This window comes from Chlorocebus sabaeus, chromosome 10 (genome assembly GCF_047675955.1).
Source record: "Chlorocebus sabaeus isolate Y175 chromosome 10, mChlSab1.0.hap1, whole genome shotgun sequence".
Classification (NCBI taxonomy): Eukaryota; Metazoa; Chordata; class Mammalia; order Primates; family Cercopithecidae; genus Chlorocebus; species Chlorocebus sabaeus.
Window position 1 is genome coordinate 40,765,039 of NC_132913.1, and position 1,153,433 is coordinate 41,918,471.

The 1,153,433-nt window shown below is 35.5% G+C and overlaps 1 protein-coding gene, 1 long non-coding RNA gene, 1 other non-coding gene and 2 pseudogenes across 9 annotated transcripts; 3 read left to right on the forward strand and 2 right to left on the reverse strand.

Moving 5' to 3' along the window:
* Positions 1-229,278: 229,278 nt before the first annotated feature.
* LOC103217104 (dnaJ homolog subfamily A member 1 pseudogene) lies at positions 229,279-230,489 on the reverse strand (annotated as a pseudogene).
* A 109,483-nt stretch (positions 230,490-339,972) lies between these two features.
* GALNT13 (polypeptide N-acetylgalactosaminyltransferase 13) lies at positions 339,973-930,076 on the forward strand. 6 transcript variants are annotated; one of them, XM_007964986.3, is made up of 14 exons: positions 339,973-340,370; positions 368,313-368,381; positions 416,626-416,871; positions 612,527-612,695; positions 715,349-715,515; positions 716,041-716,248; positions 718,933-719,103; positions 732,356-732,473; positions 774,358-774,538; positions 870,560-870,699; positions 883,551-883,649; positions 912,545-912,679; positions 920,875-921,072; positions 924,669-930,076. In XM_007964986.3, exons 3-13 carry the CDS (start codon positions 416,730-416,732, stop codon positions 921,058-921,060), a joined length of 1,716 nt encoding a protein of 571 aa, XP_007963177.1. In that variant the 5' UTR covers positions 339,973-340,370; positions 368,313-368,381; positions 416,626-416,729; the 3' UTR covers positions 921,061-921,072; positions 924,669-930,076. The 6 variants fall into 6 exon arrangements, with proteins under 6 accessions (XP_007963177.1, XP_072875794.1, XP_007963179.1 ...); XM_073019693.1 differs by having other exon boundaries at positions 339,973-340,243; XM_007964988.3 differs by lacking the exon at positions 920,875-921,072.
* Positions 391,623-391,729, forward strand: LOC119623618 (U6 spliceosomal RNA). Its single transcript, XR_005239763.1, has one exon. It is a non-coding gene; the product is annotated as a U6 spliceosomal RNA (small nuclear RNA).
* LOC103217107 (prohibitin 1 pseudogene) lies at positions 760,301-761,349 on the forward strand (annotated as a pseudogene).
* On the reverse strand, positions 914,686-924,661 carry LOC140712568 (uncharacterized). Of its 2 annotated transcripts, XR_012094188.1 has the most exons (4): positions 922,211-924,661; positions 920,306-920,369; positions 920,117-920,194; positions 914,686-918,113 (listed from the first exon to the last, which is right to left on the reverse strand). It is a non-coding gene; the product is annotated as an uncharacterized lncRNA (long non-coding RNA). The 2 variants fall into 2 exon arrangements; XR_012094187.1 differs by having other exon boundaries at positions 920,117-920,369.
* Positions 930,077-1,153,433: the final 223,357 nt, after the last annotated feature.

Here is a 1,153,433-nt window from a genome sequence, read left to right on the forward strand (position 1 = left end):
ATTGAGGCTTTTTTGGTTCCATATGAATTCTAGGAATTTTTTTTTTCTAGTTACGTGAGGAATAATGGTGGTATATTGATGGGAATTGCATTGAATTTGTAGATTGCTTTTGGCATTATGGTCATTTTCGCAATATTGATTCTACCCATCCACAAGCATGGGATGTGTTTCCATTTGTTTGTTTGTGTTGTTTATGATTCCTTTCAGCAGTGTTTTGTAGTTTTCCTCTTAGAAATCTTTCACCTCCTTGGTTAGGTATATTCCTAAGTATTTTATTTTTTGCTATTGTAAAAGGGGTTGAGTTCTTGATTTGATTCTCAGCTTGGTTGTTGTTGGTGTATAGCAGAGTTACTGATTTCTGTGCATTAATATTGTATCCTGAAACTTTGCTGAATTCGTCTACCAGTTCTAGGAGCTTTTTGGATGATTCTTTAGGGCTTTCTAGGTATACAATCATATAATCAACAAACAGTGACAGTTTGACTTTCTCTTTACTAATTTGGGTGCCCTTGATTTCTCTCTCTTATCTGATTGTTTTGACTAGGACTTCCAGTACTACGTTGAATAGAAGAGGTGAAAGTGGGCATTTTCATCTTGTTCCAGTTCTCAAAGGGAATGCTTTCAACTTTTCCCCGTTCAGTATAATGATGGCTGTGGGTTTGTCATAGATGGGTTTTATTACCTTAATGTATGTCCCTTCTATGCCAATTTTGCTGAGGGTTCTAATCATAAACGGTTGCTGGATTTTGTCAAATGTTATTTCTGTGTCTATTGAGATGATCATATGATTTTTGTTTTTAATTCTGTTTGTGTGGTGTTTCATAGTTATTGACTTGCAGATGTTAAACCATCCCAGCATCCCTGGTATGAAACCCACTTGATAATGATGGACTCTTTTTGATATACTGTTTGATTTGGTTAGCAAGTATTTTGTTGAGGATTTTTGCATTTATGTTCATCAGGGATTTGGGTCTGTAGTTTTCTTTTCTTGTTATGTCCTTCCCTGGTTTTGGTGTTAGGGTAATACTGGCTTCATAGAATGGTTTAGGAAGGATTCCCTCTTTCTCGTGTCGAATAGTGTCAGTAGGATAGGTACCAATTCTTCCTTGAATGTTTGATAGAATTCAGCAGTAAATTCATCTGCTCCTGAACTTTTTTATTGGCAATTTTTTAGTTCCCATTTCAATCTGGCTGCTGGTTATTGGCCTGTTCAGAGTTCTATATCTTCCTGGTATAATCTAGGAGGGTTGTATATTTCCAGTAACCTATCCATCTCATCTAGGTTTTCTAGTTTATGTCCATAAAGATGTTCATAGTAGCCTTGAATAATATTTTGTATTTCTGTGGTATCAGTATATCCCATTTCATTTCTAATTGAGCTTATTTGGATCTTCTTTTCTTGTTTAATCTCACTAACGGTCTATCATTTTATTTATCTTTTCAAAGAACCAGCTTTTTGTTACATTTATCTTTTGTATTGTTGTTGTTGTTTCAGTTTCATTTAGTTCTCTACTCTGATGTTTGTTATTATTTTTCTTCTCTTAGGTTTGAGTTTGGACTGTGCTTGTTTCTCTAGTTCTGTGAGATGTGACCCTAGTTTGCTCTTTCAAACTTTCTGATATAGGCATTTAATGACATGAATTTTCCTGTTAGCACCACTATTGCTGAGGTTTTGATGGTTTATGTCACTATTATTGCTCAGTGCAAAGAATTTTTTAAACTTCATTTCACTGTTGACCCAATGATCATTCAGGAGGAGGTTATTTAATTTCCATGTATTTACATGGTTTTGAGGGGTTTTTTTGGAGTTAATTTCCAATTTTATTCCACTGTGCTCTGAGAGAATACTTGATATCATTTTGACTTTCTTAAATTTACTGAGACTTGCTTTGTGCCTTATCAAGTGATCTATCTTGGAGAATGTTCTGTGCTAATGAATAGAATTTATATTCTATAGTTGTTGGGTAGAAAGTTCTGTAAATATCTGTTAAGTCCATTTGTTCTAGGGTATAGTTTAAGTCCATTGTCTCACAGTTTACTTTCAGTCTTGATGACCTGCCAGTGGAGTATTGAAGTACCCCACTATTATTGTGTTGGCATCAATCTCATTTCTCATGTCTTATAATTGTTTCATAAATTTTGGAGCTCCAGTGTTAGGTGCGTATATATTTAGGATTGTGTATTTTCCTGTAGACTAGACCTTTTATCATTATATAATGTCCCTCTTTGTCTTTTCTTATTCCTGCTGCTTTACAGTGTGTTTCATCTGATATGTGAATAGCTACTCCTGCTTGCTTTTGGTGTCCATTTGTATGGAATATCTTTTTCCACCCCTTTACTTTGAGTTTATGTGAGTCTTTATGTGTTAACTGAGTCTCCTGAAGACAGCAGAAACTTAGTTGGTGAATTTTTAACCAGTCTGCCATTCTGTATCTTTTAAGTGGAGCATTGAGGCCATTTACATTCAATGTTAATATTGAGATGTGAGGTACTATTCTATTTGTCGTGCTATTTATTGCCTGAATACCTTTTTTTTTCATTGTGTTATTGTTTTATACGTCTGGTGAGATTTATTCTTTAAGAAGGTTCTATTTTGCGGTATTTCAAGGATTTGTTTCAATATTTAGAGCTCTTTTAGCAGTTCTTGTAGTGCTGGCTTAGTAATCGCGAATTCTGTCAGCATTTGTTTGTCTGGAAAAGATGTTACCTTTCCTTCATTCATGAAGCTTAGTTTTGCTGGATACAAAATTCTTGGCTGATAATTGTTTGGTTTAAGGAGGCTAAAGATAGGATCCTAATCCCTTCTAGCTTGTAGGGTTTCTGCTGAGAAATCTGCTGCTAATCTTATAGGTTTTCCTTTATAGGTTACCTGATCCTTTTGCCTCACAGCTCTTAAGATTCTTTCCTTTGTCTTGACTTTATATAACCTGATGACTATGTGCCTAGGTAATGAACTTTTTGTGATGAATTTCCTAGGTGTTCTTCAAGTTGCTTGTATTTGGATGTGTAGATCACCAGCAAAACTGGGGAAGTTTTCCTCTATTATTCCCTCAGATATGTTTTCCAGACTTTTAGATTTCTCTTCTTCCTTGGGAATACCAATCATTGTACGTTTAGATCCTTAACATAGTCCCAAACTTCTTGGAGGCTTGGTTCATTTTTTTAAATTCTTTTTTCTTTGTCTTTGATGGATTGGGCTAATTCAAAAGCCTTGTATTCAAGCTCTAAAGTTCTTTCTTCTCCTTGTTAGATTCTATTGCTGAGACTTTCCAGTGCAGTTTGCATTTCTCTAAGTGTGTTCTTGATTTCCAGAAGTTGTGATTGATTGTTTTTTGTTATTTTACTGAATAATCTTTCTTTCTTTCTTTCTTTCTTTCTTTCTTTCTTTCTTTCTTTCTTTCTTTCTTTCTTTCTTTCTTTCTTTCTTTCTTTCTTCTTTCTTTTCTTTCTTTTTTCTTTCTTTTTGTGAGACAGAGACTCACTCCGTCACCAGGCTGGAGTGCAGTGTGCTATCTCAGTTCACCGCCGGTGAACTCACTCCCGAGTTCAAGCGATTCTCTTGCCTCAGCCTCCTGAGTAGCTAGGAACACAGGCCTGTGCCAACATGCCCAGATAATTTTTGTATTTTTAGTAGAGATGGGATCTCACCATATTGGCCAGGATGGTCTCTATCTCTTGATCTTGTGATCCACTTGCCCTGGCCTCCCAAAGTGTTGAGATTACAGGCTTAAGCCATCATGCCTAGCCCATGTTTTTTATTTCTTTAAGTTGAAGTTCACTTTTCTCTGGTGCCTCCTTGATTAGCTTAATAATTGACCTTCTGAATTCTTTTTCTGGCAATTCAGAGATTTCATCTTGGTTTGGATTAATTGCTGGTGAGCTGGTGTGATCTTTGGGGGTGTTAAAGGACCTCATTTTGGCCGGGCACGGTGGCTCAAGCCTGTAATCCCAGCACTTTGGGAGGCCGAGACGGGCGGATCACGAGGTCAGGAGATCGAGACCATCCTGGCTAACACGGTGAAACTCCGTCTCTACTAAAAAATACAAAAAAAAAAAAAAAAAAAAAAAATCCTAACCAGGCGAGGTGGCGGGTGCCTGTAGTCCCAGTTGCTCGGGAGGCTGAGGCAGGAGAATGGCGTAAACTTGGGAGGCAGAGCTTGCAGTGAGCTGAGATCTGGCCACTGCACTCCAGCCTGGGAAACAGAGCAAGACTCCATCTCAAAGAAAAAAACACAAAAAAACAAAAAAACCTCATTTTATCATATTACCAGAATTGTTATTCTAGTTCCTTCTTATTTGGGTAGACTATGTCCGAGGGAAGATATGGGACTCAAGGGCTGCTGTTTAGATTCTTTTGTCCCACAAGATGTTCCCTTGATGTGATGTTCTCCCCATTCCCTTAGGGATGGGGTTTCCAGAGAGCCAAACGGTGGTAATTGTTTTTGCTCTTCTGGGTCTGGCCACCCAGAAGAAGCTACTAGGTTCTGGGCTGGTACTGGGGAGTGTCTGCAAGGGTCCAGTGATGTGATCCACCTTCAGGTCTTTCAGCCATGGACACCAGCACCTTCTCCAGTGGAGGCAGCAGGGGAGTGAAATGGACTCTGTGGGGGTCCTTGGTTGTGTTTTTGTTTAGTATACTGATTTTCTGTTGATTGGCCTTCAGCCAGAAGGTAGCTCTCTCAAGAGCACATCAGCTCCTACAGGGAGGAAGCAAACATGCCCTAGGGTCACCTGGTTATGTATTCATGTTTCTCAGGCAGTGGGCAGGGCCATGGAGCTCCCAAGAGATTATGTCCTTTGTCTTTGGCAACCAGGGCAGGTAGAAAAATACCACCAGGTGGGAGCAGGGATAGCCATGTCTGAGTTCAGACTATTCTTGGATGGGGCTTGCTGCAGCTGCTGTGGGGGATGGTGGTGTGGTTCCTAGGCCAATGGGGTTGTGTTCCCAGGTGGGGTATGGTTGCCTCTGCTAAGTCATACAGGTCACCAGGGAAGTCGCGGAAAGCCAGCAGTCACAGATCACACTCTACTCCCATGCAGCCCACAGTCCTAAAGGCTGGTCTCATCCCCACTGTGCTCCTCCAACAACACTGAGTCTACTCCAGGCAGCTGGTGACCAGGGCTGAGAACTTCCCCAACTACCGACCTCCCCACTGAGAAAGCAAGTTGACCCACAGTTTTTTGGCATCTCAGGGAGCCTGCAGCAGTGATCCAGTTCCTTCAAAGGGTTTATGGATTCTCTCAGCTTTCCTGGTATGTTGCTGTGGTAGTTCTTGGAGCAAAAGCTCATGATGTGAGTCTCCACGTGCTGCTCTGTCTCCCAAGTGGGAGCTGCACGGTCGTCCTGACGCCTATCTGCCATCTTCCCCTCAATAAATCTTCTAAGAACTTTAACCCTTTTGCTGGTATGTCAAGTTTCTGGGTTCCCTTCCTCTGAACCGTTAGCCCTATCACCCTGGAGTCCTGTGAAGGGAAAACAGACAAATAAGTTGTCCCTCCTCAAGAGATTGGCAGGCAGTTTAAGGTTTGGGGAAATTAAATCCTTCCCAGTTTGGGGGATGCATCCAAGGGAAGTGTCATGTGGTTACAGAGATGTGATTACCCATCCAGGAAGAGGACAGAGGAGGAAAGAAGGAAAAAGCAGGCCCTGGGTGTGGGGAGAGACCAGGCAACGGGAGCAGGTACTTCTGAGCCTGTGGGGAAACATGGAGCGTCCTGGGTCCCTGAGAATGCAGGGATGCCTCAGTCAGCAGCCATGGCTGGGCAGCTGCAGCTGCGTCAGGGAGCTCAGGCTTCCGCTCTGCCAACTCAAAACAGGGCGGGGCTTCCACCTGTTTCTGGTTCCTACCAGAAATCCCACCAAAATTGAGCAAGCTTTTCAACTCACCCTCAGCGATTCTGCTTTAATTAATTAGTCAGAGATTCTGATTTAATGTGTTGAGGCCCGGGCACTACTGTAGTTTAAAAACTTGCCAGCTAATTCTTATGTGCAGCCAGAATTAAGAAGCTGTGGTCTAAAAGTAGGAGGGATTAGGATGTATCGGCAAAAGAGACAGAGAGTGTGGTTGCTGAGGTAGGAAGCAGACAGGAGAGCGGCCTGTGGTGTAGGTTTCAGCTGGAGTCCCTGCAGCAGCTGCTCCAGACGGGGCCACCACTGCCATCAACAGTGATTCCTTTGTTTATATTTAAGTTCTTATATCAAGAACTGGAAACTGTTTAATAAACAATTAGAATATTTAAAAACATAGAGACCATGTAGAAAACCCTAGACGAAATGTTTAAAGAAATTTTGTAAATAAATTAACTGAAACTCATTGTTAAAAGTGTTATTGTAAATGGTCATTTAATTGCTTCTATATAGATAGGAGGTATCAAATTCTAGCAATCAAAATTTAACTCTCTGTGTATGTGCATGGTCTTGGTTGAGCCAGGCTAGTGAATAATATTCACTAATTATGGCTAGTTTCTTCCTCTCCCAGGGCTAGACCATGCAAAGCTTTGGCCCCTAAGGGACTCAGACCTGACTCTAGCAGAAGGCCTTTTATGTTTGCCTCAGGGGATTATAAATCTTTTCAAGAAGCCTAGCTTCATTAATTGATGATGGAAAATCTCGTAATTAAATATTTTTAGATACAGGGCCTAAATTTATTTTCAGTGACACTTGCTTTTACTACTAAGTATATTTTTATCTCATTTTTACACTGCACTATGTTGTTTGATTGCACTTATTTGAGAAATATTTTGGTAGCAATACCAGGACTTGTCTTACAGGAACTGTAAGGAAATTTAAGAAAGAAACAGAGTATCTAAATGCAGGCAGAAAATGTTCCAGCCTAAGCATGACTCAAAGAATGCAAATCTCACAATGATTTATTTTAAGCCACAATATTGCAATATCATTTTTAGTCTGTCCCAATTTCATCTCCCCACCCAAATCCGAGAGATGTTCCTAACAGAAAGGACAAGGGTAAAGGTTTCTGGGGGTACATATTGTTTCCAAAAGACATGCCTGGTCCTTTGACATTGTATTACTACAATAATGCCACATAAGCTCTGGCCAGAATCTTAAGCTGGACTCATTTACTCAATATGTGATTACTGAGTATCTAGGACATGCCAGGAACCATTCCAGGCTTAGACAGAGACCCTGCCCTTAAGAAGTTTGTATTCTATCTGAAAAGACTGGAAACAAACATGTGTATAAAGCCAACACAGGTAACAGGGAGTGTGCGCTCAGAAGGTGCTATTTTATACAGACACACCAATGTTGCCAGGAATTTTCATCCTGGCGGCACATTAGAATCACCTGGGAATCATTAACAAAGTTGACCAAGCCTTTCAACTCACCCTCAGCGATTCTGCTTTAATTAGTCAGAGATTCTGATTTAATGTGTTGAGGCCCGGGCACTACTGTAGTTTAAAAACTTGCCAGGTGATTCTTATGTGCAGCCAGAATTGAGAAGCTGTGGTCTAAAAGTAGGAGGGATTAGGATGTATCAGCAAAAGAGACAGAGACAGTGTGGTTGCCGAGGTAGGAAGCAGACAGGAGAGCTGTGGTGTAGGTTTCAACGGAAGAAAATGTTTCTAGAAGGAAGGAGTTACCCAGCAAATACAAGCAGAAGGAGAGAATGGGCCACTCTGTGGTATCTCGCAATGGAGCAGACACTGTTGGACGAGAGCAGATTCACTGGAGAGGTAAGGATGAAAGACTGACCTAGCAGTTACAAGACAGAGCGAGAGAAGCAGAGATAAGAATAACTCTGTCCAGAGGATTTGCTTTATTTGGGAGCAGAGAAAAAGGTGGAAGGTGGGAGAGGATGTGGAGCTGGAGGAGGAGGATTCTTAAAAAATCTATTCATGCCCTTTGATAGGAGTTATTAAAGCACGTTTGTATGGTCCTGGGAATGACTCAGCAAAAAGGAAGAAATTGTTGAGATAGGAGATAGAAGAAATTTCTAGATATCCTGGAATGTGGTGGAAGAGTTTGAGTCCACTGCAAAATAAAGGGGCCGAGTTTGGCTGTAGATTAGGGGTGATCCAAGCAGGTTCCTATAGATTAGCTGTGATCCTAGTAGGTTCCTGCTACCTGTGGATGGGTCACAGGTGACAAAGCCAAGCATTGGGGTACAGATTCGGTAGGGTTTCAAGAGATGTGGAACTCCTTTTCAGATTATTTTTGTGTTTCTTTTATCTCAGTGAAATAGAAAGCCAGGCAGGGGAACGCGTTAGAGGTCTGAGGGAAGCACATAACCACTTTAGGAAAAAGGGAAAGTTATTGGATCTTGACCACAGGAGGTTAGTGGTCATGAAATTGAGTTTATGCTAGTTAGCATGATTCTGTATTTTTTCACTAGCCACAGTCAACTGTGTTGGGTACAAGTTCAGAATAAATGAAGTGGATAACAGGATGATTGATTTTACCAGGGTTGTAGTTTTACCAAGTGAGTACAATAAACAAGACAGAAGCAGGAGTTTTCTGGGTGAGTATAAAGAAGTATTTATATTGATAAACCATGTAATCCCACATTGGTGAGAGAAAATTGAAACACAAAGGAAATGAGAGGTAGGGATAGGTGGTCAGCTAAAATAAATTATATCCCAATGGAGTTGAAGAGGAACTGGAGTCTGGAGTCCAGTGTCCTGGAAAGATAAGAGGCTATAGGCAAAGAGGAAATTTCTTGAAAGGAAGATTATGGAGAAGGCACAGTTACTGGTAATCTGCCTATGTATGACCTACAATATAACCATAGGGAGAGGGGCTGAGATATGTTAGGGTCAGGGTCAATGGAGGAGTCGGGGATAACTGAACTGGGAGGTCATGGAATTGGAAGGCTTACCTATAGGGATATTGAAACCACTAAAACCCATGGCAGGGGAAGCACTGAAGAGAAAGACGGTTATTCAGACCCAGATCTTCAATGAAAGGGAGGATGCCCCTAGAGTCTGTAGTTGACTGCCACAAAGCAATGTGGCAGGTGGTGTAGACCTCAAAACTGGGGTTTTAGAGAAGAGAGGGTCAATTATTTGGAAGCAAAAATGAGAGGCATGAAAAGCACCTACACCACTTATAGGCACCATGAACAATATCTGTGGAAGAAAAAACAGCCTTCCTGCGTGAGGGCTACAGACTTTTTACACTAGATGAGAGTGAAAGCAGTATTTGTAAATTCATTGACAGCAGCAATATGTCATGGTGGTTAAGAGTGTGAGCTCTGAAGCCTAACTGTTTATATTCTAGTCACACTTCCTTTACTTACTAGCTTTGTGACATTAATGCCTGAGTGCCTTGTCTTCTTTATATATAAAATTGGGAGAATAGCAGTATCTGTCTCCTAGGGTTACTGTGCAGAGTAAACGAGTTAATACGTGTTAAAACACTTAGGATAACACCTGGCACATATTAAGAGTATGCAGTTAATAAATGTTAGCCATAATGATGATGATTAGTCATTTTTAATTTGCTTTTGAGGAGTAAAAAAGGTGGTTGTTATTATTATTATTACTTATTTTTAATATGCCTTTAGGGGACAGAAAAACAGATACCTGGCAAAGAATGAGTAAAATTGTTTTCTGCCCAGTTACATTTATTCCAATTTCATTTGAACATTTGGTCCCCACATTATATATATTAGGTTTCTGTAGCATCAGCTCCCTGTAATATTAATTGTTTTCAACACATGTTATTTGCTAATTTTTAAAAAATTCTAAAATATTCTGAGAAAAGAAATTGTAAATAAGTGGATGATCTGTTGGATGCTTGACCCCAGCATAATACTGAATTTTAACCCATAGAGTAAAATAATACCTGTTGAGTACATATGATAGAAATAAATAATTGGATAAATTAACTTCCAGGTTTTTTGTTTGTTTGTTTTCAGACTCTCTTGTGAATCTAGGTAAAATATATTTCTCATAGACAACTTACTCATCGTCCTTTCCTCTTTCCCATTTGAGTGCTTCTGAATCTTATTTAATTGCTTTTATAGATTCATATTTATTGAAACTGCTGCTTTGGAAACTTAACTTTGCCATCTTATTTAGAGAAGTTGATTTTCCACAAGTCCTATTTGTTTTGTTTCCCTTACTTATTCCCCTAAACAAATCAAATTATCAGACTCAAACTTGTGCTGTTTTCTTTTTCTTATTAATCACTAATGCTTATCAGTATCTATGTCTATCTCCTGAATAAGAAAATAATATGAGCAAATTTTTACTTCCTTCAGGTCACTACCACCTACCCTCTTCCTCAGTTAGTTTGGTGCCTAAGTTTTAGTTGTGTTTATTTTTCCGTTGGTCATCTTTCATCTAGAGAACAAAACACTTCAGTAATTCCATTATTCCTTTACTTTCATACTTGTTTCCATCCCCAACCCTAGGGCTTTTCCCACCACTCAAGCTCAAAGGAAGTTCATGGGTGTGGGGAGTGGGATGTAGCTGAGCTAGAGGCAAACTGACCAAGGAGGCACAGGAAAGCAGATGCTGGCAGACAAACCCTTCTCATTTCCTAACCCTGAAGACACTTGCCTGTCTGAAATATGATAAATATAACTAAACCTCCAGCTGCAGTTTTCTGTGTATTTGAAGCTGCAGTGAACTTAGAAACACACCACCTGTACTTGCTTTCCCTCCTTCCTTTCTTTCCTTTCCTTTTCCTCTCATTCTTGCCACCCTAGAATTGCAGTTTCCAAAAGATCTTTAACCTGTAAGGTTTGTCTCAAGCTCTATTTTCTAGGGGATATTAAAAACATTACATTATTTCCAATCTAAGGTTTTTATTTTTTTTTCTTTAATTCTGGGGAATTTATTTGTATTATTCAAATTATCTTGTTTAGTCTTTCTTAAGACTTTTATTTTCATCCTCATATATCTTATCTCTATTCTTTCCTCTCTTTAGTTCTTGCCCATTCCTATTTGAAGAGTTTCTTGCCGTAACATTCCAGCTTCTGAAATCATTTTTTAGGTCTATCAATTTTTTTACACACGTCCACTGGGTTATTTATTTCGGTGCCTATATTTCTCAAGCCCACTGTTGCTAATTGATTGTTTTCGTACTTCATCTTCCTGCTTCATTTTGCTCGTATCTTTCCCATCTCTCTGAAAGCATTTAGTCATTTTATATTCTTACTCTTTTTGTTCCATTTGTTAAAGTTCTGCTTTTGTAGTGTCTTGCCAAACATATCAGTCCCTTTTTGCCAAGAATGGTAAAGGCTCTGATTTCTGCTCCTCTAGGAAAGTTGAGGGATGTGAGATGAGGACCTTTTACGGATGGGCATTTTTAGGGTTACAGTCTGGGTTCACATCTTCCCTCTCTTCTCCTCCTCACTCGCCATCATTCCTTGCTCCAAAGGAACTTACCAGGATTTCTTGCTGCATTCCTTTTCATTATCCAGGTGCTACCATTCCTGTTGCAATTGCCTATGGATTTTTCAAGGGGTGGGGATAAGGGACACTCAGATGCTTGTTCTTTATGCTATTGGCTGCTTCCTCCATGCTTTTGGGTCCTTGCTTGGATCCTGCAGTGCCTAACAGGTGTTGTGCTGAGAATGCTGCTTTAGTGGTCAATCATCCTGGTCAGTAATTGGGACAGGACAATGTGGCAAGAGCATACAGACAGAATGCTCTGCCTCTGCCTACCCACTCCTCCCCATCCTGTTTCCTCTGTCCTTCTCCAGGAAATCCAGAAGATTTTATTGCTTCCCACCCAAGACCTCTAAAGGTTTTTAAGTGTTTTTGTTGGGAAGATGCTGAGAATCACCCCAAGATCCATTAACCTTTCTGTTTTTGTCGTCCATCTCCAGGTTTGGATGTTGGGGGAGGGATATTGTAACTCGAATTGGTTCACTGTCTTTTCTCCATTGGCAGTATTAGAGGGGTTTAAACCCTTCAGTGACTTTCTTTAAGATACGTCCTAAAGTGTAAATCACTTGACAGGTCATAGAAACCATCCCTGACCTGGTCGCTCTTTTTCCCAGCCCGATGTCCCCACCTCTCTGCCGTAGCTCCCTCTGCTCCCGCAGCAAAGAGCCCTTTGCCGCTCATTGAACACATGCTGTTATTTCAAGCTTCTGTGCTTTGCACTTGCAAGTCCCTTTGCTCTGAAAGCCTTCTGGCTTTTTCTACAAAATTCCTAGAAAATGTTTACCCATTCTCCCACCATCAGCAAGCACTGAACAATCTTGATCATTTATTCAGGAGACGAATATTTGCCAAGCAACAACCATGTACCAAATCCTGAGAAATAAACTAAGACAGCATCAGTGAGCAAGATAGCCTATGCCTTCTTAAAACTTCTACTGAGAAAGCCAGCTTGGCGATTGACATGCAGTTATGATAAATTTAATAGCTAGACGATTAAGTATATGATCCTATGGGACCACTTAGTGGTGGCACCCAGTGCAGCTTAGGGGAACTAGGGAAGGCTTCCTGCACTAAATAACCTCTCATGGGTTAAACGTTAGGTGGAAAAAAGGATCCAGAAGGTGTTCCCTGCTAAGAGAATGTTATATGTTGAAAGACACTGAGGTTAAAAAAAAAAAGGTATGTGAGGAATTAAAAGGATTCTCTTTGGCCGGCATATATGTTGGAAGAGTGGCAAGAGGCTGGATAGATTAAGTGCCAGCTCCACTATGGCTGCTGTTAGACATGGTAATAGCTTACCAAAGGGCCGTGACAGCAACTGAATGTTTAAATTTAGTTTTGAGAAATCACTCTGCCTATTGCACATAAGAAGAACCATAGGGGCAACTGTAAGACAAAGACCAGTTATGAAACTGTTGCATTTAATTCAAATAAATGATATGACTTGGATTAGAGTAGTTGAGGGCAAAGTTCTCATTATTCTATGCCACTTTGATCAACCATTATTATACTTCTTGCACAGTATTTTAATTATTTATTTATAGATATGTCTTCAAAAGTAGGCCTGACCTGTTTAATATAGCTAATAACCTTTTTGGAATATGAATTCTCAGTACCTGATAGTGCCAAAGTTCCTCAGTAAACACCTGTAGAATGAATGACGAATGATCTTACTGAATGATTAATTTGGCAGGATTGATTAAGGAGGTGGAGAGTTTGAAGGTAGGGAGCTGACCAATTAGGAGTCAGAAGACTTTGCAACAGCTAGGAATGGGAGAGGTTGTGTTGGATTTTGATAGGAATAAAGAAACGTCATTTATAGTAATAGGTTAAAAAGAGAAGTAGAAATAGAGTTTTGAGGAGATTGCAAGTTAGGTCGTAGGAAGAGACGGAATTTCCTGTCTGGTTTCTTCTGTTTCCCTAGTGAAATATGAGAAAAAGGGCATGTGATGCAGGATGGGAGGATAGAGAATATTTGAAGTGAGAGAGGATGTGAAATGGCTGTTTTATACAGGGAGAAAGGGAAAATTCTCCCTAGGAAATTGTAGTAGCATCACGTGCTGAGTCCCATTTTGTTTGACAAATTGTTAAATAATTGAAATAATTAAGCATGAATTTCATTTTTAAAACTCAGACCTATAGGATATCAAAAAAGATCAGATTCAGGGCCCACAGATATGCTTTTTTACTTCCTTTACTCCTTTCCAGTTCTCTTTACACAGTGTTCAAGTGCTCTCTTTTCCTCCCCACAAATAACTTACTCTCTTGTAGGGTTTAGTTTTTCCTTACTTTCCACCTCCTTCTCCACTCTTTATTTTTTAATTAGTAACTATTTTTTTCCTCTGAGTTCTTAGTGTCTGTGTCCCACTATGGCCACTCTTCTCTGATCAGACTTTGGTTCCAGGTGAGCGGCTCAGAGTCTGGGAAAGAAAATCTATGGGGCTTGCTATTGCAAGGGACTAGTGGTAGTAGGTGAGTTAGTCTATGGACATTCCCACCTTCATCTTCATCATGTCATAAAAATAGTACATATACTGTCCCTGCCTTTTAGAACAGTATGTATCAACCATGAACCTGTGTATGCTTACCTCTATGGCTTTCAAAATATTCAGTGGCTTCTGTAGGAATTCAGATTCAATAGACCCTGAGCGTTTTCAAAAGCCCAGGGGGTGAACCTAATATGTGCTCTGAGTTAAGAATTACTTTTCTTACTTGATAAAAGGAACCAGAGCTTCTAGGAGAAGTGATTGACTTCAGTGCTGGGACAAGAAAATATAGTATGAGGTTTGGAACCCTTTATGGTGCCAGAAAGCAAAGAAATGTTCGAAAGAGAGAGGTTTATCGGAGAAACACAAGAGACAAACTTGAAGGAACTAATGGCCAACTAATGTAACAATTCAAGTCAGAAAATATTGATAGTATTGAATTTTACCCATAGAATCAAGCAAATTTCCATGAGTCCTTACTACTATAAATAAATAATTTAATAAGTAAATGGGAGCTCTTCCTCACAGTAAAATTTCAATTAATGTAGAAGGAAAAGGGAAATAGAGGATCACCATTAGGCAGACACCGTAGTATTAAATATTGAAGATAAATATCCACCAATGTGTGCTAAAATCAGTGGGCAAAAGTTTGAAGAGAAAGAGGATAGGTATAGTTTCAAAGTATCTCCCCTAGGATGCTTATCAACTACAGAGAAGAAAATAGTACATTTGCAGTAGAGTAATCAAATACACAGTGACCGAAGTGACCAAGGTAAACATCCCCAATAATAAGACATATCAATAGCATGAAACACTTGATATGATGCATTGAGCAGGACACAACATGATTTAAATAATGATTCATGCCAGAAATGAGTATCTTCTTTATGGTGCTGAGAAAACATGGTGGCTCAGGACGGTCACACATTTTCTTCTTCCGGGATGTACTGCCCTCATCTCCAGACTCCTGTCCAATGCACACACCCTGGCCCTTCCTTTGATAGGTTCTTATTTTTTCAGTTTTCTTCCAGTGACTTCAGACATGCTATCCGACCAATCCAAATATGTTCTTCTATCATTTTTCTCATAGTTCTTTCTTCGTGGCCCTTATCATAATGAAAGTCGCACACAATCTCTCTACTCGTTTAGTGCTGTACTGCATGCTCTTTGATGGGAAGGATCATGTATATTTGTTCATCCAGGATACTTAATACCTGACATGGTTTCTGAAGTGCATATGGAAACTATAAAGATTTTATAAAAATGAGAATGAATGAGTGGAGAAACAAACAGAAAAAAAATCCTGTTTGTGAAGTGGAAATTCCAAAATATATTAAGAAAACAGAGTCAGAAGACACAGGCTTGAATCATTCCTGTTACTCACTGACTTTATGTGCTTAGGCAAGTATATTTTAAACCTCTTTGTATTCTAGGTACTACTAAATTTATAAAGTAAAGGGTTTGTATAAGTTCTTAGTATTGGAGAATATTATTTTAAATTATAAAATTGTTATTCAAGTTCAGTAACTACAACTAGAAGTTATTGAACTAGAATAACTAGTTCTATACTTATTGTAGTTCTAGAAATATCTATTAGATAATTAAATATTTGGTATCTGGTTCTACAAAAGTTTAGTGGGTTCATAGAACAATAATTAACTTCCCTGAGCCTTTTCTTATCAGTCCCAGAGATAGAAAATGGGTTTCATATGAAGTGAGAGCTGTATTGAAAAGGCTAAGAGCCTTTCATTGACTCAGCACAAAACAGTACTGTAATTGGGTAGTGGTTTCCGCTTTGGGCGCAAAAGGGTGCATAAGACACATGCTAACCAGATCATTTCCATCCTTGGAACAAATGACTTACTATGTTCTTTAAATATCTGCTAATCATGTCATTCTATACGTGTTAAATTGTTACTAAGCCATAGACTAAGAAGTTAACGGGTAAGTCTATTGTGTCCAAGGCTCCTAGGACTTTTAGAAACCCCTTTAGCTTAACTTTACTACAAATTGCTGCTATTTCACTCATCCAAACAGGATTCTGTTGATGAACTGTAAAATCAATATTTTCCATTTAAATGGCTTGATTTAATAACTCACAGGGTTGATAATATGTTTATTACAAATTTTGATTGTTGATATTGTTAGCAGAGTTAATCTATCAAATCCTGCAGGTCTAACAATTTTCTTTGAGTTCTTGCTGAATGAAAACAACTGGGCACAGCATGCCATAACACATCAAGCTAAAAGGATCGGGAAAAGTCTAAATAGGAAACTACAGTCAACAGGATAGTACAAGTAGTCTTAATTTCCAATTGGCTAACAATGATGGATTGCAGCGCCACCTGCTGGCCAGAAGCATTGTCTTTTTTTTCTTTTTAACTGTTTTATGATTTTGTTGCCCTCTCATGGGCTTTTTGCTCATACGTTATCTATAAATGTAGGGTTTATTCAGATAAAGTTTCTCCTTCAGCCAATTGACAAATCAAGCCATTCTATTGCTAGCTCATTTTTTGCTACAAAAGATACAGCAATAGGCTTCAATGGGAAATATTTCATGTGATTAAAAATTCTCAACCTTATTTTTTCTCCTATTTTGTATTATAAAGAGAATCCCCTAGTAAGAAGCTAAAGTTAGAGGAGTCACAAAAATGGAGTGACAAGGCACCATTGGAATCTATTACACTTTATTCCTTTGGGTTTGTTTTAGCACTTCAAGTTTAGTATTATTTCTTAGGTAAATCCAGAATACCTGGAATGTTCTGGACCTGTCACAAATTGTGACTAGCAACCCAGCAGCATATAATGTGGCCTGAAGATCTTTGTTTTCTTAGAGTCTGACTGCTTTGATTGGCTATTACTAACTGCAGATGTGGGCCATCTTTACTCTCTGTCCCTGTAGAGCCGGCAGCAAAGGCACCAGATGCTAAATTAAACTATTAAACATATGATGATGTTAATACGAGCCAGACATCTCCCTGTCTTACTAGAAAAACAATTTATTCATTTAAAAATAATATTTAACAACATATTTGAGTTATTTATTTTAATGATCTTTACACATATAATTTTTATTTCAGGCAGTAAGGTGCCTTAAGGAATGGATAATTGTTGCATCTGTTTCTCCAGAGGTCATAAAAATAATACAAACACTAAGCAGTTCAGGCTAGTGTAGATCCTAATTGGTTGGGAAAGTTAGCAGCTAAATTTTGTGATCTCAGGGCATCCTTTGAGTTCATAATTCTTCAAAATTTTGTGGTGACCAAAGAACACAGATATCTTTTCAAGATTAGTTTGGGCTTTCAAAACTTTTTGAATTGTTGGCTTCATTGAGAATCTAGAGATTTATCAAAAAATGCAATCTGAAGAAATCAGAAGTCAGTCTGACCTCAAGAATGCTTCATTTCTTTATTTCTTTGTTTTCTGGTCAGAAAAGGAGAACTCATTAGAGGTTCCCATGGATGGGTTTTGTTTTGATGCTCGAAAAGTAAAAGTAAATGCTGAGAGGTTGGCGCATTGGCACCTAACATTTTCCTGCTATCGACCACCCTACTGCTTTTCATTTCTCCTATAATTCATTTCAAAGACATTTTCTCTTCTATTTTGATTATTCCCAAAGTGATTTTAGAACCCTTTTAGTGGCACATTTTTATCTTCATAAATTGTTAGAATATAATAATCAAATGCGAACAATTTCCTTTCCATAGACAAAAGGACATGAACAGAAAAGACCATGAGATATGTAAATCATAAATAGGTTTTTTTGTTGATGAATATGAGCTCATGGAGATAATTGAATATAAATTTCTTTTAAATTGCACATTTTATTAGTGAATGTTTATGACATTCCTTATAGCTCCAAAATTCCGTTTGGTTCATGACAGATTTAATTTTAACCCCATTTTATACTTTTAAAAAATGTTATTATTGCCGGGCGCGGTGGCTCACGCCTGTAATCCCAGCACTTTGGGAGGCCGAGACGGGCGGATCACAAGGTCAGGAGATCGAGACCATGGTGAAACCCCGTCTCTACTAAAAAAAAAAAGAAAAAATTAGCCGGGCGCAGTGGCGGGCGCCTGTAGTCCCAGCTACTCGGGAGGCTGAGGCAGGAGAATGGCGTGAACCTGGGAGGCGGAGCTTGCAGTGAGCCGAGATTGCGCCACTGCACTCCAGCCTGGGCGACAGAGCGAGACTCCGTCTCAAAAAAAAAAAAAAAAAAAAAAAAAAAAAAAAAGTTATTATTTTACTTTAAAGGAAGACAGTGACGTTTAGGAAGTATACCTGAAAACGCCGTATAAAGGATCCTTTTAAGTTGTATTTGTTCTATGTTTCAGATGTTTTAAAGCCTAGTCCTACTTCTGAAGGAGCTCCAAACATTTTTTTAACTCATTCTAATTAATTTACACAGGAACACTATGGTAGTGGATGATAAAAACCATTAGGTTTTTTTTTTTTTGTTCCTAATGGAAAAGCTTTACCATACAATTTTAAGTTGCTTGCCTAAATTTTTATAGTCCAAAAACATAAGCTACATTAAATTTTTAAAAGACTATTTTTGAGCAGTTTTAGGTTCAGAACAAAATGGAGAGGGAAGTACAGAGATACCTCATATAACCCTTCCATCTACACATGCACAGCCCTACTCATTATCAACATCCCCCACTAGAGTGATACATGTTATAATTGGTGAACCCACAATGACACATCATTATCACCCAGAGTCCATAGTTTACATCAGGCTACATTCTTGGTGTGGTACCATCCTGTGGATTTTGACAAAGGCATAATGACATGCACCCATCACTATAGTATCATACAGAGTATTTTCACAGCCCTCAAACTCATCCATACTCTGCCTGTTTTTTCCTCTTTCCCTCTATCCCTGGCAATCACTGATCTTTTTCGGTCTCCATAGTTTTACCTTTCCTAGAATGTCATATAGTTGGGATTATACAGTATGTAGCCTTTTCAAATTGGTCTCTTTTCCTTAGTAATATGCATTTAGTGGTCCTCTGTGTCTTTTCATGGCTTGACAGTTCAGCTCATTGCTTTTTAGTCCCGAATAATATTCCATTGTCTGGGTGTACCACAGTTTGCCTATTTGCCAACTGAATGATATCTTAGTTGCTTCAACATTTTGGAAATTATGAATTAAGCTCCTATAAAAAGCTGTATGCATTTTTTTATGAATATAAATTTTCAGCTTCACTAGCTAAATAAAAGAGGAGCACATCACGCCTGTAATCCCAGCACTTTGGGAGGCCGAGGTGGGGAGATCACAAGGTCAGGAGTTCAAGACCAGCCTGGCCAGCATGGTGAATGCCCGTCTCTACTAAAAATACAAAAAATTAGTCAGACGTGGTGGTGTGCACCTGTAATCCCAGCTACTTTGGAGGCTGAGGCGGGAGAATCTCTTGAACCTGGGAGGTGGAGGTTGCAATGAGCCCAGATTGCGCCCTTGCACTCCAGCCTAGGCGACAGAGTGAGACTCTGTCTCAAGGAGAAAAAAATAAAAAGAGAGAGAGAGAGTGGCACAATAAGTGAATCATATGCTAAGAGTATATTTAGTTTTGAAAGAAACCAGTGTACTGTCTTCCAAAGTATCTTTACTATTTTGCATTCTTACCAGCACTGAATGAGAGTTCCTGTTGTTTCTGTTGGTGGTGATTTCATTCTGAATTTTGACCATCTTAAAAGGAGTATAGTGGTATCTTGTTGTTTAATTTGCATTTCCCTGAAGACATATGTGGAGCATCTTTTCAGGTGCTTATTTTACATGTGTACATATTCTTTCGTGTGGTGCCTATTAAGATATTTGGCCCCCTTTTTAATTGGATGTTATCTTATTTTTGAATTTTAAGAGTTCTTTGTGTATTTTGGATAACAGTGCTTTAATAGATTGTGTTTTCCAAATATTATCTCCCAGTCTGTGGCTTTTTGATTCTCTTCATAGTGTCTTTTGCAGAACAAAAGTTTGTAGTTTTAATGAAGTCCAATTTATCAATTCTTTCTTTCATGGATTGTGTTTTTGGTGTTGTATCTAAAAAGTCATTGAAAAGTCCAAGGACATCTATGTTATCTCTTAAAAGATTGACAGTTTTGTGTTTTACATTTAGGTCTCTGATCCATTTTGAGTTATTTTTTGTGAAGAATGCAAGGTCTGTGTTTCCTTATTTTTTTTTTTTTTTTTTTTTTTTTTGCACGTGGGTGTCCAGTTGTTCCAAATGCTGTTTGTTGAAAAGATTCTCCTTTCAATTGCATTAGTTTGCTCCTTTGTCAAAAATCAATTGACTATATGGGTCTATTTCTGGGATCTGTGTTCTCTTTTGATCTATATTTTTCTGATTACTATAGCTTTATAGTAAATCTTAAAGTCAGGCAGTATCAGTACTCCAACTTTGTTCTTCTTACATATTGTATTGGCTATCTGAGTCATTTACTTCTCCATATGAACTTTAGAGTCAGTCTGGTGATATCTACAAAAATAACTTGCTGGCATTTTGACTGGAATTAAATTGAATCTATGGACCAAGTTTGGAAGAACTGACATCTTATCAATATTGAGTCTTTTGTTCATAAAAATGAAACATCTCACCATTTATTTAGTTCTTTGATTTCTTTCATCAGAGTTTTATAGTTTTCCTCATATAGATCTTGTACATATTTTGTTAGATTTGTACTTCAGTATCTTATTTGAGTGCTAATGTAAGTAATATTGGATTTTAATTTGAAATTCCACTTGTTTATTGCTGGTAGAGGGGAAAGTGATTGACTTTTGTATACTAATCTTGTATCTGGCAATCATGCTATAATCACCAGTTTCAGAAGAATTTGTTGACTCTTTAATTTTATATATAGATAATATGTCATCTGTGAACAAAGAGTTTTATTTCTTCCTTTCTAATCTGAATACATTTTACTCTTTTTTCTTCTCTTACTGCATTAGCTAGGACTTCCAGTATGATGTTGAAAGACAATGGTGAGACAACCTTGTTCCTAATCTTAGTGAGAAAGATTTGAGTTTCTCATTATTAAGTATGATGTTAGCTGTAGGTATTTTGTACATATTTTTAAGTCAAGTTGAGTTATACATTTCCCTGTATTAAGCATTTACTGAGAATTTTAAAAATCACAAATAGGTATTGGATTTTGCTACCTTTTCTGCATCTGTTGATAGATTCCTGTGTTTTTGTTTGTTTTCTAACCTGTTGATGTGATGAATTACATTACTTAGTTTTTCACATGTCAAATCACCTTTGCATATCTGGCATAATTCTCACTTGATTGTTATATAATTCATTCTATACATTGTTGAACTCAATAACTAATATTGATATTCCTGAGAAATATAGGTTAATAGTATTCTTGTAATGTCTTTTGCTATCTTGGCTTCATAGAATGAGTTAAGTATTCCCTCTGTTTTTCTGGGTGGAGCAAGATGGCAGAACAGAAGGCTCCACCAATTATTCCCCCTGCAAGGACACCAATTTAACAACTATCTACACACAAAAAACACCTCTATAAGAACCAAAAGTCAGATGAGCACTCACAGTGCATGGCGTTAGCTTCATATCACTGAAAGAGACACTGAAGAGGTAGAAAAAAACAGTCTTGAATTGCCAATGCCACCTCTCCCCCATCCCCCTGCAGTCGTGGTGTGGTGTGGGGAGCATTCCTGTGTGCTGGGGGAGGAAGATGGCAGTATTTGTGAGCAGTGCAGTCCTGTTATAGTGGAAACGAAAGCCAGATCAAACTTGGCTGACTTATACTCATGGAAGGAGCATTTAAACTAGCTCTAGCCATAGGGGAATTGCCAATCCCAGCAGCTGGAACTTGAATTCCTACAAGCCTCATCACCGTGGGCTAAAGGTGCTCTGGGGCTCTAAATAAACCTGAAAGGCAATCTAGGCCACAAGGACTGCAGCACTTAGGCGAGTTCTTGTGCTAACCTGGGTCTAGAGTCATAGGACTGGGGGAGGCACATGATCTACTGAGATACCAGCCAGAGTGCCTAAGGGAGTGCTGGCATCACCCTCTCCCCTAATCCCAGGCTATACAGCTCACAGCTCCAAAAGAGACACCTTCCTGCCTCTTGATAGAAGAGGGAAGAGTGAGGAGGACTTTATATCTTGCATTCTGGATACCAGATCAGCCATAGTAAGATAGGGCACCGGTAAGAGCCATGGGGCTCCTCTTTCAGGCCCTAACTACTGGATGATGATCCTAGACACAATCCTTGGCCAGAAGGGGATCCGCTGCCTTGAAGAGAAGAAACCAGTTCTAGTAGCATTAATCACCTCCTAGCTAAAGAGCCCTTTGGCCCTGAATAACTAGCAGCAATACTAAGGTACTACATTGAGGGCTCAGGCAAGACTCGCACTTACTGACTTCAGGTGAGACTCAGCACATTTTCAGCTGTGGTTGCTATGGGACAAAACTCCTACTGCTTGAGAAAAACAAAGGGAAAAAGAAAGGGGACTTTGTTTTGCACCGTAAGGACCAGCTCAGCCACAGTGGGATATAGCCGGGGTCCCCAGTTCTTGGGCCAAGGACCCATACTGGAACCAGGCCATACGACAGGAGGTGAGCAGCTGGTGAGTAAGCATTATTGCCTGAGGTCCACCTCCTGTCATATCAGTGGTGGAATTAGGTTTTCATAGGAGTGTGAACCCGTTGTGAACTTCACATGTGGGGGATCCAGGTTATGTACTCATTACGAGAATCTAATGAGTTATGTACTCATGAGAATCTAACCCCACGAGTATGTGGGGAAAAAAAAAAGTGTTCCATGAAACGCCCTAGTGCCAAAAATGCTGGGGTCCACTCAGATAGAGCACCAAGTGGGCCCTTGGGGTCCCTGATTCTAGGACTTAGTTCTTGGACGGCATTTCTGGACCTGCCTTGGGCCAGAGAGGAGCCCAGTGCTCTCAAGCATGTGAGTCCTAGGCCAGACACCATTCACCACAAGCTGACTGAGGAGCCCCTGGGCCTTAAAGGAATATTGTTGGCAGGCTGGCAGTACTGCACATGGACCTGTGGTGGTGGGGGCCACAGATGAGGCTCCTCTGCCTTTAGAAAAGGGAGGAAAGAATGTGAAGGACTGCATCTTGTGGCTTGAGTGCCAGCTTAGCTGCAGTACAATAGAACACCAGGTAAACATCTAAAGTATTGTACTTTTAATCTCTGGCTCCTGGATGGTACCTCTAGACATGCCCCAGGGCCTGGGGAGCTCATCACCCTGAAGGGAAGGACACAGGCCTGGTTGGCTTTGCCATCTGATGATTGTAGAGCCCCAGGGCCTTGAGTAAACATAGGCAGTAGCTAGGAAGTGGTTATTGCATGCCTTGGGCAAGACCCAGTGCTGTGCTGGGTTCAGGTCTAACCCAGCACAATCCTAGTGGCGGTGGCCACAGGCGTGCTTGTATTACTCCACACCCAGCTTCAGGTGGCTCAGAACAAAGACAGAGACTCCATTTGCTTGGGAGAAAGTAAGGGAAGAAAATAAGACTCGCTGCTTGGTAATCCATAGAACTCACCTGCATCTTGTCCAAGACCATCAAGGTGGCATCTCAAGAGTCTGAAAGAATCAGTGTTACTGGGCTTAGGGTTTCCCCTAAAGCAGATATAGCTTATATCACAACACCCAAGTTGTTTCCAATATCCAGAAAGCCTTCTCAAGAAGGGTGGAAACAAACAAGTCCGGACTGTGAAGACTAAAATAAACACTTAACCCTTCAGTGCACAGACACAGACAAACATGTACAGGTATTGACCATCCAGAAAAACATGACCTCACCAAATTAAGTAAGGCACCAGAGACCAATTATCAATAAACAGAGATATGCGACCTTTCACACAGATAATTAAAAATAGTTGTTTTGAGAAAACTCAAACAAATTCAAGATAACACAGAGAAGGAAATCAGAATTCTATCAGATAAAATGAAAAAAGTGATTGAAATAGTTAAAAATAAAGCAGAAGTTCTAGAGCTGAGAAAATGCATTTGTTGTAATGAAGAAGCATCAGAGTCTTTTATTAGCAGAACTGAGCAGAAGAAGAAACCTTTGAAGATAAGCTATTTGAAAATACACAGTCTGAGGAGACAAAAGCAAATAATTAAAAAATAAACAATAAAGCATGCCTTCAGGATCTAGAAAATAGCTTCAAAATAGCAAATCTCAGAGTTATTGGCCTTAAAGAGGAGGTAGAAGAGAGAGGGGAGTGGAAAGTTTATTCAAAGGGATAATAACAGAGGCCTTCCCAAACCTGTAGACAGATATCATTATTTAAATACAAGAAGGTTACATAACACCAAGCAGACTTAACCCAAAGAAGACTACCTCAAGACATTTAATAATCAAACTCCTAAATACCAAGGATAAAGAAAGAATCCTAAAAGCAGCAAGAGAAAAGAAATGAATAACACACAATAAAGCTCCAATACATCCAGCAGTAGACATTGAAGCGGAAACCTTACAGGCCAGGTAAGAGTGGCAAGACGTATTTAAAGTGCTGAAGGAAAAAGACTTTTATCCTAGAAAAGTATATCCAGCAAAGAACAGGAAGGAGAAATACTTTCCCAGACAAACAAAATCTGAGGGATTTCATCATCACCTGATCTGTCCTAAAGGAATGCTAAAGGGAATACTTTGATCAGAAAGAGAAGGATGTTAATGAGCAATAAGTAATCATCTGAATGTACAAAACTCACTGGTAACAGTAGGTATGCAGAAAAACAGAATATTATAACCCTGTAACTGTGGTGTGCAAACTGTTATCCTAAGTAGAAAGACTAAATGATGAACCAATAAAAAAAAAAAACCTACAAATTTTCCAGACATGGACAGTATCATAAGATATAAATAGGAATAACAAAAAGTTAAAAAGTTGAGGGATGAAGTTAGGGCATAAAGTTTTTATTGGTTTTCTTTTTGCTTGTTTATGCAAATAGGATTTAACCATTATCAGCTTGAAATAATGGTTTGTAAGATAGTATTTGCAAGCCTCTTTGTGATCTCAAACCAAAAAACATACAATGAATACACAGAAAATAAAAAGCAGGAAACTAAATTATATTACTGGGGAAAATCACCTTTAATAATGGGTATACAAGACGAAGGAAAGCAAGAAGGGAGGGGGGACCACAAAACAATCAGAAAACCAGTAACAGAAGTGTCAATAGTAAGTTCTTATCAATAATAACATTGAATGTAAATGGACTAAACTTTCCAATCAGAAGACACAATGGTTGACTTCATTAAAAAAAGAAGACCACTGATCTGTTCTCTGCAAGAAACACACCTCACCTATAAAAAAAGTACGTAAACTGAAAGTAAATGGATGGAAGAAGATATTCCATGCTAATGGAAACCAAAAAAGAACTGGAGCAGCTATACTTAGATAAAACAGATTTTAAGACAAAAACTATAAGAAGATACAAAGAAGGTCACTATATAATTATAAAGGGGTCAATTCAGCAAGAGGATATAATAAATGTTAATATATATGCACTCAACACGGGAGTACTCAGATACATAAAGCAAATATTATTAGAGCTAAAGAGAGACTCCAATACAGCAATATCTGGAGACTTTAACACCCTACTTTCAGCCCTGGACAGATCTTTTAGACAGAAAATCAAAGAAACATTGGACTTTATCTGTATTGTAAACCAAATGATTTTAATAGATATTTACAGAACATTTCATCTAAAAACTGCAGGATACACATTTTTTCCCTCAGCCTAGGGATCATTCTTAAGGATAGGCCATATGTTAGGCCACAGAATAATTTTGAAAACACTTTTAAAAACCCTGAGTAATATCAACCATCTTCTCTGATCAGCACAGAATAAAACTGGAAATCAGTAATAAGAAGAATGTTTGAAACTATACCAATACAAGGAAATTAAATAATATGCTTCTGAATGACCTGTGGGTTAATAAAGAAATTAAGAAGGAAATTAAAAGTTTTCTTGAAACAAATGACAATGGAAACATAACATTCCACCACTTATGGGATACAGCAAAGCAGTACTCAGAGGGAAGTATATAGCTATAAATGCTTACATCAAAAACATTAGAAAAACTTCAAATAAAGAACCAAGAAATGCATCCTAAAGAACTAGAAAACAAGGAGCAAAACAAACCCCAAAACAGTGGAATAAAGGAAATAATAAAGATCAGAGCAGAAATAAATGAAATTGAAATGAAGAAAACAGTACAAAAATCACTGAAACAAAAAGTTGTCTTTTTTAAAGTTAAACAAAACTGACAAACTTTTAGTTAGACTAAATAAGAAAGAAGAAAAAAATCCAAATAAAATCAGAGATGAAAAAGGAGACATTACAACTGATACTGCAGAAATGCAAAGGATCATTCGTGGCTACTATGAGCAACTATATGCCAATAATTTGGAAAATCTAGAAGAAATGGACAAATTCCTAAACACATACAACCTGCCCAGAGTGAACCATGAAGAAATTAAAAGCCCAAACAGGCCAATAACAAGTAACAAGATCAAAGATGTTATAAAAAGTCTCCTAGGAAAGAAAAGCTCAGCAACTGATGGCTTCACTGCTGAATTCTACCAAACAGTTAAAGAGGAACTAATACCAATCCTACTCAAACTGCTCCAAAAAAGAGAGGAGGAGGGATTACTTCCAAACTCATTCTACAAAGCCACTATTACCCTGATATCAAAACTAGACAAAGACACATTAAAAAATAGGCCAATATCTCATGAATATTGATGTAAAAATACTCAACAAAATACTAGCAAACCAAATTCAACAATACGTGGAAAACATCTTCATGATCAAGTGGGATTTGTCACTGAGATTCAAGAATGTTTCAACATATGCAAATAAATCAATGTGATAGGTCATATCAACAGAATGAAGGACAAAACCTAAATGATCCTTTCAACTGATGCTGAAAAAGCATTTGAAAAAGTTAAAAATTCTTCCAAAAAAACCCCTCAAACTAGGTACAGAACATAATAACATAATAAAAACCAAGTGAAATAGACGCACAGCTGGTACCATATTAAATGGGGAAAAACTAAAAGGCTTTACTCTAAGATCTGGAACATGACAAGGATGTATACTTTCACCAACGTTATTTAACATAGTACTAGAAGTCCTAGCTAGAGCAATCAGACAAGTGAAAAATAAAGTGCATTCATACTGGAAAGGAAGATATGAAGTTATCCATGTTTGCAGATAATATGACATTATATTTGAATAAACCTAAAGACTCCTCCAAAAAATTATTAGAATTGATAAATTCAGTAAAGTAGAAGGACAAAAAATCAATATACAAAAATCAGTAGCATTTTTATATGCAACTGTGAACAATCTGAAAAAGAAAAAAAATCCCATTCACAATGGCCTCACATAAAACTAAATACCTATGAATTAACCAAATAAGTGAAAAATATCTATAATGAAAACTATAAAATATTGATGAAAGAAATTGAAGAAAATATCAAAAAATTGAAAGACATTCCATGCTCATGGATTAGATGAGTCAATATTGCGAATTTTGTCCATACTCCCCAAAGCAGTCTACAGATTCAATGTAATCCCTTTCAAAATACCAAAGACATTCTTCAAAAAAGTAGAAGAAACAATTCTAAAATTCATATGAAATCACAAAGACCAAGAATAAACAAAGCTATTCTGAGAAAAAAGAACAAAACTAGAGGAATCACATTACCTGACTTCAAATTATACTACAAAGTTGTAGTAACCCAAACAGCATGGTACAGGCAACAAAACAGAACAAAAAATAAAATCAAAAAGACAGACACACAGGTGAATAGAACAGAATAGAGAACCCAGAAACAAATCCACACACCTACAGTAAACTTGTTTTCCATGAATGTGCCAATAACATGTACTGAGGAAAAGACAGTGTCTTCAATAAATGGTGCTGGGAAAACTGGATATCCATATGCAGAAGAACAAAACTGGAACCCTATCTCTTGAAATATACAAAATTCAAATCAAAATGGATTAAAGACTTAAATCTAAGACCTAAAACTGTGAAACTGCTGCAAGAAAACATTGGAGAAACTCCAGGAGATTGATCTGGGCAAAAATTTCTTGAGTAATACCCCACAAGCACAGGCAACCAAAGCAAAAATGCACAAATGAAATCACATCAAGTTAAAAAATTTCTGTATAGCAAAGCAAACAACTGGCAACGTGAAGAGATAACCCACAGAATGGCAGAAAATAATGCAAACTACCCATCTGTATCAGTTCATTTTTGCATTGCTATAAAGCAATACCTAAGACTGGGTGATTTACAAAGAAAAGAGAATTAATTGGCCCACAGTTCCACAGGACGTACAGAAAGCGTGATGTTGGTTATCTACTCAGCTTCTGGGGAGGCCTCAGGAAACTTACAATCATAGTGGAAAGTGAAGGGGAAGCAAACAAGGTCTTATGTGGCTGGAGTAGGAGAGAGGGGGAGATGCCACACACTTTTAAACAATTAGATTTCATGAGAACCCCATCACAAGCTCTAGGGGGATGGTGCTAAACCATTAGAAACTGCCCCCGTGGTCTGATCGCTTCCCACCAGTCCCCACCTCCAGCATTGAGGATTACATTTAAACATGAGATTTGACTGAGGACACAGATCAAAACCATATCACTCTGCTCCCAAATCTCATGTTCGTCTCATATTTAAGAATACAATCATGCCTTCCCAACAGTTCCCCAAAGTCTTAACTCATTTAGGTATTAACTCAAAAGTCCACAGTCTAAAATCTCATCTAAGATAAGGCAAGTTCCTTTTGCCTATGAGCCTGTAAAATGATGATAATAAAAAAATACTACTTAGTTACTTTGAAGATACAATGATGATACAGGCATTGAGTAAATACTCACATTTCGAAAGGAAAAAATTGACTAAAAGGAAAAGGCTACAGACCCCATGCAAGTCCACAACCCAGCAGGACAGTCATTAAATCTTAAAGCTCAAAAATAATCTTCTTTGACTCCATGTTTCATGTTCAGGCCACACTGATAAAAGGGGTGGGCTCACAAGGCCTTCAGCATATCCTGAGGTTTTTTTTCCTCAGTTTTTTTTTTTTTTTTTTTTTTTTTTTTTGCTTTTTAGTTTAGGTGGTATCTATTAGTATTTCATCAAGCTCGGAGATTTTTTTTCCTCAGTTATGTCCAGTCTACTGATAAGCCCATTTCCATTATTGCGTTTTTGATTTCTAGTATTTCTTTTTGTTTCTTAGAATTTCCATCTCTATTCTTATATTGCTCATCTTTTCTTGCATGCTGCCTACTTTATCCATTAGAACCCTTGGCATATTAATAATTGTTCTAACTTTCCTGTCTGATAATTCCAACCTCCCTGTCATATCTGGTTCTGATGCTTCCTCTCTTTAAACTGTAGTTTTTGCCTTCAGTATACCTTGTAAGTTTTTCTTAAGAGCTGGACATGATGTACTATGTACAAGAAATAGCTGTAAATAGGCCATGAATAATTTGGTAAAGTGTGAGGGGAAGAAATGTTTTATAATCCTATGATTAGGTCTCAGTTGTTTTTTTTTTTATAAGCCTATGACTCTGGACTAACTTCACAAGTGTTTCCCCGATTTGCTTCTCCCCTTTTAGGTGAAACAGGATGGCTAGAGTGAGCTGGAATTGGATACTTACTTTCCCCAAGGTCAGTTAGGCTCTGATAAAATGCTAGCAAGTTAGTCCCCTCTTAACAAAGTCTGCCCTTGGGAGAAACTTTTTAAGAATAGAGTACTCTGAGATGTTTAAAAATAGTTCCTTTTCTCCTCCTCCTGCTAGAAGCATGAGGGTTTTCTTTTCTCTCCCATCTTTAGCGTGGGAATATGATCAAGCTCCAGTGGTAAAACTAACACAAGCATGAGGGCCTTGCATGACTGAATTTCCCTGGAGCTTTTAACTCTGAGATTTATTCATACCTAGCCTCCAACAATTTGTCAGTTCAGGTTTCTTGATCTCAGTGCTGGTTCTCACAAGGATTATTGCTTTAATATGTTGTAATTCTCTGTATCTACCTGCCTGTCTGTCCAATCTGGAGGAGGAGGGCATTCATTTTCCCTATTGCCTCATTTCTGTTATCGATGTAAGAAGTGATATTGATTTTTTTTCTTAGTTTGTTTAACTTTTTACTTGTTAAGATGAAGTGGTGAGTTGTAACCTCCTTACACGTGGAACCAGAAACTAGAAAAGAGATTATCAATTTTTAAACTGAACAAAACAGATATATGCTTATCATTTTTATATTTTACTATGAGAATACTTCAATTTTAGTTTGCCCTTAATTCATTCATTTAACTAATATTCATTAGCATATAATAGTTTAGAACTTTACATTGTGAAATAAATGATTTCTATTTTCAGGGTACACATAAACCTGTAAATCAGAAATTTTAAAATAGTGGGCTAAAGAATTTTTGTCCAAAGACATGTGTAATAATAAAACTATTAAAATAAGATGCAATTATTCTTTCAATAAAATACATTAAATTATAATAGAAATGTATAATTAAAATATAAATGAATGTGTACTTATAAAATAGTATGATAAAGGCTTTTACAGTATTTGACACATAGTTATGTACATTTAGTTAAAAGTTAACTACATCTTACTGGGAAATCACTGCAAAAACTTTCTATTGGAGGTGAATATTGAGCTGCTTTTCAAAGGATTAGTAGGATTTAGTTGGGTGGAACAGTCCAGCAAGAAGATTCTGTGTGTGTGAATGCTCAAAGTCATGCATTGACTGCTGCATCCAAGTAACCACAGGTAGTTCTCTCTGTAAACATGAGAGGGAGATATGAAGCTACAGAGGCTGTATAGGACATGAAGATGAAAATTGAACTTGGCCTTGGAAGCTTTGGAGGCTAACTGCAGAAATTTACAACAGATTACGGTTGGGTTTTCCAAAGAGCATTCTGGCAGAGACAATCTCTTTTTAAGGCTGTGTCAACCACCAGACAAGAGCTTGAACTAAGGTTGTAGCTGTCAGAAAGGGCAAAAGAAGAGGGCTCCAAGATGTGTATAAGTATAGATTCTTTGTGAGGGAGGAGTGCATCCTCTGTCTTGGGTGGCTGGTAAATGCTGGTGTCATTTCCTAAGTTGGAGAATACATCAAGACTGTGTTGGGACTCAGAAAGTACCACAGATTAAGGTCACAGAAGCAAAAGCTTTTCTCTGACTCGTGTGGTTTGGCTGTGTCTCCACCCAAATCTCATCTCGAATTGTAGTTCTATAATCCCTAAGTGTTGTGGGAGGGACCTGGTGGGAAGGGATTCGATTGTGGGGGCAGTTCCCTCATGCTGTTCTTGTGATTGTGAGTGGATTCTCACGAGATCTGGTGGTTTTATAAGGAGATTTCCCCCCTTCACTCATCACTTCTCCTTCCTGCTGCCATGTGAAGAAGACATGTTTTCTTACCCTTCTGCCATGATTGTATGTTTCCTGAGGCCTCCTCAGCCCTGCTGACCTATGAGTCAGTTAAACCTCTTTCCTTTAAAAATTACTCAGTCTCAGGCAGTTCTTTATAGCAGCATGTGAATGGACTAATATACATTGGTACCAGCAGTGGAGTGCTGCTATAAAGATAGCTGAAAATGTGGAAGCAACTTTGGAACTGGGTAACAGGCAGAGATTAGAACAGTTTGGGGGACCCAGAAGAAATGTGGGAAAGTTTGGAACTCCCTAGAGACTTGTTGAATGGTTTTGATGAAAATGCTGATAGTGATACAGACGATGAAGTCCAGGCTGAGGTGGTCTCAGATGGAGATGAGAAACTTTTTGGGAAGTGGGATAAAGGTGACTCTTGCTATGCTTTAGCGAAGAGACTGCTGGTGTTTTTTCCCCTGTCCTAGAGATCTGTGGAACTTTGAACTTGGGAAAGATTATTTAGGGTATCAGGCAGAAGAAATTTCTAAGCAGCAAAGCATTTATTGTTGAGTGCATGCCCTGTGACAAGTTGATTTAGAAGAGCTAGAGACTCAGTGAAAAATAAGATGCTATCTTTCTCTAAAAGTGCAAAAATAAATTTATAAACATATAAACATATTACAAAGTCATAAAGCTTTATTAGAGCATTTGTGACCTTGTAATGTAAATTATATAAATTTAAAATTATACATAAGAACACATTCTGCATTCTTAATGGACTGTGTGTTTCTACATGTTAAGGAGATGGAATGCTTCAGAAAGTTTCTCAGAAGAAGTGGTGGCTCAACTGAGCCTCCCAAGGTTGAGCAGGAGTTAGGTAGAGAAAGCTTAAGAAAACTCAGTAAATGCCTGTGACTCAGATCTTACAGGAAAACAAAATTGTCAAAACAGTACAAGAAACCGTCTTCCTGCTATAGGCCACCTCACGAATACATGCAAGTACTGCCTCATTTATATTCCTGAAGGGTATTACATTATTGCAAATTGTTACAGATAACAGTACTCACATTTAAATGAGAACTTTTAAATACCTTTCTCTATTTATAGCAGGAAAGTCGTTCCCCACTTCTGCTCCCTGGAGGCGTTCATTAGGCGAAGTGTAATGAAGCAGGCAAACAGGTGCTTTTTATGTGCTGTTTATAAAGGGCTGCAGCAGTGCTCTTACCATCCCTTCGGATTCCAACTGGGAGCCCACGTCATCAGCTGAGCTAATAGCTCACAGCAGGGACCTTTCCTGTGCTCCACATAAATATTCAGTTTTATCTTCCTCTGCCTGGTGATCGATCATCAGCACAATGTACAGAGAAAGATGGAAAAAATAAATACAGAAATGTGTGATTTCTGGGTCATAAATCCAAAGAAGTTTTGGCATAGTAAGATTTAAGAAATAAACACTGAATATAGGGTTGTTGCATGAGTTATAAAACCTCTGCTGATTGTTATTATTAAGAATTTCCCTAAATCCTCAATATCCAGGGAAAAATAATTCTATCCAGTGGCCATAGCTTTCTTCCATTGCTTCTTGATCTCTCCTTGCTAACAACTCATGTTTGTGGGAACTGGTAACATTTACACAACGATTCTTAACAGGTTGATCATAATATAAGCATTGCATGAAGTCTTTGTTCATTTCACTTGTCAGGAATTTAATGTTTTAATTACTTGAATACTTGAACACATGTCAGTTTGGTATATTATTTCCTTCTAACATCCACAAAGTGGAGAATCAATTTAATTCTCAAAAGATTGCTTACAAAATGATCTGAATGAGGCAAATTGAGGAAAACTAAGAAAAAATATTGTCCGATTTAGATAGCAACCCATGATTGAGGTAAGAGTTCTCTATTTAGAATTGACTTGGAAAACTATTCTTAACAATTTCTAATATGATACAAGAATACAGTGTTCTGTAGTTGAGAACTCAATGTTTTAATCGTGGCAGAAATTATACAATACTGAAGTATGTAGTTATTCTTAAATGGTCAGCAATTGTTACCTCTTTGCAGAAAAGGAATGGAATCTTAAGTTAACAAAATCAGTTATAATCATTTTAAGTATGGTAAAATAAAGCCATGACAGAATGCAAACGTTGAGGGACATCCTCTGCCAACAGCTTAAGAGCAAACATTCATAAGGGAGGGGTAGAAATGAAAAGAGGTCTTGGAGTTGGATCAATGATCTCTGAATAAGGACTAGTAGTGAGTAAAATAGCATAACATCAGATTACGTTTTTTCTCCTAATTTTAGGATTATGATTTGGCTTTGAGTAGCAGAGACTCAGAAAAAAAAAGGAGAGCTTAACCCAGTTAAGATGTGTGTGTCTCTTTCTCTTAAGTCTGGTGGTGGCAGTCCACAGCTGGCGAGGTGAAAACTTAATTTGTTAAGCTTCTGCTCAACCATTTCTAAGATATGGCCCTTCTTCTGAAGGTTCAAATAACAACATCTGGAGCTCCAGATTTTACATCCGTGTTCTCCATAGCAGAAGGAAAGAGCAAGGAGAATAAGGTAGAGGATGTTCACACATGTTGATTCCATGTATACATCTTAGCCATGACTCAATCACACAGCATACTCAGCTTGCAAGGTTGATGGAGAAAATGCCTGCTTTGTCTTGGTCCACAGCTAAAAGTTGAGAGTTCTATTATTATTAAATAAGAGGAGAATGGACATTGGAGGGCAAGCCACAGTCTGTACCATGGCTGCTTCTACAGAAAGGATGTGTTAAGTAAGCAGGTCTAGGATGTATGCAGTATGCAAGGCCCAGCAGCCCGAGGGACAGATTCTAGGCTATTAACTTTCCCACCACCTGGTACTCTGGACCCCACTTGGCCACAGGGGCCACCTTGACCCCAGAGAGAGTGTGGGTATAGCAAGGGTTGAGGTTATACCCCAATATCTAGGGAGAGAGTCATAGTTGTATCCATCCCAACTCTGGTCTGGTCACACTACAGAAGTCTCTTACCCACCCCCAATCCAGGCACCCAACATGGAGGTTGCAATGCCCCTGGCAAGAGGATATGCCTAGCTCAACTTCTCCGCCCTGGTCAGGGCAAAGTATATGGAGCCAGTGGCTGACAGAAAATGGAACCCAGCTGTAGTCAGGTTCCAGAGCCCTGTGATGTGGGGAGGGCCCTCAGCAGCCCTGTGGTTCTGCACATGCCCTATGAGTATTCCAAGCTGACCTTGGAAGACACTATCTTCCTCATTCCCACCATCCGGAATCTGGTTTATGTTTTTCTCTGCTGGCCAGCTCCTTGCACCCTTAGGAGATAAGCTACAAAATACATAATCTCAATTTTTCAGTGATTCCTAATAGGGTCTGATAATTGGATTTAAAACTGGCACTTCATCATATAAAGACAAATGATAGCATTCTTGCCAATTTAAAATTGATAAGTAATTATTTTCTTAGAATGAAATTAAATTAAAAACATAAAAAAGCTGTGACAAGTTGGAAGAATGATTATAGAAGAGAGGAAAATAATTGTATTCCTGTACTTTTAAAATCATTTTCATCCCTTGGATTCTGAAAAAGGCCCCACATTTTCATTTTGCACTGGGCCCTGCAAATTATGTAGCTGGTCTTGTAGGTGTTTTCCCACTGAAATATGAGCATATATTGTATTTGAGATATTGGAAGTAAGTTTGTAAAATTTTATGAAAGGATTAGTTAGAATATCTACCTTTTGTGTGTACAAGTGTGCCCCGCTTCTTGTCAGGTGTCAAACAAGATTAGATGCTCTATTTCACCTCATTATCTACTTAGTCACCGTCCACAGTCAAGTATGATAACGATATTAATGCCAATAAGACTGTGTGCAGATCAAGTTTTGTATTAGCATCAGATGCAAAATACCTTGTCAATAAATCTGTGTGTATATTGCCTCAATAACCACAATGTAATTTTCAGCGTGTCTGATATAGATTTATAGACTTCCGTTGTATTAAAGAAATACTGAAGGTCTTCTGTGTTTTCCTAAGTCTTTTTGAATAATTGCCCCTTTCCTACTTCTGTCTAATTCTGATAGTTCCTCTATATATAAATAGAAAAGGCGATTTCAACTCTAAAAGGTGAGATTATATAAATGAATTTATTCTCTTGTTTTCCTCTGGCTATGGCCCACCTACTCCGAGTTCTATTTTCCTATTTATAAAGCTAGCTTGGCATGTAATTTGGTTGCCTAATGGAATGGAGGTGAATAACAAGTGGTTCCACTGTAAAATAATCATGTATAAGATGGATGAAGTAGAATGTATGGTTTCAAGAATTTCCTGCACTATTAGCCCTTTGAGAAATACATCTTAACTTTTCTCAATGCATATTTTGCCACCATTATATCACACATTTTCAGTTCTTACAAAATGCACCCATGTGCTAGGCCCAAACTGATGTTTCCAGACCATTGTTTTCTAATAAAACAACAACTGACAAGATACATTTTTAGCCACAAATATATCTCCTTCAAGGTTGTACTATGTCAAAACACTCTATGATAAGATGGTATTCTGAGGAGTTACTGCTGATGTATAACACCATATTATTTCTATTTTCATTGAAGATAAATTCATCAGTGCCACAGCAAACCAGCCATTAGCATTCATATTACAGGTAAAATCCAAGGCTGAGAAATTGGAAGAGAAATCAGTAAAGATGAAATTTTATTCATTTTCATAAGCCACAGGTAGGATCTTAATATATAAACTAATTTTCTCATTCAGTAAAATTAATGACAGCTTATTATGTATTGATCTAGATAATGAAGATATACCAGTGAAAATGTCAAAAATTCCCACCCCCTTGGAGCTTATGTTCTCATGAATAGGTAAGAACACATGTAATTAGTTAAGTAAGTTTAGATATTATATAGAGTAGATCTTGTTTTCTTTTTCATGAATTAGATTATGAGGATGCTATTTGCAAATATTACTGGGCAAGATAAGATAGTGTTAAGGACTTTGGGCTCTAAAATTAGGCAAACTGGGGTTTGACTCCTGGCTCCTACTCTTAAAAGAGCTTACTGTTGACTTTTGGCAAATAGCTTGAGTTTTGAGTCCTGCTTTTGGTATCCATAAGTGGGGCAAAAAATACTTGATTGCCATAAAAAATGGAAAGAAATAATGCTCGGAAAGCACTTGGCATAGTTCCTGAAATGTAGTTGACATCCAATAATTGCTTTCTGTGTATTATTGGTGATAATATTATTTAGTGTCCATATTCTCACAGGAAGATTTTGATTAAATGTCTGATCCTCCAGCTTTAAATTCTGTAACAGCTCGCTGAATTAAGATTGCTATATGGCATTGCCTTTCACATTTTTCCGTGAACAAAAATCCTTGGGGAGTTTGTTAAAATGCATGTTCTTATTCAGTAGATCTGGAGTGGGGCCTGACACCCTGCATTTCTAAAAAGCTCATAGGTGATGCCAGCAATGTGGATCTGCACTGTGGATCATAATAAAATACCATGCTTTGACAATAGCAAGCAAAATAGTAAGACTTGCCACTACAGGACAATATTAAGCAAAATGTGTGTCTCCAAACAATAGGGGATGTCAGTTACCTCAATTGATGTGGTATATTAATAAACCAAAGGATAGTAAGGGAAATACTTCATTTATTGTAAAATATACTTACGTGAGTAGTAGAGTGTGAAGAGCTTTGAGAGACACCTAAACAGGAGTAACTGTCTTCTGGCTTTTTCATCCAGAGAATCTTTCTGACCTAACCTAAACTTACAGTGATGAATTGAAGCTTTTTGGTATAAAGGCCCCTGAAACTTTTCATCTGACCTACCCTACCAGAAACATATACCAAAATTGACTTATTCTGGTCTCTTTATCCGAGTGTATAAAACACATTAGTATGGTTCAGTCAGACATGCACATCATGAAAAATCCTGGATATATAATAGTATATCAAGACTCGGCAATCCCACTGCCAAGCGTATACCCATGAAAACTGAACATGTATGTTCACATGAAAACTTGTACACAAATGTTCATAAAAGAATCATTCATAACACCCCCAAAGTGGAAACAACCCAAATGTCTGTGGATTGAGTAGATTACAAGTTTGGTGTAGTCATACAGTGAAGTATTACTCACAGAAATAAAGTACTTATACATGCTATACTATGAATGACCTTTGAAAACATGCCAAGTAAAAGAAGCCACACACAAGAGGTTACATAGTGTACAACTTAATTTATATAAAATGTCCAGAGAAGGGAAATCCATAGAGATAGAAAATAGATTAGTGGTTGCCAGGGGTTAAGGAAAGAGGAGAATATGGAGTAACTGATAATGGGTAGGGATTTCTTTTTGGGGTGATAATAATGTTCTAAAATTAGATAGTGATGATGTTTGCACAATCATATGATTATACTAAAAAACTACTGAACTGCACACGTTAAAATGGGAACTTTAAAACAAAAGTATATCAAGTGCTCCATGCTTCAGTAGCTTGCAATCTTTAAACAAAATACTTGAGAATAGTAAAGTTCCTGTATTATTTAACTGCTTTTTAAAAGAATGCAGTTTTAAAGGATAGGTCAATGGTAGATTGAAAACAGAAATAAATTATTTGTGATTCCTCACCTCGAGAGGTAGAGCCTATTTCCTTTCTCCTTGAAACTGAGATGGCCTCATGACTTTCTTTGACCCATAGAATTGGTAGATTGGATGCATGAGAGTTCCAAGAAAAATTGTGGCTTGCATTCTCACTTTCTTATAAAACTATAGCCATATTACCAACTATGGTAAGAGAGACCATGGTGAGTCTCAGCTTCCCTAACCCTCACAGTGTCTCAGCCAGAGGCCAAATACAAGAATGGACTTAGCAACAAGCTTTTCATGCACAGCCTAGTATAAATTGCCTACCCACGGGATCCTGAGCAAAAAAATGATTCTATTAAATGACTAAGTTCTGCGATTGTTGGTTATACAGTAAGGTCCTATTTAGTGGACTAGATGCCATTTTTAGTGGGATTTTGCTGATGACCACATTAAAAATAAGAAAGAGTAAAATATCTGGCAGTATCTGACCAGAGCTTTCTTTTTATCTTCTTTATATCCTCCTTTTCATCTCCATTCTTGGTTTTTTTTTTTTTTTTTTTTTTTTAAGATCTTTCTAGCTTGGTTTTCTTCTGAATTAATAAAAGCCTGGCCTCTAAGATACCGTAGCAATATCTAAGAGACTTTAAGGGATAGGTCCAAATGCACACCTGATCTTGTGCCAGAGAGGAGGATACTGACTGAAAGACCTGGAGGTCTTCCTTTCTGTTCCCTGTTTCCTAGAATACCATTTAAGAGCCTGGCTTCTCAAGATGGCAGCTATCTGGCAACGAAGAGATTTCTTATTCTATTTTCTGTATTATTTCCTACATATTTGCATGTTGACATGTAAAAACAATCTTGGTAACTGAATGGTCACTTTTTATTTTTTATTTTTGGAAACAGAGTCTCACTCTGACATCCAGGCTGGAGTGTAGTGGCACCATCTTGCCTCACTACAACCTTTGCCTCCCAAGTTGAAGTGATTCTCATGCCTCAGCCTGCTGAGTAGCTGGGATTACAGATGTGCACCACCACATCCAGCTAATTTTTTTTTTTTTTTTTTTTTTTTAAGTAGAGATGAGGTTTCACCACGTTGGCCAGGCTGGTCTCAAACTCCTGGCTTCAAGTGACCCACCTGCCTGGGCCTCCCAAAGTGCTGGGATTATAGGCTTGAGCCACCGTGCCCAGCCTTAACTTTTGATTTAGCTGTCACAGTCTAGGGAGCACTGTTCCCTGGCCCCTGTGGCATTCTGTAAGTATCACTGTTCATCACTATTGCTATCACCAACAACAGCCACATCTTGTGTGCCTACTAAGTATAATGAACCATATTTTATATCCAGAGTAATCCTCAAATACTTGCCTATTTGGTAATGCTTAACTTTATACAATAGTGACAATTAACATTGTCTTTGAATATATCTAACAATGATTATTAGATAAGTAAGTTAAATAGTGATTCATTTCATATAATAGTTATTGAATGGTTAATAGGTCTTAGCAATTTTCTAGATATTGGCGATACAGCAAAAAATTCCTGCCTTTATAGAGTATATATTTTAGTGGAGGGACAATAAAAAACTATAGATTATGAGGTGTATCCAACAGTGATAAATACAATGGAGAAAAATTAAGCTGAGGGTAGTTAGAGAGGGCTGTTGTGTAGAATATTACCATTTAAATAGAGAAGTCAAATTGTAATGCAAGTCCAAAAAAAATCCTTAACCAACACAGTGGGGGGTCTCTGGAGAAAATGTTGTCCTTTAAAGTTGTCCTACATCAGGAAAAATTGACTGGGAGTTTACACACCTGCCTTGTTTAGTCATTGGATGTAGGTTGTCGCCTGGGGGGAGGTGGCTTTTATGCTCAAGGAAGATCCTGAGAAAGTGACAGTGTGAGACTCTGCTGACCATGCTCCTACATTTGGGCAGCAATTTCTTATGAAAGAGGATCTGGATGGGGTATCTTCATGCCTACTACAGGAACCAATAGAGCATTTGGGGCTGAGGAGTGACATGATATGATGGACATTAGACAATCACTCTGGTTGCTGTGTGGTGAATAGACCTTATGGAGACCAGGGCAGAATTGAGGAAGACAAAGGCAACATTAATGGAGACAAAGGCAGAATGCAGGAGACAGGGTAGAAGACTGTCTTAATACAGATAAGAAATGATGATGGCTTGGACCAAAGTAGTGGCAGTGGTGGTGGTAGAAAAGACAAATTCTGACTGTACTTTAAAGCTTGGACTAACAATTCTTATTGATGAATGTTGGATGTGAGAATAGGAGAGCAATAAACAACAACTTTAAATTTTGTGAGACTGAGCAACTAAAAATGTTGTTACCACTACTGAGATAAGGAAGTTTGTGAGAGGGATATCAGGAATTTGGTTTGAGATCTGTAAAGTTGTGATGTCCATTCTATGTCATAGCATAGATGTTGAATAGATAGTTGGACATACAAATCTGTAAGTCAGGGCATAATTCTAGGCTACAGATGTAAGTTTTAGAGTCATTAACATACATATGACAAAAACCTGAGTTGACTGAATCATTCAATTGTTAGTGTAGATAGGAAAGAAGAGTGAACTGAGCCCTGGGACTGCACCACAATGATTGTGGAGTGAGTGAAACAGCAATGGAACCTCAAAAGGACAGGTTGGTATGGTAAGAAAAAAATCCAGGAGAGCTGGGTGTTCTAAGGGCCAAACAAATTGTTTCAAGGAGGAGAAATGGTCAAATGTCACATGTTTCTGATAGGTCAAGATGATCAAAAATTGACCCCTAGATTTAGCAACATACAGGCTATTTGTGGACACTGAAAAGAGAAGTTTCAGTGGAGTGGTGGACAAATAACTGTTTAAATGGATTCAGGAAAGACTGGGGTTAAAAGGCTTTAGGACAGTGAGTGAGACAACTCTTCTGAGGAGATTTGCCATAAAGGATAGAAGAGAAACAGCATTAAGGAAGGGAAAAGTGGGTTTAAAAATATGTTGATGAGAATGATCCAGGAGAGAGGAACAAACTGAAGATGCAGAAGAGAGGACAATTGCAAGGGCGATGTTCTTGAGCAGGGTAGGAGAGATTGAATCAGATGCACAATGTGGACGTTGAGAGTAGCCCTGCCAATTCCACCTTAATGTGAGGAGGGTAGTCAGGGTTTACAAACACAGATGTAGGTAGGTGAGCAATTGTGGAATGAGACTGGCGAAGATTGTCTTCTGCCTGCTGCTGCTTCTTTTTTTTCTTTTTTTTGGCAGCACAATTGGAATCAAAGGCATCACTGAAAATTAGGAAAATAGGAAGGATGTGTTGGCAGTTGATAAAAGAAGCAGTGGTATGAAATTGTTTTCTAAAACAGTGGTCCCCAACCTTTTTGGCACCAGGGACCAGTTTCATGGAAGACAAGTTTTTTTTAAGAGATGGTGGTTGGGGGGATGGTTTTTGGATGAAACTGTTCCACCTCAGATCATCAGGCATTAGATTCTCATAACGAGTGTGCAACCTAGATCTTTTGCATACGCAGTTCACAACAGGGTTCCCCCTCCTGTGAGAATCTAATGCTGCTGCTGATCTGACAGGAGGTGGAGCTCAGGCAATAATGCTTGCTTGCCTGCAGCTCACCTCCTGCTGTGTGACCCTCTTCCTAACAGGCCACAGACTGGTATCGGCATGCGGCTGGTTGGTTGGGGACCCCTTTTCTAGATCATAGAGAAACTATGGTTGAATAATTGTTGAACAGGAGTTATTAACAAGAGTGAACTAGAAAAATAAACAGTGGTCATCGAGTAGGATGTCAGAAACTAAGATATGGAGTGGATATATTTATTGGTAATATCAAATCTAGCTCATAATCGTATGTATGAAATTAGATGTTGGCCGCATGTGGTGGCTCACATCTGTAATGCTAGTCCTTTGAGAGGTTGAGGCGGGTGGATTATTTGAGCCAAGGAGTTCGAGTGATCAGCCTGGGCAACATGGTGAAACTCCATCTCTACAGAAAAAAAAAACAGCTGAGTGTGGTGGCCTGTGCCTTTACTCCCAGCTACTCAGGAGGCTGAGGTGGGAGGATTGCTTGAGCCTGGGAAGTTAAGGCTGCAGTGAGCCATGGTTGCACCACTGCACTCCAGCCTGGATGACAGAGTGAGATCCTATCTCAAAACAAAATGAATGTAAAGATTATTGGATGAGAGCAGGTCAATGAATGATTGAACCATTGGAACCATGTTAAAATCATCAAGAAATATGATAAGAACGTTTCTAAGAAGGAATGTTCCTGTGGTAGTGTTTAAAGATAAAAAATTAAAAACTGTGAGTTTTAGAGAGTAGAAAGTGAAAAGATCTAGAAATGGTGATGAGGAGCCAGCATGACAACTCCCCATCTCCAGGAATGAGGGAACGAGGGCTATGAGGACAAAGAAGCAACACTTGAGGGGGCTCAGGTGAAGCCGAGTCTTCAGGAGAGAAATAGACTTCAGACAGGGTGGGCAGCTGAAGGGAGTTTCCAAAGATGCTGAGGCTATAAGGGGCTCTGCAGAGGATGGACTGCAAATTCCTCGGAGAGTTTTGAGTCTCCACAGGCTTCTCACGTGGAAGGGTGGTTGTGTGGATGTGAGTCCTGGGGATGAGGGTTCCCCTGAGTATCTGGAGTGTCTTGTGTTTGGCACAAACTGGGATACAGGAATAAAGAGAACTAGCTGCCTTGTATAATAATAAGTTTGCCCCAGCACTTTGGGAGGCCGAGGCGGGCGGATCATGAGGTCAGGAAATCGAGACTATCCTGGCTAATACGGTGAAACACTGTCTCTACTAAAAATACAAAAAAAAAAAAAGTTGGGCGTGGTGGCAGGTGCCTGTAGGCCCAGCTACTTGGGAGGCTGGGGCAGGAGAATGGCGTGAACCCAGGAGGCGGAGCTTGCAGGGAGCCGAGATCGTGCCACAGTACTCCAGCATGGGTGACAGAGCGAGACCCTGTCTCAAGAAAAAAAAAAAAAAAAACAAGTTTGCAAAGTCTAAGTTTTGTGATATGCTCTAGTTAAAAACAACACTTGGTCAGTTGCCTTAGATACGGCATTTGGTATTACACAAATGAGAAAGCCAGTAGTGACAGAAATATTTAGATCTGATTGTGTCATGCAGTTTCATCTCTCCTTAACTCAGCATTTTTCTGATGAATTTTTCCAAAGTATATTTGAAAGACATGCATCTGGAATTTAAACCAGTTTCTTAAGTTTTAGACCAAGCACTGTTGAACCAAATATTAGTGTCTCAGAAAAGGTCTGTTACCAAATCCAGAAACCTGGGATGCTGTGTACATGGGGGGGTGTGTGTGTACAGGCAAATAAGTGTGCCACACAAACTTTGTACTTTCATTGTTTTTTTGTGTGCCTTATTGGAGAATTGAAGTGACAATCATTTTTCACCCTATGTTAATGCTTAATTTAAGTTGGATTCTCCTAATATACTCACATATGCCCTTTCTTTTTATATCCTTTTAACGAATATGAAAATTATTGTATGTGTATGACAGAAACATTTTTTAGTGTAATATCGTTTTGTCGTTAGAATACAAACTCTCTCTTTTTTTTCTTTTTTTTAATTATACTTTTATGTTCTAGGGTGAATGTGCAAAATGTGCAGGTTTGTTACATATGTATACATGTGCCATCTTGGTGTGCTGCACCCATTAACTCATTTACATTAGGTATATCTCCTAATGCTATCCCTCCCCACTCCCCTTACCCCACAACAGACCCTGGTGTGTGATGTTTCCCTTCCTGTACCCAAGTGATCCCATTGTTCAGTTCCCACCTATGAGTGAGAACATGTGGTGTTTGGTTTTCTGTCCTTTCGATAGTTTGCTGAGAATGATGGTTTCCAGTTGCATCCATGTCCCTACAAAGGACATGAACTCATCCTTTTTTATGACTGCACAGTATTCCATAGTGTATATGTACCACATTTTCTTGATCCAGTCGGTCATTGATGGACATTTGGGTTGGTTCCAAGTCTTTGCTATTGTGAATAGTGCCGCAATAAACATACGTGTGCATGTGTCTTTATAGCAGCATGATTTATAATCCTTTGGGTATATACCCAGTAATGGGATGGCTGGGTCAAATGGTATTTCTAGTTCTAGATCCTTGAGGAATCGCCACACTGTTTTTGACAATGGTTGAACTAGTTTACAGTCCCACCAACAGTGTAAAAGTGTTCCTATTTCTCCATATCCTCTCCAGCACCTGTTGTTCCCTGACTTTTTAATGATCGCCATTCTAACTGGTGTGAGATGGTATCTCATTGTGGTTTTGATTTGCATTTCTCTGATGGCTAGTGATGATGAGCAATTTTTCATGTGTCTGCTTGCTGCATAAATGTCTTGTTTTGAGAAGTGTCTGTTCATATCCTTTGCCCACTTTTTGATGGGGTTGTTGCTATAAAGACACATGCACACGTATGTTTATTGAGGCACTATTCACAATAGCAAAGACTTGGAATCAACCCAAATGTCCATCAGTGACAGACTGGATTAAGAAAATGTGGCACATATACACCATGGAATACTGTGCAGCCATAAAAAAGGATGAGTTCATGTCCTTTGTAGGGACATGGATGAAGCTGGAAACCATCATTCTCTGCAAACTATCGCAAGAACAGAAAACCAAATACCGCATGTTCTCACTCATAGGTGGGAATTGAACAATGAGATCACTTGGACACAGGAAGGGGATCATCACACACCAGATCCTATTGTGGGAGGGGGGAGGGAGGAGGGATAGCATTAAGAGATATACCTAATGTAAATGACGAATTAATGGGTGCAGCACACCAACATGGCACATGTATACATATATAACAAACCTGCACATTGTGCACATGTACCCTAGAACTTAAAGTATAATAAAAAAAAAATGGTTTGAGTTCTTTGTAGGTTCTGGATATTAGCCCTTTGTCAGATGAGTAGACTGCATAATTTTTCTCCCATTCTGTATGTGGCCTGTTCACTCTGATAGTAGTTTATTTTACTGTGCAGAAGCTCTTTAGTTTAATTAGATCCCATTTGTCAATTCTGGCTTTTGTTGCCATTGCTTTTGGTGTTTTAGACATGAAGTCCTTGCCCATGCTTATGTCCTGAATGGTATTGCCTAGGTTTTCTTCTAGGGTTTTTGTGGTTTTAGGTCTAACATTTAAGTCTCTAATCCACCTTGAATTAATTATTGTATAAGGTGTAAGGAAGGGATCCAATTTCAGCTATCTACATATGGCTAGCCAGTTTTCCCAGCACCATTTATTAAATAGGGAATCTTTTCCCCATTTCTTGTTTTTTTTTTTTTTCAGGTTTGTCAAAGATCAGATGGTTGTAGATGTATGGTATTATTTCTGAGGGCTCTGTTCTGTTCCATTGGTCTATATTTCTGTTGAGATAATCATGTGGTTTTTATCTTTGGTTCTGTTTATATGCTGGATTATGTTTATTGATTTGCATATATTGAACCAGCCTTGCATCCCAGGGATGAAGACTACTTGATCATGGTGGATAAGCTTTTTGATGTGCTGCTGGGTTCAGTTTGCCAGTATTTTGTTGAGGATTTTTGCATTGATGTTCATCAGTGATATTGGTCTAAAATTCTCTTTTTTGTGTGTATGTCTTTGCCAGGCTTTGGTATCAGGATGATGTTGGCCTCATAAAATGAGTTAGGAAGGATTCCCTCTATTTCTATTGATTGGAATAGTTTCAGAAGGAATGGTACCAGCTCCTCCTTGTACCTCTGGTAGAATTCAGCTGTGAATCTGTCTGGTCCTGGACTTTTTTTGGTTGGTAGGCTATTAATTATTGTCTGAGTTTCAGAACCTGTTATTGGTCTATTCAGGGATTCAACTTCTTCCTGGTTTAGTCTTGGGAGAGTGTATGTGTCCAGGAATTTATCCATTTCTTCTAGGTTTTCTAGTTTACTTGCATAGAGGTATTTATAGTATTCTCTGACGGTAGTTTGTATTTCTATGGGGTCGGTGGTGATATCCCCTTTATCATTTTTTATTGCGTCGATTTGATTCTTCTCTCTCTTTTGTTTTTTATTAGTCTTGCTAGAGGTCTATTTTGCTCATCTTCTCAAAAAACCAGCTCCTGAATTCACTGATTTTTTGAAGGGTTTTTGTGACTCTATCTCCTTCAGTTCTGCTCTGATCTTAGTTATTTCTTACCTTCTGCTGGCTTTTGAATGTGTTTGCTCTTGCTTCTCTAGTACTTTTAATTGTGATGTTAGGCTGTTAATTTTAGATTTTTCCTGCTTTCTCTTGTGGGCATTTAGTGCTATAAATTTCCTCTACACACTGCTTTAAATGTGTGCTAGAGATTCTGGTATGTTGTATCTTTGTTCTTATTGGTTTATTTCTGCCTTCATTTCATTATGTACCCAGTAGTCATTCAGGAGCAGGTTGTTTAGTTTCCATGTAGTTGAGTGGTTTTGATTGAGTTTCTTAATCCTGAGTTCTAGTTTGATTGCACTGTGGTCTAGAGACAGTTTGTTATAATTTCTGTTCTTTTACATTTGCTGAGGAGTGCTTTACTTCCGACTATGTGGTTAATTTTGGAATAAGTGCAATGTGCTGAGAGGAATGTATACTCTGTTGATTTGGGGTGGAGAGTTCTATAGATGTCTATTAGGTCTGCTTGGTGCAAAGTTGAGTTAAATTCCTGGATATACTTGTTAACTGTCTGTCTCATTGATCTGTCTAATGTTGACAGTGGGGTGTTGAAGTCTCCCATTACTATTGTGTGGGAGTCTAAGTCTCTTTGGAGGTCTCTAAGGACTTGCTTTATGAATCTGGGTACTCCTGTTTTGGGTGCATATATATTTAGGATAGTTAGCTCTTCTTGTTGAATTGATCCCTTTTCCATTATGTAATGGCCTTCTTTGTCTCTTTTGATCTTTGTTGGTTTAAAGTCTGTTTTATCAGAGACTAGGATTGCAACCCCAGCCTCGCTGCCGCCTTGCAGTTAGATCTCAGACTGCTGTGCTAGCAATGAGGGAGGCTCCGTGGGTGTGGGACCCTCCGAGCCAGGTGCGGGATATAATATCCTGGCGTGTCATTTGCTAAGACCCTTGGTAAAGTGCAGTATTAGGGTGGGAGTGACCTGATTTTCCAGGTGCTGTGTGTCACTGTCTCCCTTGGCTAGGAAAGGGAATTCCCTTCCCCCTTGTGCTTCCCAGGTGAGGCAATGCCTTGCCCTGCTTCGGCTCTCACTCGGTGGGCTGCACCCACTGTCTGGCACCCACTGTCCGACACGCCCCAGTGAGATGAACCTGGTACGTCAGTTGGAAATGCAGAAATCACCCGTCTTCTGTGTCGCTCATACTGGGAGCTGGAGGCTGGAGCTGTTCCTATTCAGCCCTCTTGGATAGAATACAAACTCTCTTAGAGCAGGTAGACAGAGTTTGGTCTGCATCCCCAGGCCTAACGTATCACCTAGCACATAATAGACACTCAAAACTATTTTGTTTGATAAATGAAAAAAATTGAACTCTGAGGTACCTTTTAAAAAATAATTCATTTTCTGTTTCTATAACTTGTATGAGTAGTGTGGAGAGAAACCTACATTGTTTCCCCCAAATATAATTTAGTATAATTTTGATTAGAATTTTGTTAATGTGAAACAGAAGCTTTACTTTTAAATAAAAATATTTATAAAAGCCTGGATAACTGTTATGTGCTAGGCATTATTCTAACATCTTGTAGTGATTTATTTCATCCTCATGACAATCTTGTGAGGTAGTTACCCTTATCCCATTTTACACATGGGGAGACTGAAATGTAAAATATTAAGTGTCATACCCTTGAAATGTGGCAGAATTGAACATCTAAATCCAGCCTGTCTGGACCCAGAGTCCATGCTCTTAATTGCTGTGTTATACTGCTTCTGAATGATTGTTTGTAAGATCTGATCTTTTTAAAAATATGTAATTTAGCCTATTAAAGTATTGAAAGTAATGGAGAAAGATGACATTACAGAAGATTATAAGAAGATTATTAGCAAATAACTTATTTCAGTTTTCATTAATTTGATACATTAAACACAGCATCATGCTTTTGCCTAAAGCTAGGGAAAAACATTTGCTGTGAAAGGACAAATGCCACCATAAATTTTCATTATAATGGTTGCAAATGGATGATGATTTTTTTTGTCATCCTAATATCTCTTTCTGCAATTATAGCAAAATAACTTTTTTCTGTCAAGTGTTTCAGGCATTTTAAATATTTTTCATTCATTTTTCTTTTTTCATAGACGGTGATGCTTGAAATTATATAATGACTTCCACTTTTTCAAAATTAGACCTTGTGGGAATAAAGAATTACATATGATAGCCCAGTGAAACACTTTGTATCATATTTAAAGGTTGGACTATTTTAAAGAAAAAAAATGCCAGTAAGATGCAGTTTAAATTAAGAGGAATTTTTTATATCATTTATATCTTTATTTCCACTTAAGTCTATAAACTTTACATCCTTTACACATCAGAAAAAAACTTATGAAATTAAAAACTGATATTGTATGTTCACAGACTATAAAACATATCTTTAAGTAAATTTTATTTTCACATACTTTTATAGATTTTCTATTGAAGATATAATACTTTAGAAAAAGATTTCCTTGCTAATCCTTAGCACATCAGCTGTTTTCACAATTTTCTGGCTTCATCTTTTGCTACCCAAATGTACAATACATAATGAAATTGCTTGAGTATCCTAAATTATCTTCTTTTTCAAGCCATATTCTGAAAACTCAAATGTCTTCAAAGCCATCAGGTAATACAAATGTGTTAAGTAGCCTGGTAGAAAAGGGGGAAAATTGTTTAACTGGAAAATGCAGGCCATACCTAAATATTCTTAAATTCAAAACATTTGTCTAGTCACAAACACTCAACCTTCCCTGCTAGCTTGATGCAGACTGAGGCTCTGTTTTCTGCTGGATTCAGCTTGAAGTCCTTTAGGAAATCCCATCTACTTCACTGACCTCATATCACCTGACTAAGGACTTCCATATTTCCATAACTTTCTTTGTGCTACATACTTTTACATTTATCTGCCCACCTGACATTTCCAATAGGATGTCCTAAATTCAGTGTATCTCAGGCCAAACATATCCTTCAAATCTAGTTTACTTTAAATATTCCCCATCCCTACAAATTTGATGCCCACTTCCATTCAATTACAGTCACACATCACATAATGACATTTCCATCAACAGCAGACCACATATATGATGGTGGTCGCATAAGATTGTAAAACTGCATTTTTGCTGTACCTTTTCTACGTTTAGATATGTTTAGATCCACAGATACTTAGCATTGTGTTACAGCTGCCTGCAGTGTTCAGTACAGTAACATGTTGTACAGATTTGTAGCCTAGGAGCAGCAGGCCATACCATAAAGCCGAGGTGTGTATTAGGCTGTGCCATCTAGGTTTGTGTAACTACACTCTATGATGTTTTCACAAATACGAAATCACCTAAAGATGCATCTGTTTTTAAAGTGACTCATGACTGTACACAAACAAGAAATAAAGAGGTTTCCTTGACAACTCTCTCTGCCTTACCTCACTTCCATCCTCCCTCGTCCTTTAGTTAATCCCTCACCAAGGCTATGAGTTACACCTTAACACATCTCAACCTTCTATTCACCTGCAGGTTACCAACATCGTTTCATTTACTATCGTCTCTTGCTTGAACATTTGCAACACCAGTTTGCAATCTTTCTATCTATTCAGCCTTGCCTACAATCTATTCTTCATACTAAAATTATAGTGTTCTAAAGACATAAATCATGTTACTCCTCTGCTTAACATCCTTCAATTGACTGTCAGTGGCTTCACTTCCTCTTAAAATAAAATTTGAACACCTTAATGTGGCTACAGAGTTCTTTAAGATCAGTCCTGCCTCATTCTCAGACTTCATCTAACTTCATTCTCCCTCTAGTCTTTGTACTATAACCTATCTGACCTCCTTTAACTTCGCCTTTATTTCCACAATCCCTTCTGCCTGGGAAATTTTTGCTCTACTAACTGTGCCCAGAGCATACCTTTTCTTCCTTCAAGCATCAGGTAAGTGGCATTCCCTAGGAGAGCCTTTCCTGACCCTGCCAGACTAGAGAAACAATTCCTTTGATATAGACACCGGAAGAAACTGTTTCTTTCCTTATCACTATTTATAATTAGTGTTCATCGCTGTGACTATGTGGTGAAAGTCTGCCTCCTTCTCTTGACTGGAAGCTCCTTTACAGCAGAGTTTTCTGCTTTTGCTCAGAGATTACATGCATCATAAATATTTTTAAGTGAAAGATGTTTCAATACATTAGAGTATAACCTAACCCTCAGGGCAAACAGCACTCTTCAATTTAGAAAGACTAAAGATACCTAACAAGCATCTGCACTCCTTGGGCATTTACTGTTTGGGGATGCTGTTATTTTCCACTGCTCTTCTTCAGCCTCAGGGCACTCCATATAACCTTAGTGGGCAGATCTAACTGGGGTGCACCGAGAACAGAGGCAGCAGCAGCTTAAGAAGAGTGGTTCTGTCATTTGAAATAGCCTCTCCAGCTGTATCCCACAAATCTTAGCGATGGCATCATAAACATCTGCAGCTGACCTCCTCAGTGTGGTTTATAACAGTGGTTTGTACTTGAAGTAGCAAATTGAGCTTTGCTGTCTTCTCCTTTCCAAGGTCCTTTGTAGGCTGACATTTATAAGTCTATATATAGTGCTATTTTTTTTTTTTTTTTTTTACCAATAATCCTGAGACAGGTGCAGGAGTGATCAATTGCTTTCATTCACATAATGACCCTCCCCAAAGGGGAAAATAATTCTACAGTATTCCTGGACATGGATAACTTCTGTTAAAATTTATTAGTTGCATGTTTCTCTGAAAGTGTTCAAATTATGTGCTATAGCTCCACTGAAAAATCATGAACTCTTATGGGTCAGAGGATAGTATCTTTCACTTTGTTTCTTTTCAACAGACAAATGCTGTGTTGTGGACACTGGAAAGTTCATAAATACCACTCTCTGGAAAGCCAGGAATAATGGCCAATTGCAAAAATAAGATATGGCAGTTTTTCTGGAAAGTTGGATACTTGGTGCATAGAAATGTTATTATATTTTGGTGACAAAAATGAGTATTAGCAACTCTGAAAATCCAACATGTATTACCTTGTTTTTTGGGAGTATATTAAAGAAAATTCTAAAGATTATGTTTTTTCAGCCATATATACATGAGTATGGACCACTAATAAAAACATTTATTTTTGTAATATAAGCATCATTATAATAGCTAACAAAATTAGCGATAATTACCTAATTCTATATAATACCCAGTTTGTATTGAAAATTTCTAATTGTCTGAAAGAGTCTTTTTGTAGTTGATTTGAATAAGGATTGAAACAAAATACCACATTGCATTTGACATTTGTGTCTCTTAAGTGTCTTGATATCCTAACGGCCTCCCCTTCTATTTTTCACCATGCCACAGTTTAGTTGAAGAAATTGAATATTTTAGCCTGTCGAATGTCAGTACCTTGGCTTTGGCTTATTATTTCCTTATGGTATCATTTACCTTGTCTCTCTATCCCCTATATTTCTTGAATAACTATAGTAATCTATATACAGAGAGGACTGGACTGATATCCAGTTCTTTGATATCCTGATTGTGCTCTGTACTTCCTAGCGTATCACATCAGGAGGCACATAATGTCTGCTTGTTTCACTTCTGTTAATTCTTCAGTTGACTGTGCATTTAAGTAGTATCAGCCTGATCCCTCTATTAAGAGATTTCTATTAACTTTTGACCTGATTAGTTAAAAGTTTATTGGTTATTATCCCTATCTGTTATTTAGAGTTTGGAAAATAGCGATATTCTAATTTTACCATTTTATCTGTACTTGTTTGCTGTAGCTCTTCTGTCAAGAGGAGTTTTATTTGGCTGACTTTTTCAGTAAGAAAAATAGGGTAAGGCTTTTTTAAATTTTTCTCTTTTCTTAAAAAGATTTGTTTTAAAGATAATAAGTTGTATTCTAGCACATGTTAATGGTATCTAATCAATTTTAAAAATATTATTTCTTACAGGTTGTACTATATTAGATGTTTCAGTGCATTGCAATCTCTATGCTCTTTGAAGCTCAATTTCATCTAATTTAGGCCAGTAGGAGTCCCATCAAATTGGTTCCTATAGCCTTTAGACATGATATCCTAGGATCATCTTTTGCATTTTGCATCCCAGACCTGGTATCAGTCATGTCTCCATAAAGTACTGTCCCTTTAGTGGGAAATAATATTTAGAAACCATGATCTGGGCTCTAATGGTATTCTTTACTAGTGGGTTAACATTGTTTCTAGGCCTTTCCAATGGAACAGAGCTAGGAGATACATACATTTTTAAAGGAAAAGTTTTTGAAGGTACATACATGTTTTATATTCAAATGTAAAATTACCAGGTTAATACTTACTTCTATGATTTTTTCTTATACCTGATTACTTAATACTAGACGAATAGAGCGATAGGAATGAAAGTGTTTTCCTCTCCCAGGTTAAAAAACAAATTCATCCATGTTTTCTACTTCTTTTAGAATTTTAATTTTTATATTTAAATCTTAGACTCATTTGCAATTTATTCTAGTACATGATAGAAAGAATGTATCAAATTCTATGCATTTCCACATGCTTATCCAGTTGTTCTGGTATCATTTATTAAAAATTTATCTTTCTCTACTGATTTGAGATGACACTTTTATCATGACTAGATTCTATACATATTTGAACCTATTTTTGATATTCTACTTATTTTCACTGCTCTTTCAGTTCATCAAATAATACTATGCTGTTTTAGTTAGGGAGGCCTTAAAGTATTTTAATATGAGATATGATAGTTCCCCCACCACATGCTCTTCAGCCTTTCTCTTGTTAATAGTTCCCCCACCACATGCTCTTCAGCCTTTCTCTTGTTAATTTTTTCATACTTATTCTTTTTCAAAAACTTCATCACCAACTTGTCTTGTTCCAAGGAAGAACATTATGGAACTTTTATTTGAATTAATTACATTTACAAAATTAACTTAGAATTAGCACCTTTATGAAGTTGAATGTTCATATTCAAGCAATACATTTCCATTTGGTCACATATCCTTTGCACCTTTAATGAGTCTTTATATTTTTCCTTATATCTCTTATTGTAGTTTTTCAAGTTTATTACTATATAATTTATTATTATTTTATTGTAAATAAAACCTTCCCTTCCATTATATCTTGCTAAGTCTATTAGTGTAGAGATGTTAATTATATTTCTAGCCAGTTTACTAAACTCTTATTGTTTGCAGTATACTCATTGATTTTTTGGAGTTTTCCAGTTATAATATCTCAGCATATGAAGATAATATTCTTTTCAAATTCTTATGCTATATATATATATATATATATGAATATGACATATATAAATATACAGGTTGACCATCCCTTATATGAAATGCTTGGGACCAGAGGTGTTTCAGATTTCAGTTTTTTCTGATTTTTGAATAATGACGTATACATAATGAGATATCTTGGGAATGGGACCCAAATCTAAACATAAAATCCATCTATGTTTTATGTGTATCTTATACATATAGGAAGGTAATTTTATACAATATTTTAAAATATTTTGGGCACAAAATAATGTTTTTACCGTGTTTTGACTGTGACCCATCACGTGAGGTCAGGTGTGGAATTTCGCACTTGTGGTGTCACATTGGTGCTCAAAAATTTCAGATTTTGGAGCATTTTGCATTTCAGATTTTTGGATTCTGGATTAGAGATGTTCAACCTGTGTGTGTGTGTGTGTGTGTGTGTGTGTGTGTGTGTGGTATGTATTAATCACCACTTAGGTAATACCTCCAATGTATTGTGAAATACAATTGAAGATGCTAGGTACATTTGTTTTGTTATAGACTTTAAAGGTAATGGTGCTAGGTTGTCCTCGTTAATTTACTGTTGACTTTTGAATTGGAGTAATACAAATTTTGTTAAGAAGATTTCCATTTGTAAATTGAAGGGGTGGCCTGCCCCTCCACACCTGTGGGTGTTTCTCGTAAGGTGGAACGAGAGACTTGAGAAAAGAAATAAGACACAGAGACAAAGTATAGAGAAAGAAAAGTGGGGGCCCAGGGGACCGGCGCTCAGCTTACAGAGGACCCACGCCGGCACCGGTCTCTCAGTTCCCTTAGTATTTATTGATAATTATCTTTACCATCTTAAAGACAGGGGAGTGGCAGGACAATAGGATCAAAGAAAAAGAGGAAATCGGCAGTAAGACATATGAACAAAAACCTCTGTGACATGAATAAGTTTAAAGGAAAATGCTGTGCCTTGAGATGCATATGCAGACATCTCCATAAACCTTTTAGTAGCATTGTTTCAGTCTATCACATGGGGAGAAACCTTAGACAACACCTAGCTTTCTTAGGCAGAGGTCCCTGCGACCTTTGGCCGTGTACGTGTCCTTGGGTAGTTGAAATAAAGAGAATGGTGATGCCTTTTAACCAGCAAGCTGCCTTCAGGCACTTGTTTAACAAAGACACATCTTGCACAGCCCAAAATCCATTCAACCTTGAGTCACCGCAGCACATGTCTCTTGCAAGGACAAGGTTGGGGGTAGGGTCACAGATGAACAGTATCTCAAATACAGAACAAAGAACAAAATGGAGTCTCTTATGTCTACTTCTTTCTATATAGACACAGTAACAGGCTGATCTCTCTTTCTTTTCCCCACATAAATGTTTTCTTCGTAGAGCTACTAATGTGTATTTTATCAATGAATTTCCAAATTTAGAATCAAAACATACAGAATAATAGTTTCAGCAATTATTCAAGAAACTCTTATTTCTTCTCTACCAATTTTCATCAATGTTTCACACTTTTGCCCCTTTTGTTTACCATTCTCCCTCCCTCTCCTCTCTCTCTCTTTCTCTCTCTCTCTCTCTCTCTCTGTGTGTGTGTGTGTGTGTGTGTGTGTGTGGTGTAGGCATGTGAGTGTGTCTTGTGGGGAAGAACACACATATTTTTTTCTGAACCATTTGTGACTAAATTGTGACTATTATGCCCATTTACTAAAAAAAAAAATCCAGTGTGTACTGAAGGCTTGTGCTTTTTTCCTGATAGTTACTTTAACATACACTTAGTTCATTTTTTATCAGTACTGTCTACTATCCTTATAATGTAACAATAATAAAATTAGCTAGTAACATTTTCATTCTTTTATCCCTTTCCTCCAGGATTTTATTTGATATTTACAATCACACCAATTCACACCCTATGGAGGAGTGAACTTGTATAATTCATACATTGTGTCTGTCTTATTTATTAGTTGTTGGCTGTAATAGACTTCTTTTGTTAAAAAAAAACCACCACGTTTGTACTCTATTTTGTTATGTCATCTCCATTAATTGGTATTAGTTTAAATTTACATAAATTCAATTTACTTTAGTCATAGTTTTACGGCAAAGTTGCTAAAACTTACCTTGAATTCCTGGTGGTCTTCCTCTCTGATAGATTCTCAGAAAATGGACCTTGTGTTCAATATTCTTGCAAATTTATAACAGTAATTGAAAATTAATTTGGCTCAATTCAAAATCCTGAGTTCATACTTTTTAAGTATTTGTCTCTGTCATTTTATCTTATGAAGTGTTGCTGTGATGTTTGTTGCCAATGCAATTATCTTTTCCTTTCCTTTACACTGCTTTGGTATTTTTGCCTAGTGCTAAATAATTCTTTAAGTCCAGTAGTTTTACTAGAAATTGTCTTAGTGTGGCTATTCTCTGATACTTTTCCCAGTTGCATGATGTCCCTTTGCAAATATGTAGGTTCAAGCCCTTTTAAAAATGTATTGTATGAATTATTGTTACTATTTATGCTGATCATATTTTTTTTTGTCTTCTTAGGATTACCTATTATATCTATGTTGTTCCTTCTTTTTTTATTGTCCAAACTGTTTTTATCTATGTATCTATTTGTGTAATTTCTGTTTGATTTTTTCCTCCTTCATATCCTTTGTTTTTCTTACCTTCCATAATATCTCCTCAAGTTTATTCAAGTTGAGTTTTCCTTATTGATTTTTTTCCCTTTAAAAGAAAATTCTGTCCTCAGTTCTGAAAGCTCTATTTTCCAGTATTTCTCTTATTTTGTAATCTCATTTTAAGATTTTTCTTCGCTTAGCACTTTTAATTAATCACTTTAGAGTTTTCTTAATTTACATTTGCTGTTTTCTTATATTTATGCACTATATTACAGTTTACTTCTAATTTATCAGATTTTTAGTGGATCTTCAGGTTTTTGTATTAAGTTATTTTCTTCCAATATATATTTTATGAGGTTTGGTCATAATGCATTTCTTTTGTTCATATTGAATGATACGGCTTTTCTTATACTGTGAGGGGAACAGTCCTGCTGTGTGGAGCGGGTCAGGGTAGTTTCAACTACTTGAGAGCTTCCTGTTTTGTTATAATTATAAAGTATTAATAATATAACTTCTTTGTTTAGCCATGTCCAAAAGTTCTAAGATCTGCTCCCTTAGCACTTCCCCTCATCTACTACCCGAATATGAAAATTCTTTCTCCTTCACTCCTAGGGATTTTTTTCCTATTAAACTTACCATTTATTCATAGAAGTTTTCCTCCCCGAGTTCAGAGGAGATCTCCATCTTTCCAAAAAGTGAGTTTTTGATCAATAATTCCAAAATCTTTCATGGGCCGACTTAACTAGTGCCCTCGAATATTTTCCCTAGTAGGTCTTCATGGGTTTTTGGCCCTCTCCTTCACATTGGAGCCAGTATATCCTTATTCGATTTTCACAAATTGTTCTTGGCTCTGCAAGGTTGAGGATTTCAAAATGAGAGTACTCCACTTTTGTATGTGAATTTGGTGGATTTTTGATACTTTTGATATCACAGAGTGCTCCTTTCTCTACCCTACCCTATCTTTGTCTTGCACAGGTCATCCTGCTAGTGGTGGTATGACATCACCAACTTCTATTCTCAGAAGTTGATGGGATATTTCATCACTAGATTTTTTTGCAAATATCCATGGATTTTATATATATTTATGTATATACGTGAATATGTATATATATGTGTGTGTATATATATATTTACTATTCTTATTTAATGAGAGGATTGAAGAGATTTTAAAAGTATACCTATACATTTCTTCCCAGCATACTACCTGCACTCTCAACTCGATCCTCTCCATTTTCACAATTTGCTGAAAATATTTATACCATACTAAAATTACAGTTATTTTGGCTTTTAAAAGACATAGAGGAGAAGTGTATTTTGATTGTCATTATAAAGAAAACAAAATTTTCATTATGAATTTATAACACATATAGTAATATTGTCTTGAGAACCACACTGTTTTGACATCAATACTTTATAAAGTGCTTGTCAATTAAATATGTGAAAACAGCTCATATGAGTGTTTAAATGACCCTGTGGAGATAAAGTTCAAGTGGGGTCAACATATGAGGATTAGGTTTTTTTTTTTTTTTTTTTTTTTGGAGTTAAAAACATTATTGTTTCTGATTTATAAAAAACCTCAATGAAGTCTGAACCAAGCCTTAAGGTCATTAGTGTGGTAAATTTAAAGTGGTCTTTGGAGAATAATTCTTACAAAACTACTATCATACAGAATGGCAGACACATCCTAGCTTGACTGCCTGTGTTGAAAGTCACTCTCTTCATTCGGTTACGTTGTGTTGCAAAGGTATGGAATGTTGTTCCATTGCCTTATGTTGTGTAAAATTATGTTTTAGCAGAACAGAGTCAGAGATTCTTCTGTGGTTCTTGAAGAAACAAAGAGCCAAGTCGTAAACTGCCTATGGAGCGGGCAACATGGTAGAAAACTATAGGCAGCCTTAGCACTTGAGGGTGTCTTCCTCAGCCAGGAGGAAATGCATTTTTCTAACAACCTGAATGGACTTAGGATGCAGATTTCTACTTCAATGGGTCTTCAGATGAGGACATGGGAAAGCTGAAGCAGAGGACCCATCTGTCAGTTGTGCTTTGACTACTGACCTACAGAAGCTTGAGATTGTAGATGTGCATTGTTTTAAGCTGCTAAGTTTTTGGTTATTTATTGTGCATCCATAGAAAACAGATACAGCATTATAAAGAGAAAGTGAAGGTGGGGGGAGAGGGAAAAAGGGAAAAGGAAGGAAAAACATGTTGAGGCAGGTGCTTTGACTAGGTGATCTCAGTAATGGCTGGAATCTTTCAAACTCACAAGGTTTTTTCCAAATACATTAAAAAATGACATTATACTTTCAGAATTAACATTTATTTCTGGGTGGTTGGCAAATCTTGTGTGTAATATCTTTTGTTTCTAAATTATCTTTTAGCAAGCCTTATTGTCTTAAAATCATGTGTGTGTGTGTGTGTGTGTGTGTGTGTGTGTGTAGATAAGAGCACACTGCATCTCCTCACTTAATGTCATCCACAAGTTCTTGGAAACTATGACTACAGGCAAAACAATGTGTTATGATTTTTTTCTCTTAAGTGTTATAAAAGAAATAATGTTGGAGGAAATGATGTTATTTGAGGACCTGCTGTTTATAATTTCGCTTAAAGTCACAGTTTCCAAGAATGTATTGATGACATTAAGTGAGGACTTACTGTATATTTATGCCTCTAAATATATACCCAGGTGTTCATGTACTTGTGTATACACATACCCCTCATGTATATACATAAACTGAAATTATTTGACATTAAATTCTTTCATGTCTTATAATGAAAATTCCCCTCTGTTTGATTTATTAATTACTTTCAGCAAAAATTAATGAAAAAAATATATAAGTTCAAAATAACGACTGGTACATAAAAAATGTGTAGTGAAATAAATACAATCTCATGTGTTCTACTGACGCTTTTGATATAGTTGTATTTCTGTCTTAGTTATGTAATATCAAAGGTAATAATGTAATTTTAATGAGAAGATAAATCTTTTAAATAAAAGCATTGAATCAACTTAGAAGAAAGGCATGGTAAATAGACAATTCAAAATATGATGGTAAATAATATTTCAAAAGAGAATTCTTTATTTGGAAAATATTTCATGATAACATTTGATCCTGGAGTTCTTATGATATGGCATGGTGTAAACTATAGTAAGGTAAGACTCAGCTGGTATTGAGACCTACAGATATATAAAGACTTAAAAATATAATAGGTGTGTTAGATGTTTGTTGCATGTTAGAAATAACTTTAAAATCTTTTAATCACATTTTATAAGTGAGGAATGTCAGGTTAAGTCACTCATTCAAAGTACCATAGTAGGCAAATGGACAAACCAGGATTTGAAACTGTGCCCTGACTTATTTGTAGTTCATTGTTCTTCCCATAATTCTACAGTGCCAGTAGATCTTAAAGTATATGCCTATACTGGCAAATATTTGAGTACTTTTTATGTTATGTATTGAGTCATAACAACCCTATGGAGTCAACCCTTTTGTTATCCACATTTTAAGGAAGAGGAGACTGAAGCTAATTGAATTTATGTAATTGCCCAATGTCATATTACTGGAAAACGGGGAAGTGAGAATTCGAACTCCATAACATAAACTATTGACATATTTTTCCTTTTATACTCTTCTTACTGGTTGACTCTTTCACTTCTCTTGTTTTTTCCTGTCTCTTAGGTCCATCTTAATGCCCAAGTGGGGCAGGATATGGTAAAGATTGTCAAGGATGGGAAATTCCAGGCTGTTTCTCATTTTGTGGCATGCTGAGCATGACTGAGACCAAAAAATACATATTCTGTTCTTAATTTCCACCTTCTTCTCACTGGAGTTGTCAGAAGGGTCAGGTTGAGATGGTTAAGATGCAGAGATGAAAGAGATCCACCGAAGTTGGAATGCTCTTCAGAAATCAGCAGTGTGAGGAATTCTGGATAGACACATGCATAATGAATGTCAGACTGAGAATATCTTCCCAAGTGAGGGGAGGTAGTTGGAAAGCAATTACCATTGGTGGAAGTTCAAGCAGGGACACAAAGTCCTGGTGAGGAGTGAGTGACAGGTGAATACCCTAGTTAGCAGGCAGAGCATGGTTTCAGAAAATCTTAAGAGGAACAACTGGCTATTGTCCAGAGAAATAGGCTAATAACACCAAGCAAATCTAGTGAGAATCAACAGACTAAAGTCCACGAGTAAATAGGAAAGAAACACAGATTTCTGTCCAGACAGTGCTCGGAAGTGAGATAGGACACCAAACAGAATACTCCTGGAGAAATCACTCAAATAGAAACCTGGTAATGAGAACTGAGTGGTTGGGCAAAAATGGCGGAAAACGCAAGAGGTGGTTATGGAAACAGGCTATGTACAAAAAAGAGCTGATGATTTAAAAAATAACATTAATCTACAGGAATCAGGTACTGCAGGACTAATGTTATCACACCACTGAATTCCTTGATAGAATTTTAAAGAAAGTCTTCCTAGCTATTTGATTCCAAAATCTGTGGCAGGGCTGAGCATGTACATTAAGCTTACTTAGCGTTTGGTTTGAGCATCTGGGGAATGCAAGACAGAGAAACACGTGAGCTTCTTGAGGCTTCTTTTGAGTTCTTTTCCTCTCGTTCTGCTCAGGTGATTTCTATTATTTCTGCCATTTCCTTTAATAAATTCACAGAAAGAAATTCTCGAATAATAGACTGAGCTTGAAATTCTAGTTTTGGATTTATTCTTACAAAGGAAAAGTTTGTTTAACGTTAAACTTCAAATGTTAATATATGAGGCCATAGTATCATGATTTTTTGTTTCTTTGAAGCTGCTATTTTTTGTTTCTTTGTTTGTTTTTTGAGACAGGGTCTCGCTGTGGCACCCAGGCTGGAGTACAGTGGGTCAAACATGGCTTGCTGCAGCCTGGACCTCCTGGACTCACGTGATTCTCTCATGTCAACCTCCCAAAGTGCTAGGATTACAGGCATGAGCTACCACACCTGGCACAAAGCTGCTATTCTGTATATTGAAACTTAAATATTTCATCAGTTTTTATTAATATCAGAAAACCTGAAACTGTTACTTAGATACATGGCCATCAAGTGATACTGGTTTGTTAGAATGAAATAGAAAGTATTTTTTAAAAAGATTTATATACCTCCTCTACAATAGTACAATTTTTATGCTTCAGTGAATAAAAGTACAATTTTTTAATATACTCATTTTATAGATGACATTTTTTCTACCCATTAAGTTGTGATACACATGTGTAACAATGCAAATATCACAAGTATACGGCTCAATATATTTCCAAAAGTTGAATACACCTGCATAACCACAGCTCAAATTGTTATTAAAAAAGGGAAGTGCTAAATAATACCAGCCCCTAGAACAGACACACCTCCCGAAAGTTACCATACTCCTAATTTGTGGTATTGTGGATTAGTTAATGGATTAGTTTTGTTGTGGGAAATATATGTAGATATGTATGAAATCATGGACACACAGTATGTCTAAATTTATTTCCCAACATTGTTTTAAAATTCACCTGCAATATTAAAAGAGGTTTGTAGCCCATTTAATCTTGTTGTGTCATATCTCATTTGGTATATATTCCACAGTGCATTTATCCTAATGAACATCTGGGTGGTTTCAGATTCAGGACTATTATAAATAGTGCTGCTATGAACATTTTAGTACATGTCTTTTGGAAAACAGGTATTTTTTTTTGGGTGCAATGGAATTTCTGCGCCATAGAATATACTTATGTTAAATGTTAGTGGAAGCTGCCAAATAAGCAGGGCTTCAGAATTTACCTTATTCTATATTCTTGTCAATACTATTACTTTCTATTATCATAATTTTAGCATTCTGGCCTGTATGTTCATGTTATTTTGGATTCCAACTTTCGTTTTTCTGATGGCTGATAAAGCTGAGCAGCTTTTGATATATTTATTAAATACTTGAATATGCTCTTTTAAAAATTAAAAATTATCTGCTCAGGCCTTTTGTTCATTTTTCTGTTTTGTTTCCCATTTTGTAAAATTGGTTTTGGGTTCTTGATGTAATTTTATAGAAGTCCTCAGTTGAATATATGTGGCATGAATGTCTTCTCCAATTCTCTGGGTTTCCTTTTTATTCTTTTTCTTTAAAAAATTTTTATTTTTAATAATTGTGGATACATAGTAGGTGTATATATTTATGGGGTATATGAGATGTTTTGATGCAGGCATGTAATATGAAAATGAGATATCCATCCCTTCAAGCATTTATCCATCCTTTGTGTTACAAACAATCTAATATCATTCCTTTAGTTATTTCTAAATGAACAATTAAATTATTATTGACTATAGTCACCCTGTTGTATTATCAAATAGTAGGTCTTATTGATTCTTTTTAAATTTTTGCCCCTATTAACCTTGCTCACCTTTCCACCAAACCCACACTACCCTTCCCAGCCTGCACTCTCTATGTCCTTCTGCTCTCTATGTCCATGAGTTCAATTGTTTTGATTTTTAGATCCCACAGATAAGTGAGAACACGCGATATTTGTCTTTCTGTGTCTGCCTTATTTCACTTAACAAAATGTTTTTTGAAGAACATCCCAACTGTTATTATTAGTGGTTGTCCAAATTTGCATTCTTACAAATTTACATTCTTACCAACAGTGTGCAAGGGTCCCTTTTCTCCACATCCTCAGCAGTATTAGTTATTGCCTGTCTTTTGGATAAAAGCCATTTTAACTGGGGAGATATGATATCTCATTATAGTTTTGATTTGCATTTCTCTGATGATCAATGATGTTGAGCACCTTTTTATATGCCTGTTTGCCATTTGGATGTCTTCTTCTCTTGATAAATGTTTATGCAAGTATTTGCCCATTTTTTATCAGATTATTACATTTTTGCCTATAGTGTTGTTTAAGCTGTTTATATATTCTGGTTGTCAATCCCTTGTCAGATGGATAGTTTGTGAATATTTTCCCCATTCTGTGGGTTTACTTAAACAAACAATAACTTTGTTTATTGTTTCCTTTGCTGTGCAGAAGCTTTTTAAAAGTGATGTGATCCCATTTGTTCATTTGTGCTTTGGTTGCCTATGCTTGTGAAGTATTGCTCAAGAAATTTTTACTCAAACCGATGTCCTGGAGATATTCCCCAGTGTTTTCTTGTAGTTCTTTCATAGGCTGAGGTCATAAATTTAAGTCTTTAATCCATTTTGATTTGATTTTTGTATATGGTGAGAGATAGGGGTCCTGTTTAATTCTTCTCCATATGGATATCCAGTTTCCCCAGCACCATTTATTAGAGACTGTCTTTTCCTCAGTGTAGGTTATTGGCACCTTTGTGGAAAATGAGTTCATTGTAGGTATGTGGATTTGTTTCTGGGTTCTCTATTCTGTTCCATTGTTGTATGTGTTTTTATGCCAGTATCATGTTTTATTTACTATAGCTCTGTAATATAATTTGAAGTCAGGTAATGTCATTCCTCCAGTTTTGTTTTTTGCTTAGGGTAGTTTTGGCTATTCTGAGACTTTTGTGGTTCCATATAAATTTTAGCATTTTTTGCTATTTCTGTGAAGAATGTCATTGGTATTTTGATAGGAATTGCATTGAATTTGTAGATTGCCTTGGGTAGTATAGACATTTTAACAATATTGATTCTTCCAATTCATGAACATAGAATATTATTCCATTTTTTGGTGTCCCCTTCAACTTCTTTCATCAGTATTTTACAGTTTTAATTGTAGAGGTCTTTTATTTCTTTGGTTAACTTAATTTCTAGTATTTAATATTATGTGTGGCTATTTTATATGGGATTACTTTTTAAATTTCTTTTTCAGATCGTTCACTGTTGGGATATAGAAATGCTACTGATTTTTGTATTTGGTAGTGTATCCTGCAACTTTAATAAATTTGTTTATCAGATGTAATAGTTTTCTTGTGTAATCTTTAGGTTTTTCCCAATATAAGATCACATAATTTGCAAACAAGGGTAATTTGACTTCTTTCAAATTTGATGCCTTTTATTTCTTTTGTCTGAATTGCTCTTGCTAAAAGTTCCAGGACTATGTTGAATAACAGTGATGAAAGTGAGCATCCTTGTCATGTTCCAGATATTAGAGGAAAGGCTTTCAGTTTTTTCCCATTCAGTATGATACTAGCTGTGGGTGTGCCATATATGGCTTTTATCATATTGAGATATGTTCCTTCTATACCCAGTTTTTTGAGGGTTTTAATCATGAAGGGATGTTCAATTTTATCAAGTGCTCTTTCAGCAATAATTGAACACATCATATGGTTTTTATCTTTCATTCTGTTGCTACGATGTATCACATTGACTAATTTGCAAATGTTGAAGCATCTTTGCATTCCAGGGATAAATCGCATTTAGTCATGATGAATGTTCTTTCTAATGCATTGTTGTATTTGGTTTGCTAGTATTTTGTTGAGGATTATGGCTTCAATATTCATCAGATATTGGCTTGTAGTTTTCTTTTTTTGATGTGTGTTTGTTAGGTTTTGGTATCAGGGTAATACTTGCCTCATAGAATGAGTTTGGAAATACTCTCCCCTTCTCTATTTTTTAGAACAGTTGAGTAGGATTAGTATTAGTTCTCTTTAAGATTTAGGTATAATTCAGCAGTGAAACCATTGAGTCCTGTACTTTTCTTTACTGGGAGACTTTGTTGTCCCTTCAATCTCACTACTAGACATTGGTATTTTCAGGTTTCAGAGTTCTTCATGGTTCAATCTTTCTGGTTGTGTATTTCTAAGTATTTATTTCTTACTGATTTTCCAATTTGTTGACAAATAGTTGCTCATAGTAACCACTGCTGATCCTTTGCATATCTGCGATATCAGTTGCAATGTCTCCTTTTTCTCTCTTTTTTTTAATATTTACTCCAAAATTATTTTTCTTGCCTTTATTTAAACAGAATCCCTAATTATGTTGTTATAATTAAGATGTTTACATAATTTGTATTCTATTGAGATCAATGCCAACCTAGACAACATTTCTTTTTTCTTTTTTCTTTTTTTATTATACTTTAAGTTCTAGGGTACATGTGCATAACGTACAGGTTTGTTACATATGTATACTTGTGCCATGTTCTTTTATCAACTCTGATCTTATTTATTTGTATTTTTTCTCTTTTTTTTTAGTCTGGCTAAAGTTTTGTTAATATTGTTTAAAGTTTCAAAAAAACAACATTTTGTTTTATTGATCTTTTGTACTTGTAGTGTTACTTATTTCTGCCCTCGTCTTTATTATTTATTTTCTTCTCATAATTTTGGGATTTGATTTGCTCTTGCTTTTAAGTTCTTTAAGGTGTATCATTAGATTGTTTATTTAAAGTTTCTCCCCCTCTTCGATGGAGGCAGTTACAACTCTAAATTTCCCTCTCAGTATTGCTTTTGCTGTATCCCATAGGTTTTGGTATGTTGTGTGTCTATTGTCATTTGTTTCAAGAAATATTTCAGTTTTCTTCATTTCTTCATTGACCCGCTGGTCATTCAGGAGCATATTGTCTAATTTCTATGTATTTGTATCGTTTCCAAAACTCCTATTGTTATTATGGACAAGTAAGGACTTATTTCTGCCACTTTTTTACTCGTTTTCTGGTTGTTTGGTCTTTGTTATTTCCTTCCTGCCTTTCATTAATGGAGATAATTTTCTCTGGTGATATGATTTAATTTCTCACGTTTTATTTTTTGTGTATCCATTGCATGTTATTTGTTTTGAGGTTGCCATGAGGCTTTCAAATACTATCTGATAACCCGTCATTTTAACCTTGTGACAACACTATTTGTATAAACAAGCAAAAAGAGAACTATAAAAACTCTATGCCTTAATTTCATCCCCCAACTTTTTAACTTTTTGTTATTTCTATTAATATTTTATTGTACTGTCTATAACTTGAAAAGTCATTGTAGTTATTATTTTTGATTGGTTCATTGTTTTGTCTTTCTGCTTATGATAAGTGTAGTTTACACATCACAGTTACAATGTTAATAATATTCCGTGTTTTTCTGTGTACTTAGCATTACCAATAAGTTTTGTACTTTCAGGTGATTATTTATTGCTCATTAATGTACTTTTCTTTCTGATTAAAGTGCTCCCTTTAGTATTTCTTGCAGGATAGGTCTGGTGTTGATAGAATCTCTCAGCTTTTGTTTGTCTGGGAAAGTTTTTATTTCTCCTTCATATTTGAAGGATGTCTTTGCTAGATATCCTTTGTAAGGTAAAGTTTTTTTTTTTTTTTTACTTTAGCACGTTAAATATGTTAGGTCATTGTCTCCTGGCCTGTAAGATTTCCACTGAAAAGCATTTTTCCAAAGGTATTGGAAGTCTATTATATGTTATTTATTTATTTTCTCTTGTTGCTTTTAATATCCTTTCTTTATCCTTGACCTTTATCCTTTAATAATCAAATGTCAAATGACCTTGACATTTGATTATTAAATGGTTGAGATAGTCTTCTTTGGGTGAAATCTACTTGGTGTTCTATAACCTTCTTGTGGATATTGATATCTGTCTCTAGATTTGGGGAGTTCTCTGTTATTCCTTTGAATAAACTTTCTACCTTCATCTCTTTCACTACCTCACCTCATCTTTAAGGCCATCTTTAAGACCTTACATTTGCCCTTTTAAGGCTATTTTTTCTAGATTCTGTAGGCATGCTTCATTGCTTTTCATTCTTTTTTCCTTAAACTCCTATGTGTATTTGAAAATAGCCTGTCTTCAAGCTCGGTAATTTTTTCCTCTGCCTTATTGATGTCACCATTAACAGACTGAGACATTCTTCAGTATGCCAATTGCATACTTTTCACTCCAGAATTTCTTCTTGATACTTTATAATTATTTCAACCTTTTTTTTCCAGTTTGTCTGGTGGAATTCTGAATTCCTTCTCTGTGTTATCTTGAATTTCTTTGAGTTTCTTCAACACAGCTATTTTAAAGCCACTGTCTGAAGGGTTGCATATCTCTGTTTTGCTTGGATTGGGCCCTGCTGGCTTATTATTTTATCTGGTGAGTTTATGTTTTCCTGTATGGCATTGATGCTAGTAGTTGCTCCTTAATGTTGAGTATTGAAGGGTTAGTCATTTATTGTAGTCTTCACTGCCTGGGCTTGTATGTACCTGTCCTACTTGGGAAAGCTTTTCAGACATTTGAAAGGACTTGAGTGGTGTGAACTAAACTGTAGTAATGCTGTGGTTCTTGCAACCTTGCAGAGTTACCACCTTGATGGTCTTTGACAGAATCTGGGAGAAGTCTCTGGATTACCAGGCAGAGACTCGTGTTCTCGCTCTGTGCTTTCTGCCAAGCAAACAACATCTCTTTTTCTCTTTACTGAGACACCTAAAGCTGCAAGTGAAATGGCAAAAACACTCCTGTGGTCCCCACCAGTAGAACTGCACTGGGTTAGACCTATAGCCAGCACAGCACTTGTCCTCACCCAAGGCCTGCTGTAACCACGCCTTGACTACTGATCTGTTTGCTCAGGGCCTTGGAGCTCTACAATCAGAATGTGTCACAGCCAGCTAGGCCTGTATCTTTCCCTTCAAGGTGGTGAGTTCCCCAAGGTCCCATGTGGGTCCAGAGGACCTGTGTGGGAGTCAAGGGCTAGAGTCAAAAAACTTAGAAGTCTACCTGGTATTCTACTGTACTGCAGCTGAGTTGGTGTTCAAACCACAAGATGCAGTTTTTACCACTCTTCACTCCCCTTTCTAAAGACAGGGGAACCTTATCCGGTAGCCACTGCCACCACAGGCCACAGGGAGTACTGACAGACTACCACTAATATTTCCCTAAGGCCCAAGGTCTCTTAAGTTAGGGCCTGGGACTCACCCTTTGGGACAGTGGGCTCCCCTCTGGCCCAGGGCAAGTCCAGAAATGCCGTCTGAGTCAAGTTCTGGAACAGAAGACCCTGATAGCCTGCTTGGTGCTCTACTTTCCTGTGTCCATGCAGGTACTTGAAGGCAGCCCATCTCAACTGGTGCCTTATCCTGCTGTGGCTGAGTTGGTATCCAAGATGCTAGACAGTGTCCCCCCAACTCTTTCCTCTCCTCAAGTGGAAAGAAGGGTCCTCTTCTGAAGCCTTGAGCTATGCAGCCTGCGATTAGGAGACGAGTGATGCTAAGACTCCCTTAGCTGCCCCAGCTGGTGTCTCAGTAGGTTGAGTGCCCCCCATCCACAGTCTGTGGTCCCAGTTCAATACTAGGACTCACCTAAGAGCTGCAGTCCTTCTGTACTGCCTTTCAAGGTTTCTTCAAGACCCAGAGCAGTTTGGCCCTTGTTGGTAAGGTATGCAGAAACTCAAGATCCAACAGCTGGGATCTGGGGATTTTCCTCTGGCTAGGACTGGTTTAAATGCTCCCTCCACGGGCGGTTGTTAGGTTAGTTTGGTCCATTTTTCCTCTTTCCTCTATTAGGACAGGACTGAGTTTAATGCCTCATAATTGCTGTGCTCTCCTTCCCCCAGCACCCAGTGACGCTCTCTGTGCCATGCAGTCCCTGGGAAAGGGGTGGCACCTGCAATGCATTACTTTTTCTCTATCTCTTCAGTGCCTCTTTCAGTGATAGGGGATAAAACTAGGTACTACAAGGGCTCCTCTGATTTTTAGTTCTTATGAAGGTGGTTTTTCAGTGTAGATAGTTGTTAAATCGGTGCGGAGGTTACAATTAATGGATCCTTCTATTCTGACTCTTGTTCTACCATGCCTTTTTATTCTCAGTGGTCTCTTTTGATAAACAGAAGTAGCATAGTTAAATGTAGAATTTCTTAAAGTCATTGTTAGTGTTTTTTATATCTTGTTTTAAAATCTTTATTTATTTCAAGCTGTAAAGATGTTCCCTATTTTTTCTCTATTTCATTGTTTTACCTTTCATATTTAAACCTGAAAACCATACAGAAGTGGAATTGATGTGTGTATGTGTGTGTTTGTGTATGGCATGTGAAGTAGGAGGTCAAGATATTTCCCTGCTCCTCTAATGGAAATGAATTGCCCTAGACCAAGTTTCTAAAGAGGCTATCTTTTCCCCTGTGCATTGCAGTCTTTTAGCATGACATTTTTAGAGAAATTTTCAAAAGAATGAAATGTTTAAAGTATAAATTATTACCTTTCTTGTTGATATATAAACTTTTCTTTGGCTTATACTAAATTTTAGATTGCAATTTTTAAAACAGTTTGCTAACAGTCTAAAATTTTTAGACATTTTAAGACTAGGAGTGTCAGAGTATTATTGGATTGTTTATCTTTTAGAAACCAAGCATCATCCCTTTCTCAAACAAAGGCAGTCTACTAATGCACTGCTTTTCCTCCAATTAGTTAAAAAAATCCCCTTAGTTTGCCTTTCTAGCTTATAGAAGAGCTGTTTCCTTCATCGGAAGCAGAAAAATTAATAAATATATAAGTATCAAGGTTAGGCCTTTGAGAACATAAAATTCATCATGTCTGTTTTCTCCATCAGAAAGAAAAACTTGCTTTTTAAATGCTCCCTCTCTTAATTTTCTTTATTGGATTCTATAGGTTCATACACATATATTTACAAAAGGTACTTTAGTGTTTTAAAAGTCTCAGACAAAAATGGACTATTGGCTTTAGTCCACTAACTATTTCATACAAAATATTTTTCACAAAACACTGTATTCTTGTGATTAGAAAAAATATTCTGAATTATATAAAATATTTTAAGAATACATATATTCTATTTCTATATATGAATAAAATATTTTAATTATAGTCAATAAATGGATATTGAATGAAATGTATTCTATATTTTAAATACTGACAGTTTGTCTTTATATACATATATATTTTTAAACACATGTTGTCACACACAAACACATAAAGACTGTTTTATTCAAGGAGCTTTTAATCAAAATATCCATGTATATATTTAATTATACTTTTATGCACATGCATATTATTTTCTAAGTATTTATATGTCCTCAGAATTTTTTTAATGTCTTAAACGCTGCATTCCTAAGGAAACCTGTCTTTAAAACAGTTTCCTTTACATGATTACCATCACAACATATATGTGATAAGTGAATTTTTTAGTTCAGTGCGTTAGGGTAAACTTCAAGGTAAAGTCTCTAACTATGTCAATAAAACATTCCTTGCTTTTGTGTTGGATTGTTATATTTCAATTTTATCTTAGGCAAAAGAGCATATACAAAATGAATTCTAACCTTAAGGTAGAATTCTGGTATAGCCTAAAATTTAAAGGTATAAGCTATAGCTTCAACATATTTAGTATAGAGTCATAGTAATATTGGCCTAAGACAGTTGTTATCATTAGGCCATGGAGAAATGAATTTACCCAGAGTAAAAAATGATGCCTTGCTTTTTAAGTCACACTTCTTCTCTGTGTTGAAAATTCACAAAAAGAAACTAATGTGTATGAAGACTGATTGGCAGCCACCTTGACTGTAGACCCATCAAAAGATGGAAATAAAGAGCTTAAGATCTGAAGGCACAAAGCCAGTGCCTTTGGTAGTTTAAATGTAGAGACACAAAATGAGAACAAAACCTTCAAGGGCTATGATTTTTATCTCTGAAGGTGAGAACCATTTTGCCTGTAGAACTGCAGAGTTCCAGGGACTGAAAGTTGGCGAGCAGTATGAATGTTCTGTGGTCTGTAGCAATGGTCAGTTAGCAATATTTTATGCAGTTAACCTCATAAATGTTAAGAGTAATCAGGTGTGCAAAACACATTGACATCACTCCTGGGATTGTTCGCAGTCACCTACAACTTAAAAAGGCATCGCACAGAGGACCGTAAAAAAACCATAAATACTGTAACCACTTATGTAATCATGGCATTCAGACAATGAACACAAGGCTCTTGGTTGGGCTAGTTATCTGGCTAACAAATTCTAGGCAATTCCCAGTAAGAACTTTAACTTTACAAAGATTCTAATGTCTCCAAGGCATACTGATTTATATTGCTGAAAACTAGCTTTCCCAGAAATTTAGCTCATCCAATGGGAAAACCTGAAACTCCTATTGTTGAGTGGTGGATTTTTGTGTCCTTCTCTTTACCTAGAGATTAAAAACTACCCTGAGTGGCTGGTCCCAAGATTTATTGGCAGATCTAACCAGGACATCAAAGGGTTGCCCAGGAATCTTCTGGCCTAGAAACCAGGAAGACATGGCAGATTTTTTTCTAGCATGTTTTCCAAATTTTCATTAGCTAACACCGGCTTTGAGGTCTTATGACATTTTATTTGTAACCAAGATGGCTATAAAACTTATTGTTAAGCCATCAGTCGAAGTGAAGTCAATCAGAGAAAGTCATATGTCTTTGGAGGAACATTTTGGGGAAAGAAAATGTTGTTGTGATTGTAATGTTATTTTGATTTAAAAAAATTTTTAATTTATAAAATAACCACACACTTGGTTTAATGATCCCTAAGGCATAATATGAAGATAATTGAGCATAATTTGAGAAAACAGAGAGAATAGCATGAATGTTTCCAAAAATATTCCTTACAGCAGGGGTCCCCAACCCCTGGGCTATAGACCAGTACTGGTCTGTGCCCTGTTAGAAACCGGGTTGCACAGCAGGGGATGAGGAGGCACAAGGTGTTACCGCCTGAGCTCCATTTCACATCATCTCAGAAGTGGCATTACCTTCTCATAGGAGCGCGAACTCTATTGTGAATTGAGCAAGTGAGGGATCTAGGTTGTGCATGCCTTATGATAATCTAATACCTGATGACTGAGGTGGAATAGTTTCATCCCAAAACAATCCCTCACCCGTACCTTCTGTGGAAAAATTGTCTTCCACAAAACCGGTCCCCGGTGTCAAAAAGGTTGGGGACCGGTGTCTTACAGAATTTTGTGTAATTCAATGGCTTGAATATGGTGAATTGCAGTCTAATTCTATTTTTGTGATTTCACCAGATGAAGAAAACACCTAATCTAGAGCACCTAAAAAAAGTTTCCATGAGAGTTTGCCTAGCTTGGATACTCTAATTTTTACTATTTTCTCCTCTTCTCGGGGAAACAAAGTGTCATAGTTATGCAAAACACTGCTCCAGAGGTAAAAATTCACCATTTATGTGGATCCTAGGTTTTTCTCCAAAGTAATGAATCTTTCATACAGTTTAGTCCTCTGAAGCTTACTTTATTCTGTAGAAAATTGCATGGTTATAGAGCAATTTCTAGAATACCCAACTTGAACATTTTCTACGCCAAAATCCATTTGACCAAAAAAAGTGATGCTAAGCCATGTCATCTCGTTTCCAGCTCTCTCTGAAGTGCTGAATGATAATCAATAGGCCCACCTGGAAACTCACTTTTTGCTGAGGGAGTTCAGAATATCTACTTGTATGCCAGGCGAGAATGCCAAGACAATGCAATATGAGAAGTAAGTTTTTTCTAGAAAAATCTACACTGCAGTGGACAAGTGATGCATTAGGATTGAGAGAGGACAGAAGAGAATATAATTTAGGGGACTACAGAGAAGAAAGAAATGAAAATTTATGAAAATAGGGGAAAGGAGTTTTGCTTTATCTTGTAAGGGAAACAAACATGGACATAAAAACTATGAGTAAAAAAATGCTACTTGCCTCTATTATAGAGATGTTTATAACAATTGCTTAAAAAGAAACAACTATTGGCAAAGAAATTACTCTTAATGTAAGGTCTAAGTGAAATGTCCACTGTAGAAGTAATAACAGTTGAAGTACCAACATATACTCTAGTCATCTCTCTCAGGTACATTCTTGGTTGTGTATATAAAGGAATTATTTCAATTATTTTTTCCCCTGATCTTTAGATATTGGTGTTCATATGTAAAATTCCTATTCATTTTTCAAGACCAAATTCCAGATGATACTTCTCTTGCCTTCAATGGTATAATCCAGATTCCTCCTGCTTAAAGATACTTATGCATGTTCTATTACAGTGCTCAACTTATTGTGTTATATGTAATTGTAAGTCTCTATCTTTTTCATGTCTTATATCCTGTCTTCATGTCTTGCTTGTACCTTAGTTTTGGACAGTATGTGGGACATATACTCATTGCCCTATAAGTGAGTATTGGATTACTAAATATAGAGGAAAAGCACTCTTTCTCTAGACTGACACCTGAGTTATAAAATAATTCCCTTCTTGACCCCAGACTCATTTGTTCAGTTAATGAATATTGATTAAGTACCTAGAATGATCAAGCACGCAGCTACTTCTAGTGTGTTCACCATTGTTATATTTTATTTTTTCTCATCACATCTGTTTCTTTTTTTTCATGGTTATTTTATTAGCAAATATGGGATGTTCATTTTTACTTCGTCTTCGTCTTCATATTTATTTACAAGTTTGTAGAACACAAATATTTTTGAAAGGAAAATAAAAGCCACCTAATATATATTTTTTCAAATTGGCATTGGTTTATAAAATTTCCTTGCTATTATCTTCCGTGTATGTGTATATATGTGTGCACATTTGTCTTTGCCTATTTTATCCTGTAGTACTCATAAGAACTGAATCTGCCTATTATTATGAGGAAGTGTATGGATGTTCTTTTGATGAGAGTAAAACTTGATGTATAAGGGGAAAAAGACACATAGCCATTAATTAATTAATCAATCTATGTATTTACTTATTCAATAAAGATTTACTGATGTCTTACTGTTTATAGAAGAGTTTAAGCATGCAAAAGACCTGGATTTTGCTCTCAGAGAGCATTTTGATTCTCTGCCACTTCCCCTTTTTGCCAAAATAGGATATTCAATAATTTTGGTTACATTTATTTCTTTTCTTATTTGACTACACACTAATGATCAAGGTCCTTTGAACTTTATGCATCTCTTTGTAAATGGATGATACTTATAATTTATTGTTTCCAAAATGCATTCCTGGATGTAGCCTTATACCTTCTTTTCAACCATCACTTATAAGGCAATGCAGAGATTCAAGCAATTCCTATAAGAAGAGGGAAGCGCATTCTGTAAACCTTCTGTTACATGTCTATTTGGTAAGAACTTCTTGAATATCTGGGAAAATGCTTGTTGTTTCTGGATATTTACCAAAATATTACTCATTTCATAGCATGTTTACCATGGAAATGCAGAATCAGTCATTTTTCATTTTAGTCGAGAAAATATTTGTAATTCCTAAGCCATTAATTGTATTCAATTTTCACTTGGCTTGATTAATGCTCTGTATTGATGACAATCTCAAGAGTAAATTCAGACTTGCTTTGTAATTTCTAAGGGATTTTTTATCCATGTAAAAAATTATCCTGTTATATGTGTTATTGAATGTTGAATCATTCAAATACCTGAGCTGAATGTTTTTTATATTAGTTCATAAGAATTGATTATAACTTGGTAATGACTAAAATTCTGGTTATACAGCAATTCAGTGATTTCAGGTGCCATAAGTCATTTAAACTTTTGGCCAAAAGATATATATCTCTCCTATTTTAATTCAATGAAAACCTTATTTTAGGAACAAAAATTCTATTAAAATGTTTTTTGCTTTCTACCATTTTAATTATTTTTAAAATATCTATAAAATTATGGTTGCTTCTTTCAAAATTATTTGTCCCTGTAGAGCTCCTATCTTTGATAACAGGACTATAATTCACCCACTATTATTCAAAGAGTCAGATCTGTTATACATCTCTTTGAAATAAAAATTAATGGCCTGAAAAATTAAGCATCCATTTTCAAGGACTGTGAGATTTTAGTCTATGGGATGCCTCTAGCTTTTTAAATGTTATATTGTAACATTACTGGCTGTAGGTTTGCAAGTGCAAAGTGCCCTTATTAAATATGAAAATATTTTATTTTTTAGGATCATTCGCTTCATGCAGCACATACGTAATTATTTGGCATATAGATGTAGAGCTAGGTACTGGAGATAAAATGATAAGCAAAAACAGGCAAGTTTCTATTCTTGTGTTGCTTAGTCTGGTGGGTAAGTCAGGCATTAATTAATCACAAACATTGTAAATGCAGCTGTGACACATACTATAAAGGAGGTGTGCATGATAATCCACATGAGAGGTTTCACTTGGCGTGGAGGTCAAGGAGGGCTTTTAGGAGGAAGCATCACTTAAGCTGAGATGCCAGGAATAAATAAGCTTTTAATCCATGAAGAAAGAAGAAAGAAAGTTTACAGGCCGAGCAACAAATGTTTCAACATGTGTGCTAAGAAATAATGGAAATGAAATTATAATTGTTTTTAATGAAGGACGTGGTTTTCTTTTCCAAAATGGTTGACTAGAAGAATTTCTAGGATATGTTATCCACTTAGAAGAACCAAAGTAATGTGTGGACAATCACACTTTGAATACATTATTCAAGCAGGAACATGGGAGCTCAACAGAAAAGCAAAAAGAAACTTTAAAATCTAGGAAGAAGAAAGAAAACAAGCAGCTTGTGTGTCGTCCAGGAACTGGGAATGAATTCCCGATATGGGAGAGGGTGAATGAATGCCTTTTTGGGGTCTACTTTCTCACTGGGGAGTCATGCAATCTGGGCCACGGGATAGCATTTTCACCCTCCCAAGTTCTGAATCTAACTTAGGGAGTGGCTATGAGACTGTGAGAATTGCTACAGGGTAAGTCCTATGCCCCTTTCGAGACCCCAGCAGCTACTATAAGACATCGTTATTGATCCTAGCTCTTGAAACACTGCACACAGTCCTAGGATTCAGCAGTGTCAGTCCCAGCTATTAGGGAAACTTGTGCAGCACTTGAAAAGGGGTGGGCCCTCACAACCAGCTCTGAGAAACATGTGTGGCCTGGGACCCAGCTGCTGGTGCTAGAACCAAGCACCTACTTCCCCTAGGAACTGAGCAGAAGGAGAGTTGCTATGAAGGATTGATCTTTAGATGGGGAGAAGCTCCTATAGCCTAAAACTGAGTTACTGACTAGGTACAAACTGTTGGCACTGACTGAAGAGCTGGATGGGCTGTGACAGCTGAGGTAGGGAAAGGAGCCCCACTGGGACTGGGGCATGAGAAAATGTAAGTCTCACTCTTACTGGCTAAAATTGTAGCTGTTGGGTTCATACCACCCTCCCCATGCTAAGACCTTAGTGCAGCAGTGGTTGCTCCTCACCCGTGTTTCACCAGAGGCCTGATATCTGCCCCACCCCATCAAGACTGGTGCATGCATCCATCATTGAGGGGGCTTGAGCACAAGCTTGCCTGGTCCAACTTCACTGCCCCCCTCCAAGACACAGCACAGTATTCAGGTTTTTGGATGTTTCACAACCCAGTCCACCATGTGGGATACCTAAGCACTTCTTAGTAACAGAGGTTGGGCATAAGCATCCTATAGCTACCTCCACAGCTGGGTCTCACCTGCAAGTGCCATCTACTGGCCCACACAGTCAGTTGCAACCATTGCTAACATGAAAGCACAGTGCTTGAAAACCATAAAGCCTCATGACCACTACTACCACCATTCCCCTACCACCCTGACTGCTCAAGAGGCAGACTGCTCAAGAGGCAGAATGCCCAAAAGCCAACTCACTTGGTACACTGCTACTACAACTGGCATCCAAGAGGTCCACGTATTGGCTTGCCTGGAGCCACCAACAAAGGTGCCAGCATATGCTGCACAGAAAACAAGAATAGATACAGTTAACCCACCACTGAAATCTGAAGACAGGCCCATCTGGCATTCCAGTCCCTAGCACAACTTCACCACAGCTCCTGCCAATAGCAGCACCCTAACATGACTGAGGAAAATGCAGATACCACTAATGCCATTTATAGCTAAAAAAATTGTAGATTATTCACTACTGCATGCACTCAGAGGCAAAACTAAAGGCCCTTACCCAATCAACATCATAGTCATATCTTCAAGGAAAAAGTCTACCCCCACCAAACAAAAGTAAATTCAAAATTAGAAGCACCTGTTGCTAGAAATTCACAGGAAACGTCAAAAGCTAAGAAATATGACACCATCAAATGAACACAATAATTCTCAAGCAGTAGATCCTAACCAAAAAGAAATACATGAAATACCAGATAAAGAACTCAAAATATTGATTTTTAAAGAGCTTGAGGAGCTGCAAGAGAAATCTGAAAACCAATACAAAGAACCCAGAAAATCAACTCAGGAAGTCAATAAGAAATTAAATAAGGAGATAGATATTTACAAAAAACAAACCAAATAGAAATTCCAAAACAGAAAAATCCTTTGAAGGAAATACAAATACATTTGAAAGCCTCAACAATGGATTTGACCAAGGAGAAGAAAGGATTTCATATCTTGAAGACACATCTTTTAAAATAATTCAGTTAGACAAAAGTAAAGCAAACATAAAAAAGAATAAACAAAGCCTTTGAGACATTTGGAACTATGTTAGCTGAACACACTCATGAATTATTTGTATTTCCTGCATGTGAAGAGAGGTTAAAAGGTTTAGAAAACCTATTTAACAAAATAATAGATGAAAACTTTTAACATATAACAAAAGACGTAGACATCCACATGCAGGGAGCTCAATGATCTCCAGGCAAATATAATGCAAATGACGAGTTTGCCACAGTATATCATAATCAGACTGTCTGAAGCCAAATTGAAAGAATGAATTCTAAAATCACAAGAGAAAACTGCTCAGTCATCTATAAAGGAAACCCATTCATACTACCAGTGAACTTTTCAGCAGGAACTGTACAGACTAGAAGAGCAAGGGAGAATATATTCAAAGTGCTGAAAGAAAAAAAAAAACAAGCAAGGATTCTGGGTTCAGCAAGATTAAGTTTCATAAATAAAGGAGAAATAAAGTTTTTTTTTCAGATGAGAAAATGTTGAGAGAATTCATCACCAGTAGATCGACCTGATAAGAAATAGTCAAAGGAATCCTAAACTTGGAAGCAGAAGAATGATATTCACCATCCTGAAAACATAATAAAGTATAAAATCCACTGGTAAAGAAGTCACATAAAGGAGGAAGAGAAAGGAATCAAATGACATCACTACAGAATTCCATAAAACCACAAAGACAGAGAAAAACGAAGAAACAATTCACAAAACAAGTAGAAAAAAGTTAACAATATTACAGGAACAAAATCTCACACATCAGTATTCACCTTGAATATAAATGGATTAAATGCATTACTTAAAAGATATAAATCAGTTGAATGAGTAAAAGACCATGATCCAAATATATACTGCTTACAGGAAACTGACCTTGTCTATAAAGACACATATAGATTGAAAGTAAAGGAGTGTAGATATTCCACACAAATGGAAACTGAAAGTTAGCAGGAGTGGCTATACTTATATCAGATAAAATAGACTTTAAGTTAAAAACAGTAAAAAGAAAGACAAAGAAGGTCATTATAGAACAATGAAGGGATTAATTCAGCAATAGGGTATAGCAATTCTGAACACATATGCACCCAACACTAGAGCACACAGATTCACAAACTTTACTAGACCTAAAGAGAGAGAAGACAGAGAGAGCAATACAATAATATTTGGAGACATCAACACCCTACTCACAGCATTAGATCATCTAGATAGAAAATTAACCAAGAAACATTAAACTTCAATTTAACTTTAGACCACATGGGCCTTACAGATATTCACAGAATTTTCTACCCAACAACTACAGAATATACACTTTTCTCATCAGTGCATGAAATATTCCTTAAGATTGACCATATGTTAGGCCATAAAACAAGTCTCGGTACATTTTTTAGAATCAAAATTATATGAAATATCTTCTCAGACCACAGTAAAATAAAACTAGAAATCAATAGCAAGAGGAACTTTGGAAATTGTACCAATACATGGAAATTAACCTGCTCCTGAATGATCAGTGGGTCAATAAAGAAATTGGCTGGGCACAGTGGCTCAAGCCTGTAATCTCAACAATTTGGGAGGCTGAGGCAGATGGATCACTTGAGATCAGGAGTTTGAGACCAGTCTACCAACATGGTAAAACCCTGTCTCTACTAAAAATACAAAAAAAATTAGCTAGATGTAGTGGCACACACCTGTAATCTCAGCTACTCCGGAGGCCTAGACACAAGAATCACATAAGTCTGGGAGGGAGAGGTTGCAGTGAGCCAGAACGCACCATGGCACTCCAGCCTGGGCGACAGAGTGAGACTCTGTCTCAAAAAAAAGAAAACAAAAAAACAAAAAAAAACCCACAGAAATTAAAAAATAAATAAATAAAATGGGGACACAACATACCAAAACTTGGATACAGCAAAAGCAGTGCTAACAAGGAAGTTTACAGCACTAAACGCTGTATGCATCTGTTCTCACTCTGCTGATAAAGACATACCTGAGACTGGGCAATTTACAAAAGAAAGAGATTTAATAGACTCACAGTTTAACATGGCTGGAGAGGCCTCACAATCATGACAGAAGACAAAGAGGAGCAAGTCATGTCTTGCATGGATGGCAGCAGGCAAAGAGAGAACTTGTGCAGGGGAACTCCTCCTTATAAAAGCATCAGATCTCATGAAACTTATTCGCTATCACAAGAACAGCATGGAAAAGAGCTGCCTCCATGATTCAATTACCTCCCACTAGGTTCCTCCAACAACATGTAGGAATTCAAGATGAGATTTGGGTGGGGACACAACCAAACCATATCATTCCAACCCTGGCCCCTCCCATATCTCATGTCTTCACATTTAAAAACCAACCATGCCTTCTCAACAATCCCCTAAGGTCTTAACTCATTTTAGCATTAACTCAAAAGTCCACAATCCAAAGTCTCATCTGAGACAAGGCAAGTCTTTTCTGCCTATGAGCCTGTAAAATCAAAAGCAAGTTTGTAACTTCCTAGATACAATGGGGATACAGGCATTGGATAAATGCAGCCATTCCAAATGGGAGAAATTGGCCAAAACAAAGGGGCTACAGGCCCCATGCAAGTCTGAAATCCAGTGGGGCAGTCAAATATTAAAGCTCCAAAATGATCTCCTTTGACTCCATGTCTCACATCTAGGTCACACTGATGCAAAAGATGGTTCTCATGGTTTTGGGCAGCTCTGCTCCTGTGTCTTTGCAGGGTACAGCCTCCCTCCCAGCTGCTTTCATGGGCTGGCATTGAGTGTCTGTGGTTTTTCCAGGTGAATGGTAAAAGATGTCAGTGAATCTACCATTCTGGGGTATGGAGTATGGTGGCCTTCTTCTCACAGTCCCACCAGGTGGCACCCCAGTAGATACTCTGTGTGGGGTCTCTGACCCCACATTTTCCTTCTGCACTGCCCTAGCAGAGGTTCTCCAAGAGGGCACTGCCCCTGCAGCAGACTTCTGCCTGGGCATCCAGGCATTTCCATACATATTCTGAAATACAGGCAGAGATTCCCAAACCCCAGTTTTTAACTTCTGGGCACTCCCGGGTTCAACACCATGTGCAAGCTGCCAAAACTTGGGGATTGTATCCTCTGAAGCCATGGCCCAAGCTGTACTTTGGCCCCTTTAAGCCACAGCTGGAGTGGCTGGGATGCAGGGCAACAAGTCCCTAGGCTGCACACAGCATAGGGACCCTCAGCTCAGCCCACGAAACCATTTTTTCCTTCTAGGCCTCCAGGCCTGTGATGGGAGGAGTTGCCTTGAAGACGCCCTGGAGACATTGTCCCATTTGTCTTGGGGATTAACATTTGGTTCCTTGTTGCTTGTGCAGCTGGCTTGAATTTCTCCTCAGAAAATAGGATTTTCTTTTTTATTACATTGTCAGGATGCAAATTTTTTGAACTTTTATGCTCTGCTTCCCTTATAAAACTGAATGCCTTTAACAGCACCTATGTCATCCTTGAATACTTTGCTGCTTAGAAATTTCTTCTACAGGCCGGACATGGTGGCTTATGCCTGTAATCCAGCACTTTGGGAGACCAAGGCAGGTGGATCACCTGATGTTGGGAGTTTGAGACCAGCCTGACCAACATGGAGAAACCCCATCTCTACTAAAAATACAAAATTAGCCATGCCTGTAATCCCAGCTACTCGGAAGGCTAAGGCAGGAGAATCTATTGAACCTGGGAGCTGAGATCATGCCATTGCCCTCCAGCCTGGGCAGCAAAAGCAAACCTCTGTCTCAAAAAAAAAAAAGAAAAAAAGAAATTTCTTCTGCAAGATACACTAAATCACCTCTCTCAAGTTCAAAGTTCCACAAATCTTGAGGGCAGGGGCAAAATGCCACCAGTCTCTTTGCTGAAACATGGAAAGAGTTACCTTTGCTTCAGTTCCCAACAAGTTCCTCCTCTCCATCTGAGACCACCTCAGCCTGGTTTTCATTGTCCATGTCATTATCAGCAGCATTCTGGTCAAAGCCACACAACAAGTCTTCAGGGAGTTCTAAACTTTCCCACCTTTTTTGCCTTCTTCTGGGCCCTCCAAACTGTTCCAACCTCTGCCTTTTACCCAGTTCCAATGTTGCTTCCACATTTTTGGGTATCTTTTCAGCAGCACCCCACTCTATGGGTACCAATTTACTGTATTAGTCTGTTTTCATGCTGCTGATAAAGACATACCAAAGTCTGGGCAATTTGCAAAAGAAAGAGGTTTAACGGACTTACAATTCCACATGGCTGAGGGAGGCCTCAATATCATGGAAAAAGGCAAGGAGGAGCAAGTCATATTTTACATGAATGGCTGCAGGCAAAGAGAGAGAACTTAAGCAGGGGAACTCTTCCTTATAAAAGCATCAAATCCCCAGCATGGTGGCTCACACCTGTAATCCCAGAACTTTGGGAGGCCAAGGTGGGTGGATCACGAGGTCAGGAGATCAAGACCATCCTGGCCAACATGGGGAAACCCCGTCTCTACTAAAAATACAAAAAATTAGCCAGGCGTGGTGGTGGACGCCTGCAGTCTCAGCTACGCTGGAGGCTGAGGCAGGAGAATGGCGTGAACCCAGGAGGCAGAACTTGCAGTGAGCCGAGATTGTGCCACTGCACTCCAGCCTGGGTGACAGAGTGAGACTCTGTCTTAAAAAAATAAAAAATGAAAGAAATAAAAAATAAATAAATAAATGAAACTGATAAATGGTTAACTAGAGTAACCAAGAAAAGACTCAAATAATTACAATGAGAAATAAAAAGGAGGCATTACAATTGTTAGTTTGGTTATAGAAAACATTATCAGAGACTATTATGAACATATATACACTTATAAACTAGAAAACTTAGAGGAAATTGATAAATTTCTGGGAACATACAACCTCTCAAGATTGAATCAAAAGTAAATAGAAAACTATAAGAGACTGATAACAAATAGTGAGGCTGAATTAGTAATAAATCTCCCAACAAAGTGAAGCCCATGACCAAATGGATTTACAGCCAAATTCTACCAGATATACAAAGGAGAACTAATACAAATCCTCTTGAGACTGCTGTAAGAAATCAAAGAAGAGAGAATTCTAATTCATTCTATGAGGCCAGTATTACACTGATACAAAAACCAGACAAGGACAGAGAAGCAACAACAAAAACTACAGACCAATATCACTGATGAACATACATGCAAACTTTCTCAACGAAATACTAGAAAACCAAATTCAACAAAACATTTTAAAAAACACAATAAAGTAAGTTTTATATAGCAATGCAAGGATTGTTAAACATATGCAAATCAATAAATTTGTTACATACACCAATCAACAGAATGAAGGACAAACCCATGTAATCATCTCAATAGATGCAAAAAAGTATTTGATAAAATCCAACATCTCTTTGTGATAAAAACCCTTAGCAAACCAGATATAGAAGGATTGTATCTCAAAATAATAATTGCCATATATGACAAACCCATAGCCAATATAACACTGAATGGAGAAAAGTTGAAAACATTCCTTTTAGAAACTAGAATGAGACAATGATACTAATTTTCACCACTCCTATTCAACATTGTACTAGAAGTCTTAGTCAGATAAATGCAGTAAGGAAAACAAAAAAAGGCATCCAAGTTAGAAAAGATAAGATCGGATTATTCTTGTTTGCTGATGGTATAATCTTATGTCTAGAATAACCCTATGATTTCACCAAGAAAACTCTTAGCTTTGATCACTGAATTCAGTAAAGTTGCAAGATAAAAATTAACATATAGAAATCAGTAATGTTTCTATATTCCAGTAATCTAGCTGACAAGATCAAGAAAGCAATCACATTTACAACAGCTATACAAAAATTATCTAGGAATATATTTAACCAAGGAGATAAAAGACCTCTAAGAGGAAAATTACAAAACATTGATGAAAGAAATAGTAGGTGACACAAACTGAAAAACATCCCAAGCTCATGAGTCAGAAGAGTTAGTATCATTAAAATGACCTTAACATCCAAAGTAATAGCTTCAATGCAATCCCTAGCAAAATACCATCATTTTTCCTCAGAATTAGAAAAATAGAAATGTAACATTTATATGGAACCAAAAAGGATTCCAAATAGCCAAAGGAATTCCAAGCAAGAAAAACAAAGTTGGAGGCATTACATTACCTGACTTCAAGTTATATTGCAAAGCTATAATAACCAAAACAGCATGGTACTGGTATAAAATAAACACATATTGACAGAACAAAATAAATTGTCATGGGGAGAGAATAAAGCTATATTCCTGTCTCTTACCATATACAAAAATCAACTCAATATGGATTAAAGACTTAAATATAAGACCCCAAACTATAAAAATGCTGGAAGTAAACACAGGGAAAACTCTTTTGGATATTAGGCAAACAATTTATGATGAAGATTTCAAAAGCACAGGCAATAAAAATAAAAATAGACAAATGGGACTTAAACTAAAAAATCTTCTGCACAGTAAAAGAACTAATCAACAGGGTAAACAGATAACCTGCAGAATGAGATAAAATATTTGCAAACTGTTCCCAAGATAGGTGACTAATATCCAGAATTTACAAGAAACTCAAACAACTCAACAACAACAACAAATAGTACCCTTAGAAAGTGGGCAAAGGACATGAATAGAATTTTTTCAAAAGCAAACTGATAAATGGTTAACAGATTATATATATATATATAAAATGCTCAACATTACTAATTACTAGAGTAAAGCAAATTAAAGCAAATTAAAACTACAATGAAATATCACCTTACCACAGTAAGAATGGCTAGCATTAAAGTCAAGAAACAACAGATGTTGGTGAGGATGCAGAGAAAAGGGAATTTTCATATATTGTTGGGACGAATGTGAATTAGTACAACCTCTATGGAAAACAGTATAGAGATTTTTCAAAGAACAAAAAAAAAATTAACTATAACTCAATCCAGCAATTTCACTACTTATCTTCTACTCAAAGGAAAATAAATCAGTATATTAAAATGATACTTGCATTGGAATGTTTATCACAGCACTATTCACAGTAGGAAAGATATGAAATCAGTGAAATCAACCTAAGTGTCTATCAGTGTATGATTGGATAAAGAAAATGTGGCATATATCCACTATGGATTACTATTCAGCCATAAAAGAATGAAATTGTGTCTTTTGCAGCACCATGAGTGGAACTGGAGGTCATTATTTTAAGTGAAACAAGCCAGACACACAAATACAAATATCCTATGTTCTCACTCATAAATGGGTGCTAGAAAATGTACACACATGGATGTAAAGAGTGGAATGATAGACAATGGAGGAGGACTCCCAGACCCTCTGAAGGAAATGGACTTTTCCTGAAGGACCTGGGAGAGACCCAAATACTGTGAGTGCCCCAACTGCAGAAGTGGGAAAGGGAGACCCTCCTCCCCCAAACACACACCCCCAGTGGAGAAAGTGAAAGTCTGTTTCCAAGAGAAACTTCTGACCTTACCTTGAGATGAGTAAATTTAGAGAGCTGAGTAAAATACAGGGACAGAAGAAGCAGCAGAGAGGCCCTGCGAACTCGCTGGTTCCCCAGACAGTTCACTTCACTCCTGCCTGGCATCACAAGGATCCATCAGGAGGGAAGCCAGAGGAGCAGGGGGTAAAACTCCACAGGAAGAAGGAAATCTCTAGCTGAACTTCAGAAAAATTTGAACAGGGTGAAAACGGGGTGAGAAACCTCATGGCCAGAACTCGGGGGAGGGTGCAAATCCGTTGTGCAGACTTTACAGCCCTTTTCTTTCGCAGCTAGGAGGTGGGTAGCCTGGGGCAAGTTCTCAAGCCCATCTCGCCCACTACCTGTAAACAGACTTGGGGCTGTTGGGGGTGCCCAGTGAGAGTGAGACCAGCCCTTCGGTTTGTGTGGGAGCTGAGTGAGGCCTGTGACTGCTGGCTTTCCCCACTTCCCTGACAACCTGCATTACTCAGCAGAGGCAGCCATAATCCTCCCAGGCACACAACTCCAGTGACCTGGGAATCTCACCCCCATTCCCCACAGCAGCCATAGCAAGACCCATTCAAGGAGAGTCTAAGCTCAGACACACCTAGCCCTGCCCCAACCTGATGGTCCTTCCCTACCCACTCTGGTAGGGGAAGACAAAAGGCAACAATCTTAATAATCCTGTTGCTTTTCTTGAGATTCTTTGCTAAGTACTTCCTATCTCAACAAACTTGTTCATTTGCCATCTTTGTAAACAGTCTCTACATGGTGGAATGAGGTGTACCGGTTTAGGAAAGATGGTATCAGGGTGGTGGGAGATACACTAGAGGAATCATATCTTTTATTCTTATACCATAAATTCCTAAGAAAAATTATGCTTCAGTGTTTTAATGTTCAATGTTCCACACCAAATGTTTACATTAAAATGTAACATAAAATATCATTGGACTTGATAAACCACTGACCCATTTTCTGTGGTATAAGAACCCTCCTAGGAGCTAGTGGCCTTTCTACTTTGAAATCTTGTACAGAGAGTAATGTTCCAGACGTCAATGAAGACTGAAGCTTCATGAAAAGGGCTTATTTTTAACTCAATAACTTACCATAAAATAATCTGACCCACATTGACAATATGCATCATAGATATTCTATACTTGGTAATTATCCAGTAATGATAGGCAATTTACATTAATTAGGGTAATTATTGTTAATTTTATAAAATCAAACCAAACTTTTTGTTTATCTTTTCTTTGGTAATTTTCTGAAATCTGAAAGTTAAATGAATGTTAAAAGCATTTCCCCTGAATGTTTATGTATTTTACTTTTCTCATGCTCTCTTATACACACAGCTGCTAGATATTAATTCCCATTATAAGCCACAATTTGCCCACAGCACTCTTCTAAAACTGTTCCAATAAAGGTTACCAATGACTAAAACTAACCAAAGAAGGTTTACATTTTGATTAAAAATTCTAGGACTTAATTACCGTTTATATAGTATTTGCCTTGGGTGACTGTGCTTGGTTTTTGGAAACATTTTTTCTTGACTTGTCTTCCATGACACTGATATCTTCTGAATTTCTTCCTAGTTCTGATTATGTTTTCTAATCATGATCTCCCTTTCACTTGCCTTTAAGTGATCATATTGCACTGAAATCTTTCAATTGTCTTCATGGGTTTTTTTTTTTTTGGTAATCTTATCTCTTCTAATACAATCTACGTGCACCTATATGCTGAAACTCTAATACCTTTACCTTTCAGTTCTGATATTTCTTAACTGAAGACCTATATTTCCTTTTGAACATATCAAGTATATGCTGAAGGTAAATATACTTGTTCAAAACTTACCTCATTATATTTTTTTACTCAAGCTGGTCCCCTGTTTTTCTAAGTACAAATTGTAAACATAATAGTTTTACAAGTTAAAAGCAACATGAAATGTAATCTTCCATTATCCATTTTGCTAATCGCTTCTGCCCTCATCCAGCTAAGAATAAATACATTCTCAAGCATTAAAAATCTCAAGTATATAGGGCTTATGAGTCCTTGGAAAATAAAACTATTTGACTATAAATTTCAGCCAACCAATAAAAAGATCAAAATTACAGTCTCAGGAATGATGAAGCCATGTGAAAGAATACTGAAATTCAATCTAAATCTAAGTAATTATAAAAAAATCTGAAATTCAATCTAAATCTAAGTAATTATAAGAAATATAACTGACATAATTCTAGACAACATATAAAATGTTAATATAATGTGGCATGGAGAGAGTAAAAAAATGGGAGAAAATGTACTTTTTGTAGTATTATGTTTAAATATTTCAGAGTTGGTAATAAATAAAGGTTTACTTATATGATTTGAAGTGTTAATAGTATCCATTACAAAATCAAAAGAAGAAAATAAAACTTCAATGTAATTTGATGGGGAAAAAAATCACACTCAAATTAGATAATAGAGACCATGTGCCAAATAATAGGAAAAAATGAAGATTAAAAATTAAAAAAACAAAATGATCGAATTTAAATCAGATGTTTGTTTATGGCAGTAAATGGAAATAAGATATTATCTATTAAAAGAAAAAGGCACTCAGTTTGTATAACAAAACAAAATTTTATGCTATCTAAAACTCAGAAATAAAATTATTTCAATATAAGGAAGATCTTTAAAAATTTGTTAAATCTTTATATTGATTCCATATTTGATAAAGCCATTAAATGCTAATCAAAATAAGAATGAATGGAAATTTTGCTACAGTGATTTTTATAATAATAACTAATTATATGATATAAAAAGGTTCATCAGAAATAAAATTATTACAAAATGAGCAAGATGCTTTAAAAATTTATTAAGCTTTAATATTTATTACTTATTTTTAAAAAGGCCATTGAAAAACTGTAAATAAAATATGAACAGATGAATATTGTCCTACCATGATTTTTTAAAAAATCAGATGAACCACTAGAATCATTTTCATTAAAATCAGCCAAAATATGTGCCCAATATTGCCTCTGTAGTTTAATCTTGTTCTGAATGTACCAAACAACGCAATTAGACGTGTAACTAAAATAAGTGGTATAAATATAGAATGGCTTAAAGCAACGCATTTCTTATTATATTTTGTGATTCTAAGTGGCTCAGCTGAGTGGTTCTTGCATGCATTTCTTCACCCAGGTAAGATTAGTTCTTGGCTGGGTGTATAACCATCTGAAGGCTCAGCTGGGCTGAAAGATGGCAAGACTCACAAGGCTGGCAGTTGAAGCTGACCATTGGTTGGAAGCCTAGCTGTGGATAACAGCCAGAAAGCTTACATCTCAGATTTCATAAGCTTCTCACAGTGTGGTGGTTGAGTTCTGAGAGGGAGGGTCCTAAGTGTGAGTGTTCCAAATCACAGAGGTAGATAGAAGCTGCTAAGCCAAATAATGTGTCTGTGCCCATAACCAACACAGTATCAATTTGTTACATTCTTTTGATGAAATCAGTCACAGAGCCTAACCAGCATCAGGAAGTGGAGACATAAACTCCACTTCTTAATGCAGACAACTTAATAAAGACACCTCACAGAAGAGCTTGTTATATAGAGATGTTTTTGCAGCTTCCTTTGAAAATGCAATCTATTACTCTTAGTAATAAACCTAGCATGACATTTGCAACATCTAAATTATAAAATGTTGGAGACCATGCTGAAGATCACCAAAAAAATCTTTAAATGGAAAGATTTAAGTGGAAAGATATTTTCCTTAGATAGGAAAATTCAATATTATAAACATGGCAATAGTTTCTAAATTAATCTGTAACCTCAATTTAATATCTGTTTAATTACAATAACATGTTTTTAACTTGACAGGATTAAAGTTCATGTAGAAAAATATGCACATAATAAATGCTGGGAAAAAACTCTAAAAGGAAGAAAACTGAGAATAAAATCAGTAATTAAAATGATTAACATATATACGCATATGTATATGTGTACATATGCATGCAAATAAAGACTGATCAGTGGGAAAATAATAAAATTCTGTTTTAGAATTCTAGGATATATTGAAATCTAATTATGTCAAAGCAGTAGTTAAAATATGCTTTTCAACAAATGATGTAGGAAGACTAAAAAGCAAATCGGGGTACAAATTTTAAACATCTGTTATATGGAAAACATCCATAAACAAAATCCAATGACGAACAGAAAAATGAGAAAAATATTTGCTGTGCACAGGACAAAAATCTAAATTTTAGAAAAATTGAAAGAATTCTTTTTCTCATTTAGATTCTACAACAGTTTTTATTAAAAAGTTTCTAGGCTTCTACTCTGGCCTCCTTTGTTTTTCCCATAACAGACTGCCTACATAATTTTCAGGCACAGTGCAAAATGAAAATGTGGACCTTTTGTTAATAAATTATTTTGTATTTCAGTACAGCCACAGCAGAGCATTAAACCTAGTACAGGGCACTTCCAGGCACAGGACTCAGAGCAACTGCACAGATCACACAAGCATGAAGCTGATCCTGTCCCACAATATCTTTTAAAAATATAAATCATCGGACAAGTGTGTCGTGACATTAAATGGTAGAAAGCATTATCTTTTCAACAAATGGTACTGGACAACTGGATACCCACATGCAAAAAAAAAATAATAATAAATAAAGTTAGACACTTGCCTTACATCTTTAAAAGAATTCACTCAAAATGAATTATAAAACTAAATGAAGAGCTAAAGCTGGAAAATTCTTAGAAGAAACAGAGGAGTAAATCTTTGTGAGCTTGAGTTAGAGAATGTTTTCTTAGATATGATACCAAAAGCACAAACAGCAAAAAAATGAATAAATTGGACTTTATCATAATTAAGAAAAATTATGCTGCAAATGATACTATCAAGAAAGTAAAAAGACAGAATGGGAGAAATGTTTGCAAATCATATATATGATAAGCACCTTGTATCCAGAATATATGTTCTTAAAGCTCAGTAATAAAAAGACAACCCAATTTCAAAATGAGCAACTCTAAAAAAGTAAAGAAATGGCCAATAGGCACATGGAAAGATGTTTAACACGTTATTCACTAGGGAAATTCAAATTAAATAAAGAGATATAACTTTATATCCACTAAGGTGGCTATAATAAAAACAGACGATAGCAAGCATTGGCGAGGCTGTGGAAAAATTAGAACCCTCATATACTACTGGTATAAATGTAAAATGGTACAGCTACTTTAGAAAAACAGCTCCACAGTTGTTAAAATGTTAAATATGGAGTTTATAAGTATGAAGTATAAAACTGTTAAGTACCAGTACCTGTGCATGGGTGTGTATGTAGACCCAAAACAGATCATACCACTGTTGTGCTCAAAGCCCTCTAATGGCTTCCTATTGCACTTTGCATAAAATTCAAACTTTCCTTCTATAAATTTTAATATGACCAGATATCTGCCTAATTTCTCCAGTCCCATCTCCTACTATTCTCCATCTGTATCTGCTGCTGCAGCTACTCTGACATCCTTGTTTTCCCTGAAAACAGCAAGTTCTTTCCTGCCTCAGGGCCTTTGTATTTACATTTCCCCTTCTTCAAAAAGCTTTTACCCAGATCTTTGCATGGCTCCATCTCTCCCTTCATTCAGGTGGGTCTCTTCTTCAATTATCATCCTATCTAAAGCAAACGCCTGTCTTACTCTTCTGCTTTATTTTTTCTCATTGCACTTTTCACTACATGATGCTAAATGTTCTATTTTTATTTATATGATGCCTGCATTTCCACTAAAGGCAGTTTCATGAAGGCAAGGATTTTGTCTGTTTCTTCCACTGCTAACAATATCTACAGCTCCTGCAACAGTGCCTGGCACATTGTAAGTACACAGTACTACTGATTGAATCAGAGTAAAATCAGTTTTTATAAATTTTTAATAAAAAAGACAAACTATACAATAATACTTTATTCCTGTCTGAGTTATGTCATTATGAGAATGTTAGCAATATCTATTTAAATTTCTTTGTTTTTAAATAGGCTGTGAGGACTCCAAGGGCAGAAAGAGGGTTTTATTCGATGATTTGCCCTCTGTGAGTGGCACATTGTGGTATCTCAAAAATTCTTTCAGTGAAAGGCACGAAACTTTCATAGCCAGATTTATAAAGTCACTGTTCTCTATCTAGTGGCTCAGGTTTGTGTCTTCTTTTTTTTTTTTTTTCCCCACACTCATTTCCCTTCTAAGCAATGTCTTTTTGAATAGTACTGTCAGTAGCCTGTAGGAAAGTCAATCTTCTGTGATATTAGTTCTTAAAACTTAAAGGCAGCAAAAGCAGTGAGGCTTGAATCAATAGCAACTATGATAATGTTATAGCAAATAGTAATTGACTGTATGCCACGCATCTGGCAGAGTGTAAAGCCTCAAAATTTGTTTCCAGCCTCGTTGGGATATCCATTATCTTAAATTAATTATTTATCTCTATGATAGCAACATTTGAATTTTTCTCTTCTAGCTATTTCAGAATGTATACTAGGTTATTAATGTTAGCTATAGTTATCCTACTGATCTAATGAAAACAGGTCTTATTTCTTCTTTCTAACTGTATAATTGTAACCATTAATCAATCTCTCTTCATCTTTCCCTCCCGTTTCCTTTCTTGGTCTCTGGTAAGCACCGTTCTGCTGTGTATCTTCCTGAGATCCATGTTTATAGCAGCCACTAGTGAATGAGAGCAATCACTTTGTATGGGGTAAGTGCAAATTTTGTCCATTGTACAGCTTAACCCAAGAGGGTATATTTAGTAGATGGTGAAGCTGGGATTTGAACCCAAGGTCAGACCTTGTAACTACTAATCTCTCAGGCCTCATAGCTGTTTCACCACATTCATTACCACATTTTGAGAAGATAAAGAGCAAAGCACAACTCCCCAAGAGACACCTGGATATAGTCAGAGAAGGGTTTGGAGTAGCTGGACATATTATCATAATGTATGATATTTACATTATTGTGACTCTGTTGTTTTTAGTTCCTAGACTGGTGTAAATGAGAAAGCATAATTTATGCATCTCCTTGTTATTCCATAAATCACATGTAAATATATTCTTGAGTAAGATATTTTTCCCCTCTTCTCAGAGCTGCCACTAAACCACCAAAGCTGTGTCAAGAACTTCCACATTATCAAGATGACTGCTGGGTAGGACTCCACCAGTCTTAACAAGGCAGCAGAACTGACTTCATGCAAATGTTCACCTATCCTCATCTTCACTCTACTGCCATCCAAATCTCCCGAGGCAGAGAGGATTAGAGAAACTGCCCTAGTTACTTAAAAATATATTTGCCTTTCAGCTAACTCTGGAAGACCACAACCGTAGAGGCCAGGGGGCAGAGCAGAGGTGTGTCATCCATTTGCTTAGTCCATGCCATGTACATGCAGCCTCCGTTTGTCATTTCTCCCATTTATTTTTGTCTATCTTGGATTAACTGTTGAGTAAAACGTTTCTTATTTCATGCTATCCAAAAATGATATTTTGTTATTCAAATATAACATGCAATTTTATTATTTTTCAAAACCCCACTCTACCTTTTGCACCTAAGTTAGCTGAAAAATTATTCATTTCGCTTTTTGTAAATATCTAAATATATCAATTAGCACTTTTGTTACAAATGTCAGAAAATCCAGCTGGAGTGGATGTAGGCTTAAAAGGAAGTGTTTGACTTATATAACTCAATATGACAGGATAGTGCCATATCGATAGAGGGCATGATCTATATACTTATGCAAGGGTTCATTTTCCAACTAGTGCAGTGGGTCTGCACTAGTGCATTTGTGCTTGCTTTCTATGAGATCCTAATTGATCAAGCTTTACATCCTCCCAACCCCATATTTTCCATAATTTCTCTTCCAGTCTTTCACAACTGAGATTCATTTCAGAGCTTTAAATCCTGATGCCTTAAGACATTCATAGATGCAGCTATGTAAAGAATTAACTTTCTCAGTATTTTGGGTGGTAAAATTTGGGTACTATCTTGGGGAAAGCAGTTGCTGAAATCATTTTCTGTGCTGTAATTCTGATGAGGATCCCTGGCTAAGATAAACTGAGAGAGTTCTAAATATATCTGTGTCTAACACTTAATGGTTTGAATGATGTGAAATAATCCTCCCTAATTCAATCATTGTGGCCAGAAGGACAAAATATACAGAGAGGCACGTCCTAACTCATAAACACACATGAGAATCAGGGAAAGAGTTAAATCTAATTTCATATGTATATTATGACTTCAGGAATCGTGGTTCCAGGAAAGAAATTCAAGACATTACTAACCAAAGATGTTCATGGTTAAAGAGAAAAATAAATGTTTACTACAGTATATTCAAATATACATACATTCTTTTAATTTCATTATTTAGTATGCTTTTTTTTGCCCTGTCAACTTAAAGCACAGTATTGGTTAGAAACTTATTTTCTGAATTTATTTTCTATTTCAAGTGCCTTAATCATTGATGAGTTTTTCTTTCATAATTTGATGTTACATATTCCTGAAACAGAGTTTGTACTAGTAATGATGGCAAAATATTGTCTTCAGTGATTTGAGACTTTACAACATAATGAACACAAACTATACAAAGCAAACTATAATAAGAACTTGTAAATGATGCCAATACTTTTAATTGGTAAGGAATATGATAATATTTTTCCTTGAGGAGAGAAGCAAAGAATGTCATTTTCCCCTCTGACAAATTTCACCATTTTTCTTTTTTTTCAACATTCTCACATATTTCCTTTCGTTTCATGTCAGATGCAATTTCTCAAGCTGAACAAGGGCAAACTCTTTTCATTTCCACATTGTCACTCCTGTTCAGTGTGGTTATAAATGAAATGAAAGCATATTGTACAATAGGACTCCACATGTACTGTAATACCAGAAAATTATTTTGATACATGGAAACAAATGTTATGTATATCTAGGCCTTCTATGACTTTTTAGTCTCACATGGACACACAAAAGAAGATGTTCCTTACACTAAGGAAAATGCTAAAAAAGACACTACCAAATGGCAGACAGAATTTAAATTCAAAGATAATATATACACCAAGAAATCTTAAATATCTAGAAAGAAAGAGTGCTAAAATACTGCATTATCCCCATGTAGTCAAATGGGATTTAGCCATGGTGAATCACTTGACTCATTCAGCCGTGTGTAATAGGCCAATTAAAATGCTTAAACTGGCAAATTCTCAAAAGAGCAAATATTTAGTCCAATGTGGATTCTCATCCAACTTATCTGTGATACCGCATAAATAGAACAAAAATAGGGAAAATCTAAGAGCAAATGGGATTTAAAGATCAACAAGCCTCTATTGTGTATCTGGCTTAGCAAACAAAATAGCAGACAAGAAGAGTTCACATGGATCATGCTTTATGTTTCCAGGCTTAGATATAACATGTTTTTAATTTATTTAACAAATACTTATTAGGCATCTACTATATTGTTAGTACTATTTTAGGCACTAAGTTTTTAGTGAGCAAAAATGCTCCAAATCCCTGCTTTCACAGTGTTTGTGAAAGACAGAAATTAAAGCAAATATGTCATGTCAATAATAGTGGTAGTTGGTGAAAAGGACTCTAGAGAAAAATAAAGCCAGAAAGCAAGATTTAGTTTGGGGTGTGTGTGTGGGTGGGGGCGGGTGGTTAATTTTAACTAGGAGATCAGATAATACCCTACTGGGAAGGAGTGATTTGAGAGAGACATGAAAAAGACGAGGGAATTAGCCATGTGGACATATGGGCAAGACATGTTAAGGAAGAAGAAACAAGTGCAGAATCCTTGGGTTAAGAGAGTTCTTGGTGTAAAATAGGAATAGCAAATAAAAATATTTCTGGCTGGCCTGAAGTGAGCAAAGGGAGACAGTTAGAAAATGAGGGCAACCAGATTTCATAAGACTTTGGAGATCATAGTAGGGAATGATTCTTTGAGCAAAAGAAGGAGGTATTGGAAAGTTTCCATCATAGGAGTGAATGATCTGCTTAGGTTTTAATAAATTGCTCTGGCACCATGTGAAGATAGACTGCAGGAGCAATGGCAGAGAAATGGGAAAGGAAAAAAGTAAGCCATAAAGATCAGCAAGTTTTCCTAACTGTCCAGCAAACCAAAGTAGAAATGATAGTGATTTGGAAGAAGATACAAGATGGGTCTCAATTCAACACAACTTGATTGCAACAGCTGTGAGGTTAATAGTTCTTCTGTACTTTTAACAACAGTATATATTGACTATTCATCTAAAAAATAAGTGTTGTGTTATAGTCCTCTACTATTCCACCGTATCCTATATATTGACAAGGATACATAGCTGCTTACAATAAAGACATTTTTCCAGCTTCTCTTGCTGTCAGGTGTCATCTCGTAACTAAGTTTCAGTTATGGAACATGAGAAGTACTTGTGCATCTTCGGGGAAGTATGTTTTAAGGAGGGAACTACTTTCTCTTTTCTTTCCATATGGGCATAATAACTAGAGCAAAAGAAGCCATTTGGGAACATCATGTAACCTCGGGAATAGCAGCCACTCATGTCAGACAAACAACAGGAAAATAACTAGGCCCCAAAGGAATTTACAAATCAGAACTTCCATATGCAAACAGACTATATCAGGACAAATTCTAATTGAATTATATTCATTCTGAGACAGATACCCAGATGTTACCATATACTTGTCTTTATCATTTGGTTTGGAAACAAACAGTACTTTGACTCAAGGTGATAATGCTCTATTCTTTTCATGTTGGAGTAGATGGGACCACAGTATTATCTACAGACTAATAATTTTCAAGGTTTCATTCATTTTCAGTGTTTGCTGTTTTAAGGTACTATAGACTTTGCTGTGAAAATAATTAATCCTCAACTTTTCCTATTAGCACAGAGAGGACTGTGTCTTTTGTTATATTTAATTGAGGCTTTACAAACAAAATTCCCCTTTAGGGTATCTTAATATTTTGGACAATACAAGTTCAACATTAGATTTTCTTGATGATGTAGTAATGGTAAAACCCCATGAAAAGAGCCCAAGGCTTAGCTGTCAAGAAAGTTACTATATGGCTTAAAGAGTCTTTGTTTTAACTTCTAGGCTCGTATTGAAAACTCTGGCTATAGGAAAATTCAAAAGAAGTCCTTATGTTTTCTGTGTGTATGTCATTATCTGCTGTATCTTGGTTAGGAGAGTTTCTCCTTCCCCACAAATACCTTCTGTGTTTGTTTTCAGTATTCTGTTTCATTTATCAAATGGTTGATGGTGAATGGTTGATTCACCAGGAAATGCATTACTTACAATGTAAAGATGGCTAGTGGAGATATTGGTAACCAGGGAAAGTACTCAAATGAAGCTGTGGCATTTCCAAAGATTTTTTCTTTTCTTCCACCATAGTCTCCTCCTGCCAAGTTATATTCTGACAACTTCTGGGGCTATCACCCTCTGGCCACAACATTTTGGTTGATACCAAGGTTCATAAGTGTTTTCAACCATACCGTATCCCATCTCTTTGAAAGGGGTGTGAAAGTAACATGAAACTTCATGGAAAATAAATGGCATGGTAATCACAGGCATGTGGAAATTTTATGTAAATAGAGCTGTTGCCAATATCTGTCTCTCTGTCTCTGTAGCTCTTTCTGGTGTCTAGATGAGGCCTTTAAAAAATGCAATTAGATTTCACTGCAGCCAATAATCTGGTCTCCTCCCTCAGTTATTTGGCTTTCGATCATTTTTATCATTAAGGTTTCAACTAAAACAAAACTTGCTTCGTGAGCAATATCTTATTTAAATTGCTATCTAGATAAACCTGCTGGAAAATATTGGACATATTTATTAGTTGGATTATATGTCAAAGTGCTATTTTAATTAAACTTAATAGTTTGAGTTCTGTGTGGCTCCTTCAGTTACCTAACTAGATATTCTTATCACTCAATGTGTATCATTGTTATCTTTTATGAATTATTTTAGTCTCTATACATATCTGTGAATATGACTATTTTATTAAGAGAAATTTAACCAATTGTTTTTCTATTTACATGAAGGAATACCTATTGGATGCTTTCTGTGTGCCATGCCCTCTGCTAGCTGTTGAGGCACACAAGAAACACATAGTTCTGATTTTCCTGAAGCTCACAGACTAGAGCATAGTGTCGATCTAGTTCAATTATTCAATTGATGAGTGAAAAATATAGGGCCCAGGGAAGGTAAATGACTTTTTTTGGATCATGCAACTGAAATCCAAGCCAGGACCAAAATTCGTATCTCCTGACCATCTGTCTGTCCAGTTTGATTTCCAGTTTGATAACTTTCTGACACTCCCTATCCAACCTGGTTGTTTTAAAGGAAAGCACAGGAAATGAAAAGCCTATGTGCTCAGTCTTATTTCCCTTCCTTCTGAAAATTCCAAATAGCTTTTTGGCGGCCTTCTATTCTAAGCCTAAATCCTGTTCTTTTTGCTATCAGTAGCAAGTAATAGATAGGCTCTTTACACAGAGCTGGTAATTACTTCTTGATTGACCCCAGACCAAAATTAAACTCACTCTTGCTAAGCAAGCTCATCGGCTTTATGAACAGAGACTTTTCAGTTATCCAAGACCATTATACCTGCTTCTAAAATGTCCTGTTTTCTCTGTTATTATGAACTGCTTCAGCATACTGCAGTGAGCTATTAGCATTCAGAAAAAAAAAATTGTTTAACTTCTTAAATGTAAGGATGTCTTTGAGAGACCATGGCATATTTGATGAACATTTTTTTAGTAGAAATTTTTTCCTTTTTCATCCAGATTTAAACAGTCTAAAATCAATTCCTCTGGAGCTACTTGTCATTTCTTATCTTCATTTTTTGCAGTGTGTGTGAACTCATGTCAGACTTTACTTTTACCCAGAGAAAAAAGAAAATGGTTATCAGTTCTTGGTCTTGCTTCTACTGCTGTATAAAAATAAGCTGACTTGTTTCCACACATGTAAGCGAAACTGTCTCCAAAAGGGGTTGGTCAGAGTTTTGAAAATAATGTAAGCAAATACCATTGCTATGTTTGAAGAATCTGTGAAATGTTCTGAGTTAAACCACTTTGAAAGGAGAATCTCAGAAGAGAATAGAGAGTCAAATTTACTTTCATACTGAGATTTCATGCAGTGTCTGTTGTGGACATCAGGAATTTTGGCAGGGAGGGTCTGTGAGATGCTGTGAGCGTCCTCATGATTAGAGCAATAGTGAGGAGAAGGAGGCCAGAAGGCTAGATTCCAAACCAGGCAATATTGAGTTCCCCATATTTATAGTCTTTGTGTATCCATCTATAGAGGACAATGATAGTGAAGGAATTTCATGCAAGAGCAGCAAGTACCCATTAGGTCCAAAGCAGGGCAGGGTTAACAAACATATATCATCATCAAATATATATATACATGCCTGTGTGTGTGTGTATCTATTTGTATGTATATATATTTGTGTGTGTGTGTATATATGTATATACACACATACACATACATAGTGCTGTGCATGTGCTGAAAACTTGGGGGCCTATTGAAGATGTCATTTCTGTAGCCTATTTCTGGCTATTAGAAACATAGACTTTATGAGAACTCTGCAGCATTAGCCGATAAACCCTAAACAAAGATTGTCCAATCTGCAGACCACAGGACGCATGTGGCCCAGGACGGCTTTACATGTGACCCAATACAAATTCATAAACTTTCTTAAAACATTATGATTTTTTTTGTGATTTTTAAAGCTCATCAGCTATTGTTAGTGTTAGTGTATTTTATGTGTGGCTCAAGACAATTCTCCTTCCTCCAATGTGGCCCGGGGAGGCCAAAAGATTGGACACACCTGCCCTTAACCATGATATACTTAGGAGACCAAGAAGACATAACCTTGAACTCTGAGGCCAAATTATATGCCCCTAATGAATTTCCCATTTTGAAACAAAGTAGTGTGACAAGCCACATGGCCCAGAGTGAAGCCTTTTATGTCTTTCTAAAGGTGGCATTCTGGCCCTGCTTGCCTCCCCTGTCTCTCCTCTCTCCTTCACATTCTCTTCTCCTGACTTACTGAGTTTCTCTCAGTTCTGTAAAAGCTCTGTGTCATGTCTTCAGGTTTGTTTTTTTTTTTTTTTCATGTACACTTTCCTCTGTTTGATGCTCTATCTCCACACTCCCTATCAATCACTTCCATTCTTCATCTCTTTTCACATTTCAGTATATAGATGCACTTTTCTTTAGGAAAATGTTCCTTAAAGTCCCTAGACTATGTGAGATACCCCTCAGCCTGATCCCACAGCCCTCAGTGTTGTCTCAGTGTGAGCAGTCATTGAAGTTGTTTGTCAAAATTTCCTCTACTAGGATCCCCAGCAACCCAAATACAGTGACTTCTCTGCCACTGAAACCCTGGATTGATACATTGTGTGTAGATGCCCAGTAATTACTTGAGGAGTGACACAAAAGTTAGGCAAGCTCCTGGGAAGAGATATATTCCTTCATCCTTTCATTGTTGAATAATATTTATTGATGCCTTCTACATGCAAAGAACCATTCTAGGCGCTTGGTAAACAATAAACAAAAGTTAAAGTCAGACAGACACTAAGCTGACCACCATCATATTTTCTAAATATGTTATCAGAGAAAATCCATATTGAATGAATTATTCTGTGGTTTAGGCAATATAAAAAATACAGAAAGGACTCAAGTATCAGTAAAGGGAGGAAGTATTCAATTAAGAATCCTTTGTAATCATAACCTTTAATACCTCTAAAAGAAGACTAACACAATTATCAATACCTTCCGTTTCAGTTGAAAGATTATAACTTTTACCTAAATCTTTTTAAAAACTATAATTTTCATAGAAAGTACAAAATTGAAGACAGAGGCTAAATTGAATGTATGTGTTTACTTTGAAATAAACAAGGTTCTGTTTTTCTTTTTTATTTTTTTAAAACTTAATAAACTCAGCTATAAAGTACTTTTAGTGAGAAGAGGTGATGGTGTTTGTCCCACCCTTAAGGGAGTCTTCCAGAAACAGACAATCATGGACACTTACCAGAAAAAGAAGACAAGAAGAATTTAATGCCATTGTTTAATTTTCATCAGGATAAATTTTCATCTAGCCACACATAGTTAGCTAGATTCCCTACAGTTTTCTTTTGCTTGTAGCATATATATGTGTGTGTGTGTGTATAAAAAAATATATATATATATATTTTTTTTCCCCTTTAAAAATGTTTCCCTTCAGTAGCCTACCACCAACTTTCTCTCTGTTTTTCAAGTGCCAAAACTGGCCACTGGAAGGATCAAGAATTTTTCTGCATAAGCATCAGGGACTTTAATCTGAAATGTTTGCAGCAGGGGTGTCAGACTCTGAAAGCCTTCCAGATTGTTCTTTGTCAGTGACAACTCCCTGCAGAGGAGGTTAAGAGATTAATAGTGGATGAATCACATTTTAAATATCTTCTAACCAACTGTGTTTAAGCTTATATCTGATACAATAACATATTTAAAGGTGTTTCATTTCTTTGAGGGCTTAATATAAGCCATGAGGACAAGTGTCATTTTTTTAAGTCCCATAGCTTTTCTCTCTTATATCCCACCCACGGTGGCAGAGTGGGTTGAGAAAGCAATAAGATTATATGGCAATTTCAAAACAGGTAGAAGATTAAAAAGAGAAATATTTTGTTGGTTTTCTTTTTTAAAGTACACTCGCCACCGTGTATGGTTTAGTTAACAGAATTCTAAAATAGCACATGAGTATCCATCATGATAATATTGCTTTATGCTGTTAACAGCTGCTGTTGCCTGATAATATCGAAAGGATTTGGAGATGGTTGCTTTAGTGCCTTCTTATTCATTATATACACATATATGCATATATATACACATATTCTCTTTCATACATATATAGACAAACATTAATACATAAATATATCTCATATATTTATAAAATATATTCATATATAAATATGTAAATGTATATATAAATTATATAAATATGTTTTTATAAGTAAATAATTTTATTGTATCTGATATATAAACTATGAATTATATATTTATTACATATAATATATACAATATAGAATAAATATATATAATTTAAAAAATATTTTTATATAATTTACATATATATGTATGAGAGAAATAGTGGAAGTAAAAATCTAGAGTACAATTTTTTTTACTTCCTTTTTTTTTTTTTGGAAGTAGGATCTCCCTCTGTTGCCCAGGCTAGAGTGCAGTGGCGAAATCTTGGCTCACTGCAACTTCCGCCTTCAGGGCTCAGGCCAAGCTCCCCACTCAGTCTCCAGAGTAGTTGGGACTATAGGTGTTCACCACCATGCCCAGCTAATTTTTTTTTTTTTTTTTTTTTTTTTTTAGTATTTTTTAGTATTTTTTATAGAACTGGGGTTTCTGGGCATGTTGCCCAGGCTGGTCTTGAACTTGTGAGCTCAACCATGTTGCCCAAGCTGGTCTTGAACTTGTGAGCTCAACCATGTTGCCCAAGCTGGTCTTGAACTTGTGAGCTCAAGTGATCTGCCTGCCTCAGCCCCCGCCAAAGTGCTCCAATTATAGGCATGAACCACCATGCCTGGTCAATATTTTTTTTCCTTCTAATCTTGTATTTTGAAGTATAATTTTTTAAATCAACCTCTACCTTTTTCTGACAAAGGATATTTGTATCTAAGTGTGTTAAACTCTAAAATGCTTTGAACTATAATAATTATTTTAGTTCATAATACTTCTGAACATATCTGACAAGAACTATTTTAAGTGTTTGAGAGAACCCTGCCACCCCTGTTGACTTCCCTGCTCCTCTTACACCCGTTTCCCTCATTTCTCTGCTTAAAGGTAACTTTTAAAGTACATTTGTTCTGTTGTGAGAACTTACCCTTTATCAGGGCTTTCCTCAGCCAATAAAATGTCTCCTTTTTTCCCCCGATCCTTTCCTCATGAAAGTAGCCCTCTGTTTCTCATTTAAACCACCCTATCAACTAGAGAGCAGTCTTAGGTAGTCACTTGTTGAAGTAAGCCACTTCCTTTGCCAGAGATACAAAACATGATAACAATGAAGCAAACCTTATTTGCTCTCAAATATAATTGCTTTAAATCTTCTGCCCTTTCTGATCACAGAGCCCTAATGCAAACATCTAGTATAACTGCACAGCAAATGAATAAGCAGATTCAAACCAGTTGGAGTCTTACACCAATATACTGTCTAGGCATAAAACTGAGCCTTTAGGTAGAAACCAAGTCACAATGCAGCACATGACCTCCTGAGCTAGGAAAGTGAGCTAAAAGGACCTTGGCAGCCTTCTTGGTATGTTTATTTGTGCACTACACAGATAAGCTCAGAGGAAGGGTTGGCTCTGTGCTAGAGCTAGAAGTGTGGCCAACCTTCTGCTCTACTGGCTGTTGACTGCTAGGAGTGGGAGGAAAGTCCCAGAGAATGTGCTCATATCCCATCATTCATAGAGAAGACATATCAACAGCCATTACCAAAGGTGGTGAATAAAGAAATTGGATTTTTAGCTTATTGTATAAAGTTAGTGATATAGCCAGTAGAACTGAAACAACAAACTATCATATGCACATATACATACAAATACACAGAAAACAAAGCAAAAGCTTCATTTATTGAAAAAAGAATTAAAAACAGAAAACAGGATGCAAAATAGGAACCTCAAGGAAACATTTCAGTATTTGCAAATGGGTTATATGCATATATTTATTAAAATAAGTAGATTGGGCTGGGCACTGTGGCTCACGCCTGTAATCTCAGCACTTTGGGAGGCCAAGGTGGGCAGATCACCTGAGATCAAGAGTTGGAGACCAGCCTGTCCAATATGGCGAAACCCCGTCTGTACTGAAAATACAAAAATTAGCCGGCCTTGATGGCGGGCATCTGTAATCCCAGCTATCTGGGAGGCTGAGGCAGGAGAATTGCTTGAACCCAGGAGCCGGAGGTTGCAGTGAGCCAAGATTGCACCACTGCACTCTAGCCTGGGGGATAGAATGACATTCTGTCTCCAAAAATCAAAATAAAAAACAGATTGGGTTAAAAACCAAAGCCCAAGTTATAGGTTGTATATAATAAATGTAGCTACAATAAAATATTTCAGACATGTGGAAGGTAAAAAACTAAAGTGAGAACAAAGATGTATTAGGAAAGTGCCAACAATAAGAAGATATGAATTGTATTAATATTAGAAAATTTTGATTGGCAAGGCAAATTGTTTCAATGAAAGAAGGAATGAAATTTTTTAAAATATTAAAGTCCAACCCATAATTTCTTGGACCAAGAAGCACAGTATTAAAATAAAGATAAAATTATAGGAAATACAAGGAAATGTGACAAAATAGAAAACCTAGGAACACACAAATCAAGTAAGAAATATAGTTGTGATAAAGATCACATTTCAAATCAGCAAAAAAGAATTATTTGACTTAAATGGCTTTGAGCCAACTGGCTAACCATTTGAAAATTTAAAGTTGACTCTATAAGTTGTAATGTGTGAAATTAAATGCAAATGGTTTGACATTTCAAAAAGTTAATATGTATAATAAAAGTATTAGACTAGTCAAGTATTTGGGTTCTAAGTAATTTAAATGTATTGTCACAAAGAATTAATTAAATTGCCCAACTCAGCATACCTAATACATGACAGACTAAGATTTGAACCAAGTAAACCTACAGGCCCCACCCTGCCTTTTTTTTTCTCTCTCTTTTTCTTTGAGACAGCGTCTTGCTTTGTAGTTCAGGCTGGAGTCCAGTGGTGTAATCTTGGCTCACATCCACCTCTGACTTCCAGGTTCAGGCAATTCTCTGGCCTCAGCCTCCTGAATAGCTGCGACTACAGGCACCTGCCACCACACCTGGCTAATTTTTAGTAAAGATGGGGTTTCACTATGTTGGCCAGGCTGTCTTGAACTCGTGACCTCAAATGATCTGCCCTCTTCAGCCTCCCAAAGGGCTGGGATTACAGGTGTGAGCCACCATGCCTGACCAAGCAGCACATTTTTACCTTTTGTTTTATTTAAGTTCTGGAATACATGTGCTGAATGTGCAGGTTTGTTATATAGGTATACATGTGCCGGTGGTTTGCTGTGCCTATCAATCTGTCTTCTAGGTTTTAAGCCTTTCATGTATTAGGTATTTGTCTTAATGCTCTCCCTCCCCTTGTCCCCGAACCCCCAACAGTCCCTGGTGTGTGATGTTCCCCTCCCTGTGTCCATGTGTTCTCGTTGTTCAACTCCCACTTATGAGTGAGAACATGTGGTGTTTGGTTTTCTGTTCCTGTGTTAGTTTGCTGAGGTTGATGGTTTCCAACTTTATCCATGTCCCTGCAAAGAACATGAATTCATCTTTTTTTATGGTGGCATAGTACTCCATGGTGTATATGTGCCACATTTTATTTTTCCAGTCTGTCATTGATGGGCATTTGGGATGATTCCAAGTCTTTGATATTGTTTCATGCCAGTTAGAATGGTGATCATTAAAAAGTCAGGAAACAACTGATGCCATCAAGCATGTGGAGAAATTGGAATGTTTTACACTGTTGATGGGAGTGTAAATTAGTCCAACCATTGTGGAAGACTGTGTGGCGATTCCTCAAGGATCTAGAACCAGAAATACCATTTGACCCAGCAATCCCATTACTGGGTATATACCCAAAGGATATGTTGTACTATTGTACTATGTAGACACATGACACATATGTTTATTGCAGCAGTATTTACAAGCATTACATTTTGAAAGTAACAAAGATTCGTTCTAAAAGGAAAATTTGATGGATTTGACTACATGAAAATTACAATCCTTTCAATGTGAAAAAATGGAAACAACAAAATCTAAAGTCATCTGATAAACTGAGAAAATAGTTACAAGACATATATCATATAAACATTGTTGACATCTCCAGTACATTCGAAGTTTGTATCAATAAGAAAACAAAGAAAAAAAGGCAAAGAATACACAGGAAAGTATGTAAGTGGTTAATTATTTTGACATCCACAAAATTAAGTACCATTCAATTAGTAAAAGCAAGCTTTTAGAAATATATTCTTTATAATGGCTAAAGTGAGAACACTCTATTATCAAAAGAAAATGGCAGATTATAGAAACAGTATGACAATATGATAACATTTGTGTATTAATACTTTTCATTACATAGATATGATAATGTATGATTCTTTGTAACTTTATTTCTCTTTATCTTTGTTTTGGTGTAAGAATATTTTTTGGAATTGTTTCAACCATTTTATTACCATGAAAGGAAAACAAACAAACAAAAAAATTACAGAATGACCAAACTGAAGGCCTCACTTTGTTAAGCTGCCAAATAACTGTCCTGGACTCACCTTGCCTTTACCTTTCTTATGTAAGAAGATAAACTCCTCATTATTCCTGTGACTTTTGTTTGAACACGCATTGATTTACTTGTAGCTGAAAGCACCCTAACTGATACAGACAGGGAGATACTTGTGGAAAAAAATAATTTGACCATACAATGGAAGAGGAAATTTTAAAGAAGAAAATAGAATTAGTGCATATTTAAGATTTTTCTAAAGCATTTTGAGGGCAAGAGATCAAAGAAATTTTTGAGATGATTGCGAATTTGGCCTAGTATATCAACAGGGTATCCAGATTTTACAGACAATTTTGCTGTAAGTTAATATAATTACTCCTTGCTTGCTACCTATTTTAGAGAGATCCATAAATATGTGCATTTTTTCTGGATATTATGTTTAAATTTGTCTTTCTGTCAGATGCAAAAAGTGCTATCCATATAACTCAATTGTATTAGAGCTTTATATGAGACAGGAAGAGATAGAGTTTCCCCTTGAATAATAAGACCAAAATATTTTCTAGAGAGGCAGATTCTGTGTGCACATGTTCTCAGGAGCATAATATATACTACTAATTTCTTAGAATTATAAAATGTCAATATTTTAGAAAATAAAATGAAGAATCCTGATATAAGAAAAGTGTTTTGTTGAGTATTTCCCAAACTGAAGAATGCTATTACTGGAAGGAACTATAAACTGAGTGGCTTCTAGGTAGAGGTGGGTTATAAATGAATGATATTTTCTTGACAGTGAACTCTAAAAACCCAATGTCTAGGAATAGTCTAGGGATTACTCACACCAAATCAATAACAACATTAGAGTGAGTCACAGCTCATCTTTAAAGATATTATGAGTAAAATGGATATTATGAGTAAAATACTTGGTGTTCTATAACCTTCTTGTAATTAGATATTGATATCTTTCTCTAGATTTAGGAAGTTCTCTATTATTATCCCTTAGAATAAACTTCCTAGTCCTTTATCTTTCTCTATCTCTTCTTTAAGGGAAATATCTCTTATATTTTCCCTTTTGAGTCTATTTTTTAAATATCCTGTAGGCATTTATTTTTATTTTGTGAGACAGAGTCTCATTCTGTCACCCAAACTGGAGTGCAGTGGCATGATCTTGGCTTACTGAAACCTCCACCTCCCAGGTTCAAGTGATTCTTGTGCTTCAGCCTCCTGAGTAGCTGGGATTACAGGAGTGTACCACCACACCTGGCTACTTTTTGTATTTATAGTAGAGACAGAATCTCACCATGTTGGTCAGGTTGGTCTTGAACTCCTGGTCTCAAGTGATCCACCCATCTCCGCCTCCCAAAATGCTGGGATTACAGGTGTGAGCCACCGTGCTCAGCTCTGTAGGCATTCTTAATTGTTTTTTATTCTTTTTTCTTTTGTCTTCTCTGACTTTCTATTTTCAAATAGCCTGCATTCAAGCTTACCAATTATTTCTTCTGCTTGATCAATTCTACTATTAAAAGACTCTGAGGCATTCTTCAGTTTGCCAATTGTATTTTTTAGCTCCAGAATTTCTGCTTGATTCTTTTTAATTATTTCAATCTTTGTTAAATTTATCTGATAGAATTTTGAATTCTATGTATGTTTTATCTTGAATTTTTTTCAGTTTCCTCAACACAGCTATTTTAAATTCTCTCTATGAAAAGTCATATATCTCTGTTTTTTCTGGATTGATCACTGGTGCCTTATTTAGTTCATTTGATGAGGTTAAGTTTTCCTGGATGTTGTTGATGTTATTAGATGTTCTTCACTGTCTAGGCTTTGAAGAGTTAGGCACTTAATGTAGTCTTCACTGTGGTGGGCTTATTTGTAGCCATCCTTCTTGGGAAGACTTTCCAGATATTTGAAAAGACTTGGGTGTTGTGATCTAAGCTATATTGCTTTATGGGACATTCCAAGCCGGTAACACTGTGTTTCTTGCAGACTTGTAGAGATATCATCTTGATGGTCTTAGACAAGATCCAAGAGAATTCTCTGGATTACCAGAGACTCTTGTTCTCTTCTTGTACTTTCTCCCAAACAAAAAGAGTATGTCCCTCTTCCTCTGCCTCTCTCTCTCTCTCTCTCTTTTCTGAGCCACCTAATTTATAGCTAACATGCTCAAACCTACATATTTATGAAATGTTGTTACTCAAAGTTATCCCCATGGAAAACTTTAAGTGTATTCCAATGATGTTACCTCTTAAAACACTACAGCTATCAGTACAAATACTCACCAGTTTGGGACTTTCTTTATAGTCATACTTTACGTTTAATAAAAATTATATGACCCGAAAAGATTATACAAGGACCATCTCAATGACTGTATTGAGTCAGATCTGAAGCCAGCACAGCACTGGGTCTTGCCCAGGTTTGCTGTAACCACTCCCTGGTTACTGCCAATGTTCACTCAAGTATCTGGAACTCTACAATCTGCAAATGGCAAAGCCAGCCATGCCTGTGTCCTTCCCTCCAGGGCAGCAAGGCTCCCCAGACCCCGGATGGGCCCAAAGGTGCCGTCTGGGAGTCAGGGACAACCGTCAAAAAACCTTAGAAGTCTATTTGGTATTCTGTTGTATTGCAGTTGAGGTGACACTCAAACCCCAACACAGTCCTTCCCACTCTTCCCTCACCTTTCTAAAGGCAGAGGAGCCCACCCAGTACCCACCACCACCTTAAGCCACAGAGAGTACTGCCAGATTACCAGCAGTTGTTATGACCCAAGCTCCTTTAAGTCAGCTTGTGTTGGATGCTGCCTGGCCTGGGACTCCCCCTTTAGGTCAGCGGCCTCCCCTGTAGCTGAGGGCAGGTCCAGAAGAAGGCACATTGATTTTGGACAGTAATACAGTGAAACTTGCAGAATGACCTCAATTTTTGGAAGCAGCTTTACATTAATTAGAAATTAGTTCAGTAAAAAAAAATGTGTAATCCTTTTGTGTCATATTATTTTTTCTTAAACATAAGGTATGACTATAAAGGAAGCCCCAAAATGGTAAGTATTTATGCTGATAGCTATGGTGTTTACAGAGGTAACATCATTGGAATGCTCTTAAAGTGTTCCAAGGTGATAACTTTGAGTAACAGCATTTCATAAATATGAAGGTTCTAGCATGTTAGCTATGAATAATTTTTACTATATTATAGTTCTCTCTCTCACACACACATCCATACCCAGTGAACTTTATACTGATATTATGTATAAACTATACTGATATTATATATAATTTAAATTTCACAGAGATCAAAAGGATTTATTTACAAAGATCTTAAGTGATATTGACAGGAAATTAGTCATATTCATTTATAACTAAGAGGCAGGAATAAGGTTATATTTTGAGATATTCCTGAGATCTGCTAAAGTAGTTTCTTGAATCATGAAGCATTAAAATAGCCACAAAAGCACATTTTTGGCATTTCTTTAGAAATTGAGGGAGTCTGCCCTCTCAAGGTTGAGGTAAGGCAAAGACGATTTGTGTATTTAATTTATGGTCTTGCCAGAGGGCAAGGAACTGTGATTATTGGTTCCTCAGGCACACATAATAGATATGAAAATGGACATTTCGTATTTTTTTTCTAGAAAAGGAGTTCAAATATTTCAGTAAACTACAAACATTATATCCTTTATTACCCAGTTCATGTTAATATTTATTATGTGTGTCCAGAATTGTACACAATTTTAAAAACAACCAAATTTGTATTAATAAAATTTAACTTTTAATAGGAAGGAAACATTTATCATTTTTACAAGCTTCCATGATGAGCTCACTGGTAACTGTGTTTTGCTTTTATCTTTATTACCAATATTATGATTACATTAAATGGTAGATAAATAATAATATGGATTATTAACCCTATATGTAAATGTAACACATATATTCTCTGGACTGAGAATGATTTCTAGATGAATTAACAAATGATTGTAGCCACCCTTGTTGAAAATAGAGGAGCTTAGGGCAGTCTTGTAAGGTCTGTGATAATACACATTTTCTAGTTTTTGTGCTTTGTATGTGCATTGAAATGATATGGATATTGTGACTCTTCTTTATTAATTCTGATGCTTAGCTATTTATTTTTGTGTTCTCCATTGAAATAGACTCCTGAGACAGAGGCTGTTTTTCCTGCAGTAGAAATGCTATGATATGAGTGAGTGGTTTATAATTTCTATAATTCTCTTTTCACTGTAACCTATTAGGGCTCCATTCCAAGATCTATTTCTGACTCCTTTGACATTGGGAAAATTACTTTATACCCTTCCTAAACCTGCTTTCCCTCATCTGTAGAATGAGAATACTTAGCTCTACTTATCTCAATGGGAAATGTGTTTTATTAAAGGCCTATTAGCTTCTTGAAGTATACAATTATAGTTTTGGTGGTGTTTCCTTTACTGTGGCACTTGGCATCAAATCTTCTTTTGAAATCTTTATAAATGCCGCTCTATATAAGTGTGCTTTGCAAGGACAAGTGGAAAGTAGTTTGCTCTGCTACAAAAGAAGAAACTGCCTTTATTCTAATAACAGCTAAACCCAAGCAAGTTCTCTCCAAATGATGGCAAATGTTTTTTAAGCTTTTAAAATACAATAAAAATGGCATGACTATACATAGAGAATGGAACTAAATATAATTATTATGAGACTATTGTGAAATATTTATTTTATATATATAATGCTTCAGTTTATTTAAATTTTTTAGCTTGAGAATTTATATAAATGAAAACATTCAAATTTATAGGGACAAGTATATCAGAGGTAAAATTTTACAAATTATTAAAAATGTTGCGTTTCCTCCTTTTTATTTTTATACCTTCACCACCAAATTCCTATTTAAGTAAGCAGATATTTGTTTTACAAGTGAGAAATTAAAGAATGTTTTTTAGGGATGGTGGACTCCATGGAGACAGCAAACAAATTGGCTTAAATACCAAATTTTCTGCCCATCAAATGCACATGTTGTTTAGAAAAGCACTTTCCCATCATAGGCCCCAAACTTTTTGTTCTAACCATGAACATGCTTATATTTTCTTTAACAATAAAGATGGTGTAGAGAGTGGGTGAGGGAGCTGGTTATGAGAGTGGAAGAAGAAAATGAGATATCCAGACTCTTTGTTGATTATTTGAATACACGATCCTTAAGGATTCCAAAGTTAACTGAAAAGTGGAAAGGCTTATTTGATTCCTTATAGCCTACTTGAATGCTTATTATGATCCCAGAGTAACTGATTCATGAACTATAATCTCTAGGAGACTCTTTCTGTGTGACATCTGTCTTAAACTGCATTACTGGGCATGTGGTCACTCCCTCCATAGTAAGAGGTCTTTACCTCTCCACGCATTGTCCTGTGACCTGTAGTCCCTCTTTCTGGTGGAGGCTATTTTCCTGCCTTTTGGATAATAGAATACAAACAAATGTGACATATATCACATTCAAACAGAATATTTGAAGGAGATTGCTTGATACACCTTGGCCTCTTGCTTTTGCCCCCACCATAAAAACAGCATGTCCCAGACAGCACCTTCACACTGCGTCCTAGAATGGGAAGACATGCAACAGAGCCAAGTAGAGTCCAACAGTGTCTCAGCAGCCACAGCCTGAGCACAGCTTACATGTAGTGTAAGAGAAATTTTTGAGGCAATTCACTGAGCTATATGGGTTGTAACAGCAATAAAAATACCCACTTTAGAAAATAGCTTTCAAACCTTGTGGTCTGCTCTAACAAAGCTATCTAATAAGATTTTGCTGGGCACCAGGAGGAAGAGAGACTTTTTTTTTTGAAACTGGAAAACTGTTTTTATAGAGTGGCAAAACATTTTGTAATATTTTGTTTGAGATAGTTCAGAAGACAGTTGATATACTGTAAAATGTGACTTCAGACAAAAAAGTTTCAAAACAGTACAATACTGGCATTTTGAGTTGATTGTTATTTGTTGCACTTGAGAAGGCACTATGAGAAGACTGAGGTCAGAAAAGAATTGATGTATTTGAAAGTAGGAATGAAAGGAAATAGAGATCCTAGCAATTCTAAAATTTGCAAAATTAAAAAATGAAATGATTTTTCAATTTTAGTCAGTAAAAAATTAAATTAGAAAGACTTTTGAACTACAGTCTCAAGGTAAATATTAAACATGGCCATGCTGTGCTCCAGATTTCCTCATAGATTAAGGTGGTCTTTCAGATGAACCAAATGGCTTGGAGGAGAGTGGGGGAAATGGGACAATTCCACAAAACCTGATAGATGGATTACCTAAAATTAAGAAAGAGCTATCTATGTTCAAATACAAACAGTGGAGGTAATGATTGCATATGGTACTGACTATAATAAATATTACAAACAAGTAAACACTTTTTTGAGAAATTTATGTTAGCAGAAGTAACAAAAGCCTGTAACAAAAACACTGTGATGGTTTAAGATATCAGTAAGTCCTTGGACTCCTGTTACTGACAGAGAGAAGAAAGAATTTGAAGCTTAAAAAAGTCACACATGCCCAGAAGTTGAAAATCTGGGAAAATGCTGTAAGAACTGCTTACCACAAAGTAGGCAATGATATTTTACGGAGTCCCTGTTCTGTTCTGTTCATTGTTCCCCACGCATTTTGGCTCCATGCTCCAAGAAGTTCTTTCTTTTCTATTATCCTCCTTGACTGTTGCTGAAGAGAAAAATGGAGAATCTTTATTATGGTTGCTTGATTCATCTCAGTCTTTTTTTTTTCCCCTGTTCTCTGCCATAAGAACAAAATAGCCCAGACAGGGGATCGTTCTTTGTTCTTCAGTCTGTGTTCAGAATGAGGAGATGTTGGAGGGCTGGTCAGACCCATATCAGCCATTGCTGACCTACAGCTTGCATGTAATACAAGTGAGAAATAATTTATTGTTCGTTTCAGCTCCCTGCTGAAATGTTTGAGTTGTTCAAAACTGATCAAGGCATAATTTTTCTTTTTAAATATTCACAAACTTGTTACTAGTTGCTATTACTCTTTCTATTTTACAAATTGTGAAACTTGCACTAAAATTAATATGTAATATTAGTTCTTTCAAGAATATAACATGCATACCCCATACTATAAAAGATATCACCTTCACTGCTCCAATTTAATAATCAAATTTCTAACTTTCACATAAACCATTGGTTCCCAGATGCAGACAAGAAGCTTTTTCCAACTCACTCAATGAAGAAATATAAATTTACTCATGGGGTACATATAAGGTGAAAGGTAGAAAGAGGAAGAACCCAACATAAAGAAGAGAAACTCAACCTAAATATTAAATAGCAACACAAAAATGTTCACAAAATCTTGTATATGAAGATAATCAAGAAAAATAGTAATTCAAAAGGAGAGATGAATACAAAATGTATTTTTCTGAATATGGGCTTTTAAGAACGCAGGATTTCTGGATGCTATGTAGTGTTTTATAATGAAACTTTCTGTAAGGATTTACTATATCTTTTGACTCCCCCTGATTATATAATCTTTTCTCAGTTCACTTCTTCTCTGAATAGGAACATGCACTATTTATTTGTAGCTCTACTTTCCATGCTTGGCACATAAGAGGTGCTCAGTAAATATTTGTTGAATTGAACTGGACTTACAATACAGACCTTCAAATACTGTATCGTTTAGCATCGTCACTGTTGCTGAAAAGTAATTGGCTAAATCCGGGATTGACAAGCTACTGCCTGCGTGCCAGTTTCAGCAGGCACCCAGTTTTTGTACAGCCCTTAAGCTAGAAATGATTAAAACAAAACAGAAACAAGAATGTGAAATAGACTCTATGATGCCTCCAAAACGTGAAATATTTCCTTGCTGACATTGTATAGCCGATTTTTGCTGAGCCCTGGTTTGAATTCAAATAATATTTCCTGGACTTAATCTCAGACATGTGGAATTTATGCAATAACATATGTAATAGTGTTTCAGATTAAAGAACAACATTATAAACAGAGGAAAATGCACATGGTAAGAGGAAATTTGCTGGGAACTTCTGGGAAAATTATTTTCAGTTTCAAAAAGGGATAAGGAAGAAGTGCAGCATTTTTCTCCTTTCTAGTCTTTGGGCATTGTTGTGTGGGAATGTAATGCCTGAAGGTGCTTGCAGCTATCTTGAGACTATAAAGGGACAAGCCTGATCGTAAAAGCCAACACATTGAGGATTGTACACTGAAAAGATGGAAATAGCCTTGGTCCTTAGTGATGTCATTAAGCATCAGAATTTCCAAAACTAGAAGTATCATAATCATGTATCTTTCTATAAGTGATAATATTACAATTTTCTGGTATTTTTAAGTCAATTGATTCAAATTTTATATTCCTTACATGTGAAAACATCCTTAGAGTTTGGTTGCAAAGTAGAATAAGTAGATATTCTTTGAAATATCTGTCTTGGGTTTGTAAACTGCTTAGAAAATGAGAGGACAACTAGACAAACGAGCAGCTTCTGTGGACTTGGCATGATTTATTTAATTGCTATATTGTTATAGTAAACAAGTTAAAAAGAGTCTTAGAAAAATCTAAGCCATAATGTTCCCAACTCAACATAAATGATCATGAAGTAAAAGTATAAATTGGTGCAAAAATAATTGCGGTTTTTACCATCCAAAGTAATGGCATAAAACTGCAATTACTTTTGCACCCGCCTAATAATACTCAGACAATACGATTGTGCAGCTATTCTTGGGAAGACAGGAGACTCTTCTCAACTGTAAACATGCCTTAAACACTGTCTGACAAAATTTTTAGGCTTTTAAACCAATCATATCAGTAGTCCTGCTTTAATCCCCCACCTCTTAGGATAAAAATTCAGATATTCATTGTTCTGACCTTTTTCAAGGCAAAACAGCATCCCTCATCCCTCTTAAGAATTATCAAGCTCAAATCTGAATCCTCTAAGAAGCCTCTCCCAAGTCCCTCTTACCGATATGCTTCCAGAGTTCCTCTGGGTTATGTTTTTCCTGCTGCAAAAAACTAAAGAAACCTAACATTCTTTACTACAAGTATTTTCCTGGTGATTAAAAAAATTTAATAGACATTAAAAAAACAATTTTAAATTTATAGAACAATTCTGAAGAAAGTACAGAGTTCCCATATACTTTGTCCCTAGCCCGCCTCAGCTTCCCCGTTACTAACAACTCACATTACTGTGGTAGATTTGTTACAATTGATAAACTAATATTGATAGACTGCTATTAACTAAAGTCTGTAGTTTACATTCCTTAGTGTCGTGGGGTTTTATGGACTGTGCCAAATGCAAAATGGCACGTATTCATCCATTATCGCAGTATCATATACAAGAGTTTCACTGCCTGAAAAATTCCCTGTGATCCACCTGTTTATCCCTCCCAAACCCCACCCCTAATCCCCTGGAAACCACTGATTCTTGCACTCCCTCTGTGGTTTTACTGTCGCAATAGTTTTGCCTTTTTTATAAAATAAAATATATAGGATACAGTTTGAGTCATATAGTATGTAGCCTTTTCAGAATGGTTTCCTTTATTTGATAATATGCATTAAAGATTTATCTGTTTTTTTCCATGATTTGATAACTCATTTATCTTTATTTATTTTTTATTTTATTTATGTATTTATTTATTTTTGAGATGGAGTCTCACTCTTTTTGCCCAGACTAGAGTGCGGTGATGCAATCTTGGCTCATTGCAACCTCCACCTCCTGGGTTCAAGCAATTCTTAGCCTCCTAAGTAGCTGGGATTACAGGTACACATCAACATGCCCGGCTAATTTGTTTGGTACTTTTTTTAGTAGAGATGTGGTTTCACCATGTTGGCCAGGCTGGTCTCGAACTCCTGACCTCAAGTATTCTACCTGCCTCGGCCTCCCAAAGTGCTGGGATTACAGGTGTGAGCCACCATACCCAGCGCCATTTATTTTTACATTAATAAATAATATTTCACTGCATAGTACACCATAGTTCGTTTATCCCTTTATACCTATACAAGGCATCTTGGTTGCTTCCCAGTTTGGGGAACTGAAATTCAAGGAAATGGCTAAGCATACTTTTAATTTCCAACATATACAAAATAGGAAATATAATCTGTATTTCCCCTATCCCTCAGGGTGTATTTGTGTACAGTTCAATTCATATTTCTGAATTACACAGCTGAGGATATAAAGTATTCTTCTTAGAAGAAATAAATATGCTTAAGCTAGACATAAAATAAGACATTATCTCACCAGGTAGTCTTTTTTTTTTTTTTTTCCATTCAATTTACTCCCTTTCACCATTGTAGATGATAATAAAGTTGAGTAAATATTAGGTTTTTTCCTTTTGAGGTTTTAAGAATGTTTCATATAGATAGATTCTAGACATATATTATTTATAGACATTCTGAAACCATCACCTCTTCCAAGAAATGCCTTCTCTTTGTTTGCCTACTACAATATTTTTCACCATAGGAGACCTTTATCACCTGGTGGTGAATTACCTGTTGTAGTTTACCAACTTGTTCCTCTTTGCTGTGTTTTTAAGGAGTGGCTAGCTAAGGGGTCCAGTGAGTGATCTCTTTCCAAGGATAGTGTTCCTAGCATATTTTCAGAATTCCCCAATCTTTGGAACTCTGATGCTGGAGATTTATGAAAGCCTTTATCATGCCTTTGGCGTCCTGCATAACAGCCTCTGAATTTTTCATAGCAAAACATTTATAGTACTTTCTTCTCTAGCGTTATGGTTTTATAAATATCTTATTATAATCAGTAAAGTCTGTGGACAGAACTGTCAATCTTTTCTTTTAATAATTTCCGATGTCTGACTTTTAAATTCTACAGACCCTAAAGATTTAAAAATCTGATTAGCTACCTTTTGAGTTCTTTTGACTTAAAGATCATCATTTTCCATCATCTCATTGAAAGATGTCAGCTGTAATGCAGAAGAGTTTCCATAACTTTGTGTGGCATATTGATGAATTGTCAGGAAAACAAACAGAAGTTATACAGGGACTCAGTAGTCCAGAACCACCGGGAAAATTATTTAGTAAATGAGTCACACATAATTTTAAGTTTTATGATTTTATGCAGAAAAAACACTTGAACATAACTAAGAAAATAAACATAAGTAATTAACCAAATTAGAACTCTTAACTTTTATGTAACCTACACATATATTCAGAAGAGCATTTTTGTTGAAAGTCATATGAATCATGAAAGTAATAGAATGTAGTACATGTCTATTCAACTCACACTGTTCTCTGTTAATACACTGATGAGACATTTTATAATTGTTCTTGATGACATCGACTCTGAGAGGTAAATACATGAAGCCCTTCCTCCTAGAGACTCTATTCTTCATCCGTACATCCTTGGGAGAAGTGGTTCATTATGTTACTAACTTTTGAGTTTGACTTAATGATTGAAAAAAAAAGCTGAATTTTTTTTTTTTTTTTTTTTTTTTTTTGAGATGGAGTCTCACTCTGTCACCCAGGCTGGAGTGCAGTGGCCTGATCTCTGCTGACTGCAACCTCCACCTCCTGGGTCCAAATGATTCTTCTGCCTCAGCCTCCCAAGTAGCCGGGACTACAGGTGCACACCACCACACCCGGCTAATTTTTGTATTTTTAGTAGAGACGGGGTTTCACCATATTGGTCAGGCTGGTCTCAAACTCCTGACCTCATGATCCACCTGCCTCGGCCTCCCAAAGTGCTGGGATTACAGTCGTGAACCACCATGCCCAGCTGAAAATCTTTACTGAGCACAAATTACACACTAAGCACTGCTATAGTTTTTTCTTTTTTTTTTTTTTAACTTGCTTGTCTCATCTTGTGGTTCTATCTTACCTCTGGGAGGCAGACATCTTGATCTCCAATTTGGGAATGTGAAAACTGAAGTTGAGAAAAATTAGGTGCTAAAGCAGAGTGATTTTACAAAGCAATAGTTTCTAAGAAGTGTGGAACTGAAAACTACTTTAGAGGAAATTTGTTCTTGAAAGCACGGGAAAAGAAAACACTTTCTAAGAAAGGGAAATGGAGGTGAGACTCTTGAAGCAAAGCATATGCTTTATTATTTTCCTTTGATCCTTTGGAAGACCCAGTTTAGGCTACCTTCCCAGCTGACACATATTTTTTTTCTGAGAAATTTTGCCATCCCTCAAGTGACAATCATAAAAGATAGTATACTACCTTTCCACAATACATTTTCTTTTGCTTCAAGTAATTTGAAGGGAGTTCCTGGTCTTTACAACCAAGAAACTTTAAACAGATTTTTTCTAGAACTCTCTACTCATAGGACAGTAAATATATATATACATACATATATATATGTATATGTATATGTGTATATATATTTGTTTTTAACTTACCTTTCAGTCTTCAAGATTTAAGAAAACAATTATTTGGATGACTGTAAGAAATTTCATGATACTAAAGTAAATTAGGGCAAGAAGTTGGAAATGTAGATATTTAAAAGTTGATAGCAGGTGTTTAGCCTAGGATGAATTCTGCAGAGTTGAAGAGGCACCACCCATTGTCTTGGAACTCATTCATATCTTTGGATATGGGAAGGTCAGGTGGTTCTGTGTCCACAACTGCTTTGTGTAACTCTACTAATTTTATGCTACTGACTGGAAATATTCAAATATTGCATAACTGTGGTTTCCCTGTAGTGTAAGTCAGTAAACTTCAAAGACTTCACAGATTAGTTTGAGGTTTTAAGTTCTTTCTAGTATCATATATTTTTTGTACATGTTTAAGAAAAGGGTTTTTGAAATTTCAGATGCTTTGAGGCAAGGGTAAAAAGAAACATAAGAGAAAATGCCTTGTTTGAATGATATATTCAATAGAAACTAAATGTGTAGACTTGAAGGATGTATGTCTGTTGATGTGGGATGGGGAGAACACTGTGAAGAGGAAATTCCAAACTCCATGCATTTCTATTTCACATTTGGTGATTACATTTTTAGCATGCTGGGAAAGAAATCAGACATAAAACGCCTGTTATATAAAAAGATGTTTTCTGTCTAATTTCCCCCTTCACCAGGCTAACTACATACCCACTTATATTTAATTCCACACATTCAAAATGCAGTCACATTTTGAAGGGGAAAACAGTTTAAACTAAGACCACCGATTACCTAGTTATTTTTAAATATTCCCCTCTGCTCCCTATTACTGACTTTAATGACAACCAGAACAGCACATACTACATTTTAAAAAATTAAATATGTCCCAGTAAACAGGTGCAGAATCATACTTTATTTAATAGTTTTCAACTCTTTTGAAAACAGAAAGGTAGTATTCTCAATAGATATTAATGTGTAAAAAGGCTTCTTCTAGTTTTTATTTAATAGGCAGAATTTCCTTTTTGACTATGGTTAGCAGGAAATAAAACAATAATAGTTGTAGTTACAAAATGCTTTGAATTCAAACATTCTCCCACCCCAATCAAAGACATTGTTAGATAAAATAGGATATTTCTGGTTTTTAAATTTGGAGAAATTGAAGCTCAGTTTTGTAATCTCAAGGAACCTCTGATCAATCATCAAAATAGTGCTGGAATCCAGGCTTCTCTTTCTTCCAGTAGGGCCAGGGCTCTTACTGCTTTCCCAATGCTGTGTACCATTTAAACCCTCTTAAATAACATGTTCAAATATTTGCTCCTACATTGCTAGGAATTTAGGGGAAAATAGAGAAGACTTAAATAAATTATTACAGTAAGAAAGTAGAATCTGTGAAGGCAAGATAAATCAGTTGACATAGTTTAGCCTGGAGAGGATAAGGTTAGAAGGTGACTTGATACATGTCTTTAAGTAAAGTGATCCTGTGAAGAGTTGCTCTGTATCTCTGTCAAGGTGATAGTATGAATTACAGTGACGAACTACTGGGTCAAATATAAGATAACTTTTATTGACAGGGGCTGCATTAAATTCAATAATAGGCACCAAAAAAAAGGTGAAATGTCCTTCAAAGAAATAAAGAAAATAAGCTCCGAGGCTCCTTTTTACCTGATTAAATTATAACGTCATTTATGGTTATTCAAGCTTGTAATAGTGTATCTCTGGTCATATACCAAACGGCTGAATTTCTAAAATGCTCAAATCTAATGAATGAGCATATCTATATGATGTGTTAATTCCCTTTGAAGTCCACATTGCCTCATTTCAATTGAATTGAATATTCTAACTGGAAGGAAGCACAAGATACTGCAATCTATCACATGATCTTTAATTAGCTGACAATACCTCAGGGGAAATCCAAAAGCTGTTCTTATACAGTGGAAATTCCAATTCTGGCTTCCTTTTCCTGCCTTTTTTTTTCTTTTTTCTTCAGTTATTCTTTATCTACATTTTGTTACTGATAAGCACATCTCTGGATAGCAGGATAGAATAAAGAAGGACTGAGACTTCAAAGTTTCCTAATGTTATTACTTCTTATCAGGCTTGTTTTTTAAAAAAGAACACAGGGAGGAGAGAGAAATATAATAGCAAGTTTGTTGCATTTTCTTGGAGCATTTAGATGCATGTTATCAATGAGTATTTTATTCTATATGCAGAATTTTATGAACACCTGTCAGAAATTGTGTGCTATTAAAGCACTGTGTGGAGTGTGAAATAAATCTAGAATATAATCTGTATATGTGTGGAGTTTATAGTAGCCATTGATAAAAATAACTGTATGTAATTAGGTGCCAACTGATATGATACAGACTTTAAGTGTTGTAGAAGCTCACAGAGAAAATGATTGATTCAGTCATTCAACACAAATTGAGCAAATACTATGTTTATTCATTTATTTCGGTAGAAATAAAACTTTATACAGTGCCAACCAAGTACCAGACATGGGAAACAGAGCCATGAATTCTTCCCATTATGGAGCTGAAGTTTTAGCAAGGGTTGGGGATAAGAAGACAGACAATAAATAAATAGGCAAATAAATAGAGAGTCATATGTTGGTGAGTGTTATGAAGGCAACTAAACCAAATTAAGCACGGGAGGGATTAACATGAGATGTGGAAAAGGGTTTATTTGATGTAGGTGGCCAAGGAGGCCTCACTGATTTCCCAAAGAAGCTGAAGGAGTAAACCTTTCAGATACACTGGAAAGGGCATTCCAAGAAGAGGGAGGGGAATGGCAAAATCCTGGAAGTATAATGTATGTTTGGCTGGAATAGAGTGAGTTGGGATCAGAGGAGATCGGAGAGGTAGTGATAGGCAGATCATTTGGCACCTTATATGTCATTGTAAAGATATTCACTGGATCTCCAGGAAGGCAAATTATTGGAGGAATTTCAGCAGAAAATTAACATAATCTGACTTGTTTGTAAACAAAATTTCTTTGAATGCTCCCTTGAGAATGGGCAATATGAGGGCAATAGGGGAAGCAGAGGGACACAGGAGATATTGCAAAAATCCAGGCAGGATACACTGGTTGCCTGGATACCAGGGACAGTAATATAAATAGTAAAAAAGTAGTACAGTTAAGGATATATTTTAAAGGTAGAACATGCAGCAGTGCTGATAAAGAACTGATGAAGTAGGGGGATGGAAGAATTGCTAGAATAGTATATTTTGAATAGGTGAAGGGAGATGCAATCTAGTACACAAGGAGAGGGAGTTATTGTGAGTAGGAAAATGAAGAATTTCTCCATAGTAACAATAGCCAAGGAAGAGTACATAGCCCAACCCTAATCCTGACCTTAAATCTAATTTATATGGCCACAGTCACAGGTAGGTCGGTAGATATACTGATAGAAAGTTGGTGGGGCGGGGAGGATGTGTTCCCTTTTGATACCTCCATTTTCTCAGTGGAAGAGGAATAAATGTCATTGGCTAAGAGTGAAGATAGGCAAGAGATCCTAGTGATTTAAGGAAAATGAAAAAAGTGTCAATTTTTATTAAAGAGAGTAGGAGAATAAATGGACTAAAACAATGAGGAAGGATTGCTGAGCAGGACTAAGAGTCCCTTGAGGTCATAAAATGTCAACCAGGGAACACATGTGGTTTTCTCCAGCCATGTTCAATTGTATAGGTCTAGATAAAGAATAGTTGGAGAATTAGATTCAATTAGAATTTTTTTTTTTTCGGTCAGGCACTGCTGTGAGGAGAGGGATGGTAAAGAGATCAATAAATACAAGAGGGTGATTGCAATGATGGTACATGTTTTTTAATGGATGAAGAGAGAAGGAAAGGCATGAAGTATGTTAGGTTCAGTGAAAAGGAGTTAGGATTAATTGTTTGATATCTTGGTGTAATTAAACATTTATTGAAGTTAAAGAACAAAATGGGCGGACTGGAAGGAAAGAAACTGGTGAGTGGAAGGATTAAGATGCAAGAAATTATAATTTTGGAGGGAATACAATAATTGATAATGCCAGGGTTTCTAAGAATATAATTATGAGTGTCCGTGGCAAAATGAACATCAGAATTTTGGGAAAAGAGGAATTCAAGGAACTGGGTGGCCAAGAATTGGAAAGACCATGTACACGAACATTAAAATCACCAAGAATAAAACAGGGGTATTGTTGACAAGAATGATAGCAGTGTGCAAGAAGTCAATGAGTGAAAGAACGTGACTGTGATATCATTGGCAAAAGAGTCAAAGGTAGGATAATGTAGGAAAGGAAGAATTCTCTGAAAGTGCCAGTGAGGACCAATCCATTCCATCGCAAGAACTCATGATAGAGGAGGATGCGAGTGTAAACATTCTCCACTTGTGAGGACTATAGTTTTAAATTGATTTTAGTTAAAAAACTAAAGGGAAGGAAAATTGTATTGAGGAATTTGAGAATGTAGGACATTTTACTGATCACTGATCATGAGTTCAGATCATACAGCTGTGAAAATGTTTCAGGAGCTGGACAGGTTTTGGAAATGGAGTCAGAAGAGTTCATGTAGACGGCAATCTGAGGACGAGAGCCTTCATGATAAGGGGTGACCTGGAAATTCTCGGCTTCCTGTAGTGATATGTTCAGGGATCAAGGGAATAATGGGATTTGTCCTGATGGTCTCTTTGCAAATGCTCATAGAGGGGCTGTGAGAGCTAGTAGGAAGGTAGGGTGAAGCAGGTGCCAATTCCATTCATTTCTAGAGGCCTGATTTGACCTAGTAATGGTGACATGGAGGTTGGAAAGAGAAGTTTGGTCTTAAATAAAGCACCAAGATCTCTGTGGCTCCTTCTTGTCTCTACCTCTAGAAGATGAGTAAACTGGAGAATGATAGTTTTTACTGAAGCTCAAAGAGTACCAGTATTCCCTCCTGGCTCCTTCCAATGGAAACCTGGTTGTCAGCATAAGACTGTTTCATCCAGAGATAATTGATTACTCCAAGTGTGGAGATCAGAGGCCGTATGAGAAGTATCTAAGAAAGAGTGGTGGTCTATACTGTTGTTGAGAAAGATTTTATTGTGGAATTACAACTGAGCTAAAATGATCACTACATTTGGATCATAAAAATACAGTATAATTAAATGAGGAGACTAGAGTCAAAGACATTTCTCGGAGTATAAAAAGTTTGTCAGGGCCTGACATAGTGGCTCATACCTGTAATCCTAGCACTTTGGAAGGGTGAATTGGGAGGATCACTTAAACCCATGAGTTCGAGACCAGCCTGGGCAATATACTTAGACCTCATTTCTACAAAAAATTTAAAAATTAGCTGAATGTGGTGGCACATGACTGTAGTCCCAGCTTCTCAGGAGGCTGAGGTGGGAGGTTCACCTGAGCCTGGGAGACAAAGGGTGCAGTGAGCCCAGATAATGACACAGCACTCCAGCCTAGGTGACAGAGTGAGACTGTGTTGTTGCTGGAAGTCAGGGACCCCGAACAGAGGGACCTGCTGAAGCTGTGGCAGAAGAACATAAATTGTGAAGATTTCATGGACATTTATTAGTTCCCTGAATTAATACTTTTATAATTTCTTATGCCTGTCTTTACTGCAATCTCTGAACATAAATTGTGAAGATTTCATGGACATTTATCACTTCTCCAGTCAATACTCTTATAATTTCCTATGCCTGTCTTTAATCTCTTAATCCCGTCATCTTCATAAACTGAGGATGTATGTCACCTCAGGATCCTGTGATGATTGTGTTATCTGCACAAATTGCACAAATTGTTTGTAGAGCATGTGTGTTTGAACAATATGAAATCTGTGCATCCAAAAGGAACAGGATTGCTGTGATTTTCAGGGAACAAGGGAGATAACCATTGGGCATGACTGCCTGCAGGGCCAGACAGAACAGAGTCATATTTCTCTTCTTACAAAAGTGAATAGGAGAAATATCGCTGAATTCTTTTTCTCAGCAAGGACAGCCCTGAGAAAGAGAATGCATTCCCAGGGGTCTGTCTCTAAAATGTCTGATCTGGGAGTGTCTGTCTTATACGGTTGCAGATAAGGGAGGGATGAAATAAGCCCCTGTCTCCTGTAGCACCCCCAAGCTTATTAGGATTAGGAAATTGCTGCCTAGTAAATTTTAGTCGGACCAGTTGTCTGCTCTCAAACCCTGTCTCCTGATAAGATGTTATCAATGATAATGTGTGCCCAGTGGGACATGAAACTTCATCAGTAATTCTAATTTCGCCCTGGTCCTGTGATCTCTCTCTGCCCCCATTTGCCCTGTGATATTTTATTGCCCTTGAAGCATGTGATCTCTGTGACCCACACCCTATTCCTACACTCCCTCCCTTTGAAAATTGCTAATAAAAACTTGCTGGTTTTGCAGCTCAGGGGGCATCATGGAACCTGCTGACATGTGATGTCCCCCTGGACATCCAGCTTTTAAATTTCTCTCTTTTGTACTCTTTCCCTTTATTTCTCAGACCGGCCGACACTTAGGGAAAATAGAAAAGAACCTATGTTGAAATATTGGGGGCTGGTTCCCTCATTACTGTGTCTCAAAAAAAAAAGTTTGTCAGATGGGAGGTGGTCTGCTGTAGTGGAGACACACATTGGGAAATAGTAGAGAATAATGTTAGCTTTAAAAGTGGCAACTTTCTTACTAATTTTGGGAAATTGTAAGGTACAAAGATAATAAAATAGAATTTTGTTTTCAGTTCTTCATCTTGGCAGGAGACCAAAGACTGAAGGGGAAATCTCTTTGTGGAGTCTAAATGGTATGTCTTTCAGCAGTTTTAATATAGGAACTGAAATATATAAAACAGCAATCGTTCAGGCATTCTTTGGTGAAAAAATCTTTTCTTGTATCTAACCTTGTATTAAAGTAACTATTCCTTATGAAACTACTCAATGATAATAGGCACTTCAAACATTATTTCCTTGAAATCTCTCCCTAATTCTATGAGTTATTGTACAGGCTGGGAAATGAAGGATCTACTCTAATGTAAGCATAAGAGCCACCCTCTTGTTCATGATACCACATCCTGTATCAAACACTGTCTCACAGTTGGTAGGTCCTTTAGAAATATTTCTTAAGTGGTTATGTAGCAGGATGAGCCACAGACAAAACTCCTCAGACACGAAGTTAAAAAATGAAGGGGTTTATTGGGCTGGAAGCATTGACAAGACTCCTGTCTCAAGAGCCAAGCTCCCCAAGTGAGCAATTCCTGTCCCTTTTAAGGGCTCACAATGCTAAGGGGGTCCATGTGAGAGGGTCGTGATCGATTGAGCAGGCAGGGAGTACGTGACTGGGGGCTGCAGGTACTGGTAATCAGAATGAAACAGAACAGGACAGGGATTTTTACAATGCTTTTCCCTACAACGTCTGCAATCTACAGATAACATAACCAATTAGGTCAGGGGTTGATCTTTAACTACCAGGCTTTTGGTATATATTTTCTATTTTCTTCAATAGATTAGGGTACTGTGTCTGGGGTAAGTACTAAGCTATTTAAATTATTTTATCTTCATACTCTACCTTAAAACTTGGATTTTTGAGCCCTCACTCATTGTCATTATTTTCTAATATGTTCTTTACTATATTCGTCTATTTATTCTAGGCTACTTAAAAACTTATTGATTTTTATTAATTCTTAATAAGTATTTAATTCTTTTCCAAGGTTCTTAATATATTCAGGTGGTCTTCTTTGCTTGTGTGTGTGCAGGTGCACTTGTGCACATGTGTGTGAGTTACTTTTCAAAGCATTTTATTCTAATACTATATTTTATTTGTAAGAGGCATTTAATATATAAAAACATGGAAAAGTTTTAAAAAGAAAAAAATAGATACAGCAGACAAATACTATGAAAATAGTAGGATGCACTTATTTTAATCAGACAAAATAAATGTCAACAACAGTCATTTTACTACATATTGATGAAAAGTATAATTACCCAAAAAGATACAGAAATTCTAAATTTTTATGTATTCTAATAACATATTTTAAAAAACATGTAAAGCAGAGCTTCACAAGACTACAGGTCTTGTGAAGGCAGAAAATACAAATTCACCATTATAAAGAGAGATTTCATAGCACTTTGCAATTTATTGACAGTGCAAAACTCAGCAATTATTGAGCAACAAAATAACAAGCTTTCCTTAATTGAAAAATTCTAAAATTTAAACCCACAATTAAAGCACATCTGATTTTATTGTAACCTTTACAAAATTTGTCCATGAACTAGGTAATAAAGCAATTTTCAATAAATTTAAAGTGTAGATGTGATTAGACCAGTTCTTCAATAAAATTTATTTATATTAGAACTTAAAACATATATAAAAACCCATATATTTTAAATTAAGAAACACACATCTAAATAATTGATGTGTCAAGACAATTTAATAAAGAAAACAAAAATCATTATACTTGACTAGTTATTTAAATGCCACTTAATATAACCTGTGGGGTGTAGTATCCTTAGAAAAATGTACAAATATTAAATTTTGTATCAGAAAAATAGTTAATATACAAAAGTTTGAAAAATATAAGTAAATGCAAAACTGAGAAGATATGCAAAATCAAGAGCAAGAATTAATGAAATGGAATATAACAATGTAAAGTGAATTCACAAAGAGAAAACATTTCCCTGTAATGACTAGTAAAATACACAAATTTCTAGTAAATGTGATGTACAAAACATGGAAAAAGCAAAAATAAGCAATACTTTAGGGTTTTAAACATGGCTATAACTGCATATACAGCAGAAAATAAAGGATCAATAAAAGAATATCATAAATAGCCACATGGCAACAAACATTAAAATAGTAAATAGAATAATTTCTGAAAAATATAATTTAAGAAAACCAATTCTAGATTTGTAAAACTCAAAATAGTTCTATAAACACTAAATACATGGAATTTCATTTAAAATCTGAGTTAAAATAAACCACCAGACTCATATTCTACCAAATTCTCAAAAAATAATTTAATCCAATGTCCACAAAATTTCCATATTATAAAAAAAGTAACAGTCTAAGAATTATTCTAAGATATTATCATCCTCTAACAACAGTTAGAAAAAAAGAGTAGACATGTAAGTCTGATCTCATTTAGCAATGTAGTTGAAAAAATTTAAAAGTATTCACAAACTGTGTTCCGAGTATATCAGAAACTACATATATCACAATAAATTTTAGTTTACCCTAAAAATGGAATGGTGGTTTGATATTATAAAACCATTTAATATAATTTATTGTGTTACCATATCACCTCAATCTATGCAGTAAAACTTTTTGATAAAGAGTCATTTGCTATAAAAATTTTTAGCAAAGTGGCAATGGAAATTTTCTTAACTTCATAAAGAATACCAAAAATCTGTAACAATCATTCTTAGCTATTCTCTTTAACATTCTCTTTAATATCAGGAAGAAAGCAAGACTATCTAATTGTCATCATTTCTTTTCAACACTGTTCAGGAAATCTTACTAGTATGGTAAAATAAGAAAAGTAATAAAAACTATGATGACTAGAAAGGAGGGACACTATTTAGAGGTGATATGATTGCTTAAATAGGAAACCAAAGTGTCTACAAATAAATTATTGAAATAAAAATGCTGGCTATAAGAACAATATATAAAATAAATTACATTTTATATATAAGTAATGCAAATTTTTGTTCATTAAGGCTGAAAGCATCCTAGCTAATAAATATAAAATACAGGAAATAAAATATATTCTGAATAAGAGAGTTCCTTAACTATTTTTCCTCCTGAATAATGAAACTCCATTTTTCTGTGGCCCTTTCACCATTCAGTTTGATTTTGTTAAAATATTCCCCTCATCTCTGAAGTTTAACGGCTGGGTAATGTAAGATCATCAGACCAGTTCAGTTATTGCTGTCTCAGCACTGTGGGAAGGAAACTGGAGCTGTTAGCAGTACTAGTAGAGGGATCTCAGATTTTTGTTTTTTCTCGTGATTATTGATTCCCATGGTTCAGGATATTCAACATACTACTTGTCCTGGCCCCTACTCTGGCTATAAGGTATAGAACTGTCTGACACTCCCCAGCCTCCCCCTCCCCCTACCCCTCCACCAACCCACCCTACTTCTTGATTCACTGACTTTGACTATCAGTCTTATTGTAAATTCCTACTACACTGGAATTCCGACAACTTATACAAATGCATTTTCAAGATCAGGTAAAGTGTATAAAAATTCTAGATTCAGATGGGTCGGAGCCAATGATAGGACCTATTTGTCACCATTAAGATTCTCTTCTTTGGCTTTTTATATTGTTCTTTCTGTCCCTTCTGCTTCACAAACTAATATGTCTATGGGGCAAAATCTGTCAGTATGATATCCTACATATGCCTTCTCTGTGCTTACAGTCTTGTTTCTACTATTTCAACATTACGATGAAACATTTGTCAGTGTTTCTTCTTTTAAAATTCATGTAAGAGAAAACTATCTGCATATGGCCAGTCCCCAGATCCTTACTATTGTGAAACATTTTCCCTAATTAAAAACATTCATAAAAATTAACTGCGAAGAGTCAGAGGCAAGGTTACTTGAGATTGCATCTTATAAGAATATGAAGAAAAATGTGTACTTCATGGTATAATGCTCTCTGCTGAGCAAGAGACTAGATGTGGCTTTGCTCAAGGCTTGAGTTATATACTTAATTGTATACATTAAAATTTAATGACCTTTTAAATGTAATATGCCTTTAACAAACAGCATTTTTTCTTTTCCAATAGCATAATTTCCCAGTATTGTAGAAATAATAGTTTAGAACATAGTTGATTTTTTTCTGTATACATTTAACTATTTTTATTAATTTTAAAAAGGTTTTTCTTTAAGGGCACTGTCATTTTTTCCAGTTCTGATAAAATTCTGAGATAAAATGATTTAAAACATAATACATTTCTTTTGGCTTAGAGAAAAATTAAAATTATGCAAATAGAATATTTTTTATTGACTCATTAAGTCTATCATTACATGTGCATACAGAGCTGTTCTTTCACTCATGATTTATGGATTTTGTATATTAAGATGAACTTGGATTAGAGAAAATGTATTTTGAAATATGTCTCAAGAGGCTTTCAGGGATAACTAAAATAGAAAAAAAGCATTTTTTATGTAGGAGAAATACTTGTTTCACAATGCACTTATTCCCAAATATTCCTGGCAAGCTTTCACAGGATCTTAATTTTACATTCCTTTTTCCTGTGCAATTTTTTATTTCCCAGCCAAAAAATGAAGTAGTGAAAAGGGATTATAGAGCAGCAGGGATACCTGTTGTTATACCAGGTAGCTAGGCAACCAGCACCCATTCTAGTATTTTACACAAAATGTTACTAAAATGTTACATTTGTGGAGATTGTTTTACATTTTACCAAATGAGTTCATGTTTACATGATCTCACTTGACCCCTGCTTTGTGAGGTTTGCAGAAAAACTAATATTATTATTTCTATTTTGGTGTAATCATGGTGAAGATAGAGTAGGTTGAGGCTACTTTGGATATTATAGTAAATGGTGAAGATACAACTTAACTCAGGAATTCTGATTTTATATTTATTGTTCTTCCTCTGTACCTTGCTACACACAGTGAAATTTCAGATAGCTGACTGACTGAACACAAACAATATTTTCCCAAAGTTCAAAAGCCTTTATAAGTAATCTTAAGAATATTAGAGACCCCTGAAAAATATTAATATTATTTACTAAGATTATAGTTTTAGGACTTTGAAGACATCTGTATCTGCATTTCTATTAACATGGTGGTTTACTCCAATTATGAAGGAAAAAGTTCAGCAACTAAGATAAAAAAATTGTGAACTCTGTGCAAGTATTAAAGTTACAATTTTTTTAACTAATGACTGTTTTAAATTACTTTAAACAAAATACATATTTCATCCAAGTTTAGGAAGTATAAGATTAAAACTTGGCTGTGATGTACATTCATATCTTTTATAAATAAACCTGTAACTTTGGGACTAGCTTTACCGACGTCTGCAGTGGGAGTGTTTATCTGATTGCTGTGAGATAACAAAATCAAGGGTACAAGTGGAGTGCAAAAGGTCGCAGACTAATGGGCATAAAGTCTAAGTTATTCAAGATAAATAACTTATAGAGATTTACTGTATGGCATTGTCCCTATAGTTAGCAATACTGCATTGTACACTTAAAGTTCTTTAAGAGGGTAGATCTCATTTTAAGTGTTCTTACCACAATAAAGTAACATTTGAAAAGGAGGGGTTGGGGAAGAAGCAGAAGTGTTGAGGTATAGAATATTAAACAAGAGTCTGGGGAATTGATAGGGACCAGAAGTGAGAATCAAAGTCATAGAATAAAGTTTGAATCCAGGATGAGAAAATAATTGATAAATATGAATGAGAACAAATTTGGTGAAAGAAGCCAGAAGTCAGGGTTCATACCTAATTATATGGAGCAACTGTTGCTACTTGTAACATTATGATTGAATGAACAAAAATAGCTCAATGGCGTGGGGCAGAATAGACAGTATCATGTCCATTGTTCTTTCAATATCTCAGCTGCATTCTCCTTCTCTAGTGGAAGATATCCTGAGCCCACCTGCACACAGCAATTAAATAATTTTTTATCATTCCTAAGTAGACAATATTCTTGAAATACAAAGTATTCTAAGCATGGGAAGGACAAATCTTCATCACAGTAGTTGGTTGGCATTGAAGCTGACCATAGTGCTGGTGGAATCTACAGTTTCTAATAATGTATTATTTTTTCTTATAGTAACAGATCTGGGCAGAGGTTGAGAAATGGTGATGTGTTAGGAATGCAGGATCCTGATAAGCAGAAAAGCAAAATGCCATTGGATTGACTATTCATTTCCTAAAATGTATTAGGTGATGATCTTACAGTTTCCATCAAGCAAGAGGATGTGGTATATTTGTTGTATCTGTTATTTTTATATATAATTCTGGTTACCAACTTCAACATAACGTTTGCATAAATTTTTCAGTACCAGTGGATGCTTCTTAAGTGAATGAACTGTAAGCTTCCCGGGTACTGTCTAGCTGGTGGAATTCCAAGTGGTGAATAAGTGACTGTTAGAACTCAGGATGGAGCAGCAAGAGCCATCATCATTTCGAAAGTTTTTTCCACCTAACCTTAATCTAGTCCACTCTAATCTACACATAAATAAAACTATTTGTATATGCTGCATAGGTCATGCATAAAGTTTGACTAATTAAATTTTTATTTCAGTAATATATCTTGGGTTTAAACAAATATATTTTATAATACATTAGTACATTCAGCTAATATTTGAACCTATTCTAAAGGTTGTGAAAGTATTTTACAATTAACTTAAACTTGATAATTTTATGAAACAAATGGACTTTTAAATTTAGTGGCAGAGGCTGCAGACGGTAGCTCATGCCTGTAATCCCAGCACTTTGGGAGGCTGAGGCGGGAGGATCACCTGAGGTCAGGAGATCAGCCTGCCCAACATGGCAAAACCCCGTCTCTACTAAAAATATAAAAATTAGTTGGGCGTGGTGGTGTCTGCCTGTAGTCCCAACTACTCATGAGGCTGTGACAGGAGAATCGCTTGAACCCAGGAGGCGGAGGTTGCGGTGAGCTGGAATTGCGCCACTGCACTCCAGTCTGGGCAACAGAGTGAGACTCTGTCTCAAAAAAAGAAAAAAATTTAGAGGCAGAAAGATCAGTAACCACGATTGACATGCATCTCTCCACCCTTGCCATTCGTTTGAAAATAAAATGCAAAATCTTACCAGTTTGTCCAAATGTAATTGTCTTCATATGTATTTAGAAATTCTTTCTAGTTTCTTCACCATCTGATGCAGAAGTTCTGCCTCAGCTCTAAAATAAAAACAGCTATATTCAGATTAATACTAAATTATCAAAGAATTTATAGGTGAATCAGTAAAAAGAAGAAAATATAAAAATGTTCCCTTCTTTTCTTCCTTTTAAAAAAAACTTAGATGTAGCTGTTCATAATAAAAATGAAGTAGTATAAGATATATATACACACACACACATACATATGTATATGAATATATATATGGATTTGTATATAATAAATACATACCTTAGGTGGCAGATAATCTTGAGAGATTATGCTTGCAGTTGAGTCAGGCAGTCAGGTAATTTGAGTTCCAAATTTATTTACTATTTTTGCTATAAGTTGGTTTCTCTGGAACAGATGCTGAAATGACAATTGGGATAAAATATGTTTGTTAGGGATCAACACATGTGAAGAGAAGGAAGGGAAGCAGAACTGGATAGAAGAAGGAGTCAAGTGATTCAAGCTCAACAAAGCTTCAGCTAATCCACTAGGGAGCTTTAGAGAGAGAACTGCCCTTTAGAGAGTCCTACACTGAGATTAAAATGGCAAGACCTTCACAAACCTTCCTCATTCAATCATCAGGTATGGGCTTCCCTGGGAAAACCATGACCTTGAGTGAGAAATTATTGTAAGATTATTTAATTGTTCTAAGGGTTGTGCTTGTGTTTGAAAAGGAATCATATTTTTTAGAATACTTACTAAAATATTAATGGATATAATTAGATGTTGTGTGAGATAAAGTTAAAAAAACAAAAACAAGAAAAGGACCAAATTGCAAGTGGTATCCAATGACCAAAGATGGGACAATTTCAGTATGCTCTGGCGCCCCAGAAAAAGAACACCAAGTATCAAAACACCTAAAATATAGAGTATACATGAGATCATAATAACATTTGAAAATAACATCATATTAAGTGTTTGCTTTAACATCTAATTGGTTACTTTGAAAATAAGTAAGAGGAACACCCTAGCACTTTTTCTGCCTATCTTATACAAATATATTTTGGAGTAATCAAATATTTGAAAAAAATTTATGCAAGAATTTCATGTAATAAATAGAGAATAAATGTTAGAATAGAAAATTTTAATAACCCTTAATAAAATAAGGGATTTAGGCAATGATCATCAAAGGATGCTTAAACATTAAGTAAAATATTGATGTAAAAACTAATTGATGAACCAGGTTGAAGCTACTGAACCACTTGTCCCTTTGGAACAGTCATACATATTATGTACCCTCCTGATAAGATGCATTAAGATACACATGGCACCCCCCATGTAAATTAGTGTAATCAAGCCTCTTGATCTAACTGTGAGTAGGAAATATGGGGGATAGAGAAACAATATGAATAGCTGCCAAATCCAAATCCTAAACAAATGTAGAAAACATTACAATACACAGTTTTTTCAACAAATAATTGATATGAAAAATATAAGGATGAAGAATTTAATTTATTTTAAATTTAAATAGTTTTATAAGACATACTAACCAAATGCAATTGTGTGGATCTTACTTGGATTCTGATTTGAGCAAATCAACTATATAGAAAAATCGTATCATGGAAAAAGTATTAGATGATATTATGAAAATATCATCATTTTTGTAGGTGAGATAATGTCATTGTGGTTATGTTAAAAGGTTTTGTTTGGAATGTACACTGAGTTATTTGCGGGTGAAGTATTTATAATATACAGAAATCCACATTTTTAAATTGTGTACCACCTAAAATAATCTTGCTTACTTCTACCAGCAATACTTTAGTGTAGTATAGTTCTCTCCATCCACACAGTCCACATCTGAAGATTCAACCGAGGATCAAAAATATTTGAAAAAAATTAACAATACAACAATTAAAACAATACAAATAAAAATACAACATAATTATTTATAGAGTATTCACATTATATTCATTATTATAAGTAATCTAGAGATTATTTAAAATATCCAGGAGCATGTATGTGAGTCATATGCAAATACTATGCCATTTACAAAAAGGACTTGAGAATTTGTGGATATTGGTATAGGGAGCAGGTGATCTTGGAGCCAATTCTCCATGGATACCAAAGAATAACTCTGTATCTATGTGGCATCTGAATCCTTGCCACTTCCACACTAGATATAAGTTCCTGATGTCAGAAAGATTTTGCTGTTCTGGTTCCTCATCCCCTAGCATAGCACCTAACTTACGTTAAGTATTAAGTAAATGTTTCTTAAATGAATAAACACATGTAACCAGTATAACTTGCAAATTCATATTATCAATTTTGATCAACTTTTAGATTAAGGAGTGGTATTATTGAAGTAACTGCCTTTTACACCAAATTCTCTGAATTCTGCATTGGTCAGCACTGCTCTGATTTTTCTTAAGGAAGAGCACAGGTTTAGATTGTAGAGTTGATTTATTTATTACACATAATTTGTCCACCCCCAAAATGCTTGAGATATTAAACATTTTTCTGTCTTTTAGTTGATAGAATGTAACAGTGCTACCACGCAGATGATTTCATCATTATTAAAAATTTGATGACTTTTAACTAAAACATGAACTACAGGTGCGTTTTCCCTGTATAAATTGTTCTTAAATTTTAGTATCCCTGACAACCACTTTTGATCCTTTGATTTAAGAGATTTATAGAGGTTTTTTCTGTCAAAATAATGTTGAAATGCTCTAAACTGAGAGACATATATATTTGTGATTACTAAAAAATAGATCCAAATCAATGAACATGAGAATCGTGGATAGCTATGGGTTTGAAAACTGTTAACTATCAAGAAGAATGGTTCACATGATGACAGGGCAGGTCATGAAAGTCATTCAGAATTCTTGATAACTTGAAAGTATGAGAATAGAGTATTTATGCATTTATGTTCAGAAGGAGACTGAAATCTGGCATTTTATAGAAGCTGGGACATATAGAAACTGATATACCTTGTATAGCTTAATTATTTCATGTAACAAAAAATCTCACTATTATCACTAGAATATTTGAGAAATGTTTATTTCCTTGTTTGTTATTGCTTGGGAGGGGAAGAGTGGTTGAAAATTAGAAAGTGAGACTAAGTTAGATGTTACAAAGTGAGTAAATTTATAGCCAACAAACATAATATGATCTGAAACACATCTAAAAGTAAATCCTTTAATAGGTATAATGTCTTCACATATCAAAAATTCCTACTAGCATTTCACTTTTTATCATTTGAAAGCTTGCCCACTTTGTTATGCAAACTGTGAATGGTATGTCTCCATAATTAAACATTTTAATTGGCTTATGAATTAAACTCAAAATGTCTTAGTACTATCTAATTTTAAAATGCTGTCAATAGGCTTGTTAATTCTGCATGTATTTAGTTAGCACCTATTCTATAGAAGATGTTCTGTCAGATAATGAGGAATAAAGTGAATAAAACAAAAGACAATGAGCACACTTTTAAACTATGGTGATTATCCCAGTGCACTGTGATTGCTTTGTTATATGTTTGACCACTTTTGGTTTACTTATAGAAGTGTGTGTGTATGTATATGTGTGTGTGTGTGCACACATGCATGTGTGCGTGCATTCTAAATTACAATGTAGAAATTATTTCAACTGTGATAATAAAAAAAAGTTTGAAAAATACTACAGTTAGCTGTGAGTCACCTGAGAATAGAGACTATTTCAGCTATTTTATCCGTTTTTCTTGAAACCAGCACAAGAACTGGGATGTTGTAGGTACTCAGCATTTGTTGAATCTTAGGTAAGAGAAAGAAGGAAACATTGTTGTTAGTATAATGATAAAGTTCTTGTAGTCATTAAACCTCAAGACAAAGATGTTAGAGGAATAAGGTTGGGTTATTTTTGTTGTAAATACCATCTATATTATTTGAAGGCCACCCTTTAGGGAAAAGAAATGTCAAGAAAAAGTTCTATCATGGAGAGTTGTTATTGGGAGGTGCTAGGTGAGCATGTCAGCTAGAGCTGAGCAGGGGAACCGGAACATCAAATCTGTTTTGAAATTTTTTGAGGAAGTGGGTAACAGTCACACATTGGGATGAAGTCTAAAAAGTGAGGTTAAAGCACTAAGGTGCAAGAGGAATAGGAGGTGCAACGCAGCTTTTAGGAGTTGGGGGTTTGGCATGTATAGCAATGGGAAAGAAAAATTAAGAAGGCAAAAGCAGGATCCTAGATCTCCAGCTGGCTGAGTGACCAGATGATGAAGGAAATGGGGGAAAAAAAATGGAAAGGGGATGACTGAGTCTTACAGCAGGGTTGGGCATAGCAGTGAGTATCAGACAGATCTCTATGAAGTTTTGGGCTCTACCGTAGTAAACGAAGGGCATATTGCGATCATTCAGTCTGGCTCAAACAAAGAGATAATCTGGGACAATACAAAGCAAAGACAGTTTTTCAATAGGAAATCTGAGGTGAGGAAGGGGGGATGTTATTTATAGTTATGGAGGAAGTTATTAAATTTTGTGAATGGGAGAGTTGGAAAATGATATGTATGCATTACGGCAGTGTCCAGAATGAGCAGAAGAGGGAAGAGAATGAAGATAGAAAACGGTAGGGAACTATTGCAACAGATAGTAGAAATAATAACCTTTGCTGTGTGACAGGCATAGTACTTAGCATTTATGTGCCTTACCCACATTTAATCTACAATAATCTTATGAATTAGATACTGATTTCACCCCATTTTACAGTTGAAGAATCTGAAACACAGAAAGACTACATGACTCGCTAAGGTAAAAGAAGCTGGAAGGCAGGAGGGTAGAGTCAGGAAGTAATGCCTGAGGGTATAAACTGAGCCCTCAATTACCAGGCCACATTATCTCTATAGATATAATTCTACATCCAGTATTAAATTTCTCTTACATTTTAGAACAAAATAGCGCTTTGAATGAAGTTTTTCAAGTTTAAGTTAACTTCTTTTTAAATCTCCAATTAGCCTCTCGTAGGATAAACCAATTAGGCATATGTTTGAGAATAACTTGGCAGATTTCACTGTAATATAGCAAGCCTGGGCTCTTATTATCCCTTCCATGTGTGTCCTTTAGAGCCTTAGACACAGTCTTTGGCTGACTTTGGGTATTGATTCCATTTTGCTGCCAACATTCTTCAATTGATGTAGAAAATCCAGGCTGATCTATTAATATACCTAAGTCTGCCTTCTGCAGCACAGGGTTGAAGTGAATTTTTAAAGAACATGTTTATAGTCAGCTGTATTTCTAGGACCTTTTCACATAGGATCACCAACAATAAGGTCCAAAAAATAGATGTCTGACTCATTCAAGACCCCTCCTCAGGGTTCTGAATTCTCATTCAGAATTTTGTGTTATAAAACCTCTGCAGCCACAGCTTTCCTGTTATTGTACATAAACCATTCATTCTACCTTCTGGCCAAGTTATCCTCTATTCTTTAAAATGTTTGACTTCCATGCTTCCTTTTTCATATATTTACTGCTTATCTGCATTCTATTCATTGTTCAAAGCCAGCATCACATCCCACTTCTGCCAATGGCCAACTACTGAGCCCTGATGTTATTTCTTCTTCACTTCCATAGCACTGATTCGAAGTAGCACTCATTAGTAAGCCTTTCTTTGACTCCCTTATGTGGTTAAGTATATTTTTATGTGACCACATCAGTTTTAGTTCAGTAGGTGACAGACACTCCCCAACTATAGTAGGGTCTTGGCCTTAGCATTAATTTATATTTCTGATTACCATATACCATTTTACTTCACACACTGCAAATATACCAGTACTTTTAATTTATTTAGCATTATAAAAAATTATCAAATAATGCTTATTTTCTTCTGATTAAGTACAATAGTATATATAACATAGGAGTTCTAAACTCAGGGAAAAGATAGATAATAATTTAGCAAGTCATTTGGAGATTACATATGTTGTATAAAATGGAAAAAGAAAATACTGCAGTGTAGGACTGCAGGTGTAAAACTGCCAGACTTTGCTTGCTTTTTTTCTTTAAGACAATCCAGAAATTCACATTTTCTTGTAAAATTTCTTCAATGTTCAATATTTGCTGAAACAGGTTTTAAATACTATGCAAGAAAAAATAAACACATCTGTTGACCCATTTATCAACTCACGTTTGTGCCTTCTAATGTATATGTATTTGTCATTTCAATATAATATTTAGAACACTGTACTCACAGCATGAAAAAATAATTGAATGTATTAACATACACTATTTGTTTCTGTAAACCATAATGTAATACAAAATAAAAAGAACTGAGAACTATTACAAAATTTTTATTCCATACATGTATTTCAACAAGATTTTATGAACAATTTTGTACTGCACAGAAATGCAGTACTGCTGGGAAATTCAACCATCAATTATAGCATGAATTACTGTCTCATTTATAGGAGTATTAATATAGACATTTTTCAGGGCCTAATAGCAGTTGCCAGATTCTATATCTGCAAGAATCAAACATTTCCGTGAAGACTAAAAGAAGTGTGATCATTGCATTTCCCCCCACCTCGTGAGATTAGATTTCATTTCAATTCAACCAGCTTATATTAAATGTCTGCTTTGAGTAAGACCTCATGGTAGATGCTACAGATAACACAAAAATGAGTAATATACTTTACCTTCTCTGTACCTGTGTTCATATCTTTGCCTATCTAAATTCTTCCTGTTCTTTCAAAGCTTAAGTCTTATTTAAACTTTCCTAAATCTAGTTGATGGGCAAAACACATAATCAAATAAATATAGTATGAAATACACTATGACAAGTTCTTTAAAGAAGACATCCAAAAAATTATCTGAGTGCACAAAAATTGCAAAGTAAGCCTCTACTACTTTTACCACAATTCAAACTTACTCATTCAAATTATCAGTTGCAATCATATGCAAAGAAAGCATATCCCTACAAAGACAATGGAAAGCAGCTTTCTGCTGACTCTGAGCGCACTGCCTATGAGTTAGCCCTGCTCCACAAGGAGCAGTAAATAATAATAAATGTTTTAAAAGAGAAGAAGAAAAGCAGCTTTCTACTAATGGGATGATGAGGCTTGTGATAGAATATGAATAACTAAGCCAACAACCAGCTCAGGAGATAGTCTAAAGTATTCTAATTGGCATTTCAATATGTTAGAGATGAAATATATTGTTATTCAATCATCTATTAAAAATACTGATTGTCTTCCATGGGCCTTACACTATTCTAGATGCTGAAGATGCAGCTGTAAATAATACTGTCAAGGTTCCCTCTTCCTGGTACATATATTACAGTGACAAAGACAGATAAGCAAGAATGATAATTTCAGTTGGAAAGAAATGCTTTGGTGAAAATAACACAGCATAACGTAATAGAAAGTGACCAGTGGGAACTGAAAGCAACCTTAGTTAGTTGTCCTTAGGTATTTACGACAACCTTAGTTAGGTTGTCCATTAAACTTCTCTTTGAGGAAATGATATTTGATCAGAGTTCTAGTAATGAGAGGTAACAAGAATGTGACTATCAAGGGGCCAGGCCGACTTGACATTCTCTATGCAGAGAGGTGTGACAAGATCCAGAGTGAGAAAGAAGAGGAATGGTGGGAAAAGAAAACACATCACACCTGGATTTGTTAACCAGCATAAGGACTTTGGAACTCATCTGAAATATAATGAGCAACCACTGAAAAATTTTGAGCAAGGAACTGATACTGTGTGATTTATGAATTGAAAGTTTACTTTGGCCTAAGTGGACTGGGTTGATAGAAAAGCTTAGGAAGGGGAGCAATAGGATAGGAGGAGATAGTATAATATATAATATATATTATTATATGATTGTATTTTATTATGGATAATATAATAATATAGAATATATAATTATAATTATATATAATATAGTGTAATTATAGAAATATATGTAATATATTATAATATAAAATATAGTATATTATATAAATTTATATTAAATATTAAATTTATATTATATATTAAATATATATAATTATACATATTATATATGTAATATGAATAGGAAGGGGAGCAATAGAATTGCAGGATATATATTATATATGAGAATAAAATATATATAATAGAATAGAATATATTATATATTATAGAAATAGGAATATAAATAGGAATATAATATAAATAGGAAGGGGAGCAATAAGATTGGAGGATATATATAAATAATATATTACATATTATTTATATATTAATATAATATATAATATATATTATAATATTAATATATTTTATATGTATCCTCCAATCCTATTGTTCCCCTTCCTATTTACATATAATATATGATATATAATATTTATAATTATATAATATATGATATATTTATAATTATATATAATATATCATATATTTATAATTATTAATATAACATATGATATATATTATTTTTATAATTATATAATATATAATTAAAATATATAAACATATATATTATATGAATTATATATATATAAACAACCCCTGAAATATCTATGGCTTACAAGACCATTTTTCATTCAGGTTACCTGTCAGCTGCTACAGTTCAACCACTGTAGATGTGCTCTGTTTGTCATTTTAACCCAAGGCCGCAGTGAAGGAGCAGCCTCTATTTGGGATGTATTATCCTCATGGCAGAGACAAAAGAGCAAGAGGTAGAGCCTTATGTTGAAATTCTTCTTAAAGTTTCTGCCAGATATGACATAGTCACATTTATTGCCATTGGCCAAGGCAAGTCACATGACCAAGCATAGCAACGGGACAGCATCAGAGGCACTGCCAGTGAAGCAGCAACATGCTAATGTGCACAGTACTTCACAGAGGAGGGAGTGCATAGCTGGAGGTGATATAATCTATCAGGATAGGTATAAATGGGGGAAAATTTGTTGATGAAAATGTCTTCAGCAGAGTACAAATATCCAGCACTGGATTCCGGTTACAGGTGAAAGAATTATCTAGTATCTAACCTGGCTTTGCCGCTAGCAAACTTGTAATCCTGTCCAGTTCACTTAACCTACTTGAGCATCCTTTTTATCAGTAAAATAATAAGTTTATACTAGAATAACGGACTATTATCTTGGCTTTCAAGAGTTCTTGGTTAACATTGGGTTCACCTAATGCTATATAAAAATTTTATATGATATCTGAGTAGGTACATTTTCTGGAGAAAGAATGCTTAGCTGCTAAAAATCACTGGGACCTGAAGATAACAAATAACTTAAAAACAATAAATGATTTCTAAGATTCACAGTGAGCTTTAAATGTCCAGATTCACACCTGCAAGGCATATCACATCCACAAGTTTAATGAATCTTTTTTCCAATTCCATCTTTTTTTTTTTTTTTTTTTTTTTTTTAGTGAAAGCATACTAATTGTAAGAAGAAAAACAATACAAAGGAAAAATTAGTAGTCTCCAAACACCATCTAAATAATTGATATCAACTCCCTGGTATGATTTATTCTATGTTATTTTCCATGAACATACAGACATATATGGCCACTTGTATAATGTATAATTTAAATCTTGCTTGCTTCATACAAAAAGGGTAATGCAAATGAGTTTGGACCAGACATATTTTCTGCAACTTATTTCTCCACATAATATATCATCAATATCCTTCCAACATAGTATATATAGATTGAATTTATCTTCACTACCTTTATATTTGTTCATGGGGTGTATATTTGTAATACTTTTTGACCATTTACCTATTAAAGGACATTAAGATTTTCTTCATAACATTTTCATCATAAGCATGTTGATAGAAATATGTTTGCCCATGCATCTTTACACATGTCTCTATATCTTATGATAGATTCTTTCAAGTGAGATTGCTGTGCCAAGAAAATGTGTACTCTTAGTTTTGTTGGCATAGTAGATGTAGATGGTGCACTGCACGGATCTTCCCTTTGGGTTTGTGGCATTCATTTCCAAACTGCTAGGAATGTTGACGTCCGACATCTCTCAGCTGAATTCTTCTCTGGTACTTGGGTTGTAATCTTTTCTTGGGGGCATCCCACTCCTAAAGAATGGTTGATGCAAAGGTACAAAGGTCTCGTTTTTCCTCCAAATTGGGATAACTCTAAAGGGCTATCCCATCTCCAGATCTCCTGATATGATTGGCTAGGCTTTTGTTGCAACTGCAGCAAAACTCAACCTATCTTTCTGCCCACTTCCGTTTCTTTCATTCTCCCATATATGCTTATGCAAATATTATTTTCCAATAGACTTGTTGCACATTAATTCCAGTAATCGCCATCTCTGCTCCCCAGGGAACTTATCCAGTGATGGTGGCAGATTCATTTCCATAATTACTGCTCAGACTTTCTCTGGCAATCAGGAAGTCAAACCTAACAGCAAAAGTCTTGAGACTTATCAACATAGGATAGTTTCTATAGGATGAAGCACCCTATCACACAGATTTTCTCAGCACCAACTTGTCTGATTGAAATAAGTCTTCTATAATGAAAATCCACTACAGTGAATAATTTGTTTACAATCAAAGTTCCTCTCTCTAGGACATTTATATAATACTTGATATGAATTTTTTTCTTCAGTGAACTGTGGGTTTACTGTTTACTGTGAATGAAGCAAACATGCTTACAAAGTACTTACGAAGCCAGAAGTTCTGTTTACTAAGTATGGAAAACCAAAAGTCAATGTCTTTAAGACTACACTCAATTTCTATGCATAGCTAGTTTTCCACCATTTTGTCTAAAATCTCAATCTATTCATTCCTCAGTGTTAGACAATTACGTAGGAACTTTCCAGGCAATCCATTCCTGTAGCAGCCTTTTCAAGGTGCTCCCCTACTCTTCTGTGAATGCAACATACAGACTCCACAAAAGGAGACTTGTGAGAGGAAGGAAGAAGAAAGGAAAATAACAAGGATGGGAAGAAGAAACTCTTTTGAAAGCAATAGTAAAAATAAACTCCAGTTCCTTTCTTTGTGAGTAGCTGAATATCCAGTGGTAAATTTGTCAGGATATTTGATGTTTCAGTAGACATACTTAATTTAAAAAACTTCTATGACTACCAAATATTACCTTTAAAAATGTAAAAAAAAAAAAAAATACAAACTAGACGTATCCAGAAGCATGTGAAATGTGCTCAGTAAAATCAACAAAGCAGTATGGAGTAATAACTCTAATGTTCTAAAACTAGGCTTTTTGAGATTTACTTTAAGTGGGTAAGAGGAGGCCAATGTTGAAAGAATATACTTTAAGTTGATAAGCTTCCTTGTAGTGGCTGTTAATAAATCACTATTTAATTTTGCCCATGTCAGAAAAAAAAGTGAAAAGAAAATCTTTACTGAGCTTTAAGCTATTCCATGTGCTACACAGAAATACAGTATATCGATTTCATTACCTTAAAGTCAGTGATTGACATTTTGTGTGTCAGTTTGAAATATGACTGTGACAAACCTCATCCAATTAAAGAATATTCCCACCCCCAAAGAACAATTTTCTGCAGCTCCATACTGGGGAACATCATACGCTTATGATAAAGTCCATGGCAGTAGCTGACATTAGAGTTCTCCTTTATTGTCTACATAATGCCTTGCTAATTAGCTCAACTTCACTCTGGGAAGAGCTGTCTATTCCGAGTAGGAGAAGTTATTCTTTCTCAGTGCCAGCTTGCTCCTAATTCCTTCCTGAAAAGAAAGTGTCAGTCATGCTTAATTGTATTAAATTAGGTGTGATGTTTTAAAAACAGCACAGCCTCCTTAAAGCTCAGCTAAATCATGCAAATTCTCACTTCTTTCATGAGCCTGGGGATAGGGTTTTAAGTCATATCTGAGAAGTGTCAAGGTCACCTAACTTAATTTTCTGACACAAGTTATAATCATTGTCAAGAAGAATTAAATGCTACCATGTGTATGGAGCTCTCCTAGGAACAAGCCAGAATAACAGAGCCTTGGCATGGTACTTTAGTAGAATTCTGAGGTAGACAATATGGTTGATCACACACATGAGTGTGGGGATTAAATGTAAAGTCTTTATTAATTTGAATTTGGCCCATTTGGAATAGCTAGTAATTCATGCCATGGACCCATTTGGAATAGCTAGTAATTATGTTCTTTCATGACCTGGTTTTGGAAATCACCTATCATTAATTCTATGTACTCTATTGATCAAAGCAGTCACAAGCTTTCCATGTTACTAGAAGATGGCATATAGATTTTAACTTTTGATGGAAGATTGTTGAAAGGCCTATGGTCATATTTTCTTTAACTATCTTAATGGTCTTTGATTCCCTTCACATTTGCCATACTCCTATTAATCTAGACCATATACAGTTTCCTAATCACCTTGTATTTTCTTAGCTAAATGCAAGGAGTACTGCTTACATTTATTTCTCTTCTTAAAATGTGTAAGTCTTCATCTGTTCCTATAAAGTTTCTCCTATTTTAAGATTTTCTGTTTAAGTTGTAACTCATTTATTTTTTTATTCACTTATTCAAGAAATCTTTATTTTGATGATTTAGATTCTGTAAAGTATATAGAAATATGCTATCCCAGAGTGATTTTTTTTTTCTTTTCCTGGAAAGTCAAATTATAGGTATATTTTTAAAATGTATTTGATATGACCACAAACTCACCTTCCCTACCACCCCAGTTCATGCATGTGTGTGCACCCCACTATGCCATTGCTTGCCAGTGTAAGTGCACTGCTCCCCACAGACACACTGCTGTCTATTGTGTATTATGCTTATTACATTGGCGATGAAATAATCTTTACACCAAACACTCATGACACAGAATTTACCTATATAACCTGCACATGTATCCCTAAAACTAAAATAGAAGTTAAAATAAATAAATTAAATTGAAAAAAGAAGACTAGGAGTTGCTTCCAAGATGGCCGAATAGGAATGGCTCCAGTCTACAGCTCCTAGTGAGATTGATGCAGAAGACGGGTGATTTCTGCATTTCCAACTGCGGTACCTGGTTCATCTCACTGGGACTGGTGGGACAGTGGGTGCAGCCCATGGAGGGAGAGCCAAAGCAGGGTGGGGCATTGCCTCACCCAGGAAGCACAAGGGGTCAGGGGATTTCCCTTTCATAGCCAAGGAAAGCCATGAGTGACTGTACCTGGAGGAATGGTACAATTCTGTCCAAATACTGTTCTTTTCCCATGGTCTTTCCAACCAGCAGACCAGGAGATCCCTCCCGTGCCTGGCTTGACAGGTACCCCATGCACAGAGCCTTGCTTGCTGCTAGCACAGCAGTCTGAGATCAACATGGGACGCTGGAGCTTGGGGAGGGGTGAGGGGTGTCTGCCATTGCTCAGACTTGAATAGGTCGTTCTACGCTCACAGAGTAAACAAAGTGGCAGGGGTACTCAAACTGGGCAGAGCCGACCGCAGTTCAGCAAGGCCTAGTGCCACACTAGATTCCACCTCTGGGGGCAGGGCATATCTGAACAAAAGGCAGCAGACAGCTTCTGCAGACTTGAACGTCCCTGCCTGACAGTCCTGAAGACAGCAGTGGTTCTTCCAGCATGGTGTTTGATCTCCGATAATGGACAAACTGCCTCCTCATGTGGGTCCCTGACCCCCTGTGTAGCCTGGCTGGGAGACACCTCCCAGTAGGGGCTGATAGACACTTCATACAGGCAGGTTCCCCTCTGGGATGAAGCTTCCAGAGGAAGGGTTAGACAGCAATATTTGCTGTTTTGCAGCCTCTGCTGATGATACCCAGGCAAACAGGTTATGGAGTGGACCTCCAGCAAACTCCAACAGACCTGCAGCTGAGGGGCCTGTCTGTTAGAAGGAAAACTAACAAACAGACAGGAATAGCATCAACATCAACAAAAAGGAGATCCACACCAAAACCCCATCCATATGTCACCAACATCAAAGACCAAAGGTAGATAAAACCACAAAGATGGGGAGAAACCAGAGCAGAAAGGCTGAAAATTCTAAACAGCAGAATGCCTCTTCTCCAAAGGAACACAACTCCTCACCAACAAAAGGATGAAACTGGATGGAGAATGAGTTTGACGAGTTGACAGAAGTAGGCTTCAGAAGGTCTGTAATAACAAACTTCTCTGAGCTAAAGGAGCATGTTCTAACCCATTGCAAGGAAGCTAAAAACCTTGAAAGAAGGTTAGAGGAATGGCTAAATAGAATAACCAGTGTAGAGAAGAGCTTAAATGACCTCATGGAGCTGAATACCACAGTACAAGAAATTTGTGAAGCATACACAAGCTTCAATAGCTGATTCAGTTAAGTGGAAGAAAGGATATCAGTGATTGAAGATCAAATTAATGAAATAAAGCAAGAAGACAAGAAAAGAGAAAAAAGTGAAAAGAAATGAACAAAGCCTCCAAGAAATATGGGACTATGTGAAAAGACCAAATCTGCATCTGATTGGTGTGACCTGAAAGTGATGGGGAGAATGGAACCAAGTTGGAAAACACTCTTCAGGATATTATCCAGGAGAACTTCCCCAACCTAGCAAGGCAGGCCAACATTCAAATTCAGGAAATACAGAGAACACCACAAAGATACTCCTTGAGAAGAACAACCCAAAGACACATAATTGTTAGCTTCACTGAAGTTGAAAAGAAGGAAAACATGTTAAAAGCAGCCAGAGAGAAAGGTCGGGTTACCCACAAAGGGAAGCGTATCAGACTAACAGTGGTTCTCTCTGCAGAAAACCTACAAGGCAGAAGACAGTGGGAGTCAATATTCAACATTCTTTTTTTTTTTTTTTTTTTTTTTTTTGTTGAGAAAGGTATTAAATTTCACTCTTTATTATATTGATATTAAAGCAGCCCAGAATCATTAATGCAAAAGATTATCTTTTCCCCCATTGTAGTGCAATGTCATTTTTGTCATAAAGCCAGTTGTTCACATCTCAATGTTCTATTCTATGCCATTGGTCTTTTTTTTTTTTTTTTTTTTTTTTTTTTAATTTATTTATTATTATTAGACTTCAAGTTGTAGGGTACATGTGCACAACGTGCAGGTTTGCTACATATGTATACTTGTGCCATGTTGGTGTGCTGCACCCATCAACTCGTCATTTACATCAGGTATAACTCCCAATGCAATCCCTCCCCCCTCCCCCCTCCCCATGATAGGCCCCGGTGTGTGATGTTCCCCTTCCCGAGTCCAAGTGATCTCATTGTCAACATTCTTAAAGAAAGGAATTTTCAACCCAGAGTTTCATATCCAGCCAAACTAAGCTTCATAAGTGAAGGAGAAATAAAATCCTTTACAGACAAACAAATGTTGAGAGATTTTGTCACCACCAAGCCTGCCCTACAAGAGCTCCTGAAGGAAGCACTAAATATGGAAAGGAACAACAGGTACCAGCCATTGCAAAAACATACCAAATTGTAAAGATGCTATGAAGAAACTACATCAATTAATGGGCAAAATAAACAGCTAGCATCATAATGACAGGATCAAATTCACACATAACAATATTAACCTTAAATGTAAATGGGCTAAATGCCCCAATTAAAAGACACAGACTAGCAAATTGGAAGAGTCAAGATCCATTGGTGTGCTGTATTCAGAAAACCTATCTCACGTGCAGAGACACACATAGGCTCAAAATAAAGGGATGGAGGAAGATCTACTAAGCAAATGGAAAGCAAAAACAAACAAACAAAAACCAAAAAAGCAGGGGTTGCAATCCTAGTCTCTGATAAAACAGACTTTAAACCAAGAAAGATCAAAAGAGACAAAGAAGGCCATTACATAATGGTAAAGGGACCAATTCAACAAGAACAGCTAACTATCCTAAATATATACACACCCAATACAGGAGCACCCAGATTCATAAAGCAAATTCTTAGAGACCTACAAAAAGACTTAGAATCCCACACAATAATAATGGGAGACTTTAACACCCCACTGTCAATATCAGACAGATCAAAGAGACAGAAAATTAACAAGGATATCCAGGAGTTGAACTCAGCTATGGACCAAGCGGACCTAATAGACATTTACAGAACTCTCTACCCCAAATCAATAGAATATACATTCTTCTCAGCACTACATTGCACTTATTCTAAAATTGACCACATAATTGGAAGTAAAACACTCCTCAGCAAATGTAAAAGAACAGAAATCACAACAAACTCTCTCTCAGACCACAGTGCAATCAAATTAGAACTTAGCATTAAGAGCCTCACTCAAAACTGTACAACTACATGGAAACTGAACAACTACATAGAAACTGAACAACCTGCTCCTGAATGACTACTGGGTAAATAATGAAATGAAGGCAGAAATAAAGATGTTCTTTGAAACCAATGAGAACAAAGGCACAAAGTACCAGAATCTCTAGAACACAGCTAAAGCAGTGTGTAGTGGGAAATTTGTAGCACTAAATGCCCACAAGAGAAAGCAGGAAAGATCTAAAATTGATACCCTAACATCACAATTAAAAGAAATAGAGAAGCAAGAGCAAACAAATTCAACAGCTAGCAGAAGACAAGAAATAACTAAGATCAGAGCAGAACTGAAGGGGATAGACACACAAAAAACCCTTCAAAAAATTAATGAATTCAGGAGTTTTTTTTTTTTTTTTTTTTTTTTGGAAGAGATGAACAAAATTGATAGACCACTAGCAAGACTAATAAAGAAGAAAAGAGAGAAGAATCAAATAGAAACAATACAAAATGATTAAGGGGATATCACTACTGATCCCACAGAAATATAAACTACCATCAGAGAATACTATAATCACCTCTAAGCAAATAAACTAGAAAATATAGAAGAAATTGATAAATTCCTGGACACATACACCCTCCCAAGACTAAACTAGGAAGAAGTTGAATCCCTGAATAGACCAATAACAGGTTCTGAAATTGAGGCAATATTTAATAGCCTGCCAACCAAAAAAAGTCCAGGACCAGATGGATTCACAGCCAAATTCTACCAGAGGTACAAAGAAGAGCTGGTACTATTCCTTCTGAAACTACTCCAATGAATAGAAAAAGAGGGAACCCTCCCTAACTCATTTTATGAAGCCAGTATCATCCTGATACCAAAGCCTGATACCAAAGACACAACAACAAAAAAGAGAATTTTAGAACAATATCCCTGATGAACATCAATGCAAAAATCCTCAATAAAATACTGGCAAAACAAAACAAATCCAGCAGAACAACAAAAAGCTTATCCACCACGATCAAGACAACTTCATCTGTGGAATGCAAGGCTAGTTCAACATATGCAAATCAATAAACATAATCCATCACATAAACAGAACCAACAACAAAAACACATGATTATCTCAATAGATGCAGAAAAGACCTTTGACAAAATTCAATAGCCTTTCATGCTAAAAACTCTCAATAAACTAGGTATTGATGGAAGGTATCTCAAAATAATCAGAGGTATTTAGGACGAACCCACAGCCAATATCATACTGTATGGGCAAAAACTAGAAGCATTCCCTTTGAAAACCAGCACAAGACAAGGATGCCCTCTCTCACCACTTGTATTCGACTTAGTGTTGGAAGTTCTGGCCAGGGAAATCAGGCAAGAGAAAGAAATAAAGGTTATTCAGTTAGGAAAAGAGGAGGTCAAATTGTCCCTGTTTGCAGATGACGTGATTGTATATTTAGAAAACCCCATCATCTCAGCCTAAAATCTCAAGCTGATAAGCAACTTCAGCAAAGTCTCATGATACAAAATCACTGTGCAAAAAATCAAAAGCATTGTTATACACCAAGAACAGACAAACAGAGAGCCAAGTCATGAGTGAACTCCCATTCACAATTACTGTGAAGAGAATAAAATACCTAGGAACTTAAAAGGAAAGTGAAGGTCCTCTTTAAGGAGAACTACAAACCACTGCTCAATGAAATAAAAGAGGACACAAACAAATAGAAGAACATTCCATGCTCATGGACAGGAAGAATCAATATCGTGAAAATGGCCATACTGCCCAAAGTAATTTATAGATTCAACGCTATCCCCAACAAGCTACCACTGACTTTCTTCACAGAATTGGAAAAAACTAGCTTAAAATTCATATGGAACCAAAAAAGACCCCACATGGCCAAGACAATCCTAAGCCAAAAGAACAAAGCTGAAGGCATCATGCTACCTGACTTCAAATTATACTACAAGACTACAGTAACCAAAACAGCATGGTACTGGTACCAAAACAGATATATAGACCAATGGAACAGAACAGAGGCCTAAGAAATAACACCACACATCTACAACCATCTGATCTTTGACAAACATGACAAAAAAGGCAATGGAGAAAGGATTCTCTATTTAATAAAGGGTGCTGGAAAAACTGGCTAGTCAAATGTAGAAATCTGAAACTGGATCCCTTCCTTACACTATACAAAAATTAACTCAAGATGGATTAAAGACTGAAATGTAAGACCTAAAACCATAAAACCCTAGAAGGAAACCTAGGTAATACTATTCAGGACACAGGCATGGGCAAAGACTTCATGACTAAAACACCAAAAGCAATGGCAACAAAAGCCAAAATTGACAAATAGGATCTAATTAAACTAAAGAGCTTCTGCACAGCAAAAGAAACTATCATGAGAGTGAGCAGGCAACCTACAGAGTGGGAGAAAATTTTTACAATCTGTCCATCTGACAAAGGGCTAATATCCATAATCTACAAAGAACTTAAACAAATTTACAAGAAAAAAAAGCAACTCCATCAAAAATTGAAAAGGATATGAACAGACACTTCTCAAAGAAGACATTTATGCAACCAACAGACATATGAAAAAATGCTCATTATCACTGGTCATCAGAGAAATGCAAATCAAAACCACAATGAGATACCACCTCATGCAAGTTAGAATGGCGATCATTAAAAAGTCAGGAAACAACAGATGCTGGAGAGGATGTGGAGAAATAGGAACGCTTTTACACGTTTGTGGGAGTGTAAATTAGTTCAACCATTCTGGAAGACTGTGTGGTGATTCCTCAAGGATCTAGAACTAGAAATACCATTTGACCCAGCCATCCCATTACTGGGTATATACCCAAAGGATTATAAATCATACTACTATGAAAACACATGCACATGTATGTTTATTGCTGCACTGTTCACAATAGCAAAGACTTGGAATCAACCCAAATGTCCATCAGTGACAGACTGGATTAAGAAAATGTGGCACATATACACCATGGAATACTATGCAGCCATAAAGAAGGATGAGTTCACATCCTTTGCAGGGACATGGATGAAGCTGGAAACCATCATTCTCAGCAAACTATTACAAGGACAGAAAATCAAACACCTTGTTTTCATTCATAAGTGGGAGTTGGATAATGAGAACACATGGACACAGGGAGGGGAACATCACACACTGAGGCCTGTTGAGGGGTGCTGGGCTGGGGGAGGGATAGAGTTAGGAGAAATACCCAGTGTAAATGAGAGTTGATGGGTGGAGCAAAACAACATGGTACACGTATACCTATGTAACATACCTGCACGTTGTGCACATGTACCCTAGAACTTAAAGTATAATAATAATAAAAGAAGACTATATCTCAAAACTATACAATTACATGGAAATTAAACAAGCTGCTCCTGGATGACTGTTGGGTAAACAGTGAAATTAGGGCAGAAATCAAGACATTCTTCAAAACTAATGAAATCAAAGACACTTTACCAAAATATTTGGGACATGGTTAAAACAGTGTTAAGAGGAAAATGTAATGGTGCTAAACACCCACATCATAAAGTTAGAAAGATCTCATATTAACAACCTAATATCACACCTAGAGGAATTAGAAAAACAGGAGCAAATCAGTCTCAAAGCTAACAGAAGAAAAGTCACAACTATAATCAGAGCTGAACTGCATGAAACTGAGACCCAAAAAACTTTAAAAGATCAATGAAATCAAAAGTTAGTTTTTTGAAAGGTCAAATAGGATTGTAGACCATTATCTAGATTAATAATGAAAAAAGGTAAAAAGAACCAAGTAAACACAGTTATAAATGACCAAAAGGACATACATTACCATCAATCCACCAGAAATACAAAAAACCCTCAGAGATTATAATGAACATCTTTATGCATACAAATTAGAAAATCTAGAAGAAATGTATATATTCCTGGAAATATACAACCTCCCAAGATTGAACCAGGAAGAAATTGAAATCCTGAGCAGACCAATAATGAGCTCCAAAATTGAATTAGTAAGACAAGGCAAACCAACCAAAAAAAGTCCAGGACCAGAAAGATTTATAACTGAATTCTACCAGATGTATAAAGAAGAGTAGATACCACTCTGACTGAAAGCATTCCAAAAAAATTGAAGAGGAGGAATTCCTCCCTAGCTCATTCTATAAGGCCAGCATTATCCTGATACCAAAACCTGGCAGAAACACAACAGTGAAAAATATCAGGCCAATATTGCTGATAAACATAGAGGCAAAAATCCTCAACAAAATAGTAACAAACTGAATCCAGCAGCACATCAAAAAGCTAATCCACTGTGATCATAGTGGATACTTGATCAAGTAGGCTTTATCCATGGATGCAAGGATGGTTCAACATATGCAAATGAATAGATGTGATTCATCACATAAACAGAACTAGAAACAAAAACCACATCTTTATCTCAGTAGATGTAGAAAAGGCTTTAAATAAAAATTCAACATCCTTTCATATTAAATATCCTCAATGACCTAAGCATTGAAGGAACATAACTCAAAATAATAAAAACCATCTATGAAAAAAATACAGCTGTAATCATACTGAATGGGTAAAAGTCAGAGACATTTGCTGGAGTCTGGAACAAGACAAGTATGCCCACTCTCATCACTCCTATTTAACATAGCACTGGAAATCCTGGCCAGAGAAATCAGGCAAGATAAAGAAATAAAAGGCCTTTAAATTGGAAAAGAGGAAGTCAAACTATCTCTCTTCAAAAACAATATAATTCTATACCTAGAAAACCCTATAGTCTCTTCCCAAAGGCTCCTAGATGTGGTAAACAACTTCACCAAAGTTTCAGGCTACAAAATCAATGTACAAAAGTAGGTAGCATTTCTACATATGAATAGCGTTCGAGCTTGGAACCAACTCAAGGATGCAATCCCATTCACAATAGACATACAGGCGCACACACACACAATACCTATGACTACAGCTAACTAAGGAGGCGAAAGATATCCACAGTGAGAATTTTAAAACACTGCTTAAATAAATCAGAAATGACCCAAACAAATGGAAAAGCATTACATATTCATGAATAGAAAGAATCAATATTGTTAGAATGGTCATACTACCCAAAGCAACTTACAGATTCATTGCTATTCCTATAAAATGACCAATTGCATTCTTCACAGAATTAGAAAAGAAAAACTATTTTAAAATTTATATGGAACCAAAAAACAATCCTGAATATCCAAGACAATCCTAAGCAAGTGGATGAAGCCGGAGACATCACGTTATTCAACTTCAGACTATGCTACGAGTCTACAGTAACCCAAACAGCGTGGTACTCTTACAAAAATAGACACAGACCAAAAAAGCTGCACACTTAGAACCATCTGCTCTTCAACAGAATCAAAAACAAACAATGTGGAAAGGACTTCCTATTCAATAAATGGTGATAGTGTAACTGGATAGTCATATACATAAGATTGAAACTGGACCCCTTCCTTTTGCCATATAAGACAATCAACTCAAGATGCATTAAAGCCTTAAACATAAAACCTAAAACTATAAAACCCTGGAAGAAAACCTAGAAAATACCATTCTGGACATACGTCCCAACAAAGATTTAATGACAGGCTCCAAAATCACTTGCAACAAAAACATTAATTGACAAATGGGAGCAAATTAAACTAAAGATCTTCTGTGAAGCAAGCAAACAAAAAAGAAACTGAACAGAGTAAACACACAACCTACAGAATGGGAGAAAATATTTGCGTCTATGCATCTGACAAAGGAATATATATATATGTATGTGTGTGTGTGTATATATATACAACCTCCCAAGATTAAACCAGGAAGAAATTGAAACCCTGAGCAGACCAATAATGTGTATACACACACACACACACACACACACACACACACACACACACATATATTTATCTCCAATATATCCAAAGGAATACAAATGATTCTACCATAAAGGCACATGCATACATATGTTCATTGCAGCACTATTCACGATAGCAAAGACATGGAATCAACATAGATGTCCATCAGTGGAAAAGTAGACAGATAAAATGTGGTACATATACCCATGGAATTCTATGTAGCTCTAAAAAAGAACAAGATCATGTCCTTCTCAGCAACATGAATGGAACTGGAGGCCATTATTGTAAGTGAATTAATATAAGAACAGAAAACCAAATACTGCATGTCCTATCTTATATGCAGGAGCTAAACATTGAGTACACATGGACACAAAGAAGGAAACAGTAGACATGGGGACATACTTGAAGGTGGGGCATGGAAGGAGGGTGAGGATTGAAAAACTGATCAGGACTATGCTCATTACCTGGGTGACAAAATAATCTGTATGCCAAACCTCCATGCAATTTACTCAGGTAACAAACCTACACTTACCTCTGAACCTAATATAAAAGTTGGAAAGGGGGAAAAAAGATGGAGAAACGGACTTGCATTGTGTCAAATGGAAGCACAGTTGGCTATTGTATTTATTTATAACCTTTAAGGATGGTTAAAAGAGTATGATTTAAATATGATTCAAGTAAGTTGTCAAGGGACAGACAGGGGTAGGTTTGTACTATGTCAACTTAGCTAAATTGGAACTACATATCCCAGAATTCCCTCCCTATATGCTTCCCAGTAGACCACAAAAAACATTAATAGTTGAGAGTGTGGAAAATGGAAGTCATGTCTTTATTCCATTGGATCTCTCCTTCCTCAGCCTCTCTGGGCCAGGAGCATGAGCAGTCAGGTTATTGTACCTCCTACCTATGTTACCATGATTGAGGTTGTGAGAGACAAGCATGAGTACTAGCTAGTTTTCAGGGGTTCTTGTTTGTCCTCATGGATTCCAGCTGTTCCTTGCTTCCTACTACATATGTCTATATTTCCTTCCCAACAGCCAGCCTATTGACTTCTGGAAAATACCAGATACACAGATAACAGCATTACACTAGACTGCCTAAGCAGCTCCCACAAGTACATAAAGTCTAATTCCTATAATAAATTCCTTATTCTGTAATACTCACAGTGATTATGTTTCTCTGATCAAACCTTGACTGATACAACTTCAAAAATTTATAATAGTAGTTTGATAAAGAGAATTCTGGACTTGTGTTTCTCCTCTGTCTGTCTAATTCACCCAGTACATCATGGCAAATGTCTTTGCCTGAGTTTCTTCATTTTAAAAATGACAATATAAACTCAATCCATCTAAAAAATGTACATGCATTATGCATACTACATGTCATTCATTTTTTCTATCATGAGTTTTGACAAATCTGTCCAATTACAGTCCTTTTCTGGGGATGTCTTCACCTTATTATCCTTCCTGAATCTTAAATACATCATATCCAAAAATAAATTAAAAATTTCTCCCACAATTCTTCCACCTTTTTAAAAACTGCCAACTGTATCACACTTTTACCAGTAATTTAGACCTTAACAAATTACTTTCATTCTGCAAATTATTATATGCATCCTTTGAATTTGAGACACGATATGACAAATTATCTCATGTGCATTCTTTCTCCATTTTCTCCTCTCTCCAGAGGCCATCCGTTAATCTCAATCCAAATTCAGTTTCTTCAATGACTGCTGCTTAAACTTTCCTTGGCACTGTTTCATACCTGCAAAACAATTTCATTTCAATAACATTTTTCACTATTCTGAATTCCATGACATAGTTTTATCTTCAGTATAAAATTTATAATCTTCTTTACATTATATTGTTTTGTATATTTGTCACTTGTCCTTCTACCTTCATCCCACAAGACTAGGGTAGAGAGCATGCTTCATCTTCCATTCGGAAGACACTAAATGAATACGTGTTGAATAAATAGATAAATGAATAAATGAATGAATATAGGAGATGTGAATAAAGAAGATAAATTTTAAAAATGAGTGAAGTACATTGTAAAGTGGGTAAATATTGTGTAATGCCATATGACAAATGAAGAATGGAGTTATGTAAATATACTGGCTATCTTATCTCTGGTTCCACAGAGAGAGAAAATAAATGAGTCTATTTCTACTACCCTATGGGAAATTAAAAAAAAATTTCCTCTCCCCTACCTGGAGAAAAAAATGATTAGAGTTTACAAAAACAGAAGACAATAAATAGCAGGCATCACTGTACAAAAATATGTGGGAACTAGGATCAAATTGGAGTTTGCATAAAAGAGAATAAAAATAAACTCAATTTATAAGGGATAAGATACAGAAATTATAGATCCACTCCCCTCATAAACTTGCACAAACAAATATATACCTTTAAGAAATTTTGGATTGCTCATAGGCTGTCTTCAACTTGATCACATCTGATTTAAACGTGAATAAATGCATTTCATAACTCCTGCTTACAGAGTCAGTAAGAAAGACCATGAAAATTCTCAGTTGACTGTGGGTGTTATTTTCCTACCTCTCTGTCCATATGGCCCACATTCAGTATGTTCCTGTGCCACAGTCCCTTTCTCTTACTCAAGACTATAATATTTTTCCATCCTATAAGAGCTATAAGAGGTGACTGTGTGTGACTAGTTTACTATTTTGTTATTTTCATCATGAGTTTGCATAATTAAAACCAAGATCAGAAGTACACTGTACGTAAAACTCAGATACCAATCACTGTTAGTTTTCAGGGATAGCCTTAAGGAAGTTAGATAATGCCTTATCTTCTATCTTCAGGGCCATAGGCCAAGACCTACCTCCGGGTCTGAGAAGACAAGGTTATAGAGGAGTCCTCCAACAAAATGATGCCAAGTCTGCCAAATTCCCTAATGACACCTGCACACTGCAATAATTCTGCCATGAGGCTAGAAAAGATGCCCCAATTTGTCTGACGAGTCTACAAAACATTGTAAATGGAGAAATGAGGACAAAGCCCCAGTCGTGCAGGAATTACACCTGCCATAAATTGATGAAATTTCCTTAACATGTGATACCTTCCAGTAGTCAGCCCAAACCAAAGAGATATTAGATCCTATACTGAAATGACACAGTTGTGACCTTGGATTATGTCAGGTTAATATTAATCTCAAAGATATCTGGTAAACTGGACCATTTCTACAACTACTTCTCTGAAGTTTTCTTGTGAACATTAATCTTTTCTGGAAAATTATTGTAATATTTAATACCCATTTTCTCTGTTTAATATTCCCATCTTGAATACTAACATCCTTTAAGTCTACAAATATGTTTATCTCCTCACTCTCTATCATTAAAAGATATGAACAGAATTTTAAAAAGCAACAAAGACAACCAAACTTTTCTCTTTATGCTATCACACCATTCTCAATTTCCTGCCAGTATCTCTCTCCTCAGAGAAGTCTTTTGCTATCTCTATTTCCTCATTCTTCCCCTTTATCACCCATTATTTGACACTTTGCATGTATCTTGTTTTCAAAATCCTATTTAAAAACACTCTTTTTTATCAATCAACATTATTTTCCTTGCAGTGGCCATGGGGAATAGCCTTATTCAAATAGTTCTGATTTAAAACATAAGTACCAAAGGCATAGCGTTGAGTTTTGCTGCACAAGAGAAAATGTTCTAGGCTTAATATGCTACAGAGCATAGAGTTCTTACAAAAATACACACAAGAAATTTACTGTCACTCAATACTCAGTTTCAGGAGATTATTCTTGATTACCATCTTTAAGCTGTTTCTCCTATGTACCAAGCATAGATGGTGTGAATCTTTCTAATGAGTAAAATTATCACAATTCTTGCGCTGGCAACTAGTATTGCCCTGAATGTTCAATGTTGTGACATACACTGTAAACTACTATGCACCATGTGCTATTTGACTTTGGAGAATTTTGTTGAGATCACCCGAGTACATATTTGGTGGCTTGCCTATAGATGCCCCATAAATTATTTATCCCTGTATACTTTACTCTTCTGTCATATTTATGGCATTTTTCTATCAGTTGAAAGGGTTACAACTCCCTTTTTTGAGTCTCCAATTTCTTTTCTTTAAACCCTCGTGTTAATTTTAATTACCCAGACATCATCTATAATATCCTAGTCATATTTTCTTCTTATTTTACTGTCCTTCCCCTATCATGTAACTTTGGCCCTCAAGTTTACACAGATTCCTAAATCAATATCTTACAAAAGGCTTTCTTCTTGAACTCCAGGTCAGGCTTCCAACTGTTTACTTAATTTATTCACATGCATATATCACTCCATCTGCAAACTATGCACACTTTTCTATCCTCACAAGACAGTTATAACACCTGCCCTTACATAAACAAATCTAAAACAGATAATGTAGTTCTTTGGAAAAGAATATTCAACATTTCATCAATGATTACATAAGAACATAAGTGACTTTGTCATGAAATTTGCAGATGAATAGATAGTGTAGCATACTTGATGGCTTAGTTGTTATCTTGAAATATTTAGTAGATCAAAATTATTTGATGTTTATAGTAATATGAAATATATTTGGGCAAAAAGTTAAGTCCTCCTCTTGGTCCTAACACATACACCCAACTACAGAAAATGTTGTAACGGCTGAACTGCATGGCTTAAGTGTTCTAAAGTAACAAGATTTACTTGTTTTATTTAGTTTAATTAGAAATGAAGTGACTAGCAGACCAGGCATACCTTTCTGGGTGCTAAATGGATTAGAATGCATCTGGATTATTATAGTTATTGTTTCTAAATGTAGAGATCTTTTACAAATTTAAAGAAGGACGTTATGAAGTCCAGGTGAATGATTAGGAAGAAAAGGAAAAACAAAATTGAGAATACCTGAAGCAGAAATAGGATATGGCTCCATTGATTAAGATACTTAAAAGGATTTTGTGCAGATCAGGAAGATATGTGGCACATAACTAATGTTCAAGCTCTGACGTCAGAAAAACTTGAGTTCAAATCTTGGCCATTACATTCCGCAATTATGTGAAATTTGAACAAGTGATTTAACTCTTATCCTTCAGTTTCCAGCACTTCATAAAGTGATTGAAAGAATTAAAATGAATAATACAGGCAAAGTGCTAGACACAGTGCCTAGCACATAATAAAATGGCAATACTTATAAGTTATTATTATCAGTGAATGGAAATTAGAAAAGCAGATTTTAACTTAACAAAATTTTTTATAAAAAATTGTGGTTTGCATATACCTAAGTGGAAAACCTCCCTTTAAAAAATTTATCTTGAAAAAGTTCAATGTTAACTTCATCTCGACAACTTTTCAGTGATTTTGAGGGGATTAATTATGCTACACAATGTCTGATGTTTGTTATAATTTAAATCTATTATGATTCTTAAGTGTTAGATATCTAAGACAACATATTTTATTGGAAGAAATTAGTAGATGAGATTAACGCGAAGGCTAGTGAGGGAAATGCCCTTGGACTTTTGATGCCTCTCAAATTGTACTGATGTCCCAAGGAGGCTCTCTCTGCCCTGGATACAATCTGCTAACACAGGCTTTGAACTAAATGGTAAAAATATCTTTTGCCAGTTTCCATCATTTCTAATCTTTTGGGAGTAACTACTTTTTCTAGGATCTGTCTAGCTTCAACAGTAAATGCTTTGATATTTCCTAGGAACTTTTGTGTTTTCATTTTAAACCAGTGATGACAGAAAGAAGCAAATAAATGGATAACAGTGTGTGACAGGAAACAATTACCTCTCACCACCAGCTATCACTGTCCTTCAGCAACTAGAAGTCAGCATTAAAAAATCACCTGATGGGAATTTCAGGGAAATTAGCAGCTCTCATTAAAGTCCTGTATCAATATTTCCTTTTCATGACGAGAATACGTATATATCCCAGGCCATGGGAATAGTCAATGCATTTATTTAAAAGATCCTACATCGTTTTACAGGTTGTCTGGGAGAAATTAAAGTTTGATGTGAATAATACATAACAAGTGAGATTAGTAGAAGAATGAAATTTGTTATGACAATTATTGGTATGAATTTTTATATGTTTTCTTTATGTTATTTCCATATTGTTCCTAGCCTATTTCCATAATAGTTTCCTGGGTTACTGTGTTTACATTTTGCCTCCTCTAACTGTCATTATGTATGAGCTCTTCTTTGCTTCATAAGAAAAAACAGTTTTTTTATTCCAGCTATATGCTACAAAAGGGATAATGCAACTATTTTTTTTCTGCCTGGGAATCACATCACATTGCATATTAAAATATTTAATTTGAATATCAGGGAGGTCCATTAAGCATTCAGCTGTCGGGAATGGTGTCAGGTGATGTGGAATACCAGTAGAATACACATTTATTTGGCCACAATGATTCCCTCAAATTATTTGTTTATTCCTGATTGATTTCCTTGTTGATGGTGTCAGAAGAATAATTTTTTTTCTGTTTTAATTTTTTTTTTAACTTTTAAGTTCAGGGGTACATGTACAGGTTTGTTATACAGCTAAACTTGTGTCTTGGGGGCTTGTCATACAGATTATTTCATCACCCAGGTATTAAGCCTAATATCCATTAGTTATTTTCCTGATCCTCTACTGCCTCCCACCCTCCATCTTCCAAAAGGCCCTATTGTGTGTTGTTCCCTCTATGTGTCCATGTGTTCTCATCATTTGGCTCCCACTTGTGAATGTGAACACGCAGTATTTGTATTTCAATTCCTGTGTTAGTTTGCTAAGGATAATGACCTCCAGCTCCATCCATGTCCCTGCAAAGGATGTGATCTCTTTTTATTAAGCCTGCATAGTACTCATGATGTTTATGTATCAGATTTTCTCTATCCAGTCTATCATTACTGGGCTATCATTTAGGTTGATTCCATGTCTTTGCTATTGTGAATAGTGCTGTAACGAACATATGTGTGCATATCTCTTTATAATAGAATGATTTATATTCCTTAGGGTATATACCCAGTAATGGGATAGTTGTGTCAAACAGTATTTCTATCTTTAGATCTTTGAGGAATTGCCACACTATCTTCCAAAATGGTTGAACTAAATTACATTCCCACCAACAGTATAAAAGTTGTATACTCCTTTTCCTCCACAACCTCAACAGCATCTGTTATCTTTTGACTTTTTAATAATAACCATTCTGAGTAGTGTGAGATGATATCTCATTGTGGTTTTGATTTGCATTTCTCTAATGATCAGTGAAGTTGAGGTTTTTCCATATGATTGCTGGCCACATGTATGTCTTCTTTTGAAGAGTGACTGTTTATGTCTTTTGCTCATTTTAAATGGGGTTGTTTATTTTTTTCTTGTAAATTCAAGTTCCTTATAGATGCTGGATATTAGACCTTTGTTGGATGCATAGTTTGCAAAAATTCTCTCCCATTGTTTACGTTGCCTGGTTATTCTGTGGATAGTTTCTTTGCTGTGCAGAAGCTCTTCAGTTTAATTAGATCCCATTTGTCAATTTTTGCTTTTGTTGCAACTGCTTTCGGCAGTTTCATCAGGATATCTTTGCCCATGCTTATGCCCTGAATGGTATTGCCTAGTTTGTCTTCTAAGGTTTGTATAGTTTGGGGTTTTACATTTCAGTTTTCAATTCATCTTTATAAGGTATAAGGAAGGGGACGGGTTTCCATTTTCTGCATATAGTTAGCCAGCAGCATTTGTTGAACAAGGAATACTTTCCTTATTGCTTGTTTTTGTCAGGTTTGTCAAAGATCAGACAGTTGTAAGTGTATGGTCTTATTTCTGGGTTCTCTGTTCTGCTCCATTGGTCTATGTGTCGTTTTTGTATCAGTACCATGCTGTTTCAGTTACTGTAGCCCTGTAGAATAATTTGAAGTCAGTTAGCATGATGTCTCCAGCTTTATTCTTTTTGCTTAGGATTTCCTTGGCTGTTTGGGCTCTTTTTTTGGTTCCCTATGAATTTTAAAATGATTTTTTTCTAGTTCTGTGAAGATTGTCAATGGTAGTTTAATAGTCATAGCATTAGATCTACAAATTGCTTTGGGCAGTATGACCATTTTCACAATATTGATTCTTCCTATCTAGGAGCATGGAAAGTTTTTCCATTTGTTGGTGTCATCTATGATTTCTTCAAGCAGTGGTTTGTAGTTCTCCTTGAAGAGACCTTTCACCTCCCTAGTTAGCTGTAATCCTAGGTATTTTATTATTTTTGTGGCAACTGTGAATGCTAGTTCATTCCTGATTTGGCTCTCAACTTGACTGTTGTCAAGGCATGTTAGTGATTTTTCACATTGACTTTATATCCTGAGAGTTTGCTGAAGTTGTTTATCAGCTTAAGAAGCTTTTGGCCTCAGACTATGGATTTTTCTAGACATAGGAACATGTTGTCCACAAACAGGAATAGTTTGACATTTTCTCTTCCTATTTGAATGCCCTTTATTTCTCTTGTCTGATTGCCCTGGCCAGGACGTACAATACTATGTTGAATGGGAGTGGTGAGAGAGGACATCCTGGTCTTGTGCAGGTTTTCAAGGGGAATGCTTCTGGCTTTTGCCCATTCAGTATGATGATAGCCGCGAGTTTGTCATATATGGCTCATTATGTTGAGGTATGTTCCATTGAATACCTAGCTTATTGAGAGTTTTTAACATGAATGGATGTTCAATTTTATCAAAAACTTTTTCTGCATCTATTGAGATAATTGTATGATTTTTGTCTTTAGTTCTGTTTTTGTGATGAATCACATTTATTAATTTGCTATATGTTAAGCCAACCTTGCATCCAGGGATAAAGACTACTTGATCATGGTGGATAAGCCTTTTGATGTGTTGTTGAATTTGGTTTGCCAGTATTTTGCACAGGATTTTTTACATTGAAGTTTATCAAGAATATTAGCCTGAAGTTTTATTTTGTGTGTGTGTGTGTGTGTGTGTGTGTGTGTGTGTGTGTGTGTGTGTGTCTGCAAGTTTGGTATCAGGATGATGCTTTCCTCATCAAAATGAGTTAGGGAGGACTCCCTCCTCCTCAATTTTTTGAAATAGTTTCTGTAGCAACGCTACCAGCTCTTCTTTGTACACCTGATAGAATTCAGCTGTGAATCCATCTGGCCCTGGGCTTTTTTTGGTTGATAAGCTATTTAATACTGCTCAGTTTCAGAGCTCGTTATTGGTCTGTTCAGGGATTCAATTTCTTCCTGGTTCAGTCTAGGGAGGAATGTATGTGTCCAGAAATTAAGCCATTTCGTCTAGATTTTCTAGTTGATATGCATGGAGGTGTTCACAATATTCTCTGATGGTATTTGTATTTATGTGGAATCAGTGGTAATATCCTCCTTGTCATTTCTGATTGTGTTTATTTGAATAGAAGAGTAAATATGTATCTCTTCTCTGGAATGCATTTAATTTATTTCCCACCTTTTAAAATTTTTTATTTAGCCTGTCACTTATTCATGTCAGTACAGTGTTTCCACAAGTATAACAATTAATAGTAATTTACTAAATCTATGATCCTGAGGGAGCTTCAATAACTCTCTTGTACAATAACGTAGACCTAAGTGGAACACACCAACCCCATCAAAAGGAAATGATGATGTAGCCTATATTGAAGAAGCCTTCTGTCAGCTCCCAAATGTAAGTACCTTCAGGAATTAAAGACTTCAGACTGCCTTAACAAGTTACCAAAAATAAAAAAAAAGAAAGTAGCAAGAAAAGACAGTTTGTGGTATTTTCTTTAGATCTAGCCTTTCACATTTTAATTTATGAAAATTAATAATATTCAGTATTTCATATTTACAAAAATACCATAGGAAACAAGTAAATACTAGCATTAACCTCAAATATTTATAATATGTTAATGTAACCACACAGTTATTGTTGCTGTTAATTTCAGTAAAATTCTCAAATTATTTTTAGGTTGTTAACTTTAACTTAGAATAGAGGTCAGCAAACCATGGTCTACTTCCTGTTTTTGCAAATAAATTTTTATTGGAACATAGCCATGTCTATTCATTTACATATGGTCTATGGCTGCTATAAACTACAGTGACAGAATTGAGTACTTGTAAGAGACTGCATGGCCTACAAAGCCTAAAATATTTGCTACCTGGTCTTTTACAGAAAAAGTTTACAAATCTGGTCTTAGAAACTTCTTTTGGGAGAACACTTTCATAGAACATGAATAGCTTCAGAGGCTACTAAGTTCTGTGTGACTTTTACAAGTTGTTAGATTCTCAATATCACTAAATACTTTTACTACTTAATATTTTAAAACAAGATACTTTAGTAAAACCTCTTTTGAAATGTTTCCAGAAAGTGCACACATCATTAGTATATAGTGTATAGTTCAGTGAAATTTTACTTAGTGAACATATCTGTGTATTCTTCAGATTAGGATATATAGTATTACAACATAGGTATTTCTCTTATTCTTTGAGTCATTATCACCCAAAGGTATTCCCTCTTTTAAAATTCTGCCTTGTCTCTCCATGGATAAGGTTTGCCGATATCAAACTTCATATAAAAGGAATAACACATTATGTTACATATTTATCTCTGGCTTCTTCATTAAACATGATGTTTGTAACATGCATTCATGTTGTTACATGCAACAGTGGTTTGTTTACCTTTTACAGACTTGTGTTCAATTTTATAGATATAATACAATGTATTAATTGTTTTATCTTGATGAATATTTAGGTTGTTACCAGTTTTGGTGTCTATCATCAATATTGTTGTTACCTTTCTTGAGTGTGTATTCTGGTGAACTTCTACTGAGTTCCTGTTGAGTGTATACCAAAAGTGAAACTGTTAGGTCATAGGTAGAGGGGTGTGTGTATGTGTGTGTGTGTGTGTGTGTTTAGCATTAGTAGATATTGCTAAACCATTTTCTAACGTTAATGAACCAATTAATCTTCATATCAGTGGTAGAAATGTTACTGATATGAAATATCAGTTAATCCACATTCATGCCAAAACTTTGTATTTCCATTTTCATTCAGATGTGTATGTCAAATAATATGGATTTAATTTATATTTTCCACATGACATATAAGATTAAGCACATTGTCATATATGCTTAATGTGCATATAGGCTATTTGGATATATTCTATGACTTAGTCCTTTTTCCTATCATCTATATTTTTTCTACTGGATTTGAAGACATTCTTTATATAATCTATTCTAGACATAAGTACTTTACTGGTTATAATTATTATAAATAGCATTTTCCATTCTGTGGTTTGCCCTTAATAAATTCCACTTATATGTGTTTGCCTAATTCAAAATCATGAAGATATACTTTTTTATCTTCTAGCAATATTACATATTTTGTTCTTCAAATTTAAATCTGTAACACTATGAATTAGATTTTTGTTTGTGGTGTCAGGTATTTTCATATCTTTCAGTCTTTTAAATGTGATTCCAATAATTCTTCCTTTATATAATTTCTAATGAAGTCAGCAGTCATGCTTAATTTTTTTTTCCTTTGTAGATAATATGTATTTTCTCTTTTACTCTTTAAGACTTTCACTTTGTCTTTGATTTCTGCCAGTTTTTCCACAGTTTGCTTAGATGTGTGTCCGTGAGGAGTGGGAATGGTGGTGGGCTTAGTTTTCATTGAGAATCTTGAATCTGCTTTTTTCTAAAAGGGACATTCATTTTGTAGTTCTTCAGATTTTTTTTTGTCTTATTCCCTCTCTCTTTTGTTGTCCTTGTAATTAACAAGTACTGGGCCTTTTAAACCATTTTTATCCTCTTTACTATTTATGTTTCAGCATGGATTTGTTAGATTGACCTGTCTTGCAGTTTTATAATTCTGTTTTCTGATATTTAAAATCTACAATTAAAGCTATCTATTGAATCTTTTAATTTCATCAGTTGTATTTTTCAAATCTACTATGCTCATTTGATTATTTCCTTATGGATTTCATCGCTTTGAAATACTTCAAATTTCACATAGTTCCTGAATATATTACTGAGATATTCTGTGCCTTTCAATTGTCTACTTGTATTCTTATTATTTGCCACTTATACTATTTCCTGAAATACCTGATAAGTACTGGATATTATTTTGAAAAACTCATAGAGGATTTGATGATGCTATCTTTCTTCAAAAATATTTAACTGTCTTCATGCTGGTATTTATAGTCAAGCCTCTCTGATCCAATATAGAATAAACACAGTTTGAAGCTGGGTTCAAGATTTGTGAGAGATGGTCTGTTTCTGGTTTCAAGAATCTCAATTTAAAGCTTGATCAGGAGGAACCCCAAATGCTACCCTGGTCTACCAGAGTGGTGGGGACTTACAAAGTTCAGATGATAGATTTATAGATTAACTTATCTTATAGTGGACTTAACACATCCACAAAACTGTGTGACTCTTTCTTTAGTTCCTGAATACTTAATGGATATCTTTGGTGCAGAAATCCCATGAAATAAGAGCTTTTAAAATACAGAGACAAATCTCTCATGGTGTTGTGGTGAATGAGAAACAAATATTCCCCTAAAAAAGGAACCCAGTCTCAAAAACAGGCTTGGCTTCCTTTCAAGACATTGCCAAAATGTGCAGACATATACTACAGGATGCTAAAGACCTAACATGAAAACACCTGGAGGGCAGAATAATATCCTCCAGACCTGTAGGAGGGTCCTACAGTCATTGAGGGCTAAAGAGAGCAAACAATCCATTAAGTCTCAATCAAATGTCCAGGAGAGCCATGCCTGAGGAAGATGGGTAGACTAGAATTAGATGGTCTTACTGCACTTGTAACCCAGCCCTGATCCAGTTCAGTCATGATTGACCAGCTTTCCACTCCTTTGGTATATTTACATTCCATGGCTTGTAGTATTGCTTGTGGAGTACTATAAGCAATGGAATTGACCAATCTGCAACTATGCCCAATTTTATGAATGAATCTCCAAACATAATGTTGAGGCAAATAAGTCAGAGAGAAAATATTGTGTATTGTATATTTTCACTTATATAAAGTATAAAAACTGACAAAAATTGTTTTTTGCTGGAAATCAGAATTAATTTACCTTTGCTGGGGAGAGAGACTGCAAGATAGTGTGAGGGATATGCAGGATGCTCTTTCTTGATGTAGGTACCATTTACATGGTCATATTCAGTATGTGCACAATTAGTAGGCCTTTGATGTATGCCCTTTTCCCTATGCTTATGATACTTCATTAAAAGGCTTTAAGTCCACTGGCAGTGTAAGAATATATTTTGATCCTTTTTTTTGCTAATAAATAGCTTGTAACAAGAATGTATAAAAATTCCTATGTGTCAATCCGAAAAAGACAGATAACCATTAATGAAAAAATTGGGTAAAAGGTTTAATAGCCACTTCATGAAAAAATTAGCCAAAAGACCAATAAACACAAGAAAAAAAGCCCCTCGATTTTATTTGTTGTCTGAAAACCACAATATGATACCACTATACACATACCAGAGGTCTATACACGAAAAAATAGAAAATAAATGTTGTTAAGGGTGTGAAACAACTAGAACTCTCATACACTATTGGTGGTACTGAAAATGGGCACAGCCACTTTGGGAAATAATTTTTGGCAATAAATAAATGTGTATATATACATGCTTTGTAAAAAATTTTATTCCTGGGAATATGCTCAACAGAAATCCATACTGATATTCTTTAAAAACATGGATTATAATGTTCAAAGCAATATTGTGTGAACTGGGGAGAAATGGAAACAGCCCAAACACCAATTTGGAGAACACTGGCTAAATGACATGTAATATATTTATGTAATGGAATACTATACCACATGTGTATGGAAATGAACAATCTGTATGTCCACACACAATGATAGGAATGAATCTCACAAATAAATATTGAGCAAATGAAACAAGCACAAAGGAGTAAATACTACATTATTCTTTTCAGATAAATTATATAAACATATTGTTAGAAATGAGGCTAGGGTTCACCCTTGGGGTTGGTAGTGACTAGAAGGGAGAGTAAAGGGGGTTTCTGAGACACTAGTACTGTTCTGTTTACTTGGAAGCTTGTTACATTTTGTGTTTGTTCTTAAAATTTTATCAAGCCATACACTTAAGAACATTGAAATTATGTATAATTTAAAAAAATGAATCCCTAAAAATATCATAGAAATTGGTGCCATCTTCAAAGACTTGAAAGATACACGTGTGATTATTCCTTTTGGTCAGTAGAGAAGACAAACAGGTCTTGGAAACTGCCAGTGTGTTATCATAAAATTAATCATGTCTTAACTTCAGTTGTTGTTATTCCAGATATTGTTTCTTTAGTTGGAATAAATCAACTCAGGTTCTAGTTCCTGTTAGGCAGTTATTGATCTGGTGAAAGCTATTTTTTTCTATTGATTAGCAATGACCACTAGAAGTGATTTGCTTTCACCTAGCAGTGCAGTAGCATACTTTCATTGCCTTACCTCTGGTTCTTTGTTTTAATCTAGTACACAGCAATCTTGATCAACTTGTCATTCCACATATATTGAGGGCCTATGTATTGTGCACTATATTGATGTTATTTTGTTATTTGAAAACGAACAGGTTTCCTGGATGCCTTCATAAGACTCATGTACCAGAAGGTGGAGAAGAGTAAGACTCATGAAAACTCATGAGGTTGCTATTATGGGGAGGTTTCTAGAAATCCAGATAAAAGGATCATGTTGAGTTATTACTTCCAAATGAAAACCAATATTTCACATTGTTCTCCCAACATTAAAAAAAGGCTCAAAGCTTTGTGGGACTTTTTAATACTAGAGGTAATAAATAGCAGAACCAAGTGTGCTCTACAATACATTTTGTATTTAATCCAGCTTTGAGAGCATCCCAGAGAAAGAAAAGACTCTGAAGCTGGTACTAGAGAGAGTATAGATTACTCTGCAGTGGAATAGTTTAATCCAGCAGATCTCTGGCACTTGAAATTTATGTGGCAGTTAAGAGTGTTGTCTATGATTTCTTGCAAGCCCCAAAGGTAGAATCACAATACAGACCCCTTGAATTTTGAAAAAAAATCATGGCTGCTGCTGTGACGAACTACTCATTTTGTGAAACATATTTGGATTTACCCCTGGGATCTAGGAGATATGAGAAGTCTATTATGGATGGGTTTTACCCTTCTTATCAAATCATAAAAATAGGTATATATAGCAGTATTCCCACATCACATCATCTTAAATTGGGCTAAGCAGGATCTAAAGGTTGTAAACCAAAAAGTGACTGAGGCAGATCTCAGTTGATTTGAAGGTTTATTTTGCCAAGGTTAAGAACGTGACTCAGGGGAAAAAAACACACGTTACGATAGAATCCGTGGCCTGTGCTTTTTCCAAAGAAGGATTTGGAAACTTCAATATTTAGAGGGGAAAGAGCAAGCAGGAGGATAAGGGAGAAAACGGGGAGAGAGGGTAGGTGATGAGCCAGGTGGTTACATTCTTGTGAGGCTTTGATTAGCTCTGTTCAGTGAATCCACATTTTACATGTAGAAAGAAGGTAGTTTGGGGAAAAGGCAATTATGCATTCATCTCACACTCAGTAAATCTATCTTTTACATTTAATAAAGCAATTGGCTGGGCGCGGTGGCTCACTCCTGTAATTCCAGCACTTTGGGAGGCCAAGGTGGGAGGATCACGAGGTCAGGAGATCAAGACCATCCTGGTGAAACCCCATCTCTACTAAAAATACAAAAAAAAAAAAAAAAAAAAAAAGCTAGCCGGGCGTGGTGGCGGGCGCCTATAATTCCAGCTACTCGGGAGGCTGAGGCAGGAGAATGGCGTGAACCCGGAAGGCAGAGCTTGCTGTGAGCCGAGATCGCGCCACTGCACTCCAGCCGGGGTGACAGAGTGAGACTCCATCTCAAAAAAAAAAAGAAAAAAGAAAAAAAGAAAAAAAGAAAGAAATCATGTGAAATTACAGCTATCTGTTTTGGAACAAATGGAAGGTAGTTTTTTTGTGTAACTCAGTTACGGAGTATAACTTTCCCTTTGGCATAGTGAGTTTGGGGTCCTGAGTTTTTATTTTTCTTTCACTAGGTACAAGGAGGCTGTATGCGTAGGTGACTCTAGGAATCCATGAATCTATGTTCATTATTTTGCCTATTCTCTCAAACTGCATGTATTACATCATGAAGAATTTCCTATGATCAATGAATAGAACAACTAAAAAGTTCAGGACTGGTTCATTATGTATGATGAAATATAGCAATTGAAAAACTAGTACTATACATAATAACAGAAATAAATCCTACAGATATAATGGATGAAAGAAGCCAGACACAAAACAGGACATATGTATGATTCAATTTTCATGACTTTTAGGAATACACACAACTAAGTTATAGTGTTAGAAATCAGAATAGTGTTTACCTTTGGAAGAGTCTTAATAGAATGATACATGAGAAAACCATCTACAGTGTTAGAAATATTTGATATTTTGCTCTGGGTGAGTTGCACATATTTGGTAGAAGGCATTGAGTTGCAACTTCAAATTTTATTTGCTTAAGTAAAAAAATTTTTAAATAATAATGCAAGATGAGAGAATTTTTACAAATCTGTTCTCCACTTCTATGTGAAGGGAATGTCTAAGATACTATGTCTGGACAATAAAGTTTTAAAATGTATGTTTTAAAATAAGGAAAAATTACAGCTGCTGGTATGGGAACCCAAAACAACTCCCAGATTCAATGAATTGCTAGAATATACAGGACTCAGCATATAGTTTTACTTACATTTATTATAACAAAAGGATATAAGGAAAAATCAGCAAAGGGGAAAAGGTACATGGAATGAAGTCCAAAGAAAACCAGGCACAAGTTTCCAAGTGACTTATCCCAGAAAGTCACAAAGATAAACTAAACTCTTCCAATGACAAGTTATAACAACACCTGTAAAATATTGCCTACTGCAGAAGCTCAACAGAGTCTCAGTGCCCAGGGTTTTAATTGGGAGCTTTTCACTTAGGCACCATGTAGGCATGTATCAAAATTCTAGACTCGCAGAGAAAATTAGATATTCAGCATAAACAACATCGTTTACACAAAAAATTTAGGCAAAGTGACTCACTCTTATCAGGGAATGGTAGGAACCTTCTCAAAAATACAAGTTTCTAGATACTAGTCAAGGGCCTAACTTGTGAATAGGCCTTTCTAAATGTAAATCTTTCTAAGTTTTAGGCCTGATAGGTTACCTTTCTTCTACACAGCAGCCACATATAGGCAGGTCCACAACAAGCTCTAATATTTCAGGAATGATTATTTGATTTGGCCCATTAAGTAAGAAGCATGACCAGCAGAATTGATGGATGAAAGGTTAAGGACACCCTAAATACATGTAGAGGAGAGAAGATACAACTATCAATTATGGCTTTATGACCAGTTTCACTTTCAGAAAGGAGGAAGTCAGTAGTGGGTATTCTCTCCCTAACATTTTAATAAAGTTATTGTTGATTTAATCTATAGATTAAATTATATTTTTATAAATGTTGATTGTAACTAAATTGGAAGAAATAAACATTACACAGAGGATGAGATTGGAGTCTCCTTTTGAAGAAGTAAGCACATTTTTATTTTACAAGAGTTAACTGTATCATGTTAGGCAGAAACACATTGTTCTAGATAATTTTTGTTTTGCAAGGATAATGAAGAATACCCCCTTTTCCACAGAAGATATGCTTTAAAACCCCCAGTGGATGCCTGAAACCACAGATAGTATTGAATCCTCTACCTACTGTATTAGGGTTCTCCAGAGGGCTAGAACTAATAGGATAGATATATATATAAGGGGAATTTATTAAGGAATATTGACTCACACAGTCACAAGGTAAAGTCCCACAATAGGCCATCTGAAAGCTGAGAAGCAAGGAAGTCAGTCCAAGTCCCAAAACTTTGAAAGTAGGGAAGCCGACAGTGCAGCCTTCAGTCTGTCGCTGAAATGGAAGATAGATGAAGCCCAGAAGACTTAGCAAGTCTGCTCTTCCATCTTCTCCTACCTGCTTTATTCTAGCCAACTTGGCAGCTGATTAGATGGTGCCCACCTAGAATGAGGATGAGTCTGCCTCTCTCAGTCCACTGACTCAAATATTAATCTCCTTTGGTAGCACCCTCACAGACACACCCAGGAACACTACATTGTATTTGTCAATCCAATCAAATTAACACTCAATATTAACCATCACACCTACTAAGTTTTTTCCTATACATACATGTCTATAAAAAAGTTTAATTTATAAATTAGGCACAATAAGAGATTACCAATAGTACTAATAATAAAATAGAATAATTAAAACAATATATTGTAATAAAAGTTATGCATATGTAGTCATACTCTGTCTTCTCTATCAATCAAAATACATGTGGACTGCAATTGACCATGAATAACTGAAACTGCAGAATGCAAAACTGCAGATAATTGGAGGGGAGGGCACTATTTTATGGTTAGCATATAGATGCTGAGTAGCCAACATAGGGAACTATGCTACTTTTTCTTTCTGGGAAACCCTGTCCCTTTCTTGTCTTCCCTCTTTTGATGGGTTGTAAATGTGAGATCTACATTTCTCAGACTCTCTTGTTTCTAATCTAAATTCTGCCACATTTTGCCAAGAATATACACTGTCAAAGGAACTTACAGAAAAACAGGAGTCAAAGCCATTTTCTAAAAGTAACAGTTTTGTGAGCTCCTGAAACTCTGAGGGTTTGCAGAAGACTTTTTGTGTTTCCCTGCAGGTAACCTGCCCCATTGCTGCAGGGCATCTGTGATTTCAGAGGTAGTTCCCCACAGTTCTGACTAGTACAGTTGCAGCAATTTCTTTCTTATTAATACCACAGTGACTGTGTTGAGCCTCAAAGCTAGCAGTGGTCTCTTCTGTCTGTTGATCCTCTAGCAACTAATCCCTGATACTGAATTCTATTTACAATGCCTCTGTGGTGTCTGCTTTATAAGACATTTAGTCTGTGTTTTCTTTGGTTATGAATTCTGCAATCTTGTCACTTCCCCAGATGAACACATTTCCATATTTACCACAGCCAGATAAGAGACAGACAAGAGCATCCTGGCTTATTCCATAAGTGACATCCCTTTTTGTTCCTATAACTAGTCACATGGCCCCCCAAAATTTCAAAGGCCCTGGGATGTGTCACCTCCATTGGCTCAGAAAAAAATGGAAAACTAGATATTTCTGAGTGTGATGTGTGAATATGTAAGAGAAAAATATTCTAAACAAAGAAAGAAGTTAAACTGTAGGTTCTTGAGGAAGAAGACTATCTGTAATATTCAAGAACCAGTGATAATGCTGTGTGTCTGGAGCTTAGCAATTGAGGCTATGAGTAATATGTGATAAAGTCAGAGGTAATGGGGTAGAAGGGGAAAGCTGATCACAAAGCAATTGAAAAGGTCCTAGTAAGAATGCTGCCTTTCAATCTGAATGACATGTGAATGTACTGGAGAGTTTTGAACCTAGGGGTGACATGATCTGACTTGTATTTTAACACTGACTTGCATTTGCCTCTCTGGCATTGAGACAAGCAGTTCGGAGTTTATTGGCATAATCCAGGTAAAAGATAATAATGACTTAGGCCCAAGAAGAAAGTGAAGGCCAATAGTCAACATTCTTAAAGGAAAGAATTTAAAAGCCAGAATTTCATATCCGGCCAAACTAAGCTTCATAAGCGAAGGAGAAATAAAATCCTTATCAGACAAGCAAATGCTGAGGGATTTTGTCACCACCAGCCTTGCAAGAGCTCCTGAAGGAAGAGCTAAATATGGAAAGGAAAATCCAATTCCAGCCACTGCAAAAACATACCAAAATATAAAGAGAGATGACACTATGAAGAAACTGCATCAACTGGTGTGCAAAACAACCAGATAACATTATGATGACAGAATAAAATTCACATGTAACAATATTAACCTTAAATGTAAATGGGCTAAATGCCCCAATTAAAAGACACAGACCAGCATATTGGACAAAGATTCAAGAGCCATTGGTGTGCTGTATTCAGGAAACCCATCTCATGTACAAAGTCATACATAGGCTCAAAATAAATGGATAAGGAGGAAAATTTACCAAGCAAATGGAAAGAAACAAAAAAAGGTGTCACAATCCTAGTCTCTGACAAAACAGACTTTAAACTAGCAAAGATCAAAAAAGACAAAGACTGGCATCACATAATGGTAAAGGGATCAATTCAACAAGAAGTGCTAACTATCCTAAATATACATGCACCAAATACAGGAGCACCCAGATTCATAAACTAAGCTCTTATAGACCTAAAAAGAGACTTAGATTCCCAAACAACAATAGTGGGAGACTTTAACAGCCTACTCTCAATGTTAGATCAGTGAGACAAAAAATTAACAAGGGTATTCAAGACTTGAACTCAGCTCTGGATCAAGTGGGCTTAATAGACATCTACAGCACTCTCCACCCCAATCAACAGAATATACGTTCTTCTCAGTGCCACATGGCACTTATTCTAAAATCAACTACAATTATAATTGGAAGTGAAACATTCCTCAGCAAATGCAAAAGAACTGAAATCATAACAAAAAGTCTCTCAGACCACAGTGCAATCAAATTAGTACTCAGGATTAAGAAATTCACTCAAGGGGCCAGGCATGGTGGCTACGCCTGTAATCCCAGCACTTTGGGAGGCCGAGGTGGGAGAATAACGAGGTCAAGAGATCGAGACCATCCTAGCCAACATGGTGAAACCCCATCTCTACTAAAAATTACAAAAATTAGCTGGGCATGGTAGTGTGTGCCTGTAGTCCTAGCTACTCAGAAGACTGAGGCAGGAGAATCGCTTGAACCAGGAGGCAGAGGTTGCAAAAAGAAAAGAAAAGAAAAAAGAAATTCACCCAAAAATACACAACTACATGGAAATTCAACAATCTGCACCTGAATGACTCCTGGATAAATAACGAAATTAAGGCAGAAATCAAAAAGTTCTTTGAAACGAATGAGAACAAAGAGGTAACGTACCAGTATCTCTGGGACACAGCTAAAGCAGTGTGTAGAGGGACATTTGTAGCACTAAATGCTCGTGTCAGAAATCTAGAAACATCATAATTCGACACCCAAACATCACAATTAAAAGAATTAGAGAAGCAAGAGCAAACAAATCCAGAAGCTAGCAGAAGACAAGAAATAACTAAGGTAAGAGCAGAACTCACAGAGACAGAGGCATGAAAAACCCTTTAAAAAATCAGTGAATCCAGGAGCTGGATTTCTGAAAAAATTAATAAAATGGATAGACCACAAGCTAGACTAATAAAGAAGAAAAGAGAGAAGAATCAAATAGACGCAATAAAAAATGATAAAGGGGATATTACCACTGACTCCACAGAAATACAAACTAACATCAGAGAATACTATAAACACCTGTATGCAAATAAACTAGAAAATCTAGAAGAAATGGTAAATTCCTAGACACACACACCCTCCCAAGACTAAACCAGGAAGAATTTGAATCCTTGAATAGACCAATAACCGGTTCTGAAATTGAAGCAGTGTTTAATAGCCTATCAACCAAAAAAAGCCCAGGACTAGATGGATTCACAGCCGAATTCTGCCAGAAGTACAAGGAGGAGCCAGTACCATTTCTTCTGAAACTATTCAAAACAATGGAAAAGGAGAGACTCCTTTCTAACTCATTTTATGAGGCCAGCATCACCCTGACACCAAAATTTGGCAGAGACACAATAAAAAACCCCCAAAACTTTAGGCCAATAACATTCATGGACACCAATGCAAAAATCCTCAATACTGGCAAACTGAATCCAGCAGCACATCAAAAAGCTTATCCACCACAATTAAGTTGGCTTCATCCCTGGGATGCAAGGCTGGTTCAACATATGCAAATCTATAAATGTAATCCATCACATAAACAAAACCAATGACAAAATCCGTGTGATTATCTCAATAGATGCAGAAAAGGCTTTTGATAAAATTCAACATCTCTTCATGTTAAAAACTCTCAAACTAGGTATTGATGGAACACAACTCAAAATAATAACAGCTGTTTATGACAAACCCACAGCCAATATCATACCGAATGAGCAAAAGCTGGAAGCGCTCCCTTTGAAAATTGGCACTAGACAAGGATGCCCTCTCTCACCACTCCTATTAGACATAGTACTGGGAGTTCTGGCCAGGGCAATCAAGCAAGGGAAAGAAATAAAGGGTGTTCACGTAGGAAGAGAGGAAGTCAAATTGTCTCTGTTTACAGATGATATGATTCTATATTTAGAAAACCCCATAATCTCAGCCCCAAAACCCCCTAAGCTGATATAAGCAACCCCAGCAAAGTCTCAGGATACAAAGTCAATGTGCAAAAATCACAAGCATTCCTATATACCAAAAATAGACAAGCAGAGAGCCAAATCATGAACAAACTCCTATTCACAATTGCTTCAAAGATAGTAAGTTACCTAGGAATGCACCTAACAAGGGACATGCAGGACCTCTTCAAGGAGAACTACAAACCTCTGCTCAAGGAAATAGAACACAAACAAATGGAAAAACATTCCATCCTCATGGGTAGGAAGAATCAATATTGTGAAAATGACAATACTGCCCAAAGTAATTTATAGATTCAATGCTATTCTCATCAAACTGCCATTGACATGCTTAACAGAATTAGAAAAAAAACTACTATACATTTCATGTGGAACAACAACAACAAAAGCCCATATAGGGAAGACAATCCTAAGCAAAATTAACAAGGCTAAAGGCATCATGCTGTCTGACTTCAAACTATACCTCAAGGCTACAGTAACCAAAACAGCATGATGCTGGTTACCCAAACAGACATAAACACCACTGGAACAGAAAAGAGACCTCAGAAATAACACCACACATCTACAACGAGTTGATCTTCAACAGACTTGACAAAAACAAGCAATGGGGAAAGGATTCCCTATTTAACAAATGGTGCTGGGAAAACTGGCTAGCCATATGCAGAAAACTGAAACTGGACCACTTCCCTACACTTTATACAAAATTTAATTCAAGATGTTTTAAAGACTTAAATGTAAAACCCAAAACTATAAAAACCCTAGAAGAAAACCTAGGCAGTGCCATTCAGGACATAGGCATGGGCAAGGATGTTATGATGAAAATGCCAAAAGCAGTTGCAACAAAAGCTAAAATTGACAAATGGGATCTAATTAAACCAAAGAGCTTCTGCACAGTAAAAGAAACTATCAACAGAGTGAACAGGCAACCTACTGAACGGGAGAACATTTTTGCAGGCTGACAAAGGTCTAATATCCAGAATCTATAAGGAACTTAAATTTATGAGGAAAGGACAAACAACCCCATCAAAAAATGGGCAAAGGATATGAACAGACACTTCTCAAAAGACATGTATATGGTCAACAAACATATGAAAAAACCTCAACATCACTAATCATTAGAGAAATGCAAATCAAAACCACAGTGAGATACTATCTCATGCCAGTCAAAATGGCAATTATTAAAAAGTCAAGAAACAAAAGATGCTGGCAAGGCTGTGGAGAAATAGGAATGCTTTTATACTGTTGGTGGGAATCTAAATTAGTTCAACCATTGTGGAAGATAATGTGGCTATTCCTCAAGGATCTAGAACAAGAAATACCATTTGACCCAGCAATCCCATTACTGGGTATATACCTAAGGGAATATAAATTATTCTACTATAAATACACATGCACATATATGTTTATTGCAACACTATTCACAATAGCAAAGACATGGAAACAAATGCCAATCACTGATAGACTGCATAAAGAAAATATGGTAAATATACACCATGGAATACTATGCAACTGTAAAAAGGAATGAGATCACGTTCTTTGCAGGGATGATTGGCAAAGCTGGATGGATGAAGCTGGAAATCATTATCATCAGCAAACTAGCACAGGAACAGAAAACCAACACCACATATTCTCACTCACAAGTGGGAGTTGAACAATGAGAACACATGAACACAGGGAGGGGAGCAACACACACTGGGGCCTGTTGAGGGTCAGAGTCAAGTGGAGGGAACCGAGATGATGGGTTAATAGATGCAGCAAACCATGATGGCACACGTATACCTGTGTAACAAACCTGCATGTTCTGCACATGTATCCCAGAACTTAAAGTAAAATAAAATAAATAAATAAAAAATAAGAGCTTAGGCCAGTATGGTACATAAAAAACAATAGCTTAGGCCAGGATGGGGAGAAGAGCTTCTGTATATAGTTTGAAGATTTAGTCAACAAGATCAATTGATGGACTGGATGTGGTGTATGGGAGAAAAAAAATGAATCAAGGATGACTTCAAGTTTTTGTCTTGAACAACAGGAATAGTAGAATTGCTATTAGCTTGAAAACATAGTCATTCAAGGAAGCAGTGGGGAGAGTGGATATTAAAAGCTTGGTTTTAGACATGCTAATTTTGAGATGGAAAACCAAGCAGGAAGGTTAATATATGAGCCTGATATTTAGAACTAAGATCTGTGTTAAGGAGATACATTGTGAGGTAATCAAAAAATAGATGGTAACTAAAGGTATGAAACCAGGTAAGATCACTTGGTCAGCATAAAAAGACCAAGGATTAAGCCCTAGCACTTTAATATTAGGAAGCTGGGAAAATGAGGAGGACCTAGCAATGAGACTTGGAAACAGATGCCATTGAAGTAAGAGAAAAGCAAGGGAAGTGGGGTCTTCTGGAAGCCAAGTAGGGGAGGTGTTTATAGGGGGTGAGTGATTAGATGAGTCAAGGGATGCTGATAATCAAGTAATATGAGGCTTGGGAATTGACATTTAGCTTTTGCAATATGAAGCATCTTAACAGCAGTTTGTATGAAATGGTCTGAGTTAAAACATCATAGATGTGTCTTCTCCATACACATTTAATCTTTCCAAATGCTTTACTGTCTGTCATTTGTCTCATTATTAAAATATAATCTTAATTTTCATTTTAAGTTACTGATTCCGTTGCTTACTGTATCACATTTATTATTTCATAAGGGTATAAGGGTTATGTTTCATTGGCTTTAATCTTTTATTCTTGTTTCATATTCAGGTTCTTTCCCATTTCTAGATAATACAAACTTCACTTATGTAAATATTTCTTCTATTTTCCTTGGGATTATGTTTTTTTCTAAAATAGGTTTTTCATCTTTCCTTTCCTCTTTCTTTCTTCCCTTAGTTGCAGTCATTTTTCCTGCTTTCCTTTCTTAGTACTTTCAAGGAGCTGCTCTTCATTTTGCATAGCTTGTTCATGAACAGCTCTTGTTAGGATTTTATTACCTAAATGTAGGGTGGTTAGATAGTCCTTGATATCTGTTCCTTCTTTCCCTGTCTTGCCTGATCTTTATGTTTAGCCTTATCAAACCAAGTTGAAAGTAGAATCGAATTAATTTCAGCCTGAATTTCCTTTTTTTAACAAGTATTGGGAAAATAGCTCATAGACAGCAGTATGTGCTCTGCTTAGAGACTGTGTCAAATACTGGAGAGAACACGCATCACTTCTGTTGTAGAATAGCAGTCAAGTCATCTTAATCACTTTGGTGCAGTTTCTTCACAGTAAAATAAAAATATAAAGTTTGGTTATTTTTAAAGACCTTCCCAGATGAAAATTTCTATGTTTCTAATAATATTAACTTACTCCTCAGTTTTACAGAATACTCTATTTTTCCAATTCCACAAATGTTTTATTATATTTTTCAATGTATCTTGAAGACACCAGTACATTTTATTCTTATTAAAAATCTACCCTATAGATTTGTTAATATGGTAAGAATTAGAAAAAAAAAATGAGTGACCTTTATATATAAGGCATTACATTATTCAAAACTTTCTTTTTCTCATTAGCAGAACATTAAAAAACAAATATCACTCAACATTTTGACTCATAGAGAACAACTTTTGGTCCAATTACAAAAAATATATGATTAAGTGCTAAACTATGTATAGACATATTAAGGTGGCTTTCTTTCTTACTTTAAAAAATTATAATTAAGGAAAATAAGCCATTCACTGATTGACACTAAGCATGGCTACATTATTTGCGCATCATATTAACTTTTCCTGAAATACTTTCAAACTACCTCTAATTTTATTCTAATTTTCACTGCAAAGTGAGTGGCATAACTATAAATTTCTCATTGAAAATATACTATACTTCTCTCTCAATGTACAAATGCACCTCAGTTTTCAATGCAACAGTGAAAACCTTTCTTCTTAAAGCTTTAGAGCTTATTGCAATTTTAATGAAATAAGAAAAGTGGCTATTGTTTGAGTGTGCTTGTGATTTTAGAGAACTGTTTTGGAATGAATGATATTTTCATTTTTCTGCTTTCTAACAGCTGCCTTCTTTCTGAGATATAAATTCCATCTGAACCCATGACTTATTTCCCATCAGATAGAAAATGCAGGCTGAAATCTTGCAATTAGGTTAATAGAAACCCAAATATTTTCACACAGATTAACAACACAAAGAATGTATTGCAGCATGAGAACAGAGCATTACATTTCCAATATTTTTAATAAATGTAATAAACAGATCCCAGAGGACTGACATCAAGTAAATTCTTAGATGCACTCCTCAGTCCTATGATAAATATTAACAGTAAAGCTAGAAATATGGGGAAAATTCAATAACCTCATTTATACTGATAGTTAATTTGGGCATGGTCATGTCAAACACCACCACATTGCATACCTCAGCATTCTTTAGAGCAGCCAAGTATATTTGATTGTACTAAATATTTTGCTGTGTATGTAGATTTAGCAGCAGCTGTTGATTTGGTGCAGAAACTTGTACCATATACATAATGCAGATAATTGACAAATAATAGGATTTAAAAGAAAAACTTGAAGACAAAAGTTGATTTTTGAAATATGGCTCCACTGACTAGTCTTAAGTAAGTCACTTTTCTTTCCTGACTTTCCATTTTTTTCCTGTAAAATAAAGATGATAATACTTTCTGCCCTCTCTGGGTCATAAGGCTTTTAATGAGAGACATGGCAGCATTTTCAAGAGATTTTATAAAGAAGTTTCTGTTCATTGATGGAGGTACCACTGTTAAAAAAAAAAGTGATGAAACGATTGCATTTGATAGCAAACTACTAGAAAACTCAGTGAGTCACAAAAACAGTTATTTATTTCTCTCTCATGTATCTGCAGTTGGCTGGAGTTCAGCTGATCTAGGCTGGGTTTGTTCGGTTTGGCTCCAAACTATAGGTTAAGTTCAGGTCGGTTTCACATGTCTCTCATTGTCCTTCGACAAACAGCTATCTGAAACACACTGTTCCCAAGGGCAAAGTTAGGCACAAAAGAATACAAATTCAGTTGCACAAACACATTTCAGGCCTTTGATCCTGGCACTTCTGCTAACATGGTATTGTCAAAGCAAGTCACATGTTCCAGACAATCCACAATGGAACAAAGAAATATTTTCTACTTCTTATGGGAGGAAGTGCAGAGTCACATGACAAAGGGCATGGATACAGAGGAGAGGAAAGAATTGAGAACAATATGCAGGTAACAATAGCAGGAATTTTGCTTAGCACTATTTCTCTTCAACATTTTTCTTAGAAATCTATTTAAAATAGCATTTGTCAGAGTATCTTCCTCTTCAATTACCTTTTGCAAAATATATATGCTTTGTATTGAGGAGTATATGTATATATTTTTGTTTGTTTGTTTGTTTTTGTTTTTGTTTTTTTTGAGATGGAGCCTCACTGTCACCAGGCTGCAGTGCAGTGATGCGATCTTGGCTTAGTGCAACCCCTGCCTCCTGGGTTCAAGCGATTCTCCTGCCTCAGCCTCCACATTAGCTGGGACTACAGGCATACCCCACCATGCCCAGCTAATTTTTGTATTTTTAGTAGAGATGGGGTTTCACCATGTCGGCCAGGATGGTCTGGATCTCCTTACCTCGTGATCCACCCACCTCGGCCTTCCAAAGTGCTGGGACTACAGGTGTGAGCTATCGTGCCGGGCTGAGGACTATATCTTTTACTGCAGCCAATTATTTAAATCTATTTCAAAAGGCTACTACCCCATCTCCAAGACCACTATGAAGAATGACCTTTAAAAATGAAAACCCACCACAAAGTTGTCTTGAAATTAAAACTGTGGGAATATTTCAACCAGAGATTAATGTATTAAATAATTTAAATTTATCATATGACTTTATTTTAACATTATATGACCAGTGAAATGGACAGAGCAAGGCCTCACTCCTCAATCATTTCCAGTAAAGTATCCATGTGTGTACATGGATACTTTATGCAGGAACAGACTCAGTTGGTTGCATCATGAAATAGGCCTTCACATTTCTGGACATATATTTCATATCTGTCTAGCTGAACCCCTTTCTTTGTTCTCTTCCCTATTATTTTTGCTGTGCTTATTTTCAACTTCCATTTCAAATTGCAATTGTTCCTTTCCAATCTGGCATAGTAGAAAACAAGAAAGGTTGTAGAATGAAGTCCTCTGCCACTTATTATTTCTTCGAAACTGAATAAACTACCTAGACTTTCTGAATTGGTTTCCTTAAAGTAAGTTGAGGAAAACAAGACTGATATGAATTTGGCTGTCTCCCCACCCCAATCTCATTTTGAATTTGTATGTGTTGAGGGAGGGACCCTGTGGGAGGTAATTGAACCATGGGGGCAAGTCTTTCCTGTGCTGTTTTCATGATAGTGAAGAAGCCTCATGAGATTTGATGGTTTTAGAAAGAGGAGTTCCCTTACACAATTTCTCTTTCTTTGCCTACTGCCATCCATGTAAGATGTGACTTGCTCCTCCTTGCATTCCACCATGATTGTGAGGCTTCCCCAGCCACGTGGAACTGTAAGTCCAATTAAACCCCTTTCTTTTGTACATTGCCCGGTCTCCGGTATGTCTTTATCAGCAGCATGAAAATGGACTAATACGAAGACCTGGATTGTAGAGTTGTAAGAATAAATGTCTTGGTTTCTATAATAGTTCCATTGGTCAAAGGTAAAAATGCCATATGCTTGATCTTTATTATTATACATATCATTAATCATAATATTGAAAAAAACCAAACCAACCTATAGAGAATCTTCATTATATTTGTGGTTTCTATGAAACATCCATATTTGCAAAGATATTTTGATGCACACCTCCTCAGATAAAAGCCAGAATTCCATTTCCTAGCTTCCTTTGTACATGGATACAAGCATGTGACCTTCATTCTACCAATCAGATGCAATAGCACAGTAGTTCAATGTATGTGCTAACACATCTGTGACCCCCTTGCCTCTCCACTGCTGTACTGTCTTACTTGAGTACTGCTGTACTGCCTTGTACAAGATCACTTGAGAGAGTCACTTTCAGAGAGAAGCAAGTTCTCTTCATGCTCCTCCTCTACCACCTCTCATTATCTCCAAACCTATCACTAGAGTCATAGCCCATCATGTTCTGTGGGGCCAATTACAAATTCAAACTTGAGAGGGGAACATATCCATGAATAAAACCTGGATTATATGTGTGAGTATGGAATCTGAGGGTGTTAGACCAGGGAGGAATATAATTTAGATCACGCTGAGGTTATTGATCTGAGTGTAGTTCTAGAAGGCTTCTGGACGGAATGCATGACCTCAAGCAAGTGAGACTACTATACCTTATTTTCGTTAATTAGACTGAGAAAATTAATTTTCTATGAACTCCATTAAATGATATTAAGAGTCCATAAATTCTTTGGAACAACAGGGAGAATAGATTCATCATGTTAAAACGGTTCTTTCCATCCCCCCTACCCACAAGTCTTCCCTCACAGAGTGAGCTCTGGTTCACTTTTATTTCTGTCACTAATTTCTGTATTCTATATAGGGCGCACCTTTGGCAATCTTCATTTGGAAATTAAAAAAAGTATTTTACATCATAAGAGAGATGTAGACTAGAAGAAAACTACTGGTGTATGTTCCCTTTACATAAAAAGTCTGGATAATTATAGTAATATGAATCTCATAGTCTTCATAGGGACTTCAAAGCAGCTTCCTTCTCCCAGACAATTCTACTTCTGTGGAGTGTGTATGTGAGACAGCAAGTGAAAGTTTATGACAGGGTGTAAAATAAAACTACCGTCTATTCTTAACTGTTATACAGAATAGTCATACTTATGCATTTGATTGGCTGTGTATCAGGTTAGCTTTATTTTATAGATATGCATCTCAAAACCTATCATGGCAATCAGTCTTAAACTTTATCAGATGAATTAATCATCTTATGATAATCTTAAAAAAATTGAAAGGACTGTGGCTTTAGTGTAAATCAGTGGTTGTCAGGATTCTCTTGCAGTCCTGAAATATTTTGAGGACCCAAAGAGTTTTTGTTTGTACAGATTTATCTATTTGTATTTAACAATTAAAAATAAAACTCAAAAATAACAAAGCTGGAGCTATCACACAACCTGATTTCAATCTACTCTATACTACAAAGCAATAGTAATTAAAACAGCATGGTACTACTGTTTTATAAACACAGGCACGTTGACCAATGGAATATAATAGAGAACCCAGAAATAAACCCGTATATGTTCTGTCCTTTGACTCTGGCAAAGATTCCAAAGGGGAAAGGACAATCTCTTCAATAATTGGTGTGGGAAACACTGGTTATGCAAATGCAGAAGACAGAAATTGGGCCTTATCATACACAATATGCAAAAAATCAACCCAAAATGGATTAAAGACTTAACATAAAACTTGTACCTTTAAAGCTACTGGAAGAAATCAGGGGAAAAACTACATGACATAGGTCTGGGCAATAATTTTTTAAATTTGACCCTGAAAACACAGGGAATGAAAGAAAACCTAGAAAAAATAGATTATACAAAACTAAAAAGATTTGTACAGCAAAGAAAAGAGCAGGATCAAGAAACAATTTACAAATTGGGAGAAAATATTTTCTAACTACTTACATCTGAATGCAGAATATCTAAGGGACTCAAACAAATGAATAGAAAAAAAAAACCAAACAAACCAAAAAATGAAACAAACAAACAAAACCCATCTAAAAGAAGGGCAAAAGATATGAATAGACTTTTCTCAAAAGAAAACATATAAATGGCTAACAGATAAATTAAAAAGTGTTCCACATCACTAATCATTAGGGAAATCAAAATTGAAACCACAACAAGATATCACCTCATATCTGTTAGAATTAGCTATTATTAAAAAGTCAAGTTATAACAAGTGTTCGTCAGGAGGTGGAGGAAAGGGAATTCTTGTACACTGTTGGTGGGGATTAAATTAGTGCAGCCATTATGGAAAACTCTGTGGAAGTAACTCAAAGAAATAAAAACAAGAATTACGATATGATTCAGCAATCTCACTTCTGGGTATTTACCCAAAAGATTTGAAATAAGTATGTCGAAGAGATGTCTGCACTCCCATGTTCATTGCAGCTCCATTCACCATAGCCATGTTATAAAATCAACTTAAGTGCCCATCAACAAATGGATAGAGAAAATGTGGTATATATATGTAATGAAATAATATTCAGCCTTAAATAAGTTCTGTCATTGTGACAACATGGATGAACCTGGAGGACAGTATGCTAAGTGAAATAACCTAGGCACAGAAAGACAAATACCACATGTCCTCACTTATAAATGGAATCTAAAACAATCAAATTAACAGAAGCAGAGAGTAAATTAGTGATTACCCGAGGCTGTGGGGTGGATGGAATGTGGAAGTGATGGTCATAGGGTACAAAGCCTCAGGCAGAAGAAATAATTTTTTTCTTAGATCTATTGCACAGCGTGGTGAATATATTTAATAATAGTGTATTATACATTTCAAAACTGCTATGAGAATAAATTTCAAATGCTGTCACCACAAGAGATGATATGTATGTGAGGTGATAGATACATTAGTTAGGTTGATTTAATTATTCCACATTGTATTCAAAATCAACACATAACTTTGTACCTAAAAAATCCATACAACTACAATTTGTCAATAAAAATAAAGTAAGCTGAGAACTTTTAAAACATGAAAATACGAAAGTGAACATTCCATTAGCTGTCAAAGAGATGATGTCATCACACATAATGTAACTTCTGGAAAACATCACAGACACTCAGAAAATGAGAGTGAAAAAGTAAAATAATGTCTTGATACTATTATGAAAATATTTTTGACCCTGTGGCTCCCCAGAAGGATCTCAGTAAGTTCCAAGAGTTCAGGAGTTCCTGAACCACATGTTGAGAACAACTGGTGTGAGTAATTTTTCTTCTGAACCCAAATATAATTACCATCCAAACTGCATACATTAACCTTTAAAGGAGAAGGAATGTATATTTTGATTTCCTTATTAGAATATAGCTCCTAGAGAGCTTATCTTTAAGATTTTTCTCTACTGAACAATCATACAACCATCCAACCATCCTTGTTTGTTTCCTCCATATGTTGTTTTTTATAATATTACCCAGTTGTCAATAAAGTAATTACCATATACATTGGGAACTATTTAACTGATAAATGAATATGTCATTGACACTAACTAGTTGATATATTTTCTTTCTTACAGATATTGTGTATTTGATTATTTTTAAACATCAAGTGATCTTTGACAGTACAAATTTACAAAAGCAATGTATAACACAAAAGGTCACTATCCTTCAGTATATTTTTATTATTAATCTATTTTTTAGGAATAAAAATTTTGTATGATAGATTTGATGTTTTTAAAAACATAAGCAAATAACACTTGCACTCTAAGTAAAAACATTTGACTTTAAAACAACATTTTAAGCCCCTTTTCTTTGAGCCTTGCCATAGGAACTTTGTTGTACAATTAGCTCTAAATTCAGCTCTCCAAACCATTTTCAGTTACTACTAAAGCCAAGTTTTTGAAAGAGTCATTTATCAAAATTACTAAGCTCAGAATGCTGAAAGGAATTTACAAAAATTGCTATTATAATTTGGCCTAAATCTATGACTTTATAACATGTATAGTATATATGGGTTTACATTAGTGGAAACATTAACTAAAACCTGGCCTCAAGTTAGAACTTGAAGTCATCATAAGTAACTTGAAATAGCTCAAGCTATAGGCTTCTCTAGGAGATAATTATAATAAAAGCTACTGTATAATGCATAGCTCAATACCATGTACTAGGAACTATGCCCAGCCCTTTACGTCTCTCATTGTAATCCATGCGGCCACGTCTAGAAGCAGCTATGATAATCCTCATTTCATAGGTAGCTAAATGGAAGTTCAGAGAAGCTAGGAATCTTGCCAATGTCACCTGGATTTGCACCCAGGTTTGACATTAAAGCTGTGTATTCTAATGCCTTAATACAAAGAACTTAAGTAATTATATGGATCAGAAGTTTAGTTAGTAGTAGTATCAAATAAAGCTGAATTCACAACAGAGGTCTGTAGCTCACTTGTGCTGCATGTCCATCATGGGTCAGCTGTGGGCTGTCTTCCATGTTTTCCTTACTCAAAAATGCAAGTTAATAAGGGTCCATCCTCTCTATTATCAGTTGTTGCTGCAACAGGGAAAGAGGACATGGAGAATTGTGTGCTGACTGTTAAAGGCGTCACGTTTATTCACATTTTATTTGCCAAGTCAAATGGCTAGTCCAACCTTCAAGAGGGTGAATCCCACCGCATTCTGAGAGGAAAACAAATGATAATCAAAGCAGTCTTTTCAAAACTTTGAGTAAAATATGCTACCTCCCCAGATGTTAATTCTTTTGACACAACCTGAAATAAAGAATAAAATTGTTTTGGGTTTGTGATTTTTTAAATGAAAATAGACAATTATACCTGAAATAGTAATCATATTCCTTCTTTAGAAACTTCAAGGGTAACTAGTCATAAAACACCTGGAAAAATTATGGAAACTTGTTCTTATACTTCTAATCCTTTTTAGCAAGGTTAAAAATGTGCTTCAATTAGAAGTATAATGTTTATATTATTTCAATATGACAGTTATGCTATTAGATGTGACATTCTTAGAGATTACAGCTTTCCTTTTGAAAGAAGCTACCTATTTATTAGTCTGTCAAAGAAATAGCTCACTGAAATTTAAGATATTATATATATTTTTTCTCTCCTTTCTCAACCCTTAGCCAACATCAGTCCCCTCTTGCCCTAGGTTCTTATCAACATTGGAGAATCAGTATAACAGGATAAGCTTGTCATATGCAAGAAAAAAGAACCTTAGTATATTCTTAAATTTTTAGTTCATTTTTTAAAAAAAATTAGCAAATAAGTTACTGGGTTTCAAGTAAATAGGTAGGACATTATGCTAGCATAGAAAAGTCTAGGGCTTTTTGCCTGGTGATCTGTGTTAAACCTGTTTCTCTTGGACTTGCAGAGGTGAGACTAGAAAAAAAAGGTCCACTACTCCATTAAATGGTTATTTTTCAAATTCACAAGCAACTTTGAGGTATGCTACATGGAAATGATCTTTTTAAGTGTCACAGAGACATGTTTCAAGCCATGGCCATCTCATCTACCATCCTTATGAAAGCCATCATTGGAGCAGGTAGTCAGTATCTAACCACTGAAGCTGACCTGTAGAGTCAACCCAGGCAAAACTACCTGTGCCCCATAGAGATCAAAGCATGTATCAGTCCACCATTTTGAAAATCTAGTCATACCCTGACCCACATGGGAATATTAAATGAATGGATCTCTTTCAGCCATTGTAAAAGGATAAGTGGAGTCCAACAAAATAAGCAATCTGTGCTGTGGGAACCTGTTGTCCACCTGTAAAACAACTACTTCCAAAGCCAAAATATAGGTTAGTCACTTCAGGCATTCTGTTAATGGCCTGAAACAAAGTGTATGGCAGATATGGAATTTAAATTGTAGAGAAGTTTATATATATGTTAAATATTAGCTGGAATAGTAATATTATTCCTAAAACTAGTACAAGTACCTCCACAAATACTTCTATTTTTTAGGTAAAAGAGAAAATACACTATAACACTTCCCTTTGTATGAAATAAATAATATCCTTTTTCATTTCTCCTGGACAAACTGGCTTGAGAGCCAAGAAAGCATAAACAGCTCTCACAGTGCTATCAGACTCAGGAATATCACTAAAGCCACAAACATCCTGATTCCAGGGTTTCCTTCCTCCTCACTGATGTCTCTTACATTATGATTTTGCTGAAGTCAGTTCTTTTCTACTGGTGACTGTCATAGTTCCATGTTCTGCCATAAGGAGACTATGTCTTTTTTTTTTTTTTTTTTTTTTTGAGTTGGAGTCTTGCCTGTTGCCCAGGCTGGGGTGTAGTGGCATAATCTTGGCTCACTGCAGCCTCCACCAAGTGATTTTCCTGCCTCAGCCTCCTGAGGAGCTGAGACTACAGATGGACACCACCACATCCAGCTAACTTTTGTATTTTAAGTAGTTACAGGGTTTTGCCATGTTGGCCAGATCAGTCTTGAACTCCTGACCTCAAGTGATCCACCTTCCTCGGCCTCCCAAAATGTTATATTGGGATTATAGGTGTGAGCCACTGTGCCCAGCCAGGCTATGTCTTTAATGCCTATGGAGCATTAAAATCAAACAAAAATCAAACATCAATCAAATAAAAACTGTCATCCGACAACTATTCTGCTGCCACTTAGATCTCAAACTCCCCATCCTCCCAAAATGATACAATTCGCTGCCATTTTCATACCCTGGGTACCAACATCCCTGAAGTGTATAAAGAGTGACCCCACCTTCTCTAGCAATTAATACTAAATACTAAATATCCTTAAGTCTTAGGGGAAGTTCCCAGGAGCTATGCTGAAGGCATTGGATGACCCTAGTGTTGTACTGAAACATCACATCTCCCTGCACAAATTCCTCAAATCTTTCCTACATCATGGTGAGTTCTTGCTAACTTGGGACATTCCGGGTCCAGAGATATAGACATGTTTGTTGTCTTTTTCATTTAGAATTGATAGTCCCGCTGAGACAGAGCACATTTATCATTGCCATAATCATCATTACTTTTTCTCCTAGGAGGAGAAAAATTTCCTCCACATGTAAGAAAAAAAAGCTAGAGACCTGTTCTATGTCAAAGAGTTCTCAAAGTCAGTTTTTAAATATACAATTAAATAAAATACACAAAAGGCACGTATATGGATATCATGTTTTTGATTTTAATAAAGTCTACCTCTTTCTCACGTATTTTACTGATGCTTTCAAAAATGCTCCCCACATTCAAGAAAACCATCTTCTAATATGTACCTTTAGGCTCTACCAAACATATTTCTCACTGTTCTAAATTAAATGAATATATCATAGCTACAGATCAATTTTTTTAATGGTGAAACACTGGAACTGTTAAGCTTAAACAATTTGCAATGTTACAATTAAGGTAGAGAAAAATGAGCAATTATGAAGTGTTGAAAACACAAAGTACTCAATGTACCTATTCAAGCTTCCAAGAGCTCCCACCAGGCTAAATGAAGCAAGGCAAAATGGAAATGGCAAAAGCTAAAATCATAGGTTTACACCCTTTGGGTTCTAATGCTTGTGTGTTATGTCATTCTAATAATTAGTCTGAATCCAGAGTATGGAGAAAAAGAAAACAGAGCAATACTACTTCATACTTAGCCCTTACCTCCTTTTCATTCATTTGAGTCTCAAAGAGTCTGAAATACCCGTGTTAGGGAATACTGCCAATAAGCTGTTGAGAGCTAATTAAAATTCAAATGCTACTTGGAAATTTTACAGTCTTTTTCTTTAGTTTATCCATAAATGTGGAATATGTGTCTGAAGTAGTTCACTCTCTCTGTGTCTGTCGTTCCATTGCACCTTGGCTCTGGGGGCATCATTCTTAGTGAACTATCAGCTTGCAAAGAATAGGACGCATCAGGATTTCACATTGACCTCACCTCAAAACCCTGCTGGCCTCACACAGCTCGGTTATTAACTTCACTGGGATGTGTAGAATTTATTATTTATACTGACCTATTAGGGCTAATTGTAATCAGGGGTATTTTTGTGTGCCTACTAAGTGTTAATTGCTACCAGTAGCTGAGGTGGTAATTGGATCTGGGAATGAAGTCTAGAACAAACTGTCTTCAGAAATACCCAGAGCTTCAGAGGTAGTGGCTGATTGCTTTGCAGCCCTCCAGTCTCCTTAGCTCCCGAGGGTTTCAACTGGCTTTGGCCTTTCCACAGTGTGTCAGCAGCTTTCTCAACTGTGACTGGTGCATTGCCTTTTAGCAGCTTTAAATGGTAGATGCTAATGGCTTTGCAGCCTTGCAGTTCTCCCAGCAGGTTTCTGTGCCTTGTATTACTTTAAACACAAAGCACTTTGAAAACATACATAAATTAAGGCTATAATTCCATCTCTAGTCTTTGGCATGTACTACTTGTCAACTTTTCAAAAAGCAAATGGCTAATATAAAGCATTCCAACAGGCTTAGCTCAGAGTATGCCTTCTCTCTGCTTTCCATTTAGGCTCTGGCCCTTCCATCTTTAATCCACCCGTTGCTCTCTCCTTATCATATATTAACATTCTCAATTCTCAGTTCACTTTTCTTTTGGGTTTACATGCTAGCTCCCTCTTATCTTCTTTTTATTTTTTATTTATTTTTATTTTTTCTGATTCATGGCTTGGATGTCAGAGCTGTAACCGGCCACAAATGCAAACTGATGTCTTTTCATTTTACATACATATAGGGAAGAGGGCCAGGACACAGTTTTCTGGCTTAAGGGTTTTGGGATCCTGAGCTCTGTTTTTGTTTTCATATTGTTGAAAGGGTAATGATAAATGTTTCATTGGTAACAAAAGTTTGAGAATCAAGAACTAAGAGAAATACAATAACAACAAAAACCTTGCTTGTCTGAGTATCAGTTGAGCTGATTATTTTCTCATCTTTAGCAGAGCCTATCACTATACAGTAAAAGAGTGAGTTTGGGAGCCAGAGAGAAAATCGGATGAAACTTAATTCCATGGAAGAGCTTTAGTCACACTGAATATCTCAGATACTTGCCAGCTTGTCCAACCCACGGCCCACAGGCCACATATGGCCCAGGATGGCTTTGAATGCAGCCCAAACAAATTTGTAAACTTTCTTAAAACATTATGTGATTTTTGTGGGTGTGATTCTTTTTGTTTTGTTTGTTCATCAGCTATCATCGGTGTTAGTGTATTTTATGAGTGACCCAAGACAATTCTTCTCCTTCTAGTGTGACCCAAGGAAACCAAAGACTGGACATCCCTGAAAAGCTCACTCAGTGGGAAATGATAGCTCCCAAGCAGCCAAGGCGGCTAGTAATGACATTTCATTCTGAAGTTCAGAAAAACCTCTATGAGTAAGCAATAATCTGAATTGCACACATCTCAGATTAAAAATTTTAATTGTGTTGTTGTAGTCATATTGTAATGTAGTCTTGCATTTAGGGGTCATTCCAATGACCACCAGAGACCTTTCAATGGTTCACTAATGATTTACTGAGTTTTGAACCACTTAATGCTTCAAACTAACTAGTTATTCCTAATAAACAGGCCTGTGAGTGGTAAAACTACTCTTAATCCCATAGAAAGAAAGCTAAAAAATAAACAGCTTTAAGCTTTTTGGTTCCTAAAGCAACCTAATGGAAAGGCCCCCTACTCAACGCATGAAACAGAAGGGAAATATTTTCATGTTCTTCTTAAAGAGAATCTGTTCCTTTCAAGATGAATCCTGAATCTTCCTAAAACCACTGACTCTAAATAACGTTAGTTTGCCTGCCTGTCATCTGGCATGCTCTGAACCACACCCTTCTCACTTCATCTATAGCAGGAAGGATTAAGGCATAAGAGATGTTTTCATAACCATTCAGTATTGCTGGGGTGCTTTGGAAGCACTGTAGCTTCCCTGCCTGGGTGGCAGTGTTTATTCCCCTGACATAAGAGCATTTCCTGATGAACATCTCAAAATAATAAACATTCTGCTTTGCCATTTTTCCCCCTTCTGTTGGCTGTTTGTGGTTCCTAATTGCTAGCAGTGTTGCCACATAATGAAAATAAAAGCGTATATTAGCAAGTTTCACTTCCATTCTGCAGGGATTTCATTCCACTTTCGTATTTTTTTAGACAGTAAGTGAAGCAGACTTTCTGCTACTGCTGTGGCATTTTTAGTAGAGATTTAAGCATCTATGGAGGAAATAACTTCTAAACTCCTGCAGGATTCCAATTTATGTACTTGTAGGTGGAATATTTTCTGAGGTATCACTACTAATTTATTTGTTTTTTTTTTTCAGAAAAAAACCTTGTACGTGGTATTATGTAGAGAATGAACACAACTCAAAAATTATGTCAACTTTATTGCTTATGTAAGACAGCACAAAATGAGTTCTTGTATTTTATATTTATAGTCAATTTTAAATCTTCTACATATTTTAATCCTTTCTGGACTGGTAGTACATTTCATGCAAAAAAGAAAGAAGCACAAATGTTTAATATTTCAATAACATGCTGAATTTTTAAGGACTGAGGCTTTTGTAATGACTGTTAAACCAATCTAACAGTAGTTGGTTAACTAGATTACTTTGAGTAAAAATTTAAAAGGCTGTAAAGCAACTAGCCAGAAGTCTTAGTCAACCATGAGGTCAGAATTTTCTCAGCATTTGGTGCTTGATCATCAATTATTTATAGCTAAATTTACTTACCAAGTTATCAAACCTAGTAGAGAAAATAAATAAAAATATCTAAAAATTAGTAAGTTTTTTTTAACTCAAAGCCACAGGATGTCCACAAACCCTCTCCTTTGATGTTGCTCTGGAATCATTTGAAAATTCTGAGAATATGGCTCACCTCTTCTTTTAATTTAACTATGTCAAAAAAATTCACTAGTGTTCTTACTTAATTAAAAAGTCCACACTTCTTAGAATTTTGAAGATAGATTAAAAATACAGTTTCATCATTGTTACTATTAGAACATAAACCAAAAACGTGCTTAAAAAAGAAGCTAGGACCATAAGAGAGATGAAACTGTTTTTTAATGGTCCAATGCAAAACACAGAAAACAAACAAACAAAAAAACAGAATTAAGATTGATTCAAAGCCAGGACACAAAGTAAGGTAGTGAAATTTGTCTTGGGTGCCCTTTAGTGTCTCTCTTAATCACCTGTGTCTTTTCCTGCTCAAAGGTATTCTGGTGTAAGCTTAAAGGATTTTTTTTTCATGTTTTTGTTTTGTTTTGTTTTCAATTTTACAAGTTATTCTTTAAACGTTGGGACGCCTTTAAACTCAACAGGAATAAATCCCTATTCTGGAGTTTGAAGCTCATAAAAGTAATAGAGGTGAAATTTGCAACTGATGGGCCTTCTGGTGGCCCACAAGTCACCCATAGCCATCTTCATATTCTTCTAACGCAGTGACATGAGGAAGCAGCAGGTGTCAGGATGGAGCATTAGAAGAATTCTTGGATTGAGGACTTTTTTCTACCCTCACCAGCTGTGAGAAGTTACAGAGAATACTGCTATGAACTCTAGCTTTCTCATCTATGTATTGTTAAGAACAATTCACATTCTGCTGACCTCATAGTGTTGTGAAGGTCAGGTTTACAATACACTTTGAAAATTAAAAGGCATTTTAGAAGTACAATGTGCTGCTTTTGAATGGAGCATTTAAAGTTTGTATCCAAACCATATGGTTTTATACTACAAGTCTAATTAAACTTGGGGGTTCTCTGTTTATATAAGAAGAAATGCCATGAATATTACCCTGAAAGTCCAGAGAAGGATTTTCTATTGATCATTATTAACTGTATTAGGTTAACTCCCACTGAGACCCCTACTCTGCTCTTCATCCACTGAATCTCTGATGATGATGGCAAGGCACCTAAAGCCTTGGTTTTCTGTCTTCACATTTAATGTTGATACTGTTAAGTTCATTACAACAACCATCTGATCAATAGTGGCTTGAAGAAGCTGAGGATGTGCAGCTTGGAAAAGGGAAGACCAGGAAAATCAGGTAGAAATCTTGGCTTGGGAGTTACCAACTCTTTGAATCCTACTACATAAAGAGACTTAACTTACCTATAGTCCCCTCTAACTCACTAAATTGTATGTTCAATTTACAAATAACCTTTTTCTGAGGGCTACATTGACACTGACTGAAAGGTACCTCTTCAATTTGTAATTGATCAGATGTTTGCTTCCATATTTGTTCAAAGTCCCTTTGAAAAAAGCTAATATGACTAAGATGCAGGAGTTCTTTTAAAGTCCAAAATAATATAAAATAATGAGAAGGTTTCAAATGATAAATGGATAGGGAATAGTTGAGAAAATTTTAAGATTTTTTGGAAAAATGTAAAGTTGATGCTATTCTACCCCATAGTGTCCAAAAATCTGGTCCCATGCCGCCAGCTTCACAGATGCTACTTTTGAGGAAGATAGATGCCACTGGCAGCTGGTTCCAAAAATATAATTTGAAACTTTAATTGGCATTCCTAATGTGCTGCACAGCTTAATCATATGAAAAAAGAAGTGTTTCATGAATTTCCACTTTATGGAATATTCACATTGTGCTGAATGTTTAAATGATCTTTCCCCCCTCTTTGTGAAATAAATTATAAAACATTCTTTATACTATCTTTGGTGTGTGTATACAGTTATCTTAGTATAATAATTTTTAATTATACTTTTAATTTTTCATATGAAGTGTTACTAGGAAATTCGTAGAGTAGCTATTTCTTCTTAACAATGATATTTGATTATTATATAAGTTATTGTTCTATTGATGAGTATTTTAATGCCAACATAATCTTAAAATAGGGACTTCTGAAAAAACTTTAACATTTTCATGTATATTTGGAATGGCTGTTATAGTCCTTTCTAGAGGTACAAATACACATATTCACATGCATATACAGAAAAATTACAGAAATGTGGTAGACACCACTATATAAATGAGCTTTATATATTAGTTATTCAAAATTATAATTTGATATATTTGGACAATTTAATTCAAATGATTGAAATGTTAAGTCAATGCTGTCTTTATTAACTCTCATAGATGCAACTTGTGTCTTTTTTAAAAATTGCAAGTTTTTTTTCATGTGGAATCAGTACCTTAGGTTATTTTTTCTTTAACCATTCCTTCATGTACCCATAATTTGAATGTCATAAAATATTACTTTGAGAGGCACATTTTAATAAAATTTCTGCAAAGTAAATTTGATAAAAGAACTCCATTCTAGGTGTTGATAGGCAAATAAAATACTTTCAGACAATGAATGCCTAAACTTCTACCTGCTTATTTTCCACATAAGAAATCTCTTTATTTTTAAGATATATACATGAATAAACCACGTCATTTAGCTCATGTACCTTTTTTTCCTTGTTAAGAAACACGTATGGCTGGCGTGGTGGCTCACGCCTGTAATCCCAGCACTTTGGGAGGCCGAGGGGGCGGATCACGAGGTCAGGAGATCAAGACCATCCTGGCTAACACGGTGAAACCCCTTCTCTCCTAAAAATACAAAAAATTAGCTGGGCATGGTGGTGGGCGCCTGTAGTCCCAGCTACTCAGGAGGCTGAGGCAGGAGAGTGGCTTGAACCCGGTAGGCAGAGCTTGCAGTGAGCCGAGATTGTGCCACTGCACTCCAGCCTGGGCGACAGAGAGTGTCAGTAAACTATTGGGTCCAAACTGATGATCTGAAATCACACAATCATAACTTCACATAGTAATATTGAAACCTATAAAACATTAATTACTATATAATTTTCAGTTATTGGATATAGACCTTAAAGCTTACCTCTTTCAGAAAGTTGTTGTTAAAAATAACAAAATCAAGGATTTTCTGATTTCTCACATAATATATTGGTTTTGCCTGTTTGGGAACTTTGAATGAATAGAATTGTTTAGTGTGATTTCTGATTTATTTTGTTTAATAAAAGGTTTGTGAGATTTGTCCACATTTTTGTTTGTAGTTGTACATCATTCATTCTCATTGTTGTATATTTCGTTTTGTTAATAGGCCACAATTTATCCACTCTACTGTTGATGCATTTGGTATGTTTTTTTTATTCTTTGCTATAATAAATAGTGCTTTCATGAACATTCAGGTGTACACATTTCTGTTAGAATTGAGTGAAGTAGAGTCGCTAGATCATATAGTATATAAATGGTCATCTTTAGTAGCTACTGTCAAAGAGTCTTGTAAAGTGACTTTACCAATTGCCATCCATACCACTCATCTATAAGAGTTCTAGTTGGTCTAGGCCCGGCGTGGTGGCTCATGAATTCCAACGCTTTGGGAGGCCGAGGTGGGCGGATCATGAGGTCAGGAGATCGAGACCATCCTGGTTAAGATAGTGAAACCCCATCTCTACTAAAAATACAAAAAAATTGTCCAGGCGAAGTGGCTCACACCTGTAGTCTGAGCCAAGATCGCGCCACTGCACTCCAGCCTGGGTGACGGAGCGAGACTCCGTTTTTTTTTAAAAAAAAAAAAAGAGTTCTCATTGGTCTATAGCTTAACACTGGCTATTTTCTCCATTTTCTATTTTAGCTAAATTTTTGGTGTATAAAACAATTGCCTGTGATTTCACCTTATGTTTCTTAATAACTAATGAAGTCAAGCACTTTTTTTTCTTTTTTTTTTTTTTTTAACTGTGACCTTAAGTTCTGGGATAAATGTGCTGAACATGCAGATTTGTTACATAGATATATTGTGCCATGGTGGTTTGCTGCACCAATATATCTGTCATTCAGGTTTTAAGCCCGCATGCATTCGGTGTTTGTCCTAATGCTTTCCCTCTACTTTCCCCTCACCCACTGACGGGTCCCTGGTGTGATGTTCCCCTCCCTGTGTCCATGTGTTCTCATTGTTCAACTCCCACTTATGAGTGAGAACATGTGGTGTTTGGTTTTCTGTTCCCGTGTTAGTTTGCTGAGGACGATGGTTTCCAGTTCCATCCATGTCCCTGCAAAGGAGATGAACTCATTCTTTTTTCTGGTTGCATAGTATTCCATGGTGTGTATGTGCCACATTTTCTTTATTCAGTCTATTATTCATGGCCATTTGGGTTGGTTCCAAATCCTTGCTCTTCTAAATAGTGCTGCAATAAACATACGTGTGCTTATGTCTGCATAGTAGAATGTTTTATAATCCTTTGAGTATATACCTAGTAATGGGATTGCTGAGACAAATGGTATTTCTGGTTCTAGATCCTTGAGGAATCACCACACTGTCTTCTACAATGGCTGAACTAATTTACACTCCCACCAACTGTGTAAAAGTGTTTCTACTTCTCCACATCCTCATCAGCATCTGATGTTTCCTGACTTTTTAAAAATAAGTTCTTTGAAACAAATGAGAACAAAGAGACAATGCATCAGAAATCTGGAACACAACAAAAGCAGTGTTACCAGGGAAATTTGTAGGGTTAAATGCCCATATCAGAAAGCCAGAAAGATAAAAAATCAACACCCTGACATCACAATCAAAAGAACTAGAGAAACAAGAGCAAACAAACCCAAAAGCTAGCAGAAGACAAGAAATAACTAAGATCAGAGCAGAACTGAAGGAGATAGAGACACAAAAAACCCTTCAAAAAATCAATGAATCCAGGAGCTGCTGTTTTGAAGATTACCAAAATAGATCACTAGTCAGACTAATAAAGAAGAAAAGAGGGAAGAATTGAACAGACATAATAATAGTGATAAAGGGGTTATTTAACACTGATCACACAGAAATACAAACTACCATCAGAGAATACTATAAACACCTCTATGCAAGTAAACTAGAAAATCTAGGATAAATGATAAATTCCTGGACACATTCACCCTTCCAAGACTAAACCAGGAAGAAGTCAAATCCCTCAATAGACCAATAACAAGTTATGAAATTGAGGCAGTAATTAATAGCCTACCAACAAAAAAAGCCCAGGACCAGATGGATTCATAGCTGAATTCTCTCAGAGGTACAAAGAAGAGCTGGTACCATTCCTTCTGAAACTGTTCCCAACAATAGAAAAAGATGGGCTACTCCCTAACTTATAGCCAATATTGTACTGAATGGGCAAAAGCTGGAAGCATTCCCTTTGAAAACCAGCTCACTGAGATGTCCTCTTTGTAGGGTATCTTTAAAACCCCTTTTTCATTGGATTTCTGACTTTCGTTGATTTGAAAGTTATTTGGATATTTTAGATATGAATAAATGTCTTTTCAGATGTACTAATGTTTAATATTTTTTTCTTCTGTGGATTAAATGTTCATTCTCTTAATGCTGTATGTTAATAAACACATGCTTTTAATTTTAATGTAATTTAATTTATCATTAAAAAATTTTTTAAGGTACTGATTATTGTGTCATGTTAAGAAAGACTTCCCTATTCCATCACAAAGTTATTGTGCTGTGTTTTTTACTAAAAGCTTTCTACTGTTACTTTTGTATTTATATCTGTAATCCCTCTGGAGTCAATTTTGATATAAGGGTTCGAGTCAAGATTTTCTTTGCCCACTTTCACTATTCCTATTTAACATAGAACTGGAAGTCCTAGCTAGAGCAATTAAAGAGGAGAAAATGTAAAAATCATCCAGATAGAAAAAACAGGAAGTATTCTGATGACATGATCTTATACCTAAAAAATCCTGAAGAGTCATCCAAAAGATAACTAGATGTGATAAATGACTTCAGTAAAACTTCAGTATGCAAAACCAGTATTCAAAAATCAGTAGCAATTCTATACACCAAAAAAATCAAGCTGAGAACCAAATTAAGAACTCAACCCCATTTACAATAGCTACAAAAATAGTAAAATATCCAGAAAGAGAACTACAAAACACTGATGAATGAAAGTATAGATGACACAAATACATGGGAAAAAAATCCCATGTTTGTGAAATGGGAGAATCAATATTGTTAAAATAACTACACTGCCCAAAGCAGTCTACAGAGTCAGTGCAACGCCTATCAAATTACCAATGTCATTTTTCACATGATTAGAAAAAATAATTCTAAAATTCATTTGGAACCAGAAAAAAAGGCTGATTCGTCAAAACAATCTTAAGCAGAAAGAGCAAAGTGGGAGACATCACATTACCTGACTTCAAATTATACTACAAGACTATATAGTACCCAAAGAGCATGGTACTGGTTTAAAAATAGATACACAGATCAATTGCAGAATAGGGAATCTAGAAATAAAGTCACACATCTATAACCAACTGATTTTTGACAAAATTGACAAAATAATACAAATATACACTGGAGAAAGGACACTCTATTCAATAATTGGTACTAGAAAAATTGGATAGCCATAAGTAGAAGACTGAAACTGGACTGCTTTCTGTCACCATATATAAAAATCAACTCAAATGAATTAGCAAGTTAAATATAAGACTTGAAACTTTAAACATCCTATAAGAAATCATAGGAATAATTTATGACTAAGATCTCAAAAGCAAATGTAACAAAATAGACAAATGGGACCTAATTAAAAAGCTTCTTCACAACAAAAGAAATTATCGACAAATAAACCTACAATCTACAGAAGGGATAAAATATTTGCAAACTATGCATCTGAAAAAGAACTGCTATCCAGAATCTATAGGGAACTCCAACAACTCAATAAGAAAAAAAACAAATAAGCTCATTAAAAAGTTGGCAAAAAACATTAACAGACATTTCTCAAAAGAAGACATACAAGTGACTAACAAATAAAAATGCTCACCATCACTAATCATCGGAGAAATGTAAATTAAAACCACGATGAGCCATTATCTTACACCATTCTGAATGACTATTATTAAAAAGTCAAAAGACAACATATGTTGATGGGGATTCAGAGAAAAGGGCAAGGGCACTGTCGTACACTGTTGGTGAGAATGTAAATTATAATAGAACAACCTCTATAGAAAATGGTATGGAGATTGCTCAAAGAGCGAAAACTGTAACTACTATTTGATCTAGAAATCTCACTACTGGGCATCTAGTCAAAGGAATGTGTATACACACACACACACACACACACACATATATATACAGGATATATATATATTTATATCTCCTGCATTCACGCATTTATTGCAGTGCTATTCTCAATAGCAAAGTCATGAAATCAACCCAAATGTCCATTATTAGATGATTGGATAAAGAAACTATGATATATATAAGGATATATAAGGGTGTGTATATGTTTGTGTCTGTGTGTGTGTGTCATATATATGATGTATTTATATGTGTGTCATTTATATTTCACATATATGATGTATTATATAAAATATATTGTCATATATATGTTGCCTTTTGAAGCAACATGGATGAAACTGGAGGCCATAATCCCAAATAGAATGACTCAGAAAATCAAATACTACATGTTCTCATGTATAAGTAGAAGCCTAGTGATCTGTACACATGGACATCCAGAGTGGAATAATAGACATCGGAGACTGCAAAAAGTGGGACGTGGGTAAAGGATGAGAAAGTATCTACTAGGTACAACGTACACCATTTGGATGATGGGTACACTAAAAGCCCAGACTTTACCTCTACACAATATATCCTTGTAACAAAACTGTACTTGTACACCCTGAATCTATTAATGATAATATAATAATAATGTGTAGTGTGCATGGCTCCATTAACTCATTTTGCCACATCTTCATCCAACAGTGAAGCAGGATATTAATGATGCATAGTAACTATGGCACAGGACTATAAACATAGGATTCCAACTTTACCTTATAGGAGGCATTGGTTGATTAAATATACTTTTTAGATAAGTATTAATTGTTATTGAAAAACTAAGGTTTCAAGCAAAAAATTGGCATAGGAAATATTTTCTATTTGCCAATTTTGTACTTTGACATCTTTTTTTTCTGCAGTGCAGAGCTGCTATAAACTACTGTTGAGAAAGACGCTCCCTAAATAAAACTGGAGAACAGATCCTTGCCAGATATAAGACTAAATGCAGACAAGTGTTTTGTGTTGTTTGTTTTATATAAAGTAATGTGTTCTACTGTGGTATGTAGCACAACAACTGATGCTCGTTGTGCTACATACTGCACATGCAGTCACAACGACTGACTTTATAGTGATAAAGTCATGTGTTGCTGTTTTGAAATAAATATAATCCTCTCTTTTCTCATTTTAGAAAAAGGAACTACATTGTGAGTTTTTGAATTATCGGATACTCTACAGGAGCCATACAATGAGTAGTGGATCTCAGAAAATTTAACATTCAGGAAGATTTTCTGGACTAAAACTATCATTAGGTTATATGTAAATTTAGATAACTTTATACATCCTAAATCCACAGTAAATCATTAAGTGGGGTTCAAGGATACATCTCTCACGTTTTGAGATGGGTCTCACAGAAAAAAAATGATACCTTCTTGTTTCAGTGTCTTTTGAGTTCACATTTAATAGTTTTGAATCATTTGCCTAACTGATGTGATTTTTAGTATTTGCCTAATTCGTGAGCATGTGAGTGTATAATACTAATAATATTAAAATAATACGAACAGACATTATATATTATAATTTTGTTTTGGATCAATTACCACCACAGTTGATTTTCATACGTGTTTAATGAGGCAGAGGGCATGGATTTAATTTTTGGTTAGACCAGATAGCTTTTGTGTTGTAATATAACCATGAACTCTACCCTGGCACCTTTAAGACTTAAAAATGTGTACAACAGCTGAGTAAAGGTCAAGACCCATGTAAGAAGGTAAAAATGTATCTGTTATACTAAGCATATAATTTCAAGTAAAAACAAATCAGAACATATTCATGTAAGTTGAAAAATCTGCAAATGAGTATTAAAACATGTACAGAAACTATAATTGGTTTTCCAAATATTATCTTATTAACTAACCCAACTCTGATTATTTTTTAGATAACAAGTTGGAAGACTTTGGATCCCAAGAAAAGTGGATTTGGCCTCTACCCTAGAGATAGGTATGTAATCCAATACTAGCCAATAAAATATAAGGAAATGTTTGTTAGTAGGATCTTATGGGATGTTTTGTTTTCTAATAAAAATAGAGACAGAGAAGAACTGCTTACTCTCCTAGCTTTTCTTGCTGCCTTTCAAGGTAGCTGTGTTTCTATGAGTTGAAATAGCCATATTGCAAATATGAGGCAACATATCTAAGGATAAAAATTCAACATGTAAAAATGTCAGAGTGGAAGAGTAGAAAGATGTTGAGATCTTCATGAATCATTGAGAAGATAAGCTAAGCAACTACTACTTACCTTCATATTTCTTGTAATGCAAGGAAAAATAAACCCTTGTTTGTTTGTTTGTTTGTTTGTTTGTTTGAAAAACAAACCCATGTGCTTGTTGTTATGGGTGAAAGTATTTCTACCAAACAAAACATTGGCATAATTGGGTTATAGATAATCTCACTTCATTTATCATGTATCCATTGACCTAGATTAGAATATGGAAGAAATTAAGCTACTGAAGTTAGCCTGCCCCTCAAGTTGTTCTGAACACTTCAAGATGGCAGCTGTATTTGTTTATTCATATGCAGCTACTAGCAACATTCCTTAAAGCCTCAATAAATATATGTAGAATGATTTTCTTTGTGCCATAGTGACAAAAATCAGTTGGATACAGCCCCTATTTTTCCTAATGGTCTCTCACAATACCCCCATGCACACATATTTGCACATTCATCATGCCATGTTTCATGATGAACTCTCTATAAAAGGGCTATTTCCGGCAACGTTGTAATTCTGCCCTTTTTAGCAAAGACTTTTAGAATGAATGTTATTAGATCTTAAAGTCCTTCTTCTCTGTGTAAGGCATTTAAATCTGCTATTGGGCAAATGGTTATTGGCAGTAGCGTGATGGTGGAAAGTGGAAGCCACTGCAGGCACGTAGTGGTAGTATTCATTTCATAGCAGGTGAACATGTGGAGTAAGACTTAATCTAAGTCAAATAATTTTGAATAAAGCAAGAGTATGAACTCAGGGTCTTTAGTGGGTTTTCCAGCAGACTGTCCTTTTAAAACACCTAAATCCCCTCTGCTACGCAACAGTGTTCTCTTTCAGATTGCTGAATTCATCTTAAAGCCATCCCCTTTTTATTTCTTCAGTGTCTACACTGTGTTTCTCAGGAAAGCAGTCAGGTTGCTTGTTTGTCTCAGGAACACTGGTACAGCTCAGGACCATGTTGGTTGTCTATTTCATTGCTTAAATCATTATGTCAGGTGACTGCCCTAAGACACACATGGTCAGAAGCCATGCTCCATGCAACTCAATTAAGTTTTCTGGCTTCTGGTGCCCGCCGTGTGCACTCAGATGTGCTTGTTTTTCATGTTGCACTTTGAGGTCCTCTCTTCTACACTGTAAGACATTGATCAGGAGAGGTTTTGCTTTTCAGTTTTCATGTGTTATAATGAATATCTCACATGATTGTTTTGACCTTTTCTCTTATGTGTGAACTCTTTGTAATAGTATTTACTAAGTAAATCAAAGCGTGCAGTGGATAAACAAAGAGGCAGTCACCTGAATTGTAATTGTTTTGACTTGTTGACTTACCAAAACAGAAATCTGGTAAGTCTAATCTGAATTTAGTGTAGGCAAACAAGAATGGAGTGGAATCTGAAGAAACATAAACAAGGGATCAGGGATAAATTTGCATATACAAGCAGCCTTCTTAAACTGCAGGCCCTCTAATTATTCAGTGTTATGCATATGTATTAGGTTGGTACAAACATAATTGCAGATTTGCTATTAAAAGTAATACTAATATTTTCAATTGGCTGCAAAAGGGGTGGATTCTGCCCTGTAACTCAGAGCTACTTTTCCTTTTAGGAGAAGCAATGTGGCTTAAACCTGCATGGCACTGATTCCTCCCTAGGCTGTGACACTAGATGCAAGTGTATCCTGTGCTACTTTTGAACTTAGAAATTATATTCTGATCACGCTGACATTTTGGCCTAATTCATAGTTAAACATCTTGAGATATAAGTTGTATTATTTTCCCATAATTGTTGGCATTGTGTTTTTTAACTGGAAATACCAGCTTTTGCATTTTGGAGAGTAACCTCCTAGAGGGCCACAATCAAGGTGTAGAGCTGTCTTTTCCCTTGCACCTCCCTGAGTACCTGACAATGCAGCCTTGAACTGTGACAACTCCTTCAAAACCTGCAGCTTCCTGGCTGCCAGGCAAAGTGAAAGAACCACTGCTTGATATCACCCGAAGGACAAAACCTGAGTCACAGCTACAGGGCTTCCACTCTGCAATGTTCCATATCTTGTTTGGAGCTACATTTCTAAATTTTTATATTCAGAGAGTTTAATTAAAATACATGGGCATGCTCTACCTGATTTTATTTCTAAGAGCCAGTCTTGTTCAACTGAATTTTTAAAGTAAAAGAACTTTGAATTTTGTCTCTAGGGCTTACTGTTTTTTTTTTTTTAAATAGTTTTAGTTTATTTTTCAGCAGAGAGAATATACCTTTTCCCCCAAGATTTCATGCATCAAAGGCATTAAGTTGTCACATACATAGATTTTAGTGAGTAACACACAAAATAAGCTGCCTTTTTAAGGGGTTGCAATGAAAAATAGGTAAAGTTGATATTACTGAAAAAATTTGTAAATATTCTTTTTAGCATGTTACGATGATACTGCTAGGCCATCTTGATATGGACAGGCACAATGAATCTGCTTTTGTAATAACTACGGTAAGATAGATTACCACTATAATTCCACAGATCTTGCTCAAGCTTCCCCAGTTGTCTTAACAAGGGTCTTTATAGGTAACGTATCCAATCCTGGATCATGTGCCACATTCTGTTGTCATATTTGTTGAGGCTCCTTCAATCTAGAAGGTATTCCCAGTTCCTCATTGACATTTAAGATCCCATTGTTGTTTAAGATCACAGAGCAATAATTTTGCAGAATATCCCTCAACCTGGTTTGTCTGCTTTCCAGGATTAGATTTGGGCCATTTATTTTGGACAGGAATATCACAGAAGTGATGCTGTGTTCATTCCATTGCTTTCTACCAGGTAGCGCATGATTTTAATTTGTCCCATTACTGGTCATGTTAACTCTGATCACTGATCACTTGATTTAAGTTGGTAGTTACCAAGTTTATCCTCTGTAAGATTATTTTCTTTTCCTCTTTGGAATAAATGTTTTGTGAAAGGGTACTCTGAAACTATGTAAACATTCCATTCCTTATCAAACTTTTATCCACTAATTCCAGCATCAGATAATGTTTTTTTAGTTAAAACAACAGTCACCATGACAGTTACCAAATGATGATGATTCTTTGTTTCCCTCATCATTTCTTCTACATTTCTTCAGTTGGCACTCCATTGTAGATAAAAGCTTTGTTTATTCCTCATTTACTTATTCATCCATTCATTTAAATCAGTATGCACTCATGGATTCTCACTCTTCTCGGTGGGTTTTAGTCTGTTGCTACTGTTATTTTGATGTCCAAATTATCTCATATTTGGCCAAAGGGAGCCCTTCAGGATAGCTCCTGTGTCCTTTTGACATGCTGCTTCAATCTTTAAGATGTTGCAAGTTCACCTGTGCTTTCCCTACTTCCCCAATGTAATCAAGTATTTCTTCCTCTCAAGAACTTTGGTTCCTTTTAATGATGAATTCTGTTTAAAAACAAAGATCTAGGCACTAGATGTGTTTATTGTTGTTGGTATATTGCAGTTTCTTGTGCCCTGTCAATGCACCATATTTAGGAACAGGTATATGTTCATGTATATTAGCACCCAAATATCCACATTTTCATATATTTTTCTCTATATCATTATCTATCTATCTATCTATCTATCTATCTATCTATCTATTTATCATTTATCCATCTATTTCTCTATCATCTATTGTTAAAACTTTAGGTTCACACCGATACATCCAGTCTGAACCTAATACCAGATAATTCATTTTACATTTTACCTTCCCAGGTATTTTTGTTTCTTCCTTCCTTCTTTGACATTATCTTCAGTCTATTTTCATTTTCTTCAGTCTCTCTGAATACAACCTAGCTCCTGTGACTGCTGCCACCACCTCCCACCCCCACCAAATGGATGCCCTCCTCATGTTGCCACCCACTTCGAGTGCAGTTGCCCTTTTCCAACAACCTCTGACATTCTGTGTAGAATTGCTACTTCCTTTCCCACTGCCACCATCATTCTTCCGAGAGGGCAGTCCTCTGCAAGCCCACTTGGGATCCAATATTCTATGTTGTTCTATCATTGGGCTGGCACACACATCCACTTCATCCTGTTTATGTTCCAGGAGTCCACACTGGGCCATGCTGGGCCTTTCAAGCACGCGTGCCTGGTGGTTTATGAACCTAATTATTCAGGGAGGAAGAAAGAAGCACAGGCAGGCAGAAAGGGAGACAGGGTAGTAGCAAAAAAGAGAATTTTAAATGATCAGGAAAGTCGGAACCTAAGAGGTCTTTATGAAAGTGTTATTATATTTTTTAATGGTTTGATTTTGAGGCTTTTTTTATTCTTGTTTTCTCTAGTCTTGTTACCTTTGTTCAAATATGTTGTTTTTCAACCTGTCTTGTATATATTTATTGGAATTGTGGTTTTTTTCCAATTTTTTTTTATTTTGGTGGCCTTGTGTATTATCAATTTTTGGACATTCCTTATGTTATTTTTAAAATAAAGCACATTTTCTGTTTTCATTGTGTAATATATAAAAATATCTCCTAGGTTGCATACATTCATTGTAATATCCAGATTTTCTTCTTCCTTACTTATGTTTATCTACTCTATTTTTAAAAACTTAGGAAATGTATCAAAGTCTTCCTTACATAACAATTCTATTTCGATATCTCCTTCATCATCTAGTAGTTTTGTTTCCTATATCATGAAAATATATTATTTAGCACGTAAAGTTCAGCGAGAGTTTAGCACAGTGTTTAAGAGCAGAAAACAGAAGTCAGACTTATCTATTGTGTTACTTAAACTACAGTTTCCTCACCTGTAAAATAATAATTATAATTACCTCCTGGGTTTTTTATTTGTATCTAATTGTTGTAAAGTTCCTAGAATAATGTCCAAGTTCTAATACAGGCTACTTGAGTTGTATTACAGAAATAAATGTAAGTAATATGTTTATGGGAATTATATATTTAACAAATACACCAAACCATGTTAATCGTTTGCTGGTCTACTTAATATAGTCTATCTTGTGTTTAACTGTATCTAATGTTACTCTTTCTCTCTTGTTCTGTTTTGTTTTGCTCTTGGGTCTCATTTTTCCAGTATATCTTTGTGAATATTTTTATTTTTCTGAATCTTTTTTTCCTCTTACTTAGAACATTATGTGGGTTTGTTTACTAATCATGTTAAACTCTTTGCTTTTAATACATGAATTGAATATACCTGTGCTTATTTTTATAACAGACTTTGAACTTTCTATTTTCATTATAATTTACAGTTTCTGTTTTTATTCTTACGAGGTCTTTCTTGTCATTTCAACCTTTTACTGTATTTTCCATGTTTTATTGAAAGTAGCTCCACGCTCCCCATGCCCCAACATGGAAATTTGCAAGTTGTATAGTTCACATCTGTTAATTTCATGATTACTTTTAAAGCCTTACATATTTGGGTGTAAACTTACACTTTTTATTTAGCAACTACTGAAATCTTGCCTTCCTTATGAACTACTTAAAAAATTAATTTATATTTCTTCCTACTCTATCTGTGCCACCTCTGATTTCTTCACAATAGACAAAGAGCTTTTTGTTTTACTCTCTTAGTATTGCTCTTTTATTTACATAGGTTTATGCTTTTCAAAAACTTTAGTATGTATATGTTATTTTACAATAAAACATGTAAAAAATATGATATCTACACAACTTCCTTTTTTTCTATTGGTTGAAATATGTCTTTGAGTTGATTTTTTAGGACAAACACATAAGCAATAGAGTTCTTGGGCTCTTTAATATTTGAGCATGTGTATCTACTGCCTATACATGTTATAATAAATTTATCTTAGTATACAATCCTGGAGTCACCCACTAGTCTAAAACATTATAAAAATTGCTCCATTGTCTTCTTTTTCCTTCAGTTTTTTTTAATTATAAAAATATCCATATGTAGAGCAAAGTCAAAAGAATTTTACAATGAACACCCCAAAACTAACCAGTTATATTCTACCATTAGCACTTTACCATCTGTGCATGATCACACATGCATCCATCTATACATCTGTGCATCCATTCATTTATCCATTTTATTTTGTGATTCTTTTGAAATAAATTCAATTTAATAGTGCATTTCTCTCTCCAAATACTTCACATTTATATAACTAACTGGACTCTAATGTGTTTATAACTTTTAAATCAATAAATTACATTCAATGACATGTATAAATCTTAAATCTATATTTGCAACATTTTGGCAAGTGGATTTATCTGTGTTACCCAAACTCCTCTTTAGACACAGATAACTATTACCATCACAAAGAGTTCCCTAATACCTCTCCCAAGTCAATTCACATCCTAGTCCCCTAAGCTTATAATTAACAACTGCTTTTTTGTATCAATATATATTCTATTTTTTTAGATTCCATGAAAAATGGAATTATGTACTCTGTATCCTTGTGTGTGAGGTTTTCTTCATTTTCCATACTTTGAAGATGCAGCTAGTTGTAAGTATTACTATGTGCTTTCATCTTTGGTCTTCTTGAATTAGATTTTTATTTTATTTATTTATTTTTTAAGCTTTAGTCTTTAAATAATGTACGTTACATTAATTGATTTATCAATGTTATCACATAAACTTACTTTGGATAAATTTTACTTGATCATGATAAGTGATAATTCATATATGTTGTTCATTTTGATTTCTTAATATTTTGCGAAAAATTTTTACACCTGTAGTCGTGAGGCATATTGGTGTATAATTATCTTGTGAGTAATGTCTTTATCAGGGTTTGATTATAGGTTTAGGCTAGATTTACCTTCTAATACAGTTTGAATAATGTCATTTTTCATTTATTAAATATTTAATAGAACTCACAAATGAGAACATTTGTACTTGGAGTTTTATTTGTGGAAATGTTTTTTCTTCATAAAAATTGTATTTCTTCAATAGGATGTAGAAGTATTCAAATTTTCTATGTGATCTTGTGTCAGTTCTGGTATTTTGCAAAGAATTGTCTATTTTATTTAAGTTCTAAGAATTCTTTGCGTAGAGTTCTTCAAGCTTTTTGAATCTTTAAATTTGTCTTTTGCTATACTCATGAAATTAACTTCAAATATATTTTCAACCTGGTTACTTTTTTTTCTCTTCTACTGGGACTCTGATTACATCTACACTATGTGGTTTGATATTGATGACACAAGTCCCTGAGGCCCTGTTCATTCTTTATAAATGTTGTTTCTATTTTATTCATATTGGACTAATATTCAAGGTCACTGATTGTTTTCTCTTCTACTCTATTCTGGTATTAAACCTATACAGTGAATTTTAAATTTTAGATATTATATTTTTAAGCTCTAGAATTTTTATTACATATTTCTACGCATACCTTGAAAATTCTTACTTTTTCATTAATTGCAAGCGTGTTTCCTATAACTAAATGGCTACTTTTAAATTTTTGTGTGCCAATTCTAACATTAGTTCATTTTGGCATTCATCTTTTCTCTCTAGCCTTATTAAAATTTTCTGAACCATTATATATATAATTTTGGATTTTATCCTGTACCTTATGAATGTTTTGTTTGTTTGTCTGTTTCCTTTTTTTGTGGAGACTTAGGTCTGGTAATATTCCTTTGGAGTTTTCTGTGGTTTTAAAAGGCAGTCAACTTCATTTACCTCAAACTGCAAACACTGATTTCTGGGTGACAGCTCAAAAGTTGGCTGACGGTTGGGCTAGTTTGTGAATGCTCTGTATATATGCTTTGTTCATTTTCCATTAGATAGTTGAGCAGAGTTTATGCATATCATTTGTGGCAGACCCCTTTCAGCTGTCTCGTTTGCAATATTCCTCTTTCACTTTCTGGTGGCTCACCTCTTAAACTGTGAATTTTCTAACAGGGTTTTAGCCTTTCTGTGTAGTGTCTGCACTTAAACTAAAAGTTATAAAAGTGGGAATTTTAGCCACACTAGAAGCAGAAGTCTTACTCCACTGTTTTCTGTCATTAAATGTTGGTTAATAAATGAATGCAAGTATCCTTTGTATTTCTCCAGCTTCTTCTATCCGTATTTCCTAAGATTCTTTCTTTGATTTTGAAATTTGGTAAATTCAACAATGTAAGTCTCACTATCACATTTTACTTTTTTCTGGATCACTGTGAGTTATTTCATTCTATTTATTTATAAATACTATCTGTATTTTCTATCAAATATACTTTTCTATTTCATTATTTCAATTTTCTTCTTCAGTCATATCAACTATCCATATATTAATATGCTTTGCTTTTCCATTCTATTAGCTCCTCTCTAAACCTTTCATATCTGTCTTTTCCTCTGCTCTTTAAGAGATTTTTCTTCAATTGCTGTTATGTAAAATTATACTCTGATTCCTACAGTTTTTAAATCTATTTTTGACACAATGGTTTTGCATATAATCTATGTTTATTTTCTTCATTTCTTGGTATTTCTTGATTCCTAATTACCAGGGAATATAAGTACTTAATACATCTTAGTTGCTGATTAATACTCAGGAGTGGGGTTCCTTAATTATATAATTTTATTTTAGTTTTTTTTATTTCAATTTTAATTTTTTATTTTGAACCTACTTTATTTCAAGGGCACTTTTTTTGAAGCTTTTGATTTATTTATCTATTTTTATTTTTTGCGGATATATTGTAGAGGTATATATTTATGAGGTACATAAGAGGTTTTGATACAGGCATGCAAAGATAATAATCACACCATAGAAAAGGGGGTATCCATCTCTTCAAATATTGACCCTTTGTGTTTCAAAATATTCAATTCAATTATTTTAGTTATTCCAAAATGTACAATTAAGTTATTGACTATAGTCACCCTGTTTTGCAATCAAATAGTAAATCTTAGTCATTCTTTCTATTTTTCGTACCCATTAACCTTCCCCACCTCCCACCCCTACAACACTCCATGACCCTTTCCAGCCTCTGGTAAGCATCTTTCTACTCTCTATCTCCATGAGTTCAATTCCTTTGGTTTTTAGATCCCACAAATAAGTAAGAATATGCCATGTCTGTCTTCCTATGCCTGGCTTATTTCACTTAGCATCATGACCTCCAGTTCCATCTATGTTGCTGTGAATAACAGGATTATATTCATTTTTATGGCTGAAGAGTACTCCAATCCATTATGTATATGTACAGTTTGTTTTTAATAGAGAAAGAAAAGTGATCCCAGGGGACCAGCACTCAGCATATGGAGGACCCACGCTGGCACTGGTCTCTGAGTTCCCTCAGTATTTATTGATCATTATCTCTACTGTCTCAGAGAGTGGGATGTGGCAGGACAATAGGGTAATAGTAGGGAGAGGTTCAGCAGGAAAACATGTGAACAAAGATCTCTGTGTCATAAATCAGTTTAAGGAAAGGTGCTGCGCCTTGATATGCAGGTATGCAAACATCTCAAACATCTCCATGCATTGAAGAGCAGTATTGCCGCTAGCATGTCTCACCTCCAGTCCTAAGGTGGTTTTCTCCTATCTCAGTTAATAGAACATACAATCGGGTTTTACACCGAGACATTCCATTGCCCAGGGAGGAGCAGGAGACAGATGCCTTCCTCTTATCTCAACTGCAAAGAGGCCTTCCTCTTTCACTAATCCTCTTCAGCACAAACCCTTTAGGAGTGTAGAGCTGGGAGACGCTCAGGTCTTTCCCTTCCCAGGAGGCCGTAGCTCAGGCTATCGCATGGGGAGAACCTTGGACAATACCTGGCTTTCCTAGGCAGAGGTGCCTGCGGCCTTCCACAGTGTATTGTGTCCCTGGGTACTTGAGATTAGAGAATGGCATGACTTTTAACAAGCAAACTGCCTCCAAGCACTTTTTTAACAAAGCATATCCTCCATAGCCCTAAATCCATTAAACCTTGAGTCAACACAGCACACGTCTCTGGGAGCACAGGGTTGGGGCTAGGGTTACAGATTAACAGCATCTCAAGGCAGAAGAATTTCTCTTAGTACAGAACAAAATGGAGTCTTTTATGTCTACTTCTTTCTACATAGACACAGTAACAGTCTGATCTCTCTTTCTTTTCCCCACATTCCCCCTTTTCTTTTCGACAAAATTGCCAACGTCATCATGGCCCGTTCTCGATGGTCGCTGTCTCTTCGGAGCTGCTGGGTACACCTGCAGACTAACAACAGACAGAACAGGCACACAAGGATTAATATGAAATTTACAATAGTAGTACTTCCAATGGTCTTAACACAAGTGACAGGATTAAGATTTGTGAGACCGTAAGCAACTCCTGCTATTGCCTCAGTTCCTGGCACCAAATTTTAATGGGCTTTTGATGCTTCGAAAATTTGTTCTTTTAATTTGGAAATGTCTAAAGTGAGATTATCTTCTCTTCCCTGTAGATGGCATCTAACCATGTCCCACTGGTGCTCAGACTCAGTATAAACTCAGGATTTAATACAAAAATCTGATGCATTCCAGTCACACTGTAACTGGAAATGATGTTCTAAGCTCATAAGCCTATCTCACATCCAAATGACAGTTTGTCTAAGATCATTAATTTAATTTCCAATTTTTGATCAATACCAGATTATGAATTCCACAATCTTGTAGAAATCTTTTGCCAATCATTAACAAAGTTTACTGTCTGAAAAGAAGGGTGCAATGCAACTCCTGCCACGGCGGCCGTAGCTGTGACTGCAATTAATCCCATAATCACTGCAATTAAAGTAAAAATGAATCTTTTGGATCCATTTAAAATGTCTTTTAATACTTCAGTCAAAATATGGACAGATGGTGAAACCTCCCACGGTCAGTCCCTGGACACAGGGATCCACACGCCTTCTCTTGCTCTCACTAGCAGAATACTGTGCTGCCAATTAAAAGTCGAATCAATACAAGTAAACAATCTGCAATTTTCACAGGTTATAGTTTGGGAATCTCGTTTAATAACTATATTTCCTACAACTAGCATATAAGGGGGCTTTATACAGCTTTGCAAAGGAACTGTGAGACTGGAATTTTGGACAATATGTAAATTAGTACAACCACTATAGAGAACAGTTTGGAGGTTTCTCAAAACAACTAAAAATTGAGTTACCATATGATCCAGCAATCTCATTGCTGGGTATATAGCCAAAAGAAAGAAAATCAGTATATTGAATAGATGTCTATACTCCCATGTTTATTGCAACACTATTCAAAATAACCAAATATGGAAACAACCTAAGTGCCCATCAACAGGTGAATGGATAAAAAAAAAAAATTGTGCAAAAGTTTTTTTTCCTCTTGTTCTCGGCAGGTAATTTTTATTATTTCTGCAATTTCCATTTCTAAATTCACTGAAAGAAATTCTCAAATGATTGATTGAGCCTGAAATTCTAGTTTGGATTCATTCTTATTAAGCAAAAGTTTATTTAACATTAAACTTCAAATATTAAGCATAGGTTAATATAGGCCAAAATATCACAATTATTTGTTTGTTTGAAGCTCCTATTTTTGGTTTGTTGTTTGTTTTTTGAAACATGGTCACACTCTGTCACCCGGGCTGGAGTGCAGTGGGGCAAACATGGCTCACTGTAGCCTGGACTTCCTGGATAATCAGTGATTGTTCCACCTCAGCCTCCCTAAGTGCTGGGATTACAGGCTTGAGCCACCAGGCTTTGCCTGAAGCTACTGTTCTGTATATTGCAGTTTAAATATTTCATCAGAGCTGTTATTAACATAGAAAACCTGAAACTGCTACTTATGATACATGGTCATAATATGGTGCTGGTTTCCTAGAATGTAATAGAAAGTACATTTTTTAAGATGTATATACCTGCCTTACAATAGTGATATGCTATGCTTCACTGAATAAAAGTAAAATTTCTTGATATACTCATTGTATAAATGACATTTTCTACTCATTGAATTGTGATATACATGCATAGCAGTGCAAATATCATAAGTGTACAGTTCAATATATTTCCCAAACCTGAACACACCTATATAACCAGAGCTAAAATTATTTTTTAAAAACAAAAATACCAAATAATACCAGCCCCTAGTAAGTATATACCTCCCAAAGGTTACCACTATCTTAATTTGTGGTATCATGGATTAGTTAGCTAATGGATTGGTTTTTTTGTGAAATATTAATGGTTTTATTGTGAAATATATATGTAGACATGTATGCAATTATTGAATCGTATAGTGTGTCCAAATATTTCTCCCAATATTGTTTTAAAATTCACCCGTAGTATTAAAGAGATTCATAGTTCATTTAATCTTGTTGTATAATATTTTATTTGGTATATTTTCCACAGTTCATTTACAGTAATGAATATCTGGATGGTTTCTGATTCGGCACTATTCTGAATGGTGCTGCTATGAACATTTTAGTACATGGCTTTTGGAGAACTCATGTATTTCTATTGGGTGCAGTGAAATTTCTGGACCATAGGTTATACTTATGTTAAATTTTAGTGGAAGCTGCCAAATAAGCAGGTCTTGAGAGTTTAAGTTATTCTGTATCCTTGCCAATATTTATTACTTTCAGTTATTACAATTTTAGCCATTCTAGAGCCTGAGGACTGAAAACTTTCATTTCTCTAATGGCTGATGAAACTGAGCAACTTTCAATATGTTTATTAAATATTTGGATATAATTTCTTTAAAAATATTTGCTCAAGCCTTTTGTTCATTTTTCTGTTTGGCTGCCTGTTGTTTTTTAAAATTGGTTTTGAGTCTTTTATGTATTTGATGTGAGTCCTTTGTTGATTATTTGTGGCACGAATATCTTCTCCAGCTTTCTGGGTTGCCTTTTAATTTTTTTGTAATTTTTAAAATTTTTAATCTTTGTGGGTTCATAGTAAGTGTATATATTTATGGGATACATGAGATGTTTTGATACAAGCATGAAATGTGAAATAATCACATCATGGAGAATGGGGTATCCATCTGCTCAAGCCTTTATCCTTTGTATTACAAACTATCCAATTACATTCCTATAGTGATTTTAAAATGTACAATTATCATTGACTATAGTCAACTTGTTTTACTATCAAATAGTAGGTCATATTCATTCCTTCTATTTTTTTTGTACCCATTAACTTTTGCCACATCCCACCCCCTGAAGCCCCCACTACCCTTCCCAGCCTCTAGTAATCATTCTTCTATTCTCAAATCTCCAAAAGTGCATTTTTAAAATTTTTTAAATTTTTTTATTTTTTGAGATATAGTCTCACTCTCATCCAGGCTGGAGTGCAGTGGAGCAATCTTGGGTCACTGCAACCTCCACCTTCTGGGTTCAGGCAATTCTTCTGCCTCACAAGCGCTAGAAGCTGGGATTACAGGTGTGCGCCACCATGCCCAGCTAATTTTTGTGTTTTTAGTAGAGACAGGGTTTCACTATGTTGGTCAGGCTGGTCTTCAACGCCGGACCTCAGGTCATTTCCTGCCTCAGCCTCCCAAAGTGCTGGGATTACAGGCGTAAGCCACTGCATCTTACCCAATGTTTTGGCTATTAGATCCCACAAATAAGTGAGAACATGGCATGTTTGTCTTTCTGTGCCTGGCTTATGTCACTTAACATAATGATCACCAGTTCCGTCTATGTTGTTGCAAATGACAGGATCTCACTCTTTTTGTGGCTGAATAGTGTTCCATTTTATGTATGTACCATTGCATCTATGTATCTGTTGTTAGGCACTTAGATTGCTTCCAAATCCTAGCTAATGTAAATAGTGCTGCAATAAACATGGGAATGCAGATATCTTTTTGATATACTGATTTACTTTCTTTTGGGTATATACATTATAAGTATATATAAAATATTAGTTTAGTGCAAAAGTAATTGTGGTTTTTGCCATTAAAAGTAATGGCAATTTAATCTTGTTGTGTAATATTTCATTTGGTATATATTCCATAGTTCATTTATCCTAAGGAACATCTGAGTGGTTTCTGATTCAACACTATTATGAATTTGGAGATTCCTCAAAGAACTAGTTTTCATTCTTTAGAACTTGTGTGAGCAACTTTCAAAATGTTTATTAAATGTATGCAAAGTTGCTCATACCCAGCAGTGGTATTGCTGGATCATATAGTAGATACAGTTTTAGTTTCTTTAGGAATCTCCAAATTGTTTTCCATAGTAGATGTAATAATTTATATTCTCACCAAAAGTGTACAAGGGTTCCCTTTTATCCATATCCTCACCAACATTTGTTATTATATGTCTTTTGGACAGATCATTTTAACTGAGGTGAGATGATATCTCATTATAGTTTTGATTTGCATTTCTCTGATAATCAATGATAAGTACCTTTTTCTATGCCAATATGATATTTGTATGTCTTCTTTTGAGAAATGTCTATTCAAATATTTTGCCAATTTTTTATTGGATTATTAGATTTTTTTCTATAGAGTTGTTTGAGCTCCTTACATACTCTGGTTATTAATCCCTTGTCAGATGACTAGTTTGCAAATATTTTCTTCCATTTTGTGAATTGTCTCTTCACTTTGTTGATTGTATCCCCTGCTGTACAGAAGCTTTTTAACTTGATATGATCCCATTTGTCCATTTATGTTTTGATTGCCTGTGCTTGTGAGGCATTACTCAAGAAACTTTTTCCACCCTTATTATAATGATACCTGAAAAAAAGAAAAGAAAAAGAAGGGAACATTTGCCTAGACCAATGTCCTGGATATTCTCCCCAGGGTTTTGTTGTAGTAGCTTCATTGTTTGAGGCTTAGACTTAAGGCTGTAATTCATTTTGATTTGATTTTTGTATATGGTGAAGGGGAGAATTCTAGTTTCATTCTTCTGCATATGAATATCCAGTTTTCATAGCATTATTTATTGAAGAGACTGACTTTTCCCTAGTTTATGTTCTTGACATCTTGGTCAAAAATGAGTTGATTGTAGGGTGTATTCATTTTTTTTCTGAGTTGTCTATTATGCTCCATTGGTCTATGTGTCTGTTTTCATGACAGTACCACACTGTGTTGATGACTATAACTCTGTAGCATAATTTGAAGTCAGGTAATATAATTCCTCCAGTTTTGTTCTTTTTGCTCAGGATTGCATTTACTCAAATTATTCTGAGTCTTTTATGGTTTCATATAAATTTTGGCATTTGCTTTTTCTACTTTGAAGAATGTCCTTGATATTTTGAAAGAGGTTGTATTGAATTTGTTGATTTCTTTGCATAGTATGGACATTTTAACAATATTGATTCTTCCAATCCATGAACATGGAACATATTTTCATTTTTTGCTATCCTCTTCAATTTCTTTCTTCTGTGTTTTATACTTTTCATTATAGAGATTTTTCACTTCTTTGGTTAAGTTAATTGCTAGGTATTTAACTTTATATGTGGCTATTGTAAATGGGATTCCTTTTTTATTTCTTTTTCAGATTGTTCACTGTTGGCATATAGAAATACTACTTATTTTTGTATGTTGATTTTGTATCTGGCAACTTTGGCAAGTTTTTCAGTTCTAATGCTTTTTTTGTGACATCTTTAGATTTTTCCAAATATAAGATCATATCATCTGCAAACAAGGATAATTGTACTTTGTCCATTGCAGTTTGGATGCCCTTTATTTCTTTTATCTGATTGCTTTAGCTAGGACAATCAACACTACACTGAATAAGAATGGTGAAACTGCATTCTCGTCATGTCCCAGATCTTAGAGGAAAGACTTTCAGTTTTTCCCCGTTTAGTATGATACTAGCTGTGGGCCTGTTATATATGGCTTTTATGTTGAGATATGTTCCTTCTATCTTTAGTTTTTTATTTAGGGAATTTTATCATGAAAGGAAGTTGAATTTTATCAAATGCTTTTAATGATCAATGAAAGAATCATATGATTTTTATCCTTCATTCACTTGATACAATGTATCACATTGATTGATTTGCATATGTTGAATCATCTTTGCATTACAGGAATAATCCCCCTTGTTCATGATGGAAGATCTTTCTAATGTATTGATGAATTGGTTTGCTAGTGTTTTCTTCAGGACTTTTGCATCAATATTCACTAGAGATATTGGCCTGTAGTTTTCTTTTTTTGGTGTGTGTTTGTCTGGTTTTGACATCACGGTAATACTGGTCTAATAGAATGAGTTTTAAAGTGCTCTGTCCTCCTCTATATTTTGGAATAATTTAAGTAGGACTAGTATTTGTTTTTCTTTAAATGTTTCATAGAATTTCAGCATTGAAACTAAGTCCTGGGCTTTTGTTTACTGGGAGAATTTTTATTACATTTTGATATTGTTACTTGTTATTGGTGTGTTCACATTTTGGATTTTTTTTTATGGTTCAGTCTTTGTAGGTTGTATGTGTCTAGGAATTTTACTATTTCTTCTAGATTTTTCACTTTGTGGACTTAGGTTGCTCATAGAGGCCACAAATAATCCTTTGAATTTCTGGGATAGCAGTTGTAACATCTCCATTTTCATTTCTGATTTTATTTATTTGGACATTTTTTCATTTTTTTCTTTGGCTAAAGTTTGTCAGTTTTGTTTAATTTTTTAAAAAACAACTTTTTGTTTCATTGATTTTTTTTTGTTTTTTATTTCGATATCATTTATTTCCGCTCTGATCTTTATTATTTATTTTCTTCTAATTTTGGGTTTGGTTTGCTCTTGCTTTTATAGTTCTTTAAGTTTTAGAATTAGGTGTTATTTGAGGTTTTTAATCTTATTTGTTGTAGGCACCTAAAGCTATAAGCTTCACTCTGAGTACTGCTTTTGCTGTATCCCGTAAGTTTTGGTATGTTTTGTTTCCATTGTCATTTATTTCAAGACATTTTTTAGTTTCCTTCTTAATTTCTTCATTGACCCACTGGTCATTCAGGAGCATATAGTCTAATTTCAATGTATTTGTATCATTTCCAAAACTCCTATTGTTATTAATTGCTAGTTTTATTCCATGGCGGTTAGAGAAAATGCTTGATATTATTTCAATTTTTTTGTGTGTTTTAGGACTTCTTTTGTGACCTAACATATGGTCTATCCTTGAAAATGATCCTTGTGCTGAGGAAAAGAATGCATATTGTGCAGCTGTTGGATGAAATGTTCTGTAAATATCTATTAGATCTATTTGGTCTCTAATGCAGTTTAAGTCTCATTTTTCTTTTTTTTTTTCCTGATGTTCTGTTTGGAAGATTTATCCAGTGTTGAGTATGGGGTGTTGAAGTCTCCAACTATTATTGTACCAGGGCCTATCTCTCTCTTTAGCTTTAGTAATATTTGCTTTGTATATCTATGTGTTCCCATGTTGGGTGCATATATATTAAAAATTGTTATATCCTTTTGCTGAATTGACCCTATTATCATTATATAGTGACCTTCTTTGTCTCTTCTTACAATTTTGTCTTGAAATCTGACATAAGTATAGCTACTTCTGTTCTTTTTTAGTTTCTATTGGCATGGAATATCTTTTTCCATCCCTTTACTTTTAGTCTGTGTGTGTCTTTTCATGTAAAGTGTGTTTACTGTAGGCAACAGATCAATGGGTCTTGTTTTCTTTTATTCGCTCAGCTAGTTGATATCTTTTGATTGGAAAGTTTAGTCCACTTACATTCAATGTTATTATGTATATGTAAGAACTTACTCCTGCCATTTTTTTAATTTGTTTTCTGGTTGTCATGTGATTTTCTTTTCCTTCTTTCTTTCCTTCCTGTCTTTTTTTTAGTAGAGGTGATTTTCTCTGGTGACATAGTTTTCTCTCCTGCTTTTCATTTTTTCTGTATTCATTGTATGTTTTTTGGTTTCAGGTCATGTCAAGGCTTGTACATACTGTCTTATAACCCATTATTTTAACCACATAACAGTTTAACACTATTTGGATAAAAAACAAACAACTAATAAAAACTCTATGCCTTAACTTCATCCCCTTGCTTTTAAATTATTATTTCTATTCATATCTTATTTTACAGTTGTGTCTTGACAAGATGTTACAATTATTATTCTTGATTGGTTCATCATTTAGTCTTTCTACTTAGGATAAGAGTAGTTTACACACCACAGTTACTGTATTATAATTTCTGTGTGTGTGTATGTGTGTGTGTGTGTGTGTACTTGCTATTACCAGTGAGTTTTGTCCCTTTAGGTAACTACTTATTGTTCATTAATGTCCTTTTCTTTATGATTAAAGTAATACCTGTAACATTTCTTACAGGCAGGTCTGGTGTTGATGAAATCCCTCAGGTTTTGTTTGTCTGGGAAAGTTTTTACTTCTCTTTCATATTTTAAAAATATTTTCATCAGATATACAATTGTAGGGTAAAAGATCTTTTTCCCTTCAGCAACTTAAATATATCATGCCACTCTGTCTCTTCTGGCCAGTAAGGTTTCCACTGAAAAGTCTGTTGCCACACATATTGGATCCTCATTGTATGTTATTTGTTTCTTTTCTCTTGCTATTTTTAGAATCTTCTCTTTATACTTTATTTTTGGGAGTTTGATTATTAAATGCTTTCAGTTAGTCTTCGTTGGGTGAAATCTGGTGTCTATAACTTTCTCGTACTAGGATTTTGGTATCTTTCTCTAAGTTTGGGTCCTTTGTTATCATACACTGGAACAAACTTTGTACCTCTATCTCTTTCTCTGCCTCCTCTTTAAGGCAAATAACTCTTAGATTTGCCTTTTGAGGCTACTTTCTAGATCTTATAGGCATATTTCATTGTTTTTTATTATTTTTCCTTTGAATTCCTTTGTGTATTTTCAAATAACCTGTCTTCAAGCTCATTAATTCTTCTGCTTTATCAATTCTACTATTAAAGGACTCTGATGCATTCTTCAGTATGCCAGTTGCATTTTTCAGCTCCTGAATTTCTGCTTGTTTCTTGTTAATTATTTCAATCTCCTTTTTAAATGTATCTGAAAGAATCCTGAATTTCTTTTTTGTTGTCCTGAATTTCTTTAAGTTTCCTCAACACAAGTATCTTGAATTACCTATACAATAGGTCACATAATTCTGTTTCTCCAGGATTGGTGGCTGTTGCTATATTTAGTTTATTTGGTGAGGTCATGTTTTCCTGGATGGTCTTGATACTTATAGATGTTCATCTGTGACTGGGCATTGAAGAGTTAGGTGTTTATCGTAGTCTTCACAGCCTGGGCTTGTTTGTACCTGTTCATCTTGGGAAAGCTTTCCAGATATTTGAAATGACTTGAGTTTTGTGACCTAAGATGTATCTGTTTTATGGTGTATCCAAAGCCCAGTAACACTGTGATTCTTGTAGATGCACTGAGGTCCTACCTTGATAGTCTTGGACTAGACCCAGGAGAATTTTCTGGATTACCAGGCAGAGATTCTTGTTTTCTTCCCTTACCTTCTCTCAAACAAATGGAGTCTCTCCCTCTCCCTCTGTTCTGACCCACCTGATCCTGGGGGGTGGACTGACATGAGCACCCCTGTGGCCATTACCAATAGGACTGGGTCTTGCCTAAGGCTTGCTGTAACCACTTCCTGGCTACCGCCTATGTTCACTCAAGGTCATGAGGCTCTACAGTCAGTAGGTGGCAAAGCCTACCATGCCTGTTTCCTTCCCTTTAGGGCTATGAGGTCCTGCAGGACCCAGGCAGGTTTAGAGGTGTCATCCAGTAGTTAGGGACTAGAGTCAAAAACCTTAAACATGTATTTGGCATTCTATTTTACTGCAGCTGAACTTGTATGCAAACTACAAGAGACAGCATTTCCCAGACTTCTCTCCCTTTTCTAAAAACAGAGGAGAGTCACCTCATGGCCTATGACACCACAGTTCCACTGTAAGACTACCATCAATGTTTCCTTCAGGGCCAAGGGCTCTTCAGTCAGCTTGTGGTAAATGCTGGTGGCTGGGACACTCCCTTCAGGGCAGTGGACTCCCCTCTGGCCCAGTGCAGATTCAGAAATGCCATTCAATGCGAAGTCCTGGAATCACAGATCCCAAGAGCCAACTTGGTATCTACCGACTTGTGGCCAGGGTAGTACCTAAGGTGCAAGACAAAGTCTCTTTCACTATTCCCTCTGCTTTTCTCAAGCTGGAGTCTCACATCAAAGCCAGCGCAGCTGGGAATGTGCTCAGTCTCATCTGAAACCAGCAAGTCTCTGACCCTCAATGTAGTACCTGGGTATTATTGCTGGTTATTCAGAGCCCCAGGGCTCTTCAGTTTGCAAGTGATGAATCCTACCAGGACTGGATCTTTCCCTTCAAGACACTGTGTTCCCTTCTGGCCCAGAGTGTCTAGAAATGTTGCACAGGAACTAGGGCCTGAAATGGCGGCCTTGCAACTCTTGACCAGTGCCTATCCTGCTGTGGCTGAGTTGGTATCCAAAGTCCAAGACAGTCCCCTCACTCTTCCTGCTGCTCTGCTCAAGCAGTAGGAAGGAGTCTGTTTTGGAGCTGTGAGCTGTGCAGCCTGGGGTTAGAGGAGGGATGATGTCAGCACTGCCTTACTTTCCTAGCTGGTGTCTTAGTAGTTTGTGTGCCCCCGAGTCCTCTAGCTCTAGGCCCAGTTCAACACTGGGACTCACTTAAAAGTTGTAATCCTTGTTGTCTAAGCTGCCTTTCAAGTTTATCAGAGCCCCAGAGGAGAGGGTTAGCCCACAGTGGCAAGGCTTTCAGGAAGTCAAATTTTGCCTGCTGGAATTGGCAATTTTCCTCTGTCTAGGGCTTGTTTAAATGCTTAAATGCTCCCTGCATGGATGGATGCCAGCTGAGTTTGGTCCAGTTTTGCTTTCTTTTATAACAGGGTAGCACTGTGTTCAATGCCTCAAAATTGCTGCACTATCCCTCTCTCTATTGTGCAGAAACACTCCACACCACACTGCTGCTGCCAGAGGATGAGGGAGGAGTGGTGTCTATAATTTGAGACTGTTTTCTCTACCTCTTCAGTACCTCTTTCAGTTATATGAAGTTAAAACCAAGTAGTACTGTGATTGCTCATCTGACTTTTTGTTCTTATAAAGGTTTTGTTTGTTTGTGTGTGTTTGTTTTTAGTGTAGACAGTTGTTAAATTGGTATCCTTGTGGTTGAGATGATCAGGAGAGGTTTCTCTTCTGCCATCTCGCTCCATCCCTCTCCTTCATTTTTAGTTTTTTGAGGAACTCTATACAGTTTTCCATAATGGCTGTACTAATTTGTATTCCTATCAACTGAGTAATCAATTTCCCATTTGTCCACATCCTGGCCAACACTGTTATCTTTCATCTTTTTCAAAATACCCATTCTGACAGGTACTAGATAATAACTTGTGGTTTCAATGGGCATTTCTCTAATAAGTAGTGATGCTGAGCATTTTTAAATTTATCTATTGACCACTTGTATGTTTTTTTTTTTTTTTTGAAAAATACCTATTCAGCTCCCTTGTCCAGTTTTAAATTATGTTGTTTTCTTTCTATAGAGTGTTTTGAGATACTTATATATTTTGTATATTAACCCCTTATCTGATGCATGGCTTTCAGAAATTTTTCCTGAATCTTGTTTGTCTCTTCACTCTGTTAATTGTTTCTTTTGTTGTGTATTTTATTTTTTCTTTAACTAGACTACATTATTGTGGTTGGTTATTTAAAATATCTCCTTCAACATACTTAATAGTCCTCCAAATTATTGTTACGATAAGTACCCAAATCTTTATCTTGAACATACCCTCCTCACCAGGCAAAAAGTAATGGACATTTTCTGTAGTCTTCAGTGATTATTCCTGATTAATGTGTATGCCATATTGATTTTGCAAGAAGTTACTTCTGTCATTCTCGGCAACATTTTCAACAAATAATGCCATTAAGTAGGCTATTGGAAAAATATATTCCTACAAAAGTGTTTCATCTATAAGGTAAAAATAATTGATAAGATTATATAGTACAATTGAAGAAGTTTGGTAAGTATACATTCTGTCTTTCTTACTTTCTCTGATTTGATTGGAAAATAAATAGCATTTAAGCACGCAAATAAAAAATATTGTCTTCAGAGGGCAATTATGTATAAGATCACATTTATGAATACTATACTAGGATCAATTTGATATCTTTTATGGAAAAGCCAATTATGAAAATAAGTATTTTACCTTATTTAGATTAAAAAGAGAAAAATGCTTTGGTGACAAAGAAAACATATTTATAAACCAAGTAAATAAATATGTGAATATAAGTGCTTATAAATTGTGCATTGCTCTGCTAAATGAACTATTTAAAGGAGACAGAACTAGTTGCCATAGCTATTTTATAAAATCAAACGTAGATTTCAGTTTACTTTTGTATCCTTGTAGTAGAACTTCATAAGACCAATAACTCACATTTTATCAGTTCAATTGATTTAAACTGGATTTTTGCTTTTAAATCACATGTTAAGATTGCTCTTAAAAAAAAGCAGATGAAACTTGCTTTAAATACCTTATTTTATTCCCACTCATGTTGGGCACAAGTGCCTTTATCTTCTAATTATGAGAAACTTTTTTTTTTTTTTTTTTTTTTTTTTTTTTTTTTTTTGGTGTGTATTTCAACATCCTTTCTTCTTTCCAGGTTTACCATTTTAGAATGTACCATTGACTAGCCTTTCCATTCCAAACTAGTATCTTCAAAATTCTCAGTGAAATTTATCAGTTCTATATCTTCAGGAACTACAGCTGGGCTTTCCTTGGCCAAAATGTAAACTACCTGTTCCAGTTCTCTAGGCTTTTTTTTCTATTCTGTTTTTTTCAGATGTTTTTGTTTGTTTGTTTTCTCATCCAGCCAGTATACTTTTCACCCACTAAACACTTGTGTCACAAATGTAGACTCTCTTCCTTTTTTAGACAGTATTTTTTAAAGAAAATTTATTTATTTTTGTTAGCTATTGACAAATTATAATTGTATGCATTTATGGAATACAAAGTGATGCTATAATATCTGTATACAATGTGGAATGATTGAATTGAGCTAATTAACATAACCATCACTTCAAAAACTTATTTATTTCTCTTGTCTAAATGAAACACTGTACTATTTTATCAACATCCACCTATCACCCTCCCCCACAGTCGCTGGTTTCTGGTAACCACAGTTCTGCTTTCTTCCATGTTAGCTTCTTAGCTTCCACATACAAGAACATGTGGCGTTTGTCTTTTTATAGCTGGCTTATTTTACTTAGCGTAATGTCCTCCATGCTCATATATGTTGTTGCAAATGATATAATTTCCCTCTTTGTAAAGGCTGAATAGAATTTTATTCTGTGTGTATACTACATTTTCTGTCCATTACTTGACTGATTAAGGTTTATTCCAAAACTTGACAATTATAAATAAAGCTACAATAAACATGGAAGTGCAGGCATCTCCTTGACATATTGATTTCAAATCCTTTAGATATACTGCTGAAATTGTATTTTTACTTTTTTGAGGAACCTCCTCCATACAGTGTTCACCAATGGTTGTACCAAATAACATTCCCAAAAATAGTATAGTAGGGTTCTCTTTCTCCACACCCTCCCCGACACTTGTTATCTTTCATCTTTTTGATAATAGCTATCCTTATAAGTGTAAGGACATACCTCATTGTGGTTTTAATAGGCATTTCCCCAATGATTAGAGATGCTGAACATTTTTTAAATGTATCTGTCGGCCATTTGAATGTCTTCTTTTTAGAAAATATCTGCTCTGATCATTTGCCCATTTTTAAAATCAGGTTATTTGTTTGCTTTCTGTTGAATTGTTTGCATTTCATATATATTTTGAATATTAACTCCTTATTAGATGTATGGTTTGCAGATATTTTTCTCTCAATTCATAGGCTTGTCTTCATTCTGTTAATTTTTTTCTTTACCCTATATAAGTTTTAAGTGTGATATAATTCTATTTCTCTATTTTTGGTTTTGTTCCCTGAGCTATCATGGTCAAATTAAAAAAAAATTGTCTAGACAATTATTGTATAGTTTTCCCGTGTTCTTTTTCTCTTTTAGTAGTTTTACAGTTGCACTTTTTACATCAGTTTTTAACCCATTTTGAGTCAATTTTTGTATATGGCATGAGATGAGGGTTCAGTTTTATTCTTCTGCATGTGAATATCCAAATTTCCCCATTTCCTTTATTGAAGAGGCTTTTCTCTATATTGTGTTTTAGACAATTTTATCAAAAATCAGTTGGCAGTAAATGAATTTTTTTTTCTTTTTCTTTTTTGGCTCTCTATTCTGTCCATTGGTTGATGGATGTGTCTATTCTTATGCCAGTACCATGCTGTTTTAATTACTATCATTTTGTAATATATTTTGAATTCAGATAGTGTAATGCCTCCAGCTTTGTTTGTTTCGGCATGCAAGATTATCTTGGAAATTTGTGCTTTTTTGTGGTTTTATATAAATTTTAGTTATTTTTCCATTTCTGTGAAAAATGAATTTACATTTTGGTAGAATTTTCATTCAATATGTAGATCACTTTGGGAAATAGGGACAGTTTGTTTATTTATTTATCTACTGAGACAGAGTCTCAGTTTGTCACCCAGGCTGGAGTGCAATGGCATGATCTTGGCTCACTGCAACCTTTGCCTCCCAGGTTCAAGCAATTCTCATGCCTCAGCCTCCCAAGTAGCTGGGATTACAGGCCTGTGCCACTGTACCCAGCTAATTTTTTGTATTTTTAGTAGAGACGGGGTTTAGTATGTTGGCAAGGCTGGTCTCGAACTCCTGTCCTCAAGTGATCTGCCTATCTCCGCCTCCCAAAATGCTGGAATTACAGGCATGAACCATCACACCTGGCTAACAGTGACATTTTAACAATATTAATTCTTCCAACCTATGAACATAAAATATCTTTACATTTACTTGTGTCATCAATTCCATCAGTTTTGAAAATTTTAGTCTGCACATCCTTCACATCCTTGGTTAAATGTATTCTTAAGTACTTTTTATTCTTAGTAACTGTTGTAAATGAAATTTTTTTCTTGATTTCTGTTTCAGAATGTTCATTGTTAGTGCACAGAAACACTACTGACTTTTACATGTTGATTTTTTTTATCCTGCAAGTTTACTGTATTCATTAATTAGTTCTAACAGTTTTTTTGTGGAGTCTTTAAGTTTTCATACATAAGATCATGTCATCACCAAACATGAACAATTTTCTTAATCTTTTTCCATTTGGAAGTATTTTATTTCTTTCTCGTACCTAATTTTTCTGGCAAGGAGCGCTGTAGTCACTTGCAGTACTATAGTGAATAGAAGAGGTGAAATTAGACATTTATGTCTTGTTCCTGATCTTATAGGAAAAGTTGCCATTGTTTTCATCATTAAGTATAATGTTAACTGTGGGCTTGTCATGCATGGCTTTCATTGTGTTGAGTTACATTCCTTCTGTAGCTAATCCATTGGGAGATTTTATCACGAAAGGATGCTGAATTTTGTCAAATGCTTTTTCTGCCTCTAATGAGATTGATCATATGGTTTTTGCCCTTCATTCTATTAATGAGGTGTATCACACTTATAAATTTGGATTATGTTGAATCATCCTTGCATCACTGGGATAAATTCTACTTGATCATATTAAATGATTAAATGATTCATTTAGTACACTGTTGATTAGATATTCCTAACATTTTGTTGAGGATTTTTTTGCATTTATTTTCATTTGGGATATTGGCCTGTAATTTTTTTTTTTCTTATAATGTCCTTGTCTGACTTTGGTACCAGGATGATTCTGCCCTCATAAAAAAAATTGGAAATACTCATTTTTGTAAGAGTTTGAGATGGATTTATATTAGTTCTCCTTTAAGTGGTAGAATTAAGTAAAACCATCAGATCCTGAACATTTACTTCACGGGAGACTTTTTATTACTCATTCTCCATTTAATGGTTATTTTTTATATATTTTCTATTTCCTCATGATGCAGACTGAATAGGTTGTATGTATCTACAAATTTATCCATTTCTTCTAATTTATTCATTGGTTGGCATACAATTATTCAAAGTAATCTCTTATGATGCTTATATAGCTATACTATCAGTTGTAATTTTTCTCTTTTTTCTGATTTTAGTTATTTGAATTGTCTCTCTTTTTTGTTATGCTAGTTGAAGTTTCATTGACTATGTTTATCTTCTCAAAGAAATTCTTGATTTCTTGTATTTTCTTCTATTGTTTTTCTAATCTCTATTTTATTTATTTCTCTTCTAACCTTTAATTTCTTATTTCTTCTAACTTTGGGCTTGTTTTTTTTTCTTTTTCTTTTCTTTGAGGTATAGCATTAAGTTTTTCATTTGAGATTTTTAAATATAGAACTGATTTTGCTGTATCCCATAAGCTTTGGTATGTTGTGCTTCCATTATTGTTTGTCTCAAATTTTTAAAAATGTTCCTTTTGATTTTTTCTTGACCCATTGATTGTTCAAGAGTATGTTGTTTAATTTCCACCTATTTGTGAATTTTCCAAGATTTCTTCTGTTTTTGATTTATAATTGCATACACTTGTGATTAGAAAAAATATTTGATGTATTTTCAGTTTCTTCAATCTGTTCAGACTTGTTTTGTAGCCTAACGTGTAATCTATCCTGGAGAATGTTCCATGTTCCCTTGAAAAGAACATGTATTCTGTTAAATGAAAGGTTCTGTATGTATCTATTATACCTATTTGGTCTAAGGATATTTCAAAGCTAATGTTTTCTTATTAATTTTCTGTCTGAATGATTTGTCCATTGTTGAAAGTAGGGAACTGAAATCCTCACTCTGATTGTATTGCATTTGATATCTCCCTTCAGATCCTTTAAGATTTCCTTCGTATATTTAGGTGTTCCAATGTTGGGTGTATTATGTATTTACACTTGTTACATCTTCTTGATAGATTTATCCTTAAACATTAGGTAATAACCTTCTTTATCTTTTTTACTGTTTTTGATTTAAAGCCTGCTTTAAGTGTAACTAACCTTGGTCTCTCTCTTTTGGTTTTCATTTACATAGAATATTATTTTTCATCCCCTCACGTTCAGTCTATGTGTGGCCTGAAATGTGAGTTGAGTCTATTTGGGTAGCATATAGTTGGGTCTTGTTTTTTAAATCAAGTCAGTAATTCTATGTCTTTTTATTGGACAATTTAATTCATTTACATTCAAAGTAATTAGTGATAGGTAAGAACGTACTACTACCATTTTGTAATTTGTTTTCTGATTTTTTGAGCTTTTATATTTGTTTCTTATTTAATTTCAAAAACATTATAGTTGAATACTAAAACAGAAACAATAGCAGGTAGTGAACACATTATGATTACAATCCTTCACTCACTCACTCACTCACTACTGCTCATCAAGTGCCAGGAGTGAGTGTTACTCATTGGTCCTTTTATGAAGTTTGGCACTGAACATCTGTTTCTCCATTGTAACAGTGCTGTCTTTCCTGATATGAATCAAAGTTCTAACTTGATCCATTTCATCAATCTCTTCTATTTCCTTCCTGTCAGGTAGAAGTTTACCCAACTGAGAGAGCTTATCATGAGAGAGAAAACCATTCTCAGGAAAGTTTACCTTGAATTTGATGATTAGGTGATGCTTTTCAAATGCTCTATGAAAAATTGGCATGACTTCATTTAGCACACATTTGATATCTCCATGTTTGACAATCTGACCTGGGTGAGAGGTGATGACTAGTTCAGTAGTCAAGAGTGGATATTGGTTTTTGGAAACCACGCAATATTTTAACCAGTTGTCTGTCCATAGACATAAACTAGTCTTCTTGTCAACTAAAAACAGCATGGTCCTTTTCATCTAATTCAATTTTAGTATCTCCTGGTTCCAATCCTGGTTCTTTGTCTCCTTCACTATGAAATGTTATCTTCTGGCCATCTTTCATGCCTTTGTCAACATGAACTTCTAGAATCTTTTTCCTTCAAACTGTCTTTCTTCTATTTCAGTTTTTACATCTATCTTTAGGACTGATTCATTCTCCATGACCCTGGCACTCCATGCATGCATACAGACTAAGTATGCTGAACCATCCCAGGCCCTGTCGCATGAATTCTTATTTGCAGTCCAGTAACTTGGCAATTGGGACAACATTATACTTCTCTCCTCTTTTTTTCCCCATTTCTGCCTTCACATTAGTCACAAATTACATTCTTGTGAAGTGCCAATTTTCTTGTTGTACCATCACAAACATTTTCTAAGGTTTTTGAGAGCTGATGCACAACAAAGTTACTCCTCTTTTCTCTCTGCATTCTTCTTCCTCCATAAATAATTATCTCGAAGATGTCCATAGGGGACCCAGAACTGCCACTTGCTCAGTCCTCTTATTTACCTGTTATCTTCCTTTGTTATGTAATTCCCTTTTCTTGGCATCAGAAATAATTTTGTAAGCTTGAGAAATCTGTTTAAACTTCTCTCCATTTGGATTTTATCAGGGTCGTACTTCAAGGCCAGTTTCCTATAAGCCTTTTTCAATTCTTCCTTAGTGGTACTTTCTTTGACCCTCTAAAAAATCATGGAAAGTGGTTTATTTCACCATTTTCTACAACTACAGCTAGTAAGGGGGATGAGGCCAGTGTGAGAAAGCGGAAACGACTGTAGTAGCTTTTTGAAGCTCAGGCAGCTGCCACTTCTCTGCATCTCACTGAGTCTTCTGGAAAGTTCTGCCTGGTGAACTGAAGCCCTTGTCTTTTGTCTTCTGCTTGTTTTTTATACACGTTTTTTCTTCCTCTATTGCCATCATCATTTGTGACTTAATGGTTTTCTGTAGTGAATTGTTTATATGTTTATATTTATATTTTTAAAATCTAGTATAGATTTTTGCCTTTTTGTTATAAGACTTACACAAAACATACTTATAACAAACTATTTCAAGCTGATAACAATTTAACTTTGATTGCATTTGATTTTATAGAGTTACAAAACTCTACACTTTTATTCTACCCACTACATTTTATGTTTTTGATGTCAAAACTTACATCATTTTATAATTTGTATTCCTTGAAAATTAAATTTTACCTATTGTTGTTTTGATGCATTTTTATTAACTATCATACTGAGATAAAATTGGTTTAAACATCACCATATCAGAGTATATTGAATACAATTCTGTATTACTTATACCATGATTTTTTTTTGCTTTTGTATGTTTAAGTTAATAATTAGTGGTCTTTGGTGCATTTTAAAGAATGTCCTCTAGTCATTCCTGTAGGGCAGGCTTAGTGTTAGTGAACTATCTTAGTGATATGGTTTGGCTATGTCTTCACCCAAATCTCACCTTGAATTGTAATAATCCCCATGTGTCAAGAGCAGGGCCAGGTGGAGATAATTGAATCATGGGGGCAGTTTTCCGCATACTGTTCTCATGATAGTGAATAAGTCTCATGAGATCTGATTGTTTTATAAATGGGAGTTCCCCTGCACATGCTCTCTTGCCTGCCACCATGTAAGACATGATTTTGCTCCTCCTTTGCCTTCTGCCATGATTGTGAGGCCTCCCCAGCCATGTGGAACTGTGAGTCAATTAAATCTCTTTCCTTTATAAATTACCCAGTCCATCATATATCTTTATTAGCAGTGTGAGAACAGACTTAATACAGTAAATTGGTACCAGGAAGTAGTGGGATGCTTCTATAAGGATGCCCAAAAATGTGGAAGAGACTTTGGAACTGGGTAACAGAAAGAAGTTGGAATACATCAGAGGGCTTCGAAAAAGACAGGAAAATGTGGGAAAGTTTAGAGCTTCCTAGAGACTTGGAGGTCTCAGAAGAGGAGAGGAAGATGTGGGAAAGTTTGGAACTTCCTAGAGACTTGGAGGGCTCAGGAGAAAAGAGGAAGATATGGGAAAGTTTAGAACTTCCTACAGACTTGTTGAATGCCTTTGACCAAAATGCTGATAGTAATATGAACAATGAAGTCCAGGCTGAGGTGTTCTCAGATGGAGATGAGGAACTTGTTGGGAACTGGAGTAAAAGGTCACTGTTGCTGTGCATAGAGATTGGTGGCATTTTCCCCATGCCCTACAAGTCTGTGGGACTTTGAACTTGAGAGAGATGATTTAGGGTATCTGGTGGGAGAAATTTCTGAGCAGCAAAGCATTTAAAAAAAAAAAAAAAAAAAAGCAGAGGCCAGACACCGCGGCTCACACCTGTAATCCCAGCACTTTGGGAGGCCAAGAAGGGCAGATCACCTGAGATTAGGAGTTTGAGACCAGCCTGACCAACATGGAGAAACCCCATCTCTAGTAAAAATACAAAATTAGCCACGCGTGTTGACACATGCCTGTAATCCCAGCTACTCAGAAGGCTGAGGCAGGAGAATTGCTTGAATCTGAGAGGCGGAAGTTGCAGTGAGCTGAGATGACACCATTGCATTGCAGCCTGGGCAACAAGAGCAAAATTCCATTTCAAAAATGAAATAAAAGAAAAAAAAAGCATAAATGATAAAAGCTGGAAAAATTTGCAGCCTGATGATGTGATAGAAAAAACCCCATTTTCATGGGAGAAATTCAATCTGGCTGCAGATATTGGCATAAGTAAGGAAGAGCCAAATGTTAATCATTCCAAGACAATGGGGAAAATGTCTCCAGGGCATGTCAGAGACCTTCACCTGCAGCCCCTCCCATCATAGGTCCAGAGGCCTAGAAGTAATAAATGGTTTTATGGGCTGGGCCCAGGGCCCCCCTGCTGTGTGTCGCCTAGGGACTTGGTGCCCTGCATCCCAACTGCTTCACATCCAGCCATAGCAAAAAGGGGCCAACATATGGCTCAGGTCATTGCTTTAGAGGGTGCAAGTGCAAGACCCATGCCTTGGCAAGTTATACATGGTGTTGGGCCTGCAGGTGCACAGAAGTCAAGAATTGAGGTTTGGAAATCTCCACCTAGAGTGCAGAAGATGTATGGAAATCCTGGATGTCCAGGAAGAGATGTGCTGCAGGGACAGAGTCCTCATGAAGAACCTTTGTGAAGGCAGTGCAGAAGGGAAAGTGGGGTGGGAGCCCCTACACAGAGTCCCCATTGGTGCACTGCCTAGTGGAGCTGTGAGAAGAGGGCCACTGTCCTCCAGACATCAGAATGGTAGAGCCACTGACAGCTTTCACTGTGCACCTGGAAAAGCTGCAGACAATGCCAGCCTGTGAAAGCAGCTGGGAGGTGACTGTACTCTGCAAAGCCACAGGGTGGCACTGCCTAAGCCCATGGGAGCCCAACTCTTGCACCATTGTGACCTGGATGTAAGACATAGAGTCAAAGTAGATCATTTTGGAATTTTAAGGTGTAATGACTGCCCCATTGGATTTTGGACTTGCATGGGACCTGTAGCCCCTTCATTTTGGCCAATTTCTCCTATTTGAAATAGGTGTAATTACCCAATGCCTGTACCCCAATTGTATCTAAGAAGTAAGTAATTTTTTAAAAAATTTTACAGGATCATAGGCAGAAAGGACTTATGTCAGATGAGACTTTGGACTGTGGACTTTTGAGTTAGTGTTGAAATGAGATAAGACCTTGGGGTACTGTTGGGAAGGCATGATTGCGTTTTTAAATGTGAAAAGGGACATGAAATTTGGGAGGGGTCAGGGGCAAAATGATATGGTTAGGCTGTGTCCTTATCCAAATCTCACCTTGAATTGCAATAATCCCCTCATGTCAAGGGTGGGGCCAGATAGAGATAATTGAATCATAGGGGTGGTTTCCTCCATATTGTTCTAATTGTAGTCTATAAGTCTCATGAGAGCTGATGGTTTTATAAATGCGAGTCTCCCTTGACAAATTATCTTGCCTGCCGCCGTGTAAGACATGACTTTGCTCCTCCTTTGCCTTCTGCCATAATTGTGAGGACTCCCCAAGCATGTGGAACTCTGAGTCAATTAAACCACTGTTCTTTATAAATTACCTAATCTCAGTTATGTCTTCATTAGTGGCATGAGAACAGACTAATACACTTGGCTTTTGTTTATCTGGAAGTCATTATTTTTGTCTTATTTCTGAAAGACAACTTTGTTGGATAAAATATTCTTTGTTGGTGTGTTGTTGTTTTTTTTCTCTCTCCTTTTAGCAGTTTGAATATATTACTTCAATTTTGCCGGGCTTTGAGGTTTCTGCTGAACCATTCTCTTATAACCATATTGAGACTCTTTTGTATGTGATGTTTCTTATCTCTTGCTATTTTCATAACTTTTTGCTATGTCTTTGATAGTTGATAGTTGGTTATTATGTGCCATGACGATCTCCTCTTTTGTTTGAATTTAATTGGAGAATTTTGGGATTCTTGCACATAATTGTTGGCATTGTCACTTAGATTTGGGAAATTTATAGCTATTATTTCTTTAAACATGCTTTCTGGCCCTTTTATCCATCTTCTCCTTCTTAAAGTCCTATTATGCATGGATTAGGCCTCTTAATGATGTTCAGTAATATTCACAGACTTTATTCATTCTTACTTTTTCTTGGCTTATTTTAATGGTTAATTTCAGATATTCTGTCTTCTAACGTACTGATTCTTTTCTCTGCCTGATCAACCCTGTTGAAGTTTTCTATTGCACTTTTCCTTACATCCATTATATTATTTATCTCTAGGATTTCTATTTGTTAGTTTTTTAATTTTTGAAATTTCTTTGTTAGTGTTCTCATTTTGTTCATTTATTACTTTTGAATTTCACTTAATATTATATTATTTTTACATGTATTCTTGAAGTTATTTAAACTTCTTTAAGAGGATTATTCTTAATTATTTGTCTGCCACTTCATAGAACTCCATTTCTTTAGAGTCATTGTTGGAGTTTTCTTGTTTCTTTTCACTTTTTTATTTATTTTATTGTTAAATTTCTCTTATTATTTTTTAAAATGTACTTTATTTTAGATTTATGGGCTATATCTGCATGCTTTTTTACATAGGTATATTGTGTACTGGTGGGGATTGGGCTTCTGGTACATTCATTAATGAAATATTGAACATTGTACCCAAAAGGTAATTTTTCAAAACTCACTCCATGTCTATTATTTTGGAGTCCCTAGTGTCTATTTTTCTATCTATCTATCTATCTATCTATCTATCTATCTATCTATCCATCCATCCATCCATCCATCCATGTGTACCCATTGTTTAGCGTATACTTACAGGTGAGAACATGAGATATTTGGTTTTCTGTTTCTGCATTATTTTGTTTAGAATAATGGCCTCCAGCTCTATCCGTGTTGCTGCAAAGGACATGATTTTATTCTTTTTATGACTGGGTAGTATTCCATGGTATATAGATGTAATCTTTTCTTTATCCAATCAATCTTTGATGGACACTTAGATTGGCTTCATGACTTCACTATTGTAAGTTGTACTGCAATGAATGTATGAGTGCAGATGCCTTTTAATATAATTATTTCTCTTCTTTTAGATGCATACACACTCATAGGTTTGCTGGGTCAAATGGAAGTTATATTTTTAGTTCTATGAAAAATCTCTGTACTGTTTTCCATAGAAGTTGAACCTATTTACATTCCCATGAACAGTGTATCAGTGTTCCCTTTTCTCCACATCCATAACAACATATGCTGTCTTTTTACAGTTTAGCAGTAGCCATTTTGAATGGCTTTACATGATATTTCATTGTGGACTTAATTTGCATTTAACTGATCATTACTAATGTTGAGCATATTTTTATACGGTTGTTAACCACTTGTATGTCTTCCTTTGAAAATAGTGTAGTTCATGTTCTTTGCCCACTTTTTAATGGAGTGTTTTGTTTTGTTTTGTTTTGTTTTCCTGTTTAGTCGTTTGAGTTCCTTGTGGATTCTGGATATTAGTTCCTTGTCAAATGCATAGTTTGCAAATATTTTCTCTGATTATTTAAGTGGTCTATTTACTCTATTGATAATTTCTTTTGCTGTGCAGACACTTTTGGTTTAATTAAATCCCATTTGTCTATTTTTGCTTTTGTTGCATTTGCTTGTAGGGTGTCATCACAAATTGTTTGTCTAGGGCAGTGTCCAGAAGAGTTTTCCTAGTTTTTCTTCTATGTTTTTATAGTTTCAGGTCTTACTTTTAAGTCTTTAATACATTTTGGGTTTCAATTTTGTTTATCCATCCAAAAGACCAACAACTTAGTCCAAGAAAATATTTGTTATAATTTAGAGTTTTCTGAATTTATTAAGACTTGCTTTATGGCCAAGTATATGGTTAATTTTGGAGAATGTCCCATGCACAGATGAAAAGAATGTATATTCTGTAGTCACTGGATGCAATGTTCTGTAAATGTCTTATAGGTATATTTGTTCTATAGTCCAGTTTATGGCCAGAATGTCACTGTTGATTTTCTGCCTTGATGATCTGTGTAGTGATATCACTGGGGTGTTGAAGTCCCGTATGGTTATTGTATTGCTATCAGTTTGTTTTCTTAGGTCTAGAGTATTTGTTTTTTGAATCTGGGTGCTCCTGTATTAGATGCATATATATTTAGAATAGTTAAATCTTCTTGTTCTATTGAACCGTTTATCATTATATAATGCATTTTTTTTGGTGTGTTTTTACTATTATTTAAAATCTGTTTTATCTAATGTAAGGATGGCTACTCTGGCTCACTTCTGTCCTTCATTTGTGTTATATATATTTTTCTATCTTTTTACTTCGAATCTGTAGCTGTCGTTAGTCATTACGCCTTTCTATTGTACGCAGCAAATGGCAGAGACTTATTTTTTAACCCAATTTGCCACTCTGTATCTGTTAGGAGTATTGAGGCCATTTACATTCCAGGTTAATATTATTATGTGGGATATTGTTCTTGTCATAGTGTTGTTAGCTAGTTGTTTTGACGTTTCAGTTGTGTAATGTTTTCTAGGATTTGTGATTTTTGTACTTAAGTGTTCTTTTATGATGGTGAATACTATCCCTTCATTTCCATCTTTACAACCTCTTTGAGCCAGTCATGTGGTGACAAATTCCCTTAGCTTTTGTTTGTCTGGAAAATACTTTATTTATTTTTCACTTATGAAGGTTAGTGTAGCAGGATACAAAGTTGTTGGCTAGCTTCCCCCACCACCACCCAGTGCTAAAAATGGCCTTTTAAGCTCTTCTGGCTTATAGAGTTTCTGCTGAGAAATCTGCTATTAGTCCGATAGAATTTCCTTTATAGATGATGCTTCTTTATTGCCACTCTTAGCATTTTTTCCTTCCTGTTGACTTTGGATAGTTTGGTTACCATATGCCTTGGTGTGGTTCTTCTTGGATTGTATCTTGCAGGAGTTCTCTGAGCTTCTTGTATCTGAATATTTAAATATTTCCAAAGGTCAGAAGATTTTTCCTGAATTATTTTCTAAAATATATCTTCCATACTTTTTACTTTTTCTGTTATAGGTTTTCCTGTTATAGGTATGGAATACCTATAACTCATAAGTTTGAATACTTTACACAATCCCATATTTCTCAAAAGATTTACTCAGTTTTTAAAATTCTTCTTCATTTTTGTCTGAGTGAGTTAATTCAAAATGCCTCTCTTTCAGCTCTGAAATTCTTTCACTCAAGTTAGCCTATTGTTAAATATTTCAATTGCATTTTGTAATTTCTTTAATGGATTTTTCATTTCTAGGAGTTCTGTTTAGTTTTTTTGTAATGATGTCAATCTCTTCTTTATATCCTGAATTGCTGTTGTGATCTATTTGTGTTGTTTTCAGCTCTCTATTTGATCTCATTTAGGTCCTTTAAAATGAACATTTTGAGTTTTTTATGTGATATTTCAAACATTTCATTTTGGTTAAGATTCATTGCTGGAGAATTAATGTAGTGCCTTGAGGGCATTGTGACACTTTGTTTTTTTCTTACTTTTACAGTCTCCCCCATCCCCCTGGCTGCTTCTCTGGATAATCTATCTTCCCTTATTTTTTGCATTTGATTTCATTTGGATGAAATTTCCCACCCTACCGCCCATTGTGGAGGTGTCTATAATATATGTTGTCTATGGTCCTTTGACTTTGGTCTGGTTGCTTTCAGTGACCAAGAGTCTGTTTTTAAGGTCCTTGGTTATAGATAGCCTTTTTATAGTGCCTTTTCTAAATTCTGGTTGTAGTAGCCATGTTCTAGGCATGTGAGCAGATTCACTAGCACCTATGGGACTGAGGTGATATTGGTATCAGGAAACTTACCTTGCTACCCAGTGCTATGCACTGGTTTCGAAAGATTTCCTATTGTGTTGTGCTGTTCCTCCTCCAGGCCAGTGGGTGGTGCTCATGGGTAAGAGCCAGAGAACTTCTCCCAGTAAACAAGGATTAAGTAGATATTCATTTGCATCAAGGATCAAGTATATACCCATCTACATCATCAGTCACAGCTGATACATATAGGTATATATACTTATTCCTTGTTAACCTGGAGAAATTTTCTATTTCATCAGATAATGGGCTGATTTGTGTAATGCACAGTAGTCTGAGCTCCCTGCTTAGCCCTGGAGGGAAGGACCAAGATGACGGGGGCTGAGCTGGGCAGACCCACCTACAGGTTCTCAAATGGTAGGCATAGGCACCATCTTTGAGGTATGGTCTTGTGGATAGCCATCAAGCACTTAGAGGTGTGTCTAGGCATGGAATTGGAAAACACACACTTGCCTAAGTTCTCTTCATGGGAAGTGGGGTGGCCTAAACTTCTAATCTAGAAGAGCTGGTACTCCAAACACCTGGAGATATGTCTAGGTGTCAAGCAGAGAGAATGCCACTGCACTAAGATCTCTGCAACTGAAAGGAAAGGTGGCTCAGGCTCCTAATCCATGCAAATAGATGTGCCTAATGCATGGAAATATGCCCCAGCAATGATTGGAAAAACTGCTATTACATGGTCTTTGCAGGGGATGGGAGAAACTACTTAAGTTCCTAATCTGGTGTGGGGGGCAGATGTGTCTCAAGGTGGGTGATATATCCAGAGAAGGAGCAGAGAAACTGCCAGCATAAGATCTTTGTATAGGAAGGGCAGGGCAGTTCAAACACCCAATATGTGAGAGTGAGTGTGCTAAATGCTTGGAGTTACATCCAGGTGTGGAGCAGAAGAAGTGCCACTGCACCAAGTCCTTTGCATGGGAAGGAAATGGTGCCTTAGGCTTCTATTCCAGGAAGGTATGTACACCAAAAGCCTGGAGATATGTCCAGGTGTGGAGCAAAAAGTTTACCTTTGCACCAAGATTTCTGCAAAGGGGATTGTGTAGTCTCCTAATCTAGGGTAGCTGAGTCTCCCAATCCAGGTGAGTGATTACTTCGATTGCCTGGAAAAAATGTCCCTCTGTGAGAAGGGAAGTAATCACTGCTACAACAAAGATTTTGTAGGAAAAAGGAGGAGCACTGCGGGCTGATAATCCAGGTGATCAGATGTGTGCTGAATGCCTGGAAACATGTCTAGGCATAAAGCAGAGAGGACTCCAGTGCCCCAAAATCTCTGCACGGAAAAAGAGCAAAAACTAATCCAAGTGAGTGGTGATTCAAATGCCTGGGAATATGCCTGGGTGTGAGGTGGAGAGAGGTTCTCTGCACACAGATGCAAGCACAGGATTGATTGGACCGTACTCCCAATTCAGGGGAGCAGGACTAGGGTCTTCCTTGCTCTTGCTTCTCAAGACTGGTGGGGCACTCTCCCCTGGTTGACCAAGGGAGCAGTCCGGGACACCTAGCAATGGCATATGCAGGCTGGTTCCAAGTGACAAACCTGTCCCTGGCTGCAAATCCCAGATTAAATCTTAGCTTCAGCAACTTTTCCTGCTGCAGTCCTGTGACTGGAGAGAGCGGATTCCAGTGCTTACTGCTGCGGTGCTCTCCACACTTGCCATTCAATTCTGGCTGTGAGCATTATTCCTCCAATGCAGAGCAGCTACTCCAATCTCTGGCCCTTGACCAAAATGCCTGCAGTGGCTGCCGCTTCCAGGTTACCAAACAATGACTGACTTTCTATAAGCCTGGATTAAAAATGATTTCCTCCTCTCAGTTCTGGGCATGGGAAAATGCCTACAGCTTTTCTCAATGCCTTTTCCTCTGGCTGTCTCCTCAAGTTTTCTCCCGGGCTTCAGAGGAACTAGGTGCTCTCTCTTGGCCTGGGTTGCATGGAATCCTAGTGGAAAGGTGAATCACAGCAGGAGACTCTCCTTCCTCATGTACTGGAGCTTCTCTCACTTTTATCAGCTGAATGCCATCATGGAGGCTGCTTGCCCACTTTCTCCTCCCTGAGGTCTGGGTTGTTGTTCACTATTCCAGTGAATTCTCATTTTCCTTCTTGAATTAAAGTTCAGAGAGTTTATCTTTATGCACTGTTTTGCTATTTCCAAGTGGTTGAGACATGCTAAAAGCCTCTAGTACACCATCCTGGGGAAAAAAAGACTTTATTAGCTTTTTTTGGAGCTGTTGTAATCTCCTGATCCCTTATAGTCTTCACGTCCTTGTCGTAATGTCGCATTTGTAGAGACAGTCACTCCTCTGGCTTTTATAGGTATTCTTTGGCAGAGATAGACCTTGCCTATTTAGTCTAGCCTATGATTCTAGATGGGCCAGATGGTAACAACCCTGGGCAAGCAGGGCTTGTTTTAGGCTCTCTACATGGCTGGGCTGCTGCCCCTGCTCTAATTTTAGGTGAGACTGCTCGCTGGACTCCCTCTGCAGTGAAACCACTGGCTGAGTTCTACAAGTGAGGAGAGCTGCTGGATGGCTACTGCAGTTACCTTTGATTGGGCCAGGCCACAGAATGTGGCTTTGCAATTGACCACAGCTGCTGGATGTCCACTGCAAATGCCCCTGATTAGACCTGGCCAATCAGATCTCATTGGGTCTGGCCTGGTATTCCTTGACCGGGTAGTACTGCTATTTGATATTTGTAGTTGGACAAGGTTGCAGACTGGGCCCTGAAACTAGGCTGAGTCACTGCTTGGGATGGATGGGACCAGTTTCTATGCTCAGTAGAAATGATAGGTTGAGGTTTGCTTCCCTACCTAGGTAGGGTAGGATTTGAGACTGAGCTGAGTACTGTTTAAGCTCCCAGTGTAACAGAACTAGTTCTGGCACTTGCTGTCATGTGCTGTGGCAAGTTGTCTACCTCTCTGGGCAGGTGACACTCTTCATTTGTCAAACTAATTCTACTATAGTATTGGATACCAAGCCAGTAACATGCCACTTTAATTTGAATAATTTAGATCAGTGAGATTTTTGTAGTATTATGTATTTGCATTTAAGCTCTATGTGGAATAGAACATAGATGTCCCTTATTGAAGTAATTTTGGATGTCAGGAAGAAAAGATTTCCCTTCTTTTTCTAGATTTTTTTTCTCTTTCCCTTACTATTCAAGAGAAGAATGGTTGTCATAGCATTTACAGTCAATGTAATATAAGAGATTAACCTCTCTGGAGAAACAACTCAGTTTAAAGCAACTATTTGTGGTCTCTTTTCTTTAACTCTTATCCCAAGACAATTATATATAGCTCAATTTGTAAAACTGACCCTAATCTTAACTCTACCTGCAAATTCAACTGTAACTCTAACCATGAACACTATATTAATGTACATTGATGTGCATTCATTTATTTCTAACTGATATATATTGATATAATCAATTGGTGATTGATTAGTATAGAATGAATCATACTTTGCTGATGGGGTATAATATGAATTTTAAGAAACTATTTTTCTGGAAAAGTAGTTGAAATACATATTAATGTTTTTATATTATAGAAGCTATGGTATATTTACAGACTTTTAATCCTGTATGTAAAGATTTTTATTGATTAAAGTAATCAATAAATGTAATACATCATAAATATATAAATCATAAATATCTTGAAAAACTCAAGAATAAATGCTTAATAAGTATTGCTAGATATTTATGGGTTTATTGGTGACATTTCTTTTCTCTCTCCCTTTACTCTTTTTTCCACATTTTTCTAATATGTACAAATTAATTTCATAATCAGAAAAATAATAGTAGAAGATGACATTGCAATTATGAAAAAAGTAGAAGCTAAATTATATATCCATTGGGTTTTATATAAAGAGAGAATGCAGAGTTCAAGTAAATGCAGAGTTTACTTGATTCATCAAACCATTTATATAGGTAGAAAATCTATATTTATACTTCCCCAGAATACTTTTGACAAGAAAACTTTTTTTTGTAAACTTATTCTTGTTGAAATTTAGTCAAGAACAAAGATAGTCTGGGCATGATGGCTCACACCTGTAATCACAGAAGTTTGAGAGGCTGAGGCAGGAGAAGTGTTTGACTCCAGGAGTTCAGACCAGCCTGGGTAACAATGAAACCTCATCTCTACAAACATTTAAAAACAAAACAAAACAAAACAAAAAGCAGGCATGGTGGCATGCACCTGTAATCCTAGTTACTCAAGTGACTGAGGCAGGAGGATTGCTTGAACCCAGGAGGTTGAGGCTGCAGTGAGCTCTCATCATGCTGCTGTGCTCCTGCCTGGGAAACAGAACAAGATCCTGTCTCTAAAAATTAAAATTAGAACATAATTTCTGCTGTTGTACTTCTGATCAAATACTGCACATGTCAAGCACATTCTCTGATGGTGGAAAACATCCAAATCATGTGTCATTATTACAGAAGTAAAAATTAATTTTTCTGTCACTTTATTATAGAAAGATAAATATTGCCTTGACTCAAGAAGTAATGCAAATTTTGCTTTTTTAAGAATAAGTAGATAGGAGAGGATGGGGGAGGGTTTAGAGACAGAGGAGGAAGTTTCTTTGCTCTTTAGGACACCTAATATTTCACTAAAATAATGTCATACTGACTTACAAAAATAGATCACAAATGCTTTCACTTTCTAAAACTTAGGGCATTCATTTGGATACAATACATTGATAGAAGCAAAACCAAGTCAAATATTAACACAAAATACATTCTTAAAAATTTATTCATTTATTAAGTCAACTTTGAAATTTAGTTTTTCAATATATTGCCGGAATTGATATAGAGGTTGCATAGTGACTCCTAACTGCCTCATTCATATGTTGATATATTCTACTTACTTTTCAGATTTCTATTGAGGGCAAAATGCCAAGTTATTAAATGGAAATCAGTCATGTTATCATGCAAACTATTCTCTTACTAAAAGTAACTGAAATTTTCTATAAACTTTCTTAATTTTTTTCATTATAAAAGATACATAATTCCCAAGTAAGATTAGGGACACTAAGTCTAATATCTTTTTCATCATGTACTCAGCTTATGTAATTTAAGTAATCTAATATATGTAAATATAAGTAATATGTCTTTATGCTGCCTTAAAAATATTCAAGTTGTGCACTTATTTAAGGGCAAGAATCACATCATCTTTCTAGAGCCTTCTTTGGACACAATGCAACACACTGAATAATATTGAATGACTATGTCTTGTATAATTACTAGAAATTAGGCTTATACTAAATATACTCCTCCAAGATTTGTTTGAAATTCCATTCTTTCTTTTTTCAATCTGCTTTCTACTTGTACCTTTATTAAAACTCTAAGATTATTCATTAGAAAATTTGTCCATAATAAATTATAAAATCACCTTTGAAATTAGGTGGTGATCTTCTCATTGCAAATACAAATGAATCAATAGGACACTTTGAAGAAATATTTTAATGTAGATACTATAATAAACAATAAGAAAAACCTATTATATCTGTTCAAGCACTCTTTTAACTCAGAGATTTGACATAGATGTGAAATATTATTGTAGAAATAAATCAAAAAACAAATAATGAAATTTGCTCTTCCTTTTGTGGTTCGTTTTAAAAAGTGGTTGAAAGTAAAATATTTTTGAAAATTTTATCCAGAATTGTTTTAAAAAACTAAAACACAAAAGAGGGAGAGTTGTTTATGTTTCACCCTTCACAGTTAGTTGTGAATACATCTATACAAGGCTGGTATTCTTACTGTAACTCAGCTTTGAGAGGCCATAAAATTTCCCTTGAAATGTGTTCAATAAGGCCAAAGAGCACAATGCTTTAGATTTCCCTGTTTATCCTTCCCAAAGCACCCTAGCTCTCTCCAAGGACAAAACATCTTTAGTGCTTCACTACAGCTATTAAGTTATTTTTTATAGCTTCAAAATGTCAATTCCAACAAAGCATTAACATCCTAAAGGAGCTTCTTTCAATTTCTCAGTTGCCCATGTCTTTCATTCCTGATGCTGTCTACCCCAAAGATTTTTGAACTAACTACCTATAAAGCAACCATTTATGAAAACATTTGTAAAGTGAATGTTTTTTTTAAAAAAGACTGTCACCGTCTATAACAATCTTTGTAGCTTCTCTTCTCTGTGCAGCTCTGACATTTCAGTAATTGCTTCAACCTTAGTGCAGCCGGGCTTTGTACTTTTCCTAGATGAAACATTTCCTTGACTCCTTATTTTAGAACTTCTCTACTTTGATTATTAAGGCACTAAGTTTCTCTCCCTTGGCCAAGGCTGCTTTTAGCCTGTGAACATGTCTGAATTAAGTTTTCCCTCAGTGAATACGGAAACCCATGGTGAAAAGTGGTTCTACCATTTCTTGTCTTTTAAGGCTCATTCTGGATGAACTACACACACCTGTGGAAGTGTTTTTCCTTTTTTTTCTAACTTAATGAAGTAGATTGACATTTTGTAACAACTACAAAGCTACTGAAAAGACACAGTTATAATATGCAGATCAGATGTTAGTGTCTTCTGTATGGTTTGTGGACAGTCAAGATTGTTTCAAATTGAAATAAAATCCTGCAAGGAAATGTAGATGCTTGAGGAGGAAATAAACCAAAACAAAGCAAATGAATAAGAAGTCACTGCTATTATCTTTGTTTAGGGCAGCAGACACTTTCCAGTGTTTCTGTTATCTGTTTGAGAGGTGGGATGGGGTGGAAGTAGAGAAGACTTAGATGCAGTGCATTTCAAAGAGGACGCCATGGTCTGAATGTTTGTGGTCCTCAAAAAGCCACATGTTGAAACTTAATCAGCAATTCGATAGTTTGAGGTGGGGCTGTTGGTTGGTGATCAGGTCATGAGGGCTCCACCAATCATTATGGCAGAAAAGAGGGAGCTGGGGGATTGAACAGACAGTTCATTGTGCCCATGTACAAAACTGACACATTTCTCTTCTACTCACATTTTATTGGCCAATGCAGTAATGCTGAAATGCGAAAAGCTCCCTTGTCCCCCTCTCAGGGTGTGCAATGGGGGTGTGCTTACTTCTTCAGTGCCCACTGTTCACACCTCTAGGGGAGTGTACAGACGGGCAGGCTTTGGGGCTTTGACCCCACAGCAGTATCTAGAGGTGGATGTTTACAGCTCCTGAAGCCCCAGTGAGTGTGTGTTACAGGGTGCTCTTTTAGTTTAACTATCTGTAGGTGGCTTGGCTTAGTCAGCTCAATTAGACCCTCTACCTTGTTGCAAGGATGGAGGGCTTTCCGCATCCCGGGTTCTTGCTTTGGTGTACTGGAAAACTTGGATCACACATGGGCTTGGAGAATGAGTGCAAGGTTTTATTGAGTGGAAGTAGTTCTCAGCCAGAAGGGAGATGGTTTTCCCCTGGAGTTAGGCTGCTTGGCTGCCCAATCTCTCCTCCAACTGTTCCGGCCAAACTCTGCCTTGTTCCACCAGTCAATTGCCTGCTGGCATGCTGGTATGCTCCTATGCTGGTGTGCTCCTATCCTGATATGCTTCTATGCTGGTGTGTTCCTCTCGATGTCCTGCTGTCTGTGTGTTCCTCTGCTGATGTGCTTCTGTCAACATCCAGCCACGTGTGTGTCTGCCTGTTAGAGTCTCAGAGTATTTTTAGGTACAAGATGGGGACGTGGCAGGCCAGGGTGGTTTTGGGAAATGCAACATTTGGGCGCCAAGGCAGGAATGCCTGTATTCACATAGGTTTGTAGACACAGGCCTGGGGTGGAGCCCTAGCCAAGGACCACGCCCTCCTCTGCCCAGCACTTCCCTTTACCCCTTCTCCACCATTTTAAGGGACCATGCCCTTCCCTTCCCAGAACTTCTGTATCAACATGACAGGCTAAATTAAAGAGGTGAGGAAGTGCAATTCTCCATTCATAAGGAGAAGAGATAATGGAAACAGTAGAAATGTCTACTTCTTTTATCTAACCTACTAAACTCTATTTCCAAGTATCTTATGACTCATAATAGAAGACACTTACTACAAAAATGATCACATTAAAATACTTTTAGCCCTAGTCTCTCTGCTAAATAATCCCAACTCTTCTCAATCTCTATTATAATCTCAACTTCTAAACTACTAAAAAATTTGTACAAATTTAAGTGGTACAAGTGCAGTTTTGTTACATGGACATATTGTGTATTAGTAAAGTCTGGGCTTTTAGTGTAACCATCACCCAAGTACTCTTCTTTGAAAGCAAGATGTTAATTTATATAGCAAAGTGAGAAGGTAGAAAAGCAGAATAATAGGAAATCAGGTAATATTCATATTCAAATCTCAGCTCTAAAACTGACTAGCTGTGTGGTCTTTGACCCATTACTTAATCTCTTTAAACTCAGCTTCCTCAGCTGAAATTTAGGGTGATCTATTATTAAGGCTTTGCAGAGAACAATTAATGTTTGTGAGCTCCTAATCCAGTGCCTAGTATATAATAAGTACTGAATAAATGAACTAACTTCAGAGATGGGCACATATCCAGGACAATATATTTTTCCTTTTTTTTTTCCTTTGAAGAACTCTTGTTCTAGATGCAAAACATGTAATTTCATTTATGCTATTTGTTGAAAGTTTGACTTTTGTTCTGAGCCTGTGAAGAGATGCTAATAAGTAAAGTGTTGGAAGTTGTGTGGTGTTTCTATTAAAAGCAGAGCCAATGGCACTAACACAGTTTTCAAGTTATAGACTTGACACAGTTACTACAAAGACATTGATTCTGTTTCTCAGGCACCTCATTTAACAATGCACTGTCGTGGTTTAATTATTAAAGTGCATATTCTGTATTATACTTGGATTTTAAAACTTTGGTAAAAGTAGGTAAGATAGAGTTCATATAAACTCTCTTTTAACTTCAACTACTGTGATCTACAAGATTTTTAAAATAGTATATTTATTATTTCATATTCTTATAAGCGGGAATTTCAATGTTAGTCCCAAATGCATTGCTATGTTCCACTTTTATATTATAAAAATAATATGGAAGGCAAAGCTGATCTGTGTATTTCTAGACTCACAATAAAAAGGTAATTTCTCATAAGTGATGGTTTTACTAGAGACCACAGTTTTCATAAAACATCTGGATAACAACAGCTAAACTGGTTCCAATTTTTCTTATATGTAAATACAATATCCATATGTAGCACAACATGAAGATTTTCAGCTTTTCTTTCTTTTTGTCAGCCTCTGAAGTCTCAGAATAAATCAAGAACTGTTTACATTTTTTTCACTGTTCAGCTTCATTTCCATCTAGTTTAACATGTGTGGTGAATGTAATGTATTCATTTATTCAAGAAAGTTCTCTATTTTTCTGACACCTTGCATGATTCAGCAAGACATCATCAGAATCAATAATAGCTCGGGTGAACTGCCTTCTTATCTCAGTTAGACTTCCTGAATATACTCATAAAGTAGCCTGCGCGTTTTCTCTCTCATGCCAATGATCAATTATATAATGGTTCCATACAGCTTATATCTTAAATCATCCCATCCTAGGTAACATAATCTTCTTTTGGAAAGAATTTGAAGATATACACACACACACACACACATGTGTATATGTATGTGTATATATGTGTATGTATGTATATATATATGTGTGTGTGTATATATATCTCAGAAGCTATCATTCTGTACATTTGACCTTAATATAATTCCTCTTAAGCCTCAGTTTAACCTACTTCTGGAAACATTAAAGTCCTTTAACCTACCAGGGTGGGCTGCTGATCCCTCAATGCTGTTCACTATAATCACACAGGGCAGTCCTTGCTTATGCCTAATCTCTGATTGCTACAAATCTTGCTCAACTTCAAACCCTTGGTTGTGTATTTCCAAGTTTAATCATGTTTCTGGTTCTAAGGATTTAGTAGAAATCTTTTCTTTTACTAGAAGACTCATATGAAAGAAACTCTTGCTCTATCTACCCATAATATCTTCTTGATGTTGACACAGTCATGCTCTAACACTAACCACTAGATCGTACCATTGCAGGTATTACAAAATAAGACATCCACATGGGAGAACTACAGAATACACAATGAATATATTTTTGGGGGAGATATGCCCCAACATATATGATATGCCCAAAATAGTAGCCTACTTTCCACTCAAATTTGAGAACAGCAAAAATATTGCCTGCTCATTACGGCAATAAATTGAGGTATTATTATGTGCCAAGCACTGAATTAAGTGCTAGGGATATAGTGATGGCTAAGAGAGATATGATTCCTAACTCCCCAGGACTGACTTACAGTTTAATGGGTAAGATGGATAATTAAACATGAGGTTACAATGTCGTGTGATGAACTCTATGATAATTTGTTGGTGAATGCATGGAATGGTCGTGTGCCTGTTTCTAAAGGACAATTACATAAACTTGGACCCGAGAGACAATTAGGTATTAACAGAGTGAAGTGGTGGGCTTATGGGAGAGGGTGACAGAGGTGAATAATCCAGGCAGAGGGAACATCATATGCCAAGGCACTAAAGATTTTGGTTCATTTGCTTCCATTGAATTGAAGTTTTGTTGCATGAGATACTGAAATTATCACGTCGTCTTAATATTACATTTTGCCACTTTAAGATGTAGCATATTGGATTGAAAACAATTGTGATATCAGAATCTATAAAATTGTTAGATTAGCTTTGCCACTGAGCAGGTACAGAGATGTGAAGTGACTTTCTATTGCCTCATTTTGCTCATCCTCACCCTGCCATCTTGTCCTGTTACAAGAAAATGCACTTACATACTTTTTGGTGTCACAGAATTAGAATGCACACATCTGTTGAGAACTGATTTGTTTTCTTTCTAGTTGAGATGTACACCATGCACTGGATGATGAAGCTTCGGTATGCATGCTGGACAAGAATAAGTAGTCAGCTACTCCCTGAAGTGTGAATCCCCCTCTCCATGGCAAGAAAAACTCTCTGCCATTAGAAGAGTGGGCTTTTGTGTATACAACATATAAATATTCTTTATTTGTATGTATCTCAGAAAAAGTACTAAAGATGAGGTACTTTTTAAAATTAAAAACTTGTCTTTGAGTTTAAAAAAAACACTGATATCTAAATATAGCAGATTTAACATTTTCTGTTGTTCCAGAATTAGTCAACAAAAATCAAAGTTGAGGAAAAGAGATGAGAATTACTCTAAATTCTATAGAAAATTGCAAATGATTTGGATTAGATATCACTTCCAATTAATAGAATATGGAAAATGTCCCTTCCAAGATTAGGTTATGAAAAAGTGCTGACTTTGTGTGCTTGCTCTCCTCATTATTTCTCTTACTTAGTCTAAGCGAAACCAGCCACCATGTTTTGACCTGCCCTGTGGACAGGTCCACGTAATAAAGAACTAATGTCTATAGTCAACAGCTCAAGAGAGAACTTGAGGCCTGCTATTGTGGTTTGAATTTCATCCCACCACCCCCTAAATTCGTATGTTGAAGACCTAACTGCTAGTACCTCAGAATGTGACTGAATTTGGAGACTGAGTATTTACTGAGATATAGTCGCATATGGCTTAATGATAGAGACACATCTGAGAAATGCCTTCATTAGGTGATTTTGTCATTTTGTAAATATCATAGATCTTTCTATGTATCATGGATCAAATATTTCTCAGATATATCTTACACAAGCTAGATCACATTTCTCAGTTGTATCTTACACAAGCTAGATGATATAGCCTACTACACACCCAGGCTATATGATATATCCTATTCCTCCTAGGGTACAAACTTGTACAGCCTCCTGTTCAGTTCCTGTAATGAGTACTGTAGGAAATTGTAACACAATGGTATTTGTGTATCTATACACATCTAAACATAAAAAAGATACCATAAAATACGATATTATAATTGTGTGGAACCTCTGTTGCTTAAGTGGTCTGTTGTTGACCAAAATGTAGTTATGCAGTAAATGACCGATTAAGTTAAAATGAGGTTATTAGGGTGGGTTGAATCTAATATACCTGGTGTTTTTATAAGAAGAGAAAATTTGGACACAGACAAAGAGAAGACAATGTGAAGATATAGGAAGACAATGGCTATCTACAAGCCACGGAGCCTTGGAACAAATCCCTCTCTTATGGCTCTCAGAAGAAACCAACCATACCAGCACCTTGATCATGGTCTTCTAGCCTTTGGGAATCATTAGAAAATAAATTTCTGTTGTTTAGACTACCCATTCTGTGGACCTTGTTATAGCAACCCAAGCAGACTAATATATCTGCCAACAACCATGTGAGTGAGCTTGTTAGTGGTTCTTTTGAGGCCTGTCAACACCCAGGTGAGTGCACTTGGAAGAAACTTCTCTCCCAAGTCGAACCCTGGGAAATGGTTACAGACATACTGGAAACAGGTAGGCCCCAAAAGGGAATCTAGAGTGAGTGAAAATTGAGGATGCTTTGGGCTTACTGTAAAGGTAGAAGTGAATTCATCCAAAGGGCTGATGGATATTTAAGTCTAAAGTTTAAGAGTGAAGCCAGTTCATATTGATATAAAAATCTAAATTATGAGAATACATTACATTTCTGAGCTAGAAAATACATATCATGGAAATCAATATAGTGGGAGAGAGGAACCAGCAGGAAGCCAAGGAAAGAAAACTCCCCGAGGTTACATATATCTTGAAACCAAGAGGAAAAGAAATTTTCATCTTAAAATTAAAAAAATAAAAGAATCATCTAAGATATTTCTGTTTTTGTTTTTTGTTTGTTTTTCCTAGATGAGAATGTATACCAGAAATAAACCTCATTTTCCTCACCTTCCATATTTCATCAGTCACCTTCAATGGTACCATATTTCTTTCAGGCTCCATTTTAATGTCAACCTGGACTTCAAACCCCTTTATCAGTTGTCCAAGGCCAAGCTGATAGGGTTTGACTGTGTCTCCACCCAGAATCTCATCTTGAATTTTAATAATCCCCATGTGTCAAGGGCGGGACCAGGTGGAGATAATCCCTTCTCGGGAACAGTTTCCCCCATACTGTTCTCATGATAGCGAGTGAGTTCTCATGAGATCTGATGGCTTTATAAAGGGTTTTCCCCTTCATTCAGCTCTCATTCTTCTCCTTGATGCCTCTATGTGAAGAAGGATATGTTTGCTTCCCCTTCTACTATGTTTGTAAGTTTCCTGAGGCCTTCCCAGCCATGCTGGACCGTGAGTCAATTAAACCTCTTTTCTTTATAAATTACCCAGTTCAGGTATGTCTTTATTAGCAGCATGAGAATTGACTCATACAGTAAACTGGTACTGCAGAGAGTGGGGTGCTGCTATAAGGCTACTCAAAATGTGACCCAAAAATGTTCCAAAGCAACTTTGGAACTGGGTAACAGGCAGAGATTTTAAGAGTTTGGAGGGCTTAGAAGAAGATAGGAAGATGTGGGAAAGTTTGGAACTTGCTAGAGACTTTTTGAATGGCTTTGAGCAAAATGCTGATAGTAATTTGTCCGGGCTGAGGTGGTCTCATATGGAGATGAGGAACTTGTTGAGAACTGGAATAAAGGTAGCTCTTGCTATGCTTTAGCAAAGATACTGGTGGCATTTTGCCCCTGCCCTAGAGATCTGTGGAACTTTGAACTTCAAAGTGATGGTTTAGGGTATCTGGTAGAAGAAATTTCTAAGCGGCAAAGCATTCAAGAGGAAGCAGAGCATAAAAGTTTAGAAAATTTGCAGGCTAATGATGCAATAGAAAAGAAAAACCCATTCTGGGGGTAGACATGAAGCTGGCTGCAGAAATTTCACAAGTAATGAGAAGCCAAATGTTAATCACCAAGACAATGGGGACAATGTCTCCAGGGAATGTCAGAGACCTTCACAACAGCCCCTCTCATTACAAGCCCAGAGGCCTAGGAGGGAAAAATGGTTTTGTGGGCTAGCCCCAGGGCCCCCCTAGTCTATGCAGCCTTGGGACATGATCCCCAGAGTCCTAGCTGCTTCAGCTCCAGCCATGGCTAAAAGGAGCCAAGACACAGATCAGGCCATTGCTTCCGAGGGTACAAGCCCTAAGCCTTGGCAGCTTCTACATAGTGTTGGGCCTGTGGGTGCACAGAAGTCAAGAATCAAGGTTTCGGAACCTCTGCTTAGCTTTCAGAGGATGTATAGAAACACCTGGATGTACAGGTGGAAGCCTGTTGTATGCACAGAGGCCCCTTGGAGAACCTCTGGTAAGGCAGTGCAGAAGGGAAATGTAGGATTGGAGCCCCCATGCAGAATCTCCACTAGGGCACTGCCTAGTAGAGGTGTGAGATTTTCCAGACCCCAGAATGGTAGATTCACCAAAAACTTGCACTGTGCACCTGGATTATCCACAGACACTCAACGTCAGCTTGTGAAAGCCAGGAGGCGGGCTGTACCCTGCAAAGTGACAGGGGTGGAGCTTCCCAAGGCCATGGGAACATACCCCTTGCATCAGCATGACATGGATGTGACATATAGAGTCAAAGGAGATCATTTTGGAGCTTTAAGATTGGATGGCCTCACTGGATTTTGGACTTGCATGGAGCCTGTAGCCCCTTTCGTTTAGGCCAACTTTTCCCATTTGGAACAGGTGTATTTACCCAATGGCTATACCTCCATTGTATTTAGGAAGTAACTAATTTGCTTTTAATTTTACAGGCTCATAGGTAGAAAGGACTTGTCTCAGATGAGAATTTGGACTGTGGCCTTTTCAGTTAATGCTGAAATAAGACTTTGGGGGACTGTTGAACTGTGATTTGAAATGTGAGGACATGAAATTTGGGAGGGGTCAGAGGTGGAATGATATGTTTGGCTGTGTCCTCACCCAATAGCTCATCTTTAATTGTAATAATGCCCACTAGTTAAAGGCAGGACCAGGTGGAGACAATTGAATCATGGGGTCCTGTGTTAAAGGCAGGAATAGGTGGAGATAATTGAATCATGAGGGCAGTTTCCTTCATACTGTTCTCATGAGTTCTCACAAGATCTGATGGCTTTATAAGGGGCTTCCCCCTTTGCTCGGCTCTCATTCTTCTCCTTGCTGCTGCCATTTGAACAGGAACATGTTTGTTTCCCCTTCTGCCATGATTGTAAGTTTCCTGAGGCACCCTCAGCTGAACTGTGAGTCAATTAAACTTCTTTCCTTTATAAATCACATGGTCTCCTGTATGTCTTTATTAGCAGCCTGAGAACTAACATACCAGCCTTATACCTGTCAAGCATATATCATCTTCTCAGGGTAATTCTTCTTATTTGGCACCTCCTATCTCCTATCACAGCTTTCATACAGTTTGCTCTTCCTAATTCCATATCCCAAAAACCTAATATATATTACATTTGAGTGGTATGCCATTTGTGTTATTTTCTATACATATCTATGTTTGAAATATTTCTTAACTTATAAACTAAACCAAAATAAAGAATATTAAAAAGCCACATAACATTTTTTTTTTTTAGTAAAAATTGTGGGCTGGCCAAAATGGCTGACTAGAAGCAGTTAGTGTGTACCACTCTCATAGAGGGAAATAGAAGGGGCAAGAAAATATAGCACCTCCAATGGAAACATCCAGTTACAAGCATTGGGATACATCAAGGAAACAACTTGACTCAGGAGAATGGAAGAAAGCAAGGCAGGATGACCACTGCCAACCAGGAGGAGCCACCCCAACCCAGGGAATTCATGAGTGGGTGAATGATCCTGGGGACCCACACTTTTCCCATGAGTCTTTGTGACACTCAGGTCAGGGGATCCCCTCATGAACCCACTCCACCAGGGCCTTCAGTCTGACATGCAGAGCTATGTGAAGTCTATGCAGAGCAGCCACGCAGGCACACCCAGAGCCCCAGGAGCTTTAGATACCCAGGCTTCCCAGCAAAAGAGACTGTAACTTTGGCAAAGTAGAAGGCTTAACCCACGTACAAACCCCTAGGGCTGAATCCAGGGGGCTGCACAGTGACGTCTGTAGGTCCCACTTCCACAACACCTTGCGAGATAAGACACACTGGCTTGGAACTCCAACCAGCCATGGGTAGCTGCATTACACCTCCCTGAGGTGGAGCTCCCAGAGGGACAGGTGTTTTTTTTTTTTTTCTTTTGCTGTTTAACTGACTTAGCCGTTGTTGCATTGGGGCTCTGGGGAATATGAGACAACTAGGGACTGAAGTGGTCCCCTGTCACAGTATAGCAGCTCTGTGGAGAGACAGCCAGACTGCTTTTTAACTCTAGTGCTGGATCTTGGCTCTCTTTACTGAGTGAAGTCTCCAGACTGAGGTGAGGTCTACAACCACCCTCATCAATTTTTTCCAGCCAGCAGCAGTTCCAAACCCACCTTGGAATGGAGCTCCCAGAGGGAATGGCCGAGCTCCATCTTTGCTGTTTCTTAGCCTTAGATGCTGTTGCTTTCAGGCTTTGGAGAGTCTGAGGCAACTAGGGGCTGGAATGGACCCTCAACAAAGCACAACTGCTCTCTAAAAACTGGCCAGACTGCTTTTCTATGCAAGTCCCTGATCCTGTTTCTCCTCATTGGGCAGGACCTGCCAAATGGGGTCCCCAACCACCCTGGGCAGTGGATTCAGGTGGGTGACAGGTTTGTGCCCCCCTGGAGTGGAGCTCCCAGAGGAAGGGGCAGGCTGCTATCTTTGCTGTTTCATAGCCATCACTGTAGATATAGCCTTTAGGTACTGGAAAATCTGAGGTGACTATGGACGGGAGCAGACTCCCAGTGTACTGCAGCAGCCCTAAGGAAGTGGCCAGACTCTTTGTTATGTGGGCCCCCAATCCAGTATCTCCTTACTGGGTGAGTTCTACCAGCCTGGGTCTCCAGCCACCCACTCTGGGGCTATTGAGCCTGTAGCAGCTCTGCAACTCCCTGTGACAGAGCTCCCAGTGTGGGCGTGGGGGATGCCATCTTTGCTGTTTCATAGCCCTGGTCCTTGCTATCTCCAGGCTCCAGAGAGTCTTTGGGGATCAGGGGTTGGTCCTGACCTCCAGCACAGAGCACCCACGTCACAGAAAAGTGGTCCGATTGTTCCCCACACAGGCCTGAGTCCTCACTTCTCACTGGGCAGAGCTGCCTGCTGTGGGACTCCATCACAACCACCCTGCTTGTAACTCACCACTTCAATCAGAGGCAGCCCAGTATTTCTCTAAAGAGGACACCCAGAGTCAACCAACAACCCTTCTGGCACTGCAGTTGCAGTGGTATTACCCTAATAGTCCTTGGGCTGGTGAAAGAACAAAGAACAAAGGGCCTAGTAACTATGCTGATACCTCCAGCACACTGCAGCCACCATATGGAGAGGAGTCCAGCCCCTCTTCACCAGTTGGGACTTCACCAGTTGGGATTCCTGGAACAGTCACCCTACATGGCTGAGCATACTCACTTCTAGTGGCCCAGAGTTTTCCTGGGAAGAGACTCCCAGAGGCATTTGACAACTCCTCTGCCACTGCCATAGCAGCACTTTATTCCCTGCTGCCCTTGGGGAAGAAACAAAGAACCTAGGGCTACACTGAGCTTACAGCAACCCACAATTATGATGTTAAGAGGAGATGAGTCTCTCCTTCTAGTGAGCCTTTAATCCTCTGCTCCCCAACAAGCAGGACCCCAAGCTTATGCCAGCAGTGTGGCTGCCCCACCCCACTGGCTGAACACTCCCAGTAACAGTGGCTCCAAATTCCTTGGAGGTGGAGCCCCCAGGGGCAATTGAAAACCCCTCTTCCACTGCCACTGCAGTGGTACTACCCCTGCTACCCTCAGACTAACAAAGGAGCAAAGACCATAGGTATCTGTCCACACCTCCAACAAGTAGCAGTTGATCCAAGGAGAGGAGGCCGGTCCATCTTCCATGGGTAACACCCACTCCCACTGTTCATAAATAGGCAGGGAACTGCTGGCTGTGTCCAAAGCACAGGAACCCCATCTTGGGCTAATCACACTGAGTGATTGCTAACCTGAGTTTCCTGGGGTGGAGCTCCCAGGAGACAAGTAAAAGACCTTCAGCCACAACCACTGCTAAGGTCCCTTCCTCTGCTGCCTCGAAGCTGGGGAGAAAATATAAACCCCGAGATTATACCAGAGATATGATGGGAAGCCCAGGAGTACTAAGCTGTGATCTATGTCCAGCACTCAAATGAGAGGAGAGCTCACACTGTCAGAGCATCAAGAGGGAGAACAGCTGCAAATGTGAGGAAATACAGGGGAGACACAAAACTGAGCAAGAGCCTACCAACTGACCGCTACACTTAAGTGCCACCTACTGGATCATAGCCCAAAGCTTCAACACCAAAACTACCTCATTAGCATAACCCCCTGTGAAACCAAATATAAGTCAGCTACATATAAAGACCCTGTACAAAGTCTCAGTCCTGTGAAGATTCAGAAAATAAGTCTACTGACTGTGCTCAATGTATACAACAAAGAAATACCCAAATTCAGAGATGAGAAACAAACCAATGCAAGAACTCCAGCAACTAATTGGCCAGAGTATCTTATGTCCTCCAAACAACTGCACTAGTTCTCCAACAAGTGTTCTTAACTAGGGTAAGTTTGCTGAAAATACAGAAATGGAATTCAGAATATGGATAAGAATAAAAATCATCAAAATTTGGGAGAATACTATAACATAATCCAAGGAAACTAAGAATCACAATAAAACAATACAAGAGCTGACAGACAAAATAGAACCGAAAACACACTACAAGAATTTTGCAATGCAGGCCGGGCGCGGTGGTTCAAGCCTGTAATCCCAGCACTTTGGGAGGCCGAGACGGGCGGATCACGAGGTCAGGAGATTGAGACCATCCTGGCTAACACGGTGAAACCCCGTCTCTACTAAAAAATACAAAAACTAGCTGGGCGAGGTGGCGGGCACCTGTAGTCCCAGCTACTCGGGAGGCTGAGGCAGGAGAATGGCGTGAACCCAGGAGGCGGAGCTTGCAGTGAGCTGAGATCCGGCCACTGCACTCCAGCCTGGGCGACAGAGCAAGACTCTGTCTCAAAAAAAAAAAGAATTTTGCAATGCCATTGCAAATATTAACAGCAGAGTGAACCAAGCTGAGGAAGAATCTCAGAACTTGAAAGTTGGGTCTCTGAAATAATACAGTCAACAAAAATAAAGAAAAAAGAACAAAAGGGAACAAGTAAAACCTCTGAGAAATAGGAGATTATGTAAAGAAGCCAAATCTACAAGTCATTAGCATCCCTGAAAGTGACAGGGAGAAAGCAAACAACTTGAAAAATGCATTTCAGGATATTATCCATGAAAACTTCCCAAACCTAGCTAGGGAGGCCAATATTCAAATTCAAGAAATGCAGAAAACCCCTGACTTGGGTCCATCAAAAAATAGATCATCCTGAAGACACATAATCATCAAATTCCCCAAGGTCAAAATGAAAGAAAAAATAATAAAGGCAGCAAGAGAGAAAGGACAGGTCACCTGTAAAGGGAAGCTCATCAAACTAAAAGCAGACTTCTTAGCAGAAACCCTGTAAGACAGAAGAGATTGCAGGCCTGTATTCAGCATTCTTAAAAAGAAAAGTAACTCCCACCAAGACTTTCATATCCAGCCAAACTAAACTTCATAACTGAAGAAAAAATTAGATCCTTTTCAGCCAAGTAAATGCTGAGGGAATTGTTTTTTATCACCAGGTCTGCCTTATAAGAGCTTCTAAAAATTTACTAAATCTTGAAAGTAAGGACCATTACCAACCACCATGAAAACACACTTAAGTACACAGACCAGTGATACTATAAAGCAACCACACAAACAAGTTGGCATAATAAACAGCTAATAACACAATGACAGGATCGAATCCATACATATCAATATTAACCTTTAATGTACACATGCTAAAAGCCCCAGTTAATAGGTAGAGAATGGCAAGCTGGATAAAGAAGCAAGACCCAGTGGTAAGATGTCTTCAAGAAATCTAACTCACATGCAATGACACCCAGGCTCAAAATAAAGGCATGGAGGAAAACCTGCCAAGGAATGGGAATCAGAAAAAAAGCAGGGGTTGCAATCCTAACTTCAGACAAAACAGACTTTAAACTAACAAAGATAAAAAAAAAGGCAAAAAAGGGCATTACATAATGCTAAAGGATTCAATTCAACAGGAAGAGCTAACTATCCAAAATACATACATACCCAACAGAAGAGCACCCAGATTCAAGTAAGTTCTAAGAACCTTCAAAGACACTTATATTCTCACACAATAATAGCGGGAGACTTTAACACCCCGATGACAATATTAGATCACTGAAGCAGAAAATTAACAAAGATATTCAGGATCTGAACTCAACATTGGACCAAATGGATATGATAGATGTCTACAGAACTCTCCACCCCAAGACAACAGAATATATATTCTTCTTATTGCCACATGACATGTACTCTAAAATTGACCACACAATGAAACATAAAACAATCCTCAACAAATGCAAAAGAACCGAAATGACACCAAACACACTCTCATACCACAGCAGAATGAAAATAAAATCAAGACTAAAAGATTAATCAAAACCATACAACTACAAGAAATTAAACAACCTGATCCAGATGAGTTTTGGGTAAATAATTAAATTAAGGCAGAAATCAAGAAGTTATTTGAAACTTACAGAACAAAGATGCAACCTGCCAGAATCTCTGGGATATAGCTAAGGCAGTATTACTAGGAAAATTTACAGCACTAAATGCCCACATCAAAAAGTCAGAAAGATCTCAAATTAACAGCCTATTATCACAAGTAGAAGAACTAGAGAACCAAGATCAAACCAACTCCAAAGCTAACAGAAGATGACAAATAACCCAAATCAGAGCTGAACCAAAGATCAAGGCACAAAGGTGTATTCAAAAATTCACCAAATCTAGGAGATGGTATTTTGAAAAAAATTAATAGGTAGGCCACTTGCTAGACTAACGAAGAAAAGAGAGAAGATCCAAATAAACACAGTCAGAAATGATAAAGGAGATTTTACCACTAACCTCCCAGAAAAATGCATAACCATTAAAGGCTGATATGAACACCTCTACGCACACAAACTAGAAAACCTAGAAAAGATAGATAAATACCTAGACACATACACCCTCCTGAGACTGAAGCAAAAAGAAATTGATTCCCTGAGCAGACCAAGAATGAGCTCCAAAATTGACTCAGTTATAAATAGTCTACCAACCAAAAAAAGGTCCAGGACTAGGCAAATTAATAGTCAACTTCTACCAGATGTACAAAGAAGAGCTGGTAATATTCCTACTAAAACTTTTTCAAAAAATTGATGAGGAGGGACTGCTTCCCCACTCATTCTATGAGGCCAGCATCACCTTGATACCAAAACCTGGCAGAGACACAACAAAAAGTAAAACTTCAAACCAATATACTCGACGAACATCTGTGCAAAAACTCTCAAGAAAATACTTGTAAACTGAATCCAGTAGCACAACAAAATGCTAATCCACCACAATCAATTAGACTATCCCTGGGATGCAAGGTTGGTTCAACATACACAAATCAATAATGTGATTTATCACATAAACAGAACTAAAGATAAATATTACATGATCATCTCAATAGATGCAGAAAAGGCTTTCAATAAAATTGAACACCCTTTATGTTAAAAAATCTCTCAATAAACTAGGTACTGAAGGAACATACCTCAAAATAATAAGAGCCACTTATTACAAATCCATAGCCAATATAATACTGAATGGACAAAGGCTGGAAGTATTCCCTTTGAAAACTGGCACAAGACAAGGATGCTGTCTGTCACCACTCCTATTTAATATAATATTGGAAGCCCTCGCCAGAGTAATCAGGCAAGAGGAATAAATAAAAGGAATCTAAATAGGAAGAGAGGATGCCAAACTATCCCTGTTTGCAGATGACATTATTCTCTAACTAGAAAACGCAATAGTCTCAGCCCAAAAGCTCCTTAAAATGATAAACATGTCAACAAGGTTTCAGGATACAAAATCAACACACAAAAATCACTGGCATTCCTATACACTCACAAAAATAAATCTGAGTGCCAAATAAGGAATGCAATACCATTCACAATTGACACAAAAAGAAATAAAATACCTAGGAATACAGCTAACTAGGGGGGTGAAATATCTCTAAAATGAGAATTACAAAACACTGCTCAAAGAAATAAGAGATGAGATAAACCAATGAAAAGATTTCGTGATGAAGACACCAAAAGCATGGCAACAAAAGCAAAAATTGGGGATCTAATTAAACCTAATTGTTTTCTGCATGGCAAAATAACTTATCAACAGAGTAAACAGGCATACTACAGAATGGAGAAAATATTTGCAAACTATCCATCTGACAATGGTCTAATAACCAGCATTTATAAGAAACAAATAATTTTACAAGAAAAAAAGCAAACAACCCCATTAAAACGTGGACAGCCACTTCTCAAGACATACCTGTGGCCAACAATAATATGAAATAAAAGTTCAACATCCCTGATCATTAGAGAAGTGCAAATCAAAACCATAATGTGATACCATCTCACACTAGTCTTAATGGCTATTATTAAGTTGGTGCAAAAGTAATTGTGGTTTTTGCCATTATTTTTGCACCAACCTAATATTAAAAAGTCAAAAAATAGCAGATGTTGGTGAGGTTGTGGAGAAAAGGGAACACTTATACACTGTTGGTTGGATTGTAAATTTGTTCAACCATTGTGGAAAACAACGTGGCAATTCCTCAAAGAGTTAGAACTATTCTACCCAGCAATCCTATTGCTGAGTACATACACAAAGGAGTATCAATTTTTCTACCATAAAGACACATACATGTGTATGTTCATTCCAGCACTATTTATGATAGCAAAGTATGAAATCAACCTAAATGCCCATCAGTGGTAGAGTGGATAAAGAAAATATGGTATGTTTACACCATGGAATACTATGCAGCCATAAAAAAGAACAAGATCATATCTTCTGCAGGAACATGGATGGAGCTGAAGGCCATCATTCTTAGCAAACTAACACAGGAATAAAAAACCAAATATCGCATGTTCTCATTTATAAGTGGGAGCCAAATGATGAGAACACATGGACACAAAGTGATACTGGAGCCTACTTGAGGGTGGAAGGTAGAGGAGGGGTAGGATTAGAAAAAATAGCTATTGAGTATTAAGCTTAGTACCTGGGTGATGAAATAATCTGTACAACTAACCCCAGTGACAAGAATTTACCTATATAACAAACATTCACATGTACCCCTAAACCTAAAATAAAAAATAGAAAAAAAAAAATATTGTTTATAATCCTACTACATGTTGGTAACCACCATAAACTTTTGGCCTTTGTCTTTGTAGTAGTTTTCTATATGTATGTAATTACCATCAGTCCTCTGTATTTGGTGGGTTCTACACCCATGTATTCAACCAACTGAGGATTGAAAGTATTTTAAAAAAAGATAGTTCCATGGTTGCATTTATGCTGAAAATGTACAGACTTTTTTCCTTGTCATTCTCCAAACAATATAACAACTATTTTTATAGCATTCACATTGTTTTATGTATTATAAATAACCTAGAGACTACTTAAAGTATACAGGAGGATGTGCTTGGGTTATATGTAAATACTACACAATTTTACATAGGGGACTTGAGCATTTATAGATTTTGGTATTCACAGGGGGTCCTGGAACTACTCCCTAAAGAAACTAATGGCCAATGCTCTTGATGTTTTTAAAATTATTTAATTTGGGATTATATTTTATATTGTATGATAACCTACTTTTATCACTTAAAATTCACGCTGAAAATTTTACACCTTTTCACATTTTTCCAGGCATGATTTTTAATGGCTATGTAATAAATACTTGTACAGGTATATTCTAAATGGTGTAATCTGTCTGCCACTATTGGCCACGAAGGTGATTTTCCTATATCATAGAAATCCTCATTTGTATTTTACCCTCTGTCACTGAGAGAAATTCCTAGAAGAGAATAGGAATATTCTTTTTTTTTTTTTTTTAATTTTTTATTTTTTTTATTTGAGACGGAGTCTCGCTCTGTCGCCCAGGCTGGAGTGCAGTGGCCGGATCCCAGCTCACTGCAAGCTCCGCCTTCTGGGTTTACGCCATTCTCCTGCCTCAGCCTCCCGAGTAGGTGGGACTACATGCGCCCGCCACCTCGCCCGGCTAGATTTTTGTATTTTTTAGTAGAGACGGGGTTTCACCGTGTTAGTCGGATGGTCTTGATCTCCTGACCTCGTGATCCGCCCATCTCGGCTTCCCAAAGTGCTGGGATTACAGGCTTGAGTCACCGCGCCTGGCCAAGAATAGGAATATTCTTAAGGCATTTGATTTGTATTGTCAAATTGTTCTCCTAAAAAGTTGTATTATCAATTTGGGAAGAACTGGGATATTTACAAAATGCATTTACAAAATGCATGTTTCCTAACAGAAACATACTAGGTCTCTCCATTTATTTAATTCAACTTTGGTGTTCTGAGGTAACATTTTTTTTTTTTTCTTTTTTTCTTTTTTTTTTTCTCGAGATGGAGTCGCACTCTGTCGCCCAGGCTACAGTGCAGTGGTGCTATCTCAGCTCACTGCAACCTCTGCCTCCCAGGTTCAAGTGATTCTCCTGCCTCAGCCTCCAGAGTAGCTGAGACTATAGGCGTGTGCCACCATGCCCAGCTAATTATTTTGTATTTTTAGTAGAGACAGGGCTTCACCATGTTGGCCAGGATGGTCTGGATTTCTTGACCTTGTGATCTGCCTGCCTCAGCCTCCCAAAGTGCTGGGATTACAGGTGTGAGCCACCGTGCCCAGCCCTTTGGTAACATTTTATAGCTCTTATATGCTTTTAAAAAAATACAGGTTTTTCTACCTTTTGTGTTAAGCTATGCATTTTTTATATTGTTCTTTGAGATAAAAATGTTCTTGCACTTTGTCTTTATAGTCCAAACCCAGGACACCTTTTAAAAACTGAGCACAATATTAGGTACTCTAAAACTTAGCTTCTTAATCCTTTAATGGTTCAGTAGAGTTTCTCAACCCACAGCTCCTCAAATGACATGGGCAAACTGTATTATTTCATACTGCTCCTTGTCTCTGTTCTCTCACTTCAGAAATCAAAGTTATAGAACTGAAACCTAATATTTTCAGTTAGAAAACACTCTTCTAAAGTTAGACAACACTGTTGTTATTTTGCTTTAAAAAAAAAAAACCAAAAAACACTAGAAAACACCCTTCCCATATTACATGTTATGTATCAAAGGAAAATCCAAATCTTTGGATTTAAGGACTAGTAATCCACCCTGGAAGAGTAAAATGAAAGGAAAAGAGCATTTTCTTATACTTTATCCACACAATATTTCATTTTCCTCTATAATACCTATAATACTGCAAGCAAAACAGAAACACATGTTAAATGAATAAATACTCTAGAAAGTTGGTGGTCACAATGATGTAATCTCCCACAGTGTATGTAGATTTTCTCTTATAAGGGGGTTGGTCTTGTTAATGCTATATACAGTATACTGTAGTTCCTCTCAGGGCAGACTACTTTGAGTTTTCAGAAGGTAGAAGGATTGTTCCGTTTGCTATAAAGTATCTGTTTTAGCTTTTAATATCAAAGAGTTTAGTTCCATTTTAAGTCTGAAAGCCAAGAAACAAGGCATGGGCAGTTTTAATCTTGAAATTCAAAACTATTCATCACAAATAACTTAATTCTATTTTTGAGATCCAGGTTAATAAACTTTTAAATTAAACTTCACCTAAAATTTTAAAAATCAAAAAATTTTGATTTAAAAATTATAAATATTAAGTCATTACGTAAGGTACTATTTTAGTGTTCTACTTTTTTTTTAATTTAGGAAATTTTACCAGTGGTTCCCTTAAAATGTCTCTCTCTCCCAAGTCATTATCTTTTAGAGTTAGTTTATTATTAGTTATTCAGAAAAATGTACAGCACCATAAAAGAGCATTTCATATAGCAACCTGCAGCTAAACACAATTGTGGTTAACAATTTTCAAACGAATGAATGTTGGGTTATTTTCTAAGAAAACACTGTGTTTGGTCGATTAGGATAATTATTTTTTTTTTTGAGATAGGATCTTGCTCTGTCACCCAGGCTAGAATGCAGTGGTGTGGTCTCAACTCACTGCAACCTCCACCTCCCGGGTTCAACTGATTCTCCTGCCTCAGCATCCCGAGTAGCTGGAATTACAGACGCCCACCACTGCGCCCGACTAATTTTTATATTTTTAGCACAGATGAGGTTTCACCATCTTGGTCAGGCCTAGTCTCAAACTCCTGACATTGTGATCCACCCGCCTCGGCCTCCCAAAGTGCTGGGATTACAAGCATGAGCCACCACGCCCAGCCTGGATAACTTTTTTATTAATGTGATACTTCAGCAATTTTTTGTAGCAGAAATAAAAGAAATTTAAGCAATGATAAATATGGTTAGAAGAACTGTCATTCATATCTGGTAAAGAAATATTTTATTTATAGACAAAATAATGCTCCAGTAGAGTTAGTTCCATTTTTTTCTTTGCCATAGTTTCAAAACAAAAGTGACACTTAAATTAAAAAGAAAGAAACAAAAAGCTAAACAGGCCTCACAGGTTTGGCTTTCAGCTGAGCCAGGAAGGGAGGTTGTGAGTGCTCCAGATTTGTGACTTTTTCCTCACCATATTAGTTTGCACTCATTTCTCTTTAAAATAATTGCACTAGAAATATCTTGCTAGGGACTGACAATTCATTTATAATATTCTAATTTTATAGACAAAATAATGCTCTCACATTATTTAAAGCATTTAGTTTGATTGGAAATCTGCTGAAAATTGAGTCAAGTTTTGGAAAATAATTGTACCATACATGATTTTGTAGACATTCCTTGACTAAGGTAGTGGAAAATTCGCTCCCTGTTTACTTCCATCAAAGCTAAAAGGGACATTCTCAGTGGTGAAAACAGAGCTCAATTACTGGACCTTGGATCTGATACATACTTGCCAATGACCACATGAAACTACCTGATGACCTCCTGGGCCCAAATAAAGTGATTTATTTCGGAAAACAAATCCCAGCTAGGTACTTTTTTTGTTCCTTTTCTTTAGCTTTTGGAGGGAAAAATGTATCCTGTTTAAAAATTAAAAAAACAAGCTTTGTAAGTTTACTTTATGACCTCTACATAAAATATGCTTAATTTATTCTTGGATTCTAGTCAACTTTAGGTTACAGTTGATTCCTTGACGACAGATATTCATGAAAATTCACTGTTGAAAAAGATTATTTCACATTTTTACCATTAGTTCTGTTGACTTGTTTGTGTTTTCAATGGTAAAAGATTACTCTCAATTTGATAAGCTTCATACGTGCTCCTACTATATCAAGGAAGACAGAGCTATGAACACAGGCAGTCCATTTACAATTATTTACTTAAGCTATCTGTGGCATATTTTATACCCATAATATGGTATGTATCTTGCAGTATTCTCTTAGAATTAGTACATGCTCTTGCCTCCATTCTTTAGTGTTTTCACCTGCAGATCAAATTGTGCCAGAATGCAAGTCGAGAAGAATGCCCTCACCTGCACCCTGTGGAGTGTTCTTAGTCCCGGTCAGAGAGTTCAAGCGTTCACTTCTACTTCTTTTCCATGTACTTGCTACTTTAGCAATGATGGCCTTTGTGTGCAGACGATGGGTTTTATATAGATGAAGTATTTAATACAGGAAAAGACCCATTATAATGCAACCACATCAATATTGTCCACTTGACTCATTGCCCATGGTCAGGCTTCTGGTATGGCACAGACTGGGAGAATGTGGTGTCAATTATTGCAAGAAGAGAGAAGAGAAAACACAGAGTGGGGAGCATTTTCTCCCTACTGCAGTGTGTGCCACACACAAAACATGCAAAAGGTGAAGGTGACCTGTGCTGGGATCCTGCATTATGCATTACTTAATAAAATGTATTATATCTGTCATAACTCAAATGTTTAAATTCCAAAAGCAATCAGATGACTTGGTAAAAATGATCATGTCATGTTGGAATAACTAATTTGAAGCTCTATTTTATCAATTGCCATGGTAAATAATCTTTTATAAAAATAAATATTACAGTAACATATAACAAAAATTATATCACAAATTTACTACGTTGAGATTTAAAGAAAGCATTCTTGGCGGTATAGAATGTTTGAAATTCAATACATGTATCCAAGAAATAAACAATATTGCTAAAAATATATTCTTTGGTCAAAATATTCTCTGTTTTTAATGTGGTAAAGTACATATCCATAGAAGTTTGTGTAGCATCTCACGAAGGCAAAAGTAGACGTGTTGTTTCACAATACTTCCTTTGGTGTCATAAATTTAAAAAATATATAATGGCAGGTCTTCTCCTGCCAGTTTAGAGTTAACTCAGCTTTTCCATTATGGCCAAAAAACTGTATTTTATAATTTCCACGGATAAATGTAAATCATTAATGGGAGAAAATTAGAAAATTTGTCTTCTCCCACATGTTTGATGCAGTAAGTTAAAGAGTTTATTTCTATCATTAATTTCACTTTAGTCACTTTTTTTTGACAAATGGAAAAGAATGTTTAAAGCTTTAATTTTATATGATCTGTATTATCAAAGGAATGCATTTGATGAGTATTAACATGAAAGCTAGCACTCGGGCCACAATTAATGCCAACTTCATCAGCAGATGTAGAAGACAAGTAAATAACAGAGAGCCTAATGGCAAGTCTGTTAGATGTGTCATGGGCAGAAGCTTTTTGAAATTCAGTAAAAGCATCTAGTACTCAATTTCAATCTGAAAGAACAAATATCCGGAAGCATTGCAATTAGGCTATAAATAACTATTGGAAAGAGGTATGCCATATTTCCATAAATGGCTAGAAAGAATGACTTGGTGATGCTCTTAGTCTTCTTTAAGGTGTTATATTGTAATGTGAGCAAAGGTCCTTTTTGCACTACTCTCTGCACTGACAAAATAACGTTCACTTTTTTATGGGTCATAGAAGCTCAACCATCCTAGAAATTAATCACATTGGCTCAACGTGTTTAATCTCAAGGGATCCCTCCAGGACTTTTCCTGTCACTCTGCTTCCTATGTCACCTCCAGTCTGCGTGGGTAGAGATCAGAGGCTTAATGTGTTTCCCTGAAGAACCCATCAACTACATTTCTTTTGGTCACTGGAAGTGTGTTGTAAAAGAATTAGAAACCTCCCCTTGCGATCAGAGGCTGGTACTCCTGTGGGATTCAGTTACATCTTTAGACAAGAAGCTTTGAAGTAAAGATAAAATTATGATAAAGACAGGCAGTGCAGAAGCCTGCTGTTTGACCTTGCTGAGACTCACACTCCATGCTATTGCTGGCCTATGCCCACTGAAGTATACCCATAAGCAGGCTGGAAATACAATGACTTTTTGTCCAAAGGTGATGTGGAATGCCTTCTACATTTTACTGTGTTTTTCTGGAGTAACTCTGACATAAGCCCTACCATCATCTAGCACCCAGCTTTTCATGGGCCACAGCATCAGCATTACTTGGAAGCTTGTTAGAAATTAAGAATCTCAAGTTATTTCAGACCTACTGAAGCAGAATCTGCATTTTTAAAATATCCCCAGAATATTTGTGTGCACGCTGAAATTTTAGAAGCCCTGCTCTACATTGCCCCTATTTGATTGAAGTCAACACACAACTTCTTTTGTGCTAGCTGGTAGCTTCTCTTGATCTTACAGTTCAGGATTTGCTGTGCTTACTCTCCTACTACCTTTTTCCTCTTCACTGGATACATAGAAAATATTTGATGAGGGAAGAGTTTAGCATTTACTTAAACAAGTTATTTAGTTTCCAATTAAATATTTGAACAATTTTTACTATTGTATGTATAATATAGTTTGAGTAGGGCAATTAGAGGTAAAAAGAAATGTATCAGTAAATTGAATACTTTCTGAGTTTATTACTATATATGTTCATGTTTGCATCACTGTCCAATCCTTTATGTTTTATGTGAGTGCATCTACTAAGATAAATGCAATGTTTACTTATACTGACACAATAATTGCAAATTGAATTACAAAATATTTGTATGCAAACTAGGAATTTTAACAGGTACAGCATAAAAATGTCCTGGTAAAGATACAACCAATTACCTCCTGTTTCCTAATGAATGGGGAATAATTAAAATAAAAACTCCCATGAAGAACCAGTTTTAATAAGAAAAGCTCACTCTAGTGTTGTATGTGGAGAAATTATTTTATCTAAGTTGTTATAACAGATGCATTAATTTTCAAATTGAACTCTTAAAAAAGTTGTCATACTTCTGGTGTCTTTCCATGTTATAGTTTAATTAATTGCCAAGTTTTACTACCCTTTACTTAAAAGTAGTTAAACTGCTTTCCCCACATTTCTATCTGCATAACGTTGAGCACTATTATTGCTGATATTTTCTAGGTGATGTTACAAATGTTTGTGTATAAGCATGTGTACCTGAGAAATACTGATGTATTATTTTCATATCATCTAGATACAAACTCTGTATTTGTTTACTAGTTCTAATAGATTTTAAGGATTAAAATTTTACAGGAGATGAAATGCAAGCTCACAGGCTGTCTAACTGGGTGACTTAACAGGTGTTCATATGAAGAAAAAGTGGGCATTGTGACCCCCATAAGAAGAAACACAGATATAAATAAAGATTATGTCTTTTGGATATTTTCCATTAAGATTTAGTATTTGTTTTTTTTTCTGTGGTTAGTGTTAAGTTTGTTCTCTTTGTGTGTTCTTGCTAAATGTAAAACATTCGTCTTGCTTCATTGACCTGGAAAAATGAAAAGGACAGCTGCATAGAGCAGGGATTCTTGGAACTTCTTAAGACTTCCTCAAGTGCCTTCAGGCCCTGTCTACCTTCCCCAGCCTCCTCAACCAGAATGGCTCCGATAGTTGATAGAAATTGTATTCATTTATCTACATGCATACCCTGATAGTGTTTGTATATGCTAATAAAACTGGGAGTAATGCAAAGGAATTGGACAAATACTCAGGAGTCTCAGCAATCACCATGTCAGGTCTCAGAGGCTGGAAAATCATCTAGAGCATAAGAATTGTCAAGTAGGTGTCCATTGCTTCCTATTCAAATGCTCTGCCATTAGAGTAACCATAGTCAGTTATATTATTGTCAGAAGTTATTTGCTATCCATCCCTATGAAATAATTACATTGTCTTGGCCTATATCACCCTATCAGGTATGATTCAATGACTCAGTTTGGCCTATTAAATGTGAGAAAACACGTGACAAACGGCATTTCCAAACACAACCTCTAAGTGCTACCTGTCTTTTTCCTTAGCCATGGGAATGATATGTACCATAGAGTCCTGTCATTCAGTCAGAGTCCTGAAATGAAGGAACAGAACAAAGCTGCAACTGAGCCACATTGGTATATATTTGAGGGAGAAATAAGCATTTGTTTTTGTTAGACATTGAACATTTGTGCCATTTGTTACTGCAGCATTATTTTGCCTAGAATGACTGGCGTGGTCATCAGCTATTCTATGTTGCTATCAACTGATTTCTTTTATGCTTATTCCATTTAGCTTGCTCTCTCTCTCTCTCTCTCTCTCTCTCTTTGTCTACACACCCACCCCACCACACACACACGTGCATATCTCAGAGAAATTGCAGGTTTGTTTCCAGACCACTGCACACTGCAATAAAGTAAATATTGCAATAAATCAAGTCACACAAATTAGGGGGGCTTTCTCAGTACATATAAAAATTATATTTACTCTACACTGTACTCTCTTATGTGTGCGGTATTATTATGTCTATAAATGCACATACCTTAAAAAAATAATTTAATACAATTCCTAATGATCACGTGAGCCTTCACTGAGTTGTAATCATACCGCTGGCAGAGGATCTTGCCTCGATATTGATGGCTGCTGACTGATCAGGGTGGTGGCTAGGAAGCTTGGAGTGGCTATGAAAATTTCTTAAAATAAGACAATAATGACGTTTGCCACATGGATTGACGCTTTCTTTCATGAAAGATTTATCTGTAACGGGAGATGCTGCTTGAAAGTCTTTTACTCACAGTAGAATTTCCTTCAAACTTGGGTCAATCTTCTCAAAACTTGCAGCTACATTATCATGTAAGTTTATATAATATTATACATCATTTATTGTCATTTCAATGATTTTCACAAACATCTTCACCAGGAGTAGAACCTAACTCAAGAAACTGCTTTCTTTGCTTATCCAAAAGAAGCAACTCATTTGTTGAAGTTTTATTGTGACATTGCATCAATCCAGTCAGATCTTCAAGGTCTACTCCTAAGTCTACTTGCTATTTCCATTACATCTGCAGTTACTTCCTCCACTGAAGTCTTGAATCGCTCAAAGTCACAATGCTATTACTTCTACATTGACAATCTGTTGCTTAGTATGTCCACTTTTACAAATTATTTTAGCTATATATTCCAGATAACTTGCTACGGCTTCTCCATCAGCACTTGCTACTTCACCATGTACTTTTATGTTATGGAGATGGCTTCTTTCCTTAAATCTCATGAACCAGTCTCTGCTAGCTTCCAACTTTTCTTTGGCAGCCTTCTCATCTCTCTCAGCTTTCACAGAATTAAGAAGAGTTAGGGGTGTGTTCTGGAGTAAGCTTTGGCTTAAAGGAATGTTGTGGCTGGATTGATCTTCTATCCAGATCACTCAAATTTTCTTGATATTAGCAAAAAGGCTGTTTTGCTTTCTTATCATTCCTGTGTTCTCTGGAGTAGATGTTTTAATTTTCTTCAATTTTTTTTTTCCTTTACATTCACATCTTGGCTGTTTGGCTCAAGATGCCTAGTTTTTGGCCTACCTTGCTTTTGACATGCTTTTTTCCCTATGCTTAATCATTTCTCTCTTTTGATTTAAAGTGAGAGATGTGTGACACTTCCTTTCACTTGAACACTAAGAGGCCATTGTAGAGATATTAATTGGACTAATTTCAGTATTGTTTTACTCAGAGAATAGGGAGGCCTGAGGAGAGTGAGAGAGATGAATGAACAGCTGGTTGGTGGAGCAGTCAGAACACACACACATTTATCAGTTAAGTTTTTCTCTTGTATGGGCACAATTCATGGCACCCCAAAAGAGTTGTGATAGTAACATCAAAGATTACTAATCACAGATCACCATCACAGATATAATAATGAAAGGTTTCAAATATTGTGAGAATAAACAAAATGTGACACAGAGACATGAACTGAGCACATATTGTTGGAAAATTGGTGCCAATAGACTTGTTGGACTCAGGGTTGCCACAAACTGTCAATTTATGAAACACCCAATATCTGAAAAGCATAATAAACAAAGGTATGCTTGTATATGGCTTTTTTGTATTCATTGTTTCCACTTATGTATGGTATCTATTGCTTTGTCTATTCTTTCATGTGATTTTATTATTTTTGGTCTCCTGTGTCTTTCTGCTTCTAATTCGTACTGTCCACTCTCTAAGTTTCTCATTAATATTCTCAAGAAAATTAGTCATTTTATCATCCTGACTGAGCAGAGTGTTCATGCCTGTCCAGTTTATTGGCCATTAGTCAGCCATTATAGTTGTATATCTGAGGACTGTGTTGTGGCATGTCATTTACTACATGTGGCATGTCATTTTGGTAACAATTTTCATGATAGGTAAAATGTCACATGCTCTTAAGTTTTTTTAGAAATCACGAATAGTATTAAAATATCTTTCTTCAAGACTTTCTCAAAATGTTAGCATCTATAAATGGAATAATTGTATTAGTGCCATGGATTCTATTCAGGAAATCAGATGTAATCAGAAGTTAAAATACAATTAAAAGAAAACTGAGTGTTTCTAATAAGCTTTCTCTTTATTAACTAAAATACATATTATAATGAAAATCACATTGATCTCTCATTTTAGGATATTTGGTTTGGTTCATTCTACTATTAGTCACTCTATTAGTCATAGGAGATGAATGATGTCATCCTTTTCCATTTTCTCTGTTATCATTTTCTTGCAAACCTTATAGTAGAGAAAAAGAGTTCTATATAATCTCAAGGCTCTGCTCACTCTGCTGTGTTTATGAGTTCATCTAATCCTTACAACCACATTTCAGGTTGACAATTGTTAAGACATCAGTGGATATAGATGCCAATTTCGTGAAATATCCCTGAGAATAATACATCCTGAGTTATTTTTGAAACTTAAGGTATTCATCCTGCAGAGGAGGAATAGCTTCAACATTCTTTCATTTCTGTTCAATCAATTTCCACAAATTTGTATTCCAATGCAAGCCTCTTTCATTTAGTCACAGCATTACGGAAACCAAAATCTCAAAATACCTCTAAAACTACTGAATGGAATCCTGTCAAAATAGAAGCTCAGGCTCATGCCTTAGCATCTGCCCTCAGAAAAACTGTGAAGTTTTTAGTGGCAACAGAGGAAGAGAGGATGCATTAGAAATGGCATTTGGCCTCACATATTTTTAGAGGAAATCTTGATTCTGCTACTTTCTGGCTGTGTGATCTTCACAACTCAGTGCCCTTAACAAGAACACAAATTAGATTTAATACTCATTACATCCAACTGAAGATTCTTATTTTGATGCCATCCTGGATTCCTCTATTTTAATGCCTGTAATTTCAGAGTGGCACTGGTAAGCTCAGTGTTCCCCTCAGGACCACAGTCTATGAGCCTCAAGCTTGTCTTACCCCATGTCCCAAATTCAGATGGATATTTTCATTGTTTTATTTCAAATAGTTTATTTCAGTATATTAATGCTACAGATTGAATTGTGTCCCCCAAAATTTATATGTTGAAGCCCTAGTCCCCAATATAATTACATTTGAAGATAGAGTTTTTTAGGAAGTAATTAAGCTTAAATGAGGTCAATAAGGGTCTGGTCATAATCCAATAGAATTGGTGGCCTTATAAGAAAAGGAACAGAGAGAGACTGATCTCTCTCTCCATGAGCACAAAGAGGTCATATGAGCACACAGCACAATGGGGGCCACCTGTAAGCCAAAGAAAAAAGGCTTCAGAATAAAACCTATCTTGCCAGCACCTTAATGTTAGACTTCTAGCCTTTATAACTGTGAGAAACAAATTTCTGTTGTTTAAGTCATCCAGTCCATGGTATTCATTATGGCAGCCAAAATGAACAAATACAGTTAATCCCTACCCCTTCATCCCTCAAACACTTAACCTGCTGCTGGAGTGACCACATCTGCATTTGTCAAGAGCCTCTTTAGACATTCTTAAACCAATAAAATGACATTAACAGGAGAAAAGGAATGTTGGGATTGAGACATGACAATGCAATAGAAATTAGGGCTAATAAAAAGAAAATCAAGACAGATATAAGTAAGATTTTTGTTGTTGTTGTTTCTTTTTGAGATAGGGTCTGGCCCTGTGGCCGAGGCTCGAGTGGAGCGGTGTGGTCATGGCCCACTGTAGCTTCAACCTTCCTGGCTCGAGTGATCTTCCTACCTCAGCCTTTCCAGTAGCTGGATCACAGTCATGTGCCATCATCAGCTAATTTTCTTTTTATGTTTTAATTTTTTGGTGGAGATGGAGTCTCACTAGGCTGCCCAGATTGGTCTCAAATTCCTAGGCTCAAGCTATCCTCCCAAGTCAGCACCCCAAAGTGTAAGGATTATAAGCATGAGCCACAGCACCTGGCTGGTAAAATTCTAGCAAAGGGGAATGAGTGGAAGGTGACATAAGTTATTAGCGAAAACATTATATCTGATGGCTTTCCTGTTCTCTTTCCTTCATTTTCATAAAAAAAAAAAACCTCATGACTAATTAAAAGGGAAAAGGAAGAGTGCACTTATTTTTTACCTCTTTAATTATTTTTTTCTTTGCTCTGAAGAAGTTCAGAGTAAATAACATGGAAATCACTACACAAACAAATTGTAACTGATTTCATGTAAAAATGAGTGACACTTAAGTGTAATGTAAAATCCTATACATTTTATTATAATAAAAGAAAATAAAGAGCAAAATGATGTCTACATAAAATGAAAGCACACCAGACATGCTTACATAAAATATGCAATTTTACATTTTCTTTCTAAATTAGTAAGAAGACAAAATGGTTGTAAAATAAAGGAAACAATGTTAATAAGAATTAGAAAAGTTTAGAACATAAATGGCAGAACCTAAAAATTTATTACATAGAAAATATTACTTAGAAGTTAAAGTAGTCTAAATAAAACACAAGAGTAAATGAGCATAAATTATGAAATACATATGTAATTATGGTATACATAGATTGATATATATGAATTATTAGGTGGAATATAAATAATGTAAATTATTAAATAGAATATTAAAATGAGAAAAATTAAAAATAAAGAAATGAAAAGGTTTGAGGAGGAAATGAGAACTATTGATAGTCAAAGAAAAGTCAACATTTAGATAATATGAATCTCTGAAGACAAAAAAAATCAAAGCAAGGGTATAGAAAAATACTAAACTACATTAAGTAACATATAATGAAAAGAATTATATTCTCATCAAAAATTTTAACACCAATAATTTATTCCAAAAGAATATTGAGTAATAAAGTACTCAAGAAATTAAAATATGAGCCACTAATTTTGTATCTAGCAAAGTTGATTTTCAAACATAAAGGTCACAGACAAACTTTTTGTGACCTGTAAAAACTCAGTAAATTGTTTCCTTTTCTGAGGAATCTGCTAAAGGGAATAAGTAGACAATCAAAATGACTAGAGAGACATTGACATAACTAGTGATGAACATTAACTATATAGTTACTTGTAGAATGAATCCTATGTCAGAGTTACGAGGGAGAGAATATAATATGCTCGGACTCTGTAGATGTAGTTTAACTATAGCAAAAAGCAAGGTGGGGATTATAGGAATAATATATGTAAAAATAGTTTTGAGAGTTCTCAGTTGATGTGGTGGTATTAATATTGTTAGTCTAAAACTATGGTATATGTAATGTGTGAAAAACTAGTACTTATGAGATTTACTAATTCTGTAATTCATCATCCTTGGAAAGTAGGATTCTGATTCTTTATGAAGAGGAAAGCAGATACAAGTGTAATACATGTGATTAATTTGAAAAGCCTCTAGTACTAAATTGGAAATGGAAGTATAAATATGGAATTAAGAGTGTCCTGATTTATACCTATATAAACATATATAAAAATATATAATATAGTGTATGTATGTGTATATACAGTATATGTATGTGTGTATATTCCTAGCTTTCCTATCAAAGAGCCTAGAAACAATGACCAGCTCAGAAACAATGTATATCCCTAGCATCTGACATCCAGGTAGTCTTAAAATACTATTTCTCATGAACATACTAGGGTTGCTTAAAAAAAGTCTGATGATATATCTGTGGCAGCAAATGTCCAAGCTAAGTCTAAAACATCTTGTTATACCAATTGGTAATAAAGCTATCAAACTTTGCTAGAGTAATGTTAAAAATTACTAGATTTATGTCAGAAGGAGACCATTTGAAGAAGCTCTCACTAGCTAAAGATACAATAATTTGTACTTTAATAAGGATAATTGCAATTGACTTAAATCTATTACTATACTATATTGACAACAGATCAATAAGGGGAAATAAAAAGCATTTATCTTATGCTACTGGGTGACTAAATAATAGAGGAGAAGCGTGTCTCTTTATAATAATATTCTAACTAAAATATAGGCAAGAAATTATATAAATGAAATATCACTAATTGCAATCCCCATTGAATTAATCAATTCAAGCATTGAATATTAACAGCTGCCAATGTCACATAAAGAAAGGCAACCACACATTATGAGGGTCTCTAGGAAAGAAATCAATATCATTATCATGATGTCAAAGGGGTTGAACATGAGTCTGATAAAGAGCCTGGATTTACCTGTCAACTTGTTAAAAAAAAAAAAAATAGGCAGAAGAATATACAAAGCTTTACCATGAGTATAAAATCAGTAAACTTTAGACTCTTTAATACTGTAGGCCAAATGATTCAGATTCTTCAACAGATAAATTGTAAGGGAAAGGAATAGAAAGGAACCTGTAGATTAAAGGAACTTAACAGCATACCAAATTTTAAAAAGTTAGGCAGTGCCACAGAGCTACAGTGTTTCAAGATGTACACATTGGTGGAAAAAAAAAAAACTATAATGAAACAAAGAAATGATTACCATAAAAGTTAAAAGCATAATTACTTTATGGGGAAGGGGGAAAAGTGATGGGGATTGGGAAGCAATAGGATTTGGGAGGTGGCTGGCAATGTTCTTGATCTGGGTGTTGGTTACAGGGGTACTTACCATCATCATTATTCATGCCCAATCTGTATATTAACAGCACAAAATAAAAATTCATTTCCTCTTTTAGCAACCCCATCCCTCTTCTCTCATAAGTTATCACTTATGACATACTCATGTATATCCCCCCAGATATTTTTCTAACCTTTTATATTAGATAGATATACATATATATATACATGTACATATGCAATAATGTATGAATATAAACTTGAATAAGGTTTTTATGTATTTTTATAGATATGCAATCAGCCTATATATATATTATCCTTTGACTTCCTTTTCTCACTGAAAAATATATCTAAGCTACATTTTCTATTAGATAACTACCTTTGCCTCATCCTTTTGAATGGCTATATGATATTTCTTAGAATGGCCATAAAATTATTTAACTGTTTTATTAGATATTTTATATGTATAAAATGTTTATAAAATATGAAAAATACAATGATCAGTGATAAAATGGAAACTCCCATCATATAGTTTAAAATATAGCTCAATATCTTTGAAGTTTGCTGTGTATGCCTGACATTATCCCATCATCTTTCCTGAGTTATTTTACAGTATCAGGTTGATTATCCTCTAAGTTTTTTGTTTTGTATTCATATCTTCAAGCTTTTATTACATTTTTAAAAATGTGTTATAAAATTTATTTTAATTCTGTGTTTGATAATTTTGATATCCACAGTCTTGAGACCCTGGGATATTGTCTTGTATTTCATTTGTGCATGAAACTTTGTTTCCTTGTCCATTTTATGACTTTCTGTTCACTGTGAGTTCATAACTTTTTGGATCTTTATTTATAGGAATTCAGTTTTAGGTATGGGTTAAAGCCTTCGGTTATTTTATTAGTGGTAATTTTCATATGCTTTTGATAGATGCCTAGCTAAGTTACTAACCTGAAACCACTTTCAACTGAATTATCAGCTTCAGTTCAAACTTTGTAATCACTGGCTCTTTAATGTGCACTTAGGAGCACATGGAACAAAGTGCAACGTCAATGCAATAGCCCAAAGCACTGTAGTTAATACTGTGATAGGCAGTTTAAAATATACGTTACAGAAATGTGACTATGTTTTCTCTTCTATAATACTGGCAGCTTTTGGGGGTTTTCTGTATTCTTTCATTCTATACTCAAACTACACTAAAAAGTCAATATTAGCAATATTCTATAGTTCAGCAAACTGAAGTAAGTAAAATTAAGCTATTTTTTCCCCATGACATTTTCAACTGGTGCCTGTTTTATATACCATGTTCCATATCCATACCATAAGCCTAGAGGTGGTATAATTGTCTTTCTTATTTCTCATTACCATTTTCAGCCCTTTTTTACTTTCTACTCTTGAAATCTTGGGTTCTTTGAAGTACCTGCTTGCAGACTAGATCTGCTATTGGTTCTCCTTTTTGCTGTCATCTAATCTCCAGGGTTCTCCCCTGGGTTTTTAACTATCTTAATATCCAGCTCATTCCCTTTCTAACTTTATTCCTGTCATTATTTCTTGTGACTTCAGTCTCTTTTGTTGATGTCTTCAGTACTTAGCTTCTCAGAAAATCTCATATATAAGAACCCTACTCTGGGGCGAGGTGGCGGGCGCTTGTAGTCCCAGCTACTTGGGAGGCTGAGGCAGGAGAATGGCGTAAACCCAGGAGGCGGAGCTTGCAGTGAACTGAGATCGCACCACTGCACTCCAGCCTGGGCGACAGAGGGAGACTCCGTTTCAAAAAAAAAAGAAAAAGAAAAAAAAAAAGAACCCTACTCTGACCACTACATGCTCTCTTTCAAATTCACATTAGCTTCTTCTCTTCATCAACTCTTTTGCCCGCATTGAAACATCCAATGCTTTGGCCGAACCTATTTTTCGCTGTCATCTGCCTTATCTTTTTTCTTAATTTTCTCTTTACCTATATTAGCCTCCATAATTAATCACTTTAACCACTCTCTTGCAGAGGCCCTCAACTCCCTGCCTTTCTTTAATGCTATCAAAACTTGCCTGGCAAAATGCCAAGCCTGCTTAAACTCGTAATTCTGCTTATTCTGTGCATATACCTGAATATCTGAACATTGGGTGGAGAAAAAGTACAACTACCCTGACTGTTTTACCCTTAAATTTGTAGTCACTAATCTTTAGTGGGCACTCAGTAATGCTAAGCATTCCTTTTATACTTCCCTAGTAAATTGACTTGCTTTCTCATCAAAATGACTCTCATATTTTCTCTTTCTCAATCACTTTAAGCTCTCTTCACTGACAGTAAAATCTATTCTTGCTTCACTGATAACACAGATGCCACCAGAATAGAATGCTCCTGTCTTTTTATCATCAAATCTTTCAGCCTCCATTAATATGCACACATTATTCATCGAACCATTTAGGATGTTTTATCCAACAATCAGCAAAATACACTATGAAAATTGGTTTTAAAATGGGTTTTAAAATATCACATTAAAGAAAAACAGATATGTGTGGTTTCAGTATTGATTAGTTCCATGCTTAAAAATATTATGGCTCTAGGTGGCTTCTCTGTGATTCTCTTGGCTATAAGATAGTTGCCACAAATCCAACATCATGTCCTGATACATCAAAACATAGTAGGAGTTTCTCTTTGCATGTGTCTCCTTTTAATCAAAGAACAAAACAATTTCCCAAACTTTTGAACAAACTATTACCTATATATCTTTGAGCAATTTTAACCATATGCCCACCCCTAAACCAATCATAATCAAAAAGGAAATACAATTGGTTAGGTCCAGTCCATTGAAGTGGGTCTATTAATCCTAGGCATATCTTAACATAATTTGAATCATTTTAGAAAAGATAAAGGAGGAAATAGCAATTTTGGAGACAACCAATATTATGTACTATACCTTTATATTTTGCTTTCTCTATTGTTATAATGGATGACTTGTCTCTATACTTTATTAAAGATCAACTTCCCTTATGCACTCGATCCCATCTTCTCTTGCTCGCACGACGATTTTGTCTCTCAACCCCTGCTTTCTCTGTATCAACAATTTCTCCCTTTCCAAATAATTGTTGCCATTAACATACAAATATGCTGCAACATTTTTCTTTTTGTTTTCTTTTTTTTCTTTTTGAGACGGAGTCTCACTCTGTCGCCCAGACTGGAGTGCAGTGGCGCGATCTCGGCTCACTGCAAGCTCTGCCTCCCGGGTTCACGCCATTCTCCTGTCTTAGCCTCCTGAGTAGCTGGGACTACAGGCACCTGCCACCACGACTGGCTTTTTTTTTTTTTTTTTTTTTTTTTTTGGTAGGGATGGGGTTTAACCATGTTAGCCAGAATGGTCTCCATCTCCTGACCTCGTGATCCGTCCATCTTGGCCTCCCAAAGTGCTGGGATTACAGCCGTGAGCCACCACTCCAGGCCAACATTTAGCTAATTAGCTAATCCTTTAGCTAATTCTTTTGACTTGAAAATACCCTACAATTACGCCAGAGAAACAAAATTTTTTCAAAGTGTTGTGTGTAATCATTGTCTCTATTTTTTCCTTATTCTCCATAGTCAGATTAAATTACTGGTATCTATATTACATATTAAGAGGTTTTATCTAATTAAAGTTATTATAATTATTGTGGTTTACTCTCATCACAAGTTCACTGAATGAATGTGTTTTTTTAGGTTCCATCAACTTTTTTTGTTGCTTACACATTTGTTATTTTACAACTGTACCCATTCTTTCAATTAATACCAAAAAGAAAAAAATAAACCTGGGGAGAGAGAATTGAAGAATAAAGAGATAAAGGAGCTCTAAACAATAGTAGCAAAAGGTTTGGAAAAGTATAGGAAAGGATGGGCTAAAGCGAAGACATATTTATATGAAGATCTGTCAGGGCCATTGGCCTTAGAGAGTGGTAGTCTTTTATTAATCAAGGAAGAATACCATATACCTTTTTGTGGATCCTCATTTATCTAACAAAATGCTGTGCTTATAAGTAGGTACAAGACACTTATTTGTCAAATTTAAGTTTTCAAATTGTAGAGTATTTTCAGAAAAACTAACAAAACATCACATGTGATTTGTACCATCACTTCATGAGGTAAAATAAAAAGGAATAATTATCATTGTTTTACTCTATTTGTGATTTCAAGCCAGTCATTTAACCTTTTTGAGGCCAGTGCCCCTATTACTAAGGCTGTAGTGAGAATTGAATTAATTCAGTACCCAGCACATAGCAAGCGTATTTGTGTTAGCTATTATTATTATTGTTATCATTATTATTTTAAAGACAGGGAAACCGAGGTTTAGAAAGGTGAGAACTACCTAACTGGAGAATGATGAGTTCTTGAGATAAAAATCCAGGTCTTTTTATTTCAATCTAATGATCTCTCTACCATATTGTTGGACAAAGTGGGTATCACTTAGTGTGGATTATAACATCAATTCAATTCCAGACAAATTTATTTCCCTTGGGAGACTGACATTTGTCTTCTCTTCGGATAATGGGAATTAAAACACTGATTAGCTTTACCTCTGTTTACTGGCTGCTGAGAAACTGAATCAAATTTAAAGTGTAATCATAGCAATTATCTGTCTTTATTGACTTTATCTTCATTTTCTTTATATATGTCTTATTTGTATTCTGATTTGTCTTGGTAATTACTTTTTACATATATTTTCGTATTAACTGTCCTCAATTTCTTAGGAGAATTGCTCAGCATTGCTGAACAAATAAATATCCGCTACTGCTCTTGCTGGGACTTGCAACATAGAGTTTGCCCATGTGAGAGGTAGAGAAATTGCAAGCCAAAGCCTACAGTTTGGAGCTTCCACCCTTGTGGCTCCTTATTTAGAGCTCATAATTGAAACCACTATTTGTTTTCTCTGTGATGTCTTAATATATGCAGAATGATTCTTTCAATTGTCAGTCACACAAGCCTCTTTTGATTTCTAAGCCTCAGCTGCTCTGGGGGACAACAGTCTTTCTTTTGAAGTGTTCACACTAGGGTTCTCCAAAATTAACACGTTTGCCTCAGAGCTTACATGTTGTCTCAATCTCTATCTCTTTTTAAATTGAGATATAATAAACATATAGCAAACTGTATAAAGTACATTACTCTTACTGATGCAGTTTAAGAATTATTTGCATATGTTTGCATTCTTTTAACCATCACCTGGATCAAGATATAGAACATTTCCAGCATGCAATAAGGTTGTTTTGTGCCCTATCTTGTCCATACAACCTCCGCCAGGAGGTAACTTGTATTGTGACTTCTGTCATCAACAATTAGTTTTGCCTGTTCTTAAATTTTCTGTAAATAAAATCATGCATATTGTATGAACATTTTTGTGTGTCTTGCTGACCTCTTTTTTATTATTCAACACATCTAAGATTTATCCATGTTTTCTCTTGCACCTGTATTTTGCTGTTTTTTACTTTGTACTTTCTATAATGGACATAAATCTATATGATGCAAGAAAAGGCAAAATTATGGAAGCAATTTGTTTTTGTTTCCTTCATTCCTAGGTTTCTATTGTTAATTTCCTTAATCCTTTATGTAAAATATATGATAAATATGGAGGCTTTGCAAGGGAAAGAGAATGGAAACTAAAATACTTAAAATACCAGAGTTAGAGGATAGAAGAATTTCACTTACTATTAAAAAATACTTCTCTACACATTTATTCATAATAACAAAACTAGTAGAAATTTTAGTTTTTCTTTATGGCCCATTCTTACTTTTTTTATTCTTCACCCACAACATAATAGAGGGAAGAGAATGCTTATTTAGCTGTGGCCATTCCTACAGATTATGTTTCTCCCACATTCTAATTTATATTCCATTCCCTTTAATATTTTCCCTTCTTTCCTTTGTTTATCTCAGGTGGAGGGAAAGGATACCCAGAGCTCTTCCAACACTGATATTATCCGAACCACACTGGTGATTTCTCTCTACATAAATATCCTGCTTTCCCTATGCACACAAACTGTTTTCTTTCTAATCTTATGTAAATGGTGATATCTCATAGGAATGTTGACTGTAAAAGATCCTCCAGGGTTTCTTCTCCTTACAAAATTATCTGAACCATTCTACATACAGGTTTTGTGTTATCTTTTTCACTGATATTGCTGAGAGATTAAAATGTATAAAAATCATCAAAGTGGTTTCGCCTTCACTTTATCTTTTATTTTTATCTATATGCTTCATTTCTTATCAATTTTAGTAAAAATCTGATTTCTTGTTGGGTTCATCATTTCATTATTATTTCTCACTTAGGTCTGAGACCGTATATGAGTTTTGAATTCTCATCTGTTTTCAGTGATTCAGAATCTAAGTATACACTTTTCTATTAGAAATGAGTAAACTAATATTACTGAGGTGGAGGTAGGGGTTTGGGGAAGAGTGAGCAAGTACAACATACTCTTGTTTAGGATTCCCTGGGACTGAATTTGCATGATTAAACAATCTTAAGATATAAAATATTTGCATTGGTAAGTTATTTAAATTATATTTTAAATATTGCTAGGCTATCAAAACAACTACAGATTGATGTATGTCATTAATTTTCCTAAGTCTTGTAGCTATGCAGCTGTAGGTCTCTTCTAGAATCAGAAAGTAGCAGATCACCCAGACCAATTCCCCAATATGAGTTATGGAGAGGATGGGAGGAAGACATACCTTATCTCATATTTTTTCTGTAATCAGAGGACCTGGAAAGGTATTTCTATAGTATTCAATTATTAGAAAAGACCTCAGAAGCCATCTGACCTGACCTGACCTATCCTATACTCATTTATTTTCTACAACTTCCCACAAATGATTACAGAATCTCTTCTTGAATACTGCCAGTGGCTGGAAATCTCAATCTGATATGACACATGTGCTGATCATAAGCAGCTAGCATTTCAGAAATCTATTGATATAGCACAAGACCATATCATGACTTTTAACAACTATAATTTATTATTTCTTGCAATTATATAGGTTAGGAATTTGGGCAAGAATTAATAGGGCTGTTTTTCTAGTTTGCATATTGCCAATAGGATCACTCGCTCAGCCAAATAGGACCCAAAGATTCAAGATGGTTTTATACCTGGCACTTTGATGCTACCCGATATAGTCTCTCTCTTTCTCTGTAGTGTCTTATCCTTCAAGCTCTATGTGGCTCTATCTTCAGCATGAGAATCTGTAACTCCTTGTAGCATGACAGCTGGCTTCCAAGAGAGAACAAGAAAGTAGCAGGCATCTGAAAAGAACAGTCACCTCATCACTGATCACTTCTTTCATACTCTATTAGTTAAAACAATTCATGACTATCCCTGATTCAAGGCGTGATGAAACAGAAATAGACTCCACTTTTTGAATAGAGTAGCCACAAAGCCTCATTGCCAAAAGCTGTAGGACGGGAGATACAATTGCAGCTACCTTTGGAAATACCCTACCACATCCAGAAAGTAATGCATCACACAACACCACCTCCTCTCCCTTACCTACTGCCAATCAATGCTCCTGACTGTTTTCATTCTGATGCTCCCTCCACCCGTTTCAGCTATCTTCCAACTCAGGCCTTATAAACTGTGATCTTGATTTCTAACTCTGGCCTAACTGAATTTGATATACAGCTGTATTATTCTGAAATACAGTTTTGCTCATTCTTTTAAGTGTTGGAGGTAGAAAATTCCATATCCTAGAGCAAGGCAGGGAGGAAAACAATGCTTTTCATGTCATGTTGAGACATCTTTAACTGTCAAAAATTTTTTCTACATAGAGAACTACAATTCAACCCCCTGCAAATATTATTGTTTCCTAGTTCTATGTGTAAGAGCTATTTAAATGCTAAATACAGCTACAGTGTTCTCAGACAAGCTATTGCCTACTCTTCACTAAACATCTCTGTCTTCTGTCATTGTTTCCAAACCCTTTACTAGCATAACAATTCCTTTTCAGATAGACTTCATTTGGCTAATATATATCTTAAAGCAGACACAGTTTACTTGGAGAGACGATGTCATTTATATTCTAGTTCTGGACACTATAAATCTGTTGCCACTGTGGTCTTATTTTGAGCCTGTGATGAAACAAAATCTTTAAATTTTGTTCATACTTTCTGTTCACCCATTTATCTCTCATTCTATGGTTAATATACTCACATGGTTGCATATAAACCTGATGCGTATGAACTCGGGTGAAGTGCCCGGAACATTTGGGGAATGTAAACTCACTTTATTCCATGCAGGTACAGCTCAATTACCAAATTAAGAAATATGCACGTCTTCAGATGAAAATTTCTAGATGATACAATTACAATTTTTGATTTCCCTAAGGTATATTCCTTTGGTATCCTTACTCTCCAAACATATAAACTTTTAATACTTTTAGGTTGTAACCGTAAGCTACTTCATAACAGGGGAGGGGAGGTGCAGATCTAGTCATTAGGCAAGGTCATTAACTGCATGTCTTACAATAAGAGTTTTTCCATTCTTAACATTTTTTTTCTAAAAGTAATAAATCATTTAGAAAATGGTCTCAAATACTCACTTGTCATAATATCTTGAGGAAAGGTTTTCTTATATGTCTCAATTTCTACTGTTTGGTTTCATTAAAATGTGCTCAAGGTTTATTCTTTTGTGTTAAGAAGTCTTCACATCAGAAATTCTTCATTCTAATACTCACCCAAGGTTTTAAACCTACATCCTAGGATATGTATATTTATTTAGCTAACATGTCAGTCTCTTCTTTCTACAAGATGACTAACTGTGATTATTCCTTCAGTTTCTCAATTCACTCACTCAGCAAGTATGCTTGAAGGAGTGTCTATACCTGAGAGTCAGAAAGGTCAGTTCCATGTTCTGTGAGGTTTACATTCTTATGGAAGAAAATAAATATGTAAATAAATAAATATGTACTGTGATTGTAGTTATAAGTTCTATAGAGAAACATAATCAGAATAAGTAATCAAAAGCAAGGAAAAGTGAATGGGGTAGGAACTACTTTAAAGGCAGTCAGGGAGAAGAGCCCTCTGAATCTGAGATCATGATGTTTGGACAGATATCTGACTCCTGGGCAGGAGTCAGTCTGAGGAGATGTGTGAGTGGAGTATTCAGCTCAGAGGTGCAGAAGGTGACACGGCTTCAGGATGGATCAACTTTTGTGTGTTCCAGAAGGAACAGGAAAGTCATGGTAAGCAATAAGAAGTAGTAAGTGATAAAGTAGAAGAAATAAGTGGGGAAGGGCAGTTCATGGAATAATTTTCATGCCATTGGACATATTTAGCTTTTAGCTTGAATGCAGTGAAAACTGTAGCAGGCACTGCTGCTGCCACATTTAGAAATATTTTCTGGAGTCTCCAGCTCCCAGTGCGAGCAACACAGAAGACGGGTGATTTTTGCATTTTCAACTGAGGTACCGGGTTAATCTCAGTAGGGAGTGTCGGACAATCGGTGCTGGTCAGCTGCTGCAGCCCGACCAGTGAGAGCTGAAGCAGGGCAAGGCATCGCCTCACCTGGGAAGTGCAAGGAGGAAGGGAATCTCTTTTCCTAGCCAGGGGAACTGAGGCACACAACACCTGGAAAATCGGGGTAACTCCCACCCCAATACTGTGCTTTACCAAGGGTCTTGGCAAATGGCACACCAGGAGATTATATCCCACACCTGGCCAGGAGGGTCCCATGCCCACAGAGCCTCCCTCATTGCTAGCACAGCAGTCTGCAATCTAACTGCAAGGCAGCAGTGAGGCTGGGGGAGGGGCGCCCGCCATTGCTGAGGCTTAAGTAGGTAAACAAAGCCACTGGGAAGCTCAAACTGGGTGGAACCCACAGCAGCTCAAGGAGGCCTGCCTGTATCTGTAGACTCCACCTCTGGGGACAGGGCACAGCTAAACAAAAAGCAGCAGAAACCTCTGCAGATGCAAACGACCCTGTCTGACAGTTTGAAGAAAGCAGTGGATCTCCCAACACAGAGGTTGGATGTGAGAACGGACAGACTGCCTGCTCAAGTGGGTCCCTGATCCCTGAGTAGCCTAACTGGGAGACATCCCCCACTAGGTGCAGACCAACACCCCACACCTCACATAGCGGGGTACACCCCTGAGACAAAGCTTCCAAAGTAAGAATCAGACAGGTACACTCGCTGTTCAGCAATATTCTATCTTCTGCAGCCTCTGCTGCTGATACCCAGGCAAACAGGGTCTGGAGTAGACCTCAAGCAATCTCCAACAGACCTACAGCTGAGGGTCCTGATGTTAGAAGGAAAACTAACAAACAGGAAGGACATCCACACCAAAACCCCATCAATACGTCACCATCATCAAAGACCAAAGGCAGATAAAACCACAAAGATGGGGAAAAAGCAGGGCAGAAAAGCTGGAAATTCAAAAAATAAGAGCGCATATCCCCCTCCAAAGGAACGCAGCTCATCGCCAGCAACGGATCAAAGCTGGACAGAGAATGACTTTGACGAGTTGAGAGAAGAAGGCTTCAGTCCATCAAACTTCTCAGAGCTAAAGGAGGAATTACGTACCCAGCACAAAGAAACTAAAAATCTTGAAGAATGGATAACTAGAATAATCAATGCAGAGAAGGCCATAAACGAACTGACAGAGGTAAAAACCATGACACAAGAAATAAGTGACAAATACACAAGCTTCAGTAACTGACTTGATCAACTGGAAGAAAGAGTATCAGTGATTGAGGATCAAATGAATGAAATGAAGTGAGAAGAGAAGTGTAAAGAAAAAGAGGAAAAAGAAATGAACGAAGATTTCAAGAAGTATGGGATTATGTGAAAAGAACAAATCTACGTCTGATTGGGGTGCCTGAAAGTGAGGGGAAAAATGGAACCAAGTTGGAAAACACTCTTCAGGATATCATGCAGGAGAACTTCCCCAACCTAGTAAGGCAGGCCAACATTCAAATTCAGGAAATACAGAGAATGCCACAAAGATACTCCTCGAGAAGGGCAACTCCAAGACACATAATTGTCAGATTCACCAAAGTTGAAATGAAGGAAAAACTGTTAAGGGCAGTCAGTGAGAAAGGTCGGGTTACCCACAAAGGGAAGCCCATCAGACTAACAGCAGATCTCTCGGCAGAAACTCTACAAGCCAGAAGAGAGTGGGGGCTAATATTCAACATTCTTAAAGAAAAGAATTTTAAACCCAGAATTTCATATCCAACCAAACTAAGTTTCATAAGTGAAGGAGAAATAAAATCCTTTACAGACAAACAAATGCTTAGAGATTTTGTCACCACCAGGCCTGCCCTACAAGAGACCCTGAAGGAAGCACTAAACATGGAAAGGAACAACCGGTACCAGCCATTGCAAAAACATGCCAAAATGTAAAGACCATCGATGCTAGGAAGAAACTGCATCAACTAATGAGCAAAATAACCAGCTAATATCATAATGACAGGATCAAGTTCACACATAACAATATTAACCTTAAATGTAAATGAACTAGATGGTCCAATTAAAAGATAGAGACTGGCAAACAGGATAAAGAGTCAAGACCCATCAGTTTGCTGTATTCAGGAGACCCATCTCACATGCAGAGATATACAAAGGCTCAAAATAAAGGGATGGAGGATGATCTACCAAGCAAATGGAGAACAAAAAAAAGCAGGGGTTGCAATCCTAGTCTCTGATAAAACAGGCTTTAATATATATGCGCCCAATACAGGAGCACCCAGATTCATAAAGCAAGTCCTTAGAGACTTACAAAGAGACTTAGACTCCCATACAATAATAATGGGAGACTTCAACACTCCACTGTCAACATTAGACAGATCAACGAGACAGAAAGTTAACAAGGATATCCAGGAATTGAACTCATCTCTGCAGCAAGCAGACCTAATAGACATCTATAGAACTCTCCACCCCAAATCAACAGAATGTACATTCTTCTCAGCACCACATCACACTTATTCCAAAATTGACCACATAATTGGAAGTAAAGCACTCCTCAACAAATGTAAAAGAACAGAAATTATAACAAACTGTCTGTCAGACCACAGTGCAATCAAACTAGAACTCAGGACTAAGAAACTCAATCAAAACCGCTCAGCTACATGGAAACTGAACAACCTGCTCCTGAATGACTACTGGGTACATAATGAAATGAAGGCAGAAATAAAGATGTTCTTTGAAACCAATGAGAACAAAGATACAACATACCAGAATCCCTGGGATACATTTAAAGCAGTGTGTAGAGGGAAATTTATAGCACTAAATGCCCACAAGAGAAAGCTGGAAAGATCTAAAATTGACACTCTAACATCGCAATTAAAAGAACTAGAGAAGCAAGAGAAAACACATTCAAAAGCTAGCAGAAGGCAAGAAATAACTAAGATCAGAGCAGAACTGAAGGAGATAGAGACACAAAAAACCCTCCAAAAAATCAATGAATCCAGGAGTTGGTTTTTTGAAAAGATCAACAAAATTGATAGACCGCTAGCAAGACTAATAAAGAAGAAAAGAGAGAAGAATCAAATAGACACAATAAAAAATGATAAAGGGGATATCACCACTGACCCCACAGAAATACAAACTACCATCAGAGAATACTATAAACACCTCTACACAAATAAACTAGAAAATCTAGAAGATATGGATAATTTCCTGGACACTTACACTCTCCCTAGACTAAACCAGGAAGAAGTTGAATCTCTGAATAGACCAATAGCAGGATCTGAAATTGAGGCAATAATTAATAGCCTACCAACGAAAAAAAGTCCAGGACCAGATGGATTCACAGCCGAATTCTACCAGAGGTACAAGGAGGAGCTGGTACCATTCCTTCTGAAACTATTCCAATCAATAGAAAAAGAGGGAATCCTCCCTAACTCATTTTATGAGGCCAACATCATCCTGATACCAAAGTCTGGCAGAGACACAACAAAAAAAGAGAATTTTAGACCAATATCCCTGATGAACATTAATACAAAACTCCTCAATAAAGAATTGGCAAACCGAATCCAGCAGCACATCAAAAAGTGTATCCACCATGATCAAGTGGGCTTCATCCCTGGGATGCAAGGCTGGTTCAACATATGCAAATCAATAAACATAATCCAGCATATAAACAGAACCAAAGACAAAAACCACATGATTATCTCAATAAATGCAGCAAAGGTCTTGGACAAAATTTAACAGCCCTTCATGCTGAAAACTCTCAGTAAAGTAGGTATTGATGGAACGTACCTCAAAATAATAAGAGCTATTTATGACAAACCCACAGCCAATATCATAATGAATGGGCAAAAACTGGAAGCATTCTCCTTGAAAACTGGCCCAAGACAGGGATGCCCTCTTTCACCACTCCTATTCAACATAGTGTTGGAAGTTCTGGCTAGGGCAATCAGGCAAGAGAAAGAAATAAAGGGCATTCAGTTAGGAAAAAAAGAAGTCAAACTGTCCCTGTTTGCAGATGACATGATTGTATATTTAGAAAACCCCATCATCTCAGCCCAAAATCTCCTTAAGCTGATAAGCAACTTCAGCAAAGTCTCAGGATACAAAATTAATGTGCAAAAATCACAAGCATTCTTGTACACCAGTAACAGACAAACAGAGAGCCAAATCATGAATGAACTTCCATTCACAATTGCTTCAAAGAGAATAAAATACTTAAGAATCCAACCTACAAGGGATGCAAAGGACCTCTTCAAGGAGAACTACAAACCACTGCTCAGTGAAATAAAAGAGGACACAAACAAATGGAAGAATATTGCATGCTCATGGATAAGAAGAATCAATTTCGTGAAAATGGCCAAACTGCACAAGGTAATTTATAGATTCAATGCCATCCTCATCAAGCTACCAATGAGTTTCTTCACAGAATGGGAAAAAACTGCTTTAAAGTTCATATGGAACCAAAAAAGAGCCCGCATTGCCAAGACAATCCTAAGTCAAAAGAACAAAGCTGGAGGCATCATGCTACCTGACTTCAAACTATACTACAAGGCTACAGTAACCAAAACAGCATGGTACGGGTACCAAAACAGAGATATAGACCAATGGAACAGAACAGAGTCCTCAGAAATAATACCACACACCTACAGCCATCTGATCTTTGACAAACCTGACAAAAACAAGAAATGGGGAAAGGATTCCCTATTTAATAAATGGTGCTGGGAAAATTGGCTAGCCACAAGTAGAAAGCTGAAACTGGATCCTTTCCTTACTCCTTATAAGAAAATTAATTCAAGGTGGATTAGAGACTTAAATGTTAGACCTAATACCATAAAAACCCTAGAAGAAAACCTAGGTAATACCATTCAGGACATACGTATGGGCAAGGACTTCATGTCTAAAACACCAAAAGCAATGGCAACAAAAGCCAAAATTGACAAATGGGATCTATTCAAACTAAAGAGCTTCTGCACAGCAAAAGAAACTACCATCAGAGTGAACAGCAATCTACAGAATGGGAGAAAATTTTTGCAATCTACTCATCTGACAAAGGGCTAATATCTAGAACCTTCAAAGAACTCCAACAAATTTACAAGAAAAAAAAAAAAAACCCATCAAAAAGTGGGCAAAGGATATGAACAGATATTTCTCAAAAGAAGACGTACATACAGCCAACAGACACATGAAAAAATGCTCATCATCACTGGCCATCAGAGAAATGCAAATCAAAACCACAATGAGATACCACCTCACACCAGTTAGAATGACAATCATTAAAAAGTCAGGAAACAACAGATCCTGGAGAGGATGTGGAGAAATAGGAAAACTTTTACACTCTTGGTGGGATTGTAAACTAGTTCAACCATTATGGAAAACAGTATGGTGATTCCTCAAGGATCTAGAACTAGAAGTACCATATGACCCAGCCATCCCATTACTGGGTATATACCCAAAGGATTATAAATCATGCTACTATAAAGACACATGCACACGTATGTTCATTGTGGCACCATTCACAATAGCAAAGACTTGGAATCAACCCAAATGTCCATCAGTAACAGACTGGACTAAGAAAGTGTGGCACATATACACCATGGAATACTATGCAGCCATAAAATGTATGAGTTTGTGTCCTTTGTAGGGACATGGATGCAGCTGGAAACCATCATTCTCAGCAAACTATCGCAAGAACAGAAAACCAAACACTGCATGTTCTCACTCATAGGTGGGAATTGAACAATGAGATCACTTGGACTCGGGAAGGGGAACATCACACACCAGGGCCTATCATGGGGAGGGGGGAGCGGGGAGGGATGGCATTGGGAGTTTTACCTGATGTAAATGACGAGTTGATGGGTGCAGCACACCAACATGGCAGAAGTATACATATGTAACAAACCTGCGCATTGTGCACATGTACCCTAGAACTTAAAGTATAATAAAAAAAAATATTTTCTGATCCATTTATCAGGTGTATTAGGGTCTCCACAGAAACAGAACCAATAGGATGGATGGATGGATAGATTAGATAGATAGATTAGAAAGGATTGATAATTAACTATCACATCAGATTACTTAGAAGGCTGCTACTTTTGAGTAGGATCTATAGCAAGAGACAAATTTGTGGCAAGGTCAGATCATAGGTCAGTCTTACTGGTTGGTTCGTATGACTTGGCAAATTCCAGAATTCTAAAAGTATCCATAGTAAATAATGGCAATATGTCACATCTCAGGCCAGCACCAATATGTGAGTTTCAATTCAGACTCTTTGGGTTCTGAAACAAGGTCACACGTTATGCAGAAGAGAAATGTTCACTGTTTAAAAAGCTCTCTTGGAATGGCATTGGGCCCCCGTAGAGACAGTGCCTGATCATGGAACATCAAATGTCTATGTAACCAGAGCCACCCATTTTAAGCTATTTTTCATCCACCAATTTATAAGGTGTGGCAGAAACAGCAACAGGGCATCATATAAAAGAAGTGCTAATTTACGATCAGCCCTAAGCAAACGGCTCTGAACTTCATGACATCCGTTGCACCAATGACTCTTCCTCAGTGTAATTACATGTGAGTTTTCATGGGATGTTCATCAGGACCATCTGATAGATGAGGAAAAACCTTACCAAGTTCAGAGGTGGGTTAACCCACTGACAAAGACTCTTTGCTTGGCCAAACTTTAGTCAGGCTTTTGAACGTTCTAGGCCTATCCGCATACTTTCTCATAAAATTCAGTTTTAGCAAAGAACCATGATAAATCAGTTTAGCGAGAAATCTCCACCCTTGATAACTGATAATCTTTCATATCTGACTGGGTTTCTCATCCCCCACCATTTCCCAGGTGATGTCTGATCACCCTGACCTGTCTTCAGCAAAAGTCCTGTTAGGATGGTTTAGCCAGAATCTCCCTTATCCCTGATGTTTCCTCTTAGTAATTTTCCATCCACTGACCCCCCTCCTGCTCCTTGGCTGTAAATTCCCACTTGCTGATACTGTTTTTGGAGTTGGACTGCACCTTTTTCCCCCATTGAAATATCTCTGTTACAGTGGTCCCTAAATTTATTACAAAGGTCCTGAGTAAAGTCTTCCTTAACATGCTTTAACAAGTGTCATTGAATTTGCTTTAACACCGCATAAAATTTTGTAAGTAAATATTCATAGTAGCATTATTTATAATACCCAAAAAGTATAAGCAACCCAAATGTACACCAACTGATTAATAAGGAAAACGTGGTATAACCATAAATGGAATGTTATTCAACTATGAAAATAAATTAAGGAGGGGGAGTTTCAAGCTAGCTGACTAAAAGCAGTTAATGTGCATCGCTCTCATGGAAAGGCAACAAAGACTTTGAGTAAATACCACCTCTTCAGGTGTATCATCTAAGAGATCATGCTGAGATTTACCAAGGAAGTGACAGAACCCACAGAGAATGGAGAGGAATAAAGCTGGGCAGCTGCCCACTCAGAACTGGCATAGAACCAGGGGAAGTTCCCTAATACAGGGAAAAGGTTAGGCGAGTGAGAGATCCCAGAATATCCACACTTCCACCATAGATCTTCGCAATTTTGGGAATGGGAGGACCCATGGTTTCCCCCGAGGGATTCCAGATCAACAAAGAAAGTCACCTGGAGGCTTTGTAGAGTCTCTGCTGAAGCCTATGTGGAGCCCCACAGACCTTGGATCCCTGAGCAGCCTGGTGGCAGCTGCTGTAGCCCCAGTAGAGGCCACAGCTGCAGTGCTGAAGAGTGGCCAGACTGCCCTGACTACCCCACTGTTTCTCACCGGGCAAGACTCCCTGTGCAGCAACCCTACCTCTGTCTGAACACTGGGGGGTGGTTCTGGTCCTATGCTCCTCCAGGAAGTGCCCCAACAGCAGACTGTGTGACCCCCGTGCCAGCTTCACCTCGCCAGGCAGGGCTTGTAGGCTTGGGCTCCCAGCATAGTGACTCTGTCCCTGCCTGAACACTGTGGTCAGTCGTGGCTCTGCTTTCCTCTGGTACAAAACTCCAAGATAACAGGCAAGGCTTGGCACCTCGTTTGTGCATCCACAACAGTGAAGTGGGAGAGAAATGCAAGTGTGTCACATGCCTGGCAGCCACTAGTCTCTATTAGCATAGCTAAAGGCCCACAGCACAGCCACCCTTCCCCATCTGAGCATTTTACCTGCATCCCAGAGCCCTTCCGAAAACTCAACCCCACCGGTCTGTAATATTTCCTCAGTTTCCCACTACCTAAGCATCCTACTTAACTGTGCTTGAAAGTTCAGCCAGTGACCTGAGGACGAGTCCACTCCTCCCCATCACAGCCAGCACCTGAACTTTGAACCAGCCAGACTTGGTTCCAGCTCCTTCAGCACACATACACATTGTCCAGTGGGCCATATAGTGTGCTAGCGACTGAGAAACATTCTAACTCTGCTAGCATCTGATCATTTCTCCCAGGGCCTGAGCTCAGGCCGACTCAACCATCCAATATCACCACACCATTACCAACCTATATGGATGCAAAGGTGGAGCCCCCCTTTAAAGAAGCAGCAGTACTGCTACATTTGAGAACAGATAAATCATAAAGCTATCTGTATCAGGCTGAGTGATGAGGTAATGCCCTAAAACCACAGCCATGGAGAGTTGCAAATTAGTCATTTCCCATGGCTCTCAATCACATTGTGGTCCAGGGATATGCTACAATGTGCATATGAAATAAGAGTTAGAAGCCCTAGAACAAGGATGTGATAGGGAAACATCAAGTTGCTGCCTATCATGGAAGGGGAACCAGTGCAGCTCCCTCACTCCCCACAGAGACTTCAGTGCACTTCACCAAGGCCTCCTCCGAGCCACCCTTGTCAGGGCTGGTACCTGCACTTGCCATCAGGACATTTGCTTTGCCCAGCTCTGTCCCCTCACCCACATGGTACAACACTGTCTAGCCCTGCACCTGAAACTGCAGAGAGCACCTCACAGTAAAAAAAAAAGATCAGATACATACCCACCTGCTGTCCCACAGCTAGTTATTTCCTGCAAGCACCATCTACTGGCCTGTCCATCTAACCACACAGCCTAATATAGATCCTGCCAGCAGAAGTGTATAGGACTTTACAAGCAAAGCCAAAGATCCTGTCCAACACACTCCTCTCCAGATGGGAAGAAACCAGTATAAGAATTATGTTATCATGAAGAATCTGAATGTTGCAACACCACCAAAGGATCACTCTAGCTCTTCAGCAATGGATCCTAATCAAAATGGAAACTCAGAAATGACAGATACAAAATTCAAAGCATGGATTGCAAGAAAGCTCAATGAGATCAAAGAAAAAGTTGAAAATCACATGAAGAAACTTCTGAAGCAATCCAGGAAATGAAGAAAGAGATAAACATTTTAAAAAGAAGCTGATTCGAGCTAGAGCTACTGGAATTGAAAAACTCACTTAAGGAATTTCAAAATACAATTGAAAGCTAGACTAAGCAGAAGAAGCAATTTCAGAGCTTGAAGGCTGGTCTCTTTGAAAAACAAATATTCAAGAAAAAAACAATTTTAAAAAATGAACAAAGTCTTCAAGAAATATGGGATTAGTTAAAGTGCCAAACATGCAAATTATTGGCATCCCTTGGAGAGGATAAAAAGTAAACAACTTGAAAAACATATCTGAGAGAATAATTCAAGAAAATTTCCCCAATATGGTTAGAGAGATAGACATCAAGATACAAGAAACCTAGAGAACACCTGCCTGATAATATACAAAATGGACATCACTAATGCAAATAGTCACTAGACAAAGGTCAATGCCAAAGAAAAAATCTTAAGGACAGTTAGTGCTGTTCTCGTGATAGACTTCTCAAGAGATCTGATTGTTTTAAAGTGTGTGGAACCTCCTCTACCTCTCTGTCCCTCCTGCTCCAGTCATGTAAGATATGCTTGCTTCTCCTTTGCTTTCGGCCATGATTGAGAGTTTCCTGAGGCCTCCCCAGCCATGCCTTCTATACAGCCTGTGGAAATGTATAAATTACCAGTCTCAGATAGTTCTTTATAAATTACCCAGTTCTTTTCTTTATAAACTACCCAGTCTCAGGTAGTTCTTTATAGCAGTGTGAGAATGGACTAATAAAACATCTTCCCCCAGGTATCCAACCAAACACTAATCTAGGTATTGCTGTGAAGGGGTATTACATATTTGGCAATATTTGAAGATGTTTTTGGTGATCAGAACTTAATGAGAACTATGCTACTCACATCAGTAGGTTGAGGTCAAAGATGCTGCTTAATGCTCTATAATGCATAGGACATCCCTAATAATAAAGAATTATATGACCCAAAATGTTAATAGTACTGAGGTTGAATAACTCTTAGATCAACATAAATGCTAACCAGTTTTAAAGGGAATATACAAACAGTGGTAGGAAGGAGATTATAAGTAACAATTTCAGTGTTAGAATCAATAACAGCATTGACTCCTGTTGTATGTGTGTATATAAAGGCTACGACAAGCCACTATATTGAAATTAAGTAAGTTATTAATAGATTAGCACAGTGTAAAAGTTATACTGTCAGTTAGCTCTCAATGTCTCATCCTTGGTCTCTGGCCACTTAACATTTTTTGGAATGCAGGTATAACTTGCAATTGCTAGTACCTGTGACTCTTTCCATGAGTGCTCTGTGTGTGTGTGTGTGTGTGTGTGCGCGCGTGCGCACGCGTGTGTATCCACTGAAGCCTTCTACACCTCAGTGTTGGGCAGGCCAGAAATGCCAGGGAATTAACCCTGGCCTTATATCCTATAATCCCCCAATGAAACCCTTTGCAGGAACAGCCTAAAAAACAACTAACAAGATCTGGCTTCTTTGCTCCTCCAGTGGGATGATTGAGATAACATATTCTACACTGCTTCTAGCATTTTGTATGAAATTCATTTCCACTTCCTCAAAGTGGTGGCTTGTTTGGTGTCTTAGTCTACTTTCTGCTGCTTATAGCAGATACTTGAAATTAGATAATGTATTTATCCTAGCCCCCTGGTACTTCTGCATCAGCAGCTTTCTCCTCCTCATTTTCTCTAGAACATGTCTAATTACTCATGCCAAATTCTGACACCCTTCTCTATCCCCAGCTCTTTCATTAGTGTACTCAGTTTCTATCCAACACTACCAAATACATAAAATGTATTTTTTATACTTCTAGAGGCTGGGAGGACCCAGGTCAAGGGCTTGCATCTGGTGAGGGCCTTCTTTCTGGTATAGACTCCTTGCAGAGTCCCAAGGTGGTTCATGGTATCACGTGATGAGGGGGCTGAACATAGTCTCTCAGGCCTCTCTTCCTCTTCTTATAAATCCACCAATCCTACTGCCATGATTACAGCCCAGTAAGCCATTAAGCCAGTAAGCCATTAACCCATTACTCCCTTATTGAGGGCAGAATCATGTCTTCTCATGACCCAGTTATTAACACCTCTTGAGTGCCTCACCTCTCAATGCTGTCTCATTGTGAATTAAGTTTTAACATGAGTTTTGGAGAGGACAAATATTCAAACCCTAGCACTTGGTAATGTACAATTTTTGACTTTATTCCTTTTACTGTCTTACTTCCCCTACAAGTGTTCCCTGGGATTACCTGTCAAATAAAGTCTTACACTTTAATCCTTATCAAGGTCTGCCTCTAGAGAAACCCAAAGTAAGACAGAAAACTTCAAAGAGTTTTAAACCAGGAAATGACATGATCTAGTTGATATTTTTAATGACCCGTATAGCTATTTTATGACAACTGAATGTCTGGGAAAGAGTAATCAGAGAAACTAGACGAAAAAATTCTTTCAAATGTTCAAGAGAGATACAGGGGGTTTGGACTCAGGTAGAAGCATCGGATGGGGTAGTAACTAGATACACTAATGCAAAAGTTGGGGATACAGAAAAGTGTCAGATTTTGGCAGTAGTAATTAGGTGTGTTCTAGAGAAAATAAGGAGGAGAAAGTTGTTGATGCAGAGTACCAGAGAGAAAGAATGAAACAGAAGGAAGACAAAAAATTTTTTTGACATGTTCATTTTGTGAACTCAGACTTTGTATTAGTCTGTTTTCACACTGCTGATAAAAACATACCCAAGACTGGACAATTAACAAAAGAAAGAAGTTTAATGGACTTAGAGTCTCACATGATTGTAGAGGCCTTACAATCATGGCAGAAGGCAAGCAGAGGCAAGTCCTATCTTATGTGGATGTCAGCAGGCAAAGAGAGAGAGCTTGTGCAGGGGAACTCCCGCTTTTAAAACCATCAGATCTCCTGAGACTTATTCACTATCAAGAGAACAGCAAGGGAAAGACACACTGCCATGATTCAGTTACCCCCCACTGGGTTCCTCTGATGACACATGGGAATTGTGGGAGTTACAATTTAAGATAAGATTTGGGTGAGGGTCAGGCGCAGTGGCTAATGCCTGTAATCCCAGCACTTCGGGAGGCCAAGGCTGGCGGACCACGAGGTCAGGAGATCGAGACCATCCTGGCTAACATGGTGAAACCCTGTCTCTACTAAAAATACAAAAAAATTAGCTGGGCATGGTGGCAGGCACCTGTAGTCCCAGCTACTCGTGACGCTGAAGTGGGAGAATGGCATGAATCCGGGAGGCAGAGCTTACAGTTAGAGGAGATCGTGCCACGGCACTCCAACCTGGGTGACAGAGCGAGACTCCATCTCAAATAAAATAAAATAAAATAAAATAAAACAAAAGATTTGGGTGGGAACACAGCCAAACTATATCATTCTGCCCCAGCTCCTCCCAAATCTCATGTCCTCACATTTCAAAACCAATCATTCCTTCCCAGGAGTTCTCCAAAGTCTTAACTCATTTCAGCATTAAATCAAAGGTCCAAAGTCCAAAGTCTAATCTGAGACAAAGCAAGTCCCTTTCACCTATAAGCCTGTAAAATCAAAAACAAGTGAGTTATTTTCTAGATACAATGGGTATACAGGCACTGGGTAAATACATCTTTTCCAAATGGGAGAAATTGAGCAAAACAAGGGGCCTACAGGCCCAGTGCAAGTCTGAAATCCAACAGGGCAGTCAAATCTTAAATCTCCAAAAGAATCTCCTTTGACTCCATGTCTCACATCCAGGTCACGCTAATGCAAGAGGCAGGTTCCCATAGTCTTGGAAAGCCCCACCCCTGTCACTTTGCAGGGTACAGCCTCCTTCCCAGCTGCCTTCATGGGCTGGCATTGAGTGTCTGCAGCTTTTCCAGGCACGCAGTGCAAGCTCTCAGTGGATCTACCATTCTGGGGTCTGGAGAATGGCAATGGGCCTCTTCTCACACCCCCGCTGTACCCCAGTAGGGACTCTGTGTTGGGGTTCCAACCCCACATTTCCCTTCTGCACTGCCCTAGCAAAGGTTCTCCATGAGAGCCCCACCCCTGCAGCAAACTTCTGCCTGGGCATCCAGGAGTTTCCATACATCCTCTGAAATCCAGGTGTAGGTTCCCAAAGCTCAAATCTTGGCTTCCATGCATCCACAGGCTCAATACAAGGTGAAAGCTGCCAAGGCTTGGGGCTTGCACCCTCTGAAGCCAGGGCCCAAGCTGTACCTTGGTTCCTTATAGCCATGGCTGGAGTGTCTGGGACACAGGGTACCAAGTCCCTAGACCACACACAGCATGGAGACCTTGAACCTGGTCAACAAAACCATGTTTTCCTCCTAGACCTCCAGGCGTGTGAAGGAAGGGGCTGCTGTGAAGAGCTCTGATATGCCCTGGAGATATTTTACCCATTGTTTGGGGATTAATATTGGGCTCATCGTTACGCAAATTTCTGCAGCTGGGCTTGAATTTCTCCTCAGATAATGGAATTTTCTATTCTATTGTATTTTCAGGCCTCAAATTTTCTGAATTTTTATGCTCTGCTTCATTATAAAACTGAATGCTTTTAACAGTACCCAAGTCATCTCTTGAATGCTTTGCTGCTTAGAAATTTCTTCCGCCAGATACCCTAAATCATCCCTTTCAAGTTTGAAGTTCCGCAAATCTCTTGGGCAGGGCCAAGATGCCACCAGTCTCTTTGTAAAAACATAACAAGAGTCACCTTTCTCCAGTTCCCGGCAAGTTCCTCATCTCCATCTGAGACAACCTCAGCCTGGAATTCATTGTCCATATCATTATCAACATTTTGGTCAAAGCCATTCAACAAGTATCTAGGGAGTTCCAAACTTTCCCACATTTTCCTATCTTTTTCTGAGCCCTCTAAACTGTTCCAACCTCTGCCTGTTACCCAATTCAAAAGTCACTTCCACATTTTAGGGTATCTTTTCAGCAGCACCCCACTCTACTGGTACCAATTTACGGTATTAGTCTTTTTTAACACTGCAGATAAAGACATACCCAAGACTGGGCCATTTACAAAAGAAAGAGGTTTAATGGACTTACAGTTCCACATGGCAGGGGAGGCCTCACAATCATGGCAGAAGGCAAGAAGGAGTAAGTCTCATCTTACATAGATGGCAGCTGGCAAAGAGATAGAGAGCTTGTGCAGGGAAACTTTCATTTTTAAAATGATCACATCTCATGAGACTTATCCACTATCACAAGAACAGCACCGAAAAGACCTGCCCCCATGATTCAATTACTTCCCACTGGGTTCTTCCCATGACACATGAGAATTGTGGGAGTTACAATTCAAGATGAGATTTGGGTGGGAACACAGTCAAACCATATCTGACTTCCATGGTTAGATTCCAAGTAGACAGTTAATTGTGTGTATCTGGAGCTCAGGAAGGAGGTCAGAAAATATAGTTTAGAATAATTAACCTATAAATGGCATTTAACTGATTATTTAACCTAAAAAATGAAGTTTCAAAATTAATATTTGGCAAATTCTATTTGCTGTAAAATGCTTGCATGTTGAATTGAACAGAACTAGAAGCTGATATTTAGAAGAGACTTAATTCCTTTATTTTATTTGTTATTGCTACGGAAGTCTCAGTCTTTACATTTGGTTTTTGGGGGAAAAGTGGAGAGATCTATTTGCTCTGAGAATGATTTTCAAGTTCTGAGTATGTATGTCCTTTAAACAGATGTGCACTACAAATTGTATATCTTAGTGTTTCACTTTATGAATGGAAAATTTTAAAAGTATTTTTAGAAATAAAACAATCATTCACTATTCTGAAATGATTATTATTTTTATATATTACCTAGACTCATATGAGAAACATTATTTTGTATTTTGCTTTTTAAAATTTGCATGTTTTGAAAAGTTTCCAAGTTTATCAGATGTACATTTTTAGAACATGCTTTTCAAAACCTACATAATATTTCATCACATGGCTCTCCATAACTTTCTTATTGTTATGTAATAAATTGACAATTTTCTTTATTATTATAAAGACATTGAATTTCACATCCTCAAGACTTTGACTGTACCTTTGTTCATTTTCTTAGGTTAGATTCCTAGAAATGGGGAAATTCTTTAATTCTCAAAAATTTTTAAGGGTTTAGGACATATATTGCTATTTTGTCTACTAAACAAGCTGTGCACACTTACTACTGTCAGCTGAGCATGGGAATGCCTTTAATATTGCCAATATTAAGTAGTATTGCCTTTATGAATTTCATACCAAAAAGGATGAATTTTTATTTTATTGATATCTCTCTAATTGCTAAAGAGGCTTAATTTTTATATGTTCTTTATCTTTAACTTTCTCTTTTACTCTTTGCTCCAATATTTTGCTCATTTTTCTAAGGAGAAAGATTTGCATTTGTATTCATTTATTATTTTTTTGGCTGCCAAGAACTGTTATCTCTATTCGCGCAAATTTGCAAAACTTGTTCCTAGGTATCATTATCCCTTTCATTTTTGCTTTAATAATGTTGCTTTCAGAATTATACATTATATCTAATCAATGTAACTCTTCCTTTAATGTTTCTTTTATATGTGTTTTCATATTCTTTCCTCATGCTGAATCCAGTAAATAATAACCATTATTAATTTTTTTATATTTTATTGTCTTCATTTTACACACTTGAAATCTTAATTCACTGAAAATAAAATTGGTTTGAAGTGTTACACATAAGAAAAGAATGTCTCAAATTTCTAGCAGCATTGGTTGAAAATTATTTTACAATTTAAAGACATGATAGTCTGTTTCAATAATTTAATTAATTTACAGTACAATCCTGTTATGGTTTGGAGTATCGTTTCTCATGCATTTTCATGTCCTTAATATAAAACTACTGTTATTATACTTGTTGACAAACTTTGCCTCTTTTTTTCCTTCAAATTTCAGTTCAACTTAAGTTATCATTATTCTATCACCCCAATCCACTTACATCTATTAACATACTTAGGAAAAGTGGACATTTGTTGTACCGTTTAATATGCTATGCTACTGTCTCTCAGCCCCAATTCTGCTCTTCTGTGCACTGCTCTGAAAACTACATTTCCTTTAATAGTGTCTCTGTCTGAGTCTGCCAGTAAGGAGCGCTAGAAGGAGGCAGCAAGGACAGAATCATGGGGCTTGCTGCTTCTTATCGGCTTCCTGTGGGAGATGTGTTCTTCTGTTCCCATATCTTCCTAGAATGCTTGTTCCCTTTAGTAGCAGCAATTCCTTCCTATAGCAGCCACTGTATCCATTTTGCCGATTTCCCAACCCTCACAGAATCAGCCTCATCACGCCTCAGCACCCAGAAACCCAGCACCATTGCCAATGCCCTCTCTTCACGCTGTGGGAGGCCCTCCTCGACTTCAAATTAACAATAAATCCAGCGTCTTCCCTCAGTTTCCTAAGCCTTAGCAGTGTTAATTGCTTCCGTTGTTGCTATCTCTGTGATTCTATAGTTCTCTTTTGAGTCACCCAGTTGGCAGTTTCCTACTTCTACGTCCTGATTGGGTTCATTTGCTTTTCTGAGTGGACTCTCGCTAATAACTGCAAGTACAGCATATCTCTTGATTTATTGTCTTCTTTGAACTCTGTTAACAGAAATTTATAGTTCTGGTTCTATATTCATGTGACATATTTCTAGTTAATTATGAGGTACTTTATGTTTTGTTGTTTGTGTGTATGGGCTAGCTTTGTCATATATCTTCGAACAGGTCGTTGCTGGAATAAAGGAAAACTTTTAATTTCCATGTTGATTTTAAGTAATTAATTTTTTCGGAAGTTTAATGAAAGAATAGAGCTGTATATTTGGGAGCATAATCACTGGAGATGTTTTTAACTATGTTAAAAGCTTATGCTAATAGCATAAATGAAGCCTACCTGTTCCATCAATGACTGAATAATCTGACTGTATCACAATTGACTTTCACTGGGAAAAAATGAAGAAGGCATAGTGGAGACTAACAAAGGACAGGGCAGATCACAGCAGACATTGCTAAAAATAAAAATTATTTCCAAAAGAAATGCTATTCATAGGGAATTACATATGTTATAGGTGATGATCTGTGAAGGCATAAAATAAAATTTCATTATTTTAGTATGAGAGTCTTGATAGGTCAATTTTGCCATAATCAAAACAAGTTCAAAAATAAATGGAGTTATTATGGGATTTAAGTTGTTCAGAGAATTAGGTATGTAGTTGTAAAAGATCTTTATTTTGACTCTAGTGCTAATCCTGGGAGTGTGACCAACATAAAATAAAAGTTAGTAGTTTTAGTTACAAAATGGCAGAGTTGATTGTTTGCTAACAGATTTCAATATGAATAAATAAATATTATTAATGATATTGTTTTGTGGTACTTCATTTCAACCAAGGTCAAAATGAAATAATTAAATTAAAGCTGCAGCTGGAGATTTTAGATCAGGTAGAAGGAGCACTTCTGCTACAAGGGCCATTTTGTGATGTATTTTGGGTACCTAATTATGTTTTTCTTTAGAAAAGGGATCGACAAACTTTTTCTGTAAAGTGTCAGTAAATATTTTAGGCTCTAAAGCTGGTCAGTCTCTGTCACAGTTATGCAATTCTGACTTTTTAATGCAAAAGCAGCCACAGGTAATAATAAACAAATAGGCATGGATGTGTCCCAACAAGGCTTTATATAGTAGTCCCCTTTTATCCTCTGTTTTGCTTTTCATGGCTTCAATTGCCCGTGGTCAAGCTTGGTCTGAAAATATTAAAAGGGAAATTCCAGAAATAAACAATTCATGAGTTTTAAGTTGCCCACCATTCTGAGTAGCCTGATGAAATCTTACATTGTCCCTCTCCATCTTGTTCAGGATGTGAATTATTTCTCCAGCATCTCGATGGTGACTATGCTCGCTGCCCCCTTGTCATTTAGTAGCTCTTTTGGTTATCAGATCACCTATCCTGGTATTGCAGTGTTTGAATTCACGTAATTCTTATTTTACTTAATAATGTTGCCAAAGTGCAAGCATAGTGATGGTGGCAATTCTGATACAATAAGTAGAAGTTATAATATACTTTTTAAAAAGCAGAAACATGAAAGTTCTAGACTTAATAAGAACAAAAATTGTATGCTGAGGTTGCTAAGATCTATAGTAAGAACAAATCTTCTATCTGTGAAATTGTGAAGAAATCTTACAGTATAATGTTTTGTTCTATTTTATTATTAGTAATTGTTGATACATCTCTTAGTGTATCAAATTTAACTGAAACATTATCACAAGCATGTATGTATTGGGAAAAACATGATGTACATATGGTTCAGTACTACCAATGTTCTTAGGCATCCACTAGGCATCTTGAAATTAATTTTTCAAAGATAAGGGAAAACTACTTTATATGAAACAAGCAGCAGGCCAGATTTGGGTCATAGATTGAATATTGCCAACCCCTGTTTTAGAACACTGGAAACAGATATTGTAAAATCAACTCTCCAGGTAGAACCATTTGGGGAGATTTATATTTTGGCAGGTCTCAAAATATGGTGGTAGCTTGGGGATTCTATGCCACTAAGCTTTCTATTCCTTTTTGATTCCTTTCTTAGTATAATATTGGACAGCCATACCTTTCAGTCTTCAGAGTTATCACTCTGAAAAGAGTGGTGTGATTTCTTAGCAATGCTACTGATAAAAAATTAAATTTTGGTGTTTTTTTTTTGTGATTTAGGCATACTCAATTTTGTTTTTATCATATTAAATTGAAAAAGTTAATATACTGGCCTACCTGTCCTCACCCCCTTGTAAGGAAATTTGGACCACTTGTAGCTGTTTGTAGTTAGGCAGATATATTTTCTGTTCTAAAGCCCTCTCACTCACAGGACCCAGAGAATGTGCTTAATTTAGGGAAGCCCTACCACAGGCTGGTCACCATGCTAAAATGAGACTGGAAGATATGCAAACTGGAAAGTTGCCAGAGGTCAGGCAGATAATACAAAAGACTGAAGGAGGCCAGATTAAACAGTAGTTCACTTTCTTCCACTTAGAAGCTCTTCTCTGAAATATGCCAGGGCATAAAGACAAAGATAAAAGCCAAAGAATCTCAGCCTTATTGTAGGACAGAGTTGGGAGTGGTGGCAACCTGGACAGCACAGGCTTTGTCCAGGGGACTGTAGCTAATCAGCGCCAAGTAATTGTTAGCATGAACAAAACGCCAAGTGTTGCCAGCTCTTGTTTCTTTCAAGGGATGGCAAAAATTAGGATTTTTTGGTAAAAGTTACCAATTTATAAATATTGGGAGTTAATTCAGTTTTTTAAAACTTTAGTGGATGGGGGGCAACAGTATGTATGCTTAAAATATATCTGAAAGTTTAAAATGACTATTGAGCCACTATTTACAACTTCTATAGTACACATTGATTTTCTTTTTGGGGAACTTGAATTTGGAAAGATAATGAGGCATATAATAGGCTTATATAACAGGCATAATAAGAGGAAAGGAACTGACAAAAAATGGGGTGGAGTTGGAGCCATGGCAAGATGAAGCTCTCTGTACCTAGAACCTAGTCCCTGCCTTGTAAATATTTGCTTTTCAATGGGGATAAACATATTTTCAACTTAAATATTTGAACTACCATAAAGTATGAGTAAGCAGAGTTAAGTCAATTGGCAGAAAATCAATTCAGAGAAGAGCAGAAAAGACATGCAAAGAAAAATAGAAATTCAAGAGGAGGTAATTAAGTCTGTGAAAAAGAAGAGAAGAGAGTCTGGTCCTTGGAGTTGCCTCCTTTCATGGTACTTTTTCATTCTAGTTCTAGACTTTTTCCTCTTGTTACCTTACAACAGAACTTCTTATCCTGAGCTGACTTGGATGGATTTTTTTTTTTTTTTTGATAATTAAAAGAACTCGAACCAAGCATATAACATTATAGCGTATATCTGGTTGCTTTAGATAGTGAATACAGGGTCATGGTAGTTAATCTTACATGTGTGTCCCAAGAAAACTCACATGCAAGATAGATATAATTGTAAAACATAAGAATTATTTATGTCCAACAATGTAATTTCTTATTAATTCATTTAAGATTAAAATATTTGTTACCTGTCATTCAAAGCATCTGATTCAATATTTGGTACCAGTGATAGTTTGAGTAATAAAAAATAATTAGAATAAAGAATGCAGTAATTTAAAAAATACAAATTTAATGAAAGGGGTTTTGGTTCTATGATGAAACGGTTTAAATGTTATAGTTTCTGGGAAACTGGAATCTTGAGGGTTTTGCTTTAAAAAAATTCCTTTAAATTGAAATTAATACATTTAAAACTTACTTTTAAAATAATAGAAATACTTTGATAAAATCCAATTTGTCTATGCTTCATAATATAAAGAGTGAATTTTATCTGTTTGTCACATATATTTACATGATTATTTTAGTGCTATCACTTCATGTCATATTACAATACTTTAAATATATATTTCAATAACAAATTTTGGATTTATGGAAAACAGCAGATTAACTCTCATATTTTGATGGGTAATGAGTTCACTTGCTCTGTATGACTTGAGTGATTTGGCCACTCTAAGATTGAATATCAGATTACTCTTCTCTAAGTAATATGTCCATTTTAGCTGTGCCATTTTGGGGGGAATAATGAACCTATCAAAAGCATTGAGTTTGCCTTAATGTGCTGTATGTTATGAAGCTAATATGAATTTATCTTGTCCCCTGATCTATGGTTAAGATAAAATACTTTTAGGAGTCTTTAATCCTAGACTGTCAATCCCAAATTGGCAAATTACCTAAATATATCTGGAAAAGATGCAATATAGCTATGTCTTTGACATCTGAATGCAATGAAGGTGAAATAACACATGGGGCAATTTATTGATGTGATAAGACAAGGAAAAAATATTTTTATTGTATATATTTAAAATGTACAACCTGATATTTTGATATACCTATATCTAGGAAACATTATGCTAAGTGGAACAAGCCAAAAACAGAAAGGCAAATACTGCATAATCTCACTTTAATACATGGAATCTAAAAATGCTGAACTCATGGAAACAGAATAGAACAATGGTTGCCAGATCATGGGATAGGAGAGGAAATAAGAGAATTTCTGTCATACAGTACAAATTTTCTGTTATAAGATGAATATATTCTGAAGATCGTATGTGTAGCATGATGACAATAGTTAATAATGTATTGTGTACTTGAAATTTGCTAAAAGTAGATTTTAAGTATTCTAACCACAAAAAAATGTAATTGTATGAGATGATAGATGCTATTGAGGTTGATTCAATATCTTGGCTATTGGGAATAATGCTGCAATGCACATGGGAATGCAGAAATCTCTTCCAGATACTAATTTTACTTTCTTTGTATGTATTCCCAGAAATAGGTTTGCTGGATCATACGGTAGCGATAATTTTAGTGTTTTAAGGAATCTCCATACTTTTTTCCATAATGGCTATACCAATTTATATAATAGTTTCAATAATGTACAAGTGTTCCTTTTCTCCAATCCTCACCAACACTTACTATCATTTGACTTTTTAATAATAACCATTCCAACAAGTGTGAGGTGATATCTCATCGTTTTGATTTGTAATTCTTTGATAATTAGTTGACACCTTTTCATGTATCTGTTGGACATTTGTATATCTTCTTTGGATAAATCTCTATTCAGGTCCTTTGTCCATTTTTAACCATTTTGCTACTGTGTTGTATGAGTTCATTATGTATTTCGAATGTTAAACACTGTCAGATATAAGGTTTGCAAATATTTTGTTCCATTCTATAGGTGGCCTTTTCATTTTGTTGATTTTTCCCTTTCCTCCGCAAAAACTTTTTAGTTTGATGTAGTCCCACTTGTTTGTTTTTGCTTTGTTGCTTGTGCTTTTGGTGTGATATCCGAAAAAGCATTTCCTAGACCAATGTCTTGTAGCTTTGTCCCTATATTTCTTCTAGGATTTTTATGGTTTCAAATCCTATATTTAAATCTTTAATTCATTTTGAGTAGCTTTTGTATGTGGTGTAAGATAAGGGTCCAATTTTATTCCTTTTTTGGATATATCCAGTTTTCCCAGCCCCTTTATTTGAAGGGATAGCCCTTTCCCTGTCGTGTATTTTTGATGCCTTCATTGAAGATTAGTTGAATTTGTATGAGTTTTTATTTTATTTTGAGCTCTCAATTCTACTCTATTGGTGCAAAAGTCTGTTTTAATGCCAGTTCCATGGTGTTTTGATATAGCTTTATAAAATACTTTAAAATCAGGTAGTATGATGCATCCAGTTTTGTTCTTTTTGCTCGAGATTGTTTTTGGTCTTTTGTCTATTCAGGGATCTATTCAGGAACTCTTGTGCTTCCACACAAATTTTAGGATTTTTTTTTCTATTTCTGTGAAAAATGTCTTTGAAGTTTTGATAGAGATTGAATTGAATCTTTAGACAACTTTAGGTAATACGGACATTTTAACAATACTAATTATTCTAATCTATTAACAGAAGATATCATTCCATTTGTGTCTTCTTCAATTTTTTATCTTTTTTCTAAGTTTCTGTGTATAGATCTTTCATCTTTTTGGTTAAATTTATTCATAAATATTTTATTCATTTTGATATAAATTGAATTATTTTATTAATATCTTTTGGATAGTTTGTTGTAGTGTATATAAATGCAACTGTTTTGTATGTTGATTTTGTGTTCCACAACTTCACTGAATTTGTTAGTTCTAACAATTTTTTGTGAGTGTAATGTTTAGAGTTTTGTATATATAAAAATCATGCCATGAGCAGAGAGTTTTCGTCTTCGTTTCAAACTTAGATGCCTTTTACATTTTTTTCTTGCTTAATTGCTCTGGCTAGAACTTCTAGTACTATATTGATTAGAAATGGTGAGAATGGACATCCATGTTTTGTTCCTGATTTTAGAGGAAAAGTATTCAGGTTTTCACTGTTGAGTATGATGTTAATTGTGGGCTTGTAATACATGGCTTTTATACGTTGAAGAACATTTCTTCTATACCTAATCCATTGAGGATTTTTAATGATGAAAAGACATTGAATTTTGTCAAATGCTTTACCTCTCTCTATTGAGATGATTATAATTTTTATCCTTCCTTCTGTTAATATTGTATATTATATAAGGAAATGTTAATATTATATATATTCCAAAAGGTATTAATTGTGAATTATGTAAACTTTTTCACAATATTTCTGAACTGGAAATCCATATATTTAATACATTATTCATAATTTGCAACTTCAATAGGTGCTGAATTTTTCTGATCTGTTTTGAAACATATATTTGTATTTTTTTTTAATCATTGGTACAATTAGAGACAGGAAAATGTGGGCCCATGTTAGATGATCTTTCTATTCTAAATCACTAAGGAGACATTGTGTATTTATTATCTAAAAGACTCAGGACTTCAAAACTGGGAGTAAATAAACCCTATTTTTTAAGCTAGTAAGTGTACTGCCAAAATCATGAAAAACTGGCTGTTTACAGAGCCAGCAGAGGATGACTTAGTGATGGGGCGAACCTGACTTAGAACATTTTTTTTCAAAAGGTAATAGGATAGGAGATCTAGAAAGGTCCTCCTAGTAGGGAACTATACTTATTTTTCTTACTGCCAATGAATGTGGTTGGCACATTGTAGTTATTGCTTGTTTATTAACCCACATTTTTCTATGTAATGTTGCTCCAATGCATTGAAGAACTTTGTTTACAAACAGAAAAATGAACAAACTAATACATAGTTCAACGTAAAATTCATTGGCAATAGCATGTCATTGAACAGGTTTTGTTACACTGTTTTCCTCTGGGTTTTGAAAATATTTGGTGTTATACTCCTATAATCTTAAAATATTCATTTATATAATTTGCTTTTACATTTAAAACTACATTTTAAGAGAGAAAATGTTAATATATAACATGATGGCAAGCATGATAGACTTTATGAACATACTTGAGAAACAGGTCATTCTGTTGTAATCTACATAATAAAGCAATAACCTTCTGGGCAGCAACAATATATTTATCATATTGAGAAGGAGAAAATGTTGACTAATAAACCACAAAATTCTGAGCTCCTTTAATTTTTCCCATAGTAAAGATACGGTTTTTGTGTGCCTCAGGGTCCTGGCAGAAAAAAAGATGGCACATGCAATTGGGTAATTTAAGAAATGCATTATAAAAGGCAGGGCATAAGTAAACCACAAAGGATAGTGGAAAATACCCTGATGCTTATGAAAGCATCTTTAAAAGCTATGTGGTGAGAATTGCCTGGCAGAAAATACAACCTTAAGTAAAAAAAGAGAATAAGCTAGAATGACCTCGGAGGGAGGCAACAGGGGGACTATATGCCCTAACTTGCCTCTAATCTCCTGCTAATGTTGCTCATTGGATAAACCCAACCAGAAATCTTTTTGAGCACAGCGTAGGATGTAAAAGTATGGCAAGTGCAGTTGAAGACGTAAATTGAAGATATTCAGCACACATTCTAATCAGGTTTTCTCAGGCTTTTTTTTTTTTTTTTGGTACGTAACCTTGGAATGTTACTTAAGTATTCCAGATGTAAGAATTCTAAGATTTTAAATAAGATCTCTTACGGTTCTAAACCCCCCTGATTCTCTGAAAAAAATATTAGAATCAGTCTTGTCAAAATTGGCAAGGTTTTATATTACTTAATGGAAAATATTTCAGTCTCATAACAATTTAAATATTTACTTTCAATTACTCTTAATTTTTAGATGCTCTTCAAAAAGAACTTTAGTTATTTAATATTTTTCTTTCTATAGAGGAATTCTTTTGAACTTCACATTATTCCTCTATAGAAATTCATCATGTTTTATTTGTAAAAAAAATTACCACCTTTAAAAATATGTAGCTATTCAACTGAATATATTCCTTTATAATTTTATAGCCAAACATTCCAGCATAATTCGAATTTATTTTTAGAAACTTTTACTTCACTGAGGAAATTATTCATAAAGAATATGAATGGGTGGCTAATATTGACTAAGCACTTTGGGTAAAGTTGACTTCGAGTTAAATATTTTATATACATATTTCATTAAAACATACACAATCATCATAATATATAAATATTATGATTTAACAGAAAAGAAAATTGAGGAGGAAAGATACTACATTCTTGTCACATAGCAAGTGGTCAAATCAGGACTTGAGCACATATCCATCTTATCCCAAAACTGAAGTACTTCCCGAAATATACAGCATAATATTTGTGCTCTTCCCCTACTCTCATAGTTTTTATTATGCAAAATGTGCCTATGTTTTGAGAAAAATCACACTAGCATCTGTATTATGGTTAGATCTCAAGTTTAATGTGTAACATCTGAAAGTATGTAATTATTATAAGATCTTTCATTATTAAGTAGTCTGTTTATAACAATATATTTTTGGTATCCAAAAGTGCAAGTCAACACTCAAAGCAAAGTGCACAAAAGATGATGTTTACATTTCTGATTTGCACTGTTAGCAGTTCTCAGGGTTAGAGTTCAAGCTTGTTTGTCAAAAGGAAGACAAATGAGGCTAGTGCTAAAATTTTATGGGTGTTCTTTCCTATACAAAAAAAAGTACAGTGGGTGTTGGGGAGCATGGTGGAGGGTTGGGAGAGATCCTGTTTCCCATAATGGTAAAATGGTGTATTGTGGAACAATTCTGCTACCGAAAAAAAGTATAAAACTGGGGGTGGGGGCTGGGAGGCAGGTGGCAGGTATAATCTCTCCTACAGCATCAGAGAACTACCAAGAGAGCCAGAATATGATGAAAAGGAAGTATACTGAAAAGAACCCAACATTCTTTATCCCTTTCTTTTCAAAATTATTTGCCAACTAACGTCACTCAGAGTTGAGAGGCTACAACATGGAACAAAAGAGAGGCATTTGATAAATAAGAAACTGAGTAGAAATTTTGACAGCCCCACAGGTTGGTGAGAAAAATATTGGTGATTAGGGAGTATCAAAGAGCAGAGGTACTGGATGATTCTTAAATGTACATTTAAGAACCTAGAAGTGCCATCACCTAAGAAGAGTAAGGGTGAACTAGAAACACACAGTCTCTTACAAAAGACTGAAAAACAACTTCAAACCAACTCAGTCTTAAACTAAATGAAGGTCATCTATTTCTACACACACTGCCTGCTAAAGAGTAAAAATAGGTTTTTTTTTTCTGAAGAAAAATTAAACTATCCAGAATCTCAGTTTATCCTTCATTTTTTTAAAAAAACACAAGAGCTAGAATGCAAAAATAAAAACTAAAGCATGCTGACAATGGGGCAAATTACAAAAGTATAACACACATACACAGACACACACACACACACACCCCTACACCAGACCAACAGGTAATCCAGATGCTGTAATAACCACATATGAACCTTAAGATTAATATGTCTTAGAACAAATATGACAAAATTGAAGCATATCTGGCAAGATTCCAGTTTTATCAAGAAAATGGCCCATATAAAATAGTATATACTTGACATTCTAGAACTGGAGAAAAAGATAATAGTTTCAGATTAAATGAAGAATTTAATACATGTGTTTAGCAGCAAATTAAATATAGTGAAAGACAAGATTTGCAAACTGGAAAAATATATTATAGAAAATATCCTTACTGAAGCATAGGGGATTAAAAAAGATGGAAAATACATTTTTAAAAAGCTTAAGAGACATATTAGGCTATTTTTGCATTGCTACAAAGAAATACATGAGACTGGGTAATTTATAATGAAAAGAGGTATAATTGGCTCATGGGTCTGCAGGCTTTACAGGAAACATGGTGCTGACATCTGCTGGGCTTCTAGAAAGGCCTGAGGAAGCTTATAATAATGGCAGAAGGTGAAGAAGGAGCAGGTTTGTCACATCAGAAATGTAAGAGCAAGAGAGGTGGGGAGTGCCACACACTTTTAAATGACCAGATGCTGTGTGAACTCAGAGAGAGAGTTCACTTATCACCAAAGGGATGGCCCAAGCCATTCATGAGGGATCTGCCACCGTGATCCAAACACCTCCCACCAGGCTACACCTCTAACACTGGTGATTACATCTCAACATGAGATTTATACAGAGACAAATATCCAAATGACATCATTCTACCCCTGCCCCTCCCCACAAATCTCATGTCCTTCTTACACTGCAAAATACAATCGTGCCTTCCCAATAGTCACCCAAAGTCTTAACTTAGTCCAGCATTAACTCAAAAACATAAAATCCAAGGTTTCATGTGTAACATGTGTAAAAAGGCAAGTTTCTTCCACCTATAAGCCTGCAAAATCAGATGCAAGATACAAACTTCCAAGATACAATGTGGTATAGGCATTGGGTAAACATCCCATTCCAAAAGTAAGAAATTGGCCAAAAGAAAAGGGCTACAGGCCCCATGCAAATTTTATGGCTGACCCAGAAGGGCAATCATTAAATCTTAAAGCTCCTAAATAATTTGCTTAGGCTCCATGTCCCACATCCAGAGCAGACCAGTGTAAAGTGAGGGCTCCCAAGGCCTTGGGCAGCTGTACCCCTGTGGCTTTGCAGGGGCCCCCTGTAACCTGTGGTTGCCCTCACAGGTTGTTTAGTGCCTACAGCTTTTCCAGGAACAAGTGCAACCTCCCTTTGGATCTACCATTCTAGTGTCTGGAGGGTAGCAGTCCCCTTCATACAGTTCCCCTAGGCAGTGCTCCACTGGGGACTCTTTGTGGGGGCTCCAATCCCACATATCCCCTCCACATTGCCCTTGTAGAGTGTCTCTGTGGGGGCTTCTCCCCTGCAGCATGCTTCTGCCTGGACACCCAGACTTTTTCATACATCCTGTAAAATCTAGGCAGAGGCTGTTCCTTCACTTTTGCATTCTGTGTACCTGCAGACTTAACACCACATGGAAGCTGCTAAGGCTTACAGCTTGCACCCTCTGAAGCTGAAGTGGCAGTTGGAGCTGTACATAGACCCCTTTAAGCCAAGGCTGGAGCCAGAGCAGCCAGAATATGGAGAGCATTGTCCTGAGGCTGCAAAGGGTAGCAGTGCCCTGGGCCAGGGAAACAAAATCATTCTTTCCCACCTAAGCCTTTGGGCCTGTAATGGAAAGGGCTACAGTGAAGGTCTCTGAAAGGTCTTCAAAGCCTTTTCCCATATTCTTGGATAAGAGTACTTGGTTCCTTTTTAGTTGTACAAATTTCTCTGTCAAGTGGTTGTTTTATAGCCTGCTTGTATTCTTCTGAAAAAGCTTTTCCTTTTTTGTTCATGGCTAGGCTGCAACTTTTCCAAACCTTCCTCTCTGCTTCCTGTTTAAACACAAATTCTAGCCTTATATCATTTCTTTCCTCCCACATCTGAGCTTAGGCTGTTAGAAGCAGCCAGCCACATCCTGAATGCTTTGCTGCTTAGAAATATTTTCCACCAGGTACCCTTGGTCATCACTATCAACTGCAGACTTTCAAATATCTCTAGGCATGAACACAGTGCAGCCAGCTCTTTGCTAAGGCATAACATATGTGACATTTGCTCCAGTTTCCAGTAAGTTCCTCATTTCTATCTGAGATCTTGTCAGCCTGGATTTTACTGACCATATTATTATCAGCATGTTGGTCACAGTCATTTAACCAGTCTCTAAGGAATTCCAAACTTTTCCTCATCTTCCTGTCTTCTTCCAAGCCCTCCAAAGTCTTTCAACTTTGGCATGTTACCAAGTTTCAAAGTCGCTTCCATATTTTCAGGCATCTTTGTAGCAAGGACCCCCTCCCAGTACCATTTTTGTGTATTAAGTCATTCTTGTATTGCTATAAAGAAATACATAAAGAAATACCTGAGAATGGGTAATTTATGATGAATAGGGGATTAATTGGCTCATGGTTCTGCAAGCTTTACAGGAAGCATGCTACTGATATCTGCTCAGCTTCTAGGGAGGCCTTAGAAAGCTTACAATCATGGTGGAAAGTGAAGGGGAGCAGGCACATCACATGGTAAAAGCAGGAGCGAGAGAGAGAGAGAGAGAGAGAGAGAGAGAGAGAGAGAGAGAAATAAGGAAGGGGGGAATGTGCCACACTCTTTTAAATCACCTGATCTTATGTGACTGAACTCAGAGTGAGTCTCACTTATCACCAAGGGGACGGCCCAAGCCATTCATGAGGGATCTATTCCTATGATCCAAACACCTCTTACCAGGCCCCACCTGGTGATTATATTTTAACATGAGATTTGGATGGGAACAGATATTTAAATTATATCAAGAGACATGAAGAAAGATAAAACTTTAGTATTTTAGGGGTTCCCAGAAGGAGAAGAAAGAAAATGAGCAGAAGCAATATTTGAAGACATGGCAATACATATTTTCCAAAAGTGACAATAGATGTCAAACCACAAATTTATGAATTTCTTCAAAAATGAAGCAGGGTAAATGTAAAGTACCATACTTTTGTATATTACAAAAGTATATACCAAACACAAATTGTAAAAGTAAACAGGAAAAATGTGTATTATTTTCAAAAATATAATAAACAATAAGAGCAAGAGCTGGTTTCTCAACAGACATGAAGGAAAAACTAAGATAGTGAAATGACATCTTTAAAGCTCTGAGAGAAACTACTAACCTAGAATTTTATGTCCAACAAAAGTAAAGTCAAAGTAATGTGAAGTATTTTCCAGGATAACAACAATTTGATACTTTTCTATTAGCAAATAAGCAGTAAACAGTAAAAAGAAGTACCAAAGAAAGTAATTAGGCAGAAGTAAAATGATTCCTTATGAAAACATACGAATACAAAAATAAATTTGAATACACGGAAAGGATAAATACATAGAAAATCAAAGTGGATTTTTCTTAAAACATTAATATTACTTAAAACATTAATACTAATTGTTTCTGGTGTTTAAATATATGTAGAATTTAAATAGAAGACTGTAATATACACAAGGAAGAAAGTAAAGGGAGAAAAGTTTCCAAAAATACTGCCACTGCCATTTTCAGGAAAGAGACAAAAGTAGAATGTATATTGAATGTGTATAGGTATTCAAGAAATACTGAGCACATTTTTAAGCCAATGAGGGTTAAAAATAATGATAAATATTGTTGGTTCAATTAAAAGAAAAGGCAAACAAGTTGGAGGAATTAGGAAACATTTGTAAGATGTTAGATTTAAACTTAAGCAGAAATCACATTTAAATGTAAATGCTCTAACTAATATAATTTAAAGATCACATTAAAAGATAATATTCAGAGCAAGCAGATTTGTGACTCTCATAAAGATATGAAAATATACACTTGTTAAACCATTTAACTCATGAGTGAACTTGACATATGTTACAAATTAGTTCAAAAGAAAATCCAAAAAACAGACTCATTTATAATTCAGGAATAATGAAATGAATATGTAGATAGAGGAAAAAATTTTTCCTACAGGGTATGAAGGAAGACAACCGCATCTGCACCAAACCAAGCAGGGCATAATTTGCATGTCTATAAATTTACAGTTACAACATAGCCTAAAGGAAAAAGGCTAGAATCAGATAACCTGAAGAGGTGTCCCAATTAAAACATATTTTTTCTCCAATAAATATTTCTAGAATGAACATACAAATAAAATATAATTTAAGCTGTTTATAAGAGACATATCTTAAATATAAGGACACCTAAAAGTTGAAAGTAAAAGGATGGAAAAATGTATTCCTTACAAAAATTAATGGAAAAAGCTAGTGAAGTCAAATTAATAACGAAAAAAGCAGATTTCTAGGATAAACAACATTACTCATGACAAAGAACACCTTTCACAATGACAAAGGGGTCTGTTTATCAGGATATATTATATAACAATTATAATTTTAATGCATCTAATATTACCTTCTCTTCAAATTATGTAAAAAGAATTATGAGATTTGAGTAAGTAGATAAAACTACGGGCAGTAATAAAGGATTCTGAATACAAATCTTTCAGTAACTCATGTAAGAGACAAAAAGGTCATTCAGAATATAGAGATTGGAATAACATGTTTGACAAATATACATGCTCATGCACACACACACACACACACACACACACACACCATAATATTTCACCCTAAGCTAAAAAAGAGTGGAAATATAACATATTGCAATGTCTCAGCAAATTCTAAAACAAAACCAGAAAAAATGCATACAGAGTTAATTATCTAATCAAATTGGGAATAAGTTTGGAATCAATTGCAAAGAGACAACATGAAAATTCCTAGATATCTGGAAATTAAATAACACACATCTAAATAACCTAGGGGTAAAAAAAATGTAATTATAATGGAAATTAGAAAATATTTTGAGTTAAGTGGTAATAAAAATAAGACGTATGTCAAAATAATGTTACTAAGCTAGAGCAGTGCTTAGAGGAAAACATGTAGAATGTTCTAAGTTGGTTTCTTCCAGAAGCACTCCTTAATTCAACAATGTATTAAGAAATGCTTCAGAAAGAAAGAACTAAAATATTGGAGATAACAGTTGGTGAAGTGTGAAAGTACAAAAAATATGGAATGTTACCAAAAGGTTCAGCTAAAATTTGATCCCATGGAGAGCTTTAGAACTAAAACTGCATCTCAATTTGAGTTCCATCTAGAGGCAAGAGAGCTGGCTTATGGAACTCTGAATCAGTCAGTAATTGATTATGGTCTGTTCCAAGGAAATGGAAATGTTCAGGCACTTCGAGCTCTCTCCAAATAATCAAGGCCATTCAAGTATTCCCAAGACAACTCTGAAAAAGCCTCAACTACAAGTCAGAAGCTGGAGGATGGGCCAAAGACACTGGAAAACAAGTATTTGGGGGAATCTGTGTGCCATACTGGGGAGATTTAAGCCTCCAAGCACTTACAGATTTTCATATTGGTGAGGCAGTTTTAGTGCCTTGTGGGTAATACTCTGAAGAAGTTTGAAGTTGCACACTGTTAGTAGTAAAGAACACAGAAACTGGGAATTGAGCACATAGCGTGGCAAAAGGGGTACAAGGGAATTTACACAAGGCTTCAAAGGTGTTCACTTGGTAGTGTTAGGCTGAAAATCAGTCTCTAAGATTCTGTCTCAAGAAGTCATAAAAATAAAAGTAAATTAAATGCAAAGAAGTACAAAGCAGAAAATAATAAATATGAGTAGTAAAGAATGACTCAGAGGTAAACACAAAATAGAGAAAACCAACAATATCAAAAGTTGCATCTTTGAAAATACTAATTACTGTAGTAAAGTTGTCTGTCAAGAAATTAAAAGAAATATAAATTTCTCAAATCAGAAATTTTAAAAAAGGTGAATATCACTATAGATCTTCATGTAATAGAAAGATAATATGAAAAATCAATGAAAAAATGTATCTATTGACATGAAAATTTATAAAAATATACAAACTTTAAAAAAATCTTAATATGGAGACAAGACAAAATAGGCAATATGAAGCATTTATAGCTAATTAAGTAATTGAATCTATATTTGATTCAATATTGAAAATCTTTCCACAAATTATAAATCCAGATGGTTTTACTGGTGAATTCTACAATGTATGTATAAAGTAAATTGCACTAACATTTAAAACTCTTCCAGAGAATAGAGAATTATTTTATAATACAGTGATATTTTGATCCCAAAAAATGACAAGGACTTTGCAAAAAAAAAAAAAAAAAAAAAAAGAAAATTACAGATCAATCTCTCTCATTAATCTAGCTGCAAAAACATTTAAATAGAATTAACAATCCAAATTAATAAAATATGGAAGGATACTACATTAAGACTAAGTTGGATTTATCTCAGAAATGTAAGGAAGTTTTATTACTCAACAATGTAACTTACAAAACTACTAATAAGAGAGTAAAAACCACATTATCATTTCAATACATGCAAAAAACACATTTGAGAAAAGTTAAAGCATTTTAATGATAAAACTAGGAATAGAAGAAACTATCATAAACTGAAAGATAAAATCCTACCAAAAACATATTTAATAGTGAAATATCTAGTTTTTCCTTAGAGAATAGAAATAAGACTATAATGTCTGCTTTTGTACCTCTAATACTCGATAATGAACGGAATTCAATATTGTATTCTTGCCTAGCAAGGAGCAGCAATGACACAGCAAAACAGAATAAAAAGAATTAAAATTCTTCTTCTAAAAAGTGTATGAAAGAACAATTTTCAGATAATGATTATTGGTCAATGGAATACAACGATTCTGAAAAAGGGGAAACAAACAAGATAATTCCTGCAATTGCCCCAGTTTGTGGCCATGAGAATATAGGGAGGGATAACCTAGGTGTCTCCCTGAGTTGAGGGGATTGAACCAGGAGTTCTCTCTGCAGTAGAACCCAGCAGTCTCCCTGTATAGAGGGGACAGAAGAAGAAGTCCAGGGAGGGCATGGTGGTACAGTTTGAAAAGCAGAAATGTGGACAGTAGAGATCTGCAAAAAAATCGTCAGAAATCTGCAATGGGTTCCTTTAAGTATTCAGGTGATTTACGTATGAGCATATGTGGCTAAGAAACTATCTGATGCTGGGATAAGAACCACTAAAAAGAAACAGAGAACAACACTTGGCACTCACAGCAGTCCAGGAATAGTTCCTGTTCCTACCAGTAAACACTGGATAGAATAATCAGAATGGTAGTCCCATCTCAGTAGTAAAGAGAAACCCTAGAATAAAGACTGATTTGTTCCTGCCTATTGAAGCCTACAAGCAGCTCTCAAAAAGATCAAACTATTTCCAAACAAATTAACTGTGCCTCAGAATATAGCCCAAGACAATTTATAAAAACACAAGAAGTTTTCAGAACTCAAAAGGTAGAATTAACAATGTCTGCCAATCAATCAAAAATTACCAAGAAAGAATCAGAAAAATATAATTTAAATGTGTTGAACAATCGATCAGTTAAAACAAGTATAGAAAAGACATGAATGATAGTTACTAAACATGGACACTGAAACAATTTTTAGAACTATATTCTAAATATTTAAGATGGTAAAGATTCAGCATGCTTAATAAACACATAGAATATATAATAGACATCCCATCTAGAGATGAAGGCTAAAAGTTCTGGGATGAGAAAGGTACTGGATGGGATTAGCTGCAGACAATGTTGAAGAAAAGATTAGTTAAGATGAAGAATAGCAACAGAAACTAGAAGTAATGATACAGAGAGGAAAAAGGGTAAGAAAACTGAAAAGAGCATTAGGATATGTGAGACATCTTCAAGTAGCCTTGTTGTAATTAGAAACTGAGTAAGAGTGATAGTTCCAACACCCTTTTTTTCTCTGTCACCTCCAGAGAAATAAGATGACAAAGAAAATGTTGAAGAAATGATGAAAGATTAACTAAATTTGATGAAAACTATGAGCCCATAGTTTAAGAATCTCAAAAACCTCAAGCACAAGAGAGAAGAAAACTATACCATAACTTATCATAATCAAATTGTTTAAGTGATAGAAAAATCTCAAATGTATCTAGAAAAAGAGGCCATATTACAAAGAAGGACAAAGATCAAACTTTCAACACAATTCTTGTCAGCAACAATTCAAGTCATAAGAAAGTGAAGCAATATATTAAAAATACTTAAAACAGTCATTCTTGAATTCTACAAGGAAAATGCCTTTAAAAAAAGTACGTAAAATAAGAGTTTTTAGAGACACAGAAAAGCTAAAACAATTAGTTACCAGAAGATCTTCACTACAGAAAATGGTATTGAAAGTCTTTTAGGTAGGAGGAAAATGATATCAGATAGAATTTTGCATTTACCTGTAATCCCTATGTTTTGGGAGGCTAAGGTTGAAGGATCACTTGAGGCCAGGAGTTCCTAGGCCATCCTGGAAAACATAGTGAGGCCTCATGTTTCCAAGAAAAAAAAAAGGTAGCTTGGTGTGATGGCATGCACCTGTAATCCCAGCTACTTGGGAGGCTGAGGCAGGAGGATTGCTTGAGGCCAGGAGTTTGAAGCTATAGTGAGATCTGATTGCACCCCTGCACCTTAGCCTCCTTGACAGAGCACGACCCTGTCTCAAAGAAAGAAGAAGAAGAACAGAAAGAAATTACATCTATACAAAAGAATGAATAGCACCAGAATTTGTAAATATATAGGTAAATATTGAAGATCATTTTCTCAGTTAAAAAAACTCTTAAGATAATAGACTGTTTAAAGGAACAAAAATGTATTGTGAAGTTAACAGCATTGAGGAAACAAAATGTATGACAAGACTAGCACAAAATCTGGGAGGGGGAAATGAAGTATACTTTTGTAAGCTGTATACCATATGTGAATTGGTATAATATTACTTGAAGGTGAGACATGATAAGTTAATGATGGATGCTATTAACCTTAAATCATTTGCCAAAATAACAGAGCATTACAGCTAATAATCCAAAAAATGAGAAAAAATGGAGGCATAAAACTATGGAAATTGAAAGTAGACAGAAACAGAAGTAAAAAAAAAAAAATAGACTTGACAAATAGTAAACAAAAAAGATAGTACATTTAAACCCATATCTATAATTACATTAAATGTAAATGGCCTGAATAATTAAAGGCAGAGATTGCCAGATTGGATTTAAAAATATCATGAAACCCAACAACTGTATACTGCCTACAAGAAACCACTTTAAATATATGCCAATCAAAAGAAGGCTACATTGCCTATATCAGGATTAGATAAAGTGGATTACCTAGTAAACGATATTTTCAAAGATAATAAGTAACAATTCTTAGTTAATGATATTTTCAAGAATAGTAAGTGACATCATGAGGTTAATTCATCTACAGGACATAATCCTAAAATATTTATGTATTTAATAACAGAGATTCAAAATATATAAAGCAAAAATATATAGAACTAAATGAGAAATAGACAAATTTACAAATAGTTGTATATTTCAATAATGCTCTCTCAATAACTGATAGAACATATGGAAAATCAGTAAGTGTATAAAAGACTTAAAGAACACTATCAAGCAGGGTGGGTTAAAATCAAACACGCCATACAACAACAGCATAATACACAATGTAAGTGGTATAACCACTGAAGAAAACAATGTGGCAGTTTCTTAAAGCTTTAAACATATAACAGCCATATAACCTAGCTATTTAACTGCTAGGTATTTAGTCAAGAGAAGTGAAAGTGTATATCCATACAAACACTTGTTGTATTTGGGTTCTCTTGAGGGACAGGACTGATAGGATAGATGTATAAATGAAAGGGAGTTTATTACAGAGTATTGACTCACAGGATCACAAGGTAAAGGCCCACAATAGGCCATCTCTAAGCTGAGGAGCAAGGAAGTCAGTTTGAGTGCCAACACCTCAAAAGTGGGGAAGCCAGCAATGCTGCCTTCAGTCTGTGGCTGAAGGCTCGAGAGCCCCTGGCAAACCACTGGTGTAGGTCCAAGAGTTCAAAAGCTGAAGAACTTGGAGTCTGATCTTTGAGGGCAGGAAGCATCTAGCACAGGAGAAAGATGGAGGCCAAAAGACTCAGGCAGTCTAGTCATTCCATGTTCTTCTGCCTGCTTTATTCTAGACATGCTGACAGCTGATTAGATTGTGCCCACCCAGACTGGGGGTGGGTCTGTGTCTCCCAGTTCACTGACTCAAACGTTAATCTCCTTTGGCAACACCCTCACAGACACACCCAGAAACAATACTTTGTATCCTTCAATCTAACCAAGTCAACACTCAATATTAACCACCACACTTGTACACAAGTGTTAACAGCACCCTTATTTATAATAGTCAAAAACTCGAAACAACTCAAGTATCCAGCAACATGTGAATAAATAAATTGTCATATAAATTATATAGCTGAATATATGGATTAGATAGCTAGCTAGCTAGAAATAGAGATGATGGAATATCTCTAAGAAATTAAAAGAAACGAACATGCATAGATACATAGATACATGCAACAACATGAGTGAATCTCAAAAAAATTATGCTGAGTAAAATAAGTTGGACAAAAGTAATATACACTGTGTGATTCAATTATATAAATATAATTATACAATTGCATAATATTGTATAATTGTATATTATACAATATAGTTACAAATTGTATAGTTACAAACTATACAATTGCATAATATAGTTATACAATTATATAAATATAATATACACTGTGTGATTCAATTATATAAAACTCTAGAACATACAGTTCTAGTGACAGGAAGCAGAATAATGGTTTCCTAGGAATGTAAATAGGGTTAGAAAAAGGGTATAAGAGAGGAATTATGAAAACACATGAGGAAATTTTGTGGGCTGATGGATTGGAGTAATGAACATATCTATCCATCTATCACCCCACAGAATTTACCATCTGTCAGCCCATAGGTATATACGTATGCCAGATTCATCAAGTTATGTACTTTAAATCTGTGAAGTCCATAGTATGTTAATTATACCTCAATATAACTGTAAAATGTAAGCTTTGTAAAGAAATACAATTATCATTATTGCTAATAACAAAATTAAGAACCTAAGAAACCCAAAGTAACCATGGATGAATTATTAGAGATATGTTGCTAGACACAATGTTGCCAGATACAAAAATTCATATATAAAAAGCAAATCTTTCTGTAAATCAGAAATAATTATTATATATAAAAAGTATAATTTATATTATTTAAAAATCAGGCCGGGTGCAGTGGCTCATGCCTGTAATCCCAGCACTTTGGGAGGCCGAGGTGGGTGGATCACCTGAGGTCAGGAGTTCGAGAACAGCCTGGCTAACATGATGAAACCCCATTTCTACTAAAAATACAAAAAATTAGCCAGGCGTGGGGGTGCACACCTGTAATTCCAGCTAGTTGGGAGGCTGAGGCAGGAGAATCGCTGGAACCCAGGAGTTGGAGGTTGCAGTGAGCTGAGTTCGCACCATTGCCATCCAGCTTGGGCAACAAGAGCAACACTCCATCTCAAAAAAACGCCCAAAATGTATCAGAATGTAATAAAAAAAAATGACACCTTTTCAAAGACAACTTCAAATATAATTAAAATAAGGCAAGGAAACATAATAAATGGAAACGTATACTACGTGAAGTTAAAAGAGTCAGTATTTTAAATATATCAAGTCTCTACAAATTAATTTATAGTTTCAATATAAATAAAATCAAGCAAATTTTGTGGTGGAAACTGACATACTGCTTCTAAAATGTATACATAAATGCAAAGGGCCAAAATAGTCAGTTCAATTTTGGAGAAGAAGAGAAATGAACAACTTCCATTACAGAAACAAAAACATTATCATTCTACATTAATTTTGACAATGTGATATTGCAGCAAGCATAGAAAATTGATCTTGAAATGATATAAATTCCACAAATGAGTCGTGTATATAAACAAGCCTACATGTATATAAATGTTATAGATTCCATAAACAAGCCTACATGTATATACATACTAGATTTCTGACAAAGTTGGAAATGTGGAACAGTAAGAAATAGAATAGTTTCCTAATGATGCTGCTGAATTAATTAAATATTCATGTGGAAAAAGTTAATCTTAACATACACCATACACAAAAATTAATTGCAAATTATTACAGATTCAAGTGTCAAAGGTAAATAAGTAATCTTTCTAGAAATTTAACATGGGAGAACATATTTATAACCTATAGGTAGGGGAAATATTCTTTAAAAGGATACCTACTGCATTAAACATAAAACTAAGAATTGAGAACTTTTATAACTCAATAATGAAAAGTAATCTGATTAAAAACGGGCAAAGTAAAAAACAAAACAACAAAAATGGGCAAAATACCTGGCTAGGCATTTCTCCAAAGAAGATTGCAAATGTCAATAAGCACATGGAAAAACGCTCAAATGCTTAACATTAGTCATCAGAGAAATGCACATCAAAGCCACAGTGAGACACCACTTTTCACCCATTAGGATGGCTATAATCAAAAGGACATCATAATAAGTATTGTCCAGGATGTAGACAAATTGTAAACCTCATACATGGCTGGTGGGACTGTAAAATGACACAGCTGCTTTGGAAACGAGTCTGGCAATTCCTCAAAATGTTAAATGAAGTTAACCCAGCAATTTCACTCCTAGGCAGATACCCAAGAAAAATGAAGACATACGTCCACACAAATACTTATATGTGAATGTTCATAGCATCATTTTTCATAACAACCAAAACAGTGGAAATAACCTAAATGTTGAATGAATGAATAAAATGTGGCATATTTATCTGATTAAATATTTTTCATCTATAAATGGAATAAGTGCTGATGCATAGTGCAACATGGATGAACCTTGAAAACATTATATTAAAGAAACCTCATAAATGACCGCAGAGTGTTATGATTCCATTTATATGAAAAGTGCAGAATAGGCAAATATGTAGAGACAGAAAAAATATTTGTTGTTGTTGAAGCCTTGTGAGGCATGGAGGATATAGGGAGGGATTACAGATGAATATGGAATTTATTTGGGGGTGATGAAATGTTCTAGACATAGTTATGGTAATGGTTACACAGCTCAGTGAATATATTAAAAACTATTTTGCTATACAGTTTAAATGGGTGAGTTGTAAGTGTTATAAATTGTATCTCAATAAAGCTGTGATATGTAGGTAGATAGAAATATGGATAGATTGGTAGGCAGGTAGGTAAATAGATAGATAGTTGTTTTAAAGTGGGAAACTTCTGTTCATTAAGGATTTCCATTAAGAACATTAAAATACAAGGCCCAGAGTGGAAGATATTTTTAACACACGATATTTTTACACATGTGTAAAAAAATATACACATCTAGTATATTTTTTAATACTAGATCAATAAAGATCTAGTATTCAGAATATATAAAAAACTGCAAACAGCCAACATTAAAACATGGATCTAAGATTTGAATAGACCATTTCACAAAAGAGACTATCCAAATGTTTCAATAAGCATGTGAAAATATGCTTCATCTCACCAGTCATCAGGAAAATGCAAATTGAAATCAAAATTAGGTAAATCAGAACTGAATGCATAAAATCTGAAAAGACAAAATTTCTTGTCTAGGTGAAGATATGGAGAAACTAGAATTTCCATACACTCTGAAAAATAGTAAACATTTATGCATTACTTTTGAACAATTGTTGACAGTTTCTATAACACTGATTTATCCTTTGATTGGGCAGTTCTTTTCCTAGGAGTCTACACCACATAAATGAGTACATGTGTTAAACTAAGGACAAGCATAAGAATTTTTATAACAATATCATTGATAATAACCAATACTAGAAACAATCCAAATGATTGTCAACTCTAATGTGGATCTATAAATTATAGTACTGTATGGGATAGTATACTGCACTGAAAATGAACTACTGCAACATATGGATATATCTCATGAACACAGAACTGAGCAAAAAACAAGTATATGCAAAGGACTGTGAATAATTCCTTTATATTAAGTTCAAAATAGGTGTTAGAAATTGGGATACTGTTACCTTTGGGAAACTGTGAAGGGAATTTTATGGTGGGACTTGGTTTTTAGTGATATGCTATAGCCAGCTTGCATCAATGTGTAAGGATTGTTGTTTTCAAATTTTGCAGGCTGATCGATGTCAACTTGGTAACTTGAAATTAGCCATATTGGGAGTATTCACACTGTGAAAATTGATTTTTTTCAATGCGGTGTGTTTTTCTTTTCCAGTGGAGGAGCTGGTTGGTATATATTTACCAGCGTACCACTGATACAAGGATTTATGCACATGTGATTTGTGAACTTTTCTCTATTTATGTTATAGTTCAAGACATAAGTTAATTCATGTTTTAAGGAAAGAAATAATGAAAGTCACTGTAATTTCAAAAAAAATCTGTATCTCATCATCTAACCCAAATCCAGTGAAAAGGGGGCAGCACAACCAAGTAGGCAGCTGTAAGAGAAGCAACAGGGCCAAAGCACTCGTAAAAATCATTGATTTAATCTCTGCTTTAACCATTTAGATCAAAGGTCATGATCTTTTGTTTTTACAGAGGTCAGATGATTTATAGAAACATCTTTGTGTATTTATTCGCATAGGAACATTCTGCACTTCCATACATATATATTTTTAAATTTTTTCTTGAAAATCACATACCTCTTCTTGATATATTTGAAACTTTATGATTAAAAGATTGAGAACTGGTGTTAGACTGCCAGCATTTAAATATAGGATTTTAATTTTTTTAGGTATATGATCCTCAGCAAACTATATAACTCTTGCCTCCAGTTTCCTCATTAGCCAAATGAGGAAAATAATCATGCCCATAACTTATTCATTGAGACCAATTTTCAGAGTAAGACTTATGTGCCAGGTATGAGTCTTAGAGCAGGGGATGTAGTAAGAAGTATAATATATGAAGATCTATTATGTTAATATAAAACTGTCTCTGTAATAGGGGGGAACACAGAGAATAAATAGGATATATGAGTAAAATCTCTAGGAGGTAATAACCATGGAGGAAAATCAACTAGGAAGAAGAGATAGGCATATCAAGGTATAAATTAGGTGATATTAAGTTAAGTGGTTAGGTTTTACTGAGAAGATGACATTTAAGTCAAGTCTTGAATGAAGAGCAACTATGTGGGATAAGTACGTCACAGGAAGAGGTGACAGAAAATGCAAAGGCTGTAAGGCATAAGTAGGCCCCAATGATTTGATAACTAGCATGGAGGCCTGTGTGATTGAAGCAGAGTAAGAACGGGTCAGAGATAGGCCACTGATAGGACTCTGGTATTTACTCAGACTGAAATGTGGAGGTGTTCAGGGTTTTAAGCAGAGTGGTAATAAGATCTAACTTGGGTTTAAGAATAGTTTCAAGGAGGGCAGGGAGAGAAACAGAAGGTGATTACAGTAGTCCCCTCTTATTTTTGGTTTCCGTTGCATATGCTTTCAGTTACCTCTGGTTCACTGCAGTCCAAAAGTAGGTGAGTAGAGTAAAATAAGACCATTCTGAGAGACAGAGATCATATTTATATAACTTTTATTTCAGTGTATTGTCATAAGTGTTCTATTTATAAGTTTCTGTTGTTAATCACTTAATGTTCTTAATTTACAAATTAAACTTTATCATTGATATGCATGTATAGAAAAAAACCTAGTTTATAGGTTATTTATTTATTTATTATTATTTGAGACAGAATCTCGCTTTGATGCCCAGGCTGGAGTACTGTGGTGTGATCTCGGCTCACTGCAACCTCCGCCTTCTGGGTTCAAGCAATTCTCCTGCCTCAGCCTCCCTAGTAGCTGGGATTACAGGTGCCGGCCACCATGCCCAACTAATTTTTGTATTTTTTAGTACAGATGGGATTTCACCATGTTGGCCAGGCTGGTCTCGAACTCCTGGCCTCAGGTGATTTGCCCACCTCGGCCTCCCAAAGTGCTGGGATTACAGGCATGAGCCACATGTCTGGTCAAGGTCATGGGTTTTTATATGGCATAGGGTTAAGTACTACCTGCAGTTTCATGCATCTGTTGGAGGTCTTGGAACTTCTTCCCTGGGAAGAGGGTGTACTACTATAGAACACTCCATGTAAGAAATGATGGCCCCTTGGTCCGGTTAGCTTCTTTTGCATTTGGCAAAGTAGGTTCAATTTTTCTAGATCTAATTTTAAGAGAAACCAAATATGTAGTTTATTTAAAAAAAAAATCCTAATTTTCTGATGTTGGATTAATTTTGTTTTCTAACATGTGAAGATACTCATATACACAATCTGTATCTACAGATTTTTAACTGGAATCAATTATGTTACTAGAATTCTGTTCCTAAGCCTTTTGACTGGTTTTTGTGCTAAGCCTTTTCTTCATAAACAAATGAGTCTCAAACCAGGGTCTGGCTTGATTTCACTCCTTATTTACTTCATGCCTTTTGGTGCTGGCTTTCATTTTTCTGTCCTGAGTTTTAAAATATAACAAATTGTTTGATAAATATATCCCTTAGTAGAAAAGACAAATAGGAAACAAATAAGAAAAATAAGAAAAATAAATAGACAAGTATTACATTGTCCAACTTTTCTTTAACATTAGGAGGAAAAAAGCAAAAACATGTATTCACCCCGAACCACAGATTCTGGCTATGAAATACAAATTGGAGACAACTTTCTAGATGTAATTGAAATATCCACCTAAATTTTTATGTAAAGAGTATATATTTACTTAAAAATCTAGAAGTCATCACTTCTATGCTTTTTAATGGAAGACTTTACAAAGACTTGTAGTAAATACTATCATACATTCAGCATTAATAGTCAACAATAATTGGCTGAGAATCCTACCCATATAACTTTATAGGAAGGTATATCACAAGTGAGATTCATAATTTACATGTATAAAGTTGGTACCTCTTTTCACTGGTACTAATAACAAAAATGTCAATCATTAAAAGGTAGATTTTTTTAAAGTTGAATAAAGAAGTCCTATATAATCCACTTCTCAATAAAGTAAGATAATTTGAAAGTAAATTACTTTCATGTATTCATGTGTTTGAAAAGTAACTTACTTTCAAACACATGAATTTATTCAGACATTTTGTACTTTCTTTTGAAACTCTGGAAATTGGGTTGCCAAAAGGCAAAATATTACGATAAAATAATGCTTTGTAAAGAAGAATTCTGAATTTTCAAACTGTTGAAGTTATTATCAAAGTGCTTTGAGTCCTGATGAACAGATCATGGTTCTATTCCTGTTCCTTCTTTTCCTTCTCTTTCATATATTAGGCACTTTAGGACATCTTTGTACTTGCCCTACTGAGCTAAGCAAAGTTCAGAACAATCGAGGGATAGGGGATATAGTTGCTTGACTATTTAGTACCAAATTAGTTGACTTCTATCCTCTTTTACTATTTAGGACCAAATCAGTTGACTTCTATCCTCTTTTACTATATGCAAAACTTATGGAGCGTTCAGCAGGTAGTTGTTGGGAAGACGGTCTTTATCAGAGAGAGGAGCATTCACTTCCTAACTATAAAATCATTAAAAATCTTGATAATGAAGATACTGCTTGAAAAGAGTCAGTTTCTTCTGATATTGAAGTGGTTATTTAGGAGACAAAAATATAGAACTATGTGATGACCCATGCTATTTATTTGACTTTCATTATGTGGGAGGTACTCCATTCTATTAGGGATATTTCCATGACCAATGTGACAAAAATCCCTGGGGCTTACATTTTTAAGTGGGAATCTGTGTGCATATGTGTGCTGATGCATGATTGTGTATATGATACTCACACAGAGGACAAATGCGAATGATAGGAGTAGTAATTAGGTCTAGGAGCAGGAGAAGGAGCTCTCATAGTACCAATGTTTATTCTGATTTTAAGTTAGGATCATTACTGGGTTTAAGGATTTGAGGAGGCATAAAGCAGTGAGAGCAGTGATATGTATCCAAAGAGTTTTGATCACCTGGACTGCTATTCCTAAATTTTCCCCACAACAAGGAGCATGAAACCTTCCTGGATCCAACTTAAGCCTCTTTTATATTTTAGAAATGACAGCAGTGCCTTTTAAAAATGCAAGGACTTAGAAATAGCTACCATTTACTGAGTACCTAGTCTAAGCAAGGTAATATACTAGGAAACCTCCATACACTGCATCATTTAATTCTCAAAACATCTATTATTATATGCAGTGTATACCTATTTTAGCAACAAAGAAACTACTTCTCAGAGGGGTACATACCCAATGTCGAATAGCTGTGAAATGGCAGAACTGGTATTTATTCCACACCTGTTTTAAAGTCTACAGTTAGTTTGTGGACCCTTGACCTGAGAAGGAATGTGGTTTTTAGACAATAAAATGACAACTTTGTGTAGACTGGTGAATGAAAATTAGAATAATTGTTCATTTACTATTTTCTATGCTTCGTGATAAAAATAAAAGTAGAAGATCCGCTTTTTAAAAGCTGATTCTAATACAGTTTACCTTTTTCTATGCTTTCCTTTTTTTTTTTTCGATATGGAGTTTCGCTTTTGTTGCCCCGGCTGGAGTGCAATCATACGATCTTGGCTCACCGCAATCTCTGCCTCCCAGGTTCAAGCGATTCTCCTGCCTCAGCTGCCTGAGTTGCTGGGATTACAGGTGCCTGCCACCAAGCCCGGCTAATTTTTGTGATTTTAGTAGAGATGGGGTTTCGCCATGTTGGCCAGGCTGGTCACGAACTCCAGACCTCAGGTGATCTGCCCGCCTCAACATCCCAAAGCACTGGGATTACAAGTGTGAGCCACTGTACCCAGCCTCCTTTCTTTAATGGATGCCTAGAGACCATGACACTAGATCTTATATCAATTTTTAAAATTTAGCAAATGGTGGCTCACATGGTTTGCAGATTGGTGGGGAGGAAGTACTATTTTCAAATTTTACTTTTAACCACTCTAACCCCAAAAGATAATATAATAACATATGTGTCACATGACGTATTTAGTCCTATTGTATGTTTTATGAGAGGTGGTTATAAAAGCGAACTTTTCAAATTCAATAATCTTATAGCAATTACACACTTAAAAAGATAGCTCTGGATATTTGCTTCTTAAAAATAAATTGTACTACAATTTAAATATTCACACACACTTACACACATGCTTATATAATAACCTTTTGTTCAGAGAAGCAGCACAAAAGTGTCATTCAAGTTGATATAACTAAAGGCCTGCAAAAAAATCTTGCAGAACTGTTTCATATATCCTGGAGCAAAAATACACTTAAATGTTTTCAGTTCTATTTCTTTATAAATTTGAGTAACTCTTAATATCCTATACTATAAATTGTGAAGGGTGAATTCCCATGTTTATAGAATTCTTCATGGAGAGAATAATACTATGTTCTTTATGGCTAATAGATTTCATTGCTTTTGGATTATACTGATGACTATTTCAAGGCAATAGTACTTCAAAATAGTGCTACATATTCCACCCTAATATTTCTTTCCTAACACTAATAAATGAGGCATATCATTTAAATATTTTATAATTTTTCCTTTTTTATGTGTTAAATTTTAATACTGTTCTTATTTTACTACACCTTACATTTGTAAAATGCTTTATATTTTCCAAAGAATTATACATATGATGTATTTTATAGCATATATATATTTGTATGGTTCCTTTTCATATACATATCATCAGATAATTACTACATACATCTGAATTAATGAACTCTTATGCATTCTAGGCTAATGAAAAATTCTAATATGTTATATTCTTATATTTAATCTGTACTATAATATGAACTTCTAATATTTTAAAATAAAGAATATCCCTTTATTTATTTAGCTAATTTCACAAAATTCTTCATAGTTAATGGTAGTCAACTTTTCCTGCTGGATGAGTCATTCCTTTTTCATTTAATATTGAGAATATTGCCTCTTCACATCAATTTGGCCACATAGGTGAATTTAAAGTGAAACAGATGTTCTCCTTTTTATCCATATCCTAACCAGATATTTAGATGGGATGCAGGACCAAAATTTGTGACACTCCACTTAATACCTTCTACTTCCTCTTCTCTGTTAAAATTGAATAATGTATTAGTTTGTCTACTTAAAATGTTCTTGTCTGGTACACATAAGTTTTGTTTAGTACATTATGTTACGTATAAATAATTACTTTGAATGAGATAGGTGAAGCAAAATTAGGTTTATGATGAAAATCCAATATGATTCTTGGAATCCTTTTAAATATTTAAATTTAAAAAGAGGCTTTCATACTTTTCTTTGTTCCCCATATCTGACTCACTCTAACTCTATAAGTCATCAATGCACAACTGTAAAATTATTGTCTTAGGAAGTTAGAATGAGTCAGATATAAGCTATCTGTTGGATAAAAGATGTGGTTGTTACAGTTTGTATGCTGGAATTATGAGTAAAGCCTCAAACAACTAATTAAAACACACTAGAAAGTCCTTCATATAATAGGGAGATATTTTAAGTATAGCTTTAAAATAAAGTCCAAATGAAAACCAATAAAATGTATTATCTATTGAGCTATTGTTGATAAACATTCATGTTTAAAATTTAAATAGAGAAGTATTAGATTCTTAAACACAAAAACAGTTTTGTCATTCTAATGAATTATTCGTAAGCTTTAATAAGCAATCGAAACGTGCTTTACATAATTATGCAATTTAATATATATGTATTTAATGAAATAATAACCGTGTACTATGTGCCAGATATTGTACTCGGTCCTGTGAAGCAATGATACAGTCTCTGCCTTCCAAGGATTCACATTCAAAAAGAGGTATGACCATATGGTATATGTAAGTGAAAAAATCTTGAGAGATTGTGTATGTGTAATTGCTTCTTACATTGATTACTGATGGCACTTAACATTTTACTTCATATTTGCCTTCTGATTTGCAGAACTACATGGAAGTTACAAAGCAGCAAATCCACATTGCCATAACTGAATGCCAATACTTTTCCACATTGTCCCGATTTCTGCCTACTTACTTATCTCTGTTTATGAATTCTGGACTTATTATACATAAGTCTTTTCCATATTGTCCTACTTTCTATGTAGTTACTTTTCTCTGTCAACAAATGCTAAATAGCATACATAGTCAGGGTGGCATTACCACAACTTTTGTTGGCAGTGATTTGTTGCTCTCCGCGGTACTGAAATATCATTGTGGGCTGAAAATTAGTTGTTTTTTACTAATTATTTGACAGGAGTGATTACTGCCCAATCAAGAATTCAAAATATGGAGAGAAAAGGTCTGTTGGGGGAAAGGAAAGATCAAAAACAGAAAGTCTTAAAGGAAAGATTTAACTGTTCATGAATAAGTGGTTGGATTCATTTATCCATTCAACAAGAGTTTACTGTACGAAAGGCACTGTGCTTTGAATAAAGTTACAACAACCACCTCCCCATATAAACAAATAAACCTATTTTTTTTTTTGCTCTCATATATCCTACTGTATAGTGGAGAAAATATATACAAATCACCGTTATGGAAAAATGCAAATTTGCTACTGTGTTTGGTGCAAATGACAAATGATATAAGGCTTTATGGATCATAAGATAAACTAGAGCAAATTTGAGTGTATTAGTATAAGGTTTAGCTTAAAACTATACTTTCTTCACATTATGAAATTATTATTACAAACCTGTAGTAATAAGAAGATATATTGAATCATAAGATTTCCAAATAAAACTTTAAAACTTTTAATGAGATCTTGCTCTCATAAACTAAACCGTTTAACAAAAGATTTTATGCTTGAAGTAGCTATATTATTTACTGATTGTGACATTTTAAATGATTGCATGATAGTTTATCATCATAAATGATGAGAAAATTTGTTTGCACAAGTATAGGTGAGAAAGATTGTAAACATTTGCATCTATGACCAAATATTTACATCAGTTAAAGTCTTATTTAAAATATATCATCTCTACTTTTCTTTCATTAATTGATTCATATTTTTTGTGGCTATACATGGATTTTATCATATTTATTCAACATAATGATAAAGCTTGAATATGAAGAATGCCCATGCATTATAAGAACAGTCAATCTGCAGCTGACATGGTTACCACTAAAATAACAAATCAACTATATATGAAATAGAATAACTTAATCTTTATGTTGCTAAATCTTTGGGTTATTAGCTGGAGCTATACCCACTAGCAGTTCCTGCCCAACCTCCTTGCTTTCCCACCCACAATGGGCTATACTTTGAACTGAACACACAGGCCATTCTCTAAGAAGCCCTTATCAAATTTCTTATGACGAAGGCTATCTAATTATGGGCCCTAGCAACTTGAAGCTACACTAGTTGGCTACTGCTGATGGGTGTAGTGATCGATATATTATGGCATATCTATAAACTATTTGTGGTACATGAGTTGAAAAGCTCAACTCTTAGCCTGTTTCAATTTTCATCTTGAATTTATTAGCACCTGACATAAATACACACCTACCTGTTTATTTGGTTAGAACAGCACTCCCCAACCTTTTTGGCCCCAGGGACCAGTTTTGTGGAAGACATTTTCCACAGACTGGGAGAGGGGATGGTTTCAGGATGATTTAAACACATTACATTTATTGGGTACTTTATTTCTATTATTATTACATTGAAATATATTATGAAATAATTATCTAACTCACCATAATGTAGAATCAGTGGGAGTCCTCGCCCTCAGCTTGTTTTCCTGCAACTAGATGGTCCCATCTGGGGGTGATGGGAGATAGTGACAGATCATCAGGCATTGGATTCTTATAAGGAGCACAACCTAGGTCCCTCACATGCGCAGTTCACAATAGGGTTCACACTCTTAAGAGAATCTAATGCTGCTGCTGATCTTACAGGAGATGGAGCTCAGGCAGTAATGTGAGCAATGAGGAGTGGCTATAAATACAGATGAAGCTTCACTGGCTTACCCGCCCCTCACCTCCTGCTCTGAGGCCCAGTTCCTAACAGGCCATGGAACAGTATAGGTCTGTGGTCCAGGGTCTGCAGACCTTTAGGTTAGGACATACCTCAGGAAAATGTAATATTCATGAAGGCAGGATCTATATCTTTTTTCTCACTGCTAGACAGTGCTAGGCATTTTCTTCTACTCTCTGGTAGGCACTGGGAATACAGCAGAGAACCTTAGCCTTAGCTCACTGCTGTATTCCCACTGCCTAGTAAATAACTGTCATTCTGTAAGCGCTCAATGTATATTCATGGGATGAATGACTGAACCCTAAGTTTTGTGCAGGCTGTCTTTACTTTTCTCTTTGTCTTCAATACCTACTGCAGTGCTTAGCTCACTGTAAGTACAAAGGAGGTAAGCAGAGCCCCAGAGTATAAAGGTTCTTATATGGCATGTTACAGATTTTAGACAATTTCTTAAAATCAATGAAATGTTATAATTAGAAGAAATAATTAGAAGAAAATATTACTAGATTTCATTTTAGAAATTAAAGATATTGCTTTCAGTTTCCCTTAAAAATGACATCTTCATCATCCTACTCATCCAATCTCAATCTCTTCAAGTTATATAATACATTTTCCTTTATCCATCATTCCTAATAATTTGCCAAAACCTGGTAATTTAATTTCAGCAAGATAAAACTATCTCACCCTTTATGTTCCTTTAGAATGAGGGCCTTGGTTAATCATATAATAGACAATTGTAGCTGCTAAACTCATATCCCTGTCTTTAGTATACTCTGTAGCTAAGTCCCTTTGGCCTTAAATTGGCCAATAGACATTATTGGCCTGGTAGCCATTATATTGACCTTATAGCCAAGAATTGTACAATATTGGTCTTCCATTTATCTAAGCAAATACTTGCCATAGCTCCACTTTGATTAAAGATAAATTTCTAACTTTCTATTTGAAAAAATATGACTTTTTAATAACTTTCAACACTCATTCAGATAAATTGTTATGGTTATTATTCTTGCGAGGTAAGTACTGAAATATGGCAAAATTACTACGAAGAATTAACATACACCCTTCACCAAAATTTACCAATAGTGTTATAAAAGGTTGCCACATTTGCTTCATCATTCTCTCTATAGGTATTTCTGGACCTTACAACCTCTATGTTCTTTTTATTTCAAAATATTTTATTATTCTTTTTAAAGATCAAGGGCTTTCTTATGTATGATCACAGTACAATTAAATTAGGACATTTAATATTGATATAAAACTAATTTTATTATAAATAAAAGTCCTACAGTTCAGATGTTATAGTTTTTATTAATATTTTGAATTAGATTATCTCAATAATGTTCTTTATATTAATAGATATTATTCCCAGCTTGCTATCCAATTCTGGATTACACATTGCATTTAGTAGTCATGGTTTTTTTTTTTTTTTTTTTTTTTTTTTTTTTTTTTTTTTTTGAGACGGAGTCTTGCTCTGTCGCCCGGGCTGGAGTGCAGTGGCCGGATCTCAGCTCACTGCAAGCTCCGCCTCCCGGGTTTACGCCATTCTCCTGCCTCAGCCTCCCGAGTAGCGGGGACTACAGGCGCCCGCCACTTCGCCCGGCTAGTTTTTTGTGTTTTTAGTAGAGACGGGGTTTCACCGTGTTAGCCAGGATGGTCTCGATCTCCTGACCTCGTGATCCGCCCATCTCGGCCTCCCAAAGTGCTGGGATTACAGGCTTGAGCCACCGCGCCCGGCCAGTAGTCATGGTTTTTAAATCTCCATTAGTCTGGAATACTTCCTCAGCTTTTCTTTGACTTTCATCACAGTGACATTTTTGAAAAGTATAGGCAAGATATTTTGTAGAATTTTCTTTAATTTGAGCCTGTCTTTGCTTTCTCATGATTACATTCAAGTATGCATTTTTTTGTCTGGAATCCTAAATAGATAATGTTATGTACTTCTCAGTACATCATATCATGAGGCTCATGATATCACTTGGTCCCATTATTGGTGACTTTAACCTTGGTCAGTTGGTTAAGGTGATGTTTACCAGATTTATTCACTACATGCAATTTATTATTCTCTTGTAATTAAGGATCTATAGTATATTATAAGAATGGCCTCAAGTTATTTTTATTTGTGTATGCATTCTCCCTGAAATATGGCATTATAGTTTCTCCCATCAAGACATGGACTATATTATCTATGTTTGGGTCATGTAACTTCCATGGCTAATGAGACACTAGCAAATGTACGTTCACAGATTCTCAGAGTGCTCCACATTGGAGCTTGCACTTCCTTGTTGCTTTTTGGAGCCCTGCAACTGCGACTACTGCTAGCCTATTGAAGGATGATGGCCTAGATTAAACAAAAGACAAAACATTGCAGCTGAGTCCCACACTCTCAAGACTAATAAGTATGCCACATCAGACAAGTGAGTGAGGCCATCCTACGTCTCTAAACCAAACTGAGCTAGCCAGGGAAGACACCAACGTGACAACCAACAGAGCTTTGAGAAATCATAGATGTTTATTGGTTGGGGCTAATAAGTTTTGGAATGGTGTGTTATGCACCAAAAGCCAATACTTTCTAGGGTGATACTTTGGGACTATGTAAATATCCAATTACCCAAATAACTTCTACCAAGTTTATGATTCTTGCCTAAGTTAAATATTATCACAAAGATTGCAAGATGGAATTGGGCCTTTTTTTTTTTTTTTTTTTGGCGGAGTCTCACTCTGTCGCCCAGGCTGGAGTGCAGTGGCACCATCTTGGCTCACTGAAAGCTCCGCCTCCCGGGTTCACGCCATTCTCCTGCCTCAGCCTCCTGAGTAGCTGGGACTACAGGCGCCCGCCACCACGCCCGGCTAATTTTTTTGTATTTTTAGTAGAGACGGGTTTCACCGTGTTAGCCTGACACCATCGACGATGGTCTCGATCTCCTGACCTCGTGATTCACCCGCCTCGGCTTCCCAAAGTGCTGGGATTACAGGCGTGAGCCACCGCGCCCGGCCGCCTTTTTTTAAGAGATGAAAAACGTAAGAATGGGGGCTTATTTGTCTTCAAAAAACATATGACTAGTAAGTAGCTGTATCAGCATTAGAACCTCAATCTTTTACCTGCTCCACAGTTTTTCTCAGTATACCATGTAGAGGTAAGTGACCTGATGTTAGGACTGTAATTCACTAGAGGGAGCAGTAGAGAGAAATTCCAGAGTGTTATGAGTGGGACCCTGTGTACTCACACATGCACAGAAGCATCTCTGGTAAATGCTCCATAATTGACAGTAGGGCAGGATGGACAATGTAGGAGGAGACATTAATACAGTTATTAACATAGAAATTTAAATGATAATTGACTCATGAAAAGATATAAAGATAATATCTCTGGAAATTGCCTTTCATGAGTATCATCAAGAATGCCACTGACATACTAGATTATGATTAATAGTATCATATGTTTGTCAAACGTGGCTCTTAATATTTTTATGTAGCCGTTATATCCTCCCCCAATTCTGCCAAAAACATCCTATAAGACATGTGAAGTGACACTGTGAGAAGAAAGGACCCCTGTCAGCCGTTCTTACAAACAAGAAAACTGACACCCGAAGGGCCAAAACTAGCCAAGAGCCACAGCGAATAAAATGCCAAGCAGGCACTTGAACTCGGCAATCCCAATTTCCTAGAAAAGTTCCTCTCCCATGGCAGTGGGGGACAGGTCCCAAGTCTTTCAGATGCTGATAATGCCTGTGTCTTAGGTCTCTGCCTTCTGCCAGGCACTGTTCCAAAATCTTCACATGTATTTAAACTCAGTACCATGGGGGTACTGGTACTACACATTAACTTAGACGTGCAAACGTCCAGGTACTTCGGAGTGGGTGTGTGTTTAATACCATACCTAACTGCTTGAGAAAGGAATTCAAAGCCCCACTTTTTTCTTTGCCGCTTCATAAAAATTTGAGAGCTACAAGGAAGCGCTGTGTTCCCAGTACTCTTACAGTGCGTTCGGTGGCAGTAGCCACCGCCAACCAGAACACTAGGATCCTGCCAGGGTGTAGATACTGTAACCAACAAGGGGCCAACCTCCGTCCTTTCTGCGAGGGCGCCGAAGCCTCAAGTACCCCGCAGCATCTCTCCGCTGGAGAGCCGACGGCAAGGGTGGGGTTGCCGGCGCTTTCCCCGAGGGCAATCTCTGATCCTCCAGCTCCCCTCTAAGAGGCTTGCTGGTGCTTTGGGCTAACGCAGTGCACGCAGGCCGGCTTAGACGTTGTGGGGCCCCAAGGCGGCCAGGGGTCGGCAGGCGCCCTCCGGAGAGAGGAGTTGACCCCACGGTTGCTCTTGGGGGCCGTGCCTGCCAAGTATCGCGGGACTTGTGCACATCGCAGAAGCGCCAGCTCCAGGAGCAGCTGGAGCGCGCTCGGTGCGCACCGCCCCAGCCCGGGGAGGAGCGGGAGCAGGGAGGGAGGAGGCTGGGGGTGCTGGTTACGTAAATGATACTAGCCCAGTGAGAGGCCTCCAGGCTGGGGCTACGAGAGGGGGAGGGACCACGCGAGGAGGAGGGACCGGGAGGCGGCGGGCTGGGGTGGGAGGGGGGCGGGGGCCGGGGCGAAGTGACCAGGCGGCAGCGGCGGCGGCGGCTCTGCTGAGGTGACAACGTGCTAGCAGCCCTTGCTCGCTCTCGGCGCCTCCTCGGCCTCGGCGTCCGCTCTGGCCGCGCTCGAGGAGCCTTTCAGCCCGCCGCTGCGCTATGAGGGCCCCTCTCTGGGGCTGGCAGAGGCCGGAGCCGGTTCCCTCTGCTCACGGGGAAGTGTGAAGAGAGAGGCGCGAGCGGGAGCCGGGACTGAGCGCGGCGCTCGCGGGCCGGCGCGGGTTCCAGGTGAGCGCGGGCTTGGCGAGACCCGCACTCGGCGCGGCCGGCCGGCGCCTGCTGGGCTTGATCGGAGGCTGAATCCCGTGCGTGGACCGCCGTTCCCTCTTCGCGGGATCGTTGGCCACGATAGCAGGTCTCCGTCTCTTTCTCGCTTCCTCTCTTTTCCTCTTGATTGTCTGGGAGGAGCTCCCTCTGGGCTGCCGGAGTCCCGGGGCTAGATACCGCAAAGTCCAGGCGTCGAGTGCCAGGGCGCGGAGCCGAGCGCCCCGGGCCGGTCCCAGGGCAAAGGCAGGGGCGCGGGCGGACTTGGCGAGGCGGCCTCCCGGGAGCTCCGAGTGCGCTCGCCCTCGGCTGCAGGTGTTGCGGGAGGACCTCGTGGCGCGGAACTTTCTGCCGCCGCCCACCTTCTGCTCTGCTTTTCCGGCTACCCCACTGAATTGGGGGGGCTCTGGCCTCTTCTGCGTTCTGGTGACGCTCCGCGGCGGCTGTGACTCGGCCTCCAAGCCCAGGCAACTTTCTCGCACCAGCTACAGGCAGCCCCGGCTGCGTTTTGGGCGTTTCTCCTCGACCCGGCACCAGGCGCTCCCTGGGTCTTGGGTGTCTTCCTCGACGGTTGCCTTCCTATCCTGCCCCCTTTGCCTCGCTTTTTCAGAGTCCTCCTGCCTCTCATTCTCACCATGTGTGTCTCTGCCTCTGTTTCTCTTTCTGAGCCTTGGTCCCCTCAGTCCACACTCTCCGGCCATGTATCTGGATTTTTTTTTTTTCCCCTCTTATTCTATATTTCCCCCTTTCTTGGGATGTTTGTGTCCCTGTTAATCTGTCTTTCCGCTTGTCTCTCCGTCTTGCAGCATTTGTTCTCTTTCTGTGTGTGCTTCTCGCAGCTTATCTCTGTCTCCCTCTGTCATCTCCCTGCCCCGTCTTCCCGAGCACAAGCCCCTTGATCCTGAAGCGTCTTGGTTAGGGGAGCAAGCCCTGGCCTATCTAATGGGCATCTCCAGGTGCAGAGACTTTCCTGTTTGGGGTCAGCGGGGACGCGGAGGAGACGGCCTGACCTTGTCTGGGCTATTGTGGACCTGAATGAGGGGCGCAAGGCGTAGAGTGGAGGGTGCCGCGGTAGGCTCCCCTCGCCGGGTCTGAGGGCGCTGCGCTGCCGCGAACGTGAGCGCACTGAGGCTGCTACTCTGGACAGCGAAAGCTGCGCAAGCCCCGCCCGCATACCCGATTCTTGGACTGTGGTTAGTTGAATTTCCAGGAGCAGAGTCTACCTCCCCAACCTTTATAGCCAGCTGCAGGAGAACGGACAGTGGACAGGCAAACATAGATGCTTGAAAGGGTGGGAGCTTTCTTCAGGCAAAGATGTTGCTAGCAGAGGAGAGGAGCTTTTGGGGACTGAGGTATGCCTACCTTAAACTACTATGTGTTCAGTGCTTAGGAAAGCGGTTTCCTTGGAGAGATCGTGGTCAGCCTTCCCTGAAACAGCATAACAACATAGAGGTTTTATTCGCAAGGCTAAAGGAACTTGGCTGCCAAAGCCCCCTTAAAATTTCTGGTTTCCTTGAGTATTTTCAGCTTTATGTGAAAGCTGCCTTTCCTCAGTCTCAGTCAGTCTCTCTCTCTCTCTCTCTCTCTCTCTCTCTCTCTCTCTCTCTCTCTCTCTCTCTCTTTCTGTGTCTCTCTTTCGCTGTCTCCCTGTCTCTCTCTCTGTCTCATTCGCGTTCATGCCCTCTAGTGTTAAAGAAACCTGCTGGTTCAAGAATACTGAAAAGTAAGGTCAACCTATTGGTTATTTACTTTTGGACCTCTCACCTTCCGGGATCATTCTCCTTGTATTACCCACATCCTTTCCTTTTCTTCAATGAATGACTTTTGCATTACATTACTAATCTTTCTTTCCCCCGCACCCCCCTCCCGCGATCTCTATGTTTTTTTTCCCCCGTCTCCTGCAGAGTAAGAACCTTCATATTGAAACTCTGTTCGTTTGATTTAGGAATTGGATAGATTTGGAGAATTTGCATAGCCTAAGGCAGACTTTGAACATTAAAAAGGTGCATTTCTCTGCACTGTTTGCTACAAACCAGGATGTCATGTCTTTCCTTTAGCCACTATCCACCTTCAATTCCATGGAGAATTTTCCTGGCTGCTCCTGCTAGTTTAAATAAATGCTTTTATTTCACCATTTCTGTGATGCTTATCCCATTCCAGGGCTTAAGCTACTTGCTTAAGTAGCGGCACTATATCTCAGATCCGCTTTGGAGAGGAAGAATAGAAAGCTTTTCCAAAGGAATTATAGGGTGCTGTTGGTATAGATTAATTGTAGTTCAGAAAGTCCCAAGTGGGAATGTGAGAATGGAGGCTGTCTCAGATATGTAGTCCCTAGGACAGTGTGGGGAAACTAGTAAGTGCTTAATAAAAACTTGTTGGTTGATTGATTAGCATGCAGTGAATCATAGGCTTCCAAGTTACCAGCTGTGTTAAGGAGCCGACAGTTGAATTCCACATTCCTACTCCTTTTTTGGGAGGTTTCATTTAGATTTTTTATGAATGGTAATTGAGAACTAGTAGAAGGGATATTGAAACAGGAGTCTTCTGTTTCTTTGTAGTTCATGTTATTGCTTGAATTTGCCCCATTTTGCAAGTTTACAACTTGGCTGGTGTTCTTTAACACAGTCATCGCAGAATTGAAGAAATGAGTTTAGAGACCCTGAAATGTGGCATCTCTCAACCTCCTTACCTGAAAGTAAATTGGGACATGACATCATTTTTGGGTGAATACTTTCATGTGGTTTCTAACAAGTGAAAAGTTCTCTCTTTTAATATGAAGAACAGATATATCAGCTTAAAATACTTGGGGGCTATATTGATCTGTAAGCTGGATCACTTACCCTAAATAGTTTATGGATTCCCCTACTGCTTCATATATATATATATGAGATGTGTGATACTGCACGAATATGAGAATTTCCTAAAGTACCTGGAAACATAATGCCTCCTAATTCAAAGTAATAATAGGAATTCATGGGCAGCAATACTACTTTTTTGATGATATGCTAGTCACCTCTTAAAATAGTTGGTAATTTACCATGAGTATACTGCTGGAGCATGTTCAAAGCAATTTTCCTTTAAAAATATTATTTACAAATCACCTGATACTCTACCCAATTTTTATATTTAAAAATAGTAAAGACGTAGTGAAGGTGGAAAATCTGATACTGTTTGAGATACCTTCTATTTGTTTTACAGGTTTAACTTAATGCGTTTAACTTTTTAACTTAATGGGCAGTCATTTCAGCTTGAACGGTTATGTCAGAGTGAAATATGTTTTTATCATGCCAACTTGGTTTCTAGAAATAGTAGTTGTAACAGGAACATTTTCATGTAGTAGAGCTAGAGCTTGTACAGCTTATAAAACCTTCGGGATTTTAGGAAAGGGGTGAGATAAGAAGTAACAAATGGGTATTTTTATTCTTTCTGAATGGGCAGATGAAGAGAATCCTGGTGTTTGTGATTAATAAGAACAGTCGAGAAAATGATTGGGAATGAAGTATTAATAGAATTGTGTTACTGTGTAAAATAAATTATGATGCTATATATCTCTGTTAGGTGTTCATTGTCCTTTTAAAAATGGACACTTCATATAGTTATGACCTTTAACTAATTTGCCTTATTAGACATGATATTCTCAAGAGAAACCTCTTGCAACAAACAACACATACTTGACAGCGACTCTTAGTACATCACCTTCTTGTATTTGTGTCCCTGTCGGTAGGAACATGTAGACATCTTAAATCTAATGGGATCTAACAGGATCACTGCTTTGAAGTCTGAATGACCATATGCCTAATTATCAAAGGATTTAAACTGGGCTTTGGTTCTAAACCCTTCTGTCTGCTCTTGTCATCAAAATAAACACATGTGAAACATCAAATCAAGACCTACATGTATATACTCATATTTATTTTGACAACCTATTTAATGACATTTCTAACAGCACCCGCCCCCCCCCCCACACACACACACATACACAGTGGCTAAGCATATGTTTGGAAACATAAATCACGTTTAAAGATCTGGCACTGTCTGCTTTGATAAACCATTTATTATTTTATCAGATTAGACTTCTGTTTACAATTTCTATCTGAAGGCACATTGTTGAAGGACTTCTGCCTTTCAAATATATGCATACCTGTGTTTGAAAAGTCTGGTTTTTCATTGTGAAATTTAGCTTTTCAAGGAAATGTATGAAAATGAATACATTTAATTCAGTAATAGTCATCTCTCTGAGGCATTATAAACAATTATCTCTAGTCTTTAGGAGGAGCAGTATAAACCGAACAGACTTTAATCACTTGATATTTGTTTCTTCTTAATTTCATATTTAGACCTGGTCTGTGTTTTCAGTGTAGTATATCTATTATAATACATTTAATTGGTCTTAGCTTGATTACCAAGAAATGATTACAGGTGGCTAAAGACATCTGTGTGATTCTGATTACTGTGTGCTCTCATGTCCCTAAATTCATTTTTAGCTATGAGCTTTTCAAGCTGTTTTTAGTATGTCTTTAGACTTATACATTTAAATGAAATTCTTAATTTTTAAAAGTTGTCACTACAGAGATTGATGGGATCTAAAAATTAAATTGTAAGTTAAAGTTGGGAGACATGCTTTTCCTTTAAGGGCTCAACTTCATTCAATGTCCATGTAATTAGAGTTCTCATGAACTGTCAGGCTCTCTCTTAATGTCTACACTACCATAATTACCTACCCTTCAGAAATGAACTCAAATACAATTCAAAATATCAGTTATTAAAAATTGTTCCAGGTTAATGGTTAATCCTCTCGAGATAGTTTGAGAGGGATGTAGGGAGAAGAATGACTATTGTTATCAGAGATATGAATATATTTGTTATCGTCTTGTAGACTATGTTAGAAAATTAAATACAATGTCCATAATAAATACTTAGATTTCTTTCATATTTTTTAAAGATGTGGTCATTGTTAAGATAGATGGGGGCTGTCCAAGATATATCATGTTAAGATTTTAACATGAAGAGAAATTAATTGGGACTCTGTTTCATATATTCTGCTACACTGAATTGTCACTTAAATCTTATTTAAGCTCTTATACAACATTTTTGGGAGAGTGTGATTAATCTGCTTGTTGACACTTTGGTGAACATAATGCATGTGGAGAGTAGCCACTGTAAACAGAAAGAAGAATTCAAAAGCATAGCACAATCAAAAATCTTCGAAATAACATCTCAAAGATAGTAGTACATGTCAACTTAGTGTCTTGTCTTATATTAATTGCCTTGATATTACAAGCAAAGCACCTCTTTTTGGTTAATAAAGAGGATTTTGGCATATGAGGAGGATTATGTAGCTTAGAAGCATAATAACTGGCTTAATTTCCTCTTGAGATTATTATTATTATATAATTAGTTTCAGATAGAGAGGGTGAGATTTATATGACTATCAAGACCCCAATGAAATACAACCATTAGTTTAAAGAAAGAAAAATGGAATGAAATATATGTAAAGGTATATCCATTCCAATTTATTTATGAAGAAGTTAAGATGGTGTATTGGGTTGTAAAATGGTAAAGTGGCTAAAATTTATTGGCTGTTTACTTTGTACTTGTACTGTGGTAAGTAAACATCTGGCAGGTCTTAACATGTTTTATCTTTGTAACAACAATATGAGTAATAGTATGTTACTGTTCCCATTGTATAAATGAGGCCTTACCTTCTCAGAATCACATAGCTCATATGTGTGAGAGTCAAGGATGACACTAGTTTATTCTGCCTTGAAGCCAATAATCTAATAGTTCTCAGTGTAACATTTTCACTGACTAATAATTTAAAAAAATCAAATGGTAAACTTTATGTGATTATTTTCTTTTGTACAGTAAGAATGATTTAAAAAGTCTACTTCTATCATCACAATTGTATAAGAGTGGACATTTTAACACCAAATAACATGGAAGAACTGAATCTCAAAATAAAAGTTATTTAAAGAGGATAAATTAAGCTCCCTGTAATTTTTTCCACATTGTACTCATTTTCCTAATGGGATGACTTGTTCCTAGGGATGACTTGTTCCTTCTTGGTAGTTAACCACCGTTTACTGACACTAAGATGGTGCCACTGTGTGTCCTGGGATTGGAAATGAATATTGGGCAATGACAAAAAGAGCTTGTTAGAACTAATTTCTCCATCCTTCCTCCAAAAAACACATCCCAACCTGTAGGGATCAGTTTGCTCCATTTTTACTTTGCCTTGGCGAAAGCAAAGCAAGTTTGCTTAGTGCTTTTGTAAAACTGGCGGTTGGTTTTATATCCCAGGTTGTTTTAGTTTCTATTTGGGCCATCAAAGAGGAAAAGGATACTGGTGGAGTGTGTGAAATGTGGCTAAATTGACCTAAGACATTAATTTCATTTCTACCAAAGCAGTTTGTAAATCCAAATTACATTGAGCTTCTTTATTCATTTTAGTTACAGGTGTTCAGGTCCCACTGATACAGAGTCTCATTTAACTGGGATGGATCCACAGAATCTATCTTTATACACATTTTCCTATGTGATACTGAGGTGCAGTGACATTTCAAGCAACTAATCTGCTTGTAGTATATCACTTAACAGATTTATTTAACAAAACATGGCAATTACTATGCTCCAGAGCTGTTCTAAGTGCTTTGCAGACACTGATTCATTTAATCATAAAGACCTTCAAAAGTTGATTTTATTAGTATCCTTATTTTAGAGACAAGGAAAGTGAGGCACAGAAAGGTTAAGGAAGTTGGCCAGTGTAAGAAGATCAGTGGAAGGGCAAGGATGATGCTAATTTTGATGAAATAAATAAAACTACCTACGTGTGTGTGTTTGTGTGTGTGTGTGTATGTGTGTTTTGAGACAGAGTCTCCCTCTGTCACCCATGCTGGAGTGCAGTGGCAAAATTATAGCTCACTGCAGCCTTGAACCCCTTGGCACAGCCTCCCAAGTAACTAGGACTACAGGATTGTGCTGCCATGTCTGGATAATTATTATTTTTTATTTTTTTGGTAGAGACAGAGCCTCACTATGTTGCCCAGGCTGGTCTTAAACTCCTGGCCTCAAGTAATCCTCCTGCCTCAGCCTCCCAATGTGCTGGGATTACAGGCATGAGCCACTGATCCCAGCCGTGCTTTAAGTCACAAAACTTGAAGTAGCAGAATTGAAAATACAATGCAGATTTCTGTGTCTTTTCCCTATTTGAGTAAGTTTTGCCTTTGAAAGTGAAGGAAGAAAAGCTGATATTTCTAGAGTTGGAAATGTTTTTAAAAGTTTATATTTTAGAAGTTATGGCACCAGATGAAGAAATAAATATAATTATGAATGGGATAATAAACATGGAAAAATCAGAGTGGTTTTCCTCAGGTAGTGTCATCATTGACTTGGCCTCTAATTAGACATAGACCAAACCAGTATTAATAATCACTACTACATAGTGTTGCAGACAAGAATATTAAAAGATTTGGAAAAGAAATTTTGTTTTCCAAAACAAAATTTGTTATAGGTTGTTTGTTTCAACCCATAACAAAATAACCATATATACTTCAATACATAACTAAGATTTACATCTGTAACTATACTAAATAAGAAACATTTTATTTCCCTATAATGCTCCTCATAAGATCTTTAAATTACATTAGGAAATACTCATGTTTATGGCAGGATTGGGGAAATTCTACCTAAATTTATGGATTTTTTCTCAATAATTTTATAAGCTTTGTATAAAATGGAATATTTGTAATTTATAATCACTTGTGAAAACCGATGTATTAATCTTTAAGAAAGTACATTTTCTCCTTTTCTGTTATTTAATATTTTTGTTTAATGCACTAAAATAATCTTGTAATATGGCTTTTCTTTAGTGTTTTTTAAAATACATTTTATTTTAGACTGATGTTTGATTAAATTATGTAAAGTATTTGAATTCTAAACCCCCAATAATGAGTCATTCCACTTGTGTGGTTTAAAAAAGAGTTAAAAATCGGCATTTAGAAACAATGCAATTTCCAATTCTGTAAATGAGTTAAGGGTTTATGGGGTTACTAACTATTTTACTTTCAAGACTCAATACCATCTTTTCTCTTTTCCTTGTAGCAAATTTCACCAGGATTCCTGAGGCTTATATTTCTTTGATTCTCTTGATCATTCAGTCTCAAATAGGATTATATATCACTTGTCCTGAAAAATATTAGAAACAGTCTGTCACTGAATATGGTGCAGATTTTATTCATATGTTATAGATTTTAAGCATATCTTTTTATTTTTTTCTTAAGGTAAATACTGTGTTTATTATTTTTCAGTGTTCTTTTTCTTTGCCCCATATCTTTTTCTTTGTTCTTCTTTCCATTCTTCTTCATAGTGCTTTTCACTTTAAGTTGTCTTTCTTTTATGACTTAATAGATCTTCATATAGCCAAACTGAACTATGTATTGATGTCCTTGATTCTGGTCTGGTAAAACAAAACAAAACAAAACAATAACAAAAAAGGAAATAAAAAAAGTCTGTTCATTTCATCATTTAGTTTCTGAAAAGGTGAGTGATACTATAGCTCTTGCATCTAGGTCATTTAACAGGAGGATGGGGATGCTAAATTTGCATCTCATTACTTTTGTCTACGTTTAGATTTGTGTGTTTGGGCCCTGTGGTCAGTTGACAGGTGGCAGGCCATAGCTCCAAAGGAATGCCGTGTTATTTGAGGGGATGCCAATTTCAGTTGCCATACGATTCTCACATTACTTGGTCAGACTTTTTAAAAATAAAACAATGTATGTTTCATTAGTAATGCTAGATTACTGACTTCACGTCAAAAATCATTGTGATATTGATAGACTGTGATAAATATTTTTGACAATTTATATTCTGTGGTACCCACTGTCAGACTTATGGATAGTATTTCCCCTATTTTCATGACCTGGAGCAGACATTTTGTCAAAGATTTTTAAAATACTTTTATTGTTGTACACTAAAGTTGAGATGAATTGTAGGTAATTGGATGGCACAGCTGAATTAACACATTGAATTGCTAGTTATGAGACCCATCATTTGCTGTTGCAGACAACAATAGGCCCATTTTTGCTTCTACAATGCACAAATTCTTATTATCTGTATAAAATTATAATTCAAGTGGGATAACATAGACATCATTTCCATTCCTTTTGTAAGGAAAACTAACTTCCACAAATGTAAAATATTTACAACTATCTCAAATAATTTTGAACTTCAATTAATCTTTTTTTGCAAATGTTCATCAGTTTTCTCATTTCCCACAAGCGGAACAGAATATAAGGCATTTAGAACATGAAATCAGTAGCATCAATTTTACCCTGTGTACCTTAAGGTCTGTGCAGATGGGCAGTTCACATCTATCTCAACAGAGATCCTTATTTGAATCATTCTGAAGAACATTATTACTGTCATGATTATGGTGATAGGCAACAGTGTAATAATTTTGTTGGCTCTTGGGTTTTTTTCATTTTAGACGTTTTAAAGTATAGCTTCTTAGTTTTCAATAGATGAGTATCCATTTTAAGAGGAAGGAATAAGAACTATTTTTATCTAAACCACCTCCTGAAAACTCATTAATTCAAGCATTAAACTGAGGGATTAAAAGTTATAAAGCTGTTACAAATTGTAGAGAATAAAGCAAGGCAAAGGAAACTGCCTAGAATGTAGTGGGAGGTCAGCGGAGCTGGGGAAGTGCGTTGGTGGCTTGAAGTTGAGGAGATTCACTCTGCCCATATTAAGGCCCCAAAGGCTTCATGAGGTTCAATAATATTGAAAAAAGTAGAGAACAGAAATGAGAGTCTGGAGCTAAAACAAAATAATTTATCAAACATGTATAGATGAAATAGCCTTGTATTCACAACTCTACTTTCTGTGTAAACATCTCTATAGTAAGTTTTTCTTACTCGCTCACCTAACTATCCATTCTTAACATATACTAACTGCCAAGGGACAGCAAGGGCAACTAAGGATGGGTCTTAGAAAAACAATGCCCCCTTTATTTTGGCACTTACAGCCTTTAAGCCTGATGGGTCAGCTTTTTGCTTGCCCTAAAGCAAAGTCTTCTAGTCAACAAGACCCACTCAGGTTCACAGAGATCTGCATTTTCTATTCCTTTATATTCTTTACTTTTTTTTTTTTTTTTTCTTGAGCCAGGGTCTCTTGCCCAGGCTGGAATACAGTGGCATGATCATAGCTCACTACATGTAACCTCAAACTCCTGGGCTAAAGCAATCCTCCTGCCTCAACCTCCAAAGTAAGTAGGGCTACAGAAATGTCTCACCACACCCAGCTAACTTTTATATTTTTGTAGAAATGGGGAATCTTGCTATGCTGCCCAGGCTGGTATTCCTTCATTTCTAAATACATAAAACAGCAATCAAGGATCACAGACATTTAAGAAATAGTGTAAGAACAAAAATGTTGAATGTCTGCAACATGAAAAAAAAAAGAGACCAAGTTAAAGAAACCGATAACAACAAGATGACTTTGCAAGAAACACACAATTAGAGGACCATAAAAGAGACAAATGTTATATAATATATATATAATACACATATATATAATATATATATAATTCTTGAACAGATCCAGGAAAATATTGCATTCATAAAACAAGTGGATGATATAGAAAAGGAACACTAAATGAGCAGGAAAAACTCTTGGAAATTAAATATTTTCAGATATTTTAAGGGAAAATTTGTAATTTTAAATAGAGAAAAATCTGTCATTTCTAACAAAAATGAAACAAGATGGAAAATATGAGTCATAGTGAATCTCCATGAAGCATGACTTCCTACTAACTGAAAGTCTAGTAAGAAAGCAAAAAATACAGTTCGAGCAAGCATTAATGAATTGAGGATAATTATCAAATTTCTGAGGAAAGATGATTTACAACTCAGCATACCATACCCAGTCAAAATATCCAGTGTCAGGGTAGAATTAAGACATTTTAAGACATAAAAAGACAAAGGTTATCTTCCTTAAATATAACCTTTCTTGAAAAGTTACTTGAGGTTGAACCCCAGCAAACTATGGTTAAGAAAAAGAGAAAGACATGGCATAATAGCTATGTGAAGTAGTCGAAGAAGGTGAACAAATTGTGTTGTTTCAACCTGGTATAGGATTAGTATAAGGAAATGGAGGCTTTGGTTGGTGGGAGGATTTGGGACAAAAAGGGGAAATTATAGAATATTTAATGTTTAAGGAGTATTTAAAAAGACAAAAAATGTACAAAGAAAAAAGTAAAAATGTCAGGAAAAACAAAAGAATATGCAAAAAAGCAAAATAACCATAGGACTTTAGTTGGCTCCAAAATGAATAATATTTTTAAATTAAATATACATGGTATTTACTGACTTTCATCTTTTGATTGATTTTCAGTCAATCTTACTTAAAATGTGGAAGATAATTTTGGTGATAGAACAAAATGCAAATATTATCAAGACTGACAATATCACGATAAACATACAGGTGGTTGAGGTTAGGAATTAGATATGGGGACTGGAGAGAGTTGAAGGAAATGTTAGGGATTGGAAGAGTAGCATATAACAAAAGAGGAGTCAAGAGATAATGTCTATAGTTAATATAAGAAATAGCACTGACACAGTCCTTAAAGTTACAAAGATAACCAACACGAGGAATAACGACTACATTAGGAGGAAAGATACAGAGAAGTTCTGAATATGATGTGAAGTGACTTAGATAATGGCTAAACTACTTTGAGTCTGCTTGGTCAAAGTATGCTTTAATTTTTTTGAGAAAAAAATGCAATTATGCTTCCATGAGTGTGTACTTCCCAGATTTCCACATATTCTAGCCACTCTCTGTGGAGTCATCATGATCCATAAAGATATTGGGAGTTAAAGGTTCTATTGTAGAGCTAATAAGCAAGAACTGGTTGGGGTTGAGGGGCTTTACTATATAAAGAAATATAAATTCTTGGCACTTCTGTCACTGAACGTCATAGCAATAATTCCCTATAGTACTACATTATGGGACTGAGGGGAACATTGGATTTAGTCCTGATAAAGCCATTAATAAAAGTCTATAACATGTCATTTAAGTTATCTGAATGTCAGCTTCCTCATCTTTAAAGCAACTGGTGCTGGGCATGTAATCCCAGGACTTTGGGAGGCTGAGGCGGGTGGATCATCTGAGGTCAGGAGTTCAAGACCAGCCTGGCCAACATGGTGAAACCCTGTCTCTACTAAAAATACAAAAAATACAAAAAAATAAAAATAAATAAATAACTGAGCGTTGTGGCACACGCTTGTAGTCCCAGCTACTCGGGAGGCCGAAGGAGGAGAATCTCTTGAACCCAGGAGGTGGAGGTAACAGTGAGCCGAGATTGTGCCATTGCATTCCAGCTTGGCAACAAGAGCGAAACTTTGTCTCAAGAAAAAGAAAGTAAATAAAAATAAAGCAACTGGTATTTAAAAATACCCAGTACCACTTTGTAGTCTGTTTATTTTGTGAAGATAGGTCTATCATTTTATTGAGAATAAAGTGAATTAGAATTTTTCTAGGTATAAATCCTGAGACTGATACAGAGCTCTTACTTGCTCTGGGTCTTTATTAGAGTAAAGGTGTTCATTGCCGCCTTAACAATGGTCTTCAGTCTCTGTCCTGTGTCCTTTAAGTTTGATTCTTTACTTTGTGTCTAACCGACTTTACCAATCAAATCAGAAAAATACATCTTTAGTTTTATTAATGTGTATACACGGAACCTAAATATAATTGTTTTAATAGAACTTTTTTCATTTCTTAAGGCCTTGTTTTCCTTTGGCTTATTTATTTTTTTGCTGATGTAAAGATGTACGTTAGAAGATGATTCTTTAAAAGATTGTATCACCATTTCACCTCTGTTTTCCTAAACACTTCCAAAGCACTGAGGAATAATTTGAAACAACATTTAGTAGTGGATTCCAGATAGAGGCAGTAAATTTTACAGTTCTCTCTGTTGTTGCATTGTACCAGTTACTGTGATTACCTGATGTGCCTGCAGATTTACAGAAGAATTGGTAAATGAAGGATGGCCATTTCAACGTTCACAGATGTGAAGATACTGCCATCTTAGATCAGCAGCTGCTCTCGAAATGTTCACTCCTTAGTATCTTTGGGCTAACACTAATTTTGTAGCTGATCAGAATAGTTGCCATAAAGATACTAGCTATTCATAATTAATGTGAGCATATGGGTAGTTCCCACAAAAAATTTACTAACCTGCTGGTTGTTGCTGTGTAACATGTTCATGCTTTAGCATTCTTAAGTATGAACATGAATCAGCTAACTAAAAAATAATCATAGTTAACTTTCTATAGACAGAAATGGAGAGACAGAGAGAGAGAGAGAGAGAGAGAGAGAGAGAGAGAGAGAGAGAGAAATGAGGAAGGTTCCCAGTTTCCCCCCATAGTGTAATATATGTGATACGTATATCACAAAAAGGTATTGTGGAAAACTGAGGAAAAAAATAATTATATGGTAAAACCTAGTCTTTTACAGTATGAAAGGGGATTCTGAACTGAGAAAAAAAACAAAAACAAAAAAACAAATTAATAATGAGGCACTCTTTAAAGCTGTGAATATCCGGTTTCTGTTGACAGTTTGTGATTACAGTCTCTCTTGGTCACCTCATTTTACCATTTTCTGGGTGATCTTGATTTGAGGACAGTAACTTGTGGGCAGTTAGAGCTCTTTTGTCCTGTTATTTCATGTGGTTGATGAATCTGGGGTCCATTAAGTTACATATTAAAGTTGAAGTTCTTGGCAATTATTTAGGACCTTTTAGCATATTAACTTCCTCTTCATTCTAAAATAAGATAAATATAGAGATTCAAGTTAGGAAGAGACAGTAAAACACAATTAAGTGTTAAAGACACAAGTTTAATTTTGTGGTGCCGGCAATCACATAAATGTAGTTTAAAAATTCTTATATCTAATTACTAGAAGTATGCCAGAAGACAGTTACATAGCCTGCATGGAACTTAGTTACCTCATCTTTAAAATGGAGATAATAGTCATAGTAGCTAACAAGAATACAACCCAGGTCTCTTACTGGGCAAGAAGGTCTCTTTTAAGTGCTTTATATAATATTAACCCTTTTAATTCTCATAGCACTATGAGCTAGATATTCTCATCCACCTTATAATTGTAATGACATGAGGGTTGAGGGGACAATGCATATAATGTACTGACTGTTGGGCTTGGCACTTAGCAGGTGCTCAATAAGTGTGAGCTGTTTTTTGTGTATCTCCTCTTCGATGGTCCTCTCTTGGTATCTAGTGTGACAGGTGCCTAGTAAATTTGGCCTGCTTAACCGATTTTCGTAATAAAATCTCAGACCTGGAAGAGTTATTGTAAGGAGTTACTGCAAAATTGGGTCCCGAGTGCCAATAAATAAATAGGAGTTAAAGATAGGACTGAAGCCAAGTGAAGTAGAAACAGTAAAACTGTGTTAGTGAAATGCTGAGAAATCTTATTTAAGAGAGAAGGGAAGGTAAATGCGTGAAGGCAAAGGTGCATTCATTTCATGATAAATATTATAATATTATACACATTATACACAATGCTAAACAATGGCAAAACACTTTGCAAAAAAAGTGTATCTAGCTGAGAACAAGGATGGTAAGCATTTTCTATTTGGGAATTTCCAATATCACTGTTGAGTTTTGTTAGGTGTTCTGCGTTAAGTGACAGCCATCTTGCATTTCCCCCTTAGTTATTTGATCTGCTTTGACTATGTTGTTTTTCTTGTGGAAGAGCCTTAGAGAAATTGAAAGATCAATGCTTTTTGTGTGTGTTAAGTATGGAAAATAGAGAACATTTTAAAACATTGCCATCCTACCCTTCATCTCTGAATGAAAAAGATGAAACATTGTATACTTCTTATGCTTTAAAGACACAGATTTTATTTTCAGTATATGATGTCTAGTTCTTAATTATTTTTATACATGCTTATTTGGAGATTTTCTACTTTTTTAATGTGGAAGAAAGCATAATTTGAAATAACAAATTGTAATTGATTTCCCATTTAGAAATATTTGAATTACGGTTCTCTTTTCTTATCAAGTAAGGAGAATATGTTTTGAGCACTGGTAGTTTGTCATTTCCTTCATAATAATTTGTGCAAATGATAATTATACATAAATTAATAAACTGCTGGTGGGCATCTAATGATGCATCATACTGTTTTGATTTATTTCCAAATCATTTGCAGAATGTTGAAATGTACAAAGACTAATTTTTAAATGTAACCTACAACTTCCTCAGCTCCAAAAACATATTCAGTAAGATAAAATAGTTATTTTAAAAAATGCTGGTACAGGAACAAATTACATTATGTTTTGTGAGTTTATTATATGAGGACATTATAGGTTATTAAATAGTATTGTGTTTATCTGTGTTTAAAAAATGTTTCATATTGCAAGTAAATAAATTATTTTTAAAACTTATTATAACTTGTCCCATGTGATTCAAGCAATTTTCTAGTGCTGCCTAAAATAATGTTGGGTCCTCAGTTTGTATTTCCTTAGTGCTCCTGTTTTATTCCATCTTGAAGTCTTGTGTGCCACTTGAATACATTTTAAAAGTAATTAAAAACAAAATTTTGTTACAAGCTTCAATAACTGTGTAAGCAATTTCTACATAAAATATTTTTAGAATCAAGTACTAACTCCTGCCAATTCTGGGGACCATGCATGAGGTTAACCATTTTCAGCCAAGGTTACATGTAGCCACAGACAGACAATTGATTCATTTTCTTGTATTGTTGCATCTATCTGCCAATATATTACACCAATTATAATTATTTTATTTATAGAGTGATAGTCAATTGATAATTAATCCTGTAGTTTCACTTTCAGACCAGTCTTCATTTTATTCAACACCAAGCACCTTGGAAATTAGTAAGTCACAAAAGATATTTTCCATAGTTATAAAATATTTAGCAATATGATTAATTTTGCAATATATTTTTCATGAGCATGAAATCAAAGATATACTGTTTCGTAGCATAGGGCAGAGCTGATGCAAACTACCTGTGTGTGTGCTTTTCTCCAAAGCGCTCCTATGGAAAGTTGATTTTTCATTTTTGTAAGTTTCCTGGCAGTTTTTAAGTGTGGTACTCCAAGATCTTGGCCTTGGACACCACTAAAGCTAAGTATAAATTACTGATCTTATTTTATAATTCAGATTCATTTGACTTTCAGTTACTTACTTCATTAACTCTGGAGTTTATTTTGACCTTATATTAGATCAAATTAAATTTTGCCAGATGGATATTTTTTAAAAACGCTCCTTATCCCAAACCTTAACGTTCAGTATAACTTTCTTGTTAGGTTCTACTAAGTAGTTTTGAGTTTTTAACCAACCTCAAAGTCTTCCTGCCACCCTTTTATCCTTCCTCGCCCCACACTAACACACTCTAAAACCCCCACATGTAGTGGGAGTTACTTTCTGTCTGTTTGCTTTTTATAAAATCTCATATGTATTTATTACTTGCCATGGAAAAATTTTATTATGTGATTTTAATCATGTTGTATTATATGCACGTGTCAATTTATTATAATTCACTAAATACTGATGCGCTTTTATTTGGCCAGAGGCTTACATCTCACAGTAACTGGGTGGTATATAAAATTGTGGGCCAATAAAATGCTGCTACATTTTGATATAGAAATGACCGTACTTCATTGGTGCATGAAAGGATTCCTGCTTAAGCAGTCAGTATACATAATCAATCAATAAATTGGGCCAGTGATTTTGAGATCTACATAATTGAAGGCACTATGTAAATGCAAGAGCAGGCACTTCCAATTTATTGATACATACTTACCAGTGGGTTTTCAGCAGTGGGTTCATGCTCATGGCATGCAATTATTGAATTGCAATTCTAAAACCCTGGGGGTTGACTAGCCAAAATTTAGTTTTGTCTGCACTTCTGCTTGCTTCCTGTGAAGCATCTGCCCTACTGAAGTCTCATACTATCAAGAGAATTATTCCCTTATTCCTGCTTCTGTTATTTATTTTCTTAATCAGGAACGAATAACATCTGCAAAATAGAGCTACATGTTTTCATAAGGCTATTCTATCACAAAAGGGCCTCTTTGTCCCATAAACAAATGTAAAAATCATCTGTCTATATGAACAGTGTTCCAAATGTATGAATCATGAATTACAAATGTATAAATTACATGTTGTTATTTTGTAGAATTTTTAGTTTTCCTGTTCTGTGTTTTTTAGTAAATGTGTTCATATTATGTTATTTGCGGCTGTGTTTTATGGGAAAATATGTGCCTCATTGATTCACTTACCACTGTGCAGGGGTTCAAGGACAGGGAGTTCTGTTAGTATCGACAGTTCTGATCTCATGATATACTTGGCTGATTGCCATCAAACCAATCACTCAGGGGACTTAAGAATTCTGATCTCATACACCATGTACTTGGTCTGAGGGACAAAATTCACACTGCACCCCAACTTAAAACTTTTTCACGTGTTGCTTCCTCGATCCAGATTCACACCTTCTATTTAGTAGAAATTGTATGAGTTCCTGCCTTTTAGCTGACACCTATATCTGGGTCTTCCTCTGTAAGGCTAAATGCTCTTGTTGGAATGGCACAAAAACAACAGCAACAAAAACAGAAGAGAAAACAAAAGGAAAGGAAAGGAGCTTGTATCCCCAGATTCATGCTGTGCGGTAGCTGGTTTGTTTCTTCTTTCTTCAGCACATCACTCCTGTGACATGCTGTGCCTCAGACTGCTTGAGTCGACCTTGCCGTTTAGAGCTGTCTAAACCTGAATAGAGCAGAGCTTTTCTTTACCCTTCCAGTAGGTCTCAGGAGTGAGATCTGGTCACTGGCATTTATTCTCTGACCCTTAACTGTGGTTCCCCTTGAAATAGAGCTAATCAAGGTGTTGTTCCACTTATTGATTGATGCTCATGAAGTATTCATTGTTGGTACATATAATTTTGCCTGTTCCTAAACTTGAATACATTCTTTCTTCTACCTAAACTAGGTGTATATCTACATCTATTTGCTATTTGTGGATTAGAAAATCCAGGAAGGCAGTCTAACAGGATTCTTTTTGTGCTGTACCTAGCAAAATGCTCTACACAATTAAGTCTTTACTACATGCATTTAACTACATGCATTTAATTAGATTGCATATGCACAGATAGGTCCCTTGGGCCTTCCAGAGCAGTAGAGGCTACTTTGCGAAATGATGCAGGCTAAAAAGGATTTAGGTCAGTCAAATTTTTATCTGGCTTTCCCATTAGGATAGTTGAAACTGCCTTTTCACTTGCTATAAGAATGTCTTCCATGTGACTTCTTTTTTTCTTCTCAAATTCCGTTGTTAGCTAGTAAGGGATTGTGCACTTTATATGTTTGTTGTCAAACTCATTTGGTATTTGAAATCACAACGCCTTTATGATTTTCACCCAAGTGGCTTCAGAGTTCTGCCACTTCTGTCATTTATAAGAATTTGCCTGGAACTTGTTTCCTTTGACGGAGACGTAAGTCACAGGGTTTAAGATTGAAAAGGATCTCATGGGCTGATCCTGTCACTCCTGCCAGCCCTCAGTCAAGGTTGTGCTTAATCTAAACCCAAGACTAACGTGTTTCTCTAAAATAAAACTACGCCTCATCATGTGGTTTGTTAAATACTCTACATTGTCAATAGAAGGATCTCTCTGAATGAGCATGTAACTCCTGGGTGTTAAAAACCTTCAAAAGCTCTACAAGTTAAATTTCAAATTCTTTAGCATATCATTAAGGTCCTTCCTAGAGATCTATTTCAAATGACCTTTTTGGCCTTGCATCTCATTTTTTACCCCCTCTTAATCTATTTTCAGGATTCACTGAATTGTTTCTCTGTTACCTGGACTTATCGTAGAAGTCCATGATTGTTTCTTTGCTCACATTGCTTTGCGGCCTTGAATTACCTAGCTGCTCATTTCAGAGATCAGCTCACATGAGCAAATCCTTTTTAAAGGATTTCTCCAAATCCCCAAGGCAAATTTATTCTATTTTCTCTGTTCCCATAGAACCTTGTTCCTATTGCTGTTGCTAACTTTCAACCTGTTATCATAGTGGTGCCCTCATGTGTCTACCATTTTAGATGATAAGCTTTTTCACAATGGAGACATCATGTTTCTCATTGTTCCTCTGAGACCTACCAAAGTCCATAATATAACCATTCATTCAATGAATGTCTTGAAAAATTGTTAAATATTGATGCAGTAGGATGAAAGGCTATGAATTTAATGATGCTCTATTGAATGAATCTTTGTGACATGCCTTGTATCTTTTTCTGGAATATAATGAGGATATAAAAATATTAACATAATCTCTTACAATGATAATCACTACAAATTTATCAAAATCATGGGTCCAAGAGTACGCTAAAAAAAAATTTCTTCCATCCCATATTTATTGCACACTTCTAGTTGGATCTTTGTTTTAAAGGCCCCAGACTTAAAGTTAGGTTTAAAGATGTTCAAAAATGTCTTCACTTAAAACACAAAAGGACAAAATTAAAATTTAAGCAATTTTTAATTTCTAGAAATTTATTTTTACAGTGTAGTGTAAACTCTCCTGGTACTGTTAAAGCTGTTTCTTATAATTTTAAAAATAATTTTTCACATTACTAAAAATAAACTAAACATTTCTTTTTATGAAATATAAATTTCTTTATCTGGGTCAGTTTTAATGTATCCTAATTTTCCAACTGTTAATTCTTTCCATTTCTGTCCTCTGTCTTCATTTTAAATATGATTTGACATGTGAACCCTAATATTTAGTAATATATGCTAGCCAAATACTTATTAAACCCATGACAAAAAATTTTTCTTTAATCTTATGTGCAAATTTTTAGATAATGTGTATCATTTAGGAATTGTGCTCAGTGTGTATCCAGAGTGGCCTAAAGAAATTGGTACTTTATTTTTCCCTCACAAAATATGAAGTCTTGACGTTGGTAGTCTACTAAGATGACCTTTGTAATGTTACCAGAGATCTTGGATTCTTGCATTCATTCTAGGATTCTTGCACTCAAAAGAGCTGTCAGAGTTCCAATCATTCTAACTACATTTTGAACAGGCAAAGGTCAAAAAGCGTAAATGTACCAACAGCAGCTAAGAAAGGAAAGATTAGACACGGACGAGGCACCTTTCAGGTTCAACCACATTTGTCAAAAAATCATGTTTTCTTAACTTTTGGAAAATTGATTTTGTTTCTTTCTTATGTTGCAACTTTGTACTATTTTCCAGCTCTTTTAATGTTGAAGTTCTGCCTAGTTTATAGCTGTGTAATTGGTTCTTACCTATGCACTTTGTTGCTTTTGTTCACTTTCAGCTTTTAAACTAGTATTTTTTTGGATTATAACATGACATGTATTTTTTGTCGAAGATGTGAAAATTAGAAAAAGCACTAAAAATATGACAATTACTTACATTTTTCCACCATTTAGACATAACAACGTTAACATTTCACTGTATAGTGAGTTGTTATACTGAATTTATAACATATATAGGCACATATATTTACATATATGTAAATTATGTAATTATTTACAAAACAACTTTATTCTCCATATTATTTTAGAAATTATTGATACTGTTTTGAAGATTAGATTTCTGCATATAAGTAAATATTATTTGGGACATTATTTTTATGACTATATGGCATTTCATCATATGGACAAGCCATAATTTACTTAGTTGATCCCTAATTGTTGCTTTTATGGATTTAAAATTATACCAATATAAATGACACTGATTAAGTACTTTGAACATGAAATTTTGCCTGTGTATCTAATTATGTCTTAGAATAACTTGATGGAAGTAGAATGGGTCAAAAAGTAAGGATATGCAAAGGAAAAGGCCACATTTCTTCAGAAACTAGGAAATAATGAAGCAAAGGGTATAAAATATGCCACGCTTTAATGTCTATTTACTGGGAATGGAGTACAGTGAATAAAGCACAGATGTTCCATTTTTCATCCCAAAAGGGGGAAGAGCCAATATTTTCTCTTGTTTCTTCAGGTAGAGAGGGGCCAGTGGTGAAGGAGCTGTCATTGAACACTCTTCACGTAGGCTGTTGACTGCTTGGAACAATCATTTGGCTACTTCTTTTAACAATCAATGAAAAAAAGTGAAATAAAACAAAGGGAACAAAGAATTGACAGAGAAGCCACTTGAAGCTCTGGAGACCCCACTTGAGAACCCACACGTCTCTGGCATCTCCCCAATTGGATGAATAAAAAAGAGGAATGGATGATACAGTGTTCAGTTAGGAAATGCAACAACATGGCATCTAACCATGATGTAGAGACTGGATATAGAATTATGCAGGGATAGAAATTGGCTGATGGACTACAGAGAGGTTATGTTTAAATATTGGTTGTGTATAAGTCAGGGGATCCTGATTTGTGATGTCTATGATCGAAAATATCATGAGGTCATTATCAAGTAGTATTTACAATAAGAAAATGTGCAAGGAAGTTAGTGGTCTTGAAGGTCAAATTAGAGAGAGAGATGGGGGTGATAGGGAGAGAGGAGAAGAGGGAGGACATACTAGGGATGACTTTAGAAGTTATAGATTAATCAGTTTGCTTTGATATGTATGAAAATAATAAGACAAAGTGATGACTGATTTCCATACACTTCAAAGAGCAGAAAAAATGGGGTAACAGCCAACATGTTTGAGAGAAGTAAATCACTCAGAGTTAATGTAATTTTCTCTGACACAATAACAGAACTTAAATATGAGAGGACAAAAAGTTCATGTGTCTTTACTTCGGTAAGGTTTAGTTTTTGTCTGACATGATGTTCTGATCAACCAGCAAAAAATATATAGTCTTGTATAAAGGGAGGCATAGCCTGTTACTTGTCGCTGAATCAGTGACCTGGTAGGGCAAACAAAGCAAGACTCTAAAAGTGTTTGTTGGAGACTTTTACTGAATGATATTTGTAATAATCTCTATAATTTAATAATACAAAATATGGAATCTGCAGACTAGGAAAATTGCTAAATCTGTGTGAATTTGCAGGAATCTAAAGTGAATATGGTAATTAAAAAAGAGGGACTAAAATAAGTTGGTCATCTATGAGAACCATTGATTAAAATGGCATTAAAAATGGTAATATCTAGTGTCACTGAGGCGTTTTGAAATATTGTTGCTGTAAAATAGAGATGAGACCTGGAATAGTTGTTTGTGTTGTTCAGGGGGATCTGTAGTGTTTCCTGCCTTAATTATATCCCTTAACCTGGAATGGCCCTTTTTTTCCTATGTTCTGAGTTTCAAGATTATAACACATCTTCCTCTATTCGTGGGCATTTTTCTTTTATTAGTTCAACAAAACAAATAATTATTTTACTAAAGTTGCTTTGTTTCCATGCCTTTCCATATAAACAATTTTTTCATTTCGGTATTACCTTTTTGTGTAATCTTTTAGAAGACATTTTAAAAGGTAATTAAACTCCATATGTAGAATACCTAGAGTGCATACAACTCAAATGAACGCATGACAATATGCAGAACTAGGGTCAAATTGGGGCATCAGCAGGCAACAAACACTTTGTCATGACTGCAACTATATTTCACAGTAATTGTAAAATATAAACTGATTTGGGAGTTGGTCAAATAGGAAAGTTGGGTCTATCAGTTTAATAAAATACGGTTTAACAAGTTTTAACAGTCTCTTGCTACTTGACCTAGAAATCCCAGTTCTCGGCATTTTATCCTAAGGAAACAATCATGCTGTGACAGAAGATACATGCCCAAGGACCTTCACAGTATCTTCTTTTTGCCACAAATATTTGATGATAATTTATCAGAAAATAAATAAATGATTTCATGCCATAGCAATAGGATATTAATCAGTGAAGTGATCTTGCAGTGTGATGAAAAAATGATGATATTGTCACACAAAGAAATTCACAATTAATTAAGTAAAAAGAGAATATAATCGTAAAATAGTTTATATAATTCTTTAAATAATAGTCTTCAAGTAAGAGCAGGATAGTTGTTTCTGGAATTAAGGATGATTTTATATTTTAATATTTTTTTCCTAAATTAAAAAAACTTGCAACTTTTGATTTAGAAAACTAATTGTATAAGGAAAAACCACTTACATTGGTAATCTTTAAAGACTGATAACCTTTTGTCTTTTTTCTTTAAGTCCTGACTACTTTCACTTATTTTTTGATTATCATTTCATTATTTAACTTTATATTGCTTAATTTGCTGACTATAATATAATGTTGTTTGTGTGGTTTATTTTAAAACTCTAAAGTAGATTTTACATTTTTTCTTATTCTCCTGTATTTTATATATTTAATGGGTATATATCAGTATGTAAGTTATGAATAAATATCTTTCATTTAATCTAAATATATAAATATTAAATATATATAAAGATGTAAATTGTATATACATAAACACTATATGATATATAGTATGTAAGCTATCACTCTGGATTTCTTACTATACTAATTATACAAAAACATTGATGATTTTGAATTTTTTTAACCTTTAAATATTTTTCTGATTTATTTATTTAGTTATTAGTTATTTATTTTTAACTCTTATTTTAGCTTCAAGTGTATATGTGCAGATTTGTTATATAGGCTAATTTTGTGTCATAGGGGTTTGGTGTACAGATTATTTTGTCACCAGGTAATAAGCATAGTACCCAATAGGTAGTTTTTTGATCCTCACCTTCTTCCTACCTTTCAGCCTCAAGTAGGGCCCAGTGTCTGTTGTTCCCTTCTGAAAAAGACTTCCTTGATGTGTGTTTGACTATTATTCTGTGATTCCCAAATATAAATGTCTAGATTAAAATAAAACATTTTATTTTTATTTATTTTTACCTTGTTGCATAATTTTAAATTTTGACATAGTTTCAAATGTACAGAAAATGTACAAGAATTGTATTTAAGAATACCTTTTGTCCAGATTCAACAGTTGTTTACAATTTTGCCTCGTTTGCTTCATTTCTGTGTGCGTTTTCTCTCTATATTCCTGTGTGTGCATGCGCACACCACACACACACACCACATTTTTTTCTGAATCATTTGAGTATAAGTTACAGACATCATACTTCTTTAGCTGAAGTGTTTAAGGGTACATTTCCTAAGAATAAGGACATTGTCTTCTATAACAAGAGTATAATTTTTAAAGATATTCAATATTGACACAATATTAGTTGTATTGTGTAACTCACAGTATGTGTCTAGGATTCCAGGTGTATTTTTTGGTCTTATCTTTAAAAGTCCTTTTATCTGGAACATCTCCTTAGTCTAATTACTTGGACATTTGAAGAGTTCCGATCAGATATGGAGTGCAGTATTCTCAATTTGGCTTTACTGAATGTTTCCTAACGGTTAATTCTGGTTTTGCATTTTTGACAGGCATACCACAAAAGTGATGTTGTGTTCTTCTCAAGTGCATCATACTTGGAGACATGTTGTATTTGTCTGATAATTGATGATATTGTCTTTGATCAATTTGTTAAGGTGGTCTCTGCCAAGTTTCTCCACAACTAGTTACTATTTTCTCCATTGTAATTAATAAGTAATTTGTGGGAAGATACTTTTCGACTGGAAATACCTGTTTATCATCACACTTTTATGCACTGGTGCTGATCCACTAATGTTTTCTTTACTGAATCAGGTACCTAAAATATTATGGTGGTTTTCTAACTCCATCAGTCCGTCTGTACTTTTTTAGGTCACATTATACTCGAAGAAAGAGTTTTCCCTTCTTAAGTTCATACTTTATTATATTTTCTGTAATAAATTTTAATCCATTACAATAATTATTTATTTTTATTTCCCAATTGTCTCCGATTAAACCAGTAACAGCCTCTTAAAGCTAGGACCTGTGTCCTTTTGACATATCCCCATCATTTTATAAATGCCTTACTTGCTTTTCTTCCAAAAAAAAAATGTCACCTCAAAATTTATGCATTTTTGTCTTTTCTCTGTGTCCATATTCTAATATGCCAGAATAGGTTTTCAGAATTTTCATAGTTTGAGTGGATTTTCTGTGAATGATTTTCATGTCACTCTTAGGAATTCTGGTTTCCTTTACCTTCTTTCTCACAGTTTTTCTGTACCCCATATATCTCTGTATATAGGGGCAGCTTAAAGATAGCTGCATTACAAATTGGTGTCTAATTTTCTATTTACGTATAATCTGACATGTTTATTATTCTCCAGCTTCCAGCTGTGCTGAAGGATTTGGATTCGTGTGTTTTAATTTGTTTTGGTTAAGTGTATGTATTTTTTACGATATGTGAACAGTTTGAGATTTAGGTGGCTCTTACTACCTGAGTTCCTCAGAATGCCAGTCCATATTTTTATGCATTCTGCAAAATGTATTGATATTTGAAGACAATTGCAATATGCCATTATTTAACCAAAATTTGTGGATTGCATAGCTTTACCTTTAGCTGTTAGTGTTCTGTTAATCCAGTTTATCCAACTAAATTGAAGTGTTTAATGTATCATAATTATTTTATTGCCTAGTATACCTATCAATCCAGGAAATAACTCACTGGAAGACATACATGTCCATGGTAAATGTAAAATTATTCTTTGAGGTCACTCATTCTTTCACTTGATGATGTACTAGTCAATTATGTTTGTAATATTTTCCCTTAGCTATGACAATTATCAAATATATATTTAAAAATAAAATATATTCAAACCCACAAAATTTTAAAACATGTATATAGATTAAAATAAGATAACTAATCAATAGCACCTGGTTATAGGAATCCAATGAAATGTAGTATTTTAAGTGGTTATTTCAATTGACAAAATACGTTTTTTGAGACTAATAAAGGTAAATCCTTCCTCCAGTTTCACAGCAAAAAAAAAAAAAAACAAAAAAAACAGATGGCAATTCTTAATAAAGGAGAGCTTGGATCTGGTGCAAAACACTCCATTATTTAAAATTGTCAGAGTGAAAGATGGTTTGTAAAAGTAGGAAGTAGATGAATATGAAAACTCGTACTATCTAAGAGGGGCAACCATTTTTCTGTTCCATGCCTGAGTCCAGCCTTATAAAAATTTTCACTTTTTCAAAAAAGCTAGATATTAGGATTTTTTTTATGAGAAATCTTCTGCTTTTGAATATTGTGTAATATTTTAAAAACCATGGCGTGGGACAAACAAAATGTATCAGTAAGCCAGATTTGGTTTTCACACCCCCAGTTTTCAATCTCTGCTCTGGATGCAACCTAGAAATTAGCAGATATTGTAGTAAGATGAAACCCAGGTCAGAAAAGCTGGTTTTGAGCCCAAGCTTACCTCCTATTGGCTGTGTCAGATTGAACAAGTCATGTAATTAGAGTTCATCTCAGTATTCTTGTCTATGAGGATGAATATGCTAAAGTATGAAGAAATACAGAGATTTGCTAATTGTTATAACTTTATAATTCTACTTTATAATTCTACTTATATGTGAAGAAGAATATATATATCTTTTATTATGTTTTAAGTTTTAAACTTAGAAAATACAAAATTTCTTGGACATTTCTTGATTTACTTTTTCCATTTAACTATAAACTTGCTAATTATATCCAGTTTTCTCTGAGAGGTTCTGTGTAAAACATTAGTAAAATCATTTATTCATGGGCCAGGTAGAGACCTGTGCATTCTCAGTGTCTTTAACGTACTAGAGGAAGATAAATTAGATTTTCTATTCAAAATGTTTATTCTGAATGTTGAATTGTTGATTTGGTTACAGTTGGTTTTGGTGAACACAAAAGCACAACTTCTGTATTATTAAACTGCTAGTTCTGCTTAGTACCATCAAGACGCAGATCTCTCTGAGCAGAAATTCTGTTTGTTGCTGAGAACTAATATTCCTTTAAAGATGTTTGGTACTTAAGAGAATTTTTATTTGTATTGTTTATAGTGTGTCTGAGCTGTCTGAAAGAACACACTGTGTTTATAAAGGGATATATATATTTTTTTATATATATTCTATCTATCTATCTATCTATCTATCTATCTATCTATCTATCTATCTTTTTTTTTTTGAGATGGAGTCTCATTCTGTCTCCCAGACTGGGGTGCAGTGGCATGATCTCAGCTTACTGCAACTTCCGCCTCCTGGGTTCAAGCGATGGTCCTGTCTTAGCCTCCGGAGTAGCTGGGGCTACAGGCACTCACTACTATGCCTGGCTAATTTTTATATTTTTATTAAAGACAGGGTTTCACCATGTTGGCCAGGCTGATAATTTTCATTAGGTTGTATTTTATTATATTTCTTTGAACAGTTCTTTTATAACACTGTATATACTCAGTAGCATAAAACCCATTTAAGTTGAAATATTTTGAGATTCAAAATCAATATGCTCTTTCAAAACCCTACTCTAAAATGAACAAATTAATTAATAATGCTTGATTAAATCACTTTCTCCTTATAATCACATTGATATTCTGAAACACAGAGAATGGATCTGTTTGTGTATTTTTGTGAGGTATGCAGGTCACATGCCTGCATTTTTCTCAGTGCATGGTTTTCAATTAGAATTGAAATGCAATTACAAAGTGAATTGGTGCAACTCTCTGGATAAATCAAGCAAAATTCTTTTCTAACTCAGTGATCCTCATATATCAGATAATAGTACCTTTTAAAAACTTGAAATATTTGAATAATCACCTCAACTCTCCAAGTATACTTGAACATCTCATATTTTTGATTTACTTTTATGCCGTTCTGCCAACTGTGTTTCTTGCATATAATTATGAAGCTAGTATGCAGACTTCTCTTACCTCTTTCTTCAAAGTATCCTCCTTGATTGATGTTTTGGAATATTTGCATGTAGTTGGGAATATTTCTGTTCATCAGCCCATTATACTTTGCTAGATGTATAGTTTACATTTTGCAAAACCTATTTTAGTATGTTACATTGTATTGTGTTTAAGTGTGTGTTGGTCTGTGTTAGTTTTTCTGTGACCTTGACAAATTGTTTACTCTTTTGGATGTTTTTCTTCCTCCACAGATGCATTTCTGTAGAAGCATTTTGAGGATGAATGTTTGCAAATTTTGAAATTGCCAAGTGCAACATACAGTAAGTAATATTTTTATTGTTCTACTCAATTGCAGTCATGCTCAATTAATTTGGCAGTCATAAAAGAACCCATTTCCATTTACAGTCTTTGATATTTTTTGTCAGCGTTTTTAAAGATCAGAAGGTTGTATGTGTGCAGTATTATCTCTGGGGTTTTTATTCTGTTCCATTGTTCTGTGTATCTCTTTTTGTATCAGTGCCTTGCTGTTTTGGTTACTACAACCCTGTGGTATAGTTTGAAGACAGGTAATGTGATACCTCTAGTTTTTTCTTTATGCTTAGGATTGCCTTGTCTATTTTGGCTCTTTTTTGGTTTATGAATTATAAAATAGTTTTTCCTAATTATATGAATGATAATTTGTAGTTTGATAGCAATAGTATTGAATCTGTAAATTGCTTTGGACATTGTGGCCATTTTATCAACCTTGATTCATCCTGTCCATGAGAATGGGATGTTTTTCTATTTGTGTCATATCTAACTTCTTTGACCAGTGTTTTGTAGAGAACTTTCTCCTCCTTGGTTAGCTGTATTCCTAGGTATTTTATTCTTTTGGGGGCTATTGTGAGTGGGATTGTGTTCTTGTTTGGCTGTCAGGCTGGAAATTGTTGTAGAGAAATATGCCTCTGCCCTGATGAAGTGCTCTGGCCAACACTACTTATCAGAGTAAATGAGTATTTTATGACTGAATTTCAAATTAAAAAAATAACAATTGCCTTATGTTAAGTGTCAGTAGAACCAATCAGCAACCCAAAATGAGTTGCCTTCAACAAAATGCTATTTGATTAGAGAAAACTTAAAAATACATAACAACTCCTCCCCTAATGGCAGAGACAATATCTTACTCTTCTATTATACTTTTCAGAATTGGCAGTGGCTGACCACACCCTTTTCTTGTGGTCCTTTTTAGTTGCTTTCTGCAGTGAAGAAAAGATTGGAATGAAAGGTTGAGCTTGACTTACCATTCTCTTCCCTCCTTATTATCTTCACATGTGTAATGTTCATAGTACTATCCTTTACATCACACTGGCCACATTCATGCTTTCCCTTTTGGACTCTGGTGATCTTCAAATTCTTTCACGTTAGCCACCCATTGGTCCTAACCCTGTACACTTTATTTCTTGAAACAAACCATCAATGACATTTTATATGGGGACATTTTCAGAATTCCTGGTATTTAAAAGACTATTGCTCTAAAATTGAATGGATCAAATCGTTCATGCTCCCACACTACTTTTGGTTTTGAGATTGAAGGATTTACAGAGGGGTGAGAATGAAGGGATGAAGTCTCCATTTCTAGATTTGACCTCTGGAAGACAAAGCTAGTGATTTTGTTTAGTAATTTTATTTCATTTGGTTCAATTAATAGTTCATGCTCCTAAATTGAGAGGTACTGTGTTAGTAAGGACTAGAGCAAGTAGGAGAGAAAGACAAAACGAACTCTCAAGGAAACTTTGTCGTTGGTCTGAGGAAATAAGCTATTCCCTCATATAAATAAAGCAGAGGCTGTGGTAAGTTACATCATGAGAATGGTATAAACTAATACAATTTAAAAGCCATTTTAAATAATTTGAGAAACAATAAAATGCACAGATGTGTGAAAAAAGAAGCCATGATAGGAGACCTCAGAAAGGAGATATAATTCTGAACCATATTGGTCCAAGGTTTTATGGAAATTGAATTTGGGCTAGATCTTGATGCAGATGGAGAATGTTAACAGAATAGTCAAGAAAATGGCATACTAACATTTAGAAGTAAAGAGGCATACTTCACACTCAATGAATGACAAATTAATTAGTTTGGCAGAGGAATACGTTTCTTATGTTGGACTAAAAGCAGATAACTGGAAAATAAAGCTGGTACCAGGTTGTGGGAAATACTGATAACCCTTCAAGAAATTTGAATTTAATTGGTATGTAATTAAAAATGGAGAGCTAATATTTCATGAGGGCTAATCCTGTGAACAGAAAGGTATTTTTAAATGTTATTCTGGTAATATCTTCAAAGTGGATGGCAGTTGGAAGACTTGTTGCAGAAAGATCAATTTTTAAGCATTTATAGAGGGATAAGAATGAAGGGATGAGGACAAGACCTAAAGTCATAGCAGTGGGGAGGGACTGGCAGGGTTTGGAGCATGTGAGATTTATTTGGAAGTAAATAGGTTCAGGGAGTAATAGTTATACTTAATGCTTGTGCAGGATTTACTGAGTGCCAGGGTTGTTTTAAATGTTAATGACTAATGTCATCCCATTTGTGCAAGAGGAAACTGAGAGAGGTATCATTTAAGCAAATGGTCCCAGGTCACAAAAGTAAAACATACCATGCCTGACATTTGGGGCCATTTAGTCAAGCTCCAGAGTCATTGCAGTTTACCACTGTACCATCATTTCTCTAAAAAAATAACTGAAGCTTCCAAGTTGACTGAGCTGGAAAATGATGTTGCCAATAATCAGAGAAACTTTTTTTTTTTTTTTTTCAGAGTTTACCCTTTCTTTAGGTAGATTTTTGGGTATGCAGAAAAATCTTGACCTTTACTGAGAAATGTCCCTTACGGTTAGTGATCAATCTCTTGTATGCATTCACTTGTGTGTTGGGCAATAGGAACAGTAATTTATTACATTATTCAATTGTAAGTTATGATAGTAAATATGTCGTCTTAATCAAATTTGTCTTCCTTCCTTAGCAGAACTTAAAAATGAAACAAGGATAGAGTGATAAGTAAAAGATTTCATATCTTGGGTCCATAAAAGACCACTATTTTAGACTTAGTTTACCTATCTTGCAAAACTAATTTTGACAAGAGAAAAACGTAACTCTCAGCATATGGAGTATCTTTTTTTCTGTTAGGTTGATGCAAAAGTAATTGCATTTTTGCCATTACTTTGTAAAACCGCAATTACTTTTGTATCAATCTAATATACTGGAGAAGTAGAATAATGTACTGCTTAAGACCATGGGCTCTAGGACCATTCTGCTTCATTGATTCATATTCCAAGTAAGGCCCATTTGCTGTGTGGCTTTGTGTCAATTATTTAAGCTCTCTGTCCCTCAGCCTCTGTACCTTCAAAATGTGATATTAGTAATACTGTGTCTTCTGGATATTGTAAAGCTCAAATGAGATAAAGCACCTACAATGGCTATTGGTACCAGTAAGTTTTTGTTTTTGTTTTTGTTTTTGTTTTTTTTTTTTTTTTTTTTTTTTTGAGACGGAGTCTGGCTCTGTCACCCAGGCTGGAATGCAGTGGCCGGATCTCAGCTCACTGCAAGCTCTGCCTCCCGGGTTTACACCATTCTCCTGCCTCAGCCTCTCGAGTAGCTGGGACTACAGGCGCCCGCCACCTCGCCCGGCTAGGATTTTTTTTTTGTATTTTTTAGTAGAGACGGGGTTTCACCGTGTTAGCCAGGATGGTCTCGATCTCCTGACCTCGTGATTCGCCCGTCTTGGACTCCCAAAGTGCTGGGATTACAGGCTTGAGCCACCGCACCTGGCCGGTACCAGTAAGTTTTAAATAAAAGTTATGTTTATTAAAATTTATCTCAGGTAACAGTTTTCTATTTTTTAATTTCATTACATAATTATTGCTCTTTTAAGCTTTTTGCTTTGAATTTTTACGCATTAAGGAGACAGAGCAGTGATTTTCAGAAGCAAAGACCCATGCAACCATCACACAGGTGAAGAAATAGAACAATTGCTGCATCTCCAATCCTACTTTTTCTGCCTGCCAGCCATTACCTCCTTTCTATCAGTTTCCCGTGGATGACATTATTCCTGATATTTGTGGGAATTACTTCCTTGCTTTTCATTATAGTTTTCACATTAAATAATGTATCCTTATATGCAAAATATTGGTTTAGCCTGATTTTTAAATTAATGTACATAATATTCATATTACACACATTCTTCTGTGCATGGTGTCCTTTTCTGAATGTATGTTTGTAAGTCTCCTTAATGTTTTTATGTGGTTCATTAATTTTCATTCCTATATCGTATTCCATCATATAGAAATACTACAGAATATTTATTCATTGTGTTGTTGATGGACATTCATGCTGTTTCTAGGTTTGAGCCATTATAAATAATGCTGCCATAAACATTCTTTTAAATGTTTTTAGCCAAATATATACATATATTTCTCTTGAATATATACTTACCAATGGAATTTCTTAGTCATATTGCATGCAATCTTTCAACTTTAGTAGATACTGCCAGATGGTATTCCAAAGTAAATATACTAATTTCACTTCATTCCTTAGTGTATGAGAGTTTCCATTGTTTCATCTTTACCAAAGATTAGTATAATCAGTTCTTTTAATTGTAGCCATTCTGGTGAGAGTTTGGTTTACATTGTCTTGTTGAATAATGTGATTGTGTCATGTGGCTTAATAGCCATGTGCATATTATTGTCTATAAATTTCCTCTTCATATGTGTTTTTTTCTATTGTGTTGATTTTTAAAATTGTTAATATTCACAAGTTAGGTACACTGGATTAAGAGCCTCCCACCAGTTAAATATGCTGCAAAGGTCTTCTCCCTTTCTATGATTTGCTTTTTTAGTTTCTTAATGAGGTTTCTCTGATGTTCCTAATTTTAATTTTAATCATTATGTCACCTCTTTATGTTTATATCTTTCCACTTGCCTTTGGTTTTTGTGAGTGATGTGAGGTAGAAGTCAAATTCTAGATATCCAGTTGTTATAGAATCATACTGGACAATTCTGTCCTTGCCCACGGTTCTTTAATGTCATATTTACTACAAATTAAATTTCTATATGTGTCTGGGTCTTTTAGGAGCCAACTATTCTATTTAATTGGTTTATTAGTCTCTTCTTATCGCTTATAACACTATTTTAACTACAGCTACTTTTTAAATATTCTTAATATCTATTAAAACAAGTTTTTCTACCACGTGTTATTCAAAGGCCTCTTGACTTTGCCTTCTTTCATGTAAATTTTAGAATTACTTTGTCAAGTTAACAAAAACAATTGTTTAGATTTTAGTTAGAATTGCATTCAATCTATTGTTAAGTAAAATTTTAAAGAACTGGCATAATTACAATATTAACTTATTTCATTTATGAACATAATATATACTGCATTTCCTCCTTATTAACTGGGGACACATTCCAAGATCCCCAGTTAATGCCTGAAACTGCAAATAGTACCAAACCTTATATAGACTATGTTTTTTTCTACACATACATACCTATGATAAAGTTTAATTTAAACTTAGGCACAGGATGAGATTAAGAACAACTAATAATAAAATAGAACAATTGTAACAATATACTGTAATAAAAGTTATGTGAATATAGTCTCTTTGTCTCTCAAAGTATGTTATTGTACTGTACTTAACCTGCTTCTTGTGATAATGTGAGATGATACAATGCCTACATGATGAGATGAAGTCTTGTGAATGATTTTGGTCATAACTTTCATAGTGTGAGGTGCAACAGCAAAAGTAACATAAATCTCTTGTTCTTTCTTCACAATTTCAAGGATAGAAGAAGCATTCTTACCAGAGAGCTTAGCAACCTGAGCAAACAACTTTTTCTCTTTATTCTTTTCTTAAAGGAAACACTTTATGGCTTCTCTTTGGCATATTCAAATTGTCAACATTATTATTCTTGTAATTTGGGTCAATTATTAAGTAATATAGGGGAGACTTGAACACAAGCACTGTGATACTTTGGCAATCAATTCAATAACCAAGATGGCTACTAAGTGACTATAGGGTGGGTTGTGAACGTAGCATGAGGTTGCTGGACAAAGGAATGATTAAAGTCCTAGGAGGAACAGAGCAGAGTGGTGGGAAATTTCATCAAGCTACACAGAACAGCACACCGTTTAAAATTATAAATTGTTTATTTCTGGAATTTTCCATTTAATATTTTTGGACCACAGTTGACGATGAGTAACTGGAACCATGGAAGGCAAAACCATAAGTAAGGGGGACTACTGTACTTTATTTATTTTGATCTTTTAATTTCTCTCAATCACATGTATGGTTTTTTGTTTAGAGGTCTTATGTATTTTGGTTAATGTGTGCCTAGAAGTTTAATGCAGTTTAATATTAAGATTATATATATACACATATAATTGTATACATATGTATCATATATACATATAATTACATACATAATAGCACATACATATTATATACACTTTTTAAACTTTTAGGTTTAGGGGTACATGAGCAGGTTTTTTATGTAGGTACATTTGGGTCATGGGGGTTCGTTGTACAGATTATTTTGTCCGTCGTATACTAAGCCTAGTACCCAATGGTTATTTTTTCCTGTTCCTCTACCTCCTGCCACCCTCTACCCTAAAGTAGACTTCAGTATGTCTTGTTCCCTTTTTTGTGTCCATGTGTTCTAATCATTTAGCCTCCACTTATAAATGAGAACATGTGGTATTTGTTTTCTATTCCTGCCTTGGTTTGCTAAGGATGATGGCCTCATGCTCCATCCATGTTACTGCAAAGGATATGATCTTGTTTTTGTGTGTGTGTGGCTGCATAGTTTTCCATAGTGTATATGTGCCATATTTTCTTTATCCATTCTACCATCGATGGGCATTTAGGTTGATTCCATATCTTTGTCATTGTGAATAGTGCTGCAATTAACATACATGTGCATGTGTCTTTATGGTAGGATAGTTTATATTCCTTTATGTATATACCCAGTAATAGGATTGCTAGATTAAATGGTAATTCTGTTTTTAATTCTTTGAGGAATCATGACATTACTTTCCACAATAGTTGAACTAATTTACACTCCCACCAGCAGTGCATAAGCATTCCCTTTCTCCACAACCTTGCCTGTATCTGTTATTATTTGACTTTTTCACAATAGCCATACTGACTGGTATAAGATGGTATCTCATGGTGGTTTTGGTTTCTATTTCTCTAATGATCAGTGATAGTGAGCTTTTTCATGTGATTGCTGGCCATATATATGAAAAGTGTTGGTTCATGTCCTCTGCCCATTGTTTAATGGGGTTGTTTGCTTTTTCATTGTAATTTGTTTAAGTTCCTTATAGCTGCTGAATATTGGAGCTTTGTCAGATGTATAGTTTGCATATATTTTTCCCATTCTGTAAGTTGTCTGTTTACTCTGTTGATAGTTTCTTTTGCTGCACAGAAGCTCTTCAGTTGAGTTATATCCCATTTGTCAGTTTTTGCTTTTGTTGCAATTGCTTTTGGTGTTTTTGTCATGAAACCTTTAACAGGTTCTACATCCAGAATGGTACTTTCTAGATTGTCTTCCAGGGTTTTTATAGTTTTGAGTTTTACATTTAAGTCTTTAATCCATCTTGAGTTGATTTTTCTATGTGGTATAAGGAAAGAGTCCAGTTTCAATCTTCTGCATATGGCTAGCCAGTTATCCAAGCACACTCCCATTGAATAGGGAGTCCATTCCTCATTGCTTGGTTTTGTTGACTTTGTGGAAGACCAGATGGTTGTAGGTGTGCCGCCTTAATTCTGGGTTCTCTATTCTATTCCATTGGCCTATATATCTGCCTTTGTACCAGTACCATGCCATTTTGTCTATTGTAGCTCTGTAGTATAGTTTGAAGTTGGTAACATAATGCATCCAACTTTGTTCTTTTTGCTTAGAATTGCCTTGGATATTCGGGCTCTTTTTTAGTTCCATATGAATTTTAAAATAGATTTTTCTAGTTCTCTGAATAATGTTATTTATAGTTCGATAGGGATAGCATTGAATCTATAAATTGCTTTGGGCAGTATGGCCATTTTAACAATATTGATTTCTCCTATCCATGAGATCCATGAGCATGGAATGTTTTTCTATTTGTTTGTGTCATCTCTGATTGCTTTGAGCACGTTTTGTGATTTTCATTGTAGAGATCTTTCACCTCCCCAGTTAACTGTATTCCTAGGTATTTTATTCATTTTGTGGCAGTTTTGAATGGGATTGTGTTCCTGACTTGGTTCTCAGCTTGGCTCTCATTGCCATATAGGATTTTTTTAAATGTGATTTTTGTACATTTTTTGCTAGTTTGTACAGATTTTGCTAGTAATTTTTGTACATTGACTCTTTATCTTGAAACTTTGCTGAAGTTTTATCAGTTTAAGGAGCTTTCAAGCTGAGATTGTGGTTTTTTCTAGATACAGAAACATGTCATCTGCAAACAGGAATAGTTTGACTCCCTGTCTTTCTATATATATATGCTTTATTTCTTGTTCTTGCTGGATATCTGTGGCCAGGACTTTCAATACTAGGTTTAATAGGAGTGTGAGAGGGGGCATCCTTGTCTTGTGTGGCTTTTCAAGGGTAATGCTTTTGCTTTTGCTCATTTATTATGATGTTTGCTGTGGTTTTGTCATAGATAGCTTTTACTATTTTGAGGTATGTTCCTTCAATATGTAGCTTGTTGAGAGTTTTTAACATGAAGGGATATTGAATTTTGTCAAACATCTTTTCAGCTTCTATTGAGATAAACATGTGGTTTTGACTTTACTTCTGTTTTTGTAATGAATTGCATTTATTGATTTGCATATGTTGAACCGACCTTGCTTTCCAGGAATAAAGTCTACTTGATCATGGTGTATTAGCTTTTTGATGACACTGCTGGATTTGGTTTGCTGGTATTTCGTTGAGGATTTTTAAATCCATCTTCATCAAGAATATTGGCCTGAAGTCTTCTTTTTTGGTTGTGTCACTGCAAGGTTTTGGTATCAAGATGATGCTGGCCTCATAGAGTGAGTTGGGGAGGAGTCCCTGTTCCTCATTTTTTTGGAAATAATTGCAGTAAGAATGGTACTAGCTCTTATTTGTATGTCTGGTAGACATTGCCTATGAATCCATCTGGTCCTGCCTGGGCTTTTTTCTTGGTTGGTAGACTATTTATTACTGATTCAATTTCAGAAATCATTATTGGTCTTTTCATGGATTCAGTTTCTTCCTGGTTTAGTCTTGGGTGGGTATATGTGCTCAGGTATCTATCTATTTCATGTTGATTTTTGAGTTGTGTGAATAGAGGTCTTCATAGTAGTCTCTGATGGTTATATATGTATGTTTCTGTGGGGTTAGTGGTTATTGCCTTTGTCATTTCTGATTGTGTTTATCTTCTGTCTTTTTCTGTTTATTAATCTAGCTAGTTTCTATCCATCTTTTTAATTTTTTAAAAATGCCAACTTCTGGATTCACTGATCTTTTGAATGGTTTTTTTATGTCAATCTCTTTCAGTTCAGCATTGATTATGGTTATTTCTGGTCTTCTGCTAGCTTTGGAGTTGATTTCTTCTTGTTTCGCCAGTTCTTTTATTTGTGATTCTAGGTTATTAATTTGAGATCCTTCTAAGTTTTCGATGTGGACATTTTGTGCTTCAAATTTGCCTCTTAACACTGCCTTATCTGTGTCCCAGAGATTCTAATATGTTGTAGCTTTGTTCTCATCAGTTTCAAAGAACTTCCTGATTTCTGTCTTAATTTCAATATTTACCCCAAAATCATTCTGGAGCAGGTTAACTTCCATATAATTGTATAACTTTGAGTGATTATCTTGAATTCTCTTTTTGTTGTGCTGTTGTCTGAGAGAGTAGTTGCTATGATTTCAGTTCTTTTGCATTTGCTGATTGTTATATGTCGTATTGTGTGGGTGATTTTAGTGTATGTGCCATGTGGTAATGAGGAGAATGTATATTCTGTTGTTTTTGGATGGAGAGTCCTATAGACATCTATCAAGTCCATTTGGTCTTTTTGAATTCAAGTCCTAAATGTCTTTGCTGACTTTCTGCCTTGATGATCTGTCCAATACTGTCAGTGGAATGTTAAAATTTCTCACTATTATCATATGGAAGTCAAAGTTTCCTTGAAGGTCACTAATAACTTGCTTTGTGAATCTGTGTGCTTCTGAGTTGGGTGTATACATGTTTAGAAGAGTCAGGTCTTGTTGACCTGAATCCTTTGACTTTACTTCTGTTTTGGTAATGAATTGCATTTATTGCCCTTTTTTGTCTTTTTTGATCTTTGTTGATTTAAAGTCTGTTTTGCCTAAAATTGGGATTGTAACCCTTGTGTTTTTTTATGTTTTCCATTTGCTTGATAGACATTTTCCCATTCTTTAGTTTGAGCCTGTGAGTGTCATTGTATGTGTGATAGGTCTCTTGGAGACAGCATACCCACTGAGTCTTTCTTCTTTATTCACCTTGCCACTCTGTGCCTTTTAATTGGAGCATTTAGCCTTCTTACATTTAATATTAGCATTGATATATGTGAATTTGATCCTGTCACTGTGTTGTTAGCCAGTTATTATGCAGATTTGTTTTTATGGTTACTTTTTAGTGCCACTGGTCTGTGTACTTAAATGTGTTTTTGTAGTGGCTGGTAACAGTCTTTCCTTTTTATATTCAGTGCTTTTTTCAGGAGCTCTTATATGCACGTTTTGTAGTAATGATTTCCCTTAGCATTTGCCTGTCTGAAAGCATCTTATTTTTCCTTTGCTTATGAAACTTAGTTGTTTGTATATGAAATTCTTGGTCAGAATTTATCTTTTTGTAAGAATGTTGTATATAGACCTTCAATCTCTTCTTGCTTGTAGGGTTCTTTCTGAGAAGTTGGCTATTAGTCTGATGGGCTTCCCTTTGTGGTGACCTGTCCTTTGTCTCTCGCTGCCTTTATCATTTTTTCTTTCATTTCAGCCTTGGAAAATATGCTGATTATGTGTCTTGGGATTGGTCTTGTGAAGTATTTTGTGGGGGTTCTCTGCATTTCCTGAATTTGAATGTTGGCCTCCTTGTCTAGATAGGGGAAATTCTTATGGATGATAACCTGTATCATGCTTTCCAAGTTGCTTCCATTCTCCTTATCTCTTTCAGGGATGTCAATAAGTCATAGATTTGGTCTCTTTATATAATCCCATATTTCTCTGATGTTTGGTTTGTTCCTTTTTATTCTGTTTTCTTTATTCTTGTCTGACTGTATTATTTCAGAAAGTCAGTATTCCGACTCTGAAATTCTTTACTCAGCTTGGTCTAATCTGTTGCTTTTACTTGCTATTGCATTATGAAATTCTTGTAGTGTTTTTTTTTTTTTTTTTTTTTTCAGCTCTATAAGGTCAGCTTCTTGCTTTTCTATACTGGCTATTTTGTCTGTCAGATTCTGTATCATTTTATTATGATTCTTAGTTTCCTTAGACTGGGTTTCAGTGTTTTCATGAATCTTGAAAATCTTCATTCTTACCCTTATTCTGAATTCTATTTCTGTCATTTCAGCCATCTGAGCTCAGTTAACAACCCTTCTTGGAGAACTAGCATGGTCATTTGGAGAAAAGAAGACACTCTTGCTTTTTCGAGTTGTCAGAGTTCTTGTGCTGGTTCTTTCTCATTTTTTTGGGTCTGCTGTTCCTTCAATATTTGAATTTCCTATCAGTTAGATTTTTTTTCTTTTATCCTGTTTAATGACCTTGGAGGTTTGATTGTGGTATAAGGTGTATTCAGTCAATTGGATTCATGTCTGGAAGATTTTAGGGAGTCAAGGCTTAGCTCAGGACTCCTCGACTGTGTTTTTCTAATTCTGAGCGACTCTTATTGAGCACTGGCTTTGTTTTCTGGCCCCTCATGGTTAGGAACCTGTTGTGAAGGATAGGCTGAAATGTTCCTGGACTTCTGGTCATAATACTTGTATGCATGGTGCCAGCCAAAGCTCTTTGTAGGGCTGTGGCAGTGGAATCTATACTCATTTGCATGTGCTAGCAGCTGTGGCAGTGGCAGCATGGCCAGGTGCACACTTGTCAGCTGTGGCAGGGTGGTAGTGGGTGCTGGGTAGCCAGCAGGTGTTTGCAGCAATGGTGATGGCAGTGTTACTCAGGGAGACAGGGGTCCTCCACTGGCAACTGTCCATGTGTTTATGCCAGTGTTGGTGTTAGCATGGTAGTGGGGGTGCTAGTGGGCTCAGGACTGTGCATGCCCTCTATGCATGTTCACACTGGTGGTTGCGGCTGCCTAGGTTGTGGGCAAGCTGTCTGTTTTCCCTGCCTAGTTTCACTTTGGCAGCAGTGTCAGTGCAAGGGGTGGGTGCTGGTGGTGGCAGGGTAGGCGGGTTTCATGCCTGCTGATGCTCTGATGCAATGGCAATATGACAGGTGGGGTTGGGGGCAGCATGCACCCACACCAACAACAGTGGCACAGCAGGGTGCATGCACACACATGTGGTGGCAGGGAAGGGAAAGGAAAGTTTGTCTGTGCACACATAGACGTCTTATGGGCAAAGCAGCCCTTCAGAGTTCAGGTTGGACAGTTCCCCTAAGGCTAAAGTCTCCTATGGAAACAAGTTGAGCCCGGGTAAATGGGCATCCCTGACCATGCTCCACTACAGACACTCCAACGCCAAACCCTCTGGGCTCTGCACTGGCTGGAGTTCTGCCCCTAACACTTTTCTAAGTTACTCTTCCTGCCAACTGAAGGGTCCATGGTGGTTGAGGGGTTTCCTACTGCTGGGATTCCAGAGGACTGTGATGAGAGCAGCTTTCTCCTTGTGTGATCAACTCCTAGTTTCTGCAGGGGTTCTTTGGGGCCAGGAATAAATCCTGGTGAGCAGTAGTCCTATGCAGGGTGCCCAGTCTCTTCTCCCTTCAGTACAGCATCTGTGTCTTCCCTCCATCTGTTCTGAATACCTTGCCTCTGAAGATATGCTCAGAGGACTCCAGTCTTTCTGATGTTCTGGTTCCTTGGAGGCAGATGTTCCTCCTAGCTGTGTCTAGTTGGCCATTTTGGGGCAGGCAAGATATATCTTAAAAATTATTTTTTCTTAGTTCCTTGTATAAAAATGCATGTTTAAATATCAACCTTGCATATAGTAGATTGTAAACTCATTAATTCTAGTATTTTTACGGTGGATTATTTTGAATTTTCCATGTAAATATCCATGTTGTCTGTGAAGAAAGATAGTATTACTTAACACTTTCAAAATCTTATAGCTTTATTGTATTTTATGTGTCTTATTGACTTGACTAGAGTGTCCAGAACAATGCTGAATGAACATAGGAAGAATGAACATTCTGCTCTTATTCACGAATCAAAGGGAACACTTTCCATCATTTTACTGTTAAGAATGATGTCCAGGAAGTCAGGAGTTTGAGACCAGTCTGGCCAACACAGTGAAACACCGTCTCTACTAAAAATACAAAAACTAGCCAGGTGTGGTGGTATGTGCCTGTAATCTCAGTTACTTGGGAGGCTGGGAAATGGTATGTCTAGTTTACCTATCTTATATTAGCATAAATTCAGTTGTTTAAGAGAGGACGGTGTCTATAAATGACTAATAAAGGTTGATGGAGTACAAAAGCAACTAAACTTGTTTCTCTTGAGTAGAGCTTTACCTTTTAGATGGGATTGAGTCTCAATTTCTGTTCTTTGATGTATAATTTCTATACTTTGAACTAAACTGAAAGATTGCTCAAAGTTAAGATTTATGATAGGAGCACTTTATATAATGTTAAACTAAGAAATAGATAAGAATTTAAAGGTTTCTCTTTAACCTTTGCCATTGGTAGGTTATGAAACTTATGAAATAAATTATATGCCTCTGGGCCTCAGTTTATTCAGCTGACAAATCAGTTGGTTGATGAGATGACCTCTACTACTTATTTACAGCTTTAAAACACCATAATTCTGTGCATTTTTTTTTTTTTGCCCAAGACAGATTCTTTTGCCAAAAGAAATATCCTAGTCTCTGTTTGTGTCTGTGTGTATATATTTATTCATATTGCCATCATCTTTAGAATATCTTGAAATATGTCATATATGTATTAAGATGTGTATAGTACACTAATATGAAATATATGGATTGGTGAGTTTTTACATAGTTATATGCCTGAATTACTGCTATCTAGATCAAGAACATATAGAATATTTCTCACCTCCAATAACTTCCCTTTACATCTCTTTCCCATCAATAACCTTCTGGTTTTTATAATTTTTTTTATTTTGACTTTATGATAATATAATTTGAAAAAGGTATGTAGTATTTTGAGGGATAATTCAAACTTCAAAAATATTCTAGAAGTATTAATAATTATTACAAAACCAAAATCTCTAAATAATACTGAGAAGTGCAGTAAACTATAACAATAATGTTATAAGTAATAAACTTAATTGCACATCCACTGAAACGAAACAGAATTGCAGTGTGAAAAATCTCTTAAAATTCTATCCAAATCTCCCACCTGTAAGCCAAAAAATAGAGCTACCACACAGGCTTGTGAGTATTCTATCAGTCATGTTGCCAGGCAACCTTAGTCAGTATGAGAGACACCCAATTGAGCAGCCTTAGAGTCAAACTAAAAGGTATCTTGGAAACAAAAGGGTTCAACTGATAGAGAGGGAGGAAAGAAGGAGAGAGGGAGAGAGAGAAAACAAAGAGACAGAATGTCAATTAGGCAGTTATCTGTGTTAATCATGACCACAAACAGTTTTTTTTTTCTAGTAAAATGCAGCTAACTTACAGCAAAATTACTTGGATTTCTAGTTCCTTCACTGTGTTTTTCTCCTGCATGTACACATGTGTGAGTGCAAAGGTTTGGCAAGATGTATCATCATTACTTTTTTGGAGAGAAGGACGTTAAAAAGCATTTTTAGCATACTCAAAACATGCTAACTAGGAGTTCATTGAGATTTTATTAATTCAGGATTATGTTTGATTCAACCATGTTTAAAATAATTAATCTGATTTTTAAATTGAAATACTGTGTTTGAAAAATTGGGAATACGAAGTAAAAATATCTACCACTTGAACTGAAATCCTTGGAGGCTAAAAGGAATGGAAAGGGAGAGGCTCCTAATTCTCTCTGGGTGAACTTCAGTGGAGATAATATACACCAATCAAACAGGGTGAGAATTTGGGATGACAAAGTCAAGTAAGCCCTTGACTCTGAAAAGCAACTCTTAATGTGGTTTTCTAGAGAGGTATCTTCCATGTGCTCTAACCCACCACCATTCTTCTCGCTTCCTTCTTAACAGATTATGTAAAGAGAAAATAGCATCCGTGAGACAGAAACTTTTGAGATTCCTACTAACTTACCAGTGTCCATAAATCCTTTTATTATCCCCTTCTATTGATGCCTCTTCCTCTATAAACCAATTTCTTCATCAATGCTCTGGATCCTACAGCTATCTGTGCATGTTCTAAGGGCGCTAGTTCAAATGAATATTTTCATTTTGCTTGTTCAATCTTATCCCTTTCTCCTGATTCCTTCCTCTTGGCATTAAACGTCAAAATATCTTTCCCCTTAAAACCAAAAATGCATTTATGCATAAATCTTCACCTTATTTTAAGTCCATTTTTAGCTACACTGTAACTATTACCTCTATTCATAGCTAAATGTCTCCAAGATTTGTCAATATTCGGTGACACATTTATGCACACCTCAACGCACTGAGGCTTTCCTTGTCTGCTTGTCTGAAGCTGCTCCAAGGTCACCAAAGTTAGTTGCGTGACTTATATTGCATATAGAATATACTTCTTTGCTCTCTTAGCACAATTTTGTACTATTGATCATTCCTTCTATTTCAGAATATTACTTTTTGATGAAATCTATATTATTTGCACTTGTTTTTCTCCTCCCTTGATAGCATTGCCTAATCTCATATGTGTACTTATCTTTCTTAAAATACATATTCTACAAGATTCTTTATGGCACCCTCGTTTTCTCTCATACTTAGATTCTCACTGAACAAATTTTATCAATTTCCATGACTTCCATTTCCATTGACTTGCTGACTCCCTCATCTTTACCTCTTCTGATATTCAGTCCCTATACTCACTTGCCTTCTAGGCAGCTCTGCTTCTGTATCCCATAGGAGATTCAAAAAGTATTAACATCTACCAGCAAATTTGTAAATACCACTATTTTTCCATTATAAACTTGATTAAAATATGTGATATTGAGATATATATATAAACAACAAAATGAAAATAATAAAATTAATATTCTTAACAATGATGCAGACCCCAGAAACTTTAATCTTGAGCAGGCCTTTGATTTTATGTAGAACTTCTAGATTATAAACTGTGAGGCAAGGTGTCTCAAGCACCTAATTTGGGCTAGGGTTGGGAGCATATTATGTACTCAAAAATTATTTGGGAAATAAATAAATAGCTTAATATTTGAATGAATCTTAAAAGGTTTTCTTTTTCCAAGTTGCTTGTCCTAATATTGATTACAAATTATTTTGCTCCTCCTAATACTGATTGCAATAATGGTAATGGCTAACATGTACTGATTAATTACATTGTGCCAGTTCCTCTGCTTCTCATTTCATATATAAAATCTTTACCATAATTCTATAAGTAGATATAATTCTTATTACTATTTTATAAACATGGGAACAACTGGAGCTAACTGGGCAAATTAACCTCTTCAGTATCTTCAAACTGAATGTTTATAGGGGTTGGACTTGAATCAAAGTTGTCTAATGCCCCATTATATATATTATATGGTTATATTATATATATTATATGTTATATATATTATATATAACTAAATATAATATATATATATATGAATTTTTGGAAAAAATAGTACCTTCTATATTCCTGGTTCTTTGATACAGACATTCATGTTCTAATGTTTTTGCTATTAGTAGGCCTCTTCGGATTCTCAGTAGGTGCACATGACTTAGGTGTCATCAATTACAATTAAAGTTTAAGTTGTCTTGAAAAAATAACTTAGAATATGCCTTCAGAGGCTACAGTAATCAAAACAGGATGGTACTAGTATAAAGACCAACACATCGACCAATGGAACAGAATAGACAACCCAGAAATAAGGCACTTCACCTACAACCATCTGATCTTCCACAAAGCTCACAAAAACAAGCAATGGGGAAAGAATCTATTCAATAAATGGTGCTGGCACAACTGGCTAGCTATATTCAGAAGATTAAAACTGGACCCTTTCTTTACACTACGTAAAAATATCAACTCAAGATGGATGAAAGACTCTAATATAAAACCCAAAACTATAAAAACCCTGGAAGACAACCTAGGAAATACCATGCTGGACGCAGAAACTGGCAAAGATTTTATGACAAAGATCCCAAAGCCACTGCAACAAAGGTGAAAATTGACAAATGGGACCTAATTAAACTAAAGAACTTCTGCAAAGCAAAGGAAACTATTAACAGAAAAAACAGACCATCTATAGAATATGAGAAAATATTTGCCAACCATGCATCGAACAAAGGTAGAATATCCAGAATCTTTAAGGAACTTAAATTTATAAGTAAAAAACAACCCATTAAAAAGTGGGTAAAGGACATGAACTGACAGTTTTCAAAAGAAGATATATATGTGACCAACAAGAATATGAAAACATGCTCAACATCACTGATCATTAGAGAAATGCAGATCAAAACCACAATGAGATCCCATCTTACAACAGTCAGAATGACTATTATTAAAAAGTCAAAAAATAACAGATGCTGGAAGGTTGTGGAGAAAAGGGAACACACATACATTGCTGATGAGCATGTAAATTAGTTCAACCATTGTGGAAAACAGTAATGATTTCTCAAATAACTTGAAACAGAATTAGCATTCACCCCAGCAATCCCATTTTTGAATATATATCCAAAAGAATATAAATCACTGTACCATAAAGACACATGGGCGTATATATTCATTGCAGCACCATTCACAATAGCAGACATGAAATCAACCTAAATTCCCATCAATGGTAGACTGAATAAATAAAATATGAAACATCTACACTATGAAATACTGTACAGTCATAAAGAAGAAGATCATATCCTTATCAATAACATGGATGGAGCTGGAGGCTTCTATAGTAAGTAAAGTAACACAGGAACAGGAAACCAAATACTGCATGTTCTCACTTGTAAGTGGGAGCTAAACAAGAACACGTGGACACAAAGAGGGGAACAACAGGCACCAAGACCTACTTGAGAGTGGAGTCTTGGAGGAGGGAGAGGATCAGAAAAATACCTATTGGGTACTGTGTTTATTCTTGGGTGATGAAATAATCTGTACACCAGTCCCCTGTGACAAGCAGTTTACCTGTATAACAAACCTGCACATGTACCCCTGAACCTAACATAGAAGTTATAATAATAATAAAAAAAGAATGCCTTAAGAGTTCATGTAAGAGTAAGGGAGATAGAATGCAAGTGAAAATTACGAGGAAATATTGAGATGGCCAAGAGATACAGTGTTTTCTCTATAGTAGAGGAAGAAAATACAGTAAATTTGAAAAAGATGGCAGAAACAATGGACAAACAACTAACAAATATATCCTGCAGAGCCAATTAAAAACTGAAATAAAAAATCCAGATCAGATGATACTTATAATTGAAAAAAGACTATGGACAGGAAATAAGATGAATAAAAAGGGATATTAGAAATATCATAAGGATAAACATAATTTAAATATGTTAAAATACATCTATAATTTATTTATTTATTTTTATTTTATTTATTTATTTATTTATTTATTCTTTTATTATTATACTTTGAGTTCTAGGGTAAATGTGCATAACGTGCAGGTTTGTTACATATGTATACTTGTGCCATGTTGGTGTGCTGCAGCCATCAACTCGTCAGCACCCATCAACTCGTCATATACATCAGGTATAACTCCCAGTGCAATCCCTCCCCCCTTCCCCCTCCCCCCTCCCCATGATAGGCCCTGGTATGTGATGTTCCCCTTCCCGAGTCCAAGTGATCTCATTGTTCAGTTCCCACCTATGAGTGAGAACATGCGGTGTTTGGTTTTCTGTTCTTGTGATAGTTTGCTAAGAATGATGGTTTCCAGTTGCATCCATGTCCCTACAAAGGACACAAACTCATCCTTTTTTATGGCTGCATAGTATTCCATGGTGTATATGTGCCACATTTTCTTAATCCAGTCTGTCACTGATGGACATTTGGGTTGATTCCAAGTCTTTGCTATTGTGAATAGTGCCGCAATAAACATATGTGTGCATGTGTCTTTATAGCAGCATGATTTATAATCCTTTGGGTATATACCCAGTAATGGGATGGCTGGGTCATATGGTACATCTAGTTCTAGATCCTTGAGGAATCGCCATACTGTTTTCCATAATGGTTGAACTAGTTTACAATCCCACCAACAGTGTAAAAGTGTTCCTATTTCTCCACATCCTCTCCAGCACCTGTTGTTTCCTGACTTTTGAATGATCGCCATTCTAACTGGTGTAAGATGGTATCTCATTGTGGTTTTGATTTGCATTTCTCTGATGGCCAGTGATGATGAGCATTTTTTCATGTGTCTGTTGGCTGTATGAATGTCTTCTTTTGAGAAATGTCTGTTCATATCCTTTGCCCTCTTTTTGATGGGGTTGTTTGTTTTTTTCTTGTAAATTTGTTTGAGTTCTTTGTAGATTCTGGATATTAGCCCTTTGTCAGATGAGTAGATTGCAAAAATGTTCTCCCATTCTGTCGGTTGCCTGTTCACTCTGATGGTAGTTTCTTTTGCTGTGCAGAAGCTCTTTAGTTTAATGAGATCCCATTTGTCAATTTTGGCTTTTGCTGCCGTTGCTTTTGGTGTTTTAGACATGAAGTCTTTGCCCATGCCTATGTCCTGAATGGTACTACCTAGGTTTTCCTCTAGGATTTTTATGGTATTAGGTCTAACATTTAAGTCTCTAATCCATCTTGAATTAATTTTCGTATAAGGAGTAAGGAAAGGATCCAGTTTCAGCTTTCTACTTATGGCTAGCCAATTATCCCAGCACCATTTATTAAATAGGGAATCCTTTCCCCATTTCTTGTTTCTCTCAGGTTTGTCAAAGATCAGATGGCTGTAGATGTGTGGTATTATTTCTGAGGACTCTGTTCTGTTCCATTGGTCTAGATCTCTGTTTTGGTACCAGTACCATGCTGTTTTGGTTACTGTAGCCTTGTAGTATAGTTTGAAGTCAGGTAGCGTGATGCCTCCAGCTTTGTTCTTTTGACTTAGGATTGTCTTGGAGATGTGGGGTCTTTTTTGGTTCCATATGAACTTTAAAGCAGTTTTTTCCAATTCTGTGAAGAAACTCATTGGTAGCTTGATGGGGATGGCATTGAATCTATAAATAACCTTGGGCAGTATGGCCATTTTCACGATATTGATTCTTCCTATCCATGAGCATGGTATGTTCTTCCATTTGTTTGTGTCCTCTTTTATTTCACTGAGCAGTGGTTTGTAGTTCTCCTTGAAGAGGTCCTTTACATGCCTTGTAAGTTGGATTCCTAGGTATTTTATTCTCTTTGAAGCAATTGTGAATGGAAGTTCATTCGTGATTTGGCTCTCTGTTTGTCTGTTACTGGTGTATAAGAATGCTTGTGATTTTTGCACATTAATTTTGTATCCTGAGACTTTGCTGAAGTTGCTGATCAGCTTAAGGAGATTTTGGGCTGAGAGGATGGGGTTTTCTAAATATACAATCATGTCATCTGCAAACAGGGACAATTTGACTTCTTCTTTTCCTAAGTGAATACCCTTTATTTCTTTCTCTTGCCTGATTGCCCTAGCCAGAACTTCCAACACTATGTTGAATAGGAGTGGTGAGAGAGGGCATCCCTGTCTTGTGCCAGTTTTCAAAGGGAATTTTTCCAGTTTTTGCCCATTCAGTATGATATTGGCTGTGGGTTTGTCATAAATAGCTCTTATTATTTTGAGGTACGTTCCATCAATACCGAATTTATTGAGCGTTTTTAGCATGAAGGGCTGTTGAATTTTGTCAAAAGCCTTTTCTGCATCTATTGAGATAATCATGTGGTTCTTGTCTGTGGTTCTGTTTATATGATGGATTATGTTTATTGATTTGCGAATGTTGAACCAGCCTTGCATCCCAGGGATGAAGCCCACTTGATCATGGTGGATAAGCTTTTTGATGTGTTGCTTACATCTATAATTTAAAAAATACATATAGAAAAAAATCCATGTATCGGGTTAATGGGCTTTATTAATTTAGATTGCTGTCTTTGTACATATCTTTGCCAGAAATGTGAAGCAAAAAGGAAAATAAAAGTTGATTGCTATTCTGCTGGAGTGGAGCTGAATGGATGTGGGAAATCAGAGAATTTTTGTACTGATTATGGTTTTTTGCAGGAAGGGGAATCATACGAATATTTTCTTCTCAGTTTGAACACTGTTTCATTTCACAGAAATTAACAGATAAGAGACTTTGAACTGGAGTACACCTACTGATTTGTTCTGATGTCAGTCAGTTGTTAGAATGTATTTACTATGCTTTTCAAAATCAAAAGAAAATATCATAATCATTCAGCCACATAAATAGTGGAAGCTTTTCCTTGGAATAAACAGATCTTTTGATCTTGAAGCTTTATACCTTTCCCATTTAAGTTATAAAAATATATAATCTTTACAGAAAATGTATGGACTGTTTCCTTTTAGAATTTTATCCTTGTCTCAAAAATAAACTATAGTTAGAAAAGCTGTCTGTTAATAACTAATTACTTCCCCCTGCTATCATACCAATTATAAAGACTCATTTTAAGAAAGGAAACTTTATAGTTGAGGTAAACTTAGGTAGGTGATAATCATTCCTCCCCCAACCCTTACTTTCCACCCTCTCTCAGTCCACTACCATGTTCTGCACAGCTAACTTCTGGGGGATAATGTGTAAAGAAAAAGTGTTTTCAGAAATCACTTTAGTTAGCAATGACTGCCATGAAGTGATATATGGCAATGAATATTTTAGAGACTCAGAGATATATTATTTAATAATTATATCAAAGTAATAAGGTCATTTGAAGTAGCATTTTTATTTTTATTTTTTATTTTTATTTTTTTAATTTTTTTATTTTTTGAGAGTCTCCCTCTGTCGCCCAGGCTAGAGTGCAGTGGCATGATCTGGGCTCACTGCAACCTCCGTAGTTCTCCTGCCTCAGCCTCCTGAGTAGCTGGGATTACAGGCGCCTGCCACTATGCTCAGCTAATTTTTGTATTTTTAATAGAGACGGGGTTTCACTGTGTTCACCAGGCTGGTCTCAACAGGCTGGTCTCAAACTCTTGCCCTCAGGTGATCCTCCCACATTGGCCTCCCAAAGTGCTGGAATTACAGGCGTGAGCCACCGGGCCTGGCCTGAAATACCATTTTTAGATTAGACATTTAAAAACAGAAAAAAAAATTTATGTATGAGTTAATAGCCTTCATTAATTCAGACTGCTGCTTTTGTACATATCTTTGCCAGAAATGTGAAGCGAAAAGGAAAATAAAATGTTGATTGCTGTTCTGCTGGATTAATAGCAAATTATAATAGAACCGATTACATCAGTTATATACTACTACTATATTTGTTAAGTACTTTTTTGGCTTTTGAATAAAATCATACTCTACCTTGCTCACTTTTAACAGGGAAAGTATTTTCTTCATGTTGATTTGATTTTGGAATCTGATTTTTTGTTAAATCTCAATTATGATTTTTTAAAATTTCCAACTTTTATTTTTAAATTCAGGGGCACATGTGCAGGATGTACAGGTTTGTTACATAGGTAAATGTGTTCCATGGTGGTTTGCTGCACAGATCACCCCATCACCTATGTAATAAGCCCAGCATCCATTAGCTGTTCTTCCTGATGCACTCCCTCTTCCCACCCCCTAGCCTCAGATAGGCCCTGGTGTGTTTTGTTTGCCACCATGTGTCTATGTGTTCTCATCCTTCAGCTCCCACTTATAAATGAGAACACATGGTATTTGGTTTTCTGTTCTGTATTAGTTTGCTAAAGATAATGGCCTCCAGCTCCATCCGTATTCCTGCACAGGACATGATCTCATTCTTTTTTATGGCTGCATAATATTCTATGGTGTATATATACCACATTTTCTTTATCCAGTCTATTGTTGATGGACATTTAGATTGATTCCATGTTGTTCTGCAATGAACATATGTCTGTATGTATATTTATAATAGAACAGTTTATATTCCTATGGGTATATACCCTATAATGAGATCGCTGGATCGAATGGAATTTCTGCCCTCTAGGTCTTAGAGGAATTGCCACACTGTCTTCCACAATGGTTGAACTAATTTACATTCTTGCCAACAGTGTATAAGTGATCCTTTTTCTCCACACCTCGTCAGCATCTGTTGTTATTTTACTTTTTAATAATGGCCATTCTTATTGGTGGGAGATGGTATCTCATTGTGTTTTTGGTTTGCATTTCTTTAATGATCAATGATGTTGAGCTTTTTTTCATGTTTGTTGGCCATGTGTATGTTTTCTTTTGAAAATGTCGTGCTCACTTTGGCAGCACATATACTAAAATTGGAACGATACAGAGAAGATTAGCATGGCCCCTGTGCAAGGATGACACGCAAATTCGTGAAGCGTTCCATATTTTTTCAGCAATATTCTATCTTCTGTAGCCTCTTCTGCTGATACCCAGGCAAACAGGGTCTGGAGTGGACCTCAAGCAATCTCCAACAGACTTACAGCTGAGGGTCCTGACTGTTAGAAGGAAAACTAACAAACAGAAAGGACACCCACACCAAAACCCCATCAGTAAGTCACCAGCATCAAAGACCAAAGGCAGATAAAACCACAAAGATGGGGAAAAATCAGGGCAGAAAAGCTGGAAATTCAAAAAATCAGAGCACATCTCTCCCCCTAGAGGAATGCAGCTCATCGCCAGCAATGGATCAAAGTAGGACAGAGAATGACTTTGATGCATTGAGAGAAGAAGGCTTCAGTTGATCAAACTTCTCAGACCTAAAGGAGGAATTATGTACCCAGTGCAAAGAAACCAAAAATCTTGAAAAAAGAATGGAAGAATAGATAACTAGAATAATCAATGCAAAGAAGGCCATAAATGAATGGACAGAGATAAAAATCATGACACAACAGATATGTGACAAATGCACAAGCTTCAGTAACCAACTTGATCAACTGGAAGAAAGAGTATCAATGATTGAAAATCAAATGAATGAAATGAAACGAGAAGAGAAGTCTAGAGAAAAAAAAAGGTAAAGAAATGAACAAAGCCTCCAAGAAATATGGGATTATGTGAAAAGACCAAATCTATGTCTGATTGGTGTGCCTGAAAGTGAGGGGGAACATGGAACCAAGTTGGAAAACACTCTTCAGAATATCATCCAAGAGAACTTCCCCAACCTAGTAAGGCAGGCCAACATTCAAATTCAGGAAATACAAAGAACGCCACAAAGATGCTCCTCGAGAAGAGCAACTCCAAGACACATAATTGTCAGATTCACCAAAGTTGAAATGAAGGAAAAACTGTTAAGGGCAGTCAGTGAGAAAGGTCGGGTTACCCACAAAGGGAAGCCCATCAGACTAACAGCAGATCTCTCAGCAGAAACTCTACAAGCCAGAAGAGAGTGGGGGCCGATATTCAACATTCTTAAAGAAAATAATTTTCAACAGAGAATTTCATATCCAGCCAAACTAAGTTTCATAGTGAAGGAGAAATAAAATTCTTTACAGACAAGCAAATGCTTAGAGATTTTGTCACCACCAGGCCTGCCCTACAAGAGGTCCTAAAGGAAGTACTAAACATGGAAAAGAACGACCGGTACCAGCCATTGCAAAAACATGCCAAAATGTAAAGACCATTGATGCTAGGAAGAAACTGCATCAACTAATGAGCACAATAACCAGTTAATATCACAATGACAGGGTCAAGTTCACACATATCAATATTAACTTAAATGTAAATGGACTAAATGGTCCAATTGAAAGACACAGACTGACAAATTGGATAAAGAGTCAAGACCCATCAGGTTGCTGTATCCAGGAGACCCATCTCACATGCAGAGACACATATAGGCTCAAAATAAAGGGATGGAGGAAGATCTACCAAGCAAATGGAGAACAAAAAAAAGCAGGGGTTGCAATCCTAGTCTCTGATAAAACAGACTTTAAACCATCAAAGATCAAAAGAGACAAAGAAGGCCATTACATAATGGTAAAGGGATCAATTCAACAGGAAGAGTTAACTATCCTAAATATATGTGCGCCCAATACAGGAGCACCCAGATTCATAAAGCAAGTCCTTAGAGACTTATAAAGATACTTAGACTCCCATACAATAATAATGGGAGACTTCAACACCCTACTGTCAACATTAGACAGATCAACGAGACAGAAAGTTAACAAGGATATCCAGGAATTGAACTCAACTCTGCACCAAACGGACCTAATAGACATCTACAGAACTCTCCACCTCAAATCAACAGAATATACATTCTTCTCAGCACCACATCACACTTATTCCAAAATTGACCACTGAGTTGGAAGTAAAGCACTCCTCAGCAAATGTACAAGAACAGAAATTATAACAAACTGTCTCTCAGACCACAGTGCAATCAAACTAGAACTCAGGACTAAGAAACTCAATCAAAACCGCTCAACTACATGGCAACTGAACAACCTGCTCCTGAATGACTACTGGGTACATAATGAAATGAAGGCAGAAATAAAGATGTTCTTTGAAACCAATGAGAACAAAGATACAACATACCAGAATCTCTGGGACACATTTAAAGCAGTGTGTAGAGGGAAATTTATAGCACTAAATGCCCACAAGAGAAAGCTGGAAAGATCTAAAATTGACACCCTAACATCACAGTTAAAAGAACTGGAGAAGCAAGAGCAAACAAATTCAAAAGCTAGCAGAAGGCAAGAAATAACTAAGATCAGAGCAGAACTGAAGGAGATAGAGACACAAAAAGCCCTCCAAAAATCAATGAATCCAGGAGTTGGTTTTTTGAAAAGATCAACAAAATTGATAGACGGCTAGCAAGACTAATAAGGAAGAAAAGAGAGAAGAATCATATAGACTCAACGAAAAATGATAAAGGGGATATCACCACCGACCCCACAGAAATACAAACTACCATCAGAGAATACTATAAACACCCTATGCAAATAAACTAGAACATCGAGAAGAAATGGATAATTTTCTGGACACTTACACTCTCCCAAGACTAAACCAGGAAGAAGTTGAATCACTGAATAGACCATTATCAGGCTCTGAAATTGAGGCAAAAATTAATTGCCTACCAACCAAAAGAAGTCCAGGACCAGATGGATTCACAGCCGAATTCTACCAGAGGTACAAGGAGGAGCTGGTTCCATTCCTTCTGAAACTATTGCAATCAATAGAAAAAGAGGGAATCCTCCCTAACTCATTTTATGAGGCCAACATCATCCTGATACCAAAGTCTGGCAGAGACACAACAAAAAAAGAGAATTTTAGACCAATATCCCTGATGAACGTCGATGCAAATATCCTCAGTAAAATACTGGCAAACTGAATCTAGCAGCACATCAAAAAGCTTATCCACCATGATCAAGTAGGCTTCATCCCTGGGATGCAAGGCTGGTTCAACATACACAAATCAATAAACGTAATCCATCATATAAACAGAACCAAAGACAAAAACCACATGATTATCTCAATAGATGCAGCAAAGGCCTTTGACAAAATTCAGTAGCCCTCCATGCTAAGAACTCTCAGTAAACTAGGTATTGATGGAACGTACCTCAAAATAATAAGAGCTATTTATGACAAACCCACAGCCAATATCATACTGAATGGGCAAAAACTGGAAGCACTCCCTTTGAAAACTGGCCCAAGACAGGTATGCCCTCTCTCACCACTTCTATTCAACATAGTGTTGGAAGTTCTGGCTAGGGCATCAGGCAAGAGAAAGAAATAAAGGGTATTCACTTAGGAAAAGAAGAAGTCAAAGTGTCCCTGTTTGCGGACGACATGATTGTATATTTAGAAAACCCCATCCTCTCAGCCCAAAATCTCCTTAAGCTGGTAAGCAACATCAGCAAAGTTTCAGGATACAAAATTAATATGCAAAATCACAAACATTCTTATACACCAGTAACAGACAAACAGAGAGCCAAATCAGGAATGAACTAACATTCACAATTGCTTCAAAGAGAATAAAATACCTAGGAATCCAACTTACAAGGCATGTAAAGGACCTCTTCAAGGAAAACTGCAAACCACTGCTCAGTGAAATAAAAGAGGACACAAACAAATGGAAGAACATACCATGCTCATGGATAGGAAGAATCAATACTGTGAAAATGGCCATACTGCCCAAGGTAATTTATAGATTCAATGCCATCCCCATCAAGCTACCAATGAATTTCTTCACAGAATTAGAAAAAACTGCTTTAAAGTTCATATGGAACCAAAAAAGTGCCCGCATTGCCAAGACAATCCTAAGTCAAAAAACAAAGCTGGAGGCATCACGCTACCTGACTTCAAACTATACTACAAGGCTACAGTAACCAAAACAGCATGGTACTGGTACCAAAACAGAGATCTAGACCAATGGAACAGAACAGATCCCTCAGAAATAATACCACAGATCTGCAGCCATCTGATCTTTGACAAACCTGAGAGAAACAAGAAATGGGGAAAGGATTCCCTATTTAATAAATGGTGCTGGGAAAACTGGCTAGCCAGAAGTAGAAAGCTGAAACTGGATCCTTTCCTTACTCCTTGTACAAAAATTAATTCAAGATGGATTAGAGACTTAAATGTTAGACCTAATCCCATAAAAACCCTACATGAAAACCTAGGTAATACCATTCAGGACATAGGCATGGGCAAGGACTTCATGTCTAAAACACCAAAAGCAAAGGCAACAAAAGCCAAAATTGACAAATGGGATCTAATTAAACTAAAGAACTTCTGGACAGCAAAAGAAATTACCATCAGAGTGAACAGGCAACCTACAGAATGGGAGAGAATTTTTGCAATCTACTCATCTGACAAAGGGCTAATATCCAGAACCTACAAAGAACTCAAACAAATTTACAAAAAACAAACAACCCCATCCAAAAGTGGTCAAAGGATATGAACAGACATTTCTCAAAAAAAGACATGCACACAGCCAACAGATACATGAAAAAATGCTCGTCATCACTGGCCATCAGAGAAATGCAAATCAAAACCACAATGTGATACCATCTTATACCAGTTAGAATGACAATCATTAAAAAGTCAGGAAACAACAGGTGCTGGAGAGGATATGGAGAAATAGGAACACTTTTCCCACTGTTGGTGGGATTGTAAACTGGTTCAACCATTGTGGAAAACAGTATGGTGATTCCTCAAGGATCTAGAACTAGAAATACCATATGACCCAGCCATCTCATTACTGGGTATATACCCAAAGGATTATAAATCATGCTGCTATTAAGACATATGCACATATATGTTTATTGTGGCACTATTTGCAGTAGCAAAGACTTGGAATCAACCCAAATGTCCATCAGTGACAGACTGGATTAAGAAAATGTGGCATATATACACCATGGAATACTATGCAGCCATAAAAAAGAATGAGTTCGTGTCCTTTATAGGGACATGGATGCAGCTAGAAACCATCATTCTCAGCAAACTATCGCAAGAACAGAAAACCAAACACCGCATGTTCTCACTCATAGGTGGGAATTGAACAATGAGATCACTTAGATTCTGGAAGGGGAACATCACACCCTGGGGCCTATTATGGGGAAGGGGTAGAGGGGAGGGATGGCATTGAGAGTTATACCTGATGTAAATGATGAGTTGATGGGTGCTAATGAGTTGATGGGTGCAGCACACCAGCATGGCACAAGTATACATATGTAACAAACCTGCACGTTGTGCACATGTACCCTAGAACTTAACGTATAATAGAAAAAAAAAAAAAAGAAAAAAAAAAAAAGAAAATGTCTGTTCATGTCCTTTGTGCACTTTTTGATGATGTTGTTTTTGGCTTGTAAATTTGCTTAAGTTCCTTATAGAGGTTAGATATTAGGCTTTTGTCAGTTGGCTAGATTACAAATATTTTCTCCCATTCTGTAGGTTGTCTGTTTATTTTGTTGATAATTTATTTTTTTGTGCAGAAGCGCTTTAGTTTAATTAGATCCCATTTGTCAATTTTTGCTTTTGTTGCAATTACTTTGGCATCTTTGTCATGGAATCTTGGCCTGTGCCTATGTCCTGAATGGTATTGCCTGGGTTTTCTCCTAGGGGTTTTATAGTTTTGGGTTTGTATTCAAATCTTTAATCCATCTTGAGTTGAGTTTTGTATATGGTGTAAGGTCCAGTTTCAATTTTCTGCATATGACTATCCAGTTCTCCCAGCACTATTTATTAAATAGGGAATGCTTTCCCCATTGTTCGTTTTTGTCAGGTTTGTGAAAGATCGGATAATTGTATGTGTGCAGTCTTATTTCTGGTGTCTGTTCTTGTACCAGTACCATGCTGTTTTGGTTACTTTAGCTGTGTAGTATAGTTTGACATCGGGTAGCGTGAAGCCTCCAGGTTTTTTTTTTTTTTTTGCTTAGGATTGTCTTGGCTATTCGGGCTCTTTTTTGGTTCCATATGAATTTTAAAATTCTTTTTTTCTTATTCTGTGAGGAATGTCAATGGTAGTTTAATGAAAATAGCATTGAATCTATAAATTGCTTTAGGCAGGATGACCATTTTCACGATATTGATTCTTCCTATCTGGGAGCATGGAATGTTTTTCCATTTGTTTGTGTCATCTCTGATTTATTTTAGCAGTGCTTTATAGTTCTCCTTGAAGAGGTCCTTCATTTCCCTTGTTGGTTGTATTTCTAAGTATTTTATTCTTTTTGTGGCAGTTGTGAATGGAAGTTCATTCGTGATTAGGTTGTATGCCTGTTGTTGGTGTATAGGAATGCTAGCAATTTTTGCACATTGATTTTGTATCCTGAAACTTTGCTAAAGTTACTTATCAGATTAAGAAGCTTTTGGGCTGAGATGATGGAGTTTTCTAGATATAGGATCATGTTACCTGCGAATGAAGATAGTTTGACTTCCTCTCTTCCTATTCTAATACCTTTATTTCTTTCTCTTGCCTGTCAATCATGATTTTTTTCAAATTGTTGTACACCATTGATAGGAGACATTGCTTTTCTAAAGCAAAAATCACTAAGGGTTTCAGATACCTCAAGTTGCATGTGATTTTAATCTAAATCATATTAAAATAATAATGTTCTGGGGTTCAAGTATGTATGATTTCAATACATTAAAGTTTATTTACATGAGATGAATATACAATTTATTGGTGTTTTTTCTTTTCTAAAGATTTAACTGGATTTGAGGGAAATACAGGCTGCAATGGTGAGGATAGTTAGAAGTGAGTACTCTTTTCCACTTTCAATAATCACTTTTAAATATGGTCCTGATGGATTTAAGGTTCTATTTGTTTGAAACAAAATCCACATATACAACTAGAAAGAGATAGTTCCTGAATTTTGGTTACGAGTCCAGGTTTGAAAAGTTAGCCATTTTCTTCAAAAGAATGTGAAGTTTTAAAATAATTTCACATTTGAGGCAAACTTTTATCTTTCTGGAGTCTGTAATACTAGAGACTAGTAAAAGTTAGAATTTTGGAAGCAGATTACTTAAGTCAGGCTTCGTTTTAATGGGGAATTCTGTCTTCCTTTTTTTTCTCATTTATTTCATTTTATGAATAACCCTTGACAGTTCTTTGGGTCTGTTGGTCTATGTTTGCATGGTTTTCATGACTGTGTGCGTGCCATGTGCTCACATACACATCGACACAAATAGCAGATGAGTCAGAAATTTAGTCAGTATCACTATTTATTGGTGATTTTCTTATTCCTTTAAATTAAAACACATGTCTTCCCCATTATTCAGATAATAGATACTATTTCTAGTTACTATATAAAAATCACAAAACTAATTAGAGAAACACAATGAAAATTCCCACATTTGCGCATGTTTTTTCCAGTGCTTGTATATGAATAAGTTAAAAACCAGTTACAATCATAGGGCATATGTAAGTAGACATTGTAATTTAAAAAAATAGTGTCATAATATCTCTTACCTTAAGGTAAGCCTTTTCTCAATATGGGGTATTTAAGAGTGTCCAGTGGAGAAATTACTAGTTCGAAGTATATGATATTTTTAAGAAAATAGGTCAAAAATCTTATTTTTAATAAATGCTATTTCTTTCCAAAAATGTTTTTACCAATTTATATTTCCATCTGCAAAGAAAGAAAGGACCCATTTACCCCGTCTTTGCTAAAATATAATTTTGTTACAAATAGTGTTTAATTTTAATTTATAGTCCTTTAATATGCCAATTAATTACATTAATTAGAAGTTTTGCCAGATGATAGGGGAAATGTTGCTTTGTTTACAGGTTGGATTTTCATGTACTTGTACACATAATGGTAATCTCTGCTTACCTGTTACATCTTGCATTACATTTTTCCTTTTCTTCTATATTTGTGGCAGATTTTTTTATTTTATAGCTTCTCTGTGTTTTCTATTAATGGATTATACACTCCATTATATTAGTTGCTTTATATTGATTAACAAATTATCATCTTTAGCAATGTTATATGACAAGTTTGCTTTGCTAATAAGAATATGAATTTTAAGTCCATGGGGACTTGATACTTTTACTTTACTGTTAATTAATTGGTGAGTATTCAATATTTGGAATATTTAGTTCTTTATGTAATTATTTACTTCTTTCCTCTAATTGCCTGTCTTTTAAGGCACTTAACTTATGATTAATAACTTTACCAGGAAGTTTGCAGGAAAAAAACCAAAACTGCTAATCAAATTATGAAGTATGTTCATATAAGCTTTAATGGGTTGTTTTGTTTTTTTCCCCAGAGGGAGAAGATGACTATTTCACCTATTAATACTTTATTGTCTAGTTTAAGAAAAGAGTGCATTTATTCCATGGATAAGGTGTAATAAAAAATCAATCATTAAAATATAGGAGCAGACAAATATAACTTTGTTTACATTTTGCAATTTTAGTATGCCTCTAGAGTACCCTATAAAAGCCCCTTCTTCATCTCTCCTTTGTGCTACTAGGGGTTCTTTTGTGTCTAGGGTTCTGTGCTTTTGTTTGACTTTATTTCACTTTCTATCCCCCATTAATTGTCAACCAGACTAGTCGGAGTGACTCTGACATAATTTTACAAGATAATATAATATTATTCCTCATTATTTTCTATAAATAAATGTCCCTGTTTTGAAATAGAAGCCTGCATAAGAAATAACCACATTATTCTATACATTTCAAAGAAAGAACACTTGTAATACATTCCTTACATATTTTGTCATGAAGAATTCAGAAGCCTTAAGGCCAACTAGGAAGCTGAGGTTTAGATTTTCTAATGGTTTGATGTCTCAGTGGAAACATTTATTTTCTTTTTAATCAGGAGATTTATGGCAGAAGATAGCCAGCTAGCTGACAGATGTCTACTGGGAACCGTCTAAATGCTCTAGTGTTGTTTTAAATCTCTAGTTTTATATCTACTTGAACATTCTGAATTTTTCCCTTCCCCTCTTGGCGACTATTAATGAACAAGCTTGAACCATTGGTTTGCCATGTTATAAGATGAATACTGAGCAGTCATTAAATGCTATATCAAATGAACCACAAGAAATTTTTAGGTTGATGAATAGGATTTTAAAAATCACTTAATTTCATTATGTTTTTGAGGTTCATATATTCCTTTTTAAAAGCTTTCTTTATGAGGACTTCTTAATTTCATTATATTTTAATAATTATCTATTCCTTTTAAAGCCCCACTATCATATATTTTAGGTTTTGACAGCCATAGCATCTTCATAGAGTGAATATCCCTAAATTCAAGCATGGCTGAAGGGAGCTCTGTGCAACAAATTGCCTTGATATGCAAGGCATCTGCCTTATAAAAATGTTACTGCTTTCTAAACATTCTCTGTAAATTTAGCTCCACCCTTATTTCACTCACTCTATGGCCAAGTAGTGTTTGTCACTTCATTCTCTCAACATTAGTAGTTATGTATAAAAACTATCTGTTAAGAGTTTTACATATTGGAATTACTCCATATATTTCATACATCATTTTCTTATCCCTAATCCACTGCTCTTGTCTATCTCCCCTCCTGGATCCTAAGACGGAAGGCAGGAATTGTGTCTTCATGTCTGTTTTATTTCATTCTCATATTTCTTTTTATTTAATTCAAGAGAAAAGTTGAAAATACATCACAGAACCTGCCTATCAGATATGGTGAGGTCGAGTGGGCCACAGCACTGGCATCACCCCAGGTTGTTAGACATGTGCTATCTCTGGGCTTATCCCAGCCCTACTCTATTGAAATCTGCATTTTATTTTATTTTTCTTTCCAATATTTATTTTAGGTTTACAGGGGCAGGTGGAGGTTTGTTACATGGGTAAATTACATGTTGTGGAGGTTTGGTGTGCAGATTATTTCATCACCCAGGTAATGAGAATAGTACCCAAAAGGTAGTTTTTCAGTTCTTAACCTCCTCATACCCTCCACCTTCAAGTAGGCCCTTGTGTCTATTTTTTCTCCTTTATGTCTATGTGTACTCAATGTTTAGCTTACACTTATAAATGACAACATGCTGTATTTGGTTTTTCTGTTCCTGTGTTAATTCTCTTAGGACAATGGTCTCCAGCTCCATCCATGTTGCTGCAAAAGACACGGTTTCATTTTTTTTATGGCTGTATAATATTCCATGGTGTATATGTAGCACATTTTCTTTATTTAGTCTACCAGTGATGGGCATCTAGGTTGATTCCATGTCATTGCTATTGTGAGTAGTGCTGCAATGGACATACACATATATATATATCTTAATAGTAAAATGATTTATATTCCTTTGGGTATATACCTACTAATGAAATTGCTATGTCAAATGGTAGTTCTGTTTTAAACTCCTTGAGAAATCTTCAAAATGTTTTCCCCATTGGCAGAACTAATTTACATTCTCATTAGCAGTGTATAAACGTTCCCTTTTCTCTGCAACTTCACCAGCATCTGTTATTTTTGAATTGTTAATAGCCATTCTGACTGGTGTAAGGTGGTATCTCATTGTGGTTTTGATTTGCATTTCTCTAATTATTAGTGATGTTTATCATTTTTTCTTATGTTTGTGGGTCATATGCGTGCCTTCTTTTGAGAAGTGTCTGTTCATGTCCTTTGTCCACTTTTTAATGGGGTTTGTTTTTTGCTTGTTTATTTAAGTTCCTTATAGATTCTGAATATTAGACTTCTGATGGATGTGTAGTTTGTAGATATATTCTTCATTTCTGAGGGTTGTGAAGGTTGTCTGTTTGTTGTCTGCTTTGCAGAGGCTCTTTAATTAAGTCCCACTTGGCAATTTTTGTTTTTGTTGCAATTGCTTTTGGCATCTTCATCATGAAATCTTTGCCAGGACCTATGTCCAGAGTAGTATTTCCTAGGTTATCTTCTAGAGTTTTTATAGTTTTAGGTTTTGCATTTAAGTCTATAGTGTATCTTGAGTTGACTTTTACATATGGTGAGAGGAATTTCAATTTTCTGCATATGCCTAGCCAGTTATCTCAGCATCATTTATTGAATAGGAAGTCCATTCCTCATTGCTAGTTTTTTTGACGTTGTTGAAGATCAGATGACTATAAGTGTATGGCTTTATTCCTGGGTTCTTTCTTCTGCTCCACTGGTCTATGTCTGTTTTCGTACCAGTAAGTACCACGCTGTTTTGGTTACTGTAGTCTTGTGGTATAGTTTGAAGTCAGGTAGTGTGATTCCTCTGGCTTTGTTTTTCTTGCTTAGTATTGCTTTGGCTATCTGGGCTCTTATTTGGTTCCATATGAACTTTAGAATAGGTTTTTTTTTCTAATTCTGTGATGAATGTCTTTGGTGGTTTGATGGGATTGGTATTGAATCTGTAAATGGCTTTGGGCAGTATGGCCATTTTATCAGTATTGATTCTTCCATATTCATGAGCATAGACTGTTTAACCATTGTATCATCTCTGATTTCTTTCAGCAGTGTTTTGTAATTCTCAATGTAGAGATATTTCATTGCCCTGGGTAGCTGTATTGCTGTATTCCTAAGTGTGTGTGTGTGTGTGTGTGTGTGTGTGTCTGTTGTGAATGGGATTGCCTGTTTGATTTAGATCTCAGATCTGACATTATTGGTGTGTAAAAGTGCTACTGATTTTTGTACATTGATTTTGTATGCTGAAGCTTTGCTGAAGTTGTTCATCAGACCTAGTAGCCTTTTAGCAGAGACTGTAGGGTTTTCTAGTATAAAATCCTGTTGTCCACAAACAGAGATAGTTTTATTTCCTCTCTTTCTATTTGGATAGTTTATTTCTCTCTCTTACTTGATTATTCTCACTAGGACTCCCAGTATGATGCTGAATATGAGTAGTGAGAGTGGGCTTCCTTGTCTTCTTCTAGAACTTAAGGAGAACGTTTCCAACTTTTGCCTATTCAGCGTGATGTTGGCTGTGGTTTTGTTATAGGTGGCTCTTATTTTAAGGTGCATTCATTTCATGCCTAGTTTGTTGAAGGTTTTTAACATGAAGGCATATTGAATTTTATTGAAAACCTTTTTTGTGTCTATCAAGATGATCATGTGGTTTTTATTTTTTGTTCTGTTTATGTGTTGAAGCACATTTATTGATTCATGTATATTGAACCAACCTTGCATCCTAGGGATAAAACCTACTTGATCACAGTGCATTAACTTTTCGATGTGCTGCTGGATTCAGTTTGCTAGTATGTTGCTTTTACCTCTATGAAGATTTTTACATCTATAGTCATCATGGATATTGGCTTGATGTTTTCTCCTTTCATTGTGTTTGTTTTTAGGTTTTGGTATGATAATGATACTGGCCTCACAGAGTAAGTTAGGGAGGATTTCTTCCTCCTCAAGTTTTGGGAAGAGATTCAGTAAGATTGGCACCAGTTCTTTATAGGTCTGGTAGAATTTGACTGTTAGTCCCTCTCATCCAGGGCTTTATTTGGTTGGTAGGTTTTTTATTACTTATTCAATTTTGGAACTCACCCGGGAATTTATCCATTTTTTCTGTTTTCTAGTTTGTGTTAACAGAGGTGTTTACAATAGTGTCTGAGGGTTTTTTGTATTTCTGTGCATTCAGTGACAATGTCTCCTTTGTCACTTATGATTGTGTTTAATTTTCTATCCCTTTTTATTATTCTAATTAGTGGTTTATCAATCTTATTTATTTTTTCAAAGAACCAACTTTTGACTTCATTGATCTTTTCTATGGTTTTTCACATCTAAGTTTAGCTCTTAGTTTAGCTCTGTTTCTGGTTATTTCCTTTCTTCTGCTTGCTTTGAAGTCAGTTTGCCCTTGTTTTACTCATTCCTTTAGGAGTGATGTTATGTTGTTAATTTGAGATCTTTAAACTTTTTCATGTGTGATATAAACTTTCTTCTTAATACTGCTTTAGCTGTGTCCCAGAGATTCTGGCATGTTACATCTTTGTTTTTCGTAGTTTCAAAGAATTTCTTGATTTCTACCTCAATTTCATTGTTTTCCCAAAAGTCATTCAAGAGCAGGTTAATTTCCATGTAACTGTATGCTTTTGACAGATCTTCTTTGTTTTTTTTTTTCTTTTTTTTCTTTTTTTGAGACGGAGTCTGGCTCTTGTCACCCAGCCTCAAGTGCAATGGCACAATCTTGGCTCGCTGCAACCTCTGCTTCCTGGGTTCAAGTGATTCTTCTGCCTCAGCCTTCCCAGTAGCTGAGATTACAGGGTCCTGCCACCATGCCTGACTAATTTTTGTATTTTTAGTAGAGATGGGGTTTCACCATGTTGGCCAGGCTGGTCTCAAACTCTTGACCTCAAGTGATCATTCCACGCTGGCTTGCCAAAATGCTGGGATTACAGGCATGAGCCACTGTGCCCGGCCCAATTGATGTCTATTTTTATTGCTCTGTGTTTTGAGAGTGTGGCTGGTGTGATTTCAGCTTTTAAAGAATTTGTTTATAATTGCTTTATGGGTGAACATGTGATTGATTTTAGAGTATTTGCCATGTGCAGATGAAAAGGATATATCTTCTGTTTTTAAGGGGTGAAGAGTTCTGTATATGTCTGTTAGGTACATTTGGTCAAATGTTGAGTTCAGGTCCTGAATTTCTTTGTTAGTTTTCTGCCTAAATGATCTGTCTAATACTGTTGGTTGCATGTTGAAGTCTCCCATTGTTATTGTGTGGTTATCTAAGTCTCTTTGTAGGTTCCTAAGAAGAGAATTTCTGTGTCCCAGTGTTGGTAGCAAATATAATGTCCTTCTTTTGTCTTTTTTGATCTTTGTTGCTTTAAAGTCTGTTTTGTCTGAAATTAGAATAGCAGCTCAATATTTTTTTGGCTTTCCATTTGCTTGGTAGATTATTGTCCATACCTTTACTTTGAGCCTACGGGTATCATTGCATGTGAGATGAGTCTCCTGAAGTCAGCATATGCTTGAGTCTTGCTTCTTTATCCAAATCTTCACTTTGAGCCTGTTAAGTGGGATGTTTATTCTGTTAAGTGGGAATGTTTAGCCTCTTTATGTTTAAGGTAAGTACTGATATGTGTAGATTTGATCCTGTCATCATGTTGTTATAGTAGCTTGTTGTTATGTAAACTTGATCATGGTAGGTATTTTATAGTGTCAGTGGGCTATTTATTTAAGTGGGTTTGTGTGTGTGTGTGTGTGTGTGTCGAGTAATGGTCTTTCATTTTCATGTTTAGCACTCCCTTAAAGACCTCTTGTAAGGTGGGTCTGGTGATGACAAATTCCATGAGCTTGTCTGAAAAGGATTTTATTTTTCTTTCTCTTACGAAGCTTCATTTGGCTGGATAGGGAATTCTTAGTTGGACTTTCTTTTCTTTAAGAATGCTGAATATAGGTCCCACAATCTCTTCTGGCTTATAAGGTTTCTACTGAAAGGTCCATTATTAACCTGATGGTGTTCCATTTGTAGGTGACCTGCCCCTCCTCTCTAGTTGCCTTTAACATTTTTTTGTGTGTGTTGACCTTGGAGAATCTGATGACTGCATGTCTTGGGGATGGTCATCTTTTATAGTATCTCAGAGGATTTTTCTGAATTTATCTTTAGTGCCTTAGCACAGTGTTGGCACTTATGTGGGCACTAAATTGTATCTGTAGGATAAATGAAAGGAATATTTTAGTTTTTGTAATTAAGGGGGTTGTTTTATTCTTAAAGTAATACATGCTTATAGTAAAAATTCAAGCTTACTGCAAATTCTGTTGTTCAGAGATTACCAAGTTTAGTGAGTATATCTTTCTAGAAATTTTCTGGAAATATGAAAATTTACACAGACACACATACATATTTCCTGCTTTTTCTGTGTGTGATGATTTCAGGTCTGTGAAGGGTCTGGAATTTGATTTCACCTCACATAAAAGCTAAAAGTTAGCTTGTTATTATTTCATGGATTTTGGCAGAATAGACTTCTGTATTAGAGCAAAGGACATTTTTTACTCATGGCACAGGAAGTACATGAGCCATCAGATATCACCTGTCAATGCAGTTTGTCACATATTGGTCTTTTCACACATGCTTGTGTATAGGGATATCCATTCTATGAAGATGGTATGACTATAGAAGTACAATATGTATTTGTGTGAGTTCCACTTGCTTCCTGTGTTTGTCCCAGATGGGACAAACAGTAGCCATTTTTTCTCACCTCCTTTTTCAATATTCCTTACTGCAAACACAATTATGAAAAGTGGCCTGGAGTGTTTGGGGCCTTGCATTGTTGGCATCCCCAGCAAGAAGTATTAGGAATTTATGAGAGTGGAGGAATGTCTCTCAATGATATCCACTCTTGATCTTCCATAATGTTGGCTTCTGGTGAATTTTCATGTGAGTATGGCACTCCATTGAACACCCTAAATAATGTGACAGTGGCTGGGGTCAGATTCACTTAGTTTTTCCTCATACAGTATTTACATAAGGCTATTATGAACAGAACTTCTAACAACAGGATTAGGCCAACCTGGAGTTTTGACTTTACTCATGTTTCCCCATGGTCCTGTACTCAGTCACCGTAAATAAGTCTAAGAGGATATCAATAGGTTTTATTCTAAAACCAAACTATAGTAGTCTAAGAACAATGTATTATCCAGCACAGCTGACACAAGGGAGTTTACATATAACTGCTTATCTTTGTTCACCATTGCAATAGATGATTTAATAGAATCTGAATTTCCATGGAGAGAGTCCATGGCTCACTCTGCCCATGTACAAACATATAGCCCAAAGGGATACAAGTCTGTCCCATCAGGATTTTTTATTAAACTTTATTTGGATCATCATTACGTTGGTCTGATTAAGCATGTGCCATGTCACTGAAGAGTTGTAGCCTGGATTGTATACATGGCATAAGCCAAAGTGCTCAGATATCAGGAGAAGCAAGTGAATTTCTGTCAGCCAGATAGAAAAAATGTTATGCAAGTTCTTGTGTTTGTTTAGGTGGGTGGAAGGGTATCTTTTTGGGAGCAGCCATTTATGGCATCAGGCACAGCAGAGCAGTTTAGGACTGGCCATGCCCACATGAGTTTTTCTGTTTCATAGCACTTGGAAGAGATGACAAATGGAACAGCAGGCTGGATTGTCAGCCACAGATGCTACTTCACTCAGGCAGGCCATATGATTATTTTGCCAGGCTCTGATTCTGGAGCTAGGTGACAAACACAGCATTAATTAACCCATCCTCTTCCCCACAACTCTTGGTGTACAAGCCATTTCTTCCCCAGATGTCAGAATTATCGCTTTCTCCACAGCCATGAAATTTTGTGTGCCCTATTCCAGTATAACTTTGCTTTTCTTCTCTCCAGTCCTCTATTAATCTAACCCAGAGCTTTCATATGAAAGTGTTAAATGCAAGCGGAACAGAGACATTTTTACAAAATATATAGCTACCCATTATACCTCCCATGTTTGCCCACATAGGTCATGGTAGAGGGATTCAGTTAGCAGTAATGCTAGCCATCTGTGTTGGCAGTTTCTGCATTCACAGATTCAAGTAACCTCAGATTGAAAATATTTGCAAAAGAACACAGTAAAAGTAGAAACACAACAATAAAATCACAGATAAAAACAATTTAGCATAACAACTATTTACATAGCACTTACATTGTATTAGGTGTTATGAATAATCTAGAAATGACTTAAGGACTACAAGAATATGTGCATAGGTTATATAAAAATACTATACCATTTTATATAATAGACTTGAGTATTGAGTTTGGAAAATCTAATACCTTGACTATCATTGTATTATTAGGTGGCCTTTGCAACAAACGGCACAACATTGCCAGACTGTAGATGGGTCTGGAAACCAGCAAATATGACCCAGTTTAGTTTCATGGGCCATAGTGGTATGGCTGGAAGTGACTGATTGGCCTGAAACAGCAGCCCTGTAACCTGAAACCAGGTAGGATGGTGATGTAGGCACCTTTATCAAAGAGAGCCATAAATATTCTTATTCCTGCCATCCCTTCTTAGTGTTGACCAATACTTGTGTTTCAGGCCAAGGATAGGATTTACAATTTATTTTAAATGTGATAGAAGCTGTTGATCAATAATGAGCAGAACAGGGAAGATAACTAATTAAATTAAATTAATTTTTTGTTGTTGTTGTTGAGACAGAGTCTTACTCTGTCGCCCAGGCTGGAGTGCAGTGGCATGATCTCGGCTCACTGCAACCTGCACCTACAACGTGCAACCTGCACGTTCAAGCGATCCTCCTGCCTCAGCCTCCTGAGTAGCTGGGACTACAGGCGTGCGCCACCAGGCCTGGCTAATTTTTTGCATTTTCACTAGAGACGGGGTTTCGCTGTGTTAGCCGGGATGGTCTCGATCTCCTGACCTTGTGATCTGCCCACCTCGGCCTCCTAAAGTGCTGGCATTACAGGTGTGAGCAAATGCGCCCGGCCATTAAATTTAAGTTTTAACAGGAACCACCTGCCTTTTGTGTGAAGAATAGATTATAATGGGGGTACATTTAAGATGCTAAGGCATAGCAGATTATCAAGCAATTCTACACCTAGATATATACCCAAGAACAATGAAAACATGTCTACAGAAAATTTGTATGTAAATGTTCACAGCTTAAATTTTTCATAATAGTCAGAAGTAGAAATAACATAAATGTGCATCTGCTGATGAATGGATAAATAAAATATATATAGCTGTATAATGGAATATTATTTGGCCATAAAAGGAAATGAAGTACTCGTATATGCTACAACGTGAATGAACATTGAAAACATTGTGCTAAGTGAGAGAAGACAGTCATGAAGGCAACATATTGTATGATTCAATTTATATGAAACATTCAAAATAGAAAAATTCATAGACAATGAATCAGATTAGTGATTACCTATGTCTATGGATGATGGTAGGATTTAGGGTTCTAGCAAAGGGGAGTGGTTTACTTTTTGAGAAAAGGAAATGCTCTAAAATTAATTGTGGTGATAGACACACAACTGTGTGACTATATTGCATTGTATACTTTGAATGATACAATGAGTGAATTATCAGATATGTGAATTATATCTCAATAAAACTTTTTTAAAAACAATCTAACGCAGCATTTCAGAATCCTGGCGGCTGCTTGGTCTATAGTTGGAGTGGTGGAACTGGTGAAAAGTGGCACAAATCTGAAAGTGGAGCCAACAGAATTTGCTGCACAATCAAATATAAAATGTGAAAGAAACAAGTTGCTAGAAAGGAGTACATGGTTTTTGGCCAACCTGTACCAAATGCTGCTGAGGATTTGTGTAAGATAATGATTAAGAATTGATCATTGGATTTGACCCTGACCTTGTCACATAAGATTTCCACATAGTGGCAGGACCTAAAGCCTGTGAAGTTTAAGAGAGAATGGGAGGATAGGGATATATAGACATACATAATTATTTTCAAAAGTTTTACATTATGCATGAATAGATGGATGTAGGGGTACCTGAAGAGAGATGTGTGGTGAAATTACTTTATTCAAAGATTATTATGAATATAACATCTTTGCATGTTGGTAATAATTACTTGTTAGAAAAGATAAACTAATACAGAAAAGTCAAATCCTTGAATATGTGAGGGCAGGGGACTTAAAGGGACAGTTCACCATGGTAACAGCTGGACTTGCCAAATTTGGTATGGTGGTAATAGAAACAAGCAAGCGATACATTTGACATGGTAGTATGCAAAATTCTCTCCTGATTGTTTATATGTTCTCTGTTCAATGTAGATGCATAGTGATCAGCCATGAGAAAAAGAAAGTGTGGAGATCACAGTATGAGGAAGTCAAATAAACTGCAAAATTGTTGTCTGAAAGATGGAGATTGATTTGGACTCCACTGCAATGTGGGCATAGATTTAAAATGAGAAGAGGTGGAATAATTTGGGAGTTTCTTGCCAGCCATGTTCACCTGTTTGCATGTAGAAGTGGAGTACAGGAAAGTGGGTTTAACTAGCCAGTGTTTTCCTTTGCTGGGACTGCTATAATTAATACCACAGACTGGGTGCCTTAAACAACAAAAATGTATTCCCTCTCACAGTTCTGGAGGCTAGAAGTCCAAAATCAAGATGTCAGCAGTGTTGATTTTATTCTGAGGCCTCTTTTTGTGATTGACAAATGGTTGCCTTCTCTCTGTGTCTTCACGTGGTTTTCCTGTGTCCTAATCTCCTCCTTGAAGGGTATCAGTCAGATTAGATTAGGGTCCACCCATCTCACCTCATTTTGTCTAATTACCTTTTTAAATCCCCTATTTCAAATATGGTTCCATTCTAAGATACTAGGGGTTAGGACTTGAACCCATGAATTTTTGGAATGTGGCAGGCAAGGGCAATTCAGCCCATAACAACAAATGCTGTAGTTTTAAAATTTAAATATATTGGAGTTAGAGAGGGTGTATGTAAGAGAAGTGTAATTCTGTTCTCATATAGCTTACCACTTAAGAAAGGGTGACAAATAAGAAACAAAAAACCCACAATTTTTCAGTAAATTGGGGGTGATAATTGCTAAGAAGGAAAGTTAAGTGGGGTGAGAAGATAGAGAGTGAGTAAGGTGTGTGTGCTGTTTTATATAGGCTGATAGGAAAGCTCTTGGTGATGTGACATTTGAGCAGGAAGGAAGGAAGATCTGAAGGAAACAAGAGCAGGGAGCCATGAACCTACGACTGGGCAGAGAAAGCACAATCACACATGCGCCGAGGCAAGCTAGTAATTGGCATATTTAAGGAACAGCCAGGAGACCTAAGTGACTGATGTGAACATGGTAGGAAATGAGATCAGAAAGGCATTAAGTAGAAGCTCTCCTATCTGGTGAACTTATGACTACAATCTATTTAATTCAAAAGTTGATGATATCAAGGAATCATATGGTACCTATTTACCTTTAAAAGGGAGGTACAATTTACACAGAGTGAAATGCATTGATTTTAAGTGCACAGTTCATTTGGTTTTTGCTATTGTAAAACCTTATGTAACTCATACCACGTTAGAAACTACATCTAAAATAGTTCTGCTATGTGGTGCTCTTGTTCTCCAATCCCCTGAATGCCTACACACTGAGCATGCAATGTTTCCTCAAGGGTGGGCAGGGAGAATCCTCATTATTTTCTCTGGCTCTTTCACTGATGTTTCTGATGAAAACAATATAAGTGTTACTACTAGTAATAATAACTAATGTATAATGAGTTCTTATGTGCCATGCACAGTTATAAGAGGTTACATGTTACATCCCTGTACTCATCCTAGTCTTACAAGGTAACTACTATTATTCACATTCTGTGAATAGGAAAACCAAGGCCTTAAACATTTAAGGAACTTGAATCAAGTTGCACAATTAGTGAGTGTTGGAACCCAGACTCAAATCATGACAAAGTAACTCTGAAACGTTTTCTTTTACAGCCTATGTTAGGTTCCCTCCTAAGAATGGAACTTTATGTTATCAATATTCTTCCTTTCCTTAGTTGATATGCAAATGAGGATATTTTTTGTTGTTTTTCTTCAGTTTTGTTTATTTCTTCTCTTCTACCATCTTTCAGTAAAAAGCATTTATTTAGCACTATATTTGTTGGCTTCTTTGTCTCTTAGTTTAACCTTTAGTGTGATGTGGTTATTACAGTGGACACTTTGGTTTAGTCTGTGAGTGGATTTCCTGGGTTTAACTTAAGTTTTTGTCTTTTTTGTTTGTTTGTTTGTTTGCTTTGACAGAGTCTTGCTCTGTTGCCCAGGCTGGGGTGCAATGGCACACTCTTGGCTCACTGCAACCTCCCCCCCGCAGGTTCAGGTGATTCTCCTGCCTCTGCCTCCTGAGTAGTTGTGATTACAGGAGTCCACCACCATGCCCAGCTAATTTTTACATTTTTAATAGAGGCAGGGTTTCGCTATGTTGATCAGGCTGGTTTCGAACTCCTTACTTTAGGTGATCTATGTGCATCGGCCTCCCACATTGCTGGGATTATAGGTGTGAGCCACTGTGCCCGGCCAATTTTTTATCTTTATTCATGCAAAGATCTGTTTCCCTATCAGTCAGACCTGAAGCTAATTTATGGTGTTTTTTTCAGGGCTTACTCACTACATTTATCAGCCTATAAACCAAACTCTGCAAAATTATTTGGTCATTAGCTCACAGAAGCTCCTGCCTATTTAAAACATTTAAAGTATGCTGAGTGCCTGAAACTTCTGGAAGGATTACCAGCAACTTTACACTAGTTTCCAGGATCCCTTGGCAGCCTCAAGGATAGCCTCATAAAATAGACTGAAAAAATTTGCTCCCATTACACAATTTTCTACAAAAGAAAGTTTATGACTATAGATAAAAATATGTCTAATAGCAAGTAAAGTACATTCCCTGAGTAAGTAATAACTTCCTAATTAAAAAAGAACAACAAATAACAAACCAAAGCAAAAACAAAAACTTTTTTCTTTTTAACAACATAGTGACAAAGCCCTAAACTTTATCTAGATTTATTTCTTATATTTAAAATCAATTTTTTTTTTTTTTTTTTTTTTTTTTGAGATGGAGCTTCTCTCTTGTTGCCCAGGCTGGAGTACAGTGGTGCTATCTCTGTTCATTGCAGCCTCTGCCTCCTAGGTTCAAGCCATTCTGCTGCTTCAGCCTGCTGAGTAGATGGGATTACAGGCACACACCACCATGCCCGGCTAATTTTTGTATTTTTAGTAGAGACAGGGTTTCAGTATGTTGGCCAGGCTGATCTCCAACTTCTGACCTCAGATGATCCGCCCATCTCGGCTTCCCAGAGTTCTGGGATTACAGGCATGAGCCACTGTGCCCAGGCTTAAAATCAATTTTTAATAAAGATAGGAAATATGGTACACATTTTCAAGTAAAAATACTATAATATAGACAATCTTGCTGATACTATTACTTAATGTTTTTGAAACAATTAGGAAAAGGGTAATAGTATTGGATAGAATAGGCTGTTGTTGAGACAAGTTGCTCATGCACTACATTGGCTTGGCAAGCCAGGGATATTGAAGAACTTGGATTTTCTGACTGTTTGAGAAACAGAACAGTATTTGCAAATAAGTAGGGGTTTGCTGGAATAGAAACATAATGCAGATGCTGATTCTCTTAAATAAACCTGGGCCACCAACTGTGCTTATGTTGATTAGTATTCTGTGTTTAAAGTACCATTTTTCTGCTCAGTTTTCTTTTAAGAGGAATATTGAAATACAATATACAAGATTATTATTTTATAAGTGCCAGGGGATTAGATCTCTGTGAATGATAAAGTTTAGCCTGTTTTCAAGGCTTAGGTGTTTTCAAGATGTAGATAAAATTTAAAAACTTAAAAAAATAAGGAGAGTCTGTTTCGTAATTAGATAAGAAGTTTAAACAGCAACTTAGTTTTTCACATGAAATGGTATAGTTAGAATTCTTTCAGTGCTAATGTCTTAATATATAGTGCTACCAGGCTATGAAATCAGGATAATTTGAATACTACTTGAAGTGGCAATAATATGTAATTTTGACTTTTTGTCATAACTAAAGTTTAAATTAAATTCTCAATAACCTCAGCTGTTAGGCTCTTATTAGGAAATGACTTAGCTTAGACATTTTAATATTTAATGAATACTGAGTGATTTCAGATTTTCTATTGTAATAATATTCTTCATCTTTTCTTAAACAATATTTTAAATTCTTTATCTTGCTTAAGCTTCACAGTATTTTGTGAGATTGATGGGACAGGACATATGTTAAAAACAAATGAAGCACTGAAAAGCAAGATACCTACCTAAGGTCATCTCTTTATTTGATGACAGAGCCAGGCATGGTGCGTTTACATCTTCCAGGATCATTTATGTATAAGGTACTCCTTATAAACTTGGGGATGGCTGTGTAGTGACCATCAATGTTATATGTACTTCTCCATGGAATTATTTTCTACGATAAACTGAAAGGATCTACTCTGTCTTAAGACTGAATACAGAAAATTTGATAGCTTGAATTGTTTCATATCTCAAATTTAGAAAAGAATGTACACAGTAACAGGAAATAACTATGGGACAATAATTCCTTTATTATCAGGTTTAGAGGCTGATTTCCAATATTTAGCTATCATTTTTATAGAAAATTAAAGTGGAAATGAAACAAAGTAGATAATAACATGTTACTTTTTCTAAGAAAAAAACACCCAAATGTCATGTATTCTTTGGATTTACATATATCTCTCCATTTTATATGTGTGTGTATATATATATATTCTGAATAAATGTAAATGTAATTTTTTTGTAGTTACTAAAATAAAATCTGTTACAATAATTATTTTGTAACTGGCACTTTATGTGAATTTTGAATTTGTTGCTAGTTTAGGTTGGTTATAACAGGCAACAGAATTTCTGTTGCTTTATGGTGCTGTCAGCTGCTGTTAATTTAAAGAGCTTGTGCTCATCAAATTATACTTTGATGTTTTTATTCTGAGACACACGTTTATGAAATATTTCAAGTGTCTTTGTATTTAATACTGTTCACCCCAAATAGCTCTGTCAAAACTTCATCACTTATCTTATTCACATCAATAAGTTTATATTTTACTTGATATTATTTGAAATGTAACAAATGGTATCAGATTATGTTTTGTCTGATTTACTTACTTTATAGATAAAAGTTGGTTAACCAGGTAGTTAAACAAATGTAGTAGTATGAATAAAATGCTCAATGTAGTATAAAGAAAACAAATATGTGTAAGGTATTCATTCTACACTTACCTTGGAAAACGTCTCTTAATAATTATGTTTCTGTCTTTGTTATAGCCGTTAGAATTCTTGCTCTGATTATTTTAAATCATTTATATTAATATGTTTTTCCTCTGATAAATTGGATGCATGCTATCTATTCTAAATACACATTTATTGTAGATACTTTCTATGCAGATCAGCTGGGATTTTGGAGGCTATGTAATTATTAAACATGTCTTGTAATTGCTCTACTTAAGAATATGAGAACAATTTTTGTTATTTTATATATTTATTTTATTTTATTTTTATGTATGTATGTATTATTTTTTTTGAGACAGAGTTTCGCTCTTGTCACCCAGACTGGAGTGCAGTGGTGCAGTCTCGGCTCACTGCAACCTCCACCTCCCAGGTTCAAGTGATTCTCCTGCCTCAGCCTCCTGAGTAGCCGGGAATACAGGCATGTGCCACCATGCCTGGCTAATTTTTGTATTTTTAGTACAGACATGGTTTTACCATGTTGGCCAGACTGGTCTCAAACTCCTGACCTCAGGTGATCCACCTGCCTCGATCTCCCAAAGTGCTGGGATTACAGGTGTGAGCCACCATGCCCAGCTCTGTTTTATGTTTTGATAATTATCTGTTCTGCAAAATGCTTTATAAGTATGATTCTACGTAATCCTCATAACAAATGAGGTTTAGGTTTGGCATTTCTATCCACATTATACATACGAGGAAACTGTGGCTTAGAAAGTCTTCTATTCCTAGGAGGTGTATGGACCTAGACATGTCTGTCTATAAAGGCCAGATCTTAGGTGCTATAATATAATGTATCCTAGGATGATTTCTATTTCAGTATTATTGGCTAGTCAGAAGTACTGAATTAGAGTAAACTCAGAATTGCACTGTTTGACAACCTGGTGCTATAAAGAATATCATGATATGACTTTAAAGTCATTACAATACACCTTAAAGGAATCAAATAGTTTGTCAAGGGCCTAGCAGAGTAGTGGCAGATCTAGTATTAGGTATTAAAATGTTAGCCAACTAGCTTGCTAGCAACTTTCATTTATTTAGGCTTTTAATTTTGGATTCGAAGGCTTGAGTGCTGATATATTTGAGAGCACTAAATAAGTCCTACATTTCATGTTATATGTTCTTTATCCAAAAATCTATGTGTACAATTAATGAAATTTTCTTCTTTTTTTTTAATACAGTGGAATGTATCCTGCTTTTATCTTGGAGTTCACCTGTGTGGCTTGGATTTATCACAGTAGCATTTGTCTTCAATCTGTGTGTTAACTAGAAATCAAGGAAAGACATGAGGAGATTTGTTTACTGCAAGGTGGTTCTAGCCACTTCATTGATGTGGGTTCTTGTTGATGTCTTCTTACTGCTGTACTTCAGTGAATGTAACAAATGTGATGATAAGAAGGAGAGATCTCTGCTGCCTGCATTGAGGGGTAAGTGCTTATGAAGCAAATATTTTTATAGAGATGCCTTGACAAAATAAGAAACTTCAGAATCAGAAGAGTTTTGCCTTAGTGAGTTAGAAGAGCATTTTGGCAGCACTATTAATGCATGTTTAACCATGGGGAAGTTACTTTACTTTTCTTGGTCTTAAGTGTCTTCTTGGAAGAAATAAGAACAGTTAGCTAACCTCTAAGATAGTGTTGAACCTAATAAATTCTGGTGTTCTATGACTGTATGAAAAGAACAGTTTAGTGAACATTCAAACTGGGCAGAATTTTAAATCTAGGCTCCTAGAAGCCAAAAGCCTTTAAAGACCAAGCACATAACATAAAACGGAAAAACCACTCAAGTGAGACAGGTGGCGATTTTAGCAAACGAACTGTGCATGAATGACACCACTAAAGACTTCCAAAACAGTTGAAATAAAACAACCAGTTTTTAAAACAAAACACATGGTGGTATGCAGATTTACCAGATTGCAGGCTGTATGTTAAGTGAAAAAGATAATTTCAAGTATACTATAAAATTACTTTAATTCAGTATTTTTCTCTTGAGGGACCAGTTTCAAAGACTAAATATGAATGTAAACATAATAATTTGTATGAATGGTTATTTATCAAGTAAAGCCACAGAAATTTGTTTTCTGTGAAGTTATTCCAAACAATTTTCTCTATGCTTTCTTTTTTGTTGACTTCAAGATCTATAAATGTGTTTCTGAAGTATTCCTAGAAAATTCAATACTTCTAAAATATGTAAGAGTACTCAAAATTAGTTTTGTTCTCATTGAACGAACATATTCTCTGGCAAAAGTTTTATGCATAAATATGACAAAAAGCAAGCTTCAATTGAAGTTTGATGAAATGTTTATACCTTTTGGAAAAGTGAATCTAAATTATCAAGTTGAGATTTACATTTATTTAATGAATGTGATCTGCTTTTAATGTTATAGATATTTTTGAGATATTTATTGAACAAAATATTTTAATAAGCAGAATTTCATTAACAGTATCAGGTTATATGAAGTTTAGGGAAACAGAAGAGCTTTTCCAAAATTTAATTTTTGCTCAAAGAGTATTTTAGATATGTTGAGTTTGCTTTAGATTACAAAAATACTCTTGTTCATTTAGGGAAATCCTGAATCGCTTCCTTGTCTTTTAAAATGGAGCTTTCATTTTAGATTTTGACTAATATAAATAATTAAAAAAATTTTGGGAGTGACTGATACTAGACCCATTTAGGTAGTTTACATGCATTTTTTATGCCTTTATGCTACAGTTATTCTGAGAGGGGAACGTTATAAGTCCGTGTTTTTGACAAATGAACATGGGGAATGATTTGCTGATCTTTAGTTAAAACCCCAGAATTAATCAGCCTTTTCAGCTTCTTTGTCAAAATCAGTTGAGTTGCTGCTTGGCTGAATGTAGAAAAGTGTTTTTGATGGATTACATCAGTTTGGAATGATCACTCTGTCATTTGTTGAAGGAAACCATCTAGGTTGGTCACACACACACAAAAATGTTACAATCTGATTCAGCAAAACTTCGATAGGCTTTTCTACAAGTAACAAAAAGGTACAGTCTTGTTGATTTATGTCCTTAATGCTCCTTAAGTCTTAAATCTCAAAATGTGAAATATAACAATGCAAGGCAAAAATAACTTTTCCTTGTATTTAAATTGTAATTAAACTGTTGTTCTCTTTGTTTATAAGACTTGTTGTTTTACTTAATTCAGGTTGTTAAAAAAATATAGACTTGGTGGCTAACAAAGAACAGATATTTATTTCTTACAATTTTGTAGACTGGGGATTCCAAGATGAAGGTGCTAGCAGATGCAATTTCTGATAAGGGCCTGTTCCTTATAAACAGCTGTCTTCTCACTAACCTCACTAGGCAGAATAATTGAGAAATCTCTCTGGGGCATATTTTGTAAGGGCACTAATCGCATTCGTGAAGGTTCCACCTTCATGACTTAATCACCCCCCAAAGGCCCTATCTCCTAATATCATTTTGAGGTTAGGATTTCAGTATATGAATTTTGCAGAGACACAAACATTCAGTACATTGTACTACTTTCAAGTTTTATATTAATACTATTTGTCTTTAATAAATGGAAAATAGACTTGAGGGTTTTAATTTCATTTTCAATTGTCACTTATTTCAAAATTTTACTTTAGGAATTTGTATCTTGTTTTCAAAATATTTTATTTGTAAGCAGATGATGCTATGCAAAATGTACCTAACTGAGTTTTTCGTGTTTTAGGCCTGCTAAAAACAGGCTTTTTTACTTATAAAAAGATCCTTCTGAACCTGTGCATGTCCATTATTAAAGCAAAGGTTTTGAAGTAGGCAGTTTCTGAGATCACTTATATGTCTAAATTTTAAACAATTCATAAGGACCCAATATTAGCATACACTATTAGTTAATTTTTGAGATATTTTCATTCATTCCTTCATTCATCAATTAATTAATTAATTATTAAGTTCTTACTGTATGCAAATCCTGGGGCTATAACTGAGGTCCCTGACATTTGGGACATAAGGGAACAAGGCTCCCACCTGTCATGGAGCTTAAAGTCAAATATATAGTAAACGTTTTTCTCTTTCTATATGTATTTTTGTGACTCTGTGTGTGTGTGTGTGTGTGTAATCATGTGACATATAATGATTTTTTGGTCAACAACTGACTACTTATATGATGGTGATCCCATAATATTTTAGTAATGATCACCGACATTGAGTTAGTTTTTTTCACATGATTTTTTGCCAGATGTATGTCTTCTTTTGAGGAGTGTCTGTTCATGTCTTTTGCCCACTTTTTAATTTTTTTTTTTCTTGTAAATTTGTTTTAAGTTCCTTATAGATGCAGGATATTAGACCTTTGTCAGATGCATAGAGTGCAAAAATTTTCTTCCATTCTGTAGGTTGTCTGTTTACTCTGTTGTTAGTTTCTTTTGCTGTGCAGAAGCTTTTTAGTTTAATTAGATCACATTTGTCAATTTTTGCTTTTGTTGCAATTGCTTTTGGTGTCTTCATCATAAAATCTTTGTCTGTGTCCATGTCCTGAATGGTATTGCCTAGGTTGTCTTCCAGGGTTATTATAGTTTTGGGTTTTACTATATTCAAGTCTTTAATCCATCTTGAGTTAATTTTCTATATAATGTAAGGAAGGTGTCCAGTTTCCATATTCTGCATATGGCTAGCCAGTTCTCCCAGCACCATTTATTGAATAGGGAATCCTTTCCCAATTGCCTATTTTAGTCAGGTTTGTCAAAGATAAGATAATTGTAGGTGTGCAGTCTTATTTCTGGGTTCTGTATTCTGTTCCATCGGTCTATATGTCTGTTTTTGTACCAGTACCATGCTGTTTTGGTTACTGTAGCCCTGTAGTATAGTTTGGTGTCGAATAGCATGATGCCTCTAGCTTTATTCTTTTTGCTTAGGATTGCTCTGGCTTTTGGGCTTGTTTTTGGCTTCATATGAATTTTAAAATAGTCTTTTCTGTTTCTGTGAAGAATGTTAATGGCAATTTAATGGGACTAGAAAAAAAGCTCAACATCACTGATTATTAGATAATTGCAAATCAGAACCACAATGAGATTCCATCTTATGCCAATCAGAATGGCTACTATTAAAAAGTCAAAAAACAACATATGCTGGCAAGGTTGTGCATAAAAAGGAACACTTATTTCCTGTTGGTGGGAGTGTAAATTAGTTCAGCCATTGTGGAAGACAGTGTGGTGATTGATTCATCAGAGACCTAAAGACAGAAATACTATTCAACCCAGCAATCCCATTAGTGTATAATACCCTAAGGAATATAAATTGTTCTATTATAAAGAGACATTCATGCATATGTTCACTGCAACACTATTCATATTAGCAAAGACATGGAATCAACCTAAATGCCCATCAATGATAGGCTAGATAAAGAAAATGTGGTACATATATACCATGGAATACTATGTAGCCATAAAAAAGAATGAGATCATGTCCTTTGTAGGGACATGGATGGAGCTGGAGGCAATTAGCCTTAGCAAACTAATGCAGGAACAGAAAACCAAATAGCTCATGTTCTCATTTATAAGTGGGAGCTAAACAATAAGGACACATGGACATGTAGACAGGAACAACACACACTAGGGTTGAGGGCAGGAGGAGAGAGAAGATCAGGAAAAATAACTAATGAGTAATGAGTATTAGGCCTAATACCTGGGTATGAACAAGTGTGTACAACAAACCCACATGACACATGTTTACTGATGGAACAAACCTGCACATGTGCCCCTGAACTTAAAATAAAAGTTAAACAAATGAGAACATTTTACTGTACCTTTTCTATGTTTGGATATGTTTAGATACACAAATACTTACAATTGTGTTATAATTTCTGATAGTATTGAACGTAGTAACATGTTAAACATGTTTATAGCCTGGGAGCAATAGGCTATACCATACAGCCTAAGTGTGCTGTAGGCTGTACTATTTAGTCTTGTGTAAGTACATTCTATGATGTTTGCACAATGATGACATCATCTAGTGATGCTCTTCTCAGAACACTTCCCCATCATTATGCAACGAATGACTGAATATATATTCAACTAAAAAGGTAAAATAAGTTAGAAATGATTACAAAACATAATTGATATTGGGATCGGGAAGAAGAGGACACTGGATCTAGAGTATTGGATAACATTTCTCAAGCCAGGCATGGTGGTGTGTGCCTGTAATCCCAGGTACTCAGAAAGCTGAGGTGGGAGGATTGCTTGAGTTCAGGAGTTTGAGTCCAGGCTGGACAATATAGTGAGACTTCAACTCAAAAAAGTGAAAAAAAATGAACCTTCACAAAGGCTGTAACATTAACATTTAGGTTTACAGCATAAGAGTAGGAAACAACTAGTAAAAAGCAAAAAAATACTAAAATTCTAATGGAATGATAAAGATTCCAGAAAGCCCAGGATACTTCTAAAGGGGAAAAATACAGAGTGGGGATGTGACAAGTAACAACTCTTAAAATTTAGAGTAATTAAGGCTATATAATTGGAACAGAGAAGCACAGGGGGAGACAAATTGTCCAAAGGAAGAGAATTAGCCCTGTGATGGCGAACCACCTATGTACATATGTTTGGAACATTCTGTATATGACAGGAGAGGCACTGCAGATCAATGGGGAAAAGAGAGGCTGTTCAATAAATGGAACCGAGAATAAAGTGGCAATCCATGTGGAAAGAGATGAAATTGGATGCCTAACTCATGTCATGAAGTTTGGATTTAGGACTTAAATGTCAAAAACAAAGCTAAAACTTTAGCAGAAAAATATTTAGACATCTATAAGACCTTGGAATAAAAAAATTCTTAAAACATAAAAAATTACCACAAAATATTGAGAAATTTGACTATGTTAAACTTGAGAAAGTTAGTTCATTCAAATGTACCTTAAAGAATGTAAAAAGAGAAGTTAAAAATCGTAGAATATATATAAAGAAAATGCAATTGACAAATTATTAAGTACATATAAGTAACTCGATTGTTATATATATCAAGTATATATAAAAATTTTCTATAACTAATAAGAAAAACCCAAATAATCCAATAGAAAAAGTAGGCAACAGAACTGAAGTGACACTTCATAGAAAATGAAACACATATAGCAAATAAATTTGTGAAGAAATGATTAACATGAGCTTTACTTGGAAAAATGCAGATCAAGGCTACAGTGATATATCACTTGTATTTAGTCAGTTGGCAAACACTATAAATGGCTGATAATACCAATTGCTAAAGGTGATGTGTCTCTCCATTTTTATAATAACTTCAGAGAACAGTTGGGCATTATCTCTGAAATCTGAACATTCATATGTAACTCAGCACTTAAAGTGATATACCCAAGATAATCTATTTCACATGAACAAAATATCCATAGCACTACAATTCATAAAAATAAAGCCTGAAAATAACCCATAGATCTATCAATGGAAAAATTGATGAATAAATGTTGGTATATCAATACAAGGAAATCTTATATAGTAGTTTAGTAGTTAAAGTGAATGCAATTCATTTTGACTTCCATCAACATGATTGAATCTTGAACATATAATAGTTAATTATGTACAAAAACTACCTATTGGGTACTATGTTCACAGCCTGTATGATGAGATAATTTGTACCCCAAACCTGAGCATCACACAGTATATCCATATAACAAACTTGCACATATACCCCAAATCTAAAATAAAATTATAAAAAAAGAAAAAAGTTATATCCTTCAAAGATTATATACAGTATAATACTGCTTAAAACACTAAAAATAACTAAAATTTTAAAAATGTAGAATTTAAGAATATAGAAAACTACAACAAAACTTTTCAAAAGCCAAACAATGCTAGTTATGAACATGGGAATTAGGATGTTGTCTGTCATGTGTGTGGGAGATTGGGGTATTAGATGGGGGTGAACATTTTGACTGAATGTAGGGTATTATTACAGTCCTAGATTTGATATGGATATGGGTTTGATGTGTCTTTTTCATTATATGGATAACTAAATGAATGAATAAGATACACTGAATGGATTAAAAGTGGGAAGCCACTGAATGGACTTAAAAATCAAAGCAAACAGGATACGAGTTGTGTCACAGAGGGATTGCTGAGGACAATGTAGAAAATGGAATAGAGAAGAGCTATTCTTTCCAGGAGGTCTGGGTAGGAGTCTGTGGCATTATTCCATGTATTCTGTGTAGGAAAGGATGTCTGCTTAGAGCCAAATAGTGCACAGTGAGGTGTGAGAGGAGTAGGTAATACCAAGAGGCATTTCATATATGAGATTAAGAGAGCTGGATTGCGTGCTTGATTGTGGCAGGTGTAGGAGAGGGGAGTGTCAAGGTCAAGTCTCTGGATTTTTGCAGGAATTTGTTTGATCTAATTTCCTGAGAGAAGGAAGGATGTAGGAGATGATTTGAGGGTGGACATTGAGTTTATTTTGGACATGTTGCTCTGAAAGGAACTGTTCAGTAGGAAGTTGGCTACATTATTACACTCTAAATATCAAACTTGAAAAAACAGTCACTTTAATGGACATTTTTCTAAAATGGATTACATTCTCATCTCCTTTTTTAAAAGTGAAGTTTATAGGCTATGATGGAATCTTTGTTACAAAGTCAGTATTATCATTTTATACATCAATTATTGAATGATGCTGTAAAAAATAAATGATTTCAGGGACTTTATGGGAACATGTAGACCGATTCCAATATTAGATACAGACCCATGAACACTATTTGTTTTTCTGTTTTTTAAAGGATTGCTCTTGGGTAACATAAGTACTTGTTAGGGGATGATATAACCCTTTCATGCCACTCTGATGCCACCTGGAATTAAAGTGCAGTAAAAATATTTCTGACTCCTAAATGGTATGGAATACTAAGTGCTGCTACTCTGAGTTTGGCAAAGTTAGAATAGGTATTTGAGAGAATAGGTGTTTAAAAAGCCGGGTGATGCCACAGTGCACCTGCAAACTCTTTGTGGAAATTTGAGGACGTGTGGTAGGTTTGCATGGACATTATGCAAGGTAGGTTTGTAAGGATCCATGCATAGTGGATCCTTGTCCTGGCTTCCCACTCGTGGCCTATATTCTCAGGCAAGTAGATTAGTCTCTATGGGCCTCAGTAGTAATATGAAATGAATATGAGTCATGATTTTTAAAATCATGCCAGTCCGAAGTGAATGATTATATAAAATGTTTCTAGTTTTAAGAAAATAAGCCTATAGAAACCAGCTATTTTATCATCTAGCTTTTGGTTTGTCTGTAGATAATATTTGGTTTGAGATGAGAAATGGTCATACAGAGAATACAAAATGGGAAAGGATCTGCTTAGAAACTCCAGAGGTTTCTTATCATCACAGAGGGCAAAAGGGATATGATGTTATGATATCTATTAGAGTTATCTAGAGGGACAGAACTAATAGGATAGATGTATATATGAAGGGGATTTTCTTAAGGAGTATTTACTGATACAGTCACAAGGTGAAGTCCTACAACAAGCTGTCTGCAAGCTGAGGAGCAAGGAAGCCAGTCTGATTCCCCGAACCTCAAAAGTTGGAAAGTCGACAGTGCAGCCTTCAATCTGTGGTTGAAGTTCTAACAGCCTCTGGCAAACCACTGGTGTAAGTCCAAGAGTCCAAAAGCTGAAGAACTTGGAGTTCAATGTTCGAGGGCAGGGATCATCCAGCACAGAAGAAAGATGAAGGCCAGAAGACTTAGCCCATCTAGTCCTTCCTTGTTCCTCTGCCTGCTTTTATCCTAACCACGCTGGCAGCTGATTAGATTGTACCTACTCAGATTGAGGGTGGGTCTGCCTCTCCCAGTCCACTGACTCAAGTGTTAATCCTTTGACCACACTCTCACAGATACACCTCACAGATACTTGCATCCTTCAAGCCATTCAAGTTGACACTCAATATTAACTATCACATGATATTCTAGAAGGGAAGCAAAGCTACCTTTCTTTGTCTTATTCTGAACTTTAAACATATGACATATGCATAGGAAATGAAATGAAATTTACTTGAAAAAAGGGAAAAACAGCAAAGCAAGAATTTCTGATTCTATAGAAAAAAGATACATACATTAGTCAATAATAATAACACAATAATAATTTTAAGTATTAACTGTTCTAAATTATTTAAAGTGCTACGTTAGTAAATTCTCACAAAACATCTGTAAAGTTGGCATTATTATTATTATTATTATTATTATTATTTTACATGTGAGGAACTGAGACAAAGAGAGGGTAAAGAGATCTGCCAGAACTTTTATAACCAATGGAACGAGCTTTGGTTATTATAGTATAAGTTCACAAAATGATTCTGTCATCAGTAAATACCAGTTTGCATTGGAATTCAAGCACTGTGTTTTCATTTGGATACCAGTGTGGAGATACACATTCTGAAAACTCCATGTTTTGTCTTTACTCTGAGAGACACTCTTCACCCTCCAGGTCTCCCTAGCCTGTAGGATGTGTAAATCTCAGCCAGGAAAATATTTACTAGTGATCATTCTGCTTGCAGATAATTAGTAAGACAGTTATCACCTTCTCTGGCATTTTAAGTTGCTCTTATTCACTTTTGTCCCTCAGACCTCCCCAATGCTGCTCTGAATTGGGGGAAATCAAGAAAATGAGTGGAATTGCTGACCAATGATTTCAGTTCAAAACCTCTACGTTTTTCTTGGTCCTGCCAGGGAGACTAAGGTTTCTTCTCATAAATCCAGGGAGACATATGGCCTTGCTCTCTTACATGTTTGGCAAAAGGCTGTTGTGTCAGCCTTTTCTTTTTTAGCTTTTTAAATTATCTCCTCCTTATAGCCATGCACTCATTTATTAAACAGCAAATGTTTGTTGATTTTGTCTGATTAATCTTTGGTGCTTTGGGGGAGAATTCCTGTGTTTACATAGGGGAAAACTAAACACTGGTGAATTAAAGCAATAAAACTAACAGCAGAGTTTTAAAATATATGGCTTCATCTTTTGCAAGATAGGTACAGGATATGATTGATTAAAATGCATTACCAATATTGGAATTGCCCTTAATAAATTATAATGACCACTGGAATGTTCAGATTATAATGTTTATAATTATAAAACAGTGGAATATACCAACACAATTGATTTGGATTAAGGGCATTTATGTCCTGGATAATTTTCAATCAGTTCTATATACAGTTTCTAAAAATTAATAGGCCTCGTAAAATTTTGACCTCTGATATTTGCTTTGCTCTTTCATGCTCTTATCCACAATTCACTCTGACCCTTCTGCTCTTCTACACGGGCATAGTCAAGTCAGGAATAACAATTAATTTTAATCAATATCATAATTATTTTAATAAACATGATAGTTATTATAATAATTTATTATAATAAATAGCAAAAAATTATTAGGTTTACTGTGCTAGGTACTTTACAAGCATTATTTTGAGTAACTTTAAAAGCAGCATTAAAAGGAGGTACTATTATTATACCCATTTACAAATGAGAAACTGGGCTATGGAAAGGTTATTTAAATTCCTCAAGGTTACAAACCTCTAGTAAGAAAGAAGAAAGGACCCACAGCTGATTTGTCAGATTTTAAGCCCATATATTGAAACAGTAGACTGACTGTGTTGTGCCCCTGACCCAGGCATGCCTAGACTCCTTTTAGCCAAAGTAATCATAACATTTATATACTATATATGTAGTATTTATACAAACAGGAGTATTTCTGGAGGACGTAGAAAGAGATGGCCACTGACTTTGGGTAAAAAAACATCTTATTTAATAGAAAAGTGAAAAGTACCTTTGCCAGGCTCACCTAGCCTTATTTTAGACTAGCAATTTTGCATTTATTGAGTCTCTAGAGCACACTGATTAATTTAGACTGCAGTTTTTCTCAGCAGTGAATTGTGGGGTCAACCTAACAAGTCTCAAAAAAAAATAGTTAAAAATTGAAAGCAGTAGTGGAACACCAATTTTTCCCCAAAGCTTAATAAAAATATTTGATACCATTCATTCATTCAGTACATGTACTAGAGGTATGATGCATTCATAAATAATACACTACAAAACAGAAAGTGGTACCTGCTCTAAGAGAAGCACCACATAACTTGCATAAGAGTTAAGAGGCCTTGAAATATATGAGTTTTATGGACATGTGAAAATTGGGAGGGAAGAGATAGCAGAAGGAAGTGAAGTATCAGGAGAAGCAGGTGGCCTTTCCCAAAATATGGATATAAGAAATCAGAGAATTCGTTGATAGGAGCAGAATCAGTCATAAAAGAGTTTCTAGATTTTAGGTTGAACATCAGGAGAAAGATTTTAAAGGAATGAATACTGGGGAAAGGAATCTTAACCTTGTTCTTTAGGAACAGGGATCATTGATGGTTTCTCTTAAAAAAGTGTGGATTTGATGCAGGACCGGCAAGCCCCAGAGTGGGTCTTAGCCTGTAAAGGTTCTCAGTTTTGCCCAGGAAAGAATTCAAGGGCAAGCCAGAGGTGGAAGAAAACAGTTTTATTGAACAGTGTTACAGCTCTGGTGGGGTTACAGCTCTGTGGCAGCCAAGGAGAGCTGACCCACCTCCACTCTCATCTGGCCGAGAACATCCAGCTGACTACAATTCCCCTGACTTGAAATCCTCTGGCTCTGGGGTCCCTACCAAGGGACACGATGGACCCGAAGCTGGCAGTGTACTACCCTAGCATTGGTACAGGACAAAATAACAACTTGGCCATTGACACTGCCTTCAGCACACCCTGAAAAAAAAAGGTGGGATACAAAACAAAACCCAAAATCCATAGGCTGAAGGGAATGGAGTTGGGCAAGCACCGGACAATCTCAAAACACTTCTAAGCAAAAACCAAAAGCCAAAATGAGGTTACACGTTAAAGAACACCAATAGCATAGAATTAAGCTATGTTGGGAGAAAACACTGTTCCCACAGACTTCTAAGACAATACACTTTAGCATTAGGCCACAACAGCAGTCATAATCAGAGGAGAAAAACTCAAAGGAGCTGACAGAAAAGCCAACGGAGAGTGCTACATGAATCTGAGAAGCTCTCAAAAGAAGTAGATCACAGGATTGAAAATAAAAGTTTCTGGTAATTTAGCAAATTAATACCTCAAGAAAATTTGGTTCAGATATAGAGACTATTTTCTAAAAAGCCTGTTATACACAATTTCATTTTAATACATCCGTATATTCTCCTTTACAAACTTTTCAAAACTTATGCAGATCATCTATAACATGCTAGAATGTTCTGACTTGTTCTATGCTGCCTATTTCTTAAATAACCAGTCATTTTACTCTAGGGCAAGAATTTACTATACAAGATCCCTTCTCTTACAAAATTACTCTTTCTTTATATCTTTCCTTGCAAAATAATAATAAATCCTCTATTCATGATGTTCTTTACATCTCTCTTTTTTACTCGCGGGTTCCCTCATATTTTGAACCTCCTTTTTAATAACTACCAAATGAGACAAAATTATTTTTCCCAATGAAGAATACATTTCTTTGGCACATTTTATGTAAACCTAGCAAGGAAGAAATCCTAAACTGCCCACCAGACACTGGCATTCTACAGATAAGAATTATTCTATCATTTTAAGACTTTAAACCACATAATAAACTCACTTTTTAAGTAAGCATCTATTCCATTCTTTCACTTTTAACAGTTTTATGTAGACTATCTCCAAGAACCAAGTTGTTATGCAAATCTGGTCGCCATTTAAACCACTTTAACCATTTCAAAACCTATTAACATCAGTTATTTACCAAGGTAAAAATCTTAATGTCAAATTTCAGAAGACATAACATTATTTTCAAACTAATAAATTTTGACTAGTCTTACTTAATTTATGAAGATTATTTATAAACCAATTTGATAGCATGCTAGACAAAACACATATCACAATACATGTTTATATGCCTAAACAAACACACTAGATAAAGTTACCTACACAAGACAACTGGATTCAAGTTATTTACAAAATTGGGACCATCTACTTGGCCAAATGTTGTTTGCCCCAATAGGTATGAAAACAGGAAGAGGCAGGGAAGGGGATCCAATAGCATCAAATAAGAAAGGGAGGTAGTGAACAGCACTGCTCGAGGGGAGACCCTGAGCTACCAAAGAGCGCAGCCAGCAGTGGAGTCACTGAAGAAAAATGTTCAGGCAGCTGCTTGTCTGCCACTGTGGGAAGCCATCTGCAGGGACAACGGTCCAAGACTCCCAGTAAACTTACTTGAACAAGGCAATTTGTTGGGGCTAGTGGAAGAAGGTTAGCTCTAGAATTGATGGAAGGCTTTTTCTTCTATCTCTTACTAGGGACAGTTAGGACATGCTTATTGCCAAGGGCCCTCTTGCTTATAGTAGGTACACTGATTCTGGCCCAGGAGCTGGCAAGTTAGGGGCTCTTGTCTGGGCATCTGATCCCAGATGCCAATTTCATAACATTTTCTCATGATAGGTAACCCTTAGGGGGCAGGGGACTTAGGCAACCATTAACAATTGCACTTTTTGGCTATTTCTTTTTTTTTTCCTATTGCCCTGAGATAGTTCTCTAACTGTGTCATAATTGACTGACTTAACTGTATACTTTTTCCTTTACTTTTTTCCCACAGCAGAGCAAGTAGGTAACACTATTTGTAAGTCATGATGAGTTAAATTGAAGAACATGGTCAACTTAACAAACTCCTCTATACACTTTTCTGGATTTTCCGCAAACTTTCCACCTTTCTCCTCATATAAAGTCAAATTAGACATAGAAAATGGCACTTGTATTCTAAGTATTCCCTCACTTCTATTAGGTACCTCCTGCAATGGACACAGATTTGACTTTAGGAGCTGGTATGGGGCTGACTCCTGGTGGTACTGGTTGGGCTTACTTACTAGGGCAGAAAGGGGTATAAGCTGAGGCTAGTTGGATAAGGATGAGGTGTGCCTGATGTCCTAGGGGTACAGTCCTTCATTAGAGAACTGGTGGTACCCCCCAACCCACTCAGAGTTGGTGGACTGAGGAGACCCTGGGGAAGGAGTAGGCCTCCTAGGGGAAGCAGCTGGGAGGGGATCCTTTAGGCATGGATTTCTGGTGCCTGGAAGTAACATGAGCCAGTAAAGGGCCATAACAGCCTATACATAGGGACCTCTTCCCATTTTCTTTCTGTAGGAAAGAAGTCTAATTGTAAAGTATCATTATAACATATAGAACCATGTTTAGGTCAAATGTGTTGGCTTGTCAATTTGCGTTGAACGCAAATATTATTGCCATACTAAATGAGTTTCTTCTTCTTTTAGCCGAATTTGAATTTGCTCCATTGGCCTAAAAGATACCCCAGTGGTGGGTCCTCTGGGATGCTTGCTGTTGTACCCATGTCTAGTAAGGATCTCTACAGAGGGTTTTGGTTAGCCTAAGTTTAGTAAATGCCAAGTTGCTTTTTCCCTTTTACATTCCCACTTTTCATAGGTAGCAAGGTGTTACAAATTAGATTACAAGCTACAAAAAGGCAGTGGGATGTTGAACTTAAATTCTAGAGAGAGGGTTACACAGAAAGGGAGGATAAACAAATGGCTGTGGAAGAGAGAAAGGAAAAGGTAAACAACATTGCCCAAGGGGAGACCTCAGAGGCCCTGAATTGCAGGAGATTCTACCCAATAGTGGAGACACCAAAAACAAAAATATTTGGATAGCCTCTTGTCTACTGCTGTAAGTGGCTGTCCATCAGGCCAGGGGCCTAGGAACTCCCAGTTCCTTTGACCAAGAGAGGCTTGAGCAATTCATTTGTTGCAGCTGGCTGTTAGGAAAATACTACTTCTAACTCTAGGGCAGAAAAAGGCAAGACCAATATTCCCCTAGGGGGAGGGGCTATAACCAAATATACTAGAGAATGTCAGTGCTGAAAATCCCAGAGCATCTCGGGGGTGGCCAAAAATACTAATGCTGAAAACCCAGAGTTACTGAGTGTCAGCCAACGAGGGTCCCCTCACCAAATGCTGAAAACCTTGGGACAGCCAGGGGGCAGCCAACAGTGAACCCATGACCAAGCTGGGGTCACAGAACAGTGTGACTCTGGCATCCCAGAGTCAACACAACAGGGAACCTCTAACAACCAAGTATCCTGCCTTAATTGTCCACTCAAAATTAACAAAGTTTAAAGCAAATTTAAGACTGCCCATGAAACACACATTTTAAGGCATAAATCATTGAAGAAAATAAAACAAATGGTGGAGCAATAAAAAAGGATGAGTTTGTGTCCTTTGTAGGGACATGGATGCAGCTGGAAACCATCATTCTCAGCAAACTATCGCAAGAACAGAAAACCAAACACTGCATGTTCTCACTCATAGGTGGGAACTGAACAATGAGATCACTTGGACTCAGGAAGGGGAACATCACACACTGGGGCCTATTATAGGCAGGTGGGAGGAGGAGGGATGGCATTGAGAGTCACACCTGATGTAAATGACTGATGATTTGATGGGTGCAGCACACCAACATGGCACAAGTATACATATGTAACAAACCTGCATGTTATGCACATGTACCCTAGAACTTAAAGTATAATAATAATAATAATAATAATAATAAATGGAAGAAGACAAAGGACTTGGAGAAGGGGTGACAAGGATGTGTTTCAAGGCACCAAAACTGTGAGGAACTGACAGTTTAGCCAAAGGCTTTTATTCCCTGGCTTTGCCAAATACTATGAAAGAAGGGCAGAGGGGATACCACCCATTCAGCAGAAATGGCACAGACTGTGGGACCTGATGAAGAGCTCTCCAGGATACCACAGCTTGGGGGAGTTCAACAGGGCTGCCTCAGGTAGAGAGGCCTGCACCAGTTTGGTAACCTGCCCATTACTAGTCACAGAGGCAGGCTCCACAGAAGCCAGAGGGCACTATGGCTGCCCCCCACCAATGGGCTTGGCTGCTGAGGTGGGAGAGACCTGTACAGGCAGGTAACTGACAGGGCTGCCTGTCAGAGATTTGGGCCCCACACAAAGCAGACAGCATCACAGCCATCTCACCAGTGGGCTCAACTGCCACAGTGGGAGGGGCCTGCATGACCAGTAACCCACTGAATTTCTGGTCAGAGAGGCAGGTGTCACATAAGGCAGCACACTATGGCTGCTTGTTCATCTGATCAGCTCCGCTGCCTGCCAGGGAAAATAATGGCTCTGGAAAGAGCCTTTGGTAGTGACAGAGCTCAAGCATTACAACTCTGTTTTCCTGCCTCTCCGATCCTCAGTCTTCTGATGACTTTTTGCCACCACTGGCTCTGCTGATCACTGTTCCCTTAATCCTGCCAATTGCTGCTTCGCTGATTGCTGACTGCTGCCTCATTATTCACCCATTACCATCTTCTGTCTTTGCCCCATGTTGGGTGCCAAGCTGATGCAGGGCAGGAAAGCCCCAAGGTTGAGCTTAATCCATGAGGATTCTTGACTTTGCCCAGGAAAGAATTAAAGGGCAAGCCAGAGGTAGAAGGAAACAGCTTTATTGAACAGGCAGTGTTACAGCTCTGGTGGTGTTGCAGTTCTGTGACTGCTCCTGCAGAGCAGGCCCATCCCATAGGCAGAGAGTAGCAGTCAGGGCAGTTTTACAGTCACATTTATACCCATTTTTAATTGCATGCAGATTAAGAGATTAAGGGGCAGTTTATTCAGGGAAGGGGTAGTAATCATTGGGTCATTGCCATGGAAAGGGTCAGCAACTCTGAGGGTATCACCATGTCAATGGTAAATTGACATTGGTAGTGGTGGGAATGTCTGAGTGAAAGCTGCTTTTTCCCTGGCTTGTTTTAGCTAGTCCTCAATCTGGTCTGGTGTCCAAGGCCTGCCTCTGTAGTTGAGTCTTACCTCCTATCTCAGATTGATTATTTGCTGATGTTTATAATACAATAGCACTAAAACATTTTAGTATTTATTTAAATAAAAATTCATACTGAAGTTTATTTCATTAATTAAAACCACTCAAATTGATAACTAAATGGAACACTGTCATTTAAAATTTTTACTTTACAAATTAATTGGTGAGAGAAATAAAGATTTTCATTCTGTAAAATTGAGTTTAGATATTATTTTTAAAGGTAACTACTCAAGTCCAAATTCAGCAAAATGTATACATCAATGTGTTTATTTTTGTATATCAATTATACCTCAATAAAGTATAAAAAAGTAACTACTCAAAAATCTTTACTCATGTAGTATAAGGTGAGACAACTTATCCAAGAAACATTACTTGAATACTGATTGTGACAGAGCCTGGAGATAGTAAGAGAAAGAATACATATTCTTGTTTTCATGTTTAGCAGGCAAGAAAGGAATTCGGAATTAAGTGAATGAAATGTCAACACATCAGTGCTGTGCTATTAGGAGGAGAGAGACTATATGAAATTAAGACCAAAAAATCTATAGGATGCTATCTGTCCATTGAAGGCAATGTCTAATATTGTTTTTTGTGATACTGAACAACATATTCTATGCAAATACTTAATAAGTTAATATGGCAATGTAAATATCAGGCAGATATTTTCATTCATGTTTATATAAGGCAAATGTATTAGTGTGAAGGGAGGTACTACATAATAATAAAGGTAACAGTCTGTCAAGATGACAGAACAATTATAGACATGTATATACAACAGCGTTTATATAAAATTAGGAAAAAAATAATTACAATGAAAAAATTAGCAGACTCAACTTCGTAGTTGAGTATTTAGCAAAATGCTTTCAAAAATTAATAGATAATCTTGAACAAATGGAAATAAAAGCTATAGAAAACAAAATTTACAAGCTTGAAGATCAAATTTTCAATTCCACAAATACTTGAATTGATTGATTAGAGAGTGGGTAGCAAAACTGTTTACCAAATTGTCCACCAATAAAATGAGAATGGACAAATTTTATCTCTATTCAGTAGAAATTATTTTAATTAAAGGACTATGCTGTACAGAGACAACTGGCTATAATAAAATTTTGTCCACTTCTATCTTCATCACCTAAAACAGTGCCTGGCTTATAGTGGGTGCTCACTTAACAACTGCTGATTGAATAAGGAATGCATGATAAGTTTGGTACTCTGTTTTCATGATCATAGAGTAGCCAGTTTATGTATATAATTAAGAAACTTGATGTAACTTCAAATAGGCTTAAAAAATTGTTTACCTTACACACAACCCAAACGTAGAATATTTTCTTGTGTCTCTTCTTGGTGCATATAATTTGATTTGTAGCCCAAATTGGGCAAATTTATAGCCTGGAGACGATATTTTTTCCTTCAGAACCTGTCTTATGTTACATTGTATATACTTTCACTGTCTCCATGATATACAGAGGTTTTCATAAGATCACTGCATATTGACATTGTAGGAGTCAGTAAGTCAAGAGAGTACAGTGAGTTAGATGGAATAGATGTATCATGTGGAGTATGTGGAATGAATCAGTAAGTAGAGGACTCAGCAGGAGCACTCATGAAAATAAGATTGAGGAACTTGGAAAAAGATGGAGATAGGTGGTATATTTGACTTATGTGTAAAAAGCAGCTAATAAATGGAGACAATAGCAAATAATAAAGTAATAATGGAAAGTTTTAAGAGTGAAAAATTCAATCAAAAAGGAAAACTACTGAGAGTAAGGTGATTACATTGTAGGGCAGAACTCATGGTTTATTAGCCAATAAGTAAAACTCCATGTAAGTATAGCTTTGGGAATAAAGAACTTATTTCCAAAATCAACTTTATTATGGTATATTATAAAAAGCTCCATTTTACTTTTACAGTTTGACGAGTTTGGACAAATGCATCCCAGTTTTAATCTCACAATCATGACTCCCCCTGCACAATGTCCCTCATACCTCTAGGCAACCCATTCCTCCACTCGAGGCCTGGTAACCACTGATCTGGTTTTTGTGATTATTGATTACTTTTGTCTATTCTAGCAAATCTGAAAAATTGAATTGTACTACTCAGCATAAGTGTTTTGAGATTGATCATGTTATTGGGTGTATCAGTGGTTCTATTGCATAAAAATATTCTGTGGTATGGTTTCTTTGTTTCATGCTGCTATAACAGAACATGTGGGACTGGGTAATTATTAAAGAATAGAAATTTATTTCTTATACTTTTGGAGGCTTAGAAAGCCAAGATCAAGGTGCAAGCAGGATTGTTCTCTGGTTCCAAGTTGGTGCTTTGTTGCTTTGTTCCCCAAAGAGGAGGAGCATTGTTGTCTTTATGTGCCACAATAAATCCTTTTAGTAGTGGCATTAATTCTATTAATTAGGACAGAGGTCTCTCTACGTAAACACCTAAAAGTCTTCACCTCCCTATACCTCCATACTGGAGGTCAAGTTTCCAACATATGAATTTTGGGGAAACATTTAGACCATACCATATGGATGGAGTACAATTATCTTTATTTTTGTGCTGGCTGGTGGACATTTAGGTCGTTTCCATCTTTTCATTATTATGAATAAAGCTGCTACATTCATACACAAGTCTTTGTGTGGACATATGTTTTCACAACTCTTGGGAAAATACCAAAGGATAGAAGTGCTGAGTCATATGCCAAGTGTATGTTTAATTTTGTGAGATACTGCCAGTCTGTTTTCCCAAGTTGTTAGACTATTTTCTATTCCCATCGGCAATGTAGGAAATATCTAGTTACTTAACATCCTTGCCAACACATCATAGCCAGAATTTTAAATTTTAGCCATTTTACTGAGTTCATTGTGGTATCTCATTGTGACTTTAACTTGGATTTCCTGATAACTATTGATACTGAGCATCAATTTCTCTCTGTGTCTCTCTCTCTCTCTCTCTCTCTCTCTTTCTCTGTGTGTGGGGTGTGTGTGTGTGTGTGTGTGTGTGTGTGTGTGTGTGTGTGTTTGGCCAGACTTGTTTTATGAACTATCTGTTCAATCTTTTGTTCATTTTTTGAACTGGATTGCCTGTGGCTTGCCTTTTTACTTTTCTAAATGGGGTCTATGAAAGAGCAGACATTTTTAACTCTGATGAAATCTAATGTATTTTAATGCTTCTTTATTGTTCTAGCTAAGAAATCTTTTCCTATGCCAAGGCCATGAAAATTCTTTCTGGAAGATTTATGGTTTTAGATTTTAAGATTTGATTTAATTTTGGTGTAGAGGGTGAGGAGAGTCAAAGTTCCTTTTTTTTTTCCCAAAAGAAACCTTCCATTCATTCAAAAATATACATCCCTTGAAGATAAGAAAGGCATGAGTTTTAGAAATAAGAAAAGCATTTTTGGCTGGGTTCCAGTGACTCATGCCTGTAATCCTGGCACTTTGGGAGGCCAAAGCAAGGGGATTGCTTGAGCTCAGGAGTTTGAGAGCAGCCTGGACAACATGGCAAAAACCCATCTCTACAAAAAATACAAAAATTAGCCAGCCATGGTGGCGCGTGCCTGTAATCCCAGATACTTGGGAGCCTGAGGCACAGGAATCACTTGAACCTGGGAAGTGGAGGTTGCAGTGAGCCAAGATCATGCCACTGCACTCCTGCCTGGGCTACAGACCAAGACTCTGTCTCAAAGCAAAAAAAGGAACAGCATTTTCATATATTTCTCAGTACTCTCTTATACATTTTTCTATTGCTAATATGGATAATTTAGCTATGAATGCTGAGGTTTATTTTTTAAAATTCATTATGTATTATATGTAATGACATAAAATTCATTAGATAACTTGAAAAATATGTAATTGTTACAGACTGAATCTTCTCTAGATATTTCATTGAAGGATAATGAAAAATATATTTTGTTGAATTTCTTTAAAAAATAGTACTATTTATTTTTCCTAATAAAATTAATAAATATTCATTGTAAAAAATTAAAATATAAATAAAAATAAAGGAGGAAATTAAATTTGAATTCCACCTAGATATTGCCCTCACAGTAAAATGAAATTTAGTTTTTAAATTAATATATTATGGGCATTTTTTCTTTCATAAGGTATTCTTTAAAATATAGTTTTAATGGTCATATAATATTTTATCATATGTCTGTATGGTAGTATTCATAACTATTTTTCATGAATTTTCATGTAGATTGCACCCAACTTTTTGCCACTAAATGATGTTATTATAAATATTTTTATGAAGTTATCTTTGAAAATGTGACTCATTTTTTATGTAATGGAAAGTATGTTTCACTATTTTTATGGATACATAACAGTTTTATATGTTTATGAGGTACATGTGATATTTTGATACAAGTATACAACGTGTAGTGATGAGATCAGGGTAATGGAGATATGTATCACCTCAAGCATTTATGATTTCTTTGTGTTAGGACCATCCCAATTCTTCTTTGCTAGTTAATTTTAAATTTATAATAAATTATTGCTAACTATAGTTGTCCTATTGTGCTATCAAACACTACTCCTTCTATCAAAAGTGTATTTTTGTATTCATTAACCAATTATTCTTTTCTACCCCTACCACATTACCCTTTCCAGCTTCTGATAACCATCATTCTACTCTCTATCTTCATGGAATCAATTTTTTTTAAACTCCCAAATGTGAGCGAGAAAATTTAATACTTGTTTTTCTGTGCCTGGCTTGTTTTATTTAACAGACTCTCCTCCTGTCAGAGGAGAATCTGCAAAGGGACAAATGACAAATTCTACCATTTGTGATTATATGTATAGAACAGGAGGGTCTTGGTTTTTGGTTGTTTCATAAATCCTTTCTTTTCTTCTTAATTTTTTTTTATGGATATGTAATTTTATTTGGTAGAAAGTTTTTTTTTTTCTTGCTATTTGTTTTTTGTGTATCTATATTATGTGATGCTTTGTAGTTACCATAAGACTTATAGATAATATCTTATAATCAATGATTTTAAAGCTATGACAACTTTACTTTGGTCACAATGAAAAGGAAAAAATAAGCAAAAAGAAAACTAAAAAACGCTACACTTTCATTCCATTCCCCCAACTTTAAGACTTCTGTTATCTCTACTTATATATTTTATATTATCGATCTCATAACAAATTGTTGTTGTTACTATTTTTGATAGGTTGGTTTTTAGTTTTCCTACTACATATATGAGTGGTTCACAGTCTGAAGTTACAGTTTCAGGGTATTCTGTATTTTTTTGTGAACTTACTTTTGCCAGTGAGTTTTATATCTTCGTATCATACTGTATTGCCCATTAGTGTTCTTTTGTTTCAGATTGAAGAACTTATTTTAACTTTTTTTTTTTTTTTTTCCTGACACGGAGTCTTGCTCAGTCACCCAGGCTGGAGTGCAGTGGCGTGATCTTGACTCATTGCAAGCTCCGCCTCCTGGGTTCACGCCATTCTCCTGCCTCAACCTCCCGAGTAGTTGGGACTACAGGTGCCCACCACCATGCCCCGCTATTTTTTTTTTTTTTTTTTGTATTTTTAGTAGAGACAGGGTTTCACCATGTTAGCCAGGATGGTCTCCATCTCCTGACCTCGTGATCCGCCCATCTCGGCCTCCCAAAGTGTTGGGATTACAGGCATGAGCCACCGTGCCCAGCCACATGTCTTGTAAGAAATGTTGATGTTGAAATTCCTCAGCTTTTTTTTGTCTGGGAAAGTCTTCATTTCTCCTAACTTTTCTGGAAACAATACTCGATATTCTAGGTTGGATTTTTTTTTTTTTTTTTTTTACTTTAGCATGTTGAATATGTCATCCCATTCCTTCCTGGCTTATACGGTTTATACTGAGAAGTCTGCTCCTAGATGTATCAGCGTTTCTTAATATACTATTTGCTTTTTTTGTTGCTGTTATTGGGATTCTTTTTATCCTTGACCTTTGAGAATTTAAATGTTTTATGCTTTAAGGTAATCTTATTTGTTTTGAATCTTCTTGGTGTTCTTTGATGTTCTTCTACCTGGTTATTCACGTTTTTTCCAGGTTTGGGAAGGTCTCTGTTGTCATTTCTTTGAATAAACTTTCTACCTTGATCCCTTTCTCTGTATCCTCTTTAATCAATAACTCTTAGATTATCCCTTTTGAGGCTATTGTCTAGATCTGGTGGGATTACTTCATTCTTTTTTTTTCACCCCTGACTGTGTATTTTCATACAGTCTATCTTCAGGTTTACTAATTCTTTATTCTGCTTGATCAATTCTGCTTTTGAGAGACTCCGAGGCATTTTTCAGTTTGTCACTTGAATTCTTCATCTCTAGAATTTTTGCTTGATTTAAAAAAATTATTTCAATCACTTTGTTAAATTTCTCTGAGAAGAGAGGATTCTGAATTCCTTCTCTGTGTTATCTTGAAATTTGCTGAACTTCCTAAAGACAGGTATTTTGAATTTTCTGTCTGACAGGTCACATATCTTTGCCACTCAAGGATTGGTCACTGGTGCCTTATTTAATTTGGTGAGGCTATGTTTTCCTAATGTCCTTGATGCTTGTAGATGTTTGTTGATATCTGGGCATTGAATAGTTAGGTATTTATCACAATCTTTGCAGTCTGAGCATATTTGTGCTTATCCTTCTTTAGACGGCTTTCCAGGAATTCAAACGGGATCGAGTGTTTTTACTTAAACTTGTCATCCCTGCAGCTGTTTTAGCAGTGGGTGGCCCCTACAAGCCCAGGAACATTGTGGTTCTTCACTTAATTACATACACCGTCTTGGTGGATTTGGGGAAGACAGAGTATTCCCTGTGTTCCCAGGAAAAGCCTCTTGTTTTCTCCCCTGTCTTTTCCCCAAGCAAAATGAGTTTTTCTCCATGTGGCACTGCCTGGAGTTGAGGGAGGGGTGATGTGGGTACTCCCATGGCTATCACAGCTGGTGTCATGAGGAGTCACACCTGAAACCCCTGCCTTCCAGAGCAGGACACTAGTGGTGCTCACCCATGGAACACATCTACTCCTGTCTCTCTGCCACGGATATTTTTGTCAAGGTCCAAGGCCACTTTAGGCAGCAGATGGTGATTCCTGCTGAGACTCGGTCCAACCGGTCAGTGCAGTGGATTCCCTTCTGGCCCCTGATGGGTCTAGAAATGCCCTTTAGGAGCAAAGGTCTGGAATTGGGCACTTCAGAAATCTTCCTGATGCTTTGCTTTGCTGTGAGTGAGCCGGTATCCACGTTGCAAGACAAAGTCCTCTGTACTATCTCCCCTCCTGACCCAAGCCGAAAGAGTCTCTCCCAGTGCTGCACTGCCTACTGTTAGGACGGATATGACACAGGCCCTCATTTGGCCACCACAGCTGGTGTTGCTCTGGGCCATACCCCAAGTCCACTGCCTCTGAGACCAGCCTAGCACCAGAGTTGGACCAAGGACTGCAGTTACTGTGGCCTGTATGCCACTCAAAGTTATTTGGAGCCCTAGACCATTTTAGTCAGTCACTGATAGAGCTGACTAGAATTCAGTTTCCTCCCACTGGGGCAGAGGATACCTCTCAGTCCCAGTGGTGGTCTAAGTGCTCCCTCTGTGAGCACCAGCAGAATTTTTCTCTGTGTTGTGCTTTACTGTGACAGAGTGGCCCTGACCTTCAATGCAAAGTCCCACACTTTCTTCGCTGCCCCTTCTCCGAGAACCCGGATTCTTTCTCCAGGCTATGCCTCCTGGGGTTAGAAGAGGGGTATTGTAGGCAATGCAAAACTGTTCTTCCTATCCCCTCAATGCCTCTTTGTTACTACGCTGAACTCAGGTATGTGGTCCTTACCTGCTTATCTGATTTTTATGAATGTGCTTCCTTGCATAGATAGTTGTTGAATTTGATGTTCCTGTGGGCAACAATCTCTAGAGGGTTATTTTGGTCATTTTGTTCCACCTTCCTCTGAAAAGTAGTTTCTGATTATATTCTTAGACTGGATTATTGGTATTGGATTAAATTTTTAAAGACATGAATATTCTCTTAAATCTCTTGATAGAAACTTTCACTGCTTTAAATAGCCTTGTTTGTAATAGTTTAAAACAATAATTTGTTTTAATAGTTTAAAAACAAAGCTATTGATCTTCTTATCTCATCATCAGTATAGGTATATACATATGTTACTACAATATTTACAATTTCGTTTAAACACATTTGTGAGCTAAGTTAGTTTATAGTCACAAATTCTTTGAGTTTTTCTGTGTTCAGTTTTTTTCACATTGAATAATTTGATCTGTATATATTTTGATTTAGAGTAATAATGAGGATGTATTTTAATTTTTTGATAATGATTCACTTGTAACATATATTGGATTGTCTTTGCTCTCATTACTTATTTGTAATGTTAAAATTAACTTGTAGAAAATCTTTATATATATGCCAGGGTCTGTATACTTCAAAGTCTAATCCAGATATAATCTCACTTCCTCCATTTTCTGAGAATTAAAGAGGTAAACTAAAAAAATGCATTAGGCATCACAAAGGCCTCTAGAGAAAAATATTAATATACAAACCCCATAATTTACCTGAAGTTAATAGTTTAAAAACAAATCTAATTCCTTTATTTAGAAAAACTTAAATATTTTTTAAATTAAAAATTACCTAAATAAAATATGTGATTTCCTTTTTAGAAGACTTATTCTCCTTTTAGGTTACAATAACACATGATCTCTATGTAAACATTTTTTTTTCAATGTAGAAAAATAGAAGAATATAAAAGAACTTATAAGCCCAATATATATATAGATTGTTACAATTATAATCTTGTTTTATTTTTTATATTTATAATAGAGATCTTGCTTTATTTCATTTTTACATTCTGCTTTTATTGTCTGAATTTATATTTTGGATATTTTCTTACAGTATTAAATCTTTCTTAAATCACAGTTTTACTGACTGTACATTATTCCACCTATCATAATTTGCTTAAACATTTTCCTCTGGATTTTCCAAGGGGTGATAAAAATTTAAAAATCTTTCTTTACTAGTTCCTCATTCATAACTATAATTATTTTCTGCCACATAGTATGGTTCCATGTGTTTTCCTTTTCTTCTTTAATCTGTGTGTTATAATTTATTTCATTATTATTTTACTTATTTGGGGCATGCCCAATCCTACTTACTATTTATTATTCAAGATGTGAGCTGGATCTGAAAAGATAGATTACTGAAGGTGAGAGATTGTTCTTAAGGAAATTGGCACTCTTGTTGAATTTGAAGGTTTATGTGCATTATAAACATATTCACCATTATTAGAGCTACCACTTATTAGGTGTTTACTACGTACCATGCCATGAATTCAAAGCACACGTGCTATACCACTTAGTTTTCAAACATCACTATGGAGAAGTTCAGAGAGAATCATCTTGACAAAATTTTCTGTACTCATGGTCTCTGAATTCAGTTCATTGTTTCTTTCATAAAGATACTACAATCAGCTTCTTTTTCACCATAACTTCACCAGAAATGCTTTTATTTAGACCACTTATTGTTTTCATATTGCTAAGTCCAGTGATTCTCAACCTTTATTTTACTTGACTATCAATAACATCTGAAACAGTTCATCATCCCTTCCTCCTTGTATTGCTTTTGTTACTTGTCTTAGAGGCTGTCACACCCTCCTGGTTTTCTGCCTCACTGACGACTCCTTCACAATATCCTTTGCAGGTTCCCTGTCTTCACTTTACCTCCTAAAGTTGAGATAGGCCAAGAAGCAGAATTAGATTTACCTGTTGTTTTTCTGTACTTATTCCTTTAGTGATCTCTTTGAATATATTGTTCATTTATATTCCTTATCATATATTTATCACTTCAAACTTTCCATAGCCATTGGACACTTGTGACTAAGGCTTACTTGATATATCTTTTTGGATTCTAAGAAACATCTAAACTTACCATAACCAAAACTGAATTTCTCATCTTTCATCAAAAGCTTCTCTCTTTGTCATCTTTTCTATGTCGATTTTTAGCAGTTTCATCACTCCAGCTGCTTCAATTCCAAATTTCAGATATTCTCAACTTTTCCTTTTCTCTCCCATTTCACATTAGCACATCCTGTTTGCATTATTATATGCAAACTTTCTTTAAAGTATATTTAGAATTCAAACTTAAGTCAGATCATGGCATTCCTCTGCTCCAACCTTTCTGCTAGCTCCCCAGTACTCAGAGTAGAAACAAAAGTTCTTATGATGGCTTCCTCAAGTTCTGTGCCTTGAGCACTGGAGTCACATTGACTTTAGGTCTTGGTGTTCTCCGCTTATTCATTCTGTTCCAGTCACATTGGCTTTCTTGCTATTCTTGTAATACGGCAGGTATCTTTCTTCCTCAGGACCTTTGTCTTGCTAACTCTTCTGTGTGTAATGTTCTTTCCCTAGTTTACTTTATGTCTTAATTTTCTACCTCACCTTTTTCAGGCATTATCTCAAATGTCACAGTAGACTTTGACTTTAGAAGAAATAAGTCTTGTAAAATAAAAATATAGCCCACATGGCCACACTAACAATCGTGTAACTCTGTTTTACTGCTGTATCCCCAGTATCTAGAAGTGCCTGACACATCAGATGTGTGAATGAGGGAAGGAATACTGAGTGAATATTTACTTAATGCTGTCATGATAGAAGAATCAGCAGAGCAATAATTCAACTTTTGTTCCAATAATAATTTACCACTAGAGAGACTCATTTCAAGACTTTAACTTGAAATCTATATACAATATAAACAGTATATAAACATACAAAATTTATAAAGAAAGCATGAGGTTTTCAAATATATGTTTTCCAACAACTGAAAGCATCACAAAATTTGCTTTTATGATACAGTTTTATAGTACTGATAAAAATGCATACATTCTTATAACTTGTAAATCTTTTCATATTTTATACAAATTGATAAAATATATCATAACCATTATAATGGGTTGAATAGTGTCCCAGAAAAAAAATCATGTTACATGGACTCTCAGAATGTAGCATTATTTGGAAATAATGTCTTCGCAGATGTAATTAGTCAAGGATTGAGATGAGATCGTACACAATTAGAGTAGGCCCTAAATCCAGTGACCAGTGTCCTCATAGAGGAGAGAATGCAAAGAAATACATAGAAGGGAGAAATTTATGTCAAAATGAAGGCAGAGAGTATAGTTATGTTGTCACATACCAAGGAATGCTTGGGTTCATCAGAGAAGATGAATGAGACAAAGAAGGGGTTTCTCCTACTGCCTTTGGAGGGAGTACGGCCCTGCTGACTTCCTGATTTTGCACTTCTAGCCTCCGGAACTATGTGAGAGAATATGTTTCTGTTGTTTTTTGCCACCAAGTTTGTGGTAATTTGTTATGGCAGCCCTAGGAAACAAATATAGCAACTAATAACAATTTTTCAAATGTTCCACAGTCATAAAAATACAGGAAGAGTGAAAACATGGCTTGTCCCAAATCGCAAAGTGATTCAGTCAGGATATTGATGTGACATTAAGAAGTCTTTGTTCCTGGTTCCAGATGCTACCACAAATATTCTTCTCCGTCTTTTTAACTTTAATATTAGGATAAACAATATATGGTTCTATAAAAATGTAATGCATTTTTATGGAAGTCCCCTTATTAGAAAAACAATAACTACATATTGAGAATATATAACATTTATCAACTTATATGTAGGCTGCTGGTTATATTTCATAATTTGCAGTCATTACTTCTCATGACAAAAATGCTACAAATGAATTGGGGATGATGTCATAATAAGGGCATATAACTATATTAGACACTTGCAGTACCTAATATAAAATAGTGTATTAATGTTAATATAAGGACATTTATTGCTTTAGCTTATGATGCAGATACTTCCTGCACCTAACATGGAGTTATATGCCTATATTATGACATATATGTCAAGGAATTCCTTCCTTTAATGAAGTAGAGCTTGCTAATTTAGATAATTCAGGATAATCTATGAAGTGGCCTCATTGATAGAATTTGTATTATGTAACACTTTAGAGTTAGTACTCATGTGACAAAGAATAAATGAAAAGAATGATATAAAGGTAGTCATTGAGTTTTAGAACTGGTCACAGTCTTAGAATTCATCTAAGCTATTTTCAAACTTCTGAAAATTCTCAATGACATAGAATACATTTTCAAATAAAATCTCATGTAAATACAATTTATTAATTGATAAAATATTTAACTCTTCTACATAAAGAGGGGTTAGTCGTTCATAGCCCCTTTTTTTTCCTAACAAGGAAATGGAAATCCGAGGAAAGTACATCAATTATCAAAGTTAGACAAGTAGTAGAGGCCAAGCTAAAACTACTGAGAGCTTTGAGGATTCTGACCTAAAGCTCTATTTAAAAATTACAGTGATTGTGAAAATACCTCTATAATTTACAGCCCTGCTTTTGGTCTTGTTAATTTTATATCTTTTTCTGAAATGTATCAACATCCTCCTATCTGCTGTACCAGATATCATTAAGAGTTACTAATGTTTACCAAGCATTACCACAAATCCTTTGATACACTATTTTTGATGTACTTTGGTGGAATATATTTTATAACTCAATTACTAGCTACTCACTGAAGGTTTCTGCAATGCCAAATTTACAGTAACCCATTTCATACAGTAACCCAACTCATATAGTACCTTATCTAAACGTCTCCCATTATAATATTATTATTTTCAGCTATTTATGTGCTTTTTTTGCCTTACCAAAGGCAGTTTGAGTTCAGAACCTATGATTGATCTGTGATTTAAGGAAAGCATCTAACAAAGTGTCTTTCATATAGCAGGTACAGAACCAACATGAACGAATAAACTTTGATGTAGTTTGGACATCCTTTCCTCCTTTTACTTTTTATACGTTCTTTGAAGATATTTAAGTAAGTTTTTTATGTTATTCACATGAGTACCTCGTGGAATGAGGTGAACATGACTATATACAGATGATCTTGTCTTACCAATTGACATGCAGTGTCTGATAGAGTCTGTTGATGATGGCTATAAACATTGCATACCCTCAATAAATATTTCCTGAATGATCATTTGTAATAGGTCCACATCTCAAGCTGAAGAACAATTTGATGTTACCAATGATTTATAGACTTTTACTTTGGACTAGTTCCTGAAATTATCTTGACATTGTGCTTTTTTCTTTGAACCTTCTTGCTGCCTTGATGTTCTTCCCTTACCAATCTTTTCTCCACACTGATGGCAGATAAATCTTCCTGAAACACTATTTTGTGGCTGTTGCTTGCTTGCTCAGTGTCCTTCAATAATTTCCAACTAATGGCAGCTCTAAGTCATAACTCCTTACTTTGGCACCAGAAACTGTCTATGGTCTGGCTAGACATAGTCTTAGCTTCAAATACTTTCCTAAATATTTACTGTATAGTGGTTAACAAATGCACTTTTGTATGAGACAGATTTGTATTTTAATCAGTCTGTCATTCCCTGAAGGTGTGACCTTGTTAAATTCATTTGCTATTGTGAGCCTCAGCTTTTTCATCTTGAAAATAAAAATAATGACCACATGGATTTTTATTCCTTCCTTCAGTAAATAGCTATTGAGTGTTTTTTATGTGCTAGTCACTTCTTAGGTATTTGGATGAATCAATAAAGAAAGTAGATAAAATTATTTTGGAGCTTGCATGCTAGTGGAGGAGATAATAAATATAACAAATAAATAACCTATAGAGTAGGCTAAAAAGTGGTAAATGCTATGAAAAAAAATAAGTGGGTATAGGGGTATTAGGAATGGAGGAAGAGTTCTGGAGAAGGGGAAGGATGGAAATCAGTCTTAGCATAAAGGAGATATTCTTCCTGCCTTGATTTCCAGAAGTCATGGTTACCAGAAGAATTAAGATGTTTAGAGATAGACTAATTCGAGCTTCCTGTTATTTGTTCTGTCAGTAGATCCTAGGAGATTGGAGTCGTGTAAGGAAAAGAAAGTTAGTTTTGACAGTCTGGTCTTCCTATGTCTTTGTGATGTAAAATAGTCTAGAGGAAGGAAATCTAATTTGTTTTTTTTCTTAAGTGGTAAGTGGGAAACTTTCAGAATCTTGGTTAGTGTATTATATGGATATCACCATAAAAAATAATGGAAATTATTTTATACCCATTCCTTGATTTGCCTATGACTGTCTTTTTTGTTTTCTTTATGTTTGTCTGGGTAAGCAAATGAGGTAGGAAAAAATTAAAAAGAATTTCAGCAAAGCTTTTACTCTTAATTCAAGGAAATGAATTTTGACATTAATGTTTTTAACCCTCATTATTAACCCTATGGTGGCCTTCTTATCGTACCTTCAAGTATGTGATCATTCGTTCCTAACAATGGGTACATGTCACATTTACCTGGAGGATTTGAAAACGTGCTTTTTCTTATATACCATCCACCCCTGCTCCTTTTATATTGGTGCTTTGTCAAATTTCTCAGTTGATTCTAATATGCAACCTGACCTCAGAACTACTGACTTAGGTGGTCTGGCACATGCCTCTCTGTCTAACCTTATCACCTGCCATTCTCTTCACCATTTGCCTCAAAATGCTTTTCCACAGAGGCATTCATTTAACACTTCAACACATATTTGTTAATTAATCACCTATTCACTCTACCATGGATGAAACTGAAAAAAAATAACAATTCCTCTTAATTTGGCTGCTTCTGTCTCATCATTACAGGAGTCAATGGAGGGATGCTGGCCAAAGAAACCAAGTTTGGGAGATGATGTATAGCTTGGTGGCTACAGTTCAGAAAATTGTGTTGCATACTTGAAATTTGCTAAGAGAGTAGGTCTTAAATGTTCTCACAGCACCACACACACACAAAAATGGTAACTGTAAAGTGATGAATATGTTAATTAGTTAAATTGTCTTAATGATTTCACAATGTATACCTATATTAAAACATCACATTGCACCTCCTAAATATATGTGATTTTCTCTGTCATTTATACTTCAATAAAGCTGGAGGAAAAAAGAAAAATAAATAAATATATCCCAACATACCTCACCTGACCATTCCAACTGACACTGCCACTTCAAAAATATTCTCTATCTTCCTTATTTTATCACAACTCTTGTTATATATTTTGATTTTGTCTTACTTATGTATGTTATTGTGTTTACAACCTTTAAAAGGTATGTTCTATAAAAGTGAAAATTTGTGTATCTCATTAGCCATTTTACCCTGAGTGCTTAGATTAGCATTGGGTGGAACATAATGGGTACTCAATGATCAATCAATTAATTAATCAATCTGTTTTATAATGTAACTAAATATGGTTTCTATAGTTCCTCAGCTGAATCTTATCTACCATAAAGATATTGAAGTTTAACGTTTAGTACCCATTTTAATCATGAACCATTTTCAATCAATTTTATCTTTATAAAGCAGTCCTTCAAAATTCACAAATCTCAAGCCTTATACTAAAATTTGAATGTCTTCTGTTCGTAAACTAAATTTTCTTCCAACTCAATTACGTATTAGTTTGTCAGAATAACATTTGTTTTATTTCAGTTAAAGTAGTAAAATAATTCTGCTCTAAAGAACAAGCTATATTGGAATCATGGGTTGAGTGAATAAAACATTTGGAAACAATAATAAATGGTTGAGGTAATAGCTCATTTTGGAAAACAAAAGCCATTAATTTAGCTTTTCTTGTAGAAACAGAATTTTTTGTCAATCTATTATGTTGGGTTACTTATAATAAGTAACATAGTAAATATATTTAATTCCATATTACTAAGTGATTAATTCCCACAACACATTTCATATTTTTAGAAAATTTGCATATTTTTATAACAATTGGCAAAAAATTAATATGGAAACATATGAAAAATTATTGATATGGGTATGTATTTAAAATAAATTTGAGCTTAGTTAGGAAACAATAATTTAAATAATTCCATCTACAGATTTTTTTAAGCACTTGCACTATACCTCCTCTAATAATAGAGGGCATACTAGTCATAATTGAACTGATAAATCACTTTATCTTTAAGTTATTTTTAACATTGCTCTTGTCAATGAGGGAATATTTTCTTTGAGAAAGCAATGAAAGCAACTTTTCTGCTTGAAATAAAATCTAGATGTAGTAAGTTGTCATTCAAAACCCTTTATAATTTGACTTAAATAAACCTTTCCATCAATTGCCTCTCAAGGAAAGAGTGCTACTGACTTATTCAAAGCATAGATGATTCTTTTATGCCTATATACTTGCTCATATTATTTTATATGTCTAGCATTACCATGCTAGTTGTATTAGTATGTTCTCTTGCTGCTAATAAAGACATACCTGAGACTGAACAATTTATAAAGGAAAGAGGTTTAATTGACTCACAGTTCTGCAATGCTGGGGAAACCTCAGGAAACTTAAGGCAGAAAGGGAAGCAAACACATCCTTCTTCACATGGCGGCAGGAAGGGAGAGTGCTCAGCAAAGGGGGAAGCCCTATATAAAACCATCAGATCCTGTGAAATCACTAACTCACTATCATAAGAACAGGATGGGGGAAACCACCACCATGATTCAATTACCTCCACCTAGTCCCTCCCACAACCTGTGGGGATTATGGGAACTATAATTCAAGATGAGATTTGGGTGGGGACACAGCCAAACCATATCACTATTCAAAGAGTGGTTCTGAAACCAGCATCATCATCATTATCTCAGAGCATTTTAGAGAAATGCAAAATCTCAAGTCCCACTCAAACCCACTTAATTAGAATCTGTATATTAACAATATCTGAGTTATTCATATGACCATTCAAATTTTAGAAGGTCCAAAATGCCCTTTTCATTAACTTTTTAATTTTTGAAATTCTAACTTTTTCTCAAGACCATACTCATATCCACTACTTATTGAAGTCTTCCTTGAATATGCTAGAGAAATACGTGATCTTTTAATCCTGGGAATTACTGCATTAAAAACAAAAAGTGCCTTCAATTACAGCTATTTGTAGATTATCTTCCTCTTTGGGGATGCTGTACATGCCTCAGCTATCACCTAGAAAAATAGATTCAATAGCTTTTCCAAAAAAATTGTTTCATTAATTATAGTCATGCTTTCCCAAACATTACAAATGAGGTACTGAATTTAATGCAGAGTAAATTTCTCAGAGATAAGAAGATAGAATATTGTCTATTTACTCCCTAAACTACAGCTTTCATGCTGGGATTGCAGGTCCTCAGGGTCAGAAACTTTCTTTCTACTTCCTGCATGACTAAGATAGTAGCATAAGAACAGAAAATTGAAGAGGTTTCCTACATTTTCATTATGACTGAAACCCAATAGGGTATACTTGAATCATCATCTCTACTTGCATTCAGCCTCGGTATGAATTCTTGCTTTCCTCTTTGTTTTGTGTGACCTTTGTCAAGTATCATAGTTTTCTATGTCTGATGTGGTTTGACTATGTCCCCACCCAAATCTCAACTTGAGTTGTATCTCCTTGAATTCCCATGTGTTGTGGGAGGGACCCCGGGGAGGTAATTGAATCATGGGGGCTGGTCTTTCCCATGCTATTCTTGCGATAGTGAATAAGCCTCATGAGATCTGATGGGTTTATCAGGGGTTTCCTCTTTTGCTTCTCTCTCATTTTTCTCTTGCCACCACCATGTAAGAAGTGCCTTTTACCTCCTGCTATGATTCTGTGGCTTCCCTAGCCATGTGGAACTGTAAGTCCAATTAAACCTCTTTCTCCTCCCAGTTTCGGGTATGTCTTTATCGGCAGCATGAAAATGGACTAATAAAATATCTTGTTTCTTTATCTATTAAATTGAGCTGGGTGTGGTGGCTCACATAGGCAGTCCCAGCTACTTGGGAGGCTGGGGTAGGAGGATCCTGTGAGCCCAGGAGTTTGAGGCTGCAGTGAGCTCTCATTGCACCACTGCACTCCAGCCTGGGTGACAGGGCAGCTGAGCTAGACTCTGTTTCTTAAAAAAATAAATAATAAGGAAAGATAATAATAATACAGTAATATGCTCCTTGCATCATAGGTTTGTTATTAGGATTAAATTATGTTACATCTACAGAAAATTTTCCATGGTTCTTAATATATAAGAAATACTCTGAAAGGTTAATAATAATAGTTATTATTATTATTTGATTATTTTAAATCTAGGTTACTTTTATTTTAGCTATCCGAGGAAAGCTCACACATAATTTCTTAAAATAAACTATTTAATTTACATTTGCTTATAATGAATTACCCCGAATCAATAGTTTTGTACTTTGAGGATGGGTATTTTTCATAAATCTTAGTGATTCAGGTAGCCACACTTATTTAAATAATATGCTGGGTTGCTGAGGAGCAGAGGATCAAAAATTAATGTGGCAATAAAGGCTTCCTTGTTTTTGAACAGATCAATATCTGTAAGTGAACTAGAGGCACTTACAACTAAATATCCAGGAATGAATTAAAAATAGATTCACTGATGCTTGATGGAGTTAAGGATCTGAGATTATGTTCTTTGGCAAACTTAGTGACCTGAATACATATTCCTCTTCTACCATCCTCCTTTTCTGCAATGCTCATCAATTTCAATAGATATTGATATGCCTGGTTGCATAAAAGGACGTTGAAGAGTTGAGCTCTTTATTCTAATAGCTTTTAAAATACACATGCAAATCATAATTATTCTGTAGTAGAATCTTTGTATATAACATCATATGCACAAATAAAACATTTGTAAGTATGATTATAAACATTCTTCAACCTCATTACAGATCTAAGGAAGCTGACAAAGAGTAGAGAAGGGCAGATTCAACATCTACATGAGGCTGATATGTATGCTTTTTGCTGAGACAAAAAAAGATTAAAATGTTTAAGCCTTGTCAAAAGTCTATGAGAACCAAATGAAAGGTAGATTATATTCTTCCTCATATTCCAGATTATTATTTACTAATTCAATGGATAGAGGCTGATGGAGCTCTATTCAGTGCGATACATTAAGTTATGTGCTGTGATATGAGAGTAATCCAGAGAGTTCAGCTAATATTAAACATAAATGTTAAACACAGAATTGCATGTTGAATTACAATTGTGATATATATGACAGCATGAATATGATCTCCTTTGTGAAGGCCCTAGACGAGGAGGAATTAACAGCATTTCAGAGACAGGGAGAATGCTAATACTGCTGGAGCATAGGTGGACCAAGGAGGCTAGTGACATGATCAAATCATTGTAGACAATATTAAGAGTTTTGTTTTTAATTCTAAAAGCAGTGGAGCACCACTAAATGATTATAAACAGGGAACCTTAAACACTAAGATCAGATATGCACTAAAAAGGATTACTAATTGCTATGTGAAAAAATATGTTGGAGAAGATGAAAAGTTGGTGGGAAGGAAGACCTGTTAGGAGGTATTAGAGTAGCTTGGAAATGTACATAATGGTACCCTGAATAAGGTTAGTGAAAAAGAGATGGAGAATAGGAAGAGTAGACTGAATCAAGAAAGTAAGGTTTAGGAGGAGTAATAGGCATAGTTTAGGGATCTTTGGAAATTGTTTATGAGGTGTCGTGTGGGTGATAATGATCTTTGCTAAGAAAATGAGTGTAGTCTTGGATAGGTTGCACTTGATGTTCCCTTTAGAGATTCATGTAAGAGTTTTGAGTAGGCAATTGGATACATATTTCTGAATCTTAGAGAACTAAGGGACAGCTTTAAAAATTGAAAATTCTTATTTTAAGACAGATGAATGGAAGAACCTCTCTACTCATATAAACCTATTGAATTTGTCTTCCCATGTTTATTGAAATCTGAGTATGAAATAGAAGTAGGCTTCCAAATAATTTAGTCATGCACTGGTTTGCAAGCTTTGTTTGTTAAAGCCATATGGTATCATCAAGGTGGCTGCAGAATACCTTGTATATTGAGGAGATATCTGTGTATAGGAAGCCAGGCTCTTCCTTTTCAACTAAAGGAGCTTTATTTTTATATAAGTTGCAATATCAAATGATATTTTATTCATTTAAAAAATTTTAAAATCTCTTTATTCACGACTGGAAACTCTCTGGTACATTATTAAATAGTGAGATGTCTCAGTTCACACTCTAATTATTTGGGAATTAAGCCATGAAAGGAAACTATCATAATTATCTCCAAAATTATTTCTTTGAAGACTAAATACTATATTGCAGCTACTACTCATTTGGTCTCATGCAAAATTATGTTCATCCTTGTCATATTTTAGAAATATAACTTTTAAAAACAATAAGGCAAAAGTTGCTTATATTCACAGTTTAACACTTTGAATTTTGCCTTGTCACCTGAGTTCAGCAATTCGTTGAACCAGGTTATCTCCTTTGGATTTCACAATTTTTTCTAGCTCATGGTATACAGATCTGTTGTCTATATCCAACAGTCCTCTCCCTGACATAGAATAGCCTGATATGTATATTTTTTTGCTAGTTATTTTTTCTCCATTATTATTATTTACTATATATATTATCATGTCTATTACTATAATGTCAGTTGTAGCATTAGTGAGTAGTCTTGTCCTTTTTCTTGCTATGAGGGGCAAATAATTACCACACACAGAATGCCCTTCTGCTACAGAAACTGAAAGGTGTAATTTCAGCTTTCTGATGGTCTTTCAAACTGACACTTAACTGTAACAAATGTGTGTTAGGAGAAATTAATATTTTTTTCTCTCATATTTCACTGCAATCCACAAGAACAAACAGAGTGCCAACATTTATCATTTTAGTTAAGTGAAACGCTAGGAATCAAAGTGACAGGCTCCGAAGAAGTTATACTGTGGAATAAAACTTTATGATCCATTTGCAAGGATGGAAATGTACTTGACTTATCTTAGTAGGTAAATAACGCTAAATTTATTTAAATATTGATCTGTTTTCAGTGGAAGAGTGAAATGAATTTCAAAATGTAGAGGTTATAAATGTATACAAAGCATTTTCTACTGTAATACCAGTATTATGCTATGTCACTTTACAAATCTGTGACTAGGTTGCTGAAAACTGCAAATTTTGTTGTAAGTTGTAGTAGTCATTTATCACCAAGTTTGTATGTTGAAGTCAGTGTAGGTAAGGAAAATTAGTGACAGAGACAGATTAGTTTCTGCATAGCATCTGTCAGCATAGATAGCTACATCATTTTATAGGTGAGAAGTTTAACTATCTTTAACAGGTAATATAGGGTCTATTCTAAGATCCACTCTATTTCCTTTAACAAGTGCCATGATGAAGCTCTAACTTCTAACTTAACTTCTAACATGTTTGGATACATGTTCAATAATCTTAAGTAAACATGATACTTTATTTTTATTTTTCAAAAGATTTACAAATTATCAAAGAAAATTTTTTTTTGTTTTTTATTATACTTTAAGTTCTAGGGTACATGTGCACAACATGAAAGTTTGTTACATATCTATACATGTGCCATGTTGGTGTGCTGCACCCATTAACTCGTCATTTGCATCAGGTATATCTCCTAATGCAATCCCTCCCACCTCCCTCCACCCCACGACAGGCCCTGGTGTATGATGTTCCCCTTCCTGTGTCCAAGTGTTCTCATTGTTCAATTCCCACCTATGAGTGAGAACATGTGGTGTTTGGTTTTCTGTCCTTGCGATAGTTTGCTGAGAATGATGGTTTCCAGCTTCATCCATGTTCCTACAAAGGCCATGAACCCATCCTTTTTTATGGCTGCATAGTATTCCATGGTGTATATGTGCCACATTTTCTTAAGCCAGTCTGTCATTGATGGACATATTTTATACAAAAACAATCCCAAATGACAGACATATTTAATATGTCTGGGGGAAAAAAAGAATATGCAATAAGAAGTTTTGGTATTTTCTCTGCCATTGTGCTGAGAATATTTAAGTTACCAGGTGCTGAGAATTTTTGTTAGAATTTGAAGAGAAAAACACAAAAGGACTGAATTTTCTTAATGTATTGAAACAAGAACCATTTCTATCTGGAGATAAATTAGACAGTAATAACAATTTTATAAAGTTAATCTATCAGAAAACTAAAAAGTAATACTGAAATAAGTCTATTCTGTTTATGAACTAATTCTGTCTTACATAGAGAGTGAAATTTGGCGTGAATAGCAAGTCGCAGAATTTGCTATAGTTTCTTCAATGTTTGCTGAATTTTTCTTTTTAAGTAAATATAAATGTTATTTTAATCTTTACAAATTCTGGGCTGAGATAGAATTTTCAAAGAAATCTGATGCAGGCTTTTATAGTAGCTTAGAAAAACATAATTACTTATGGTATGAAAATATTATCAATTGGTTCAATTTTTCTATTTTAAAAAACATATCTCAGTAGTTTCTACCTAGAAGTTGTGATAAATGATAATTAATATTGATATTTACTTATAAACTCTTTAAGTATTAGAAACTACAACTTAGATTATGCATTTAAAATAATGTAATTTGATTCTCTTCCACCTCTTTTCTTCCTTCAATTTTTGGGTTGGTTGGAGTTATCTGATAAAGTGAATCTGTGACATATACTGAAATGTTAAATGGATGGTTTTTTGTTTGCGGTAATGAAAGATTTAAGCTTTAAATATTCTCTCAGACTCTGATTTCCAAAAATGAAAAACTAAAATGAGATTCCATTTGCATAATAAAGTAGTGAGAAAGAATTTGAGTGTAATTTATTTCATCGCAACCCTTTATGTCCTTGGCATTCTATCTCATTACATAAACATGCTGTTTAACATGTGGCAATGTGTATTGGTCTAAATGGAATGAACATATTTCATTCTGTGCCCTTCGTATTGTGCCATACTGGCATTTTCAATAAAGGTGTCACTTACCTTGTTCCTTCTAGAGAAAATACTATGCTTCTTCCTAAAATAAAGCAACGATAATGTGAGAACAAGACAGGTAAATGTTTAATGATATCACAGAACTGCAATAAATTTTGCTCATTAGCTTAAGGAAAGATCTATCATACTTGATTATACCTGTCATCTTTAATTTTAAAGTCTTTTTCTATAATAAAATTCTTCTTATGTGAAATCCATTCAGTGCTTTTTTTATTTATAGAAGCTACAACTTTAGAAGTTTAATGAAATACCCAATTCTTAAGCTATATTGTCATCGTAGAGGTTTTACAATAATATAATCTCTTTTTGAGTTCTTGTGTTTTAACATTTATTTGGAATTTGAAATGAAAAAATCATAGGGTGAGTTTATTGCAAGCTTAAATTATTTTTATAATTGACTAGATTATTGGCAATAGTTAACATCTTCAACACAATCATTATGTGTGCCATTTTGTCCTGGTATTTGAAAGTATATTTAGGGGCTATATAATAAAGGATACTAGCTCCAGAAGACTGTGGTATACTAAAGGTATCCAGAGAAGTTAACATTCAAATACATCCTAACAGTGAAATTTGGAGAGACCAGATTTCTATTACTTTTAATATTATTTAAATATTATTGGAATTATATAAATTTTTTATTTTTATGTTGTATCAACCATCTTTTAAGCCAAATTGTGAGTTATCTATTTGGTTATTTTTTCCTTTAATCAATTGTATTGAAGTGTAATTTACAAGCAATCATATTCACCAATTTTAAGTGTGCATTATGATGTGTTTTGACAAGCATATACAGTTGTATAAGCAACATGATGCCCTCCTCTCACCCCAAGTCCAGGAATTTACTGATCTATTTTTAGTAACTATAGCTTATTGTTCTACATATTCCTGATGCTTCTCTTTACTATTTGTTTTATATTTCCTCTATTTTTTTCATTTTGGATAGTTTTCAACACTACCAGGTTCACTGATCTTACCTTCTGCGGTATCAAATCTGCTGTGAATTCTATCCAGTTCTTTACTTCTATTGTATTTTTCATCTCTACAAGGAGTTCTACGATAAAATATGCATAATTTTTCAAATGACTGGGGGGTCAAATCCTGTTGCTGATGTTTTCATTTGAAGAACTTCCTTAATTATTCAGTGCCTTGCAATCTTTTATCTGAAAAATGGGAAAATAGTTCCATGTGTGTTGTAAGATCAACTACAACTATTTATATGTAACACTTGAAAGTAAAAAGTAAACTTTCTATAAGTACTATTATTTTTATTATCAGTTAGCATTTATGACTTATTAAATGCCAATTCTTAGAAAAACTAAATAGGCCTATTATTTGTAATTCTCAGCTAAGCACATCACGTTCCTAAGTAAAAGACCGTTACATCTTACTTAATTCCTCTTCCCTCCAAAATTTAAATGTCCATTTCTCTTGAAGTCCATTTGGGTGCATCGTGCCCAGACTCCTCTCCTCACTGTAATACATAGAACATACCTTTTCTATTGTTAGTTGAGTTGTGTCAAGAATTTCCTACCTGTTCAGTTGTATTCCTCTTGTACATCAAGCTTTCCATTCTACTTTGATAATTTACATATGGATTCCTTTTCATAGGACTGTGAGTGACTGGAGAGAATAGATTCTCATATCATTTGTTCTATTTTCAGCACCAAACTCAGTACCTGGCTTAATAGTTACCTAATACTGAAAGGCAAAATACAAAAATAAATAAATAAATAAATAAATTCAAGGGAAGAAAAACACATTATGACAGTTTTAGTGGACTCCTTCAGCTTAACACATTAATGGGCTTGCTTATTACGTATCTTGGCCAACTATGGAAATGAAGAGCTGACCCCGACCACTGCTTGACATCACATGAAAACAAGTCCTGACTGAAGGTCTCCCAGAGGAGTTCCAGGCCTATTTGCCTGATGAATTTTCCTGTTTCATTATTTATTAAAATGCTATTCAGTAGGAAGCTGAATTTGATGATAGTTTGCAGTCTTGCATTTTTATTGGAAATCTTTGGCTGTATTTAGTTTCCTTGGTGTAAGTTGTTACGTGATCTCAGCAGAGTTGTTCAGGTCAGAGCACTTTTGTCCTTTTGTGGTAGTTCTGAAACTGGCCCTTGGCCAGATTTATAAGCGTATCTACAAGAAACGTGAAATTGCTAGATAGTATTACCAGTGATAAGGTACGGAAATACCGGGCATGAGACTATCTGACTGTGGCAGTAAAAAGACTAACTCTGTGACTGTACTTCCTTTTCAAATCATTACCTCATATTTACTTTATATACTAAAAAGCTGGCTTCAAACCATTAAATGCTACATGCATTAACATGGAGATGGTTTATTCTGAAAGAATCTCACATAGAAAATGCAACATTTTCTTTTAAAATTTAGACTTCCAAATCCGAGGAAAAATGTGTCATACTCAAAAATATATATCCCTCATTTAAAACAAAAGAGAAAGACAGGTATTGTTCTAAATGAGACATTTCTGGGTAAATCAGATATCACACAGTAATCAGTAAGTGCTAGGATTACAACAGTATACTTGGTTGTATAATACACATCCACAGTATTGATACTGGGATGTGATCGTTACGCTTTTGAAAATCAGTACCTGGAGTTATGATTTGGGCAGCAGTTTCTCGATACAAATTTATGGACTTCACAATTGTGAAGTTGCTTTGAGTAGTTATTTTTTAATCCCCTGCCCTCAAATCCTTTTAGCCCAAGATTATCCCAATCACTGTGACAAGATTTTCATGTCACAGTAGAAGACTCTTTTCTGTACTCCTGCTTTAACTAGCAAAACAGCCTTTGTTTGTTGAAAGCCTCTGAAAGAGCTCAGAATGCCTAAAGAAATGAGTCATACTGGGTGTAACAAAGTGGATGAAGGGGAGAATTATAAGAGAGAACTATGAAAAGCTGGGCAAAAGCCTGCTCGTGCAGGGTCTTCTACATCCTAGTAAAACTTGTATTTCATCTGAAGTACGGTGGGAACCCACTGAAAAATATTAACAATGGAGGAAGGGAATGAGAAGAAATAATAGAATCAGATACACATTTTAGAAATTTTCCTGCTGGGTGTTGTTTGGCAGTTAGTTTAGAGGGAAATAAAAGAAGCATAAGAGCCAGTAAACAGTGTATCACAGTAGTCCAAAGAGGAGAGAGGAAGGTGGTTTGAACTTAGGAGCAGGGAATTCAAATTCCTAGAGTTGATATCCATTTATACACACAATAATATGTCTTGGTATTAGATTGGATCTAAAGGATAAAGGAGTAGGAAGAATCAGGATGAGAGCCAGGTCTCTGGCCTAAGCAAATGTATAAATGCTGATTTCATTTAAATAAAATCGGGCAAGTCTGTAGGAAGAATTGGCTGGGAGTAAAAAGAGGGTTCTTGTGAAACTCAAGTTCATTGTCGTCTGTTGGATTTGAGAGGCTCATAATTCATCTAGGTGGTTAAATTCTAGTCTGGGCTTAAGGGAGAGGGGCCTTTTTACTGCCTCTATCTTGGAAACAAGACAACTGTTAAGCAAGAAGGTACCTCTTTAGACACAACGTAGATAAATATTATTAGACTCAATCATTGTATTGAATGATCTCACACTTCAATGGGAGAAATTAAATATGTATACACATGTCAAATGTTCCCATAGTAAAGCCTAATCTTATGTTTATTGTAGTGAATTTGGGCATATTAACTCATGAAAGAGCAAGAAGCTAGGGATTATATTAGTGTAAGGTATCTTTGGAGGAGTTATACTACAAAATTAGGTGCTGACAATTGACCTCAGAGACTTGACCACATAGACAAAAAAAGGAAGATAGTTTGCCTGTTAAATTCCTGGGCATGGCACTAAATAGGATGATAACTCACCCTGAGTTGGGAGATAATTGACTTCAAGCATCTTGGCAGAGAACGATGCTATGAAATCATTTATTTAGGTTTCTGACCAAAATTATTGCATTATTTGCAACAGTATTAACAGTATTGATCAAATAAAAACAGTTATAATATTAAAAGGTCTAAAACTATTCCTGCAGTTAGGATTAATCCCATAAGTATTCAGGGGAGAAGAGCACCATAGAACAGGATGTTTTAAAAACTATTTTTAAATTAATATTGTTTTGACAAATAATTGTATACATTTGGGGGTAGAAGGTGACCTTTACATATATATATGTGTATGTGTGTATATGTGTATGTGTGTATGTATATACACACATACACATATACAATTTAGAATGATTAAATCAAGTTAATTAACATATCCATTGCCTCTTTGACCTATCATGTTTTATGGTGAAACGTTTATAATTTATTCACCTAGTTATTTTGCAATATACTGTGCATTGTCATTGACTATAGTCATCCTGCTGTGCAATAGATCTAAAACTTATTCCTCCTATCAGAAACTGTGTATCCTTTACTCAACAACTTTTCATTCCCTCTCACCTGCTTCCACCTGTCCAGTCCCTAGTAACCAGCATTCTACTCTCTACTTCCATGAGTTCACCTTTTTTAGATTCTACATGTTAGTGAAATGATGCAGTATTTGTCTTTTTGTGCCTTGCTTATGTCGCTTAACATCATGTCCTCCAGGTTAACCCACATTATCAAAAATAGTAAAATTTCCTTTTTCTGAGGCTGAATAGTATTCCATTGTGTATATACACTGTGCTTTCCTTATCCATTTATCTTTTGTTGGGCATAGAGGTTGATCGTGGACCATAAGTTTTAAAATATGAGCAACATTGGAATAAAGCATTGGCAGTGATTATAAGCAGCTGATGTTATGCAGTTGTAGGAAGCAAGGGCATTGATAGCCCTCTTGAGTAATATACATCTACCTAAACCCTTGGTGAAAATTTAAGAGGATGATGAGGACCTAAATATGCAATAAAAGTGACATATTTTTAAGTCTTTGGCGTATTTATTTATATTAAGTTCAGGTGACTAAAGTATGATTTTTTGCATCACTCAGGAAATAAATTGAGCCAAGTAAACAGTAAATGCCAGAGATGGTAGTAAAAATGGAGAATTCCTTCTCTCATTGAGGTTCATCATGTTGAATTTAAATTGAACCTTAAAAGTGGGGAAATTTATGTCAAATGTTGTTAATCTTGGCCATGCCATGTGCTTGTAATAATAGATAAAGGTGCAATTAAGGAGTAAAGTTACATATTATTGTTACAACATTTTTTCCAAGGCCTTAAGAATGCTTGTATCCTCTCCTAGTCAAACTTTTTAAGGGCATTTCTAAAGAATTAATACATAATGATATAAAACCGAGTAAAGCAATACTTTATGCAGCTACATTTAATCTTGTTAAACATGCATTAACTTCTTTTTTTTTTTTGCCTTTATAATCTAGAATCAACATACAATTATAGATCTGCATTGTATATGTTTCAAACTCTTAAGTATAAACCTAAATCTAAAATCATATCCCTCTACTGCTTGAAAAGGCCACATCCTTTATGGCCAAAAATTAAGAGAGAGTGGAGAGTTCTTAGTTTGCCTGATTAATTATCTATATTCCCTCCTTTAAAGCACCAGTCATGATACAGATGTGGTCTAAATACGGTGATAAAAGCCAGCCAATACAATTTTCCTCTTTTGGGTTTCTGTGCAAGGAATCCTGGAGATTAAGTGAAGAATACTTCTTTATCTTTGACGCTAACTTATAGGCAGAATTTAGAAATCTGCAAAGATGTGAAAGAGTACTCTTGGCAAGGTGCATTATGTAAGGAAAGATATATGGGTGTAGCAAGGTACAGGGCAATTCCAGGGAGAAAGTGAATATCACAGATAACTGTTGAGCATTTGCCATATTTATGTACACTACAAAATACTATAGCAGTCAAATACGCACATTCCTTTTCCTGCTCTCATATGTCAGGGAGTTAGTTGGAAATGCTAGGAAGTAAAATATTTTGATTGAAATGATGTTTTAAGGCATGTTGATATGATCTCAGAATGCATGGTGTTTTTGGTATAGAAAAGTCCAGAGGTAAATAAATTTGTCAGAAGACAATGGAATTAACTCCAATATGAAATGGGTGATATTTACTTTCAGAGATAAAACAAAACTAAAAGGATCAACAATATATGACAATATGCTGGTTGAAATAGGACAACATATCAAAGTAATTTTTCTTGTCCCAGAGGAGTCATAGAGTAACATAAGTAGCATTTATTGGAGGCAGCTTATGAATAATAGTTCTATATAGTATTAGTATTTTTTCGTTTAATCTCTCTGTAGGTTGGTGCTTTTTTTCGTTTCTGTTCATCAGATGTGAAAAATTAAGACCTGAAGAAATTAAATAACTTGCTCAAAATCAGACAATTAGTAAATGGTAGGATTGGCATTCTGAGTCAGGCAGCTATCATTTTAAAAATAACGAGGAAGAGAAAAAGATGTAAGAAAGGTGACAAGTGTTGCAGAAGAGCAACAGAGAAGATACATTTGCCAACGGTGTGTTCTTTGTGTTATTATTTGTATTTAGAAGACTTTCCCACACTTAATTATGTGGAATGCCAACGTTAACATCTTGTCTCTGTGGTATAAAGTCTACGTGTAATAAATGAGTGAGTAATGAATATGCACTTTCAGTTTTTTAGAATAAAGTCTTTCCACATTTAATGCAGAAATGAAAATAAGTCATTGAAGAATGATAAAGTTTAGAAATCCTTGTTACAAGGGAATTAGGCTCTTTAAATTGTATTTTGAGAATGTGTTTCAGAGTCTGGCATAACATTCATTACGTAGAGTGGGGCTCTGTGACTTTGAAAATAAAACAAAAGGGTACGCTTGAGAAAATGGAATGATAAATATCCCAAAGCAGTGTTAGCAACAAGTCTAAATGAATAGTTTAATATGCATTTCCCTAGCCATACAGCTTACAAAGCAAAACTAAAAACTTTCTTCTGCAAATGCGAACTAGTTGAGATGAATATTTTAGAAAATTGGTGTACAAATGGCGATAGCTGTTGTTTCAACATTTGAGGAGCAGATTGAAACACAAAATTAGCTATTAGCCTAAAGCTTAAGTACTCTCTAGGAAGGGGAAAACAACTGAAGCTAGCAAATTGATTTTCATTTGGGATGGGTGCTCATGGTTCTGATGAAACTCGCACGTGGTAACTTCTGAATCTCTGGGGACATATGTTTAACTGACCTTTGGGAAGTAGAGCAAAGAGAAGCTGGGCAGCTTTATACAAAACCACCCTTAGCATTTCACTCAGCAAAACCTTCTCCACCAGAACACAGCATTGCATAAATTTCAAAGAAATCGAAGCCTAACTTGGAGAAGAACAGAATAATTCACTCATAATGTTAGGAATGCTGTTTAACACATCCCAGTAAAGCACCGGCTGGGCAGGGCTAGATTGTGATGGAGCAAAAAACGTGAGGATGAGCTGACACCTGGTCAAATCGAAGGACTGAGGATGCAGAGGCCTAAAGATAAGCCTGAAAAGACAGCTGGAGTGAGAGACCAGGAGTCCGGAAATTTGGTCTGAGTCAGATAGGTTATAAGAGGTGAGGCTGTGCTGGAGGATGGAAGCAAGATTTGAAGGAGAAAACAGTAAACACTGTCCAGAGGTCCCAGTGAGGGAGGAGTGTATGGGCAGGAGGATATACAATATGTCTTCTTTAGGGATTCGGCCTTGATTCTTAAAAATATATAATGAACCATCATTAGAACACTCTTTGGCCACTTCACAAGAAAAGAATGAACTTAGTGTAGGGATGGTGGTGAGGGCCTTATTAACTACTGGTAAATATAGACATCCAAGCAAGTAATTATATTATATTTTGTTAAACAGAGACAATAGTATGAAATGGTTTAAGGGGATAGGCTTGACTATATTTAATTCTCATTTCTGCCATTCCTGGTTGTGTCATCATCAAGAAATTGTTAATTTTTTTTTTTAATATCTATTTATACTTACTTAAAAGGGGGAAATAATATTACCAATGTTACTGTGCTGTTGTTTTGGATCAGGGTGTTGAAGGTCATCATCATCTGATGATCACTCCTATTTTACTAAGGACAAGCTTGTACTTAATGCCAAAGAGAGAAATAAATAATGTGGAAGGCTGCTGCTGGTATCAACAATGTGTTTTGAAATCATGGGAGAGTGGATCATGAAAATGAGACATTAATCTGATAATTGTTACCCTTTTAAAGGTGGAATAAACCTTTTGGGGAAATAATAATATCTGATAATTTGTCCTAGGGTTTTACAATAGAGTGGCTTATCATTGTTATGTTTTCAATTCATAAGTTCTTCAAATCAATAGAAAAATAGCAACCATTGTTTTGATTTAAATATTTCAGTATTGTGAAGTAAAATAATAAGAAATGCAATGGTAATTAATAGTTCAGTGTGTTTTAATATATCATATGCATGTTAATAATTAGTATGCTAGATTATATACACTTGTTCATTTAACTAATTTCTAAGGGGGAAGTTCAGATACAAATTGTGCTTTGATTAAAATAAAATAAAAATGTTAGGAATGTTTAATGCTATTTATAATGCATTTATAAATACACTAAAGTTTATAGAAAACATATCTGGACCTAAAATGGCACAGGACCTAGTAATTTAATGCTAAATATTTCATTTTACATATAATTCATTGAAAAATACATGTGTGGACAAAGTTCAACCTGAACACTGAATGATCTGATTGCATAACTTGCTTCTGGGCATCTAGATTCATGAAGCTGATTCCCTAGTAATGGTAAGTCATTTGGGAGTAAGTGTATCCCCTTCTAGTAATTTCTAAACAACAAATTTCATTTGTAATATTTTGCCATGGGTTATAACTTTAGTCTGTGAAAACAATACCATATGATACTTTTTAAACAAATTTAGAAAATAAAGTGGAACAAAAAAGCAGAAAACTAATGGCAGCGCTAACAGTGAAAAAGGCGATCTGCTATTAAGTGCTGCCTCATCACCCATGCCTATTAGGCAAATTATTTTTCTTGATGCTTACAGAAGTAAACTAATATTCATTTTATTTGCACATCTTATATCTAATACCCAATTTTCTTTCATCATTAAAACTTTAAAATCCTACAAATGTTTACTTTAATATAAAATATACTGTGAAATTAGACGTGATAGACTCAGGGGAAGCATTTATTTGATTAGGAAAGGTTAGTTCAAGCTGTTCTTTACGAAAGAATATTAAAAAATTCAGAAGATGATATATTTAGGACTAATATATTTTATATTTTTACCAAGTATGTGAAGTCAACTTATAAATCACAGAAAATTATCAAGATAAACACCAATCATTTACAACTATTGTATATATTAACTTTTTATGTGCTATGTTTGACAACTGTAGATATTTACTATAAATTAAAAATTCAGTTCATTCTGAATAGATGTGTAAAAATAAAGTGACTGTAAATTCATTGAATAAAGCGAAATAAAGTAGTAGCAGTATTTAGAATAATATACTGAATTAAAAAATGATTTCTTCCAACATTCATAGTAGAAAGCATTATTAATATGATAAATTTGGCCAGGCATGGTGGCTCATGCCTGCAATCCCAGCGCTTTGAGAGGCCGAGGCGGGCAGATCACAAGGTCAGGATATCAAGACCATCCTGGCTAACATAGTGAAACCCCATCTCTACTAAAAATACAAAAAAATTAGCCGGGCGTGGTGGTGGGTGCCTGTAGTCTCAGCTACTCGGGAGGCTGAGGCAGGAGAATGGTGTGAACTCAGGAGGCAAAGCTTACAGTAAGCCGAGATCACGCCACTGCTCTCCAGCCTGGGTGACAGAGCGAGACTCTATTTCAAAAAAAAAAAAGAGATAAATTCTAATGACAGATGATTTGCAAAAGGATGCCAAATTTTGGTGGTAATGACTTTTATTCTTTTACATTTCAAAAAATGTATGTAAGCCCCCTGTGCAACCGTGATCATGCTTCAACTACTTAGTTTTTCTTTTGAATTAACTCTTGTATATTCAACAGAACACTTAATTGCTTTCTTAGTTGTATTATAAAATATGTCTCAGCCCAAAATCTCCTTAAGCTGATAAGCAACTTCAGCAAAGTTTCAGGATACAAAATTAATGTGCAAAAATCACAAGCATTCTTTTACACCAGTAACAGACAGAGAGCCAAATCATGAATGAACTTCCATTCACAATTGCTTCAAAGAGAATAAAATACCTAGGAATCCAACTTACAAGGGATGTAAAGGACCTCTTCAAGGAGTACTACAAACCACTGCTCAGTGAAATAAAAGAGGACACAAACAAATGGAAGAACATTCCATGCTCATGGATAGCAAGAATCAATATCGTGAAAATGGCCATACTGCCCAAGGTTATTTAGAGATTCAATGCCATCCCCATCAAGCTACCAATGAATTTCTTCACAGAATTGGAAAAAACTACTTTAAAGTTCATATGGAACCAAAAAAGAGCCCGCATCTCCAAGACAATCCTAAGTCAAAAGAACAAAGCTGGAGGCATCATGCTACCTGACTTCAAACTATACTACAAGGCTACAGTAACCAAAACAGCATGGTACTGGTACCAAAACAGAGATCTAGACCAATGGAACAGAACAGAGTCCTCAGAAATAATACCACACATCTACAGCCATCTGATCTTTGACAAACCTGAGAGAAACAAGAAATGGGGAAAGGATTCCCTATTTAATAAATGGTGCTGGGAAAATTGGCTAGCCATAAGTAGAAAGCTGAAACTGGATCCTTTCCTTACTCCTTATACAAAATTAATTCAAGATGGATTAGAGACTTAAATGTTAGACCTAATACCATAAAAACCCTAGAGGAAACCTAGGTAGTACCGTTCAGGACATAGGCATGGGCAAAGACTTCATGTCTAAAACACCAAAAGCAACGGCAGCAAAAGCCAAAATTGACAAATGGGATCTCATTAAACTAAAGAGCTTCTGCACAGCAAAAGAAAGTACCATCAGAGTGAACAGGCAACCTACAGAATGGGAGAAAATGTTTGCAATCTACTCATCTGACAAAGGGCTAATATCCAGAACCTACAAAGAACTCAAACAAATTTACAAGAAAACAACAAACAACCTCATCAAAAAGTGGGCAAAGGATATGAACAGACATTTCTCAAAAGAAGACATTCATACAGCCAACAGACACATGAAAAAATGTTCATCATCACTGGCCATCAGAGAAATGCAAATCAAAACCACAATGAGATACCATCTCACACCAGTTAGAATGGCGATCATCAAAAAGTCAGGAAACAACAGGTGCTGGAGAGGATGTGGAGAAATAGGAACACTTTTACACTGTTGGTGGGATTGTAAACTAGTTCAACCATTATGGAAAACAGTATGGCGATTCCTCAAGGATCTAGAACTAGATGTACCATATGACCCAGCCATCCCATTACTGGGTATATACCCAAAGGATTATAAATCATGCTGCTATAAAGACACATGCACACGTATGTTTATTGCGGCACTATTCACAATAGAAAGACTTGGAATCAACCCAAATGTCCATCAGTGACAGACTGGATTAAGAAAATATGGCACATATACACCATGGAATACTATGCAGCCATAAAAAAGGATGAGTTTGTGTCCTTTGTAGGGACATGGATGCAGCTGGAAACCATCATTCTTAGCAAACTATCACAAGAACAGAAAACCAAACACCGCATGTTCTCACTCATAGGTGGGAACTGAACAATGAGATCACTTGGACTCGGGAAGGGGAACATCACACACTGGGGCCTATCATGAGGAGGGGGGAGGGGGGGGAAGGATTGCATTGGGAGTTATACCTGATGTAAATGACGAGTTGATGGGTGCTGACGAGTTGATGGGTGCAGCACAGCAACATGGCACAAGTATACATATGTAACAAACCTGCACGTTATGCACATGTACCCTAGAACTTAAAGTATAATAATAATAATAAATAAATTTAAAAAAAAAGTAAAACGCTCAAGTTTGCAATAACAAGCAATGTAAAAGGGAAAGATACATGAAAGCATTAAAACACATTCACTTGGACTTTGAAATAAAAAAAAAAGAAATCATCTAAGAAAGCTTAAATCTTTAATAAAATGGTGATATATATTTCTAAATAAGATAAAAAATATTGTCATGAATATTCTTATATTAGTATAGACACAAATTATTTGCATATACAGAAATTGTTGATCAACTCTAAAATAGTTTAGTTATAAACCTTTGCATATCTATATTAAATACTTTCCATGTTTTCAGCTTCTTTTTGTATTCAATATAAAACCCACATATTGATAACTTGTTTAAAATGCATAAAATCAACGCCTTTGATTTGCTTATTTAATAAAGAAAATTGAACTCTGTTCAATTTAATTAATACATTTATTTTATATTTAATTTTCTAGATTCAGTGCTGTGTTATACATAAAAATAAATACCACCACCTGTTCATTTTGGAACCAAAGAAGAGTCGTATGTAAATTAATAAGTATAAGACATTGTCATTGCTCTCGGGAGCTTAGGGGCAACTTAGCAAACTATCGCAAGAACGGAAAACCAAACACCGCATGTTCTCACTCATAGGTGGGAACTGAACAATGAGATCACGTGGACTTGGGAAGGGGAACATCACACACCGCGGCCTATCATGGGGAGGGGGGAGCGGGGAGGGATTACATTGGGAATTATATCTGATGTAAATGATGAGTAGATGGGTGCTGATGAGTGGATGGGTGCAGCACACCAACATGGCACAAGTATACATATGTAACAAACCTGCACGTTATGCACATGTACCCTAGAACTCAAAGTATAATAATAATAAAAAAAAAGATATTTTCAGTTATTTCATGACTATCATTTAAATTTTCTTTTTAAATTTTTTTGTTTATATTTGGCATATAATTTTACATGTTTATAGGGTACAGTGTGTTGTTTCAGTACGTGTATACATTGCATGATGATCAAATCAGTGTAGTTTTGATCTATCCCTCAATGTCTATCCCTCAGTCCTTGATCATTTCTCTGTGCTGATAACTTTCAAGATTTTTTTTCTAGCTACTTTGAAATATGCAATACATTGCTATTAGCTAAAGTTACCCTATTATGTAATAGAACATCAGAACTTATTCTTCCTATCTAACTATAACTTTGATAAACCAACCTCTACCCTACCATCCCCACCTTCTCCCTTTCCTCCTCAGCCTCTTCCTAAACACTGTTCAACTCTCCACTTCTATGAGATCAACTTTTAGAAATTTCGTCTATGAGTGAAATCGTGCAGCATTTGCCTTTCTGTACCTGGCTTATTTCACTTGACATTATATCCTCTAGATTTATCTGTGTTGCCACAAATGACAGGATTTCCTTCTGGTTTTAATAGCCAAATAGCATTCCAGTGTGTAAATATACCACATTTTCTTTATCCATTCATTGGTTGATGGATGCTTAAATTGCTTCCATCTCTTGACTATTGTGACCAGTGCTGCAATAAACATGAGAATGCAGTTATCTCTTCATACTGATTTCATTTTCTTTGGGTAAATACCCAGTGGTGAAATTGCTGAATCATACAGTACTTCCATGTTTAATTTTTTGAGGAACTTCTATACTATTTTTCTGTAATGGCTGTACCATTTTATATTCTAACACTGTATAAGAGTTCTTCTTTTTCCACACCCTTGCCAACATTTGTTCTTTTTTGTATTTTTGATAATAGCTATTCTAACTAGGATAAGGTGATATCTTATTATGGTTTTGATTTGCATTTCCCTTGATGATGAGTGTTAAGCATTTTTATCCTATATCTACTGGTCATTTGCATGTCTTCTTTTGATAAATGTCTATTCATGCCCTTTGCCTATTTTTGGATTGGAATTTTTTTTTTTTTTTTTTTTTGGCTATTGAATTGTGTGAGTTCTTTATATATTCTGGATGTTAACCCCTTGTCAGATGCATAGTTTGCAAATATTGTCTCTCATCATGTAGGTTGAAATTTCAGTATGTTGACTGTTTCCTTTGCTTTGCAGAAGTTTCTTAGTTTTACATCATTTCATCTGCCCATTTTTCTTTTATTACCTGTGCTTTTCAAGATCTGAAAAATTCTTCTTGAATCAGTTTTGTGAAGTGTTTCCCGTATGCTTTTTTGTAATAGTTTTGTAGTTACAGGTCTTATATTTGAGTCTTTAATCCATTTTGAGTTCATTTTTGTTTATGTGAGATAGGGCTCCAATTTAATTCTTCTGTGTGTGGGTATTTAGTTTTCCTGGGACCAATTTTCTTCGACTGAATAGCCCGTCCTTTCTCTAATGTGTGTTCTCAGCACCTTTGTAAAAAGACAGTTTACTGAGATGCATGGATTTGTTTCTGGGCTCTCTATTCTGTTCTGTTGGTCTTTGTGTCTGTTTTTATGTCAGTACCATGCTGTTTTGGTTACTGTGGGTTTGTAGTATATTTTGAAATCAGGTAATTGGATACCTCTACCTTTGCTTTTTGCTCAAGATTGCTTTGACTATTCAGGGTCTTTTGTGGTTTCATACAAATTTAGGATTGCTTTTTCTATTTTTTGAATGAATGACATTGGTATTTTGATAAAGATTGCATTGAAATTTTATATCACCTTGAATAATATGGACATTTTAATAATATTAAGTCTTCCAATCTGTGAATTTGTAATATCTTTTTATTTGTGTCTGCTTCATTTTTTCATTAGCATTTTTTCATTACTGTTTTATAATTTTTATTGTAGCGATCCTTTACCCCCTTGATTGACTTTATTCTTAGGGGGATATTTTTGGCTATTATAAATGGGGTTACTTTCTTCATTTCTTTTTTACATAGTTTGCTATTGCCTTAGAAAAAATGCTTCTGGATTTTTTTGTGTTTATTTTATACCCTGAAACTTTACTGAATTCACTTATTAGTTCTAACAGATTTGTGGTGGTATTGTTAGTATTTTCTGTACATACGGTTATGTCACCTGCAAATAGGGACAATTTAACTTCCTTTTTAAAAAAACTTTTTTAACTGTACTTTTAAGTTCTGGGATACATATGCAGAATGTGCAGGTTTGCAATGTAGGTATACACGTCCCATGGTGGGTTGTTCACCCATCAACCCATCATCTACATTAGGTGTTTCTCCAAATGCTATCCGTTCCCTAGCCCCTGACCCCCCGACAGACCCTGCTGTGTGATGTTCCCCTCCCTGTGTCCATGTGTTCTCATTATTGAGCTCCCACATATTTGTGAGAAGATGTGGTGTTTGGTTTTTTTTTTCTTGTGTTAGTTTGCTGAGAATGATGGTTTCCAGCTTCATCCATGTCCCTGCAAAGGACATGAACCCAACCTTTTTTATGTCTGCATAGTATTCCATGGTATATACGTGCCACATTTTCTTTACCAGGTCTATCATTGATGGGCATTTGGGTTGGTTCCAAGTCTTTGCTATTGTGAACAGTGTCTCAATAAACATATGTGTGCATGTGTCTTTATAGTAGAATGATTTATAATCCTTTGGGTATATACGCAGTAATGGGATCTCTGGGCCAAATAGTATTTTTGGTTCCAGATCCTTGAGGAATCACCACACTGTCGTTCACAATGGTTGAAGTAATTTACACTCCCACCAACAGTGTAAAAGTGTTCCTATATCTCCACATCCTCTCCAGCATCTGTTGATTCCTGACCTTTAATGATCACCATTCTAACTGCCATGACATGGTATCTTATTGTGGTTTTGATTTACATTTCTCTAATACCAGTGATGATGAGCTTTTTTTCATATGTTTGTTGGCAGCATAAATGTCTTCTTTTGAGAAGTGTCTGTTCATATCCTTCACCCACTTTTTTGATGGGGTTGCTTGTTTTATTCTTGTAAATTTGTTTAAGTTCTTTATAGATTCTGGAGACTAGCCCTTTGTCAGATGGATAGATTGCAAAAATTTTCACCCATTCTGTATGTTGCCTGTTCACTCTATTGATAGTTTCTTTTGCTGTGTGGAAGCTCTTTAGTTTAATGAGATCCCATTTGTCAATTTTGGCTTTTGTTGCCATTGCTTTTGGTGTTTAGTCATGAAGTCTTTGCCCATACCTATGTTCTGAATGGTATTGCCTAGGGTTTCTTCTAGGGTTTTTATGGTTTTAGGTCTTATGTTTAAGTCTGTAATCCATCTTGAGTTAATATTTTTAAGTTGTAAGGAAAGGGTCCAGTTTCAGTTTCTGCATGTGGCTAGTCAGTTTTCCCAACACCATTTATTAAATAGGGAATCCTTAATACAAGCAAATGGAAAATCATTCCATGTTCATGGATAGGAAGAATCAATATTGTGAAAATGGCCAAACTGCCTAAAGTAATTTATAGAATCAATGCTATCCCCATCAAGCTACCATTGATTTTCTTCACAGAATTAGAAAAAACTACTTTAAATTTCATACAGAACCAAAAAAGAACCCACATAGGCAAGACACTCTTAAGCAAAACGAACAAAACTTGAGGCATCCTCCTTGACTTCAAACTATACTACAAGTTTACAGTAAGCAAAACAGCATGGCACTGGTACAAAAACAAATATATAGACTAATGGAACAGAACAGAGGCCTCAGAAATAACACAACGCATCTACAACCATATGAAATTCTTTTTTTTTTTTTCCAATTTGAATGCCATTTATTTCTTTCTCTGGCCAAATTGCTTTGGCTAGGACTCCCAATAGTATGTTAACCAAAAGTGGTGAAAGTGGGCACCTTTGTCCTGTTCCAGATCTTAGAGGAAAAACTATAAACTTTTCCCTATTCAGTATGTTATTAGCTCTGGGTTTATCATATAAAGCCCTTACTGTTTTGAGGTATGATATTTCTATGTCTAATTCACTGGGAATTTTTATTATGAGGGGATGTTGAATTTTGCTGTTTGCTTTTTCTGAATGTATCATAACATGTCTATGATTCTTTTACCTTGATTTTGTTAATGTGATTTATAATGTTTATTGCTTTGTGTACGTTGAACCATCCTTTCATCGCTGGGATGAATCCCACTTGATCATGGAGTATGTTCTTTGTAATACATTGTTGATTCTGGTTTGCCAACCTTTTGTTGAGGATTTTTACATTTATATTTATTAGTGATACTGACCTGTAGTTTGTTTTGTTGTTGTATTCTTGTCTGGTTTTGGTATCAGGGTAATGATGATCTTGTAGAATGAGTTTGAAAATATTGCCTCCTTTTAAAGTTTTTGCATAAGTTTGAGAAGAATTAGTATTAGTTCTCTTTGTTTCTTTGTTTGTTTGTTTGTTTTTAATGTTTGTTAGAATTCAACACTGAAGCCATTAGGTCCTGGGCTTTTCTTTGATAGTAGAGTCTTTCGGACTGCCCCAATCTTGTTATTTGTTATTAATTGGCTTAGGTCTTCCATCACTTCATGATTTGATCTTGGTAGCAGTTAGACAAGAGAAAGGTTGTATGTATCCAGGAATTTATCCATTTCTTCTAAATTTTCCAATTTGTTGGTATATAGTTGTTTATAATTATCTTATAATTCTGTATATTGGTTATAGTACCTTCTTTTTCATCTTTGATTTTTATTTAGTTGAGTTTTTACTCTTTATTTTTTAGTCTAGCTAAAATTGTATCTGTTCATATTTTCAAAAAATAACACCGTTCATCAGTCTCTTTTACTTTTTAATTTCTATCCCATTTATATCTGCTCTGGTATTTGTTATTTCTTCCCTTCTACTAATTTTGGGCTTACTATGTTCTTTTTCCTTTTTCTTCAGCTATAACATTAGGTTGTTTATTTGAAACCTTTCTTCTTTTTGATGTAGGATTATATTGTTCTAAAATTTTCTCTTAGAACTATTTTTGCTGTATCTCATAGGTTTTGGTATGTTGTGTTTCTATTTTCATTTGTCTCAAAGAATTTTAACATTAAAAATAATTCTTCATTGATTTATTCATGTTGTTGAATGTCTGTGTATTAGAGTTTCTAACACTCCTTTTGTCATTTAATCCTAGTTTTACTCTATTGTGGTGAGAAAATATAATTGATATGAATTTAGTTTTTTAAAAAAATTGCTAAGACTTGTTCTCTGACCTAAAATATGGTCTATACTGGAGAATGTTCCATGCCATGTGCTGTTAGGAAGCACATATATTTCATAGCTGATGGATGGAATATTCTGTAAATGTCTGTTAAGTCAATTTGGAAAACAGCACAGTTTAACTCCAATGTTTCTTTATTGATTTTCTACCTGAATGATCTTTACATTGCTAAAAATGGGGAGTTGACATCTCCTACTATTATTATGTTGCATCCAATCCCTCCCTTTAGGTCTATGTATATTTGCTGTATATATTTGGGTGCTCTGGTGTAGGATGCATACATGTTTACAATTGTTATATTTTCTCGCTATATGGATGCCTTTATTATTATATAATGGCTTAAGTTTGATATTGTTGTCATTCCTGTCTTAAATTTTAACTGAAACACATGTAGCGACTCACACTCTTTTTTTTAAGTTTCAGTGTGTGCAGAATATCTTTTTGTGTCACTTCACTTTCTATCTTTGTGCATCTTTAAAGGTGAAGTAGATTTCTTGCAGGCATCATTTATCTGCACCTTTTTAAAAAAGTTGTATAGTCACTCTATCTTTTAATTGGACAATTTAATTCATCCACATTCAAGGTTATTGTTGACAGGTAAGGGTTTATTACTAACATATTTTTACTCATTTTCTGTTGTTCTTTTTTTGATTCTTACTATCTTTTTGGTTAAATGATTATCTGTATTAGCACATCTTGATTCTATGTTATTTTTAATGCATCTATTATAAGTTTTTGCTTCGTGGTTATCATGAAGCTTACAAAAAATCATATAGTTATAACAGGTCATTTTAAACTCATACCTTCTTAACTTTAATTGCAAAGAGAAGAAACTGAAACACACTCTAAATTCAAACACCATACCCCACTCTTTTACTTTTTGATGTTTCAATTTACGTAATTTTATATTACATATCTCTTAAACAATTATTGTAGTTATTATAATACTTTTTTTTGTTTTAGTCTTCATACTAATGATATTAGTGGTTTACAGGCCACAATTACAGTATTGGTGTATTCTTATTTTGTATACTTTTACCACAGAGTTTTATGCTTTCAGATGTTTTTTTGATACATGTTAGAATTTTTTCCTTTCAAATGGAAAGACTCCTTTTAGCATTTATTGAAAGACTTATCTGTTAGTGATGTATTTCCTTAGCTTTTGTTTTTCTGGTAAAATATCTCCCCTTCATGTTTGAAGGATAGTTTTTCTGGGTATAATATTCTTTGTTGAAAGGTTGTTTGTTTTTTTGAGTTTTGTTCTAGCACTTCTAAAATATTAACCCATTCTCTCTTGGAAGGTAGGGTTTCTGCTGAGAAATCTGCTGGAAGCTTTATTGGGGCTCTATTGTATTTGGTATACTTCTTTTCTCTCGCTGCTTTTTATATTCTTTCTTTGTCTTCAATTTTTAATAATTTAATTATGATGCACCTTGGTGAATTTCTCTTTGGATTGAATTTAATTGTTGACTTCTGAGCTTCCTATACCTGGATGTTGTTGTTATTCTCCTTATTTGGAAAGTTTTCAGCCATTATTTTCTTAAATAATCTTTTTAGGCTGTTTTCTCTTTTGTCTCCTTCAGTAATAAAAAGGTTTATTCCTTTTATGGTGTTTCATAATGCTCGTAGGCCTTCTTCACTCTTTCTTGGTCTTTCTTTTCCTCTTCTCATTGGATAAATTTGTATGTTCTGTCTTCAAGCTCACTGATTCTTTTCTCTTTTGATCAAGTCTGTTGTTGAAGATTTCTGGTGAGGTTTTTTGTATTTATTGTATTCTATACATTTATACATTTATTATATTCTATAATATAAAATTTCTATTTTGATTGTTTTTGTCAAATTTCTCTTTTTATTGCTAGGCAGTTTTTCTTAATTTTCCATACATATTTTCCTGTGATTCTCTGCATTTTTTGAGCATTATTCTGAATTCTTTGTTAGATATGTTATATATCTTTAATTCTTCTGGCTCCATTACTGTAGCTTTGTTGATTTCTTTTGGTGAAGTCATGTTTCCCTGATTTTCCCTTGTGTCTTTATATTCATTCCTGTGCATTTGCTGAAATAGCCACCTCTTCCTTCTATTGCAGTTGTTCTTTGGTGGTTTTAGACTTTCACCAATTGTTACCAGAATTTAGTCATGGGACTGTTTGTTGCTTTGAATTCTGGGGAGGCCTTATAGTGAGCATCAGAACTAAAATATGGCACCAGAACTTACTCACTGCCCTTCCACTGTTTCCCATGCTGAGGATGACTTATTGCAGTCTGAAGAAAACTTAAGCACACATCAGAATTTAATTGGTAACCTTTCAGGTTTTGCAGGTTAGGGGATTGCTTGACACACTTAGGCTTTGAGAGGAACCCAACCAGGGTTTTGGGCCTTCACATATACTAGGCTCCCTTTAGCACCAAGACACCAGGCAGCATTCTCAGTATGGCTTCCCAACTGATGGGAAAACAGAACAGATACCAGGATTTTCACGCTTGTCACTGCAATCAGTGTTCCCAGTTTTATTTCCAATTTACCCCACATCATTGAGCCCTGTTGGCCCTCCCATTGCTTCCTGTGGAATGAAATCAGTGTGGGCCCCCATGAAGATTTCCAGACTGGTGAGGAGATTAAACATCCACCTTTATTTCTTCCCAAGAAACCGTGAGTCTAAGAAAATTCTCTGAGAGTAGTGTTATGCCTGCTTGGGAGAGGTGGGTGTTTACCAGCTGTGGCTTCGGTCATTTCTGTGGCTCAGGGTATTTTTGTGCTTCTTTTCCAAGTTCTTGTGAACTCAAGGTGGCATTCTTGGCTTTGAATAGTTTCTAGTTGTACTTTTGTTAAGGGGAGTAATGCTGAGGGATCTTCTATGCTACTGTCTTCCTGACATCACTCCTCTTAATTTTCTTTTAAATTATTGTTGAATACAAAGTCTTGTTGCATACTGATGTGGTTTGTATCTGTGTCCTTACCCAAATCTCATGTTCCATTGTAATCCCCAGTGTTGGAGATTGGGCCTGGTGGGAGGTGATTGGATCATAAGGGAAGTTTCTCATGAATGGTTTAGCAATATCTCTCGATGCTTTTCTCATGATAGTGAGTGGGAGAATTGTGAGATCTGGTTGTTTAAAACTGTGTAACACCTTCCCCCTCCTCTTCCTCCTTCTGTGGCCTTGTAAGATGTGCCTGCTTCCTATTCATCTTCCACCATTATTGTAAGTTTCCTGAGGCCTCCCGAGAAGCAGAAGTCACTGTACTTTCTGTACAACCTGTAGAACCCTGAGCCAGTTAAACTTTTCTTTATAAATTACTCACTCTCAGATAATTTTTATAGCAATGAAAAAAGAGACTAATACATACCTTTAATTTTTCTAAGTAAAGGACTGATACTAATAACTTTCATTAGATCTTTAATGAATTATAGACTAATTCTAATACGTTTAATTTTTCTCCATAGAATTACTAATTGTTATTACTTTGCTATAGAATATCAAAATAAAGTGTTTAATTCCCTTTATATATTTTTTTCTTTTTTTGAGACAGAGGCTTGCTCTGCCTTCAGGCTAGAGTGTAGTGGCGTGATCTCAGCTCACTGCAACTTCCACTTCCTGGGTTCAAGGGATCCTCCTGCCTCAACCTCCCAAGTACCTGGGCTGCAGGCACACAGTACCACACCCAGCTAATTTTTGTATTTTTAGTAGAGACAGGGTTTCACCACGTTGGCCAGGATGGTCTCATTCTCTTGACCTCGTGATCTGCCTGCCTTGGTCTCCCAAAGTGCTGGGATTGCAGGTGTGAATCACCGTGTCTAGCCAGTGCTAAATTTAGTACATTGAAGGAGAGGTTCACTTCTGACAGAACATGGAACTTAAAATGAATATGAGTCAGTCTTTCTTACTACATATGGTAGATTGATCTCTCAGCATTTTGATTGACAGCTAGTATCTCAGTTGTACCATAGATCAGTACTCATCTCTTATGTCACCAGTGTCACAAAAATTGATCTGCCATTACTCTGTTACCTCCGATCTTTGAAGTGGTAGGGTAATAAACTTTTCTATTGGTGATAAACCTAATTTTAGCACAGTTATGTTTCAAATATATGTTATTGATTGCTAAGAGAATGAATCATTACACAATGCTAAGCAAACAAATACACTGTAAAGCCCACTTGATCAGGGTGGATTAGCTTTTTGATGTGCTGCTATTTGGTTTACTAGTATTTTATTGAGGACTTTTGTGTCTATGTTCATCAAGGTTATTGGCCTGAAGTCTTCTCTTTTTGTTGTGTCTCTTCCGGCATTTGGTATCAAGATGATGTTAGTCTCTTGGAATGAATTAGGTTAGAATTCCTTCTCCTCAGTTTTTTGGAACAATTTCTGTGGGAATAGTACCAGCTCTGAATCATACATCTGGTAGAATTCAGCTGTGAATCAGTCTGGTCCAGGACTTTTTCTGTTTGTTAGGCTTTATACTATTCATTTATTTTTGATATTTATTACTGATCTCTTCAGGGTTTCAATTTCTTCCTGGTTCAATCTTGAGAATATATTTTTCAATGGAATATTATGTATTTTATCTTTTTTAGTTTGCATCTATAAAAGTATTCATAATAGTCTCTGAGGGTTTGTGTGTGTGTGTGTGTGTATGTGTGTGTATTTCTGTGAGGTCAGTGATAATGTCCCCTATCTCATTTCTGATTGTGTTTATTTGGATCTTCTCTATTTTTTTCTTTATTAATATAGCTAGTAGTCTAGTAATCTTATTTATTCTGCAAAAGCAAACTTTTCATTATGTGATCTTTTGTCTTTTTTTCTCAATTTCATTCAGTTCAGATCTGATTTTTAAAAATTTCTTTTCTTCTGCTAGTTTTTGGGTTGGTTTGCTGTTGTTTTTCCAGTTCCTCGAGCTGTTATGTTAGATTGTTAATTTGAGATCTTTCTAACTTGTTGATGTAGTCATTAGTGCTGTAAACTTTCCTCTTAGTGCTGTTTTAGCTGTGAACCAGAGATTCTGGTATGTTGTGTATTTGTTCTCACTGTTTTCAAAAAAATTCTTGATTGCTGCCTTAATTTCATTGTTTACCCAAATGTCATTTAGGAACAGGTTGTTTAATTTTCATGTAATTGTATGGTTTTGAGCGATCTTCCTAGCTATTTTTATCGCACTCTGGTCTGTGAGTGTGGTTGGTATGATTTCAGTTTTTTTGAATTTGCTGAGGATTGTTTCATGGCTGATTATGTGTTTGATTTTACAGTACATTTCATGTGCAGATGAGAAGAATGTATATTCTGTTGTTTTGGAAGAGTTTTAGAAGAGTTCTATAGATATTTGTTAGGTGCATTTGGTCAAGTGTTGAGTTCAGTTCCTGGATATTTTTGTTAGTTTCACCCTTGATGATCTGTCTAATATTGGCAGTGGGGTGTTGAAGTATCTGACTGTTATTGTGTGGTTATCTAAGTCTTTCGTAGGTCTCTAAAAACTTGTTTTATGAATCTGTCTACTCCTGTGTTGGGTGCATATATATTTAGGATAGTTAGGTCTTCTTGTTGAATTGAACTATATGTAATTATGTAATGTGCTTACTTGTCTTTTTGATCATTCTTGGTTTAATGTTTGTTTTGTCTTAAATTAGAACAGCAACTTCTGGTGTTTTTTAATTTTACATTTACTTGGTAGATTTTTCTTCATTTCTTTACTTTGAGCCTCTAGGTCTTCTTGCCTGTGAGATAGTTCTCTTTAAGACAGTATCGTATAGTTGGGTGTTTATTTTTTGTCCAACTTGCTACTTTATGCCTTTTAATCGGGGCATTTACCCAGTTTGCATTCAAGATTAATGTTGGTAAGTGGGTATTTGATTCTGTCATCATGTTGTTAGCTTAGTATTATGCAGACTGGATTGTGTAAGTGCTTTATGGTGTGAGTGGACTATGTACTTAGTTGTGTTTTTGTGGTGGCCAGTAACGGTGTTTTATTTCCCTATTTAGGACTTTCTTAAGGACCTCATGTAAGGCAGGTCTGGTGCTACTGAATTCTCTTAGTACTTGCTTGTCTGAAAAGAATTTTATTTTTCCCTCACTTATGAGGCTTAGTGTGGCTGGATCTGAAATTTTTGGTTGGAATTTCTTTTCTTTAAGAATGCTGATGGCCCCCCATCTTTTCTGGTTTGAAGGATTTCTGCTGAAAGTTTCATTGTTAGCCTGATGCGGTTTCCTTTGTAGGTGACCTGCCCCTTCTCTCTAGCTGTCTTTATTTTTTATTTCATTACGAACCTGGAAAATCTGATAAGTATGTGTCTTGGGGATGGTTGTCTTGCATAGTATGTTGCAGGAGTTCTCTGTATTTTTTGAATATGAATATTGGCCCATCTGGTGACATGAGAGAAATTTTTTGTGGACTATATCCTTAAATATGTTTTCCAGATTGCTTGCTCTCTGTTTCTCTCTCTCTCTCTCTCTCTCTCTCTGCCATGTCAATATGTTACAGATTCGGTCTCTTCACATAATCTCATATTTCTCTGAGGTTTTGTTCGTTCTTTTTTATTTGTTTATATGTCTGATTGAGTTAGTTTGGAGAACTAGTCTTTGAGCTCTGAGATTGTTTCCTCAGCTTGGTCTGTTCTGCTGTTTATACTTTGTGATTGTATTATGGAAGTATTTGTATTGTTTTTCAACTCTATCAGATTCATTTGTATCTATCTTAAAACAGCCATTTCTTCATTCAGCTCCTGTATCTTTTTATTGTATTTCCTGGATTCTTTGGCTTGGGTTTTGACTTTCTCCAGGATCTTGATGACCTTCATTCCTATGTATATTCTGTATTCTATGTCTGTCATTTCAGCCTGGTGCAGAACCATTGCTGGGGATCTAGTATGGGCATTTGGAGGTAAGAAGACACTGGCTTTTTGTGTTACCAGACTTTTTATGCTGTTTGTTTCTCATTTTTCTGGGCTGATGTTCCTTTAATCTTTGAAGCCGCTGTCCTTTGAATGAAGCCTTTTGTTTTTATCTTCTTTGAAGCCCTTTAGTGTTTGATTGTGGTACAGGGTGCCTTTAGTCGACTGGCTTTGATTGTGGAAGCTTCCAGGGTGCCAGGAACCCCCCAGCTGTATCTTCTGGCCCCTTGAGGTTATGACCCTGACCGCTAGAGGTGCTGAAGTGTTCCTAATAAGCTAGCCCCAAAACTTTAATGGGAATGCTAGCTGAAGCGCTCCATAGCGTTGTTGGCAGTGGTATCAGCGCTCACTTGTGCTTGCCAGTCACTGTGGCCTTGCAGTGGAGTGCTTTTGCGTCAGTGGGGTGGTGCACTAGTGGGGGTGAGGTGCTGACAGGGGTGGGCCCGCCGGTGTACACTACGCTCACTTGCGCCAGAGTAGAACCTGCACAGCAGGGGTGGGCTGCTGGTGGACGCGAGGTTCTGGAATCTGTGCACGCAGTAGCACCCACCGCTGTGCGGTGGGCTGCCCACACCTCAGCGAGGGCTGGCAGGGGTGGGCAAGGCAGCAGAGTGTGCTCATGACAGCAGCGGTGGGGCAGTGGGGTGCACACTCACATGCCTGGTAGGAAGAGGGTTGGCGAGGTCCTTCGGCCCTTGCGCACACACTGGCAAAGCAGTGAGGGGAGGCTGCAAGTGAGAAGAGGTTGTGGGTGGGCTGGTTTTGTAGACAGAGTCCAGTCTGCTGGACTTCTCTGATGGTTAGACATGGACTGCCAGCGAGGACGCTATCATGAAGGCATCTGGGAAGTACCCTGGTTGGGCATTTGATGCTGCATTGTAAGCGGGAGCGATCACGCCGGGGCTCCAGGAGAAGCCGGCAGCAGGAGAGGCTGCTCAGATAGAAACGGCTCTGAAACATGGGCAGGACCGCCCTGCTCCCAATCCGACTGTCACCCAAACGCAAAAGTCTAAATTATAGGAGCTTGGTGAGCCTTGGGTGATAGACATCCCTGGCCATGCTCCACTGCAGCCATTCCCCCGACAAACCTTCTAAGCTGTGCCCAGGTTGGAGTCCTGGCACTGGCATCTGTCAAAGCAGCTCTTGCTGCCAGATCAAGTTGTTCCTGGGGGTCCTGAGGTCTCTTGCAACTAGGATTATGGGGGTCTGTGGCAAGGATGGGCCACTCCTCACCTGTTAAACTCACCCCTTACCCAATATTCACTGGGGGCCAGGAGTGGGTCCCAGGGCTCAACAGCCCCATGCAGGATTTCCAGATTCCTCCCGCTTCAGTCCAGTATCTTCGTCCTCCTTCCATCCACTCTTAATGCCTTCCCTCTGGAGGTCGGCTTGAAGTGTGCTAGTATTCCCAGTGCCTGAATCTCTCTGTGAGAGATGTTTAGCCTGGCTGTGTCAGGTCAGCCATCTTGGCTCTTTCCTCTTTTTCTTTTTTTTAACTACTTTTTGTCTTTCTGATAATTCTCTTTATCTCCCTCACCGAAAATGTACCCATAGAGAAAATATACAATTTCCCTTATTGACATATACATTGAATAGAAAAATAAAACAAAACATGCATATTATCTTCTGAAAAATATGTATCAATTTTCTATAGCTAGATAAATATTTAATGGAAGAAACAATGCCTTCTATGTGTGGGCACAAGTTAAAAAAGGAAAATAAAACGATGCAGTACTTCTTTTCTGATACCAGAGTTTGAAGTGCTTCCATTCTTATTTTACTTTGTTTTGGTTAGCAACTTAAAATATGAATTATTGCCATCAGAATAAATCTGATTTAGTGATTTTATTTTAAGTTGTATTTGAAAAAAATACCAATATTTGTTATAAATTTAACAATAAAAAATTAAATTAGTTACTTCCTGGTCCTTGATAAGTCCTAAAGCATGACATCATTGTTGAACTTAGAAAATCTCTTTGCTGATGTAGGTACATCCAATCAATAGGTGGGATTCTGCCACTATATCAAAAAGATATGTCTGGTCCACTGATATTTGTTGATGTCACTGATTCCTAGTCCTCTCAGGAATCTCTGTAGCTTTCCAACATTCTCCTGGGAGAAAACGCAGCTATTAGTGGACAACTTTTCCCATTTTATTCTGAGTTTTTAAACTATTTTTTGTCCACTTGAAAATTTATGTTACTCACTACATTGCCTTCTCCTGCATTAATTATACTATATTTGGAAGAAATGAGCAAAAACTTAAATGTAAAACAGATGATAATGTCTACAGGATGCATCTTACTGTCACATATTTTGAATGTTCCTAATTGCAATTAGTTTTCACCCCCTAATATTTATCTTGTCAATGTCATGATTTTGTACTCTCCTGCCTAAAAAGAAAATCTATGTTCTTTCTTTAAATTTTAAAATTATATTTATCCTAATATTTTACATCACTAAGAACACATGACTGTAATCACTTGAAAGGTATTGTGAAAATATAAATGTTTTAGGTACAAACTCAGAGGTGCCAGACAAAATGAAATTAATCAGTATCTACTTGTGTTGAGCAGTTACCAGCACAGATGGTAGCAAATAAGCTTATTCTTTGTCTCAATATATTAATGATGCACAATCACATGTATTTCACTTTGGACAAATATCTGACAGACTAGCAAGCAATATTTTGGAAACATGACTCTTTGATTGATAATAGAAGTATTTAATATTTATGTCTAACTTAAGTTTAATACATTCTATATCATTTTAGATGCCTCCATCCAAACTTTTTTAATTGGGACATGACACAAAGTAATCAAAATAGAGGTTCAGTGACTTTGTGGAGTATAAAATTAGAATTTTGAATTCTTCATTCATAAACATAGGGGTGATTTTTAAAGATTATGTTTGAAACTTAAGTCTTGATGGTTACCCCCTCAGTAGTCTCTAATCTCTATTTGAAAGATTTATAGGGTGCTAGATTTTTATTTATTTATTTATTTTGGCAGAGTCTGGCTCTGTCACCCAGGCTGGAGTGCAGTCGTGCGATCTCGGCTCACTGCAACTTCCGCCTCCCAGGTTCAAGTGATTCTCCTGCCTCAGCCTCCTGAGTAGGTGGGACTACAGTCAGGCACCACCATGCCTGGCTAACTTTTGTATTTTTAGTAGAGACGGGGTCTCACCATATTGGCCAGGCTGGTCTCGAACTCCTGACCTCATGATCCACCTGCCTCGGCCTCCGAAAGTGCTGGGATTACAGGCATGAGCCACTGTGCCTGGCCTAGATTGTTGAATCAACAAATCAAGCCAACAGGATGACTTGAGGATTTATATAAAACAACTAGAAAACTGAACAATAATAATTTTTATTTTTAATGAAATATATCAATAATTGAATGTTAAAAGGAGTGATGTAAATGATCATTGTTGAAAAGACATACCATGCACATGGATAGGAAGAATCAATATCGTGAAAATGGCCATACTGCCCAAGGTTATTTAGAGATTCAATGCCATCCCCATCAAGCTACCAATGAATTTCTTCACAGAATTGGAAAAAACTGCTTTAAAGTTCATATGGAACCTAAAAAGAGCCTGCATCACCAAGACAATCCTAAGTCAAAAGAACAAAGCTGGAGGCATCATGCTACCTGACTTCAAACTATACTACAAGGCTACAGTAACCAAAACAGCATGGTACTGGTACCAAAACAGAGATATAGACCAATGGAACAGGACAGAGTCCTCAGAAATAATACGACACATCCACAGCCATCTGATCTTTGACAAACCTGAGAGAAACAAGAAATGGGGGAAAGGATTCCCTATTTAATAAATGGTGCTGGGAAAATTGGCTAGCCATAAGTAGAAAGCTGAAACTGGATCCTTTCCTTACTCCTTATACGAAAATTAATTCAAGGTGGATTAGAGACTTAAATGTTAGACCTAATACCATAAAAACCCTAGAGGAAAACCTAGGTAGTACCATTCAGGACATAGGCATGGGCAAGGACTTCATGTCTAAAACACCAAAAGCAACGACAGCAAAAGCAAAAATTGACAAATGGGATCTAATTAAACTAAAGAGCTTCTGCACAGCAAAAGAAGCTACCATCAGAGTGAACAGGCAACCTACAGAATGGGAGAAAAGTTTTGCAATCTACTCATCTGACAAAGGGCTAATATCCAGAACCTACAAAGAACTCAAACAAATTTACAAGAAAAGAACAAACAACCCTATCAAAAAGTGGGCAAAGGATATGAACAGACATTTCTCAAAAGAAGACATTCATACAGCCAACAGACACATGCAAAAATGCTCATCATCACTGGCCATCAGAGAAATGCAAATCAAAACCACAATGAGATACCGTCTCACACTAGTTAGAATGGTGATCATTAAAAAGTCTGGAAACAACAGGTGCTGGAGAGGATGTGGAGAAATAGGAACACTTTTACACTGTTGGTGGGATTGTAAACTAGTTCAACCATTATGGAAAACAGTATGGCGATTCCTCAAGGATCTAGAACTAGATGTACCATATGACCCAGCCATCCCATTACTGGGTATATACCCAAAGGATTATAAATCATGCTGCTATAAAGACACATGCACACGTATGTTTATTGCGGCACTATTCACAATAGCAAAGACTTGGAATCAACCCAAATGTCCATCAGTGACAGACTGGATTAAGAAAATGTGGCACATATACACCATGGAATACTATGCAGCCATAAAAAAGGATGAGTTTGTGTCCTTTGTAGGGACCTGGATGCAGCTGGAAACCATCATTCTCAGCAAACTATCACAAGAACAGAAAACCAAACACCGCATGTTCTCACTTATAGGTGGGAACTCAACAATGAGATCACTTGGACTCGGGAAGGGGAACATCACACACCGGGGCCTATCATGGGGAGGGGGGAGGGGGGAGGGATTGCATTGGGAGTTATACCTGATGTAAATGACGAGTTGATGGGTGCTGACAAGTTGATGGGTACAGCACAGCAACATGGCACAAGTATACATATGTAACAAACCTGCACGTTATGCACATGTACCCTAGAACTTAAAGTATAATAATAATAAAAAATAAAAATAAATAAATAAATAAATAAAAAGAAAAGAAAGAGTGATCAGTCAAGTGATTTTTATTGTTATTGCTGTGGGCTTAAGAAATAAAGAATGTGGAATTAATGAGAAGTTGAGAATTTTCTGAGGGGTTGGGTAAGAAAGTACAAGAGATATAGAGAAGTATAGTATGTGGGCAGAAAGCAGTCTTTTTTCCCTCTAGAAGATTAACACATAGACAAAAGAAGACCAATGAGGCACCCACAATCTTGGGAAGAACAAATAACAGAGTATCCACAGGGAGCCGTATCCCAGAAAGGGCACTAGATGAGAAATTCAGACTTCATTTTTTCATCTATAAAATGAGAATTGTTCATTCTCTTTGATCTGACTAATATGAACTTCATGAAGATATTTTAAAATTGTAAATAATATGAAATATAATAATAGATAATACTGGCATTATATTTGTTATAAAATAAAATCGTATCCACATATAACTCTTAACATCCTCACATGAGTAGGAATGGGCAGTACTAACTTTGGAGCTATGATGTACTCATTATTTGAAAAAACTGTCAAAATCTACTCTTTCTAAATAATTGGTTAATATGATATTAAAATGTAAAATGAAGAATACTCTTTGAAAATTACATGGTAAGTGCACCACTTTAGTACTTATTTAAAATTTTGTTCTTTATAGATTACTAGGGTGTTATTCATAAGTGCAATATTCAGAAATTTACATATTTTCTCAAGAATTTGGGAAGAATGTAATGAATGTTCTCTTCTTGCTTAAAAACACTCACAAATTAATTTGCAACTTATTATTGACTATAAAGTTATTCATATTTCTTTTCCAAATGAGTAAACCCAGTTCATATCTGAAATATAACACTTTTTCTTTCTAAATAAAGAATAATTTTTACTATTTTTGAAACATCCTATTTATGGCTTATCACTACAAGTTAATATGCACATTGTGGAGTTTATTTTTGTTATTCGTATGGAGGATTTTAGGTATTATAGCCACCTTCTAAAGATCTGAAATGAGTTTTAGTTGTGACATGTATTGTCTTTAGGTTCTATTTATATTTTCAGTTTAGGTGGAAATAGTTCCCTGTTGACATGTCCACTGCTTACTTTTTGATACTATCCTTTGCTTACTTTTATGCCTCCAAAAGTTTGTGGCTTTATAATCGATTTACCTTTAGTTCACTATAATCTTCATCACAGTAGAATGAAGTAAGCTTGTCAGATGTGATTCCTAGCTCTTTTTGTATTTAGGAATTCAAAGGCAATAGCAAGAGAAACCATCTTTTCAGAAATCTTTTCAGAAATCTCAGTACATTCCCAACTGCACTCTCATATACTAAGTAAATATATGAATGGAAAATTTTTTTGCATTTCCATTTATTTTGTTACTATTCCAATTGCTACTTATTGTCAGGGTTTATTCCATCCTGTAAACTGCCACTCCAAACCATAGGAGAAGGAACCACTTTTGCAAAATGCAATTAAAGTAGCCACTTCCTCCAGCTACCTGGACATAGTGATTGTCCACACCTTGTCTAAGCTGGGCCAATTAGATTCTCTCAGAATTTGGAATTGGGTCTCACAGATATCAGTCTCTGCAGTCATTTGAATTAAGTTAGTGTAAACTCAAGATGAAAGAGTTCAACCTTGTTTAGCTTGTGTGTATAGGAAGAGAAACAGAGAATGCCAAACCAGCGAGAAGATAGGAGGATGGGGGAGAAGGAGACAGAATGAAGAAAAGGGTGAGGGAATAAGAGAGAGGGAGAGAGAATGATGAAGAGGGTGAGGGCCTGAGGGAGAGGGAGAGAGAATGATGGAAATGGTGAGAGGATGAGGGAGAGAGAATGATGAAGAGGGCAAGGGGATGAGGGAGAAAGAGAGAATGAGAGAGAGGGACAGGGAATGAGGAAGGGTGAGATGGAGGATGATAGAAAGGATGAGAGATGAGGAGGAGGAGAAGGAGGAGAGAGACAAGACGAGGAGAGAGGAAAGAGAGGAAGAGGGAAGCCTGAAAAGAGAAGAAAGGAACAGGAGAGATGAAGGGAGGGAAGGGAGAGAAATAACGGGGAGTAGGAAGGAAGAAAAATAAATGAGAGAGAGAGAGATTGACTATAGGAAAGAGATGTATGAAGAGCAGAATCGAGAGATTAGGTGTCTTCAGAGAAATAGAAAGAAGCTGAGGCTTCATGCCTCTTTTTATTCCTTGATGCTGGTGCCAGAATCTTGACTTCACTCTCTGCTCTTGGTTTCCTTGAGGTCCACCCATATTGTTTATTTATTTTGCCTCACTCGTTCAACCCGAAGAACCTTAACCAAGATATAAATTAAATCAAAGCTTTACTAATATCATAATTTAAAAATCAAATGGATCGTTTTAATTTTTGAACATTTAAAGCCATTTAATATCTTGTTTTGCTATAGAAATAATAATTTCTTTAGCGTATTTGAAAAATGCACACATGACCGGGCGCAGTGGCTCACACCTGTAATCCCAGCACTTTGGGAGGCCAAGGCAGGCGAATCACGAGGTCAAGAGATCGAGACCATTCTGGCCAACATGGTGAAACCCCGTCTCTACTAAAAATGCAAAAAATTAGCTTGCTGTGGTGATGCGTGCCTGTAGTCCCAGCTACTCAGGAGGCTAAGGCAGGAGGATCGCTTGAACCTGGGAGGCAGAGGTTGCAGTGAGCCAAGATTGCGCCACTGCATTCCAGCCTGGCCAGAGTAAGACCCCACCAAAAATAAATAAATAAATAAATAACCACAAGAAAAATGCACATATTTAACAAAAAATAAATAAAATTTACCTCTGATCTCACCATCTGGAAGTAGCTTTCACTAATGTTTTAGTACATTTTCTTATAATCTTCTGTGCATGCCAGTACATACACACACACACAACACATTCATTCTTTCTGGACACTAATCAACAGTATGTACAGTTTTACATTATGTTATTCTTATTGAGCAAAATGAAGTTTCGAAGACATGGCTTTTATTCAGTATTATCCCACTTAATTAACCATTATTGTATTTATAATCATTCTGGATTTTTAATTTACACAGTGTTAATTATAGCTTCATTAGTGCTATGATTTTTTATTTCTTCATTTAGTCAACAAATCTTTATTAAGTACTCACTCTGTACCAAACATTTTGACACAACTAACTAGGAAGATGTGTGTCTTGAGGGGATTGTAGCTTTACAGTGAGAAAGACTAGTAAGCAATACCTTCATTCAATTCAGGTCACTCAATTCTTTGAGGGAAAGGGGGTAAGCAACTACTTCCTAGGGGGAAACTGGGTCTTGAACTGAGTCTCAATATATGAATAAATGAGAGGAGGATACATGTGAAGTAGCAGGAGATAAATTAGAAAGGCAGGCAGGACTCAGATCATGGGGAGGGAGGAGAAAGAAGGGGAGTGAAGGTTTACTTGCCATTATATAAGGAACGGATATCACTGAACATTTCAAATATGCATGTTGGTGGCGGGAAGGGGAGTAAGAATGTAGTAGATTTGCATTTTTAAATGATTATGTGACAGTAGAAGATTGATTTCTCAGGCATAAAACTTGAAGTGGGAAAGTTACTTGAAGTGAGAAATCTACTGAAATAGTGCACATAGGAGATGAGATCTAATATTACACTACTAGAGGAGAGAGATTAAGTTATGGCTATATTGAGAAGACAGTTTATGATATTTGACAACTAGTTGGCTGTCAGAAGGTGAAGGGTAAGGACAAACTCAAATTGCTCTCAATCTTCTGGCTTGCTATTATTTTATAAGGTATAGAATATAAGAGGAGGGACAAGTTCAGTAGAAAGTATGGATTTAGGTGTGTTTGGCTTGTGTTCCCTATTGATCATCCAGGTAGAGGTAACTAGTTGTCAGCTGGTGCTGCCGTCACAGAGTATCACAGACTGGGTGGTATAAACAATAGAAATTTATTTTCTCAATTTTAGGATCTGGAAGTCTGAGATTAGAGTGCCAGCATGGGCAGGTTCTGGTCAGTCTTTTTCCTGACTTGCAGTGGCCACTTCCTCTCTGTGTTCTCACATGCAGGAGAGAGTGTAAGTTATCATTCTACCTTTCTCTTCTTATATTGTAACAGTCCTATTGTATTAGGGCCCCACTCTTATGACCTCATTTAACCTTAATTATCTCCTGCAAACCCTAGCTCCAAATATATTTAGAATGTTTAGAGCTTCAACGTATGAATGAATTTGGGAGAGTAGGGATATTTCAGTTTGTAACAGCTAGACATAAATCTAGAAGGTAGTGACACCTAGAAATTGGAAGTATAGTTGGGTATGCCTCATCATGAGATTGGATAGGCACACCCAATCAAGCATCCGGAGAAAGAATGGAAAAGGGTCCAGAACTGAAGCATTTATGTTGTTCTCGGGAGAAGAGAAGATAGCAAAAAAGACTGAAAAGGTAGGGTCAGGGAGTTGGAGGACAAGCAGGAAGCAGGATGCCTCTGCATGTAAGGAAGCAGGTAATTTTATCTAGAGTGGAAGATTCAACAGCATCAAATGATATGTAGAAGTCAAAGAAAATTAGTGAGCAGCTATTTTACCTATCTGAACAAGTCAGATCCCAGTCTTTGGTTCTTGACAGCATATGGTTTTGGGGATATTCACTTATTTCTCACCTCTTCCTTGTTCCTAGTTTATTTTTAGCTATTCCATCTGTGTTGTTTACCACTGTTCTGTGTTACATTACTTGTAGTGAACAATGTCAACTACTTAACAATATAGAAACATTGCTTTGTGTCTGCTTTTCCATAGTCAGTAGATTGATATTTTTAATGTTTGATCATATTTTAAAAATGATCCCTGACTGCTAATCTCATAGCATGAGATTAGCAGGGCAAACTGCCGAATGGACAACATATACCTAATCAATGAAAATATGTCATAGATGAGTCACACTTCAGACACTAATCCATAATGGGTCTCTATTTGGAGTTATTTGAATGACATGTGAGATATATAATCCAAAAGAAATAAGCTTAGAACTGTTTAAGCATGACCTTTCCTAGGAGAAATAAAAAATAAATTAAAAAGTTATTTTCAGAAGGAAAGATATTAAACTCATTCCTAGAGTTAAGAAAAGAATGTTAGGAAAAGATTTACAAAATAAATTGTATAATATCTATAAATATCATGGGGGATAAATAAATAGGAACTGGGAATACATCTCCAGGTATTTTCACAGAACAGCTTAACGACAAAGACGTTTCCTAAGGCTTAAATGTAGCATTATTTTGAATTGTAAAAATACAAGTTAAACAATATTTGTTGTAAAAATGTTTCTTATATATTATTACATATTGCACATCAAGAATATTTTTAAATAAAGTGAATATTATATACTTGCTTTTTTGGTAAACATTGCCTAAGTAAAATACACAATTTTGGCTTTTGCTCTCAAAAACAGGCCTTGATGTTCACATAGTTAGAGCTGCAACTGTAGAGCACTGTTGCCAAAGGAGGATGGTAAACTTTTTGGTAATGCTGAACCTACTAGCAGGTGAGGGCATTTAGCATACTGATGGTGATATGAACTAAAGGGAATGTTGACACTGTCCTAAACAATATTCCTTTTATTTTTAAAGTTATTTCCTTGAGGGCAAAATCATAACCTGTATAAGCTCATAGTATATTATGGCTTATTATTTTGCCTTTGCTATATTGCTAAGAAAATAAATTTGCTTATCCTGATAAATTTATTCTTCACAAGGCCATGAATATTATTTTTTCCCAATAGCTTGTAATTTCATTATAGCTTGCAAGTCGATTTTTTCTTTTGTTATTTGCTTCAGTATTTCACCAAGCATAAAATTTTAGATAAATATTCCACTTGGGGGTTTATTGTGCCATCCTCTTCTTTCTACTTAAAAGATGCACTTTTTAAAACGGCAATATATTTGTCCTTCTCATCTTCCAAAATCTCAAAAATATTCAATGAATTCTAATAAATAATAATTTTCTGTGATTATTTTGGCCAGTTCATTATGGAATTGGGGTCTTGCAGAAGTATATAAATTTTTAAATTGTTTAACTTGGCTCATATTTTTATTAGAAGTTGTTTATATTTTAATCAAGACTTTTCATTCTGCTGCATTTTGTGGGGCATAATTGTGTTTTCATAAGGAAATATATGATACAACATATGAATTAATAACTAAACAGGAGACTTAGACTTACTTCCAACTCCTGTTTGGGAATTTATAAATGGGAAGGAGCATCACTTCCAGCTGTAGAACAGCAAGCAAAAAAACTAGAGAGTTTGCAGATTCACAACTTTTCTTGGACTCATCAGAGAACTAAGGTCATAGGGCAACCAACTAACCTGAAACTTAGGAGGAGACACAAGCACTTGTTTTCCTGGAGCAGATATCTCCAGATGGCAGTAAGAATTTAGCTGAATTTTTAAATCGAATTGATAAAGCCAGTTGTGCACTAGAAAGATAATATAGCAACCGTATTGACTGCAGATATGAGGGAAATTTGCACTGCAGGCTTTTCTCCATAGACTTCAATGTATACTCAAAAAAAAAAAAAAAAAAACTGTCTAGAGTCCTCTGAAAGCATCTCTTCTGATACAGGCATAGCATAAGAAGTACAGGAATCACTCTGAGAAAGGCAGGAATCATCACCTGGATCCTTCTCCCCTTCCCCCTACAGAAGAACCTGGATCCTTCTCCCCTTCCCCCTACAGAAGAAAAGCCTTAAACTGCTAAGTGTAGGACAGCGGTTCTCTGAAACACAGTGTAAAAGGAAGACCTAAAGTTGAGAGTGGAGCAGATACTGAGAAAAGAAATGGCTATCCATGTATTACCCATCCTAAACACGAGAGAATACTAGAGGAATTTGCAGCCTGTGATGCCAGGTAACCTTGGTAACAACAAATCCCAAACCTAGCTTAACTCCTGAGTAGAATGATTCAAACCCCAGACCTAGCAGAAGGACAGTCATTCTCATTTAAAGACATAAACACTATTTACTCATTCTTTAATGTCCTACACAAGATATTTAGTTTTAAACAAAATGTACAAGATGTGTACAATGGCAACAAAAAATGGGCACACTGCCAAAACAAAAAGAATTTAACAAAACCAAAGATATGACTTACATAATAAAACTATCAGACAGAAAACTTTTAATTACTGTCATTAATATTTTAAAGACTCAAATGGGAAAAGTGAACAATATGTACATCACATAGGTAATTTTAGCAGGCAACTGGAAACCATAAGAGTCAAATGGAAATACTAGAACTGAAAAACATAGCAACAAAAGTGAAGAATGCATTTGATGGGCTCATCAATATGCTTGGTATACCTGAGGAAAGAATTATTTTACTTGAAAACAGGTAAATTGAGAGCTGAGGTACAATAGTGTATTTGCAATCTTCTGGGAAGTAATCTTAAATATGTGTACTTGTAATCCCAGATGGAGAAAAAGAGAACAAGACCAAAGAAATATTTGAGGAAATAATGGCAAATAATTCTCTGAAATTGATGATAAAGAAATTAATAAGGATTTAATGAGAAAAAGATCAATGAGAGACACCAAAACAGATTGAAGAAGCTCAGAGAACAGTACACACATAAAAACATATATAAAAAGGAAACCATACTCAAACTGCTAAAAACCGAAGATAAAAAGAGAATTTGGAAGACATCCCAAGAAAAAGACATATTATGTACAGTGGACTTGTTATCAGAAACAAGACAAGTCAGAAGACAAAAGGATAACATCTTGAAACTGATGGAAGATAGCTACTCTCAACCCAGAATTTTATAACCACTGAAAGTTATCATGATGAAGGAGAAATGAAGATGTTGTTTGACATATAAAAATGGGGAGAATTTATTGTCGGCAGAGCTTCTATATAAGAAATATTAAAGGAGGTTCTTTAGGGATATGGAATGTAATACCAGAGTTAAACTTGGTTATTGACATGGTTTGGTTCTGTGTCCCCACTGAAATCTCACATCAAATTGTAATTCCCACATGTCAGGGGAGGGACCTGGTGGGAAGTTATTGGATCATGGGGGCAGATTTACCCCTTGCTGTTCCCGTGATAGTGAGTGAGATCTCATGAGATCTGGCTTTTAAAAGTTTGTAGCACTCCCACCTTCACTTGCCCTCTCTCCTGCTGTGCTGTGGGAAGATGTACCTTGCTTCCCCTTCACCTTCTGCCATGATTGTAAGTTTCCTGAGGCCTCCCAGTCATGTTTTTTGTTAAGCCTGTGGAACTGTGAGTCAATTAAACCTCTTTTCTTCATAAATTATCCAGTCTCACTTTGTTCTTTACAGCAGTGTGAAAACAGTCTAGTATAGCTCTAGAGAAAGAAGTGAAGGGCGCTGAAAATAAAATGAATGAAGGTAAAAATAACACATGTTTCTCATATTTTTAGTTGCTCTGGAAGATAACTGACCACTTATTAAAAAATAATAGCAATGTGATATTTATTTATCTTACATGTAAAAATAAAATATATGACAAAATACTATAAATGTTGTGTAGGAGAAGTATTGGGATGTAGTGTTACAACATTCTTATAATACATATTAAACAATATAACATTTGGGAGTTGACTAAAGATATATAACTTAAACTAGGGTAAGCATTAGACACTTTTTGAAAAATTATGTATTGTAAGTTAATACCAGAAGTAATATGGTATCGTAAAATATATTTAATCAAAAAAAGAGAAGAGGAAAAAATAAACAACATATGGAACAAGTAGAGAACAGACAGAAAGATGGTAGATTTTTAATTTAACAATGTTAATAATTACATTAAATGAAAATAGTCTAAACACATTCATTTAAAAACTGAATGACAGATTAGGTAATAAAAGCAAGATCCAAATATATAGTGTGTACAAGAAACCCACTTTATGTGTATGGATATGTATAGAAAAGTAAAATAATAGAGAAAGAGAGATTATGAAAACATCAACCAAAAAAACTGGAATTGCTATATTAATATCATTAGAGCTCAAATTAAATGTATTAACAAGGTTAAAGATGAACATTAAATAATGACAAAGAAGTCAATTTTCCAGGAAGACATCTTCAGTCCCAAAAAAGTGTTTAGGTATATATGTACTTAACAACATAGATTCAAAATATATAAGGCAAAAATGAATAGACTTGAGGGGATTAATAGATAAATCCATAATTATATTGGAAGGCTGTAACAGTCCTTTCTCACTAATTAATAAAACAACCAAATGGAAAATGAGTAAGTATAAAGAAGACCTGAGCAACACAATAAACTCAATCAACCAATTTGACCTAATTTATATTTATATAACAGTCTAACCAACAATGCAGCTAAAACAACTCTTCAATTTGATGCTTATATAGTATTAGAACAGAAAAAAACTCAAATTCACGATCTAATCTACCATCCTAAGATACTATAAAAGTAAGTGCAAATTAAACCCAGGGCAAGCAGGAGGAAAAACTAGTAAATATAGATGCAGCAACCAAATAATTTGGAAACAGACTAATCAAGAGAATGAATGAAATTAAAAACTGATATTTGGGGAAAAAAAGGCAATAAAATATAATAAACCTATTTTTGAAAGACATAAAACACTAACTTTCACTAAAAATACAGGTTATACGAGTAGTCCTGTTTGTATTTAAAAGTCATTTAATGAAGACACCTCTAGGCTCAGATAGATTACTAGTGAAGTCTATTAGCCTGTTAAGAAAAAAATAATATAAATTCTACCCAGTCACTTCCAGAAAGGAGAAGAAGCACTTTCAATTTATCTAATACTGAAATCAGACACAGACATCACCAAGAAAAGAAATTGCTAGCCAACACACCAATACATCTCATGAATATAGATACAAGAATGTTCAATAAAATTTTACGAAAAAAATCATCTAGTAATATATTAAAAGGATATTATATTATGAGAAAATTGTATATCTCCAGAATATCCAAAATTGATTTAACATGAGAAAATCAAACAGTGTAATTAATTGTATTAAGAGAATAAAGAAGAAAATTCATATGATGATCTCATAAATGCAGAAAAAGCATTTGACAAAATTCAAAATCTATTCCTGGTAAACTTCTGAAAACACTAAAAATAGGAAGATAATTAGTTAACCTTAAATAAGACACTTATTATGGAAATAACTGGCATCATATTTATTAGTGAAAGACTCAGTGCATTTCCACTAAGATCAGGAACGAGGTGGTGAACATATAGCATATTATAGTTCCTTTTTTTTTTTTTTTTTTTTTTTTACATTGTCCTTGTGGCGTGCAACCTTACTAAAATCTATTAGTTTCAGGATTTGTTTTATAGATTGTTGGGGATTTTCTACATAGAAACCATTATTGCATGTAAATAGATATTGGTGGGAAATATACAGTCGCAGAACAAACCTATACCATTATTATTTATTAATTTTCTTAAAAAGGTGCAGAAAATTCAATAGAGAAAAGTATTTTCAATAAATTGTGCAGAAAGCAATTGGATGTCTATATCTAAAAAATGAACATAGACCCATGTTTCACACCTTATATAAAATTTAATTCAATTGTATTATAAGTCTGAATGTAAAACAAAATGTAAAACTTTTGAAGAAATACAATATTTGTGACTTGGGGTTCAACAAATTCTCAGATATGATACCAAAGTCGACCGAGTGCAGTGGCTCACGCCTGTAATCCCAGCACTTTGGGAGGCCGACTACGAGGTCAGGAAATCGAGACCATCCTGGTTAACATGGTGAAACCCCGTCTCTACTGAAAATACAAAAAATCAGACAGAGGAAGTGCCGGGCGCCTGTAGTCCCAGCTACTCGGGAGGCTGAGGCAGGGGAATGGGGTGAACTCAGGAGGCGGGGCTTGCAGTGAGCTGAAATGGTGCCACTGCACTGCAGCCTGGGCGACAGAGTGAGACTCCGTTTCAAAAAAAAAAAAAAAAAAAAAATTCTTAGATATAATACCAAAGTCATCATCCATAAAAGAAAATATAAATATATTTAACTTTAACAATATAAATTTTTGGTCTTGAGAAAACATTAAGACAATGAAAAGAGAAACCGCAGACTGGGAGAACGTATTTATTTACAAGTCAATTAATTGCAAAGGATTTATATTCAGAATATATAAAGAACTCATACAACTCAATAATAGTGAAAACTAATGAAAACAAATAAGTAAAAGATTAACAGGTACTTCACCATAAAAGACATATGGATGGCAAATAAGCATATGAAAATATGCTTAACCTTGTTACTTGTTAGGAAATGGAAATATAAAACAAAATGAGATACCACTACACACCTATTATTATAACTTTAAAAAAACTGAAAGAGGCCGGGTGCGGTGGCTTACACCTGTAATTACAGCACTTTTGGATGCTGAGGCGGGTGGATCATGAGGTCAGGAGTTCGAGACCAGCCTGACAAACATAGTGAAACCCCGTCTCTACTAAAAATACAAAAAATTAGCCGGGCATGGTGGCGGGCGCCTGTAATCCCAGCTACTCGGGAGGCTGAGGCAAGATAATCGCTTGAATCCGGGGATTGGAGGTTGCAGTGAGCTGAGATCACACCACTGCACTCCAGCCCCGGCAACAGTGCAAGATTCCGTTAAAAAACAAAACAAAACAAAAACACCTGAAAGGAATGAGTGCTGGGGAGAATCTGGAGTGACTGGAGCCCTCAGACATTGCTGGTGAGAATGCAAATGGCTGTCATGACACTTTGGGAAACAGCTTGGTAGTTTCTTATGAAGTTGAACTTGCTTTATGAGTCAGCCATCACGCTACAAGGTATATACTCAAGAGAAATGAAAACTTAGGTTCACACAAAATCTTGTACATAAATATTTTAGTAGCTTTATTTATAATCACCAGAAATTGGAAGCAATTAAGATGCGTTCAACCAGTGAATTCGTAAACAAACGGTGGTATAACCTGAAAATGGACACTCAACTCTAAAAACTGAATGAGCTATTGATATACACACACACACACACGTTACATGTTTCCATTTGTATGATATATTGGAAAATATCTTGTAAATAAAATATTTTGAATAAAATTAGATTCAGTAGGTGCAGTTTTGGTTTCACTTGGTTTTCTTTTTTTATTATTTGTATAAATTTAAGGCATGCAAGAGCAATTTTGTTACATGGATATATTGCATAATGGTAAAGTCTGAGCTTTTAGTATAACCATCACTTGAATAGTGTATGTTGTACTCATTAAGTAATTTCTCATCCCTCACTATGCTCTCATCCTCCCATCCTTTTGAGCTTTTCCACTGTCCATTATCCACACTCTGTGTCCATTTAATAATGTACACATGCTTAGTTCGGACTTATAAGTGAGAAAATGTGGCATTTGTCTTCCTGTTTCTGAGTTATTTCACTTCAGATGTTGGCTTCTAGTTCATCTGTGTTGATACAAAAGATATGATTTCAGTCTTTTTATGGCTGAATAGTAGTCCATTGAAAAAATGCTCAACACCGCTAATCAAAGACAACTACAAGTTAAAACCGTCATGAGGAATCATCTTACACCAGTAAGAATGGCTATTATTAAAAAGTCAAAAAAGAACAGAAGTTAGCAAAGATAAGGAGGAAATGGAATACTTTTACACACTTAGTGGGAATGTAAATTAATACAACCTCTATGGAAAAAAGTACAATGCCGTCTCAGAGAACTAAAAAATAGAACTATCATTTGCTACAGCAATCCAGTACTGGTTATATTCACTTGTATATTTATCACAGCACTATTCACAATAGTAAAGATATGGAGCCGACTAAGTGTTTTATCAGTGGATGATTGGATAAAGTAAATGTGGAGTATATACACACACATACATACACACTTGGATTTCTTATTGCTCGTCTCTTACAGTACGTGTGTTTGTATGTTTGTGTGATGCTTTTATTAGTAAGCATTTTAGATTAAAATATTATTTGCCATATAAATGAATCCAAATAACCTGTAGCTTAATTATTTTTATGTGGTGTAAGTATTTATTAGAAATCAAATGGATGGTGGAATTTAGTATACTATAGAACTTTAACCCCGGAAGTAAGTTATATTTTCTGCACACTGGTTCATGTCACTGCAAGTTGTTTTTCCATCACAGAACTACAAATGCGAGTATATAGCAAATGTCTAGCATGCTATCTACAATGAATAATGTATGATTAATTAGTCATTTTTTAAGTGGAAAATTATTTCAAAGTGGAGTAGTTTTAACTATTATTTGATTTTCAAATACATTTAAAGAGTATGTTAGATTAGCAAAGGCAGAAATATTTTCATCACTGTGTTATTTATTAATGCCTGGACCAATGTTTGGAACATAGTAGACCTCTGATTAATATTTTATGAATTATTTATTGAATGCCTTTGGAATAATAATACATCATAAATAAATATTACAAAACCATTTTTCTAAGATACACTTTAGGAAAATCTAGAATAAACATGAATTTTGGGGTTGTAGCATTGTTATATTATGAATATGAATTGAACACTCAGTAATAGGAGAGAGAGGAATAAACAATAAATAATCTTTGAGATGAAGATATTTCCATGGCTAATATAGTAGGCAACAAAAAAGATGTACTTGTAAACCTGGCTTTCTATTATGTACTGCTTTTCTGATGATTTCATTGCTTTAGTATTTTTAACTTGTTTCTAATAAGAGCTGATTGGTTATTTTTCCCCATGGTATATATAAATGTGTATATTCTGAAGAATCATTTATTAAGACAAATTAAATTTTTGTTTCATTTATTGATACAGTTTGCCAGCAATTAGTGTCCAAGTTAAGAAATACTGTTATAGCAACAGTGATTTCCCTAGATGACTTCTTAAATCATAAAGTGAGAGTATTTCACATTATATCTGCTTTGTTTAAATTTATCTGTTCTGAAAATAGCAACATTGATTCCATGATATACCTGATATATTCTAATTGCCTAGAATGTAAACCACAAATTCTGCATTGCAGATACTATCATAGTAAATGCTGTTTAACTCATGCAAAATTTATAGAATGATGACAAAACAAAGCTTCTGAGAGAATAATTGTTTCACCACAAGCGTTTTATGTATCTGACTCCATTTCTACACTGTAAATCAGCCTTGAATTGTCATTGAGTCCTATGATACACACTATTAATGGTAAGAAAATATCCCATTTTAAGCTATATTTTTATTGACCTGTATGTTTATATGAATGTGAATGTGTGTGTACTAGTGTGTACATGTTTATGTATGCACACCTTTTTTTTTTACATACTTTTATTTTTTAACTAAAATGTTTTTTCTTTACTTAACACATCATGCATTGTTACTTTGACCTGTACAATCTAACACATATCTGCCCTTTCATCCAATGGTAAGGAACAAAACCCTGTAAGAGTGTAGGAAAACTGAGGATGGCCTGTCTACAAGTGTGGCTGCCCATTGGAAACACTTGTGGAATTTTAAAGATATATTGATACCTTTGTTCCACCCCAGAAATTCTGATTAAAAATTTATTATATGTACATTGGATATCAGGATTTTAAAATAATCTCCCCAAAAGATCCTAATATGCAGTAAAATCTGAAACTCCTTCTTCTAGAATACAACAATAAAAGTGCCTAATAAACAATGATTAGCGTGTGTCTTGAAACCAGAAACAACCATTTTCTTAACCTTTTATGGTTTAAAAAAAGTATGGTAGGGAAGTTATTTTAAAAGGAATTAAAGGTGATTTTATGTGCCATATGTATGTGTGTGTGTGTTTTTTTTTTTTTACTGCAATCTTCAACATAATGGTTTTGAATTAAGGTATAACCTGTTCTTCTTGTGGAGTGTGTGCAGTAGAAAATCACCCAACTTAAGGGTCAGAAAATATGAGTGTGTGTGGTGGTTCTGCCACTTCTTAAATATATTGCCTTGATTGAGTCTCTTATAAGACTTACTTTCTTATTGCCCATGGTAATATAGGTGTTATGGCATTTCAAAAGTTAAATGGTGTGTTTGTAATAAAGGCTCTATGTAACAAACCCATAGCTAACATGGGTTTCCAATACTGAACAGGAAGAGTTGAAAGCATTCCCTCTAAAAACTAGAGCTAGACAGTTTTCTGTTTAGTTCTTATTCACTGTTCTTATTCAACATAGCACTGGAAGTCCTAGTCAGAGCAATTAGGCAACAGAAAGAAATAAAGGTATCCAAATTGGGAAAGAGGAAGTCAAATTGTCCATTTTTGAGCATGACATGATATTAGATACAGAAAAACATAAAGACTCAACCAAGAAACTCTTGGAACTGATACATGAATTCAGTAAAGTTGTAGGATACAAAATCAACATATAAAAATTACCGAGACTAGCTTGGTTTTGGAGACCCTAACCCAGCGGCGCTAGAGGAATTAAAGACACACACACAGAAATATAGCGGGTGGAGTGGGAAATCAGGGGTCTCACAGCCTTCAAAGCTGACAGCCTAGAACAGAGATTTACCCATATTATTTATTGACAGCAAGCCAGTGATAAGCATTTTTTCTATAGACTGTAGATTAACTAAAAATATTCCTTATGGGAAACAAAAGGATAGGCTTAAATAAAGGGATAGGTTTGGCTAGTTATCTGCAGCAGGAGCCTGTCCTTAAAGCACAGATCACTTATGCTATTGTTTGTGGTTTAAGAATGCCTTTAAGCGGTTTTCTGCCCTGGGCGGGCCAGGTGTTCCTTGCCCTCATTCTGGTAAACCCACAACCTTCCAGCATGGACATTATGGCCATCACGAGCATGTCACAGTGCTGAAGAGATTTTGTTTATGGCCAGTTTTGGGGCCAGTTTATGGCCAGATCTGGGGACCTGTTCCCAACAAAAAAAAAATCATTATCATTCATATACATCAGCAATGAATTAGCTGGAAAAGAAGTCAAGAAAGTAATCTTTTTTATAATAGCCATAGCAAGAAATTACATACCTAGGAATACATTTAACCATAGAGGTGAAAGATCTCTACAGTTAAATCTATAAAACGCTGGTGAAAGAGGACATAAAAATATTGTAAGATGGCTAGGCACAGTGGCTCATGCCTGTTACCTCAGCACTTTGGGAAGCTGAAGCAGGAAGATTGTTTAAGCTCAGGCATTCGAGACCACACAACATAGCAAGGCCCCAACTCTACAAAAATTTTAAAAAATTAATCAGGCCTGGTGTCATGCACCTGCAGTCTCAGCCACTGAGGTGGGAGGATTGCTTGAACCTGGGAGGTTGAGGCTTCAGTGAGCGATGATTGTGCCACCTCACTCCAGCCTGATAATAAGAAAAGAAAGAAAAAATAGTAAGACAACCTATGCTCAGGGATTCAAAGAATTAATATTGTTATAATGACCATACTACCCAAAGCAATCTCAGGTTCAGTGAAATCCCTATTAAAATATCAGTGACAGGCCGGGTGCGGTGGCTCACACCTGTAATCCCAGCACTTTGGGAGGCCAAGGCAGGCGGATCATGATGTCAGGAGATCGAGGCCATTCTGACTAACACGGTGAAACCCCGTCTCTACTAAAAATATAAAAAATTAGCCGGGTGTGGTGGTGGGTGCCTGTAGTCCCAGCTACTCAGGAGGCTGAGGCAGGAGAATGGTGTGAACCTGGGAGACAGAGCTTGCAGTGAGCCGAGATCGCACCACTGCACTTCAGCCTGGGCGACAGAGCGAGACTCCGTCTCAAACAAATAAATAAATAAGAAAAATAATAAAATAAAATATCAATGACATTCTTCACAGAATTAGAAAAACTATTAACATTTGAATTGAACCACAAAACACTTTGAATGGCCAATACCAAGCAAAAATAACAAAGTCGGAGATATCACATTACCTGAATTCAAAACATATGACAAAGGGATAAGTAACCAAGCAGCATGATATTGGTATAAAAACGGGCACATAGACCAATAGAACAGAATAGAGAACCCAGAAATAAATTCACATATTTATAGCCAACTGAATTACAAGAAAGGTGCCAACAATGTGTGTTGGGGAATAGACTCTCTTTTCAATAAAATTTAGGAAAACTAGATATCTATATGCAGGACAATGTAAGTAGACTCCTGCCACTTGTCAAATACAAATATCAACTCAAAATGTATTACATATTTAAATATAAGGCCTAAAAATATAAAATCACTGGAAGAAAACATAGGAGTAATGCTTCAAGACATGAGTCCAGGCAAATATTTTATGGGTAGGACTATGAAAGCATAGGCATCAAAACAAAAAGGACATTATAAAGCTAAAACCCTTCTGCACAGTAAAGGAAACAACCGAGTCAAGACATAACCTGCAGAATAGGAGAAAATATTTGCAAATTATTAATCCAAGGAGGGACTAATATCCAGAATATATAAGGAACTCAAACAACTCAATATTCCCCAAACAAATGATTCTATTAAAAATGGACAGAAAATCAGAGTAGACATTTCTCTATAGAAGATATACAGATGGCCATTAGGCTTATGAATAAATGTTCAAAATCACTCATCATCAAGAAAATGCAAATCAAAACCACAATTAGATATCACCTAACCTCAGTTAGAATAGCTATTATCAAAAAGACAAATAATAACAAAGGCTGACGAGGATGCAGAGAAAAATGAAGTTTTATACTCCATTCTTGGGAACATCAATTAGTATAGCCATTATGGAAAACAGTATGGAAGTTCCTCAAAAAAACTAAGAATAGAACTACCATATGATCCAGTAATTCCACTAATGGATATTTATCCAAATGAAAAGAAATCAGTAGATCAAAGAGTTATCTTTACCTCCATGGTTATTGCAGCACTATTCACAATAGTCAAGACATAGAGTCAACCTAAGTACTCCTCAACAGATAAATGGATCAAGAAAAATGTGGTAGTATACACAATGGAATATTATTCAGCCATTAAAAGAAGGAAATTAGGTCGTCTGCAGCTACATGGGTGAATCTGGAAGACCTTATGTTAAGTTAAATAAATCAGGCACAAAAAGATAAATACTACGTGTTCTCACTCAAGTGGAAGCTAAAAAAAATGAGTTTATAGAAATAGAGAGTAGAATTACGGTTGCTAGAAGTGGGGAGGAGAGGATAGGGAGAAGTTACTTAATGGATGAGGAATTATAACTAGATGGGAGGAATAAGTTCTAGTGTTCTGTAGCACTGTGGGGAGAATATACCTCACAATAATTTATTGTGTATGTTAAAAATCCTAGAAGAGAGGATTTTAAATGCTTCCTACAAAGGAAATGAGAAATGTTTGAGGTGATAGATATGCTAATTACAGTAATTTGATCATTACACATTGTATACATATACAGGAATATTCTATGCTCCATAAATATGTACAATTATTATGTGTCAACTAAAAATAAAAGAGAAAAATAGTGTCTATAATTATTCAGGTATAATTTTGTACTGTTATCTGTAGCCTGCTCTGGCCTCTTATGTTTACAAAGTATGTTTTTTAAGTTCACTTTACTGAATGACATATTTACTCTTAACTCATTTCATGTATTTTTTATTAAATAATTATTCAATGCCTACTACATGCCTGTCAGACACTTGCTAAATGTTGAATGTACAGTGTCATGTGAGACATGATTCCTGTCTCCAGTGAGTTATTGTCCAATGCAGAAGAAAGCTACACACACACACGTGCACATGTGTATTTTGAAGGGCGGGGTGAACTAAAAGTCCAGGATTACCTAAGTAAAATGTGAAAATGCTCAATTGAGAAGGTCATTGTGTAGTTCTTTAAAGTCCAAACCAAATTTGTTCAAATCTAAGGCATCTTTCTGATGTATCGTAGGCATTGAAGTTTTGGTGCACTGAGTAGAATACATCGTGATTATGAAATGTTTTCATTTGGAGGTAGTATAAGTTAATTGATAATGGTAGAGGCTTTGAAATCATATTGTCTTGGTTCAATTTTTTGCCCCTCAACAAATAAGCTGTATGATTATGGATAGGTTTTTATCCTTTGGGTTTCACTGTCCTCATATGTAAAGTAAGCAAATAGCGCTAATACTTCTTGGACTTGTTATGAGAATGAATAGGTAATACCTACAAAATGTTTTGAGTGTTGTCCTTACACATAGGGATTAGACAATATTCACTATTATTTTAAAGTTACTTTAATAATATTGCGTATTTGGGAAGAAGATATTTTTCTGCCTTTTCTACATCGGAATGGTTAGTTGAAAATATTTTACTCTTAAGGTAATTATTGAACTGTGAAAATGATATCATCAGCAAGATATAGAAAAAAGTTGGCAAAGGTAAAAATACTTCTATTTTGCATCGAAATATTAATATGTTATTTTTCTGATTTATGGCTCAGACCTATTCATTATTATTCCTTAGATGCTCGAATCCTCTATTTAATACCATGTGGTACTTTTAAAGAGAACATCTGTTTTTGTACGAAGTGTTGCTATGAAACCTCAGTAGAAAAACATAGCAAACACATATAAAACGTTTAGTATTGCAATTAAGGCATGGGATTATATTGGTTTGGTCTGACTGTTCATTAAAAAAAGTAAACAATTATTAGCTAAAGCACACATTTCATATGAATAAGTAAATATGAAATTCAGGGATTATATTGTTCTTTGGTAAAAATCTTTGTGTTATAGATTTTAGTGCCTTGAAGACTCATAGGAAATATAGGTTCTTTTATGTTTAAATGTGTTTTGTTACAGAAATTACTCCACCTATCTTAAATGAAGAACTCATTGAAGTTTTTAGACTATATTATTTTTCTTGTATTCCACAATAACTATGTTATTACTTCCAATCTTTGATTCTGAGAAATCTGGCCTTTATCTTCTCTTTATCTTTTAGAGACAGAAAATCTCTTGATAGTTTGAGATATAGGGTAGAAGTATGCAATTTTTTATTCCTTTTAAACTTCACTCTTTTATATTAGAAGATGTTCTGTGAGGTTTTTTCCTGGACAAATATTAAGACAGAATCAAGCAAAACCAATGTAAACACACTGTTACATTTACACACAAGAAAAGAGGTGTGTCATCAATTAATTTACATAAATTATCTAGCTGGCTTTGAAACCTATTGACATGTGAGAAGTTCAGAGTTCCTTCAGCGTAGGGCATTCTGTTAAAAATATACGTGTTTAAACAGACAAAATAATTTATATAGATACTATAGAAATTTTCTTTAATGATATGAAGTGTAATTTGTATTTACTTTCTTCAAATATGGGAACTTCTAATGACTTTCAAAATTGCCATGATGTTGAAGACAGTGTTTATAATGATATCATATACAAGTATATATTTTACTGCTCTTTCTTCTTCGTTTCTGTGCAATCTGTTACACCAACCAAAAATAAGATTGAACCGAGATATGATTTTTAGTAAACTTAGTGCTTAGTAAATGTATTTAGATGCTTAGTAAATTAACTATAATTAATTTAGGTGTTTAGTATATTTATTGAATGGAATCTTACCTAATATTTATAACTGAAATATTTTATAATTGATTTATAAAAATCACAAGTGATGTTCTTTTTATACAATATCTATGTCTTTATCAAGTCATAGAGATTGCATACTTAGTATAAAGAGCAACATCAAGATTTTGATGGCTGGAAAGAACACTAGAGGAGGAACCCTGAATATCCATTTTCACTTAACTTATCTGAGTCTGATACCTTGTGCATAAAATGGGAACGATGACATTACCCCAGTAATTATAGTTTTTTATTTTTTTCCAGTCACCTTAGAAATATGTACTGAGTACCTCATTATGTGCTGCTCATAATTTTAAATATTGTACTGAGGATTTACTCCCTACTTTCAAAGAAATACCTTATAGTCAGTGGGAAGCAACAACAACAAAAATCTAGCAGACTCTTTTACTACAAGGTAGTATGTTATAACATTGTAAATTTGGTTTTATTTGTTGATTACAGCTTAAATATCACCTCTTCAGAGGAATTTCCTGATCACCCACTTTAAAGCAGCCTTCCAGGCAATATCATAATCTTTTTTAAAGTGCACAACACTATCTACATTTTCTTTCTTATTTGTTTATTATTTTTCTGTCTCCCCTCAAATAAAATATCAGTCTTATGGCTGCAGGTACTGTGTTGTTCAGTTCTTTACTCTAGTCCTAATCATTATGCCTATATATATATATGGTTTTCATTAAATATTTATTGAATAAATGAATGAAAGGAAACTTACAAATACTTGTGCTATGGCAGTATAGATAAGGAGATTTTATTTAAATGATATTTGTTTCTACTGTGTTCCAGAGACATACTATTTGCCCCTGGGAGTACTTTGTTAATCTTAGTCTGGTGGGAAGACATTGATCAGCTTTATAATTTCAAACAATTGTGAGTGCTATGGAGAAATAGTGAAGGGTGGTGTATGACTATGTTAAAGAATAAGGTATCTCCCGAATATGGGAAATTAGGAGCCTTTCAAGGAAGTTTCACTTGAGCTGAAATTTGAACTGTTTGAATTAACCAAGCAAAAGCATTGAGAACATCATGTGCAAAGGCCCTGTGGTGATGGCAGCAGGAGTCTTTTAAGAAAGTGAAAGAAAACCAGTATGGATTAACTGTAATGGGCGGGCACTTGGTAGAGTGGGAGAGATATGGGTGAAATGCTGGACAAAGAACTTGTATGTCACTGTGCTGACTTACACTGTGCTGGTCTGTATTAATAGTTGATATCAGAAAGCAAAATGTATACAGGAGAAACAGTGTAAACAAAGGAAAAGAGTAAAAAAAAAAGTTAGTGATACATATAGTCTTTGTCCTCTGATGTAACTGGGTTACTTTGAAATATCAACATATTCAAAATCTCTTCTGTCAACACTACTATAAGGATGTTATATATACATATATACATACATACATAAAAACATGTATTACAAATAGAAATAAGGTCTCTATTTAAAAATCTAACAGTTATTTGCTAATCACTTGTTTTTATACATATAGTACTTAAAGAAATAAATATTCATCAGAGTGAATTAAAAACACGTCTACAGTATAATCAGTAGAGAATAGGTCACATTAAATACAAAATGTATAATTAAGCCAAAATATTCATTGAATGTATGACTCACATAGGAAGAGACACAAGGTCTAGGACTATTTTCAAAAAATCAGCTGGTACTTAAAACATGCATTTGAAAAGCATCATAACAAACATATGACGTACACAAATATAAAAGGGAATAGCTGAGTAAGATCTAGGCTTGGCCAGGTGCGGTGGCTTATGCCTATAACCCCAGCACGTTAAGAGGCCCAGGTGGGTAAAGGGAGGTGAAACCCAGTCTCTACAAAAAATACAAAAATTAGCCAGGCGTGGTGGTGATGGCATGTGCCTGTAGTCCCAACTACTCACGAGGCTGAGGCAGAATATCACTTGAATCCGGAAGGTGGAGGTTGCAGTGAGCAGAGATGGCGCCACTGCACTCCAACCTGGGTGACAGAGTTAGACTCTGTCTCAAAAAAAAAGGAAAAAAAAAAGAAGGTCTGGGCTTAGTTAAATATAGAAGGCTTTGTAGAGGATCAGGTTTGAATTGAATTTTGAGAAAAGAAAATGATGAATATTAATAAACAAGTGAAGTGAATGGGAGAGCTGCCAATAATCAAAGGTATGAAGCCCAAGCCATAGAAGTAAGAACTAATGAAATATGGGAAATTAACAAAGATATAAATGTTATGGAAAGATAAAGCTCAAGAGCAGAGACCTCGATTAAAAAGATACCTTGACAATTATCTGATGGATAAGGGAAGAAAGAGCATTTCAGATGGAGGCACTCCCTGTGTGGCAGTGTGGATCATTCAGTGTCAGTCATGTAGCAAGATGATGTTAGCTTGGAGATGTAGCTATGGTAGAGGCTGACCATTACTAAAGGAGCTAGATCAGGATAGGCCTGGTCGTCTTGCTATGGAGTTGTAGTCTGGTGCATTGAAAAAGTACTGAGTGACACAGAAGGGAGCTAGGACATGACTACAGAGGGCTTGGAGGGAGATGATGAACATAAAGGAAAGGGGAAGTGAGGCGAGAAACTAGATTTTAGAGGTATTTAGTCAATTCAATAGGATGTAATGATTTATTGGAGGTAGAATGAAGGGGAAGGAGAATGAAATATCATTCTTATATCTGTCTTAGCTAATTGAACACCTAAGGGGAACCCTGGGCCAACAAAGTTTTTCTTTTTTTAATCTTTATTTTTTAGAAGAGATAATGAATTAATTGTTATTTGCATTTAATCCAAGGTAATCGAGATACACAGGATGAGATATCTAGAGGGTAGATAGTCAGGCCCAGCCTTGGTGTTACCCAGTTGGAAGCCATAGCATCGTAATGGATTAGATTTTAGCTGGGCCTAGGAGGATGAGGTGTGTTACGGTCAGTACAAGGGAAACAGAGAGGGCTTCTGAGCTGCGTGGTGACATGTCCATGGAATAAGGAGAAGGCAGGTATCACTGAACTCAGCATGTGCTGGAGTAATGTGTGATAAGGATGAATCATGGATCAGTAAGGTGAGGCAAATTTATAGATGGAAGTAACAGAAAAAGAGGTGCTACACTTTTTAATTGAAGCAACTTTTAGAAAAGGAAGATGAAATTAGACAATGAACGAACTGCTTAAGGATGAATAATTGGGTAGACATTGGAGGACAGGACTTTATTTCAGTCGTTATGTGAATTTTGATTACTGTAGTTGGAAGACATAGGAGACGTACATGATAGCTGTGATATAAGAGACAAGGAATAAGAGCAACATGGACATGTAGGCTCAAATTAGATCAATAATTGTATTCGTGATTTATTGACACAAAATGCTCTTTATTGCTTGTATCCCGGATCTTACCTCGTTTCCAGTTAGCTGTGAAGAAGATACTCCTTTGTGACCCTTGCTTTAGTCATCTTTCCATTTGTTTCTTTTCTCTTTGTTTCTGCTGACCTGCTTAGGAGGCTGACAGCTCTGAACGCAAGTGTTTTTGCTTCAGGAGTAGATGGGAGAAAAGCATGTCCTGTAGTTATAATGCTGCATTTTTCTAGGCAGGGAGAAGCAGCCTCTAAATTCTAGAAAAATAACTTCCTTAATTCAATGTAGCAGTTCTGATGCTCCTGTGAGTTTAAGAAAAAACAAACACTTCCTCTACTCACTAAACCAAGCAATAACAAACCAGCAAACCGGAAACCTAACTTAAAGCACAGGAAATCCAGATTGTACTTACTCTCACTCACAAAGAAAACGATTCAGCACATTTTTACTATCATGGCATTATTGCCATTAAAGTCTTTTTATTTCTCTATCTAGTAAGTCTTTTCTTCCTGTTCAATACAGTTTTTTGTTTGTTTGTTTGTTTGTTTGTTTGTTTTTCTGATCTAGTGGAGAGAACATTGCAGGACTATGAATAAGACCCTGAGCTGGATGTCGTGGTTCATGCCTGTAATCCCAGTGTTTTGGGAGGATGAGGCAGGTGGAGCACTTGAGACCAGAAGTTGGAGAGCAGTCTGGGCAAAATAGTGAGACCCCATCTCTACCAAAAATTTAAAAAAAAAAAAAAAAAGAGAAGATGGGCATGGTCGTACATGCCTGTAGTCCTAGCTACTTTGGAGGCTGAAGCAGGAGGATTGATTTAGCCAAAGAGTTTGAGGCTTCAGTGAGCCCTGATCATGCCACTGAGGACAGCCTGGATGACAGACTTTAAAAAATTAAAATTGAAAAGGACTCTGATAACCATTTGTAGATACAAACAAATTTCAAGTTGGGTCTGGTGGGCCGTTTCCTTTAGGGTTCACCACTTGTGGTGCCATGTTGCAAAGACATGGTGCTATTTGTTAAGTAGCTATCTTACATATCTTTTGTCTAATACCTAACAAACTGCTCTTTCAGTTCTCCAGGAAAAAGTTCTGGGCACTTTAAGCCCCATGTCTTGTGCAGAATTGTCCTTCCTATATGTTGTGGTCTAAATTGTGATTCTCCAAAATTCATATCATGAAGCCCCAAAGCATAGTACCTTAGAATGTAACCATATTTGGATATAAGTCTTTAAAGATGTGACTGCTTTACTGTGAGTCCAACAGGGTGGGGCCCTAATTCAATGCAACTGGTGTTCTTATAAGAGGAAAAGGCACTGTGGAGGAAAGAAAGAAGAAAAGGAAGATTAAAAGCCATCTACGCTACAGGAACAAGGTGGCCTTCTGCAAGCCCAGGAGAGAGGCCTGAGAAGAAACCAAACCTGCTGACACCTGTATCTTGACCTTCTAGTTTCCAAAACTGTGACAAAATATATTTCTGTCATTTAGGCCACTTAGTCTGTTTTTTATTTTTCTGTCTGTCATAGAAAGCTTAATATACAGTACTTTCTGGTGAGTAAGTTTTTATTTTCCCTGAGTGAATTTTTAGTAGCACAAAACTTTTCTGTGCTGAAAATGTGAGACCTCTGATGATTTGATGAGCCTTTCTCTTACCCTAACTTGCTTTTACACTTGTAATATTATGCCAAAGCTAAGTGCTTTCTATTCTTATTTTCTTGTTAGTGTGATCTGTTTCATTTAGATGCACTTTTCATTTTTCTAGAAATTTTGAATACATTTGCTAAAGCTGGAATGAAAATCTCAATAAATGAATAAATAATGATTTAGTGACATCTGCTGTGTGCTTGAACATTCGATGATCTTTAAGAATGAAATTTTCCAAAAGAGACTGATCATTAGGGGTTTCTGTAGATCTTAAGTATGATGCTTTTTAAAATCTTTTATCAGAAACAGGCTTCTTTAATCAACATGAATATAATATAGTGATGTAGTTAAGAGTATATGGTCTTGAGTTAATACGCTATGGTTTAAATCCTGGCTCAGCCTCTTGGAAGCTGGGTAGCAATGAGTGAGATAATTAATTAAATTACAGCCTCATTTTCCTCATCTGTAGAACAAGAGTAATAATAGTTGTGTTCAACTCATAGTAAGTTAATAAATACAACAGCACCTGGTTCATGGTAAATCCTCCCTAAATCTGGGCTATTATTACTATTTTTCTGAATTCTATTGCTTGCTGGTCTGAACATCATCTTGGGTTAATATTGTTACTACTGGAACTTTATTATGATATTAAAGCAGGTTTCTCACCTTTGGCTCTATTGACATTTAGGGCTGGGTAATTCTTTGTTGTGAGTGTTCTCCTGTGTATGTAGCATGTTTAGCATCTGTGGAGTTTAACAGCATCTATAAAGTCTACCTACCAGACGCCAGTAGCACACTGCCTCCCCACCCAAGTTGTGACAACTGAAGGTGTCTGCAGATGTATTCATCCATTTTTCACATTGCTATAAAGAAATGCTGGAGACTGGGTAATTTTTTTTTTTTTTTTTTTTTTTTTTTTTTTTTTTTTTTTTTTTTTTTTTTTTTTTTTTGAGACGGAGTCTCGCTCTGTCGCCCAGGCTGGAGTGCAGTGGCCGGATCTCAGCTCACTGCAAGCTCCGCCTCCCAGGTTCACGCCATTCTCCTGCCTCAGCCTCCCAAGTAGCTGGGGGACTACAGGCGCCCGCCACCTCGCCCGGCTAGTTTTTTGTATTTTTAGTAGAGACGGCGTTTCACCATGTTAGCCAGGATGGTCTCGATCTCCTGACCTCGTGATCCGCCCGTCTCGGCCTCCCAAAGTGCTGGGATTACAGGCTTGAGCCACCGCGCCCGGCCGAGACTGGGTAATTTATAAAGAAAAGAGATGTTTGTTGTTGTTGTGTCTCTTCCAGGCTTCGGTATCAGATGATGCTGGCCTCATAAAATGAGTTAGGGAGGATTCCCACTTTTTCTATTGACTGGAGTAGTTTCAGAAGGAATGGTATCAGCTCCTCTGTGTACCTCTAGTAGAATTTGGCTGTGTATCTGGTCCTGGACTTTTTTTGGTTGCTAGGCTATTAATTATTGCCTCAATTTCAGAGCCTTTTATTGGTCTATTCAGGGATTCATCTTCTTCCTGGTTTAGTTTTGGGAGGGTGTAAGTGTCCAGGAAATTATCCATTTCTTCTAGATTTTCTAGTTTATTTGCATAGAGGTGTTTATAGTATTCTCTGATGGTAGTTTGTATTTCTGTGGGATCGGTGGTGATATCCCCTTTATCATTTTTTATTGCGTCTATTTGATTCTTCTCTCTTTTCTTCTTTATTAGTCTTGCTAGTAGTCTATCAATTTTGTTGATGTTTTCAAAAAACAGCTCCTGGATTCATTGATTTTTTGAAGGATTTTCTGTGTCTCTATCTCCTTCAGTTCTGCTCTGATCTTAGTTGTTTCTTGTCTTCTGCTAGCTTTTGATTGTGTTTGCTCTTGCTTCTCTAGTTCTTTTAATTGTGATGTTAGGGTGTCCATTTTAGATCTTTCCTGCTTTCTCTTGTGGGCATTTAGTGCTATAAATTTCCTCTACACACTGCTTTAAATGTGTCCCAGAGATTCTGGTATGCTGTGACTTTGTTCTCATTGGTTTCAAAGAACATCTTTATTTCTGCCTTCATTTCATTATGTACCCAGTAGTCATTCAGGAGCAGGTTGTTCAGTTTCCATGTAGTTGAGTGGTTTTGATTGAATTTCTTAATCCTGAGTTCTAGTTTGATTGCACTGTGGTCTGAGAGACAGTTTGTTATAATTTCTGTTCTTGTACATTTGCTGAGGAGTGCTTTTCTTCCAACTATGTGGTCAATTTTGGAATAAGTGCGGTGTGGTGCTGAGAAGAATGTATATTCTGTTGATTTGGGTGGAGAGTTCTGTAGATGTCTATTAGGTCTGCCTGGTGCAGAGCTGAGTTCAATTCCTGGATATCCTTTTTAACTTTCTGTCTCGTTGATCTGTCTAATGTTGACAGTGGAGTGTTAGAGTCTCCCATTATTATTGTGTGGGAGTCTAAGTCTTTTTGTAGGTCTCTAAGGACTTGCTTTATGAATCTGGGTGCTCCTGTATTGGGTGCATCTATATTTAGGATAGTTAGCTCTTCTTGTTGAATTGATCCCTTTACCATTATGTAACGGCCTTGTCTCTTTTAATCTTTGTTGGTTTAAAGTCTGTTTTATCAGAGACTAGGATTGCAACCCCTGCTTTTTTTGTTTTCCATTTGCTTGGTAGATCTTCCTCCATCTCTTTATTTTGAGCCTATGTATGTCTCTGCATGTGAGATGGGTCTCCTGTCACACCGGTTAGAATGGCAATCATTAAAAAGTCAGGAAACAACAGGTGCTGGAGAGGATGTGGAGAAATAGGAACACTTTTACACTGTTGGTGGGACTGTAAACTAGTTCAACCATTGTGGAAGACAGTGTGGTGATTCCTCAAGGATCTAGAACTAGAAATACTGTTTGACCCAGCCATCCCATTACTGGGTATATAACCAAAGGATTATAAATCATGCTGCTATAAAGACACATGGACATGTATATTTATTGTGGCACTATTCACAATAGCAAAGACTTGGAACCAACCCAAATGTCCATCAATGATAGACTGGATTAAGAAAATTTGGCACGTATACACCATGGAATACTATGAGGCTGTAAAAAAGGATGAATTCATGTCCTTTGTAGGGACATGGATGAAGCTGGAAACCATCATTCTCAGCAAACTATCGCAAGGACAGAAAACAAAATACCGCATGTTCTCACTCATAGGTGGGAATTGAACAATGAGAACATTTGGACACAGGAAGGGGAACATCACGCACTGGGGCCTGTTGTGGGGTTGGGTGGGGAGGGATATCATTAGGAGATATATCTAATGCAAATGACGAGTTAATGGGTGCAGCACACCAACATGGCACATGTATTCATATGTAACAAACCTGTACGTTGTGCACATGTACCCTAGAACTTAAAGTATAATAAAAATAAAAATAACCAAAAAAAAAAAAAAAAAAGGAAAAGAGTTTTAATTGGCTCATGATTCAGCAGGCTGTACAGGAGCACAGTAGCTTCTACTTCTAGGGAGACCTCAGGAAAGTTTTAATCATAGCAGAAGGCGAAGGGGGAGTAAACACTTCACATGGCTAGAGCAGCAGGAAGAGAGAGATTGGAGAGTTGCTACACCATTTTAAAAAAACAGATCTCACAGTAACTCAGTGTCACAAGAACAGCACTAAGGGATGGTGTTAAACCATTGGACCTCCATGATCCAATCACCTCTCATGGGGTAGGGGCCGCCCAACTCTATCACTGGGGATTACAATTCTGTATAAGACTTGGTGGGGACTCTGAACAAAACCATATCACCAGACATTGCCAAATGTACTCTGGGGGAAAAAGTACCCCCAGTTGAGAATCCCTAAAAAAATTTTACTAACGAATAAAATACTGTTTGGGAAAATATATCTGAAATCTACTTCTTACATGAGCTATACCTGATGCTCCATTTATTTTGACTGATAGTCTTGGGATTTTGTAAGACAGCTTTTCTGTAAAAATATTGTTAAAAGAGGTCATCTACAGTGTAACTCATAATTTCTCTCACTGTGTCATAAGGCCAGAATATCTTGATATGTCTAATTCTCTAAAATAGAATGCATAGCCATGAAAAACACAATTGACTTAAAAACTGATCAAATATGTTTTCATTAAAACATCTAGTAGCTGAAATAAATTGTACCTGCAGCTTATTGGAGATAACTCAGATGTTATCAGAAATGGAATTGTAAATACTTATTTATATTTCTCATGGTGCTGTAGAGATTTGTCTAAAGTTGAATTGGGAGTAAGAGGGAGAAATTTAAATATTCATGAAGGTGTGATGTCATATTTCATGATTAAAGATACAGAAAGATTAAGTATATGGATAATTTTTAAAGTACCATAGAGGTATTTCCTAGAGAAATAAGACACATCACTGTCAAGTACATGTGGATGTATATTATCTTTATAAATTAAGGTATTACATGGAACTTACTGTGGTTCAAGAACTCAGTAGGAAGTGTTTTTAAAAATAAGTATGTTTACATAAATTCCAAAGTATAATGACATCTTGTCTCTGTCATCCCTTTGTAGTACATCAAAATGATTAACGCCTGTCAGTTGCCATTCATTACTCTTTTGCTGCCTGGAAGTTGCAGTACCTCATCTGATACACTGTGGAATATGCTTAAAGTACGTTTTGTCAGTCTCTGGAATTTATCTTAATACTTACCCTAAAGTATTTAAATACTTAAATAATTAGTATTTATTTTATTTTACAATAAATACTGTTTTATACTTAATATGTGTGCGTATGTATATATGGATATATGTAATTTAAAGAATATATATCACTGTATGATATATAGATATATGAATATGTGGATATAATGGTATATATCACTGTAATATGAAATATATATTTCAAATATTTATTAATATATAAATATATTTCAAATATTTATTAATATATAAATATATTTCAAATATTTATTAATATATAAATATATTTTAAATATTTATTAATATATAAATATATTTTAAATATTTATTAATATATAAATATGTACATATTTATATAATATATAAATATATTCATATTTGAAAAATATGTATATAATATATTATATTTATATATTATATAATAATATAAATATATATTCTATAAAAATTTTTTTTAAAATAAAAATTTTTTATATAAAAATTTTAATAAAATATTTTATTATAACATATATTTATTATTAAATATAATATTATATATTATAAATATTATATATCATATTTATATTTATGATTCTATATCTGATATATAATGTGTTATATATCTTTTATATGTTATATATTATACAAAATTTATAAGTATAATATATGTAATAATATATAAGTATCATATATAATATATTATATACCTAATATATATTAATGTATAAATATATGTTTAACACAGTAGTGATATATAATATATATTTATATATAATTATATATTTACATGTTAAATAATATATGTATTTAATAAAGTAACATATTATTAAATATATAAATATATTTATATTTGAAATATATAATATAAAACAAAAATATATATAATGTTATATATTATGATATATATTTATATATTTATTATATATTTCTATATATATTTATATATTATTTAATATAAATATATAAATGTATATATGAATATATATCACTACAGTATATATATTATATATACTGTATTATATTTATATATATCTCACTACAGTGTGAAAGTCAAGAATTGTAGGAAGCAAACAGATCCAGAATTCAGGGAATATACCACATATAATAAATGATATCTAGCCATCTTTCTCCACTAAAAAATACAATTATAGTAATTTAATAGCCTAATGGGAATTTCATACTTAATAGTTACCACATCATGTTTTCATGCTAAGGGCAGGTTTTCTTTTTTTTCTTTTTTCTTTTTTTTTTTTTTTGAGACAGAGTTTCGCTCTTTTTGCCCAGGCTGGAGTGCAATGGCGCGATCTCTGCTCACCGCAACCTCCGCCTCCCGGGTTCAAGCGATTCTCCTGCCTCAGCCTCCCGAGTAGCTGGGATTACAGTCATGTGCCACCACCCCGACTAATTTTGTATTTTTAGTAGAGACGGGGTTTCTCCATGTTGGTCAGGCTGGTCTTGAACTCCCGACCTCAGGTGATCCACCTGCCTCGGCCTCCCAAAGTTCTGGGATTACAAGCGTGAGCCACCCCGCCCGGCGCTAAGGACAGGTTTTCTATAACCCTTTATTGGCAAGGTGAGAAGCTGGAAAAGAATGGGTTGTCTGTTATTGATTATGTAGTCTCTAAGAAATCGTTTTCTTTTGTTGACAATTTGAATGCCATGTCTTACAGTTTTTGTCAGCGTGAGCATTTTAAAAATTACTTATTTTATTTTTATTTTGTTGGATGCTTTTTCTGTTTGACCAATACCAGCAAGTCTTTCCAAAATCAGAACATAGCTAAACATATCTTCCTTTCTCAATTGTATTAAATGTTTATTATACTATTAATTGGGCTAATTTTTGTATTAATATGTTATTTTAAATACACCGTTTAAAATTAGATTCAATATTTGTGTCATTTATACTTTCTCTTTGTCCTGATTGTTTTATACAGTCAACATTGAAATTTAGAATAGAGAGAAAGAGAAACAATGGATTTTAAAGCATAATAGTAATGAAGCTTTGAATAATTGTTTTCATACATGACTTTTTAAAATTTCCTAATAGTGGGGTGATGTGGATGTACCTTCTAACATCATCACATTTTGGCGGTGAGGAAAATGAGACTGTGCATGGGGAAAAATGTGGCTGAGTACGTGAAGCAATAAAGTGGAAATAGTTGTTTGTTCTAGCCCCTCTGACCCCAGACCCTGTGGTCTCATGCTACGTCGCAGTGTCTGTGGAATAAACTTTTATCACTTTTGTTGTTGAGAAAATGAACTTGAGGTTTCTTATTATGATGTGTAATTTCCCCTGGGAAAGTCCTTGATAGCTTGATAAAGACAGCCAAGAGTTTTGGAGAATGATTAAATACCACTCTTCAACTTTTTTTTTTTTTCTTTTAAGAAGGCTTTGAGGATCTCTTCTTCTGATGCTGAAAAACAGTAGCCAACTTAAGGGGGGAAATAATATTAAAATATAAATACATATTTTAACATATTTTAAGTATCAGATGTTGTAGAGTACTCAAAGAGTGTTTTTGCCCTGCTTTAGCATATGCATATCTGTATTTTTATTTATAAAACAAATATAGTGAAATAGTGTAATGCCGAATATTTTATTACCTTTTTCTACACACTCATCATCTTCAAAATCAATCAGCCTTCACTTCAGGCATTCTGTATGTGGTCTTATACTAGAAAGTACATAAATATATTGCTTAAAAGATTAAAAGAAATTAGCCACATGCTGTTTGTTTCACGAACCAAAGCTGAGTAGTTTATGTCTGTTTTATAGCACATACACAATACTTGACCTCCCCCTCCCAGGACTTAGGACAATATAAACTCTGAAATAGAAAGTCTTCTTGGAAACTTTGGGAGCATTGTGTCAGACGGAGAGATAGTGCTCAGATGAGAGCCAGCGGTAGTTGTAACTCTCAGTAATCATATCCATCTTATCATCTCGTGGATCAGTGGTTGTCTTAGTGGAAATCAGAAGATAATGCCAAGGAGACATCAAACATTCAGAATATCCTGCACTGTAGAGTATAACTTGTTAAATTTCACCCCTGTTTAAATCTCAATTACTGGAAGAAGCAGGCGGTAATAATTATCTTTCTCCTTCTTGGATTTTAAGCCATTTAACAATTAATTATTAACCAAGGTTAGAATCAAGTTAAATAATCTCATTTATTTAGATTTTTCCTTCTAAACTGAGTATAAATTCCCGTTGGTACAACTATGATTAAATGGAGCAATGACATGATCTATAGATACTTTCCTTTCAAGGTGAACATGTGTAAATTCACTCCAGCATGTCAGCTATATGTTCTCTCAAAGTAAACAATGTGATTCTCCTATTTAGCAAGATATTTCATTCAGTGTACTGTCTTATCCTAACTCTGAACTTTCCAATGTATATTCAGAAATGATATTCCTTTGTAAAAGACTGTATTTCTCAGCGTGCAAACTTGTCAGCAAAATCAAACATAGGGTGCAAGAAAAAGCGGTGAATTTTTTTTTTTTTACTTGTTCCTGTGGTTATATTCATACTCCGCTGCTCATGTAAACATTTTCAGCTCCCCAAACTCAAACTGACTGCTTGAAAATCTTTACTAATGATCATTACCTCTTGAATAAAATCCAAATTCCTAACCCTTCAGACTAACCTCCGTGAGTGCAGACACTTTGCGGTTGTGCTTGTGGCTAATATCATCAGTGCTTGCTATTGTGCCTGTCCTACAGTAGGTAATCAGGAAATATTTGTGAAAGAAAAAAATATCATAACCAAGGTACTATATTATCTGTCTTCAGTATACTTTCCTGAGGTCATCTTACACAACTTATCTCTATACATTCTGTGTTTTAGTCCAATGAGACTGTTTTTCTTGCACCTGCAGATGACCCCATCATCTCCATGTATGAATCACCAGTTCGAGTGTACTCTCTTCCTAAAGTTTTTCTTATTACCTCATTTAGATTTTTTTCTTCTCAAACTCTTTTAGAATTTTGTGTTTCTTTTACTATTTTTTTTCATTTTTCATTGAATCACAGATACTAAATGTATCCTTTTTCAACTCCTTGAGGTGAGTGAGTGTAAGAGAGAGGAGAGTATCTTAACTCTTCTTTCTTCAACAGTGCTCAGCATAGGACCCTCAAGTGTGTTGGTGTACAGTACATGTTGGTGTGTTGTGTTGGTGTTCAATATATGGTTGTTGACTGAATGGACACTTCTTTGTTCCCTTTACTACTGAATTGAATTTTTGTTTGTTTGTTTGTTTTTGTTTGACACGAAGTCTCACTCTCTCGCCCAGGCTGGAGTGGAGTGGCGCAATCTCGGCTCACTGCAAGCTCTGCCACCCGTGTTCGCGCCATTCTCCTGCCTCAGCCTCCCGCGTAGCTGGGACTACAGGCGTCTGCCACCACGCCTGGCTAATTTTTTTATTTTTTATTTTTAGTAGAGACTGGGTTTCACCATGTTAGCCAGGAGGGTCTTGATCTCCTGACCTCGTGATCCGCCCGCCTCGTCCTCCCAAAGTGCAGGGCTTACAGGCGTGAGCCACCTCGCCTGGCCAGAAATGACTGTTTTGTAGTTGTCACTTTTCCCTCTAGATATCTTAAAATACTTCCTACAGCTGATGTAATTTGATAGAAATCCAGTAGAACTTAGTTCTTAAAGATATCTGACAAACAACTTTTGATTTGTAATATTATAATAAGAAAGAACACTGAACTTAGAGGAAGAATCTTGAGTTCCAAAACTGGATTTCTGTGAACTGGTTGAGTAAATTTGACATCAAAATCAATTCTTCACATTAACATCATATGCAAAAGAATTTAATATGATACATGGTGATAGCTAGACCTCAATAAAGCCTCCTTTCATCCTTTTCCTATTATTTCCCTTCACTTAACTTTTGTTTTTCTTTTTCCTTTTCCTCCTTACCCTCTCCTTTAAAAATCATAAATTTATTAAATGACTTTTAACCTTCTATGACCTAAAACTTTTCTGGCCTAGATTTTATATTAAATCAGTTCAGCCTGCTTTATTAGTTTTTTTGATTTCCCATATACAAAAATTGGAAAGAAATTGTATTTGCTTTATATTGAAAAACAGAAGACTAAGCAATAGTGCCTTAAGCTCCTATGATGAAATATCTAGAGTATTTTTAAAAACATCGTTGGTTAGCAATATCTAGGTATGTTGCTAGCATCTACCTTCCAAATCCACTTTGGAATGGCTTTGTTGCTTAGATTTTAAAGAAGCAAAATTTAAAGAAACTTATAGAATCTGGGCTGACGATGGGTGAAAGGCCAGGACTGAGCATCTTTTGCAGGGTGAGTCAGTCTTCTTAATTGTGAAATGCCCCTTTTATGTTGATTTTTCTTTTCCTTTCAAGTGCATCTGTTCTGTGTTTTACATGGTGGTTAAACACTTTTAAGAGAATGGATAGATTTTCCTATTATTTTATCTACAAATAAGCACCAGGTTCTTGATACTTCTCTTTCTCCTTTTATCACCTTTTGCCTAAGGAAATCTAATTTATTCATTTTGCCTCTATTTTATACTCACAATATTTTCTTTTTTGCTTTTACCTTCTGCATATAAATATAAAACGTTATTCTCGCACAGAATAACACATTTTTTTTTTTTGCAAACACATTTACTGTTAATATTTTATCTTTTGAGTCTACATTATGCTGATGGGAAGTTTTTCATATATGATTGTTTCATTTTTATGATACAGGTTCACTTCTTTCTCTTGATTGCCTTGTTTGTAGTTTTTTTCCCTGCAGAATGTTTTGTATGCTACCTTTCTCTTTACTTTTTCCAGACTACTTTCTGAACAAGCAGATTGTGAATTTCAAATAATTCAATTTTATTTTTATGTTGTGAATTGACATTCTTTTCCTCTGCTATTATTCAGATGAGGAAGAATGATAAAACTGATAAAAGGAACATAAATTCTGCCATAGAAGTTACTGCCAAGTGAATATGTATTCTAGTATGTAGGAGTTTTACTCATGAAATATTTTGCCTTTACTTAAGAAATCTATGTTAAATAGGAAAATGCTTTTCATTAAAAAAAAATAAGGTACAAATTGTGTGTGCAAGTATATGCACAGTCTCACCAAATTATATTTTTCTGTATAAATATGTACAAAATTGAATATCCTCCTTTTTTTAATGACTCCTTCTTCTATGCAAAGAGGAGGGAGGGTACTTCATAATTTTGGTTCGTAATATCCCTTAAAGAATTCATTCTAGTGGCCAAAAGAGCAACACCTTTGTAGGAGGGAAACAGGATCAATCAAGTTAACAAAATTATTGGTATAAATTTCTTCACAGGAAGCTTTATGAAATAAAGGTTATAGTCATAGTAAAATAAGAAATTATGAATTATGAACTCACCTTAAAACAGTCTTTAAATGTTCTGTATGATGTCAGTGGGCTACACAACTTGTTCAGTGTCTAATTATGTTGGTAAAATAAGATAATGGGACTTTAGGTGAAAGAATTTCCATTGTAACTTTTTGCATATGTATGACAAATTATTCTCTTTACACAAAGTTAATTGGAGGTTTGATCAAGAATCTAGGCTCTCTTGTTCAATAAATCCTACATAATTATTTATTCATATTATTTCCCTCATAAGTAGGAATTGTTGTCTTATCATTGTTATTTTTCTATGTTGCCTATGTAGATACAGCTATTAATTTGATGCAGCAGTTCTGTCTATGAGAAGATAGAATAATATCTTTGATGGGTTTCTCCATGTCAGGGTTCCTTCACCTTCAGCCATGTTTTCCAACATGTAGTTCTTTTTTTTCCTTCTTAATTGAATCAGTATTGCTCATAAATTACAACTGAGTGCAGATTGAAGTAAATGCAGTCTTCTTATGAGAGTGTGTCACCTAGTATTTATAATGTAATCACAGTGTTCACAGAAATTTAAACATATTCCTTCTCCTAAAACATTTACACTTTTACAGAGACAAAACAAATATATAATCATTAAAACTGTTAGAGGTAAGCAAGTAATTATAAGATTACATTGAATTTCAACTATAAGAATGGGAGTGACTAATTGGAGAAAGTATCCTACAGCTATAATTTTAGGGGAGAAAGCCGTGTGGATAGAGGATAGACGCTGTTCTAGGTAAATAATAGAGTCTGAGTAAAGCCAAAGCGGTTCACTCTTAAAAATATAAGAAGCTAGTACAGATAAATTTCAAAGGCAAGCTAGTATCCATATTCAAAAACATCTTCTTCTTAAATTATATGGTTTTCTTGCCACAGATTTAGATTCATTCTCATTAGGAATACTGCATTTTTAAGTATGGCTTTTAGAGGCTTGTGGCTTAACCAGAGCAAAGGCAGTAGGGTATGATCTAAAGGTCACTCTGCAATTTTAGCACAGAGTATAACTGTCTCCTGGGTCAAGATTTGGCTATTCTCTCAAGCAAAGGAGGTTGAATGAAATCTAAATTTTATTGTTAAGTAAACCAATAAGAAGTTTTATCTTTTTAGTTATAATTCTCTGACAAGCTTTTCTTCATGTCGGAATTACTGATCTCTCATAAAGATAAAAGCTTAGGTAAGAAAATGTTTTCATCTGATTTAGTTTTATTGCTTAGAGCTGTGCAATTTTTATATTCCCATTTAAAAAGGAAAAAAGGAAAAAAGAAACTTGGTAAGTTATTTTTTTTCTTGATAAAAGATAATTGGAAAGCATTTCAACCAAAAGTCAATGTAAGTCTATTCTCCAAATATGCCCTCCATTTACTTTTTAAAAATCTTAAGTCGACAATGCACTTTATTTGGCTATAATAATTTAAGTAATATTAGACATCTAGGCTTATCATATTCATCATAGAAATACTTTGGTCGCATCCTTATATTTTTAATCTAAAGCACAATATTGATCAGCCTATCCTAGGATGTAGTTAATACATTAGCTGATCAATTTAAATGCCCTGATAACTTCAGAATCACGGATGAAGTGCTTTTTATAGTACTTTGGAAACCCTTGAGTTTTTGATTCTTTGACTTGAATTAATTTTCAGTCTTTTTACTGTACTTAAAGTTATTGACAGTGGAGCCATCATTAAATGAATGGGAGTTTGACCTCAAACTTATAGCTGATATTGGTAACAACTGCTTAAATTTTAGTCAAACAGTGAAATGTGTCTTTGATAAAAACATCATGACCTAGGTTCCCTGAGTATGTTAGTAACTCCAATTTGTTAGAGTTTATATGTATCATGGTGTTCCATGGGTGATAGAGTGCCAAAACAATACAAACATTTACATATTTATGGACATTTTGAAAACAGTCAATTACCTACTTGTAATAAAATATTTAATATTAGAAAAATTGAAGAATAATATAAATTAATTTATTTTAATTTTAGGTTGAGTTTCTTTGACTCAGGAATTTCTACTTATGATTTTCATTTCTCTTACTACCTACAACTAAAGAAAACATTAAGAATAAGGCAGGAATGAAACCTAATTCTTTTTTTAAACTTTTTATTTTTATTTTATTTTATTTTATTTTCTATTTCAAGATGGAGTCTTGCTCTGTCACCCAGGCTGGAGTGCAGTGGTGCGATCTTGGCTCACTGCAACCTCTGCCTCTCAAGTTCAAGTGATTCTCCTGCCTCATCTTCCTGAGTAGCTGGGACTACAGGCATGTGATACCGCACCTGGCTAATTTTTTGTATTTTTAGTAGAGATGTGGTTTCACCATGTTAGCCAGGATGATCTCGATCTCCTGACCTTGTTATCTGCCCACCTTGGCCTCCCAAATTGCTGGGCTTATAGGCATGAGCCACTGCGCCCGACCCTAAATCTTTTATTTTAAAACAATTTTAGATTGGAAATATAACCATTCAAAGAAGCAAAAACAAAATGTACTGTGAGATTCAAGGCAGTGTCTTATTCCTTTTTTTTTCCTACTTTTTATGCATTAAATATTTATGTAGTACTGACTTTAAGTGCTGGGGAAACTAAGGTGAATATAATAGCCGTTGCCCTGGAAAATTTCATAATCGATTGTGGAATAGAGGCATATTAAGAAATAACCCAAATTGACTGTATTAAATGCAATGGCAGAGCAAAGAGAAGTAGAATCACATAGTCCAGCTCTGCAGCTGAGGTGAGGGTGGAGAGCCGCAACAAAAGGCAGCAATGGCAAAGGAATTCCTTACATTTTTGCACATGTGAAATGTTTGTATAGACATATTTGACTAAGATTTACTCAGAAATTGGAAATTGTTTTGTTTGTGCCTATATAATTGTATCATGTTATGATTTCAATATCATTTAGACTTTATGGATAATCTACACACTAAATGTTTATTAGGGAAGGAAAAGTACTTTTAGAATATGCAACAATTCTGGTGACAATACATTTTTGTTAAATATATTTATTTATCAATTTATTCAACAAATATTTATTGAACAGCTGCATAGTGCTAGTTATTGCACTTGAGTCCCAGGAATATATTGTTATCGACTGAATGTTTATGACCTTTCCAAATTCTATGTAGGCTCCTGCCCCCAATGTTATAGTATTTGGAGATAGGACCTTTATGAAGGTAATTAAGGTTAAATGAGATGATAAGTGTGGGGTCTTGATCTAATAGGAGTAGTGTGCTTATAAGAAGAGGCACCAGAGAGCTCATACTCTTTTTTTTTCAACCATGTGAGGACATCAGAAGCTGGCTTTCTGCAAGTCAGGAAGAGAGCTCTTACCAGAACCCAATCATACTGCCATTCTGATCTCTAACTTCCAGACTCCAGATCTGTGGCAAAACAAATTTCTGTTGTGAAAGCCACCAAGTCTGTGGTATTTTGTTATAACAACCTGAGCTGATTAAAACAGTCGTAAATAATAAGTGAATACATAAATAAGGTTAATAAAACAATTTCATTATTAACATAAAGTGTAATACAGGTGGAATATTATAAGGCAATGACTTGTGGAACACAGGAAGAGTGGAAAAGAGATAGGGAATAGGAAGTGGTGGGATAAAGGGCATCTTACAACATTAAGTAGGAGGTCTGAGTAGGCCTAATTGAAAATGTGACATTTGAGCAAACACATGAAGTTTGTCCTGTGGATATTTGGAAAGTACACATTCTAGGCAATGAGACCAGCCAGGGTCCTGGCCCTAAGGTGGTATCATGTCAGCTGTGTTTGAAGAGTTGCAAGGGGCCAGTTTGGCTGGAGGAGAGGGATATTGGAAATTAGTAGGCGATAAGTTTGGAAATCTAATAGGAGTGAGATACCTCAGGGCCTTTTAAGCTATTATAGATTTTAGGTTTTACTTTGGGTGAAGAGAAGAACCATTGTAGGGTTTTAAGGAGAAGGGTAACATAGTGAAGGGATTTCTCTGACCACTGTGTTATGAATAGATGTTAGGAGGGGGGCCAGGCAGAAGCAATACCAATTAAAAGGCTATTATAGTAATCCAGGCAAAAGAAGATGGTGGTACTGACTAGGGTGCAACAGTAGAGGTGATAAGTGATTAAATTCTGTATTTTGAAATCAGAACCAAGTGTTTTTACTGATGGTTAAGATTTAAGGTATGAGACAAATATAGGAATCAAGGATGACTCCGGGATTTGGAGCCTAAGCAACTGAGAAACTGCAGTTACCGCAAACTGAATGAAGGAAAATATTTGTCTCTGTTCGCCTAACCTGCTGTTGTTAATCACTGGTAGAATTCAGGTGGCTTTGGTTGTAGAATATGAACAGAATATTTTGAGAAAAATGAAGGGAAGATAAAAATAATTAGGAAAAATAGCCATGTTATGGTATTTAAGTTGCTTTTAGCTATTTTAATCTTCATTTCTCTTGAATGAACCTTAAAGTCTTGACCATGGCTGCAAGGAGAGTGATAAAATTCAAGTGATAATAATGTATAATATAAAGGCTTGATCAGAAATAGCATGGACTTCATTTTGTTTTTAAGGCTATGCTTCCTGTATCTATATATAAATATTTAATTCCTACCAAATTGTATATGCACCATTATGTTAAGCTACTCTACAAAAATCTTTTGAGAAAATGTGTGATGGTATCTTCACACAATTAAATTAGTTTCATCCATTTTTCATCTGTGAAACAGCCCATGGAGGTATTTCAAAATGATTAATTTTTCATACTTATTCACAAAGCAGTTCTACTAATAGTTGGATTTTTGTAACATATAGTTTTAAAAATATTTCCAGTATTTAAATACGTTACATTTTTCATAGTGTTTTCCTTCTTATTAGCATTATGTACCAGACAAGATGCCTGCGGGAAAGAGATAACACACTCAAAAAGAGTAACTAAAGAAGTTTTAATAAAGGTAATATTCACCAAGGTGTGGGCCAGGTTAAGAAAAGTCAGCAAGGGATGGTGAAGCTTAGGGAGCTGGTAGGGACTGAATTTTTGTGTCCTCCAAAATTCATATGTTGAAATCCTAATCCCTATTGTGATGGTATTTCGAGATGGGGGTTTTGGAATATAATTACTTTTAGATGAAATAATAAAGGTAGGGACCCTGTAGTGGGATTAGTGTTCTTATAACAAGAGGAAGAAAAAACAGAGCCCCCCTGCTGCCCTCCACCTATATAAGTGAACATTTGCAAACCGGGAATAGGGCTGCCACTAGGAATTGAATCACTAGCTCCTTGATCCTGGATTTTCCAGCCTCCAGAACTTTGGAAAATAAATGTCTGTTGTTTAAGCCACCCAGGTTATGCTACTTTATAATAACAGTGTGAGCTGACTAAGATAGCGAGTAGGCTCACGAGACCAAGATTGCTGTCTTGGTTTTTCAAGTACCTGGAGGGAGAGTTGTATCTATTTTTAATTTTAATTTTATTTTATTTTATTTTATTTTTTTTTTTTTGAGGATAGAGTTTCGCTCTGTCTCCCAGGCTGAAGTGCAGTGGCACGATCTCAGCTCATTGCAACCTCCACCTCCCAGATTCAAACGCTTCTCCTGCGTCAGCCACCTGAGTAGCTGGGACTATGGGCACATGCCACTATGCCTGGCTAATTTTTGTATTTTTAATAGAGACAGAGTTTCACCATGTTGCTCAGGCTGGTCTCGAACTTCTGAGCTCAAGTGATCCTCTAGCACTTTGGGAGCAAGGTGCTAGGACCACAGACGTGAGCCACCGCACCAGGCCAGTTACACCTTTAAATGTAGCTGTATCTGTATTAGAAGATCATTGAAAAGAAGCAGTAAACTTGGGTAGAGGAACAAATCCTGGAACAGAGCTTGACCTAATGCGGCTCACACATACTGATTCTGCTTGCATTTCTCATTGGCTAAACACAAGAAAGTACCTTAGGAAAGGGAACCCAATTAATATAGTTCCTACAGGTCAGCCTCCAGGGGGACACAGCAAGCTGTAGAGACCTGAAGAGTAGATTTGGAGAGACACACAGAAATATCTAGCCGACATAACTTATAATTTGTAAAGGGAAAATTGATTTACATCAAGATCAAGAAATATATCAAGCGTTATGAGCCAACACCCCTAATTGTGCTCCTAAGTAGTCTTCTTAGCTTATATATATGTGAAGTTTTTATTAGAAAATATTTTCAAACTTACAAAAAAATGGCAGAATAAGAATATTACAAAGAATATCCATATCCCTTTTAACCAGATTCACCTATTGTTAGCATTTTACTCCATATACTTTATTATATGCTTTGTGTCTCTTTTTATCTTAGTAATATATTTTATGTTATTATTCTATTATAAAAACATTGTCAGTTGAGGCATTGGGCTGAGTCCCTGACTGCAGCTCAGTAATTGCAATGCGTTGGCTATAAATACCAAGTCTAGTGTGGGGATGGTAGCTTTCCGCCATGTGACCTGCCAGGTAAAAGCCTTTGTAATTGCCTGTAGTTAGGCCTGAAAGATCTCACACAGGATTTTGAGTCAGAGCTGGACTCTTCAATCTTTTGTCAGAAATTATAATTTTATGCATATTAGTTTTTAGTCATCATTCTTCCTCTGTTTTAGCTTTAATTCTAAAAATAAACATGGAATGCTCACCATCAGTCGTTTTTTAAAGTTTTTTCACTCTTCCCTTGGTTGGATGAAGCTCATGCTCTAGTAGGTTCCTCCCTAAGAGCATATGTGTACAATATCCCTGGGCCTTTGTATATTCTGCTTTTTATAGACTTGATACATGAAAGACAGTTGGACTGAATGTATCTTTGGCTCATACTTTCATTTTTTTAACTTTCTTGAAAATATCACCCTACTTGTACCTTGCTAGAGAAGTTTGATGAAATTCAAATTATTTTGCATTTGTAAGATATTTTCTCTCTTTGCCTAACAGTGCTGAGGATGGTATCTTCAAACTCTAATAGTTTTGCCAGACATGTGCCAGAGTTTAGTGTTCTGAGTCAATAGAAATGGTGTGTCATTCCTATGGGTGGAATCCAGTCTTCTTTTATTTTGGGAATGTGTTTCATTATAGTTGTAATAAATTTTTATTTGATTCTATTTTCCCTTGGTAATATTTTCTTTTTATTTTTATTTCTGATATGAGTTATTCTTTTTCTTCTATTTCTTTCTGAAGTCCATTACATTCTCTTATTATTTCTAACTATTTGATCATTTGTGTTAGTCTGTTCTCACTCCGCTAAAAAGAACTACCCAAGACTGGGTAATTTATGAAGAAAAGAAGTTAAATTGACTCACAGTTCTGCAGGCTCTACAGGAAGCATGTCTGGGAGACCTCTAGAAACTTAAAATAATGTGGAAGGCAAAGGGGAAGCAAACACCTCTTACCCTGCAGGAAATAGAGAGAACGAAGTGGGAAGTGCTACACACTTTGAAACAACCAGATCTCATGAGAGCTCACTCAGTATCATGAAAACAGCAAGGGGAAAATCTGCTCCCATGATCTAATCACCTCCTACCAGGTTTGTCCCCCAACAGAATTACAATTGGACATGAGATTTGAATGGGGACACACAGCCAAACCATCTTAACATTTCTAGTGTTAGTTTTGATACTTCCAATTCAAAGTGTTTTTAATGACCTCAAATATTTCAGGATATTTAATTCAACATGGATTTTTTTTTCTCCTTTTTTTAGCTTTATGTTTGTTTTTAGGATAGTTTTCATTAGGAGAAATTGTTTTAGTCATAATTTTAACAGTCATTTAGCATCAATGTGATCTGCTTTTTCTAGCATTATTTTTATTATGAATAGGATTCCTAATTCAAGAGTATTATTTTTTGTTATTGTTGCTGTTTTCTTTTTTCTTATGCTTTTTTAAAGAAAGGTGTTGGGGAGATGAAAGAGTTGATGTGTTTTTGTCACCCTTTTTGTTTCTACAGCAAATATGTATTTCCTTATTTTTCTTCACTGCCTCATTTCAATCGCATATATATATCACATTCTCTTAAGGAAGCAGTGGTCTTAGAAGGCGGCCACTTTGATCCTGCATACCATCAAGGCTCTTCTGCATAGCCATTGTTACAACCAAACGAATGCTGACCCATGTTTAGTATTTTAGCATTTAATGCTGCAGTTTGTCTTTTAGGGACTGATTTGGTCTATATTTCATTGATAACCTCTACTGTCCTCACATTTTTCATGACATCTCTTGTGCCTTCTCTTTCACAACTTCCATACCTACAGATTTATAATACTAGGTGACTTGGTAGAAATTCTGCTGGAAGTTTCTTCTTCCTTTTTGTAAAGGTCATATTTTTCTTGGTCTCCTAGTTAAATTGAAGTCCTGGGTTATGCTTGGATTATTTTGCTATTATTGATTATATAATTTATTTGGAAGGGTGTGAAGGAGATTCAGAATCAATGGCCCCATCATTATTGTCCAACACCAGAGGTTGCCACTTATCTGTATTTTGAACTAGAGCGATCAAAAATTAATTTAAAGCTATTTTGTTTAAATAATCATACAATTTTATGCTCATAAATGATGAATATTAAATGAGAGGTCTAGTTTCAAAAGCAAGAGATTTTTTTGCAGTAAAATATGAAAAATAACAACTTTTATGGGAAGCAGAGCAACTTGGCTGCACAGATGCATCCACTGATTTTCCTTCCTGCAGCGACACCACATTTAACAACTATCTGCACAAAAAAGCAGCACCTTCATAAGAACCACAAGTCAGGTAAGCCATTATAGTACTTCATTTTAACTTCATATCATTGAATGAGGCACAGAAGAGGGTAGGAAAGAAAGTCTTGAACTGTGGACACCACTCTTCCCCCATCTGCTGGCAGCAGCCCAGTGGCAGGGAGAATCTGTGTGCTTGCAGGAGGGAGAGCCCAGTGATTATAGGACATTGCATTAGAACCCAGCACTTCCCTGTCACAACAGAAAGCAAAAACTTGCAGAACTTAGCCAACGCTGATGGAAGGAGCATGTACACCAGCCCTAGACAGAGGAGAATCATCCATCCCAGTGGTTGGAACTTGGGTTTGGCAAACCTCACTATTGTGGTCTAAGGTGCTCTTGATTCCTAAATAAGCATGAAAAGCAGTCTAGGCAACAATAACTGCAATTCCTAGACAAGTTCTAGCGCTGTGCTGGGCTGAGAGCAAGTGGAATTGGGGAGCATGTGATCTAATGAGACACTAGCCAGGGTGACCTTGGGAGTGCTTGCACCACTCCTTTCATAACTCCAGGCAGCACAGCTCACAGCTCTGAAAGAGACTTCTTTCTTCCACTTAAGAGAGGAGAGGGAAGAGTAAAGAGTGCTTTGTCTTGCAACTTGGATACCAGCTCAGACAGAGTAGGCTACAGCACTGGGCAGAGTCATGAGGGTCCCATTCTAGACCCTAGCACCTGATGGCATTTCTAGACACACCATGGGCCAGAAGATTACCCACTGCCTATAAAGGAAGGACCCAATCGTGGTAGGATCCATCACTTGCTGACCAAAGAACTGTGGGACCCTGAAAATCAGCAGTAGTAGCCAGGTAATACACCCAGTAGGCCTTGGCTAAGACTGCTACATGTTGGCTTCAGCTGTGATCCAGCAATTCCCAGCAGTGGTGACTATGAGGAAAGATTTCTTCTGCTTGAGAAATGCAGAGTGAAGAGTTAAGGGGACTTTGTCTTGCATCTTAGGTACCAGTTCAGCCGCAGTGGGGTAGAACACCAATCAGGATCTTGTAGTCCTCACTTCTAGGCTTTGGCTCTTGGATGGCATTTCTGGACCTACCTTGAGCCAGAGGGGAGCCCAGTGCCCTGAAGGGTGAGTCCTAAGCCTGGCATTCAACACAAGCTGACTGAAGATCCCTTGGGCTTTCAGTGAACATTGGTGGTAGCCTGGCACTACTCCTTGTGGGTCTGTGGCAGTGGAGACAACAGGGAGAGACTACTTTGCTTGTTGAAAGGACAGGGAAGAGTGGAAGGATTTGTCTTGTGGTGTGGGTGCCAGCTCAGCTGCAGTAGAATACAGCACCAGGTAGATTTCTATGATATCTGACTCCAGACCCTGGTTTCTGGATGGCATTTCTGAACCTACTCAGGGCCTGGGGAACTCACCAGGCACAAGCCTGACTGGCTTTGCTGTCTGCTGATTGTAGATCCTTTGGACCTTGAGCAAACATAGGTGGCAACCAGATAGTTGTTATAGTGAAGCTTGACTGAGATCCAGTGCTGTGCTGACTTCAAGTCTCACCCAATACATTGCCAGTGGTGGTACCTGCAGGGGTGCCTGTGCCACCCCTCACCCAGCTCCAGGCAGCTTAGCTACAGAGAGAGATTCCATTTGCTTGGTAGAAAGTAATGGAAGAGAACAAGCATCTCTGCCTGGTAATCCAGAGACTTCTTATGGATCTTATGCAGTATCACCAAGGTGGTACCTCTGTGAGTCCACAAGAGCCACAGCATTCCTGGATTTGGGGTCTCCATAATGCAGATATGGCTGCTGTGACCAAAACTCAGATCATAACACACAAGTCCATTCAAAATCATAGGAAGTCTTCACTAGAAGGACAGGTATGAACAAGCCCAGACTGTGAAGGCTACAGTTAATTCTGGATTCTTTCATGCACAGACACTAACAAATATCCACAAGAATCAAGACCATCCAGGAAAACATGACCTCCTGAGATGAACTAAGTAAGTCACCAGTGACCAATCCCAGAGAGATAGAGATATGTGATTTTTCAGACAGATAATTTAAAAGAGCTTTTTTTGAGGAAACACAACACAATTCAAGATAACAAAGAGAAAGGATTTAAAATCCTATGAGATAAATTTAACAAGGAGATTGAAATAATTAAAAAGAATCAAGTAGAAAATCTGGAGTTGAATAATGTAATTGATATGCTGAAGAATTCATCAGTGTCTCTTAATAGAATTGATCAAACAGCAGAAACAATTAGCTTGAAGGCAGGCTATTTGAAAATACACAATCACAGGAGACAAAAAAAAGAAGAATAAAAAGATTGAAGCACACCTACAGGATCTAGAAAATAGCCTCAGAAGGGAAAATCTAAGAGTTATTGGCTTTAAAGATAAGGTAGAGAGAAAGAAGTAGAAAGAGTTTTTAAAGGTATAATAACAGAGAACTTCCAAAACATGGAAAAAGATATCAATATTCAAGTACAAAAATGTTGTAGAACACCAAGCAGAGTTAGCCCCAAAAAGACTACCTCAAGACATTTAATAACCAAAGTCCCAAAGTTGAAAGATAAAGAAAAGATCCTAAATGCCACAAGAGAAAATAAACAAATAACATACAATGGAGTTCCAAGTCTGGCAGCTGACTTTTCAGTGGAAACCTTACAGGCCAGGAGAGAATGAAATGGCATATTTAAAGTGCTGAAGGAAAAAGCATTTTACTCTAGAATAGTATATCCAGTAAAAAATATTATTCAAACATGAAGGAGAAATAAAGATTTTTCAATACAAACAAAAGTTGAGGAATTTCATCAACACCAGTTCTACAAGAAATGCTAAAGGGAGTTATTTAATATGAAAGAAAAGGATGTTAATGATCAAGAAAAAATCATCTGAAGATATAAAACTCACTGGTAATAGTAAGCACACAGAAAAACACAGACTATGATAACACTTTAATTGTGGTGTATCAACAATGCATATCTTAAGTAGAAAAATGAAAAATAAATCAGTCAAAAGTAATAACAACAACTTTTCAAGACATAGCCAATATAATAAGATATAAAGATAAACAATAAAAAGTTAAAAAGGTGGGAGACAAAGTTAAAGTACAGTGTTTTTATTAGTTACTGCTTTTCCTGTTTGTTTGTTTGCTTGTTTTTGTTAATGTAAGCAGTGTCAAGTGGGTGATAAGATATTACTTGCAAGCCTAATGGTAACCTCAAATCTATAAACATGCAACAGATACATAAAAAGTAAACAAGAAATTAAACATACCACCAGAGAAAATCATCTTCACTAATAAGGAAGGATGGAAGAAAGATGACCACAAAACCACTGTAAAAGAAATAGCAAAATGGTGGGATTACATCCTACTTATCAATAATAACATTAAATATAAATGGACTAAACTCTCCAATCAAAAGGCATAGAATGGCTGAATGGATTTTAAAAAATGACCCAACAATCTGTTGCCTACAGGAAACACACTTCTCCTATAAAGACACATAGACTGAAAATAAACATAAAAAATGATATTCCATGCAAAGTATAACTAAAAAAGAGCAGGAGTAGCTATACTTATATCAGACAAAGTAGATTTCAAACGAAACTATAAGGAGACAAAGAAGGCTATTATTTAATGATAAACAGGTCATCAGCCAGAGGATATAACATTTGCAAATATGCATGCAACCAACACTGGCACAGCCAGATATATAAAGGAAGTATTATTAGAGCTAAGGAGAGACAAAGAGACGTTGAACTTAATCTGCATTATGTCTCACTATATACAAAAATCAACTCAAAATGGATTAAAGATTTAAAGCTAAGACTTGAAACTATGAAATTACTGAAAGAAAAATTTAGGGAAACTCTCCAGGATGTTGGTCTGAGCTAAGATTTCTTGAGTAATATACCACAAGCACATGCAACCAAAGCAAAAATTGACACATGGGATGTGTCAAGTTAAAATCTTCTGCACAGCAAAGAAAATAATCAACAAAGTGGTAAGACAATCCACAGAATGGGAGGAAGTATTTCCAAACTATTCATCTGACAAGGGATTATAAACCAAAGTATATAAGGAACACAAACAACTACATTGGAAGAAATCTAATAATCCAATTAACAAATGGGCCAAAGATCTGAATTAATGTTTCTGAAAAGAAAACATACAAATGGCAAACAAGTACATGAAAAAGTGCACAATCATTGATCATCAGAGAAATACGAATCACAATTGCAATGAGATGTCATCTCATCTCAGTTAAAATTACTTTTATCTAAAAGACAGGCAATAGTAAATTCTGGTGAGGATGAGGACAAAAGACAGCCCTCATACCCTGTTGGTCAGAATGTAAATTATTACCAGCACTGTGGAGAACACTTTGAAGATTCTTCAAAATACTGAAAATGGATCTGCCATATGATCCTACAATCCCACTTCTAGGTATATACCCAGAAGAAAGAAAATCAGTATGTCTAAGATATAGACACACTCCTATGTTTATTGCAGCACTATTCACAACAGCCAGGGTTTGGAAGCAACCTAAGTGCTCACGAACAGATGAATGGATAAAGAAAATGTGGTATATATACACAATGGAGTAATATTCATCCATAAAAAAGAGTGAAATCCTTTCATTTGCAAATGAGGTTATTATGCAAATGAACTGGAGATCATTATGTTAAGTGAAATAAGCCAGGCAATGAAAGAAAAGCTTCCCATATTTTTACTTAGCTAGAAATTACAACAATGGAAATTATAGAGAGTGGAATGATGATTACCAGCAGCTGGGAAGGGTAGTGGGGCTGGTGGGAAGTGGGGATGATTAATGAGTACAAAAATATAGTTAGATAGAATGAATAATCTCTGGTATTTGATAACAAAACAGGGTGACTACAGTCAACAATAATTTATTGTACATTTTAAAATAACTTTTAGTTATTTAGTATTCAGTATTTTAGTTATTTAGTATAATCGGTTTGTGATACAAAGAAAAGATAAATGCTTGAGGTACTGGATACCCCATTTACGCTGTTGTGATTATTATGCATTGTGTGCCTATATCAAAATAGTTCATGTGCCCCATAAAGATATACTCCTACTAAATACTTACAAAAAAATTACCAACATGGCACAAGTATACATATGTAACAAACCTGCACGTTATGCACATGTACCCTAGAACTTAAAGTATAATAAAAAAATAAAAAAATAAAAAAAAAAGCAAAAAGAAAAAACAATGAAATTATGTCTTTAGAGGGCTGAAAGGAAAAAAAAAGTCAATGTAGAATTCTATAATGGATAAAAATATTCTTCAAAAATAATTATTATTTGGACAAAACTGAATGCATGTATAACAATCGTCATTACAAGAAATACGAAGAAAGTTCTTTGGCTTGAAGGAAAATATTTGTAAATGGAAGCACATAGTATACAGAAAGAAGAGAAGAGTTCCGGAATGTTCAACCATAGATACAAAGTCAATAGTAAAAAAAAATAACTGTACTGTTAGAGACTATCTACAAACAATTGCAAAAACAACCCCTTAAAAATGCTATTTATAACAGCATAAAATCATGAAACACAAGAGAGGGTTTAATAGATGTTTGAGACCTCTATTTTGAAAATATTAAAATACTGCTTAGAGAATTTAATGAACAGAGAAATAAATGGAGATCATCTATAAATTTATTATGATTCTAATCTGTATCTAAGCATGTTCTTTTTCTTTTGGTGGACATTAAATAATTTTAATATTTATATGAAATTCTAAAGACATAACATAGCTGGAATAATGTTTAAGAAGAAGAACACGTATTACCAGTTATTAGGATTCATTATAAAATTAGAATAGTTAAATGACTATGGGATTGGCACAAGGATCACATCAAGAGGTGGGATAAACTAGAGTATAGAATAGACCAACACCTATACATTGAGGAAAGGATAATGTTTACATGAAAATAGTAATTTATTCCTTCCATACATACAAATTAACTTGAAATTTATAAAATACATGTCTATCGTATCATTCATGTTTGTTCCCAAGTAACTAGCACATTTCAAGGCACATGATGGATATTGGATAAATAGTTGATGAATCAGTGACAACATAAACTTTATTACTGAGAAAGTTTTATTAGAATGCACTGCTAAAATAAAGAAAAATTAAATTTAAAGAATGCACTACTAATAACAGCAATAAGACTGATCCAGAGTTTAGGATCCTGCAAGTTTTCTTTTTGAGGACTGAAGAAATATAAATGGGTGCTGATCTGCACCCATTTAAATCTAAATTTAAATTTAGATTTAAATTTAAGGGGATTTACAACTGACCTCCAGTCTAGGAATTCATAGTTACTCATTTATTGAGCCTATCACAAAGTAGAGTTCTCTATTTGCTATTTAAGGGGCCAGGGAAAAAAAGAAATGGAAAAGTGGTATTTCATGTTGCTTCCTTGTTACTAAACATGAGAAACTGCATTATATAAAGTGATCTCTAAAATTTCTATAGTTTCAAATTTCTATAGTTCCATGTATCAGTATTAACATATCATACTGTCATATGGTTCCATGTATTGATAATACCATTCTAAATAGTTAATTCGAGAAGTTTTAATCTAAATTAGTGTAAAAAGCAGATATAGAAGAAACACATATGGATGAAATATTATAGAACTAGTGTCTTTTAGTGAAGAGCAGAAGGGCACATGAAAAAATAAATAAACAAAATATGTTAAAATTTGCCAAAAAGAAAAATAATAAAATGATCTACTATCTTCTCCTCTTCTATATTGTGATAAATAGAGATTCAAGTTTTTGAAAAGAAAAATTGGGCCAGGTGCGGTGGCTCACACCCTTCAATCCCAGCACTTTAGGAGGCCGAGGCAGGCAGATCACTTGAGGTCAGGAGTTCAAGACCAGCCTGCACAACATGGTGAAACCCCATCTCTACTGAAAATACAAAATTACCTAGGTGTGGTGGTGGGCGCCTGTAATCCCAGCTCCTTCGGAGGCTGAGGCAAGAGAATTACTTGAACCCAGGAGATGGAGGTTGCAGTGAGCCGAGATTGCACCGCTGCACTCCAGCCTGGTTGACAGAGTGAGACCCTATTTAAAAAAAAAAAGAAAAAGAAAAAAAAAAAAAGAAGAAAAGAAAAGTTGGATCACTTAGCTATATATAAGGACACAATAAAATACTTACGGATGATTTAAAATGGATAACAATAAGGTTTTCCTATAAGTTGTATTTCTATATTTGATTGTCTTTTCTAAAACTTCTGGAACTAATCAATCAGGCCATACTAATTTGCTAAAAATGAATTTTCAAAATAATATTGAAAGTTTCAAAAATCTTTTCTGATTCATGACTTATTTCTTGCAAGTTGGTGCTTTCCCTTTATTAATTCAAACATCATGGCTTCTTTGCCAATATTTTATTCAATCCTGAAAACTAGCATAACTGACATCTATTTATTTTCATGAGACTGATATTGGGTGTTGATGCCATTTAGATAAAGAGCTCAGAATTAAAATTTTCCAGAATTTCTGGGTCTTTATGTTACAGCATGTGTAACAACTACTTCAATATCCTTAATCCTAACATAGGGTCACATGACCTTAAATGTAGGAAATTTGTAAGTGAATGCTCTTATTGCAGACAGAAAAAACATACCTGCAATTTCATCTTTCTGTTGTGGATTGTATTTTTATAATTCTAAAGATGTTTGAACTTTAAATACTATGTTAGCACAGTTAGTCCTCATTATTCATGGATTTCATATTTGTGAATTTAACTACTCACTATGAAATATGTTGATAATCCCCAAGTCAATACTCATGGTGTCTTTGCTGTAATTCATGGACATGTGCAGAACATTGAAAAATGTGAATTGTTCAAACCACATATTCCAGTCATGTGAGAACAAGGCAAAACAGCACTCTGCCTTCTTGTTTCAGTTCTCATGTTATAAAGAAGTGTCCCTTTTGCAGTCTAGTTAATGCCAAGAGCTTTGAATTTTTGTCCTTTTTCTTGGTGATTTTACTTTTAAGATGGTCCCAACCAGTGCTGAAGTGATGTTTATGCTGAAATAGACAAGAAGCACAGGAAAGCTATGATGTGCCTTACAATGAGAAAATATGAGTGTTGGACAAGCTTTGTTTAGCATGAGTTACAGTGCTTTTGGCTGTGAGTTCAATGTTAATGAATCAACACCACAAATATCCAGAAAAAGGAAGGGGAAATTTGCTGAGCTGTATATGAAGTTGCTTTGTAAAGTGCAAAACTAACATCTAGACTACATGATAAAACTGTGGAAAACATGGAAAAGTGGCTAAATCTGTGGATTCATGAAATGACAGGCAAGTGTGGAGAATAGCATTATTTTGATGCTGATAGCCAAAGCCATTTATGCTCATGTTATTCAGGATTTTAAAGATGGTATGCTAAATCCTTCTGGACTAGTGCTACACGGCCCACATGTTTCAAAGGGGGATAGCATGAACATGATAAACTTGCAGGTGAGACATATTCTGCAGATAGGAGGCTATGAAAAACATTTTAAAAAGAATTCCGAATTCTGTATAATTATGTTTATGATGGAACACATTTAGGTTTAGCTTATAGTTTGTTTTTTTATGATCAAAGAGACTGGAGCTAATTCTACTCCTTATTGCAACTGGTGGTAGGGCTGCAACTACAAGAATTAGATAAAATTGACTGATGGTACTGCGATCTGCTACCAAATTTGCTATTGGAAAATAGTTCACTGATTGTAAGGAACACAAAGAATTAAATGAAAACAGGAGAAGTTTCTTCTAAAATAATAAAACAGTGTAATAATTTCTACCTACCTCAGGAAGGTAGGGATATGCAAACATTTTCATGACTTCAGGATATTAATATGGTCTATGTCAGTGATTCTCAAATTGTGGTCCCTGGTTCTCTGGGTATCCTTTAAACCTTTTCTGAAGGTCTAATAGGTGAAAACTTTTTAAAAATAATAATAGTTTGATGATTTTGTCTTGTTCACTTTGTTGACATGTGCACTGATTGAGACAGGAACTAGTGGTTAAAATTTCTGATGCCTTCATTTGAAGGAAGACAGTGACTACACATCATTTATAATGGAATGGAAAGTAACTGTGAACAATACTGGCTTCATCCTGACATGTGATGAATGTCTAGATTAAAAGCACTTGTGTGATTGTTTGAGTTGCAAGATAAAGTAGCTAGATTTTTGTAGAACGTCATTTTTAACTGAAAGAATTACTATGGGTAATTTAACTGAAAGAGAATCTATGGATGTTAAAACTTGGGTATTTTGCAGACATTTTCTGTGAAAATATAGGAAGTGAGTCATTCAAATAAAACAAGTAACTATTGCCAATGGTAAGTCAAACTTTCAAGTGACAATTTGAATTTTAGAAAACTTGTATCCATGTTCACTGTGACCCTGATAGTTTTCCAATAAAGATTTTTCTGAGAAAAGTTATAAACAAAAGTATTTTCATATTGCATTTGAAATGTGTCAAAATTTGCAAAATCTGCATAGCCCAAATAACCAGTATTTTCCAAATGACTAATGCAGAATGTTACAAAATCATGAAGACATTTAAAAATTCATTCAAAATGCAAGATATATCAACAGATTTAACCTATTAGAGTATGAAATATTTATTGTTAGGGTTTTTAGTTTTACATTGTGAGTAAACTGTAAGGAACTATTACTTGCTGAGTTTTGATGTAGTATCAAAGCAGAATATCTCAATTATCTGAAAAATCTGCCAGAATACTATTCCAATTTCTAACTGAATGTATGTGTGAAACAAAATAACATAACAAAAACAACATACTATAGCAAATTGAATTCAAAGGCAGATTTGAGAGTCTGGCTAGTTTCTAATAAGGCAGATATTAATTTTTTTAAGGAACAAAATGCCATTTTCCTTACTAGTTTTTAGATAAAAGTGTTTGATACTTATATATTTTATGTATATTTATGTTTTAGGTTTATTATTTTTACATTCAAAATTCAGAAATATTTTTAAGTTTTACTGTTAAATTTAATACAATAAAATGTTTATAGATGTAGCCCAAATAAATGCTCTTATAGGCCTTAATCATTTTTAAGAGGGTAAAAGTGTCCTAAGATGAAAAATTTTGAGAGCTGCTATGCAACATTTTGAAAATATCTCAATTGTATAAATTTCATTATTATCTTAAATAAGTTATGCTTAAAAGTGAAATGGTAGTTAAAAAGGATAATCGAAAGGAAGATCTCAGAACTTACTTGAGATTTGGAGAGCCAGTTGACTGGTATAACATGATACAAGGACTCATTTTCAAGTGTGAATTAAAATGGTAAAATTTATTGAGGACAATTAGGTTTTTACAAACATAATTTTGTTTTCTTTTCACACAACTTGTTGAGGTAGATTCTATTACCATAATTTTGTAGATTTCAAGAACATAGCTCAATGAATTTTGGTAATTTTATTGAACACAGAAGGAGAGATTTGAGAATAAGATAAGGGACACCTCCCTAACTAATTCATTCTATGAGGCCAGCATTCTCTTGATACCAAAATCTGGTAAAGATACAACAAAAACAGAAAGCTTCAGGCCAATATCCTTGAGGAACATATATGTAAAAATCCTCAGTGAAATACTGGCAAATTGAATCCAGCAGCACATCAAAAAGCTAAACCACCTTGATTAATTTGGCTTTATCCCTAGGATGTAAGGTTGGTTCAATATATGCAAATCAATAAATGTAATTTACCATATAATAGATGCAGAAAAGGCTTTTGATAAAATTCAACATCACTTCATATTAAAAACCCTCAACATACTAGCCATTGAAGGAACATACCTCAAATAGTAAGAGCCATCTGTGACAAAACCCATGGCCAATATCATACTGAATGGGCAAAAACTGAAAACATTCCCCTTGAGAACTGGAGCGAAACAAGTATGCTCACTCTCGCCACTTCTATTCAACATAGTACTGGAGATCCTAGCCAGAACAATCAGGCAAGAGAAAGAAATAAAATGCAAACAAATAGGAAGAGAGGAAGACAAGATATCTCTCTTCATGGATGAAATGAGACGTGAGAAGATCAAAAAACCAACTTTTAGGTACTATGCTTATTACTTGAGTGACAAAATAATCGGTACTGAACCCATGTGACATGCAATTTACCTATATTAGAAACCTTCACATGTACCTCTCAACCTAAAATAAGAGTTAACAACACAGTTCTTGCTATTTCTATTGTACCACTTTGTAATATCAAAGATTCCTTTCTTTTCTTCTTTAGATTTCAAGCTACATCCATACCTTACATGAAACCAAGTATAGTTGGTTTTTATATTACTTTTTTGTTGTAAAATTAATGCATATAAAAAAGTATCATTAAATATTCCTCTATAACAATTTTAGTTACTAAGTAGAATTTAACTGCATGGCTATACCATAAGTTATTTAACTAATTCCTGTTATTGTTGATCAAATATATTTTCAACATTTTGTTATTGTAAATTATGTAGCAATATACACTATTCAATTATAATTTTGAATATATCCATAATTACTTCCTTTACAAAATTATTAAAACTAGAATTATTAAAATGTACTTCTAGATTGTACTGCAGAAATATTGGTGCTGTTAATATTAATCTAATTTGACATTTATTGTCAGTTCACTACTGGGGTAAATACTTTTGTTTTAATGTTTCTTTTTTTTATCTCTAATATCACTAACTTTACATTGTTTCATATGATCATAGGCTATTTGCTTTTTAAAAGTTATTCACTATTGAAATGGTATGTGTCAGTCATTGCTCTAAGTGTTATATATATATATATGTACACACATGTATATATATACACATTACATATATATACATATATATTTATATTGACACATTTAATTCTGAAAAAAACCCTTCGAAATAATGCACTGGTCAGATTAGGTGAAGATATGCTGATATAACGAGCAACACTCAAATCTCAGAGGCATACAACAACAAGATTTTGTTATTGCTCACATTACATATTTACTGTGGGCCAACAGCAGCTCTATTCTCCCTCTTCTTCATTATAGTACCCAATCTGAAAAATTCATCCCTATTGGAATTTTAAAAATCTTATGGCAAATGGAAAAGGGGGAGGGTTAACCGCAAGATGACCCTTAACATTTCTGAGTGTAAGTGGTTCCCATCATTTTAGTGCACATTGCTTTGACCAAAAGAATTCAAATAAACACACCTTAATGGGATTATGATTTTTAGTTCCTCCATATGGAGGAGGATCAGAAATCACAGACTCATGGTATCAGTGAGCAACAGAAAGTATTATTCTTCTACAAAGAGGGTGGCAAACATTTGAGAACAAAGATATAATCTGTAACACTAGATCCTATTATTTTCCACATTTTGTAGATGAGAGAACTGAGATGCAGAGAGTTTGAATAACTTGCCCATACTGAGAGATTTAATAAATGGTGCAGCTGGGATGCAAGTCCAAGCACTCTGGTTTCAAATATTGTGCTCTGATCCAATGATAGAAGATAAAATTTATACAGAAAAAGTTACCTAGCACCTCATAGTACTTTATAAATATGACAACCCTGGAAATTTTTGTCCAAAGTTGGACCCTTTTCCTTGGATAAATGCTAAGCTTGGTGGAATATATTAACAAGTTTTAACCTGGGATTGTCCCAATTAAACCAAGATGTGAGGTAAATCTTGAGGCAAATTATATAAAACATTATACTATTGTGTAGTAATTAAGGGTTTTGGCAAGCTCATTTAAGGAGTATCAAGCAAGGAAACACTTATTATAGAGGCTTCACTGCAAAATACGTTACATAATACCCTCCAATGCACACTAACTTTCTGACTTGGTTTTGCTCCTTTGCTATATTCTGTAAGTGAAACTTATTAATGTTTGCAGCATTTCCCAAGATGGTCTCTAAAATCTGCTCTATTTTTGCACTTTTAAACTACCATTTGAAGTAACAAATATTTCTAAAGGAGGCCAAATAATAGTTGTAAAGTTTGAATAAAGCAGCATAAATAATAAAACACCCTAGGAACTTATTAGTATAACAATGAAAAGAAGCAAGACTTCTAGACTTGAGCTTATATGCCTATTGTTTTGTGTGATTAGCGGAGGAATTTATAAATGCAGCTGAGTATACAAACTATAAAATCTCTGTAATTTTAACATTGCTTGTTTGTATACTAGGAACTTTTAGGGGAGTTTCATTTTGCAAGCTTTTATAGGTTTACCAGACTCATTAATTGCCTGGGAAGAACTTTTCTCTACAGGATTTCCTTTGGTTTATATCTAATCTTTGAAATTGGAAAACTTAAAAAAGTGAAATGTAAATTCCCCATAGAGAAGTGATCATGATATCTGAATATAATCAGGTAATTCCCAAGAGACATATAAGATAATAAAGACACAAAAACATATTCTATATCATTTGTGACCTTATTTGTGAGTTAAAGGGTGGAAAATAAAATAGGATGACATTTTCATCTATCAAATTGGCAAAGATTTTAAAATATAATATTGAATGGTTGTAAGGGAATGGTCAAATGAGCATTCTTTTATATGACTGATAAGAATTTAAATAGAAACACATTTTGTGGAAAGTAGTTTAAAATAAAAAACAAACAAGAATTTATACATGTTCCTAGTCATTGACATCAAGGAATTTATGCTTTGGAAATACAGATTTTAATGCAATATTTATCTTCTAGAATTATTTTTAGTGTTGAAAAACTAGAGGCAATAGTGAAAGGTTAAGAGAATTATGTCTGTCGACATGGGGGAAAGTTACACAGCATTGGTTTTAAATCATGCTTTCAAATAATATATCTTAGGAAATTTTTATTATTCAATCTTGAATGAAAATAGCAGTCTGCAAAATTGTTAAACAGAGAATGGTCACAATTTTTAAAAACGGAAGGAAATATAAACATGAATCAGATTAGCAGCAGTTGTAAACTGTGTTGTAGAAAAATGAGTAATGTTTGCTTTTCAAAACTATGGATATTTTCCAAATACTCTGCAGTTTTCTAATTATAATCAGAAAACAGTTATTAAACAAAGTGAAATAAAGTTTAAATTTACCAGTAAAAGTTGCTTCTTTGGAGGAGTATATTTTAACTTATTGACTACCATCAGATTTACTAAATACCATAGCACATTATTTCATTTAAATTCTCCACACATTACTTTTCTATGTAGTTCATTTACCACAGGTATGATATTGCCATTTGTATTACTAGTAGAAATTATACTTAATACATTGAATTTATGCCATAGGAAAAAGAAAATTAAAATTATTTGCTTATTGTATATGCACATATTTTCTTCTTGATAAAGGATTTCTCTCAGATTGTAATGACAGACGATAGATATAGATAGATAGATAGATAGATAGATAGATAGATAGATAGATAGAGTAAATATATAAGCTACTAGATAGATAGATAGATAGATAGATAAATATGTAAGCTACTACAAGAATCCAATTAGAGTGAATTTAGGTTGGAAGAAGGTTCTTCCTTCATCTTTCTTTATCTCTGAATAATTTCAAAGTTGACAGACCATGGTTGCTGACATCTTCATTGAGAAAACAAGAGTTTTGCCTATGGTTATTGGGGGGGAGGGATTGCATTGGGAGTTATACCTGATGTAAATGACGAGTTGATGGGTGCTGACGAGTTGATGGGTGCAGCACACCAACATGGCACAAGTATACATATGTAACAAACCTGCACATTATGCACATGTACCCTGGAACTTAAAGTATAATAATAATAAAAAAATAAAAATAAAATAAAATAAAATAAATGTACTTATATTTTCCTGTTTGCTTTACATATTAAATATGATGAACTTTTTGAGGATGGGGGTCATAATTTCCTTTTTTCTATCTTTCTAAAATATATATGTAAGAACTCTATAGATGATAGAGAATAAATTACTGAACATATGTTTGTGTTCACACAGAAAGGCAGTAAGTGTGGAAGTTGACAGGCAGCTTCTAGAGCCAGATTACTTGTGTTTAAATCCCAGCATTGCTATGTGGCTTCAAGAAAGTTACTCAATTTCTCTGTGCCTCAATGACTTCAGTTCAACTGTAACATGAAGAAAATAATGCTACTCATCTTTGGAGTGGTGAAGTGAGTTAATGGTTACAAAACACTTAGAATATGCTGGCACATGGCACATTTAGCAATGATTATTTCAAGATAATTTCCTTGCTAGGTGACTATAGTGATTACAACACATAACTGTAGCTCTGAGGAATATGTTCACATATTCAAACCTGGGAATCGTTTGTTGGCAACTCTACTGGTATAAGGAGGGATATAGAAGAAAATCATCATATGTACAGATAATCATCAAGAGATTTATGGATATAAAGAAATACATGATAACAAGAATGTTTATTGATGAATTTGTAATTAGTGAGATAAAATTTACAAATGGTATGGGGTATCATTAAAAAGCTTTTAGAAAAGGAAATTCTTATGGGGTACACAAAACAATATGAAGATAAATATTTGTGAACTGGAAAAAAACCTGGCCTTTCATTCTAGACAGGATATATTATGCAAGTAGTCTCTTAATTGAATGCTTCCTTTTTCTAATTAAGATAATTGATAAACATATATATTTTTTTTATTTCAGAGCAGGATGGAAGTTTATTTAAAAGCTTTATAACAGGAAACAAAGGAAGGTACACTTGGAAGAGACACAGGCACCTTGGAGGTCAAGTGACCTGTTTAACCTTGAACCTCAAATTTTATATGCTGGCCTTCTTTCATCTTGTACCCCTTTCCCTACATTCTTCCCTTATGGTGAGTCACCCACATGCATGGTGCCCTCCTTACACTCCAGAGATGAGCATACAGAGTGTGATTAAGAAGTTGCATGCATGCTCACCTCAGGCTTTCTTCCATGATACAAAGGATATTTTTGAAATACAAAAAAAAAAAAAAAAACCTTTTAAGTAATTTGCAAATGTAAGGCATTATGATGACTACTACTTTTCTTATTAATAATCATCATTGAACATAGAAAATTAAAGCAAAGTAAAATTAAATTACTTTGACCCTCCATTTGAGAAGGAATATTAAGGAAAATTTACATTACATTTTATTCTCAAGAGAATAAAACTTTTATATAGTTTTTGGGAATGCATTTTTGAAGTTGAATATATTTGGGTATAATGTGATTTAATACGTTGAACTTCTTCTACCCCTTTGTTTTCTAAAGGGTTTTTTGTTTAATTTTAACGGAGATTCAGATTTTTAAAAACCCAACATTTTTGTTGATAGAGTTGAAGATATGTGCATGTGTTATTTCAACAAAGGCTGCTGGGAGGAATGTGTACCATGGAAACCTTTATTTAGGCAATTTTGCCGCTTTAGTTGCATCCTTTATTCATTCTGCTAAAAATTCACTGGCCATGAGCTGGAGTACAGCTACTCTTTTCCCATTCTCCCTACTGTTGATCAAATGAAGCTATGGAAAAAGAAGGAGGAGAGGGTTTTGATTTGCATTTCTCTGATGGCTAGTGATGATGAGCATTTTTACATGTGTCTGTTGGCTACATAAATGTCTTCTTTTGAGAAGTGTCTGTTCATATCCTTTGCCTGGGACTGTAAACTAGTTCATCCATTGTGGAAGACAGTGTGGCGATTCCTCAAGGATCTAGAACTAGAAATACCATTTGACCCAGCCATCCCATTACTGGGTATATACCCAAAGGATTATAAATCATGCTGCTATAAAGACACACGCACACGTATGTTTATTGCAGCACTATTCACAATAGCAAAGACTTGGAACCAACCCAAATGTCCATCAGTGACAGACTGGATTAAGAAAATGTGGCACATATACACCATGGACTACTATGCAGCCATAAAAAAGGATGAGTTCATGTCCTTTGTAGGGACATGGATGCAGCATGTCCCTACATCATTCTCAGCAAACCATCATTCTCAGCAAACTATCACAAGAACAGAAAACCAAACACCACATGTTCTCACTCATAGGTGGGAATTGAACAATGAGATCACTTGGACACAGGAAGGGGAACATCACACACTGGGGCCTATTGTGGGGAGGGGACAGAGAGGAGGGATAGCATTAGGAGATATACCTAATGTAAATGACGAGTTAATGGGTGCAGCACACTAACATGGCACATGTATACATATGTAACAAACCTGCACGTTGTGCACATGTACCCTAGAACTTAAAGTATAATAAAAAATAAATAAATACATAAAGTTAGTCTGCCAATTAAATATTATGTGTAACTACTCAGCGCTAAATTAAATATAAAAATTTGTTTGGAAGGAGACAAAAACAGAAAAAGAGAAGGATTGATTAATTAGAATATTGATTATACATCAATTAAATGGTAAATCTTAAATTTTATTTGGACAAATACTTTTTTCTCACCAAAATATGTATTTAGAATTCATCTGAATGGTCCAATTTAAGGCAAGGATTAGAACATAAAGTATAATTAAAAAAATACAAAAAGAAAAAAAAAACGAAGAAGGAGGAGAGGGAGAAGTAAAAGGAAAGAGAAGAGAGAAGAAGGATTAAGTATTACCTTCAGGGCCAAAGAGTTGAAGTGTTTTCTTTAACATTTAATGAAGTAAATAAAGGGAGTAGAAAGTCAAGTAGCAATAAGAAAAACTTGAAATGCACTTGGGCAGGAAATTACTCTGTAAATATGATTAAATTCTAGACCCAACATTCAGTGGAAATAAGTTTTAGAATTTTTCCATTAAAGATCTTTAAAAACATTATTTCTCTCAAACAAGGTGACAAGATGAAGAGTGTAAACTTGATTTCTACATTACCACCCTCCTTAGATTCTTCTGACATACTAGCAGTGGCCAAATTCCAGTATACATTCAGAGTTCAATGCACCTTTTCATACTCTGGAGGCACCTGCATATCCACTTTCTCCCTAATCCTTTGACTATTCAAATAGTATTATCAATGCACAATTATGTCAGTGATTTTTCTTCATGAATTGTAACCCTATGCTAGCTAAAGTATGCCATCATCATGTCAGTGCTAGTAAATATTGTGGTTCCTTGGGTGGAACTCAAAGACTTGTATTCAGGATTCTTAAACATATTATCCATCTAGCTTCTAGGAGGGAGGACAGGAAATGTTTAGTTTTAAAGAAAGTTTTGTTTTTTGTGTTTTTCATGGCCTGTAGTATAAGTCCCCATATTGTGTAGTCACATTGAAACTTGCTATTATGTGTGGTGGTTGCTATGCATCCAAAATTCCTTAGTACTCCTCACATATAAACTGAGTTTTATGTCCTTAGTGCCTGAATTTTCCTTAGAAGTCCTGTAATCCAAATGATTTTAGCATAAACTCCACAGAGAAGTCATGAAGCTTGTAGACCATACTCTATGTAAATCTCTGGTTCATTTCTGGACTAATCTCCACCCTAGTACCCTTCCCTTAACTTTTTCACTTGTATTTTTCTTTTAAACTTTTTCCATATTTAAAATACCACAATATTGACATGTGAGCCATCTTCTTGAGAGAGAATCAGGTATTCTCTTAGCCTTCTACCTTCTGTTGCCGTTCCAAAGCTACTACTGTTTAGAGCTTAACTTCTTGCAATAACTTGCGTCACTCCCCTTGTGTCCTCTTAACAAACAATCACATCACTCCTCACTCATCATTTCCCTCAATGTGACAGTATGAAGAATTCAATTTTAGTCTTTGCTATAAGGGAGTGACAGCAGAAAACTGGGCCATGATGGGTCAAGCATTATCAATTCTACAGATGCTCTTACCCAAAACTCAGGACACAAATACTGTGAACATACCCTGAAAATAGTTTCTACTGGTATTCCCACCTAAATTATACCCATTTATGCCATAGCACAATATATTCCCCCATACTACTGAGGAAATTCCTATATCCATGAATGCTACAAGAGATCCAAATGTAGTTTGCTTTGAAGGTAGACCATTGTCAAATGACCATTGATTAATCTTATTTATGCTTTGATAATGTGTATAATGTTTAGCAGCTTGAAGTAGCCTCAATCTTTAATGGACATTTGTGGTCAAACCACAATAAAGCAGTGCTTGAGCCTTGGGTTTTCATAGTCTCTAGGCTCTTATTCAAGCAATTTCCTATCCATACAACCAATAGATTCTTCAAATATCTTGTGAATATGACAAATTTTTTCTAAAATAGCATAGTTTACTAGTTCCTAGCTTCTGTTTAAAATCTAGAAACCAATTTATTATTCCCTATCCAAATAGATTCCCTAGATACATACCCCTATATCCAAAGGTTACAGTGTAAATATAAAGATAACTTTATCAATGGTTTTATGATGTGTATTTTTAAATGAATTATCCCCTTTGTTTTTTAAAACAATATAGTCTATATGAATTTTGTTTTCATCTTAAACCAAATGAAACTGAAGTAATTTATCTTACCTAGGGTCAGAAAACAAAGATACAATGGAGTTGAGATTTGGCTTGGTGGTGTTGTCTTCACAGTAGGGATTTTCCTCTGTCTTATGTGCCAGAGCAGTTGAGAATTCTGTATGACAATAAAAATCTCTTAATTTTTAGTTCATAAATATTGAAAATTAATTAGATTATTGATTCTGTTGATTAAGGTTGTTGCACATAAAGGTGTCTAAAATTCCTTAGTGCTCCTACTTTCTGATTTAGCAGGAATGCTTGTGTTTTGGGCATACTTTATGTGCAACTCTATTGTGATGAATATTATGAAATGTAACTGTTTCTTCACTGAAAGGAACAAATGACAAATATTTCATCTAATAAATAAGTACTATTTTTGTTAAGCTTTCTGAGTTGGAGAAAGAGCAGACTTTCTTGAAGAAGTAGTTTTGAATCAGAACGAGAAAGATGAGAAAGACATCTTCCTTCCATTTTCCATGGCTGCCTCTGCTTCAGACTCACCTTTTGTGTGTTCATATCCTTTGCCCACTTTTTGATGGATTTTTTTTTTCTTGAAAATTTGTTTAAGTTCTATGTAGATTCTGGACACTAGCCCTTTGTTAGATGGATAGATTGCAAAAATTTTCTCCCGTTCTGGAGGTTGCCTGTTCACTCTGATGACAGTTTCTTTTGCTGTGCAGAAGCTCTTTAGTTTAATTAGATCCCATTTGCTGATTGTGGCTTTTGTTACCATTGCTTTTAGTGTTTTAGTCATGAAGTCTTTGCCCATGCCCATGTCATGAATGGTATTGCTTAGGTTTTCTTCTAGGGTTTTTGTGGGTTTAGGTCTTGCGTTTAAGTCTTTAATCCATCCTGAGTTAATTTTTGTATAAGGTGTAAGGAAGGGGTCCGGTTTCAGTTTTCTGCATATGGCTAGCCAGTTTTCCCAACACCATTTATTAAATAGGGAGTCCTTTTTCCATTGCTTGTTTTTGTCAGGTTTGTCAAAGAGCAGATGGTTGTAGATGTGTGGCGTTATTTCTGAGGCCTCTTGTCTGTTCCACTGGTCTATATATCTGTTTTGGTACCAGTACCATGCTGTTTTGGTAACTGTAGGTTTGTAGTAGAGTTTGAAGTCAGATAGCGTGGTGCCTCCAGCTTTGTTCTTTTTGCTTAGGATTGTCTTGGCTATATGGGCTCTTTGGTGTCATATGAAATTTAAAGTAGATTTTTCTAATTGTGTGAAGAAAGACAATGGTGGCTTGATGGGGATGGCACTGCATCTATAAATTACTTTGGGCAGTATATTCATTTTCATGCTATTGATTCTTCCTATCCATGAGCATTGAATGTTTTTTCATTTATTTAGGTTCTCTCTTATTTCCTTAAACAGTGGTTTGCAGTTCTTGAAGAGGTCCTTCACATCCCTTGTAAGGTGTATTCCTAGGTAGTTTATTTTCTTTGTAGCAACTAATTTTTTATGACTTGCACCACTGATAATTAAATGAAGTCTTTGTGTCTTCTCACCAGATAACCATGTCCCTGCCTGACCTTTCCTTTTATATGGCAGTAGTAGCAGTTCTATTTTAGTTCCTGCTGAAGTGAAGAAAATGAAGTTTTGAGGAAAGTAATGGTTTGTGAATTGGGTGATAATGACAGACTTTAGTAATAAGAGTAGTTTGCCACTGTTGGGGAATCCTAGAAAATGAGTATCAACTGTCATGAAGAATTATTCAAACTTGCTGTTTTCATTGATAGAAAGAGAGAATGATCATATCTGCAACCCAAGGACTGAAAGAGCTCATGTCTTGGGCTCCGTATCCACATAGGCTGCCTCTGGAATACTAAAATAAATGTACTTCTCAATTGTTACTGGAGAAGAGATGCAGCTTAAACACTACCACTGAGTTGCTACTTTTAGAGTCCCAAACAGTAATGGTCCAGATGTATTATTTCAACTCTAAATGTCACTTTTTATTGTAAAAGGTTAAAGAACTTTACAAAATAATTTTTTATTAAGTTTCTTACATTTGTTTTTCTGGCCATTCTCTCTACAATTTTCTAATTATAAATTAATGATGGGAAATTTATTACCAAACTGGTTAACAAAATTATTTGTTTATATAGTTTCTACTATACCAGTTTGACCTGAATTATAAAAATTAGGTTGATATATCTCAAGTATGAAAGGACCCTTTAAAACTCAATTGTGAGCCATGAAACAGTATTACAACTCTAAGGTAAACCTACTAAATTTTAGGAAATTGATTTTAAGTAGAGTATAATGTAATCCCTAAATTATTTAAGTCTACTTGGAGAGAGATTTTATACTGTAAAACTGCTTATGACAATACTAATGCTTTCACTTGTCTCTATTACAAATGCTGAAAAACTCATATTAAAACAAATCCATCTTTCATGCCAACTATAATACAGATATTGTGTCTTAGTTAAAATAACAGGGAAGCTTGTTAGTGCCCAGATAACATGCTAACAGTGCTGCCTAACTTTATATCTTTATATATTGTATATATCCTTAAATAATATATAAAGATTTCCTCCTCCTTTCTGAAAGTTATTTTTTAATTGCCCAACACAGACCAATCCTTAGTGACATTGTATTTGAAATTGTTTAAGAATCTTTTTATATTTTGAGTAACTTACCATGATTAACAAGTTTGAACATTTGCCTCTAATTCCTTAAGAATGAAATTGCTGTATTCTCTTTCACTGTTTACTTTTTTCTTGCTCAGTAAGGCAATTTAATTGCTTTCAAGTAATTTCAAGGTCATGCTTAGTTATTGGTCTTCTGCATGTTCTATGGAAGATTTTCTATAATGAATATGCCAGATAACCCAAGTCTACACAACTGATCTATATTTATATTCCTACTGAGTCATGGTAGTCCTCCTTCCCCACACTTGCCTGCCCATGAAATTAAAATATGTACTTTTATATTACACATATTATATAGCAATTATATATATCACATAATTATCTTTATATATCATTAATTATATTTGTATAATATATAAATATATTTACATATTATATATTCATATATTATATATTTATAACATATAATATATATTTATAATATATAATAATATATTATGTTTATAATATATATTATTTGTATTTGTATAATATATAGTATGTCATTATATATTATATATAATATATAGTTATATAATGTATTATATACAATATATAATATATAATTATATATTATATTTATATAATATATAAATATATGATATGTAAATAATATGTAAATATTTTATAACATATATAAACATATATTTATAAATATATAATATGTATGTATATTATATATGTAATATATATTATATATGTAAATGTAAATATATTTTATATAAATCTTTTAATATAAATCTTAAGATATATGTATGGGTAATTATGATTTATAAACTTTTGTAGGGTTCTGTATATTCATCTGCATAAACTTTTGATTTTATGCATTTTTATATAGGGCACTGACTTATTTTTCTTCCAGTAAATGTAAATTTCTGTCCATAAGAGGATTTATCTTTGATTTCATTTTGGTGATACTTTAAATCATAGGTTAACTTTTAGAAAACCAATTACAAATTACAACTTGGTAACTAAATGATATTTACTAAAGCAAAGCATATCAATTGATATTTTTAAGTTATATGTAAGCATATATATATATATACACACACACACAAACACACACACACACACATACACACAAGATAGGATCCAGACAGATTGATGCCCTAATAAAGTAACATGTTAGTTAAAGATGAAGTGAATTTATAAACATACCATTATATATAACTTTCTAGATGGAACAGACAAATATCACTTGTGATGAAATACATGAAATTTAGTTCACCACATGCACTGTTGTCATCATTTGCTTTTTATGAGATGATTCAGCCATTGTATCAAATGTTTGCAAGTGTGAATTCAGATTTTTGGTAGGAAAAGGTAAAAGATAAATTTCTATCTTCCGAAAGGAGTTGTGAATTGTTCATATGCTCAGATTTTACACTAACGAGAAACCTTAACTGTTTCTCAAAAGAAGAAAGGCATTTCCAGCAGTGTTACATATAGCATATTTTTGTTCTTCTGAAAACTTGTGTTTCATTTTCTTTCAGGAAAAAGAACAGGCTCCTAGACCAATTTTCAGACTCTTCTATAGATTACTTGAGCAGATATGAAATCAATAAGACCTTAGGTAAACAGTATGGTACTTATTTTTTTAAAGTCACTGATACATTGAGTCTCAAAATATGTTGCACGTTAACTGAAGATATGTTTGTAGAATTCATAGCACTTATTATATCTTGATTATACTGAAACGTTTTTAACTTTGACAATTACAAATCCATCTTGCAGTTTCTCCAAATTCATTTTATTTTAATTAGCTATGATTTGACATCATAGTCCATTATACACTTACTTGACTAAGTCTATGCTATCAATTTGTCTACCACCACCACTTCCTATCAGTAAATAATTGAAAGGCTTTATTATTATAAAGCACAATTATGTTAGCTTGATCAGTAGACTTCAACTATATCTGCTCATATGTCCCCTAAAATAATTGAGAAAAACGGTATAAAATCAATAACTTTTGAACTCGATACATTCAAGCAATGGTGTCATCATGTATGTGGTTCATCTTCCTGACACATGGGAGATGTTTCTTTTAGACCTCAGTGCCAGAATAGTATAATTTCAGAGCAACAATACTATTTTCTTGGATTATAAATGGGAGCTCACAACTATTCATATTTCTCTCTTTGTCAAAAAAAAGCTATGAGGTTTAACACAATTATGAAAGCCGGAATATAAATGTATTTTTGTAGCAATTCCTGACTTTATGTTACTGTGTCTCACTTTCCAATAATGCTTTTTTTAAATAATAGAATTTGTTATGTGTTTCCGCAAATTGCATGATACCGTTTGTGAATGAAGTAGATACTAATTAAATATTTCTAAACAGACCGCTATAATACAGTGTGAAAACTTTTACCATAACTGAAAATGTGTTAATAAAGAAGTGGCTACAGGTGTGTCTCATACACTGTAATTCTTTTCAGTAGCCTCGAATCTCTAATTGATTTGGAAAACTAAGGCCTTCATTTCTTCTGTTACATTCCAATGTTCTTTTCTCTTGTTTTATCTTTAGCATGAATCGATATGAAGAAAAAAACTATCCTGTACTTTAACTAGATTCAGATGCGATTTCCTTTTGTTCATTAATCCTACTCTAACTCTCCATATTCTGTATTTTAAAAAATACTCGTACATGCTTTCTAGAAAAGTGCTATATATCCAGCTAATCATTTCTATGTACAGTTAAAAAGTAGAGGTAACAGTGCTTATTTATTTATTTATGTAGAGACGGAGTTTCGCTCTTGTTGCCCAGGCTGGAGTGCAATGGCACAATCTTGGCTCACTGCAACCTCCACCTCCCAGGTTCAAGTGATTCTCCCACTTCAGCCTCCCAAGTAGTTGGGATTACAGATGCCCACCACCACACCCAGCTAATGTTTTGTATTTTTAATAGAGATGGTGTTTCCCCATGTTGGCCAGGCTGGTCTCGAACTCCTGACCTCGGGCGATTCACCCACCTCAGCCTCCCAAAATGCTGGGATTACAGGTGTAAGCCACCGCGTCCAGTCAGTGCTTATTTTAAAAGGAAACATCAGGACCATTTTGAAAAACATTTTTGCACTAAAGTATCAGAGCTATGTTTTTGTTCTTGATACCAGTTGCCAGCTGATTGCATTATTGTGTTTAAAATTGTCCTGAGGCATCAATTTATCCAGAGTCTGATCTAATTAATTTTAGGCTCCTTTGCAGACAGTTTTAGGGACCACTCACCTCTGAGATTTTTTGTGAACACAGGAGGGCTCGTCTTGACTTTCTCTTTACCTGATTCTCTATGGTGAATGAATAGCTGGCCTACAGTTTAGCTTGATACTCTCACGAGCTACTGTCCTCTCTTAATCTCACTTCCAAAATCTCTATTATTATTCAGAGTGCCTTCAAGTTTAACCTTCCCCAGACTTTGTTCCAAACAAATGAGTTCCTCTGAGGAGAGCTTTGGAGCTCTGTTCTTATGGCCTGCCTAGTCCACTGGCAAAATGCCTGTGTCTCCCTGCTCTGTGGTTGACTTCTGGACAGTGGTCTACTTCTCTCAGAGTGATACTCTGGCTTTACAAGCAGGGTACTGGGTGCAGTCATAGCATCTCGTCTTCCTTTTATAGTTTGAAACTTTCCTTTTATAGCATGAAACTTTTGCCCTGTGAGTGAGTAGAGGCAGGGTGATCAGGGCCTGCCCATTCGTTTTCTTGGCTTGCCATACCTGGAGTGGAGCTTTCACCATGCAGCCATAAAAAAGGATGAGTTTGTGTCCTTTGTAGGGACATGGATGCAGCTGGAAACCATCATTCTTAGCAAACTATCACAAGAACAGAAAACCAAACACCGCATGTTCTCACTCATAGGTGGGAACTGAACAATGAGATCACTTGGACTCGGGAAGGGGAACATCACACACCGGGGCCTATCATGGGGAGGGGGGAGAGGGGAGGGATTGCACTGGGAGTTATACCTGATGTAAATGACAAGTTGATGGGTGCAGCACACCAACATGGCACAAGTATACATATGTAACAAACCTGCACGTTATGCACATGTACCCTACAACTTAAAGTATAATAATAATAAATAAATTAAAAAAAAAAAAAAAAAAAAAAAAAAAAAAAAAGCCTAGACCTGTCAGCCGTTGTTGCCTGGAAAAGATTCTGAAACAGAGATTTGGGAACGGGGGCTGGGAAGCACTGGTGCTCTGCCCTTGAAGAGGAGATACCACCCCTCTTGACTAGGAATGGATGGATAGGGAGCCCTATGTTCTTGGCTGCACCCATCTGGAGTGGAGCTTCTCTCATGCTCAGCTGTGGGTGAGCTGTGGGTGTTTGTGGCTCAAATTCCACAGACTCTTGCTGCTCTTACTAAGATTTAGCAGAATTTCTAAAATAAATGTTTCTTCCTTTACTGTCTGCTCTTAAGACAATTTCCAGAGGTTACTTTTTTTTTTTTTTTTTTTTTTTTAAGTATAACCTTCACCACTTTTGGTTTTTTGCTGTGGAGAAGGTCCACAGATTCTAGATTCTACCATCATTCTAGAAACCATCTCTTTGCTGCCTACATTATGAACATCATTTATTGTATCTTGTTTCAATGAATACATATATTTATGTGTCAATAACTGGGCCAGATACTAAGAGCAGAACGATGATTTTGTCATGAATGTTCCTTGCAAGAAGCACAAATTGAAACTGGAAAAGTGTAAACAATATTATCACTTGTGTAAAATACAAAATGATGTGAGTACATAGTATCATTGTGAAAGATATCTATGCATAACAAGATAAACACTGGGTGGTAACTTTAGTGGTGGAATGTTCCTTTGAATAAATAAAAATATGGGGATATTTAAGTTTTGAAAAGACAGTGAAATAACTTTATTGATATGTTATTTTCTGGGAATAGGTGAAAATATACATAATTCTATGGTTCCTTATTTAAACTTGTATTGTCAGCTCAATTTCTATTTTATGAAATGCATATATAATTTAATCAGCTTTTTTATAATATTAAGAAAATATATAGATTTTAAACATTATTCTAATAGAAGTTATTTTTAACAATTTAAAATTTATTTTATAAATGTAAGTCCAAAATATCAGCACAAAAGAAATGTCAAACTTGATTTACCCATTCCATTCTTTTGAAAACCTAGGTTTTCTATCCTACAAAATTTATCTTCAGCACTTTTCTCAGTCTATTTTAAAATAACCTCTGTGATTGAGCTTCTACCACAGTCTCAGGAACCTGTTCCATAATTCATTTATTGTTCGGAGTCAGGAAATCGCTTCAGATATTCAACTCAAATTTCCTTTACCATTATAAAAATAACTTTCTTCTATTAGGATATTTTGTGTTTATCCTACCCACTGCCCCTAAATTTTTCCCTTGTCACACAAACATGTATATCACAATTATCTAACAGAAATATTTATATATTTGTGTGATTTTAAATATTAAAAATCTAAAATACAACATTTTAAAAAATGAATCTACAGTATTGGGCAATATTTTTGGATATAAAAAGCAATCACAACATTTTCACATTGGACTCTTCTGCATGAGGATTTAGGGTTCTTAATTTGATAAGCCAGACAAATTATTATCAATATTATTTACAAGGATGAAAAAAAACTCAGGAAGACCCAACTGTTTGCTGTAGCCATAAAAATGGCTTAAATTATCTTAAACTGCATAAACGGGTTATACTATTGTGATAATATGCAGTAACGGACTCTGTGTATTTTACTACTAGGGCTATATTTGAAGTCTAGCATTCAGATATTTGATGAAGGCTCTTCCAATATTCTTTTTTGAGAAGATCTCCATTTGGGAGTGGAGACAATGCAGTATAAGCTGGATGATGTTATGTTATGAAATTTTATTTTTAATATGTATAAATTTATGTAATTTTATAGCCATATAAGGAAATTTGATTTATATTTAATTTTTAATGTTCTGTTCTTATTACTGACTTGAATGAAGGCAAAGGGCATGTTTATTACGTGTGTAAAACATGGTCCATTTAGAAAGGATATTGATTGTAATGGCTAAAAACTCAAGATTCAAAATAATTTTCACAAGATAAAGAAAACCTTACCAATATAAATAATTTGTATTAACCATTATAAAATATACTAAATTAAAAGGATGAGTTATTACCTTTTATTATTTTTATAGCATGCATCATACTTTCTGAATTTATTTCATTCTTAAATGTATGCCTTTGATAGTTCTAAATACTAGAAATGAAGGCATTTATCAAATTATTTATATCATTTTAAGTGTCTTCTGTAATAGGGGATTATTGTATTAAATTGCTTATTTAATTCATTTATAAAAATGTTAGTAAACTACTTATTCAGAATTAGTCGTTTCTATTAGAAGATAACATATAATGGTTAAACTGAAAGGCCTTTTATTTTTTCCACTATACTGAGGTAATTTTAACTATTCATTGAGATAAGAGATATTAACTAACAACTTTGATGAAATGAACCAAATGACTAGTTAAGGTAGGCTCTATAGTCAAAAACTAAATAGAGCGTTTAAATTACAGAACTGCTTTAAACTAATCAGATATTTTATTGTACCCTGAGAGTTTATTATAAAAATTTAGATAGGCAAAAGCCCCATCTGGCAACCCTGTTACTTCAAGCTAAGTACAGAGAATCTTCCTGCCAGCAAAGGCATTTCATGCTTCATGTCTGGGGTTGGGGGGGAAAGAAAAGCTATAATTTAGTTGTGTATGCTTGTTCAGACGGTTTCAAGTTGATGTTTTTGATAATGCAAGTTCCAGCTGCTCAAACCTATCAGTCCTCTTGTGAAAAATTATGAAATCCCAGCCAAGTTAACTGCAGTTATTTGATAGATCTTATGTATATTGATAGGAATTACTGTACATTGCTATCTTTAAAGCTAATGTTATTTTAAAATGATAACTATTTAAAATCATTAAGAAGAAAATCTGAGGCAAATGTTTGACACTTTGTATGCATTAAATGGCTCTGTCATTTTTGAAGGTATTTTGCTAGACTAAATGAGATATGCAAAATGCCTGTTATAATATGGATCTTTTGGAATTTAAAAGCAGCTACGCAAGTTGAAATGTGTACTCCATGTAGGCTATAGCTCCTTTAATGCTGAAAATATCTTCCCCAATTAACTTAATTAACTGGAAACTGTCACTGTTGGCATCGCACTGCCATAGCCAAATACTTAAAAATGTGCAATTATTCTTGCTAGAATAAGAAGTGGCTTTAAGGGTACCCAGGAATGTACTTAGGGGCTAGTTAACAGTATCAAGCCTAAGAGAAATTCACATTTGCAGAGAAACATTTACAACATCATCAACATGAACAGTGGTAACTGATGTGAGATCAGGTGAAGGAGCACGTTATTTGCAATAGGAAAAATATATTGAATGTTCTTGTGAAGTAAGAGGCATGAAGTATGACTACAGGGAATATTGTGGGGTGAAGGCAGCTGAGGGTAATTCTTTGCTTTAAAGGATTTCATACAGAGAAAAATGACTCTAGATTCTGTGCCATGCCCAAGGAAGAAGCTGGATTGCATCCCAGTGCTTGTTCAAAAAATAAATGTAAAACGCACGTCTACTTTTAAAGCACTAAGTAGAAAAAAAATTAAAATATAGATTTAAGTACTTAAAGTGAAATACTCAAAAGATTCCATGTACCATTAAATGAAAAGAATGTAGCCCTACTTATGTCTCAATAAAATCTCAATTGTAGGAGAAATAAAATAATATGAGTAAAGAAAATGAGATGGGAAATACGTAGTAAACGGTGAATATTCACTTTAAACTGTATCTTTTTTATAAATTATTTAGGTATAGGGGATTCTCTTTTACTTTCTTCTTCTATGATTATTTTTTGTAATATCTGTAATGGAAATGCCAATGATTGCTAAGTGTTTAAAGAAATTCAAACATATGATTAATGTTTGGAGTAAAGAGTAATTCATGCCCATAAGCATTTTTTTCAATTTTCAATTTGAGCTAAGTACAGTTCAACAATATTCATGTAGCATCTCTACTGTACCTGCACTACACTCTGCCTTCACAAAAATGAATCGAGCATAGTTGTGATGTGTGTTTGGTGAGTGCCCAGCACGCTGTGACACCACAAAGCAGGAAAACAGTTCAAACTGAGAGTTTAGGGGAAGCTTCCTGCAACAGTTGCCACATTACAGATAAAAAAACTAAACAAAAAATAATAAGTTAAACTATTAATTAAATGACCCAAAATGTTTAAAGCATTTTGCCACACATTATTTCTTTTTTTTTTTTTTTCCACTGGACTCTTATGGGAATCCCAGATGCTTCACAGGATAGTTATTTTTCTCATTTTGCAAATGAGAAAATTGGTAGTAATGCAGTGAACACTCTTGTCTAAGGTTCATATAATTCAGTGTACAACTAGTATATTAAAGAACATAACTCAAAACCAGGTTTGAATATACTTGCGCTAAGTATATTCTCCCTCCTCTCCATCCCCCATCAATCTGCTTGTTAAACGCGATAAAAGCTGTCACGTAATAGGCAGTTGCCTACTGACTTCTCATACAAGTAAGACCTTGTGGTATGATGGTTTTGGTTCCTGTTTCCTATCTGTGGAGACTGTCATTGTTTAGAGTTTTGCATTTCATTTTCACAAGATATTGCATAGTTGTCTCAGAGTTTATAAATATAAAGTACTTTTAAAACATGGTTTATGCAGATAAGCTGTTATCACTGTTTTTCCCAGGCCCATTTCTTATGTTTCATACTTAGTGTAGTTGAGCAGCCCATTAAAGCCAACTGGACAGGGTCCTATGAAACTAGGCCACCAGGCAGTTTCCAGGGTCGCAAAGTGTAGTTCCTGTCCAATGAGTAAAGTAATAGGTGCAGATCATGAAAGGAAATATTTGGGTCATGTCCTGTTCACCTCTCAGATTGCTTGCTCAGCTATAAGCTTTGGTGCAATGCTATACAGATTCAACATGTATTCTCATCTATCCTTTATTACTCCAAACTCTTATAGTTACTAAGGCAGTCATTTTATAACACAATAGGATATAAAATAAATAAAAAATATTTGCCAGAAATAATCCTTGCCTTAAATTGGACAATTCAGATGAATTCTAAATACATATTTTGGTGAGAAAAAAGTATTTGTCCAAATAAAAAATTAATATTTATCATTTAATTGATGTATATTCAATATTCTAATTAATCATTCCTTCTCTTTTGCTATTTTTGTCTCCTTCCAAACAAATTTTTATATTTAATTTAGCACTGAGTACTTACACATAATATTTAATTGGCAGACTAACTTTATTTTTGAAGGCAGATATTATTCATTTAACACATTATCTTTGTTTAAATATCAACTACTCATCTCCCAGTTAGTATCTTGCTTACCTTCATCTTGAGTATTTCCACTTTCAGATTTCTTAATCTTATGCAACCTACTTCATAAAGTCCTAAATCAGGTGTTCCATTAAGGAGAAAACATGAATAAATTAATTTTTGAACATAATATAATGTATATTATTATTTTTGTCACCATATAATGCCTTCTATTGATTAAGTTACCAATACCTATATTTTTGTATTGAATCCAGGTCCAGTTTAAAAAACTGAACTCTTTTTTTAATAGAGAAAATAGTTACATATGGAAGATGAATGTCTTCATCAGCTCTACATGATACATAATTGACTAATGTTAGAAATGTTTTCAGAGGAAGAATTCCTACTGCAAATGTCCATGGTTTAATAAATCTGGCATGTATTGTTCACATACAACCAGTTAAATGGTGTCCTGACACATAGCTTCTGTGTAATTCCTTCAGGTGTTAGTTCATTGTCCAGATGATTTAATAGCTTTGAGTATCATTCAGTCTCATCCCTACTTTAAAATAACTGGAATTATTAGATCTGCTACTAGATGATGCTATAGGAGATATTTACATAGAATAATTTGTATTACTCAATCACAAATTTGTGTTTAAAAAATGTTTTTTATAGCTGTAGTTCAATGTGATTGGGTGTTTTTTGCAACCCTACACATTTTCACTGGAATGCACAAGGGATCTGTAGAACAAAGAAAGGTCAAGAACCCCTACTTTAAAATTGCCAATAACAAGCTAATGTTCATTCATCACCCCCAATTCATTCTTATTCTTAACTCTTTTTTTAATTATGCTTACTGCCTATGGTTTCCCTACAGAAGAGATAAAGGAAACAATAGTTTTTTTCTTAATATGTGAATAGAATGTACTTCTATATTTATTCAGTCTTTACTTCCAAATATACTAGTTATTAAGCTTAATAAATAACATGGATTACTTCTAGGTTAACTGAGAATTGCAGTTTTATCTGGATGAATTTTAGGGCATTAAATAATTCACACATTATAAAATATACTGGCTTTAATATTTAAATCTTGATTACACTGGTTTTGATTTTGTCCTATGTTAAAGATTTCAGTATTGATAATGAACTTCTGTAAGTTCAATATTGTCATTTTCAAAGTGTGCTCATCAGCTCCTGTAAACCAAAAAATATGTCGATTAAAGTAATCTCTTGATACCACACCTATAAAATATGGTCTTGTCATCTTATTAGCAAAGTGCTAGACAAAATAGCAATTTGAAGTTTCTTTCATCTCTGACAACAGGTATTCTATATAATGCCAACATATATGTATGTATAATAAGGAAGAATATTTATATTTATTCTTAATATATCACTTTTAGTATGATACATATTTTTACACAAATTGAAATTGAATTTGAAGTCTTCCAGTGGAATGTACCTAACACATTCAAATAAAGTAAAATCTCAAGTCCTGGCAAGTGTTTCTTCATCCCAATCACCAACTCTGTTACTGATATTTGGTATTAGGTATTAGGTACATATCCACTCCTCTTCTGGCTTCTGGCTCTGGGACATACCCAGCTGGCATAACTGGTAGTGTGGGGAAAAGAGACAGTCTTCCTACAAGCCAGAAGAGGTTCATAAGAGGCATTCCACCTTTCCAACCACCATGACATTGAGATGGCTTACAGGAATCTCATGCTCAGTTAAAAATGACAAAAATATTTCTCAACACTAAAATGATTCTCAAAGCCTTCTCATTTCTTGTATACACAAAGACTCAGAGACTTGCATACATAAATTTATCATCTCTTACAGAATCTTCTCAACTGATGTTCTTGCTTTTTTGATTTCTATCATAAACAACCATTTCCCTTGCTATTACTGATTAGTTATAAAATGCCATCCTTTCACCATGTAGTCCAGATACTATTAATAACTTCTTGTTGGCTCCAGGACAAATTCAACATTAGTAGCATAGTTATCAAATCACTGGTATTAATGACTATGAAGAGCATCAATAAATAGCACCCTTCTTCCCTGTACAGGTTCTAAAAAATTAAAATATCTGAAAAGGTTTTAATAAAATGTGACTTTTATTAATGGTAAAGAGTAAGTTGGAAGATATAGCTTATCAAGAGGGCAAAATTGCCCTGTTAATTGAATCAGAGAATCAGGCAGATTTTAGCCAATATCACATAGGGTATTTTTGTCCTTTGGGAGGAAAAATTCTATATCTAAAATATATCTAAAATATAAAATAAAAATTCTATATCTAAAATAAACTATTAAGTGAATAAGAAAATAAGTAAGTAAATATTTTAAAGCCTTAAAAGACATAACATCACATTCTGAATTTATTGCCAATTTTAAGAAGTCTTTATTTTCATAGAGGATTTGCCATGAATGTATACAATTTTTTCCTTCAAATTAATGCTAGACTATTGTTTCAATGAAGTGTTATTGAGTGCTTACTATGTTCAAAGCATTAGCCTGGGTTTTAATGGAGAAACAAAGACCAGGAACGTCTCTGTCCTCACTTAATTCATAATCTAATGGGTAAGATGAACACATGAATAAAACCCACAATAATCCAAAACCTCTAGAATTATGCCAAATATCAGATTAATGATGTGCTACACCAATAGGTGGGAAGAAAAGTTAATTTTCTGTTCAGCAACAGATCCTGCTTAAAAGAAATATGTTAAAATAAGTTGTAATTAAGATGAGGCCTGTTTCGTATTTATCTTGATAAACCTAACATAAAGATAATAAACACTGTTTATTAAAACAAACAAAATTGTTAAAACATCTCTCCAGAAATATTTTGCAACTTAAAACTTGAGTAATGATTTAATTATGACACTTCATCCGATAATGTAGTACTCATCATTTTTATTGAATATACATAATCCAATAACCATTAAACTCTGAAAGCTCCTTTGGAACTAGACCTTGGCTCAGAAAAAATATATATAAGGAGTTTAACAAAATGTTTTCTGAAAAATAACTTTTCACTTCTCCTTAAGAAAAATCCATTACTAGAATGTGGAAGACAAAACAAATATTTTCATTTTACATCATAAGAAAGAGCAATAACCCCAGTAAATTTTTTCATCTCCCTCAGTTTTTTCATTAGCAATTTCTTTACCATATGTAATTTAAAAATAGGAAGGTAACCTAAGGAAAGCAACTAATTTAATCCTGCATTTTTAAAGCTGAGAAATCTGGTGCTCAGAGGGAGTCACAGCTAGTCAGTGGCAGAGTGGAGACGTGACCAAGCTCTGGAGTCTCCCTCGAGTACCCTTCCTAGGAGGCAAGAGTGCTCTAGGGCTCAGTGTGTGTTTCTCTGCTTGTCTTTTTTGTCAGCAGCTTTAAATTTGAACCTTAATGTATCTGTAATGTGGTCAAGCGTTATTAAATATTGTGAACTGCACTGACATTCCATTACCATATGATGGTGTTACCAGCTGAGTGAGGATTCAGATTTGGCACGTGGTTATGAGGTTAACATCTCTTCAAGATATGACATGTAAACTAAGATATGTTTTTTCCCCTGATTATCTCCCTCCTCCTTCTATTATAAAACCTTTTGAATGGATTACTTTTTTTATTCGTACTCTTTTCTCACCTTTTAAATTGACTTTATTCAACTTCTATAACTTGTTTAAACCCTCTTATTTTGTAATTAAAATGGTTTTGTTTACTTATTTTTAGCATTGTTTTATATTCGGGGGTCCATGTGCATGTTCATTACATGGATATATTATTTAATGGTGAGATTTGAGCTTCTAGTGTACCCATCTACAATAGTGAGCATTGTACTCAATAGGTGATTTTTCAACCCTTATTCTCCTTCCATGCTCTCCTCCTTTGGACTTTTCAGTACCTGTTATTTCTGTCTTTATATCTGTGTGTACCCGTTGTTTAGCTTCACTTATAACTGAGATCATGTGGTATTTGATTTTGTGTTTGAGATATTCCACTTAGGATAATGACTTTCATTTCCATTCATGTTGCTGCAAAGGACATGATTTTCTTTTTTATGGCTGTGTAGTGTTCCATGGGATATATGTACCACATTTTCTTCATCCAGTAATCCCTTGAAGGACAGATTGATTCCATGACTTTGGTGTTGTGAGTAGCACTGTGATAAACAAATGAGTGCAGGTGTCATTATTTATATAATGATTTTTTTTTTTCCTTTGGGTAGATACACAGTAGTGGAATTTCTGAGTCAAATGGAAGTTCTCTTTTTAGTTCTTTGAGAAATCTGCATACTGTTTCCCATAGAGGTTATGCTAATTTACATTCCCACCTACAATGAAAAACGTCCCATTTTCTCTGCATTCATACCCACATCTGTTGTTTTTTTATTTTTTAATAATAGCTGTTCTGACTGGTCTAATATGTATTTCATTGTGATTTTAATTTGCATTTGTCTAACAATTAGTGATGTTGAGCATTTTCTCATGTTTCTTGGCTGCTTGCATGTCTTACTTTGAGAAATGTTGGTTTGTGTTCTTTCCCTACTTGTTAATGGGATTACTTGTTTTTTCTTGTTGTGTTGTTTTAGTTCCTTGTAAATTCTGGATATTACTGTTTAGTCAGAGGCATAATTTGCAAATATTTTCTCCTATTCTGTAGATTGTCAGTTTACTCTGTTGATTATTTCTTTTGCTGTGCAGAAGCATTTTAGTTTACTTAAGTGCCATCTGTCTATTTCTGCTTTTTTGCTTGTGCTATCAAGGTCTTCATCATAAATTACTTACCTAGTCCAACACCCAGAAGAGTTTTTCCTAGGCTTTCTTCTAAGATTTTTAGTTTCAGGTCTTACCATTAATCCCTTAATCCACCTTGGTTAATTTTTCTATATGGTGAGAAACAGGGGTCAACTTTTATTCTTCTGCATATGGCTAGCCAATTTTTCCAGCACCGGTCAGGCACGGAGGCTCATACCTGTAATACCAGCACTTTGGGAAGCCAAAGCAAGAGGATTGCTTGACCCCAAAAGTTGAAGACCAGCTTGGGAAACACAGTGAAACCCCCTCTCTACAAAAAATTTTAAGAAATTAGCCAAGCATGATGGTTCATGCCTGTGGTCACAGCTACAAGGGGAGCTGAGGCTGGAGAATCACTTGAGCCTGGTGGATTGAGGCTGCAGTGAGCTGTGTTTTTCACTGCACTCCAGCCTGGGCAACACCGTGAGATCTTCAAAAAAATTTCCAGCACCATTAATTGAGAAGGGAGTTTTTGCCCCTTTGTTTATTGTTGTTGACTTCGTTGAAGAGCAGTTGACTGTAGTTATGTGGCTTTATTTCTGGGTTCTTTATTCTGTTTCGTTGATCTCTGTGTCTCTTTTTGTACCAATACCATGAAGTTTTGGTAACTATAGCCTTGAAGTATAATTTTAACTTAAGAAATGATATGCCTCTAGCTTTTTCTTTTTTCTTACAATTTCTTTGGCTATTTGGCTACTTTATTGCTACCACTTTTTTTGGTTCCATATGAACTTTAGCATTGTTTTCCCGACTTCTGTGAAAAATGCCATTGGTAACTGGATATGAATTTAATTGAATCTGTAGATTTCTTTGGGCAGTGTGATCATTTTAATATTGATTCTTGAAATCTTTGGGGATGGGATGTTTATCCATTTGTTTGTATCATCTATGATTTCTTTCAGCAGTAGAGATTATTCTTCTTGTAGAGATTATTCACTTCCTTGGTTAAATATATTCCTGAGTACTTTGTTTTGTTTTGTTTTATTTTATTTTATTTTATTTTATTTTATTTTATTGTCAGTTATTGTAAATGAGATTGAGTTTTGAATTTGGTTGGTAGCTTGAATGTTATTAGTGTACAGAAATGCTGCTGATTTTTGTATGTTGATTTTGTACCCTGAAACTTTACTGTAGTCGTTTATCTAGTCTAGGAGTCTTTTGGAGGAGTCTTTTGGGTTTCTAGGTATAAGTTCATGTCGTAAGTGAAGAGAGATAATTTCACTTGCCGTTTCCCAGTATGAATGCCTTTTATTTCTTTCTCTTACCTGACTGCTCTGGTTAGGACTTCCAGTACTATGTTGAATAGGAGAGGTGAAAGTGGGCCTCTTTGTCTCTTTCCAGTTCTTAGGGGGAAAAGTTTTCAACCTTTCCCCATTCAGTCTGATATTGGCTGTGGGTTTGTGATACATGGCTGCTAATATTTTGAGGTATTTTCTTTCAATGCCTAGTTTGTTGAGGATTTTTATTTATGAAAGTATGTTGGAGTTCATCAAGTGATTTTTTTATATCTATTAAGGTGGTGGTATGGTTTTTGATTTTAATTTTATTTATGTGGTGAATCACATTCATTGATTTATGTATGCTGAACCACCCTTGCATCATGCAGTATAAGCAAACTGATCAGGATGAATTATCTTTTCCATGTGTTGTTAAATTCGGTTTGCTAGTATTTTGGTGAGGATTTTTGCATCTGTTTTTATCAGGGATGTTTTTGTTGTTGTTGTTGTATTCTTCCCTGATTCATCATGGTGATACTGATTTGCAGACTGAGTTAGGAAGGAATGTCTCCTCCTCAATTTTTTTGGAATAGTTTCTGTAAGATTGGTACCATTTCTTTTTGGTTATAATAATTTTATTACAAGTTCAATTATAATGCTCATTATTGGTCTTTTTAAGGTTTCTATTCCTTCTGCATTCTATCTAGGAAGGTTGTATGTTTATAAGAAAGTATCTATTTCTTTAAATTTTCTAGTTTGTGCACATGGAAATGTTCATAGTAGTCTTTCATGATGTTTTGCATTTCTGTGCTATCAACTGTACTGTTATTTTTGTCATTTTTGATTGGGCTTATTTGAATTTTGTCTCTTTTATCTTTAATCTAGCTTGTAGTCCATTCATTTTGCTTATCCTTTCAAAAAATTAACTTTCAATTTCATTGATCTTAGTATCATTTCTTTATTCTCATTCTTATTTAGTTTTGATCTGATGTTTGTTACTCCTTGTCTTCTCTTAGCTTGGTTTTGGTTTGTTCTTGTTTTCTATTTTCTTGAAATGTGACATTAAGTTATTAATTTGATGTCTGTCTTTTATATGTAGACATTTAATGCTGTAAATTATTAGTATTGCTTTTGCTGTATCCCAGAGGTTTTGATATGTTGTTTCTCTATTTTTACTCATTTCAAAAGATGTTTTGATATCTACCTTAATTTCCTTGTTCACCCAAAAGTAATTCAGGAGCAAGTTGTTTAGTTTCTATGTATTTTTTTTGAATTTTAAGAGTTCCTCTTGCTATTGATTTCTCATTTTAGTCCACCCTGCTTCAGTAAGGTACCTGATATTATTTTGATTTTTAAAAATTTATCGAGACTTACTTTATTGCTAGGTATATGGTCAGTTTTGAAAACTGTTACACACATGACAAAAATGTTTATTCTGCAGTTTTGGGGTAGAATGCTTTATAAATGTCCGTTAATTAGTTCCTTTTGTTCTAAAGTGCAGTTTGAATCCAGAATTTCTTTGTTGATTTTCTGTCTCTCTGTAGTAATCTATCTGGATATCCCCCTTCTACAACTACAGCTAGTGCTTTCTTGAAAGTACCACTCAATCCATTACAGCAACTCAGAAGAGAACAACCCTGCTCCAAAGAAGGAGAAAACAACAGCTAATTCAACTTCCTGTAACACCCTGGCTAACCAGAGGTCCTGAGTCTGTCTACATGACAACTTTACTCTAGCATAATTAGCATTCAAGAAAACCAGTGCACTAAACATGAGGACACAAAGGCATAAAAATGATATAATGGACTCTGGAGACTTGGGGAAAAGGGTGGGAGTGGGGTGAGGGATAAAATACTACACATTGGGTGCAGCGTCCACTGCCTGGTGATGGGTACAGCAAAATCTCAGAAATCACCACTAAAGAACTTATCCAGACATCATAACCAAACATCACGTGTTCCCCCAAAAACTTAAAATTAAAAAAGACTAAATATTGATTTAACAAAAAAAAAATCTAGTGAGATTAATGAAGTGTTGAAATCTCCCCCTAATACTGTCTTGCTGTCTCTCTTCTCAAGTTTAGTAATATTTGCTTTATGAATCTGAGTGCTTGGGTGTAGAATGCATATGTATCTAAGGTAGTTAAAGTTTGTTGTTTTGAATGCTTTATTATTTTATAATGCCAGTTTAGTATTTTTGTACTGTTATTGGCTTAAAGTCTGTTTTATCTAATATAATAATAAGTACTGGTGTTTGCTTTGGTTTTCCATTTCTGATTATTGCCTTGTTGATATTTCTTTTTTATGGTATTTTCCAGGTCTTCTCTGTCTTTCTTGTATTTGATGTCTGTATCTCTAGCAAGATCAAGTTTTTTTTTTTCATTATTCCTTCAAATATATTTTTCAAATTTCTTTTTCTTATTATCCCTCAGGAATGCCTGTAAGTCATAGGTTTGATCACATTACATAATCCTCCAAGGTTTTGTTCATTAAAAATATTTTTTTTCTCTATTTTTGTATGACCGGGTCATTTCAAAAGACTGGTCTTCAAGTTCATACATTCTTTCTTCTTCTTTTTCTAATCTATTGTGAAAGCTTTGAACTGTATTTTGAAATTCCTATAGTGAATTTTTCACTTACAAAAATTCTGTTTTTTAAAATATATCTGTCTCATCCTGTATGTCACAAAATTATTTATTGATTATTTTGTGTTGGTTTTCAACTTTTTCTTGGATGTCTTGAGCTTTCTTATAATCCATGTTGTCAATTCTTTATCTGTCATTTCAGAATTTATATTTTGGTTGGGATCCATTGCTATACAGCTTGCATCATTCTTGGAGATATTGAAACACTGCCTTTTTGTACTGCTGGAGTTCCTTGGACTGACTCTATTTCATCTGAAGAAGCAATCACCTATTTTTGAAATTGGTATTGATTTGATAGGACTTTTAAATTTATTATTCTTTTCTCCCCTGTGGAGATCACTGTAGGGTATGTTATAGATGAGCATTTGTCGTTGTTTCTAGGAACTTTCAGAGAGCCAATGTTTTGTTTGGGTTCCTTGGTGCGGTGGTTTTCTCAAATTCTGGTTGTTGTGGCAATGTATTTGGTGTATGAACCTACTCGCCTGCTGTGGGGATGAGAGTGTGGATGTCTCACAAAGCTTCTTTCATACTCTAGCATGATTCCCTTCTGTCATGAGGTTTTTTTATTTTATGTTCCCATTTAGTCTCCAGTTCAGTTGTTGGCAATAAAGATTTAGAGCTGTCTCACCCTTGAGTAACCCAATGATGAATAAAAGCACCTGCCTGACCCCTGATGGGAGTAGTGTAGGAAGTTCATGGTGAGATGTGCTGGAGTCTGGGTGGGGGAGGAGACTACACCAGCTTGGGAGCAGACAGACACATGATCCACTTCTCTATCATGCTCCTGTATAAGGGCTTGCCATCTTCCATTCACAGAGACCCTGTCCTTTATCTTCAGGACACGATGCAACTGAGTTCCATGGGTGGGGAATGGCGGGGAGGGGTATGGTGGGGAACGCATCTGGCAGCACTAAAATGGCCAGGGGAAGAACCTCTTCTGGCAGTCCAAAACAGATAGATTTGCAGCTGGTCTGCCCTCTGATGCAAGGACACTTCTGCTCTGTATAGAGAGGGAGAGGTGAACCTTGCCCTCTGTGTGAGCACAGGCAGTGGACACACTTTTAGTGAATGTGCAGCTATTGTGAATAGCACTGGCAAGATTGTTTTCAAGTGCAGTCATGCCAGCCTCCAGAGGGAAGAAACTTGGCTACATCCATAGCATGGACAGGGGAAGAGGGGGTGACCCTCCTTCACCTCCTTTTCCAGGCAGCCAGTGCTGCCTATCCTCTGGGACAAAACAACGCTCCCTTCTTTCGAAGACCTGGACTGCATCTGTGTTTCCTGTGTTAGGAGGTGCTTTGTTAGCTTGCCCTCTCATTTTCCATAGGGGTGGCACATATCATGCATTAGATCTTCAGGAATCCCACAGCTCTCCAGGACCTACTGGTCCCTGTGTTTGCCAAAGTCAGAGCGTGTTCTAGGGTGTGTTTGTGGGAGATTTAGTGATGCAGTAACACAAAGGCCAAGATTCCCTGGTCAAAGCAGTGGCCCAGAATGGGTGCACAACCAGTATGGCACCCACTGCCTCAGTTCAGGCTTGTGTAGAGTGTAACCACACGTGTGCAAGCAGGCCATCTGGTGCTCTGCCCCCAAGAAGTTCTCAAACTGCCACAGTGTTGCCCAGACTTGAGAGGGCAGAGGGGTTCTCTGACAATTTGGTACTCAGCAAGCTGTTGCAGGGTGAGGGGGCCAAAGAATCGCGTCCACCTACCCTTTTTGAGGCACTCCATGTTCCTTGGGGATCAGTCTCTGCCATATTCTTGCTGCCTTCCTTTTCTGCACCACAGATGCTTCTTGTGGGTGTTCCAACTGATTTTGGCACTCTGCCCCCAGCTTTCCAGTAGGGCCATGATTGTTCACCTATGATCTTGACATTTTTCTGAGGAGAGTTTGTATCTGGTGTCTGTAGCTAGCAATTTTGAATTCAAAAAGCTTTATTTTTGAAAACAGTCATGTACCACATAAGGACATTTCAGTCAAGAATGGTCTGCATATATGACACTGGTCCCATTAGATACCTTAGTTTTTCTGAAGCTTTTATTATGATTATATATGTTTATGTACATAAGTACCATTTCTTACAATATCCTACAGTGTTCAGTAAAGTAACATGATTGTAGTAAAGTACAGGCTGGTAGCCTGGTTGCGACAGGTTATACTATACAGCCATGATGTGTAGTAGTCTATCCCATCTAGATTTATGTAAGTACACTCTATGATGTTCCTAGAATGATAAAATTGCCTAATGACACATTTCTCAGAATGCATCCTCATTGTTAAGTGGTGCTTGACTGTACTTATAATAAACTTTGACAAGAAAACAGAAGTTTGTTTGGACCACATTAGAGAATCAAGACAGTGCTATCCCTTAGAATATTTTGCATTGATAGAAATGTTCTAACACTTGTATTTTCCAATACAGTAGCCACTAGCCCCATGTGAATATTGAGTACTTGAAATATGCAGTGAAGAGACTAAATTTTTATTTTATTTCAATTAATTTAAATTAAAATAGTTTGACTAGTACCTACCATAGCAGACAACTGCATAGTGTATTTCTGAAAATTAGCTGTGGCACTCTTATATAATTGGTAAGTCAAGGAAGCAAAAAAATGACAAACTGAGAGAAACTAAAGAGACTTCTGTTAGTCTCTGCCACTCACTCAGCTCTCATTCTCCCATTTCAGTGCTAATTTGATCATTCATTATATATTTTGGGTAGATGTCCTTTGTCAGATATATGTTTTGCAGTTATGTCCTCACTGTCAGTGGCCTGTCTTTTTATTCTTTTAGCATATGGTATTTTTGTAGCGCAAAAGTTTTTAATTGTGATAAAGTGCAACTTACTTCTTATTTCACGGATCATGCTTTTGTTGGTATATTCACAAACTCATGATCAAACGAAATATGGCGATTTTACCTTATTTTTTGAGAAAATTTTTAGTTTTGCATTTTTATATTTAAGTTTATGATACATTTTGAATTCATTTGGTAAAACATGTCAGATCTTTATCTAGGTTTATTTTCTTTTGCATATGTATGTTCAAGTTCTGTAGCACCATTTGTGAAATGACTATCTTTTTTTCCATTGAATTCATATGACTTCTTTGTAAAAAATCTGTTGAATATATTTACATGAGTATATTTGGCATTCTATATTTCTTTCTTTAACCTATGTGTCTCTTCTGCCTAATACCACAGTGTATTGATTATTAAAGATTTATAGTAACTCTTGAAGTCAGGTAGTGTGAGTCTTACGTTTTACTTCCTTTAACATTGTATTCCTTTTTGTGGGCCTTTCCATGTAATCATGTTTAAATTTCTAGAAGTTTTACTATAAATTGACACTTTATAATTGTATATATGTACGGAGTACAGTGTGATGTTATGCTTCATTAGTTCAATGGGATACATAAGTCAAGCTAGTTAACATGTGGTTTGGAGATCCCTTTCAAACCTCATGTTGAAATTTGATCCCCCAGTGTTTTAGGTGGGGACTAATGGAAGGTGTTTTGGTCAAGCATGCAGATCCTTCATGAATAGATTAATATCTTCCCTTAGGGAGTGAGTGAGTGCTCACTCTATTAGTTCCCAGGAGAGCTGGTTGTTTAAAAAAACCTGGCACTTTTCCATCTCTTGATTCTTCTTTTACCATGTGACTTCTGCACATGTCTACTCCCCTTTGCCTTCGACTGTGAGTGGAAGCAGCCTAAGGCATCACCATAAGCTGAGCAGATGCCAACACTATGTATCTTGTGCAGCCTACAGAATCATGAACCTAATAAAACTCTTTTCTTCGTAAATTACTCATCTTTAGGTATTTCTTTATAACAACATAAAATAGATTAAGGCTAATATCTGTTAACTGAAATACATTTGTTGTGTTAAGAAATTGAAATAGCTAGGTGCAGTGGCTCACGCCTGTGATCTCAGCACTATGGGAGGCTGAGGCGGGCACACGCATGTTGTTCCAGCTACTTGGGAGGCTGAGGCAGGAGAATCGCTTGAACTCAGGAGGTGGAGGTTGCGGTGAGCCGAGATCATGCCACTCCACTCCAGCTTGGCAACAGAGTGAGACTACATCGAAAGAAAGAAAGAGAGAGAGAGAGAGAGAGAGAGAGAGAGAGAGAGAGAGAAAGAAAAACAGAAAGAAAGAAAAGAAAGAGAAAGAAAGAAAAGAAAGACACTTTCTCATGAATTTCCAAATATGTAATACTCTATAATTAACCATATTTATCATGAGGTGCAATAGATATTTTTTAAAAACCCACATATTCCTTCTGTTCATCTGAGATTTTCTACCCTTTGACCATCAACTCCAATTCCCTCCATGCTCCAATGTTTTTTTGTGTTTTTTTTTTTTTTCTGTAAAAGCATTCTGTTCTCTGCCTCTATGAGTTTTATTTCTATAGATTCCATATGTTAGAGAGGACATGTAGTAATTGTACATCTACGCCTGGCTTATTTTACTTAGCATAATGTTCTCCAATTTTATGTAGTCAAAAATAACAAAATTTATTTCCTTTTTAGCATGAATATTTTGTCATTGTGTATATATACCACATTTCTTTATTCATTTGTTTGTTGATGTACACTTGGGTTGATTCCATGACTTGTCTATTGTTAATAGTGTTGCAACATACATGGGGGTGCCGACATTCCTTTGACAAATTCACATCTTTTGGATAAATACTCAGAAGTGGGATTGCTTGATCATTTGTAATTCTATTTTTTTGTGGAGGAATCTCTGTAAAGTTTTCCATAATAACTGTAATAATTTACATTCCCACCAAGAGCATGTAAGAGTTCCCTTTTCTCCACATCCCTGCAATGCTTGTTATTTTTTAACTTTTTGGTAGTTGCCAGTTCTGAAAGGTGTGAGATAATACCTTATTGTGGTTTTAATTTGCATTTTTCATGATTAGTGATATTGAGCATTTTTTATATTTCTGTTTGCTATTTGTATTTCTTTTTTTTGTGAGATGTCAATTCAACTTTCTTGCCCATTTTTAATTTTTTTTGTTTTTTTTGCTATTGAGTTGTTTCAATTTCTTACATATTTTAGATATTGAATCCTTCTCAGATATATGCCTTGCACAAATTAACAGTGTGATTTTCACACTGTTGATTGTTTTCTATACTGTTCAGTAGCTTTGTAATGTGATGTAATCCTATTTGTCTATTTTTATTTGGTTGCCTGTGATTTTGGAATCAAATCCAAGAAAAATAATTGGCCAGCTCTTCCTCATGTAGTTTTTCCCTCATGTTTGATTTTTTTTGTTTTGTTTTGTTTTGTTTTTTTCTCCTTGTAGTTGAACAATTTCTGGTCTTACATTTAAATCTTCTATCCATTTTGGGGTATGAGTTTTGTTGAGTTTTGTTTACAGTATGAGGTAAGGATCCGATTTCATTTCTCTGAATGTGGATATTCAGCTTTTCTACCATTTATTGAAGAAACATTTTCTTTCCATTGAGTATTCTTGGCATGTTTGTTGAAAGGCAATAAATCATACATGTGTGGGTTCATTTCCGGTGTTTTAATTATCATAGTTCTGTGGTATACGTAGTTTGCAATTAGGTAGTGTAATAAATTCAGCTTTCTTTTTTTAACTCATGATTACCTTGGTTATTTGAGCATTTTATTGGTTTCCTATGTAATTTAGGAATTGTATTTATATGAAATATGATATTAGAATTTTGATAGAGATTGTGTTAAGTGTTTAGATCACTTTGGGTAGTATGTGCATTTTAATAATATTAACTCTTCCAATTCCTGAACATGGAATATGTTTTCATATATTTGTGTCATCAATATCTTTCACCAAAGTATTTTAGTTTCAGTATACTGATTTTTTATCTCCTTAATTGTTTCTTGATTTCTTTTTTAGATAGTTTGCTCTTAGTGTCTAGAAATGCTACCGATTTTTGCCTGTTGAATTTGTATCCTGTAGCTTTACAGTATTTACATACTATTTTTAACAATGTTTTTGGTGGTCATTTCCTATACATAAGATCATGTCATCAGCAAACATCAACAATTTTACTTCTTCCTTTTCTATCTAGATAACTTTTTTTTCTCTTATTTTATTGCTCTGGTAAGGGTTTAGAGTACTTTATTTAATAGAAATGGTAACAGTGATTATTATTATCTTGTTCCAGATCTTAGAGGAAGGATTTCAATTATTCATCTTTGAATATAAATGTTAGTTGTCAGCTTCTTATATATGGGCTTCATTGTTGTGTTGAAATGCATTTCTTCTATACCTAATTTAGTGAGGTTTTGGTGATGAAAGCTTGTTGAATTTTGTCAAATGCTTTTTCTACATTTAACTAAATAATCATATGGTTTTTGTTCTTTATTCTGTTCATTTGATATAACATATCTGTTGATTTGTGTGAGCTGAACCATCTTTGCATCCCATCGATAAATTTCACATAATCTTGGTGGATGATCCTTTTAGTGTATTGTTGATTTGATTTACATTTATTTTGATGACATTTTTGCATCTATATTCTTCAAATACATTAGCCTGCAATTTGCACACATGTGTGTCTATTTTGTCCTTGTTCTGGCTTTGGTAACAGACAATTCTTGCCTCTTAAAAATAGTTTGGATGTATTACTTTCTTTTCAATTTTTGGAAGAATTTGAGAAAGATTGACATTATTTCTTCTTTAAATGTTTGGTAGAATTCAGCAGTAAAGGCATCAGGTCCTGGAGTTTTCTTTGATGGATGAACTGATTCAATCTCATTTGTTATTGATATGTTTGTATTTTGTATGTCTTCATGATTTTGTCTTTTTGTTATTGTTGTTGTTTTAGTTTTTATTTCCAAAGGACTGGGGGAGCAGGTGTGGATTAGTGAGGGTTCTCTAGAGGAACAGAACTAATAGGAGATATGTATCTATATATGTATATGTATATGTATATCTATATCTATAGAGAGAGGGAGGAGTTTCTTAAGTATTAACTCATGTGGTCACAAGGTCCCACAATAGGCTGTCTGCAAGCTGAGGAAGGAGAGCCAGTCTGAGTCTCAAAACTGAAGAACTAGGAGTCTGATGTTCAAGGGCAGAAAGCATCCAGCACAGGAGAAAGATGTAGGCTGGGAAGCTAGGCCAGTCTAGTCTTTTCACATTTTTCTGCCAGTTTTATATTCTAGCTGGCAGCTAATCAGATAGTGCTCACCCTGATTAAGGGTGGGTCTGCCTTGGACTAGCCCACTGACTCAAATGTTACTCTCCTTTGGCAACACCCTTACAGACACACCCAGGATCAATACTTTGCATCCTTCAATCCAATCAAGTAGACACACAGTATTAACCATCACAAGTCTACCCCCTGTCAAGGTGAACTCATACACGTCTCCTGAGGTTATACATAATCTTCAAATAAAGAAAATAGTAAGGTCATAATTACTCCTAACATACTACCTTGTACATCCAGAAACGCATCAATCTTGAACCCAAATACTATTACAGAAAGTTAGCAATACTTAAATGCCGATATGAAGTCAATAAATCTTATGTCACATGATAAAGGAGAAAGAAAATAAAATGAAAATATTTTCCAAGTACGAGTATACACAAACATGTTTTTTAACAAAAGAAGGAGGAAATATTCATGACAATTACAGTCCTTGTTTCTGCAGCTGGTCATGTGTTTGTAGTTGGTTTTGATGACTACTTCCTTCTACTACCCATTCTGTATTCCGTTTGCCTTCAGCAAGTACCTCAGCAGGTCATGTTTTTTTTTGTTTTTGTTTTTGTTTTTTCCTAGTGGAGTGATCAAAACTTTCATTCTTGAAGGGTTTGGGACATTTGTAGTCCTGCCTGGATTGGGCTGTTGTAGTTTCCCATTGACCTTAATCACAGGGCATGGTAATACTAAGAGACACCCGGATGGATCTCCTGTATACCATGCATATTCTTCCTTACCTCTGTTGTGGAGTAGTAAATGGATTTCATCTTGATAGTTTGGGTCAATCACCCCAGCCAACATTGTAACTCCCTTCTTAGCCTGTTGACCCAAAGGTAGGAGGAGCCCAAAGTGTTCAGGTGCCAATGTTAACTTCCAGTTTAATGGAATCATTGTGTTTCCTGGTGGCAGCGTTCCTCCCTCTGGAACTAAGACCTCTAGTCCAGCAGAACGTAAGGTCACAGGAACAGGAAGCAAAGATTTTGCTAGTAGATCACTAGGGGTGATGGTCAGTGGTGCCACTTCCACTTCCACCCCTTGATTTCTGGACCCATGAATCCTAGGTATGGGAGAAAGAGCACTACATATTGGATGCTGATTCAGAGCATACACAGCCTTCTGGAGACTTTGCCCCAGCCCTGCAAAGTATTGTCACCTAGTTGGCATTGTAATTATGACTTCAAAAGGCCATTCCACTGTTCTATAAATCCAGGTGCTTCAGGATGATGGGAAACATGGTAAGACCAGTGAATTCCTTGAGCATGAGCCCGCTGCCACACTTCTTTAGCAATAAAGTGAGTGCCTTGGTCAGAGGCAATGCTGGGTGGAATACCGTAATGGTGGATAAGGCATTCCATGTGTCCAGGCATGGTAATCTTGGCAGAAGCATTGCATGTAGAATAGGCAAACCCATATCTGGAGTAAGTATCTATTCCAGTGAGGGCAAACCTCTGCCCTTTCCATGACAGAAGAGGTCCAATATAATCAACCCACCACCAGGTAGCTGGCTGATCACCCCGAGTAATGGTGCCATATGGAAATCTCAGTTTTGGTCTCTGCTGCTGACAAATTAGGCACTCAGCAGTCGTTGTAGCTAGGTCAGCCTTGGTGAGTGGAAGTCCATGTTGCTGAGCCCATGCATGACCTCAGTACCTGCCACCATGGCCACTTTGTTCATGGGCCCATTGGGCAATGACAGGAGTGGCTGGGGAAAGAGGCTGAGTGGTGTCCACAGAATGGGTCATCCTATTCACTTGATTATTAAAATCCTCCTCTGCTGAAGTCACCTATTGGTGAGCACTCACATGGCATACAAATATCTTAACAGTTTTTGATCACTCAGAGAGGTCTATCCACATACCTCTTCCCTAAATTTCTTTGTCACCAATTTTCCAATCATGCTTCTTCCGTGTCCTTGACCGTCCAGCCAAACAATTAATGACAGCCCATGATTCAGTTTATAATCATACATCTGGCCATTTCTCTTTCCATGCAAAGTGTATAATCAGGTGCACTGCTTAATGTTCTGCCCACTGGGAAGATTTCCCTTCACCACTGTCCTTCCAGGATGTTGTAGAAAGAGGCTGTAGTGCTGCAGCTGTCCACTTTCAGGTGGTGCCTGAATATCATGCAGAATCATCTGTGAAGCAGGTCCTAGTTTTCTCTTCCTCTGTCAGCTGATCATAGGCAACTTCCCATAAGGCCATTGGTGCAGGCTTGGGGAGAGAAGGCAGGGGGGGCCAGAGTACAGACCATGGGCATTTGAGCCACTTCCTCATGTAACTTACTTGTGCCTTCAGGACCTACTTGAGCCCGATCACATATATACCACTTTTATTTAATGATAGAATGCTGCTGCACACAACCCACTTTATGGCTAAATGGGTCAGAAAGCACCCAGTTCATGATAGGCAGTTCAGGTGGCATGGTGCCTTGAGGACCCGTAGGCAAACATTCAATTTCCACCAAAGCCCAGTAATAGGCCTAGAGCTGTCTCTCAAAAGGAGAATAGTTATCTGCAGAAGATGTCATGGCCTTGCTCTAAAATCCTAAAGGACTCTGCTCTGATCCACCTATGGAGGCCTGCCAAAGGCTCCATTAAGCATCCCTATCTGCCACTGATACCTCAAGCGCCACAGGATCTGCGGGTGGTATGGCCCAAGTGGCAGAGCAGCTTGCACAGCAGCCTGGACCTGTTGCAGAGCCTTCTCCTGCATGGATTTCACTCCAAACTGGCAGCCTTTCAGGTCACTTGATAAGTGGTCCAGAGTAACAAAGCCAAGTAACAAATGTGTTGCCTCTAAAATACAAATAGACTCACTGGGCATTGTGCCTCTTTCTTGCTTGTAGGAGGGGTCAAATGCAGCAACTTCTCTTTCACCTTAGGAGGAGTATCTCAAGAGGCCCCACACCACTGGACCGCTAGAAATTACTGAGGTAGAAGGTTCCTGAAATTCAGTTGGATTTATTTCCCATCCTCTGGCACTCAAATGTCTCACCAGTAAGTCTAGTGTGTTTGCTACTTCTTGCCCACTGGATCCAATCAGCATAATGTCATCAACATAATGGACAAGTGTGATATCTTGCAGAAGTAAAGTGATCATGGTCTCTCTAAATAGGATTATGACACGAAGCCAGAGAGTTGATATACACCTGAAGTAGGACAGTAAAAGTAGGACATTGCTGGCCTCGCCGGCTGAAGGCCAATTGCTTCTGGTGGCCCTTATGGACAGGAATGGAGAAAAAGGCATTTGCCAAGTCAATGGCTGCATACCAGGTACCAGGAGATGTGTTAATTTGTTCAAACAATAAAACCACTTCTGGTACAGCAGCTGCAATTGGAGTCACTACTTGTCTAAGCTTATAGTAATCCGCTGTCACTCTCCAAGATCCATCTGTCTTCTGCACAGGCCAAATGGGAGAGTTGAACGGGGATGTGGTGGGAATCACCACCCTTGCATCTTTCAAGTCATTGATGGTGGCTCTAATCTCTGCAGTCCCTCCAGAGATGCAATATTGTTTTTTTTTTTTTTTTTTTTTTTTTTTTTTTTTTTTACTATTTTTCTAGGTAGAGGCAGCTCTAATAGCTTCCATTTGGCCTTTCCCATTGTAATATCCCTCACTCTACCAGTTAGGGGCCAATGTGGGGGTTCTGCCAGCTGCTAAATATGTCCATGCCAATTATGCATTCTGGCACTGGAGAAATGACCACAGGATGAGTTCAGGGACCCACTGGACCCACTGCAAGTCAGAACTGAGCTAAAACTCCATTAATTACCTGATCTCCCCAAGTTTCTACTTTAAATGGAGGCCCACAATGACGTTTTGGGTCCTCTGGAATCAACATCAGCTCAGAGCCAGTGTCCAGTAGTCCCTGAAATGCCTGATCATTTCTCTTTCACCAGAGATCTCCTTGGGGAAGAATGGGAAAAATATTAACAGCAAAAATTGTCAGTAGTGTAGTGGGGTCCTTCCTCAAGGGGACCCAGCCTCCCCTTCATTCAAGGGGTTCTGGGTCTGTAAACTGGATCAAGTCTGGAAATTGATTGAGGAGCCATGATTCTCTGTTTTTATAATTCAAATTGGTCTTTTGTCCATTTGACCTAGAAGTTTTCTGCTTATATAAATTAAGTAGGAATTCAGTAGGCTTCCTATTAATTTTACTTCTAGGAACACTGTAATTAATTAGCCAATGCCCGAACTCTACACAAGTCGGAGTATTTTAATTGCTGCTTTGCCTCTGCTGTTTGTTACAGTAGCTATGCTCACCTTGATTTTGATGGTTGAGTGCCACCACTTGGCTTCTGCTGCCTGGGATCCAATTATTCCCGTTGTATTTAAATTTTGTAATTGAGTGACTGTGGTTCCGACTGTTAGGTCTGACATAGAGAGAAGAGCAATTACAGGTCTTTTTAAAGATGCAGGTGCTGCCCTCACAAACTTATTTCACAAGACATTGGTCAAGGGTATGTCTTCTAGACACTCCCAGCTGGGATGAGTACGTCTAAAGTGACTATGCCACTTCATCATCCCAATCTCCCTAAGTCTTGGGAACCCTTCCTCTACGTTAAACCAAGGGAGATCAGGCATTTCCAGCTCACTCAGTGTGGGATATCTTTTAATCTATATTTTAGCTAACTAAGCAAATAAACTATTAGGATTTTTATCTTATTTTATTTATTTTATTTTTGAGATAGAGTCTCACTGTTGCCCAGGCTAGAGTCCAGTGGCACAGTCTCAGCTTACTGCAACTTCCACCTCCCAGCTTTAAGTAATTCTCCTGCCTCAGCCTCCTGAGTAGCTGGGATTACAGGCATCTGCCATGACACATAGCTACTTTTTGTATTTTTAGTAGAGATGGCATGTTGCCATGTTGGTTAGTCTGGTCTTGAACTCCTGACCTCAGGTGATCTGCCCGTCTCAGCCTCCCAAAGTGCTGGGATTACAGGTGTGAGCCACTATGCCCAGCCTATTAGAATTTTTTTTTTAACTCCCCAATCTGCAACATTAAATGCAGAGTCCTTACTTAGTGGGCCCAAATAAATGAATTCAGCCTGATCCAACTCAGTGTTCCATCCACCATTATCCCACACCCTTAATATTCATTCCCATGCTTGTTCTCCAGATTTCTGCTTATATATATTAGAAAACTCAAGCAGTTGTTTTCAAGTGTAACATACCTCTTCATGGGTCACAATCTGAACCTCACCTCTAGGATCCCCCTGGAACTCTAGTCTAGTTACAGGTCTAGAGGCAAACAGTGGTAATAAGGTTGACTTGTGAAGAGAATCAACAGTATCTTGTCTGGCAACTGCCTCAGGGGAGGCCATCACTGTTGCCTTGGGCAGAACAGGGTTTATCTCCTTAGTCAAAGGTGGAAAGACTGATGACAGCATGGGTCTGGGAGGGGATGTTGCCACTACTAGGGATGGGGAAGCTGTTTCTTCTGGCAAAGAAAATGTTCATCATGTTTATAAACTCAGTGTTCCCAGCTTCATCAGCTCCTCCCACACGTCCTCATTCCAAGTTTTAGGGTTCCAATCTTTTCCAGTCAATGCCCTCACTTTAACAGTAGATACCTGGTGAGGCTTTGCGTGCATCTTTCGCTGCAGGTCAGCCACTCACATGATAAGAGCTTGTGTCCTGTTTTCCACAATTTCAGCTCTTTCTCTATAGGAGGTAAGACTCTCACTCAGGGCAATCTAAGCAGATTTGAGATTTAGTGTCTGCTTCTGAAACAGGGAGCTGGAATCCTTGAGTTCATAATTTTCTTTCATCACTTTGTCCACTGAACTAGGGGCAACCAACCAGCTTCATTGTTTAGGGTCACTAAACTCCTTGCCTCTCATGAGCAGTGAATCAGGACTGTCAGATGCATTTAGTTTGTATAACTCTCTAAACAGTTTACACCAAAACTATCAGTGTTCTCCATACTATTAGAAGTAGAGTCCTTAGCATTTTTGGATTTAATTCATATTAAGCAGTCAACTGCAGAAACCCCCAAGCCAATGAAAGAATGCCATCCTTAATATTCTATTTCTCTAGAACTACTCCTGGTACCAAAATCTGTATTAGTCAGTGTTCTCTAGAGGAAAAGAACTAATAAGATAGATAGATATAAAGGGGAGTTTACTAAGTATTCACTCACACAATCACAATGTCCCACAATAGGCCAGCTGCAAGCTGAGGAGCAATGAGAGCCTATCCAAGTCCCAAAACTGAAGAACTTGGAGTCCAGTGTTCAAGGGAAGGAAGCATCCAGCATGGGAGAAAAATGTAAGCTGGGAGACTAGGCCGGTTTATTCTTTTCACATTTTTCTGCCTGCTTTATATTCTAGCCACACTGGCAACTGATTAGATGGTGCCCACCAAGATTAAGTTTGGTTCGCTTTTCCCAGCCCACTGACTCAAATGTTAATCTCCTTTGGCAGCACCCTCACAGACACACCCAGGATCAATACTTTGCATCCTTCAATCCAATCAACTTGACACTCAGTCAACCTTAATCACCACAAGGTGGTATTTGGTTACATGAGTAAGTTATTTAGTGGTGATTCATGAGATTTTGGTGCACCCATCTCTGAAGCAGTATACGCTGAACCCAATTTGTAGTCTTTATGCCTCACCCTCCTCTCACCCTTTACCCTGCATCTCCAAAGTTCATTGTATCATTCTTATGCCTTTCCACCTTCATAGCTTGCCTCCAACATATGAGTGAGAACGTATGATGTTTGGTTTTCCATTCCTGAGTTACTTCACTTAGAATAATAGTCTCCAGATTCATTTAGGTTGCTGCAAATGCCATTAATTTGTTCCTTTTTATGGCTGAGTAGTATTCCATCGTAAATAGGCACATTGACCAATGGAACAGAATAGAGAACCCAGAAATAAACCCAAATATTTACAGCCAACTGATCCTCGACAAAGCAAACAAAATCATAAAGTGGGGAAAGGACTCCCTTTTCAAAAAATGGTGCTAGGATCAAAGCAAGCCACATGTAAGAGAAAGAAACTAGATCCTTGTCTGTCAGCTTATTTGAAATCAACTCAAAATGGATCAAGGACTTCAATCTAAGACCTGAAACTATAATGTCTTCATTTAATCTTCTGAAATTTGCTGAGGCTTGTTTTATTTCATGATGTATTATTTATTTTGGAGAATGTTCCCTGTTGTCTTTAAAATAATTTGTATTCTGTTGTTATCTGTTGGTTGGAAGATTCTATACATGTCCGTTAGATCCATTTTGTCTACAGTGTTTTTTGAGACAATTACTCCCTTATTAATTTTCTGTTTGTAAGTAGGGTATTGAAAGTAGGGCACTGAAGTCGCAGATTGTTATTCGATTGTGATTTATCTCTCTCTTCAGCTCTTTTAATGTTTGTTGTATATATATTTAGCTTTTCCAATTTTGGGTGCATATATATTTACAACTGATATGACTTTTTGATGAATTGACCTCTTATTATATTATGTCCTTCTTTGTCTTTTTGTTTGTTTTTACAGTTTTTGACTTAAAGTCTATTTTTTTTTAAGTATATTCTGTCCCTCTTTTGAGTTTCATTTGTGTGGAATATCTTTTTATATTCCTTCACTTTCAGTTATGTGTGCCCTTAATAATAAAGTCAATCTCTTTTTAGTAGCAAGTAGGTATTTTTTTAATACATTCAGTAACTCTATTTCTTTTTGTTGAAGAATGTAATAAATTTACACTTTAGGTAATTATTGATGAATAAGGACTTACTACTGTCATTTTGTTTTCTGATTATTTTGGAGGATTTTTTTTCTTTCTCTCTTGCTGTCTTTGTGGTTTGATGGTTTTCTGTAGTAGTTCATGCTTTAAATCATGTGTGTAATTCCTGCTTTGAATGCAGGGATTCATGCTTTGAATTCATTCTGGTTTTTTTTGTTGTTGTTGTTCTTTGTGCTCTACTAAAGATTTTTGCTTTTTTATTACCATGTTGTTTTTCTAGAACATCCTGTACTTACTGCATTCTATTTCAGTCTGATAACAACTTAAATTTTATTTTAAACAACAACTCTGGACTGCTACTCCTCCCTTCACAGTTTATGTTTTTCATGCCAGAATTGATAACATTTTTATTATGTATCCCTTGATAATTTATTTTTGCTATAGTGGTTGTTTTGAATTTTAATCCCCATACTAGGAATAAAATTGCATTACACACCTTACACACACATCAGTAAAATCCTAGAGTACTCTGAAAATGCTGTTTTAGTTATACCATTAGGTTTTGTGCTTTTGTATGTTATTGTTGCAATATAAACATTAATAACTCCCATTAAGATTCCTGTAAGGCAGGTCTAGTGGTGTTAAACTCCCTTAGCTTTCTTTTGCCTACAAAAGTTCTTATTTCCTCTTGACTCTAAAAAGACAGTTTTACTGGATAAAGTATTCCTCATTAGCAGTTTTCTTTTTTCTTCAGCACTTTGAATATATTATCCAAACTTCTCCTGGCCTGTAGGGTTTCTTCTAAGAAATATGTTGATAGTTCTATTGTCATTCATTTGTGTGAAATGTTTGTCTTGTTTCTTGCTACCCTCAGAATAGTTTCTTTGTTTTTGACAGTTTGATTATTATGCATCTTGTTGTAGTCCTCTCTGGGTTGACTTTGATTGAACTCTGTGCTTCTTCTACCTGGGAGTTTACATCTGTCTTTAGATTAGGGAAGTTTTCAACCATTATTTCTCTAAATATGGTTTCTAGCTGCTCTTCCCTTTCTTCTCCTCCTGCAACTCATTATGCAAAGACTTGTACTATTGAAGGTGTCTGAATTTTTAATGGGCTTTCTTTATTCTTTTTTATTCTTTTGTCTTTTTGCTCATCTGACTGTATTATTTCAAATTGTCTGTTTTCCACTTACTGATCCTTTCATTTGTTTGATCTATTCCACTGTTTGAGCTTTCTGTTGAGTTTTTCAGTTCAGGTATATTTTTTATCTCTAGGATTTCTATCTGATTCTTTTTTATTGATTCTATTTCTTTGTCAAACTAATTATTTTTGTGTATTGTTTTCCAAACTTTATTACAGTTTTCATCCATATATTCTTGTACTTTACTGAGCTTTTTAAATGAGCATTATTTTGACTTCTTTTCCAGTCATTTCATTGATATTTATTTCTTTTGGATTTATTATTGTAGCTTGATTGTACATTTGGAGATGTTATGACTCCCTAATTCCTCATAATTCTTGTTTCCTTGCATTGTTGTCTGTATGTTTGAGGAGACATCTCTCATCTCTCCTTTGTTTGTAGGTGTTTTTTTTTTTTTTTTTTTTTTTTTCCTGTCAGGGATAAATCTTAACTATTTAATATAGCCTGTGATTCTGGAAGGGCAATCTGGTAATAACCCTGGGCTGGTAGAGCTTGCTGTCAGTTTTCCAGTTGGCTTGGCTGCTACTTTTGCTGTGATGTCAGGTGGAGCTTCTGGTTGGGCTCTACTATCAGGCATAGCTTCTGTCTTGGTACTGCATGTCCTTTGGCCAGGCTGGTCACAGGTTGTATTCCCTGACTGGGCAATTCTGCTCTTTGCTACCTGCAGTTGGGCAGGACTGCAGGCTGGGCTTTGAGTTAGGTGCCGCTGCTACTTGGAGGGACAAATAGGACCAGAGTCTATGCTCATTAGAACTGGAAGACTGAGAATGGTTTTCCTGTTAGGTTGAAGCCATGGGGTGAGCTTTTGGCTAAATTGAGTGGCTGTTTGACTTTCCAGGTCAAACCAGTGTATCCCCTTTATTTCTCTGGAATGTATGGAGGTGGAAGTCTCCCTAGCTAGGCAAGGTCATTGGGTGGGCTTTTGTGCTGAGTGGAGCTACTGCATAACTTCCCAGGTCAAATCAGTTTAGCCTTTCTGCTTTTTAAAAAAATGTACGGATGTGGGAGTCTTCCTGTCTTGGTCAATTCAAGGGCATGAGCACTAGCTGCCTAGGGACCCAAGGTAAGTTAAACTTCCCACCATACTTTTGAAGGCAACTAGGTCAGTTTATTAAATGGGCTGAGAAGTTGACTTATAACTCTAATCTGGTGCCACAACTGGCAGGAAAAGAGAGCAAACACCAAGATTCATGTGCTAGTCACTATGACCTGTACCTCCTTTCTTTGTTTCTGTCTGAGTCTTTGTATTCTTGCCGTTCTGTTTTCCCTAGTGTTCTCCATGAGATGAATTTAGCATGGACTTCCTGGGAAATATCTTGGAATTCTAGGGAAGCTGGATGACTACCTGTCGTTTTCTTCTTCCTTTGTAGAAACTATGGGTCAGGAAAATCCTGCCTGTCTGGTATTGTGCCAACTTAGGGAAGGGAATAAAATGGCTCAGTTGAACTAAGACCATTCTTCTTACCTTCTAATTCAGATTTAATTCTGTTCTATGGAACAGATGGATGTTTCAGACATGTTTCCAAGTATTGAAATTTTCAGAAGCTTGTTTTGGTCTGTGGAAAGTTGCTAGTTGAACTTTCTTTTGTGGGTGGGGAAGTGGAACTTGAGACGTTCTATTTTGCCATCTTGCTGATGTCACTCTTTATTAATATTTTGTATCAGTAGTAATGTATATACAATAGTGCACTGACATTTTGATTGGAATTGTGTTGAATTTATAGATCAAGTTGGGAATAATTTATTCAACAGTATTTTCTTCTAATCCATGAAAACATAGTATTTCTCAACTTTCTTGGATGTTTCACTTGTTTTATCTGCGTTTTGTAGTTTACTACATACATGTTTTGTACATATTATGTAAGATTTATACCTAAATGTTTAATTTTTGGTGCTATTGTAAATTTAATTGTTAAATATTAAGAGTACATTTCCTACTTGTTTATTGCCATATTTTGAGTTTTGTGTATTAACTTTGTATCTTATAACTTTGGTATAGTCATTTATTGGTTTCAGGAATTTTTTTTTTCTATTGTAGACACATTGTGATTTACTTCATAGGCAATATGTCATGTGCAAGTAATGACAGTTTTCTTTATTTCTTTCCAATCCATTAAACTGGCCTTTCTTTTTCTTGCCTTATTGATCTGAGATCCAGTACAATGTTGACCAGAAGTGGTAGGAAAGGAATTTCTTGCCTTCTTTCCAATATTTTGGAGGAAATCTTCTAGTCTTTTAATGTTCATTTTGTTGGTTTAGGCTTTTGTAAACATTTTTATTAAGCCGAGGAATTTCTACAGTAGTAATTCTTGATTTCTATTGTCTGAAAGATTTTATGGTGAATTGCTGTTGGATTTTGAAATTTTATGCATTAGTTGATATATTTATATGCGAATTTTTTTGGCCTGCTTATTTGGTGGATTTCGTTGATGTTTCAAATATTGAATCAGCCATACATACCTAGATTAAATGTGTGCTATATGCTTATTTATTTATTTTTGTTATGGATAGATTGAAATAATCTTTTTATTGTAAATAAATGTAAGTAATCTATTTAGGTTTAAAAATAGCTTCAATTTTTATTCAAATTGGTTTAGATCACTGTTTTAGTACCATTTTGTCGAGGATTTCTGTGTCTATATTCATAAGAGGTATTGGTCCATAATTTTTCTTTTTGTACTATTTTTTTCTGGTTTGGTATTAAGGTAATGATGGCATCATAAAATATTTTAGGAAGTATTTCCTCTACTTCTACTTTCTGGAAGAATTGTGGGGAAATGGTATTCTTTTTTCTTAAATATTTGGTAGAATTCACATATGAAACTACGTGGGCCTGGTGCTTTCTTTGTTCGAAGTATGATTATTGATTCAACTTCTAAACTAGGTGTAGGATTATTCAGGTTATGTATTTATCCTTGTGTGGGCTTTGATAGTTCGTGTATTTCAAGAAGTTCTTTTCATTGTAACTAAGTTATAAACTTGATAGATATGGCCTTGTTCATACTATTTCTTTATTGTCCTTTTGATGTTTATAATATCAGTAGAAATAATGATTTTCTGAAACTACAAATCTAAGTAGTGCAAGAAACACTAACAGGATAAATAGTAAAAATGTACATTTAGTCACTTCATATTCAAACTGCAGAAAACTAAAGGCAAATTGAAAATCTTTAAGGCATCCAGGGGTGGGGGGTAAATGAAAAGGTAACCTCACCTGTACATGGATAAGAAATACAGCAACTTTCTCAATGGTAACTATGTGAACAAGAAGAGAATGCAATGGATTATTGAAGTATAGAAGGAAAAATGAATAATTTTATATCTAATAAAATTATCTTTCAAAATGAAGAAGTAATAAACAGTTTTAAACAAAAAGCTGAAGGAATTTTTTTTCCACCCATTACAATTTTTTTTTATATACTTTAAGTTCTAGGGTACCTGTGCACAGCGTGCAGGTTTGTTACATATGTATACAGGTGCCATGTTGGTGTACTGCACCCATTAACTCATCATTTACGTTAGGTATATCTCCTAATGCAATAACTCCCCCCTCCCCTCGCCCCATGATAGGCCCCGGTGTATGATGTTCCCCTTCCCGAGTCCAAGTGATCTCATTGTTCAGTTCCCACCTATAAGTGAGAACATGCGGTGTTTGATTTTCTGTTCTTCCAATAGTTTGCTGAGAATGATGGTTTCCAGCTGCATCCATGTCCCTACAAAGGACATGAACTCATCTTTTTTATGGCTGCATAGTATTCAACGGTGTGTTTGTGCCACATTTTCTTAATCCAGTCTGTCACTGATGGACCTTTGGGTTGATTCCAAGTCTTTGCTATTGTAAATAGTGCCGCAATAAACATACGTGTGCATGTGTCTTTATAGCAGCATGACTTAAAATCCTTTGGGTATATACCCAGTAATGGGATGGCTGGATCATATGGTATTTTTAGTTCTAGATCCTTGAGGAATCACCATACTGTTTTCCAAAATGGTTGAACTAGTTTACAATCCCACCAACAGCGTAAAAATGTTCCTATTTCTCCACATCCTCTCCAGCACCTATTCTTTCCTGACTTTTTAATGATCGCCATTATAACTGGTGTGAGATGGTATCTCATTGTGATTTTGATTTGCATTTCTCTGATGGCCAGTGATGATGAGCATTTTTTCATGTGTCTGTTGGCTGTATGAATGTCTTCTTTTGAGAAGTGTCTGGTCATATCCTTTGCCCACTTTTTGATGGGGTTGTTTGTTTTTTTCTTGTAATTTGTTTGAGTTCTTTGTAGGTTCTGGATATTAGCCCTTTGTCAGATGAGTAGATTGCAAAAATTTTCTTCCATTCTGTAGGTTGCCTGTTCACTCTGATGGTAGTTTCTTTTGCTGTGCAGAAGCTCTTTAGTTTAATGAGATCCCATTTGTCAATTTTAGCTTTTGTTGCCATTGCTTTTGGTGTTTTAGACATGAAGTCCTTGCCCATGCCTATGTCCTCAATGGTATTACCTAGGTTTTCCTGTAGGGTTTTTATGGTTTTAGGTCTAACATTTAAGTCTCTAATCCATCTTGAATTAATTTTCGTATAAGGAGTAAGAAAAGGATCTAGTTTCAGCTTTCTACTTATGGCTAGCCAATTTTCCCAGCACCACTTATTAAATAGGGAATCCTGTCCCCATTTCTTGTTTTTGTCAGGTTTGTCAAAGATCACATGGTTGTAGATGTGTGGTATTATTTCTGAGGCCTCTGTTCTGTTCCATTGGTCTATGTCTCTGTTTTGGTACCAGTACCTTGCTGTTTTGGTTACTGTAGCCATGTAATATAGTTTGAAGTCAGGTAGCATGATGCCTCCAGCTTTGTTCTTTTGGCTTAGGATTGTCTTGGCAAGGGATCTTTTCTGGTGCCATATGAACTTTAAAGCAGTTTTTTCCAATTCTGTGAAGAAAGTCATTAGTAGCTTAATGGGAATGGCATTGAATCTATAAATTACCTTGGGCATTATGACCATTTTCACATTATTGATTCTTCCTATCCATGAGCATGGTATGTTCTTCCATTTGTTTGTGTCCTCTTTTATTTCACTGAGCAGTGGTTTGTAGTTCTTGAAGAGGTCCTTTACATCCCTTGTAAGTTGGATTCCTAGGTATTTTATTCTCTTTGAAGCTATTGTGAATGGGAGTTCATTCATGATTTGGCTGTCTGTTTGTCTATTATTGGGGTATAAGAATGCTTGTGATTTTTGCACATTGATTTTGTATCCTGACACTTTGCTGAAGTTTCTTATCAGCTTAAGGAGATTTTGGGCTGAGATGATGGAGTTTTCTAAATATACAATCATGTCATCTACAAACAGGGACAATTTGACTTCTTCTTTTCCTAACTGAATACCCTTGATTTCTTTCTGTTGCCTGATTGCCCTAGCCAGAATTTCCAACGCTATGTTGAATAGGAGTGGTGAGAGTGGGCATCCCTGTCTTGTGCCAGTTTTCAAGGGGAATGCTTCCAGTTTTTGCCTATTCAGTATGATATTGGCTGTGGGTTTGTCATAAATAGCTCTTATTGAGATATGTTCCATCAATACCGAATTTATTGAAAGTTTTTAGCATGAAGCACTGTTGAATTTTGTCAAAGGCCTTTGCTGCATCTATTGAGATAATCATGTGGTTTTTGTCTTTGGTTCTATTTATATGGTGGATTACGTTTATTGATTTGCATATGTTGAACCAGCCTTGCATCCCAGGGATGAAGCCCACTTGATCAATGTGGATAAGTTTTTTGATGTGCTGCTGGATTCGGTTTTTCAATATTTTATTGAGGATTTTTGCATAGATGATCATCAAGGATATTGGTCTAAAATTCTCCTGTTTTGTTGTGTCTCTGCCAGGCTTTGGTATCAGGATGATGTTGGCCTCATAAAATGGGTTAGGGAGGATTCCCTCTTTTTCTATTGATTGAAATAGTTTCAGAAGGAATGGTACCAGCTCCTCCTTGTACCTCTGGTAGAATTCGGCTGTGAATCCATCTGGTCCTGGACTTTTTTTGGTTGCTAGGCTATTAATTATTGCCTCAATTTCAGAGCCTGCTATTGGTCTATTCAGGGATTCAACTTCTTCCTGGTTTAGTCTTGGGAGAGTGTAAGTGTCCAGGAAATTATCCATTTCTTCTAGATTTTCCAGTTTATTTGCATAGAGGTGTTTATAGTATTCTCTGATGGTACTTTGTATTTCTGTGTGGTCGGTGGTAATATCTCCTTTATCATTTTTCATTGCGTCTATATGATTTTTCTCTCTTTTCTTCTTTATTAGTGTTGCTAGCGGCCTATCAATTTTGTTGATCTTTTCAAAAACCAGCTCCTGGATTCATTGATTTTTTGGAGGGTTTTTTGTGTCTCTATCTCCTTCAGTTCTGCTCTGATCTTAGTTATTTGTTGCCTTCTGCTAGCTTTTGAATGTGTTTGCTCTTTCTTCTCTAGTTCTTTTAATTGTGATGTTAGGGTCTCCATTTTAGATCTTTCCTGCTTTCTCTTGTGGGCATTTAGTGCTATAAATTTCCCTCTACCCACTGCTTTAAATGTGTCCCAGAGATTCTGGTATGTTGTATCTTTTGTCTCATTGGTTTCAAAGAACATCTTTATTTCTGCTTTCATTTCGTTATTTACGCAGTAGTCATTCAGGAGCAGGTTATTCAGTTTCCATGTAGTTAGCGGTTTTGATTGAGTTTCTTAGTCCTGAGTTCTAGTTTGATTGCACTGTGGTCTGAGAGACAGTTTGTTATAATTTCTGTTCTTGTACATTTGCTGAGGAGTGCTTTACTTCCAACTATGTGGTCAATTTTGGAATAAGTGCGATGTGGTGCTGAGAAGATGTATATTCTGTTGATTTGGGGTAGAGAGTTCTGTAGTTGTCTTTTAGGTCCGCTTGGTGCAGAGTTGAGTTCAATTCTTGGATATCCTTGTTAACTTTCTGTCTCGTTGATTTGTCTAATGTTGACAGTGGGGTGTTAAAGTCTCCGATTATTATTGTATGGGAGTCTAAGTCTCTTTGTAAGTCTCTAAGGACTTGCTTTATGAATCTGGGTGCTCCTGTATTGGGTGCATATATATTTAGGATAGTTAGCTCTTCCTGATGAATTGATGCTTTTACTAAACATTATGTAATGGCCTTCTTTGTCTCTTTTGATCTTTGATGGTTTAAGGTCTCTTTTATCAGAGACTAGGGTTGCAACCCCTGCTTTTTTTTTGTTCTCCATTTGCTTGGTAGATCTTCCTCCATCCCTTTATTTTGAGAGTATGTATGTCTCTGCATGTGAGATGGGTGTCCTGAATACAGCAAACTGATGGGTCTTGACTCTTTATCCAGTTTGCCAGTCTGTGTCTTTTAATTGGAGCATTTAGTCCATTTACATTTAAGGTTGATATTGTTATGTGTTAACTTGATCCTGCCATTGTGATATTAGCTGGTTATTTTGCTCATTAGTTGATGCAGTTTCTTCCTAGCATCGATGGACTTTACATTTTTGCATGTTTTTGCAATGACTGTTACCGGTTGTTCATTTCCATGTTTAGTGCTTCTGAAGGAATTTTTTCTAGCAGACTTTTGTATAAGAAATTTTGTAATTTATAGAAACGTCTGAGATCAAGGAACTTGGGAACGGGACTATGGTGAACTGAAACACAGAGATGCATAGGTATGCTACCATGATGTCAGCATTGAGAAAGTATTTTTTTGTTCATGTGGACATAGCGTGTATTTCTATAAAGTTATATCTAAGGCTGTTCAAGTAATGTTTCCCTGTTGATGCTACTACTGTGGTTCAGTCTAGGGTGACCCTCAAATATTTGCAGGATGGGGATCAAGATGACAAATATAGACACTCCAATTATTTGTCTAAATATTTCCTATTTATAAAATCAATCGAAAATTATTAAATATATATTAGACTCTTTTAAAAAGGCACAAGGGAATATAACTACACACTCAATAACATGGCTAAAATTAGAATGAATGATAATATCTTGCCCTGTAAAAGATGTATGGAGCAGCTGGAACTCTGACACATTTCTAGTGAAAAAGTGACTTAGAGAAGAGTTTGTCATTTCTTAGAAAGTTAAGAAATGTACTACCATTTAATCCAGAAAATGACTACTGATACACTCAAAATATAGATGAATCACAAAAAACATTATGCTGAGGGAAGGGAATCAGGCAAAAAAGGCCATATAATTCTATTTGTACAAATGCTAGAATAAAAAAATATAACTTATAGTGATGAAAGTCATATATCAGCAGGTCTGAGAATTTGCATGGGCTTCACACAGAAGGAGCACAAGGGGTCCTTTAGAGTAAAATGCATATTTTCTACATTTTAATTGGAGCAGTGTTTACATGTGTATATACATTTTTCTAAACTCATTGAACTCCAAACATAAAACATGTTTTATTTTATTGCATTTGAATAATACTTTAAATAAAGGTAGTTTGAAAAAATGTTTCTTAACTAAGAGGGCCAAGAATAAGCATTAAATTAGTGACACATCTGGGTTCTATATTTTCCCCTATATTGCTTCAAGGTGCACATAAGTAGAAGCTACATCATTTTATCTTAAAAGGGATTTAGTCATCCAGATGAGACCAATCTGGTTTCCATGGATGATAAGGAAGTTGTATATCTATTATACAGATGTGATTAAAAAAAAAGAAATTAAAAAGAGAGATACATTTCCTTAGGTTTCTAGCCAGAAGGAATATGTTGACAGTCTTTGAACAATGGATTCAGAATTAAATTTAGTATATTTTCTATTTTATATTAAATTGACTTACTCTAATGTAGTAATGTTTGCTCTTTTATATTTTGTTATAGATCTGTGTACAACAAGTAATACTGCAAATAAAGCCAGTATTTAATGGACTTCATTTCCTACAGAAATAATTATACAGTTATTAAAAAATGACTTGTTTTCATTTAATGAAATATTTTGATTTTTTGATACCTAGACCACCTGTTTTCTATTCCAACCAAGGAAAGTCATGGAATTAAAAAGTAGTATAATATATACACTATTCTTGTAATATTATATACCTCTCACTTGTAGGGAAAATTTAATTATTTTTAATAGATATGGATTCTTTGATTTAATATGAAAAATAATCAGTTCGGTATTAAAGAGAGACATTTTAAACCAATGATCATGAGGTTAAGTTAAATTCATTAAGCATATATTGTGCTCTGAAAATTCTTTGATGAAATGTGATACCCTTAAATTAATTTTAAATGTATACCATAGTTTTGATTAGATGAGATTCTGAATTGAGTTTTAGGTTACTGTAGAACAAATAATGAAAGTAACCACATCAAAAGAAATACTACATAAGCCTTTCTGGAGAGATTTTGAACATTTAGTGGTAAATATTAATAACACAAACTCTGAGGGTAAGCTGCCTGGGTTTCATTAGAATGTAACTTAGTAACTGGGAAAGCTTGGAAGATGACTGAGTTCAAGGGGCTTTCTCTTTTATCACGTTGAGATGAGTATAAATAATGCCCATCCCATAGACTTGTTATGCGGCTTAAGTGAGTTAATATATGGAACATTTTAGAACGGTGTCTAGCACATGAGCACAGCGTGTTACCTTTTTCGTTATTATATATGTTGGATAGTAACGCAATTGGCTATTGAAATTTTCTAGTGGTACTAGAGAGAAAGGATATCAGAGAAGAAAATGAAAACTTTTGGTAGATGAAGTAGAACTATGTAATATGTTAATATTTAGGCTAAGATCAAGAAATAAAGGTAAAGGTTTTGTCAGTTTTCTTACGAGCATACTCCAAGAATCCCAAATACAGGCAGGCAAATAGTAGATAGTCGACAAATAATTGTTCAATTGAATTGAATTACTCTTTCCCAAAACTAAATGTTCAGTTATATCTGAACAGTTATAATAAAATGTGTAATTTACATAAAAATAGAACTTGGAACTACTTACTGAAAGGATACTGCAAACTTAAAAGGAAATTATGAATTAGATAATCTGCATGTACAAAAATGCAAAAAAGTGGCTTGATAAGTCATTGGAATATGACAGAGCAAAGAGAAGGTGACAATAAGTCATTCTCATTAGATAGGAAAAATTAGGAACGGATGGAAAAACTCTAAGGAAAAAGATTTTTTATCAATCTTAATGAATTAACTGTTAAATTTGACGAAGTTTGGTTTCATCTTCCGTTTCCTTTTTGTAATTTGAATCACTAAAAGATGACCAGTAAGAATGGAGGTTGGTAAATAACTACAGGAAAACTAAATTTTATAACTCTGCTTTGGACCCCCACTCATAGCTTGCTTTGAAGTCCCAGGAAAAAATCATTTTATAAGAGTAGAATGCCTTCATTTAACGACCTCAGATTCTTTCTTACAAGGGATACAATCTACCTTCTGTAATTCCTCAGCCTGGGGATTCATGAGTGTTCTACAGTGGGTGAATATCCATTCAGAAGGCAGCACATGAGGTCTGTTAACAGCCAAAACTCTACTAAGTTGCTACTATCATGTGGTTCTGTTTAGTTGGGTACGGTTACTCAAGACACAAAGGCAATTTACTGCATCACTCTCCCTTCCCTGTTCTTTCATCAATCTACTTTTTCCCAAGACTACATAATTTTACTTTTTGAATTATCATAAATGATTACTAAAATCATGGAGATGAATTTGCAGGACTGAATTGCAAGGTAAACTCAACTTTATTTTGTAACTAAAGGACAGCTAGGGTAAAAAAAAAAAAAAAAAAAAAAAAAAAAAAAAAAACTGGTGCCAAACAATTCTATATTTAAAACATATTTGGGCAAAAGAAATACATTAACGGACTGGGCGCGGTTGCTCACGCCTGTAATCCCAGCACTTTGGGAGGCCGAGGCGGGCGGATCACAAGGTCAGGAGATCGAGACCATCCTGGCTAACACGGTGAAACCCTGTCTCTACTAAAATTACAAACAGTTAGCCAGGCGTGGTGGTGGGCGCCTGTAGTCCCAGCTACTCGGGAGGCTGCAGCAGGAAAATCGCGTGAATCCAGGAGGCGGGGTTTGTAGTGAGCCCAGATCGCGCCACTGCTCTCCAGCCTCAGCGACAGAGGGAGACTCCGTCTCAAAAAAAATAAAAAATAAAAAATAAAAAATAAAAAAAAAAAAGAGAGAGAGAGAGAGAGAGAGAAAGAAAGAAATTAATGACTGATAAATCCACAATCTTGAGATTTTATGATTTTCTAGTACTATAAGATTTGCTTGTATGTGGTTTTGGAAGAATGCAAGGTAATGTGGGCTTGACATGCAATGCACAAACCAATTCAGGTTGATGTTTTTATTCACTTGGGGGTCTCCCATATGGGAGTGCATGAAATACCACAGTATATGGGGAAAAAGAGGCCAGAGTGAAGAAATAGAGATACGAGGCAAAAAAACAATATCTGAGGGATGATGATAATGTTTTTATAATGCTGCAATGGAGTAAGAACCCAAATTTGATCAATAAGCAATCTTAAAGGTGATTTCTAAAAGAATACTCAGCTGCACTTTAAAAGATAATTTTTAATTACTATTTTTACCTATTTTAGTGATGCAAGGAGGAAATGTTAAATAACTGAAAATATAACAATATAATGATATATATTAGAGTTTACCCTCCCCAGTAGCATGAATAAAGAGCCACTAAGCATAAATTACAATGCTACCTAATGGGTAGTATTAACCCATAATATAAAGAAATATTAAAGCTGTTTTAAAAAGTGACCACTGATATGTATTTCTGTAGAGATCTTAACTGATTTCTAGACATTGAAAGACTACTGTGCCATAGTAAAGTACTTTTTTTCTTGCTTGAATAAATTCACACTAAACATTCCTCAGAAGGTTCATAGTTATCTTGAAAGTCAAACATTATTGCAGAATCTTCAGAAGTAAATTAAAACCACATTGATTTTGTTTAAAGTGGCACAGGATTTAAACTAGCAGTGTTTATGTAAGGAAAATTAAGTACCTCCATAAGTAGTTGTGAAGACGTGAAGAGGAAATATCAAATATTATAAAACAAAAAAAGGAGTATCAATAAAGATATTTTAGAACTTCTAAAAATATAGGAAGAAGTTTGGGTGTGTGTGTGTATATGGATATATATAGTCATATGTATAGTCATATATATATATGTCCATATATAAACAACATATGTGTGGATATGGATATGTGTGTATATGTGCATATATGTATATGGATATATATACACATATACACACACAAACTTGGATTTGCATATATTTCTGCATACATATGCATGCATATATATATACATAAATATATTATATGTTTATTATATATAATCAGGTAAAATTTTAAGGATTTTAAAAGGAAACTATAAATAGGGGAAGTTTATTACTTATCCTTAGAGCACTGTGTTATTTCATATTGGTTTACTATTCTGTAATGTAATCTTAACTTTTCTATATAAGTAAGGATGCACAATATGCCCTTGACCTTATGATGTAACCAAAATTATTTTATTAAAGCAACGCTTACATGATAAAGGCCAGGGTATGTTTGACAATTTTCTGTATAGGTCTGATGACTTGTAAGAAAGAGCATGTTCATTTAAAGATGTACCTACTGGTAATTTAGCCTTGTGTTGATGTTTATAACAGCATTTAAGTTTTGGAACTAGCATATTTCTTTGGCATACTCAGTAAATACTTATTAAATAAGTGTTGACTTATTGTTTTGAATTTTTTAGTTCCTAGAATATTTAAATACTTGAAAAAGGATCAGGAATAGTATATGACCAATTTCTTAATTTTTAATAGCATGCTTGCATTATTTACTTAGCACATTCAATTTAATTATTTTGATTGTTAAAGTAGGTTTTCCTTTTTATAGTGTATTATTAGTATCCTGGTTCTTTTTATTAGTGTTAACTAACAGAAAATGTCCAGAGGCAATGAAAAACACAAAACCCAGTATATATTAATCATGAACAGCAAGATTTATAATGACTGTGAGTAAATACAAAGATCAGCAGCTGGTTTATACAGATGGTCAATAAAATGTTGGATGCCCAAAACATAAACATAAGGGGTGATGGTAGGAGGCAGGTAGTGATTAGATATGTGATCACTGACGTTAACTGTTAGTTTTGGTAGAACATTGAACTTTTTTTTTCACTAGAAATTTTCTTCATGAAAGAAATTATCAAAATGCTCCAATTCAAATTACAGTGCCTCTTGCAGCATATATACATTAGTTTATTTTGATTACCTGAAATGGCTGCTAGGGCATCTGAAAAATATCTGATTTAAAAATCAAGTAATCATTTAGGTTATGAGACATTTAGGCCCATTATTTGACAGCTAAATTGAATAACTGATATAATTTCATATTTCTGAATTTACTGGTGAAATATGTGGGCTTCCTCTCAGAATTACATCTAGTCATTCAGAAATGCCAATCTTACATTTATTAGCCTTATTTTTATTTATTTTATTTTTTTAGCATCATGGAAATCAGTGATATTTTCACCCTACCTCGAGCAATAGATTCTGATTAACATATAAAATTAAACAATCAAATTGTACTTTTAGGACTCTACTATATGTGCCTCACCATCCTAAACTACCTTTTATAGTTTTTGTATCCTTGCCATCCCAATTACCACACACACCAGAGTACACACATAGATACAGTACCTTAGCAAACCACATTCTATGAAAACTGACAATGTGATTATCAGGAAAGAAAGCAAAGCCTGCTGGTCATTTGAACTTTATCCCTATTTTGGCCCTCAGAAATGTCATCCAGTAATTTTTTCTTCTTCTTGATATTGTGCAAGTAATAGTAATCAATAAGAAAGTCAACCCCATGCCCAGCATGAATAGGTGAGTACTAAAATAAAATAATACCTATATAACCATCAATGCAATCTAACAGCGAAATGTCTTGAGACATATAAAAGTGCATGTTATCATCACTTTACCTATAGCAATTTTCAAAGTACGGGGTTTGCAACCCAGGAAATGGGGAAGATGCTTCATTGAAGTGGAAAAAATGAAACATTATTTTATTTTTATATCCTTATATATTATATATAATATATAAAGATATATATCATCTTTATATTTATTTTTATATTTTACCTTACTTTTAATTTTCTATTTTTGATTTAAAGTGATACCTATGTTAATTCCCAACAAACATAATTTATTACAAATTCATACTCCAACATTTTTAATTGATTAACAAACACGGGGACTGTTGTGAGAGGATTGCTAATGTACTCCTGCATGTGATCTCCTGATCATCAATTTTCCAATCATGTTGTTTGCAGTTCCCTTACCAGCTGGCCAACCTGTTAGCTGCTGCTCACGGGTTAGTTCAGATCCCTACCTCAAGCCATCTCTCTCCCTTCACACAGTGCTCAAATTTCACCTCTGAATTTCTGCCTGATGGAAGGATTTCCTTTCACTCACTGACTTGCAGGACCATGCATGAGTAGGGTTATAAAGAAGCAGCTGCTAGCAGTTTCTAGCATATCAATGAATTCTTATTTAATCTAAGCTTGCAATTTCTTCCTTTATTAACTGTTCATAAGGTACTCCCTATGAAATTATAGTTGTGGTTGAGAGAGCCAACCTCAGCAACCCCATAGAGAAGAACTATGGAAATAAACGCCTTGACCTCTTTCATCTTCTGTCCCCTAATACTCCGTCATTGCCTTACCAACCAGGAGTCAAAGGGAAAGGGACCCTGGCTGGTATGGACATAGAGGTCAGCAACCCAGAGCACAGAGCTGGAGATGGTACGGTCAGGCCTGTGGATCCAAATAAATAGCATTCAGCACAACTGCCCTCAACAAAGTTTCACAGTCCAGCAGTAAATTTAATTTGATAACTTAAAATACTTGAGAGTATTTGAGGTGATCCATTTTTCTGTTCACACTTAGTCCAGTATTATTTTATTGATAATTCATAATTGCAAACTTTTGTGAAAGATCTATATATATATATTTACTTCCCAAAAGGACTTGTTAGAGCCTGCTAATACTTGCCTCATGTTTTCTGTGACTAAATTAATGTTTGGAGCTTTGTTAGATATTGTATGAAGGTTTATAATATATAAAATGTTACATCGAGAAATTATTTTAAAAATATATGTCCACTTCCTAACTAGATGTATAGTCAATGAATGCAGTACTCTTTTCTTTATGACAAAAGTGAGTATATTTTTCAAACATGATGATATGCTGTATGCTGCTCAAAGCTGACTATTTTCTATCTGTGGAAGAACTCATAATGAATATTGGATTATGTAAACAGCTTCTTTTAAATGGCCCTTGTTTTACTTGAGATGTCCTCTTCCAAAGGGCTTCTCAAAACATCCGGCTGCCAGATTGGTGCTTTTGTTTCCAAAAAATTCATGGTTATTTCAAAAAAAAATTTTTTGGCAAAATGGGAAGAATGGGGAAGGTAAGGATATTTCCTGTATAAAGCTGAAACTAAGGCTATTACTCGAGCCATAGCAAGGTAAGGGCCTTTTAAATATTTTTATTGAGGAAGCTTATTCTTAATGCATAAGAAAATAATTTCATATTTCAGCATAATTTTATTACCTTAGTGAACACTTTAAAAGTTGGGTCAATGGTTTCCAGGAAACATTTGTGATTGTAGCATGTGCCAAACAACCTCTTACTGTATATAAGAAGAGTATGAGCTTAATGTGTATTAGTAGAATATATCGTAAAGACGATTGTGAAAGGAGTGGTAAAAATTTTTATAATAATATAGGAGTGTGCTTTTTCCTAAAAAGGAAACAAGGACCTTGCTACTTTTTTTTGCTCAGCTACTAAATATTTTCCTTATCTGTAAATTGTAATGAATTTCCTGTGAGAAACTTATATCCTAGAACAAATCGTATTTCTTTATGAGTACTCCTCTTCCCATTTCTCATCATATGTCCATTAAGAAACTGTTTTTCCATAGAACTCTGATCCTTTATTTTTCATACCCCAACATCTACTGATTCCACTTTGTACCTGTCACTATAAAAGCCAGATTATATTCATTTTCACTGAAGCCAGATTTTTCATTAATTTGTAGCTAAAATTACCCTCGTGGGTGCATTAATCAGGGTTCTTTAGAGGGACAGCATTAATAGGATAGATGCATATATAAAAGGGAGTTTATTAAGGAATATTGACTCACATAATCAGAAGGCGAAGTCCCACAATAGGCTGTCTGCAAGCTGAGGAGCAAGGAAGCCAGTCCGAGTCCCAAAACCTCAAAAGTAGGGAAGTCAACAGTGCAGCCTTCAGTCTGTGGCCAAAGGCCCGAGAGCCTCTTGCAAACCACTGATACAAGTCCAAGAGTCCAAAAGCTGAAGAGCTTGGAGTACCATGTTTGGGGGCAGGAAGCATCCAGTACAGGAGAAAGATGAAAGCTAGAAGACTCAGCCAGTATAGTCCTTCCACATTTCTCTGCCTACTTTTACCTAACTATGCTGACAGCTGGTTAAATGGTGCCCACACAGATTGAGGGTGGGTCTGCCTCTCCCAGTCCACTGATTCAAAAGTTAATCTCCTTTGGCCACACCCTCACAGACACACCCAGGACCAATAATTTGCATTCTTCATCCAAACAAATCAAGTTGACACTCAATATTAACCATCATAGTAGGTAATGTACTGATTTAGAAAATATAGATAATGTATAAGAAAGATGTAAAAGACCCTTTAATTAAATGAACCACTGCTAATCTTCATTGTTGATATATGCATATTCGTCATTTAACTTTTGTTTTTCCAAAAATAGGCTTATTTTATAACATTGTTTTATAATCCTTTTTTTTGCTTAGTATAACATGAACATCTTCCACATCATTAAACATTCTTCTATGCATCATTTTAATCACTGCATAGTTTTCTTATATGAATGCAACACAATTTATACAGTCCTGTATATATCTGTGGGGGTGATGATATATATATTTATAATGGGATCCATGCGCAAACACACATGCACACACAAGCTACTTTAATCATGTATGCAGACCCGGGTGCAGTAGCTCACGCCTATAATCCCAGCACTTTAGGAGGCTGAGGCGGGTGGGTCACCTGAGGTCAGGAGTTCAAGACCAAGCTGGCCAGCATAATGAAACCCCATCTGTACTAAAAATACAAAAAAAAAATAATAATAATAGTAATAATCCCAGCTACTTGGGAGGCTGAGGCAGGAGAATTGCTTGAACCAGGGAGGTGGAGATTGCAGTAAGCAAGATCATGCCATTGCACTCCAGCCTGGGCGACAGAGCAAGACTACCAAAAAAAAAAAAAAACATATATGCGGGTAAATCTTTGGACAGATCTATATATGTTTTAGAATACATTTTTAAAAGGAATTTCTGAGTCATAAGTTACAAGCTATGTTTCATTTGCTTGTATAGAATAGTATGGGAAAGTATGATGTGGGCATCTACTCTAGTGCCTATTGGCTTTGACATATAACCTTCCATCTAAACTAAGTGGTGAAATTATTTAAATATCTTATTTGGGAAGAGATTGTGAGCAAGAAAGGCAGAATAAGTAGTCAATGATTGTACAGCAAATAGCTGACAATATTTAATAAGCCCCAGTTTGTGTTGAGGTATTGTTGAGACTCCTTTATAGTAGTTATACAAAATATTGTTTTTATTAAAAGTTACTATTGGGGCATTGAAATAAGTTAATCATGGACTTTTTAAATTTAAATGGTGATTTATTAACTCTCTGCTTGTAATCTAATTTGTGATCTAATTAAACCCATTAAGACCATAGTCTCCACACATTTTCATTGTGAGTTGCTGCGATTAAAGATTTTTGAGCTTGTATTAACACATATCAATTTATTTATAATGTCTATACATATGGTAATCTCAACTCAATTCATCTAACTTTTATTCAATAACATAACAGACCATTTTATGTATATCTGAGATGGGGAAAACCCACATTAAAAACATCTATTCTAATTGCTTTTTCATCAGTCTTTTGATAATAGAACTAGATTGTCTAAAAATTGCCTTCTACTTTAAAAAAATTATTCCCTGATTGAATGAACAGTGCCAAGTACTGGGATGAGCCAAAATGGATGCCCAGTGCTTTGGTGAGCTTCACAGACTAATGGGGGAATAAAATCATTACATTAATAAAAATAACACTGACAAGTATAACAAATAGACCCAAAATTCTAATGTTTTAGCAAAATATATTTGTTGTTTTGTTTTGTTTTCTCATGTAAATTTTGCAATCGATATTTTTCATGAGCAAGTGGCTGTCTTCCAAGCAGTGATTCAGACATCTAGGTTACTGCTGGCAGTGTGGACTGCTGTTTTCCGCACATGGCTTCCGAAGTTGCTACAGCAGGGGAAAGTACATAGAGAACCACACATGGGAAGTTTTCATGAGCCTGGCCTTGAATTGGCACATATCATTTCTATTCTCGGTTAAGGACCACACCTAACTGTGGGGCAGGCTGGAAAATGTTGCATAGCTATGTGTCCAGGAGGAACAACAGCTGCATTAGTTCAATAGTTAGAATCTCTGTGATAAAACGCAAAAAAATGGCATTGCAACATTATGAAAAGTATAATGGAATAATGTAAAAGAGCAATAAAATTATAAAAGAGAGAGTTATCTTATCTGAAAGTTGAAATTGGTCTTCAGAGATGAACAGGGATTATTTGAGTGAGCAGCAGTTGAAGGAACTTTCTGGCAAAAGAAATATACAGAAAGTCCAAGAGATGAGAAAAGGAATAATTCTAATACAGCTTGTTTAATTTGCAATTCACCCATTAAATTTCCACCACTTTTTCAAAAGGTATTTTCAGGCAATTTTACAAAGATGTATACATAAGGAAGAATATTAATTGCATTGCTGTTTATAATAGAGGTGATTGAAAACAACGTAAATATTCAAAGAAAAAGCATTGATTACATAAATCATGGTATATTCAAACTTTGGAATATTTTGCGGCCATTAGAAAATAAGTATGGATTCACGTATTTATTTGGAAAGGTTTCCACAAATGTTTTTTAAATGATAAAAATTAGCATGTATAGCCTGCGCGTGGTGGCTCATGCCTGTAATCCCGGCACCCTGGGAGACCGAGACGGGAAGATCACATGAGGTCACGAGTTCGAGACTAGCCTGGCCAACATGGCGAAACCCAGTGTCTACTAAAAATACAAAAATTAGCTGGGCATGGTGGTGGGCACCTGTAATTCCAGCTACTCAAGAGGCTGAGGCACAAGAATCGCTTGAACCCAGGAGGTGGAGGTTGCAGCAAACTGAGATCGCGCCACTGCTCTCCAGCCTGGGTAACAGAGGGAGACTCCATCTCATAAAACAAACAACAAATTGGCATGTACAATAATGTTGAATAAAATTACAAAATTCAGCATGTATGAATGGTCCTATTTTAAATACATATGTATGTTTGTATACAGATTATTGCTAACTGTTCATTCAAGCAGTAGTTTAATTGATTTTTCACTGTTTTTCTATAGTGGTTTCCTCCTTTGCTTTCTTCCTTCCTGCCTGCCTGCCTTCCTGCCTACCTTCATTAAATGAGCACGCATTATTTTTATCATAAAAATAATATATTTTGAGTAAAAAAAAAAGTTGGTGATCAGTGTTCTCTTGTTTCTGTGGATAATCTCTCTTAGCTAACTGATGTAAAGTGCTACCTTATTGATTATCTAATAGATGACTCCCTTCTGAGAAGTAGTAACTAATACATGCTAGACTTGATCAGCCAGAGCTTGCTATTTACAACTTTCTACATAAAAAGGAAAAACAAATCTTATTGTCAGATGTGTCAGATTTATAAAAATTGTATATAGTTTATTTTCAAAGGGATACTAAATGAATTGCTACTTGTCATACATTAAATAGAACAAATTTAGTTGTTTAATTTATAGGTTAGCTGTCATATTGATATGTAAAGTCTATTTTTGTTTCTAAGAGAAATGGGCCAAAGCAAGTGTATACTGAATCCCCTTATTTTATTAAGAATTAACCCTGAGCCACGTGTGATGGTGGATTCTTGTAGTGTCAGCTACTGAAGGAGGCTAAGGAGGGAGGATCCCTTGAGCCCAGAAGTTCAAGGTTGCAGTGAGCTGTGATCGTGAAACTACACTTCAGTCTAGGTGACATAGAGAAATCCCCATCTCTTTTAAAACAATGAAAAAAGCAATTATGCAAATGATTATCCTTGATAAACTAGAGCCTTTGGACTGGCAAAAGAGTATGATCTGGGGAACGGTGAGTGGAGAGTAAAGTGTTTTTTGTGGTGGAGGGGTGGTGGAAAAACCAGTGTGGTTTTCTTATCTTCTGCATCCTCTATAAATAGATGATTGATTGACAAGACCAAAAGCATTGTTTTAGGGAAATTGATTTATTGGTAGCAGAGTATGAATATTCAAATATGAGAAGGACTAAAAATCAGTGTTTCTAATTTATTACAATTGTAAAATTGGAAGTAATGAAAGTGAAAGATCTGCAATGCCAATGAAAAGAAAGATTTTAAAGGAAAATATACAGAAATTAACAACTGAGTAGATCTGAGAATAGAAATACAATTTGAAAGATTTTTTTGACAAGCAAGGCATATGGGATATTATTTAGATTTTGAATCAATGTTATGCTTGTACCATTATTCATCACATATTACTATGTTCTCTAACAGAATAAAATCATTACTTTAAAATCAATCAACTTGAAATGATTTTTGTTGTTTGGTTTTGCTTCAAGCTTTTTCCTAGATATAAACTAGTTCATTTCTCTTTTTTCAAAGAGACACTGCTCATTAATAAAGGGCTAATGCTGCAAATAAGAAAATGTTCATAATGTAATATACATAAGCAAATAATGCAATTGATAAATAGTGTTCTTTTTGGTAGATTTATCAGTTGGTTTGTTTATAATATGATCGTCTTTATCATTGGTAATTCTAAGATTAAAATAAATGTAAATTAAAGTTTTAAAGTGGGTTCTGTGTTAAAGAAAATGAAAGATATAAAATGATTCTGGTTTTATCATAATTCTACCAGCTTTATAATATCATGTTGAGTCAAATTAATTATTTTTAAAAATAATTTCACCATATAATTAGGAAGAAAATAGCTCATAGCATAATATATTAATCTCTCTTTGCAGTCTACACCAGCTTTGGTATTTGAACATTTCATCCATATTCAAAACAACAATTAAAAAAACCACAATGTAGATTTACTTGCCTTCTACATTACATTTGCCTGTTAGAGTAGATAAGTAGCACACATATTTAAATGGCAAGTGTTTTTTTTTTTCTCTGACTATGAGGAAGCATGGTATTTTGTGAGTACATGAGTTTCTTTGTGTGTGTGCTTTGTAGAGCAAATCAACAGGTGAGGAAAATGGATAGAAATTGCTATTTAAAAGTGCTTAAGATCAGCGATAAGTCACAAAACCCAACTGCTTATTCTGTCCCATTTGTTATTTATGCTATTTGAAGAATTAGAAAAGTGTTTTCTTCTGGTAAGATGCCTTCCTCCAGGTAAAAGCTAGAAGAAGTAAAAGGCTGGCTCCCCACTATAATTACTTAGCATTCTTTTTGCTTGAGCAAGGTGAAAAACACCAGTAGGTCTGCTTATACACAGGAAACACACACACACACACACACATTTTTAAAATGTCAAATATATATTCATTAGAAACTGTTACAGAAAAATGTATTTAACTCTGGGGATAAGACATTAAACTTGATATTCTTTAAGTTGTTACCTATTCTCCACTAAGAAACTGAGAATAATTAGGAGAATGACTACATGTTGTTTCAAGTAGTCCTAGGTATATGGACACTGTTTATGACCATTTTAGTTTTATCGATTATGATACCAAAACATGGCACAATTACTCCTGCTACCACTGACAAAACTATAACTTACATAATGTGAAAATAAAATGGTCATGCCTTTGAATATATTGCAAATATATTGCCTTGAATATATTGCAAAACATCTGTGTGCTTTCAATTGACCTTCACACCTTAAGATGTTAGAATTGAGCCCATGTCTTTTCCACAGAGTGAAATTTTAATTCTATCTGCTTCCTAGTCTTGGAAGCATTGTGTTGATTATGATAACTTTCTCTGCAGCATGTCTTCTTACCAGTTTACAGACGGTGAAAGGGATCAGAACATGTACCCCCAAATATGCCACTTTGGCATATGGGTTATTTTAAGCTGCAGGCTTGTTCTTAAGAAAGAGCACATGCAGGAAGCTGTTTCTGATCTCCCCCTTTCTACCTAAAAGAAGGTCATAAAGTCTCCCATGATGCAAATCCCCCCCACCCCTTCCCACTGTATTAGAAAGCAAAAATTGTTCTCATCACCAGAAGTTAGGAGTCAACACTGGAATGGACCTATGCAAACAAGCTTACTAAAATAACCCTAATCTCCTCATAGTTTTCCCTATTTATTTCCTAGTTACTAACCCACAATTTACTGCCCCTAGTTCCCTACCTAAATCTCCTTTGTATTACCACTTACTGCCAATTTATTATTCTTTGTTTAAAATGGTATATAATCTTTTGGGCTTAAAAGGTTCTTTGACTTTCATTTTCCTTGTGAAGACTCCGGTGTACACATAAAAATATAATTATATGCTCTTCTTCTATTAATCTATATTATGCCAGTTTAATTCTTAGATCACCACAGAATGTAAGAGGATAAAGAAGGTTTTGTTCCCCTACAAAGGTATTGTAAACAACTGTAAACGGGGAATTGCTTTCTTAATTTCTAAAAATTATTTTTAAAAATGTACCCCAAATGATTTAACCATTCAAAAGAATCACAAATTTTCAAAATGTTAAAAATCAGGATATTTTTTATACCAGGGAAAAGTTATCTCTTTTTTATGGAATTAAAGTTACAGTACAAAATATGTTTAAAAAAAAAAAACCCTAAACTGATTATTTATGGTTAATATGAGCACCCATGTGACCTGATTATGTTCTTATTTCAGAATCAGAAAGACTCCCAAAGGAGCCACATATAAATTCATTTAATACTTTCTGTAGACTAAACTTTTTTTTTAATCTTAGAAATGAAAGATACCTTAATGTCATTGTCTCACCAACATCACAAATTCATCCAAAGCCAAATTCAATAACGTCATCTGAGTTCAGGGATATTACATGTACTGACACCCAAAGAAAATTATTTTTATTGGGATTTTATTTCTTAAATTTAGAAAAATGTACCTTCTCATAACATTTCTGCCATTATTTCTATTTTTGCTTTTTAAAGTGAATGATAATCTTTGTAAATTTTATTTTGATGACTACTTTTTAAATAGTTTGAAACTGAATACATATTTTTTTCTATATACAATATTTCCTGTTCTAACTATTTTTATGTATGTGAGAGGATTTCAAGGCCAATCACCTTTTCTTAACCCATATCTAAAGGTCCTTAGAGATGCCTATTCTCTTATATAGTTTGACTCATGCCATTACAAAGTCATCAACGGGATGGTCAACTGTGTATTCATACTAATAATACCAGCTTTGATGTTTTGTGATGGTCGGCTCAGAGGAACATTTGCTGGGTGTGTTCTATCCTAGATATTACCCTATTCACACATTATTTTAGAATTTATGTTTTTAATGAAATGTTCTAACTTAAAAATTATTTTCATACGCATTATAGTCTTTTTTTTCAGTATTTCAAGGTATGCTGTGCCTAAATATGTGCCTTTTAATTTGTATAGAAATTAAACTCAGTAAGATTAATGTGTCAGGAACTATAATATAGCAAAACATTGAAAGAGTCAAGACCAGAACCACATTCCTTTCACTTTAACCTAATTTAATATCACTGTGAAGAGGAAGTTCAGGATACATTTGGGCCAACTGGAACTTTGTCTTATTACTATATATTAGCATGCATACAGGTATGTGTAGACAACACACACACCTACACACACTTTGAAACATATACTTTAGATCTAGAAGGGACTTCAGTGTAGTGATAACTTGGGAGAAGTGGCGAGAAAATTAGCCTATATATCAAATGCTGCGTTCTCTTAATGAATATTCATCCCAGAATATTATTGTGAAGTTTCAATTATAGAGCACACAGTATCCAAATTCAACTTGACATTTGAAGTTATGTGTCACCACTATGAAGCTTCTTTTGACACAATTCAAAATGTTTTGACAAAGGAATGAAATTATTATGAGATTAAGCCTTATCAGTTTTGTTTGCCTTTATAAAGATGTAATGGCAGTAGATATGTGAGATATCAAAACATTTAATTGGATGTGAAAAGAAATTAATCTTAATATTCTTTAAAGTTCTCTTATTTTGCATTATTTTGTCTGCCTGGTGTTCAACTTCATTTTTCTCTAATAAGTGTGTTAAATATATGACAGACGCTTTAACATTTGGTATTTTGTACTGTTTAGAATTATTGTCTTAATGTTTAGTCATCATATGATTTACCTAAACTTGGAAGACAACATGCAGAATTGATGTTTTTCTTTAGCATAGTGTGTGGTTTATAAGCAGTAAAATCTTGATCATTATATTATAAAACCTGTATGTAAATAATATGCTTCAGAATCTAATCAGACACACAAGTTTATTTATTCAGTTCATTATCTGTGTGTTTGTATGTATGTCTGTATCTCTGTATGTCTTACAGCTGTTATTTCAAGAAACCAAGAAGGGCCAGGAGAAATGGGAAAAGCTGTGTTAATTCCTAAAGATGACCAAGAGAAAATGAAAGAGCTGTTTAAAATCAATCAGTTTAACCTGATGGCCAGTGATTTGATTGCCCTTAATAGAAGTCTGCCAGATGTAAGATTAGAAGGGTAAGTTTTACATTTGTTGTATACTCTTTTATATTCATAATCACCATATTTCAGAATCTCAGAATTTCCACTAACTCAGATTATATCAATTCTAGAAATGTGTGGTTCTGAGTACCTATCACGTAGCAGGAATTTATTGTGCATGCATATGCTGAAAAAGGTGAGCTATTTTCTTCTCTGGCAAAGCAAAATATGTTACTTGCAAAGACACTGCAAAATACTCAGACCAAACAGGTTTTTATTTGTGAGATGTTTTTCATTGTTGCCATTTTGTTTTGCTTTCTTTATCTACCAGATGTAGAGCAAATATGCTCTTTACTAGATTACAGTTGTATATTGCTTAACACTGCAGAAATGTCCCAGAAAATCTGTCATTAGGCAATTTTGTCATTGCATAAGCATCATAGGTGTATTTACACAAACCTATATGGTATAGACTACTACCCTTCTAGGTTGTATAATATAGCCTATTGTTTCTAAGCTGTAACTCTATACAACATATTACTGTATTGAACACTGTAGATAAATGTAACATTATGTTAAGTATTTTTGTATCTAAACATAGAAAAGGTATAGTAAAAACATGATATAACACGTAAAAATTTGTATACTTGTATAGGTCATGTAGCATGAATGGAGCTTGCAGGACTGAAAGTTGCTCTGGGTGAGTCAGTGAGTGTGTAGTGAGTGTGAAGGCTTAGGGCATTACTGTACCCTACTGTAGACTTTATAAACACTATACGCTTAGGTTATACTAAATTTATTTTTAAAATTTCTTTCTTCAGTAATGAATTAACCTTACATTACTGTGATGTTATTTCATAAAGTCTTTAATTTTTTTCACTTTTAAACTATTTAGTATTAATACTTAGCTTAAAACACAAGCATATTGTACAGCTGTATAAAATATTTTCTTTATATCCTTATTCTATTAGTTTTTTTCTGTTTTTAATGTAATTTTTATTTTTTTCTGTTAAAAACGAAGACGCAATCACACACATTAGCCTAGATCTATTCAGGGTCAGTATCATCAAAACATCATTAGGCAATAGGAATCTTTCTGATTCATTATAATCTTATGAGACCATCATCATATATACGATCTGTCATTGTGCAATGCATGGCTGTATTTGCCTTACTGCATAAAAAGGTCCATATACTTTGCTTATAAAAAGTATACCTGCATTGTTATTCCAACATAAAGATAGCTAATTGTCTATATGACTCTTTGACCCTGTAAAAGTGGTTTATTATGGTTTCCAGCAATTTATATGCTGTTTATAATTAGAATGCTTGATTATCAGCTATGGAAGAAATATGCACTTGGAAAATAATATTACATGAAAAATGATGTTGAAAAATTCAATTTTTATGTGATTAACTGTAAGCTATGCTCTAGATAGTTGAACATATTTTAAACAGATGTAATAAAATGAAATTTAGTGGCAGAGTTGTAATTCTAGTATATAGTCCTTGTAAAGCAAACTCTTGGCATTAATAAAAGATGTGTCTTGAGATTTTAGAAAATCTCCAAGTTTACAAATATACTCCAGGACACACTTCCATGTAAATATAAATTGTTCTTTTGAGCACTTAATGATTTTTCTCTACATGCAACAGAACATAATTAATGCAAATAAAAATTGCCACCTCTAATGAGCTACATTACAGTACTGTGTCATGATATTAGCATCATATTTACTAGCTCTTATTGTTTTCTTTCCAAATTACTTCATATAATGTGAAAACCTTGGCTGGGCTCGGTGGCTCATGCCTGTAATCTTAGCACTTTGGGAGGCCAAGGCAGGTGGATCACCTGAGGTCAGGAGTTCAAGACCAACATGACCAATATGGTGAAACCCCATCTCTACTAAAAATACAAAATTAGCTGAGTGTGGTGGTGCACACCTGTAATCCCAGCTACTTGGGAGGCTGAGGCAGGAGAATCACTTGCACCTGAGAGGCAGAGGTTGCAGTGGGCCGAGATTTTGCCATTGCACTCCAGCCTGGTCAACAAGAGCAAAACTCTGTCTCAAAAAAAAAAAAAAAAAAAAAAGAAAAAGAAAATCTTGTTGAGATTCCAGGGCTTGTAATTGTCAGAGGTTTATTTGGTAGCTTAGTAACTGCTTTGTCACAACCATTGTGTACTTTTGAAATGTCTCTCTCAACAAAATCACAAGTAATTACATATTGTGGACATTTTTGGCCCCTGGAAAATAGTTCAACATTTAATATTAAATTTGTGCATTGCAAATTACTATGTAAAAATAGTTTTACATGTAGTCCTGTGCATGTATATATATTTGTTTGTATATAGATACATTTAAAAGTGTATACAATAAGCATATACAAAAAATATGTACAATGAGCGTAGTCTTCAAAGCAGTTTTGAGCATTTTGGATGCTAAGTTTATAATGTTTTAATGTTGCATTTATTACTTTGTTTTATATGCTGTAGTATGCTTTAGTGCAGTGGTCCCCTACCTTTTGGTACTGGGGACCAGTTTTGTGGAAGACAATTTTTCTACAGATTTGGAGGTGGTGGGTTGGGGGTTGGGAGTGATTTCAGGATGAAACTGTTCTAACTCAGTTCATTAGGCATTAGATTCTCATAAGGAGCACACAGCCTAGATCCCTCGCATGTGTAGTTCACAATAGGGTTTGTGCTCCTGTGAAAATCTAATGCAGTGGCTGATCTGACAGGAGACTGAGTTCAGGTGATAATGCTTGCTCTCGGGCAACTCACCTCCTGCTGTGTGGCTGGGTTCCTGTAACAGGCCAGGACCAGTACTGGTCTTTAGCCCCAGGGACCTCTGCTGTAGTGTGATAAAATGAGTGGATATGATACTTATATATTCCAGAAAACTAGGTAAACACTATTTCAAGTTTTTAAAAATTCTTGACTTTCAATCGTCAGAATACAAATAAATCAGAACCATGAATTCAAAAAAACAAAACAAACAAACAAAAAAACTCCATTGAGCTACTGTTTAAAATATTCATAGCCAGTGATATTTTTTTCTTTTAAGAATCTCTGCCAGGCACAGTGGCTCATGTCTGTAATTCCAGCACTTTGGGAGGCTGAGGCGGGCAGATCACCTGAGGTCACGGGTTTGAGACCAGCCTGGCCAACATGTGAAACCCCATCTCTACTACAAATACAAAAATTACCCAGGTGTGGTGGCCCATGCCTGTAATCCCAGCTACTCGGGTGGCTGAAGCAGCAGAATCACTTGAACCCAGGAGGCAGAGGTTGCGGTGAGCCATGATTGTGCCACTGCACTCCAGCCTGGGTGACAGAGAAAAAAAAAAAAAAAAAAAAGAGAGAATATCTTAGCTCTAGTTTGTTATCTTAGTCTTAAAAAAAAAAAAAAAAAAAAAAAAAAAAAAAAAAAAAAAAAAGGATCCCTTACCATACTAAGTTTATGAGTAAGTCATAAACTGTGGAGAGATCCAACATTATAAATGAATAAGTCAAGTTGCTTAGCATGAAAAGTACATAAAATCCTGTATTTACTCTGGTTACTATTGCTTGGATTCTCATATTTTACAGTTTCTGAAATAATATTAATGAAATATTTTTTCGTTTTATTTTTATATAAGACTACAGTGTATGTTGTAAGTAAGAAAACAGAAATACCATGCAAAATTCCTAGACAAGTCACAGTGTATGAGGTTTACCAAGGACATTTGCAAGTCATCTTGAATGACTCAATTGTGGGACTGCCTGGGAACAACTAATGTTGAAAACCCTACCATGAGTCACATAGCCAAACTGTTATTTAAAAGATGTAGAAATGTTAATACTCATTTGATCTAGAAAATATTTTTATAATTTGGTTGTATGTCAGTTACAGTTCAGTTTTTGGATAATTATATCCTAAAAAGATATAGATATATTAAGCTAGCACAAGTGATGACTGATATAAATTATATAAAGATGTAAAAAGAATAGGATTCTAAAATAATTAATTTAAGAAGAAGCTGAATTTATTTTAGTGGAAAACTTGAGTTGATACTTAGAAAGTGTCTGAGTCATCCAAACTGTGAATTCATTCAAATATTTAATCATATTTTACAGCGTTATACCTTTAAACTATTTTGGCTAAATTCAGAAAATTGTCCAAAAAGTTTAATGTTATGTTTGATGTTAATATCAATTTGCAAATACTGGAAAATGTATTCAAGGAATAAATCTAAGCATATATCCTATGTTTACACAGGAACAGACTAGGTAAAAATAGTTTTTTTTGGAGGCAGTTGTGAATAACCATTAGGACAAACTGAAGTTCTGTTCTGTAATATCTATCCCTAGGAATGTTTAAATATTTATAAAAAATTACTTAAAGTATTTAATTTTTTAATACATGCAACACATTTGTATGTAATCTTATATAATACATATAATATATATATACACATACATAGAGAGGGAGAGAGAGAGAGAGACTACATAAGAATCCCAGAAATGAAGGGCCTTCAAGAAGGTAAAACATTTCATAAAGAGGCATCTGCCCTTTATTGTACTTAAAATATAAAAGTAACATAATTTTTTTGTAACTAGCATCTTATATCAAAAAATTAGAATTGCATACAAATGTGTATTATATATATAATATATAATATAAATTATATTTATATATACATAGAGACTAAAAATTTACCTATAAATTTACATATAAACTTTATTTATATGTATAAATAAAATTTTAGACAGCTGTAACCAGCCCTCTCTCTCCTTTGTCCATTCCCCCACAAATAAAATTTTTAAAAGTGAATGTCTTAATAGTCTATCTGATTCAGAATGTTGAGAAAAATGACTATTAACTAATGGCTCAGCATTAGAGATTTGTTAGCATGTTTCTTATCAACTATGGGGCTAATATTTGTAAATTTATATATTTTGGATTTCATAAGAGCAGGATTTAAATACTTCTGTTGTCAGAAAGTAAATAAATGAATGTCATTTTGTTTGGTTTTTAACCTAAAGTTATTTAGCATGTACTTGAATTCAGTCATTTAATAACACTTCAAGGGCTGGTATTGAGTTTTTTGAAGGTTATAATGCTGCTAGCATTTAAATATTTTTCATCAGGAAAAAAAATTGAGAAAATAGAAATTTTATTTTAGCTTTTTATATCCTAGGCCAAATAACTGCTTCTTACATATGCACACTTTCAAATCGATAAAGAGGAAAAGACTCTAGCAGGCTTACATTATTAGTGGAAGAGGAGCTGTAGCATACGAATTTTGAATAAGTTGCTCTCAAAGGACAAAGAATTTATTTATTACACAAAGTAGGAATAAGATATAGTATATATTTTTTCTGTGCTCAATCTCATGAGTACATGTTCATTTATAAGGTTTGCCTTTCCCATAAATTAAAATATGATGAATGTAGCATTAATTGCACAAAAGAGAAATAGAAAATGAGAATATTAATTGGATTTCCAATCTCTGTTCCACATCTTTTCTTTTTAATTTGAGAATTATTGCAACATTTATATGCTGGTAAAAGTCTTCCCTGTGAAGATAATAATAATTTCTTTAATAATTTGATTTATGTAATGTTCTCATGTGTAGAATTAATTTCACTATCCAGATTAAAACTGGTATGTTAGAATGCCTGCATATTTACATATGCACAAGGTATGTATACATACACACACACACACACACATGCATACATACACACATATGTACACACCCATACATACACATACACACACATATATACACACACTTGAGGCATGTGGATATAAGTATTATTATAATTTGGGGGATAATAATACTGTTACACTGTAAGTTTTCTTTCAAATAAAGTAGAGTAACACGTCTAGGCATGTTCTCAGGGACACATTTAAGTACATCATATGCAGAAAACATGCCACATAACCTTTATTTACACTTGAACTACCCCTCCATGGTTTCCTTATGTAATTTAATTTTCTGACACTACTACCTTCAACTTCTAAAAAAAATGTGGTACTATATGCATAACATAAAATTTACCATTTTAACTATTTTAAAGCACATAGTGAAGTAGTGTTAAGTATAAAGGGCATCAGAATATGCTACCCTAAAATATGCCAATTTATCATAAAGATTCTTTTGAGCTGAAGGCAATTAAGGAAAAGCGGGCACAGGAAACCTCTCTGCTCTTCCCCATCTACCTAAAGTAGGGCATACATTTGACTTATAAAAGTATCCCTCACTCTCATACCAGGAGAAGAGCAACCTTTATTAGCAGAGATAGAAATGCTGCCAAGATAAGCCAGCATAAACAAATTTCACTAAATAACCTTTACTATCCATTAGTTTTCCTACTACATTACAGAGTTTCCCACCCTAGATGCCCCAAAACCTTTTCCTTTGTCTTGCCACTTCTCCACAATTTATCACCCTTTTTTAAAATGCCATATAAACCCACTGAGTTTAACTACTTGTTTGGGTCTTCACTTCTTTTCTATGAAGGTCTCTGTTCATGTGAAAATCAAATGATTATAATCAAATAAAATGTGTATGCCTTTTTTTCCTGTTAATTTGTGTTTTTTTTTTTTTTTTTTTTTTTTTTTTTTTTTAAGTTTAATTCACAAGCCCCAGTTATAGAACCTAAGAAGGTAGAGGAAAGGTTTTTCTGTTCCCTATAAGTGAATTTACATTGTTGTGCAATGGATCTTTAGCATTATTTTTATTTTGTAAAACTGAAATTCTATAGCCGTTAAACAGCAACTCCACATTTCCCCAGCCCCTAGCAACCGCCATTCTATGTTCTGACTTTCTGAGGTTGATATTTTCAGCATTTATCAGCACCTAATTGTGTACCCATGAAAACTAAGAGATACGGTTTTACATTAGAGAATGGAATATATATATGTATTTGAATGATATATATTATATATAGTATGTATTTTTAAAATGATATACATAAATCAAAATGATATATATATAATTCAAATATATATTTATATATCTCCTAGTATGTAGCAGTGTGAATTTAGAAGTGCCATTGTATCAAGGTGTGATGAAGGACAGTTTTACAGGAAGGTGTATTTGGAACCAAGCTTTGTAAGATGAATTTGTGTAGAACCAGGCTGACAGAAACGAGACAGCAGAAAAGATAGTATAGACAAGAAAGCCAGTTCTGAGTAGAGGAGGGACAATGAAACTGTTTGTCAGGAACATGGATCATAGGTAAACAGATATGGAGCCTGGCTATCATTTTATTTATACTCTTAATAATTTATATATTCACGTTTACCAAATACCTGTTAGTTTGTTTGTTTTTGCAAATTCTAATTGAGAAAGCAGAAAATCTATTTTTCATTTTCTAAATCTACATGGTAATCATGTTTTTGCTTATGTTTTTCCTACTTGAGTTATGTAGGCCTGAAAGGGTTTTTAAAATATTATCTACTATCATGGTTGTTACTGTGTTCTCATATTTCTAGTATTTCATTTTGTTCCCTATATTTTTGTTCTATGTGGCTTAAGGCAGACATACTCAATTATTTAAACCTCAGTAAAAATTAGAGTTCACAGCAATTAAATCAGACACATTCTTTCCAAAAAAATAAGAAAATTTAATACAGAAAAGATAATTTTTAAAATGCGGAAGGTTTGGATAACCAAGGAATAGAAAATGATGATACAGTTTAGACAGAAGATATGTGAGGTCTTGTGAGAAGAGAAAACAATTAGAACGTTATTAACTATTCATCCAAGCTCACTGGCCTGCAGAGGATGATGAAGAGTCTTAAAAACAATTTTATTTAGACATGTGATGGTAGGCAACAAGGAGGTTTTAGAACAAAAACATGGTGTGATGGAAATGATATTTAGGAAGAGTTATTCTTGCAGTAGTATATAAAAGGTATTATAGATAAGAGAAGCCTGAATTTAGTAAGATTCCCTATTGGCTATTATAGTCACATAGATCTGATTGGATGAGGAACTTGTCTAGGATAACGGCCTTAGAAACATAAAGCAATATGTAGTAATTAATTAAAATGAAGAGAAAGAAAACACATCAAATTTAAGATAGCTTCAGGAGGGATGGGAATGTGGTTGAATTTTCAACTTTATTTGTATGTGTAAGTATTTGTGTATGTGCATTTATAGGAAAGAGAGATAGGAACTGTAAGTAAAAATTATCCTAAGTATATTTTCAAGTGATTTTCCAGAATTGGTGACTTACTAGATACAAGGGAAGTCAAAATATGACTTTAATGTTTCAAATTAGTTGACTAGGAGATTTGTGGTATTGCTGATTGTTTATCTTTGTGTGTGTGTGTGTGTGTATAAACATACATATACAAAGAGTCACATAAATGCCACTTTTAATATGGATAGTAGAATTTACTTCACATTCACATATAAGATCATTAGATAAATCAAAATATTATGGAAACTATTATTGTTATCTTTAGAGGCAAGATTTTTACCAGCATATGAAAGCTATAGTAATTCTCAACTTAAAAATAAAAGACGTGTACCAGAGATCAGAAATTCAATTAATGTCCTTGTTTCTATTTCACCTTTATGAAATCAATGCTGCTTTTATCTGTATATTATTACAGTAATTGTTCAAAATATAATTTTTAAAATCAGCCATTTGAAAGTCAGTCTTTATGGTTAAAAATGTGTATTTTTGGCCGGGCGCGGTGGCTCAAGCCTGTAATCCCAGCACTTTGGGAGGCCGAGACGGGCGGATCACAAGGTCAGGAGATCGAGACCATCCTGGCTAACCTGGTGAAACCCCGTCTCTACTAAAAAAATACAAAAAACTAGTCGGGCGAGGTGGCGGGCGCCTGTAGTCCCAGCTACTCAGGAGGCTGAGGCAGGAGAATGGCATGAACCTGGGAGGCAGAGCTTGCAGTGAGCTGAGATCCGGCCACTGCATTCCAGCCTGGGTGGCAGAGCAAGACTCCGTCTCAAAAAAAAAAAAAAAAAAAAAAAAAAAGGTGTATTTTTTTTACTCGTCTCATGGAAAAAAATCTAATTTATAAAGCAAAGATTTTTTTTTTTAGTAAACATTTGCAGATCGATTCAACTTCAGAAAGCAGATATTTCTGTTATTGCTAGAAAAATCCTATGTGGAAGGAATATTTGACTTTGTATTAAATTACCTCTCACTATTTTTTGCCCCCGATGTTTTCTGTGCACACATCAGTTTCTTATGGGAAGGGTAAATTGTTCTAATGCCAGCTTACACTAATATTTTTCTGAGGAAGAATGTGATTTTATAGTTAAATTAATTCATGATAGTAAGACATAGTTTTGTTGACATGAAAGATGTTAGCATCTGTCTAAAAATTCTCATTGTATATTATAATTAATATTCTCATCAGCTTGCAAAGTCTCCCCATAGAAGCCAGTATACTTTCTGTATGGTAATTGCTGTTTAAATTAGAAAATTTATATTTGGATTTTGAATTTTAATATTTAATGTTGCTATGTAATTTTGTTCATTAAGAATATTGAAAACAAGGCCAAAAATAAGTTGCATTTTGTTGCATTCCAAGTCCAACTTGAAATAAATGGAACATAAGTAATGGTTATACTTTTAGGATAAAACTATATATGTACAAATATATTTTCTACATATATTTATGTATTGCATAATACATATATATTCTACATATATTTATGTATTGCATTTATAGTGTCTTATTTTGTTTTTTCCTTAACATAAAGCACTTTCTATTATTTTTTATGTCTTTTTATTTGTGAGTTATAGTATAGATACAGACAGACACATTTTCCCTAAAATGTCATAGGAGACTTTCTGGTTATATTTGACCAGATAGTTAATTTTCTAAGATAGTGTTCTATCTTCAAATAGAAATGGAAAGATCAAATATAATGTGATTGTTTTATCATCATACTATATAAAATGGTATTGAATTCCACAATATAAATTATTTTTATTTTTAAACTAAATCTTCAAAAATTGTCCTGATATAATAAGAAAATACAGCATCCCAAAACATAATATTAATATTTATCATCTTTAGTTGCACAGATTCTTTAGTTCTTTGTAAAGAACATTATTAGATCTTCATAAGAAATGAAATATTGCTGTTTACAAGTTTAATGCACATATGTAACCTATAATTCTGTATGAAACTTTTACAAACCCTTAAGAAATGTCCTGCAAATTTGATAATTTTTTTAAATTTTATTTTTTATTTTTATTATTATACTTTAAGTTCTAGGGTACATGTGCACAACGTGCAGGTTTGTTACATATGTATACAGGAGCCATGTTGGTGTTCTGCACCCATTAACTCGCCATTTACATTAGGTATATCTCCTAATGCTATCCCTCCCCGCTGTCCCCTCTCCACAATAGGCCCCAGTGTGTGGTCTCCTTCCTGTGTCTAAGTGATCTTATTGTTCAGTTCCCACCTATGAGTGAGAACATGCAGTGTTTGGTTTTCTGTTCTTGCAATAGTTTGCTGAGAATTATGGTTTCCAGCTGCATCCATGTCCCTACAAAGGACACGAGCTCATCTTTTTTATGGCTGCATAGTATTCAACGGTGTATATGTGCCACATTTTCTTAATCCAGTCTGTCACTGATGGACATTTGGGTTGATTCCAAGTCTTTGCTATTGTAAATAGTGCCTCAATAAACATACGTGTGCATGTGTCTTTATAGCAGCATGACTTAAAATCCTTTGGGTATATACCCAGTAATGGGATGGCTGGATCATATGGTATTTTTAGTTCTAGATCCTTGAGGAATCACCATACTGTTTTCCAAAATGGTTGAACTAGTTTACAATCCCACCAACAGTGTAAAAGTGTTCCTATTTCTCCACAACCTCTCCAGCACCTATTGTTTCCTGACTTTTTTTTTTTTTTGAGACAGAGTCTCGCTCTGTGGCCCAAGCTGGAGTGCAGTGGCCAGATCTCAGCTCACTGCAAGCTCTGCCTCCTGGGTTTACACCATTCTCCTGCCTCAGCCTCCTGAGTAGCTGGGACTACAGGCACCTGCCATCTCGCCCGGCTAGTTTTTTGTTTTAGTAGAGATGGGGTTTCACTGGGTTAGCCAGGATCGTCTCGATCTCCTGACCTCGTGATCCACCCATCTCAGCCTCCCAAAGTGCTGGGATTACAGGCTTGAGCCACCGCGCCCGGCCTGTTTCCTGACTTTTTAATGATTGCCATTATAACTGGTGTGAGATGGTATCTCATTGTGGTTTTGATTTGTATTTCTCTGATGGCCAGTGATGATGAGCATTTTTTCATGTGTCTGTTGGCTGTATGAATGTCTTCTTTTGAGAAGTGTCTGGTCGTATCCTTTGACCACTTTTGGATGGGGTTGTTTATTTTTTTCTTGTAAATTTGTTTGAGTTCTTTGTAGGTTCTGGCTATTAGCCCTTTGTCAGATGAGTAGATTGCAAAAATTTTCTCCCATTCCGTAGGTTGCCTGTTCACTCTGATGGTAGTTTCTTTTGCTGTGCAGAAGCTCTTTAGTTTAATTAGATCCCATTTGTGAATTTTGGCTTTTGTTGCCATTGCTTTTGATGTTTTAGACATGAAGTCCTTGCCCATGCCTATGTCCTCAATGGTATTACCTAGGTTTTCCTCTAGGGTTTTTATGGTGTTAGGTCTAACATTTAAATCTCTAATCCATCTAGAATTAATTTTCGTATAAGGAGTAAGGAAAGGATCCAGTTTCAGCTTTCTACTTATGACTAGCCAATTTTCCCAGCACCATTTATTAAATAGGGAATCCTGTCCCCATTTCTTGTTTTTGTCAGGTTTGTCAAAGATCAGATGATTGTAGATGTGTGGTATTATTTCTGAGGGCTCTGTTCTGTTTCATTGATCTAGATCTCTGTTTTGGTACCAGTACCATGCTGTTTTGGTTACTGTAGCCATGTAATATAGTTTGAAGTCAGGTAGCATGATGCCTCCAGCTTTGTTCTTTTGGCTTAGGATTGTCTTGGCAGTGTGGGATCTTTTTTGGTTCCATATGAACTTTAAAGCAGTTTTTTCCAATTCTGTGAAGAAAGTCATTGGTAGCTTAGTGGGGATGGCATTGAATCTATAAATTACCTTGGGCAGTATGGCTATTTTCACAATATTGATTCTTCCTATCCATGAGCATATATGTTTTTCCATTTGTTTGTGTCCTCTTTTATTTCACTGAGCAGTGGTTTGTAGTTCTCCTTGAAGAGATCCTTTACATCCCTTGTAAGTTGGATTCCTAGGTATTTTATTCTCTTTGAAGCAATTGTGAATGGGAGTTCATTCATGATTTGGCTCTCTCTTTGTCTGTTTGAGGTATAAGAATGCTTGTGATTTTTGCACATTAATTTTGTATCCTGAGACTTTGCTGAAGTTGCTTATCAGCTTAAGGAGATTTTGGGCTGAGACAATGGGGTTTTCTAAATATACAATCATGTCATCTGCAAACAGGGACAGTTTGACTTCTTCTTTTCCTAACTGAATACCCTTTATTTCTTTCTGTTGTCTGATTGCCCTAGCCAGAACTTCCAACACTATGTTGAATAGGAGTGATGAGAGTGGGCATCCCTGTCTTGTGCCAGTTTTCAAGGGGAATGCTTCCAGTTTTTGCCTATTCAGTATGATATTGGCTGTGGGTCTGTCATAAATAGCTCTTATTATTTTGAGATATGTTCCATCAATACCAAATTTATTGAGAGTTTTTAGCATGAAGCACTGTTGAATTTTGTCAAAGGCCTTTGCTGCATCTATTGAGATAATCATGTGGTTTTTGTCTTTGGTTCTGTTTATATGCTGGATTACATTTATTGATTTGCATATGTTGAACCAGCCTTGCATCCCAGGGATGAAGCCCACTTGATCATGGTGGATAAGTTTTTTGATGTGCTGCTGGATTCGGTTTTTCAATATTTTATTGAGGATTTTTGCATAGATGATCATCAAGGATATTGGTCTAAAATTCTCCTGTTTTGTTGTGTCTCTGCCAGGCTTTGGTATCAGGATGATGTTGGCCTCATAAAATGGGTTAGGGAGGATTCCCTCTTTTTCTATTGATTGCAATAGTTTCAGAAGGAATGGTACCAGCTCCTCCTCATACCTATAGTAGAATTCGGCTGTGAATCCATCTGGTCCTGGACTTTTTTTTGTTGGTAGGCTATTATTGCCCCAATTTCAGAGCCTGCTATTGGTCTATTCAGGGATTCAACTTCTTCCTGGTTTAGTCTTGGGAGAGTGTAAGTGTCCAGGAAATTTATCCATTTCTTTGAGGTTTTCTAGTTTACTCGCATAGAGGTATTTATAGTATTTTCTGATGGTAGTTTGTTTTTCTGTTGGGTTGGTGGTGATATCCCCTTTATCATTTTTATTGCATCTATTTGATTCTTCTCTCTTTTCTTCTTTATTAGTCTTGCTAGCAGTCTATCAATTTTGTTGATCTTTTCAAAAAACCAGCTCCTGGATTCATTGATTTTTTTGGAGGGTTTTTTTGTGTCTCTATCTCCTTCAGTTCTGCTCTGATCTTAGTTATTTGTTGCCTTCTGCTAGCTTTTGAATGTGTTTGCTCTTTCTTCTCTAGTTCTTTTAATTGTGATGTTAGGGTCTCCATTTTAGATCTTTCCTGCTTTCTCTTGTGGGCTATATTTAGTGCTATAAATTTCCCTCTACACACTGCTTTAAATGTGTCCCAGAGATTCTGGTATGTTGTGTCTTTTGTCTCATTATTTCCAAAGAACATCTTTATTTCTGCTTTCATTTCGTTATGTACCCAGTAGTCATTCAGGAGCAGGTTGTTCAGTTTCCATGTAGTTGAGCAGTTTTGAGTGAGATTCTCTATCCTGAGTTCTAGTTTGAGTACACTGTGGTCTGAGAGACAGTTTGTTATAATTTCTATTCTTTTATATTTGCTGAGGAGTGCTTTACTTCCAACTATGTAGTCAATTTTGGAATAAGTGCGATGTGGTGCTGAGAAGAATGTATATTCTGTTGGTTTGGGGTGGAGAGTTCTGTAGATGTCTATTAGGTGTGCTTGGTGCAGAGTTGAGTTCAATTCCTGGATATCCTTGTTAACTTTCTGTCTCATTGATCTGTGTAATGTTGACAGTGGGGTGTTGAAGTCTCCCATTGTTATTGTATGGGATTCTTAGTCTCTTTGTAAGTCTCTAAGGACTTGCTTTATGAATCTGGGTTCTCCTGTATTGGATGCCTATGTATTTAGGATAGTTAGCTCTTCGTGATGAATTAATCCCTTTACTAAACATTATGTAATGGCCTTCTTTGTCTCTTTTGATCTTTGATGATTTAAAGTCTGTTTTATCAGAGACTAGGATTGCAACCCCTGCTTTTTTTTTCTTTTCCATTTGCTTGGTAGATCTTCCTCCATCCCTTTATTTTGAGACTATGTGTGTCTCTGCATGTGAGATGGGTCTCCTGAATACAGCAAACTGATGGATCTTGACTCTTTATCCAATTTGCCAGTCTGTGTCTTTTAATTAGACCATTTAATCCATTTATATTTAAGGTTGATATTGTTATGTGTGAACTTGATCCTGGCATTATGATATTAGCTGGTTATTTTGCACGTTAGTTGATGCAGTTTCTTCCTACCATAGATGGACTTTACATTTTGGCATGTTTTTGCAGTGGCTGGTACCTGTTGTTCCTTTCCATGTTTAGTGCTTCCTTCTGGATCTCTTGTAGGGCAGGCCTGGTGGTGACAAAATCTCTAAGCGTTTGCTTGACTGTAAAGGATTTTATTTCTCCTTCACTTACGAAACTTAGTTTGGCTGGATATGAAATTCTCTGTTGAAAATTATTTTCTTTAAGAATGTTGAATATTGGCCCCCAGTCTCTTCTGGCTTGTAGAGTGTCTGCTGAGAGATCTGCTGTTAGTCTGATTGGCTTCCCTTTGTGGGTAACCTGACCTTTCTCTCTGACTGCCTTTAACATTTTTTCTTTCATTTCCACTTTGGTGAACCTGACAATTATGTGTCTTGGAGTTGCTCTTCTCAAGGAATATCTTTGTGGCGTTCTCTGTATTTCCTGAATTTGAATGTTGGCTTGCATTACTAGGTTGGGGAAGTTCTCCTGGATGATATCCTGCAGAGTGTTTTCCAACTTGGTTCCATTTTCCCCGTCACTTTCAGGCACACCAATCAGACATAGATTTAGTCTTTTCACATAATCCTATATTTCTTGGAGACTTTGTTCATTTATTTTTACTCTTTTTTCTTTACATTTCTCTTCTCGTTTCATTTCATTCATTTGATCTTCAATCACTGATAATCTTTCTCCAGTTGATCGAGTCGGTTACTGAAGCTTGTGCCTTGGTCATGTAGTTCTCATGTCATGGTTTTCATCTCTATCAGTTCTTTTAAGGTCTTCTCTGCACTGATTATTCTAGTTATCCATTCATCCATTCTTTTTTCAAGGTTTTTAGTTTCCTTGTGCTGGTTACATAGTTCCTCCTTTAGCTCTGAGAAGTTTGATTGACTGAAGCCTTCTACTCTCAAGTCGTCAAATCGTCATTCTCTGTCCAGCTTTGATCCGTTACTGGTGATGAGCTGTGTTCCTTTGGAGGGGGAGATGCCCTCTGATTTTTTTAATTTTGTGCTTTTCTGCACTGCTTTTTCCCCATATTTGTGGTTTTATCTGCCTTTGGTCTTTGATGATGGTGATGTACTGATGAGGTTTTGGTGTGGGTGTCCATTCTGTTTGTTAGTTTTCCTTCTAACAGTCAGGACCCTCAGCTGCAGGTCTGTTGGAGTTTGCTTGAAGTCCACTCCAGACCCTGTTTGCCTGGTATCAGCAGCGGAGACTGCAGAAGATAGAATATTGCTGAACAGCGAGTGTTGCTATCTGATTCTTGCTCTGGAAGCTTCGTCTCAGGGTGTACCCAGCCATGTGAGGTGTGATGTGTCGGTCTGCACCTAGTGGGGGATATCTCCCAACTAGGCTACTCAGGGATCAGGGACCCACTTGAGCAGGTAGTCTGTCCGTTCTCAGATCACAACCTCCGTGCTGGGAGAACCACTGCTCTCCACAATATAAATTCTTAAATAAAATTCACATTTTATATTCATCCAGTGTCTCATTTCTAAGCTATATTTTATGAAAAATTTAAAAGCAAGTGTAGCACATAGTTCCTATCCTTGATAAGCTTACATAGCATAATGATTAGGAAGATATATTTTCCCCCATGACACAGTTTAAACATATTAATTAATAAATTGTGTGATAATAGTAAATGTAGCTAAATATCAATATTTATTGAACTTTTAGTATGTATCAGCTATATGTTAAGTGGTTGAGCTGAATTATGACATGGAATTTTCAATCAAAGCCCAATGAAGTATATCATATACTTTAATGTATTTGTTTATAGATTAGGAAACATACTCAGAAAGGTTAAGGAACTTCCTCAGGGTCATGCAGCTGACATTTGAAGTAAGGCTGTCTAATTCTGAGTATTTTCTCTCAACCATTAGAGAACACTAAAGAATATAAAAGGGGAAAAGACAAGATAGAGAGTTACATTACTAGGAACTTCATGGAAAAGATGAGGCATTGGTTAGTCCTTGAATAAAGGCTGGAACTTATATAGATATAAGGGAGAACACAAAAGTTCCAAGTTGAAAGACAAAAGTCCCTTTGTTATTCCATCTCCTCATGCACAGAATAGAATGATTAAATAGTGTGTTGAAGAGACTGATCTAATTTAATAATGAGTTTATTTGGGAGATGGTTCATACAATCATGCTGAGTTTTCTTAACTTAAATACTTAAATCACTACTCTCAGGCAGACTTTAATGCTGTCCGTCAGTCATACGATATGTCTATCCTTGTCTATCCTTTTTTCCACTTTGTAAATTATTAGTTTATAAATTCATCACTCCCCTCCCTCACACCAACAATACTTCCTCTCAGTCCTCATTCTCATTATCTTACCTTCTGTTTCACTGAGAAAAATAGATGCAAAGAAAACTCCCCCTAGTCTCACCATGGCATCTACCCATCTACCCAGTTACTTGAATTTGTACCCCTTAACTCAGCCTTCTCCACTATTACTATGAATACTTTGTCCATGTTTCCAATTACAACCAGCCCATCCTCTAGGTGTTCTTTCCTCTTACCTCTTAACTACTTAAGCTCAAATGCACTGTTCACACAATTATACCTACTTTTTTTTTAAGAGATGGTGTCTCACTATGTTGCCCAGGCTGGATTTAAACTCCTGGACTCAAGCAATACTCCTACCTCAGCCTCCCACATAACTAGGACTACAGAATCCTGCTTGCTTCTTTAGTCAGTTTTCTCTCTTGGGTTATTCTTACCAGAATGCAAACATACTGTTTATGCATGTTTATGCAAACATGTCCCTTAAAAACAAATGTATAAACAAAATACTTCTCTAGCAAATGCTTATCATGGATTTGTTCATTTTTCTTTTCTTATTCCAAAAAGTTATTGAAAGAGTTGGCTGTCACTCTCTTGAGCCATCTCCCTACCACCATTTTGTTTTGAATTCCCTGCAGTTGACTTTTATCCCCACAATACAACAAAATTGCTGTTGCCGAGGTCACTAATGGTTCCTATGGTGCTATATTTAACAGTCAGTTCTCAGTTCTCATGTTTCTTGACTTGTCAGCATAATTTGACACAGTTGATTATGATCTCCTTTTTGAAATAAATTTTTCACCTGGCTTTTAAGTCACTTTTTAAATATAATTTAAATATAATTTAATTATATTTTCTCCCACTTTTCTGGCGATCCCTTCCCTTTGTTATTTGCTGATGCCTTTTCACCCTAAACCCAAGCGTAGATATGTCCTAAGGGTAAGGCCTAAGAGTAATGAACTGGCCAATTTCCTGTAGGCAATCATTCCCATGGAAATTTCATGTAGAGTGTCAATGTTCAATATCATTTTAATCTGCAGCCCAGACGTCTTCCCTGACATCCAGAATTGAACATCTAATGGTATTCGGGATATCTTCCCTTGACTATCCAACACTCATCTAAATCTTAAGATGTCCAAAACTCAGCACCAGATAGTCCCCACAAAGCCTCATCTTTTTAGGAAGTTAATCCTCTTAGAAAACAGAAACTCCATTCTTTCATTGGCTCAGGCCAAACCAGGAAGTCTCATTGCACCATCTCTTTCTCTTACTATCAATATCTGACTCATCATCTCATTAAAAATATTAACGCTTATCATCATCTTCCCTGCTACTGTTAATATTTTAGTCTAAGCTGCTGCTATTTTTACCTGAATCATTGTAGCAGTCTACTAAGTGTTTTTGTTTGTTTTGGTTTGGTTTTTATTTGTTGTTGTTTTAAATTTTCTTTAGCACCCTTCCATCTCTGATCAACATAACAGTCAGAGTGAGCCTATTAAAATATAAAGTCCTGTTAAATTGTAAATCAGTTTTGTGCTTATTTCACTCACTCCAAGGCACAGGTGAACCATACTAACAACAATTCTACTTTAGGACCTTTTTACTTCCTATTCTCTCTGCCTGGCGGTTTCTCCTGAATATCCATATGGTTTGCTCCCTTACCTTCAATCTCTTTAATTATGCCTGAAGTTGCAATTTTTTTGAATTTGAAAAATCAGACCTTGGCAATGACCTTGAGCAGTAGGATATAAATAACTCCAACATGCTTAGCATTCCAATGATGGAACAGTAGGCATAATTGGGTTAACCCATTTGCCGTCTCTCTAAATTCTTCTTTGGTTGTATTATATAAAATTACTCCAACCTGTGACACTTTCTACTCCCTTATTCTGCTATATTATTCTGCTTTGTAGTACTGACTACCTAATATAATGAATGTTTTACTTCTTTATTATGAATAAGGAAATAAAACATATTTCTTTTCTCACTAAACATAAGTTTATTGATTGCAGTGGTTTTTCTTTTTATTATTTATTTATTTATTTATTTATTTATTTTTGAGACAGTCTCACTCTGTTGCCCAGGCTGGAATGCAATGCCACAATCTTGACTCACAGCAACCTCCTCCTCCCAGGTTTAAGAAATTCTCCTGCCTCAACCTCACAGGCACGTGCCACCATGCCAGGCTAAGTTTTGTATTCTTAGTAGAGACGAGGTTTCACCAGGTCGTCCAGGCTGGTCTTGAACTCCTAACCTTAAGTGATCCACCCACCTCGGCCTCCCAAAGTGTTGGAATTACAGGCATGAGACACTGTGCCCAACCAATTGCAGAGGTCTTTCTAGGGGACTTTAATCTGTATGGTGGGCACTCAATAAATATTTGTTGGGTGAATTTATAAATTAATAAATGATGATATATATTCTGATTGCACACAGAAGATGTGACAGGCAGAAAAATTTGACTTTGATTTTGTAATCAAAAGATAATAGGTTTTTAGAGACATACTAAGATGATAAAACAGGTGTAAATCTGTATTGAGATGAGTTAGTGTTTTTTTAATCTAATTTTTTTTTCTCAGCAGGACAGTTTAGCCTGGAGCAGAATAAGAAAAAAAGAGAAATTGAAAATAGTCTAATGTTGAGGATTACTACAGTGTGCACTATAAAAAATCAGAGTGTAATTGACATAGTCGGAATTTATTGATAGCTAAAAGAAGACTAACAAATTGTTACAATTAAAGTTGGAAGTCCTTTTTATAGCTTCCATTTATTGAGCAACTACCGAGTGCCCTAGGTGCTAAGTCTTCTACCTTAAGTCTTCCTCTTCAATCCTTAAATTATGCTTAAAAAGTAAATTTCATTATTCCCATTTTATAATTAAGGGAACTGAGGAAAGAGAGAGATTTTTATTTGGGCTGAACTACTGAAAATGATTTCTCTTGTAATTTCCTCTAAATTTGCTGCCAGACTTCTTTTCCCAGGCTTTATTTGATTTATCTGAGGTTTTTCACCCAGCTATTTTAAAAGTCTCATTTTTAGATACTATGGTGCAGCCTAGTTTTTAGCTAATACTGGTTGGCCTTCATACTCTCCAATGCGGCATGCATTTATATTTTCATTTTTTGTGAGAAGCATTTTGGAGACTACTTTACTGTAAAATTTCCAGCAGACCAATGACTCCCACCTAATTTCTTTTACTCTCTCTTAGTTAGTTCCTGCTTCAGACAGAACACCGTGCAAGAACTTGCTTCTGAGGCTCTCTTACCTCATCAGACAGCCCTATAGAGGAGAGACTTGAGTGCAATAATTCTTACCATATCCACTTCCCTGTAGGAATTCATGACTCCTTACCACATCCAAATTTGCAGAGGTACTTCTTCAACCACTGACTTATTTTCCCCACTCAGCCCTTACAATCTCTTTCAAGATGATTCCTGCCTTACATGTCTCCAAACATAAAGAAACCAAGTCATGTTACTATCCCATTACATTCTGTCATAACCCAAAGCATTATTTCAGATTATAATTTTATGACCATTAAATATTTTTGCAAGAGTGAGATGCTGATCTCTTAAAAGCAGCTACAACCTCTGAAAATAGATATTTTAAGATTCCTGTCACTTGGCTCAAGAGATAAGAAGCACACTACTTCCCTTCCCTAGACGTAGGAAATGCCACCGTGTACCTAACGCCTTTAAATTCTCTTGCTTCACTGAACTCTTCTTCAAATTTCTTATCTTCTCCCACAGAAATTAGAGATATATGATAGATTCACTGTTACAGTATCAATACTGCTCTCTTACCAATAGCTTCTTTTAGAATTTGGGGATAACTTATTACTGACTAGCCTCACTTTTCATACTTGCTAAAATTCCAAGAAAATGAAATTTTCTTATCTCGATACTTACCACATTTATCTGTTATCACATAGTACACAAGCCTTACAGTCAGGAATTGAACAAATCTCTCTGACTCCAAAGTTGTACTCTTTCTTATGTTGCCTACTTGAATTTCTTGAGAGGGTAAAAGACACTGAAATATGCATGCAATGAGGAGGAAATGGCCAGGATACTAAGACCATAAATGTGAACGTAAATCTGTGAAATGCTGGAGTGTTCTTGGTTCAACAACTGTATTCCCATTGTCTAATAAATGTGTTCTATATTATTAATGAATATTCTGCTAGAATGGATATTTCTTCATTTAAGAGATCTGAAAGTTCATGCCAGTTGCATCAAGATGATTGAAGCAGTCTAGAGTAGAAAAAATAAATAAATGTGAGTCCCACACTGGTATCATTTTAGGGAGTTCAGAATTGGTATGCATTGTGGTAGGAGTGGGGACAGGAGAGAACAACAGGAATGATTAAGTGGGTGGCTGAGACAGATGGTGTGGACTTCAAATAAAGAAACCCAGAGGGTGGTGGATAAATAATGATGAGAGTAGCATCGGCGAGTAAGGAAAAATTAGACAATTCTATCTCAAGAACACAGGGAATTAAGGATGAAATCAGACCTTTAAATGTTTACTAACTTTAATTATTTAAAGGATGCGACAACAAATAACACTTGGAAAATCATTTTTAAATGTTTTTGTTATAACCTCTTATAAACAAGAGGGTTAGTTTATAGGAAAAGATAAGACTGAGCAACATAAGAAAATCAAGTGTATTTTTTTTTTTTTTTTTTTTTTTTTGAGACAGTCTTGCTCTGTTGCCCAGGCTGGAGTGCAGTGGTAAGATCTCAGCTCACTGCAAGCTCCGCCTCCCGGGTTCACGCCATTCTCCTGCCTCACCCTCCGGAGTAGCTGGGACTATAGGCACCCGCCTCTACGCCCGGCTAACTTTTTTTTTTTTTTTTTTTTTGTATTTTTAGTAGAGACTGGGTTTCACCGTGTTTGCCAGGATGGTCTTGATCTCCTGACCTCGTGATCCGCCCGCCTCGGCCTCCCAAAGTGCTGGGATTACAGACGTGAGCCATCGCACCTGGCCAATCAAGTGTATTTTTTTCTTTTGAAAAATTACGTTGTGATTTTGCATTCTAACATAAATACTCTATATCAGAAATGAACAAACAACAACCAACCACTAGAATGAGAAACAAAATGTCATTGCACTGGAATGTGGTAAGAAAAGAAATTGTTGTTGATAAAAGAACCACCAATTTGTATATGTGGGGAAACACCTATTTAACTGTTAAATTTTTGTGTCATGTAGAAATCTTAAATAACATAATAATTTTTTAAAAGTCATCGAGTGCCTTTCATAAACAGTTTTGATAATCTGAGAGCCTATTCAGCTGTGAGTGATTTTAATCAAAGTAATTGCTTCAACTCTGTGCTTAATAGATGGTGTCACAAGATTGCAGCCCAGAAAACAGAATGCTGAAAGACATGAGATGTACATGAGATACACAAGTTTCAGTCATAGCCTGAGTATGGTAGATGTAGTCTAGAAGAACTTGGCTGGGAACACAACACCATGTCTTCATATTCATTTTGAATGAAATAGGGGGTAAACAGAGATAGGGTCTTTCTAAAGAAGTCTATTAGTTTGTTTTCTTATATGCATTGAATATTTGTGTCTTATAAAGAACAATGTTAGATAGAAACAGAGTTAAATACCGTAAGATTTTTATTCTCACTGTACTTAAAAACAGCAACCAAAAATATTTGTTGGCAGAATTAAGAATATTATTGTCAGTTTTACCATTATAAAACGGTACTAACTAGAGTGTTAGTTGGTGCCACTTTTAAAAATATAAATGTATTTTACACCTTCTTTTTGTGTAGATGAGGTAGTGGAAGTCCATAATAGTGAGCTGAGTTTTCCGAAGTCACTTACGAAAAAGTGACTGTCTCAATCCACATTCTTTAGTACGGTGTTCTGTTATTCATCTCACTGCTGTTGTCCATTTGACACCCAGACTGTGGCAGCTGTGCTGATTGGAGCAGTTTTCTCTTTGGCTATTTGGCATACAGTAGCGAGGCTGGCTGTGTGTCCCTTCATATTCTTTAGCATAATCAGAATCATATCTGTACAGTAACAACCCCAAAGCTGTTATAGGACAGGGATAGTGAATATAGATGAACACCCTAAGGAATAAGTAAATAACAATGAGAAGTTAGTAGAAATGGTGGAGTTTAAGTAGGGGCACATAGAAAAATATCTGTTGTAAACTGGGTTTAAAAAAAAAAAAAAGGACAAGAATTCAGGATAACATTTCTAAAAATGACTTCTCTGTCATAAGCTATTTTCCTTAGTTCTCACTCTATATTTTATAGGTCTTAGTTTTTTTATTTATAAAATAATAGTATTGACTTTGATATCATCCAAGGTTTCTTCTAGCTGTAGGATTTCATCTTAAAATGAAGATTTCTTAAGGTATAAACTCTTCCTAATTAAGATTACTGAACCATTTGGCATGCCAAATAGTGCAAAGCTTTAGATCATACTGAATCACAGATGCTGAAGTATTTATAAAACATTTTAGTAGGCATCAATGTAGGCATAGTGTAGGCATTACATAGAATTATTCTAATGTCTCAACATAATGAGACAGGAAAAAATAGTTCAGAATTGAACACGGATAAAAAAGGGGTGAATCTAGAAATTCACAATCTTTATCAGGCAAAACTGATAATAGGGGTAAATTGCCATGCAGATGATCACCCCAAAGGTGATCTTTGGGCAATTAGTGGCTTAAATATAAGTGAAATATACACAGATCATCTATAGCATTCTATTTCTGTGTAACATTAATTATATTTGAAATTTGGAGTTATAGCTTAAATTCTTAAAATATTTATATGATTTCAACAACTAGACATATTTTTTAACAAGAGGTAATAGAAGCATGATATACTTGTCCTTCAAGGAAAGATATGATAGATTTATTACAACACACACAAAATCTACACTTGGTATCCAGAGAAACAACATATATAGGATGTGAGATTCAGGAGAACAAACTCTGTTGACTAAACAGAGAATTGTTAAGTCAAAATGTTTTTTCAATTATCTACTCAAAAAGTTTATTTAGTTTTAATATTGAAAAGTTCTTTGTAAGGAACATAAGAAAGCACGTGATGTGGCGGCCTCAAATACGAGCAATTTAAATTTAGAACTTGATTATAGAATGGATATTTGAATTTGAGGACACACACATGAACAATCTAAACAAATTTAGAATTCAGAAAATCAAAAAATCAACCATGTTTATAAAAACTAAAAAAAACTTTTTTGGTTTATAATAAGTCTTAAGTTTAAGGATGACAGCAGTTGGGTCTGTTTGTTTTCTTTTTTTCCCCTTTAATACAATTCTAATATCTAGCAAAGTACCTGAAAAATAGTCTCTACTGAATAACGATATCTTTATATACATTAATAAACACACTGAAAAACTGAAATCCAAGTGAAACTCTAACACAAAATGCAAAATGTGTCTACTGTTCCAAGAGCATTTCAAAAACATTTCAAAGGAGAAAATCACAGGGAAATAGTAAGATGCTACTTTCTCATTTTTAAGTGAGTATTAATGTGAGAGAAAAATCAACAAAATATTTCTCTAAAGAATAGAATAATATAATCTAACAGATGTCAATTAGAAGATTGATATTTTTGCATGGGGAACTTTTACCTGCTTCACTGTCTTTTAAGACAAAATTAATCAATAATTTGAAGGAACCATCCTGTGTGTTTTCCTTTGAGGAAAGTCCTTTCCATTTAAAGTTTCTTTTTTTTTTTTTTTTTTTTTTTTGAGATGGAGTCTCGCTCTGTCACCCAGGCTGGAGTGCAGTGGCGCAATCTCGGCTCACTGCAAGCTCCGCCTCCCGGGTTTACACCATTCTCCTGCCTCAGCCTCCCCAGTAGCCGGGACTACAGGCGCCCGCCACCACGCCTGGCTAGTTTTTTTTTTTTATACATATATACTTTAGTAGAGACGGGGTTTCACCGTGTTAGCCAGGATGGTCTCGATCTCCTGACCTGGTGATCCGCCTGTCTCAGCCTCCCAAAGTGCTGGGATTACAGGCGTGAGCCACCGCTCCCGGCTAAAGTTTCTTTTTTAAAATTTTTCTTGTTTTCTTCACACATTAGGTAATTATCACCATTTTCAGAGATTGGTAATTAACTGAGACATATGTACATGCTTACACTTACAGCCTCATTATATTATCAAAATACAAATAAAATTAGCTTTAGAAAGGATGAACCACTGATTTGGGAATTTAATCATCTTAAGATGTACTTGAATGTTTATTAGCATTTTATTATTTGTGTTTATATTAAAATTGGTTTTCATTAATACTTAGAATTCTTGCAATTTAACTTAATAGGAATAGATGCAATATAACATTCTGATTCCCCATAGTGAAAGAATTTAAAGGATATTCTGGATCTTTCTATTAGAAGAAGAGGAAGTCTAAAAGAAGGGTTACCAAAGGGCACTGATTGTGGTTTTGAGTTGGAGAAAGTGAAATTAGACCAAGATCTGGACTCCAAGCTGAGAAGAAAATTACACAAAGAGAAAGCTATTAGCTGAACTCAGTAGAAAGGATATCACTGGGTCAGACTCCACAGGTGGAAAAGATTTTCGATTGATTACGAATTCAAGAGAGTATTGAACAGAGTCACTTCTTGCTTGGCATCTTTGGGCACAAGATGTTTATTTAAAGCTCTGTGTAAGAAGTTTGGATGTCATGATCTGTATCTGGTACACTGGTCAATTTTTCTTAAGGTCTCACATGTCTAAAAATAACTTTAAATAGTTTAAAGTTAACTATTTATTTGTTAACTTAAAATAACTTTTTATTTGTTCCAAAAGACATGTCTAGAGGAACTCAATTCAGTCATTAAATAAATATTGTTGGCTGGGCACTGTGTTTAACGCCTGTAATCTTAGCACTTTGGGAGGCCGAGGCGGGTGGATCACCTGAGGTTGGGAGTTTTGAGACCAGCCTCACCAACATGGTGAAACCCTGTCTCTACTGAAAACAAAAAAATTAGCTGGGCATGGTGGTGCGTGCCTGTAATCCCAGCTACTCAGGAGGCTAAGGCAGGAGAATTGTTTGAACACGGGAGGTGGAGATTGCAGTGAGCCAAGATCACGCCACTGCACTCCAGTCTGGGCAACGAAGTGAGACTCCATCTCAATAAATCAAAACCACAATGAGATACCATCTCACACCAGTTAGAATGGTGATCATTAAAAAGTCAGGAAACAACAGGTACTGGAGAGGATGTGGAGAAATTTACACTGTTGGTGGGATTGTAAACTAGTTCAACCATTATAGAAAACAGTGTGGCGATTCCTCAAGGATCTAGAACTAGAAATAACATTTGACCCAGCCATCCCATTACTGGGTGTATACCCAAAGGATTATAAATCCTGCTGCTATAAAGACACATGCACACGTATGTTTATTATGGCACTATTCACAATAGCAAATACTTGGAACCAACCCAAATGCCCATCAATGATAGACTGGATTAAGAAAATGTGGCACATATACACCATGGAATACTATGCAGTCATAAAAGAGGATGAGTTCATGTCCTTTGTAGGGACATGAATGCAGCTGGAAACCATCATTCTCGGCAAACTGTCACAAAGACAGAAAACCAAACACCGCATGTTCTCACTCATAGGTGGGAATTGAACAATGAGAACACTTGGACACAAGATGGGGAACATCACACACTGGGGCCTGTTGTGGGGTGGGGGAGGAGGGAGAGATAGCGATATACCTAACGTAAATGACGAGTTGATGGGTGCAGCACACCAACATAGCACATGTATACATATGTAACAAACCTGCACATTGTGCACATGTACCCTAGAATTTAAAGTATAATAATAAAAATAAATAAATAAATAAATATTCTTAGGGTCTATCATGTTCTAGGAATTGTGCCAGATCCCTGTGATTGCAAATGTGAGTAAGGCATATTCCCTGCCATTGCAGAATTTAGCTTGTATTTGAGGAAAAGTGAAAAGTACACAAAAAACACCTGGTATATTAGAAAACATAACGTGTTCAATTGATCTGTTTCTCCAATAGGCACATGTAGCACTTTTAAAATTGTATTCTTCTAGGGTTGATAGAGGAATTCTATTACTAAGTGAGCTTTGCTGATTAAGCAACTTTCAGATATTCAAATATTTGAAAGACTAAAAAAAGGCACCCTCTTCTTTGAACGAGCTTTTGGGGATGATCACTCTAACAGCAAACATCTCCTTTGCTGTGAAATTAAGCAAAAGCCTTTCTTTTATTCCTTTCCTTTCCATTCCCCTTTTTTCCTACCACTTCAGCCCGAAGCCCTTAGGTGGCACTGAACACAGAGGGAGGGCAATGGTCAATGTGAGTAGAGAGACAGGACTTAATGTAGGGAGAGAAAGGCATCCATGTGTGACCACATATGTGGGTATAAATAGGGCAACCACATGGGCATCAGGGCCCAAGCAGGTTGAGAGTAGAGTCCTGGTAGAAAAGCAGCCTTGCTTGGAGGGTTAGAACCTCTGCAGATTGGTACCAGCAATCCTATGGATGGTACCCTGGCATAGCATGTCAGAACCTGAGCAGGGTAAAGAAGGCATTCTTGTAGGAGGACTTTTCAAAATGCAATGTAAGAGCCTGACCGGAGTAAAGGGTACTTTCACATGGGAAAGGTACTTTCACCCAGCGAAGTTGGAGTGCCAAAGCCAAGTCAGGTGGGGAGGGCCTCAGTGCATGAAAAGAAAGCAGTTTGGCCTGAGGATCTGGAATCCAAGTGGGGTGGGTGTGTTGTCCATGCAGTATCTGACCCAGGCAGGGTGTGGTATGGAGCCTAGCCAATATGAAGTGGTCCAGTGGCAAGGTAGTGCAGAGCGGCATGTCAGAGAGAGATTTATTTTAAGGAATTGGTTCACATGATTGTAGAGGCTGACAACTGCAGAATCTGCAGGGTATATTGGCAGACTGGAGACCCAGGGAAGACATGATGCTGCACATTAAATTCGAAGGCAGCCTACCAGCAGAATTCCCTCTTCAGAAGAGGTTAGTCTTTATCTATTAAAGCCTTCAACTTATTGGATGAGATGAACCCACATTATAGAAAGTAATCTGCTTTACTCAAAGTCTGGTAATCAACCTGATTTCATCTAAAAAATACCACTATAGAAACATCTAAAATAATGTTTGACCAAGTGTTTTGGCCCATTAGTGTTGCTACAAAGGAAAACTTGAGACTAGGTAATTTGTAAGGAAAGAGATTTGGCCAGGTGTAGTGGCTCACACCTGTAATCCCAGCCTTTGGGAGGCTGAGGCAGGCAGATCACAAGTTCAGGAGCTCGAGACCAGCCTGGCCAACAAAATGAAACCTCATCTGTACTAAGAAAGAAAGAAAGAAAAAAAGAAAGAAAGAAAGAAAAGAAAGAAAGAAAGAAAGAAAGAAAGAAAGAAAGAAGAAGGAAGGAAGGAAGGAAGGAAGGAAGGAAGGAAGGAAGGAAGGAAGGAAGGAAGGAAGGAAGGAAGGAAGGGAGAAAAAGAAAGAAAGAGAAAGAAAGGAAGGAAGGAAGGAAGGAAGGAAGGAAGGAAGGAAGGAAGGAAGGAAGGAAGGAAGGAAGGAAGGAAGAAAGAGCGAGCCAAGCATAGTGGCAGGCACCTGTAATCCCAGATACTCAGGAGGATAAGGCAGGAGAATCACCTGAACCCAGGAGGCAGAGGTTACAGTGAGCTGAGATCGAACCACTACACTCCAGCCTGGGTGTCAGTGCGAGACTCTGTCTAAAAAAAAAAAAAAAAAAAAAAAAAGAGGAAGAAAAGAGATTTATTGGCCCACGGTGGTACTGTAGTCCATACAAAAAGCATGGTGCCAGCATATGCATCTGGAGAGGGCCTCAGGCTACCTCTACTCAATGTGCAAGGGGGAGGGGAGCCAGTTTGTGCAGAGGTCACATCATGAGAGAAAAGACAGAGAGAGAAAGGAGGGAGGTGCTCGGCTCCTTTTAACAACCTGTTCTCTTAGGAACTGATACTGCAACAATTCCCTCACTCCCCGCTAACACCACAGGGGACATTAATAATGAGGGATCCACCCCCATGACCCAAACATCTCCCATTAGGCCTACCTCCAACACTGGAAATCAAATCTCAACATAAGTTTTGGAGGGGAGGGGTCAAACCATATCCACACTATAGCAACAAATAATCTGAGTATTTTAGCCTACTCAAGTTGATACATAAAATTAGCCATCACATTTGGGAAGTAGGCTCTGAGATATATGTAGTCTCAGTATGGTTGATTTTAAGCTATCAACTTCATGTCACTGGATGTAAAGTACAGAAGAATTATATGAACACAACCAGCTCTTGTGAGCAGGTATTAGCCAGCAGCAGCATACCACTGAGTTGACTTGAGTTACGATAAAGTCTGAATGGAATCTTCTTCCAGCCCTATAGAGGGTTTTGAGAATGGGACACAACACCCTTCAAAACTGTCCCATATTGGCACTAGTGAGTCAGATCACTATGCCCTGAATCCATTATCATTGAATATAGGCTGCCTTCAGAAGGGGGCAAGGCTTTGAGAAAGGCAGCTCTCTTCAATTTAGGCAGTTTTCAAAGCTGAACTGATAACTGGAGCTGTTCCCCGGCAGCACCCCGGTAAGTTTGGTAATAAGTTACTTATTGGTGGATGAGGATCTAGGCAGCACATCATAGCATCATAGCACCCACCATATTCATATTCTCTCTTAGAGAGAGAGAGAGAGTAAGAGAACCCAGGTACATCCAGAGTTCTAGGGAGGAGAAGCACAGTGCTGCAAGGAAGGAACTTCACCTGAATTTCAGGCAGACCAAAGCTCAAATTCTAAAAGTATTATTTTCTTATTATCAGCTTAGTTGAGTCACGGAACTAGTCCTTCATCATAGAAAGTGTATACTTTTAATTGATAGGCCTACTGTTTTAGTCAGTGTTTCCAGCTGCAGAAAAGAAAGATAATTTACCTTTTTCCTGCCTTCCTGTTCTATCTGGGACCTTAGCCAATTGGATGGTGCCTGCCCACATTGGATGAGGGCAGATCTTCCTTACTCAGTCCACTGAGTCAAATGCTAATTTCTTCCAGAAACACCCTCACAGATATGCCCAGAAATAATGCTTTTCCAGCTATTTGAGTTTACCTTAATTCAGTCAAGTTGACACATAAAATTAACCATCACACCCACCAAAACTGTATTCGATAAAGGAGAGGTAGGAGATTTGATGCTGGACTACTATCTACTTTGTTTACAGTGACCATATATATGATTTACTCAGGTCTACACCTGCTGCCTGGAATAACTATAAAAACTGCTCTTTTACTCCCCAAAGAGCCCAGTTTGAGCAATAAATTACGTTATTATCCTAACACCATTGCTTCTACAAGAGAAGCAGAATAGCAAGCATAGTGCCAGATGTCACAAACTTTCACTGCCATCTGAAACCTGGGAATAATCATAATAATACCTTTTAAGCCTGTCATGGGAATTAAATAAGATAAAATATGCAAAAATATACCTGCTAAATTATTGGAATAGCACCTAAGTATTATTTTATTTTCCTTGTGATGGCATTTTATATTGCCCCCAAATTAGTAAATATTAAAATGTCCCTACGGTAGAATTCCAACATGAAAATTTCCAATTCCGATAATAAAAAGAAAGAAATGACTGATTTTTAAACAAATGAACGCTCTGGAACAACTTGTGTAGTTTACTGGAGAAGCTTTCAATGCAGAAGTCTTGGGTCAAACCCAAAATCTTATAGTTGTTTTTGGGTAATTTGGTTAAACTTTCTCAGCCTTGGGTCTCTCAATTATTCGGTTGTAAATTATCAAAAGAGCATCTTTAAAGCCCATAGTATCTTCCCAGACTTCTCAGACACTCCACAATGTTAATTTCCCTCTCCTGGCTGAAGAAAGTGACTGAGGTTAGGAATATTTTTGAGACCGAACAACTACATGGAGGGCTTGGAAGGAGTCTTCCAAACTCCTCAAAGCAGAGAGCCTTCCATCCTCAAACTCTCCTTGTCAAATAATAAAATTCTCATTTATGGGGAAGGATAAGAGGGCATTAATACCACCTACTATTCTAGAAACTTGTTCTCAATTCCACTTGCCTTCTACCTACTCCACCAGCAACATTTTCTCATGGCTTGAATGACAGTATGTACAAAAGCATACTGTAAATTTGTGTGTTTTCAATTTCTAAAAATGGTTTCATATATTACACCTCACTTGAAAATCAAGACAATGCATGAGTTGTCAATTCAGGTATTAGTCCCATTTTGCATATGGGAAATATGAAATCCCAAGAGGTTGGTTGACTTGCCTGAATAATGCAGTTAATAACTGGAAGAGACAGGCAGGATATGAACATAGTTTTCTTAGCTCTAAAGTGAATGCTTTGTCTACTTTGGAACACTCTGAAATAGGAGCTCCTGGATCTGTTATTAAGACAGGCACAGTGAAGTATGAATACATAAGTGCTAAACTGTTTCTCAGCTTCGCAGCTTGTTTTTTCAGCTATTTCAAGGCTATTTCCACTTGAGAATTTTGTACTTCCAGCCTGCTGTGAGTCACTAATGATGTAATCCATTTTGGAAATGGCGATAAATTATAGGTTGTGATAACTCTGTTATGAGCTTATTATTATTAATTATTTGCCATCACTTATCATCCCAATTGTGTTTTGTTCAGTAAACATATCTGTGCTCAATGCAAAAATTAAATTTTTCTCTCTCTGTCTCTCTCTCTCTCTCTCTCTCTCACACACACACACACACAATGCTAAGCCAATAATGAAGTTTTACTTTTATTTGACCTTCAGTTTGAGCCTCAAATATGAATCTGGATTCCTGAAAAACTGAGTTTCTAATTATCTTTGCCAAATAAATATTTTTGAGGGTGAATTTCAAATGACCATGTCTGATAAAAATGTTACTTTAAAATTTATTTTTATTTTTTACAGATGCGTAATAGATGTACATAGTTTGGGGGTACATGTGATAATTTAATACATTCATATAATTTGTAAAGGTCAATCCATCACCTTATATATTTGTCTTTTCTTTGTGCTATGCACTTTCAAATAGTTCTCTACTAGCTATTTTGAAATCTACTATAAATTATTTTAAACTATTGTTACCCTACTAGTATATCTAACACTGGGTGTTATTCCTTCGATCATACTGCTTTTTGTACCCGTTAATCAACTTTTCTTTATCTTCCCTCCCCACTACCCTTTCTGGCCTTTGGTAACCACCAGTCTTTTCTCTGTCTTCATGACATCCACATTTTTAGCTCCTACTTATGAGTGAGAACACATGGTATTTATCTTTTTGTTACTAGCCTATTTCATTTAACATAATGACGTCAAGTTCCATTCACGTTGTTGCAAATGATAGGATTTCATTCCTTTATGTGGCTGAATAATATTCTAGTGTGTGTGTGTGTGTGTGTGTGTGTGTGCATACATACAGAGCACATTTTCTTCATCCATTTTTCTGTTGATGGGCACTTACGTTGATTCTGTATTTTGGCTATTGTGAATAGTTCAGCAATAAACATGGGCATACAGAGATCTATACAAGAAAAAACTATACAATATTGATGAAAGAAATTGAAGAGTACACAAAAAATTGATAGATATCCTATGCTCGTGGATTGGAAGAATTAATATTGTTAAAATAACAACACTACTCAAAGCAATTTATAGATTCACTGCAATCCCTATTGAAATACCAATGGCATTATTCATGGAAAAAAAAAATCCTAAAATGTATATAGAACTACAAAGACCCCAAATAGACAAAGCAATCATAAGCAAAAAAGAACATGAGTAAATCTATAGGCATCACATTATTGGACTTCAAAGTTACTGCAAAACTATAGTAACCAAATCAGCATGCTATTGGCATTAAAACAGACATATGGACAAATTGAACAGAATAGAGGACCCAGATATAAATCCACATATTTACAACCAACTTATTTTCAACAAAGGTGTTGAGAACATACATTGGGGAATGAACAGTCTTTTTGATAAATGGTGCTGGGGAAACTGGATAACTGTCTGCAGAAGAATGAAACTAGACCCCGACTTCTCACTATACACAAGAATCAAATCAAAATGGATTAAAGACTTAAATCTAAGACCTGAAACAATGAAAGTACTAAATAAAGCATTTGAGAAATGATCCAGGATATTGGTCTGGACGGTATTTTCTGTGTAAGACTTTGGAAGCTCGAGTAACCAAAGAAAAATAGCCAAATGAGATAACAAAGCTAAAAAACTTCTGCACAGCAAATACAACAATCAACAAATTGAAGTGACAACCCACAGAATGGGAGAAACTGTTAGCAAACAATTCATATGACAAGGAATTAATAACTAGAATAAATAAGGAGCTCAAACAATTCAATAACAAAAAAAATTACCTGACAAAGGGTCTAAATAGACATTTCTCTAAAGAAGACATACAAAAGGCCCTCAGGTATATGAAAAAATTTTCAACATCAGTAATCATCAGAGAAATGTGAAGCAAAACTATAATGAGACATTATCTCACTCCAGTTAAAATTGCCTTTATCAAAAGACAAGCAATAATAGAAGCTGGAAGCTGACACAGATGTGGAGAAAAGGGAATGCTCATACACTGTTGGTGAGAATGTAAATTAGTACAGCCACTGTGGATGATAGTATGGAGGTTCATCAAAAAACTAAAAGGAAAACCAGCATATGATCCAGCAAGTTTACCACTGGGTATATATCCAAAAGAAAGGAAATCAATGTTCTTTGAACTTAAATTAGATATAGATAATTTAATTGTGATGAGTTTGCAATTTATGATTTTCTTGATTTGTTATGTTTGCAAAGATAATTTAAGATACATTAAAATTATGCAGTGTCTAACCCCTTCACTGATTGGCTGGATGGTCTAAGTGGATTTAGCTAGACAGTACCTCAGTGTGTTTGCAAATGCTTAATCAAATACTGGTATTCCTGTTAAGGGAATGTGAATAGGGCAGATGCAATTATAGTTTAAGCTGGGGTGAGCAGCTCTACTCCAGGGTGCTACGTCTATGAAACCACATAAAAAGCAGATACTGATCTATATAGTCAAAGACTCTAAGAAACAAGTGAACTCTGGGTTGTAGAGGGTGATATTAAATAAGAAATTCAGGGAGATAAATCTGAGGACTTTTTAAGCTAACCTAACAGTTCCATGAGCAAGTTGGAAAGCATTTAATGAAATAGATACACGACCTTTGAAAAGTGAATATTAACTTGTCTAAAATAATCCTTTCCAGTCAAATAAGGTTTTTAAGTAAGATGAGTTTTGGAGTGTTTGAGTTTATTGGGTTTACTTAAAGATATAACCTTTATTTCCTTTCTTCTATGTAAGGATATATAGGAATCTTGACATTTGGTTAATTGACTTTTTACATTTCTCATTGGGAAATAAGACTGAAGCTTTATGAAAATTCAAATCAATTGCATAAATGGGATTTTTGTTTCTGCTATGTCTCATTTTTCATTGATGACTACAATAGAATATTATCACGCTTTTCTAGCTGCATGTCTATTATAATAAAAAATGTTTTCAGTCTTGGGAAATGAGGAAAATCTTCTTGTCAACATAACTATATTGCTTTCCATATACTTGATTAGAAAGCCTTTGCATATTAAAAAGAGATTTACCAGAAGTTCTTATGAAAACTTGAGCTGATATTTCATTTCAATGTAGTTATAATAACCAGTATATTTTTCTTGAGCAAATAATGTGTAATATTCCCTATCATTTTGTTAATTTGATTAGACGGGTTGTAAATTCAGGTTTTCTAATCTTCAAAAGAACCAGTGAGCCAAGCATCTGCATATTCTTACCCAGTGAATACACACCTCTGTTAGGAAGTTAACTCATAATTGGAGGAGTTCTGGCATCCTCGTTTCATTTTCTGGAACATTTTAGTTTATCCCGTAAACACATCAGTACGTGACATAGTTAATCTGTTCTTTTCAGATGTTCTCCTGATCAATACTGTGTTCAAATCAATTTATAAACATCCACATAGATCACATAACATGACACTTTCAATGTAGTGAGATTCACTCATTCTGTGGAGAAAGACATGAGCCTTTCTACTGTCTGAAAAGCAACATTTTCATACAGATATTCAATATCAAAGATGTTAGTCAGGTGGCAGAACTGAAAACTATTCTGGAGGGAATAATTGAAGCTAAATGGGATTCTTAGCGCTAATTTGGAATAAGCAGAATATTTTTACCAAGCTGTTTGGGTATTCTTAACCTTTAAATGCCACAGGCTCCTTGGAAAATCTTGTTGAAACTATAGATACCCTCTGAGAATTAGTTTTTAAATGTACAAAATACCAAAAAAATATGTAAATTGAAGTATGGTCACCAAAATAGTTTAAAATAAATCTGTAGTAGGGTAATATATACTGGAAAATTATCTCTATCTTGAGATACTTCTAATAACTATCATAATTTCAAAATAGTAACAAGCATAGATGATAATCCCAGATACTTGCAACTATAATGTGCTTATGAAAAATCTATGATTTATATTATGGATAAAGTACAGTTACTGCAGTATGTCTATGGTTTGCTGCTTATAGTCATAATTAAAGTAAATGTCATTTCTTACTTAGAAATTAAGGAAATATGTTTTCCCCCATCCAAGTTTATGAATTCTAAACATGAACCACTGTCAAGGTAGTAAAAAAAAGGGTAAGAAACCCTGTGTTAATGATTTCTCTGAGAGGCAGAAGTGATAACAGTAACATTAGACTATGCTACATAGATCAAATATACACACAGACAGAAAAGATAGAACATAACCCATTTTGTACTAGAATTTCTGGTTCTTCATTATGGAAATCTGTGCCTCTTAGAAGTCAGCATGCTGCAGAGTATTTTCGTTTACGGTCTAGTAGAACATATATATTTTATTTATTTATTTATTTATTTATTTATTTATTTATTTATTTATTTATTTATTTTTGAGACAGAGTCTCGCTCTGTCACCCAGGCTGGAGTGCAATGGCGTGATCTTGGCTCACTGCAACCTCCACCTCCTGGGTTCTCCTGAGTAGCAGGGACTCAGGCGCCCACCACCATGCCTGGCTAATTTTTTGTATTTTTAGTAGAGACGGGGTTTCACCGTGTTAGCCAGGATGGTCTCGATCTCCTGACCTCGTGATCTGCCTGCCTCGGCCTCCCAAAGTGCTGGGATTACAGGCATGAGCCACTGCACCCAGCCTAGAACATATAATTTAATTAATAAATATTCATTTTAAGAATTCTTGATATCAAAAGAATAAAAAGGCAGCTATTTGGTTTAAGGTACATATTTATTATGGATAATGGTATGAATGATGTTACATAAAACCAGGAAGAGGAAAACGGTGATTAAGATGTTCATTTTACTTTGTAGTGTTTCTGTTATGACTATTGTGCTATCCATATTCCCCTAAAATGCTGATTTTGAAAAAGTGTCTAATATATCTCATTTAACATGTCAAATAAAGCAAAGGGAAAATTCTTAATAAAAAAAACTTAGTGATTTCATTTTATTTAAATATTTTCTTAGCCCAAATTTATGGTTTTGGTTATCTAAACTATTGTTACTTAAATTGTGGGCCAGGGAGCAGCAGCATCGGCAACTGCCTGGGAGCTTATTAGATACGTGAATTCATGAGACCCCTCTCCACTCCACGTTTACTGAGTCATCATTTGGAGGAGTATGGCTAAGGAATCAGTCTTTTAAGAACTGTACATAATGTTAAACAACAATAACTTGAATTAACTGCCAATATTTAAACTTAGAAAGATTTTATATTAAAAGAATTCAGAATTCTAATCTCAAGAAAAAAGAAACAGACAAAACAAGGAGCTGCTGTGGTACATCCAGACAATGGCGTATCATGCAATGATAAAAAGAAATGAGCTCTCAAACCTCAAAAAGACATGGAGGAACCTAAAAGGCATATTGCTAAATTAAAGAAGACAGGCTTAGAAAGGCTATATATATACTCTATGGTTTCAACTATATGACATTCTGGAAAAGACAAGTTACAGAGACAGTGAAAAAGCCATGGTTGCCAGGAACTGGGGAGGAGGGAATGAATAGGTGGAACACAGGATTTTAGGGCATTGAAAATACTCTTGTGATACTATAATGGTGGATACATGTCATTATCCAACAGTGAATCCATACATTTGCCAAAACCCAAAGAAAGTATACCACCAAGAGTGATCCTGATTGTCAACTATGGACTTTATAATGCATCACTATTGGCTCAACCATTGTAACTAATGTGGCACATTAATGCAAGATGTTAGTAACAGGGATACTGTGCAGTAGGAGTAGTGGGCTAGGGGAAAGGGAATATATGGGAGTGCTCTCAATTTTTCTGTAAACCTAAAACTCTAAAAATAATGCTATTTAATATATATGTACATACATATATGTGTGTCTACATACATCCATATGAGCCAGAGACTAGACTTGAAAAGAGATCTGGCAACACAGGACTATATTTTTTTGTAATAGCATTCTGCAGCTCAGTAGTAGCTACCCCCTTTTGAAGGGCCAAGGACACACCAACTTGCCTCAGTGCCCAACTTGCCATTTTAAGAATTTGATTTATATACTCCTGGCTTCTGAACCTTTATAACTCAAGTAATGCAAAAGCAAGTTTTAAGAGCAGAATTGGCATTAATTCATTCAGTAATTGCAAATTATTTGCTCTTGAGAACTCAGGGAGAGGATACCACTGCCACCGTCTTCTGTTACCACTGTGCTTACTTGTAGTTATTGCTGCAGTTGGGCCAGGAACCATGCCAACCCTTATTCGCCACTATGAGATAGGTGCTAAGATAAGGTAGAAACTTGCCGGAGGTCATACAAGTGCACTGAATGGAAGTTACTCAGAATCACCAGGCTATGCTAAATTGTTTCTGGTTACTTTTTCATTCGATAGATTTGGCAGGTATTTTTCAAATGGAAATTACAATTTAGTGTGAAGAAACATTATCTAAAACATGGGAACTGCTTAGTGAGAAAATACTAAGAATTAAGAATGTTTTCCTCTCATGCAGTCTGCATATGGAGTTGGTCACCAAGTCCTTAATTGTATCAATTAACATAATCTTCAAGTCTGCTCTCACTCTTCCAGTACCACTGTCCTCATCATTTTTTGCCTGAAGGTTTGCAATAGCTTCTTAATTTATCTCCCTGTTGCCAGTATTATGGTCAATGTCCTTTCCCATTCAGCCAGCTCCAATTTCTTTTATGAGTCTGCCAGAATTGTCTTCTAAATGCCAATAGTAATCCTGTGGCTCCCTTCCTAACATCTTTCACTGATATTCTAGACTAACTGCTTTAGCATCATTTAAAACTCCTTCAGACAGCCTTTCTGAGTTTATCTGCAGCCTCAATCCCAAAGGTGACTGGGATCCAATCACAGAACCAGCCTGAGATTTTTAGAGCTCTCAGTTTTTTTCTTACTGATAAAATTATTTTACCATGGTGTTCCCTTTGGTAAAATTTCCTTTCTTGCCACATCTGCCCGATAAACTCTCACTTATCCTTCATATCCCAACAAAATTATCCCTTTCTCTGAAACTCCTTCTGCTCTCTTAACTCTACCCCAGGTATGGTAAGTAGTAACCATCACCGGAACATTCTGTTTATACCAATATTATACAGTTTATTATGATTAATTTTACATGTCTGTTTCCCTCATCTAGAGAATAAATCAGAGACTATTTTTTGTCTATTTTCTTAGCATGTAGTAAATATTCAAAAAGTGTTCCATGAACAAATAGATATGAGTAATGAGTGAATGAATCTGCATGTGAAATATATAACGCTGTTTTACTGATTTCATTACAATTAAATTATGAAAAGGAAAATTTGCTGGTAAATTGCATGTATGATTTAACTATTTACTCTCTCATACTCATTTTAAAATGAAAAGTATACACGAAATGTTCTTAAAGTCAGGAAGTGTGAGGCGAAACTGTCAAATGTGGAATATCAACTCTGAAAGCAGGCTGGTTTTTGCAGGGTTATGTCTTTGAGTATTAAAGAACTTTACTAGCATTCATTTGAAATATGTCTTGGGTTTTCATTTTTATTATGCAACAGACCACAAAGACATACTAAATGCTCATCTTTAAGGGCTTTCATTTTTTCATCTGACCTTTATAACTGAAAGAAGCTTCAGGTACAATTTCATAAGCAGACAAAGCAGCTTCTCAAGAAATGAAATTTAAGTGTCAGTATTTCTGGTTTGGGGAACCTCTTCCACGATAAAAAAAAAAAATCTTAAAAGGAGTGTTTTCAGCTAACTCAAACATAATTCTGTTTGTTACTTGAGTGCATATTCAATCAGACACTCAGGGAGGCAGATGTTTTGGACACACGTTTCTCTATAGCTGACTTAGAGGGCATTTTATTATGTGCTTGGTTTGAAAACAAATTTCACAGCAAACTTTACAGAAATATGCTGCTTAGTTTGTAATGCAGTTCACACACTCAGCATGAATACCAATTTATGAAGGTGTCATCAAGTTGTTTAAACCAACCCAAACACACATAATACAGATGGCATTGTAGGCATCAGTGCCTGAAAAATAATTTGTGACATCTGTAGCCTTCTCTAATCGTTTCAGATTTTTTGTGCTTTTTGTTCAGTGACTCTTTTATGCCATTTCAAAATATAAATAGACTCAACAGTATAGAAATTGTTTTTGAGCATTACAATGAAAATTTTATTGTATATAATTTTTGTTATTTTATTTTATTTACTTTACCATAGCTAGTATGTTAAACATTTTGGTAGGTCTTTTTTTCCCTTGCCTTTTATGGATCTTTTTGTCAGGCAGTTAACCAAACCATTTATTTTTTTAAAAATACAAATATTGCTATTTAAATTTGCATTTACAATTTCTTACTGAAAGATGTACATTTCTACAGTTATAAGTACTATTAAAACAAATAGATTTGTTTTTTTCTGATTATAAGTGTAATTAATGCATTTTGGAAACTTTTTAAAAAATCCATAACCATGTATAAGAATTCTAAAAATCACCATGCATGATAAGGTAAAATGTTGCTATTCATAATTCTCACCTTCTTTTTCTAAATTAAAGTCCTTATAGAAGTATCTCTATCTGTGTATCTAAATTAACCTGTGTGTTAAATATTTTATGGTAGCTGTTTTATTTTATTTTATTTTTTCCTAATCTGGTCTTTATACTTAATTTCATTGCTCTTTTTTAATGTCATTAACTTGAGATCTTTATAAGCATGTTAGTGATAAACCAAGTGTTCAATGAAAATATAGCTGACCCTTGAACAACATGAGTTTGAACTGCACTGGTCCACACATATGCAAGGATATTAAAAAAAAATTTAAAAAAAATAAAAACCATTAGCCCTTCCCTTTGGTTGGTTCCACATCCACAACCACGGGTGAGTGGTATTGTCAGGATGCAAAACCTGCCATAGGAAAGAGCCAACTTTTCATATCCGTGGTTTTCACAGAGCCAACCGATGGACTTGAATATGTGCAGATTTTGGTACCCACTACATTCCTAGAATCAATTTCCCACTGATACCAAGGGATGACTATATTGCTTTGAATTTAATCAATCCTTTATTGTTGTATATTTAGTCATTTTTATGATTTGTAGACCATATTGACAGTAAAGTGTTGATTATCAGTAACACTTCGGGGAACATATTTTAGCACTAGGATAAGAATTTACAAGGAAATTAACAAAATAAAAATGCATCACTTAAAAGAAATACTTTGTCCTTGAAGAGAAAACACTTCTCAGCTTTGCTACCAAAAAGGCATTTATTTAATACTTATAGCATTTCTCATATTTACATTAACATTTTTTTTTCTCTCTGGCAAGTAATTGGTAAAATAACAATTTTAGGTTTTTTTACTTGATTTAAAGTGAGTATGTATTTTCCCCAATAATTTAAAGTTGAAATGAAGCAATGCCATTTTGCTTTTTGAAAAGCAAGTTTGATAAATTTTTACAATATTACATATATGTATAGCCTTTTAAGTTTTAACTATAAAATACATCCTTTTTCTGTTCACAGTAAATATTTACTGGATTTCATAAGTAAAAATAGAAGCAATTAATATTTTTATTAATCCAGAATGACTGCAGGTTACCTTTACATATCTCTTAGAGGTTGCTCAAAATATTTTTTCATACTTTAAAAATAAATTACAAATAAATAATTAACATAAGTAATATTTCACCATTTTGATCAGTTCCTTAGTATCTAAGCTAATATTACAAATGTCAAAGTCCACTAATTAGTGTATTCCTTAACAACATTTTTAGATTTTGTCTCTCTTTTTTTATGTTATTGGTAATCATTTATCTCTCTTCCCTTGTAAGATCTTTTAATATGAGAGTCTAATAAGATTAATGGTGATAACATAATTGAAATACTCACAGATATTTACGGAATTCTTACCTAATATCAAACACTATGCTAACTCTTATATATGCGTTGACTGTTTAATTTATAACCCACTGAGCTTGTACTAGTACTATTTCTAGCTCCTTTTGCTTATGCGGAAACAAACACTTATTGAGGTTAAACAAATGGCCCAACCCAGCAGTGCTAGTAAATTGAGAAATAGAGTTTCAAGCCCAGGGTGTCCGACTCCCAAAGATATGTTAATCATTTGACTACTAAACTTATAAGAAAACAGTGTTTCATTTCTTCAATGCATTTCCAGTTGCACAAACTGAAAAGCACACATTGCTGTTTTTTTGTGTGTGAATTTGGTAGAAGGACTTCTAAATATTTGAAAGTTGTCAGTGTATTCTAAATATCATGATCAGTTATGTCTGAGCTGTACAATAATATTGGTTCTATTTTGTGGTCATTAAGGATCTTTCTTTCCTCCATCCATGTGGAATAATAAGCCAGGAGTTCTCAAACATTCATCTTAAAAATTATTGAGGAAATCAAACACTGTTTATGTAGGTTATAACTAATTATATTTGTTTTATAAGAAATTAAAGCTAAAAAAAATATGTCTATTGTATGGTATCTAATATTTATATAATATAGAATAATATATTTATTATATTTGTATAACATATGAAAATATATTTATTGATATTGGTGTTGACCTCTTTTTAAAATAAGAGTAGGCCTGGCACAGTAGCTCATGACTAATCACAGCACTTTGGAAGGCCCAAAGCCAGAGTAACAACTGAGCCTAAGATAACAATACCAGTCTGGGCCATTTGTTTCTCAGGGACAAATCCCACTTGATCATTGTGTATGATTTTCTTAATGTGCTGTTGAATCCAGTTTGATAGCATTTTGTTCAGAATATTTGCTTTCATATTTATTAGCAATATTGGTCTGTAATTTTCTTTTCCTGTAGTATCATTGTTTTGGTTTGGTATCAGAATAATGCTGGTCTTGTGGAGTGAGTTTATAATTGTTCCCCCTATTTAATTTTTTGGAAGAGATTGAGAAACATTGGCATTGAATCTTCTTTAAATATTTGTTTGAATTCATCAGTTAAGCCATTAGCTCCTAGACTTTTATTTGTTGGGAATAAATACCAAATCAATGTTTTTAGTTGTAATTAGTATGTTAAGATTTTCTATTTCTTCCTGGTTCAGTCTTTGTGAATTGTATGTTTATAGAAATTTATCTCTTTCTGTTAGGTTATCCAATTTGTTTGAGTATAATTGGTCATAGTAGTTTCTTATGATCCTTTTTACTTGTGTGCTATCTGTTGTAATGTATTCTCTTTCATTTATAATTGTATTTATTTGAGTCCTCACTCTTTTTCTCTTGTTTAGTTTATCTAAAAGCTTGCAGACTGAGCATGGTGGCTCATGCCTGTAATCCCAGCACTTTGGAAGGTTGAGGCGGTTGATTGCTTGAGCGTAGAAGTTCAAGACAAACCTGGGCAACATAGCAAAACCCCACCTCTACAAAAAAATAAAAACATTAGCTTGGTATGGTAGTGCATGCCTCTAGTCCCAGATACTTGGGGGACTGAGGCAGGAGAATCACTTAAGCCCAGGAAATAAAGGCTGCAGTGAGCCATGATCATACCACTGCACTCCAGCCTTGGCAACAGAGTGAGACCCTATCTCAAACAAACAAATAAATTTTAAAAACTTGTCAATTTTGATTCTCTTTTCAAAAAGATAACAGTTCTTAGTTTCATTGTTCTTTTGATTGTTTTTCTAATCTATTTCGTTTATTTCTGCTATTATCTTTATTATGTTTTTTCTTCTGCTAATTTTGGAATTAGTATTCTTTTTCTAGTTCTTTGAAATGAAAAGTTTATTTGAAATTTTTCTTTATTCTTAATATAGACATTAATTGTTACAGCCTCTGCATTTTTTAATAAATGCAGGGTCTTGCTGTGTTGCCAAGGCTGCCCTCAAAGTCCAAGACTCAAGAGATTCTCACTTGTTATAACCTTATCATGAATTAACCCATATATTATTTGAATTTATAAATTTATAATATATTTGAACTTATAAATTTATAATAATATGTGGGTAAAATATATTATATTAATTTACCCATAGATTATTATGGAATAAACTTCTTTATCTCAGTTGTGACAGGTTTTGACCTATAATCTATTTTTTATATACATATACCTGCCTCTTCTCACTTTTTGTAACACATAGAATATGCTGTTTACCCTTTCCTTTCAACCTTTGTGTGTCCTTAAGAGTAAAGTGAGTCTCCTGGATACTGTTTTTAATCCATTCAGTGACTCTCTGTGTTTTGACTGAATAATTTAATTTCTTTATACTTGAAATAATTATTGATTGAGGATTTATTATTATCATGTTAATCGCTTTTCTGTTTTTTAATTCCTTTGTTATTTTTTCCTATCTTGTTTTCTTCCTTTGTGATTTTTTAAATTTTCATAGTGATATACTTTGTTTCCTATCCTGTATCATTTACAGTTTCTTCTTTGTGATTACCATGTGTCTTAGTCTGTTCAGTGTTGCTAAGAAAACCTGAGGTATGGTAATTTGTAAAGACAAGAGATTTATTTGGCTCATGATTATGCAGGCTATATAAGATGTGTGGCAAGAGAGAAAACAAGAGTAGAAAGTAGAAGTGCCAGGCCCTTTTTAACAATGAGCTCTTACCAGAACTAATAGAGCAAGAACTCACTTATTACTGCAAGGACAGTGCCAAACCATTCATCAGTGATTTGCTCCCATAACTCAAACATCTCCCTTTTGGATTAGGCCTCACTTCCAATGTAGAGGATCAAATTTTAACATGAGTTTTGGAGGGGACAAACATCTGAACTATAGTACCATGAGGCTTATGTAAAATATCCTATAGTTATGACATTCTATTTTAAGGTGATAACAACTTAATTTCAATCATATGTAAAAATTAAACACTCTCTGAATTTTATGTTATTGACATCACAATTTACATTTTTTAATATAGTATATCATTTATAAAGCTATGGCAGCTCTAGTTATTTGTAATACTTTTATCTTAACTTTTATATTAGAATTAAAAGTGATTTATATACTACCATTACAGTATTAGAATTTTCTTAATTTGATGATATACTTACCTTTGCCAGTGAGTTTTATGCCTGCATATGATTTCATGTTGCTAATTAGCATCTTTTCATTTTAACTTGAAGAACTTTCTTTAGCATTTCTAGTAAGGCAGGTCCAGTGATGATAAACTCCCTTAGATTTTGTTTGTTGAAGAAAATCATTATCTTTTGATTTGACAGCTTTAGTGGTTATCATTTTCCTAGTGGGCAGTTATTTTATTTAAGCATTTTGAATATGTCATTCCACTTTCACCTGACATGCAGAGTGTTTTGAAAAATTTACAGATAATTTTATGAAGTTTCCCTTGTTTATGATAAATTGCTTTTCTATTACTGCTTTCAAAAATTCTCTCTTTGTCCTTGACTTTTGACAATTTGATTATCATATATTTCAGTGAAGATGTCTTTATTCTCAACTAATTGGAATTCTTTGGGCCTTATCAAACTGTATGTTCATTTCCCTATTTGTATTTGAAATGTTTTCTGTCATTATTTAAATAAGTTTTCTATACCTTTCTGTTTCTCTACCCCTTCTGAGATTCTCATAGTATACATATTAATTCACTTGATAGTGTACCATAAGCCCTATAGGTTTTCTTCACATTTTTATGGTTTTTACTTTTTGTTTCTTTGACTAGATAATTTTAAATTATCTGTCTTTGTGTTCTCTGTTTCTTATATTTGATTAAATCTGCTGTTAAAGTTATTCATTCACTTTTTCAATTCAGACATTATATTTTTTAGCTTCAGAATCTCTGTCTTTTAAATAATTTTTATCTCCTTGTTGAAATTATCATGTTGTTCACTTATTGTTTTCCTGATTTTGTTTAGTAATCGATAAGTTATAGTTTCTACATGATTACCTACAATGAAGAATCTGACTCCATATCAAGGTACTTTCTATACTCTGCCATATTAAAATGTATTGCCTAGCTTGTAGTTCAAGTGGATATTTTCACTTATGCTAAACTTTGTAGCATGATTTACTGTTCATTTTGGAAAATATTTTTTACTTAATTATTACAGTCTTCCAAATATAGCATATTTCATATTACACTAGTTGGTAGATTTAGGTCATAAAATTACACTGGCTAATAGCATCACCAATCTCATCAGATAATTTTTTTTTACACATTGTAATGCTGTCAAGCTCAACGTAAATGATACAAGTATTCGAAAATTGTAATTTTTGTTTAAAATCTTAAATTTTTATTATTTTTAAAAATCGACTGTCAGCCATTTACATGAATAGAAGCATTATTTTATTAATTTTGAAGAAAATATTAGGCAAATTCCCAATTGTTAAATGATAGTTTGTCTGTCATCCATCCTTTCCAGTAACAATGTCATTAGATGAACAAAACAGATATATTAGCTTGCAATTCAAACAATCTCATGATTGCTTATTTGAGGCAACCATTATAATTATGTATGTAGCAGAAGTTCTTTGGGCATGCTCTCCATTTCATCTCACAGAATTTTCAAAAGTTATGTGTTGTTGCTGCTCACATTATTTTTACTGGGAGGTGAAGAATGTAATGATCACTAGTACAGTTTGCTGCCAACTGGATTTCTCTAAGAGGCCAGCAACTTACCCACCATTGATTTTACATCATCAGTACAAATGTCAACTCTGTGACAAAGGCAAATATCTTCGTTTTGCTGTGAAACTGGTTGAGAAACTCTACAATAATCCATCAGCACTTCTTTGCTTGGTTCTACTTGAGACCATATGCCTATATTGTTGAGCTAAAGTAAAATTGTTTTCTCACAATCCTAGTAGACTTACAGGTCAAGCCCATGACTTTGACCCTGAGTGCACAAAACGACTAATTTAGAAGAATTTGTTGCATTAATTGTGATTATACTCTGCTTTCACCCTTAAAGCAAATCATTTAGGAAGCCAGATGTCAAAGAAGCATTCCATCATTGCTTCAAGTTTATATATGGTAACAAACTCTGGATTGAGAAAGTATCTTTCTCATCAGATGCCATTAAGTCTGAGTAGAAATAAGAAGCAGGATAAAATAACAGAACCAAAAATTTAAAAAAAAAAAAAAACAGTTTATTATGAAAATAAAATACTATCAAAGTAGTCTTACAACATTTTTAGTTTTATCAGTCTTGTAGACTCAGTCTGAATTGGTGAGTTTATTGCTCTATAGAAAACTATCATGGTTATATGAAGAAAAGTGAATTCTGGATTACCAGTTCATATTGCTTAATCAAAATCTGATAAAGCTCTTCAACCTGGTGCTTTTTGTCAAATATATCTGATTTCACTGTATTTTAAATTAAATTTAAAATATTTTAAACACATAAATGCACTTTTAAAATTATGTCTAGTATAATTTTGGAAACTATTTTGTTTAAATATTCTGCAGAAACTTCTTGGAATAGCTAAGTGAATGAGTAAGAAAGAGATAGGAAACACACACACACACACAACTTCTAAACATGTTTGGAAATCTCAGGTGGAATCCACTCTGAGGGGCATCAGCCAGAACAAGCATGTTAATATATCACTGTTCACCTCATGATGGTTTCGAACATTTCCTTCTTTTGAATATGCAGATTTGGGCTAGTCAGCTCAATGGTACATTTATTAACATGTAAGCTTAAGTAATTGTTTTATTACTTATCCTTATTACACTACATAACTCATTAAAGTTATAGGCATTCTAGGAAGTTAGAGAGACATGTGAGCTCAAAACTGGGTGTAGACCAAAACAACTACCTGAGATAACAGAAAATAAAAACTAAGGATGGGGAAAAGGAAGGCAATTAATTTACTGCATACATAAAAGATATTAAAATGGCATTTTTAAATGTTATAGTTAAAATAGGTTTTTGTTGTTTCTGTGACATTTTATTAGGGTATTTTTGATCATAAGTAACAGAAATACAAACCCTACTAGTTCATCAAGAATAGATATGTAATGGAGATTATTCTTTTATATTAGTATTGATGAGAAGAATTCCCTTGGTGATTTCACAGAAAAAGTAACCCAAGAAAAGAGTAGTGATGTAGCTGGGCATCAGGCATTCTCTCTCTCTCTCTCTCTGTTTTTGTGTCTATATTAGCTTCATTCTTTTCTCACAACAGTGCAACTTCCCCAAATGGTGGAAATATGACCTCCAAGATTTCCATCTCTGGTAACATGACTCGTCTGAACAGATGTCCAAATGTCAGGAACGGAACTCATTTGCCTTTGGTCAGATGAATTCTCTGTGGCACACGGAATAATAATAAAGAGGTCAAAGTAAGGGCAGTCCCTACTTGAACTATATGGACTGAGTACAAGATGTCAACAATCCCCAAATAAAGAGTGGTTATTGTAGCTGAAGAAGGGATGGCTACTAGGCAGACAAAATAAAAGTTTGCACTGTAGAGATTCATTGTTACAAGATTTTAAAAATCAGGTCAATTAAGTTATTATAAATTACAGTTACAAGATGTATCCATGTTGAATAAAAATGAAATCTATTACTAGGCCAACTGCCAGCTGGGGAAAACAAAACACAAAAAGATGCTATGATTGTAAGCCCAGCAGAAGCTTTGCATGTAAATTAATTAGTATTTATTAATGTTAAAACAAAAAAGATAAGCATATTAATCTCCTAGCAGCAAAGAATATTTGATGAACAGCAGACCATTTTTAAATTAGATTGCTGAATATTTCATTTGTCCTTGTATATAACAAATGGAGTAGGATGTGACCTTTTTTTTAACTTTAATGTTATTTTGGAAATAAAAATTATCGTGGGGAAAAGTATATGCTATTTCATTCTTAAAGTTCAAAGCATATCTCATACTCAAAATACAGTGTTTCATTTTTTCTGCACGTCTCTCTAGATAATATTTTTAAGACTGTAGTTTGACAGCTTACTATCAGGTTGGTACAAAAGTGATTGCCATTACTTTTAATGGCAAAAACTGCAATCACTTTTGCAACAACCTAATAACTGTAATAGTCTTGAGTCAATTATTTAAATTTACTATGCCTCAGTTTCCTAACATAAAAAGGCTTAATAATCCAATCTAAAACAATTAAAAATTTTGAATTAGGTGATTTAAGGAAAACATTTGGAACTAAGATAATTAAAAAGCTGTTCTTATTCACATAGTTGTACTCTGACCATTCAGACTAGCATATAGAGATGGAATGGAGAGGCTTTTAATTATAAATAGAACATATAAAATTTAAAAGTTGGATAATGTTATGGACTGAATGTTTATGTCCCCAAAATTCATATGTGGAAGCCCTAACTGCCAATGTCAATGTATTTGGAGATGGAACCTTTGAAAAGTAATTAGGTTATTAGGGCAGGACCTTGGTCTGATGGGGTTAGTGGCCTTATGAGAAGAGGCACCACAGTGGTTGTTCACTTTCTCTCTTCTCACGTGCACACCAAAAAAAAAAAAAATGGAATGTGAGCATGCAGCAACAAGGAAGAGAGTCCTCACCTCACCAGCCATGTTGGCAACCTGATCTTGGATTTCCAGAACTGTGAGAAAATAAATTTCTGTTTTCTATGGTATTTTATTATGGCAGTTGAAGCTAAGACAGATAAAAATTAGAAGTTAATATAGAAAAAAAAAGAATGATTTGAAATGGTAAACGTAACAGTGTTGTCAGCTTCCATCTCAATAAATATGTCACCACATTTTATTCCGCCATCCACTCCTACTATGGTGGGGTAGGATAAGAATGAATTAGTAATAAGTAAAGCTATTTGATCTACGTTAGTAAAAATAGCCTCACCTCATAGAAAAAAATGGAAAAAATGCACATTTTAAACCTCTAACAGTGCTACTTAAATTATTCTATTATCAGCTTTGATATGTAAAATACAGTGGGTTGTTAAAACCATATAAAATCCTGAATTTAAAACTTTTTGTAAAGCTAAAATGTCAGGTCATAAAAGACACCATATTTGGTATCCTTCTGGTGTCTTGTTCTCAATGAAATTCCCTCAAATGCTCCTTAGAGGCAGGTTTGCTTGCAGCAGGATCCATGATGTGAGAGGACTGTAACTCAATTTTCTGATTTAGTACTGCAGGGTTATTCAAGCATGAAATTACCTATTCATGTAGAGCAATCCCCTTTGCCTGGCAAGTCAAGCCTCAAAAACTTGATGTCTACTGTGATTACAGCTGTTGACCCAACCAATTGTTGCTAGGATCAGAGTTAAGTTTTTCTGTATGCCCCACTGAGGAAAATATGTCTCTGTGAACAGCTAAAAGATGAAAATAGGTATGTAGTTCTTCTTAGAATCGTAGCACTATGTAATTAACATATTAACATGCTGGGTTAAAAAGAACGAAGTATGATTATAGCACAGATGAAAAGTGTATTTTTTGAACTTTTATTTTAGGTCAGGTGTACTTGAAAAGTGTATTTCTTTAATTGACATTCAGTTTAAACAAGTTTCTTTTAACAAAAATTCTACCGGGTTTAAGAATTACAGAGAAGGCAAAGTCCAACTCAGCTTTGTCTGTGACCATCTGCTCTGTGGGAAACAATGAAAAATAATTTGGTTTTCCTCATTAACCTAATCAAACACCATAAGTGCAGTTGTTTAGCATTGCAACCTCTGAAGTATGAAAATTCAAATAGTGCAAACCTGTCCAGGAGTAAGCTTGAGCCAGAAATTTTAGTTTCATATGTAATTGTATTTTTTCCTAGTAATCACTTCAAAAAAGAAAACAGGTGAACCTAATTTTATTAATATATGTTTAATTTACCCAATATATCAAAAACATGATTGCTTTCAACACTGAACAAAAAACATGTCTGATGAGATACTTTATATTCTTTTATTCATACTAAATCTTTGAAATCTGATGTGTATTTTATACTTAATGGACATCTCAGTTTGAAATAGTCATATTTCAAATGCCCAATAGCCACATATCTTCTATCATATTGGACAGTGCAGATCTACCATCCTTAACATCATAAAATATTCTCTCTGAACTCACGGATTTTCAGAACCTTTAAGTGGCAAACAGTGGAGTATGTGAAATGATTGAGAAGAATAGACAAGGCTAGCTGCTTTAATGAGGTATTTTCAATATGATAAGGCTATCTAAAAAATAAGTTTTCTTTTTTTATGCAATGGGAAAAGTCACAAATATTCTCTCTCACACTCACACATATGTGCGTGCGACACACACACACCCCACTTAAATTTTTGGCTCACACTCACACATATGTGCGTGCGACACACACACACCCCACTTAAATTTTTGGCTCACTGACTTATCTTTTCCTGAGCAGAGTAATGGATTAAGAAAAGATCTTGGAAAGCTGCAGTTGGAAACAAGAAAATTGTCATTTTTGGATGAGATTTAACGGAGTGATAGGAGAGACTGAAAACATCAACTTTAGGAAGAGAAATTCAGAGGGGTAACATTTTGTTGTGCGGTATGAATGTAATCAACCTCAATAATCCACCCTATAGTTTTTGGTAAAGTTTAAACCACTTTTCAACTTGGAAAGATGTTTAACTGATGGTTTTCTGAATATAACGTGATACCTATGAAACGGGAAAAGTTCCCTTATCCCCCTCATAGGGCGTGCAGTGAGGTGTGGCTTGCTTCTTCAGAGCCCCGCCACTCAAAACCCCTTGGGAGAGCAGGCAGATGGACAAGTTGTGGGGCTCCGACCCACGGCAGTGTCTAGGGGTGAATGTTACAGCTCCTGAGGCCGCGGTGGGCGCGTGTTACTGTGTGCCCTTTTAGTTTAGCCATCGGCAGGCAGCTTGTGTTTATCAGCTCAGTTAGACACCGCCTGCCTTATAGCAAGGACAGAGGACTTTCTGTATCCCAGAGGTTCTTGCCTTGATGTGCCAGAAGAATCGGATCACATGTGGACTTGGAGAATGAGTGCAGGGTTTTATTGCGTGGAGGTAGCTCTCAGCAGATGGGGGAAGCCAGAAGGGAGATGGAGTGGGTAAGGTGGTTTTCCCCCTGGAATCGGGCTGCTCAGCAGCCGGGCTCTCCTCCAAGCGCCCGGGCCAAACTGTGCATCGTTTCGACCGTCGATGGCTTGAAGGTGCTTGTCAGTGTGCCCTTAGGCCAGTGCGTTTCTCTGTACATCCAGCCACTTATCTTCTTCCATCAGTGTGTTCCTCTCCATGTCCAGCCGCTTGTGTGCCTGCCCGCTAGGGTCTCAGGACTTTTATAGGCACAGAATGGGGGTGTGACAGGCCAGGGTGGTCTTGGGAAATCCAACATTTGCGTGTGGAGCCAGGAGTGCCTGTCCTCACCTAGGTCTGCGGGTACCCAAGGACCTGCCAATCTCCTCCCAGCACTTTCCTGCCCCACTCCTGTATCACCTACATGGGCCACGAAGTCGTCAGGTTTATTTTGGTTATATTTACATTCACATGGATTGAATAACAAATAATATAGCTTTATTTTTTAAAAACTTTTAATCTGCCTGGGGCCAATTATATAGCATACACTTTATACACACACACATACACACACACTCTCTTATATTTTATATATATACATACACACACACACACTTAACAGCATTATGAAATAAATTAACTTGTCCGTTTGTGTATGCAAACAAACATGGTATAAAACTTCAGATTTATCTTTATAAAATTTGTTTTTTATCTTTGTTAGCCAGCAATTAGGTTCATTTTTATAGATGTTTCTAGTAATTTGTTTGTTTTAGTCACATACATGAAATTTTTAGAAATATTATTTAAGTTATTTAAAGACTGATCTTGAAGGACAAAGGTTTTCAAAGTAAAAATCTAAAAGTTTTAAGGTTGTTATCTTGTGATTTACTTAATTAAGGCTTATGTGTAGCTTGAAAAAGATGTTAAAATCTCTTTGCTGTCAAGAGCTAGTTTCAATATTTCAGAAGCACATGACTTAAAAATCTACACTAATAATTCTCATTCACAACATTGACAGTTGAGGTTTGTTGAGTTCTTTAAATTGGCTATAAGTTCCATTTCTTGAGTAAAAAGCTATTAAAAATAATTAGAATAGTAAGAGTAAATGTCACATAAATTAAAACATTTTGACTAAACTATTAGTGTGTGTTTGCGTGTCAGATCAACACAGTCATGTGTTTCTTAGCAAGGAAGTATACACATGCATATGTTTTGCTTCTGCTCAGGATAAGAGTGCAAATCCCTCTGGCTCTTTCTGAACAATTACAACAGATAATTTTATTTGAAAATATTCCATAAATAATATATAACTGTTGTATGCACAAATATTATATGTGTTTATTCTTATGATTCACTTCAACTTTCTCTCAAATGATACTAATATCTCTAGCTGCCTTGTTTTTCATTCTTATTAAATAGAACTCATGGACTCAGGTTTGGAGGCATCCAAGTTGTGTTGTTCAGTTGCATCTCCAGAATTAGGTCATCTCTCCTTGGGGAACAGTAGATGACCTCCCTCAGAACTGACCAGTCTGCAGTTTTGTTTCGTGAAGAACCATGACCATAACTAAACATCACTTGAATGTTGAAGGTTTTTCTTTCTCTATAACTTTTCTCCAGCAGCCTGATTCCCTCCAGATTCCTGGCCTGATCAGTGACAGCCCTGGTCCTGACAGGGGCTGATGAAACCCACCACCATGTCCCAAGAAACTCTTGATTCAGTGCTGCACCCTTGTACCACAGCAATAATAACTCATCTAATTTACCTTCTCTTGTTGCTTGAGAGTGACTGTCAAAAGTTTACCTTGCTTTCAATGTTTATAGGTAATAAGTGTCAGCAAGCTTCTTGGGTTTTAATACCAGCTCCACCTCTGACTATCTATACTGTTTTGGGAAAATTACCTAGCCTCCATAACCTCACTTTCCTAGTCTGTAAAATGGGAATAATAATAGCAGCCTATTTTGGAGGATTACTATGAAGATTAGATGACTTGAGGGCAAGATGTGTTAATTCCTATAAACCAAGTTGAATAGGACCTGGCAAATGGTAAGCAACCAATAGTTGCTTACCATCATAAGATAAGTGTATTTTTACAGCAGTGGCTCTAGACTGCACAGCAGAATCACCCAATGAAAATTTTAAAAATCAAGCTACTTGTGTCCCAGCCTAAACTTACTGAATTAGAACGTCAAGAGGTAAGTCTCATCATACGGTTTTTTTTTTCTCTTCAAGTTCCAAAGATGATTCTGATATTGCAGCAAAGTTTAAGTCTTGCTGCTGCAAGAAGATATTATCATTCTAATTGGTGTCCAGTTTTTATTAATTACAAGTTAATCATATACTAACAGTGACCATTCTGTGCTTTACTGACTCTAGACCATTACTCAATGTCATTATTTATGTAGAGATCTCAAATGAGAGGTTGAGACCAATTCTTTTCCTATGCCATTTACATGCCATTTTTAAAAAGTGGAGGTTGGGAAGAAGAGCCCACCGGGTTGAAGTTTAACTATGAAAATACAGTGTAGACAGAAAGGGAAATCTAGATTTTGGTTCAACCTTAGAGTGAGCAGTCATTTCCTGGGGAATTGTTGGTGAAAGGTTGAGTTTACATGAACAGATGGTAGATCTGAATTTTGTTGTATCTTTGTTTTCCCCAATATTTCCACTGCACCTTTAGAGCACAGTTGCACTATTGTCAGGGTCAACTTTTTCAGGTTTGCCCCAATATTGTTATTAGCTAAGATTTATTAAAGGCCCTCTGGGAATTATAAACTGCTTTAGGGGCTTTACATGATTTTATCTCAATAATGCCATTAACTAGGAACTAGTTAATATCATCATTTTACCTATAAGGAGGCTGAAGTCAGAGAGATTAAGCAACTTGCCTAAAGCTGCAAAGTTTATAAATGGTATAGCCAGGATTTCAGCCTGGACTCCAGAGCCATATATTTTTTTTTTTTAACTTTAAGTTCTGGGATTCATGTGCAGAATGTACAGGTTTGTTACATAGGTATACATATGCCATGGTGGTTTGCTGCACCCATCAACCCATCATCTAGGTTTTAAGCCCTGCGTGCATTAGGTATTTGTCGTAATGCTCTCCTTCCCCTTGCCCTCCACTCCCTGACAGGTCCTGATGTGTGATATTCCTCTCCCTGTGTCCATGTGTTCTCAAGAGAGCAGTATTCTTAACCACTGCCCTGTACTGCTACCTCCTGCAACTGCAGCTCTTTAGTCCGTCCCACTTTAGAATAAATACATCCTCTTAAAGACGACTATTTTGGGTAAATGTAAATATTCTTCTTCTGGGCATTTCTTTCTCTCTCCTGACTTTTGTCCTGAGCGGCAAGTTTTGGCCACTACTCTACCTTCTTCATTAAATTTGCTTTTCTTAGCATTTCCAGTTACAGTGCTATTAAAAACAGTTTTTCATTTTCTTTTAAAAATGTACCATGGGAGAAATGCAGCCGTCTTTCCTTCAGGGCTCTTTCCTTTAGACATGATTAAACAATTCACATCAATAAATGACTCAACCAGGTGAAACAGAGAATTCCTAAGAAACCATAAATCTTACAAGTTTCAAAGGCTGCTGCTCATTTCACATTGTTCAGATGAAATATATCACCCTAAATTCAACTTTAATCATATTATCCTGATTGTCTTTGCTCCTTATATTTCTTCAGACTTTCAACACTTTGGTCTTTCTAATTTTAGTGTCAAGGCCTTCCACACATATAGGAGCTCACAGCTTCTTTTTGGTAATTACAGAGGAGCCTCTTTAAATTTTGAAAAAAAAAAAAATCTCAGCTCTGGGGCTTAAATGAACTCCTCGGTGTCAGGTTTCCAACCATTGGATAGTGATATTTTCCAAACACCCTGCACAGCCAAGCACTTGCAGTGAAGTGATTTTGCCACTGGGGAGCTTCTATTCTGGTGCCCCAACCCTTGCTCATGGTACCAGAACCCTAACTCCACTCTATAGAACTGTACTGCTCCTATTCATAGATCCATGATTAGGATGATACTGAACACCCAAGCTAGAAACAGAAACTGTGAAGTCCGGTCTTTTGTTCACCTTAATTGCATGAGGCCTGGGCCTGTGAGTCAGTTCAAACCAATGTGACATTGCAAATATTTGTGATGTCTTCTGGGTAAAAAGCTTGTCTTTCCACTGAGACTTATGAAGACAGTGTTACCCCTTTACTTTTGGACATTGAAATACAAGATTGTAAAGCCTAGAACTGTTGCAGCTATTTCTGATAAAAAGAGAAAAGCCAGTCTTAGAAATGATCTGATACTCAAAAAAAAAAAAAAAGTCTCATGAATCATGTGTGAGAATTCAGTCAAACCACAGTCAGAGAACTCTGAGCTTTTTAATTCCTTTTTATGCTTAAGGCTGTATCATCTGTGATTTTTGGCTACATACAACATAAAGAGTTCTAAATTATATTCTAAGACAGAAACAGAAGAGTTCATGCTTGAATTATAAGTCTTTATAGAAGTTCTTTTATTTGTTTTCTTTAATTTTTTAATTAATCCACTGGTGTTAGTCATACCAAAGACACAGAAAAGTGAAATAATTAGGTAATCACAGATTCAGAGGCAGCATAAAGATAGAAATAAAAAACAAACTGTAACAAAATTTAATTCCTGTTTAAAGGCTTTGATTCAATCAACGTGATCATTAACATGTATTTGAATATGTAGGTGATTCTAATAGGAATCTACTACCAGTCACTGTTAAGTGAGTTTATTTTCAGTTGTATAAACTTTGTGATAATTATATGTTCAACCATAGTTTAATAGTCACAGTGTAATTATAGATGTGGACTTTCACAATCCAAAGATCTTTGGTTGCTCTTTGAATTCATATTTCCAAGAATTAGGTTCTACTAAAATTATCATTTCATGACCTCTTTGTTGACTGTCCTTTGGCAATATCTTTGCTAGGTGGTCATATATCCAATGCTTAAACATCATGAATTCTAATCTTCATTGGATTTTACTATTATTATATGCTTTCTTACTCTCAAGAGATGAATCATCTGATTGCTATCTCATTCCCTAAGTGCCATATAGAAATTATGTGTACACATGAAAGCCTTTTCGATGTTCAAAGATGTCCTTTATAACTTTTATGTATTTTTAAATAATCTCCAATATCTTCTCAGGATAAATTCCCCCAACATCCTCAAGTTATTTGATTTTTTAAAAATGTCAGGCAGAGGTTGCGGTGAGCCGAGATCACGTTATTGCACTCCCACCTGGGCAACAAGAGCAAAACGCCATCTCAAAAAAAAAAAAAAAAAAAAAAAGTCTATTAGACATTTTCTTTAGGCCAAAGACATGAATGACAGTAAGATATATAAAAGAAAGGTGGATAAGGACCAGAAACATTCATTATTTGTAGATAATATGCTTCTCCAAACAAAAAAGCCCAAAGAAGCCTAGGGCAATGACCACGCATTGCATTCCAGGTGGTAAAGGATGGACTTTTCAATCAACTGAACTGATAAAGTTGACTTTCCCTATTCCAAAAGGGTCTATTAGAAGAAAATAAACGAGTACATCTACCTCACTTGATACACAGAATCAATTCTAGATGATTAAAGACTTCAAACTAAAAAGTAGAACACTAAAATGATTATTAATATATTTAGGAGAATGTTTTATCATTTCAGGATAATAAAGAAAAACTTTTAAAGAACTCAGAAGAGAACATAAGCTCTGAAGAAAAAGACTGATATTTTAAATTAATTTAAAATTAAGCACATCTATTCATTGGACAGCATCCAGTAAAAAACAAAAACAGAAAACAAAACAAAACAAAAACCAAAAACAAACCAAAAAAACTAGTGACGAATAAGCAGAAGATATGTGTAGCATATATAACTGATGACAGATTAATCCAGAACATACAAAGTCTAGTAAGTAATTCTTAAAAGACACTCATCTAGTATAAAAGTATCTAGATAACAGAAACACAAATGGTCAAAAAATATATGAAAAGAAGCTTAACTTCATTGTAATCAAAGAAATGCAACTAAAAACCGTAATGAAACACAATTTTATATTCATCTGATTTGCACAAATTAAAACAGAGAAAAATAGCAAGTGTTGGCAAGGATGCAAATCAATAGATATTCCCAGACATAACATTGAAGAAAAAACAGCAGCAGATATATACATGTAAAATAAATTAAATTACATTTTTAAGAAATCACCTTTTTAAGAAATTAAAAAGGTAAAATGATTTTACATGTTGTTTAGGAGTACATGCATATGTATTCAAAGTAGAAACAATGCATAGAAAAAACACATTTAATTCAGAACAGTGAATAACTATTGAGACAGTGAAATGGGGCCATCAGAATAAGTGACCAAGAGGTTTAATTGTACTTCACATTTTAAATCTTTTATTTTCTTTTTCTTTGTCGTTTTTTTGTTTTGTTTTGTTTTGTTTTGTTTTTGCTTGGTGACTTTTTTACTGTATTATAGTATATATACACAACATAAAATTTACTATTTTGGTCATTTTATGTGTACAATTCAGGGTCATTAGGTACATTCATAATGATTGTGTTTTCAATAGTTAAAATAAGTTTCTTCCCCTTATGGAAGTAACTACTGTCCTGGAACAGAAAATTTGGTTGGACAAGGTACTGAAAATGATTGGAACTTCTTTAACTTACAGGGAACAAAACTTGGAGTCCTTATAGGTACCCTATAAGGGGTACTTTCAGCATATAATCTCCTTCTGGCTGAGAGTTGAAAAAATCAATAGTAAAATGACCCAGTAACAAATTAGAATATGGATAGGAGGGAACTGAAGGGTCAAGGAGTTAATAAGGTTATCTTACAAAGTGGAGAATTAAGATATACTGTCTGTGGTTGTTGTAATACAAAATAGAGGTTTAGATATGCTACCTAAAAATATACAAATACAGTTACTAGAGTAATATAGCCTTAGTATTATAAATATATCAGGAAAAGGAGTAGGATATAACTAAACTAAATCTAGCGTAACAGAATGTCAGTGGTTAATGCTGACTTTTCCAACAAAATTGTATGTATATGTTCCAAATAAAAAGTTAATAGTATATGATTTACAGCTATGGAGAAGTAAGAACAGAAAGAGGTCCAAGTGCTTGCATCTAAGGAGCTGGATTCAGGGTGGGGAAGTTGATCAGGAAATTGTGGCTTTTAATGATAATTTCTTCTGTTTTTTTTAAAGTAACTTGCTTGTATTCTTTGATTAAAAATAATGATCATGGTATGTTTAGAAAACTGATTCTGTTCTGCTCTGAATGTCTCTCTCAGATTTGTATCTAAATTTTAATTATTATTGACAGTATACCTATTATAGTATTACTGTAAAAAATGGAATGCAGGAAGAAAGGGGAAGCATTTTAAGTCTAGGAAATAGAATAAAATATACTGCAAAAAATGTTTTAGGTTTAGTATTCCTTGAAACATAATTCAATCTTGATTTTCAGGAGAATTTTTCACTGTATAAGTCTTTCTATATAATCAAACAGAGCACAAAATGGGTACACTCAACCTTAGGAAACTTGAGGTTTAGTAAATTTTCCTTTTTTAATACCTCACCAAAAATGGTTGTGTTAATTTAATTTTTTATATTCATGCAATTTACTTCCAAGACAAGGTAATTAACAAGGGTTTTATAGTTGTTTGACAGTGGAAACTAAACAAGATATGTCTCAGTGGAGTAATTATTGCTTATGTATGTATTAGAATTTCTCTATTAGTAAAAAAAAACCATCAGTCTTATAATTATGTCATAAAATTTGATTAGGGATATAAAACTGGAGATTGTAATACTATTAGAGTGCAGGGAATCTGCAATTTTCTAAAAATCTAATTTTGGAATGTGTCTCTTTTGGATACCAAATACAGAATTTTTTGACCCTAGGGTAAGTAATCTTTTATCTGAATTCTTTCTTGAATTTTCTAAGACTTGTAATAATCAAGGCTTGGATTGAAAGCATAATAAATTATTCAGAGATGCATTATATCCTTGATTTTGTAATTACCAAGCAAGAATTCCAGAGATATTCATAGTTGCACATTCCACATAGACTCCTCAGAAATCATATCTTCAACATAAGTAAAATAACTTCCACTAGTAATTTATTTATTTCTTTGTGAGGGATGGGGGGATTAATTCTTAAATATTAAGGCATTAAAGTTTCTACAAATTGTTATCCCTGTAAGATTTTATTCTAGGGGTCATGAAGATATATTGGGTAGTGAACATAGAATTAGATTTTGTCTTTGCATATTCAAGTCAATCCTCTAGGTATGATTATCATTTAACTTATGTAATGCATACTTTTTCTTATCTCTTTTGAGATAAGAAAAGAATGTCAATAGAATTACTGCATTAACTATGGAGATGGGGTGGTGAGTTAAGGGGAATATCCCACCAAAGGTATGAACTGTGGTCTAGTAAGAGTATGGCAAGAGGAATAGAAGAAATGCTACTACATTACTTTTAATGAATTTCCCATGAAGATTGTCTTAGTCTGTTTGTAAAGCTGTAACAAAATATCATAGACTAATTTATAAATAACAGAAATTTATTTCTCACATTTGGAACTTGGGAAGTCAAAGACCAAGGCACTGGCAGGTTCAATGTCTTGTGAATATCCTGCTCTCCACTTCCAAGATGGCAGCTTGTTACTGCTTTATCTGGAAGAAAGGAATGCTGTGTCCTCACATGGCAGGGGGTAGAAGGGCAAGAGGGCCAAGTATTTTGTGAAGTCTCTTTTACCAGAGCCTTAATCCGATTCACAAGGGAGGAGCCCTCATATCTAATCACTTCTTACACGCCTCACCTCTTGCTACTATCACATTGGCCATTAAATTTTAATACCGGAATTTTGGAGAGGACATATTCTGACTATGGCAGAGATTAAGCTGTAAAACTTGACTAACATACATGATGAGACAGTTCATCTATTAAGATTTATTTTGAACTAAAGAGGTTTTGGAAGCTAGCCTAGAAAATGTATATCTTATATAATTTTGTTTTCCAAGGAAATGCAATTCTATTTTACAACAATTAAATGAATTTTAAGAAAATAATTTGGGAATAGTATCAGTTCATACATTTGAAGTCTCTTTATATGTATATGTGTGTGGGTAGTCACATCAGGTGGTATATATAATATTCTTTGTATTCGTTTGTAAGAGCTATTATCAAGTTCAGCTAGCTAACTGAAGAGATTGTGGTCAGCCTACAAAGAGTTGTCATGTGTATTAATAATGTAATCTGAGTGAGTGCACAGTGATGAAATTATACTGTTGATAGTTAATAAAGACCATAGAAAGTCTTGCATGAACGTGTATTGATGACAGCATGGGAGAATAATTCTGTCTAGTTACACTTTGAAATCCTGGCATGTCATAGAAGCTTTGTTTGATTTGTTGCTGTTGCTTTCTTGACAGAAATTCAATTTAGGGAGGAACTCTGAGACCAACGCATCTGTTACCTGCTTTGTGAAGCATGGCATTGAAGACTGTCTTATACCTATTAGCAATCATGGCAAGAAGACATTAGTAACAATAACACACATGCATAGTGTCACCTTCTTACTTTATTTAAAGTGTCATGGGATTGGGTCCCTTAGATAACTATTTCAAACAGGTTTAGATAATTTTGCAGTTTAAATATACAGAGGCTACCAAAACCAAGGACCATAAAATGTTGTTCTTTAGATCACATTTTTAAAAAAGTATCCTTGGTTATTTCCTCTTTTCAACGGCTTCCTTTATCTTCATTTTGTTTTGATAATGGTAAGAGTTAATTTTAAATGTTTTTGCCATAAGCATGTGTATTTGGAAATTATTTACTTACAAAATAGGCATCTAGTTGAGCAAGTATGTCCCAAAAGATTGATGTGTGTCTGGTAGTGCTTGCCCTTCACCTAAGTCCTTGTTCCATTAGAGTGACTATTATTGACAGAGCACCATCTTTGATTCTTCTTGACACCTAAAGACTCAGCGAGAGTCACCTAATCTTATTATTGCTATTTATAATTTGTCCCTTGACAATCAATTTTTACAACTAAGACACATTGATCAAAGTAACTTTCTGGCATTTATACTACTTACCCTTAGATTTAATTCAATCTGAAATACTTTCATGAAACACCTACTTTGTGCCTGGCTGCAGGCAAGGTTGCTCTGTCTAGCACGGGAGAAAAATAACTATATTATAGAAGAATAATATATAAGATGTTAATAGAGCATCTATTGTGGAAAAGATAAAAACTTTTGCTTTCATGGGAAGGGGCTAGATTGGGGTAGTCAGGAAAACCCCTGTAAGGTAATATTTGATCTAGATTTTGAATTATATATGTATTTTAATTACATATAGTAAGTACTGTATGTTCCCTGATGAAGTTCTGTTTTTCAGGGAATGCTGCTGCACTTAGAGTCTTTGAGAGCACACTTCTACTTTTGGATTAGTAGAAGCATGAATGGAGGTAGCAATTTTTAAGGCACATATTCTTAAGTAGACACTTTACAAATTATGATTGTGATTCTCAGTATCCTCTTTCTTTAGCTGTGGGCCAGTGAGCCAGGGTAACTTAAAACAATATAGGAAAATAATACATTTGAAGACTGGAGAAAATTTAGGAGATTTTACTTGTTACCTGATGGCCAACACCAAGATCCAAGCTTTCTTCACTATGAAGATTTTATAAACATATATTTATTAATCTCCTCACAGCTTCGCCCATCTTTTGCCACCATGGCATTCTATTAAAAAATATTAAGAAGCTTTGTTTATGTTTAGGTCCAGTCTCTTTTGATATTCCAAACAGGCTAAAACCATATACTTCAGCATTTCAGCGTATGTAACAATTATCCAAAATGACTACCATTGGTGATTCCAAGGTAACTGTGCATCAAGTTATCTCAGAGAAATTAATAACACAGAATTCTGAGCCTAACACTGGATGTTTCGCTGCAATAGGCCTGGTCTAGGAAAATATAATAAAGATTTTTAATATGTAATTTAGGCAAATCTGATTCAGTCATTTTATGAAATGGGGCCTGGAAGCTGTTAATCTAGATTTTATACACCTGCTAATGAAAATATACTTTTTAAAGTTCCGGTCTGTACTCGTGTTTTCGGGGGCTATAACTGGCCCCCAAGCAGAAGTATCCCGTACTGTAAAACTTATTGTAACCCAGTGTGAGGCACGGGGAGGAAGGAGATACAAATTAATGAAATTCATTATGAGCACTCATAACTAGTTAGCCATTTTCGCCCTGAGCAATCCTGGCAGAAAATTATGGGAGAATAAATGTCAGTGTTTTGTATTCCTCTTATTCAATTCCAGTTCTCTTTTCATGTTTAACATCTGGATGATTAATAACTTATTAATATTCTGCAATAGGAAGCTCTCAATTTATCAATGTTGAAAGACTTACTGTCAAACTATCAGAATTGGCATCCACAGTTGTAACAGAATTGTCTTTTCTATGAACTGTCTCATGTCGCATTTTCTCTCTCTCTCTCTCTTTCTCTCTCTCTCTGTCTCTCTCTCTCGATAGATAGATAGATAGATAGATAGATAGATAGATAGATAGATAGATAGATTTTTAATGGCAGTTTTTTTCACCATAAAACCTCTTCCTAGTCATGTAATTCCTTTCAAAGTCATTCAGACCAAAAGTCTGGAGGCTCTCCCTAACTCCTGATTTCCAGGGAACCCCCCATTCATCCATTCCACCTCCGGTCTTCCCTGTATCAGTAAATAACGACTTCTTCCACCTGGTGCTTTGGAGAAAATTCCAGGAGTCTTTCTTGACTCTTTTCTTTGATTTATACCACACCTTTCAATTTCCGCTACATGAAAGCCCTATTCATCCAGCTCTATAATGTAGCCTGAATTAATTCACTTCTCTTCCTTTCCTGTAACAAATCACTGCCATTGCCTGTGTTTCTGCTGTTGTCTACCTACAATCCATTATTTATGCAGTAGCAAGAGGAGACTATATAAAAACCAAATGGGATAGGGTCACTCCTTCATTAGTGATTCTCCAATAGATTCAAATTGCTTTAAATAAGATGCAAAATCTTTACCTTACCTACTATGCCATCAATCTCTGACTTCTGCTCACCTCTTACTATACCTCTAGTATCACATTCCCACAAGCCCATTTTGATCCAAACACACAGGCCATAATTCTGTTCTTTGGACACTGGGACTCATTCACTCTGGACCATTGCCCTCCTTCCTCTGACACATTTTATCCCAGACTGCCTCCTCATTAATAAAGTGTAAGTTCAAACATCAGCCATCTCAGATAGTCTTTCACTGATCAACCTAACTGTAGTGCCACCATTCTATTCCCTCTCTCAATATATTACCCTATTTAATTGTTTCATAGAACTTATTTTTTAATTGTATAGTGATTTAATCCAAGTTTTTCACTCTAAAATATAAGATGTGTCTGTCTTATTACTATATTTCTAACTCTAGAGAAGTCCCTTGTATATTGTAAGTATGCAATAAATATTAACTGAATAAATAAAGTAATACATTTCAAGGCACAATAACTTGAATTACTGATTTTCATTTTTGCAATTTAAAAGTTCCTGAATTATGAGAGGACTTTAATATTTTTTAAGACTCACAATTATTCTAACAATTCTCCTTTTCCCAGTTGAATCTCACCACATTCCATCTTCCACAGAGTTGCCAGAGTTAAATTTCTAAACCAATAAGGTGATGGACTTCTTACCATTCTCCAAATCCATAAGATAAAGTCAAAAGTCCTGAGCAATGTCTAAAGGCTTTTTATAGTTTATTCCCCATCTGTATTTTTAGCTTTTTTTTCTCCCTCTTCCCTTCGTACTCTACTATCTAACCACATAAAACTTGAGTAGTCTCAGACATATCATGTTATGTTGTGATCCATGCCTTTGCCACTACTAGTACATTATTCCTTTTGAAGTTCACATCAAGTGTCAGTTCTCCCCTCTTCATTGGCAGTTAGTTGTTTTCACAAGTCTCTGTCTTAGTGTTTAATACAGCATATGGTAATTATTTATATGCTATGCTAGCCCTGACGACTAACATAGTGTGCTCAGCATATGTCCCATACGTGTAAATTGAATGAGTGGATGAATGGGTGGATGGGTAGATGAATATATGAAAGATGTCTTCTACTAATTCATAATCATCATGTGAATAGGATCCTTTCCCATTCATCTAAGTGTTCCCTTGACAGTGGGCTTTAAACATGGTAAATACCTTTATTACTTATTAAGGCAGTGGATAAAATAACTGTACTTATTTATCCACTGTACCATAATAGAAGTACTATTAAGAGAGTGGCTAAAGTAATGGTATTCACATACTTTTACCGAAAGAAGCATTATCTTCATCTTAAAAAGTTTTTTATTTGTGTCTTCTACACTTGTGTTAGAGAACACAGGTGTAGAACACACACCTGTGTAACTGTAACCACTAGTTATTTGAGGGTACTGAGCACTTGAAATGTTTCTAGTCCAAGCCAAAGTGTGCTGTAAGTATAAAATATATACACTTAGCAGAAAAAAAGAATGTAAATGAGCTAGGCCATAACTTAACATGAATTATATATTGAAATGTTAATAATTTGGGTATGTTGTCACATAGACACTGTATTAGTTCATTTTCATGCTACTGATAAAGACATACCCAAGACTTGACAACTTACAAAAGAAAGGTTTGTTGGACTTACATTTCCATATGACTGGGGAGGCCTCACAATCAAGGAGGAAGGCAAGCAGAAGCAAGTCACATCTTATGGAGATGATGGCAGGCAAACAGAGAGCTCATGCAGGGAAACTCCCATTTTTAAAACTGTCAGATCTCATGAGACTCATTCACTATCACGAGAACAGCACAGGAAAGACCCTCCCTATAATTCAACTGCCTCCCACTGGATTCCAAAAGATAATTTATTTTTAATTTTGGAATAGGTCCAACTTTAGTATCAGGAAAAAAAAAACTCTCTGGTTTTCTTTATTTGACTTCATTCAGCTTTATTTAAATGTTTTATTTTGCATTGTATTTTATTTACAGGCTCTGACATACATGTTTTGAAACAATTATGATTTTACTTTTATTTCTGTAGGAAAAATTTTGTTTTGGAAATCATATATCCATCTATTTATCTATCTATCTACCTATAGAGAAAGAGACAAAGACACTTTAATTTGTAGTTGAAAATTGTGGTTTTCAATGAATCTGCTTACTTACAAATATTTACCTAGTAAACATTCTAGGTTTGGAATCACAGTTATCTAGGGGTACAAGAGGAAGGGGGGCCGGGCACGGTGGCTCACACCTGTAATCCTAGAGGCCAGGGCAGGTGGATCAGCTGAAGGCAGGACTTAGAGACCAGCCTGACCAACATAGTGAAACCCCATCTCTACTAAAAATACAAAAACATTAGCCGGGTGTGTAGTGGGTGCCTGTAATCCCAGCTGCTCAGGAGGCTGAAGCAGGAGAATTGCTTGAACCCAGGAGGCGGAGCTTGCAGTAAGCCAAGATTGTGCCACTACACTCCAGCCTGGGTGACACAGGGAGTCTCCAAAAAAAAAAAAGAAAAGAAAGAAAACAAGAAAAAAAACAGAAAGGGGATTTAGGGGATTTGAGAGGTTAAGGAATAAGTCTAAGATCAAGAACATGGTCATTTCATCATGCATTTCACCATGCAAATCAGCAATCAGGATTTATATATCAAATTTGATCATCTTTTTCATCTCTGATATCATACCCTGTTCTAGAGCTTTACTACTTTTTACCATGATAATTTCAACAATCTCCTGTTATCCTTCTCTCCAGTATTGTCTGCATTAAATCCATGTTCCACACTGCTACCAGAGAGATGATTAAATATTTATAATTTAAAACTATCACTTTCCTAAGTGAGAGCCTTTATTAATCACTAACTATGACCCCATTAAATACAGAGATAAAGTCTAAATCCATAGCTAGGGTATACATGCCCCTGTGCAATTGAAATCTGGCTACCTCCAATATCGTGTCTTGTTTGATGCGTCCCCTACCTCCTGCTACGTGTTCTAGGAACACCAGTCTTGTCTTCCTCATTCTCGTCTCCATAACCTGCTCTTCTCCACTTTCCTTTGCTGACTCCTTTTGTTGCTCTCCCATTAATAATCTGTTGAATTATGTATCATTTCCATACCCGATTTTATTATGAATCTGTTTATTATAAATTACCCGACAAGACTGCTTGTTCTGTAAGGCAGAGATCTTGCCTTATTATCTGTGGCTTGTTTTCCTCATCAGAAAAATGAGAATGACTCATTACTTACATTGTAGGAGGACTGAGTTAATACATGCTCCTGGCAAATAATCAGTGGTCATTAAATGTTAGTTATATCATTTCATATAATTATTGTAATTATCAATATTAATAGTAATTTGTTATTACCACACTGTTAAGCGCTCAGTAATGTGTATATAGTAAATAAAGATCAGGTGATTAATTATATTTAGAATCCCAGGAAAGAGGGACAGGGAAGAACTGAGTTGAATTAAGAAGGAAAAAAATCAAAAAGCAAGCTTGAGACCGGAAGTCTCTAACTGGAACTACTGATTCCTCTACCCTGGTCTAAACCTTGATCATCCAATTAGCTTACATACTAACTGTGTCCTGAGGAGTCATTTTTCATATATTCATTGCAAGTTCCCTCAGAGATCATAGTAAGTATTAGATGATGTCAGATAGGACAAAGGGAACATATGTGGCTTTGGAATAGGATTTTCAATGTACCCCCTTCAGCATTATCCTGATTTACTTCCTGTAATTCTATACTGCTAATTTGGCTTTTTTCTATTTCAATAATGAATGCCTAGGGGATTTGTTTTAAGCAACTAATAAGGATGTTGCAATTTTTCATCAGTTCAAGTTAGATCAAAGAGGAAATCTATCATGTAGTTGGTAAAAACAAAATTAGCCAAAAGATCATTCTAGAAAAAGCTGTAAAAAGAGCAATAAAAATCTCATATCAATTAATTGGTTATGATTTAAGTAGTTAACTTGTTCTCACTTTTTGTCCGACACTAATGATATTATTTAGTAAGCATAACATATTGTTATAGAACAGACCTAGTTCCTGGTTTTTTGAGTCATTTATGAGAAAATCAGAATTTAGAGTCAGAAACTAATTGAACTAGTCATTATGAGAAAAGCAGAATTTAGAGTCAGAAAACTAATCTGTATACAAATAAATATATTTTACATTAAAATAAGTATCAAATCACTTCATACATATTGCTGCAAATATGTAATGTAATGTGTGAAATCTAATATTAGGTAATAGTTACTGAGAATCTATTTTTTCACATGTAATTGTCATAATGATCTGGAGCTCAGGTTGTTTCCTGGAGTCATGCAGTGGCAGAATCACAAAATTCAACAGAGATCTGTTTGACCCTGGAGTCTGATATCTGAAGCACTGCCTTGTCTTATTTTAATCACGTTTGTGTGCGTGTGTGTGTGTGTGTATAGCTAATTGAACTTTTATGCCTAGAACAGTGCTGTTCTAACATTAGATAAGGATCATATACTTTTATTACCTCAAATGCCCATGAGTATCATATTTTTTAAATCAGTTATCATACTTCAGCTACCCAATCTCTAAAACTATATATATTTTAATCCTGTGGACTATTTTTATAATGAGATCCATGTCTATATTACCTTCATTGAAGCACAAATAAGTAGAAATTCTTTTTATTTCAATTAACTTTGTCTCTGTCCTGCTGCAAGAGATACCTGCAATCATAGTATTTAAGGATTTAATAAGTAGGTCTGTATTTCCCCTTTACAATTTATGTATGGCTTTATAAATATTGAAGACATCCCTTCTATACTGTCCTAATTCCAGATCAAAGACTCATCTTCAGTGTTTTTGGTTATAACAACAAAAACAGGAAGAATTATAATTTTCTTTTAAAAGAAGTGTTTGTTAAAATTCAGGGGAAAGAAGAGAAAGAGTTCCAATAAATGAGATCAAATGATGTTTCCAACTAGAAAAAATGAGAATATCCAAATCCGTCTTAAAAGCAAATTTAATTAAATCTGAGGATACAGTGGGGTTTTGTGATGGTGGTAGTTGTTGACCTATTTTTAGGTCACAAATCTCAGCGGAGAATGTAATGAAAGCTAAGGATTTTTTCTTCCAAGCAAAATGCTTGCATGCAAATAAATACAAACTTTTTTTAAAATTTCAGGGAATAGGGCCCAAAGGATGGACCTTAGGTTAATAACTTCTGACTGAATCTATAAATTAGGATTCACTTTACTGAATTGAATTCAGTTTTCCCTATCTCCTGCTAAAGCTTTGTATCTTCTAAAGCTATAACATGTTTTACTGCTTTACCACTTGATGTCTCCTCCTTTCATTTACATAATGCTGATGCTATTTCATCTCTTCAACTCTGCTATTTTTTTCATTAAAAGTTTTAGAAAACATCCAGCCTTTTAAGAATTGTCCCACATGCCTACTATATTATTTGAACATTATCTCAGAGGGATTATTTCATGTTCCCTTTTTAAATTGTTAATTGATAAATTATCATGTATATGTTTGTGAGGTAAATTGTGATTTTTGATATATGTACCTCTGTGGAATAATTAAATCAATCTAATTAACATATAAATCACCTAAAATACTTGTCATTTTTGCGTTAAGAACATTTGAAATTTAAATTTACTCTCCTAGCATTTTAAAAATATATGCTATTTAACTGTAGTCACCATGCTGTGCAACAGATCTCACAAAAACTATCCCTCCTGTCTAATTGCAACTTTGTAGCATTTGTCCAACATCTCCCATTTTCCACCACCTCTCAGCCTCTGGAAACCACTGTTCTCCTCTCTGAGTTTGAATGTTTTAGATTCCACTCATAAGCAAGATCATGTGGTATTTGCCTTTCTGTGCCTTGCTAATTTCACTGGCATAATGTCCTCCAGTTTCATTCATGTTGTCACAAATGACAGAATTTATTTATTTTTTAAGTCTGTATAGTATTCAACTGTACATTTATACCACATTTTCCTTATCCACTTATCTATTAATGGACACTTTGGTTGATCCTGTATGTTAACTGTTGTGAATAGTGAGGCAGTGAATAAGGGAATACAGATATATCTTTGGCATGCTAATTTCAAATCTTTTGGATATATACCCAGGAGTGGGATTACTGGATTATATGGTAGTTCTATATGTAGCTTTTGAGAAACCTTTATACAGTTTCTCATAATGGCTGTATTAATGTACATTCCCACCAATACTGTAGGGACAACAATGTTGTGTTCCCTTTTCTCTACCATCCTAGTAACACTTGTTATCATTCATTTTTTTCATGGTAGCCATTCTGACACGTGTGAGGTGATATGTTATTGTGGCTTTAATTTACATTTCCCTAATGTTGGGTGATATGGAACATATTTTTATATAGGTGTTGGCCATTAGTATGTCTTGTTTGAGAAATGTCTATTAAATTCCTTTGCTCCTTTTTTAATCAGGTTGTTTATTTGCTACTGGGTTGTTTGAGTTTCTTATGTATTTTGGATATTAGTGACTTGTCAGATGTATGATTTGTAGATATTTTCTTCTGATTCACAGATCGTCTCTTCACTCTATCATTTTCTTTGCTGAGCAGAAGCTTAAAAAGCTATCTTTTTTTTGCGGGGGGTGGGATAGAGAATCTTACTCTGTCACCCAGGCTGTAGTGCGGTGGCGTGAACTCACTGCAGGATCCATCTCCCTGGTTTGAGCAATTCTGGTGCCTAAGCCTCCTGATTAACTGAGATTACAAGCGTGTGCCACCACACCTGGCTAATTTTTGTATATTTAGTAGAGACGGGGTTTCACCAGGCTGTCCAAGCTGGTCTCAAACTCCTGGACTCAAGTGATCCTCCCGCCTTGGCCTCCCAAAGTGCTGGGATTACAGGCATGAGCCACCTTGCCTGGCCAAGAAGCTATCTTAGTAACAGTATTTCCTAGTCTTGTTTCTCTTTTTTGTGTGTTTCCCCATATTTTATGAATTTTTAGTTATTGGGAGATGCCACATACATTTGGTGATAAAGTGTGCAGTGCATTTTAAGCTATGACATTTATGCATTTATTTATTTATTGAATGTATGTGACCAGCAACTTACTAGGTGCTTGGAATATGATATGATTGATCTAGAAGGGTCTCTGTTCCAGTGAGGCCTGCAGTTTACAATAAGATTGACAGTAAACCATTAAGCCATAGATGGAGCTGTAATTATAATTTATGATAAGTGGAATGGAAGAAGAGACAGGGCATTGTGAGAAACAGTAATTTGTGCAGGGGCCCACCTATGTGAGGAATATATGTTTGGGATATTATATGCTTATGACGTTTTGGAGAAATTAACCTGATGTCAATAGAATGACTAGCAGCTAGTCAGATGAGAATGGAGCATAAAATTCCAGTCAACGAGAAAAATATGCCTTGAAGCCAGAAAGATCCTGACACAGTTAAGGAACTAAATGAAGCCAATGTGCCTACTCATATGAATTATTGGGAGAATGTCAGACAATGTGGTTTGATAGAAAGGCATGGTCCATATTACACAAAATCACAAAATCTACAGGGTCCTATTTAAGAGCTGTCTTTCATTTCAATATTATGGGGGACACTTAATGGTCCTACACTGGAGATTGATATGATCATAATTTTATTTTTAGAATACCATTTTGAAGGGGTTAGGAAAAACGAAATGGAACTGGCAAATATGGTGGCAGATAAACCATTTAGGAGATGACTTTTCTAGTTCTGATAAGAGAATTATGGTGGTTTTAGCTAAGAAAGTATAGTAATGATGGATAAAAGAAGATGGAATCAAGATGTATTTAGGGAGTCGATTTGATAGTTGGGAGGTGGAAGCAATGTTAGAAATGACTCTTAGTTGTCTAGCTTAAATAATTTAATGAATGTATGTCATTGTTAGAGATGTTGAAAACACGAAGACAGGCAGGATTGGTAGTTCAATTTTGGCTATGTGAACTTTGAGATGCCTGTGAGACATTCAAATTGATTGAGTAGAGACTAGGGCTTTATATAGAAATGTGTGTTTTCAATATCTACACTCATGCATTGCTTAACAGTGGGAAATGTGTCTTTAGGTTATTTTGTCATGCAAACATCAGAGAGTGTACTTACCATACAGCCTATTACACATCTAGGCTATATAGTATAGCCTATTGCTCCTAGGCTACAGATCTGTACAGCATGTTACTGTAGTGACTACTGTAGGCAGCTGTAACACAGTGGTGACTATTTGTGTATCTAAACATATCTACACATAGAAAAAGGTACAGTAGGCCTGGCTCAGTGGCTCACTCTGGTAATCCCAATGTGTCCGGAATTGGTGGGTTCTTGGTCTTGCTGACTTCAAGAATGAAGCTACAGACCTCCATGAGTGTTACAGCTCTTAAAGATGGTGTGTTGTCTCACTGGCCTCAGGAGTGAAGCTGCAGACCTTCGCGGTGAGTGTTACCGTTCATAAAGGTGGAGCATCCAGAGTTGTTCTTTCTTCCCATCTGGAGTTGTTTGTCCCTCCCAGTGGGTTCTTGGTCTTGCTGGCTTCAGGAGTGAAGCTGCAAACCTTCGTGGTGAGTGTTAGACCTCAACAGGGTGGCACAGACCCAAAGAGTAACCAGCAGCAAGATTTATTGCAAAGAGCAAAAGAACAAAACTTCCACAGCCTGGAAGGCGATCAGACCCCATTGCCGCTGCTGGCTCGGGTAGCTGGCTTTTATTCTGTTTCTGGCCCCACCCACATCCTGCTGATTGGCCCACTTTACAGACAGCTGATTGGTCTGTTTTACAGAGAGCTGATTGGTCCGTTTTGACAGTGCTGATTGGTGTGTTTACAAAGCTTTAGCTAGATACTGAGTGCTGATTGGTGCGTTCACAATCCTTTAGCTATACACAAAAGTTCTCCCAGTCTCCACCCATCCCAGAAGCCCGGCCAGCTTCACCTCTGACTGGCACTCGCCTCTGGACTTTGTGGCATCTAGCCTGGGCTCTCTGGCAGCCCAGAGGGAGCTCGTCCCAAACAACCAAGAGAAAAAGAGGGGAAGTGAAGAAGAGACGGAGACCTGCCATCCTGGCCAACGACCCTGCAAAGTGGGAACTGCGGTCCAAGCACGGGACCCAGCCTCCCATCAAGCCCAGCAGGCTCCTTCTGCTGCGCTGAGTGCAGGCAACAGAGCCCGCGCCCACCCTGAACCCGCACCTGCCGCGAGCGCCTCGCGCAGCACCGGCTCCTGCCTGCACCTCTCCCTCCACACCTCACCACGAGCAGAGGGAGCCGGCTCCTGCCCTGGGAGCCCCAGAGAGGGGCCCCACACAGCGATGGGCTGAAAGGCTCCTCCAGCGCGGCCAGAGGGGACACCGAGGCCGAGGAGGCGCCAAGAGATGAGTGAGAGCTGCTAGTACGTTGTCATCTCTCACTAGCACTTTGGAAGGCTGAGGAGGTAAGACACCTGAGATCGGGAATTCGACACCAGCCTGACCAACATGGAAAAACCTGTCTCTACTAAAAATACAAAAAATTAGCCAGGCATGGTGGTGCATGCCTGTAATCTCAGCTACTCCGGAGGCTGAGGCAGGATAATCGCTTGAACCCGGGAGGCAGAGGTTGCAGTGAGCCAAGATTGCGCCATTGCACTCCAGCCTGGACACCAAGAGTGAAACTCCATCTCAAAACAAAAAAAAAAAAAAAGAAAGAAAAATGTACAGTAAAAATACGGTATTAAAATCCTATGAGACCACTATCCTATATACAGTTTGTCCTTGATGGAAACACTGTTATGCGGTGCATGACTGGAAATGGCATTTAAAGCTATGGTCCTAGATAAGATATCCCAAGAAGTGAGTATGAAAGTAGAAAAGAAAATTCAGTATTAGCCTTGAAGAGGTTTAGCGCATGGGTCAAGAAATACAAAACAAAGAAGTAAACTAAGAAATGAGGGTAGGTCATTTCCCACAGAGAAAGGGTAGGTCAAGAAGGCTGTGAGAAAGGAGTGGCAATCTGTGAGCTATGTACCAAATAAAAAACTAAGATTATTGTCACTTGAGTTTGGAAAATTGCGTCTTTGGTGATACTCTCCAAAGAAACTTTACTAGCATATTAAGTTGAGAAGCCAGATTGAATTGTGTTGGAAAGAGAATGAGAAGTTAAGAAGTGGAGATAGCAAATGTAGGCAACTTTTCAAGAATCTTTGTTCTGAATGTATACAAAATGTTTTGTGGTGGAGGTGCAGGGGGTGGAGGGTAGCGTTTTGAAGAAATTCAATCAGGATTTCTTTCTTTCTTTCTTTTCTTTTGTTTTCTTTTCCTTTTTTTTTCTTTTTTTGTTTGTTTGTTTGTTTGTTTTTTGTGATGGAGTCTTGCTCTGTCGCCCAGGCTGAACTGCAATGGCAAAATCTCGGCTTACTTCAGCCTCTGCCCCCTGAGTTCAAGGGATTCTCCTACCTCAGCCCCCGAGTAGCTGAGACTAGAGGTGCTCACCACCATGCCCGGCTAATTTTTGTATTTTCAGTAGAGACGGGTTTCACTGTGTTGGTCAGGCTGGTCTTGAACTCCTGACCTCAGATGATCCACACGCCTCAGCCTCCCAAAGTGCTGGGATTACAAGTGTGAGCGACAGCGCCCAGCCCAGGCTATTTAAATGTACATTCTTCCTCTCTTTCTCTCTCTTCCTCTTGCTCCTTTTTCTTCCTATTCTTTTTCTCCTTTTCTTTCTCCTCCTCCTATCCCTCCTCCTCACCTTCTCTTCTCCTCCCACTTTCCTTTCTCCTTCCTCTCCCTATTCCCCTCCTTCTTCCCCCCATCCTTCTTCTCCTTCTAAGACAATGGATACTAAAGCAAGTTTAAATGCCTAGAGAAATAATCTGGTGGAATAAAAGGACGTTGCCAGTGAAGGTAATATAATCCCTTTAATAAATTTATTCTTCAGACTTGTGCATTTTTTTCACTTTGATACACACATTTTATTAATCACAATGGTAGAAATAGAGTAGGATAGATCTCAAAGTGTTATGTGGCCTTAAAATATACAGAAAATGTAACATTCATTTGGGATGTTGAAATCAAAGGACTGAGTTAGTATTAGAAGGTCACTTTTAGAATTCGACTTAAAGAGGAAGAGTGGCTGTATTTGCCAAAAAGATGAAGTATGAACTTAGCAGAAAAGGAAGTCAGGTTTTTGTTTGTCCATTTGATTTTGAGAAGGCTCTGGCTCTGTCACCCAGGCTGGGGTGTAGTGGCACAAGCTCAGGTCACTGCAACCTCCACCCCCAAACTCAGCCTCAGTGGCTGGACTACTAGTGCATGCCACAACACCCCAGTAATTTTTGTATCTTTTGTAGAGACGGGGTTTTGCCGTGTTACCCAGGCTGGTCTTGAACTCCTGGGCTCAAGCAGTATGCTCGCCCCAGCCTCCCAAATTGCTGGGACTACAAGTGTGAGCCACTCTGCCCAGCCCAGTTTTCTTTATATTGAAGTTAAGGTGGTCAAATTACTTTGAATTTGAAAGCAAATGTTGCAGACAGACTAATGGAAAGCAGATTGTATATATGAATTTATAAACCATATTTATGAAGTCAGTTCCAAATTAATATAACATATCTGGAAGATAGCAGATTAGAAAATAGAAAGGACTGGATGAGTATGAGGAATGCGTAAGAGAGAAAGAAGAGAATTCTGCTTAGAAAGTGAAAAAAAAAAAAACGGAATAGACACAGGCAGACAATAAGATTTTGGATGTGTATATCACAAGAGGAGATGGTGACTGAAACTAAATCTGGGAAGCTATTTTTCTGAAAGAAGGAAGTGGGAAATCATGTTTTTATAGCAGGGTAGATAATGGTTCAATAACAGGATAGATGAGACCAATACATATTTATTCATTATTGTTAATTTTATATTTACCTAAAATCAATTATCATGTTAGAGTTTGTTTATAATTATCTGAGAAGAGTTAGAGCAATAGTCATTCTCATGTACTTCTATTTATCTGTTCTGCTCCTCAGTATTCTTCCCTTTTTTTTTTTTTTTTTTTTGAGACGGAGTCTCGCTCTGTCACCCAGGCTGGAGTGCAGTGGTGCAATCTCAGCTCACTGCAAGCTCCGCCTCCTGGATTTACGCCATTCTCCTGCCTCAGCCTCCCGAGTAGCTGGGACTACAGGCGCCTGCCACCTCGCCCGGCTAGTTTTTTGCATTTTTTAGTAGAGACGGGGAGTATTCTTCCTCTTAACTACACAAACTTTTCATTATATTCTCATTTAAACTATTTTAACATCCACTTTTCCAGATCTGTTTCTGAGGTCCACCTGCTTACTAGAATATTCCACTAATGTCATTATAAACTCACCAATGATGTAATGAATAATTGATAAATTATCATAATAAGAATTTATAAATTTCACTTGTGAATTCACTGTAAGATCCTTTCTTAGTGACTAACTCTACCATTGTCTACTCACTAACACAAAGTACCAATAGTCAATCCTTTCCTCTTTCTTACAACCAATAACCAATCCTTCATCAAATGCTGTCCAGTCTTCCTCTTTGTTCTAAACTTGTGTTGAATCCAAATGGATTTTCCATCTCCTTAGTTTCCACCCTCATTTATTACATGGTATATTAAAACATTCTACCTAGTGATCCACCTTTGCTTGTTGTGCTATTGTTGTATTTGCCTCTCATTCTCATTCCCATCTTATTTAAACAACATCATTCAAGTTCATAATTAGGGGAATCAGCCTTTCCCTATTGATATGGTTTGGCTCTGGGTCCCCATCCAAATCTCACCTTGATTGTAATAATCCCCATGTGTCAAGAGTGGGATCAGGTGGAGATAATTGAATCATGGAGGTGGTTTTTCCTCTGATGTTCTCATGATAGTGAGTGAGTTCTCATGATAGTGAGTGAGTTCTCATGAGATCTGATGGTTTTATAAGGGGCTTCCTGCTTCACTCGGCACTTCTTCCTGCCGCCATGTGTGAAGAAGGACATGTTTACTTCTCTTTCTGCCTTAATTGTAAGTTTCCCAAGACCTCCTCAGCCCTGTGGAACTGAGTAAATTAAGCCTCTTGCCTTTATAAATTACCAGTCTCAGGCAGTTATTTATAGCAGTGTGAGAACAGCCTAATACACCTATTATCAGTGTGTGTAATTGGAGTGGACTTGTGCTGGCTGTACCCTTAAGAGCAGTCTGTTTCCCTAGCACAATGCTGGATTCACAGATGACATGAATAAGATGATCTATGACAGCACTCACTCAAACTTTGATTTGGGCTGTTGGGGAAAACAGTATTTTTCAGAGCTATTGCTGAGCTGTGTAGCATATGCAAGCCAAAAGTTTCTGGTGGTTAATTCTGCAACCACATGTGAAGAGAAAAGTCAACATAGAGGAAAATCAAACCTAGATGAGAAGACAGGCACTTGGCACCATTTTTTGCACACATGGATCCAGCTGTGTGCAGAGCTCTCACTCTCCACTGACTTTGGAAGTTATATGCGCCAATAATTTCCCCTTTTGTGCCTGAATAATTTGAACTGAATCTCTGTCATATGTAGCCAAAATTTTTAATATACCACTTCTATATATGGACCTTCCAATCTAATTTTTACTGCCACCAGATAAATATTTCTAACATAGAAACCTGGTTATCAAATCCCTCTGCTTTATTAAAGCATAATAGAGCCCTTGGGATAAACACAGTGCCTCACTGTGACCTGACAGATACTTTCATGATCTAACCTTTGACCTACCTTTCCAACTTTGTCTCTTGGCACTCTCCCTCCACCAAATTTGTCCACTCATGCTTCTAAGTATTCTTATATTTATTTGCTCTGCCTGAAATGTCTTTCTTTTCCCGCCTATTAATAGGTAGTAACTATTTGCTTTCCTTTACTCATCAGGTTTTATGGTTAAAACTCTTCTTCGTATCCGGTAGCTCTTAGTACATTCCTTTATGAGATCCCATAGAATTTATTTCTCTTTCTTTCATTTAAAATTCCATAAAGGGAAGAATTTTTTTCTGAATCTCCAGCTCTTACCAGATCATTTGGTCTATTAATAAATGTTTACCTAATGAATGCTTGGAGGAGTAAATGAATAACAATCTTTAAAAGGCTAAAATAATAAATTTACAGTGCCTTTTCAGTGGGAGCATGTTAGAATATTTTGCTCTGCTACAGAAGCCTTGCTCATTTAACCTTAGGCATCAGAGTCTAAAGTTTTGGGGAAAACAAACTCTTATACATTTTGTAGTTAGAATAAATTTTTAAATATTTATATGAAAAAACTGATTATATTTTAGAAATATAAAACAATTATTTTACATTTGATATTTTCTTTACTATTTGTTAACTTACATTACAGTGAATTTAGGCATCTTTCTTACATATTATTTTATTTCTGATATATACACACATATCCTTTTGAGCTTTCTGTATAACACTGTCTTACATGTCGTGATGTCTAAAATATTAATGCTTTATTTAGGTTTGAAAACTCCCCAGGAAGATTTGACATTTAAGACTAAATTCAGAGTGTATTATCATGAACTTTGACAGCTGAGAGTGTGACTGAAGGATCTTTGTCCTTACAAACTAAAAGCCTATTTATAATGCATAATGAAACACTAGAAAGCCATTTTCCTGCCGGGCGCGGTGGCTCAAGCCTGTAAGGGCGGATGACGAGGTCAGGAGATCGAGACCATCCTGGTTAACACGGTGAAACCCCGTCTCTACTAAAAAATACAAAAAACTAGCTGGGCGAGGTGGCGGGCGCCTATAGTCCCAGCTACTCGGGAGGCTGAAGGAGAATGGCGTGAACCCGGGAGGCGGAGCTTGCAGTGAGCTGAGATCCGGCCACTGCACTCCAGCCCGAGCGACAGAGCGAGACTCCGTCTCAAAAAAAAAAAAAAAAAAGCCATTTTCCTTACATGCTTCTATATCCACCATTCTCTACATATAAAATTTGATTGGTTTTGAGTATTTTTATTTAACAAAATTTAAGAAGTTGGTGAAGATGTAGTTGTTTTATAGATTCCATTTTCTCAATACGAAGCAAATTTCTTATTAATTTTTTATCAATTATAACAAATTATGAATTTGAAATGTACATAGCTTCCACTCGAAAAATGCTTCAGATATTGCCCATCTTTTTATTAAAATGAGATTAAACCAAGATGGTCTAAAACATTATAAGTTTACTTTTCTTTGTTCTTAATTTAAGACAAGTTAGAGCTTTCAAAATAACCACTTTACATAGATTTATATTCATGTCCATCTGTCTGCATATAATAATTAAGAAAAAATATTAAAATGATTCAATTTCCCTTCTTTAAAATTATTTTAAAAGGCAAACACTTTTCATTTACTTTCATTTCTTTCTCTCTCTCTTTTTTTTTTTTTTTTTTTTTTTTTTTTTTGGAGACAGGGTCTTTCTCTGTTACCCAGGCCCAAGTGCAGTGGCATGATTATAGCTCATTGCTGCCTCAAAATCCTGGGCACAGCCTCCCAAGTAACGAGGACTGGAGTCATGGACCACCACATCTTGCTATTTTATATATATATTTTTAGAGGTGGGATCTTGCTGTGTTGCCCAGGCTTGTGTCGAACATTTGATTTCAAGTAATCCTTCCACTCAGCTTCCAAAAGCACTAAGATAACAGGCTGAGCCACCTCACTCGCTTCATTTCTCTTTTTATTAAACTATTCAAGTTGCTTCTTACAAAAAGACCTTTATATTCTCTATTATTGGGGATTTTAAAAATGTACCCTATCATTTGCCTTACCTCTTACAAAGAGGATTGCTGAAGAACATGACAAATAACAAATAAAATGTAAACTCCAGATTCCAGCAATGAAATTATCATTACTCAGTATATAATTCACATTTAACTTCTTATTTTGAAACATATGAATGAACAAAGTACTATTTCTGGAGGGGACTACATCTGGCCATTCATTTAGAAACCTGCCTAATGTGTTTGAAGGGAAAATAAAATTGTGTAAATTAGTGGAAAGAAAGGTTATCAACAACATTTTTTTTAAGTTTATGTTTTAACTTTATGTATCATATGTTCTATTCTAATTTACATACTTTTTGTTTTCAATGACATCAAATGATATTATGTACATCTTCTGGCACTTGTTAGCCTCATGAGTTTTGTAGACCATGCTGATGTTGTTGATCCCCTTATGTATACAAAGCTTTGGAAATATTTATCAAAAAAGGAAAAAATCTTCACTGAGGAATTAGCATTCCAGTGATATGAGAATTATGCAATGTTAAGATTAAAATAATTTTCTTTTTTCATGAGTAATGCATGCTCATAGTTATAAAAAGAAAATAAATTAAAACTGCATAGAAGTATATAAAGTGGAAAGTAAAATGAAAAATATGCTGTCCCCACAGAAAATATTTTAAGATATATTTTCAAAAGAGGATGTATGAACAGAATTTATATGCACTTAATCACCTCTGAACTTAGTTGACAATCTAAAAAGTTGTCCGGATTAAGATCTAGGTAAGCTGTAGGGGTCTAGGAGGCTTAAATGACAGGAAAAGATCAGAATTATCTTCTACAAGATATCCAACAAGTCTGCACTTATGAGATCATGAGGACATTTCAGTTTCCAGGAGACCAATATATCACATTAGCTTTGGATTGATATCAGATTTCAGGAAATAATAATAGAAATTTGACAAAACAGCTAGTCAATAAAAGGACAAATATGCAGATAAATGAACCCAGAGAATGGTCTGACTTTCATCAGTTTCTTAGCAGTCAGCCTGAGCATTAACATTCAATCAGTGTTACATTTACTGTTTCCTCAAAGACTTTGAACAGATGATTTCCTATATATCCTAGAATCAGTCATTGACAGAGATGTAACAGTAACTACATTTCCTCAGTCTCCAAACCCTCCTTCACTCCCAACTCGGCCTGTGAACATTCTCCCATTGTTTCAGCCATCTAAAGAGGCAAACAAACTTACATACAAGAAATATGCCCTCCCTTTACCTCCAATCCTCCTCCAGATGTTGTACTATTCCTCACCTTTTCTTAAGAGCCAAAATTATAGAAGTAGCTCTTCACTGATTGTCTTTACTCACTCATTTCCAATTTATTACTCTGTAAGAGAAAGACTGAAAGGCCTGCTGGATTTCCCAACATGGAGGCCCTCTGTGACACTTGGGAGAGGAGCACCAATAATGATTTTGGAAAACAGGCACCAGATTACAGTGGGTAAACTAATCGCTTACTTTTCAGTATATTCATTCTCAGCAATTCTAAAGTCATTTTCTACTAGATCTTAAGCTCTTAAATTAATTTCCTGACTTTCTGTTCTTTTTCACTTCAGATCTTAAAAATACATGTGCACATATGCATACACATATTTCTGAAGAAAAGAAAAGTTATTTTAACTTAAATATTTACATTTTGAGCTTGGGATAGAAGCTGTTAAAATCTTGATCTTGTACAATTTTTTTTATGATGAGTTCTATTATTTTGCAATGCCAGTAATAAAACAAGTTGTAATATAAGTAGTCAACAGTGAATCATCTTATAACAATCAAGGGAGTAGGTGATACTTTTTAAATCCTAGTTTTTAAAGACATTGTGCTAAGAAGGCCCATTGTTTATCACATTTAATTCATGAAAGATTGCAGAAGTTTGTAAAGTTTAAATAAGACACTTGTGCTTTAGTTTCTGGCCCAAATACTTGTCCTGATTCTCCAAACTATCTCCTTTTTGTTTTAGATGAGCACAAAGAAATAATGGCATTTTATAGACAGACCAAATTGAATTATATTAATTTGTTTACTCACATTTTAAGCACATAGTACACTGGAGCTTAGAAAGATAAAGGAATCATTTTCTCTGGACTCCAAAAGCATCTAATAGGTTTTTACCACTTACCAGTATATTAACCAATTATTTCCACCTGCCAGAATATTCTAGTAATAAAATGCACAAATTAGTATTGTCAGTCAATTAACTTAGCCTTCTTGAATAAAGGCTGTTACAGTACTTGTTGATGCAAACAGAAAAATGAAAAATGAGAGCCCGCTTTCCTTATCATACAAATAATTAATAGAAATAGTAATGTTTACTTTTCATTGTTGTATTATGTATATTGTATTAGACAATAATAATTTTTTAAAGTGAATGATCCCCACCACCGTGTTCAAAGCCAGCATCTATTGTTATTAGAATTCTTATTTGAATAACTCTTTGCTTAGTAATTCAACTAATTACATTGTTTTGTTTTGTAGGTAGGTATTTCTTTTGACTGTTGGCTTGAGGTTGATTTTGTTCCCTAAAATTAGAATCTATAATTATAGAGTAACATTTGAGATCTGAGAGAGCAGTGACCTTGAATTTGTAATAATTTGACAATCACAAGTGCAGTAGGTTCTCCTTAGAGAATGAAAGGCAATTCTATTTGAGGTTTCTAGTAACAGATTCCAATGACAACTCATTCCCTTCTGCAGGATATGGAAAAAGGAGTTAGAGTTCGGATACTAACCCTATTCATTACTGTTGAAACCTTCCTTCTGACCTGGAAATTCTCTTTTAGAGCACAGAAATTGACAGTAAAATGAAGTTTGTTCTTTTCCGCAAAGAAAACATTACTTGTTTATCTTATTATGAAAATTCATTTGTTTTACCGTTTATTAATGTTTGAAGTGGGGCTTTCCTTTTTCCCAAGACACCACACCACTGAAATTCTCAGAGAGAAATGGTGAAACCACCCCAACATTTCTCCAAAATAGTTTTCATTTCTTTTATAGTTGCTTGAATTCCAGCTGTATTTGTTATATTAGGAAAAACTTAAAATGCTATATGTGGGTGCATTTTTCTAGCATTTCAGAAAATGCACCTTTTTAAAAATCTTTTTTTCTCACCATTTATTCTCTACATACCTTTGTTCCATTTCTGCCTGCTCTTTTTGCACAATTTACAGGTTGATCATACTCTCCTTAGAAAAGAAAGCATTGGGTATTTTGTCTACAAATCCTATGTAAGAAATCTTGCTGAAATCAAATAATCTAGATGAAATTTAAATTCCTAAAAGAAAGTTATAGTATCTTCCACAATTAATAATGCAGATTATTAGCCAATGAGGCAGATCTTTGAAATGTTTCCCTACTTTTCCTCATGAGTACTTTTTATTTTCAATGAAATTATATTCTGATCAGCCAATATCATGAAAGATAAAGAGGCTTTTATAAGAAAACTGAATAGACCTTACAAATAAATAAAACAAAGTACCTTATATTATTTTAATCCCTAAAATTATTGTTGATAAAACACAGAATGCATTTTGACCTGGCCTATTCCTTTTGTTTTTAATCTGTTATTTGTTTCATAAAAGGTGAACTATGTAGAATCTTTGCATTGTAAGAGTACATTTCCCCTGCAGTAGCTCCTAGACACCCTGAAGAGGCAAGATCCATGTTTAGAGAATTCAAAGACTTGATTTCTGGTCAAAGCACAGCCTCCAGCTATTTACAATACTTTTGTCCCATTATTTTCCCTGTTTGTGATGCACTTTCCCCATATGTTGCCTCCTCAATCATGGACTGGTTGAGGATTTATAATGAGTTCATGGAGTAAGTTGGATTAGAAAGAGAAGCATCATTGAAGTGGTAGGTGTGATTGGTGTCAACAAAAGAGAGACAAACATTCCTTTAAAATTCTGCTTTATTTCAAAAAGATTTAAGGACAATGTAAGAAATGCTGTTTAAATAAATCATAAAGAAGACTAAATTAAGAAAAAAAATGCCAGCTCTAGTTCAGAGTTTACTTGTAGCAAGAGAGGAATACTTGATTTAAACATGTAACTTCTGTTTATTAAGCCAAAAATATAGCTCTTGTTTAAATTATTTGAAGATAGAATCTGGGATTTCTTTAACATATAAAACTATAAAAGGGTCCACCTTTAGGTATGTAATCAAGTGATCTTAAAACTTCAATATGATTTTAAAGGAGAAATCTATTATTTTGATTTTTAATTTGTTTTTCAGCCCTTTTCATAGAATACAGATGTGAAATTATTTAATAATACAATTAAATAAACACATGCCATGTTTCATACAGCTAAATGTAAGAGATAGCAGTAACATATAAGGGCTTCTGGATAGGTACTGTATCTCTTTGGGAGTGATTAAGTTCACTATTTCTTTTCACTATGTTATTGTAGATGGAAAGCTGATCCATTTTGTTGATTTTTATTTCCTTTTTTTTTCTTTTCTTTTCTTTTCTTTTCTTTTTTTTTTTTTTTTTTTTTTTGAGACAGAGTTTCGCTCTTGTTGCCCAGGCTAGAGTGCAATGGCAGGATCTTGGCTCACTGCAACATCTGCCTCCTGGGTTCAAGCGATTGTCCTGCCTCAGCCTCCTGAGTAGCAGGGATTACAGACATGGGCCATCATGCCTGGCTAATTTTCTATTTTCAGTAGAGACAGCGTTTCTCCATGTTGGTCAGGCTGGTCTTGAATAAATTTATCATTTTATTTTTAATAAATCATTTGGAAATTATCTTATCACAGGCAAAAGTATTTATCACCTGGGATTTTCATTCTTCAATGGTAATAGCTGCTCTTAACTAGCATTACATTGAAATTAAGGATAGCTATATTTAACATTTTGATATTGCTTGCAGTCAGTGAGGCATGATATTTTATATTACATTTAGCAATTACAATTGAAGCTCAGGGCATTTATGAGGTGTTCATGATGGGAAGGGAGGAGTTGATATATGAAGATTGCTTTGACTTTATTCATTACACTTCAAAAATGCTGAGCAATAAGGTCATTCTTCATAATTTTAGGAAAAAAGAGAAGTTTAATTTATTTATTTATTCATTCATTTATTTATTTGTATGGTGTATGTGTGTAGACAGAAATAGAGAAAACTATAAAAGCCCTATATAAAAGTGTATATACCTTGTGATATCATGGCAAAATAATTATGTGGTGATAAAGCAAATAAGTGGTTGATCTCTAGGACAGAAAATTTCTTGTGAAGAAATGTAGCTATGATAATTCTTCACATTTTTATAGGAGTTTAGGTTACACAAGTGTATGCATTTATCAAAACTTAGGAAATACACATTTAAGCTATGTGCATTTCATGGTATATAAATTTTACTTAAAAATACTGAAACGGAAATCAAACTCTAGTTAATAAAGCACATGGCAACATTAGGGAGGAGTGTGCCTATACTCTGACAGGCATAAAACATCTGACGAATCAGAATGAATAAAGGGGCTCACAAGAAAAAATATGCTAAAATAGCTAGGAAAGCAAAGAAAAAAAAGCTACAAGGGAGAACTAGTCTTGCTGCATATTAAAACATAGTATAAAGTTTTATATTTAAAACAATGCAATAGTGGAGCATGGATAGACAGACAAAATGAATGAAATAGAAAATAAACAGATACATACAAAAATAATTGAGGTTTAATATATGATTAAAAATGACAAATCACTCTCCTATCACTAATAATTGATGCTGAAACAACTGGTTTGTCATTTGATAAAAGATATAATTTGACACAAATCTCACATCAGAAGAAAAGACTAAGCTCCATATAAATCAGCATTCTAATGTTTTTGAAAAAACTAGCTAAATTCCTCTTAATGTCGGTGAAGGGAAATGCTCTCTGTCTGTGGTGATAATGCATATGCAACGGAAGAAAATATTGATACATACAACATTTTACGTAGCAAAGCAATAAGTTAAATGAAAGGACAAACATCGAACTGATGCAAAATATTTCCAGATATATCACAGCTAAAGTGCTAATATCACTATAAAGATGTCTAAAAAATTGATAGTGTTAAAAGCAAGACAAGCCAATAAACAAAAACCCTCCACCACAATAATGAATGAAAGACTAGAAAAGACATTCACAATACACATGGAGAGATAGATAGATAGATAGACAGACAGACAGACAGACAGACAGACAGATAGAGACAGAGAGACTGAGAGAAAATTGACGTTTCACATATTCAAAGATGTTTGACTTCATTCTTAATTTTTAAAAATGCAAGTTAAAACTATACTGAGTTGACCTTTATTCACCTAGCAGTCTGCTAGAAACTTAAATGTATGATAGCACATTCTGCTTGCAAGTCTATGGGCAAACCAAAACTGTTCACACGTTGACGATGTGAAAGTAAACTGCAACAACCCTTATAGTGAGAGATTTGGCAATACCTAATAAAACTGTATATGCATTTACCTTTGATTCAGCAATTCAACTTCTAGGAATTTACCCTCAAGATACAGCTCCAAGTATGTGAAAAAATACATGCACAAGATACCTGTTAAAGGAAATAGTTATCAATAGATGATGTAGGTACAAGAGAAAAACTTCTTCGTCCTCTTGATGGTTTGCTGGAAATCACTGACAAAGGCAGATTAATATGAAAAAAAAAAAGTCATACAGTTTTATTTTATCACAGTTTTACATGACATGGAAGCCTTCAGGATAAAACCCCAAAGATATGGGGGAAATTGTCCATTTTTATGCTTAGATTCAACAAAGTATGAACAGCTGTGTAGAATATTACTAGACAAAAAAGGGTATGATACAATGCTAATACACTGAGTGGGGAAACCCAACAAGGGCTGTCTGTCTAGATTTTTACCTCTCTGTGCAACAGTCTTTCCTGATGGGTGTGGGGCAGGACCCTCTCCAGAATGGGAATCTTATGACCTGTAGTTAAACAAGGTAGGTCAAATATTTTCTTGATGGACAATTTTTACACAGAAAGTTAGAGGGTGGTGAGTTAGAGTAATATTTTTAGGTTTTGTGACTGGCTTTGGGGAACAGGGTTCTGTTTATTATGACCCACCTTGGAAAAGAGGGATTCTGGCTAGCCTTAGGGGAGAATGAGTGAACAGAGACAGGAGGGCAGGAGAAGGTCAGAAAAAAACTTTTCTTATGAAGCCTTTATTTTGGTGTATCATTTTCTGAGCTCCAATAATGATATAACTAGTGAGTGAAATTTTGATAAAAATTGAAAAATTAGCAAATTCTCCCCTTAAGTGATCAAAGTTAACATTAGTAATGGCACAAATCAACATTCTCTGTCAACTTCTCTGATGCACTAAGTACACAATATTACTTCTGTTGCATTCTTGTCAAAAAAATGCTTCCCTGAATGTAATGACAAGTCTCCCTTCCTCCCAAAATGATGTGCCTATAATTGTCATTTATAACAATGATTGTACTTAATGAGAATAAAATACAAACAGAAAAAATATAGTGTTTATTCTTTAAAACGGTGCATGGAGAAATATGCAAGAAGATAAATTTATGATGCATATAGTTTTTAATTGATACTTAATTTAGCAGCAATTAAACCTTGCAATTACTATTTGATATTTTTAAAATTTTATTTTAGTAGGTAAAACAACATGATTTCTCTGCTTTAATTTTTTTAACTTATTTTACACACAAAACCGATATTAATTGTTCTTATTGATGGATTTAAAACATTTTTGTAAATATAACAATTAGTATTTAAGTTTCTATGCCACAAGAATAAAGTATAATTGTTCCTTAAAACATTTCTTTAGTGTCAGAAATTCATGATATTCAATTTCAGAGTGTTATTAAACACCATTTATTTTGATTTTATATTTATTGGCATTAGTATATAGTACTATATAGTTAAAAAAAAAAAGAAAAAAGAAATGGAAAAAGTATCTTAGCCAAAAGAAAAAATAAATTCTCACAAAGCCCACATTTTTTTTCACTGTGTGCAGAGAGACTCTCCTCATTGACCCTGCTCAAATAAAGTGCAATTATCTGCCTGACTTTCTGCTCCACTTCACCTAAAGATGCAACTGTTCCTCTGGCAACAGAACATATCACTTCTCGTAGTCAGGGTGATTTAAGGACTCCTAGGCTCAGTACATCCATGCAGAGTGATCCAGTGTGTGTACTGCACAAAGACACCAGCTGAAGAAATGAGTGGGTGCTCTCTGCTGATGATGTGGGGAGGGGCTGTCTCACTGAGAAAAGGGTGACTTTTTCTGGATACAAAGGCTTCATTTGCTTTTAGGTTTGTGGAAGCAGGACTCCACTGGCTACCTGGGGCACATTTTTCTAATCACACAAAAATAGGCTGGTTGTGGCCTTCATTCTAGCTTAACCCATTTCCCAATTGCCTCTACAATACTCACCAGTGGCACTTGTGGCTGTAGCATTTACCCTGAGATAACTTTGCCATGAAATATCTCACTTTTATTATTATATTTGCATGGCTCTAGTATATTAACTTTGGAAACAATAGACATCATTCTATTTATTGCATTCTGTTTTTAGTAGTGGTATTTCCATTTACAAAATATAGTAATTCTCAATCACTGTAAATGTCAAATCCTAGAAAACATAGCATTCGTATGTATGTTGTTAACATTGTTCTCAAACAGTTTGTTGGCTGAAGATTCATTTGATGAATCCAATTTTTCTGAAATAGATGATTCTTATGATTCAGATGATTCTGATGTTAGTTCTGTTTAGAAATAACTCCAAGAACAGTTTTTATATTTCATTTTCATGTTGAAAATCAGTCAGATTTGCCTCAGCCTCAAAGAGCGTGTTTATGTAAAATTAAGCGAGCACTGGCAGAGATCTGCACTTTTTTTTTCCTAAACGGGAAAGGGTTAACAAGCCCTTTTTACACCTTAATTGACCCTATCTCTTTAGGTTACTACTTTGGTCCTGAGCTCTAGTTCGCATGTTGTACTGTGATCTGTGAACTGATTATGTGTCATACACTTTTGTATGAATATCTTGCTGCAACCAAATCAGAAGCCCTGTTTCTCCATGAAGGAATTATTTTCTCTGGGACTGTGATCTATTCCTGAAATCGTCCCCTGGATGTGGTCCCTGCTATTGTTACTGAAACACTAGAGGTTTGCTGTAGGACCTGCTGCTCACCATGCAGAAAGCCAATGACTGAAAAGATGAATATTGCCAAGGAAGAAGGCTTTAATCGGGTGTTGCCACCAAGGAGCTCAGTCTCAAAGCTATCTCTCTAACTGACTAAAACTGGGGGTTTATATAGCTGGGAAGAAATATAACAATGTGTGAGGAAACAAGAACTAGGAAGGGGCAAGGAAACAAGCATGATGAATGAGGGGTCTGGAATCTCATTTTCAGGATGTGGTGATCTGGTGTGTTTCAGTTCTTTGATGCTTTTTTTTTTTTTTTTTTTTGAGAGGCCTGAAGGTCCTTTCCTGAGGAAGGAACTCAAATAAAACAAATATAAGTTTCAAGCTTTAAGATCAGAAAGGTCAATTTCTATGTTTATTAAATAGAACAGTTTATGGGACTATTGGGTCAGTTTCACTACCTGCTACCAAACTCTACAAATACCATCAATTTATCTGATAGTATCCCTTCATTGTGCTCATTGCTGTATACCACAGGCAAGGCTCTTGTCCTTTGCCAACACTGGGCTGTTCTTAACCTAGTATTTTTCTTGGCACTAAGGACACAATATCAGTTCTGAATCTAATGATGTGTAAATACCAGACACATCTCTCTTCCTTCCAGTCACATCTCATCCTAATTTACTCTGAATACAGAGCTTCACTTGACAATTCGAGTTTCATTATCAATAACTACATCTTTCTTCAAGATTGTGTGGCCCATAGCCAACATATGTTTAGTATATACAAATTCTCAAACTTTTGCTGAGTGTGTGTGTGTGTATGTGTATATACATAATTTTAAAATTTCTATGGGTGAAAAGTCTCATTAGAAGCATACTAAGAGGAAACAGATCTTTTCAGAGAATCGTTCAGATTTTGCACTGAAAACAGTAGTTACGCTATGATCAGGAATTTTCTACACACTTCAGAATGACTTCATCCTCTCAGTGGGTTTAATTGCCCAATATCCTATTTATATAAGGTGAATAAATTTATAAAATATACTGGGAGATGAGGAGAGGGAATAGTTGAATGCCACTGGAGAAAATTAGGATTTCTGAGAGGAAGTGTGACTTGAGGCCTATCTTGGGTAATATATGTGAGTTCTGCATGAAAGAAAGCATTCCATATAGAAGGCATTCTACAGCTAGAAAGAGTTAAAAGCATGAGAGGGCTTTGTTCCCTGAAGAAGCATTGATATGTTCAACATTGCTGAAGAGTTAAAGGCAATAATGAAAGGAAAAGATAACATGAGGTGAAGCTGATGCAGATCCCGTGGAGCCTTTAGACTTTATCATTAGGAAAGCAGAGTCATCAAAAACATTTGAATAAAGGAGTGGATGTTTTAGATTTGCATTTTTGTCTGCCATGAGGAGAATATATTTTGAGGATCAAGAATACTCCACAGATGCACTGTACTGACTCCATGCAATAATTTAAGGATTTGTTGATTCATGATGTCAACATCATGATTGTAATGTCAACATCAAAGTTTCTGGCTTTTAACCTGGGTGGATAGTGGTTTCATTGTCTCAGAGAGGTAAAAATCATGAGCACCTGGGTGGTCAGTTGACTGGGATAAGACCATAAATGAGAGCAGAAACAAAGCCCAGACCAGAGTCGAGACCTGCTGACAACAAAATGCAGTGTTATTTTTACTAACAAAAGTAAAAATTTAACTTACGTATTGCAGGAGGAAGTTTGTTGCAAAGTCATTTTAATTATAATTATCACAGGCAATAAACTTATTTATTCTAGGCAACTAATTGTTAACTACTTCCAATAGCATGAAAGAATTATATTCAGAGGTTACATAAAGGGAACAATCCCATAAATTCATGTTCCAAAACAACAAAGGCCACAACATTTACTTGAATGGTGTTCTTTTACTTTTATTGTCATTTATTTCCAAAATTTGAGAGGGTTCTTCACAATAGAAAGAATATAAAACTTGCTTGCATAATACTGTAAGTTATCTCCTTCATTTTTATGTCCTAGATAAACAGGCTGTTTTAAAATTATTGACATTATGGAAATAACTCCAGTGGTAATATATGATTGTTGTTTATTTAATAGAAATTATATTCATGACATTTTATTTTTAAAAATAACTTAGATATCAGCCTAGTGTACCCTCTGTTAAAATCCAGATGAGATCCACTAAACCCCAGAAGAATTATCTATGGACGTTCAGAGAGCCGTGCAAGATTTATTCAATTCCCTGGTAGACTTAAGTGTTTTGTGACTGCTTTTGTTACTGCTTTCTCTGCTCCTCACAGTTCAATCCAGATACTAAATTTGGCTTTTTTCTCAAATTAATGACATTGCCATGACATTACTAATATGATGCATTTATTAATAGGCTAAATTTAGTAGACAATAAGAGAGGAAGTGGGCTTGTATTGCAAAATTATAGTGAAACCTGAACTTCAGACACATTCATTTTTCGATTTCCTCCAGCTATCACACCAGCACTGAGGAGCTCACTGGCCTTTTTAGCTTCACATCATTTGACTTGCTCCTTTCCTCATCATAGTCTCTTTTTACTCCTTTCTTTAGTTTTCCCCAACTTAAGCCCCTACCCTTCTGGAATGAAGCAAATATTCCCCTTATTTCATTCAAAGCAGCTATTTCCTCGGTTTCCTGGCAATACATACCTCCCTAAAAGAAATTCTTCCTGTCAAAGGCAGTTTCTTTCATAAGTGGGTTGCCAGTGCTAGTTGTTAAAATAATAATATGTTTACTTTCTGAAATAACCTATCTGTGCTTATGATTTAAAGACATGGGGGCCTTTTCAAAACACTCACCTTAGAAGATGGCATGTTTCTATTGATGATGTTGCTCTTATAAATGGATTTTGTTTTGTTTTTATTTTGGGTTGCTCCTTCATTACTACTCTGGTGAGGCACTTAATTTATTCAAAAATGATAAAAAAAGTTTTATTATTTTAAAGAACTTCAATTAGCACCAAAATACTTTTCAAAACAAGTCTATAAGGGGTGACTATTCCTTTTGAAGTTCTATTTCTACAATTTTAGTAAAAACCACAAGGTGCAGTGGAAGATAAAATGAAGTTTTATCATTGAAAGTAATGGCAAAAACCATGATAACTTTTGCACTAACCTAATATCTAACCAATTTTGTTTGGTTTTATTTTTCTATTGATTTATAAAAACTCAAATAAGAAAATTATGGCTATATACAATAAAAAAGCACCATGTAATAAATTTACATATATGTTATACTATATTCTAGGCACTGGCCTACTTTACATTTACTGCCTCCTGTCTCACAACTCTGCGAGGTAGTTAATATTATTATTCCAATTTTACAACCAAAGAAACTGAAGCACAGAGTGCTGAAAGAAAGAAAGAAAGAAAGAAAGAAAGAAAGAAAAAAGAAAGAAAGAAAGAAGGAAAGAGAGAAGCCCAGTCTAACTCTAGGCCTATGCTGCCCTGGACCATCTCAGATAACATTCCAATTATAACAGTGCTGAAATGTGATTGGTGAGTTGATCTAATAATTCATGCAATGCCTGCCTCACCGTGAAGCTTTCATTCATTCAACCTCTTATTAAATATATTTTGTGATATGAAAATACAACTAGTAAATAGCACATTTACAGTCTCTAAAGTTAATAGTATTGATCCTAATTGTCAATGTTCTACTCTGTTCTGCTTCTTTCATGGTGTCCATAAGTTTATTCCCATTCATTAACCTTCATGCTTTAAGGCACCAAGCCTTGATGGACAGTTACTGCTTTAGACTTTAAAATCATCATCACTCTAATAATCACTGTAGACTTCTTTATATCTAAGTCCTATTTATTTCCATTAAAGTATACTGTGACAAAAATAATGTACCATCTTTATTTACCATGTGACTTAGTTAGGACGGTGATATAACTACCATTGTTATCAGAAACACTATCTGAACTAGTAAAAAACTTTATCCCATCAGGAAAGAACATTTTAAATCAGACTGCATGGGTTTGAAACCCAGCTCCGCTACATAGAAGCAAGTTACTTAAATGATTGGAACATCAGGTTCTTTATTTATCAAGTGGGAGTAATAGTATAATTAGGTTTGGTGCAGTGGCCTGTAATACTAGTATTTTGGGAAGCCAAGGTGGGCAGATTGCTTGAACTCAGCAGTTTGAGACAAGCCTGGGCAACACGGTCAGACTTTGTCTCTACCAAAAAATACAAAAATAAGTTGGGAGTGGTGGCATGTGCCTGTAGTTCCAGCTACTTAGGTGGCTGAGATGGAAGGATGCTTGAGCCCAGGAGGCGGAGGTGGCAGTGAACCAATATCATGCCACTGCACTGCAGCCTGGATGACAGAGTGACCCCGTCTCAAAAAAAAAAAAAAAAAAAAAAAAAGAAAGAAAAGAAAAGAAAAAAAGTACAATTGGTTCTTAAGGAATATTATAAGGATTATCTTTTCTGTGAACCCCACAAAAGACCACCAGAATAACCTGATGAAGAAGAAAACTGAGTTTATTTCCTGATCACCACCTTAACAGACGTCTTAGTAGTCATAGAAAGGAGAGGCCAAGGTGGGTATTTGTAGACATTAGGAATCTGGACTTAAGCAGTTTAAAGAGGTCTTTTAATGTATTGGGTAAAGTACATAATATAATAGTTTGGGATGGGTAGACATAATAAGGAGGTTCTGGAGGTTAATTGATAAGCAACCAGCTTGTCTAGTTAGGCAATATAAAATTGTCCTAGGAAACAGGCTGTTTACCCACGTGAGCAACCTACCCTCCTGAGAATGGGGCTGTTTGAACAGTTTATTGTTTCAATAAATTTATTTCCTAGTAGTTCTTGATGCATGAAATGAAGTTATTTATTACTTTTAAGCCTTATCATAGTTCTGATAGGTAATCTGTGTGGTTGCTGGAAGTCTCCGTCCTTAGGAACAAATGACATGATCCATATAAAATGGATAGCACAATGCCTGCTATATAATTAACATATCCATAAATATTAGCCATTTATAGCTGCCTCTTGTATTATGATGTTTCTTAAATCAGGGCTTGATAGATGGGAGACCTAGCCTAACTCTGGCAAGATGCAAAATTTGGCAACCAGACAGACCAATAGAGTGGAGAAAGTGGTCGAGGACAGTCCCAGTTGTGCTTAGTAGGAGGGGTGCAATATGGCAGATAGCTCATGGATGGTCAGGAGCAGGCAAGAAACAGAGATCTCAGCAAGCAGGCAAAATATGATCCTCTGGGTTCTTCCAGCTGAAAATATTAAACAGAGATTAAGGTAAGTAAGCAGAGATTAAGGTAAGTAAGCAGGAAGAGCTACCAGCAGGCCAGATAAATTTAGGATTAGGAGCTACACATGATTTAAAAGAGCTGAAAGAGAAAGAGGCAGGACCCTAACTCCATACTGCTACACTAGACAAACAGATAAAGCTTCCCTTGAGCCTAGATGGTCTAGGCACCAGATCTATTACTGAAATTTATTGGGAAATAGTGAGTATAAAATGAAAGTTTGACCACAGAAATTAAAGATAAAATACAAGATACTAGAACCATGGCAATGATCAGAGTCCTACCAGCAGCATGGCTGACCCAAATAATTTTAGAGACCTTATCTATAATATTCTGTACAGTGCTTCATACTATAAGAATATTGTAATAATAAATTCCATTCATATCATTTCATTATAATTTCATATGTTCTCCTCCAAACTTCTGCAATGTAGATATCAGAGCAGTTTTACTCTAATTTAGGTGATGACAAAACTGAAGCTTAGAAAGTTTAGTCACAGATTTTAAATGGCAGAATGGGGAGGCAACTACAGGTTTTCCAGACACAGATCTTTCTCCAGTATTTCCAAATAGTAATTATGTTACTGAGGTTTGAGAGGAATGTGTTATAATTGGATGACTAGCAAACTCATTTTCATATACTCTTTCCCTTTCCCTTCTCTATCTTTTGCTCATTTCTGGTTATAGAAAAACAAAATCAATTGAAGATATGAAAAAAATGTTTTTTAAAAAGATATTTCTACACCTCTATTTCATCTTGTAATAATGCAGAGATATGACTGGGGAGTTGATGTGATAATTCATACAATATGACTCCTTATTGTGAAACTTTCATCCATTCAACCACTTATTAACAATATTTTTGTAACATGCAGAATGCTAGATTCTGGAGAGGCAGAGATAAATAAGGTGAACCTTCCTTCTGTTCTACTTTTTAAGAATCCCCTTGTCTACTGGATTCAATAGATTTATTGTGAAAGAGTATAAAAAAGTAAAAGATTAAGGCATATACAAGGTACAAGGCCAGGGAAGGGGGCTGTATATTCTAATATGGGATTAGGGAAGAGTAGAGAAATTCCTTGGCTTCCTGTTCCTATTTTGTCCAGCACTACTATGTCCCACCTGAGATTCCTATGACATATTTCCAATAGAAGCCAGGAAGTATGGGAGCATTGGAAGTACATCTTTCCCAATGACCCTCTCACTCCATCCCCACCAATAATTAGAAGAAAACAGAAGAAGCAAAGAATTGATCAGATAGCAAATATACTAAAAATGAGTACAGCATCTTCCTGGATTTTAAAATAAAGATGTTTGTAGCAGAAGAATACCAATCTGATTGTTTTAAAAATTTGAATTACTCAAGTAATTATGACACAGGAACTTACTTTTGGAAGATTTAACACGTTGTAAATATAAACCAACACATAGTAACCCATGCAAAATTTAGTGCTTTATTTTACTTCAGGCCCCAAGCTGCTCAATTATTATGAAAGAACCACTTTTTGGTTGCGCAAGTTTTTTTTGCATGGATGCATGGGAGAATGATGAAATTTCTCTCTGTGAATATGAATGTTAATGATTGGGAAACACAGAAACCACACAGAATTCTGCAATTCTCATAGCTCTTAAAAATATATAGAGGACTTGTGTTGCAAGTATTTATTTTAATTACTGTTATTAATCATCATTGACTGAGGTAGTAAAAGGCAACCACTGACTCAATGAGCAGCAATCCAACAAGTCATGCAAACTCCAGTGTTGACAGCCTTTGTCTGGAGTCCTGAATGGACTGTGTCTAACTAAATCACTGTGTAATCATGGATCCTTTGTGATTTCACATTCTCATCTTACAGTCAATTTTTATTTCTCTGATGTGGCATGTTGTGTTCAGTAGCTTATCTGAAAACATCAATACTGTTTTGAAAGGATAAAATCAAATTGTAACAGTTTATGTTTCCATAATGTGTGCATAGCCTAGGGAAAAAGTGATAAATAGGAATACTATTTCACTGTATTGCCATGTTACAGACATTGGAAACATGATTCTGCCTCCATATTCTCTCCAAAGTAGATCAGCTGGATTTATTTTTATATATTTATAAATCAACAGCTAATAGACCATTAGAACAGCATTAGTGTACATCCAGATGATAGAAGAGATTGTAAAAGAATTGGAGAAGACTTTATGACTTTCCCTGCTTTCATGACAGTAAATAATGTCTTCTTGCTTTTATATGACATAAAAGTAATCTTACTTTTATACGATAGAAACACATAGAGAGATGTTAACCTCATGCATCATATTTTAAAATGTTGGCGTAAGCCTAAAGGTTTTACATATTTCAAAAAGTCTATCCTTACGGTAAAGTACTTGAGTAACCATTCTCAACTTTGGCTACACATTTGAATTTTCAAAGATTTTTTAAAAATATCTTCACCTGTAGACATATTCAGACACTTTAATCAGAATCTCTGTGACAGAAACTCTCACACCTATAGTTTTTTGAGCTCATGAGATAATTCCAATGTCCAGCCAAGATTAAGAACCACAGATATATTATCATAGAATTAAAAAAAATAAACTTTCACTTCCTTGCAAGTATTACAAATTCAGCATGTAAATATTGCCATGATAAAGCTTATGATTTCACTGGAATACCAGATTTCAGGTTCATGATTTGGACATCAAGTATTCCTTTCAAATTGATGAAAATTGCTATTGCCATCTGCCACTTTTACTCTCAAAGTTAATTACATATACATTGTGCACCACAATAATGTCAATTTTTGCTAATCCCATTTAGATGTTTATGTAAAAGAAAACAAATAATAACTTCATAAGACATGTTGCTAAAAGAGTTATTTGGTCTAAATATACATAATTTCAATTAAAGCTGACATTCTATGCTTAGTTTTAATGAAGTGATCCTAGGGAAATTGATATTTCCCTATCTGATATAATGATATATACATTTGAATGCAAGATTTTGGCACATTTTAATATGCTTTATTTGTTCCTAATTTTTCCAATTAATTTTTTTACAATTAATGTCATTTAAAACTTTTGATATAGCATATAAAAGAATTTCAGGCAGAAATCATTAGTATTACTAAATTATTTTTGTTACATTATTATTACTTTATTATAGTACTGAAAGAAGTATGCAGCTTGAGACTTGTATTCTGTGAAATGAAACTTTGAATTAGCCAACTTTGAAAGTCCTTTCCAGTTCCACCATGTGGAGATTATGAGCTTTACTCTGCAGTGTATACCAAGCAATGTCTACTATCCATTTCAGATAAGACCTTTGAGCTTGCCTACCTTAATCTTATTATGCAAAAGATATAAAAACTGAGATGAAAAGTGGTGAAATTATCCTTCTAATATCACAAAGAACAAATTGTCTTGTATCAGGGAGAATAGATTATTAGCCAAGTTCTATCTATTTGTTCTATTTGGAGTACTTATCCCCACTTCCATCATTTGTTCCTTGTTTATGTTGTTGTTCTTATTTGTTTTGAATTGTTTCTGGAAATATCAGTGAGTTAAAAACTCTGCCAGCTTTATATATATATTTATATAAAAATATATATTTTTTATTTATATATAAATATTTTATATTTTGTATATTTTATATTTATATTTATAAATATTATATATTTATATAAATATATATAAAAATATATATAAAATATTATAACATTAGATATTTATAATATATAGCGTAACATATAATATAGTTTATTTTAAAGGTTTTTTAACTACACAGAACTTTAAATGCATTTTCTTATCTAAACAAAAGAAATTATTGTATTCGTGTGTGCTAAGATGTGCAGTTTTTTCATTTTAAGTGTCTGAAATTAGTATGAGTTTTACAAACATGGTCATAGCTGTTCATATAGTCGTTGTTTCAACTAAATTATGTGTACTCTTTGTACTGTGTGTATTGAGTTTAATTGTCATTCACTATTTTTTCAAAAAGATTACATTACATTACATTAGGGTTCACTATTAGAACCAAAAGTTATTGTCTGAAAAGAACAAGATACAAAAGAACATCAAGAATTAAATTTCATATGATTAAACAAAGATTTGTTACTGGAGGCATCATTACAATCCTACATTTGCCTGCTGATCAACAGCTGACTGATTTATATGGCTTTTTTCTTATCATGTCAACCAAGGACCAGGAGTGTTGGCACCACCAAGGATGGTGTTATAAATGTAGAATCCTGAGTTCATACCAGATCTACTGAATCAGAATCTGCATTTTAACAAGATCCCCACATAATTCATTTGCACCTTAAACTTTAAAAAGCAGGACTTTATAGTACCAAGGTAGATATCCACAAGAGGTTGATACTGTTTTAGACTTCTTGAGTTATATGCTAAATGGTTGCCCCTCATATGATAAGCAATACTATTTAAAGCCGGAGAAAGTTTAAATACATGGAAGAAACTTCAAATCCACAGGAAAATGATGTGGCTGATTCATAAGTCAAGCATGACAATATTGATAGAAATCTATGTCCAAATTCATTTAAAAACTTTTTCTGTAAGCTCTATTTAAGTATGAAATAGATTCTAGTGATAAGAGAGCATTGTGCTATAATTTGACCACATTTTTTTCTTTCCTAACAGTAGATAAAATCATAGTATATCTTCCCATAGATGGAACATTAACTTTGGTAAAATACAGACAATGATACCAGTTCATTGCACCACAGATTCCTCAGAAGTAATGAAGATCATAACTCTTGCTTACATAAATCTATGCATTTAGGATAACTGGATAAACTTATGTAGAAAATAACTAATTTGTATCACTTAGATTAATAGTACAGAAGGAGTCTGCTGAATGACTTTATTCAACTTTATTGAGGTATATTTGACAACTAAAAGTTATGTATACTTAAAGTATACAACTTGATGTTTTGATACACCTAAACATTGCGAAATGATCAAATTAACACGTCTATCACCTCACATCTTTATGATTTTTTTTTGATGTGGTGAGAAACCTTAAGAACATTTCTCTTAGTATATTTCAACTACAGTATACAATACAGTATTATTAATTATAGTCACCATGCTGTGCATCAGATCTCCAGAACTTATTCATCCCTCATAACTGAATCTTTTTACCCTTTGATGAATGACTGTTTACACAGGAAGAAGAGGAAGAATTAATTAAAATATTAGCCCTATTTTATTTTTATGCTATATTAAATAATGACAGTGGAAGTTTTCCATAAGTAAACATGATAGCTGCATTAACAGCAAACTAATTCACTATAACTTTGACACATAAAATGAATACTAACTTTGTATTCATTTGTGAGTGGATGTTTGTTTGTTTGTTTGTTTGTTTGTTTGTTTTGAGAAAGAGTCTCGCCGTATCGCCCAGGCTGGAGTACAGTGGTGTGATCTCGGCTCACTGCAAACTCCTGCTGGGTTCATGCCATTCTCCTGCATCAGCCTCCCGAGTAGCTGGGACTACAGGCGCCTGCCACCGGGCCGGGCTAATTTTTTTTTTTTTTTTTTTTTTTTTTTTTTTTTTTGTATTTTTAGTAGAGACGGGGTTTCACCTTGTTAACCAATGGTCTCAATCTCCTGACCTCTTGATTCGCCCGTCTCGGCCTCCCAAAGTGCTGGGATTACAAGCGGGAGCTACCGCGCCTGGCCTGTGAGTCAATTTTTTTAATCACAAAGTAAAGCTTGATAAAAATACTTTAAGATGCTGGATTGAAATATCTGCTTTTAGTTTGACATTTTAAATCATTTATTTAATTGTTGGCATTTAGTGTAACATACAAAAAATGTTGATTGAAAAAATCTTTTTTAAAAAAATGATGCTGAGTAGACTTTATTGACTATAATCCTTGAGTGAAGCCACTGGCTGTTGGCTGTTAGACTGCTTTCAGCCTGTTTTTCCAGCTATACTTCTTCGAGGAGGATGATGATCTTTACCTTACTCTTGACTTTGCATACTGAAAGTGATTAGGTTTTTTAATGAGGCAGAAGAATGGAAATTTGAGGAAAATGGTAGAGAAAACCCTCTCATTTACCAAGATGACTTTCTAAGTTTATTTAGTGATGAACTACTTGGAGATACAAGTCAAATGATGAAGTTCATGGAAACTTTTTGAATCTTGCCTCCAGAAGGGAAAGAGATGGTAATAAATCCAAATACTTTTCCCATGCCTTACATGTTTATTTTCCTATATGCACAGTATCTTTTATATTCTAGATGCTTAATAAATCTTTTTCAAGTAAATGTATGCTGGAAAATGTTGTAATTGAGGTAAATGGACATTTTTAGCCGGCTATATTACAGAAGACTTTATTGACTAGGTGATCTGTTAGATGGTTTTAAAAGATAATGAAGATCTTAACTGGCACACAATCAAATATTTATTATATGCCTTCATCTTCCACATTTTATTGTGTTTTTTTTTTCACTCCTTTGTGAAGGAAACTAATTTCAACAATGCTGTGTTGTGTCATGCATTAAGCCAGTCATAAGTAGCAAGAGGTATCTGATTCAGTTTATATTATTGTGTTAATTATCTAGCTCTTCAGAATATTTTACATGAAAAATAACCTCAGGTGAATACACTTCTGTTACTGCTTCAGAAACCTTTTGACATTTTTTTTATAATCTGCAATCACATTGATTTAAAATGACATGACAGAAATGCCCGAATGTTGACAAGGTAATGGGAGCAACAAACACCTGCCTGTTAAATTTGGGCTCACCACCTACAGTACCACACATATCATTGATCCAAGTGTACCTTGACTGATTACTTTAAAAGAAAAATCTGGACTTCTCTGGACTTGTAAGCAAAGTCAAAAACATTTTCCAAAATATTAAGTTCTAAAACTAGTAATAATTATGGTGTAGCCCCTTACTAATCAGTGTGCACCAGGGACCAGCAGCCTCTAAATCATCTCGGAGCTTTTCAGAAATGCAGAAACTTCACCCAAGACCGAGTGAATTAGAATCTGCATTTGAATGAATCTCCAGGTGATGCTGAAATGGGAAAAGTTGCCTTGTCCCCCTCACAGGGCGTGTGATGGGGCTGTGGCTTGCTTCTTCAGTGCCCCTCTGCTCAAATCTCTAGGGCAGCATATGGGCGGACTGGGCAGGTTGTGGGGCTCCGACCCCACAGCAGTGTTTAGGGGTGGATGTTTACAGCTCCACCCCAGTGGGAGCGTGCTACCGTGTGCTCTTTTAATTTTGCCGTCTATAGGCAACTCGTGTTAACCAGCTCAATTAGACCCTCTACCTTGTCACTACCTTGTCACAAGAACAGAGGACTTTCTGTATCCGGGGTTCTTGCCTTGGTGTACGGAAGAGTCGGATCACACTTGGAGAATGAGTGCAAGGTTTTATTGAGTGAAGGGTAGCTCTCAGCAGATGGGGGAGGCCAGAAAGGGGATGGAGTGAGAAGGTTTTCCCCTGGAGTTAGGCAGCTCAGCGTCCTGTGCTGTCTCCTCTGACTGCCCCAGCCAAATTCTGCCTGCCCCCACTGGTCAATGGCCTGCTGACTTGCGGATGCCTGTCGGTGCATCCCTCTCCATGTCCAGCTGCCGGTGCGTTCCTCCGCTGACGTGCTCCTCTCCACATCCAGCTGTCTGTTTCATCCAGCTGTCTGTTTCATCCAGCTGTCTGTGTCTTCTTGGGCAGATCTGCTCCTCTGGACGTCCAGCAGCTTGTGTGTCTGCCTTCTAGAGTCGGGGGTGTCAAAAACATTTTTCAAAATATTAAGTTCTAAAACTAGTAGTAATTATGGTGTAGCCCCTTACTAATCAGTGTGCACCAGGGACCAGCAGCCTCTAAATCATCTCAGAGCTTTTCAGAAATGCAGAAACTTCACCCAAGACCGAGTGAATTAGAATCTGCATTTGAATGAATCTCCAGATGATGCTGAAATGGAGGCGGGTGGTGGCTGGTTATAGGCACAGGATGGCAGGCCAGGGTGGTCTTGGGAAATGCAACATTTGGGCAGGAAATGCCATCCTCACCCAGGGTCTGTCGGAGTGGAGCCCTAGCCAGGGACCACGCCTTCCTCTACCCAGCACTTCCCTTCCCCGCTTCCATGTCATTTAAAGGGAACACGCTCTTACCTTCCCAGCACTTCCATATCAATGACTGTGCATATTAAAGTTTGAGAAGTGCTGGTAGTCCATTACGTTTCCTGATCTCCAAAACATAAGGAAATTTTAGAGGCCAAGATGCATTTAGTAGATTCTGAATCTAAAGGAAACCTAAATCTTTCCTTGGAAGTAGATATTGTTTATAGCATCCTCAAACGGAATTAAAAGCATACATGACTAGATTTAGAACAGAAAAATCTGTTTTACATACTTCAAAATCCTTTGGGCCCGTGTCTGTTTATGTTCCTATGACTTCTTGAGTTATACATTTTTATTAACAAAGAATAAAATTATATTTACTAAATGAACTCCTTTGTACCTGTTGTACCAGGTCTTTTATCAAAAGTTTCAGAATGTTATTTTATATTTCTTAGGTTTTTCTTAGACTTGTAGAAATCATGCTGCTTTGTTCCCTGCAGGAGTTAAAATAAAAATATTAGTAATTATGCATATTTAATTTTCAGAATGCCAACTGATTACTCATAGCACTTATAAAAGGGAAATGATTTTAGATATTCATAAAACAGTTCCTTAGTAAGGGGCTTTCAAGTTTGAAGTTGTGTTATTATGGATATTTCTTTTTATAATAATCAGGATAAAAAATGCATTTATTAAGATCCCTCTTCTTTCCTCTTTTTCAGATGTAAGACAAAAGTCTACCCTGATGAACTTCCAAACACAAGTGTAGTCATTGTGTTTCATAATGAAGCTTGGAGCACTCTCCTTAGAACTGTTTACAGTGTGATAAATCGTTCCCCACACTATCTACTCTCTGAGGTCATCTTGGTAGATGATGCCAGTGAAAGAGGTACAAGCTGTTTTTTTTGTTTGTTTGTTTTTTGTTTGGTTTTTTGTTTGTTTGTTTTTTGTTTTGTTTTGTTTTGTTTTTGTATTAGAAAGCTTTATTATGGCCAAAAAGATAACTAGGCAATTATCTATATTTGCATTATAATTTTACTAGCCGTTCCATAGCCTATCAAATTCTCATCAATAACCTCATTAATGCCAACTCTAGAAGCAAATAACTAATTCTTTCACTTTCTCTCATGATTCTATATGGTTCTTACTAACCTAAAAATTCAGCCAAAATGACTTTCAATAATATATCTTTTTTTCCAACTCAATTGATTATATTATTGAGCATTCATATGATTTTATGGATACATGACATTAGTTAACTAATGAAATCTCTATTATTTTATATCTAAGGCAAAAAGTACTGATAGGAATTGGCCACCATTTCTGTGTGTTGAATTTCCATCTTGGTAGTATCTCTGCTGTTTCTTAAAACAGTTTCAAAACTGTTTCTTATAAATTCTTTTACATGTTACAGATTTTCTCAAGTTGACATTAGAGAATTACGTGAAAAATTTAGAAGTGCCAGTAAAAATTATTAGGATGGAAGAACGCTCTGGGTTAATACGTGCCCGTCTTCGAGGAGCAGCCGCTTCAAAAGGGCAGGTCATAACTTTTCTTGATGCACACTGTGAATGCACGTTAGGATGGCTGGAGCCTTTGCTGGCAAGAATAAAGGAAGACAGGTAAGAATTTATGTGTTATGTCTGCCTGGGTTATGACTGAACCTCTTAGGACAGTTCCAGATGTCCATCAGAATTTGTCTTCCAAGTTCGTATTTTTAGAAGGATTATTTTATAGCTTTTCTTAAAAGCAGGTTTTCCCACTTGCTTGATAAATAAGACTGCTGTATTCATGCTGGACATAGATAGTTGACTAAGAAATAGTGAAACAATTCAAGTTATAGAAAACATGTTAAATTACTTTTTAGGTGAAGGAATTAAATATGATCTAAAATAGTGTAATTGTGTTATAAAGCACACTTTCAAAGCACCTTTTCGTATTCTCACAACTACCCTGTGAGGTAAGTACTGTAGATATTCTTATCTATAACTCATAATGGGGAGGAACTAAGAAGCTACATCTAACTTGCTGCAGTCATTGGAAGTGCTGGGAACAATTCAGCTCTTTCCAGTTCTCTGCCAGTGTTCTCTAAACTACACGAGCACCCTTAGTCAGTCTAGTTCAAATTCACCTGGAATGTCTTAAAAATGCACACACATACATGCACACACACAGCACTGAAAATAATTATAATTAAAAAAAGAAAACGTAAGAGCACAGCTATAAGAATATGTTTAATTATTTCAACAATATTGTGACCTTATACATACACATTTTGAAATCTGGAAAATTGAATAAATAGCACTTTATAGAAATTAAGAATCCTTACACATACCTGCAGTTCCTTCTGTTGTTGATGAAGTACAAGCATTCTTTTTGCAATTATTTATAAACACTGGTGATAAGAGAGTATAATTTCTAAATACCTAATAAAGATAACTAACATTGAATGCTATCTGATACAATAACAAAACATTACATAACACCTTACTTGCATAGTCATTTCATCTATAGTAGAAAAGTCCTACTAGAATTGACATTTTTAATTAGACACTCCAGGTAGGAACTACTTAGTCTGAGCTAGTACAGCCACATCACTTAAACAGCAGGATTTGGTACTTGCCAGGAAGATGGATGGAAGCTGTCAGTAAAATGAAGCACAACAGTTGAAGAAAGCGGTAGGAACCTTTTAGTCCATAGAGTGTTGTACATGGCTAATAACATTTTTCCACTTTGTGTATTGTGCAGTACCCACAGGACAATAAGACTGGCAAAGTAAAATGAACTTAAAAATGAATTTCCTGGCAAATTTTGGTATATTATGCTGTTTTTTTTTATACACGTGTTTCATATTCAACTCAATGCGCTTTTAATATTTCAATATGGTCATGCATAGGCTATTTTTTGTTTGATCTAACAACATAATTACACTGTATTTGCATATGATGAACCCTATTATCTTGTCCTGATTATAAATTTGAAAACTACCCTAATAGTCTGTTCAAGGTTTTTAGACCTAATTTCTTCTCCTCATAAGTTAAATCATTAAATCTAATAAAGGAAGTGAGAAAAATATTGATTTTTCTGGGGTCCAGAGTCACCAAGAAGCTTTCCCAAGGCTACAGGAGTCTTGTTGATTGCAGATAAGTTGAAGCTCTGGTCAATTTTGTGGAATATAAGACCTTAATTGAAAATGAGTATTGGTGAAACTGGTGTTACAAAACAAGTAAATAATGGACATTTGTGTGCTTTTCATATCTGGAGATGATTCAGAAGCCTATTTGTATATTTACCTTCTACCAAATATGAAAAACCAACTCTGGTCTTCAGAATTAGCCACAACCAGTACGATTTGAGTAGGCCTGAATGTTTACTTGTGGAAATCACAGAAGTTTGATCCCATAATAAAATAAATGAACAGGGGTTAGATCAAGAATTAGAGAAGGCACAACATGGATTAAAAGTGTACCTAATGATTTTCCCAAATGAAATTTTCTACCATAGAAAGCTACCATTAAGAACACCAACCTTTTGGCTCTTACTTTAAGAAAAATGGGATAGGCCAGGTGCGGTGGCTCATGTTTTTTTTCTGTCTCAAAAAGAAAAAGAAAAAAAAGGATAAAACACCAGAGATTGAAGTTGCTTATCTTTCCCTATCTTAAGCTATTGTCTAGATTATAAATGTAAACTCTCAATTTGAGGACATTTTACTCAGAAATTGTCATGACCCTATCATTTTTCATAGGAAACATTTACTTATACTGACAGATTATGATTTTTATTGTTGCTGTTTGTTGATTTTTGTTTGTTTTTCCTAGTAGGTGTTTTCTCCATGAAGATGTCCTCAGAACTCTCTAAACTAACGTACCCTACTTGAAATGCAAACTACCAGATCTAATTTGCCATCATCCCTTCTTCCCTCCCTGAATGCTATTGCTTTTCAATGGGTTATAGCTAAAATGATACCTAATCTCAAAGCAGCTCTACTAATCATGCTGTGGGTGGAGGTTTGATGAAAAATAGACCCTGCTCATCTTGCTAAGTTAGTACTTAGAATGCATTTGGAAATAGACTTGAAGGTCAATTAGTGTATTTGATTAGATTTCAAATGATAGCATAAAGTAAACTGTAAGGAATATATATTCAAAGGAAATAATTCCATGGACTAATAGGATAAAATGAAGCTAAGGCATATTAAAGTAACAAAATAATTACATTTCATCATATCAACTGTAATCAGTTTGGAGAAGATAATGTAACATTTTAATTATCTTGTGTCTATAAATTGGTTTTAATTTTTCTGCAGGAAAACGGTTGTCTGCCCTATCATTGATGTGATTAGTGATGATACTTTTGAATATATGGCTGGGTCAGACATGACTTATGGGGGTTTTAACTGGAAACTGAATTTCCGCTGGTATCCTGTTCCCCAAAGAGAAATGGACAGGAGGAAAGGAGACAGAACATTACCTGTCAGGTATGTATATCATCTCTCTTGAAGATTATGTATATTCCCATAAAAATTAAGGAATATTATAAATTTCTGTTCTAATGTTTAATTAATCGTATCCTTATTATTCAATATGCATATACATTATGACCCTTTACATAATCATATAAGGATCAATAACAATATTAAATCTAATTTAAATTAGTATAAGCAAACCTAAGTATTGGCAAAAATGCTAAATATCTTTTGAAGGTTTATATATTCTTATATTCAAAATACATTTGCTGTGAATTTTCTGTGTGACAGAAATGTGCTAGCCTTGACACTTCAAGTAAATGTATGTCTTACCTCAAAGTGTATGGCTTATGATAGAAATGTTCTCAAAACTGAAATAGCCAAAAATGTTTTGCTAAATATTCTAAATATATCACGTTTAAATGGCTATCTTCCTTATAGATTCTATAGGTCCATTTGGAAAATTTTAATGTATTCAAAATTTCAAAGGGTTTATTGCCCCAAATTACTTCAAATACTACTTAAGTTGAAATATTGATTAGTGAAATATGGGCTTACTTGTAATAAAAAATATCTTATACATCTTGAATTGTCTGTATAAGCATTACCCACTTTATTAACACAAAAGTATCATCTTCATACTTAAACACATTGTGGACCTCTTACCTGAAACTAAAAATTGATTTCCTGAAAAATACTTGGGGAAGTATTCACTAGTTTAGTTTTTTAAAGATGAATTTGGCAAATCATCCTTCCTTTGGAACATGAGAGAAATACCCTAACATTCTAAAACCATACACTTTAAGTCCTCACTTAGCATTGTAAACGGGTTCTTGGAAACTGCAACTTTAAACAAAATAACAAAAAACACTGTCATCAATTTTATAATGGAGGGACATTGAACTGAAGGATGTTACTTGAGGACCTTTTGTTTGTCATTTCACTTAAAGTCACAATAGCATTAAGTGAAGACTTACTGTATGTAAAATCCATGATCTGAACAAGAATGTCTGGTAACCTACTGAAGGGATGACTTATCTATTGTCACCTACTTAATTATATAATGAATTAATTAAAATTAAACTCTAAAAATTGGCTAATGGAAGAGAGTGACTAAAGTTATTTGTTATTGAATAATTAAATATTAGAGATGTTAACTTCTAAAGGAGATCTATTACATCAAAGAGAAAAATAAAATGTGACTTCTAACATTTGTATAAAGTCATGTAAGTTATCATGTCAATATTTAAAATGTAACTTAGTAGTCTTAAGTCTTGTATAATCTTCAAATTCACCAAGTCTTATTGATACTTAACCTTTAACAAACTGGGAAAATATAGTGGCTCATGTTACCATCATTTATTAGATATTCTGTTTTCCCAAATTGTTTTCATTTAGTGTTAGCTGATATTTAAACTTTAGATCCCATTTGAAAACTATCAGAATGCTTGACCAATACACTTACATATAGATAATGTTTTCGTTCATTTGAAAATGCTGTTTATAAGAAGGCATGTTTATACTCATTGGCAAAAGACATGCTTTATTTATGTTCTCACAGAGTCAAATAGAAGATAACTAAGAGGTAGCCAACAGTCATAGTAAGAAATTACTGATCTCATTCATAAAATAAAGATCTATGTAGAAATCAATCATTATTACTCATCTTTCATTAACTAAAACAAAAGATGAATCATCTAACTTGCTATATTTTAACCATAATTTATGTGGTTGTATTACAGTAGCATGAGAACTGATAAAATCTCGGTATATTTTGTTTGCTTCAGTAACCGCACATCATTTTATTTTCTAACACTCTGAGGAAGCTGAAGCGAGAGAAACAAAGAAACCTCAGTCTTTGCTGAAGTTTGCTAGATTTTTGTGGCAAAAGGTTAATTAATTCATGGGCTCGGTTGTAACAGCCTGCAGGTAATTTTCATCAGCATAGCTGTAATGTGAACGTTCCTTCTACTTGTAATCTATTGCTTGAAGCCGTGATCATTTTTCTCACAGTCATACAAACAGATAAATCATTCTAGATGTTGAAGATAATTTTTTTCCTACTTGATTAACAGAATTCTGAATAGCTAAAGTGATGAAAATGAAGCTGAAATTTTAGTTTTCTTAGTGGAATGCTTTATTTAAAATGTCAGTTATAAAAGAACCTTGTAGTCACCATAAATGGCTAGTCATCATTTAGAAATACAATCATGCAACTGCTTATGTTGAAAGCCAGGTTGAACTTGTGACCTAAATCAGTTATACTACATCTAAAGTAAAGCTTAACATGGTGATTCTTATTTTTCTATTGCCAACTTCTAGGCTTTGGTATTTTCATTTTCATAATAAATGGAGTTTGTGAAATACTTGTTAATGTTCATATTATAACTATGGAATAATATACATAATTGTGAATATATCGTTTTCTTTAATCAGTAAACTTCCCTTGACATTTAATAATCGAATTATATGACTTTTCAAGAATATTTCAATTATGTGTGCAACAAATAGTACCTTTTAAACTAGAGGTCATAAACTAGGAGCTTTTGTGCCAAATATTCTCTATAGAAGTGTTTTATTTGGCATACATAGTGTTTTACATTTTCAAAAATTACCAACACTTTAAAAATGAGATATTTTAAATAAAAATCTGTATTTCCATCTACTAATAAGTCAGAAGGTCTTACTACAATGGACCAGGATTCTTAACCTGGCACCATCAGGTGGAGTTTAGTAGAAACTGCCCATGTGGAAATGGCATGAAAACTTATCCCAATCTCCACAACTTCTTCTAATTATGTTCCTGACTCTGAGGCTGAGGGTCATTTGGTATTTGTCATCATTCTTGAAATTGAAGAAATATTTATCTGCACCTGTGTCTTCAGAAAAGAGGGAAAATATATTTATTGCAACAAATCCACTTTATATAATTATCTTTATTTGACTATAATCTTTTAAAGTTTTGACGCTGGTCTTAGAGGCTACTGCCTGGGAAATGGCTCAGTTTGAAACTTATCAAGCATATCATGCCTGTATAACTATGCATATACATTACCTAATGGAATAGGCAACTAGTAGCAAAGTTACCTGATAATGCAAATAATACTCTAGATCATTTAATTAATTTGGGGATGAGTTATGCATTTTTTCCTAACACATGCAAATGGAAGGTGATTTGGTTTAGGCTATTGAAATAAGTTTGATTCCATACAAAAATAAACATACAAACTGTTCTATTTGTATTCCATGCATACAAACTGTTAGGCACTGTGCTAAGTTCCTCACATACGAACATGGATAAGGCAACCTATGCTGTCAAGTTGCTCACTGTCTGGCACTGGCCACAGGTATGCTGGATGAGGGAAAGAGTCTAGTGTAAATGGTCCAAGTGTGGATGTACAGGAATAATTATGTCTACAACTAAAGTGGTGTGGACCTCTAGAAATGAGCCTGGCTTAAGTCTTATTGATTGCTTTAGTCTCTTAATTATGCCCTGTAAGTGAACCTCAAATAATTATAAAGATATTCATTTCCACTTTAATTTCACACTGATTAAAATAGATTTTTAAAATTAAAAACCTATTGGTAATTTCCAAGTGAATTTAACTTTTTTTACCCTTCACATCTTACCTTATGGACTTTTTTACATTTAATCATCATTAATATTTTTAATATGACTGCCTTCACTTTTACTTCAAGTGCCATATTGAGTATACTTCTAAAGTAAAACAAAAGAGTTTTAGATGTTCTTTAAATTCTGATATAGTAATAAATCAAATGTAAATATTATTGGTTTTTATTTCAGACCTATTATACCTAATCTTATATTCCTTTTTATTAGCATTCACTTTATTTCATGCATTTATTTTTCACTCAGTTAGAATTAGGAGTTTATGAAGATCAAATAAATCAAGTAACATCATTAGTATCTCTGATTATAATTGTGAAAAACTCATGGAATGTTCACATATATTATCTCCTCTATCATTCTAGTGTGATCATAGAAGAAGCATCGAAGCTAGCCTTCGAGGATCTGGTTTTATTTCAAGCTCCTCCAATTAAGAAATTACCTAGTCTTCACAACTGTAAAATGGAAAATTATTCTCCCTACTTTGCTTAACTCATGAAGTGCTATAAAATATTGAAATGAGCAATGTCCTTGATATGAATTAGATTTTAAATTTATATCTGATAATGTAACATATAGATATTGCAAAATAAATGTGACAAATACCTAAAAGGATAAAGAAGCAGAACACCAATGAGCCACCTCTTTTTGAATTTGGTTGTATTTTCTTCGAAGGCTTTTCTATGCAATTTTTTACAATGTAAAAGTTGATATATCATCAATATTTTTCTATGCCATTAATTTTTCCCCACATAGGTTTTAATGGCTGCTAATGTCTCAATTACTTAAGATGTTTCCCTATTTTTTTGTTGTTGTTGACTAAAGTTCATCAAGAGTTTGTTTGCACTTTAATTTTTTTACCAATTATTTCTTCTTCACCTAGTTTTTGCATACAAAGTGATTGCTTTAGAATTATGCATTTGAACATGAAATTTATTTTAATATTCCTGATGCCTTCTGCCAATTTAATTCCTTCCCAAAAATATTATCACTGAATCAATTTATAATTTCACTAGTAAGTATAATAAATTAAAAACACAAATGTTACTCTTTAAAATCTTATACAAATATAAGACGAAGTTTCTTATGTTTAATAGTAACAATTTACTGCTTAATTTTTATCAGATTGTATTACACTTTTCTCAATCCAACCATAATATACGTTCGAATTGGAGGAAAGAAACAGAAATAGATACCACGAAAGCCTTTAAAACACTTCTATAAAATGAAAGATATGAAAACAACAGCACAGGGAAAGGTCAACATTGTGAGCAGAACAAAAACTGAAAGAAAGAACTAACTTTGGAATGCTCAACTAGTAATGCTCTTGCTTACTCCTGTTAAAATCTAATGTATGTTGATTGAGAGAAGTAAAAAATTCTCTCCTCAAATAAAAATATTTGAATCTATATTCTATGAAAAAGAAGAGTACTTTTGTATTGTATTACTTTCTAATAGCTTAGGGGATAATTTTCAAGACTTTCTTAGCAACATGTTGGGATAAGAAAACTAGGGTAATAGAGTGGTAAATTAAATATTACATTTATATACTGAATAAGTTTATCACGTTAACCAAAATATTTTACGACATCTGATCCCAGCTGGCCCCACTGTTTATTTTGATCCCTCGTAAGCATGAAATGAAAGTAAAATGAAAGATTAAAATTTGCACTAATTACTGTACATCCTTGTGGAAGCTTAGGGTTTTATCAGGTCCTAGGAATTATTAAAAAGGACTTAGGCGAAAAAATAACTACTCCTTTATTGGAAATATAGATTAAAGCAGGCACAGGTTAAAGTATTTGATTCCCATGCTTGTTGGTAAGTGGGTTCTTTGGCAGCAAAACAAATCATTTGCCCATACTAAGCAGAACATTATATTTTTCTTATTCCTTAAAAATAACACAAATGATTTGTGTTCCATTTTGTGTTCCACTAAAATCCTGCAGAAACACAAATTGTTTCTGCAGGATTTTAGTAAGCTTCCATGTCCAGAGCCCAAGCCAGCATAAGCTCTTAAAGTAACAGTTTCTTCTCTACAGAAAACCACATCTTCATACCCAAACATAGGTTCAGATGATTGTAATAGTGTGTGGTATCCACCAAACTTCCCATTTTTAGCTGTAAAAACTTTAATTACATTCAGCATTTAATTATTCATCACTCTGATAGAAGAGCATTTGTGCCTCTGCTTCCTTTCTCTTTCCTCTGCTTTCTATTTTGGTTATACTGCATAGAATATGCAAGAAAGGAGAGAAACTCTTAGCATTTCATTTCCTTTGGGTTCCTAAACCTGCAAAATGGTTAACCCAATAAAGCCATTCGATTTTATAGTTAAAAAAAATCAGATGTATGTGAAGATTTCAGCTATTCATGCTCATATTTGTAAATGTAAAAAAAAAAAAACCCTCATTTTTATTACTTATCTTTATTAATTTTATAATCTATGGAAAATGTTATAAACACAGATCTAAATACTAACAGCGTAGATATTGTGTTATTTGAACATATAAATAATAGCCTAGAACTCATCTGTAGTCTCTCAAACATTCTTAGGAGTTTTTCTCCAAGGCCCTTGATTATTTGCAAGTAAGATTAAACAGAATCCTGATGTACCAAAAGAAAAAAATAGAAGGAATGATGTTTCAAAACTTTAAGAGAAATTGTTTCTGAAGGGCAGTCCAAAAATTCACGGGAAAACATGGTACATAAACATGGAACCTGAAATCAAGAAAAATGTATTATTTTATATTATTATTATTATTGTTTTGAGACGGAGTCTCGGCTCTGTCGCCCAGGCTGGAGTGCAGTGGCGCGACCTTGGCTCACTGCAAACTCCGCCTCCCGGGTTCCCACCATTCTCCTGCCTCAGCCTCCAGAGTAGCTGGGACTACAGGCGCCCGCCACCATGCCAGATTAATTTTTTTGTATTTTTAGTAGAGACGGGGTTTCACGATGTTAGCCAGGATGGTCTTGATCTCCTGACCTCGTGATCCGCCCGCCTCGGCCTCTCAAAGTGCTGGGATTACAGGCGTGAACTACTGTGCCCAGCCAGGAAAAATGTATTTCTAGTTACCCCAAATCTTTTGCTGTATAAGGTATATGGACAAATGGAAAGATGATTGATTGATTGATAGATAGATAGATAGATAGATAGATAGATAGATAGATAGACAGATAGATAGGAAAGAAAGAAAAAGAAAGATGACTTTTTTATCCATGCTACCAATTAGTTAGGGGTCCTTGAACAAGTCATTTAAACACATTGCAACTAAATTTTTTGACCAAAACTGTAGGGATTTTAGAGCTCTGAAATATTACATATCTGAAAATTATTTGGACCCAGAAAACAATAAAAATGAAGCGACTTATAATCTTGGTAAACAGAGATGTTTCCCCTGTTTTTATAGATTATATCTAAAATGTATACTATAAGCTTTGTGCTGGTATTGTTTCAAGAGTGTTACATACATCTAGCTATGAAGTCCAGACTTCTAACAACTAAATTTGGCTGCCTCTTGGGGTCTCCTTCCCTCTCTACAGGGTAATTATCCTAGCGTGAAATACAGGATATATTGTCTTCTTGGCGAAAATACAGACATTACATTTTAGCATTACTGAATAATTAAATGTATTCTGTCACAATTTCTATTGATTTGCCAACTTCTGGTGAAAAACTCCAGCATTTTTCCATGTCAAATGCATACTTTTTTGAGACCTTTACTATTTTACATAGTTACAAATCTTCATATCTTAAATTCTAAAATACTATCAGAAACTGGGCACTGTGGCACGTACCTGTCATCCTATCTGAGACAGGAAGATTGCTGGAGGTCAAGAGTTCAAGATTATTCTGGGCAATATAGTGAGACCCAGTCTCAAAGTATAACTAAATACATAAATAAATAAAATACTATCAAATTCACTCCCTAAAACTCCTATTAAAGGATAGAGCCTTTGAAAATCTTGGAATTAGTGAAGTCATCTTTGTTACTCATCAATTTAGCAGGTGCGAGCAAAGAACATTTTTGGAATTTCAGAAATAAAATTGCAGATAATTTTAACTTTCAAATAGATTGTTCTGTGGCTATAGGGATACATTACTCATTTGTTTATTTATTCAGTAAATATCCATCAATAGTCTAATACTGTTATTATGATGTTATTTATTTATTATTATTATTATTATTTGAGACAGAGTCTCCCTCTGTCACCCAGGCTGGAGTGCAGTGGCGCAATCTCGGCTCACTGCAAGCTCTGCCTCCCGGATTCAAGCTATTCTCCTGCCTCAGCCTCCCAAGTAGCCAGGACTACAGTCATCAGCCACCAGGCCCGGCTAATTTTTTTTTTTTTGGGCGGGGGATATTTTTTAGTAGAGATGGAGTTTCACCGTGTTACCAAGGATGGTCTTGATCTCCTAACCCCATAATCTACCTGCCTTGGCCTCCCAAAGTGCTGGGATTCCAGGCGTGAGCCACCACGCCTGGCAAATAGTCTAATACTATTAAACCAATGTATTGGATATGCTTATAGAAGTGGTGAAATGTACACAGAAATAAATATAATACTATATACAATAAGAATTGGCCGGTTCCTTGAGATAGACAGTGATAAGGGCTTATAGAAGAAGGTGGAAGGAGAAGAATATGTCTTGATTGAGGGAGCAGGGGGGCAGGCGCAGTGTTGTTGAAGGTAGGCTGCCTAGAGTGTATAACATTTGTATTAGCCTAAGAATAATCAAGTTTGAACGTACAAGGGGAGATTTCAAAGAAAAATCCAGGTGACCAATGGATGTGAACAAATATACCGAGGCACAAAAACATAAAGCATTTACCAGTAACAGCTAAACAGTTTACATGCAGGCAAATAGTTAAAAGGGGTTGGGAGGAGCTCATTGGGTAGTGCTAGATTAATGATGCCAGGATAAAAAGCCAGAATTTATTTCCTTAACATAGATTTTTGAACATCTGGTTAACATTTTTAGAGGAGCATTGATTTAGAGAAATTATTCTGGCTATGATTTTTAGGACAAATTTCAGAAGCAGAAGAATCTAGAGGCATCCAGATCCTCTCAGCATCTAAGCATCTTAGCATCTAAGAGGACCCCATTATTAGCAAACATAGGAGATAAAAGTAGTCACTATGATAACAGAGATGAGTCAAAAATACTTCAGAAGAAAAAGAAGTCTTTTGGAAATAATTGAATTAGGCGCAAAAAAAAATGTGGTTTTTCATTTTATCTTAAGAGACTGGAAAGAAATATAAGACATTAAAAGAGAAGCAGATGAGTAGCAAATTTTCAAGTCTATGATATATACACTGAACAGAGTCAATGGAGTTTTTTGAAGGAATCATCTAGTGAGTAACTGCAAAAGCACAACTTATGCAGAGGAAACAAGTATGAAAACACAGATTAAGAGTGAACCACAGAGGTGACAGTGAAAGGTATGTGATGAATGATCTGATCTTACCCAGACAAAGAGCACAGAAAGAGAAAAGTGCTTCTGAGAGATCCTTGGGAGGACTACATTTCAGATGAGAGAAGAAATTATTAAATGCATATATCCACAAAATAATATTATGATGTATATTGGACCCACCTGATACATATGAAATTAAGAGCTTGTCCAAAGTCTGATAGGAAGGAAAAAGGAGAGGAAGGGGGTATCAATAAGAATCACAAAATTAACAGTCAAAATAGTAGAAGGGAAACCTCTACAGAACAATGCAATGGGAACTAGAAATGAAAATAATTTCAAGCAGGAAGGCTGATGAATTGTACTGTATACTTTCAGAGGAAAAAGTTAAAGACAGGTTATTGGAGTTTAGAATCAACGGGGACCTTTCAGAAAGAAGTTATTGTAGAGGTGGGAGCAGGATCTAGCTTCTAGTTAGAAGGTCAAAAGTTGTTAAGGGAGTATGTAGAAATTATCCTTTCAAGAAGGTTACCAGTGAAGGGAATAGAAAATATATGTCCCTAGTTTAAAAGAGTAGTAAGGTGGAATGAAAATGTTTTTTGGTTTAGGATAGAACTTAATTCAGCAGGCTTGTAAGCTCAAGGGACCAATCTAGAAATCAAAGGCATAAAACATAAATGTTAATAGTCAATGAGCAAGGGCCTGAAAAAGTAGTCAGGAGAGAGTCTGTTGAGGCCACAAGCATGAATGCTAGCCGACAAGGAGAGGAAAGGAGGTATTCTTTTCCATGAGACAAGAGGAGAGAGGAGGCCATGAGGAAGACACATTTTTAATCACATTGAGCTAGAGATTGAAGGAGTTTAGATTTCATGATTGAAAGAGTTTAGATTTCCTGCATTTCCTTCATCCCCAGGTTGTTGAGAAGAGTCCAAAACTTTTGGAAAAGACTCAGGCCAAGTGTGGTGACTAACACCTGTAATCCCAGCCCTTTGAGAGGCCAAGGTGGGCAGGTCATTTGAGCCCAAGTGTTCAAGAACAGCCTGAGCAACATGGCAAAACCCGGTCTCTACAAAAAATACAAAAAGATAGCTCAGTGTGGTGGTGCATGCCTGTAGTCCCAGCTACTCTGGAGGCTGAGGTTGGAGAATCACCTGAGCCTGGGAAGTCCTGCACCACTCACTCTAGCCTGGGTGTCAGAGTGAGACCCTGTCTCAAAAAAAAAAAAAAAAAAAAAAAAAAACTCAGTTAAAAATAAGACAGGTAAACAAGTAAACATAGATAGCAGGATTGTTAGCAGTTTGTGAATTAAGCAGAGAATCAATAATGTGGACTTGTCCTATAACCAGTTAACCACATCTTATTACTTTTCCAGTGTCTTAATAGCAGAAGTAAATGAAGTGAAAGGTAAATTCACCCAAGCACCAAAATTTTAAAAAAAAAAAAAAAAAAAAAAAAAAAAGAGAAATAATTGGAAATTGCAGAAAAGCAAGCACAGAGAACCAAGATTCCTAAGCTAGTGTTTTACTGACATGGCAGAGCCTTGGAAATGGGTTGGGAGAAGGGAAGAAGAAATTCCTGAAAGTTGTTATTAATGTGAGACTAGGGATTAACTAAGGAACCATAATCACCGATGAAGGATAAAATGACTTCTTATGAAAACAGGAGGAGTTAAAGAGTAAGAAATTATGCTCTGAGGCAGATTTCAGTCAACATCTTGGATATGAGGTAGTTCCAAATGGTTTTGAAACCTAAAGTGAGGGTATATATAGAGAGAGGAGCCCAAGTTAAGTGAAGGACAGCAAGGATTTTGCTTAAATGATTAACATCAATAACAACAACAAAGATGAATTACCTACCCTGTTGATTATGTGTTGGGAACTGTGTTAAGTGCTTTACTTCTGTTAACTCAGTTCATCTTTCCTACTTACTATGTGTGGTAGGTAGTGTTCACAGTCATTGAGCTGACTATTCCCCTCTTGTTCAATTGATTAAATTGGTTGTTTGGTTTCACATTGTATGGACACAACCTTGAAAAGCAAATAATTTCAGCTAATTTAACCATAATCAAGATTTTTCATTTTCTAGATGCTCTGAACACTTAAGGTTTACATAGGCATATGTAAATATTTTATTAAGCATATTACAGGGCAGTTAACTTAGAACAGAACATGTTACATAACAGTGGCTATGGCTATAGGTATTAAACATTATAAGGCACAATCTCCTATCTGAGAGAGCTAACTGATATTGCAAACCCAAAAATCTGTCCAGGAGTATCTGTCTTCAGAAAATACAAGAGTTTCTTGAATAATTGTAATTTTATCTTATTATTTTTATTATTTTCAATCATAAGTAAAAATTATTTGAGTCATTCTCAATAGTATAAAAATAAACTACTAAGCATAGTTTATTTTTAGCCACTTACACATTTCTCACATATAAGAATGATGACCAACTGTAAGATGAAATTCAATACATGTTATTTAAATTAAAATGTGCCAGTACTTTATCAGTAAGTAGATAAGTAGATAGGCACTCTGAACTGATCATTAAAAATGCATCACTTAACAATATTAAGCATTTGGTTGCATTATGATAGGATAATTGCAGCAATTTTGGTTCCTAATTTTATCAAATAGACTCTCCAGCACTGTAATATCTTATATAGTTATTGCCATAGTGTTCCAAAACCCCCATCAGGTGAGAGTCATGGCTACTTCCTAATTACCATCTGCTTAGCTTTGTTAGTGTTTCTCATTATAACTCAGAAGGTCAATGATACTGTTCATGATAGGAACCCAGCAAGATGAAAAGTAATAAAATAGCTCTGAGACTAAGCAAGGCTCTGCTACTCCAACTGATGGACAGTTAATTACCTGAGCATAAAACAGTGAGAGCACTGGGAGAAATAGAGAACTCTGCAATATGGTAGATGTCCAAGTACAATATTATTTGGTGGTTTTTCAGTGAACAATTCTGTTTAATTAAAACATGAGCATAACCTTTGGCAGAGGAGAATACAATTTTGACAAAAGCAAAATATTTGGTTTTTAACAGCCTCACAGACTACTTAGATGAGCATTCCAAATCTCAGTTTCTATAGCAGTTTCTCACCCTTGGCAGTGCATTAGAATTACATAGAAACTTTACATAATACCACCGTCAGGCCCCCACCCCCAGCCAATTAAATCTAAATCTGTGGAGGGTGGTACTTAAGCATGCCCATCTTTTTTATAGAGGTGCCTCAGGTCCTGCTATTGTGCTTTGAAGGTTGCAAACCACTATATTACAACTAACATTCAAAAGTCATCATTGCCAGTATGGATCTATTTTGTGAACAACTACAATCTTTTTAACGTTTAATTTACACTGCTTATATATAGAAGGACTTGTGTAGCTCACTCATTAACCATTGTCTTTAATTCATCTTTTAAATTAACAATTAACTAATCCTTTAAAAACTTCACATCTGACTTCTCAGCTCTTATAGAAGAATTAAGAACGTGAAACCAAAAGGCATTTATTCCTAGGAAAAAGTTTTAGTAGAATCCCTTCGAAGTGTCCTTTCAAACCTCTGAATAACAGAAATTCCATAAATCCTATAGGATTTATGTTTATCCATACAATTAGATGATTAATTCTATCATTTTAATTAGTAAAGAGAAGAATAAACAATTAGATGTAAAGCCCTTATGTTAAAAAATACCTTTGTAACTATCACTAGATACTTATTTTCTATAAACATTTTATAGAATTTATTTTTTTTTCATTTTTAAATAGGCTATGGATCTCTTCATGGTAAAACCATGTCCACAGGTTTCTAGAGTTTACATAAAAATGATCTATATTGTGTGACCTAAGTTCACAACTGGTAGTTTCATGACCAGCTAACCACTTCAAGGACAGTGCAAAGCGCAGAAACTTCTCTTCATTATGATTTTCAGAGGGAATATAGAAGTCCCAGTCTTCCATGGCTAGTGTCACTTTCATGTATCTATTTGATCACCTGTAAGAAAAACGAAAACTAATTTGAATTTTACAGAAAATGTGAAAAAAATGCTATTTATTAATTTTAAAACTTCTTACACCTTGACTTTATGTTTCTAGTTTGAGATTTTTTTAATATTTAGAATGTCTCAAAAATATGTGCTACAGTCTCATTAAACTCCACACATTGTTTTCAAAAGATATTCTTTTCTTTTTGTTTTTTTTCAACTAGGACCCCTACTATGGCTGGTGGCCTATTTTCTATTGACAGAAACTACTTTGAAGAGATAGGAACTTACGATGCAGGAATGGATATCTGGGGTGGAGAGAATCTTGAAATGTCTTTTAGGGTAATTGCATTTTATTTTATTTTTTGACGCTGAACATACTATGCTGTAGCATGCACATACCAGACCCAGTAATTTACTGTCAAATCATTTTTGCTAAGTGATACAAATTACTGATCAATTGGTCATCTTAATATATATTTAGAAGATTTGACAGAGTCCTATTGCATGCAATATTTACTGTTAAATGGAAAATTATAGGTAATTTTTGTTTTCAAAAATAATGTTTTTATTCACAGTAAAAATACATTAGGACTTTCAATTGCTGAAATAAAGAAGGGTTTTCTTTTTTAATAAAGTGTTACTCTGTAAAATCACTTTGTGTTTTTGAACTGAAACTTGGAAGTATTTATGTAATCTGAATTTGCAACTACTGCCTGAGATTGTTTTCAGAAAACTTTAAGAATGAACTGTGGTCAAAGGAATTTGGATAATTCTGCAAGTAGTATGACCATTTTCACTAATATTATTGTTGGATAAATCAGTTTGAATGAAGCAAATTCATTTAATAAATGGCCTTCCAAGTAAATAAAAATTGAGGAGTAAGTCCTTACAAATATGTTATTAGGAAATGTTTAATAATAATTTAAATAATATTTAAATAATTTTTTATATTCAAAAAATTTAAAAATGATGACATAAGTTTGCTTTCATGCTAAGAAATTGATAAGCACTAACATAGTGGTTTTGTTTTTTCTAATCACTGCTTTTTTTTCTACCTAAAATTCAGTGTAAACTGTGTGTGTTTTTTGTTGTTGTTGTTGTTTTTGTTTTATGAGACAGAGTCTCCATCACCCAGGCAGGAGTGGTACAGTGGCGCAATCAGGACTCACTGCAGCCTAGACCTCCAGGGCTCAGGTGATCCCCCCCTCAGCTGCCCTGGCTGGGACTACAGGTGCGCAACACTACTCCTGGCTAGTTTTTTCTTTCTTTTTTTTTTTTTTTTTTTTCTATTTTTTGTAGAGACAGGGTTTTGCCATGTTGCCCAGCGTGGTCTCAAATTCCTGGGCTCAAGCAATCCACCCACCTCTGGTTCTCAAAGTGTTGGGATTACAGGCGTGAGCCACCACACCCAGCTTCAGTGTAAAATATACAAAACATTCCATCATTTTGCCCAAAATATTTGTACAATAAAATTATAAGAGTTTAGATATATTTATCTATGAAGTTTAAAAATTATGCCTTTTAATTTCTCATTTCAAAAGCAAAGTTTGTTTTTCATTATCATAATATAAATATGTGTGATGTTGTGTAAGAAAATGTTAAAATTTGAGAATGAGTTACCTTGAATTTCTCTACTGTAGAATTCAGTGGATCTTGGATAAATTATTTTAAAATCAGTAAGATGGCCGAGTTATATTACTATTTTGCCTGTAAACTTTCCTTTTAGCCAGATGTCTGAAACAAACCTTAGTTAATGGAATTTTATTATTTTTGCATTTGCCTATATGCTTATATTCTCATGAAACTTGCCAAACCAAACTCAGCACCACACTCAGGAATATCTTCTTGCCTTCAGGTCCATAGACAGTAAATCTTTGCAGAAATTTTGAGGACATTTGAGAACCCAAAATTATTACCTGGTATAGTTCTCACAGTGAAAGAAGTAAGAGGTGACAGAAAAAGAAAAGAAAAGAAAATCAGTATATTCAAAAGTTTAAAAACATTTTGCTTCTATTCTTAGATGTAATAATGAGAAAATTTACTCATTCATTAACCGATATTCTTTGGGTGCTATGCTGGGTTATGTAAGAAATAAAATCAACACAGAAATATTGCTACTATGTAGGATCCTCTTGCTACTTTTTCTCTTGTCTTCCTAAAATTCGAATTCACCTCTTTCCTCCCTACCTGTTAAGCTTGATTTTCTGACAATGGACTCCTTTTACTTTTATCACATATGTCCCAGATTGGAGGGATGCTCTTTATCTAACTGATTGAAAGTAGAATTCAGAAAGAATTTAGTGGAATAATATGATAAACGAGGAGGACCTGATCAGGAAATGTAACGGAGGTATAAATGTATAAAAAGGAAGACTTGAGGATGTGATAGGTGAGGCAGATACTAGGGGTACAGAAGGAATGCAGCTAGGGGCCATAAGAATAATCAAATCCCTCAAAAATGACACAGGAGGGTTTCTGTAATTGATTTTTGGGATTATTAAGAAATAAAATATGTATCAATGACTGTTTTAAAACAATATCAAGTGTTTTAAAATGTATTATCTTTGGTTTCCATATGACTTTAATAGAAACAAAATATGTATTTTGCTTTTTATTAGACTCTTAATTTATGTTTTACTTTCTTCTCTGTGACATGAATATGTTTGCTTAATAGTTTGTGCTGTAGCTGAGGAAGACATTGAATAAGGAAAAATGCTAGAATAGCGCATTAGCAAAAGATTGAGACCCCTCATCTCTCTTTAGACTAATTTCATGACTTGATGAAATGAGGATATGTTGAGCATTTATAATCAGAGGGTTTGAATCTAATATCCAGCTCAATCATTACACAACAAATATACATTGAGCAAGTTATACGTTTCCAGGGACTGAGGCTACAAAGATGAATAAAGCATGATGCTTCTTTGCTCTCAAAGAACTACATTCCTGTGACAGAGATGCATAGGTGTTATTGTCAAGAAAATGTGATAATTTCCTGTATAAATTTTTGTGTAAGTTTTTTTTTTTGTCTCTGTCGTGTGAGTATAGGTGAACGTAAACTCAACTGTAAAAAGGTGATTACAATAATAGTGAAGTTATTGTGGTTTTGAAGCTGTGGTCTACATAGGTTCTAGTCTAAGTAAAAAATATAGAAATATTTAGGGCTTGTAAAATGTTAAGATTCTGACTGACCCCAAGGGATTTTAAGCCAAACCAAAGGAATACATTGCAAAGATTTATTTGTAACATATCACTTGATCGTTGTACTTAAAGACATTTGAAAATTTTATGAGAGCTGTAGATTTCCTAAGAAAGATGTTTCCAACCTTTTAAAGACAACAGATTTAAATACAGTTTCAAAGGGTTTAAAAATCTCTTGAAACCTTAGGAGAAAGACCCTTGGCATATAATAATAGTGACTATTAGTAATTATACTAGGTAGTGAGTGGAATAGCTAAGGGTTGACCCGCAGCATTCTGACAGCAAGGACTGTGCTGTTAAATACCATACTCTTACCTCCTCATTAGGGTTCATCTCTCCATAACGTAACACACTTAACAGCTGATGGTATTATTAAGAGAAAGAAAGAAGCTAACATGCAAATACAAGCTTCCTCCACAATTCTGAGATGGTTCTCTCATCTATAATCTTATCTTCCTCTTATAGGCTATAGCCTCTAATGGAAGATGATACACATTCAATAGCAGTGAGAATATCAGGTATATCTACCAGAGAACAGCAGGTAGATCTTAATGCTTCTGAAAGCATTAAGCAAATATTTCTCCTTACTGCATTACACAACAATCACTGCAATAACATAAATTCTAACAGCACTGTCTAAACATAAGTGTTAATTAATTATGTTTAGACAGTGTTATGTATGTGCTGGGGATACAGTAATGAACAGAACAGACAAAACTTTGTGCTCTTATGGAACTTATATTTTAGAGAAAGAGACAGACAATAAACAAAATAAGTAAAATTTATTAAAATATCAATTATAAGTGTTAAAGAAAAATATGTAAGGAAGGTAAGATTACATGAAATGTTAGATTTTGGAGGATAGATAGGGGTTGAAATTTTAGACACGAACTGAGAATTGATACTGAAATAAAATAGTGATAAAATGAACCAAGAAAATTATGAATTATCATCAAAAAGTATCCTCTATATTTATTTAATAACCCTGTTTCAGGATAAGTATCAACCAACAAGGACACCAAAAGTCCTTGTCTTTTATAAGCAATATCATGGGGGGCAGCATTCCCAAGAGTACAGATCATTTTGCCCATTCTAAAATGAAGAAAACTGCTACTGTCCAATCAACGGAGAGCATGGGAAAAAATAAATAAAAGAGCTTGATGACAGCAAAGGAAACAGAAATCTGCCTCACTGCCATGAATGATTACAAGTATGGACTAGGATTCATATAGCCTGCATTCAACACCCAGCTCTGGCACTTACCATCTGTGTAAGCTTAGGTAAGATAGCACATCTTCTAAGCTTTAGTGTGTCCATCTCTAAGACAGGAGAGATTACAGCACTTTCCTCATATTTTTAGGGAAAGATTAAATGAGACTATATATATAGTGCTGAGTACTCCACTCAACCCATAAAGTGTGTCATAAATGGCAGCTGTTGTGGTGATTGTTATAAGCTGTGCAACTCAGGGCAAGTCATAACATTCCTGGGAATCACCTAAAAACAATCTTACCTTTAATAATTAGGCTTTGATCATGGTTAATCACAAGAGAGAATGTACATAGAAAGTCATTTAAACTCAGAAATGCAATATGCATAAAAGTATAATTATACTAAGTGCTAGTTGAGATGTACTTCTAAGGCTCCCCTGCTCAAAAAAAATATATTAAATTTTTAAAAAGAAAAGAAAAAACACACACAAAAAATACTTTTTTGTATTTTGTGTATGCTTCCACAACATCTTTGGAGTTAATTACTGACATCTAATAATCTAGGGTGGAAAACATTTTTCTACACTCATAAATCAGTTGGAATGAAAAAGTTGTTGAGTTAATTTTTAAAAGTATGTATCATCTAGACTTGGAGTAACAAGTACTAGAGTTTCCATTCTCCCCATCATTCACCTGAATAAATTAAAAAATGGACAAAAATACATAAAATAACACTTTCAAGACATTGAACAGCAGGTCACCCTGAGAGATGGGAAACAAACAAGGAAAGCCCCACAACTGCCTCAGCTTACTGCGTTGTGAAAGTTTCTGGGCCTTAGTGATTAAAGGGCTAGATCCTAACAGACTCCATGACTTGAGGAGATGAAGCTGAGTATCTGGGGAGACCAAGCCTGCTGGAATTTGGTGAACAGAGTAATGGAATTCTGGGCAGAGCATTCAAGAGATGTACAGAGGTTCCCGTGGGAGTATTCAGCTGTGTCTTCACATATGTGTGAGGAAACAATCCAAGTCTGAGGAAAGAACCTTCAGAAAGGATTAGAGGTCTCATTGCCCAGTGATGACTCAGGACAGTCAATTGTACCTGTATCCTCAAGACAGATTGATTCATGAGATAAGGGATAGAGTAAATATTGAGAAACTACGTAACATACTTCTTAAAAATCCATGGATAGGCTGGACATGGTGGCTCATGCCTGTAATCTCAGCACTTTGAGAGGTCAAGCAGGTGGATCTCCTGAGGTTAGGAGTTCGAGACCAGCCTGGTCAACATGATGAACCCCTGTCTTTACTAAAAATACAAAAAAATATATATATATATTAGCCGGGCATGGTGGTGAACACCTGTAATGCCAACTACTCCGGAGGCTGAGGCAGAAGAATCATTTGAACCTGGGAGGTGGAGGTTGCAGTGAGCTGAGACCACAACATTGCACTGCAGCCTGGACAACAGAGTGAGACTGTCAAAAACAAACAAACAAACAAAACCCGTGGATTAAAGAACAAGTAAAACTACCACTATTTGGAATGTAATGAAAATGAAAATATAGCATATCAAAATGTGTAGTGACACTAAAGCAAACTTAGGAATTATTTATAGCACTAAACATCTATATTAGAAAAGAAAAATCTAAATAAAAAAAGAAAGATATAAAATCAATGACCTTAGCTTCCACCTTCAGAAACTAAAAAAAGAAGAGTTTTAATGCCAAAACATCTAAGGAAAAGGAAATAATAAAGATAACAGCAGAAATAAATGAAATATAAAAGGAATATATATAATATTCCATATATATGATACATATATTATATATATATATATATATATATATGGAAAAGCAATGAAGCCAAAATTTGTTTCCTTGAAATCAATAAAATAGATGATATTTTAGCCAAATTTGGGAAAAATAGAGAGATAGCACAAATTATCAATATTGGGAATCAGAGAGGTGACCTGACCACCATGGATTCTACAGATGACTAAAAGGATTGGAATGGAACGTTATCACTCTCATTATGCCAATAAACTTGACAACTTAGATAAAATGGACAACTTCATTAAAAGATAGAAATTATCAAAGCTCAAAGAAGGAAAAAATAAACCAAACAGCCCTGTATCTAGTAAATAAATGAAATTTATTCTAAAAATTTATAATTTTTAATACTTTAAAAATACTTTTTACAAAGGAAACTCCGTGGCCAGTTAACTTAACTGGTGAATTCTACCAAATCTTTTGGGTAGAAATAAGAAGAGTTCAGGCCAAGCTCAGTGGCTCATGCCTGTAATCCCAAAACTTTGTGAGACCAAGGAGGGCAGATCACCTGAGGTCAGGAGTTTGAGAATAGCCTAGCCAACATGGTGAAACCCTGTCTCTACTAAAAATACAAAAATTAACTCGGTGTGGTGGCAGGCGCCTGTAATGCCTGCTACTTGGGAGGCTGAGACAGGAGAATTGCTTGAACCCAAGAGGGAGAGGTTACAGTGAGCCAAGAGTGCACCATTGCACTCCAGCCTAGGCAAGAAGAGCAAAACTCTATCTCAAAGCAAACAAACGGACAAACAAAAATGCTTCCACAAAATTGAAAGGAGGTAGTACCTCCCAATTCATTCTATGAGGTCAGCATTAATTACACAGATACCAAAACTTGACAAAGTCATTACAAGAATAGAAAACTAAAAATTAATATTCCTGGTAAATAGAGATGCAGAAATTCTAAATAAAATTAGCAAATCAAGTTTCTCCATATGTCAAATAAATAATATATCTGATTAAGTAGAGTTCATTGCAGAAATGCAAGGTTGGTTTAGCATTCAAAAATCCATCAAGGTAATTCACCATATCAAGAAACTAAAAAAAAAAAAAATGGATTGGTCATGTGGATAGAGTCAAGAAAAGTATATAACAAACTCAGTCTACTCCTGAATTTATGAAGAAAAAAGAAAAAACAGCCCTGACAAAGGGCTTGAACAAAAAAACCTGCACATACTTAATGTTGAAACATTGGATGCTTTCCCTCTAAGATCAGGAATAAATAAAAATTTTGGATCTTACTACATCTACTTAACATTATACTGGAGGTTTTAGGCACAGCAATAAGGTCAGAAGAATAAATTAAGCCATCCATATTAGGGAGGAAAAATTAAGACTATAATTCCAGAAGACAAGATTATCTACAAAATCCAATGGAATCTACACAAATATTGCTAAAACAAATAAGTCAGTCTTCTTATCAAGGTTGTAGAATATAAGAACAATGTATGAAAGTCAACTTTATTTCTTTACACTAGCAACAAACAGCAGAAAACTGATATTAGCATCTAAAATAATGTAAAAAATATGAAAAAGTTATAAATCTGACAAAAGACGTGCAAGACATCTACGCTAAAAACTACTGTATATTACTGAGAGAAATTAAAGAAGACCTAAATGAATGAGGATAAATACTATTATTTATTAATAGTTAGTAGGCTCAATATGATATTAAGATGACAATTCTCCCTCAGATCAATATAGATTCACTGCAATATCAAGTGTATTGTATTTACTTACTGTTGCATTGAATCTATAATGATATGCAATAGTAAATAAAACTTATTTTGTTAGGTAGAAATTGACAAGTTGATTCTATCCATATAGATATACAAGGGATGTATAATAGCTAAACATGAATTAATAAAGAAAAAAGAATTAACCAAATAGGATTTAGAATTTATTATAAAGCTGTAATAATCAAGACTGTGTGTTATTGACATAAAGACAGATAAAGCAACAAAACTGAAAATCTGGAAATAAACTTACACATATATATGGACCACTGATTTCTAACAAATATGCAAAGGCTGTTTAGTAGAGAAAGAATAGTAGTTTCAGTAAATATTATTAGAACAACTGAATATGTGGGGGGAAAAACAACTCCAATCCATAAGTTATGCCATGAAAATATTAATTCAAAATGTAAAAATATAAAATTATAAAAGAAAACATAGAAGAACTTGTGTGACCATTGATTAGACAAATATTTCTTAGATATGACACCAAAAGTATGAGTCATAAGAGAATGGATTGGTAAATTAGATATCATCAAAATTTAAAAACTTGTGCTTTTCAGGCTGGGCATGGTGGCTTATGCCTGTAATCCCAGCACTTTGGAAGGCCAAGGTGGTCAGATCACTTAAGGTCAGGAGTTTGAGAATAGCCTGGCCCACATGGTGCAGCCCATCTCTACTAAAAATACAAAAATTAGTCAGGTGTGGTTGTGGGTGCCTGTAATCCCAGCTACTCAGGAGGCTAAGGTAGGAGAATCACTTGAACCCAGGAGGGGGAGGTTGCAGTGAGCCGAGATAGCACCACTGTACTCCAGCCTGGGCAACAGAGTGAGACTTCATCTCAAAAAAGAAAAAAAGAAAGAAACAAACAACTTGTGCTTTTCAAAACCACTATTAAGAGAATGAGAAGTCAAAGCACTGACAGAAAAAAAGAAGTTAGCAAATTATATATCTGATAATGGATTTTTATCTAGAAAAAAAAAACTCTCAAAACTCAGTAATAAGAAAACACTCAACTCAATAAAAAATGGCCAAAATAACTAGAATAGACACTTCACTAAGAAAGGTCTACAAATGGCCAATAAGCAAATGAGTAAATCCTCAGCAGTTAGTGGGGAAATGAAATTTAAACAACGATGAGATTACACTACACATTTATTAAAAAAAGAAAGGTTAAGAAGGTGGACCATGTTGGTGATGATATGGAAGAACTGCACCTGCAATGCTGGTGAGAATGTACAATGCTACACTAAACTCTGGTGATGATATGGAAGAACTGCACCTGCAAGGCTGGTGAGAATGTACAAATGCTACACTAAACTCCAAAAAATAGTTTTAGTACTTTTTAAACACTCTTGAGTATTTACTTGGTGGAAAGGAAAATGCATATTCATACAAATAGTTGTATGCTAATATTCATAACAGCTTTATTGTTAACACAAAAGCCAGAAACAATCCAAATGTCCATCAGCAGGTCAATGAATAAACTATACTTTGTCTGCACAAAGAATGTGTACAAACTATTAATGCACCCTACAACTTTGGTGAATTTTGTAAAAATTATGCTGAATGAAACAAGCCAGGCAAAAAGATTACATACTGTATGACTTCATTTGTATAAAATTTTAGTAAATGCAAACTAATCTATGAAATCAGATAACTTGTCTGGGGACATGAAATTGAGGTGGCAAAGGGAGGATTGCAGGGAGAGACTACTAAGGGGCACATGAAAACTTTTAGGGGTAATGTATATATTCATTATCTTGATTGTGGTGACAGTCTCACAAGTTTCACATATGACAAAACTTCTTATTGAATGGTACAATGTAAATATATACTGTTCATTATATGTTAATTATACTTTAATAAAGCTATTAAGAATTAAAACACAGAGAGAGAGGAGAGAGAGAGAGAGACTCCAAAGAGAAACAAATGAAGGAAAAATGTAGTTCAAAATATCTACTTAACAGTAAACCTCTATACTCAATATATTAGATTCTCAATATATCATAATCCAGTTACTTTTAAATACCCCTGTTGATCTGATTGTAACAGTCTACCTCTCAGGACAACTGTATTCATTAAATGAGGTAGTACTTATTAAAGCTGTTTATAAACTGTATGGCAATATTAATTTTTATTATCATTACCCTTAAAATAAGCTCTTTTTTCAGTAACTATTATTTTAGTTAACAAGATGGAATTTACTTCAAATACCTCAGTTTTCTTTTGCTTGCAGATCACAATGAAAACAGTAGTATATACTACCTGAAAAATATAGCCAAGTGAAGTGTCTTCCCATGTGAAATCCATTTATTTCAAACTTGTACAAGCAATTAAGTGGAAAAGAAATGAGAGCTGACATAATAGTGGAAAAAATGAAAGGCAGGGGTTTCCATTGAACAGAATAGTATGGTAAATGAGGCAAAGAAATTTGTCAACCTTTGGGGCTTATAGTATCCAGACTTTTTTTAAGTACTAAAAGAAAGTAAAGAATTTTCTAAGCAATATCCACACAATTCAAATTTTACCAGTGAAAATATCAGACATAATAATTTATTAGAAATCATTTTAGACAAAGTCCAGCTGATTTCTTTCTTTTAGGGTTCTTTGCCTTTTTGTAAACTTGATCATACAAATCTGATGAAAGTAGGTTATTTGTCAGTGTGTAAAACTTGACTGTTTTTTGGGGGGACTAGTCATAGAAACCAAACTATAATAGAAATATGGAGATGGTTTTGTGGGATACTTTTCTTTAAATATGATAAATCACTCTCTTAATGATAATATAGATATTTGTTAGCCTTTTAAAAAAATTCTATGAAATCGTAAACTGACATCATGTGTGCGTAGTCTCCACAAAGAATACAAACCAATCTTAATGATTTGGTTCAGCAAATGTTTCTCTTGTTCCCTATTTGGTGCAGGCTAAACCTTAAACATATTGAAAAATAGCTTAAATTTTTAACTTCTGTGCCTGCAACTAGTTTTTCTGTCATCTGGCCACCACTTTGCTTTGAACCATTGTTTAAACATATATTTTCATTCAAAGAAGGGCTTTTTAAATTTAAACCACAGAATAAAATATTTCTAGATAAGGTACAATGAGACAGTGCTACTAAAGACTGTCATATCTATTATACATATTTCTAAAGCACAGGTGAGTAGGTGTCACAGAATTAATATTTCATTATGTTTCCTAATAGAATTCTGTTTATCCAAAACAAATGTGTTAGAATTTTATTTTGAATATTGACGGCTACAAATAACTGGCTTCATATAATCCTTTAGAAAAAGTAAGTGAGCAATAGGTAAATTAGACATTAATCACACTTTAGAAGAACATTAGCAAACATTAACAAAACTTGTATTGCTCTTAAAATTATAATAGCTTAAGGCATCATAATTTGAATAACTACATTCCTCTATTAACATTTTTGGTTCAGAAAACTGGAATATGAGAGGAGTTTTATATTATCCCTTGATATGATGCTTTACCTTATAAACATTCAATTTGGAGACATGCTTATAGTTTTAGAAATATAAAGCATTTTAAGTTATTTAGATAACACTAAAACTTGGTGTTAATCTCTGGTTCTCTTTTATATTCATTTAATTATTTCTTAAACTAATTGTTTGAAAATAATTTTGAGGTGGTCAGTACCACCCATAATTTATTTTTAGAGCATAACCAGTTATTTACACCTTTTCTGTTCTTTCTATAATCATCCTAAGAGATTACTAACATAAAAATTCACATTGAAATGGTTCAAAACAAAGCAACTGAGAGGAAAGATGAAAATGAAGGGCAAGAGAAATAAAGTAACAGGAAAATGGGATAAACTAGTCACATTGAATAATCAATAACTTTATTCAAATATTCCTACAGCTAAAGTGAAAATAAATAAGTTAGCAAATAAAATTGCACTGAACCTTTTTTTTTTTTTCTTCAGATGAAAGGAACTAGATTCTGAAAGACATTGTCCAGTAGACACAAAATAGTTGATATTTTAGACCATGTTTTAGCAAACATCCACTAATGCCTTTAAATGGATGGTGGGTTTTTTGGGCACACTAAGAGAAAATTATGAATTTTATTGCTTTCCAGTGATTTGATTTCATAAAGGAATATATCTTGAAGATAGAGTGTCATTGGGGGTTTTTCTCTGAATAAAACTTACCTAAATTCAGTCAAGCTTAACTGTTGGTGAATTCACATTTGAATTATCTTAGCATTCTTTCCTCTTAATAAAAATAGAACTCACATACACAAGATGCAGGGATGTAGATACTAACATTAGTGGCTGGCCATGAAAACTATGATATAAACTTTTTCTCCTACTCAGACCCATCACATTGCTTCACAGGTTTGGTTCACAGAGTTGCTTGTGAATAATGTTATTAGAGAATGGATTTGCTTGGATACAACTTGGTAAAGAGATTAAAATGTAATAAAGATACAAATTGTCTAGATAGTTTTGGTTATGCTATTTGTTATCTGTGCAACCCATAGAATAATTGGCCATTACTATTTCCAATGAAATATCTATGCCAGCTTGTAGCAGCTGTCTTGGAACTAAACAAACTAAAAATTTTGGAGAAGTTAAATATGAGCTTTGTTAGGCAATTTCATGAGGGTTTAGAAGATGGTAAGACAAATCCTAATTAGAGTTATGAGAAGATAGGTGATGTCTGAACTGAGTGTTAAGGAACTGACAGAAGTTAGCTATTTCAGGAATAATAAGAAAGACATTAGAGGAACAGAATACCACATCTATGAGGAATTAGAATATGGATCATAAACCTAGCTCTCTTGCATTGATAACTTTCATTTCTTCTCTTTTATGACCTCACAAAATCTCATCATATGAGTGTTTCTCTGGAGAACTGTAAGCATATACGGTATTGGTAAACCAGCAAAAATACTCATCTGCTATCTAACCAATCATAAATACTATCTGTTTATTTTATTCATCTATATATATCTATCTAATTTATGTGTATGTGAGTCTATGTGAGGGTAAAAACTCAATATTTATGAGGTCCCAAAATGTAAGTCTCTAGTGGTAGTTACTGTAGAAGCTATAATGTAACAATGATATATGGATAAAATTATTACAGTATTAGTTGTCTCTATAAAAATAAAATGCTGAATGGTACTCATAAGGCATCCTGAATGAGTTGGAACTAGGATAGTAAGGGGAATTATAAAATTATGGAACCCCGAAAGATGGACAGGAATTAAATGCATAAAAAGAAAAAGAAATTGAATGAAAATTATACAAAAATAGTAATGTATAAAATATACATTTTCATTTCCATTAATAAATAAAGAAGAAGTGAATGATATTTTATAGGGCTTATCCAGAAATACACATTGGAAATAAGTTTTGTTGGAAAAGCAGTCTAATTGAGAAAGTTTTTCTGCCTTCTTGAATAATACCATTAGATGGAAATAAAAGTACACACAAGAAAAATAAACAATTAACTTCTGAACTATGATAAAAACATTTTTGAAAATATTGTTCTTTAACAAATACAAGGATATTTTAAACATGCTAAGCAGAATGTCCCTGTATATAGCAATAAGCCAGGAATACCTGGCTTTTTAGTGAGTTTCAGTACATTAAGTAACCAATACTCTTACTAGAGACAAATGTCTAAAATGTCAACTTTGAGAAACATACTTCATTGCTGTGGCTTTCTGACCCTTCTCTGCTCATATGAACAGATATTCCATGTGCATGTTACCCTTAAAAATCTTTGTAATCTTTCTGATCCCAGACATAAAGGACTTAAATTCAGCCATTTGAATTTATGGCAATAAAAACAGCTATATGAAGAATGTTAATGTGCTGAGAATTATTGAACAGAAAAGTTTGATATCCCCTTAAGGCCAAATTTCACTAGAGCCTCCCATTAAGCGTGCTTAATCAAACAAAATGGTGCTGAAAATTAAGGCAATTATCCTGCTGATTTACATTTGAAATGTCCCTGAAATATTCTAATAAACAAGTGTTTAACTTTCTTTTAAATCTAAATATATGCTGCCATGAATTGACTTTTAGCTATTTATTTTACAAATTAGGGTTTCATTTTTCTTACATGGAAAGGGAAAGTTAAAGTAAATAACTTGTAAAAAATTGGCTTTAAAATCTTAAGAAACATTTATACAGATTGGGTTTGATTAATGAGCTACAACTGCCATTAAATTCAAATGAAACGTGCAAATAAGTTTAACTCAGGGAATTTACTGGTTAATTTAAAAATGTTTGCCAGTTCTTGGGCATACTCAGTCCCTGGTCTCCTAGAACTTATGCTAGAGGGAGACCATAGACAATAAATGAGTAAGCAGAAATATTATTCTGTTAATTTCAGATGAAGACAAGTGCCTAGAAGAAAATAAAATTAGGTAAAATGTTGTGAATGACAGAGATGGAGAGTGAGGGGTAGAGAACTACATTACTTAGAGTGGTCAGAGAAACCCTCCTAGGGGACATTTGGGCTGATACCAAGATGACAGGAAGCATCTATCTATGCAAGGATTTGCAGGGGGGAACATTCAGCGTAGAAAAAAATGATAAATGCAAAAGGCCTTGTGCAGCTATGAAGTGAGCTCAATTCTCCTGTTCCAAGTCTATAGGATCACAAATATCCTAAAGAACTCGGAGGGTTAAGAGAGAAGTCATCCTCTCAGAATAATGTTTAAGTTGACTGATGTTCAGCATGCAATTAATGTGTATTATTTGCCACATAAAATCACACACTACATGATGATGTTTTGGTCAACAACGACACATATACAATGGTGGTCCCATAGTATACTACTGTATTTTTACCAAACCTTTTCTATATGTAGATATTTTTGGATACACAAATACTTACCATTGTGTTACAGTTGCCCACAGCATTCATTACAGACACATGCTTTTCAAGTTTGTAAGCTATACCATCTAGGTTTGTATAAGAACATTCTGTAATGTTCACATGATAATGAAATCACCTAATGGTGCATTCCCCAAACTGTATCCCAGTCTTTCACTGTTGCATGTATACCAAATACAGTTACAAAAAACAAGAGATGTTTTCTAAGAGTTTGTATTTTGATGAAGCCTTACATTTGAATAATACATAATAAATACATAATAATAAAATCATTTTACAAATATTGTTATAATGGGTCTAGTATAGATTAAATATATGAGGTTTTTTCTCATTATTTTGTGTTTTATCTTGAATGCATTTTGTAACATTTGCATTATACTTCAGATCACCTCTAAGTATCAGCCAACTAGCTATAAATCAACCCTCATTTTACCTATCAATCAGTATAAATAGATACACACCTAAACCTGCAATAGACCCTGTGGATGGCAAATATGCAAGGTGTGGTTCTTGATTTCATTCAGTGTGTGGTTATGTAAGACAGCAGGTAGCACCTGATAATGTACTAAGTTCTAGGTATCATTTGAACATGCAGATATAGAGTGCATTAAGTTCAAAGGAGGGAAAGATAGCTGTGGTATATGACATTCATGGAAGAATTTATAAATAAAAAATGTAAGGGTATATGTAGTCTTGTGAAAAGAAGCAGAAAAGCAGGGCCTGGAAATCTGTGTACTCTCAGTTTACAAAGTTCTCGCTCCTGTGCTCCTTGATATAGTTTGGCTGTGTCCCCACCCAAATTTCATCTTGAATTGTAGTTCCTGTAGTCCCCACATGTCATGGAAGGGATCCAGTGGGAAGTAATTTAATCCTGGGGGTGGTTACCCCCATGCTGCTCTTGGCACTTCTCCTAGCTTGGCACTTCTTGCTGCCACCATGTGAAGAAGGTCATGTTTGCTTCCCCTTCCACCACGATTATAAGTTTCCTGAAGCCTTACAAGCCTTGCTGAACAGTGAGTCAACTAAACCTCTTTCTTTATAAATTACCCAGTCTTGGGTATGTCTTTATTAGCAGCATGAGAATGGACTAATACAGTAAATTGGTACTGGGAGTGGGACACTTCTGTAAAGATACGCAAAAATGTAGAAATGACTTTGGAAATGGGTAACATGCAGAGGTTGGAAGAGTTTGGAGAGCTCAGAAGACAGGAGGATGTGGGAAAGTTTGGAAGTTCCTAGAGACTTGTTGAATGGCTTTGACTAAAATGCTGATAGTGATATGGGCAATAAAGCCCAGGCTGAGGTGGTCTCAGAGATGGGAAACTTATTGGGAACTGTAGTAAAGGTCACTCTTGCTATGCAAAGAGAGTGGCAGCATTTTGTGCATGCCCTAGAGATCTGTGGAACTTTGAATTTGAGAGAGACAATTTAGGGTGTCTGGCAGAAGAAATTTCTAAGCAGCAAAGCATTTAAAAGGAAGCAGAGCATAAAAGTTTGGAAAATTTGCAGCCTGTTGATGCAATAGAAAAGAAAAACCCATTTTCTCTAGAGAAATTCAAGCCTGTTGCAGAAATTTGCATAAGTAACAAGGAGCCAAATATTAACCTCCAAGACAATGGGGAAAAGATTTCCAGGTCATGTTGGAGACCTTCACAGCAGCCCTTCCCATCACAGGCCTGGAGGCCTAGGAAGGAAAAATAGTTTAGTGAGCTGAGCCCAGGGCCTCCCTTGCTGTGTACAGCCTTGGGACTTGGTGCCCTCCATCCCAGATGCTCTAACTATGGGTAAAAGGAGCCAATATACATTTCAGGCCATTTTTTAGGGGGTGCAAGCCCCAAGCCTTGGCAACTTCCACAGGGTGTTAGGCCTGTGGGTTCACAGAAGTCAAGAATTGAGGTTGGGGGACTTCTGCCTAGATTTCAGAGGTTGTATGACAATGCCTGGATGTCCAGGCAGAAGTTTGCTGCAAGGACTGAGCCATCATGCTGAACCTCTTGCTAGGGCAGTGTGGAAGGGAAATGTGGGGTGCAAGCCCCCACACAGAGTCCCCCCCTGGACATTGTCTAGTGGATCTGTGAGAAGAGGGCTACCATCCTCTAGACCCCAGAATGGTAGCTCCACCAACAGCTTGCACCGTGTACCTGGAAAAGTCACAGACATTCAACCCCAACCCATGAAAGCAGACAGGAGAGGGTCTGTCCCCTGCAAAGCCACAGGGATGGAGCTACCCAAGGCCTTAGGAGCCCACCTCTTGTATCAGTTTGACCTGGATGTGAGACGTGGAGTCAGAGAAGATCATTTTGTAACCTTAAGGTTTAATGACTGCCCTGTTGGATTTTGGACTTGCATGGGGCCTGTCGCTTTTTTTGTCCAATTTCTCCCATTTGGAATGAGTGTATTTACCCAATGCCTGTACCCCCATTGTATCTAGGAGGTAACTAACTTGCTTTTGATTTTACAGGCTCATAGGCAGAAAGGACTTGCCTTGTCTCAGATAAGACTGTGGACTGTGGACTATGGATACTTTTCTTTTTCTTTTCTTTTTTTGTTTTCTTTTGTTTCCTTTTCTTTTCTCTTCTCTTCTTTTCTTTTATTTTCTCTCTTTTTTTTTTTTTTTTTTTTTTTTTTGACAGTCTCACTCTGTTGCGCAGGTTGGCATACAGTGGCACAATCTCAGCTCACTGCAACCTCCTCCTCCTGGGTTCAAGCAATTCTCATGACTCAGCCTCCCAAGTAGCTGGGACTACAGGTGTGGGCCACCACATCTGGTTACTTTTTGTATTTTGAGTAGAAACGGAAAATGCAACATCTGCATCTTCACCATATTGGCCAGGCTGGTCTTGAACTCCTGACCTCAGGTGATCCACCCACCATTGCCTCCCAAAGTGCTGGTATTAAAGGCATGAACCACCAGGCCCTGCTGGACTGTGGACTTTTGAGTTAATGCTGAAATAGGTTAAGATTTTGAGTTAATGCTGAAATGAGTTAAGATTCCTCCTCATTGGGAAGGCATGATTGCTTTTGAAATGGGATGACATGAGATTTGAAAGGGGTGGAATGATAAGATATGGGTGTGTCCCCACCCAAATCTCATCTTGAATTGTAGTTCCCATAATCCCCACCTGTTGGAGGGATCTGGTGGGAGGTAATTTAATCATAGGGGTGGTTAGTTGAGTGCTGCTGTTCTCATGATGGTGAGTGATTCTCACAATATCTGATGGTTTTACAAAGGGCTTTCCACCCTTTTGCTGGAGGCTTTTTGCTGCTACCATGTGAAGAAGGATGTGTTTGCTTCCCCTTCCACCACAATTGTACATTTCCTAAGGCCTTCCCAGTCTTACTGAACTGTAAGTCAATTAAACCTCTTTCCTTTATAAATTACCCAGTCTTGGGCATGTCTTTATTAGCAGCATGAGAACAGACTAATACTCCTACTTTGTGCTTTGAGACATATCCAAGTTTAGAGTGGAACATCTGATTTCCTACCTTTTGTTTTCCCTATGGAAGATTATATGAATGAAGTATTACTAAAGCATTACATGTGTATCTTATAAAACTAAGATTTAAATGGCAGAATTAATAAAGTATTTATTAAAAATTCAATAAACTGAACCTGTTATTTTTGTATACCTATATCTGATCCCTTAAAGACATCTAGGACAAAATTACAAATCTGTTGTTTTTGTATATGTTCAGTTAGGAAACCTACTGCACCTTGCTTGTCAAAATTAATGCATTCAAAATCAAATCTATGTATTTTTTATTAAAGAGCCAAATTTAAATCTCTATGGTAACGACTGCAATAAATGTGCAACATCTTAAGCTATGATTATATTGTCACACTTAGTGATGTCTATCTTCAGTACATGACTACCAATCGTTTCACTGTTGTTCTAGTCAACCAGAAATGTAGTTAAAAAAGGAAACCAATTATGAGATTTATTTAAATAAGACTGAACAATTTCTGCAATAACAGATTCTAGATAGTAGAACTTACTCTGAGTGCGTGAGATAATGTTGAGGGAAGAATTTCATCCAACTGTACAAAAATTGAGTGGTAAGTACCAATACTTAATTACTACTGAGAAATTAAGTATAATTGAAAAGCTAGTTGTTGATTTTCAATAGATATTTTAAATTACCCTTAAAAAATATATTCAACCAAACAATATTTACAACATCTGCAAAATTCCAAATTTGATGCATTATAAATTCTAAAAATATTTTATAATTGCCAGCCTAACCATGTGGTTACACTGCAAATATGCCAAAATTGAAATAAACATTCTTGGTGTGGAATTATTAGCATTTCTTTACTGCCACCATGATGCACCTGCATGTGATAATATATTTCTGCATGCCCTACTCTATTATGAAAGTTCTGGCAACATTTTCCCACTTACTTACTTACTTACCCCATAGCCTAGTAATATGTGATCCTTGACCAAAATATATTTTTCTCTATTTTAATTGGTCAACCAAATTCTATATTTACTTTTTAAAATCCTATATTGTAGTTGGTCAACCAGCTTTATATTCCATATTATTAATTGGCCAATAAAAGCTATTTGCATTTGAGAAAAACATCATAACTTATGGAATTCCTAAATTAAGATAAAAATCTATACAAAACTTTAAGCCTACTGTGTCCCACACTAATCCTGTAATGGTCAATTTGGATAGTAATTAGACCTGATGGAAGACTACTGCTCCTTGATCATTTCTCTGACCCTACAAGAGAAGACCTCAGGAACTGCAAGATTTATTTTCATATTTGGGGAACAAAATGGAAGTTCTTGATTTTATAAAGTTATGGAAAGTTCAAGATGTACCTGAAGCAGCTGGAAATGTGTTGCAGAGTTGAGGCAAAGGGTAAGGAATTAAATGGGTGTATGAGGATTGATTAATTTGCCAAGGAAGAAAATAGGCAGAGCAAAAGAGCAAGGCATGTCCTTAGGTAGCACCTACTTTAGGGGTGGGAGAAAGAAGAAAAAGTGATTGCTAAGTCAAAACTGTCAGTGAAGAACAAATAAAATGTCACAAAAACTTAGAAAGTTATGGTGATTGTCAACAGTGTCAAATGCTACAGAGAAGTCAGGAAGTAAGAATAATGTAAGCTCATAAAAAGTTTCATGAGCAGTTTCAGATGATAGATTCAAGATAGTGGAATAAAAAATGTTAAGATAATTGAGTTGTGAAAACATGTAGTGGGGGAAAAATCTTTTTAAGACATTTGCCAGCAAATAAGAACAAAAGTCATAGTAACTTTAAGGTTAAATATGAACAAAGTAATTATTTTGTATTTTCTATCATTTCATTTTATCATAAATTTTAAACATCCTCTATATTTTAGATAGGTAATATATCTAAAAATGAATAAGGAAGTATTTTTAAATACGAGGTGATATCTAAAAAGAAAAAGGAAAGGATAATTGATGAGATAAATACCTGCAGGTATTGGACGAAAGGTATAGCAATAAAGAACATCTGCGTAAAACTTAGTTTACAGTGCAGTTTTTTTTACTATGTCCTTGCCAGAACACAGTGGATGAGTTCTTATTATCATCTTATTCTATAGTTGAAGTTTCTGAGCCTCAGATAAATTGTCATGTGCCTAGAAATTGGCAGGGCTAAATATTAAACTCACATCTCTTGACTCCAAGTCTAGTGCTCCATTCATATGAGTTCAGGAGACCAAGGGCAAGGGTGAACTTTAGAGAAGAGGATTGACTTTCTTTCCTAAAATGGAAAGAAGAAACTAAGGATATTTGAGACATTTAAAGGTAGAAATGAGTAGAAAATCGGGTCAGCTTTTCTTCGTCTCAAGGAAAGTGGAGGCAAAAGATTATTTTCAGAGACGATGGAATTTATGGAGCTTGATAAGAGGTGAAAAGTTTGGATTAATCACAGCTTCTTCAACAACCATTTGAATGAACATTTGATGTTCTCTATGGAGCTACTTTTACATTTCACAAGAATAGCATTTTGAAATACTAGTATACCAAGGAAATTATCTTTACTGGACTTTAAGCATCATGTCCAGAGAAATAAACTTTGCACTCTACTCTCCTTGTTTGTGACTGATAAGTGAGCAAAGTAATGTGCCAGATGTTGCTATTTCAGGGTTACTTCTTTACTCTTCTAAAGTGTAATGTAACCTCCATTGACTAGTGCCAATTAATTTTTTAATAATAAACTGTCAAAAGTAGAGTATTAGTTTCCTTCTTAGGAGGTTTGTGGGTTTCTTGAATAAGTACTTGAAGTGACGTTAACATGGATATTTTTAGCTGTTTCACATTGGTTCTTGCCAAACGCTATATAGAAAAAAAGAAGAAGTGCCTGTAAGATGAGTTTTGAGAAGTACTCATAGTTTTCCACTGACAGCATTAGAATTTTAGATATACCCCCTAGGGAAAGTACTCATTTGAAGCAAAACTTACAGCTTTAAGAAATAATGTCTAGGTTTTTGACAAGAAACAAAATGACTCTAGCTGATTAAAAGCCAGGAGAAAGGATCCTGTCTATGATGACGGGGTGGGTGAGAACCTCTCAAGTCCCCTTCTTGTAGGCATGAGAGACTGTTTGTTTATTTATTTATTTCACTGTCAAATGCAAACTGATGACTAGACTTTAACCTTAATATGCCCAGTTTTGACATTCACAACTAGACTGGCCTGTGAGCTACTAGAAAGCTATGTATTATTATTATTATTTTTCTATGCCCCAGAGCCCAGCATTGTGCTTGACAAAGCACAAAGTAATTGACTAATATATATTTGCTGACTATATGCCAGCCAGGATCTTAGAAAAAATTTCTTGAAAGGAGACAGGTTTTCCTAGTTCCTCAAATTTATCACAATTCTCTGCCTTTGGGACACATGTGACCACTTTACAAATTACACAGGAAATTTAATTGAAACTGAAATTCTGTAACTCCAGTTAGGAGAGGTGGACATTTACAGATGGAGAGACTGAAGGAAAACTTTTTCTGAGCTACCAGGTTTTCTTTTCCACTCAAGTTCTTTTTATGTGTTGCTGGCATCTGTGAAAGAGCAGGAGATGCCATATATTGCAGCTGGGTACCCAGGTGGTCTACTGATATTCAAAGGGGACTGGTTTGGCATGAATTCTAGGGCAGCATCACGCAGCTGTCATGAGCCATTCTGTGGCTAGAAGCAGCAGATGTTACTGATATCTGAAAGGCAGTCATATCATCAGATATGGGAGAAGACCAATGTAAAATGCAAAGTATCTGACCCAAATATCATTTATGAAATCACACACATTTTCCATTCAGTTTTCAAATTCACATCCACATACAATTTTTTTTCACAGTTGAGAGTAATTGATAGGCTTAATTATACAACAAGGAAAACAAAAATTCCAATAATTCTACTTTTGTTTTAATAATCACTTAAATGTACGAAAGTACTTTCAGAGCCTCCAGGATGTATTATACCTTAAAATTGTTAATTATCGAGAGATGAAAAAGTGTTACTGTATCATATTTTGTTTCCTTTTTTCATGAGTTAGTGTTCGAAACAATCTGTGCTCATTAAAAAGCAATACTTGTTTATAATGTGAAAACCTAAACATTAATTTCTTAAGCAGAAACATCTTATATTGTGCAGGATTTTTAATACCTGACAGATAGCTTTACATTTTTTATTTCTTGCCTGTTGTATTCATACATTTTATTTACACAGAGAATGGAAGATTTGCCATAATACAATCAGAACCATGTGGCGTATTGTTGATCTAAAGGACAATTGGGATTTTCTGAAATATCAGCAGCCCTAATAAGTTGTGGAGTAATGACATGTAACAATTTTTCTGATCCCAGAAAATACAGAAGGCATAAAGTGTGGTGATCAACCCTAAAAATCAGAAAACTCCAAGGCAAAGAAAGTTGTTGAAAGGCAAAAAGTGACAGTAGATTGTACATTATGAAATGTTGGCATGTGTGTTTTGGGGATAGCTTCACTATGTTTTGAGCTGCAAGGAATGGGTTTCTGGTTTTGAGAGGGGTGGGAGATGAGATTAAAGTCTCCATCCATGATCAACACCACTTCACCATACCTCTCATACACACCGGTTCATGCACATTTTGTTCTTAAACACATCCTCTCCTTCAATTCTACATTCACTATATACATACCTTTGCATTCTTTCACTCTACATTTTTCTCTCCCTTTCCATGCCCCTACTCTGCCCCCGCTGCTGCTCCCTCAAAAGTCAGTTGCTAGGCCTTTGGAAAAGCAAAAGATAAACTGTGATTGAGAGACATCCTTTAAAAAAACCTACTTCAAGGTCAATTTGCTAATTCCTTTAGAAAATGAGTAAGTATGAAAAGGACCATTTTGAATTTCGGGCTTTCAGGAACTTCATTACTAAATTAAGCAGAAAGTACTTGATAAGGGAATATACTTGTTAAGTGGACATTTTAGAAGCAAACTGACATTGGTGGGATAAATACATGGGATGGATTCAACTCAGCATTGTCTACGTTTAATGCCAACTTTAACATCTCCAAATTACCCTAATATGGCTATGACCTGAAAAATTATCCTAAAGGGAACAAAAGTGTTCTTCTGTTTTTTCTTGTTTTTGAAACATCCGCGGGCTTTCTAAACGAGAGGAATTCCCATATTTCAGGGGGAAAAACACATTTATTGGCCGGGCATAGTGGCTCATGCCTGTAATCCCAGCACTTTGGGAGGCTGAGGCAGGTGGATCATGAGGTCAGGAGATTGAGACCATCCTGGCTAACACGGTGAAACCCCGTCTCTACTAAAAATAAAAAAAAATTAAAAAAAAAATTAGCGGGGCATGGTGGCGGGTGCCTGTAGTGTCAGCTACTTGGGAGGCTGAGGCAGGAGAATGGCGTGAACCTGGGAGGCGGAGCTTGTAGTGAGCTGAGATCGTGCCTCCCCATTCCAGGCTGGGCAACAGAGCGAGACTCTATCTCAAAAAAAAAAAAAAAAAAAAAAAAAAAAAAATTTATTGCCTCATAATAAGTTTTATAGTGTCAGCTCCTTTATGCTTTCTCTTTTTCACAAAATCACAATTTTATTATATTCTTTTAATGCAGCTAAAGTAAAATAAGCTTGCCTTAGTAGGAAAAGTTTTATTTAAATTTTGGAGGGTTTTTATCATTCCCATCATTCCCCTGCACCCTATTTTAAAAGACTAATCTAAATCATAAATATACGGCAAAAAAAACACAAAACCATCATCAACCTCATTCCTTCTTCTGCATGTGAGTTTTCTAAGGACTCTCCGGATTAAATGACTTGTTCCAAATTCTACAATCAGTTTGTGTCTATTTCAAGAATAGAATCCAGCTTTCCAATTTTAAATATGATGCTTTCTTTTATTTTCCATGCAAAATATTTTGTTTAAAAAAACATTAAATTATCAAGTATTGGACAGAATCCTCAGGTGTGTTGAATCTCCCTGTGGCTTCTGGCAGGTGACCACTTAAAGGCCACAATAACTTGATGTAGAAAAATCTTCATCTTGAGATGTTATCATCACATCAGACTTCAACTCTAGCCACCACTCCCAAGTAACATAAATCTACATTACACTGTGAAGTTAAAAGTAGGTCAAGTGTCAACCAAATAACTCAAGAAGGTATTCGCTCAATCAAAATGACAATGAAGAAAAAGTGGCAAGTTTCATTTCAAGAATGCAGAGAAAATGCCTACTATAACCTTCATGCCTGTTCCATTTGAATGACTTTCATGCCTTTTGTGTTTGTGCATGCCAGTTTATCAAGGATCATAGTGCCTTCAGCATCTCAATGAAGGCCTTTTTAGGCTTTGTTTCAATTCTAAGATTTATGGGATTTGTCATCAAGCTACTTGAATTATGGAAAGTGGAGAGTTGATATACTGACAGGGATTTTTATTATTTTTGAAGCAAACAGGAATGTGGAACAAAATATTTTGAAAATTAAGTCACCAGTATCTTCAAGTTTTCCCTTTACCAAAATTGAGAAAATAACAGCTGTTTTTCCTGATTCCATTACATGGTAGATACATTTTGTGTGCCTTGTGTAATTTTTCTGATTTTTCTTTATCAATATTAATAGATCAATGATCAATTATTATTGAGCACTGATATGAGCTAAACTTTTTTTAGACTTAGCTAACACTGAGAGAATGGTATCTTTAATTTCTGATTTTTTTACTATATATAAATTATACTTCAGTTCCATAATGTAGAAACGTGATGCTTTTTCTTGAAGAGATAACGTGAGTGGGGCTATAAGGCTAATATATACAAAATACACACATATACACACACGTACACACACCTATATATGTGTGTGTGTATATACACACAAACACATACCCACATCCTCACATCCACATACATATACATGAACATTTGTCTAGATGACAAACTGTAGAATTGAGAACTCAATAGGGTGATATAGAGGTAGGTAGATAGTAAGTTCTATAAATCAGTGAAAACTTGAGATCAATGAAAACTATCATAGTCAAAAACTGTTTACAGGAAGAAAACAAATGTGGGCTGTGCCTAATAGGGAGGACATAATAGGTAAGGGAAAGTACATATATTCTTTTATTTTTATGTTCATTTGTAATTAACACATAATAACTGTGTATATTTGTAAGATACATTGTATTGTTACATCTATGTATACATTATAGAAAGAGCCAATCAAGTCAATTAACATATCCACCACCTCCCAAACTTATTTTTATATGTGTGGTGAGATGTTAAAATTATACTATTTAAGCAATTTTGAAATACACAATACACCCCGTCTCTACTAAAAAAATACAAAAATTAGCTGGGAGCGGTGGCGGGCGCCTGTAGTCCCAGCTACACGGGAGGCTGAGGCAGGAGAATGGCTTGAACCCAGGAGGCGGAGCTTGCAGTGAGTGGAGATGGCGCCACTGCACTCCAGCCTGGGCGACAGAGCGAGACTCCGTCTCAAAAAAAAAAAAAAGAAAGAAATACACAATACATCATCATTAACTGTGGTCGCCCTGCAGTGCAACAGATCACTAAAACTTATTCTGCCAGTCTAACTGAAATTTTTTATCCTTTAACCAACATCTTCTCTTTCCCCATCTCTCCCTGATTCCCTGTAATCTACTTTCTCTTTCTATAAGGTTGACTGTTGTAGATTCCTCACGTAAGTGAATTTATAAAATATTTATCTTTCGGTGCCTGGCTTATTTCATTTAGCATAATGTGCTCCAGTTCCATCCATATTATCACAAATAACATAATTCCCTTCCTTTTTTCGGCTGTATAACATGCCATTGTGTGTGTGTGTGTGTGTGTGTGTGTGTGTGTGTGTGTGTGTGTTTTCTTTATCCATCCAGCCATTGATGGGTACTTTGGTTGCATCCGTATCTTGGCTATTCTGAATAATGCTGAAATCCACATGAGAATGCAGATATCTCTTTCTTATATGAATTTCAATTCCTTTGAATATATACCCAGAAGTGGGATTGCTGGATCATATGGTAATTCCAGTTTTAGCTTATTGAGGAACCGTCAAACTATCTCCCAAAATAGCTGTACAAATTTACATTTCCGCAACAGTGTACAAGGTTCCCTTTTCTCCACATCCTCATGTGGAGAATGAGGATTCGGAGAATTACTGTGAAATATAACACTTATTATCATTCTTCTTTTTATAATAGCCATTCTAATAGATGTGAGGTGGTACCTCATGTGGTTTGAATTTCCATGTCTTTAATGATTAGTGATGTTGCACATTTTTTCACATATGTTAGCAATTCCTATCTTTTTTTTGAGAATCATCTGTTCATATCATTTGCCTATTTTTAAATTGGGTTATTAGTATTTTTGCTATTAAGTTTCTTGAAGTCCTTGTTTTTGATACCAGCTCTTTATCAGACATATGGTTTGCATAGATTTTCTCCCAATCCATGAGTTGTCTCCTCACTCTGTTGCTTCCTTTGTTATGGAAGACCTTTTTAGTTTGATGCAATTTAATTTGTCTCTTTTTGCTTTTGTTGCCTATACTTTTGGAGTCCTAGCCAAGGTATCATTGCCCAGACTAATATCGTGGAGTTTGTTCCCCATGTTTTCTTTGAGTAACTTTACAGGTTCAAGTCTTATATTTAAGTCTATATTTTATCCAGTTTGAGTTGATGTTTGTGTACAGTGTGAAATAGTACAGTTTCATTATTCTGCATGTGGATATCAAGTTTTCCCAATGTCACATATTAAAGACACTCTCTTTCCCTCATTATGTGTTCTTGCCACCTCTGTTGAAAATCAATTTATAAATACTTGGGTTTATTTCTGGGCTTTTAATTCTGTTCTACTGGTCTATGTGTTTGTTTTTATGCCAGTCCCACACTTTTTTGATTTATGATAGCTTTATAGTATATTTTGAAATCAGGAAATGTGATGTTCCAGCTTTGCTCTTTTTTTTCAAAATTGCTTTGGATATTCAGAGTCTTCTCTGCTTCCATATGAACTTGAGGATTATCTTTTATATTCCTATGAAAATAACATTGCAATTTTGATAGGATTTGCATGAAATCTGTAGATCACTTTAGGTAGTATGAACATTCTACCAACATTACCTGACTATGAGATATATTTTTATTTATCTATGTCTTCAGTTTTTTAATCAATGTTTTATAATTTTCAATAAACACATCTTTCACCTCCTTGGCTAAATTTACTCCTCAGTATTTTTTATGTTATTGTAAATGGGATTGTTATTTTCCATTTCTTTTTAAGATAGCTCATTATTAGTGTGTAGAAATACCAGTGATTTTTATATTTTGATTTTGTAACCTACAAATTTGTTTATCAGTTCTAACAGTTTTTTTGGTGGAGCTTTTAGGGTTTTCTACATATAAGATCATATCATCAGCAAACAGAGATAATTTCACTTTTCTCTTTCACGTATGATATCTTTAGCTTATTCTTGCCTAAATGCTCTGGCTAGGACTTCAAGTACTATGCCGAATATAAGTGGCAAGATTGAGCATTCTTGTTGCTGACCTTACAGGACAAGCCTTCAGCATTTCACTGTTGAGTCTGATGTTAGCTGTGACCTTATTATACACAGCTTTTATTGCATTGAGGTACATTTATTGTACACCTAGTTTTTGAGAGTTTTTAACATAAAGGGATATTGAATTTGTCAAAATTTTTTTCTGCTTCTACTCAGATGATCATGTGCTTTGGGTTATTCATTTTGTTAGACATGCCTTACAAGAAATACTAAAAGGAGTTATTCAAACTGAAGGAAAAAGTACCACTAGGTAGAAACAAAAATATATAAAAATATGGTCAGAGTGGAAGCAGGTGTGAGAGGGTCCAGCAGAAGGAAACATGGCTGCCAGTGTGTTTGAGTCCATTAGCAAGTTTGGCCTGGCCTTAGCTGTTGTAGGAGGTGTGGTGAACTCTGCCTTGTACAGTGTGGATGCTGAACACAGAGCTGCCATCTTTGACTGATTCTGTGGCATACAGGACATTGTGGTAGGGGAAGGGACTCACTTTCTCATCCCATGGGTACAGAAACCAATTTTCTTTAACTGCTGTTCTCAACCATGTGATATGCCAGTCATCACTGGTAGCAAAGATTTACAGAATGTCAACATCACACTTTGTATCCTCTTCTGGCCTGTTGCTAGCCAGTTTGCTCACATCTTCACCAGCATTGGAGAGGACTACAATGACTGTGTGCTGCTGTCCATCACTACCAAAACCCTCAAGTTAGTGGTGGCTCACTTTGTTGCAGGAGAACTGACCACCCAAAGAGAGCTGGTCTCCAGGTAGGTGAGTGATGACCTTACAGAGCAAGCAGCCACTTTTGGGCTCATCCTGGATGACGTGTCCTTCACACATCTGACCTTTGAGAAGGGATTTGCAGGAGCAGTGGAAGCCAAAGAGGTGGCTCAGCAGGAAGCAGAGAGGGCCAGATTTGTGGTGGAAAAGGCTGAGCATCAGAAAAAGGCAGCCATCATCTCTGCCGATGACAACTCCAAGACAGCAAAGCTGATCCCCAACTCACTGGCCACGGTGGGGACAGCCTGATTGAGCTGTGTAAGCTGGAACCTGCGAGACATTACATACCAGCTCTCATATTCTGGGAGCGTCACCTACCTGCCTGTGGGGCAGTCCGTGCTCTGTGCTCCTCCAGCTGCTCCAGTGAGGGCCCACCCTGTCTTTACCCCTAAGGGTCAACTGGGCAACAGCCCAGTGATTCTTGACGATGCCTTCCTTCTGCCCCAACCCAGACTGGATTATTTCCAATGACCTGTTTTCTAGTTCATCAATCCTTCTTCTGCTTGTTCTACTTGCCTGTTGAACTCCTCTTTTGAATTGTTATTATTATATTCTTCAGCTCAATAATTCCTGTTTGGTGTTATCTAATATTTCCTATCTCCATTTTAAAGTTCAGTTTGTTCATACATTTCTCTCCACACCTCAGTGATCATCTTTATGACTGTTCTTTTGAACTGCCTATCGTGTAAATTCTATGTCTCCATTTCATCAGGGTTGGCTTCTAGAGATTTATCTTATCATTTATTTGAAACATGTTTTCATATTTCTTCATTTTCCTTGACTTTATGTGGGATTCAGTACCTTAGATAAAAGAACCACCTCTCCCAGTCTTGCTAGATTTGTCTTGTGTTGGAGATATTCCTCCCAATTAGCATGGCTGGAGATTCTAGGTACCTCAAAACACTTTGTTTGTCTAATCTACTTTGCTTTCATTGGCCCCTGTGTTATTCCATTCTCACACTACTAGTAAAGACATACCCAAGACTGGGTAATTTATAAAGGAAAGAGATTTAATTGACTCACTGTTCCACATGACTGGGGAGGCCTCACAATCATGGTGGAAGGCAAAGGAGGAGGAAAGTGACATCTTACATGGAGGCAGGCAAGAGAGCTTGTGTAGGATAATGCCCCTTTATAAAACATCAGATCTCATGAGAATTACTCACTATCACAAGAACAGCAGCATGAGGGTAACCACCCCCATGATTCAAGTACCTCCCACCAGGTTCTTCCCACAACATGTGGGAATCATGAGAACTACAATTCAAGATGACATTTGTGGGGAGACAGAGCCAAACCATATTGTTCCACCCCGGCCCCTCCCAAATCTCATGTCCTCACATTTCAAAACCAGTCATGCCTTCCCAACAGTTCCCCAAAGTCTTAACTCATTTCAACATTAATTCAAAAGTCCACAGTCCAAAGTCTCATCTGAAACAAGCCAAGTCCTTTCTGCCTATGAGCCTGTAAAATCAAAAGCAAGTTAGATACTTCCTAAATACAATGGGGATACAGTCATTCAGAAAATACAGCTGTTCCAAATAGGAGAAAATGGCCCAAATGAATAGGCCTACAGGCTTCATGCAAGTCCGAGATCCAGCGGGGCAGTCAAATCTTAAAGCTCCAAAATGATTCCCTTTGACTCCATGTCTCACATCCAGGTCTTGCTGATGCAAGTTTCCCTTGGTCTTGCGCAGCTCCACCATTGTAATTTTACACATCCTCTGAAACCTACTCAGAGGTTCCCAAACCTCAATTCTTGACTTCTGTGCACCCACAAGCCCAACACCATGTGTGAGCCACCAAAGTTTGGGGCTTACGCACTCTAAAGCAACAGTCTGAACTCTACACTGGCCCCTTTTAGCCATGGCTGGAATGCAAAGCACCAAGTCCCAAGACTGCACAAAGCAACAAGGCCCTGGGCTGGCCTATGAAAACAATTTTTTGTCCTAAGTCTCCAGGCTTGTGATGGTACCAATTTACTATATTAGTCCATTCTCATGCTGCTAATAAAGAAATACCTGAGACTAGATAATTTATAAAGGAAAGGGGTTTAATTAACTCACAGTTCCACATGGCTGGGAGGCCTCACAAAATGGCAGAAGGCAAAGGAGGAGCAAAAGCACATCTTACAAGGCAGCAGGCAAGAGAGTTTGTGCAGGGGAACTCCCCTTGATAAAACCATCAGATCTCATGAGACTTGTTCACTTTCAAGAGAACAGCATGGGAAAGACCCAACCCCATGATTCAATTACCTCCCACTGGGTTCCTCCCACAACACATGGGAATCATGGGAGCTGCAATTCAAAATGTGATTTGGGTGGGGACACAGCCAAAGCATATAAATCCCTAAGAAATTAGTGATTGCCAAGTCGTGCTATTGCCTTGAGAGAGTTGGAATAGAAGACAGTCTCTTGGGATTCAGCTAGAGAGGCTAGGGTGTTCTTTTCTTGTTTCTTCTTTTCTTGCAGAGAAGCTGAGAGCCAAAGTTTATGTCCTACTTATTCTGTCCTTCACCAAGGAGACAGTCTGAAGCAGCTGCCTCTGCTCATAATCAGAATGCTCACTTTGAGTTTAGTGAGAGAGATGCTGAACATTTTCAAGTTTAAAAGTCTTTTCTTGTTCCCTGTGGTCTAGACTTAAGAGTGCAGAGCTCTGTCAACTCCTATAACTAGGTGATTTAGGAGCCAGTCCCTTGGGTAAAGGCTATAAAAGTTGGGGCACTCAATGCATGCAGAAGCCACTCCCAGTGAGAGTGTGCATATCTAGATTTACTGCTGAGGCAAACCAGGGAAAAATATGCAGGGAGAGCCCACTCTCCCATTCAAACAAGTGGAAGTCTCACACCCTTCTAGCAGGGGAAGAATGTAGTCCAGAATTATCACTGAAACAAAGCAGGGAAGAAGGTGCAGAGAATGCCTACTTTTCCAATCAGGAATGAAGAGGTCCCCCAGTCTCCCTCTAATGAGAGATTGCAGAAATTTATCTTAAAAGCAAGGCAAGGAAGGAAGCAAGGGGAGTGCCCACTCTCCTATTAAAGCAAGCAGAACTTTTGCACCTCTCTTGTAGGAGTAGACTGAGATTACAGGGATTTATCTTAGGAGCAAGCCCGAGAAGAAGGTACATACAGGACATGCCTTGCTTTCTGTTTAAGCTGAAGAAGGTTTATTCTTCATTTGCTATGTAGGTTCCCAGATACTGGCTTGTTAAAAGGCCAGAACTACAGGAAGCTGATGGGAAAGCCTGAGACCAACTTTGGGGGAATTTAGAAACTGGGCCAATCCTGAGTGCTATAGCTGCTAGGAGGGCTCATGTGGTTCGAACCTTTTTTTTTTTTTTTCTTTTATGCTTGAGATAAATCTTCTGATGCTCTCTCCCTGTGATTCATCAAGCATGGGGATTGAAGAGCCAAGCCCTCTCTAGAGACTGCAAAAGTTGGCACTTTATGTGTGGTACAAGCCCCTTACCCCTCAGGAAGAAGCTGGTAGTTGAGATTTTTCTTCTCATTGTAAAGCTCTGTGGTCAGGGTGGAGCTAGTGTATGGGTGTATTTCTGCTTTCAGTATCCATTTTGATGTGACTATTTCTCAGTAGTCTGGCATGTAGGGGTCTTTCATTTGGATTATGGCTTTCTCTTGGAAAGAATTGACTTATGTTTAGGTGTATACTAGATGTGCCTATGGGATGAGGGGTAGCCCAGAGCCTGCTCTTTCACCATGTTGCTGACATACCCTCATATATTATTTCTTAATTTTAATTTCCCAAATTGTGTCAAGTTATTAAATTCCTATTTCATTGCCATCACCTTGGGCAAAGTCATTATCATCTCTATTCTAGATTGTTGCCATAACTCCTCAATAAATCACTCGTTTACTCCATTCCAATTCATTTGCCAAATAAAAGTTAAGTATCTTTATGTGAATTAGGTTGCCTTAATCCTCATAACAATGTTCTTTTACTAGGATTGCTGGGCTAGATTCTTCTATTTTAATTTTATTATCTGAGACCCAAATCATAGAAAAATGACATAACTGAGGTCACCCAGCTAGTAAGTTGCAGAGCTAGGATATAATATCACGAGCTATAGCCTCTACTCATAATCATTGTGCTATATGGCCTCCATTGTATATTATTGTTGTTTGTTTTCATTATGACTATATTAAAGAATGACTTTGGGCTGGGCGTGGTGGCTCATGCCTGTAATCCCAGCACTTTTGGAGGCTGAGGCAGGTGGATCATGAGGTCAGGTGATCGAGACCACGGTGAAACCCCGTCTCTACTAAAAATACAAAAAAAATTAGCTGAGCATGGTGCATGGTGGCGGGTACCCGTAGTCTCAGCTACTTGGGAGGCTGAGGCAGGAGAATGGTGTGAACCCAGGAGGCGGAGATTGCAGTGAGCAGTGATCGCACCACTGCACTCCAGCCTGGGTGACAGAGCGAGACTCCGTCTCAAAAAAAAAAAAAAAAAAAAGAATGACTTTGTGCCAGACATAGTATGGTTTATAGGTTAGGGGAAAGATAAAGATTAATATAAAAACAAGCAGCTGCATGAATTTGGTACAACAGTTGTAAAATTAGAAACAATAGTAGCACTAGAACTGAGATTGCAAAGTGGAGCTTATGAAGTTTATGAACTTTAATTAAAATGTCACTGATGTAGGTGCCAAAAACCATGAAAAGGATAAAGTATGTTAGTTAATTGTCTCCTAGCAGGGGAAAGAAAATAGAGTAGATTATCAAATGAGCAATGGGCATTTTACATTTTGATTAAGAACCTTCTCCATCATAAGACATTTATAAAAATATCTGGGAACAAAGGCAAGATTTAATTCCCGGTGGATGATAGGATAGTTTATATTGTATACATGGTGAAATTTACTTGAAAGAGATAAAATATAAAATATTAATCTGTTGAAAGCCTAGAAAATAACAATCGGATATATTCAGTGATACAAAGTAATTCAGATGTCACTTGTTCATGTGAATGAGATATCATGTTTTATTCAGCTTATAGTGTTTGTTCAGACATTGTAAAATAATTGCAGTGAATAAAATGCAGTATTCTAATTAGAAGATAATAGACTATTCTTTTAGACTCCACACAGTGTACATAACTCCTGGACACTGATGTTGTAATTTTAAAGAAACACATTTTTAAGACCTGAATAAAATTATTTTTGAAAAGCAAGAATGAGCTAATAATCTATAGATGTTGATTTCCCTGAGAAATTATGGCAATAAAAGTTAAATAATATCCAAGTATCACTTTACTTCATCCCATATCAAGTGCCAGACATAGTTCCTTGTTCCTTTACACATAAAATCTTATTAGGATTTTGGAAGTAGTCATTATTAGTCCCACTTTCCATTGGGAAAGTTAAGGCCTTAAAGACTTAAATAATAATTTTCACAAGTATACACAGTACGTGACAGAGCCAGTAGAGAAGTTCTGTTTGCTTATTTCATAGCCCAAGTTTTTAATGACTGGGTCATAATGTTCCTTCTTTCTTTTCTCACTTCCTTTTAAAATGTTGAGGGTACACTAAAGGAAATTATTGAGGTAGTCATTGTGAACTCCACTCAATTTGAGTTCTTTCTGCTTTAACATTTATTTTTTTCACATTACCCTGGAGTCTAAATATATGACATTTATCTGGTCAATATTTCATAAATTAAATGTTTTATTCTTATGTTAACTTAGTATTACTATGAGTAGATATTAGCCTAATTAATGCATAGTGTTATGTATTTCTACCTCAATCTTTTTATTTTTGTACAAATTTTGAGGAGAGGCTTTACCTAGGAAATACAATATCAGCATTTATCTGCACATTCTGTGAGCACAGATGGCTGATGGGAGAAGCACTCACATTATTTCAAGAGTCAGTAGCCTATGGCATACAGGCAAAACGTGAGCCAGTGTTCATTGAGTTATGGAACAGTTGCCACCACTTCTTTGTATCTATCCTCAATATATTTAAGAAATGCCTTTATCTGTGAGAATCAAAGTCAGACAGGTTTTTCTTGTCTTACAAATATCAACCCTTGCAGCATTATACCTGTATATGTACATACAAAATGTCATTACATGTCAGGAGGATAACATAAAATCTGCACTTTCATATATCCTTATCTTTGCCAATTAAGATGGAAAGGAGTGAGACCATTAGAACCCTACTTTAAAAGATTTCAAACCAGATTTCATTTCCTGTTCTGTGTGCATGTTCAGGATATAGGGGAAAACAAAACAATATCTTTTCCCTGCCTGTCACAAGGTTTATAACTGACACCCTTATACAAAAGACAGACAGATTCACAAAAGGAAATCATGACAAATTTATTTAACCCAAGTTTTATGTCAAATGAGAGCCTTCAGAAATGAAAGACCTAAAGATCCAAGAATTTTTATCCTTAGGCATCTGTTTCATAAGTCAATGATACGTTTATCCTTAGGATCCAAGAAGAATGGACAGTCATATAGAAGTATGATTGGACAAAAATTAAGTGTGATCTAATGGAATTAAAGGAAGCGGGGCACTTAGCAAGGTTGGTTTGTTCAGATTCTTCTTGGCCTGCAGGTATAGGGCAGAACCCCTCTAAAATTAGAGTCTTATGATCTTCTTTCAGGCAAAGTAAGTCAGAGAATTTCTTTATGGCTATACTTCAGGGTAGAAAGGTGGGAGAAGGTCAGAGTGGCCTCCTGGCTACTGCAGTTTTTTCAATTGCCAACTTGACATATTTTGGAGTATTATGTTTAGAGCCCTGATATTGGCAGAGAACCAATAAACCCACAAGCTATGGGAGGACCAAGAAGCAACAGGGTGGAAATAAAGAGCCCTGTGCATCTAACTCACCCAACCACAGTACTAATCCATATTTGTAAAAAGGCAAATGAAGAGTCCCAAGGACAACTGTCAGTCACTAGTTTATATTAAACAGGGCTTAGTCTGAATTTAGTGGAGTGCAGATTTAAAATGGGGTTTTTCCCCAATTATTCCTTTTATGCTCTGAAGAATACTCATTTTCAGTCCTTAATGTTATTTAGCACTGATTTTATAGCTTTGTAATAACTTTTAGTTATTGAAAATTCTTTTTATTTTATTTTATTTTTTATGTTTGCAATGGAGTCACTCTCTGTCACCCAGGCTGGAGTGCAGTGGCACGACCTCGGCTCACTGCAACCTCTGCCTCCCGGATTCAAGTGATTCTCCTCCCTCAGCCTCCCAAGTAGCTGGGATTATAGGCACCTGCCACCATGCCCAGCTAATTTTTTGTATTTTTTAAATTTTAGTAGAGACGAGGTTTCACCATGTTAGTTAGGCTGGTTTCAAACTCCTGACCTCAGGTGATTGGCCCACCTGGGCCTCCCAAGGCCCAGGCGTGAGGAACCATGCCCAGCCATTAGAGAAAACTCTAATGTCCACTGTAAAGCCTTGATTTTTGTAGGCACGTATCGCTCACATTCTCTTCTCTCCCTAGGCCCATGATGAAAGAGGAGCTTCGGATGAAAGAGGGCAGGGGTTTGTAGGTTGCCTCTCCCAATGGGTAGGGTCAAATAGGAAGGCTAGAAAAATGGCAGGTCTTTTGTGGTAAGTTTGATGATGGCTTGCCATTGTTGGCTCCATATGGTTCCACTTGCTATTGGTGGCCTTACCCAGGTGATTATTTTCCATACATAGTTTTATTGTTTTCTTCAAACCGTACTCAGCTTCAACCTTTATTTCTTCTCTTTTCCAAGGGCCTTTTTGGAGAGGGAGATCTTAGTCTCTATTTCACCCAACTGCCTTTCTCAAAGTGTGCCTCCTTGCTGATCTACCATATTGTTAGTCCCATAGCTCATTCTTTCTTTTCTATGTTCCATGCTCTATAGAGCCCAGAAATGACTGTGGTCTTGTCCAGATGCTATTAAAGACCACTTCCTCCAGGTTCACTGCATCACTGGACCTACCAATTCTGCTGAAACAACCTGTACAATAAACCCCAATCATAGCTTCAGAATTCACTAGATTGGGAGCAGACTCTCTTTTCCTAGGGTCATGTAGCTCTCTGAACACATTCTTCTCTGTTCTAAAGGCAGCACCAGGATAGCGTGCTAATTTGCTGTGCAACTATCCAGCCGGGAGAGAAATGCCAGTCTCTTCTTCATTCCGTTAGCTCCCTTGTTTGGGTGAAAGAGGAAAGAAGCTCTTCATTTATGCATATTCCATAGGAAGGGAGGGAAAAGCTTTCTTTACCAAACACCTTGTGTTCCTCACAATAAAGAGAAGACCTTAAATTCCTTCTCATGTATAACAAGTCATGTGACATTTCTTCTGAAATTGGAGCACCTTTTACAAAAGCCTGGTCATGGAATGAATGTTGAGTACTCTACTAAATCATGTCTGAGAGAGAGATTTATGTGATCTTAAATAGATTTCATAGCACATTAAAAATTAAGATTGTATCATTGAGCAATCTCATTTGCCATAAACTATCAACCATTTCTAATTTTTCTTCGTTATGCTGTGACCTCCGAAGAACTTCCTTAGTTCCCAAGACATGTGGAAAAACAGTTGCATATCATTTGACTAGATTATTTTACCTAGTCTTTTAAAGATATTGCCTACAAAAATGCCATTTAAAATTGCAAAAAAAAAAAAAAAGTTTAAACCTCATCACTGTACCAGGAATGTCTTTTATTTTTAATGTTAACCTTGGTAGTTAATTTTGAATTGTCCATTTGTCCATTCAACCAACATATAGTAACATCTACTATGTATGTAGCACTGGGCTTAGCTCTAGGGCTACAAAAATGACCAGACATCTCCACTGTCCTTTTTAGAGCCTACATTCTAGTTGAGGAAAGAAAGTATATAGGAATACAAATAAACAAGTTACAGATTGTGGTAAGCAAAGAGGGAACTAAACAGGGTTCTCTTAGAGAAAATAACTGGGGTGGGGGCTACTTTAAATATAGCAACTGGAGAAGACCTCTCTGATGAAGTGATGTTTCAGCTGAGATGACAAGTATGGGAAAGAGGTAGCCAAGGTGAAGGGCTGACAGAATTGTATTCCAGGTACAGGGGAAGGAGATTTGAGAATTTGGTGTGTGAAAAGGTATGTGGTATGTTATTCTAGAATGTGGCAGGGGGCCAATATCACCAGTGTTTTTTGACAGAGAGGGAAAATCAGGTATGGTCTTAGAGGCCCTGCTAAAGAATTGTGTTTACATTCACAGTGCAATGAGAAACCATTCAAGGATTTAAGCAGGGAAGTAAAATTAAGTAATTAAATTTTTAAAAGATCACTTTGATTTATCAGTACAAAACAAATTGTAGAAAGCAACAGTGAAAGCAGCAAGACAAGTAAGAGTCTGTTGAATTGACAGACAAGAGATGCTGGTGATTAGGACAAGGATGGTGTCAGTGGAAACCGAGAGAAGGCTCCCACAAAATTCATGTACTGAAGCCTTCAATTACCTCCTCACATATGGCCTGTGAGGAGGGAATTGAAGATAAATGAGGTCATAAGGGTGGGGTCCTAATTTAACAGGACTGATATCCTTACAAGAAGAGAAAGAAAAACCAGTGTGCTCTCTCCATGATGGAAGGACACAGCAAAAAGATAGTCATCTACAAGTCAGGAAGAACACCTTTATGAGGAACTGACCATGCTGGCACCTTGGTCTTTAACTTCCCAGCCCCTAGAACCGCGAGAAAGAGATCTGTTGTTTAAGCCTCCCAGGATTTTGTTATGGCAGCCCAAGCAAATGAAGACAGATGGCCATATGGAGAATTATTTTACAGATAGCACTACTAGGATTTAATAATGGATTGCATATGCATATAGGTGATGAAAGAAATAAGTCAATGATATGTTCTAGTTTTATTTATTTATTTTACTTATGTATTTATTGGTTTGACTATCTGGGTGAATATTGGCACCATATACTATCAATTGGAAAAAAAAAAAAAATTAGAAAAATATAAGACCTGGCTGACAGAACAGGGCTGAATCAACAAACCAAGTTTGAACATTTCTGTTTGTATGTTTCTGGGACATACAAGAGGAGGTATCAATTAGATGTATGGATACACAAGTCTGGATCCCAGAAAAGAGGTCTGGGCTGAGATAAAAATGTTGAGATTGTTAGCATGCAGGTCCTATGTAAATTAATAGTAACAAATGAGACCACCCATTAAATATATAAAGAAAGATGAAGGCCAGCATTGAAATATAAATTTAAAGTAAAAATGGATAAACATATAAGAAGAGGAAAATCAGGAGACTCCAAGAAAAGAGTCAACAAGATCATAAATGCATCAAGGGATATTTGTTATTTTGACCAGAGGAGTTGTGAGGAGCTTCACAAATAAACAGCAATTTTTACAGTAGGTCAAAAACAAATGAAAATTGAGGAAAGGAAAGAACATGTATCACTAAATATATCATATGATTTATATAAATATATATTTATATCATATATTTATAATACATATTATATATTATAATATATAAATGTAATATATAAGTTATATTTATATATTTATGTATTTTATATACATATATTAATATTTTGTTGTTGTTGTAGTTGAGACGGAGTCTCACTCTGTCGCCCAGGCTAGAGTGCAGTGGCGCAATCTCGGCTCCCTGCAAGCACCGCCTCCTGGGTTCATGACATTCTCCTGCCTCAGCCTCCCAAGTAGCTGGGACTACAGGCGCCCACCACCGCACCCGGCTAATTTTTTTGTATTTTTGGTAGAGACGGGGTTTCACTGTGTTAGCCAGGACGGTCTCGATCTCCTAACCTCATGATCCGCCCACCTTGACCTCCCAAAATGCAGGGACTACAGGCGTGAGCCACTGCGCCTGGCCACTAAAATATATTTTTACCATATTAGTGATACATGTTCTTTAGGAACATGGCACCATCTCTCTCTGTTTCCACTGCCACCATCCTTGTCCTAATCCCCAGCATCTCTTGTCTGTCAACTCAATAGAATCTTAATTGTCTTTCTGCTTTCACTGTTGTTTGCTAAGAACACGTATCACTAATACACTAAAATTACATAATTCATAATTATACCATGACAAAAATATAAAATATATATTAGATATATTTATATATATATTTTATATTATATATAAAATATAAAGCGTAGATTAAGTATATATTTTATATTATTTAATGGTAAAAGGAAACAATGAGATATCTAGGATATAGATATTAAGCAATTGACTTTTTGTTGTGTTTTATAAATTTTTGAAGCTATTTGAAAGATAGATGACTTTAGAGGGTATTATGCAAAGATAGGCATAATCTAGTAATGAGAAACATGATTAATATTTCAGGAGAAAAGCAAGGGGAATGACTAAAGATACAAGGGATATAATGGGGGGCTGAAAAAGAAGTATTGATTTATCTTTGATAGGATAGGGATTAACTGCCTCCATTTTAACAGGAAGGAAGAATGTAAAAATATGCATAATGACAAGAAGGTTCATATATTTCATGAAGCTAGAAAGATGAAGTTATCGGCCGGGCGCGGTGGCTCAAGCCTGTAATCCCAGCACTTTGGGAGGCCGAGACGGGCGGATCACGAGGTCAGGAGATCGAGACCATCCTGGCTAACACGGTGAAACCCCGTCTCTACTAAAAATACAAAAAACTAGCCGGGCGAGGTGGCGGGCGCCTGTAGTCCCAGCTACTCCGGAGGCTGAGGCAGGAGAATGGCGTAAACCCGGGAGGCGGAGCTTGCAGTGAGCTGAGATCCGGCCACTGCAGTCCAGCCCGGGCTACAGAGCAAGACTCCGTCTCAAAAAAAAAAAAAAAAAAAAAAGAAAGATGAAGTTATCAATCAATGAAATACTTTGATTATTTAAGAATGATCTTCCGTGTCTTTTAAGGGGGAGGAAGGTTTCTATTCTTCACTCATATTCATCTGTACTTCAGTGTTTGTTGGACCTATTTTTCTGCTAGCATCACACTGTTTAAAAATTATAAAATAAAAAAGAAGAGATTTACATGAAATGCACAAACCATTATTGATTATTATGACTTATTATTTATCATCTTTTATCTTCTGATAAAAAAGTGAATGTCTCTTACTGCTACCCAAGTCCAATAGCAGCTCTCTTCTAAGCTAAATGTTATCTGAAGGGCCAGGTAGAAGGATATTTTTCTTTTTTCTTTCTTTCTCTATCTTTTCTTTTCTTTTCTTTCTTTCTTTTTTTTTTTTTATTTTATTTGAGATAGAGTTTTGTTCTTGTCACCCAGGCTGGAGTGCAATGGCACATGATCTTGGCTCACTGCAACCTCTGCCTCCTGAGTTCAAGCGATTCTCTTGCCTCAGCTTCCTGAGTAGCTGGGATTACAGGTGTGTGCCACCACATCCGGCTAATTTTTGTATTTTTAGTAGAGACAGGGTTTTCCCATGTTGGCCAGGCTGGTCTTAAACTCCTGACCTCACGTGATCCACCCACCTCAGCCTCCCAAAGTGGTGGGATTACAGGTGTGAACCACCGCACCTGGCCAGAAATGGCCAGAAAGATATTTTTCTTTCAAAAAGAGTCACTCTACTTAAATCATATGTATCAAATAAAAACAATGTTAGTTACAATATAAAACCATGTCTTCCAAATTTTGTAGAGCAGTAACTATGACTTCTATTTATTGTGACAAGAAAACATGTAGCATATATATAAGAAATATATATATATACACACACTTATATGTATAGTACTGTGTGTGTAAACACATATATAGAGAGAAACAGTAATAGTTATGGCTATACAATGTAATTTCATAGAAATAAGTATTTTACGGATAGTTTACATAATACTTAGCCTCAAATACACAGTGAATTCTAGGATACTAAGAAATATATGGTATATTTTCTAAGAATTTATAGTTTTAAAGGAGTGATAAGGAAGTGAATAATTGTGTTCAATCCTTCAGTAAAAAATGCTTAAAATACAAAAGGTACACATTACTAAATCTCCCCCCAGAGCTTTCTAGAAGAAATGATCTTGGTGAAGATGAGTTTTGAAGGATATGTAGATGCTGAGCACCTATAAAGGTGTCCTAACACATCTTAATAATAAATCCAAAGCCTGAAGATGCAAGGTATATGAACAGCTTAGAATGAACGGTCATTTATAATTCCAGGTGGATAGAGAATAACTGATTTTTCTCCAAATCAAATTTAGTTTTTGACAACAGCATACAACATGTACAAATTCATTAATAGCAGATTTGAGTAACAAATCTACTAACTAGCAATTAGGTTAACTACTAGAAACTAGAAATTAGGTATTCTAATAAAGAGATATGAATTAATTATATCTTACCTCCATAATTCCAATGCTTCAACTATTTTAATATATCAAGATCTTCCAAATTCGCATCCTTTGCCAAAAGTAAGTATAGTGTACTAGTTCTGAATTTTGCGTCACGTATTTGCTTGAAACATGTAAGATCTGAAGATTTGGCCTAAGTTTCAGTTGCTTCATCTCATACAATATTATTGCATTATTTACAATGATTGTTCATTTTCCCAGATTTGGCAATGTGGAGGCTCCTTGGAGATTGTTACTTGCTCCCATGTTGGTCATGTTTTTCGGAAGGCGACTCCATACACTTTTCCTGGTGGCACTGGTCATGTCATCAACAAGAACAACAGGAGACTGGCAGAAGTTTGGATGGATGAATTTAAAGATTTCTTCTACATCATATCCCCAGGTACACAATTCTGACATTTTTCTTTCCCTACAGGAGAAAATAAAATTGAAACATACTGAACATGTGTTTCATTATTGCTGTTATTCTACTAGTTAAAATATTGTTTATTACCATAATATTGCAGAAAAGTGTATATGAGACAATTGTACTATGAAGTAAATTTTGATGTAAAATAAGAACTATATTTCAAACACCTAAATACTATCATTTTTGTCTCAACCTGAGTATGTTGGAAAAATGGAGCAAGCTGTACAGAGAGATCTGTATTTATTATTAACTCAAATTAAGAATATTTTTAAAAATATCTTAGTAGGGGAAGGTTAAATGACTTCATACAGAAACAAGATAGAAAATTAGGCAGATATTCAAATTTATATTTCTGAAGACCATAGTAAATTATTCATCAATAAATATGTGTGGAAAATAATATAAGACTAAAATGTTTTCATACTTTAGTTACAGAGAAGTATATGTATTGAAATAGAAGTAAATATAGGCTATCAGTGGGTGGTAAGATTATGAGTAATTCTTTTCATTATATTTTTATATATTTTCTAAATTCTCTCAATATTCATACATTACTTATTTTAAGAATTGAAAGTCATTAAAAAGGAAAAAATGAGAAAATCCTATTACTGGGTGGTGGGATTATTAGTAATTACATTCTTTATAGTTTTCTAGATATCTGCAATAGCCACATTACAAAAAGAAAAAGAAAAAAAAAAGCTGAAGCATTTAAAAAGGGAGAAGAATAAGGATACAGATGGACTCAGTTTTTGTATAGGCCTTATGGTCATTAGCATCATTATTGTCATTATTATGTAACCCATAAGGACAACAACAAAAATCCAGGCCTGCATACTCTTTCTGTAATATAATCTATTTGCTGGCTTAGAAAAGCCTATTTGATTTTAATTGGCATGCTCTGATTTTTGAAGGTATATTTAAGTGTCAATGAAAAGAGTCAAACTCTGTAAAACATTTAGAGCTTTATTCTGAACCAAATTTGAGTGAACCTGGCCCAAGGCACAGTGTCAAGAGTTCCAGAGAACATGTGCCCAAGATGGTTGGGTTTTGGGTTATAGGTTGATGTTATACATTTTAGAGAGACTAAGACACATCGGTGAATGCATATGAGGGATATATTGGTTTGGCCAAGTTATTATCTAAAGACCTAGAATCAATGGTAGAGTGACTGGGTTAAGATAGGAGGTTGTGGAAACCAAGGTTCTTATTATGCAGATGAAGTATCAGAGGTGGCCACCTTAGAGGCAATAGTTGGCAAGTGTTTCCTATTCAAACCTTTAAAAGGTAGCTAAACTCTCAGTTAATTTCCTCAGGTTTGGGAGGGACTGGAAGGGGAAAGGTCTAGATGCAGATTTTCCCCCACAAAAGATGTCTTTGCAGGGTCATTTCAAAACATGGCAAAAAAAATATATACTTTGGAGTTCCTTCTTTATCTGTCATGTTTTTATGCCAGAATCAGATTGGCAATGAAGCGGCTACCTTGTCTGGGGTAAATACTAGGGGTTTGTCCCCTCATGTCAAGAAAATTTAGGACAGGGACACGCAGGAGGAGTTTAGGAGCAGAGGTTAAATAGGCAGAAGAGAGAGAAAGGAGGACAGCCCTCTCTCTCTGAGAAAGAGGACTTCTGAAAGGGAAAGACCACCAGAGTCGGATGCACGGGATTTTATAGGCAGCCTTGAGGAGGCTGATTTACTAGGGCCCACAGAATAGTTCCATCAGGTGTGCCCTTTACACCGGGTGCGGCAAGGCTGGTCACCCCACCCTAATCTTATTATGCAAATGGACTTTCCACTCCACTGGCGCCATCTTGTCTGCTCCTTACTGTACATGCGGCTGCCAAAGAGAAAAGGGAAGATGGAGTCACTGTTTTGAACATGATTGGCCCAGCTGTGGGTATCTATATCTGCAGTTCAATTTTACAGACTGCTCTTTGTTAGAAAATGATTTTGGGGGGCTGCTTTTCATTAAAAAGGAAAACCTTACTGAGAACTCCTGTACCCTCACTGTCTGCCTCAGTAATTTCGTCTTAACTCCTGTATCAGCGACTAAACCACATTACACAGGATTAAATAAACCCATCTGATGAGATTGTATGGTCTATAGGGCGTGATAGGAACTTGGACGAGAGAGGAAAAGGTCCAAGTTTAGTCCTCATAAGGAAATTCAAACTTTTTTTTTTTTTTGAGACGGAGCCTCACTCTGTTGCCCAGGCTGGAGTGCAGTGGCATGATCTCAGCTCACTGCAACCTCTGCCTCCTGGTTCAAGTGATTCTCCTGCCTCAGCCTCTCCAGTAGTTGGGACTACAGGCGGCCGCCACCATGCCTGGCTAATTTTTGTATTTTTAGTAGAGACGGCGTTTCACCATGTTGGCCAGGCTGGTCACGAACTCCTGACCTCCAGTGCTCTGCCCCTCAGCCTCCCAAAGTGCTGTGATTACTGGCTTGATCCACCGCACCGGCCAAAACTTTTTTATATACAAGTACCTAGAAGAGAAGGAGCGGAAGGAGCAGTATGAAGTTTCTGATTAAGATCCAGCATTCCTATATAGAGAAGAAGAATGAGGGCACTGTATGTTTAAGTGTGTGATTAGGAAAAGGACTTTTTCACACATTTTCAAGCCTCTTCTATGTTAAAAAGCTATTACCAGGAACACCATTTCATGCATAGATGTATTTCTCTTTACAGTAGAAATCTAGTCCAGATGTTCAGAGTCGAATTCAGCAAGAGCGTGTAATATTCACAGCAAGGCAGTGACATTTATGTAACCTTTTCATTTTCTTTTGATGATACTTTTTGAATTCAAATCATTACTTGTAGAAATATATAAGTTCAAATATGAATAAAGGAGTAATGGAGGGAAAAAGTGTGTTATGTGTGATTGCATGCAACATACACTCAGGAATATGAGTAATTGAGAATAATTGTAATCACGTGTATTATATTCGTCCATGATGAATATTTGTGAAAAGTACTGTGCTAGTCTTTTCTATAATTTTCCACTGAATGAAAAAGGCAGATAAATGATAGAACCATCTCTCAAACTGTAATGAAATGACTAACTTTAGAATGTAAAGGGTGGAAAAAAATGCCTGCTATCTGGAACTAATGACTTTATGTTGCACAATAGGGACTGCTTGTATATCCTGGAAAGTGCAGATTTTACATTACAATAAATATTATTTGGGGTTATTGTTCTTATAAAATGGATTTTTTTTTAACTCTAGAAAAGTAGTTTGGGAGGCAGAACAAGGACTTTTGGGGAATGTGTTGAAGATATCTAAGAACTTCTAAAAGGCATTTACGCTTACATGTGTCTCAGAGACAGTCAGTGCAGCTAAGCAATGGTAGAATCTACCAGCAATAGTGTGGGGCAGAGGGAGGAAACCCCAAACCTGAAACATCAAACAATGAATTGCTTCTCCCTGAAAAAGGAAGAATGGACGCAGGCTGGAAACTAGAGCTGGATGTCTAAAACAATTTGAGCCCTGAGAGGATTTCAGATCATCCAAAAACAAATAAAACAGGTTGTATTCAGGAAGTCAGAAATCTATTATTTTTTTGATAACAATTTCAGCCATCGTTAATTTAGGCTAAGAGAGCGGTGGTCATTTTAATTTAAAATCAAAATCATACACTTCTTTGCTATCCTCTGGAATGTTTTATTTTCTATTTTTCATCCCTTGGGGAATGGGTGAGTTTGTGAAGAGAGAATCTGGTGTATGTGTTCAGGAAGAAGGGGTGGGAACTACATGCATTCGCATCCACAGTTAGAACTATGTCCTTTACTATAATACACATGCATGCATACACACACACACACACACACACACGTATGAAAAACTGTAAAGAGTTTATGAGTTTATATTGAGCTTCCCGGAACTTCCTTAACATGGTGAAATAAATAATACTTGTTCTTTCTAGAAATTCCTTTATATAATTGTTAATTTTTCCAATAAGTTTTGTGAGATTTCCGCTTTTTACATGTGGGCTTCTACTCTGAAATTGTATTCTTCACTTAGGCAGTTTCTCAGACTTCAGTCTAAGTGCTGAGACTTTATAACTTTAATTCTGACAATAACTTACTTCCAATATACTCTATAAAATCTCACCTGCCTACTTTATTGGTTGGCTTCAGGAATGTTTCAGCTCTATCTGTGTTGAACTATCTGGGTATTCTTTCTCTTTGTATTCCCTGAAGTTTGATAACATGGGCAAACCATCATCACCTCTTACCATATTGTTTTAATTTTTATTACTTGTCTCTATATCCAAAGTAGTTCAGAGACAACTATTTACAGTGCCTAGCAACTTTCCTGTCATTTTGTTTAAAAAAAATTTGTTGAATAACTAGAAGAATGAATGAATGAATAACTTTTAAAAGAGAGCCACTTTTGTTTCTTTCTTTCTGCTGAATGATCCGTGGCTGTCTGGTTTATACCAGGGAAACTCTTCACAAGAATTGTGACAAGCCTTTATCCCACCTCTCTGATCCAGCCCTGGATAAGGACCCACTGTTAAAAAAGAGGTGAAGGGCCTTCCTCATAAATCTCTTTTATTCTTATTATTATACTTTAAGCTCTGGGATACATGTGCAGAACGTGCAGGTTTGCATAGGTATACACGTGCCATGGTGGTCTGCTGCACTCATCAACCTGTCATCTACATTAGGCGTTTCTCCTAACGCTATCCCTCCCCTAGCCCCCAACCCCCCAACAGGCCCTGGTGTGTGATGTTCCCCTCCCCGTGTCCGGGGATTCTCATTGTTCCCCATGTATTCTCATTGTTCACCTCCCACTCATGAGTGAGAACATGCAGTGTTTGGTTTTCTGTCCGTGTGTTATATCATTCTGTAACCACACAGCAGGTTCTCCTTGCCCATTGCCCAGACAGAGCTGATTTATCAAGACAGGGGAATTGCAATAGATAAACAGTTTAAGCCACATAAAGCTGGCTGTACAGAAGACCAGAGTTTCATTATTACTCAAATCAGTCTCCCTAAAAATTCAAGGATCAAGATTTTTAAGGATAATTTGGTAGGGGCGGGGGGAGTCAAGAAATGGGGAGTGCCCATTGGTCAGAGATGAAATCATAGGGTATTGATTGTAGTCTTCTGTCCCTGAGTGGGATCACAGAACTGGTTGAGCCAGATTACCCGTCTGAGTGGTATCAGCTGGTGCATCAAAATGCAGGGTCTGCAAAATATCTGCAGCTATGATCTTAGGTTTTACATCACAACAGTGATGTAATCCCCAGGAGCAATTGGAGAGGTTCAGAATTTTGTGGCCTCTGGCTGCATGACTCCTAAACTATAATTTTTAATCTTGTTGCTAATTTGTTAGTCCTACAAAGGCAGACTAGTCCCTAGGCAAGAAGGTGGTTTGTTTCAGAAAGGGCTGTTTTTTGTTTTTTGTTTTTTTCAACATTACACTAAATTCACTCCCAAAATTAGTTTGGCCTGCACCCAGGAATGAACAAGGACAGTTTGGAGGTTAGAAGCAAGACGGAGTTGGGTAGGTCAGATCCCTTTCACTGTTATAATTTTCTCACTGTTATAATTTTTGCAAAGGCTGTTTCAATTCCTCTGAGTTTTCCATAGAAAAAGAAAATTCCTTTGGTTTACATACGTGCTTAGGGTTTTATGATTTCACCATAATCATAGGTGCACATTGTAGTATAATCTTACCCTCCAGGGTTAATACAAAAGTCTAACAGGCACAATAAAAGCAGACAATAAAATTGTCTAACAGAGCAACATAATACAAGAGCCCACAAACTAAAATAAGGTTATTTTTGTACATCTTGGTTTTTATATTTCTTGTGATTCCCAATTAATTTAAAGTTAAAAATGAGATGTATAAATGGCTACATGTGTGAATACCTTTATCTGAGTTTTTTCACAATATTTACTGTATATCCTAACACTCCTGGCCTATGCTCATTAGCCATTTGGTAATATTGACCAAGTTGGTAGGGTCTACTTATGTCTTCTAAATAAGTGTGTAAATGAAGAATAGACATACTTTGAAATAGTGTTCAAGAATAGATTTTTTTTTTTTTTACTTTTGTTTAGTTTGATTTCTGGCTGTCTTCTTAAGGATGCAAATACTATAGTATCATTGATTTTTAAAGCCCTGTAGGCTGTTAAAGCCTAAGGCAGTTTTTACAAGTAATTGAGCTGTTTCAGCTTGAACCAATCTGATTGTCCTAGCAAATCCTTTGAAATGAAGTTATGTAAGCAAAAACTGCGATTCACAGAATACCACATTATAAAAAGCAACATTTTCTTTTCCTCTTGGTCACAGGTAAAAAGCTTAAGAACCTTAAGATAAACTATAGTCATAATACTTTCTGTATATTTGATATGCTGGCTGTTTTATAAATAGTGATTTTCTTTTAGGGGAGAAAGTAGATCTCTAGCTGTATATCCACAGGCATGGTGATTAGAATCAGTGGTTTTACATAACACCCAGGTTCTTCTTCCTTTACTTGATGCACACTCTTGTTTTGAGCAGAAACATATTAAAATTAAATTTAAAGGATCCCAAAACATACCTTTAAAGGTATTTATATGTAACTAGGAAAAATAGATTATTTTTTCTTTGGCAATATTGTAGTTTGATCTTTATTCCAGTTAAACACAAACACACAATTACAGACTCCTTGAACTTACTTTGAAGGTTAACTCCCTATTCGTTAACCTTTTAAAAATGCTTAAGAAAAATCAACTCACCAAAGGCAGGCTTTGTTAGCAGCATCTTTGCATTGTTATTAAAGTTTAAAGCCTATATGCATTTCCATCTCTTGAAATTTCTATGAAACACTAGTGTTTTTGACATGCTGATTTTTTGAAAAGTACAATATTTGATAACCAGCTCTTTGAATGAGGGGGCCTAATTTCTTCTGTAAGTCATGAAAATGTTCCAGGCTGATTTCGCAACCACATTTTGTTTCCAGCAAAATGTGCAGTGTGAATATTTTTGTAATAATCTAGGAATATTAGTTTTTGGTTGGATTAACAGGAATTCATCTGAAAAGAGTGCAGCACTTCTAAAAATAAAGTACATTTGTACCTATGAGTTTTGAACTTTTATTTTTTAATAAATGCTTTTTCAGCAGCAGCAACCATAGTACCAATGAGGAAATGTGGTATGATGAGGAGAAAACTCTAAATTATTTTAATGTGCCATGTTATAATAACACATAATGCATTATTTGTGTGATGCCCTAAAATGCTAAATATTGAAAATAGAGAATGACAGCTATATTCATCAACTGCTTTTCCTTGCTACAATCAATTAAAACAGTTTTGGATTCTTTAATTCTTTAAGGCATTAGGTTAACATTTTTTATTGGTCCTTTTATTGGTATTTTATGGGTTTTTATTTGTATTTTTATAATAAGGATACTGCCTTGCTTCTGTCTTCACTTGTTAAGTGCTTGTTAAATACTTGTTTGTCATTATGGCAAGTAGGAGGGACTATGAACACTTTTTATTAAAATGTTGTCTTTGCCATTAAAGAGTGAACTCTCTACGTGAGCACATGTAATTAGTTTAAATGAAAAATAAGATTAAATGTTTAATACATGGGAAACACATTTTCAAGAATTAATATGATTCTTATGTGAACTGCCTACATTTTCCTAGATTCTTCCTTCTCACGCACAGTCTTCAAGTGAATCTCCAATTCCTTTCTTTTCTACCTTCTAATTGCTCTCAAATCCATTCATTTGTCTTCATTTCCAGACTCACCTTCATCCACACAACCTCCTGATTATCCTGATGGGGCTCTGTTCTAGTCTGTTTTGTGTTGCTATAACAGAATATCTGATGCTGGGTAATTTATAAAGATAAGAAGTTTGGCTCACAATTCTGCAGACTGGGAAGTCCGAGATCAGGCAGCCCATCTGGTGAGGGCCTTGTGGCACTTCAACTCATGGCAGAAGGTGGAAGGGGAAATGGGTATGTACAAGGAGACCAAACATGAGAAGGCACAACCCACTTTTGAAGTAACTCATCCAGAGATGGCATTGATCTATTCATGAGGGATCCACTCCCATGACCAAAACACCTCCCACTAGGTCCTATCTTTCAACACTGCAACATTGGGAATCAAATTCAACATAAATTTGGGCAGGAACAAACCTCATCCAAACCACAGCAGTCTCCCTGTCTCAAAGCTTGCCTACACCTCACCCATCCTTACAGCGCTGCTGGAGGACCTTCCCAAACCAAATTATCACTGGTTTCTTATTTTCCTAACAACTTTTTAATGACTAAACACAAAGTCAAAAGTCATGAACGTGGCCAACAAGGCCCTGTGAGATCCAATCCTTGCCCAACTTTCCAATCTTTTCTTGTACACTTTCTTCCCAAGACTTCCACATACCTGCCATGTGGAACTACATTCATTGGGTCTCCAAGCTTAACATGCTCCCTTTTACCGTGAAGTTTTTCTGTATGTCTAAAAGAGTATTTGAGTGGCTAATGAATGCTGCCACCTTTGCTAAAAGTACCATAATCATCTACCCCTGTCAATCAGGTTTGATGTAATTCCCCCCAGGGACTCCAGTGGTTCCTGTAATTTCCCTAATGTAGCATTTATGCATGTTTCAAGTATTTCTTACCCCCACTAACTGATGTGAAGAAAGGGGCTATATCTGTTTTATTGTTTTTTGTTTGATTTTGTCTTTAGAGCTTACTGAACTCCAATCTATTATATTTGTACTATTTTATAACCTATGTCAGAGGCAAATGAAATATGTAAGTCCCAATCACCATTACCATGTATCCTTCAAATCTTTTTCTTATGCATTTACATACATATATGGATACATATTCATATATTTAAAAATCAGTACTGTTGTAACTCCTTTACTTCTACCTTAATATTATGCCCTGCAGTGTTTTACACACTATTTGCTTAGAATTGTTATTCCATTTTGTAGAGAAACAGTTTCACATTGCATGGATATATCAAAACTTATTTAATCATACCAATACTGACAAGCAGTTAGGCAGGTTTCAGTTGTCCCTTACTACAAAAAAGTTACAGAAACCCTCCTGTGACAACTTCTTTGTGAACCTGAGAGGATATTACTGAGGGATGTGGAAGCACTAAGAATGAGAGCACCGGAGGCAGACTACCTGAGTTAATTCAAATCCTGACTCTACTTAATCTTTCTTTACTTAATCTGTGGACTTAGTTTATTTACTATAAAATGGGGATTAGAAAAATATAGCCTTCCACATAAAGTTTTTTGAGAGTTAAGTGAAATAAGATATATAAATCACTTAAGACAACGTCTGGCAAGTATCAAACAATTAGCTGTTATTATTATTCATATATATTCATAGAATATTCTATGAATATATATGAATGACTTAACACAAAGTTTACTTAAATTTATTAGATCAGTGGATATGTAGATTTATATTTTGGTAGATACTGTCAAAAATTCTTAACTTCTTGAAGTACTTTATTATCACTCCCACCAACAATGCTTGAGCACTTACTGTATACTATCAGCATTCTAGATTATCAATCTTTTTGTTTTTGCATATATATATATGTATGAACATATATGTACATATTTATTTATAGTTGTATAGATAATTGCACAGATAATCTGTTTTTTCCCTCAATTGCTGCTAGCAATGAACATATTTTGCAAGTTTCTATTGACATTGGAATTTCTTCTGTAAATAAACTAGTCATCCTTTTTATTCATATACTTTGTTCATTTCACTATTGAATATTTTTGCCTTTCTTTTACGTATTCATAGATCTTCAAGTATTCTGGTGATAAATTATTTGCCTGTTATATACATTGTCAAGGATTTTCTCTGAGGTTATTATATGTGTGTTGTAATTTAACTGATATACAAAAAGATATTTTAAAATAATCTAATTGTTGAAGTAAAGTCTGTCTTAGACTTTATGGCTTTTTTGGTTTATACATTGTTAAAACAATCTCCCCTAAGTATAGCACATTTCATATGCCCCAGAAATATTTGTTAAATGATTTGGGCTTGAGTTGAACGAAATTAATGTTTTCCTTGTTTGTTTGATTTTAGTGAAGTCAGTGGTCTCTCTGGGCAATAAGCATGAACAGAATACCAGAATCAGAATATCTTTCCTTATGAAAAGGGGGTTTGTTTGTATACATGGAACAAAAATAAAATTATTAGCTTAACAGTTAAAATTAAAGTTTTAAGTAAATCTATTAATGTGATTGTATTATAATAATTCTTCCTAAATATCTTGAATTGTATTCATGGAATAGAACTAATAAGCAGATGGTATAAATATTATTTGTTGAATATTACAAAAATATTGAATTGCAGAAGGGTAGACCATTGCATCCTCATTGACTTTGATTAGCATTTCAACAATCGTTTTGAATAATTAGGTTCTCAAAATAATTTTATCATAATGAAATGTGGATAGTTTCCAACTATTTCTAAAGTGAATAGAACCTAAGTTCTAGTGTGTGTATATGTGTATATATACACACACACACTAGATATATATATTTATATGTGTATATATACACTAGATATATATATACACACGAGAGAGATATATACACTATATATAAAAATACATATGTTTAGATGGAGTCTCACTCTGACGCCAGGCTGAAGAGCAGTGGTGTGATCTCGGCTCACTACAACCTCTGCCTCCCGGGTTCAAGTGATTCTCCTGCCTCAGCCTCCCAAGTAGCTGGGATTACAGGCACACACCACCACGCCCAGCTAATTTTTGTATTTTTAGTAGAGATGGGGTTTCACCATGTTGGCCAGGATGGTGTTGATTTCCTGACCTCGTGATCTGCCCACCTCGGCTTCCCAAAGTGCTGGGATAACAGGCGTGAGCCACCACACCCAGACCTAGTATATGTTGATTCACAGAATAAGTACTACCTTCTAGGGTTCAGATACCATGATCATTTGTATTTCCTGTTTCTGATTCTCCTTCAAATAAAACATGGATACCTGTAGTCTAATCATTTTTTTTGTATATGCAACTAATACAATAGTCTGAAATTTTATAATGATAAATTCTACCCCAATTAGATTGGATGGGTCATGATTACTTTCCATTACCCTAAACCTGCTGAATTAGTCAAGGTAGGAAATTACAAAATTTTTCAAATTGGTGCAAATGATCAAGAACACTTACGAAAAATGCATGGATTTTTGGTCGGTAGTTGGCTGAGTTTTTGTTTGATGTAAGAGTACTACATCTGAATTAAATATCATTCAAGTACACATGGAGGCTTTATTATAACTCCTTTCATTCTGCAACCTGTTCTTCAGAGTATCTCAGTTTTACTAGTTAAATCTAATGTAACTAAAATTGAATAGCTTAAAATTATATGAGTAATTACACTAAATTTCAATTCTAATTTCTTAACAAAATTGAGGAGGTCACTCTGACACTTAGCTGCAGTCATATATATAATGTTATTGGCGTAGGTGGTTACACATTGCAGATTTCTTATCTCTAATACTCTCAGTTAAGTCCCCCAAATTAGATATTCTGGTGGTTTGCATTTGCTTGGATAATACTCATGGTTTTAGTCTGATTGTGTTGCTATAAAGGAATACCTGAGGATGAGTAATTTAAAAAGAAAAAAGGTTTATTTGGCTCACCGCTCTGCAGGCTGTACAAGAAGCATGCCATCAGAATCTGCTTGGTTTCTAGTAAGGGGCTCAGGCTGCTTCAACTCAGGGTGGAAGGTAAAGGGGAGCCAGCATGCGCAGAAATCTTGTAGGGAAAGAAAGGAAGCAAGAGTGAGGGAGATAGGAAGTGCCAGTTTCCTTTTAACAACTAGCTCTCAGGGAAACTATTTTGGAAACCAATAGAGCGAGAACTCAGTCATTACTGCAAGGATGGCACCAAGCCATTTATGAAGGATATACCTTCACTTCCCATTAGGCCCCTACCTCCAACACTGGGGATCAAATTTCAGTATATGGTTTGGAGTGTCAAATATCCAAACTATAGCACTCATCTTTGCCTGAATTCCAATGTTGAAACTACTCTTCTTTGCCTAAATTCCTATGTTATACTCATTTTTTTGGCTATTTTAAATATAATTTGAGTTCACATCTGGAATGACCCAGCTACATAAACTCTCAGGAAAGTGATCCAAGAATGGCTTAAAGAATTAAGAAACCTAGTCTTTTCTCTACCAAATAATAATATAAGATGGATAAACTTCTCAGATGTGCTAAATTGTCTCTTTAAAATAGTCACTTATAAAAACAAACACACCACACACTTTCTTACAGGACATTGAACTCTCAATGACAGATTATCTCAGGACCCTAATAATTTACATTCCCTTAGGAGCAGTTCTTCCTCAGGATATTATTAAAAATTGTCTAGAAAATAAAAATTCTATATTTATTAGATATCTTTATCAAATGGGATTTTGAGTCTGAGAGCATTGCAGTAAATCTTCAATAGGAAAGAATGCTAGACAATGGATCCAAGCTGGGATGAAAAGGTGCATCAGGAAGGCAGGGCTATGGCTTTAAAAACAGAAGGGGAAATGATTTCTGAAATAGGAAGTTTATTTAACAAATAAGCCTTCTGCCTGATTTTATCAGAAGCACTATTAATGTGGAATTCTTGGTGCCTAAAGGCTGGTGGCTATCATGATGATACTGCCTTGCTATGAAATATCTGGTGTGAAAGGTCTACTTAAGAACACATACACACACGTATACATGATTCGTTAACACATCCTCACTGTGGTAGGTATTAATTGTATATCAATTGCCTAAAGATGTTTATGTTTTAATTGCAGGAAACATGCACCAAAATTAAATGATTGTTATATTTTACAAATTGATTTAACTGAAGTTTTAAAATAATGAAGGACTTACTGTTGGTTACTTCAGTTCAGCAACTGAATTGTAAATTACATATAATATTTGCACACTGAATTAAGTTATATTCTAAGCACACAGGGACACTGATAAAATGTATCAAACCAGATCACAAGGTCAGGAGTTCGAGACCAGACTGACCAACATAGTGAAACCCTATCTCTACTAAAAATACAAAAATTAGCTGGGCATGGTGGCACACGCCTGTAATCCCAGCTACTCAGGAGGCTGAAGCAGTAGAATCGCTTGAACCCTGGAGGCAGGTGTTGCAGTGAGCTGAGACTGCACCACTGCACTCCAGACTGAGCAAGTGAGTGAGATTCCATCTCAAAAAAAAAACCGTTAAATGTTTCTAATTTATATGGTTGAAAATAAGATAAATGAAGTTAGAATGATACTATTATTATTACTGAAAGGTATTCTGTCAGAATTGTGATTAGTAAGTGAGCTGTATTATGCCATTTTAACTTTCTAATTGTTTTTATAAACTTTGCACATTCTTAGTGTAACATCTCTGTTGTTAGCAAAAACAGAACAATATATTTGAAAATTGTGATCAACTAGGAGTACAACTTAATAATTTAGAAAATTTTGTCATTTTAGCATGATTTGATTATATTTTCAACAAAAATTTTTATTCAAATTAAGGAATATAGATTTCAAGTTCCTGAATAAGTTTTCAATTTTTCAAAGTGAACACAACATCAAATATAACTAAATATAAAACTAGCTGTCTCAGTTCATTTTCTTTTGCTATAACACAATACCCGAGAGTGGGTAAATTATAAAGAAATGAAGTTTATTTAGCTCATGGTTATGGAGATTCTGGGAAGTCCAAAAGCATAGTGTTGGCCTCTGTTGAGGGCCTTCTTGCTGTGTCATAGCATGGCAGAGGGCAACGACATGCTTGTCAGCTCAGGTCTCCTTTCTTCTTCTTTTGCCACAAGTACCAATGTGGGGGTCTCACCCTAATGACTTTATTTAATCATATTTAACTCCCACAGGCCTCCCACCAATCAGCATATAGATTTGTGGATTAATTTTCCAACAAATGAAATTTGGGTGACATATTTAACACATTCAGCCTTTGCCTATGTTATATAAATAACAGTGAAAGGAATGGAGCTTTGACTTGAAAATATAGGTGGACCAGGCACGGTGGCTCATGCCTGTAATCCCAGCATTTTTGGAGGTCAAGGCGGGCAGGTCAATTGAGGTCAGGAGTTTGAGAGCAGCCTGACCAACATGGTGAAACTCCGTCTCTACTAAAAATACAAAAATTAGCTGGGCATGGTAGCGTGCACCTGTAGTCTCAGCTACTCAGGAGGCTGAGGCAGGAGAATCTCTTGAACCTGTGAGGTGGAGGTTGTAGTAAGCTGAGACTGTGCCACTGCACTCCAGCGTGGGTGACAAAGTGAGACATCTTCTAAAAAAAAAAAAGGAAAGGAAAAAAAAAAAGAATCGTGTAGTGATTTTATTAAAAGGAGCTGTTATGGAGAAGAGCTTATACGTTTGTACAGATTGAGAAGATAAGAAAATAGATACAATTTTAAATTCTAGATCAATAAGCTTTCCAGAAAACGTTGTATATGGGTTGATTTTTAGTGCAGTAAGCTACAAATCTAGTAATATCTAGAAATGTTCAAAGGCTAGATGTTAATCTTTTAGGGATGTTCTAGTGAGAATTGAATAAGAAGCTGGATTTGATTTCTTATTCAAACTTTCTAACTCTAAAATTCTACCATCATAGAAACTTACATATCAATGAATAAAATCACGTTATATGTTTCCTAATAGACTGTATTAAAATGGAAAGAAAATGGATTTTGACTCAGCGTAAGAATCTTCTAATAAAAAACTTTTCAACCTTGGGACAGGAATCTTTGAAAGAAGGTGGCTGTACATCCCTGTTTCCCTGGGACTCCTGGTTTATGCTTGTTATTTAGAGATAATTATATATAGCACCTCCATTCACTCAGAACAGCATCCTGATTTTTGAATAATAAATTACATAGTCATTCTTCTTATAAGGCATCGAGCACACTGACTCTGGAAGTAACGCTCTCTAGAATGGACTAAGTGGACTGCCAAGGATAACAATCATTCTGACACTGAACAGGACATAGACTCTTATTCATCCAGATTCTTGTCCTACCAAAATCTAAATATCTATATATGTCATTTAGGCTTTTGTGGACTGTCAGTTTGTAGATAACTGCTCTACTTCAATAAATTTCTTGATACCCAAGACAAATGCCCTCTTTAAAATACTACCCAAAAAGAGGTAACTAATTAAAAATAAGCTATCTCTTTGGAGATAAAATTTTATCACTGAGTTTTGAAATTTTTTTTGGAAATGCGTTTGCTCTCACTTTCTTATTAATTTGTGTGATTGATTATCCCTGGCTTTATGATAATAAAAACTCAAGTTCTAAATGAATACTAATGTTTCTAAGTTTAAAGATTGTGACACCTCAAAGTATCTACAAACATTTCTACAGGAATTTAAATATTCCAAAACACCTTAAAAAACTTAATGAATATTACAATGCAATTTAGTTCATGATATACCATTAGAAAGAAGGAAGAAGTGATGAATTAGTAATTTCACAGATTAAACCACAGGATGTGGTAGCTTAAAGAAATGTAGAAATTATTAGATTAGGCTGGGTGCAGTGGCTCACGCCTATAATCCCAGCACTTTGGGAGGCCCAGACCAATGGATCACCAGAGGGCAGGAGTTCGAGACCAACCTGGCCAACATAGTGAAACCCCATCTCTATTAAAATACACAAATTAGCCAGGCATGGTGTCATATGCCTGTAATCCCAGCTACTTAGGAAGCTGAGGCAGGAGAATCGCTTGAACCTAGGAGGCAGAGGTTGCGGTGAGCCAAGATCGCGCCATTGCACTCCAGTCTGGGTGACAGAATGAAACTACATCTCAAAAAAAAAGTAATCATTAGATTAAATTAGATTAAAATATAATCTGAAAAATAGAAAAGGGCCAAGATTAGTGGATTCAGTTATTCATGGAATCACCCAATGGTTAAAAATGGTTGTACATGCCTTTATATTTTATCTGTATTTTAAGTATATATACACACACACACACATATATATCATATGATAATCATCCAATGAACTGGTAAGTAAAGACTAATTGAATATTAATTATACTGGTAAAGTTCAAAATGAAGGCTCAGTAGAGCTATTTCTTTTTACCACAGTTTTTGTTTACTTAAGTATAAGTGAGGTACATTAAAAAAATAAAAACTCAATGGAAACCACACATAACCCATGTTGTTTATATTTAAACAACTTACCTGTGTAAAGTATGGAGAAATTAAGAGAATAGGAACCTGAGAAGTTAAAAGTACATAAAATAAATGTATATGGACATTTGAACAACAAGAGCTTTTGTTTCTCATTTAAAAGCATAGGGAAAATGAATACTAATACATAATTCAAACAAATGAGTATACAAATTACTGAATAATTCTATAGTGAATGTTACTGGAAGAAATGACTAGCATTCCTTTTGATCAATCCTTAATATAGCCCTGGTATAGTGGCTTACACCTGTAAGCCCAGCATTTTGGGAGGCCGAGGTGGGTGGATCACTTGAGATCATCAGTAAAAGACCAGTCTGGAAAACATGGTGAAACTCTGTCTCCACTAAACATAAAAAATTAGCTGGGCATGGTGGTACGTGCCTGTAATCCCAGCTACTTGGGAGGCTGAGGCAGGAGAATTGCTTGAACCCAGGAGGCAGAAGTTGCAGTGAGCCAAGATCACACAACTGCACTCCAGCCTGGGTGACAAAGCAAGACTCTGTCTGAAAAACAAACAAAAAAATTGTTAATAATGTGATCTCATTTTAACTGAAATGTTGCTTTGATGATACTTTATTCTAGAAATATCAGTTAAATTGAGCATTAACAATAAGCATTATATTGAACTAGAAATATTACTCTTTTCATTCAGTAACATATTTTGATTTATTTTGTTTGTAGTTGTTTTTTCATCATTTTTGTATATAATAATCTAAACTTTCACTTCATAAAAAATGTAATCTTATTTGACTTTAGTTATAGCAGACATAAAAGAAAAACTAAAACTAAGTGCTGATATATATATCCCTATATATTATATATATTATGTGTGTATATAGATTTCCCTCACATATCATGAGTCCTAATTTTGAGTAACTTATATAATAACAGACTATTGTTTCTGTTGATACTGTGGATCTGACTCTTTAAAAATGGACATTTTTAAGGGTAGCTATTTGCCAAGGTTAGGTTTTACTCTGCCAAATGATTAAAGTGTACAATCAGAACATATTTATCTTTTAAAGTTAAAGTTAATGGCTTACCAATAAAATATAATTTTTTCATTGTCAAGGGAAAATAAGGAAACTTGGAAGTCAGTATTAATGGGCTAAAGAACCACCTACTAAGACATTACATTTGCTAAGTTCTATTTTCTTCCATTATACTTTCCCATGTTTAGAGTATTTATGTATTATTAACATGGAAGTAAACAGAAAAAGTAAGCAATTAATCGATGGGCTTCTTTTCAGTCTTCTGAGTAAGAATTCAGTAGGGATGTTGCCCAGAAATGTTTATTTCTGTTAGGGGCTACATTGTGACCACAGAAGTCTTTTTTTTTCCATTGCTGTCAGTAAAGAGTTGTAAAGGGTGGTGGCTGTGTGGGAAAAATTTCCAATGCATGGTGTACATGAATGATAGCATAAAAGTTGTGCTTTATTGTAGAGTCACTGATGTCCTCCATGACTGACCTTCTCCATTCTCACACTCCCAGGCCTTCTTAATCATCTTCAGGGACCACTCTAGCCTGCCTTACACATGGACCAGAGAGGCTGAAGAAGGCTCTTTCTTTTTTCTACTTTCAGATGCCATCTTATTCTGGTATTGACAGCCAAATCTTTCTCTGTAAAAACCTAATCATCCAAAATGCTCATTGACAATGAACTTTATCCCAAATCCAACTCCTAGGGACAGTAACATTGAAAAGATCTTCTTTTCACCCTGTAGTAACTTTTCCAATAAGAGTTACTTGTTCAGATTTTTTATTTATTGACCTCATTCTGGAAAATCTTCAAATATAGGTGGGAAAGGCAATACATAGGAAACATCTTGGGAAATGTGTTAGCAACTGGCATCACAAGGATACTTTGCTGAGTTGCCCAGGAAAATGGAAAGATGAGAGGGGATACAAGAATCTGCAGCAGGCAGTTAAGGGAAATAGAACAGGGAGGAGTGGAGGTACAGGAGGAAAAAGAGACCATGGTGTTGTAATTCAGGGGTCAGTCTGGCTACATCATGATGGACACTAAACCCAGATGAACTAAGATTTGGAACAATAGTAGCTGTCTTTCGCAGGTGGAGCTTTGGTCATGTGACTCATTGTCTTTCTTTCTCCTATCCTATAATCTTTGTCAAGTGATCCCTATATTTCCATAGCTGCTTCCAACGATTTGCATTCCACCATCTTTTAAAAATGCCTTTTATTCAAATATAACCAATAACTGCTATTCCTTTTCATCCTTTTGTCTGTAAATGAAGACTTTAACAGAAAAAAAAATTAAACTTAACTTTTTTGATCAAGCATGTATTAATACAGAAATAAAGTCATAATTCAATACTAGCAATGTAACCTTGGACAAGTTACCTAATATCTTTATGCTCTAGTTTCTACCTCTGCAAAGGAGGAATTTTAATATTTGCCACAGAGAACATTTGTGAGTATTAATGAAATAAAGTATGTAAAGATATTGAAACTGTATCTGAGACACACTGAAGACTTACTGAATTGCAAATAATAATATTAAAAATATCTGGAGAAAATAAGGAAGCACTGGCTAAGGACCAAATATTTGATAGATATATATGTATATATTGTATTATGTTTAAAAGCCATTATTTAAAATGTTATTGATAAGTAACAGATATGTTACATTATTGTGCATAATAAAATCGCAAATTCATTTATATAAGCCTATATTTCTGGATTTCTTTAAGGTGGTGTTTCTTAACCTGGGGCAGGGATAACAAACTGAAAATCTGATAAAGTCTGTGAAATTATTCCTAGGTATATATATATATATGCACAACTTGATTCACACAAATTTGGCATTCATGGAAGCTTTGGTTCCCATTTATGGAATTCACAGGGGTCTAAGACCAAAGGTCTAGGACTCTAAAGGCAAGAAAGTAATTTAGAAATTTTGGTTTTGAGTTTACTTTCTAAAAGATGTACTTATTATTATTATTATTCTGGAATACTGACTCACAGGCATTAAATATTTTCATTTAAATTGGCAGTTGTAAAGGATTATTCCTAATTCCAACTTTTCACTTTCTGTATTCTTATGAAATAACTAACTTCTCCGATACTTTTGAAATACAAGACCATTTTCTCCCACTTGATCATGCTGGTATGAGTGGGATGATTCAGGAGCACTCACTAAAGAAGTGCATCTTCCTCTGCCTCTGGCCTTTTAAATTGGGACATGGCACTAGGGGCAAGAGCCAAAAGTAGAAAAGACAAGAGGCTTGCTCACAGAGACTAAAAGGACAATTAAATAAGGATGTAACTGTATAACTACATATCAGTGGCAGCCTTGGTTTGAAGGAATCTGACTCAGAGTGGGAAACAGCTTTGAAATGTATTAACATCATTTTGTTTATATTTGAGTTTTAGTCCTTTTTATTTTTAATCCCCAACTCCTTGTCTTTAAAAATGGTGGTAGTCAGGTTCTGTTGTTTGTCTTGGTTCTAGTTTTCTATTACTATATAACAAATTACTCCAAAACCTAGTGGCTTAAAATAACATTTTACTATATGGCAGGATTCTGTGCATAAGGAGCTTAGGCTGGACTTGACCAGATGATTTCTCTGATCCCAAAGCCATCGACTAAAGTCCCTCAGTGGTATTCAGCTAGCAAATGGGCTGTTCTGCAGGATCCAAGATGGCTTTACTTACTTGTCTGGCATTTTGATGTGATGGCTCGAAGACTTGGCTGACCTAGGATGGTCAGCTGAAATGTTTATCTGTGACCTCTCCAGAATAGTTATCTCGGGGTGCTCAGATAACTTCCAAGGAACCTGGCTTCCCCTAGAGCAAATGTTTCAAGGGGCCTGCACAGGAGCTACAAGAATTCTTATGAGCTCATCTCGGAAATTCTAAAATGACTCAGATTCAAGGAGATGGATTATAAACCTCATGTTTCAAAGGAAGGAGTAGCAGCTGAGCATAATGACTTCTGCCTGTCATCCTAGATACTTGAGAGGCTAAGGCAGGAGGATTCCTGGAGCTCAGGAGCTTGAGGCTACAGTGAGCTGTAATTGTGCCACTGCACCTCACTGCCTAGTCTTTAAAAAATAAAAATAAAAAAGGAGAGGATTAGCAAAGTATTTGTGTCCATCTTTAACCTACCAGGGTTTTTCCCCCTGAATTTTGAGTAAAGAGGGTTGAGTTAATCATACTTCTCAGTTTATTGTACATTAACATTTTGGTCCTTAAATAGCTCACTTGTTTGTTTTATCCACCATCATAGACAACTATTGCATTTCGTTTAATATATATATTTTGTTTGAATGTTTTACTGAAAAATGTGTATTATTTGGGGTTAATTTATTTAGGATTAGCATGAATGGCATTGAGTTATACATCTTACTACTTTTCTTCTCTTTACCATACAACTTTATGTGGTTAAAATTAATTCCTTGTTTCTAAGTGTGCATCTTTGTGTTACAAAGTCCTCAGTAATGGGAATCCACTGCATTTTAACTATTCACCCTTCCAGTGATAGTTACCCAGAGTATCTCCAACTTCCTGTTACCGTTAGTTTCTTCAACAAATAACATCAATAATTTTCTGTGTTCAGGCACTATTCTAGGTAAAAGCAACATACATATTCTTATGGACATATGTCCATAAGAATGGGGAAGGAGGATTTCTTTCTATGAGCAAAATTTCTGAGTTTTAGAAGTTTGTCAGACAGTTTTGTAGCATCCCAGCAAGTATCATCTCTCAGGTGCCAATTAACTTTGTCAATGGTGTTTCTTTCATTAAACAAGATTCATTTTAAAACATTTTAAATACCTATCTTATTTTGGATATATAATGCATTCACATGATGCCAAAGTAAAAACAATATAGCAAGGTCAAGATTTAGAAATCTTTGTCCCATCCTATCGCTACCTACTGGACTGTTTTCCCACACCTTGTATTAGTTTCTTCTGTATTGTTACAATGGGAATTCCTCGATTTTATTGAAGTTGAATTTTTGTCTTTTGGTTTATGCTCTTGAAGTTTTTTTAGAACGTATTTTTAGAGTTTTTAAATTATTTTGTTTAAAATTTTGGTTCTTTTTTATTATTTCATTGTCTTTAATAGCCTCAACTATATCTTGTTTCTAATAATTTTAAAATTACATATAAAGGGTATAATTTTGTTTTATTACTTTTTAATAGGTAAAATCTCAACTTTGTCCACTGGAGGATATTCACCAATACAACATGTGGCAATTTTGTATATTTATATTGTGATATATTTAAATTACTAATTTTGAGAAGTTTCTTGTGAATTAGTTGGCAAATGCTACCTCCACCTCTTTTATGAAGCTTTGGTCTATGGGGATAGGGTAGGTTGATTTACATGAGGAGTCCATGGTTTTCCTGAAAAGAAGGAATCATTTCTCTCCAAGTTCCAGCTTTAAGAGGTTAAATTTAGGTGGCTACAAGGAAAGTAGGTTGCAGAGAAAACACAGAGAACCAGTGGGCCAATCTTGCCTCTAAATCAGAAAAGTGGAAATAGAAAGAGTGGTCCTGGTGCACAGAGCAGAAGATGAGGTCACTGATTATAACTGAGAGCCTCCAGGACCAGATGCTTACCGGCAGGAGTGTGGTTGCTTGGCACCAGCCAGTGGGTCTATTTATAACAGGTGGAAATTCTTCTGCCTCACCACAGTGGTCTGGAGATGGTCCTGAGAAGCTCCGGAAGTAGTATGTGTTTTTCAATGAAGAGACAACCTTATTTGTAAGATGTCTCACCCTGTTAAAAAGTTCGCCTCGTTTTCTTTTTTGTTTGTTCATGGGAGATCCAGCCTTCATTCTTCCCTGAGCTCTGCATGCAGTGGCACTGTTTCACTGTAGCTGGAATCTCTATCATCTCATCTCCATGAGGCCAAACCTTGGCGCATCTTAGTTGCCTGTGTGAGTGGCTCAGTGAGAAAGTAAGAAAATCTTCATATTAGAGAGCCGGAGCCAGTTTGAGCAGGAACATCCTTATCCCTGAACCTAAACCTATGCCTAAAAAATGATGAGGGTCTCCTCTCAGGAGAGGAAAATACCACCAGTTTTCATGGTCATCCCAAACAGAAAACTTTGCTCCTGTTCTCAATGTGAAATGATTATTCAAAGCCATCTTAAGCTCTGTTACCAGAATTCTCCACCACTTCCACATTAAAAGAACTAGATCGGGTTCCTCCAGATTAAGGCCCTCAAATACACTAGAATATGTTAAGGTAAATGAGGTGAGGCCTTGGAATGGGATAGATCTTGCTACTACTACTACTGGGGTACTACACTCTAGGAACTGAGTTATATCATTTGTACTTGTACTTTTTACTTATATTAATCATGTATTCCGCACCCCCAATTATAGGTATTTAGATTTTTCTTTTAACCTTTTTTTTTTATTTTTAATTATTATGGATACATAATCATTGTATATATTTATGGGGTACGTGTGATGCTTTAACAGTCATACAATGTATGTCACAAACAAAAAAGAGTAATTGAGGCATCCATCACCTCATACATTGTAACTCATTTTTAAAACTAGATACTTTTATTTAATTATGTATAATCAAGGTTGTATTTCATTTTTTAATTTTACTCTTTCAATATGGTATATAACTAGCTTAGGCAAATAGAGATCAGCTGTGAGGGTAACTTATTCACTGATTCTGTGTTCTCACATTAGCAAAATGAGCACCACTTGGGAACTTATTAGACCCACACTCCGAGGGCGGGGCCCAGGAAGCTGTGTTTAATAAGCCCACCAGGTGATTCTACAAGTGCACTAAATTTGGAGAACCACTGTCCTCATCCCCTTCTATTCAGTGTGTATTGTCATCACCTGTCCTTATTAGTCAGGCACAGTCTACGGCCCCATTCCAGGCCCAAGTATCAGAATCTACATTTTAACAAGATCTCTGGTGATTCTTGTGGACAGTTGAGAAAAACTAGTCTGATAAAAATTGCTTGTTCTCATTTTCTATCTGCCCTGGTTGGCCCAGTCTGGTATTGTCCTTCTGGCCTCTGTAATAAATGCACAGGTTTTTCCAGCATTGAATCCTTTAATTCTAAAATCACTGAACTTCAAAATATGATTACTTTATATAGAAGGGGATTTCTGAAAAAAAAAAAACAATTTAAATCTGAATGTCAGATCAACAACAAATAATATTTTAATGCATGTATGTTTCATGTAACATTTGATACTTGGAACATAGTTATACGAATAAATTATTACTTATTGATGTGAAATCCAAATTTAACTGGGAATTCTATATTTTCATTTGCTATGTCTGGAAATTCTAAATATATATATATATATATATATGTATATAATCTCCTAGGAGAACCGGTAATTTCTGCCAACATCAATATGAATATTTTCTAAAACAGCCCTGTCTTGTTACATAACAATTTTTCAGTTCCTTTGGAAAAAAATGGAATCTGAAATTCTGATCTCTGCTTCTAATAAGCCAGAATCTATATCCCTTTTTATACTTAAAAAGATAAAATCGAGCTTAGCCTTATTATCTTAAACAAGAACTGACCTTAAGAATCAAAACAGTCTGCTATCTGAAGCTAGTAAGAGGGAAGGACAAAAACAAAATTCATTTTTGAAAAGCACTGTCTAACACATAAAAATTAGTATCAACTAATTCTCTTCTAGTAAGTTAAATTTTTCAGGTGTTGAGGGCACATATTGCAACTAAGTCATTTTGGTTTGTCCATCAGGAGTTCCTATGGATGCAAATTTGATACTTTCTGCTGGATTATTTCTAAAGGTCTGATATGGTTAGGCTTTGTCTCCCCACCTAGATCTCATCTTGAATTGTAATCCCTATAATCCCCACAGGTCAAGGAAGGGACCAGGTGGAGGTAATTGAATCATGGGGGTAGTTTCCCCTATGCTGTTCTCACTATCAGTATCCTGTAATAGAGAGTGAGTTCTCACGAGATCGACGGTTTTATAAGGGGCTCTTCCTCCTTCGTATGGCATTTCTCCCTCCTGTCGTCTTGTGAAAGCCGCCTTTGCCTTCCACCATGATTGAAAGTTTCCTGATGCATGCCCAGAATGCTGAACTGTAAGCCAACTAAACCTCTTTCCTTTGCAAATTACCCAGTCTTGGGGAGTTCCTTATAGTAGTATGGAAACGGACTAATACAAGGTCCCTCTGGTCTTGGAGGTTAACTGGTAACACCTGTTCTGAGTTTTTGTTTCTAAGATAAAATTTGTCTGCTATGATCCAAGTTGGGGATTTGCAGTTAAACACAGGTTTAGTGCCAGAGGGGGACTGATTCACTTCCCTGAAGAAACCTCTTATTGGTCATTCTTGGGCCCAACTCTATGTGGATATGAAGTGCACTTTTATTTTGATGCAGCACTCTTTAATTTTAACAATATATTCTGAAGCCTGTCCTGCTTATCTGGTTTCCAGAACTTACATAAATGACTTTAATCGACAATATCACATTACTGCAATTTAAACTCAATATTTAAACTGATATTTGATTTGTATTTTCTACCAAAAGTCTTATAGAAGAGTTTAAGAGTACATTGCTAACAATATACTCCTGTACATTTAAAGACAATCATTGAATCAAATTAGAATACCAGAGAGCTGTAAATTTGATATTCCCTTGGAAGAATCTTCCTTTCAAAATTAGCTTTTTAAGTTTTCCCTTCAAATTTTATCAATTGTCATACAAGATATAATTTCATACATTTTGCTTTTCACTTTATATTTTGTTAACCTCACTTTCCTATTTTATACACTTGCATTTGTTTATATTATATTTTCAAGAGGAGCATAGTGCATAGCACTTCTGTTTTCTATTATAAAAACATTCATATGATAAAATGCAGTTTAATGAATTACACAAAATGAATATCTTTGTACCCAGCATGCTGTTTTAAAAACTAGGTACTGATTGTACCTTAAAAGCACCTTGTCTGCATCTTAATTGTATCATGTTGATCATCCTGCTGCTAGGGTTAAGTGCTATCTTGAAGATTGTAATAAACTTTCTTTTGCTTTCTTTCCTTACTGAGTTTGTCATGCATATGTTTGCTTGCTTTTGATCTTTTATATAACTGGACTTATATATTGCACTGAGATTTATTTTTTGCTCAATATTTTTGATACTCATCCACACTGATTCATTTTCACTGGCATGTAATGTTCTACAGTGTTACTGTATCATAATTTATTTTTCCGTGCTACCAATTATGGATATTTGCATTGTCTCAAACTATGTTGTAAATGATGCTGCTATGATCATTATTTTTCATGTTTTCTGGTGCATAGCTATCAGAGATTCTCTGGGGCGTGGTACTGAAAGTGTGTAGTCCAGGGACTAGCAACATCAGCATCACCTGGATCTTGTTAAAAAATGCCCCACCCTACAACTACTGAATCAAAATCTGTATTTCAATCATTCATTTCATGGCATATACCTACAGGTGGAATTGCTGAACATGTTTGATTTCACAAGATAGTGCCCAGTGTTTTTGTAAAGTTATGCCAGCATTACTACCCACGAAGTCCTCCTTGCTCCAACATTTTCTCCCACAGTGGCATTGTCAGGCTTTAAAAGTGTAATGAGAAAATGGTCTTTTTAAAAATGTTTGTATCAATTCTGTCTGTAAATGAAATTGATGTGCTTCTGTGCAGTCATCTTGTTCATGACATTAAGCATCAATTATTTTTCAGACCATCAATATTTCTCCCTCTCTTAAAAGACTGCTTATAATTTTGTTCATGTTTTATTTGTATTTTGTCTTTTCCTTACTGACTTTAAGGTATTCTTTATATATTCTTTGTACTACTACTTTGTTGGCTATACGTGTTGAAAGTGTTTCTACCCGGTTTGTGGTTTGCAATTTGATTCTTTTTTTCTTTTTGTTGAGATGAGTCTAGCTCTGTCACCTAGGCTGGAGTGCAATGGCACAATCTTGGCTCACTACAACCTTTGCCTCCTGGGCTCAAGTGATTCTCCTGCCTCAGCCTCCCAAGTAGATGGGACTACAGGTGTTTGCCACTATGCCAGGCTAATTTTTGTATTAGTAGAGACAGGGTTTCACCATATTGGTCAGGCTGGTCTTGAACTCCTGACCTCAGGTGATCTACCCACGTCATCCTCACAAAGTGCTGGGATTACAGGCATGAGCCACCATGCCCAGCCTGAAATTTTATTCTTTAGAATGTTGTTCATTAAAGTTATTTTAAAAATATAGTCAAATTTATCAGTTTTTTACATGGTTATCAGTGTTTTGGGTTTTTGAATGCGCTTTGCTTTTGCCAGTTTGGTTTCTCTGGACATCGAGTTTTTCACATTTTGGAAACAAGACATGGTGAATTTCTTATACTGCAACCCACTTCATATCCAAGCTGCTATAGTTGGGATGTTTGCCCCCTCAAACTTCATCTTGAAATTTGATCCCAGTGTGGAGGTAGAGCCTAATGGGAGGTGTTTGGGTCATGGGGGTGTATCCCTCAAGAATGGATGAATGTCCTTCCTAGGGGAGGGGTGGGAGTGAGTTCTCACTCTGTTAGTTCCTGAGAGAGCTGGTTGTTAAAAAGGGCCTGGCACCACACCTCTGCCTCTTGCTTTCTCTCTCTCATGTGATCTCTGTACAGAATGGCTCCCTTTCACCTTCTGCCCTGGTCGAAAACAGCCTGAGGCCCTCACCAGAAAGATTCTGGTGTAATGCTCTGGTACAGCCCACAGAACCATGAGCCAAGTAAACCTCTTTTCTTTATAAATTACCCAGTCTCAGGTATTTCTTTATAGAAACATTAAATAGACTAAGACATCAGCCAATTAGTTCCCAGTGGAAGTCCTATACACACAAGAAAATAATAGCCAAATGGGAAATAAAGATCACCTTATGATAGCCAGGCAGATGATATGCACCCATCCTCAAAGCAAGGAGACACAATCTCATCTAGGAACCCAGGCTAGTAAATTTTAAAAATGCATTTTAAATAGAGAATGACCAGCACATGTTTTCTAACCACAAGGGAGCAGAAAGTGCTGGAGAGACTAAAGCCTCCATTCCTGATTGTCTAGTCCAGGAAATCCATTCATTAGTATAACACTCTCAAAGAATGTTTGGGAACTGAGACCAGTCAAATTTGCAATGCCTTCTTCCACAGCCAGGGAAGGGGAGAACCACAAAGGCAATGAAACGAATAGAATATGTGTTCTCATGTTCCTTTACCTGTTGGCCAAAGCTAAATATGGTAAAACAGACAGATAGTAATCACCTTGCTCCCTAATTTATATACAGCTGATTTCTCTTTTCTCTCTTAACTGACTAGGCTGTGGTTAACTAAGAGAAGCTTCTCTGATTCCCAGCTTGATAATGCTCCTCCCCTGCTCCTTCTGATTATCCAGGGACCAGTGATTTGGCCATTCAGCACTTTCTTCCAGAAATCTCTGAAACAGATCTTAATAATAGGATATTAACATTTCACTCAGACCATGCTATGCCATGGATCAAAAATTCATAGTTTATTCTAAACCCAAGTTTACAGTGGGTTCCATTATGCTGTCCAATATCGTGAACCTGAAACTGTACAGGTTCAAATAACAAAACGAATCATGTTCTAAATTTAAACAACATAACCCTTCCTCACATTAATAAGTTTCTACTATTTTTAAATCCCCTTTGAGATCATGTAAATTCAAAGGAATTGTAGTACAACTTAATTTTCATTCACAATTTATGATTTCCCTAGTCTTAGCTAGAAGAGTGATAAGGACAAAAGATATAGAAGGAGTAGACCTGGAGTAATTAATATGCCTGGACACTGTTTCGTATGTTTATAAACATTATGAGGACTTCAAAAAAAAAACTTACAGCTTATTATAAATATTCCCTTTATAACATCCCCTTTACAATATTATGCCATATTCTTATTAAAATGCTATGCAAAATAAAAATTTAATCAAGGCAGTGGCTATACATGAGATAAAAGTAATACAAGCTTTAGAGAAGGGGGAAATATGTGGCAACAAGTTGAAAAGATTATCATCTGAAATAATCTCCACTGAAAAAAATCTATTCAGTAACTGCCTTTTTTTTTTTTTTTTTTTTAACTGTTCCCCTATACTCTATCAAAAGCACTCTTCATTGCAAGTAACAAGTTGCCTGGTTTGGAGTGCGGTAGAATTATCATAGCTCACTGCAGTCTCCAACTCCTGGGCTCAAGCCCTCCTCCCACCTTAGCCTCCCGAGTAGCTGGGAACACAGGTGTATGCCACCATGCCCAAATTTTTTTTTTTTTTTTTTTTTTTTTAATGTAGAGACAGGGTCTTGCCATATTGCTCAGGCTGGTCTCAAACTCCTAGTCATGAGTTCTACCTCAGCCTTCCAAAGTGCTAGGATGACAGGTGTGAGGCACTGTGCCTGTCATGAAATTTTCATGAAAATAAGTTTCTAGGGAGTTAGTTCAGAGGAAGCTAAAGCTATCCAATTTTGACAAAGTAACGTTAATATACTATTTTATGTAGTTTTGATATGTGAGTTTATTAACTAGGATACATTACATGTGGGCATCTGTCTCAGTAGTGAGTACTAATTTTAAATGGTTTTTTAAACTTTTTTTTCTACACAACCCCAAACATCTAGCTCTTGGAATAAGCTGATAGCCACTTCTTGCTACAGAAATAGAAAACTGTAAATGTGTTATTTGTGAAAGACACAAGAGCTCTGGAAGCAAATGCCCAAGGCAATCTTCATTAAGGAATAAATTCATTTGACTGGTTTGAATAATTTGAATAGCAATGTGCTGTCTCCATGTGATCTATTTCAGGCTTGAATGCTGTTGTACTGGGTTGAATAATTTATGGAAAATATTTGAAGCGATTACCTCTGGCATTCAAAATACCATGCTTCTCACACATGGATAGCAATCCAGTCACACTTAGCCTCTGTATCTTTATATACCCTTATGACCTTTTCTTTTATCTCAAAAAAGTAAAAAGGAAAAACTGAAGGAGAAAAGAACTGAGGTTGTCATTAAGTACATATGTTTTATAAGAGACAGAGAGATTGTGTTTTCTACCTCTGCTGAGCCTAAAAATAACAAACATAAATGCTGACCTTGAGACCAGAATGTTCAAAGCTTGGTTTTTACAAGAGTTCCCTAGTTTTGATAAATTCTTGAATCTCAGTCTCCTCACCAACGTCTGTCTGTAAAATGGAAACCAATTCTGCCCCTTGCTATTCCACATAAAAAACTGAGTATCTCACCAGGTAAGCTGTTAAAAAGACATGATATGTGGTCTATAAAGCCCTTCTGCATGGTTTTAAAATGAAATTAAAAAAAAAAAATCTTTATGGGACCCATTTGTCTATGCACTGAATGCTCAAACCAACAAGTTGAGGAGCCTCTTTGTAAGACACCTACCTCTTCTAGTTTTCCACCCAGCAACACATCTCTCCAGAACTTGAATCTCTCTTCTGGCTGTCTGAGCTGGTTGCCCTGTTGCAGTTTTGCCAGTAGCTGTGACCAGTGCCTCCTTTTTCCCAGAGAAATGTTACTGGTTGAAATTGAGCAAAGTTATGAAATGACATTTAACTCAATCCTAAAGGCAAATGCTAAAAAGCCATCAGTTTTGTTATGTGATAAAAGCAAATGAATGAAGAATAAGAAATCTATCTTCTCATATATGTATTCTCACTGCTTTCAGTTATCCGAATGTTTTGTAGTAATACAAAAAGCCCATAGGTGTATGCCTCTTGGAAGCTTCCCTACACATATCTCCTTTTCCTAAGTAGAATTAATCACTTCATTCTCAATGCTTCTGGAGAATGCTTCTGTAGAGTTACCTTGGTTTTCAAATGTCACATGACTTTATAATGACCTTTTTATGAGCCCACCTTCCCCCCAAATAAGGAAAGATTTCTAGGAGCCCCGTCTTTTCCTTTCTGTATTGCCAGGACCTCCCTAGCTCTGCACCTGTGACTCAGTAAGCCTAAGGAAACCTAGAGGTTAGAAAATAAATATAAGAATTTTCAGTGATTATCACTGATATTGGAGTTATAGTTGTATTTGTAACTATATATAAATAACTGTATACATACATGTTAAAAATACATATTTTCTAATAGATATGTGTTCATTATATAAAAGAAATATGAATGGTTAAAACAGTTATTTTATTGATTATACAAAGTGATTCTGTAGCCAGGGATTCTAGTCCTGCATTAAAAAACATGTATAACTGTTTTATCTAGAAAGCTTTATTCTTTGAAGGTAGGAAATTCAATTACATTATTGGGTTTGAAATAATGTTTCTCATTTGCCATTTGTTGAACAAAATAATTGATGAAAGCAAAAACAAATTGCACATCTTCAACTGTGCACAACATTTTCAATGACTTGTCTTTCCCCTATTTTAACTTTTAATTCACTTGAAATAGCAATGAATTCTTTATACCTGTTTAACTATAAAAGAAATGGTGAAAAATATTTCAAAATATCAGTTGGGCAACGACTAACAGCAGTTATAAATGCACAGCTCCTGCTATTGTAAAGGGAGTTGGCAGCTTATCCCTCCTCCTAGACAAATTAAAATGATGGCTATTTCTCCCTGTTAAGAGAAAATGATAGTTGTTCTACTAAATCTGCAAGTGGCAGCTCATGCTTCATTTGAGACTAGGCTTTTGTTTTAACAAATGAAAATAATCCAGTGTCTTTGCCTGGATACTAATCATGGAAGATTATATCAAACTGGCCTATTTCTACAATTGTAGTAACTTGCAAAGCTTCACAGACAGCTGAGTTCATTATGTTGAAGTTGTCAATCACACAGGCAGTCGTTTATATTCCTTTTGAACTCTGTTATGTTTCCTCACGGACGACTTTTTTTCTTTTCTCTTTTATATGATGTTAAAACGTTCCATTCTATCTCCTTTACAATTGACATTCTAGAAGATCCCCATAAGATTTTCTTTGCCGTAACAGAGAAATAAAATACTTTGTTCATTCAAATAATGTGAGAGATACGATTCCTTAGGCTAGTCTCAAAAAAATTTTGAACTCACGTTTTACTATTACGTTGATAATTTCTTTCTACCTGCCTTATGAAAAACTATAGGATGCAATAGCATTAGACACCCTGTAAGTTCATTATAAATTCACATAGCATCCACCAAGATAACTCCTTTGTCTATGAAATCAATAGACAACCTTTAAACTAAATTGGAACTGAAAGTATGATCAATACTACAGAAATTTTAAGCTGTAAATATGATAGAGCAATGTTGAATAGCTGATGTGAATTTTAGTTCTGATCATCTAACCTCCACTACATCAAGAGTTTTGTGGGGTACCCATTTCGGACAAAGGCAGTAACTACTTATTTGCTTGCATCAGAAAACTTGCCATCATTCTTCTCAATTACAAACTTTCTAGCAATCACTACAGTTTGTTGTTTCTAACTCCAAAATATTCCTGGACTTTGTGTATATCTCTCCATTCTCACTACACAGATTTGGACAATCAACATTTTATGCTTGGTTTATTATAATATACCTTGCATCCTCCAATCTTCTCTCCACTCCAATTCCTTTTCCATATAACAGCCAGAGTGATTCATTTTCCACCTGCTTCCTTAACTCACACCCAGTTGCCCTTTGAGATAAATTTCAGGATGCTGCTTAACTCTTCCAATGATACTAAATTTCTCATTTTTGGTTCCTAGACAGCATCATACTCTTAATTCTCTGCGGGGACAAACTGTGATCCTTCTGGCAGGAAAAACTACATTTTCCCGCTAGTCTTCTTTTACTCTAGCTAACTTCTGCTCAGCATAAAAGTCACTTCACTCAGAAAAACTATTATGAGCTCCTACAAGTATTTTCAGAAGACTTCCTATATGTTCTCTTGTACATTTTCATTCTACACCCTACTTTTCAACTGCATCCTAATTGCTTATTTACTTTATTTACTTCTATGTGGTAGCATTCAAGAAGATGTGGGGGTATAATCTTTTGTTCAACAACTGTTGAGGATAAAAAAGAATGGAGTCACGATTTGACAGCAAAAGGCATTATTAATATACATTTCATCATAACTCAAATTTATTGACAAATGAGCAGAACTATCTAATTTTCTTCCAGCTCAGGAGTTTCAACTCCTTAGCCCTAACCAATTATCTAAAATAATGTCATTATTACAAAGGCATTGTAATTCTTTTATATTGTTCCAAATGTGTTTTCTCCCTTTTCAGGGGCTGGGGAATTTTCTGCTTTCTGGAAAAATAAAATCCACTTTTCTCTCACAAGCAACTTTCCTGTTATATAGGTGAGTTTTTACACTGCCAAAACACCAAGGATATTAAATACAATAGACTCTTGGGACCCGTCTCTGTAATGGCCCTTTGTTGTTCCTCTAGGTAGAGGAAAAAACAACTTATATACATTGAACATTTTTTGTTAGAAGTTATATTTATGCTTCATTAATTATAATACATAATATATGGATTAATCAAAATTATTTATCCAAACCCTCATTACTAGATTCTCAGTTATGTAAATCTGTTATAAACAGCAAAACAATGAACTTTTTTTTTTTTTTTGAGGCAGAGTCTCGCTCTGTCGCCCAGGCTGGAGTGCAGTGGCCCCATCTCAGCTCACTGCAAGCTCCGCCTCCCGGGTCTATGCCATTCTCCTGCCTCAGCCTCCCAAGTAGCTGGGACTACAGGCGCCCGCCACCGCGCCCAGCTAGTTTTTTGTATTTTTTAGTAGAGACGGGGTTTCACCATGTTAGCCAGGATGGTCTCGATCTCCTGACCTCGTGATCCGCCTGTCTCGGCCTCCCAAAGTGCTAGGATTACAGGCTTGGGCCACCACGCCCAGCTAACAATGAATATTTTTAAAGTAAATGTTTGCCCATTCTTAATATGTAAATTACTATAAGTTAAACTGATGGAATAAGTAACAAATATAACCAGAAGAAGCAAGTTTCCTCTTGATTTGGCAACTTTATCTCTTGTATTTCCACTATGTCTAAATTTGTGTATTTTTTTTTAGTGTTTACACATTAGGTATTTACTTGGTACTTCGTTAGAAATCTTTAAGGAATTAATATATAAAAATGCATATATCTATTAGGATTAGTGACAAATACAGAATACCAAAAGACTGAATCCACATGAATTGTGGATTAGAGAAAGAATCCAGTGTCATCCACATATAAAACTTCCTAGCAAACCTACAAGTCTAGTTGATTAAATAAGCTCCTTGCTTTGTTTGGAATTAAAAGAACAGATTATGTGGGGCAATCCAAATGGTTAATGGTAGAGATATTTTAAATAATCAATACAGTTTATGAAGACCAGATCCACAGACTGGTCTTTTGAAAGTGGTCCTAGCCTAACCTACTTAGTGATCATCGGAACACCACAGGGCTTTCCCAATCCAGACAATTAGAAACCATGCCCATCAGTGAAGATTACTACATTCACATCAGAAATATTCTTGGCTTCCAGCTCATTCATGAGACCACAGGGGCCAATTTAAATTTCAAATCAATAGGACTCATTTCATTTACAATCTCCTATTAAGCACGGAAAGAAATGCAAAGTTACGGTGTTGGCAAACCATTTTATTTAAAGTATGGTTCTATTTAAATAATGCTTTTAGAATTTAATTTTGAATTCAGAAATCCTGGAAAATGTCCTTTAAGCAAATAATAAAACCACAAGTCTTTTTTACTATAATTATAGAATTAGTTTCACAATGGTCAAATTTATTTTCTTAGTAAAAGCTCTTTGTAGTAATAGTAATTTTAACTTGGAGTTTGGTTGTGGTTGTTTAAAGCTTTAATGTCATAACACTTATTATTAGGGAAATCTACAGTGAAATTCCTTCTAGTTAACTTAGCACTCTGCAGTGGTACTTCTTGACTACAAGGTCCTTTTGGTACTCAACTGGGTAAACCACTGAGACAAGAATCCTATTTTGTCTGGAATATTAGACTTTTTTCTGGTTCAATTTTCTGAATAACATCTAAGCAGAAATGATTATAATCATAGTAACTTTTCAAATATACTATCTCCAATTATGAATATAATTTTTAAATTGTTAAGTTATTTCTCTACAAAAAATATACATGTATGCCTGTTAAAATATGCCTGATATGCCTGGCAGTCTCTGGTAGAGTGCCAGGCCCCACATAACAGGCATTCCAAATTAAGGGCAAGGTTTACATTGAAATGCTTAGTTAATAATTTCTAAAATGGAATATAGTTATTCAGGCTAATGTTAGTTCAATATGAAGAGACGTTGGAATACCACACCAGGTAAACTTAAAATGTAGTCTTACTGATGACAGAGTAATCTATGTTCACTGCAGAAACCTTTCTAAAAAGTGCATATGATTGATAATTGCTTTATTGGTAAATTATGAGGAAGGAAAATGATTAAGTGAAGCTTTTAGCTATATTTCAAATGTTTTATTTTTAAAAAAGATAGAAAACTCTGAAGCTAATATGTTCAAATGATTGACTTTGTTACATCTAGATCTTGGGTATATAGTTTAGTTTCTCCATTTTCGAAATGTTTTAAAATTTAAAATAAAATATTTTAAACCCATAGGCATAACACGTAGTGATGATTAACATTTTAGTGCCTAGCATTTCAGCTTTTGTTGTATTAATATTTAAATGTACATTTTGTTATAAATATAGAATTATAATTTTTAAATATTTTTGAGCAATATATTTTCCATTTTCCATAGGCCATATATAACATATAGAGTATATATTAATTGCCCAAGTCAAAATAAAAATGTAAACACAAATCTAAATTTAACATTCTTTTTGGGAAGAAAGAATTGCAATTTGAGGCATACGTAGAGACCAGGTGGTCTGAAGAACAAGAGAAAATTGGGGGTATTATAAAAGAGAATGTTGGTGGTGATTCGAGAGAAAGCTCATTTGTATTAGTAAAGCTTTAGGGGAACTGGCAAGCTTAATTGGTGGGTGACAAGAGCAAGCAAAATTAGTCCTAGACTTGTAGCAAGTTATCTCAGTAGTTATAGATAGAACTGGTCTCAGGTTATAACAGGCAGTTTCAGCAGCCAGACTTGCAGAGAATTTCTTTGCTAGAGCAATGCTGTGTGCCCTGAGTGCCCTGTCCCCCTGGCCTCTAGACTCTGATTTAGTTGAGTACGATAAAAATAATCCAGTTTGCATGATCAACTTTCACATAATATATTTTTAACAGCACACTATTCCTTGAGGCATTTTAGCTAGGTTTGTTTTTTAAATTAGAACCTGTGTTAATTGCAGCAATATTGGTTTAAGTATTACCAAAGTGTTCTACAGAGAGTTTGTACCAAATTATATACAGAATAACCAATTTAAAATTTTAGTCAACTTTATAGGTGAAAAGTCTTTTTTTTCCCATCCTTTTTCCCATATGTGGAGTTGTTTCATTGCCAGCATTATGAATAGAAACATTTTCACTGAGGAATTTTGTTTTAAGGCTACCTAGGATTTGTTTCAATTAGGGATGGCCAGACAGGCAGACCTGGAAATTACTGTCTTGAAGGAGGAGTTTCACTGTACTCACAGATTCCTGGAAACGGGAGGAATGGCACACCATGCAGGGCCACACGGAGCAGCCCCAGGGTCAGTCAGGAGGCAGAGGGAGGTGGTAAAATGTGGGCAAGAGCCCCTATTATGGTTTCCTTGAGAAGAGATGAGCAATAACCAGGTTTAAGATCAACTAGTTTGAATAATTTCTGTAGGCATAAGGACAGTTCCTAGTTGTCTGGTACCAGGCCCTGGGAAATTTAGGTCTGGTGGATAATGGCCCAGAATTTGAGAGCCCTATAGAGAAGGTAGTTAAGGTGTGGGCTCTGTCATGGTTGGTTTGCATTTGAAAGGCAGGCTCCCTCATGAGTTTTCTACTATATCTAGGAATTGGCTAACAAGGGTCTGCAGGGCCTTATACCTCAAAGTATCAGAACATAGAAAATAGAAAGACATGGTTAATGCAAATTGGTTTTAAATATGGTATTTTAAAATACTGAGCAGAGGTGCGTAATGCACTTTGGAGAAAAGAAATTAGACCAAAGATAATATGGTTGTAAAAATTGTTTATTAACTCATTAGGCAAATGTTTACCAAGCATCTACTACATAGTAGGCATTCAATCATGGGCAAAATCAGACCCACATCCTCCTTTTATTTAACTGACACTCTGAATTTCATTTTCAAATACATTATACTGGTGTGGATTTCTCAGTTTCTATTAAAATATTTCAAAATCAAGAGTAACTAATATGCAGTTGGTATATCTATCATTATTTTCTGTCTTCTATATAGGATGGTTTCTCCACTTGCAGGTTTCCCTTAGTCTTAACTGTAATAATACTGTTGTATCATTGGTTGTTTCTAATTTGGAGGAACTTTGGATAAGTAACAAATTTTTCTTTCAGTAACTCAAAAAAATAATGGGTGTACTTCAGGCTAGAATTAAGAACTCTATGATGTACTTTAGTACTTACCACCCTCTGTTAATAAGAACTGTGTTGGGCAAATGTAGTGTTTGAAATATATTCATTATTTGGAAGGAAACTGCAGGAATTTTAAAATATAGTTCTTCTTATAGAAGTATGTTTGATTGGAAATAATTAAATGAATATAAGGAATAGCATTTGCTGTGAAGTTTTACAAAGTTTTAATACTGACTTGTGTTGAGTTCACACACAGAAATAGGTATCTACTTTAGTGACAATGGATATTAAATGATTAAGTTTTTTCAATTATTGATTTAAATTCTGATTTCCAAGGAATCATTTGAACTGCTTTTAGTAGTAAAAAATTTTATTTTGATCAGTTTTGGTACCTGAGCTTTTTCTCTCTGTATATGCCAGATTTTCTCAAATTGATGACTTATTTTGCAGTGAATGACTGGAAAGGATTTTATGTTCAAACTACTAGAGGTTTATCAGCAGGTGAAATATACTCTCAGCTGCAATGCATGTTTTGTAAATATATATTTTATGTTTTTTACCACAGAGATATTTTGCAGGTGTATTCGGTCATATTATAAAAACTGAAAACTGTCTATTCTAATTCTGTCTTCAAAATGGTAAACATGGAAAGAATCAGAATGTTGTGTATGGCTTTCAAATAATACTCTGATATTTCCTAAGACAGCTAGGCATAGCATTTCCATTGGCTGTGCAAATCTCTGTTGCTCCAACTCTCTAACTTGGTTAAAATAAGTCTCCCTCATTCTTTATGTTCTACTTGCATCTTCCTTAATTCTCTTTTCTCATCCCTCTTCATTTATTTACCTATTTACCTTTTAGAGACAAGGTCTCACTATGTTACGCAAAAGGACTAGAACTCCTGAGTTCAAATGATCATCCCACTTCAACCTTTCGTGTAGCTGGGAACTACAGATGCATGCCACTGTGCCTGGCCCTTCTCATTGATAAAACATAAGTATATTCTCCAAATGCAATGCAGGAAAATTGTTTGGCTCTTAATGTTACTTCACACTGAGTTTTCTTGATGATGACTTCAATTTAATAAAATGGTTTTTTGATTCATTTATTATTCCTTGTGTTCCCTGATGTAATACATTGCTGCTGATGGTAAAAAGGATTTTTTTCAAGTCTCTTCCTCCTTTTCTTCCATAGCTGAAGAAAAATCATACCATTATCCTAAATTTAGATTAAGAACTAGTCCCACATTAAATTCACATTACAAAGTCCATGGGACAAAAATAAATATGTAAATGTAATTGAGTTATTGCTTAGCCTAAAATGATTAGTGTAAAAATATATAGTATCCTCCCTTGGTAATGATCTAACATTGAACAACTAAGTTTACCAAATATCCTTAACACATTTATCAGATTTTATCCTTCCAATAATAGGTAAGTTAGGCAGTCATAGATATCTTTGTTTTTGTGTGTGTGTGTGCATGTATGTGTGTGTAGTATGTGCATGTATATGTGTACATTTATGCATATATTCATATATAATACAGATATTTTAGTTATAGAGATAAAAATTTCAAGTCATAGACTTTTGAACTGACCCAAGAAGACACATGTATAAAGTAACATATCAAGGGCTAGAACCCAACATTTGTGTATCTTGATTTTAAAGTCTGCACTAGCTTTTTTTCCCTTTCTAATGAAATATACAGGCATATACAAAGGAAAAAAATAAAGATCACCTACAACGCCAGTACCAAAAGATGTTCACTTATCCAGCAAATGTAATTTAAATTCTTGCTATGCCAGGCACCTTTCTTTGTTACTAGAGAGAGCCACAGTGAAACAGGTTAAAAAAAAAAAAAAAAATCTGCTCTTGTATAGAGTTTACATTCTACTGGCAATGATTTAAATAGCTAAAATGTGCAATATACATTAAGTGATGACAACGTGATGGAGAAAAATGAAGCTGCTGAGATGGAGGTGTGGAATGCAGTGTTAAAAGATGCATAATCAGGGAATGCCTCATTGGGAAAATGATGGTTAAACAAAAAACTTTGTTACAAAAAATGATAGTGTATTCCAGACATAGGTGGGACTGTCATGCCTGAAAAATATCAAGGAGACTCATGTGGCTGCAGCAAAGTAAGAAGTTGTGGAACATGAGGTCAGACCAGTTGAGAAAGGAGGAGAGGAAAAGAAGCACATAGGCCACTGATATAGGGCTTTGTAGGACACAGCAAGTACTCTGGCATATTTTTCTGAGAAAATTATTTCCTGTTCTGGACAAAGGAGTGACATGATCTAACTTGTAAGAAATCACTCTGAATCTTCTATGGAAAATAGACTGTAAATAGCTGAGGGTGTAACATCAAGAGCAGTTGGTAGCTTATTGCAATAATCTAGGTGAGAGATTATGATAATAGTAACAGATGTCATGAAATGATTGTATTTGAGATATATTTCCCAAAGATAGAGCCAAGAGTGTTTGCAGGTGGAATGGATATGTGCTATAAGACAAAACATATAAATATGACTCAAAGTTTTGAGCCTGAACAAACAGAAGGAAGATTGGGATGGAAAGACTTGGGGAAGAGACTGGTTTACAAAGAAGATTGAGTTTAGTTTTGGATATGTTCAGTTTGAGATGTAATTGTATAATAAAAACTCAACATCTTCATTCAAATGGAGTCCAGGGTTTAGGAAAAAAGTTCAGGCTGGAGATATACATTTGGGATCCATCAATGTTTAGATAATTTTAGGGTCAGGGCACAATAGATGAGCTCAAGAGAATGGAGGTAGGAAAAAATGATCTAATAAGGGTTGAGTACTCAGGTAATTCAAAGATACTAACAATAAGAGTTAATTCACCTCTCAAAAGGTGATTGAGTTCTTAAGTCAGCACAGAAGACAAACTGTAAACATTAAACTCCTTAAATTATCTCTAAATTTCAGTATATGTGGCTTGGTTTTTACCAGAGGTTAACTATGGCCATAGAACAATTCCAGGCTGCTGTCTGTTTTTGTTTGTTTTGTTTTATGGCCTATGAACTAAGAACTTTTTACATTGTACATTTCTAAATGACTTTTTAAAATCAAATGAAATGTATCAAAATTCTATCAAATTCAGATTTCAGTGTTCATAAACCTTTAATTACAACACACATGCTTATTTGTTTCTGTGTTATGTATGACTGTCTCAGCTCTACAGCAGCAAAGTTCAATAGGTACAACAGAGACCGTATGTCTCACAAAGGCTATTTACTCTCTGGTCCTTCACAGACAAATTTGCCAACCACTGGTTTATACAATTTTATGCAGTTGTATCTATATATACAGTAAAGTATATTATATAATTAAGAGTGTGTGTGTATGTGTGTGTGTACACGTGTGAGATTTCTTAGGGTATTTAAGTTTTAAAATATTTAAAGCATTTTTTCTTATGGAACTAACTGCTTCATTTGCCTGAGATTAGCTCACTGTTCTTAGGACCATATTTGAACATCTGTTTACCAAGCACATTGCAAGCATTATATTTAGTATGAATTTGCCATGCGCATTTTAGAGACAAAGAAGTCAAGGATCACAGAGAGCGAATACATTATGAGAATACAAACTTGGGTGGATCTGGGTTTTACGTCTGGGATCTCTTTTACTTTACCACAAACCCTGCCCTGCCCTGTAGAGCTAAACATGTGAGGCATCAACTCTCTTTCCAGCCAGGTCTCAAGGAAGATACCAGAGACTTGGAGGATATTCTGAGATTTAGATTTGAAAACTCAGTGAAATTAGTTTTAAAAAGAAAATGTTAAGGAATTGTTATCTGCCTCAAGAGATTGGAGCTATCTGTTGAGGGAAGGGGAACGACTTAGTAAATACATAGATTTGCTCATTCATAAACTTATTTTAAGAAAGTGGTTGTTACTGGAGATACAACGGTGAATGACACATTAAGAAATTTTCAAACTGGCAAGCAAGCAACTTCATTATGCAATAGATACAATTAGGCTGTGATCTCATAAGCCTACTGTTATACAATAGAGTGCTAGAGCTTTTATTTTTTTAAAGAGTATATTTGAGTATTCATTACTAATGTTTGAAACTTACATCAAGTCAGTCAGTAAACGACAGGCATGCCCCTGCCCAGCATGCCTTTTGTTGCACAGTTTTTTGACTTGAATGAAACTTACCTATGTTGAGATCTTGAAGATCCCAGATCTTCTTGAATATGTGATCTCAAATCATGGCTATAACATTGGTATGTACAGTGAATCAAGTTCATCCCTAATTACTGACATAATCAGAAAAGGACAGGAGTCCTTCCAGGGATTTTGGTTGCATGAAATGAGGTAATACATTATGAAAATATTTTTTTAAAAAACTTCATGAGCTATTCAGGCTTAGGAAGATAGCTGCTCTGACTGTTTTTACTGTGACTAATTGAACCCTTGAGAAGAACATTTTGCATTTTGAGAGGATATGTGATTCTGTCACTTCTATCTATTTATAGATAGAATATTTCAGCGAGTGGCACCTTAGTGGCTTGGCAATATGAATACAGCTCAAAACACTGTGTTCTCTCTCCTTGTGAGTCTTATGACCCATTACTTGATAGAATATGTTTCTAAGAAGGATTTTATATATTCTGTCTCTATGATCTTTACAAATTCCTTACTAGGTAGTGTCATTAAGCTCAGATCTAAACTTTTCTGCTTTTTAAACACAAAAGACTGTTTGCAAATTGCATAATCACATAGTGGGAATTTACAAAATTTAAAGAAAATTGATACTCCATAGTTAACAAGTAGGAGTTCTTGCTTGTTGACTGGCCTGACAAAGACTTCCAGCAAACCATTATGATGTTGTTCTGTCACCCTTTTATCTTCCGACTAACAAATAACAGTCTGACAGTGTTAAAGGACATCAGAATTTTTCTGCAGAAAACAGCCCTGAGCTGACATCAATGCCTTCACAAAGGAATAAAATAAAACTGGTGAAGATATTACCTTGACATCATGGGGAAAAATTGTTGAAATGGATTTACATCTAAATCCATTATTCCATTTAATCTTTGCCAAAAACCCTGTGATGTAAGTGTTGTATTAATTTTTCCTATGAAGATTCCACCTCAAGGTGGTTTAATAATGCCTGTGGATACATAATTAAGAAATTGTGGAGAAACAACCAGACCTGGGTCTTATTCTAGTTTTTGTTCCCTTTAGATGATACAATCTTGTAATACTACCACCCCTACAAACAGAAAATCTAAATTATCTTATTTCTAGAATGTCTCATTATGCCACCACTATTAATCACAAATTGCACAGATAAGAATTAGTGCAATTTGCTAGAGAGAATATAATTTGAGAAAGGTATATTTTGAATTCGAGATGGAGGGAGAGAGAAGGAAAGATTAATTATGAGCTTTTAGAAGAGTTAACTGAAAATTGTTGATGGGACCCGTGACCACTGGAGGACACTTTAGGACTCCAAGCACTGTGTGGCTAAAAATAGTAGCAAAAATACAAGAAACTCAGAATATGTGGCTGTTGCCAAACAAACTCCACATGCTTTACAACTTTATCTCTAATTAGAAATGCCTTAGGATCCACTATATGGAGAATTGAGACAACAAGGGCAGAAATTCTTAGCAACTTTTGTATATCTCCTGAAATAAGGCTTTCAAAAAGACCTTAGATAAACAGGTGTTTCACTCCTAAAGATACCGCTGATTAATGAGTGATTCATTCTTGCCACTACTGTTCTTTCTTGACGTCTTGGTAGCTGGAAAGTTCGCAATAATCCTGAAACACCTGGAGCAAAAGACAGATGGTCCCTGAGATCAAGAATAACCTCACAAAAGGATTCAAGCTCACCAAATGGTTCAGCTGTTTTCCATGTTCCCCAGGTTAAGATTTCCTCCTTAGAAAAAGCAGCCATAATCTAGGAAAGTTGTTGCTCAAGAGAACATTCTGTGATAATGAAAATGTTCTATCAATTTACACTGTTCTATATAGTAGTTACTAGCTACACTTGAATTCTCAAGAGAATAAAAACTAAACAAAACATTTGTAGATATTATTTTTCCTCTCTCTACCCCATCCAAATTATCCTAAACCTCTATTCAAAATTTCCATTTTAGCCTATAGTAACACTCTATCCTCTATAATTAAAGCTCATATATTATTTTTTCCTGCAGTCCAGCATCATACAAAGTATAGAACCATTAGTCCTGAGACTCAGGTTCAAGCCTAGCTCAAGTCTTTACTGGCCATCTGAATTTAGGGAAACGATTTAACCTCTGTCAGTCTTAATAGTCTCATCTGTAAAAGGGAAATGATATATATATGTGTGTTTTATAGAATTATTGAAGGAATTAAATAAGATATATATTTATGTGTTTATTTTAAATAAGAGAAATAAATGCTTTCCAAAAACTAAATAAATAAAATGCTAGGAAAATGTCAACAAATATAATTACTCTGTCAACCATCTGTCCTTTCTCACAGACTGACCCTTCTTCCCATTTCTAAAGTTATTTCCTTATATAGTTTGGCTGTGTCCCTACCCAAATCTCATCTTGAATTGTTTCATAATTTCCCCATGTTGTGGGAGGGAGCCAGTGGGAAATAATTCAATCATGGGCATGGTTCTTACGATAGTTGAATAAGTCTCATGAGATCTGATGATTTTATAAGGAGTTTCCTCTTTTGCTTGGCTCTCATTTTCCCTTGTCTGCCACCATGTAAGGTGTGCCTTTTGCCTTCCTCCATGATTGTGAGGCCTCCCCAGCCATGTGGAACTGTGAGTCCATTAAATGTCTTTCCTTTATAAATTACCCAGTCGCAGGTATGTCTTTATTAGCAGCATGAGAACAGACTAATACATATCACTAATAATAGCCTATATTCACATAGAACACTATATTTACAATCTGCTTTTAAATATAATACTGCGTGTATTTACTGCCTAATGCCACCTAGATTCTCTCTCCTAGACCCTGGTCAAATAGCCATGCAAATTACATCTTCTAGAAATATTATCAAAATAGATCTGATACATAATTGTTGTGCACAGTAACCAACCATGGGTTTCATGTGTTCCCATCCTGGTATGAAAATTTTTGTCAGCTACTCCAAAGCTGTTAATCTAATATCTAATTATTTTAAGTAGCAATTCCAGTTAAAAATAATGTAACCTTATGCAGAAAATTTGAAAGTTAGGGAAAATACAATGCTAGCAAGTTAGCATTTCATTGGGTATCATCACCAGCAATAATTATTATTAATTGTTAATAAGTAATTAATGCTATTATAATTTAATTTCTATGCTTGGATTAATAAGTTCTAGAGATTTTGCTTTGTTCAGTAGTTGTATTTCCTCTTCTATACACTCTGTATCCTTGCTATTGCCCATTTATTTGTCAGGACCTTAGTATATTGATTATCAATTCATGGGAGCACATACTGTATAAAAGATGATGATACCACTTGATCTTTCATGCTTGTTATAATATTTTATTCCCAATGCCTTTTTAAAGTTTTTAACATAATTTGAGGATCTAATTTTTAAATTTTCATGTACTTAAATCTGCAATTATGTTTCTTTCTAATTTTTTTATTTTGTAAAGTATCTGATCTCCAGTAATTTGACCAATTGTCAGATTTGGTCTCTCCATATCAATATGTCACCTATAGATTTTGTTTTTTCTCAACTGTCTTTGCTCATAATATTGGAGCAAATATGATTTAGAGCTCAAATTGTCAGACAAAGTCATAGAAGGAAAATGTTTGGTCTTTTCAATTCTGCCCAACTTGAAATGATGGACAAAGTTTATAATCATAGATTTTCAGTGAAGACAAAAGGGACTAGCCACATAGTGCTGTAGGCATGTGGTATGTGTGACTTTCTTTCATGTTCAGCACAACTCTCAGAAGTAGGTAGTATTCTTATTTACATGGTAAGATACTGAGGCTATGGGGGCTAAGTAATGTCCTAAGATCATACTGCTAGAAATGAGTGGATCTGGCTTCCCTATCCAGGTTCAATTGGCTCAAAGTCAGTATGCTCTTCCCTGGACTGTGATATTTGGAAAGCCACTTACCTTATGAAAAGTGTTTTTAAAAAATCAAATACATTCATATTAATAATAATGATTCTATAATAACCACTAATTATCAAACTTTAAGAAGCAGTTCCTGCTTAAAACCTATCATGCTTTATCTTATTTGAGATTGACTATAATTCTATAGCATTGTGTTATATCCCTGTGTTAAAGATTAGGAAACAGAGGCCCAAGGTCACAGAATTATCAAGCATTGGAGTGAGGCTTATAACCTTGGTCTTGGTTCTAACTCCTGGCCCTTAACCACTGTACAATCCTGCCTCAAACTACTGTATACTGTATCATACTGTAAATGACTTCCCAGTCATTTGAAAGTGGAAAGGACCTACCCAAATAAATGGCTTCCCAAACAGCTTCTTTAGCATATTTGTTAAATTAGGCACTTGTTATATAATCACTTCCATTTGAATAGCATTAATAGTGCTTAATAGTTTCTCTGTGTTAAAGTGTGCTTGGTTGGTTGGTTGGTTGGTTGGTTTGCTTGTTTTAAGTATACTTCCTATTAGTCAGAGATTAGAGTGAAAAGGGAAGAAACACCCACACAATCTTAGGTTTCCTGGCATGTCCTACAACTCCTTTGAAAAACGTGTTCATTGCCTCCTGACAGGAGCACTGACCCTGAAGTCTGTCATATTCATAACAAAGCCACAGCATCTATTTTATGTTTGGGCCTGGCCCGTCTCTAATGTGCTATGACTTGCTTCCCAAAGGTGCGTCCCAGCAGGGGAATCTATTTGAGGAAGTCTCAATGTCATTTTATACTAGATGGTAGGAAAACCTTCACAAAGCCCTCTTTGTCACTGTGATTCTACAAGGTCCTGGAAATTCACTTGAATATCTAGAGCTCCGGAGTTTGCACGTTATTCAGAGGTGAACATTCAGGATGAAAGCGCATAGTCAGAATCAAGCAGACTTTCCAGAACTTTTTAAAGGGTCATGGAAATGAAAAGACTAGTAAATTCTTTCAGATAAATCTGCCTTTCTGCATTTCTCACTAGCTTTTTAGAAATGAATACTGAAATTTCAAGATAACATTTGTTGCAGGTTCACTAAAATACCTTAAATACCAAATTATTTAAAATTACCACAACATTTAAAAGATTGTCACAACTCGTGTGTGCTGCATTAATCAAATGTAATTTTAGAGAGTACCAAGAATGTCTCCACAAATGTCCACATGAGCAGTTGTCAGTAAACAGGCACGTATAATCCAAGGAGAGAACTATAAAGCAAGAACCTAAGGATCTACATTTGATTGTCATCATCATCAATAATTAGACACATAATTGATGGGATATGTCATTAGATTTACCCTGTTACATTTTCCTATCCATGAAATGTGGATAAAATACAACTGTTTTAACTGGCTTACAAGAATATTGCAAGGATCATCTAAGTATCATCTAAAAGAGTTTAAAACACTTTTTTAATGAAAGAAACTAATTTCTAGGTTTTTCTCCTCCCTGACCAAAGCTATAAGTCTTGAATCATAAATATATTCTTTAGAAACTGGAAAAGTCAGAATGTTCTATTGCATAAAATCAAATTATTCACCAACAACATTGCTGTTAGGTCAAACATTAAAGCTGCCACAAGTCATCTTTTAGTATGTGGGTGAGTATGGCAATTTACTATATCATTCAAATTGGGAAAGGCCCTAGAAATGGAGGTAAATCCAAACCCTAGGTTGACACAGGTGCAGAGAGAGAAGCCAGGAAGGGAGGAGATGGGCATATCCAGAATCAGATGCTGGGATGATGTCCAAGCCAGTAAACAGGCTTAATAACCTAAATCTCTGGACACTGATAAATAAGTGCCATCCAGGCCCACAGGCAATGTAAATTGGGTCCAGTGTTAAGTAACTCACTGGTTTGCACATGTTTGCCGAGCTTGGCAATGCTGGATGGAAAGCAGAAGTAGGACCATACTGGAGGAGTCCAATGGAAGTATCAGGAATCTGGCCATTAGACTGTGCAGTTCAAAAATAGACATCAATTCTAAGTTGCTAAGAGCAAGGCAGGGTTTTGATAACCTAAAGTCTATGGAATTCAAGGACAAAAGAAAAAACCAGAAGCAATTTTTATCAAAAATAAAATGTTAGTTCAGAGTGAGAAGAGTAAGTATGACTAATTTATTCATTTGTGCATTCAACAAATATCCATTAACTCCCTGTGATGGTTAATATTGAGTGTCAGCTTGATCGATTGAAGGATGCAAAGTATTGTTCCTGGTTATGTCTGTGAGGGTGTTGCCAAAGGAGATTAACATTTGAGTCAGTGAACTGGGAGAGGCAGACCCACCCTCAATCTGAGTGAGCACCATTTCAATCAGCTGCCAGCACAGCTAGAATAAAGCAGGCAGAAGAACGTGGAAGGACTAGACTGGCTGACTCTTCTGGCCTTCATCTTCCTCCTGTGCTGGATGCTTCCTGCCCTCCAACGTTGGACTCCCAAGTTCTTCAGCTTTTGTATTCTTGGACTTACACCTGTGGTTTGCCAGGGGCTCTCAGGCCTTCAGCCACAGATTGAAGGCTGCACGGTCAGCTTCCCTACTTTTGAGGCTGTGGGACTTGGACTAGCTTAGTTGATCCTCAGCTTATAGACAGCCTATTGTGGAACTTCACCTTGTGACTGTGTCAGTCAATACTCCTTAATTAACTCACTTTCCTGTATACATCTATCCTATTAGTCCTGTCCCTCTAGAGAACTCTGACTAATATACTCCCTACTATGTGCAAATGAATATGCTAGTTTCAGGAATGTGTGGTGGGGGAAGGTACAGTAGCCCTCATATGCTCATATTCTAGCTAGGAGACAAATGGGTGAACAGAGGGCAATTAGCATTGTGTAGCAGCAGTGGAAGGCAGTGGGGACCAGGCAAAAACTTTCCAGAGAACTTCACACTTGAAGTATGTCTTCAGTGATAAGTAGAAACTAGCAGTTCTACTTTGAGAAGAATATTTAGAGCAGAGAAAATGTGTGTTTTAAAATGCCTGTTTTATTGGAGAAAAGTAAATAGTTTGATATTGATGAAGATTAAGGTAGATATGGGAAATGCAGTGGAGCTGGTGCCAGGGTAGTTGGGGACACAGGATTTGCAGCTGCAGAGACAGGAAGCTTATAGGCCCATGAAGGTTCACGTGTGCCATGTAAGGGCTCTAGTCTGCATCATGAAGCACATCAGGAGGCCCTGAAGGACTTGCAACAACAAGGAATGACATCACTTTGGCTCTTATTCAGTCAAAGCTTTGACGGTGAGACCATGGAATGTCTTTTGGAAATGGTGTCTTAAAGCTTGATTTTATTATGTTGAAGGATCTGAGTGAGTAAAGCTGAATTTCTCATTTGGAAATATGAATTAACTTTACCATATTCTTCATGCATCTTGTAGATGTTTCCATTTGTGAGTTTCAAGAACTGAATTGAAAAAAAATGCAGTAAAGACCAGAGCTCTATTTTATGAGATCACTCTGTCACTTGTACACAATAAATTTTGTATAAGACCATATTGATCTGTGTATCTATCACAAGGAAAAGTATAGGTTCTAAACACTTTCATCAATAAAACAAGTAGTTTTATATATGCATATAAAAATGAAGAAATAAAGCATAGTAATCAAACATAGGTTATAAAAACTTCATAGGGTTCATTTTTATTTGAAACAAACTACTAGATGTGCCATCTTTTAGGAAGTCTAATTTCATGTGAAGTTTTGCTACATCTTAGTTTCATGAGGAAAATTTTTCATTCATACTTTTTCAGTGTCATTTGATAATACTAACTAGTTCATATATTCTTTTAGTGTACTTACACAATTTTATTTGGTTGCAATGTTGATAATACACTACCAAAAATTTAGTATCTCTTTTAATAAGCTGAAGTTCAAGGAAATAGAAATACCCAGTATTGCTGCACCTGCCTCATTCCCATTTCTTTACATGAACCGGCCTCACCTATACACTAATAATAAAGCTGAACCATGGACATGCCTCTGCAGTTGACCTCCCACAGCTCTGCACTACCTGTTTCTGTTCTGGGACAGTTTATAAGATTATGCCAAGACTGGTTTCTTCCAAACTTGTCTTTGAGTCTAAGGTAGATAAAACAGGTATTTACTTTTACTTCAGAAAACTAAAGTCCATAGCTATTTATTGAATGCTTACTAATATTGTTAGTCAGACATAGTTCTAGGTGCTGTTCGTGCATTATCGCATGTAAGGCTCATAACCCATGAGGTAGGTACTTTCATTACTCCCAGATTACAAAGGAGAAATTTGAGGCTCAAAGGTGAAATAACTTTTCAAAGTCACCCATGGAAGAAGCAGTTGTACAGAGCGAGCTTGAATTGAATGCAAGTTAGTCAGGCTCCATGGCCCATAACCTTGCCAACACCACATTCCTCTTACAGTGTGGTCAATATTATGAGAAATGTTTCCCACACTACGTAAGTTTCTTCAGTGAACCTCCTAGGGTAAGTACTTTCGATGTGCCTCCCACTTAGGGTACCTAGTTAGTGGCCTCACTTACTGTCTTTCAGCTCTGACTACTGAAATTTAGCCTCTCCTTGGGTTTTGTGGAATTTGGCAGGTCCGGTGCAGTGTCTGAGAGCATCTACTTTTGGCAGCATGAAGTTAGGCTTACTGTTAGAATCCTCCAGACTTGTTGCTGTGGTTTGCTGGAAGCTGGAGTCTAACTTTGACAGTTACTCAGAAATGGAGCACTGGCCTTTTTTCTCTAGTGACTCGGTAGTTCTTTGAAGAAAGTCATAGAAAGGTTATGAGCTTTATACTACAATGACCTGAATGCAAACATCAACTCAGCCATTTACTGTTGTACAGCTTTTATCAAGTGATTTGATCTCTTTGAGCCTCAGTTTATCATCTGTATAATGGATATTAAAATATATACCTCATTAGGCTTTTTGTCAATTTAAATTAAATATTGAATATAGAGAATCTCTACATTCATGGAACCCCTGTATAGTTAGCACTCAATGAACCTGTCTTGTTATAACTTTAAAACATTATCTTCACTTAAAAAAATAAATTGGGTATATCTGAGGTTTACACATGATGTTATGGAATACATATAGATAGTAAAATGGTTATTACAGTGAAGCAAACTAACATATCCATCACCTCACATAGTTACCTGTGTGTGGTGTGACAAAAACAGCTAAAATCTAGGTATTTAAGAAAGATCCCTAATACAATACGAATTTATTAATAATTCTCATGTTGTACATTACATCTCTAGACTTGTTCATCCTACACATCTGCTACTTTATATTCTTTGAATGGTATCTCCTCATTTTCTCTCCTCTACCCTGGACCCTGGTAACCCCAGGTTTTTTTTCTGTATATTTGACCTTTTTATTTTAATTTCACATGTAATTGAGATCATACAATATTTTTTCTTTCAGTGTCTGGCTTATTTCACTTAGCACAACGCCCTCCGTGTCCATCCATGTTGTGGCGGATGGCAGGATATCCTTTATTATTGCTGAATAATATTCCATTGTGTAAGATGTATATATACACACCACATCTCCTTTATCCAGTTGACTTTGGTTGTTTCCATATCTTGGCTATTGTGAACAATGCTGCAGTGAACATGGGAATGCAGATTACTTTATAAGGTGGTGATTTCATCTCCTTCAGGTATATATCAAGAAGATAGGTTGCTGGGTCATATGGTAATCTATTTTTAACATATTTAGGAACCATCATACTGACTTCCGTAATAGCTATACCAATCTACATTTTCACCAACAGTGTATAAGGGTTTTCTTTTCTCTCTACCCTCACCATCTTATGCTATCACTTGTCTCATTGATAATAGCCATACTAATGAGTGTGAGGTGATATTTTATAGTGGTTTTCATTTGCATATCCTTGATGATTGAACATACATTGTCATATACCTGTTGGCATTTTTATGTCTTCTTTGGAGAAATTTCTGTTCAGGTCTTTTGCACATTTTTAATTGGGTTGTTTCTCTGCTATTGAGTTGTGAGGGTTTTAAATTTTGGATATCAATCCCTTATCAGATATGTGGATTGCAAATATTTTTCCCACTCCACAGGTTGCCTTTTAATTTTTTTATTTCCTTTGCCAAACAGATGCCTTTTAGTTTGATGTAGTCCAGCTTTTTTATTTTTTGCTGTTCTGGCTGAGCTTTTGGTGTGATATCTAAAAAATCATTGCCATGCCCATGTCAGAGTTTTTCCTCTATGTTCCCTTCTAAGACTTTCATGGTTTCAGATCTTACATCTAGGTCCTTTGTTCATTTTGAGTTGTTCTTTGTGGGTGGTATAAAATGATGGTTCAACCTCACTTTTTTTTTTTTTTTTTGAATGTGGAAACTCACTTTTCCAAGCACCATTAATCGAATTTTCCCCATTGTGTTCTTTTGGTGCCCTTGTTGAAAATTAGCTGACCATAAATGTCTGGATTTATTTCTAGGTTCTCTTCTATTCCATTGGTCGATGTTTCTGTTTATCTGCCAGACATCATACTTCGTGATTTTAAATTATTATAATTTGTAACCTTAGTTTCTCACAGCAATTTTCTGTACCGTTTCTTCGTGTCGGGGTGGTTCTACTTGAATGCCAGTGTTTCTATACGTGGAATTTCCCACTGTTTTCTCTGACACTAACTTTCTACTTGTCTGGATTTCTACCATTGCCTGCCATAACCCTTCCCAGTCAGAAATTAGATTCAGTTGGAATTGAATCATAATCCATTTAATTTCTACCTTGTCTTTTGTGGACTGATTTTGGACTTACAAATGACCTTAAGCTTTAGACCCCACTCAACTGCTATTAGAATAATACACAGCAGCTTTGCGCCCACATCCAGCCACGTTTTCCCTCTTCCCAAGCTCAGGTTGTGTAGCCTGTAGGTATTCATACCTGACCAAGTACTTTTGGATGTGCCGTCTCATTTAATTTTTGCAGTAATTCTGTTGAAGAACTGTGAAAGGTCACATGAGATAATGGAGACTTGCCTTTTAAAAATATTTGGTTAAACCACATGACATGGCTGATATTTGGATATCTTTGACCTACATAAACAATTTCTTAGGATTCACTCTAATCCTTCCTTGAATGTGCAAGATATGAGTTCTTAAATAGTTTTAGTTCACGAAGTGCATCAGCACAGGTACATATAAATGTCACACTTCATTCTGATATTGTATTTGCCACGCTAAAATGAGGAAAGGCATCTTATGTTGTCTTCTGGCACAAAGCACAGGATTCCAAGGAACTAATGGTGTCTTGATTTCAACTGGCACAGCATGAACCCAGTTCAGCTTGTTACTTCTCTTCTAGAACTCTAAAGTTAAATTCCTGGTCGTGCTCAAAAGCTTCTCAGATCTTCTTATATAGTCTTATTTCCATTAATACTTATTCAGTTGCTCGTTCAATATGAGAACTGGTAACATTTTGTGAAAACATATAGAACTTTGTACTGTAGTAACCTATATATCCTTAGTACAAGGCCTGACACATAGTAGCTGCTTAATAAATCTTATGACTTGTTACATAAATTAAAAGAACCAATGAATCAGGGACTACTTAATGGGTAGTATATATGTATTGTACTTTTATTATGTAAAATACTTGTATATCTACTATACTGATAAAAATAGGAACCTGAAAGTAAGGATTCCCAAACATCAGTTGTGTCTATTCAACTCTGTGGTTATTTCCTCTGAGATTTCATGTCACCTAGGACTTTAATTTTCTGAAAATAGATAAAGTGACAAATACATCAATGAGATCTCATGCCTGGGGCACTTTATTTAAAAGTTTTGACTGGGTGCAGTGGCTCATGCCTGTAATCCCAGCACTTTGGGAGACTGAGGTGGGTGGATCACCTGAGGTCAGGAATTCGAATCAAGTCTGGCCAACATGGCAAAACTCCATCTCTACTAAAAATACAAAAATTAGTCAGGTGTGTTGGCAGGTACTTGTAGTCCCAGCTACTGGGGAAGCTGAGGCAGGAGAAGCGCTTTAACCTGGGATGCGGAGGTTGCAGTTGGCCAAGATCGTGCCACTGTACTCCAGCCTAGGGAACAGAGTGAAACCCTGTCTCAAAAAAAACAACAAAAAAAGAAGTTTTAAAGTATTTTTATTGACTCTGATAATACTTCCTAGAACTTCTTAAATATTATTGAGAGTCTCAAAAGGTTTTCTTCCTAAATGCAAGAAATTATGATTCTATTTTAATTAAGTTCAAAGCTCACTTTTAACATGAAAGAAAAGTAGTTTTTGTACAAACACATTTTCACTGAAGTTGTGATCAAAGATGCATGGAAAAGTACCACAAAAATAGTGTTCATGCTTTAATTTACGAAAAACATTGGGTGCCTTTAACCTTCCTTTTAGGATGTCATTACAGAATTCAAATAATTCCTAAAACCTGGTCGGTAAGTGTGATGTTTGAGGAAAAGAGAAGTTTGTAATCTGTATCAAACCAACTGTCCATATAATCTCCATATTGAGATGAAACGCCCTAAATGATTTTCAGATTTTTGAGGATCTCTTAAATATTTTTCGAAACATCCTAACAGTGATGTTACCTTTCTGCTATCCTATCTGTGTATAAAACAGTGCATTTTCCTCAATCTTTTCTTGAAAATTTTCAAACAGCAGTTCACTGAACTTCACAGTGAACAACTGCATACCCAAGCACCTATATTCTGCTATTAATATTATATATAGATTTCAAAGCAAATTGTAGACATCAATGTACTTCAATACATTTAGTACTTAAATATCTACAGCACCAACTAGAGTTAACATTTCTATAGAAGTTTCTTCAAGTGAAATTTATATACAATGAAATATATAAATCTTAAGCAAATATTTGCTGAGTTCCGACAAATGTACACAATTGTATAAACACCCTGTTCAGAATACAATATATTACCATCACTCCTGAACATTTCCCCATGCCCTTCAACTGATAATTTCGCCTTCTCAAGGGAAATAACTCTGATGCTTTTGCACCATTGATTAGTTTTGCCTGGTCTAGAACTTCATGCAAATAGAATCATACAGTGGGTACTCTATATTGTAAGGCCTGTTCTACTCACCAATTTTTTTGAGACTTATCTGTTACACTGTATGTTTCAGTAGTCTTTTTCTCTCTATTCCATAGTAGCATGCCATTGTACAAATATACCATAGTTTATCCATTTTGTCTTTAATATTTATTTTATCATTATTTTTGATCCATTTTGTCATTAATGAATTGACCAACTTAAAATAACATGTATTTCAGATATTTTCCTAGAAGATAAAAATCTCTCAAATTCCTAATAAAATGCACTTCAATTATTTAAACATAATTTAAAGTAATAAAGTATGAAAATTCCCAAAGGTTGTGAAGGTACCATGATTTCTGCATAGGAATGGATACAAGAGACTTCTGGTTACATAAATGTAAGCAAACTGATCATTCTTTATTAAAATGCGGATTCTCAAAATGTTCGTATGTATTTGGACTATTTTTTATTCATCTCTGTATTCTGATAACCCTTGAAATACAGTAATTACTAGTTGATCATGGACTTAATTTTTTGGCTTAGTTGGTTATTTATACTATTGTTCCTGGAAGAAAATACCGTGTCGTCCTTAATTAAAAACTGACGATTGTGGGGAGGGGTTCCAAGATTTTTAGGTAAGACATGTCTAATTGTAGGTACCTAATAGGTATTTAGGATTCATTTATTGGTACTATTGACAAAGGCTGCAAATACCTTGAAACTTCATCATTCATATAGATTGACAGGAAATCCCGACTATTTTATGTAATGTCAATTATCTTTTCTCTTTAGGCAAAGGTAATTTATCTTAAGCCATGTGAGATGAACTGCAACTCTAGTTGGCATTGTTTGAATGTAAACATAAGAGATATATTTCAGATTTTGCTGAATGATACCCCAGAATGTATTTCAAATATTATAGTGCAATCCACCTTTTAAAATATCATATATGTATGTGTGTGTGTATATATATGTGCATATATGATATAATAAAAGCTTATTGTAGAGCTGGGCAAAGTAAGTCATTCATTATCATTACTGCTAATATGTGTAACTGATAACCCCAGAGTTTATTTATAAATGTAGTATTTTTCACAGCATCCACAAGACAGTTTTTAGAGGCTGCATAAAATGAATACTTTTCCAACACCCATTTAGGCAAAATTATCCACTCAATAATAATGTTCTAGAACTTTGGACACTGTGTTCTGAGGTCAGATTGTTTTTGATAATGGACTGTGAGGTCATGTTTTTGTCTTGCTACCACAGTACCAAGAAGAGGATTTAAAATTTTCTTAGTGACAGGAATCTCAGTCTGTGCCTTCTGACTTTCTTCCTGCCAGTATCTTTAATTGCCATTTGTTCTTATTGAGAACAAAATTTGTCATCAGGTTCTTTTTGATATTAAAATGGCTTCAAATGCCTCAATTTGATTTAATTTAGGTCTGATATTACTAAGCCTCTACTAAACACAATTTCAAATGATTTCTCTTTGATCACTATTCTGTTACTATTGGTGAGATAAACTTCTCAGAAGTGGCTTAAAATCTGTTTGCTTTATTTTTTGACAAAGTTATCTACAGATTTGCCCATTAGCTTTTTCCTATTAATCAAGTAAATTTAAATCTAACTGCTAAGTAGGTTTTCCTTAGAACTCTTTTTAAAAAACTGTTGAAGAAATGTGTCTCTGGTGGATTATTCCAATTTCCTAAACTCAGGCTCTAAAATTGTGTGTTTTCATTTAAGATTTTGAGAATTGCTAGTGTTCAGTTTGCTCAGATTGGATTTTAGTTATGAGAAATCTAGACATATGGAAAAAGTGCTTTTTAATCAGTTCTTGAAATCAATATAGCAATAAAGCAATACATGAGAAATAAATTGTTTTGAAAATTGTACAGGGTGGATGTCACAGAGTATTCTATGTGAATACTGATTTCATATCGTACATGAGGTATTTGATCATTTACACTAAATTATTCTACTTAGGAAACTTCATCACTGAGGCATCTTTTTGTAAATAACTACCTGTCCTCAATTTTATATGTCCAATATATTCTACTTTAGGTCAGTTTTTCACAAACCTCTGCCATTAATTTACTTACCTTTTTATTACCTTTGCCATATTGTAATCCATATTTGTTTCTTTAAATTGATTTTCAATCTTCTTACACTTTTAACTGAGCCTTAAACTATGAAACTGTATGTTCATGCATATTTTTCAAAAACACATTAAATAAATACTTTGCTGTTAACACATAAATTCATAACCATGTACTACCTGTAGTTATGTCTTCCACTAGACTAAGTACCATAGGTATCTGTTTAGGAAAAGCTTTTGGTTGTCTTATATGATCTATATAAATATAGATATTTGGTAATGCCTGTTTTTATTAACCTGAAGATTGATTGAAATGAAATAAAACTGTGGGAACTTAGTGTATCAAAAAGAACATTATATTTAGTATTACATGAATTAGAAGATCTATCTTCTAATTGCTTTTGTACCTCTTGCTTGCAATATAGTTTTGGAGACATACATTTCCAAGGTCAAATCAGTTGCTTCATCTATACATTAAAGACATAGAATCATTAAAATAATCTCTAAGATCTCTTTTAACTCTTAAGTTTCTAGGAGAGTCAAAAATTCTTTGTAGCACTCTTGGATGACTTATTTGGGGCAATATGTATTCTAACCTGCATTACTGTTATATTTTGTAACAAAAATATATTTTGCATTACTGATGAGTATTAACCTTTAATTTTCATATTTCATGTGAGTCGTCTTCTCTTTATTAGAGTTCGATGTTTGGCCTGCTGTCCCTGTTCTATTTGTGCTTTCTCATTCAACTACATGCGCAGTGTAAGAAGTGGGGTGCTGCTGACATTTAAGGCATGTAAAAAGGCATGCAAATATTTAGCTAGCTGAGTTTAGTGGCTAGCAGGTAGTAATCAGGAGGCATTGTGCATAGTGGATGACAACTACAAAAATACCTGACTTGTATCTTTCCTATGACATTAGACAAGCTACTCAAATACTCTGACTCTCCATGTTGTCACCTGAAACAAAGCTTCATTTAATGAAGGATATATGGGTCAAGGGATGACTGGTCATTCACTGGGATAGTCATGATACTCATTAATACCCCAGTATCAGTCACATTTGACATTCAGCTGGAGTGATGGCAGAATTAGGTAACATTGGTCTTTCAGTGTATGCTTCATGGAAGATAATGATGGTTTGCAGCTATTATGTTCAAATGGGCCTTAGAAAATAGCCTACTAATTAAATGACTAAATCAAATAAAACTCCACATTTAAAAATTTTTCTCCTTTATTTAAACTCAGCAAATTATCTTTTTTGCTCTTCTATACTGAGTTTCTAACTTACTCATCTCAGCACAATTTTTATATATCTGAACTTTGAGTGGACTATGCCCTTCCAAACTATAATACTTCTATAGAATGTGAATATTTTTATGCATTGCTTATGGAACACTTGACTTCTTGAAATTCTCATCTGGTTTGCTTTCCTTTACACAAATTACATGCACTATATATACATACATTGAAACAAAGCCACTTTTCCAACAGCAAGTTCTCTGACCATGGAAGTGTGATCCAGTTATCTTTGATATTTCATTTCTCTTAAATATCTTTTAGCAAATCACACATCTTAGAAAGTGTTATCATTTTTTATAAGGTGATATATTTTAGGTGAATTTTTGTATTTCCAGAAATCTATTTTTTCCACTCTTCACTATGCGAACTCAGAGTTGGTTACAAATACTAAATGCTCTGGCTAAACGTCAATGAACAAAAATCATGTATTAGTCTAAACCAACTTTAAATGCATTTATAGAATATATTCACTTTCATATAAAATTTTACAATTCCGTATATGTTAAAGCACTATCTAGACTCAAAATCACTTAATTTGAAGTTTTTATGCAATTTAATAACTTACTCCTAAAATGGGAGGTCTTTACAATACTACAAAGGAAAATCATAATTGAACCTTATGGGTTTTATTTGCTTTTTTGCTTTTTTTTTTTCTTTTCGGGATCACAAACAATAAGTCTTACTGTTTTTCAAATTATATCCTTATTTTCTAATTGATTTACAAATGCACATGATCTTTCAGTCAAAATGCTTGCCCATTTTCTTTGCATCATTCCAATGTTTACGCACCTAACTTAAATACTCAGATACTTGCCACGTACCGTCTCTAGCTCTTTTAGTTTATGAGAAACTACAATGGAAGAAATGTGTGAGTTGCATTCATAGTACTGTGAATTTGTTCACTCACTGAAATTCACTAAAAACAGAACCTGTTTTCAGCCATTCTTTATTTCAATCTGCATTCCTTGTCTGAATAACTGTAATAAAATAGGACAAAACCAATTTTGATGGGCAATTTCATCGCAGCCCATCTGTTCAGTTATGCTGGGAGGCAGGAACCTAGTCTTATCTGTCCTGCTGTTTGTAGGGCTGTCTTAATAAAGCTTGGTGAATCAGAACTACAAGGTATTTCATTTACTTCTATGTGTATTCCTGTGTTTTGACTTTCCTTCCCGTGCCCTTCATAGTGGAGTTAAAGCAGGAATCTAGTGGCATCAGAGGTAGGAGTCTAAATGAGGTTGGAACTAGACCGGGTGTCCTATTCAAGGTAGTCTTGAAAATAGAACACCAGCAGGACAAGTCCCAGGTATCCACTAGGGAAAACTGAAATTCAAACACTAGGAAACCAAATATATACTCCAAGTTCAAATGACAAGAGAAAATTAAAGTGAGGGTTCAGAGCCAAGAGTGAGCAGGTGGGCAGAGACCAGATCAGCACTGGAGCTGATCATAATCCAGCAGGGAGGATTGCTGCCTGCAGCCATGGTTCCTGGAACTACTGTTCACCAACTGGAGGCTTCCTAGAATTGAAAGATCATGAAAATGTGGGCAACTACCTTACTTAAGAGGTAAAACGAGGCAAAGGTTAGACTTATGGTCATCTCTTACCTTCCTGGTAAAATTTCTCAGATCATCTGATACAATGTAAGACAATCTGCTTGTGATCCATAGGCCACTCTTTCTTCCTCCAAAATGGCCTTGTATATTTTATTATATTTTCCTTGAATATAAACACAATTACCAAGCAGTAAATGATTTTCCTTACCCATTGATTAGTGCATGTTGATGCTGGAGATGCATTGATTTGTACAAGCCTTGCTTGAAATGGAGCAGATGGGTATGTAAAGGTTTACTCGAAATCGATGTGAATTAGATTGCTGCTCCTCAGTAAAACGAATTATAAGTTAGAATGGCTATTTTCTTTAACTTAATGTAATAGAATCCTGTCTAAGGCAATCTGTTAAGGGAGACTGACTGAAAATGCAGCCTTTGATCTCAAAAATAAGCATTCCCAAAGCAACATGACTTAATGAGCAAAGACAATATTATGTCTAAGAAAATGGAGTTAAGGCATTTTAGCAAATGTCCTAGAAAAAATGTTTGACAATAGACTTTTCTTTTTTTTCTAAAAAAGAAAAAAAGAATCATGTTCTTTCGAGTTATACAGTATTACACTGACTGCTTTTCTTCCTTAATTGTTTGTAAATATACACATATACATATGTTACAGTGGTTTAATCACTGCACTGCTCACAATGCAACAGTGCTGATGGATAGCTTTTCTTTGTTTTTGAGGTGGAGTCTTGCTCTGTTGTCCAGGCTGGAGTGCAGTGGCGCGATCTCGGCTCACTACAAGCTCTGCCTCCTGGGTTCACGCCATTCTCCTGCCTCAGCCTCCCGAGTAGCTGGGACTACAGGTGCCCGCCACCACGCCCGGCTAGTTTTTTTGTTTGTTTGTTTGTTTTTGTATTTTCAGTAGAGATGGAGTTTCACTGTGTTAGCCAGGATGGTCTCCATCTCCTGATCTCGTGATCCGCCCGTCTCGGCCTCCCAAAGTGCTGGGATCACAGGCGTGAGCAACCACGCCCAGCCAGATAGCTTTTCTTAAAGAAATATCATTAACATTTATATCCTTGCTTACTGCTGTTGCTTACAATGTAAAGAAAACTGTAATCCATTTATAGTCCCCTGGCTGTATATTCAGTCTTTGTTCATTCCTTTAAAAAGAATAGTCCAATCATTCATGTTCCTAAAATATTAAGGGAATAGGCAATTCTTTGTCCAACTTCTTAAAAAAAATCTTGGAGTTTCGGAAAAACCATGGGGGAGAGAAAGGTGTCGGAGGAAGTACCACAGACTGTTTTATCCCAATATAGGGTGCTGCTTTCGCAGAAAAGGGAAAAACATTCCCAAATAAGAGTATGCTTTTGTTTTTCCACTGGAATTATTCCTCAGATAGCTTGTGCCTGTTTTTAGAGTGATGCAAATTTGCAACAGTATACCGATGTGTGGATGGATGTCTCATAAGTCTATAGTCATAAATGTGACTATTCAGTATATCTTCATTGAGCACATATTTTGTACCAAGTAGTAGACTGTGTGCTAGACATTTAAAGAAATAGAAAGCAGAGCTCCTGCTTTCAAGGAACTCAGTTTGGTGTGGCACCATGATAGCTCTCAGGCAATATAAATCCTATACAAGAATTCAGAGAAGGAAGGATGAGATTAATGCAAGAAGGGTTGAAGCATTTGACTTGGGATTATAAAGATAAATCATAGTTTAGAAGCATGGGGAAGTGAGGTGAAGATGGAGTTGGTTAAAAACCTAGGAAATTTGAAAACAAAAAAAAATTCAAAGCACAATTTGGAAAGATGGGTTATGTAAAACAATTGGAGCATGGAGTGAGTGGTGGGGAAGAAAAGTGATCTTGCATAGACAGCCTAATTTCCCTACATAATTTTCAGACTAAGCACCCAAAAGAACAACTTATTTTTTTTTGTCTGATATTTAAGTTATGTTTATAAAGATTTTATTGAGCAGAATGTGATCAACACTGCTGGTGTTATAAAGCATAAGGGCATATTGTCTAATTTTTATAATGTATCCATATACGGTTTATATGCATATATAGCATAAACATTTCCTTCAAGATTGGTATATGTGTAACCTAAATTAGTCTCTAGTTCCAATTCTGATACTGTCTAAGTATATAACATTGGCTAAGTTATAACTTTTCTAAAATATAACTAGATGGTCTATAATTCTTTCAGCCAAAACTTGTGGAGTGATCTTATGACTTTGTGATTCAAAGCAGAATATTTGGAATCAGACTGTCCTGGATTGAAATCCTAGCTCTCCTGATTGCCGGTTGTATAAACTATCATTTTGCTGTAATACAGTGTACTCTCTAATCCTCAAATCCCTGTTATATAAAACTAAAAATAGTGTCTATCTTATAGGATTGCTTTTAGATTTAGTGTAAAGCGCTTAGCCCATTTCTGTCACATAGTGAGTACTTAACAGATGCTGCCTATTACTATTGTGTGATTCTATACTGATTAGTAAAAGAATCATATCCACTTAGTTTCTGGGCCTTTGAGTGTCCAAAACCAGGCCTGTATTATTCTAATAAGCATGACTCAGCTTTTTAAATCAACATTATTCACCTCAGCCTTGGCCAGTGATTCCTCATGCTTGAATTTTAGTTCTGGCTTTCCTAAGACTGCAGTGTTTAGCTCCTGGCACTCTTTCCAAGCTTTATTTATTTTGGAAAACTAATATGATTCATCTCTCAAGGTAACTGGACCTTGACTGCTATACTTGATTTAGTTTGCCCACAGTTCTTGGTAAGAGATCCTGCTACTACTAGTCCCATGGAGTCAGGACTAAGCTATCGCTTCAGACATAGAGGAGTAAAGAAACGAAGAGTGAAGTAGGCAATTAAGATAGATAAACAACTGAGTGTCCACAGGAACTGGTTTTCACAAAAGAATAGGCATCAAGAATTGGAATGGTCCTTGGAAGTTTCTATTCTAATACATATTTTCAGAGTGCAAAAAATGAGCATAAATTCTACCCCCGCCCCCACACCACCCCACATCAAGAAGTGAATCTATCTAGTTTCTCACTTCTTAAGTCTGGACTAGTCTTATTACTTGCTTTTCTGACATACATGACGTAGAATAAAATAGAGTAAGCTTGATTCTCAGACTGAAGATTTTTATATTTCATCTCTCTCTCTCCCCTGCCCGCTCTCCTTTCATCTTTTCTTCTCTCTTTCTCGGAGAATGTTCACCAGATGAGCAAGCCAATTTAACCTATTGGTGGGTGAAAGACCATGTGTAGAGAGGTCTCATTCATCCCAGTCTTTCTAGTCAAAGTCATTTTAAATTAGCCAACCCCCACCAACCCAAAAGCTCTTGCCAAGTGCAAGAGGAAACTTGATACACAAGAAGAAAAAACAAAGCCCAGCTAAGCCCAGCCAAATTGTTGACTTATAGAATTGTGAGCTAAAAAAAAAAAAAAAAAAAAAAAAAACTGGTCATTGTTTTATGCACTAACTTTTGGGTAACTGCTATACTTAGCAATGCATGAATCACCTCTAAAATATTGCCTACAAGTGGTCAACTAGCTATTGCATTAAGGAAGAAATTATTTCTCCCCACTTTATTTTCATGACTGAGGATACTATATGGCTCAATAATTAGTGTAGGTCAACCTTTCACACCCTTTAAAGTATTAAAGTCATTATGTGAGTTTTCATTATAACAGACTTAAATCACAAATGAAATTGTCAGTTTATTTTTGAGTTAACAAATTCCTTACACAGCTTTTAAAGTTTCATTGTCCACTACTGTTTTGCTTTCTCATTTACTTTAACCCAGAAATATTTTCTAAGCTTAATTGCATTCAAAACTTTTTTTCTCACCTGATTTTACTGATCTCTGGGATTTGTTATTTTCAGAATCCATTGTTTGTTTTTCTAACTTTTTCTCACACTGTATTACCTTTGTTGACTTAAAAACCCAATAGGCTTGGTAAGCCAGATGTATGCCTGTCCAACCAGCTCACCCCAGTTTGAATCACTACTCTTTCATCCTCCCTGCCTTCCCAGTATGGCTTAGATGTTCCCAAGCCTTGACTTACCGCCAGCCTTTTCAGAACAGTATTCTGAATTATGTCTATAGCATTTGTTTTAACTTTTTGTGTGTGGGGGGTGGAGGGCAGGGAGCAGCAAATGTTCTGATTATTTATTCTGTGGATTTCTGCAGTGGACCAGTGAGGATTCTGCCTGTCATAGTTATCTCCATCAATCCATCAGCTAATTGTATGACCTTTTCTTAAAAATGCAGTTTTGCTGCAATCACTATTCTGCACACTCTGACCCATTATGGTGATGAAAGAAAATTAAACTACACTCCAAAATATGAAAAAAAAGCAAAAAGCAGTATGATGAAATGAAATGGTTATGTCTATACGCTGAAATGTAAATGTGGGCAAATTCTTTTTCTGTAGGGAGTTTTTATGTGAAGCTCTTTTGGAATAAATATAAAAGATAAAGACTGGAGTTAAATAGAAGTGTTGAATTGACTCCCCAGACCTATGCCTTCCACATCATGTTTATGCAATTGTTTTTAAGTCACTGTCTTTATTCATCTGAAAGTATCACCCACGTGCTTTATCCCATCTACAAAAGAATCATATTTGAGAACTGCTCAGTGGGTAGGCATAGACGTCTCAATTCCTGTATAACCATGAGATGAAACTATCTAGGGGGTCTAAAAAGTGTAAGTCTCCATCATATACTTTTCAATAATTATCTTTTGGTGTTAACATTAAAAATCCATCATCCTTGAATTAAAAATTGAATGAGCTAAAAATCACACAGGTTATGTATTGAATGGAATAAAATGAGAAGTATATTATATTGACCAGAGATAAGATACTGTTGTATTATCCTTAAAGAATTTAAATGAAATCGTAATTTCTATTTGTAGGCAAGCTATATGGTATTGAGACAAGGAAATAATTTACAACTCTTATAGTTATAGAAAGGTTATTTCTATTTTTATCTCATGGAGATAAAATAGAAACTTAATTTTAAATTAATCTCACTTTTGGGAGTGTAATAGCGCAACCTTTTGTTAGCAAGAATATATTTAACCTAACTGTATAAAGCATTAACATATTGTGTAATATCACTTATCCTGTAGGAAATCATCAAAATGTGATGATTATGGAAGACTGGCTTTACAAGTTCAAGGGAGAATATCTCGACTCCAGTGAATTCTATCAAGACTGAGAATAGTGTGATGGGCAGTTAGAAAGTATAGCAAATTAATATCCTTAGGCTGCTTTCTAAGAATATCAGTGAAAATGAAATCAGACCTTTCTTAAATGCTATTTTCTAACACAGCATTTTAGAAATAAACTTTTAATCTGTTTTCTTCTAAGGCTGTTGAGTATTGTTACCCTTCACTTTCGTTGTTGTTTTTGTTGTTGTTGTTGTTTTGTTTTGAGATGGAGTCTCACCCTCTCACCCAGGCTGAAATGCAATGGCACGGATCTCAGCTCACCACAACCTCCACCTCCTGGGTTGAAGCAATTTCTTGCATCAACCTCCCAAGTAGTTGGAATTACAAGTTCCCACCACCATACCTAGCTAGTTTTTGTATATTTAGCAGAGACAGGGTTTCGCCATGTTGGGTAGGCTGCTCTTGAACTCCTGACCCCAAGTGATCCCCCTGCCGCAGCCTTCCAAAGTGCTGGGATTACAGGCATGAGCCACCTCACCAGGCAGTTATCCTTCACTTTTTATGTACATTTGCATTCTTATATTTTTTGCAAAAAATAAGTGCCAGTTTAGCCACTACTAGACAAACTAGTTCAACATTGTTCAATTTTCACATGAAAATTAGAATCCCACCTAGTTGGGGTGATCTTCCCATTCTGCTTTTTTCTTTTCAAATGAGTAAAATCATTAGCTTCATAGAAGCTTTATTTATCCACTTATCCTAGTCACTGAACACCTTTACCAAGTATGTTGCTACTTTAGTCTCTGGGTTTCTAAGAATAGATAAGTTTTTTCCTAAGCAGGTCACAATCAATTGTTGGATATAAATGATTTTCATACAACTAATTCCCAAGCATACCCTTCAATTTAAACCAGAGAAATACAGCTACCCACCATCAAAGACAAAAGGAAAAATACATTTGTGCTGTATTGATAAATTGCCAATATTTTAAAAGGAGAATGAAAAACTTTGAACTTATGCTAGAATGTGCCATTTTTATTATAAAAAATTCCCACAGTTTCATCTGTGCATTACTATGATTCATCCCAAAATTGTTTTAAAGGGTAAGTTTTCCCACTAAAATTAAGATTGAATTTGGAAACTATATCTATTTCATAAAATAGGGTGGACTTCTGTGACAGGATCATCCTATAGATGAATTGAGACTTCACTAAAGTAAGGAAATGTTTCTTCAGCTTTATTCAGAGAAAGTAGAAACAGTCATCGACTTAGGGTTCCATTGTCTGCATTCTTTCCTGTTAGATACTCAGTAAATGTAATTAGATTGATTAACTGACTAAACAAGTCTTACTTACTGCATAAGAGGAACTATCTCTGTAAAAGGATATCTCCCTTAGCAGTCAAATTTTCTGAATGATGTCTTCAATGTGAAGAGTAATAAATATTTTCCTCTACAGAAACCTGAACCAATATCAGCCTAGTGAAGAGACCTAGACCTCTGGCCATTAGTGTGAAGTCAGTGCTATTGACAATCATCAAAGACTTTCATCCTTTCCACTAGAGTACTTAAAAACTAAATATCATTGATGAGAACTAAAGCCTGTTGATGTGTTCCTGTAATTTTAATTAATAATACATTAATTTTTTTCTGATTGTGTGCACATACATCATTTAACATTGATTTATGCCAAAGCCATTAGGAAAGATTTAGTATCGTATCACAGCCAAAGTTACTCTTTTCTTCCTTACCCCTAAAAAATGTCCCAGATGCAGAAAGTCATAATCTGATATTCAGATATTTACATTTAAAAGGTTCCTATCTTTTAAAGAGTTTTCAAAGTTCTGTATCTTTGTCTAAAATATATAGTTTAGAAAATGTAATGTATATGTGTATTGCATATATGTATATTATAAATTAAGGATGTATGTCGCTCGCTATATATATGATTAACATCTTTAATCATGAGCACCATGCCTTGCATATATAGCACAACCTCAGACATAAGTCATGTCTAGAGAAGAATGTGACAGAAACGACCAGAACCTCGTAACAAGATTGAGTAAACCAACTAACATCTCTCTTTTAGACTGAGATATCAAGTACAATGAGTTAAACCGTTAAAGCAAATTCAAATCTTCTCCAAGTGAGCGTTAATTTCTAACATGTGTCATACATGTCACAACTTCTGAGCAGTGTTAAGTGAAAATTCTTGGGTGGGAGCTAAGGTTATCTGTCAAGTGAGCAAGAATTGGTGCAGTATGAGAAGAATTCCTCTGTATGATGGACAGAAACAGAGTTGGAGTCCAGCAATGATTACTATGTGGAAAGCGATCACCAGAGAAGAGGGAAGGAGGAAAGTACAGTTACACAAAAAAGCAAGTCCAAGTTTTAATCAGGTGATTGCAAATAAGTCAATTCCAGATGTCACTTAAGGTACAGGGACTCCAACAAACTGTGTCAAACATTTAAGGTCAGCATATAGGGACTGATCAGACTGGATTATGAATGATGTAAAGGAAGAAATACCATAGAATACTCTGCCTTAGACCAAGTTGAACACTGTGAAATGAACAGGTTTCATTGTTGCAACTTTTTATGTTTTTATTTTAGTTAAATAAACTCCTTTTTTAAAAAAATTGAAATTATGTAACAGGGTAAAAATAGAATTCACTTTATACAGTGTAGAGAGTTTCTGGTTATAAAAGAGCTGAGATGTAAACCATAAATGAAGAGATAAAACATAAGTGATATGAACATAAGCAAGATCATTCTAAAAATAACTACCAGGCAACAAGGGAGTTCAAGATATTAAGAGCCCTTATCTATGTGGAAAAATGGATAACTATCAATCCCCTTTCTAGATTCAGTTCCTAGAAATGAAAAAGAAAAATGAATGATTAAAAAATGAAAAGGATGATGTGAGCAAATGGTCCAGAAGTAGGCCAGGCAGTAAAAAGTGTAATTTTGTTAGCCATTAGTTACATAGAACAGGTTATGTATGTCCCTACCTGGGAAGTCATAAAACATACCTGAAAATCCTAGCTGACATTTCCAGCAAATTGTGAGAGAGCACAATTTTACATTCTGAAGCCCAAGAAGCATTGTTTCTCTAATCTTATATACCATTTCATTACTTACCATTTCAAGAGTATAAAATAACAATAGAATTGGCCTTCTCATTCTGATATTTTAGAAAATTCCACATTTTCACAGTTCCTATTGCAAACAAGAATAAAATCTTTTGGCAGAGCCTGACTCTAAAAAGATCTAGAAGCTATTAATTTTTATCATAATGTAAAAAACGACTGTTTTTATGACCTTGCCAATTTCTCTATTGATAAAGAGTAGGAAGTGTGGATATGATCTATAAACATATTTTTAAATGACAAGCATAGATAAAAAATTCTCCAAAGCAGAATAATTTATGGAACAAAAGCAGTTAAGGATGAAAACATTTATCATGGGAAATGGGAATACTGTGAGAAAAAAAAAGTTCAAGATAAAGTACAATGATTTATGATAATAGAGATTCTCACAATATTTTCAGAGCTATAGTTTAATAAAAATATGTAGTAGTTGATTGAAAACCAAAACAATGAATTAATGAAACTAGAAAAGTTTGGGTTTGGGCCCAACAACGGACATTGAAATGTGAGTATTTTTTTTTTTTAGAATAAACATTTTTATATAGCTCCAGTGAATTCACTTCGATTAAAAGATAATTCAGTGATAAGTTGGATAAAAGATGTAAAAAAAAAAAAAAAAAAAAAAACAACTCTGGCTCTGATGACAAAAAGGCAGTTTCACAGATTTGCTATCAGAAATTACTTTTTCATAGAAACTTACATATTTTTCCTTTTCCTTTATTCTGATATTCTTACTGAATTTCTCATGCGAGATGAGGCAGTAGAAAGGCCAGTATGGCTCAGACAAAGCTGACCACAGCATAGAAACCCCTGCCAACACTGAGGTGGTAGCAAATCCCTCTCTGGGGGTGTGACTGACCACATGCAGGCCTGTCTTTCCCAAAGAACCACGGGTGCCACTTCTGTGGCATGAAGGCCTTTTTTAATGGAAAATATCTAGTCAAATGTCTCCCTAATATTACCTTCATTGTTTGTAGAGTAAAACGTAAAGGGTTTTAACTTCAGAGGAATTGTGCACAGGTAGGGAGGTGGGTGGAGTTGACCTCATGAAGAGATGGGGAGCCACAGCTCACTGATCAGGTATGTCATCTCTCAATTCTATTTATGCCATTGCCTTGTTATTGGATGGTACACAGGCAATTGATTTATCTGGTTAAGTTTTCTCATTACTGAAATGAAGTTAACATCTACATCATGCAGTTGTAGGAATGGCCTGGGACAGACGAAACCCATGGTAAATGTTGACTTTTGTAATTATTACCTTAGTATGACATCCTCCCAAATTCTTCATAACTTTTTGGTAACTGGTAAGAGATGTTAAGGGGCAACAAGATCCTTCTGGGGTACCATTCTCCTTGACTTCCTTCAAAGGTCGGATTTTGCTGGCCTTAAACCACAAGTCATCAGTAAATGCACCATTGTGTTCCGGAATTGTAAAGTATCTAGTAGAGGCTTTAAGAAGACACCAAGTTTTGTTTTTTGTTTTTTTGGTGGGGGGGGTTGTTTGTTTGTTTGTTTTGTTTTTCCTTCCAGGATTATACTTAATTTAGTCAAGACAGATTTCTTGTGATGTAGGTTCCCCATGTTGTGAATAAATAAGTATAATCCTGGGGGGAATAAAGGTTTCAAATAATGATGGTAATATTAGGGAGACATAAAAAATTTAGGGAGCCCTAAAAGCATGAGATAGAATTGGTTTCAGATGACGCTAAGTATCTTGTATTTCCAAGGTACTTTGGGATAGGCAGCATGGCACTATAGAAAGAGCACAAATCTTGTAAGCAGACTGAGCTAAGTCCTGCTCACTTACATGTAACCTGGGGCAAGGTTCATTTATAGAACTTCAGTTTTCACTGACATAATACATGTGTGCCTGATTTCTGTGAAAATTAAGAAATGCATGTACAATACCAAAATACTTTTATTCAGTGTCAGCTCTCAGGAAAGGAAAGGAAAGGAAAATCAAAGACCTCTGTTTAAGCATTGCATGTTTGCTGATAACCATGTCAGTACCACACATAGCTTCCTCAAGCCATTTGAGTAATTCTTAGGTCCTGGGTTCTCTTGGGTTCTATGGTTTGAATATTTGGCCCCTCCAAAGTTCATGTTGAAATTTAGTCCGTCCATAAGGGCAAAGCCCTCATGAGCCAGTCTCTTCTTAAAGTGCCACACAATGGAGATTAAGTTTCAACATGAGGTTTAGAAGGGGTAGATATTCAAATCATAGCAGGCTGCTATAACAAAATATCATAGACTAGGTAACTTAAACAACATAAATTTATTCCTCAAAGTGTGGGAGGCTGAGAAGACCAAGATCAAGGTGTCAATGAGCTTTCACTCCAAAGCATCTTCTCTTGGTTGGTAGGCTTCTCGCTGTGTGCTCACATGAATTCTTTACAATGTGTGTGTAGAGAGGGAGAAAGAGTTAGATATTTAAATTCCTCCCCAATCTCTTGAAAGATCACCTTGCCTTTCATCTCATAATTCTCACCTGATTCATACTGTTAGAAGTCTTAACATATATAATGCGTTTTAGAAATGATATGGCCATGAATCCTATTGGATTCGAGCTCCACCCTGAGATTTCATTTTTTAATTTTCCTCTGACAGGCTCTAGTTTCAAATATAGTCATATTGAGGGTTAGTGTTTCAACATGCGAAATTTAGTGGGGGACACAAATCAGACTCATTGAAGCTAACAAGGCGTAATTACCGAGGGGTGATTTATATATAGGTAGAAAAGTAGTGTGGGAACAGATTTTGAAGGTCTTCTAGACTAGTCTAAGGAGTTTGATTTTTATCCTAAGAGATGCAAAAATCATTGAACAGGTTTAAAACATTAACAAAATCTGATTTGTATTTTTCAAAATAATTACCATGGTGGCTATGTGGAATATTAGATGTAAAGAGGAAGAAGCATAAACAGGAAAACCAGTTAAGACTATTTCACAGTCAAAAAATAAGTTGGATGAGGGCAGCAGTAGGAGAGATGGCATAAGTGAAATGGGCTAGGATATGATATAGAGTCAACAGGGTTTGTGAATAGAGTTAATGAAAGGGAATGTTGAAATAAATAGAAGCACAAAGTCTTCTAAGTTTTAGTTATGAGCTGCTGGTTGGTTAGAGGTGCCATTTGCTAAAATGGAGAAGATTGAAGGAAGAACATTTTGGGGTTGGGTTGGGCTAAATCCAGAGTTTTGTTTTTAGATTTGTTGAGGGTGCGCTTCTAGATTTTCAAGTGTAGGTGTAAAATAGGCAGACTTATAAATCTTGAGTTAAGTCAGGCTTAGTGTTAACAACTTAAGAGTTATAGATCATATTTAAATCCATATAACAATTTGAAAGTTATAGCTAGTATTTAAATCCATTGGACTAAATGAGATGCCCTAAGGAGAAAGTTTCCATTAAAACAGTCTCAAAATTGAGTCTCACTCAGGGCACAACATTTAGAAGGCCAACATAAGAGGAAGCACCAACAAAGAGAACCAAAGATGGCTATAAAAATAGAAAACCAGAAGAACGTGGTGTTATGGAAGCCAAGAAAAGATAAGCTGACAAGAAGGAAATAGGCACCTGTGTGAAATGTTGCTAGAAGGTAAGATAAGACAAAGTGATTATGAGATCAGGTTACATGGAAGCCATTGGTAACTTTGCTTAGAGGAGTTTCATTGGAGTGGTGTTGATGGAAGCCACCTGAGTGTAGGTTGAAGGCAGAATAGGAAGTGTGGAAATGAAAAATGACAACATAGGCTAGTGTACCTTAACCCTACCTTCCACCCATGGAACTTTAGAGAATTTTCAATGCCTGATCCCATACCAGAAGTAGAGGGATGAGCTTGAAAGTATTTTTGAAGCTGCAGTATTGTTAGTGAATTTCCAGGTAATTATAATATTGCTGCCAACATTAAGAATCACTATTATAGACAAAGGTTTCTAGAAGTTTTTGAGTGTATGTGACAGAAAGCAGAGAGGTGACAATGTGGCAAGAAAAGTATATGTTATTACTGTAGTTTTGACTGTATTTCTCATAGGAAATACAAGAGGATGTTATAAATTCATGAGGAAAATCCTATATAGAGGGAGAGAAACTGATGATTCAGGATTAAGAGGAAACGATAGCAAAAGGAAATTCCTCGAGGAGGGCACAGGGGACAAACTCTGCATAATTTTAGAAATCATATCTGATGGTAACAGGGGTAGGCATGTTCATTTTCACCACTGAAAGAACTCATCTTGCCTGGTTTGCACCTATATTCTGATTCTGAGTAGGGAAAGGTAGAAAACAAGGCCTTAAGCTTTTTTTTTTTTTTTTTTTTTTTTTTTAGTGCTTTAATTAAATCTTAATTTCCCATAGAAACATTAGTCTTTTGGAGTCATTATGATCAGGAGGTAAGTCAACATGCACATAAAAATACTCACCTATCCTTTATTTAGTTAAATAAGAATGAACAATAAGAATATAAATCTATTTAATACAGAACTTTCCAATGTTAAAGAACACAAGTTTAACCACTTATACCTGACATAGACAAATACATAAGTAAAATGAAAATTCATTTCCTAAACTGGTACTCAATGAGTTATTACTATGTATTAGAGAAGAAGAGATGCTGTCATCAAGAATGGGAAATAAATGTTACTTTTCAGTGAATAGTACAGAAAGCTTTGAAGATTCTAAAGCTTAATGGCTTTATAAAAAATTAGTCTTTTTTTCAAATTGTAAAGAAGTTACCTGAATTCGTAAAGAAAAAAAGTGGTTTAAGTCAACCTCCAAAATCCACCAAATTGAGTGAGATTTTATTGTCACACTATTTTGAAATTTGTCTAGTTCAAGAGAGGAATATAATTTGCTAAGGTTGGTAATCCAAAGAAGTCAAGACCTCAGCGTATGGAAGAATCCTCTAATCCCCCTGATGTACTGATTGATTGGTGTGGCTGCAAATTTTTCTTAACAACTAGAGGCAATAGAAAATAGATTTCTCGTCCCTGGAGCCCTGTTAAGAAATAAGTTTGCATTCAGATATCTATGTACAAATGCATTCATCCCAATGTCATTTGTAATAATACTTGCACAGGGATAAATCTAACAATGATAGGGGACCAATCAACTAAATCGTGGTACTTCTATTAGATAGATTATGATACAGCCACTGAAATATTTACACGTTTATTTTATTAAGAAATTTCTTAGGAAGTGAAGTAAAATATAAACACACAAAATATAGTATGTTTGCAGCGAGCTGAAAAATTCATACAAAATAAATATCCAGAAAGGTAATGTTATGTATGCTTATTTTTGGGTAGTGAAACTGTGATTATTACTTTTTATTTTTCCCTTTCAGCATATTTGAGTTTTCAAAGTGTACATACGTTGCTCTGTTTGAAAAAAAAAAATCATTCCTTTTACAGATAAACTTAAATCATGAAAATTGTATAAACTCCATTTACTTTTTTCCTTTTTCAATATGATAATTTTTAAATAAGTTAAAAGATAATCTCTATTTTTTATTTAATCATTAATACTCTGTCAGAAGAATTTTTAGAACATTTTCCTTTTTAAAGAACCCTGTTCCTAGGAGCTAAGATAACTGAAATTATATTTTGGTTTTAAAAAGTCAAAATATTTTAATAAGTATTTTAACATCAAAATCAATTAGAGTAATGGAAACATATAAAAAATGAATCATGTGCAAAAATATTTCCTCAGTTTTCATACATTTTATGGTAAACCTTCAACACTTATTTATTCCAGATGCTGAGATTAAGACATCTGGTACAGTGTGAGGAAATACTATTACAAAAGAAAAAATACACTGAGTTTAGTTGTGCTAGTAACCAAATTAAGTCTAAGAAATATTATAACAAAACTAAGGTTGTACTATATATATGTATTCACCATTTAAATTGAGGCTTGAATCATAATGGCACCAGGATTTTCTGTTCCCTTCATTTTTGATTCTGTCTGTCCATATCTTGATCATCCATATCTTGATCATCCTTGAAGATAATTTTAAATTCAAAAACTTGAGAGCTGATTGTCTAGTTCAGACCTTCAATCTGCTAAGAAAAATGATGTCCAAAAAGATGTATTATTTGTTGAGGACCATACAGACAGTAAGGAATAGAACAGGTAACTTCATCACTGGACTTTTTGCCCTCAAAAGATCTTGTATAAAAATCAGACCTGCTTTTAAAATAAAACAGCATCCCATGTTTCCACTGCTTTTTTATATTGCCTTTACTTATATCATCATTAAGTCAAAAGACATGAAACAGGTTTTGACTGCAGAATAGTAACAACAAACATTTTCTCATATTGGGCACAAGTCTTCCCTTGGACTTGTAATAGCTGCTTACAGGTGTGGCAGGAGTACTGTTTTAAGGACTTTTAAGGATTCTTACAGTGTGAACAATTACAAAGATACTCAGAGCTCTGTGGGTTTTGTTTGTTTTGCTTTATTTCATTTAAGATTTCATACTTCTGAGTGCCATTTTTTGGTCTCAAGATGTGAGGGTAAAGTTGTGTTCAAAATTTGCTACAATTCCTCAAAGCCTTTTGTGAGTGCCTCCTTCAGACTTGTCAACTGAAACAGTTCATCAACTATAACACGAAGTATTGTCTTTACTCCCAGCCTTCTTCCTTTCCCGACTTCCTTCCTTCTTCACTCTTGTGCAGTATAGAATTGATGTGACTGGGAGACTGAAAGCTCCATTTTGCAAATTGGTAATATGATTTTATTATCTGTATTGCTGAAAACCATTGAGATATAGGGTGAATTTCTAATATTTGGTAAACATCATTCAGATATTTTATCTAGTTCTCCCTTTGTTGAAGAAGGAATGCTTATATATTATTAATCTGGAGAAGTTGTGGTAGTTGTTTTTCAAATCTTAATTGAGCATTATTGCCTTTTAGTCCTTAAAAGCATATGGGGAGACAGTTAAATGAGTTTTCAATGAAACGTGAGCTGATGGCTCTTGTTTAGTACAAGGAAAACCGATGAGCTGTTGGAAGAGTTAGAAGCCATTACCAGAGATAAGGCTCTAAATTAAAGCTGAACTATAAACTTCAGAATTGAGTAAGGAGAAAAAGGATGGGAGAACCATTACCTACCTAATTATGATGCAATTCAATGGCAAATATGTAAAGTTGATTTCAGGTACTCTAGCTATACCAGCAGAGGTTGTCATTGCACATTGTTTCATTAGTTATGACTTGTAAACACATGCAAACATTATTCAACTGCCCGTTTTGCAGTTAAAGAGAAGTGTGGCTTCCGTGATGAAGTGTTGATTCCGTATTGAGGTTTGAACTGACAAAACCAGCTTATAATGTACTTTGAAATGCTATGAGCCCAGATTTTTATTTTTTTAACTACCCTTGTTTTAAATATCTTTCAAAAAGACAACAAGCTAAATAACCAATCACATAGATAGTGATTTAATTAACCGCAATGATTAAGTCTCATCAGTTATTTAGAATACAGTCATTCATTTCCTGGACAGGGAAATGTAAATACAATCTGTAGTTGTTCACAGAAATAATTTTTTGTTGTTTTTGTTTTGTTTTGTTTTGTTGAGAAGGAGTCTTGCTCTGTCGCCACGGCTGGAGTGTGGTGGCGGGATCTCAGCTCACTGCAAGCTCCGGTTCCCGGGTTCAGGCCATTCTCCTGCCTCAGCCTCCCAAGTAGCTGGTACTACAGGTGCCCGCCACCACGCCTGGCTAATGTTTTGTATTTTTAGTAGAGATGGGGTTTCACCATGTTAGCCAGGATGGTCTTGATCTCCTGACCTCGTGATCTGCCGGCCTCAGCCTCCCAAAGTGCTGGAATTGCAGGTGTGAGCCACCGTGCCCGGCCAGAAAAAAATCTTAAGACTGGTAAGAAGACAGAGAGGACAGGCTCAATATAAAAAGATAGAGCTATACATAGGAACAAGGAGGAAACACAGTCAGTCTGGACTTTAGCATCACCCTCCGGAAAAACCCTGGGCTACTTTCCTTTGCTCATTCCAGGAGGATCTAATTTAGAATGTCCTTCTCTGCTCATTGGGCACTTGCTTCCAAGGAACAATAATGGACGGATAGAGATGTAACCACTAGCCTGGGAAATTTATCACTGAAAAAGGGCAACAAGGACGTGGACACTAATGCAGGAAGACAAACAAACCCATGCAGCCACCAAGAGACTAGCTTCAGGAATCAATTTATTCTTCCCATTCTCATTCACCTCGTGGGGGTCAAAACAACTTGAATTTAATAATGCAATTTTCAAACCACTTACAAATCACGCAAATTGTGGTCTTTCTGATATACTCTTAGGAGAGCGACTGTTTTTTTCCACCGAGGGAATAGCAAATCCGACTGCATGCATGGTTTTGAAGCAGCTTTAAGTTTTAAAAGGGAAAGGCTTCCATCTACTGGATGCTTTGAGTAATAAAGACTATGAGAATCCACATCAGATTTCCTTTTGTGCCGGCAATGCATAACCGCATAACCTGATATGTTCATTTAGATGTTTTGTAATTCTTTTAAAATACATTTTATTGGAAGAATCTAGTTGCTACTGAATACATTCAGCTTTTACAAAATACAAAGCCCACATTATATCACAAAAGGGAGTCAAAAGGGATATATAATTTGCCCTTCTTTTCATTTGGAAACAATTTCATGGAGCGGTTAAATATCCAACAAAGACATTCTATTTGTTAAGAAAATCCATAATAAACATAGCTTTAACTGGAATATGAAGATGGTTGAAACAGAATGGGGTGTTTCAGTCACCTCACTTTTTTTCTTTTGTAAAAATTGTATTACTTTTAATGAGCAAATCTCATCTTTTTTTTTCTTTTTCTTTTTTTTTTCCTTTTTCTTTTTTTCTTTTTTTCTTTTTTTTTTTTTTCTTTTTTTTTTGAAACGGAGTCTCGCTCTGTTGCCCAGGCTGGAGTGCAGTGGCCGGATCTCGGCTCACTGCAAGCTCTGCCTCCCGGGTTCACGCCATTCTCCTGCCTCAGCCTCCCGAGTAGCTGGGAGTACAGGCACCCGCCACCATGCCCGGCTAATTTTTTTGTATTTTTAGTAGAGACGGGGTTTACTGTGTTAGCCAGGATGGTCTCCATCTCCTGACCTCATGATCCGCCTGCCTCGGCCTCCTAAAGTGCTGGGAATCCAGACGTGAGTCACCGCGCCCGGCCACAAATCTCATCTTCATTAGAGTCCCCCTATTTTGAGTTAATTCTATTTAATGACATATATTTTTGCTAATATGTTGCATTAGTCAGATAAGAACACGGGTCTCTTCCTGGGCATATTTTGTAGATGGGATATATTCGAGCTAAATCATGTATTTCTTTCCTATAATATTTTTTCAAGTCAGCACATAAAAAAATATTTTTTTCCAGCAGATAGATTTTTTAAAAGAATGTAAGAATTTAATGCTTTTATTTAAAACAAATTTAGTTAATAAAAATTTTTAAAGTACACAGAGTACAATATTTTAGTGTCTGAGTCCTAGTGAAATCTCTTAAATTTATATAAAAGTCAAAATATCAAAATTATACTACCTTTTATACCAAAGAAAACAAGCAAATTACATGTTAATAGTGTCAACTTATAACTATGATAATATTATGGCAAAAAGGACAAAATTTAAAAATGAGAATTTTTTTTAATTCAAACTCAATATCTAGGACAGTAATATTCGTGGGTTTTCCATGTTTCCATAAAGTTAGGTTGAAGAAATAAAGCAGAAAAATCTTAAGACTTGCCCCCTAAACTATAAAATATCTAAGGATTTGCAGATGCATTCTCTCCAGCTTTATTCCTTCCTTTATAAATTAGTAAATGTATAATCCCACACCTAGAAAAGATTGTCTTGCTAAAGCAGATTTTTGTTAGAGTTACTGTAGAACTTATTTTGAATATTCTTAGCACCAGGACCTGGAATATAATACAATGTTAGGATCTACCTAGCTCAGATATATCTTTATAATTCTACCTGCAGGATTACCTAAAATAGTACTTTTGAAAACAGTGAAATGATGTGCTGAGAATAATAGGCAATGTAAATTGCTCATATTTAAATATATATTAGCTTGGTAAGTATATACAACAAATATTAAATTACAGAAGATAATATGATAATTCCTCTTTGATAAGGACCTAAATATTTTCACTCAGTGGTATCTTCTCTTTGGGTTGTCTGGGTTCTGTTTATTGTCTTTTTTGTGACCAACCTTTTTCACATATTTATGGCCCATGCTGATTGACAATGGAAATGTTTATTTCATTTTTACAACTGAAAATTTCTTGGTGTTTACAGAAGAAAGAAGGATAAGAGAGGATGGAAAGAAGGCAAGCAGGCTAGGAGGGAGAGAGGGAGGGAGGAATTAGCCTTTCCTTTGCATTTGTTCCTCTAGCTAAACCAAGCCCAGAATTTCTAAATATAACAATAAAGGAAGAACCACTCATAGGCTTTAGTCCATACATTCACCTCAAATTGTTTAAATAAGACTTTACTGAAGCCTAGGGGAGAGCACAAAGGAAATAAAAATGAAAAGTTACATAGGTGTAGTTAGTTAATCTGACTTTAAAATAATAGTTCATTCATTCATCATTTATTATCTAATATATCCCAGGCATTCCTGTAGGTCCTAGGGATCTAGAAGTACATGAAACAGACAAAATATTTTTTCTTCATTGTACTTACCTTCTAGTATGAAGACAGACAATAAATAAGATAGATTATTATAGTAGCTGAGGAAATTAATAGATCATGAACAGGAACTGGGTGAAAAAGCAAAGTCATTTTAGATAGGGTAGTCAGAGAAGGCTTCACAGAAAGAGTTTAGTGTTTTGATCATATGCTGTGACCTAAAGGAAATCAAAGCTCAATCTCTAAAGACATGCCACCCTTTTGGAGTGCATTCCTTTTTGGCTGGATTATCTTGGCCTTCTTCCTTGTGACTACATTTATATGACCCCTGTCCTTATGGAGGGCCCCCAACCTCATATATGCTACTCAAATTTCAGACCCACAGACTATTTTACCTTAAGTTCCCTGTCTGGAGAACGAACACAGAAAATGCCAATTCTCTATAAGGGAGACCCACACTTACACACCACATTTAAGTTCAACCCACATTCAAAAGGTTCACTGGGATCGCAGAAGGAGGTTGTTCTGCTATACTTGCTCAATATTCAGATTAAGAATTGATCATTTATCACAAACGTTACTGAGACTCCTTGGCTGACTATCTTAGGAATGATTTGAGATGTGCAGCCTTGTGCCTTCACTTGAGACAATAAGGAAGTATGTAACTAATATTTTAAGTTAGAGAGAACGACTTATTTCCACACCTCCTGCTATTATGGAATGCTTGAGCTCTAGGAAATATATTTCAAAACCATTATCCATCTTCTCTGTTGTAGGCAACTAATTTAATATAGTTGACACATGTACACAATTGCATTTTATTCTGCCTATGTTTAACAATGCAGACCACAGATTGTTTGCAACAATTTGCTATCTTACAAAAGTGAGTATCAAATATGAATGTTTAAATCACAGATAATTTTTCTTTGTACCCATTGACCAACCTCTCACATTCTTCCCCTCCTGATCCTCTGGTATCGACTCTTCGGATCTGCTTCTATTATATTTAATCTTTTTTTTTTAATTCCACATATGAGTGAGATTAACCCTGATTTGATCATTATACCACATATATAGTATCAAAACATCAAATAGTACCTCATAAGTATTTACAATTACAATGTGTCAATGGAAATAATATAAACATTTTTAAAGATAATTTTCCCTGAATGAAAAATTGATCTGCACCATTTTGTCATGATGCCTCTACTTTGGCTTGGATTGTCAAGACTCTTTTCTCTTAATTTAAAATTTGATAAACTGTGACTTTAAAATGTTTCAGGCCCAGTCTCAAGGAAATTTCCTGTTACGCTACGTAAAATGAAACCATAATAACGGTAGTAATTTCAGAGGACGTAGAATATGTGGCTAGAAATACGTAATGTGTGCTCAATAAATGATGCCTGGCCCTTTTAAAGCAGAAAACAAAACTACATTAACTATGATATTTAAAAAAAAAAACTCTAAATGTTATGTCATTTGCTCATCTTAGTAAAACGGTTAAAAATTTTGTATTTTCATATGATAAAGACATGTCATATTGACTAAGGACTAACAATATGTCTTAATAAAATTCACCTTGCAAAATGCTATGTAGCTTTCTCTACATTTTTTAGAGGCTTAAACTAGATTTCATAAACCAGTTTTTTTCCAAATGTTCTTAACATTTTCTTAGTCTTACTACAGACTGTCTTTGATAGTAGAGATCATGGTTATGAAGCTGTGAGTGAAAATTAAGATATTGCTTAAGTGCAAATAATTTCGAAGTGATTATTTTTGGTCTGTTAACATTGTCTAATAGTCTCCTACCTATTCAATTCCTTAGAAGGCTGTGTGATTCTCATGTTATGTATTTAAAATAAACAAACTTTAAAAGTAAATTGTCTAGAAACTACTTAAAATGTAAAAACATATCGATGTTTTAATAATTAATGAGTAGTCCTATAATGTCTGTGTTCTTAAATATTGAAACTCTGCATTGGTTTATTGTCAAACAGAAATCTATATATATGTAGTAACTGTACAATTTTAATGCTGTTAAAATTTACGATGAATTCTACAACACTGCCCTGCAGAGTAACTCTTAACTCAGTAAATACTGAATCCTGGGCAGGAAAAAAAATGCAAAATTAAGTATTACATTTAAAAAGATTAAAGGAATTAAGATTACTGAACCCCATGAAAATATTCATAAAACACTTATCTAAATGACTGTTACGTGAAGTAGCAAATATCTTAATCCATGACTAAAAACACTGAAAATTGCTTTCAAATTTTTTTAATCTAGCAGAAGGAATAAAATTAAACTTATATATTTATATTTATATCTAAAAATTCAAAAAGTGGAATAAATAAGACAGTAACCTGCTATTAGATTATGAAATACTGTAAAGTTTATATAACTGAACAAAAGGTATTAGTTTTTGGACACAAGAGTTAACATTCTTTAGCTGTCACTGCACCAAATACTTTGTATACATCATTCTATTTATTTCCTCATAATAATCCCATGAAGTAACAACAATTATATCTGTTTTACCCTTCAAGAGTAAAGCAGCTTATTAAGTGGTCATATAGCTAGCGTATGATGTACCTGAAATTCATACTCAGAGGGATCATTCACATGAATGAAATGAATAATCTAAGTCTCCATTGCTTCATGGTTTTCTGCCTAATGCTTTTTAGACTCTAGGATGACATTTTGGTAAAAGGTGATAGCATATCATTTTTTATGTAGCCTTAAATAGTTATGTGTTAATATTTCCAAAAGTTCAACTCTTAAAATATTTTTGATGTATAAAGAAATTAAATGACGATCTAAACAACTTTATAGTCATACTTCCAGAATCTTTCTCTTCATTTTCTTTGAGATTTTCATAAGATGAAAAAGGACTTAATGCTATCAGCATCGAAAGACATTCCAGATGAAATCTGAAGACACAAAGGGGCAATGTATTATCTATCAGTATCTACAAATATGTGTTCTAAATTGCCACAAACTTAGTGGCTGAAATCCAGACATATTTATTATTTCTCAAGAGTCCAGGGATGGCATAGCTGGGGGCCTCTGCATCAGGGTCTCTTACATGCCTGCAATTAATGTGTTGACAGGGGCTACAGTCTCATCTCGTGGCTCAACTGGGGAAGAGTCCACTTCCAATTTTACATGTCAGAATTTAGTTCCTTGAAGATTGTCAGGCTGAAACCTTTAGTTTCTTGTCTGTTTGCCAGCATTTTCTTATGTGGCCCTGTCCATAAGCTAGCCTACAACATGGCAGTTTGCTTCACCAATGCCAGAAATGCAGAGAGTAAATAGAGTTCCTGCTAACAAGATGTAATGTAATCATCAAAGTGACACCTCATCATTTTTGTCCTATTTTCTGGATTAGAAGCAAGTCATAGGTTCTGCCTACACGCAAGGGCAAGGGGTCATACCTAGACATGAACATCAGGAAGTAGGGGTAATAGTAAGCCTTTTTAGAGTCTGCTTGCTACAGAAAATAATGCAGAACCAAACAAGTAAACAGTCCTTGGAAACAGCCAAATAAAACCCACTTTTTATCAATATTCCCAAACAATTAAATCAGGAGGCACTTCCTGTAATGCCCACCCACTCTTCTCTATCTCTTCTCCCTTACATTTATATCTCAGCTCAAAGATCACTTTCCTCAGAGAAGTCTTCCCTGACCACCCCTTCCTGACCACCAGTGAATCAGTTGCCTATTCTTTGCATGTATTCTCTATACATTGATCAAATACACTTGTAATCTCACATTTGTTAATTTTTGTGTTGGCTATTTTATTACATCCCAATTAAGCTGATGAGGAAAGAAACTGTATAGAGGTTTTGTGGAAAATTATATCCCCATCACCTAGGACAGTGTGTAACACAAGATGCACGACAAAACACGAGTGAAGGAACAGATGTTAAGGACACTAACCTGGAAGTCAGGAAACCTAGGTTCCAATGTGGACTCTTTCACTTATTAGCTTTTCTGTTTCACCCAAGTCCGATCATATTTCCAAGTCTCAGGTTATTCATGTGTGAAAGGTCATTTTCTAATGCAAATGGTTAGAATTTTGATGCATTTTTTTGATTTTATACTGTTGTTAATAAAGTTTTACTGTATTGAAATTTTTTCCCCAGAATCTTTTGGCAGTTGCTGCCTTCATCTTTTGACCAGTGATTTTGAGGTATGCCCAAACAGTTTGCAACAGGCAAAGTTAGAGGATAAGAGAAGTAATGTGAAAAGCTGAAATCAACATTTGTAAATTACATATATTTTAAGAAACACTCCTGATGCTCTTCAGAGTTTGTGCATTTGAATGCCACAGCTATGATATAATTCAAAATGTTTTCCTTTCCCCCTAGACAAATGAAAACCTCACCAGAAAACAAACTACATTATACACATGTTGTTTCCTTTCAAGATGTTGGCATCCTGCCTTCCCCTTCAGCTGCCCAATCCCCTCTATGGACACAGAGGGTTTGTTAAATTAAATGGTAGCATAGTCCTAGACCAATGATATCTTGAGACAAATATAAAGCTCTAAAAAAGAAGAGAGGCATGTTAGAATTCTCTATGTAATAGAGAACTAGACTATTATGTAGAAGAATATTTTAGCATCACAATAGTACAGCTGACATGCTTGGCCTGCTTTCATCATGACTGAATGTTACCCTTATTTAGTGATTACTGAGAAGTTCTCATACCAATCAGTGTTAAGTTCAGTTTTTGAAGTGTAACTTATGTATGCAATAAATAACTTTGCATTGTTTTCAGTATCAATTCTTTGACATGAGCAGTGCTAGAGGATAAATACTGCATGGGAAACCCAGAAGCAGTATGTTACTCTACCATTCTCCGAAGTCATATGTCAAACTCACGGTTATTGAAATTTTGCTCATAGATTGTTCCACAGTTAACCGTGCACAGTGTCCCGGGGGTGACTAATGATCCTCCTGTTGCCTTTTCCAGCTTACCCATTTATAGTAGTTTAGGACAGAAGGGGAAAATTGGTTCACAATTGAGGCCATGAATAATTTTTACAACTGTTCTTTCAATCTACAAATTAACATGTTCTCTTAAAACAGTTTTTTTTTTAATATCAATTTCTACTGTTCTTAGTAGTGTGTCTTAACTGAGAGACTATGGTTATGGAATTTGTATTTTTTCTTTGTTACTGTGTGGCGTATGTGTCAAAATCACCCCGGTGCACAAATGTAGATAGAAATAGCAAGTGCAGAGAGGTGTGGTGCATAAGTGTCGTGTTTATTAGTACTTTGGGGTTAGAAAAATCCTTGGGCCAAGACCTTAAGTGATACCTGTAGGAGTGCAATTGTGAGACATGTTGGAGGTGATGTATGGTATGCTTCTCATTGAAAAGGCATCTGAGCCAGAGTAAGCGGTTGATTTCCCACTTCATTCATCTGATACACAACAGAAGTACACAATCCCAGAAAATAGCTAGCCTACTCTTCTGTTAGGAGATGATGTGCCTCTTGAGGTACATATCCACAAGAAAACAATAGACATAATGGGTAACATTTAGTGAGCATTTACTATGCATGATGCACTGTTTGAGTGTTTTATATGTTAACTCATTTCATAATCATAGTAGCACTCAGAAAAAGGTGCTATTATTAGCACTGCTGTATAAATAGAAATCTATACATATTATAAAGAACATTCCTGCTGAAAAAAAATTGTATGCCCTATGTTTACAGTCTGTCTAGATAGTCAACGATTGACTATTTTGTAGTTATTATTTCCTTGGTTTGAGTTAACATGTTCCATAATATAATCTCAGATGCTCCTTGAGTTACTAAATTGTACCAACAATTCATGGTAGTCTTCCTGGGTCACACTGTGTTTTTTCTTTACTAACTCATAATTTTAAAACATAATTAGATTTTCTTACTTCTTTGCAAAACAGAATGCTGACTAAATACAGACTAGACCAATGCACTTTAATAAATATTAAAAATTAATTTTATGATATTCTTTTATTAATGAGACCAACTAATACTTTGAAGCCGATTTTTCATAAATTTATTGCTATCTATATAGCTATATCTATATATTACAAAAGTAATATAAAATGTATATCTAAAGAAGTCCAAATCACTTTTTAATAAGTTTAAGTAGTAATTCTAAGACATAAAAGCAAATATAGAGAGATATATTTCTAAAACATACATATATGTGAGAGAGAGTGAGAATAAGACAAAAGAGAGGGCACATGACAGAGCTCTGCAAATAGTAGTTTAGCTAATATTTAGAGAATGTCTACTGGCATCAGGTACTGTTCTAGGAACTGAATGTAAATACACATATCAACAAATATGTGTTTGCTACCATTGCCTTGGTTTAATTAAAACTTTGATTAAAACTTATTAATGGAAGAATTTGAAAAGTACATGGAAGGAATTATGTTTTGTTCAAAAAGATTGTTGCCTAATGGGATCAATTTATAATCTGCTAGTGACTAATATTTTTGGTTAAATATAGGAAATACAACAAAAGTGCATTTCTCAAAATGTTTTCAATGGAGCACTGTTGTCTCAAATTCTGAAAAGGGGAAAATAAGTCTGGAAAATGCTTTGGTTATTCATAATGCACTTTACCATAGTAAAAGTTCTAAGTCCTGTTTAAAGATACCTATTTAACTTTGTTTTACTCATTCTTTCCATTAAAATATAAGCAGATCAGAAATGGTTAAAGAATAAATATATTTCATCTAATTTAGGCTGCCATCAATTGAAAGATCACCATTATATATCTCTAAGAAAAAATTGTTAAACTATAATGCAAAACTTCCTTTTACCTAGAATTATTTTGTCCCTATTAAAGGAACTCATTTAGACCTAACTAATTCAAAACCAGCTTTTAAATCATACGTCATTCAGGTATATATATATAAATAAAAATATAAGCAAATGAATTGATCAAGCAGCTTTATAGTTGCAGGTTAACTCTTTTTGAATCACTTTTCAATGCAAATTAACTGATGTTCATGTGTTTCCTACCCACTGTCATTCTCAGTGCCATCAAGATGATTGACAATCCAGGCTTTCTTAAAATCATGTTTCATTATTATGCCTGGGATATTCTTTCAAGTTCCTGAAACTATTCAGGAATTTTATCTTGGTACTTTTTAAATTTTACCAGAAGGGATCAAAGGAAGCTTTTTCAAACAACAATTAGGATGCATTAAAATGTCCCCTAATTTAAATGGCCATAATTATCTACTGAAACTGCAATTGGCTACTGATTTTAGAGATGGGAAAACATATTTGCACATGCTAAAGCAGTGACAACTACAATAAAGTTGCTTTCTCACCAACAGCAATGGTAAGATATCATTGATTATAAAACATAGCACTATTTTGGAAAGGTTCAAATAAGAGAGTATGTGGCATATAACTGAAGAAACAGTTATATCTAACTAGCTTCCTGCAGTACTAGTGATGGATGGGACACAATTTGTAAAGCACTTTAGGAAATATTTTGGTTTGTCAGTCAACTGCACACTGAAATCTTCTGGCTTGTATTTAATTGTCAAATCAATAAAGTAACTCATTGATATCATTATTGATTTTTTATTTCTATGAATTCAAGTTTGTTTGGGATCTTGGATCAATCACATTGATGTCAGATCAGGGAGAATTTGCCACATGAGTCCTTTCATTCAAGGGATGATAATTACCATGTTCTGTACCCAGAAAAAAATACTTCTCTTTATAGGTTTTTCAAACTTTCTCCAGTTTAATGACCTCATTATAGTAGAGTGAACAAGAGCATGGATTTTTAATATTAGATAAAAGTGAACAACATCTGATCCTACTTCTGCTATTTTCTTAAGTATACTTAATAAAGTTATTTAACCATTCAAAGTCTTAATTCTTTCCTCCTTCAAACAAGAAACAATAATAACAGATAGAAATGCTATATTGACTTAATGAGAATGTGTATCCAAAAGTGCTTACTGTGTAATCTGGAACACAAAGTCCCTTAAGTAATACTTTATCTATTGTTCCAATACTTCTGGTGCCTAACTAAACCATACTACTCCATGGATGGATAGATGAGTGTCCTCTTTCAATAATGATTCAATATGCCTTTCTACATTCTAAATTCTTATGATACATGGGAAGAATATACAGGGATACCTCATCAATTATAAAGTTAGCAATGTTTGTCAGATATAGCGAGTCAGTTGCTAAGGACAAACACAGCTTTTTCTGCTTCTGAGTCCGCAAAAGAAATTACTCTTGAGATTTCTAATAAAAACAAAATGCAAACAATAGCAACAACATGTATGATAAGATAGTCAAAGGCCTCAGCATAGCACAAAATACTGGTACAGTAACAAGTTTGGTGTCACTATTTTTTTGTACTGACTCTCAGTGTCTTAACAAGACACCAGAAATTCAGTCTTAGGTCCTGCTGCTTGCTGCACAGAAATTCAATCACCAAGACAATTAGTATTGCCAGGGAAGAAGACTTGAAATCAGTGATGCAGCTGAGGAGATGGGAGATAGTCTCAAATTCATCTCCTCAACTGACTAAAATCAGGGATTTATATAGCAGGCGAAAAAAAAATGTGACCATGTGTGGGAAAACAAAATGAGGGAGGGGTAAAGAGGAGTTGATCCAAAGGAAGCAGGTGGTAAGTAAGGCAGTCATGTGGGGTCAGTTGTCTGTCATCTCATTGTCCACATGTGGTGATCTGGTAAGTTTCAGTTCCTTGATACTATCTGGGTGGCCTGATGGTTGGTTTTCTGAGAAAGGACTCAGATAAGACAAATATAACTTTCTCAAGTTTCAAGACTGGGAGGGTCAATTTTTATACTTATTCAGAAGAAATGATAAGCATCAGTTCTGTGGGACAATTGGGCCAGTTTCAAATGAACACCAATATCGTAATTCCAAATCCTCATTTAGACTTGATAGAGGTCAAAATAATGCTGAAATATACAGCTATATATTAGACTAAGTTAATTCTAGATAGAATTTTGATAGCCTACAAACTGTTCAGTCTATGTTTGCCTCAATGGATATCAAATTGTTCTTTATTTTAAAAGGCTACTGCAAATATTCATTTTTGTTTCCCATGTTCTCATTGATCTTGGACCAAGCATTTGAATACAAGATCTTTATTGTCAAATCGAACTGAAGTTTGAGGTAATTGCCTAGAAAACTCAGTCTCAAGACCTGCTCTAACTTTTGACTGTGGATATTAGAGTTAAATAAATTGAAAGTTGTCTGATAATCCTCTTCCTGTGCGACAGCTCTGTGCAGAAGCTATGATTTTGCAAAATTCATTATCTCATTTTTATTCCATTAAAATAAAATTGCGGTAATAATAGTAAATGATAAATTCAACAGATGATCACTATGTATTATTAGCTGGAATGGGCCATCAGCCAGTTAATGTAGTTATGTCCACTGACATTCTAATGAGAAGTTATGAGCGTGGGTAATTTGTATGCACATAGCGAATAGATAAAAAGGTAGATTAAGGGAATAGTTTTAAATTTAAAAACAGCAATGATAATTGCAAGAAATCTCCTAAACCTCTGAAACAATACAGTATTTATGTACTTACAGACTTACTCATATTTTTAATTGAGAAGTTTTAGCAGTAATCATAAGGCACAATGTGATTTTTTGAGATTACACATACAGACCCAAACAGTATGGAATAAATAAATCAAGCCAATTAACATGTCCATAACCTTGTTTACCTATTATTTTTAGTGATAAGACATTAGAAATTTAATGTCCTACTTATTTTAAAATACACAATGCATTATTGTTGACTATAGTCACCTGATGAGCAATAGATCCCAAAACCTATTTCTCCTGTCTATCTGAAATTTTGTACTCTTTGATTAACAACTCCCCATTCTTCCCTCCTCATGCCTGTAGCTTCTGGTAACCATAATTCTATTCTTTACTTCTGTGAGTACAACTGTATTAGATCCTACACATAAGTGAGGTCATGTGGTATTTGTTTTTCTGTGCCTGGTTTATTTCACTTAGCATAATGTCCGCCAGCTTCATTCATGTTGTCAAAATGATGGGATTTTCTTCCTTTTTAAGGCTAAATAGTGCTTCATTGTGTAGAATACAACATTCTCTTTTTTCATCTGTTGATATATATTAGGTTGATTCCATTTCTTGGCTATTGTGAATAATGCTGCAGTGAACAAATGACTGCAGATATCCCTTTGACATATTGATTTCATTTCCTTTATATAAACCCAGAAGAGGAATTACAGCATCATGTGGTAGTTCTATTTTTAGTTTTACAAGGAAGCTCCATACCATTTTTATAATGTCTGTACTAATTTATATTTCCATCAACAATATCTAAGAATTCCCATTTCTCCACATCTTCTCCAACAGATATGTTTTATATTTTTGATAAAAGTCACTCTAACAGGTGTGAGGCGATACCTTATTGTGGTTTTAAGTTGCACTTTCCTAATGATTAATGACATAAGCATTTTTTTTCACGTGTTTATGGGCCATTTGAATGTCTTCTTTTGACGCATGTTTGTTCACAAACTTTGCCCCTTTTTAATCAGGTGTTCTCTTGTTTTTGAGTTGTTTGAGTTCCTCATATATTTTAGATTTTAATCCCTTATCAGATCCATGGCTTACAAATATTTTCTTCCATTTAGTAGGCTTTCTCTTCACTTTGTTGTTTCCTTTGCTGTGCAGATGCTTTTTATTTGAAGCCATCACACTTGTCCATTTTTGCTTTTGTTGCCTGTGCTTTTATGGTCAAATCAAAACAATTTTTGTTCAGACAAATATGGACTATTTTCCCTGTGTTTTCTTTTAGTATTTTTACAGTTTCAGATCTTAAAATTTAAAATTTTAATACATTTTGATTTGATTTTTTATGTTTGGTGTAATATAAGAATAAGATCTAATTTCTTCTTTTGCATGTGGATCTCCAGCTTTCCCAATACCATTTATGATTTGGTATTTAGATGCAATAGAATACAATAATTGCTAGCTGGATTAACAATGGCTTATTATATTATTATTATTTTAAAAAGGAGAAAAATGCAGATTCTTATTCATGAAGTTCCTAATTACCATTATTGAGAGTAAAAAATTTCACTTTCTATTTGGAATTTAGAAAATATCACAAAAAATACATTATTAGCTTGAACTGTATATACTAGTCTGCTCCTGTAATGTGAATATATATCATTAATATGACATACATAACAGAATTTATATTTAACTGCATTGTTTTGACTGTTAAAGGAAAAAAGGGGCTTTATCTCAATTTTTTTATTTCATATATTTTAATTATTCTGTGTAATAAACATACATTTGGCTTATTAACATTTTTCCATATTCTTATACAGACATAATTATTTTAATACAAGAGTTGTATGTTGTCAACCAGATATAACTTTGATTTGCTTAAGCGTTCTTTTTGTTTTGTTTTGTTTTTGTTTTGGGGGTGTGGTTTTTTGAGATGTGGTCTTGCTCTGTCACCCAGGCTGGAGTACAGTAGTGCCATCTCGGCTCACTGAAACCTCCACCTCCTGGGTTCAAGCGATTCTCCTGCCTCAGCCTCCCAAATAGCTGGGATTACAGGCACCCACCACCATGGCCAGCTAATTTTTTGGTGTTTTTAGCACAGATAGGGTTTCACCATCTTGACTACGCTGGTCTTGAACTACTGGCCTCAAGTGATCTGCCCACCTCAGCCTCCCAAAGTACTGGGATTACAGACATGAGCCACCGTGCCCACTTAAGCATTATTTATTGAAGAAAAATTTCTCCTTTAAGTTATGATGCAATATGTATTCTTGTACATGAAATTGTAAGCTTTAGCATGCAATTAGAGTATTCTTTCTTCAGGTACTTTGATTTTAGAGAGACAGAACTATTAGACTTACTAGGCATTTACTAGGGGAAGAATTTTACTGAAATAATTATTGTCATTGAAATGCCAGGGGTTTGGTCTAAGGCTTTCCTCACAGAAATCCAATCCTGAGACAATGAGTATTGCCAGGAAAGAAGGTTTTAATTGGGTGCTGCAACCAAGCAGATGGGAGAGCAGTCTCAAATCCATATTCTCAAATGACTAAAATTAGAGATTTATATAGCAGCAAAAAAATGTAATTATGTGTAGGGAAAACAGGAATTAGTGAGGGGTATTAAAGAGGAGCTAGTCAACAGGAAGCAGTTGGTTGGTTTAGTCAACATGATGGCTGAGGGGGTCTGGTGTCTCACTGTCCATATGCAGTGATCTAGTAAGTTTCAGTTCTTTGAAAATGTCTGGGTGGCCTGATAGTTGGTTTCCTAAGAAAAGAACTTAGATAAGACAAATACAATTTTCTCAAGTTTTAAGTCTGAGAGAGTGAATTTCTATATTTATATAAAAATACACAAATATCAGTTCTATGTGACAATTGGGCCAGTTTCATTATGATCTTCCATCTAATATCTATTTAAAATTTAAAACATGATTTCTCTAAAGAGTGAATTTAATACTACAGTGCAATAGACTTATGAATAAAAGCTTCTTTTTTTTTTTTTTTTTACTTTTCAGGGGTACATGTACAGATTTGTTACATGAGTAAACTTGTATCAAGGAGGTTTGTTGTACAGATTATTTTATCACCCAGGTATTAACCCTAGTACTCATTAGTTATTTTTCCTGATCCTCTCTCTCCTCCCACCCTCCAACCTCCAATAGACTACAGAGTATATTGTTCCCTTCTATGTGTCCACATGGTCTCATGAGTTAGTTCCCACTTATAAGTGAAAGCACGTGGTATGTGGTTTTCTGTTCTTGTATTAATTTGTCAAGGATAATGGCTTTCAGCTCCATCCATGTTCCTGCAAAGGACATGATCTCATTCTTTTTTATGGCTGCATAGTATTCCATGGTGTGCATTTTCTTTATCCAGTCTATCACTGATGGGCATTTAGCTGGATTCCATGAAAAGACAGCTTATTTTTAAAAAATATAGCAACCTATAAATTTTATCATTTAGCTATTAATGAAACCTGCAAATCTGGAGTTAATTAAAATACTCTTTTGTTGGTACTCATTATGAATCTTTACTTCATTGTCAAAGCCTTTACATGACTTTTGCAAGTCCCATTGAAAGACTTGCCTTAAAAACTTATAAATTTTATGGGTGCTGACGAGTTGATGGGTGCAGCACACCAACATGGCACAAGTATACATATGTAACAAACCTGCACGTTATGCACATGTACCCTAGAACTTAAAGTATAATAATAATAAATAATAAATAAATAAAACTTATAAATTTTTGCCACAGCATGTATCACCTTCTAATGTATTTACTGTTTATTTAGGTCTTTCTCCAGTAGAATATAAACTCCATGGAGGAAGATAATTTTGTTTTGTTCACAGATATATCCCAAGTGCCTAGAAAAGTCCCTTGTACAGAGCTTGACCAGAATAAGTATCTGTTACTAATCTTGATTTGGCCTATGCTTTCTATCTTTAGTCAGTCTTCTGTTTTACTCTCACACTTTATATCTTCCCATATGTGGATTTATCTTACTTCTATATTGGTGTCACTTTCATAGGCCTTTGTTGTATGGTAGTCCCAAAAACTCCAGGCTTAACTCATCTATACAGCTACTCAGTTCCACAGGAAATAGTTTCAACTTTCTAATAGTCCTAGTATATTCTCAAGGGTATGCTTTTATTAGGCTGACTGGTTTATTTGCCCATTCCGGAGTCAGTCATTGTTATCTGGGTTATGTGTAAAGTTGAGAAATAGAATGCTCTAGTTATTTTGGGTGCTAATCAAAATCTGGACTGAGCAAAAGCAGGATCCCTTGGAGCTTGTTAGAAATATGGGCCCTAAGGCCCTCACTCAAGGCCAACAGAATCAGTTTGCATTTTAACTAGATTTTCTGGTGATATGCCTTAGTCTGTGCCCACAGATGGAACTGGAAGAGTGGGGAAGGCAATGAAACCAGCCCCATCCAAGCTGGAAGTGAAGTGGGAGTGGTTTCCCAGAGAAAATTCAAGTGCGTTTACCAGAGGACAGAATGGATGTCAGGCATGCAAAACAACAGCTATCCAATGCAATATATAGTGTGTATTAAGTAATTATTATATTCCAGTCATCGTACTAAGCACTTTCCAGGCATTATTTATTTAGTAGTCACAATATCTTGTAAGATATTATCAGGTAGGATACCTTATCTTTCAAAAAAGGAGATAACTCGTCTAAAGTTTTTATTGAGAAGGCAATGAGCAAAGTGATCTATAATATGATATCAGATAATAATAAGTGCCAAGGAAAAAAATTAAGCATGATAGAGGGATAAAGACCCAGGAAGATGAGAGAAAGGGATCAATTTTGATAGTAAGGTCAGAATAAACCCAAAGAAGTAAAATTTGAGCAAAGACTTGGACGAAGTGAAGGACAACTCATGAAAGTTGCAGGGTAACACCATTACAGACAGAAAAAAGAGAAGTATATAAAGCCTTGAATTGTTGAATTATGATGAATTATGAACTTGGAATGTTTGAAGAAATGTAAAGAATGAAAAAGGGGGCTAGAATGAAGATGTTACTGAAACACAGGGGTTCTGTCTACGTCCTGCTGCTTGCTGCACCAGAAGCCAATCACCAAGACAATCAGTATTGAAATGGAAGAAGGCTTTAATAGGTTGCTGCAGCCAAGGAGATGGGAAATCAGTCTCAAATTCATCTCCTCAACCGACTAAAATTAGGGGTTGATAATAGCAGGGAAGAAATATAACCATGTATGAGAAACCAGGAATTAGGGAGGGATAAGGAAGATAAATTGATCAACAAGAAACAGGTGGTTAGGCAATCATGACAGGTGAGGGGGTCTGGTGTCTCACTGTCCAGATGTGGTCATCTGGTAAGTTTCAGTTCCCTTATATTATCTGGTTGGTTTCCTGAGAAAGGAACTTAGATAAGACAAATGTAATTTACTCAAGTTTCAAGACCAGGAGGGCCATTCTTTCATGTTTATTCAAAAAAAAAAAAAAAAGAAAAAACATAAACATCACTTCTGTGGGACAATTGGGCTGGTTTCAAAGTGAGTATAGATGAATTCAAAAAGCTAGTCAAGAGCTATTTTCTGAAGGATCTTCAGGCAATGGTTAAGAGACATTCAATTATTCTTAATATTATGGAAAATCATGGTACACTTTTGAGCAGGGGAGTAACATGATTTGATTTGTATTTTAAATATATTGACTAAGGAACAGGCAATAGTGAATAAAATATAGGTAGAGGAATGTAAAATGTTTCCAAGCTAGTTAGGAGACTACTGCAATGCTAGTGTAAGCAAGAGATAGGAGAAGTTAGGACCAGGATGGTAACAGTAGAGTGGCTGAGGCTATATTGTGAAGGAGAGCCAACAAGAATTCCTATGAGTTAAAAATGTATATGTGTGAGAGAAAGAAAATTATTTATTTTTCCTTGAGAAAATCAGTGGATATTTGTGCTAGATACCAAAATGAAGAACCTTGGAGATGGAGCAAGTTGGAGAATCAAATTTTTGACTTGTCAAATTTGAGATGCCTAGTATAGATCCCAATAAAATTGTTGGGTAAACAATTAGGTAACCTACTTTGAAGAGGTTTGAATTGGAGATAAGAGTTTGGGGAACAGGTAAGATTACGTATCAAACCATGGATCTGAATAATCTAATTCAGGCTCTACAGTCACTAAATCATACCGTACAAGAAAAGTCTCTCCATCTTGTAGCCGCACCCACTGGGATACAAGTCCTCCTCAGTCCCTGTGGTAAAGGAAAAGAAAGCTCTCATACTTCCTTTCCTATCTTTAAAATCAGAAGTGACATAACCCCTTTCTCTCACAGTGTATTGGCCAGGAGCAGTTAGATGTCCCTGCCTAACTGCAGCGACCTGAGAAATATGGGGGAGTACATAGAGTGTTTGTGAGGACTGTTGTCTCTTAATATGTCTCACTTCTAAGAAGAAAAATATGGATGCAGAGAGAAAAAGCCATCCTCACCAAAATGTTAAGATAGCCCACAGTATTTCTTTGTGCATTTCTAAAGGTAATTTAGCATAATTATCTAGGATTAGAACAAAAGCAACTTGCAGTGGAAATGCCAAGGGGTGGCTTAGAGGTGACAGGATAAGAAGGCCTTTGCTTTATTCAATAATCTCTATAATTCTCCACTAGCCACTTTTTGCCAAATCCGAAGTGGAAAATTAATGTTTTCTCTGACCTTATGTAAAATGGTATGCAAATGAAACTTTAAATTTTCATTTCAATCAGATAACTGCTCATAAAGACCTTCTAGGACTTTATCTTTTAGAGCAGGGGTTGGCTACTATGACCCATGTGCCAAAACCAGCTCGCTGTTCCTTTTTTAAATACCCAAGATCTAATTTTAAGTAGTTGGGGAGAAGTCAAAAGAGCAATATGTCACTACATGAAAATTATATGATATTCATATTTCCTTGTCCATAAATAAAGTTTTATTGGAAAACACATGCACAAAGAAACCCTTCTAGGAAGATATTACGGAGCCAGAACTACCAAATCTTAACATGATGAAAAAGGGAGGATGTTGATATTAAATAAGCCACCTCAATTAAATCCACCCACCTCAAAAATGAAAACAGAACAGTAAAATTGATTGTTAAATTAAGTCCTCTGAAGATATAGTGTTTCGCCTCCCCACCAGGCATAATGACATCTCTTTATATGATTTTGAGGACTATGTATTCAATTATTTCAACTGCAATAATACTTAACATAATGAGAAATTCTTCTAGTGATTTACTTTGTAAATACTAAATTGTTTTGAGCCTCTTATTTTGAAGGTTGCATTCCTGATTGGAAGTTCTGAATAGAATTATTTTGAAAGCAAATATTTATCTGTTTAAAAACCCCAAAGACCTTGTTGTTTTCTATCCAAACACCAGCTAGGAAAATCAATATTTTCTCTTGGAAGGAAATGCTTTGGCTGCTTCAGGATCAGAATGCTTTCTAATAATACTATGGCATTTAATTTTGAAAAAACAAAAATTCTGAAGAGACAAGGGGGTTGGAACTAGTGAGTGATGAGTTTTGAGCGTGTTGCTGCTTTGGAAAATAGTGTCTTGGTAATGGCATTAGTTACAGACATTTAGATTGTCTAAACACTTGGTCCTGTTTTAGAGAACAACTGATTGGCTTTGTTACTTGGTTGGGACAGAATATCCTAAATACTAGGCCATTTTGTGCCAGCATGTTGCATAGTGGTCTTAAAGAAGAGAGTTAAACATTGAAATATTTTCAGAAAAGTCTAAGAAATAATTGCTGTTTTGTTACAGTTATTAGTTATTTCAATCAAATGCCAGTTTTAATATAAGGAGCAAATCAAGTTGTCATATGTTTTTATATAAAAATTAGTAGCATTATTATTTCTCAAATAGAAAACATTCTTTTATGATTTTCAGTGGAAATATTCATTTAAATGTCAAATATTCTATTATGTGAAATAAAATTAATCATTTTTCATATATACATAGGAATATATTCCTGTTCATTTGCTTGTTAGTTTCTTTACACTTACATGTTTACTAACTTTCCAAGGACTGGGGTAGCTTAGAATAACTCAATAAATCAATAAAAACATAAGTTTATAGTAACTAGATAGAAGTTCAAGAAAAAGAATACATGTGCAGTCTATTATGTGAATATTTTATATAAATTTCTCACAAAATCTACAGGTGGTGAATAAGTCACTCTAGGGAAAATATGAATATTAACAAAAACATTGGAGCTACTAGAATTTTTTATTAAGGAGAAACAGACATATTACACAGTTAAGCTTTATGAGATACTAAATACCAATTTACATTTAGTTAATTATTCAATCTAAGTAGTACAAGTACTTGGTGATAAATATTTGCATTTGAAAAGTCATAACCAATGGGAGAAGTGTTATTTATATCTATTTAATGTACTAATTCTATGGTAGTAAAAATCCAGTGTAGTAGCAGCTGCATATGCAATTGAATTTGCGGAATTATAAAGAAAAAAACTGAGAGCAAAGTAAATGGAGTAAAACAGTACTAAAACAAAAATAGCACAAACTGATTTGTGTTTCTCTGAAAAATTCCAGGTGTTGTCAAAGTGGATTATGGAGATGTGTCAGTCAGAAAAACACTAAGAGAAAATCTGAAGTGTAAGCCCTTTTCTTGGTACCTAGAAAACATCTATCCGGACTCCCAGATCCCAAGACGTTATTACTCACTTGGTGAGGTATGAATTATTTTTTTTGGTTAAGTTATAAATATATTTTGCAAATGGAGCAATTTCTAAGGAGCTCAGTATTTTTTATGTTATGAAAATGCTGTAAGGGATTTTTAATTAGATCTATTTTAAATAACTTCTCATATTTCAAGGACCATAAAGTCTTCATCATAAGGAATCATAAAAATGAGCAGAAATTTTAAGATTGAACAAAAAAATTTTTTTGTTCCAACAGTACTAAAACTTTTGGTCATTTACACTCTTAAAATTTACTGTGTACTCCAAACACCTTTTGTTCATGTGGGTTACAACTATGATTAATATTTACTGTATTTAAATTAAAATTGAGAACTTTAAAACCCATTTTTTTACTAAACATTATGTAATAAGCAATTACATGTTAATGTAAATAACATATTTTTGAAAAGTAAATATATTTTTCCAAGCAAAATCAAGTAATTATAAGAGACTACCATTGATTATATTTTTGTAAATTGCATTAATGTCTGTCTTAATAGAAGATAGCTGGATTGTCATATGTGCTTCAGTATTCAATCTATTGCAGTACAAGGCAGTCTATTAAAATAGCCTCTAGAAAACTCTTGTACACTCAGGAGAATGTGAAAATGAAAACTGAAAGTAATATCTTGGTACTATAACAAAAGTGGTATTGACTTTTTAGACACTCTGAGAACCATTGATCTGCACCATTCTTTTCTACATATCTATTTTATCTCAAAATACAAAAGTGACTTCATTATAACTATACAAACATGTATATAATGTATGTATAATATATTTATAATATATTCATACATACAGATATATATATAATCCTGCATTCATCTCATAGATTGATTATATATATTTCTATATATCATATATATATATATCAACTGGTCAAAATAAGAATTATATTTCCTTTATGAATTATATCCTCCATATGTATAATTTTCCACTTAATAGGAATCAAAGCTACTTTAATATTGGTTGTGATTAAAGCATTTCAAGAGCAATAAATAGATGGGGCGCAGTGGCTCTCGCCTGTAATCCCAGCACGTTGGGAGGCCAAGGTAGGCGGATCACAAGGTCAGGAGATCGAGACCATCCTGGCTAACACGGTGAAACTCCATCTCTACTAAAAATACCAAAAAAAAATTAGCCGGGCGTGGTGACGGGTGCATGTAGTCCCAGCTAGTCAAGAGGCTGAGGCAGGAGAATGGCGTGAACTCGGGAGGCGGAGCTTGCAGTGAGCTGAGAGCGCGCCACTGCACTCCAGCCTGGGCGACAGCGAGATTCCATCTAAAAAAAGAAAAGCAATAAATAATGCACTTCGGAAATAATTATCAAGTAAGCATGTTCTTAGATTTAAAATTCCATTGTTGTAGGTCATAATGGTAGACTAACTGAAAATTTATATGGCTCAATCTAATACTTTTTTGGGTCATCTGCCTTAATGCTCTCTAACTTTATAAACATACCTTACTTACAATTAACTAGAAAAAAGTAAAGAAAAAATGTATTTGAGGTGACTGGAGCCCTAGCTGAATCGTTTTTAATGACTGATTTATGTGCCATCTTCATGCCCTATTGTCCAAGTCTCCACTTCCTTATTAGCCATGTAAATATCTCTCTATAGAGCTTGATTTACATATATTTAACTTTAATCTGAATAATGTAGTGAAAAATTTCATGTGTAATAACATTGATGTTACCACTTTCTAAGTGTATGACTTTAGACTAGTCACTTAGTCCTGTGCCTCAAAGTATTTTTTTTTTTTTTTATTGGACAAGGGGGTATTGTTGCTATCATTTTCAAATATGTAGCATCCTCATGTTGGCACTGATCTCACAGGGATTTATATTTAATGCAGAAAACATATGACAGTGCTTTTTAAAATAGAACAGTCCTTGCATGTTAGTTATTATAAACCACTGAAGATCTCTGATAAATATGTAGTATCCTTATCACTTTATTGAAAATTTGTTTGAACATTGATGAACCTGACTGTATCCTCAGAAGAAAGGAAGTTTTATATTCTTATTATAAAATGTTTCTTTCACTGTCGCCAATGGACCCAAATCATTAGTAAATATCGATTTCTTTTTCTAAAAGGAGGAATGACCAAGGGCTGTAACAGGACAGAAATGAGCAAAGAAGACTTTTGGAAATTCTCTGGGGCCACCAAGGTGACTCTTGAGAAAAACTCAGGACTCTGTAACAGAACTAGATGTTTACTTCTAAGTTAAAAATCCAATTTTATGCTGTCCTGCACTACATCAAGGAAACCTAATTCACTTGCTAAATTGTAAAAATAAAATATAGTGTGGGCAAATTCCTTTGTACAAACTACTAATTTACAATTAGTTATCTTCTACAATGGATCAGGTGACCATATTTTAATCTGTAGAAAGACTTTATGATAAGATTTTAAAGAGAGGAATTGAGCCTTTCGTAGTATCTAAAAGAGGCAGTATGGCGTATTGAAAACATTCCAGCCCCTGAAGCCAAGAATAGGAGGGTTCAAATCCTAGCCTTACAGCTTTCATTTTGAGTGACGTTAAGTATCCCCTCTACTACCTCTGTCAACAGAATAAAGATGATAATACTGGGTTATAGTGATGACTGAAGACATAAAACATATAACCCAATGCCTAGCAAGAAAAGTAGCACACCAGTAGTTACAGTTATAATTATTATAGCTACTGTTTATTGATTTCCTATGCCAACAGTTATTCTAGGTGCTTTAGATGAATTACATAAAAATTAGAACAACTTTCATGACTTAGGTTTTATTATTGCAGGATTAATAAGGAAACTGACACACAGAAAGTTTATGTGCTTGGCCTATAGGTCACACGGCTAGTTAACTATTGAAGTTAGGAAAAATTACATGCTAGTCCAACACTAAGGCTCACTTTTTCTTATAACTAGAAGGAGAAATAGATGATTTTATTATATTTTAATCATTCAAAATGTTTTTATTAAATAAGAGCATGAAGCTGAGTGTGTTAGTAGCATATGCCTGTGGTCCTAGCTAGTCAGGTGGCTGAGGCAGTGGTATGACTTGAGCCAGGAGTTCAAGACGAGCTGGGTAACATAATGAGAGCCCATCTCTATTTAATACAAATAAGAAAAGAACTTGAGCTATGTCTTAGTCCCTTAGGGCTGCTATACCAAAATGCCTTAGATTGGGTAATTTATAAATAATTTATTTCTCACAGTTCTGGAGATTAGGAAGTCCAAGATCAAGGTGCCAGCCAATTTAGTGTCTGGGAAAGGCTGGCTGCTTCCAAGATGGCACATTGTCACTAAGTCCTCATATGGAAAAAGAGGCAAATGATATATCATCACATGGGCAAGGGGCAAGACAGCTCGCTTCAACTTCTTTTATAAGGGTACTAATTCTATTCATAAGGATGAAGCCCTCATGACTTAAACACTTCCCAAAAAGCTCCACCTCTTGAATCTTATGATTCATAGTTAGACATGTTATCTCTTGGGCCACCATTTCTCTTGGCCCTGCCTCTTAATACCACTACAATGGGGATTAGATTTCAACATGAATTTTGGATAAATGCATTCAGACCATATCAAACTAAACCTTTTGTTATATGTTGAAAATGCAAAGTCAAATAAGGAAAGACCTTTACTCTTAAACCTTTCTACCAAAATAGGGATGCGGAGGTGGGTAGGGCAAGAGAGAATCAAACAGGTAAAGAAATTCAGTAGAAGTAAAATATGCCCTGCATGAGTTACATGATATGCTGTAACGGCTGTTTAAAAAGCCTGATACATTTAAAAGATACAATAAGTTCTGTGCTTTCTGAAGTATTAATGTACTGTGGTTTTCCACTTTAAAACTAGCCTTAAAGAAATGCAATCCAGCATCTGTTTCCATGGAAACAGAAGGACAAATTCACCAAGCACTACCTCCTAATTCAATTTTGCATGGCCATGTATGCATAATTTAAGATGGACATTTTGATAATGAGTTAGAGTTGAACTGTTAATGAACAACAGTCATTTACTAAAGCTTTTTCCTTCTTACTGCCTGTTATTAACCTTTATTGGAAGAATGTAAAAACATATTTTTCCTTATGTATAAGGCACTTTCTCTTAAATAATTAGAGTCCCAAAGCAATATCAAGTGTTCAAGCTACTTGTCATCAAAACAAGAACAATATTTCTTTGCAGTATATTCATTTGTACTTCTCACTGAATTTGAAATGAAATTGTGTGGCTTTAACAATTCATATATTTTTCACTTCAATGTTTCTCAAAGTCTATTTAATATTGCTGTGTATTGGTGAATATAAATGTTTCCTTGTCAATTTCTTTTTATAACTTTCCTTGCTGTGTTGGAATATGTAGAGGCAAATATGGTATTCAGTTTCTCCATTATATACCATCACCAAAGTCAATAGTTATTGATATCAGATATCTGTATCTTAATTTATTTTATGTTGCATCTTACTCAAGTAATTGAAATATTACTTTATCCAGCCCACGAATTACATGCAGTTTCCAATGGAAAGTTAAAAGCTGTGCAATTGCTTTGAACTAAAACCTTTAAGTAAGTTAATGAAGCATGTGTCTTTTAGACTCAGTAAGCAGATCATAATGGAATAAGGAAGTTGAGCTCTTTGCAGCATTAAATTCTCTCTTAACTAGCCCTGAAGCTTATGAAGATTTAACAGGCTGGGTTCTGATCTTGTAAATGTAAGTGTAAGACTGAAAGAAATGGCATTCTAAAATAGAATGTCTCAGCCCAAATTTTTGGGTTATGACAGGCTTTCTGGAAAAAAAAAAAAAAAAAAAAAAAAACATTGTGAACTGAAATTGAACACAATCTGAGGGCAAATGAAGGAGATGAGGATTTCAGGAGCCAAGTGACAACTCTTGGTGCTTAAAATTTGCATTTGCATGTTGCTTTGAAGATGTTTTGACATTAGTGTATGCATTTTGTATTGTGTACTTGACCTCAGGATTTCTTTTTCCTCTTGTATCCGTTAGCCATAGTAAGTAGTTAAAGTTCTTGCATATATTGTTATTGTATTCCTTAAACATTGCTGAAGGGCAAATTTAAGTAATGAAAAATAGACATCCATGAAGCTGCTAGGCTGCAGAGATTAAGGGTAAAATCAGTTACTCCCAAATGCAGAAGCTAAAATGCTTAAAAGTTTACCCTTTCTGTTGGTAATCAGATCTATTTATAGATTCACAGTCTTCTTGGCCTTTTAATAGGATGACCAGCAAGAAAGCTTTATTTTAGGTGACTTACATAAATGTGGACATTTTTCTGTTCATTTTATTTCCAAAAATCTTGGGGACTCAGTAGCTAATTTTTATCCCAGGATTTCTGAATATGTGTATGTATAGGGAGAATATGTCATCCTTCATTGGTTGGCTACCTTAAAGTATGTTGGGCTAGGTAACTCACCTGTGAACAAAGCGTGCTATTTTTACTACCTGAAAATATTGTATGTTTTTAACCTCATATTTCTAATAAACTAAAATTCATTCTAATTTTATTACTTAAATGTGTATTGGCACAAACAGCTACAACAAACCATATGCCAGTTTGTCATTTACTGAATTCTCTCAGGATTTTGGTTGTCGCTGTTTTTGTTACCAACCAAATAAATTAAATTGTTTATTTTTCTATGTTCTTTACTTTTGGGGGAAAGGGATTTCAGGTATCAGATAATAACAATTTTTAAATCTCAGTCATTAATCAAGGACCTTCTAAATCTAGGTCTGCATAAGTGAAGTCAACTTGAATTGTTTCAATATACAGATTTTGTTCTCATCTTTCTGATTTATTCACAATTAGATTAAACAGAAAATATACTTTAAATGCATATCCACAAGAGCAATCATATTATGGAAATATTAACATTAAGCTGTGGAATTCACTGCAACTGTGCTTATTTCCATCTTTACAAAGGAAAGAGAAAGCAAATGAGGTTAACATTTGTAAAATAATGATAAAAAGTAACAACGTGCAATTGAAGAATAAGCATATGTTGGGGTAATTAAAGTAAAATAATGCTAGTTATGTTAATAAAGTAAAATATGCTAGTAAATAATGTTAGGATGGATTTAAAAGAGTTTTTAAAATGCAAAGATTGGTGGCGGGGGCGTGGGGAGTATGTATCTCTCTTTTAGAAATGGAGTTCTCATTGCTACTTGCTTTTACATTCCAGCAGAGGGAGCAAAAGCTAATGAACAAATTATATAAGTGGTAAGAACATTACCAATGATACTGCAATGCACAGAAACATTTAGAAAGTCTTGCTGATTTCAAATATCAAAACACAAGTGGGAAAAATGCCCTCAAGTTTATGTCACTAAGAATTGTTTTCAAGCAATAAAAGATTATATGTAAACACAGAAATCTCAAAGCAGACAGCCAATTAAAGTTAAAACTATCTTGGCCTTGTGCCATACATTCAAAGCTCTACCATAACATAAAGAATGAGTCAAAAGAGTTTACCAGATCTTAGAGCTACCAGTGTACTCTACTATTTTGATTCAAGTTCTAGAACAGACTTTGTAAAGAATTTTTAATAAAGTTCTTTAGTTGTTGATTGCTTGGATTTTTCTCAGGATTAATGACATTACCAAGCCATTGTTACTGTCAGGTAATATGGTACGAGCGACAGAATTGCATCTTTTCTGAAATTTCACTTCTTCCCTTGAACAACATTCTTTGTGAGGTATATATTTGAGGTCTCAAGGTGTTCTTAGAAAAGTTCTGATTTTTAAATTATACATAATCATCCTAAATTTGATTATCCTTTACATCTCAAAAGATGAGATGCATAGTTTCAACTCTCCCATATGCTAGTATTGAGATACACATTAAGAATTATTTGCTGAAAATCGTTAGAAAACACCAGTGACCATTTTTGTATTTTGAAGACAATATAGCAGATGCCTACAGGGTTGGGCTCGCTCACTTGAGAACAATCTATGTGCTGCTATCTGCCCTGTAGGTGTGCATGGCTTTAACAAAATCTGAATGTTATAGGCCTAGTAGTGATAAAAACCTTTCAGATTTTAGGCTGGGCATGGTGGCTTACGCCTGTAACCCAGCACTTTGGGAGGCCGAGGCAGGAGGATCACTTGAGGTCAGGAGTTTAGACAGCTTGGCCAGCATGGTAAAACCCCATCTCTACCAAAAATACAAAACTTAGCCAGTTGTAATGTAATTCCATACCTGTAGTCCCAGCTACTTGAAAGGCTGAGGCATGAAAATCACTTGAACCTGGGAGTTGGAGGTTGCAGTGAGCCGAGATCACACTACTGCACTCCAGCCTGGGTGACAGAGCTAGACTCCGTCTCAAAAAAGGAAAAACAAAAAAAAAACCTTTCAGATATTGTCTCTATCCCAGGTGATATGTCCCTCTTATTTGTTTAAGATGGCAATTGATATCCTGATTTCCTGACACTCTGTCCTCCACACTGCTAATCTCTCAGGTTACCCTGGTCATAGACAGAAATTATTTGCCTGACCTCAGCTCATCAGGCTGGCACTAAGCATAAAGAATATTTTGTTTTTAGGCTTTTTGACCTGGTCCCCCAGGCCTAATTCCAGGCTGCCTTTGTGTATCTTGTTTCATATGTCTTCACCAGTTGTCTAGATAACCTCTAGTTAGCTCTGTTCAAGCAGAACTAAGTCCTCCCTTGCTCCTTCCAGGCCTCCTTTCTACAAAACACTGCCTGCCTGTCTGGAAGTCAGGACTGGAAATTCCCAGACTCAATAGAATACCTTTACATTCCTTGTTTTGGCAAATTAGTTAACCTCTCTGTATCTTAATATTTTTGTTTGTAAAATGGGAGTAATAGGTTGGCACATACAATTCAAATAGTTTCTAATTTATATTATTATTATTATCATCAGAGTGGAGGTGGTAGTGGTTGTCTCTCTTTTCTCCCTGTGGCAGGTTTCCTAAACCATTGACTCCTGTATATTGCTATTCTCCCAGATTCTACATCCAGCCAGACTTGACTTCAGTTCCTATTTTGTATCCACTTAGCACCTGCTGCATTCTGAAGGACAAGTAATATTACACATCCACAAACTACAAAACCACATTGAATGTGGAGTTGTTAGAATGTGCCAGAAATAGGATAGGCTTCTTTTCATGCAGTCCCCAAGAGAAGTCTTTTCTGGAATTCTGGAAAAATTGGTGGCAGCAATGACATAGTGTGTGAATCTCTGAATTTTCCCATTAAAACGGAAAAGAACAACTAGGACAGCAAAACTTAAAAAAAAGATGAACAATTTTGACAACAAAATTAGGTGGCAAAGTGTTCTCACAAATTCTCAAATATGAGCTGACATTGTCATGACCCAGATGATACTACAATTTTTGCAGGAGACAACAGAGGAAAGCAGTGAGGTATCTGATGGAAATGAGGTCAGGATAACACCCGATTTTCTAAGAGATACTCATGAGAAATTGTTTCAGGTCAATTGGATAATAGTAGCTGAAAATGGGAGAAGTACCTTGCAGGTGAGCAAAAAAACTCCTCTCTAATATCTGAAGGGTCTGAACAGTGTGCAGTCTATGAATTCTTGAAACTCACTAGCCGAAGCTCCTTCTCAGAAGGCACTTCAGAGAATAAAGCCCAACTAGAGTGGGAGGAAAAGGAAATGAATGGTTCAGATTAAAATGGATGAGGTAAATGGGGTCAGGAGGTCTCAAGAAATAGAAGGGTAATTTTTTCAACACTTCAAAAAATACAGGAAAAGGTGTTCTATATTTGTGAAATTAGAAATGGTCTTTTGATCAACCCTTTCCCTTAAAAGACTAGGAAAATTGATCTTATGCAGAAAAGGAAAGAAGGAAGGAAGAAAAAAAGGAAGAGAGAAAAGAACTAGAAGAGCATGACTGATGTAAGAAAAAGAAGTAGAGTGGTATCTCTGCAAACAATGCAAGCACACCAATGCTTTATGCTCATAAGACAGAGGAAAAATGTAATCTAATATTTCAAAAGATGCTAAAATAAATGCTCCAAATGATAGAATATAGAAAAGAACAACATAAATTAAATTTAGAAAAACTGAAATGAGGGACTAGAATGCAGGAAAGAATTAGAAATCAAAGACTAAATCATTTCAGAAATGAAGGTCAAACTTGTAAGAACACATGAGTGAATAATACCAAGAGAGTATGCGATATGAATTTTAGAAAAGAAAAAGGAGCAACTAAAAAAAATAAAAATTGGAAACTAAATTGTTCAATTGAAAGTGACACACATAGATAAGCAACAAGACCCAAAATAATAGGATTTCCTAAACAGAAAAACCAATGAAATAAAATGAGCATTAATAACTATAGGCCAGGTGCAGTGGCTCACACCTGTAATCCCAGCACTTTGGGAGGATGAGGCTGGTGGATTACCTGAGGTCAGGAGTTCGAGACCAGCCTGACCAATATAGTGTAACTCCATCTCTTCTAAAAATAAAAAATGAAAATTGGCCAGGTGTGATGGTGGGCACCTGTAATCCCAGCTACCTGGGAAGGTGAGGCAGAAGAATTGCCACCACTGCACTCCAGCCTGGGCGACAGAGTGAGACTCTGTCTCCAAAAACAAAATAATAACTATAATTCCGGGAAACTTTCCTGAAAATAAAATTGAAATGATATTGTGAAAAGGAGCACTACATCCCTGCGAGAGTGATCCTTAATGAGTAATGTCAAGATATATTTTAGTAAATCTCCCAAACTTGAAAGATAAAAAAATCAGTTTGATTTCCAGGGAAATAGATACTTGTAAGAATTAATGGGGGAAAAACCCAGATTGTAATCAGAGTTTTCAAAGGAATCCTTTATTCTGGAAGTAAATGGAGTAACATTGAAAAGGTATTCAAGTTTGGTGAGCCATGGACTTTATACCTATCAAAGTGATTTTCAAGTATAGCAGCCACAGATATAATTATCAACATGCAAGAACTCAAGACTGTTGTTCCTGGTAAATAGAAATAGCATTTGCCCACTTGTTCAGGCCCAAAGCTTGACATGATTCTTGATGTCTTTATTTGTGTCATAACTCACATTCAATTCAACGGAAAGTTCCAATGGCTGTACCTTCAAAATATATCCGAAATTGGACCTTCCACCCGCGTTGTTGGTCTCTTAATCAACCATCATCTCTTGCTGGCATGACTACAGTGGACTTCTTCCTTGTTTCTCTGCTTCCAGTCTTTCCTCCCTCTAATCTGCTCTCTGCACAACAGCCACAATAAGCTATTATACCATGCCTATGCTAAAAATCTCATGATTCCTTACTATTACTTAGTCTGGAACACCTCTCTAACCTGCCCCTTGCTCACTGCAATGCTGGCACAATGCTAGTCCATTATTTCACTCAGTATTGTCCAGCTTACAGGGAGCATCCATTTGCTGTTCCCCTGCCCAAAATGTCCTTCCATAGATGAAAATATGGTTGCTCTCCTCTTCATTATGCATCTTTTCTAGTGTATTTGTTCAAATTGACCTTTTCTTTCTAAAACAGTACTATCTCCTTCACTTTATCTACCCTTACTATTCTTTATATTTCTTCACAGGACTTCTTGATTTTCTGACATATTACAAATCTATTTATTTGTTGCTCTCTTCCCTTCTAAAACATAAGCTTTATGAAAGAAGAGACTGTGTTTATTTTGTTGCTTTCTGTATCCTCAGCACCTCAGGTAGTACCTGGTATGAGGTATACATTTTCCTGATACTACTTCTCAATTGAATAAATGAATTCACAAGAGGTGTTACATACTAAAACATAAAGTGTTATCTTTTGTAGAAAATAGATCAATAATAGGTTGTTACTGAAGGCAAAATATTTTGGGATCATTCTTAAATATTTTTCTTAATTTGTCAGAGTAAGATGGCATGCATCTCCAAGAAGTCCCTTTCCAATACCACTGTCAGGGTATGTACTAGGCTGAATATGGCTTTGAATTTTCTGTTTTCCAGCAAAGAGAAAAAGCCTTACAAACAATTCAAGCTGTAACCCCTATAATTATTAATTAGTGTCTAGGCAAGTACCATGTACCTAGCAGAGATTCTTCTAATCAGATTGCATACCTTACATCTAAAAATCAATTAGTCATTTTGTGAGATATTTATTTCTCTAAATATTATAGCATCATACTGTTCTATACTCTTTTAGGAAGCTAAATAGCAATAATGTATAATCTTACTATTTTCAAGAAATCTTCCTTTTATGAAAAGTTAAGAAAATCTGATGTAAGGGATTTAAAAATAATTCAACTTATGTAATTTGATCAGACTATGTGCAACCTACATCAACCTATTTACTACATCATATGACAATTTATCAATTGTTACCGTCCTTAATCCTCTCCAGCTGCAGCTCCTAAAAGGTCTTTTGCTTATAGGTTCAATCCCTTCCAGTGCCTGAACCACCTGAAATCAGATTGAGAATATATTTCAGCCCTATATGAACTGATACAGGTTTTGCTTCTGGAAGCCCATGCCCTTTCCTTGTAATATTCAGTGTGTGTTTTGTCTTTTTAATGGGTTGCTGCTCCGATTTTTTTTATGAAAGCACGTATAACTCTGCTCTAAATTTCAGCCCCTTGAAACAGCGCTTGATGACTCTGTCCAGTTTTTTCTAACGTTTACCAAGTGGGAATTCTGATCTATACTATTCTCAGTTACTGATGGGGGCCTTAATGCAAGTCATACCACTTTCCCCAACTCCAGGTACTAGTACTTGGCCATGAGGTTCTGCACCACAGAAAAAGTGAATTGTGTAAACCAAGTTCATCCTCTGTATGTTTATGTAATAAGTGTCCCATCTTACTCATTTGCCAATGTGAGGAAACATGTACTCAAAGCATAGATAACTAAATAGACGTGTCCAATAATTCTCCCAAGTGAACAGTAAAATATGCATGTCTATGGCTCAGAGATACAAACTTTTCAAAAGCAGAGTGGACAGGCATAAATACATATTTGGGGTTGAGACTAAGTAAAAATCTGAAGTATCCCATTTATTAGAAGGTTTTTTCTTTTCTGCATTCATTTGTTCTTGATTCAGTCACATTAGTATCTTTAAAGTCAATTAATGGTTTTGTAATTACATTTGACACAAATATGTATTAACTCTATGTTAATTATGGGACTAATGCCATGTTTGAATGTAAACCAAGAACTTTATGTCTGTAGTCAGCAATTTAATCTTGCTTTTGAGGAATTTGTAATGTGAAATCATTGTTTAGCCTTGTAATAGCTTTCCTTAGGGGTTAAACACTTCTCAATAAGTTTGGCATTAGGCATGAAAGAAGATGCATGAATATGTTTTAGTCACAGATATAAACAATGTAATCTTTATTAATACACAGAATAGAACATACAGTAATGAAGCAATCTAAAAGAACATAAATTTTAATATTTAGCCAATTTGTTTTTATTTCCTTCCATGCAATAGTGTAGGAGTTCAAGAATAGTCAATGGTTATTTGAGTGGAATATGAAAACTGTGTCCTAATTTTAGAGGATTTGGGGAAGAACTGCTAATTCATAGTATGTAGCTGCTTCCTTCTTCTATGATACTATGCTATAAACAGGGAATGTCTCTTGATTAGATGCCAATGCCAATTCTGTTCAAAAACTTCAGGAGGAGTTTAGAAATGTATACAGGTTAAGAATGGACACAGAAAAAGAAAAATATATAAGCAGTATGTTTTTCTTGGAGAAATTTTCTTATGAAGTTGTATTATTCAGTTAACAATAGACAGTAACATAAGAAGGATTTGATGACTTAAATAACTGTTTGATTTATGTTTTACCCCCCCCCCCCTTTTTGTGTGTTTCCTTTAGATAAGAAATGTTGAAACCAATCAGTGTTTAGACAACATGGGCCGCAAGGAAAATGAAAAAGTGGGTATATTCAACTGTCATGGTATGGGAGGAAATCAGGTAAACTCTCCCTTTTTATCAGCTTCGTATTTTAGAAGAAAAATATTGTTAAAACTATCAGTGGAGACCATGGCTCACATGTTAATAACTATAAACTGAACTTAGTAAATAAATGTGCATTCAAATCTATAACTAATTTGGCTATTTAGTTGTCCCAAGGATCTTAAAATAGCGCTGAAAAATTAAATAAAAAGAGCAACACTTTCAGTGTGCCAACAGTTAATGAAGATGTCCAAATATTTTAGACAATCTCATTTTATCATGTATGAGCAAATGAGGAGTACATTTTATTCTATTAACTGAACATATAAAAGAATTCCTCCACATCTGTGATGCTTTCCCAATGGTTATTATTCTCTATTTCTTTTCAAATTTTTATGTATATCATGATTTTTAAGAGCTTTTGAAGTTTAATAAAATGTTTAAGTGCATAGTTCGATGTTGAAGGCTGACTAAAACTCTTGGACAGCTTTTCTTGTGTGTGACAAGAGTTCTTGTGCTCTCCTTAAGCGTTGGAAAATAGCTTTGCAAGGTGGGCCACATGGACACTATTGGACTGTGAGTCTTCAGACCAGAGCTATTTTACTGCCATAGCCACTTTGAGAGGTAGAATTTGGAGTTCCTGGGAACTATACCAACAAAGCAGAGTTTGAGGTAGCTGATCCTCTGTAAACAAGTTATCTACAGAAGTTTAGGGGAACCGCAAGATTTTTATCCAGAGGTAGAATTTCTGAGTTAGTGTGAACCAAGGTTGCAAAAGTTATCCTGTCTAGCACAATTATGGTTATATTTGTGTCAAGATTTATAAATGTCAAGATTTATTACAAAAATACTTGTTGATTCTTGTACTATAAGGAAGAAAATGAACTCTTGGGTTTTGGCACCATACTTCAAACATGGTCTGTGTTATCCAATGGAGAACATTAAAAGGAAGTTTCTCTCTTAAAAATTCTTAATTTAAAAAATCCTAATTAGTGTTCCAAACTGTCAATTTGAGAAAGAAAATATTTAAACAAAATTTCTAAATTACAGCATGGGAAATTGACCTTATGGAGGAAGAGGATAGAAACAACATAGGCAGACTAGTAACAAAGCATTCAGAAATGATTCCATTGATTGTTTCACTGATTCATAATGAATGTGACGGGCCTCTACTGCCAAAAACCAATGGAGTCTGGATGAATTCAGCTGGAAACAACAAAATGCTTAACTATAAGAGGACTAAATGTGTGAGGGTTTAATTTTCTCACATCATAAGAATTCTAACATTTGTTTAGGACCTCAATGATTTCATAAAGAATCCCAAAACTTTATATCTTTCCATTCTTTGGTGTTTCGAGTTAACTTTTATCATCAGCTGGTCAGAAGAGGACTGCTGAAATTCCAGACATCATTTCCACATCCAAGGCAGGAATATCAAAATCAGGGACGAACTGCAATAGCCATGTCTGTTTATCTTTTAGGAAAAGCAAAAGCAAAAGCCTTCCTAGAGGCTCAACACATGTCAATGTATCTCTCTTTGGGTAGAAATGTGTTACTTGGATATCCCTAGTACAACAAAACACCTCACACTCACAATTAACTGCTTCTCACAGTTCATTTACCAAGATATTGGGGGGACATTTAGAAATGTCAGCCATAATCTGTTTCAATAACTTATGGCAAAAAAATCAACTAATTATCTGCTCCATAATGTCATACAGAATTTAAAGAAACACTACTTATGAAATTTCTCTCATTCTATTGCTTATGAAAATGAGAAAGGTACCCCAGGTGAATTATCTACATAGAATCATTACATAATTTTTAACCATGTTAAAAATTACTTTATTCATCTACACGTTTTCAAATACCCAGAAATAAGCTATCCCACTCTACTGCAAACTTCTTGTCAGCAGTCCTAGATCTTATTCCTGTTTTCATACCCAGGACTTGCTACAGTCTTGGGACATGGTAGGCACCTAACGAATACTGGGCAAGTAAATAGATGAAAGATTGTATGGTCAGAACAGTAGATTTGTACCTTAGAACTTTGTAGACATTGCCAAGAAATAATGAGCTGTTATTTTCATAGTAACTAAAAGTATATAAAAACAGCTCAGGGATTCATAAAGAAAGTGATCAAATAATAAAAGCATAAAATCTATCCGCACTTTTATTCTAATGTGCTCTACAAGATCAATTTAATGACAAGATAAAAATTAAAACCATTATTTTTCCATCTAAATACTTAATTGCACATACACACACACACACAAATGTTTTTGGAGCCCTTTTTGTTATAACACAAACAATGGAAACAATTCAGTATTTACCAAGAGGGGATTGGTTAAATAAAGCATGGTATACACATAGTATAGAAAGCTATATACCATCAAAATGACTGAGGGAGGTCTGCATGTATGTCATTAGAACTTCAAAAGGGAAAAACAATCCAGACAACTTATTTTCAATCTCATTAATGAAAAAATATGTGAACATTTTTCTATATATGGTATCTATATATTTATATGGATGCTATGTAATCTATTATAAATCTATAAAAATCTATCTGAAATATAGATCGTATCTGATGAGTGGATATCTGGAAAGAAGACTGAGTTGGAAAAGAAATTTTCCTTTTTACCCCACATTTTTCTGCATACAGTAGTACATGTATTTCCTTCATAATTAAATAAGAATGGAGAAATTTAAACTATTGAGACTGGAAGAACATTGTTGTGTTGCATTACCCCACTCTGATTAATTGGGTAACTTATGGCAAATTACATAACATTTTTGAGTTTTGATATTGATTGTCCATAAAATGAACAAAATACTTCACTCAAATTTTTTCTAAGACTAGGAAAATTCTTAAAAAAATTAACACTAAACATGGTACATACTAGACATGCAATATGTATTGGTCCATTGCCATTAATTAGCCCCTTATTATTTCTATTGATGTTGTTAATTCTCTTATTTCTGAAGTTAAAAAATGTTCATTTGGTGGCTAATGTTAAAAGCAAGATAAAAGCACAACACTTCATTTGGTATTGTTGATCTCAAAACAATGAACAACCTCTCCTGTAACTTTAACAAATATATATTACGGAAAAATGTAACCATCACATAAAACTCAATTATTGTGAATTCTGCTCTGATAGAATTCAGTATTTCTAAGATAATTAATACTAGGAACCTGTTTCACTTTTTGTCTTTCTCACTTTAATAAAAAACAGATTTTAGAATTTTATTCTCAGAACTACCCTCCCTGGATTTTTTGCTGTTCTTTTATGTTACCATGGATGCAGCATTTATTTTTATGGTTATTTGGTTTTGGATGTTTTATAAGTAGCCCCCAACCCATAAAAATTACTCAAGCTTCTCTCTCTTGCTTTTACACAAAAATCACAACAAATGTGAAAATCCTTTTTTAACTTAGCTACTTTTCTAAAAAAAAAAAAAAGGTATTTTGTTTGTTTGTTTGTGGACAATTATACCTTAACCATTTCTCCTTGCACAGGAGTTTTGATAGTTTGGGGGTTTTTTAAGGCCTTGCAGACATCAGGAGGAAACTTACTTTTCAGTAGTTGTTAGAAATAATTTTCTTAAACACTCAGATTTCTAGCAAAAGCTAAATGGAGTCAATGAAAGTTTTTGTAGCAGGAATATTGCAAAAGGTAACAACTGGAGAATTATTATTAAATTCAACATGACCATTTTGAAGTGTTCTTTTTAAAGGCTTATAAATAAAAACCATCTTACTCAAAGAATAACAAAATTCAGCACTCCATTTATATCTATTCTTGCATTGATTTCTTTTCATTATCAAGGAAGTTCATGATGATCATTAACATTTTGAAAAGAATAAGAAGAATTTGATTAACTTGAATATAAACTTTTACAAGTGAAAGAACTTACAATTTACTGAAATAAAGTATAGAAGTTAGGAGATTGTCTTCTCTGTACTTCTGAAAGATGACATGGATTCTTGGAAGCACTTCTGTGTCCCCTACAATGTTAATGACTCAGATTTACATATACAGCCCCAACCTCTCTCCTGAGCTCTAGAATCTATAGCCAGTTAATTATTGTTAATGTCTGCGGACATCTCAAACCCACCTGTTTCCAAACTGAACTCATTTCCTTCCCTTTCACACAGTCATCCAAAATGGAAACCTAACATAGAAACTTACTTCTGAAGTCCGATTAGTCACCAAATCCCAACATTTCTATGGAAAAATGTCCCTACGTCTTAGTCCTTTTATAACCAGGATCTCTACCTTTGTTCTAGCCTAGATCTACTTTTACCCATATGGATTTAAAACCTTATTATTTTCATGACTCATAATTCATGCTACCTTAGTTTAACATCTCATTAAATTTTCAGCAGCTTTCCACTGCCCAAAGAATAAAAGACAAATTCTTTCCTATGGTATACAAACCCCTCATAATGGTATCACCATCTGGCTTTCCAGCCTGATCTACCTTGATGTCCCATCAGTCTCCTGTGCTCTAGACATATGTCTGGTAATTTCCCATTCCTTGCATGCTTTCAGTGTTTTCCTATCCTAGCAGTTCATTTACACTGTTCTCTGAAATTGAGCTGTTGGCTACACTCTGCTCCACTAAAAAACTTAAGACACGCTCACTGTTGAAAACCCAATAATTTGGCTTCTCTTTTGCTAGCTATTCACTAGCAACTCCTTAACTTAAACAGGACACATTTTAATGGATAAACTATAATTTATGTATTCATTGTTTTATTGTTTAACATACAATATTTGTAAATGTTCATTATTATAAACCAGGCCCATCAATTTCCTTGTAGCTTAAATCTGGTGATCACTACTATTTACTTCTTTAGAAATATGTCTAGAAGTACATTTGCTCAATCAAAGGCTATGCAAAATTAGAAGGCTTTTAAGGTATAGTGACAAATTTTTCTTTTTTCATAAAGATTTCAGCAAATTAATAAGACTAATAGCTAAAATAAAAAGGACTCTGATAAACATTTAACACAAATTACCCTTTGAGTCTCACAATGATCTTTGAAGTAGATAGTGTGATTATCTTGATTTTGCTTATGAATTTAATGGAAATCTTGAGTGATTAGTATCATGACTGAAATGGTAAAGCCAGTGTGAACCTAAGTCTGATTCCACACCAGGTTTATAGTCACTCTATTTGCATTGATTTCCAACCACACTTTCTAGGATTATAATCACAGTGGCCAACCCTGTGTATTATTGTTTTTGTTTGTTATCTTTGCTGTTTTCATATGGGAGAAACATTTTAACTTGTTTCAACCACATTTCTAGCATTATCAATGCATTTAATGATTTGAAAAACTGGCATTTAAGCATTTCAAAAATTGTTATTGCAAATTTTCTAGTGATACTGTTGATTATGTTTCCATTGAGGGTTGAAGGGGTTCTTTCTTCTCTTGTCATGTATAAGAGTACTTTGTTAAATACTATTACCCTTGTCATGCATGTTGCAAACATTTTTCTGACTTTTTGTTTACAGTTTGTTTTTATATACAGACTTTTAAGCAGTTTATATACTGCAAACAATGTTTGTCTTAATACTTTCTCTTTTTGGTGTAGAAATGCCATTCATTTTTAAAGTGCTTTGAAACAACATTTATATCATCATAAAGGCATAAATACCAAAATTGATAACTGGATTATAGTCTTATTAGGAATATGTTATATCTACTCAAACTGACACTAATTTTTATTTAAAATTTACATAAAGTAGCTGGGCATGGTGGCATGCATCTGTAGTACCATCTATTCAGAAGGCTAGGGCAGGAAGATCTCTTGTACATAGGAGTTTGAGTCCAGCCTGGGAAATGCAGCAAAACTCCATCTCTAGGAAAAAAAAAAAAAAAAAAAAAAAAAACCTCTGATACATAAAATATATTTATAATTAGGTAAAAATTAAATTAATATAATGTTTATAAAATAAACACTTTACTTTGAAATTAATCGCTATAAAAATTTAAAAATCCAATGCTATTTTCCTTTGAAGAGCAGCACATCTTTAATTAAAAATGAATAAAAATAGCCCCATACACATTGTACCTTTTCCTTTTAAAGGCAAAAAAATGTAAAGTAATGGAAAAATATTCACAACCTAGTGAATGCGTTTATAATGTTTCTTTTTCCCCCTAGAGCCACTCATTTGGAGAGAGCAAGAAAGCACATGGAAACATTCCATATAATTTATTGCAGTAAATGATTCAGAGCTATTTTTCAAGGTAGCAAGCCTTTAAGGAAGCTTATGCTAGCCATTTATTAAAATGCTATTTTCTGCCAAGATTAAAGAAGAGATCATTAGGTGTTATCTACACTTTTATACAAATGTCTCCTCCTCCTCTAATATCTGATTACTTAAATTGAATCTAACCTTATGACAGGTGTATTAAAAATTTAGAGAGTAAACAAATACTTTGTCTCATTACAGATACTCTCCTAGAGAAAGCTTAATTATTTTAGTAATGTGTTCTAATGTAGTCACAGACTGTAATGAATACATTCATTCAACAGATATGTATTCATTTTAAAGTTTGCATTTTTATACATACTGTAATTACTTAGAAGCCATTTCAATACTAATTTGGTCCCTTTTTAGTAGCTTGCACAGTGGAATTAAAACTTACCAGGGATTTCACAAAGTAAATTTGCAAGTTAAGTAGAATGGCCTATGAGGTAAAAAGGAAAATCTACCATTCATTAAATGTTTAAATGAGTTGGATACATGCAAGCTAGAAGAAAGCAGAGTTACCACAACTTCTATAGAAACAGGAATTATTACAAGAGCCTTTCATTATCATTGATGCTTGACTGGGAGAACTTCTCTGGTCTTTGCTGGCTTTGTCCTCCTGTCAGGAGATTATACTATACTTGGGATGGAATGGTGTCTTAGTCTGTCTGGGTTGCTCTAATAAACATACAATAAACTGGGTGGTTTAAGAACAACGCAATTTTATTGTACACAGTTCTGGAGGCTGAGAAGTCTAAGATCAAGACACCAGCAGATTTGGTGTCTGATGAAGGCAAAGTTCATCGAGGCTTCTTGTTGCCTGCTCACATGGTGAAAGAGAAGAGCTAGATCTCTGGGGTTTCTTTCATGAGGACACTAGTCTCATTCCTCAGGGCAGAGACTTCGTGACTTGATCACCTTCTAAGGGCCCAGACTTCTAAGACTGTCACACTGGGGACTGGATTTCAATGCATGAATTTGGGAGGGGGGACCCAAGCATTTAGACCACAACAAATGATAATTTCAGTCAATCATTCATCCAACAAAACCTGATTATCCTACTCGATAATAAACACTCTAGGGTAGTAGATGACTAAGGGGAAAATATCCAAAGAAAAGAAACATTTCACTTTGGCTAGTTTTTTTAGGGGATCATGAGTTATCTCTTTACCCTCAAGTTCTTCAAACAATGAAGTTTGAAGTTTCCTTTCAAGTAAATCCAATAGGCTCTGCAATCATTGGATCAGTCAGGTGTCAACAAAGCCTTAGGATACATGTCAGTGACTCTCTTATCTCCTTGCTACTATGTTCAGTCTTGATTCTTCACATTTCATTTTTCTAGAAAATTAATCCCCTCAAGTTTATCTTTAAGAAGGTGTCAAAGTTGTACCATTTCCTGGGCTTGCAGCCATTGTTTCAAACTCAGTGTGTCTATAATTACCTTATCTTTTATCCCAAGCCTTTTGTCCTCTAATCTCTTTCTTTCATCTTTTACATTTTTCTCTCTCATCTTTCATCACCCCATGCTCGCTACAAACTGGACCCTAAGCCCTGGGAATTCATTCTACTAGTCTTTTTAAAATCTATTTCTTCTTTTCCTCCATTAATAACTCAACTTTCTAAATTTGAGCCTTGATTGCCCCAGACTTGAATTACTACAATGATTTTCAGTGTAGTTTCCCCAAACACCAGCCTGTCCCTATCTTCATTCCAAGTTCCTTAAATAATTAAGTGATGACTCCTAAATTATCACTCCCAGACTCCCAACTAGCAAAATATACAAGCACCAAAAAAACACTGAAAGAGTTCCTAGTTATTACAGGATAAAATTGGCATTGTTTACACAACTTTGACCCCTTTCTGCTCTACTCCATCAACTTTATTGACCCTGACCAGATTTGTAAAAAATTGTTATTGTTAGTCGTTGTTTTTCTTATAGCTTTGCCTTTTCTTAAACCAGTTTGCCATGACCTTTCCATGCTTCATTATTTTTATTTTTTTGAGGCGGGGTCTTGCTCTGTTGCCCAGGCTAGAGTGCAGTGGCACAATTTCGGCTCACTGCAACCTCCACCTCCCGGGTTCAAGTGATTCTCTGGCCTCAGCCCACAGAGTAGCTGGGATTACAGGTACCTACAACCATGCCTGGCTAATTTTTGTATTTTTAGTACAGACAGGGTTTCACCATGTTGGCCAGGATTGTCTCAAACTCCTGACCTCAGGTGATCCACCCACCTTGGCATCCCAAAGTGCTGTGTTTACAGGTGTGAGCCACCGCGCCTGGCCACTTTTATAACTGTGTAAATTCTATCAATCTAGTAGATCTAGTAGCACTTCAAAAACCACCATCTCTATATAGTGCTGTATTTTTTCTGCTTTTCAATATACATTTATATTTCCTTTGAACTTACACTGCAGAATTTTTTCTCGTGTTTTTAACTTATATATTATTTCTCAATATTCTTTAATCCTTATGTTGTCATTCAATTATGTATGTTTCATTATCCTATCTGCAAAAATAAATTGTAATCTTGTTTTGGATGCAAGAATTTGTCGTTATTCTTAAAAAAAAAAAAAATCCCCCTACAGGAATAAACACTTACTAAATTTACTTATTAAAAGTAAACAATTGTTATAAAAATGTTTAAAGTTACCCAAGAGCCTACTGTTATCACAAAAGTAGCTTCAAAATTGACTACATAAAGTAAAATCATCTTCCTGGAGGATGAAATTGTTCCTATAGAAATGTGTGGATTTGGGGCTGTGGTAACTGAAAATGAATATCAAAAGATATCCATGTTCTAACCCCTGGAGCCTGTGCCTTACATGGCAAAAAAGATTTTGTTGACATTATTTTGTTAAAGATCTTGAGATATGGAGATAATCTTGTGTTGTCTGGATAGCCATGCTACCACATGTATCCTTATAAAAGGGAAGCAGAGGGAGAAGAAAGCAGAAGAAAAGATCATGTGACCATAATGGCAGAGCTTGGAGTAATGAGGCCAATAAGCCAAGGAATGGTTGCAGTCACAAGAACCTGGAAAAAGCTAAGGCTGGATTTTTCCCCCAGATCCTCTGGAGGGAAAGAGGCCCTGCTGATACCCTATTCCCACCCAGTAAAGCTGATTTTGGACTTCTGGCCTCCTGAAATGTGAGAGGATAAATTCCTGTTTAAGCTGCCAAGTTTGTGATAATTTGTTTTACCAGCCACAGGAAATTAAGGGCTCACAAAGAAAATTCTAGAAACAGTTATAGCTCAGAGTTCATAACTAGCCCACTTATTTGGACAAAGGATTCTAAGGTACTAAACCTTCCTCAAAGTTGGAAACATACATGATTTAATCCTGATACTTCTAAAAATGATGTAATAGCTAGAAAGAATGGACCTAAATTATATAGTACTGATTCTTCAGAAAGTTTTAATTGTAGAATTTTTGTTTTTAGAGATTCTATTTTAACTCAAATTTTTGTATTCTCTACCATCATAGTAATTGTAAATAACATTGTCAATGAATTATAAATCCTATATTAATAAAAATATAAAATAACTAAAATGAAATCCTTAAAATATTAAATGATATTGGCTCCTTCTGTTATTAGTTAATAAGTCCTGCATAGGAGTGTTAAAATTGTTTTATCCAGTAATTGAGCAAAAAATCAACAAATAACATTTTCTTGAGTCAAGAAAATTACATTTATATTAGAGGAACATCTGTGAAAACTTGGAGTTGATAAAAAACTTGTAGGAATTTGTGATCTGATCCTGCCAGGTGTTGCCCGGCCACAGTATTTTCTAGCATAGAAACGTTAAATATGTCACGTTTGACCCTTTTCTTTCCCTGACAAGAGTTACTCAAAAATCGTAAGTTTTTTTTTTTCTTAAGGTCTCCTAAAAATTGAAAACTAGTATTGGCTGTTTTTCAGATTTATCTTTTAAGTATTGTACAGTCTAATTTTATGTTTCTACCTATTGATAACATCTACCATGTAAGACATTTTTTCAAAAGTCTTAGAAAAATTGTCAATTCAAGTCAATCTAGAAAACACCTTTTCCATTTTCATAAAGTATTTAAAATCAATTTCATGGAATTCTACATTCATTTAAGTAAGTCACAACTTTGGTTCTTTGCTTTCTAGCTATGAGTACAAAGTTGATTATGTGATTCCTTGTGTGAATAACATTAAAAAACAGCTTCATAAAAGTTCAGATATTCCTGGTGTTAAAATCATAAGGATGTCTACTATGATTCTTGATAAGAAAAAGCAGTACATGGAAAAGGGACTATGGCACCAACAAGGGAAGGACACCAGACCAAATTGGAGAAGACAGTGTCTAAGAAGGCATCCTAGAAAATAACAAAGTATGTTAGTGCAAATAGTAGGACAAAAAAATTTATTCTGTTGATTAATTGGTTAAAGTATATCACCATCATCCAATGCATAACTGAAATTAATATTACATTTCTATAAGACTTAAACATTAAAATGATATTCTTTTTTTAATGTACATAAATGTGTATCAGTTTTATGAATGGGATTCTAAGAATATTTGGAAAAACTGCCCTTAAAGTGAAATATCACAGAAAGTGTATAAAGCAGAAAGTTTACTACCCGGGTTTAATAAAACCCCAATACGTACACAGACACATACACATAGATACAAAGGCGTACCTCAACCGTCAAGACATCTTTTCTTACTGAAAATGGAAAGCTGTTACCTGAAAAATTTACTAAAAGGAAAATGTTTTGCTACTAACAGCATCCACTTAGTACCCATTACCCACCAATTTATCTCCTCTACAGCTCCTGTTATTTACAGATGGACTACAAGCTCTCTGCTGACTTTACCAAGATGGACTTGTCTCCATTAAACTAGATATTTATTCCCAGCAGAACTTATTACTCCTGTGTGCTCTTTTAATCTTCTGACCCTCATTCTTTTCTCCACCTTGTCTTCAAATATTTTTCTCCTGTTTTATGCCTAATTCCTTTTGACTTGAGGCTATAACCTTACTCATTACTGTGAAATGTATTCTTGTTCAAGTAACCTTCTGGTCAACATTTTATCATATTTAATATTTTTAATTAAATGATTTGAATGCATGAGTCTATGTGAAGAATATTAAGGTCTTTTGAAATACTCTCCTATTCCCCATCACCCTTCGACTAGCTGGATGCCTATTTTTCATTGAGGACATAATTATTTTCACTATAACCATTTTAAGCATTTTATAATAGATAATATAACTTTATCTTGGCTTAATCTGTGTAGTAACAGTTTATTATTTTCTAGGTAAGGTAAATAATGTCTATGATTTCTAAATTAACAGTGTTGCCTAGCCCACTTTTATATTCTTGAGAAGGCAAGCAGAATCCATACTTATGATTAGTTGCTTTGCTGTACTTGTGATTGTCTTCATCTTAATGCATTTGCAATTCCATCCTAGTTATGATGACAGTTTTGGAAGAAATTAGGCAAGCGTATTCCTAGTTTTTTGCTTTTTAAATATGAAAACTGATTTTTTTCAGAAATGAAAAGATAGCACAATAAAGCCAAGATGACATAAAACTAGACAAGAAATTCATGTTCGAATATTTGACTAGGCAATGCTAATACTTTATCTCAGGAAGAAAAACATTAAGTTTAGAAAAAGAAAACGTGAAAAAATATGCAAGTGAAATGAAGATATTTGATATAATATTTTATAGCACAAAAAACATTTTATATTCTGTATAAGATTTTTAAAGGATTCCTTGCTTAAAACTTAACCAGTTTTTAAATGGAGTCATCAAATATAAAATACTATTGAAAGCAGCCCAATGTGAGGAGACTAATCAAATGTAAGCTACACATCAATGTGGCTAAAACAAAATGTTTTAGATATGTCATTTAAAGTTAACTATCCCATATATATTTTGCCTTGCTATGAATATAGACATAGTGGTCATACTATGTCAGCAAAGTATCTTCTATTATATATTTTACTTGCCCTAATTATATACTCATGTCAAGTAAAAAGGAATTGGATCTGAGAGATGAGATTGTCATTTTTCTATATAAATGATGAAAAATTATTTCTAATTTTTATTTTCCAAATCTATTCTTACCATTAAAAACTATCTTTATACTGAAATATGTCTAATATATTTTTCTTTGCACAAGAAATTTTTATATATGTTTTCTAGGATTTTATTGCATTCTACAGTAATTTGAAGCATGTATTAGTATGAGATGGGTTTTTTCTTTTTAATTACTTACATCATATATAATTACACATATAAAATATATATATACACTTGTTATAGAGAGATAGATATCCCTGGTTAAATCCACTTGGACACAAGATTTATTATAAATAGGCACACAAACCATATACTCGATCTCATAGGGAATACAAAAGAATCATTAGCAATACACCAAGCATTCATAATGCTCTACAGGAAGCATTCAAAAAAAGGTCTGATAAGGACAGGAATGGAATGGGTCTAAAAGACTCCACAAAGCACTTGGCATGCACAGAGAGCAGAGGGTGAGTAGGAACAGCAAGGACACTGCGACAAATGGAATTGAAAGTCTGGAGTGGGACAGTGGAAAATTAAGTTTTATAAGTAGAGGAGCTAAGATTACAATAGACGGTAAATGTCAAGCAAGGGAATTTTGACTTGAGGGGACAAAAGCAATGAGCTTTCAGACTACAATGGTTGTCAAAGGATAGTGTGTAATAAGCATCATGAAAATACTTGCACATTCAGTTTTGTTATTAAAAATGACACAGTGAATTCAGCCAAATATGAAAAGGACTTTTTATTCACGTTATTTAGTATTGAAGTATAATTTCACAGCAAGCAGGGGCAGACTGTAGAACCTTTTTCAATTCATTTCTTTTATTCTGCTATCAAAGGATTTGATCCAATACAAAGCATGAAGCTGCATGTGGTGTATACAGAAATGATACCTTTCCATTAAAGGAAAAAGGCTTCAGTAGGTAACCATGGAAACAGCCTAGTGTCCATTCCAATTTCTAATAGAAAATCTTGGTCTTCTAATGAAAACCTACCAGATAAACATATTTCTACTCCAACTCTCTAGTTCTAACTCTCTAAAAAGATTTGGAATATTCATTTAATTTAAAAAAGTAAAATATGTGTTTATGACTGTAATATGCAAAATTTGATTTTCTTTTAACCAAAAAATTCAAACATGCATTTTAAGATCATAACACCAAGGAATGATCAAAGCAGTCTTGATAGCTCACTGTGGCCAGTGTCCAATTCATGGTTTACACATTAATGAGAGCAAGTGCCACTTCTGGGTGGCAGAAATTGTCATGTTCCAATCCACCTAACAAAGAGACCTGATTTTTTTTTCTTCACTCCGTGAGTAAACCAAGTGACGCATGAGCTGGGCTTATTTTTTATTGTTATACTTTAAGTTCTAGGGTACATGTGCACAATGTATAGGTTTGTTACATAGGTATACATGTGCCATGTTGGTGTGCTGCACCCATCAACTCGTCATTTACATTAGGTATTTCTCCTAATGCTATCCCTTCCCCAGCTCCCTACCCCACAACAGGCCCCAGTGTGTGATGTTCCCTGCCCTGTGTCCAAGTGTTCTCATTGTTCAATTCCCACCTGTGAGTGAGAACATGTGGTGTTCGGTTTTCTGTCCTTGCGATAGTTTGCTGAGAATGGTGGTTTCCAGCTTCATCCATGTCCCTGCAAAGGCCCTGAACTCATCCTTTTTTATGACTGCATTGTATTCCATGGTATGTATGTGCCACATTTTCTTAATCTGGTCTATCATTGTGGACATTTGGGTTGGTTCCAAGTCTTTGCTATTGTGAATAGTGCCACAATAAACATACGTGTGCGTGTGTCTTTATAGTAGCTTGATTTATAATCCTTTGGCTATATACCCAGCAATGGGATGGCTGGGTCAAATGGTATTTCTAGTTCTAGAACCTTGAGGAATCGCCACACTGTCTTCCACAATGATTGAGCTAGTGTACACTCCCACCAACAGTAAAAGTGTTCCTATTTCTCCACTTCCTCTCCAAGCTGCACTTATTTTTTAAATGTAGGAATCTTAATGTGGTATTACATATAAATCTAACATAAGGACATGGCCCCCAATTTCTGACTTAAGCTTTTAGAGACAAGTTAAAATTGATCTCTAGGATCCCTTGTACAGAAGAATTTCATGTAATTTTTGTAGCTCATGCCAGCTCCAGGAGGTACAACATAACCTTCCCCCTCCCCTGGCATGTGTGCTGTGTTGACTTTCTTCCAAAGATTACAATGTGGGAGAGGATAGTGGCAACTTTACAATGGAGAACTATTGGCAAATACTACCTTGAGTATGTAATCAAGATTCTATAATGTGAGTCATAGTGATACCATACACCCTTGATATGATGTGATGAGAATGGCACTGTACCCTTGTGGTCTTCCACCCCCAGCCCTAGACCCCTAATCCAACCATGAGATAAACATTAGAAAAATTCAAACTGAGAGATATTCTATAAAGTGCCTGATAAGTATTTCTCAAAACCATCATCAAAAAGATAAAAGTCTGAGCATCTATCAGAGTAGGCTGAGGGGATATGATGACTAAAAATGTATTGTGGGATGGGATCTTGGGAAAAAAGGAGCATGGATTGAATTTGCAGGGGAACGTGATGGAAAAACCTAATGAAATCTGAGTAAATGCTGGAGTTTATAAAAGTATCACCAAGAAGTGAAATGCTAAGTGTGTGGAAAGAACATGGGACTTGGAGCCTGACAGACCATGGTTCCAAGACTGGCTCTCCCACTTGCAAACGGAGTGACTTTGTAGAGCTTCTTTAACCTTTGCAAACCTCATAATCCTAATTTTCAAAAGAGGAATAACACTGTATGTGCTATATCATATTTAATATACAGTATATTTTAAATGGCATCTGTCTTTCCTAACACACAACAGTCGCTCCCAAAATGTTCTTTCTCCCCTTGCTTCCAGCCCAACATCAAAAGGCTAGCAACTCTGACCCTCTGTCTGGAGGTTTGCACTCCAAAGGCTGCTTTGCCCATCAGTCACATTAAATTCTGCTCCCTGGAAGCTCACCTCAAGCAAAAGGTGAGGGCAGATGATGTATAAATATCTCAGCCCTGTCACTCTTTGAGGGACTAATTCTGACATGCTTATTCTACACTGGTTGCCAGGGATCCCCAACAGAATTAAGCTCTAGTTATCCATAGTGTAAACAATTAGAAAATTTACCATGTATTAGCCTTTTCTCTTCCCTACCACCACACTTGTCTTTTCTGAGATCATATTCCTAATAAACTACTTGCACTTGAATTACTGTCTCAGTGTCTGCATTTGGGGGAACCCAAACTAAATAGATCCTGCTCTTAGTTTGCAGCAATACTGAATGCTGTAAGTAAATAAGATTTCTTTAAACTTGAAACTATCTAGAAAACTTTGATATTATTTGCACCCAATGCAAGCATTGTGGTAATAACTGCAAGGTAAATTTTGAATATTGCGTCTGGTAAAGAGTACTTTCCCTTTACAGATAGAGAGTTGAAAACGATACATAAATATATCATTATATCATTTAGGACATTATAATTTGGCTTTCTAGTCTTTTTATATATGTAACAATTTTATCTAATTACATGCTTGAATATATCTGGTATAGTATATACCAGAGTTTTAGGAAGTATCTAAAGATATAAGTGAAAACTTTTAAAATTATATGAAATGTTACAAAAACACCTGTAAAAGACATTCAGATGGGAGAGCAAAAAGTCTTCTATTATTTTTAAGCTATTAAACTGAACACTAAAATTAATATAATAGTTTATATAGGTATCATGTGAATAATATATATTATTGTTGTTATGTCTATTTTACATTCACAGGCTTAGATCAGTAAGAACCTCAAAGACCAGATATGTTGCTGCACAGTGGTACCAACTAATGAGACAGGCATAAAGGAAAACTATGTATGTATGTATGTTACCCATTGCTAAAGAAGAATATCTCATTTAGGAGTCAACACTCTTCCCTTGAAATATATGTTCAAGAGCCAGTTCTTCATAGAATAAATATTTAGGAATGATACAGTTGAAAAAACATAGACGAATATACCATCAAGAGAAAGATAAGTTGCTAGAAGACCATTATGCAAAGAATGGAGTTCAAATGAGGTTGGAATAGTGGGAGAAATTCTTACAGAAATGATAGCAGTGGGTTAGATGTATGTGTATTGAATTCAGTTCATGAAGGTCATGTGTAATTTGGATAAACCAGACACATTCAACACACAGAAAAATATGTTGAATAAATAGATGATTGAATACCTGAGACAAAGAATGATGGAGATGCATCGTGAAAAATGGTGTTTCACATGGTGAGAACCATTCTAGTTTTTGCGTGTTTCCTTTTTCCTGATGGTCCCATATTAGTTTTCTATTGTTTCATAACAAATTGCTACAAATTTAGTGGCTTAAAACAACACAAAATTATTGTTTCACAGTTTGTAAGAGGAATTCAGGCACAGTGTGGCTGGATTGTCTGCTCAGGGCCTTACACAGCTGAAATTCAGGTGTTGGCCAGAGCTGTGATCTCAGTTGAGTCCCTGGGGATTCCTCTTCCAACCTCTCTGGTTCCTGGCAAAATTCAGTTCCTTGCAGCTGTAAGATTGACTTCCTATCTTTGTTTGTTGTCTGGTTCTCTGCCAGGGTTGCTCTCTGCCAGCAGCTAGAGACTGCCCTCAGTTATGTGCCATGTAGCTCTCTCTAAATCATGGCAGTTTTCATCATCAGACCATCTGGAGATTCCCTCTGTTCAGTGCTAACCCAAGGTTGTATCTAATATCTTTGTAATATAATGTAATGTGATCTTGAAATGACCGTCCTGTCATGGCCACAGTCTGTCCCGCACTTAAGGAAGTTATATAGGGCATGTATACCAGGGGACAGAAACCTTGGATCATCTGCAGATTATACATCAGTCACAAAAAAAAGCAACCTCTGTACATTCAAGCATAATTTGTGGGATATATTTTGGAAGGGATTCCCAACTCAGCTTAAATTTGTAATTTATATTCTTCAATACTGCAATAGTAAAATATGAGTATCTGCAGCATAATATTTATAAATTAGATTTCCCAAATTGTAGACTTCCTTTAAAACCCTTCAGGGCAGAGTCAAGTACTAAAAAAATACATACAATTTAACATCGGTAATGTTTAAAATGGGAAGTTTTAACAATGAAGTAGAAAAGAGAAATGTCAGTCACATTTTGTTATTATATTACTACATATTGCTTATTGTATTATCTTGCACTCTTGCTCTGTTTCCCATAAAGACTAGGGAATTTCAAAGACAAATTGTTTTCATTTCAATTCAGTTAGTAATTATTGGACACTACTCTCCTACTAGAAGAGTTTGCACAGGGATTCAAAATGTATCCTTAGCATTGTTATTGAATCCACGAGATTTTTTTTAAAAGAACCTAAAAACCGATAGGAAAAGATGAGATAGAATATAATCAAATGTAGATATTATGCATGAATATTGCACAGAAAATCACAAATATTTAGATATTACTTGAGGCAAATGTTTTGTTTAGAGCTTACAGGAATTTGAACTATTCAATCTGTAAAATAGCCCATGAAAGAGAAGGCATATATTTATCTCTTTTCTCAGATGAGGAATCCAACATTTTGACAGAGACTCCCAGTAACTCTGGTCCTGAGTCATAGCTCTCAAACTTAGGTTTGTGTAATCTTCCAGAGCTCATTTTTCCAGTATTATCCAATTCCAAATATATACAGATATGATATCTGCAGTACAATGGCAGATAAGCCATCTGGGTAAAAATGCTAAGAGAGTGCTAAATGAAGAAAGTGAAGAGTGTATGAAGACTTTAAGGAGACTAGCCTTTTGCTTGGCAAAGTGGAGTGGGAAGGATAGTCCTAGTGATGTGATCAGCACATACCTGGTCAGGGATGGAAGAATGAGATGGCCTGCTGAGTGCAAATCAAAAAAGCATCAATTATTATATTGAGGTGAAAGCAGAAAGAGTTAACGCTTTACAGATGATATTGAAGACAGGATGAGAATAGTGAACATAAGGTGCATACCCACATCCTGTTTTTAGTTATATAATTTTAGAGCATTAAAGCTATAAAAAGTAAGTGATATCTAGATGCGTAAGCGTAAGTTAAGAGTATACAGCTAGATGCTACTTACTCCTCCTGACCCTCCTCTGCACAAACCACTGAGCTAACAGCCTATAGATGAAACCTGAAATCAATTCATGCATAGGAAAAGGTGCTGTCTGGGAATAAACTTGGCAGCTCTACTGGTGAATTCAATTCCATCTATGAATTCTCCACACTGACTTCAGGATGATGTGACATGTGGAGAAAGATAATATTTTAAAAAAATAATTTGCATTGCTAAAGGTATAATTTTTGTTGCTAAACAGTTTTCCCTTTGATTTCAATACAAATTTTCTTGGGTTATTTTTACAGATGAGAGAGAAAATCATTATGACAAGTTTATTTTCTTATAAGTTATATTTCTGGATTTTCTTTCTTTTTTTTTTTTTTTTGACATACTTTTCAAATTGAGTACGTTCCAAATACCTAAAGAGATCTCTCCCAGAGGATGCAAAGGACCAAAATGACTAAATAATGGGTGTGTAAAGAGAAGTTGAAGCACGCAGACAAGTAGTGGCAAATAGCAGATCTTCAGGTTCAGAGGGACCTCTGTCATTAAGCGGCTTGGACATACTGGGTGAATCCTGTAACTTCTTTGGCTTCAGTTTCATTTACAAAGCGAAGCCGTTGGCATAATTGGATATATATCAAACTGTGAGCTTTTATAGTAAATATTATCCTGAGGAACTCAAACAAAAGTATTTTATAATTTAAAACTAAATGTAGGAAAATCAAAACCTATATGATAAAGCTGCACCAAATATACATGTAGACATTTTGAATTCAAATATCTATTCATTTGTAAACTATACCTTAATAAAAAATAAAACAAAAATGAATATATATATTTGTATCTAGGAATACATTGTTTTATTACTCTTTGCTTCATTGTACTTCACAGATATTGCACTTTTTAACAAATGGAATGTTTGTGGCAACCCTACATGGAGCATGTCTATTGGCCTCATTTTTCCAACAGCATGTGCTCACTTGATGTCTTGGGTCATACTTTGGTAATTCTCCCAATATGTTAAACTTTTTCATCATTATTTTATCTGTTATGATTATGATCAGTGATTTTTATGTGACTATTGTAATTGTTTTGGGGTGCTGCAAATCGTACCCATATAACAACAGCAAACTTAACTGATGAATGTTGTGTGTATTCTGACTGCTCCACAGACCGGCCATTCCCTCTCTCTTGCTCCTCAGGCCTTCCTGTTCCTAAAACACAACAATATTGAAATTAGGCTGCTTAATAACCCTACAATGGCATCTGTGGGTTCAAGTGAAAGGAAAGTCACATGTTTCTCACTTAAAATCAAAAGCTATAAAAGATTAAGCTTAGTGAGAAGTATGTCAAAAGCCGACATAGGCCAAAAAGTAGGCTTCTTGCACCAAACAGCTGGCAAAATAGTGAAGGCAAACAAAAAATTCTTGAAGGAAATTGAAAATGTTACTCTAGTAAACGTATAAATGAAAAGAGAGCAGACAGCCTTATTCCTTATATAGAGACAGTTTTAGTGGTTTGGATAGAAGATCAAACAAGCTATGAAATGCCTTTACGCCCAAGCTTCACCACAGCAGGGCCCTAACTCTAATTCTATGATGGGTGAGAAAGCTGCAGAAGAAAAGTTGGAAGCTAGCAGAGGTTGGTTTATGAGTTTTAAGGAAAGAAGTTCTCTCTATAACTTAAAAGTGCAAAGTGAAGTAGCAATTGCTGAGGGAGAAGCTGCAGCAAGTTATCCAGAAGATCCAGCTGAGATCATTGATAAATGTGAATACAGTAAACAACAGATTTTCAACGTAGACAAAACAGCACTCAATTGGAAGAAGATGCCATCTGGGACTTCCATAGCTAGAAAAGCGAAGTCAATGCCTGGTTTCAAAGCTTCAGAAGACAGGCTGATTCTCTTGTTAGGAAAAATACAGCGAGTGACTTTCAGTCAAAACCAATGTTCATTTACCATTCCCCATATCCTAGGGCTCTTAACAATTACGCTGGATCTCCTCTGCCTGTGCTCTGTAAATGGAACGACAAGGCCTGGATTACAGCACATCTGTTTACAACATGGTGTACTAAATATTTTAAACTCACTGTTGAGACCTATTTCTCGGGGGAAAAAAAAAGATTCCTTTTAAAATATTACTCTTCATTGATAATTTACTCGGTCACTCAAGAGCTCTGATGGAGATGTACAAGAAGATTAATGTTTTAATGTCTGCTAACACAATATTCATTCTGCAGACCATAGATCAAGGAGTAAGTTCAACTTTCAAGTCTTACTATTTAAGAAATACATTTTCTAAGACTCTAACTGCCATAGTGATTCCTGTAATAGATCTGGGCAAAGTAAATTGAAAACTTTATGGAAAGTATTCACAATTCTAGATACCGTAAATAACATTTGTGATTCATGGGAGGAGGTCAATATATCAACTATAACAGGAGTTTGGAAAAAGCTAATCCCAACCCTCTTAGATGACTTTGAGGGGTTCAAGACATCCGTGGAGGAAATAATTGCAGATAGGGTAGAAGTAGCAGGAGAACTAGAGTTAGGAGTGGAGTCTGAAGATGTGACTGAATTGCTGCACTCTCATGCTAAAACTTTAATGAATGAGCATTGCTTCTTATTAATGATCAAGGAAAGTGGTTTCTTGAGATATAATCTCCTATTGAAGATGCCGTGAACACTGTTGAAATGACAACAAAGTATTTAGAATATTACATAAACTCAAGTTGATAAAGCAGTGGCAGGTTTTGAGAGGATTAATTAAAATTTTAAAAGAAGTTCTACTGTGGGTAAAATGCTATCAACTAGCATCACATGCTACGGAAAAATCTTTAGTGAAAGGAAAAGTTGATTTATGTGATAAACTTCATTGTTGTCTTATTTTTAAAAATTACTATATCCACTTAAATTTCATCAGTCACCACTCTGGTCAACCTGCAGCCATCAGCATTGAGACAAGACTCTCCATCAGCAGAAAGATTACCACTCACCAAAGGCTAGGATAATTGTTAGCATTTTTAGCAATAAAGTATTTTTAATTAAGGAATATACATTGTTTTTTGAGACACAATACTACTGCACACTTAATATGGCTACTGTCTAGTGTAAACATAACTCATAGGCACAGGGAAACAAAAACATGTGTCTTGCTTTAAATTTGATACTTGTTTTATTGTAGTGATCTGAAACTGAACCCACAGAATCTCTGAAGTATGCCTGTGTATACGCATGTACATACATACACACTCACACCCCCTTCATCTATGGATGAAAAAAGGAAAGAAAGAAACCCTGTGGCAAGATAGAGCAAGTAGAGGGTGTTTAATTCCTGAGCCCTTTGCAGAAAGAGACAAAATTCAGGTCCCAATAATACAGCAATGCCTTTCCTTTCTTGCTTTGTAACTTGTACTGCTGGAACAAGGTTTCATTAGCAAGGCTCATGCTAGAGATTTGAGCAAACTTTTGTTTGTAGTTTTTCTAAAGGATCATGAAAAAAGAGTATTTTAAAAGAAGTAACTATATATACATTAGGATTTTAAACATAATACAATTGGTAAAAAAAAAAAAAATGTGGACACCTAGTCTTTCATTATGTTAAATTAATTTAACCAAATATTTTAGATCCTTCTCACAGAAGTCCTTGAAATTATTTAGATGTTGTTTTAGGTATTTGAAGAATCTTAAAATATCTTTGGACATTCTCCCTAAAAAGAAAAATCCAGAACAAACCATACATGTAGGTGAAAAATAAAGAATGCTTACCATCTGATATGATTTGGCTGTGTCTCCACCAAAATCTCATCTTGAATTGTAGCTCCCATAATCCCCACATGTCATGGGAGGGACCTGGTGGGAGATAATTGAATCATGGGGGCAGGTTTTTCCCATGCTGTTCTCATGATAGTGAATAAGTCTCACGAGATGTGATGGTTTTACAAAGGGCAGTTCCCTGCACACGCTGTCTTGCCTGCCACCATATAAGATGTGCCTTTGCTCCTCCTCCACCTTCCACCACAATTGTGAGCCTCCCCAGCCATGTGGAACTGTGAATCCATTAAACCTCTTTCCTTCATAAATTACCCAGTTTTGGGTATGTCCTTATAGCAGTGTGAGAGTGAACTAAAACATCATCTATGGAAAGAAAAATATTGAGATTAAAAGGATTTGAGATTTGAATTTGCTTTATATATAGCATCATCCATTATAGATAGTACTCATTTGATTACAAGATAAATTCAGAGGCAGAAATCATTATGACCCCAATAAAGTATACATAAAATCAGGAAAATCACCTAGTCATAAAACACCTTTATGAAGATATAGCTATAATAGAAAAGTATTTTGAAAATGGTTGATTTTGTGCTGGTGGAAAGTATAACTGGATGTTAAAATTTCAGCCCAGATACCAAGATACAATAAATGTGAAATGTAAAATCAGATTTCCCTATGCAAAATTTGCAATGGCAATCTAAAATCAGATTTTCCTGTGCAAAATTTGAAAAGACACTTTGGAAATCTGATTCTGTGACATTAGACACTTCAACCAGCATGAGGAGGAAAAGGATGTATGTTAGTTTGCTGGAGCTTTTGTATAAAATTATTGCAAACTAGGTTCCTTAAAACCATAGAAATTTATTGTCTTACAGTTCCAGAGGCTAGAAGTCTGAAATCAAGTTGTCAGAAGTGCCATACTCCCTCTGAAACCTAAGGGAGAATCATCTTTTTCCGCTTCTAGCTTCCAGTGTTTGCCAATAATCGTTGGTGTCCCATGGCTTGTAGATGCATCATTCCAGTCTCTAATTCCATCATCACATGGCTATCTTTTCTCTGTCTCTATTCTTTTATAAGGACACCAGTCCTTTTAGATTAAGGGCCCATCTTACTCCAGGATGACTTCATCATAAGGACTATCTCCATAAGTGTACACATTTTGCGGTACTGGTGGTTAGGACTTCAATCTATCATCTGGGGAGCCACAGTTCAACCCATAATGGAAGGTATCAGAATATGGAGAAGATTGTAAGATTTTGCCTGGAGAGAATAGTTGCCCTGCCTCTAGAGAAGATGGGCTGGGATTCTAGCTTCCAGTAAGAAGAGGATTCAAAGCAGGGAAGTTCTTGAGTGTGCAACCCATGCAATCAGAGCCCTACAATCTTGGAATTCTTGATAATTTTATGAAAATAAGTTCTGCATTTTCATTTTGCACTGGGACCTGCAAATTATGTAGGATGCCAGTTGGAGAGCTTGCTATATGCTTCTGGTATATGGCAGGCTGTGAGCTGACTCACACACGATAAGGCTGGCTTGTGACAACTGAATACAGGGAACTGACTGCACTGCCTAGTGTTAGCCTGTCTCCCAGAGTTTTCACAAAAAGTGGCTCACTTGTAAAATATGCATTGTCCTCTTTCTTTGCACTTCAGTTAAGAGGTGCTCAGCGATGGGAATCTCTAAGAAAATCCAAATGATCTCAGAACAGGAAGCTTTAAATCTCTGGCAGGCCAGAGAACAGGAAGGAGTTATACACAACAGTTCAAGTAAGACCTCTTTTACAGCTTTGCCACTCTGGAAGAATAAAAAAATTAAAAAAAAAAAAAAATGATTAGCAGACTGGGTGAATTTGGGAGTGGGCAAGAACAGTGAGGGAAAAAAAAAAAGCTTAAGACGTAAAACAGAAAAAGCCTTTGCCTCTGCAGGCTGCCAACATAAATTAAGCCCAATGTGGAGAAGGGGGAATTATTTGATATTGCATTACATTTAGAGTTTTGATTAGTAATACTAAACAGTATATTCTAATTTCAGAACTGAATCCCAAGGTGACCTAAACAGGTTAGCCAAAAAAAAAAAAAAAAAAAAAAAAAAAAAAAAAAAAAAAAAAATCATGCACACCATATTTTTCACTTAGGAATAAGGAAAGATATGTTATCTACTCCAATACATTGTAAAGGGTTAGTGGTGGTGTGGCCTGAATTGTGTTCTTCTAGAAATTCATATGTTGAAGTCTTAACCCCCAGTTCCTTAGAATGTAACCATATTAGAGATGAGTCTTTAAAGAGGTAAAGTTAAAATGGCATCATTAGGGTGCCCTAATTCAATGTAACTGGTATTTTTATAAAAAGATATTAGGACACATGCAAACAGAGAAGGAAGACTGTGTGAAGACACACGGAGAAGATCTCTCTTACAAGCCAAAGAGAGCAGCCTCAGCAGAAACCAACTCTGCTAAGATCGTGATCTTGGACGTCCAGCCTCCAAACCTGTCAGGAAATAAATTCCTGTTGCTTAGGCCACCCAGTCCATAGTACTTTGTTATGGCAGTCGTAGTGAACTAATACAACAGTAAACAATAAAAACTGAGTTATTACAGTGAGTAATTAGTTTTGAAAGGCATAATAATCAACAAGGTCCATAAACTGGAGCATAGACATTACTACCTGTATCATTATCATCATAAGATAGCTGAGATTAAAAGAGTTGACTTAAAAAATGGCCATTTTAGTGGTGGTTTGTAGACCTAGCTTGACTGAAGGATTACATAAGAGTATATGTGATACTAGATAGCTCATAATTTTACAGATTAGACAACATGAACATTAAGTGTGAAACAGAATTTTAAAAGCACTATAAATTACTAAATCCATAGGATTCATGTAAAGAGCTCTATTTGTTACATTTTGCAATACTGTAAGTTGGTATATATTCATAGAAATATAAATACAATTGCACAATGAAAGAATAGAGCAAATTTATTTAATGTAATATACATGAAGCATAGAACACATTTTTTTAAAAAAAGGTAGTGTTCAGTTAATGTTAACTTCCTCCCTGTTTCCTCTTTTATAATGGAAGGAAAGCCACAGAGATTGATTGTTTTTCCCTGCTTCTAGTCACCTTAGCTTAATTAAAGTGATTAGACTTTGAACCAATTAATTGTCATTAAAGTCAGGCTGGCACTGGAACAAATGGAAACATATGCTAAATCTATGGTTCATGTAACTCGGTTCTGCTTTACTAAGTATTGGTAACCGATGATAAAGTAATTTGAGTGATAATCAGAAAAGGAAGAAGAATAGTTTCCATTATTTTAAGAGAATGTACAATGAGATTTTACTAATGAATGAATCAATCTTGTATAGTGTAGTTATCAACATACCTGATAGTTTAAAGTAAAGTGCTTCATTGGTGTTCAGGTTTGAAATATTTTAACTCACATAGGCATAAAGGTTTCAACCACAGCAAGGACAGGCTGGGCCTTACACATACTAACTGAGAGTGTCTGTGGAGTAGTGAGACGGAAAAACAAGCAACAGCTGTAGGGAATAGCTGCTCCGAGGAAATCCAGCATGAGATTCGGAGATTGTCCCCAAAGTCATAAAGGAACTCATAAGTAGTTAATCTAGAGGGTCATAATACAATGCTTAAATTATCAGAAATATCTGTCATCAGGTATTATAAACTCTCCCTTGGGACTTGTACAGCAGCCAAGGGCTCAGCTCAGACAGCAAGAGCAAACATTGCTGGACCCTTATACTAAAATTTCTTGGTGGTGTTGGAAAGAAATCCTCAATTTGGGATTAACTCCAAGACTGGGAATAATAACTCTAAATATCAGCTACTGAATTTTGTCTGTGTGCCAGAATCTCTGCAAAGTATTTCACATATAATGTTTTCAGTATACCCAAAGTGAATTTCATGAACCTTTTACAGTAGTAGATATGAAAAAAATTAATAATGACAATTATAGGTTCAAAAACTAATAGATATAAATGATAAATAATTGAGTTCAAACCTAATAATTTCCAGATTAGGTTTCAAGAATGGTATGTATATACTGACATGCACTGATTTTTGTTATTATAAAGAGTATAAAACATCCTAGAAACAAGCATAAAAATGAGATTATTTCTCAGGTACAAAAACAAATTAATCCTGATTTTACATTAATCCAAGAAAAACAAGGAAGCATTATCAACAGATTGTTTTTAACAAAAATTGCTTGTGAGCCAAATATTTTAACATCCATTAATTTTTTTCAAGTACAAAGGCCAAAAATTAATTTAACAGACATATAATTTATATACACATATAAGTACATAAACTATATCTTTCTTAAATGTAAATTACTTAAGATAGCTCTAATGACCACAAACTGAATCTAAATTAGAAATTGAGGATCAAGGGATGTGGTAGACTGCTCTCTAAAACTTTCAACAGGTACTGTTTCCAAACTATCTTAAGAGACTCGAGAAGAATATACTGTATAAAAACGGCCTGAGCCATTAGAAAATTAAGGCTGAAATGGACGTTATGAGGTTTCCTTTTACACTGGCATTTGTCACTTTAAAAGGAAGCAATTTTAATGTAGAAGGCTATCTTTGAGTATTGAAATAATCCTATCATCTCAGCTTAAGATTCTCACTTACATAATTAACTAAGTTTGTAATTGTGTTTAAAATAATACTGTTTGGGGAGGATATGAATATTTCTGTTGATGGGTTTTTATGTTATTCTTCTTAGGTGACCAGATGTTCTTCATAAAAACATATGAGCATGAACAAGTAATGAAGCTAGAAAATATATTTGTGAATTGAATACATGAAGTCTGTGATATATTTTGCATAATTCAATTAAATGTACTTCACATTTCTCAAAATTGTGTATTAAGTAAATGTATAACCTTTGTGAAAATTTTTCTGGGTTTTTTTTTGTTGTTGTTGTTATTGTTGTTGCTACTGTTGTTGTTGTTTTGAGACTGGGTCTTGCTCTGTCACCCAGACTGAATGCAGTGGTGTGATCATGGCTCAAGTAATCTGCCAACCTCAGCCTCTCCCACTTCAGCCTCCCAAGTAGTGGGGACAACAGGCATGTACCACCATGCTTGGATAATTTTCTTTTAATTATTGTTTGTAGAGATGAGATCTCTATATGTTTCCCTGGCTGGTCTTAAACTCCTGGCCTCAAGCAATCCTCTTGCCTTAGCCTCCCAAAGTGTTGGGATTACAGGCATGAGTCACTGACCCAGTCCCCAATAATTTCCTTTTAAGCGGTTGACAGAAGAGGGTATTTGTGTTCCATCATTGATTTTTCCACTTCCTCTCACCACTTCTTGTGATTTTCATAGAAGTCCTGAGAAGCAGTGCTGCAGAGGCAGCTCTGCCAAGATTAACTCGTTCAGCTTATGGAGCTCCAGAGTTTATATTATTTGTAAAGCTGACTTCCTCCAATTTCATCAGATATCTCTGAGAAACAAAAAGACTCTGACATGACCTTTCTCATTATCTTTTCTGTTGACATAGCAAGGAGAAAGAAAAACCCACAGAATACTGAACAATGCTTATCATAGCTAAAAGAAGAAAACACATTCTATAATTATGTGCTTAATAACCCTCATGAGGCTGGGCACGGTGGCTCACACCTGTAATCCCAGCACTTTGGGAGGCCAAGGCAGGAGGATCATGAGGTCAGGAGATTGAGACCATCCTGGCCAACATAGTGAAACCCCATCTCTACTAAAATACAAAACATTAGCCTGGCATGGTGGCGCATGCCTGTAATCCCAACTACTCAGGAGGCTGAGGCAGGAGAATCGCTTTAACCCGGGAGGCAGAGTTGCAGTAAGCCAAAATTGCACCACTGCACTCCAGCCTGATGACAGAGCAAGACTTCATCTAAAAATAAAAAAATAAAAAAAAAACTCATGAAACTTTAATAATCAATGTTGTAAATAAATTATTCACACCAGGAACAAAATAATAAAGATTATTATAGTTCAATTGAATTATCTAACAAAGAGTCCATAATCCACCATGACATTTCTTGGATATTTTCATAAGAATTGATGTAGTTAAGCCTAGGCAAACCATATTAAAGAGATAAGTATAGAGCCTACCTTTAATGAGATCTCTAGAGAAGATACATCTACAACCTTCAGAAGCTCACTGACAATATTTAATAAAATTTACACAATGTACTTATGTTATCAGAAGAAAGATTTAAACTTCTATATGAAAAAATGACATTGTAGAATTGGAGAACTGGTCATAAGATGGTAGAACAGGGACTACCCTTCATTGAGCTCCATGCAGTTTGCAAACTATATTTTCTTTAACCTACTGTGAGCTTTATAGTGCAAGTATCATGCAGGAAATACAGTGCCAGCAAATGGTGGGTATTTTAAAGTTTATTTTGTTAAACTGAGGTCTCACCAAAACATCATAAAACAGATGACTTTGTCCCTATTTTACAGTTGAGAGAAAAGACTCAAAGAGATGAATTAGCTGTCTCAGGATAACATGCCAGCAATCATTTGAAAATACAAGTTTATCTGATATGAAAGCTTCCATGGATAAATCTGCTCTATTGTAACATTTTAAAATGTACATATTATTTTATTAGCTGAATTTTATATTTTCAGGTATTTTCTTACACTGCTGACAAAGAAATTCGAACCGATGACTTGTGCTTGGATGTTTCTAGACTCAATGGACCTGTAATCATGTTAAAATGCCACCATATGAGAGGAAATCAGTTATGGGAATATGATGCTGAGGTATAGTATTTTCCTTAATTTACTTATTATTTGATGCTTGAGCTCAGTTATATATTTCAACATTCAACATTTAAATCTTAAGCTGGTTTTCATCTACATTGGCAGAATTAGATTTTAAGTATGCAGGTTCATATCGGTAACATTAGGATGGCATATCATATAAACAGGTTTTGCCAAATTGGTCCATTAATATAAAATATGAATGAGGACAATAAAATCAGTTTCGTGTATGACAACTTGTTATCTGCATGTACATGCCAAACATAAATTAGGCAAGGGGTAAGCTAAGCCTATCTGAGAGGTTTGTATGAAGATGTGTATACAGGATAATATTGACAATATGTACATATTTTCAAATTTTAAATTTTATGCCACTGATCACTGACATTTATGTTCCTCAACTGGAAGGAACAATATCTGACAAGATTAACAAGATTTCTTTACTGTTTACAATTATAAGTATTTCACAGAATTCAGTAAACTAATTAGTCACCTAAAAAGCTGAGTAGCCTCTTCTCAATATAGCACACCTTTCTGACAGAGGAGAGGGAGAGAAAACAACAAAATTACTGTTGGAAATTTATCTCCAGGCAGTGTGTAAAAACCAGATCAACCATCAGATGGAGCTAATAAAAAAGAAATATTTTCCTTTGCATAAAGAAACTTACTCTCGAAAACAGCTTCATTTCTTTCAGTTTTCTTTTATGATTAACAAAATGAATTGGTCTTCTGTGTTATATTTCCCATATTATTAAGTGGTAGGTGATTTATATAAAAGGAAAACTAAAGTTCATTCTGCTTAGAAGATAAATACTACTATAGAGGTAAATGGGTTTCACAGATGCAGTATTCCATGCAAGCCTAAAATTTTCTACAAGAATAACATTTTAAAAACCAGTCTACAGAGTTTTTTGGCATTGTTGATATTTTAACAAGACCTTTTAAAAACCTTTTTGAATGTCATTTTAATATTTCCATGATTCTGTAGTTTCTTAAGTTGAATATTAGAAAAACTTACTGAATTCTTATAGGATTTGAAACTGGTTATGTAGGGTTAATTTGGAGTCTAAAACTTATACAATGTTACCAGGATTGTAGGACATAAAATCATCTTCTCAGCCGTAATTGAAGACAAACACTGAGAATTCTTCCTATGTTGTACCAATGTGTTCTATTAAGATGCTATTGCCTTCGCTATATCTTACTCACCTTGTCTGACCACTAATCTTTTTTTCTCTTCAGCTATTATTTATTGGTGCCATCCTTGATATTAAGCCTACAGAAAACAGTGCCTTTGCAAAATACATGTAGCTAAATCCTTCATCAGTACTCTATCTCTTCTATGAGGAAAAATGCAGTAAAATGTACAGATACAGTAGAAATCCTATAAGTGATACTTATTTTTAAATAAAACTTGTTCTTGTTGTTGTTACTGTTTAGTTTCTACCAGGAACCTGGGACTCTACTGAGCTTATGCTAAAGAAAATCTAGAATATATTTATTAAGAAAGGGGAATGATCATATACATTTCTATAAAATGAAGCAGTGTGGAATTTTAGAATACCACTTGTAATCTTTAACCTTTTTCATAACTCTTGAGTGAGCAATATCATAACTCAAATTCTTTCATTTCTCAAATAACTACTGTTAGCAATTACGTGTATATTTTTGTTTACATTTTCTGTCAGCTAGTAGCAATGCTATTGAATACTAAGAAATTTTAAGTAAAAAGTGAAAAAAATAGGTAGCTTCACCTAAGATAAATAAGTGATTTCTATAAATTTACTCTTTTGGGTGACTAGTAGTTATCTGTTGTAGTATTTCAGAGCATTATAACATTTTGTGTCATGTTTACTTTGACTTTGGAACACACACACAGAAAAGCTTATAAAATGCCATAAATATTGAGAAATTTTTATTTTAAATAATTTGATCATCTGAATTATATAGCTTAATTAAATTCTCATATGTGTTTATGTTTTCAAAATTAACTAGTGATATTTACATTGTCTAATGACACCACTTTGCTAAATTAAAAAATGAATGGATCATAATCTAATAAATGACATGAGAATAGAGCAATTGTAGGAATAATATATTGCCTTTCTGGAAATTTCAGCTTTGAAATGTGATTTTATTTTTGAGAAGGTGTTAAAAAGGATTTTTTTAAACAAAATTGAAATATAACATTTATTACTATGCTTTTAAGTTTTACATTTAGGGTTTCTTTAGGTCACAGAAGGGTTCCACCCCTTGCTACCCACAGGATGATTCCAGGAGTAGTAGCATCACCTGGGAACTTGTTAGAAATGCAGGATCCGAACCCATGCTAAACATACTGAATCCAAATCTGTATTTTAACGAAATCTCCGATCATTCATATATACATTTACATTTGAAAAGGACAGGGTCAAATATCTATGTATCTTCCATAGTCTTTTTATACACTGATTAAAGAATATTACAAATTTAGGAAAAGGCACGGATACAATTTGGAAAATGGCAAGGCCTCCAGAGGGGAACAAAGGGAGGGAAAGGGAGCAAAATGATAAGAGGTGTTGAGATGAGAAGGAGGAATAATTGCTCAGTGGTTCTATTCTTCTCATATTCCAACCTGTGGAAAGAAAATGCATGCTGCTTACTACTTTAACTCAATTCTTTATCTTTTGCTAGCAAGGACAAAAGTTTTCTTTGAAAAATCTCTGAGGTGGTGCAGGTTCAAGGCAGAATAAAAATTGTCGGAGTTCACAGAATTACAGAACTGAAACGTACCTTAAAGTTCTCTCCTTTAAGCCTTTATCAGGAGGAAACTAAAGCACAAAGATTACACCGCTAGCAGCAGATCTAGAATTCAGGTCCTAATAAAGTATTCCAAGCAAGCTAGCTATCAGTATAATTGTGAATCTCACCATGTGAACAGCAGAAATATTCCATCACCTTATCTCCCATAGTCCTTTCAATCTTAGAAAAGGAAGTCATAAATAGGAGTAGGATTGTTGGAATATCCAGAGAAAAATGGAAACAGTGTCATGAAGCGTCAAAACCTGGAATCTATCCAGCTACTTTGGTTTTGTTTACTTCTTAGGTGAGTGGGGGGAAAGAGAAGGAATAAAGTTCATCACATATTTATCTGTTTTCTCGTGCAATTCTTACAATAGTCTTATAAGACAGATATTCTATTTTTCACATTAGTAAAATGAAGCATAGGGTAAATGCCTCGTTTAAGTTTGCACAGCCAGATTCTTACAGTAAATCCAGCAATTTTTCTACTATACTACGTTGCCTCTCAATGTTATCAAAAAACTAGAAATAATTTGGTTCTTTCAATGGTTATGATATAATAAGCTTAATATACAGTATTTCAAATGGAATAACTAAATGCTATCAGTTATTTGTTATACCAAATTTTATTGACATAAAATTTCTCATTTTTTTAATAGTGAGAAAGATGTTCTGCAATAAATATGGTCTATTTAGCTAAATAAGCAGTCATAAAACTACTTTGTCATTTTGCTCTAATTGCCTACAAGCTTCAGCTATACATACTCGTAATTGCTTATCCTTGTAATTGAATGAAACTAAGCACATGTTAGTAATAAATGCACTTCTTTGGTTAACTTTGATTTCAAATGTAGTTTCTCACACCCCTAACTAAATAGTTTGTAAATAACCATGAATTTAGTTCATTGTCATCTTATATATGGCCTAACCTGTTTGAATTGAGGGCATCCTGGGCATCATTAGCAAAATTGTGGGATACCTATGTGGTCTAGAAGCTTGAATAAATTTCACAAACCCCTCTATGCCATGAAATGCCTATTGCCAGCATTAAATGAAAAGAAAAAAATTCATCTCACTGAAACATTTTAAGAATTACTTTTATAAAGTTCTGTCATCCATTCATTCTGTTTTATTCAGGTGTTCTTATATTCTGTTTGAACATTACAATTGTGTTCCAATCAATTTAGAATATTTTCCTATGACATATGCACATAATTACATTTCTTTTTGAATAACTAGGCAGCTACATACAGTGTGAGAATCTAATTTTAGATCAGAACACTTACGTTCAACAAACACTATGCAACAAAGAAAAAAAGGGAGAAAAATACGATGCTAAAAATAACTCTTATTTTTCATGTGACTGAGCAAGTGGACTTAGAAAATACTTGTTGTGAATTCTATATACATCTGTATCAAATAATTTCCAGAGTCACAATATAAGGAATGCTTTTCCATAGTTAAAATGTGTTAGATTAATATTTAGACTTGACTTACACTACCATCTTTTATTTACCTTTATTAGAGAGCAGGTAAATGGGATTATAATTTCAAGGTAAGTGATCTTTAAGTGCATCCCAACCATTCCCCTGTGTAGCATTCCTAAGAAAAACAATGGCTTAATTTACCTTTTGAAGGCTGTGTGCATTACACAGGTATCACCTTTCCATATTCCTATTGACCCATAGCTGTGATTTCTTATTAGAAGTAGTGAGTAGGAATTTCAATAGATTAGTGTCACATTTGTAGTTCCTATATGTTAAATGATTACACTTCATATTTTATAATATTTCTATTTGACTGAATGCATAGATTACCTTGTCTGGAGATCATAATTAATGTTTTGAGTAATAACTTTGTTATATTAATTTTTAATTGTTATTCTATGCTTGATTAACAGAAGAAATCCTATTATCTTTGCTATTAAATTAAATATATATAGTAGTCCAAATTTATACTTATTTTGTATATTATTATATGTAATAACATAATTGAGTGGGTTTTATTTTAATCTTTTAGTATACCAACTTTTAAACTGAGATCTGCGTGATTGGCTCTTAAATTAACTATGCAGTCAGTTCATTAAAATATCTATTTTTTACATTAGTACTTTTAATGCCAAGGTATGGCCTAATTTTACAATATTAATGGCTTTTATTTTGTCACCAAAATTGTTTAGCCTGATTCCAGTTGGCTTTAAGTAGGAATTATATATTTGGAAGGGTAAATTTAGATGCTCCATGCCACATTTTATGTTAGTCAAACAAGCAAATATATATAAAGGCAGGAATCACTAATGTTTTTCTTATGTATTTTTACATTATGATTGAAATATTATACATTGCAGGAAATACCAAGGCTTTACATTCTAGAGGAGAACAATAAAGTAATGCCGTATTATAAACAAAACTCAATATTAGCTTAGGGTTTAGATCCTATTTTCTAGTCAATATTTTAAATATGCTATAGGAAAATATATTTGGCAGTAAGTTGCATGTCAGCCTGGATGTCACATTGTCTTCAAAATTGAGTTAATATAGCTGGTTGCGGTGGCATGGGCCTGTAGTACCAGCTACTTGGCAAGCTGAGATGGGAGGATTGCTGGAGTCCAGGAGTTTGAGGCCAGCCTGGGCAATATAGTGAGACCATTTCTCTAAAAGAAAACAAAAGTAGACTAATTAGCCATGTGCAACAAAAACAGATATAACTAAGGGTTGATATGCCTACTAAAGAGCATATCAACCCTTAGTTACTGTACTTTTTGAAGGGAAAATAGTATACCACATATAGAAATGTGCAAGGACTTGAATAAACAGCATAGTAGAAACATAGCCAAAGAAAATGGAAAAAAGTTTTTAAAAAACATACATACATAAAAATCATTTTATGTGTTATTGTATTTGTTTCTTGTTTATCCTATCAATACGGCAAGAAATGTTTATAGCAGCAACTTGTAACATTGGTGAAGATGCAGTGATACCCATATAGTATCCTGACATATAGCAAGCACAAGAAGTGTTAGCTGCTGCTGCTGTTATTACAAAATTACTGTTATAGATATATTTTAAAGAACTTTGCTAATATGTGTTAAAGTGTTCATGTATTTGACCTTGCAATTTCACTTCTAAGAATCATTTCCAAAGAAATAATGACAGATATAGACATTGATGTTCAGAGATATTTGCCATTATTTATTATACATACATATCAACCCTTAGTTATATCTGTATGTATTACAAATAATGGCAAATATCTCTGAACATCAACATATTGATCAAATATCTCTGAAATACAATATATTTTTGTTATTTACAATAGCTCCAAATTGGAAAGATATTCCCTGCAAATAAAAAAGTTAAATGGATTTTGGCAAATTCATTTCAGAGAAATAGTTTGTTTCTTAATAGTATGTTTTTAGATTATTTTAATGATAGAAAAAAATGCTCACAACATGAATAAAGGAATATTTGATTATATGACCTCAATTATATAAATACATAAAATTATTAGAAGATACACACAATATTAATAATTGTTACCATTTCAAACAGTATACTCAGAAATAAATGAACTAACGCTTTGTTTTCAAGCAAATGAAGACACTAAATAATTTTGTGTGTTTTTAAATGAAAAATAATTTTTGTCTCAATAAGGACAAGATTTGTAATTTTTCTTCTGGGCTATGGCTTTTTATAAGTACCTGGAATTAAAGTTCTTTGACTATTTTTTCATGGCCATTCATTTGATAAACACTTTTGGGAAGTATGTTACAGTCATGTTTTTAATGAAAATTCTATGTTATATTTATGCCCTGGGGTTATGTTTCCAGAGGGTAAGCAAAATCATTTTTGTTTTTGTTTTATGTCATAAAAATTAATTTTTATATTACAAATGAAATTAACATCATTTGCACTAATATCTTTGATATTAAAATGGCATTTTCCAAGAAAAGTTCACTTCAAGAAGAAATATCACTGAGGGTAGAGGATGATCTAGCCTAGCAGGGTTTTTTTTGTTTTTTTGTTTTTTTTTTTTCATTACAATAATCACAACTACTTTTATGGAGCTTTTTGTTGATAAAATACAAATTTTCCCTTATCCACCATAGGAAAAATCCACATTAAAAAATGCTTTTAACTTCCTTTTTCTACTTTACAAGTAACCCAAATATCACATTCCTAGCATCTCATGCTTTCTAAACCGAGGTAACTCAATGAAACCTCAGTTACTCTGCACGAAATTAAAACTTCACAAATAGAAGTGAATTTAATTCAGTTACAACACACACATATCTATCATGAGCATAGATAATATAGCCTAGCAGTTTTAAACAGTATGATGGAAAAATTCATGTTTGGTTAAAAAAAGAAACAAAAATATAAACTAGTCTTCTTAAAAAAAATCAAGCTATGTAGTTAACAATATTATTTACAGTTACAGTTTTAATATCAACTACATAGTTAACAATACTATGAATAAAATGTTATTTTTTCTTTCTTTACAAATTATATACTATTTTACTATAGAAGATAAATCCTTGAAAACATTAATCCAATAATTTGTGTACATTAAGCTGACTGAGAGAAGTAGCTTAATTTTAACAGAATTTATTGTCTGCACTGGTCTTGTACTAAGCATTTGAATCACCAGACTTACTTAGTGTATCCCATGGGCAGGCACTGAGCTTCAAGATGTAGGTGGCCATAGTCTGTGGCTTTCCTGGAGCTTATGTTCCTATGGAGGAAATAGATGGAGAGCAAGAAATGGACAGATAAATTAATTAATTGAAACTGTTTGGAGAATTAGATTAAGAGTTGATCTTTTTCTTTTTCCTCCCTTCATTACCTGCCTTTCTAATTGACATCTAACGAAGGTGGCAATGTACATATGGAACACAACCAGGTTAGCCCTGTAAAAACACAAGTGGGAGCAATTTGAGTACCATACTGTTCAAAGTAAAGCCTTAAAGCTAAATTATCCTCCAAATTTGTCCCTGATATTATTTAATTTTAGGGTGTAAGAATGAGGAGGCCAAGGGCCATAGTTGGACTAATCAACTATTTTGAATATCCACTCACAAATAACTCATCTGGTACTAAAAAGCATTGTATTACTAGGATGAAGGCTGAGAATATAATCTTTTATATCTAAAATAACCTTTTGCCGAAAATATTTCATCATTTAATCTTAAGCCCCTCTCCATATTCTCAGTCTTATCTTCATTTACTCCTTCCTTATAGGGTTGATATTAAAGCCATCTAAAAAAATGTGGCTCACAGCTCCATGGATGCAATTATTGTGACATGTGCCTTCCAGCTTTATCCAGTAGAAATTGCATGTTGCCTAGGATGATTGATTTATTACTGTCTTTGTACTTGATTTCGTCATTATTCATTATTTTCTTTGTCAAACAGACCCACACTCTTCTTCATATAATCACCCAGTCTTGTCTCTCAGTGAACAAAGTAGCTGATGGCTCCCAGCATCCTACAGTGGAAACCTGTAATGATAGCACTTTGCAAAAATGGCTACTAAGAAACTATACAAGAATGGAAATTTTTAGAAATATTTTTGGGAATTCTACTGATTACATTCTCTAATGATTTTTGGAGGTTTGTGTTGCAGATTTTATTAATTTTAGTATTTTTGTTATGTTCAGTTATTGAAATCTGGAAACTCCTTTAAAATGTGGTTAAGAAAAATTTTTATGTACCTTTTCTCCATGGAGTTAACTCTCTGTCTTTTACTTCTTAGTTACTCATTAATTTGGGGACTGCATATATTAGGTTGTGTTTAGTCTATCCTTAATGAGTAGGTATGTTTTTTATTTTTTCTTTATTTTAAACATATATATGCATAAATATATTTGATGAACTGTATTATGACACATTAACTCTCTTTGAGGTGAACTATAGCCATGTTTATATGACAACAGGTTCTGCATCATCAGATCTGAAAAAAATCAAAAAACTAACAGGGTCAAAAAAGGATTGTTTCTAAAACAACAAAATCATGTATTTTTGTTTCTTTTTATTCAGATACTTTGGTTAAATGCAAATATGGCATATCCTTTCCAAAGTATCTTATTATTTTAATTAAAACACTAAGCAAGCGCATTATTAAAGACTAAGATGTGATTTTTCAATACCTTTATAAAGAAAATTATTTCTAAGCATTTCTTTGTGGTTGCCTAAGTGAAATCATACTTTTTTTAAGTTGTATCTTTTATCTCTCACTTGTATGATTTGTGACTATCTTTTCAGTAAGCAATAAAATGAATCATTATTCAGGTCAACTGATAGGGAATTCTTCTAAAGAGTGCAAATAAGAACATGTCCTACCTTTTAGTTTTAAGGGGTTTATTATCCAAAAAATAAAGGATTTTACTTTGTCCCTTACCTTACAATGAGAACACAGGAAGATTAAGGCATTTTTCTGGTTCAGATGAACCACTTAAATATTGTTAGTGGAGGAAACAGTTGAGCTCAGAAGTCTTGTAACAAGGCTGGGATTGAAATTATGGAGAGGGTACAACACATGGGGTACTATTTTAATTAGAACTATATTCCAGTCAAAGACATTCCAAATGTAAGAGTTGGTAAAGCTGGAAAAGTCTAGGTCTTTTGCACAAAGAAAACTTGTATACAAAGCAATTTATGTGTATTATCTTAGTTGCTTTCAAAGCAATCAAACCTGATATATGCAGTGCCAAAAGAGGAGGTTTAGGTTTAATTAAATATTTATTCTCACAAGTCTACTATAGAGTGCTAGAGCAGAGACTGCAGAGTGCTTCTCTCCATAGGAGAAAATGCGGCAGTTCCCTTCGCAGTTCTTATAGCCTTCTCCACAGGTGACAGTCTGTTGCAAGGAGATGAGATCCACATCAGGCAGATGTCAAAACCATCCTGGCTTACTGGCCTCACAGAAGATGATCTCTCCTTGTAACAACTCCATAGGCCTAGCTTCCAGGAACCAAATAAAACATACAGAATTAGAAGTCTGCACTTAGAAAAGCCCAAAGTTTGCTTTTCTGTTAGTATATATATGCAATTTATCAGTTGCAGATGCAGTTTATCAATCAGAGTTCATTTTTACCATAAACAATGTAGGCTAGAAACGTAGTTAACATTTTTACCCTTTTGAGGTTGCCAGGGGATTCCAGTTAGTTGACTAAAGGTCAAATTTTTTTAAAAAAAGGGAAAAAGGATATTTGTAAGCATGTTTAAGTCTAAGTATTTTCTGACAAAGAACATGATTCCTCAGAATAATTCAAAGCATGCCTGAGTGTTCACAGCTAGTAAATAAGGGACAGGAATTTACCTGAGCCTAAAAGGTCTGGTTTTCTACTGCACTACACTATAAAGAAGTGTTTAGTTGTTTCTTTGTCTCTGCAGCAGTGGGTTTTCACTACTAGTGAATTCCTTCAAATAAATCATGTATTGTTTAGAAAGAACAATAAAAACTATTGTTTTTGAAATTATTATTTGTGCAGTTGACAACATCTATTCACATGATCCTTAAAGAAAAATCTCAAGTCTGTGCTATATTTTGAACTAAGGTAACTGATAATTGATCAAACCATTCAACTACTATGATATGTGATCGACTGCAATAAGACACTGGCAGTGCTTTCTGGGGTAGCTTAATGGGCAATAACATATTTGATATTTGAAAAATCATACTTTTTTAAAAAAGGGATCTAATAGAAGTATGCAATGGTAAGTTATATTTTTGAAAGAGAATATATACACAAAGGACCACAGGTACGTAACAAAAATTAAACCATTTTGTTGATTTTTAACTAGAACTGTTTAGAAAAAATATATATTGTTTTCGTTATGTATCTTTATTTTTTCAAGCTGGCTACTGGTTGAATTTCTGGCATCATAAGTGTAAATCAGCCATCTTCTTGCCTATCTTTGGCCATTTATTCCTTTCTTTGTTTTTTAGTGTAAATAACTTGATTCCATGTTTTGAAAGAGCAACAACAAAGGTCTCAATCTTGAAATCTCCTTTGCATCTAATTGCCTTGCTCTTTTAATTTCCTGCTTGCTGTTATTAGGCCTCCTCTACCACAAACCTATTCTCCCTTCCATCGTTTCTTACAACAGTGCAGGCCACGATGTTTTCAGTCCTAATCTAAACAAATTACAATCGTCTGGCTGCTATTTCTCTACCATTTTTATTGCCCACCTCTTATGTTTACTTTCATCCCATTTTCAATGTAGTATCAAGAGCCAAAAAAAATTTTGTTTACCTTTAATTTTGGTAATTTGCAAAAAAAAAAAAAGTACAGTGCTATTTTCAAGATATATATGCAAATTATCTCTCATACATTCAAATACTTCGCTTCTGGTTGGAGAGGTTTTCATATAATATGGTCCTAGGTATTGCCCATGAAATAGCAGAAATATATATAATTAGTGTGTATAAATCATGTTGATTTAAAATGTATATCTGAAAAGTCCAAAAATGTGATTTCCAATGTACGTAAAGATGCCAAAGAGAAGATATATAATGACTGGTTAACATACAATTATTGGAATTTATGAATAAACCAAAATATAAATATAATGTTTAAAAATATATGATCATCATGCCCCTGTTTTTATTTGTTATATTTTTAAGATTCTTAAAAATACAGACCAAACTATTGTAAAGATTTTATCAAGTAAGACAGATTAATTTTTGCTCTGATAATCACTTTCTACAATGAATGTCTTACAGTCACAGATACTATAGCTTGTTTAGTATTTTGAAATGGGAACATCTCTAGCAGTTTTGTTCATTTGGGTCACAGCTGTGCCATCTATTTGCATGTTTACCAAATGGTTACTGAATAACACATGCCTAAGAAAACTAAGCTTTTACAAAAGCTTGTTAATATTTGCAGTCCTTAACTGAACTCAGAGCTCACAAATGGGCTTTTTGCAAAGGAGCCTGAATTCTTGGCAACGCTTGATAAATGTCAGCCAGTTTCTTTAACCATCTGCAAATAAAGGTATATTAGACAATGATGACTTCATAACAGTCAAAGTTGTATAATAATTAATCCAGGGACACCTGTGCACAGTTCCTTTTACAAACCTATCACAGTGTATTATACTAAAAAAATCATAAAGGATTTTTTAGAGAACAGATTTCATCTGATGTGCTAGTGAAGCTAAAGATGAAGTAAGCTGCACTGATTATTGGTTATCTTTTACAGAGACTCACGTTGCGACATGTTAACAGTAACCAATGTCTCGATGAACCTTCTGAAGAAGACAAAATGGTGCCTACAATGCAGGACTGTAGTGGAAGCAGATCCCAACAGTGGCTGCTAAGGAACATGACCTTGGGCACATGAAGACCATGCCCTCCAAGCCATGAAAGTGTCTACGCTTTTGTTTTTCCATTATTTCAATTGGGGGAAAATATTGACTTTGCTGAATTGAAAGTTTTAAAAATCCTTTTAGTATTCTAAAACACAATTGTTTCTAATTCGTTTCTAGAAATGTTTGCTTATTTCCCTACTAAAATTTGTATCTGATCAAAGCACATAAAAATATAAATAATAGCAAACTATTATTAAACAACAGAACAACTTGTAAAACAAACTGTTTGCTTTAAGAAAAATCTTTATTGCACTCATGTCATAGGGTTAATTGGAGGTTATTTTATTTTTGATCGTCATGGTGATTGAAAGAGATAATGTAAATGCCTTATAAAATCATCTTCATTATGAAATATTATCAGTTGCTTTATAAACTCACCTGTTTTACCGATCCTTCGTGGAAACATGTTTGAATTCTATGTCTACAACAGGGCCACATATTAAATTATTTCTGAATGGTGAATTCATCCTACAAAATATTCCAAGTTTTGGACAAAGAAAAACATTACATTGGATATTGAATTCATAGAGCCTTTACAGAAGCATCACATTTAAACCAATGTGAATCCAAAAAAGAGAAGGAAAATTTTTAAATTCAATTTAAAGGACATAAAAAAAAGAAATCCGTGAGGTATTGAGGGGAAAAAGACGAGTCTAATCCGCAGTGCTTCAATCATTGTGAGAGAACTCAAAGTGGGTTGCAATTATTCCTAACACAGGCTGAAGCTAAACAATCTTGCTTCCAGAGTTTATGTTGGAAACTCAATTCTTAACCAAAATCTTGGTCTCCACAAACTCTACCATCCCTTTTCTCTTCACTCTATAGACAGTGGCATGCCACTGATGCTGTACAGAATTGTAGGTGAAAGGGAGAATTTTAGACTTAATTTTTAACTCTATTGCACTTAAAGATTTTAGTTAGGTCACCACTGTCATTTTCATTTTCTATGTTAAAGAATACCTTTCAGTGCTATGCTCCAATTTCTAAAACTTTTATCACCAGGGGAATAAACTCAACACACATTCATTAAACTTTTATTGTAATTAAACTGCTATATATTGTTTGCCATATATTATGGCCCGAGGAACATAGTTATAATTAGGCTACATTCACAGTTGCTTTTCTCATCTTAAAACCCTTTATGTTCAAAATACATTAACAGAGGCCATGAAAAGGAAAAAATAATCAGAATTTTGCTAATAAGTTTTTGTATTTGACAGCATTTAAAATGCTCATAGAGTTACCCTATATATGTATGTTATTCGTTATAAATGCACTCAGCAGCTAAGAGAAATTCGAGAGGAAAAACGAAAGAAGTGTTTTCTGGAGCAGAAGATTCCACTTCTGTGGTCCTCATCTTTACTTAAAAAGCTCTTATAGAAAGGATTAATCATTCTGACTGCATACAAACTCTCTATGTCTCTGACTTGCACATAGCTGCTTTATAATGAAAATGAGGACACTTTCTGATTGTCAGTAAAATCTTAAATGATTTTTGCAACTGGTATTCCTTCCTCTTTTGACTTTTTATTGGTACAACTGTAGGGAAGAATCTGCAACCTGGAGCATTTCAGGTTTGCTCTTTAAATATAGACACCCCTCACCATGAGCTTTCCGGGAATCCGTGACTTTCCTAAAATTGTAAGCAAAATGTTGAATATCAGGGCACTTTTTTCTGAGGTGGGAGTATGTCGCTTACAGCAAACTTGGAAAGAAGGCTATGACTCACAAGAGGCAGTGAACCATTGCCTTAAATTATTAGCAGCCTCTCAAGTCCATTGAGGCCTCATGTAAAATTCCCATCTTTCATGTTTACACTCCTCTTCTCCCCTCATTTCCTTTTCTCCTAACTAAGGTAAAAAGACCCTGCACAGCATTATTACTTAATTCGAAAAGCTTCAACTCTCAAGGACTCATTTATACCATATGTTCCACTTATTGATTTATCAGTCAAAATGCATGTTATGTAGAAAATGGTCAATGGCAAATTTTTATAAATACAGCTACCCCATCAAAGCTGAACTTGAAACATTTTAGCAGCATTTTAAATATGTGAAAGTTCGTTGTGGTCATGGTGAGAAACTAAAACTACATGAGTTTCATGCTAGAAAAGAATTTTTTAAGAATCTTCAGATGGCTTGAACGCATGCCATTACAGTATCTAACAAAAAGTGGCATAAAATATAAAATACCCAACACTAGAAAGCAATGACTAACATATAATTTGTTTTCAAAAATGTTTATTGTCTTCAGTACAAAAAGTTAAAACCATGATTGGATTCATAATGCACTTGTCTTATAGATCCCTTATTTATGGAGCTAGACTGACATATTTCAAACCAATCTCTTCTGTGGTCTTCTGCATCTCAGTTAATGCAACTTCAAACTTCCAGATGCTCAGGTCAAAAACTGAAAGTTGCTTTTGACTCCTCTATTTCTGTTTCAACTTTCATCTAATCCAACAGCAAATTCCCTTGATGCTACCTTTGAAATATAACTAGAAAAGAATGACTTGCCGCCACATCCACTAGGTGTCACTACCTCTAACCTTTTTAATCGCAATATGCTTATTATTTAGTTCCCTAATTTCCTAGTCCTTGTCTTGAACAATCTTTTCTCAATACACCAGCCATAGTGATTCTGTTAACCATGAATTTGATTGTGTCATTTCCCTGCTCACAATCTTCCAATGACTTCTCCATCCAGTGGCCTTCAAGGTCCTTCATGAGTGTTACCCCTCTACACATCCCCACCACTCACCACACATACATACACATGCACACACACACAGATACAATTCCACCTTTTTCTAATGCCATCTCTTATCTCTTATTATTCTGCCTCTTACTTACCCCACTATGGCTCCCAAGAAAGTTCCCGCTTTAGTGTTTTGTTCCCTCTGCCCCAGAGAGCTCCCCTTAGTGGTCTCAGTTCAAATATTATCTTATCAGTAAGACAAACCCTTCTCCCATCTGCCCTCCCTATCCCCTGTACCTGACAATCTAAAAGTTTGCTTCTTTATTTCTGTCTGCACTTCCCCCTCCCCAGCCCCAAACATGCCCATCACATGCCCTAGAAGGTAAGTCCCATGAAGGCAGGGGCTTTGTCAGTTTTGTTCATTTGGTATTTCTGGCATATATATTCTTTAAATATTTCTTGAATTAATGAACTGAAAAATGTGTGTTAAAGTTGCTAAGTGTTACTGTATCATACTTTTTTTGTATTTTAAAATTTAAAATAAAGGCTAATATATTTAGACAGGATTTCCAATAACTTTGTCTTCAAGTTACAATTTTCTTCGTAATATTCTTCACATTAAACTGTGGACTATATATTATTTTCTGGATAAAATATCCTGCCTTATGGAAATGAAATATGATATTTTATTAAAATGCTGCTATATTACATAAGTTGCTTCATTAAGCTAAAAATAGTTTTAATTTTTATTTTTTGTGTCCAATGGCCACCTGAAGGTATACGATTTTGACTTTTAAAGAGATATCATTGTCTTAAAAAGTATGTATTTTCTTGATTTCATAAGAATTATTACTAAATTTATCTTCTAAGTGCAGTCAATGGAATAAACACAATTACAGAGATTTTTAAAGGACTTTACAGATGACGTTGTCTCAGTTTCTCTGTTTATAGATAATAAGACTGAAACCCAGATACGTAATATAACTTTTCTAAAGATCATATACCTATAAGTTGTGTTGCTTGGACCCCTTATTGTTAATGTAAACTAATACTGTCACTCAAAAAATTACAGAAATGGAACAATAATGAGAAAAATATCTTCATTAGACATGTTATGGGGCCAGGCACGGTGGCTTACACCTGTAATCCCAGCACTTTGGGAGGCTGAGGTGGGGGGATCACTTGAGTTCAGAAGCTGGAGACCAGCCTGGCCAACATGACGAAACTCTGTCTCTACTAAAAATACAAAAATTAGCTGGATGTGGTGGCACACACCTGTACTCCCAACTACTCGGGAGGCTGATGTGGAGAATTGCTTGAACCTGGGAGGCAGAGGCTGCAGTGAGCCAGGATCGCACCACTGCACTCCAGCCTCAAGACTCTGTCTCAAAAAAAAAAAAAAAAAAAAAAAGTTTCTGACTAGTACATTGATTCTTTAGAAATATTTAAATTCTTACTACTAATTTAAATAAAATTAGTTCTTTAAAATAATACAAGCACTAAGGCCTACAGCAGAAATAAACTACCAAGAAACAGCATGATTACAGGAACATCCAATCATTATTTGGCAAACTGGGTTTCAGGGAAGTAAAGCCTCTTCAGTAGTAACTAATGGAACATACTCACTTTCATTTTTCCTTCTAATTATCTTCAAGTTAAAAGTAAGGTTTGGCCCACAGCTTGCACAGAGAATTAGACCATCTATTACTGTGAAGACTGGGTAGGTTCTATGATATGGAGCTTCAAAGACTGCAGCGAAATCAGCAGAGATTTCTAGGCTTCCCAGTGGAGCTCTGTAAACTCTAGTAAACACAATCCATAAATTTGATTTTGCCACGGTGCTTAGAAACAGTCTAATAAATAAAAGGGAAAAAAGTGCACAGAGAGAGAAAAATAACTACACTAAAACAGAACTGTTTTTACCTTTTAAAAAATTTGGTGGGAGGTTAGGAATATATTCTGAATTGGTTCAGTAAACCTCAAAATACTGTCTCCCCCTACACATGGTTTTACCACTTAAGAAATGATGATTGTATCTGCTCACAACCATTTTACTTGCATCTCATTTACAGATGCTAAATCTAGTCTCAGAGGAGGCAAAACATGTATGCATTCTTAAGTTATAAAGTGTACTGATTTCACAAATTGAAGAATTTTAGAAATTCAGATTTTTCATGGATGTGTCACCATCCATAGCTGTCATCCTGCATAGCTGATATCTGCTGCAAATCTTGAATAAATTTCCAATTCAGTTGGGCAGCAAAAATTCAATTAGATCTTAAGGCAGTTTGTGTATCAGGATTCCACCACTGCCCATTTTCCCCAATATGTCAAAATATGGAATAGGTGAAATCAGCACCTCTTATGTACAGTACATAGACACATCTGTTGTGACTACACCACGTTCGAACTGCTACTAAATATCAGCTGTGTATGAATTTACGGTGTTGAATGAGCACCAGCAATGTGTTTTAAATAATTTGTGTATATTTGTAGCCCAGTTTCTTTTATATTGGTCAATAAATTTTAAAGACACTTTTCATTGTATGTGTTTTAAAAGAAAAATCCCTCTGAAATACTAATGAATTCAGGGCAGCTCTTTTCTTAAGGATCCTTTAAGATAAAGACCACTTCTGCGATACTTGTGTTACGTTATATAAAGTTATTTTGTTTTTGTTTTTAGCTGGGGAGAACAAATCACTCAATATTCTGTTTTTAAAGAGTTCAAATGAGAATGGAAAATTAGATGATTAAGGCTATAACACTTTTTTAAAATGAGATTTTCATCATGCATTCAATTGGTGTGAAAATGAAAGTAAGCCGCTGCTTGGTTCCAGTTGTACTGAAATTTCAGCTAAAAATAGCACAAGGGGGAAAAAGAATGATTACATGTGTTTTTTTGTTTTTTGTGTGTTTTTTTTTTTCTGTTTCAGCTTTTGTTGTTGTTGTTGTTGTTGTTGTTGTTTTGGTCAGTGTAGCCACAGCTAGAAAGGAGTAATTTCAAAAATGTTTTAGATATATGCTTGGCACCTAGTGCTTTAACATTTTTTTTTTTTAATTTATTTATTATTATTAAACTTCAAGTTGTAGGGTACCTGTGCACAACAGGCAGGTTTGCTACATATGTATACTTGTGCCATGTTGGTGTGCTGCACCCATCAACTCGTCATTTACATCAGGTATAACTCCCAATGCAATCCCTCCCCCCTCCCCCCTCCCCATGATAGGCCCCGGTGTGTGATGTTCCCCTTCCCGAGTCCAAGTGATCTCATTGTTCAGTTCCCACCTACGAGTGAGAACATGCGGTGTTTGGTTTTCTGTTCTTGTGATAGTTTGCTAAGAATGATGGTTTCCAGCTGCATCCATGTCCCTACAAAGGACACAAACTCATCCTTTTTTATGGCTGCATAGTATTCCATGGTGTATATGTGCCACATTTTCTTAATCCAATCTGTCACTGATGGACATTTGGGTTGATTCCAAGTCTTTGCTATTGTGAATAGTGCTGCAATAAACATACGTGTGCATGTGTCCTTATAGCAGCATAATTTATAATCCTTTGGGTATATACCCAGTAATGGGATGGCTGGGTCATATGGTACATCTAGTTCTAGATCCTTGAGGAATCACCATACTGTTTTCCATAATGGTTGAACTAGTTTACACTCCCACCAACAGTGTAAAAGTGTTCCTATTTCTCCACATCCTCTCCAGCACCTGTTGTTTCCTGACTTTTTAATGATCGCCATTCTAACTGGTGTGAGATGGTATCTCATTGTGGTTTTGATTTGCATTTCTCTGATGGCCAGTGATGATGAGCATTTTTTCATGTGTCTGTTGGCTGTATGAATGTCTTCTTTTGAGAAATGTCTGTTCATATCCTTTGCCCACTTTTGGATGGGGTTGTTTGTTTTTTTCTTGTAAATTTGTTTGAGTTCTTTGTAGGTTCTGGATATTAGCCCTTTGTCAGATGAGTAGATTGCAAAAATTTTCTCCCATTCTGTAGGTTGCCTGCTCACTCTGATGGTAGTTTCTTTTGCTGTGCAGAAGCTCTTTTATAAAAGTAGATTGTGCATAATGACACATTTTAAATACTGTAAGCATTACTAGATGATATAATTGTTCTTTTGCTGTAAATTTAAATATTTATACATTTTTGTAGAATATGCCAATTTAGTTTTCCTTTGGTATATATTGCGTTTTTTGAAAATAAATGGGTAACATTTCAAATAGATAAACATCAGTATTTTATGCTTAACTTCCATGTTTGTAGATTATTTAAATAAATGATTAAGTACCTATGAATATCTCCTAACACAAAGAAAATGTTGTGTTCCCAGCATAATTTTGTTACCAAAATATATAAAATAGAAATACGAAAATATGCATGATTTAAAAGTATTTATTTTTATTTATTTTTGATTCTGAAATGATTTGAGGTGGATTTTTTCTTTCTGTTTTATAAAAATGACTAATAATAGAAAAATTTTAAAGTCTCATATCAATGATAAAAATTATTTTTCAGAATATAGGCCATACCCAATACCCAGATTCTGAGACTGCAATCCTAAAAGACAGTCTGTCAGGATGAGAGGAAGATGAAGAGAAGCGGCCCACTCCACAGCACAGTGATTCCCCAGGATCAACTCTTCAGTCTTAACCACCAAGATAATCAAAAAGAGCATTTAATTTTCTAAGGTGGAGAAAGGAAGGAAGGGAAGGAAGAGAGAAGCAAGGATAGAGAAGAAAAGAAGGAAAGGAAAGGAGAGGGAAGGGGAGGGGTGGAGAGAGAAGGGAAGAGAGAAGATTCTAATATCTGTTTTCATAATTTTATTCTGAAGAGACTCATCTGAAGTTTCCTGTTCAGAAGTCCATTGATTTGCAAACATGAACGCCTTGTTAGTTTTCCACAACTTATAACTGTCAGCAAGTGTAAAGGACATTTCTAGATTTTGTGTCTTACACACACAATGTTCCTTCCTGGCTTTCTGGAAACCAAGTGTGACTCCACATACCCAACCCTGTTACTCTCTTTTTTTATTTCTCTTGTCCACGCACAGCATACATTTCCAGCAGTAACCAGGTACTCAAGTATAACCTAATAAAAGAGCCCCACCCACTTCAGGTTTTGATAGATCCGTAACTTACCCTGTCTTGCTTTTCATCAGCACCTGGTAGAAACAGCATGTGAGCTCTTTTGCTCAGAGCTGTGCTTTCCTCTTCCTCCTCAGCCAAGGACATTATCAGGTAGACTTTCTGCTGACTCACTCATTTTCCGATAAAATGAATTTTTTTCCCCCGCAAGACAGAGGATATTAATCACCAATCTCTGCTTCCACTGTGGGAAAGAGTTGGTAGGTAGCCTACCGAAATTCTTTTGACAGAAGTCTCTTCACCAATTTTTTGAAGCAAAAACCTAGGTAAACATGCAAACATCTAAAACAGATTTTACAGTTTTCTCCGCAACACAAAACACATGAACTTGGTGCAGCAAGCACTCTATCTACTACATGATAATATATATAAGGTGGAGGCTGTGAGATCAACATTGTCTAAACAATCGAGGTCGGAATTTAACATACGCTTCCTTAAGACTAATGGGACCTGTGATCTCAGCCCCGAGCCTGCAGCTTCCTTTCTCTATGTACCTGTGAAACGTTTTGACTTTTAAACAATGACATGAAGTTAAGTTGCATATATAAAAGCACTTCAAATGGGTGGAGAATCCATTTCTTCCCATATACTTAGCTTTTTGAAACTCTAGTTTCCATTAGTGGATTTAGAAACATTTTACTCAGTAGCTCACCAACTCCTCCTTTGGATATACTTTCTTCATTGTTTTGGTTTTCCTTCCACCTCATTGACCAATGATTTCCTGTTTCCTTGGCTAAGCTTTCCCTTCTTTCTCCCATGTCTTAGTATTGGAGTGCCTCGAGGTGCAGTCCTTGGCCTTCTCAATTTGCATTGACATCTGAAACTTGGTGTGTCCAAAACTGATCTTTTTGCCTTCTCCTACAAATCTGTTCAACCCGGAGATTTTCCATCTCAGTTGATGGCAACTCCATTTTGCCAGTTGCTCAGGCCAATAATCTTGGTATCCTTGAAATCTCTCTCTCTATTAGAAAATCTCCTTGATCCCACCTTGACAGTGTTTGCTGAATCTGACCACTACTTAACACCTCAACTATTCCCATCCTGGTCTGAACCACCAACCAAACTATAGCTGGAGTCTCCTGACTGGTTTCCCAGTTGCTTGTACACTTGCCTCCTCCATAGTCTATTCTCAAAGAGAGCCTTAAATTTATATTTAAAAAAATAGTTTAAAAGAGAGCCAGAATAATGCTATAAAATGTAACCCAGATATGTCTCTCTTTGCTCAAAATCATCCAGTGCCTTCCTGTTTTGCATAAAGTAAAAGGCTATGTCCTTATAAGAGCCAAAAACACTGCATGCTGATCTGGCCCCTATTAACTCTCTGACTTCCTCCCACACAATGTTTCCCCTTATTCCCTTCATCCCAAGCACTCTGTCCTTGCTGTGGATCTGAACAAGCCAGGCATGTCTTTGGTTTAGGGCCTCTACCGGAATACTTGTTCTTAGATACCTACATGGGAACTCATTAGCTTTGATCACAACTAAATTCTCCATGAGATCCCCTATCTGCTCTTTGTCATACTGTAGCCTAATTTACTTATCATTTTTAATGCTTAGTTGTTTAGTGCCTCTTTCTCTCTACTCCTCACCCCTACCAAGCACCCTCGCCCTTTGAATAAAAGGTACCGCAAAACAGGAATCTTGATTTCATTGTGATATAATGCAAGTATCTAAAATAATACCTGGCACATTCTAGGCACCCAATACACATCTGTTGAGTATCAAATGAATTTCCATCCTTCCATTCTATTGGTGCATTGTATTCCATGCAAGGGACTTGGGAGTTGGTGGGAAAAGTGTTGGAGGCAGAGAGAGAACTTTAACATTTTTCTTGTTCTTCTTTATATTGATACAGTTTAACCTCCACTACTTACACTGTTTTTTTTTTGAGACGGAGCCTCGCTCTATCGCCCAGGCTGGAATGCGGTGGCCGGATCTCAGCTCACTGCAAGCTCCGCCTCCCGGGTTTACGCCATTCTCCTGCCTCAGCCTCCGGAGTAGCTGGGACTACAGGCGCCCGCCACCTCGCCCGGCTAATTTTTTGTATTTTTTTTTTTTTTTTTTTTTTAGTAGAGACAGGGTTTCACCGTGTTAGCCAGGATGGTCTCGATCTCCTGACCTCATGATCCGCCCGTCTCAGCCTCCCAAAGTGCTGGGATTACAGGCTTGAGCCACCGCACCCGGCCCCTTCACTACACTTTTTAATGTCCTCCTACTAATAGGATTATGTCATTTATCTTCATTGCAAGGCTATTAATTTTTAAGGGAATGGATGCATTTGGAACTTGAGACAATTCCATAATCATGCAACTATTAGGCTAATTATATTTGGTATCACCCAGATAAGCATTTTATTTTCTCTAACAGAAGCATGGTTTTGGGGGATAGAATAATGGAATGTTAGCATGACAAGGTAGCTGGAGATGTGATCATAAAAACAAAAAACATTGCGGTAGGCTATTTGTACAAATTTATTGTAATATCTTTCTAAGGCTTATTTCTGAAAACTATGTACTTAGACATTCCTAAGGATACATATAAAGGAAATGTATAGTATAAATTTATAGATTCCAAGTTAAAATAAAAGACTGAAAATTACATTCTCCCTCCTGTGTGTTTTATTAGGGTCACCATTTATGTGCCCAAGTCTCTGGTGATAGGTGCGGAGATGGGTTTCTCTCTCTGATGTTTGTCAAAATGTTAGGTGGTGTTAGCTGTATACTAAATATGACATTCTCTTATCGTTCATATACTATGGACAGATCCATGAGGTGCTAACTATCCTATCACGATTGGCAAGAGGTAGGAGTACAGGTTCTTTTTAACTGCACTGCAGGACCAGGCTCTGAAGAGAGCTGCTTAGATCTAACAGAGATTTCTTTCAGTAACAATCAAGTAGGAGAAGAGCCACGTTTGCTAAGGTAACTGCTCAGGTCAGTTTTATTTACCTTGAAATAGAATCTGACCTTTTTATCCTGTGGTTAGAGTACAGTAGGAAGAGTATGGATTTTGAAGCTAGGTAACTAAGGTTGTCATCTCACATGGGCCACATACCATCTAAGCTGACAGTTGTACTTGTCCATATCAATGCCAGTGCCCTCCTCAGGCCCATCTTGAAGGGCTTTTTTGAGGGTTAGCAATGATTCAGGTAAAGTGCCTCTTGCACCAAATGTTAGCTACATAAGTTTACTTCAGTCTTCTATGTTCATTTTAATTCTTCCATGTAGAAGAATAACTGACACAAAAACTGCTTTTAATGAATAAGAAATGTCCAGGCATTTTGTTTTTTCTTTTCTCTTATTTTCCCATCATGTATAGAAATTGGCTTCTGTTTTGCATCATAAGCAGACTAAACACCCTGTGTTTTGTCCCTCTAGGCCTGCAAGTCAGTGGAGGAGACAGAACCCTATAGCAGATATATTTTGGAATTTCAGATATTTATGTAAGAAGCTCTTGAAATCAGCTTTTCTGAAAAGTAGCACCTTAGATTTACAGAAGGAAGCCCAGAATGCAAACAGTTTTAACCGTTCTTCAGTAGCTACCATACTGACATCCAAAACTTTGTTTATGATAAGCTATGTTGATCCTTAAAGCTGTGCTTTATAGAAAAATATTTTGAAAGGATTTCCAATGCTGTTTGACTTATCGCTGCTTTGTTTTTCAAAAGATGCAAGTAGCAGCAGAACTCAAATTAATGTACATGTGCCAGTGCATGAGTCATGATGTAACTTACTTTTGACTTTAAGAGCTGAAGTTGCCCATGGCATTGAACTAGTTGATATTTTTATCCTTAATTATTCTCAAGGACTCAAAATTAGAACTATTTATTTTTCACATAATGCTTTATTAGCATATTTTCTATTTTTTTTAAATGTTTAACCTATTTATAGAGAAAATCGCTAAGTCAGAAACATTTGCTAACAGATGAATAGTACATCTTAGGTAAAGTTCATGCTTTCAAAACTCTTATTGGGTTCAAGTAAAACTCTGGATTCTCTTTTTAATTTTTATTTATTTATGTATTTTAACTTACATTTAAAGTTCAGGGGTACTTGTGCAGGTTTGTTACATAGGTAAACTTGTGTCATGGGGCTTTGTTGTACAGATTGTTTCATCACCCAGGTACATTCTTTTATAAGGAAAGAAATTCTTAATTTTTAATAATCTGAATATTGCCACAAGGCTCAGTATAGAAACAATTTCCATGCAAGTTAGTGATGACAATGCAGGATATGAGGATTTGTTGTGGTTGTTGTGATGTGCATTATGATTAAACGTCAAATATTGGTTATTATGTGATTAGTTATCTAACGTCAACATGTAAGAATTAAAGAAAGATGAAGACAACAATCTATTTGCATTTTAACAGTTAAATTCAAATTAACTAATCACATTGTAATCTTCAAATAGAATAAGGGAGCCAGTCAGGCAAAAGAGCTTTCTTCATTCCCTACTCAGGCAGAATATTTCAACCCCATTTTCCCTCCTCGCTGCCAACATCTCTCTCCACCTATATGCCAACCAGATGCATGTTTAGGAAGGTGATGTACTTTTGGCATTCTCTGGGAATTTGCCAAGATCTGAGGCAAAAGGAATTGGGTTTAATGGGAAATAAATAGAAAAGTGAGATCTTTTTTAAAAAATGAAATTACCATAAATCTCAGTGAAGAAATGTTATCCTGACTAAAATAACATGCATAGCTTATAAAAGATGATCATCAGCTAATCTGAGTGCATTGAAACCAAGCAGGATATATTAACCTGTATCCTTATGCTTACATGCTATGTTTTGTGATTAGAGAATATGGTTTGAAACAAATCTTTTTCAAATTAAAGCTCTTGGGCCAACAGCAATTAGATAAATCTCATTTCTGACTGGTGCTCTGTAATCAGATTGCTGCTTGGATATTAAGGTGGAGATCAGATGAGTAGACAGATAGAAAGGTGCATACATTTGTTATGATGTTGACTCATTTTGTGACTTCCTGCCTATTACATCCACTATTTATTCTTCCAAAATAAGAAGTGTCTCTTCTAGGTTCAAGTCTGACAGTCAAAAGAGAATGTCTGTAATATTCCTTCAAAGTGTGGTTTAATTCAATGGTAACCTAAAACCTCCACATTTATAGCAAATATGTTTTACAATAACAAGGTGTATTAGAAAGGGCAGGCTTGAAATGGATGAATCAGGATCCAACTGACAATTCTAGCAATGAGAAAGTTCTTGAAAGCTATGGTTTTCATGTGCTAACCATTGCACCCGTCCCCACCTCATTCCTTCTGGGAACACATGATCAGGAATAAGCCAATCATGGACCCCTTTGCCCCTCTGACTCTAGCGATTGCTCCAGAGATGGACCTATGATAGAAGGGGGCTAATTAGATTTCTGGGTTTTTTTCTGCTTTATAAGTGTCTTATTTGGAACTGGAGGATAATCTTCCCATTTCTTCTCATGGTGAATTAAAGAAAAAAGACTATGTCCCAAACTCAAGCATGTGAGGTTTCCTACTCACAAAGAGAAATTGAAAGAAAAAAAAAAGAGAGAGAATTAACGTTTAGGTCCCTAGAACCAAATGCAGTGCAGTTCTGCCCTCATCCTTTCTTTTGTTTAGTTTTTCAAAAAACTCCTCCCTTGCTTAAACTGGTTCAAGGTTGGGTTTAAGCACACACAGATGAAAGTGTACTGGGTAATCAATTATTTAAGCTAGTTGAACAGGTTTCATCGCTTGAAAAACGTAAATAACAAAAAGGTCATCATAGATGTCTTGTACAATTGTAATCTATGCAGAGAGTCTAATTGTGCATGAGTCAAGGGGATGCTCAATGGAAATTAATTTCCTGATATCAGTGTTATTTCCAACACGCCACAGTAAAAGAACATGTCTAGCAGACCTTATATGTTCAAGTGAAATCTTTACACACCACTAATATACCTAGAGTTTAAGCTAACTGGCTGTGGCTTTTTTGGAAGTGAGGGGCCTTAATTTTTAATACTTTATTATGGTAGAAAAATAATATAGGCCTAGTGACACAGTCCTTCTCAATTGAGGTTATTTTTTATGTTTTAATACAGGAAAAAAAATACAGATTATATAAGTTACTTTTCAAGTGTAATGTGTTGAAGTGTGAAAGTGTGCTTATTAAATAGCATCTATGGTACAGTGATTATGCACTATTATTCCCCCTACAGACCTTACCTGTTTGTTAAAGGATTGCCTTGGCCAAGAAAGCCGATATATTTCTAACTCTCATAAAATAAGTTTTCAAATGGTAGCATGTGAAAAAAGTCTTTGTAGAGGCAGGACAAAGCTAGAAATGCATTTTAGCAATGACTGACAAAGGATATGATTGAATCAGAGGGATAATGGGACCTATATTTGAAAAGAAAAAGTTAATTACTTTGCATTTGATTAAAATTCATTGAATATATTCATCATAATCAAAATTTCTTGTAAGTACCTATATTCCAGAGACTAAAGCTACATTTTCTATGCATGATTTGAACAGACTGAGACCCTACTTTTTTGGGAACTTATGAGTTAAGATGGTAAAATAATGACATTAGAAACAAACATCGACATCATCAACACCTATGCCTATCTGAAAATATATTAACTTAACTGTAATTTTATTTAGTATAATGGACTATATGCAACATTGGAATAGTGTAATATCATTTGGTAGAATGCCTTCAAGAAGGAGTGGCATTGGGTCAGTGTTTAAAAGATAAAACAGAAGTAATTTTGTGATAGCAAGAATGGAAAATCTCAAAGATAATCCCTCAGATACAAAAAAGCAATAAGCTAGTGTTTTTGTGGCTGATGTTTCTAGTAAATATTTAAAATCAAGATTGCTAACAGTAATAAAATGTAGGCCTAAAATCAATTAAAGAAGTTATAAGCTATAAAACATTCTTAACTCCTTTTAAAGGAAAACCTTTCAAAATCACTCATCCATTATTGTGTATACGTGTGGTTTTGTGTGTGTGTGTGTGTGTGTGTGCCTGTATGTGTGTATGTGGAGTATTCTTATTTAAAACATGATAAATAGGCATCTTACTGGCTTGGAAGTAAGCTAAAAATATCCTGCTAAACTCCCCTAGGTTTCATGGCAGAGGCATAGAGCTCAGAGTTAGATAACTGAATTCTGTTTTCAGCTACACCCCTGACTTGTGAGAGTAAGGCTTCAAGGAGCTGTTGTTATTTGCTAAAGGCAGAGCAGAAGGCATGAAGAGGAACAGTGGTGCTTGCTGTGAAGATTTTCTAATGGAGGTGGTCCAACCCTACTGTTTTCCAAGGCTACTGTTCACTCTCAAGCTGCCTTCATGATGCTTTCTCTGTGTATTAATTTCCTAGGGTTGCAGTAACAGAGTAATAAAAACAAGGAGGCTTACAACAACAGAAGTTAACGCTCTCACAGTTCTAGAGGGTAGATGTCTGAAATCAAAGTGTCAACAGGGCTAGGCTCTCCCTGATGATTCTAGGGGAGAATCCTATGCCTCTTTTAGCTTTTGGCATTTGCCGGCAGTTCTTGGCATTCCTTGACTTGTATGAATGTATCATTCTAATCATGTGGCCGTCTCCTCTCTGTGATGTCATCACATCATCTTCCCTCTGTGTCTGTCCGTCTGTGCATCCAAATTACCCCTTTTATGAGGATATCAATCACAGTGGATTAGAGTCCACACTAATGACTTCATTTTAACTTGATTACTCCTATAAAGACCTTCTTTCCTTCTTTCCAAATAATGTTACCTCCTGAGGTACTGGAGGTTAGAACCTCAATACACATTTTTGGGGACACAGTTCAACTCATAACATTTGGGGCTTATGCCTTCCTTTAAGGTTGACCCACAAAAATAGGAGTCTAAAGGGATTCTTGGAGTAACTTTCAGCATCTTCACTTTGAGCCATTCTTATTCATGTGTCTACATTTGATACATTTCTAGCCTTCTCACACCACACTCCCTTTTCTTCTAAAATCATAAATATTGCATTATATTCAGAGTTTATTTTTCTTTGTAATACTCTCCCCTACTGCCCACCCCCTTGATAGAAATACTAATGATCTGCAATAAGAACTTTCTATAAAGAGACATAAGAGGGAGATGATATTATTTTTAAATGTCTTTCTTTACACTCCACCTAACTCTCACCTATGCAATTTCAATTCCCACATGGACAGGAGTCTACTAATAGATGGGCAAGTCATGTCAAAATAAGAAACACTATAATATTTTGCAGTGGAGAAGCTTCTCTGGGAAAGTGTTAAGATGAAGAAAGCTGTCCTTTTCACTCTTCATTCTAGGAGAAAACCATTTGTTGGATCCAAGAAATACATTAATAGAGAACAAGGGATTGGTGAGTAGAATAGAACGGAACACCTACCCAGTTGTATATTGGTTTCTTGACAAAAATACTTTTCTTTTTCCACTTTGTCATCATGCACCCTAAATCCCTTACTAGAACCTCTCAAACCAAATATTGTGTTAGTTATGCTGAGATGTTGATATCCTTCAATCTTTGGAAGACAGGTGACACCACCTGCTGACAGATGGTGTCCAAGCAGCATCCTACTTTGCCCAGCATGCCTTATAAACCATATTCTAATTATCCATGTGTGCTGTCACATGAAGCATTGCTCTACACTGATAAAGAACAGTGCCCAGAGACTACCAGAAACATACCCATAGTCAACCAAAATTAGGTTTATTAACCTGCTGCAGCGAAGAACACATATTGTAGTGAACACTAAGATGTGTCAGAAGTTAGTAAGCAAGAAGGGAGAACTTTCTGAGCAGAAGAAGCAAGAGATGCAAGGCATAAAGTTATGAATCATGATGATGTGGTTAAGGAACTGTATGAAGTTTGCTATACCATAAACTGGCTCAGATGGAGGTAGACAGAAATAAGAAATAAGCAAGAAATAAGCTGTTGGGGACAGCTTTGCATGCCAGATAAGGGCCTGGAACTTTTTTCCATAGGTAATGGAGTGTCATTGAAGAATTAGAAGCATGCTGGTGATATAATTATATTAGGATGTTGGAAATTGCTCTTTAAAATCAGAAGGAAGCACAGGTTTGAGGGCTTGAGACTTTCATAATAGTTTAGATTAGAAAGAATGAGACCTTGAAATAGAGCTGTGGCTTTAGGAACGATTTTTGAGTTATGTCAGACAGAGATGAAATTGTGCGGCTTAATAGGTGATGAGGATGAACTAGAAAGAAGAATCTAGGGTGGGAATACTAAATAGATTTCAACACAGAGTAATAACTGATGAATTCAAAGTGCCTGCTTGGAGTGCTCAGTTCAGACTCATTTTATGGCTATGTGAGTACATATTAGGAAAGTGATGAATTAACCACAGTTGCCATGGCATGAGGAGGGAGAAGGACCACACTTATCATGTGAAAATGGCATTGTGGCTGCATTACTAGATACCATTTCATAATTTTCTCTTCCTTCCAGATCTCCAGTTTCTTTTCAGCCAGCCGCTTTTATATTTTCCGTTCTTTAGGAAAAGGGATCATCTAGGGCAACTTCAATGGATATTCATAAAATATCACTCATCTTCTTTGCAGAGGGATTGTCCAAGAGCTTGGGCCTAAGCCCATCAGCCCCTGTCACTTCCACAAACAAAGAGGTTGGTTTAGAAGTGGGCATGTGATGCCATTCAGGCCAATGAGATGCCAAGAGAGCTTTTCCAGAGGCTTCTGGGAAATAAAGTTTCTTGCTCTTAAGAGTAAGCCGGGAGAAAACAAAAGGGTAAGCTAGGACTAAGTCAACTGTGGTACACCAATAAATATCCATATTGTTTAAAGCAGTTTGAGCTGAGATTTCCATTACTTGTAATCAAAATACATTACGATGCCTTTGTTGTCCTTCCTGTAGCACAACTCCCAAGTTCTTATTTTCAGTGACTAGGTGGATGTTGGTTCTATTCATCAAGCTAGACAACAGAGGAGGTAAAGATTTTAATCCTAGGTTGGTTGGATTTGTGACACATATAAGACATCCAGAGAGAAATAACTAATAAATAATGTACATGCTCATCTATACTTCAAGAATGAGATCTAGCATGGAGTTTTAGACTTGAAAATTACTCATGTTCAATAGGGGCTTTAAACCATTGTGTAAAATGAGACAGAATATTAACTTACAAGGTAAAGGGCAGTATTTGTGTTTTTTCAAAGACATAGAACACAGTACTTAGAGTTGAACAGCAGATAAAATATCGATGTATATTGAATGTAACGGGAAAATATTGTTTTTTAAAACTTTCATTTAGTTATATAGCTGTGTGCTCTGGATCATAATATAAGATAGCTTCTTACTATAAGTAGAAGTCAAGATATCTTTCAAAACACAGATATAGAGTGAGAAACTTAGAAAGCTAAAAACAAAACCTGGGGACCACGTAAGGAGAGAGAGCGAGAAAATAATTCTAAACAGGGGAGACTGAGAAGGTAAAATCCACATAGAATGGTCTCACCATTTTAAATTCATCTGTATTTATCTTTTCTTTTTCTTTTTTTTTTTTTTGAGAGGGATTCTCGCCCTGTCACCCAGGCTGGAGTGCAGTGGCGCAATCTCAGCTCACTGCAAGCCCCGCCTCCCGGATTCACGCCATTCTCCCACCTCAGTCTCCCAAGTAGCTGGAACTACAGGTGCCCGCCACCACGCCCGGCTTTTTTGTACTGTTAGTAGAGACGGGGTTTCACCGTGTTAGTCAGGATGGTCTGGATCTCCTGATCTCGCTATCTGCCCGCCTTGGCCTCCCAAAGTGCTGGGATTACAGGTGTGAACCACTGCCCCCGGCCCTGTATTTATCTTTTAGCAGAAATCTCTGATGAAACAAGAGTGATGGAGAGTCAAATTTGGGTAGGAACAACATTAGGTTTAGTAACCACTCTGTCTTAACTATCTTGCACCTAGAAGAATATGTCTTTCTTTCATGCACACTGATCCTTTACAGTTTGGACTCCTACAGTGTCTTATCCTCTAGGATTCTATCTTTTCTCAATAGCCATTTCTTTTTCCCTAGTAATGTTTGAATTTTCAATCGCTCCAAAATTTTATATTCAGCTTATTTTCATATCAACTTAAGAATTCTCTACTTGTAAAGTATTGTAAACTTCTTATATGACAACACCATGGGGTGACTAGGAGTGTAAAAAAAAGCAAGGAAAAATCATAAGTTTTAGTTAGCTGAATTATCTTATATAAATGATATTTTTAACAGAATTGGCCCATGTGAACCTAGATTAGACAGACTGAATCAGTTTTTAACTTGAATCATAGGAAAAACCTCATTCTCACCTAGGAAGTGAGAGTGTGAGTTATAGGAGATCCCCGGAGACTCAGTTGGATCAAAATTCAATTCTGTTTTTAAATAGACCTGAAAAGTGTGGATCACTGTTTTCAGCAGCATCCCACGTAATCATAAAAATTTCATGCTGGCATCTAACAGATCAATGGTGTTTTTCAAGACTTTCTTTTTTTTATACATTTGCTTGAGCGGCTAGAAGGATTAATTTGCTCTCATCAGGGTACACACCACATAATACTGCAGAATGAACATTCTAATACAGTTGTCTATTTAATGATTGCTTCTTTGTTGTGTAATGTATATTTTAATTTTGAAATATATGTGAGATGTTTGATTCTTATTGTATGTTAATTTACATTTCACATGCATTCATCTAAGAATCTCTGAAGAAAAGGGGCTCATCTCAAGGAAAGAATGTAATATTTCATTATTTAAACTGTATCTGAATCACAAAAGCAAAAATAAAATATTTAAAAATGCATATTTTTACCCTGAAGATACAAAAAATAAAAAGGAACAATTTATAAACAAGTCTACTTATTACAGCATTATTTGTAAAACAAATAATTTTGTAAAGCAAAATTGCTTTGTAGAATAATTCAAATGATCTTCATCAAGGAGCAGGCTGATTGAGCTATGATATAATCCCACAATAGAATATTATTCAGCTATAAAAATAATGAGAAAGATGTGTGATTATATGACTCTGTAGTAATCTCCAAGACATATTACTAGATAAAAACATTAAGTCGCAGAATGACAGATTACATTTTCCAGGAGTTGTGTAACATTTTTTTATCCAACATTCAACATGTTATTCAGAACCCAGTTACTTCCCCTTCAATAAGTGGAGTATATGTCCCCTCTCTTTGAAACATGGGAGACTTTTTGACTGTCTCAACTAAAACAATAGTGATAAATGCTACTTCCAAGACTAGGTTATAAACAGTGATTTAGCTTCTGCCAGCCACCATGTCAATTACTTTACACTACATTCATCATGCAAAGAGTGCACTTTATTTTCACTAGAATAGACACTAATTCTGTACATGGAATTGCTTTTTCACAATTCTTCTTCCAATATCACCATCCTTGTATTTACAACATGCTTCATTCTCCTTCACAATGTTTCACACAGCATCACTTCTGACAAAGAAACTCACTTTGTAGAAAATGTTTCAATGGGTTCATGTTTATGGGATTCATTGGTCTTACCATGTTCCTTTTTACCCTGATATATCTGGCCTGTGGGAAGGGTGGATTAGTCTTTTGAAGACTCAGTTATGGAGCCAGTTGGTTGGCCACACCTTGTGGGTGGGGTGTATAGTCTTCAGGATGCAGTATAGACTCTGAATAAGTGACTATGGGTACTGTTTCTCCCATATTTAGGACTTAAGAGTCTGAGAATCAAGGAGTGGAAATGAGAGTGGCTAATCTCCCTATAACCCCACAGATGTGTAGTTGCTTCCGCTGTCTGTAACACTAGCTTCTGCTGGTACAGAAGTCTTAGATTAGAAAAGGAGAAATGTGTCTTCTAGGATATACAGTAATAAATCATCAAATAGAAAGCAACAGACAGAAATGAGATTTATTGTATTTGCTGGATTGATTGATCCTGAATATCAATGAAAAATTGGGTTACTGCTATACATTAGGGATAAGGAAGAGTATTCCTGAATTCAGGATATTCTATAGGGTATTGCTTCAAACTCCCGTGTCCAGTCATTGAAGTCAGTAGAAACTATAATGACTCAATAGAGGCAGCAATTCTAATGACTATACCTTCAAAAATAAAGATTTAGGTCACCCTACCAAGCAAGGAAGCATCACCCATCAAGGTGCTTACCCAGGTCATAGGGGATATAAAAGGTATACTGGAAGATGGTTATGATAAGTATCAGCTATGACAATTTTTCACATTGTAGAAAAGAAGTGATAATCATTAATATTTCTTCCTCATTTCGATATGAATATAAATACCTATATGTGTATATACACATGTGTAACTCATTTTCTTTCTGATTTATACATATGTAAATCATTCTTTTTCATTCTCTCTCCTGTACCTCTACCATCTAACATATATTCATAGTAACAAGCATTATATCTTAGCATTTGAGAAAGCATGGTTCAATAAGAAGAGGAATAAACATCAGCCAAAGATGGCTAAAAAGACTCTGAATCCTCTTTTGGGAAAGGGGAGTGAGTTTTGGCTATACAAAGTATGGTTGAATCCTATTAGGCAGATTCATGATTTTGCCATTGTATTTATTTGGGAGTTAAGTATAATTAAAAGAGGGATATATATTGGACGACGACCTCACAAAAGATAGACTGTGGTGGCTTTGTAAAGTGTCAGGTTAGTTGGAACTAAGTTTCTCAGTATTCTCTTCCATGTTCAGTTCTAAGTTAAGATTTGCCACAAGTGAAATTTGCATGGAATTTAAAGTCTAACTGGAATCGGCTCCCAGGATTACACTCAGACCTGTGTGGGGTCACACACTGTTGCAGCTCACACTGTTTATGACATTGTGGTGGATCTGCATAGTGCAGTAGCTTGGTTGGCAGCTTCTCAAACTGCCCCTGGATCTCCTCCTTCAGCTTTTCTGAAAGCTGCTCATGTCAGAGGCTAATGTTTTGGCAATTTGTTCCAGCTCTTTTGCAGGTTACCCACATCATCAAAGTTGGAGGCTTGGAGGTGCTGAGATACTACTGCCAGTTCAAATGAGAGACAGATATGGATGCCAAGTTTATCTTCACAGGTTCCATTTTGGTCCTGCCCTCTTCATTCCTTCCTAGTTTTAGAGACTTCAAGCCCAGCTCCAGTTCTAAGGGTAGCAAGCTCACATAGCTTAACCGGCTCTCTCAATTGTGTAAGGGGTGTTCCAATAATAAATTCTTAATGTTAATTGTAGTGGTTCTGCTTCTCTGATCAAATTCTAATAGATTCAAGAAGAGTTTCTATTGTATGCTGTTTTTAAAAGAAAAAGTGAAAGATAATCTAAAAACTAGTGAAAATAGTTACTCAGTAGAAAGAGGATAATAAGAAACAGAGAATACAAACTTTGAAACTCTGGAAGTATTTTAGTTCATAGTTTTGACTTTCGAATTGCGTAAATATGCTTCATGAATTAATAACCCAAATTAAAAGCAAACAAAAATCAAAGTATTCTGTTACAATGAAACAGTATATAAACAGTCTGTATATGTGTAAATATATATATAAACACATTTACATATACCCACATATATAGCATATTCAAAGAATATAGTATAAATTCATATATAAGGAGTTTCTATAGTGTATACAATATGTAAAATTTGCCAGCCGTGGTGGCTTATGCATGTAATCCTAGCACTTTGGGAAGCCGAGGTGGGCGGATCACCTGAGGTTGGGAGTTCAAGACCAGCCTGACCAACATGGAGAAACCCCATCTCTACTAAAAATACAAAATTAGCCAGGTGTGGTGGCGCATGCCTGTAATCCCAGCTACTCGGGAGGCTGAGGCAGGAGAATCACTTGAACCCAGGGGGTGGAGGTTGCAGTGACCCATGATTGCGCCATTGCACTCCAGCCTGGGCAACAAGAGTGACGCTCTGTCTCAAAAAACAAACAAACAAATAAATAAATAAAATATGTAAAATTGATTAAATAAACAGACATAGAACTGTTCTTTCAAATGACCTTAAAAAACACAATGTTTTGACTCAAAAGGTGGAAGTACATATTCCTCAGTTTGGGATATTAAAAAAAAATGTGGAAGTACATATTCTAAACTCTAAAAAAGAAAAATTAGATCTGTTTTTATTTTAATTAAAATGTAAATAATTTTATTTTGAAACTATATAATGCACATATATAAACTTATGCAAAGGTGAAATTTGGCTTTCTCTCTTGATCAAGATTTTCATGTAATATTAAAGGATAATGAAAGATTTTTGTTTGCCTTTTGAATAAACTCAGGAAAAAGCAGGAAAAGACAAGAGATAGATTATTTGGAAAGCTAAGTCTTCCCTCTACCAATGAGCGTTTTTGCCTGTGTAAAACTTTCGAGTTATCATTTTGGTTAAAGGAATGACTTACTGTGACCTGGAATTCTATTTTATAATGTCAAGTGTTTTAAACCTTTAACGTATTTGATAGGCTCCCCAAAATCAAATTTCAACTTTAGAATGGTCTTTTCTGACCTCTAACTTTGGTACAATACAGAGGGGCCCTGAAGCATCCAAAAGAGAGGTGAACTGGATTATTTGACATGTTAAGTTACATGGGAAGCATTGTCAAAATAAAAAATAAAGCTTAATCTTCTTCAGGTTACATTTTAGTGAATGATATTAATATATGTTCCAAAATTGTATGGATTTTCTAATAGTAAAACCTTATAGACAAATCAATTTAATATTAATCAGTTTGGCCATAAAGTGAGATTCTCATAAACCCTTTATAAACCTTTACAAAAATCTTTGTTTAAAAGCAGATCAGTGCTTGAAAAAAAACCCTGTTATGCTATTATTCCAATGTTCAATTCCTGGAAAAACTTAATAATACCCTTTAAATTTAGCCAATATGTTCACACACAGAATTTTTTTACAAGATTTTTTTTTTTTAAATCTTCCTCAACTTGCTTAAAGCTTCAGCTTTATCCTAATTTAAAACAATCCTTTAACCATCTAAACTAGGCAAAAATGTACATTCCCATGCCTTACAATCAGTCTTTTACTAAAAGCACATTTTACTTTCCTCACACACCTGGCATGTAAAACTGTTTTTTTCAGTGATCTTAATTATATGTTACAATGTTAATTCTTAGCAATTTTTATTTTTGGTGAAAAACCTAGTAACTGGTTTTAATTATCTATTAAGTGTGGAGCCTAAGATACCAGACAGAAGTGCAGATAAAGTCTGACTCTTTCTAGCAAAACCAAGGGGTTTGGCTAACTCTACATGTCTCCAAGCCTTACCTAGAATTGAATAGCTCCAAAGCAGTTAAGTTGAAAAATTTTCAAAAGTCAAAGAAGCAGTTTATTACCTTAAGGCATTTGGTAAACCTAATATCTGACCTGCCTAATTTAGACCAAGTGTCTTTATTTTACCAATAATCCTTAAAACTCTATTTCTCAAAGCTTACTAAAGTCATATGAACTAAAAGGCATTAGAGTTTTTATTTTTCTGATAATATATGTAAGTGCTTATTATTTTCAAGCCAATTAATAAGAGCTCTTTCATATCTAAACTTTATACACATAACACACATGAATACACAGAAAGATAAAAGGAGATCCGATAGTTGTAAGATTTTTTATTGGTCAGTTTTTAAATTTCTTAATCCAGCTACTGGCTTCAGGGTAGAGTCTTCAGAGGAACAGGGCTAGGAAAATATGCAGTTTCTAGGGCCTAATAAGCAGGTAAAACTGTAAAGCAAAATAGTACCCCTGAAATTCAGGGTAGCATTTTTATACTGGATCCTGGATCCCCAAAAGAAAAACACTATGGAACAAAACAGTGCAATGATTTTACCCTGCATTTCATTGCAAAGCAACTCAAAGCTGATCAGCCCATTTTGTGATTAACCCATCCCCATGGAAGTCTTATCGCAGTGAGGGATGGAGACATTTCCATATTTTCTAGGAGACCAAGAGCATGCTTCTCTGATCCAAACACGCAAAGAACTGAGTATTTCCCCATAACTGCCATTTGTCATCTCTAAATGTATATTTGCCTTAGATTTTGAGAGGGATCTGTCTGCTTTCAATTCCTGGGGTTTCATAAGGAAAACAGACATTTTTCCCAAAACAGGCTCTGTGGCATTTCCTCTGTTTTTCCCAAGAAATCCAGGCTGTTAAAGCTTGAAATTTCACTTTCAATTAAGCTGACTTTTAACCATAACACTCTTTAAAAAATATTTTAAATCTCTTATTATCCAACTTTAGCCAGGCCAAATGGCCAATGTTTCTGGCTTTTGAACTTTACCAAAGATAACTTCCTAGATGCTCAGAGAAAGGAAAACTCAAGAAAGGAAGCCAGAAATTGTATATGGAGGGGAATAGTATTGAGAAATGGAAAAAGTCACACAGATATCACCCAGAAAGCACTTACACCCGAAGCTGAAAATAGGCCACAAAAAACTTAGAGACCTATAGATTTAGAAACTTAGAAACCTTTAGACTTTTAGACTTAGAAACTTATAGACTTAGAAACTTAGAGACTTAGAAACTTAGAAGCTTAGAAACTTATAGACTTAGAAACTTAGAGATGTAGAGACTTAGAAACTTAGAAGCTTAGAAAAGCCACACCAGGTGGCCATCTAAAAGCACCCACCCAATGACCAGGTGGCCATCTAAAGCACCCGCCCGATGTCCGTGTGGCTATCTAAAACACCCATCCAAATTCCTGGAACTCAAACAGAAGAACAAGTCCGGGAAATACCCCGCGTGGGTTCAAACCAGGTTCAAACCAACTAATCAGAGTAAGACACCCTGCTCAGGCCATAACCTGCTCCAATCATCTTGCGCCTCAAGCTTTGTGAATTTTTGTGGTTTTTGCCTTTATAAACTGTCTGTACTAGGCATTCGGGGTCCTGTGGCCAACTTCGGACATAGGACCCTAGCGCGCTAGCAATAAATCTCTCCACTGTGACTTCCGTGTCGAGTGGTCTCTCGCGACGACCCCTGCCCAGGAAGGAATCTAAAAACTAGGTTCCTACAAAGCCAAGACTGAACCTGGACTGTCTTTGTAAAATGGCAGAGCCTTGGCTGCTGAGCTGTAGCATGGGGTGGTTTCCATTGTCCTTCCCAGAAGGAGCATAGAGCAGTCAATTTTGAGCTTGCAGTGGCTTTTAACTGATCTATATAATTTTTAGAACTAACTATGGTATGAGCCACCAAATTCCTATTTCCTGGATATGAGAGACCAAGAGAAAGTACCATCATGTGATTACAAGGTCAAGCTCCCAAAGACATAAAACAAAACAAGATGGAAACCTCATCCAGTTTTGTTTGTTTGTTTTGTTACTGACCAGCTTGCTGAGCTGTCTTGAACAGCCAGCTTAGGGAGCCCGGGCCTACATTCCACCTTATGGTACACCTTTTTATGACAGAAGGATGTAGAAAGACCAGTTCATAGCATATAGTACACCAGATTTGCTACAGCTTCAGACTAGCCTCACAAATCCTTTTTCTCATTAATTAAACGTTGTAAGAGATAGTAATTTTTACTAGTCCTACAACCACTTTGCACAGAGGAAAGGGAAGTGAGAAAAGCAAGGCCTGCAGCAGGCTGGGAAAGAGAAAGAGCTCAGGGAGGCCAGAGAAAGACCCACCCTTTGCAGCAACATGGAATCAAAAGTTCAGGCGGCCGCTTGTCAGTTGCAAAGGGATCTTTTCCAGGAGTCCCATTAGCTCTCAAGTTTCTCCCTTTGCGGAGAAAAAATTCCTCATGTCCTGTGATCCTATACATACCTAATCCTGTCACCCACAACCATCAGCAAAGAGTGCAAGGCAGATTAATCCAAAGAGAATGCAGTTAACATCCCATAGTACCAAATCAATTTTTAACCATGATGTGCTTTTCTGAGGGGAGGGCATCTAACCCAATCTCATCCTTTACCCAGGTAAAATGTACCCCATTACTTATTCAAAGTCAGCCAATTGGTGCTGCGGTATATATCCTTTGAATCAGGATAGTAACTAAGCTAAAAGGTTAGCAGATTTGATGTTTTTAATCAATTTGTCATTTATGCTTTTTATTTGCCCTCTGTAAAGTCTTTAAATAAAAATACTGAAATTTTCTTAGGTATTTCTGCGTATCAATAGGTATCCCTAGATAAGACTAATTTGGGAGCCCTCATTTTTCAATGCATGTCTGTGCAGTGTTGTTCATTTGGTACATTCCACTGCAAGTTATCTTTAGTAAGATTTCACCAGTTCTGTGAGAGTTTGCTGCTTAGTTCGTCAGAAATTAAGGACCTCATTTTTACCTCAAATATTGGTTTTGCTCTCAGGTTTCCTGGATCACCTCAGTCAGTGATTTTTTTTTCCTATCTAAGCACACAAGAAAAGTGGAAAAAAAGGAATGGGACACAAAAATCCCCATGAATTCCCAAAAGCCAAATTGTATACCCCCTGCAATATTGGCATTTATTATCAGTTTTTTTTCTGACCCAGTCAGATGTAAGAGGCCTCTAGTTGGATCCAAGCCAGTTAATTACTGGATCCAATCCAATCCTAGACCCACTCCAGTTTCTGTTAGGACTCCCAAACCCAGTTTGAATCAGAAATTTGCTCAAAGAAACTCGGAGGACTCAAAACACAAATCCGTGGAGCTTCAGAATCTGAGAGAGAACTTACTACGATCCCCAGCAGCTCCAAGAGAGCAATGGGCACAATGGGCCAGGTGGGAAGCACACTCAGCGCTCCTGGGGGTTGTTAGAGCTCTTCTTTGGATTCCACTTCTGACACCATCTGACAAAAGAAAAACTTCAACTGAATTAAAATTAAAGGAGTTTAATTGAGCATGGACAATTCACAAATTGGGCAGCCTCCTGAGCCAAAACAGGCTCTGACTCCCCAGCACAGTCACGTGATAAAAAAGATTTATGGAAAGAAAAGGAAAGTGACGTACAGAAAATGGAGGTGAGGTAGAGAAACAGCTGGATTGGTTACAGCTTGGTGCTGGCCTTATTTGAACATGGTTCAAACAGTTGGCTGCCTTTGATTAACCAAAACTTGGTTATTTGCACAAGTGTAGGTTATGGTCTGTTTACACCTCCACCTGTTACAGTTTACAATGTACAGAGAAACTCTTAGGCAGAACTTAACATACATAAGGAGGCAGATTTAGACTAAACTTAGTTTAACAAGTCCTAGAAGCAAGGAGCAGTCTTCGTGCCCAGACTGTCATCTCTAAATGCAACTTTTCAGTGTAAAGAACCAGGACTCCTTGGACAAATGGCTAATCCAGAGTCTGGAGTAGAAAATGCACAAGATGAAATATCCTGTTGTATTTGAAAGCAACAAATCCATCTAAAAAAGGGGGGCACAACAAGTCACTGGCCAAATATGGGAAAGCCTGAGAATCACTGGTAATAATGACTGCCATGGACTGAAACTGTCAACTATGTTAACGTCTGTGGGTACCTAAAACACAAGGAAAATAAAACAGACAACAAAACAGAGCACAAATTATAGGTCTCCTTAGGGGTTTACTAAGGCACAAACTAATTATTTTAAAAATCAAAAAAAGAAATAAAAGAGAGAGAGAGAGAGAAAGAACCAAGCATTTATTTAGCTTTTCTTCAATTGACTTTCAGAATCACCAAACAGTTAATGAAGAAAAGATCTTTATGTAAGAATCAAAGCAAGTAAATGCAGGAGAATGATAAAACTAGATAAAACTAGAAGGCCACTTTTCTGCAATATCTAATTGATATAGTTTGGATTTGTGTCCCCACCCAAATTTCATGTTTAATTGTAATCCCCATGTGTCTGTGGAGGGGACCAGCAGGAGGTGATTGGATCATGGGGGCGGATCTCCCCTTGCTGTTCTAGCAACAGTGAGTTCTAATGAGATCTAATGGTTTAAAATTGTGGCACTTTCCCCTTTGCTATTTCTCTCTCTCACCTGCTTTACCATGGCGAATGTGCCTTGCTTCGCCTTCATCTTCTGCCGTGATTATGTAAGTTTTCTGAGGCCTCCCCAGTCATGTGGAACTGTGAGTCAATTAAACCTCTTTTCTTTATAAATTATCCAGTCTCGGATAGTTCTTAATAGCAGTGTGAGAAGAGACTAATACAGAAAATTGGTACTGAGAGTGGGGCACTGCTGTAAAGATACCTGAAAATGTGAAAGCAACTTTGGAACTGGGTAACGGGCAGTGATTGGAACAGTTTGGAGGGCTCAGAAGAAGACAGAAAGATGAGTGAAAGTTTGGAACTTTCTAGAGACTTGTTGAATGACCAAATTGCTGATAGTGAGATGGACAGTGAAGTGCAGGCTGAAGTGGTCTCAGATGGAGATGAGGAACTTATTGGGAACTGGAGTGAAGATCACTCCCTCTATGCTTTAACAAAGAGACTGGCAGCATTTTGCCCCTGCCCTAGAGATCAGTGGAACTTTGAACATGAGAGAAATGATTTAGGGTATCTGGCAAAAGACATTTCTAAGCATCAAAGCATTCAAGAAGTGACCTGGTTGTTTGTAAAATTGTATGCTTATATGTATGAACAAAGAGATTATGTGAAACGGAACTTATGTTTAAAAGGGAAGCAGAACATAAAACTTTGGAAAATTTGCAGCCCAGCTATGTGGTAGAAAAGAAAAACTAATTTTTTAGGTAGAAATTCAATCCAGCTGCAGAAACTTGCAAAAGTAATGAGCAGCGGAATGTCAATAGCCAAAAGCATGGGGAAAATATCTCCAGGGTATTTCAGAGATTTTCACCCATTACAGGCCTAGAGGACTAGGAGAATAAAAGTGGTTTTGCTACCATGTCCCCGGGCCCTCTGCTCTGTGCAGCCTCAGGACATGGCACCTGAATCCCACTTCAGCTCTAGCCATGGCTAAAAGGGACGAAGATACAGCTCAGACCACGGCTTCAGAGAGTGCAAGCCCCAACCCTTGACAGCTTCCATGTGGTGTTGGAGCTTCAGGTTAGCAGAAAGCAAGAACTGAGTTTTGGGAACCTCTGGCTAGATTTCAGAGGATGTATGGAAATGCCCGTAAGCCCAGGCATTTCCTATGCTGCCTGGGCAGAGCCCTCATGGAGAACCTCTAATAGGGAAATGCAGAAGGGAAATGCGGGATTGGAGCCCACACACAGAGTCCACAGAGTCCTCACTGAGACACTGCCTGGTGGAGCTGTGAGAAGAGGGTCACCATCCTCCAAACCCCAGAAGGGTACATCTACTGACAGCTTGCACCTGCCTAAAAACTTGAGAGTCTGCCCCTTATGTCAGCATGGCCTGGATGTGAGACGTGGAGTCAAATGAGATTTTGCAGCTTTAAGACTTAATGGCTGCCCTGCCTGGTTTTGTACTTCCATGGAGCCTGTAGCCCCTTTGTTTTGGCTAATTTCTCCCTTTTGGAATGGGAGCATTTATGTAATGCCTGTTCCCCCAAGTTAGTTACTTTTAAGTAACTTAGTTGTTACTTCTAAGTAACTAACTTGTTTTTGATTTTACAGCCTCATAGGCAGAGGGACTTACCTTGTCTCAGATAAGCCTTGGGACTTGGACTTTTGAGTTAATGCTAGAGTGAGTTAAGATTTTGGGGGACTGTTGGGAAAGCATGATTGGTTTTGAAATGTGAGGAGGACATGAGATTTTCGAGGGGCCTGAGGTAGAATGATATAGTTTGGATTTGAGTCCCCGCCCAAACCTCATGTCAAATCATGATCCCCACATGTCAGGGGAGGTGACTGGCAGAAAGTGATTGAATCATGGGGGCAGATTTTCCCCTCGTTGTTCTCATGACAGTGAATGAGTTCTCATGAGATCTGATCGTTTAATAGTTTGGCACTTCCTCCTTCTTTCTCTTTCTCCTGCTTTGCCATTGTGAAGATGTGCATGCTCCCACTTCACCATCAGCTGTGATTAAGTTTCCTGAGGCCTCCAGTCATGCTTCCTATTAAGCCAGTGGAACTGTGAGTCAATTAATTCTCTTTTTTTTTAAGTAACTAGACAGTTACATCAACAAATGCTAAATCCTTTAGGTGAATATTTGAAATGGTAAATCCCTTAGGTGAATATTTGAAACTCTATAAGGGTCGAATGACATTAAAGATTTCTATTACTGTTACTATTGATGAATCTTTACAATTCTAAAGTCAAACAATCAGATACAACGTATCTCTTTGTAAATGCAGCGAGATGCTTAATTGGATGTTCATTAGTTACCTATTTACAGAAAATTCAGAAATACAATAAGAGAGAGAAACATGTTAAACAATACCAAAGGGACATAACCTATCCAATCCAGAATGTGTTGAAATTTTTACAGGACAAATGGCCCACTTTTGTAAACATATAAATGGGAGACAGTGTATGAATGAGAGAGAATAAGAATGAACAATTATACCATTAAAAGTTGAAAGGAGCTGGGCACATTCCTCAGCCCCGGGCTCAAATCTCCCTGAGCCTAGTACAAACACATCCCATCCTCCCATCCCACCACATATCGCCATATATCTCTCAAAACTCCCTGAGCCCAGTACAAACACATCCCATCCTCCCATCCCACCACATATCGCCATATATCTCTCAAACTCCCTGAGCCCAGTACAAACACCACCTGGAAAGTCTCCGATAAGGAGACAGCTGTTCAAGGTTTTACTGAAAGCGCGGGAACCAAAAGAATTTCTTTGTTCCCCTGTAACTTTCGGACTATAAAAAGCAAACACTCGCATTGTTCGGGGCCCTCTTGAATGCTGTGGAATGGAGGGACCAGGTTCGAACTTGTAGTAAAGATCCTTGCCGCTTGGCTTTGACACTAACTCTGGTGGTCTTCTTTGGGGAACAAACGATCTGGACGTAACAAAGTGATGTAAGAAACATATCAGCCACATGCAATATGTGTGGGTAGACCTTGTTTGGACCACATTCTTAATAAACCAACTGTAAAAAGATATATCAGATATTGCTATAACATTTTTCTTAATTATATTGTCATAATATATATAAAATTCCCTTATCTGTAATATATATTACGTGAAGTATTTATAGGGAAAGCTATGTGATGTCTAGGATTTGGTTTAAAATACTCCAGAAAAACATAAGTTTTTTTGAGGATTGATAAAACATTTAGGACAGAAAGTTGATCATTATTAAAACTTAGTTAAGGGCACATGGGAGTTTATTTGATTAGTCTCTCTACTTCTACATATATTTGCAAATTTCCATAATAAAAAGCTGCACATTTGTAAAAAAAACACACACACACACACACACACACAAAACACAATGGTATATTTCAGTTTCTTAAAAAATCGAAGCAAAATTATTGCTGAAGAAATAATTCTTTTAGGAGCTTTCTAGTTAAAAGCTTTTTGAAAACCTGAAAATTGCATGGTTCCCTATTTCTCTTTCTTTATTATCATATCACAAAAAATGGTAAGTATGTTACTCTATAGTGCAAGTTTGGAATAAGGAGGATGTTGCGCTTGCAATGAGAATAGAACTCAGCAATAATATTTCTAATATGTGTCCAATGTACAGTTACTTTAAAGGAGGGCAAAACATTCTTCTAGTTCAAGATATTGTTTCTAAAATTCATATTTTATAACAAACTATAAAATGGAAGACTTTTGCTTTATCTTGCTTTCCAAAAATCTTTTAAAAGCTTACTTGTAAACACTACTTATTTTTCAGGTATAACACTATAGTTAATTTTGTTTTTTGTTTTAGCAAAAAAATCAGATTTTTACTATTTCCCCTTTTTTGGTGATTTCTTTTAGCAATTAATTTCTGAGGATCTGTGTCTTCTTAATGAGTACATTTTATTTCATGAGCTTGAAACTGTCTTTGCAAAAGCCTTATCAGTGAGAAAATTGTAACAGTAAACTAAGCTAACCCAACTCCCACCTTGCATTTTCCTTAATTATTCCTGGGCTATTGGGCCAAGCCAACTTTGGCAGACATTTAGTTTACAATTTAAATGATAATAGACTTTGCCCACAACTCAGCCACTTTTGTAAAGCCAATAGGAGGCCATCAGGCTGAGGGGAGGAGAGGAGCCTTAGTCCTGCTAAGGTCAGCTATTATTTCAGAGGTTATAAAATATGCAACTTCCTCAATTACTCCTGCGAATAACACCACTGTTGTAGACTGACCTTTTGAGATATCTGTTCAGGTTTTTTGTATGTCTGACTCCCATGGCTCCACCTGGACCCACAACACCCCCACAAACCCCCACTCCTGTGGCCCCACCTAGAAGAAATTCCACCTGCAAGAGAACAGCTTCAACTCCCTATGATTTCACCTCTGCCCCAACATATCAGCAGCAAGCACCTGTTACCTGGCCACTCACACCCTTCCCTCCAAACTGCCCTTGAAAAACCGCTAACTCAGGAGCTTTGAAGTTGATGATTTGAGTACAAACTCCTTCTCTTACATATGGCATGGCCATCCTCGTCTATTAAACTCTTTCTCTACTACAGTGCCATGGTCTTTCTATATGCAGAGACAGGAATAACCTTTCAGGTGGTTACAAGCTTAGAATAGTAGGAATATTCTATAACGATTTCAAGATTGATTGAGTTTGGGAAACTCTTCCTAAAATTCTGAGTTTCCACTTTATATGTGACAGGTAATGGGAGACCAGCTCAAACCTCTTAACAGAGCCAACTGCAAACCCATTTTTCTAAAAAGAGACTGTATCCTAATGATTTATTTTTAAGTACAGGATTTGTGCCTTGCTAATTGCTCTTTTTGTTCTCCAACCAACCTGAAAACATTGTACTTAATGGGTGGGGAATTAATGAATGAATAAACTAGTGTGGAAAAAATTAGCCATCAGAATGCATAGTACAGCTCTAAAAGGTTAAGCAACTAACAGTTAAAAGAAATAAATGCTGAAAAAGTGAAGCACTATTCACTAGAGCCACATCAGGGAATGTTTTCCAGGGCAGCTGCACAAATACAGTATACCCATAGGGGTGGGGCAGTTTTCACCCTGCAAATGTTTGGAAAATACATCCTGCAGGCTTCTGCTTCCTGCTGTGGATCCGTAGGGTATATTAATGGCTGGCAAACAGTAGCATGCTGTGTCTGATTGCTCAGAGCATTATTTTTTTCTCTAAAGTTTGCATCAAGGAATATTTTTCAAAATGTTTCTAAAGGTCACTTGGAATCTTCTTGAAACTAAGAAAATAATGAGACGCCTGGAAATGCTGAGACACTTCCTTTCTAATTCATAGCTGAAAACACAATAAGTCTTTATGTATATGTCATTTTCAAGACAGCCTTCATTTTCTGCAGATGCTCACATACCTGAAACTAAGAGTTCAGTATAATCAGTAATGAAATGGTTCGAATATATGGTTCTAAACTCCTATCCTAAAGCATTTTACATATTTCCAATAATATAACTTCATTCCTCCCAAGGGAGATTTCTAACAATTAAAAAAGAGTTACTAAAATGCAGAAGATGGCTGGGCATGGTGGCTTCTGCCTGTACTCCCAACATTTTGGGAGGCTGAGTTGGGAAGACCGCTTGAGGTCACAAAGTCCTCACAAAGGTGCAGCTAACATTCACCCTATGTTGACTTTAAACATCTCATTCCCCCTACCCCGCCCCCGCCAGTAAACAGCAATATCATTTAATGTAAATATCCCTTCAAGCAATGCTTTTCAATTCTAATGAAATCAGTAAATGTGATGCAGATGATTAAAAGAATGATTTTGTTTCCATTTGTGAAGTATATTTACTTATGAGCAAGTAAGTTGGTGCTATTTACTGCTTATAAATTAACATAAAGTATCTACTGTGCTAGCTTGAAATTATTTTTTTAAAAAGCCAAAAGTTTGACTTAATAAATTTAACCCTGTTAAAAATTGTGTCAAAGTATTCCATTCCAAGGAAAGTGTGAGAGGGAAGACATAAAAGCAACTTTAGAGCTGAAATGAACCACTGAGCTAATTTCATCTACCCTCTTACAGGAGGTCCAGAGAAGGGAATTTATTTGTTCAAAGCAATTAGTCTCAATATAGGGACTGGGACCCCTTAAATAAGGAAAACAGAAAAACAGTAAGGTTGAGAGAAGGTGAGTCTATTAACATGTCTCAGGGCGTGTAAATCTGGCTTTCCAACTTAGGTAGAGCAGTAGCCATTCCTCTCCTCTTAAATTTGCATTTGTTCCTTCTCTATATATTTACTCTTTATGCCATTTCTAAACTCATGGGAAATGCAAGAGTTGAAAAAGGACTGAGGCAGGGGCACTTAGATCCAAGGTGATACAGGGCTATTTGAACCAATTAATTTAGGTTGGACCTGCTTTGTCAGTATTCACAGTAAACACTAATTCCTCTATGCAAATAAGAACATAAGATGGGCAAGACATAATGTAGATAACAGTTTCCTATGGATCAGATGCTGTTCCAAAGCCCTTTACATGGATAATCTCATTTAAACTGCTAAACTTAGCATACATGATAAAAGAAAAGCACATAAAATTTTAATTGAATTACACAAATCATCTAGGTAATTAATGATTGAGTCAGAACTTCAACGCAAACCAGGTGATTCTAAAACCAGTACTCTTGGCAATTATTCCATGCCAGATCTAAAAATTATGCCAATTCTATCATGAAATATTGTACTCACAGTACATTTTCTATTGTTTTATTTGGGTTAATAATTTCAACTACATGCAGCATGTATTTTAACATAATTCATAAGAAGTAAATGTCGCTGATAGGATTTTTAGTTCCTTTGTCTTGGGGGTGGTGGGAGGTGATTCCTGTGGAAATGAAATTCATCAGTCTATTCAGCAAATAGTACCTGTTTTACAGATGACATATCAGTCATGGAGATACAATGGGGAGGAAGAGAGATACACGGAAGACAGAGGGTATAACGAAGAATCAGTGACAATTAAAAATCCAAGATAATTTTACCTATTTATGTTATATTGAGATAATTTTCGTAAAGTGGGAGTAGAAGAGACGGTAATGTGAATAAAAAGGAAAACAAGGTCATCTCTACAAGCTGAATTATGAAGAATTATTTCCGAGTAACACTGAGTGCTACAAACAGTGAATGTTGGACATCTCCATTCTTCAATATTGATTAGAGTAGAAGGAAGACAGAAACTCTTTCTGAAGGTATAATCTTTAAAGAGATTTCACTGGGACAGTTAGTAAGTAGAAAAAGAATGTCTCTTTCTTTAGCTCTCAAAAGGACATTTTACCCATTTTTATTTCTTACTCTTCCCTGAACTAACAATGAAAAGGTCAAGAAAAATTTTTTAAACCTCCGCTATACAGCATATAAGAGGTTTCTACAGCATTTGTTAAGGAATGACAACATGATTAACAGACAGTATGACCTTCTAGAACATACAGCATGAAATGTGATTTTAAAACTTTTTTCTCCCAAGATAAATCACAAGAGGGGGAAATGAAACTTCCTATTAACCCTAAAATGGGCAACAGCAGGGAACTTGCCACTGATTTTCATTTATCTTATTCCTCTAACCCAGTGTACTTTTTCTTCATCAAATTGGAAGTAAACACGTTCATGTTCATGTAGTCTCCGTATAAAGTTGATTGAGAACTTCTGAACTGTTTTCTAAAAAGCTATGTGTACATGTCCATACTAGCACATTAGACTTAGATAGAAAAAAACTGCCGCATTAATTCTCTTTGTTCTATTCTAGGACAACACATGTAATTATCCTTTAACTAAAGCTTGCTGAGGAGGGTGACTCATATTCAAATATGTCTCTGCTTCCAGAATGCAGCAGTGAAAAGAGTGATTATCACCTCCAGTCTCTGCCTACTGCTTTAAATCTCAGCTCCCAAAAAGTGGAGGAACTTAACATTTTCTCTTTCTTTTAGTCCTTTGGGATTGATCCATTGTTAATTTAATCTTTATAAAAGAAACCACCCTTAAGGATATAGAATTGGATTCATTTGCTGTGATTTGATTGGTACTGAATGGCAATTGGGCATTAATACAAAAAAAAAATTCTAACAGTTTGTGTCATGCACAGGGTTTTCATATTTAACACAGCTCCTGTACATGGGAGGCGCTTCACAAATATTTGTTTAATGAATGGATGAATCCCTTTTGGTCCAATAGTTCAGAAGTATCCTATCAAAGTGCAGCTAGAGCTAGTTAAAATCAAGGCCCTTAGTGAACTGATCAGGTTAGGCCTCTATAGGGGAAACGGCAGGTGAGCTGAGTCCTTCAAAGTTATCCACAGGCCAGTGAATTCAGAAGAGATTTCAACGATGAAACACTCTTAAATTAACTGCTTTGCACAGCACCTTGGATGGAAGGTCGTAAAATCATAAAATTATGTCTGTGAACCTTATAAATTATAATTATTGGTTGGTGATGCTGGTTTTCATGTTATATAAATAGGAACTGTGCCAGTGATGAAATTATTGCTCTGAGAAAAACACTAGCGTGAGTTATTAGCAATGACAGTTGAGGGCTGGGCGCCGTGGCTCACACCTGTAATCCCATCCATCGCTTTGGGAGGCCGAGGCAGGTGGATCACGAGGTCAGGAGTTTGAGACCAGCCTGGCCAATATAGTGAAACCCCGTCTCTACTGAAAATACAAGAATTAGCTGGGCATGGTGGGTCACGCCTGTAGTCCCAGCAGCTGGGGAGGTGGAAGTTGTAGTGAGTGGGATCACGCCACTGCACTCCAACCTGGCGACAGAGTAAGACTGTGTTTCAAAAAAAAAAAAAAAAAAAAAAAAGAAATGACAGTTGATGATCTGATGATCTCAGGGACAAAATAGAAAGTTATTGTGCTTAAGGCACTGCAGAGAATACAAAGAAATACAGGGAGGCAAGAGGGTTTCTCTCCTGTATAATGTACATTACCTTTTTTAATGCTTGATAACAACACTGAAAGTGGGTGCTATTTGCCCTTATATTACAGATTGGCAGATGAGGCTCAGACAGGTTAATTGCCTTGTTTGAAGTAGCATAAATAGCAAGAAAATGAACTGTCAAGCCAGATGCACATTCTTTGTTATTCTACTCTGAAAACCCATACTAAGCACCAATACCCTTGTAGATATCTGAGTACAGAGAAAATTCAAGGACTGTGCCATATATTAGCAGCATCTAGGCATGTAATAGGCTCACCTAAGAAGTTTGTGAATGAGGATGAGAAACACATTTTACAAATTGGTTTTTGAAATGCTTTTCACTTGTTTGTGTTACTGAGTTAGTACTATCGGAATACTCCTCCTCCTCCCAGTTTTGCCTAAATTAGCTGAATGGTTACTTTCAGCTCTAGTTTCATATCACCTGAAAGGATTTGGTGTTCAGAGTCTTATTTTGTCATTATGGAATCTGCATACTTTAGCTACCAAGGAATGAACTGTTCAAGATCAAATTAGAAAATTATCTTCTTATGCTCTGATATGGTTTGGCTATGTTCCCACCCAAATCTCATCTTAAATTGTAGCTTCCATAATTCCCACGTGTTGTGGGAGAGACCCAGTGAAAGGTAATTGAATCATGGGGGTGGGTCTTTCCCATGCTGTTCTCGTGATAGAGAATAAGTCTCACAAGATCTGACGGTTTTATAAAGGGGAGTTCCCCCGCACAAGCGCTCTTGCCTGCTGCCATGTAGAATAGGACTTTGCTCCTCATTTACCTTCTGCCATAATTGTGAGGCCTCCCCAGCCATGTGGAACTGTAAGTCAATTAAACCTCTTTTCCTTTATAAATTACTCAGTCTCGAGTATGTTTTTACTAGCCTGATAACAGACTAACACATACTCTATCCTTTACACAATTTTGGGTTTGAATTTCCAGACACAGAAACCAAGTTTTTTTATTTCCAAAGTTACACAAGAGCATGAAATGCAGTCTTTAAAAGACAAAACTAAAAAGAAAATGCATTCTCTCAGAACATTCTCAAGTTTATTAATACATCTCATAGCAAGCTGAAACTATGGTTTCAAATGCCCTTGAGGAAGTTGTTTAAAAAGCAGGAAAGGGGGTGTGGACTTTGGGATATTTTTATGCCTCCCTAGAAATTCTCTATGGTTTTCTCACAAAGTGCTGATAACGATGGCACTACTAATTTCTTTCTGGTTTATGAATTTATTCGTCCCTGCAGGATGCTATATTGAATTTTCGGAGAGAAAGTGAAACATGTCTGGGTCTAAGCAAGAAGTGAATATCTCTTGGAGATTCTATACAAGATGGTGGGGCTGGAGGAATAACCTAGAAAGCGGGTGGGCTGACTTGTTACCTGAAGTACTTCATGACTCCTAGCGAGGGGAGGGCATTAAAGAATGATACCTGGGAAGTTTGCTGCTGCAAATATTTGAGTTTATAAATAGAGAAAAAGAGTACACTAAGAATTTACTTTCCAATTCAGCATGCTTAATCACCTTTTTCAAAATGCAACCATCGGTAGTTACATGCTTTGTGCATAGGTAGGAGGAAATTCAGAGCACACACTCAAGATGAAAATCCCATTCTGACTCTTACTAACTATACCACCTTGAGAAGTTACTTAGTCTCTTCAGGCCTCAGTGTTTTCCTCTGTAAAATGGAGATAGTAATAATACCTACTTCATATAATTGTTTTGAAGGTTAAATTAGATAATTCACGTTTACTAATAAAGTCTGGAACACGAGTGCTCAAAATGATGATGATTACATTCTCGTAGAACTCAAATTGTTTATAATTATACCTATGATCTTATTTTTCCTCAAATTGGTACAAAATAAATAGTAGCTTCACTTTCTGATATGGTTGGGGAATAAGAGTTCATGAAACCAAGAAGGAAGTACTATATTATTTTTCAAAAACTATAAAATTAGAACAGAGCAAATAAGGTTTTCTTGCATTGGTGCATTTAAGATTGTGTTGTTCTACCCTTAAAAGCTAGAGGAAGGCCATGTGCAGTGGCTCACACCTGAAATCTCAACACTTTGGGAGACTGAGGCCGGTGGATCACTTGAACCCAGGAGATTGAGACCTGCCTGGGCAACACTGCAAAACTCTGTCTCTACAAAAAATACAAAAATTAGCCAGGGGTGGTGGCGTGTGCCTGTAGTCCCAGTTACTCAGGAGGCTGAGGTGGGAGGATCACTTGAGCCCAGGAAATAGATGCTACAGTGAACTGAAAACTTTTTTCCAAGATAAATCACAATACTAGAGGGGAAAATAAAACTTCCTATTAACCCTAAAATGTGAAACAGCAGGGAACTTGGCCCTGGTTTTTATCACTATCACCTGGACGGCTATTGAAACCTTGTCTTTAAAAAAAAAAAAAAAAAAAACAAAAAAAAAAACTGGAAGAAGGGCTAAATAACAACCCCCTCTTGTTATATTTGATGGTAATGTTTAGTAAACTATGAATAAGTGACTTCTCAGGGTCACAGAAACTTAATAACTGGTGAAGACAAAAGCCTCATGTATGTTAAATCCTCAAGGTCAAGTCTGTATCTTTTTTTTATTTTTACGTTGCTCTTTCTACTTCTTGACAGTTGACTCTTTAAATACACATGAAATTTTGAGGCTAAGAATACTTCAAATTGCACTACATAAGGGGAATTATCTGTCACTACACGTAATGGCAACACAGATGATGAATAATGGGGCTCGCAATCTTTGGGGCACTGCAGGCATATGAGCCAGACTAGTGCTGTATGCATTGAGTATCCGGCTGAGACTCTAAACCCAACAGACTTCACAACAGGGGGAAAACGTGCATTTAATATAAAAGATTGGACTGTAAGCAAAATTTGTAAGATTGTATCTGCCACTTTAAAAACATTTTACTTCTCCCTATCCTTGTGACTGTGGTCTTGCACATTTTATGTGATTGTAAAGATCAAACTGGCTGAAGGCTGAGCTGCCTCTCTTGCCATGGATTTTTATTTTCAAATTACAGGGGTTCTAATGTGTTATTTAGTCACCTTGGCTTAAGTTAACGTTGAGTTAATCTTATCTGGTTAACTCACTTAATCTTTCAGACCTCTCTCCCTTCCTGTCACCTCTTAGGGATTTCGTGCTTGGTCCCCAGTCAAGGTCGGGTAACTTGCTCTAAGTGCCCCTCTCCATCAATGAACGAACTAGGATCCTTTTGTTTCAGGGCACTTTTCTTCACTAGTAATTCACATTTGTTACTGTGGTTATTTCATTACTGTCCAACTACCCATTAAACTATCATTTCTGTCAGAGCATTAACTGTGTTCCTTGGCTCACAAATATTTCCCCAGTCCATTATAGTGCTGGGCACCAAGCAGACACCCAGCAAATATTTGATGAATGAACACTTGCTTTGGATTTGATGGAGACATAACTCCTGGGTTCATCATCAATAATTTACCCATGTTCATTTTGAGATAAAAGTTTATATGGAAATAGTATTGGTTCTATGTTTTAGTCTTCAGAAAACTTCTCATTACTGAAATTTTTCAGCCCTTTCCTCTAAAAACAGATCTTTTGGGTACAGGATGTCACTGAGTTTGTATTTGTAGTGGTACTCAATGAATGGATAAACCAATAAATTCAAGTGACAGACTGGTGATTAGCCATCAGTCTTTTGGTCACGGTTAAAAACTTATGTGATACTGGAAGTTGCCTCATGAGTTTTATGTGTAAGTGCAGTCCTATTACAACCTAATATACTCTGCCCACAGTTCCATGGAGAACATCTTGATGACTCAACCAGGCATAGATATCTGAGAAATAGTAGTACTAGCAGAAAATCAATGGTCTATGCACTGCCTATGAAATGTGAGCTCTTAACTATCTTTGTTTTTGCTGGTTTATTTTGGTAATTTAATTACTGTTTTATCCCAGAATCTGCTGACTTGACAGACCCTCAGAAGTTCCAGGGCACAACTGGGAACTCCCTGGTTGTTTCTAGGCCATTACCAAAGTGATACCTCTTGTGTACCTTCAACTATGGCTGCTGGCTTCTGTACCAATGTAGCTTCTTCCCATTCTGCTCTGACTCCCTCTTGGATCATTTTTCCTGTTGGAGAAATTTCACTATTGTGGTGACCTAAATGAGAATGTCACTACCATGCCAAGGGCTGCCCTCCCCACCTCGCCCTCCCCATGCACCTTCCCTCACTCTCTCTGTACCAGTAGTCAAAATGCTGGAGCAGTGTTGATTTCTATGCAGGACTAGGTAGATGTTTACTCCAACTTCTTGACATACATTCCTATCTGGGACATGAACTTTCACAGTCTCCAGGGAATCATTCCTGCAGATTTGGCCCATATTCCTACCTATAGGCACCCAATTCTATTGAACACATATGCTAGACATATTGTCCTACACTGACTAAAAAAGGAAGGCTCATGCATGCTAGTGTCTTGTCAGTTGTTTCCCTTTTACCCCTCCTCCTTTCTGCTACAAAGAGGGAGTGAATGGGATATAAATACAGAAAACTGGCACTTAAGCAATTGACTTATTTAAAACTAATTTTAATGTCTTACCTTAGACAACAGTGCCTGTAGCAAGAATTTTCAGGAGTAACCTAAAAATAGACTAATTTTACCTGTCACTCCCTTTCCTCCTGCTGTTATTTTTCTTCCTTGTTAAAATTGGGACTGTCTTAGTGCCCAGTGTTTAAACATTGTTCCCTGCATCTTTCTGGCTGTCCACATAGCTGCATATTATTTTTTAACCTTCAAAAGTGAAACCTTCTCTTCAGTCCTTAGCAAGCTAGGTGTGAATCTGATGTTAATAATTCACAGTAAGTAATAAAGAAAGGTAGACGGTGCCAGGAGACATTTCCATTTGAAACATTTGCTAGCCTAAATGTATTTCAGATAGAAGAATAAGTGAAAATGGTGTTATTGAGAAAAGTCATTTGCTCTTTTCTTCTAGGAAGTGACACATACAGAATCAAAACTTGAGTCACACAGTCTCCTTCCAAACTAGGATCTCATCATTTCACCTGATTGTGCAACACTGAGGACATTCAGTAAAGGGAATAAGATAGGTGTTGGTTATGAGGGGTGGGATCCAGTAAAATGTTATATTTTGAAACCTAGCATCATAATTTTTTTTAATATAAAATCACCAGGGCAAAGGAAAGTAAATTTGAGCAAAATTTAAGGAAATAAACATCTGGTTATCTTTATCAATTCTTAATTACTAGTAACTTTTTATTTTAAGCCTAATTTTCTTTTGGGGGGGTTTAGTGTTTTTCACACAGTAAAAGAATGTATTTCGTTAAATATTAAATTTCCTTTACACCACCGCTTAAGATTTTCTGTCAGTGGGATTGCTTTTACTCAGATTCCCTTGAGGAGTAAATCATTTGTGTCCTTTAATGGCTGGAGGTCCATGATGGACACTTCGATTTCCATCAGAAGGCAAACTTCCTCTCTCATTTTTGGGCTTGGCCATGAAAAAGATGGTTTGGACAGGACTGTGGCAAGTCCATCACTATATTCATCCCCCTGTTTTTTTTTTTTTTATCAGCCAGGAAAGCTTTTCTATGGCAATTAAATTTATCCAGTCCTTATATGCCTCTATCACAGATTATAACATGTCCAAATTTGGAGTCAAGCTTTAAAACAAAGAGACAGGTAAGAAGAAAAAAAACCCCAGGTAGGCTTTGTTATATAGGAGGCAGGCCGCCACAGTGTTGAATATTGGAAACCTTTCAGCCGAGCAGGTGGACCAGAATTGGCAGAGTCCAGCAATAACTTAGTCTAACTAAGAGTTTTCTTCAGTGATATTTAAAAAGTGTAAATTCAGTTAATAGGCAACAAACAGTACTAAGAACATTCAGGAATTCAGTCAGGCAGTTAAAGAAGAGAAGTGAATAAGCCATAGGAGCTAAAATATTTTATTTCATGACTGACAAAGTTGTATATACTTATCATGTACATGTTTTTATTTGAAACATGTATATATTTTGACATGGCTAAATAGAGTTCATTTACATATACATTATCTCACACACTTAACATTTTCTGTGGTGAGAGCATTTCAAATTTACTCTCCCAATTTCCATGAATATATTGTTCTTAACTACAGTCACAATGTCGTATGATAGACTCCTCGAATTTATTTCTTCAGTCTAACTGAAATCTTGTATCCTTTGATCACACCACCCTAGCCTCCTTTACCATTATTCTACTCTCTACTTCAAGTTCACCTTTAGATTCCTCATGTGAGATCATGCATCATTTGTCTTTTTGTGCCTGTCTTATTTCTCTTAATATAATGTCCTCCAGGTTCATGTATATAGTCACAAATGACAGGATTTTCTTCTTTCTAAAGGCTGAATAGTATTCCATTATGTATAGATCACATTTTCTTTATCTACTCATCCAGTGACTGACACTTATGTTGTTTCCATATCTTGGTTCTTATGAAGCAAGGAGCACAGGAGTGCAAATATCTCTTTCATATAATAATTTCTTTCTTTCTTTGGGGTATATACCCGATCGTGGAATTGCTGTATCATGTGATTGTCCTATTCTTAATATTTTGAGGAGTTTCCATACTGTTGTCCATAATGGTTGTACTAATTTACATTCCCACCAACAGTGCACAGGGTTTTCTTTTCTTTATCTATTTGCCAACACTTGCTATTTTTTATCTTTTTGATGACAGCCATTCTAAGAGGTTTGAAGTGATATGTGATTGTGACTTTAATTTGCATCTTTCTGATGACTAGTTGAACATTTCATATACCTGTTGGCCATTTGTGTGTCTTTTCTTGAGTAATATCTATTTAGATTATTTTCCTATTTGTAAATTGAGTTTTTTATTTTCTTACTATTGAGTTCAGTGAAAGAACTCAGATATCTATACTTTAATATTTTAATGAAAATTGAACATATAAAAGTATATTTATATACTTTTATATTTTACATTATACACTACATATCCTAAAATATGTCACATGGTCACATAGAAAATATACTGAACTTAGATTTAAATGAGGGGAATTTTGTCTTGTTTCCTCCAATTACCATCTACCTGGATAATGGAAAGCATTTATTTTCCAGTGTAGTTATCTATGAAAGAGGTTTATGTGGCCTGCCTTCCTCATAGGGTTAATATGAAGCTCAAATGAGAGGATCCAAAAAACATGCATTTAAAATTAAGTACTAAGAAGAGTAAATAAGAGTCCAGAACCAGTAATAAGGTGGGCCGCAGGTGTAGTGGAGTAGAGGAAGAAGTCCACAGAAGGAATTCAATTCTATATTCAGATATAGAGAGAGGTAAGTTAGAGCAGGGTGTCCCCCCACAGTAGCAGTCTGGACTGTGGCCTGTTAGGAGCCAGGCCACACAGCAGGAGGTGAGCAGCAGGTGAGCGAGCATTACTGCCTGAACTCCACCTTCTGTCAGATCAGCAGGGGCATTAGATTCTCACTGGAGTGCGAATCCTATTGTGAACCGTGAATGTGAGGTATCTAGGTTGTGGCTCCTTATGAGAATTTAATGTCTGAGGTTCTGAGGTGGAACAGTTTAATCCTGAAACCATCTCCCCCTACCCACGAACATGGAAAAATTGTCTTCCTTGAAACCATTCCTTGGTGCCAAAAAAGTAGGGGACTGCTGGGTTAGAGAGATGTGATGATAAAGATGATAAGCCTACATGAACATTCTTTTGTTGACTTGAGAGATGAAACCCAGATTACAATCACCTCTTCTCATTGTCCTGAAAATGTAAATCAATTCTTGGTTTCAGTGCTTCATCTACTCTGTACTCTTAAAACATAATTAATGTATCTAGATTAGTTAAAGCAGTCCACATGAAGTGAAATTATTTTCTGGATGATTGTATTAACACATAGACCACTGTAACACTGTAGACCTATAATAAATAAAATGAAGCTTCTTGAAGTCAGGTTGTTTAACCTTTATCTGTGCACATATTGTCCCTCGGGGGAAGAAAGAAACAAGCAACTACTGGGTGCCCACCATCTTAGGTCAGGAAGTGTGCCTATCTCAATAAGTCCTCATGCCCAATTCATAAGGAAGGTCTATTAACAGAGGGGAAGATGAAGGTCTGTTGAGGTTAAGTAGACTGAGAGTAGGTCCTCTAGAGATATTTGGAAATTCTTAATTGTGATTATGATTTAAAAAATTACACTGGATAGGATGAGCAAACATTGATTTTATTCCGATTCTATTGCCTGATATAGGGCAGAGAGTATAGATCAAGTATCCATACCCAACTCTGCTGAGGCAAAGGGTAGGAGGGTTTTTAAGTGTTTAGCGCTGAACTCTGAGATAGGGAAAAAGTACTGGAGGACTTCAGGGAAGATGTTGATCAATGGGATATATTGAACACATTGAGTTATAACTGAGTTTGCAAATGTTTGCTCTGTGATTAGGCCCTCTGTGTTTGCTAATTGGTGACTATTCCATGAAGATATGCTGCTACTCTCCCAAAATGTCTGAGATTCTATCTCCTCCTATGTTCAGATTTCAAAGAGATGGTTCCCAGATTCTTGAGGATGACATTTTCTGAATTATAAAACTAGCAAAAGATTTACATACATTTCAAAGGGACAGAGAAAAATTTACATTTGTAAGTATTCTAAAGCAAATGCTCAAGAAAAGAGTTTGGCTGCCTATCGTCAAGAAAAAACCTGTTTAATGTAGTCAAGCTTAGGCTTTTTGGGTCAATTACATTAAAAAATTGCCTAGGAAATGTAAAATGAACAAACCAGCCAAAAAATGAAACAAACATAAATTCCAGGTCTTACCGTGGACCAATTAAATCTGAAAATTAGAATCTCTGGTAACCTGGGCATCAATATTTTGAAAAGCTAGTCAGGCAACTGGAATATGGACTAAGCATCATATATCTATATGCCTGTCCCATAACATTATACTCTAATACCTGTCCCCTAACTGGGCCATGATGGTCTTTGGCCCCATGATTGACTTATTGGCTAGGATTATTTTAGATGTATTTTTAGATGTAGTGAAGGTTTGTAGGGGCAAAGGGGAAGTTTTATCTTTGCCCTCTGAAGGCCTGTTAAAATCAACTGACAAAAGGCAGATTAATAGGAGAAATGGCATGCAAATTTATTAATGTGCAGGGGGAGAAATCACAGAGTAATTGCCCCATCACAAAAAGGGGTACAGATGATTAATGCACCCTTCTTCTTAGATTAAAGGAAGATGGGGAAGTATGGATGATTTTAGGGAAGGTAGTGATTTTTAGGGGAATCCAATGGGTTTGAAGAACATTCAATGGCTTAGGACAAAGTCTGTTGGGCCCACAGAGCAGGCAACGGTTTGTGACAAGCCTGTGTGTTGACAGACTTCAGTCCTTCTTTCAGGGATATGAGTTCAGTTAATGAAAACTCAGAGAAGGTACCAGGGTTAATTGTTTTTTTCTGTGGTAGGCCCAGACTTTAATCATATAAGGGAACTTCAGAGAACAGCTTCATTCTGTGCTTTAGGAGATAAATGAGAGACAGGAAAAGAGAAGATCAGACAGACTTTGAGGCTTTTTCAGTTCAGTGAGTTAAAGCACCATATTTTGGAGTATTGGTTTCTGAGCTCAACCTTGTAGTTATTTCAGTTTGGGTGATTGCATAATCTAAGTACTTAGTTACATGAATGTGAATGTTCGCACAGACACTGTTGTCAACTGTCTCCCTTCTATAAACTCCTTTAATTTATAGATTCTCAGTTTTGTTTGAGCAGTAATGCTCTCAGGGAAAGCATGAACCTCCACAGCTTCAGAAAATGTATAATGATTGGCCAAAGACAGGTAAAGTGAATGTTTTCCCATTTGCTAAATGCTCATTTATAAGTAAACGTGGCCTGGTACTGACAAATAAGATGTAAGAGAAGTATTCTGGGGACCTACTGGGCAGAATATTTTCCCTGGATATAAAGAAATACTGAGAAATCTTGCCCCTTTCTTCTTACTTTGGATGGGTTGTATAGCACTTAATGCTTGAGGCAGGCATCTTGCAACCAGGAGGTAAGAAGCTATAATAAATGATTAAAAGTCAAGTTCTCCAACAGAGTGGAGACTTAGAGTCTGGATTCTTAATGATATCATGATGTTCTGTACAACAATTAGAACCACTTACTTCCAGATTATCTTTTGTGTGTGTGAGATTTCTTTCTCTCATTTAAGCCAGTGTTAATTATTATTGTGTTGCAACTGAAAGCATTCTACTTGATAATGTGTCATAACATAATGAGCAAAAGCTGAGATTTATAAAGAGGTGGCAGAAGTCATCAATAATGGAAAAGAGAGTGCTTGTTCTTCGTTTCTGCACATAGCCAGAATTCATCTCTCCTTCTACAGCTTAATAGGAATACTTACTAGAGTTTCCATGTTTTAAAATTGTGAATGTGTGTTTCTCTTCCCTATTGGACTGTGGCTCTCTGGAGAATGAAGACTATGTGCAATTTATCTTGAAGTCTCCTCCAGTTCCAACTTAATCTTTGCACATGCTATTTGCCCAGTAAGTGTTGAATCAAGTGAATTGAAGTTTGAGTTTGACAGCTTAGTGATTGATGAGGAGCTGAATGATATGTGAGTTGAATAAAGTTCTCATGGAGATAAATATGTTGGTAGGATTGAACATGTCTTCTGTGAAATGTGTGACATGGAATTTCCTTAAATTGGTCTTTGCACTATCACCATAAAACATCAGCATTTGAATTATCAGATGTGGGTTGAATAATCTAGTATTAGGTAGAATTAATCTAAAATAATCCCTTTAACTTTTCATTTTCTCAGTAGTAAACATCTGGTATGCCTGAATAGTTCACTAAAATCACTGTTTATTTATTTATTTTTTTTTGTTACCATTCTTTTTGAAAAGCTATCTACTATCCTTAAGGATCATGTGAAACTAAGACTGCACCTCAATCCCTTTCCCCTCAGCAATAGAATCATGTCATTTTGGCTCATTTTCCCTGCAAGGACAGTCATGTGCACTGATAGTGAAGTTAAAAATAAATCTCTGTTTGGAATTCAGGATGGGTAGAAACCTCATCAGCCTACAAGGCCACAGCCTTTCAGAACTGTCAACTGCCACTCAAGGGAGTTAACATAGCTGCAAGGCATTTTAATACCAATATTTTCCTCACAGTCTAAAATGATTCCGGATTGTGCAAGAGGGAAAGAAATGCACGAAGTATGTGAACTCAAATGGTCTTCTTTGTTAAAGTCATGTGAATTTTTATTTAACATTATTATCTAGTTGCACATAGAGCCCTAAGGTCTCACAGGAAGTTCTAAAGTCATGTAGCTTTTTGACTCTAGGGAGGTCAGTGCCTATACCATCCTCTACAAATTATTGACTGTTCAGTTTTTAAGGGTTGCCAGACAGGGAATTTTGCTAATATTAAACAGAACCTGACCTGATTAGCGTCAGGGTAAAGAAGTTATTTCATCTAATCAGCTGAGCTCTGTGATACTGAAATAAATAATATATCATTATGACTTTGTTAAGGGCAAGGAAGTAGCCATTTTAGGTAAGTCTAAAAATAAAGTTTTAAATTTCACTACAAAAAACTTAGCAGATTCTTAGACTTCATTCTCTCTGAGAATGTTAGTCTCACCCTAAGTCCTTCTTAAGACAGCTCACTCCAACCATGATCCTACTACTACCCATCATTCCTACCCTTAGCAACCATATCAACATGAACCACAGGAGATTTCATTGCCTCATTTAATTCACAACTGTTTGTATGAGGGGTTAAGTGTGTTTCCTTCCTCTCTATGAAATGAAGTTCTTGTGTCTCAGAAAATTTGTTTATGTGGTCTCTTAGCCAGAGACGGACAAATCTAACTAATGTCCCAGCTCTGTACACGAAAAACTACAAAAACTTGCTAGGATAAATTTTATAAGACCCAAATAAATGGTCTTTGCATTGAGTCCAATGACTCAGTATTCTTAAGGTGTCAGTTCTCCTCAAATAGATCTGCAGATTCAAAGCAATTTCAGTTAAAATTCAAGCAGACTTTTCTGTAGAAATTGACAAGTGGATTCTAAAATTTTTATAAATTTTATAATGTTTTTTAAAAAGAATGACAAAGTTGGAGGACTGACCCTATCTAATTTCAAGACTTATTCTAAAATGATAGAAATCATGAGTATGGTGTCAAAGCTGACAAGTAGATTAATAAAACAGAATAGAAAATCTAGAAATAAATTCATGTGTATTTGAACAACTGACATTTGTTTCAAAGGCAATTTGGAGAAAGAATATTTTTAACAAATGGTGCAGCAACAATTGTAGCTCTATATGCAAAAAGAGGATAAAAAGCACAGCTCACATCATTTACAAAAATTTAGTTTAAAAAGTGAAGTATAAAACTTAAATTTCTAGGAATAAGCAAAGGAGAATGATTTGTGATCTGGGCTAGGCAAAGATTTCTTAGCTATGACACTGAAAGTATAATTTACTAAAGAAAAAATGATGAATTGTACTTCATCCAAACTAAAATCTTCTGCTCTCAGAAACACTATTAAGAGAATCAAGAAACAAGCAACAGATTAGAAGAAAATATTTGCAAATTATAAAACATGAATTACATCCAGAATATAAGAATGTTCAAACTCACAAATACGAAAACAAAAGGGCTAATAAAAATAAGCAAAAACCTGGAATCAACCCAAATGTCCATCAGTGACAGATTGGATTAAGAAAATGTGGCACATATACACCATGGAATACTATGCAGCCATAAAAAAGGATGAGTTTGTGTCCTTTGTAGGGACATGGATGCAGCTGGAAACCATCATTCTTAGCAAACTATCACAAGAACAGAAAACCAAACACCGCATGTTCTCACTCGTAGGTGGGAACTGAACAATGAGATCACTTGGACTCGGGAAGGGGAACATCACACACCGGGGCCTATCATGGGGAGGGGGGAGGAGGGAGGGATTGCATTGGGAGTTATACCTGATGTAAATGACGAGTTGATGGGTGCAGCACACCAACATGGCACAAGTATACATATGTAGCAAACCTGCACGTTGTGCACATGTACCCTACAACTTGAAGTTTAATAATAATAAATAAATTAAAAAAAAAAAAAAAAAGAAAAAAAAAATAAGCAAAAAAACTTAAACATACTTTTAACTAAAGAAGATATTTGGACTGGAAAATCCAATTTCATTTGTTACTAGACAAATTCATGTTAAAAGTCACTCTGTATTATCCTGAAAAGCTTATTGGGATAATTGAAATAAAAAAGACTGACCATATCAAATATTAGCAAGGATATGGAGAAAATGGAACTCTTGTAAGCTGCTGATAGGAATATGAGATGGTACAACCACTTTGGAAAACAGGTTGACAGTTTCCTAAAAATAAATAAATAAATATACAACTACTATATTATCCAGCCATTCCACTCCTAGATATTTATCAAAGAGGGTATTCACCCACAGACTTTCCAAAAAATATTTATAGAAGCTTTATTTGTAATAGCCTGAAACAACCCAATGACCTCCAACACAAGAACAGATAAGCAAAAGCTACAATAGTACTAACCCACAAACACAAACACACTATTGATACACACAACATTGTGAATGAATTGGCCCCAAATCATGCCATGTATTAGAAGCCAAGAAAAGAAAGAGAATATACTATATGATTCTATTTTTACAAAATGCTAGAATACGCAAATTAATCAGCAGTAACAAAAAGTAGATTAGTCCTTGTCTGGGAAGAAGGTTAGAAGGTATAGGAGGATGGGATTGGTCAGGAGAATTTGATGGATGTTAATTATCTTTATTGTGGTGACGATTTCTTAGATACATATTTCAAAATGTATCAAATTGTGCATTTAAGTTTGTGTGGTTTATTCTGTGTAAATTAGACATTGGTAAAGCAGTTTAACGACAACAAAAAGAATCAGGAGATTTTCACTAGTTGTATGTGGGCAGTAAGATTATCCGCCTAAGTTTCTACTTAGGAGTAGAATAGTTGAGTTAGCAGAGGTATATTTAGCCTAAAACTTAAATGACCACCACCACAACAAGGATAGAGAAACGGGGTAGTTGGTAGTTATGAACGAATGAATGGGTGACTCTCTAATCTACTTATCCCTGGCAAGTTCCATTTGAGAGCAAAGAGCAGAGGAAAGAATGCTAACGAGAAGTCTTGCCTTGTTGGTGGTAGTTATCCAGCACTGGGTAAGAAAGTTCACATTTTTTTAGCCTTAGTTTTCTCACCTCAGAGAAGAAATCCATGATGTCTGCTTTGGTATAGGCAAGTTTTTGGTGGTCACATTTGATAATTATAGAAAATTATTCCATAAGCTATGAAATGCCATACAAACATGAGCAGCTAAAAATGTATAACCATTTACCAAATGAAAAGGACACAGTCTGGACCCAACAGAAAATGAATTTGTTATTTTTTTCCCCATTACTCTTAAAAGCTTGGTCAAATCCTTTTCCTATTTTCTGGATCTCTCAGATGCCTTACGTTTTCTAGACTTTCTCAATAATGAACAAATAATCTCATTTTTCCAGGTGTTAAAACATTAACCACATCAGTATACAAACTCCACTCTCTCATTTGATTGAAGACTTGGTCCTCCTCCACTCCCTCCCCAAACACCTAGGCTTGTTGAGATCAGAACCCTGCATGGGAAAGGCCATAAAAGGTTGCCTCACTATTTATTTCTCTCTGTGTTCTTTGCTACTAGGGAGTTCTCTGTCTCTTACCACAACAGTTGGAAGTGGAAGGTTAGCCAATTTTGATTTGTCTGGTGTTCTTTAAATTTGTGTTTGGAATTCTCTATTTGTGAGTGCTCAAATGCTACCTTTCTCATGTGGTGATTTTGTAGTTTGTTAGAAGATGTACTCCCATTTCTACACTTTACCTCCAATAGCAGCCTTTCCTGTTTTCAGTGACACATTCATCCAACTGGCTGTTTATAGCTTCTTCCTCAGCTCCAGGCTTCCAGGCTTCCATGCAGGAAGGCTTTTTCTGTTGGGTTGACCTAACCATCCAGTCAGGTCTTGCATGTTAGCATGAGCTAGGTAATTCAATTCTAGCTCACTTCTGCAGGTAGCACAGCTGACTTTTGGAAAACAGTCACCTCTGCCCTCCCAGGTAGAAGGCTGACATGTTTCTATTACAGATATATTGCTTCTCTTCATTACAGTGGCAACTTCCACCAGAATTTAACCTTTAAAAATTGTGTACATATGAGGCAGGTATCAGTTGTTGTGGCCACCCAACTTCAAGAAATACATACCAAGTTCTCTTAGGGGTTCTCTTTTGAACACCACCCAACTTAATTGAGGAAGACAATAATAATTCCCTTCTCTGAGCAGAAAGGCAGGAAGAAAGAAATAACCCTTTGACAATCTTCACAAAGCAATTTCCCCAGATATTTTCATTCCTGATGACTCTGAGCCTTCCTTTCTGCAGCTGGAGGGTGGAAACAGGGCTAGTTTTAACTATTGCTTTACAAAGTGAGGGTTCATATGTTTATTGGCTGTTTGGTTGTCTTCTTTTGAGAAGTATCTGTTCACATCCATTGCCCACATTTTAATAGGGTCCTTTGTTTTTTCTTGTTGACTTTTTAAAGTTCCTTATTGATTCTGGGTAGATAGTTTATTTTTGTCAGCTTTGTCGAAGATCAGTTGGTTGTAGTGTGCAGCTTTATTTTTGGCTTCTCTATTCTGTTTCTTTCGTCTATGTGTCTGTTTTTGTACCCGAACCATGCTGTTTTGGTTACTGAAGCCTGTACCATAGTTTGAATTCAGGTAATGCAATGCCTCCCACATTGTTCTTTTCACTTGGGATTGCTTTGGCAATTCAGGCTCTTTTTTTGGTTCCAGAGACATGCAAATCAAAACCACAATGAGATACCAACTCACACCAGTCATAATAGCTATAATTAAAAAGTCAAAAAATAACAGATGTTGGCGAGGTTGTGGAGAACAGGGAATACTTATATACTGTCAGTAGCAATGCAAATTTATTCAGCTTCTGTGGAAAGCAGTTTGAAGAACTAAAAGTAGAGCTACCATTTGACCCATTACTGTATATCTACCAAAAAGACACCTGCACTCATATGTTTATTGCAGTGCTGTTCACAATAGCTTAGACATGGAATCAACCTAAGTGCCCACTAATGATGGGATGGATAAAGAAAATGTGATACATATACACCATGGAATACTATGCAGTCATAAAGAGTAAAGTCATGTCCATTGTAGCAACATGAATGGAAGTAGGTCATTATCCTAAGTGAATTAATGCAGAAACAACAAACCAAACACAGCATATTCTCACTTATAAGTGGGAGCTAAACCTTGGGTACACAAGGACGTCAAGCTGGGAACAATAGACACAGGGAACTCTAAAAGGGGGAAGAGAGGGAGGCAAGGATTGAAAAACTACTTGTTGAGTACTATGCACACTATTTGGGTGATGGGTTCAATACAAACCCAGATCTCACCATTATGCAATATATCCATGTAACAAACTTGCACATGTACTCCTGAATCTAAAATAAAATTAAAAAAAAAAGCACAAAGAATGTAAGGGTTCTTTGGCATATCTGTTCTAAATTTACCTTAGCCAGAAACCACAAACAGTACCTCCTTTTTAAAAGACTAACATTTAATTAAAGAATGAAGCAGAAAAATACAATAAATTATCTGTTGCAAATTTGTGTTAATGTAGTTTATATGTGTTGGTAGCAAAGCCAAAAAATCATCTCTTTGCATACTCTAATAATTTATAAGACAGAATATTATATAAAGACCATTGAGTATGCAATTTTTTGACTCAAAAATATAAAAGTGAAAGGAAAATAATGATTATGGGAAAAGATGGAGAATTAAGCCATTATTTTAGTTTTCAGACTAATTCTGGGTAGTGGAGCCTTTTTCATAACATTTAAAATTAGATAGTTTTGCTTACCCTCGTAATTACTATTTTAAAAGCATAAACTAGCCAGGTACCTGTAATCTCAGCACTCTGGGAGGCCGACATGGGAGGATCCTGGGCTTCAGCCCAGGAGTCCAAGAGCAGCCTGGGTGACACAATGGGACCCCGTCTGTACAAAAAAATTTTTTTTTTAAATTAGGCAATCATGGTGGTGCACACCTGTAAGTCCTAGCTACTAAGGAGGCTGAGGTGGGAGGATCACTTGATCCCAGGAGGTTGAGGCTGTAGTGAGCTGCAGTTGTACCATTGCACTGCACCCTGGGTGACAGAGTGGGATTTGTCTCAAAAATAAGAACAAAACTCAATAAATAAAAGCAGGAGCTAATGGGATTGATGTCAACATCATCAACAATAATCATTATTTTAAAATATTCATCTTATCCCTTTTATGTGCTATGATCAGAAAGTTTCCATATAAATTTAATACATCAGAGAGATATACCTATGATTGAAAGAAATGACTTACATCTGATATGGTTTGGCTGTGTCCCCACCCAAATCTCAACTTGAATTCTATCTCCCAGAAATCCCACTTACTGTGGGAGGGACCCAGGGGCAGGTAATTGAATCACGGGGCAGGTCTTTCCTGTGTTATTATCTTTTTTTTTTTTTTTTTTTTTTTTTTTTTTTTTTTTTTTTTTTTGAGACGGAGTCTCGCTTTGTCGCCCAGGCTGGAGTGCAGTGGCGCAATCTCGGCTCACTGCAAGCTCCGCCTCCCGGGTTCACGCCATTCTCCTGCCTCAGCCTCCCGAGTAGCTGGGACTACAGGCGCCCGCCACTGCGCCCGGCTAATTTTTTTTTTTTTTCTATTTTTAGTAGAGACGGGGTTTCACCATGGTCTCGATCTCCTGACCTTGTGATCCGCCCGCCTCGGCCTCCCAAAGTGCTGGGATTACAGGCGTGAGCCACCGCGCCCGGCCGTGTTATTCTCTTGATAGTGAATAAATCTCAGGAGATCTGATGGATTTATCAGGGGTTTCAGCTTTTGCTTCTTCCTCATCTTCTCTTGCTGCCACTATGTAAGAAGTGCCTTGCACCTCCCACCATAATTCTGAGGCCTCCCTAGCCATGTGGAACTATAAGTCCAGTTAAACCTCATTTTCTTCCCAGTCTTGGGTATGACTTTATCAGCAGCCTGAAAACAAACTAATACAACATCCGATATCTCACAATCATTGGTGTATATACATAATATTTAATAAACTCAATAAACAAATGGTTGTGTTTAACATTATTTGTAAATACTTTAAAACATAATGAGTTATCCTGCCTTGATTATACATCATAGAAACAGTATTTAAGATCATGTTATATAAAATAAAGGTAATAGAAACAATATTTAAGATCACTTTATATAAATAAATAGATAAGTTTGGACTGCTGTTCTTCAAATCTGCTAGTGTGAAAGCTGTGACTTAATTGTTTACTTTCATCACTAGTCAAGGAAGAAATGTTTACAGTTACTTACTAAGAAACAGTCATTCTGTATTCTTAGGAGGCCACCTCTTGTCAGATAACTAATACTAGGAGGATAAAACGTATGCTGGAAAAATGACACCTAAACAGCATATTTGTGTTTTACTTTCCACAGATTAAATTATGTGGTACTAACATCTAATAGCTTTTATTTCACTACAGGCGGTGTTTTAATGTCTTTTTGTCTTAATGTTTTAATGTCTTCTATAAACAAAGACAAGGAGGGAATTATAAAACATGTTACATATGATTTTATATCTGGATCTAGACTTGGATCAAATACGGAGCACTCTTGGTCCCCACATCCTACAAATGTGGGGTTGTATAGTATTTGGCTTGACTTGGTCAATGAACAGTTAGGTAAAAACAGACTTAATTTCAAATGCTTCAAAAAAATTAAAAAATTGCAGATTTATTTTTAAATGTTAAATTATTCATATACCAATTTCATCTTTCACATTTCCCCATTATACAGAATTGAAGTTGTCGCATTAGCTAGACCCAAACACTCCATCCTATGGTTTTTGTTTGTTCTACCTGCATCTTTTGCTTCTCCTTTGAAGTCCACTTCCTCATCTCCTCCACATTTTAGATGTTAAAGTCCTTGTGTTCTCTTTGTGGCTCCTCCTCCTTTCAAAACTGGGAAAGCATTTATTTCATCTTTTTAAACTTGTTAATCAATAGTCTGGTCATTTTGTTCATTTCAAGGGGTTTCAGCCAATGCTTTAGCTCAACCAATCACTTGTCTTTTAAACCTTTCATTTCTAATCAGAAATGTGGATATATCTTCAAGCATATGGCAAAGTATTTTGAGGAGCCAGTAGGTCCCTGAAAGTATACTATAGCAACTTAAAAGAATCTTGTTGAGGATTAGGATGACTACAATGTGTGGATTGGCAAGGAAGTTGGAAGGCAGAAAAACTTGTCTCCCAGATAATCTCCTCAGAAATTTTGGAATTGACACCAACTGCATCCACAGAGCTTAATGTGGAATAAAACCATCTCTGTCAGTTTGACTCCAGCATTTATTTGAGGAGAAAGAAATGTTGGGTTTCTTTTTTATACAGAAAAAATTCTTTTGAATTTCTCTTTTATGCAGGAAAATGACGATATAAACTAATGACTTTAGAAAATTCCTGAAAATCAGTTTTTCCAGACAAATAATTTCCTCATCTGAGTAAACAGGTTTAATAAACTTTTGTCCAGCAAAAGTTTAATAAACTTAACTTGAACCACTGAGACTAAACCCAAAACCCTATAAAAATCTTTATTTGCCCTCCCTTTCTGAGGTACTATTGAGATTATCAAGATGTTGTTCATCCTTTCTGAAAAAACTTTAATAAACTTTGCTTTGCTTGATCAACAGGGTAATTTAGTGGTCGTTTGAGAGTGGGGTAGCAGTAAGGTAGCTGACTAGTCTTAAGTACATTTGTAATGGGGATTGTTTCTGCTGTTATTTTTTGTCTGAAATTGACTTGTTCTAGTACAGATGGCCCTGTAGGGGCCCCTAGGGACTCTTCTCTGCACTAAAAACACTAGGGAAATATTCTGTTTCTAAAGCTATTGCAATTTTGTTTTTACAAACGTGCCCTAATTATAAACAGAAACTTCTACTTCTTGGAACACTTTCCCATTTCTGATTTCTATTTCTAGAAACTACATTTCTGATAGAGTTGTCTAAATTTATGTAATTGAAATAATGATTTCTAGCAAGGGATTTTAGGAATAGATAACAACTGAGGTTTCTTTGAATGCAAAATATTTCAAGATTCTCTGAGCTTGTATTTGGATTTGTTCCCTTTATGAATAGGCAAGACACTTGGACAAAAATATCTGTCACTCAACTAATAATCGTGGTTGATTTAGCTGATTTGCCTGACATAGATTTACTTTTCTTCTCACAAGAGCTACATGGAATCTTCCTGAATCTGAGAGTTTATTTGAAATAATAACTTTTTAGTAGAGATTTATCACATTGTAGAGTTCAAAGAGCAGAACAACAAAAGCGTGTACTCCAGATTAGAGATCTGTGAACACAATGCAATTACTTCTTTACTTTATAGTTTCTAAGGCCTAAATGAAATTATGAGAAGGCGCTCACTTCAAAATAACTTCCAACAAAAAAATTAGAAAGTTATCATTATTAATATGACCTAATTAGTGAGGAATAGACAGGTTTCAATAAATAAAAACTTTTCTACCTACATTCAGAATGATCAGAAATTACATGAAGCCATTGGGCTGTAATTTTTGGCTTACAAATGCATATGTGATATTTTTCAGAAATGAAATGAATCGCAGCATATGGTACCTTGGTTTTTTTTTTTGTTTTTTTTTTTTGTTTTTTTTTTTTTGACAGAGTCTTGCTCTGTTGCCCAGGCTGGAGTGCAGTGGCATGATCTCGGCTCACTGTAAGCGGTGCCTCCCAGGTTCACGCTGTTCTCCTGCCTCAGCCTCCCTAGTAGCTGAGACTACAGGTGCCTGCCACCACGCCTGACTAATTTTTTGTATTTTTAGTAGAGATAGGGTTTCACCGTGTTAGCCAGGATGGTCTCGATCTCCTGACACATGACCTCATGATCCACCTGCCTCAGCCTCCCAAAGTGCTGGACTTACAGGCGTGAGCCACCGTGCCCAGTCGGTACCTTGGGTTTTAAGAGAACAGAAAATATTTACAGATTAATATTATCTGAAATTTAAAGTATTTTTATAAGATATATACTGTTAACAAATGAGTAAGAAGCCGGGCGCGGTGGCTCAAGCCTGTAATCCCAGCACTTTGGGAGGCCGAGGCAGGCGGATCACGAGGTCAGGAGATCGAGACCATCTTGGCTAACACAGTGAAACCCCATCTCTACTAAAAATACAAAAACATTATCCGGGCGTGGTGGCGGGTGCCCGTAGTCTCGGCTACTCAGGAGGCTGAGGCAGGAGAATGGCCTGAACCTGGGAGTCGGAGCTTGCAGTGAGCCGAGACTGCGCCACTGCACTCCAGCCTGGGTGACAGAGCGCAACTCTGTCTCAAAAAAAAAAAAAAAAAAAAAAAAGTAAGAGAATGTAACATATTTTAGAGAAAAGAATACTCAATACACAATGAATCCTACAAATAATATGAACATTTAAATGGAAAATAGGGGAAAATAGTTAATTATAGACATTAAAATATAAATGGTTAATAATTATATGAAAACATTTAATTTTGCTGGTAGCTACATAAATAAAAATCAATCAGATAAAAATTTTCAGCCGTCATATTGGTAAAAATTTTAAAAGTGCAATTATAAAATTTTAGTGTGCAGGTAAATACCTGGGAATGTTTTTAAAGTGCAGGTGATTGTTTGCTAGGTCTAGGAAGGGACCTGAGAGTCTGTATTTCTAACCAGCTTCCAAAAGATGCTGATGTTGGTCTGAGGTCCACTCACTGAGAATAAAAGACTTAACAGACACTCAACCCACTGACTTAAAAAAAAAAAAAAAAAAAAAAAAAAATCCTCCCTTAAGCCTGAAAATAGTGTCTAAAATCTCATATGCAATAGACATTCCTTAAGTTAATTCATTGTTCCTAAGGGCAACATTAGGTTTTACCATAGCTAGATGACATTTTACAATGGAATCTCATGAACCAATTAACATTGGAGTTCATCAGATTAGCTAGTTTTTAATGAAGCGTGACATTGAAAGAATGGGATACAGAAAAGTTATGTTCCCATTGGAAACTGAAAAAAGAGGCAAAGATATAGAACACAAAGAGATGGCTAGGTGGAGGACTAGGGGGGGCCTGTGTGGCAAAATGACAGTGTCCTTCCTGTCTGTACAAGGGATCTCTTAAAAGAACAAGCAGCAGTATTAGGAAAGGAAGGGGTATTTTAGATGGATTTTCATCCTAGACATCAGCACAGAGGGAACCCTGAAAAATGTGAGTACAGTATGAACAGTGGGAATTAAAAAGGTAAACACTTTCTGGTTTGTATCTGTTTTTAAAGACAGTAACAACTACTATATAATGTTGGGGTTTAAAAAGAAGTGTTTGGAATATAAAATCATTCTTTGGTTTAACAATACTGAATTTAATAGAATTGATTATTTTCACACCAGAAATAACCTACTTGCCTACCCTAGTGAAAAACTAAGAAATACAAGGAATTAAAAGCATGAATCAAGTTGTTTATTACAGCTTTATTCTCAAAAACCTTGTGATTACAAGCAGATTCTAAAAATTAAGTTTAAATCCACTATGTATTGCTCAGTCCAGATTCTAAAAATTAAGTTTTAATCCACAATGTATTGCTGTACTCAACAAAGCCAGTTTAGTAGATACTGTGATTTTCTGTAATGTTCAGCATCAGTCCTCCTCATGGGTAATTCTGTTCAGGGCCTGGCATCCCGGGGAAGTTAAAGCAGCAGAGCGATGTCCACTTCCTGGTTTTGTCTACATTACACTCCTCAGAACGCCCTTAGAATTCTGACTTTCCTATCAAGAGAGGACTATACTCGCAACAAGGGTCTATTGACTGGTCTAATGTCTGAATAAGAAACACAGCATAAAAAGATTCAACAGGGCTGTGGTGTTTGTATTTGTATGACATCTACATAATGCATTTTTAAGAGGGATTGTACAGTAGATACAAAGATGTTAAACAGTCTCATTATCTTTCAAAGGAGTCCTGTCAAAACTCGTTTGAAACAGAGCTATGGATTAAAAGCTAGCTGAGGGATAAAGAAAAGTTAAAGTGTATTCATTTTTGATGAATGAAGGGGAGCTATCATGTGGAGTGCTAAAGAAATCCGTGTGAGACCTCACATTTAACATTTCTCACATTAATCACCCAAAAGAGAAGGTAAACATACATTAATTAAATCAGCAGATGATACTAAAGCTCATCATTAACTCCAATAGAGGGCAATATTTTCATAAAAGAGACTCTTTGAGTTGGGAAATGAGATCATAAAATTCCTAAGTCAGATGTCATCTTAAAACAATCTGTTTATCAAGATATTAGCATCTTGTAATAGAAAAAGAAAAAACTACAATGTCTTTTCCTTCTCTTCCTCCACCTCCTCGTTTCTTAACTGTTTATTATGCAATGTACACTATGGACAAAACTGAAAATATGTAATTAAAAAGAACAAATATTAATAGCTACCATCAACATTTTGCTTTTTATTTTCCAGACAATTTCCTTTATGTATATAGCACATTCACTTATATTTTTTAAAGTTTCTCTAAATTTAAACTTTTTAATGGCAATGTCTTTCTCTATTAAGAAAGTTTATTTAGGTATTTTGTATCCTGTCTTAAAGATTTATCCTTGTTAGTATGTGTCAGAATGTTCTTCCTTTTAAAGTCTGAATAATATTTCATTGTATGTATATACCGTATTTCTTTATCCGTTCATCCATTGATGAACACTTGGGTTGCCACCTTTTGGCTATTTTGAATAATGCTGCTGTGAATCTGGATGTAGTCCCTGGTTTCAGCACTTTTGAAGATACAGCCAGAAGTAGAATTGTTGCGTTACATAATAAATTCTGTTTATAATTTCTTGAGGAACTACTATACTGATTTCAAAAAAAGCTGCACCATTTTACATTCTCACCAGCAGTACACAAGGATTCCAAATACTTTTCTTTGAAAGATAGGCGATTCCATTTTTTTTTTTTTTCCATTAATATGTTGTGGAAAGCTTTCTTCCTAACATCTGATACCCTCTGTTAAAATACTACATTTGCTTTAGTAGAACACTTTGCCTTTTTATATAAATAGAAAGGAATTTATAGATGATAAAAAGGTGCAAATGTGATATCTGCCAACTCGCCACTGCTTTGATACTGACCTGGTATTCTCTATTTTTCAGTCTGCCAAAAATATCCCAGATGTTTCTGTCAGCCATGAAGAATACAAAACTTTGTGATTAAGTATTTTAAGTCTTTTAAGAAAGAATTCATAGGAAATTTTAGGTATAGAAAATGCACTTTGTTGTGTTTTTTACTCACTGCGAAAGAGGCAAAAAAAAAAAAAAAAAAAAAGAGAGAGAGAAATAAATAATACTCCAGAAATTAAATCAATAGCTTAATGAAATCTATTTTGGTTCCATCTATTATTGTATAACACATAAGAATAACTATCTCTCAATTGCTTAAACATTTCTTTCTTTCAAGGCCTCTTCATAATGATCATATATGCTTCTGAGGGTATTGAATGCATGCCATTGAACAAAGGAATACATAGAACACTAATCTGTTTGATATTTTTACCTAGTACACATGTTGTTTCAAATTATTTCAATTCTTAGGGCAGGTTAGTAGGGCATAACATTAATAGATGGTCAAGCACACAAAACCTCTCATCCATTTCAGTGGTTGTAAGCCATTTCAACAGATATCTGTAATTGCTGACTGCAGGGTATGAAGCAAAAAAAATAAGAATCAAATGGGAAGTTTTAAACAGAACTATGGTCAATGAACACATCAATAAAGCGAAAATATCAATTGTCCTATTACCTCCTACAATTAAGAAGGCTTCAAAAGATCTTGACTTCTGCTCCTTATCTAAAAATTGATATTTGACTTGATTTACCTGATTTACTAGTTTTTTATTCTAAGCTCTCAAATCAGGGTAAAATTACAGACTCCTAGTTTTGTCTGCAATAGGACTAACATATGTGGAGCATGTGGGATTTGTGAATAGTGTGCTTTGCTGGGCCAACAGCCTCAATGCCAGCCTAATTGTTCCAAGTAGTAGTTTGTTCCTTAATGAAGATTCCGCAACGTAATTGTTGTAGAAAAATAATGATTACTTTAGGACAGATGGCAAAGTGGCAAGATGGGGAAATTGTCCATATAATTCTGACTCTAAATCCTGAGCTTGATGAAGGATAAGTGTTTGAATACTCCAGGAGAGGTATTTATAACAGCTCTGAATCACCCACTTACTGCTCAGCTCTTCATTCTCTTTTCCTTAAATAATGTAAGCTTTGCCTACAGGGCTGAAAAACTGAAAGACAATATTCATCTTTAAACTAATTAAATACTTTGAGTAATGCCAAAGCATTGTTATATTTGTGCCTGTGTGTATTCTCAATTCCAAAATGCAAAAATAAAAAATAAAATTTAATGTCCAGAAAAATATATTTTAAAAATTAAAGCACAAATGGCTCACTCAACCATCTGGATTATTTTAGATTAAATGTGGATACTCCCTCTTTTGGCTTTTACATTTGTTTCAGCAGTTGTAGGTCTATGTTCAAATATCATCTAGTTCAGCACATACGTCTCCAGAACTATGAGCATACAGACACATATTTAATTTAATAAAGGAAATATTTGGTACCTTGCATCAAAAACTAATTTTTAAATGATCCATTACTATTCTTAAACCAATAATTTTACTTTTTGGCTATATCATCTACTCTAATAGAATATATAATATTGTCAAAATTTTTCTTGATGTAACTTTAAAATCCACTTAACCAAGCACAAAGGAAATTAGAGATTGATTATAGCAGAAATTTTTAAGCTAAACTCAGTAAAATACTGAAATATTATATATAAATTTATAAATGTAAGTTTATATACACATTTTTCTAAAAGTGGTTTTAACATTCATTTAATTGCCGTAAGAGTGGTCTGTAATTCAAATCAGATTAGGACTACCAAAATACATACAATGTTATGGTATATGTGCTTTTCAAAGGATTTTGCCTAATTGTTTCTGAGGTTCCTTTGTTTTCATGTATCTGTCCTAGAGTGGACATATATAAATCGGAGTACACAAAAATTATCTCATTGGTTCAGTACATGTGTTTCAATTGCTGTATCAGTCATTTTTATTAACCACCACTACTGCTTAGCTATTGACAATGTAGGTACTTTACTTCACAACCTCCCTTTGTGTTGATAGATCAGTCTAGTCATGAATAATATATTACAACACATTTCTAGCATTCATTCATTCATTCATTTTGGAACACTTTTTGAGCACCACTAAATACCATACAAAGTGCACCATGAGCCATTTAAGTGAAGATAAGATCTAACATTAGAAAGGTAATAAGAGGTCCTACCTTCAAAAATATGCATAACAGGCTAAGGATTTGGGCATTTATTTGTAGAAAATAAGAAGGTATTGGAGGGTTTTTAGCTGAGGAATGACACATTGAATTTGCATTTTCCATGGATCCTTCTGGCAGTAGAATGAAAATGAATTTGAGTTCAGAAGCAAAAGTGTGAGAGATAGAGACAGAAAACTCACTTCTGCCAAGTGGAGGCTGGAATCTAAGATAGTGGACTGATTTCAGGAATATTTGGGAGAAAAAATTCACAGGACATAAATCAATTTAGCTATATTTGAGATAGAGAAGATAGAGGAAGAAATGACATTGGAAGAAAAACTAAGATTTCAGTTTATGGTTTTTGTTTTGCTTCTTGTTTTTTGATTTTATTTCCAGTTGGAACTGTACAGCAGACATCAGAAGATGCAAATTTTAAATCTGGAGAATAAGCTTATGATTAAGTGAAATTTGAAAATGATCATTTTTGTAGTAGGTAAATCATACACATATGTGAAATTACGAGAATACTTAGAATGAGAAGAGTAACAGGACAAGATCTGAGTCTTGAATTGTATGACTTTGTAAATTTTCAAGGGTGGGCACATGAAGAAGGGTCCTTGAAAGAGAGAGAAAAGGAATGGTCAGAAGAGTTGCAGATCAACCAGAAGATAGACTGTCATTAGGGCAAGAGAATAGAGAACTTAAAGGAGGAGGGAAACTTAAATAGTGTCAAGTGATGTAGATATGAACAGAGAAACACTCACTTTTACATTTGGTAGTTTATGAATTGTTACTGATCAGTGAAACTGTCTTCACAAATCTGCTTGCTGCTTTCAACAGACTTGACAAATTATACTAAAGAAAAACTAATGATCTTATTGATATTATACTATTTCTATTTTATGAGGAGGGAAATCAGTATGCATGTGTATATCTTATATATTCTATATTTTTCTAATTATGTTTACTCAGTTCAATGGCTAAAATGAGTATGATGAGCTCATTCAATGAGAGATTTTATATAACAATATATCATAATTTTCCTGATGTTTTCACTGCACCATAGAAGAGCAGTTGGGGGCAGCAAAGGGGAATGATGGGATATTTACACAAGCAAAATCCAGTTATTGAATGAGGGTTGCCTTAGAGAGTGTTGTAATTTAGGACAGGCATAATTTCCCTTGACTGTTTTGGTCAAGGGAAATTCATGGGGAGGTACCAGGCTTCCCATCAGTGAGCAACACTCCCAGCACCTAGGGCAATGGTGCACAGTCCTAAAACCAGGGTTCTGGGCAACACCACAGCATTTCCTCATCATTCTTGTAAAATAATCACACAGAACCTGGCATATAGAATATACTTAGTAAATGTTAACTGATCTTATTATGTATTTGAATAAAATACCTAAAGACTTTACATGGCTACAAGACTTTGCATTGCCTAGCCCCTACAAAACTCTTCATCTTCAATTCGTACACTTGTTCAAGTCTCCCTCACCCCCATCTACATTTTATATTTCCTAAACTTGTCATCCTCCTAGTCTGCAAATATAAAGTTTCCTTTAGCTAGAATCCACCCCTACCTCCCAAATTCTTAATTACTTTCTCTTAATTCACAACTCAAAACCAAATGTCCCTCTCCAGGGAATTTCTGTTACTCTCAAAACATGGGGTTTCTCCTGCTTGATATTCTTATGGAGTTATGTGACTTTTGCTTCAAAGCACCTATGACCATTGAAACTAGACTGATATTTGGTTGACTGTTGATTACTATAATAGCTATTATCTCCACTAGATAGGAGGCACCATGAGGGCAGGAAATGTTTGTTTCTTGCCTCAATACCTAGCAATAAATATTGTCCTTAGTACCTAGCAAGAAATAATTATTTGAAGAAATGAGTTAATGAATAAACCCATGTTGATTAAATGCTCTGAAATGAATAAACATTTTCTATAATATATACAAAATTACAATAATATTAATAGAATAATCCCAAATTTCAGGATTTTGTTTCCTCTATCCGGTCTCTTTTACAACACTGTATTTAAAAAAATAACACTAATGTGTATATATATGTAAACAGGGAACTGATCCTAATTAGTTGTGATCTACTTAACTATAGGAAGGATTCATTTAGTGAAGTAAGGGGTTCCATTAAATAGCAGTAGCATTTTTTGTTTTCTATAGTGAACTAGGAAAAGTCTGCAGCTATGAGTAAGTAATTCTTGCACACCTAACTGTAATCTAGACCATCATGACAATAAGGGTGTGTTATTCTCTTGCTAAATCTTTTTATCTTCACAACTGAAAACATGTTTCTGACTCTAGAATGAAATATCTCCCTTTGATCCAATTTACTGAAAAACTCTCAAATTAAATTGAGTATATATTTTCAATTACAATTAAATTCTAGTGTAATAATTAGCACACTAAGCTAAAAGTCCTTCCTGACTAAAATTAATGAGCTAGAAATGCTATAGCAGCTTGGCCTGTGAAGGGGATTCTGGGAGGCTTTGGATGTGGGTACTAACATGAACACCAGCTTGACCCACTTCTAGAGTAGAAATATTTATAAACAGCATGAGTTAACTCTCAGCATGAAAACTTCCTGAAAAGTTTTCTCTTCCTGCTATATAATAGTCTTTGACTGTGGGCCCTCAATGTTTACTATGCTTAAGAATCACCTGGAGAGTTTGATAAAAATGCATATTCTTAGTTAAAAATGCAGACTTTAACCCCACATCCAGATACTTTAATTTGGTTGCGTTAACAAGCACCTTAGGTAATTCTGATACAGATTTCCAGAACAAAGGGATTATGTACCAGCTCCTCAGATTAATGCCTGTGGAGCTCTCTAGCCTGGCACCCACCCTGCTTCCTTCCCAACCAACTTCACACTTATAGGAAGCACTGACCACAACACTTAGGTTACTTTATGATCTGTGCCTTTCTTCATACTTTCCCCTCTACTTTGACTGCTCATTACCACCCAGCTTCTTCATATTTAGGTCCAGTTTCAAGGGTCTTCAGAAATGTTAATGATCCTTTGAAAACCTCTGCCTCCTTATTGTGCACCTGTTCTGCACCACACAGCAGAGACAGCAAATAGACAACATGCAGACTGACCCTCTCCATCCCAGACCTATGGCAGTCATCACCAGTTGATCATGTTGCAGATTCCTTTTCAAATCCTTCTAAATCATGCTCTAGAAGCTACCATCAACCTGTGAAGTTTGGCAGATGAAATAAAACCTATTGGCCATTCCAGTTAATTATTTTATTATTATTATAATACCTATAGTATTGTTTACATATGTGTCTTCTATTAGAGATAGCTGGCACAAAGTCGACCCATAATCAAGATTTGATTAATTTATAGCTGAATAATACTGCTTTCTTGCATAAAACAACATACATTTTCTATGTTCACCTACACTTTAGAAATAGCTTCTGCTTTTATTCCTTTGATTATAGTTTCACTCACTCAATGTCTTTATAATCATTCAATTGAATTCAATAGCTAGATGCAAATGGGTTTGTCTGACAGATATTTTTGTTATGTCATTTGTATGTCATGAAGGTCTCTAAGCCAAAATATACAACAATGAACTCTTTCTTACTGGTGGTTTGAGTAAAGAATTTAGACTGCTCAACTCACAAGCATCAGGAAATAAAAGAAGATGAGAAATCTGAGGCTAAAGGCTCCTGTGTCTTAATTCCCACTTATCTTTGGGTAAATGTCATTTTATCATCATTACAGCGATAACATTTATTGAATATCTTCTAGGCCTCTGACTTTTAATATATGAAGGTTTCACATTACTGACCTGCCCTTAAAGAGTTTTAATAATGCTTATTCTTTTTAATGAAGTGAGATAAGATTGCGTTGGAATAGAATATGCATAATCAGGAAAAAGGAATCAGGAGGAGCAAATGTTCAGAGCATAACAGGTACGGTTAATGTCTTCATAGAAGCATTAAAATTTCTATAGACCTTGTTAATAACAAGAACAGTACCATTTATAATATCACTGTGGATTTATAAAACAAGTATCCTTCAAAAAGCTTGAAATAAAATGAATTTGCTAAAGTTGTTCGGTTGATGAGTTGTCTCTCCAAATAAGTAAAGTGGGTGAGGGAAAAACACCCCCCCCCCCCCACACACACACACACAACCAGTAGCTTTCTGAGCTCTCAACTATGACTAGGCATCAGACAAATGTTTAGTGAGAGAATTAGCTGGCAAAACATGCGCTGGTCTATACGTTTGTAGGATGTTTCTTTTTTTTCTTTTTTTGAGACTGAGTTCTGTTCTTATTGCCCAAGCTGGAGTGCAATGGTGCGATCTCGGCTCACTGCACCTACCAGCTTCTGGGTTCAAGTGATTCTCCTGCCTCAGCCTCCCGAGTAACTGGGATTATAGGCGCGCACCTCCACGCCTGGCTAATTTTTTGTATTTTTAGTAGAAATGAAGTTTCACCATGTTAGCTAGGCTGGTCTCAAGCTCCTGACCTCAGATGATCCGCATGCCTCGGCCTCCCAAAGTGCTGGGATTTACAGACATGAGCCACCATGCCCGGCTGTGGGATGTTAGTTTCTAAAGAGTAATGCTGCAGTAGTTCTAAAACATCAAGAGCTTCATTACAAAATAAAGGCTCTTGAAGGCTGTTCTTGATTGCCACTTTAATTGTCCTCACATCCTGTTCACCCTTCTTTCTAACATCAGACCCTATTCATTTTGTCAGTTTAAGAATCGCTCTGAGCTGAACATTCAGGTTTAGACCACTTTGCCTAATGGAAAATACCATAGTGAGAAATTGATGTGTTTCAAAATGCTCTTTTGTCTTTAAAAAAAATTATCTGAAAGTTACAATTGCCAAGAATGATTATTTGTGTCCCTGAAAGAGATAGTATAGAGAATGAATAAATCAACAGGGTTTGAGACAAATCCAGGGTGGGGTAAGTACAAGGTTATTAGAGCGTTGGTTATGATCCCAAATGATTGGGAATAATCTAAATTTTTTCTAAATTAATAATCTATTGATTTCCAACTAATAACCTAAATGCCCATCAATAGTAGACTGGCTAACAAATTATGATACATCCATATTATGCAAGAGTAGGTAGCCATAAAAGAAAGTTTTTTCCTAAGCTTATATTGAAAAATAGTTATAAAAACAACAAGTTATAGAGGAACATATATTATATGATACTTTGTATTTAGAAACGAGAGATTATATATGCCCATAGATATACATATTTGCTTATTTATGCATTTTTTTTCTTTTAGGACACATAAGAATCTGCTAACATTAGGATGAATACCTAATGCATGCAGGGCTTAAAACCTAGATGACGGGTTGATAGGTGCAGTGAACCACCATGGCACATGTGTCCCTATGTAACAAACGTGCAAGCTCTGCACATGTACCCCGGAACTTAAAGTAAAAAGAAATAACATAAAATACTCAATATAAATTGCAAAAAATCTGCTAACATTGATTGCTAACATTTGCAATTTGAACCATATGACTATAAAACTTTTTTCAAAAAACTCAGCAAATACATTTTTAAAATATTAAATTATAAATATAAGGATACAGATGCCAGAATTTTGCCTGGGTTTGAAACTTGGATCGCCTAAACCCAGTTGCATAAATCTGAGTAATTTCATTTAACCCTTGTAAGTCATAGCCCTCATCTGCAAAATGAGGTTAATAGAGTGCCTACTCCACATCTTTTGGGAAAGATTAAATGAGATGGTATATGGAAAGCATTTTCTGACAAATGATAGCACTCAAATGATATCGTCATTATTTTCATAGCATTTCAATGGGCTCATTTGCCTGGTTTAAATCATCCTTTCTTTTTCAAAAGTGGCCCAGAATTCTAACTGGGAAATTTAAAGATTTGTCCATTTCCCACCAGTCAGAAGTTATAAGGAAACTGGAAAACGAAAAAGCTGCTTATGTTGAATTCCAAAATCCTTTTTTAAGAGATTTTACTGTGGTTAGTAGGTTATGTATTCCTTGAAATGGAATTTCTCACTCTATGAATTTGAAATCTTGAAAGTTTCGTGTGACCTCCTAATTGTTAAATGTAATTTCTTTCTCTCTTTTCATTCTTTAACGATTTTTTTTTCAGTTTTTAATTTTGGTGGGTACATAGTAGGTATACATATTTATGGGGTACATGAGATATTTGGGTGTGGGCATGCCATACATAATAATCACATCATGGAAAATGGCGTATCCATCACCTATGTATTATTTGTGTTACAAACAATTCAATTACACTGTTCTAGTTATGTTAAAACATACAATAAATTATTATTGACTGTAGTCCTGTTGTGCTGTCAAATATTAGGCCTTATTCATTCTTTCTAATATTTTGTTTTTGGACCTGTTAACCATCTCCACCTATCCTTTCCCACCCCAACTAGCCCTTCCAGCCTCTGATAACCATTCTTCTATTCTCTATTTCCATAAGTTCAATTGGTTTGATTTTTTGATCCCACAAATAAGTGAGAACATGGGATGTTTGTCTTTCTGTGCCTGGCTTATTTCACTTAACATAATGATCTCCAGTTCCATTCATGTTATTGTAAATGACAGGACCTCATTCTTTTTTATTATTGAATAGTACTCCATTGTGTATAAATACTAGTTTTTAAGCCATTCATCTGTTGATGGACACTTGGCTGTTATGAACAGTGCTGCCACAAACATGGGAGTGCAGATATCTCTTTGAAACACAGATTTCTTTTCTTTGGGTTATGTACCCAGCAGTGGAATTGCTGGATCATATGATAGTTCCATTTTTAGGTTTTGGGAGGAACCTCCAAATTGTTCTTGATGGTGGTTGTAGTAATTTACATTTCCACTAACAGAGTACCATGGTTCCCTTTTCTCAACATCCTCGCCAGCATTAGATATTACCTGTCTTTTAGATATAAGTCATTTTAGCTAGGGTGATATGATATCTCATTGTAGATTTGATTTATCTGATGGTCAGTGATGTTGAGCATCTTTTCATATGCCTGTTTGCCATTTGTATGTCTTCTTTTGAGAAATGTCTACTCAAATCTTTAGCCCATTTTTAAATCAGATTATTAGATTTTTTTCCTACAGAGTTGTTTGAGCCCTTTATATATTCTGGTGGTTAATCCTTATCACAATGGGTAGTTTGCACGTATTTTCTCTCATTCTGTGAGTTTTCATTTCACTTTGTTGGCTATTTCCTTTGCTATGCAGAAGCTTTTTACCTTGATGTGATTTCATTTGTCTATTTTTGCTTTGGATGCCTGTGGTTGTGATGTATTACTGAAGACATTTTGGCCCAGACCAACGTCCTAGAGAGTTTCCTCAATGTTTTCTTTTAGTAGTTTCATAGTTTGAGGTCATAGATTTAAGTATTTTATGCATTTTGATTTGATTTTTGTATATGGTGAGAGGTAGTTTTATTCTTTTGCATATGGATATCCAGTTTTCCCAGCAATATTTATTGAAGAAACTCTTTTCCCAGCGTATGTTCTTGGCACCTTTGTCAAAAATGAGTTCATTGTACGTGTATGGATTTGTTTCCGGATTATCTATTCTGTTCCATTGGTCTATGTGTCTCTTTTTATGCCAGTATCATGCTGCATGATATAGTTAATATAGACCTGGAGTATAATTTGAAGTCAGATAATGTGATTCCTTCAATTTTGTTTTTTTTTTTTAGGATCGCTTTGGTTATGCTGAGTATTTTGTGGCTTCATGTACATTTTAGGATTTTTTTTTTCTATTTCTATGAACAATGTCATTGCTATTTTGATAGGGGTTCCATTGAATCTGTGAATTGTTTTTGGTAATATGGACATTTTAACAATATTGGTTTTCCAATCTATGAACATGGAATATCTTTCCAATTTTTTGTATCCTATTCAATTTCTTTTGTCAGTGTTTTATAGTTTTTATTACAATCATCTTTCACTTCTTTAGTTAAAATAATTCCTAGGTTATTAACTTCAACTGTGGCTGTTGTAAACAGGTTTATTTTTTATTTCTTTTTCAGATTTTTCAGTTTTGGCATATAGAAATGCTACTGGTTTTTGTACGTTGATCTTGTATTTTGCAACTTCACTGATTTTATTTATCTGATAGGCTTTTGGTGGAGTCTTTCAGTTTTTCCATATATAAGATCGTATCATCTGCCAACAAGGATAATTTGACTTCTTCCTTTCCAGTCAGTTTGGATGCCCTTCATTTCTTTCTCTTGTCTGGTTGCTCTAGCTAGGACTTCTAGTACTATGTTCATTAACAGTGGTGAAAGTGGACATCCTTGGCATGTTCCAGATCCTAGAAGAAAGGCTTTCAGTTTTTTCCCCCATTTGGTATGATACTAGCTGTGGGTCTTTCATATATGGCTTTTAATGTGTTGAGGTATATTCCTTCTATACTCAGTTTTTTGAGGGTTTTAATCAGGAAGGGATGTTGAATTTGGTCAAATGCTTTTTCAGCATCAATTGAAATAATCATATGGTTTTTGTCCTTCATTCTGTTAATATGATGTATCATGTTAATTGAATTGCATATGCTGAACCTTTTTTGCATCCCTGGGATAAACCCCACTTGGTTGTTATGAATGATCTTTTTAATGTATTATTGAATTCAATTTGCTGTTTTGTTGAGTTTTTTCATCATTATTTGTCAGAGATATTAGCCTATTTTTTGGGGGGGGGTGTGTCTTTAATTTTGGTACCAGAATAATACTCCCTCCTCCTCTACTTTTCAGAAGAGTTTGAGTAGGTTTGGTATTAGGTCTTCTTTAAATGTTTGGTAGAATTCAGCAGTGAAGCCACCAGGCCTTGGGCTTGTCTTCACTGAGAGAATTTTAATTACAGCTTTGATTTCATTACTTATTATTAGTCTGTTCAGCTTTTGGATTTCTTCACAGTTCAATCTTGGTAGATTATATATGCCTAGGAACTTCTCCATTTCTTCTAGATTTTTCAATTTATTGGCATATAGTTGCTCATAGTAGCCACTAATAATTCTTTGAATTTCTGCAGTTTATCAGTCGTAATGTCTGTTTTTTCATCTCTGATTTTATTTGGATTGTCTTGCTTTTTTTCTTAGCCTGGCTAAAGGTTTGCCAATTTTGTTTGACTTTTAAAAATCAGCCTTGTGTTTAATCTCTTGTGTTGTTTTCTTCATTTCAATTTCATTTATTTTTGCTCTGATCTTTATTATTTCTTTTCTTCTACTAATTTGGGTTTAGCTTGCTCTTGCTTTTCTAGTTCTTTAAAATGCATTGTTAGGTTGTTTATTTGCAGGTTTCTTTTTCTTTTTTGACATAGGAACTTTCAGTTGTAAACATCCCTCTTAGTACTGCCTTTGCTGTACCCCAATAGATTTTGTTATGTTGTATTTCCATTGTCATGTCATTTGTTTCAAGAAAATTTTCAATTTCCATCTTAATTACTTCATTGATCCACTGGTCATTTAGGAGCATATTTTTAATTTTCATACATTTGTATACTTTCCTCAATTCCTCTTGTTATTAATTTCTAGTTTTATTCTATCGTGGTCAGAGAAGATGCTTGATATCATTTTAATTTTTTTGAATGTTTTAAAACTTGTTTTGTGACTTAACATATGGTCTATGCTTGAGAATGATCCGTGTGCCGAGGAAAAGAATGTGTATTCTGCAGCTGTTAGATGAACTGTTCTGTAAATATCTATTAGGTTCATTTGGTCTATGGTACAGATTAAATCTGATGTTTCTTTGTTGATTTTCTATCTGGAAGACCAATGGTGAATATTGGCTATTGAAGTCTCCAACTATTTTTACATTGAAGTCTATCTCTTTAGCTCTAATAATATTTGCTTTATATACCTCGGTACTCCAGTGTTGGATGCATAGTTATTTAAAATTATTATATCCTCTTACTGAACTGACCTCTTTATTATTATATAGTGACCTTTTTTCTCTTCTTATAGTTTTGGTCTTGAAATCTGTTTTGTCTGATACAAGTATAGCTACTTCTTTTTTTGATTTCCATTGGCATAGAATATTTTTTCCGTCCCTTTATTTTCAGTCTGTGTTTGTCTTCATAGGTGAAGTGTGTTTCTTGTGATAACATATCATTGTGTCTTTTTAAAAAATTCATTCAGCCACTCTGTCTTTGTAATGCAGAGTTTAATTCACTTATATCCAATGTTATTATTGATAATAAGCAGGGGCTTACTCCGAGCCATTTTAAAATTTGTTTTCTGGTTGTTTTGTTGTCTTCCTTCTTCCTTTTTTTTCTGTCTTCCTTTTAGTGAAGGTGATTTTCTCTGGTGATATGATTTAGTTTCTTGTTTTTTATTTTTTGTTTATGTATTGTTTGTGTTTTGACTTGAGTGTAAGATGACACTTGCAAATACTATCTTATAGTCTGTACATTTAAGCTGATAATAACACTTTTTACATAAACAAGGAAACAAAAACTAATGAAAGCTCCATGCCTTAATTTCATCTCCCTGCTTTTTAAATTTTTGTTGTGTGTGTTTATCTTATGTTACTGTCTGTCTTGAAAAGCTGTTGTAGTTGTGATTTTTTATTGGTTCATCATTTAGTCTTCGTAGTTCATACAACACAGTTACAGCATTGTAATTTTCTGTGTACTTACTATCACCAATAAGTTTTGTACTTTGGGATGATTTCTTATTGCTCATTAACATCCTTTTCTCGCAGGGCAGGTCTGGTGTTGAGGAAATGCCTTAGGTTTTGTTTATATGAGAAAGTCTCTATTTCTTCTTTATGTTTGAAGGACATTTTCACCAGGTATACTATTCTAGGGTAAAAAATTTTTTTTCTTCAGCACTTTATTTTATTTTATTTTTGGAGACAGGATTTCACTCCTGTTGCCCAGGCTAGAGTGCAGTGATGCAATCATGGCTCTCTGCAACCACTACCTCAAGAGCTCAAGCAATTCTCCTGCCTCTGCCTCCCGAGTAGCTGGGACTACAGGTGTTTGCCACCACACCCAGCTAATTTTTGTATTTTTTGTAGAGACGGGGTTTCACCATGTTACCCAGGCCGGTCTCTAATTGCAGAGTTCAGGTGACCCACCCGCCTTGGCCTCCCAAAGTGCAGGGATTGCAGACTCTTTCAGCATTTTAATTATGTCACACAACTCTCTCTTGATCTGTAAGGTTTCCACTGAAAAGTCTGCTGCCAGATATATTGAAGTTTCATGGTATTTTATTTGTTTCTTTTCTCTTGCTGCTTTTAGAATTATTTATTTATCCTTGACCTCTGGGAGTTTGAATATTAAATCCCTTGAGGTAGTCTTCTTTGGGTTAGATCTGCTTGGTGTTCCATAACCTTCTTACACTTGTTGATATCTTTCTCTGGGTTTGGAAAGTTTTGTATTATTTTCCCTTTGAATAAACTTTCTACCCCTATTTCTTTTTCTACCACCTCTTTAAGGGCAATAACTCTTAGATTGGTCATTTGGGGGCTATTTTCTAGACCTTATAGGCATGCTTCATAGTTTTTTATTTATTTATTTATTTATTTATTTTCTGCTCTAAGTATTTTCAAATAGCCTTTCTTCAAGGTCACTAATTCTTTATTCTGCTTGCTCAATTCTGCTATTAAAAGACTGATGCATTCTTCAGTATGCCAACTGTATTTTTCAGCTCCAGAGTTTCTGCTTGATTCTTTTAAATATTTCAACCTCTTTGTTAAATTTATCTGATAGAATTCTGAATTCCTTCCCTTGTTATCTCGAATTTCTTTGAGTTTCCTCAAAACAACTATTTTGAATTCTCTTCCTGCAAAGTGACATGTCACTGTTTCTCTGGGATTGTCTCTAATGCCTTACTTAGTTCATTTGATGATGTCATGTTTTCCTGGATGGTCGGGATACTTGTAGATTTTCTTCTGTGTCTCAGCATTGAAGAGTTAGGTTGTTTATTGCAGTTTTCACAGTCTGGACCTGTTTTGTACCCGTCCTTCTTGGGAAGGCTTTTCAGATATTCAAAAGGACTTGGGTGTTGTGATATAAGTTGTATCTGCTTTAGTGGGGCACCCTAAACCCAATAACGCTGTGATTTTTACAGACTCATAGAGGTACCGCCTTGATGGTCTTGGACAAGATCCCGAAGTATTCTCTGGATTACCAGGTAGAGATTCTGGTTTTCTTCCCTTGCTTTCTCCAAAACGAAGTCTGTCTCCCTCTGTTCTGTGCCACTGGACCTGGGGTTGGAGTGGCAGAAGTAATCCTGTGGCCACCAGCACTAGGGCTGCACTGGGTCTCACCTAAGGTCTACTGTAACCACTCCCTGGCTACTGCCTATGTTCACTCAGGGCTCTGAAGCTCTAGAGTCTGCAGATGGCAAAACCAGCCAGGCCAGACAAGTTCTCCCTGGCCCCAGAGTGGGTCCAGAGGTGCTGTCTGGGAGCCAGAGCCTAGAGTGAAAATCCTTAAAAGTCTGCGTGGTGTTGTATTTTACTGTAGCTGGGCTGGCACTCAAACCACAAGGCCTAGTCCTTCCCACTCTTGCCTCCCCTTTCCAAAGGCAAAGAAGCTTTACTCCGTGGCCACCCCCACCATAGGCCCAAGGGGAGTACTGCCAGACTACGGCTGATGCTCCTTTTAAGGCCCAAGGTCTCAACTCATCAGTCAGCTTGTGGTGAATGGTGCCTAGCCTAGGACTCATCCTTTAGGGCAGGGGGCTCTCCTCTAGCCCAAGGAAGGTCTAGAAATGCTGTTCAAGAGCCAAGTCCTGGAACTGGGGACCCCAAGAGCCTGCTTGGTGCTCTACCGCTCTTGGCCTCAAGCTGGTATCTTAGCTGCACCTTAGGGGCCAAGCTAGTATCTAAGGAACAATAAAAAAGTCCCTTTACTTTTCCTTCTGCTTTTCTCAAGCTGAAGGAGTATTGTCCTGTATCCACCACAGCTGGGAATGTGCTTAGTCTCACCTGAAGTCAGCAAATCTCGGTCTTACCCAACGCATTTGATGTAGTACTTGGGTATCACATCGGGTTATTCAGGACCTAAGGGCTCTTCAGTTTGCAGGCAATTAATCCTGTGAGGACTGGGTCCTTCCCTTCTAGGCAGTGGTTTCCCTTCTGGCCCAAGGTATGTCTGGACTTGTTGTCCAGGAGGTAGAGCCTGGAAAGGAGGCCTCACAGCTCTGACCAATGCCCTCTCCTGCTGTGGCTGAGCTGGTATCCAACATGCAAGACCAAGTCCTCCCTACTCTTCTTTTTCCTCTCCTTGAACAGAAGGAAGGGGTCTCTTTTGGAACCACAAGCTGTGCAGCTTGGGTTTAGGGGAAAGGTAAGGCCAGCCCTCCCTCACCTACCACAGCTGGTATCTCAGTAGGTCCTCTAGTCCACTCTCTCCGGGCTCAGGTCAGCGCTAGGAGTTACCTAGAATTTGCAGCCCTTGTGGCCTAGACTACCTTTCAAGTTTATTTAGAGCCCAAGAGCACTTTAGCCCATGGTGGTGAAGCTGTGGGAACTCCAGTTCAGATGCTGGGATCAGGGATTCCCCTCTGACTAAGGCTAGCTTAAATGTTCCCTTTGTGGGTGGACATCAGCTGAGTTTGGTCTGGTTTTGTTTTCTGCTATAACAGAGCAGCACTATGTTCAGTGTCTCACAACTGCTGCGCTTTCCCTGTCCTCAGTGCACAGAAATGTTCTCTGCACCACCCTGCAGCTGCAAGGGGATGGGGGAGGGGGTCACATCAGTGATTTGAGACTGGTTTTCCTATCTCTCAGGGTCTCCTTCAGTGACATGAAGTTAAAACCAGGTACTGTGAGTGTTCACTTGATTTTTGGTTCTTATAAAGGTGGTTTTTCAGTGTGTAGATAATTGTTAAATTGGTGTCGTTGTGGGAGGGACATTCAGTGGAGCCTGTTATTCTGCCATCTTGCTCTTCCCCTTCCTCCTAAAAAGATTGAACATTAATATTAAAAATACACTCATACGAAACTAAAAATTTTGGTCCCTTATGTTAGAATAACAAGGTTTTCTTAAATTGATTGGCTTTTAATAAAATTACATTTTAATTAAAAATAAAAAATTACATCTTTAAATTTTGTAATCTGTTGCTTTTTGAAACTTCTCAGATACATATCTCAGAAGTTTAATTTTTGCTGTACCTTACTGCATGTGATTTGTAGGCATACATCATTGCCTTCTGTTCTTTCTCCTCTTAAAAAGATACATTCTTTGGTTTGTTTGCTTTACTGGGATGATAACCCTTTCTTTCAATGTTTTTGTCAATTCTTGTAGTTTTTTTCCCTCTGATTCTAACTTTGCTGTCATGGCCTGATGCTGAAATGTTTATTTTGAAGGTCTAGAAAAGCAATGTTTTCTTCACATGTAACTTGATCTGTGCACCTGGCTTTGCTTGGTGTGTCTAAATTGGTCAATGTAACCAGGAAACTTCCCGAGCTGTTACTAAAAGCCATATATTTCCCATTTCAAGGTACCAGTTTTCTTGTTTACATTCCTTTAAAATATAATGTGTACTCGTAACCCTGAACCTGGTCTTTCTATGTCTAATTAAATTCAAGTATCCTTTTCATCAGTCTTGACTTCCAGGTTATCCAAATGGGCTTCACTTAAGGAGCCGTAATCACCATACAGGAAGTTTTTCTTGACCTTTTTGATACTGGCATAAAAAACAAAGATTTTACATTTTATCCAGATAATTCCTGTGTTGTCTTATTTAGATTTTTTGATTATTTAGGATAACTGAGCTTTTAAAGGTTGAGGTTTTTGTGCCTTTTGATTATTGCTCTCGTTAAATAAATAGCTATTATTTTACGATGACCTGTGATTCTGTCTTGATTAAGTGTTTTACACCTTTTGAGATTTTTAGCAGCTTTCTCCAGGATTAATATCCTAAATTAAGTCTTTTGGGTCTAAAATTCATGTTTAGATTTTCCAGCTGGGTTTCTGAGAAACCTCACAAAATATCTCTCATCTTGTTGAGAGATATTAAATGATTAAATTATTTGGTAGATTGTATGTAAAATATTATCAAATGATAGATTATAGTAAATATATAAGCTTTTGTTATCCATAGTTATTGTTCTAAATTTTTCTTAAAAACATTTGCAGTCAGCTTCAGCCTAAAATTGCTTTTCATGAAAAGGAATCTAATAAATATAGGTAAAAAGAGGAGACAATAAAGAATAATACAATTAATGAAAGAACATGCAAATGTATGTCCTGGTTTTATCGGATGATTATCATGGTTTTTTTTTCAATCCTTAATTCACTTTGATTTTATTAAGTATATTCTGCTGTATATAATTTGTAGTATCTTTGTAGTAGTTCTGTTGAATATTATGTTAAGTACAGGAAAAGACAATGTTATGTTTGGTGCAGAAAAAAGGTGAATAGGCAAAACTTCACTCCTGCTGAAAACCAAAGCACATTTCGAAGCCAATTGAGATTCAGCGGAAGAGGAGATAGTCTCCACTCATTGATGGAGAAGCAGTACAGAATTTGTGGTAGTCTCTAACTTACTACTCTTTCCTTTCCGGCTGACTACTCTCACTTAAACTTCTCTCATTTGACAGACCCAGCCCCCTTCTGCTGATCAAATCCTCTCCTTTGTATGGTTTTGGTTTTGTTAGCGAAATGGGAAATTGCATGAAGTTTGGAAGGTGGAAATGAAGTAGTAATCTTTACTCTCCGAAGATCTCTATTATTAGCTGTGGTGACAAGACAGACTCATGAATGGCAAGATTCCTGCTGTCCTCACTCTCTTCCACTCCACGTTCAGCTCCTATACAACTGCTGATCCTTCTAACCAAGAGTGGCCCCAAGTCCCTCACTAGACACCTGGTTGAAGACCCATAGAGTCAACAGTTTCTTAAGAACTTCTCCACCAGCTCACCCTTTGTAGTTCCACCTCAGTGCCTGCACTTGCTAACTTCTTACATTGACTGATGGGTGTCTCCTCTGATTCTTCTATTCTCTCTTTCAATACTGTCCTTATCCACTGCCTCCTCCAATTGTGTAAGGCCTAATTTCTAAAACAAATCCCTTATCCCATGACTCTTCAGAGCTCAGCTTCTCTGATTAATCCCTGACAGATACACCCAGATAACTATCTTCTTTAAAAACTTTATAACTGATTTTTAAAATAGCTGAAATGCAACATTTAGAATGATATAAGGAAGAGTTGTAGAGCATTATCATTGATTTTTGTTTCTATTGCAATAAAATTCTGGGGACAATTATGTTTAGGGAAAAATAAATACAAAACAATATAGACAAAAGTATTTATTGACTACAATGCTTCTATAGAGACTACACTGTATACTGAGGTGAAAACTATAAAATCAACTGAATAAGTAATCCCGTACCAAAAGTCTCTTGACTAACTTTGAAGACTCTATTATTGATAATCTCAGCACCTTAACACATAAAGGTTTGCTTTTGCTCTCACTATGTGTCCAGTGTAGGCCACTTTGAAGATTTGCTGTATAGCATCACTTGGGTGCCCACGCCAATAGAGGCTCTACCATCTTGGAGCTGTGCCATCTGGCACAGGAAGCCTTATAGTGGTAGAGACAACTTATGAGTTGAGCTCCCACTCTTCTATACTTTTGCTCAGAAGTGGCACATTTCACTTATTTTCCAGCCAAAACTATTCACATGGGTCTATCCAACTGCAAAGAGGCAGGGGATGTGTGAGGCTAAAGATGGAATGTTTGATGAGGGCAACTCACTCTGCCATAGAGAGGGAACAAACATTAAAACCTGAGAGACATTTTCACAAAATACCTTAAAGTAAGAACAAATAGATAATAAAAGAAACTCTGGGAAGACTCTGATGGAAAGAGTGATTTAAATTAGTTGACGAATTATTATGGCTAGAAGCTTTCTTGAAAAATGAGGACCATTGAGGCAAGATGCAAAGAATATGTTGAGTATGGATTAGTGCTCATAGATAGTCAGACCCCCTGGTAAAAGCAGAAAGTTAGAGGTTGATTATTAAATGCTGTAAATTAAGTTCCTATGGGAAAAGATTCTCATAAGGTAAGAAAGAAATTAGTCTAGTCTAGCAACCACGTGAAGAGTAGAGAGAGAAGGCTGACAGTCATAACAGTCATATACATTAGTATGTTCTTGCTGGATATTAAAGTCTCATATCTGGTTGGGTGTGATGGTTCACGCCTGTAATCTCAGTACTTTGGGAGGCCAAGGCAGGCGGATCACTTGAGGTCTGGGTTTCGAGACCAGGTTGGTCTATATGGCAAAACCCCATCTCTACTAAAAATACAAAAATTAGCTGGGCATGGTGGCACGCACCTGTATTCTCAGCTACTCGTGAGGCTGAGGCAGAATTGTTTGAACTTGGGAAAAAAAATATCACTATGAAACAATTTCTTACTGAAACTAACTATAAAGTTGTCTGCTGGGTTATATATAGTCTTACGTTCTTGGGCGAGTATTTCCTTGAACAAACAGCTAAGTCTTGTTGACATAGGGGGCCTCAGTTCTCAGTCCTAATAGTTGAGTTGTTGATAAAAGTGGTTTCAAATCTCACAAGGCAAGTTTGTAGACAGAATAATAAGACTTAGCTGCAAATTGACTGGAAAAGGGTTGAAAGAGTCTAAATTGACTCCAAGAGTCAATGTAAGAACTTGAAGGATCAGATAATGCTTTATGGGAAGAGTCTGTGATCTTTATTGCTAATATAAATGACCTAGCAAAATTATATGGCCTCATGGTTATGAAACAGGAAACCGAAAATTTAGTTTTCAGTCTCTAATAATTGACAGTTGAAATCCTGTGAATGAGTGAATGTAGAAGGAAAAAGAATGGGAGTAAAAATAGTGCAAAAATAAAGACTTAAATATTACCTCAGGGATGATAGTAGCTAATAGCCCGTAATGAATAATAAATTAATGCTAGAAAGGAAAAGAAGATAAGAAGGAGAGTGCTATTATGGAAGCTATGCACGATAGGTAGATTTATGGTATAAAATTAAAGAGTTAAATGCTTGGCTGTGGTCTAGTATAAGACTTTTATTTCACAAATTAGAAAACTGAGATTAAGAATGACTGATTTAGGCAAGACCATTCCACTGGTTACCAGCAAAGCTAGAATTTAAAGCAGGTCTTAGTTTTTGGCTAGCCTATGTAACACACCGGCTGGCCACTTCTGTGCAAATAAGACATCAACATGTATAAGCACTTAGAAGAGAGTGCTGGCTTTGCCCTGGAGGAAAGTAATAAATGACTCTCAACACTTGCTGAAAAGTTATGACAAAACAGACCAGAAATTTTGCCTTGAGGAGTGAAATTGGTGAGGAGAATGAGAGGTAGTGGATAGAAACTACCTATTTGCGTTGCTTAGGCAGGCTGGCCTGATAATTAAGAGGCATTTGTTTGTATTTAGGTCATCTTAGCTGAATTAAGGCTTAAGCTTTTTTAAATCAACAATGTATGTATTTCATATTTTTAGAACTCTCCAGTTTTATTTCTTCCAGATTTTCTGTGGCATAGCCTGTCAAAAAATTCAACCTTGAAAAGGTCAAACCTATTATAAAGCAAGAGTGTATGAAAATTTTCCTTGTACCTTCTTTATACTTTGTCTTAATTTTGAATGGTTAATTGGAAACCAAATTCAACTTCTAATGCCCAATTCTAGTTGAAGACAAATGCTCCTTGTAACATGGCTAGCTGACTGTCAAATCTGCGCAGCAAAGTTATGTCCTTACTTATTTGGGAGACCTTGAGAGTGAATTTAACCAATAAAATATTTAACCAATAATACCTAGTTCATCAGTGTAAGGGAGGGCAGGTATGCTTCAGCTTTGCTGTCAGTAGATCAAGTAGGAAGTAGTCCTTTAACAGTTTCCTCTGTTAGTGTTAAAAATTTCTTTGAGTTAAGGTGCCTGATTTTTACTGTAATTATGAAGGTCCCACTACTGTTAGCCTCCAAATAACCCTGAAATTTGTTTTGCCTGCAGGTATAAGGCCAGGCACTCATACACTCAACAGTCTTTTGGGGGCAAGTTTACACTTCTCTCTGACTAATACCAGGGCTTGCGTTCTTAGGGAAATCCTGGCTCCTTTATTTACCAGCCACTATCCTTAGTATGAAACGTTTTACTGGGGGGGCTGTTGTTTTCAGCTGAGCTCCTGCACCAGGCCCCAGCAGACCAGACAAAACTAAATAGGGTTTACTTGTGCAAAATGTTACATAATCGAACTGAAACTTTAAGAAAGCTGCTAAATCCCTGAACAGACTGGTTTACCCTAAAAACAGGAGATTCAAAGCAACCAATTAGAAAAGGCACAGTCAACCTGAGTTATCATAATAAGGAAATTCTCTCTGCTGTAACCCTTACAAGAAAAGTAACCTGAAGTAAACTGATGTTAACCAATCCAATTTGTTCTATTATTCTGCTTCCGTGTTCCCATCTTACAAAAACCAACTGTTCTGCCATGACCAGTGGAGCGCTCCATTCTATTTTATAGAATAAAATGCTGCCCAATTCTAGAATTGCAAATAAAAACCAATTAGATCTCTAAGTTTGTTGCAATTTTGTTTTTTGACATTAGGTAAAACTGTCTAGTCTTCACTTGTTTCCATTGTAAAATTGAGCTAGGAATAGAACTTGTGCAAGATTATGTTGAAGATAAATGAGAACACATTTGTGAAGCCTTCAGTATATTGACTAACTTGATGAAAGCTTCAAAACTAATACATGGTGGAAATTGGATTCACACTCAGTTCTACATCTTCCCTTCACAGTAAATATAATATCTGGTTCATAAATGTAGCTGGTTACTATGGCTATAATTGTTGTGTACAAAAAATCTGCAATTCTTGTGAAATTGCAAAAGTTAATTAGACCCTACTCTTCCCTGTATCACCATAGTATATAACAATGCAGTTGAAGAGGGGAGGATATTCCTAAAAGTGACAAAAACTACTCAGAAGGTGGAACCATGTGCCAACTGAACAGTGGACATTGGCTGTATGAGGGAAACTGAAACTATTTCATCCCAAAACATATTTCTCTGACATATTTCAAGATGCCTATTCAGAGGAGCTAGAACTACAAGAATAGCTAAAAAGCTGTCTTTTGAAGGGAGATTTACATCTGTAGAAGAAATAGTAAACAACAGATGCAAATAGACTTTCTCTAAAGGCCCTCTTGTCCATATCTAGAAACCTTTAAAGGTCTGACAGAAACATTTACCACTGGCTACCATCTATTCCTTCTGAGAGCTGCTACCTGTGAGATTTCATCTGTACCTTATTTAGGGAGGAGAATAGGGCCTGGAGCCGGGGAACCTAAGGATTTCCTAGAACTAAGTCAAATAGAAACTCATCAGCTATGACAGGACACATTCTCTTCATTTACATAGGTCATACACTGAGTAAAATACTTTGTAACTTCATCTTCTTCATTTACATAGGGTGTACACCAAGCAAATAACTTTGTAACTTCACTTTAGCCTCTTCATTACATAAGGTGTATACCAAGTAACCAATGGAAACCTCCAGATAACTCTGTAACTGGGCTCTTGAGCCCACTCATCCCACTCTCATTTGTGGAGTGTACTTGCATTTTCAATAAATCTCTGCTTTTATTGCTTCATTCTTTCCTTGCATGTTTTGTCCAGTTCTTTGATCAAGACCCCAAGAACTTGGACACCCTCCATTGGTAGCATTATCTGTATAAAAAGAGTGCCTTTTCTGCAGGTCTTTCCCCTTCCCTGTCTTTGCCATGATCCAATCAATCCTCTATTCTTTCTGTAACCTCAAGATGATACAAAAGTGGCATCTTGCCTTTTTTTTGGTTTTTATATTTTATATGGATCTTGTGCATATCATAACTTTTGTATGCCCTTTTTTCCTGGTAATCAGTCTATCAGTTTGTTTTACAGACTCAAATTATTGAAACTTCAAGGGAAAATATTAAACTTCCCTATATGTGTTAAGATTCAGATTGAAGGAGAGATATGTGAACAGGCAAGCTTCATGAAGAAGGGACTTGAGCTAGACTTAGAAGGGGTGGTCAATTGTGAATAAAAAGAATCAAAAAGGAAGAATATTCCTAGCCAGAATTAAGTAGAAGCAGAGGAGCTTGTAGGGACCAGGGAGATTTGGCTGCTGGAGTGATTGAGGAGAGAAACAAGGAGTAATACACAGAAAGAGAGAGGCATTGGTGAATGGTAGAGCACTTTGTATGCCAGGCTAAAAGTTTGACTTTGCCATGAATAATGGTAAATTGATAAAGTAGTTAGTGCTTTTGCATATGTATTTTATCTTCTGATCAAATTTTCTTAAAACTGCTGTCTGAAGTTGTGCCATGTTTTCAACTGGCATTGGCCCGAATCTTATTAATTAGCTAAAAATCACAATTTCTCTAAGTTTAGTAAGATTTATCTCTCCATTCATTTTACAGTGAAAACAGAAATAAAAAATGCAGATTGGAAACCCCCTTAGAAAATATTTAAATAAACTACAACAACAGAAAAATTATGAACAAGAAAATTCCTGACTGAATTATTTTCAGTAGGAAAAATAAATCTTTATAAGAAATTTAAAAATTGTTTATGTAGAACATTTTCTTAAATATTTTTAAGATAAGGCTACATTAAATCTAAAGTCTAGAAACACAATATTGTCATTATCCTCTGCTAGCTTTCTTCTCTTTTTTTTTTTTTTTTTTGAGACAGAGTCTCGCTTTGTTGCTGAGGCTGGAGTGCATCGGCGTGGAGCGATCTTGGTTCACTGCAACCTCTGCCTCCAGGGTTCACACCATTCTCCTGTCTCAGCCTCCTGAGTAGGTGGGACTACAGGCACCCACCACCACGCCTGGCTAATGTCTTTTTGTATTTTTAGTAGAGATGGGGTTTCACCATGTTAGCCAGGATGGTCTCCATCTCCTGACCTCATGATCCACCCGCCTTGGCCTCCCAAAGTGCTGGGATTACAGGTGTGAGCCACCTTGCCTGATCCTTCTGCTAGTTTTCTATAGATTCTAACTTTGTTAACATTATAGGTGATTCATAAAACTAATCATTGATATCACTTGATCAAACAAAACCAGCACTACTCCTAAACCTACACACTCACACCCTTTCTATCATATTGTATAATTCTTTTCTTCTCTATTTTAACAAACCAAACAATCATCTAGAATTTTTTTTTAAAGTCTGGTAAGTGTTTACAGGAATACCTTCAGCTCTGTATTTAAAGTTCACCAACAATTTGTCGTTATAAGTCTCTATATTTAGAGGTTTATTACTTAGCAAAATACAAATACTGTTATAGTTTAAAATACGGTGTACATGAACTCTGTCAAGAGAAGATGGTCACACAAGCTTTTGTTTCTCTTTAAAACAGGTTATTTTGACTGCATGTTAGTTTTAGAAAAGCTGAGCTAAAATGGGAGATTGTCATTTTTACACTTACTCTTTCACAGCTACTAAAATAGCTCCACTTAATTGAGTAAAACCATTTTAGGTCACTACGCTGTTAGGTAGTGGGAAATATACATAGCAGCAAGAAGAAGTCGACATTTTAAATGTAGATAAATTCTGAAGAGTAATAGGTTGCTGATTGACTACAAATATACATATACTAAGAAGAGTTTAAGGGTTATTTCTTGAGAATATATTTTGTACCATCTCAGAGTCACACTCTTTTATTCAAAATTCACTATATTCATCTATATGTGCATATGCCTTTTAATATATTTTCATTTTTTTAATTCACAGAGGCTTACATTTATTTAAAGGAAATTAAAAGGATATTGTTTGGTTATCAGATTTAATATAAACATTTTTGTTATTCAAAGGAGAAAGGTCAGTGTTAAAAATCTTATGACAAAAAGCAGTTTATTAGTAAATTGTGGATATTTGGTCACTTAAATTTTATTGATAATGTTATTTATAGTTTATAAAGCTTAATAGCTCTTAAATCACATTCTAAGAAGATTTTGTAATCTTACCCTCACAATAATAAGGAAAACAGAAGAAATGTTATTTCTGTTTTACGGTAAATACAAATAGAAGCTTCAAAATTCGTACTTCTTTTATTCAGTCACTCTTACCTTTCCCAGTAGTCTGTTATGAAATCAGAGTCTATTTCTGGATATAAATACTTCATTGCTTTGTTTCTGGCATCAATAGTTCTCTCTCCTCACATCATCCATGGCCCTAATATTAGCTGGGAAATGAGGTTGAGACATTGCTTCTCTGAAAATGGGAGCATCTTGCTATCCCCCAGCCAAGAAAGCTAGGTAGCCAGAAGCAGAAGGTGGGAGCTACCCTAGCTGTTTAGTCAATTTCCTCTGTCCTTATTTTGTTTAAACTTGCTTCCTGGATTAATATTCTATTTTCAAGTTTCTGTCATTTTCTTCCTTATATTACTGTCAATTTCTAAATTACCTGATTATGCTGTGAACACAAAAACATTCAACAGTTTAAGGCAGGTTTTGTTTTTGTGTATGTAGTTTGTTATACTGCTGCAGCAGTTGTTATAGTAACCAGTTCTCTTCAGCAGGGAAAGGACTGTGGACGTTTGACATTGCTTAAGATTTAATAGAATGAGATAAAGTTTCTAAATTTCATATTTTATTAGAAGATGAATCCAGGGCAAATGCTATCTTTTAAAGTCTCTATTTTTAAGTAAACAGTAAGTTAAAAGCAGGTGCTATCCTTTTTCCTAAATTAACCTGGATAAATTCAGCCTCCATCAGGTACTTTAATTGGTTTATGTGGTTATTCCCCAAATGCATATTCAGATATTTCACACAGAAGTGCCCAAGTGCTATGGTTTGAATATTTGTCCGCTCCAAAACTCATGTGGACATTTAATCCTTAATGTAGCAGTACTGAGAGGTGAAGCCTTTAAGAGGTAATTGGGTCATGAGGACTCTACCTTCATGAATGCATTAAGCCATTTATGGATTCATAAACTAATGGTTTATCATGGGAGTGGGACTGATGGCTTTAGAAGAAGTAGAAGAAGAAGAGAGACCTGAGTTAGCACACTCAGCCCCTTTGCCATGTGATGACCTGCCCCACCTTGGGACTCTGCAGAGTCCACAACAGCAAGAAGGCACTCACCAGATGTAAATCCTCAACCTTGGTATTAACACTAAAGCAGCTCCGCTTTGCATGCTAACCTGCCGTGTTTGTTTCTGATTAACCCCTGTTTCAGGAAGGCCTATAAGATTTCCAGTTTGTGTATTGCTCCTTCTGTGAGAGCACATATGTACCATAAACCTTGCCCTCAGATCAAACAACATTTGATGTTATCATACTTCAGTTGTCCTACACATCCCTTCGGAGTCACCCTTTCCCTGTGGTAGATAAGCCCTGGGTCTGGGGGCATAATGGCATGGGGATCCACCTTCTCTCTCTGCTGCCCAAGACACAAGCATGACTTCTGTTCATAAATTCCTATTAAATGTTTCTTTCTAAGAAACTAGATTTGTCAGCTTCTTTTTTCAGCCTCTCAGCTTCCTTGGACTTATTTATTTGGACTTTGGGGGTGGGTTTATTATATTTATTTGGTCTTTGAGGGTAGATTTACATAGGCCTACATACTACAGAACATTTGGATTTCTCAACCTCTGTAACTGTATTAAGTAAATTCCTTTTTGTTACAAATTACGGTTTCAGATATTCTGTTATAAGCAACGGAAGACAAACTAAAGTACCAAGTTACCCAGAAAAATGAGCACATATCATAAAGTCAATTTTGTATGACATAGCCACTCAGAGCATACAATTTACCAAGAAGAGCAAGCTTTGCAATGAGCACTTCCCTCTTTTTCTTCTTTATATTTTATTTCAGTGATAGTTTCTACTAGTTTGAAAAGTTCTTTACTCTCTTTTTATTCTCAGTTGTCTCCCAGAAGTAGCACCATTAACAGATCTATTTTTATGCAATTATAAGAATATGAATATTTAGGCCAGGCGTCCCAGCACTTTGGGAGACTGAGGCAGGTGGATCACGAGGTCAGGAGATGGAGACCATCCTGGCTAACATGGTGAAACCCCATCTCTACTAAATATACAAAAAAAATTTGCCAGGCGTGGTGGCTGGCACCTTTAGTCCCAGCTACTAGGAAGGCTGAGGCAGGAGAATGGCGTGAACCCAGGAGGCAGAGTTTGCACTGAGCCTAGATCATGCCACTGCAGTCTAGCCTGGGCAACAGAGCGAGACTCTGTCTCAAAAAAAAAAAAAAAAGGAATATTTATAGCTGTGTTGTGCTTAAATCAGTGTTTATATAAAAAATAGGCCTCAAAAATATTTATATTTGATCATAGGGATCAAATATATTTTTATTCATCTAATATATCTCTATGTTTAAAGCTATACCTTATTAAAATAAAAAGTGTATGGTATGTTTTGCTGTAATTTATGTAAGAAGTGCCTATTAATGAAGAGTTAGGTACTTTCTAACTTATTGCCCTGATAAATCAGTGTTCCGAGTGTTCTCATCCCCAGAATATGTATTGATACAGGAATTGCTTGATCATAAGAAATCTCATATTTTATAGAAATATTTATAAGCTGCAGTGAGCCGAGATCGTGTCACTGCACTCCAGCTTGGGCTACAGAGTGTGAGACTCAGTCTCAGAAAAAAAAAAAAGAAATATTTACAAGTTAAAATTATAAATGACTCAACTGCCATCCAAAGTATGTCACAATTCACAGTGCTGTTGCTATTGATTATATCTAAATATGCTAATTTCTTCATACCTTTATCAATGACAGATACTATCTCTCTTTCAAAAATATATTGCCTATCTAGTAGGAAAAAAAAGAAAAAAGTTAATGCCTCTACTTACACTTCCCCTTTTTAGGTTTGTTTTTAGTGGGGCGTGGTAGTTTATGGTTCACGCCTATAATTCCAGCTACCTGAGAGGCTGAGACTAGAGAGTTGCTTCAACTCAGGAAGCAGAGGTTGCAGTGAGCCAAGATCATGCCACTGCACTCCACCCTGGGTGACAGAGGAGGACTCTGTTTCAAAAATAATAATAATAATAATAATACTATTTTCTGAGGTGTTATATCTGTTCACATAACAGAAAATTTAATATTTTTGTTAGCTGGTCCTCTATCCAAATAACTTACTAAATGACTATGTTAGCTATTGTTATATTTTACAAAGCACTCTTTAATGAAAATGTTTCTTATATTTTACCATTTAAATGCATGCTGCCATAAGTTTCTATGTGATATATTTTATCAAGCAAGTTGTTTTTCTTATACTAAAATACTTAAAAGCACTTGTTTGGTGTTAAGAGTGGAATCGTATGAACTTCTTTTCAAGTGAAAGCTGATTATATTAAAATTCTAGTCCCAGCAACATAGAGAAGCTTATGTTGGACTAATTCTCCCACACAAAAAGAGCATAAACTCCATATGAGTATGTAACTTTTTGAGGACACTGAACAACATAAAAACAGATAGAAACTACATGAGTTGGTTCCTTCAAAGATGGGCAAAGCACTTAGTGAGATCTTTTACATTTATGTGGCTTTTACCCTACAGCACTCTGTAGTCTCCAAGAAGGGAGATTTAGAAATGATTAAAAAAAAAAAAATCACTCTTTGCCTGACCCCTAAGTATACATATGTAGGCACAACTCCAGGGAGCTCAACAGAAAGCAGTAGCTTGAGGATTAAGAAAAACTTAGGCATATATTTCCCATTTTGCATAATTAAAGGGACATAGAGTTCAGAATGACTTCAGCCAAGTTAGAGACTGTGTGTAAATGTCTTGGTTTTGCAATGAAAACTTATGAAAAGTCACAAGTTAATAGTAAACACTATGTAACAGAACAAAGGGATTTACCTTGGACTAAGGGCTAAACTGAAATAGACAAGCATTAATAAAATATAAAATCAAGTCTCCAAAATTTCAACGTGGTCTGTACATAATTTAATAGAGCAGAATTTATACATTTCAGATGACAATAATGTAATATAGCCTGTACAATGTGTCATCCACCATAATTAGGAGATAGCAAGGAGAAAATTACTAAACATGCCAGGAACAAGGTTATGTGACCCATAATATTCAAGGGGAATAACAATGGGTAGAAAAACAGCCACTGTGACTCAGAATTGTAATTGGAAAATAAGAAATTGCAGGCAAGGATTGTCTTCATAAGTGAACATGAGGATTGGGAAATGTCAGGAGAGAAATAGAAATTATTAATCAAATGAAAATTTTATCACTGTACATTAACTGTGATGAAAAATTAACTGAACTAGATATTGGAGATAGAAAAAAGAGTTGGCAAACTTAGAAACAGATTATTATACTTTATTCTACCTGAGGAATGGAGAGAAAAAGGAAAAACAAATCTTAAAAGACATGAGGGGTAATAAGGAGCAATTTACTAATAACATATGTACGATTTAAATCGCAGGAGGAAAAGAGAATGGTACAGAAAAATATTTGAAGAAACAGTGGTCTAAAATTTCCTAAATTTGGTAAAGAATATCAAAAAGCTTAATGAATCCCAATCATGATAAATGCTAGGAAAACACACCTAGTTGCTTCAGTTCCATTCCAAATCAAGGAGGAAATCTTTAACACAGCTACAGGAAATAAACAGGACATATTTCACGTAAGGGAACAGCTATAGAAATGATGCTGACTTCCCATAAGAAAAGTTTGGGGCCAAATTGGAATGGAACACCTTTCAAATACTGGAGGAAAAAAAATCCTGTTATACTAGAATTCTATGTTCAATAAAAATATTATTCACAAATGAATAATAAAGTTGTTTCAGACAATAGTTGAAAAACATTATCAAAAGCAGAGTTGTTCTGTACAAAGTACTTAAGGAAGTTTTTCAGGATAAAGGGGAATGATAGATGGAAACCAAGTTCTGCTCGAACAAAGATTACTAAAAATAGTACATATGTTATCCAGACAGCTTTTATTCTATTTTTATATACACATATTAATCTCACGAAAGACATTTATTTTAAAGTAATAACAACTACTGTAATGTATTTGAGAGGAGGTATAGAATTAAAATATATAAAATAAACAAAGTGAGGGAATGCTAATTGGACATATAACACCATTTCTACATTGTTACATTATTTGTGAAGTAATAGAATCATTTTCGAATGTAGACTGTGGGAAGTTACAGAGCCATGTTCTAAATAAACACCAAAAAATACAAAAAGGTATGGCTAAAATGTTATTAGAGGAGATAGAATGGAACATTAAAAATATATTCCTTCCATACAATGGCAGGGGCATGGAAACAGAGGGAAAAAAGCAGTTGCGACAAATAGAAATCAAATGCTAAAATGCTGAAATTATATCCAAACTCATCAATATTTAAATTAAATGTAAGGAGACTGAATACTTCAAGGAAAAGCTTTTCATATTGGATTTATAAAAAACAAGAACCACCTATTTGTGTTCTACAAAAAACACACGCAAAACACAAAAAACACAGGTTGAAAGTGAAGTAATGGAAAGTATTAAGAAAACTGTTGTGACTGCCAGTATCAAAGAAGACTTCAAGAGGAATGCCAAGTAAAGGGTTCTATTACGGTGAAAAGAGTCAACTAATTGAGAAAATATAAATATTAAATGGGTATGAAACCAATAACAAAACTTTCCAATTCATGAAGAAAATTATGTCAGAACAGAAGTGAAATATCTACCGATTTATATTAATATCAGAGATGTACTCCATTTTCAAATAGAAAAGGTAGATCCTCCCAAAACATATAGATCTATATGACTTGAACAATACTATCAATTAACTTTTTTCTAACAAACTTGCCCTAATTGACATTTTTAGATCACTACACCCAACAAAAATACTATGTGTGGCTCATTCACCAAGATTGACCAAATGCTGAGCCAGAGTAGAATTGAATTAGAAATCAATAACAAGAAGATACGTACACAATTCTAGAGATTTTGAAACATGGGGATTTGAAAATGAGCTACTAAATGATCCATGGACTGAAGAAAAATTATGAGGTAAATGTGAAAAAATATTTTGTGATTAAAAAAGTGAGAACACAACATAAAAAATATGTGAGATATAGGCAAAGCAGTCCTTAGAGTGACATTTCAGTTTGAAATGCTTAAAAGATAAAAGGCTTAAAACTAATGCACTGTGCTTCCACCTTAAGAATCTCAAAACAAGAGCAAAGTAAACAAAATTAATTTTAAAAGGAAATAAAAATCAGAACATAAATCAATGAAGTAGAAACAATAGACTAAATCAAAGAAATCATGTGATTCTTTGAAAGACTTCTAAACATGATAAAAGTTTAATGAGAGTTATAAGATAAAAAGAAAAATTTAGCAACATAAATTATGAATGAGAAGATATAAACAACTTTATAACTTAAATGATTTTCCTTAAATAACAGAAATTATAAGAATTTAATGAATAAAACTTTAAAATGTAATAGTTCCATATATATATATTTAGAAATTGAATTTATAAGCCAGGTGCGGTGGCTCATGCCCATAATCCCAGCACTTTGGAAGGTCGAGGCCAGCAGATCAAGAGGTCAGGAGTTTGAGACCAGTCTGGCCAACATAGTGAAACTCCATCTCTACTAAAACTACAAAAATTAGCCTTAGCCAGGTGTCATAGCAGACACCTGTAATACCAGCTACTTGGGAGGCTGAGGCAGGAGAATCACTTGAAACCAGAAGGCAGAGATTGCAGTGAGCCGAGATCATGCCATGGCACTCCAGCCTGGGCAACAAGAGCAAAACTCTGCCTCAAAAAAACAAAAACTAAAACTAAATTTATAATTAAACTTTCTACAAATAAAATCCTTGGCACATTTGACTTCATTGACGAATCTTTAAAAATAAGGAAGAAAAAATATCATTCCTACACAAACTCAGACAAAAGAGGCCAAAAGAATACTTCCTAATTCATATTAGGAAACCACTACAGCTCTGATACCAAAACAAATCAAAAACATCCCAAGAAGAAAAATAAATTAAGACTAATATCTTTTGTGAATATAGACATAAAAATTTTAAAATATCAAATTGCCCAACAATATGTAAAAAAGATAGTACACCTGATAAAATTGCGTTCACAATAGCAATGCAGGCTTTAATATAGAAAAATTAATATAACTCATATATTTACAGATTAAAGGAGAAAGTTCATAGGGTCGTTTAGTTAGAAGCAAAAATAAGCTTTCTAAAAAAAAAAATACCTCAGCAAACTCTGGATAGAAGAAAACCTGCTAAAGAACATTTACCAAAATCTTATAGCTAATATTGTATTTAATGATGAAATAGTAAATGTCGTCATCCTAAGACAGAGAGAAGGACAAGATTGTTCTATTTCTATTAATTTGGTACCAGTCATACTAACAGTGTACGGGACAAGATAAATAAATACAATTTAATATACAGACAGGATGAAATAAAATAGCCTAATCTCACAAATGACATAATTTTGTAGGCAGAAAATCCTTAACCATGTACAAAGACAACTACCAATAAAACTCAAAGCATCCCACCTGTCCATCAACAGAGGAATGAAAAAACAAAATATGTTATTGACATGACAGGATGACAATAGTAAGCAAGAATGTACTGCTGACACAAAAAAACATGGATAACTCTCAAAAACATAATGCTGAGTTGAGTAAAAGTCCCATATTAGAGAATCCATTGCCAGGATACTGTTTCTACGACGATGAAGAACCAGCAAATAGAAGTCAGAGCAGTGGTTGTTAATGAGTGGCAGTGTTTGAAAGGGAACATAAGGAAACTTACTGGGGTGATGGAAATTTTCCTGATTTTGATGGATTAATAGGTTGCATGAGAAATTACATGTATCAAAACTCATTGAAGTTCTTAAGATCTGTGCATTTCATTGTGATATGGTTTGGCTGTGACCCCACCTAAATCTCTTTTTCAACTGTAGCTCCCATAATCCCCATGTGTCATGGGAGGGACCCAGTGAAAGGCTTTTCCTGTGCTATTTTTGTGATAGTAAAGTCTCACCAGATATGATGGTTTTATAAAGGACAGTTCCACTGCACACACTCTCTTGCCTGCCACCATGTAACATGTACCTTTGCAACTCCTTCACCTTCCTCCATGATTGTGAGGCCTCCCCAGACGTGTGGAACTGAGTCCATTAAACTTTTTTCTGTATAAATCCAGTCTTGGGTATTTCTTCACAGCAGTATGAAAATGGACTAAAACAGTAAATTGGTACTAGTAGAGTAAGGTACTGCTATTAAGATACCTGAAAACGTGAAAGCAACTTTGGAATTGGGTAACAGACAGAGGTTAGAACAGTTTGCAGGGCTCAGAAGAAGACAGGAAGATGTGGGAAAGTTGGGAGCTTCCTAGAGGCTTGTTTGAATGGTTTTGACCAAAAAGTCTAGGCTCAGGTGGTCTCAGATGGAGATGAGGAACTTGTAGCAACTGGAGTAAAGATCACTCTTGCTATGCAAAGAGACTGGTGACATTCTGCTGCTGCCCCAGAGATCTGTGGAACTTTGAACTTGAGAGAGATGACTTAGGGTGTGTAGTGGAAAAAATTTCTAAGTCACAAAACATTCCAGAGGAAAGACAGCATAAAAGTTTGAAAAATGTGTAGCCTGACAGCTGGCTGCATAAATGTACATAAGCAATGAGGATCTGAATGTTAATCACCAAGACAATGGGGGGAAATGTCTCCAGGGCATGTCAGAGACCTTCACAGCAGCTCCTGCCATCACAGAGCTGGAGGCCTAGGAGGAAAAAATGGTTTCATGGGCTGGACCTAGGTACCCCCTGCTGTGTGCAGCCTAGGGACTCAGTGCCCTGTGTCCTAGCCACTTCAGCCATGGCTAAAAGTTGTCAAGGTATAGCTCAGGCCATGACTTCAGAGGGTGCCAGCCCCAAACCTTAGCAGCTTCCACATGGTGTTGAGCCTATGGGTATACAGAAATCAAGAATTGAGTTTGGGGAACCTTTACCTAGATTTCAGAGGATGTATGGAAATACATAGATGTCCAGACAGAATTTCACTGCAGGGGCAAAGCCCTCATGGAGAACCACTACTAGGGCAGTGCAGAAGTGAAATGTGGGGTCAGAGCCCCCACACACAGTTCACACAGGGGAACTGCCTAGTAGAGCTGTGAGAAGAGGGTCACCGTCCTCCAGACCCCAGAATGGTAGATCTACCAACACCTTGCACCATGCACCTGGAAAAGCTGCAGGCACTCAATGTGTAAAAGCAGCTGGAAGGTAGGCTGTATCGTGCAAAGCCACAGGGGCAGACCTACCTAAGGCCATGGGAGCCCACTTCTTTCATCAGTGTGACCTGGATATAAGACATGGATTGAAAGCAGATCATTTTGTAATTGTAAGGTTTGATGACTGTCCTATTAGATTTCAGACTTACATGGGACTGGTAGCTCCTTTGTTTTGGCCAATTTCTCTAATTTGGAATGGGTGTATTTACCCATTTCCTGTACCCCCATTGCATATAGGAAGTAACTAACTTGCTTTTGATTTTACACGATCATAGGTGGAAAGGACTTGCCTTGTCTCAGATGAGACCTTGGACTCTGGACTTTTGAGTTAATGCTGAAATGAGTTAAGACTTTGGGGGACTATTGGGAAGGCATAATTGGTTTTGAAATGTGAGGACATGAGATTTGGAAGGCACCAGGGGTGGAATGATATAGTTCTTCTGTCTTGCCACCCAAATCTCATCTTGAGTTGTAGCTCCCATAATCCCCACATGTCATGAGAGGGACCTGGTGGGAGGTAATTGAATCATGGGAGTGGGTTTTTCCCATGCTGTTCTCTTGATAGTGAATGTCTCATGAAATCTGATGGTTTTATAAACGGCAGTTCCCCTGCACATGCTCTCTTCCTTGCTGCCATGTAAGACATGGTACCTTTGCTCTTCCTTCACCTTCTGCTATGATTGTGAGGCCTCCCCAGCCATGTGGAACTACAAGTTCATTAAACCTCTTTTTTCTTTCCTTTTTTTTTTTTTTTTTTTTTTGAGATGGAATTTTTGCTCTTGTTGCTCAGGCTAGAGTGCAATGGCACAATCTAGACTCACCGCAACCTCCACCTCCTAGGTACCAGTGATTCTCCTGTCTCAGCCTCCTGAGTAGCTGGGATTACAGGCATGTGCCACCACACCTGGCTAATTTCGTATTTTTAGTGGAGACAGGGTTTTTCCATGTTGGTCAGGCTGGTCTTGAACTCCCAATCTCATGTGGTCTGCCTGCCTTGGCCTCCCAAAGTTCTGGGGTTACAGGCGTTAGCCACTGCACCTGGCTAAATCTCTTTTTTCTTTATAAATTACCTCGTCTTGGGTATTTCTTCATAGCAGTATGAAAATGGACCAAAACGCACTATATGCAAATTATATACATATGAATATGTTTATTATTTATTCTTTCAATGCTCTATACAAATTAGAAATAGTGGAATGAATTCCTGTCAGGTTTCATTTTACAGTTTCCTAAGATTATTGTTATAATTCTTCTCCCTTTATTGAATCTTGGTGTCAAAATTCATTGGAAATTCTTGGAAGAAGCTCACGTGTGTGTGTGTGTATGTGTGCATGTGTGTGACAGAGAGAGAGAAAGAGAAATAGAGAATCCATTTGTATGTGCTGTTTATTTTTTAGAAATTCCTCTATTTTTATCTCATTCTGACAATGCTTTCTGGTTTATATAGTTGCTCTGGATTGATTTGGTGCTTTAGAGCAGCAGTTAGGTAGGAGAAAGCAGGTATTGAGAAGATACTGCCTTTATCAAAATGCCTGCCTCACTTGTGTATCACTTATTCACGTAGGATATTTTGGAAATCAGGTTTAGAAATTCCCTAGTGCTATTTTAATAATATTCTTATTGGATCAAATGTATTTTAGAAATGTAAATCAAGGAAGGAGGTCAGTTTTGTTTTCCTGTACTAATTTTATTATTTTTATTTTTACCCTTTCAGCACATTCCAGTTACTTTGGTTCAGGAGACTATGTTGCCTTGGCAACATTTCATATTTTGGGCAAAATTTATTGCTAAAAATTAAGCAATTTGACAAGCTTATAAAATATTACTTTGACCAAATGCTTTTTTATAGCATGCCAAGGAAAAAACGAGTGATGAACGAGACTATTATTCTTTTGTGACTATTTAAAGTACTGAAGTGAGAAATCTGCAGCTTGAAATAGAAAACAAATAAATGTAATCAATGTTCTCATAGCAACAAATGCTTGAGCCATTGTGTTCGCTCATAAGCTGCTATGGTATGGGAATGGTGTTGTGGGGTGATATTCATTGAAGTGAGTGACAACTACCCTTGTTTAGTTAGAAATACCATTCTGGAAATATTAATTCTCCTACCTCTTTGATTCTTACTGAATATAATGTAGTCTTTCCAAGTCTAAGTATTTTGGAGTACGCAGACCCATTATTTAACACTGATAATTTCATCCAAAATCATTCATTTTCATTTGCCATGGATTTTGGATTTTGTTGGGGATTGAGAGTAAGTATTTTGAATCATTAAACACAGTCTCAATATTGGCTGCTCACTTTGGGATCTTAAGGTGAATCAGTATATTTGAAGCTATTATAAGACTAAATTTGTGTGTGTGTGTGTGTGTGTGTGGCCTAGATTTGGTAGGGGTACAATAAATGTTGCTTACTTTTTGTTTATATGCTTTATATGAAGTATCAAGTAATCCTGCATTATTCATTCAATTATTTATTAATTAACTGAATTACCTCTTCAGAACTGAAGACAAAAATAATATCATGGAGAAAGAGAGAAAAATGAGGGAAAACGGAAGGAAAGAAAGAAGTATCAATTTGTGAAAGAAGGTCATGTGTATTCACAAAGGTTTTTATAAACTTACATACTAACAGATTCACAATTGCTTGTAAATTGTAAAAAAAGAAAAAACGTTTTTAGATAAATTTTAGCTTTGGAAATAAATTCTAGGACTTCTAGTATAAACAAAGTTGACTGATCCCAAGGATTTATTTCCATTCCTTTCCTAAATCCCACTGAGAGTACAGGAAAAAATGTGATTTGAGAATAAATTAAAAATAGCACCAGCAAGCTGGAAAGGTGCCATCAGCAAGCTAGAATAGATGGGAATTCAGAAAGTTACAAAGCAGATGCTATCAACTTGAGAGAGAAACCCAAGAGAACTGAGAAATCTGCTACCTCATAAAAATGAAAATGGAAATCTCCTAAAAAGCTGCATTTCCCTGGTAGAACATCATCAGAGGTGCTGTAGGCTGACCAAAGGGGTAGAACAAGTGGAAGAACTTCAATATTTGCTGTCGTCCTCCAATTAAATTTGTGCATATAATTCTCCCAATAACCACAGTGTTGTTACCAAGGAGACTTGCAGAGTTGGCACTGAGGTCAAAGTGGAAGAACGGTGAGAGCCACAGATTACTTAGGCCACCGGAAAGCAAGTTATCATACCTAGAGTGAAAGATAAGCTACCCCCAATACTGGAAGAAAGGTTTCCTTGTGGTAAGCCTCACTTCCCCATATGGGGAAAAGGCCACTGGCTTTGAGCTTCCTGTGAGGCTCTGTTTTCCCTCATATACAACCAACACTATTCTCCTGATTAGCTCTTCTGTAATTCAACATCTCAGTTATTGTCATATTTTGGGGGAAGACTTCCATGACTACCCTACTTAGAGTAGCCTCCTCTTTGTTATTCTCTAGCTCAGTTCTTGTTTGTTTTTTAAGTGCTTGTTATGAATTGAGATTATTTAATTTTACTGCTTACTTATTTTACTGCAAACAGTTTGTCTGTCTTCTATAACCAAAATGTGAGCTGTATCACTGTGACCTTGTTTTATGTTCATGGTGCTATTCCCTTTCTTTCCCAGAGCTTGGCACAAAAAAACCGCTCAACAAAAGTTTTCTGAATAAATGAGTGAATGAATAAAGCACTTATAGAACATTTCAAAATAAGCCATGTTTTTATCTACAAGAGAAGTATTTCCTTAGAAATAATATAAAACGTGTTTTAGTAAGCAATGTAATACTCTAGAAATTATCCCAAAAAGATAATGAGAAATGAAACAAACAAAATCCATCTCTATCCAACTAAGCCCCTTATAAGTTAACTCTAAAGGTAAAAACAATTTCCACTGAAATTACAGATTTCAGAAATAAATGGAAAATACTGACTGCGTACATAAACTGAAGGAATGAGCCTTGTACATGTTTTTGAAAATATGAGTTTTTTTAAAAAACGTTCAGTTTGAGAAGCTAAGGTAGATTAAATAACATTTAAAATACAAGAAACAAAAAAACTAAAGATTAAAAATGTAAAAATAGATTTTATAAATAAAACTAAAAGTTGGTTTTAGGGAAAGGAACAATAAAATAACAAGGCTTTGGTATGTCTGATCAATACAGGTATATTAGCTTGCTAGGACTACCATAAGAGAATATCACAGAGTGGGTGGTTTAAACAACAGAAATTTGTTTTCTCACAGTTCTGGAGGCTAGAAGTTCCAAGATCAGTGTGTTACTAGTTTTGGTTTCTCCTGAGGCTCCTCTTCTTGCTTTGCAAATGGCTGTCTTCTCACTGCATCCTCACGTGGCCTCTTCTCTGTGAGCCCATATTCCTGGTGTCTCTTCCTGTATATATGAATCTTCTCTTTACACAAGGATTCCAGTCAGATTGGATTATGGCCCACTTGAATGGCCTCATTGATATGGTTTGGCTCTGTGTCCCCTCCCGAATCTCATGTCAAATTGTAATCCCCATGTGTTGGAGGAGGGACCTGGTGAGAGGTGATTGATTCATGGGGTGGGACTTCCCCCTTGCTGTTCTCATGATAGTGAATGAGTTCTTACAAGATCTGGTGGTTTAAAAGTGTTTGGCACTTCCCCTTTCACTCTCTCTCCTGCGCTGCCATGGTAAGACATGCTTGTTTCCCCTTTGCCTTCTACCATGATTGTAAGTCAGGACTGTGAGTCAATTAAACCTCTTTTCTTCATAAATTACCCAGTCTCAAGTAGTTCTTTATAGCAGTGTGAGAATGGACTAATATACTCATTTTAACTTAATTGCTTCTTTAAAGTGACAATATGCAAATATAGTTACACTATTAAGTACTAGGGGTTGAAACTTCAACATGTGAATTTTTTGGTGAGGAAGGGACACAATTCAGTCCCTAGCATGAGGCAACAGATGTTAGGAAACTATATTAAGTGTTACAGCAGGGTTAGAACCACATATGTGGATAATTTAAATATCTTATAAGATTACATTAAAATTTGTTATTTTTTGAATGATTCACTAAATCTCATAAAATGAATATGTCCAAACTTGATTAGTAAAACAGCATAAAACTTGAATTCTCTGATAGTTTCAAACAAAACATAAATGGTAGCCAAATCTAACACACCATCCCTAGTTTTACCCTTAGAGTTGCTAGACCCGGGCAACATCAAGTAACATGGTTTCTATGTATATATTTTTTTTCTGAAACAAAGAAAATAAAGTTTCTCAACATGCTCTATCAATCAGTGTAATATCCTTGACTCCTCACAGTAAAACAAGAATGTTAGAAATATAATATCCCAAATTAATTCAAAATAATTACAAATATTCCAAATACACAATTGCTTATGCAATCTAGCAGAGGACTAGCGGACAAGTACAACATACCTATGTTGTTATTCTAGAAAATGCAAGGAGATTTAGCACTAGGTAATATGGTAAACTTAATTATATTAATAAAGTACACACAAAAAATATGTCAATAAAAGATAAAAATATATTTGATATAACCTAGTAAGTCAAAAAAAGAAAATCATGTCCTAACTCAATAGACTGAAATATATGAGAAATATTATACTTAGAGTCACAATGTTAGGATCATTTTCTCTAAAGTAAATTAGTGAGTCTGGAAAAAGTCTAAATGTCCTAGCCAATTCAGTAAAGTAAGGAAAAGTGCATATACAGTAGATTTCTCTTTGAACAATATTCTCTCTGGGGTATTGTTCTTTTAGCATTGTAACCTTAACTACCTTGACTTTAATATACCTAAGTATTTGGGTATGTGTAGACAGACACATACATATGTATGTGTAAACATCCTTACAACATATTAATATTTATATACACACGTACATACTTTTGCACATACACAAGTTGTCTACCCAAATATGTAAATATGATTTGAAGTAGTTTATTTGGAAATTCATGAGTCTAGTGACCATTTCTTCATACACAAGTGTTTACTGCTTTAGAAACTACTACAGTATAAAGCACAAGCAGGGACCAAAAAACTATTTTTAATATAAGACCTTAATGGAAGTACCATTAATAGTTTGTATTACAGGTCCTATTTGTGCCTGTGACAGCCTCAAACTAAATAGTGATGAGATATTTAAGGATCCGTCGAATGCTTATTACTGGACCTATATTTGCTCATGGCATCATTTGCTGTTTTATATGTGTAAAATTACTCCAGTATAAAATACAAGCTGGTGAAAGGGCCTGGGGGTTCATCAACAACAATCTAACCCTACTCTTCTCAGAATGCTGCTTCTGATAACCATACTAGTGTAGCACACACTTCTCATGTTATATAACATGCCTACATGTCTTAATATTTTTTCCAGGCTGGGCCCAGTGCCTCACACCTATATCCTGAGCACTTTGGGAGGCCGAGGCGGGTGGATCACCTGAGGTCAGGAGTTCAAGACCAGCCTGGTCAGCATGGTGAAACCCCCTCTCTACTAAAAATGCAAAAAATTATCCAGGATGGTGGTGGGTGCCTGTAATCCCAGCTACTTGGGAGGCTGAGGCAGGATAATTGCTTGAACCCGGGAGGCGGAGGTTGCAATGAGCTGAGATTTGCAATAATGCATTCCAGTCAGGGTGACAGAGTGAGACCATGTCTCAGATATATATACACATACCAAAATAAACCCAAAAACATAATTGCACAGTATCACTTTAGAAATACTGCATAAAGAAATGTGCCAAATATTTATCTGACTTCAATCTCATACTCTCCTGTGTTGTAAGTGGTTAGAATTTTAAATTATATTTCTTGGACTCCCTTGTGAACTGTTTGCTGGTTAGATTCCACCAAAAGAAGGCATTTGTTTTAGACTGAAACTTTATAAAAGGTGTAGGCCATATTGTTTCTGCATAGCAGGATACTGGAGGTAGCCATTTGCTCCAACAGTGGGGAAAGCCAGCAGCATCTCTGGGAGACTGGACTTCACCCTCCTGCAGTATCATGGTGTGGGCTCACAGCTGCCTGCTAGGAAGCCAGTCTGATGGCAAGGAAGCCACAAAAAAGAGCTGTAGGTAATACTACTTTCTATTTCACTCTCTAAACCTCCTAACACTTTTATAGTCAATTCTTCTATTAACTATTTTTTTGTTGGAAATACCTAGAGTGGTTTCTTTTCCCCAGCCTGGACTGATATAACACAAGATAAAAAAGGAATTTGAAGACTTAGGAGTTATATAAAACAGATGTGAAATCTGAATAATGACATACAGTGTTGTTAAGGCCTTGAGAATTACTCTCAAACAGAACTTGCTGCAGATAACTGTTAGTTTTAGGAGATGTCTTAGTCCGTTTTCTTTTGCTATAACAGAATACCTGAGATAGGGTAATTTATACGAAAAGAGCATTTTTTTTCTTATAGTTCTAGGGGCTGGAAAATCCAAGATCAGGAAGCCACATCTGGTAGGCTTCTGGTAAGGGCCTTGTGCTCTGTCATAACGTGATAAGAGGCATCACAGGATGAGAAGACAGGAGCTTGCCACTTCAGATTTCTCCTCCTTTACTTATAAAGCCATCAGTCCCATTATGGGAGCTCCACCTTGATGACTTTATCTAACTCTAATTATCTCCCAAAGGCCCCACCTTTTAACGTCATTATAATGGGGGTTAAGTTTCCCACACATGAAATTTGGAGTGCATATTCAAGCCGCAGCAGGAATTATAATAATTGGAATTTCTAACTCCCTGTATATAGGCTTTTCTTATGCTTTTTATTTATTATTATTATATAACAAGTTGGTTTGGGACAGCCCTAGTAAGTTATCACATTCTTGTCTACAGCTTGCATGGCTTTGCTAGAAAACTATGTTTCACTTGGCATGTAAAATTTTCAAAAAATGGGACTTTAAAAACACCATCCTAAAATTAGCTATAAAAAGGAAAATCTTCTTGCCAAACTATTTACCAAGAATATGACTCAAGATCAATATTCATCTCAGCAATGATATTTTTGTAGTTGATATCAACTTGTATTAAAGTGCATTCCATGTGGAGCTTCAGAAATCATTTTATTTGCTTTCAAAAACTCCATTAATTCTAAGGAGTTTTATCTTTTCCCAAAATTTGTATAAACTTGCTTTGTTTTTGTTATTTTCAGATTATACCAGAAGCCAAAAGAAGGTCAGGGACGAGTGTGGAGTGAGGTAGGGAAGATTTCTGTACAAGGGGTTAAATTGAGGAATTACAGTATGGAGTTTTATGTGAGTTAGATGGCATAAAGGTGATGAAATTCATAGATTTTTATAACTGGAAAGCTTATTATTTGAAACTGTATATCATTTTCCCAAAATATGTACTCCATATATACAGATCTGTTTCAAATGTATAGTGTTTGTTAAAATATGTGCAGAACTATAATATCATACACATTACCCAAAGAACCATATACTTCAACCTAAAGTGTTAGAATTATCCTACTGAGCAAATGACTCCTAGCAGAAGAAATAATGTTATAAGAGCTATTTTTAAATAGTCGGATGTGTCACAGAAGCTCTTCAAGAAATATGTATTTTAAAACCTAAGTTATATGTATATATAAAGTGTGTGCTAGTCCTCTAAATAGCATATCTTACACATAAAATAGAAACTAGTTAATTTAAGCTCTTAAAATTTCATATAACAAGTCTGCTGGAAATTTTTGTAGAGTTTGGTGATGAGAACTTGGCACAGGGATTGGGAATTTATGTTCTAAAGATGTCTTGGATTGCTTTATATGGATCAAACCAATTGTGGTGGCTCCCTTTGCTTATTCAGGCAATGAGAAAAAAAATATCAGCCTTTCATTTTCTGGATGCAATTTGAAAAACAAAACAAACTCTTTTATTGATGTTTTATAAGACTCAATTTTTAAATTGAAAAAAATAAATGCAAATAACTCCGTTAAAAAAAACCCTAAAGATTGAAATATGAAAAACCCAAGTCTTACAGTATTATAACAGCTCATAATTAAGGGTGCTATCTTAATCCATTCACAGTTGTTTTTCTGGGCTACATGAGGCACAGGCAGTAAGAAGCACCTGTTAATAGGTTACCTAGGTTACCTCTACTCTAGTCATGAACAAGTGAACTTGCAGAGCTCTTTCGGTTTGGCTTGAGATGTCTTGAGCCACGCTTAACAGCAGACACAGTCTCGAAAATGACCTCTTCACTGGAAGACAGGCCTCCCATTTGGTTTTCCTACCATTAAGGAAAATTAAACAATATACAGAACTTTAGCAATAACAGATTTTGGGGAAAGGATGTGTAACTTTCCTGTCTCTGATATACAAAAATATAAAAGAAATGAAAATGAAGATACTAAACGATTATATACAGCATGTATGTAGAATAAAAGCAATGTATAAACTTACTTTGAATCATAAAGAGTTGACTATACACTGTAAATTCTCCTCCATTTTTCACAGTTGATTGTTTTTTTGCCTCATTTGCTTTTTAGCTATTAGGAAATTTGTGATGCAGAGCTCTTGGGGGAAATATCTGTGGAAAGTAAGGAAAGCGAACATGATCGGGCAGTGGAGTAATTTGGCTAAGGGAGTAAAAAGTGGCACCTAAAGTGGCTCACTTGAGTGTGAACCATGTTCTTTCATGCTCCCGTTGTGTCATAGTAGCCAGACTTTCTCCAATTATCAACATCAGTACATCATTTCAGAATGATGACTTTTCTACCAGCTAGTCCCTTGACATGAAGAGCTAAGTGCTCCTGTGATATTTATAGTTTACAGTCCAATGAGATTCTTGCCAAATCTCTGGCTGAAGCATCCCCCAGCAGAATCATTCATTGTTTTGTTAGAAATTTGAGAGCTTTTGAAAGAATTTTCCTAACCAGAATATTTTGAGTAAAAAAGGGTAAATAATAACAGGCAAACTCTGCTATCTGGTTACTATAATCATTTATGACAGTGTAAATAATTATGCAACTGTTGCTAGAGAAGTAAATCTGGTTTAATATAATAACACATGAGGTTGTGTTTTAATGGAGTCAAGTTGATTTTTCTATACTTCTGTTATGTTATGCATGATTATGAATGGCAAATTAATGTGAGGTATATATCTTTTTGTGTATTATGTTAGAACATCTATGCAAAACAAATATTTTGGTAGGTAGGTAAGCACTCAGGCCTTCTCAATTTTCACCATAATTCAAAAACATCATTTTAGAGTATGACTAATTTCATTTTCTCCAACTTATAAAAGAGCAAAACAAAGACAAAACGAAAGAAATAATCCACTACAAATAAAGACATTCTTGCTTGAGAATGTGATCTGAATGACTGCAAAGACAGAATATTTTCCATGGAATAGAGGACTTTTTATATTGCTCATCTGAATGTTAGTTGTCCTAATGCTTTGGAACATCTCAAAATGCTGAATGAATCAAAATTCCTCATTTGTGCAACGGAGGAATAAGAAGGAAAATTAAAAGATTATTATATTAAGAAATCATGAAGTTTATTGACATTAAAGTTTTTATGAAAGTTACATAATTATGCATATATAGGTGAAAAGAAATTGTTATTGTCTAAAAGTGTGGATGTAGTTGAAGTTATACTCACTGTTGACTGGGTATACAAGAGAAACCAATGACTGGAATTTTCTGGGTATAATCAAGCACTAAGTGCACTTGCACTCTTGCACTTTAAAGACCAAAGTCTATAATTTTTGACTACTGAATTGCCTTTATAATTCTAATTTTCTCATATGTTCTCTATTGCTTTCCAGTGTGTTTATTTTCTTAGTTTTTTTTCAATACAGCATCAAGTTAACTGTCTCCAATTCTTCCAGCTTCTGGTGCAAATAAGGAAACTTGCCCCCAAATTAGTTTATTTGGAGTTATGTTTATAGGATATTGGCAAGTTGCCAGCATCTGCATGATAAATGTGAATGTTATACTCTCCTAACATTTCTTACAAATGATTTGTTTTAACTGTAAAAGACAGATGTATTCATATGATTGAGTAGTCTACATTTTGCATAATTTGGGGGAATGAATATTCCTCTTCTGCCAGAATAATAGTCACAGAATTTTCTGTGTGTGAGATTTGAAAAACCTTGTGTTTTGCTCTTATTGATAGATGAACTAAGTAACTGCAACAAAAAAGTAACCCAATGATAATTACCACTTGTTTTGGATTCCAAATATTATTGTAGAAAAGTGACATCATCTCTACTGTCAGATATTAAATTATCATTATTTTTTCTTATTGTAACTTTGACATAATTTAATATGCTTTTTCAAATAGGCTGTATCTCTAATTATAAGAGAATCTTCATTAAGGAGTTGTACTAGGAAATTTTAAACATTCAAACAATATTTTCCCAATTATTGAGTCTCAATACAAAGTGCTTATTTAGTTTTTCGCTTATTGATAGATGAACTAAGTAACTGCAACAAAAAAGTAGCCCAATGATAATTACCACTTGTTTTGGATTCCAAATATTATTGTAGAAAAGTGACATCATCTCTACTGTCTGCTATTAAATTATCATTATTTTTTCTTATTTTAACTTTTATATAATTTAATACATTTTTTTCAAATAGACTGCATCTCTAATTATGTATTTATAAGAGAATCTTCATTAAGGAGTTGTACTAGAAAATTTTAAACATTCAAACAATTTTTCCCAATTATTGAGTCTCAAAAACAAAGTGCTTATTTGGTACTAAGAGCATTTGAAAGGCCTTATCAAAAAATCTATCATTCCGCCAGGCACAGTGGCTCATGCCTGTAATCCCAGCATTCTGGGAGGCCAAGGCAGATGGATCACCTAAGGTCAGGAGTTGGAGACCTGCCTGACCAACATGGAGAAACCCCATCTCTACTAAAAATACAAAATTAGCCAGGTGTGGTGATACATGCCTGTAGTCCCAGCTACTTGGGAGGCTAAGGCAGGAGAATCGCTTGAACCTGGGAGGCAGAGGTTGCAGTTAGCTGAGGATCACGCCATTGCACGCCAGTCTGGGCAACAAGAATGAAACTCCATCTCAAGTAAAATAATAAAATAAATAAAAATAAAAATAAAATAAAATAAAATAAAATAAAATAAAATAAAATAATAAATAGTCTGGTACCTGCTCCTCTTTGTACCTCTGGTAGAGTTCGGCTGTGAATCCATCTGGTCCTGGGCTCTTTTTGGTTGGTAGGCTATTAATTACTGCCTCAATTTCAGAACTTGTTATTTGTCTATTCAGGGATTCAACTTCTTCCTGGTTTAGTCTTGTGAGGGTGTATGTGTTCAGGAATTTGTCCATTTCTTCTAGATTTTCTAGTTTATTTGCATACAGGTGTTTATAGTACTATCTGATGGTAGTTTGTATTTCTGTGGGATCAGTGGTGATATCCCCTTTACCATTTTTTATTGTGTCTATTTGATTCTTCTCTCTTTTCTTATTAGTCTGGCTAGTGGTCTATCTATTTTGTTAATCTTTTCAAAAACCAGCTCCTGGATTCATTGATTTTTTTGAAGGGATTTTTCATGTCTTTGTCTCCTTCAGTTCTGCTCTGATCTTAGTTATTTCTTGTCTTTGGCTAGCTTTTGAATTTGTTTGATCTTGCTTCTGGACACAGGGAGGGGAAAATCACATACTGGGGCCTGTCAGGGCATTGGGGTTTATGGGAGGGATAGCATTAGGAGAAATACCTAATGTAGATGAGAGGTTGGTGGATGCAGCAAACCACCATGGCATGTGTATACCTATATAACAAACCTGCAAGTTCTGCACAGGTATCCCAGAACTTAAAGTATAATAATACAGAAAACTATTATTCCTATTCGATAAAAATGCAGGAGATAGTTTTAGATGATAAAGGTAGGTCAAGGTCAGAGGTAGCTAGCACTTCTTCAAAAGCATAGATCACAAGTACTTTCAGATGGAATGATACACCTATTGGAGCATTATACCTGGGATTCTCTTGAAAATTAAGGTTCATATCTGTTATATAATTGCTTTGTGATCAAGAAAGAATATATTATGAGATGTCTGGATTCTGCTAAAGTTATTAAATCAAAGATAACTGATTACATCATTGGTGATGTAATAGGAAGTCAATTATTCAATATTGGATAATTGTTTGATTATTTCAATACTATGTTCCTTTTCACGGTACCACACCATCTTTTAAAGATAGCAAAAAATAAAGGGAAACTTAGCTGTTTTGTGCAATTTGATATAGATATATACATACAATGTGTAATGAATCAGGGTAATTGGAATATCTATCACCTCAAACATCATTTCTTTGTGTTAGGAGCATTTCAAATCTTATCTTCTAGCTATCTTGAAATATACAGTAAATTATTGTTAAGTATAGTCACCCTACTGTGCTATTGAACCCTAGAGTGTATTTCTTCTATCTAACTGTATTTTTGGGTCAATTAACCAACCTCTATTTATCTCCCTGTCCCCCCTTACTTTTCTCAGCCTCTGGTAACCTTCATTCTACTTTCTACCTGCATGAGGTCAGCCTTTTTAGCTTTCACATATGAGTGAGAGCATGCAAAATTTGTCTTTCTGTGCTCAGTTTATTTCACTTAACACAATGTGCTCTAGTTCCATCGATGTTGCTGCAAATGACAGAATTTCATTTCTTTTCTTACGGTGGAATAACATTCCATTATATACATGTACCATATTTTCTTTGTCCGTTTATTCACTGGTAGACACTTAGGTTGATTTCATATTTTGGTTATTGTGAATAGTACTGCAAGAAACATAACAATACAGATATCTTTTCAAATACTCATTGTCTTTCTTTGGAATATATACCCAGCAATGTGATTGCTAGATCATATGGTAGGTATATTTCTAGTTCTTTGAGTAACTCCATACTGTTCTATATAGTGACTGTATGAATTTACATTCCCACCAACAGTGTGAGTGTTCCTCTTGTCTGCATCCCCATCACCAACTGTTATTTTCTTTCTTTTTGATACCATTTTAACTGGGGTGAGAAGATATGTCACAGATTTTGATTTGCATTTCCCTGATGGTTAGTGATGTTGAGCATTGTTAAATGTTCCTGTTGGTCATCTGTATGTCTTCTTTTGAGAAATGTCAATTCAGATCATTTGCCCATTTTAAAATTAGATTATTTGGGTTTTTTTGTTTTGTTTTGTTTGGAATTGAGTTGAGTTTCTTGTATATTCTGGTTACTAATGCCTTGCCAATGGATAGTTTGCAAATATTTTCTCCCATTCTCTACATGCTCTAGGTTGTTCCTCATTCTGACCTGCCTGCCTGCCTGCCTCTCTCCCTTCCTCCCTCCGGTGCAAAAGCATTTTATCTTGATGTAGTGTTATTTGTATATATTTACTTTTGTTGTCTGTGCTTTCAAGGTCTTACTGAAAAAAATCTTTGACCAGAACCGTGTCCTTAAGCATTTCTCCAAAGTTTTCTTCTTTAGTTTCATCTAGTAGTTTCATAGCTTCAAGTCTTATATTTAAGTCTTTAATTCATTTCGATGTGATGTTTTTGGTATATTTTGAGGAAATATGGGTCTAGTTTCATTCTTCTGCATATGGATAGTCAGGTTTTCCAGCACCATTTATGGATTAAATAATGGAAAATTAAAAATTTTCCAGCACCATTTATGGATTAAAAAATGGAAAAACTGCCATTTTTTCCAATGTATGCTGTTTGCATCTTTGTTGAAAATGAATTGGCAATAAATACGTGGATTTAGTTCTGGAGTCTCTATTCTGTTCCATTGGTGTATACATCTGCTTTTATAACAGTATCATACTGTTCTGGTTACTATAGCTTTGTAGTGTATTTTGAAGCTAAAATGTGATACCTCCAGCTTTGTTAATTTTTCTCAGGATTGCTTTGGCTATTCTGGGTCTTTTGTGTTTCTATATGAATTTTCTGTTTGTTTTTTTCTATATCTATGAATAATGTTATTGGTCTTTTGACAGAGATTGCATTGAGTTTGCAGATTGCTTTGGATAGTGTGAACATTTAAAAAATATTAATTCTTCCAATCCATGAGCATAGGATATCTTTCAATTGTTTCATGTCCTTTTCAATTCTTCATCAGTGTTCTATAGTTTTCATTGTAGAGATCTTTACATTTTTAGTTGAATATATTCCTAGGTATTTTTCGTACCTATTGTAAATGAGATTGCTTTCTTGATTCATTTTGCAGATTGTTTGTTGTTGGTGTATAGACATGCTACTGGCTTTTGTATGTTGACTTTGTATCCCGCAAATGTACTGAATTCATTTATCAGTTTTAACAGGCTTTTGGTGCTGTCTTTAGATTTTTCTAAATATAGGCTCATGACATCTATGAACAAGAATAATCTGACTTCCTTTGCAATTTGGATGCCCTTTATTTCCATGGCTTGCCTATTTTCTCTGGGTAGGCCTTCCAGTACTGTGTTGAATAAAAATGGTGAAAGTGTGCAAACTTCTCTTGTTCAAGAATTTAAAGGAAATAATTTTAATTTCTTCTCATTTAGTACATTACTCTGAGTTCATCACATATGGCCTTATTATTTTGAGGTACGTTCTTTCTATGTGAAGTTTGTTGAGAGTGTTTATCATGAAGGGATGTTAAACTGTATTGAATGCTTTCTTAGCATACGCTGAAATAAAATTATATGGTTTTTCTTCTGATTCTGATAATGTAATATTTCATGCTTATTGATAGCATATGTTGTACCATCCTTGTATTCCTGGGATAAATCCCACTTGATCATGATGAATTATATTTTTAATGTTGTGTTGAATTTTGTTTGCTAATATATTGCTGACAAAGTTTGCTTTTATGTTCATCAGGGATATTTGTAGTTTTCTTTTTTTTAAAATTCATCCTTGTCTAGTTTTTGTTTCAGAGTAATGCTGGCCTCATAGAAAGAATTTCAAAGTAGTCCCTTCTCTTCAAATTTTGAAATAGTTTGAGTAGATTTGGTATTAGTTCTTTAAATGTTAAGTAGAATTAATTAGTCAAATTACCTGGTCCTTCCCTAGGCTTTTCTTTGATGGGAGACTTTTTATAACTTCTTCAAACTTTTAATTATTGGTCTATTCAGGTTTTCTATTTGTAGTTCAAATTTGATAGGTTCTATGTATTCAGGAATTTATTCTTTTCTTCTAGGTTTTTCTAATTTGTGGGTGTATAGTTGTTTATAATAATATCTAATGATCTTTATATATCTGTTGTTTCATTGTAATATATCTTTTTATATTTCTAATTTTATTTATTTGGGTCTTCTCTCTTTGAGTCTATCTAATATTTTGTCAATTTTATCTCTTTTTAAGAAAACAACTTTTTGTTTTGTTGATCTTTTGTATTTTTTTGACTTAATTTTATTCATTTCTGCTCTGATCTTTATTGTTTCCTTCTACTAATATTGAGTTTGGTTTGTTCTTGCTTTTCTAGTTTCTTGAGGTGCATTGTTAGGCTTTTTGTTAGAAGTCTTTCTAATTTTTAATATAGGCATTTGTTGCTGTAAACTTCCCTTTTATAACTGTTTTTTTTTTTTTCTGTATCCTATAGGTTTCAGTAGCTTTTGTGTCCATGTTCTCTTGTCTCAAGAAATTTTTAAAAATATTTTAAAATGTCTTTATTAACTCATTTGTTGTTCAGGAACAAGTTATTTAATACCTATGAATTCATACAATTTCCAACATTTCTTTTTTTTATTGATTTCCAGTTTTATTTCATTGTTGTCAGAAAAATACATGATATTATTTTGTTTTTTCAAAATTCATTAAGACATGTTTTGAAGACAAACATGATCTATTCCTGGAAAGGTTTCATTGTGACATGGAGAAAAATGTTTGTTCTGCAGCTATTGGATGGAATGTTCTATAAACGTCTGTTAGGTCCATTTGTTATAGAGTACAGTTGTATAGAGTCCAATGTTTTGTTGTTGATTTTCTTTGTAAATGATCTGTCCATTGCTGAAAATGCTGAAAGTGGGGTTTTGAAGTTCCCTTCTATTATACTGCAGTCAATTTATCCCTTTAGGTCTATTTATATTTGTTTTATGTATTTGGGTGTATTGATGTTATGGGTGTGTGTGTGTGTGTGTGTGTGTGTGTATTTGCAATTGTTACATTCTTTTGCTGTATAGATCTGTTATTATATAATGGCCTTATTTTTCCTTTTTTATTCTTGAATTAAAGTCTATTTTATCTGTTATAAGTATAGCTACTTCCGTCATTTTGTTTTTCATTTACATGGCTATCTTTTTCCATATCTTCACTTTCAATCTGTATGTGTCTTTATAGGTGACATGAGTTTCTTGAAGAAAGCACATACTTGGGCCTTGCTTTTTTAAGAAATCCTTTCAGCCTTCATATATATTTTAATTGAATTATTTATTTCATTTATATCCAAAGTTATTTTTGATAGGTAAGGATTTACTACTGCTATTGTGTTACTTGTTTTCTGATTGCTTTGTGGATCCTTTCTTCTTTTTTCCTTTCTTACTATATTTCTTGGCAGTTAAGTAATTTTCTGTAGTAGTATGTTTTGATTACATGCCATTATTTTTGTATCTATTATAGGTTTTTGCTTCATGGTTATTATATGGTTACAAAAAAGTACATAGTTATAACAAGTTATTTTAAACTGAAAATGACTTAACTTTGATTACAAAGAAAAGTAACACATATTCTATGCTTTAACACTAGTTTATCCCACCTTTTGCCTTTGTGATGTTATTTACTTTTTATATTGCCTCTTTTTTAACCAATGTAGTTATTATTGCTTTTAAAAATTTTGTATTTTAGTCTTTATATTTAAGATACAAGTTATTTACTTACCCCAATTACAGTATTAGAGTTTTACAAAGTTATCTGTTTTCTTTCTTTTACCAGTGGGTTTAATACCTTCAGCTATTTTCTAGTTACACTTCAGTGTTCATTTCTTTCAGAATGACGAACTCACATTAGCATTGCTTGTAAGACAGTGTTGGTGCTGATGAGTTCCCTCAGCTTTTGTTTTTCTGCGAAAGGTTTTAGCTCTCCTTCGTATTTGAAGGATTGGTTTTTTTGGGGCAGACTATTCTTTGTTGGCAGTTATTTTCCTTCAGCCCTTTAAATATGGCAATCCACTCTCTCCTGGTCAGCAAATTGTCTGGTAAGAAATCTACTGAGTGTCATATTGGTGCTCTGTTGAATGCCATGTTTCTTTTCTCTTGCCCTTTTGAGTATTTATTCTTTGTCTTCAAATTTTACTACTTTGATTATGATGTGTCTTGGAGAATTATTCTTTGAGTTGAATTTGATAGATGACCTAGGAGCTTTCTGTACTTGTATGCTGCTATATTTCTCTACATTTGGGAAATGTTCTGCACTATTTCCTTAAGTATGTTTCTAGGCCATTTTTGCTCTAATCTTCTGTGAAAATTACTATTATGCAGAGGTTAATTTGCTTGACAATGTCCCATAATTCTCGTAGGCCTTCACTTTTTTAAATTCTTTTTTTTTTTTTTTGAGATGGAGTCTCTGTTACCCAGGCTGGAGTTCAGTGGCATGATCTCAGTTCACTGCAACCTCCACCTTCCAGGTTCAAGCAATTCTCTGCCTCAGACTCCCAAGTAGCTGGGATTACAGGCATCCTCCACCATGCCTGGCTAATATTTGTATTTTTAGTAGAGACAGGGTTTCACCACCTTGGCCATGTTGGTCTTGATCTCCTGACCTAGTGATCTACCCGCCTCTGTCTCCCAAAGTGCTGAGATTACAGGTGTGAGCCACCTACTTTTCATGCCCGGCCTACTTTTCACTTCTATGGCTGATTAATTTTATATGTTCTGATTCAAAGATACCAATTCTTTCCTCTGTTTAACCAAGTATGCTATTGAAGCTTTCTAATGAGTTTTTCAGTTCAGTTATTTTATTCTTTATTTTTATGGTTTCTATTTTTCTGAAAATTATTTATATTTATTTACCAAAGTTTTCATTTTGCTCCTGAATTGCATTCTAAATTTTATTTTGTTTTCTAATTCTATTTCCTGTGATTCCCTGATCTTCTATAAGAGGATTATTCTGAATATTCTGTCAGATATTTCATGCATCTTCAATTCTTCTGGGTCTATTGCTAGAGCTTTGTTGGCTTCTTTTGTTGGTATAATTATTTCCCTGAGTTTTCATAATCCTTGAATTTTTACATTAATGCCTATGCATTTGAGAAAAGAGCCATTTTTTCCCAGTTTTTGAAGGTGTTCTTGGGTGATGTTAGAGCTTTACTGCTTAGTATGAGAACTTAAACACTGATCTGTTCTTGCTTCCTGTTATGGGCAGGACTTATGGTGAGTGCTGGAACTAAACCTACTACACTGGAATTAACTTGCTGCCATGATGTTGTTTTCCAGTATGAGGAAGACTTATAGGGAACTCTGGAACTTAAATACTTCTCCAGAACAAAATTACTGTACCTCTGTTGTTTCCCATTCTGGGAAAGACTTAAAGTGAGCACTGGAACCTAAAGGTTGTCTTAGAACTATATTGCTGCCCTGTCATTGTTTCCAGTCTTGGGAAGACTTAAGTGGACACTAGAACTTTATCCTGACCTTTTAGTTGTTTCCAGGCCTGAGAAAGGCTCCATGTGAGCACCTGGGAATTGTGGAAAATCCTATTAGGTATTTTCATGGATTGTGACCCTGGAGTGCTATAGCACTGGCCAATCTCTTCAAAGAGTTGTATCTCCATTGATTAGAGTGCAAGTAGCCATCAACATCTTTGTGCCAATCACTTAGCTCAGCACCCCACTCTTTGTCCCCAATTCACCCCACTTGGTTCAGCCCTCCTGACACTTTCAATGGTTCAAATGGAATAGGACTGAAATAGGCTTCCTGTGAATATTCCGAGAACAGAGGGGAGATTAAACATTCACCTCTAATTCTCTCCTCTTGCTTAGAAACTATCAGTCTAGGAAAATCTGAGTGGAATTATGCCAGTTTTGAGGAAGGGTGACACAGTCTAAAATAACCATTTCTCTTGCTCCTCATGGCTTCTCTTGATTCTGTGGGCCCAGGGGTTTCTTCACTTCTCCCCAAATTCCAGTGAATTCTCATGGTAGTCTTATATTTGAATAGTTTCTAATTGTATTTTTGTAGGAGGGAGTGATCCTGGGGTATCTTTTAAATTGGAATCTTGCTGACTAACTCCTTGCACTATGCAATTTTTTATCTCAGGTCAACTACCAATAACTCAGAAAACATTTACCTAACATAAGATGCCAATTCAACTATTTAAATGTTATATTATTATAGCTTCAATGATGTTCACTTCTTAATATTTACTGAAGTTGTAATTTTACATTTTATGAAATTATTTGATAGCTGTCTCTCCTACCAGATTGTGAGCTACACCGCAGGCATTTTGTTCTTTGGTTTCCTTTTCTTTTCTTTTTTTGGTGAGAGTTGGCAGCAAGATGGTGATTTTATCATCCTACAACTAGTGCCTAGTAGAGTACACAATAAATAGGAAAAAAAGGTATTTATTACCTCAATGACTGAATAATAAATAAGGGTTGAAAATCATTACTGATTTTAATTATCTAGGTAGTTGTTGTGTTTAACAATGAAGAGGACCCAGTCAACATAGCATCCTGCAGTTATTTTAGTCTCTCTCCATAAAACATCGGAAAAAAATAAGTGAAATGTAAAGCATATAAACAATAAAAAGGATTAGTGGTCTAAACAAAAATCCATAATACAACAAGTTAAACACTTACGTAGACCAAAAGTAGAAAAAAACATATATCAGTAATCTTGGCCAATGTTTTAGACTTACTCCAAGCTTAAAAGAAGATGGAGGTGAGTGGTAAAAGGGAGCTCAAAAGCAACATTTTGGTGGCAATGTCCAAACCCAAGAGGAAATTTACAGAAAACAGGGCAGTAGTGGCCTGTGCAAGAAATATGAAAAGATTGTGATTATTATGTGAGATCAACAGCGTTGAGCATTGATAACTTTTAATGTTTCCTAAATTAATCTATTGTTTTAATATTACCAAGGTTGAGAACCATGGGACTAACAAAAGTTATTTTTAATATATTTAAGTAAATATGTAACATATATGTAAAACACCTTCTACAAATAGAAACATGGACTCTTCATCTAACATTTCAGAGAAAAGAAAATGTGTAAGTTCATAAAGTGAAAGTGTATAAAAATATGTTCCAATTTACCAGTAATCAGAGAAATGAAAATTAAAACACTGTTGAAATATTCATTTTCAAGAACTCATAAGTAGGAAAAAAAAAAACAGGTTAAAATTGAAAAGTTTGAAGAAATAGAAATTTTATACATTATTGGTGCTAATGTAATGAAATTATGGGAACCAATATAAGTATATGTAGTGAAATTGAAATTTTTTTTAGAACTTCTCAGTTTTCTTTCTAAGCATATACTTCAGAGAAGTTCTTATTCACGTGCTTAAAGGAGTCATGCTCATTGCATTGTTTAGAGGTGGCAAATTGGACACACTTAATATCCATCAATAAGGAAATAAATACCTACATAGTCATATATGGATCTGATTCTTATCTGTATTAGCTTTTGCTGCATAATAATATGGCAATGATTAAAATTTAATCATTGAAAACAATGCCTATTTATTTAATTCATGTTTCTGTGGGTAGGCAATTTAAACTGGGTTCACCTGAAAAGTTCTTTTTGGTTGTGACTGGGCTCAACCATGCATCTGCAGGCAGCTGCCGGTATGTGGCCTTATTCACAAGTCTGGAAGTTGGCAGGCTGCTGGCTCTGGAGAGGGAATAGCAGAGTCCATGTGTCTCTGATCAGCAATCAGGCAAGCCCAGGCTTTTTGTCATGGTGGTAGTCACAGGATTTCTATGAACAGCTACTAATCAAGATCCAATATGGGGGCACCTTTCAAGCTTCTGCTTGTGATCCATCACTAACATGCTACTGGCCAAAGCAATCAAATAGCCAGTCCAGACTCAAGTTGTAGATAAATACACACTACCTTCTCATATGAGAAGTTGCAAATTATTGCGGCTATTTTTTTCAATCTACCCTTGGGGTTAGAAGTGTCTTCAAATTCAGAAATTTTTCATTGTAGAAAAGTGATTAAATGCATGTATTAAATATTCCCTGAGACCTCAAGCAGAATCTGGAATAGCTCTCTATAATCAAGCTCATTAATATACAGTAAAATATATAACTATTGATAAAGGTAATAAATTACATCAATGTAATTCAGGAGTTTTGTTAAAAAATTAGTTTTGATATCAAATTTACAAACATACAACAAAATAGCAAACTTTTGGATTTAGAACTTTTGAGGTTTCAGAATTGTGAATAAGCGATTTTGGACCTTCTAAACATGAGTTAAAAATAAATGAAGTTGATCATATACACCAACTTTGATAGAGCCTAAAACCATAGTTTAGATGAAAGAAAGCAAGTCGCATAAAGATAAAAATACTTATCACAGTTTAACATTTATATATAATCTTAAAATCAGACAAAATAATTTATACATATAAGTGCATTAAAATATAAAAATACAAATTGAAATAATATACACAAATTTCAAAGGGGCACTTAGTTCTGAAAAGAAAAACAATGAGAAATCAGACTGTGGTAAATAGAAAAGGAAAATTATTTTAAAACAATCTAAAGCAATACAAATAATTAGAGATGGAAGCTTATTATATAATATATCATGTATGATATGATGTGAATTTCAAATCACTAGGGAAAAGTCATACTTTTACATAAATGGAGTGAGGAATTTGATGGCCATTGGAAAAAAAATTGGAAAATTGGATCCTTACTTCACACTACAAACATACCTCATACCACACACTAGAATAAAACTCAAATAAGTCAGAAATTCCACTTGTAATAATCAAGCCAAACAATTACTTCAAAAATGGATTATTTTATAGACTGAGAGTGGATAAAAGCTTTCTAACTGTGATTAAATGCAGCCATGAGAATTATGAAGAAAGATCTTATATATTGAATGTGTGAGATCTTTGAGACATATTGCTGGGAGAGAAAGAAAAGTGTAGAATAATATATGCACCCTACTTCCTTTTGGATAACAGAAGAAAAGGAAACAATGAAATCTATAGACCTACATAATTCACTTAGTTTCAAAAAGGAACACCTGTCTATGGCATGGGAGGAGGTAGGCAAAGTGGAATAGCAATGGATGCAATACTTCTTTTTATAGACTATTAAATATAGCTTTGACTACAACCACTTAAATGTTTTTTTCAGTTAAATAATAAACTTGGTTTAAAAAGAAAACAAATCAAACCCCATACTATTGAATATAAGAGGAAACAAATCACTAGTTTTGATCTCAAATTTATAAATAACAAAATAGCAAACTTTTGGATGTAGAGCTTTTGAGGTTTCAGAATTGTGAATAAGTGAATAGCCTATTTACCATGTGATATACTTAGGATATTTGTCCCTGCCAAATCTAGTGTTAAATGGTAATTCCCTATGCTGGAGGCCGGGGGCCTTGTAGGAAGTGTTTGGATCATGGAGGAGACCCTCATGGTTTGGTGCTTGCTGTCTTTGTGATAGTGAGTTCTTGTGAGATCTGATAATTTAAAAGTGTGTGGCACCTCCCCCAGCAGTCTCTCTCTTGCTCCTGCTTTCTCTATGTGATGTGCTTGCTCCCAGCTTGCCTTCTGTGGTGATTGTAAGCTTCCTGAGCACTTCCCAGAAGCAGATGCTGCTATGCTTCCAATATAACCTGCAGAACCATAAGTCAATTAAACCTCAGTCTCAGGTATTTCTTTATAGCAGTGCAAGAATGGCCTAATACACCACATTTGTAACATAACCACACAGAGAAAAAATTTCAAGACTGCACTCTGTACATTCTTAGAGGAATATATCCTGAAGATATAAACAACAAAGAAATCTTAAACCTCAGATAGCATCTTATTTTTAATATGACTGATATCATAGAGTTTAAACCATTTAATTCATATATTGTAGGCAAATTGCAGAAATTATGTTGTGATATTTTGGAAACAATGTTTTCAGAGAAAGAGAAAATACATATACTAGTACACTAATATATCATTGTGCTAACATATGTTTATACATATATGCTAATATAAAATCAACAAAATTCAGAAAAATCATTTTGATGTTTGAAAGTGAATTGGAAATACTGATGTAAACTCATTATTCTATTTTTAAACACATATATTCTAGTTTTGTCGCTGACAGGGCCTAGAAACAGTAAAGCATCCCTAGGGCCCCAATCTTGTTTTTTAAACGTAATATTCCATTGAAAGCAATTAGAACTCCTTCAAGAATTAGTTGATTCCAGATCTAGGGAAGGAAAGGTACAGATATACGTGGATAACTTATGCCAAAAAGCAACAAAATGCTCAAAGAATAAGGGAGTAAATCAAAAGGATATAGAAGTAAGTTTAACTACACGTTAATTGCTTTAAGTGTTGGATCCTGAAAAGACTCCCAGGACTCCAGTGGTTTCACTCATGGAATAGCTTTTATAGGCAAAGGAGGCAGTACGACGACTGCAGGGAAGGATATGGATTGAAAAGGGATATGGAGATCTCAGGGTTAGGCTTCTTTGTTTTTCCACCACTGGGTCGCGGAGGAAGCACTGACAAATCAAGACAAATCTTCAACTTTGGATCATGAGTGGCATGCTTGAGAAGCAGCTTGGTAGCAGGAAACCCAGTTCTGCTTGTGAGAAGAATCTCTGATATTAAGTAAGTCTTATACGTACATTCCAATTCTATAATCACCCTTAACCATCAAAGCCCCTGAGTCTCTACTAAAACCGTGTGCAAAACGTGAGTCCAATTATCATTGCCGAATTATGCTGACAGACAGGTATGTCCTGCAGACCTGTAGTTAAAGGGCATCACTTATCTGTAGTTAATATAATTCATAGATTGGCCAAGGGATTGTCATATTCCAGGCTTTTCTGGAGCAAAGCCCATGATTAATCCAAATCAGCTGAGTTTAACTCATGCTATGCAAAGGGATTCTCATTAGCTCAAATCAGGGCATTTCAAGCACTAAAAGAAACAGTGATAGGTAACACATAAAAAGTTTTTTTTAATTATCCATTACTCAAAATGAAAGCTTTATTCATAATTTATTTTTTCAGTTTTTTCTAAATATTTTAATATTAATATTCAAAAACATTTATTTACACTAAAACAATAGTGTAATGAACACCCATACATCCAATTTTTAACAGTTTGCCACGTTTGCTTTATTTATATCTATATTTTTTTCTGAAACATTTCAAAGCAAGTTGCAAACTTCACACTTAATTTCTAAAATTACATTTTGCCACTCCTAAAATAAGAACTTGCTCCTATACAATCATATATCATTATGTCACATAAGATAATCTTAATTGATTATAATATAATTTAAATCACAGTTTATATTCAAATTTTCCCCATTGCACAAAAAATTTTTATTAATTTTTTTCAATAAATCTTTTAAGTTTCATGCATTTAATTTGGTCATGATTTTGCTTCCATTTCTATCATTCTAGAATGGCTCTCACTTTTTTTTTTCATGACCATAATTTTTTAAGAGAACAGGTCAATTATCTTGCAGTGATAATATTATTGGAATCATGTGATTGTTTATACATGGTTTCATTTAGCTTACATCTCATAATTATATTACACAGGCATCGTAAGTTAGAATTGAAAGCTTGATTTTTTAAATATATTTTTTGCAAGGATATTTCATAGGTCATACTGTATATTTCATATTATATCATATCAGATAGCAGACAATGTTAGGTCACCCCACTATTAGTGGTAACAGATTTGATCACTTGGCTATGATAGTGATAGCCAGATTATTATCTTTTTGGAAAGTTTTTTTTTTTTTTTTTTTTTTGCATTTAGAACATAATCTGCTGGATAATATTCTGCAAATATCCACTTTCATTCAACCTTTCACCTAATGGTTTTAGCGTCCATTAATGATCTTTGTATGAATCAGTTATTTCACTGGGTGTTACAAAATTGTGATTTTTCTAATTCTGTCATTTTCCCCCTTCATTTTAGCTGACATTGTTACCTGATAGAGTTTGATCATCAGCTGCTGTGGTGAACTCCAAAGTCTTATGAAAATGCAGACTAAATAGTTGATTTTGTATCTTTAATTTTCAATTTCAGTGTAAGGAGGTCCTGTAATAATCAATTTCATTAATGGCATATGAATTTTTTCCTCTTTCTTTCTGACTTTCATTATGAGTTTTTAAGGATCGAGTGTATAAATATCAATTGTAGATGCTATTTATTTGATATTTATATTGTACCTACATTGGCCAGTGACAATTCCAGTAATAATTCCATCTGGGTCCTGGGGCCATTTGATATCAGCAGTCTTTGAACTCTTCCTTGTTTTCTGGCATAACAAGATGTCCTACAATTAAGGTATTTTTTTTCCCACTTACATGGAATACTACTAATTTCTCCAGGAAGCTCTGATTTGTTTTAGTTAAGAATAATATTTAAAACCAAGATTTTATCCTAGCTAACACAGTGAAATCCTGTCTCTACTAAAAATACAAAAAAATTAGCTGGGCATGGTGGCGGGCGCCTGTATTCCCAGCTACTTGGGAGGCTGAGGCAGGAGACTGGTGTGAACCTGGGACACAGAGCTTGCAGTGAGTCGAAATCACGCCACTGCACTCCAGCCTGGGCAGCAGAGTGAGACTCCGTCAAAAAACAAAAAACAAACAAACAAAAAAAACAAGATTTATGTACAAGGAGTGCTCATTGCTATTAAGATAACTTCAATTTTTACATTCAGAGACCAGAGCTAGAAAAAAATTTAAATCAACACCTTGTGATCATATTGATATTTTTTACTTAATTTGGTTGATTTTATATTTGTATCTTTTTTTTTTTTTTTTTTTTTTTGAGATGGAGTGTTGCTCTGACACCCAGGCTGGAGTACAGTGGTGCAATCTTGGCTCACTGCAACCTCTGCCTCCTGGGTTTAAGTGATTCTTGTGTTTCAGCCTCCTGAGTAGGTGGGATTACAGGCATGTGTCACCATACCCAGCTAATTTTTGTATTTTTAGTTGAGACAGAGTTTCACCATGTTGGCCAGGCTGGTTTCGAACTCCTGACCTCAAGTGATCCGCCCACCTCAGCCTCCCAAAATGCTCTGATTACAGGCATGAGCCACCATGCCCAGCCTGCATTATTTTTTATTGCACTGAAAACCTTGGTTACTAATATAATTAATATATTAACATAATTATTTGTTTTCTTTATCTTACACAGGTAGTATATTTGGAATAGTTTCAAAGTTACCATGGTAATAATATTATTAGGATTATACCTATTGAGTTAGATTAAAGACTTCTTTGCTGGATTTTCTTTTCTTTCTTTCTTTTTTTTCTGTTTTTTAAGTCCTTAACATATGTGTCACCAAGAATATACAGACTACAGTATTTAAAAGTCTCTTGAAATAATGTTTCTGAGGCTGGGCGCGGTGGCTCAAGCCTGTAATCCCAGCACTTTGGGAGGCTGAGATGGGCGGATCACGAGGTCAGGAGATCGAGACCATCCTGGCTAACACAGTGAAACCCCGTCTCTACTAAAAAATACAAAAAACTAGCCAGCCGAGGTGGTGGGCGCTCCGTCTCAAAAAAAAAAAGAAATAATGTTTCTGAGATTACACCTCTGTATTAATGTGTCCAAGTTGATAAGTAGCTAGAATTATTTATTTCCATTCATTATTCTTAGTTTTAGCATTTGGTTTTTCATATAACTTTATATTTTTGAGTACATAAGACATACATATGTGTCAAAATTATATAAAATCTTGTATTTAGGAAAGTCTCTTTTCCTTATCTTTACCACACACTTCCTCCTGCCCTCCGTAGTTGTCTATTTTAGCTTCTGGTGTATACTTCCAGTGTGTGTGTATGTGTGTCTGTATGTGTGTGTGTGTGTTTGCAAAAATGGACAAGTATGCCTATATTTTGTATACTTATAATTATTATATTCTTTATATAATTTCTTTTTTAATATGGAATATGTACTATATGAACTGTTCAGTTCTTTGCTTTTTTAAATTTGAAACATTGAAAATTACTAGAAATTGTTTTCTAGAAAGCAAATCAAAATAAGCTCATTTATTGCTCTTATTTTATCTTATTTATCATATATCATACAAAGCAGGTAAATTTACAATGTATATTATTCTTTTCATCTTAGTCATTGTCTTCAAAATCTTCTCACACATTAAGCTGTCTTTCATCCCACCCTTAGAGGTAGTAGTAGTTTTTCTACTATTGTTAGTGTCCATGTATGAGAAATAGCTTGCTTTACTGAAATAGTCATTCTACCTATCTTTCAACAACTGATATCATATTACTCTCATGTGGGAACTAACTGGCTTCATTAAAGTTTAAACAAGAATCTTTTAAAAATTCTATAAAAGTAGTATTAATTAATCAAGGCAAGAAAAAGAAAATTAGTATTGCTCTGTTAAATATTAAGCATCTGAGAAAATTGCTTAATAACTCTACATCAAAAATTTTAATTTATATATTCAAAATATGACAATATTCCATGTACTATTCATTTACTTTTTTTTGAGCATGTTATTGGAATTAAATAAAATTCATATGATTATACTCAATTTGCAGTAAAATTTCAAAATGAAAGCAAACAATTTTTTTTCAATTTTTTGAAATTACATCCTTTTAAAAAATCAATTTCTTTCTAAAAGTTAAGCTTATAGCCCCAGGTATAATGATATTTTTTGAATACCATTTTTCCCTAAAATTTAGTATATAGACTATTTCTTTAGTGAATTTAATTTCCTGATCTACATTTTCCTTATATTTGAAAATTGATTGATATTCAGATCTAGTTATAATTTTTCAATGCAAAAAATAATACAAAGTGATCAAAAAATGAATATTAATAATTATAATTTATTGAAATGATATCAATTTTTCAAAAACTAATCCAAATATTATTTGCAATGCAGATGGGTATTTTATTAATTTGCTATCTGTTTGCAATTTGTTTCAACGATTCACCGTTTGATTCATACAGTACAATGATCCATATAAGGTCGGAACACATAAACCAAATTGGTAATTGCTGAACTTTTTACCCTTTCTCACTGTAGCCTGAATTTTTTTTCACAAAGAAAGAAATGTAATTGAGAGAGAAGTTACCACTTCACTTAAAGGTCAAAACTTTTGGCTTTAAGGAAGACATAAGTAAAGCTAATATTTTAAATTAAAGAGAAAATTAAAAGTACAAGAACATATATGTCATTTGCATTATGTTAATACATGTTATAAAACATAAAATATATTATAATATTTTATATTAGTAATGCCATTCCAAAATTCCAGAACAGAGCAAAAAAGCCCAGATACGGGAGCCAGAAAAACCCTCACCAAATTCTGCCATATTTCTCATTTGAACACATTTCTTAACTTTTCTTTCTTTCTTTCTTTTTTTAAAATATAATTGGAGGGGAATATATCTAATTGATAGAGCTCCAAAAAGGATGGTCTGAAATAATATATGCAAATAAAAAATAGCTGGCATCTCTGCACTGGGATAGTGACATGTGTTTTAGATTTACCAACTTTCCAAAATCCTTTAAGGCAAACTGCATTTATTATCCCCCGTCTACACATGAGGAAGAAAAACGACGTACTGAGAGAGTAAACTCATAGCCTGAATTCACACAGCATGTGTGATCAAGGATCCAAATCCAAGTTAGCTTGCCTTGCCATCTACTTCCCTCTAACATGCATCCACTTCTACTGAGCTAGGTACATTGCAGGTGCTCAAGAAATGCCGGGTGCCTTCCTCATTCCTTTCCAACGCTAAATGTTTATTGGTCAATCAAGTTATCTACCCAGTGTTATTACCAAAATGTAGTCTATGAGCATTTTCTGCCTATAGTTTGTCTTTTTGGTTGGATTTACTGCTGAAGGAAAAGACATATTGTCAAGCCAGGAACATAAGTTGTCTATTGGTCTGGCCAACAGACATGGTAATACGTGCTAGGATTCCCCACTTGACTTTATTAGCCACCAACAAGAGTATGCTGTCATAGAGACAATTAAATCTCCTTATTTAGTTAACTTTTCTGAGAAACTGGGCACTCGGTTGCTTATTTTGATGAGCCTTATTGGTTATCTTACACTTGCTTATGCACCACTTATTTTTCTCACCAGGGTCATCTAGGCTTTGTTGTCCAGCTGAAGGCAAGAGAGTCAAGAATATAAAACCTGTGTCCCCTTTCTCTCTGTGTTCTGTTCTGTTTGGCCTCTCAATTTACTCATTCTTAACATGAATGTGGTCTGCGAATGAGGTTTCTTTCAGCCAGTAGTAGAAGCTCTCTGCTTCTTTTAATTGACCACACTTGGATGGATGTACATGGGAGTTATTAATGTTTGCTTTTTACATTTCTGTAGTGTTTGGCAAAATTAAGTTTCACATGCCCTTTCACAGTCCTAACTACCCGGAAAATTAGATAGGCAAGTATGATTATTCAAAATCACATGCTGAGAAATTTGGGTGTGAACTACTTTTAAAGAGATCCAGCTGGTAATTAATGATCAGTATGCAAATCTGCATCTCAAGTACCTAGTCCAGTGCTTTTGGTCACATACAACAACAGAAGAAGTTACTGTAGTATGGGGTCATTTCTTTCTTAGCTGCCCTAAATAATGTTTAAATAACTAATTTATTAGGGAAAATAATTTCCTGGCAGTTTCCTTAAAAAAGTAAACATAAGATAATATTTATCTATTGTTTTATCTTAAATCTAAAATAAAAGCACATGGTACCAGAGGAATAAACCACCTGCCATCCCAGTGTTAGGCTCAGCAAAAATGTTCATTAGAATAATTTTCTCAGGGTAATTCCTTAGAATCTGGAAGCTACTGCAAATATTTTAGGTTTGGCATAGAACTAAAATCAACAGAACAATTAAAAATTGATTGGAGCCTTCTGGATTTACCTCTGACATGTAACAAGCTTAGAAGTCATCATGTCCTTCCTAATAATAAGAAAAACCTGAACAAACTGAAAATAATATCTTTTACTGGACCTGTCAGGGGACTGTGGTCACAGGGAAAATCACCGCCCTGAAATCTGGAAAGACAGGTGAATAGAGTCACAGCTGAGGTTGGCTTGCTCTGGACCCATGTGTTTTTATTGTCTGTATTCTGATTCTTTGACATCTGGGGCCTTGCTGGCCATGGAGGGACTGCCACTCTCAGGGTTCATCAATTCCTAGAGACAGTTAACAACTTGCGTGTGACTGCACTTTTTAAACACAAAACAACCAATCCAGAGCCCACGCCCCAACCACTCCCTTTAATTGAAGTCTCTTACACAGAATGACTATCCTCCTGCCCTCTTTGCCACAGGCCTGGATACCAGACAGCAAAGAACAGCCTTTATGTTTAGAGTTTGCTGAAATTATTCAAACTAGACAATCCTAAAACTGCTTGCTCTGTGTTTCCTGTTCCTTTCCACAGAAAAATCACAATAAGTCTTTTGCCAATAGTTTTCTCCTCTCCTGCTACCCCTTGACTGACCCTGATTCTTCTTCATGTGGCCCTTATGGCATGGCACACCCTCTCTTCTTGGGAACTGTAACTGTCCTGTCAGTAGCAATTATCTCCTGATATGTTACTGTACCTCATTTAAAAAATTAATACTGTATATTTTAAAACAAGCCACGAACTGGTAACAACACTTAAACAGGATACTAGACGCCTAGAGGCTGAGAGTGGACTAGACTGATGGTGGCAAACTGCTGGGGGCACCTGATGAAGCAGCCACATTGGCTTCTCGTGGGGAGGAACAGAGAATCCCACAGTGGCTCTAGCAGGTGGAGTGGAAAAGTAATCATTTGAAATACACCAAAGCATTCTCAATAACAGTTCTACTTGCCAGGGAAAAAGACCTTACCCCAGAGCCTTATCCATTGCTGCAGAAGGGAATTTCTCCAACTCCAGTGCCCTTTAGCCTTCTTGTCTCCCCAAAATGGGAGAGAGAAGGGGAAGGGGAGAAGACAAAGCTGAAAAACACTTGTGAAGGTCATAACCAAGGGGGATAAGCCCATTGAAAGAGTCAAATTTAAGATTATAGCATGCTTCCCCACTCCCATACCTTACTGCTATACCAAGAGGCCTTCAGTATAAAAACAGTGGATTACAATTGAAAGTACTTTACCCATATACTCTATTTGAGCAAGACTTCCAAGGAAAGCCCAGAAACAATAGGGAAGATAAGAACAAGGACATTACAGGTATTTGAAATCTCTTGTTATTGGCACCGACAGCTACAGAAAACATTAGCCATAGGCTGTCTCTTTGTCAGATTAACATGAGAACCTCATGCTGAATACTTATTTATCTCAGTCCAATTACCCAGTTTATTATATCCAGCTTTCAACCAATAATTACAAGCCATTCTTAAAAGTAAGGAAAATAGTCTGGAGAGAAAAGCAAACATCAGAAACAGACTTGAATAGGAAACAAATGTGGAATTATCAAACAGTGAATTTAAATTATGTATATGGTAAGGGCTTTAATGGAAAGAGTGAACAACATGCAAGAACACATGGGTCATGTGAGAAGAGAGATGATGGAAACTGTAAGAATCAAAAGGAAATGCTAGAAATTTAAAAAATACTGTAATAGAAATGAAGAATGTATTTGACAGGTTTATCAATCAATAGCCTGGACGTGAACAAGGAAAAAACGTCAGTGAGCTTGAAGATATGCAATAGAAACTCTCCAAACTGAAATGCAAAGGGAAGAATGAAAATAATAGAACAGTATATTCAAGCACCATGGAACATTTACTAAAAGTATAACGTATATGAATCAAGAAATACATAATCTGAATAGACCCATATCTGTTAAATTGAGTCAAAAATTAATAACTTTTCAAAACTGGAAGCAACAGGCCCATATGGTTTCACTGGTGATTTCTACCATACACTTAAGGATTAAATAATACCAATTCTCCAAATCTCTTCCAGAGTTAGAAGTGGGGGAAACATATCCACATTCATTCTATGAGGCCAACATTATCCTAATACTAAAACCTAATAGAGATGTTCTGAGAAAAGGAAAGATAATATTTACATCTGATAAATATGGATGCAAAAATTCTCAATAAAATATCAGAACATTTATCTAGCAATATATCAAAATAGCTGGTTAGTATTCTTCAAATGTTTCAAGATCATAAAAAACATGGGAAGTCTGAGAAACCATCACAGCCTAAAGGAGTCTGAAGAGACATGACGACTAATGTCTTGTGGCATCTTGGATGGAATCCTGGAGCTGACAAAGGAGAGCAGGGAAAAATTGGGAAAATCCGAATAACATAAGGGCTTTAGTTAGTAGTAAAATATCAATATTTGTTCTTTAATTGTAATACACATATATACTAAGGTTCTAGATGTTAATAATAGGGAAACTGGAAATTGGAATTCTGAATTATTGTAATTTTTCTGTAAATCTAAAACTTTTCTAAAAGGAAAGTTTATTTTAGAAAATATATCAAAGGTATCAGATATTAACCTCAATATTTTTCAGTGTTGTGCTTGTATAGCAGTACGAGCCGCAGACAAAACCTGTCAGACACCGAGTTGTAGAAGGAAGGGCTTTTTTCAGCTGGGAGCATTGGCAAGCTACTGCCTTAAAATCCGAGCTTCCCGAGTGCATAATTTCTGTCCCTTTTAAGGGCTCATAACACTAAAGATTTCACATGAAAGGGTTGTGATTAAGTAAGCAATCTAGGGAATACGTGACGGGTGTCATGCACTGGTAGTCAGAGAGAAACAGAACAGGGCAGGGAGTTGCGCAATGTCCTTCTATACAATGTCAGGAACATCGGTGTCTAAGTCATGGATTGATTTTTAACTACTGGGTTTAGGCCAGGCAGACCCAGGCCTGGTTCCAGGCTTGGCGCCAGGCTGCCTGTCTTTGGTTTTACTTCAGTGATTTTTTTTTTTTTTTCGTAAAACAGGTACTGAGTATAAAACAATATTAAACAATATGAGAGGGTCTCTCTCTTTCCTCACTTGTAAGTCTTTATCGCAGATTATGCCTTTGCTTGCTAGTAAATTGTCTATCAACTTTGGTCCATGCTCAGAGATTCTCTACCTTCAAGGTGCTATGCTTCTTTGTTTATCACTTTTGGGTAGAGAGGAGGTGAACAGTTTAGGAGACCCTGTTGGTATTTGTTTTCTACTAAAAGCTTATCTTGTTTTATTAGAAAATCTGTTAGTTATAAAATTTCACACCCGTTTTCAAAAAGCAAGAAACCTTTCTTAAAAGGGAAAAACCACTTTTAAAAAAATAATAGACCAGAATGTTTCTTTATATCCATTTCTTTCATATTAGGCCTTGCCTTTTCTAGCTGTGTTCAATCACAGGCACTGAGGCCGAGTGCTAGATTCAGCACTGCCTCATTTCTAAGCCAGTCCTAATTTGTTAGTCTTCTGATATCAGCACGGTAAAGTGCAAGTTATGGAGCCTTGGGCATGGTTAGATAGCCAGTCAGTTCCCATAGACTTGATTCCCACATGTACTGTCTTCTTTCTCTTTCCAAAATTGCCCATATAACCAAAATACCATAATGCTTTCAGGCTTAGTGGAAGTAATGACAAAAATAGCAAAATATTTTGTCACAGGTAATAATCTAATCCCAGTTTCCCACGAGGGTTGTTCAATATTTGAAAATATTTATCAAGTCATTATCCAGAAATGGCTTTCCTCCAGATTAATTATGTGCATTTCTGGACTTCCACAGCCTTGATTGTACTTCCATAAAGGACATCTCTTTCACTCGTATCCATGTGAAGAGACTACCAAACAGGCTTTGTGTGAGCAACGAGGCTGTTTATTTCACCTGGGTGCAGGTGGGCTGAGTCCAAAAAGAAAGTCAGCGAAGGGAGATAGGAGTGGGGCCATTTTATAGGATTTGAGTAGGTGAAGGAAAATTACAGTCAAAGGGGGTTGTTCTCTAGCGGGCAGGGGTGGGGGTCACAAGGTGCTCAGCAGGGAAGCTTTTGAGCTAGGAGGAGCCAGGAGAAGGAATTTCACAAGGTAATGTCATCAGTTAAGGCAGGAACTGGCCATCTGGATGTGTACATGCAGGTCACAGGGGATATGATGACTTAGCTTGGGTTCAGAGACCTGACATTCCTGTCTTCTTATATTAATAAGAAAAATAAAATAGTGGTAAAGAGTTGGGGTGGCGAAAATTTTGCGGGGTGGTATGGAGAGTTAATGGGCGATGTTTCTTAGGGCTGCTTTGAGCAGGATTGGGGTGGCGTGGGAACCTAGAGTGGGAGAGATTAAGCTGAAGGAAGATTTTGTGGTAAGGGGTGATATTGTGGCATTGTTAGAAGAAACATTTGTTGTATAGAATTATTGGTGATGGCCTGGATACAGTTTTGTATGACATGAATTGAAAAACTAAACAGAATAAGAGCAGGAGAAAAACAGGTATTAACGGACTAAGAATTGGGAGGACCCAGGACATCTAATTAGAGAGTGCCCAAGGAGGTTCAACATAGCCCTGCCAGCAAAGATTATTTATTTAAGAGTTAAGAGTGGCGGGGCCAGGTGCAGTGGCTCATGCCTGTAATCCCAGCACTTTGGGAGGCCAAGGCAGGCAAATCACGAGGTCAGGAGATCGAGACCATCCTGGCTGACACGGTGAAATCCCATCTCTACTAAAAATACAAAAAAATTGGCCGGGAGTGGTGGTGGGTCCCTGTAGTCCCAGCTGTTCAGGAGGCTGAGGTGGGAGAATGGCATGAACCCGGGAGGCGGAGGTTGAAGTGAGCAAAGATTGTGCCACTGCACTCCAGCCTGGATGACAGAGCGAGACCCTGTCTCAAAACAGAAAAAAAAAAAAAAAAGAGTTAAGAGTGGCAGTTTGGGGATAGCACCAGAAGATATCAGCTGTGATGGCTTGGAGAAACAGTGTAAACCTGCAGTGTAAACAACAGCAGGGCATTTATGAGTAGTTGAGAATGGTGGATAGGAGTATGACTAGACAGAAGATAGTAGGGATGACAAGATTTTGGGGGCACAGTCCAAGTTGGTCTGGTGTCTGGAATCAGACTGGGGTCTAATAAAAAGGAGCGTCTATACAGGAGCTTAAATGGACTGTACCCTGTAGCATTCCAAGAACAGGCCTGAATTCTGAGAAGGGCAAGTGGTAAAAGTATTGTCCAGTCCTTTTTAAGTGGGTGGCTGAGTTTGGTGAGGTGTGTTTTTAAAAGACCATTAGTCTGTTCTACTTTTCTTGAAGATTGAGGACCGACTGTAAGGGGTATGAAGGTTTCACTGAATACCAAGAGTCTGAGAAACTGCTTGGGTGATTTGACTAGTAAAGGCCGGTCCGTTACTGGACTGTATAGAGGTGGGAAGGCCAAACTGAGGAATTATGTCTGACAGAAGGCAAGAAATGACCACGGTGGCCTTCTCAGACCCTGTGGGGAAGGCCTCTGCCCATTCAGTGAAAGTATCTACCCAGACCAAGAGGTATTTTAGTTTCCTGACTCGAGGCATGTGAGTAAAGTCGATTTGCCAGACCTGGGCAGGGGCAAATCCCCGAGCTTGATGTGTAGGGAAGGGAGGGGGCCTGAACAATTCCTGAGGAGTAGTAGAATAGCAGATAGAACACTGAGAAATGATTTCCTTGAGGATAGATTTCCATGATGGAAAGGAAATGAGAGGTTCTAAGAGATGGGCTATCAGCTTGTAACCTATATGGAAGAGGTTATGAAATGACGACAGAATAGAATGGGCCTGTGAAGCTGGAAGGAGATATTTTCCTTGGCCCAAGAACCATTTGCCTTGTGTGGGAAGAAATTGATAGGTGGAAGTTTCAGCGGGGGAGTAGGTGGGAGTGGCCAAATGAGAAGGAGAAAAACTGCCATGAGGGATAGAAGTTGGAATGCTAGCTGTTGTTTTAGCTAACTTATCAGCATAAGCATTGTCCTGAGCGATGGGATCTGATGCCTTTTGATGACTGCTTTTTTAGCTACCTTACCAGCATAAGTGTCACCCTGAGTGATGGGATCTGATGCCTTTTGATGGCCCTTGCAGTGAATGACTCTAGCTTCCTTTGGAAGTAAAGTGACTTTGAGAAGTGTTTTTATTAAAGAGGCATTAATGATGGAGGACCCTTGCATAGTGAGGAAACCTCTTTCTGCCCATATAGCAGCATGGTGGTGCAGGATATGGAAGGCATAGTTAGAGTCAGTATAAATATTGATGCTTAGTCCTTTTGTTAAGAGTGAGGGCTCGAGTTAAGGCAATGAGTTTGGCTTGCTAAGAGGTAGTGGAGGCGGGGGCAGAAAGCATAAGCGTCAGGTATGAGGAAGAAAATAGATTTTGGAAGTTATGAGAACTGTAGAGAGTGAGTTGAGCACATTTTGTGATTTTGAGGGCCTCTAAAACTATTAAAGCAGCGGCAGCTGCTGCACGCAGACATGAGGGCTAGGCTAAAACAGTAACGTCAAGTTGTTTGGACAGAAAGGCTACAGGGTGTAGTCCCGGCTCTTGTGTAAGAATCTGACCACACTAACCATACCTAGGAAGGAAAGGTGTTGTTGTTTTGTAGAAGGATTGGAATTTGGGAGATTAGCCAGACACGATCAGCAGGGAGAACACGAATTATGCCGAGATAGGTAACAGATGAGGAAGAAATTTGGGCTTGACGGAAGTAATGGGGGCTGTCTGTGAAGCCTTGTGGCAGTACAGCCCAGGTAATTTGCTGAGCCTAATGGGTGTCAGGGTCAGTCCAAGTAAAAGTGAAGAGAAGCCAGGATGAAGGGTGCAGAGGAATACTAAGGAAAGCGTATTTGAGATCCAGAACAGAATAATGGGTTGTGGAGGGAGATATTGAGGATAGGAGAGTATATGGGTTTGGCACCATGGGGTGGATAGGCAAAACAATTTGGTTGATAAGGTGCAGATCCTGAACTAACCAGTAAGGCTTGTCTGGTTTTAGGACAGGTAAAATGGGGGAATTGTCAGGGGAGTTTATAGGCTTTAAAAGGCTATGCTGTAACAGGTGAGTGATAACAGGCTTTAATCCTTTTAAAGCATGCTGTGGGATGGGATACTGGCATTGAGCAGAGTAAGGATGATTAAGTTTTAATGGGATAGTAAGGGGTGCATGATCAGTCACCAAGGAGGGAGTAGAAGTGTTCCATACTTGTGGGTTAAGGTGAGGGGATACTAGAGGAAGACATGAAGGAGGCTTTGGGTTGGGAAGAAGGGAGGCAGTGAGATGTGGCTGTAGTCCAGGAATAATCAGGGAAGCAGATAATTTGGTTAAAATGTCTCAGTCTAATAAGGGAATTGGGCAGGTGGGGATAACTAAAAAGGAGTATATAAAAGAATATTGTCCAAGTTGGCACCAGAGTTGGGGAGTTTTAAGAGGGGAGTTTTAAGGAGTTTTAGAAGCCTGGCCATCAATACCCACAATAGTTATGGAGGCAAGGGAAACAGGCCCTTGAAAAGAAGGTAATGTGGAGTTGGTAGCCTCCATATCGATTAAGAAAGGGACGGACTTACCTTCCACTGTGAGAGTTACCCAGAGCATCCGTGATGGTCCAGGAGGGTTCCGAGGCAATCAGGCAGTGTCAGTCGTCAGCCACTAAGCCAAGAAGATCTGGGTAGGAGGCAATTAGAGAGCCTTGGCCCAGAGTTCCAGGGTCTCTGGGAGTGGCTGCCAGGTGAGTTGAACAGTCCAATTTTCAGTGGGGTCCTGCGCAAATGGGACATGGCTTAGGTGGAATCCCAGGCTGTGGGCATTCCTTGGCCCAGTGGCCAGATTTCCAGTACTTGTAGCAATTTCCTGGGGGAGGAGGTTCTGGAGGAATCCCTGGCAGCTGCAGTTCAGGCATTTGGAGTTCTTGTGTGCTGGAGATGTGGCTGGGGTTTGTCTCACAGTGGAGGCAAGGAATTGCAACCCAGAAACACATTGCTACTTGGCTGCCTCTACTCTATTATTGTACACCTTGAAGGCGAGGTTAATTAAGTCTTGTTGTGGGGTTTGAGGGCCGGAATTTAATTTTTGGAGCTTTATTTAATGTCAGGAGCAGTTTGGGTAATAAAATGTATATTGAGAATAAGATGGCCTTTTGACTTTTTAGAGTCTAGGGCTGTAAAGTGTCTCAGGGTTCCTGCCAAACGAGCCATGAACTGGGCTGGGTTTTTATATTTGATGAAAAACAGCCTAAATGCTATCTGATTTGGGATAAAGGAAAAGGAGCATTAATCTTGACTATGCCTTTAGCTCCAGCCACCTTTTTAAGGGAAGTTACTGGGCAGGTGGGGGAGGGCTAGTCACGGAATGAAACGATAAGCTGGACCAGGTGTGAGGAGGGGAGGTGATAAAAGGATTATAGGGTTGGGGAGCGGAGGCTGAGGAAGAATTGGGACCTAGCTCAGCCTGGCAAGGAGCAGCCTGGGGAGGTGAGAGGTCAGATGGGTCTGCAGAAAAGGAAGATTGGAAAGACTCATTGAGGCTTGGGGTTGGGACTGAGGGGGACAGGCAGGAGGGAAAGAAGGAAGATTTGGGACGAGTTGCATTGGGAACAGAGACTAGGGAGGGACTGATGTGTAAAAGAATGCCTGGACGTCAGACACCTCAGACCGTTTGCCCATTTTACGACAAGAGTTCTCTAGATCTTGTAGGATAGAAAAATCGAAAGTGCCATTTTCTGGCTATTTGGAACCACTGTCAAGTTTGTATTGGGGTCAAGTGGTGTTGCAGAAGAAAATAAGAAGGGCCAGGCGCAGTGGCTCAAGCCTGTAATCCCAGCACTTTGGGAGGCTGAGACGGGCGGATCACGAGGTCAGGAGATCGAGACCATCCTGGCTAACACAGTGTAATCCTGTCTCTACTAAAAAAAATACAAAAAACTAGCCGGGCATGGTGGCGAGTGCCTGTAGTCCCGGCTACTTGGGAGGCTGAGGCAGGAGAATGGCGTAAACCCGGGAGGCGGGGCTCACAGTGAGCCGAGATTCGGCCACTGCACTCCAGCTTGGACGACAGAGAGAGACTCCATCTCAAAAAAAAAAAAGAAGAAAATAAGATGCTTAGATTTTAGGTCAGGCGAGACTTGAAGAGGTTTTAAGTTCTTGAGCACACAAGCTAAGGGAGAAGGAGGAATGGAGGGTGGAAGGTTGCCCACAGGGAAGGAGGCAAGTTTAAAGAGAAGGGTAGAGACATGGAGAGAAGGGGTGGGGGTTCTTTGCCCTCCAGGAAAGTAGGGAAGGGTAGGGGGTGCTTGCGCTTCAGGAAAGTGGAGAGAAGAGAGGGTAGAGACACAGAGAGAAGGGGTTGGGTGAGCAGCCCTGGGCTGCAGTGTGGTTGAGCAGCCAAAGCAGGCATCCCTGCAATTGACTTGCCGATAGGGGAATATGGGTGAATGACCAAGGCAGGTGTTCCGGTGCTGATCACCAATTGAAGTGTGGGTGAATAATCAGGCAGGCATCCCCACGTGATTAAACACCAAGGGAAGACTGTCTTCCTGAGTCTGTGACTGGCGCTGGAGTTTTGGGTCCACGGATAAAATGCGTCTCCTTTGTCTCTACCAGAAAAGGAAAGGAATTGAAATTAAGAGAAGGGAGAGATTGAAGCGTGGTGCCAAGATTGAAAGGAGAAAGAGGTTGAAGGATAGTGAGAGAGGTTGTGGAGAAGAGAGTAAAGAGAGGCCATTTACCCAATTTAAAATTGGTGAGATGTTCCTTGAGAGGTCGTAGGTGGATCTTTCTCATGGAGCAAAGAGCAGGAGGACAGGGGATTGATCTCCCAAGAAAGGTCCCCTGATCTGAGTCATGACACCAAAAGTTCACTCATGTCCGTGTGAAAAGACCACCAAACAGGCTTTGTGTGAGCAACAAGGCTGTTTATTTCACCTGGGTGCAGGCGGGCTGAGTCCGAAAAGAGAGTCAGCAAAGGGAGATAGGAGTGGGGCCATTTTATAGGATTTGGGTAGGTAAAGGAAAATTACAGTCAAAAGGGGTTGTTCTCTGGCGGGCAGGGGTGGGGGTCACAAGGTGCTCAGCGGGGAAGCTTTTGAGCCAGGAGGAGCCAGGAGAAGGAATTTCACAAGGTAATATCATCAGTTATGGCAGGAACAAGCCATTTTCACTTATTTTGTGGTGGAATGTCATCAGTTAAGGCAGGAACTGGCCATCTGGATGTGTACATGCAGGTCACAGGGGATATGATGGCTTAGCTTGGGCTCAGAAGCCTGACAATCTCCTATTTGCCTATGGTCTCTAAAGGCAAGACCTTATCCCATTGCTGACCCCCATAATCATCATCTTCATCAATAAGTAAGTGCTTATTAATTGGCTAACATGATTGCAATGCTTGTAAAATACTAACTAGCATACGGAGGGTTTGCAGATCACATAAAAATGTCAAAAATATCTTTGCTTTTCATATTCTAAAAACTTCATAAAACCATTTTAAAATAATGAGACACGTGATAAACTCCCGTTGAATGTCTAGCCATATAATCCTCTGGGAATTAAGAAGAACCAGTGGTCACTTCAAAACCTGATATAAATAGAGAAGGCTTTATGGAGAAATTGGTTTAAAGCTGGACATTGAAGGACATGTAAAATTTTTTGGGGGTAATGAAAGCTATTTTCTGTAGCAGAAAACTTATGCTCAAGTCATTATCGGGGTTCATATATATAATATGAGATAAGTGGCTTTAACTATGAGAAACGAGAAATAGAATGATGATTCTGTACACAGAAGTTGTCCACCAGTTCAGTGACCATATTATACTTTGCAGAACATTCGGGGCATTCAGGGAAACTCATCTTGTCCACCTATTAGCAATCAAATGCCACACTGTTAGTACTGCAGAAACATGGGTTGAATAACCAACATGGACACCAAAGAGTTCTGAATATCCATTGTGGTCTAAGGTAACAAAGCATGAATCCTTTAAGCTTCATGGCCATCCATCCCAAATGTGGGGCCAAGCTGGCATAAAAGGTTGTGGAAAATGAGAAGTCTTAATCATAATCACTGAAGACTCTTAGGGTTCTAACCTGACCTTCTAGAGCATTCACTCTGACGACCAACTTTATGAACAGATGATTTGGAATCTTGGTTCCTCTGAGCTGTCTTTCTGATAACAATAATAACTAATTGTATAAATCAGGGTTTTCCAGGGAAACAGAACGATAAGAAACAGAACCCAATAAGAAATGTGTTGTAGGGGAAGGGGCATGTGGTGTCGGTGTATATACATATATTACAGAAAGAGATTTACAATAAGAAATTGATTCATGTGATTCTAGCTCCAGTAAGCTGAAAACCTGGAAAAACCAATGGTATAGTTACAGTCACAGTCCAAAGGCCTAGTAAGTAAGAGAGCTGATACTGTTAAGTTCTAGTCTGAGTCTGAGTCTGAAGATCAGAGAAAATTGATTTCTCAGCTCAAAGACGGCAAATTCTGCCTTAGTCTTTTGGTCTTTTCAGGCCTTCAACAGATTGGGTGAGGCACATCCACATTGAGGGAGACAATTTGCTTTACTTAGCCTACTGATTCAAATGTTAATCTCACCCAGACACACCCTCATAGACATACCCAGAATAACATTTAATCAAATATCCAGGCACCTTGTGGCCTAGTCAAGTAGCCAAAACAATCAATTATAACACTAATATTTACTGAGAACCCTATATATCCCTGTCACTTAAGCTGGACTTTAGTCCTATTATATTTGATTTAATCTTTTCAGAAACTCTGAAAGATAAGGTACAATTACTGTCCCCACTTTTTCAATGACAAATAGTAAGTACAATGTTGTTAAATATTGTTATGGACTGAATGTTCCCCCAAACCCCCACCTAAAATTTATATGCTGAAATCCTAACCCATAATGTGTTAGGATTAGCTCTTGTGAATGGGATTAGCACTCTCTTAAGAGGAGACATGAGAGAGATGATTTTCTTGTTTGTTTGTTTGTTTGTTTGTTTTTGCTCCATGTGAGGATAAAAGAAGACAGCCATCTGCAAAGCAGGAAGAAGGCCGTCACCAGACACTGGATCTTGCATTTCCAGCTTCCAGATCTTTGAGGAATAAATATTTAAGCTACCTAGTCTATGGTATTCTTTTTTATAGCAGTGCAAGCTGACTTAATCTTTTCCAAAGATCACACTTCTAAGTAGAGGAACATCTGTCTAGCCCCAGAGCTGACTCAACTATTATGGACTTACTGACCCTAGTACGCTTGTTTTTTTGAGTCCAACTGAGCCAGCTGAAAGGACAACAATCCCAGCTTTGGTAGCAATGGTTGCTCTAATGAAAGTGAACTTCAATCACACTATTGTTTATATATTTTGTCCAGTTAGCATGGCTGAGGACCTAGTATCCCTACTTTTCTAAGGTGACTGCGGGGAAGAAAAATCACAAGGCTTTTTGAATGGTCTAGAATGTTTGTATTATTAAAAAATCTTAAATAATGACAACCGAATTTATACTCCATATTCTATTACACCAAACTACTACCTGCTCACCTTTCCACATTATTACATATCTCTACTCAGTGATATGCTGCAGTCTGCTCTTACCTGCTTACAAGAGTCAACTGTGCACATTCCTTCCTCAGAGCCCATTGTTAGACATTTAGCAGCCCACCACTGACTTTATTCCTTTGCTCATGCTGATCACTTTTCTTCCATGATCTTCCTTGCCATTTTCACTGGGTTTAGTTTTCAAAGGTCCTCATTCATCCTGTAAAAGTAATGTGTTGCCTATGTAAGCAATTCTTAAACTCCTTTCTTGATGCTTCTGCAGTATTTCACAGTATGTATGTACTATTGCCTTTTTTATTGTTTTAAAATTATTTAGTTCTTTGAGCTTTTCAAAGATAGAGCCAATATTTTATTTATTTTTATATTCCCAGGATATAACAGAGCTCCCAACATGTGGTTGATGCTCAGTACATGAATCTTAGGCAGTGGATCTAATGAAAGTTTTTGAACACAGGAGAAATATGATCAAAACACTGCTTGGAAAAAATGACTTTGGCAGTGGTAGGACAGGCGAATTAAAGTGAGGAAGACTGAAGAACAGAAGCATGGTTAAGTGTCTGAACCAGGATGGCTACGGAAGAAATGTCAAAATGTTCATGAAGAAAGACTCAACAGGATTTGTTAATAATCAGCTGTGATATAAATCCTTGCTACAGCATGTGTGGTGGTTGAGCTACCAGTATCAGCATCTCTTGGAAGCTTGTTAGACGTGTAGAATTACTAGCCTTACTGGAAACCCAGTAAATCAAAATTTGCATTTGAATAAGATCCCCAGGTGAGTTGTATACATATTCAAGTTTGAGAATTCTTGGTCAAAGAAGAGGAAAGAGTAAAAGATGACAAGCTTCAATCCTTTGTTTTTTAATCAAAGGCTTTCTCAATATTTCCTTCTTTTACAGATTTCTTTACTGATTCCTGTGAAGTGACTGTAGGCCAGGGACAGGTGAACCATTGGTTCTTGCAAAGAAAAATGGAAATAATTGAGATTGTTGGTGCATGTGTGGAAAATAAAGCCCCTTATCCATAGAATAGATGCATATCTTTAAACAGCTCATGGAAAAATGTGCTGCAATGAAACTTGTTTTCTACTGCATTTTTGTGGCAAATATATCAACTATTATATGCAGAGATCTCTAAGTCCACGAGTAGCCTTAATTCTCAGGTATTACAGTGTGTCCTTCAACTCAAGTTTATCTGCCTCATGGGAACCTTTCTCAAATAATTTTTTTAACCCATTATTTCTAGCAGTCTTGTTCCTCAAGGCCATTTTTGAAGCTAAACTCCAATTAGCTAAACTGGTAGATTAGTTGTCACGTGACAATGTTAATAGTAAGAGTGATCATACACATATCTTATGATATGCCAAGCCCCATTCTGAGTGTAGCAGGACCAGTGGCAGACAAAACTCCTCAGACACCGAGTTAAAGAAGGAATGGGTTTATTCGGCCGGGGGCGTCGAATAAACCCCTTGAGACTTCTGTCTCAAGAGCCGAGCTCCCCCAGTGAGCAATTCCTGTCCCTTTTAAGGGCTCACAACTCTAAGGGGGTGCATGTGAGAGGGTCGTGATTGATTGAGCAAGCAGGGGTATGTGACTGGGGGCTGCATGCACTGGTAATTAGATCGGAACAAAACAAGGTAGGGATTTTCACAGTGCATTTCAATACAATGTCTGTAATCTATAGATAACAGAACCAGTTAGGTCAGGGGTCGATCTTTAACTACCAGCCCCAGGGTGCCGCACTGGGATGTCTGCCTGTGGATTTCATTTCTGCCTTTTAGTTTTTGCTGCTTCTTTCTTTGGAGGCAGAAATTGGGCGTAAGGCAATATGAGGGGTGGTCTCCTCCCTTAAGCACTTTATGTATATCAACTCGCTAAATCTTCATAACAACATTATGAAATATGTATACAGCCATACTGCCCTGAATGTGCTTGATCTCTGACTTTGGAAGCTAACCATAGTTGGGGCTGGTTAGTACTTGGATGGGAGACAACACTATGAAAATGTAGCCTACATTTTACGAAAGAAGAAACTGAAGAATAGAAAAATTAAGTGATGTGCTTATAGTCACACACCTAAGTAGCAGGCTTGGATTCAAACTCAGTGACTTAAGAGACAGTTTTCTTAATGACTCTGCCAATTGTTCTGAAACTGTAGCATACATCAAAATCACCACGAGAACTTGTTAAAACACAGGTATCTGCCTTCCCAAGAATTTCAAATTCAGTAGGGCTGGATAATTTGCATTTCCATAAATTTTCAAGGTGAGCCTGTGGCTGCTGGTCCAGGCATCACACTTTGAGGATCACTTAATTATGCTACGTATGACCTCTCTGTGTTTGATAAATTTTAGCTTACCTAATTATGTTTTAAAATAGCCTTTTTGTAGAAAAATAAAAACTAGACCCAAATGAATGATATGCACTGAGAATTCCCAGATTCTTTGAAGAAAACACTTTCTTTCTTTCCTTTTTTTTTTTTTTTTTTGCGACGGAGTCTCACTCTAAGATCGCCCAGGCTGGAGTGCAGTGGCCGGATCTCAGCTCACTGCAAGCTCCGCCTCCCGGGTTCACGCCATTCTCCTGCCTCAGCCTCCCCAGCGGCTGGGACTACGGGCACCCGCCACTACGCCCGGCTAATTTTTTGTATTTTTAGTAGAGACAGGGTTTCACCGTGTTAGCCAGGATGGTCTTGATCTCCCGACCTCGCTTGGCCTCCCAAAGCGCTGGGATTACAGGCCTGAGGCACTGCACCTGGCCTAACATTTTCTAATTAAGCAAATCTTTTGGAGTGGCTTGTACCACGAACAATTCATTGCCTTTTCTTTACAGCTAACCCTTTTTTTTGCTAATTCTATTCAGGCAATTCTGTTCTGAATTTTTTTCTTTTATCCCAGAAAGAATAATTTGAGTATTTGATATATACAAAGTTTAATTTCTGGTTCTGAAATACTAGGGAATATAACGATTTCAGTATGATGAGTTAGAAGTAGCAGGCGACCTTGACACTCTACTTGTTTCTGTTTTGTCATGAATTATCTTCATGCCCCATGCAAGATCACGTGACCTCTATTTCTTTATCTGTTACGTGGGAGTCTTGGACTAAGTTTACTTGTTTCCTTTGTCTTAATCCCATAAATGAACAATTCAGGATTGAGGGCCAACAATCTCCCATCAGAAGGAGGTTAGAGACCCTACTGCAGAGTTACTTTATGATGTTGCAATGATGCCCATGGCTTTCTTGTTGCCAAAAAAGAGGAAATAAAAGAGAACTCTGTCAACAGTGTACTCATCATGAATCTATGCAACAGCGACAGTTAATCTTCTTTTCCTATTAATAGATGCAGGGCCTAAGGGTTTAACATTTTCCTACTAGCTTAACAAGGAGAAAAAGATTGACGGGGAAGCAGAGATGCCTAATTGCGTAGCCAGCAGCTATTACAGTGTTGCTCAAAGGGAGAAACTGAAAAAGAAGAGAAAGAGGCAAGATGGAAATTCAGCATTGGCCATGCCAGCAAGCTGTCCCCTCAGGAAATTAAAAGCAAGTCATTTTGATCTGTTTTGGTGCATCTCTAGGAGAATATTCAATTAAGAACCCAGATGAGATTTCACTCACCATTGCGCCTGCACAGCTGTATAAAACAAAGCTGAAGATATATTGATCTCCCTGAGTATGCCATGGAATACTTACTGCAAGTTTACAAAAGAAAAATAAAGCTAAGTCTTCCTGGCTTTGCAAAACCATTTTGATTTTCAATTCAGGAAATCATCTTACAGTGCTTCGATGTTTCACTGGCATTTGAACATAGGAAGGTTGTGACAGGGAAAGGGCCATGTATGCTTATAAAATGGAAAAAAAAATTCACATGTGTGACTCTGAATTTTTTCTAGTTTCATTTACAAATTAAATGGATTTCTGTTACATCTCTAAGTAACATATTCTGACAGTCACTCTGGATTCCTCAAATAATGTGTTCCCAATAGAGGAAAAATAGTACCTTAATAATAACATATTAATTAAGAAATACAAAAGCTAAGTCTTACACATTAAATATACTTGCCTTTAAACAACTTCCTCACTAACAAATAGCCACTATATAGACTGTTAAAATGATGTTTGGTAAGCTCCTATTCTGAGATTATAGGTAATGTCTTGATGGATCACATTGAGTAGCAATTAATCAAATTTAAATTAAACAATCATGCTTGAGTGCTTACTGTTGATATTGGTGGGCTTGGAGAGGTCCCCAAATGCCAGTGGGACCTCGACCCCAGTTAGTGTTCAGGCTCTTGACACAATTATGTGAACAAATTCCAGGCTGAGTCAAAAAATAGTGAAACTATAAAGACTTATTGCAAAGTGAAAAGTACACTCTCAAGAAAAGGGAGTGAGGGTATACTCAGAGAGAGTCTCATACATGGGGGTTTGGGACTTCCTACATTTATGGGTTTCTTCAGCCCAGGAGTGGAATATTGATGAAGATTCTTAGAAAAAGGTAAAGATTTTTTGGAATTGTGATGCCGCCCATTTTTACATCAACTATAGATGTTTCCAGAACTGTTATGATGCTGGTGAGTGTGGTAATTTAGCATAAAAATGACTGTGTAATGAGGTCCTAGATGAAACCTAGGTCAAATGCAACACCAGGTTGGGTCCAGTGGGTGTTAGCCAGCTTGGCCCATATCTTGTTTTTCAGGATCTTATAGGCCCCTAGCTTATGAATCTATTTCAACAGTTTCCTTTTGCTAGTCATGTGAAACTGCTGCCTAGAATTTTCTATTCTCTGGCGATCACCCTGTATTATTCCTGTCTCACTATGAGCCAAGTCTTCTGCTAGATGTTGAGCACACAGATATGAAAAAGAAAATTGCCTAGCATCCGGTAAGTTAGTGAGGAAGCAATTCTATTTAGAAATAAGAAAACCTTTGAAACCACCTTTGCACAAATTATAGGCATGAGAAAAGGATGACTGTGGAATATACCTGATCTAACCAGCCCTCATCTTACCTATAGCCTCCAAACTGCCCTTAGTCATTACTAGGCTTGGGCCAAGCTAGCTTTGGGAGAAATTTAGTTTATAGGTTAAATAATAGCCCTTCCCCAAAACTAAACCACCTTTGAAAAGCTAATGAAAGGTCTCCCAAGTTAGGAGGATGAGAGGATCCTGAATTCTGTCTGCTAAGGTGTAGACATAAAGGATTACCAGCCATTATTCCAGAAGTTGTCAGACTTGCAACTTCCCTAATTACTCCTGCAGATAATACCACTATTGTAGAACTTAAGATTGGCCTTTTGAGATGTCTTTTCAGGATTTTGCATTTCTGATGACCAATGGCTCCACCCAGACCACCAGCAAATCCTGTCACCCCACCCAGAGGCTGATTCAGTGCACATGCGGACCGTTTTCCACAACCCTATGATTGCACTGCCAACCAATCAGACGCAGATATTCCCTTGCCCGCCAAATTATTCTTGAAACCTCTAGCGTCTGATTTTTGTGGGAGTCTGATTTGAGTAATAATAAGGTCTCTCATTCAGCCTACTGTGCGTGAATTAAAATCTTTCTCTGTTGCAATTTTCTTGTCTTGATAAATGCCTCTATCTGGGCAGTGGGCAAAATAAACCCACCGTGCAGTTACACCTTATCTACTTAACTTCTCATATTTCTCCAGCGTGGGAAAGGTGTGTTTGAATTCTGGGAAGCCTGAAGTGACTCATATTTGTTACAACACTAAAAAAATCTGTGAATTTTCATTATTCTGTTATTAATTTCTGTTCATATTTTAATCTGTTGTCTAATGTCTTACATTACTATGTCTGTAATTTATTAATCTGTACTATAGTGTCTTGTACATATAAGCTCCTTGTTCTATACAAAGTTTAGGTTCCTCATCTCTAAAGATTATATAATGTATTTAAGAGAGTTTTATGAGAATTCAGTAATATCATAAAAAGAAAAGGTTTTTTTAGAAAACCAAAAAACACCTTAAAATGCAGGTTTTCACATACAAGTGTCTTGTACTATGGGCAACAATTTAAGCTCACAGATGAATACATTAGGATCTTGATAGTTTAATATTTATTTGTTATTGTGTTATATCCGAAAGAGGCTGTCAGCATGGAGATGACTATTTCATCACTTTTTGTGGAAAAATGAATTTCATCAGTGATCACACCTTGACTATAATTTATAAATATTTACTTACAACTCCCCCTTTTCATTGTAACAATGACTAATCATGCATCATTTCAGATGGATTGTGTGAGTGATTTAAGGAACATGGAATTATTTAACCTGATTGAGGGTTTAGATATTCAACAGAGTTGAAATTGTCAAAAGAGGTACTTGTGAATAGGAGAGACGGCATTGTTTATATTTAAACTGTGGAGCCTAAGATACAGACTTTTTTTTTTTTTTTTTGAGACAGAGTTTCCCTCTTGTTGCCCAGGCGGGAGTGCAATGGCACCATCTCGGCTCACCACAACCTCTGCCTCCCGGGTTCAAGCAACTCTCCTGCCTCAGCCTCTTGAGAAGCTGGGTTACAGGGATGCGCCAGCACACCTAGCTAATGTTGTGTTTTTAGTAGAGATGGGGTTTCTCCATGTTGATCAGGCTGGTCTTCCCCGACCTCAGGTAGTCTACCCGCCTTGGCCTCCCGAAGTCCTGGGAGTACAGTCGTGAGCCACAGTGCCCAGCCAGAAACAGATATTTTAAACTAAATTTCTCATTCTAGTCTTGTTGATTTTGTATTCATTGCAACTGTTGTACAGATACTTCTTTGCAGTAAGAAAGAAACTTGGGAAAGTACACTCTCATGTGTCATAACCAGCTCATGGGGAAAAATGACTTTGGACATTATTTGAACCAAAATACATTTATTGTTTGAATAAAAATGTATTATAGGAATGAATTTCAAATTGAGATTAATATAAATCTTTTTATTCAGATACTATAAAAATGATCCATAATATATACTATATTATTTCATTTTTTACAATGACATTTTGATAAGCTCACATAAAGTAGATTTCACCTCAACTCTTCAGTTTGCATTAACAAGTCAATTATTATTGTGTTTAGCTGTAGTGAAACCATTAGGACATTGATAAGACAACTATGATGAGAGCAATTGTGAATGTAAGGGGTAGCAGATTGTAGAATGCAGTGAGATTAATCTCTAGTATACTTCATAGGGAATGGTAAAATCAGGCAACTCACCAGGACACAGTAACTTTCCTAAATGACTCATTTCTCTCTTAGAAAATAGTTTAAAAATAAAAGATACTTTGTAAGAATTAGTTTCTTTAAGAGCAGAGACAACATATAAACTGAAAACTTGATGCCTTTCTCTGCTCTTTTGTTTGCACTTTCTTCTTGTGGTGGTGTATTCTCCTTGTCCTTCCAGTGTGTGAGTAATCTGTTTCCCAAAGATGTATGGTAATAAAAGCTAAAGAGGGTTTTTGAAAGTATAACTGTGTATTTAAGCTATCTTTTTCTTCCTGTGCAAAGTTATTTACCTTTTTTAAAAAATTGAATGACCTTAGGTATTTCACATGATTTAATGCCATTTCCCTATTAATAAACTTTTAAGCTATCTCTGTATTTTTACTACTGGAAACAATGTGACAAGGAGCACACTTGTATTATTGTGCACAGTTGACTATTTGTATAAAATATATTCCTAATCTTTCTGGCACAAAGAAATGTATATACAGAATTTCACTAACTTTCCCTCCAAAAAGCTTATGATAGTTTATACAAACAAACAATTGAACAAGGGTCACTTACTTTTCCAATATTTTCAATCCTCTTTAAGAATTTTTTTTAATATGTAGCCTATTTCTTTTAAAGCTGTGAAGTCATAATTTTACTTGACAGTTTTATGCTTAACACTGTATATTTCTATAATGAAGAATTTTCTTTCTAGATAAGTTTCTTTCTAGATAGGCAGTTTCTGAAGGGGGATGAGAATAGCATTGGAATTCTCCAAAAAGCCAAGTTTGTGGTTTTCGGAAAAAAATTCAATTGTGATATACTAACTTTGTTACATAAAAGGTAATTTAAGTTATGCGATTGTCATTATGATGTGTATATATGAAGGATGTCTAGGATTGTGTTTGAAGCATTGTATAATATTGCAATTTAACTTGTCGCTCAAGAAACAGAGAAATAAAAATCTATGTTGGTTGAACAAAATATAGTGCTTACATTTATTAGACACAAAAAAATAAAGGTGTTATTAATTAAAATGGCAAATTCAAAATTGACCTTATTTTTATACTTAAATCTTTGTATGTACATGTATTTTTGCATAAAGAGAGATTTTCTTTGAAACAAGAGGAATAACACAAAAGAGTAGATACTGTGTGATTCCATTTATGTGGTATTCTAGAAAAGGCAAAATAATGAGACAGAAATTAAATCAGTAGTTGCCAGAGGCTGGGATGGGGGAAGGAGGTTGACTGCACAGTGGTCTAAGGGAAATTTTGAGGTAATGGAGATGTTCTTTGTCTTGATTCTGGTGTGGTTACCTAACTGTCTGTGTGTCAAAACCAATCTAACTGTATACTTTAAAAGGGGGAATTTTACTGTATATATCATATCTCAATAAACCTCCCTTAAAATTTTTAAAAAGTTTTAAAAAAAGACTTCCTTACCAAATTCCTGGGTATAAATGATGAAACAACATTTATATAAGAAGAGTGAGAAGAAGGCTGGCTTTCAGTACATTAAATGATTTTTTTTTTTTTTTTTTTTTTTTTTAAATCCCCAGAATAGCTCCTGGCCTTATAAATTGAGACATTTATAAAACAAATGATTCTCTAGCCTTGGTGCTTGACTAATGTTATAACACTAAAGACCAGTTGACACTGCATAATGATTACATGTGACAGTGGCTTTCTAAATGTGTCCCTGATTTTTCCTTGAAAACCACTTTACATTTTGGAAACACCAGCTCTGAATAAATGTTTCTGTAATACACTTTTACTTTCAGGTTTTGAGATTTATTCATCACAACTTGCTGTACTGAAAGTTCTCGCAATTGCAAGTCGCTAAACATTACACAAGTTGTTAAATAATTTTATGCAGTATTAGTTCTTCTAAATAAATTTTCAATGTGTTTAAATTAAAAATGGAATGTTTTGAGTGTGTTAATGAGATTACTTAATGTCTCATAAGATATTATTTTAAAATGTTATTGTAGAAATTACAGCACTAAATATTATAAGTAAAGCACCCATCCCCTTCAAAAGCTATTGTTAATATTTGGTGACTTTTTTTTTTTTTTGAGATGGAGTCTTGCTCTGTCCTCCAGGTTGGTGTGCAGTGGTGTGCTCTTGACACACTGCAAGCTCCAGCTCCCAGGTTCAAGCGATTCTCCTGCCTCAGCCTCCTGAGTAGCTGGGACTACAGGCATACGCCACCATACTGGCTAATTTTTGTATTTTTAGTAGAGACGGGGTTTCAGCATGTTGGCCAGGATGGCCTCAATCTCCTGACCTTTTGATCCATCCGCCTCGGTGACATTTAAATCTAGTATTTTATTCTAGAAGAAATAAAACCATGTTTACACAAAAGATTGAATTGTCAAAACAGACTGATATGAATCACATTTAACCAAAAATAAACAAAAAACAAAAAACAAACCTCTCACTGTTACTACGCAGAATACTTGTGGGCAATGACTAGAATAGTGACTAGCTATTGTTCTGTAAATCCTTGATTTCTTCAAGATTTCTATTTGTCTTTAAGTCAGTTTTTATAAGTTGGAGATTTCTGGAAATTTGTCCATTTCACTCATATACATTTTCAAATTTCTTGGTATAATGTTCATTTAAATCGTATTTTGATATGTTTGTAATCCATATATAATCTGTAATATATAATATGTACATATGTATATATAAATATGCATAAACATACTCTATATATGTAATCCATAGTAATGTACCCATTTTCTTTCTGAAATAGTTTTATAATGTTTCCCTTTTTTTCCCCTTGCTTTCCTTTTCTCTCTCTCTCTCTTTTTTTTTTTTTTGGTTGAGATGGAGTCTCACTCTGTGGCCCAGGCTGGAATGCAACAGTGTGATCTCAGCTCACTGCACCTTCCACCTCTTGGGCTCAAGTGATTCTCCTGCATCAACCTCTGGAGTAGCTGGGATTATAGGCACGTGCCACCACGCCTGGCTAATTTTTGTATTTTTACTAGAAATGGGGTTTCACTGTCTTGGACAGGATGGTCGTTCTCAAACTCCTGATCTCAAGTGATCTGCCTGCCTTGGCCTCTCAAGGTACTGGGATTACAGGAGTGAAGCACTGCAACTGGCCCCTTGTTTCACCACAGGGGTGTGAATCTTATTTATAAAGTCAAAAAAATCAACTTTTAGCTTTGTGGATTCTTCATTATATGTTTGTTTCCATTTCATTATTTTCTACTTTCATTTTCATTATGTCCTTCCTTCTAGTTTCTTTTAGGATTTGTGTGCTGGGATTTTTCTTCTCCTTTAACTCTTGAGATTAATGCTTTATATATATATATATATATATATATATATATATTTGCCTGTCATAAAAAGTAAAAAAAAACAGATGCTGGCGAGGCTGCAGAGAAAAGGGAATGCTTATACACTGTTGGTAGAAATGTAAAATAGCTTAGCCACTTGGAAAGCATTTTGGAGATTTTTCAAAGAACTTAAAACAGAGCTACCATTAGACCCAGCAATGCCATCACTGGATATATACCAAGGGAAAATAGACTATTATACCAAAATGACACTTGCAGGCATAGGTTCATTGCCACAATATTTACAACAACAAAGACATGGAATCAACCTAGGTTGCCCATCAATGGTGGATTGAATAAAGAACATGTGGTTCACTCCTATAATCCCAGCACTTTGGGAGGCTGAGGGGGACTGATCACTTGAGGTTAGGAGTTTGAGAATAGCCTGGCCAACATGGTGAAACGCTGTCTCTACTAAAAATACAAAAATTAGCCAGGCATGGTGGTGCATGTCTATAATCCCAGCTACTAGGGAAGCTGGGGCAGGAAAATAGCTTGAACCTAGAAGGTGGAGGTTGCAGTGAGCTGAAATTGCCCCACTGCACTTCAGCCTGGGTGACAGAGTGATAGTCCGTCTCAAAAAAAAAAAAAAAAACAAAACAGACCATGTGGTACATATTCTACCACATCAATATACAAATCTGTTTACTCTTTCTATGGGTAGCATTTGGGTATTCACAGATTTGTGGTTGTGTGTTATGTGTTTATTCAGTAGTTTTGTGGATTTATTTTTAAGCTTTATATGACTGTAGCCTTATAGACTTTGTATAATTTATATAGCTTTGTATATAACATAAATTTATGGGTAACATTTCTTTAGACTTATATTACTGTAAACTGCTTCATTGACTTTGAAACTATTTTATTATGTTTATATACATTTAGCAATGTTATATCTCTTTGAAAGTTTTTTTAATTAGTAGTATCATTCTAAACTCTATGCTTTTTGGGTTCAAACCTATTTCTCTTTTTTACTAACATAACTAAAAAAGCTTTAATTTGAGCAGTCTTCGAATGTTATTTTCTATTTCTTCACATTAAACTTCTCTGAATGAAAATGTTTCATATATATTTCTCACAAAGGACATCTAATTTTGTTTTTAAATTAAATATATCATTCTGTGCTTTTTTAGCTAGTCCATTCATTCTTGTCTTTGAGATGGGTGGCATTAATGACCTATTTCTATTTGAGTTACCCATCTTATTATATGTTCCCTATTTGTCCCTGTAGCTGTGCTTGTCTCCATTCAAAATTTTTCTTTTATATTGAGTTTTACTTTTTTTCTTCTGCTGCTTGTACAAAGTTATAGTATATCCTTTTATTTTTGTTTTTATTGTAGAAATTAAACCATGCATGCTTAACTTAATATTTTCTCACAGTAGTTAATATATATTACTCTTCTCAGATGTTACAAATATCTTTGAATATTTTAACATCATTCCCAGAGCTCTCAACATTCTCTACCATTGGTTATTCAATCAAACACTAATCTAGGCATTACTGTGAAGAGATTTTGCAGATATAATGCAAATCCCAAGTCAATTGACTTTCAGGTGATGAGATGATCTGGATGAACCTGACCCAACCAGGTAAACGCTTTAAAACTGAGAATTTTTGCTGGCTAGTGGTAGAAAGGGAAGGTAGATTCCTAATACCAAAATGATTTAATATGCTATTGCTAACTTTAAGATGGAGAGGCCCCATGTGACAAGAAATGAAAATGACCTCAATAAGCTGAGAGCAGCTTGTGCTGTTAGCTAGCAAAAAACCTCAATCATAAACCTGCCAGGAACGGAATTCTGCCAACAACCTGAATGAAGTGGATTAATCCCCACTTATTCATGGTTTTCTGTATCCTTATGTAACTGATTATACTTTTGTGTTGCCTATGCAAAAGAATATAGGAGGTGTTTTTTAAGGTTGCTACCTGGATGACTGGGGGGCTCAATTGGACCCTTTCTTAGGCAGGCCTTGGACTTTGGCTTCTGTCATGCATTGGCCCTGGAGCTCATCAGCATCAAAGCTCAAGTTCACCACTCTGTTTCACCAATATTGATCTGGTAAAGTATATTATTTAATATTTTCTCAACAAATGTCTGGGTTACTAAGTGCTTGCAGCTCTTAATTGTCTGAAAATATCTTTATGGTAGCCTTATTCTTGATGTTAGTTAGGCTTGACATAAAATTTCAGTTCAGATTTATTTTTCCTCTGCATTTGAGGTGTTTTTTTTCTGGGATGTAGGCTATTAACTACGAGGTTTTTCCCTTCTAAGTAATCTGGCTTTTCTGATCAATAGTTTTCATGTTTTATTTCCTTTTGTACATTATTTTATTTACTTTTATAATTATGCCCTAAATATAAATATGTTTCTGCTAGGTGTCTTTTGTTGAATCATTTCAATTTGAACATTAATATTCTCAGTTCTGTAAAATGATCACTCATTACCTTTTCAAGTATTCTCTTTGTGCTATACTCTTTCTTTCAATCTAAAACTCATGACAGAAGTTTGAAATTTCTTCATTTCAAAATATTCATGGAGATTGTTTTGTCTTTTGCTAATTTAAGGTGGAAATGTATAACATTTCTAACATCTAAATGGTACATTTTCTTTTATTGTTTTTATTTTTATCTTTTTGAGATGGAGTCTCACTCTGTCACCCAGGCTAGAGTGCAGTGGTGCAATCTCAACTCGTTGCAACCTCCGCCTCGCAGATTCAAGCCATTCTCCTGCCTCAGCCTCCCAAGTAGGTGGGACTACAGGCATGCACCACCACAACCAGCTAATTTTTGTATTTTTAATAGAGACAGGGTTTTGCCATGTTGGTCAGGCTGGTCTTGAACTCCTGACCTCAGGTTATTCACCCCCTTCGGCCTCCCAAACTGCTGGGATTACAGGCGTGAGCCACCATGCTTGACTCTAAGTGGTACATTTTCAATGCCTATTCTTGTTTCTCTAGATTTTTAAACCTTCTACTCTTATTTTGAGAATATCTTTCCATTATTAATCTCTTTGAAGGTTTGTGCCATAATCACATCTCCAGAGTCACTTTTGACATATATGGTATTAATCTCAGGAATTAAAATGTGGACAGAATGGTTGGGGGGCATAATCTAGTATATGAACTCGATTTTATCTTATTGATCTATTTCTCCATCATAGTGTCTTATTTACTAGAGCTTTATAATAAATCTCAATATTCAAGAGTGATAAAACTATTCATATTCAAGATAGCATTATTTTTTTGCTCTACCTACTGAGATATTTGTTTTGAATGCATAACATTCATATATTAATTTCACAAACTTTAGCACCTACACATTTTTGTCTTTAATAATTGCATGGATTTAGAAGGTACATTTAAATTTCTCAATAATTACATCTATTTTGAAAACAAAATTCTCTTAAAGCAGGCTAGCCTTGGGGAGGTCAGACTTGTTCAGAACATGCACAATTTGTTTTAGAACATTAAATATATCTGACTCCAGTTACACATGCACTTACTGATTCAATGTTAACTTGAAATAGTTCCTGCTGGTAAACTTGCATCATCATCTTTTCTATTCACCAACTTGCTGAGGTCAACTTTCTTCCTTGGATCTTGGTTGTCTAACTTTATTCTTTTCATTTATATTTATTCCTAGCTTTTTTGTATGTGCTCCTGATGAGTATAAAGGAAACCAAAGGCTCTCAGCAAAGTTGCAAAGCAAGAAAAGACTGATTTGTAAAGATATGATGCAGACATATATTCTAGAACATAAGTGCAGAATCTCTGCAGCTTCACTACCTGTACTAAATATGTCTATAGATGCCAGAGACTTAAAAAATATTTTTAAAATGATTTATGTTATTTGTTGAGTCAGGTTCCCTTAGAAACAGACTGAAGTGAGAATTTGTGTAAATGAAAGGTATCTATTAAGGGTGATCTTAGGCAAAATCGGCAAGGAAGTGAGGGGAACTAGAGAGGATTGGGAAATAGCAGTACAAGAGCAAGGTGTCAGGGGACATCTAGCTTCCATCTGATTCATCCAGAAACTTTGATGCTCACATTGCAATGCAGGTTATGCCTCCTGTGGGCAAGGAGGCTGGACTTTTGTAATTCCGACTACTCTGTCATTGAATATACCCTTGGCTGTATAACCCTAAGACAACTCCCAGAGAAGTGGCACCAAATGCCCAAGGGTGAACCTCTGAAGTTACTGCGTAGTTACAGGTGTGAGCCTTGTGACCACTGTGGGGATGGACACTCAGCAAGTACAAAGGTTCCCAGTTGATATATCCTGGAGCCAACATCATATGTTACATCTTTTATTCCCTTGTGAGCTCTCTTTTACATGAACACTGCTTATAGCAAATACTGATCTTATTGTTAACCATGATTTCTCATAGTATTTAATATTTTTTAATTGTATGAATTGATTTATAAGAAATTTATTAATCTGAAAGTATACATAATTTTAGAAGGATATTCTTTGGTTTCTTACATGGGTTTAAAAATTACACCCTGGGCGCATTTTCAAAGAAACATACATTGAAATTATAATGTAAATTAATAGGGTATTAATGGAATTAAGAGGCTACAAATGACACTGGCTAGCTATTTACCAGAACTATTTTCCTGTTCTTTCTTTTCTTCTTAGACTGTATTTCCCAGCCTACCTCTGTTGAGAGGGTTGTTACGAGGTTATGCCAATAAAATATTCATGGATATTAAGCATGTGACTGCCAAGCCTGATCTCCCATACAATCCTCAGGCTTGCTCTTTCTCCGTGGGCTGCTTGGATGTCAATGCCCAGGTTGACCAAGGGATGGGGAATGGGGAGATGTGTTTAAGATGGCAAAGCCTCCAGCCATCTGAGTTCCTGAATTACTAACAGAGCATGTCACATACGTTGTCTCTAAGTGGACTCTAAAATGAACAAGTAATAAACTTTAATAATACTAAGCTGTGGAGATTTGAAGGTGTGTAGCTAATGCAATTACTAGTATTGTCTTGTTTAACATATATACCAGAATATATGCACAAACATATTTTCAGGGGAGTAGAGATCCTAAAAATTGTTAAACATACTTGTATATGTATATCATTAGTATATAAGGGTAAATAGTAAAATCTTAAGATTAAAATCCTTTTCTATTATGTCATCCTTATTGGAAATATATTTTAGAATTCTTTCCATTGTAAATACTATTGCTTAATATCTTGAAGCCAGAATCTCCCTTAGACTTATATATTCTACCTAATGCTTAAAATAATTGTTGAAGAACAAGAATAGCAGTAGTTTTAGAGGTCAAATGAAGAGCATTTTAAGAATGACTGTAAAATTTCCCATGAAGTTTTGTTTCGTTTGAATTTGCCTATGCTTGATTTTTTTTTTTTTTTTCTGATATGGAACCCTGAGCCACAGTAGGCATTAGATCATTTATTTTTCTACTCTCAGCTTATATAGCTAAGCAGCAAACCAGCTCCCCAAGGAAAATCAGAGAAATATCCATTCTTTCAGCTACAAATTTGACAACAGTGAACTCACCAGGCACTTTAGGTGACCATGATTAATGGGAAGTCAGTCAGCTCAGACACAGTATCTTATATTATTGATATCCCACTAATTAAAATAATTTGAGGGATAGCAAATAATTTGAGGTAGAATTTCTGGAAATATATGAAAATAGGATGATTAGCTGGTAACTAAATAATATTCATTGACACAGTAGCTTGGTTTACCAGATAAATTATCATCAATGAATAGGGTATGAGATGAGATTTAGAGAGGTTTTGAGAAACGGAACATAAAAGTGAAAGTCTGTGTTCAGTTTTTTTTCCTTGATATCTTAGGAATAATTTGTGCTGCTTTTGTCCTAATTGTGGAAAAGAATGAGTCCAGGGACTGTAGAGGACAGGACAACACCACAACTTGCTGCTACAGAATTACAGCTAGGACCGATCTTTTTTCAAAAGAAATACAGAACTTGGTCAGGTTTGGCATTACATTATCTCTAAGGCATTTTTATCCATGTGGCTATGCTTGGAAATCAAAACATTGTTTTCAGTAAAAATCTACTTAATATGATAAAAGGTGTGTTGCTAGTACCTGGGTCATCGTGACTTCAAAAAGAACATTATTTGAGGAGTAATACAGTTCTTCCTTTCCAGGATATGGTCCCCAGAAACATAATTTTATTCATAATTATACTTAGAAATTATGTATGATGTTCAGGAAATTAATGTATGCTTTATTTTGAAAGGTCAAAACATTGTTTCCAACACTAAGGATTTATTAAATATCCCATTTAATTCATGACAAAGAATAAGAACATTCTAGAATTATAAATGTGTTTAATTTCATTTCCTAATTTAAATATGAATATGATGATTTGCATTATTTCTTCAAAGGCCACTATAATAAATCTTTCTTCAATGGAACACTTCTAAAGATCTAAATTATGGTGATTTTTGTTGTTGTGTTTTGAGAAGTAGTAATTGGCTTTGCTGCCCTTTTAAGTGAATTGTGTGGAAGGAATCTCTACATGTTTTCTGAGACCTAGAAACAATCAGACAGCAGTTGTCATGTCTCTCTTTAGCATCATTGAGATTGTATAAAATAAAACGAAAGCCCACTTATAATTATTTTTATTTCATTGATGAAAGGGTCACAGAGTATAGTTTTAATAATTTAAGCTTTTTTAAATCCTTAAGGTCATAAAAATTGCTTAGCAAATTGCTAAGCTGAGAATAGAAGATCCTAGATTGTCACTTAGGTCTAAGCAGTGTCTGCTCTCTTAAGTAAAATAACACCTTTTCTGATAATATACAGGATATTTATCCAAAATCTACTGGATATTAAATGTAAAATATTCTTTTTTTTTTTTTTTTTTTTTCCTGAGACGGAGTCTCGCTCTGTCGCCCAGGCTGGAGTGCTGTGGCAAGATCTTGGCTCACTGCAAGCTCTGCCATCTGGGTTCACGCCATTCTCCTGCCTCAGCCTCCTGAGTAGCTGGGACTGCAGGCGCCCACCACCACGCCTGGCTAATTTTTTGTATTTTTAGTAGAGGCAGGGTTTCACTGTGTTAACCAGGATGGTCTCGATTTCCTGACCCCGTGATCTGCTTGCCTCAGCCTCCCAAAGTGCTGGGATTATAGGCATGAGCCACCGCACCCGGCCAATGCAAGGTATTCTTTCAAAGGTGGCTATGGATATGGTATGGTTTAGATACTAACCCAAAGATTTAATTCTGGATAACTGGATAATTTGAAGGAGGGCCATAGAGATTCATTTGCTCTCCTAAACCCATAGCCTTATTTAGATAAAATTTAGATTTGGAGATGTAAGTCAAGATGTAGAGAGTGCTTTGAACATGTACAGGGGAGAGAAAAACTTATACATATTTAACTGATAGTATTTACCAAGATTTGAAGCAGGTACTTTATATACCACATTTATGAAATCTCCATAATAGCCATGTGAATTAAACACTAGTTTTCCTATTATACAATAGATGATCTTCTAGAGTTACCTGTAAGAAAAATTCAGAGATATAAATTACAATGGGCTCTTTTACTTGGGACCATGCCAGCCTCCTTACTTAATGTCTTCTACCCAGCACTATCTCCTGGAGGGAAAGAACTTCTCTCTTGATCATTCTTAGGCTCTTCTTCCCTGAAATTTTCTTGCAGTGAGAGAAGAGCAAATATTTATGGGAACACCGACTAAGGCCTACTTGTTTCTTTGTGAAGTTATTTGCCACCCGAGGAATTCTCACAATTGTGTAACCACAGAGAAACAAACCTATCTGTGGGCTGCATGACCCAAGTAGTTCCTGTCAGGTGGCCAAGCCAGGAGGAACACTTCTGACACCCAAATTTCCCAGATGAGTAGGGTTCTAGAATAGCAGGTTTCTCATATTAGTAAGGCCCAACTATTGATCATAAAGCTCAAGGTTTTCCAACTTGATTGGGTCCCCGCTGCCAAATCCAACTCTTTGTAAACATGTGTTTCTAAACACAAGAGGCAGCAGGGCATGAGATCCCCCTCTAGTGAGTCCAGCTGTGGTTGAGTCACGTATGTCTCTTCATGTTGTGCTAGAGCCTAGGGAACCCTGTCATTCACCAGCCCTGTGCCTGAGGATGTCTGTTTGAGAATTTCCTGTGGATTATTTGTGCTGCTTAGCTTAATTCTCAATTCAAAAATAGCTAAATGGAAATTATTTTCCCCATCCTGTTTTTTTTTTGTATAACTGTAGGCATGGCTTGGGGCAGAAATGATATTGGCAGAATTTAGGAGGCAAAACTCAATATTGAACTCTACCTGTGTAAAAAAGACAGAAATATTTCCTTTATGCTATTTGCTTTACCATTTCTCAGCTTAGTACTTCACATTTTAAATGGAAATATTTCAAAGCAAATAAAATACCTAAAAAGTAGTCATGACATTCTATGTAGTAAAAAATAAACCTATCAGCAGAAAGGTGGGATTTATATTTCTGCAGAGTGTACCTTCTGAGTTATGTGAGCATTAAAAAAGATGGGGGAAGAGAAAGAGCTACTTCAATTATACAAGATAAGTGTCACAGTGTTTTTAATTAAGAAAAAAAAAAACTGACCAAGGAGCAAAAGGGAGAGCTCTTGTTTTGGTAGTATCAGACTATTGATGAGAGTAGAAAATAGTCTGCATATGCCTATTAAGTTATTTTTCCTGCACTCTGCATCAATTCATATTACAGCTGTCAGAGTTGGTGCAAGTTTTCAAGCAAATTCAGGTAATGCATTCACTTTTCTTTTCCCCCATTTATTCTTCTCTCTAACATAGGGCCTTAAGTTGCCCTCAGACTTGCATCCTGCCTTATCATAACTAACCATGATATTTCTAGTAAAACTGGTGTCAACCTACTTGAAAGTACATTTCCATTTTTTCAGCAGACTAATTGTCTCCTTCAATCCAACATCTGCTTACAGAGATTTTAAATTAAGCCCCAGAAGATTAAATAAGTTATATAGTTATTAGCAAAAAGAGACAGCACCAGAATATATCAAGAATTTAGCAAAATGCAAATGCTATACCAATATCAAGTATAGCAAAGTAAGTCTTCCAAATGCAAAAGCCTAACAGAAATCTATGTATTTATTTTATTGTGTAGATGTCAATATAACACTTGTTAGTATGTATGAAATGGTGATTTGGAATCTTTCCTAAAGCAGCAAATGATAACTTATCCATGGATGTCTACACTATTTCCCTATTGACTGGCAATCTAATATTTAACTAAGCTAGCTTAAATTGAAGTACATTTCAATTGCATAATTTCCTTTGAGAGCAGATTGAAGTTTTAAAATTCAGTAGGCTGAGGTATATCAGATATGACCATGCTAAGGGAGAAGACTGATTTTCTGTAACTGATTGCCTCCTAAGAAAGTGAAATAATGAAGAAATAACCTTGGGCTTTCAAACTGTAGAAACATAATATTTGTTTCAAAAATAACAAAATAACAATAGCAATTAAAAAACTGAACCCTTGATTTATGAAAAAGTGTATTAAGATCTATCTAAAAAAACCTATTAGACTTTGCTAGAAAATTCTTAGAGAATACCTGAGGCTATTATTTCTATGGCAAAACGATGAAGATTTGGGTATTCAGTTATTTGCCTATAGACTCTTTATTCATTAATAAACATACATTAAGCATTAATTCCTGAAACCTGGTATAAAAGGTAAAAGAAATTTACTGGCAATTAGTTATATCAGGTTGCTAGTACCTAAAATGGTGGGAATCATAAAATAATCAAAAAATAAAAAATAACTTGTATTTTAAATTTACAAAACAGTTTAATGAATTGTTTTTATTAAATATATGTTTGTAACCATAACATTCATATCAATATAAATAGATACATGGCAGTGCTTGACAAGTTGTACCAAGTATTACAATTTTACATTTAATTTAGCCAGAAATTATTTCTAATATATGCTCAGAATGCTTTAAGCAACAAATGCCATCACCAGTGTTAAGGCCCCAGAAGTGGGGTTTGAAACACTAAGCTGTAAAGTATATTGGGCGTCTTTTTCTTTTTCTCATGTTATGAACATCCTAAGACTCTTTGAAATTGAATGTTGCTATTTTCAGAAGACAGTAAATGTGTGCCTTTTCAAAATCTTTTGATAGTTTATGCCATTTTTTTTTTTTTTTTTTTTTTTTTTTTTTTTTTTTTTTACCACAGTAATACTTTTAGAGCATTTTGGTATTTTTCAACTAATATATTTCTTCTTTTCTACTGCACAGTCTTGAAGTCCTGTCAGATTTCCCCATATGATCAACTCACTCCACATTCAGATGAATAGGTATAAGATCCATGCTGCCCAATTCTTCTATATGCCCAGCATACATAAATAAGGAGCTATCATTAAGAGCTTCACTACTATACCACTTGTTCATATAAGTTATTAAAAACAAGAGCAACTCTGTTCCCAAAAACGTTTCCACTGACAGCTCTAGGGAAACTAGAAAGCAGTAGCTGATATGAATGTAAAAAGGGGAGTGACTTTACAATATATGTCTTTCTTTCTTTATTTTCTAGGCTACAAAACTATGTTGAATTTCAACTTCATATTTGATTTTTACTGCATTGAAAAACTTCAGTAGTTATTTTTAACAATTTTTTATTCTTTCCAATACATACTGGTTGAAAATAAAATTAATCAAATTATTTCATTATATTGTTTTTCAGAGTTAATGAAATAAAAGTTTGATTACTTGTGTTTTTTATTCTTTTCCCCTTCTTTAGCTACTTCAGGAATATTAGCTTCCTTTACAGTTTTTTAAAAATTTTAAATTTATGAGTAACACATTTCTCTATCTTTTCCAAGAGATTTGCGTCTTATACTACTTTTTTGAGTAGACATGGTCAAGTATCATTGAAGGGGCAGCCAATTCCTGCTCTGTGAGGCCATTTTAACACCGCTGCCCCTAACCCGGAAATGCTTGTGTTACCATAGGTATTAATTATAAGGTCCTTCAGCAACATGATGTCAAAATATGCACTTGGTATATTCAAATAACTCATTGAAAAATAAATCGACAAATTTCTTGGCTTCAGTGGCCAGGCTATTAAATATTCTTTTTTTCTTGGATGGAGTTTCACTCTTGTCACCCAGGCTGGAGTGCAATGTTGCGATCTAGACTCACTGCAACCTCTGCCCACCAGGTTCAAGCCATTCTCCTGCCTCAGCCTCCTAAGTAACTGAGATTACAGGCGTCTATCACCACGCCCAGCTAATTTTTGTATTTTTAGTAAAGACGGAGTTTTGCCATGTTAGCCAGGCTGGTTTTGAACTCCTAACCTTAAGAAAGTGAAATAATAAAGAAGTAACTTTGGGCTTTCACACTTTAGACACAGAATATTTGTGTGTGATCCACCTGCCTTGACCTCTCAAAGTGCTGGGATTACAGGCATGCGCTACCGTGCCTGCCCATAAATATTTAATTCTTTAGCATTTCACTTTTGTATTCTTGGGTTCATATTTATGACCAGGTCTTGACACTGTGTCTTCAAGTAGCCCCTTGACGCCTGCCACAAATTACAGCTGTATATTGTGTTATCTCAATTACATAAAATCATGTCTATTTTCCTTTTTTAAGAAAAATCAAACTTTGAGTACTTAGGTATAAGTTTTAAACAAAACATGGTAATGAGAGCCTTTACATATTCAATAATTTAGCAGTCCAATTATATCCTTCTGTCCTCTAAGTCAACATGTTTCAATAGTGAGAGCATAGTAATTTTAAATCTACCTATATGGAAACCTTGTTCTTTTTTAAACAAAAAAGCAACCTTTTAGCTTTGATATGAGGCAATTATGTTTTTCAGTAATATCTGGGATCTATTCTACCTGTTACAATTCTGCATGTCGTAATAAGCCACATAAAACTGTTGTAGGAATTGAAGGGCTTGGGAAGTAATGCCTTTGACTCTTTGCTTACGTAACTCCCTGGCAGAAATTTTTCCTTCCAGTAAAAATATAATTTGAAAAGCTGGTTACTGCTCAAATCAAGTGTACCTGGGAGCTCACTAGATAAAGGAAATTTTTTTTTTTTTTTTTTTGAGATCTAGTCTCGCTCTGCCGCCCAGGCTGGAGTGCAGTAGCGTGATCTAGGCTCACTGCAAGCTCCGCCTCCTGGGTTCACAGCATTCTCCTGCCTCAGCCTCCCAAGTAGTTGGGACTACAGGCACAGGCCACCACGCTTGGCTAATTTTTTGTATTTTTAGTAGAGGCGGGCTTTCACCATGTTAGCCAGGATGGTCTGGATCTCTTCATCTTGTGATCTGCCCCCCTTGACCTCCCAAAGTGCTGGGATTATAGGTGTGAGCCACCTGCGTCTGGCCTAAAGGAGATTTGTGATAACAACTGAAAGAATGAAAAAAAGGCAAAAAGATAGTAGTTTAGAAGGTAAGTAGAATAATAATTATATGATTTCAGCTTTATTTTTAAGAAAAAAGGACTCATTCCAAATTAAATGTGGTTCCTGTTATCTGTGAAAACATTGAAAAGTTTAATGTTTTTATATTCTACTTATATTATTTCCAAGTTAAAAACCCCAAATACGTCTTTTAAGACAAAGTATGCATTTACTTTAAAGATAACTATTGCAGCTAAGAAACAAACAAAAAAAAAAGGTATTTCTTGAAAAATTTTAATTATCTTACCCTCAAATATCTTGTGATTACATGCTGGAATCAAATACACAATATTTTTAAAGATCCTAAAGCAGTATACTTAATTCTATCAAGGAAAAACTATTCAACATATATACCCTTCATATCTAAGTTTCCCTGAATCAGAAGGTTTCTAATTCAGGAGGTTGCTTGGAAAGGCTGATGTATGAAGTGCTCTAATTTCCACTTGCATTAGAATGCTGAGGTCCATTCCTTCTAAACATTTTCCGAAAACATTTTTGAGTATATCATTTATTCATTCATCCTTTCAATTGATCTGACAAGTCTTTTTTGAGCTCCAGCTACATCCTATGTTCTGTGTTTGGGATGTCGCGGTAAACAAGAAAGGCAAAATCAATTTGCTCTCAAGGGATTTATACTCTAATCAGGGAAATCCACATTTGTTTATATGTTTATATAAACAAATATGTTTATATCTTTATGTGCTTATATATGTTATAATCATGTATACAAATTAATAATTAAAATAACTTTAGATATTTAAAAAAATCCTGGATGACATTAGCCAGGATAATCTGGCAAGACCATTTTAAGAAGAATGCATTTCAGCTGCGTCATGAATAAGAAAATAAGCCAGCCAAGCAAATGTCTGATGTAAGATGTCTTCAGATAGAGGAAACTACAAGAACTGAACTTCTGAGACTGGTACAAGGTAAGAGATAGACGTAGACAGTAGTGGCCAGATGGAAAAAGACCTTATAGGCCTTAGAAGGAAGGAAGGGAATTTTTTTGTTTATTTTCTTTTCTAATGATATAATAAGGATTTTTATCATAGGAAATATGGGATCTGATTTATACTTTAAAAGATGAAACGGAAAGCGAGCTCTAATTAAACTAAATGGAAAGTGGACTAACTCTGGTAAGGTGTAGATTTAACTATGTTAATCTATCCTAGCATTGTTTCACTTTAAAAGACAATGTGCTGTGTTAGTGTGATTCTTTGTACAATCTTTCATACTAGAGGTAAGAAAAAGAAGTTTCAGTCAGAAACCTCCAAGAGTGTTTCTTATCTCTGGGCTTTTCTAAGATACCCTTTTCATTTCTCTCTAGCCTTTCATGCCAGAACAGGGAGAATCTTTCACCCAGTGGCATAGGGACCAGTTAGTTGGTTCATGTCCCTAGCAAACTTTCCTCTTATTCCACCACCAATTCCAGTCAACAAATTGGGAATCTATGGCCATTTGTTTCAAAGAGCTCACAGCCTCATTCACAACCAAAAATATTGCAGAGTGTACTCTGCAGTAAGAGCTATACCATAGTGTGAACACATTGCAAAAAAAGACAGAGGAGAGAGAACACTTCTGTCTTGCGGAAGTTAGGGAAGATTGTATAGAGTTGTGTTTGAGTGAGACCTAAAGACATCTAAAGTGGTTTTAGGAAGAGAAAATATGAATATAAAATTTTCTCTAAATTACAAGGAAAAGTAGCATGAATTAGAGCATGTAAGTATGATCATATATGATTTTTAAATAAATGGAAAAGCATATGACTTCATCAGAAAAAGTGAAGGTTTTTATGTCACTGGCAGTGGTAGCAAATAAAATGAAAAAATTTATTGTTTGTACCCATGGTAAGGCATATGAGCACTGATTTTTCAGGCCTTTAATGGAGAGTCAGCAAATAATTTTTGAGCATCAGGGTGACCACCAAATTGCTAAGGAAGAGTGTAAAGAATGGATTGAAGGAGCAAAAGGGCAAGAAACTAGCAGCCGGAAAACCTGTTAGAAGTCTTTGAAGTGATCTAGGTTAGATCAGCTAAGGGGCTGGACAATGAGAGATGGAATCAAATAGGGCAGAGAGATGAATTAAAGAATGATGTTGGTGTAGAAATGATAGGGTTCATATGTGAATCAGGTTTATCTGCAAGAATAAGTGACGTTAATGAAATTTATCAAGCTTCAGGCTTAGACTACTTACTGGATGCAGATGCTGGCAACCTACTAATCTATGACGTGGCCCAGGTATTCCAAGGATTATAGTCACTTGTTAGGCTAGAACTTCACCTAAATCTCCCCGTAATCATCCTAACTTCCAGTTTCTTTTTTTTTTCCCCCCATCGTTGGTGTTTGGTATTTCAATAATGAACGTGGCTCTCTTCAAGTAAGGTGCAATATGCTTTGCGTTTTAAGTTGCAAATATCTCCTGCCTACTAGTTTTGCCAGTGTGTTTAATGTTTGTTGTATTTTTCATAGATGAATTGATTTTGTTTGAGCCATTGCTCCTAACAGGTAATAAAGTCACATATTGTTTTCAGTCCTCCTTTATAAAGCAGCCATATTTTTCACTTATGGCTGATTCACATCTTCTCATGAATTTAATTTTCTTCCATCCACATTAATTATCTAACTAAAGATGATATACAGTTGTAATATCATATCAGTGACATAAATTGCCTATTACATAAAGTTAAGATATATTCAGTTACAAATAACAAAAGAGTCAATACAACTAATTTTTAATGGGAGATTTTTATGTTATATATAAAAAGAATAGTGCAACTACCAGGTTGGTTAATTGAAAAACTAAATATAAAGCAAAGAAATAGTTTCCTTCCATCATCTTGCACTGCTATGTTCGTCACACCAGGTTATCTTTTCAAGGTATCACAGATACCTTAAAAAGATATCACCTGTTCTGATAAAAAGATATCACCTTTTCTGTGATATCACTTTTTAAGATATCACAGAAAATGAATAATTCTTATATTGTGTCCCTTTACAAGGGTTTGAAAATTTTACTAGATGGTGTTGTCTAGATTTCCTCTCACATCTCATTGGCCATTTATACAACACTTGCTCTATCTAAGCCAATCAAATGTGATGGCAAGAATAATGAAACCACCATGATTGCCTTAGACTCATCCTTCTCTGAAATGCATGACCATCTAATACCTGAGCAAAATCAGGGTTTTACGTGAAAAAATGGAGGAGCATGGAAGATGGTTTTCTAAATAGGCAACTAATAGTATTCATCACTGCAGTATTCCTGAAGGATGTTTCTGTTGGAATATTTTATGATTTGTCAATTATATACCTTGATCTCTGGTAGATAATGCTCCCTGAATACCTGTCCCAACCTTGGAGCTTTTAGCATTAATTGGTCACTCATTTGGAGAAGACAGAGGAAAAAAAAAAGGCATCAGAGTTCTTACCTATTGTGACACAGTCTCAGGAATTTGAACTGGGCGTTGGCAAATTTCAATATTAGTCCTTGTTCAACTGCCCTTCCAGTGCCATCCATCATGCTATTAGGAATCTGGTCCATACATGCTGTTCTGTGGCTGTTCAGAAACTCCCTAGGAGAACTTTAAGTATTTTCTTCCAATTAGTGGGCTTTCTGTTTCAAACTCATCTATTTTGACCAAAGTGTAACTGTCTTCTAGTCTCAGAAGCATTTCTGATTCATGTAAGAAGCTAAGCTCTATTTTTGTATTCACTGGAAGTAATGGGTTAAAAAAATTAATTTCTCAAGCAATAGAAATGTATTTTGACAAAGATCAGAAGGTTCTAAAGATTATCCAAAAGAGGACACTGTTTGAAGCAGCATTTTCTAGTTTGCTGCCTATTTGACATTTGGCCATGCACTGATTATATCACATCTCAAAAGCAGCACTTTCCTACCTGCATTTCTGTACTATCCCATTGAAATAATACACATGAGAGGGCACTGATATTGTGAGGGGCTGCTCCAAGAAGTTCTTAGGACCTGGGGCAGAAGCTACAGATTAGAAGACCATGACAATGATGAGTATTGTTTCAGACACTAGCTAGCTTCCATTTTTGGAGGAACCAAAGTGTTGAAATTCCAGGTAGTCAGAGTGGTGAAAATTTTAAATTATGGAGTGATCATCCTCTTCACATCTCCCAGAAGCCATGGAGTAAATATTTTACAAACAATTAATTTTTGATCTCCAGTTACCCATGAATGATCTGATTACTTTCTATGAATGAAAAGTTGTGGTATAGTGATAACAGTAAAAAAAAGAATATTCTAGTGATTATTGCAAATGTCATCTCTTCATGCAGGAATATAGCATTAAAACAATTGGGACTTACCAGATCTGTATATGTGTGGGGCCACAAAGAAATTCTGATGAAATCCCACGCTAGTGTAACAAATGTTTTAGTTTTGCAATCTGTATATTTCCTGAAATTCAACAGAAAGCATGTCTTCAGTGTCCTGAGCATTTAAAACAAGAAGAAAACTTTATTTAAAAGGGTTTGATGGCAGAAGAGAAAAGTTAAAGTTTTCATTTCTTTCATCCTTTTATCTGCCTTAGTTTTTCTGCATTTCACATCTGTCTTTCTTCTCTGAATACCAAAAGTAATTGATGTTAACTTGATAGGGTCTTACAAATAATTTAAATTATTAAAATGTAGTTCCTGCAGGTATAAAGAATGTATCTATGCTATTTTATTCTTCGTTATTTCAGAATGACGTCCTGCCCTCCTACCCATGGTGTAGCCTTCTCCACTTATCTGAACACGAACGACATCTTTTATGTATAAAGACTAAAGTGAAGTGCCATGAATCATTTCTTTTTTAATGTTTCCCATGGAGCATTTCCTCTCCCTGTCAAATAGAAATCCACTTTATTCTCTTTTACAGTTAAACCTTAATGTATTTTCTTTTTGCTTGGAGTATTTTTCTATTTTACTTGGTTTCCGCATTGCTTCTTACATCAGGTTCATTTGCTCCATCACTCTGGGTGCCCATGCTATCTTTTTGTAATCTGACCTTGTTCAGGGAAATAGTTCTCTCAAAAGCACTAACTGTCCGAAACCATGACTATTTATAATAGGATGGTATAGTACACAGTAAGGATCCCCAAACCCTGGGCCTACTGGTACTGGTGCGTGGCCTGTTAGCAACTGGGCTGCACAGCAGGAGGTGAGGTGAGCAGGCAAGATAATGTTACTGCCTGAGCTCCACCTCCTGTCAGACCAGCGGTGGCATTCGATTCTAGGAGGATCACAAACTCCATTGTGAACTGCACATGTGAAGAATCTAAGTTGCGTGCACCTTATGAGAATATTCCTAATGCCTGATGACATGGGATGGAACAGTTTCATCCCAAAACCATCTCCCCTGCCCACTCTGACCATCGTGGAAAAATTGTCTTCCACAAAACCAGTTCCTGACGCCAAAAAGGTTGGGGACTGCTGGCATAGAGAGTCAAAACATGATTATGAATTATAAAGTTTTATAAAATTAAATAAATGAAACCTGAGAAGTAACCATTACAATTATCAAAAGCAGAATAGAGTTGTACATTTTTTAATCAACCATATGTATAGTGTAATAAAAGAAATCTTTACCATAGGGTCAGAAGATGCCCCTAACAACCTCTATGAACTTATACAAGGCTTTTCTCAGCCTCGTCATTTTCTTCCACATTTACAAATACATGGAAATATATGAATCTTGAACTAAATGATCACTGTGACCCCTTCCAGGTCAAATGATCTTGATTATCAACATAATAATAGGTTTTTTAAATTTTTATCTTAATCAACTGGAAATGGACTTTTTAATAAAAACATTAACATGGAATGCTTCCTCTTCTTATATGGAAACAACTCCTAAAGCACAAACTTGTAATTATGGTGCAGAGGAATCTTATCATAGGTTGCAGATTTTTAGGCAGTTTTCCATAATGAGTTAGAAATTATATGAGGGAAACTTATGATGGGGTCAGTTACTTATAATGCTTATTTTATTAGAGAATATAGTATACATTTTGATGGAATAAAAGCTATTTGGGAGGATATTGCCCTGTTCTCTCACTCAATTTTTTACATGTCTTTTATTCTACAGTTGCTGTCTAAGTCTTAATATCAAAATTTGCTCCCTATGTGGAAAATCTATTGGGTAACTATCCATTTGCTACCTAATCTGGGTAATGTTGTAGAACAGGTCTGTTCTCCATCATATATCCCTGTCTATCCAAATCGATGTTGTCTTTAGTGTGAATAATGAATATTTAGATAAACAATTTGAATAGAAATGTATATAACTAAAACTATTCAGTTCTGGGCTTTGGGATAGTAAGAGTTCAAAGAGCAAGAGTTTGAATGTGAAGGAGGGGTTGGGTAATATTTTCTTGGGGAAGCAGAATGCCTTAGTGAAAAGGGTACAAGAGTTCATATAAGGAAAGATAGACTCACTCAATTTCTTTTTCTTCTACTTGCTATCTGGGTGACCTGAAACAAAGGAATTGGCCAGATATGTATGTTAGGATTCACAGTTGTAGGTAGAAGAAACAAACTCTGGCTGATATGTACAACTTGATTTATTAGAAGGATTTATATATGACTCAGAGAAGCAGTAGAATAGTATTGCATTTCCATTATAATTACATTATAATTACATAGAATAGTAATGATGGTATGTGGTAAATATACAATTTTTGAAGCTGGTGTTATACTGATATTGTTTGACCTTTAGTACTAATACTCTAAAAACGGCTATTTGATAAGAACATGAAGAACTTAAATTGGACACTAGCTACTGAATGACTAGAAATTCTATTAGGATCTGTTCATTTAATTTTGTCTTGTCCTTTCTGAAAATGAATCTATAATTTCCAACTCTCAGGTAAAAAAACAATATTGAAATCTTCACGTAGTTCTATTGATTAAAATTTTATTTAGGAGATATAGACGTTAAAACAAGCTTATAATAAAATTATTATACCATTAAGATGGTTACCAGAAAGACTTCTGCATTTTTCCTAGTTCTTTGTTTTACTTTTTTCTCTTAGTGTTTCCCCCCCACCCAATCTTTCTAATTATCACCTACTCTACCTATAGCCATCTTAGTCAGTTTTGGCCATATACATTTACTCAGAATTCCAGAAGAAATTAGATTGTATAGTACATGGTTGACTTCCCTTTATGTTAGCTTGACAAATAGCAAGTGACAAGATTAGCCATCCAGGAATCCACAATTAAAGAATATGGTTTAATCATAACCATGTTAATCAGACTGGCAGAATTTTTTGCTCAGTCCTCTGATAAACCAGCAACAAAAATTACCAAAGTCCTCGTTGGTATAAAGGGAGGCAAGGATAATTTGTGAAAATGATAGCTTTTGCTGGAAAGATACAGAGGTTTACTTATGTTTTCTAGAATGTTTTCATTATATTTTCTAAAATAAGAGAATTAGCTTATGGTGTGAGATTCGGGGTCCTGGAGTTTTAGAATTTTAACTGCTTTCAATGAAAAAGAAACATTCATTATGCACAATACTGTTGTTATGACCATTTTACTTTTTAAAAAAATTTACAAACAAGGACAGCACGTGTTTTAAGTTATGCTTCTTTGCACTATCCATGACCTGTGAAACTGTTATTACCATCAGTGAAAGGATGAAAGAAATCATCTGACCTTGGAAAATACTAACCATTTACCTTTAGTCACCAACACTTTCTTGTGATGAGATGTTCTGTCAGTGGCTATACTTATACTTGTCATCTCAGGGTAAATGACTATGTACTGTTTCATTCATACACTGATTTGCAGATGTGCAAATTAGAGACGTCTACTAGCTAACATTCCTTTTCACCCAAACTGCAGAGGGGAGATGCTTTCACTCTATTAGTTATATGATTACTTTGCTGAGACCATTTAATGCTAATATGTGCTTTTGTTTGCATTCATCTTTTTGCTTTTAGTTCTGCCAGCATAGTCAGTTGTTACCCCCCTCCTCGTGTGCCTCAGCCTAGCTATTGGAGCCATCTACCTAGCTGACTTAGTCTCTATTTCCATAGAAAATAGACATATATGAGTTTAATAATTCCCTATGACATGGCAAAAAAAAAAAAAAAAAAAAAAGAAGCCCTGTAGAGACTTATAAACTATTCTTTACAGGCACCTAAGAATGAAATATCACATTGCATGATAAGAATAGTGATGTGACACAATTAATGGCCTGTGCTAGAACTGCCATAGTGAGGCTTTTCATATTTTTAGTCATCAGTCATTCATTGAATATGTATCAATACATGTGTGTATTAGAGTTCCCCAGAGAAACAGAACCCGTAATATATATATAAAGATATAAAGAAAGAGACGTATTAGGAGGAACTGGCTCATGAAAGATTACGGAGGCTGAGAAGTCCCACAATTTTCTGCAAGCTGGAGGCTCAGGAAAGCTGGTGATGTAGTTCTAGTTAAAACCTGAGGCCTGGGAAGCAGTGGAGCTGATGATGTACTCCCAGTTTTAGAGGCCAAAATACTGAGAAGCAGGGAGCTGGAGTCTGAAGGCCCAAGAACCAAGAGCACTGATGTCTGAGGGCAGGAGAAGATGAATGTCTCAGTTTAAGCAGAGAGAGCAACTTTGCCCTTTCTCTGCCTTTTTATTCTTTTCAGGCCCTCAATAGGTTGAATGGTGCCCATTGGTGAGGGCAGATCTTCACTCAGTCCACTGATTCAAATGCTAATCTCTTCCAGAACACCCTCTTAGACACACCCAGAAATAATGTTTTACCAGCTATGTGGGCATCTCTTAGCTCATCCAAACTGACACAAAAGCTTAACTCGCACAACACCACATCTCTCTCTCTTCCTTTCTTCCTTTCTCCCTTTCTCCCTTTCTCCCTTCCTCCCTTCCTCCCTTCCTTCCTTTTCTTTTCTTTTCTTTTCCTTTCCTTTCCTTCCTTCCTTCCTTTTTTTTCTTTCCTTTCCCTTCCCTTCCCTTTCTTTCCTTTCCCTCCCCTCCCCTCCCCTCCCCTCCCCTCCCCTCCCCTACCCTTCCCTCCCCTCCCCTTCCCTTCCCTCCCCTTCCCTTCCCTTCCCTCCTTCCTTTCTTTCATACCATTATCTGTTCAGGCAGAAAGTAAAAGTCATAATAAAGTATTTTAATAGTAGTATAGTCTAAATTCAGAAAGACCTATGTTTGAATCCTGACCCATTCTCTTACTAGCAAGTTTACTTAGCGTCCATGAAATGGGTTTTACCTTTTGGGATTATTCTGAGGATATGATAAATTGATAAGCTTAAAGTGGCAAACAGGGTCTTACCGAATCTGGGTCCCACTTTTAGGTGTGTAGTTTTGGGAAATAAGCTGCTTCATGATGCTCTAATGCAGATACATGTATGTTATAGATTCCCTGAGGACTGTAAATCACATTGCTATGATGAAGGTATTTGGTGACAAGGACATAGCAGTACAGTGATTGTGATGCCATGGAGCTAGTATAAGTAGGATAAGTGGTTTTATTCTATATATAGCCATGGGCAAGAGGAGATGGGTATCCCTTTGGATATTTATATTTTGCCATTCCTTAAAAAATTATATTGCTTCAAAAATAATTTTCACTTTATAATTCATTTATACTTTTTTTTTATTAAGTAACTTTAAGTCATATAAAATTTGTAATGGTAATGATTCAAGAGAATCCCAAAATTGTGTTTAATAAAAGTTTTACAAGTAGCTTTTCTACATTCCTTTATCTGTCATTACATTTGATTTGTTTCTAATTGTCTTTGATTGTCTCTCTTTCCCATTCTTGGAGCATCTCTCGCTATACTCTCTACATGACCCTCAGTGATTACCTAGGTCCTACTTCCTTAGTAGATCAGGCCTGTGTTCTTTAGTTCATCAATTGCTTACACTTCTAACTACAAACTTATCTGATTCTCAACTATCTCTCTCTCCTTGCCTTTAATCACAAATGGTATAGGGTACTTCTCTTTCTTCAGGTCAAACCAGGTCAACCCAGGTCAATCTCTTGTGTTCCTGACTTCCATCTCTTAAGAGACTGTGAGCTCTTCAAGGTCAGTTATTATGTCCTAACCACTTTGGTCTTCTCTAGCAGGTGTGTAGAAGGCCTCCTTATATCTGCTGGGCCTTACCATTTGAATGACTAAACTGGACGTTCTTTGCTTGGGCTTGCTCTAGCACCCCAAGTACCTCACTCTACTGACACGCACTGCATATGGAGATCCTAGATAATTAATCCCTCCCTTCCCCAACCCAGGTTTCGCTCTCAAATGATGACTTCTAAAAGTTGGTATATAAATATTCCAGCTGTCTTGCTCCTCAGGCAGGATAACTAGGTTGAACATGCTCTATATTGGCTACCAGAATTCATCAGTCTGATTCAATTCTAGTTGACCCACAGTAATGCTTAATAATGTACCTTTCATCAGTTGTTATCTTTTCCCTGTTTCTCTTTGCTTTCCACTTCCCCTACCCAGGTGCTTCCCTGGATCACTTCCCAAGGAAATAACTTGCAAACAAATCTCAGTGTCAGGGTTTGCTTTCAGGGATATGTAAAAAAAAAAAACAAAAATGTTTTCTACACCCAACTCTGAGACTATCACATAGAGCATTATAAGTGTTTGTTGAATGAATAAATGAATAAAATTAACAAATCATGAATCTTGCCATGTTACTTGAATTCATGTGAGCTAAACTGTGTTTTAAGGTTTTAAATAACTCAGCTACTACTCTTGCCATATTTTTGCACTACATGTTATTCAGTATCTTGTCTATATTGTAGTAAACTTAGATTATCTTTGCTATAAATTGCTTTATCATGTCAGTACATATTCTTTCATGTTAATATTTTTCTAGATTGTAAAAACATTCCCAGGAGATTAAAGCACGTGCAGTCTACATGCCAGGAATGGTTCACAAATAGCAGAAGTTTAGGCTAGTAATGCCAGCTTTATCTGCAAAACAGATCACAATGACAATTGCAAACTTCTGCTGTTGATGTTGAAAACATACATTTGCTGTGCCTCCTACATAAAAATAAAACCTAGTCACAGAAGACATATTTGTGCTAGGCAGAGACCTCATTAGAAGCCCTTATTACTTCTCAGCTATCTGGGGCCAAAATACCCTTGAATATTTTTTTTGATCATTGCCTCTCTTAATTTTTCCGTAATTATAAAGTAAATTAGGCACCATGTAAAACTTTGGGATTTGAAGATGCTTTTTCTCTTTGTCCTCCACAGTCCAGCAGAGGGAGCAGTGTGTCACCCAGAAAAGCTTCAGCCACACACAGACCTGAGCACTGGAATCTATGAGACAGACAGATGCTTGGATTTCAGTGACAGGTATCCTTGACATACGCTGAGAGCAGAGACTCAAAAATGCTAGTGAAAATGGAAAGGACAGTCACATACACAGTGAAATTTGAGAGACTGAGTCAAACACATCTCAATCAACATCTGCTTTATAATCAGTTCTATTGATGCACTGAAGATTCCTCTGAAAAAAAAGAAAATATTGTTCAGAAGAAGAGAAAGCCACCCTTGGGAATTACAACTGATGAAAATCTTCAAATGGGTTAGTCAGTAGGAAGCAGTGAGTATGAAGACTAGCAAATTAAACTTTGGAGTCATGCTGTGGACTCAATTCCTGACTTTCACGTATTAACTGTGTGACTTTATTCAAGTGATATAATACCTTGAACACTCACATTCCACTCTTTACCTTAAACGTGGGGATAATAACATCATCATCACAGTACAGTTATAAGTATTAAATACCATAAAAGGGCTTAGCATGAATCATCAATAGTATCTCAGTAAATGTTAGCCCTTCTTGATCGATTGATTAAAGTCATTTACCATGACCCTCAGGAAAAGAAACAGGCTAATGTGAAATCCAGGGCAAATAATGAAACATGGAAAATTACACAGGTAGAAAATTCTAGGGAGGAGATAAAATGATAGGTCTTGAATTTTGGAGGCTGCCCAGTGTGCATCCTCTGATACTAGGCATCAGAGAGTAGAAATATGAGGGTAGGAGAGGTCACCAGAAGCAGCAGGAAGTAATAGTATTTAAGTCAAGTACTGCCTCGTTTACACATTTAATCTGGCTTGATTGTGCCACAAAAGTCTTCTTTCTCTAAGACCAAAGTGTTCAAAAAGAGGGTGAAATAACTAAACTCGATGCAGAGCTTTCTTCAAGTCAAATTTTCTGGAGTATACAAAACATTAAAATGTTGGCAAAGGCATAAGAATACTTGGCATCAAGGGCAACTAGGAATAAATGTGGATTGAGCTTCCTTTTTTTGTGTATATCAATCTTATTTTAGCTCTGTTTGGATATGGGCCAGCCCTTGGAACGCAATTTTTCCCCTGCTCTTACCTCAAAAATCATCATTGTGTCCATTATCCCTGCCTATCTTTCAGGAGTATCATTCCTCTGTGTTAGATTTTTTGGAGGTGTATCCACAGCTGTATGGAACCAGAAACAACCAGTGCTAAAATAATTTATCCATGCTGCAATCTGATCCTTTCCTCTTTCTCCATCTCCTTCTGACTTCTTATTCCTCCCTTGAAAATCAACTGTTTTATTTCATAGTCCATTACATTTTACCTGTATATTTCCCCTCAATTTTTGTGCATGTATATCGAAGGGTTGTTGCTGTGGCAACCTTCTGTGAGGAAGCTTTTGAGCTGTTCTATTACTATATATTAAGGTAGATTATAGAAGGCATCATTTTTAAAATAGAAAGAAATTTAACCAAATTTATATCTAAAAATGTTAGAGCACCAGGACTCTGAGTGTAAAAATATTCTGTAATTGAGTTCATTATTTACAAATATTATTAGTGTTATTACTCTTTGTGTTCACTTTTACCTTGGATTTGGAGAACCATTTTCATTTTTTTTTTTTTCCTTTTTACCCTAGAGCATACTGCAAGTCGGCATCTGGTATAATTATTCTCAAGTGTATTTCTCAATATATGCTATATAATAAATGTCTCTCTCTTTATTTTCTTTAGTTTTCAATAAATATTTGCTCATAATTTTTCTTTTCCTCTTCTGAATTACTCTTTGTGAAGCAAAACTTCCATGTATAGAATGTGTACTGGATCCTCTTTTAGATGAATCTGTCACGTATGAGACCATCATGCCCTCAGAGTGTTATGGAAGAGCTGTGATTTCTGACCGGGACTCTCCGGTAGGTATCAAGAAATAGGAATATGGAAAGTGAAGTCTAACCTTCTGCAGTTTCTGTAGTTTTTCCTTTTCCCTCATTTCCACAGCTTCTACTTATGAACTGGAATTCTCTTGTTCTTCCACCAGTGGTGTTTATGGCACATGCAAACATACAAACACACACTTCTCATTCAGAGAATTGTAGAGCTTACCAAGGAATTTACATATTGCTTTTGGTGGGAAAGGTTTAAAGTGCATCTTCCTTATGGTTTCTTTTTCATGGCTCTGTTTTACCCTCATAGTCTACATTTTTCAAGCCTGTGTCTTTAGAGTCTCATAACTTTTAGGTGCACTAGACCGAGAATTCCTGAGAAGAGAAGTTATAGCTTTCTCATTTTTAACATACCGTAGCACAGGATCCGGCACATTAAAGGCACCTGGTAAATGATTTGTTGTGTGCCGTAATGAAGGTAATACAGATACTATATATACATAATTTTATCTTTTTTTTTTTTTTTTTTTTTTTTTTTTTTTTTTTGAGACAGAGTCTTGCTCTGTCGCCTAGGCTAGAGGGCAGTGGTAGCACCTAGGCTCATTGTAAGCTCCACCTCCCGGGTTCACGCCATTCTTCTGCCTCAGCCTGCTGAGTAGCTGGGACTACAGGCATCCACCACCACGCCTGGCTAATTTTTTTGTATTTTTCTTGGAGACGGGGTTTTACCGTGTTAGCCAGGATGGTCTCCATCTCCTGACCTCGTGATCCTCCCGCCTCGGCCGCCCAAAGTGCTGGGATTACAGGTGTGAGCCACCACGCCCGGCTATATACGTAATTTTAAAGAATCATAACCATTGTATTATGTCCACTGGAATTAACAATGTGCCATACAGTGTGTCCCCCATGTAGCAGTGGCATCAAATGCACTGCTACATAGGGGACACAGGCGTGGTGACTTACGCTTCTAAAACACAATCCCAGCACTTTGGGAGGCAAAGGCAGAAGGGAAGCTTGAGCCCAAGAGTTTGAGACTAGCGTGGGAAACATGGCAAAACCCCGTCTCTTGGCAAAACCCCCCAAAATACAAAATTAGCTGGGTGTGGTGACACATGCCTGTAGTCCCAGCTACTTGAGAGGCTGAGGTAGGAAGATCACCTGAGCCTGGAGAGATTTAGGCTGAAATGAGCTGTGATTACACCACTGCACTCCAGCCTGGGTGACAGAGTGAGCAGAATGAGACTTTTTTTCATTCATATATATATATATATATATATATATATATATATAATTCATATATATGAATATAATATATAATATATACATATTTATATTACATATTTATTTACATATAATATATATTTATATATTGTATATAAATATGTAGACAGAAAATTCATATATATGAGAAAATTCATATGTATGAATATAATATATAATATACATATTTTTAATATACGTTTATTTACATATGTAATATATATTTATATATTACATATAAATATGTAGACAGAACACTCATATATATATGAGAGAAAATTCATATATATATATGGAAGTTAATTCAGTTCATCTTAATTTTTTTCTACATTTTTGGACTGATTGAATGGCTATCCTAAATAATTTGTCTTTACTGACACTTGTATAATAGATTCCTACCAGTACTGAAATGTGTTGAAGTGGTCTGGCACTTCAAGGAATACTTCATGAATTCTAAGGAGTAAGGCCATTCCCCTACCTGACATATTTGGTACAGAAGATTTAACCTCCAAAGTATCAAGCTTATTGTGAAAACTAAGGTTTTGCTTTAGTATATATTTATATTAGAAACTTCACTTTTTCAGTTCTTTTCAGTTTAATATAACAAAAAGCTTTAAAATATCTCAATATATATTAAAAAATAAACTTTCTGTTGATGTTCTAATTTTAACCAACCATTTAAATTATAGAGTAAGCCATTTCCCTTCACACTTTATCAATATCAGAATTATATAATTGCTATTTTAATTGTTCAGTTTTAATTTTAAATTTATCTTTTTGAGACAGAGTCTTGGTCTATCACCCAGCTGGGAGTGCTGTGGTGCGATCCCAGCTCCCAGGTTCAGGTGATCCTCCCACCTCAGTCCCTCAGGTAACTGGGACTACAGGCAGGCACTACCATATCTGGCTAATATTTTAAATTTTTTTGTAGAGATGGGGCCTCACTATGTTGTGCAGGCTGGTCTCGAGCTCCTGGCCTCAAATAGTCCTCTAACCTTCGTCTTTCAAAATGCTGGAATTGTAGGCCTGAGTCACCGTGCCTGGCTTCAATTTTGATTTCAGAAAATATAAATTTAGTGCCTGCTGTTCAAAAATATCTTCCATTGGAATATTCTTGATGTGTTGGCCATCTAAGCAGTATTGTCCTATGTGCTGGTAATAGATAGCTAGTGGGAAAATGAGCTTTATAATTCTGTAATTTATATTTTTTATTTCTCCTTCATCCATTTTTCAATAATTATTAAATTTGGGATTGTGATGTTTGTTTTCCCATTACACATTTTTTTCTAGGAAATTATATAAACATCATAAATTGTTTCTTTGATCATGAATTTTCAAATATTTCAGAATAACAGATTATAGGTACATATTCATTCTAAAGTGGACAATTTGGTAATATGATACTAGGTTTTTGCAAATATATGTACATATGTATTCATATTTTATATAATGCTTAAAAAGCCATACTTTTATCATCTCTGGCCCTTACCTCCTTACCTGCAAAGTGAGGGGTTCAATTGAATTGTTTTTGCACAACAGCTTCTGGGCTTTAATTGCCATATTCTGAGTATAAATTCATCTTAAACTTATGATTACCTTTCAGTTTGACTCTCAATGCTCTTCCATTACTTGTTCTTTCACTAATTTTCCCCACCATTCACAGTGTCTCATCAGTCAGAAAAAGAGTATTTCTTGAAACCGTCCTCTCTTTCTCATCTTTAATATGTTGTCCCGACCCGCAGGATCGTCAATGTAGGCCCTAGAAGAGGGAGTGGGAACTCGGGGGGACAAGAGACACGAGAAATGGAGACAAGACAGTATCCTGATCAAGTCTCGTTTATTGGTGGCAGTGTAATGCCTTATATAGACCAGCAAGGGTGGAGGTTGGGCCAGGGCGATGATGGTGGCCCTGCAGTGGGCGTGGCCAGGTAGGTATTGGTTTCTTCGGTGGGACGTCATGTTGCGCCTGCACCGTAGGTTGGTAATTTTCCGGGCGCGGGATGGCGCCTGTGCTGTAAGTTGATCATTTTCCCCGCGCGGGAAAATGGGTGATGAAGAACCCGGAAGAGCGCCATTTTGTATTGGCGTATGAGACAGCAGAACAAGGAAGAAAGTAAATCTAGGGAGGAGGCATAAAGTGGAAATGTATAGAGCTCAGGCGTCAGTCGTCAGTTATAATCGCTATGGCCGGGCCACGCAGCTCCGGACAATATGTTATTGACATATTAAACATAAACTTGTTTGAGTTTATTTCTCAATGTCTTACCTATGGTCTATATCCATTTCTCCATAATGGTCCAATCCATAATCATATATTGCTTGGAAAATTGCAGTAGCCACCTAAGGGGGTCTCCTTGAATCTGTTACTCTCTTCCAATCTCCTCTTAAATGGTACTCAGAGATATCCTTTACAATTCCAATTGCTCATATCATTTTCTGCTTGAAACACTGCATTGGGAATAAAAAAACAGCTATGTTAACTGGTCGTGCTAGACCCTAATTAATCTATTCCTACTCCTGTCTGTTTCTCCACTTCTATCTTGGTACATTTAGTCATCTTTTTTTCTTCATTTTTCCATATTGGATGTCTTTCAGTTCTTCAAACATGCAATATTTTCATATGTCTCGAGTCTTTTGGTATTCTCTTCTCTGTCAGCATCACATTAGCTCATCCCATTCTACTTTTACTACTGAACTTTTGCTTATTTTCTGCTGTCCACCCCAGAAACACTTAGCTAGGGGAGACTATTGAGACTCTGTATGAGAGCAAGATGCTGTTATACACTCTACTTGTTTCATATAATATCTTAATCTGCCAGAACTCATCAAAGTACTAAATATTTTATAATTCATAAACATATTACTTCCATTAGATGAGAAGCTCTCTGAAGAGGGAATTGTGTCCATTTCATTCACCATCAGGCATTAACTATTAAGTCCACTGTAGAAGTAGAGAAGAACCACCTATTGGTAAGCTGGTAATATGTACTGCATTATAGATGACACGTCTCAACATAGGATATGATCATCCATCCCTGTAAAAGAGAGCTTTATAAAAATAGAATTATACAGTACATACCATTTATAACCTGTTGTATTCACCTGCAAATTCAATAAATTGTCAATATGTACATGTTCTCACAAAAATTTGCATCGATTTTTGTAAACTGTATAGAAGTTAATCATAGGAATTGAATACTCTTACTATTTTTTACCTGTTTTGTTTGCTTTGTGTTTTTTTTTATTAAAACAATTACATAATCATTCAGAAAACTATGTATTTTGTACTACCTTGATCATTTCCAAGGGCAGTGTTCTACAAGTTGTTTACTTGGTGTATCCCTAAAGCAGAGGAGAATAGAAGTATGCCAGCCACACCTGAAATGGCTCTTATAATAATGGAGGATTTTATACACATATACATAATATGCCTATATTATATTTACATTATATGCATGTTATATGTGCATACATATGTAATATTTTCTTTAAATAAAAGCAGATAAATTTGAAATACAATTTATAATCTGTGTGTTCTGACAATACATTTGAAACTGTTTACAAAAAATACTAACGATTGCCTGTGGCTTCACTGTGTGTTTAGTAAGATATTATTGCATTGAGTCTATAAATTTTTGAAACAGAACCAAATTACATGGCCTATAAAATCCAACATCCTGCTAACTTTTGTATTCTTCTTTGTATTATTTCAAGAAACTAAACTCATATGTATGTGTATGTACAAATGACAATATTTTCATTACTTTATTCTTTTATAATAATTCATGAAGGGAAATGGCAGATTGCTGCTGAAGGACAAAGTACAGTCTTTTCGGTTTACTTTTGAGAACATTGATAGGTCTCATCTTGGTTGGATGTGGAGACACTTGGGTATTGTGGCGGATTAAAAGAATATCTGATCTACTTGTCAGTCTATTTCAAAATCCAAAGTCTTCTCTCTTTTTTTTTCCTATGCAAATAAGCCAAAATTCACTAATAATTCATGATATCCATCAGCAAGATTTAGCACTTATAAATCAAATTTGCTTTCATTGTGTTTTGTCATGTGTAGTAAAAACAGCCACCCATTTGTCACTTTTAACATGCACAATTTCAACAAAAAAACTTTAAAATTTATGAAATAAGTTAATTCAATACTTATAATTTATTATTAAGGTTGGTGAAATGCTTATTGATCTTAAGTAGATGTTTTCTCTCTTTTTTAAATGTTCTTTTCTTTCTTTCATAAAAATCAATTCAACAGATAATTTAACATTTTTATCAGAACATTCTTTCACATTACATCAGCATATAGCTTCCTAGGATAAATTATTCTTAAAAGTTTTCTCCATTTAATTAAATATTACTTTAAAAAATATTCAAGACTTTTTACACCAAAGAAAAAGCATATTTTTTCATTGTGTTTATTTCTACTGAGCACAATTAAAAAACAAAACTTTGATGCAACATATATTTGATGAAAAATTAGGAGGTGGATTCTGATACATAAAGGTTTGGATAAAAACTATCACTCCACAGTTCTTTAGTGTCAAGTTCATTATCCAGAAACCTCAGGTCAAGACAATGATGAACAAGATTTATGATTTTATGTACTGCGTTTTCCTACCTATCTTTTCCATCAGAGTTTTCAGTTATATATCCATTTTTTATTTTTAACCACAAATCTACATTGTCAATTAAATCATACTTTTAAAATGGATATAAATATTGATATTAAAATTGCTAACCTCACATGTTTTAATCTTTGCCGTTAATAAGTAACTCAAAGATAAAGTGTAACTAGGCTGGGTGCAGTGGCTCAAGCCTGTAATACCAGCACTTTGGAAGGCCAAGGTGGGATGCAGTAAGGAGATAAAGAACAGCCAAGGCAACATGGCAAGACCATATCTAACAACAACAACAAAAAGGTCAGGTGTGGTGGTGCACATCTAAAGTCTCAGCTACTCAGGAGCTGAGGTCTGAGGATGACTTGAGTCTAGGAGTTCTAGGCTGCCATGACCTATCAACACCACTGCACTCCAGCGCAGACAACAGAGCTAGATCCTGTCTCTAAGAAAATAAAATCAAAAAGTAAAAACTGTAAAAAATTGCAACATTCACAAGGGGTTGAATTGGTTTACTTGAATATATGATTCTTTGGTGGCGGGGCCAGGGGAAGGTGAATCAGAACACAGAGAAAGATTATAAATGACAGGGACATATAAAAATATGAATTTTAGTAAACTCTTAGTACCCACTAAGAAATCACACAGTCTACAGTAATTGCGCAAAGAAGTGGAGACTAACCATTAGCCCAATTCATATTGACTGCATTTTGCAGGTTCACTAATATGAAAGTTCCACATTTGTCAATCTATGCTTATAGAAATGCTACTTTTTTGATGTCAAGAAAAGAAATGAATTCTCCTATCTTAAATCAAGATGCTGATAATTTGAATATATTTTAGTATGCCATCTCACTGTCTTGTAGATACACAGGAAAGTCAAGTTTGAGAAGACAATCTTAGGATATATTTTTAGAAGTGGTTTTCATCACTGGGTCAAAGGATACTTCTAAGTAAGCATTTTATTTGTTTTCTGAAACTGCCCATTTGAAAGGTAGTGCAATTTTATACTTTCACCACTAATCAATATGTGTTTGTTTTCCTTCTTGTAACAGCATCAGTGGGTTTTTCTGCTTAATTATTTTATGTGAAAAAATCTCTTATTATGAAGGGAAAGCTAAGGATAAAAACAGAAACAATATTGCAATTGACAATGTGAATACCATAGTAAGGGTCTTTAACTTGGGTATGATAAGTGGACAAAATGTACATGTGTAATCCTCTAGACCTTTTCAACAATTCCCACCCACCTGTCATGGTCAAATCGTCAAAAGACTGTTCAAATCAGCAGCAGAGTCTTGTTGTCAGCACACAAATTTATTCTGGAAAGACAAAGGAGTTATTCCTTCTACACAAAGACAATCAGGAAGTGCCACATGCTCAGCATGGCCTAGTGAGATTATACCACATCTCATCTCAGCTCCACCAGCACACCCAAAAGCTAGCATAATATATGGCAGAAAGCACACACTTAATATTAGAATATGTGGATGGATAAATGAAGGGGTTTGTATATGAATGGAAGGGCAGATGTCCTGAAAAATGTTATATTGATTTAAAAACTTGAGTATCTTGGGTATACAATGAAAAAAAGAGCAAATTTTGAAAACCTATGTATATTTTCTCTGATTCTTTTATTATGACTTTTCAAAATTTGGAATATATGAAAAATAAATTTTAATAGTTTTTTTTTTCCTAAATAGAATGACCTACGTAGTCCTGAAAAATAATAAAGGTAATTTATAATATTTCACTTTTCTCTTCCAGGTCAAGGAATTCTATTTTGAGGGAAAATATCCAAGGAGACATTCTAAAATTACCAGTAACAATATCAGAAAAGCAAAACCACATATTTAAATGTCCATAATTTTTTTAAACATTTAATATCAGATATTTTACTGAAAGTCTTGACAAATAGGTCTTCAGTTTTTCTCAATGTGGACAGATCTAATGTCACTTATTTTCACTTTGTGAGTATCTCTAATGTTACATTTTATACTCAAGATGTCTTCATTCATTTAAGCAGCATTTCTTTTTATTTCAGTTTATAATTAGCCTTAATCTACACTTTCATTCTTATTAAGTAGTTGAACAGATGACAATTTCTGGAGGGATTTCATAGTACACTGCACAAAAGAAGACAGAGTTTCAGAAGGGAAATTTCTGGCAAAAGTAAAAGCTTGGGTAAGGATAAAAATATGTGTCATTGCTTTTCTTGGAGCAAGTATGGTTTAAAATTATTTCTGAAATGTCTGGAGATTAATCCTGAAATGTTGTCTACATCTCCTACCATCAACATTTAAATCTGAGTTTCATATAACTCTATCTAGAGATGAATCTCTTGATTAAATTACTAATAATAAAAGTCAGGTATAAATAAACCATCATCAAATAAAAAAGGATAAGTTAAACATGAAATATTCAGCTTCAAAAAATCAAATGCATTAGCTATTTTGGTTTGTGAGAGAATAGTGATTAAGGGTATTAATCATATTAATTTTGAAAGCTGTTTCCAGAATTTGTTTTCAAAAGTAGGAATGTCACTCATTGGATTGAAAAACATTCAAATTCAAATTAAAAACACTTTCCCTCTTAGGAAAAAACATAATTCTATAGCTTCAAAGAATATGTTATCATTTTTTGCATTTCTATTCTATTTTCTCCATATGTGATATTATTTCCATATAAATATGTATTTAAACTACTCTTGGCATTTTTTTTTTCTATTTTGAAACTGATTTTATCAAATAAAATTGGGAAATTTGGAAAAGCATATAACAGAGCAGTTACAATTCTTTGTGTATATGTGTTTCTTGCTCTCTCTCCCTCTTTTTCCAGTCTACACTGTACTATGTTTATGACTTAATATCCTACTTATTTTCACCTAACTGAGTAATAAGATTAGCAATTCCTCATGATCTCATAGTTGTTTACAATTGAATAAGTGGTAGCATAATATTCCATCAACTGGAAATTCTATTTAGATTGCTTCCAACTTTGCTTTTACAAATAAAACTTCAATGCACATTTTCATAAACATATTTATGCACAAATTTCTGATTTTTTCTAGGTATATTTGTAGAATAAGGTATATGATCATTTTTTAAAAGTCTGTGTTATTTGGCAAATTGCTTTCCAGAAATATTCTGATTTATGATTATACCAACATTTGAGAGAATGCTTATCTCACAATGTGTTCATATTATCAATTGCAAACTAAAAACTATACCTCATTTTGTTTTAGTTATCATTTAGGCTGTTTATTTTGTATATTTATGAATATGAATTCCATAAATTGAATTTTTATATTTTTGATCCTCATAGTGTTATACTGAATGATGTATATACTTTAATATAACAAGATATATATGTTTTAATGGATCAAAATTATGTCTACATTTTAATGTGTATATATTATAAATAATATGTGAATATATACTTTACGAAAATACATTAATTTTAATCATCAAAGGATTATATGTATACATACATCTATCTTTACAAATCTTTACACAGATTAAAGCTACATAATATCTTTGTGTTTTACTTATTTTCATCTAATAGTGTAATATTAATTTCTTATGGTTTTTTACATTGTTTGAAACAATGAAAAGCGGCAGCATAATATTCTATCAATTGGAAATTTATAGTGAGATTGAGTGAAATGTAAAACTTAAAATAATAAAATGAAAAACTGAAAAGATATCCAAATATAAGAACAAAAACCTTCTTGTAGTCTCACTTCCCTGACTGCCTTTGTTTTGAGTCTCTGGCAAAGGCTGGCTTTTTTGATATAGGACGCTCTGAATCAATAGGTTCTCTTCCCATTTTGTAATCTTCATTTCCTTTCATTGTAACATGTGTCTTGAACCTGAATACTTTGTGGAGTTTTGAAATTAGAACCATATAAAATTATTATTGTATGTCCGGCTGTAGATTGGCCTTTTATCATTAGTTTTGTGTGGAATTCTGTGATTCCTCTTGATTTGTATACATTTTTTTCCATAGCATGTCACATATTGTTGCTTCTCTTTCTGTTTTTAGATTTCTTACTTGCAAGCAAGTGTCGTTCTTGTTTAGGTCTTAAATCTCAGAATCCTGTATCTTTTATCTTCTCTGTCATAGTTTTAACGTGTCCTTTACTTTTATATTCTTTTCTGTTTTCTCTCCGAAACAGTTTGTGTACTTTTATTCTACTCTTATGAAGGTAAATTTAATTCTGTCACTGTCTTTTGGGATTTCCTATACCCTTACTTCATCACCCATTCTTTTAGTCTCCCTGATCCCATTTGATTTTGTTTTCGTCTTACCGTTACCTAGACTATGTGCTTTACAATGGTTTTGAGAGCATCATGCAGAAATCTCCCCCCCCTTTTTTTTTTTTTCCCTATTTACTTCATGTAAGTACTTTTGAAACTACTAGCTACAACACTAAGGAAACATTATAAAACCATGGTTAAGAAAGAGATGGTCTTCAAGGTCAAATAACTAAAACATGACCTCTGACTCTTCCTAATTGTGCTGGGTTGGGTCAAATTTCTTAATTTTCTCACCTGAAAGTGGGAATAATAATACTTATCTGCTTGGGACCACTGTAAAGTTTTCTTTTGAAGTTTTTTCAAAAGGTGGGCAGCAATCAAAATATTTTTCCCATCTTCTGTTAGTTTGTCTGTGACAGTGATTCTCAAATGTTTGCAGGCATAAGGACCACCTGGAGCACTTGTTAGAACACTACCCACCCCAGGTGGCTGGGCCCCACCAATAGTTTCTAATTCAGAGGTTTTGAAGTGGGCTGGTGAATTTGCATTTCTAACAAGTTCCCAGGAGATGGTGCTGCTGGTGGTCCTGTGATTCTAGGTGCACACTCTGAGAACCTCTGGGGTGTGATTTTTTGTTATTGTTGTTTTTTTGTTTCTCAAAGATGGGATATTTGATAGCTAACTCAAGCCTCTGCTTCTCAATACATTATCAGCAATAAAGTTAGTGAACTTCCTTCTGCCTGTTGTTACAAGGTTTTAATTTTATCTTTCGTTCCAGTGCTACTATTCGGTTTTGGCTTTTTGTATATATTCACAGGCATTTAAAAAGAAGTGTAGAGGACAAGTATTAAAACTGGAAAATCTTGCTACCATATTAACTAGGGAGTCCAACATTTCTGTACAAAAATACACCATATATACAGGTAATTTGTCTTTTCTGATTATAAATTCATTGTTAAAAAGCCATGTTTTAGACCCAGGTAGTGATGTCATAAGTTACAACTGACAAATGGTAACCAAAAAGTAGTTTTATTCTTATTTCTTTGCATAGCATTTTGTAGTTTACAAGTTGGTTTCACACATGCAATCTCACTTAACTATCATCACAAACATGTTGTTTTTGTTCTATTTTCCCCATTTAAAAGTAAAAATACCCTGTTGGTAAATGATAGAACATGGCAAAGCAGAGCTTATTCCAAGACTCTCTCAACCACAGAGCAGGTAGTGTGTTACAACATTCATATAAAGACCATAGGTGAACAATACTCTTGAAAAAATAGGTAACAAAATATGCCAATCTGTAAAATATTGAGGCACAGATTTGCCACATCACATTTGGCTCCTGCCTCATGAGCTATCACAGCATACAAAGCCAATTTCACCTTGAATCTCGTATTTATGGTGATGGGTACTACAAAACCTGAAAGCCTTAGTGAACAATTTGACATTCTTTATATGACTTTTAAAATAGCAGTTAAAACTGTGTGGACTGTGCGCCCATATGTAAAATGTATACATATTACTTGTATAGTATATGTAAGTATATAGTACTATATACTATCTTTTATAGATATTACAATATAAGTAATACAGATTACAATTTAAGTAATACGTATAAAAAGGAAAAGAAATACACATAATATATATGGCATATACATATAAGTATATACATATGACTTAGGTAGTATATATAAGTATATAGTACTATATACTATATTTTATACATATTACTATATGTCTTATGTATAAAAAGGTAAAGAAATACACACATAATATATATATGCCTATTATATATACCACAAATATATATATATATATAATGTACATATTTCTTTTCCTTTTCTTTTCTTCTGAAAATGTCCAGATTACCTGCATGTATTATATAAATATATATACTTATGTATGCCTAATAGCATATATTACTATATAGGCATATTATATATATATATGCATATATATTTACACACACATAGTTTCTGTGTGTGTGTGTGTGTGTGTGTGTGTGTGTGTGTATTTCTTTTCCTTTTCTTTTCTTCTGAAAAAGTCCAGATTGCCTCCTTTGGTGGTTTAGCCAAATCAAAGGGGAGAGATTATAGCGTATTAAACAGTTCTAAAATGTGTCTGTATTTCCCATAATTTTTGGACCTACTTAAGTTTCTGTAGTACAGTGCCTTCTCCTCTTCCTTGCAGTGTTGGTGAGGAGATTCCATTTCTAACCTCTCTTCTTTTGTATCAAGCTTTCTATTGTATGAATGTTTCATTCTCTTCTGTAGCATGACTCACATAAAGAGGTTTTCCCTACCTAATATGTTAACTGAAGGTGGAAGTTGGACTTGATAAATTATGAAAGCATTAAGCGTTGGATTTCTGAACTTGTTTTTACTGATAAATGGGATTTTCAAACTTTAATGGAATGTTTTCTATCTTAAGTTCCTGGGATTTTTACTATTTAGCTTTTGAGATTGGATGAGGATATGTGATTTTTATTTGCCAACGAAAGATTAATTTTTGTTGCTAAGAGGTTGATTTCATTCTGCCTTCTGAACATATTTTACTTCTCAGCTCCTGTAGGAAGTTGAAAACTGGATAGCATTCCCTCTCATGGTGAGTTGGCAAGGATTCCTTCACTTGATACGAAGATATTCTAGCAGTGAAAGCACAGTGTTTTAATTCATACCCCCTACGATGAAATTTTCTGCTTACTCCTCAGAGTAACCTCTTCATTGCTCATATAAATCGGGGCAAACTGATCATTAAAAAACATTAATTATACTTTTAATTAGATGATTCAATCACATATAAATCTCTTCCAGGCTCCCTTGTGTGGTGACTGTATAACCTACTTCTGCCTTCTCTGGGAACTACTCCTTGCAGTTTCATTTGTATCATGAAATATTGTCGACCTGACCATGACTTACTGATTAAGTTGGATTTCTGTTGGACTTCAAAATAACCTTTGATAACTTTCTCATGTATCTTTTTTAGGAAGTGCAAAGTTTCACTGTTTTAGACATTCAGGTCTTTGCTCTTGTGTATTTTTAAAATTCATTTCAAATATACAATTCAATGATCAGATCATGTTAAATTAATAGAAATAAGGTAAATATAATTTACATGTAGATAGTTTCTGAATATTTAAGATGGTCATGCACAAGTGCAAATGGTATGAGTAAAGGCTAAAATACATTTCATAATTGGAGACCATGTGTTGACTTCAGCAATGGACAATGAATTTTTTCACCTTTTTCAGAATGTCAACAGTTTTCCTTGGATAATAGTAAAGAAGAGGCAATTTGCATAGTGGTCAAATCTGTAGGCTGTGAAGCCGGATTTAATTCTATTACTAGTTACACACAATATCTGCGTGTCCTTGGATAAGTTGTTTACATATTCCATAATTCCCTTTCTCTAAAATATCTATAGTAGCAATGTTTTATTTCTGAAGATTCTTATGAAATTTAACATTCAAACATTAAACATTCAAAGTGCTTAAAATAATACATTACTGGACACATAGGAAGCATTTAATAAGTTATTATTACTATTATTATTATGAATGCAGAAAGAATCTAGTCTAGATTTTCCCAATTATTTTTCTTACTAAAAGTGTTTAGAATTTAGCTACAATATATAAATATGCCTCATATAGGCTATGGAGTTTTACAGCTGTATTCTAACATAAATTCATGAGGGAACATGTGTTTTATTCAGAGCTGTCTCGTGATAACAATTTGGGTTTCATTTCCATCAGGCTAATTTCATCATTTTCATAAATGTGCCAGGCCTACATGGAACTCACAAATTATATTCTCATAAACCATAAAAAGGCTCCCAATCCTTGTGCCAAGACCTTCATGCAAGAAAGGGCAAAGCAACCCTTCAAAAGAATTTAGCACCATTACAGAGCTACTTAGAAGTACAGCAAGTAATATTTGGCTGCAAACCATCATCTCTGTTAGGAAGCTTGGAAGCAGAATATCACTGTGTCCCACAAAGTGTTATAGCACATATGGTAACTGTTCTTTATGAAGACTCCTGAGAGGTTATCTGTGTTTGGGTCAAGATAAGTTTGGCTCTGCCTTCTCTACTCTGCTCTGGCAAACAGTCCCCATTATTATAAAATAATTTTATTCTGGGAAAAAGATATCCCAATACAGCTGTAGCAGAGAGACATAAAAGACATTTTATCCATTTATATTTTTATTGATTTTATTTCAACCCTCATTGCATTTCATAGATATGCTGACTTATTTTCACCTCTAACAGCCTTAGGATGTGATAGTTTATTTTTTAGAAATGAGTTTGTGATTATCTTTATTTTTTCCTTTAGATCTAGGAGATAGCTATGTACTTTTTGAGGTTTTGGCTGGAAGAGAAGTTTCCAAGTTATTTGTCCTTGAGGATAACCTGGAGGGTGAAGTAGGATTGCCAGGTGTTATAGAGTGATGATAAAGTACCAGTGTAGTCCACAAACTAAAATCAATACAAAATCTGAGTCTTTCCTGAGAAAGTGTGGGTCTCCCTCTGGATAGTGCCCTGAAAGATTCTGTAACTCCTTTCTTTCACAAACTTTTATTTAAACACTATTGTGTTAACTGGTGTGAGAGATTCATGGGTGAATAATACATTCTGTCTTTTTCAGAGCATTCATGATAAGAACAGATCTAGAATCACAAACCTAAATAATAGTATGATACAGAACGACGTGATTTGAATGCACTACAAGGAGAGATGAATTCTGCCTGGGAGGTGAAGTTGTTGCTGTGGAGAGGTTTTCAGAAAAGCTACTGAGCTAGGTGTTGAAAATAAGTAATTGTTTTCTAGGCAAAAGAATGGAACTGTTTTCCAGGACAACTAAAGCAGAGGAAGAAACATATATAACTGCATGGAGTCAAGAGGAAACATGGCATGCTTGTGACAACAGTGAGACATTCAAAGTGGTCAGAATCTAGAAACGTGTGAAAGAATAGTAGTAGAAGAAAATCATCTTAGACAAGTGGAACAGATTCTGGTTATGAAGAGCTGTGGAAGACATACTGAGCAGTATGATTATCCTGTAGGCAAAAAAGAGTGAATAACATTTTGATTTAGAAAGATCACTGCGGCAATTGTGACTGAAAGATAGATAGAAGGGAAAAAAATCACGGTTGGGTGTTCAAATAACGGGTGATTGCCACACTCCATGTGATTGATGACAAAGATCTTGGCATATAGAGTTACGTAATACAAGGCAAAGAGGAAATTCAGAAATATTTTTGGAAGTAGAAAAGACAAATATTTTCGGAAGTAGAAAAGACAAATATTTTCAGAAGTAGAAAAGACAAATAAGAATTCGGTGCTCAGTAGTGATGTCTGACATGGATATGTCAACACAAAGAGGGTCATTAGAGTCGGGGGGAATATATGACATCAACCAAGGAGGTACTTAGATCAAGAAAAAAATAATGACTGTGAACAGAATGATCTGATCTAATCATGTGATTAGAAAGAAATGTAGAGAATGGTTTTCTTAATTGAGGTGCTTTTGTATCCAAGGAACACAAATCCTGATTTAACCTGGCTTAATCATGAGAGGAATTATCTATAATGGGAGAGAGTCCCTATCTAAACTTCCCAATTTTTGTCACAATGATTTTTCAACTTTAAACTCTTTCCCAGCCTGGCTTCCCTTATCAGTAAAAAATGGCTGCTAGAAGCAATTGGGATTGTATGCATGAGAAGAGAGAGAAACAGAAACACTCCCATAGCCGTGAAAATAAAATCTTCCCTTCAGATGGATAAGAACAATTAAACAATCCAATCATCCTTGGTCAAATAACAATCACTAGGGAAAGGCCATTTCAGCTCATTGACAGGTGGTATAGGATTAACATAATTTGGAATAATTAGGACCTACTGAAAATAATGTACAGTAGAAGTGAAAATGATGTGAAGTTTTCTTGAGTCACATAGGATGAACTGGGAGGGGTAGATTCCTGTATAAAATGTTGATTATATTAGAAAGGTGTAATAAAAGCAATGGTTTTTAAATAAGCAAACAACAGTCTCTACCATACTGGTACTGTAAAGAGTAGAATGTGCACTTTATGCTTACCAACAGTTACTAAAATGCAGTCGTGTTGGTGTGCACTCTATATATAACATTAGGAATTTTTTAAGGGATTAAAAAATGTTTACGGCCGAAAGGAAATAGGACTGTATGTGGGACAATAGCATCATGAAACCACATTAGTTTTCTGAGAGCAAAACTTCAAGCACTATTTGTAGATAATATTTCACATTTGTTAAGTGCTGTCTCAATCCTAGATATTTTGCAAAGTTCTTTACAGGGGTTATCATAGTTAATCCTTCTAACACTACGATGCAACAGATACTCAATTTTGCATAGGACCATATCGCCAGCGTATGATAAAATCAAGATTCAAACTCAGTCCAGATCAAAGAATTTGGGTCTGTTCTTATCTCTGACACTCCTGTCATCGTGTTCCACCACTATTCACAGCCAATGAAACGGGTTTAAAAACTATGTGAGTTATTGGGTACCCCAACAATTGGGTTGAAGTTTAAGATGGTTTGGACAGAACTCCAACTGACAAAAGGAGTAGCAGCCAACATGGCTGAGGTTAAGAGAAGGACACTGTGTGACCTGCAGAGAGATTTCCAGGGTTTAGCCCAATATTTGAGGTCAGTAGTTGATAATAGTAATGTCAAACCCGCCTGCTGAGGGATGGAAGTTCCAGTCTGAGCTTGGATTGACTCAAGGACTTGGAGAGAACTTACGTGTAAAGAACATAAATATGTATGTATGATTGCAAAGATGTAGGGAAGATAAGTTTTGATAATGCACTTAGTCACCAGTTGCACCAACACTGACTAATTGCCAGTCACCAGCCTCTATCCTCCCCTATAGATGAGTTTACTGATAACCTCACCAACAGGTTCAAAACCATGCCAGTTCCCAAATCAAACCTTTTAACACACGAACTTTTTCTCAGCCTCTTAACTCCTTTACTTCAAGTAAGATGAGCCCTTTTTCAATCTCATAGTAAGGAATTTTTTTTTTTTTTTTTTTTTTGGTGTAATTCTGACTTGTAACTTAATATGCTAATGCTATCCACTGAGTCCTCCATTGTTACCTGAGTTTCAAATTCAGGCTGGGAACATGAAGGAGGGGCCAAGATAGGCTCCTCTGGCATCCTTGCCCCTCCTTCATGTTCTCAGCCTGAATTTTTCTATATCCTCTAGTCCATGGTTCAGACTTTATTTTGAGATTCTGTTTCAAAAACTTCTATTGTTCCTCAAACTCCTTTAAGAACTAGACTTCTTCTGGCCCTCTCCCTAGGAACTTGAATCCTGATTCCTACCACAGTCATGTGTTGCTTAGCAACAGAGATACATTCTGAGAAATGTGTCTTTAGGTGATTTCGTTGTTGTGTGAACACCATAAAGTGTACTTACACAAACAAAGATGGTGTAGCCTACTACATACCTAGGTAAAGTATCTTGCTCCTAAGCTACAGATCTGTACAGTACGTTACTGTACTATGTAGGCAATTGTAACATAATGGCAAGTATTTATGTATCTAAACACAGAAAATGTACAGTAAAAATACAATATTATAATCGTATAGTACCACTGCATATGTGATCCATCATTAACAGAAAGATAGTTATGGGTGCATAAGTGTATTTCAATTTGCCCCCAGTCTGAATAGCGAATGGAGGCTACCAAACAGCTCACCTGCTATATTGAATATTCATTACCCCTCAGGCCCCTTCTAAGTACCCCTATTATCTCAGTGGGCAATTCTAAGGCTAAGCCTAGGCTCTTCTCTGTACCTGAGATATCTGACAACAAATAAACTATTCTGCATCATAGATGAATGCTAAGAGAAAGCACATGTCATTGTTAACCCCACTGCCTCTGTAACCATAAACAGATTTTCACAGAGTTCTATGATTCAAAAATGTGTCTATATCACTGATTTTACAGAATACATATTATTTGGCATATACTAGTGGCTTAATATTTTATTTATGTTTTGTACAGAATTGAATTGATTTTTAAATCAAAAGCAGGAAATATATAAAAATAACTGAGAAGAAATTCATATATTACTTGAACTCAATCTATTAGTTAATTTTACTTTATGTAGTTGAAAACGGAGTAATTATGCAATTTTTAGACCTAACACAAAATTCACCCTACCTAATACTATTGAAGAATCATGACTATTCATATCTAGCAGCTAGCAAATGTTAAAAAAAAAAAGCAAGTTAAAAACTCTAGATGCCATCTATAAAGAAAAAGATACATTTTCCAAACTACTTTAGTATTTCCAATCTGCAAATCTGAATTTATGTCACTAACTTGGTTACAGATGAATCTATGTTGCCTCTGGCTTGACAGGAACTCTGATTGCAATAACTTTAGCTCTTCTATGATTCTGAGGCTGTCAGGAAGCCAATATTTGTGAAACATTTTAGAGAAATTATGTTCATATCTAATAGGGACATTGTTCATACTATTGATTGTGCTTGATTTATGTTTTCTTTTTTAAGCCAGGTAAATGTCTGAAACTACTCTTTTTAATAATTTTCTTCTCCCTAGTCCACCTTATATACAGGATGGTTCAAAAAGAATCAAATACTTTTCAAAATCAAATTCTTTTCAAAAAAGAATCAAACACTTCAAAACATGTATTACTCAGTACGTTGGTCATATGTGAGCATGTAGTAACAAACAATTTGAAAAGAACTAACACAGGTGTTGTTATACATGTTCAGTATTTGTTCTTCATTTCACAGGCACACATCAATTTTTGTGGCCTAATTCTTCCCATATCCCTTTTATTACACATTGCCTTTTATATTGTATTAGAATCCACTCTGTGTGTTTTAAACCTTCTTTAAAGCTTTGAGAAAGACGTGGAAGAACATTAATGTTATTAATTTATCCCTCTCATAAAGTCTTGTGGTTTGCTATCTCGGGATCCAAGTGGCAACTCTGTAAGTACTTACTGCATGCGATTGTACATACACATTTTTATTTTCAGTTGTATTACTCATCATAATTAGAGGTGATTATGTCTTATTACAGTAGAATAAAAGTGAAAATTGTTATATTTCTTGACCACTATGAGAAGATATTGAACAAATGTTTATCTTTCTGATTTGGCAGACAAAGTGAGTAATTTCTTGAATATTGAAGGTAGGTAATAAAATAAATTAGTTTATTCTAATTGTAAATATGTTACATATAGCAAGAATAAAGGAAATTGTGAAACAGTAAAAAGTGATAATTTTTGAGATGCTATGAGAAATTAACACTTTTTATCATATGTTGATGTACCTAGGAAGTCTTGAAAACGACCTTTCTCAGTAAGCAGTCCTAATCCAAAAATGCATTGCAAAAGTGAATTATAAGAGTAGAAAAACAGTGCATCATTTTATATAACAGATCATTAATTAGTTTGTCACCCACAGACATAATGTCAATGAAAAATAGTTAGAAGATAGCAATACAAAGATGACTAGGAGAATCAAATTTGTTATTAATATACAAAAAAAGTATGTACACTTTATCATAATTTATAAGGAAGATTTGAATAATGGCGACCCCTCAGAATTCCTAATTTCATGGAACTAAGTGATGTACTATATTTTTACATCAGAGTTTTGATATAGTAGATAAACACACAGATTGTTGTATCAAAACCATAAGAGAAGATGCCTTTGACTCAGCTTCAACTTTACAATGTAATCTCTAATTTTTATATATGCTTTACTTTTTATTTGATGTTTTCCTTAAACCAACCAGATTTAGTCTTTGAACTCCAATATCTCACGTTTGGAAGTCTTAAAATTATTTAACAAATGTTTCCATTCATGTGATAATAAGCATGTAGTTATATTATTGATTTCTGTTCAATATTATAATACAGAAACATAAGATACTTTAAAAAGGTCATAATGTGGCTGGGTGCAGTGGCTCATGCCTGTAATCCCAGCACTTTGGGAGGCCGAGGTGGGCGGATCACGAGGTCAGGAGATCGAGACCATCCTGGCTTACACGATGAAACCCCGTCTCTACTAAAAATACAAAAATTAGCCAGGCGTGGTGGCAGGCACCTGTAGTCTCAGCTACTTGGGAGGCTGAGGCAGGAGAATGGCATGATCCGGGAGGTGGAGCTTGCAGTGAGCTGAGATTGCGCCACTGCACTCTGGTCTGGGCGACAGAGCAAGACTCCTTCTCAAAAAAAAAAAAAAAAAAAAAAAAAAATCGTAATGCGTATGTTAAAAGAAAACAACTATAAAGTCAGAATAGTCTCTAAAAGCCAAATGAATGCATTTAGCTTTGCTTCATGCTCTGTGCAAGATGCAAATTTTTAAAGGTTTCTTTTCCAAGATACGAAATTCACTATAACTATTAGAGAACAGAAGGGAAGAGAAACATTAATATTTAGAGATTGATTTTAAACACACGTGAAGTAATTATTATAAACCAAAGCCACCAACCTTGGAGAACTTGGAAAATCTAAAATGTTATCTGGAAGATTAGAATAAATGAATGGTTATTGAAGTGCTATGGTGGAAAATGAAAATATCATTTTAGTATGGTAGAAACATAGTAATGAGAACAATTACAACTACTGAAATAAAAGCCAATACTTCATACTTGCAGAATTGCTTTTTCTGTCATTTCTCCTCTCCTAGGAATAGATTCCAAGTATATGCTGTATATAAGGTTACCCAAAATTATCATGTATACCAGGACACATCTGATCATGAATTGAAGTACTATTAACAGTTACTACAGACAAACTGGCATGTATGTTCATCCTAGGTGGCAAAGGTATTTTCAAAGACTGCCTAGGCTAAAGTTCCATTCCAACTGTTACCAGTGGTATAACCTGTCTGGAAATGTTGCTTAGTCTCTATACGCCTCAGTGTTTCTTTCCCCAGTGTAATGGAAATAATAATAACACATTGGGTTGTTGTGTGGAAGTCTCCTAAAATTACTATATTGTTTCCTAATTTACTTTGTTTCACTGCTGCTTTGTGTTCTACTAATAAATGCACATAAGTTATTCACCCAGTTTAGATTATTTCCAATATTTTATTATCATAAACAATTCATCAGTGTTATTGCATTATGTCATTTCACACATGTGAATATAAAGATGTTTGTAATTTTCTAGATATGGCATTGCTGTGTCAAAGGGAATATGCATCAAAGGTGTTTAATGAACAAACTCTAAAGTTTGTTCTTTGTTTTGAAATACATAAAGATATACATTTAGTTATGTCAGAGGTAATCTACTCAAGGAATCATGTCATGTACATATTTCAGTTCTGAACATTTCCTGTTATAATGATTATTGAATTTTTACGTGTAGAGAATTTCACTATGGCTTTAATATTGCACTGCCAACTGATGATGTCTCATTACATATTTTTCCCAGTTTCTTTTTTCTACTTGTTCAACTTTCATTTTAAGCTTTCACTTTAAAGAAATACCTGATAAAATTTTGTGTTTGAGATGGGGAACAAGGAATAGAAAAGGAAGGTAAAAGAACATGGAAAATTGGTTGTAGTAGAGGAAAGATAATTTTATAACAGTAACTGCTTTTTTAATTCACATCTTTGAGATGGAGCTCAGAAACAATTCATTTTCTTCATGCTTGGCAGAATCACTTACATTTATTAAGTGGTTTCTTGAGCCTTGTTGCTCATATTACTCCTAAGATGGCACACTCATCCCAATAGTGTGCTTTTCATACTAAGTACCAATTTCCAGGAGCTCACAGTAATTAATGTTTGTTAATTATATAAAATGAAGTAAATGCATTGAGGCAAAAATCAATATGTCACCATTATTGCTCAAGTAAACTTTAAAAAGCTGGGCAGGCAGAGGCCCTGGAAAGATCTGAGTCCAGTCACACATACCTGGCCTTTATGGTCAGATTCTTTGTTATGGATGTCATGCTTTCAACCCTTGTTTTTAAGAGTTTTAGTGGACTCTAGAGTAGCCTTTACTCTAAGACTGGTTTAAGTCCCAAGGAATGACCCTAAGCAAATCTTTACTGAATGTCCTATGTGTCCAACAAGATCTCTTCACTCTGATTGGTGGAAACTCGAATGACTCTTAACCTTATGTGAGTTCTTGAAATTATTTGACTTACATTGTTTTTCTTTCTCTTGAAGTTCTTTTCCACTCAGGCTTGTAGGCTTTCACTCTATATGTGAGAAGATTAATATTCATCCATGAACTATAGAATACTCTGTGGTCCTGATGATCTCTGTTTCTTGGTGTTAAGCCCTTATTATCCCCTGTCCTTGAGCTTGGGCAGGACTTATGACTGGATTCTAGCCAATAAAATATGGCAAAGGTGATGAGATGTCAAACCCATAAATATTTGTGCTACATAAGACTTTTTCTTAGCAGGCTAGAGAAAAGACTCATTCTCCTACTGCTCTTAAAGAAGGCAACAACTGTTTTGGGGAATTCCTTATCCAGAGAGCCATCAGGAAGGGAACTATGGGTGGCTTCTAGGGCCTGAGAGTAACTTCTAGCCAACATCCTGTAAGAGGCCAGGGTCCTCAGTTCTATGGTCACAAGGAAATAAATTCTGCCAACACCTTGAGACCCATTTGAAGCATCTTTCCCCAGTTGAGCTTTGGATGAGGCCACAGCCCCAGTAGTCCCTGATGGCAGCCTGGTGACACCATGAAGCAGGGCCTGCATTTCCTACTTAAAAAACCTGTGAGATAATAAATGTGCATAGTTGTAAGCCACTATATTTGTGGTAATGCATTATGTAGAATAGAAAACAAATATAAATCCAAATGTAGATTTCTGGAGCTCTGTGTCTGACTAGCTACCTCCTTTCTAGTACACTGCCCTGCAAATTTTAACCACCTCTAGTGCTCCAACCTCTGTCTCTGCAAAACGTCAAGATTGCCTAGTTCTGTTTTGGTTCCCCTAGACTATTCTGCATTGCAGAAATTGCCACCAGGTCGAAAACTGAAACAAATAGAAGGTTCATTACATTTGTGTCTCTTCCTGCAAGGATCACAGTTCTGTGCTGTGTGTTGCTTGGTGTTTTAAAATAGTTGTTTATGTATTTTTCCCACTTTTTTGTTTATGTCTAGCTGTTATCCCATCATATCAATGAGCAGAACTTATTTTCATTTTTGAAAACTACGTTCTCTGAGTACCAGTTTCTAGGTTGCAAGTTCTTTCCTTTCAGTGCTTTGAAGATAAGTCTATACTATTCTAGCTTCCATTTTATCTGCTGACAACTCAGCTGTCACTTTTGTGGTTGCCCCTTTGAAGATAGTGTCTCTTTTTCATACAATTCTTTTTAAGATTCTCCCCTTGGCATTTATGTTCAGTTATTTTGCTATGCTGTTAATGTGATTTTCTTTTTATTTATTGTGCTTGTGGTTATATTGCGTCTTAAGTCTGTGGTTTCATGTTTTTCACCAGTTTGAGAAAATTATTAGGCATTATCACTTCATCTATTTCTCCAGCATTGTGTTTTATCTCCTTTCTGGGACCTCAGTCGCACTTATGTTAGACATTTTCACTTACTCTCATACTTTATTATTATTATTTTGGTATTCTTCATCCTTTTGTCACTTTGGGCATCATTATGAGTATTTTCTTCTGCTCTGTATTTTAGTTCAATAAATCTCTTTACAGCCATTGGAGTTCACTGTTAAACTAGTATTTTTGAGATCTTAATTTCAGTTAATGTGGTTTTTTTTGGTTATGCACTTTGCATTTGGTTATGTTTTATGGCCCAGCTTCTTCCAGACATCTAAATCTTATATTTTATTTCCTTGAGCATATTAAGTAAACTTATGGTAACTCTATTATATGTCTTCCTTGTGTGGCAGGTGCTATCAATACTCTGCCCATATCCCCTAGGTATTTATCTCTAAATATCCAAGCACTCTTCAAACATCTCTTCCTCCAGGCTTTTCACCTTTGTTTTGCCAGTTGGAGTATGCTTGGCTTATACACAGTGCAAGCTACAGACATTGAAGAGGGAATGCCTGTAGAAGTAGCCCTCATCCAATGATTGTTGGGAAGTTGATGGACAAATACAACAGCTTTCTCATCCTTTGGTTGGGATGACTCTGAGACATGTTTTAAAATATCTCCTTAAGTTTCCCAGAGAGATTGAACTCCAGTTATCCTTAAAGGGAATTGTTTCAGTAATGCATCTGCCATGAGTTTTCTTTTTTCCCTCTTTCTTACCTTTTCAGTACTCTAAAAAATTTTTCTAGGAACAGGTAGGTGCTCTCAAAAATATTTGTGCTTGATGCACTTTCTCAGGATCTGGTTCTGAGAGAAACCCATACAACTTTGCTTCCTCTTCCTTTGTACTTTGTTAATTTTGATTGAGAGTTAGACATTATATATTTAAAAATACAAGAAAAAAAAACCTGAGGTTGTGAATGATGTTACCTTCCTTTAAAGATGATTTAAGTTATTTGCTGGCAAGGAAACTTGTCTAAAACAGATACTGCCAAACTTTTTCAGTGTAGGCCCAGGTTGTAAGTATTTTAGTCTTTGAAGGCCATGTGGTCAATTCTACAACTGTACCAAGAACACAGCCATAGACAATATAAAAAAAAAATGAATATGGCTGTTATCCAGTGAAACATTATTTATTTATTTTATTTTTTTTTTGAGACAGAGTTTTGCTCTTGTTGCCCAGGCTAGAATGCAATGGCCTGATCTCAGCTCACTGTAACCTCTGCCTCCTGGGTTCAAGCAATTCTCCTGTCTCAACCTCCCAAGTAGCTGGGATTACAGGCGCCTGCCACTACGCCTGGCTAACTTTTGTATTTTTTTAGTAGAGATGGGGTTTCACCATGTTGGTCGGGCTCATCCTGAACTGACCTTGGCTAATCCACCCGCCTCAGCCTCCCAAAGTGCTGGGATTACAGGCATAAGCCACTGCATACATAATTTTTAAAGATAGGTAGAAGGCCAGAATCTACCTGTAGACACATCTGTAGTGTCCTGACATCTGGTCTACAGGAACTTGCAATCCAAGATAATTTTAATCAGATCAGGAATTGAGATAATTTAAAGCTAAGCATCTGTCTCTGTGAGAGCCAATATAGTTCTGATAGGAGACTTGGAAATCTCCTATCCAAAGCCTGGGAAGTTTTTCAGTACCTCCTCCAATCCTTAGTAGAATTTAATTTTAAATTTATAACCTATGACTAAGGTTACAAATACTTATACTTCCAAATACTCTTAGGAGTATTATAAGTCCTTACTCATCCTCTTAGGATTTTTTTTTTCTTTTTTTTCAAATATTGATGGTATCTCTTTGAGGAAAGCAATCCCAAGTTCCGGGTTACCTCTTGGTTTTCTTCCTACCTCTGGTGGTCTTGGCTCATAATTCTTCACTGTCTTTGTAGCTCTCTAACGCTTTTTAAGAAGTTTTGTTGTTGTTTTTAAATATTTTGAGCAGTTCTAACTCTTCTCAGTGAGAGAGTTACTCCATATTCCCCCATCTTTCATTATTGGAATTGGAACCCCTCTACTCCCCTGTAGTCATCTGTGGTCAGGATCTCTCAGTCCTTGAAGATTTCTTGGCTCACTGTCAATAATTCTTATACTGCAAAATTAATATATATTATTTTTCCAATATACTGGCCTCTCAGACACTTGCCCTTGTTTTTGCCAGTGATTGTGTCCTCCACCGTGAATCCACTGATCACTTTTATGATTGTATCTTACCTAGACATTGTCATTACTAAGAATTGCATTTCAGCCTCAGACCAATATCCCTTCTCTTTCTAGTTTATTACTTCTGGAATCCTTTCTTGACCTTTAGTGGTCTGTTTTGCTAGTTCTTTCTTATTTCCCAAATCTCTAAGTACTCTATGGTCTCAGAGCTCAGTGACCTGGTTTTTATGTACACTCACTACCTTCATGACCATTTCTAGTCTCACCGTTTCCCCTCAAAGAAAGGCAGGAATCCACAGGAGGGTGTGTTCAGAGCAAGTCAAGAGACTTGTCCACAAGCCAGGAACTTGGAATTAAATTTAGAGTTGTGGATTTAAGTCTAGGTCAAAAAATGCTCAGAAACAAAGACAGCAAAGAAAAGCAAAGTCTTGAAAACGGAGGAAATCTTGCCTCAGATAGAAAGCTTTCTGGACAAATTTTTGTTTCTGTGGGAGCAAATTAATGAAATCTTGGGGCATTATTCTAGGGTATGAATAGTGTAAATGCATTGGGAAAATAATAAATACACTTAAGTAAAGTAAAAATACTTCTAAAGGCTTGCAAACAAATTTCCTTTTTTCCCCCGTACTCTGTAAACAAACCAACTAATTAGAAACAATCCTCTTTTGTAATTTCAGTCCTTGGGATTACCAGTTATCATATTGAGGACAAAGAAAAACTGCAGATATTACCTCCACGAAGTCACCTAGCTACATTTGATTAGGTGCAGAGTTTTCTTTAAGTTCTAAACAATTCTTTCACAGTAACATTTGAAAATCTTTGTCCTAGTTTAGTCCCTTTCCACTACCATAATAATAAAAAATACCAACCTATAATTGTCACTGTCTGGAGGCAAATAAAGAGCCCTTCATTTCACCTTGTGCCATCACGGGTATCTACTCTTGTAGTTCGCAGTGAAGAATCTTGCCTTATTCTTTTGAAAGTCTGAAATGTTATGACACACAGTGCTATTCCTTCCACCCTGGAAAATGTTCTAGGTCTATCTGGGCTCTCTGACACCTTGGCTCCAGGGGTTTCCTAGGGTGGAATACTAGATTAATAATTCTTGCACATCAAGGTGAAGATTCTTAAAATAAACAAAATCTAGATTATCATCTTTTAATTCTGTTTATTAGAAAGTAGGGTTATACAAAAATGCCTACATTCTTATTTCTATGAAGATAGGGAAAAGTACTATTTAAATAACATTTGACATCAGAAATCTCCCTCTCCACCCTTCATATTCTAGTGGTTAGTCGCTTCTGCTAGGTCTCCATAGCAAGCTTTCATTATTTAGGAAATTCTCAGATAACAGCATGGAGAATCTACCTGGTATAAAGGCCTGGTTATGTCACATAATGGGACTATACTGGAACAAATATTTTATGTTTCTGCCTAGATAAGCCCATCTTCAAATGGGTTGTAAGGATTAAATAAGATAAACACTGCAAAATGTTTCCAACAGTGCCTGGCACATAAGGAGCACTCAATTGATATAATTGATCCTCATCACCATCTTCATGTTTGTAATTTTTTATAATCATTATATTATCACACACTTTTGTAAAGAACAGATAAAAATTCACAAAATTGTTATAATAACTGGGAAAAATTACAATGTAGTATACTTAATGCAACTATATAAAACATGTTAGCAGGTAAAAAACCATATGGCTATTTGCAATCATCAACACAGTTTTATTACCATGGAGTTTTCCTAATTATAATATTTTATACATTATTATCTTAATTGTAAAAAGTCACAGTCTTTCCTTGCTTTTAAACGAATCTTCCTCACCTACCAATAAATTAAGCCCAACTTCATTTTCAGTTTGTTCAGTGAAAATGTGCAGTGAAATTCCCCTTAGGAGAACTCTAGATTAGTGTTACTGCACTAATCCTCTCTTGACCATCCTTGAAAGATATTTCAATCTCCTGGTGAATGCTTCCAAGTTACTCATCTTAGGTCAGAGAGTTCTAATGGTTAGAAAATGTCTCCTGCCGAACTTAAATCTCTCTCCCAGTTATGGGCATCGATTGATTCCATTTCTGCCTTCTGAAGCTGTACCAGTAATTCTAACATGTTCTGAGAAAAATATCCCTTCACTCTTACCATAGGGGATTTGAAACAAGCCTAATCAAACAATGTATCTATGGATGTGCATGTCTGTTTTATTCGTAACTTCAACCATGAGGAAATAATCTAGTATTTACACACAATGTTATGACTACCTTTTGTACATCTTAGGATTCTAATTTTAATGTGCTTCATCATATTATGTAAATAAATTATTTCAATGAATGTTATTAATAAATACATTTTTCTGTTTTAAAATTTAAATGTAAATTCAAAACTAAACTTAAGTTTGCAGTTGAAATATCTTAAAAGCACTTTCTGTCATTAACTACATATGATGTGCATATTAGGGAGTGTTACAAGCTTCCAATTTATAGAAAATGAGGTTTTTATCTTCTCTTTTGGATCTGTAAAATTTATGTTTAATTTTTTTGAACTTCTGAAAGGAGAAATGCTTTTTGTTTCACTAACCTTGCAAATGTCAGCCCAGCAGGAGAATTTTTGGAGAGCTCTGAATAATAGAAAACACAGCTTACTAATCATAGTTATCTTGCTGGTTGGTTTGCTTTTGCAAACACTGTTATACGCAGTGGTTCCAAAGATTACTAAACTGCCAAAAATGGTCAGAAATGGAATCTGAAGTAGTTCTCCTAAATATTTGGCAGTTTATCTTTAACCTGATTTTTATTTTGGAATGTACTAAAAGTATAACACTACCTGAACTGAACATGCCTATTTTATAAATACGGTATTTAGCTGGAGGTTAGTGTATTTGTTATTTTAGAAAGAGGACATTTTATTTAGTTACCCATTTTTACAGTTTTTAAAATTTACAGTTAAATAAATGGAGTAAAAATGGTACTCCTGCAGCATGGTAATTTTACTTCTTGCCAAGATTCTATGATCCTTAAGTCATATTTAGAGATTTAGGATTTTTTTTTCCTTCCTTGAACATATAAAGACAAAACGGAGTAGAGAAAAGATGCAATTCTAAAACTACATTCTGTAACAGTTAATTTATTTCACTTTTGATGTGACAAAATGAAAGGTCAACACCGTCAGTCTCATGCAAGAATCATCAGGTGGGAAGTTTTTGTTTTTTTCTAACCATTTTTTTTCCTCCTAATTTGCTTTCTTATGTATAGGTTGAAATGAGAGTTATTAAATTAGCCAAGAAAGAGATTTTTATGTGTTTTTATAAAGCAAGTAATGTTTTATTCAATAGACCACTGGATACAACCAATATTTTTTAAGCATCTGCTTTCTGGTAAGCTAGGTATTTTTTATAAACACATTTAATGATATGAATGAAAATTATCATATCCATTATCAAACAAAGAAACTTAAGCTAAAGTACTATACAATTTGTGTAAAATTGTATAATGAATTTGGAGCTTCAGTGTTAATACACGTTAGTCCTAGCTCTAGAGTTGTGACATTTCCCTCTCAGCTATGCTCCTGCTAAATAAGATACCAGATAATCAAATCAGTATGTCCAAAACCAGAGTTCCTATTAAGACATTCCTGATGTAAAGCCTTTGGAAACTGTACATCCTGAACCTGACACTCTTCTAAACAATTGTAATATGACATAATATTTAATGTGTTGTATGGATGCAAAATTTCTTTGTACATAGAATAAACACTCATTATTGCAATAATACCGTTAATTGAATGGGATGGTTATATACTGACCACATAATTAATAGATGAGAAAATGAATGCAAAGAAGGCTTAGGATTATCAGAATAGAACGAAAGGGTAAGAACATTAAGAGATTCTCGGAACATCCCCTGTCCTCCATCCCTGTTTGAAGAATCTAGATATTTCTGCATTACCACTACTTACTCTTACAAATATAGGCCCCTCTCTCTCTCCTCTCTCTCTCTCTCTCCCTCTCTGTCTCTCACACACACACACACACACACACACACACACAGAGAGAGAGAGAGAGAAATACAGAGTTTTCTTGACCTCATAACTTGGATTTGGACAAGGTACCAGATGGTACTGAGCTCTGTTAGTTTTGGTAAGGATCTGTAGAGAACATGTAAAACTTCTTCAGAAGTTGTTTAAAGTATTTACAGGAAGTATTATAAGCAAATTTGTGTTTATTATGGCTGGCATTTTAACTTTCAATTTGTATGACCATACACACTTCTAAAAGTTCATAATTTTCTTAAAATAATAAAAACTTGTAGTAGTTCACCGTTGATTATTACAGTACATGCAAAAAGATAAGTGCTTGGAGATATTGTGTATTGATTGGTGATAATTTTGTTCAATTGTTCTCTTTTTTTATATAGTTCTGAATTTTGTTGCCTCTGCCATAATATGACATGGGCGTAATGTTTGACAATGAAGGACATATAGGTCAACAGATCCAAGAGCCCTGAAATAAAACTGGATAACACTTAAAAAGGATTCTTTCTTTTACCTTCATTAGCAAACTGTGAAATGCAAAACAACAAGTGTGCCTTAGGGATAATTTTAATGTTTATCTTTCTTCCTTCAAGAACTATTTTTTCTGAATATGCATTCTCAGCAAATATCCTGTTCTTGTAGACATGGATAAGCAATTCAGTTTTTTGCTTGGTTGGGTAATTTCCTAAAATGCCTCTATAATCCAAATGTAAGTTTTAGTATAGCTTATTTCAGAGGTATTGAGCCTCAGGATCTCATCCAGCAATGAATGGAATTTAGTATATTCTGATAGAGCACACAATATTACAGTTCTAATAGACATAAAGAATTTCATATTGCTTCGGACTTGTAAAATTATACTCTAGCAGCCCACTATTGTTCCCTCACCCTTTTTTAATATTCAGGGAACAGAACATTATTTTGAGATTTAAGAGTGGAATGAATCCTATTTTCTTGAATGTCAAGAAATGCAGCTAAAAAGAGTGGTTGAAGACAATGCTTAACCAGCAGTGACACACATACATTTTTTTCTTGGTACCTGATCCTCTTTGTCTACTGGAGTAAAAATAAAATAATAACATTTTACTTGTTGATTTTAAATCACATTTTATGTAATTTTATTTTTTGAGACAGTGTCTTGCTTTGTCTCCCAGGCCTGAGTGCAGTGGCACGATCTCGGCTCACCACAACCTCTGCCTCTGGGGTTCAAGTAATTCTCATGCCTCAGCCTGCTGAGTAGCTGGGACTACAGGTGCATGCCACCATGCCTGGCTGATTTTTTGTATTTTAGTAAAGATGGGGTTTCGCCATGTTGCCCAGGCTGGTCTCAAACTCCTGAGTTCAGGTAATCCGCCTGCCTCGCCCTCCCAAAGTGGTAGGATTACAAGCATGAGCCACCACACCCAGCCTTAAATCACATTTTAAATATTAAACTTTTAATAAAGAAATCCTATCTAACATTTATCTATAGAGAATTGAACCACCATAGGTAGAGAGAACCATTTTCTTATTTTACAGACAAGTGAAATAAAACCATTTACTATACCTAAAGTTAACATTAAAAGGGTACTAGCTGAACAGTGGTATCACAAAAGGAAAAAGACAACCTGGTAAATGCTTGCCACATAATTTTAATAGCTAACATATGCTTTGGGCCAAAATACATTGAGACGATACATACCTTACATGTATCATCTTATTTAATACAAGAATCATAAGATAGGTACTACTGTTGTTCTGATTTTCAGCGAAGACAATGAAAACTTAGAAAGATTAACCGTATTGCTCCAGATTTTTTCGTACTTGCAGATCTACATCTCCAAATTTCTCTCCCATTCCCAAGCCTATGCACTTAACCATTCAAATGTAAACTTGGGTAAATAGTGTTTTATCTTCCCTCCACTCTAGCTGACACCGTTTTGTTCCAGTTCCCAGGATAGAAAAAAGATGAGAAGGGATAAATGAGAACAACTGTTCATTAGTCCACCTTATTTCTGGGTCATTCGAGAAGACTCCAAGTATTTGGCACTTTTGTACTTTATTCTGAGATTTTGTAGGTCTAAGGTTTTGCTTCTCGGCCTTCCCAGAATTAAGGTTTTACCAGACGGCTAGTTTTCCAAATAAAATTATTTATAGGACTGTATAGAATCCCTCATTGGAAATGCTTAGTATTAAATTTAAAATGAGATTAACAAGGTGGCCTTGGTCAAAAATATAGCTATAACATTGATTAGAGGATAAAACACAGATATTAAAGCAGATGCAATTATATGTCATTGCAGTTAGAGTCATCCTGGATGAATTAACCAGTTAATTTAGAATGTTGGTAAATGTATATTCTTGTTTTGAGTGGATCCAATTTGTATATGCATTCATTTGTTGCTCATTAGATTAAAAAATATTTAATGGGCTCCTACTATTTTCAATAGATTGTGTCCATCATGAGAATGCAGATATGATTACTAATGAATTTAAGAGAAAAATAAATATCAATGTCGTGAGTTTTACAAATGAGTTATCTTTTGGATATCTTTGGTAAGATGGGACAAAAACTATAAAAAATGAGAATATAACTTCTGAAAAATTCAATGTCTTCGTTTTAGTTGTAAAAATCCTCCTTTTCACATAAATGCTTACTAGCTCTGCTATAATGCTACACATATATTTGATCTGAATTTCAAATTTTGTGCACCTTCTCATGAATATTAATGTGAATATCACTAAAAAATTTCCAAAATGGGCAACAGTAGAAAAAAAGGAAAGAAAAGAAGTTACTGGTTTGAATAAATCTCAGATTTACCAATAGAGTGAAACAAGTCAAAGAGCAGAAGTCAGATTCTGATTTGTTGGGTAACCTTTCAAGGAGCTCACCAACCAATGAAAGAGGATACGAGATGGTTTAAAATTCTCTTTACAGTGTAATGATACATCAGAAATTTTACTGGTGCCTTGAGTCTCAAAGCTCTAACTGGTGAAAAAAAAGAGTTTTTCTGTTATTTCTTTCTTTCTTTGTTTTTTTTTTTTTTTTTTTTTTTTTAATGGTCTCCTTCTGTCACCCAGGCTGGAGTACAGTGACGCAATCTCGGCCCACTGCAACCTCTACCTCCTAGGTTCAAGTGATTCTCCTGCCTCAGCCTCCCAAGTAGCTGGGATTACAGGTGCCCACCACCATTTTTTTCTTTATTTTATGTTTTAAATTGACAGATAAACTTGTATGTATTTATCATGTGCAGCATTATGTTGAAGTCTATATACATAGTGGAATGGTTAAATCTAGCTAATTAATAAATGTATTAACTCTCACAGTTATTCTTGTGGTGAGAAGGTTTAACATCTACTCCCTTTGCATTTCTAAAGAATACAATATATCATCATTACTATAGCCACCATGCTGTACAATAAATCTCTGTAATTTATTCCTCTCATCTAACGGTAATTATATATCCTTTGACCACTATTTCCTCACCCTGCCTTCCCTGTAATTGTCAGACTCTGATAACAACCATCCTGATCTGTACTTCTATCAGAGCAATTTTTTTTCAGATTCCACATAAAAGTGAAATTATGTGATATTTGTCTTCCTGGGCCTGGCTTGTTTCACTTAACATAATGTCTTCCAGGTTCATCCATGCTGTTACACATAAGATTTTGTTTCTTTTTCATGTCTGAATAGTATTCAATTGTGTATATATAACATATTTTCTTTATCCAATCATCTGTTGATCATTTGTTGATGATTTCATATTTTGGCTGTTGTGAATAGAGGGAAACGTATGTCAAGCAAACATTAGGGATCTGTCATTAGCAATTGTGGGGATGGGGTTTAGATATCTGATCTTGTTAATCAGATACTCATGTGCATTTAGCCTTATTGTCTTTAAGTGTTTTTGTAATGAGGAGGAACCAGGAGAGGGAGCGTTTTACTGCTGTACACTCATCTTCACTACATTGACAATGCACTCTAATCCCACACATGGAAATCACAATTACACAACATGGTGCCACTCCCACTAAAAACTAGCTCTGGGGATTGCAGATCTGTTTATTACTGTAGTCTCATTGCTTTACTTCTATTTCTTATCATCCTTTTCTCTATTCCTGTGTCTAACTGAATGCTGAACCTAAGACTCTGTGTCTCATTCTTTACCCTGGGAACAGCTTTCTGCTTTTGATCTCTTAAACCCTTATCTATGATAGTGTTTCTGAAGCCACTGCATTTGCTTCTGGCAACTCTATGTAACCACCACTGGGGAATGAAAGCTCAATATTTTCCTCACATCTCACTGTCTGACATTCATAGCAATTTTTTTGCCTTCCCCAACCTCAGCAACTCACCACCTTTCTCTTCCATTTCACACACATCACCTAAAAATGATTATATGCACAACCCAGCAATATCTCTTAATTCCAGCTTCCCGAAAGAGGATAAACTGGAACGTGGTGACAGACCAACAATTCAGGGTAGGTAGCTGTAAAATGATGGGATTTCAAAATAGTAGGCAGAATTGGATTTGATTTGAGAGATGACTGCAAAAGTTCCATAGAGTGAAGTGTGTATTCATAGAATTTAAAGAAAATTTGGGAAGACTACATTCATATAGGAGGCCAGGCCATTACATTAGATGATGTTTGAAGTGATAACGAATTAGACTAAATGATTTGAACTCTGAAAGAGTTTTTGTGTTTTATTCTAGCTACCTATTTATTTTCTCTATTTACTATTGAAGCATGGATTACTTAACTGGCAGAAGAGTCATTTACATATAATCCCAGAGCATTTTTGCAAAATATATACTAGGTAGATTTTGATTATCAACCTCTTCCACATTTGACACGTGGGGCTTTATTTTCATTGCAATCGTAGTTTCAATTGCTCGAAGTTCACAATCAAATAACTTTTGTGTTGACCATTGAGATCAATTTTGATTTTACCCAATTGATTTAGGAAGGATATTGCATGGAGAAATATACATTTCTGAGTGGTGAATTATTTTATTTATACTGATCACATTTTATGCTTTTTGAATTTCTTTCCCTCCCTCAATTATCCTTGTAACTACGAATAAATGATTTTACTTTTATAGATGAGTGAAAGAAAGTAGCAAAGTTGTCAGGATCTCGTATGCAATAAAAGTTGCTAATATAGAACAAATAAGTCTTCGTATTATATTTTGGTAAGATCCAAAATATTGTAGGTGAAACAATGAATTATTTGCTGGTTGGGTAACATTTTTCAGGGCATTTGTGGGAAAGTTCTTACCTTGTAACAGATAGGATTCGTGGCTCTCTCAGATGACCTTCCAACTAAGAATAACCACCAATAGAATGTCATGTAAAACTTAAATAAAAATGTGAAGGTGAAAATTTGTATATAAACTAATTAAAATACATTATAAAAATGTATTTTAGACTCAGTATATAAAATGAAAGTAAAATATTCATTTCAGAGTATCATCTATTTCAAAAGTCTAATTGTTATGTATAAATAAATCTTACTGATTTAAAAGTGTTAAATAAGTCCTCATATTGCAACAATACATACTACACGTTTGTAAAAAGAACTTTTTTGAAAAAATGGATCTCATGCTACCTAAAAAAATAGATCCAACAATGATTATAAGAACTCAATATATTTCTAAGTATTTACTTGATTTCCAAAGTGTTTGGCAATATGTTAACAAACCTTGTACCTTTAAAGAATTATGTAGGTGAATTAAAACATCTTCCTCAAAATTAACATAATTTGAGATAAATATAAACCTAAATTATCTCTTATTCCAGTATTATCTCATCACATCGGTTATCTCTTATCACATCAACTTTCATACTTCAGTGACTTGGTTCACACGATTAAATGTAGCTTCCAATAACCCTTAAACTTTTTCCAGGGTTTGTAAAACCTACATACGTTTTAAAGGATAGCTCAGATGTCATTTCTTCTTGCACACTCTTTGTGATATATCCTAAGACAGAATTTTATATTTACTTCTAATTGCAAGAGACTAATCATAGAATAATATCCTTTGTAAGCTTAAAATATTACACACAGGATCTCTGTTTTCTAGTAGGATGTAGTGTGTTGTATCAAAGAAATGTTCATTCTACATCCTGTTAAAAAAAAAAACAAATTATACAAAAAATCTCATATTTAAAAAAAAATCAGAGAGCTGTGAAATCAATGCAGACTATATCAACAAAAATGCTAGATAGGGGGAGAACTTTTCTGAGGTGAACTGATGATTGCCTGGCACTTTGCCTTTGAGAATACTAGAGATTACATACTTAGGTCAAGGACCTTTACTGAGAACAAGAGAAAACAGAAAAGTGTGTAGTGTTGGATAAGACTGAAGTGAACAATTTGATCTTGATGGGCCACAAATGCCTGAAATGCATGGTTGATTTTAAGCACCGAATGCTTGCTTTGTCACGAGGCTTCAAGAGAAGTTGGGAAGTTAGCCTGAATGCTTCTGAATGACAAAGGCAATTATCTTGTAGTTCCATGATATTTAGGAAAAATTCTTCTGGGGAAAATAAGTTGGTCTAAGTCCATGATGAGACTCACTCAAAATGTTTGTCAGATAATTTCCATGGGGCTGGAGGTAGAAGGGCTGGACTCAGAAGTTCACATACCTGGGAAGGGCATCTGAAGTGCATAGATTTCCCATGGTCTTTCAGGACTGGAGAAAGCTCAGAAGAGCTGCACCCTAGGAACTAAAGGAAATTAGAGGTAGACAGAACCTTACTATAATGTAGCACAGCCCCTCCTCAGCTCAACTACTAATATTGAGCTGATCAATCTTATCTACTTAACAGAGCAAATAAATATCTTCCTTTCTGGAATGATATCACAAGAATAACATGGCACAGCCCCTTCTCATCTCAACTGCTAATATGATTGAGCTGATCAATCTTATCTGCTCAACTGAGCAAAGTAATACCTTGTTTTCTGGAATAATATCATATATATAAATATATCATATGTATATATCTCATATACATGTATAAAAATACAAAAATCATCAACATAAAAATAAAGATAAATGAAGTAAAATCATGGATGACCCTGATACTGGTGAAAATGGAAATGAATATTAAAATCACTGTGTTTATTATATAAAAGTAAAGGGGGAAAAGTTGCACAAAATGAATAAAAGAATGGACAATTTTACTAGATATGCTAAATTTATAAAAATAACCAAATATGCATTCTAGAAAAATAATATGTTAGTAAAGTTAGTAACTTGATACACATGTTTAAGTGCAGATTGGATACAGCAATAGACAGAATTAATAGACTGGAAGACAATTAAGTAACTATTGTCCAACTGAAGCAAAGAGAGAAAAAAACGAAAAGAAAAATCACAGTATAAGACATTTGGGATCTGTTCAAAGACTTTATATGTAAAATTGGATTCTTGGAAGGAGAGCAGAGAGGAAATGAGGCAGAAGCAATATTGGAAATGTAAATGACTAAGAATTTTCCTCAAATGTTAAATTATGTATACCCACAGATTGAATAATCTTAATGAACCCAAAGTAGAATAAACACAAAGAAAACCACACCCTGTTACATCATAGTAAAATTGCTAAAAATCAAAGACAAAGAGAAAATCTCAGAACCAGCCAGAGAAGACACATGATCTTAAAGAGCAATAATAAAACAGACAGCTGGCTTCTCAAGGAAAACACTGGAAGCCTGAAGAAAATGAAATGGTATCTTTAAAAGGCTTAAAAATCAACTTAGATTTCAATACTTGGTAAAAAAATACGCTTCAAAAATAAATATAAAATAAAGCTTTTTTTAAAAAAAGAGAAAAACTGAGAAAAATGCCAGATTCCTGAATAAAAAGGAATTCTAAGAGGAATTCTTTAAAGAAAAAAAATCCTCTTCAGAAATTTCAAATGAAATTAAGAACAACAGAAAGGGTAAATGTGTAGATAAATATAAATGAATATTGAGAGTATACAATTATTTTTAATATTTTCTAAAATTTAAAATATATCCAGAAATAAACTGCATAGTAATAATAATACAGATAGTAAATAATGTAAAGTTAAAAGAGTCTAAGTTTCTAATGATAACAGGGAAATGCTAAAGCAGTGTTTTGTATGAGACAGTAAGTAATGATTAACTTTACAAGGTGACTTGATAGGGCTAAGAGGTACCCAGATAGCTGGTAAGGCATTATTTGTTGGCATATCTATGAGGATGTTTCCAGAAGAGATTGCTATTTGAATCAATGAACTGAGTAAGGAAGATCTGCCCTCACCTAGTGTGGGTGTACATCATCCAATAGATTGGGCTTAGGTAGAAAAAAAAAAAAAAAGAGGAAAGGTAAATTTGCACTTTCTTTTTTGGAAGCTAGGACACATATCCTTTCCTGCCTTTGGATATCAGAATTCCAGTTTCTCAGACCTTTTGCCTTGGACTGAGAGTTTCACCTAGTTCTCAGGCCTTCAGACTTGAGAGCCGAGTGATGCTACTGGCTTCCCAGTTTCTCCAGTTTACGGATGGCATATTGTGAGACTTCTCAGTTTCCATTATTGTGTGAGCGGTTTCATAACAAATTCCCTTTTATGTATTTATATCTATATCTATATCCACTATGGGTCCTGTTTCTCTGGAGAACTCTGACTAATACACTGTAGCACAATAAGGTTGCATTCTGTAATGTCTAGAGTAGTGGTACTCATAGTCCCCAGACCAGCAGCATCAGCATAAACTGAAAATATACTAGAAATGCATATTCTTGACCTCATCCCAGAACTACTGAATAAAAAATTCTGAGGATAAGGCTTAGTAAAGCTCTGTTATATAAGAAGCTCTCCAGGTAATTCTGATTAATATTAACATTTGAAATTTGAAATTAAATCAAATATATATTCAAATCAAAGTGTATAATATATAAATAATATATACATAAAACCTAGTATATAATAATGTATAACTAAAAAATTAATAGAAACTAAAAATGGAATAATAAAAAATGATTTATCCAAATAAAACAATTAAGGAGAGGAAAAGGACACAACCCACGTGGACCAAATTAAAATTAGATACTAAGATGGTAGGTAAAATCTAAAATATATTAGATACTATATTAAATGTATGTAGACTAAGTACTCTAAGTCAAAGATTAAGATTGTCAAACTGGGTAAGAAAATAAAACTCAAATATTTGTTGTTTACAAAAGCCACACTTTAAAAATAGGCCAAAAATATTTGAAAGCAAATGTTTGAAATAAATATATAACCTAGACATTAAGCAAAAGAAAATTGGCATTTGTACTCTAATATCAGATAAAATAGCCTTTCAGTCAAGAGGCATTACTAGGTATACACAGAGATAATGCGTAATCATAAAGGGTCCAATCCAAAATAAATAAATCACACTCCTAATGTACTAAGTATGTTCTCTTTACCACAGTGAACTTAATCTAGAAATAAATAACAAAAAGAGAAGTTAGAAAATCAAAACTACCAGGAAATTAAACAGTATACTTTTAAATAATCTGCTGATTGAACACAAAATCAAAACAAAAATTATAAAATATTTTGAACTGAAAGTTAATGAAGGCACAAGACATCAATCATGTGAGGTTCAGCTAAAGCAGGCATTACACAGAAGTGTATAGGCTTGAATGCCTCTCTTAGAAAGGAAAAAATGACACTTCTTTTATGAAGGTTGTAAAACAATTATACATCCAATTTAGGCAAAGTAGTAGAAAAGAAATAATGCCAGTAAGTTCAGAATTCAATAAAACAGAAAATAAATTTCTTATTGAAAAAATTAATAGAGTTGATTATTTGAAAAAAATAAATAGATAGACCCTAGCAAGTCTGAATTTTTTTAAAAAAGACAAAAATACACAAATCACCAATATCTAGAATTGAAAAAGATTTACTACAAATTTTAGAGACTTCAAAAAGTAAATAAAGCATTAATAACATCTTTATATCGATGAATTTGAAAATATGTGTAAAAAGGACAAGTTTCTAAAAACAATACAAACATCTGAAGTAGATAAACAACAAGTCTGAAGAATTTTGTGTTTATTAAAGAAATTGAATCAATTATTTAAGAAAATTTTAACGAAAGAAACCAAAAGTCTGGCTTCACCAGTGATATATTCCAAACTTTCAGAGAAGAAATAACAAAAATTTTAATGTTAAAGAGAAAAGGAAAATTTGGAACACTGTCTTTTTTAATTAGTCCAGCATAACTTTTATTCAAAATTTAGCAAAAATGTTAAAAAATGAAAATTATAGATTAATTTCCTAACTAAATAGATTTAATTTAAACATTTTATCTAATCAAATCAAGGAATACTTATAAAAGGAAACTGTGTCATGACTAGGTATCTTATATTCTGGGAATTCAAGGTTGGTTTAACATTCAAGAATCAATCAATGAATTTCACGCTATTAAGAAAAAAAACCAGAAAAACCATATGATCATCTTGATAGTGACAGAAAGTAGGTTTCGATGGAATTCAACATAAACTTATTATATTACTAAATGAACCAATTTTAGCAAATAGATACACAATGTCTACCAATAAATGTATAAAAATAGTGTATGTAATAATGAGGAATTGAATTATTTCCCCTCAGAGACAACAAGATGAGTAAGCCCACTATGACTTCCTATGGAAGTCTGAGCCAGTGCAAAAAGTCAAAAGAAATAAATAATACATGAATTAGAAGTAAGGGATTAACTGTCATTATTGTAAAATGACATGTTTGTATCTCTAATTGTTTACAAACTATGAGAATTATTAAGTGAGTTAGTAGGGTTTCTGGATACAAGGTCAATGTTAAAAAAATCTATTAAGCTGAGTGTGGTGGTATGCAGCTAGAATGCCACTACTTAGGAGGCTGAGGCAGGAGGATCACTTGAACTAGGAGGTTGAAGTTGCAATGGGCTGTGACTGTGCCATTGTACTCCAGTCTGAGTGACACAGTCAGACCCTGTCTCAAAAAAAAAAATCAATTAAATTTGCATATGACAGCCTCAAACAAATAACATTATAACTTATAATAGCAGCTAAGCCCATAAATGCCTATAACTATATATACTAAAGCATATGAAATATCTTTATATTAAAATATATAAAACATATTAAGACAAATTATAGAAGACCTAAGTAGGAAAGGGATATATTTTATGGATTGAAAGACTCAATATTGTGAAGAAGCCAAATCTCCCTAAATTATCAATACATTTAATACTATCCCAATATAAATTAGAACAGGCATTTTCATGGAAATTCTAAAATTCACATGGAAATGCAAAGGTGAAGGATACCTAAGCCATCATGCAGAAGTGCAACAAACCTGGAAGTGTTATACAACCAAGGTCCAAGACATACTGTAAAGCTATAGTAATTAAGAAAATTTGGTTTTGGTACAAGTTTGGGAGGGGGCAAATAGCCAACAGAACAAAACAGAATCTAGAGACACTTGCTATTGTCTGGATGTTTGTGTCCCTTCAAATTTATATGAAAAAACCTAATCTCCAAGGCAACATTATTAAGAGGTGGGGCCTTCAGAAAGTGAGGGCAGAACCCTCACGAATGGTATTGGTGCCCTATAGTAAAAGGATGTCAGACTATGGGAAAGAGGGCCCTCACCAGACACCAAATCTGCTGTGGACTTGATCTTCGACTTCCTAGCCTCCAGAATTGTTAGCAATAACTTTGTTTTATTTATAAGCCATCCACTTATAATATTTTTGTTATAGCAACTTGAATGGACTAAGAAAATACCTTCACGTGCAATTGTTTGATTTATAACAATGCAGTGTTCTTGATGTGCTAAATCAATTGGATATTTATCTGGAAAAAAATGAGTCTTGACTCCTTCCTCACACCACATACACAATTTAATTCTAGATGGATTACAGATCTAAACATAAAATATGAAACAATAAAGATGATACAAAGGAAAACATAGTAAATCATCTTTTTGACTTTAGAATAGGCAAACTTATTAAATAGAGGCTACAAATCACTAACTATAAAAGAAAAAAAATTGATAAATTGTATTATATTAAAATTAAGGACTTCTGTCATCAAAAGTCACAAGAGTGAATTTGTAACCCTCAGAGTAGCACATATTTGCTATTTCTGATAAAGGGCACAAAACTAGAATATATAGACAGCTCTTTAAAACCAATAACAAAAAGAAGGGACACACAAGAGAAAAATGAACAGAAGATCCTAACAGAGAGTTCATAAAAGAGTATTTTCAAATACAAATAAGCCTATTAAAAATGCTTTTTAATAGCTATTCAACTATCGCTTATCAAGAAAATGGAAATTGAAATGGTAATAGGATGCAACTGCACACCCATCTGAATGAATAGAATGAAAAGTCTGAAAACGTGTTGGTGAGGACGTAGAGCAACCAGAACTTTTATACACAGTTGATTGAAATACTAATTGGTTGCACAAATATTTGAGAAGGTGTGCTAAAGCTAAACATGTACATACTGTGACCCAGCCATTGCACACCTTGGTATATGCTCTCTCCTTAAATGCATGCATTATGTTAACCAGAAGATGAATCCTAAAGTGTTCATACAAATGCTGTATGCGATCATCTCAAACTGAGACCTATGCAAGTGTTAATTGTATGAATAAATACATGTGGCAGATTCACACATGGAATAAATGTCTATTCAGCAAAGAGATGAATAAAATGCAACTACATATGTCCTTGCAGATAAATGTTAGAAACATGTTGAGCAAAAGAAAGCAGACACAAAAAAAGAACTTTTTGTATGATTCTATTTAACTGAAATACAAATCAGACACATTGATCTATGCTGTTAGAAAACCACGTAGAAGTTACTGTTGAGGGACATTTAATGACTGGAATGGGACATGAGACAGACTTCTCTGGTATCAGTGTTTCGTAGGGTATCAGTATTTCATAGATGTATTCAGTTTAAAAAAAACCGTCAAGCAGGACACTATGGCATGCCCTTTTATATGTGTGTATTATACTTTTATAATATGTTAAATGTCAGATAATAGCTAAAATCCAATTTTACCACTGTCTCTAATGATGTCTTGCTTTACCAGGGTAAACTGTTTCACATAATAATTTATTTTGTGTTTACATGAGATCTACCTCATTCTTGGAGAAGTTAGTTTTTCACATGCTGATCGACACTCAGTGGGGAAAGGCGATTCTATTATTTGCTCTTTCAGAAAAGCCTGAACTAAACACCCTTACACATTGTTTTCTGTGTACATTATGTCTGTTTAGCCAAGGTAAATACACAGAAGGTGAATTGCTGTAAAATAGGATATGATTATTTCAATTACGATACATATCGCCAATTTTACCACCCCAAATTTATACTCTCTCACCAGCAGTATTTAGAGTACCAGTTTCTTTACACCTTCATCAAACTTGTCAACCTTTTTTTTTTCTTTGTTTGCTGTAACATTCTTGTTTTAATCTGAATTTCCATGGGCATGGTGAGGAGCTTTTCATTTGTTTGGCCTTCTGATTTTAAGATAGAGTCTACATTGCAGTCTTCTCCCTATATTAAATCCATAAACATGATAGAAAAGAACATATAAATGCATAAAGACCTAAGCCAGGAAATAAGAAGACAGCCTCTTCGCGGAACAGAGGCTGAAAAATACCAGCTCGAGTTCATTTTCTCCATTCATTTTTCTTCTTCCAGGATGTTGCTCGAGTCTATGTTTTAGCACCAATTTAATTCTGCTTACAACTACAGTTGGCTAGTTTTATGTCTATCAACTCCTACTAGTTAGTAAGCACAACATTAAAAATGTTCTATTACTTTATTCAGGAACTAGGAAATATACAATAGAGCTCTGCCTATTTTAGACATTTAGGAAATATGTGTTGAGTAATGTAACATTAAAAATGGGAGAAAATCTTTCAAACTGGATATACTAGTTTTAAAAGTCTCTGAATTTACTTGCCAAAGCCTATTAATATTTTTATAATCCCATACTAAATCTGTTGTTCTCAGAGAGGCCATACAAAGCTGTATTATTTTGCTCCATAATATTAAAATAATAGTTCGCTGACTGTGTAATCCACAAGACAAAGGAAAAACCACAGTGAGAAAAATATCCCTATTTCCAACAATCTCTGCGAATCAACTTTGCATGAGAAAAATTTGCTAATACAATTTGAATATTCTGTTTGCAATGTTAGTTTATGGCAGAAATACCTGGAGAAACTCCAGAGAACTTCTCCACTGTAGACATTTCCAATAAATATTTTCCTAAAATACAAATCAAACAAAAACACACCATAGTTGAGATAGGATGAATCTTTGCACTAAAAAGGAAGAAATATGGTGAGATGACTAATGGATGAAGATATATCTTTGAAAATTATTGTCAAATATTTAAGTTACAGTTTCTGGAGCCCAAATTGTGACCTAAAAATAAATTGTTCCTTTATCAATAATAGTCCATTTACAACCTCACAAAAATGTTGACCTAAAGGACTTATTAACATATCATACAAGGAGTTGTTTATTTTAGAAGTTATTTTAAAAGCATGAAAGGACAGAAAAGGAAGTTTCCAGTCCAAAAAAACATTATATTTTCAGCACCATAATTATTGTCATTTACAGTGCTGTAAAGCTTTAATCCAGGGGAAACTCATCAGTGGAATATGACTCAGTTTGATCTAAAAGTCCTTGAGAGGAGAACTGTCTGCAGATGGTTGCTCATCTGCATCTTGTAATTACAGTATATGTTCGTTCACACTCTAATAAACCTAAAAATATATGAGGACCAATATAGCCAATCTTCTGAATAAGCAATAACTAATGAACAAACATCTGGAAATGGCTACATGACTTATAATTGAGTAGATAATTTCCAGATCAATCAATGAAGTGTTGGCTGTTAATTTCTTAGTGTAAGTGCTACAGTACCACCTAAGCATTTAAAACCACTAGGCCTATTTGAAACATTTATTTGTGCAAATTATAATATTCTATAATCCTAAATAAGTCTGTGTGACAGTGAATTTTTTGAAGATGGACAACTACATGGTTTGGTGAGTGACTGGAAACACCAATAAAATGTTTCTAGGAAAAACAGACCGGTTAGTGGGAAAGTAAATAAGTTCTGTTTGCCTACGTCCTATAACTGTAGCTGAGCTACAGACAGGAGCATCCTCAGAAAAAAAGACTCAGGCCAGTCAGGAGTAGCCTCAATTTCAAAGACACCTCATTTTCTGTTGCCTTTCTAATTTGGTTACACTCAACATTATTATGGCATCTGTGTAAAATGAATTACTAAACTTATTCACTGGAAATCTTGACAGTCTCTAAGCTAATGATTTTCTAAATTGCTATTTTACTTTTGTGCTCTAAACTCTTGGTTTCCAGACTCTGCTTAAACCACAGTAGCTCAGTTTTTACTTGTTTTGTATTTTCAAATGTTATTAGTGCTTTGTTTTTGAGAAGGCATTGTGCTACCACTGAAAAGGGTTTAAAACCTACTCTTTCTTTTTTTAAAATTTATTTTATTTTTTTTAAATGATATTTTAAGTTCTAGGGTACATGTGCAGAACATGCAGGTTTGATACATAGGTATACATGTGCCATGTTGGTTTGCTGCACCCATCGACTCGTCATTTACATTAGGTATTTCTCCTAATGCTATCCCTCCCCCAGCCCCCCACCCAATGACAGGCCCCGGTGTGTGATGTTCCCGTCCTGTGTCCAAGTGTTCTCATTGTTCAATTCCCACCTATGAGTGAAAACATTTGGTGTTCGGTTTTCTGTCCTTGCGATAGTTTGCTGAGAATGATGGTTTCCAGCTTCACCCATGTCCCTTCAAAGGACATGAATTCATCCTTTTTTCATGGCTGCATAGTTTTCCATGGTGTATATGTGCCACATTTTCTTAATCCAGTCTATCATTGATCAACATTTAGATTGTAAAACCTACTCTTTCAAGTATATTTTTATTTTAAAGAAGACAGATCAATTTTTGAAATCAACTGATGAATTATAGAATGTGAAAGTTCAGGAAAATAATATAGTACACCTGAAAAGTAGATGAAGTTTTTTAAAACATGGTATTTCTGGTTCTCTGATGGATTTTGCACCAGAGACAAACTTTGTAACCTGCAGGAAACATTGAGACAGCTCTTACAGAAAGAAAAGGCAATATGTTGGTTTTTCAAAAAAGTACAAATAAAACTACTATATGATTTAGCAATTCCTCTTCTGAGTATGTACCCAAAGGAAATATCTGAGATATCTGAGCTGCCATGTTCATTGCAGCATTATTTACAATAGCCAAGATGTAGAAACAAATGTCTATCAATTAATGAATGCAGAAAGTATTGTGTGGTGTGTGTGTGTGTGTGTGTGTGTGTGTGTGTGTGTGTGTGTGTGTGTAATGGACTATTATTCAGCTTTAAAAAAGGATATATTGCCATTTGGAACAATATGGATGAACTTGGAGGATATTATGCTATGTGAAATAAGTCACAGAAAGAAAAATATTGTGTGATCTCACTTATGTGTGAATCTTAAAAAAGAAGTTAAGTACATATAAACAGAGAGTAGACTAATGGTTGCAAGGGAGAAAGAGGGTCAAGAAATGGGGAGATGTCAGTCCAGTGGTACAAACTTGCAATTATGTAGAATAGGTAAGTCTAGAGACCTAATGTAGAGCGGGAAGATTATAGTTAAAATGTTGTATTTTTTTTTTTTTTTTTTTTTTTTTTTTGAGATGGAGTCTTGCTGTCGCCCAGGCTGGAGTGCAGTGGCCGGATCTCAGCTCACTGCAAGCTCCGCCTCCCGGGTTCACGCCATTCTCCTGCCTCAGCCTCCGGAGTAGCTGGGACTACAGGCGCCCGCCACCTCGCCCGGCTAGTTTTTTGTATTTTTTAGTAGAGACGGGGTTTCACCGTGTTAGCCAGGATGGTCTCGATCTCCTGACCTCGTGATCCGCCCGTCTCGGCCTCCCAAAGTGCTGGGATTACAGGCTTGAGCCACCGCGCCCGGCCTAAAATGTTGTATTTTATATTTAAAATTTACTAAGTGAGTAGATTTGAGGTGTACTTCCCTATCCCTCCACCCAACCACACACAGTGGTAGCAATGCAAGGTAATTAATACGTTAAGTTGTTTACTTGTAGTAGTTTTACTATGAATATGCATATCAAAACATCATGTTGTACAATGTAAATGTATATATTACAATAAAAAAGAAAACCACACAATGAAAATAATCATGAAAATGGCAATAATAGTAATTTTGCACTTAGATATGATTTCTACGTTTTTTGTTTTCAAAACTTGAAATGTTACCTCTCTCTAGTTTTTAGATAAAAATGAAAATGAGAAGGAACTGAAGGACTGAAAGCCCTTTTTAAAAATCCTGTTGTGGGTGTTAAGTACTTAACAGGCATTATCTTACTTAATCTTTACAGTAACTTGTTTAATCTTCATAAAAATAGTAAATACTATTTCTATCCAATTTAATAAATAGAGAAACTTGACCTAGACACTTCAAAATTTGTGAACAACAACATTTGGGTTCTAAAGTCACTTCTTTCCATAGTCTTATATTTACAAGAAGATGATTCTTGAAAAGGATTAAAAATGCGGCCTTATATAAGTAGACTAGCCTTGTCTGGTCTTATGTTCGTATTTTTCTTAGGAATATGAATAACAGCAAAAATAAATTCTGTATATTGTAGAGAATTCAAAACTTCAATACCTGTTACTGTAGATATACAAATATGATAAAGAAAAATCTTTTCAAACTAACATAGTGGTCAATGTTTATGCTTCTCCTCATGTAGACAGTTCTCATTGCATCATTTATTTTGGAGTAGTGACGATGCAGAAGACAAGACATGCCTTTTCCTTCATGAGCTAGTAAAAGCTCCCAATTCCATACTTTAGGTTTTTAGTTTATTATAAATTTAAATTTGTATGTAATATTCACCTATTTCTAATTACCAACTAGTTGCTAAGAAGTAAAAATGTTTAGTTTTATTCAGAAATAGATAATTTTGTTTCCTCCACTAGATATGGTCGTCATTTGGTAGTTTACAACAGATTTTTTTCCCTAGTCCTAACTCTGATAAATTTATTTGGATGTTATTTTAAGTTGTTTTTACCTGATAAAAATATTTTAACAGCCTTCATCTAACATTTTGGTCTTGATATTCAAAACTATCGTGCTTAGTTTCTGTAGTACACATATTATCCTGGCCATGTGGTGCTGCTTTACAAGTTATTTGCTTTGATTTCATCAAACTAAAATAAATAACTTCTCTTCAAAGTTGTAGTTTATGTAGTGCATTAGAATAGCTATTATTATAAACTGAATTGTGTCTCCTAAAAATTCATATGGTAAAGCCCTAACCCTCAGTACCTTAGAATGTGGCTGTATTTGTACCTTCAGAGAAGTAATTAAGACTAAATGAGGTGAATGCGAGGCTACACCCCTAATCCAATATGACTGGCATCCTTTTAACACTATGAAGAGATACCAGGGACATGTGCACATGCACAGAGAACAGGTCACGTGAGGACACAGTGAGAAGGCAGTAATCGAAGGCAGGTGCATCACATTGTTTCCAGGTACTTTAAAAAAGTCCATCATATTAAATAATTTCTTTGATTATCAGTATAACATTGATATTACATAATATCCTATGGTATCATAAATGCCTTTTCTTTTGAATTAAAAAAAAATTAAGACTCCACAAGTGAGAGCATTTTTTCTTTTGCCTCATTGTAAAGTAAATATAGCTTCTCTCTTCAGAACTCTTTTGTACGAGTATCAACTGTTGATTTGCTAGTGAGGGACTTCCCTTGATATCTCTCAGATTCTGTTGAAGACAATTTCAGTTGCTAACCAACCTTATATGTTTGTAACTGAAGCCACCCAAACCACCTATTCCATCACTAAGCTTCTTCTTTCTACCTTTCTCTCAGGTTGCTTTGGGTGGAATACATTTATCTTTCCATTGTGTCGTAATTCCTGTTTCCCAGTTATTGCTAATGATGTGCCTGTCGGTTGGTCCTATACATCTCTGCAGCAGAAAGCAGAGTGCCGACACAAGCCATTGCCCTGGCAGGATGTGTCACTGAGCACTTTCAAGAACAGCCTCGCTGCAGTTGTTCTGACTACAGGGAAAGGCTAATGATGCATTGCCAAGATTTTTTCTTAGAGAAAGCAATTACCTAGCTATAAGGGCTTGAACAACAGCAACATGACCTTTGATTATGACACTCTCTTTATTAATTTTTAATTACTTCTATGCAGATACCCAATAATATTGACCAGATTTTATCTAGTAAATTTGTTTTTGTGCAACCCCTGAATCATAGGTTAAAAAAACTGCTGTAGCAAAATTTTATACAAGACGCTTATTATATATTTATATTCATCACCACATTCTAAAAGGTGATAAAGCATTATTTTTACGTTAATTTTGCTGACTATTGACTTCTTTTTTTGCCTCAGTTATACATAAGAAAATTATTATTGTGTAATAAAAAAGTACATTAGACTCTTCTGAATACTTCAAAATATTGACAATGATGTCATGTCAATACGAGGATTGGATAAAAAGTCTAATTCATAGTATTTGATTTCTTATTTTCATTTATTGCTAGCACCATTTCTGGTTATCCTTCTTATAGTCAAAATTTATTTACTTCTTTGTACAAAAAGATACAATCTACATCTGATTAAAGCACAGAAGCTTAAGCTACTGGAACTTTTGGAGCCGAACATTCTGATATTTGATATACATTGACCTTCTCACAAGCTACTCTTCCAGGATCAAGTGGACTTTAGCTCATAACATAGAGATTATTTTTTTATCATTTAATTTTTGAAAATATACAGCTCAGCTGAATTAAAATATAGCAGGCAACATAGATTGGTGATATGTGTGTGTGTGTGCCTGCATGTAAATGCTGAGAGAGAGACAGAGAAAGACACAACACGGAGAGAGGCAAATGTGTCTATCAACTTGTCATTATCTATGGTGAAATTTTCTTTCATATTAATTGGAAGCATTTATATTTTCACATAATTGACAGTTCCTAATCAGTTTAATTACCTGTTTGTTGACTTACTGTTTCAATTAGGAGGCCATAAATTGCAAATAACAGAAAACTCAACTTTAATTGGCTTAAAAAATGAAAAAAATATTTGGTTAAGTGCATGTGTTAATGGATGGGGAAGGGCTCAGGCATGATTTCATGGAGAGGTTTACAGTATAATGAGAGATCCAGCTCTGTATTTCTCAGCCTGTGCATCTTTTACATTGGTTTATCTTCACAATAACTATATTAAAATGTCTACAGCAGGCCTAAGCTTCATATCTATATATGACATCATCCAAAGAAAGAGAGCTTAGCTGCAATCCTTCAATAATTCTGGGATTTACTGTTATTGTGCAAGCTTAGGATGAATATTCAGGTCTGAACCCAATGGCTATGATGAAGGAAATGGGATGTACCGTGTCAAGGTCACATTTCCCACACTTGAAGCTTGGCGGATGCCCAGGTCACATTTTCCACTCCTGAAGCTGAGATGGAACCCAGTTTTCCTGAAAGCACTAGGATCTCTAAATAAAACCAGAGCCTCTTTCAAAAGGATGAAAGGAAAGTGCGTAATAAAGATACAATCAACAAAGATAGATTATAGATGCATTTTTAAAATCTTCATTGTCTGCTGTAACAAAAAAAAGTCTGCAGTATTCAAACTGCCATCTTCCATTCTATAAGGAAGGATTGATATTATTCTAAAAGATATTTTAGCTATACCTTGTTGGTGTCAGAGAGTGGGTGTCAAAGAGGAGTTCGGCAGGGAAACAGAATGAAGAAAAAGCTGGACAATTTCCCAGCTTTCCTGAGTCAGGTCTTCGCTGTATGGCTTCATTAATCTCTTTGAAGTAATTTCTCAGAACATCAGACACACATTCAAATGTTAGTACAAAAATACACTTCAAAGCCAAATGTGAATACTTTTTATACCATGTATCACTTTGGATTAACAATATCTTTTTGATAAGATATACCTGTTTCTCCAGGATTTAGGTAGGCTTAGGAGAGATATTCAAAATATTTAACAACTGCTATTTTGTGAACTTCTGGCAATTATAATGTCCCCAGCAAAGCTGAAATTTGGATTGCCAGCTGATGTCACTAACCTGTGAGTCGTGGCTGAATGACAGCCCTGGTTAGGTCCTTCTGTAGGAAATCCTTGAGTTGTTATGGATGAGCCTAAAGAAAAGTTATTTAAAAAATGCAAACCTAGTGTTGAAAGTTGCTGTCAAATGGTTTGATATTTGTGAACAGGAGGTCCTCCTTTTGGCGTTTTCTAGTTATTCTGGGGCTGCCTGCTTTCACCGTTGGTCTTTATTGTTGGTCCAAACTTGCTGTTCTTTAAATAGATGGTTCTCAAACATATTAGCTTTTTGACCTGTAAGAACAGATAAACTTTTCCATTATAAATTATTCCTTTTACAGTCATAACAATTTTTTGTTTTTGTTTCTCATCTGTTGCTCCTATATCAATAACTTTATTTTACCTTTTGGGAGAATGCATTTGCTGAAAGTAAGTCACCATGTCTTTGGTTGCCATCCACCAATTGTTTATCTGTATTTGCAGCCCTATCAAACTCGTAGATGAGTGATTATAGGGTCCATACCTGAGATCTGCCAAGCCGTAAGAGAATGTTGATTTTGTTGGGAAACTCAACAATTCTCGGAGAGGCACTGTTGATAATTTCTGGAAAACGATTGGTGATCACTGCTTTCCAGGCACCCAAAATTTCCTGATGGCATACTCACTGTTTTCAGATTCACCACAGAAGTTAAAACCCTAGAGTCAGGAAAATCAGTCCTTTTGATAGGTCATACAACATTTAAACATATTTCTGTGGTACATCAAGAATAAATCGTAACAGCCTATGGTGATCTATTAATATCTTAATCAAATAAACTTTTATCAAAATGATTAGAGCTAGATTATTATTGACTTTAAGTATTACTAGCAGGTGCTTATTAATTGTGGCCTCCCTTAAATTCTGAAACAAAACAAAACAAAACAGAACATTAAAAAAAAAAAACTGTTTGAAAGATTGTTTCTAAATGTCAGTCATCTCTTTTTCATTTCTCCTTTTCAGACCAGGCAATGCACTACTGCTATGCTTTGAATGTGTCCTGCAAATTTCATGTGTTAGAAACTTAACCCCTCAGTTCACATGTTGATGGTATTTGGAAGTGAGACCTTTG

Excerpts from the sequence above, each read along its gene's own strand:
- GALNT13 (XM_007964986.3), top strand. The coding sequence starts at position 416,730 with ATGAGGAGATTTGTTTACTGCAAGGTGGTTCTAGCCACTTCATTGATG. Across the intron at positions 719,104-732,355 it reads GACAGAACATTACCTGTCAG|GACCCCTACTATGGCTGGTG; the intron begins GTATGTATATCA and ends TTTTTCAACTAG. Across the intron at positions 912,680-920,874 it reads TATGGGAATATGATGCTGAG|ACCCACACTCTTCTTCATAT; the intron begins GTATAGTATTTT and ends TTTGTCAAACAG.